This window comes from Alternaria atra (genome assembly GCF_907166805.1).
Source record: "Alternaria atra isolate CS162 genome assembly, contig: 30, whole genome shotgun sequence".
NCBI classification, from domain to species: Eukaryota; Fungi; Ascomycota; class Dothideomycetes; order Pleosporales; family Pleosporaceae; genus Alternaria; species Alternaria atra.
The window spans coordinates 1-1074639 of NW_025091329.1; the positions used below are offsets into that span (position 1 = coordinate 1).

The 1074639-nt window shown below is 50.8% G+C and overlaps 361 protein-coding genes across 362 annotated transcripts in view; 193 read left to right on the forward strand and 168 right to left on the reverse strand.

Annotated features, from left to right (window-relative positions):
- Positions 1-192: 192 nt before the first annotated feature.
- On the forward strand, positions 193-1153 carry ALTATR162_LOCUS9394 (uncharacterized protein; the record flags this gene model as incomplete). Its single annotated transcript, XM_043317027.1, has 2 exons — positions 193-949; positions 995-1153. Coding segments are annotated over 2 exons (916 nt in total), but the record flags the coding sequence as incomplete, so codon positions are not given.
- A 16436-nt stretch (positions 1154-17589) lies between these two features.
- Positions 17590-18221, forward strand: ALTATR162_LOCUS9395 (uncharacterized protein; the record flags this gene model as incomplete). Its single annotated transcript, XM_043317028.1, has 2 exons — positions 17590-17721; positions 17799-18221. 2 exons carry the CDS (start codon positions 17590-17592, stop codon positions 18219-18221), a joined length of 555 nt encoding a protein of 184 aa, XP_043172963.1.
- A 2532-nt stretch (positions 18222-20753) lies between these two features.
- ALTATR162_LOCUS9396 (uncharacterized protein) lies at positions 20754-21525 on the reverse strand (the record flags this gene model as incomplete). Its single annotated transcript, XM_043317029.1, has 2 exons — positions 20754-21291; positions 21347-21525. 2 exons carry the CDS (start codon positions 21523-21525, stop codon positions 20754-20756), a joined length of 717 nt encoding a protein of 238 aa, XP_043172964.1.
- A 33-nt stretch (positions 21526-21558) lies between these two features.
- On the reverse strand, positions 21559-24051 carry ALTATR162_LOCUS9397 (uncharacterized protein; the record flags this gene model as incomplete). Its single annotated transcript, XM_043317030.1, has 5 exons — positions 21559-21594; positions 21648-21731; positions 22872-23051; positions 23106-23246; positions 23668-24051. 5 exons carry the CDS (start codon positions 24049-24051, stop codon positions 21559-21561), a joined length of 825 nt encoding a protein of 274 aa, XP_043172965.1.
- A 667-nt stretch (positions 24052-24718) lies between these two features.
- ALTATR162_LOCUS9398 (uncharacterized protein) lies at positions 24719-25880 on the reverse strand (the record flags this gene model as incomplete). Its single annotated transcript, XM_043317031.1, has 2 exons — positions 24719-25737; positions 25787-25880. 2 exons carry the CDS (start codon positions 25878-25880, stop codon positions 24719-24721), a joined length of 1113 nt encoding a protein of 370 aa, XP_043172966.1.
- A 10897-nt stretch (positions 25881-36777) lies between these two features.
- Positions 36778-38433, reverse strand: ALTATR162_LOCUS9399 (uncharacterized protein; the record flags this gene model as incomplete). The annotated part of the gene is made up of 2 exons (XM_043317032.1): positions 36778-38323; positions 38372-38433. The coding sequence occupies 2 exons, from the start codon at positions 38431-38433 to the stop codon at positions 36778-36780; spliced, it is 1608 nt and encodes a 535-aa protein (XP_043172967.1).
- A 1314-nt stretch (positions 38434-39747) lies between these two features.
- On the forward strand, positions 39748-41828 carry ALTATR162_LOCUS9400 (uncharacterized protein; the record flags this gene model as incomplete). The annotated part of the gene is made up of 3 exons (XM_043317033.1): positions 39748-40395; positions 41711-41736; positions 41792-41828. 3 exons carry the CDS (start codon positions 39748-39750, stop codon positions 41826-41828), a joined length of 711 nt encoding a protein of 236 aa, XP_043172968.1.
- Positions 41829-42685: 857 nt separating this feature from the next.
- On the reverse strand, positions 42686-43917 carry ALTATR162_LOCUS9401 (uncharacterized protein; the record flags this gene model as incomplete). Its single annotated transcript, XM_043317034.1, has 2 exons — positions 42686-43475; positions 43532-43917. 2 exons carry the CDS (start codon positions 43915-43917, stop codon positions 42686-42688), a joined length of 1176 nt encoding a protein of 391 aa, XP_043172969.1.
- Positions 43918-45376: 1459 nt separating this feature from the next.
- On the reverse strand, positions 45377-47127 carry ALTATR162_LOCUS9402 (uncharacterized protein; the record flags this gene model as incomplete). The annotated part of the gene is made up of 3 exons (XM_043317035.1): positions 45377-45709; positions 45768-46788; positions 46922-47127. The coding sequence occupies 3 exons, from the start codon at positions 47125-47127 to the stop codon at positions 45377-45379; spliced, it is 1560 nt and encodes a 519-aa protein (XP_043172970.1).
- A 486-nt stretch (positions 47128-47613) lies between these two features.
- Positions 47614-48170, forward strand: ALTATR162_LOCUS9403 (uncharacterized protein; the record flags this gene model as incomplete). The annotated part of the gene is made up of 2 exons (XM_043317036.1): positions 47614-47685; positions 47739-48170. 2 exons carry the CDS (start codon positions 47614-47616, stop codon positions 48168-48170), a joined length of 504 nt encoding a protein of 167 aa, XP_043172971.1.
- A 278-nt stretch (positions 48171-48448) lies between these two features.
- ALTATR162_LOCUS9404 (uncharacterized protein) lies at positions 48449-48727 on the reverse strand (the record flags this gene model as incomplete). Its single annotated transcript, XM_043317037.1, has 1 exon — positions 48449-48727. The coding sequence occupies one exon, from the start codon at positions 48725-48727 to the stop codon at positions 48449-48451; it is 279 nt and encodes a 92-aa protein (XP_043172972.1).
- A 731-nt stretch (positions 48728-49458) lies between these two features.
- ALTATR162_LOCUS9405 (uncharacterized protein) lies at positions 49459-50859 on the forward strand (the record flags this gene model as incomplete). The annotated part of the gene is made up of 1 exon (XM_043317038.1): positions 49459-50859. One exon carries the CDS (start codon positions 49459-49461, stop codon positions 50857-50859), a length of 1401 nt encoding a protein of 466 aa, XP_043172973.1.
- A 966-nt stretch (positions 50860-51825) lies between these two features.
- On the reverse strand, positions 51826-54819 carry ALTATR162_LOCUS9406 (uncharacterized protein; the record flags this gene model as incomplete). Its single annotated transcript, XM_043317039.1, has 5 exons — positions 51826-52854; positions 52906-53742; positions 53796-54170; positions 54218-54540; positions 54594-54819. The coding sequence occupies 5 exons, from the start codon at positions 54817-54819 to the stop codon at positions 51826-51828; spliced, it is 2790 nt and encodes a 929-aa protein (XP_043172974.1).
- Positions 54820-55895: 1076 nt separating this feature from the next.
- Positions 55896-57387, forward strand: ALTATR162_LOCUS9407 (uncharacterized protein; the record flags this gene model as incomplete). Its single annotated transcript, XM_043317040.1, has 2 exons — positions 55896-56386; positions 56463-57387. The coding sequence occupies 2 exons, from the start codon at positions 55896-55898 to the stop codon at positions 57385-57387; spliced, it is 1416 nt and encodes a 471-aa protein (XP_043172975.1).
- A 436-nt stretch (positions 57388-57823) lies between these two features.
- ALTATR162_LOCUS9408 (uncharacterized protein) lies at positions 57824-59543 on the forward strand (the record flags this gene model as incomplete). Its single annotated transcript, XM_043317041.1, has 3 exons — positions 57824-58057; positions 58104-59336; positions 59388-59543. 3 exons carry the CDS (start codon positions 57824-57826, stop codon positions 59541-59543), a joined length of 1623 nt encoding a protein of 540 aa, XP_043172976.1.
- A 685-nt stretch (positions 59544-60228) lies between these two features.
- Positions 60229-60591, forward strand: ALTATR162_LOCUS9409 (uncharacterized protein; the record flags this gene model as incomplete). The annotated part of the gene is made up of 1 exon (XM_043317042.1): positions 60229-60591. One exon carries the CDS (start codon positions 60229-60231, stop codon positions 60589-60591), a length of 363 nt encoding a protein of 120 aa, XP_043172977.1.
- A 619-nt stretch (positions 60592-61210) lies between these two features.
- Positions 61211-61848, reverse strand: ALTATR162_LOCUS9410 (uncharacterized protein; the record flags this gene model as incomplete). Its single annotated transcript, XM_043317043.1, has 2 exons — positions 61211-61643; positions 61700-61848. 2 exons carry the CDS (start codon positions 61846-61848, stop codon positions 61211-61213), a joined length of 582 nt encoding a protein of 193 aa, XP_043172978.1.
- A 293-nt stretch (positions 61849-62141) lies between these two features.
- Positions 62142-63275, forward strand: ALTATR162_LOCUS9411 (uncharacterized protein; the record flags this gene model as incomplete). Its single annotated transcript, XM_043317044.1, has 1 exon — positions 62142-63275. The coding sequence occupies one exon, from the start codon at positions 62142-62144 to the stop codon at positions 63273-63275; it is 1134 nt and encodes a 377-aa protein (XP_043172979.1).
- A 437-nt stretch (positions 63276-63712) lies between these two features.
- On the reverse strand, positions 63713-68151 carry ALTATR162_LOCUS9412 (uncharacterized protein; the record flags this gene model as incomplete). Its single annotated transcript, XM_043317045.1, has 4 exons — positions 63713-63723; positions 63987-64612; positions 64668-65238; positions 67941-68151. The coding sequence occupies 4 exons, from the start codon at positions 68149-68151 to the stop codon at positions 63713-63715; spliced, it is 1419 nt and encodes a 472-aa protein (XP_043172980.1).
- A 2085-nt stretch (positions 68152-70236) lies between these two features.
- Positions 70237-71151, forward strand: ALTATR162_LOCUS9413 (uncharacterized protein; the record flags this gene model as incomplete). The annotated part of the gene is made up of 3 exons (XM_043317046.1): positions 70237-70351; positions 70404-70916; positions 70976-71151. The coding sequence occupies 3 exons, from the start codon at positions 70237-70239 to the stop codon at positions 71149-71151; spliced, it is 804 nt and encodes a 267-aa protein (XP_043172981.1).
- A 1450-nt stretch (positions 71152-72601) lies between these two features.
- ALTATR162_LOCUS9414 (uncharacterized protein) lies at positions 72602-75875 on the reverse strand (the record flags this gene model as incomplete). The annotated part of the gene is made up of 7 exons (XM_043317047.1): positions 72602-72659; positions 72719-74069; positions 74120-74509; positions 74571-74685; positions 75209-75569; positions 75624-75820; positions 75873-75875. 7 exons carry the CDS (start codon positions 75873-75875, stop codon positions 72602-72604), a joined length of 2475 nt encoding a protein of 824 aa, XP_043172982.1.
- Positions 75876-77898: 2023 nt separating this feature from the next.
- Positions 77899-79651, forward strand: ALTATR162_LOCUS9415 (uncharacterized protein; the record flags this gene model as incomplete). The annotated part of the gene is made up of 4 exons (XM_043317048.1): positions 77899-78239; positions 78294-78637; positions 78691-79201; positions 79258-79651. 4 exons carry the CDS (start codon positions 77899-77901, stop codon positions 79649-79651), a joined length of 1590 nt encoding a protein of 529 aa, XP_043172983.1.
- Positions 79652-80592: 941 nt separating this feature from the next.
- On the forward strand, positions 80593-82099 carry ALTATR162_LOCUS9416 (uncharacterized protein; the record flags this gene model as incomplete). Its single annotated transcript, XM_043317049.1, has 3 exons — positions 80593-80654; positions 80710-81525; positions 81580-82099. 3 exons carry the CDS (start codon positions 80593-80595, stop codon positions 82097-82099), a joined length of 1398 nt encoding a protein of 465 aa, XP_043172984.1.
- Positions 82100-82156: 57 nt separating this feature from the next.
- Positions 82157-84052, reverse strand: ALTATR162_LOCUS9417 (uncharacterized protein; the record flags this gene model as incomplete). 2 transcript variants are annotated; one of them, XM_043317050.1, is made up of 4 exons in its annotated part: positions 82157-82780; positions 82846-82860; positions 82922-83225; positions 83274-84052. In XM_043317050.1, 4 exons carry the CDS (start codon positions 84050-84052, stop codon positions 82157-82159), a joined length of 1722 nt encoding a protein of 573 aa, XP_043172985.1. The 2 variants fall into 2 exon arrangements, with proteins under 2 accessions (XP_043172985.1, XP_043172986.1); XM_043317051.1 differs by having other exon boundaries at positions 82681-82780; positions 82842-83225.
- Positions 84053-84351: 299 nt separating this feature from the next.
- ALTATR162_LOCUS9418 (uncharacterized protein) lies at positions 84352-85232 on the forward strand (the record flags this gene model as incomplete). Its single annotated transcript, XM_043317052.1, has 2 exons — positions 84352-84703; positions 84757-85232. 2 exons carry the CDS (start codon positions 84352-84354, stop codon positions 85230-85232), a joined length of 828 nt encoding a protein of 275 aa, XP_043172987.1.
- An 838-nt stretch (positions 85233-86070) lies between these two features.
- Positions 86071-88010, forward strand: ALTATR162_LOCUS9419 (uncharacterized protein; the record flags this gene model as incomplete). Its single annotated transcript, XM_043317053.1, has 3 exons — positions 86071-86106; positions 86184-86420; positions 86472-88010. 3 exons carry the CDS (start codon positions 86071-86073, stop codon positions 88008-88010), a joined length of 1812 nt encoding a protein of 603 aa, XP_043172988.1.
- Positions 88011-88109: 99 nt separating this feature from the next.
- ALTATR162_LOCUS9420 (uncharacterized protein) lies at positions 88110-89198 on the reverse strand (the record flags this gene model as incomplete). Its single annotated transcript, XM_043317054.1, has 3 exons — positions 88110-88468; positions 88535-88665; positions 88750-89198. 3 exons carry the CDS (start codon positions 89196-89198, stop codon positions 88110-88112), a joined length of 939 nt encoding a protein of 312 aa, XP_043172989.1.
- A 2562-nt stretch (positions 89199-91760) lies between these two features.
- On the forward strand, positions 91761-92476 carry ALTATR162_LOCUS9421 (uncharacterized protein; the record flags this gene model as incomplete). Its single annotated transcript, XM_043317055.1, has 3 exons — positions 91761-91765; positions 92123-92170; positions 92221-92476. The coding sequence occupies 3 exons, from the start codon at positions 91761-91763 to the stop codon at positions 92474-92476; spliced, it is 309 nt and encodes a 102-aa protein (XP_043172990.1).
- Positions 92477-93891: 1415 nt separating this feature from the next.
- Positions 93892-95319, reverse strand: ALTATR162_LOCUS9422 (uncharacterized protein; the record flags this gene model as incomplete). Its single annotated transcript, XM_043317056.1, has 1 exon — positions 93892-95319. The coding sequence occupies one exon, from the start codon at positions 95317-95319 to the stop codon at positions 93892-93894; it is 1428 nt and encodes a 475-aa protein (XP_043172991.1).
- A 2326-nt stretch (positions 95320-97645) lies between these two features.
- Positions 97646-99813, forward strand: ALTATR162_LOCUS9423 (uncharacterized protein; the record flags this gene model as incomplete). Its single annotated transcript, XM_043317057.1, has 4 exons — positions 97646-98049; positions 98094-98626; positions 98677-99423; positions 99473-99813. 4 exons carry the CDS (start codon positions 97646-97648, stop codon positions 99811-99813), a joined length of 2025 nt encoding a protein of 674 aa, XP_043172992.1.
- Positions 99814-100474: 661 nt separating this feature from the next.
- ALTATR162_LOCUS9424 (uncharacterized protein) lies at positions 100475-102242 on the forward strand (the record flags this gene model as incomplete). Its single annotated transcript, XM_043317058.1, has 6 exons — positions 100475-100647; positions 100705-100827; positions 100879-101243; positions 101297-101379; positions 101434-101851; positions 102115-102242. The coding sequence occupies 6 exons, from the start codon at positions 100475-100477 to the stop codon at positions 102240-102242; spliced, it is 1290 nt and encodes a 429-aa protein (XP_043172993.1).
- A 368-nt stretch (positions 102243-102610) lies between these two features.
- Positions 102611-103429, reverse strand: ALTATR162_LOCUS9425 (uncharacterized protein; the record flags this gene model as incomplete). The annotated part of the gene is made up of 1 exon (XM_043317059.1): positions 102611-103429. One exon carries the CDS (start codon positions 103427-103429, stop codon positions 102611-102613), a length of 819 nt encoding a protein of 272 aa, XP_043172994.1.
- A 1982-nt stretch (positions 103430-105411) lies between these two features.
- Positions 105412-107445, reverse strand: ALTATR162_LOCUS9426 (uncharacterized protein; the record flags this gene model as incomplete). Its single annotated transcript, XM_043317060.1, has 1 exon — positions 105412-107445. The coding sequence occupies one exon, from the start codon at positions 107443-107445 to the stop codon at positions 105412-105414; it is 2034 nt and encodes a 677-aa protein (XP_043172995.1).
- A 1480-nt stretch (positions 107446-108925) lies between these two features.
- ALTATR162_LOCUS9427 (uncharacterized protein) lies at positions 108926-110749 on the forward strand (the record flags this gene model as incomplete). Its single annotated transcript, XM_043317061.1, has 1 exon — positions 108926-110749. One exon carries the CDS (start codon positions 108926-108928, stop codon positions 110747-110749), a length of 1824 nt encoding a protein of 607 aa, XP_043172996.1.
- A 1226-nt stretch (positions 110750-111975) lies between these two features.
- Positions 111976-117075, forward strand: ALTATR162_LOCUS9428 (uncharacterized protein; the record flags this gene model as incomplete). Its single annotated transcript, XM_043317062.1, has 1 exon — positions 111976-117075. One exon carries the CDS (start codon positions 111976-111978, stop codon positions 117073-117075), a length of 5100 nt encoding a protein of 1699 aa, XP_043172997.1.
- Positions 117076-119273: 2198 nt separating this feature from the next.
- Positions 119274-120198, forward strand: ALTATR162_LOCUS9429 (uncharacterized protein; the record flags this gene model as incomplete). The annotated part of the gene is made up of 2 exons (XM_043317063.1): positions 119274-119832; positions 119882-120198. 2 exons carry the CDS (start codon positions 119274-119276, stop codon positions 120196-120198), a joined length of 876 nt encoding a protein of 291 aa, XP_043172998.1.
- Positions 120199-120895: 697 nt separating this feature from the next.
- On the reverse strand, positions 120896-122608 carry ALTATR162_LOCUS9430 (uncharacterized protein; the record flags this gene model as incomplete). The annotated part of the gene is made up of 1 exon (XM_043317064.1): positions 120896-122608. The coding sequence occupies one exon, from the start codon at positions 122606-122608 to the stop codon at positions 120896-120898; it is 1713 nt and encodes a 570-aa protein (XP_043172999.1).
- A 1141-nt stretch (positions 122609-123749) lies between these two features.
- On the reverse strand, positions 123750-124475 carry ALTATR162_LOCUS9431 (uncharacterized protein; the record flags this gene model as incomplete). Its single annotated transcript, XM_043317065.1, has 2 exons — positions 123750-124125; positions 124231-124475. The coding sequence occupies 2 exons, from the start codon at positions 124473-124475 to the stop codon at positions 123750-123752; spliced, it is 621 nt and encodes a 206-aa protein (XP_043173000.1).
- A 2213-nt stretch (positions 124476-126688) lies between these two features.
- ALTATR162_LOCUS9432 (uncharacterized protein) lies at positions 126689-128910 on the forward strand (the record flags this gene model as incomplete). The annotated part of the gene is made up of 6 exons (XM_043317066.1): positions 126689-126699; positions 126788-127422; positions 127698-127815; positions 127868-127922; positions 128000-128475; positions 128529-128910. 6 exons carry the CDS (start codon positions 126689-126691, stop codon positions 128908-128910), a joined length of 1677 nt encoding a protein of 558 aa, XP_043173001.1.
- Positions 128911-132600: 3690 nt separating this feature from the next.
- Positions 132601-134304, forward strand: ALTATR162_LOCUS9433 (uncharacterized protein; the record flags this gene model as incomplete). The annotated part of the gene is made up of 1 exon (XM_043317067.1): positions 132601-134304. The coding sequence occupies one exon, from the start codon at positions 132601-132603 to the stop codon at positions 134302-134304; it is 1704 nt and encodes a 567-aa protein (XP_043173002.1).
- Positions 134305-134767: 463 nt separating this feature from the next.
- On the reverse strand, positions 134768-136057 carry ALTATR162_LOCUS9434 (uncharacterized protein; the record flags this gene model as incomplete). The annotated part of the gene is made up of 1 exon (XM_043317068.1): positions 134768-136057. The coding sequence occupies one exon, from the start codon at positions 136055-136057 to the stop codon at positions 134768-134770; it is 1290 nt and encodes a 429-aa protein (XP_043173003.1).
- A 1680-nt stretch (positions 136058-137737) lies between these two features.
- On the reverse strand, positions 137738-138710 carry ALTATR162_LOCUS9435 (uncharacterized protein; the record flags this gene model as incomplete). Its single annotated transcript, XM_043317069.1, has 3 exons — positions 137738-137753; positions 137813-138048; positions 138108-138710. 3 exons carry the CDS (start codon positions 138708-138710, stop codon positions 137738-137740), a joined length of 855 nt encoding a protein of 284 aa, XP_043173004.1.
- Positions 138711-141132: 2422 nt separating this feature from the next.
- On the reverse strand, positions 141133-142427 carry ALTATR162_LOCUS9436 (uncharacterized protein; the record flags this gene model as incomplete). The annotated part of the gene is made up of 5 exons (XM_043317070.1): positions 141133-141150; positions 141211-141330; positions 141381-141470; positions 141532-142244; positions 142313-142427. 5 exons carry the CDS (start codon positions 142425-142427, stop codon positions 141133-141135), a joined length of 1056 nt encoding a protein of 351 aa, XP_043173005.1.
- A 736-nt stretch (positions 142428-143163) lies between these two features.
- ALTATR162_LOCUS9437 (uncharacterized protein) lies at positions 143164-145798 on the forward strand (the record flags this gene model as incomplete). Its single annotated transcript, XM_043317071.1, has 7 exons — positions 143164-143238; positions 143325-143467; positions 143675-143734; positions 143788-144394; positions 144447-144519; positions 144986-145722; positions 145781-145798. The coding sequence occupies 7 exons, from the start codon at positions 143164-143166 to the stop codon at positions 145796-145798; spliced, it is 1713 nt and encodes a 570-aa protein (XP_043173006.1).
- A 4437-nt stretch (positions 145799-150235) lies between these two features.
- ALTATR162_LOCUS9438 (uncharacterized protein) lies at positions 150236-154694 on the reverse strand (the record flags this gene model as incomplete). The annotated part of the gene is made up of 9 exons (XM_043317072.1): positions 150236-151297; positions 151634-151779; positions 151831-152285; positions 152333-152590; positions 152641-152749; positions 152894-153514; positions 153574-153969; positions 154022-154214; positions 154344-154694. The coding sequence occupies 9 exons, from the start codon at positions 154692-154694 to the stop codon at positions 150236-150238; spliced, it is 3591 nt and encodes a 1196-aa protein (XP_043173007.1).
- Positions 154695-155844: 1150 nt separating this feature from the next.
- On the forward strand, positions 155845-158520 carry ALTATR162_LOCUS9439 (uncharacterized protein; the record flags this gene model as incomplete). Its single annotated transcript, XM_043317073.1, has 9 exons — positions 155845-156182; positions 156232-156330; positions 156390-156607; positions 156658-156688; positions 156733-156929; positions 156983-157874; positions 157961-158297; positions 158348-158446; positions 158497-158520. 9 exons carry the CDS (start codon positions 155845-155847, stop codon positions 158518-158520), a joined length of 2235 nt encoding a protein of 744 aa, XP_043173008.1.
- Positions 158521-159861: 1341 nt separating this feature from the next.
- On the forward strand, positions 159862-160258 carry ALTATR162_LOCUS9440 (uncharacterized protein; the record flags this gene model as incomplete). Its single annotated transcript, XM_043317074.1, has 3 exons — positions 159862-159925; positions 159997-160082; positions 160145-160258. The coding sequence occupies 3 exons, from the start codon at positions 159862-159864 to the stop codon at positions 160256-160258; spliced, it is 264 nt and encodes an 87-aa protein (XP_043173009.1).
- A 390-nt stretch (positions 160259-160648) lies between these two features.
- On the reverse strand, positions 160649-161410 carry ALTATR162_LOCUS9441 (uncharacterized protein; the record flags this gene model as incomplete). Its single annotated transcript, XM_043317075.1, has 2 exons — positions 160649-161165; positions 161220-161410. 2 exons carry the CDS (start codon positions 161408-161410, stop codon positions 160649-160651), a joined length of 708 nt encoding a protein of 235 aa, XP_043173010.1.
- A 225-nt stretch (positions 161411-161635) lies between these two features.
- On the forward strand, positions 161636-162916 carry ALTATR162_LOCUS9442 (uncharacterized protein; the record flags this gene model as incomplete). The annotated part of the gene is made up of 3 exons (XM_043317076.1): positions 161636-161732; positions 161786-162064; positions 162114-162916. 3 exons carry the CDS (start codon positions 161636-161638, stop codon positions 162914-162916), a joined length of 1179 nt encoding a protein of 392 aa, XP_043173011.1.
- Positions 162917-165217: 2301 nt separating this feature from the next.
- Positions 165218-167003, forward strand: ALTATR162_LOCUS9443 (uncharacterized protein; the record flags this gene model as incomplete). The annotated part of the gene is made up of 2 exons (XM_043317077.1): positions 165218-165495; positions 165545-167003. The coding sequence occupies 2 exons, from the start codon at positions 165218-165220 to the stop codon at positions 167001-167003; spliced, it is 1737 nt and encodes a 578-aa protein (XP_043173012.1).
- Positions 167004-169451: 2448 nt separating this feature from the next.
- Positions 169452-171455, forward strand: ALTATR162_LOCUS9444 (uncharacterized protein; the record flags this gene model as incomplete). Its single annotated transcript, XM_043317078.1, has 1 exon — positions 169452-171455. The coding sequence occupies one exon, from the start codon at positions 169452-169454 to the stop codon at positions 171453-171455; it is 2004 nt and encodes a 667-aa protein (XP_043173013.1).
- An 872-nt stretch (positions 171456-172327) lies between these two features.
- Positions 172328-174625, reverse strand: ALTATR162_LOCUS9445 (uncharacterized protein; the record flags this gene model as incomplete). The annotated part of the gene is made up of 1 exon (XM_043317079.1): positions 172328-174625. One exon carries the CDS (start codon positions 174623-174625, stop codon positions 172328-172330), a length of 2298 nt encoding a protein of 765 aa, XP_043173014.1.
- A 2619-nt stretch (positions 174626-177244) lies between these two features.
- Positions 177245-181743, reverse strand: ALTATR162_LOCUS9446 (uncharacterized protein; the record flags this gene model as incomplete). Its single annotated transcript, XM_043317080.1, has 8 exons — positions 177245-177665; positions 177726-178283; positions 178333-178698; positions 178933-179314; positions 180289-180950; positions 181102-181390; positions 181439-181456; positions 181503-181743. The coding sequence occupies 8 exons, from the start codon at positions 181741-181743 to the stop codon at positions 177245-177247; spliced, it is 2937 nt and encodes a 978-aa protein (XP_043173015.1).
- A 497-nt stretch (positions 181744-182240) lies between these two features.
- Positions 182241-182556, reverse strand: ALTATR162_LOCUS9447 (uncharacterized protein; the record flags this gene model as incomplete). Its single annotated transcript, XM_043317081.1, has 2 exons — positions 182241-182464; positions 182523-182556. The coding sequence occupies 2 exons, from the start codon at positions 182554-182556 to the stop codon at positions 182241-182243; spliced, it is 258 nt and encodes an 85-aa protein (XP_043173016.1).
- Positions 182557-182975: 419 nt separating this feature from the next.
- ALTATR162_LOCUS9448 (uncharacterized protein) lies at positions 182976-184951 on the forward strand (the record flags this gene model as incomplete). Its single annotated transcript, XM_043317082.1, has 3 exons — positions 182976-183167; positions 183223-184399; positions 184458-184951. The coding sequence occupies 3 exons, from the start codon at positions 182976-182978 to the stop codon at positions 184949-184951; spliced, it is 1863 nt and encodes a 620-aa protein (XP_043173017.1).
- A 750-nt stretch (positions 184952-185701) lies between these two features.
- ALTATR162_LOCUS9449 (uncharacterized protein) lies at positions 185702-187246 on the forward strand (the record flags this gene model as incomplete). Its single annotated transcript, XM_043317083.1, has 1 exon — positions 185702-187246. The coding sequence occupies one exon, from the start codon at positions 185702-185704 to the stop codon at positions 187244-187246; it is 1545 nt and encodes a 514-aa protein (XP_043173018.1).
- Positions 187247-187431: 185 nt separating this feature from the next.
- ALTATR162_LOCUS9450 (uncharacterized protein) lies at positions 187432-188390 on the reverse strand (the record flags this gene model as incomplete). Its single annotated transcript, XM_043317084.1, has 2 exons — positions 187432-187551; positions 187596-188390. 2 exons carry the CDS (start codon positions 188388-188390, stop codon positions 187432-187434), a joined length of 915 nt encoding a protein of 304 aa, XP_043173019.1.
- An 801-nt stretch (positions 188391-189191) lies between these two features.
- Positions 189192-190802, forward strand: ALTATR162_LOCUS9451 (uncharacterized protein; the record flags this gene model as incomplete). The annotated part of the gene is made up of 1 exon (XM_043317085.1): positions 189192-190802. One exon carries the CDS (start codon positions 189192-189194, stop codon positions 190800-190802), a length of 1611 nt encoding a protein of 536 aa, XP_043173020.1.
- Positions 190803-191577: 775 nt separating this feature from the next.
- ALTATR162_LOCUS9452 (uncharacterized protein) lies at positions 191578-192765 on the reverse strand (the record flags this gene model as incomplete). Its single annotated transcript, XM_043317086.1, has 1 exon — positions 191578-192765. One exon carries the CDS (start codon positions 192763-192765, stop codon positions 191578-191580), a length of 1188 nt encoding a protein of 395 aa, XP_043173021.1.
- Positions 192766-194851: 2086 nt separating this feature from the next.
- On the reverse strand, positions 194852-198137 carry ALTATR162_LOCUS9453 (uncharacterized protein; the record flags this gene model as incomplete). The annotated part of the gene is made up of 3 exons (XM_043317087.1): positions 194852-197631; positions 197679-197834; positions 197972-198137. 3 exons carry the CDS (start codon positions 198135-198137, stop codon positions 194852-194854), a joined length of 3102 nt encoding a protein of 1033 aa, XP_043173022.1.
- A 1099-nt stretch (positions 198138-199236) lies between these two features.
- ALTATR162_LOCUS9454 (uncharacterized protein) lies at positions 199237-199606 on the forward strand (the record flags this gene model as incomplete). Its single annotated transcript, XM_043317088.1, has 3 exons — positions 199237-199244; positions 199292-199361; positions 199412-199606. The coding sequence occupies 3 exons, from the start codon at positions 199237-199239 to the stop codon at positions 199604-199606; spliced, it is 273 nt and encodes a 90-aa protein (XP_043173023.1).
- Positions 199607-201109: 1503 nt separating this feature from the next.
- ALTATR162_LOCUS9455 (uncharacterized protein) lies at positions 201110-201895 on the forward strand (the record flags this gene model as incomplete). The annotated part of the gene is made up of 2 exons (XM_043317089.1): positions 201110-201199; positions 201251-201895. The coding sequence occupies 2 exons, from the start codon at positions 201110-201112 to the stop codon at positions 201893-201895; spliced, it is 735 nt and encodes a 244-aa protein (XP_043173024.1).
- Positions 201896-202132: 237 nt separating this feature from the next.
- ALTATR162_LOCUS9456 (uncharacterized protein) lies at positions 202133-204247 on the reverse strand (the record flags this gene model as incomplete). The annotated part of the gene is made up of 9 exons (XM_043317090.1): positions 202133-202293; positions 202348-202447; positions 202503-202634; positions 202683-202940; positions 203002-203127; positions 203183-203412; positions 203465-203717; positions 203775-203990; positions 204044-204247. The coding sequence occupies 9 exons, from the start codon at positions 204245-204247 to the stop codon at positions 202133-202135; spliced, it is 1680 nt and encodes a 559-aa protein (XP_043173025.1).
- A 940-nt stretch (positions 204248-205187) lies between these two features.
- ALTATR162_LOCUS9457 (uncharacterized protein) lies at positions 205188-206597 on the forward strand (the record flags this gene model as incomplete). The annotated part of the gene is made up of 1 exon (XM_043317091.1): positions 205188-206597. One exon carries the CDS (start codon positions 205188-205190, stop codon positions 206595-206597), a length of 1410 nt encoding a protein of 469 aa, XP_043173026.1.
- An 878-nt stretch (positions 206598-207475) lies between these two features.
- ALTATR162_LOCUS9458 (uncharacterized protein) lies at positions 207476-209332 on the reverse strand (the record flags this gene model as incomplete). Its single annotated transcript, XM_043317092.1, has 1 exon — positions 207476-209332. One exon carries the CDS (start codon positions 209330-209332, stop codon positions 207476-207478), a length of 1857 nt encoding a protein of 618 aa, XP_043173027.1.
- A 556-nt stretch (positions 209333-209888) lies between these two features.
- ALTATR162_LOCUS9459 (uncharacterized protein) lies at positions 209889-213539 on the forward strand (the record flags this gene model as incomplete). Its single annotated transcript, XM_043317093.1, has 5 exons — positions 209889-210074; positions 210162-210185; positions 210240-210708; positions 212959-213055; positions 213104-213539. The coding sequence occupies 5 exons, from the start codon at positions 209889-209891 to the stop codon at positions 213537-213539; spliced, it is 1212 nt and encodes a 403-aa protein (XP_043173028.1).
- A 1611-nt stretch (positions 213540-215150) lies between these two features.
- ALTATR162_LOCUS9460 (uncharacterized protein) lies at positions 215151-216148 on the forward strand (the record flags this gene model as incomplete). Its single annotated transcript, XM_043317094.1, has 5 exons — positions 215151-215175; positions 215228-215240; positions 215301-215371; positions 215458-215848; positions 215902-216148. The coding sequence occupies 5 exons, from the start codon at positions 215151-215153 to the stop codon at positions 216146-216148; spliced, it is 747 nt and encodes a 248-aa protein (XP_043173029.1).
- A 373-nt stretch (positions 216149-216521) lies between these two features.
- On the reverse strand, positions 216522-216999 carry ALTATR162_LOCUS9461 (uncharacterized protein; the record flags this gene model as incomplete). Its single annotated transcript, XM_043317095.1, has 2 exons — positions 216522-216899; positions 216961-216999. The coding sequence occupies 2 exons, from the start codon at positions 216997-216999 to the stop codon at positions 216522-216524; spliced, it is 417 nt and encodes a 138-aa protein (XP_043173030.1).
- A 245-nt stretch (positions 217000-217244) lies between these two features.
- ALTATR162_LOCUS9462 (uncharacterized protein) lies at positions 217245-218497 on the forward strand (the record flags this gene model as incomplete). Its single annotated transcript, XM_043317096.1, has 2 exons — positions 217245-217506; positions 217581-218497. 2 exons carry the CDS (start codon positions 217245-217247, stop codon positions 218495-218497), a joined length of 1179 nt encoding a protein of 392 aa, XP_043173031.1.
- Positions 218498-220949: 2452 nt separating this feature from the next.
- On the forward strand, positions 220950-221195 carry ALTATR162_LOCUS9463 (uncharacterized protein; the record flags this gene model as incomplete). The annotated part of the gene is made up of 1 exon (XM_043317097.1): positions 220950-221195. The coding sequence occupies one exon, from the start codon at positions 220950-220952 to the stop codon at positions 221193-221195; it is 246 nt and encodes an 81-aa protein (XP_043173032.1).
- A 2560-nt stretch (positions 221196-223755) lies between these two features.
- On the reverse strand, positions 223756-231024 carry ALTATR162_LOCUS9464 (uncharacterized protein; the record flags this gene model as incomplete). Its single annotated transcript, XM_043317098.1, has 5 exons — positions 223756-223784; positions 223839-223848; positions 229352-230346; positions 230404-230733; positions 230787-231024. The coding sequence occupies 5 exons, from the start codon at positions 231022-231024 to the stop codon at positions 223756-223758; spliced, it is 1602 nt and encodes a 533-aa protein (XP_043173033.1).
- A 1757-nt stretch (positions 231025-232781) lies between these two features.
- ALTATR162_LOCUS9465 (uncharacterized protein) lies at positions 232782-237492 on the reverse strand (the record flags this gene model as incomplete). Its single annotated transcript, XM_043317099.1, has 8 exons — positions 232782-233050; positions 233106-233784; positions 233833-234342; positions 234983-236492; positions 236542-236833; positions 236883-237222; positions 237279-237315; positions 237476-237492. 8 exons carry the CDS (start codon positions 237490-237492, stop codon positions 232782-232784), a joined length of 3654 nt encoding a protein of 1217 aa, XP_043173034.1.
- An 860-nt stretch (positions 237493-238352) lies between these two features.
- Positions 238353-240193, forward strand: ALTATR162_LOCUS9466 (uncharacterized protein; the record flags this gene model as incomplete). The annotated part of the gene is made up of 7 exons (XM_043317100.1): positions 238353-238418; positions 238481-238573; positions 238622-238721; positions 238775-239140; positions 239196-239373; positions 239423-239536; positions 239590-240193. 7 exons carry the CDS (start codon positions 238353-238355, stop codon positions 240191-240193), a joined length of 1521 nt encoding a protein of 506 aa, XP_043173035.1.
- Positions 240194-240603: 410 nt separating this feature from the next.
- ALTATR162_LOCUS9467 (uncharacterized protein) lies at positions 240604-241104 on the reverse strand (the record flags this gene model as incomplete). Its single annotated transcript, XM_043317101.1, has 2 exons — positions 240604-240846; positions 240895-241104. 2 exons carry the CDS (start codon positions 241102-241104, stop codon positions 240604-240606), a joined length of 453 nt encoding a protein of 150 aa, XP_043173036.1.
- Positions 241105-243783: 2679 nt separating this feature from the next.
- On the reverse strand, positions 243784-244506 carry ALTATR162_LOCUS9468 (uncharacterized protein; the record flags this gene model as incomplete). The annotated part of the gene is made up of 1 exon (XM_043317102.1): positions 243784-244506. The coding sequence occupies one exon, from the start codon at positions 244504-244506 to the stop codon at positions 243784-243786; it is 723 nt and encodes a 240-aa protein (XP_043173037.1).
- Positions 244507-245210: 704 nt separating this feature from the next.
- ALTATR162_LOCUS9469 (uncharacterized protein) lies at positions 245211-245441 on the forward strand (the record flags this gene model as incomplete). Its single annotated transcript, XM_043317103.1, has 1 exon — positions 245211-245441. One exon carries the CDS (start codon positions 245211-245213, stop codon positions 245439-245441), a length of 231 nt encoding a protein of 76 aa, XP_043173038.1.
- Positions 245442-248784: 3343 nt separating this feature from the next.
- ALTATR162_LOCUS9470 (uncharacterized protein) lies at positions 248785-253886 on the reverse strand (the record flags this gene model as incomplete). Its single annotated transcript, XM_043317104.1, has 3 exons — positions 248785-248835; positions 248890-253655; positions 253709-253886. 3 exons carry the CDS (start codon positions 253884-253886, stop codon positions 248785-248787), a joined length of 4995 nt encoding a protein of 1664 aa, XP_043173039.1.
- A 328-nt stretch (positions 253887-254214) lies between these two features.
- On the forward strand, positions 254215-263420 carry ALTATR162_LOCUS9471 (uncharacterized protein; the record flags this gene model as incomplete). Its single annotated transcript, XM_043317105.1, has 7 exons — positions 254215-254245; positions 254296-255778; positions 255825-256165; positions 256212-260724; positions 260774-261164; positions 261214-262308; positions 262359-263420. The coding sequence occupies 7 exons, from the start codon at positions 254215-254217 to the stop codon at positions 263418-263420; spliced, it is 8916 nt and encodes a 2971-aa protein (XP_043173040.1).
- Positions 263421-269057: 5637 nt separating this feature from the next.
- Positions 269058-270326, reverse strand: ALTATR162_LOCUS9472 (uncharacterized protein; the record flags this gene model as incomplete). The annotated part of the gene is made up of 1 exon (XM_043317106.1): positions 269058-270326. One exon carries the CDS (start codon positions 270324-270326, stop codon positions 269058-269060), a length of 1269 nt encoding a protein of 422 aa, XP_043173041.1.
- Positions 270327-272789: 2463 nt separating this feature from the next.
- On the reverse strand, positions 272790-275203 carry ALTATR162_LOCUS9473 (uncharacterized protein; the record flags this gene model as incomplete). Its single annotated transcript, XM_043317107.1, has 3 exons — positions 272790-273824; positions 273872-275044; positions 275093-275203. The coding sequence occupies 3 exons, from the start codon at positions 275201-275203 to the stop codon at positions 272790-272792; spliced, it is 2319 nt and encodes a 772-aa protein (XP_043173042.1).
- A 1180-nt stretch (positions 275204-276383) lies between these two features.
- ALTATR162_LOCUS9474 (uncharacterized protein) lies at positions 276384-278524 on the reverse strand (the record flags this gene model as incomplete). Its single annotated transcript, XM_043317108.1, has 3 exons — positions 276384-277433; positions 277483-277685; positions 277735-278524. The coding sequence occupies 3 exons, from the start codon at positions 278522-278524 to the stop codon at positions 276384-276386; spliced, it is 2043 nt and encodes a 680-aa protein (XP_043173043.1).
- Positions 278525-279388: 864 nt separating this feature from the next.
- ALTATR162_LOCUS9475 (uncharacterized protein) lies at positions 279389-282033 on the reverse strand (the record flags this gene model as incomplete). The annotated part of the gene is made up of 3 exons (XM_043317109.1): positions 279389-281662; positions 281722-281828; positions 281895-282033. The coding sequence occupies 3 exons, from the start codon at positions 282031-282033 to the stop codon at positions 279389-279391; spliced, it is 2520 nt and encodes an 839-aa protein (XP_043173044.1).
- A 332-nt stretch (positions 282034-282365) lies between these two features.
- Positions 282366-284161, reverse strand: ALTATR162_LOCUS9476 (uncharacterized protein; the record flags this gene model as incomplete). Its single annotated transcript, XM_043317110.1, has 3 exons — positions 282366-283430; positions 283482-284050; positions 284101-284161. The coding sequence occupies 3 exons, from the start codon at positions 284159-284161 to the stop codon at positions 282366-282368; spliced, it is 1695 nt and encodes a 564-aa protein (XP_043173045.1).
- Positions 284162-285231: 1070 nt separating this feature from the next.
- On the forward strand, positions 285232-286377 carry ALTATR162_LOCUS9477 (uncharacterized protein; the record flags this gene model as incomplete). Its single annotated transcript, XM_043317111.1, has 1 exon — positions 285232-286377. One exon carries the CDS (start codon positions 285232-285234, stop codon positions 286375-286377), a length of 1146 nt encoding a protein of 381 aa, XP_043173046.1.
- Positions 286378-286405: 28 nt separating this feature from the next.
- On the forward strand, positions 286406-289245 carry ALTATR162_LOCUS9478 (uncharacterized protein; the record flags this gene model as incomplete). Its single annotated transcript, XM_043317112.1, has 3 exons — positions 286406-286441; positions 286491-289113; positions 289181-289245. 3 exons carry the CDS (start codon positions 286406-286408, stop codon positions 289243-289245), a joined length of 2724 nt encoding a protein of 907 aa, XP_043173047.1.
- Positions 289246-289942: 697 nt separating this feature from the next.
- Positions 289943-291068, forward strand: ALTATR162_LOCUS9479 (uncharacterized protein; the record flags this gene model as incomplete). The annotated part of the gene is made up of 4 exons (XM_043317113.1): positions 289943-290249; positions 290308-290425; positions 290476-290827; positions 290940-291068. The coding sequence occupies 4 exons, from the start codon at positions 289943-289945 to the stop codon at positions 291066-291068; spliced, it is 906 nt and encodes a 301-aa protein (XP_043173048.1).
- Positions 291069-291673: 605 nt separating this feature from the next.
- Positions 291674-292639, reverse strand: ALTATR162_LOCUS9480 (uncharacterized protein; the record flags this gene model as incomplete). Its single annotated transcript, XM_043317114.1, has 1 exon — positions 291674-292639. The coding sequence occupies one exon, from the start codon at positions 292637-292639 to the stop codon at positions 291674-291676; it is 966 nt and encodes a 321-aa protein (XP_043173049.1).
- A 997-nt stretch (positions 292640-293636) lies between these two features.
- On the reverse strand, positions 293637-295143 carry ALTATR162_LOCUS9481 (uncharacterized protein; the record flags this gene model as incomplete). Its single annotated transcript, XM_043317115.1, has 2 exons — positions 293637-294093; positions 294155-295143. 2 exons carry the CDS (start codon positions 295141-295143, stop codon positions 293637-293639), a joined length of 1446 nt encoding a protein of 481 aa, XP_043173050.1.
- Positions 295144-295980: 837 nt separating this feature from the next.
- Positions 295981-297139, forward strand: ALTATR162_LOCUS9482 (uncharacterized protein; the record flags this gene model as incomplete). Its single annotated transcript, XM_043317116.1, has 2 exons — positions 295981-296030; positions 296086-297139. The coding sequence occupies 2 exons, from the start codon at positions 295981-295983 to the stop codon at positions 297137-297139; spliced, it is 1104 nt and encodes a 367-aa protein (XP_043173051.1).
- Positions 297140-298185: 1046 nt separating this feature from the next.
- Positions 298186-298863, forward strand: ALTATR162_LOCUS9483 (uncharacterized protein; the record flags this gene model as incomplete). Its single annotated transcript, XM_043317117.1, has 1 exon — positions 298186-298863. The coding sequence occupies one exon, from the start codon at positions 298186-298188 to the stop codon at positions 298861-298863; it is 678 nt and encodes a 225-aa protein (XP_043173052.1).
- Positions 298864-299682: 819 nt separating this feature from the next.
- On the forward strand, positions 299683-300158 carry ALTATR162_LOCUS9484 (uncharacterized protein; the record flags this gene model as incomplete). Its single annotated transcript, XM_043317118.1, has 2 exons — positions 299683-299887; positions 299965-300158. The coding sequence occupies 2 exons, from the start codon at positions 299683-299685 to the stop codon at positions 300156-300158; spliced, it is 399 nt and encodes a 132-aa protein (XP_043173053.1).
- Positions 300159-302135: 1977 nt separating this feature from the next.
- On the reverse strand, positions 302136-303228 carry ALTATR162_LOCUS9485 (uncharacterized protein; the record flags this gene model as incomplete). Its single annotated transcript, XM_043317119.1, has 2 exons — positions 302136-302999; positions 303064-303228. The coding sequence occupies 2 exons, from the start codon at positions 303226-303228 to the stop codon at positions 302136-302138; spliced, it is 1029 nt and encodes a 342-aa protein (XP_043173054.1).
- Positions 303229-303888: 660 nt separating this feature from the next.
- Positions 303889-306383, forward strand: ALTATR162_LOCUS9486 (uncharacterized protein; the record flags this gene model as incomplete). Its single annotated transcript, XM_043317120.1, has 7 exons — positions 303889-304117; positions 304170-304237; positions 304291-304512; positions 304577-304713; positions 304768-304895; positions 306128-306295; positions 306361-306383. The coding sequence occupies 7 exons, from the start codon at positions 303889-303891 to the stop codon at positions 306381-306383; spliced, it is 975 nt and encodes a 324-aa protein (XP_043173055.1).
- Positions 306384-308918: 2535 nt separating this feature from the next.
- On the forward strand, positions 308919-309916 carry ALTATR162_LOCUS9487 (uncharacterized protein; the record flags this gene model as incomplete). Its single annotated transcript, XM_043317121.1, has 2 exons — positions 308919-308994; positions 309045-309916. The coding sequence occupies 2 exons, from the start codon at positions 308919-308921 to the stop codon at positions 309914-309916; spliced, it is 948 nt and encodes a 315-aa protein (XP_043173056.1).
- Positions 309917-309972: 56 nt separating this feature from the next.
- ALTATR162_LOCUS9488 (uncharacterized protein) lies at positions 309973-310785 on the reverse strand (the record flags this gene model as incomplete). The annotated part of the gene is made up of 1 exon (XM_043317122.1): positions 309973-310785. One exon carries the CDS (start codon positions 310783-310785, stop codon positions 309973-309975), a length of 813 nt encoding a protein of 270 aa, XP_043173057.1.
- A 931-nt stretch (positions 310786-311716) lies between these two features.
- Positions 311717-312040, forward strand: ALTATR162_LOCUS9489 (uncharacterized protein; the record flags this gene model as incomplete). The annotated part of the gene is made up of 1 exon (XM_043317123.1): positions 311717-312040. The coding sequence occupies one exon, from the start codon at positions 311717-311719 to the stop codon at positions 312038-312040; it is 324 nt and encodes a 107-aa protein (XP_043173058.1).
- A 153-nt stretch (positions 312041-312193) lies between these two features.
- ALTATR162_LOCUS9490 (uncharacterized protein) lies at positions 312194-312709 on the forward strand (the record flags this gene model as incomplete). The annotated part of the gene is made up of 1 exon (XM_043317124.1): positions 312194-312709. One exon carries the CDS (start codon positions 312194-312196, stop codon positions 312707-312709), a length of 516 nt encoding a protein of 171 aa, XP_043173059.1.
- Positions 312710-314169: 1460 nt separating this feature from the next.
- ALTATR162_LOCUS9491 (uncharacterized protein) lies at positions 314170-316013 on the reverse strand (the record flags this gene model as incomplete). Its single annotated transcript, XM_043317125.1, has 3 exons — positions 314170-315518; positions 315573-315815; positions 315869-316013. 3 exons carry the CDS (start codon positions 316011-316013, stop codon positions 314170-314172), a joined length of 1737 nt encoding a protein of 578 aa, XP_043173060.1.
- Positions 316014-319970: 3957 nt separating this feature from the next.
- ALTATR162_LOCUS9492 (uncharacterized protein) lies at positions 319971-320672 on the forward strand (the record flags this gene model as incomplete). Its single annotated transcript, XM_043317126.1, has 1 exon — positions 319971-320672. One exon carries the CDS (start codon positions 319971-319973, stop codon positions 320670-320672), a length of 702 nt encoding a protein of 233 aa, XP_043173061.1.
- Positions 320673-322547: 1875 nt separating this feature from the next.
- On the reverse strand, positions 322548-323499 carry ALTATR162_LOCUS9493 (uncharacterized protein; the record flags this gene model as incomplete). Its single annotated transcript, XM_043317127.1, has 2 exons — positions 322548-322884; positions 322937-323499. The coding sequence occupies 2 exons, from the start codon at positions 323497-323499 to the stop codon at positions 322548-322550; spliced, it is 900 nt and encodes a 299-aa protein (XP_043173062.1).
- Positions 323500-326167: 2668 nt separating this feature from the next.
- ALTATR162_LOCUS9494 (uncharacterized protein) lies at positions 326168-326983 on the reverse strand (the record flags this gene model as incomplete). The annotated part of the gene is made up of 1 exon (XM_043317128.1): positions 326168-326983. The coding sequence occupies one exon, from the start codon at positions 326981-326983 to the stop codon at positions 326168-326170; it is 816 nt and encodes a 271-aa protein (XP_043173063.1).
- A 529-nt stretch (positions 326984-327512) lies between these two features.
- ALTATR162_LOCUS9495 (uncharacterized protein) lies at positions 327513-328869 on the reverse strand (the record flags this gene model as incomplete). Its single annotated transcript, XM_043317129.1, has 2 exons — positions 327513-327811; positions 327867-328869. 2 exons carry the CDS (start codon positions 328867-328869, stop codon positions 327513-327515), a joined length of 1302 nt encoding a protein of 433 aa, XP_043173064.1.
- Positions 328870-329208: 339 nt separating this feature from the next.
- Positions 329209-329558, forward strand: ALTATR162_LOCUS9496 (uncharacterized protein; the record flags this gene model as incomplete). The annotated part of the gene is made up of 3 exons (XM_043317130.1): positions 329209-329256; positions 329307-329421; positions 329473-329558. The coding sequence occupies 3 exons, from the start codon at positions 329209-329211 to the stop codon at positions 329556-329558; spliced, it is 249 nt and encodes an 82-aa protein (XP_043173065.1).
- Positions 329559-329846: 288 nt separating this feature from the next.
- Positions 329847-330992, reverse strand: ALTATR162_LOCUS9497 (uncharacterized protein; the record flags this gene model as incomplete). The annotated part of the gene is made up of 2 exons (XM_043317131.1): positions 329847-330421; positions 330476-330992. 2 exons carry the CDS (start codon positions 330990-330992, stop codon positions 329847-329849), a joined length of 1092 nt encoding a protein of 363 aa, XP_043173066.1.
- Positions 330993-331345: 353 nt separating this feature from the next.
- Positions 331346-331804, reverse strand: ALTATR162_LOCUS9498 (uncharacterized protein; the record flags this gene model as incomplete). Its single annotated transcript, XM_043317132.1, has 1 exon — positions 331346-331804. The coding sequence occupies one exon, from the start codon at positions 331802-331804 to the stop codon at positions 331346-331348; it is 459 nt and encodes a 152-aa protein (XP_043173067.1).
- A 567-nt stretch (positions 331805-332371) lies between these two features.
- Positions 332372-333277, reverse strand: ALTATR162_LOCUS9499 (uncharacterized protein; the record flags this gene model as incomplete). Its single annotated transcript, XM_043317133.1, has 2 exons — positions 332372-332837; positions 332931-333277. 2 exons carry the CDS (start codon positions 333275-333277, stop codon positions 332372-332374), a joined length of 813 nt encoding a protein of 270 aa, XP_043173068.1.
- Positions 333278-333919: 642 nt separating this feature from the next.
- Positions 333920-334669, reverse strand: ALTATR162_LOCUS9500 (uncharacterized protein; the record flags this gene model as incomplete). Its single annotated transcript, XM_043317134.1, has 1 exon — positions 333920-334669. One exon carries the CDS (start codon positions 334667-334669, stop codon positions 333920-333922), a length of 750 nt encoding a protein of 249 aa, XP_043173069.1.
- A 2633-nt stretch (positions 334670-337302) lies between these two features.
- Positions 337303-338097, reverse strand: ALTATR162_LOCUS9501 (uncharacterized protein; the record flags this gene model as incomplete). Its single annotated transcript, XM_043317135.1, has 2 exons — positions 337303-337925; positions 337974-338097. 2 exons carry the CDS (start codon positions 338095-338097, stop codon positions 337303-337305), a joined length of 747 nt encoding a protein of 248 aa, XP_043173070.1.
- Positions 338098-338891: 794 nt separating this feature from the next.
- ALTATR162_LOCUS9502 (uncharacterized protein) lies at positions 338892-339341 on the reverse strand (the record flags this gene model as incomplete). Its single annotated transcript, XM_043317136.1, has 3 exons — positions 338892-339123; positions 339181-339265; positions 339317-339341. The coding sequence occupies 3 exons, from the start codon at positions 339339-339341 to the stop codon at positions 338892-338894; spliced, it is 342 nt and encodes a 113-aa protein (XP_043173071.1).
- An 898-nt stretch (positions 339342-340239) lies between these two features.
- ALTATR162_LOCUS9503 (uncharacterized protein) lies at positions 340240-341298 on the forward strand (the record flags this gene model as incomplete). Its single annotated transcript, XM_043317137.1, has 1 exon — positions 340240-341298. One exon carries the CDS (start codon positions 340240-340242, stop codon positions 341296-341298), a length of 1059 nt encoding a protein of 352 aa, XP_043173072.1.
- Positions 341299-341640: 342 nt separating this feature from the next.
- On the forward strand, positions 341641-342339 carry ALTATR162_LOCUS9504 (uncharacterized protein; the record flags this gene model as incomplete). The annotated part of the gene is made up of 2 exons (XM_043317138.1): positions 341641-341734; positions 341789-342339. 2 exons carry the CDS (start codon positions 341641-341643, stop codon positions 342337-342339), a joined length of 645 nt encoding a protein of 214 aa, XP_043173073.1.
- A 4523-nt stretch (positions 342340-346862) lies between these two features.
- ALTATR162_LOCUS9505 (uncharacterized protein) lies at positions 346863-349007 on the reverse strand (the record flags this gene model as incomplete). The annotated part of the gene is made up of 1 exon (XM_043317139.1): positions 346863-349007. The coding sequence occupies one exon, from the start codon at positions 349005-349007 to the stop codon at positions 346863-346865; it is 2145 nt and encodes a 714-aa protein (XP_043173074.1).
- An 855-nt stretch (positions 349008-349862) lies between these two features.
- Positions 349863-351286, forward strand: ALTATR162_LOCUS9506 (uncharacterized protein; the record flags this gene model as incomplete). Its single annotated transcript, XM_043317140.1, has 2 exons — positions 349863-349948; positions 349999-351286. The coding sequence occupies 2 exons, from the start codon at positions 349863-349865 to the stop codon at positions 351284-351286; spliced, it is 1374 nt and encodes a 457-aa protein (XP_043173075.1).
- An 818-nt stretch (positions 351287-352104) lies between these two features.
- ALTATR162_LOCUS9507 (uncharacterized protein) lies at positions 352105-353003 on the forward strand (the record flags this gene model as incomplete). Its single annotated transcript, XM_043317141.1, has 2 exons — positions 352105-352842; positions 352902-353003. The coding sequence occupies 2 exons, from the start codon at positions 352105-352107 to the stop codon at positions 353001-353003; spliced, it is 840 nt and encodes a 279-aa protein (XP_043173076.1).
- A 1499-nt stretch (positions 353004-354502) lies between these two features.
- ALTATR162_LOCUS9508 (uncharacterized protein) lies at positions 354503-355471 on the reverse strand (the record flags this gene model as incomplete). Its single annotated transcript, XM_043317142.1, has 2 exons — positions 354503-354938; positions 354999-355471. 2 exons carry the CDS (start codon positions 355469-355471, stop codon positions 354503-354505), a joined length of 909 nt encoding a protein of 302 aa, XP_043173077.1.
- A 2583-nt stretch (positions 355472-358054) lies between these two features.
- Positions 358055-359254, forward strand: ALTATR162_LOCUS9509 (uncharacterized protein; the record flags this gene model as incomplete). Its single annotated transcript, XM_043317143.1, has 3 exons — positions 358055-358138; positions 358196-359045; positions 359100-359254. The coding sequence occupies 3 exons, from the start codon at positions 358055-358057 to the stop codon at positions 359252-359254; spliced, it is 1089 nt and encodes a 362-aa protein (XP_043173078.1).
- A 469-nt stretch (positions 359255-359723) lies between these two features.
- ALTATR162_LOCUS9510 (uncharacterized protein) lies at positions 359724-361857 on the forward strand (the record flags this gene model as incomplete). The annotated part of the gene is made up of 2 exons (XM_043317144.1): positions 359724-361182; positions 361232-361857. 2 exons carry the CDS (start codon positions 359724-359726, stop codon positions 361855-361857), a joined length of 2085 nt encoding a protein of 694 aa, XP_043173079.1.
- Positions 361858-362584: 727 nt separating this feature from the next.
- ALTATR162_LOCUS9511 (uncharacterized protein) lies at positions 362585-363434 on the forward strand (the record flags this gene model as incomplete). Its single annotated transcript, XM_043317145.1, has 2 exons — positions 362585-362767; positions 362826-363434. The coding sequence occupies 2 exons, from the start codon at positions 362585-362587 to the stop codon at positions 363432-363434; spliced, it is 792 nt and encodes a 263-aa protein (XP_043173080.1).
- A 607-nt stretch (positions 363435-364041) lies between these two features.
- ALTATR162_LOCUS9512 (uncharacterized protein) lies at positions 364042-365550 on the reverse strand (the record flags this gene model as incomplete). Its single annotated transcript, XM_043317146.1, has 3 exons — positions 364042-364620; positions 364681-365193; positions 365251-365550. The coding sequence occupies 3 exons, from the start codon at positions 365548-365550 to the stop codon at positions 364042-364044; spliced, it is 1392 nt and encodes a 463-aa protein (XP_043173081.1).
- A 791-nt stretch (positions 365551-366341) lies between these two features.
- ALTATR162_LOCUS9513 (uncharacterized protein) lies at positions 366342-368292 on the forward strand (the record flags this gene model as incomplete). Its single annotated transcript, XM_043317147.1, has 2 exons — positions 366342-367008; positions 367055-368292. The coding sequence occupies 2 exons, from the start codon at positions 366342-366344 to the stop codon at positions 368290-368292; spliced, it is 1905 nt and encodes a 634-aa protein (XP_043173082.1).
- Positions 368293-377235: 8943 nt separating this feature from the next.
- On the reverse strand, positions 377236-379223 carry ALTATR162_LOCUS9514 (uncharacterized protein; the record flags this gene model as incomplete). The annotated part of the gene is made up of 4 exons (XM_043317148.1): positions 377236-377348; positions 377404-377520; positions 377572-377688; positions 378062-379223. 4 exons carry the CDS (start codon positions 379221-379223, stop codon positions 377236-377238), a joined length of 1509 nt encoding a protein of 502 aa, XP_043173083.1.
- Positions 379224-379984: 761 nt separating this feature from the next.
- On the reverse strand, positions 379985-381088 carry ALTATR162_LOCUS9515 (uncharacterized protein; the record flags this gene model as incomplete). The annotated part of the gene is made up of 3 exons (XM_043317149.1): positions 379985-380176; positions 380229-380800; positions 380854-381088. The coding sequence occupies 3 exons, from the start codon at positions 381086-381088 to the stop codon at positions 379985-379987; spliced, it is 999 nt and encodes a 332-aa protein (XP_043173084.1).
- A 1193-nt stretch (positions 381089-382281) lies between these two features.
- Positions 382282-383118, forward strand: ALTATR162_LOCUS9516 (uncharacterized protein; the record flags this gene model as incomplete). Its single annotated transcript, XM_043317150.1, has 2 exons — positions 382282-382756; positions 382820-383118. 2 exons carry the CDS (start codon positions 382282-382284, stop codon positions 383116-383118), a joined length of 774 nt encoding a protein of 257 aa, XP_043173085.1.
- A 939-nt stretch (positions 383119-384057) lies between these two features.
- ALTATR162_LOCUS9517 (uncharacterized protein) lies at positions 384058-385239 on the forward strand (the record flags this gene model as incomplete). The annotated part of the gene is made up of 1 exon (XM_043317151.1): positions 384058-385239. The coding sequence occupies one exon, from the start codon at positions 384058-384060 to the stop codon at positions 385237-385239; it is 1182 nt and encodes a 393-aa protein (XP_043173086.1).
- Positions 385240-385600: 361 nt separating this feature from the next.
- On the forward strand, positions 385601-386069 carry ALTATR162_LOCUS9518 (uncharacterized protein; the record flags this gene model as incomplete). The annotated part of the gene is made up of 2 exons (XM_043317152.1): positions 385601-385703; positions 385756-386069. The coding sequence occupies 2 exons, from the start codon at positions 385601-385603 to the stop codon at positions 386067-386069; spliced, it is 417 nt and encodes a 138-aa protein (XP_043173087.1).
- Positions 386070-387707: 1638 nt separating this feature from the next.
- On the reverse strand, positions 387708-387950 carry ALTATR162_LOCUS9519 (uncharacterized protein; the record flags this gene model as incomplete). Its single annotated transcript, XM_043317153.1, has 1 exon — positions 387708-387950. The coding sequence occupies one exon, from the start codon at positions 387948-387950 to the stop codon at positions 387708-387710; it is 243 nt and encodes an 80-aa protein (XP_043173088.1).
- Positions 387951-388855: 905 nt separating this feature from the next.
- On the forward strand, positions 388856-389197 carry ALTATR162_LOCUS9520 (uncharacterized protein; the record flags this gene model as incomplete). Its single annotated transcript, XM_043317154.1, has 1 exon — positions 388856-389197. One exon carries the CDS (start codon positions 388856-388858, stop codon positions 389195-389197), a length of 342 nt encoding a protein of 113 aa, XP_043173089.1.
- Positions 389198-389525: 328 nt separating this feature from the next.
- Positions 389526-390425, reverse strand: ALTATR162_LOCUS9521 (uncharacterized protein; the record flags this gene model as incomplete). The annotated part of the gene is made up of 4 exons (XM_043317155.1): positions 389526-389653; positions 389712-389893; positions 389954-390069; positions 390126-390425. The coding sequence occupies 4 exons, from the start codon at positions 390423-390425 to the stop codon at positions 389526-389528; spliced, it is 726 nt and encodes a 241-aa protein (XP_043173090.1).
- A 1746-nt stretch (positions 390426-392171) lies between these two features.
- Positions 392172-392988, forward strand: ALTATR162_LOCUS9522 (uncharacterized protein; the record flags this gene model as incomplete). The annotated part of the gene is made up of 3 exons (XM_043317156.1): positions 392172-392215; positions 392266-392635; positions 392794-392988. The coding sequence occupies 3 exons, from the start codon at positions 392172-392174 to the stop codon at positions 392986-392988; spliced, it is 609 nt and encodes a 202-aa protein (XP_043173091.1).
- A 1774-nt stretch (positions 392989-394762) lies between these two features.
- ALTATR162_LOCUS9523 (uncharacterized protein) lies at positions 394763-396577 on the reverse strand (the record flags this gene model as incomplete). Its single annotated transcript, XM_043317157.1, has 2 exons — positions 394763-395412; positions 395485-396577. 2 exons carry the CDS (start codon positions 396575-396577, stop codon positions 394763-394765), a joined length of 1743 nt encoding a protein of 580 aa, XP_043173092.1.
- Positions 396578-400562: 3985 nt separating this feature from the next.
- ALTATR162_LOCUS9524 (uncharacterized protein) lies at positions 400563-401540 on the forward strand (the record flags this gene model as incomplete). The annotated part of the gene is made up of 6 exons (XM_043317158.1): positions 400563-400646; positions 400699-400735; positions 400782-400835; positions 400886-401019; positions 401072-401180; positions 401227-401540. 6 exons carry the CDS (start codon positions 400563-400565, stop codon positions 401538-401540), a joined length of 732 nt encoding a protein of 243 aa, XP_043173093.1.
- Positions 401541-401936: 396 nt separating this feature from the next.
- On the forward strand, positions 401937-402846 carry ALTATR162_LOCUS9525 (uncharacterized protein; the record flags this gene model as incomplete). Its single annotated transcript, XM_043317159.1, has 3 exons — positions 401937-402278; positions 402364-402650; positions 402729-402846. 3 exons carry the CDS (start codon positions 401937-401939, stop codon positions 402844-402846), a joined length of 747 nt encoding a protein of 248 aa, XP_043173094.1.
- Positions 402847-403728: 882 nt separating this feature from the next.
- On the forward strand, positions 403729-405568 carry ALTATR162_LOCUS9526 (uncharacterized protein; the record flags this gene model as incomplete). Its single annotated transcript, XM_043317160.1, has 2 exons — positions 403729-404394; positions 404453-405568. The coding sequence occupies 2 exons, from the start codon at positions 403729-403731 to the stop codon at positions 405566-405568; spliced, it is 1782 nt and encodes a 593-aa protein (XP_043173095.1).
- A 6100-nt stretch (positions 405569-411668) lies between these two features.
- On the reverse strand, positions 411669-414140 carry ALTATR162_LOCUS9527 (uncharacterized protein; the record flags this gene model as incomplete). The annotated part of the gene is made up of 2 exons (XM_043317161.1): positions 411669-412370; positions 414108-414140. 2 exons carry the CDS (start codon positions 414138-414140, stop codon positions 411669-411671), a joined length of 735 nt encoding a protein of 244 aa, XP_043173096.1.
- A 791-nt stretch (positions 414141-414931) lies between these two features.
- Positions 414932-417246, forward strand: ALTATR162_LOCUS9528 (uncharacterized protein; the record flags this gene model as incomplete). Its single annotated transcript, XM_043317162.1, has 4 exons — positions 414932-415027; positions 415075-415532; positions 415585-415860; positions 415908-417246. The coding sequence occupies 4 exons, from the start codon at positions 414932-414934 to the stop codon at positions 417244-417246; spliced, it is 2169 nt and encodes a 722-aa protein (XP_043173097.1).
- A 1135-nt stretch (positions 417247-418381) lies between these two features.
- Positions 418382-418771, reverse strand: ALTATR162_LOCUS9529 (uncharacterized protein; the record flags this gene model as incomplete). The annotated part of the gene is made up of 1 exon (XM_043317163.1): positions 418382-418771. The coding sequence occupies one exon, from the start codon at positions 418769-418771 to the stop codon at positions 418382-418384; it is 390 nt and encodes a 129-aa protein (XP_043173098.1).
- Positions 418772-420892: 2121 nt separating this feature from the next.
- Positions 420893-421972, forward strand: ALTATR162_LOCUS9530 (uncharacterized protein; the record flags this gene model as incomplete). The annotated part of the gene is made up of 1 exon (XM_043317164.1): positions 420893-421972. The coding sequence occupies one exon, from the start codon at positions 420893-420895 to the stop codon at positions 421970-421972; it is 1080 nt and encodes a 359-aa protein (XP_043173099.1).
- Positions 421973-422457: 485 nt separating this feature from the next.
- Positions 422458-423342, forward strand: ALTATR162_LOCUS9531 (uncharacterized protein; the record flags this gene model as incomplete). Its single annotated transcript, XM_043317165.1, has 2 exons — positions 422458-422668; positions 422720-423342. 2 exons carry the CDS (start codon positions 422458-422460, stop codon positions 423340-423342), a joined length of 834 nt encoding a protein of 277 aa, XP_043173100.1.
- A 384-nt stretch (positions 423343-423726) lies between these two features.
- ALTATR162_LOCUS9532 (uncharacterized protein) lies at positions 423727-425344 on the reverse strand (the record flags this gene model as incomplete). Its single annotated transcript, XM_043317166.1, has 2 exons — positions 423727-424952; positions 425005-425344. The coding sequence occupies 2 exons, from the start codon at positions 425342-425344 to the stop codon at positions 423727-423729; spliced, it is 1566 nt and encodes a 521-aa protein (XP_043173101.1).
- A 1041-nt stretch (positions 425345-426385) lies between these two features.
- Positions 426386-427377, forward strand: ALTATR162_LOCUS9533 (uncharacterized protein; the record flags this gene model as incomplete). Its single annotated transcript, XM_043317167.1, has 3 exons — positions 426386-426413; positions 426935-427074; positions 427207-427377. 3 exons carry the CDS (start codon positions 426386-426388, stop codon positions 427375-427377), a joined length of 339 nt encoding a protein of 112 aa, XP_043173102.1.
- Positions 427378-428199: 822 nt separating this feature from the next.
- On the reverse strand, positions 428200-430833 carry ALTATR162_LOCUS9534 (uncharacterized protein; the record flags this gene model as incomplete). The annotated part of the gene is made up of 3 exons (XM_043317168.1): positions 428200-428329; positions 428387-430680; positions 430735-430833. 3 exons carry the CDS (start codon positions 430831-430833, stop codon positions 428200-428202), a joined length of 2523 nt encoding a protein of 840 aa, XP_043173103.1.
- Positions 430834-432195: 1362 nt separating this feature from the next.
- On the reverse strand, positions 432196-435068 carry ALTATR162_LOCUS9535 (uncharacterized protein; the record flags this gene model as incomplete). Its single annotated transcript, XM_043317169.1, has 4 exons — positions 432196-434307; positions 434356-434728; positions 434897-434961; positions 435015-435068. 4 exons carry the CDS (start codon positions 435066-435068, stop codon positions 432196-432198), a joined length of 2604 nt encoding a protein of 867 aa, XP_043173104.1.
- A 3621-nt stretch (positions 435069-438689) lies between these two features.
- Positions 438690-447328, forward strand: ALTATR162_LOCUS9536 (uncharacterized protein; the record flags this gene model as incomplete). Its single annotated transcript, XM_043317170.1, has 3 exons — positions 438690-439592; positions 444456-446624; positions 446708-447328. The coding sequence occupies 3 exons, from the start codon at positions 438690-438692 to the stop codon at positions 447326-447328; spliced, it is 3693 nt and encodes a 1230-aa protein (XP_043173105.1).
- A 67-nt stretch (positions 447329-447395) lies between these two features.
- Positions 447396-450777, reverse strand: ALTATR162_LOCUS9537 (uncharacterized protein; the record flags this gene model as incomplete). Its single annotated transcript, XM_043317171.1, has 5 exons — positions 447396-448101; positions 448150-448306; positions 448367-448434; positions 449385-449450; positions 449498-450777. The coding sequence occupies 5 exons, from the start codon at positions 450775-450777 to the stop codon at positions 447396-447398; spliced, it is 2277 nt and encodes a 758-aa protein (XP_043173106.1).
- Positions 450778-451347: 570 nt separating this feature from the next.
- Positions 451348-453616, forward strand: ALTATR162_LOCUS9538 (uncharacterized protein; the record flags this gene model as incomplete). Its single annotated transcript, XM_043317172.1, has 6 exons — positions 451348-451358; positions 451405-451461; positions 451512-452287; positions 452340-452668; positions 452724-452812; positions 452863-453616. 6 exons carry the CDS (start codon positions 451348-451350, stop codon positions 453614-453616), a joined length of 2016 nt encoding a protein of 671 aa, XP_043173107.1.
- A 126-nt stretch (positions 453617-453742) lies between these two features.
- On the reverse strand, positions 453743-455629 carry ALTATR162_LOCUS9539 (uncharacterized protein; the record flags this gene model as incomplete). Its single annotated transcript, XM_043317173.1, has 6 exons — positions 453743-454044; positions 454100-454473; positions 454527-454874; positions 454930-455345; positions 455398-455412; positions 455471-455629. The coding sequence occupies 6 exons, from the start codon at positions 455627-455629 to the stop codon at positions 453743-453745; spliced, it is 1614 nt and encodes a 537-aa protein (XP_043173108.1).
- Positions 455630-456885: 1256 nt separating this feature from the next.
- Positions 456886-458654, reverse strand: ALTATR162_LOCUS9540 (uncharacterized protein; the record flags this gene model as incomplete). The annotated part of the gene is made up of 4 exons (XM_043317174.1): positions 456886-457040; positions 457091-458327; positions 458376-458443; positions 458495-458654. The coding sequence occupies 4 exons, from the start codon at positions 458652-458654 to the stop codon at positions 456886-456888; spliced, it is 1620 nt and encodes a 539-aa protein (XP_043173109.1).
- Positions 458655-459925: 1271 nt separating this feature from the next.
- ALTATR162_LOCUS9541 (uncharacterized protein) lies at positions 459926-461451 on the forward strand (the record flags this gene model as incomplete). The annotated part of the gene is made up of 2 exons (XM_043317175.1): positions 459926-460385; positions 460439-461451. 2 exons carry the CDS (start codon positions 459926-459928, stop codon positions 461449-461451), a joined length of 1473 nt encoding a protein of 490 aa, XP_043173110.1.
- A 777-nt stretch (positions 461452-462228) lies between these two features.
- On the reverse strand, positions 462229-462807 carry ALTATR162_LOCUS9542 (uncharacterized protein; the record flags this gene model as incomplete). Its single annotated transcript, XM_043317176.1, has 2 exons — positions 462229-462327; positions 462388-462807. 2 exons carry the CDS (start codon positions 462805-462807, stop codon positions 462229-462231), a joined length of 519 nt encoding a protein of 172 aa, XP_043173111.1.
- An 840-nt stretch (positions 462808-463647) lies between these two features.
- ALTATR162_LOCUS9543 (uncharacterized protein) lies at positions 463648-464619 on the forward strand (the record flags this gene model as incomplete). Its single annotated transcript, XM_043317177.1, has 1 exon — positions 463648-464619. The coding sequence occupies one exon, from the start codon at positions 463648-463650 to the stop codon at positions 464617-464619; it is 972 nt and encodes a 323-aa protein (XP_043173112.1).
- A 389-nt stretch (positions 464620-465008) lies between these two features.
- ALTATR162_LOCUS9544 (uncharacterized protein) lies at positions 465009-467328 on the reverse strand (the record flags this gene model as incomplete). Its single annotated transcript, XM_043317178.1, has 3 exons — positions 465009-466095; positions 466145-466251; positions 466303-467328. 3 exons carry the CDS (start codon positions 467326-467328, stop codon positions 465009-465011), a joined length of 2220 nt encoding a protein of 739 aa, XP_043173113.1.
- Positions 467329-470634: 3306 nt separating this feature from the next.
- Positions 470635-472068, reverse strand: ALTATR162_LOCUS9545 (uncharacterized protein; the record flags this gene model as incomplete). Its single annotated transcript, XM_043317179.1, has 3 exons — positions 470635-471768; positions 471823-471851; positions 471900-472068. The coding sequence occupies 3 exons, from the start codon at positions 472066-472068 to the stop codon at positions 470635-470637; spliced, it is 1332 nt and encodes a 443-aa protein (XP_043173114.1).
- A 445-nt stretch (positions 472069-472513) lies between these two features.
- On the forward strand, positions 472514-473958 carry ALTATR162_LOCUS9546 (uncharacterized protein; the record flags this gene model as incomplete). The annotated part of the gene is made up of 2 exons (XM_043317180.1): positions 472514-472567; positions 472618-473958. The coding sequence occupies 2 exons, from the start codon at positions 472514-472516 to the stop codon at positions 473956-473958; spliced, it is 1395 nt and encodes a 464-aa protein (XP_043173115.1).
- A 2301-nt stretch (positions 473959-476259) lies between these two features.
- On the reverse strand, positions 476260-480083 carry ALTATR162_LOCUS9547 (uncharacterized protein; the record flags this gene model as incomplete). The annotated part of the gene is made up of 5 exons (XM_043317181.1): positions 476260-478406; positions 478457-479108; positions 479263-479355; positions 479403-479486; positions 479535-480083. The coding sequence occupies 5 exons, from the start codon at positions 480081-480083 to the stop codon at positions 476260-476262; spliced, it is 3525 nt and encodes a 1174-aa protein (XP_043173116.1).
- A 1829-nt stretch (positions 480084-481912) lies between these two features.
- Positions 481913-484153, forward strand: ALTATR162_LOCUS9548 (uncharacterized protein; the record flags this gene model as incomplete). Its single annotated transcript, XM_043317182.1, has 2 exons — positions 481913-482537; positions 482622-484153. 2 exons carry the CDS (start codon positions 481913-481915, stop codon positions 484151-484153), a joined length of 2157 nt encoding a protein of 718 aa, XP_043173117.1.
- A 1679-nt stretch (positions 484154-485832) lies between these two features.
- Positions 485833-488499, reverse strand: ALTATR162_LOCUS9549 (uncharacterized protein; the record flags this gene model as incomplete). Its single annotated transcript, XM_043317183.1, has 5 exons — positions 485833-486964; positions 487014-487045; positions 487101-487216; positions 488207-488271; positions 488324-488499. The coding sequence occupies 5 exons, from the start codon at positions 488497-488499 to the stop codon at positions 485833-485835; spliced, it is 1521 nt and encodes a 506-aa protein (XP_043173118.1).
- Positions 488500-489411: 912 nt separating this feature from the next.
- Positions 489412-490764, forward strand: ALTATR162_LOCUS9550 (uncharacterized protein; the record flags this gene model as incomplete). The annotated part of the gene is made up of 1 exon (XM_043317184.1): positions 489412-490764. One exon carries the CDS (start codon positions 489412-489414, stop codon positions 490762-490764), a length of 1353 nt encoding a protein of 450 aa, XP_043173119.1.
- A 925-nt stretch (positions 490765-491689) lies between these two features.
- ALTATR162_LOCUS9551 (uncharacterized protein) lies at positions 491690-495199 on the reverse strand (the record flags this gene model as incomplete). The annotated part of the gene is made up of 4 exons (XM_043317185.1): positions 491690-491768; positions 491826-492468; positions 492514-494871; positions 494920-495199. The coding sequence occupies 4 exons, from the start codon at positions 495197-495199 to the stop codon at positions 491690-491692; spliced, it is 3360 nt and encodes a 1119-aa protein (XP_043173120.1).
- Positions 495200-495832: 633 nt separating this feature from the next.
- Positions 495833-496693, forward strand: ALTATR162_LOCUS9552 (uncharacterized protein; the record flags this gene model as incomplete). Its single annotated transcript, XM_043317186.1, has 1 exon — positions 495833-496693. One exon carries the CDS (start codon positions 495833-495835, stop codon positions 496691-496693), a length of 861 nt encoding a protein of 286 aa, XP_043173121.1.
- A 2193-nt stretch (positions 496694-498886) lies between these two features.
- On the forward strand, positions 498887-499787 carry ALTATR162_LOCUS9553 (uncharacterized protein; the record flags this gene model as incomplete). Its single annotated transcript, XM_043317187.1, has 2 exons — positions 498887-498898; positions 498951-499787. The coding sequence occupies 2 exons, from the start codon at positions 498887-498889 to the stop codon at positions 499785-499787; spliced, it is 849 nt and encodes a 282-aa protein (XP_043173122.1).
- A 1244-nt stretch (positions 499788-501031) lies between these two features.
- On the reverse strand, positions 501032-502387 carry ALTATR162_LOCUS9554 (uncharacterized protein; the record flags this gene model as incomplete). Its single annotated transcript, XM_043317188.1, has 1 exon — positions 501032-502387. One exon carries the CDS (start codon positions 502385-502387, stop codon positions 501032-501034), a length of 1356 nt encoding a protein of 451 aa, XP_043173123.1.
- Positions 502388-505564: 3177 nt separating this feature from the next.
- Positions 505565-506086, reverse strand: ALTATR162_LOCUS9555 (uncharacterized protein; the record flags this gene model as incomplete). The annotated part of the gene is made up of 3 exons (XM_043317189.1): positions 505565-505691; positions 505746-505993; positions 506075-506086. The coding sequence occupies 3 exons, from the start codon at positions 506084-506086 to the stop codon at positions 505565-505567; spliced, it is 387 nt and encodes a 128-aa protein (XP_043173124.1).
- A 2819-nt stretch (positions 506087-508905) lies between these two features.
- On the forward strand, positions 508906-509921 carry ALTATR162_LOCUS9556 (uncharacterized protein; the record flags this gene model as incomplete). The annotated part of the gene is made up of 2 exons (XM_043317190.1): positions 508906-509601; positions 509655-509921. The coding sequence occupies 2 exons, from the start codon at positions 508906-508908 to the stop codon at positions 509919-509921; spliced, it is 963 nt and encodes a 320-aa protein (XP_043173125.1).
- Positions 509922-509966: 45 nt separating this feature from the next.
- On the reverse strand, positions 509967-515048 carry ALTATR162_LOCUS9557 (uncharacterized protein; the record flags this gene model as incomplete). The annotated part of the gene is made up of 1 exon (XM_043317191.1): positions 509967-515048. One exon carries the CDS (start codon positions 515046-515048, stop codon positions 509967-509969), a length of 5082 nt encoding a protein of 1693 aa, XP_043173126.1.
- A 945-nt stretch (positions 515049-515993) lies between these two features.
- On the reverse strand, positions 515994-516896 carry ALTATR162_LOCUS9558 (uncharacterized protein; the record flags this gene model as incomplete). Its single annotated transcript, XM_043317192.1, has 1 exon — positions 515994-516896. The coding sequence occupies one exon, from the start codon at positions 516894-516896 to the stop codon at positions 515994-515996; it is 903 nt and encodes a 300-aa protein (XP_043173127.1).
- Positions 516897-519268: 2372 nt separating this feature from the next.
- ALTATR162_LOCUS9559 (uncharacterized protein) lies at positions 519269-519983 on the reverse strand (the record flags this gene model as incomplete). Its single annotated transcript, XM_043317193.1, has 6 exons — positions 519269-519377; positions 519431-519479; positions 519533-519605; positions 519712-519794; positions 519847-519888; positions 519944-519983. The coding sequence occupies 6 exons, from the start codon at positions 519981-519983 to the stop codon at positions 519269-519271; spliced, it is 396 nt and encodes a 131-aa protein (XP_043173128.1).
- Positions 519984-520672: 689 nt separating this feature from the next.
- Positions 520673-522975, reverse strand: ALTATR162_LOCUS9560 (uncharacterized protein; the record flags this gene model as incomplete). Its single annotated transcript, XM_043317194.1, has 4 exons — positions 520673-521120; positions 521181-521441; positions 521575-522207; positions 522845-522975. 4 exons carry the CDS (start codon positions 522973-522975, stop codon positions 520673-520675), a joined length of 1473 nt encoding a protein of 490 aa, XP_043173129.1.
- A 1278-nt stretch (positions 522976-524253) lies between these two features.
- ALTATR162_LOCUS9561 (uncharacterized protein) lies at positions 524254-526494 on the reverse strand (the record flags this gene model as incomplete). Its single annotated transcript, XM_043317195.1, has 4 exons — positions 524254-524430; positions 524482-525889; positions 525939-526112; positions 526166-526494. The coding sequence occupies 4 exons, from the start codon at positions 526492-526494 to the stop codon at positions 524254-524256; spliced, it is 2088 nt and encodes a 695-aa protein (XP_043173130.1).
- A 267-nt stretch (positions 526495-526761) lies between these two features.
- ALTATR162_LOCUS9562 (uncharacterized protein) lies at positions 526762-527882 on the forward strand (the record flags this gene model as incomplete). The annotated part of the gene is made up of 2 exons (XM_043317196.1): positions 526762-527386; positions 527437-527882. 2 exons carry the CDS (start codon positions 526762-526764, stop codon positions 527880-527882), a joined length of 1071 nt encoding a protein of 356 aa, XP_043173131.1.
- Positions 527883-528254: 372 nt separating this feature from the next.
- On the forward strand, positions 528255-533207 carry ALTATR162_LOCUS9563 (uncharacterized protein; the record flags this gene model as incomplete). Its single annotated transcript, XM_043317197.1, has 7 exons — positions 528255-528681; positions 528730-528938; positions 528989-531883; positions 532592-532707; positions 532763-532864; positions 533029-533128; positions 533199-533207. The coding sequence occupies 7 exons, from the start codon at positions 528255-528257 to the stop codon at positions 533205-533207; spliced, it is 3858 nt and encodes a 1285-aa protein (XP_043173132.1).
- A 926-nt stretch (positions 533208-534133) lies between these two features.
- ALTATR162_LOCUS9564 (uncharacterized protein) lies at positions 534134-536087 on the reverse strand (the record flags this gene model as incomplete). Its single annotated transcript, XM_043317198.1, has 2 exons — positions 534134-535937; positions 535984-536087. The coding sequence occupies 2 exons, from the start codon at positions 536085-536087 to the stop codon at positions 534134-534136; spliced, it is 1908 nt and encodes a 635-aa protein (XP_043173133.1).
- A 2056-nt stretch (positions 536088-538143) lies between these two features.
- On the reverse strand, positions 538144-540507 carry ALTATR162_LOCUS9565 (uncharacterized protein; the record flags this gene model as incomplete). The annotated part of the gene is made up of 5 exons (XM_043317199.1): positions 538144-538353; positions 538418-539011; positions 539060-539199; positions 539248-539979; positions 540030-540507. 5 exons carry the CDS (start codon positions 540505-540507, stop codon positions 538144-538146), a joined length of 2154 nt encoding a protein of 717 aa, XP_043173134.1.
- Positions 540508-541062: 555 nt separating this feature from the next.
- On the reverse strand, positions 541063-543456 carry ALTATR162_LOCUS9566 (uncharacterized protein; the record flags this gene model as incomplete). Its single annotated transcript, XM_043317200.1, has 2 exons — positions 541063-543327; positions 543382-543456. The coding sequence occupies 2 exons, from the start codon at positions 543454-543456 to the stop codon at positions 541063-541065; spliced, it is 2340 nt and encodes a 779-aa protein (XP_043173135.1).
- A 3254-nt stretch (positions 543457-546710) lies between these two features.
- Positions 546711-548924, forward strand: ALTATR162_LOCUS9567 (uncharacterized protein; the record flags this gene model as incomplete). Its single annotated transcript, XM_043317201.1, has 1 exon — positions 546711-548924. The coding sequence occupies one exon, from the start codon at positions 546711-546713 to the stop codon at positions 548922-548924; it is 2214 nt and encodes a 737-aa protein (XP_043173136.1).
- Positions 548925-549069: 145 nt separating this feature from the next.
- On the reverse strand, positions 549070-549726 carry ALTATR162_LOCUS9568 (uncharacterized protein; the record flags this gene model as incomplete). Its single annotated transcript, XM_043317202.1, has 2 exons — positions 549070-549644; positions 549696-549726. The coding sequence occupies 2 exons, from the start codon at positions 549724-549726 to the stop codon at positions 549070-549072; spliced, it is 606 nt and encodes a 201-aa protein (XP_043173137.1).
- A 545-nt stretch (positions 549727-550271) lies between these two features.
- Positions 550272-552509, forward strand: ALTATR162_LOCUS9569 (uncharacterized protein; the record flags this gene model as incomplete). Its single annotated transcript, XM_043317203.1, has 1 exon — positions 550272-552509. The coding sequence occupies one exon, from the start codon at positions 550272-550274 to the stop codon at positions 552507-552509; it is 2238 nt and encodes a 745-aa protein (XP_043173138.1).
- A 508-nt stretch (positions 552510-553017) lies between these two features.
- Positions 553018-556832, reverse strand: ALTATR162_LOCUS9570 (uncharacterized protein; the record flags this gene model as incomplete). Its single annotated transcript, XM_043317204.1, has 2 exons — positions 553018-556733; positions 556784-556832. The coding sequence occupies 2 exons, from the start codon at positions 556830-556832 to the stop codon at positions 553018-553020; spliced, it is 3765 nt and encodes a 1254-aa protein (XP_043173139.1).
- Positions 556833-557208: 376 nt separating this feature from the next.
- Positions 557209-560114, forward strand: ALTATR162_LOCUS9571 (uncharacterized protein; the record flags this gene model as incomplete). The annotated part of the gene is made up of 2 exons (XM_043317205.1): positions 557209-557385; positions 557436-560114. 2 exons carry the CDS (start codon positions 557209-557211, stop codon positions 560112-560114), a joined length of 2856 nt encoding a protein of 951 aa, XP_043173140.1.
- A 457-nt stretch (positions 560115-560571) lies between these two features.
- ALTATR162_LOCUS9572 (uncharacterized protein) lies at positions 560572-563867 on the forward strand (the record flags this gene model as incomplete). Its single annotated transcript, XM_043317206.1, has 2 exons — positions 560572-563279; positions 563339-563867. 2 exons carry the CDS (start codon positions 560572-560574, stop codon positions 563865-563867), a joined length of 3237 nt encoding a protein of 1078 aa, XP_043173141.1.
- A 303-nt stretch (positions 563868-564170) lies between these two features.
- Positions 564171-564618, reverse strand: ALTATR162_LOCUS9573 (uncharacterized protein; the record flags this gene model as incomplete). Its single annotated transcript, XM_043317207.1, has 2 exons — positions 564171-564298; positions 564360-564618. The coding sequence occupies 2 exons, from the start codon at positions 564616-564618 to the stop codon at positions 564171-564173; spliced, it is 387 nt and encodes a 128-aa protein (XP_043173142.1).
- Positions 564619-566579: 1961 nt separating this feature from the next.
- ALTATR162_LOCUS9574 (uncharacterized protein) lies at positions 566580-568412 on the reverse strand (the record flags this gene model as incomplete). Its single annotated transcript, XM_043317208.1, has 1 exon — positions 566580-568412. One exon carries the CDS (start codon positions 568410-568412, stop codon positions 566580-566582), a length of 1833 nt encoding a protein of 610 aa, XP_043173143.1.
- Positions 568413-569510: 1098 nt separating this feature from the next.
- On the reverse strand, positions 569511-574999 carry ALTATR162_LOCUS9575 (uncharacterized protein; the record flags this gene model as incomplete). The annotated part of the gene is made up of 3 exons (XM_043317209.1): positions 569511-570023; positions 570077-574507; positions 574559-574999. The coding sequence occupies 3 exons, from the start codon at positions 574997-574999 to the stop codon at positions 569511-569513; spliced, it is 5385 nt and encodes a 1794-aa protein (XP_043173144.1).
- A 545-nt stretch (positions 575000-575544) lies between these two features.
- On the forward strand, positions 575545-577636 carry ALTATR162_LOCUS9576 (uncharacterized protein; the record flags this gene model as incomplete). The annotated part of the gene is made up of 2 exons (XM_043317210.1): positions 575545-576226; positions 576279-577636. 2 exons carry the CDS (start codon positions 575545-575547, stop codon positions 577634-577636), a joined length of 2040 nt encoding a protein of 679 aa, XP_043173145.1.
- Positions 577637-578008: 372 nt separating this feature from the next.
- ALTATR162_LOCUS9577 (uncharacterized protein) lies at positions 578009-579055 on the forward strand (the record flags this gene model as incomplete). Its single annotated transcript, XM_043317211.1, has 1 exon — positions 578009-579055. One exon carries the CDS (start codon positions 578009-578011, stop codon positions 579053-579055), a length of 1047 nt encoding a protein of 348 aa, XP_043173146.1.
- A 1040-nt stretch (positions 579056-580095) lies between these two features.
- Positions 580096-582133, forward strand: ALTATR162_LOCUS9578 (uncharacterized protein; the record flags this gene model as incomplete). Its single annotated transcript, XM_043317212.1, has 3 exons — positions 580096-580376; positions 580430-580565; positions 580805-582133. The coding sequence occupies 3 exons, from the start codon at positions 580096-580098 to the stop codon at positions 582131-582133; spliced, it is 1746 nt and encodes a 581-aa protein (XP_043173147.1).
- An 850-nt stretch (positions 582134-582983) lies between these two features.
- On the reverse strand, positions 582984-584998 carry ALTATR162_LOCUS9579 (uncharacterized protein; the record flags this gene model as incomplete). Its single annotated transcript, XM_043317213.1, has 7 exons — positions 582984-583046; positions 583098-583425; positions 583619-584247; positions 584319-584585; positions 584636-584681; positions 584735-584793; positions 584849-584998. 7 exons carry the CDS (start codon positions 584996-584998, stop codon positions 582984-582986), a joined length of 1542 nt encoding a protein of 513 aa, XP_043173148.1.
- A 1406-nt stretch (positions 584999-586404) lies between these two features.
- On the forward strand, positions 586405-588324 carry ALTATR162_LOCUS9580 (uncharacterized protein; the record flags this gene model as incomplete). Its single annotated transcript, XM_043317214.1, has 5 exons — positions 586405-586807; positions 586863-587054; positions 587103-587437; positions 587487-587620; positions 587670-588324. 5 exons carry the CDS (start codon positions 586405-586407, stop codon positions 588322-588324), a joined length of 1719 nt encoding a protein of 572 aa, XP_043173149.1.
- Positions 588325-589408: 1084 nt separating this feature from the next.
- Positions 589409-592771, forward strand: ALTATR162_LOCUS9581 (uncharacterized protein; the record flags this gene model as incomplete). Its single annotated transcript, XM_043317215.1, has 5 exons — positions 589409-589519; positions 589584-589840; positions 589893-591126; positions 591173-591328; positions 592097-592771. The coding sequence occupies 5 exons, from the start codon at positions 589409-589411 to the stop codon at positions 592769-592771; spliced, it is 2433 nt and encodes an 810-aa protein (XP_043173150.1).
- Positions 592772-593384: 613 nt separating this feature from the next.
- On the reverse strand, positions 593385-594107 carry ALTATR162_LOCUS9582 (uncharacterized protein; the record flags this gene model as incomplete). Its single annotated transcript, XM_043317216.1, has 1 exon — positions 593385-594107. The coding sequence occupies one exon, from the start codon at positions 594105-594107 to the stop codon at positions 593385-593387; it is 723 nt and encodes a 240-aa protein (XP_043173151.1).
- Positions 594108-595032: 925 nt separating this feature from the next.
- ALTATR162_LOCUS9583 (uncharacterized protein) lies at positions 595033-596292 on the reverse strand (the record flags this gene model as incomplete). Its single annotated transcript, XM_043317217.1, has 1 exon — positions 595033-596292. The coding sequence occupies one exon, from the start codon at positions 596290-596292 to the stop codon at positions 595033-595035; it is 1260 nt and encodes a 419-aa protein (XP_043173152.1).
- Positions 596293-598335: 2043 nt separating this feature from the next.
- On the forward strand, positions 598336-600888 carry ALTATR162_LOCUS9584 (uncharacterized protein; the record flags this gene model as incomplete). The annotated part of the gene is made up of 1 exon (XM_043317218.1): positions 598336-600888. One exon carries the CDS (start codon positions 598336-598338, stop codon positions 600886-600888), a length of 2553 nt encoding a protein of 850 aa, XP_043173153.1.
- Positions 600889-601420: 532 nt separating this feature from the next.
- Positions 601421-602392, forward strand: ALTATR162_LOCUS9585 (uncharacterized protein; the record flags this gene model as incomplete). Its single annotated transcript, XM_043317219.1, has 5 exons — positions 601421-601451; positions 601504-601591; positions 601641-601712; positions 601761-601794; positions 601850-602392. 5 exons carry the CDS (start codon positions 601421-601423, stop codon positions 602390-602392), a joined length of 768 nt encoding a protein of 255 aa, XP_043173154.1.
- Positions 602393-602795: 403 nt separating this feature from the next.
- ALTATR162_LOCUS9586 (uncharacterized protein) lies at positions 602796-604541 on the forward strand (the record flags this gene model as incomplete). The annotated part of the gene is made up of 1 exon (XM_043317220.1): positions 602796-604541. One exon carries the CDS (start codon positions 602796-602798, stop codon positions 604539-604541), a length of 1746 nt encoding a protein of 581 aa, XP_043173155.1.
- A 376-nt stretch (positions 604542-604917) lies between these two features.
- On the reverse strand, positions 604918-606526 carry ALTATR162_LOCUS9587 (uncharacterized protein; the record flags this gene model as incomplete). Its single annotated transcript, XM_043317221.1, has 3 exons — positions 604918-605723; positions 605771-605797; positions 605833-606526. The coding sequence occupies 3 exons, from the start codon at positions 606524-606526 to the stop codon at positions 604918-604920; spliced, it is 1527 nt and encodes a 508-aa protein (XP_043173156.1).
- Positions 606527-607025: 499 nt separating this feature from the next.
- On the forward strand, positions 607026-608936 carry ALTATR162_LOCUS9588 (uncharacterized protein; the record flags this gene model as incomplete). The annotated part of the gene is made up of 1 exon (XM_043317222.1): positions 607026-608936. One exon carries the CDS (start codon positions 607026-607028, stop codon positions 608934-608936), a length of 1911 nt encoding a protein of 636 aa, XP_043173157.1.
- A 418-nt stretch (positions 608937-609354) lies between these two features.
- ALTATR162_LOCUS9589 (uncharacterized protein) lies at positions 609355-609784 on the forward strand (the record flags this gene model as incomplete). Its single annotated transcript, XM_043317223.1, has 2 exons — positions 609355-609700; positions 609756-609784. 2 exons carry the CDS (start codon positions 609355-609357, stop codon positions 609782-609784), a joined length of 375 nt encoding a protein of 124 aa, XP_043173158.1.
- A 3988-nt stretch (positions 609785-613772) lies between these two features.
- On the forward strand, positions 613773-614330 carry ALTATR162_LOCUS9590 (uncharacterized protein; the record flags this gene model as incomplete). The annotated part of the gene is made up of 1 exon (XM_043317224.1): positions 613773-614330. One exon carries the CDS (start codon positions 613773-613775, stop codon positions 614328-614330), a length of 558 nt encoding a protein of 185 aa, XP_043173159.1.
- A 1420-nt stretch (positions 614331-615750) lies between these two features.
- Positions 615751-616337, reverse strand: ALTATR162_LOCUS9591 (uncharacterized protein; the record flags this gene model as incomplete). The annotated part of the gene is made up of 2 exons (XM_043317225.1): positions 615751-616079; positions 616172-616337. 2 exons carry the CDS (start codon positions 616335-616337, stop codon positions 615751-615753), a joined length of 495 nt encoding a protein of 164 aa, XP_043173160.1.
- A 434-nt stretch (positions 616338-616771) lies between these two features.
- Positions 616772-617668, forward strand: ALTATR162_LOCUS9592 (uncharacterized protein; the record flags this gene model as incomplete). Its single annotated transcript, XM_043317226.1, has 3 exons — positions 616772-616952; positions 617005-617150; positions 617207-617668. 3 exons carry the CDS (start codon positions 616772-616774, stop codon positions 617666-617668), a joined length of 789 nt encoding a protein of 262 aa, XP_043173161.1.
- Positions 617669-618163: 495 nt separating this feature from the next.
- ALTATR162_LOCUS9593 (uncharacterized protein) lies at positions 618164-619522 on the reverse strand (the record flags this gene model as incomplete). The annotated part of the gene is made up of 2 exons (XM_043317227.1): positions 618164-619088; positions 619242-619522. The coding sequence occupies 2 exons, from the start codon at positions 619520-619522 to the stop codon at positions 618164-618166; spliced, it is 1206 nt and encodes a 401-aa protein (XP_043173162.1).
- Positions 619523-620921: 1399 nt separating this feature from the next.
- ALTATR162_LOCUS9594 (uncharacterized protein) lies at positions 620922-623441 on the forward strand (the record flags this gene model as incomplete). The annotated part of the gene is made up of 5 exons (XM_043317228.1): positions 620922-621013; positions 621075-622079; positions 622128-622513; positions 622562-622979; positions 623027-623441. The coding sequence occupies 5 exons, from the start codon at positions 620922-620924 to the stop codon at positions 623439-623441; spliced, it is 2316 nt and encodes a 771-aa protein (XP_043173163.1).
- Positions 623442-623743: 302 nt separating this feature from the next.
- ALTATR162_LOCUS9595 (uncharacterized protein) lies at positions 623744-625002 on the reverse strand (the record flags this gene model as incomplete). Its single annotated transcript, XM_043317229.1, has 4 exons — positions 623744-623937; positions 623993-624788; positions 624845-624940; positions 624988-625002. 4 exons carry the CDS (start codon positions 625000-625002, stop codon positions 623744-623746), a joined length of 1101 nt encoding a protein of 366 aa, XP_043173164.1.
- A 904-nt stretch (positions 625003-625906) lies between these two features.
- ALTATR162_LOCUS9596 (uncharacterized protein) lies at positions 625907-627698 on the reverse strand (the record flags this gene model as incomplete). Its single annotated transcript, XM_043317230.1, has 3 exons — positions 625907-626830; positions 626882-627391; positions 627468-627698. The coding sequence occupies 3 exons, from the start codon at positions 627696-627698 to the stop codon at positions 625907-625909; spliced, it is 1665 nt and encodes a 554-aa protein (XP_043173165.1).
- A 370-nt stretch (positions 627699-628068) lies between these two features.
- Positions 628069-629973, forward strand: ALTATR162_LOCUS9597 (uncharacterized protein; the record flags this gene model as incomplete). Its single annotated transcript, XM_043317231.1, has 3 exons — positions 628069-629242; positions 629289-629667; positions 629718-629973. The coding sequence occupies 3 exons, from the start codon at positions 628069-628071 to the stop codon at positions 629971-629973; spliced, it is 1809 nt and encodes a 602-aa protein (XP_043173166.1).
- A 782-nt stretch (positions 629974-630755) lies between these two features.
- Positions 630756-631677, forward strand: ALTATR162_LOCUS9598 (uncharacterized protein; the record flags this gene model as incomplete). The annotated part of the gene is made up of 2 exons (XM_043317232.1): positions 630756-631458; positions 631511-631677. 2 exons carry the CDS (start codon positions 630756-630758, stop codon positions 631675-631677), a joined length of 870 nt encoding a protein of 289 aa, XP_043173167.1.
- A 485-nt stretch (positions 631678-632162) lies between these two features.
- On the reverse strand, positions 632163-632718 carry ALTATR162_LOCUS9599 (uncharacterized protein; the record flags this gene model as incomplete). The annotated part of the gene is made up of 4 exons (XM_043317233.1): positions 632163-632219; positions 632282-632434; positions 632479-632589; positions 632638-632718. 4 exons carry the CDS (start codon positions 632716-632718, stop codon positions 632163-632165), a joined length of 402 nt encoding a protein of 133 aa, XP_043173168.1.
- A 246-nt stretch (positions 632719-632964) lies between these two features.
- Positions 632965-637505, forward strand: ALTATR162_LOCUS9600 (uncharacterized protein; the record flags this gene model as incomplete). The annotated part of the gene is made up of 2 exons (XM_043317234.1): positions 632965-632982; positions 633033-637505. 2 exons carry the CDS (start codon positions 632965-632967, stop codon positions 637503-637505), a joined length of 4491 nt encoding a protein of 1496 aa, XP_043173169.1.
- A 456-nt stretch (positions 637506-637961) lies between these two features.
- ALTATR162_LOCUS9601 (uncharacterized protein) lies at positions 637962-638969 on the forward strand (the record flags this gene model as incomplete). Its single annotated transcript, XM_043317235.1, has 1 exon — positions 637962-638969. The coding sequence occupies one exon, from the start codon at positions 637962-637964 to the stop codon at positions 638967-638969; it is 1008 nt and encodes a 335-aa protein (XP_043173170.1).
- Positions 638970-639657: 688 nt separating this feature from the next.
- ALTATR162_LOCUS9602 (uncharacterized protein) lies at positions 639658-641195 on the reverse strand (the record flags this gene model as incomplete). Its single annotated transcript, XM_043317236.1, has 3 exons — positions 639658-640529; positions 640585-640779; positions 640844-641195. 3 exons carry the CDS (start codon positions 641193-641195, stop codon positions 639658-639660), a joined length of 1419 nt encoding a protein of 472 aa, XP_043173171.1.
- An 870-nt stretch (positions 641196-642065) lies between these two features.
- On the forward strand, positions 642066-642914 carry ALTATR162_LOCUS9603 (uncharacterized protein; the record flags this gene model as incomplete). Its single annotated transcript, XM_043317237.1, has 1 exon — positions 642066-642914. The coding sequence occupies one exon, from the start codon at positions 642066-642068 to the stop codon at positions 642912-642914; it is 849 nt and encodes a 282-aa protein (XP_043173172.1).
- Positions 642915-642982: 68 nt separating this feature from the next.
- Positions 642983-644299, reverse strand: ALTATR162_LOCUS9604 (uncharacterized protein; the record flags this gene model as incomplete). The annotated part of the gene is made up of 2 exons (XM_043317238.1): positions 642983-643552; positions 643619-644299. 2 exons carry the CDS (start codon positions 644297-644299, stop codon positions 642983-642985), a joined length of 1251 nt encoding a protein of 416 aa, XP_043173173.1.
- Positions 644300-647080: 2781 nt separating this feature from the next.
- On the forward strand, positions 647081-647956 carry ALTATR162_LOCUS9605 (uncharacterized protein; the record flags this gene model as incomplete). The annotated part of the gene is made up of 1 exon (XM_043317239.1): positions 647081-647956. One exon carries the CDS (start codon positions 647081-647083, stop codon positions 647954-647956), a length of 876 nt encoding a protein of 291 aa, XP_043173174.1.
- A 683-nt stretch (positions 647957-648639) lies between these two features.
- Positions 648640-649739, reverse strand: ALTATR162_LOCUS9606 (uncharacterized protein; the record flags this gene model as incomplete). Its single annotated transcript, XM_043317240.1, has 3 exons — positions 648640-648660; positions 648717-649188; positions 649237-649739. 3 exons carry the CDS (start codon positions 649737-649739, stop codon positions 648640-648642), a joined length of 996 nt encoding a protein of 331 aa, XP_043173175.1.
- A 1037-nt stretch (positions 649740-650776) lies between these two features.
- On the forward strand, positions 650777-651750 carry ALTATR162_LOCUS9607 (uncharacterized protein; the record flags this gene model as incomplete). The annotated part of the gene is made up of 3 exons (XM_043317241.1): positions 650777-651047; positions 651097-651153; positions 651206-651750. 3 exons carry the CDS (start codon positions 650777-650779, stop codon positions 651748-651750), a joined length of 873 nt encoding a protein of 290 aa, XP_043173176.1.
- Positions 651751-653506: 1756 nt separating this feature from the next.
- On the forward strand, positions 653507-654883 carry ALTATR162_LOCUS9608 (uncharacterized protein; the record flags this gene model as incomplete). Its single annotated transcript, XM_043317242.1, has 2 exons — positions 653507-653857; positions 653921-654883. 2 exons carry the CDS (start codon positions 653507-653509, stop codon positions 654881-654883), a joined length of 1314 nt encoding a protein of 437 aa, XP_043173177.1.
- Positions 654884-655144: 261 nt separating this feature from the next.
- Positions 655145-655855, reverse strand: ALTATR162_LOCUS9609 (uncharacterized protein; the record flags this gene model as incomplete). Its single annotated transcript, XM_043317243.1, has 1 exon — positions 655145-655855. One exon carries the CDS (start codon positions 655853-655855, stop codon positions 655145-655147), a length of 711 nt encoding a protein of 236 aa, XP_043173178.1.
- Positions 655856-656508: 653 nt separating this feature from the next.
- On the reverse strand, positions 656509-657338 carry ALTATR162_LOCUS9610 (uncharacterized protein; the record flags this gene model as incomplete). Its single annotated transcript, XM_043317244.1, has 2 exons — positions 656509-657198; positions 657249-657338. The coding sequence occupies 2 exons, from the start codon at positions 657336-657338 to the stop codon at positions 656509-656511; spliced, it is 780 nt and encodes a 259-aa protein (XP_043173179.1).
- A 746-nt stretch (positions 657339-658084) lies between these two features.
- On the forward strand, positions 658085-661027 carry ALTATR162_LOCUS9611 (uncharacterized protein; the record flags this gene model as incomplete). Its single annotated transcript, XM_043317245.1, has 1 exon — positions 658085-661027. The coding sequence occupies one exon, from the start codon at positions 658085-658087 to the stop codon at positions 661025-661027; it is 2943 nt and encodes a 980-aa protein (XP_043173180.1).
- A 1731-nt stretch (positions 661028-662758) lies between these two features.
- On the reverse strand, positions 662759-664381 carry ALTATR162_LOCUS9612 (uncharacterized protein; the record flags this gene model as incomplete). The annotated part of the gene is made up of 3 exons (XM_043317246.1): positions 662759-663852; positions 663902-664076; positions 664121-664381. The coding sequence occupies 3 exons, from the start codon at positions 664379-664381 to the stop codon at positions 662759-662761; spliced, it is 1530 nt and encodes a 509-aa protein (XP_043173181.1).
- A 1531-nt stretch (positions 664382-665912) lies between these two features.
- Positions 665913-666571, forward strand: ALTATR162_LOCUS9613 (uncharacterized protein; the record flags this gene model as incomplete). Its single annotated transcript, XM_043317247.1, has 2 exons — positions 665913-666172; positions 666226-666571. 2 exons carry the CDS (start codon positions 665913-665915, stop codon positions 666569-666571), a joined length of 606 nt encoding a protein of 201 aa, XP_043173182.1.
- A 2262-nt stretch (positions 666572-668833) lies between these two features.
- Positions 668834-670618, forward strand: ALTATR162_LOCUS9614 (uncharacterized protein; the record flags this gene model as incomplete). The annotated part of the gene is made up of 3 exons (XM_043317248.1): positions 668834-669002; positions 669055-669143; positions 669194-670618. 3 exons carry the CDS (start codon positions 668834-668836, stop codon positions 670616-670618), a joined length of 1683 nt encoding a protein of 560 aa, XP_043173183.1.
- Positions 670619-671766: 1148 nt separating this feature from the next.
- Positions 671767-672603, forward strand: ALTATR162_LOCUS9615 (uncharacterized protein; the record flags this gene model as incomplete). The annotated part of the gene is made up of 3 exons (XM_043317249.1): positions 671767-671870; positions 671932-672196; positions 672256-672603. 3 exons carry the CDS (start codon positions 671767-671769, stop codon positions 672601-672603), a joined length of 717 nt encoding a protein of 238 aa, XP_043173184.1.
- A 1347-nt stretch (positions 672604-673950) lies between these two features.
- ALTATR162_LOCUS9616 (uncharacterized protein) lies at positions 673951-674603 on the reverse strand (the record flags this gene model as incomplete). Its single annotated transcript, XM_043317250.1, has 3 exons — positions 673951-674261; positions 674342-674404; positions 674468-674603. The coding sequence occupies 3 exons, from the start codon at positions 674601-674603 to the stop codon at positions 673951-673953; spliced, it is 510 nt and encodes a 169-aa protein (XP_043173185.1).
- Positions 674604-674781: 178 nt separating this feature from the next.
- On the forward strand, positions 674782-675231 carry ALTATR162_LOCUS9617 (uncharacterized protein; the record flags this gene model as incomplete). Its single annotated transcript, XM_043317251.1, has 3 exons — positions 674782-674805; positions 674855-674886; positions 674949-675231. The coding sequence occupies 3 exons, from the start codon at positions 674782-674784 to the stop codon at positions 675229-675231; spliced, it is 339 nt and encodes a 112-aa protein (XP_043173186.1).
- Positions 675232-676613: 1382 nt separating this feature from the next.
- Positions 676614-677931, forward strand: ALTATR162_LOCUS9618 (uncharacterized protein; the record flags this gene model as incomplete). The annotated part of the gene is made up of 2 exons (XM_043317252.1): positions 676614-676716; positions 676772-677931. 2 exons carry the CDS (start codon positions 676614-676616, stop codon positions 677929-677931), a joined length of 1263 nt encoding a protein of 420 aa, XP_043173187.1.
- Positions 677932-678543: 612 nt separating this feature from the next.
- ALTATR162_LOCUS9619 (uncharacterized protein) lies at positions 678544-678885 on the forward strand (the record flags this gene model as incomplete). The annotated part of the gene is made up of 2 exons (XM_043317253.1): positions 678544-678646; positions 678698-678885. The coding sequence occupies 2 exons, from the start codon at positions 678544-678546 to the stop codon at positions 678883-678885; spliced, it is 291 nt and encodes a 96-aa protein (XP_043173188.1).
- A 207-nt stretch (positions 678886-679092) lies between these two features.
- ALTATR162_LOCUS9620 (uncharacterized protein) lies at positions 679093-679893 on the forward strand (the record flags this gene model as incomplete). Its single annotated transcript, XM_043317254.1, has 1 exon — positions 679093-679893. One exon carries the CDS (start codon positions 679093-679095, stop codon positions 679891-679893), a length of 801 nt encoding a protein of 266 aa, XP_043173189.1.
- Positions 679894-684357: 4464 nt separating this feature from the next.
- ALTATR162_LOCUS9621 (uncharacterized protein) lies at positions 684358-685680 on the forward strand (the record flags this gene model as incomplete). Its single annotated transcript, XM_043317255.1, has 1 exon — positions 684358-685680. The coding sequence occupies one exon, from the start codon at positions 684358-684360 to the stop codon at positions 685678-685680; it is 1323 nt and encodes a 440-aa protein (XP_043173190.1).
- Positions 685681-686315: 635 nt separating this feature from the next.
- Positions 686316-686888, forward strand: ALTATR162_LOCUS9622 (uncharacterized protein; the record flags this gene model as incomplete). The annotated part of the gene is made up of 1 exon (XM_043317256.1): positions 686316-686888. The coding sequence occupies one exon, from the start codon at positions 686316-686318 to the stop codon at positions 686886-686888; it is 573 nt and encodes a 190-aa protein (XP_043173191.1).
- Positions 686889-687398: 510 nt separating this feature from the next.
- Positions 687399-688753, reverse strand: ALTATR162_LOCUS9623 (uncharacterized protein; the record flags this gene model as incomplete). The annotated part of the gene is made up of 4 exons (XM_043317257.1): positions 687399-687751; positions 687803-688227; positions 688274-688524; positions 688580-688753. 4 exons carry the CDS (start codon positions 688751-688753, stop codon positions 687399-687401), a joined length of 1203 nt encoding a protein of 400 aa, XP_043173192.1.
- A 480-nt stretch (positions 688754-689233) lies between these two features.
- Positions 689234-690383, forward strand: ALTATR162_LOCUS9624 (uncharacterized protein; the record flags this gene model as incomplete). The annotated part of the gene is made up of 3 exons (XM_043317258.1): positions 689234-689407; positions 689454-689844; positions 689896-690383. 3 exons carry the CDS (start codon positions 689234-689236, stop codon positions 690381-690383), a joined length of 1053 nt encoding a protein of 350 aa, XP_043173193.1.
- Positions 690384-691157: 774 nt separating this feature from the next.
- Positions 691158-691901, forward strand: ALTATR162_LOCUS9625 (uncharacterized protein; the record flags this gene model as incomplete). Its single annotated transcript, XM_043317259.1, has 1 exon — positions 691158-691901. The coding sequence occupies one exon, from the start codon at positions 691158-691160 to the stop codon at positions 691899-691901; it is 744 nt and encodes a 247-aa protein (XP_043173194.1).
- Positions 691902-692425: 524 nt separating this feature from the next.
- On the forward strand, positions 692426-692704 carry ALTATR162_LOCUS9626 (uncharacterized protein; the record flags this gene model as incomplete). Its single annotated transcript, XM_043317260.1, has 1 exon — positions 692426-692704. One exon carries the CDS (start codon positions 692426-692428, stop codon positions 692702-692704), a length of 279 nt encoding a protein of 92 aa, XP_043173195.1.
- A 490-nt stretch (positions 692705-693194) lies between these two features.
- Positions 693195-694439, forward strand: ALTATR162_LOCUS9627 (uncharacterized protein; the record flags this gene model as incomplete). Its single annotated transcript, XM_043317261.1, has 2 exons — positions 693195-693638; positions 693705-694439. The coding sequence occupies 2 exons, from the start codon at positions 693195-693197 to the stop codon at positions 694437-694439; spliced, it is 1179 nt and encodes a 392-aa protein (XP_043173196.1).
- A 572-nt stretch (positions 694440-695011) lies between these two features.
- ALTATR162_LOCUS9628 (uncharacterized protein) lies at positions 695012-696010 on the forward strand (the record flags this gene model as incomplete). Its single annotated transcript, XM_043317262.1, has 1 exon — positions 695012-696010. One exon carries the CDS (start codon positions 695012-695014, stop codon positions 696008-696010), a length of 999 nt encoding a protein of 332 aa, XP_043173197.1.
- Positions 696011-696341: 331 nt separating this feature from the next.
- ALTATR162_LOCUS9629 (uncharacterized protein) lies at positions 696342-697130 on the reverse strand (the record flags this gene model as incomplete). Its single annotated transcript, XM_043317263.1, has 1 exon — positions 696342-697130. The coding sequence occupies one exon, from the start codon at positions 697128-697130 to the stop codon at positions 696342-696344; it is 789 nt and encodes a 262-aa protein (XP_043173198.1).
- A 661-nt stretch (positions 697131-697791) lies between these two features.
- ALTATR162_LOCUS9630 (uncharacterized protein) lies at positions 697792-699633 on the reverse strand (the record flags this gene model as incomplete). The annotated part of the gene is made up of 1 exon (XM_043317264.1): positions 697792-699633. The coding sequence occupies one exon, from the start codon at positions 699631-699633 to the stop codon at positions 697792-697794; it is 1842 nt and encodes a 613-aa protein (XP_043173199.1).
- A 1526-nt stretch (positions 699634-701159) lies between these two features.
- Positions 701160-702269, reverse strand: ALTATR162_LOCUS9631 (uncharacterized protein; the record flags this gene model as incomplete). The annotated part of the gene is made up of 1 exon (XM_043317265.1): positions 701160-702269. The coding sequence occupies one exon, from the start codon at positions 702267-702269 to the stop codon at positions 701160-701162; it is 1110 nt and encodes a 369-aa protein (XP_043173200.1).
- A 12099-nt stretch (positions 702270-714368) lies between these two features.
- Positions 714369-715233, forward strand: ALTATR162_LOCUS9632 (uncharacterized protein; the record flags this gene model as incomplete). Its single annotated transcript, XM_043317266.1, has 2 exons — positions 714369-714776; positions 714835-715233. The coding sequence occupies 2 exons, from the start codon at positions 714369-714371 to the stop codon at positions 715231-715233; spliced, it is 807 nt and encodes a 268-aa protein (XP_043173201.1).
- Positions 715234-716620: 1387 nt separating this feature from the next.
- Positions 716621-718295, forward strand: ALTATR162_LOCUS9633 (uncharacterized protein; the record flags this gene model as incomplete). The annotated part of the gene is made up of 3 exons (XM_043317267.1): positions 716621-716926; positions 716974-717336; positions 717387-718295. 3 exons carry the CDS (start codon positions 716621-716623, stop codon positions 718293-718295), a joined length of 1578 nt encoding a protein of 525 aa, XP_043173202.1.
- Positions 718296-718463: 168 nt separating this feature from the next.
- Positions 718464-720011, reverse strand: ALTATR162_LOCUS9634 (uncharacterized protein; the record flags this gene model as incomplete). Its single annotated transcript, XM_043317268.1, has 1 exon — positions 718464-720011. The coding sequence occupies one exon, from the start codon at positions 720009-720011 to the stop codon at positions 718464-718466; it is 1548 nt and encodes a 515-aa protein (XP_043173203.1).
- A 1256-nt stretch (positions 720012-721267) lies between these two features.
- ALTATR162_LOCUS9635 (uncharacterized protein) lies at positions 721268-722424 on the reverse strand (the record flags this gene model as incomplete). The annotated part of the gene is made up of 3 exons (XM_043317269.1): positions 721268-721690; positions 721891-722160; positions 722227-722424. The coding sequence occupies 3 exons, from the start codon at positions 722422-722424 to the stop codon at positions 721268-721270; spliced, it is 891 nt and encodes a 296-aa protein (XP_043173204.1).
- Positions 722425-723566: 1142 nt separating this feature from the next.
- Positions 723567-725561, forward strand: ALTATR162_LOCUS9636 (uncharacterized protein; the record flags this gene model as incomplete). The annotated part of the gene is made up of 5 exons (XM_043317270.1): positions 723567-723799; positions 723847-724202; positions 724255-724634; positions 724686-725063; positions 725115-725561. 5 exons carry the CDS (start codon positions 723567-723569, stop codon positions 725559-725561), a joined length of 1794 nt encoding a protein of 597 aa, XP_043173205.1.
- A 3049-nt stretch (positions 725562-728610) lies between these two features.
- ALTATR162_LOCUS9637 (uncharacterized protein) lies at positions 728611-729138 on the reverse strand (the record flags this gene model as incomplete). The annotated part of the gene is made up of 3 exons (XM_043317271.1): positions 728611-728899; positions 728953-729070; positions 729117-729138. The coding sequence occupies 3 exons, from the start codon at positions 729136-729138 to the stop codon at positions 728611-728613; spliced, it is 429 nt and encodes a 142-aa protein (XP_043173206.1).
- A 246-nt stretch (positions 729139-729384) lies between these two features.
- On the forward strand, positions 729385-730830 carry ALTATR162_LOCUS9638 (uncharacterized protein; the record flags this gene model as incomplete). Its single annotated transcript, XM_043317272.1, has 2 exons — positions 729385-729898; positions 729956-730830. The coding sequence occupies 2 exons, from the start codon at positions 729385-729387 to the stop codon at positions 730828-730830; spliced, it is 1389 nt and encodes a 462-aa protein (XP_043173207.1).
- Positions 730831-737605: 6775 nt separating this feature from the next.
- On the reverse strand, positions 737606-739358 carry ALTATR162_LOCUS9639 (uncharacterized protein; the record flags this gene model as incomplete). The annotated part of the gene is made up of 3 exons (XM_043317273.1): positions 737606-738749; positions 738799-738820; positions 738875-739358. 3 exons carry the CDS (start codon positions 739356-739358, stop codon positions 737606-737608), a joined length of 1650 nt encoding a protein of 549 aa, XP_043173208.1.
- A 1683-nt stretch (positions 739359-741041) lies between these two features.
- On the reverse strand, positions 741042-742460 carry ALTATR162_LOCUS9640 (uncharacterized protein; the record flags this gene model as incomplete). The annotated part of the gene is made up of 7 exons (XM_043317274.1): positions 741042-741061; positions 741119-741239; positions 741287-741958; positions 742006-742214; positions 742266-742308; positions 742364-742384; positions 742449-742460. The coding sequence occupies 7 exons, from the start codon at positions 742458-742460 to the stop codon at positions 741042-741044; spliced, it is 1098 nt and encodes a 365-aa protein (XP_043173209.1).
- A 570-nt stretch (positions 742461-743030) lies between these two features.
- On the forward strand, positions 743031-744030 carry ALTATR162_LOCUS9641 (uncharacterized protein; the record flags this gene model as incomplete). The annotated part of the gene is made up of 4 exons (XM_043317275.1): positions 743031-743264; positions 743315-743358; positions 743635-743852; positions 743906-744030. 4 exons carry the CDS (start codon positions 743031-743033, stop codon positions 744028-744030), a joined length of 621 nt encoding a protein of 206 aa, XP_043173210.1.
- A 571-nt stretch (positions 744031-744601) lies between these two features.
- On the reverse strand, positions 744602-747804 carry ALTATR162_LOCUS9642 (uncharacterized protein; the record flags this gene model as incomplete). Its single annotated transcript, XM_043317276.1, has 3 exons — positions 744602-746659; positions 746855-747454; positions 747505-747804. The coding sequence occupies 3 exons, from the start codon at positions 747802-747804 to the stop codon at positions 744602-744604; spliced, it is 2958 nt and encodes a 985-aa protein (XP_043173211.1).
- A 3661-nt stretch (positions 747805-751465) lies between these two features.
- ALTATR162_LOCUS9643 (uncharacterized protein) lies at positions 751466-752864 on the reverse strand (the record flags this gene model as incomplete). The annotated part of the gene is made up of 2 exons (XM_043317277.1): positions 751466-752225; positions 752356-752864. The coding sequence occupies 2 exons, from the start codon at positions 752862-752864 to the stop codon at positions 751466-751468; spliced, it is 1269 nt and encodes a 422-aa protein (XP_043173212.1).
- A 3018-nt stretch (positions 752865-755882) lies between these two features.
- ALTATR162_LOCUS9644 (uncharacterized protein) lies at positions 755883-756752 on the forward strand (the record flags this gene model as incomplete). The annotated part of the gene is made up of 3 exons (XM_043317278.1): positions 755883-755960; positions 756010-756073; positions 756163-756752. 3 exons carry the CDS (start codon positions 755883-755885, stop codon positions 756750-756752), a joined length of 732 nt encoding a protein of 243 aa, XP_043173213.1.
- A 2340-nt stretch (positions 756753-759092) lies between these two features.
- On the forward strand, positions 759093-760226 carry ALTATR162_LOCUS9645 (uncharacterized protein; the record flags this gene model as incomplete). Its single annotated transcript, XM_043317279.1, has 2 exons — positions 759093-759248; positions 759387-760226. The coding sequence occupies 2 exons, from the start codon at positions 759093-759095 to the stop codon at positions 760224-760226; spliced, it is 996 nt and encodes a 331-aa protein (XP_043173214.1).
- Positions 760227-760599: 373 nt separating this feature from the next.
- On the reverse strand, positions 760600-763282 carry ALTATR162_LOCUS9646 (uncharacterized protein; the record flags this gene model as incomplete). The annotated part of the gene is made up of 3 exons (XM_043317280.1): positions 760600-761298; positions 761351-762248; positions 762300-763282. The coding sequence occupies 3 exons, from the start codon at positions 763280-763282 to the stop codon at positions 760600-760602; spliced, it is 2580 nt and encodes an 859-aa protein (XP_043173215.1).
- Positions 763283-764669: 1387 nt separating this feature from the next.
- ALTATR162_LOCUS9647 (uncharacterized protein) lies at positions 764670-765518 on the forward strand (the record flags this gene model as incomplete). The annotated part of the gene is made up of 3 exons (XM_043317281.1): positions 764670-765111; positions 765215-765465; positions 765504-765518. 3 exons carry the CDS (start codon positions 764670-764672, stop codon positions 765516-765518), a joined length of 708 nt encoding a protein of 235 aa, XP_043173216.1.
- A 2527-nt stretch (positions 765519-768045) lies between these two features.
- ALTATR162_LOCUS9648 (uncharacterized protein) lies at positions 768046-768522 on the reverse strand (the record flags this gene model as incomplete). Its single annotated transcript, XM_043317282.1, has 1 exon — positions 768046-768522. The coding sequence occupies one exon, from the start codon at positions 768520-768522 to the stop codon at positions 768046-768048; it is 477 nt and encodes a 158-aa protein (XP_043173217.1).
- Positions 768523-769441: 919 nt separating this feature from the next.
- ALTATR162_LOCUS9649 (uncharacterized protein) lies at positions 769442-770566 on the reverse strand (the record flags this gene model as incomplete). Its single annotated transcript, XM_043317283.1, has 1 exon — positions 769442-770566. The coding sequence occupies one exon, from the start codon at positions 770564-770566 to the stop codon at positions 769442-769444; it is 1125 nt and encodes a 374-aa protein (XP_043173218.1).
- A 551-nt stretch (positions 770567-771117) lies between these two features.
- ALTATR162_LOCUS9650 (uncharacterized protein) lies at positions 771118-771665 on the reverse strand (the record flags this gene model as incomplete). Its single annotated transcript, XM_043317284.1, has 3 exons — positions 771118-771339; positions 771393-771508; positions 771557-771665. The coding sequence occupies 3 exons, from the start codon at positions 771663-771665 to the stop codon at positions 771118-771120; spliced, it is 447 nt and encodes a 148-aa protein (XP_043173219.1).
- Positions 771666-772162: 497 nt separating this feature from the next.
- On the forward strand, positions 772163-773244 carry ALTATR162_LOCUS9651 (uncharacterized protein; the record flags this gene model as incomplete). The annotated part of the gene is made up of 2 exons (XM_043317285.1): positions 772163-772864; positions 772912-773244. 2 exons carry the CDS (start codon positions 772163-772165, stop codon positions 773242-773244), a joined length of 1035 nt encoding a protein of 344 aa, XP_043173220.1.
- A 1007-nt stretch (positions 773245-774251) lies between these two features.
- Positions 774252-775048, forward strand: ALTATR162_LOCUS9652 (uncharacterized protein; the record flags this gene model as incomplete). Its single annotated transcript, XM_043317286.1, has 2 exons — positions 774252-774414; positions 774489-775048. 2 exons carry the CDS (start codon positions 774252-774254, stop codon positions 775046-775048), a joined length of 723 nt encoding a protein of 240 aa, XP_043173221.1.
- Positions 775049-775889: 841 nt separating this feature from the next.
- Positions 775890-778373, reverse strand: ALTATR162_LOCUS9653 (uncharacterized protein; the record flags this gene model as incomplete). Its single annotated transcript, XM_043317287.1, has 3 exons — positions 775890-776074; positions 776127-776639; positions 777773-778373. The coding sequence occupies 3 exons, from the start codon at positions 778371-778373 to the stop codon at positions 775890-775892; spliced, it is 1299 nt and encodes a 432-aa protein (XP_043173222.1).
- Positions 778374-780364: 1991 nt separating this feature from the next.
- On the forward strand, positions 780365-782770 carry ALTATR162_LOCUS9654 (uncharacterized protein; the record flags this gene model as incomplete). Its single annotated transcript, XM_043317288.1, has 3 exons — positions 780365-780664; positions 780733-780791; positions 780850-782770. 3 exons carry the CDS (start codon positions 780365-780367, stop codon positions 782768-782770), a joined length of 2280 nt encoding a protein of 759 aa, XP_043173223.1.
- A 266-nt stretch (positions 782771-783036) lies between these two features.
- Positions 783037-783423, forward strand: ALTATR162_LOCUS9655 (uncharacterized protein; the record flags this gene model as incomplete). The annotated part of the gene is made up of 1 exon (XM_043317289.1): positions 783037-783423. The coding sequence occupies one exon, from the start codon at positions 783037-783039 to the stop codon at positions 783421-783423; it is 387 nt and encodes a 128-aa protein (XP_043173224.1).
- A 227-nt stretch (positions 783424-783650) lies between these two features.
- Positions 783651-785620, reverse strand: ALTATR162_LOCUS9656 (uncharacterized protein; the record flags this gene model as incomplete). Its single annotated transcript, XM_043317290.1, has 3 exons — positions 783651-783970; positions 784079-784613; positions 784664-785620. The coding sequence occupies 3 exons, from the start codon at positions 785618-785620 to the stop codon at positions 783651-783653; spliced, it is 1812 nt and encodes a 603-aa protein (XP_043173225.1).
- A 487-nt stretch (positions 785621-786107) lies between these two features.
- Positions 786108-787197, reverse strand: ALTATR162_LOCUS9657 (uncharacterized protein; the record flags this gene model as incomplete). Its single annotated transcript, XM_043317291.1, has 3 exons — positions 786108-786335; positions 786390-786902; positions 786973-787197. 3 exons carry the CDS (start codon positions 787195-787197, stop codon positions 786108-786110), a joined length of 966 nt encoding a protein of 321 aa, XP_043173226.1.
- Positions 787198-787844: 647 nt separating this feature from the next.
- Positions 787845-789566, reverse strand: ALTATR162_LOCUS9658 (uncharacterized protein; the record flags this gene model as incomplete). Its single annotated transcript, XM_043317292.1, has 2 exons — positions 787845-789334; positions 789389-789566. 2 exons carry the CDS (start codon positions 789564-789566, stop codon positions 787845-787847), a joined length of 1668 nt encoding a protein of 555 aa, XP_043173227.1.
- Positions 789567-791133: 1567 nt separating this feature from the next.
- Positions 791134-793065, forward strand: ALTATR162_LOCUS9659 (uncharacterized protein; the record flags this gene model as incomplete). The annotated part of the gene is made up of 1 exon (XM_043317293.1): positions 791134-793065. One exon carries the CDS (start codon positions 791134-791136, stop codon positions 793063-793065), a length of 1932 nt encoding a protein of 643 aa, XP_043173228.1.
- A 1500-nt stretch (positions 793066-794565) lies between these two features.
- ALTATR162_LOCUS9660 (uncharacterized protein) lies at positions 794566-796827 on the forward strand (the record flags this gene model as incomplete). The annotated part of the gene is made up of 1 exon (XM_043317294.1): positions 794566-796827. The coding sequence occupies one exon, from the start codon at positions 794566-794568 to the stop codon at positions 796825-796827; it is 2262 nt and encodes a 753-aa protein (XP_043173229.1).
- A 4402-nt stretch (positions 796828-801229) lies between these two features.
- ALTATR162_LOCUS9661 (uncharacterized protein) lies at positions 801230-803020 on the forward strand (the record flags this gene model as incomplete). Its single annotated transcript, XM_043317295.1, has 1 exon — positions 801230-803020. One exon carries the CDS (start codon positions 801230-801232, stop codon positions 803018-803020), a length of 1791 nt encoding a protein of 596 aa, XP_043173230.1.
- Positions 803021-805019: 1999 nt separating this feature from the next.
- ALTATR162_LOCUS9662 (uncharacterized protein) lies at positions 805020-808256 on the reverse strand (the record flags this gene model as incomplete). The annotated part of the gene is made up of 1 exon (XM_043317296.1): positions 805020-808256. One exon carries the CDS (start codon positions 808254-808256, stop codon positions 805020-805022), a length of 3237 nt encoding a protein of 1078 aa, XP_043173231.1.
- Positions 808257-811539: 3283 nt separating this feature from the next.
- Positions 811540-813053, forward strand: ALTATR162_LOCUS9663 (uncharacterized protein; the record flags this gene model as incomplete). The annotated part of the gene is made up of 3 exons (XM_043317297.1): positions 811540-811620; positions 811970-812043; positions 812093-813053. The coding sequence occupies 3 exons, from the start codon at positions 811540-811542 to the stop codon at positions 813051-813053; spliced, it is 1116 nt and encodes a 371-aa protein (XP_043173232.1).
- A 424-nt stretch (positions 813054-813477) lies between these two features.
- ALTATR162_LOCUS9664 (uncharacterized protein) lies at positions 813478-814578 on the reverse strand (the record flags this gene model as incomplete). The annotated part of the gene is made up of 2 exons (XM_043317298.1): positions 813478-814057; positions 814124-814578. The coding sequence occupies 2 exons, from the start codon at positions 814576-814578 to the stop codon at positions 813478-813480; spliced, it is 1035 nt and encodes a 344-aa protein (XP_043173233.1).
- Positions 814579-814951: 373 nt separating this feature from the next.
- ALTATR162_LOCUS9665 (uncharacterized protein) lies at positions 814952-815491 on the forward strand (the record flags this gene model as incomplete). Its single annotated transcript, XM_043317299.1, has 1 exon — positions 814952-815491. One exon carries the CDS (start codon positions 814952-814954, stop codon positions 815489-815491), a length of 540 nt encoding a protein of 179 aa, XP_043173234.1.
- A 225-nt stretch (positions 815492-815716) lies between these two features.
- Positions 815717-816262, reverse strand: ALTATR162_LOCUS9666 (uncharacterized protein; the record flags this gene model as incomplete). The annotated part of the gene is made up of 2 exons (XM_043317300.1): positions 815717-816048; positions 816112-816262. 2 exons carry the CDS (start codon positions 816260-816262, stop codon positions 815717-815719), a joined length of 483 nt encoding a protein of 160 aa, XP_043173235.1.
- Positions 816263-817852: 1590 nt separating this feature from the next.
- Positions 817853-818955, forward strand: ALTATR162_LOCUS9667 (uncharacterized protein; the record flags this gene model as incomplete). Its single annotated transcript, XM_043317301.1, has 2 exons — positions 817853-818853; positions 818901-818955. 2 exons carry the CDS (start codon positions 817853-817855, stop codon positions 818953-818955), a joined length of 1056 nt encoding a protein of 351 aa, XP_043173236.1.
- Positions 818956-820906: 1951 nt separating this feature from the next.
- Positions 820907-826954, forward strand: ALTATR162_LOCUS9668 (uncharacterized protein; the record flags this gene model as incomplete). Its single annotated transcript, XM_043317302.1, has 4 exons — positions 820907-820911; positions 820963-820989; positions 821130-826574; positions 826633-826954. The coding sequence occupies 4 exons, from the start codon at positions 820907-820909 to the stop codon at positions 826952-826954; spliced, it is 5799 nt and encodes a 1932-aa protein (XP_043173237.1).
- An 895-nt stretch (positions 826955-827849) lies between these two features.
- ALTATR162_LOCUS9669 (uncharacterized protein) lies at positions 827850-829079 on the reverse strand (the record flags this gene model as incomplete). The annotated part of the gene is made up of 1 exon (XM_043317303.1): positions 827850-829079. One exon carries the CDS (start codon positions 829077-829079, stop codon positions 827850-827852), a length of 1230 nt encoding a protein of 409 aa, XP_043173238.1.
- Positions 829080-832017: 2938 nt separating this feature from the next.
- ALTATR162_LOCUS9670 (uncharacterized protein) lies at positions 832018-832866 on the forward strand (the record flags this gene model as incomplete). The annotated part of the gene is made up of 1 exon (XM_043317304.1): positions 832018-832866. One exon carries the CDS (start codon positions 832018-832020, stop codon positions 832864-832866), a length of 849 nt encoding a protein of 282 aa, XP_043173239.1.
- A 1494-nt stretch (positions 832867-834360) lies between these two features.
- ALTATR162_LOCUS9671 (uncharacterized protein) lies at positions 834361-835047 on the forward strand (the record flags this gene model as incomplete). Its single annotated transcript, XM_043317305.1, has 1 exon — positions 834361-835047. The coding sequence occupies one exon, from the start codon at positions 834361-834363 to the stop codon at positions 835045-835047; it is 687 nt and encodes a 228-aa protein (XP_043173240.1).
- A 739-nt stretch (positions 835048-835786) lies between these two features.
- On the forward strand, positions 835787-836593 carry ALTATR162_LOCUS9672 (uncharacterized protein; the record flags this gene model as incomplete). Its single annotated transcript, XM_043317306.1, has 1 exon — positions 835787-836593. One exon carries the CDS (start codon positions 835787-835789, stop codon positions 836591-836593), a length of 807 nt encoding a protein of 268 aa, XP_043173241.1.
- Positions 836594-836631: 38 nt separating this feature from the next.
- On the reverse strand, positions 836632-837189 carry ALTATR162_LOCUS9673 (uncharacterized protein; the record flags this gene model as incomplete). Its single annotated transcript, XM_043317307.1, has 1 exon — positions 836632-837189. The coding sequence occupies one exon, from the start codon at positions 837187-837189 to the stop codon at positions 836632-836634; it is 558 nt and encodes a 185-aa protein (XP_043173242.1).
- Positions 837190-837621: 432 nt separating this feature from the next.
- ALTATR162_LOCUS9674 (uncharacterized protein) lies at positions 837622-842565 on the reverse strand (the record flags this gene model as incomplete). The annotated part of the gene is made up of 4 exons (XM_043317308.1): positions 837622-838266; positions 838309-838581; positions 839116-842453; positions 842505-842565. The coding sequence occupies 4 exons, from the start codon at positions 842563-842565 to the stop codon at positions 837622-837624; spliced, it is 4317 nt and encodes a 1438-aa protein (XP_043173243.1).
- An 842-nt stretch (positions 842566-843407) lies between these two features.
- On the reverse strand, positions 843408-846770 carry ALTATR162_LOCUS9675 (uncharacterized protein; the record flags this gene model as incomplete). The annotated part of the gene is made up of 3 exons (XM_043317309.1): positions 843408-845997; positions 846054-846619; positions 846687-846770. The coding sequence occupies 3 exons, from the start codon at positions 846768-846770 to the stop codon at positions 843408-843410; spliced, it is 3240 nt and encodes a 1079-aa protein (XP_043173244.1).
- A 464-nt stretch (positions 846771-847234) lies between these two features.
- Positions 847235-847927, forward strand: ALTATR162_LOCUS9676 (uncharacterized protein; the record flags this gene model as incomplete). Its single annotated transcript, XM_043317310.1, has 1 exon — positions 847235-847927. The coding sequence occupies one exon, from the start codon at positions 847235-847237 to the stop codon at positions 847925-847927; it is 693 nt and encodes a 230-aa protein (XP_043173245.1).
- A 1639-nt stretch (positions 847928-849566) lies between these two features.
- Positions 849567-851268, forward strand: ALTATR162_LOCUS9677 (uncharacterized protein; the record flags this gene model as incomplete). The annotated part of the gene is made up of 3 exons (XM_043317311.1): positions 849567-849909; positions 849972-850107; positions 850158-851268. 3 exons carry the CDS (start codon positions 849567-849569, stop codon positions 851266-851268), a joined length of 1590 nt encoding a protein of 529 aa, XP_043173246.1.
- A 1165-nt stretch (positions 851269-852433) lies between these two features.
- ALTATR162_LOCUS9678 (uncharacterized protein) lies at positions 852434-855078 on the reverse strand (the record flags this gene model as incomplete). The annotated part of the gene is made up of 3 exons (XM_043317312.1): positions 852434-852503; positions 854037-854212; positions 854263-855078. 3 exons carry the CDS (start codon positions 855076-855078, stop codon positions 852434-852436), a joined length of 1062 nt encoding a protein of 353 aa, XP_043173247.1.
- A 490-nt stretch (positions 855079-855568) lies between these two features.
- ALTATR162_LOCUS9679 (uncharacterized protein) lies at positions 855569-857677 on the reverse strand (the record flags this gene model as incomplete). Its single annotated transcript, XM_043317313.1, has 1 exon — positions 855569-857677. One exon carries the CDS (start codon positions 857675-857677, stop codon positions 855569-855571), a length of 2109 nt encoding a protein of 702 aa, XP_043173248.1.
- Positions 857678-858426: 749 nt separating this feature from the next.
- Positions 858427-858797, forward strand: ALTATR162_LOCUS9680 (uncharacterized protein; the record flags this gene model as incomplete). The annotated part of the gene is made up of 2 exons (XM_043317314.1): positions 858427-858577; positions 858640-858797. 2 exons carry the CDS (start codon positions 858427-858429, stop codon positions 858795-858797), a joined length of 309 nt encoding a protein of 102 aa, XP_043173249.1.
- Positions 858798-859178: 381 nt separating this feature from the next.
- Positions 859179-861271, reverse strand: ALTATR162_LOCUS9681 (uncharacterized protein; the record flags this gene model as incomplete). Its single annotated transcript, XM_043317315.1, has 6 exons — positions 859179-859950; positions 860001-860145; positions 860198-860312; positions 860359-860850; positions 860898-861049; positions 861106-861271. The coding sequence occupies 6 exons, from the start codon at positions 861269-861271 to the stop codon at positions 859179-859181; spliced, it is 1842 nt and encodes a 613-aa protein (XP_043173250.1).
- Positions 861272-861902: 631 nt separating this feature from the next.
- Positions 861903-863563, forward strand: ALTATR162_LOCUS9682 (uncharacterized protein; the record flags this gene model as incomplete). The annotated part of the gene is made up of 3 exons (XM_043317316.1): positions 861903-862748; positions 862801-863189; positions 863242-863563. The coding sequence occupies 3 exons, from the start codon at positions 861903-861905 to the stop codon at positions 863561-863563; spliced, it is 1557 nt and encodes a 518-aa protein (XP_043173251.1).
- A 1578-nt stretch (positions 863564-865141) lies between these two features.
- Positions 865142-865683, forward strand: ALTATR162_LOCUS9683 (uncharacterized protein; the record flags this gene model as incomplete). The annotated part of the gene is made up of 2 exons (XM_043317317.1): positions 865142-865295; positions 865358-865683. The coding sequence occupies 2 exons, from the start codon at positions 865142-865144 to the stop codon at positions 865681-865683; spliced, it is 480 nt and encodes a 159-aa protein (XP_043173252.1).
- Positions 865684-866797: 1114 nt separating this feature from the next.
- Positions 866798-869163, forward strand: ALTATR162_LOCUS9684 (uncharacterized protein; the record flags this gene model as incomplete). The annotated part of the gene is made up of 4 exons (XM_043317318.1): positions 866798-867231; positions 867283-868291; positions 868350-868423; positions 868473-869163. The coding sequence occupies 4 exons, from the start codon at positions 866798-866800 to the stop codon at positions 869161-869163; spliced, it is 2208 nt and encodes a 735-aa protein (XP_043173253.1).
- A 588-nt stretch (positions 869164-869751) lies between these two features.
- Positions 869752-871534, reverse strand: ALTATR162_LOCUS9685 (uncharacterized protein; the record flags this gene model as incomplete). Its single annotated transcript, XM_043317319.1, has 4 exons — positions 869752-869996; positions 870060-870186; positions 870238-870882; positions 870947-871534. The coding sequence occupies 4 exons, from the start codon at positions 871532-871534 to the stop codon at positions 869752-869754; spliced, it is 1605 nt and encodes a 534-aa protein (XP_043173254.1).
- Positions 871535-873266: 1732 nt separating this feature from the next.
- Positions 873267-874516, forward strand: ALTATR162_LOCUS9686 (uncharacterized protein; the record flags this gene model as incomplete). The annotated part of the gene is made up of 4 exons (XM_043317320.1): positions 873267-873289; positions 873353-873490; positions 873547-873644; positions 873696-874516. The coding sequence occupies 4 exons, from the start codon at positions 873267-873269 to the stop codon at positions 874514-874516; spliced, it is 1080 nt and encodes a 359-aa protein (XP_043173255.1).
- A 110-nt stretch (positions 874517-874626) lies between these two features.
- Positions 874627-876331, reverse strand: ALTATR162_LOCUS9687 (uncharacterized protein; the record flags this gene model as incomplete). Its single annotated transcript, XM_043317321.1, has 2 exons — positions 874627-875655; positions 875708-876331. 2 exons carry the CDS (start codon positions 876329-876331, stop codon positions 874627-874629), a joined length of 1653 nt encoding a protein of 550 aa, XP_043173256.1.
- A 3258-nt stretch (positions 876332-879589) lies between these two features.
- ALTATR162_LOCUS9688 (uncharacterized protein) lies at positions 879590-880624 on the forward strand (the record flags this gene model as incomplete). The annotated part of the gene is made up of 1 exon (XM_043317322.1): positions 879590-880624. One exon carries the CDS (start codon positions 879590-879592, stop codon positions 880622-880624), a length of 1035 nt encoding a protein of 344 aa, XP_043173257.1.
- A 636-nt stretch (positions 880625-881260) lies between these two features.
- On the forward strand, positions 881261-881923 carry ALTATR162_LOCUS9689 (uncharacterized protein; the record flags this gene model as incomplete). Its single annotated transcript, XM_043317323.1, has 1 exon — positions 881261-881923. One exon carries the CDS (start codon positions 881261-881263, stop codon positions 881921-881923), a length of 663 nt encoding a protein of 220 aa, XP_043173258.1.
- A 455-nt stretch (positions 881924-882378) lies between these two features.
- Positions 882379-885384, reverse strand: ALTATR162_LOCUS9690 (uncharacterized protein; the record flags this gene model as incomplete). The annotated part of the gene is made up of 8 exons (XM_043317324.1): positions 882379-883026; positions 883079-883121; positions 883167-883221; positions 883269-883575; positions 883623-883741; positions 883796-885133; positions 885184-885218; positions 885380-885384. 8 exons carry the CDS (start codon positions 885382-885384, stop codon positions 882379-882381), a joined length of 2550 nt encoding a protein of 849 aa, XP_043173259.1.
- A 2140-nt stretch (positions 885385-887524) lies between these two features.
- On the forward strand, positions 887525-891194 carry ALTATR162_LOCUS9691 (uncharacterized protein; the record flags this gene model as incomplete). Its single annotated transcript, XM_043317325.1, has 7 exons — positions 887525-887804; positions 887870-888454; positions 888514-888810; positions 889964-890206; positions 890286-890339; positions 890389-890500; positions 890549-891194. 7 exons carry the CDS (start codon positions 887525-887527, stop codon positions 891192-891194), a joined length of 2217 nt encoding a protein of 738 aa, XP_043173260.1.
- A 961-nt stretch (positions 891195-892155) lies between these two features.
- ALTATR162_LOCUS9692 (uncharacterized protein) lies at positions 892156-892971 on the forward strand (the record flags this gene model as incomplete). Its single annotated transcript, XM_043317326.1, has 1 exon — positions 892156-892971. One exon carries the CDS (start codon positions 892156-892158, stop codon positions 892969-892971), a length of 816 nt encoding a protein of 271 aa, XP_043173261.1.
- Positions 892972-894090: 1119 nt separating this feature from the next.
- ALTATR162_LOCUS9693 (uncharacterized protein) lies at positions 894091-896132 on the forward strand (the record flags this gene model as incomplete). The annotated part of the gene is made up of 2 exons (XM_043317327.1): positions 894091-896012; positions 896060-896132. 2 exons carry the CDS (start codon positions 894091-894093, stop codon positions 896130-896132), a joined length of 1995 nt encoding a protein of 664 aa, XP_043173262.1.
- Positions 896133-896792: 660 nt separating this feature from the next.
- On the forward strand, positions 896793-897875 carry ALTATR162_LOCUS9694 (uncharacterized protein; the record flags this gene model as incomplete). The annotated part of the gene is made up of 3 exons (XM_043317328.1): positions 896793-897520; positions 897713-897758; positions 897816-897875. The coding sequence occupies 3 exons, from the start codon at positions 896793-896795 to the stop codon at positions 897873-897875; spliced, it is 834 nt and encodes a 277-aa protein (XP_043173263.1).
- A 1289-nt stretch (positions 897876-899164) lies between these two features.
- On the reverse strand, positions 899165-900171 carry ALTATR162_LOCUS9695 (uncharacterized protein; the record flags this gene model as incomplete). Its single annotated transcript, XM_043317329.1, has 6 exons — positions 899165-899219; positions 899283-899348; positions 899500-899651; positions 899700-899774; positions 899827-900118; positions 900164-900171. The coding sequence occupies 6 exons, from the start codon at positions 900169-900171 to the stop codon at positions 899165-899167; spliced, it is 648 nt and encodes a 215-aa protein (XP_043173264.1).
- Positions 900172-900508: 337 nt separating this feature from the next.
- ALTATR162_LOCUS9696 (uncharacterized protein) lies at positions 900509-901899 on the reverse strand (the record flags this gene model as incomplete). The annotated part of the gene is made up of 3 exons (XM_043317330.1): positions 900509-901291; positions 901340-901481; positions 901529-901899. 3 exons carry the CDS (start codon positions 901897-901899, stop codon positions 900509-900511), a joined length of 1296 nt encoding a protein of 431 aa, XP_043173265.1.
- A 563-nt stretch (positions 901900-902462) lies between these two features.
- Positions 902463-903851, reverse strand: ALTATR162_LOCUS9697 (uncharacterized protein; the record flags this gene model as incomplete). The annotated part of the gene is made up of 7 exons (XM_043317331.1): positions 902463-902682; positions 902727-902881; positions 902925-903101; positions 903148-903258; positions 903305-903460; positions 903511-903654; positions 903702-903851. The coding sequence occupies 7 exons, from the start codon at positions 903849-903851 to the stop codon at positions 902463-902465; spliced, it is 1113 nt and encodes a 370-aa protein (XP_043173266.1).
- Positions 903852-904275: 424 nt separating this feature from the next.
- Positions 904276-905006, reverse strand: ALTATR162_LOCUS9698 (uncharacterized protein; the record flags this gene model as incomplete). The annotated part of the gene is made up of 3 exons (XM_043317332.1): positions 904276-904549; positions 904608-904955; positions 904996-905006. 3 exons carry the CDS (start codon positions 905004-905006, stop codon positions 904276-904278), a joined length of 633 nt encoding a protein of 210 aa, XP_043173267.1.
- A 2129-nt stretch (positions 905007-907135) lies between these two features.
- ALTATR162_LOCUS9699 (uncharacterized protein) lies at positions 907136-908716 on the forward strand (the record flags this gene model as incomplete). Its single annotated transcript, XM_043317333.1, has 3 exons — positions 907136-907145; positions 907245-908268; positions 908320-908716. 3 exons carry the CDS (start codon positions 907136-907138, stop codon positions 908714-908716), a joined length of 1431 nt encoding a protein of 476 aa, XP_043173268.1.
- Positions 908717-909538: 822 nt separating this feature from the next.
- On the forward strand, positions 909539-910564 carry ALTATR162_LOCUS9700 (uncharacterized protein; the record flags this gene model as incomplete). Its single annotated transcript, XM_043317334.1, has 3 exons — positions 909539-909758; positions 909840-910082; positions 910140-910564. The coding sequence occupies 3 exons, from the start codon at positions 909539-909541 to the stop codon at positions 910562-910564; spliced, it is 888 nt and encodes a 295-aa protein (XP_043173269.1).
- Positions 910565-911058: 494 nt separating this feature from the next.
- On the forward strand, positions 911059-912636 carry ALTATR162_LOCUS9701 (uncharacterized protein; the record flags this gene model as incomplete). Its single annotated transcript, XM_043317335.1, has 2 exons — positions 911059-911148; positions 911209-912636. 2 exons carry the CDS (start codon positions 911059-911061, stop codon positions 912634-912636), a joined length of 1518 nt encoding a protein of 505 aa, XP_043173270.1.
- Positions 912637-912682: 46 nt separating this feature from the next.
- ALTATR162_LOCUS9702 (uncharacterized protein) lies at positions 912683-913499 on the reverse strand (the record flags this gene model as incomplete). Its single annotated transcript, XM_043317336.1, has 2 exons — positions 912683-913330; positions 913383-913499. 2 exons carry the CDS (start codon positions 913497-913499, stop codon positions 912683-912685), a joined length of 765 nt encoding a protein of 254 aa, XP_043173271.1.
- Positions 913500-913875: 376 nt separating this feature from the next.
- ALTATR162_LOCUS9703 (uncharacterized protein) lies at positions 913876-916534 on the forward strand (the record flags this gene model as incomplete). The annotated part of the gene is made up of 4 exons (XM_043317337.1): positions 913876-915092; positions 915209-915235; positions 915347-915418; positions 915466-916534. The coding sequence occupies 4 exons, from the start codon at positions 913876-913878 to the stop codon at positions 916532-916534; spliced, it is 2385 nt and encodes a 794-aa protein (XP_043173272.1).
- A 7916-nt stretch (positions 916535-924450) lies between these two features.
- Positions 924451-925455, forward strand: ALTATR162_LOCUS9704 (uncharacterized protein; the record flags this gene model as incomplete). The annotated part of the gene is made up of 1 exon (XM_043317338.1): positions 924451-925455. The coding sequence occupies one exon, from the start codon at positions 924451-924453 to the stop codon at positions 925453-925455; it is 1005 nt and encodes a 334-aa protein (XP_043173273.1).
- A 1191-nt stretch (positions 925456-926646) lies between these two features.
- On the forward strand, positions 926647-928399 carry ALTATR162_LOCUS9705 (uncharacterized protein; the record flags this gene model as incomplete). Its single annotated transcript, XM_043317339.1, has 3 exons — positions 926647-926655; positions 926706-926773; positions 927319-928399. 3 exons carry the CDS (start codon positions 926647-926649, stop codon positions 928397-928399), a joined length of 1158 nt encoding a protein of 385 aa, XP_043173274.1.
- Positions 928400-928852: 453 nt separating this feature from the next.
- Positions 928853-930022, reverse strand: ALTATR162_LOCUS9706 (uncharacterized protein; the record flags this gene model as incomplete). Its single annotated transcript, XM_043317340.1, has 2 exons — positions 928853-929869; positions 929921-930022. 2 exons carry the CDS (start codon positions 930020-930022, stop codon positions 928853-928855), a joined length of 1119 nt encoding a protein of 372 aa, XP_043173275.1.
- Positions 930023-930447: 425 nt separating this feature from the next.
- On the forward strand, positions 930448-931543 carry ALTATR162_LOCUS9707 (uncharacterized protein; the record flags this gene model as incomplete). Its single annotated transcript, XM_043317341.1, has 4 exons — positions 930448-930464; positions 930524-930598; positions 930651-931398; positions 931451-931543. 4 exons carry the CDS (start codon positions 930448-930450, stop codon positions 931541-931543), a joined length of 933 nt encoding a protein of 310 aa, XP_043173276.1.
- Positions 931544-934488: 2945 nt separating this feature from the next.
- ALTATR162_LOCUS9708 (uncharacterized protein) lies at positions 934489-935979 on the forward strand (the record flags this gene model as incomplete). The annotated part of the gene is made up of 1 exon (XM_043317342.1): positions 934489-935979. One exon carries the CDS (start codon positions 934489-934491, stop codon positions 935977-935979), a length of 1491 nt encoding a protein of 496 aa, XP_043173277.1.
- Positions 935980-936521: 542 nt separating this feature from the next.
- Positions 936522-937133, reverse strand: ALTATR162_LOCUS9709 (uncharacterized protein; the record flags this gene model as incomplete). Its single annotated transcript, XM_043317343.1, has 2 exons — positions 936522-936672; positions 936748-937133. The coding sequence occupies 2 exons, from the start codon at positions 937131-937133 to the stop codon at positions 936522-936524; spliced, it is 537 nt and encodes a 178-aa protein (XP_043173278.1).
- Positions 937134-938494: 1361 nt separating this feature from the next.
- Positions 938495-942138, forward strand: ALTATR162_LOCUS9710 (uncharacterized protein; the record flags this gene model as incomplete). Its single annotated transcript, XM_043317344.1, has 5 exons — positions 938495-938568; positions 938628-938815; positions 938864-941754; positions 941804-942038; positions 942089-942138. The coding sequence occupies 5 exons, from the start codon at positions 938495-938497 to the stop codon at positions 942136-942138; spliced, it is 3438 nt and encodes a 1145-aa protein (XP_043173279.1).
- A 1098-nt stretch (positions 942139-943236) lies between these two features.
- On the forward strand, positions 943237-944688 carry ALTATR162_LOCUS9711 (uncharacterized protein; the record flags this gene model as incomplete). The annotated part of the gene is made up of 3 exons (XM_043317345.1): positions 943237-943841; positions 943893-944219; positions 944286-944688. The coding sequence occupies 3 exons, from the start codon at positions 943237-943239 to the stop codon at positions 944686-944688; spliced, it is 1335 nt and encodes a 444-aa protein (XP_043173280.1).
- Positions 944689-945153: 465 nt separating this feature from the next.
- ALTATR162_LOCUS9712 (uncharacterized protein) lies at positions 945154-946257 on the reverse strand (the record flags this gene model as incomplete). The annotated part of the gene is made up of 3 exons (XM_043317346.1): positions 945154-945521; positions 945587-946064; positions 946120-946257. 3 exons carry the CDS (start codon positions 946255-946257, stop codon positions 945154-945156), a joined length of 984 nt encoding a protein of 327 aa, XP_043173281.1.
- Positions 946258-946694: 437 nt separating this feature from the next.
- Positions 946695-947908, forward strand: ALTATR162_LOCUS9713 (uncharacterized protein; the record flags this gene model as incomplete). Its single annotated transcript, XM_043317347.1, has 2 exons — positions 946695-946918; positions 946990-947908. 2 exons carry the CDS (start codon positions 946695-946697, stop codon positions 947906-947908), a joined length of 1143 nt encoding a protein of 380 aa, XP_043173282.1.
- Positions 947909-948106: 198 nt separating this feature from the next.
- Positions 948107-949036, reverse strand: ALTATR162_LOCUS9714 (uncharacterized protein; the record flags this gene model as incomplete). Its single annotated transcript, XM_043317348.1, has 1 exon — positions 948107-949036. One exon carries the CDS (start codon positions 949034-949036, stop codon positions 948107-948109), a length of 930 nt encoding a protein of 309 aa, XP_043173283.1.
- Positions 949037-951096: 2060 nt separating this feature from the next.
- On the reverse strand, positions 951097-951968 carry ALTATR162_LOCUS9715 (uncharacterized protein; the record flags this gene model as incomplete). Its single annotated transcript, XM_043317349.1, has 2 exons — positions 951097-951707; positions 951776-951968. The coding sequence occupies 2 exons, from the start codon at positions 951966-951968 to the stop codon at positions 951097-951099; spliced, it is 804 nt and encodes a 267-aa protein (XP_043173284.1).
- Positions 951969-952337: 369 nt separating this feature from the next.
- Positions 952338-953246, reverse strand: ALTATR162_LOCUS9716 (uncharacterized protein; the record flags this gene model as incomplete). Its single annotated transcript, XM_043317350.1, has 1 exon — positions 952338-953246. One exon carries the CDS (start codon positions 953244-953246, stop codon positions 952338-952340), a length of 909 nt encoding a protein of 302 aa, XP_043173285.1.
- Positions 953247-953972: 726 nt separating this feature from the next.
- ALTATR162_LOCUS9717 (uncharacterized protein) lies at positions 953973-955226 on the reverse strand (the record flags this gene model as incomplete). The annotated part of the gene is made up of 4 exons (XM_043317351.1): positions 953973-954408; positions 954458-954579; positions 954630-955001; positions 955059-955226. The coding sequence occupies 4 exons, from the start codon at positions 955224-955226 to the stop codon at positions 953973-953975; spliced, it is 1098 nt and encodes a 365-aa protein (XP_043173286.1).
- A 2111-nt stretch (positions 955227-957337) lies between these two features.
- Positions 957338-960962, forward strand: ALTATR162_LOCUS9718 (uncharacterized protein; the record flags this gene model as incomplete). Its single annotated transcript, XM_043317352.1, has 4 exons — positions 957338-957512; positions 957936-957975; positions 958029-958355; positions 960788-960962. 4 exons carry the CDS (start codon positions 957338-957340, stop codon positions 960960-960962), a joined length of 717 nt encoding a protein of 238 aa, XP_043173287.1.
- Positions 960963-967520: 6558 nt separating this feature from the next.
- Positions 967521-967931, reverse strand: ALTATR162_LOCUS9719 (uncharacterized protein; the record flags this gene model as incomplete). Its single annotated transcript, XM_043317353.1, has 1 exon — positions 967521-967931. The coding sequence occupies one exon, from the start codon at positions 967929-967931 to the stop codon at positions 967521-967523; it is 411 nt and encodes a 136-aa protein (XP_043173288.1).
- Positions 967932-970840: 2909 nt separating this feature from the next.
- Positions 970841-973398, forward strand: ALTATR162_LOCUS9720 (uncharacterized protein; the record flags this gene model as incomplete). Its single annotated transcript, XM_043317354.1, has 6 exons — positions 970841-970976; positions 971032-971042; positions 971322-971392; positions 971450-971819; positions 972148-972391; positions 973325-973398. 6 exons carry the CDS (start codon positions 970841-970843, stop codon positions 973396-973398), a joined length of 906 nt encoding a protein of 301 aa, XP_043173289.1.
- Positions 973399-974965: 1567 nt separating this feature from the next.
- Positions 974966-982618, reverse strand: ALTATR162_LOCUS9721 (uncharacterized protein; the record flags this gene model as incomplete). Its single annotated transcript, XM_043317355.1, has 3 exons — positions 974966-981352; positions 981400-982337; positions 982552-982618. 3 exons carry the CDS (start codon positions 982616-982618, stop codon positions 974966-974968), a joined length of 7392 nt encoding a protein of 2463 aa, XP_043173290.1.
- Positions 982619-983208: 590 nt separating this feature from the next.
- ALTATR162_LOCUS9722 (uncharacterized protein) lies at positions 983209-984228 on the forward strand (the record flags this gene model as incomplete). Its single annotated transcript, XM_043317356.1, has 1 exon — positions 983209-984228. The coding sequence occupies one exon, from the start codon at positions 983209-983211 to the stop codon at positions 984226-984228; it is 1020 nt and encodes a 339-aa protein (XP_043173291.1).
- Positions 984229-984498: 270 nt separating this feature from the next.
- Positions 984499-987457, forward strand: ALTATR162_LOCUS9723 (uncharacterized protein; the record flags this gene model as incomplete). Its single annotated transcript, XM_043317357.1, has 4 exons — positions 984499-984805; positions 984855-986903; positions 986965-987161; positions 987215-987457. 4 exons carry the CDS (start codon positions 984499-984501, stop codon positions 987455-987457), a joined length of 2796 nt encoding a protein of 931 aa, XP_043173292.1.
- A 792-nt stretch (positions 987458-988249) lies between these two features.
- Positions 988250-988912, reverse strand: ALTATR162_LOCUS9724 (uncharacterized protein; the record flags this gene model as incomplete). The annotated part of the gene is made up of 1 exon (XM_043317358.1): positions 988250-988912. The coding sequence occupies one exon, from the start codon at positions 988910-988912 to the stop codon at positions 988250-988252; it is 663 nt and encodes a 220-aa protein (XP_043173293.1).
- Positions 988913-990670: 1758 nt separating this feature from the next.
- ALTATR162_LOCUS9725 (uncharacterized protein) lies at positions 990671-991690 on the forward strand (the record flags this gene model as incomplete). The annotated part of the gene is made up of 2 exons (XM_043317359.1): positions 990671-990711; positions 990778-991690. 2 exons carry the CDS (start codon positions 990671-990673, stop codon positions 991688-991690), a joined length of 954 nt encoding a protein of 317 aa, XP_043173294.1.
- A 1064-nt stretch (positions 991691-992754) lies between these two features.
- ALTATR162_LOCUS9726 (uncharacterized protein) lies at positions 992755-993107 on the reverse strand (the record flags this gene model as incomplete). The annotated part of the gene is made up of 2 exons (XM_043317360.1): positions 992755-992990; positions 993038-993107. 2 exons carry the CDS (start codon positions 993105-993107, stop codon positions 992755-992757), a joined length of 306 nt encoding a protein of 101 aa, XP_043173295.1.
- A 2506-nt stretch (positions 993108-995613) lies between these two features.
- ALTATR162_LOCUS9727 (uncharacterized protein) lies at positions 995614-998400 on the forward strand (the record flags this gene model as incomplete). Its single annotated transcript, XM_043317361.1, has 4 exons — positions 995614-996297; positions 996348-997458; positions 997507-997929; positions 997979-998400. The coding sequence occupies 4 exons, from the start codon at positions 995614-995616 to the stop codon at positions 998398-998400; spliced, it is 2640 nt and encodes an 879-aa protein (XP_043173296.1).
- A 1049-nt stretch (positions 998401-999449) lies between these two features.
- On the forward strand, positions 999450-999929 carry ALTATR162_LOCUS9728 (uncharacterized protein; the record flags this gene model as incomplete). Its single annotated transcript, XM_043317362.1, has 2 exons — positions 999450-999768; positions 999820-999929. 2 exons carry the CDS (start codon positions 999450-999452, stop codon positions 999927-999929), a joined length of 429 nt encoding a protein of 142 aa, XP_043173297.1.
- Positions 999930-1001708: 1779 nt separating this feature from the next.
- ALTATR162_LOCUS9729 (uncharacterized protein) lies at positions 1001709-1002737 on the reverse strand (the record flags this gene model as incomplete). Its single annotated transcript, XM_043317363.1, has 1 exon — positions 1001709-1002737. One exon carries the CDS (start codon positions 1002735-1002737, stop codon positions 1001709-1001711), a length of 1029 nt encoding a protein of 342 aa, XP_043173298.1.
- Positions 1002738-1003266: 529 nt separating this feature from the next.
- ALTATR162_LOCUS9730 (uncharacterized protein) lies at positions 1003267-1004478 on the forward strand (the record flags this gene model as incomplete). The annotated part of the gene is made up of 1 exon (XM_043317364.1): positions 1003267-1004478. The coding sequence occupies one exon, from the start codon at positions 1003267-1003269 to the stop codon at positions 1004476-1004478; it is 1212 nt and encodes a 403-aa protein (XP_043173299.1).
- A 442-nt stretch (positions 1004479-1004920) lies between these two features.
- ALTATR162_LOCUS9731 (uncharacterized protein) lies at positions 1004921-1006383 on the reverse strand (the record flags this gene model as incomplete). Its single annotated transcript, XM_043317365.1, has 3 exons — positions 1004921-1005583; positions 1005633-1005744; positions 1005791-1006383. 3 exons carry the CDS (start codon positions 1006381-1006383, stop codon positions 1004921-1004923), a joined length of 1368 nt encoding a protein of 455 aa, XP_043173300.1.
- Positions 1006384-1007633: 1250 nt separating this feature from the next.
- ALTATR162_LOCUS9732 (uncharacterized protein) lies at positions 1007634-1009247 on the forward strand (the record flags this gene model as incomplete). Its single annotated transcript, XM_043317366.1, has 1 exon — positions 1007634-1009247. The coding sequence occupies one exon, from the start codon at positions 1007634-1007636 to the stop codon at positions 1009245-1009247; it is 1614 nt and encodes a 537-aa protein (XP_043173301.1).
- A 496-nt stretch (positions 1009248-1009743) lies between these two features.
- ALTATR162_LOCUS9733 (uncharacterized protein) lies at positions 1009744-1011129 on the reverse strand (the record flags this gene model as incomplete). Its single annotated transcript, XM_043317367.1, has 2 exons — positions 1009744-1010670; positions 1010734-1011129. The coding sequence occupies 2 exons, from the start codon at positions 1011127-1011129 to the stop codon at positions 1009744-1009746; spliced, it is 1323 nt and encodes a 440-aa protein (XP_043173302.1).
- Positions 1011130-1012664: 1535 nt separating this feature from the next.
- ALTATR162_LOCUS9734 (uncharacterized protein) lies at positions 1012665-1013595 on the forward strand (the record flags this gene model as incomplete). The annotated part of the gene is made up of 3 exons (XM_043317368.1): positions 1012665-1012802; positions 1012861-1013136; positions 1013191-1013595. 3 exons carry the CDS (start codon positions 1012665-1012667, stop codon positions 1013593-1013595), a joined length of 819 nt encoding a protein of 272 aa, XP_043173303.1.
- An 890-nt stretch (positions 1013596-1014485) lies between these two features.
- Positions 1014486-1016615, forward strand: ALTATR162_LOCUS9735 (uncharacterized protein; the record flags this gene model as incomplete). The annotated part of the gene is made up of 1 exon (XM_043317369.1): positions 1014486-1016615. The coding sequence occupies one exon, from the start codon at positions 1014486-1014488 to the stop codon at positions 1016613-1016615; it is 2130 nt and encodes a 709-aa protein (XP_043173304.1).
- Positions 1016616-1020669: 4054 nt separating this feature from the next.
- Positions 1020670-1023061, reverse strand: ALTATR162_LOCUS9736 (uncharacterized protein; the record flags this gene model as incomplete). The annotated part of the gene is made up of 6 exons (XM_043317370.1): positions 1020670-1021094; positions 1021142-1021684; positions 1021731-1022037; positions 1022208-1022642; positions 1022893-1022949; positions 1023005-1023061. The coding sequence occupies 6 exons, from the start codon at positions 1023059-1023061 to the stop codon at positions 1020670-1020672; spliced, it is 1824 nt and encodes a 607-aa protein (XP_043173305.1).
- Positions 1023062-1025698: 2637 nt separating this feature from the next.
- Positions 1025699-1026205, forward strand: ALTATR162_LOCUS9737 (uncharacterized protein; the record flags this gene model as incomplete). The annotated part of the gene is made up of 4 exons (XM_043317371.1): positions 1025699-1025746; positions 1025798-1025858; positions 1025912-1026041; positions 1026091-1026205. The coding sequence occupies 4 exons, from the start codon at positions 1025699-1025701 to the stop codon at positions 1026203-1026205; spliced, it is 354 nt and encodes a 117-aa protein (XP_043173306.1).
- A 385-nt stretch (positions 1026206-1026590) lies between these two features.
- Positions 1026591-1027481, forward strand: ALTATR162_LOCUS9738 (uncharacterized protein; the record flags this gene model as incomplete). Its single annotated transcript, XM_043317372.1, has 2 exons — positions 1026591-1026663; positions 1026712-1027481. The coding sequence occupies 2 exons, from the start codon at positions 1026591-1026593 to the stop codon at positions 1027479-1027481; spliced, it is 843 nt and encodes a 280-aa protein (XP_043173307.1).
- A 72-nt stretch (positions 1027482-1027553) lies between these two features.
- ALTATR162_LOCUS9739 (uncharacterized protein) lies at positions 1027554-1028361 on the reverse strand (the record flags this gene model as incomplete). Its single annotated transcript, XM_043317373.1, has 2 exons — positions 1027554-1028164; positions 1028214-1028361. The coding sequence occupies 2 exons, from the start codon at positions 1028359-1028361 to the stop codon at positions 1027554-1027556; spliced, it is 759 nt and encodes a 252-aa protein (XP_043173308.1).
- Positions 1028362-1031627: 3266 nt separating this feature from the next.
- Positions 1031628-1032492, forward strand: ALTATR162_LOCUS9740 (uncharacterized protein; the record flags this gene model as incomplete). Its single annotated transcript, XM_043317374.1, has 2 exons — positions 1031628-1032270; positions 1032329-1032492. 2 exons carry the CDS (start codon positions 1031628-1031630, stop codon positions 1032490-1032492), a joined length of 807 nt encoding a protein of 268 aa, XP_043173309.1.
- A 462-nt stretch (positions 1032493-1032954) lies between these two features.
- On the reverse strand, positions 1032955-1033706 carry ALTATR162_LOCUS9741 (uncharacterized protein; the record flags this gene model as incomplete). The annotated part of the gene is made up of 2 exons (XM_043317375.1): positions 1032955-1033343; positions 1033403-1033706. The coding sequence occupies 2 exons, from the start codon at positions 1033704-1033706 to the stop codon at positions 1032955-1032957; spliced, it is 693 nt and encodes a 230-aa protein (XP_043173310.1).
- Positions 1033707-1034553: 847 nt separating this feature from the next.
- Positions 1034554-1037260, reverse strand: ALTATR162_LOCUS9742 (uncharacterized protein; the record flags this gene model as incomplete). Its single annotated transcript, XM_043317376.1, has 5 exons — positions 1034554-1034701; positions 1034751-1035748; positions 1035796-1036930; positions 1036984-1037005; positions 1037140-1037260. The coding sequence occupies 5 exons, from the start codon at positions 1037258-1037260 to the stop codon at positions 1034554-1034556; spliced, it is 2424 nt and encodes an 807-aa protein (XP_043173311.1).
- Positions 1037261-1040729: 3469 nt separating this feature from the next.
- On the forward strand, positions 1040730-1044348 carry ALTATR162_LOCUS9743 (uncharacterized protein; the record flags this gene model as incomplete). Its single annotated transcript, XM_043317377.1, has 4 exons — positions 1040730-1041383; positions 1041437-1043704; positions 1043755-1043971; positions 1044026-1044348. 4 exons carry the CDS (start codon positions 1040730-1040732, stop codon positions 1044346-1044348), a joined length of 3462 nt encoding a protein of 1153 aa, XP_043173312.1.
- Positions 1044349-1047464: 3116 nt separating this feature from the next.
- On the forward strand, positions 1047465-1052014 carry ALTATR162_LOCUS9744 (uncharacterized protein; the record flags this gene model as incomplete). Its single annotated transcript, XM_043317378.1, has 4 exons — positions 1047465-1047528; positions 1047575-1048014; positions 1048069-1048718; positions 1051531-1052014. The coding sequence occupies 4 exons, from the start codon at positions 1047465-1047467 to the stop codon at positions 1052012-1052014; spliced, it is 1638 nt and encodes a 545-aa protein (XP_043173313.1).
- A 4138-nt stretch (positions 1052015-1056152) lies between these two features.
- ALTATR162_LOCUS9745 (uncharacterized protein) lies at positions 1056153-1056755 on the reverse strand (the record flags this gene model as incomplete). The annotated part of the gene is made up of 1 exon (XM_043317379.1): positions 1056153-1056755. The coding sequence occupies one exon, from the start codon at positions 1056753-1056755 to the stop codon at positions 1056153-1056155; it is 603 nt and encodes a 200-aa protein (XP_043173314.1).
- Positions 1056756-1058018: 1263 nt separating this feature from the next.
- On the forward strand, positions 1058019-1059185 carry ALTATR162_LOCUS9746 (uncharacterized protein; the record flags this gene model as incomplete). The annotated part of the gene is made up of 1 exon (XM_043317380.1): positions 1058019-1059185. The coding sequence occupies one exon, from the start codon at positions 1058019-1058021 to the stop codon at positions 1059183-1059185; it is 1167 nt and encodes a 388-aa protein (XP_043173315.1).
- A 263-nt stretch (positions 1059186-1059448) lies between these two features.
- On the forward strand, positions 1059449-1060279 carry ALTATR162_LOCUS9747 (uncharacterized protein; the record flags this gene model as incomplete). The annotated part of the gene is made up of 1 exon (XM_043317381.1): positions 1059449-1060279. One exon carries the CDS (start codon positions 1059449-1059451, stop codon positions 1060277-1060279), a length of 831 nt encoding a protein of 276 aa, XP_043173316.1.
- A 1659-nt stretch (positions 1060280-1061938) lies between these two features.
- ALTATR162_LOCUS9748 (uncharacterized protein) lies at positions 1061939-1062943 on the forward strand (the record flags this gene model as incomplete). The annotated part of the gene is made up of 3 exons (XM_043317382.1): positions 1061939-1062085; positions 1062139-1062592; positions 1062642-1062943. 3 exons carry the CDS (start codon positions 1061939-1061941, stop codon positions 1062941-1062943), a joined length of 903 nt encoding a protein of 300 aa, XP_043173317.1.
- Positions 1062944-1063023: 80 nt separating this feature from the next.
- Positions 1063024-1063524, reverse strand: ALTATR162_LOCUS9749 (uncharacterized protein; the record flags this gene model as incomplete). The annotated part of the gene is made up of 1 exon (XM_043317383.1): positions 1063024-1063524. The coding sequence occupies one exon, from the start codon at positions 1063522-1063524 to the stop codon at positions 1063024-1063026; it is 501 nt and encodes a 166-aa protein (XP_043173318.1).
- Positions 1063525-1064996: 1472 nt separating this feature from the next.
- Positions 1064997-1065686, forward strand: ALTATR162_LOCUS9750 (uncharacterized protein; the record flags this gene model as incomplete). The annotated part of the gene is made up of 1 exon (XM_043317384.1): positions 1064997-1065686. The coding sequence occupies one exon, from the start codon at positions 1064997-1064999 to the stop codon at positions 1065684-1065686; it is 690 nt and encodes a 229-aa protein (XP_043173319.1).
- A 113-nt stretch (positions 1065687-1065799) lies between these two features.
- ALTATR162_LOCUS9751 (uncharacterized protein) lies at positions 1065800-1067521 on the reverse strand (the record flags this gene model as incomplete). Its single annotated transcript, XM_043317385.1, has 3 exons — positions 1065800-1066006; positions 1066060-1067281; positions 1067334-1067521. 3 exons carry the CDS (start codon positions 1067519-1067521, stop codon positions 1065800-1065802), a joined length of 1617 nt encoding a protein of 538 aa, XP_043173320.1.
- A 3624-nt stretch (positions 1067522-1071145) lies between these two features.
- ALTATR162_LOCUS9752 (uncharacterized protein) lies at positions 1071146-1071735 on the forward strand (the record flags this gene model as incomplete). Its single annotated transcript, XM_043317386.1, has 2 exons — positions 1071146-1071268; positions 1071322-1071735. The coding sequence occupies 2 exons, from the start codon at positions 1071146-1071148 to the stop codon at positions 1071733-1071735; spliced, it is 537 nt and encodes a 178-aa protein (XP_043173321.1).
- A 935-nt stretch (positions 1071736-1072670) lies between these two features.
- On the forward strand, positions 1072671-1073231 carry ALTATR162_LOCUS9753 (uncharacterized protein; the record flags this gene model as incomplete). Its single annotated transcript, XM_043317387.1, has 1 exon — positions 1072671-1073231. One exon carries the CDS (start codon positions 1072671-1072673, stop codon positions 1073229-1073231), a length of 561 nt encoding a protein of 186 aa, XP_043173322.1.
- Positions 1073232-1074325: 1094 nt separating this feature from the next.
- Positions 1074326-1074639, reverse strand: part of ALTATR162_LOCUS9754 (uncharacterized protein) — a gene marked incomplete at both ends in the record, with an annotated part of 2212 nt that continues 1898 nt past the window's right edge. Inside the window, one exon of the mRNA XM_043317388.1 lies at positions 1074326-1074639. This exon is cut by the window's right edge and continues 1302 nt beyond it. Coding sequence (XP_043173323.1) covers positions 1074326-1074639 — 314 coding nt within the window.

Genomic DNA, 1074639 nt, shown 5'->3' on the forward strand with positions numbered 1-1074639 from the left:
AACCGCGACCAAGAGCACGCATCGGTACCACAAGAATTCAGGGAGAAGAGCACTGAAGCCCCCTTCACTGGCGGGCCAGAACATGTGTGTACACAAAAGCATGTTTGCAGTTGAAATGGCTCTACAACATGCTGACTCTTATATGCACAAGGAGGCGTCAACCCTACAGCTAAAGTATGTAACGTACCCTAGACCAGCGTACAGCGTAGACCCGGAAGACATCGAAACAGGAAAGGAAATCCAACCGACCGCTGAAGAAGAGAAGCGGTATGATGGCAAGCCTGCCGAGGAGTTCCCTGATTGGCCCTACGTAATCTCTGAAGCTACGGCCGAGCTTGTCACGAAGTATAGCCTCGAATCTTCCAAGCGTAACCAGGATATTTTCAGCATGTATGTCTCGAACGACTTTACCGGGTACGGGATGCAGGAGGTTATAGAGAACCAGCTCACAGGAATCAACGCGCTCATGGCTAAGCGACGACTCCCGGCTGATGAGCTTGCTGTTGGGCTCTGGTTACGATTGTCAGCTTTCGCCCACTGGACTCAATCGCAACAACTAGGGCCTTGGTTCATGATAGACGATGGTCAGCGCTGGCAGGACACTGTCGCAATGATTGGTATCGCAATCTTAGCCACACTAAACGCTCTCGATCGGGCGAAGCTGCTGAAAGAGCACTCCCCTGTCAAGGACCTGGGTCTGGTTCTCGCACTTCTTGGAGACTTCATTTGCGACTGTCTGGATCAAACCACGACGATTCCATATCTATCATCGAATACTAGAGAAGTCTGCTGGCCGTACAAAATTGTCTCCTATGCTAAGGCTAGCAGTATCGAGATCAAAGGCGTCCATGGCATTGAAGGGAAGTTCGTACAAAGGTTCGATAACGAGGATGAGGCGAACTATTGGAAGAGGAAAGAGTGTGTTGATCGCTGGGGATGGGGTACAAAAGTAAGTGATATGTCATCTCAAATAACGTTGCCTAACGACCTGAAGTGGAGAATTTTCGGTAGAGAGTACGGCAAACAACGTAGCATATTCTATCGGGGTCCATCACTCGGAGGGAATACCTTTGATATCACATGCTGGCCCGCCGCTGAGAGGAGGAAGTACCACTTCGAAGACGAAGACCCTCTTGAGTCCGAAACCCTCTAGTGCGACTCCAATGAACGAGATTGTGGAAGCAATCGCACGAAGATATAGTCTAGATATTGTGTTCCGGATTAAACGCACAGGAGTCCTGCAAGCAGTGAAGTGGTTCAACTATACAGTAATTAACGATCGATGTGCTGCTACAAGTTATAGCTCGATTGCGACGCACGTACCCCAAGTCTTTGATATACGCACGTATTTGTCACGATGTACGAATTACGCGAGAGGAGATCACTATTAGCGATATCCGTCGTATATGAGAAGGTCTACGCAACCCTCGTCACAACGAACTAAAGAACCACCGCATCCTCGACCAGCCACACTGTATCTTCCTGGCAAGAGCAAGCCGCTTGTTCCCTTTTTTCTGTCCTTCGATATCAGGGTGAGACGTGGAGACCCTAGCGGAAGTGAAAGCCTCCTCGAGTGGGGCCAAGTTAGGAAATTGATAACTAAAACATTGAAAAATTGCGTCGATTTTCTGCTATCCTCTCCCTCTCAGAATCCGTTGCTTCTATCTAAATGTGACCCAGATCTATAGCAGATATCTAGTTCTCCTTCGAGCGGAATTAGACTGCACACCCTTTAGTAATTGTTATGCTATTAAATCATGCGCCAAGTATTCAGGAGCTTTTTCGATTCGACGTTTACAGCAATCTGTCCATCGCTTGCAGCCATGGACCCGCTAAGAGTTGGAACAACACATCCATTCTTATTTACCTCACATACTGTGTTGATTCTAGCGATTGTTATGTATACCTAGAAGATGATAGTGTTGTATCGCGCGTACAGCGAAAGTGGGATTCGCGACGTGGTACAAGAACGGCATAGCGAAAGTACCGCAGTTCGCTTAGAAATCATTATAAGGTGCAGCCTATGTGAGATGGTATTTAGAGCTGCCACCGCCAGCAGGGAGGATAGCTCATCCGCTCCAGCCATGACCTTGCCATGAACGTCGGCACTGGATGGCAATGCGAAGAGATATAATGGTCATTATCGATGACAGGATGGCATACAGCCTTAGATAGCGTTGTACCTTACTGAGCGTGCCTACCATCAGATCTCTGCTCTACCCCACTAAGCGCTCAACAGCATCGACGATTCGAACTCTCCATCACCCTCAGAGATCAACCTGAAGCACCTTACTACGCCCCTAATAATTGCAGTGCTTATGCAAGGAGCTATTCGCTGTATGACCGTACGAGAGCTGTATCCTTAAGATGTGCAGACCCTTTCTATCTTTGTACGTGCTTGCAATGACGGCGTCCTTCTAGTAGCACCCAGTCCACTTGTTGAAGCCTAGACTTAGATCTTAGTATTCTGTATCATGCTAGTCTCTGTCCCCTGTCATGCCCGCTGTAAGACCCGCTAACCCTATTCTTAGATGTATCTTAACTTATTGTATTCCCTTCGACGAGCTAAGGCGATATGCGACTACGGTTAGGTATATGTATTAGTCGCGATGTGCTTGAGAGCACGGGGACGTAGTAGGTTAGACGCGGGATTAACGGCGGGTCTGCGGAGCTGTAAAGCAGCGCGATGGTTGATCTCTATGGCATGGAAGCTTTTACGTTAGCTATGGTCGTGCATTACACAGCACCTTGAAGTTGTATAATGGCTGTATTAGAGCTGATTGCGGTTTTGATGCTGGTGTGTTCGTTGACATGAGCTATACACCAGGGCCTTCAAACCTAAATTAGCCCTGCTCCTAATCTGAGCTGGTTTTTGGGTGTCCTAGAGCAATTGGCAAAAGCGTCGCACAGCTACATAGCCACAGATCTGACAATCGGTAACTATAAGTTACACCGTAATCATAAGTTGGCGATTCTTGCACTAGTCAAAATTGGCGATCGCTTCTGCTGGAAGTACCGACCAGGATGGTGGCCCCGCATGATCAGAGCGCTATCCGCAGTCTTGTGGCAAACTAGAAATCCTAAGCAATGCTATCAGATTCTTAAGGTTGTATAAGGGCGTTGTATGGATTGCGACGTTAGTATAAGCTGTATGGCGGCCCTGTAGTGGGCAAAGCTCGTTTTCGCCATGAAGACGTACGTTTCAGAAATCAGTCGGGAAGGCGTCTATACGAACGTAAGTGTTGTACAGGTAGGGTGTCAGGGGTTCAGAAACGGGCTTAGCATGGCACTCAAGAGAAGTATTGTAAAAAATAAGACGTGCGCAGGCTTTCTATTGTATTGAAGTTAAAGTACCTCTGGTTTGTTCCGCTACGGTGCTTGTTCCGTTACGGGTGGATGAACGTTAGACACCTGCTTAATTTATAGAGGGCATATTTTAATAGTGAAAATGAACCTTAGCTCTACAGATCTGCTATAAAGTATATACTGCTGTTGCAACCTCTATTGTACGCTTACTTAAGCCTAAAAATCTGTTAGCATCGTTGTAAATTATAGCCCGCCATGAGGCTGGCGGAATCGCTCATCTTATGTGGGGTTGCCACAGCAGCTGGTACTTCAATCAAGGGCCAACCAATCAAAGCGCACAACAGCCGCTTCCGAGTGCCTTAATATGATTGGCGCAAAACGTATTTTGATTTTGATAATATATAATATGCGGAGTCCGCGGGGCTTCCAATTAGCAGTCTACGAGGACGGCCACGACAATGATGACCGTCATCACATTACGAGCACAGTAGAGAGGAATCAGACCGACTACATCACAGTCGCTTGCGAAACCAACTTCAGGCTCTATCCTTGACCCGAGCGCCCTTTGGCTGACCCAATACTGATTTCCCCGCTATACGTCATCAGGCGCCTACTTCATCGTTCAGCCTGGTTCAACCTTACGTTCGTCGCAAACCTCAATACTGTATCGCTTTACAGGCATTATCGACGACGGTCGTAGTTTCGCTCTTCGTGCGTTATAATGATCACTTATTCTCATTTCGGCGGGAAGTTGTTGAACGATCCAGGCCTGTTTGAGAAGATTGATGAGTACCTTCATGTTACTGTCTCAAAAATGAATGTGCGCAACCTCCCATGCAGTGAACTTCATCGCTCATCATTTCTAGTCAGGCATCAAGTACAGTGTTGAGCAGAGTTCGCAACAAGCAAGTAACTTGCAAGCCTTGCTTGCTTAACTTGGCTTGGCACCAAGTTAAGCAAGTTAAGTTTATCTACATAAAAACATCAAGCAAGTCAAGTTTAACTAGCAAACTTGCTTAGTAAACTTAAATAACTTAGGTAACCTTATAAGGTCTTTGTTGTTGCAGGAAAATAAAACTACGATAGGATTTTTGGTGTTGCAGTAGGTGTAAGGGGCTACGCTCAGGGAGCTATCGCACAGGTATACTGGAGTTGTATTCGATTGTCACGGTAACCACCGTGGTTCCCTTGACACTGAACGCGCTACAGAATCCGAGTGCTCCGCCAAGCACCAGGATTCTGCTGATTGGCCGGCCGGGCCTAGCGCCATGCGCACGGCCCCCATCGATAACTTCTCACCGCCTGTACATGCTGATTCTGTTTCCTTACGCAACGTCTTGTATTACACCAGATATCGTACGTAGCCACAACTAACGCTTCTAGTAAGCTCTTAAACACGTGCTCGTAGCATCTCGTGACATTACGTTGCGTCAACCTACTATAACTACCTACGAACAACCTGACGCGTTGCAGCTAATCTTGCGTCAGCTGAACGCAATTCAAGCGGACTCGGCTGCGTTAAAGGCTAGCAACGAAGCACTCCTTGCTAACCTAGCCAAGCAAGAGAATCGACACGCGCAACAGATATTAGAGCTCCGTTAAGAGATAGAGACTATTAAGACTAGGTCTGCTCCTGTTACTACCCCAGCTCTTACCCGTACCGACACTAAAGCTAGGCAAGTTCGTTTCGAGGAGCCATCTAGAAGTAGCTTAAAGCCTGTGACGCCGCTAACTGCGAGCCTTAAGGACCTGCCCCGAACCGACCGCCTGCCTAACCCGCCTTTATTCAATAGCCGACGAAAGGACCTCCCTGCCTTCGTCCGCAAGCTAAGGTACAAGCTCAAGGGTAACGCTGACCGATACCCGAACGAGAGATCCCGCCTGCTATATGCCTACTCTTAACTAGAGAAGGACGCTGTAGCCCTTATTAACCCGCTTATAGACAAGGACGTCCATACTATAGACTAGCTTGTTACCTTCCTTAAAGCTACCTACGGAGACCTAAACAAAGAGCTAACAGCACTTAGCTAACTAAGCGGATTACGTTAAGGGAAGCGCAGCTTTACTTCCTACTTCGCCGAGTTCCAACAACTAGCCGCTAATACTAGATTAAATGAGATCGGTCTTATTGCTTCCCTCCAAAACTCCCTGTCCTACGAATTACAACGCGCAATAGTTAGAGAAGCCCTACCTAACGATCTAAACGACTACGCTAATCTTATATCTACTTACAACAACAACCTCCGCTTCCTACTAGACCGCCTACGCCGTCTCCCTGTAGCACACCCTAACGTAATAAATATAGACGTAATGAACTACGCACCCGCTAGCTCAGCTAAACGCTAGAAGAGAATTAAGGAAGGCTGCTGCTTTAAATGTAACTAGAAAGGCCATATATCCAGCAACTGCAGTGTCCCCTTACCTGCTTAGCATATCTAATCGCATAGCACAAATAACTAGATCCGTACTCGCTCCGCAGGATCTAATACCTTAAGATCTTCCTAATCCTTAGGATCTTAAGAGAGACGCTCTCGCAACTAGTCCCGAAAGGGAAAAGCCTCGTCCCGAGGATAAGTCGCTCCCTAGGACCGCGCATACACTAAATCTCTGCTGAACTCTGGTCTGAATCCCAAACCGACACATAGAAACGCTGTATCGTGATACCCTGCACAGTCTAACAAGGCAACACTAGAAGTAATCTTAAGGCCTTAGTTAATACTAGAGCTACTAGTATTAGATACATTTACAGAGACCTCGCGCGCAACCTAAACCTTCGTCAAACCCTACTGCCCTACGTTATCTATCCCACTAGATTTACTAGAACTATACTTAATAGTAGAGAAGTGTCTTACACTGTTACTCTAAGATTACAATACGACAACTACGTAGAGATTATACGACTCTACGTTACTAACACTAGCCGCTACGAGATAATACTTAGCTAACTATAGATAAACAAGCATTAAGTAAACTTAGACTATGCTAATGAGAAGCTGCTTTTTACTACCCGAAGATGCACCGAACGATGCCTTAGAGTTAGCCGTACCTCTGCTCCTACTCCCTAAGGACAGTAGGGCAACAACAGCTCTAATAGAACTCACTCCCGAACCCTAAAACTCAAACACGTACTACGACAACGACACGATTATTAGCTACCTAAGATGAAGCGCCAATTAAACGAACCTATACACGAACCCACCTACGACTCCGACTCTAACTGCACTCTTTTAACCAACGACTAGGACGACTCGTTAAAGTTACAGCCGAAACTTAATATCTATTGCATAGGCGCGGCCCTATTTATAAGCCTAGCGCGTAGAAGAGGCTACGAAATCTGTGCTGTTAGTATTGCTAACATTGATAAGGCACTAGCTGTAAAGAAGCACACCAATCTACTCACGAAAGTCCCTCCTAAGTACTACGACCTAATAGACGTCTTCTCGCGAGAGAACTCTGACAAATTGCCCGTACGACGACTATACGACCACAAGATCGAACTAATAAAAGGCAAGCAACACGGGTTCGGCCCGTTATACGGCATGTCCTAAGACGAGCTAAAGGTACTGCGCAAGTACCTCAAAGACCACCTGTCGAAGGGGTTTATCCGAGCAAGCTCCTCTCTAGTCGCTTCTCCTGTTATCTTTATTAAGAAACCTAGAGGCAGATTACGCTTCTGCGTCGACTACCGTGCCTTAAACGCAGTTACCGTCAAGAACCGTTACCTAATCCCGCTAATCTAAGAGACCCTAAGCCGACTAAGCAAGGCTAAGTACTACACAAAGCTTAACATTATCGCTGCCTTCAACCGACTCCGCATCGCTAAAGGAGACGAATGGCTAACAGCCTTCCGTACCCGATATAGGCTATTTAAATATCTCGTAATGCCCTTTAGACTAGCCAACGCGCCAAGTACGTTCCAGCACTTCGTGAACGACGTGCTACGCCCGTTCTTAGACATATTCTGCACCGCTTACCTCGACAATATCCTAATCTATAGCGAGACCCTCCACAAACACAAGGAGCACGTTAGATCTGTTCTAAACGCTCTTAAGGAAGCTGGGCTCCAACTAGACGTAGACAAGTGCGAGTTCTACCAAACTAAAGTCACTTACCTTAGCTACGTAGTTAGAGTAGATGGAATACGAATAGACCCAAAGAAAGTTCAAGCTATCGTAGATTAGGAATACCTAAACAACGTCAAGGACGTTAGAGCCTTTCTAGGATTTGCGAACTTCTATCAACGGTTTATAGATAGCTTCTCCTACCTAGCCGCTCCGCTTGTAGCATTAACTAAGAAGGACGCTAAGTTTCTCTTTAACGACGACTGCTAGAAGGCCTTTAATGCCTTAAAACGCGCCTTCACTACTGCACTAATACTGCGACACTTTAATCCTAACCTCCCGATCATCGTAGAAGCAGACGCTTCCGACTACGTCACGGCAGGTGTCCTCTCCCAGACAGAACCCAACGGTACGCTTCGCCCTGTAGCCTACTACTCGAAGAGGATAAACCCTACGGAAAACAACTACGAAATCTACGATAAGGAACTACTCGCTATCGTCCGTTACTTTAAACAGTGGAGACCTGAGCTAGAGGGCGCGTCCTTCCCAATTGCTGTACTTAGCGATCACAAGAACCTACAGTACTTCGCAACTACGAAGCAACTGAGCCACCGTCAGGCTCGATGGTCCGAATACCTCTCCCGATTCCAGTTTACGATTACGTACCGACCAGGCAAGCATAGCGAGAAGCCTGATGCCTTAACCCAACGTTCGCAAGACCAGCTTGCACAAGAGGAAGCCTAAGAAGCTCGCAAGCAAACGTTGCTGCGCCCAGAACTCTTTCAGAATCCTCCTATAATTAGGTTAGTAGAGACTAATAGATCTATCTAACAGATTATCGAAGAAGGATACCAGTTAGCACCTAACGGTTACCCCAAGGACCCGTTTATACAAGAAACTCTGCAACTGCTGCACGACGGTAGACGACGGTCAAAGACCGTCACCCTAAGCGACTGTGAGAACCGCGACGGCCGTCTATACTACCGGAACAAGCTCGTTATTCCTGACGACGACGAACTAAAAATCAAGATCCTCCGTGCAGTCCATGATGCTCCCTCTGGCGGCCACCCAGGCCGAGGAAAGACACTCGAACTTATCCAACGGGAATACTACTAGCCTCGGCTGTTCGAGACCGTCCGACGATACGTATCCTGCTGCCACACCTGCCGCCGCTCTAAAGCGTCGCGAGAGAAGTACCACGGGTTATTAAAGCCATTGCCCGTTCCTGAACGACGTTGGGCAGATATCTCCGTCGACTTCGTGGTCGACCTACCTAAGTCAGAAGGATACAAGAACGTGATGGTGGTAGTGGACCGTTTGTCCAAATACCGCTACCTAATACCATGTAGCAAGATGGAAGCACCCGACGTAGCGCGCATGTTTCTTCGCCACGTCTGGTGCAACCACGGCCTTCCCGACACGCACAGTTGCCAACAAGCAAGTCAAGCAAGTCACTGCCTCAAACTTGACTTGCTTGGTTAGAGAGTAGGCGTAACTTGACTTGCTTGGGAGCAATTTGTTGCTTGCTTGACTTGCTTGGTTTGCTTCCAAGTACTTGATTTACTTGACTGCTAAGGGACTAAACACTACTACATTACTAAGCTAACTGTCCCACTCAAGTATATTGTAATCATCTAAAAGTTCCTTGTCTGAAAGCTTAGCCTCACTATAAATAGTTGGTTTATAGCCAGCTCGCACCCAGGATCTCACCAGTTGAAGAGCTGCGAGTAGCTCACTGCCTAGAGCTCGTCGCTTTGGCTCAAGTAGGTCGCCAAGCTCGCTGAAGAGGCGCTCGCAGTCGCTGCTCGATGCTGGGATAGTCATAATATCGATGGCAAACTGCGCTAAATGCGGGTATTTTGGCAGTAATTGAATCCAGTATTGGACTGGATTGCCATTCGCTGTATACTGCTCCTGCGTCCACTGCGGCTCCTGCATTTTCCAGCGCTCAAACTCGTCCAGCGGAGCTTCTCGGCCGACGTTTCTGCCGAGTATAGCGCTGATTGCCTCGTCTATATTGTTGCTACTCGTCACAGCCGTGTACGACTGGCGTGGGCGCTGAGGTTTGTACGCCGCCCAGAGCTGCTGAAACGCCACGTTGGCACTGCTAAGCCACCCAGCTTTGTCAGCCCAGGCCACATCGCAGTAAGTTTTATAGTACGGGTGGAGGCACACGGCGGCGTAGTAGGCGGGCGAGGCGTCGAGCTTGTTGTAGTAGTCGTTGGCCTTGGCCCATGCGGCGAGGAGGTTGACCTTGAGGTGATCCTCGGGGGCCTCTGGGTGAGCGTTGAAATCGACCTGCTCAAATGGGCGTGCCTGGTCCTCAAGCTGGCTGAGTACATACTCAAAAACTGGTATAACCTCATATATTGCCCTATATTTGCCATCTTTGCTGCGGCCCTCGAGCCGTTTTGTGGCGTACTTGAGCGGCGTTAAGCAGTCCTGATACTCTGCAATTACTGCCCAATCAGCAGCTCGCAGGCCAGTTGATCTCATCCAGCTTGGAGCTTCGGGCCGCTTATTGTTCTGCTTGTTGGCGTGCGCGTCTTCGAGGATAATCCTATTAATGTGATGCTCAGCGTACAAGTTATAAGCAGCCGAAAGCTTAGTAGCTCGCTCAAAAGCGGCATAGTAGGAGTTCCAGCGAGTAACAACAGGCTTAACGGGCTCGAGCACTTTGAGACGCTCCTCGGTGGGCAGGTTGTCGTTGGCGCGGCGCTGGAAACTGCGAAAAAGCTCGTACTGCTGCGGCGTTTTGATATAGTTGATGACGTCAACTAGGACGCCTATAGGGCCATCTTTCCGCCACTCTCGCATGTACTGCTCCTCAGTACTGTACTGCTCTCGAGTGTTACCGTAGGCGTCCTTGTTGTTACCAAATATAATAGCCTGGCCAATCAGGTTGAGCGTGTGACAACTGCAGCGGAGGCGCCGGTAAGCTGGGTCGAAGTTGTACTCGCGGGCGAGCGCGGCGATTGCAGTGTCGTTATTAGCGGCGTTATCCAGTACAAAGTAACCTAATCGGTTGCTAGTTACTCCGTAAGCCGAGAGGGTCATCGAGATAGCTTTAGCAATAGCCTCACCAGTGTGGGCGCCAGCGAGCTCAGGCAGGTCGATAGGCAGGTCTTGTATTATTCCAGCTGCGTCAGCAAAGTGAGCGACTACTCCAAAAAAGCCACGTTTACCACCTTTTGTCGTCCAGCCGTCAAAGCTTACATGTATCTTGCTTACTGCGCTTGACAAGGCGTCGACAACCTGCGGTTGTATAGACCTGAACAACCTCATTACAAATGTAGAAACGCTCGTGTGACTTACCCACAATGCCGCCTCTGCCTCTGGGTTGGCAAACCTTATCATCTCTCTAAAATTAGGCGCTGTAAGCTCACTAAGAGGCTGGTTTTGGTTGACGAGCCACATAACAGTAGCTACTCGAAAGCCTTGTACGTCGAAGTTTCCGAGTGCGTTAGCGGTAGGCTGAGGCATCTCTAATCCAGCGTCAAAAGCTTGCCGCAATGATAGCTGCCCCTGTCCTCTTAGCGTCGACTTTGGGCCATCTTTTGTGAGGTTGTGCCCACGTTTTGGCTGGCTGAGATGGGTAGCTGCTGAGGTAGTGGCCTGAGTAATATTAAACAAACCACCACCGCCAGCGTCGATAGTTTTGTGGATGTGGCAGTACTTGCACACAAACCAGATCCGATTAGTAGCCTGGCGCTCAACAACGCGGTAGCCATACCGAAAAATCCAGCTTTTAGGACGCTTAGAGCCCGCCAGTGGCTTCATGTAGCCAGGTAAACGAGCCCAGTCAATGCCGTCAAAGCTATCAGCAGCGCTGTTTATCTCATCTTGGCCATTATCTTTGTCTCTAGCCTCAGTTGTAGCCACCGTAACAGCCCTGCTACCCTCGGTAGGCGCAACGATATCATCCTCCACATGCGATTCCAAAAACTGCGACTCGAATGTAGGGACTAGCGACGAGACAGTGGCCTGGCTTACGGCAGCGAGGGCTTTACGAGGCGATCGACGCTGAGATGCTGGCTGAGATGCTGGCTGAGATGCTGGCTGAGATGAGGCCGCAGGAGTTGAGATGACGTCGTCGGTAGCAGCAGCTACTCTCAAACGTTTGCTACTCGAAGAGGTATGTAGTACACGGCGTTTGGCCATATTAGGGCAGTCGAAAACACCAGAAAGAAGCGTCGATACAGGAAAATGGAAATCGCGACAGGCTTCAAAACAAGGCTGAGGTTAGGATAGGAGTAGGGCGCTAAGCTGTTTTAGCAGCTGTGTAGCCTATTGTAGCCTGTTTAGGAAATAGCCGAGGTAGTTGCAGCACTAAAAAGAACTGCAAGGCTAAAAAAGCATCGCGAGATCTGCTATACAGTCGATTATAGTTAATTTAACCAAGTAAACCAAGCAAGTCAAGCAAGTAAGGCACACTAACTTGACTTGCTTGGTTCGCTGCGCAGCTCTGACTTGACTTGCTTGCTTGGTATGAACCAAGCAAGTTTGAACAAGCAAGCAAGTCAACTTGCTTTTTGGCAACACTGCCGACACGATTGTCTCCGATAGAGGCAGACAGTTCGTCTCTGCCTTCCATGACGAACTATGTAGCCAGCTAAAGATTGACCCACGCTTTTCAACTGGCTATCATCCCGAAACTGACGGGCAAACCGAGAACGCTAACGCTGCGATGGAACAAGTCCTACGCGCGTACACGAACTACCAGCAAGACGACTGGGTCCAGTGGCTCCCTATCGCTCAATTCGAAGCTAACAACACCGTTTCGGAATCCATAGGAGTATCTCCGATGATGGCCTGCTACGGCCAGAACCCCCGAATGGGTTTTGAACCGCCCACGAACAAGACACGTCCCGCCTACCAGGCCCTACAAGCCCGGGATGTGAATGTGATGATCGATAAGATGCGTGATATCACGAGTTTATCCGCGAAGAAATGACATGGGCGCAAGCCCTGCAGCAAGAATACGCGAACCGTAAACGCCTACCTGCACCAGCTTACGAAGCTGGCGACGAGGTATGGCTAGATGCGCGTAACATCCGAACACAACGACCATCAAAGAAGCTCGACTGGAAGAACCTGGGACCCTACCAAATAACCAAGAAGGTCTCCTCCCATGCGTACCGCCTCCATCTACCTAAATCTATAAAGATACACCCTGTATTTCATGTATCCCTCCTTCGTCTAGCAGCCAAAGAAGACGATCACATACCTAGCCAGAATGCACCGCCACCCGAACCTGTCGTTGTAGATAACGAAGAAGAATACTTTGTGGATAGCGTCAAAGGTCTCCGCTTTAACAAGCGTAGAAAGAGACACGAGTACTATGTAAAATGGACTGGTTACAATGAGTTGACCTAGGAACCCGCCTTGAACCTGAAGGATAACGCAGCTGTGGCTGCTTTCCACGAAAGATTTCCTGATATCCCTGAACCTTTATCGTCACGATCGACGCTCGCAGGAGCTCGAGAATAAGAGGGGGGTACTGTCACGGTAACCACCGTGGTTCCCTTGACACTGAACGCGCTACAGAATCCGAGTGCTCCGCCAAGCACCAGGATTCTGCTGATTGGCCGGCCGGGCCTAGCGCCATGCGCACGGCCCCCATCGATAACTTCTCACCGCCTGTACATGCTGATTCTGTTTCCTTACGCAACGTCTTGTATTACACCAGATATCGTACGTAGCCACAACTAACGCTTCTAGTAAGCTCTTAAACACGTGCTCGTAGCATCTCGTGACATCGATAGAGAAGAGAACTACAGGTAGCTAGGGTTCTGAAGGTCGTTCAGGGGGCGGCGGCTCGGGATAACCGTCCGCCGGGCTCGCTTGCACAGAATCCGGGTGCTCAGGGGGGCACCCGGAATCTGTGGACAGTGCGCCTCGCGCACGTGACCGAGATATCATCGAGGATTCACCAACTGGGCTCCAGCCCATCACAGCATGTACATGCTAGTTCTGTTTCCTTACGCAACGTCTTGTATTACACCAGATATCGTACGTAGCCACAATTAACGCTTCTAGTAAGCTCTTAAACACGTGCTCGTAGCATCTCGTGACACTCGCTTAGGTGCGTCACTTACTTGTAAACTACGTTAGTTAACTTTAATAACGTGCCCACCGCTAAATGGCGCACACTACTAAAATGGCGCACCTCTACATAAAACTACCTTTGCACATTAATAACACTCCACCACAACATGCAATAAAGGCGTACAATAGCTAGAATTAATCCTCTACTTCTACTGCATCTTTCTTGCATGTGCGCTTGTTATGTCCTGCCTCGCCGCAGTTCTTGCAGCGTCGGATACCTCCTGCACTACCACCTGCGCGCACCCTCTCCTGACGCCTCTCCACCTCTAACTAGATCTTAACATCCCTTTGCTTAACTATATCCTCTGCCTCTGCCTGCGATAGGGTCCCTCCCTTCTAGATTCGCTTTTTCTTGCGCTTTTTACGTTTAGATGCTGCCTAGTTTGCCTCCTTAAGGTTGGCTATTCTAGCCTCAAGCAACGTGTGTAAGTGCACCTTTAAAGTTGATCCCTTTTTAACCTGCAGCACTATCTTAATGATAGAATTAGGTAATAATTCCTTATAGTCTGTTATCCTCTTGACAATCAGCGTCGTTTGAGCCTCTATCTCCCAGGCGTTGCTTGGTGTTTTAGGTTGCTAAGGGGTAGGCCCTGGTGCAGGTGGTGTTAGCGTACGAGGCTGTACTTCAAGCCTAGATAACACTACATCTAGGTTATGTGGGACTAAGCTAGTTGCTCGAAAGCTTAATAAGATATTGTTCTTTAAGAACGCCTTGTTAAATATTGGCTTGAAGGCAGCTAGGAAGGCTTTCTTGTCGATGTAGTGGATGTAGCTGTCTGCTAAGCCCCTAAGTTCCTTCTTGTACGCCTGCTTTAGCGGGGCAAAACAACCCACATTAAGTGGCTGTAGGATGTGCGATAAGTGTGGAGGCATGCAGAGAGTGATAATATTGCTTTGCTCACACAGATCCTGGAAAGCGAGTGACTTGTAGCTCTCGTGGCCATCAAGGATAAGCAGGCGGTAACTACCCACTGTTCGAGCTTCTGTATGCTAGATAAAGTGCTGTAACCAGGCTAGACCAAGCTCGTTCGTTGTCCAACCGTTGTTACTAACACCTATCCTCTAATCTTTTAGGTTGTTGTGATACTAGGCCTAGTCGTGGTGCTTTGCTTTGAGGATAAGGAATGGTAGAATTGACCACCCCATCGCGTTGATGCCAGCGATCAACGTTACCTACTCACGATCGCTAGGTTAAACTCTAAGTAGCTTGAGGCGTCTCTCAGAGGCTGTTACTACTTTAACAGACCCTCCGATGCCTATCTAGAAGCCAGTCTCATCAAAATTATAGACGTCTTCGTCCAAGATCCCATACTTAGCCTTAACATTGCGTACAAGATTAAACCAGGGCCTAATAATAGCTGGGTTGCTGCACAGGACTCTCTGGTGATCCCGCTGTCTTGTCACCTAAGATTTGATCTCAGGTCTCCGGCGTACAAGCCTGTAGGCCTAGTTTTCTCCAACCTAGCCACCACTACGTACAGCTAGTAGTTGATTGGCCATCTCTCGTACGTAGCTGAGCGTAGGGGCAAATCCTCGCGCGTTAAGCTTCCTGATAGACTGTATAATCGCCTCCTCTTCATGCCTCTGCAGCTTTGATGCATTGTGGTGAGTATTGTGATCAGAAGCTGGTTTGGCGCGTTGCCTTCGAAGGGTGGTTTCAGGCACGTTGTACACAGCAGCAGCACGTCGCAGGCTTAATGACGCGTCGGATCTCATAGCCTGGATAGCAAGGATAATTCTATCTGTCCGGGGACGTGATCCAAGATTAGGTTGTTGTGGCATTGTGGAGATGGTAGAAAGTGGTGTGGTCTTGGCACAGTGCGCCATTTCAGTGGTGTGCGCCTGTGAAGATCGTCCGAAGATGATCTAGGGTTGGTTCTCGGGGAGTGAGTGGGCGACGATGGACGAGAGGGTTGTACTAGCACGATTGGTAGATCGATATAATAGCACGAGGTGTGTTAGCACGATTGGTAGATCGATGTAATAACACGAGGGTTGAGAATCAAGTAGTAATCCTTAGATTGAGACTTAAGTTGAACACAATGACCATAGGGGTGCATTGTCTACTGTCTATATACTAATGAGTGTTGCGCTCTTGTACGAGCGTGTGAGTGATCGTGGAAGAGCGATGATGTGGTGTCCCAGTCATTGGCTGACTGGTGTCGCTCGTAGAAGAGCAAACTGCTTACGGTTTGGCGTCATCAGCTCGTGGACGATCAGTCACGTGACTGCGGCGTAGTTACTGTGCCGCAATCCTTCGACTGTGCCGTACGATCCTTCAAAGTGCTTACGCTGACCCCCGGGTGCCCCCTGGTTCAGATCGTAACAGCGCCATTCAGCGGTGGGCACGTTAACTCTTTTCTATATAAATTACTAGACAAACCGCACGGCTTACTACTTTAGTCTACCTCGCCTTAGTACAGACTAAGCTTAGAGAAGTATAGCCTATGTAACACGGGATAACAGAGGCTGAACGAGGGGGACGATTATGGTCTCAACATGTTTGCTTTTCTCGTAATCGCCTTGGCCTCCAAACCTGCTCATAAGCTGCGCCCCGCGCGTTAGCAGAGGGGCAAGAATTATTCTCACGACCTCTCCACCTAGTGTAGTAATACAGAGCTTTCCCCCACTATTCTCTTGTAGTGTGAAGCAAATACTATTGCCTATAACTACCCCTCACAGCCTAACCTCGTGTAACAACTTGCTTATAAATTACGTTAAGGGTTTAAGAATTAAGTAGTAATCCTTAGATTGAAACTTAAGTTAAACACAATAAACTATAAGAGTTTATTGCCTAATACTATATACTAAGGGTGATAGTTGTGATAGTCGCGAGCGCGACTATTGGTAGTGGTGATAGCCGCGCGCAGGACTAGCGATAGTCCTTGGCGTAACTATCAGTTACGTGACCGGGCCTTCCTTCGGGTGGCCTGGCGCCTAGCGATACAGTCCCTGTTCCGCTGTGCCCAATGATGAAGCCCGTGGCTGTAGTTCGTAACAGTGTTACGCTCTTGTACGAGCGTGTAAGTAATCGTAGAAGAGCGATAATGTAGTGTTCTAGTCATTAGCTAACTAGTGTTGCTCGTAGAAGAGCAAACTGCTTATAGCGTTATTAGCTCGTAGACGATTAGTTACGTGACTGCGGCGCTGTGCCGCAATCCTTCGACTGTGTAAGGACATAGCCTCTCCTTAGCTACTACTTACTACGAGGTTTAGAGCTAAGGAGTAAAAGGCTACGTCTTACTACGAAGGCGCAAACTACTAGACCTTCGAAGGCCTAAACTACTAGACCTTCTACGGTCTAGTACGCCTTCGCTTCGCTTCTCTCTCTAGGCTATATAAGTACGCGTACGCTCTGCCTCTTCTAGGCTCGGCGTCTGCTATTTTCTCTACTCCGAATACAAGCTTCTACTCAACCAGTTCGCTCTTCTGCGCGTGAAGTCTGCCTTACAGACTGTGCCGTACGATCCTTCAAAGTGCTCACGCTGACCCCTAGGTATCCCCTAGTCCAGATCGTAACACAGAGGCAGAGGATATAGTTAAGCAAAGGGATTTTAAGATCTAGTTAGAGGTAGAGAGGCGTTAGGAGTGGGTGCGCGAAGGTAGTAGTGCAGGAGGTATTTGACGCTGTAAGAACTGCGGTGAGGCAGGACATAACAAGCGCACATGCAAGAAAGATGCAGTAGAAGTAGAGGATTAATTCTAGCTATTGTACGCCTTTATTGCATGTTGTAGTGGGGTGTTATTAATGTGCAAAGATAGTTTTATGTAGAGGTGCGCCATTTTAGTGGTGTGCGCCATTCAGCGGTGGGCACGTTAGCTTCAGTCCTACGTTCGATTGGCCCGGAAGCAGTCGGAAGCAGTCAGAAGCGCAATTGCTCATTCGTCCAGCAAAACACCGTTCCTCCGGAGCCCAGCTCCTACCTTTAACCCACCATCTTCCCCACTCCATGCGACCCTTGCTTCAATGTGATCATAAGCAGAATACTCCCAGGTCACTGATATATAAACCATCCGTTCGGCCCTATCTAAAACCACATCTCCAGAGCTTCGCATTCACAAGTCCTTCAACGAAAAATATAAACATAGTACATTGTTTCTATCTCACGCAAACATGGCCGACGGCTTCGCAGCAGCAGACAAGTCCAAACCATTCATCGCAAACAACAGCCTTGCCAAAGACCGGGGCTACAGAGATGGACTCCCAACAGCAACCTGTCTCTGCGGCGGCGTGCAATTAGCCTTCGTAAGCCCACCCCACTCCCTCTCCTCCCACCCGCATACTCCAACCCGCATCACTCTACTCACTAACCCGCCCACCAGCCCGTCGAAGGGCCCGGCCTAATCAACACCTTCGTCTGCAACTGCACCGACTGCCGCAAACTCACCGCCTCCATGTTCGCATCCAACTTCGCCATCGATGACAAGTACCTAGTGCACGTGCGCGGCCGCGACAATCTCAAGTCGTGGTATAATCCCGTCACGCCCGTGCGCCACGAGGGCTCCATGACAGACTACTTCTGCAGCACGTGCGGGACCCTCATGTACCGCGTCAGCTCGGCGTTTCCCAATGTGCCTATTTTGCGGATTGGCTCGGTGGACGATTTGAGTTTGCATGAGACGAAGCTGAAGCCGCAGTGGGAGCAGTTTACGAAGGATCGCGTGAGCTGGTTTGGGGGTGTTAGTGGGGGTGATGTTAGAAAGATTGAGGGCAATTCGAAGACGTATACGCTTTCTGGGGGATAGGTGCGTATAGTTGTTTGGTAGTGTTGGCGGGGCGTGGGAGAAGTGGTGGTGGTGGTGGCCATCGATTGTGAGTACAGTACCAGAAGATGCTGCTTGGTTGTGTTTTGTATGTTTATTCTAATACACACGTTATTCAACATTCTATGTCTTTGATGTATCTCGTAAGCTCAGTAACCCAGACTTTAGCACTCCCAAGTAAACACCCACAAACAACAAACCCTCTATCCAACCCATTCCCCCTCCCCCTGCGCGATCCGTGAAAACCCCCTCGCGGGCGACGTGCGAAAAACACTTTGAATCATCAGGCCACACGATATATCGGGATTCTTTCCCAGCAATCCGCAACATACTATAATTGATCCAGACATACTGCTTACAGTGTTCATCGATTAATGATGAAGGGAGGCATCAGCATATCGTTGTGGAATAACGATGGAATGGATTGGGGACTAACCGTTGCGATGGGAAAAGTGTTAGCAGCACTTATGTACGAGTTTCTTGCTCGAGATTGACAAGGAGTAGGATGCAAGTAATGAACACACCTACACAGCTTTTTAAACGCTGTTGCTAGTTGGTAAACAAAGCCAACATTGGCTTTTTAGCTTTAGGTAGCTAATAGCAGCCAGATCAGCACGCTTTTGTTGATGTACCTATAAAAACTCGTGTTAGGCAGATGTTAAGGCTCGATTTTAGGCGCATATTATATTGTAGTTATCTGCATGCGTTGATCTAAGAAATTGAGCAAGGAAAAGTACATAAAGGATACTTGAGGCAGAAGTAGCCTGTTTTGATCTGTCAGCACGGCAGTGGTATGTCACCACTAGTGTCCATCAGCATGGCCGACCCGCACCGGCCCTGAACTTGCCCTAGGAGGCGGTCGATTTTGCGGTGTGAATCATGGTCTTTGAAAGTGGTCGTTGGCGCCACCAGTGGCGGTGGACGCTAATGCGTTTTGAGCACGGTCTCCTCCAGCCGCAGATCATTAATGGATCTAACCAGGTTCCGGGAATGGACTCACTGCCGGAACCGAAATGGGACCCATGGCTAGCACAGAGAAATGCTAGAGAGGTTCACTTGTGCTGGTCTTTTGAGGCGCCAGCTAGTTTCTCCAGAACAGGTCTAAAGAAACCCCCCAGTACCCGTCCTCTCTCTCGTCCATCCCATACTTCAGTACATTCCCATATACAATCGGGTGCCAGAAGTCTGTTCGCGCTATGCGCTCGGGCCACCAACACCACTATTATCGCAAACTTCAAAGCTATGCAACTCTATAGAACCATGCTTAAATATCTAATTGAGGGCAGCAAATTAATCGTATTAATCCTAGTATTTTGTTTAATACCCTTTTGCTTGTTCAACAGCGTAGAGGCAGTGCGGCATTAACGTAATAAGCTTTTTAATTAGAGTGCTAGGTATAGCTACCCACGCCTCCTTTAAACCAGCTTCAAACCTCACCTACTCCTCTAGCGAGTCTCCTATTGTATCAAACTTAGGATAGAGCTTATAGACCCTCCTTTTAAGCGCCTACCATACGTGTTTAATAGGGTTAAGGTCAGGAGAATAGGGGGGCCAATCAATCGTTGCAACACCATGCTCCTCGAGCCAGCCTCTTAAGAGCGCAGCAGTGTAAATAGGTGCGTTGTCCTGCATAAACCACTCGCTAGGTCTGTAATGATCAGTGAGACCCTTATCGAGAGCTTTAACGTAGCTAGAGGCCGTATATCCGTTGCGCGTTAATGATGTATCGCGGGTCATGATTACCAGAGGACTACGGCCAACTCGACCTCCTGGTGTCATCCATATCACGCCCTAGATCATACGCGCAGGCTGCCTAGCAGTAGAGACCTCCTCTATCATCTTGTGTGACCATTTATCTACTAGTAAACGCCATACCTATTAAGTGTTGTAGCTAGAGCCTTAGGCGAGGCTACACTCGTCACTAAATTTAAGAGTCTCCCTGCGCCAGTCGAAGCTACGCTAATCCTAAGCAAACTTAAGACGTTGTTTAGCGGTAGATCTATTGATTTTTAGTCTGCGCTTTGCTCGAAACTTGCGGTAGCCCTCCTCTTTAAGGGCGCGTTGCACTGTACGCTTTGAAACGTTAGGGTAGGCCTCCTGGCCATCCCACAGGCCAGCCTCCTTAAGGAGCTCACGGTACTCTATACCAGGGGCTTTTTTAGCGATTCGAAGCCGTCGACGACGGTCTCTACTAGTTAAAATAGGTGGACGGCCTGTACGATCGCGCGTGGTGGTGCTAGAGGTGGCCTCCCATCGAGCTATCGTTTTCTGTACAGCGCGTTGTGTGCAGCGGAGCGCGTTAGCGATTTCCTTAGTTGCTGCACCAGCCTCTGCCTGCGCTAAGATAAAATCGCGTTGGCGTTCTGATAATTCACCACCTGGCATTCGATTCCCCGAAATTTCGGCGCTAAATGACCTCATATTGATGGAGTTGTGTGGTGTTGCAGAAGATACCTATCTTGTGATCTCATGTTGTTGTTCGGTCCGTGCGTTTAGCGCGAACGAACTTATGGCTTAGTACAGTAACTTAAGTAACCGAAAAATTCCACGTATGGAATCCGTACTCAGCCTCTCAAACCGATCCAGATCTGGACCTAAAACGTGCACACCGCTTCTCCCAGATACCAGATTCTCACGCGGATATGCGTAGTAGATGGAATGCTCGTGTCCGACGATAGTAAGCGCAGGCTCGATAATCGTCGATGGTTCAAACGAAGTTTGCGAAATTCGCGCTAGCTCTTGCTTTTTGCGCAAGGATGCGGCGATCCATATACTCATCTGGAGCTCCGCCTCTATGTGGTCTCCGGATGCCGGCTCAATCTCAAAGCCAGAAAAGAGAGCGGTCCGCCTTGTGACTGTATCGAGAGTGCGTCCGATATCCCTGTTATTCGCGGCGTCTAACCCTTTGTAGAGGGCTGGGATCTCGGGGTGACGATGTGAGTATGAGAGGACGTAGTCGGTTTTGCGGTCCATGGATTTACGGCGGCCGGAGTCGGTTGGAGAGGGTGCAGGGACCGTGGAGAGGTAGAGTGAATTAATGGGCTGCGATTGACTAGAGTATGATGAGTAAGCCATCTCTTGAGGGTTTTAGGAAAAGATGCACATACACACTCTGGAACCACCATCTGTCATTACCGTCCGATTTAATTGCCAGATGAACCAGAGGCCGCACCACATCATCGCACCACGCATTCTCATCTCGACCACCATCCTTGCAATCACGCGCATTGAGGAAGATTTTCTTGGCTTCCTTCCATATATTCGATAGCTCCTCAGCGGAGCGCATGTCACTACAGTCGAAGTCGGCCGGTTTAGTGGTTTAGCGGCCCACTTCCAGGTCGTTCTTGATGGCATGCTATACAAATGGGAATTAAACTTGGGAACATTGAGTCAAATGCAAGTACGTACCTGCAAGCCCTGAGGGATGAAGCCAAAATCAATGCCCTCGGCAAGCCGGTCACCGAGTCGTTCAGCGTGCTCTGGGGGTGCTTCCTTTAGGCCATTAAGGCTCTCTATTAATACTGGCGGGTATGCATTTCTTAGTATAATAGGCGTCTCGCGCGACGGGCTTGATGAACGTTTCGGACTCGAGGAAACACGACTAGCGGAAGGGTGGAATGTGTTTCTTTCGTTTGGGGACAGTGAAATGTCGCTTCCAAGCTGCGACGCGCTTTGTTCAGGCTGAATATCATCGATGTTGTCAGTTCTTCGCCGCTTCGGGCTGTCGCTGTGATATGAGCTAGAGGCAGGCGTGTTCGTGGGGAGGGACATGGCGCGCTTCCGCTTCAAGGGAACGGGACGCAACTTCGAGTCGCCGTCGGACGGAGGAGTGGGAGGGAGACGGGCTCGCGCAGAATCAACCCATGCGCTGATGCGATCGCACTGAGCTATACAAAGACTTTCTAAGACCGTTGTTGTGGGTGTGCGGGTTGTCAGATGGCCTGTTGTTCGACGCGGCACTAGCGATGCGCGTCAGAGCCGGAATACACCAAGTCGCCGATTGGTTGATAATCACGTGTGATATACTCCGTATCATCCATCTGGATAGGGAGTGGTATTCTTCGACAACATGACCCTGTATTAGCCTCGCAACAATGAGACATTTAAATGCTCATGATCTCTTCTTATCCACTTTCAACCTTGACATGTCCCTCCGCCTAATACTGTATCTAACTATAGTGTTAAGAGAGGATGTTCGTCTCGGATAGGGTGTTGCACGGTTGCTGGGTTAGCTAGCGTATGACCCGCTACGAGACAAATGTGGCTTACTACTATTCAAGAATTTCCTTTCTGTGCAACAGCTTTGGCAATAAATTTCAAAGTCAAATCATCCTCACAGAAATGAGAAATTTGTAAATCATGTACTTGGATGACGGCTCACAACTTTTGTAAGCAGTTATAGATGAAGTTGAGACTAGTTGTCTATCCTGTTGAGATGCCCGTGATATGAGCTTAAATACATGGAGTAGTGGGTTGATTGGTCGGTGGATTATCCACGTGACTGTGTAAGGTGCCCTGGGCTTACAAATGAGCTTAGTTGTTCCCATGTCGGACTGTACCTCCCCATGGTATACACTGCTTCATCTGGGGAAATCCCCTCCAAATGCACAGAACTGCAGCCGTCAAACTTACAGTAACGACCCAGTAAAGCCAGACCCATGATGATACCTTGGGGCCTTGGTTCCCCGGACTGAAAAGCGTGGCGACGAAAGTACCAGGAAGGAAGAGAAGCGTGACAGCGGCAATGACCCGCATATCAGCTCCGTAACGGTGGTTCAGCGCATTATCTTGCTGCGCCAGAAGAGCATATACCTAGAATTAGATTAGTTAAACCAAGGATGTGATACGGCAGATGAAATGTTGTACCATTTGGACTTGTACTTGTATCGACTCCTTCAAGTAGTCATTTCTTCGCTTTGTACCATCCACAACCTCTCGCATCAGTGTCAAGTGATCTCTCATTCTGACAATCAGATCTTCGTCTTTCTTAAGCTGTTCCTTCTCAAGCTGTTTATCTGAACAATCTATGACGACCTTGGTGGCTAACAGTGATGCACTGTTGCTTGCACCGGCATTTGCAAAGGCAGTGAGCCTTCGTGACATTTCAGAAAGATCAGGAGCTGTGTATTTGCTTTCTGGGTTGAAGTAGAGATTACAGCCCATCGCCTCTCGCACTGGAAGGAAGTCGTTGTAAGAGGCTGAAGCCTTGGTTAGTAGTACTTGGCCTGTGGCCTTCGTTATAGCTGGTTGGGATAGGCTGCAACCCTCGGAGCGTTGTCGGGGCTTCATCGGCGCTCCACGGACCCTTAGAAGTTTCTCGAACCTAGCACTACGTGATACATAGACTCAGCGCAAGCGTAGTGTAGCTTCTCTATCGAATTCATTACTGTTATACCTTGCACTTATGGTCAACCCATCGCACCCTTACAGAAAATATCTGTTCTGGATCCCAATCTGAATCCTCTTCAGATTGCTCGCGGAGGTGTAGGATAGAAGCCTGTTGAGGCTGTTCAAGGCGGTCCCAAACGTAATCGAAGGCGTCTGCTCCATCGAGCTGGTCTGATCGGAGCTTGGCTCTGATAGATGGTAGCCAAGTGCGCAGCGTGTGCGGCTTACCGTCAAATTTAGGTGGGTCTGGTAAGCGTACTCGGGCTCGCGTCTGAGCAGCGTTCTGGGACAGGTGGATCTGGTTCTGCAGCTGGGCTACGCTTTCGCGTAGGGAGATAATCTCAGATCGCTGGTTCTGGAGCTCCTGCTGGAGCTGCTGCACAAGCAGCATCAAGGCGTTCGGGTTCTGGCTAGGGCTGGACATAGTTCTGGTGAGGGCTAGACGCTTGTCTGATCTCCTCTCGGGCGGCGGGTGATCGAATACAAAATGTAAGGGGCTACGCTTAGGGAGCTATCGCACAGGTATACTAGAGTTGTATTCGATAGAGAGCTAAGCTCTAGGCTACGTAGCTATCTATATATACCTAGGTGTAGAGCTGGAAGAATTATTGGCCGATAACGTCCGAGCGCCTATCGGGCCGAAGAAGGAGAAAACCGAGGTCGTAGACGAGGATAAGAGAGCAAAGGGCTCTAGCCCGTCACATACTCCCTACTCTTAAGAGTAGGCTCCTTGTTTCTTACTCTTAAGAGCAGCCTTCTCTGTTTCTTGCTACTAGGGGCAGCCTTTATTTCTTACCCCTAGGGGCAACTTTGTTTATTCTTTGCCCTTAGGGGCAACCTAACCCTACACTATTATCACGGTTTGGGCATAGAGTATAGAAGGTTAAAAGTAGCAGGGACTTAGCAAAGTGCGCATTTTAGTGGTGTGCGCATTTTAGTAGTAGGACACGTTACTATTTAAAAAACTTCTTAAAGATACTAATTGCGAGTCAACGCCGATTTCATCCAATCATGCACTCCACTTAGCTGTGCTACAATACTAATGAAAACAAACATAAAGTCAAGGTAACATAGCGTAATAGTGTTTCTTCTTACGTTTCTAGGAATTTGTTATGCGCGATGGTGTTGCTGCCTGTAGTGTTGATGAGCAGGTCAACATCGTTGTGACGTAGAATGTTATGGATAACCACATTGCCTGAGGCTTCAACCTTCCTGCGGAGAATACTGCATGAGAGGCTTGACTCAGGAACGCTACATGCCTGGTCGAAAACAGCGAGACCTGCAGCGAGACCATTGTTGGTCTGTCCTTCGATAAGGTTGCTAGAGACCTCGGTATTGATGGCGCCGTCTAGAATGATTCCGTAGGTGCCAAAGGCAATTTCTGGTGGCAGCTCTCGGCAGTCGGGATTTGTCGCGCTGATGTGGTTGTAACGGACCCGGGCGCCTTTGATGCCGGGATCGACATAAATGCCCATACAATTATCGCTGACTTTGTTGTGTTGCACGTCTGCGCTTGCGGTCTGAACGCAGAGTGCGATGTCGTACTTGGAGATGCGGTTGTTGGAGACATGGACGCCATCCAGGTTGTCCATACAGAGGGCAATGAACCCTAACTTCTTTGATGAGCTCAGCGTGTTGTTGGTGACTTGGGTATTGATTGAGCCTGCCGTGAGGAACCCGTAGAACTCGCCGTCGGTGAGCAAGTTTTCTGTCACTCGAGCGTTCCGCGCGCCGATCACTGCTATGTTGAAGCCGGAGAAGTTGCTGACATGGAAGCCACTAATTGACACGTCCTCAACCGGCTTACCCACCGAAAGAACCTTACGGTGTTCGACGACGAACGAGGCCAGGCTAACGTTAGACCCCATTACACAGATACCCGCCTGCGTATCCTTGCCGGCCAAGTCGGAACATATATTTGTAACAGGATGCGAAGGTGGGACGAGAATGGCCCCGAGTCCAACCAGTGAAATCCCATCTGTCTGGATTGTCAGCTGCTCAGTGTAGGTGCCGGCTTCAACAACAATCCGATCCCCAGGAGAAGCTGCATTAATTGCATTCTGAATGAACTGGCCGCTCTGGACGTGTATGGTGCGTCGGCCGTCTCGGACTGCGAATGTTAGCAGTCTGCTTTTGCGATGCTGAGAAAGTAGTCAAACCTTGGAGGCTTGTAGGATTGAAAAGGCTTGTAAAGGGAAAAGCAGCCACAATGCCCAGCAGAACAGCCACGATAAATCCTAAGCTGAGCTCCATAGTGGGTGAATCCTGTAAGAGTAGACCTGTTTTAACTATGATCTTGTAGGAGATGATAAAGGCAAATAATTAGACATTGGGAAGGTGTTTATATATACTGGTAAAGCAAACACTACCTCTTGTTAAGAGCAACTAAGCATCTTGCGAGTCAGAGACAGATATTCACATTAGTAACTCTAACTATGTCTATTCGTCCGTAAGTATATTAGGTTGAGACTGACCCCGTGTACGGCTGAAGTCAATTTAAGTTTGCCCGCATATAATACTGTGCTGTTATCACTAGCGAGTTGCTTGCAGCTAAGCTGGAGAACCTCCTGGATGCGTACTCTGATCGATCGCCCTAATAGACACTGATGCTACTTTACTAACTTCGAGTTTCTGTCTCTTGTTGTGCCGTTGAGCTCTCCAGCTCACATAGAATGCTAGGTATCGCTTTAATATTAGTTGTATACAAAGAATAACGTAGTCGGCAAGCGAGCTACGCAGACAAGTGAGCTACGCGCTCTACCCTGCATTGCATATAGATTGGAACGCGTCGTGTAATATTAGTGGGCTGACCTCTCGCCTAGGTTGATCGTTCGCTTGGGCTACCCTGCTAGCTAGTGAACCACGTTAGTGTAAATACCTAGTACGGCTAATGAGCGGGCTAGCCTCATTAGCTCGCTTACTAACTGTTATAGGCGGAAAAAGGCCTGCTAACGAGTATGCATTTGCTCCTATGTACAGAAGAAGAAGGATAAGGAAAGGAAGAGTAGCGTCCTCCTTATACGGTATTTATCCTCTGTGCACTAGTACAAAGATAGATAAGCAGGAAGTTCCTTAGCGTAGCCTCTTGTTACGAACCTGAAGGAAGGGAACCTGCAATCTATGTATGAAAAGGATGACAGGAAACACCCAGGCGGGTCGGCCTGGAGGTCAGCACTTTGAGGGCCAATAGATGACGCTACCCCGCAGGGCACGTGATCCCACGGTCTTGGCGGAAAGCCACTGTAGGACAAAATCACGTGTGTCTCACGATGTACCACGGAGTACTACGATGTACCACGCGTAGGACATGTAGGACATGTAGGACATGTAGGACATGTAGGACATGTAGAACATGTAGGACATTCATTGAGTATATAGTACTAGGCAATGAGCTCTTACAGCTCATTGTGTTCAACTTCGTATTTAATCTAAGGATTACTACTTGATTCTCAAACCCTCGTGTTATTACATCGATCTACCAATCGTGCTAACACAACCCCGTGCTATTATATCGATCTACCAATCGTGCTAGTACAACCCTCTCGTCCATCGTCGCCCACTCATTCCCGAGAACCAACCCTAGATCATCTTCGGACGATCTTCACACCTCTTGTGGCACTTAGGCGTAGCCCCTTACAATACCTCCCCTCTCCCTCTTTCTAGATTGTACGGCTAGTTAAGTTCTAAGTAAATCTAGTTTCTATCGTACGAGACCAGTAATTAGGTAGCTGCCTATTCCTAACCCCGCGTTTTGTTTGCTTAGTTGTAGGGTTATTAGCAGTAAATTCGTCCTTTACCGTACGATTGTCAGCCTCGCTAATACTGCTCCTATAGTAAAGGTAGAATCTAGGGCTCCTCCTCAGATATATAAGAGCTACAGCTCTGCCCTTTCTTAGTTATTTGTCTTGTTGCAGCAACTCCTCGTACAGCAGCTTGTTACAATGCCTCTAAAGAACGCTCCTACTCCCGCTCCTGCCTGTAGCTCCTAGGCTACTAGCGGCGTTAACTACCTCTCTTTCGCTCTTAGTAGTAGCGCTAACAGCTTGTACGCTACAGCTACTATTAACATTTAGAATGTCGCTTATTGTCTGCTTACTTGTACTTACCCTAGTGCTGTAGTACTAGTTATTAACGTCGCTAGTCCTATTAACATAAACAACTACTAGGTCTAGTACATCCTCGATAGGGACGTTGCTAGCGAGCTTCGCTGTGTTATCTTAATAGCCTCCGTACGTATTATCTAACTGTCACGAGATGCTACGAGCACGTGTTTAAGAGCTTACTAGAAGCGTTAATTGTGGCTACGTACGATATCTGGTGTAATACAAGACGTTGCGTAAGGAAACAGAATTAGCATGTACAGGCAGTGAGAAGTTATCGATAGGGGCCGTGCGCATGGCGCTAGGCCCGGCTGGCTAATCAGCAGAATCCTGGTGCTTGGCGGAGCACTTAGATTCTGTAGCGCGTTCAGTGTTAAGGGAACCACGGTAGTTACCATAACAGTACCCCCCTCTTATTCTCAAGCTCCTGCGAGCGTCGATCGTGACGATAAAGGTTTAGGGATATTAGGAAATCTTTCGTGGAAAGCAGCCACAGCTGCGTTATCCTTTAGGTTTAAGGCGGGTTCCTAGGTCAACTCATTGTAACCAGTCCATTTTACATAGTACTTGTGTCTCTTTCTACGCTTGTTAAAGCGGAGACCTTCGACGCTATCTACAAAGTATTCTTCTTCGTTATCTACAACGACAGGTTTAGGTAGCAGTGCATTCTAGCTAGGTATGTGATTGTCTTCTTTGGCTGCTAGACGAAGGAGGGATACATAAAATACAGGGTGTATCTTTATAGATTTAGGTAGATAGAGGCAGTACGCATAGGAGGAGACCTTCTTGGTTATTCGGTAGGGTCCTAGGTTCTTCTAGTCAAGCTTCTTTAATAGTCGTTGTGTTTAGATGTTACGCGCATCTAGCTATACCTTGTCGCCAGCTTCGTAAGCTAGTGCAGGTAGGCGTTTACAGTTCGCGTATTCTTGCTGCAGGGCTTGCGCCTATGTCATTTCTTCGCGGATAAACTTAGTAATATCACGCATCTTATCGATCATTATATTTACATCCTAGGCTTGTAGGGCCTAGTAGGCGGGACGTGTCTTGTTCGTGGGCAGTTCAAAACCTATTTAGGGGTTCTAGCCGTAGCAGGCTATTATTAGAGATACTCCTGTAGATTCTAAAACAGTGTTGTTAGCTTCGAATTAAGCAATAAGGAGCCACTAGACCTAGTCGTCTTGCTAGTAGTTCGTGTACGCGCGTAGGACTTGTTCTATCGCAGCGTTAGCGTTCTTAGTTTGCCTGTTAGTTTCAGGATAATAGCTAGTTAAAAAGCGTAGGTTAATCTTTAGCTAGCTACATAGTTCGTTATAGAAGGCAGAGACGAACTGTCTGCCTCTATTAGAGACAATCGTGTTAGGAAGGCCGTAGTTGCACTAGACGTAGCGAAGAAACATGCGCGCTACGTTAGGTGCTTCTATCTTGCTACATAGTATTAGGTAGCGGTATTTAGACAAACGGTCTACTACTACCATCACGTTCTTGTATCCTTCTAATTTAGGTAGGTCGACCACGAAGTCAACGGAGATATCTGCCTAACGTCGTTTAGGAACGGGCAATAGCTTTAATAACCCGTAGTACTTCTCTCGCGACGCTTTAGAGCAGCGGCAGGTGTAGCAGCAGGATACGTATCGTCAGATAGTCTTAAATAGCCGAGGCTAGTAGTATTCCCGTTAGATAAGTTCAAGTGTCTTTCCTCGGCCTAGGTGGCCGCTAGAGGGAGCATCATGGACTGCACGGAGGATCTTGATTTTTAGTTCGTCGTCGTCAGGAATAACGAGCTTATTCTAGTAGTATAGACGGCCGTCGCGGTTCTTACAGTCGCTTAGGGTGACGGTCTTTAACCGTCGTCTACCGTCGTGCAGCAGTTGCAGAGTTTCTTGTATAAACAGGTCCTTAGGGTAACCGTTAGGTGCTAACTAGTATCCTTCTTCGATAATCTATTAGATAGATCTATTAGTCTCTACTAACCTAATTATAGGAGGATTCTAAAAGAGTTCTAGGCGCAGCAACGTTTGCTTACGAGCTTCTTAGGCTTCCTCTTGTGCAAGCTAGTCTTACGAACGTTAGGTTAAGGCATTAGGCTTCTCGCCATGCTTGCCTAGTCGGTACGTAATTGTAAACTAGAATCAGGAGAGGTATTCAGACCATCGAGCCTGACGGTAGCTCAGTTGCTTCGTAGTTGCGAAGTACTATAGGTTCTTATAATCGCTAAGTACAGCAATTAGGAAGGACGCGCCCTCTAGCTTAGGTCTCTACTGTTCAAAGCAACAGACGATAGCGAGTAGTTCCTTATCGTAGATTTCGTAGTTATTTTCCGCAGGGTTTATCCTCTTCGAGTAGTAGGCTACAGGGCGAAGCGTACCGTCGGGTTCTGTCTAGGAGAGGACACCTGCCGTGACGTAGTCGGAAGCGTCTGCTTCTACGATAATTAGGAGGTTAGGATTAAAGTGTCGCAGTATTAGTGCAGTAGTGAAGGCGCGTTTTAAGGCATTAAAGGCCTTCTAGCAGTCGTCGTTAAAGAGAAACTTAGCGTCCTTCTTAGTTAATGCTACAAGCGGAGCGGCTAGGTAGGAGAAGCTATCTATAAACTGTCGATAGAAGTTCGCAAATCCTAGAAAGGCTCTAACGTCCTTGACGTTGTTTAGGTATTCCTAATCTACGATAGCTTAAACCTTCTTTAGGTCTATTTGTATTCTATCTACTCTAACTACGTAGCTAAGGTAAGTGACTTTAGTTTAGTGGAACTCGCACTTGTCTACGTCTAGTTAGAGCCTAGCTTCCTTAAGAGCGTTTAGAATAGATCTAACGTGCTCCTTGTGTTCGTAGAGGGTCTCGCTATAGATTAGGATATTGTCAAGGTAAGTAGTGCAGAATATGTCTAAGAACGGGCGTAGCACGTCGTTCACGAAGTGCTAGAACGTACTTAGCGCGTTAGCTAGTCTAAAGGGCATTACAAGATATTTAAATAGCCTATATCGGGTACAGAAGGCTGTTAGCTATTCGTCTCCTTTAGCGATGCAGAGTTAGTTAAAGGCAGCAATAATGTTAAGCTTTGTGTAGTACTTAGCCTTACTTAGTTAGCTTAGGGTCTCTTAGATTAGCGGGATTAGGTAACAGTTCTTAACAGTAACTGCGTTTAAGGCACAGTAGTTAACGCAGAAGCGTAATCTGCCTCTAGGTTTCTTAACAAAGATAACAGGAGAAGCGACTAGAGAGGAGCTTGCTTAGATAAACCCCTTCGACAGGTAGTCTTTAAGGTACTTACGCAGTACCTTTAGCTTGTCTTAGGACATGCTGTATAACAGGCTAAACCTGTGTTGCTTACCTTTTATTAGTTCAATCTTGTAGTCGTATAGTCGTCGTACAGGCAATTTATTAGAGTTCTCTCGCGAGAAGACGTCTATTAGGTCGTAGTACTTAGGAGGGACTTTCGTAAGTAGATTAGTGTGCTTCTTTACAGCTAGTGCCTTATTAATGTTAGCAATACTAACAGCACAGATTTTGTAGCCTCTTCTACGCGCTAGGCTTATAAATAGGGCCGCGCCTATGCAATAGATATTAAGTTTCGGCTGTAACTTTAACGAGTCGTCCTAGTTGTTAGTTAAAAGAGTGCAGTTAGAGTCAGAGTCGTAGGTAGGTTCGTGTATAGGTTCGTTTAATTAGCGCTTCATCTTAGGTAGCTAATAATTATGTTATTGTCGTAGTACGTGTTTAAGTTTTAGGGTTTAAGAGTAAGTTCTATTAGAGCTGTTGTTGCCCTACTGTCCTTAGGGAGTAGGAGCAGAGGTACGGCTAACTCTAAGGTATTGTTCGGTGCATCTTCGGGCAGTAAAAAGCAGCTTCTCATTAGCATAGTCTAAGTTTACTTAATGCTTGTTTATCTATAGTTAGCCAAGTATTATCTCGTAGCGGCTAGTGTTAGTAACGTAGAGTCGTATAATCTCTACGTAGTTGTCGTATTGTAATCTTAGAGTAACAGTGTAAGACACTTCTCTACTATTAAGTACAGTTCTAGTAAATCTAGTAGGATAGATAACGTAGGGCAGTAGGGTTTGACGAAGGTTTAGGTTGCGCGCGAGGTCTCTGTAAATGTATCTAATACTAGTAGCTCTAGTATTAACTAAGGCCTTAAGATTACTTCTAGTGTTGCCTTGTTAGACTGTGCAGGGTATCACGATACAGCGTTTCTATGTGTCGGTTTGGGATTCAGACCAGAGTTCAGCAGAGATTCAGTGTATGCGCGGTCCTAGGGAGCGACTTATCCTCGGGACGAGGCTTTTCCCTTTCGGGACTAGTTGCGAGAGCGTCTCTCTTAAGATCCTAAGGATCAGGAAGATCTTAAGGTATTGGATCCTGCGGAGCGAGTACGGATCTAGTTATTTGTGCTATGCGATTAGATATGCTAAGCAGGTAAGGGGACACTGCAGTTGCTGGATATATGGCCTTTCTAGTTACATTTAAAGCAGCAGCCTTCCTTAATTCTCTTCTAGCGTTCAGCCGAGCTAGCGGGTGCGTAGTTCATCACGTCTATATTTATTACGTTAGGGTGTGCTACAGGGAGACGGCGTAGGCGGTCTGGTAGGAAGCGGAGGTTGTTGTCGTAAGTAGATATGAGATTAGCGTAGTCGTTTAGATCGTTAGGCAGGGCTTCTCTAACTATTGCGCGTTGTAATTCGTAGGATAGGGAGTTTCGGAGGGAAGCAATAAGACCAATCTCATTTAATCTAGTATTAGCGGCTAGTCGTTAGAACTTAGCGAAGTAGGAAGTAAAGCTGCGCTTCCCTTAACGTAATCCGCTTAGTTAGCTAAGTGCTGTCAGCTCTTTGTTCAGGTCTCCGTAGGTGGCTTTAAGGAAGGTAACAAGCTAGTCTACAGTATGGACGTCCTTGTCTATAAGCGGGTTAATAAGGGCTACAGCGTCCTTCTCTAGTTAAGAGTAGGCATATAGCAGGCAGGATCTCTCGTTTAGGTATCAGTTAGCGTTACCCTTAAGCTTGTACCTTAGCTTGCAGACGAAGGCAGGGAGGTCCTTTTGTTAGCCATTAAACAAAGGCGGGTCAGGCAGGCAGTCAGTTTAGGGCAGGTCCTTAAGGCTCGCAGTTGGCGGCGTCACAGGCTTTAAGCCACTTCTAGATAGCTCCTCGAAACGAACTTGCCTAGCTTTAGTGTCGGTACGGGTAAGAGCTGGGGTAGTAACAGGAGCAGACCTAGTCTTAATAGTCTCTATCTCTTAACAGAGCTCTAATATCTGTTGCGCGTGTCAATTCTCTTGCTCGGCTAGGTTAGCAAGGAGTGCTTCGTTGCTAGCCTTCAACGCAGCTGAGTCCGCTTAAATTGCGTTCAGCTAACGCAAGATTAGCTGCAACGCGTTAGGTTGTTCGTGGGTAGTTATAGTAGGTTGACGCAACGTAATGTCACGAGATGCTACGAGCACGTGTTTAAGAGCTTACTAGAAGCGTTAGTTGTAGCTACGTACGATATCTAGTGTAATACAAGACGTTGCGTAAGGAAACAGAATTAGCATGTACAGGCGGTGAGAAGTTATCGATGGGGGCCGTGCGCATGGCGCTAGGCCCGGCCGGCCAATCAGCAGAATCCTGGTGCTTGGCGGAGCACTCGGATTCTGTAGCGCGTTCAGTGTCAAGGGAACCACGGTGGTTACCGTGACACTAACGTTTCTACTCCTGTTATATTACTTACGTCTCTTAGCCTCCTATCTGCCGCGTTGCTAAGTTCTTCCTTCGTCCTATAGGAAACTCGCTGTACGACGCTTATTAGGGCCTAGGCAACACTAACTAGTCTCTTCTTGTTGCTTGCGGCACTCTTTACGCTTACCAAATCTTAACTAGACGTGACTCCTACCTTAAGGCCTTTATTATCTATACCTGCAGTGCTCTTAACGCTTCCCCGTGCTCTAATAACTACGCTTAAGCCGTACGTAGTAATAAGCCCTTTACTACTGTTAGATGAAAATGCTGAAAATGAGCTTAAGAGAAGTTTATGATTGCGATGATGGATTATGTCTTGATCATTGTTGTTTTTCGTTGGTCTGTTCTCTCTCCTTTTTGAACATAAACCTGATACATCGGTGATACCTAGGTGATACATAGGTGATACCGTCCACGATGCAGTATCGCTTACTTCATCTGACAACTACTTTTACTAGCTGCGTATCTATTACAGGGGAGTAGAATAGTGCTTACTCTAACTGCGTTTAGTCTAAGCACAGTGCGCAGTGTTAGCTTCCTTATTAAAGAGTTACTAACAGCAGAGGAGCTCCTCTTAGTTCTTGTTCTTGTACAGGTAGTTGTACTATTTGCGCTCCTTCTACTAGTGCAGAGTAGTTTATTAATGCTAACGACTAAGTTAGCGCGACTGCTAGTTCCCTCTTCTCTAACGAGATCCTGTAAGTAACTATACAGCTTACGTACGAGTTAGATATAGCTGTAGGGCTGCTGTATTAGCTAGGTTCTTCTCTAGTTCTTAAGTAGCTTCCTAAAATCTAACCCATTTCACTAGATATTCAGCTGGTTGAACCAGTATTTGAGCTGACTCTGATGGTTGTCAACCTGGGCTTGCCGTTGGTGAACTCGACAAAGCCCCATGCATTATTAGCGTCTTCAAACGCAGCAAGGTCATCATAGACGTTTCGCTGGCCGATAGTCGTTGCTCGCTTGATCTTCCTCTTCGGGTTTTGGAAGGCCAGATTCTACATCCAAGAGATATCGGCCAGTATCGATCTGCGTAAGGTTCAGCCATGATCGCTTGGAACAAGAGGACTCACATGATGAATTCCCACGTCAAGAAATATGCCGCCAGACTGAGCCGCAGATGCCACGAAATGACCTATGATTGTGGGTCTACGGCATAAGGTACTCAACACACGTACATTCACTCACCTAAAGGATTTTGTACGTCGGTCATCCAGGTTCGACCGCGTGAGTCTCACCGAGGTCGCCGCGGTCAATTAAGGCCTTCGCGTCACGTTAAGACCTATCATCTAAGACAGCATTAGTTCTGCTCTATTGCCAATGGGAAACACATTCGCTTAGCGAGATGGAGGCTTATAACGGCGTGTGAATAGGACAGGGAACCTGAGATCAGGTTGGGATTGAGCGTTCTCACTCGCGACAAAGGTGGTGGTGACGTCGACAGAGATAGGCTCCTCGCACATGACGTGTAGTCCCAGTTCGAGAGCTTGGACAATCAAAAGAGCACGGGTAGCTGTCGCTGTGCAAATCACGACAGCCTGCGCTCCACTTTCCTTGAGGCACTCTTCTCGACCTGTGAAGCGCCTGACGGTTGATGACAGATGCTGCGCAGCCCGAACGTCGGTGCTAGGCGAGTCGCTTGCACCGTAACCTTGCGATGATCAGCGCGAGGCCGGCGCTAAAGCAATTCCGACGAACATGCGCTGATTCGCTGCTCCACTTCAGCTGGGTGAGCAACACCAATGAAAGTACTGGATCCACCTGAGTGTGTGTGTGACGACTGTGCCTCAACTGCCCGCCCGGGGTGTGCGACGTTCATCAACAATCCCTCAAAAGTACATCTTTCTTCTACCCTTCTGGACACCTTCATCCCCGCACATCACAAACGATCATTAAAACCAGTCTTCGACAACATGGCGCACAATCAGCCTGTAGCTCCTTCTATTGTTGCGTCTGAAACGTGGGATATCTGCACACCTTCTGCATCTTCCGAAAATACCACAAAGAACGCTTTGGGTATCGAAATTCCACAATCTTCTATCCCATGGCCTGGGCGAACCTATATCATTCGATCTCAGAAAAACGGACAAGTCATCACGTTCTTGGACGGCAAGGTCGTGATGGACAAACCGGGAGGGCTTGGTACTTTCAGGTGGCGATGCGTCGAGGAGAAAGGTTGGATGGGGTTTAAGGATCCAGCTTCTGCGCAATACCTTGGTTATCATGAACATGGGCTTCTGTTTTGTAGATCTCCTCATCATCGAAACAACGAATATATATGTCCCCGAATGCGCCCAGAAGGTGGATGCGTTCTGCTAGTACGTCACGATGAGCATCTTCGTCCCTTGGGTGTATTCGCAAACGAATCGGAGAATGGGATCAAACAGAAGATTAAGATCATGGACTGGAGCTCTGAGGAGATTGTATGGGATCTTGTTGAGGTACAAAGTCAAGAATAATGACGGCTACTGGCACGGATATTCCGAAGGAAACACACGCTTTGTTGGAAAATATCGCACTAGTACAGCTACCTGTTGTTCGTGATGAAGCAGATGCTGACCTTTGTTAATGTGTACCAGAGTGTTGTGCCCAATATCCCACAACGCAAATGCTATAGGCATTCCATTATCATTGCAGCTTCGACGTGCCTCCTTAGTATATGATGTCCCACGATATCGACCCCTGATTCTTCCCCGTCAGGTAATCGTGCATCCTGCCCCAAAAACGCGTTCGTGCAACCAGAACTAGTTGCTAATTCTCTAAAGATACATGGCTAAATTCACTCAGCCCCACTCCAATTCCTCTGGCTCTAATTAGCTCACATGTTTCGTGGAGGTGTTAGGCGAGGGCTGCAGCTAGGATGGTGAGGGAGAAGGAGAAGGCTGAAACGGCTGCTGAACAGGCCTCTAGGGTAGCTGCTTGCAGGACTGCAAAACGACTCAAACAAGCTCTTAAACCCCCTATACGGTAAGAGACACAGCCTGAAAGCTCCTATAAGAGCTAATATAAACAAGAGATCTATCGCGAGGCCGACAGGTAGTGAAGAGCCTTAAGGTGCTGTAGCAGCCACGCAGCAGTTCTTTGGGGTACAAGCGCACGAAGACATTGGTCAAAAGCCCGGCAGGTGCTTGATTGGAAACCTTGCGGTTCATCACTTATACATACCATTTCCGACCTAATCCGTAGCGAAGCTGCAAGCTTAAGAAAATTGTCATTATTATAAGAGGCTTCGCTTAAGAAGCTATAGTATAGATACACTATAGTGGCGCGGATATACAATCAAGACTCGATAGTGAAGCTTCTTTCTGTGCTTTCGTACTACATACACTACATAACCTACAGCGAAACGCGCTCGATATCGTTCTTCGCCGCATGTGACGTAGCTTCGAAAGGAAGCGTCCCCTGCAGTGCCGCAAAGTTCTTCTCGGCCTCCCAATTCCAGATACTGTCCGACGCGAACAAAAGGTCAATCTCCTCGAGTGTGCGTTGATTCGTCTCAGGGTACAGCGCCCAAACCATAGGAATTGTGATCGCGTTGCATGCGGCGAAGATGTACAGCGTCTTCTCACCAAGAGAGTCGAACATGATTGGACAGAGAAGCGTGAGCCAGCCGTTGCCGATGGACCAGCCAACGACGCCCCAAGCATTGCCTTTTGCGCGCACCTCGAGAGGGAAGATTTCGGCAGGGTAGAGCCATGGGACTGTTAGCCATGTCGCACCGAAGATGGCGGTGAAAATGAAGACCATGGATACCGCTGCATTTCCATATGAAGACGCCGCACTGGTGTCGCCGCGCTTCGTGGCTTCTTGTCCGAGGTACGAGAAGCCTCCTGCAAGCGCCATTGCGATGCCTTGTCCTGCGGAGCCCCAGTAGCAAGTCCAGCGGCGGCCGATGCGGTCGAGGGTGAAGACGCAGATGAGTGTCGCGAACATGTAGAAGATGTTGTTGAGACCTGAGATCCATTGTCGCTTCGCCGGACTCATACCTGCGATACCGAAGATTGTTGGCGCATAAATCGTAACGCCCGCGATACCAACCCATTCTTGCATGATCTGGAGCCAAACTACGAGCTGAACGCGACGACCGGTATGCAGCTTACCAGACCCAATGCCGAAAAGCATGCGGAAGTAGCTTTGCTTCCGGAAATTGGAGCGCTCCAGCTCGCAAGATGCAACAATCTCCTGGAATTCGGCTTCCGCTCTCTCTCTGTCTTCTCCAGCGTCGCCACGAAGCCTGCCCAACACGTACCGTCCTTCTGCCTCGCGACCGACCTTGACAAGCCAACGCGGCGACTCCGGGAAGAACATGACAGCAGCCATGAGTATCATGAGCATGGGGATCTGGAACGCGATGGGGAAGCGCCAGATGAACGAGGAAGTGCCGTCGCCGTAGAAAGAGCATGCGTACTCAAGCCAGTATGCGATGACAACACCAAGGATATTGAGGGTGAATTCGATTGCGATGAACTGACCACGCGACGTGTGCTCCGCAGTCTCCGTAGCCCAAACAGGAATGATCGAGTTGAGGATGCCGGTTCCCCAACCGTTGACTAGACGTGCGCAAATCATCCATTCGTGGTTCATGGCTGAGCATTGCAAGCAAGCGCCAACAGTCGCGACAGCAGCTCCGACGAAGATTGTCTTGATGCGCCCGAAGCGATCGCCGATGGACCCACCGACAAGGCAACCTACCAAAGTTCCGAGATAGTACACTGAAACGATGCCGCCTTGAAGCAAGGTATCGTCCACAACTGGACCGCCATCCGCGCCTTTGTGGCCGAATCCCATGAGCGTATAGTAGTCGTAGGCGGTATTGACACCTCCCATCATTCCCTGGTCGTAACCGAAGAACAGAATCGATAGTCCGGCGATGCAATTGATTCTAGTGAACGGTCAGCGGGGTCTTGAAGTTGTGTAGGGTAGATCGCACGCTATGAGTAGCCGGCGCTTCTCGAATCGATGGACGACATTGTACTTTGAGATCTTGTCCATGGTCGAAAATTGCTTCGCGCAACGTTGGGCCCTTGATTGGCTGTGTAGTATCGCGAAACAATGCGAATGAGTTCTCTGCAAGGCAGAAAAGAACAAGACGCGAAGTCGGGAGATCGCATGAGGGACTAAGACAATTTATACCATGATGTCGTGAACCTAACCAGGTTACATCGTGGATTCTGCGCGTGGTTGTTCAACGCTGTGGAGAAGTTAGCTCCCATGGGGCCCCAAGAGTTAGCCCGGTGGCCCCTCAGTTCTGCTTGGGGTGCGGGAACGTCTCCAATTGCGACCATAGTAATGTGGATACTCTCAGGATGTAAGCTTCTGAAGCTTGCTAGCCGCATGAAAATCCAGCGCAACCTTGGTTGGTCGATCCTTGGTTTACTGAACGCGGTAACCCGCCATCATGCACAGACGCCGCTGTACTTGCCGGAAGCTTGCCGGCACCAAGCCTCGTGCCGAGGAAACCACCGCTTTATAGAAGCTTGCCAGAAGCTTTCATCATGCTGCCGTCGCAGGGCATCGCGTGCGACAACAGATAGATAAACTGCTCGACTGCAATCACCAGGCGATCGTGAAAGTGGCGCATTGTTATCAGACTGGAGTCGCGGGTCGTGGCGTAACGTGAGTCGGGTTTATCTTGGGAAGGACCTAGCTTGACTTGATCGTGGTGGTCGGCTTAAATTCCGAGGTCGCTTCAATTGCCGACAGATGGATCCGTGACAGGGCAAGGCTGTACAATGACGTTCGGATCAGATCTTGGAAGGAATAGTTGGAGAGCCTCAAGATCGCGCGCCTAAGTTTCCCAAAGCGAAGGTCTCAACATGCGACAACCTTTACTTTTCGCGCAGCGTCCGGCTGATATCAGGCTTCGACCTGCCACCGGCCGGATCTCGTGACAACATCGCCCTAACGTCGCAATGCCTTGAGAGATGCGCAATGGATGTGTATCAGAAGGTCAGAGTATGTCGTGTTGTCTGTGCAGTCAGGCTGTTGTAACGTTCACACCAGAAGAGCCATCTGATTGAGCTGCTTCGACGCCAGACTTGATTTGTTGAATACACGCTGAGGGTAGAGGCTGATGATCGTAACGATGAGCTTTTCGGGTGTGTTGTCGAAGGGTTGCACATTATGAGATGTGTATGGTGGTGCAAGGATGAGTGAGTAGCCTTGGCGTTTACCTACTAGAGCTACCTTATCGATAGGGTTCCTTCACGTGCCAACGCGAGTCAGCAACTTTCCGGGTCGTCATCCGTAGGCAACAACACTCTTTATATCGCACCATACATCCAAAAGTAACTCACTCATTGCACCATGTCTGAGACCGCAGCTTGGCCGCCGCCTAACGGCGTCACCTCCAAGATTGTCCCGCGAGACAGCGCCGTCCTCCAGATCTCCTACTCCACAGCCGTATGCGCCCCGGCACCGCTTGTATTTGACACTATCCTTCGCGCCGCGGACTATCAAGCATGGAACACGTGGGTCCCCCGAGCCGAAATCCTCACACAGTCCTCTTCCCCCGAGCGCCTAGAAGACCAAAATGTGCAAGACCGTATGAGCATCGGCTGCACGATGCGTTTCACAGTCGTCATGAACACGGATAAGCCGAACGATGTCACTCTCACACCGCTGAAGGTCGTAGACATCTGCACGCCCTCCTCGCCGACATCGTACCTCACGCCGGAGCTACTCGAAGACCAAACGTTCACAGCCGATCTCAGCAAGGTATACAGGGTTAGTTGGACGGGCAACGGGGGCATGTACGCTTTTGGCATGAAATTGGAGAGATTTCACGAAGTCATCGTCACCGGTGAGAACGAGTGCGAGGTTCGGACCTGGGAGATTATGAGCGGCATACTGTCAAGAGTCGTCAAGTTGATGTACGAGGATACGTTGAAAAGCAAGGTCGGCCTTTGGTGTGAAGACCTGAAGAGATACTGCGAGGAGATGCACAAGAGCCCGGTCAATATGGAGAGGTAGTGCGGTGTTTCTCTACCAGGTGGCGGATACTGTGCAAGAAGCTTGACTTGTAAGAGCCATAACATGGGTGCGAAGAGGGCTGTTCCAGGCTGAAGTCTGCTATACGATGAGTTGTTGGCGCAATATCAAAAGAAGATTCAGGCCAACGAAGGGAACAGCGACTTGAGAGTACCCTGGGGTCACATTTCATCTAACGGCAGGTTGAAATAATAGTGGTGCGAATATACCGCCCGACGGCGGTTGTGGCGATCCGATGCAACAATACGCTCCCGCCACCTCGACCATTGACATGACATGACCTCTTGTCGCTATGGGTTCAGCTTTTCCACTCCGTAACCCTCTTCCCTCAATTTGCACCAACTATGAGTGTTGTAGAGTACGATCCTAGTCGTGTCACGATCTTCAAAGCGCAAGATCTGAGCTTTGGATTGATGCTAGCAACGCTTCCATATATGCGCATCTCACTCTCCCTGCGCTACTGATAACCCATTGTATGATTTGCCGCATCTCCTCCCGCCTGCCTACCTGATGTTCGCATCGCCGACTAGAGCCGCGACGGTGAGATCCCTCGCGCTCCCGGATGAATAGAGCTGCCACGAGCACTTCCGCTTCGACGGGTCCGAGGTGCAACCATAGCCTAACCTCGGAACGCCAGAAACGGACCGTTTCCTCAGAATGAAATGACACGACTACGCGTTCAATGAACAAACGGCCGTGAGGCTGTACAAGAGGACCATATCGGCCGACAATGCCGACTTGGTGATGACAAGCTCACCGCCAATATCCCAAATGTTCAGAGAATGAACTTGGAGTGCGATGAGTACAGCAGCTAGAAGATTCTCGCATTGTTTGCACGTGTGGACAAATGGCTGAGGCCTTCCTATTCGATTCTGCTGGGGCTACTAGAGGCATCTCTAGACCCGTACCCGGCCGTCACGTTCTCCAAACCGGCCGACGCCTCCATTACAGAATACGATCCTTACAAGACCATGTATCTTAAAACTTTCCCTCGTCTGCCCCGTCTTTGCTCCATCTAAGCCTTGACTTATGGGATTCATGGTTTAAGGGACAATAGACCTTTCGCTTTGTTGGTCCGTAGATGTAGGGTCCGAAAAAATATCCTTCGCCGCCACATCACCAACACCACCTTCTCAGGAACGCGATAGACCACAACCTTGAGATAACCAATCGAATCTAATTAGGACGTAAATCTAAGAGTCTCACGCTCTACCGATTGAGCTAGCCGGGCTGGCTTTGTTGTCATGTGACCCACGTGAATTACATCTTTTACCTACAGAACACAGAGAACGCTGTATTGGCACAGTGAGTACGCTATATTTCAGGCGCAATTGTACAAGATAAACTAAAGATGATTTAGTGTGAGATGGGAGATCCTGTCGATTAGCGACAAGTAGATTAACCCTAACCATGCGCTCCTTTCTACAACATCAAGAACGATCTCAGGACGTTAGAGCTGGGTTACGAAGAAGCAGATTCTAACTTCGTTCGAGAGCTGGCGCGATCTCATGCCATATCACCCATCTGAAGTCTCTCTCACCTCATCCAAATCTCTTAGGCGTCCCAAAGTCGCCCCCTGTATACATCTGGGGATCTTTCTGGCTTTCAGGTCAAAGGCGAGATGGGGAAAGTCAGATCGATCAACATGCTCTGGAACGCTCTGATGCATGTTATGGAAGAGCTGTAACTTCTGCGACCGTGACGACAGGCCTTGCCTGGCGACTCCACTCCTTCTCGTGAGTTGGAGGCCGAGCTGCTAGACTCGCTGGTGGAATTTTGTCAATCCGCGAAGCAAAAGGCAGACACTGCAATATTATGTTCACTCACCCGTGGCGTCACGTCTGGCTTTACGAGGAGGCTAGAATGGCTGAGATGGAGCTGGAACTGAGACGCTACGGGGAGAGGAGCACTGTGTCTGTGGCCGCCATCAAAGTGTGGCTGAAGCATAGCATCGATGCTGCATCTGAAAATGATTTGGCTGGAACAACGCGTGCGCTACAGTTCGCAGAGGACTATGGCTTATTCTGAAGCCTACAGCATGGACAATATGTATAATACTAAAGTCATAGGTTGGAAGCCATGGTTCCAAGTCGCTACCTTTGCTTCATCAAAAACACGATGACATCGAAGGCGGGTTTGAGAAAATATATGTAATAAGTAGCGCCCTATGATATGTACAAGCAAGTGCCACCGAATATTTACAAGAAGAGAAGGCACCGTGACCAGGCACAGCATACACTACTAGGCTCAAACTCTACACATCGGATCGTGTAGTCGCGCCAATAGCAGCACCGCTCTTTGGCAGCAAGAAGTCGCTCGCAGGTACCCTCCCATCAGCACCACGCGCCTTCTTCAGGGTAGCAGGATCAACGCTCGTAAAGCTCGAGGTCGACCAGCTACCCGACTGCCACGAGTTGCCCGTAGCCTTGATACCCGACGCGGTCAGGCTAACCTGCGCACTACCCACATTCGCCACAGCAATGTTATCCTTCACAGTCGAGCTAGAGCTCCTCAAGTTGAAGCCCACATCGCCGTTGTTCCACGCAGTGTTGCGCTCGAAGGTCAAGCTACCGGGGTTACCGTTGTCGATGAAACCCTTCTTCGCGTTGGCAAAGGCCATGGAGTTGCGCACGATGTGGTTTGCGGGTGGGTTGTTCGTGATACCGAGCTTGAAGCCGTTGCCGTCTCCTTCGAAAGAACTAAAGCCCCAGCGGTTGAAGCCGTTGCCCCATGCGTATACTTCTTCTAGTGTGACGGGCGATCCGAACATGAAGAGGTCGAGCCCATCGTCAACGTTGTCCCATAAGCGGGCGTTGCGGAGGACGTTGCCCTCGCCTGATCCCTCCTTGCATGCGAAGCCGTCGGCTGACTCTCCGTTTTTGCGCGGGTCGCGGTTGCGGTATGAGTCCAAGTACAAGACGGTGTTGTTTGACGAAGCGCCTTGTAGCTGGAAGCCTGTCTCGTAGTTGTCGTGCGTGATCAAAAGCTCGTAGTGGTTGTGCGAAGCATCGCGGGCGTACACGCCGTAGGGGCCGTTGATAATCCTGGTTGTAGATTAGTGTGTGTAATGGGGGCGATTAAGAGACCAAGTTGTACTTACTCCAAGTTGTAGAACTTCCAGTAGTTTGCCTTCTCGATATGAAATGCGCCGCGTTCCTTGTTAGGCAGAGACTCGTCCAAAGCATATGGCGTTCCAGGCATTCCCTCACCGTCGATGATGACCTTTTCCTTCTCGAAGGAACGGAGAGTGATTGGTTGAGTCCTAGTGCCGCTCTTGGTGATCTGGATGTTTGTTGTGGGCTTGTATGTGCCCGCACGGAGGAGTATCACATCGCCAGCCACGGCAGCGTTGACAGCGGACTGGATCGAGCCAAAAGGTGCGGTGGACGTGCCAGTTCCTGTGCCTGTCGGTGAGACGTAGATGTCTTTCGCGTTTCCGGTAGCAGAAAACACTGCAACAGCAGCAGCGAAAGTAAGGGAGCGCATGTTGAATATGATAATGATAGTCCAAGACGGGTGGAGTGTGTTCTTGCAGGTCAAGGTTGGATAATCACCCCATCACTAGAAATGCCAGGTACAATATATACTACCGCCATCACTGCCTCTTCCACCATGACATTTCGCGCATTCATCATTCCGTCGCTTGTCATGATGCTGTACTTCTCGTGTCAGTTGCCAAGATAGAATAGATGAAATATAGCGCTGGTATTGAAGCTCCACCAATACCTTAAATTTCCGACTCTTCGCTTCCTACACATGCGCCAGACTACGAGCAGCGACGCCTACTCCTGACTGAGCAAGGCTTGCTGTACCCCACAGCTCGCCTGCGGTAATTATTCATGTCGCACGTGTAGTGTGCATGAAAGTGGGTATGATTGATGGATTGCACAGACGGAGTTTCAAAACACTGCCAAGAGGGCGGAGGTTTTCGCCATGGACCAGAGGCGTTCGTCAAAGTGCACTATCCGACAACGCACACCGGAACAATATTCACCGAGGATCTAGACTTCCGGGTCATGGTCTATAGTACGTGCAACCCAGATTGATGCCGATGTCGCGCCATGTCAAGTCGGCGTGCACAGGCCATGGTGTAGTGGTGAAGTGATGATGAGGTGTGATGTTGTAGCGCTGAGAGGCCGACTGGCGGCAATCGCGGCGGGCCGAAAAGTGCCAAGCTGCCCCATTGACAGCATCAATCCATAATCCATGATGCCTGCTCGCGAACACGACTGTGGCAATGGACATCCTTGAAACTGGTATTCGCAGGGGGGGTAATGTATTCGAGGTCTTATTTGGTGTTCCCACGTCAAGGCGATGAGTCCCCCTGCTGGTTCGCCTTCCACGTTAATCTCCTCTTCAAACATCCCCGTCCCTTGCAGCGTTCAAAGGCCACCAATGAAATGCCATGTGCTTGACGTTTCTCCTGTTTATATCTCTGTCCCTTGATCCAGTCGCTTTAGACAACAGCCTGCGAAACGATGTTAGAATTTGAACGATTTCTGGAAGTCCTCGATACATGTTTCCTTTGTTGGGTTCCCGATGTAGCCAAAAGCATCGTGGCAATATAGTGCCCTCGTAGCATGCGCCGAGAAAATCTTGCCGAGCTACATTGCGTTGAATTACACTGGAGGCGCGAGGACTGTGATCCGAGGACAGCTTGCGATGAGGTACCAAGGCGAAAGACTTCTTTGCCATTTCATAGGAAGGCAACACCAATACTTCTGCTATCCACTTACATACGGACTTGGTGATTTGATTGGCGGGAAACCCATCCTTGCCACGTGAGACCTTGATCGGTCATGTCCTGGTTGTCTCCCGACGCACCGGGTTCCTACTCATCGGCCCTTGACCCACGCCGCCATATCTCTATCTCTTCTGGTGTCCCCACCCCGGGCTTTGGCTTCCTAAACGTACGTGTTGCCCCTACTCTCACTCAGCCAAAGCTCTACCTCCTCCTCCCATGTTTCGCAATCAAACTCCTCGACTCACCGCACAGCCATATATGTGGTCCAGCCTCGCCATCCTTCAGACCATGTTCGTTGATGATGTTTTCAATCTGCTTTGCTCGACCGCGATTGGCGCTGAGCGTTGTGAGGCCCTCGGCCCAGCCGTACAGGAAGATAGACTTGTTGAGGTGACCAGATGGACTCATTGATAGTTCGTCGGCAACGGTGGTGGCTACGGCGGGGAGATTAGCGGTGATGGCGTCTATGTTCAGGGATTTCACCGCGATGGGAAGGGTGAAGTAGGGCGGTGGAGGATAATCAGATATCTTAGTCTTGGGATCAAGTTAGTAAGGAACTCTATTTTGACGTGAACAATGTGTGAATCTGTACCCATTCTTCAACAAGCTTGTTCGACGGCCACGACTCGCACTCGCCTTGTCCGAGCAGTAGATTTGCTCTCAACTTCTCCGTATCAGTAGCCAGGGTCTCTACTATGAGGTTCATCTGCTCAGCAGCTTCGCGCGTGCACACCATGGGATGCGCACTAATGGCGGGATAGAGGTGTGTTGGTAATAAGTGCTCTTCAGCTTCCTCATCGATCTGAGCACATACCTCCCCTGGATACCAGTCGAGTTTTGGGCAAGGTTTGTGAGAGATGTCGGAGATGAGCGCAAGTAGAATGGTGCAGTCGATATTCAGTGTGTTGCTGAGAGCCCGTGATCGATCGATGAGCAGACGCGGTAGCACAGCACCTATTGAAAGTGCAGGCGGAATGTCTTCTCCACATTGTACTATCGCACCCGTAGCGCGTATCTTGTTGATAATCATATCGATGGCCGGCGTCCTTCCAGCAGAGATTCTGGTAAGAACAAATCGCACCTTGGGTGGTCGACCACGGATAGGATTTGCCCGTGCAGCTCGCGCAAGCTCGCGAGCGTTTCGCACAACGTCGATTTGGTCTTCGTCGTCATCATCGTCCTCGGGGGGACGCGGCATGTCGTCGTCTTCGTCCGAGTCTGAATCATTGACCCAGCCTAACTTTGCGAGGTCGAAGAGAATTCTCTTTTCTGAGACGGTTGATACTCGTATCCATTCCGCACCCTCTTCCGCGACGATATCGACAAGTGCAGAAGTTTTGCTCTTGCCTTGGCTTCCTTTTGTTAAGCTGACACCTTTTGCCGTATTCTTGCCTGCTGGTGCTTTGTGTCGGTCCCAGAAGAAGTATTTGCGGAAGCTTTGCAATCCTGTCGAGCGCTTCGCTGCACCCCACAACGCTTCGTAGTAGAGAAGATTTGAAGACACAATGTAGTGACGAGCCTTCTCTTGAGCCTTTTCCTCATCCATCTCGGAACTTGCGAGCTTCTTCAAGAAGGCCAGCTCGTTGCGCATGTCATTGCGGAGGTTTCGGTATCTGCTTCTGTCAGTTTCAAGAACTCTGGTATTGTTTTGGCACTTCTGTAGTAACTATCGCGGCTAAGCTTACTGATAGAGCTAAAATCAGGGGACCATTTTGCTATCTTGGGTAGCATTACAGCTTGACGTACTCGACCGGATTATAGACTTTTCCAATTTTTTGCTTCTCAAGCACTGCCGCAATGTACGTCTCAACCTCGTTATTGAGGTGGTCACCACGAGCCACTAGTCCCTGAATGGTAGCTTCAAGCTCAGCCCTAGGGGTGGGCATCTTGTCGTTACCCGATTCCGTTTGCAACTCCAAGTTGCCAAGTTCTTGGGTTATGAAGTCCGCCATGATGCTGCAGGGGTCAGACGCAGCAGTACCAAATCTGGCTTGTTCGACGGTGTTTGCTAAAGCGTGCTGTAAAGGGATTCGCCTGGAATGTCTTAGTGGCAGCCTCTTTCCCAGACTCTTTGTATGGTTCAACTCTGACTGTTGTGCGGCACTTGCAATGGTTGATTCGGGCGGTAGATGGGAGCTAATGGGTTAGCTTTGACTACCTGAGATGAAACCTTCAAGCGTTGAGTCAGGCGCGAGATTGGTCGTGGAAGGTTTGAGTGATCGCTCAACCACTCACACTACTGTGGCCTGATTGGTGAGCAATTTGCGTCAGCCCTTTTTCTGGGCACTTGCTGCGTGGCAGGGTATCTAGGTAGGAGTCTTGATTCTGGTCTGGACCGATGTTCTCCCGAGCGACCCCGCCAAAAGTTGCCCGCCTACCGAACCCACCGACCATGCCTCACTCTCACCCTCCGAATACCCCAGACACTACCTCCAACCATGCCATACTTCGAGACTAGCGCCGAGTGGTATGAGCAGTCGTCGCTCCTGCTCAAAGCGCGACCGACATCCGTATGCCAAGCATCCCTCCACGCACGCGACCCACCATCTAATCGAGCTACTAGACACGAATCACGTCCAAATACTCGGTCCTCAAACCCACAGCCTCCAAGATAAAGAAGCGCCAAAAGTACGAAGAGAAGAGGGCCTCGAGGCCTGCAGAGCCGACGCGTGCATCGTCACCACCACCGCAAGCGCAGAATCCCGAAGAAGTCACCGTCTTCTTCACGCTGAAGACGTACGATCCGGAGTCGGGAACATGCCTACAATATGAGACGAACAAAGGTGCTGAGGTCGGAAGGTTAATTGGGAACTTAGGGAGGTTAGGAAGGCATATGGCAGCGCTGCCGGAGACAACAGACGATCTGAGCATGCCCGCTGGCGGCGAGGGCACATCTACACCACAGGTGGATGAAGGTGGAGACGTGAAGATGGGCGGCGTATCGACAGCTGGTGCGGGCACAGGAGGCAAAAAGAAGAAGAAGGGCAAGAAATGAACATCGGTACCTCGCAATCGCATCACACTGCACGCCGCACACCACGCCTTAACTGGAGAGAGAGAGAGACATCTCAGCGCACAATACCTCGAGACTTATAGGGATATAGATCGCGACCCAGTCACTGGTGCTAGGGCGAGGGTGTACATTGCGCAGGGCTACGAATTGAAGATACCCAATCCTGCATCAGGCATACCATTTCGTGAAGTTCGTACAATCATTGTCTTTGCTGATAGTCTCCAAAGGTCTAACTAGCAAACAAGCCCCCTCTATAGGCCTTAGGGCTGTGAGATTCGCTTCGCGCGCTTCTTCATACACTCCTTGGTCTTGCGTTCCTCCACCTGCTTATGCTTCTTAGCGTCCGTCCTGCCAACAAGCACCCACTCGGCATTGTCCTGCTCATCCAGGATATCATCCTCGTTCACAATCTCCCAGTTTCCCCCACCATTGGCGCTCGACTCAGCTATATTTAGGCCAGCGTCGTTGGTTCGATGGAGAAAGTCCTCGAGCGGAGACTTTGCGAGTTGCACCGTGTTAGTGCCAATGTTGGAAGACATTGCGGCGGCTTGATGACTGAATCTCCTTTCTTTCTGGTTTCTCGTTGCTTAACTGGGCGGGAATATAGATCGAGGTATGGGTGTAGGGAGTATCTGGTAGCAGTAATCGTGGGAGGGTCGTGGTCATAGTGCTAGACTGACAGCACGCAGCAAGTATTTGTACTTGTATTTCGCATTTTATTCGGTCGTCGTGCATCAATCAAAGCTCAAACGTGGTTGTGAATGTCTGCACCAATTACCACGACACCACCCATGCATTGCGCCCGAACAGTGAATGAACCCATATTCTCATGCAAGTGACGAGCGCGCTCACAAGTAAGTATTCAACGACAACTATAGCGATGGCACGCATCACAGCGATTCCTGAGCTTTGTGCGTTATGTCGAGGCTGGCTGCGAGTTTGCAGCCCCATGGCGCATCCACTTGGCCTGACTTATCAAAGGATCATGCAAGACTAAACCATGGTTTTCATCAAATCCAAAAAGATCAGAAATTCCTATCATTCACAGAGCGAATGCGTGATACGACGAGTTCGAGTCTGCAGCGTTGGCGCATTCGTATGCCTCGGCTGATATTGCTTATTCGACGGGTGATCGGGCTGCTCCTTCCACTTTGGATGGAGTCTTGGCTGCGGCGCGGCATCGCTCCAACAAGGCAATTGCGACGCTGAGACTTCACCTCCAAAGTCATCACTCCTATCCATGACGCAAGCAATGTGAATACAACTAGACATGGCGACTCCCTCGTTAACGCCTTTCGCAGAGGATGGTTTTCCTGGTGCTTACACGCTGATCTGCCCGGAGCTCAATCAAAAAGATACACCCTTCTATAGAGAAGGCATGTCCCGGCTCTTCGAGACAAAGAACGAGGCCTGGCTTTATAGTATGTTCGTAAAGCCTACACCGGAAGTGGGACGTATTCAAAGTTTCCATCCTCCCAGTGGTGACCTCTTTGACCGCCTTCCAAATGAAATCATCGATGAGATTTTCGATTATGTTTTGGCTGATAGCTATATACAGGATGGGGCCAGCATCCGTCATAACGAATATCTCGTCAATCGCGAGAATAGAAAGATTGCCAGGGAGGATTTCATCGCGCTAGGCCTCTCGTCCGCTCGCTTATGGCCACTCGTGCTGAATCGCCTTCATCGGAGTTATCGGAAACATCATTGGGCAGGCAGGAAGGTTGGCTTCCATGCAGTACATTCAAAGTTCACCGCCGAGCAGATGAAGAACTATGGTATCGAGGGTACGAAATACATGGGGGATGAGCGTATGATGTCTAGGGCGCAGCAGTCGGTGGAGGATTGGAAGTGGGACTATTTCAGCACTACTCCAGACGGGGAATGGGTCGACATCATCGATCATCCTATCAATGGATACTCAAGTGAGCGAGCATTCAAAATGTCCAAGTATGAGTTGGAGACGAGGCCGGACGACCGAGAGAAGATCAGGCGAGATCTCAAGCGGACTAATTTGCATATTACGGAGAGAGATTGGGTGCTCCGTAACCTTACAACCAGACAATATGTGCGCTCCGATCAATTAGAAGAGCCAGAAGAACCAGCATCAGATTGGAGGGAGCCACCTAAAGCTAGGGAGCCATTACTTTCCAATGTGAAGCGATTTTGTAAGGACCTTACACAACAGATGAGGAAGAACTCGAAGGATAAGAGACGCTCAGAACCGGAGAAAAACTCACCACTTACTCTGGCCATCATCTTTCTCTTCTTAACATGTAGTGCGCCAAACACGTGGTATCACTTTGAGAGAATGGACTCCCCGAAGCGATATCTCAACTTCGAAGACGGCCCCTGGGCCGGTTGCGCATTCGACATCATCCCGCTGGAAGATCACCTACAGTCTTGGGAACAAACAGATAATATATGGTTGGACGTGAGCAGAGAAGTAGTCGCCGATATCGCCAACCTGCGCTTCTGCATCTGTAGGTATCACGAGATGAGAACTTGGGGTCACAAACACTATGTCTCTGATCATAACCCCACAGCATACTCGGTATACTGGGATGACTACTGGGCCAATGTGACGCGTACAAGGAAGCTACACCGGCAGTGGGTGAGGACATGTCCGCCTCGCCCCTGGATAGACGAGAGTATGTACACCCCAACATAGGAAATTCGAAGTGACCAGAATAAATCTCCCTTTCACTTTAACTTCAACACCAACACAATACCAACAGCCTCGATCTTCACAATCCCATCGTCTCTCCTTGATATAGCGTCCCCCAATGCTCCCCTCTAAGATAGCATAACCTCGTCCGTCCCTCAGCGAAACCTACCCCAGACACCACCTAGAACCATCTCCATGCTCACACACGTCGCTCTTCAAAAAGCCCAGACAACAACCACGCACCTACTGCACAGATCCTCCAACACATATAGGCAGCTGATCTACTTTCACATCTACAATGGAACACTGCACTAGACTGTGCATCTGCGCAGTGGCCCGCGTGCGTCGCGCTAGGCACAACTCAAACTGTCTGACCAACGGCCCACCAGTAATGCGTACGCGAAGCCGTACCATTGCCAAATCCTTTCCGTAGGAACCCTTTCCATCACTAACGCCAAGAGCAATCGTTGTCGGAACTGGTATCCTCATCAAACAGGCTTCAACGAAGAAGCATGCTGTCGCAAGCGAGAAGAAACTGTGTAGGAAGCGTCTTCAGCCGAAGAAGGCTTTAGTAAGAAAGAAAAGGATATAGAGGAGGAGGAAAGCAGGTGCAGCTTTGGGATGGAGGAGAGAATAAGGTGATTAACGGATCTTGGTCCTGCGGGGTCAGTTGGGATGTGGGAGGTTGATGAAGCTTTTGCAGAGGGGGTGGAAGAGCCCGGAACAGATGATATTGAATATGGAGAAAAGGAAGAATGTGGGACGGAGTCCAGTGAGAGAGACGTTGTGAGAGAGTGCGCTTGTGGCAGAGCCTGCTGGCGGGCTTGTCTTCTTCACGAGCTTGTTTGCGAAAATGGTGGTCGCGCTAGGTCGCTTGATGTCTTCTTCACGACTCCATTTGCGTTGACATTGGAAGCGCTGATCGCTTCATGTCTACTACTCACTACCACTACACATCGACGGCTACATCTACAAGTTCAACAAGACACTTGCCAAACCCATACCAGCACCCCACGCGGCACCAACACCCAAACCCTTCCTCTGCGCCTTACCCTGGTACTCGGGCATTCCCGCTCCAGCACCAAAGTTATGCTCAAAGCTTCCATTCAGCGCAACAGGGCCCTGAACGCTCTGTTCACTGCCCAGAACAGTAATGTTCTGAACAACAACATCAGTCTCGTATCCAAAGTCTCCGCTCATACTGAACACGCCGTTGTCGTACGAGAAAGTGATCATCGACGTGGACGGCTGCTCGATGCTATCGCCATCGTCGAGGTACAAGGAGCCAGTAGCCTGGTTGGTAGCATTCGGTGCAATCCACAAGACGAAGTCCTTCTTGCGTAGCTCTGTCGTCGTGTTTGCGGATTCGGCGCGGAGAGGCAGAATAGATCCACCGCGGATATGCAGAGGGATCGTATCGAAACCGACGTCCGTGAGGTTGATCATGGATCCGTTTCCTTGGATGCGCTCGCCGGTCCAGTAGTCGTAGAAGACTTCGTTGGGCAGGTAGATGGACACGGATGTAGAGTTTTCTTCCAGCACGGGCGAAACGAGGATGGCGTCGCCGTAGAAGAATTGGTGCTCGATGGCGAAGGTGTTGGAGTCGGAGGGGTAGTGGAACCACAATGGGTTCAGACTAGGTACTCCGGTGGTGGTCTGGCGGTGGAAGGCAGTGTAGAAATAGTCAAGCAGTCTGTAGCGTACTGCAATAGCATTCTTGGCCGCCGCCGTGGTCAATGGCCAGCGGTAGTATTCTTGGTCAATCGATGTGTCTCCAGCGTGGTTCCTCATGAAGGGGTAGAAAGCACCAAGTGTTGTCCAACGCGCGCAGAGAGTCTCGGTGGTGTTACCTGCGAAACCGCAAATATCGGGTCCGACCATGGGTATCTGGTAGATGGAGTTGAAGTTCAAGATGCCGGCGATGGAGAAGCGATATTGCGCCCATTCTGAGACGTTATCACCGAGCCACTTTCCTAGGTACGTACCGAGACCGACGAACTAGATATGTCGTTAGCTGCAAAGCCTCATGATGAGGTGGTGAAGACTTACAGTGGAGCGGGTAATGATCAATGGACGGCGCTCAGGGCGGCGCGCAAGCATACTCTTGTGCGAAGCGATTGACATCATCGAACCCCAGAAGTTATGAGTATCATAGTGATACGTTCCGTCATAATTCTGGATATCGGTATCGAGTGTCTTATTGCTGATCGACCCAGCAGCGTTCGCGATCTGGTACTCCGGGTTGATCAGATCACGTCCAGGAAGACCGGGATGCGCAGCAAGGTCTGCGGTGTTGTTAGAAGCTTGACGCTTGAAGCTGGAGCGCTTGCTGAGGTGGGAACTTGATTGACGGGATCTCAGCGCGCTAGAGTTGGATTGGGGCTGGAAACCTGCCGGGAAGCCAGGAATTTGACGACCGTCAGCAGAGGTGCGGACTGGCGGAGGCTCAGGCGGGTTCTTGGACTCCTCCGAGTAGGCTACAGGGTCGGCGCAAGGGTACGGGCAGAAGTTAGCAGGCTCGTTCATGTCGTTCCACAAGCCATCGATATCAACACCTGTTGCGGGATCGAAAAACGACGCGAACTTCTCATCCCAGTACTGCTGGGTGTTGGGGTGGAACCAGTCAGGGAAGACGGTTGGACCTGGCCAAACAGCACCCTCGAAGAAAGAGCCGTTCTCGCGCTTCTGGAATACATCAAGCGCAGCTCCATCGTTGTAGCCATCGTAGTCACCGCTCCAAACAGCGGAGTTGACCATCATGATGTAATGCTGTTGGTGGGCATGAATATAATCAACGAGCTGGCGAACAAGATCGAGCGGGTATCGCTCCGGATCCAGAGTGAATAGACGGCGGAGCTCCATGTAGTCAATATCCGTCCACATGGTCTGCCTAAAGTTAGCGATGGAGAAAGGAAACTGCCGGGGACTGCACAACTCACCTCAAGAGGAATATCAGCCGCAGAGTAGTTAGCAACTACCTCAGCAACTTGCCAGACATCACGGTAACCGTATTTACATTGGTGAGAGCCAAAGCCCCAGTATGGCATCATGGCGGGAAGACCAGAGAGAGCAGAGTACTGGGTTGCAACTTCTTTCGGTCCAGGACCGGCAAGGAAGTAAAAGTCAAGAACACCACCAAGAGTGTTGTACTCCAGGTACTGGCCCTCGGAGTCGTCAATCTTGATGTCCATTCCCTCGGAGCTGGCCAAGAATACACCGTGAGTACCATTCTCACCGCGGTGATCAAAGTAGATGGGGTGAGCTCCGTAAAGGTTGGAGCCTTCTGGGGTGCCGTAGGCGTCGCGGTTCCAAAGCTGGTACAATTAGCATGGTTTCAAGCCGTTCCAATAATGATACTCACAGTGCGAGTGTAGTTGGTGGTGTTCAGATGGAACGGATCAGTCGATTCTCCAAGACCATACAGGTTGGGAGAAGGAGGCAGAGCAGTCCTGAGACGAAGGTACTGCGTCTCGAAGACAAGAGATGCAGCCGATGTGTCGAAGAGGGTTTCGTTGGTCTCCCTACGCGTAATGGCAAACGAGAAAGGGCTGTCTGTCCAGGTGAATGCCAAGGCAGAGTTTTCTGGATCGACACCTTCAGCATCGGAAGGACGCGGCCAGACGGACTCTTGGATTTGGAAGACCTGTTCAGCAGCATCGAAGATCTTGACGTGAAGCCGGTCGGCTATGGAGATTGTCAGCATGAAGCTGATGATTAGCTAAGCCCAAAGAACATACCAGTCTGATATTCGACTTCCAGTTTGAGGTCAGTCAAGTCGTCGCCGTAGACATTGCAAGCGGTGCCTGCAAGGCTAAGGTCTGCGGTAACCCTGGAGCCATCATCTTGAAGATTGCTCGCTGTATATCCGGGGCATCCCTCAAGCGATGAGCTTTGCCTTTGGACAAGGGAACCCGCAAGTGCAGGTACCGCCGCCCCAAGAGCGAGAAGTCCCTTGGTGATCATGGTGCCTGATGGTGTTGAGAAAGCCAGGACCTAAGTTGGATGCTGATCTTTCGGAGGAAGCAATGTCCTTCTTATACTTGAGCCTATGCAGCCCGTGTCTGCTAGTCCAATACGCTACAACAACAAAGCATGCATCGTGATCTCGGTTCAGACTTACCGTTTACATAGCTAGAGTAGGCGGATATGCACCCAAGACGCGCTCCCCCGCAGTACCGTCATCATGGAGGTCGGTCCTGCATGGCTTGGCAACGATGCGCAAGCCAAAGAAGGAACATGGCGGGGGCATTGGTTCCGCAGAATCACGCTATGGGTGCTTGATTGCCCGGAGACCTTCCACTTTGGAGCTCGGCTGCGCTATAAAACGTGAGAGGCGGAAGAGTCTGGGGTAGATGATCAAGTTTGTTTCCGAGGATGTGAAGCGCGATGCAAGCGCGTTGGCGTTGATTCGTTGAAAGTCGGAAGTGAAAGATGCCGGTCCGACATCTGGTGCCGATGAGCCCTCCAGCTCCAGCTTGCCAAGACGACGGCTGAGCGAAGTCAATACATTGACTAGAATTTGGTGAAATCCCGTGAGTGGCTGAATCTAGACGAAAGGTTTTCACGAAGCATGTAGCCCATACCGTGAAGCAGCTCATTTCCTTCAGGATCATTGTTCAACGGCGACTGTACTCCAATGCTTGGCGGCAGTTTGACAACGAGCACCGGCTTTAAGGTTCATGCTCGGTGTCATCCTCAGGGAGTATTCTCGCCAGCCAGAGACATCTGGCACATAGTGAACATGGCGGGTAGGAACATCGTATGATCTGACATGGTACTCCCATTGCTGCATCACCGAATTTTCACCCTAATGGTATACGTGTTGGCCTGTGTCAGTATTTCGGTAGAAGAGTAGCAATGTGTACCTATAGGGTACGTTTCCAGTAATCGGTAAGATGAGCTTCTTCGTAGAGCGTCTCGTTCTCGAGCATCTTGTACGCGGAGGTGCACGGTCCAAACCACTAGCGCGCTTCTCACTCCAAGACCGAAAAGTTAACGAACGCGACAGCATCAACATCCAACACCACTAATACCCAACCATGCTCTGCGCAATCTCTGGCGAAGCTCCCCGCGAACCTGTTGCCTCGCGCAAATCAGGCAATGTCTTCGAAAAGCGCCTCATCGAAGCACACATTTCAGAACACCACACCGACCCCGTCACGGGTGAAGACCTCGCGACAGAAGACCTCATCGAGCTCAAATCACCCAATGTCGTCACTCCGCGCGCGCCCAACTTCACCTCGATACCGGCAATGCTTAGCGCCTTCCAGAACGAGTGGGATGCGCTGGTTTTAGAGACGCATACGCTCAAGCAGCACCTGGCGCAAACAAGGCAGGAGCTCAGTACTGCTTTGTACCAGAATGATGCTGCGACAAGGGTTATTGCGCGGATATCAAAAGAGCGGGATGAGGCGCGTGAGGCTCTGTCAAACGTCACCGTTAGTGGAGGTGGCCAAGGCGATGCGATGCAGGTGGACGGCCAGGGCCTGCCTGAACAGCTTGTAACCCTTGTCGACGAGACACAACAAGAGTGAGTCACCTCCAAGCTTTGGAGGTCCACTGAAGATCTCCAAGGCTTCCTATAAACTTTTAGCTAACACGTACAGACTGTTCGGCTCGCGACGAAAGCGACCCGTACCGGCCGGCTGGACTTCTGGAGACGCCATCTCCAACTACGACCTTGCCAAAACGACCGAGTCCTTATACCCGGGCAGCAGCGGTATTGCCGTGAACGAGGCGCAGAATGTATTGTTTGGCGGAGCTGATGGTACTGCGGGTGTCTACTCGTTGACCCAGGGCAAAGTCTTGGAGACATTTAACGCAGGCAGCGCAGTGACATCGACGGCATGGTGGGGGGATCGCGCACTCATCGGAACATCGGCAGGCACAGTCAAGGTCTTTTCTAACGGCGATGAGGTTGCCCAAATAGGACAACACGCCGGAGCTGTCACGTCCATGTCCCTACACCCCAGCGGCAAGATGCTCGCAACCGCCGGAGCAGACAAGCGATACGCAGTCCACGAACTCACGACCTTCAAGACTGTGTCGCAAGTCTACGTCGAGGCCGACATTACCTGCGTCTCTTTCCACGTCGACGGCATGCTCTTCTTCATCGGAAGCTCGGATGGCAACATCCGCATCTACGATATCAAGACTGGTACCCAAATGGCTGAACTCGCAACTTCGGCGCCAGTTACTGATCTGAAATTTTCTGAGAACGGAACTTGGTTCGCTGTCGTACAGGAAAACTCTTCCAGTGTCGCCATCTGGGACATCAGGAAGCAGGCAGCAATCCATACGCTTGAGTCTGGCAGCCCGGTTACCAGCTGCAGCTGGGATTACACTGGCCAGTTTTTGGCGATTGGTGGAACTGGCAGTGTATCTGTGCAGCAGTACACTAAGGCGACGAAGAGTTGGGCTGAGCTCGTCAGAAAGGCAGCGTCGGCAAAGGACGTCGCCTGGGGCGGCAAGGCTGAAAACGTTGTGGCGCTGACTACGGAGGGTGGGTTGGCTGTATTGGCAGCACCTTAGGTGGTTATCTGAGAATATACACCGTCACTTGGCTCGGCCTGCGTAAGTAGAAAACGCAGCAACTACCCCCAGGGGTATCTCATGGTATCAGGCATAGACATTGGAGCCATGCACTTGTATTTGAAGAATACATAAAGGGCGCCGCGGATTGTGGTTATAGGCGTAAATTAGTATGTAGCATTATGGGAAAACCTGGGCGTCTTCTTGAGACCATCAATCTGAATATCATATTTCCACATGCTGAAAAACACTACGTCACGATGGATCTCGCATGCGTAAGGAGGACAGTACACAACGGCGTCGGGCGCGGTAAAGTTTCAGAAGATAGTAGAAGCCTGTCGAATATTAGTCGGTGAACGGATGCTTGTCTCGAGTTGCTAGTGAGGTGAATGGTGATTGAAAGATTTGACGTTGTACGGTTTGTCATGTTGCCCAGATGGATGTTCCAGCGCCACCACAGTTTCGCCGAACTCAGCACGCCAACGGCACCATACGGGCCCAACCCTCCTTCGACACGACACTCACCTCAGCGCCGCTGTTTCCTGCTGCCACCCTCGTCCCCAGACCCCGCACACCGTCTCTCACGTCCGGCATGGAAGAAGCAGGACTGCCTTTTGGGTATACGCACAGACAACAGAAGGTGAGTGCCGCCGACGGTAGTACCAAGAAAGTGAGCGGAGGTAGGGTGAATAGGCGCTGATAGAGACGTCACGCAGCGCTCACATGCTCAAATGGACGAAGAGGAAGCCTCTGCCTCGCCTGCATGGAGATATGAGCCCTTCGCCGACGACCGCGAAGCTCCACCAACCTACCACCCCACGGGCCTCTCCTTCGACGACCATTACGACGATAGACAAAGCCCCGCGCGCGAGCAATACGAACCACGCACACGCTATCATCTCGAGCGCCAAGCAACACCCAGCTTCGAGTCCGCATTGCGCTCGCACGCCCGACCACCGATAGAACGCGCCTCCTCTAGCGCCGTACATTCACATACCGCAGGCTTACACCTGCCGAGAGTGGACAATATGGCGTCATCAGCAACAAGGCGGTTCGAAGGCGACGGCTTCGACTACAGGCGGCCAGCTGGCTCGGCGAGGAACCATGAAGCAGCAGCATCGGTTGACTTGACAGGGGAGGAGGATATGGCTATCGACCTGAGCCAGGATGACGATGTGATAGATCTCACGGCTGACGATTTGGGATATGGTGCAAGTCACGATGGTCATAATGCACGCGAGCAACATCGACACAGACAGCAAGAGTCACACCATGGTCGCCGACATGCGCCTCGTCTACCACGGGGCATGGATATCATCATCGATCTCGACAATGGAGACGAAGAGTGGAATGTTGATGCACCAGCACCAGAACCGAGCTCACCTGAGATTGAATTCATTTCTTCACGTACAATACCGGGCCGACGCCTTCCTCTGCCGACACATGGGAACGAGAACAACTCGGACGGAGACGAGGTGGAATTTGTACGGGCAAACGCATTACCAGAGGCAGAGCAACGGAGGCGGCAAAGGAACCAAGAGTTGGACAATGTCATGGATCTCTTTGGCACATTAAATGGACGTTTCACACATCTCCGAGCCCAAGTCGATCGATTCCATGCCCAGATCAATCGAACAGCACATCAATTCAACGAGCCGATTGCTCCCGCTCGTAGCGCGTCTCGTGGCCGTGCACCGCATGTCCGAGTGGGCGCTTTCATGGCGCCTGTGTTGGACTTTGACGTAATAGGTTTCGAACTTAATCCACGAGCACGCGAAGCACCACCTCCACCACCAACTTACAGCGCGCCACCGAAAGCTCCAGAGGGTTTTACGAGAAGTCCGGAGGAGGATGGTGGAGCGCTTATATGTCCTAATTGCGAGGAGGAGCTGTGTGTGGGAGGGGACGAGACGAAGAGGCAGGTGTGGATTGTGAAGGGATGTGGTCATGTAAGTCATTACTCTCACAACCACGACGAAACAGCTAACTGACAACGATAGGTCTACTGCGGCGAATGCACAGCCAATCGATCGGCTAAGCGCAGTGCAAAGGGCAAGGAAAGACCAGCGAACACGAAGCCATTCAAGGAATGTGTGGTCGACGGCTGCGAGAAGAACGTGTCGAACAAGAAGAGCATGATCCAGGTCTTCTTGTAGTGTCATGAAGCAAGAGACGGATTTCTCTCACGGACCTTTCATATCTCTCTCTAACTAGGGCTCACATCTTGGCTTTCCAAGTGATGGTTGGGTGTTTTGACGATACCCTTGCTTGCATTTCTCAATTTCGGGCTATATTACCATATCTTCTTCGCATTTCTGTTGCGTCTGCATAGCACGGTGTTGGCATGTATTTACTCTCAGCTCGTTAGCGTTCAATGGGCGGTCTGGTTCTTTGTTTTTTTGCGTACCAATTGCCTTGATGTACGAGGAAGCAAGATCCGCGATGAAGGAATGATGTAGATTTGCAAGTAACATGGCCCTGCGTGAACTTTGAAATGACCTACTCATGTACCCCAGTTTTATCCCACTTCCTCATACTTGAGCAGCACGTGTTGCTCTCACATATACTCTTGAAATCTGATCGGTCCCTGAAAAGCTAGGAAGATCAATGTATGATGATCTCATCTCACATGGTATATCCGGCATCAGCCGCGCCAAGGAAACCAGGGTCCTCAGGTACGCGAGCGAGACCGAGGCCATGCGAGAAATGCCAGCTTGCATCCATCCTCGTGCCTCAGGCATACAACACCCCGTTCAACTCCAGTCATAACTTCAGGATCGCCGTTCCTTTCCAACTCCTCACAAAAGCCACCCGCCTAGGGCCAAACTTCCAGCGTGAAACATGTCGGCAAAATCCAAGACAGCAAAGGCTGCTGCGCCAAACGACCAGCGACCCGCAAAACAATCCGGAGCGAAGAACGCATACCTCCTGGCTTACAATGCCGTCTCTGCAGCACTGTGGGCTGGCGTACTCTACCAAACCGTCACAATTGGCGGAAACGAAGTAGTCAATGCACAGAAGGCGGGAGCGTTCTTCGGCAGTAATGACTGGTTCACTGCAACCAAGCGGGGGCTAGCCAGCGGAAAGGTATACGATAGCTTAGAGGGATACACAAGAACCGTACAAACGCTCGCTGGACTGGAAGTCTTGCACAGTCTAGTCGGTACGTCTCTCCCCGATACCCATTCTCCTCCCCTGGACTAAAAGACATTTATTAATCTGGTGGATGATGTTAGGTATCGTAAGGGCCCCCCTTCTCACCACCCTCATGCAAGTCGCATCGCGCTTCCTGCTCGTTCATCTCATCGCCTCGCCCCAGGCTTTCCCGCTTTCAACCCGTCATAGTCCTGCTTACAGCACCATGCTGCTTGCGTGGAGCGTGACAGAAGTGATTCGGTACTCTTACTTTGTCTTCACTCTCTCTGGCGTTGGTGTACCGAAGCTGTGGACTTGGTTGCGGTACAACACGTTCCTTGTTCTTTACCCCTTGGGTATTTCGAGTGAGTGCTGGTTGGTGTATCAGGCTATCCCCTTGGCGAAGGAGAGGAATGAGATGTTTGGATGGGCGCTCTGGGCTATATTGGCGGTCTATGTGCCGGGGAGTTATATTTTGTTCTCGCATATGTTGGCACAAAGGAAGAAGATTGCGAGGCAAAACAGGCGCGTGTGAGGAGGCCTGGAAGAAGAGGAGTAGGTTGAGGGAAAGCCGTGTGTTGGGGTAGTAGGAGGTAGCTGTACACAGGATCAAGAAAACAGTAAACGTGCGGAATAAAGCATCCTTTTAATGGTATATATATATCTACGCCAGTGCAATGTATACTTCCTACTCCTTACCCCCTTCCTTCGGCCCTGTCTGCGCATTCCTCTCCCCAACATCTAACGCAACTAGAAACCTAGATACGCAATTGTACGCCGCTATCGTAGCCGTAATTTCAACTATTTCTTTCTCACTAAACTGCGCTTGCTTCAATTTATCAAATACAGCATCAGGGACACGGACGTCCAGAGTCATGGCGTCGGTGTACGCTAGTACTGCGGACAGCTTATCTCCAAGAATCTCAAGCGGTTGTCGAGGTTCGGATTTCAGGACTGCGTCAACCTGCGCCTTGGAGACATCCGATGCAGATTCGAGGATTGGTGAGTGCGACTCCCACTCGTACCATGCTTTGTTTAGCACGGCGACGCGGCATATGGCTGTTTCGCGGATGGCGGTGGGGAGACTGGTCTTGGTGCGGATTGAACCTAGGAATGAGTTCCTTTTGTAGAGAGTTAGTTATAGGTCCCTTTGCTATACGATGAGGTGATTTAGTACCATCCATCAGCAATGGGAGGAGCATGTAGCAATGTTCGGTCTAGAGCTATGAGACCCTTCTCGCCTCGCCGTTGTCTGACGCGCTGCTCGACGGCTTTATCCTCTTCGGACGTGAAATTCGGGGGGTCAGGGACGTATGGTAGACGCATGGTGGGATTGGTAAAGAGTTTGTGCTGAGTTGATTGTACTTCAGAATCTTGTCTCGTATCTACTTATACGAATGGGGATGAGTCAATCAAATTGGAAACGGAGTCAAGCCATATGCTCGTCGCCATATATCCCGAGGTTGGGCTGTAGTTTCGGAATGCATTCCGATCACCGAACCGGCGGGGGGCTAATTACTACTGTCTTCGCTTACCGCTTATCGATAACGAGACTTTCACCACTCTTTCCCACTTGGTTCTATAACCCATCACACTTGGTTCGCAATTCGAAAACAAAAATGGCGCCCAATTCCAAGCTCAATGCAAAGCGCAAGGCGCAAAGAGAAGGAGGGAAACCTGTGAAACCAAAGAGCGAAAAACGTTCGACCATCGCCGAAGCAAAAGGGCCTGGGATATCGTACATACCCATCGAACTTCAACAACTCTTATTGAACATCTTCCGGAACTCTTTCGCGGAGAGGTTGAGTTCGGACTTCGGTCCGCTGTTACAGGAAGTCAAGGGTCATCTTTACAATCGCGATTTCACGACTGCTTTTGGAAAGAATGAGTATCTAGAGGCGTATGCGGCTAGATGGAGTCCTAGTCGCGCGTTGGGGTATCTGGATTTGATATGGGAGTGGAGGGACGAGCTATGGTCGGATGAGGAGGAGGAAGTAGAAGAGAATCAAGAAGTCAGCAAAGAGGGTGTCAAGTCAAAGAGCCGGAAGGTCGTATGTCTTGGTGGTGGAGCAGGCGCGGAGATTGTGGCTCTGGGCAGCATGCAGAAGTTGATGTCTAGCATGAGCTCAGAAGAAGAAGGGAGCGAAGTTGCGGGAAAACATATCGAAGTCGCCGCGATAGACGTCGCTGACTGGAGCGTGGTTGTGGAAAACCTAGCGAAACAACTTACTACCGCGCCGACGCTGAACAAGTACGCATCGGCTGCTGCAAAAGCCGCAAACGTCCCGTTGCTCAACCCGGAAGACATCTCAATACAATTCAAACAGCAAGATGTGCTTCAAGCTTCTGTCGAAGAGTTATCCGCTCAGCTCGCAGATGCAAATCTCGTAACGCTACTCTTTACGCTGAACGAACTATATTCAACATCAATGCCTCTGACCCAGAAATTCCTTCTCCTTCTGACGTCGATCCTCCAACCCGGCGCGCTTCTCCTCGTAGTCGACAGCCCCGGAAGCTACTCTTCGGTCACTTTGAACGGCGCTGAGAAGAAGTACCCGATGCAGTGGCTATTAGACCATACATTGCTGAAGCAAGCCAACGGCAATCTGAACGAGCGAGGCAAGGAAGAGATAGTCCGCTGGGAGAAGACCAAAGAAGATGATAGTAGGTGGTATAGGCTGGACGAGAGACTGCGCTATCCGATTGAATTGGAGAATATGCGGATGCAAGTACATCTTTATCGGAAGCTGTAGAGTGTCGGGGTATAATCAACGGAAATATCGGAATTGTTACGCATACACTATACCTTTGCATATCCCGCTCTTATTACTTAGCAGACCTTTTTTATGTAAGGTTATCTTTCAAATGAGCCTCTTCTGTGTATCTCATACCACTCTTTGATTAAGCTCCAACTATAGAACATGTTATGGGTTTGTTGTTTGACTTACTAGTTTTAGCAGGGTCTTAGCAGACACGCTCAAGTCGTTAATTGCCCATTTCATCTGCTTACAGAGCACGTTATATCAAACCCCATATTCTGGAATGTGAGAAGCTTCGTAAGTAAACAAGAGAGTTCTTCGTTTGTGTGAAGTAGTATATTGTCTAATTAATATGCAATAGCTCTATACTTGGAAATATCTTCATCCAATCCTCGCAATGGTTCTATCAGTCGTATGCGACTAGCATTTACTCATACCGAGCCTTGATCATGTCAGCTGCTTTCTCGGCAACAGCGTACAGCGTCGAAGTCAGATGGCCGCAGACTTGGAACGGGATGACAGAGGCATCGACGACGCGGACGTTGCTAGTGCCGTAGACGGTGAGGTTAGAATCGACCACACCCCCAAGCTCGCGCGGCATCATGGCGGCTGTAGAGATGTAATGGAAGTTGGAGCGATCTAGAGTATTGAAAATCGTGTTAGCTTGATATTCACTCATGTTTGGTTTTGTCGCGGCGGACTTACATGTCGATTTCAACCACGTCTCCCAGACGGCGTCAGATGCATTGGTAGGCACTAGGTTCATTCCAGGAGTGACCTCGCCAGAGAGTGCTTCAGAAAAGGGCGCCGTGTTGGCGAACTTCCTCGCCATCTTGGCGGTCGCAATCTGCTGATGGATGTCGTAGTCCAGCATGAAGTAGTTGGGATTGATGTGGGCCGGCGCAGAAGCATTGGTAGAGTTGATGTGGATACTACCGCGCGAGAAGGGAAGAAGGCCCCAGTACTCGATTGTTATGGGCCCTGCTGCTGCGGGCGAAACGATAATCTCAGAAACAGGAATCTTGTTCTTGAAGATGAGGTCGTACTGCACGCGGAAGAGTTTTTCGGTCACTGAACTATCAATGATGCCACTGGCGTTGGCTGTTCTCTCGGCATAGTTTTTGATCGAGTTTGTGACGCTTGCGTTGAGAGCAGCGAGGTCTTTCCCAAATACATCCTCTGCGTTGAAGTAGGCCGCATAGCCAGCAAGTCCTGTGAAGTTTGTACCGTTGTTGTTGGTGTAGAACATGTCCATGGTAGTCTGATCTTGTAGGTTTTCGCCAACAAAGGGTAGATCGACAACAACATCAATGCCGTGCTCTCGAAGAATGCTACAGGTCTCGTTAGCTTCCATATATGCACACTTGTGATGACTGAAATACTTACGATGGGTTTCCTACACCAGACTGCTCAAGAAGCAGGGGCGATCTGAGACTACCTGCCGAAAGAATAATCTCGCGGTTGGCAAAGATGGTACTCCTTGTACCGTTGAACCCTACGAAGACAACGCCACTTGCGGTCCGTCCTAGGTCTCCGTTTCCCGATTCCGGATGCCAGATTATCTTCTCTACGAAAGATTCGAGATAGATGTCAAGGTTAGGCCGCTTCGATATGGGCCAGTAGTAGGCCCGACCAGCATCTTCTCTGACATTTTCTGCTTGCTGAACGGTCTTTGGAAAGACTGTCAGGCCTCGCATGGATCCTGCATTTGGTTCCTCGTTGAGAGGAAGACCCAGCGCTCCGAAAGTCTGATTGATGGATGATATGACTTCCTCGCTCATCATGTTGTCTGTCCAGCCAACAGCTAATGGGCCAGATGTACCGTGAGTCTCAGGGTCAAATGAGGCACCGCGTTGGAGCTGGGATGCGCTTGGTTGCTGAATGTACTCGCTCTTCTTGTAGTATGGCATTAAGCTCTCCCAGTTCCAGCCTGCATTTCCAATATGTTGCCATGCGTCTATCTGCGCAGCTTCAGCCCGCAGATATGTCATTCCTACAACGCAAACCTGTTAGAAACGTCATTAGGCTACAGGCGTGCTTCTATTCACGAACCATTAATATTGCTTGTTCCTCCAAGAGCCTTGCCTGCACGCAAAACCTGCGAGGCATTCCCAGCGTAGACTTGAGGAACGCTCTCGTACTGCCAATCTATGGCAGTTCCAAAGGCCTTTCCATATTTAGATGTATTCGTTATGTTGGTGTTGTAAAGCTCAACACCTCCAGCCTCGATGACCGCAACAGATACGTTGTGATCCTCGGAAAGACGATTGGCAACCACAAGACCGGATGTTCCGCCGCCAACAATTATATAGTCGTATCGTGGGCTGTGTTTCCAAGCGTTATCTGCATCTGCCGACACTGCTAATGCTGCAGGTACCAGGAGCAGTGTAGGAAATGCGATATGCATAGTAGATATTTCGACGAGAAGGTAAAACAAAGATGGCTTCGTGATACCGGATTAGGAGAAACGAGCAGATGAGGACTAGTTATTTGGGAGACAATGCCCTCCTATAAATAATAGATAATGGTTTAAATTTTCTCATGGCGTGTAAACATTGCTGTAAAGGAGCTCGCCCAGTAACGGCAACAAAAGTGGACCGTTCTGTTGGTGCAACTATTATCAAGCATCTTGTAAGCTAATTTACTCCACAATAATCATCTAAGTCTCGGTCCGATTTCGTCTTCTTATCGAAGTACTAGGCAACTACTAAATCAGATCATTGCACTCTATTATCGCTTTGAACGACACGTACAGCAATCTCAAGAATTAGATCAGATCTTCGGTTCCAGCACGATATGACGGTGAGCGCCGTTCCTATATCGCCTCTAGGTTAACATGGCAATGGCGTGTCACATTCGGTGGACCCTATTTCCAATCGTGAACACTACGGTCTCACAATCCCACAATTTACTCGTACAAGATGCGCTAGGAATCTCGACTCCTCTGAACTGCAATGGTGCTTCGTTCGTCATGCATTAAGAATGCGCCTTCTAGGTGATATAACACAGAAACTCTGCGTTGGTGCGCTGGGTTGTCTAGATAGCCCAAGAGTTCATTCGCTATCGAACAGGTCCTTCACATCCATTGTGGTCACGCTAATTTAGACGGAAATGCTGATTCGACTTAGGTAAGTCGAGCAGGATGCTATGGCAAGGGCATGGGCAAACGGCTTGAGATTTTTTTATGTTGTGGAGCCTGTTGTTCACTATATCCCTGTAATTCTCCATCATGTTCATGCCCTTCGTAAGCATTTGAAATGGTGCGCACGGACACTTCATCTACCGGTACTGGTACCGGTACGGTCCGACTTCGTAGCCACTATTATGACATCGCCTCGCAGCCACCCTAGATTTCAGACAATAACACAACGATGATTGTTGTTGACCATCTTTGTTTCCAACATGACCATGCAGAATCAAGTCGGTAGAACTCGATGTTACTTAGATGGGTATATACTACTCGCGCAACATTTGCATGTCTTATACGAAGGAAAAATCATCAAATCTATGCTACCATACCCTAGTCCTCATAATATTTTCTGAACTCGATACGTACAAATCAGATCTTGGAGGTCGTACAGTTATCTGACTTAATGTGCTCCATCATCTTATCACTCACCACATCCTTTATTTGAAGAGTAGCGATGACGTGTGATGCACGGACACAACGGAACCAATTGAAGAATTTTACGAAGAGACGTACTCTGCTCGCGAGATACATGCGTGCTATACAACACAATCAAGGCTTTACGATCAGAAGAAGTGATATCGGCATCTCGATGTCAAAACAAGACCCTGCTATTATGGCGAAGAGTTTTGAAGCAATCAGTTAAGCGAACACTGGGCAGAAATTGCTTTCATCCGCATTATGTTGGATTTACGTATAGAGTACAACAGTGATAAGGCGATTTAGAGTTTAGAGTGCTTGATAGTGTTGTGCCAGGCGTTGACACTCTGCCGGCGTAGGGTCGGCCAGATAGTCGGATGTGCTGTGCTCGATTTGCGAAGAACAAGATCATCCCATGTTCCGGATGAAGCTAACCAGAATTGGGAACTACCGGCCTCGAGCACGTCTAAGTGGTTATCGTAACGCTTCAGACTAGATATGCTATTTCAAAGATGGGCCAGAGTGTTTCTGAAAGAATCAAGTTAAAGGTTTCCCGACTATATAATGATCACTGGTTATAGTGTATTCGCTATGTTGCTAGAACTCTCATAAGCCGCGTGCTTGCTATATGTACTGTGGGAAAGCCGTTCGCACAGCGCTGGCTATCAGCGCACTCCGATTGTTGGCGAACGCCTTCTTGTATCCTCGGCCCGGTAATTGTATGCGCATTACTGTCGCAGGTGGTGTATGGCAGGATGCAAAGCTTGCAAGAAGCTCATGGCATTCAAAGTGTTGCATGTATGCATTAGGTGTGGCGTTCGGTCGTCATTCGAAGCAAGTTCGTTGACCCTCTCAATTCTTTCACCCACCCCTAACCTCGGTACAACTCCAGCCTCTCTCGCGCTCTCTTTCATTCCCATGAACCTCCTCCGGTCTCCTGACCCCCGAATCTACCCTCTCCATCCTCATACTCGACCGCAACAACTCCTTGGTCACGAGTATACTCCGCAGGCTATGGTCCTCTTGGATGCTACGAAGACTGATATTACTACTTCCTGGGCTCTTTGGTGTCTCTCGGAGACGCGTTTTCTCGTATCGCCGTAGGAGGATGGCGATTAAGGGGACGGCGAGGAGCAGACCGACAATGGCTATCACGATGCCAATGATGGCGCCAGGACTGAAGCCGTCGCTGCGTGAGCTGACGTTGGGGATTATGGCTGGTGGGGCTTCAGGACTGAAGGAAGGGGTCGGTGTTGGTGCCATTTTGTTTGCTTGGTGATAGTCGTGGAGAATTTATGGTGTTCGTTGAGTAATAATGATCGTGCTTGTCGAGTAATGACAATCGAAGACGGAAGAGACTGGATTGAAAGATGCAATAAAACGAAGGTAGTGTAGTGAGCGAGACGAACTGATAGCACAATTTGAGAAAATGAAATCCACGTTCAATGATTAGGATAGGATATGCTGGGCTGTCAGACCACAGTAGTAAGAACACGAGGGGTTTTCATGCACGAATCGCACCATTTCATCACCTTCCAGAACAATCAACCCCCACTCCTTTGCCATGCCTATCCCGACCAAATCGTTGCCTCAGTTGGCCATAAACAGGTGAGTACTGCTTAGCGTAGTTGCAACCCCTCGTTTCCACACTAGAATTGGCTGCGAGGCAAAGTTAGTGGCGTTAGCGACTGGCCAATCATGTCTCGTTGGCTGGCGAAGGAGGCAAACGCGTGAGTAGAGCCGCACGCGGCTTGGCCTTGGGCAGAGAAGGATTGCGCTGGAGGATGAGAGCCTGCAGCGAATGGGCTTGATGAGTGATGGAGGGGTAGTCTTGGAATATGTGAGGCAATTGGCGAGGGACGTGGGAACGAGGTCTTGTTGGGTCGGAGCTGACCGAGGGAAGGCTTGCGCAGGTACATGTTCAACGGTAATCGGACAGTCTTTGGCGAGATGCTGACCGCTTCTTGACGCATTTAGAAGAGTCGACCGGTGTTGTAGGCGCGTGACAGCGATGCTGTTGTTTTGGCATACTTCTGCCCCTTGATCCTAAGCGAAAGTGGTGGATGTTGCCCCTCATTTGCACTTCTCGCAATTGCAACCCCACGCAACAGCCTGGCATGGCGACCCGACCTCGCTCGAACCTGCGCGACGTCATTTGAATATCTCGTTCTACCCAAGCACGGATAAAGATTCCTTGGAAAAGCCTGACGCATTATTTTTGAACGTGCTTGGGTGTGAATAAATCGTCTGTACCTGGCTTACCAGTCAGCCAGGCTATATCATTTGATGCGAGGCCTATAACAAAAGGTCTTCAAATCGTCGGAAGCGCCATAATCGGCACATTACGGCACGTCGTTCTACGACGGGCTTTATGCCAGACTCATTCTTCTGTGCTCTGGAATCACGGCACTCACCTGTCATAATGCTTATGGAGCCGACGTCTGCGGCATCGCGGGAGTGTCTCGTCCCGGTCGCTTCCTAGTGAGAAGCTCGCTGGAGTACGAAGCATCAGTCTAATCATTGAGCCGGTGGTAGATATGAGTGTGGTGTGCCCCAAAGGGATAGCTAAAGAGAAAATTTCCGAAAAGGACTCGCTCATCAAGAGAAGAACGGACGCAGCTGCCAGCCGGGTAAAGCAGCAGTCGCGATGGCATCTATACGAGTCGCCACTTTCGAGAAAAGAGATGACATGAATATGGTATCGTCCAACTTCCTGACCTATATCGGCAGACCGTAATCGTTAGGCTCCCTGGGTTAACACTTGTAGTAGGCGTTGCTTGTTGAGAGCGTCATGGGTAAAGTTGTCGATGGTGAAACGAAACGCAAGCAGTGATAGTGCGAGTACGAGTGCGACACCGAGAACGAAGCTCGAGTATGGCGTCGTATGCACGGACCCTGGACCCGTACACTTTGCGATATACGACTTGTACCCCAGGCTTGACGTCGCCTCGCGCTGTGCTATTCAATCGGAAAAAACATCATTGGTCGAACGTGTCAGTGAAACAAAAAATCTGGGGCCGTTAGACTTAGCATTCCCGTAGATCGACACCGGAAGTACGGCTGCAAGCCCATCCCGCTATGGATCACCGAGGATACCGATGTTTTGTAACAACACATCTGGCATTGGTCGCGGAGCCGGCACTATAACCTAACAACGTCAGTTACGCGTATTTCGTAAGGACAACTGTGGATACCCATGTTACTTTTAGAGCCGTAAGTCATATGGTTCTTGAAAAGATATAAGACATGGCACCATTCTTAACATTGGAATTTCAACAACAGTATCCAGTGCAAATCGCCTCATATTTGACTTTCCAAGCGATACTTACGAAAATCTCAAACCTCATCATGAAGTTCACTGCTGTTCTTGTCGCCTCGACCGCTACGCTCGCTTCAGCGAAACCTCAGTATGGTGCCGCGGCTGTAGACCCCCATGCTTGGATGCCTGCCTCTTCCAATGACTGTAGGTGCAGATGTTGTGGTATGAAATCACGGCCCAATACTGACATTCATAGTCCGAGGCCCATGCCCAATGCTCAACACCCTAGCGAACCACGGTTTCCTTCCACGCGATGGCCGCAACTTCACCCAGGAGAACGTCGTCAAGGGTCTGAAGGATGGCTTGAACTTCAATGCCTCCCTTGGTGCACTCATGTGGCAGCAAGCCATCATCGCCAACCCAGAACCGAACGCTACTTTCTTTACTCTGGAGCAGCTCAACGTCCACAACGTCCTTGAGCACGATGCCAGTCTTACGCGTACCGACGCCGCCTTTGGTAACAACCATATCTTCAATGAGACCGTGTACAACACGTCAAGGAAGTGGTGGACAGAGGAGATTGTGACGCCTAAGATGCTGGCCAACTCCAAGATTTTCCGCCAGTTGGAGAGCCGAGCGACGAACCCGAACTACACATTCACTGCTTCGACTGAAGAATTCAGTCTCGGTGAGGTCTCGGCACCTATCATCGCCTTTGGTTCTCTGGAGGATGGTACCGTCAACCGCACGTTGATTGAGTACTTCTTTGGTGAGTCTATCAGCAGTGTGTAGAATAAATAGCTGGACCAGGAGCTAATAATCAAGTAGAGAATGAACGTCTTCCAAACGAGCTGGGTTGGACCAAGAAGACCGATGAGATCACCCTGATGAAGATTATGGCCACGACAAGCATCATCCGCAACGCGACCAGCCTGCTCACTGGTGGGAATACTGTCGAGGATTCTCCTCACGGCAAACGCGACCTCCACGGTGGGTTGTTTTAGGTTGGGCTCGCGCAGAATTAGCTTGATCCGAGAGTTCCGCGATTGTGAGCATAGTCATAGTTAGAAAGCAGTTCTGCACTCCCACTGCTTTATGATTTCACTGGGTTGAGGAAGCGGATATCATGGCCACCTTACGTTCTTGTTCAGCTAGAATCATTTCGCTTCCCGTGGACGCTTCTTTCCAGCGATTGAGTTGTCCTTGTTCCATAAACGCTCAGCTTCGGTCGTCACAGATCCGACATCACTAGACTATCCCCTTCATTATTGTTCTTCCCCCCCCCCCTCCACCAGACTCCGATTTTGCGTCTCAACTACTTATATCTGATCTTCATTTTGTTCAATTGAGAAGGCTGATGGGGTCGTTCTGCCTTCGGCCGCGCTGCACGGTACATATCATCAGTAAGTGCGCTCTTGAAAATCTCACTGAGCGACGCTTTGCGCATGATAGGAAGACCAAGCTTCACATGACGCTTTTGATTCCAGATCATCAATAGTAGCCCAAACATGACGATGAGAACTGGTGGGATGGCAAGCAGTGCTACTCTTTGAGGATCCAGTTTTCGAGTCAAGGCAATCGAGGTCATGACTACAGGGTCGCCATCATGTCAACTTTCGCTCGTGGCTTGGGCAAGAGCTCCTACAGCTACGTGAATGAAGTTCTCAATGTACACGATCGTCCATTTGATGTTATCTGCATCAACCATGCTCGTTGTGACTATGGATGGGGGCTCGGGTTCATCATATCCATAGAGCGGATGCGCGCCCCGGATGCTTTGCCCTATGAATATAAGGGCCATGGTAAACCAGAGAGCAATAGGGGAGCTATTCTGGTTTCCTACGAGTTCTTCATTGTTGTCTTTGTTGTTGGCTCCACCAGGGTTGCGAAGACGGCCGAGGAAGTTAGTGTGTGGGGTTGGTAGACTTTGTGGAACTAATCCGACTATAAGATTGTCTTCCACGATCTCGACGCTGATATTGCAGGATATCGTGGAGATATTCCTCTCAATAAACCTCGCATAGAACCTACAGCTGTGATACTACACGTAATAGGAGGTGCGTGTATAACCATCTCCGTGCAAAGGTATAGTACTTCTACCTTTGATCCTTCAACACCGTTTCTCAGTTGGGGAAACATGTTGCGGCAGTATATCAGTGGCAAGTGGTGCGCAGCGGCTATCACGAATGACAAAAGGTAGCATTATTTAGTCTAATGCCAACAAGTCAGTACCACATAAAGATCCCGATTTTGCGAGCATTGCGTTCTATATCAACACCTTTGCGAGCCGCCAGTGAACAAATCCGTGAAGGCCTTCACTGGTTGGCATCGCAACCCAAACCAACAGAACGCCAATCAATGCATACTATCCCGTACATCTGCGGAGAAAACAAGACATCAGATAGTGTATCTCTGGTGCGGTAACGAGCTTCATAAGATAAGCCCTGTACCCCTCTATTGGACCTGCTTAATCTTGCATTGCCAGCCGGAGTTGGCTTCAAGTAGCGGAAGACTGTCAAACGCCGTTAGTATCGCCTACACTTCATATCAAAGGAAGGAGGAGGAACAAACCTAGCACCCAAACACCATCCCAACTCGTTACCCTTGATCTTCTTCGCGATCTTCACCTCGCGATCGATAGGCATGCCGTACCCACTCCTCAACAACTCATACTGGAAGTTGAGATCAAGACACCACTCCGGCCTGCCCTTGAGCTCCTCAATCGCATTCGGCACAGCGCTAAAAGAATCCCAACCCTTCTCACCGGTGCACACCTTATCCGCTAGGTTCTGCAACTCACGTAGAGTAAAGGACTCAGGCATACCGAGATCCTGGGTGCGGTCGTAGAAGTAGGAGAGGAGGTACACGGCTTCGGTAGCGAAAGTCTGCTCGAAAGGAGGTTGATGAACACCGCGGAAGGCACAGGGTGCGATGGCGCATTCGTCATCTTTGTGGAGGGTCTTCTCGGCCAAACCACGGCATTGGGTGGGGGAGGCTGTAGAAGGTCCGGTCATGTTTACGGTGATGGAGTCACCGAGTGCGTGGCCCTTGGGCAGCTGCACTTCGATTTCGCGGGTCATGCCGGGTGCGATGCAAGGGTTTACAATGGGCTTCTTCAGGTATTCTCTGTTGTCCTTGTTCATCTCGTGGAGACCGGCGAGAACGGTGCTGTGGAGGTTGTTGCGGGCTTCCATGAGACCATAGCCTAGGTACGAGTGCTGGTAGAGGTTGAAGTTGCGGTTACCGAAGTTGAGTGCGTACTTGTGGTCCCCCTCTGCAAGCTTGGTGGGGAGTCCGCCGCGGGGGGTATCGGGGAAGGTGGGCTCGAAGATGATTTGCGTGGAGCCGCCGCCGAGATCGAGGACAGCGGCGGTGGGGTTCTTGTCTGGGCCGCCAATCTTGCCTAGGAGGTAGTTGACGGTAATCCATGCGTAAACACCCTCCATCTCGCCGGGCATGACCTCTACACCGTTTTTCTCTTCGGAGACAAGGGGGAAGGGGTAGTCGTTGTCGAGGTGGCGGCGCACTGCAGCAAGGATGGCGTTGCTCTTCTCCTCACCGAGCTTGCGGAGACCAGCTGTTGCCTTTACAGCAATGGGTGTGCATGACTGGTATTCCTTGGGCACGTTCTTAAGCGCAACATCCATTAGGACGTCGAGGCTCTTCGCAGCAGCCTCCGGGTTATCGCCATATGCCGAAAGGCCGGAGCCCCCTTCTCTCTTTGGCGTCATCTCGAAGTTCTCGCTCTCGAGTTCAGGGCTTGGGCCGCAGTTGTTGAACTTGTAAACGTGGATGCGGGAGCCTGTACTGCCGGCATCGACCATGAGAGCGTATTGGATGAGCGGCTTGTCCTTGGAGTAGGACTTTGTGCATTGTGCCTGTGCATCGCCAGCTGCTGTGTTTCCGCCTGATGGATGCGATACTGATGGCGGTGTTAGTAATCGTTTCCTTTAGTACGTGTCGTCAACCTACCCGCCGGGCTTGACAGGCCATCTCGTGGTGCGACGAAATATAATACAAGCAGTATGAATGCGATAACGCCACCTGTCTTGAGGTAGCGCATTCGCTGCCCTTGATTCATAACGGCGCTGCCCTTGTGGTCGTTCATGAATGCGTCCGAATACGTCGACCGATGTCGCGAGTGTCTGTCGGCTTTGGCGTTGGGGTCGCTGGAGTCGCGACTAGGGTCGAAGTTGCGTGGTAGAGAGACGGAGACGCGGCGGCGTGGGCCAGAAAAGCTAAAGTAGGACCAGATGCCGGGACGTCGTTGGCTTCCGGGGACTTCGACTCCGCTGGACATGGAACCAGGGGACACGAGGGGAGAAAAGGGTCCACGGTTTAGGGCGCGATCATTGAGCTGAGCTGCATTCCAAAGTTAGCCTAGACTAGTGCGGCGATGTGAACACAGTTGGTGATTACGTACAACAGGAGTAACTGTTCAGAGCGGTAGGGTGATATGTTCGAATGCGATTGGCGTAACCCAAGTCTGTTGCATTCGTGTTCGTGTGCTTGTTGAGTGAGGTCCCTGAATCTTGGCACTAGCATTTGAACTTCAGCCCTGCAGCGCCACTATCCAATGGCGCCGGCCTTATCTGCAGCGGCTATATTTGGCATCGCATCCCTTTCGAGATGGCGTGGGTATCGTTGTGCTATGCTACAAATACACTACAGACGTATTGTTGTTTTAAATCTCCCCAGCGACACATGTGACTTGCCAAACCAGGCAGATATCCTTCCTCCATATGTGACGCTACCCAAACCATGGCACCGCTGCATATTTCTCCATATGTCGATCCTCACAAGAGGATTGACTACGTCTCCTGGGTCGATGTCGTTTGAACAGAGTGGACAGAGTAGAGCACTGTGGAGTCGGGAAGCTATAAAGCTTTCGCGTAAGGTTTAGTAGGATCGTCGTTGACGCGTTCGACAGTGGGATCGAGAAGGGCTTCGCGGCCATCGTTTGTGGCAGTTGTCCCCGAGTCGCACATGCTGCCTTGAAGACTTTCACCCGAAAGACAGCCCTGCCCTCTTCATCACGCTCTCAAAGTCTTCAAGACTGACCCCTCCGACATCTTTTCCCTGTCCCTTGACCCCACCATTCGCCTCAAGGATCATATCCTTCAAGATGTCGTCTGGCACGTCCTCTCGCAACTCCTTCGCTACCCTCCTCAAATGCGCAAGCGTTATCGGTCCCGAAGCGCCATGGGTGAAGAGTTGATATGCCGCGTTAACTTCTTCTGCATTGCTCTCTCCCTGGTAGTCTTCGTCTTCTTCGTCTTCATCGGACCCGTGCTCCTTTGAGTGTATGGCGATAGCGGCGTATGAAAGGAAGGGCACAAACTCGACATAGCCCGTATTGAGGGGGTCGATGGTGGACAGGATAGAAGACATCTCGGACTTGTCAGGCGTGAGATTCAGCGAGCTTTGCAGTCGTTAGTATGTCCTTGCTACTCTCTGGCGCATTCTTGCAACCTACGTCAAACACCTGCGCACATCGCTTTTCTTCAATACACCTTCTTTAGAGTCTTCATGTTCGGGATGCGACACAGCAAAGAGACCAAATGCTTCGCGTATCTCAGCCTCTTGCTCCGCGGTTATGCCATTCTCTTTCGCGAGCTTCGAAGGCCGTTTGACGGGCGGCGCCTTGGCAGGACCTCCACGACGTCTCGGTGGCTGTCACTTGTTAGTTCTTATTCCCACAAGGAGCTCTTAACGAAGAACTCACCATAGCATGTACTTTGTAGGGTTGAAGCCTCCCCCGATGCTGGCGCGTGCCGTATGGTTCGTTATGGTACCGACTTCGATGACGCGACTGCACGGGCCTACGCCAAGGGGAAACACGGGCCCCATCTCTGAGCACTTATTTTCTTTGTTTCCCCACCTCAGCTTGTTCAAGCTATAAAGGCACCACAACTGACTTACGTGTCTCACTTCTACATCTCCCTTTTTACATTACTCTGGAGCTCTGCAGTCCTCTGCCTGATCGTCTTCTTATATGGCTTTGTTTAGTCGACGCGTCGAACGCGAATTGTCGTCGACCACTTCCACCATGCTTTACCCACCTTTCTAAAATCGATCCTTCATCCATCCATATCACACCATACCTTGTCCCACCTCTGGGACAATGGAGTTCAAGACGAGCCACAAGGATCCACAAGACGCGTTAGCCTGACTGCCGTCAAGCTCCTGCCCGATGCGCGGAGCCACCCCATTGGGCGGTTGAGCGAGCACGTAGAGTGTCGCAATGCGTCAGTGCCTCTCAGTCTGCTGAGGGTGGAGCTCTTGTTCTCACAAGAGCTTTCGGTAGTCTTGCAACCCGACCTTGGAGGAAGAAGCCAACAAATATAAAGCCGCCTTCGGACGGTCTTCGACAGGCCGTATAGCCTCTGGCATGATTTGCCACGAGGCAACCATTGGTTGGCGCGTTCACTTTCCGAAATGATCATTGAGTCAATCAATGAGGATTATGCCATTCGGTTACATGTACTGTGGTGCTACGGCCCAACGACTGACTCCAACGTTCCATCGTTAGTATTGGTGACTTCCACCTTTCATGGTTGAGGGACTTTTTACAGTCCGTTCTCTTATCATGCAACACTTTTTACAAGGATGTATGGATTTGAGCAAGACTGATATGACTTGACTTCGGTCATGTCGTTCCGCTTCTTCAATAAGCTAGAGCTTGTCGTTACGTTATTCTCACGTTGAGCAAGTGTGGACACTGAAGCAAGATTGAACTACCTCATCTACCCCCTTCAAGGTGATGAGGCTTCTGTTTCTCAATTCGTTGAGCCGATTAGATGGTTCAAGGGTGAGGAATGGAAGAGACATGCCTTCGTTTGCGCGAAAACCATTTGTGATTGCAATTTTCCGTACTTGCCTGCCTTTTTCTCATAATGCCGTGCGATCGCCATCATTGTATAGCTTCACATAACTATCTCATCGTGCCAGTCCTTCGCCCGCAATGATGAACTCATCGCGTCAATTGCATATTCTTGCCGAATGGTATTGGTTAACGATGACGACGGCGGCTTACTTATCTCGCGATCGCTATATAAATACAATTGCTCAATAATCCGAAACAGCTTGCTTGTGGAAGTGCTGAGATACTGCATTGCCTTCATTGGTCGTGATTGCTTCAGGCGTCCTGTCTCCCCTGCACAGCATGCGCAAGGATAATAAATATGCCCCTTCCCCGCTAGTGATGCAGGGCGAATCAACTCCACCATGTCCCGCCTTACAATGCCCAACATCGCGCAATGGCCGCGACTATCCATCCTCTTCTTTCATATAGTCGACAAAGACGGTGCTCGCAGAATGACACATCAACGGAAATGATTCGGCCCCTTAAGTCGCTGCAGTACCTTGTCGGCGGATATGGCCGTCACATGTTGGGCAATAACATGCTTACACTTCTTTCCCGTTTAGGCGGCAGCCGCTCCGCCTCTTTACCAAGTCTGGCATGAGACTGTATTACACTGGCTGCCAGCAGTCATTACTGCAGCATACTAGTGCCCGCAAGACTACTTGCCTTAAACGAAAGATATTTCCGCGACAACTCCACAGGCACTAATCTGTTTGGGGCATGTATGCTGCCATCGTGCGAGAAAACTTAGGCCCTGCTTGTTCAATCAGCATGAACCTGGATATTTCATAGGGCGGACTTTTCTCCTCTCTCTTCCTATAAGCACCAGATTCTTCCCTTTCGTATATTGTCCTTCGCCCCTGGTATCAGGTTAAGCAGCCTTGATATGGCGTTCCTCGCATCTACGCCTCTCCTTCTTGCGATCGGCACTGTGATCATCTATACACTCGGTCGCTTCCTCTTGCGCAAGAGCAGCCATGACCTTCCACTCCCCCCAGGACCCAAAGGCGTTCCCCTCCTTGGCAACATCAACGACTTACCCAAACCGGGAATCCTAGAGTGCCATCATTGGCTCAAGCACAAGGATCTCTACGGCCCTATCAGCTCAATCAAGGTTCTTGGTCAAACGTTTGTCATCATAAACGATGCGGATACGACGGTAGAGCTGCTGAGCAACAGGGCGGCGATGTATTCGGGCAGACCACACATGGTGTTCAGCGGTGACATGTACGCTTCCGATATGCTTGCATGAGGGTAGCTGGATGGCTAACGTAGATGCAGGATCGGATGGACAAATACACTGGCGATGCATCAACCTAATCAGACATTCAAACATCATCGGCGTAATATTGCGAAAGTAGCCAGTGCCAGCACTTCACTTGCGATGTTTGATCGCGTCCAAAACGAAGAAGCCGCTCACTTCCTTCTCAACGTGCTGGAATCTCCTGATGATTTGTTCGAGCATATTAGGAAGGAAGCAGGTGCTGTCATCTTGAGAATCACGTATGGCTATACGCCGAACGCTCAAGGACGGGATCCACTGGTAGATATGGCAGGTCAAACGATGGCCGACTTCGCAGACTCAAGTGTACCGGGGAAATGGCCTGTCGACGTCTTCCCGTTTCGTAAGTTTCTCACTTTTCTAGTGATTTGCATAAGGTGTGCTGACTTGGAAAAGTCCGATTCCTCCCAGATTGGTGTCCAGGTACCGGTTTCAAGCGCACAGCTCGTCAGATGGCGGAGCAATTGATTCGCACGGCTGAGGAGCCTTATGCTTTCGTCAAATCGCAAATGCAAAGCAAGAAAGCGAAGACCTCTTTCCTCTCCCAAGCTATCGAGTCTCTCGGATCAGACGCGTCCATGGAGCATATCCACAAATGGTCTGCTGCATCCATGTACTTGGGCGGCGCTGATACCACCGTTTCCTCGCTGATGACATTCTTTCTGGCCATGTCTGTGTTCCCAGAAGTCCAGAAGAAAGCCCAAGAAGAGCTGGACCGTGTGATCGGCGGAGAAAGACTACCAGTCACTAGCGACAAGGCGAGCTTACCGTATATCGAGGCTGTAATGAAGGAAACGCACCGATGGCATCCTGTCGCACCGATGGCGCTGCCTCACTGCTGTACACAGGAGGACAGCATCAAAGGCTACAGGATACCCAAAGGAGCAATGATCTTGCCTAACAACTGGTATGTATACCTCCGCTACCAGAACACCACATTTGATCGTAACTGACGACGCGCAGGTGGTTTACACACGACCCAGCCGTCTATCCTGACCCGATGACTTTCCGCCCAGAACGCTACATCACTACGCCTACCCATACCGCGGAGCCTGACCCCCGCACATGGACATTCGGCTATGGACGTCGTGTATGCCCTGGTCGATATGTCGCTGACAACGCTCTCTTTACGACCATTGCGCAGTCACTGGCTGTCTTTAATGTCGAGAAACCGGTTAAAAATGGAAAAACAGTGGAACCTAAGATCGAATTTGAGCCCGGTGTTGTGAGCCATCCGAAGCCTTATTGCGTGAGCATCAAGGCTAGGAGTGAAAAGTGCAGGGAGTTGGTTAAAAAGGCGGAGGAGGTGTATCCGTGGGGGGAGAGTGATGCTGAGGCCTTGAGAAATCTGAGGTAGACGCTTTTAGTTGGCTGTCGAGGTGGTATGATGGTATCCAGAATGATTCCGCACTGTACGTCAGTGACACCTGACATACTAACCGAGTTGAGAGAGTCGGTTTCAATTAGTTTTGTACATCTTCACAGATGTATGCATACCTACGGATGACTGTTAGCTATTGATGTAGAAGTGGTCAAATCCTTCACCGATGTGGAAAGTGAATCCACCAATCGAGGCGTTGTTTGATTCCAAAATTTGCGACCAAGCCAGTGTTAGCCAAGGCCTATGCGAATCGGTTGTTAAAGACGGGATATCGAGATATTGACATGTTGTTGCTGCTCGGGAAGTGGAGGGTATCTGTTTCCCTTTCGAAGAAAATGGTCCCGAGGTCCTAGGCTAAGAGCCAGCCAATCGGTGGAAAAGTAGCTCCACATACATGCAGGCGGCCGTTACTGACGACAAAGAGCTTGGTACATACCCCAGCTTTCACGTATGTGCCCCAACCTCTCTCCCCCGCATAATTGGAGATCTTCCGCCGAAAATACCAGATCCATAACTGGGCCGATGGATTTCAATTGCCGCATGACGATTTGGCCGAAGTTCCGTTGCCGGTGACACCCATAAACCTCTGCGCAGATGGTCTCGATAATGACGGCATCGACTGTTCAAGATGTTGCCTTCAGTAAACCGCTTCTTTGTCTTTGGGGCTCTCGTAGCTTCTTTGGAAGCAGAGGCAGCTCATATTTCTTCCACCTTGAAGCCCATTGCTGTTTCTAAGACAGCACCCAATACCGCAGGCATTCCCTTGGACTCTTTCGTGTCGTTCTCCTTCGAGTTCTCATCATGGCCCGATTTTGCTGGTAAATCCACTACTATATTTTGAGGCATCACGAACTCCTTGCTGATAGCCGTTGATTGTAGGCAATCTATCGCATCCAAATGCCTTCACATACAACCTCATGAGCAATCTTGGCAGACTGCAAGGCTCCCTGCCAATTGCTCGCGTGGGTGGCAATACACAGTACTAACGCACCTCTCTCACCCCCGAAAACACGCATAGCTGACTCGAAACCTAGAGATATCGCGATCTTCGATGAATCGCAAAAGACCGGCCTCGTAGGTGTCATTCGCCCAAACATCTCGGCCGACTACCCTACGATCATAACTATTGGCCCATCGTATTTCGAATCCTACAAAACTATGCCCAAGGGCACGAAGTTTGTCCACGGCTTTAACATGGGTGCCAATTCCAGCGTGGCGAGATCCGCGACTTGGGCATCCGTGTCTTATGCTTGCAAAGCGATCGGAAGCGACCTGCTGTTTTGGGAATACGGCAACGAGCCTGATCTTTTCCATGCTTCTGGTTACCGACCTGCTAACTGGACTGAGGCCGAATATGTTTCCGAATGGCTGAACGGCACCGCCGCTATTGAAGAGGCCACAAAGGCAGCTTGCCCAGAGCTCGCGGGAACCAAGTTCATGGCGCCGAGTTTCGCAGGCGTCGCGCGCAACGACTACTTCACTTTGGATCCCGTTGATGCCTTCAGACAAGGACTTGACGAGAGGAAGAACATCGGCTTGATCGCTTCTCACAACTACATGGGTGTTTCTACCAACCCTGGTATTACGTTGCAAGGCACCTTGATGAACCACAGTAGTGTCATCGATAAGGCGAATGCTCAGCTTGATGTGTCAAGAGGCATCAAGGAACTGGGAGAGGCGCTAGATCCGAGCGTCCCATTCATCATGGGCGAGCACAACTCGCTCGCCCGACAGGGACGACCCGGTCTAAGCAACAGCTTCGGTGCTGCCTTATGGGGTGTAGATTGGAACGTCTACCTCGCGTCTCAAAACCTCTCCCGCTCTCACATGCACCAAGGAACAAACTACCGGTACGTATTTCTTCTTCTCGCAGCATCATTCTTGAACTAACAACGTATTCAAAGTTACCAATCATGGCAACCAGTCGAAACAAACATCACGACCAAAGGCACCAAACCTCCCTACTACGGTAACCTAGCCGTCGCATCCTTCCTACACAAACCATCACCTTCCTCCCAACTCAAAATCTCGCACCTCCCATCATCCTCCATATACTCCGCTCATTATGCCGCTCACGTGGATGACAAGCTCACCCGCCTTCTCCTCGTCAACCTGCACACATACAACACCACCGCGGATAACAACTACACCACACCTTTTGCGCGACCGATGGAAACCTACGCGTTCCAATTACCAAGCGAGTGCAAGGGTGAGGCGAATGTGCAGAGGTTGTTGGCTAACGGAAGTGATGCTATCACGGGTATCACGTGGGATGGATATAGTTACAATTATGAGTTGGATGAGGGGAAGCCTGTGAGAATGGGTAATGTGACGTGTGGGGAGAGTGCGAAGGTCGATGGGAAGGGTGTGGTGAGCGTGGAGGTACCATGGAGTAGTGCTGCGATCGTTAGTTTGGAATGTTGAACCGGTGCGGGAGGAAATGAATATCGTAAAAAGTAACCGGCTCACTTGTAAAGTACATTACTTGATATTGAGAAACTTATTCAAGTCTTGAAGCATACTCTCTAGTCCACAAACAACTTCGGTGTAGACCGCACTTTGAACGTTCTCGTCACTTAGGTCGTCGCCGCAGGAGAAATCGCATTCAATGCATTTCCGTGCAATCTTGATATACCGTTCGCCTAGATACTTGATAGCAGGAGGTGGGTCGAGAAGCACCCTTCTCGCGCAAATCACGTCGTGAGGCATGGGAGAAGACGCGAGGCTGCTAATCTTGGTTTGACAGCCTATTTCAAGAAGTGCGATGCCCAATTTCGCTAATGGCAAACTCCTTATTCCGTATACAAATTTCAAGTCTTCCTGATCTTGTATCGTCGGAGTAGCTGCGCTCGCCCCAGCCAAGGGGAACTGAGTACTAAGGTGAAGCCTTTGCAGTTGATCTTCAATAGCCTCAGCGGTAGGCTTTGTTGGGTCCCGGAAATACGAGATATCTTCTAGACTCCAGTCTGGTGCGATCCAAGCGGTTGAATGAAACTGTAGGACTGCTACGGCCAATTGATGCGCGAGTGTGAGCTGATGGACGGTACGGAGACTTTGCAGGAGTTCCATGACTTTTCTTGCTTCGCGCTGTCCCTTCGATCTATGCTTTTCGACAATGTTATTTCTACTGGCATCGTAAAATATAAGGCGAGATGATAATACGGACTCACAATGCTCAAGATAGCCTAGGCATGGATCTGAACAAATCGACGTGGAAGCACAGGCTTGACTTAGATGGTCACAGACGCTCTGAGCAGCTTTCAAATCGAACGTAGTGAAGGATTGTGTCTGACTCATCTGCGCATCATTGGTGGGCTCTGGGGTACGTCGTTTGCTTTCCGAGCCACTTGTATCGAAGCGAACGCTTTTTGACTTCCGCTTCGTTGCCTTGCTCTGAAAAAGACACTCACCAAGCGGCATTGCTTGCATCGATCTTCGCAAGGTGTCCGTCATGTTCGTAGCTGGCACAGACAAATTTGTGACTGTTAAAGGCGTAGTGATTGTTTGAACATGTAACCAGATTGGCGGAGCTGACGAAGAAGGTTGGGTCCTGATTGGTCAGTCGCAGTTGAGAGCCACCAGAACACGGGCGACTTACGTTTTGTCGGTCTTCACCATTTTCTTTCTGCACGCGATAACCATGTCCAGCCTCACATTCCCATGCTCGGCTTTCGCTTGCACGGACAACCGCGCCTGGTGTCCAGTATGCGAGATGTTTGTGCATGACCAGGAATCTTGCAGAGACTCGTGCAGCCTCTGAGAAGCAGCTCGAACATCGCCGTACTTTCGCGGCACAGCCTTCCGCACAAGGCAGCTACCCTGCACCACTTGCCGCTTATGCAGCTTGCATCGCTGCTTTCGCAATTTGCTCAGCTTACTGTTCCACACGTCTAGTGTATCGAGCCATCGACGGTATTGGTTTTCCTTCCATGAGGTGTTGAACGCCGAGTACAGTCGCTGGGCTGTTGTGGTCTGCATACCACCACCGCACAGCCTGTTGCATTCGCCCAGAGCGGCCTGAGTATCGCGCAACACGTCCCTGATCAAGACGATAACCTCCTCGAAGAGGGTGCAATCTCGCTCAAGAAATGTACGGAAACGCGTCTCGAGTGTCGGATCCAGCCAGGCGGCGTGTTGCGGGTCGTCTATCATGCCAGCAAGCTCATGCTTGTCTTCGATGACAGTTCGCAGGAGCAGCTGGCACTCGTTGGTGAAACTCGTCGCTGCGACGCGATAGCGCAACTGCACATCGTGTATTACCTGTCCATACTTTCTGAAGGTGTGGAGCCGTTCCTTGGTCGTGCGGTAGGACTTGAGGATTTCAACGACAATCGGAACAATGCCAAAAACTAGACCAGCGATCTCAATGCCTGACATTGCGAGAGAGAAAGCAAAGAAACGAGTGTACAGAATACGGTGGTCGGGAAGTATTAGGACTGTGCGGGGTACTCATCATTGGGGGCCAAGTTGACCAGGCGGAGCAGTCATCGCCGCTACGAGGAGGCACCTGCGCTGTTTTCCAGCCTGCTTCCGCTGCACTTCTTAGAAACGTTGACACTTTGTCATAGGAATTCTCCCCGTCGCTCGCCGTCCTTGTTATCTTCTTTGTTCCTACATGCGTTCGGTTGCTTGTGTACGGGATTTGGATTGGCTTCTTCAACGACCTCGAGGTCAATATGAACACAGAACGCATGCAGTTCGTGGAGGAACATGTTCCCCAGCGCAAGGTAGAGATATGGCGCGCAATTACTGATGAGACTTATGAGACTGGAAATACACCTGGCATCATCGGATCTCTTTTCGATGGACTAATCGCGTATCTACAAGGCATGCTTCGCGAGATCGTACAACCCGATGTTGAACCGATAACCTATGGGCTTTTGGAGCGCGGCGCTACGTCCCTGCTGTTCTGGGGACTCGATCATGGTGTCTCTCAGGGCGATCTCGACAGATCGCTCCAACACTCCGCTCTATTGCGGGACACAATCCTACTAGTGCTCATCTCTATCGGTGAGCTTCTAAGCCAAGGTAACTTAAGTACAAGATATGTGGTATGTGGCTGTCTGCTTATGAGATCACAGGTTCCATGGAAATCTCCTCGGCAAAGATACATAGACAGCTCATGGTCAGCTCCAACATCGCTACAGCGATCGAGAAAGCCAAGTTTGCTGTAAAAGAAACAGACGAGCTAGACCAAAGCTATGAAATTATTGATGAGCCAGTAGAAGCGTGCAAGGTCTTACAGAGCAAGGTCGATTGCTTGATAGCGCTCAATGCCAGTATCGAATGTCCTACCGAAAGCGAATCCGACAATGACGAAGAGACCAGGACTGGCACAGTCCTACAAGATCTTCCCGCGCATCAGTACTTTGCAGATCTGATTGCAGCCAGGTTTCCCACTGCTCAACTCGAACTAGTCGAAAAGCTCGGACTCACCAACTGGTCACGTTATAACCAAGTCCAACAGCAGAGAGATAGCTTGCAGACAGAGGTTGAGTCCGTTTCTATGGATCGCGACCTCCTGCCACGCCTGCAACGCCACTTGGTAGAGCCTTGAAAGTCTCCACGTGGTCGGGATGCTCAGATATTAGCTCTAGAACGTGTCATATAAAGTCGTCCCAGATGGATATGGCTTCGCCAAAACTTCCCTCACACACCCTGTAACTCTGAATCACCCTCACGTTTCCTTCAACCATTCAGAAATTTATCGGCCCGGCGAATTGTGGGTACCTTTGGACAGCCGTCTGTGCCATGCTTCGCGTGAAAAGCTTAGAGCTGATCTGCTCAAGCAAGGCTTGCCTGGAAGATCTGAGCATCGAGACAACATGATGGTGAAGACTCGCTTTCTCGTTTGTAGACGTGGAGTGTGTGGCCGAGAATGTAAGCGGGTTTGATTGGAAGGTTAGTCCTTCTAACTCATACGCAGCTTGTTTACAGGTAAGCGCCATCGCATGGCAGACGGGCTCCCCATTTGGTTGCATGAACTCTCGAGTGTCTGTGTTGAAGACATAGCCGCCATCGCAGCGGATGTAATAGTCGTAGATGATGTCTCGAAGCTCGCGAGGCAGTCTCAAGATCGGGGGAAGTCGGGCGAGCTTGTCAGCGGCTTTGGGAAAGGCAGCGCGCGGTGGTATGTTGATATGCTCGGGGATGATGCATTGTGGTTCCATATTGCTAGATGATGAAGCGGGGTGGGGTAGCCAAGGCGTGAGGTGTGGATTCCATGGGGTCAGGTGCTAGCGCGATGTCGCGGGTCGCGCCGGGCTTTGGCGTTCGTCAGCCTTCGCGAATGTTCTACGTCATGTCCTTAGTTACCTACAAATCTCAAACAACGCCATTCACACATCTACAAAGCCTGTTGCTACTCTCGTAGCTATCCACCAAAGCTCCTCAAGATGGAAGTTCAACTGTACGTGTACGACCTTTCCCAAGTAAGTGGCCGGAGTCGATGTCCATGCGCGCGCTTGCGCGGCGTTTTGTAGAAGTACTCGGAACTGATTGTGTCTAGGGTCTTGCACGGAGCATGTCGATGCAATTTTTGGGTATTCAGATCGATGCTGTATACCACACGTCCATCGTACTCGACGGCATAGAATACTACTACGGGCAGGGGGTGCAGACATGTCGCGCGGGAACTACACACCATGGCCGGCCGATGGAAGTCATCACGCTCGGGCAAACTGCACTTCCCATGGAGGTCATATTGGAGTACCTCGAATCTTTGAAGGAGGTTTACACAGCTGAGGTAAGCTTCCCAGTAGCACTTATGCTCAGGCTATGCTGACAACCGATAAAGTCCTACGATCTGTTTGCGCACAACTGCAATAACTTCTCCAACGACTTCGCCATGTTCCTGGTTGGCAAGGGAATACCAGACCACATCACCTCGCTCCCGCAGACCGTCCTCAACACACCGTTTGGACAGATGCTCAGACCGCAAATCGACGCTGCTATGCGACCCATCACCCAAGCACCGACCCCTCAGCCGGTACAACCACAAGCCCATTCGAAACCTTCGAGCGCAAACAAATCTCACGGGGTCTCCTCAGGAGGGAGTGCATTGGAAATGAATACGGGCAGGGTCAACAATATAACAGCGCTGAAAGATGTAGATCGACTTCTCGACCTCGCCAAAGACCGCTGCGCTATCATCTTCTTTACAAGCTCTACATGCGCGCCATGTAAGCTGGTATACCAACCGTACGATGGTCTCGCTGCCGAAACCGGTACAAAATGTGTCTTCATCAAGATCGACTTCAGCCACGCCGATCGCTCGATTAACACACGCTACCCGCACGTTCGCGCAACTCCAACGTTCATAACATATCTCAGAGGCGAGAAGCGAGACGAGTGGAGTGGGGCTGATCCGAGGCAGCTGCGGAATAACGTGGAGATGCTAGTCAACGCTGCATTCCCGACGCATCCACATCTAGAGAAGAGCACTCCCATGTTGTTGCGGCAAAGTCAAAGACCCGTCAAGTTTACAAAAATACCCCCACTGGAGAAGCTGGTCGCAAAGATGGGGGACACTGGGAAAGACTCGGCTGTGTCGTCCATCGTATCCTTCCTCAAGACCCGCGAGCAATCTGGAGCTATAGAGGCACCATTGGGTGATCTCCCGCAGTTTGCTCAATTCCTGAGGAAGAGCACCTCGGTACTCCCACCAGAGCTTCTCTTCACCGCTTTGGACCTACTTCGGATATCATTGACCGACATCCGTGTGGCAGGCTTCTTCGCGGAGGAACACAAAGGAGCGACGGGCACGCCTGCTACCATCCACCATCTGCTCGACCATGTCGACAAGCTCGGAGATTCTGCACCTTACCCGCTCCGACTCACGACGTTACATCTAGCCTGCAATCTCTTCATCTCCCCGCTATTCATACCACATCTTCTCTCCCCGCCCCTCTCGTCAACACTAATTTCCCTCTTAACAACCGCCCTCCTTGACGAAAAACACCCCGCGCTCAAGGCCTCAGCCCTCAGCCTAGCGATGAACATGACATCTTCAAACCATCAAATACGCATGAAGAAGCACAGCGCTAATCCGTCGTCGTCGCTGTCCACGGAGACCGAGCTACTCGAAGCGGAACAAGGCGAGCTTCTGGCTTCGCTGCTGGAGACTATTAGTACGGAAGAGGTGTGGAGCGACAATTTGAAGATGAGTGTTGTTTGTGTGGGGTGGCTTGTGTATGCGGCGGATTTGCAGGGCGAGTTGAGGGATACGTGGAGGGTTATGGATGCGGCGGGGACTGTGGGGAAGGTTGAGGCGAAGGCGAAGGCGGCAGAGGATAGGATGATGGTTAGGGAGGTTAGAGGATTGTTGGACGTATAGGTTGGGATGATGTTAGATTTCATTACAAGCTACGTACGATGAAGGTAATATAGAGAGATTACCTAATGAGACAAGCCTGAATAGCCCGACATCCTTATTTCAAATAGATTCATAACGTACATTAGTCTCATTCTTGACTTGGATGCCACATGTCCCCGAGCTGCCAGTGTTGCTGTTGGGGACCTTGTCAGCTGAACTAATAACAGTATTATTGTATCCACCGCGCTCCGCATAGGTTTCGAAGTACGTGTCGCCAGACGACTCCTCCTCATGCTCAGCCAGTTGTCGCTCCGAACTATTATCGTCGAACTCTTTTGTTCGAATGTTGTTGCGAAGTTTGATGCCCCTGCTGCTAGTTAAACCGCTGAGAGGGTTGGGAGCACTTGAGTTGGATCTGGAGCCAAGTATTGAGCCGGACATGAACTTGCGGATGATAGGTCTTGTTATGGGAAGACAAGCTTTTGAAGAAGAAATTAGCATCAAAACTAAAAGCGCTGGTGACAACAGATTCGTAAGTTACTCACAAGAGATGATAGCTAAATAAGCTTCCGTGCCTGCCCAGATGATGACTCCTTTGACGTCCCTCGACATCTCTGTCGTCTTGGCATTCAGTGTGATTGCCTGGATAAGTACGACAATTGACGCAGCACAAACACTATAAGAAAGAGTCAGTCAATCACCCACTAACACAGTGTGACAAGAAAGAAAAGGAGAAAGATGCAGGCTGAAAAAGACGTACAAGATACCAAACATGAACATGGCGACGACAGCAAACTTTTGACCCGAGCGAAGCTTGAGACTTGCGACCTGAAACACAGGCAGCAATAGGACAGAAATTTCGAGGAGTAGATGAACCAGGGTCGTGCCAAACATGAACTTTCCAGGGTCGATTTTGCACACAGCGCCTTTAATGTTGAAGTTCCAGTAGGCCTCGACTGGCACACAGTGGAAGATGGTCATGAAGGTCCGGATGGTGAGCCAGATTACGGTGCTTGCTTGGAGGATGTAGATTCCCGGTCGGATGTTGGAGACACTGAACAGGCGCCAATAGAAGCAGAGGATAGCCAGCTTGGAAAATCCAAGCGACCATGCGTATAAGAATTCGGCCATGAAAAGCCCAAACCGAGCATACTCGTCGACCTCCTCTGCTGGGAGAGGAATATCCTCTTTTACATGACCTAAACCCATTGCGATAGTCCCTATATTGAAATGGTTAGTATGTTGATACTCTGCTGCGCTCTGAGAGAGGTTCCTCAGTTCTTGAGTAATTATGAACTTACAGTAAATTGCAAAACCAAAGTAGAGAGCAGCCGCGACCTTGTTGATAAGACGATTAGCGCGTTGAATAAGCGGAAGAGAGAAAGAGAAAGGCATAATTCCAATCATCACTTTCAGCACAAGGCAACTCACCCAAGAAACCACAGCAAAATAATCATCTAACCACAGGGCCACATGTGTGATCTTTCGAGATGCCAGGCGACAGACGAGGAGGATTGTAGCGACAGAAAACGTGATGAACATAGAGCTCATCACGCCAGCGTCCGGCGTGAAAGTCATTGTCGCGGTTTCGATCGGCTATTAATGTTGCATGCAAAGTTGGTAGAAAAGTAGAGAAAGATCGATGAGAAACTGCTGTTAACGATGGGCAACCGGCCAACAAGGCCTGGAGAGGAGGGTGGGGATTATAGCAGATGGAATGGCTTGAGCTAGCGAATACGCGGGATCGGGGCTTTTGTGCCGCTCGGGATGGTAGCCGTTTGCCGTGAGACATGTCTAGTTTACGAACCCTGAGTTCACCTTAGCCAAGATGGGTTCCAGGATATGAGTGGCCATGCCCAACCAGGTAAACCCCTACAGCCATTAAACTTTAATGTGCTGTCAGGGGTGCAGCATCAATACCATGTAAATGGTTCCGACCGCTACACCAACATCACAGCCCAAAATGTCTGTACCTTGTAAATTGGCCAATACATAGGTCTATCACATGACTTTTGGTGCTCTGGAGTGGCACTATTTTCGTATTTCGTTTGCCAGCCTTGGGCACGCCTATAGGCAGTCGGACATTGAGACGTTACGGCATTGACGCAGCGATACGATTGATTAGCCTAGCTGGTCTTCTATGCTAGCGTTCTCTTAATGCTTTTCAAGAACCATTCTACTCCTCCTTGGCTTTCCTGTAGTTACTGTTTCATGGGTAGTAGTTGAACATGCGCTTCTCCAGGTGCTACCAGAGGTACTCAATTGGATCGAGATGTAGCGAGTGAACTGGCCAGCAAATTTGTGAACAGCCCCGAAGTCAAGCCGATCGCCTGATTGATTCCTAAGAAGGTACAGCACGAGCCAACCTAGGTACAGTATGGGCTTGTAGACCTGGATAGCAAAACCAGCCCATTGATGGGTTTGATTATCGACGAGTCTGCCAGTAGCCACTTGATCGTGTTGATGGAGTGCTCACGGATGAACCGGCGCACCGCGCGCGACGTGTGCATACGAGCGTTATTACGTATCGATAGTGTTGTCGTCTTTACTTTATTTGGAACGGGTATATGTTCTTAGACGATATATGCTGTTCTGCTCGGAGTCGAGGTATCGTTGACTATTCGCACCTTTTTGGTTGTCTGGCGCAGTGGAGCAGAGCTTCGTTCTTAAGTCAGCCATGCAGGGCCGTCTGCTAGTACAGTTTCAACCCCGCCTTCCGCTAGCTCAGCACGGTTAGCTCGTTTGGCTGCGGGTCAAGCTCGATGGTTCGGTCCGAAAGAGCACGCATGCTTCCTAGCTCGCATAGCGATGAACGACGGGGAACAGTGGCCTGGAAGGCGATAGGTAGGTAAGTGAAGCGACTCAATCCTTGCCTGACGTGGAGCAAACTTTGTCGCAACTGCGGCTGCGGGGAAGCACAATCGCTAAGCACTGTACGAAGCAGTAGCGATTGCGTTCAACTGCCGCGACGAAGACACAACTGCGCCCCTGGCAGATCATCAAGCCTAAGGTCTTACCGTGATGGCTTGGCGCTACCTTCCCAGGTCACAGTCACCAAGGTGCTGTCAAAGCATACTGTAGCAAGCTTGGTCTACTGTACTGTACCAACAAACCATATGTCATAGGAAACTGTCAGGCTACAATGCGTCTCGGGCGATGCTGCTGCTGCTGCTGCTGCGGCGGCGGCGACAGCGCCGGCTACAGTACATCAACAGCCAAGTCTGACTGTCGGCGCCTGGTTGTGCTGTGTTGTGCTGTATCTACGTATATCTGTTAATAATATAGAGCAAATTTCGCGTTGGGCGCTAGCACCAAGGCAGCAGGACTCCAGGTTTCCGAGCCATGCGCAGAAGGCACTGTTGCTAGAGCAAGAACGCTGTTGTGGCTGCTATCATCCTATTCTTCCCTTGGTGAGCAAGCTAACATGACAGTTCGCTCGCGGAAACGAGCACTCGTCACTAGAGGTTCGCCAGCCTGCCGTTGTTCCGCTATATCTGTTCTGATTAACGGCGCATCTTACGTGCGTATCGTGCTGGCCTCGTGCCATCCAGGCTATCGCTGGGTTATCTTACGTGCCAGCGGGAATGGCAGCGCGGTTCAGATTCTGTCAGGTTCTGTTCTGTGGTTACAGTCCTATAATTGGCGTTCCTTGCGTTACCGCCCCCTGCCCTCAGAATGGAACGCAGGGGCGCATGAGCGACACAACTAGCAGGAACGACATGGGAGCAGTCATACTACTGCGGGTTCTGCTTCTAGATCTACACCTTCACTATGAGGTAAGAAGCCGTGGTATATTGCTTCGTATGATTTAGGATAGACTGATGACTACAATCAGGAAAGCCACGTGATGGAGGGGAAACAGTCTTATCTCAACAGTGCTCCTTCGCCGAGCTTGTGAGCAAACTTATACTCGAACATCTGCTTGCATCTTCATGTCGTGGGAACGCGCGGACGCGAGGTGCTCTTCAAGCGCTCCTCCCGAGGTCCGCTTCGGTGCAGCGCCGAAGGAGAGCCGATGGAGATCCAGGAAGCCAAGCCTTCGGGCCGAAAGTGTCTGGATGCCTTATTTCTCTTCCACTCTGAGAAGCCTGGTAATGGTAGATCGCACTGGGTATAGACACAATCGGGCATAGTGGCAGTGTCGGAATCGTCAAGCCGAGCGGGAGCCTGGCTGAAGTGTTGTAAGTGTGGTTCTTCAATCACAGGTGGGGCTTTACTGAGTCGTGGCTAGATCGGTCCGTTTGTCGCAGTATGATGCAGGGGTCGATTTCACTCGACCCCCTGCACAGCAGGCAGAGACCACCCCTTTCATATCAAACGCTCCCATTAAAGACACTCGAGACTTTTGCAAGGATACAAACTGCTTGCAGAAAGGATCTGAGGACATATCGCCGGCGAGGCGTCATGTCACATCTATGGTACGGAATGCCGTCTTGGCAAATATAGAAGAACTGGGGCTGAGGATGAGCTGTGGGGAAGTCAAGTAACTGTTCCGCGAAATGATCAAAGAAAACCAGCAGATAGGCATTTCTCTTCACGTTTGGCCGGTTATAGAAGGACAAACAAAAGGAACAGGAAGCGCTCGTGAAGCCAGACGAAGTCGCACTTGCAGTACGTGAGGTGCAGCATACTTGGAAGTAAACCGATGTTGAGAAGGCTGTTTAGCTCTTGGGTCTATAGCATATCCTGTACGCAGTCATAAAAGCTTCGCTTGAACCTCCCAGACTCTACCCTTTCGATAGCGACTAGGAACAGAGGCTACAGTATGCTGTCTCAATCGATATCTCATCAGAATCTCAGCCGAAGTCTTAGCCACTGGAGATATATCCGATAAACATGGGCCAGATGTAAGACTCGGAAGCACGTCGATAGGAAGTACCGATCTTAGATGGCAAAGATCACAAATATCTAGAGGGAGACTGTCTTAGAGTAGTAGTTCTTCTCCGGGAACAGATGTAACATTCGAATGAAGTGCATGCTCGTGGCGTCCCGGCACCGGTTGACGCAGCTGTTCTACCTGGTCAATCAGACCCAAATTCACGTATAGCTTGCCAAGATTGTTAACAATGTCTAGCATCAACGCGTGGTTAGGCCCAAGTATCTCCTCTATTGCTCGCAGCGCCAGCTCGTACATCGGATCTGTCCCTATTAGCTTGCCTGGGTCTTGGTAGAGGATGCCCACGTTGTTGACCGTGTCCAGTGTCGACGAGTCGTTGGGGAAACGGCCTCGTTCTCATCATTGCATCTAGATGCCGTTGTCTCTACACGTATTCAGAATAATGTCATTCATCCTCGCCCAAAAAGCACGGTCCAATATGAAGAGTGTTGCCTAGAAGCTCTGGTAGAGTGGATATAGCCTATATCAGTCGCTCCTTCTCCCCATTGAAAATACGACACTTTAGGCTTCCGTTACTCTTGGAGATTCGAACGTGCTGCCGCGACGGATTAAGTCACGTTCTATCGTCCATCTGGCAGATTCTTGTTTGAAAGAAACTTCGCGAAGAACCTGATACCGGAGATCATCTATGTTGGTGACCCATTCGTTTGATACCTTGACGACATAAGCACCCTGGCTTTCCCTAGTGGAAATGAAACCCATTGGTGTTCCAATCTCAGTATTGATCGAGAGTCCACCTCCTTGCAAGACACGAGGTAAGTTAGAACGTATAATACGTGCCCTAAGTGAGATGCGATACGATAATCTGCCGACCTTTGTATCCTTCCATTAGGGGAAGGACTCTGAAATAAGTTCCAGGCGCTACTATAGGACACAAGTTTCACGAAAGAGTTGGAAACACGTTCACACCAAGTTAAGAAAACATATTTGCACTTTTCTTTGTATTGTGGAAATAACGACTTGCAATGAAATTCGAACATTTATCTTTACTCAGATGACAACATACTAGTAAATCTCCTTCCTCGCAGCTAGTGACGGCACACTGCTAATAGAGTCCTTGAGAACCCCGGAGAAGTCTTGTAACTTGACACCTGGCAAGTTTGCCAGCACGTCCATATCAAGGCCTTCTTGGTTCACAGAGACAATGATACCATCATAAGTGCTGAGGTAATCGACGTTCCAGTTCGTCTCCGTATCCATCTTTGGCACTGCGCTATAAAGAGCTGTGGAGACCAACGGATCCGCAAACTCAACGTGGCAGTTGTATTCGTTCTTCAATGTGTGGACTATAGCAGCACCAGGGGAGTTGCTCATGACGCTCTGCCCGCGCTTGAAACCTACGCCAACGACGAGCAGTCGGAGTTGGCTGGGATCTACGCGGATATCTCCTGGAATTGTGCTTTCCTGGAGTATAGATCGCACGAAGCTCCTGGCCACATCTCTTGGTCGTGACGCTGATAAAGTAGCTGCGTGTTCGAGCAGTGGCATGTGAAGATTGGAGAGAAGGTAGTATGGGTTGACGGGGATGCAGTGACCTCCAATTCCTGGACCAGGGCAAAATGGTAGGTAACCAAACGGCTTCGATGCTGCGGCATTGCTGACCTCGAAAGCATCAATGCCAATACTACTGCAGGCATCTGCCATCTCGTTGGCATAAGTCGCGCACAACATGCGCTGGCAATTCTCGTATAACTTGGTCATCTCAGCAACTTCAGGAGAGGAGACAGGAAGCAACTTGTTGAAGACACGACCATAAAGAGTGGAGATTGACTCCAGGGAGGCGGCATCAAGGCCAGAGATGATCTTGGGGATGTCTTCGAAAGCGGGGAATGTGCGGCCGGGGTCAACACGCTCCGGCGACATGCCAACTTTGAAGTTTTTGGACGCCATGAGCGGCCCAACGAGTTCCCGTGTCATACCAACAGCAACCGAGCTCTCAATGACAATAGTGGATCCAGGCTTGACGTATTTCTCTACAGTAGCAATGGCACTGCGCAAGTATGTAGTGTCAACCTTCTTATCGTCCGTGAGGATTGTCGGTACGGAGATGAGAACATGAGTCGCTTCGTGAATTGAAGCAGCGTTTGATGTAAATTGGATCGGCAGGCCGGTGAGTTGTTCCGAAACTTCATCGAGTCTTTTGGTGCTGAGGTCGAAAGCAATGACATTGTAATGGCCGGCGAAGGCTTCGACGAGGTGGGTGCCGACGTAACCGACGCCGATGACTGCCACGATGGACTCCGGTTCAACAGGGCTCAGTACTTGTGCTTTCTCAAGTTGCATTGGATATTCGGTAGTCCAGAATGGGGACTCATCTGTCTCCTCAGGAGGTGGAGTCAGCGGCAGAGAGCATTCGGTCACAATGATCTCAGGTTCCTTCTTGAAAGACGCGAAGGTATTTGCGAACATGCTTTCGTTGAACGTAACAGCCATGGTGGTGAACGTTGTGTAAGGATGTTGTTAAAGACAAAATGGTGAGATATCGGATCAATGAGTGAGTAGGCCACTAGGTGGAACGATTGAAGTGGCAGTTAAGCAACTGTTGTGCAAAGATTGAAGTGTTGACTGTGGAAGCTTGTGCTGATTTATGAACAGAATGTCTGTCACCTTTATACTGAAATCAGCTCTGATCTTGGCTTCACACTATCATCATCCTCCACGCCTCCAGTCATCCGATCATGCCAGCCTTCTCCGCCGGATGCAGACAGGAACACTCCTTTCCACGGCCACACCGACGTTCGGGCCAGGGCTGGCATACCTGAGCTCCCGCACGCTCTGTATCCACTGATTCGATCCAGACGTTGATGTCTCGACGAGCGATGGCGATTACTCACTCTGGTTGGCGAGGCCTCAACTTCTGGAAAGTTTGCCATCTAGATCCACACGTGCAGAAGTCGTTGGCCTGTACATTCGGTACGTCCTAGAGCCATGTGGCTTGCAGGAAATACAAGCCATCGACTGAGGTCTCCTAGAACAATAAGTTGGTCGGGCTGATAGAAACACTTCTCAGCTTTCCTTCAGAGACGCCACGAGGAGTCAACAGCCTAGTGAATTCCAAACAGCTGGTCCAGATTCGCTTGGGAGAGGCAAAATGGTCTGTTCTACGGGACGGAATGTGACTAACTGGGATGCTGCCATGTGGCATGCGGCCCAGAAGCATGGGTGTTTCCGACCAGAGGAAAGGTGGGTTTGTACGCGAAGGGTACAGAGAAGGTTAGGTAGTCCGCGGACGAGGATTTGTAGACACCAAGAAATCACGACATCGCGCCTAACGGAGTTTCTGCGTAGTGCAAAACCAGTGTCTATGCAGTGTCTGGTAACCGAGGCAGTGTAGGGAAGATGCAATATCTTATTGCTCAAGAGCTTCCGCACAGTACGATTTCATACGCTCTTCGGAGGAGGTAAAGAGGGTTGTAGAGTAGTGTGCAACTCAGGAATAATACAGAACCATGAGAGCTTCATTGTGATTGAAGATGCACCGTTACAAAGTTGATAGGTAAGACCGATGCGCAATTTTCGCCAGTTTGAGTGTAGTCAAGAAGATTCTCGAGACTAGATGTTGTTCTGAACATTCTAGCCACACCACATCAACCCTGCAGTGCTTAGCCTTGCATTGTTCAGCCTACTCGATCAGCCCTGCCTTGGGTAGCTCCGTTCCTGTCAGAATGCCTGTATGTCGGGGAGCGGACAAGAACAGTAAGCATCCCCAGCTCAGACTACTCCTGGGCTAGGGTTTCGCGCTGATCATCGAACTTGTGCTTTGGCGTGTCAGGGCTTGGCGAACACCTAGGCACAAACTGGTTGTACAAATGTCGATCCATCGATCTCTGAAGGGATTTCACTAATCTGCGGGTAATTCGAAACATCGAGAAAATCCTAGATTAAAATTGCAACTGTGCTGAGTGATGCATTTGCAGGATGGTAGAAATACTAGTACTGACCCGATGCACAACTGTTGCCGAAGCATGCTCTCACTCTTGTTCAGTGAACATATCTGAAGCGCAAAATCTTCCCTACTGCTGTTTTTGATTGGTATGAAGGCGAAACCCAACGCATTAGGACATGTCACTTTTGAAGCGAGCATTGAAGCCTAGACCCAACAACCCGCTTTTGCTACCCCAGAACCCCGGCGGGATCTTCGCTGGGTGCGGTGAGTGGTCATTTCTTAGTTCGGCGGTTTTGCTTGAAGAAAGCTTAGCGGTGGGCTAAGGAAGCTTCGCCGAGGCTTAAACAGGAAAGCCATGTATTGCCAAGGCCTTTGCACATGCTCTTAGTGTGGGCAAGGGTGACACTAACGGCACAACCCCTTAGCGGATTCGGCATGGTAGACCCCGGTCAAGCTATGCCACGCTTCTTACGTGACTGCCGAAACTTAACACCTCAAAGTCTTCAAACACTGTCGCTTAACCCAGTCACTCCGCGAAACAGCGGCGCCTCCGGACCATCCAGCTGAGATCAAAAATTCTGGACTCTCAGCCGCAGAGACGTTCTGTAATCCAACAAGCATGTTACGCAGAAGCCAGAACATCGTGGCTGCTTGACGGTGTAACAATGTCCTCTCTGTAGCTTTTCGTGGCTGCCGCAAGGTCTAGGCCATGGATACCTATGCCATGGAGCTCCGAGAGCCTTGCCATCTGTCCATACTCCTTACAGATCTACCAAGCAATGGCATTGATACATCAATCGTATACCCCTCCAATGTTGCTTGTGCAGCATCTCTTTGTCCTTGCCCCACTTCCGAGGTACATAAAGTTCCAAAATGTTCTCTCAGGAGCCAACTAGTCCTCTTGCTTCAAGCCTTCCTTCCGAACCTGAGAATGTCTTTCTAAGACCAGATTTGAGTAACGTCCTGCATGAGTGGGACACTGCTTCAACCAGATACATCTCCTCTAGAAATATCAATCGCCAAAGTTCCCTTTCCTTAGGGACTACACTCCCCGGCACTCCCAACAATGAAGTCTTCATCAACGAAAAGTCCATTCCTATCATTTGGGACCCTTCCACCAAGAGTCATGAGGAGAGAGTCCAACAACTAGGTGACCTTAACATCATGGTGGACGAGAAGCCAGAGTTTTCAGACCCAGATGGTCTGAAGGTGCGACGGGCTCAACGACTCATGAAGGTGCGAAAGTTGGCCTTCCAATGCTGCATCTTCGGACTGAAGTAAGTCACCTCTTGCCAATTGAAACGTATAACATGCTAACCAGTTCGAGTGGTTTCCTACTATTTGGCTCATGGTGGTTCAAAGGATATTACTACGTTTTCCTTCCCTTCATCACATACGGTGTACTTCTCAACTTCACCGTTGTCATCACCCTCCTCCTGTGGCTAGTCTTCCGCTTCTTCCGTCCGGAGAAGAAAAACCCTGCGCCCGAGACGCCCGAGTCGCTGATGCTCATCATACCATGTTACAACGAGAACGAAGAAGAGCTCCGCAAGTCTCTCGATTCACTCGTTGAGCAAAAGGGCATCGAGGACCATAGGCAGTGTGTTTTTATCATCTGCGATGGACGAGCTCGTGGTCCAGGCATGACGCAGACCACCGGCGACTGTCTGCTTGACACTATTCTGACGGAAAAGACATCCCGTGTACACATGAAGGATGCATACATGGCTTGGGATAAGGAACCTATGGACATCATCATGCAGATGGGACAATACAAGGGCCTGAACTACCTATGTATCGTTAAGATGACAAACAAGGGCAAGCGCGATGGCCTCATCCTCCTCCGTTCTTTCGGTAAGTATCACAGCGCACCTTTGTAGTCGCTAGACTAACTCTTCGCGTAGCATACAAGTTTAACCAGCGAAACGAGACGCCGACAACGATCATGTCGAACAGGTTGTTTGGCGAGATGACCTCATTCGTCCTTGACGACTGTGGTATCGACAAATTTGACCAGATTGTTGGCATGGATGCAGACACTGTCTTTGATCCATGGTGCATCTACCACCTCATCTCCGAATCCCGCTACCCCAACTGCTACGGTGTTTGCGGTGTGGTTTGGGTGGATTTCAAAGACGGCCCGTGGAACATGTGGCGCCTGATGCAGAACGCGTCGTACACCATCAGCCAAGGCCTGCCTCGTCTTCACCAGTCCATTGTCACCCACAAGGTTTCTTGTCTTCCTGGGTGCTGCCAGATTCTAAAGGTCTGCGAAGAGAACAATGGCGACCACATTTTGCGCACGTTATTTGGGTACTGCCCAAGCCCGACGGATGGCATGCTGAAACACCTTCGTGGTGCATACAGCGAGGACCGGAACCACGTTTGCCATGTCCTCACTGCCTCGCCTCACGTTCAAACCCGGCAATCGATTAAATCTATTGCATGGACCGATGTACCCACTTCGCTTTCGGTCTTTATGTCGCAGCGCAAACGCTGGTCAATGGGTGCAACAGTCAACGACTTCCGTCTCGTAACCGCCAAAGGTACTCAGTGGTTTGAACGTCTCCGCGCCTTCTCAAACTGCCAGACATGGTTCTGCAATATCTTCATCATGGGCTCCATCGCTGGATTAATCCACGCCGCTCAGCGTAGGATCACCCACGAAAACTGTCTCAACAGATTGCTAACGTCCTGTAGATGTTCCTTGGTATATCACCGTCGCCTTCCTAGGCGGTGTGATTGTGCCATATACCTATATGCTTACCCTCGTCTTCTGGATGCCCAAGGGCCGCAAAGCGAAGTGCCAATTCTTGGCCGGTTTAGTCATTTACTTCTTCACCGGACCATTTCTCACTATCTTGGTGCTGTTCTACACCATGTGGCACTTGGACGCTTTCTCCTGGGGTAAAACCCGCCAGGTCATCTCGGAAGATACAGATACTTCAAATGATGAGGTTGCCACCGAAAAGGCACCGTATACGGTAACTGTGAACGACGAGGAGGCTAGGGTCGGAATAACACGTCAATTTTCTATTTGAGTCAAGAACTGTTGTTTTCGATGGGGCTATTTACATAGCGCATCTTCATAGACTGTAGATATTTTGTTCCAGCATTATACCAACGATTAACGATTGCCGATTACTCGGTTTAAGTGAAAGTAGCAATTCACAACCATCGTTCATACTCTGCGTCTCTTAGCTGAAAACCTCCTCCTCAATCGAATCCATTTCGTGGGAAGAGCCGTATCGTCTCTGACTGGAGCCAAGCTGAGATGTGCTTCGGTAGTCTTTAGCAGAACCTTTCCAGCGATTGACAGATTTGTATTAGTTGTGCCCTATCGAGCACTCAGCTGAACCTGGGGAAGTTCAAAACTGTCACTAGTCGCTCAACCAGCAGGAATCCAGACTCTTGCCACTTGTACGCTTGCCCTCTACAGCTTAGAATTCGATGTTGAGGCGTCAATCCAGTCGAATCAGCACGATTTGATCAGCCGGCCACGTTGTCGGGCAGTCCGAAGATGGCCACGCACTAATTAAGTGGAGACGCCTAACATCAGTTAAAACACGCTGTCAGTCCAGATCTGCATGACCTTTGCGTTGGTAAAGTTCAATTCCTGGATATCGTTAAGTTGGCTATCCTTTGGTTCAAACCTCAACATCCGACTACTTACCACCTATCAAACTATATCCCAGCTTTGAGATGGGGCAACAGCTTGGTGTTGTAACGGGCGCGCTTGTTGCTTTCAATGCACTAATCCCCTTCGTCTCCGCAGTTCCGTTCGGGTTGCAGATCTATGGGTGTACTATGCCTGGGGTCATCGCGCCAGGTTTTGATGACGGGCCATGGATCTATACCGAAGATATCCTGGACAGGTATGCGACGGTTTAGCGGATATTAGGCAACTAGGAGCTTGCTAATATGAATCCTAGGATGGGGGCCGCGGGATTCAAAGCGACCTGGTTCATCAACGGGGCTAACAAGGGCAACATTTATGACTACAACTCGACCCTACGAAGAATGGTTAGCATGGGACACCAAATCGGCTCGCATACGTAATATCACCTCTAAGCTATATGCTCAACTTGCACTAACCGAACTTTCAGGTGGAGCCACAAGGACCTCGCGACGTTGACCGCCGACGAAATACGACAAGAAATGACGTTGCTCGAGGACGCTATGGTAAACATCTTGGGATACTTCCCATACTACATGCGACCACCATTCTTATCACTCAACGCCAATGCCCTCAGTGTTCTCAAAGATCTGGATTACCACGTCGTTATTGGTGACCTTAACACCAAGGACTGGGAATACCAATCGGAAACCGGCATCAATACTGCAAAGCAGCTCTTCATCGATGGTCTTGACCAAGGCTACACCATCGTCGAATCTCACGATCAAGAAGAGTGGACTCATGGAGAGCTCATCGATTACATGATTTCTGTAGTGCAAAGCAGAGGTATCAAAAGTAAGTAAATGATCCCATCAGCTCTTATCGCTACGTTTACTGACAATCATAAGCCGTGACTATCGCAGAATGTCTGGGTGAACCATCGACTTCACAATGGTATCGTTCCGTTCGAGAACTAAAACCTACTAATGCAGTAAGTAGTTTCTAAACCTAAATGAGAGTAGACTAAGAACTGACGAATATATAGACTAATAGCGGGGACACAGACTCGACTGTAACGTACTCCCTTAATGGAAGGTGTGGCAACATCAACGCTGGCAACAATCTTGGCTGGACCTGTCCTCCCAATGGCGGCCGATGTTGCAGCAGATACGGAAACTGCGGAAGCACCAGCGACTACTGCGCTGCGAATGTCTGCCAGCCAGCTTTTGGATTATGCAATGCTCCAATTTCTTCATCATACCGCGACGAGGCCAGCATGGCACCTATAGCAACCAACCTGCCTTCATCGACTTTTTTGTTTTTCAACAACACCGCAACATCTACCTCCCATAGCGCGGCTGCAACCTCTCTCGGACCGGGAAGCATCACACCGGACAACACCTGCGGAAACCAGGGAAGTGGGAAAAACAAAGGCTACCTCTGCAAGGCGGGTTTGTGTTGTAGTAAGTACGGCAACTGTGGTACGACTTCAGACTACTGTGCTGTGCCTGTGTGCCAAAGCGCTTTCGGAAAGTGCGATACCACAATATTGCGAGGAAGCGTCTCTCCGGACGGTACATGCGGCGACATTGGAAAAGGCAATAATGTTGGCTACATATGTAGGACTGGTCAGTGCTGCAGCAAGTATGGCAACTGTGGTAGCACTGATGATTACTGCGCTGCTTCGAAGGGCTGCCAAGTATCTTTCGGCAGCTGTACAACCTAGATTTCTACAATCAGACCATCTTCGTCGTTGATACTCCGACTCCCGGAACGAGATTCTCCACCATCAAGGTCGTTGTTGGTTCCATCAGAATCATACAACGCTTTGGCGAGACCGATAATCCGTGCTAAGAAATCGTGGGCGGGGGGATCAAATCAGAGAGTGTGAATATGAGCATGGTGTCTCGATGGTGACTTTGTAGTTGTCTTTCTCTTTGCCTTGGTGATTCAGGATTTTGCCTCTTTCATGTAATCAACAAAAGATATTCATAATCTTCACCGCTGTCCAGAAGAGAGTTGAGAAACGGGTTCTCCATGTCGAGATCACTTGTAGGAACGCGCCTATCGTGGTATCGAGTCGTGTTTCGGCTGGTATCGGTATCTGCATCCATCGTGATCCGCGTTATAGGTCCGTAGAAGAAAGATGAACCTTCGTAGGCACAAGCTTCTATGCAAAGCCAGCTGTGAGCTGTCTTCTTCGTTTGTGTACTCACTGAACGTTAGACATACATCCGGTCAAATAGAAATAGGTCTTCCGAGTACCAGTGCGATCCGAAGTACCTCCAATTGAGGAAGGGCAATATGATCTTGTCATATTCACAGTTCTTGGAAGCCTGCCCAAGTATGGAATAGATGCCATAGTTACGATCTGTGTTCTTGACTACTATCATGGCAGGGATTTTGTCGCTCAAGGAGCCTGCTTCACTGATCAAGAGCCAGTCATTCGGTCTTGTATCTGCTGGTGCATATGCGAACAACCTATTGTCTTGATCCACAATCCTCACAAGTGGAAGCTGAGATTCGGGCGAATGTTCAAGAAGTTTCGCTTCACAGGAGAGGTAATACGACTGTAGACCACCTGAACTCGGCACATTTCCGCTGACACGTTTGGTGTCGAGCAGCTTCACTCCGTACCACGTGTCTCTTGGATGACCTCGAAAGTTTTGATATCTCGTTGGCGGACTTTGGATGTATACCTTGCAATCGTTGAGGAGAGAATTGATCATGGCTCTAAGGTGTGAGTCACCATATATAAGGTCCCGGCATCCATAGCCATTCTTTCTTTTGAGCATCGCCGCTTTTGCCTGCTCCTCAATTTTGACGTGGAATATTTTCCATAGTCGACGAGGCCACTCAACGGCCATTCCAGAGATTGGTTCGGTTTCCGGATTCTCGAGATATACGCGTAGTACCTCGATGGCGACTTGGTAGCTGTCCTTTCCGTAGTCTGGCACAACGGGTTTACCGCGGCCCCATTCTACAAGAGCCAGAACGCCGAATAGTCTGTCTCGAACGTCGGTACATTGGAAGTTTTGCATGGCCTCTTACACCTCTGCCAATCGGCGGCGTCCTCGGACACCGGAAGCAAGAGTCAAACAGCCTCGTTGATGTTGTATGTGGCGGAGAGCCTCTTGCAATGACAAGCAGGACTCTTTTCGACGTGAAAACCATGCCAGCTTAGAGAATATGTTGGCCACAAATGAAATGCTGCTGGTCATAGAGTCTTCATAGTCACCGAAATTGATCCAGAAATCCACCAGCATGCTCACAGCTAGCAGATAGTCGAATGAACGTGTGTCCATTCCACAACAAAGCGAGGCTTTGGGAGCCAAATGAAGCTCTTGCAAGACCCAGACTCTCGAGAAATATGAGCGTTTCATGAACTTGGCAAAATCAGATGCTAGGAACCACCTTTGCCCAGGACTGATGGCAAATAGACATCGGAGCGCAACCCAAGAGCTCTTCGGAATCGGATTAGGCATCACCCAGTTGCGCATATTCTGAACGGTAGGACCAAGGGTGAGTCTGTGTATACTGGCCAACAGAGATCTGTTCTTGTCGATGGTCTGGAATAGGAACGTGCTGTCGTCCGTGTGAGGCCCAACGCATGCCAATACATGCACCGATCTCGCATATATTTGCCCCATCATTCCCACTTCATGATTCTTTTCCTGTATGGTCTTTTGGTCGATGCAAAGTGCATCCATCCAGAAATACCTGCTCGCGTTCGACATATATGCTTGTTTAAGCGCATAAACGCAATTCTGACCTGCCGTGAAGGCGCATCCATTGATAGGAATTTGATGAGTTGGGGTAGGTGAGCCCCAGGTATATCTGATACCGGGAACGGTCGATCAGTACAAAGCGCACATCAAGTGTGCATACGGAGGACATACGACAGGGCATGGTAATCTGGGGCCTTTTCAACAGGCCAATCGGTGAGGAGGCACACTACTTGACCATCTGCATTGACGCTTTCGATCTCCAGTAATCGTATGTGCGTAGTCGAATCCGGGAGGGGTTTGTGCTTGAATGTCTCAGTTGGCGGTACTTCTTCCATGATCTTCGAAGTGGGTTGGGCACAAGGAATGCCCCTGTGGCTGAACGGATACTCGAGAAAGCTGGCTGATTGATATATCCGTGTCGCGAGCGAGGACGAGGCGTTATTAAGAACATATGTGGGTTTTGAGCCGGTGAGGAGATTCAACTTGATGCGTTTGGCGTGGCGGCGCAGCATGCAAGCCTAAGATGATTCGCGAAGAAGGAGCCAATTAAACAAAAATGAAGTCCTCACTACCAGGATCTATGGGAGGCTGGACAAGTGTGTGGTAGCACACCGATATTGCAACGGTGTAGGCCACCGTTGTGTGCAACCCCATAGACGTCATCTGTGAAGCTCGTATGGCGGATTCTTGACATCATCCCATCGCGAGACAAAAGTACGGTGATGTATGCGACCATGTGGAACTTGGGAGATGGACACAGTGTGATGGTATGGAGCAATCTCATGTGGAGATGCCAAAGTTGATTACTGACGTACACTAGACAGTAGAACTCGAGGTAGATGGAAGCCTGCCAAGATTAATTTACACCTACAGGATGAGGCAGCTGCGCAGGTGCCACGTGATGCCGCCAAGGCCTCTCATCTGGCAAGGTCGAAACAATCAGCCATCCACCATATTGAAGTCGAGAACGAAAAAGACGGGATTTCTTCAAGCTATACAGCTGTCCGCCTTCTCACTATCGCCATGAAACCTAGACTGTGTATGCACAATGAAAGTAATAGCTTTTACCGGGAGAAGGATAGACATTAGAGGATCAGCCTCACATCCACCATGAGCCGAGTCAACCAAAAGAAGGAACGTAAGGCAGTAGAGGGTATCTTTTGTTCAGTCTATGAAGAATGCTACACCAAAGACAAATGCAATAAACATGTATGCAACGCCGCCCAATGCACACTACGGCAATCTACATCATCACCATACACTTCCCCAACAAAAGAAATCCGCCCCACCCCCATTTAGAACGACCCAATATTCCCCTTACTATACATAGTCTGCCTCCTCTTATGCCTCATGCCCTGCCCCTGGCTCATCCCTTTCGACCCTTGGACTCCATTGCTCAACCCAATGCCATCGCCCAAAATGCCATTCGCACGCACCTTGCCCTTCCTAACCGCCCTACGTTTCGCCTCCCGCCTCTTCAACTTGCCACTCCAATGTCTAAACTTTCTCAGAATACGATCTGCCATGAGCACAACGAGCGTAACAACCATGACGGGGACGGCAATAATCCAGAAAAACGCATCCGAATGATGCTGGACACCGGAAAAGCGTTCAAAGTTTTGACCAAAGTATCCGACGAGGAAGGTCAGGGGCAGGAAGAAAATGGTGACAGCGGTGAGTATCTTCATGGATTCGTTTTGAAAGGCACCCATCATGTTGAAGATGAGGTCGATGAGGTTATCGGCTGCGCGCCGCATTTGGTCGAGCGACGCGGTTATCATGATGCAGTGGTCTTCTACGTCGCCCAAGTACGTGTGTGCCAAGGGGGAAATGTTGATACTAGACATGGTCTTGCGGGTCGCCAAATTCGTGGTACTCTGGCTCATATTCATGGCTGTCATGGCCTGGGCCATGGGATCGGCCTTGTGGTCACGGAGGGAGTTGATGAGCGAGACAATGGGTTGGATGGTGTTTCGCAAGATGGATAATTCCGAAGTGAGCAGGTAGAGGAGTTGCGAGTGGTGCAATTCAGGGTCTTCCAAGACGTCGAGTTCTAGCTCGCCCATCGCGTCTTCGTAGGCGGCTACGACGGGGATTGCGAGATCAACAATGGCGTCGATGATGGCTTGCACGATCATGCTGCTGTCTTGGCTGCGGCGCAGGATCGTGTCTTCGGTTCGGAGGCGCTTGAGGATCATGTCTTCGACGTCGTCGGCCGAGTGCTCGAAGAAGGAGATTACGGAGTTGTCGGCGAGGAGGAAGATGCTGACTTGTTCGACGCTGACGGTTAGGTGCTTTTCAGTGAGGGCGGAGTGTTGTTCGAGGTAGACGATTCGGTCGAGGTTGTAGCCGCCGCGATATCGTTGGAGGGTGCGTACAGCGGTTGTTGCTGGTGGAGTGGATATCTTGACTTTCTCAAACGGTGTGCCGTCGAGCTGTTTCTCTAGCCCGTCTAATGTGCTCATCATCTCATCTTGGCTTTTCTGCTTCTTGGCTTCGCTCTTGGGGAAGAGTAGGTTCTTTGCTGTCTTGAAGAGCGATGACTTCTTGGGTTTCTTCTTCTGCGGGTGTCGTGAGCGAGACCGTGAGCGAGCCTTGTGCCGTCGTCGTTCGCTGTCGTCAGAGTCGGAGTCGGAATCGCTCTCGGAATCCTCGTCCATCGGCGTCCGGACAAGTTTGGACAGAGTCAGAAGCAAGAAGGCTTGATCAGAGTACCAGTCGACCTTGGTCCTACTCTGCGTGCTCATCAAATCCTCAATGGCCAGCCTATGCAGCTGCTTGTGGTTTCCCAGGGTACGAATCACGTCCCAGGACAAGCCATTGACGTTGATCCAGCGACATGCTACCCAGTCTTCCTTTGGGTAGTTGAGAAAGTCCTCCAATGTATCATTATCCAGTTCATGGCACTCGACGCGCTCGTCGGAGAAGTCTACAACGGTAATCTGGCAGCGCGCATAGAGATGGTGGTAGTTGGCGCCATCCGTCTCATTTTTGGTGTCGACACCCGGCTCAGCACCTGGTTCTTGATGCTGGTATGGGCGCGTGGGGGACTGGTAGTGTTTTACCGTGTGCGATCGCGTTATGCGTCGGCGCAGAGTCGAGTCTACCGAGAAGCGATCAGGGGAAAGGAGTTCCTCTGGGTTGGGATGTGCTGCAGTAGCGGTGGTGGACGTGGCAGAGCGGCCGCGACGTCTCTGCTCGTCGAGCTGCGTATCGATGGTCAAATGTGGAGGCGCGGCCGAATCCGAGGCAGACCGCTCTGGCTGGTCGGGAGCGGGTGGAGCGGACGCAAAGTCTTGGACTCTCGTTTCGTGTGGAGAGGCCGACATGGCGGAGGTCTACTTGGACGAAGTAGAGGTTTTGTCCAAAATATCACGTTAACGAGAGTGCAGAATAAAATGCGACAGCCATTAGTATAGCGACGCGCGGATTGGCTGAGGGTCCAACGACTCTCCTTTGCAGACCACGTTGTGAAGTAACAACCACTGGGCTGCGGGAAAGTTTCATGTGCCTAGGGAGCTCCATGATTACGGGACAGCTCTGCGAAGATCCTGTGCACCCCGCAAAGCTACCTCTGCACCCTCAGCTCACAGTGTACCTGTAGCGGGAAATGTAAGATGCACCAAAAAGTATCGAGGGTTCTACTGCGGATGGCGTGTTGAGTCAGCTGCGTCGAGTCCACCATGTGCATTCGTGGTAACGCAGGCGCTGACGAAGAGGACTGCCTTTGTCAGCAGCATCGTGCAGTCGGCCGGCGCCCCACGCAGGCTCGAGAATGGAGCCGAATTATGCAGGCGCCTGCAGACGTGACTTGAATAGTGGCAGCTCGCTGGCAATGCTGTGGGTGCAGAGGTTTCATGGTTCCATGGCATTGGCAGAGGTAAGCGCGCCACCTGTGGCGTGAGGGTATTTTGGGCGTCAGAGCAGAGGCACAGTGGGGAGAAGGCAGTCATGGCTATTCATCTGTCACTGCACGGCTTGTCATTCCTCGAGGACATGTGCATTTCCAATCAACGTCAGTAAGCTGCACTTGGCAACATGGCCGTGGTGAAGTTCGCATCAGCAGCGCAGTCATTTCGGTGCTCTCTTAGCCCGTAGCGCATGAAATTAGCGGTTCGAGGCTACCCTTCTGGGCGGTCGGTGCCAATCCTTAACAGTGGGACTAGCTGCTCCACTGCCCATGACCTCTCACCCGAACCGCCTCTCTACATCCCATTCATCGCCGACAGCCTCAACCAACATAGCATAGTCCAGCCTTACCACGACAGCCCATAGACGACATCGCCAGGGATACCGAGTGTTGCGTGGCCCCCCACTGCGACGCGAGAGAGCGCTCTTGCCTCCCAGCCAGCGGCAGTGAAGCCATCCTGGTCCCCCTAACAACAGCAAACAAGACTCATCTCCCGCCGACAACCATCGCCATCCCTTTTCACGCCTCACACCGCTGGCTGCTACCTGCATCAGCCTCGTCTCGTCCGAGTCGGGTTGTTATCCGTGTCACACCACGCGGTCGGGTTCTTTCCACACTCGAAGCAGCCGAGCCAGTATCACGTTTGCTCCAAAGCGCTGTTTCTGAGCACCACCACCACCACCACCACACGGGCCCCTCCACAGCCTCAGTCAGAGCCTGAACCAACAACAAACAATTAGCTGCTGCGTCTCTCGCCCTAAGTGTCGCTGTTTGCCCGCCCATTGCCTGCAGCCAAACCCCAACTGCTTGCTGCCCACCACATGCGACACTAGTCCTGCAGCTCTCCACCACCCAGCTTCTACTCATCCGCTCAGCGACGGCACCACACAGCATCCAATATGCGCGAAGTCAACTTTAGCATCCCCAACGCCAACAAGGCCTCAGTGGGCATCACCACCGCCCTCTACGACCGCCGCGCCCTCGACTGCACATCGACCCTCCCGCTCATCAACTCGCTCAACCACCTCGCCTACCTCACCACATCCTCGGCACGCATACGGGACATTCTCACTGTCGATGGCGGCATCGAACGTCTGATATGCATCCTCAAAGAGGGCCGGAGCAAGGACATGATGGACATGTGGAAATGGAACCTTGCTTTCCAATGCATCTTTAACATTGGTGTACGTGGTTCTGAGAACGTCAGGACACGTGTGGTCGAAGCCGATATGGTGCCCGTCATCGCATCCATTCTCGACAACTACATCAAGGTCGTCGATAAGATGAGGGCAAGAGCTGAGGCCGAAATCCACAAGTCTGCACGTCTGGGTGCATCGAGCCGACACCACTCGTCGCGCACTGGAGAGGTTGCATCAAGCTCCGGACACAGAGCTGATCGAACACGGCGCGTCATACCCCCTCCGATTGAGATACCCCAGCCAACCCAGCCCTTGGGCGAGGCGACGCCCATTCCTGCATTCTCACTGAGCTCCCCTCCCGAACGGACGACATTTACACGCGGTCGACCTGCCCACCACCATCACCACCGTAGCCACGAAGGCCGCGCACAGCTCTTTGGCGCCCCCGGCAACAATCCTCGTAGTCTTGGCCAGCCATTGGTCACGGCATTACCTTCCATAGAACCAGCTCCCGATGCTTTTGCGCTACGGCCGGTGCGAGATGCCGATCGACTGCCTTCCATGCTCCCCGCCCTGCAAGGGGAGATCACTTCTCAGCCAGAGTCACCGACAACCCCGAGTGCCCCACAGGCACGCCAGACGAGCCCAAGAGCGGGGCTAGCCCGAACACGCCGCCGCCCATCCATCCGACACCAGTTGTCTGTATCTGGAGAGTCGGATCTTGAGGCACAACAAGATGACATGTCTGCAGAGGCTGCAACAGCGGCTGGTCCGTCTGTAAACGAGCCAATCGTCGGTATTCAGAACAATGAAATCAACATGGCCGACATTGTTGACAACGCAGAGATGCTGGATGCTGGCAACACACCAGTTCCTATTGCTGCCCCCTCGGAAGGCACAGATGAGAACAACGAGACGTTCAACATCACTCACCGTCCAGCACTCGATGGCAGTCTAATCAATCCCACCAACACACCACCGAACAACCCCATTACTGGTTTCTCTCCTATGCCGCCGACTATCAACGTTGTAAACACCAACCCACCACCTCCTTGGCTACCACGATACCAGCAAGAACGTAATGCATCAGCTAGCGTGCTTGCAGCCATGCCCCGTGACGAGGACGTACTCATGTCCCTGCAACTGCTTGCTTACGTATCGAAGTACTGCAACCTCCGGACCTACTTCCAAAAATCGCATCTGGTACCTAAGCTGAAGATTGGCACCGAGCTACTCGATGGGGAAGCATCGACACCCAAAGCAGCAGAGGAAGAAGAAGAAGAGCTAGAAGAATACGAACTTCCCGACGACTTCAACATCTTCCCTCTGGTTGAGCAATTTACCGTACGACACCACACATCCGACATGCAGTACTGGGCAAGCGTTGTTATGCGCAACCTATGCCGGAAAGATGATTCCCGAGGCGGCATCCGACAATGCGCATACTACCAGTGCGGCCGGTGGGAGGAATACACGCGTCAGTTTGCCAAGTGCCGCCGCTGTCGGCGGACCAAGTACTGCAGTAAAGAATGCCAGAAGAGCGCCTGGGTTTTCCACCGCCACTGGTGCGTTGCTGCGTCGTAAAGATATGCGGACGACCGTGATTCCCTAATTCTCTTTTACACCAATCATCATCATTCGTCAGTTATTTACTGGCTGCATATTGCATGGCGCTGGGCACAACATTAGTGCGTTCTTCTATGTCCATTTCTTTTATCATAATCTTTCAGAACTTAATGAGCGACACGACTACTGGATACCACATCAGAATGCTTCTCTTTGGCAGCGGGGGAGGAGGAAATCTAAGGGTGTTGGAGACTTTCGGAGAGAGGGAGAGAGCCTGCAAAGGCAGAGAGGAGAAAGACAGAGGAAGGGAGGGAACGAAACTATACCATATCATTTGGGAGCGGAGCATCATTAGCATTTTGGTACAAAAAGCCATGGTTCTGGAGTAGTAAGTAGTAGTGAGTGCGTTTTGGGTGCAACTGAATGTCAAATGCATTCGTACCGTACATGTCTTGCAGCAAATTCTCCTGTGTTAATTTCCATTAGCGGCATCTGTAATTTTGATAGAATCTAATATCACGATGTTTAATACAAGACATGCTGGCGTCGTAAGCGTGTGATAGCTGATTGGCGGAAACATGCAGCTGTCACGCCTGGGCACATTCAGCCCATTTGTGATGTTCGCGGCGTTCGCGCCGGCAGCCCCCAAAGGAAGGCGTTTTACTGGTTCCGCGGGGAAGGATCTTCATTTTTTCTGCTGATCAGAACCATGGGAAAAGCAGACATGCGGCACATATGCAAGCCCACTCCCACCATGAGGGGCAGCGCACTACGGATGTCGGGCGTGGAGCAAGCTGGGGGAGTTTAGGCTCGTTGTGTTTACGTCAGTCCTAAAATAGCCTGGGGTTACATGGATGGCGGGATGGGGGGTTAAATCATGTGGTGCGCGTCAGCAGAGGCCGCAGAAAGCTGAACCTTGGTCCCAGCCACACGCGTGGACCCGCAATGATATCCTGGGGTTTCCAGTTGTTTACTTTGACTGGTTCCAATTTTGACCAAGTCTTCTGTTTGCACACAACGACATGTTTGTGCAGACTTGTTCTTCTTATCCATTGTCTCATCGCCGACGCGGCCGCGTAATGCCCAAGACAAGCCAACGGGCATTGACGTCGTAATATCCGTGTTGGACAAGCCGCTAGACCGGACTGCTGCGGCAAGGCTGGGGGAATCTCGCGATCTCTCACCTAGATATTTCAACTCAAATACAGCAATCGTATACGAAGTATAGGGAATGACTGGAGATCATGTCGCATGCGCCCGATGCATCGAGTGCTGGGACTGGAGGTAGCGGCGCGGGGAGTGGGAGCGGAGAAGGTGGAGGAATAAGAAGGCGTCATTCCGCATCGCACGACGAAGACGATCTCGCACCGGCGACGCAAAGTACACAGGGCGCAAACACGGACACGCCGTATGCGATTTTTCCGGGTGCTAGGACCGAGGATGGAGATGGTGTGTCACGATCGAGGACTTCGGCTGTGGAGAATGCGGCGCGCCCGAGCATTGCGCGGCTCACGACTGAGGAGTCGCCTCGCGTCCGCTTCTCGACTGATATCGAGCGCAATGGCAAAGATGAAATCACAAGAGTTGGCAAGGGGAATGTGGGGAAACAGAGGCCTGGGACGCCGGATTTGACGGTCGATACGCGCGAGGTCGAGGCAGAAGGTCGGGCTGAGGCTTCGTCGTCACGTTCACCACGGGATGCTGCTTCAAAATCACCGCTCTCTCCTACTTCTCGAACCCGCGGGTACTCGTTACGCAGCGCCTTGTTTCGGAGGAACGTTCACGATACGACACAATCGCCAGATACACATATTGAACTGGAAGAGGGCGTTGGAAAACCACAGTCTAGAACAGGAGGACAGTCAGAAGGCTCCAGTGGACATGTGGCGTCGCCCAAGAGTGGAGACGCCGTTATAACGGTCACGTCCGAGCATTTAGACTACGCCTCGTCAGTCTCCGATATCTCCAAGTCGAGGCCGGGCGAAGGACCAATCGCACTTCCAGCCTATGAATCCTGGTTGAAGCGCGACAAAAGACCCAGTCGGAAGTCGAATCTGGTCAAGCAGACAAAAGACTTTGCAGAACAAGCCCGGAAGTTCGTTTTCAGGATCAAGGATGTACCGCCTAGTAAAGACGGCCGCCACATCCACCTTGATCCCACCCGTCACGAACCTCTCACAGACGAACGCACTTCACAACACTACACCAGCAACTGGATCCGCTCCACGCGGTATTCTGCCTGGAACTTCATCCCGCGACAACTCGTCGCGCAGTTTTCCAAACTAGCAAACTTTTACTTTTTAGTCATTTCCATTCTGCAGATGATACCCGGGCTGAGTACTACCGGCCAGTTTACGACGATTGTGCCGTTGCTGTTTTTTGTTACGCTGAGTATTGCCAAAGAGGGCTACGATGATTTGAGAAGGTGGAGGGCGGATCAGGAGGAGAATAAACGAGAAGCTAAAGTGTTGCGCGCGACTTCCGAGTCTGTTGCTGGGGCGAAACGCCGCGGGTCTACAGATGGTGGGAGTGTGGTCTCGCCGGAGTCTGAGGGGCTAAGGTGGGAGACGATCAAGTGGCAGGACATCAACGTTGGCGATATCATTAAACTTGAGAGAGATGATGCGGCGCCCGCGGACCTGGCGCTACTTCACACGAATGGAGAGAATAACGTGGCGTTTGTTGAGACGATGGCGTTGGATGGAGAGACAAATCTGAAAAGCAAGCAAACACCCGCCTCCATCTCCAAGACAATTATCGACCAGGAAGACGTCCTAAGGACTGATGCCGAGTTCGTCGTCGAAGACCCCAACCGAGACTTGTATAGCTTCGAGGGACGTGTCATGGTCAACGGGAAGCAAGCGCCACTCACTCTCAGCGAAATCATCTTCCGAGGTAGCATCCTGCGAAATACACCAGATGCGATCGGTATGGTCATCTACTCTGGAGAAGAATGTCGCATCCGCATGAACTCGAATAAGAACCCTCGGATCAAAGCGCCCGCGTTGCAAGGCCTGGTTAACCGCATCGTCATCCTCATCGTAGTCTTTGTCATCGCCCTGTCAATCTTCAACGCCGTCGCATATAAGATCTGGCAAAGGAACGAAGACGACATGTGGTATCTGCGTGGCTCCTCGGTTGCATTTTTCCCCAGCTTCACTTCCTTCATCATCATGTTCAACACCATGATTCCACTGTCTCTATACGTCAGTTTGGAGATTGTCAAGCTGGCGCAAATGTTCTTCCTGCATACCGATATCGACATGTACGATCCTGTCTCCAACACGCCGTGTGAACCGCGCACTTCGACTATCAACGAGGAGTTGGGCCAGATTAGCTACATCTTCTCGGATAAAACGGGGACGCTGACGGATAACTCGATGAAGTTCCGTAAACTTAGTGTGGCGGGAGTGAGTTGGTTGCATGATGCGGATTTGAAGGAGGAGAACATGAAGAAGAAGTTGATTCATAAGACGAGGAAGAAGGGGAAGCAGCCGGTGAAGAACAGGAAGAGCGTAAGGTCGGCCAAGGATGTTGCTAACGACGAGCCGGTGGTTGAAACGGTCGAGCAGCTGGGGAGCCCTAGCGAAGGAGAGCCGTCGAATTGGCGGTCGAGCGCGAAACCAGGCAAGACTTCGCGAGAGTTGCGCACACAGGATATGCTGAGGTATATCCAGAGGAAGCCGCATACGCCATTTTCGAAGAAAGCGCGGATGTTCCTTCTCTCGCTGGCGTTGTGTCATACTTGTTTGCCTGAAGTTCAGGAAGACGGTAAGACACACTTCATGGCTTCCTCGCCAGATGAACTTGCGCTGGTACAGGCAGCTCAAGACATGGGGTTTCTACTGATCAACCGCGATGTCCACACCATCACCCTGAAGATCATGCCCTCTGGGTCCGACGGTGAGCCAGTTTCAGAGGTCTACGAGATCCTCGATGTTATCGAGTTCTCCAGCAAGCGAAAGCGCATGTCGATCATCCTGCGCTTCCCGGATGGCCGCATATGCATCATCTGCAAGGGTGCAGACTCCATTGTCATGCAGCGGTTGAAGCTCGCGACGCTTGCGAATAAGAAGATGATTGAGATTGAGCGACGTGCCAATATACGCAAGAGCATGGAGGCTCAACATGCGATTGCGCGTATGAGCGAACACGCTGAGCGGCGGAGTAGCGTGGCTGGTCGTATGAGCAGCGTTGGTGGAAGGAGGAGTATGACTCTTGGTCAGGCTGCAAGGGCTAGTCTTAACCTCGGTCGTGCATCCTTCGCTCCCAGTGTGGGCAGAGGAGGTTCTGTATCAGCAAGAGATGAAATGGATCAATGGCTACGCGAGCGTGAGAACGACCGCATGGACATGTTGTCTCTCGACGAAGACACGCCGTATCAAACACCGCTACAGACACCCCGTCAATCAGGCTTAGACCGCTTCAGCATGGCCTTCTCATCAGCACGCAGCTCGATGCAGCTAGAAGACATGGAGGCTATGGTCGACGAAGGCATTGCCGGTGACGACACCGCAGTCATCGAACGCTGTCTCCAACACATCAACGAATTCGCTACAGAAGGTCTCCGAACCCTCCTCTACGGCTACCGTTTCCTCCACGAATCCGAATACCAATCCTGGAAAAAGAAATACCTGGACGCAACAACTAGCCTCGTCGACCGAACCCGTCTCATCGAAGAAGCGGGTGATATGATTGAGCAAGACCTCGATCTATGTGCTGCTACCGCTATCGAAGACAAACTACAACAAGGTGTCCCTGAAGCCATCGACAAGCTCCGTAGAGCCAAGATAAAAATGTGGATGCTAACGGGCGACAAACGCGAAACCGCCATCAACATCGGCTACTCGTGCCGCTTGATCAAAGAGTTCAGCACCGTAACCGTTCTCGACCATGAAACGGGGCTCGTCGAGCAAAACATTGCATCAGCCATAACCTCCATCACCACCGGTACCGTTGCCCACTCTGTCGTAGTCGTAGACGGCCAAACCCTCTCCAAAATCACCGACAATGAACTTCTAGACACGATGTTCCACGAACTGGCTATTCTGGCCGATAGCGTAATATGCTGTCGTGCGTCGCCTAGCCAAAAAGCCCAACTCGTCAAGTCGATTCGCAAACGTGTCAAGAAATCAATCACCCTCGCCATCGGCGACGGCGCAAACGACATCGCCATGATACAAGAAGCGCACGTCGGCATCGGTATTACAGGAAAGGAAGGCCTGCAAGCAGCACGCACATCTGATTACTCCATCGCGCAATTTAGGTTCCTGGTTAAACTGCTGCTAGTACACGGACGCTGGAACTATGTGCGGACGTGCAAGTATACCGTGGGCACGTTTTGGAAGGAATTGCTGTTCTATCTTACGCAAGCCTTGTTTCAGATGAAGGCGGGGTACACCGGTACCTCACTTTACGAAAGTTGGAGCTTGTCCATGTTTAACACGCTGTTTACGAGCTTACCCGTTATCTTCATGGGCGTGTTTGAAAAGGATCTTAGTGCGAGTACGCTGCTTGCTGTTCCCGAGTTGTATACGATTGGGCAGCGGAATGGCGGGTTTAACTTTAGGGTGTATCTCGGGTGGATGTTCATGGCGAGTGCGGAGGCCATGGTGGTTTATTATGTCATGTTGGGGTTGTATGGGGATGCGCTTTGGACCGAGGATAACTCCATCTTCGCTCTTGGAAGCATCACGTATACGGCGAGTGTGTGGTTGATTGCGCTCAAGATGCAGTATGTATTCCCTTCCTTCCTTCCCCATTTCCTTTGCAGAGGACATGAGCTAACCAGTTTTATCAATAGATTCATAGAAACGCACTCTAAGACCATTACCAACGCCATCGCTCTCGTTCTCTCAATCGGCGGCTGGTTCCTCTGGAATATCATCCTCTCTTCGCTCTACAACCCGGAGAACAAAATCTACTACGTCCGCGACACCTTCCTGCGTGGGTTCGGTGCGAGTTGGAGCTGGTGGCTTTGCCTTGTACTTATTCTCCTGGCTGTTCTGGTGTTTGAGCTGAGTGTTAAGAGTGGTATGGCGGCGTGGTGGACGAGCGATGAGCATATTTTTCAGGCGCTGGAGAAGGATGCTGGGGTTAAGAGGAGGTTTGAGGAGGCAGCTGCTGGGGAGTTGCAACAGGGGTGGGATAGGGAGAAGAGGAAGGGTGGGGAGGAGAAGATTGAGGTTGGAGAACAGGAGAAGGAGAGGGAGGAGAGGAGGAGGGAGGTCGAGATCAAGGATTTGATCAGAAATAGGGTTGAGGATGTTGGGACTGGACCGCAGGATGGCGGTGATGTTAATAGGATATTGAGTCGCGGGTTCGGAGATGTCAAGACGACGTAGTTGGAAGGAGAGATTGAACCATGTTATGGCCTTATGTTTAGCTATCTACATTTCTCCTCATGATTACTTTTTCATCTTGATTGTTGACCATGGTGGCTCTGTTGGCAGTCACTCCTGCACTGTTGATGAAAGACTGGTTGATTGGCTTGCACTCTACGAAGAAGCTCATATTCTCTCCACTATATGCTAGAGCCATCTTATATTCCCAAGGCAATTGCTAAGACTTACATTACGGGATCGTTCATGTGATGTATAGTACTTTCAAAATACTTATCAACATTGGCTAACATGTACCAATCATGTGTCCTAAACGTCTGCATACTCGTTACTTTTTTCCTGTCGTGCAACCTAGTAAGTTGCAGCAAGTCATCTCCAGCTTTAGGCGATACTTGCTTCTTTCTTCCTCTCACTCTACCCCACTTTTATGTCCGTTACTTTGTTTTCATCCTCATAATGGATGCCACGTACCATACTTCAACGACTTCGCAGACCCGGCTTGATGACGACGATGGTTCTAGAATCGAGGAATCGCCACAATCGAATTCACAAGAAGACCTTTGTCCGCAGGGGTCGGTGCCGCTTCATCGACTTTGCGACCGGTGTCGACGATTCTTCGATAACTAGACAGAAATCCATGCATGGCTTGACGAACCTAAGCCGTGGACAGGGAGGCACAGACCCAAGGGCAAGACATCCAGGCTGTGCACCGTGGTAGAATTGATGGAATCACGAGAGACTTCTCATTTCTGCGAGATGATACTTTTGCAGATGATAGACTACATCGATGACGTAAAACCACATCAGGCTGTCGGATGTAGAATCGGGATGTCTGGGTGGAAAAATGCGGGACTGTGGGTGTCCGTATCACTAGATGGCGTTGTTCACCGCCCGCCGTCCTTTGGAGGCCCGGAGTCTCTATTCGTGAAAACCTTTCCCCGTAAGCTGCTCTCTCATTCATTGAACAGATAGAGCTGACATATCAGTCGGGGCTCATAACGACGCACACGTATTCGAGTTCCCTTTTGGAGTACGGCATGTTCTCCCGCAAACCAGGGGACAATTTAGATCAGATCCAGGATTGGCTACACACATGCCGCTCAAAGCACGACAGATGTAGCAATTGGCTCTCAAGCATGGAATCCAAAAGAACCCGGCCAACAAGGGTCCTTGAGCTCGTCCAAAGTGATGTTAGATTGCGGTGTGATCCAGAAGCCATAGATGACTTCGAATATGTAGCTCTTAGTCATATGTGGGGCACAGATTCTTCAAAACAACTTCGATTGACGGTTCCAACATCACAGGAATACCAAGAAGAGGTACTATTGGATGCTCTGCCCCAAATTTTCTGCGAAGCTCTGCGAATCACCCGCTATTTAGGCTTTAAGTATCTGTAGGTCGATTCACTTTGCATCATATAAGACTCGATACCTGACTGGACGGCTGAGGCGAGCATGATTTCTAACGTCTACAGTAACGCTGTCTGTGTGATTGCATTCCTGTTTCCACCTCATGTAGGCTCTACTGAAAACCAATTTACGACCAAAAGGTGGAGCGAACAGTCTCTTCAGGCTCGAACGCGAAGGCCAGATACTCAAATCCGAAACGATCACCGACCGTTAACACCCTGCATTATTCGAGAGCCCACCGAAACAAGAATGGGTATCTATATTGGCTCTTGCGAAGAGGGGGAATGTTCAAGGTTGGAAGCTGAGAACTGGCCATGGTCCTCTAGAGCATGGACGTTCCAAGAGCATATTTTGAGTGCTCGCACCATCCTCTATGGCCACCGTACGATCATGTGGGATCGCGTGGAAATCTTTTGTGACGAGCTGACTGGAACCGTTTTGGCTCCGGGCTCTAATACCCGACAGCGACTCAGCAGAGCTGGTAGAAAAGCCAATGCAAGCTGCGGCGCAGGAGACAACTCGGAAACCATTCGTATCTAGAAAAAGTTCTTAGCGGACTATAGAGCCTTTCGATTCTAGGTGATTCTGGTAGAGGACTATAGAAGGAGAGACCTTACAAAGCCAAGTGATAGGATCATGGCTTTTTCTGGAGTAGCACGGTCTTATCAAGCCGAACACGGCTCGATTTACCTCGCAGGAATGTGGAAAGAACATTTTCCATTGGCTCTTCTGTCGTACCACGTGTGGGACATTAGGTATGAAGTAAGCGCCAAGCCTCTCGCGACAGACCTCATGGAGCCGCCATCGGAATCAGTGCCTACGTGGTCATGGTTCGCAAGCCCCATCTACCTCCGCTGGGTGACCTATTTTGCCGACGACCTGTACTCCGGGACGAGTCAGTTGTTGTTCTTTACCAAGTTATCGCAGTTTAGGTGGTGTAAATTGCCTATCGATCACGTCCCACCAACGGCTTATCATGACTTCGATGGCTTACAGATCACACTTGAGCTTGCAACGTACACTACTACAGTCCTGCCATTCTGGTCACACGATGCAAGGGAAATGAACTGCGAAAGCCTAGGTACACAGTTAGCTTCTCTACTCGGCGTTAGCAGAGGTGATGTGACAGCTCTCTATATTTGCGATGATCTCAAGGAAATTGATCAACCTCCAACCAAGATCTACATAGCTCTTGTGGGTGGGGGGCGGGATAAGGATAAAAAGTGTCACCTTTTCGAAGGACTAGCGTTGGCACCTGGAACAGAGAAGGAAACTTACAAGCGAGTGGGCTACTGGTCCGGGTCGGTCCGATGTGAAGACAAGTATACACCAGTTTTCCGTAGGGCAATTTGTAAGTGTCGCTACAATAACTGCATTTGAGGCATACACTGACTTCTTAGACTCACATTTAGACATTTCAGACCCGAATGACGAAGACCTGGTGGGCGATAGCGAAAGTGAAGATGTTGAATATGCTAACTTCTTACACACATATTCAGACGATTCATACTCAGGTGACAAGGGCCTAGATGACGGTAGCGAAAGTGAATATGTCTCGGCGACGGACGACGGAGAGTTCATCAATGACGGTGAGAATGAAGACTCAACATTAAGCTCAAGTGAAAGCACTTCGAGTCTTTGTGAGATGAGACAAGGCCAGGGATCTGCATTCCTACGCCTCGAAGGGGCAAAGACAGAGACTCTAACTCTTATCTGAGCACCCGTTCTAGGATCTGAGCAGAATGATAAGTCCGCCAGCGTATGAATAGTTTCTTCTCGTCTAACTTAGGCATAGACCCTTCGACCTGTTAATTCGCAATTAGGAACATGATCTGGAAGAATGCCAAATCAGCCAGAGCCGACGACAAGTAAGCAACAATTGGTGAATGGATCCAGGATGGTGGAATGTAGATTGAGTTTGCCGGTCGCGTGCGAATTCGCGCATCGACTGCAAAGAGAGCTTGGAATGTATCATGGAGTTCAAGAGACTAATTGGGTAAGGGGCAAACGCTCTCTGTATTTCGTTGGGCGAGAATAGCGTAGCGGAAAGGCGATCTCTTTGTATTGGGAAGTAGTAGCAATGTCATCGAGTATACATCAGGAACAGCTGTACCGTTGGGGACTGAAGAGAGACACGATGCAACAACCTATAGACACGGAATACAAGTATGATACCCTAAGAATCATGATCTACATATGAAAATGTTTCTGGGGCTGGACTCTTGGCACCAAGGTTGTGGAACTGTTTACGATTCAGTGGAGATGCATGGCTGTTCCGCTTTTTCTGAAGCCAAGAAGGGCAAAATGAAGAATGAGTTGAAAATACATATAGCGAAAAGGAACTAAGATGCCTCGAAGCTTGGTTTGAAGATGGACAGGCTCTGCCGATGACGGCCTACACGGTAGCCACTCGCTCAGTAGTGCAGCGCAAAATCCCTGGGCTGCTTCTTCCCCTTCTTCCACGCAGTACTCTCACTCGTCTCATTGACCTTCTTCGCCAACTCCACATTGAACTCAGTGACCACACCCTTCGCAACCGGCTTCCCAAGGTTATCAGTCATCGGTCTAACAACATCGCACCTAACCGCCTGTGCAGGACTCATACGCTCCATCTTCGTGTTGTTGGTCTGTATGAAGAGCCTCTCACGCGAGTCCGCACCAGTATACGGCTTCCACTCAACAGCACGGTTGGCGCGGTCAGTGTTGGGGTCCAAATTGCGGATGAAACTGATCCAGTAGCTACGCACCTGAGAGATGATGGGTGCGTTGGTGGTGAAGTAGCTTGGGGGCTCGCCGCCGTCAGTGCGGTTTACGCCCCAGAAAGCGTATGCGTTGACAGTGTGCCAGGCGCCGTAGCCGACTGCCTCGTCGGCTGGGTCTTGCACGGCGTATTTATAGTTGTATGTTGGTACGCCGTCGCGTGCGATCGCGTTCTGGATGTTGCGTGTTGGGCAGTGGGTTCCGATGTCGCCGATAGCGTCGGCGGCGTGGCGCCAGTAGAGTCCCTTGCCGGGGAAAGAGGGTTTGGTGGGCTTCATGTAAAGATCGTCGATGATGGAGATGGAAGAGTTGCTCAGACTTGGGTCCTGGTTCGCTACCCATTTGACTGCATCGGCTATTGTGTTAAGATCCTCCGGTGCGTTGTACTTTGTGCCCTCTTGAGCGCAGGTACCCATGATTGTGGGTACCTTGGCGTACTTGCCTTGGTCGAAGAGGTTCACGAGCGAGTCGGTGTACAGATCGCCGTCGATGTTGGGGTTGAACCAGCAGTTGGAAGAGCGGATGGCCGACTCGTTGAGTGCACGGAGGCAGGAGAGACCGTCCGTCGCATTGGCGCAACCCTTGTCTTCAAGCAGGCACTGATATTGCTCCTCGCCCAGCTCCGGAGTGCGCATAGTGACCCAGCCGCCCGACTCCATAATGCCGCCAGCAAACAGCTCCTTGCCTGTGTTTGCTGCCAGCATGAGCGCAACAGAAGACCCACCAGCGCTGACACCATCAAGGACAACGTGATTTGGGTCGCCACCAAACTGATCGATGTGCTCCTTCACCCACTCGAGCAGCTTGATCTGGTCGCGTAGTCCAGCATTAACGTCACCGCCTCCTGCTTTCACCGCTTCGCTGCTGAGAAAACCGTACAAGCCTACGCGGTAGCTGAACTGAACGAATACGACCTGGCCCTCTGCTACGATGTCTGTAGGATCCCAGTTTGCACTCGACTGCGACGAGAAGCCACCTCCCTGGAAGAATACCACAACCGGCAGCTTAGAGTCCTTACGGGCTTTGGAAGGCGCATACACGCTCAGGTAAAGACAGTCTTCCGCAATGGTGAAGCGGTCGTTGGTTCCAGATACGGTCCAGTCATCTGGACGGCTGGGTGGACATGTTGCACCGTGTCTAGTGGCGTTGATGAGACCGGAGACGATAGGGTCCTGCGGTGCTGCGAAGCGTCGCTCGCCAGTAGGTGGCGCTGCATACTGGATACCTTTCCAGGCAGATACTTCGAGCTCGGAGTCAACGACGGCACCTTGGTACTTTGCGTAGCCCACATCGACGAGAGTGTTAACGGCGTGCGCGACCGAAGACAAGCCCGCTCCGGCGGCGAGCAACTGGTGAAAATGCTTCATCTTCAAGATGATCACTTGCAAGAAAGAAATGAATGTAATTGAGCGATTCTCTGATAAAGAGTGGATACGTGCGCAAAGGCACGAAGGCTGAAAAGAGTGGATGAAGTATGAACTGGCTGAGGCATCCTCTACCGCCTCCATATAGTGGCCATTTAAACCTACCCCTTCGGATCTTCATGGAAGCGTATGAAACATATTAAGCCCGTTATAGCTGAGATAACATATACATGTTGCGTTCGGTCCGCACGCAGAATGAAGGTGGAAATTGTGGGCTCATGCCGCTGCGTTATTCAGAATCGGGCCGTCGAGGAAGGCAACCATAGAGTTGTTTCACGGTGGCATGGCAGAGTGGATGGAACTCAACCTAGCCTGAAGCAGGAACAGGCCATGACTCTCAGGGTCTTTGCTTGAGGGCCGATCATGTTCGTCCGCAAATCTCGGTGTTCGGTCCGCTACAGTGTGATGTGCGATGGTGTTGATGCGAAAATGCGTAGGTGCTAACGCGCGGGGATGCCAACTTAGACGCACTAAACACGGTTATGTAAGCACTCTAAGAGATTAAGAGGATCGCCAAGCTGCACGTAAATTTGAGTCCGGAACATTTACATCGTGTTTCCGTCCACAACGCAAACCCAACAACAGATTTTCAAGGTCTAAAAGCCCGTTATAAACGCCGTAAATTTTTCTCCATCACCCACATACTGTAGAGTCAAAGACCTCTCTAAAACGCGTCTGCAAACCATCGAGGCAATTGCGTTGCCGCCACCACCCTCCATACTGTGGCGTTATATGCCGAGACCAGAACGGGTAGCCTCTGGCAAGAAAATGCTCTCGATATACACGTTGCGTGTACTCTGCATAACATCCACCGTCATAACCCAGCGGTCTCCAGTCTCTGTTACATGCGTCGGCCCTTCCTTCATTGGGTGTAGCGGGTGTATCGGTCCATCTCTTCGACCTTTTCGTGAATTTGGATCGTCGATTACGGCCACGTGTGGGCGCTGGCTGGATTCTGACATACGGAGCCATGTCGTTGTGAAAGTAGATGTCAACCAAGGCAAACAAGGCGCAAATACTCTTGGCGTAATGCTTCGGTAGACTCGGACGCTCGATTTTGATCCATTCTGCTAGGCTTCTGACCTCATCGAATTCCCAAGTTGTCCATAACGAAAAAAAGGCTTCGAAGTTTGCGCTTGAAGCTTTTTCTTGCCCCATACAGCTTCCGGATCTCGGTGTAGAGTTGCAACCGAAGAAAGGCACGAAGTATACGATGATGTTCGACTTTGGACAAGGTGTCGGTACCGAAGCGAGGCAGCTCCCCCATCCTATACCCCATCATAGACCGCGCTGCAGCGTTGCCAATTGTCATCTTAACGAACTGATCAGTCAGGGTGTCCGCATCGAGTAAGCATGTCTGGTACTCTTGGAGAACGGCGAGGGCCTGGGTAGAGCTGTCCGCGGATACGCGTGGGTTCTCGTCGACAAGGTTACTTCTTAGGAACTCTGCCAGCTGCTGTCTTGGACAAAGGTTGTTCGTATGCGTCGATAGTAAGGCCGTCGTGGTTAGGATTTGCTGAAGCTGACTAGCGAGATAACGGTTCTGTCTGACCGCTCTGAACTACGTATTGAAGTTGCAGCGCACCAAGTCGCCAATTTCTGGGTGTTCGAGAAGTGTGTAATAAGCATCAAAGTGCTTGTTGATGATGAGGAGCTCCAGGATGTAGCAGCGCAGTTCAGTCGGCAGGTCGAGCATTAGCTGCAAGCCGTGGTAATCCGCATCGCGAGGTTCAGGCGCTGCTGCTGAGTCTCCATGCTGATGCTGCGATACAACATGAGCTTCTGAACCGTCGACCTCGCGTACGTACATCGTAGGAGTCCAGTTGCGTCGAGAATGAAGGAGACTCATGGGAGCTGGTAAATCGCAGATGTACCGGGAAGGCGATGGTTGGGTTTGTGCGCGCCAACAGATCCCTACTGCGATGAACCATGGTAAGCAAGGAGCCACTCACGACTACTACAATCTAGATGACCATCGGACAAAAAATACTCCTGAATGAGAGAAGTCGTGACACCACACATTATGTGCTTCCTTGTTCCAGTTCAAGTGACACGTACCAACAAGACATCAAGTAGAGCGATGCTTCTAAATAACATTTTACTGTTGCGCATAGTCTAACATTTCATTGTGGTGTTGCGCTACGTCGCTGTAAAGTTGTTTTATTAGGGTTTGCCGGTCCGCTCACTCGTGAAACACGTTCTTCGTGTGTATGTAACGTTATTAGAAGACAGATATTGAATTGTTTATTCTACAGCCCGCTACTATTCAAAAGAGTGTGCTATCAGCGACTCAAGCTACCCTTGCAGAGACCTTGCCACGATGTTTAGAACCTCGATGCGCATCCTATAGTTCTGACTTCATCACGACCGCTCGATCTGAACTCCGCGCTCACAGGATTCTCAAAATTGCTCACATCAAGGCTTAGGAGCCTTCTCTTTCTGCGTTGCTCTCTCGCTTTGTGGATATTATGTCTTCCTACTACTTCACACCCTCACAATAACGACGAAACAAACACATCTGTTAGCTCGAATCAATCTGCATTATCCAAAAGCTGGAATTCTAAGATGTAGCAGCCAACTGATTTGATAAGTCGAACACCCGCTGCAAGCGCTGATTATTCTCATAGTCAGATTTAGACGCCGCTGACGATTTTCAATGCTTACTTGCTAAGACTAATAAGTAAGCTACATGATGAAAAGATTACATAGAAAAGGCGTAATGCGCGTGCGAGGGAGAGGGAAGAGCGCGATCGACTAAAGGCTAAGAAGGCTAAGAAAGTTGCTAAACACAAAACTCAAAACAACGTTAGAAAGAGAAGCATAACTATGCAAAAACTTTACTGTTGTCTAAAAGAGGCAGGGGCGGAGCTTCAAACCCTCTTGCAAGGGCTAACAAGCGCATGCGTAGTACTGTAGATAGGTCTTCTGCTGCTAAGCACTCTCTAGCTCCTCTATCTAAAATCGACTCCCGCGGTCGCTACATTAATCGGCCTAGTGGACATGTATAAGAAAATCTCATCGCAAGCATAACTATAGTGCTCTAAATTATTTCGTAAGAATAGCTTCTATATGTGGCTCCACAGTCTTGTCTTTTGTTGAGCTGATATGGCGCACCCCACGCATTACGCGGAGAGACATGTTAACGGGCCCGTCCTCATGAGGAATGTGCATGATTACCACGTCAACATTGCTATGTCCTTGAGGCGACCCAGTATGCCGTTTACCTTGGAGCGTGCTCCCGAGGATCGGAAAGATAAGCCGTGACGAATCACGTTCCTTGTAGCCATCCGCACGGCCCCTCCCTTTGCCAATCAAATCTCAGTACCTCCCAAGCGCCGCTTCCCAACTTGGATCTATTGCACAGTTTTCCACTTGAAAACTACTGCAATCCTCATGGAAACCAGTTCCGGTCCAGTCTCACAGAGCCGAGAGAAGCGGGCACTTGAGCATTCTGTGACCAATAAAGCAGCTGCTACTATGGGAATACTGGTGAAACTCCACAGACGAAAGCCTTTAAATTAGAGGCATACATCATCCATCTAGGGTGTTGAGTCGGGCGACCAAGTGGATAGCGTTTATTCAATCTAGGGTGTATCTACGATCACTGTGACGTATACAGCCCGGCGCAGATAGGGTAAGATGATCGCTACGCCAGGCCTGCCCTGTTTCTAACGTGAGACATATGCGAAAGGGTGCCGATGTACACTTGAGTACAACCGGCGACTTAATTTTAGCGTAACAATTCATTATTGACAACGTTGCCTCACTAAACTGCGAGTCAGTTTCACACACAAAAGTCGATTCCGTCTACTTTTGCGCAAGAAATCCGCTACTACTTCTGGACGAGATACACGCTTAGCGGTCCAAGATCGTTGCCTATGCGTACATTGAACGAAATCGTAGGCATTGGGGCATGTGAACCATGCCGTGGACGCGTTACAAAGGTACATACCTAGGATATTTTCTATGTCAACATGTATGGTGCCACTGACCTAAATGCTAGTGCTCGGCCGAGCACCCGACATGTTCAGAGTGTAGGAAACGGCATACACGCTGTCTTTATTCCGAACCGATTGCTAGAGAGCCTACAACACATCCGCGGCCAGATACTAATGCTCCAAGGAAGCCTAAGGCAGCTTATGTGCTTTTCGGCGAACATGTCCGACTGGATCCAGCACTTAGCGGAGTTCCTCTTGCGGACATCGAAAAGGCAATTGAGAGGCGCTGGAGAGAGCTCCCACAAGAGGAGCGAGTGAATAAGTGGGAAAGACCGGCCTCTCTAAGGCTGCAAGATTATCAGAAGAAGCTCAAGAAATATGAGCAAACAGAGCACTTTCAAACGTACCAAACGTACCTGGAAGCGTTCGAGGAACGACAACACAGCCCGGAGATACGACCGGACAGTAAAGCTTCATTCACCTCTGCAACCGCACCTTCTGTCCCGCAACCTGTTCACACGGAACAGGAAGATCCCGATAGCGACCAACATATGATCTTTGGCACATACGGCCCTGATTCTGAGGGTCAGTCACATGACGCGGCATCACCCGTTAGATGTGGAATGGTGGAAGTGCGCAACTATTTGACTATTCGGGGTATCAACCCACATCTGATCAGAGTCAAACCCTATCCAACAGAGGGCACAACCACTCAAGCTGTTGAAGACTTTCTCAATGGCACAGGTGCACTCCTTCATCTATGGAATCGGGAGGAGGCCATGGACCTCATCAGATCCGTTTACCGCCCAGAGAACGATGGTACGCCTTTGCACGCGATTGAACTCTTTGCAATGGCAGCAGTCGGGAGCTGTTGCGACGGGGATATTTCTAAATCATTCTCCCCAACGCAATTTCTGGAACATTTTTTGTGCCTGTTATCTTCAACCTCTGCTATATCTGAGCTGCGCTACATGCGAGTTTTTTGTTGTCTGGCAATTATCCGTTTCTCTGACAACGTGGAGAGCGCAAGAAACCTGATATGTGAGCAATCTATATCGCTACGAATCTATACATGAAAAACTGACAACTAGAAGTGGCAGCACTCAACTTGGGGAGGCAGCAGTTCATTTCTCTGTCGTATCTAAACAATGCCACTGAAGAGCAATTACAGTACTGGTGGAACGTATTTCGAAGCGTCCTCTTTCTAGAAAGGTCTGGGTATTCTATGTTCGCTCCCCTGGCTTGAGCACTAACATGCTTTTAGCTGGTTCGCATACAATACAAATCTCGAATCACGAGTTACGCACGAGGATCTGAATGTACGATATATACCATTACACCAAGCAACCTACTCCACCTTTTCTTCTATCTTGGACTGTCTACTAACAATGGGCAGTTATATCATGCTCCCTCTTCACAAGCTGAGAATGAGCCAGCAACCTTGCACGAACATATTCTCAAACTCGGCCAACTAAGCGCGTATATAGCGCTTGACCTTAAGACCGCAGCCCTGCTAAAGTCAGAGCAAGTGCGAGCTCACCTCGGGTCCCTTAATGAATGGCACCGTAAGCTCCCACCGCCAATGCAATTGAGTCGGCTCAGTCTTACAAGTCCATTCACTACAAACTTGACCACGAAGCGGTCCCTGTTGCAAACTCATATCCTTTTCCTTGGTATATTCGTCGAGCCTTATCGGAAATACTTGGTCGACCTAGGGAGTTTCCGACTGAGCAATGAGCTGGTCGAATTTGATGGTTTGGAAGATCTGGAACATCTCGAAGAGCAATGCATTTTGGCGGCACGACAATCCGCCCGGGTGGCCTCGCTATTGCAAATCGACAATTTAGTTCGAGCCCACTGTTGGGTATCTATGTGTGTTAGCCCCCAAAAGGATCGTGATGACAAGATTGCTAATGCGAAACCAGCTACACGAGCTTCACTAGCTGCGCGATACTCCTCTTCAGCGCCTCACAGAAGCTCCTCGGGCTTTACGGCGAAGAAGTCGGCCAAGACCTCTCTTACGCATCCTCGCATCTCAATCTCCTCTCGCTGTGTAGTTACGACAACTCCATTGCGAGGAAGCTGTACACCCAACTCCAGATCGACTTCAATGAGATCAGAGAGGTCGCGGTTTCGCCAGTCTATCGTGAGATGAGAAACGCTCGTATCTTCGTCAAGGACCCGAGGCTTGTGCCACGCTCATATTACGACCCGGTCTTAGGTGCGGAGGAACTTAGTAAAGCTATAGTAGACTCTGCTAGGAGTATTATGGGTACTCTAAAAGCTACTACATTGTTGAAAGAGTAAAGATTCAGCACGTCCGCACCGTGGGTTGCCACTTGGTGCCCAGGGGCGCGTGATGTCCACGCGCACCAGAGCCAACCCCCTAAGTCCACACGCTACTCTCGTCGCTTAGTGGTAACGAATTGATCGAGCATCATCGATGTAAATTATGCTACGTCAAATGATAAGCAATTTTTGCAGACATAGAACGAGCGAGCGGAGGCGGGTGCGCCGCGGTGTCGAGACAGACATGATTGGTTGTGTGCAGATGACGGAGGATCAAAAATCCGAACAGGAGAATGCTAATGCCATGCCTATCGGATCGAGCAAGCAGCATTCTAGGCATGAAAATACAACCTGGAATGTGAGAGAGCTGTGATGTTCTTGAAGCTGTCTTGCTGGTTGGTAGAAGCATCACGCTTGCACGGAGTTCACCAGTGATGGTGTTTCTCCGAGCGCGAATCACGTATTAGCAAGGGTTTACAGTAAGCTACACATGGCTAATAAAATAGCGGTTGAATTGAGATAACATTCTGGAAAGAGCAAGAGGTCAACCTCTTGAGGACCGCATGAGAAGAGCCTTGGAGAAAACCTGCCAATACCTGCAACCGCCTCCACAGTTCATTGTCTATCTTTCGGCGAAGACAGCGGCAGTCAGATAGTCGTGATACAGTAACACTACATAGGACTGCTGAGCCCGAACACGTCATTGTGTTCTTTTTACCAACCAAAAACAATTCAGCTAAAAAATTGCAGGATAGTTCATCACAAACGAATATCGCATGTACTGCGACCATTCTTAGTGTCACTACTGCTCGAGCCATCCTCGTGCTGGGTAATAGTCGAATGTTTGCTGTTGGGGCGCGTATTTCGTATTCTTCTCATGCTCACCATCGCGACTATCTTGCGATCTATTCCCGAGTGGTAAACTCGGGTCGGAAGCATTGGATGGTCCAGGTTGTACCCATAGTTCTTGCATGTTGGCAAACGGTATGCCACAATCGAAGTGCGTGAAAAATGGACTGCCAAAGCCCATCGTTGCTGTGAGTTCGTGCAGCGGATAGAACGGGTGAGAATCACCTTGGCATACAGGCAGGTTCTCTAGTGCGTCGCGCTGAAGAGGCTGAGGGTCGAAAATATCACCGGTAATCGATTGGAATAAACTGCAGAGCGGTCGCAAATATCTCTACAGATCAAGATTTCGTTATGATTTTGACACTTCATAATCACCTCAATTTCTAGCAGGGCGTATACCAAGTTTAGCTCTGGCAACTCAGCAAACACCATATCATGCTTTGACGCATACATGCACACGGTTTTTCGGATTCCCAGTGACATGAGAATACTGTGGAAGCATACTGAAGGGGTTAGGTATCTACTAGACGCTCATCGAGCCGCTCTTTGGGCACAGGAGCTGCTCCATCATCTACACCTGCCATCGTCTAGTCTCTCTTTAGGGATGACAGGGTGCAGACTTGCATACCCTTCTATTTGGATTCTGCTCATGTCTTCCTCAAAGGCAACATTTAGATTGTGACAACAACCTTTTCGTTCATTCTTTTACTTACCCGCCATGCAATTGAAACAGGAAGACGTTGTGCTAATTAAGACGATTTGGCGTTCACAACCTAAGCGCTCGTTTCAAACATGCACATGCATGGATCTCTGCAACTCCACAGTCTGAGCGATACGCTTGGCGGATATGATAGCAGCGTTCCTCGCCACCTGGCAATGCAGAGTGTCATCTTATTCTCAACTATCCATGGGCATAAAGCTTTCCCACTTGTTGACATGTCCACGACACAACCTTTCCTTTTGACTGCCTCAGATAAGAAGCTATCACTCCCAGTATCCACGCGAGATGACGGCATAGTCACGTTCCATGGGCTTTGCGATAGTTGTCAGCGTTTCTTCCGTTCTTGGAACGTTGTCGATGTAGTGCAGTCATGTTTAGCACTACAAGTCCACGCATGCGAACCAATTTCTTTTTCTACCGTAGGGCATCTTTCGCAAGATTTTAGAGTGTCATCTCTGTGCTCTGGTACTCAGAGCATTGGAGCTCTTTCCAAACAAGAGCATCAAGAGTCGAAGCGACGCGCGTGTGTATCTGCGCGTTGTTGAGGGTGATGACTGCGTCGTGCTTCAGGTATCCCTGGGAAGCAAGACACCACCAGAAGATGGAGAGAGAAAAGATGGGGCGATTTTTTCTCTACGAAGGGTTCCTTGTAAGGAGACATTGTTGATTATTCACGAATGTTGCAACTAATCAAGCATAGACTCGGCGTCTAGTGATGCCTTCCAACAGCATACAACGACGAAACAAACTCATCTGCTGGCTCGAGAAAACCCGCATGTAGCTAAAAGCTGGATCAAAACCTGTCTTGCTGATCATCAACGCTGTCACACATTCCAACGAAACACGGTCAGCCCACATGAGAGGTTGGTTGCAAGCCGGAGTAGCGCAGAAGGTGATGGAGCCGAAGGTACGACAGATGGTTTTTTTCGCCTGCGATAACCTGTGTTTGAGTAGCAAGGAGCGGGCCGCCCACGACTATCGCGATTAAAAACACACAAATACGAGTAACCTCACATTGAACCTTATTCCATCTTATATTTTGTCGGCTTCCGTTCTCTCATCGTAGATACGCCAACGTCATTCCCAACCTCGCTCACCAGGTCATTTCTCGCTACGTGTTACTCTCGTGTCATCTCGCCTTCCTGTCAACTCTCTTCTCGTTCTTGTCACTATAAATATTAAAGCACAGATATTCTTCCATTTCAGGATGCATTTGCATAAGAACACCTGCAAAAGTGGGTGCGTTGCTGTGCCACATGGGCGGCTCGGCGGGCGGCTAGTAGGCGCCCACTCCCGTCGGTATACTCCTGGACTGATCTTGCCCAGATTGATTTCTGAACGAGCGCGTATAGATATTCATTGAAACAGCAAAGGTCTTGCTTTATTCCATCGCATCTCTCTGTTCACAGACCTCTACCATGCCTTCGTTCATGCAAGCGTTCCGCCACCACTCCGCTAGCGGGAGAGCGTCCTCTTCCAGTTCTTTATCAAAACCTACAACAACTTCCAAAGCATCAGTCCTTCTACATGGATTGTGCGAGCGATGCCGTAAGTTCGAGAGAGAGTGTAGTGCTTTAAACTGGTTGCAGAGACCTCATCGTCAGACCGCTCCGTCATGGCCTGTTTTACACTTGTGCACCGTGACTCAACTATCTCAGTCAGCACCAATTTGTCACTTTTGCAAGATGGTTCTTGCAAAATTGCAACACGGTGAACGCGGTATACGCCCTGCTGGCGACGCGGCCGTGTATTTGTGTCCAGAAACGAAAAACGGGACAAGTCTGTTACTCCGGCTGGTTGTTGAGAAGGACAAAGTAAAGAGTGCAGATAATGGGAGAACATTTGCTATATTCCAACTCCAGACTTATGATAGTAAGTTCGAAGATACTAAATCCTCAGTCATGGGCTGACGAACAAGAGCAGATAGCAACACAGGAGCGTTCAACAGCCATATCACATCGAAACAAGTACCAATTCAAGCGAGCGATAACATCCAAAAAGCTAAACAATGGCTACAAACTTGTCTTGGAGATCACGCAGGATGTCGAAAGTTCCACACTAGTTCCGTAGATAGCCCCCACCAAAGACCAACACGAGTGCTCGAAATCACCCCCAGCACTATTCGACTGCGTTGCAACATGCAGAACGAGCGCTTTGACTACCTCGTGCTGAGCTACATGTGGGGAACTAATCACACGCAACAACTTCGGCTCCTCCGATCCAACCTTAATTCCTTCCAAAAAGAGGTTCCACGCGCAGAGTTCGAAGCTTCCGATGTGTACAAAGAAGCGATCCGCGTCACTCTTGCTCTAGGCTACCAGTATATCTGGATAGATAGTCTAACCATCATCCAAGATTCACCGGAAGACTGGGCCTACGAAGCACGTCGCATGGCCATCGTCTACGGAAACGCAACTGCGAACCTCGCCTTTCTGTTTCCACCGCACTCGCCTAAGAAACCACGCCAACGCGATGACCCACGGGTTTGGAATCCATGCATCTTACGCGCTCCATCTTCGCAAGACCCAGGCGTATACATCGAACACACAAAATCTTCTTTACGCCGGGAATACTCCCCCAAGGAAAAAGCGCAAGACTGGCTCGTCCAGCGCGACTGGCCTCTCTTCAATCGCGCCTGGACATTCCAAGAGTACCTCCTCGCCCCACGTACCCTTCTTCTCGGCCATAAGAATCTCATGTGGCAGTGCTCAGAAGGCTTCTACGATGAACTCCTCGGTCCAATAGCATCCACACATCTCAACACGCCGCAAGATCCGAAACGAGGCAAGGATCGAGGGAAATCACGGTACTTTCCTGACAGCATACAGGAGATGAGTGCTTATGGGCGACGAGGTGCTTTGTCTGAACCCGCAGTTCTGTCCTTCATGATCGACTGGCAAAATCTAGTTGACGAGTATCGAAGTCGCAAGCTGTCGTTTGGCAAAGACAGAATCATGGCTTTTGCGGGTATAGCAAGGGCGTTCTCCAATCTAGGCCAACTGACTTACCTCGCGGGGTTATGGAAAGAAGTCCTACCTGTCGCTATGCTATGGTACGTTGACAAGAAGATGCCGCCGCTCGTGCGTCGCGAGAATTCATTACCAAATGGCGAGTTACCCACTTCGACATGGACAGCGGAGATCACAGAACCTGTTATACAAACCACACTACCGAGCTGGTCGTGGTTCTCAGTACCCATATATCGGTTCTATCAACTGTACTTTCTCTTTGCCGACGACGAGCTGTTTGTGAAGTGTAAGAGTAATTCCGACCCGAGGCTTGTGTGCTGGAAAGATATTTTCTGGGCCGAAGTGAAGAGTTTTAAGTTTACTGGTCATTCGCAAGATCGAGTGCCGGAGGCTAGTTTGTTCGACTTCGGAGGCTTGTCGGTTACGATTGCGACGTTAGTCCTGCCCGTGAAGGCGGATTGGCCAGCTGACATGGCGGCGCAAATGCGACGGCTGCAGTGTACTCGGGCCCTGCAAGGCGGTACCGCGGGTTCTTCTGGGCATAGCTGGAGCTGGGAGCCAGTGCTAGAGTACTATCCTGATGATCCAGCGGGTCGTGTCTCGCCACCTCGAAATGCCATATATGCGTTGATGGCAGAGTTCCAGGTCGTAAGGACAGCGGGGAGAAAGACTATACAGCGTCGCTTGGCTGGGCTGATGCTGGTACCTGGATGCAAAGAGGGGACCTGGAGGAGAGTGGGAGTGTGGAAGCTCAGGATCAATGTGTTAGATGTGCATGTCAATGGGGAGAATATCGCGGAAGTTGCGAAACGATGGAGAGATATGGATGTGGTGTCGTCAAAGTGGCAGCATGTGCTTATCACTATGACCTAATTTTAGGTCATGCGAGCTACCGAGCGAAGTATCTTAGTACTATCTGGGTGTTTCAGGGCGTTATCCATTTCAGGTAAGCTGACTAAGATATGAGCATACTGTACAGAAAGTATCTTTTCGATCAAAGACACTGTCATCTCTAGGAGAAATGATGAAATATCATATCTTTCCAACGTACGCCATTGTAGCCTTCGGCTGGACGTCCGTGAATACGTCGGGCATAAAGGAAGGCCATACGCATCCACACAGAGAACATTCGCCTGTGGGGTACAAGCACTATTGCGGCAAGCAGTAGACGACGGGGAGGCCGTATCACTCAAGGAAGGAGTTACAAAGATGGAGCTCCAAGGTCTCTGTTATCAAGTGCCCTCTAGAAGGATTTGCAAGAGAAGACGGGTCACGTAACCTGCTATAATACAATTAATGTCGGACAACTAAGCACCAAACACACACTTTTAGAATATCAGACTCTAAGACCCAGATTCAAAGGTCCACATCCCAACCTTACATGTGTACAGATCCCACCATAGGAAAATCGATGCAGACTGTTACACAACTCCTTTGCATTCGCTGTTCCAAACATTTTCCAGAGTAGGCTCAGTCGAATACGCACCGTCCAGATATTGTCTTCCTTGTTAGCCATCCAAATACCGAAGTCATGTGCGTACATGCGTAATGTACTGGGGCCAACATTCTTACCGCTGCGCGACATAATGTCGTCGAATTGCGCTCCAGATTCTGATATTGAGACGGCCATCATCCGTTCGCCATAACAGGTAAAATCGGGTTCTTCTTCGGCAGTAGGCCAAGATTCGATCAAAGTCGCCCTACCATGTAACATCTCCAGTACTTTGGGTAAGAAGATACATGAGGTTTTAGAGAATTTGACGTCCAACAACTTGCGGAACGTATATTGCGATTGAGCTCGCGACATTGTATGCTGACAGATGAAGGCGTCTGCTGGCTCCCATTCTAGGACCAGATGTGGAAGATCAATGTCGATAAAACCTATTCCTAGAGATTCGGATTGAGGCATCAAGCTTCTAGCGAGGTTTATGATTGAGCATAAACCTACAGGTTCGTACAAGCACTTTGCCACGTGGCAAAGCAGTTCGTCGTCAGGCTGAGCATAGTCGACAGCCACCTTGCCACCATCTGAATAGAGTGACAAAAGGGAATACAGTCGATCACGCGGAATTGCGCAATCCTTATCAGAGAATTGTCGTAGCAATGAGAGAAAGCTTTTGCTTGTGCCTCCCAGTTGGATTGACGGTAGACCCGAGTTATCGAAGCCGAGGTATGATGCAAATTTGTTGACGATCTTGTTGTCGTGTACCGCGGCTTTGTCACAACCCCAAAGAACGTTGATACATGCTGCAATCGACAACTCTTCTTTCTCCAACATTACAACGGCGTGTTTTGCAACGAAAATCTCCTGGGTGATCCACGCTCGCGACCAGTACTCGTTGTTGAAAAATTCCGCCTCGAGGGTCTGTTGTAGAACAGCTAATCGCTCGTGGCGTTTGGCCTCACGAAGTTCTAGACAAGGGGCCGTTTTCGAGCCGGGGTCCTTGGGTGTTGATAAGAGAGACATTTCCTGGCCGTATATCTTGTATATCTGTACTAGCAACGGACTTATTTCTCCGTTTGTTTGCTTCAGATTCAGGTAAGTAGGCAGTTTGAAATCTTCGTCCGAGAACTCGTCGTCCGAGAACTCTTCCTCCGAGAATTCTTCGTGCAAGAAGCGTCCCATGTAGTGGTAGCGTAAGACTTCGATTTTAGGTAATGCACGGCATAACCGTATGCATCTTCCAAGCCATATTCTTACTACCGTGGCACCTTGAAATATCGTTCCCATCTGCGCGACTTGGTGATTGCGCTCATCTATGCTCGACTGGTCGATGCACAAGGCGTCGATCCATATCAGTTGGGTCGTTTTCGCTGATGTGACGAATCCCAAACGCATGTGCTCAAGAAAATCGAAAAGGTTTTGCCGCACTCGGAACCGTTTCCCGTTGAGCAAAATCTCGTGTTGGGATGTATCTTGTCCCCATCGATACGAAAGACATTCGTATGACGCATCGGTTGTCGCGTGAGATATTTCGCATTGTATAAGAGCCTCAGTCGAAAGCCTAGGGAGGATCCGCACAAGTCTAATGGATCTTTTGGTGTGATCAAGCGGGGTATGCTTAAAGTATTCATCGGTTGAGATCCGTAGACTGCCTACGGTGTCGACCGTGTCCTGGATAGATTCCATCATGGACCGCATAGCAGGATGCCCTCGAGCAAACAACAGAAAGAGTCCTCTAGCCTAGGTACTTATCACTACATTTTTTATACAGGTGAGGCAGTAACGAGGCTGCAGGAATCTGCAGGATGTGGCTGGGGCTGAAGCTGAAGCTGAAGTCAGCTCAAGCGAGGAACGATAGGCGTTGCGGCCCCGCAAACGGTGAAAGTGTGGAAACAAGGCCACAACGAGATTTTATTGGGCACAGATCTAGAGACAAGTCGTAAACAAGCCGTAATTCGGTAATGCATAGCCCCAAGGGGGCTGAAACCTGAATGAGTGCATAGCCCGTGTCAAAACTACCACGTCAGCTTCCATTCGAGGCCATTCTAGGAGTTCTTGGCTGCGAATGGTAAAAGTACTCTCCGTCGGTTCGCACCAAGTAAGAGTTTGGTTGGGCGTAGTGTTGAGGCAGGTACTAACAATTAGCGAGTGGCGCAGTAAAAGCTGACGCCAGAATGGGGATACCTATAAGGCAGACTTCAGGCATAGAAGAGCGATTTAGTCAAATAAATAGTGTAGATTTAAGGGGAATAGCAAACACAGAACCAAGAATCAAGAACCAAAAAGAATATGATATAACGAGAACAAAGCTCGAAAAACTGATCAAATTGGGTATCCTTCAACACCCATCAACCGCAGTCGAGTCACTATCCTCTCGTAACCAGAAGCCCTGCGGCCAACCAACCAATCTAACCTAAAACGCCAAGCACAGCAATATAGCAAAGTGCTATGCACTTTGTAATACCCTAATGCAAAGAAACCATAATCCGCATCGCTAAATGTACAAAAGACTTTCAAATACAAACAACGTTCATTAATGCACAAGCTGCGATGCGCAAATCCACATAGCCACCAGATTCAGGACCAAGCCCCGCATAGCAATCTGGTAGAGAAAGCTAGCAAGCTGTGAAGCGTCAGTTGGCTGGCCGACCGTCGTGCCGGAGTGAGATGAGTGGAGGGACCAGGGCAGATATTGTTGTATCGTGATCAAACTACCACGGTCGGAGAAGAAGGTTCAATCCGATGACATAGCAAGGCCTCGATGTCACCTTCCATCGGGACGGTACGTGAGTAGTCGTGAAATGATTTCACGGCTGAAAGACACAGGAGATGCTGCTCAACAGGGGGACTGAAAGATGTCGTTCAGAGAATACGGTGTCTATTGATTGTTAGCCACTTGCCACGAATCCGGTTTACGCAAAGGAAAGAATAACTCACTGTCTGAAGAGTGTCTCAAGGCTAACAGCGCTGAGCTCCGAATCATCGGGTAGCGCGTCAACGAGCGGTATTATATCCGCAAACTTCTCGCCGCCTTTGTATGCGAGAACAGCAGGTACACCCGTGTCCTCAATCTCAGCGTCGTCGTTGTACATCTTGACGAAGCGGACTGTATCGTTGCGTTTCGCTACATCGTGCATGACGCTCTCAAACGTTTGTGATACGAGGGCCCTTGGCTGTAGAAATCGTTAGTTACTTGTTGTAGTATAGGATGCGTGGTGAAATGAATACGTACGTCACTGTTGTAAATAAACACCACAACAACAGTCCCACTCGCCGTCTTATCAACAGCATCCAAATACCCCTCGCCATCTACAAGCGGCATCCCGCCATAGATCCTCCTCGAAGGACTGTTCGTCCTCGACCGTATCCTCTCGCCCACATTCTGTAGCTCCCTCAACCTCGCCTCCCGCCATTGCCGCATGAAGCCCTCATCCATCTCGTCATCACTGCCAGACGACGTGTTCTTCTCATCCCGATACGCACTGACATTGTATTGCGCCGGCGCCTGTGCCGTACTCTTCGACTTCCACGTAAACCTCCTCGCCTGTTTCTTCGCCTGCTCAAAAGCCTGGGCATCAGCGATGACACCCTTGGGCCCGGTGTTGGCTTCCGAACGCATGTTCGGCATGTAGTAGTTTGCCCTCATATCGGCTGGGATATCGAGTTCGTCGTCTGTATCGACTTTCTCAAGGTAATCGGCTGCAGCACCGGGGGATTCAGGGTCCGAGATGTCCGAGTCGTTGTCAATGTCTTCGGGATGGGGGTTGCGGTCGCCGAGATCTTCGTTTCTGCGGATTAGGTCGTTGAATTCGTCTTGTGCGGCTGTAGTCGTCATGACGGAAGAAAAAAGAAGAGCGGGGACCGAGATGGACGGGCCGCGACTGATATATGTTGTTTGTGGAGAAGGGGAAGGTCAGCTGTTGGGTGTCTGTGTCCGGTGACGCGTGGGTGGGTGGTAAAAAAAGGAAAGGGAGTCGTTGCGTTGCAAGGTTCAAGGTGGTTCGGGTTTGGGATCGCTCAGTCTGTCTGGGATGAGGGCCCCGCTGGATGACAGGGCTTGGCGTGGACCTTGCAGGGCTGTTTTCGAGTGCGAGCTTGAGTTTCAGCGTTACAATTGGACGCGCACGGTAAGGCAATGCTGGGAGAGCTTCGACGACTTCAATCAGCGTACGTGGTCGATGCGGTACCGTGTGTAGGGATGGGCATGTCAAGTGCTGTTTTAGGGCTTAGGGCTGATGCTGACCGGTACTACTCGCGATGCATTGGATGCCCGCACGATCATCTCTCACCTTCGATTGGCGAGAGGCACATGGCACGTCGGCTTTATGAAACAGGATGCTCGAGTTCGAAACACGCTCGTCCGCCGTACACCGCCCAATTGAGGAGCTGCGGGTGGCGCGCGATGGCTTCCAAAGCCTGTCCACTGCTGAAACACCATGCCGAACTATCTTGCTACACGCCTCGTTCGATACGTTGACATGTCGCAGCACCAACTTGCCCTATCCTCGTCTTGCGCGTTTTAAGGCTACACGTCACAGTTGACCACAAGGCATCGGTCGATTCACTTGTGCACCGCTGGCAATGTTTCAATCTTGTCGAGGCAGCAGCTGTCATGCAACACCATAGTTTAACCGGCCAAAAGGGGTTGAGGGGACGTCTTCCCTTTCGGTCTTGTTTGATATTCTTGTCCCGGCTACATCCCTGATGCGAGTCCCCCGGTCGCATCGTATGCAGAAATCCTTCCATGTTCGCTTCTAGAAGCATTATTTTTCATGGCTTCTGTTATTCTCCGACTCCTGCATCGGCTGAGGCGCTTCCTTTTTGTTCAATTTCAGGGTCCAGCAGCTATGCAAGCCTAAGATTGGGGGCGGTAATAGCTGAGGCATGTTCATGCCAGCCAGAGACGAAGCTCCAATACATCTGAATTCCCTTTCGAAAATAGACGTTGCATGGTCACCGCCCCGAAATACGACATGGCTCTTGCGCCTCCTGAGATGAAATGCTCGGTCGATATGCGGTCAAACGAAGATCCACGCCAGCTTCTGTTGTCAGCCCTGCGCGATGAACGTTATAACACGGTCACGTCACTGTGATTCTAGTAAGCTCTGGTCAATGACGCTCTGCCCTGTCACTACTGTCTCAGCGTGACATCCGAGTTAACCCATTGATGTCCCCTGGGCAACCTGGTCATGTGCATAACGGTGTGCCACGCCACTAGATCCGCGAACGGGTATATCCCAGGGAAGGTAATCACTTTGGAGCTGTTAATGCCTCGCACAGAATGGCCTGGACTAGACGTTGCCATGAGCCAGACTCGCAAAACTACTGTTACCGCTTAGAGCGCCGCATAACAGTCGCGGCAAGGTCTAGAAGGCACGTTGAGGGTATTTCCTTCTTTCCATGGTTGTTGGAATGACATGGCCGTAGCGCTCAAACGCTCGAGACGTTGCAAGATCCCTAGAGAAAGGAAAAAGACAATCATAAGTCACTGCTGTGAGGAAAGTGTTGGTGCTTAAATGCGGGCGCAACGCAATAACAAGTCATCACAATATCATCACACAAAAGCATTCCCGTTCGATAAACTTAAAAAGAGGTATATGGAAAACTCGCTGACTACCCCCCACCAATTCATCTTTGCACAACCCAACCAAGATCGTACACATCAAAACCCGCATGCGCGCCAGAAACAGAAGCCCATGATCCGTCCACATCCACCACATATAAGCTCCATCTTGCATGTAGTTCCCCATCTCTTTCCCACATAACTTGTGTGCCAAGCACATTCATCCGCTTTTACCATGATCAAGCAAAAAAAGAAAACGCAAGGAGAAACACTATGTCGAAGGGTTTGATGTAGATAGAGTGGTTGCTACTACATGTTACATAAGAACAGTCGGCCCGGACATGAGTAGACGAGCACGAGCAGCGCTGTCGTAGAAGAAGAGGAATAGAACAAGTGGTATGGAAGGAAAAAAGTACAAAAGGATTCCGGGCGCCTGAAACATCAGTCGGCAACCGTAGCCACATCGAAGCGTCCTTTCCAACAGACAAGTGCGAGTTATTATATTCTTATGAGTAAGGCAGCGGCTCCAGTACTCTCCTGGTTGATAAGATGCAGCAGGGGTATGGTATTGCCAGGAGATGTGGAGATTCGCTGTCGTAGGTGTAGGTGTAGTTTGCCAATATTACAGGAGTGCGCACACGTTCGGATTGGCGTCGTTACATGGCGTCGTAGTTGTGAGGTAGGCTGACGGCGCTTATGCCCAGATGCGCAGCTATGGCAAGTTAGCTGTCTGTATGATGCATGAGGGAGTAGAGGAAACGAGAGAACATACCATCGAGTCCCAGGAACCGGTGCATAGACTGAGCGCGTCGTTGCTGACGCCGAGACAGCTGACGCGGTTGTCGTGTCCTTGCAATGTGCCTACACGTTCGCCGCGAAGTACGTCCCAAACCTGAGAATTGTTAGACTGTGGAACTGGTGGGCAAAGCGCTGATTGCTTACCTTGCACTCGAAGTCGTCATAACCTGCAAACAGCAGTCTTCCGGAAACAGAGAAGGCTACGGATGTGATACCGCAGACTGGTTCGGGAATCTGTCGACACATACATTAGTAATCCAAATACCAGAAGTGCCAAGCATGTCATTGAGCGTACCTGGTATGATGCGAGTTCGCGGTCGGCGCGGATATCAAACAGACGGCAAGAGGCATCGTCCGAACCGGTACCGAAAGCGTTACCGTTGGGGAAGAATTGGATAGCGTTGATGTCGGAGTCGTGCGCCGCAAAGGTCTGCACGCACTTTTGCTGTCTGATGTCCCAGAGCTTGGCGAAAGCGTCGCAAGCACCAGAGACGAACTGGTTGTGGTCGAGCGGGTTGATGCTCAAGCTCATAACGTCGCCGAGATGGTCGGCGAATTCGTGTACCTTGGAGCCGGTCTCGAGATCCCATAGCACACAGGTCATGTCACCAGACGATGTGAGGATGCGCTTGTCAGAAATGAATCTGCAGCAACTGAGGTATCCCGAGTGGCCCGACAGCTCGCGCGCGACACGCGTTGGTCCTTCCCTAGCCGACAGGTTGTAGATGGAGCAGATGTTATCGAGACCACCGCAGGCCACGTAGTTGCCAGACGGCGAGTAGGCGCACGTCATGACCCAGGACGAGCGCAGTGGGATGGCATGAACCTTGTTTGTCGTGTAAGCGTCCCAGATGATGAGCTTTCCGTCCTGCGAAGCCGACACGAGATGTCTGCGGTCCGTCGACCAGTGCATGGCGTAGATTTTGGCAAGATGGCCCTTGAGCGTCCGCTTCGTCTTCATGGTGAGGCGCGGCAGGGCCTCGACACGGTCTCTGGCAACATCGCGAACTGCGCATCGTGTTAGCCGTCTACGTGCTGTCGTTGCGGTGTGCAAGCCGGCCGGAAAAAGAACATACGGGTGGTGTCAGCGAGCTCATCCTTCTTGCGCTTTATCCTGTCCTTGAGCGCCTCAGCGTCGCGTCGGGCGAGCTGGATCTTTTGCTGGATAGTTTCCTGATTCATGTCGGCCATGTATGAATGTGCTGCCGGATGGTGAGGTCGGTGTCGCGGAGAGCGCGAGGCGGCGAGGCAGGCGAATCCAGGGGGGGCCTCCTAGGGAGCGCGACAGCCGGGTGGACGAGGGAACGGCGAGAGAAGCGATCGACAAGCAGCAGCAATGGCGAAGGAGGCGCGCAGAGCAGATTGAATTGCTTGCGCAGAGAGAGCGGCGGCAGGCAAACGGTCGTGGGGGCTTGAGGATGGAAGGGTTACGAGGGCTTTGGAGATGAGTGAGGTACAGGAGCGGCCCGGGGGTGAGCTTAGCTTGGCTTAGCCGAGCGCTGGAGATCAAGGGCGTTCCTCCGGCACAGAATGCGCAAAACCTGCAGTACTACGCGAAGAGTGAGTGCGTGGATTGAATACCAACGTCGTAGCACCCTAGGAACACTTTGGCTTCACTCTGTGTTTGCACAATTGAAGCGACGACGTGGTCAAGTGCTGGAGTTGCAGCCCTCCTCCTGACGAAGAAGGCGCGTTCTGCAATCTCCTGCAGCGCACCTCCTCCTTTGGGGCTGCCGAGGCGACGGACGAATCAGCGAGGGGGAGCCCCAAAGGAGACGTGCTAGCACAATGACCCGCGTCCGCCGCTATACCGCGAATGCCTCATGTCCTGGACGGCCCCGAAGTCTATTCATCTTTCCATCATCGCTTCGAGAAACGTCGCCAACGCCACCAATACCGCTGTGCACCCTGTCCGTCCGCTGCTATCATGACTGCACCGCCCGCCGTGACTGCAGACCTGCCCGTCGACGCTGCTTTCACCAAGGGATTGCCCAAGATTGAGGTACTGCTCCAACCCCCTTGGTTCCGAGTCAAAGCGCCAAGGAAGCTCAGACTTCCGTTCGCTGCATTGCTAATCCCGCGACTCAGCTTCATGCCCACTTGACCGGCAGCATCAGTCGCGACTGCCTGCACCACATATGGGTGACGAAGAAAGCGCGGGATCCTGATCTCGACCTAGAGGATCCTCTAGTAGCTATTCCCACGGGAAAGGTCGACTACGATATCAAAACGTAGGCCTAGCTCGATTTGATTTGCCTATTTTGCGGAATTATCGCTGTAACACCGGCGTGCCGTTGGGGAATACATGGGCTAGGACGATCGAACAGCTTGCGTGGAAGCGAGGTCGTGGCCAATATTCTCCTGACAAATGGCTGCCATCCCAAACAGCCGGCTCGCCAACGTGCAAGACATTAGCAGACGTCTGACAGCTAGGTTAGGTTCTTCCCGCTGTTTTCGTCGTACATTTATCGCCTTTGCAGCGATTTGCCGAGCATCCAGTATGTCTTCCGACATAGACGTGTGTGTGGTGAGCTGTGGTTGATCGATTTAGGTACTCAACCAAAGCTGTGCTGCAAGACTTCCAGCATGATGGTGTTGTCTATGTTGAGCTTCGAACAACCCCAAGGGCAATTCCTGGGGAAAACGTTACCAAGGAAAATTACGTGAAGACCATCTTGGATCAAATCAAGGCCCATAATCATGATGCTAATAATACCATGCGGGCTTTCCTCATATTGTCAATCGACCGTCGCAACAATACTACTGAGGCGGAGGAAGTTGTTGATCTTGCCATAAAGTACCAGTCCGCCGGGGTCGTCGGTGTCGACCTCTGTGGCGACCCAGCGAAAGGCGACGTGCGCATATTCGGCGACAGCTTCGCTCGCGCAAAGGCCGCTGGACTGGAGATCACGCTGCACTTTGCCGAGAGCGAGACTTCGGCTTCAGACTTGGAGCTACAAACACTTCTATCATGGCAGCCTAACAGACTAGGTCACGTCATACATGTCAAAGAAGAGTTTCGGAAGATCATCGAGCAGCATGGGACTGGCGTTGAGCTATGCCTCAGCTGCAACGTCCATGCGAAGATGATCACGGGCACTTACTCAGACCATCACTTTGGAATGTGGCGGAATAGCAGTGTTCCCGTTGCCTTGAGCGTATGTTCTAGGCTTTGATATGCGTACTACGCTGGCGACTGACGTATTGCAGACGGATGATGTTGGAGTGTTCTGCAGTCCTCTCTCGCAAGAATACTATCTTGCAGCACAACACTTTCATCTAGGTCGGAAGGACATCAGATCTCTATGTGAGCGCGCAATTGATTCAATCTTTTCGGGTCCGGACGAACATGCCCGCCTCCAGCAGATCTACACGACTTGGGACGGATGGGATATGTGAATCACCATCCAAACAACGAACAGTCATTTGGATCTTATATCCAGTCATAACGACTCCGATATGACGAAGAGTATGCTACCACGTCTTACGTAATAGTCATCGCTGTATACGAGATCTCGCATCACAGTTTCTTCTCCTCCTTCAATCTTTTCATCGATAGACACCATCATGCAAACACCAAACAGCGAGCCTCGCTCCACACATCCTCGTTAACAGATGGTCAGTATGCCACGGGGTGTTATGTGTTAAGGCTCTAGTCCGAGCTGACGATAGTACAAATGACTGTGCATCAGTCAATGGTATGTTATACTCTGCATCGGAGATCATTTGTAGCAAACTAATGTCTCTAGCGGACAACTACGCTATCTTTGCGCTGTCCAAGTACGTAGGGCAAACTATCCATGGGAATTTCACTTTCCTACCGGAAGTGAACCCTGCAATGTTCGCTTATGCAGAGATTGCCGTTCCTTTCAGCGACCACGATGGCGCAACAATCCTCCTCAACAATATTTTCAGTCGTCGTTGGATAATTCAGCTCAAGTACAACACGTCTCGACTACAACCTGATTCGAACGTCTTCGACGTTGAGCAAGAGCTCGAACCAGACAGGAAGGCCGATATAATAAGAGCGCCATTCGTTATCGATGTGCCTAGCAATCCTGGAACGGACAAATCAACTCTTTTCAATAATGCTTCCACCGAAGCCTCGAAGGATGATTTACTTGATATAGACACAGGTTATGGCCTTACCTGCTCCAGCAAATACCCAAATCAACACCCTTACACCAAAGACTTTGACAGAAACGAAGCCGTCGATATTGCCAGAACATTCTGCGAAGGTATCGTCAAGTCCGAGGTTGACACAACTTCGATCTCACCAACCGTGAGGGATACCTATCAGTTTAATAACATCAGTAGGGATTACACACTGACAGAAGCCAACGCTAGAACAAATCTTGGGTTCTTCGCGCTTACTGACAACGCTTTGTTCATCCAAGCTCGAAACGCTAAACAGTTCTTCGAAGGAGTTGCCGACGACGCTAAAGTCGATCACTGCGTCTTAACATACAAGCATATCATCAGCGGCGTAAGGAACCAATACCATGACTCAAACGCAGCATAGTTCATATAATAACTACTCTTAGTGCGATACTGACGTTTAAAAAACAAGAGGTAGCGTTCTCAGACTCAATACCCGCCACTACAGTGTCTACACCACTATCGACGACCTTCAATGCGCTAACTACAATGCCACGATCTATTGGCGCATGGCCACATCCGCTGAACAAGTCTATGGGGTGAACATTGCGACCCCTGTTAGTATCACGGACAAGGACAAGTTAGGTAAGCTATGTACATGTTGGTACCCTACATATCCCCTCACAGCAGATTTGTCCTGCAAGGGTTCCGCAAGCAAGTGTAAGGGCTTAGCGGCGAACGACGAGAGGAAAGCGGCGATCTGGGACAAGTTTTTATGCTGATAAACAGCCTCGATGTGTGTATTGTAGGTTGTTGAGCATGGCTGGTCTTCTTTAGCAAGGTAGAGCGCTAGAAGTCCATTTGAAATCCTCTCTCACCCCTGCATCTCGTGTTCGCATCACTCAAAAACTATTACCGCGTTGATAGATGGCATCACGTACTGCGTGTCGCTCCTGCCACGCGCCGCGAAAGCCGGTGCGGACTCTTCTTGGCTAAAATTAGTTAACACTCAGAAAAACCTCTATTCCTACACCTTCTCACTCAAACGTTTAGGCAAACGCCCCCTACTGTTAGAGATGTTCTACTCGCTTCCGATGCGTTTCTTAGAAGGATGTCGTACTTACCCCAGCGCGTGCCTGCTATGCCTGCCAACCCCCAATGCCGCGCGAATTAGCGCGACGCGCTAGTGTCTCTTGTCCGTCACTTCCGCCCCTCTATCTCTCTGCACGTCAGCCAACATTCTCACTCACAGCCCTGCTAACTATTCCGATAACGCCTGAACGTCAAACATTCATCTCAGTACCAATTGCAGAACATAACGCATGCGCTCATGGCTTTATCGTGCTTGCTATCTACACGCGATCGCGGCTTTTCATCCAAGGGCGCGAGCTCCACGAACTCACGGAAACCAACCAAAACACCGCATCTCCGGTCGTTCGCGCATGGTACCGATAAGACTTGAGGCCAATGCCCAGGACCAATAATGTTCCCAACGAAAGCGTTTTGAATCGTTCCAATCTCAGCCTGCTTATACTCTGCAATCATGTGGAGGAGTATTAAAAGTGTGGTATAGCGTAGTCTACTTTGTCCGCTCGCGATGCCGCTCACCCCGCCAATCAACCACTTCTTGTTGGCTTCACTATGCTGTACATCTTTGAGAAGTTCTTCAGCACACACCAATACCAGAGGCCAGAATCTGTGTACACTCAAGAATCCTCGGCTATGAATTTTGGTTTCTCTGTTGGTGACTTCGATGTTCTCACTGACAAGAATTTTCTGGCAAGCAGTTCATCGGTTCACCTAGGTAGTATATCACGCACCGAGCAATTCCTAGATATACAAGCGTTGCAGAGATGCTCCTGACGAATACGCTCACCTCACTGCACACGTGCAACAACTTCGCGATATACTCGACGATACGAAGACGTTCATTGTTGAGCCGGAGCGACAGGGACTGCTACCGCAAAGCGAGTCGCGATTAGCCTCGCTGAAGGCACGACACTATGGCTGCAACATAACGCTGGATGAAGTCGATGAGTTCCTCAAATGAATACAAGAAAGTGGAGACGGATATGGGCAAGCGACGAATCATAAGTCTGGCGAAGTTTATCATGTCAGACGCAAAAGCAATTGCGAAAGACTATGAGAGCGAGGCGTCTTCTCTCCAAATACAACTGAGTAGTGTGACGAGGTAAGCCTCACATGTGGTGCGGAAATCATGACCCAACAGATGTGCAGTTTGTCTGTACTAAATGTTCGGGATGTTTTGACGCATATCGCAGAGGATTACCGGACCGGCGTGCGAGAACCGACTGTGATCTCGCGTGCCTTAGTCGAAAACGAACCCATCGAAAGACAAGAGCTGCCCAGGCAAATTAGTCAAGACCTTGAGGATAACAACTTACACCCTGATTCTATCAGCCCGAACATGCCCTTTGTGGATCAATGGCCATCCCAAGCTATTAGCGGTGGTACCCTGGAGGAAGGTTCCACTGCACCACTCCTACCGCTCTCAAAAATGGTCACAGAGAACAAGATGTCTTCGGTCTTAGATGCGCAACAGTCGGCCGCTGAGGACGGTAAGACTAGTGCATCTGCGTCTCTGGATTCGGCAACTCTGCTTGAGGTACCATAGGCCACTTGTAAGGAGACCGTTCCAAGCGATGACGGACACCTGTATGCTGATATAGATCATGTTACTACGAGGCCCGAAGATAGCACAACCGTGTTGAATGAAGGTCTCACGCTTAGCGAACCACGCTCCCGCGCCAACAGCACCACATCCAGTGCTAGTAAGCTGGACGACTGGCATCCATACGACCGGCCAGCCCCAGCATATGTTCGAAAGAAGTTATGGCTTCTCTTTCACGATGATCCTACACCAGACCCGTTCTCTAAAGGTACCACACATGTTAAACTACAAGCGTTCCATCAGGCTGCCTATAGCGATGAGGGAATTATCACCCGAAGGACGGTGTTTCACCATTTGTCTGATGCGTTGTAGCAGGTTTCTGAAATTACACATTCAGAGGACTTGGAAAGCATAATTTCAAGATTCGATGCCAACCACGATGGATACTTTGACAAGAATGAGTTTCTGGGCCTGGTCCATGACTTGGTACGACGCACGTCGGAGGCAAGAGAAGCTCGAAACGAACTCGAGTTTGCAACAGTGGTACATCAAGCGAGAATCAACTGGGCAAAGAGAAGAGCAGCGGAGCCGTTGGCCTTCTTGTAGTAGGGCTTCTCGAGACTGCCTGGAGCTGGTGAACATTCGATAACGTTCTTGACATCCCTGTCAGGGAGACGCCAAATTTTACAACTCCGTCGGCCTTCAGCATCATGGCGTAGGAGGCGAATGGGTGTGTTGGCAGAATCAGCGATTTCGAGGCAGATTGGATCGGCATCGTGCCAAAAACCCTGCAGTACGAGTACCGCGATCCACTTCAGAAAGTACAACGGATTGCAACAGCCTTCACATTTCTTGAGAACATATCATCGCACTGCGTAATTTCCGACCTAGATGTTTTTCTCGACTGCGCTCGTATTGCTTCTCATCTATCTGACGAAAGAGACACCCCATTTGTCGATCAAATGTCATCTCAGCTTGAGGCCGCTAAAGTGGTATGCTTAGGCATCCCTGAGCACCTTCTTGGTTTTACACTTACGCTGAAAAGCGCCGAGGCACTGAAAACATCGACTTACAATAATTTCGGCAAGTTCAAGTTGTGGTGGGATTCTAATCGCCTGACTTGCCGATCGAACAAGATCTACATCGAATCCGCGAAATGGCGCCTTATCAGAGATACGGTCAGCGCCTTCTGTGCGGTACAAATACTAGCAGATGTGGAGGACTGCGCTCGCCGGGTCATTCATGAATTCAATGAGAGCGAAAGCGAAAGAGTGGCGAAGCGCAAGGCTGAGCTTACTGCAGCACCTTGGGAAGGTTGCATCGGATATGTGACTATCTCCGGATTGAGTCAGCATCGGATTGGCAAGAGACGGGGTATGTGACATCCTCATCTTACAAGCACAAGAGCTCATCGCGTAGGTATCCACAAGATATTCTCGAAGATCTCTATTACGGATAGCGGACAGCTTCTTCCGGTCCAGAAATTCACGGCTACCCTCAGGAAGCGCGCAGTGTATCACCGGTTGTATTTGTCTGGTGACACGACTATGTACATTGTGCTCCTGTGGTATCCTACGCATATGCCGACACAACGGTAGACGACTTCTGCCTACATCAACTGTTGGGATCTTTCTGCTCGAAGCAGACTCCAAAGCACCCGATAGAATACTGAAGCACATATCTGGCTCATAACGGATACGAAGCTTGGACTTCACAACGAGGCTGAGGGGCTTTGATGTCGGGTCTGTTGCCGGCAATTTGACTACAATCAAAGACAAGAGGCAGCTGTGCAAGTTTTACATATCTTTTCAAATGGACCCTAGTGACGAATTCCGCAACGAAATGAACTCGCTCAAGGTGAAGGACTAGCGCACTCTGCTTGAAGAACGTCCGCTATACTAAGACGCAAAACAAGCAGCATCAATTGAACGCCACTTCCTACACAATGCGATATTCTTACTGTAGCCTTCCAAAACGTTCACTGTACTCGCATCCAAACAATCAGCTAACCTCCGGAGCGTTCTAGACGTCGGCCTTGCCCCAACTACAATATATTCTCTTTCGTCATTTACGCTTTGAAATCTCCAAATCGTAGTACTCGTCATGAACCGCAAAGGTATAACAAAAACAACTAACTCCAAAGACCCTTGAATTGTTGCTCGACGTCATGGTAGGTGCTAGGGTCGATTCAGCGACGCTTGGCGTCTCCGAAGAACTCGTTAAGCGCGTCGTATGCAGCACGCTTCCTGATCCCGTAGTCGTCGCTAATCTATTGAATTTGGTTTACATGTGCGCCTGGACCCAAAAAAGAATAATTTGAAGCAGCTGATGGCACCGTCACATTTTTTGTGAAAGCGTTCCGGGACAATTCGGGAAATGGCGCTGATGCTTTCGGTCTGCTCTTGCGCTCGCCGATGCTGTGTACCTTCCTTCGGAGGCGTTGCTTCTCAGAGGCGCCTTTCAAGTCAATAATTCGCGGAAGACAGTCTACACACTCGTGTATATCAGGCACATGTTGGGTAGACTCGTAATAACACACGATGTGCTGCCAGGTATCGCACGTCTCGCACAATACCGTGTTGCTATCGTCATCGGAGTATCCACAGATGCATTTTATCGTAGATAACTCTTCTTCATCAATGGTGGCTTTTACTGGAGGCGATGGTGGTGGTCTTCGAGGCGTGAATGACTCTTGCTCCTCAACGGTGGCTTCTACTGGAGGCAATAGTGGCGGAAATGCGCTGTTTTGCATTTCATTTTGGCGACGAAGGCTCCCCATGTAGCACTGTAGTATCATACTGAACTGAGGATCAGGGGCCTTAAGGAGTTGCTGCTTTACGTTGGGGTCGAGGTCGGCCGGGATCATGTTCATACGAACCTCATTGGTTAGTGGTTGTTTGCCCGGCCGACCGGCGGCAGCTCTTTGTTGCGCTTGACGCGTAAGCTCGAATAGGTTGGGGTCAGCAGTCAACGGTTGCTGAATAGAGTGATGAGGTCCAGGAGGGGTCATGACGCGGGCATGTTGCACAGAAATCGCCTGCTCCTGTGCCTGCATTTGATAGTGTTGTTGAGCGTGTTGTTGAGCATGTTGTTGAGCGTGTTTTTGAGCGTGTTGTTGTCTTGCGTAGGCTATGGCAGCATGCTCCTGCGGGCTACTAGGTTGTTGACTACCTATCTGCTGCTGTTGGTGGACCAAGTGAGGAGGAATGTTAGAGAAACGTCCTTGTCCCATTAGTCTATTTCTCGATGCTTGCAATTGTTGTAGCTGTGCCTGGTTTACGTTTGCCATAGGGTTCTGGAAACCCATTCCCATACCGCCCTGTTGGTGGCTCTGTTGCAATAAGTCCAAGGGGCCTATCGTCTGACGAGGAGCTTGAGAAGATAACTCAAAGTTTTCTGGAGAATTTGGTGTTCCAGCATGGCCACTTCGGTTCCGGAAACGCGTCACTTGCCGATCCCTGATGCTTCTAGTTATGCTTCTTGACACTGGGTTATGTTCATCTCGGATGTGTCTCCTCAAATTCTGTGGAGAGGCGAATGGAAGATTGCATTTGCAGCCGGAGTGCGTGCAGACAAGCGCCGGCTTGTGCGTCATTTCGTGCTGTGTACGAAGGTCATGAGTTGAAAACCCCGCTAACATGTCTGAACACCCGGGAAAGCGACATACGAACGCATATGGTCGATTGGACGTCTTGAACATCGTGAGCTGTTCTGGTGTGAGTCCTGCAACCGTAACTGCTGAGAGCAGATGATCGACTTGCGTAGCGTATTCGAGCTGGACTACGCTGAAAGGCGTGGGATCCAAAGGTCCTCCTAATGAACACACGTTAGCCATATATTGGTTCTGCTACAGAAATAGCTTACTGTAGTCATCGGACTTCTCGAAATGGACTTGTTTGGCACGCCGATAATTTACATAAACACAGAGAAGTTTGTAACAATCTGCATAGTGCTCAAGGTATCTCAGACGAGGCTCGAAATTACGCGCGGCGAGAAGGTCTGGTTGTACGTCGTATGCTGAGTCCAAATACCGCGTATGCTGCTGAGAACTGATGAAGAGGAGAGTTTCCAGGCAAGCTTCCAATCCTCGGTCCCTACCATGCGCAATTTCTGCTGCGAAGGCGAGAAGATGGTCAAGCCAATGCTCGTGGACATATGGCTGAAGGGAATACAAGCATTTGCCAACATCGACTGCTTTTTGTTCGGCAGGGATAATGGAATCGGAAAGATGAAGGCTGAAAGTCAGGTAGTTCAGACAAGTAATGGTAGTACAGCTCTCCGCATCCCGTAGCGAAACGAAACCACTTTTCAGAAGGTACCTTGGTAGGGTCAGCTATTTCTCATCTCAATGTATGACAAAACTCACTCTTGAACTGTGAAGTGAACAAAAGATATTTGCCCATTATCATCTGTTTGTATCAGAGGTTTGCAGAGGTCGACGATCGCTGCAGGAAGCTTTGACCTCTCCGATAACGAGACGGCCCCTGACGCAAATACGATAGCATCCTGAAGTTCTGGGATCCTCAGCGGGCGTCTCGAACATAGAATCCATTTCAGTATGTTGATGGTCCGCTCTCGCGATAGGGATGGATAGAGCATGATCCTCTGTACGATGCGGGAGTAGCTGCACATGATCAGCATGAAGCCTGCGTGTATATACAGATAATCACTCACAAATCATGCAAGTCGTGCGGCATGCTGGCAATCGCATTCTCTAAGTCGTCAAGATTGTATGCGTCGATCTCCAGTTGCGCTAACACTAGTCGCACCCAGAGGAACATTCCTAGAGATTGTTAATTCTTGGTCAAGTATATGGCTGTTATAGTCTTGAGAACATATCATTTGGCGTTGCATGTGGTAGGCGTCATTTGATGCAACAAGCTCGTACGTGCGCTGCGATGCTCAAAGAGTTGAAACGTAGACATACCTTGAGACTTTAAAACTACATTCTTCTTTACCTCTGCGAGAATTTTGTCTACACCGACGAGGTGCTCAAACTTCTCCCGAATGATTTCTAGGCTTTTAGTAGCGAAACGTGTTATGTCGGCTGTCAACGCATCGCTCTCTTGGTCCAGTGCCACTGTCGGTCTTTTCGACAATTTTCCTACCAACTCCAAAATGTCCCGACTGACAATAAGGATCTTCGTCGGTGCACAAGCTTGCGATGGGCTCTCAAGTTGCAGTATCGAAACAAGAACATCTCTGACAGGAGTGAGATCGCATGGTTTTCCATGCATGTCGTATCTGATACACTCGTCGATGCCATCGATCAGAATTCGTGGCATCACCAACTGTGGGAGCAGATTCGATAGAAGCCCTTGAAGGTTCTGAACGGAGAGCGAACGACTCTCAGCGACGAATTCTTCGTACACGTAAGTGGCAAGATCGGTACGTTGTCGAAGAATTTGAGATACTAATGTGGCGAGAATGAAGACCACAGGATCGGGATATATGCTGCTGACAGTGTAGCTGTAAAAACAGAACAAGATGGTCGACTGTTGGGGTGCACGAAGAAATTGTACCGTCTTCGCACATAGCGTACTTTTGCCTAGACTTGTCGTTAATTCCGTTCCAATAAATATACCTAGGTTTCTTGACGCAACTGACCGGAGCCAGGCTTGCCCTTCAGCCATAAAACTGGAGCGCCCCGTCCATTTTGAAGCCACGCCCTCATCCTTTGGTGTCTTAGAATCCATTCAGTAGTACCGTCACAACAGTCGTTGACGAGTCTGTGAAGGAGGTTGTCTTGGTAAGCCTGACCGCAATGAGGGACAGTCTCGAGACCCAGCCAAGAAAGCGCTGCTGTAAGCTGCGCTGTCGACCGATCCTTCTCCGTTTTTGTTACTGCTTGAAGAGCTTCTCTGCGCCATTGCATGGTTTCTGAGACAAGGTATGCGTTTGCTTCTTGATCGATCAATGTGGCGTGTTTTGCGAGACTATCCAGGATGCAATTGAACCTGCTTTCGAATTGTCCCCAGGACGATTTGAAGAAACAAATCCAGCCTAAAGCTCGTCAGAAGTGTAAAAGGCGTGCACAATAGACGAATGAGATCACCATTTCGTCTGAACAGCTTATATGCATGCTCATGAAACTTCAGGATGTCACTGTAGACGACTGCAAGTGCTTGCTGAAAGTCAGGCTTATCTTGCAGAGCAGTTCCTAGCCGATCGAATCGAGGTAGCATTGCTGCGATCTGACTGTACGCTGCTAACAGTTTCTCAAAAGCGCTGATATGATCCGTAGCGAGCTAAATATCGTGAGTGATGTCGCAAGTGCGGATACAAGGGCTCTGACCTGCATCATCAATTTGATGGGTGCCTCCAGGAAACTAGATGTCAGCATGATCTGTGTCGAAAAGCCTGATGTCTCAACTCACCCATATCCAACTAAGAAAAGGCGTGCCGTTGCACAGCACTTCAATGACCTTGGAGTACGCCTCCAGCCCATTGAGAAACGGCTCGAAGCGCTTCATGTTCCGCATGCACTGTCGCGCAGCAAGCTGTCGCTCGACCTGTTTCGCGGCATCGCGCACATCGCGCAGTGTGGTGTCGCTGAACTCGCGATCGTCGGTGCGTGAATACCGCTGTACTGTCCTTTCGAAGCTATCGAAGCTTTCTTGGAATGTTCTGTACGCCTGGGGCGCGAGTGTGGTGGGCTTCGCGGTGATGAGAAGGCTACCGGTAGGCTTGGGCGCCCCGCCAAAACGCGTTCCGCACGCAACTGCCATCGACCGCGACGGCTAGATGAACATACTGATGTTCGAGGGACAGAATGTGGTCAAATGCCCGCAAGAGGAGCCTGCTGACGAGATATAGGTTTGCGAAATTCTAGAGGTTCCTTTACATGACTTTCAGACGAGTCTCCTTGCGAGGCAGAGCCGCTGCGCATAATGCGCATCTGATGCGCCTCTACTGCAGCACAGCCGCCACAATCGCTACGCTCAGCCCTCCTTGTCGCAGCGGCATTTACTTTCTGTAGCCATGCAAATCTTTATAGTACTCTCGATTCATCATCATCAGTCTTGTCGCGTGATGAGCGCGTCTCGATCTGAACCTACCTAGTCGACCGCATCAAACCTACCGAAGTACACGAGGGAAGCGCCTTGGTTGGTAATGGCAAGCCGTCCATGACAACATAGCCCACTACTCTAGAAGGTGCATTATGCCACACAATGACTTCGAACGACCGGCTCTCAAACGACGTCGGATCAATAACGAATCTTCCGTGTCTAGAATCGAAAACTACCAGCATCGTCATGATCCATATGGATGTAGCTCAACAGAGATCTTAGAGCCTCCAGCCTTAGCACCAAACGGCGTCTCAGTCCACCGACATGCTCGTCTTCAATATGAACAATTCGACTCTTCGAGAGCAGTACCTACCAGCCTACACGACGTTTCGCTCAATCTGCAACACCAGTACGCTTCTTTGCATACATTAGCTTTACCCCGACCGTCGGCATCCGCCATAGAGACACCGTTGCCAAGTTACCCAGACGGTCTTGAACATTTCCCTGGTCGAGACATACAGCTCAACAAATGTCTACCAGGAACATCCAAGCCAAAAATCAACAGCGCACCCACGTTAGATGTCACTATTATTGATAGCGAAGAATATATGGTTGTATGCTTTGGCATGGTAAATCAAACCTCATTCGTTGGTGTTCTCTGTCGCTGACCTCAGGGTAGATCGATGATTTGCAGGCGGAGCTACAACCTCATGTTTCGAATTCCTGCATTGGCTGCCCATCCTTGAGCTTTTTGCCACCTGATCAGGTGATCTTTGATGGGGCATGGGTGGGCCGGTTTGATGATAGAAGCGCGGGAATACTTCGTGGTATCTGTGAAGATTCCCCGATCGATTTACAGTTAATTCTGATGCGCGCAAAGCATCCTCGTCAAAGAGGGAGCCTAGCACCAATATCAGCTATTCTGTATGGTCCTAAATGGCTTTCTGAAGATGTAGGTGCCTTCTGTCAGGACTCTGAGATATATTTGCAGGATCCTCTGGGTTGCGATCGAGACGTACTTTACTGCAACCCTCACCGTCTCTCCTCAAACGAGGCCGCATGCTGTACGACTTTCGAGCTACAGATAGCCAGTAGTGACGTAGTCGTGACCCAATTACATATTGCAGATGCACTGGATTTTCTCAACACCCCAAGAGCACTTGGTGAATTGGAAACACCCTGCTGGTTGAAGACCAAACTATTACCGTAAGTCGTAATGTTGCCTCGTACATCTCAACTTGTTAATCCAGATCAGGCACCAGCGACAAGCCTTATACTTCATGTCCAAGCGAGAGATGGGCTGGGCTCTCGAAGACGGAGCTTGCGATGTGTGGACGGAGCTTATACTCAACAGGTGTGCTTTTCAAACGCAATTGCTCATATGACGGGATCCGGCTGACAGTATGCTAACAGATATCGCAACAATGTCACTGGTATCGTGCAGACATGTAAACCGAGTTCATTCAAGGGCGGCATTCTAGCAGACACGATGGGGCTAGGAAAGTCTCTCAGCATGATTGCCTTGCTTACGCATGGTATTGACTCTTTGGACGAGGGCGATCTGTTTACTAGACCAACGTTCACAAGCCATCGCGATGTCGACGCTACATTACTTATTGTACCACCTTCTCGTAAGTCATCGCGAAATAAGTCGTGTCTTTAGGTACACTAACAGCAAAAGTTTTGCAAACATGGGAAGAACAATTTCAAAAGTAAGTCGTATTATAGCGGGAAGAACCAATGGCTGACCCTCTAGACATTCGCGCGACATAACTTTACTGAGAATAAGACGACATCATGGCGCCAACCGGATCACTACTATTGAAGAGGCTCGTGCACATCGTCTAGTGTTGACAACGTATCAAACAGTGGAAACGGAGTTTAGGGACCGCTCGTCTTTAGCAGCATCACCTCTCTTTACGATCAATTGGCGGCGCATCATTCTAGATGAAGGTACGTGAACAAGCACCCGAGCAGACGGAACAGGTCGCCACTAACGTTTCAAGCGCACTACATCAGCAACCACCAAAGCAATACATGCAAAGCTATATGTACTCTGGAGGCTCAAGCGCGTTGGGCTGTCACTGGAACGCCATTGCAAAACAGGCTCGGAGATATCGCGACGTTATGTCAATTCCTACGCGTTCATCCATACGACAACCGAGAAACATTTAACAAAGACATCATCGACCCATGGAAGGCTGGTGATAACACCACTGCTATCTCTCGGCTTAAGCGACTTCTCCGGTGCATTCTTTTGCGACGTAGCAAGGGATCTGTTCAGTTGCCAGCAAGGACCGACCTGAGACTTACGCTGCAGTTCAGCGAAGAAGAGCGACAACATTATGTAACAGCAGAGAGTAATGTTGCAAGGTCTATCGATGCAGTATTAGGTGCAAACACCAATACAGCGTTGAAGGTCTCTAGTATCATCCAACAGATCAACGAGCTTCGTCTAATCTGCAACCTTGGCACCTATCGCAAATCACCAAATCCAGTTACATTTTTCGACAACACTACCTGGAATACACGTGTAGCTCAGAGAGCTATAAACGCACTAACAGCGACAAATGGAATGTATTGCAACAGCTGCGGCGAGATACAGGACGGCACACGATATGGCAACAACTTCGGTGCGAACCTTGGTCTAAATGAGACCCGACTTTGGCTCTTCTCTTGCTCTAGCATCGCCTGTGAGACTTGCATGGCACAAAATCCATTGACTAGTTGTAGTTGCGTGAGTCGATGTCCCGTTGCTATTGTCACACATACGCCTGGGATGATGGACTCGGGAGTCTCAACTCCAGTTGAATGGCCTTCAGATACAGAAGATGTCTTGCCTACCAAGGTCAACGCGCTCGTTGCTGACCTGCTCAAGCAACCGTCGGATACTAAAAGGTAATTTCTTTCCACGGGGCATCTCTAATTCAGCTTGCTACAGCAGACTAGCCTTTGTCCATGTCGCTTGCTGACTTGCTATATAGCATCGTCTTCACATTCTGGTCATCGACACTTGATCTCGTCGAAAAAGGATTATCGCGAGCTTCAATCACCTTTACACGCTACGATGGCAATACAACGCCCACCAATCGGTCTCTAGCGTTAAACAACTTTCGTCGAGACCAAAATATCTCTGTGATCCTCATGACCATTTCGTGCGCCGCAGTCGGGCTAGACATCACTGCGGCAAGCCGCGCCTACATTATGGAGCCCCAATGGAATCCTACAGTCGAAGAGCAGGCGCTGGCGCGCGTGCATCGTATGGGTCAGACGAAAGAGGTGACCACGATTCGTTTTGTCATGGCCGACACTTTCGAAGAGGTGCGTGAGCAATCTTGAACTAGCTGAGGTGTTTCGCTAATGTCAAGCAGAGGGTCATAGAAACGCAGCAGCGAAAAAGAGAACTTGCAGAGCTGTTGCTATCGACTGAGCCACACGCAGAGTCAGAACATAGTCTCGATCGACTGCGAGTAAGTCGTGAAATTCTTGGGAAGAAGAGATGTCACTAATCCACGCTTAGTATTTCCGGTCTTTGCTCAAGTGATCGCTCTACAAGATCTCTTTCATGAGTAGTCCTGTATTGCCATGCTCCTTGACCTTATGATACCTGTCTAAAGCCGTTGCTCTTGCGGGTTTGCTTCGATTGACGTGTACCACAACAAGTGGGGTTTCTTCAAAGATGAGGGCGCTTCTCTCGGTACGTTGCTTTGCAATCATGCCTCGGCTGTCGATCATGCGGCTACGGTCTGAGGTTATCTTTATTAGCGACATGACTGCCATTGCGGATATTTTCGAATGCATTTGACTGTCCGGACAGAATGATCTGCTAGTTTAAGTACATCTCGAGTCGAGACATGATGTGTCCTAGACGCCTGTTAATCGAGACATTTCTACGAAACAGCGAATGGACAGTCTTTGACACATGCGTTCCTAGAGATACTTTAGTATATGGTGTACCCAACTGATACATACAAGAGATGTGTGATAACAGCGTCAAAGGAAGCCAGGCAATAAACTGAGCTGAAAGCACATGTTTGTGCAGAGCGGAAATACGAAAACATTATGTGACAAAGCAGGGCCCAGATTCGGCATTCTGTGTATCATCTCGTATATCAGAGTCAGCATTGTGATACCGGTTGCAGCTCCGACGGTCGTCCTGCGCGGCTGAGAGAAAGAAGCACGTCATGCGTGCGTCCTCACATCGCTTGTACCTGCCAAGCCGTCAGGGGCATCATGTGGGGAATCTCCACCCACACGCGCCTCCAACGTCCATTAGCACCCATTCAGAATGCCATGTCCACCACAAGCAAGCCCCGGAAGCCAGCATCAGACGCTCACTTTTTCCTCTAGCTCTTGACTTCCGGTCCATAGACAGCACCGCGCCATCTTTCAACAATGCACAATAGTGGCGAATGGGCTTAGGCGCCACTAAATCCCACGGTGCCCAAGGTTCGCGCCTCCCAGCCATGTAGACACGAGAACACGAGCCCCCATCCGAAACACGTCTAGCCCCATGGAGATGACCATGCCTTCTGGGCACGCTGACTGGGCGGCCATCATTGGGCGGGCGCCGGCAGAGTATTGGTATGCTTGTTCTTTACGAGATCCTTCTCTTTAGGGGCGAGGGCCAGAGCTGGCTGGGCATGGCAAGTGGATGGGGGATAAAGACGCTGGGAACCGGGTTTTTTTCGTTCGTGATGCGCGCGCGTGGGCTTTCTCGCACTCACTCATAGTCGATCATTACTTCAACCTTCTTGTCTGTTAATACATTTATTATCTTACTTACTTACTCACACGTTTGACGTTCCGCGGAATCAGTACCGAGTTTCACGTCTACCGTTACTAGTGCATCAGGACGGGTCGGGTACCCAGCGAGAAAGCAAAGATGAAGGTGGTCGTTGCGTTGTTTGGCCTGGTAGTCTCTGCGCTTGCGCAAGAGACCTCGAGCTGTAAGTTTGGAACGAGCAATAGTAGTGAATGTTGTTCCGGTGAATACAACTCTAATCAAGAAACACCGTAGATACCGGCCCAATGTTCGACCCGGACACCGCGCCATTCTTCGGTCCTAGCACTATCGTATTTCCTTCGGTCACCGAGTCCGCTCCTGTGCTCTCAAACTTACCTACTCTCACACCATCTCGGAGCTCAGCTGTCATCTCCACGTCTAGTGCTATGGCCAACTCGACGCTGTCGACTTCAACGTTGTCGCGCAACTCTACGACCTCGCATTTCTCAACGCATTCCTCCACGCATTCCTCAGCACACTCCTCTACGTCGGTTAGGACTTCGCGCACGGCGACTCCTACGGCTGATGAGACTACGGCGAGTGCATCGGCTCCGGCTGAGACAGGTGCTGGCGTTGTTAATTACCCGGAGGCGTTTGGAGCACTTGTGGGAGGTCTTGTAGCTGGATTAGCTATGCTGTAGCAGGCTGTAATGGTTCCGTGGTAGAGAACGGGCGTCTGAAAAGCAAATTCAGCATGCGCATGTTCATTTTAGTATAATTAGTCGCTCAGAGGTCTAGCGAGATTTAGGACCAACATAATAGGGTATATTGTGATGTGACTTGAGCCTTCCGTCAAAGTCATATAGCATACTTTTCCCTGGTCGAAACCGAACGCCTGCGAAACGCCGTCATAATGCAACTGAACTAAGCTCTTTTCGCATGTTCTTTACTCCTCCATAGCTCCAACCTCCGTTACCGACTCGGACGCCTTGGTGTAGTAGGCCTTGAGATCAATCTTGAAGTCTGCCATCGCTACACCGAACATCTTCAGCAACGCTGTTTGATGGCTGTTCATGACCTTGCCTTCTTCCGCGATAGTATACGGCGCATCCAGCACAATCTTGCCCTTGTCGAGCTTCGTTGGCATGCCCCATTTCCTGATGGTAGTTTCCATGCTGTGCGGTAGGGGCACGTCTTCGTCCTCCGGGATCTCTCCACCTCTTGAGTGGACTACGCCAGCGGGTACTGTGAAGGTCTGTGTAGCAACAACACCGGCGCGCGCAAAGTCGGTCTGGGAGTAGTTGGCGAAGTACTCAACAATCTCGCTGGGTTCGCGGTTGGTGAACAAGAGTCCAACATTGCCGTTGAGATACTTGGTGAGCTCTGAGAGGTTCGAGAGGTGCTCTTCTGCTGGCGTTTGGCCGAGCGCCTTCGCCATGACTTTAGTCTTTCCGAAGAAGAATCTGCGCAATCATCAGCCATGCGCACTTCCAAGTATTAACGACCTATAGACATACCGGCTGTCCGCGAACTCTTGACGAACTTCCTTTAGGTACGAGTTGCGCATGTTCTCTACAGCGAAAACGAAAACGTGCTCGAAGTTATCCGCCGCTTCCTGGACATTGGCAAAGAGCTTCAAAGATAGCTCTTTGCCCTTCTTGTCCGTCTTGGTAAGATGTACGACCTTGGCGCGCTTTGATTTGGGCATTTTGGCGGTGTTGTAAAAGTGTTGTGGTTGGTAGGTTGCGCTCAGGAAAAAGTTCGAAGTTCCAGGTTCGCGACTTCCAAAAAATTGAGCGGGGAATTTTGGCGAACCACCGATTGGTGCAGCCCGCGGCTGAACTCCGCTGTGGATCCTTCTCACATTCCCCAAAGCATAACCACTGCAATCCCACCCCCAGTTCGCTCGAGATGATATACCGATGACATAGAGATGTTGGATTTCATGGACAGCGTGCAGCATGCATTCTACGAGGCATCGAGCTGGAACGTTGACAATTCCTATGGCGCACTGAACGCGTCGGCACGAGGTACGTCACTCTTGATATCGCGTTGCAGACCACCTACTGACACGAGCTGGCAGCATTGCTCGACTTTGACATACCTCGAGGGCTGCGCATGCAGATCTCCTCTCTTGCCGCCCCGAATTTCGCAACATCATACACACTAGGCAGTGTGGGCGTAGTGGATGGCTCAGTGTCGTACCTGTATTCATCGCTACCACTGCAGAAGGACTTCAGGACATCCCATATCGACCTCCACAACGTCATACGAGGCTATAAGCATGTGCAAGAGCTGAGAGGGCCGGATGAGAAGTGGTGGTGGGAGGTTTGGCATGCTGGTCAACGGGTCGACCGCAAAAGTAAGTTTGATGAGCACTGCTTTCTTGTACCCCCGCTAAGCCGTGACAGATACCCTGTTGTATGGGCGCCTATTTCTACCACAGCAGAGGCTTGAAGCTTTGTATCTTCGCCGCCTTACCCCTACACGACAGCTTAGGATCGCCGCCGTGAGCGATTCCAACCTCAACAATGGCGGGACGATCCTAACGTTATTGCAAAACGACTTTGGCAAATATAGCACGGAATACATGTATAGCACAGACTCTGCATTAATGGGTGTCCGGGGTCTTTACAACTTTGGTCCAGGCCCGAGAGTTGCGTCCACAGAACCTGTTGCTCCAGAGCAGGTGGGTCCCGTGGATGGCCGCTTCAGCGCAGGCGCAGAGCTGTACTATGGCATACTCAACAAGAGCGGGGGTATCAGCACAGGTGTGAGGTTCGCCACCTTACCCAACCATGCGGGTTTTCCGTATACCATGACGCTCACGCTCAACCCGTTGATGGGAAATCTTTCTTCCACTTATGCCGTCAAAGCTGGCCCCAATCTGGCCCTCTCTTCTCGCTTCGACTTCAATTTTTATTCGTATGAAAGCGAGGTGCAGCTCGGGTGTGAACTCTGGCGTCTACGCAGCACGACCGATATCGACTGGGCGGTCAGAAAGCTACGTGCAGACTGGAAACGCCCAACAATTTCCCCAGACGACGACGTCTCTGGAGTACTCAAGGCTAGGGTCGATCAGGACTGGCGCATCGGAGTGTTATGGGAGGGTAGGATCAAGGAGCTACTCTTCACGCTCGGTGCAAGTCTGGATCTGAAGAGGAGAGAGCAGATGGTCCGTTCTGTGGGTGTTGAGCTGCAGTACTCGTCATGAACGATAACAGGCACAGACTGCGATACCTGGATCTCTAGAGGGACAGACCATTCCGCTTTGCGAAAGAAGAATCCTAAATCGGCCGAACTGACTCAACTAAGATCAGTCTTGATTACTACTGTCGTCAGTGGGGGGTTCTAGAAACGCGTTTCCCGCACATGGTCAAAGCATGAAGGAATGTTTTCTAGAAGACGATCGCGTCAAACAGCGGGTTCAAACGAGGAACGTGAGGGCCTTCACAGTACCCATGCGATGGCGACCATGTGTTTTCTGAACACGACATACATCGCAGGCTAGGACTCGAGTAAGTGGCGAAGCGTGCATCTTGGCGTAGTCTGGTCCCGAACAGTGCAACGCTGAAACAGAATATGGGGATGTTCGCTGCTCGTCACACTGCATCGGGCTGTTTGGACTTGTTTTCAATGCAGTAGCACGATTCGCAACATTCTGTTACACATGGCATTCTTGAAGATAAAAGTTGAGCATGGCAACGACGGATCTTCAGCTTCCGTAGGCTGGGTGGAAAAGGTGTGCAGATCCGGTCGAGGCCGCGTTCGGAGCGGACCATATTGTTGGTGGAAGAGTCAGTTTTCCGGGTTGGTGGTTGTTGTCGCTCGCTTGCCGACGCGTCCACCATTCACACCGCCGTGCCTGGCGTAAGCCTTGCAATTAATTGTGCAGGGAAGCGATCGGTACTATAGATTGACAGCTGTAGGGCGACAAGACGGGTGACGAGCTAGCTAACACGGCATTCTCGAGATGATCGAACTATTACGGCTTACCAAAATTGAACAATCTCTATTGCGTGGCTTTTTGACCGAGCAGCGAGCGTGTCAGAATGGGCGTGATCAGACGGCACGGGCACCGATGCTCGTCAGGATCTTTCTCATGCTCGGCTCACCCGAGCGATCCGCACGAGGCTTGCGAGTAAGTATTCACGATACCGAAATGGGCCGCCCTGTGCCGCACATTGTCAGCACCAAAAATGTGGGCGCGTACGGCGAGGCATGCCAGGTACAACGAATGCGTGCCAGGAATACTTTGAACGCCTTGCCAGTGCGCCTTCACGCATACGTTGACGCGCGCATTCATGTCATGCTCTGTTGTGCCCTCCCGATGCTGCCGTGATGGGCAATCGTAGACCAAGGACTTCTCAAACACGACAACCATAGCGCCTCATGCTACCGTGTGGAGCGCGTTGTTTGGGTACCTGTCGGAACACGCTAAAGCGGACCGTGAGCACTACGTCGTCGCGGTCTTTTTCGAATAGCGAGCGAAGTTCATGCGCCCTCTTTCCGACAAGTATCGCGATGCGTGTTGTTGTATCGGCGAGCCTCGCGGCAAGGATTGCCCTATAGGCGCAAGTCTCCTGAGTCTTGGAACAGAGCCTGTCCTTAACCCCGGTCGTCACGTCTCTAGTGGCGCGACTTCGACGTACCTCGCAGCTCCTAGCTGCTAGTCCCCCTGATCGGAGCTATTGCGGGCAGCGCGTTGCGCGGGCGGGCAGAAGTGCACTCGCATCAGAGGCGGCTGTTATGGCTGCTGTGTAAAGCGGAGGAGCATCCGGTCAAAGTGCTGCGAGCATGGTTTGCTTCAGAACATAAGCGTTTTGGTGCGTCACCACTGGTCTCGCGCCTGGCGTTGAGCGGTGGTGCCGTTGGGCTAAAACTGTCTCTGGCGGAATCCTGGACCACCTAGCGCCCTGCCCAGCCCAAGCTAGCCGGCGCGCACCTTCCCCCCGGCTTCAATGCCCCTTCCCTTAATCTCCCCTTTCCCAACCACGGTCGCTCATTTACATCCAAGGCCCAGCTCCTCTATCCGGATTCCCTATCGTCACCTTTGCTGTCGGTGTGGTAGAACTCACTTTCTCTTTCTCTGTCGACTTCTGCGAAGTGCCGCCACTCCTTTCGGCCTTTGCCCACGTTCCTTTCTTCACAACCCTCCTTTAGGCTTTGTCCGTCCGCTCCCTAGCACCCTCTCCCTTCACTCTTTGACGACTTGGATTCGCTTTCGGACGATCCATCTGCTCCCCGGTCAGCAGCTCCCTTCACACTTCACACACGCGCCTGGACGGTGTCTTGAGCTTCAGTCACACGTGGAAGTCTTTTCCCGTGACCTTGAACTCTTACAAGCTTCGCATAGCTTTACCATCTTCACCTACCAGTATTGCTTGGACCATTACTTCACGACACTTTACGAACCTAGATAGTCAGAGGTGTTAGCTCGATTGCTCCCTCTACATCTTCCACCCCACTTCGAATCGAGTCAACTCCCGCGCTCCGATTATACCTACCACCCAACATGCAGTCCAGCGACGACGCAATGGTCTCGCCCACGCCATCCCCACCGGCGGGATCCTCAACACCGACGCAGGGCTCTGCCCCGCGCCGACCACCGCGGAAAAGCACCCTCACCCAGCAGCAGCGAAACCAGAAGAGACAGAGGGCCACTCAAGACCAACTGGTGACACTCGAAGTCGAGTTCAACAAGAACCCCACTCCTACTGCTGCTACCCGCGAAAGAATAGCCTCGGAAATTAACATGACCGAGCGATCAGTCCAGATCTGGTTCCAGAACAGGTAGGAGAAGCGAGCAGCATGCTGGTGCGCAGTACTGACAATTGCATAGACGTGCCAAAATCAAGAACATTGCCAAGAAGAGCATCGAGAACGGCGACGACTGCAATGATATTCCCGAGTCAATGCGACGATACCTTGCCCTGCAGGCCATGGAATCCGGCAAGTCAATTGGTACCAGCTTCCTAGGTCGAGCAGGCGGTATGCCATACGGAAGTGGCATGCTCCTCAACACAGACGCCAACAACTCCAAGGTTGTTATCCACCACTTTGCTTGCCGCTCCCTCAGCATCGGTAGCTGGAGACGAGTCGGACAAAGCGCCATGGATCTTGTGGTATTTTACTCGCCTGAGAAGTGCTGCATCACCTACTACATCAACAACGACTCTGCAGGCTACAAGATCGAGTACCCATTCTCATACATCAAGAACATTTCACTGGAGAACGGCGACATGACTGCAAACGCCGAAGGGGCTTCGCAACGCCCTGGGGGTCTGATTGTTGAGCTGAACCGCCCTCCGAACTTCTTCATGGACTCTTCCGGCTCCGGTGGATTTTTCCAGTGCGGTGATTTTACCGAGGACCAACAAGCATCAAACATCATGTTGCACCACCTCGGTGGCCACCCGAAGGTGTTGAGCGGACAATTGGCGAAACTTGTCTCACTGGAGTCGTTTCAGAACCGACACAACATGTACGACCCAAACACATTTGCCGTCTCGGCACCGGTCTCGCCTATCAACCACCGGCCCGCTTCCCAACCAAACCATCTTCAACACCCTCACCACATGGGTATGTTTCAGGAGACGCATCTTGCGCCTGCTCCTTTCCAACCGCGCGGCCACAAGCGCCAGCGAAGTCGTTCAGTTCCTGTTGCCATGGACTTTTCGATGCTTCGCAACCCAATGCCATCATTCTTGATCCAACAAGAGCCATCGCCCTATGTGCCTAACCCAGAGATCTTTGCGCCACAACCACAGAGTGCGGGCCCTATCGGTCCCCACCTGAGCATCGACACTTCTGCTGGATACGGCATGGACTACCGACAATACCCCATGTCTGCCACGACCACTAACTCACCGTCCGAGTATGGCACACCCTCATTTTTCACATCGGGACCGTCAAACGACAACATCCCGGCCTCCAACTATGGCCAGTACAACATCCCTCCTTATGTACATACACCAATGGGCCCGCCACCACACTCGGCGTCTCACCACTCACCAATGCCGGCGATGAATCATTCTGACCCTATCATCGCTAACCAGTCACCACCCCTTGGCTCGTTTGGTCGTGACAACCACAATGACGTGTACCAGATGTCGCACGACAACGGCATGTCAGACGAGGCGCTGCAGATGACAGACATGTACGCGAAGCAAAATCTCAACATGCCTTTCCGGTCACCGTTACTGGAAGATAATGGAGACGATTTGGACATGTCAAACCTAGTGTCGTTCGGCACACTAGATCCGTCCAGCCTGTCACCGGAGCATCACCAGATGCAATGAGCAGCTTGCATATTACTGTCTATTTGCCAATTCTTCTTTTGCCAGCTCTTATACCCGGTCGCGGTTGCTTGTTTTTACGCGGAAGCTGGACGCATGCACGCCTTGTCGCTTGAAACAGTGGCAGGGCTGTTGTTTGCTCTCCAGTCTCCATTATCGCGCTCATAGTTAATGTGGCCGTCAGCTTCCCTCACATATTGGTTTCAATTCGTTGAACATATAGCGGCTTCAGCATTTGGGGCTTTACGTCGCTTTGTAGAAGGCCCCCACTCTTCTACTACTACTACTCCCTACCCCTCATCTACTCTTCTCCGTAACGCAGATTGAACGACCACACCATACAGGGATTGGTTATTGATATTGGCGTTGCTAGGGAATTGGGTAGGCTGGGATCTATACACAGAGGAAAGGCAGACTGGTGGAACCTGCGCTGGTTGGTGTTGGCAGACGTCAGCAGCACATGCAGGTCGTCTTTTTTTGTTTCTGGAATCTTCTTCTCATTGTTCATCATCAACTTTTCCTTTTCTGTGTTGCGAGCTAGCCATTTGTTTCATTTGTTGCGTGCGTCTCGGATGTTAGGAAGTTTCTTGTCGGATCCTGCCTAGCAGGTGGTGATTTGCCATTTTGAGGAGATCTTGTGCTGCGGGGGTTCGTTGTGGATTACATAGCCGCTGCGCGTGCTTGAGTTGTAGCTTTCCAAGGGGATCTCCGGTAAACAACAAAGCTGTTCTTTCCAGATCAGTAAACAAATATATTACATTACTTGAACAAACCTGGGACAGTGGTGTGTGCGACTAGGAGTGGGTTAACCATTGACTTTCTAGGTACCTAGGTAGCGAGAGTGTAATGTGAAGCTAAAGAGGTTGCGGGGAAGTGCCATGTTATAGCAGAGTGAAATTACGATGGACAAACTGTCTCGTATTCCGGGTTACGAGATGAGAGTGAATCGCAATTTGCCAAATTTGCAGCGAATTTCGCGTACTAAGCAGAGCTACACAGCCCATTTGACAGGGCATTAATGAAGGTGCCTTCGGGTCAGCCCGTCGAGCCTCCACAGGATGGGTATGTCTGATTGCAAACTTGGGTCGGCCAATCATGTAGCTAGAAGGGTGTAACATGTTATTTTACTGCTACGCAGCAGGCGGCTTTTGCATGGAGTGTAATTGTCGCGTGGTGAGTAAGTACAAAACAGCAATAGGATTGCCCCAAATATGTCGCTGCATGTGCTTATGTACTAGTAGTAGCTTCTTGGTTCTGGAGCTGGAGCTGGAAAAGGAAATAGCAATGCGATAAGATCGTCTATTATGCGTGATGGATGTGGTGCGAGTCTCCCACGACGCTTAGCATGGTGTGCCAAGCACGCGGACGAGCAAAGTCGTGGCTGACAGAGCATGCGGTGATTATGTCTGAGGACAGGGCTGGAGGGAGAAATTTGCTATGATTTGCTGTGGTTGATGACGTGCGGCGAGCCTCAGCGGCATCGACAAGGGCGCGGGCAAATCGAGGGACAAGCTCTAGACGCATGGCCTGATGGGCCGAGTCGCAAGGCTTTTTTGTCACGTCGGACGAGGAGCGGGTCTTGGTCGGGCAAGGCTTGCGATGCTCGGTAGACGCATGGACAGGCGATGTGGCAGCGATCAGCATCGTGTTCCCCTGACTTCTCTCCCGCTTGGGCGTGGTGCCGAACGGGAGAATGGGGCTGCTCATTTCGTCGGGCCAACCACGACGCGGCTGTTTTTCGCGCAGCAGCTCCAGGGACCCTCACCCCTTGCTAACGGCGCTGATAAGTGAGCCTGCAGCTGCACGCGACTCCACGGCTTTTCTTCTGCACCTACATCTTGTCGTTCATTACCAGCCAGTGACTTGGGAGCTTGTTCGGGATTTGCACAGGTACGGGATCTCTACGTCACGACAGACGGTGGCTTGGAAGCTTGGTGGTGGTTCGTAGCAAACGGCCGCGCCACTCAGGAACACGAAAAGCGTTGCGACGACCGCAGCCAATTCACGGTACATCAGCCCGACGAGCACATCTCTCTCTCGCTTGTGCTACCGTTCGCATCAACGTAGGTCGACTCCAGCTTTTCTCTCCCAAGCGTCCGCGGCTTCCCGCTGCTTGACGACTCCTGCACGCTATCCGGCACTGCCGCCCCGGGCTTTGTCCACCGAAGCCCGAGTGCATGAGCGCGTCAGTACTATTAAGACTTGACCACACTTCCTCCTTCACCCTGCGAACGCACAGCCGTTGCTCGCCGACATCCTCCCTCAGCACCGCCAATTCTTCCCTGAGAGTCGCCTGCTGATCCCTTTCTCGTCTAGCTTCTCCGACAACCGTCCTGCATTCTTCACCGCCAGCTCCGACGTGGGACCTTCCTCGAGCACACAACGCCTTCAATCCTCTTAGTCTAATACCCTCAATACCGCCATCCAAGTGTCTCTCGAGCAATTGCTGCAATGCCTGTTCGAAGCATCAACCCGTTTGCATCCACCACCCCTACTCCACCCCTCGACCCCTCTAGCGAGAAGCGCGATCCTGCGCGTCGAGCGTCCTTTGCAAAGGGCAACAAGTTCACATCCCTCTTCGGCGGCTCACCCAGATCAAAGACCGACGCCGCTGTCCTGCGTGAAGCCTTTGTCGCCCAGCAACAGGCCCTTCTCAATAATCCCTCGCCCTCGCAAATCTCCCTCCCGACTATCAACCTGACCACCGCGACCGGCGAGAAGATGCCCACCGAGCCAAAGACACTCTTCCAGCCGCCTTCGCCCGAGGAGCAGCGCCGCCTTGCACGAGCACACGCACAATTCGGTCCTCTTGGCTCTCAGAAGCACCGCTACCTGAGCAAGTTCGAGGGCGAGTTCGGCGACCCCATCGAGGACGAGCCGCCATATTATTTCCTTTTCACTACATACATCAGCTACTTAATCCTAATAGTATTCGGACATGTTCGCGACTTCTTCGGCAAGCGCTTCAGGAAGCAACACTACAGCCATTTGCAGGAGAAGGACGGATATGCACCCCTCAACAGCGACTTTGACAACTTCTACACAAGGCGGTTGAAGATGCGCATCAACGACTGCTTTTCGCGACCAACGACCGGCGTTCCCGGACGCTTCATCACCGTGCTTGACCGCAAGTCAGACGACGGAAACAACACCTTCAAGATGCTCGGCACCACAACTGAAACCCTCAACATGAGCTCGTACAACTACCTCGGATTTGCTCAATCAGAGGGCCCTTGTGCAGACGCCGCCGAAGCCACTATCAGAAAATACGGTATCTCCATGGCCAGCCCCCGATCAGACAGCGGTACCTCCGATCTCACCGTTGAGGTTGAAGATCTCATTGCCAAGTTCGTCGGCAAGCCTGCCTCGATGGTCTTCTCTATGGGTTTCGTTACCAACGCCACCACATTCCCCACCATTGTCGGAAAAGGCTGCCTCATGATCTCCGACGAACTCAATCACTCTTCCATCCGCTTCGGCGCTCGTCTCTCCGGCGCCATGGTCACAATGTTCAAGCACAACGACATGCGCGATCTTGAGCGCAAGCTCCGCGAAGCCATCTCCCAAGGCCAACCCCGCACTCACCGTCCCTGGAAAAAGATTCTCGTCGCCGTCGAAGGTCTCTACTCCATGGAAGGCACCATGTGCAATCTCCCCGGCATCATTTCCCTAAAGCACAAGTACAAGTTCAACCTCTTCGTCGATGAAGCCCACTCTGTTGGCGGTGTCGGCCCCCGCGGCCGTGGTGTGTGCGATTACTTTGGCATTGACCCTAGCGAAGTCGACATTCTCATGGGTACTTTGACCAAGTCTTTCGGCGCAAACGGTGGATACATCGCTGCTGAGAAACCCATCATTGACAAACTGCGCACCTCGAACGCCGCTATGCTCTTCGCTGAATCGCCTGCTCCCCCTGTCCTCATGCAGATTTCGTCTGCGCTTCGCATCATTGATGGATCTATTGTACCCGGCCAAGGTGAAGAGAGACTTCAGCGTCTGTGCTTCAACTCCCGGTACCTCCGCCTTGGTTTGAAGCGTCTGGGCTTTATCGTTTACGGCCACGACGATTCTCCCATTATCCCGGTCATGCTGTACAACCCCGCCAAGATGCCCGCTTTCTCGCACGAAATGCTCAAACGCAAGATCTCTGTCGTTGTCGTCGGATACCCAGCTACACCTCTCGTCTCATCGCGAGCCCGTTTCTGTGTCAGCGCTGCGCACACCAAGGATGACTTGGACCGCATGCTTACGGCTTGCGACCAGGTTGGCGATTTGCTCCAACTCAAGTTCAGCAGTGGTGTCGCGGGAGGACTGGAACCCGAGGAGGTGGGCAATGGGATGACGTTGGAGAAGAAGGCTGAGGGAGCAAAGAAGGAGGAGATTAAGGCGCCGAGGTGGAAGATTGAAGATGTGCTCAAGAGGACTGTTGATGATGTACAAGGGCAGCTGCGGTAAAGACCCATATTACATGTGTTTTTTTACGTACTCATATGCAGCCTGTTGTCTTGTATCATCTTTGTCATCATCATCATCATCATCATCATTGCCATGTCTTTTGGCACCTTTCTGGAGCATATTGGCGCGGCTATGTGGGCATTGTTCTTCTTCCTCATGTCTTGTATCATATTCAATACCCTCGCTGTTTTTTTGGTTCAAACTTTACACTTTAACCACTTTATTCAAGTCACGAATATCTTGCATTGTCTTACGATTCGTCTTCTATTCTGCTTCCACTGCTTGATTGGTGCAAGAAGAGCACGGCATGTCTTAGTCTCGTGGTTCAGCGACCTGGAATTCCCTCGTACGAGGGAAAGATTATTGCCGGTGTAATTTCGGGTGATCCCGACAGAGTTGCATTGACCAATATACAGCCCCTTGGACAGGTAGTCAAAGGTTCACTAGATGAAGCAGACGTACTGGATTTATGCTTCTGGTACGGCGCGAACTTTCCGGACTTTTTTTTTTTTACGACGACGACGACGACGACGACGACGGAGCGCTGAGTCCAGATTGGAAACACAGCTATTGAAACAACTAGGTGGGCTTGATTCATCAGGGATGTTAGTTTTAGATCACTGCGACACGAGGTACTCATGTCATAGCCAATGACGAATATGTAATACAATTTGATAAAAATATACCAAAGGTGCTCCAAGAGCGAGAGAAGCATAACAAGATATGGTTCTGTCCCAGACGAAAAAAATGGTAAGCAACACAGCGAGTCGAAGAAGCACACCTGCTAATTTGTATTGCCAAAAGAGCTATGCACTCATAAAGAAGGCAAAAGTACTGGGAAGGAAAGCGAAAGAGAAGAGCATGCACATCGCCTAGTACCTGTCGTAACCTCCACGTCGCGCACCCAAAGGTATCCTAACATTCCACTCATCATCCTCGTACTGAAACGCCGAGTTCCTCCTGCCTTTAACATTCGGACGCCACATAGAATTCCTCATGTCCTTCTTCTCTTGGATGTGCTCAAGAGCCGCGTGGATATCGCTTAGTCCGAATCGCTCATCAGGCTCGTCTCGATCAGCGATTGCGCGTGGTTGAGGGAAGCTGTAGCCTGAATCATGCCTATCCGTGAGGTATGATGAGGCACGGATCGGCTTGGGTGGGAAGTGGGATTGCGCAAACGGGTTGTGAATATTGGGTGGGTTGGCCATTGTGGCGCGACGCTGTTGCATGTTTGGACGAGCAGTGTGAGCTGGTTGATCATCAAAGTATGACTCCGGCTCGCGCATGTGTGCGTGGGGACTTCGTGGGTATGGGTAGTCGTCTACTGGTTCCCGGGGATATTTAACCTTCTGTGCCCGACGATGATCGACATCATCATCATCATCATCGTCGTAAATGTGGCTAGGGTGCGGCTGACTGGAGATAGTTTGTGGCTTCGCTCCGTAAGAGAACTTGCGACGACTATCAACATGCTTGAAGGAGGGGCGACGGCGGATAGGCCTGTCCCAGATACCATCATCCGCTGTGTGGGCAGACGCAGTGTTCATGGATCCCGTGCCGCTTCCACGCTCTGATGACGAATGAGAGCTCTCGCGAGCCATATCGTGCGCGTTGTAGTGTTTTCCTGGTTTCCTCTTCTCATTGTGAAGCTCAACTGGTGAGGCATTGCCATTGCGTGTCCGGTCTTCCATGACGTTGTTGGTGCTCAGGTGGATGTGAACAGGCGGCATCTGACCCGGGATCTTATTATGAGAGGATCGAGAAGAGTCTGTAGTGAAAGACTCTGGACTGAGCCTGCCATTGCGTGGGTCCTCAACCATATCGGAAGCTCGGCGTCGTCTTGAAGACTTCGCAATATAAGGTTCGACGTTGCTTCTGCGTGCACGGCTTCGGCTACGACTTCTGCTAAGACCTCTAGCTTTGCTGAGTGATCGGCTTTTCTGGTTCTTCTTCGACCTCTTGTTATGTCGCTGGCGCCCACGCTCGCGTCGGCCTGCATCTCCATGATCGTCATGCTTGATGTTGACGAAGCTCGAATCTTCAGACTCATCTTCCCACAACGAGTCGCTATCAGACGATGAGCTGGAAGCATCGCGACGGCTCTTGTGCCTTGACTTCTGATGTCGGAGGTGATCAGGGTTCAAAATCTCTATGGGTCGGTTATGGCCCTGTCTCATCCCAGGTGGTGGCATATGCATCTGGTCTGGAAATGCACCAGGCATGGGATGTTGGCTATGAGGTGGATGATGAGGTTGCAGATGTTGCATGGGTGCTCCTTGAATAGGGCGGCCACTCCCATCAAGCACGGGTGGGCGTTGGGGACCTTGCATATCATGCGGTCCAGGCATGCCCGGGGGTGGCGGTGGCGGAGGAGGATTTCCATGACCTGGCACGGCCTGGCCTGGATGGTCCTGAGGACGTGGCGGTTGGAATTGTTGACTCTGTCCTACGTTATGCTGAGATGGATGTTGTTGCGATTGCTGCTGTTGCTGTTGCTGATGGGGAGGTCTTTGCTGCTGTGGCATATTCTGACCAGGGTTGACAGGATTCCCAAACTGTTGACCTTGTGGATGACCGGGCTGCTTGACCTTGTTGGGATCCTGAACTCCACTTCCGGTCGAGATCTTCGTTTGCATAGGCTCTTGGAACCCCGAAGGTTCGGTCACCAGGATGATATCTACACGTACGAGCTGACGCTCTCGACGGTTGACTGAACGCCATTTGTTTACAACGCTTGCGATCCTATACTGAATGGATCGGTTGTACTTCGCGAGCTCAATGTTCTGGTCCTCGACGAGCTCGTTGATGATCCGGCGACAGTTTGGCGAGGGGATCTCGTTCATGTTTTTCTTGACATTTCCATGGTTTCGACGGAACTTGTGCAATTCGCTTTGGAGCTCATGGAGTGCAACATGTTGTTGCTCAGGCTCGGCATCCTCCCAGGACGTGGCGTTCCTCGGCTTCTCTAGGATGAAAGAAGCTAATTGCGGGTCGTAATTGGCGTATGGATTCAGTGGTTGCTGTTGTGGCTGAACTGGTCTTTGCTGAGCTTGTCCAAAGCTTTGCTGTTGTCCTGTCGGAACTTGTCGTTGCTGGCCAACATTCTGATGTTGTTGAGGTACCTGACCTTGGTAATGTGCCTGCTGTGGAGTCGCCATCGGATGATTCATGAAGGCCACTGAACGTAATGTCCCAGTCGGGAAAGTTTAACCGATAGCTGGATGCTCAAGTACGAGAAACTCCGTTGTTAGTTTTCAAAAAAGGATATATAACGGGATGAAGACACGGGAAGTGAATGACAGGGCGAGCTTAAGGATCAAAGGCAGAACCAGGAGGACTTGACCGAAGATATAGATCGAGCATTCTGGCTGTCACACTCCAGGATGCTCACTCTTGATCTATACCCACAGCAGTAGTAACACCGTGTTGATGCAACCGGAGTTAGGGGTCCTTCTCAGAGTACAACGTTCATGTCTAGTACTTTCCCGCAGGGTATATATGAAACAAGAGTTGATTGGTCGTCTTGTAGGGCGCTCGCAAGCCCCATTATGAGATGGAAGCAGAGCGCTCACCGGTCTAAGCCACCAGGCTGAAAAGAAACAAGCAAATAGCCCCGCCCTCTTGCGTGAACGCGCAGCATAGCTTTGCTTGCTATATGTCTTTGAGCCTCAAAGTGACCGGACCAAGTACGAATCATCCAAAACATGCATATACGCGACGCGCATGTAGGTTGAAGGACCGTTAGCGGCTGCCTGTTATTGCACGCAGCCTGATGATGGTGGTGCATGAACAAGGTCGTACATGCATTACAGCTGCAGCATTTGAAGCGATCCGTGGATGGTAGATATGCGATTGCTTTTTTCCCTTGCTCGTCGTTGAGCTGGAAACATGAAGTCGTCTGAAGTGTGGGAGACATTGACAGTGACAGCGCGCGCGAAGAAGCCAGGACCGATCGACAACGCTAACGGAGCGTCATAACCCCACTTTTGGTCCATGCACCGTTCACCACACCCTTCCGCTTGAAGGCCAGGCAGAAGAAGGCAACTGACCACAACAAGCCACCATCCCAAGTTGCACGGTAGATATCAGGATCGTTTGCTTCAGTACTCGCTAGTGATCACCAAGAGAATGTCTGCTGACGCCCAGTCTATTTGCTTGCCCTTGGTCCCGCTCGGCAGCGCTTCCAACCAACAGTGGCACGTCGCAGTAACAACCCGCTGGTTGCACAGAAGTCCTTCGATCGTTGGTTCTTTGTACCTGGTGTTATAGAGGCAGATTCTTTCTCTGCGTCTGGACGTATTCCACTCAGCCCCGCTTGCATCACTATCGTTTATGTCAACCATTTCATCACGTCACATTCGGTGTATCGCAATACTATTACATCATTACAACCGATGCTACCTCAGATATTATCCGGATTATATGAGTTTGAGATGGCTCCGCAGCGCGGCTCAGCATGAGTTCGCGCGGCGCCGATCTACTGCACGTTGTTTTGCTGTCGTTCCTTCAACTGAAGTTCGACGCCCCTCCATGCATCTCGCTACGCCCTCCAACCTTCAGCTTCCTACTCAACCAATGCCCTCTCTACTGGAAGTTCGCGGACAATATCAAATCCGGAGGCCCTATCGAACACACCGGACGCATCCTGTATGACATGCATATCGGCCGCTGGATGACATTTTCGACATCCAGCCTTATGCACGCCTGCGTTGAAACACCACAACCGTGCTCAGGAATGATTTCCAATAGGTGAAAACTACTGCAACTCCTGCAAGGAGTCGCGATAATTATACATTCCCTTCTCGCTCGATAAGATTTGCTCACCGGATGCATTATTATCATAACTACCTCAATATCAGCCTCGGACCGGGTTCGTCGGCTTGTGTCATTTGCCTTGAGTTTTCGATGACCAACATCAAGTCGCCGATCCGGACTATCAATCACTTAGATGTTGTTCTGATAGAATTCCAACGTGTCGCAAAGTGCAACTCCAATGTGGATGCGACATCCTGCCGCCCTAAAATTTTATAGGCTGGCTGATTAACGAGATCAAACGTGGATCAGAACTCTAGACATTGCGACTGGCATATGCCACTCAAGATCTGGATCACGCGGCACTTCTTGGGTTTGACATCTCGTCGGCACGATCTGCGGGTACTTGCATGCATGAGACACGGGCGAATATCACGGCTTGTCTACCCACCCCGCACCACGCAGCCTTCCACCAGCTTGTTAGCGTTGCCTTGACCGCCAGATAGATCCTTCAACAGCCAAGCTCCAACATCCAGCAGGAAACGGCAGGAGTAATGATGGCGTTACATTACTAGGCGACCTTATTCACCCTTTTGGGCTTACGCCACAAGGCAGTGGCCACTTTCTTGCGATCAATACCGAGTGTTCCGATAAGACGAGTTTGAGATGACTTGTCAATGATCTGGAACAGGTTTCCTGACGAGATGATCTCTCCCGCGATATGCAATGTATGCGCGGACGTGTCATCGAAAGTTGCGCAACAACCCTCGCAGAACCTCGTCAACACACAACGGCCAGCTAATTGGCTTTCATCTCGCTACTATCTACTTGCTTTAGTTACGTTCATGCACCACGCAATTACGCAACATCACAAAGGTAAATGCGCGGATAATTTTCGCCATCCAGACATGATCACCAAACAGTGATACATGCTGCCTAAATTGCGTAGCAAGTAGTACATAACGACAAGCTTAAGCAAGCTATGGCTCTTGCGATACCTTATTCCCCGTCGCAGGCGAACTTACATGTGAAGCCTATCACTTGAATCTGATAGTGCGAGCTCCCCACTTCTTTTCCGCTTCACACAGTTCGAAAACATCTTCCCAAGACTCGCCAATATCGACCTCATCCTTGAATACCTTCATCCAATCATTGTCAACTTCCACCTCACTACTGACGATCTTGATGCCTACTTCCTCGGCAATCGTCCGAATATCTTCGGCGACCTGCTCCGCACTTTCGTACTCGCCCTTCCAGGCCTTGAGCAAGACACTCCCGAGCCTAGCTTCTTCCAACACTTGGAGCTGGTCGCGCCAATCTGCCGCTTCTTCCGGTGGGCCACCTTCAAGCGGGGAGAACGGACCCCATTCTATCCCCTGTTTCCAGGGCGCTTCTGCTGTGAAGGAGTTGGTCATAAGTTCCCAGACAAATTTAGCCCAGTAAAACCTTGTCATCAGACTATGGTCAGCAGAATGTCACGTTTGCAGTATGACTGGAACGAAAGTGACAGATACTTACAGAGGTTCCTGATGATATCCACCCTCCCGAGGAAATGCGGTGTTGAAACAATCATCGTAAAACACACTGCCATCTCCCGCCCATTCTCCTTCACTCCAGTAATAGAGGGCTTCCTCTGGAGTCTCTTCACTATCATCGTCACTGCCTTCATCCGAGGGCTCTGGCTCTCGGGTGCTGCCAGCAACCCATGCCTGGTAGTTTCGCTCCCGTCTCTCGTCTCGCTTCGACTCTTTCTGAGCGTCTCTCAGCATATCAGCGAAGAGCTCGGGGCCTTCAACGCTAATGAAACCAGTAATGGCCAGTGAATAGTCGGTACGCAACCATACATTACTCGATGAAAAGAACGTCAAGTATACAGAGCGGGAGTTGAGGTGGCTAAGGGCGGATAGTGTTTGCAAAGCCCAACGATAGTATAAGGCCAACATGATTCGGTCTTCTCTCGAAGGCGTTTCTGGGAAAGGCACGGTCATGACAGGAAGATCACCCCAGTGTGGTCCTGGATCAAGTCTCTCAACGATTACCCCGTTACCGGCCTCGCTATTCAGAAGGCTAATACACCTATCGTCACGTTAGCGATAACAATATGCTGGCCCTACGCTACATATACCGAACGATCCTCGGGTGGTCTTCTCCAAGAAGCTCATACGCTTTTCGCAGCCGTTTGCTCGCCCATTCTGGTCTAGCCCTTGGATCCGGTATATCTGATCTGTCTTTGGGCTCGTAGATGATGATACTATTCTCATTCTTATGAAGGACCGCGTAAGCCTTCTCCCAGAACTCACAGTACCAAGTTTCTGTATCATCCGGCGCTGTGCTTGCTTCGATTGGCGTGGGTATTCCGTAGACGTTGTTAGGCGGCATCGTGTATTCGTCAACCGGGCGCTGAGGTGGTGGCCCGACAAAGTAAATGATCACCGTCTCCAGGTAGTCGATCACTGAATGCCAATCCATTCCAAGAGGCGAAGGACTGATGCTGAGGATTTAGAAGCACGATACGTTGTGCGATATATACATGCGTTATGTGTTCCTGATCGAGGTTAGCGCAACCATGTCTCGTGAACCGTGCCAATGGTGCCTGCTTGGCAATCCATGTCTAACAAAGACCGCAAGGCACCAACCCAGATACTTGCAATCGATCTTTTATAACAGGTAATTTTTATCATCAATACGAGATTTCCAAAAGTACTTCGCATCTTTCCCGTCATACCCTTCCACCCAGAAATCCACAGCAACAACAGGAACACCAGTCCTCGAACCCCATTCCTCGAACCTTTCAAAGAATATCTTCGTATGCTCTGGCACCTCATCGACATCATCTTCTGTACCAATGCTTTCCACACAATATCCATCTTCACCACGCTCGATCATAACATTATACATACACGCCATCGATTGGCGGATTTTATTTCCGATAAAAGGATTAGCGGCCCATGCATGTAACTGGGCCACTACATTGCGGACGAGCAGCGGACTGCCGTCTGGTGTTTTGATCATGAAGTAGTCCCAGGCATCTTCTAGGTTCTCGACTCCCTCCGCTGGCTCTTCAAAACCGTCGTTCCACTGGCTCTCGTATGCACCGAGGCACTCGGCTGTACAAAGGAGTTTGGAGGCGCCTGTTGTTGTTGCTGGTTCTAGGGCGATGGGATGGGTGGAAAGGGAGGCTCCGAAGGAAGAAGACGTATCATCGTTCGAATCGACGACTTGGACGCTTGATATACCGGATGTGTCCAGGATGGACCAATAGAGGCGGTCGAATGCGTCAGTGTTCATTATCTGAACGTGTTGGTGATTGTCGGGTTCTGAGAGAGACATTGCAGGTGATGCGAGGTTGCAAAATTATGGGATTGCATTGTAATCTTGTGGGACAAGGTAAGATATAAATACAGTACTGCGCATGCGAGAAACCTCAACCACAAGCGCCAAAGAGAGTCCAGGCAGCAGTTGGAGCTAACGGCGTCTGCTATTCTTCACTAGCTAAGCGAGGTAAGGCGTATGACTAGCATTGAACCTAGCAGGATGCACACGTATAGAAGCATAATGCAAAGATTCAAAGTCGCTATCTGCCCATACCATGTGCAACTCTTCCTACCTAGCCAGAAGTGCCAAAGGGAAGAGTATTAAAGCAGAGTAGAAGTATATCGAGAGGGATGCGTCATATGGCAAGATAAGGAAAGGATAGAATAAGTGCGAAATGCAGGCTTGGTGCTTTTCTTGGAATAAAGTTGTTGTGAAGACCTAGCCATATAAGAGAGTCGCTATCGCAGGTGAGACATGAAATACCTTCGACAAATACCCACACCCCCATCTCCATCCCAATTTCACCTCGCCGGCCCCTCCAAAGTATTCCGTCGACTAGGCATCCTCGGATCCCTTTTCCCCATCGTAACCTCCAGCGCCTGCACTAAAGCCGTCCCATCATACCTAACAAAGTTCTCACCCTCATGTTTCTTCCCATACACCCTTATAGGCTCAATCCCGATACTCTTCAACTCTTCTCTATCCACCGTCGGAGTCCCCGGCCCCTGCAGATGAATGATATGCGTCACGTACTTCTTATACTGACCCTTATCAAGAGGTCCAAATACATTCTTCGACTCCTCACATGCCTTTGCGATGGCGGCTATGAAGTCAAGGGCGGAGTAGGGGGTTGACGACGGCCCGGTTTCACGATCGATGGTCGAGTTTAGAATCAAGATTTTGTAGCGGATCGCAGGCTTGGAGATGGCTTCGCCGATACCTTTGAGGACTAGTGAGGGGATGATGGATGTGTACAGTGAGCCGATACTGTATATCACAGCTTGTGCGTCATTCAAAGCATTCAGCACCGTCGGATTAGCGGAAAGACGGATCTCCTGACCGTAGGGATTGATGTACCACAGCCGTTCTATTCTTGCTGGTAGTTCCTCTTCATCGGCTTTGGAGAAGGTGATGTACTGTTTTCGGAGGGTCGGTAAGGAACCGGGTAGGTTGGCATCTTCGATTCGGTCGTGCTGTTCTGTTTCGTCGATTGTTGGGGTGTCTGAGCCGGGTACTAGGGCTGTTGAGATGGAGGGGTGAGAAATAGAATTCTGGCCGGTGATGGTGTCGCCGTTTGCGAGGCTGACGGAGATGTGGTGGGTGAAGTTGGTGTTGATCGCAGGGAGGACTGAGGTGTGGCTGGGTACGGAACAGATGCTTGAGAGTAGGTAGATGGCAGACTCGAATGATCCAGTGAAGAGACGGGCACTATTGAAATCAGCTTTTGAGGGGTACGATGTAGATAAGTAAGCGGAGGAGAATACGCGATAACTGTAATGAGAGAAACGACGGCACCAAAAATCGATATAGTATCTAGACGGAAGCAATCACGATGCTATAGCGCAGCAAGTGTACATACCCTGTCAGAAACAAATTGCCAATACTTGCACCCGAGAAGTCAAAACTGGATGATGGTCGACGGCGCTTGACTATCTCATACGCCACAACGTTCAGTATTGATCGTACTAGCTCTTTCTTTGCCGTTGAGATATTTGTCCAAAGCGCATGTTCAGCCTCTATGATTTGTAGCCATTCTTCTCGAGCCGAGGAACGTTCCTTGGGCAATCTATGGTTGAAGAAGGTCTTGATAGCTGCTTTCTCGCTATCGTCGTGATCGGGGTCATCCGGAATCAGGCGCACAAGACGACCTAGGCGGATTAACATAAATCATCAATTCCCAGTTGCTGTTCGCATACTTCGCACATCACCGATACCTGCCAATGTTAGTGTTGTTCTATTCCTGCTTCAAAGGACGCATACCTGGCCCTCCGAAAACGCGTATCAGCTCGGACGAGCTTCCGCCATTATCACTAATAGGGATAACATAGCTCAGCGGGCATTTCTTGTCTTCCCTAACTTTCTTGAACACATCGACTAGATTGTTTGCAGCGCTACCGCCTGAGAATACGACAATGCCTTTGGTTTTGAGGTTGCCGTTGGTCATTGGTGAAGCGAGCGTTAGGTTGTCGCCATTAGGCGAAAGGAAGTTCTCAGCAGACATGACAAGATATGTGGAATGTTAGGTGACCACATGGGTCGTGGTGCGGCCTTATCAAGTCATGCTGATGTTGACAGAGTGTTCGCAAACGTGGACGTTCTTTCAGAAGCTCAGAATAGCAGAGGCAAGAGTCATGCACTAATCCCCGGGGCCGTTAGGGTAGTGTCACGCGTTACTCGACTAGGCAATATCTCGCATTCGAAGCACACTTTGATATGGATTGAGCGATTATGTTTTTGCATTTGTAGTTGATTTTCGAACTCGATTTGTACAGAACGAGTTGCCAGCTAAGATCTGGTAGAAGGCTGCTTTCACCGCGCACCCAACCCCCACTGATATTGCATCCCCAAATCCAGCCTCATCATGAACACTGGAAGTAGCGCATGATAGTCCAAGTCCCGTTGTGATGATGTTGACGCTCTAAACGTATGTGCGCGCCCAATTCCAAGCCTCGTCTACCCCTCACACCACTGCCTCTTGCCATTGCTGGTGACAGTATCTTAAGAGGTACCGGTGGCCTCCTCGCGCTCCTTCCTTCGTGCTCGCTTCTCGAGTAGGGCGTCTCGTCGGTCGGCCAGGAGTCGGAATTGTCGTTGCTCAACACCGGTGAGCCAGTAGCCGAAGCTGCCACCGACGCCGGCGTAGATGGGATAGACCCAGAGAGACTCCTTGTTGAAGAGCGGGCGCATCTCAATGCCCAGCTGCCATAGCCTCGCGGCAACGCCTGATAAATGTCGTCAGTAGAGTCCTTGGTGGGCATGCGCAGGCGGTTGGGGACGTACCGAGCCCGCTCCAGAAGAGGACCTTGTGGACCATGTTGAATCGGGGTGATGGTGGTAATTGTGTTGGTAAAGAAAACTCCTCGCGTGCAGTAGCAGCAATTGGGTCCGGTGTCGTGAGGGCGCGTTGTCACCGCTGTACTGGGATTATGGCTTGCGATGCTCCATTGTCAAGCTCCGAAATGCCAAGAACGAACCACCCACGCGGCTGCGGAAGTAACGTCCGCCGACCTCACCTCCGCAACAATGCCGACTTCGCGACTCTCCTGATATTGTCTCTCACTTTTTACTTTTCGCCCTACAATTCATTCGTTACCACCACCCTGGGCTGGTGCAGCAGACTAGGCCCCCCTACGTCATTTGCTGCTCTTCAGCCGCTCCCACCCCCGACTTCATGCGCCTGACCGCGACACAAACGATACCAAAACGACGGATCGCAACCACGACTAATCAACAATGGCGGAAGTCAGTCGCAAGCGCGCGCCAGAGGGCGATGGCGCTGCGACTACGCGCAAGAAGTTGAGGCCCTCAGAGCTCCCGCTTTCGCAAGCGAAACGATCAGCTATCGACAGCCTCGTGCACATGTTTCGCAAGAAGGGCGCATACGACAATATACGCAGAGACCTGATGAAGCAATACGTCTCAGGAGTACGTGGTAAAGGACTTACTTTTATGATACAAAAGGCTAATATTCGCGCTCCAGCCTGCTAAAGATGAACTTCAAGCCGCGCTCAAGGAGCTCGTCGACCGCGAAACCGATCGTAACCCCTCTCTGCTGTCCAAGGATCCCCGCATGGCGACCACACTCATAGAAGGCGCTGGTGAGCGCAGCGACATATATGGCAACATCATGAACACGGTCAATACTCTGCTGGATAAACTGATCGACGAGCATGGCGTGCCAAAGATGCGCGAGTACCGCGCTCAGGAGATTGGTGCTGAAGCAGCTGCTGAAGAGGAAAAGCGAGGCAGCAAGAGCGAAGAACAGTGGGCTCAAGAGGCAGAAGCTCGTAGAGAGGAGCGTGAGGCTAGGCGGGAAAAGGAGCTTGAGGCAGAGCGCGAGAGAGAGCGTGAGGAGAGAGCGAAGAAGGAAGAACGCAAGCGCCGCGAGAAGGAAGAGGATGAAGCTCGTGAGAGAGCGCGGCAAGAGGAGAAGGAGCGGAGGCGCAAAGAGCGGGAAGAGCGCGACAAGGAAGACGAGGAGCGCCGCCGCAAGGATCGAGAGAGAATTGACAAAGAGAGAGAAGAGGAGCGTCTACGCCTCAAAAAGGAGCGAGAAGAGCATGAGAAGAGCCGCGAAGCCCGTCTCAAGAAGATCCGCGAAGAAGATGCCGAACGAGAGCGCCGCATACAAGAAGAGCTAGATCGGGATCGAGGTGGACGCCATCGTGGTCGTCGTGGCCGCAGCAGGACCCCCGATCGTGATAGCGATCGTCGCGGACGAGACAGGAGTAGGCGAAGAAGCAGGACAAGGACTAGGTCACCCGAACGCCGCCCATCCATCAAGCCTGAAGACATCAAAGTGGACGATGATTTGGCATTACAGCTTCTACTACAGGAAAGCGAGCAAATGAAGAAATCACGACAGCGACCTGTGCTCGAACGGTCAGAATCGCTGGAACCTCCTATGCGAAAAGCGCAACCTCCCAAGTCGCTTGTTCCCCGTGATCCCATCGCTGCTCGACTGGCGAGGCTCGAAAGCAAACCCGCTTCCCCCTCGCAAAGGTCACCCAGCAAGGACGCCAAATCTTCTGCTCCAGGTACGGGAGCGAAGGGTGAAGATGTCACCATGACGGACGCTCCATCAGCAACAGAATCAGCCAAAGCTAGATGGGACAAACCGCCTGAGCTGCCCTCGAAGCGAGGTCGATCAAGATCACGTAGTGTCGCGCGAAGCATAAGGAAGCGCAGCAGAACGCGCTCGCACTCACGCGGCAGCCGTCTCGACAGAGACCGACGCTCTTCCCGCTACGAGGACGACCGCCGGTCCCGCCGAGACGACGACAGACACTCCTACAGACCCTCGCGTCGAGACAGTCGTAGCCGCTCCCGAGAAACCCACACTTCCCGTCGTAAATCCCGCTACGGAACACGCAGTCCGTCACCGCCTCGCGAGGAGCGTCGCAGAGATCGTTCTCGTTCTCGAGGTGGCAGACGGGAGCGTGAGAGGTCTCCTGCACCTGTACGTCGCCGTCACCGTTCTCGCTCTAGGAGCCCGGAGAATATCGATCGATACGTACCTGGCGGTGGTGGCGGTGCTGCGAGTGGTAGTGCACGGAAGCCGCGCGAAGATAGTCGGGACCGTGACCGCAAGCGCGAGCGCGATGACAGTCGGCCTCCGAGAAAGAGAGATGATAGTCGGGATCGAGGCGCGCGCAGTTACAGGGCGAGAGACTATGATCGATGGGATGGGGGCAGGGATAGGGGAGTAGGAGACTGGAGAGTGATTGCTACCAACCTGGTGGTGCCCCTGCTGCTGGTGCTGATGGTGAGGATAAAGAGAGAGAACGCGATCGTAAGCCTAGAGAGAGGAGTCGTGAGAGGAGCCCGGCTCGCGAGAGGAGCAGGGATAGGGGACGTGATGATCGGGAGAGGCGCAGACGGAGGAGCCGCACACGGAGCCGTAGCCGGGATCGACGTCGCTGATAGAAGTCGTGGGCTTCTTCTCTTCTTCTAAAATGTATGATTATTGGTAGGTGTTTAATGCATGATAGACAGCGAGCTGATCAAGTATGCCTTGTTGGTGAGGCTGCCGTTGGAATACACATGTGTGACGGATCGCTCTTACTCTTTTCAACATGACAAAGTCGAAAAGAAGCAGTGGCGAGCCGCGTGGCTTTCAAGGGTTTCCATGACACAGATTTTACAAAATGGTCTCTTCTCTTTCTTTTCTCTCATTTGCGCCCTCACTTTGTCGCTTCGTGCCCATTTTTTGGTCGTGATCGTGGTTGCCCGTCGTCGATCCTCACAAGGCTACTCATGTGTTAGCAGCATGGCTGCCTCAGCCTTGTGCTAAGCCTCCACGAATGTAGCAGCACTACACCGCCAAAGGTGCATTGAATGCTCAGCCTCTTCGTAGCAACTTGCCCAATATCAATTCCGCATGTTCGCAGTGTCCACTGTAGGTTTGGTTTCTGCTCTTCGTCTCGTTGCCGATATACGCTCTCACTATCACCGCAATCATGGAGAACATTTATTGGGAAGATAAAGTGCCACGGAAAGTTCTATGCGGGATCGATGCATGGCGAAGCACAAGCATTATGATTGAGCTCGATTTACGAGGTGTCGAACATCCCAGGTCGTTTCCGCTGTCGGAGGTTCCGCCAGACATGTTGCAAGCCCAAAAGCCCGAAACTGCACAAATTTTCCTCTGCGCCTCATCCAAAGACGCAGAGTCAATATTTCGATGTCGCCAGATCAAATTTTCCGCGGAATATGTTCATCGAGCAATACCCTACGAACGCGGCTTCCGGTACAACAACGCACCCAGCGGCAACGGAGAGCTACTTATGGCATACGACCCACGATGCCTTTTTGATTGGCTTTCCATTCAGCCTGGCCATGTTTCCAAGCTACTCTTACCAGAGTACGTTACGATACAATCACACACATGCGCGGATCAGCTTGTCGTACACAGTCAGGTACATATGGCCCGAGGTGCAGAGAATCGCTACATGGCTGTTTGGTTCGACTTTCGAGAAGAATACAGAGTGGATGGTGAAATTCGGATCGGTAATCTCGATGCAACTGGTATCCCAGCCTCAACCTGGCAACGACAATTTGCCTGTCGGCTCCAGGGGTTACTCAACGAGCCTATACGCCATCCCGTGGATTTTCCTAGTTTCCTGCTACTGGATCTTCTGAGAGCTGATATCACGGTATTCGAGAAGTTCGTTTCGAGAGACCAAGAACTGTTACCTGTAACCACTCACACCCCTGTCGTCACGGGATACCTTGAGAAGCGTCTTGATGGTTTCGAACTCACTCAATCGATGATACGAAAAGCCGAGGGTATACACAGACTCGTCACCCATATGAGTAGCTCACGCGCTCTGGACCTTATCGCAAATGAATGTCGCTCGAGCTATGAACAAACACTCTATCACCTTGAAATAGGAAGTTCGCTTCTCATCTTAGATCTCAGAAGACAAGATGAATTGGCCGACAAACGCCTAGAGGTACATAACCGATTCGCGCAACTACGACAAACTTCAAGTCTATCAGCTTTGACATACTGTGCCGCATTCTTTCTGCCCTTCTCACTCGCTGGCACATTTCTGAGTATGCAAAGCCGAGCTAAGGACCTACACTTGATCGTATATGACTTTTGTGGCATTACCTCGGTTTTCTGCACCCTCGCTGCGCTCATTTACTTTCTCTCCTGGGCATGGTCCCGTTGGAAAACGGGTCGTCTTAACCGACGGCTAGAGAACGGCGAGGTTCAACTATATCTTGTAGGGAAATCTCGGTCTCCGAAGATCTTCTTTGGTGTTGCATGGATATTGATGGTGGGCTCGTTTCTTGTTGGTATGCTGTACAATCTCCGACTCGGTCTAATCATGCTTGCCGCACCCACCACTCTCATTGTGCTCCTCGCACACTGTGCCTTAGCCATTTACTTCACGATGGATTTTTGTGTTATGGTACAATTAGCTCAATCTATGGGAGTGTCAAAGGCGGAACTGCAGGTCGAAGGATGCAATGCTGGCGAGGCAAACATGGCATAAACACACCAGCGAGAACTTTGGTGTAGAAATGGAGAGTGGCTCAATGTACACTTGAGGTCAAACATCCTGTTCAATCTGCTGTCATCAACCTTTTTGTTGTCCTCCCCTCATTATCAGACAAAACATCCACCTCATCCACCTTCGTCTCAGCAACCCTACCTTGTTCTTCCACCGGCACACCCTCATCATCGACTTCCAACAGTACGATTCTCTTCCCTTTCTTCCAACACAATCTTACTTTCTTCTGTCTTTTCGGCGAACAAGAACCAGGATCGGATGTGAAAGAGGGAGAAGGAGATGTCGGTCTGCTTGAATTACGCAGTACGCTTCTAAACGGAAGACTTCTTACCTTGTTGAGCGGAGACATCGGTTCGCTCATTGCATCTATTTCTTCGACAATAGGCGTCGCAGGTCCATCAATTACGTTCATAACCGCATATCCGAACTCAGCTTCCCATTTCTCCTTTTGCCAATCTCGCACGCAATCTGGTTCGATTTTCAGCCATTTCTCTCCTGGGTCTATGCCGTCGGGTGTTGGCATGCCTTCTACGTGCCAGTATAAAAGGTACTTGTATGTCCCTGCATTCCACCTCAAACCAGTGCAATCTTCGACCAGCACACCAGTTGTTACGTACCATTCGATGTTCTTCTCCTTCAGCGCGGCAAAGGCATCTGGATCACCGATGCGGTATCGTCGATCTGGTAACTTATACCGGAATAGCAGGGGTTGAGGTTCATCGAGAGATTTAGCGCGGTTGCGGATGGAGGATGGCAAGGTCTTTAAAAGCTTTTGAGTAGATGGTTGGTGAGCTGGATCATGCGGGATGCGGGAGTCGGCTTGAACCCTGACTAGGCCCTTGACTGTCTCCTCCGTGCTCGCATCTAGTGCGTGTCGCCGTGCTCGTAGCTCGGGACGAGTAGGGAGTTCACATTCCCCTGATTCTAATATCTCTAGCGCACTGTCTCCTCTTCGAAGTGCTATCAATGCACTCGCTGGAAGGCCCAAAATGAACGTGCCAGTTGGACTTATATCTTTAATGACAGGGCCGTGATTCAGGTCAGTATCAGTCAGAATGTCTGGAAAGGGTTCGGAAACATCAGGACTGACTCCGCATACCACGAGCTTCTCAGCGACGGTACGCATAGTCTGGTCAACTGCTCCGAACGCTCCCAATGATCCACTTTTGCTTAAAGACAATGGGAAACGACAAGGTACAACCAACTTGCAGCAACACAATGAGAATTGGCGCAATAGGTAAGCTTGTGGTGGAGTATTGGGACATCAGCGAGATTTTATTTAGTTACATGGTTGCTGTAAAGTATGGGGATGGAGACAGAAGCCCTAGCTGGCTGACGCCGAAGATTGTGGTCTTCACGCATCAAGCCTTGATTTTTTTTAAAAGAGATACAACGGCCATGTGATGCAATTTCAGCGAATCGGAACTGGCGTTGATACTAGCCTAACTCCTGGCATGAGGATGTTTCGGCAATAGCCCTTCGTGGTATCGTGGCGTGTGACCATGCCAAGCCGAGATTCAAATGTAATGACCGTGATGAGCCAAATTCCCTTCAAGGTCTCTTCAAATCAACTCCCAGAGATTGACATAATCCGTCGGATATGCCTTTTTGATGAATGACTTGGCTTACCTCAGTAAGATGAGGTTGGTAGTGCAGAAGCAGGGACGCGTGCCAAGACGGATAAGCGAGACGATCCCGGTGAGACGTACAGTGGCGTGCAGGCTTCGGGACAGCCTAGTCACGTATCTTCTCCATTGCGCGTGCGACGCCTTCCGTATTGGCTGACCGGCCTGCTGCCTTCCTTCGACGTCCTTCTCTTGACTGCCGGCCTATACACTCCTTCGCCTGCACCGGCCTGCGCCTTTCACCGTCTTTTTCTGCATACACCTTGCTTTCATCAACAAACTTTAACTAGCGCTGTGCCGTCATGTTCGTTCCGGGGAAACCCAAGATCAAAACGAGAACCGTCCTCGTGAAGAAAGCACCCGCCCCCACAGCGAACCCCTCACCATCACCGCACACAAGACCAGGCAACGGCACACGCAGCTATAGCGCATCAGGGCCGCCATCGAACCGATACCAGTCCACCCCTCGTTCACAAACAGCCGCACGGGAACCTGCGCGCAAGTCGGTATCCGTGTCGCGTGTCGACACTCGCAAGCGTAAAGGCACCGATACACCGCAATGGGCGAGCAGCGATGAGTCGAGTGATGATGAGGATAGTGATCGACTGGGCGTCAAGCGACGGAAGACACGGCCAGCGAGTACCAGCACTGAGCCTATGAGTCTGAACCGCGCACTCGAGCCGGACTTGAAGAGACGTATACGGATACAAGAACCAGATGCAAAGGCGAAATCGAACGGAAGTGTGAACGGGACATCGAATGGGACTGAAAACGGCGCCTCAGATGGCACATCGGATATGATGAAGATGGCGCAGGAAAACGCCGCCTTTAGAAAGAAGAAAGCTGTGTCGGGGAAGAGCACTTTAAAACACGGGTTCGAGATGACAAAAGATGATGGAGCGAAGGCCTACAAGTCCGCCTTCCCCGGTAGCGAAAAGAAGTTCGCCATCGAACTCCAATACCCAAGCCTATCACGACCCGAGAAATTCGAAGCTGTAGCCCGGAAAGAAGTAGACGAGGAATATAGTCCACTAGACGACATCTATTTCAGCATAGAAGAAATCATCCAGCACTACCTCCCACCCGATCTCGCCGCCGAGCTCTCGTCCGACGCCCTCGGCACCGTTCGTCTCCTCAAGCGCGCCGTAACAAAAGACGACCCAGAACTCTTCAAGCAAGAACTCGCCAAGTTTAACAAGCTGATCAAAGACCAATATGCCAACGGCACAATACCCCGGATTCTTGACGACATGCACGCCATTCCCCTCAGCCTCGTCAAACGCATCACAGCACAATCTTACAACCGCATCGTCTCCCCACACGCACACCGCCTACGCAAAGTCGAAGGAAAAGAAACCACCTACGGCGAACTCCTCACGCCTTTTGTTCACAAAATCTTCGCACAAACGGGGTTAAACAGTACGCATACGTTCGTCGACCTAGGTTCCGGCGTCGGCAACGTCGTCCTACAATCCGCGCTCCAAACGGGCGCCGAATCCTGGGGCATTGAAAAGATGAAACTGGCAGCCTCGCTCGGCTCGGAACAAGCCGCCGAGCTCAAAGCACGCAGCAAACTCTGGAACATTACCCTCGGCCGCATCGAGCTTATCGAAGGAGATTTCCTCGAAAGTCCGGAGATTGATGAAGTTTTGCGCAGGGCCGATGTTGTGCTGGTTAACAACAAGGTCTTTGGGGAGACGCTGAACAATTTGCTGCTGCAGAAGTTTTTGGACCTCAAACAGGGTTGTAAAGTTGTTAGTCTGGAGAGCTTTGGTGGCGGTGCGAAACAGGGGGTTAGGAATGAACAGAGCATTGCGGGATTGTTTGATGAGGAGAGGTTTGAGAGCGGGACTAATAGTGTTAGTTGGGCGGGGGAGAGTGTCGAATATTTCATTGCGGAGAAGGCGAGGTGAGGATCTTGGGGTACGTGTGTGGTTGATTTCGGATCTTTCTTTTTCCTTGGGAGATATATGTTGGAACGGTGGGGTTCAAGGGTTTGTATTATATGGGAAAGAGCCGGTGGTGCAACATGGGTCCTTGAAAAAGATTTCCTTGGATTACAACAAACTAAGTTGGACATGTAGCTTGGAAACGAGCGAGCGAGCGGGCAAGCAAACGGGCAAAGGCGGAACTAGTCAACACTTGAGCATAGCACACTTGGCGTTTGATTTAACATCAATACCCTTCTTATCTCCTTATGTAGCTATATCGAAATCAAAGCAAAATCAAAACGAATACCGAGTCAATCATGTGGATATTATCACTCCCGTTCCATGTGTCTACGTGGTGAACAGTTCATTTCATGTGTTTGGATTGTATCCAGGGTTCCACGCTCATCACATTAGTTCATCTATGCCAATCTTGTATACTCAGGAATTAATTGTTGTATTATATATATACCGAAAGATAGTAAAGAGCAATGATTCGCTCCATATATGTATGCCAGATTGCCCAGTCTCCATCATACCACCAACACCATCCATGCCATTTCCCGGAACCGTATTATCATAAGGAGTGTGTATCGGGTATCAATCAACCAATCTCAAAAGAAAAGGAGCGACATCGCTAGTGTACAAAAAAGATAGTAGTCGTTTAAAACGAAATGCAAAAGTCGTGTTCTCGTTACATATATACTCTTTTCGTCTCCCCATGTTTCATTTCTTCTCCATCCAGACATGCACATCTCCTCTAGAACAGGAAAGCCAAAGCCCCTACACCGGCTACAAAGCCTACAGCACCATTCTTAACAGCAGCACCACTCTGCACAGTCGGACTCTCGGTCGTGTCCCCACCATTACTACCACCAGTAGCAGTCGCCTGAATGGGATCCACAAAAGTATAACTCGTCATGGTACTTGGGCGGCCCTCGGAATCCGTCGTGGTAATCAACTTGATGGAACTCACAAGTCCGCCACCAGGTGTATATGTAGTCAAGAACGTGCTACCTGCCTCATCCGTCTCAGTTTGGACCTCACCGGCGGTAGGCGCGTAGTTTGCTGCTGATGTGGTGACGGTTGTGCGGCCGGCGGAATCGGTGGTTGTGCGGATGACGGCCGGGCGGTTCTGCGTCTCTGTTCGGACGACCGTGGAGCCGCCGGCGACGTTTGTCAAAGTGCGGGTTACGGGGACCGAGGCGGTTACTTCGGAGAGAACTTGGGTTGTGCGGACGATGGTTGTGCCGTCTTGGGTTTCGGTGGCTTCGACGGTGATGATGGCGGGACGTTGCTGCGTGGTGGTGGTTTGGGTTGCAGTTTGGACAATGGTTGTGCCGTCTTGGGTTATGGTTTGTTGTTGGGTGTTTGTTATGGTTGCGGGAGGGGAGTTTACTGTTGTTGCGTCGCTGGTCTGTTGGGTTTGTTCGGTTTGCTGTGTTTGTTGCGTTTGCGAGGGTTGCTGAGTCTGCTGCTGTGTCTGGGTTTGCACCTGTGTGACTGTGCTTCCCTGTTGCGTCTGAACCTGCGTAACTGTCGTCTCGACTGGCGGTGGTGCCTCGCTCGTCTGTGGAGGCGCTTGCTCACTTGTCTGAGGAGGTGTGGACTCAATGACTGTGGTTGTGCCGTTGCCCGAAGGCGCCTGTCTCTTCTTCAAGTCGTTGACAGCGTCAACGATGAGCTTCGTAGCGAGCGCTGGGTCTTCGCTGTGGATATGTTCGACGCCCCGGTGATGCGACTCAAACACGCCATTCTTGAAGTCCTTCAGTCCGCTCAATGCGGCTTGTAGAGATTCCTCTGGCAGCGCGTTCAACAAGTCCTGGAACGCTTCCTGTGCACTTGCGTAGATGGTCTTGGGGTGGTCGGCTTGTTTGTTCGGCGAGGCAGCAACGGCAGTGCTGAACAATGGCAGGGCCAGAACGGCCAACTGACAGAAAGAACGCATCTTGATGGAAAGCGGCGAGCGGAAGGAAACGAAGGTAGATGTTCAACGAAGGGAAACAGAAACTGCGTCAATCGTGTTAGCAGGTCGTCATGCTATAATCAACGCCTTGAATTGTGTACAAGAAAAGGAAACCTGTCCCAGACAGGCAAGCTGGAACTCTTAAAGCGAATGGGGTGGGGTGACTGGGAAACGTCGCGGACTTGAGAGGGCAGGCTTACACAAAATCTGTCGCTTCCGAGTGGCTGGATTCGTAGCTGTCAGGTCAGACGCCACAGCCCGATAATCGATAACCGCCTTTTGATATTTCCAATTCTCGGCCTCTACAGAAGACAAATTTCTTTTTGCCGGCGAAAAAAAGAACGAGCGAGTGTAATCGTACGTTGTCGTTCGGTGAATGATCAGCGAGTGTAAATCCGGAGGAGATCAGTGAAACATGTGGAGTAAGTAAAGTCAGCAGGGCGTTGGAAGACGAGGAGAAACGGAAGATCAGTCCTTAAGGCAGAAGGCGATACGGGTACTGTACGAGGGCGACACCAAACTAGCTTTAGTTAAAGCGCTGCTGATACATGGGCACTAACTTGTCTTGCTAGACAGAAACACGAGCTTTGGACCCGCTATAGTGTCATGGACCCCCATCGTCACTTTCGCCTCTTAAGCACGCCTAACAGAGCCAAGCATCATGATCCCGACCTTTCCGTCGCAGATCATGCGTAGGGCCACCGGAGGGAACTCAGCGACGAACGACGACTATTCTTCCAGAATCCAATCGATCGTCACGCATACCAAACATCAAACCGTTGTCACACCGAGCAATTCTTCATACCAGACGACTTTGCTCTGTACACCAACGAAACAGACGCACAACACGTTCAAGGCTTTGCCTCGGTCACGAAACTGTTTTACGAAAGCGAACCAAGCGGCCATTCAGGAAAAAGTTGGCACGTAAACCTCGGGATCGGTATATGCGAAGAAGACCCCCCTGCAAACGCGGAAACGGTAGCAGAAAAGGCGCTCCTCGCTTGTGCGCCAGCCAGAACGTCATGAATGGGACCGAGCGAACCCAGTTACCGATAATAGCGCTTCCCTCCCCCTCCCCCCGTCGGACGCCGCAGTGCTCTGTTCGCATGTTGAAACCGTGCTGAGACTTTTGACGTCTTGTTATATACCCTCGTCTCCGCGGACTATTATAGCCAATCGTCATCGCAATCTTATATCTTGCTTTCGGTTTGTGCTACCTTCACCGCAATGCCCCTCCCCTCCTCGTATTCAAACAGTGTCGTGTTCAGAGACAAAGCAAAAAAAAAAACGTGGTTCTCGCTCTTACTCTCGTATCTATCAGCACGTATCAATTCCCCGCTCCGGTCTAGAGAAGATCTGCCCAATCACACGCGCTTGTCTCCGATTAAAAATAGCCCACGTTACGGGGTTTTGCGGCCGAGACGCATCCAAGTGGTGGATATGCGACGAGTCTCGATCGGATTGTCAGCATGGTAGTCAGCCCCTCGTGTGTTAAAGTCCCATCACGCTAACGGGCTACTTCGCCACAACGCTATGCGATTGTTGCTAGTTGTTGAGGATCGGAATGCGGCAGAGACGGCAGCACGGCGTCAGAGCGGTGCAAACGCCGTTGGTACTCAATATTGTAGTGTTTTTCTCCACAGTGCTCTGGTAGCAATAAATTTGTGGGTGCTGTGCTCTTGACTATGACGTATAACGCTATTTGCAGAGACTTGGTTAAAAACGTCAATTGCTTTTTATTTGTATAATTCCGTACAGATGATATTCTCATCATGGTATAGGTACATGGTATCATGAAGAATGAGAATGAATTATCATTACGATGACCCCGACGCTATGCATCATCACAACGCCCTGACAATGCTCGCTAGCACGCTCATCACCTCATTGCAAAACCGCTGTATGCAAAACTACCATGCCACATACTCTTGTTCGGACTGAAAATGCTCAATACAAGAGGTGCGACCGCCTTGTTTATAGTGATTAGCCCCGATCCCGAACGCCTTTCCGCATCCATCTCTTCTCACTCATACTTAACACATTGCATAGGACAGTGTCCAACCAGGTACTACGGAGCTGGCTGGCCCCCGGGTACAAGTGGTGCCGTCGACGGCTCATCCCCCGTTTGCGCATTTGCATCAGATGCCATCTCTCGATTCACCGTCTCGGGAGTAACAGTAACAGTCGAGCCAGAACTCGCATGCATCGGCCCCGAGGGCGTTGACACCGTCTGAACAGCTTCCGATGTAGACGTTGAGCTCTCAGGCTGTGTGACTGCTGCCTCAGCCTCGACCTGTTCACTACCTTCGGCATTCTGAGCCATCGCTGGTGCTACAGGAAACGACTGTGCCGGAGGCATAGTAGTAACTGGTGACTTGGGGTTCCGGTCTGGTGACCGCGCAACTGATCGCGGTTCCGTTAGTGCAGCAGGAAGATCAGTTCGCAACGCCATAGCAGGACTCATTCTAGGTTTCGGGCTTGCTGCTGCTACGGGTACATTCGGTGGGGTCGGACTCGACCCCGTAGGCGTAACGTCGCTCGATTTATCCGCTTTAGGTTGAGTTTCCTCTGATGAGTGTGGCATTTCTGGTGTCCGCCCACGAGCAATGACGGATTCCGGCGACGCCATAATGTTCTGGGGAAGAGGTAGATGGCTCGAGCTGCCTGGCGGACTCTTGGCTCGCTCTCTCCTATCCACGCGCTCCTTGTGATCCTGTCTCCGTTTGTGGAACCAGTCGAAGGCACCCTTCTTATCGGACTTATCATGGTCAGGAGGACTGCTGCCGAACAGTATTGAATCCGAGCTTTGGTTCGTGTCGTACTGCATGCTTCTTCGCCCTCCACCCCCTGCCGTCCATCCAGAACTACTGGTAAACGAGCTCATGCTCTTGTCGGCGCCGGGTACTGAACCGTGCAGATCCGTCGTGCTTGTCGTCGGGGTTGCCTTGCTCTCTCCACGCCTGTGGCCTTTCCAGAAGCTGCGTTTCTCCTCTTTTGGCTGGTCGTCCAGCTGCTCAGTCTCCGAGTATTCTGTTGCCGTGCTGTGGGATCTGAAGCTAGCAGAAGGCGACATGCTGGGCTTGAGCGTGTTGCCAGAGGCTCGACTAGAGCCTGTATCTGGCAGAGCCTCCGTGGAACCACTCCTCTGTGATTGACCATGCGCGAAGGGAAGTGAGGGTGGCTGCAGTGGTGAAGGAGGTCCTTGAGAGAACTGACCACCAAATCCTGAATCGCTGCCACCAAGAGAGTGCGTGGAGCTGTGCGTACTCTGGCTAATACTATTGGGCATTCTCTTCTTCTGAAGCTTGTTAGGCTTCCGTCCGTCTTTCGATTCCTTTGACTCGTTGGGAGGGGATGCGGCAACCTTAGCTAGGATTTGGGTAAAGGTACGAACAGCGGGCGTTAGTTCAACAGATGGTCCCGAGTCAACGGGTGCCTCCATGAACTCCGAGCGCTCGCGTGTTGGCGTATGATGAGGACTATGAATAGGGCTACGCTGAGGACTGCGTGGACCTGGCGTAGTTGCTCTTGGGGGCAGCAGGTTCTGTGCCGTTGTCTGTGTCGGGACATTTGGAGTGGTAGGCTGGCTTGGCGGGATGACGCCTGGAGACGGGAGAGGAAACCCACCCGGCATATTGTGAGTAGCAGGCGTAACTGCGGGTCTATGTTGCAAAGGTTCTGTCGGTTGCATGGCTGTTCCCTGCGGGGAAAAGGGTTGGTACGGGGTCGGCAACTCTATCTTGTTCGGTGGCATGGTCTGCGCTCGTTGTGGCGGTGGTACTTCAGGATCGACAGACTGTGTGGCTGGAGCCGCAGGTACTAAAGACTGCGGGCGTTCCCGCGGTACTTCCGTTGGTTGCGACTGTTGCTCAGGCTCCGGCATCTCCGCAGCCACACTGCTGCTCTCTGGAATATCCGCAGGCATCGGCGATGAGAGCGGGCTCTTTGTTTCTTCTGGACCGGCTTGCTTTGCGGCAGGGAAGCGAGGGCTCCCAAGCGCTGGGGAGCGTTTTGAAGGCAACGTGTTGCTGCGATGTACTCCAGATGTCGTGGGAGTGACAAACGCAGGTGTAATCGGACTGGGCACAGCGCCAGTGCGTCGTGAATGTTTCGAAGATGTGGATACGTTCCTACGGACACCACCGTACTGCCTAAGACTCTCCGCGCCAGCGCTTGAAGCGGTCGACGCAGACCGTCCAATACCAGAGCTGTTGCGAGGAGTAGTGGGCGTCCTTGCTTGCGGGGTAGAAGGCCCGCTTTCAATATGCTTGACAGTGCCTTCATCGACCGCTGTACCCTCCATACCAATCAAGAAGTGGTCCTGGTTATCAATGAGAAAGATGAGTACATCCTGGCTCAGACGGTAATCTACAGGAGACATGTCGTGCTGCGGATGCGAGAGAAGTCCGGGCTGAAAGATGGCAGCCAGATTTGAGGTTGTCATCTTGTTAACATCGGCCTTGGCTGCGAAGACGGCAAGCAGGTCCAGGATATATAGCAGCAGTTGTCGATTCAAGGACGGTAAAGCCTTGATTTGGGATTGATATACACGCACAGCCGCGTCGGGGTCGAAACCTCCGACAGAGGGCTGCTGTCCTTCGCTGGGGCCTACAGCCTCAGCTTGGTGGCCTTTAAGAGGATCCCGGAATGGATCATAGTGCTGCAGCGGTATTATAGGCTCCGGGAGGTTGTTGAAGTAGCGTCGCAGAATATTGGCGGCGTCGTGTACAGTATAGCCAGACCAATCCAGACCTTTTCCATAGCGGGGTGGAGTGTCAAAGGCAGTCCTGAGCTCTTTGATGCGCTTCTCGGAGCCTGCTAACCGGAAGATGCCTTCTACGTCGGTTGCTATGCGCTGTTAGCGGCAGATGGGAGACAGAGTCGGCTTCACTGACCCTTTTCCTTCAAGAAGACACCGCATTTGGCGACCACGATTGGAACGTAACCGTAGATGTAACTCTCGCCGTGCTCGTTGAACAGCGATATGGCGACGTTCGCATAGGGTATGCTTTGTATGAGGGGCACACCAAAGATGCCAGGGAGGGCGGGTTCTAGGTGCGACCACAGCAGTCAGTGAAAGCTCGCGACAGGAGGCTAGGAGGCTGCAGGCGCGTGGGTGAGGCTCAGCCTTCTCACGCGCTGCGACCAAGTAAGTTGGACATGTGAAATGGGTGGAGTAATGGGGTACCTTTGTCATCGTCCTTTTTCGCGGGGCGCTTGCTGAACTGCCTCCACCACGAGGTCAAATCTCGACGCGACGAAGCAGGTTCTGGCGTTCCTACGGGAGCGGGCTGGGGGTCGCCATTGCGCACGCGCGGAGTTTGGGGATTGGTCTGCGTGCCTGCGGGAGCCATGGCAGGCTTGTGAGCTGAAGAGCGTCGCAGCTCCTCAGACGAGAATATGGCGGACAGTGGGCGGTCTTGGTCTCGCGGAGAGAGGTGTTGTCCAGGTACAGGTGGGCCCGAAGTGGGCAGGCGGCAGCTGTCTGGGGGCCGCTATGTGACGTCGGAGGGTAGCGAGCGTGCACGAGATGTCAGCGGGGCCTTTTCTCGTATTCCCGTGGCGGTGATGGAGAAGGTAGCTGTATGAGCCTAGGGCGAGAGCAGAGCAGAGCAGGGTGAGGGCAGAGACGCGACGGGCGGTTAGGGGTACAGATGCAGCTTGTCGTCGGCGGGTTCAAGGCCGTCGGGTCAAGGCCTGGACGGGCGCAATATCTTCAGCGCGCCTGAGACTGCGGCTCGAAGCGACTTGAGCATGCAAGATCGCCTTCTGGTATCGGCAATGATCGCAGGCAGGCGAGGTAATCAAGTGGCAGCCCGCTGCTCGACTGACGAAGAGCAGCAGCTTAGCGGCTGGTGATGTGTGGCTGCGGGCCAATTGTCACTATCCAAGGAAGACGGCACAGCGTCGCCTGACTGAAAGACACAAACAGCGAGGCGTGAATGCAGAAAAACGGTAAAATACAGCGGCGATCAATGCGGATAGCGGGATGCAGCTGGTATTAAGAGGGGCGTGTTATTGTATTATTCTTCACTTATCGCTGAAGTTGGTTCCAATAATAACGACCGTCTTGGCGGGGGAAAGGTACAGGTGTTGGTACATGCGATGCGAGGGAAGAGACGATAATGGTGCGACGACATGCTAGCCTTCAGTAAAAGAAGACGTCGAGATGATGCTAAAAATGGCCCTGGCACGTCTCCCAAGTGTTCCAATGCTCCAAGTATTGAACCGTTCAATGCCGCTGCCATGAACACCTGAGGGCTTGTTTCCCGTCGTTTGGTGACTTGAAGGAGCGTGAACGGGCCGCCCAGTGGCTTAGCTCGCATCTACATTTTTGGGCAAAGGCTCGTCAGCACAGCATCCAGACAACCACCCGACGTCATACCAAATTTCCGACTCGAGCCATTCAGTAGATAATAACTGCACACACGACTAATTATACCATAAGCAACCATGGACTCGTATGCAATTTCCCCCAATTGATATCCGCCAGACTAACCGCGTGCAGACTTACGGCATCGGAACAGCGCGAGCTGCAGTCGCGCATGGAGAAGAAGCAGATGAAGGAGTTTATGAACGTACGGCAATCATATTCTGGGCAACAAGGCAATGACACTAACCCTTGTAGATGTACTCGAACCTCGTCCAGCAATGCTTCGACCACTGCGTCAACGGCTTTGAAAGCAAGTCCCTCACCTCGCGCGAAGAGAGCTGTGTTATGCGTTGCGTCGACAAGCACATGAAGGGCTCTCAACGACTAGGCGACCGCTTCCAAGAACAGAACGCTGCCATGGCACAACAAGGCGGAATGGGCGGAAGGTAGAATCTTTGCGGTATGAGCGTCGGGCGGAAGATGAAATCTTTGCGACGAGCGACAACCATCAGCCACGAGCTGGTAGCAGGCTCAATCGCGATGGCGACGGTACGCTATGTTATTCAGCACGAACTGTACTATAGAAACGAACTCTGGAATTTGGACTGGAGCGGACTATGATCCATATGCCTTTGGTATACTTGGTCCACGCAAGCTATACCCTTGCTATGAGATCAACTAGCAATTCAGCTGCCGCTATCACCTGTCCCATTTCAATGTCTTGCCGGGAACGGAATGTACGGTGAATCTGTTTGCAGACAGCTAGCTGTTTTAACGCTGCTTCAACGTTGCATTGGGTCGCAGGTGACAGGCTAAACGCGCCCGAGTACCACTGGTCGATGTTCACAGCCTCGAACGTCATCATGCCAGTGCCACGAAGCACAGCTTCGGCCCTTCTAGTACACACTGCTGTGGCGCACCATTTCGAGTGCAATCTGCCTATCTTGAAGAAACCTAGAAGCGGCCAATCAAGCGCGCACAGATTTGCAGAGACATCCAGGCTGTACTGTGCGCGGTCGATGCAATCTCCACCAAGATCGCCTTTAGCGGTGGCTGTGCTGCATTTCCCAAGCCCTTGGCTCCCAGCCTATGACGCAGCTGCGACAGCTTCACCGACCCTGTTCTTGCCCTGAATCACGCGTTCAGCCTCCCACACACCTCCTATATAACTCACTCATAGCGAGTACTTTTTAGCTACACCACAACAAGAACCTCGACGAAGAAAAACCATCCGTCAACTTCCAAACCTAAATTACCACTCCTATCCACCAACAAACAATAAGCAATCATGGGTCTTCTGTGGACTAAACACTGGGGAGGCCGCCATGCCGGTAAGTAGCCCACCTTTGGAGCCGTCTGTTCCGGACACTGGCAAGCATTTGCTGACAGGATGCTAGGCGGCGGTGTTGTCGCTGACCGTCATGGTGTTCGACGCGCGCCCTTCCGCATCTCTTGCGGACGCTTCAGCTGCTTCCGCTAAGCAGTCGCCAACCTCTCGACGACATTCACGACTGTGAGCTATGCCAATGTTCCCTTATCGCAATCATCTCTAATTTGTTCAGCTCTATCTTCCATACTTTGATGATTTTCCTGCGACGGCGTTGGTGCGATTGAATGTGCATGTCGGCGCATAGTTCAGCGAGAAGTTAGGCGATACCATGAGCATGCATCTGCGACGCAGTGTCATGCATCTACTATACCCTCGATAGCCTAATACAACATGTCTGTTTATCACACCAGATTTCATGAATACATCGTGTTGTTGTGTACACGGTAAACAAGACAATCTGGAACATGACGTCACGCCTCGCATCCTTGTCGCAGCTCCACATCCCAACTCCATCACGCGCCACAATGTTAAACTTCAAGGGCGGGGCAACCCGCGTTAATACATAGCAACAAGCAAAGCCAATGGGCGAATACCGACACGGTCTCAACCCACGATACAGCAAAATGCGGTCTATCCTAATCATCAACCCAAACTCCACGGAGCAAATGACAAACGGCCTAAAGCCGCTCGTCGATGCCCTGCAATTCAAAGACGTCAATCAACACCACATGCACTTACCATACCCACCCAGCAACTAACCACAGCTAGAGAAACAACAGACCGCGCACGAATACTTCACCGCCCCCTCGGGCCCCAAAAGCATCAACAACGAAGACGACGCCGCGGATTCTGTCCAGCACTGCCTGCCCGCCTTGCGAAAAGACCTCCTCGACCGCCACGACGCCTTCCTCGTCGCATGCTACAGCCAGCACCCACTTGTGCCCCTCCTCAAACAGGAAGCCGCTGTGAAGAACACACGGAAACCTGTCACCGGAATCTTCGAAGCCAGCGTCGCCGCATCGCTCCAGGCTATCCACCCAGACGAGAAATTCGGTATAGTAAGCACGGGTAAAGTCTGGGAGTCCATCTTGACAGATGCTACCACAGCGTTTTTGGGTACGGGGACGGAAGCTAATAAGAGGTTTGCCGGCGTGGAGACTACGGGGCTTAATGCGACGGATTTGCATGATGCGCCTGCCGAGGAGGTGAGGAAGAGGATGAAGGATGCTGTCAAGAGATTGTTGAAGAAAGGGGGCGTGGGTGCGGTTTGTTTGGGATGTGCGGGTATGGCGGGAATGGATGAGATGGTTAGGGAGGCTTGTGTGGAGGAGTTAGGGGAGAGCGAGGGGGGAAGGGTGAGGATTGTTGATGGGGTTATGGCGGGGTTGCGTGGTTGGAGGGGCTGTTAGGGCGGGTTTTTAGGGGTTAGGTAGTACCAGGATAGCGATTGTCTGCGAAGAGACTTGGTTATAATGGGTTGTAGCAAATACTTTCGGTAAAGGGATATATTGTTTGTATCTTGTTGACTGAGAAATATAGACAAGTCCGCAAACATTTCGGAGGTAGGTTTTGAGTGAGTATAATCAGGAGATACTAGTTGAATGATGTTCGGATCTCAGAAATCCACCACGAACTATAGAAGTTACTCAAGCGGACTCAGCAGCATCCCCGACCTTGTTCTTGTTGTTCTCGTTGTTGTCTGATTTCCTACCAATAGATGCGAGAAATTTCTGTCTCCGTTTTTTCGGTTGGGTGATGAAGAGTGCAATGAGTAAAGCTACTACGATGACCACGATGGTGATGGGCGCTGCAACAGCTGGTCAGTGTTGACTCCCGAGCCATAGTCTCTGAGATTACATACTTGCGACGCGCCATAGGTCCCAAGTGGAAGGATTGTTTTCGTCTCCAGTGAGCTCTTTGACGTTCTGGCCATAATATGATGTAAAGAATGATAGTGGCAGCTATTTATTGAGGTCAGACGTACGTCGTATGTGTGAGTGTCACGACTGGACTCACAAAGATCACGGTGATGATTGTGAACAGCATCACAGCGCGGCCTTGCGTAGTCGCTACCTGTGCTTCTTTTGCGCTTGATATAGCTTCCGCGAGACTTGCTACACTAGACTTGATGTTCAGCAGGTTAAGCAACTATACGTGTCAGTCTGGAGCATCACGATCGAGTTTTCATACACCTACCATCGTGTGAGTGTACTCCGCGTCGTCAATGATGCTGGCGATCTCTGAAATTACATGCGTGAGTTTCTGAGGTCCTTTAAGGACATGTTGGAAGTTGCATTTGTTGCCGAAGCGACAAAAGCCTTTTTGGAAGTGTTTGCATAACTGCGAGTCTTTCTGGAATCCAGATCGCGTTAGTGATTCTAAAGCCGGTGATTCTAAAGCCGTGTAGGAAGACTTTATAACATCTTCTTGAATGCGCAAAAGATGTTGGATCATCTACAGAGTGCCGTTACGTAATCAGTTAAGGTCTTCCGTTGATCTCAGTTGAAGCACATACCCTCAGTTCTTCGATGATATCAACGATCTCGAGAACAAGCTTCAGATCTTCAGTGATCCCCTCATCGGATCCGCCGTTGGTATAGCCCTGCTGGAACTTCTGGATGTAATTTATCTGAGAGGCTGCCTGTGAACCGATCAGTCTACATTGTCTTGCATAAAGTAGGTCCAGCTGTGTTCACCTTTTTGCTAGTAACCCATCTGTAGATCTCCACGATGTCTAGAGAACTCCTGTTGACATGACTGAACATGTAACTCGTCGATTCCTCGACTAGCAGCGAATACATATCCGAAACGCTTTCGAAAGGATTTGGATCATCATACAATTTGATCCTGATGTTCTGGTAGAGATCTTTAACACCGGAAGGGCATCCATTATTAGTTCCGCTAGGGAAGCTTGTTATTATGGTCTCTGAGCCGACAGTTAGCAATCGAGATCATAGCCAGTGGGACAAATAACAGACTGTCGTCGATGACCCAGCACCAAAATTGATCTACCATGATTATGGCACTGTCGTTGGCAGCCGAGGATCTGCCGCCCTGCTCCAAGGCTGCTCCACTCCACTTCGAAATTGTTTGATCCTTATCTCGGGCGCTTGTGCTATCCAAAGCTGGATAGTAGAACTGGTCTAGGGTTCTTCTTGGGTATGACGGCCTCTCGCTGACATGAGAATACGACTGATAATCACCGTACTTCATCAAGCTCATGTAAGGAAGCTGTTGCTTGCCATTAGCGGTTTGTTTGCTATCTTCTACCAATCGCCTGAAGCTTACATAGACTGTCAGAGGAGGAAGCCAAGTTGGTTCTGCTGTAGAGGCTCCATAAGGATAGGTGCCCTGCGTGCAGGAGGGCTCTAGATGACGCGCGTGTTCAGGCCAGGTAGACTCCGCAGGCGAACCAGCCTCAGATACCCGCGAGAAAACTGGACGCACCTTCCAGTCTGTGATCTTTGCGTGCATCCTGGGTTGTCCGCATATCTCGAAACATGACTAGAAGCATGTCAATGTCGTTATGCTAGAGCTAGACTAGTTGATACACTTACATTTACCCAATCCAGATTGTTTACTGGAACATGTATCCATTGAATTCCCTTTCCTATAGTAGGGAGAGTGTCAGATATGCCGATGGTTTGTGCTTTTACCTCATCTCCGCTAACAAATCCTGCCTTCAGGGTATGGACGAAGGCCGAGAACTCATCTTTGGCTGCCTCAATCTTGTACGATAGGCTATGGTCTAACGGATCCATCGCTATCGATATATATCATATGATAGCAGCGAGATGCGGGAACATTCATCATCGACCACGGTGTGAGTGGCATAGGGCACTGTTATACCTGGCGAGCTGAGGTCGAGGCCATGTAGAGACGCGGCTCGGAAGGTACCTTGGCTTAGCATGCCTTAGCTGACAATGCCAATAGCCGATGAGGTAGGCATCATAGTCCTCTAATGTGCGATCTTGCTGAAGTAGCACGTGCAGCTGAATTGAGCGGCTGAGCCTGACGGTGAAACAGGGAAGATCTGCACACAGCACAGTGCGTGGCGCTCGAAAAAAACAAAGCTGTGGGCTGAAAACACCTCATTCCGTTCGTCAGTGTACCAGATATGTTTCTATACACGTCGAGGTGCGTTTTTGCCATGCTTTGGGTGTCCTCTGCATGCAGGTGGATATTGCAGAGTAGCGAGGGTCTGTGCGCACATACGTCTTTGCTTACCCAGGTAGTCAGCTTGACCCGAGCAGCGACTATTGCGATACACTGCTTTTCGTATCTTAGAAGACCTTCTATGATTTTGCGTTCTGCTGCGTTTACCTGCTTTGCCTGTGCCTCGCATCTCTCTTTACCCTCATAAAAGCGTGTACTTATTCCACTGCTACGTACCTCTTTACATCACAATCCTGCTTTATAGGCATGCGATATACGAAGCATATACATACCACAGGTAGAAATTTGTAGGAAGATGTGTTACAAGGTGTCCCCTAAGGTTCGCGAAGCAGTGCAGCCGTTGCTTATCATAGGCGGGATGACGTACGTAGAGATCCATAACTTCGGACCCTCGATCATTCCACCGATATAACACCAACTGTATCCCCCACGCTTTACCAAATCCTATCCGACCACATGGCTTCAAGTTTACTAGAAATACTGTATTAGTTGTCACCAATATTCGCCAGTAATTCACTCACCTCCATGCAGTCGCTGCCAAACGAGCTCCTAGCTCAAATCGCTGCGCACCTCGCAGATCAACCTCCATCAATCATCAAATTCAATCACGAGCCAACCGCCAATCTCGCTTACTCAAACACTGCACCACTCAAAGCCCTATCGCAAGTATCATGGCGCTGGAGAAAAGTCGTACTTCCCATCCTCTTCCGCTTCACGCGCATACCCTTAGACAAGGAACCTCAATGGGTCCCCATGGACGCACGCCTCGTCGACAGCATGCAAGGCCAGCTATCCAAACTGAGTAACCACGAATTCATGCTCTACACAAAACTGCGCAGCAAGTTTAAAAGCACCTCTGGATTTGCTTTCGAGCCAGAGATGGACGATGTACTCATCCAGTTATGTCGGATACAGGAGGGCGATGAGTTTCTGAAGACGACACCACGGATTGTATGGCTTCCGCATATTTCAAAGTGGTTTGAGCAGTTCGTAAGATTTGTGGAGGGGAACAAGTTGCAGAGGCACGTCAAGAGTGTGGTGTTGCATACGGACAAGGAATACGACTTACGTCATGTATCCACCGCTGAAGGACCGTTGTCGCGCTCCGTCTCGGAAATCTGGAGCCAGATATTTGGGTGTTTGGAGCCGGAGCGTGTTGTTGTTGCTGCGCCGCCGAAGACCATGGCTGCGTTGCTGGATTCGGCCGTGGGTACCAACGATATTTGGGCTTTCGAAATGAAGATACACTACATTGAGCTTTTACAAACCGAAACACCTGTCGGGGAAACCGAACATGGAAGTAGAGCAGCCGAATCTTCTCTCATCCACCGACGACCCTGGTACCATATCGGCTACAACGAAGGTTCCTCCATAACCGCATACAGTACCTATGAATTCCATCTCAAAGTAGCGCCCCGGATCCCAGAATTCATCTTCAATCGTCTTGGCTCGAGACCAGAGTCATGTCGCAACTTGAAATCATTTAGTTTCATAGCTGTCTTCCCCCTCTCCTCTGCTGTACATGACATTGTGCGCGCCTTTCATAGAGTCCCCTCCATCAAGAAAGTCACATTCCGGCTTGCGCCCGGTCCTGAGAACGACCTTCTTAGTAATGGGAGTAAGAGGAGGAAAGCGCAATCGAGTGATTTCTGGTCTGAGTGGCGGTCGGCGTATAAGGTGCTTGCAAATGCTGAAGAGTTCTCTAATAGGATTAAGGATGGGGAGAAGCAGGAGGGATGGGCGACTGTGGAGGAGATTGTGAGTGAGGATTGTTATTCGAAACAGTTGGCTGTGGAGGTTACTGAGGTTGTGGAACATTACATGAAGCAGGGAAGGTGGAAGTGGAGAGAGGACGGGGTGGGTAGGTGGGTCAGAGACGATATACCGGAGGGGAAGACGATATTGGAGGATGCAGCATCACAGTATGGCAGCTGAAGTCTCGCGTTGACGAAATCGAAGTTGACTTGGAACGATATGAGCTTTAACAATACTGTACTTTGAACGTTCGTGTGACCTTCATATGTCTACGCATATCTCATTGAACTGCGAATCCTGCTTCACGTGTTTAAGACGTGTGTTTGCTTGACACTACTGATACATCACTACTCTGAGCCACAAAAATGTTCCTTGTATTCTTTCTTTCTACGAGCCAAATTTCTTACCTCCCACACCTCCCACGCCCTGTATCCTCTATCCCCATTTTTATCAACACTCACGTACGAGAACATGATCGAACTTATACTAGCAACAGCATTTATAACAACACTGCTTCTTCTCCTTATGCAACAAAAACAACAACAACAACGACGACGACGAATAGTGAGACCTGGTTTCATGCTGAATCGCCACCGCCGTAGACGCATAAGCATCCTACACGAAGAACGCGAACAAGAAAGCCAGAACGAAGCAAGTGGAGAAAATGAGGATGACCGTGCGATCAGACCACATAGACTAGCTATCCTTCCTCTTCCTACTCAAAGGCCTGGGTCTTCTGACAGGTTCACTCGGAGTCGGCTTGTTTTTGAATCAAAGAATTTGCCTCTCGACAGGCTGCCCGATCTTCGGAGCACCGATATGGAGGAGAAGGAGGGCTTGCAATAAGAGAAAAGCGAGTAAATTCCATTCTATCCTGGGTATATCGTTGCTGTACGTTGCTGTAGTAAAAATACCGAGATCGCTATCCTCCGTTGTCGTATCATGTACCATATATCATGTGCCATTAGATTCACTTTTTACCGTTTAGCGAACCTTCCAAATACCACGCCGGACCTGTCAGCAAAATGCAAAAATAACGGTCAACCTATGTCTCAACATCACATCACATCACACAGAGTCTCCTGCCACCCAATCGTCCACCTCACGCTCCCCATGATAATGACAAGCAGCCCCAACCCCGCGCCCACACTCACGCCCGAATAGATATACGCGGCCCTCCGTTTCAGCGTATCAATCTCAACAATCCACGTCGACACCGTAGTCAAACACCCACAAAACCCATCCATGATCCCCTGAAGCACCGCACACGCAACCACACTCGCTCCCACACGTCCGGTACTACTCAACGGCACATGTTGCAAATCATACGCCATACCCAACACGGCCGTCCCAAAGATATTGACAGTGAATGTCCCCAGCGGGAAAGAAGGAGCAATGGGATTAAGCAGCAAGGAGATGTAATACCGGAGCAAACAACCCGCGGGCGCGAAGACGATGGCGAAGAGGGCTTGAGAGCGCCAGGAAGTATGCGGTGGCAGACACACCATGATGATGGCGCCGAACCATACGCCCCAACCCAGCACCACGAAAACCGGGTCCAGGAACCGTCGTGTGAAGCGGAAGGGGATGGTGGGTGTTATGCGGTCTAACGCCAGCGCGAGGTGAGCGCCAATGTGCAGCGCGCAGTAACATGTTGAGATTGTTATTATGATGGTGGCTAGGATGGCCATTACGGAGTATCCACCATTCCGCGCGACTGTGCTGGTGGGAGATGGCACAGGTACGTTTGCGGGATAAGGATGGTTTATCGGGCTTTTCAAGTCGTTTGACAACGATAGGAAGATGTCGCGTATGAAACTTGAGAAACTGGTAAAGGAGCCGCAGAAGCCTGTTGCGAGGCCAATGTACATGGGTATTGTCTTTTTGACTTTTCCATGTCGGGATTTGTCACGGGAGTGGTCGGCGGGATAATCAGGGGGCTCTGGTAGCTTTCCACCACTACCGTCACCGCGGTGCTGACCCCATTCCGCGGCGAAAAGACGCCGGTCTTCGGACAGGAAGCCCATGATGAAAGTTCCTGCGACGTTGGCCCATAGTTCAGAAAAGATGACTGGCGCGCCGGGGTAAAAGGTAAGGGCTTGTAGACCCAGACGAGCTAGCGTGCCCCATATAGCGAAGAAGATTAGGTAGGAGACAGTATAGAGTTCTGTAGCTAATCTTGATGCTTTTTGGGCACCGGGGGTGCGCTTGGAGCGCAGGTAGTACTCTGCGTGTGGGTCATAGTTGTGGTTATGGTTGTGATTATCGTCTTCTTGAACAGGCGACATGCTGGGCAAGGCGGTAATGTCTACTTGAGACCCTGATGCAGCACCGGGCGCTACTCGTCCCAACGGAAAAGACGGTCTTCTCGATCGTTGCTGCTGCCGCGTTTGAGAAGCCGGTCTACTACCATTCTCAGCCTGTGAATGTCTGCTATGTCCTCGCGTCCTGGGTGTCCGCAAGGGTTGTGGAAGATTGGGCGACTGGGCGTTTTCGTTGTAGAGATGCAGCCAGGATTCTGGTGCGAGGAGGTCTTCGCCAGATTTCACTTGGCCGGCTCGTGAGGAAAGGGTGCTGAGTGAGTTGTGCTTTCCGGAATGTCGGTCCCGTCGCTTCACACTGCTGTACGATCGATCGCGTTGGCGCGAGGTATACGGAACGTTGGGGGCAGGCGAAGCTGTCGAGGTAGGGGAAGAGGGTACTGGTTCGCTATCCGCTCGTTCCGAGTAGACTCGTTCCAGGTCGAGGTTGAAGTCGTGCAGGCGGCGCAGGTCGCTGCGTGTTCGGGATCGTGGTCGTGGGCGATGCGACGACTCTTCTGAGAGGGTGGAAGAGCGCAGTGACGAGCGCTGATTGTTGAAATGTGACTCGCGCTTCGTGGGGATATCTTCTTCGTCAAATGCAGAGCTGGCCATAGCTGCCTTCCCGTGTGCATGCAGATTGGACGTGCAATGACGTTCGGTACCGAGTTTGACACTTTGTATGTATAAGCCCGAAGTCTTCAGCTCGACGCCGCGTGCAACTTGAAGTAATGCGCCATGCTCATTTCTATGATGATGATGGGAAGGACGTGGCAATCCCCCAGAATAGGACTCTACACGTATATCAGCCCTCTTGCCTCCCCTTCCTCCCTCCTGCGCCAAATAAGAAAAGGTCAAATCTCAAGTAACCTTTGCTTATGCAAACCACAGGACGAATGGTAGACGATCTCATTTTCTCCGATTGGTGCATGGGACCCTGGTCAAGCGTCATGCAGTTGCCGAGGCGTGACAAGGTTTCAGGTCACGGAGCTGCCCGACGCCATGGCCTCTGTTATCGCCGGCGTGTGGGTAGGCTAGTTGTGACCACGCGCTTGTCCCATGCACCTTCTTGAATAGACAAGTAAGTCAAGTAGAATACAGCTATATATATTCCAAAGTACCAAGACCTATCGTACCGTATTTTCCAAGCAATCTGCAATACAAATCCAAAATGTCCGCCATCAACCTCCCCAAGAACGCTCACGTATCAACACACCCATGTCTCCAGGCGAAGCTCTCACAGCTACGATCGGCGAGCACAGGGTCCAAAGATGCGCAAACGCTGGTGCATGAACTGGCCCTCATGGTCGGTTATGAAGCTCTGGCCGCAGGCTTAAAGGCACAAGAAGCCGGTACCGTACGTCAATCCCATCACACCACATTCATCCGGTCAGATCATGTCACCTCACCATGTGGGGTGGTATTCCGAGACACACATCTATAGCAGGATTGCATATTCCCTATAGCTGTAGCCAATCCCCTAGACAAAAACAATGCTATACCGCCTACTAATTCCACCCAGGACAAATCCTCCCTCGGCTACGAATACACCGCAACCACCACCTCCCCCTCCCCAACCTCCATATCCCTAGTCCCCATCCTCCGTTCAGGCCTCTCCATGGTCCCCGCCCTTTCCTCCCTGCTCCCATCCCCCGTGCCCATCCACCATCTGGGTCTCTACCGCGAGAAATCCACTTTACAACCCGTAGAATACTACAACAACTTGCCCTACCACACTCCACATGCCGCGGGCTCAACCAAACCCCAACCCGAGCTAGCCATCATCGTAGATCCGATTATTGCTACGGGTGCGACAGCCCAGGCGGCGATTGACACGCTAAAGGATTGGGGAGTCAAGCGGATTATTGTTGTTGCTATACTGGCCACGGAGGAAGGGCTGCACAAGGCGTGTGGGGAGTGGGAGGAGGGTGTTGAGGTGTGGGTAGGTGGTTGTGACAAGGAGGTTGATGAGAAAGGCATGATTAAGCCCGGTTTGGGTGATATTGGAGACAGGCTGTTTTTGACGTTGGGGAAATAGGTAATTTAGGAGGTTATGAAGCCTGGCGTGTGACACTCTGCATGCGCGATAGATTTCCGGTCTTGCTTGACCGCCATAGTCAAAGTGCCAGTATTCTATACTTGTGAAGATCGCCCTTATACGATCTAGGTTTGTTCTCGGGATATAAGAGAGTGCATTAGATAAGGTTAGTTAGGTGTGTTAGCACGACTGGAAGATCGATTTCATAACATAATATCTAGGTAGTGAAGAAGCAAAGTAGTAATCCTGAGATTAAATACACAGTGGCCACAATAAACTGTAAGAGTTCATTGTCTATCTCTATATATTAATAAGCGTTACCTCAGTCATTAGCGGACTAGTGTTGCTCGTAGAAGAGCAAGCTACTTACAGTTTAGCGTCATCAGCTTGTAGACCAACAGCCCCGTGACTGAAGCGTAGTTACTGTGCCGCAATCCCCCAACTGTGCCGCACAATCCTCAAAGTGCTTATGCTGACCCCCAGGTGTTCCCTGGTTTCAATCGTAACAACAATACTCCGCTATTGTCCTTTATTTAATAATAGCATCCTCAAAAAGATCTCGGTCTAAGGTTAGGCGTTAATGTATGTTATTCCTGTAGTGATACCTAGTTGATGCGTCGTGCTGCATTACGACAGTACCCTTCGTTGTCGATTGTATTCATCTTTCAGGGATTGCCTTGTGTCGTTTGGCCATAGGAAGGGTGCCTTGGATGAACTTTCAAGGTTCGCTTACAGCCGTGGAGGAGATCCTGCGCCTGCCCCTTGAAGCCACATAACATATGTAACGTCTGACGTCAGCTAAAGCGGGGTAGCAGTACCCGTCTTGGTCTTTCTGGTCTTTTCTTCCTCTACCTAGTCGCTTACTCTCAAAGATTTAGAATCGCTCACGATTCGTCATGATTCAAATTTCCACGGCCAAAGAAAAGCTACCCCGAACCGATTGCGGCCATGTGTTCATATCAAAAGATCCGTGAATGGCAAACGCGTCTTGCTCTTATCAAACCGAACGCAGACTACACCGCCTGTCTTGAATTCAACCTCCTTGTCGTTGACTTGGTGGACTTGAATACTGGGGCAATCATCAACCACGACACGATTGTTACATACGATGCCCTTTCGTACGCTTGGGGGACTGCATTACCTTCCATCGAGTGTATTTGCGATGGACATACTATTCTCTTACGAGATAATCTAGACTCGGCACTCAGATTTCTTCGACGAACACATGACGAACGCTATGTTTGGATTGACTTCCTTTGCATCAACCAGGACGATTTAGTTGAAAAGTCCGTTCAGATACCTCGTATGAGAAGCATTTATGCTAAAGCCAGTACTGTGGTCATATGGCTCGGCGAATCACCAGCGATTGAGAACATATTGCGACACTGTAACAAAAGCTGTGGGCCGAACGAGGAGATTCTGGCTTGCTCAAGGCACATGGAAGAGTGGTGGAAATCCATTCTGGATTACACATGGTTCAGAAGAACTTGGGTTCGGCAGGAAGTGTTCGCCGCTGCAAGGTTGAACGTCTGTTCTCCTTACTTCTCTACAACCTGGGAACATTTCACTGGAACTCTGCACACGACGAGTGCTCCTAATCATCCTTCCAGTCACGAGGCTGTTCAAAACCTGAATTCACTCAATAACCTTTATTCGTCACGGAGATTAAAGTTACTAGATCTGCTGAAGCAGGGAAGAGGCTTTCAAGCTTCAGTACCACATGACCACGTCTTCTCCGTCTTAGGAATGATGTCCACGCCTAAACACAGTACAAAAGGATCATTCCCAGTTACTTTCAACAAGACTTACGACGAAATCCGCGGCGACGTCACTAGGTTCATCATACGAGAGTCTCAGAGCATCAGCATACTAAAGTTGTGCTCTTTGCAAAAGGATAGATCTTACGCATTCAACTGGCCGGCGGTTGAGGTGTCATGCCCAGTTTTGGGTGAAGTGAAACCAGAAATATGTTGCGATCGAGGAAGCGAGTTTCTCGAGTGGTTCGAACTCGAGAACCCTATAAGGGAAGTCAGCGCTTTAATGCCATCGGAGAACACTGCCTCTTCGTCGATATCCGGCCAGTCAGTCTCTACAAGACCTCTTGTGCTATATGGGAGAGCATGGGGTACATTGATGTGTCAGCTTGGAAGAGTCAAATTTCGCCATAGCGGGAGATTCAAAGTTGTGTCAACATACTTAGTAGATTATACGACCGACGAAGATACCAGGACGGAATCATCTTCTCAGGAGGACATTGACAAGTACCGCGAGTTTGTTCTTGGCCACAACAAGAGATTCAAGTCCGTATCAACAAACTCAGTAGATTGTACAACTAATAAAGATCCTAGGATAGAATCATCTTCTCAAGAGGACATTGACGAGTACCGCGAGTTTCTCCTTTACGACTATGGCTTGAGACGTTACGTCTTAGGAGGTATATCTAAAGAGTACGAAAGCAGGGTAGTTTGGGAGTGTCGTGGTAACGCCAGGGAAGGCGACATATTTGTGTCACTAGAGCCAGACCCATGCAATGTTGTTCTTCGAAAATGTCCCGGATTAGGCGACCTGTTTGAAGTTGTGGGCTGGGGTAATAGAATGTCGGAGACGAAATGGGTTGATAGGTCGGAGAAGATAGAACGGAGTGATAGCATGGAGCTGACTAGATCTATTTATCAGCGTACTAGACCCGTTAAGGAATGGATGATGAAAGATGAAATATGGGCGAAAGAGGAATGGCGTCCAGACCATGCGCCAGGACCTAGGAAACGATTTAGAATCCGTTAAATGTAGTCAGAGACTAGATAAACGGACTTGAAATTGCTTGTATTATTGCATGCCATTCTCTTAATGCGACAAAGTACCGCTAAGCTGTCATCCAGTATATGACGTAGCCAAGCAGCATGACATCCAGACATCCCTAAGCACCTCGACAATGCTGTAGAAACCTGTATCAACCCTAGGGATTCAGACTGATACAGACAGCGCTTGAGCACTAACATTCGACCTTGATTGCCCTAACGCTGCCGTTACTAAACCCACCCCTAGGAGCTTTTTCTACACCTGAGCCTGGATCACTACTCTACTTGTAGTAAGCCTTAGGCGTTTTGCGTAATGATTTGATCAGTGATGGGGCTTGGTTACCAGTATCTTTCTCCACAATGGCGGACATATGACCCAGAGAAGACGAGTCTTGGTCGCTCATATTGGCGCGTGGTATGATAGGGAAAATCCAATGCAGCCGGTAAGTGAATGATACTGCTGTAACAGGGCGGCGCGAAAAGTTGAATGCAGTCCCGGCTGCAAGCCGCCTTGATTGAGAAACCTTGACCGTCCAGTGATTGCGTAACGTGCCATAGTCCAGCCATGAAATCTAGGTATTGCCTGGAATGTACCTCTTCCCCGTGCCAGGTTCTTCGTAACATAATTACACCTTCTCTTCAAGCTCAAAGTAAAGCTCCCAGTGGTTCTTACAGCCAGGATTGAATGCGCTCCCGCATTGCGTACATTTGCTTCCGCTCTCCATGTACTCAGTAATAGTCAGAACATGCTTGCACTGTCCGCAAAACACGGCACCCTCTTCTCTTTTCGTAACAGGCCAGATATCAGACTTGTGAGATTCGCAGGCATCGTGGCAGCTTATACACGCATAGAACTTCTGGCAGCAGAAATGTTTGATGGCGATTATGTCGAGCGGGGAATGCCAATGTGCGCATTGAGTCAGTGGTGTTACGGAGAGGCCGTAGACGGTAGGATTTTGTTGTTTGTCGGGAGATGCTATGGTTTCGGACATGGTTGTGGTGTAGGTGTAATTCTGTGTGGCCAGAGCTTGCACGTGAAGGACGTCGGTTGGCCGGCCGTGAGGCTGAAAGCTAAGGAGCAAAAGTATGCGGGAAGATCACGTTAGTGACCCCACCCTTTCATCATCGCTTCATCCTGCGGAACCATCAAACATGTGACAATGACGATATTGTAACTTGTCTTACTCTGAACGTATGAGGTTGAAGCATACGACGGAAATTATGGATGTTTCGATGTAATCCGCATGACTCCCGTATCTGTCTGGGAGCAGCACCAGCAGCTTGAACCAAACAAAGAATGCAACGTCGCGATACTTGCCAATTGGACGAAGAGATTTCTCATTGGGTCGGCGTCTCCATTCTTTTTGGAACAGCTCACCCAAGCCCGAGTTTTGCCGGATGCCCTTACAGCTCAGAGTCCTCAGACGTCACTAGCCCCGCGGTAACCCCACTAAAGCTGTAGGAAGTACTGCTACTCAAACCCAACAACACCAACTTCTTCACTTCCATTTCCACTTCAACTTCAACTTCAATTGATCACTCTTGATACCCCTACACACCACCTTTCCACACTAAATCAACCATCACAACCGCAAACATGGGTCGCCAATTCTTCGTCGGAGGTAAGCAATTCACTGTCCGAGCCGCATCGTGACGTTAAACTGATTTCGCCAGGTAACTTCAAAATGTGGGTCTCTACTCAGGCAGTGAGTGCTTGTACAACAGCAGAAAAGCTGACATTCTGAAGGAACGGCTCCATCCAGTCGATCAAGGATATCGTCGAGAACCTCAACAAGGCCAAGCTCGACCCGAACACAGGTATGTAGTAAAGCGTTTCCACAATCTGAGAAGGTGCAAATATTCATTATATTATTTAAAAAGAAGAATACTGACACCAAAACCAGAGGTCGTCATCGCACCCCCAGCCCTTTACCTCCTCCTCACACGCGAGCATCTCCGCAAGGGCCTTGAGGTCGCGGCGCAAAACATCTTCGACAAGCCCAACGGTGCCTTCACCGGTGAGATCTCGGCTGAACAGCTAAAGGACAGCGGTATCACCTGGGCCATCCTTGGTCACTCGGAGCGTCGCCAGATCCTCCAAGAGAACGACGACTTCATTGCCAGCAAGACAAAGACAGCCACCGACAACGGTCTTGGTGTGATTCTGTGCTGCGGTGAGAGCCTCGAGCAGCGTGAGGCGGGTGAGACCGTCAACGTTGTCACCAAGCAGCTCAAGGCTGTTGCCGACAAGGTCAAGGACTGGAGCAAGATTGTCGTTGCCTACGAGCCCATCTGGTGCGTTTGATCTCTAGAGTTTCCATCTATATATGATCACTAACGAACAACAGGGCCATCGGTACCGGCAAGGTCGCAACCACTGAGCAAGCACAAGAGGTCCACGCCGCTCTCCGTGAGTGGCTCAAGAAGGAGGTCTCAGCCGAGGCTGCCGAGAAGACCCGTATCCTGTACGGAGGCAGTGTCTCGGAGAAGAACTGCAACGAGCTCGCCAAGCAGGCCGATATTGACGGTTTCCTCGTTGGTGGTGCTAGCTTGAAGCCTGCCTTCGTTGACATTATCAACGCCAACCAGGCATGAATTCCGCGAAGTGATGCTCGTCTATAGAAGATTGGAGCAGGCTTCGGGAGCGGATGGCCATGATGTTATGAGAAAACTTGACTTGGCTAGAATGCATGTACAGTCAGCATAATGAAACGTTATGAAGATCAATTGTGTTGGTTCCAAGCATATCCGTGATTTTGCGTATTTGATACATTGTTTATACAGTCGTTATGCATGTTCCAACCAGTATACATCGCTCCTATCTCGTTGCCCATCGCGAACAATTCCGGGCCTTGCCGGAATGATCTCACAGAGCCGTGTACTTGTTGGTATTCTGCAGAGCCGCTGCTAATGGCATCTTCTGATTGTCCATTGCGTATGGTATTCGTATTCCTCCATCATCCATTCCTCATATTTGAATCTTGCTTCCATGGAATGGACTCCAGATACCCCTAACGCTCTCGTTCAAACTCTTCACCGGTCGTCCATCCAACTTCCTGTTCTTCTCTCCTGTGCTGTTCCTCAACATCTCGGCCTTTTCCCTTACACCCTCATTCTGCAGATTCTTCACACATATTGACCGTTGAGCGCCGTTGATGTAGTTTGCGATGATTACGGGGTGTTTGCGTGGCCGTGGGCTGACGGAGATTTCAATCTGAGGGTTGCGCTTTGCGAATGCGGGGAGAGATGCTTTAAGGAAGGCATTCATGCCCCGGGAAGAACCCCACCAGTTGCAGTAGTGGAAAGTGAGGGACTTGCATGGGAGGACAAAGGCTCCTACACCATTCTGTGGTGATGATTAGCACTAAGTGGCAAATGCGGGGATACATCAGTCGTCCAGAACATACCTGAGCCTTTGCGACCGTCTTAATAGCCGAGACAGGCATGTTGGCGTGCAATGGCGGTAGTGACGGCGGTGCTTTCGCCAATCTCAAAGATCCAAAGTTTGGCGTTGGTCTCACGTGCGGTGGTCGTAGCCTAGGTTTGCGCTAGTGCGAACTCCGCGTCGCAGCTTCCTCGAAAGCACGATTCCCCCCAAACAACGACCTTTCATCATCACTCCCTCCACCCTTCCTATTCCAACTATTCCACATCGCTGTCTGGAGCGCATTCCAGAACAAACCTCGCCAACATGACACATCTACTCCCCCCGATGCTGTTGAACCTGTTCGCCCCGCGGCCGCCGCTGCGATGGGTTGAGCCGGCCGACCACGCGCCTGAGAAGCGCTGCACGCCCAAGATTGGCGGCGTTGGCCAGTACTTGGAGGCTCTGAAGGAGTACAAAGACAATGACGGCTACGTGCCGACCGACAGCTGGCTGCAGAAGCGCGATCGCAAGAAGCTCGAAAAGAAGGAGAAACAGGAGTATCTGCTTACGGAAGGGGTCAAAGATTGTACGACATCACTACGCGCACTTGCGTTGTTACTTGCGCAACTACTATTGGTACCACATGCTAACATTATATAGACAAACCTTCCGAAGACCCTAAAGTTCAGGGCGACGCCTTCAAGACGCTCTTCGTTTCTCGCTTATCCTATGGCGTCACCTCCGATGACCTCGAGCGCGAATTCGGCCGCTACGGTCCCATCGAACGCATCCGCATCGTCGAAGACGTCACTCAGCCTGCTGACGCGCCAGCTAAGAAGCGAAAGCGCGGTTATGCTTTTATCGTGTTTGAGCGCGAAAAGGACATGAAGGCTGCATACAAAGAGACAGACGGTATCAAGATCAAAGATCGACGCGTACTTGTGGATGTTGAGCGCGGTCGCACTGTCTCTGGATGGCGCCCTCGTCGCTTCGGTGGCGGTCTCGGTGGACGAGGCTACACCAAGGGTCCGTCTGCTCGTGGACCAAGTGGAGGCGGTAGCCAATTCGGAGGACCCCCAGCTGGCCCTGGTGGCTTCGGAGCCCGTGGAGGCGGTTTCGGTGGTGGTTTCGGCGGACGAGGTGGTGGTCGTGGCGGCTTCGGCGGTGATCGAGGTGGCTTCCGAGGTGGATTCGGTGGCGGAGGCCGCGGACGAGGTGACTTTGGTGGTAGTCGTGGAGGAATCGGATACCAATCCAACGGCTACGGACCTCCCGATGGCGCGCCCGCAGGTCCCCGCGGTCCACGAGGGGGTGGCTTTGGCGGCGATCGAGGAGGCGGTGGTGGATTCGGAGGCGACCGAGGCGGAGGCGGAGGACGATACGAAGACCGACGTGGCGGCGGAGGCGGCGGCTTCGACCGTGGATCCAGCGGCGCTAACAATGAACCGCTTGGCAGCAGAGATCGGTATCGCGACCGCGACGGTGGTGGGTACGGTGGAGGCCGAGACGATGGCTCAAGGAAGCGCGGCTACGAAGGCGACAGCTACGACGATCGGAGCCAGCGCCGCAGATACTAGGCCTACTCTCTGGTTGAGGTTTGTCAAAAGGTTACACCCCTTTTCTTCGCCTCACCACCCTTTCTCGCCATTGAGGGTAAGATCAAATTTGTTCTACTCTTGACGTTCGACCATACAGCAACACAACAGGTCAGGATGGTAAGGGTTGTCGATGTGTTACCTCTAGGCTTACGATCGGTCATCGGTTTCTCCTTCATCGACTGGTATATTGTTCCTTCTCGACTCATTGGTAAAGCAAAGGTATGGCGGCACAACATAGTCGACTACTGCCAAGATCTTCACCACCCGGGTTCGTAATGAGTTTGGTAGGCCAGGAACGGGTTCTCATCGATGGGTAGGACAAGGTGAACTTTCTCCCGCATGTTTTACTAGCTTTTTTCTTTCATGTTTTCATCCTTCTTCGCGGGTTTTGCTGGGTAGGTATCATGTAAGTTATAAGCACGCATTTTTGAGTAGTGCAAAGAGGTCTAGGTAAGGTTAACAGGTAAGGATGTTCTGTCTTCCGAACTTGGTTGATCTTATCGTGATGGTGTTAGGTATGAAAAAGCTTTATCTGGCTGTCAGTGCACGATGTCCTCTGTCCAATGTACATACACTGTAATCGAGTCAAAGCCTCTGTGCACGGACCAGTTCTTTTCGTGAGGCCACTATTCTTTTCCTTGAACGAGGGCAAAGAGCGCACAGAGTCAATCGGAGTGGCGCCTCTCAAGTATATGATCGAGCGCTTATACCAATCCGATTTTTACCACTCTCCCATCTCTTGCCATTTCTCGAATACTGAACTCTATTGTAGTCTCGCGCTTACCAGTGAACTACAATATGGCGCGACTACGACATGTAAACGGCTCCAGCAAGCATGTGCTTCAAGGTATCGACGACGGCCCAGTATTCCACGCGAAACGCTTAGCACGACGACCTGACTACTGGGAAGAAGATGAAGATGGTGACCTGCAACCGGTATTCATTCCGAAACCACCGGACCCCCTGTTCACACGCGAAGAACTAAAACCATATAGATCAGATCCAGCGCCGTGGCTCCAAAATAAGAGCCTGCGTAAACTCGCAAGTAATTCCAATTTATCACCTGACATGAACATGGCTGATTCGTGTAGAATGATCCACCGTTCCCCTTCCTAGAGCTTCCGACTGAACTACGCTTCGAGGTCTAACGCTACTGTCTCGTCGCGCACACGTCTATCTGTCTGTACTAAGGCAAAGAAATTAGTTGCCCGCCAAGACTCGGGCTCAGCCTGCTTCGTACATGCAAGGCAATACACACTGAATGCGCCCAGGTCCTATACGGCGAGAACGAGTTCAGGTTCCCGGATACATACGACCAACTCAAGCTTCTCAGGTTCCTCAAGCAGATCGGCCCAACTCATCGCGTGTGGCTGCGTGACTTGGTCATGAGCGTGCCGTTCCTTGACACTGACAACAGTCGAGTGTGAAGATGTAAAACCAATCTCGTTATGCGTTGGGGGTGGAGCTCTGCCCAGCACAACGTTGGTTACTACGATGACACATGTCCAGAGCTCTCAACACGCTCTGGATACCAACATAGTAAGATAACTTGGAGCAGTCTGTGCGAATCGCTTTTTCATCTCTTCACGTCTCTTCCCCAATTCCGCAAGTGGACTCTAATACTCCTGTGGAACTGAGTATACAACGATTGCTACCAGTGCACTCGCCCTAGACTGGGCATGTTCCATCAATCTGACGAGGAGACTTGGACTCTCATGTCTGACCAACTACACACAAAGCCTTTTCTCGAGGTACCAGTTGTGCGAGTTTTGCGGCCCAATAACCGTAGATCGGGTCGGCTACAGAATCAAGAGCGACATCTAGCGAATCTGAAGCGTAGACTAGGGATATGGGATCGTCGGATTGCTTACTACAATGATGATTGGAGTTTACCGGATGCAGTGGAAGAGGATCCCGATGAGTGTATCCGTGATTTGCGTTTTCTTTTTACCTAGATGATATGTTGAGCAGCCTTACGAGGACTACATAGGACACATTACTTGTTCATTACCCAAGTCCCAAAGTCCTACATTCTTTCGGAAGACAGGAGTTGGGCGCGTTGTAATCGCTTGTTAGTTGTCGCGCTATTAGGATGATAGGTAGCAACCCGACCGCGTTATGTGGTTTCACCACTGGATTTAACGATCTATCTTCTTCCACGGTCCCGTCTCACACACAAATCGCACTAGATGGATGTCATTACAATCTGATGAGCTTATAAAAGTTATAGGACTTTATCCAAAAGTCTAAAGCACAAACCTCCTCTCACCTCTTTTCTCATACCAATAATTTCACCCTTCAATAATCTCAGGACAGCTACTAGCAAGCCACCCCCCACTTCCTTAGGAACGAAAGATCCACTTCCCATCCCAAGATATCTGACGACTCACCCATCCTTGTTCTGAACGTTCCTCGTTCTAAGCTTGTCATCATGTCCAAGTGTTTCCAGTTCGTTGATGAGGAAAAAAGAGCTATTGATCCTACGATCCTGACGAGTAACGATGGTCCAAGCGTCAATCAAGTGCAGCTGTCCAGGAAGCACATTGTAGCAGCAGTAGACCACAGCGTTGAGCGCCTTCGCACCTTCATCGACGTGCTGCAGATCCACAGGATGGGTCTTGATGTGCCACCAGAGGAGATCATGAAGGTAGTCGATGGTGTTTCCGAAAGCGGTTAAGTTCGATACATTGGCGCCAGTTCGGTGAATGTATCTACAGAAACCAGAATTCAGATATACGGATACGACCAAGCTGACTAGTTGGAAAAGATGGCCGCATAACAATTCTAAATGCTGCAGAATGTCGCCAAAGCTTAACCGCTGGCATCAATTTGTATCTATACAGCGCTGTTACAACCTCCTCCACCGTGAAGAGGTGAGAGAGGTGAATGCCTACTGCCATGCCACAGGCGTGGGCTTGTTCCCATGGTCTCCCCTCGCAGCAGGCGTCCTCATACACCCCTGGACAGATCGCAGTGATCTACAGGAGCAAAAAGGCTTCTTTCTCTAATGCTCTTTCGGAGCGGAAATAATGCGCCGAATTAGGCTATTGTAGGACGCGTTGAGGAACTGGCGGGAAAGAAAGAATTTACAATGGTGCAGATTGCTCAGGCATGGCTAATCTCTAAAGGCTGCATGCCCATATGTGGACTGGAGACGAGGGAACCAATTGATCAAGCTTTGGCATCGCTGGATGCTAAGCTCGCCGACGTGGAGATCGGCTGATTGGAGGTATTATATGTTGCTAAATCGCCGTTGCCGTTCTAAGCGGGTAGTTAATTTACCCTCTCTTTCTATCATATGGCAGCAGCTGATCTGTCAACGTACTTAGCTTGTTCACAGGGCGCTAGGGTGATGTCGAAGGGCAAAGTTGTCGTGATGAACGTCAACGAGATCATGTTCGCGACTTTGATCGTTTTGTTCGCTCTGAGGGACTGCGAGTTCACTCAGATACAATGCATTTGTGTTTCCAAAGTCGACAAGCGGGATAACGCTTAACTTGTACCAACGTTGTAGCAAAGTGTGCACTCCCCAGACTGCCAAGGAACTTTCAACCTCCATCCTAGTTGTTTACATTTTGCTACATCACTTATGCGGAGCGTATACATTGACGCTACGAGCCTAACGCTGATCGTTATGCTAACACCAGGGTCTGACTGCAAGCGTTCACTAGCGGCAAGTGGCGGTTAGCCCCGCACTTGGTATCTAGCATTGACTATACTCAACTGTCTGTCGACCAATACAAGATTTTGGTGATCCAATCGTGTGTAAACAGAATGCGCCGCAACTCAAATCAACCATGGTCAGGGTCCTCATGTATTGAACCTCGTATTATTCTAGAAACTGATCAATTATTATAGCGTAGGGAGAAAGCAAAAGTGGGGTGTTTCGACCACCACAAGATCACCCGCGTACTGCGAACTGCACGTTGTTCCGTTCTTGGATGGTGTCATAGCCGCATTTTGACCGAAGCGAAATCAAGTCAGCGTGTTGCTCTAGAACGGGAATAACGTAGCAGTCAGCCACGTCATGCGACTGTTGAAATCTTGGCATGCCTGCTGCGAATGCTTTATGGAAGATGTCACAGCGAAATAGATGTCGTCGGACGTGGTGGACAGCTCGATCAAGCTGTCCGTGTATGGGACGGCGCTTCCCTCGATGGTGCCCTTTTAAAGTTACTGGGGCTTTCCTCCTAATTTACTGTCACAGGCAGAGTTCGCAACAAGCAAGTAACTTGCAAGCCTTGCTTGCTTAACTTGGCTTGGCACCAAGTTAAGCAAGTCAAGTTCATCTACATAAAAACATCAAGCAAGTCAAGTTTAACTAGCAAACTTGCTTAGTAAACTTGAATAACTTGGGTAACCTTATGAGGTCTTTGTTGTTGCAGGAAAATAAAACTGCGATAGGATTTTTGGTGTTGCAGTAGGTGGGCCTATGCTTACGGTACGGTACGTAGTCAGCTTACGCGCCCCAACACGTAGCGTTAACACTTACTACCTACTTCTGCACCTATTGCTATATTAGCGTGTATTATTACAGTCTTTTTAAGCTATTGTAGTTATTATTGTTTTTTGCTGCCTTCTATGCCTGTTTAACGAGCCGCTAAAGGTACTAAACGTAGCGCAGGACTTGCTGAACAGCCCGCCAAACGCGTGCGCGTCACCTGCGGTACAGGCACTAATACGCAGCCGTTAGAGCTAGCTGATACTTAGCAAAGCTCGTCGATAATATTAGCACCTAAGCTACCTTAGCGGCAATTACCGCGCAAAGCCCTGGCCGACGCAGCGTCCTAGGCTACTGAACAGCACCCTTTCGAGAGCTAGTTGCTGCTTAACGCCGTGCCTAACGAGGCTATTGTACCGCCTATCGAGGGTTCTAACGCTGCCACGGTAGCTAGCGCCGCCGACGATAATCGCGAGGTCGATAGCTCGTTTGATGAGCGTTTCCTCGACAACTTTGACGGCATTGATTAGTGTCGATTGTCGCGCTTTTGCAAGCCTCTGCGCTCACAGAAACGCTAAAAAAGCTGGATATATAACTATGGATATCGAGTTGCGCTGCGCAGTAACACTGATGAGATCTACTTTATCTGCAAGTTCTGCTATTAACGTCGCTCACACGATGGTATCCTTAAGGTTACGCAGTTAACTACATCCGCGATTACTCACCTAAAGTAACCGAAAGCAGGCCACAACTTTACAAAAAGCGGCTTACAAGCAGCGACAAAGCGAGCATTTGGCTAGCAATCGCTTGCGATGGTGACTGGATCTGGTGTAGCAATTAGCTAGGAGCTAGTTAATGAGCTAGGCAACTTTGACGTACAGGCCTTCCGCTACGCAGCTGTTACGTGGCTTATTGAGAACAACCACCCTCTCTGCGAGCTTGAAACACCTGCTTTCCGATCGATGATAGGCTTCGCAAGCCCTGAAGCAGAGAGTGCGTTGTGGACGAGCGCTAACAGCGTTAAGGCGTATGCAATACAGCTATATAAGTTTATGTTACCTCTGGTTGTTACTGCGCTGTCTAAAGCTATTAGCAAAATCTATATAAGCTTTGACGGGTGGACGATAAAGGGAGGTAAGCGGGGCTTCTTTGGGATTGTTGCGCACTACGCCGACGCATTAGGGACGGTTTTTGACATGCCTATTGCGCTGCTGCAGTTAATAGGCGCCTATACTGGGGAATGGATTGCTGAGGTTGTTGGTTAAACGTTGCAGAAGTTTGGGATATCGCCGCTAAGGCTTGGTTGTTTTGTCCTTAATAACGCGTACGCTAACGACACAGCCGTTACCTATCTTGCTGGGCAGTACGGGTTTACTGCAGCTTACTAGCGCCTACGCTGTGGCCCTTATACGCTTAACCTTATTGGCTAGGCTATTATATTTAGTAAGGATCTAGATTTGTACGATAACGACGCAGCGGAGCGCGCAGAGGAAGAGGAATTGATGACGAATTGGCGCAAGGATGGCCCGTTAGGCGTACTTATTGACGTGATTAACTATATTAAAACGCCCTAACAGTACGATCTGTTTAACTGTTTCTAGCTCCTTACTAACGCCGAGCTCCCTACAAACAATTAGAAGGCGATATTAGAGCTAATTAAGCCTGTTGTTACGCGTTAGAACTTATTCTATAGCTGCTTTGAGCGGGCTATTGAACTACAGCACGCTGTGAGCAATTACGCCAACTATTACATCTAGTATACGCGCAATCTCGACGATATCGCTAAGAGGCGCGGCAACAGGGTTCCTGACGTACTAAAGTGGATGCGATTAGACGGCCTTACAGCCGCAGATTGGGCGGTGATATTGGAGTATACAGAGGTGTTGAAACCACTTAAGCAGGCCACTAAACAGCTTGAAGGGCGCGGTAAATCAGGTTAATTTGGCGCCCTATACTTAGTAATACTGGTGTTTGAAACGCTACTACACGAGCTTGAGCAGCGGGTTAAACTATATAATCACGTCAACTACGAACAGATTAACGCTCCTGAGGATTATCTGCCTATTAACCTCCGCGCCGCCTGGGCTAAAGCTAACACCTACTACTCTAAGCTTGATAGCTCACTATTTTACTACGCCGCAACAATACTCTATCTGTACTACAAACGCTATTGCGATCGCAGCTGGCGCTTAAAGCTAGAGTGGTTACACGCTAACAACGTAGCTTTCTAGCAGCTTTGGCAGCAATACAAGCTAACTAACGCTGTACAAACTACTCCTAGGCTACTACAAAGCGCGCTTGAGGACGCTATTGCCGCGATAGCTGACGCCGACGATAGCAGCGACGACGAGGATATTGACGAGTTCTAACGCTGGAAGAAGCTTGAGCTAAAATGGACGCGCGAGCAGTTTACTTAAGGCTGTGATCCTATCTGTTACTGGATTGAACTACAACTAAAGTATCCCAACTTAGCTAGGCTGGCGTTTGACGTTCTAACGATACCTGCTAGCAGCTGCGAGTGCGAGCGATTGTTTAGCGAGCTCGGTGATCTATTAGAGCTAAAGAGACGCAAAATAGGAGCTCAACTACTAGCTACACTGCAGTGCATTCGAGCTTGGACACGTGCTGGATTTGAACGTCCAACTCTAGGGATCGTCGAGAAACTAGAGGCAACGCGTTCTGAGACGCTGCTGGAGGGAGAGTATGATCTGTGCAACTGGGAGGCGCACCCGCAGTAATCTGCATATATGTTAACTATAATAATTACCTAAGTTACCTAAGTTATGGAAGTTTACCAACCAAGTTGTGCTAATACCGCTTCCAAGTCAAGCAAGTTTCGTTACTACCGCAAAATCGTCCCAAGCAAGTCAAGTGAGCCTCAAAACTTGCTTAACTTGCTTGTTGCGAACTCTGGTCACAGGCCAAGCGCTGTCGTAAATCTGAATCTCATTACTACCCGTGTTATGTAAGGTCCAAGAAATGCCTAGGAGAGCTGAGCAATGGTCTAGAGCAATAAAACATCAGACACGCTTTTCTTGAGCTCCTATACTCGGAATCGATAATGCCGAACAAGATGCCAATGCCTTCGTTGCCTAGAGTAAGCCGCGACAACCGTGGCCTGGCCTGACCAGTTGCAGGGATTCACCGGAAAATGACCTACACTAATTGCACAACGACTACATTGTGGCCTGACAGAAGCATATGAATCGTATTGAGTGCTGCAAGGCAAGGATGTCAGTGTTGCCTTATTATCAGTGCAACAGGAATCATTGGATAGCTGACCGCTGTGGCTGTTGCCTTGCAAACCGCCGAGAGACCTGCATATTACATCGAATCTGCCAAAGGATTCTTCGGTTGCCATCGGCTGACCTAGAAGCATATGAAGGCTGATGGTTCGTCATGGACATGAATGATTACGTCGACCTCCATCTTCGACAACTCCCTCCAGACCTACTGCATCTGCCTTCAGGATCCCACGATATTTATCTTTCGAACGATCAAACTACCTGAATAGCCACAAACCAAACATGGCTAAGGCTTGCCGAGTTACTAATTGCACCTGCGAGGACTACGTAGAAGATCCGAATCAAAAGGACAGTGAAGGGCGTGAGTACTTGAATAAATGCGAGACTTGCGGTTGTACACAAGGTAATCACGGATAGTGAGGGGTCTGGACAGAAGGTAAATGCCTATACAGCTGTCTTCCATGCGCCACTATTAATCCTCTGCTAGGGACATTTGTTTGCAATTTCCGTGCTCTTGGGCAGACTATCAACAGTGACAAATACTCCGGGAGCGATATAGAAGACGCAAGGCTTGGGCGAAGGAGGCACACAGGAGCCTGTGGCTGCAACAACAGCGGCTGACCGTTCTCTCGTTTCTCACAATACTCTCGGTTGTTATACCATTACAATCTTTTATTCTTACATTTCCAAAGGCTGCATTCCTGAATGTAGTCTAGAGATAAGGGGAAGAATCAATCGAGCTCTATCATTGCTGAGTATTGTGGTGTAGTAGGATAACACGTGATCGGAGGGACAGTATATATACTAAAAACCTTTCAAGAGAGAAAGGCAGCTTCTTTCTTCAATTACACTCTAGCGATTGCTCTCGAACTACTTCTTTCTGCTCCTCTATCCGATTGCGGGTCGAACACCTGCCTCCTAACTTTGCTCGATACCTTATCGTACTACAGTATTCAGCTCACTAAAAACGAAACTAGCTAGTCATAGCAGCTGTATATTGCCCTTCTGAACGGATAGTTGATACAATCTCTTTTTACCGTAATCGCACTCATCATTATTTCTACCTGCTGTGCCTTCGTCGCCCAGATAGCGGCCTCTTGGCTTATTTGCAATTTTAGAGTTAGCAATCAGTTCGTTGTAGTATCGATATGGTTCTTGAAATTGTTCATCATTGCACTTCCGTATCTCTTCTTTGATCCCTACCTCTGAGATCTCTTTCTAAGAACGGTAAACGCGTTAAACATTTAGTTATGAGACTGTTGATGTGCTCTAGCAAGGATGCTATCTGAAAGGATGTCGCAATGTCGCGTTCAGAGGAGAGTAACAGCTGATCTATCAACGTACTCGGCTTTCTCAAAGCGTACTAACGGCGACGCTCTAACTGAAGAGATATCACCATGAGTATGAGCAGAATTGCGATCCATCGCCAACCTCTCTGTTCGTCCTCTGGATACAGAGGCCGGAAGATACCAGGCCTTCGTGGGATACTGACGCGTCCATGAACACGCAACTTTGTTTTTTGATGAGAAAATTTAATTGAACCCTTTATATGACACTCTGGATCCGAGGTAGATCTGCTGTCCTCGATCAGGTCGACTTGTCTGAGGGTCACGCGTACAAACGATGAAAGAGACCTCAAGAAGCAGATGGCACAGGCAGCGGCGGAGTAGGTATAGTTATCGTATCTCGACAGAACATGTCGTCGGCCTTTATCATAACCGATGCCCAAGAGCTCCTTGAGCGCTTCGTCATCCGGGTCTTCCCAAGGCTGAGGATGCAGATATACGAGACCGTGAACGCGTTATGCAGTGAGTAGGCCAGAAGGTACCTTGAAATATGGACTGTCTTCGAGGATACCTAAGGCAGAATGGATGAAGTTGCGATAGATTGAAGGTGGCTCGTCTCAAGTATGATCCTTAGACCCCTCCGACTCGACTTCGCTCATCAGTCTCATTCCCCGCAGGGGCGGAACAAATTGTAGATAGACAAGATTTGTCCTCTTCTCCTTTTCCTCAGTCAAGCAAATATGAGCTGCTCGTTCAAGTAGTGCGATTTTGTTCCAGTTCAACTTCTGAAGAGCATGGCGAAACCACAAAGGCTTTCGTCGTGATGTATCCGTATACGCAATTCGGAAGGTGACTTTGTTCAGCCGCAGAGCAAGGCCTTGCAGCTCAGCTGCGGGTACACGGCAGGTGTACTCCAGCGATAGATCAATACCCTCGCCGTCAGCCGTAGTAAGTCTGTTTTTATCGGAATCGTATTCGAGACCTGTTTCGCTGGATAAATAATGGTGGTATATGAGATCTTGGAGCTCCCAAGGCTGTCGAAAGAACTGTGAATGTAACTGCATGTATGCTAGAGGACTAGGAGGTGCTATATTGGAATTTGGGTCGCATGGGAGTTTCGATGGGGGAGCCTGAGGGGAAAGTTTCTCCACGGCAAAAATTATATCTCCAACGCTCATTTCTTCATAGAATAAGTGAGAGAAATATCAGCAAGCGAAGAATGTTACTGTGATGAGGATATAGGAGTTAAGACAGACAAGAGAATCAACTGCAGCATTTAAGTAACAGAGGCCGTTGAAGCCACGTCGAGCTTAGAAACTCAGTCGCAAATCTGGTGCTTCACTGAGCCGCGCAACATCCCATTACGGGTACAATTTGCTGCTGTCTAGATACTCAAATTTGGTTGGATGCAGTACCACTGATGGTTTATAGAGATAGTTTGGTCATGGACTCTGTTACATGCTTTCTCGTTGGCCCGTTATTAGGCGGTCGTGCTGCAGGGCCCAATGCGATTGTCCCAAGTGGTGATATAGTGCTGCGAAAAGTGCAATAGCGGTGTCTGATATGGAAGGAGGCTCTTTTTGGATACAAACATTCCACTCATCGATGTGTATGTGTCCGTTTGTGGACGCAGGAGGTCTCTGTACAAGTCAGAGGGTGTCTAGATGCTACCTAGGTAGTATGGGCGCTTTGCTGAATCAGGGCTACGTTAATCGTGCGCAACGCGTTTAGAGAGCTACATTCATAGGTATAGATTCGATCCTTAAAGAATGTGTATATGATGACTGAATTGAGTAAACTCTCTTCGATATACTACTGATTGGTGGGTGGATTGATGCTTAACATCCTAATATACTTTTACTCTCAATCCCTTAGAGTCTTCAGGCATTACAGGGACAACAGTATCGCTTGTAATCACCAGATCAGCAGCACTCGTCTCAAACAACTGCAATGTCCCAACATCATCCTTCCCTTTGACCTCCTCGCTACCATATACCCTGAAAAGCGCCGCCAGCGTGAGATAAAGCTCTGCATAAGCAAGGTTAATTCCGAGACAAGCCCTACCACCCTTACCAAATGACACTAGATAGCGGTCGAGGCGGGGATTATTAAGCCAGCGTTCGGGCTTGAAGTCGTGCGAGTCCGGAAAGATGCGCTCGTCATGATGTACCAGATTGCTGGTCATGCTCATAGGTGTCCCGGGCGGGATACACCATTCGCGCTGGTTGCTGGCGTCGCGGTAAACGAGCGTCTCATCAGGGCAAATGCGGTGCAAGCGGTGCGAGATGGCGTGGCTTAGACGCACGCCTTCTTGAACCACGCCAGTAAGGAAGGGCAGAGACTCCAGCACGATAAGGTCGAGTGGTTGCGAAGGATCAGTAATGGCAGTCTCCAACTCGGCCTTGAGCTGACGCAAGATGTTCGGAGTGGCGAGCACAAAGTAGGTCGACACGCCCAGTGCCCAGGCAGTAGTGATGGTCCCTGCAGCAACGACGACCTCGCCCTCTTGCCAGAGACGATCTGTCGACTTGTCGTAATCTGAGAGCTTGCTGTTGAGAATCTCGTGGAAGATGGTGCGGCGTGTCTTGTCATAAGAATGCGTCTGGTGTGCGTGCTGGATTTCGGCGACCTGACGCTTTACGCTAGTCTGAAGCTGAGAGTACGCGCCCATTGCTGGGCTCAACTTGAGCAGCAATGAGTCAGGAAGCTTCTTCAAAAGGTCCATCAGCCACGTGAAATGCTTCAGTACATGTCCAGCTTTACCGCCTTGCAGCATCGCGTCCCGGAATGATGGGTCAAAGTCTGGAGCCTCTAGACGATGATCGCTTCTCCCAAAGGCGTAGTCCTCAACAATATCTGCACGACAAAATTGACATCAGTGTCCGGTCTCTAGAGTTCAGGAGGATGTCTCACCATTGGCCAGTGCTGCGTAAGCATCATCCAGCTTCAGGGGTGAACCAGAATCGGCAAACTGGCGTAGGCGCTCCAGCAGAATACCCATATTCCGGTCAATTAGTGGCTGTAGCGCTCGCACGCTCTGCTTGGAGAAATATGGGGAAAGAGAGGCCCTGCGTATGCGGTGCTCATCGTGTTTGAGTGTTCCGATCAAGCTCTCATCGACGCCAAAAGACCGGGTTATCCAATCCCATTTGTCGCGCTTGCGTCCACTGCCAGCATAAACTGTGTCGTAGAATTCGGGATCTGCGATGTGTATCTCGTCCGGATTGATGCGAACAATGGGACCTTGACGCCATTCAGTTCAGTGTGTCAGAATTTGAATCAAAGCAAACACCTACCATATTCCTTGTGGAGCCGGCCGATCTTGAACGTGTACTCGGGTTCAGCAACGACATCGTACCAAAACTCGTACCAATAAGTCCATGCTGCAAGCTTGGGCCCCGGGAAGTGCGCGATTGGGCTCAAAACAAGTCGATACACAGTAACATAACAGAAGTAGAGGACAGAAACCACAAGCAGAGACACCAAGGTCACAGGCAGGTCTACCGTCCCAAGTGTAGAGCTGAATATTGTCATATCTGGAGATTTTCGTGAGGTTGGGCAGGGATAAGCGGGATGGACATAAACAAGAAGACTGCAATCGAAATATAGTGCTTCGATAAGATGTCAGCTCGGTTGGAGGTCGTCAGAGTGTCTGACGCAGTGCTTGCGTCCGAGAAGGATTTTCTGACGAGCCGCATTGCATGGTGTGTACTGTAAGGCCAGATGCAGGGGTGGGGAACTATTGGCCCGCTAATGCAGGAAGTATTTGCGTGCCGCTGTCCCACTCAAGCAGGTCAGATAGAATATATTAAGCTCGCTAAGCTAACGCTGATGGGAAGGTCCGTACCTAGGTGTCTAGTACATACATAGGCTATTAACCCAGGTAGCATCTTCTTGACTCGAACATCAACTCAACCTGGTCCCTCGAACGACAATTTGTTTGGATATATCACCCGGTTCAATGTCTCTGGAACGTGCAGATTTTGTGGGCCTCGTGTGGCTCTCAACTCCCTTTCTCCTTTTGCTAGGCTCTCGCATACGGCGACAGCTCCGATGGCTCCTTTTGTTTCCATTTTTGGTACTTTGCCTCGTTCTCTTATCGATTCCTTCCGGTGCTGATACAGCAAAAAACTACACATTTGGTACAGGTCAGACTGCATGATCAATTCCTGTACGTCACCGTTGCTAATGATGCTATTGTGCAGTCTTGTACGTCGGCTTGACGAATTTCAACCTGCTCGTTCTAGAAGATCCATACGTGGAGCATATACGCAGCAGAAGTAATAGCAATGAAGAGAAGGTCTTTCCAGACTTTTACTCGCTTCCTTCACTGGGACAGATTCGATGGTGTTTTAGTAATGCCTATTCGACCCGAGGAATCGGCTGGAGCTGGGGTACTGCACATCTTCCTCCAGCTCCTCCAGCAGGTTTATCCAAGGCATCTTTCTTGAGCCTGTCACTAAGAAGAATTCTGCAGCAATACGTTATTCATGACATTGCGGGTGCGCTTCTTCTATGGTTGACAGACGGAGGACGAACGAGTATACTCGACTTGGATTTTGCCCTGCGAAGCTTAGCTACCGGATGCTGGTGGGCGTCAACTATTGCGCCAATGGACATTGTATATCATATCGTATGTTTATTCGGTGTCATATCTGGTCTTTTCTGGAATGTTGTCGACGAGGTACATCCGCTCAAAGGGGCATGGGCCACATGCTACACTCTGAACAATTTTTGGAATCGCACATGGCACCAAAATTTCCGCAGAGCACTCCAAACCCCGAGCCGCTATATTGCGAGACACGTCATACGTGCGCCCAAAGGAACATTGAGGAGTCGTCAAGTTCAGTACCACGTCGCGTTTGCTATCTCTGGGCTCTACCATTGGGCAGCTGCAAAGATGGCCATTCCATCCGAGGGTTTTGCACAAACGCTCGTTTTCTTTGCAGTCATGCCAACTCTCATCTTGGTAGAAGACCTGGTTATCTCCATTGCTCAGGAACAGCTTGGATGGAGGAATCGACAATGGCGTCTTCTCGGATTCCTATGGACCTTTTTCGTTTTGACTTCGCTAGGTGCAGGTTTTGTGGACGACTGCGTCAGGCATGGCCTCGTAACTTCTTTTCCAGCTCTTCCATTCTCTCCTACATATGCTATCTTGCATCTGTGGGGCCGCAGCAAGAACTAGCGTCTTCCAAACAATAAGGAATATTACATTGAAGAATAGACATTGGAGGACCTTTTTATTTTACCCGTCTTGATAGAGAGACTGGCACTTGACCGATAGTAACTTAGTTGATCTTGTGCCCTCCGGGTACCAATGTAGTAAAAACTCCTTCTGCGTCATAAATTTCTCGAACTCTCTTCAGAAACTCAATGTTGTCGTTCCCATAGCTTCCGATAGGATCCTGGTCTATCGCAGCATAATTCATGTACTTGAAAGGATGATACAGGCCTCTCTCCTTGGCGGCTGAGACAGACTGGTCAAGCACAGCTTTGATACCGGCGATGACCGTTGTGTCATCAGATTCGTGAGACCATTCCCATCCAAAGGAACAGACTATCAAGCATAAGCAGTTAGCGCCATACGAAGAAGAATGCATGGCAACACTCACCAACCAAAGGCGCCTCGTCATCATGAAGACCCATTACGTTTCCTCCACGTGTCGCCTGGGCCTTCAAAAGGTTCTGCGTTAGTGGTTGGATTCCCAGCATCGGTGCAAATCGCTGGTCCTCTTGTAGCCCATTATCTAGTGCCTTCTTTACTTGCTCCACGAATATATCCACCATAAGTGCTAACAGTCCTACATCGGCAGTAAAGGTCGCTGTTGTGAACCGGCTCCGCATACCAGCAGGTTCTGATTGATTCAGCTCATCCGCAAGGTCCGACACTGAGGTCACTCTCGCGGTGCTCACAATCTTCGCCGTACCATATACCTCCGCATCGTCTTTGAACTGGGTAAAGATAGAAGGTTCAACCCTTCCCAGCGTATCATACTGCCCTGCGGCCCAAGCAAAGTTACCTTGCTTGTAACCTAAGCCAGCGAATAGTGATACATATGGATCGGACGGAGCGTCATGTGCAAATTTGACGAAGCCGCGTGTGAGAGCAGAGGTTACTGATGGCAGCAGTGGCCACACATGCAATCCTCCCCACATCGGCCCCTGCTGGAATACGTCAAGATCGAAACGAGTGACAACGCCAAAACTATTCCCACCACCGCGCATAGCGTGGTAGAGGTCCGAGTTTGACGATTCGGAAGCGATCGTTAGACTACCATTTGCAAGGACTACCTGAATTGCCATTAGTGTGCGCCTATCATTCAGCTTCAAGGTCGTTACCTCGTAGTTACGGACATTGTCACATGCCCAGCCGTACAGGCCGGAGAAGTGGCTCAGCCCACCACCCAGCAGCAGTCCGCCAACGCCAACTCCAGTGAGTCGACCGCCCACAACGGTCTTGTTTACTTTCTCAAGTTCTTCGTACACCTCGCCCCATGTCGCGCCCGCGCCGACTCTGACCAAGCCTTCACTTTCATCAAATTCGACATCGCTCAAGCCCGCCATATTGACCGTGATGCCCCCATCAATGTTGCTCGCACCTTGAATATCCGAGTGACCTCCACCGCGAACAGCGAAGGGGCAACTGGTTGTGCGTGAGACCGATATGACGGCTGCGACATCCTCGACCGAGCGGATATGGACAAGACAGGCTGGCTGGGCAGACTGTTGCTGCTGTGCCCAAAAGAGGGATTTCACAGAAGTTCCATTTGCAGCCACGGGATACTGTTTGAAATCAGACATGTGACTGCCAGTCAGCTCGACGGAGAGGGATTCGGAGAGAAGAATGCACTGCATGCGTTAGACCATGGCCTCTGTTTGCTAAACGCTCTTCTTCAACGTACGGCATCATGGCAAGATCCGTAGTCCGCTGTTATGAATTTGCTGTTGCCGATGGAAGCGTGTATAGCAAACAGCCAAGGTAGAGTTGTTGATTGCCGCATTTCTGTATATCTGATAACGAAGAACAAGGAATCCCAAGTTACCAAGTTCAAGCTATTGCTGGAAATAAGATAATCTCGATTCGAAAACACATCAGGCCACCCATCGACTCGTGAAAATCAAGTTATGCAAGGCTAGATAGGTTATGTCACGGGCTTGTCGTTAGGCTGTTGATAGGAAGGCATGAGGATTACTATGCATTTACCCATGTCAGTACACAATACCTAGATACGCCCACGTCGCACGCGAGACGCCACAAGATGCACGCACTACGATCCTACATGTGGAAGCAAGGGTACATGAGCAGGGCACGCTGCAATTTCCGCAATAGCTTAAGTTGGCCGGATTTAGGCGCAAGTACAACAAGATGAGATAAAAATGTAGAATTAATCTGCTAGCGGCTACTGTCCCCGAGCAAAGCGGCCCGCACAAGAACAATTGTGGCTAGCGGGACGGCAAGGCCCCTAAGCGATCATCTGCTAGTGCTTACCTCGCCAATTCTGGTAATTCCTTTGACACTGAGCTTTGCAAGACACAAACGAAGCATTGGGTTCGCTTCGCCTGTTTGCTGCTCGAGCCGGTTAATTTCCACTTCCAGATCGCGTTCCATATCCGTCAGGCAAGCCATCGTCTTCTCAAATGCTCCGCTTTTCTTCAGGCAAGCCGTCAGATGCTGCTTACTTTCTCTCGACAAGGGACACGCGTCAACGGTAGCAACCGTGGGGCGTTGCCGGAACACGCCCAGAAAATGCCCACGGTATTCCGGGAAATTCTCCAAGCAGTAAACGACTGGGTACGAGAATTTGCCTTCGTCTAGATCTTCACAGAGACCTTTTTGTGCCGTGTAATCCTGGAAGTTCATGTAGTCGTCACGGATCTGGAAAAAGCGGCCGAACAGCAGCGTCAATTTGTGAAAGTCCAACTGCGGTGTCACTTCGCTCTCCGCTTGCATGATTCGCAGCAGCATGCGAAACATGCCGCCGGTTTTGTGATCGACCATGTTCACGTACTCAGCCTCACTTGGACACGCGAGGTTGTGTTTCCAGTACAGGTCCCAGCTCTGGCCCAGATATAGGCCCTCGAGTTCTTCGAGGACCGCAGTAAGGGCAGCTGGGCTCAGGTTCTGCGCGACTTCTTGCACAGCGCGGACGAACATGAAGTTTGCGCTGTTGATCGATTGAGCCTGCCCAAAAAGGATGTGTGTCGATGGATAGCCCCTTCGAAGCGGGGAATTGTCCTCGAGGTCGTCAAGAATAAGGGACGCGTTGTGCAGCGAATCAATCACTGACATGATCGTCTTGAGCCGTCTAGATGGCACATGGAGCCATGTGTTGAGGGCTTCGATAAGTGTGCTCCGGACGCCTTTCGAAGGCATGCTTGAGACATACTTTGAGGGCGCCTCCAAGGCCAATCCCGACGGCTTGTGGAAAGGGTAACTGGACACCTCGGAGAGTCCAGATCCATCGTCGCTGGGTTCCGAGTCAAAGACGGGGGAGTCTTTTCTTTTCTTCAATGGAGCGTTCTGCTTGCTGACCACAGCACCTTGCGAAAGCTTTCTTTTGACACCGTTGCAATTGGTTGAGTCTACCTCCTTCCACGCATTCTGTCTTGGGCAAGCCGAGCACCAGTAATGGTTTCCTGAGACAGCTAACCCAGCGCAGTCGATCCAACGTTTCAGTTTCAAGGATATGTCAGGATGGGTCTTGTAGAGCTCATCCCGGCGCTGACAAAAGTCGCGCTCAGCATTGATGATTCTGCGTTTGACCTCATCTTTTGCGTCGTCGATTGAAAGTCCTTTCGTTCTGATGAACAAGTCGACAGCACTTACAATTCTCTTTGATTGACCGGATTGGAGTTCTCTATACTCCCGTTCCCAGCTGAAGAAGTCATTCGCTAGAAGAAGCCCTTTGGTGGCCGCATCAATAATGGGCTGTACAAGTGCTTCCTCTGCTTCTGAGATGGATATTCCGAGGCTGAACTGAAGCATTGGCCAGAAGACCCTGGTAAAAATAAGCCAACATCTGAGATTTAGGCGACTGGGTCTCTTACAGCATTCCTCCGTTGTCACTTCGATACTTCAAGTATTCTTTCATAGTTTGAGCTTCCTTGTCGCTGTCTCGCTCGCTAATAGCGAGCCAGACGTCGCGGAATGCAGCAAGCATCTTAAGACCCAGTTCACGGTCGAGGCTGATGCATTCGAGAATACATTGCGAAACAAGCTTTTTAGTCTTCATTGCCCTTGAACCTGGTGTGACGCTGCTGACGTCGTCAGGATCTAAGGCAGCATAGAGTTCACCGTGCTCAGCTTGCGCATCTTCAATGCTTAGGCCTTCGCCGCCGTCTGGATCCTCGTTAGAAACGCTAGAAAAATATGGAGAAGACAAAAATACCGTCATGAATCAGTCCCAAGTCGGACAGATATGCCAAAACACCCAACCTTTCCGGAATAGCTTCGGGATAAATCAAGGATGACCAGTTCCCCACTGGTGAGAAGGAGAAATAGGTATGTCTTTCCCGGCCATCTCCCATCTCCCTGGCCCAGTCTTTTACGAACTGACGGCTTGCTGCATCAGCTAGATCATCTCGAGGATGGACACGAATAGGAAGTGTCGTGAAGCATCCAGTCCGTCGGGATTCTTCAAAGGAAACTAATTTTGACTGATATGAGAGTGGCCCCATTGTGCGATATGTTTCTTGTAGGAAGACGATGAAACATAAGATATAAGTATACTAGTCTATTAGACTCTCTCATGTACGAAGGACCTAATAACAGAATTTGTACATACCCTGATTGGACGTACGAGACACGTGATTTCCGATTCACTTTGATATGATTAGTTCTTTCAATCCCGATCTAGCGCCGCGCACTATCTAGCCGAAGGATTCCTCAAATCGGGGGAAGTCCCTTTTCTGTCAAATTAATTGCGGGAACTTTATCAAGAACCTAAGTGCCGGCTGTTCACACCGCCCAGCAAGCGCTTACTTCTGCAGTGCGTGCATGCGCGGCTACTAGCCCGATTTTGTCATCTACTGCATCGCGAGCACATTTCGAACAGCTGCAATACCAGGATCTACTAAGCTTATCTTAGAAAAGTGAATACTGTGCATTATCTACATGTGAATGTCGTTTCTCCGCCAATAAGCTACTGTCTTCTTGGACATGTTTTCCTGCACTTCCTTCTAGGTGCGTTACTAATAATCCTGTCGGGTCATACCTCTTGGTTGGCAATTATCTACGCTGTGTTCTCTATTCGAAGAAACTAATCTTCCATACAATATTCAATCTTCTGGAACACTGAGTGAACTGCCTCATTCCATCCCCTAACGAGTATTTCTGTCACTGGACAAGAGATGTTAGATCTGTGGTATCTTTTTCACGGGTGTACGTTGGTAGATTATCAGCCGCTAACAGGGGTATAGGCTAATCCGCGGCGCCAGCCGCAGCGCCAGCCGTCCAGGGTCCAAACTTGCTAAATTGGCCCTACCCGTTGGTGCCAGGGAATCCTACGCTAATGTCACGCTACCGTTTTGTGGCAGGAGCAAACCATTCCAGCATCACTAGCAGGATGACGGCAGGCGATAATCAGTAACTAATCTCACCCTAGAATGCATCCGTGGCTCTGCGCCACTCATATGCGGCTGGAATGATTATATGCGTTTAAACGTAATTGAGTTTCTATATTCAGGACCAGAGGAGAAGGACCAGAACAACCCACGACAGGGACTGTATTTGGCTCGCGCGCGCAACGGTCTCCATCAGCCGTGTAGGATGCGTTGCGGACTCTCATATTTCTTAGGACACAGCAAACTTTTCCTCGATACCGAAGTTGACATTCAGTCTACACACCGTGATAGACACCATGGAAGTAACTCCCTTCTTACAGCGGTTAGGCCAAGGCCCGCAGATCGTTGCAGTAACAGCGATTGTACGTATTTATACTCTCGTTTTCTTATCCGTCACAATGTACTGACAAGCTTGCCTTTACAGACCCTCCTCGTTCTAACATCGATCATAATCTACGGGTGTTACCTACACCCACTTGCTCATGTCCCGGGTCCGTTCTTGGCAAAATTTTCTCCAGTGGGTCCTTCAAATCCAGACTAGACATTCTTGTTCTGATCAAGAAAGTTATGGGGTATGAGAGCCCTCTACCGTATGAAATTCAATTCAGAACTTCAAGCTCTCCATGAACGATATGGCAAGAACCCCCAAAGCTTGTGCCACTGGAGTAGCCTGGCTGATTGCAGACAGGGTCTGCCGTACGAGTTGCACCAAATGAAGTGTCTTTTGCGACTTTTGAGGCAGAAACAGCGATATATGCAAAGCAAGAGGATGGTCGCTTTTCTAAGGCTGGAACCTTCTTGACACTCTTCTCGGATCTCGTGTTGAATGCCCCTACTCTTATCACGATTCCGGATCCAGCGCTTCACAAGAGGTTGCACAAAGTGATTCAACAGGCTTTCACACCTCAAGCACTTGCAAGCCAAGAGCCGATCCAGAAACTGCACATCGAACAAGCGATTCCCGGTTTTGATGAGATTGCTGCGAAGGGTAACGAGATAGACCTTGCTGATAAACTGGAGACAATGTTTTGGGAGATAATTGGTGACCTTGCTTTTGGGGAGCCATTGATGGCTGGGAAACGACGTAAGCTACATACCGACACCACTAAAGGTTCATAGTGAGCTAAACTCGTGCAAAGCGACATATGAATCCCTGAAACAGTTAGGCAAAGGATCAATGCCCATGGTAGAAGCCTTGAGCTTCATGCTTGTCATGCCTGGCGTAGCTCCTGCGCTTGAGACAGCCAGAAGCCTTATCTCAGCAATGCCGATTCCTTCTCAGCTTTCAAAGCTTGTCCCATCCAAGAAACTACGCGAGTGAGTAACCCATAGTTATGTATGTGCTGTTGTTCTGACGTTTCTTTAGTTGCATTGATAGGCAGGATGGCAGGGAAGATTTCATTTCGGCTATCATGGGCAGTGAAAAGCAAGGCTTGACGCTAGATGCGGATGCTTTCTTCAGTAATGCAATGGGTCTAACGTTCGTGGCATCTCTGTCTCCCACCTGGTGGAACCTTTACTAATAGCTGCAAGACTTGCTGGATATCAGACCACAGCTACGACGCTGGCGTCCACATTCTACCATGTCCTGCGCTACACAGACACTTATGTTACTCTGTGTACTGAGATACGCTCTAACTTCACCAACGAAGCCGACATTACAGGCGAACGACTTGCACGACTACCGTTTTTGAACGCTTGCATCCGCGAGACTTTGCGCTTGCTCCCACCAGCAAATGGCAAAACGGCGCAACGCACCGCACCCTCTTGCACTATAGCAGGAACATATATACCCGCAGGTACCATCGTCTCGGCTGACTTGTACACGATTCAAAGGTCGCCAAAATACTTTGTCGACCCCGCTAACTTTCGACCCGAGAGATGGTTGGAGGGTGCGGAGGAGAACGGGTTCGATGGAGACAATAGGTCTGCCAGTCGTCCTTTCCTGATTGGAAGTAGGGCATGTATTGGTAGGCACATGGCACAGCAGAGCATACGGCTCATTATGGCGAAATTGCTATGGAGGTACGACTTCGAGCTGCTGGATCGGGATGGGTTTATCTGGGAACGCGATGCCGGCAGCAGCCTCATCTACACCGACTACAAACTTCCAGTGCGTGTAAAGAAAGTCTTATGAGACAGGCAATAGAAGCTGTCAGGCCTGGCTGACGATATGTACTATCCTGCACCATGATCAGTAGTTCACTGATCATACGTGCCTTTTTGGTTGCATAGCGTAGTGGTGCAGGGCTGCATTCTGACAGAAGCGCGTTACCAGTTTAGAGTCATCACACCAGAGATCCGGCTCTTCCCGCATCTTGGAACACCTCAGACCATCATGTCACACGGTGGTGGTTGTGCGGAGCTCCTTGAGAACGACTTGATAGTACTTGAGGCGAACATATATTTTGAAAATTGGACATACCAAATCACTTCACCCAGAGGCAAAAAGATTTCACATCAAGACGGGATCTCAAGGCTACTATTTTCCTTTCTATTCTGACTTCGGACTATTCGACAGAGAACAGAAGCTAACAAGGTGCCTGATTAGAATGACAGGATCTTATAATCCCCCTCAAAACTTCCATCAAACGTGATCTTGATCTCTAGATGCACCCAGAGTTCATTGCCGTTCTTGAGGTACCACTTCAAAGAGCCTTTTGCTTGATGCAGATTGACTTTAACACTGACACCATCTTTCAGGGAGCCGTATATGTTCCCGAGAGATATAGCCAGGACAGAGGGCGCAACAGCAAGCTCGAATGTGTCCGTGTCGAGATAGCCTGCGAACTAAAAGCTTCGTTAGAACATTGTCGACAAATCTAGGTAGCAAGTTACCTTGAGTGGGCCGAAAGACCAGTCTACTCCCTTTCGACTCGAATAACTCTTGTCCACGGGTGGGAGGCCATGCCCTTGGTCAATCTGAACCGCTGTGTAGTCACCAGATTCCTGTTGCACGAGCTCAATCACAGAGCCTAAGAAGTTAACAGGTATAATAGAACTTTGTAAGGCATCTAACTCACCAAGAACCCTTTGCTTTTCAGACATTTTCTCTCTGAGAATTCGACAGTTTCAGAGTCCTGAAACTGTAGCGCTTTGCCGTTTGGTAAATTTAATAGTTAGAACGCGAATGTTAGAATGCAGGATGAGTTGTGGAGTGCTTTGGTTCGAGCAGGTTTGCTTGAGAGTCGGACCGCTTTATAGTTGATTCACCTTAAAGTTATACCCTTCTACAGTCAAAGCGCCTTCTCATGCAAGATCGGGAGGGGGGCGTTGTCTAGTTACACCCTAAACCATGTGTGACTTGATTACCCTCCCACTGAATACCTTGCCTTCTCACCCACCATTACTAGCTCTGGCCTTCTTCTAAGACCGTTGATAGGCTAGTCTATAAAAAAAGGAAATGACTGGATTGAAAGAACGACGTGTTTTGTTACGTCATACCTGCAGAATGAGCGATGTAAGATCTTAGCGATATGCAAGTGCGGGGTTTACTGTGAATATATGTTACGTGGATGCCATCCTATTGCATTAGTACAGCGTCCTCTACGTTTAAGTGCTAATGAAGCACGTCTCAACACATGCTGGGTCCAGTAGTTTGCTGAAGAAACAATATCATAAGGAGGAATATTGCACTGCTCTTTACGCTACGCTGAATCTCGATCTAGCGATATGAAGGGCTCTCTGTAGTCACACGGTTTGCTGTAGATTTTGAAGTAGACTTTAGTCATGCTTGTCACACATGCACATCCACAACGCAATAACAAGGCAGCAACTCAATCAGCACCTTGCGAGACTCACCGATCACCTTGATAATCAATCGGCGCTTCTCTAACTATATGCATGGTCCACGCATACATACAGTGATTAGAATACTGTCGCTAACGAATACTGATTCACCATGATGGGCCAATTGCATCACAGTCGATGGGAAGAGTCGCGACGCCCAATGTGGAGCCGATGCTCTTGTTACAACACCATTAATACCGAGACCGGGAGCTAATTCGTAGTTGGAAGTGATAGCCTAGCGATCAGTATGCTTCTACGTTACACTAGCCTTCATTTCATACGTACATAAGAATGACGGGGGTACACACCAACCTCAGATTGAGCATCCTATCATTGTGAAATCTTGGGCTTTAGATCCAGATTCTAATCCCAGAACGGCTACCGCCGTGGCTTTGTGCATGTAGACGCAACCTACGTGTGCAACTGTGACCCTAGCTTTCTCTCCAACGAACTCGAGGCTCTTCTTGAAAAGTCAAGATCTAGCATCATTTTGTAGACCGTTACCTAGGTTTAGAATAACAATGCTAGTGCCGGAACTATTCCCTAAGACGCAGCGAAGTCAGGTGGTTATTGAGTATTGTGAAAACCGCATTGCCTAAGTACTCGTCCATCTCCCTCTCGCATATGTCACTGCGATCGTACATGGACATCCATCCAATCAAGTCTCAACCAATCATCTCACATCGAACCTTGACGATCGGTGAGCAGATCTTGGCATTGAGCCGTTAAGTCCGGTCTTATTCGGTTTTTTCTTCAGAAGAAGCGAATAGGAAAAAGAAAATGTTTTTACACGATACTCGAGCTAAGGCACACTGGATGCTTCATCGTAAAAGCCCATTACCCCCTTTGGAGATCACACTAACCGTAGAGATGATATAGGTTAGCGGCGGGACGATGCGCTGTCAAAACCTTGCTTAAGCCTCCCTCGTATGCTTGCGCGCATATCTTTCTTTGCTTTGTCTCGGGCCGCTCCCTTGTCCTTTCTTAGCTCTTTACCCATGTGTCATGCAAGGGAAGTGCTGAATACATCACAGAGACAAGAGATCTTCTACAATGCTGCTATCTATTATAACAAGAGTAGAAAAGCTAGGGAATTTGTAAAGCATATAGCACGCTCTTAGCAATAATCTCCGTGTACATAATAGCAGGACTATATGTGATATTGCATCGCTAAACGAGGGTGAAAGAGGCGCTCGCTAAGAAGGTGTCTAAACTTTCCCTTGTATGGCGTGCCCGCTCTGTCTCCGTGTTTTGCTTTGTCTCGGGTGTCCCTCCCGTTCTGTCTTGGCTCTTCTTTTGCTTCATCGAAGCTCCTTCCCTTGCTTCCTCCTAGCCGATATCGCCTTTCTATAAGGAAGTCATCGCCGTTGAGTCTTAACGCAAGCTTCGACGGAAGTGGTCTGATCTCCACGCCGTCTGGTTCGGAGCGAGCTTGCTGTTGCAAGTCATTCCGATGACGTGGACACCTGAAAGGGTTAGCAATGACACCGGGAAAAGGCTTTTTGAGATCAGCGCACGCTTGACCTTCATTCCCCGAAGATACTGCCCACGGTTATCGTCTCACCGTATCTTGTAAACCCGCTAGGTATGAAGTATTTGCTGTACTTTGTTGAATCCAACCTCTTGTTGATTGAGGTAGAGAGAGCTCTGACCCATGGATATACAGTTGACATAGTATTTGGTACAGGCTGTGAGTCTCTTGTACATACCCCGCTAATCGTGGTACACTCGCGAGCAATTCTATAATTTGTGAAATGATGAGTGTTTTGAACCATGTACGCTAAGCGCTTGATTTTAGCGGAGATGTTGTATCGTCGCCTTGGTTGATGATTGCATGGTGGAGGCGTATATGAGTGGACCGAACGCTGTTCCATAGATGAGCGTGAAGGTGCTGTGGGTACACTTTGTCTTTTAGCTAACGTTAGACTTGGAAGATGATCAAAGAAGAAGCTCACAGCGATAGTAACCTTTGTGCGCGAGCCGACTATCGTCGGCATTCGAAAGTTGATGAGTTTCGAAGGGAGCTTTGAGTGCTAACTCGCGTGCATATTCATCCAGATTGGCGTCGATTGTCAATGCTCTTTGCACGATAGCCATTGGATCCGCCTTGGTTGCATCTTGGTACTCCTGCTTGAACTGAACCAGACTCATGATGATGTCGAGAAAAGAATCATACACCATCACACGCTCCGCCTTCTGCTCCACTAGCCTCTTGAAGTCAACGAAATTAGGCGGTAGTGGTACTTCCTGGATCCAACAATTCATGATGACCGTCTTCATCAGTGTATTGCACAACTTAATGGTAACATCAGTCTGCTTCCGCTGCTTTAGAATCAAGTGCGCAACTAAGACAGCACCAGCTAGATGAATGCCGGCATTGTCCATGCCTGCGCGCCTTGGAAGAATCAACGCCTCGAACATGGCCGCTAAGTAAATTGACGCAACTGTACAGTCCTTTACTGCAATCTTCGTACATAGCAATGCGGTGTTGACAGTTCGGATTGCAGCACCGTAATTATTCGTGGCGGCGCTGAGCATATCCTTGTTGTAGGCTTTGTTGACTAGACCAACTAGCCCGACAGCTGCGCAGATCTGCGACAAAGCAGAATCAGAGTAACCCGTTCTCGCGTAGAATCTGGGTAGGTAATTCAGTAGGGACATCGCCGGGTCGTCCACGATAAAGTGTGTCATAAAGAAAAGTTGACACCAAGGTCGTCCAACGGTTGATACATGATGAAGCCAGTCGGCTTGAGAGGAAACTCAGCCACCGGTTGTTTCGCCGGTTGCCCTTTTGGGCAAATTTTGCCTCTTTGGGTACCTGGAGCCGTATGTTGAGGTAAGGTGCGGCTCCGATTCTGGCTAACAACTTGGGTGCTTTCATCAAGAAACATAAGGTCTACCATGCTTCGGTAACCCGAACAGCCACGGCCAGCTTTGATGCATTGTCCACAGGCAGGTAGTTTCTTGTCACACTGCAACAGGTCAGCAAATGTCCCGCCTGGTAGACCTGCATGCGAGTCGCATCCTGACAAGCGAATCATACAAACACCCGGAGTACACTACCTAGGTAAAGATCGTAGTTGGCTGATCACCTGGGTACGACCAAAGAACTGGGGACTCACCCGACTGCGTAGTTTCCTGCATTCCGCGCAAGCCGTTGACGGTTTGCCCCGGTATACCCATAGTTTTTGACTTCTGACTTGAAAGTCAATCAAGTCAAACCTGATTTGACTGATTTGACTATAATTTGGGCATTTATGACTTGACTGATGAAGTCAAATCAATCACGGCCCTTCCTCGGCGGTGTAGCAGTCCTTGCAAACTCAATCTCGTAAGGCATTCGAGGTAAATACACCTAATATATCATGACTAATCGACCACGGAGGAGCGGCGCAACACAGACATTCGCTGTCCCTGACGAAGATGACATTTATAACAACTCACCAGCATCGATTACACTATTAGAAGAGGAGTTTAGGCCTGTAGAAGACACCAACAGCCCCAGCTTCTCCGATAATAATATTAACGAGACACTCGCCGCCTTCTTCTACGACGCCAACAGCAACAGCAACAGCATTCTAACAGTAGAGAGCTAGTCTACTGCCCCTTCTACGCCAACGCCTAGGCCCAACACCCCTACTACTTCAACTAGTACGCAATTTCTTAAGCGGAAGAGACAAAGCAGTACTCCGCACGGAGGCGCAGGGCAGAAGGACAAGACGGTGTAGAAGCACTCACGGCAACGGCTGCCATACGAGCCTACTAAGGACGATCATAGCCATAAGATCTTCTACTGCGCAGGTGACAACTGCGAGTAGAAAGGCTCATCAGGCAATGCTACTGCGCACCTCCAGAAACATGCTATCTTTGTTAGAAGATATTCAGCGACCCCTTCTACTATTGCACAAGCCAACAGCCTGCAGCAAGGGCTTCACAACATGGCTGCGAAAAAAGCCGAGTTTAAGCATAATCAAACAGCAACGGTCCTTCGCAATGCTGCTCAGAAGCAAGAATTCCGGAATGCCCTTGCTCGCTTCGTTACAGCGTGCAGTCTTTCACATAACTTAGTAGTTTCTAAGGAATTCCAGGAGCTAATTCTCACCGTCAACCCTAAGGCGGATCATATATTACTGCGCTCAAGCAGCTCACTAGTGTCGCGCATCGTTCAGAACTTCCGCGTTCAGCAGGAGGAGGTTATCAGGTATCTCTGCGACGATACAATTAGCTGCTTCCATATCAGCACTAATACATAGAAGAAAATGCATAGCCACAAACATTTCCAAGCCGTAAATGTCCAGTTTATAGACTAGCATAGACAGCTTATTCAGCTGCTTCTTAACCTTGTTAAAGTTAACGGCAAAGAGAGCAAGACTAGAGCCTATCTTTCTACGCTGCTAATCCAGACTATCAAGGACTACAACCTTAGCCCTCAGCTTAGCTAGATTACCTCTAATAACGTTAGAGTAAACGACACGCTTGTCCGTGCAATTAAGGCCTTTATGCGCACAGAAGGCATTACTTACTAGACAGAGAAGACACGACAACTCCGTTGCATTAGCTATATTATTAACCTTGCTACACAGGCCTTTATGTTTACAACTAACGAAGAAGCAGCTAAGTTAGCTTATAAGAGGGCGAAGCTAACACAGCTAGACTCCAATAGCACAGACAGCTACAGCAGTAGTAACTATAATATTGCAGACACTGCTCTTACAAACCACCCTGCACTAGCGAAGCTCCGCAGCCTTACAGTTATACTACGCGACAACAAGTTTAATCAGGCCTTTAAGCAGTTGTCTAGGAGCTTTCTAGAATGCCCTGCTACTATCCCTAAGATTCCAGGCGAGACACAGTAGAATAGTTGGCTTCTTATAATTAAAGAGGCCTTCAGAACACGGCCTATCTTAAACGCTTTATTCGCACAACATGCTAATGCATTAGAATTAGTTGTGCTTACTAGCGATAACTAGGCCCTTCTAGAACATGTCCACAACTTCCTTGTGCCTTTCAAGGAGGTCACTCTTAAGGCTAAAGGCCATTAGGCTACTCTTAACTGCTTCCAACCGTCTATAGAGTTCTTTATTAATCACTTCAAGGAGCAACAGAAGAAACATTCCAAGCATAAGACACTGCTCGCTCCTCTAAATACGGCCTAGTACCTCTTCAGTAAATACTACAGCCTAATCAACGAGAGTAGAGCATATATTACTGCAGCTTTGCTGCATCCTAAGCGGCGTCACAAGTAGTTGTACAACCAATAGAACACAACAGAGAAGAAGAAGTAGCTAAAGAAGGGCTTACAGCGTGCTAAGGCTTTGTAGCATAGCTATCGTGATCAGATTAAGCCTGCTCTATCTGCTAGCCAGATAAATCAAGACACCTCTATAGAGTTGTCAGCCTTTAACAAGTGTCAACAAGAGTCAGCTATTATAACAGACAGCGAGGATAGCTTCGAAGCCTTTATATTTACTCCTCTAAGTTAACTGCTAATGCTAGAAGGAAGACAAATAAGCGCTGTTGAGTGGTGGTCACAGCCTACTGTTACGAACCTGAAGGAAGGGAACCTGCAATCTATGTATGAAAAGGATGACAGGAAACACCCAGGCGGGTCGGCCTGGAGGTCAGCACTTTGAGGGCCAATAGATGACGCCACCCCGCAGGGCACGTGATCCCACGGTCTTGGCGGAAAGCCACTGTAGGACAAAGTCACGTGTGTCCCACGATGTACCACGGAGTACTACAATGTACCACGCGTAGGACATGTAGGACATGTAGGACATGTAGAACATGTAGGACATGTAGAACATGTAGGACATTTATTAAGTATATAGTACTAGGCAATGAGCTCTTACAGCTTATTGTGTTCAACTTCGACTTATAGTTCAATCTAAGGATTACTACTTAATTCTCAAACCCTCGTGTTATTACATCGATCTACCAATCGTGCTAACACACCCCGTACTATTATATCGATCTACCAATCGTGCTAGTACTACCCCTCGTCCATCGTCGCCCACTCACTCCCCGAGAACCAACCCTAGATCATCTTCGGACGATCTTCACACCTACACAGCGACAAACGTTTCTAGCCCTGTTACAGCTCGCGGTTAACGTGCTCTTAGCCTTTGCAATGAGCGCTGAATTAGAGCGGACATTTAGCAAGGCAAGGCGGACGACTTCGTAGGAGCGATCTTAGCTTAGTGCTAACACTATTAAGTGCTCTAAGTTGTTGAAGGACTAGCTGCATCGCGGAGTTGCGCACGCACTGCTAGCCAACTACATAGGCAATTAAGACAGCGACAGCTAGGCTAGGGGCAGCCTGTTTGTAGCCTAAGAAATACACAGTATTTAATTTCTAACTTCTAATTTGACTTGACTTGACTTTGACTTTAGCTGACTAGATTTGACTTGACTAAGACTTTGAGTGTTTGATTTGACTGAGTCAGAAGTCAAAATCTATGGGTATACCATGGTGTTTTAAGCCCTGAACCTTTGTGTCGAAGGTCTTCATCTCAGCGAGCGATGTTTGGTTGTGTCTAGGTCATGGAAAAAAGGTAGGAGACTTGGAAGAATGACTAGGAGAAGCGGAGGGAAATATCCTTAGGCAGCCTCATGCAGCCTCACGCACGCCAAGACGGGTATGTGGCACGATTGGCTGGGAGATTTATGCAAGGAGGTGGCGATGATGCGCCTTCCAGGGTCCGGATAAGGAACCGATAAGTTCCATCAGCCACGCGAGGCTGTGTAAGCCCCGAATGACAAATATCCTACATTACACCATACTACGTCTAGACATTGTGAGAATTGCTGAGTTAGATGATCGTGATTCAAAATTATCAAACAAGCTTTCTCTACCAATTACATGCTCCAACGCTTTTCCCAGACGCTCAAAATGACCAATCCCCCTCTAGACAAGACTCCATTCGTGCGTGACGTCCATCAAGAGAACATGTTCGGCCTGGCCTTCTTCAAGCTCGACTGATCTTCGTACTGCAAATCATTAGCTTCAAGTCCTTTATTATCGTTGTCGTTCATTTGACTTACCTGCAAGAACCCCGTAACATTCACCAAAACCGTCCAACAATCCACCAAATCTACGATATCCTGCTGCAGTTCTTCACCCATACCTACACCCACATTGACACTTCTCTTGAATATGCTCACCATACTGTGCCTATTCTCCTTTAGGAACTCTCGAGCCTGGAAGACGGTCTGGTCGTTCTGACGTCCTCGTGCAATGACTGCTGCGTTGATGACGCGCAGAACGGCGAGCATAAGCTCGTAGTATTTACGCAGTGCATTTGGATCATCGAACTCGAGACCGATGTCTGGGTCTACTGAAAAGATCTGAGAGTCGCGGATGGCAGGGAACAGACCGGCGTTGAGGATATGCGCGGCTCCGAGGCGAGATTGACAGACGCGGAGGAGGAGAGCGAGACTAGCATCGTAGTAGGAGAGTAGCACAGGTACCTGGGGTGCGGCGGCTGCACGCAGTTCCTCTGGGATGTGCTTAATGTTGTCGACGAGGACGCCGACGAAGTTTAGCGAGACGAAGCTATCGAGAATATATTTTGATGATTGACTGGTTGCTGCCGCTACAAATGCATTGAGTAGGAGTAGCGCAGACACTTTGCATGTTCCTTGCCCGCTGTAGGCATCGTCGCAGATCACCTCGAGCATATTGCTACCACAGTTCTTGATGGCTCCAAGTGTGTGTCGACCGAGCAAAGAGTTTGGTGTCGCTTTGTTGAAGGTGCCGTGAATGTAGCGGAAGCAAATTTGGTAGCAGTACTCTCGTAATTCGGCCGTCGACACCGGGCTATATATGCCAACAAGCGCAGCGCGGAATAGTTGAGAGAGTCGATCGTTCGCGAAATCGCCTGTTTTATCAAAGGCAGTAGACTCAAAGTCAACCTTTTGAATAAGGGACTCCGCTAGGCTGGCAAGCTGGAGAGCAGTAAAGATATCGGAGGTGTAAGATTGCTCAAGCTTGGGCAGGATGACCTGCAACGTTTGCATGATAAAGGAACTGCGGGCCCCGTTTTCGAAGTCGCAGCTGTGTACCGCAACCATGACGACCTGGACCCACGACTGAAGGATGTCCTTGTGATAGCGGAGCAGTTGTGTGCGACGGTTCCAGTCCACAAAGATAGCCATGAGCAGTTCGGCCTGCTCAACAAGCTGTTCTTCTTCCTCTTGATCGTGGATCAAATTTGCTTTTCTCCAATATTTCATCTTGAGGCGGATGACTTGCTCCAGTAGTGGCAAGGAGTAGAGAGTGCTACCCTCCTTCTCCTCTTGACATGAGGTCAGATTTACACCCTCAAAGAACTTATGTTGATCCGGTAGAGCACGCTCAGGATATGTCAACTCGATAAAGTCGAACAGATCGAAGATGTTCGGGTTCAGTATGGCGTCTTCGCCTGGCCGTATGGTGGTCCCAAGAAGGACAGACTGAATCCTGGACTTCATGGTGGGCATGCTCTCTTTGACAGTCAAACGCAATTCCCTAGACTCATAATCCAGGAAAGCAGCGCGTCTTTGAAGGAAGCTCTGGAGAGCGAGTGCTGGTGGTCCCGAAAAGAATGCAGAATAATCACTGGGCGCAACCTCGAGCCCTTGCGCAAGAGACATTCCGTCCCAGGGTATATCAAGCGTGATAGGCGTCAGTTGGGGTGCTTCGATGAACAGCAACTCGTTGTCGCGGAGCTCTTCCATGACGATAGCGCTCGTCAACGGAGACCGCCAAAGCTTTTGCAAAACATCCCAGCATCGGGTTTTGAGAGCGGACCGCCAAGCTATGAACTGTTCACCGTCATTGTCAGGGTACTGAACCCCAAGAAGAAGTATGCTGTGAAACAAAGCTTGTCCGTTCGACCAGAGGCTATCTTCGGCAATGCGGACGGTATTGGTACCACATGAGAAGCCGAGAAGGATATGCGCTATCGTCGGCCGGAGGGACACGGCAGCTAGACAACTATTCAAGAAGTCCAACACATGGAGCTTGACAATGTATCCGGAAGCTTCCTCTCCAGCTTCGAGCTCTTCGGCACTGAACCGCATCAAGCCTGAGAGTGACCGACCGATGCGCTCTGCTTCGTTGTCCTTCTCCAGTATGCCGACAATCTTACTTCGTCCTGACCGTTGACCGAAGCCCGCAGGAGAGACAGCAAGTTTTCGTGAAGAAGCCAACTTCTCTAGTAGCTGGAGTGAGGCAATGGTCAAGGCTTCATGACCAGTACCACAGTAGAGTCCAAGATCGACGATAATCTGCAAATTGTTCAAAATCGCGTCTTCGAAAGATGCAAGCGATAGGTTCGACACAGGAGAATGGTGGAATGACGTTTGTTGCTTGAGAACTGGCTTGACGATGTCCAAGTAGGTCGCTTGGAGCTTCATCACCAGATCCATTACCTCAATGCTCAGCATCAGGGATTGGATTAATGGTGAGTCAGATGGGGCAGCATCAACCTCGGTCACGTCGTGATGTGAGGCAGCAAAAAGAGCCTTCAGGACCTTATCGTTGAAGAGCCATTCCATGACGCGGGCAAAGGGGTGGAGCGTAACGTACACCGCAAGTGATGTGGGATCGATGACCTCATCAACGGGTATGCTAGACTTGTTCGCGAACACGACTAGATTCTCATTGAACGTGGAAAGACACGTTACCATGAATCGCAAGCATGTCCACCGCATGACGTTGCGTTGAAGGGGTTCGTTCACGTCCAGGGAACGTTCTGCGAACACCTGCTGCATCACGAAGTCAATGTAACCCTCAATACCCGGCATCCTGCGCGACGATCCTAAGCCCTCGGGAAATGGTAGACTGTCGTTCAGACCTTCATTTTCCGGATATGGTTCGACAAGTGAGTGGAGGAAACGGACTAGAGCGATGGACTCGTCGTATCCGTCGGCCAGCGTAGGCCACAGGTCGTCTCTCGGTGTAGCACTTAGAGCGTTGTTTTGTCTAGATCCAGTATAGAAGCCATTGACAGTCCACTCGTCCAAGAGGCTCCACATAGCATCCGCGCGCATGACGTCCTTGCCTACAAGCAGAGCTGACAGGGCATCGTACGCGGCTGCGCGAAGCCCACTCTCAACTTTGTCGGTGCACAGGCCGAAGCAGATGCCAGCAAAGTGATATTCTTTGAGATCCAGTATCCACATACGTGCAGAAGAACTTTGTCGGCAAATGTGTGCAATCAGTCTCAAGTAGCTTTCCAGCATAGTTGCGCTTTCCGGCTCCACAATCTGGTCGATGGGATTCGTGGGGGCATAGACGCCGCTTTGAATAGTCTTCTTCGGCTCATGGATGTCGTTCTCGAACTCTCGCAGTTCGTTGAAGATGGTTGTGTAGCTGAGCGAGCTCGTTCGACGAATCTTTCCAGAAGCAGACGCCCCCTCTTCGAGCAGGAAACGATGGGCCGCTTCCGCGTTCGCCTCTCCAGAACCGATTGCCCGTAACATCTCGCAGAACATGGCTATACGGGGTGTAGGTTGGCGCTTGGCTGCCCATTGCAGAAATCCGTACAGATTACTCTCTTTATCGCTCCAGAAGTCTTCTGCCGCATCTGGGAATCCATCAAAAGCGTATGCGACAATGACCATGAATCGTTCCAGATGAAGTGGATACTCTCCAGTTGAACGCTGGAAATGAAGTTGCAATCGTCGCCGTTGGTCGTCCTCTTCGGCCTTGAGTTTACGTAGGGTATCTGGCATGTGAGTTATGAAAGAATCTACGAAAGTCTGTAGTTGCTCCATGAGAAGCTCCTTGAAAAACTCCTCGGGTTGGGGAGAATCCCGAGTCAAAACAGCAGTGTCTTGCAACAACGTCGATAACATGCTGGTCTTTTGAGGGTCGTACCAGCGCGTGGGGCGCACATCCTGACTGACTGATAGCATGAAATGAAAAGCGCCGTCGTTGAGTGCTTTCAGGAAGATTTCGGATCGGGTGTTGGCTTCCTCGTCGAAGTTGATGCCTTGCAATGCAGCGTCATGGGTGTTGGGGTCCATGTACCGCCCACTGTACTCTGCTAGCCACCAAGCCAATGTCGCCGAATGCAGATTTCTCAACGCCCAGTTGTCACTTTCCCGTCCGGCCATGAACGAGTCATGGAAGGCGCGCGCTTCTCTTATCATGACGTTGTTGCTCTCAGATGCGACCCATGACGTGAGTCGCAGGATAATTGGGACATAGTGTATGGTGATGAGGTCGTGTCGGTCGAGAGACTTGGCTCGGGTAAGTAACGCCTTATAGTTGTCGAGATTGACGTATCCGGGTTTGATCATATGCGTACAAATCGCTGCTAGGTTCTCGTGTTGTCGTGTAAGGCTCTGGCGCTGGAAGTCCATAATCTCTACAAAGCCGGGGAGGGGCACTTGGCCAACAACCTGGGTACTCTGGACGCGCTCCGCGATGAACTGCAGCCACTTCTCCACTGCTTCCATGCTTGTCAAGCATTTGGTCCAAAAGCCATATGCGTTCATCAGATTTGTTGTGCCATGTACGCCAACTATCATCTGCGCGGCCTCTTGTAAGACGGGGAGTCCCTCGACTTCCGAGTCTCCATTGTCCAGCGCGGTCTTCATCAATATGCGCACGCAGAGGAGGACGTATTCGCGGCGTCGGTGGAAGCGAATCACGGCCGTTTGGAGCTGCGATCGATCTAACTCTTGGGCTTCGCTTTCGGCACCCATGAACAGGGCAGCGGCGTCTAGCTCGTCGAGATTGAGGGCGTCGGCCAGTTCGAGCGTTTGTTGCTTGAAGTCATCGTTGACCTCATACTCGTTGTCGTCAATCTTGATCTTGCCTGGCGCTGTTAGCACCTTCCTGTCTATACACCTGCTTATGCATTACCAGAACTCAGAGCCTGTCTGCTCGCATCGTTCTTTGGTTTCTTGTCCAAAAGCGTCTTGAGCTCTTCCAAATGCGCCTCTAGGTTCAGCAGTAGCCTCTCTAGCACAGGTAGCTGTAGGTCGATGTGGGCGCACAAGTCGCGGTGTAGGCCCTGGAGGGCGGCGAGGCTGTCTTCTTCAGCCATGGGAGTGTCGTGAGGTCGTCTTGCGCATTATGCGCCGGGTAAATGGCGGAGGGGCAGGTATCTTGTCTCGTGCTTGGTTGGTGTTTTCTCAACAATGGAGAGCTTGATTGACTTTCGCAGAACGCGAAGGGGCACGGACGTAAACCCGCCGACGCGCCTTCCCGTCACGACTCACCTCCGCCATAGCTCCGCACTCGTAAGACGTGGGCACAGTGAAAATACTGCCCTTTCATGACGGTCGCATAGTCGCTGCGAACATGCTAACCGTATAAGAATTCCCATTTCCTGCTCCTTCCACTCAGGAAATGCTCTTGTGTGAGTGGCCGGCATGGGGGCCACCAACATTCAGGACGCAAAGCGTAAGCCCATGGATCAAACCATAAAGACGTTATACTAACACTTCCAACAGTCCTAATTCAGTCTTCACGCGTAATCGACCGAACGAGCGGCCTCAAAGATCTCATACATATCCTCAAGCACAACCGCGGGAAGCCCGGTCTTGAGGCTCTCGGCAACAAGGCCTACCTGGCGCTATGCGAGACGCTTTTCCAATGCCTCCACGATGGGCGATCCGCTTTCCTCGTCAGTAAGACCAAGTCGAGCAAGTCTGGTTCGACCGCTGCGCTCCTTCCCCTCTCAGCCTCGGCGCTCCGTCACGTCATCGCTTCCGGCGTACGAACCATCAAGGGCTCCACGGTTGAGATCATAATAGGCACGATAATCGAGGTACTCCCAGGCAAATCCAGTCTGCTTGAGCCGCTTCTTGAAGATCTCCCCAAGACGTTGCGATCACTCTTTGAATACCAGCCGCATGTCGAGCGTCTGTCAAAGGACTGCTGGGACGCTGCAGTCGATTTCTGCATTGAGTCGTTGGCCGGCTTCTTTCAAGAGTCACCTGTAGAAGGTGAGCCGCAGAACAGCTGGAGCACTAGCGTCTCAAGTCGCGCCCGCACCCCCCTTGATGCCGACTTTACATCTTCTAGAGCCTCACCGCGCTTGCCAGTGACCAAGACAAAGTCAAGTCCCCCTGAGCATGTTCGCGCAGCAGAAGACTTCGTCCATTGCCTGCATCATCTCGTCAAAGCCTCAAATGCGCCATTGCTTGCTAGAGCGGACGCCATTCTGGCAGTATTGCTACAGTTCCTCCAGCAAAGGACTGGCCGTGGAAGTGTGGGCGTTGCTGCTCTAGCCGCTGTTAATGCAATTCTTGCACGCACCACGCTGCAATCCCTCGAACTGACTAAACGCACAGTGCGAGAACTGCTCCCACTTCTGAAGGTTATGTGGTCCGAAGCTACACTACGGGATGAGATTATGATCAGTTTGATATATATCGAGGCACACATTGCAAGCCTCCTTGCTGACCCAGACGATGAAACCGTCAGCTCTAACCTGGAAGGCCTTGTCGAGACCATGTACAGCGACTACCGGCGCAGACAAGAAACTACCGCGCACCAGTATCTTGAAGAAGACTATCTTTGTTTTCGACACCTGGGCCCTGCTCACGGCGATACCCATCCCCTGAACACTTGCGCATTCTCTATGGAAACGGAGCATCAGCGATATGAGGGGCTGTGGTCCACAGTATCCACCATTGCACGTTTCTCTTTTATGCTTGATGAGCGGAGACAGTATATCGCCCACGATCGTAGCGACGGCGAAGAGAGCTTTAGCAAACGCATTCGCATTACTCAATTATTTCCTGAATACCTTCGTCATGTGTCTGAACCCAGATCAAATGTCAAACGTGCAGCTCTACAGGTTGTTGCATTCATGGTACAGGAAGGCCCCTTCGACGAGGACGAGCTCCAGCCAATGTTAGAGAAGCTCACTTCATGCATCTCTGATGAACATCCTGCTCATTCGGTATGGGCAATGATAGGCTTGACAGGGTAAGCACACCATCTTATGATATAGACGTAGCTGACGATTGGACAGCGCCGCCCTTCAGCAATCGGCATCTCATCCAATCCTGCTCCCCTACTGGATATCTGCATGGCAAAGCGCATCCCGCGCAGTCACTTCCATGTCCGTATCCCGTGCGGCATGTCATCTCATGGACGTTCTGTTGAGACTGAACATCGTTCCCTTTTCAGCTGTCTCTGAGACCGTCCAGTCTCTACTACTATCCATTGAATTAAGTGGACCGGCGCTACTTACAGAGAGCAGTTCATCACTGTTGACTACCATCCTTCAGGAACGTATCAAAGAAAACCCAACACACTTCAGTTCGACCGCTGAGCGAATCCTCAACTGGCTCCTCACCAAATGGACTCCGAGTAAGCGCCGCCAAGCTCTTTCTGAGGCTTAATTGACGATTCTCAGGTCTCTGGTCTGACCGCACGTATTCTGCGCTGAATGCGCATCACTGCAACGCTCGAGATGTACTGCGTATTCTCTTCTCTTGCTTGGACTTGCCCTTCAACCCGCCGAAACCAGCAACTTATATGGTACTGGGACCCATCGCGCAGGCCAGAATGCAGATGGGACGTTACAGAGATTTGGCTCATTACCTTTTGCTACTTCGTCCTACAAGGGATTTTACAGCCAAGCTCGAAGGACCGAGCATCTCTTCCGAGGAGCCCATGAGCGACTACTATTCTATACAGCTTGGAAACAGAATCCTCGACTACTGCATATCTGAGCTTGACAGAGCCAGGCACCACTGGAAGGATATGACCGCGACAAACATACAAGGTATTACCTCGGACATGATGCGCATCATCACGAATCTGTGCATCGTTGCACCAGCTGTTGCTACTCTTAGCGATCCAGATGAGCGCCGTGTTCACGCTCTTCGATTAGCTGCCACTAGCTTGATCGAGTCCTTTGTCACTGTACTAGCTAAACCTCAAACGGAACAATATAAGGTTGATGCTGTCCTCGAAACATGTACAAAAAGTCTTCCTGACATCAGCTCACTCAAGCGGGTGACCTCGGATGCGTACAAATTGACGGGAATTGACCAGCTAGCTCGGTATCTACCTAAAGCTCTTCAACAACGCAAAGAGGTCAAACAATCATTCTACGCGGAAGACGACGACTTTATGGAAGTGGACGACGAACCTGACTCGCAAATGACTGTGGGAGCTACTGCTCTCGATAACGATGTGCCTCGACATGATGTACAAGCAGAAACCGATATAACCGCTTTGCGTGCATCATGTTCAGCACACTTACAGTTCATCTCATGTCTTGAGAAACATACTGAACTAGAACCTGGCACAGTACCTCCTGAATTCGTGGATTACCTAGTTTCTCTTCCTGAGAGCGATCTCCTCCGTTCACGTCAGTTTCTTCGTTCAGTATGGAACAGTCATTTGAAGATATCCCGGAACGACTGCCTCAACCTCTTGGAGCGTTTCAGTGAAGCTCTTATTGATCCCCGCGCTCGCGAGTACAATACCTCGGAAGTTGCCAATAGTATGCTTGTCGAGGTTCTAATTGGAACCACCCTTGTTTGGCTTCCTGATGCGACCGATCGCGAAGCTCAGGATCTCTATGACAACGTTGAGGCACTCTACGTTTACTACGTCAAGGAGATGGAGAAGGGAGGTGTGAGACGATCCGCAAACTTGCAAACAACGATCGCGATCTTTCTACATGGCCTGCTGAAACATCATCCCGACTTTGCGCAAAACCGCAAGGTTCCATCGGTACGGACCAGTCTCTTCGAGCTTCTTTCGAAAGGCGACATGACCGTGAAGTATCATATTGCCGAGCACCTGCCAAGGATGTTCGAAGATTTCGTACTATCTGAGCACGATAAGATTTTGCAGGATGTCGACAGTAGCTTACCCGGAGATGATGAGGGTCTCGAAGGCATTGCTGTTCGGTTACTTGTCCTGTCACGGCTGGCATCTCAGTGGCACACGCTGTTGCGCCATAGTGTGTATCGCATTTTCGCAACAGCAGGGACTATTGCTGGAGCTATTGATCACGCTAAACGATGTATCTCCAACGTTGCTCAATCCAGAGGCCTCGGTGATTCGCAAAGCCTGTTCAAACTTTTCGCTCCGCAAGTCATCTACACCTGGTTAGATCGAGGCCAGAGAGTCGGTCGTATTCCATTTCCGATCTTTGGTTATGCTTCTCTCTTCGACCTTCTCCGTGACATTGAAGCCGAGGTGGTGGGTCAAGCCATTATGTTTGGACGCAAGGATGAGGTGGACTTTCTGGCCGACTGTTTGGAGATGTCGACTCAGGAAATGCTGTCAAGGAACATTGGCAAGGCAGCTGCATATACCATTGCATGGGATACTTGCAGAGGCTCCGCTCGTAACAAAGCCGACTCCAGCTTCGGCAACCTACTTAAAGACATGGTCGGCAGCGACAAGTACTACGGCCTCATACAGAAGCAGTTCCCTCAGGTTTTGGGTCACATATTCCAAACTATCGATCACGAAGAACGTCTCCCCAAGTCGCTGGACAAGAAACCAGCGTTCAATCCCGCGGCAGCAGTGCTGGCTGAGATTGCCGAAATCAGTCAATCTGCGCAAGGTCTTAATATAGGCATTGAGCCGTCGTTCTCCGCCTTTTACTTGCCAGACCAACTAGAACGTTTGTGTAGACGAACAGGCGATAGGCCGGCTAGCTTCTGGTCCCCAAGCACATATACATATGTAATGCGCTCTTTGCTCGATCGTATCCATCCGGCTCTTGGCTCGCTTTATGCCAGATCGATGATCCGCAAGATTCGAATCATTGTTGCGTTGGCTGGATCTGTAGCACTTGAAGGCTACCCGTTGCAAATGACGCTTCAATCCTTGCGCCCGTTTCTCACTGATATGCAATGCGCAGAGGATACGGTGGGAATCATGCAGTATCTTTTTGAGCATGGCGCTCAATATCTCCGCCAACAGCTCAGTTTCGTCACGGGCATCGGCCTGTCGATTCTAATATCTCTCCGAGTGTTTCTTGGCTCATCTCAGGATAGCACCACCCAGCAGTCCCAGCATATAGCAACTATGAGCGCAGCCAATCGATTTCACACATGGCTCACTGAGTACCTCAAGGCTCATGCTCAGGCCATCACTGGTACAGAACGGTCCTCCGCCATCAAAGCCTTCAAGCTCATCACTACTACCGCTTCTCGGGTCACTGCCGAAGGTAACTCATTACGAGGTAGTGAGGAGAGCAAGCTTCTTTTGGAAATACTAGATGATGTGCGGTCAGGACGCAAGCTCCTGAATAAGACATCACGAGATGTTGCCTTGGACTTGCTCTGCCAAAACTTTCGCCCTGCTTCGAATGCCCGAGATGATGTCCTTGGGTTAGATCGCGACGCTGCAGAGTACGCACCCCTAGTTTGGGAATCTTGTCGCAGAAGCAAAGTTGGCGACGGCTATCTTTTGTGGACGGCGCGGGTCTTGGGTCGAGCATATAGCGCTTACGGGGAAGTCAAGCAAAGCTCTGCGCAGGCTCGACCCTGGTCATCTTCAATACAGACTTCAAAGTCTATTCCTGGAAAGTCATCGAGAGAAGCTATTGTGAACGAGGTCATCGACTTGTTCTATAGCGACGATCGCAGTGAGGTTAGTCTGGCAGAAGACGCTGTACGACGTCTGATCTCTCGCTTGGTTCCCGATTCACCGTACATGAGCGAGATGCATCGAGTCATTCCAGAGGCCATTGGTAAAGCCCTCTTATACAAGCCTCCAGAGCCGGATAGCACATCCCATCCCATGGCAGATGGTCTGCGTGAAGCCGTCTCAACCACGCCGGTGAAGCCAGTATCGGATTGGATCAGGGACCTGACGATGGCACTTTGCAGAGTCGCAATTGATGACCCCATCCTCGGCGCACTTCCAGACTTGCTTTGTGGTATTAATCACATGGCGGAAAGGCTTTTACCCTACATACTTCATCTCGTGCTACTTGACGAGTACGAAGAAGAACGCCATGTTCACGATACCATCTCCAAGTCGATGGCAATTTGGTTCCGCGAGTGCAGCCCAACTACGATACCACATGTTCGTATTCTTATACAATCCATTCTCTATCTGCGAAGTCAACCGGTCCCTAAGGAGGTTACTAGAGTGGAGCGAGACAAGTGGTTGGATTTCGATTATCTCGAGGCTTCACAGGCCGCGAACGATTGTGGCATGTATAGGAGCGCGCTCTTGTTTGCAGAGACGTCTTCCGGTCAACCGATCATCAAGAGTAGCACAAGGAGATCGTCTGTCAGGGCCGACCCTCCAAAGGTGCCTCTTCAACTCCAGCTTTCGATCTACAAGAACCTTGACGAACCTGATTCGTTTTACGGAGTAGACCGCGGCTCTAGTCTGTTGTCAGTGCTAGATCGCCTTGACTACGAGGGGGATGGTGTCAAGAGCCTTCTTTTCCGCGGTGCTCGCCTCGATAGTCAGATGCGCCGACGCAATGAGTTCGAAGCGGTAGACTCCCGTGGCACAGTCAAATCTCTGATCATGCTCAACATGAACAGCGTCACGCACTCTCTGCTCTCGAACGACCAATTCCGCGATGCAGGAGATGACGTAGTCGAGAGTACACTCCACACCGCACGAAAGCTGGGCCGGTGGGATATCAAGGCGCCTGAGATGAATCATACTGAGGCAAGTACCTTGTTCAAGGCGTTCCAAGGCTTGCATTTTGCGAAGAGCGCGACGGAGGCTCAGGAAAACTTCGACCGACAACTACAAGCGACCATGAACTTCCTCTGTGGCAAGGATAGCTCGTCGATTTCTACGAAGATACGCTTGCGAACGCTAGGAGCGCTCGCAGAGGCGGATGAGGTAATCAAAGCGGAGCGTTCAGAGCACTTGATGGATACCTGGGATAGCATGAAGGCTCGAGAGAAGTGGATGCGGGCTGGCGAGTAAGTATCATTCAATATCGTGTGAATTTCGCCTACTAAGTGTCGTCAGGTTCAATGACGTGCGCCAGCTTCTGTCATGTCGTGAAACGCTGTTCAACGTAATCGGCACGAACGTTGCACTTGTGGACTCGTTACATACCCGGACTGCAACTATACGGGGTATGGAGGTAGAGGCTCTGGTTTCCTCTTCTAGCCTTTGCAGAAAGCACGGCGCGCTTCAAGAATCGCTTGCCAGCGTTACCTATCTTTCTGACATCGTCCCAGAATGCAAGGCTATCGGTCTAGATATCGAGGCTACGGCCCAGCATGAGGTGGCAAACGTCCTCTGGGAACAAGGCGAAACAGAGATCTCAATAAGAATGCGTCAGCATCTGATCGATCACGCAGACTTCGACTCACAGAATGTCGACCTGAGCTTGCCAGTATTGCTTGCCCGACTGGTAAGCAACAAAGGATGATTTCCAAGTGTCTCTTTACTAACGCAACCAGGGTCATCATCTTGCTGAAGCTCGCCTCGCCAAACCCGATGCGATCATGGAAGAGTACCTGGAGCCAGCGATTCGCGAACTCAAAGGTCAAAAGGAGGGCTTAGGCCCAGGCCAGGTTTTCCATGAGTTCGCCCTCTTCTGTGACAAGCAACTGCAGAGCCCTGAAGCCGCTGAAGACATGAATCGCATTAAGACGGTGATGGATCGGAAGCTGCAAGAGTATCATGACTTTGCCAAGTTGTCGAAGACCGATAAGAGCAAAGGAATGCGCGAAACCTACCACCGTAATGCTCGCCGTGCAAAAACCTGGTACGACCTTGACAATGCGGAGTACGAAAGGATGCGGAAAGGTCGTGAGCAATTCCTGCGCCAGTGTCTCGAGAATTACCTCCTGTCCCTTCTCGCTAGTGACGAGTACAACCATGACGCACTTCGGGTATTCTCCTTGTGGCTGGAGTACTCTGATACTCCGTTAGCCAACCAAGCTATCAAGGCATACCTCAAGGATGTTCCGAGCGGAAAGTTCGCCTTGCTGATGAATCAGCTGTCGTCACGATTACAAGCTGAGGAGAACGACTTTCAGCATTTGTTGATGGAGCTGGTCTTCCGTATCTGCGTTGATCATCCATTCCATGGCATGCACCAGATTTTTGCAATCCAGATGAAGGTAGCCGCCACCTCTAGGGAAGATGTCGTCCGAGCTAAAGATGAATCTGCCAAATCTCGTCAGAAAGCCGCAGGTGGCCTTGCGACAGCGCTAAGCACTGACAAGAGAGGTCGGTCGTACTGGAGCTCGATTTTCCAGTCCAATGAGGTGTATCACCATCTCGCCATGTTCAAGGGCGAGAAAGAAAGTACCCAGCAAGGCCGTGAGTTACCGCTCGACAGGTACAAGGAATCGCGAGAGTTGGTGAACAAGATTCCGAAGCTCAACGTACCACCCGCTACTCTGCAAATTGAGGTTCGACCCAACATGAACTATAGCGACTTGCCGAGGATTGCAGGTTTTAAGTCGACTATGACGATAGCCAACGGACTCAGTGCGCCGAAGGTCATCACTGCTAAGGGAACTGATGGCAAACCGTACAAACAGCTGGTAAGTAATAGAGAGATTAAACGAAGTCGGAATGATACTGACCATCTTAGTTCAAATCCGGAAACGACGATCTGCGTCAAGATGCCATCATGGAGCAAGTTTTCGACCAAGTCTCGCGACTACTCAAGAACCACACCGCAACGCGCATTCGAAACCTCGGTATCCGCACATACAAAGTCCTGCCGCTCTCGACGCGCTCCGGTCTCATGGAGTTTGTGCAGAACACCATTCCGCTGCATCTCTGGGTCATGCCAGCACATGAGAAGTACTACCCAAGCGACTACAAGCCTGAGAAGTGTCGCAAAGAAATCGGCGCATGCCAACAAGACTCACTCACGACACGCGTCAAAGTGTGGCAAAAGATTGCAGATAACTTCCACCCCGTTATGCGCTATTTCCTGCTCGAACGCTTCGAAGACCCAGACGAGTGGTTCGAGCGCCGTCTAGCATATACTCGCTCCACAGCCGCAATCTCCATCCTCGGCCACGTTCTTGGTCTCGGCGATCGACATTGTCACAACATTCTTCTCGACGAGAAGTCCGGCGAAGTAGTGCACATTGATCTCGGTGTGAGTTTCGAAGCGGGTCGCGTCTTGCCGGTACCAGAAGTTGTGCCATTCCGACTGACGCGCGATTTGGTTGATGCTATGGGATATACGAAGACGGAGGGTGTGTTCCGCCGCTGCTGCGAGTTCACCATGGACACGCTGCGTGAGGAAAGGGAGTCGATTATGACTCTTCTTAACGTCCTGCGGTACGACCCCCTCGTCAACTGGAGCGTTACACCCACCAAGGCGAAGCGCATGCAAGAAGCCAACCAAGAAACTGGTGCAAACGGTACCGCGCGTTCGACGACCGTCGCACCTGGGGGTACACCTGCGCCGTCGGGGGGTCAGTCAGCTGTAGAAGAGGCGGCGGGTATGGCTCATGAGAGTAATAAGAAGAGGGAGAAGGAAGAGCAGGCTGGTGAGGCGGGGAGGGCATTGAGTGTGGTGGAGAAGAAGTTGAGCAAGACGCTCAGTACCAAGGCTACTGTCAATGAGCTTATCCAACAGGCTACTGATGAGCGGAATCTGGCGGTGCTATATATGGGGTGGGCTAGTTACGCGTAGTTGAAACAGCAGTCTAGAGAAACTCGCTGCAGTTTAATAGTAATATTGCCAAAATAAAATTTAGTGTATACCTTTCGGCCACCTTTTTGTGATACAATCGGGTGCCAGAAGTCTGTTCGCGCTATGCGCTCGGGCCACCAACACCACTATTATCGCAAACTTCAAAGCTATGCAACTCCATAGAACCATGCTTAAATATTTAATTGAGGGCAGCAAATTAATCGCATTAATCCTAATATTTTGTTTAATACCCTTTTACTTGTTCAACAGCGTGGAGGCGGTGCGGCATTAACGTAATAAGCTTTTTAATCAGAGTGTTAGGTATAGCCACCCACGCCTTCTTCAAACCAGCTTCAAACCTCACCCACTCCTCTAGCGAGTCTCCTATCGTATCAAACTCAGGATAGAGCTTATAGACCTTCCTTTTAAGCGCCCACCATACGTGTTTGATAGGGTTAAGGTCAGGAGAATAGGGGGGCCAATCAATCGTTGCAACACCATGCTCCTCGAGCCAGCCTCTTAAGAGCGCAGCAGTGTGAATAGGTGCGTTGTCCTGCATAAACCACTCGCCAGGTCTGTAATGATCGGTGAGACCCTCATCGAGGGCTTTAACGTAGCTAGAGGCCGTATATCCGTTGCGCGTTAATGATGTATCGCGGGTCATGATTACCAGAGGACTACGGCCAACTCGACCTCCTAGTGTCATCCATATCGCGCCCTAGATTATACGCGCAGGCTGCCTAGCAGTAGAGACCTCCTCTATCATCTTGTGTGACCATTTATCCACTAGTAAACGCTATACCCATTAAGTGTTGTGGCCAGAGCCTCGGGCGAGGCTACACTCGTCACTAAATTTAAGAGTCTCCCTGCGCCAGTCGAAGCTACGCCAATCCTAAGCAAACTTAAGACGTTGTTTAGCGGTAGATCTATTGATTTTTGGCCTGCGCTTTGCTCGAAACTTGCGGTAGCCCTCCTCTTCAAGGGCGCGTTGCACTGTACGCTTTAAAACGTTAGGGTAGGCCTCCTGGCCATCCCACAGGCCAGCCTCCTTGAGGAGCTCACGGTACTCTATACCAGGGGCTTTTTTAGCGATTCGAAGCAGCCGACGACAGTCTCTACTAGTTAAAATAGGTGGACGGCCTATACGATCGCGCGTGGTAGTGCTAGAGGTGGCCTCCCATCGAGCTATCGTTTTCTGTACAGCGCGTTGTGTGCAGCGGAGCGCGTTGGCGATTTCCTTAGTTGCTGCACCAGCCTCTGCCTGCGCTAAGATAAAATCGCGTTAGCGTTCTAATAATTCACCACCTAGCATTCGATTCCCTAAAATTTCGGCGCTAAATAACCTCATATTGATGGAGTTGTGTGGTGTTGCAGAAGATACCTATCTTGTGATCTCATGTTGTTGTTCGGTCCGTGCGTTTAGCGCGAACGAACTTATGGCTTAGTACAGTAAAAATACTCCGCGAGGCTGCGGGCTATGGTGTGTAGCGTCAGGATATTCGGGAAGCAAAGAGATACTTAGCCTTTCAAGGGGCAAAAAACAATTGGATGTAACTCCATGATGGGGTTTTTGACCTACGCAGGGATCGAACCTGCAATCTCTTGATATCGAATGAATCGTAGTCAAGCGCCTTGCCATTGGGCCAGCAGGCCAGTTGTTACTGGTGTTAATAGGAAACACCTAGATTATCATCAATATATCTAGCACAAATAGTTAGGTTCCTTGAGAATTGAGACCGGGAGACTCGACGGCTGAATCTCTGAGAAAACCCTGTGTTCGATATGGTAGAGTGGGAGGAGCACAGAGCAGACGCAAGGTGGGGTAGAACCACAGCGAGAATTTCCTCTGCCGATCGGCTGCCGACATTTACGCCACACACATGTGTGACGGCGATCAATGGTGAGTTATCACAGTTACCTCTCTGGGTAATACTTGATCTGTTTGCGACACTCGGCTATGAGCCGGTCGCACTTGCAAAGCAGAGGGGCTGTAGGGCCATGGTTCCCTTCGTTAACAGGACAATCCCCAACTGCGAGCATATCTTGGCTGTAATTCACAACAACACTTTGCGATTCATTGCGCGCACCTTGTGCCCAGCCTCGTGGGTACCACAATTGATGGGGCACGTCCAAAGTTTCCTACCTAGGACGTGACGCTTCTCGTGGGCTAACTGAACCAGAGCTCTGCTCGCGAAAACTGTGTCGCAGTGTCGCAACATGGCAATCAACAGTTTTCCCAAAGTTACTATAACTGGAGGCTTTATTATGCGGCGGGGGGCAGCCTGCGCGGTTCCATGACGGTGAAAAGTGACGTCTAATGTAAGCCGTTTTTAGCTACGTACTTGGTCGCAGATCTCCAACTTCATCAGAGTCTGGTTGCTAGGCCTGCTCTAAGCGAGCCACTCAGAAGTGTTATAATGCATCTTCACTTCTGGAATCGAGTTATTGCTGCGATCAACACTTTAGAAAAGTTACCTAGATGGGAAGTTCATCACGTATGTGGCTGGGCCGGCCTGGTCTCTGCATCCCTACGATCGCGATCTGTTTTTGTTCGGAAAAGTCTTGGTTGTAGTCAACATGCCATCGGCTCCCACTTCCTTGATCAGGGAATTCGCACAAAGGGACGACTGGTTCTTGTAAAGCGAGATAGTGTGACGTACCTGCTTTGCCTAGCCATCAACAGCAAAACACCAACTTGGGTAAACACATATCTCTCTGGGCACCAAGACCTTTCGCGCACAAAGTACCGCACCACAACTAAGAGTCTCAATTGACTTTGTAATTCACACGCATAGGTCGTGTGCTTCCTGTTGTCAGAGTTGTTGGGGTGGCCGTCACGTGCAAGGCCATCAAGTCATTGGGGCTATTCCGCAATCGACACTTTTTCCAAAACTTGCCTGTCTGGGACATACCTCGGTATAGGCCATGGGACGCAGTCGACACCTCCGTTATCCACTAGGGTCACCTATGTAGGCAACAAACTACATGTTTGTATTATCGTATTAATATAGCTGGTGCAACGTATGCGATAAGGTGGGCTTTAAAGCAGAGTATCGTGGCCGCGATTGATTGCTATGCGTGGTAGCGCCGCAAACATGAATTGTGCCGCGCTGCAGCCTCTCGTTTTCAACGTATGTTTTAAAAGTCTATACTATATGCTAATAATTTTAGAAGTATTGATGAAGACTTATTACAGTTGTCCATATGCCTTCTCGTATCTTTTTCTTGCACAGCTGCGTTGAGTGTTCCGTCGTCAGCAAGACTGCTGGAACAATTTTTTCGATTCACGAATTAAACCTATAATGCAAGAAAATTTGATACGCAACATCCACAGATGCTATACGATTATAATTGTAGGACGGTACTATATTGATAGTCGCCTACATATCCACATATTTGATACGTATGACTGATGCGTCAATTTGGAGCGGCATGCAATTCCAGCAACGTGGGTGGGTGAAGTAGCAAGAGATTGATTACAATGAGTTTACAAGATTGGAAAGAGTACTCACAGATGTGAACTGTTATAACAATAAGGCACCTAGTGCATTATATGGATGTTTACTACCTATCACTACAATACCTACATGACAGATCTCTGATGTCTTGTATAAACCTACAGAATGGAAGTAGGCCGACAAGAGCCGACTTTCGACCGACATACAAATTTGCTTCATAAATATATTTGATGTAATTTTTGTCATCTCCATCAACAACAGTTACAACTGGCCTGCTGGCCCAATGGCAAGGCGCTTGACTACGATTCATTCGATATCAAGAGATTGCAGGTTCGATCCCTGCGTAGGTCATCAAACATTCTTTGTTTTTGCTGTTTTCATGTATAGTGGAGGGGGACGGAACGAACGCTTCAATTTTTTTTTGCTTTCCACTACGTCCTCTTCTCCCGTTGCGCTCCACATATATTTCCCACGTGTTCAACTATCTAGTTAAAAGGCACGGCACGATACCGAGGAGGTTACTCGTACTTTTCTACCTTTAATATTTGATCTCGTTGCTTCTTGTTACGCTGCGGAGAGTCTTTTCGTCGAAGATAGAATTTAGTTTTCGGTGCATTATATGCGTTATCAACGCCTAGGGTGTAATGTGTTTGCTCAACGTTCAGAGGCCTTGGATGAAGCTTAAGCTACTCAAGACAGTGTGATGTTCGACGACGAGATTGACATGATATTCGCGACGAAAGCCTAACTGGTCGTCAGCGTCGTTAGGGTGTGATCATTCTTGTTGCTAATTGTGACGATTCAATCATGAGAAGAGTATTAAAGTAGTGGCATGCTCAGGGTGTTTCATCTCACATAACCAAAGCACTGCACACCGAATATATATTTCACATTTTGAATTGTTTATGTACTTGTAATTTCTTAAATATATACATGTGCCTTCGCAGCGAATGCTATGAATATACGCAACATGACTGTGAAGTCTGCAATCTAGATCGCGAACTCGCGTGCGATGATGCGAAATGTGTGATGATATGCGACGCTGAAAACGCAGACAAAACGAAAAATGGTTGCGGTCAGCGCTTGACCGTCGTATGCTCCAGCGCGCACAAAACGCCAAAAAAACGAACAACTAGTGTGCCAACCCCATGCCCAGTCCATGCTTTGAGAACTTGCAAGAAAGAAAAGAGAGAAAAAAAAAGTGGTAACTCCCGCTCTCCGTTAATACGCGCAAAATCATACCACGTAGAAAAAATAAAATAGATGAGGGTACCCGCTTCGGGAAACTCTCGTAGACCTTCGGAACCAGTCCAGTCGCATTCATCCCGAAGGCATTCTTGCTCGATATTAACGTGTAACACGAATTTCCTTCGTACCCCCACTGTTGCGCGCACTGTAGCGTCGGCGAGACCCGGCATTGCGGATTTGCCGAGTGGGATGTGCCTTGGGAATCTTCGCATCGTGGGAAAGGATGTCCCCAGCTTTTGTCGCGAAGCGAGTGTAGCGAGTGTATTCACCGGAAGGTGGATATGCGACCGTTGCGCAACGGATGTGTGTATGCGGCAAGTGACGTTTCTCCGCAACGTGTGTCGTGTGTCGTGTCGTGTGTCAAGGTCACGAGTACCCTACGAACCACCGAAACTTGCGTATCGCCGAGCGTGTCGCGGCCAACCTTCCTGTGTATGCCTTGTTCTTCGTTCGACAAACTTGCTGCTCTGCAATCTCCTGACGTTACTTGCGAGCAACGACGCAACACGTGCTGCAACAAGCGACAACCCCATATCCAGTATCCGCCCAAATTTTTAACCCAGTCCAACGGTGCCGGTGCGCCATGACATGGCCTATACCAAGACCAGGAATTTTGCTCGGTCGGCAGCTCCACTAACATCCGGTCCGCGCAGCGCTATACCACGGCAGGTGATGCGATCCTCGGAGATTCTGAATCCGGGATCGACTATGCGCCCACCAATGACCAAGGGTCGAATTCCATGCATTGCGATGCGCTACGTAGGTGGAGCTTTCGCGACACGCACATGCATGCAGCAGCTCTCGGTTCGTGTCGTGTCGTTGTCGTGTGAACGTATCGAGGGTACCGTACCAAGACCTGCGTGCATGCCCAACCTTGGAAGTGGTTGACGCAACAAACACGGCCTGATGGAAATTGCTGACCGTAGTGCATTCAGACGGCAACAGGAGTCCATCTAAGCGGCACACCGCTTGGGCCGTGAACGGAAGGTGGCCTGTTAGACCCTGGCTTTCTTGGCGGTAACCAAATACGTGCCTTGCCGACGGCCTTTGTGTCGAGCTTGCCCACGCGGCGCATATTCATTTCGAGCACAATGACACGTAGAAAGTCGCTGTTCTCGCGAGGCTCGCGCTGCCTAACGGTAGGTGCGTCGTTGGAGAGGACTCGTCCTGCTTCGGAGAAAGGATCCGTGGCGCGATTCCGGCGCGACTTTTGCGATCGACCTCGGCGTTCGTAAGTCTGCATTTGGATCATTGGCGCGTGGGGTTCGGCGTCGGCATCGAGTGTGAGGGAGTCGTGAAGATGCATTGACAACTCAGTTGGTGAGATTGGCGCGGGCTGTGGGTTGAGGTACCGTCGGAGTTCTGGTGATGGTAGGCCTTCGACGTGTTTTGGCCGCATCTCGCTTGTGTAATTGGGTGCCAGCAACGACCGAGTGAGGAAGTCATCCGGCGGAACGCTGGGAGCTGTGAAGTTGGAGAATGACTTGGCGGCCGACTTGAGTGCTTGAAGTGATGCAGTCAAGTTGGACTTGAATGATCGGAATCGTTCGTTTGAAGGCACAGGAGTGACGGTCTCGCTGATGTCTGTGGCAATAATGTCCTCGCATTCGTCAGGACCAAAGTGTAGCAGCGGATGGTCTAGGATGCAGTCTTCCTTTGGTGGTGATGAGACGATCTTCTCCCTCCGCTCTGGCAGTGACTTCCTGCCAAGCGAGTCTGGTGTACTGAGGTTGTCCCAATGCGATGCAAACGACGGGTCTTCATAGTCGAGAGAAGGCGGTAGAGTGGATATTGAGTCGCTCGAGATGGACCTGGATGTCAAGAAAGAGCCCTTCTCTTGCTCCATGCTCAAAACGCTGCTATATTCGTCGTCCGACTCGTCTACACGGCCAAGTAGCAAGTCCATCGGTGAGCCTACAAGCGAAGGCGGAGTGTCGGAATCGTCCTGCTTCCACTCTTGTATCAACTCATCCATGGATATTCTCCTGTCCGTCGTAGTACGTGGTCGTCGGCGTGTAGGCATCTTAGGAATGGCGGTAACGGCCAGCAAGGCTGCAACGGCAGGTGGTAGGGCTCTCGCATCATGGCTCTGCGAGTTGCGTGCAGGTCTGCCTCCGTTCTGTCCTCTCATTCTCACAGTCTGTGTCGAAGTTGCTGATTTTAGAGATGTTCGAGGCGGGATGACGACAGGCTGGGACATGGTGGTAGCAGTATCGGTGTTCGAGATCGACATGTTCTTATTCATAGATTGCGTGTTGGTTTCCACTGTAACAGGCATGACACTTCTCGGAGACGGACTGGATCGCGTTCGCGTGCCCATCTTTTCAGACCTGGACTTGGTGGTGCGTGGTGAAGGCTGAGATGATGGCTGGAGGTAAGGAAAGGACCTTGGCGAGTACATCATTATCGTCGGCTTGGGCCCTGAAGGCGTTTCCCCCGTGACTAACAGCTTAGGTTGATCCAGGTACGGCTGGTGCTGGCTAGGCTGGATGTGACGTGCGGCCGTCGAATCTCTTTACGTTATTGTTGGTTGGTGATTGGATGGTGCTGCAAGGGCAAGTCGCGGGCGACATCAGCCTACAGGGTTTACGTGTGCCGAAGATCGCCGACGCACTGGTCGCACACGAGATGGAGAAAACAAAAAGGTGAGGATGCTGGAGGACGTTGGAATAAGTAAGTGATATGGTGGTGCAGTCTCAAGGCAGTACCTCGGTGGTGATAGTGGTGATAAGAGAGGGATGACGACGTTGGGGTCTCAGGGTTATCGGGCAGCGATAAGTAAGTAATAAAGGACAGGCGTCGCGTGGGAGTGCTCCATCATGCTCCCTATCAAGCCTCGGGACACCAGAGCACTCTGAGCACAGATCAAACGTCCAGGCACCTTTCTCGGACCAGATACTGGCGGCTGAGGATAAGACTGCGTGTCCTTCTGCCACCGCCACGCTGATCAGGGACGCGCTTCACACGAGCAGTCGACTGAGTGCATGGCCATGCCGCATCTTTCAGCCCCGGTCGGTCCCGCAGATGCACAACATTCGACAGACGTGATCGCCTACGGGCATCCCTTGATGGGCCTTAGCCGCCACCTCCGCCAAACTCAGCCCTGCCGGTGCTGCCCCACGCCGGCCTGCCTTCTGGAAGGCCTCCTACTCCTCTCACGGAATGAGACAATCATCACATGAAGTCGAGTCACCTCACCCGCCCCCCGCACAGAGTCACCATCTAGCATTCACTCCAAAAACACACACTAGCGTCAACACCACATCATCATGACCGTTTCTTCTGCCTAGACATCCAACGATGACTGTACGTGGCTTGCAGCCTATGCATGCAGAGCGCGATGCGCGGTAAGACCGCGTTGTCTTCCGGCCATGGTTGGCTTCGTCTGGGAATCGCTCCGGGCCTGTCAGATATGCTATCCTTATCTCTTGCCAATATCTCGCTTCAACGCAGGTAACCTCTCCTCTGTCTTGCAGCACCGCGCCGTCTCGCACGCTAGCACCGCATCGGTCCTGCGGGGTGCATGCCCGCTTCGTCCCTTGCCTGCTCCAGAGAAAAAGATGGTGTGGTGTGGAGTGGAGAGTGAGGAAAGTTTATTCCCACTCTACGATACCGGCGCTTTTTGCAACTGCGTCATTGCGCCGACACAAGTTGGCTTGCAACGCAACCTGTCCATGGGCAAAGAACAGAGGGCACGTGTTTATGAAAATTAGTCAAAGTCTTGGACGTTGAGGCTCCCAACGGCCTTGCATAATATGGCACAGTCATGGTAACTGCCACCTGCTCCATCGAGCCTACGGGATCTCTTGTGCCAAAGAGGAAGGAACGGAGTACCTTTTGTTGCACGGTGCTCTCTCTCACAAAAGAGGAAGGAACGAAGTTTGGTCTATCGCACCAAAGAAGCTCTTTCTTGGCTCTCGGCAGCCTGCCCACTGTATGCGGCTTGCCTTTGTTTCATGTTCATCATTATTCCTCGAGTCACAGCATAGTGGCGCAGTGTTTTTTTTGCAATGTTCTGGGTTCTGTTCAATCGTAATAGTACACGTCTCCTCGCCAGCACACACGCACCACACACAAAGATCTGCCTTCCACCCATGGAAGGGGGGCCGTATGCACCATCTCTCGCTTCATCCCATCCTCGCACAGAAAATTTGACACGCAAACAAAGACACAAGTAGGTAGCGCATGGCGCGCTATCCCAGATATACGCTTCCGAGGTTGCAATCCCACCCCAACGCCAATGATCCGCAACCCTACCGCTGAAAAGGAAGCAAGTGATATGAAGAAACTAAAAACAATGTGCCACCTGGGCAGGTACACATCCTCGCGTTACCGAAACGAGCGCGGAACCGGTCGCATTGCGGGAGGTGTGGCAGCCGTGGCGAATATCCCAGTCCCGCTCGTGCATCGTTTGCGGCAGGCAACGAGGATGAGTCGAAGTGAAAATTTTCAGGGTCCTTTTAACGCCGAGTTGAGCCGCCGGGAAATGCACACAATTACAAGGAAGAGGTAACTACAAGGCTGAAGCATGAAGGAGCTCAAGGTCAAAGCGGCCGTAGCAGTAATAAGCGTCGTGGAGCATGGAACACATGCAGTCGTGTCGACATGAGAGAAAAGAAGGGTCCAAGTGGAGAATGTCATGGCGACAAGACTTGGGTTTACCTCAGTACCTGTCGTCGCCGTCGGTTGTCCAGCCCGCTTCTGAGCCTTCGATAACGCGTACCATGCGACCGTCTTGCTCTGTTAGGAGTTCGCCTGTGTCGACGCTACGTATACCGCGGACTTTCTTGCCTTGTATGCGTCCTGGGCTGGCTACACCATGGCCGCCCTCGGGTGTGTAGCGCTTCATTTGCCGCCGGTATGCTTGGAAGTCGACTTCTTCCTCTGGCATCTCGTCTGATTGCTCACTAAACGTCTCCCAGTTTTCTGAGCCTGATTGCATAGTCATGCCTGTAGCTGCAGTGCCTGTAGATGAGGTCTGTGAGATTTGTCTACTGCTAGCAGACGACAGCGATGGTGGTGCATATGTAGGTGTGTAGCCTCCACGCATGGTACGTCCCAAGTACGATCGATCATCGTAGGGGTCCTCCGGCTGTACTTGGCGCACAATACTCTCGCTGCGCTCTCCACGGTTGAACTCGAATCGGTTCATCGGTGTCTCCATGGGTGAAGGTTCTGGAGGTACGAACAGATCCTTCATGCGTGGAGGAGGGGCCATAGGCGGCGCCATCTTGCGCATTGTGGCAGAATCTTCTCGTGAAAGCTGTGGTCGTTTCTCAGGTGACATCCTGCCGTTTTGCGTGCCATTCATTCCCGTACGAGAAGGAATCTTGGAAGGGCTCTTTTGAGCAGATGCCGCCGATACTGAAGCACCAAATTGTGATGGACCGACAGACTGTGCAAAGGTGCTACGCGACATGCTTGCGGCGGATACGCTTTGTCCAAAGTTCGAGACAGGAGTCTTTGATCGGCTGGGTGGCGCTCCTCCGCGAACCGTTCCGGCACGGCTAGGCGCTTGTGATGACCTGCCGACAGTTGCGGGCTTGGTAGGCATGCCGCTATTGGAGGGTGTCTTTGCGCGAGGTGGTGGGACTGCTTTCTGTGCAGCAGCGTAGAGTTCGTCAAGGTATCGGTTGCCGTGGACCAGGAAAGGACGTCCGTATTCATCTTCCCAGCTTTCAAGAGTGACTCGCAGATCCTGTGATATGTTAGCTGGGTTCCTGTTTCTGACAAACGTGATCTTACAGTTTCAACCTTGGGCAGCTCCTTTGCAATGCGCTTTCGCATCTTCTCTTCACGCAGGAGCTTGCCCGGGTCGCGCCTCTCGCCCTTGTTGCCGCGCGCCATCAGGCGGGTCGCATCCTGACTCGATTGCTGAAGCTCATCGCGTTCCTGGATCAGTTCGCGATGACGGTCGATCTTCTGGAGTATCGGCAACCGCTGCTCCTTGAGCGCCTCAAGACGTGCGATTTCAGATTCGTGTGCGGCAAGCAGGGCGTCACTGCAGACATCGGAGAAGGCAGGTGTGAAGTCGAGCATCTCTTCTTCGGAAAAGTAGAGTGCATCCCATAGCTCTTGAAGCTGCACTCGCGCCTCCTCAACAAACAAGTGTAGGTTCTGGCGTTTTAACTCATTCAACCTGGCCAGCTCATCTTCGTACTCGTTGATGGTGCGCAAGCCACATCCACGGTTGCTAGTGAGGAATTGCTTGCGCTCCCGCTCCTCGACACCCAGGCGATCCCAGAGCTCTTCAATAGTGGTACGCAACTGCCCTAATCGTCGTTCGCGACCACGCTTCTCCTCAACAAGTCGCTCTTTCTTCGCCTTCAACTGTGCGAGATCGTCCTTGTGCAGTCCAAGTTGTTCAGGCGCGTCGCGATGACATTGCACGATTGCGCTGTCAGTTTGGGCTTGCGGTGTGCCGAGTTCCGCCCATAGCTGGATGATGTCCTGACATATGATCTTGACTGTATCTATGCGCCTGGTGTATTCTTCGTATACGCGCGTGAATTCATTGTCTAGTTTGGTGACGTAGGATGGTGAGATGTCGAAGGAGGGCGAAACGGTGGCGTTGGGCGCGGTGGGTGGGAGTTTGATCTTTACGAAGGAGGATTCTAAATGCGACGCATACGATTCGAGGGCCTCGGCGAGTTTCCTGACCTGCTCAAAGCGCTCCTTGTGCATCTTGCTGACCGAGTTGTACCGCTCCTTCAGATCCTTGAGGCAGCGCGTCAGGGGGAAGGTGATGGCCTTGTCGTCGTGGTCTTCGTAGTTGGGATTGGGCTTGTTGTCCTCCAACGACGCCTCCATCTGTCTGATGGTCTTGAGAAGGCGATGCGCCTCTTCCGTCATCTCATGTTTCTCGTTGGTGACTTGTCGCAATTGGCTGTGGAGCGTCTCGGACAGGGCAGAGAACAACTGTACAAAGTCAGCAATCGCGTGCGCATACAATCCATGTCAACTCACCTCTGCTTCGCGCGAGTCGCGCTCATGGCTGGGGACGCCAATGTCATCGAACAAACCGTGCAGCTGGCCGATGATAGTCGTGACCTGCTGAGCGAGGTAGCTCGTGTCCATGGTGGCTGCAGACCCGCCAGCGAGATGCAATGCTCAAACGCGCATGCAATAGATCCGCTTCCAGTGGGGCGTATAAAGTTTGCGCGAGGTAGGAGATGCGGTGTGATAGTGACGTGGTAGTGGATAGTGGTGGGGAAGCGGCAAGCAGAGCAAGAGGAGAAGGCGTGTAAACGAAGGTAATGGCTCCAAACAGGGCGCACTCTACTTGTATGCCAGAGACGACGCACGAAGCAATTCTTCTCCGTGTGTAGACACAAGACGAAAGTGATGCAATCGCTGGGGATGGGCCGCAGATCAGAGTGCAAGCGGGTGGTCATAGTGGTTTGCGCGACACTATTTTGGAACAGTACGCCAAGAACACGGTTGGCATAGCGACGTCCCGGGCGCGTCGGTATTGCGCGCCATCACGAGAACGCCTCGTTTCACACGATCGCCCTCCGCCACTCAGAGCCGCGGGGTAGGATGCGACGGCGCACGTCAACATGGATCATACTGGCATCTTGCATGTCAACATTAGCGATATCTGCCACTACTCGCTCATTGTACCCGGCTGCTTATACCCGTGCTATACATTGACCTACACTACATCTCTACGCGTTGCCCCGTTGCCTGGTCGCCTGGTCGCTTTTTAAACTTCGTCCAAAAGACCGTTACCCTCAGGTCATCTGTTCAATGCACTGCGGGATCCTCTCCGGCTTACTGCAGTCAATATATCATCGTGAAGATATTCTGGTAGTGGGCCGTCCATTTCCCTGTTTGTTATCCGTTGATAGTCCGGACCCAGAAAAGCATGCTGCATTGAGCTCAGCTCTGCCGGGAAGCGGCAGATGAGATTTCTTTTCTATACCCGTTGCTGTGTCGACCTACTATAGGCGCGTGCAACCTAACGTAATCCGTGTACTCCACAGGCCTCTCACAACCGGTTTCCTCCATGGCGGACAGCCGAAGAAGAAGCAATCCTCTCGTGTCCACGGAGTGTGTTCCGTGCCGACATGGTACTTACACCAGGGTAGAAAGGTGAGCGAGCCGCCTACTGTTGCACCGACCAACCACTACCAAGGTACATTTGCGTCAACAACCCAGATACATTGAGCTTTTGTCTCGAGGCAGCGCATACAAGGATGGGGTTATCGATGAGCATGACTCGAGAAGCTTCTTTATCTTATCAACCTACGACTGTTCACTTCGAACATCTAAACGTAGCCGTCCACCTACCACCCTTGACATCCATCACCTCAACACTCCCCTGTCCTTGCATCGTCTCTACAACAACATCCCCGCTCAACCCCCCATTCCCACTCATAACAACCCGCCCAGCACAATCCAACACCGGCACCCTAACCTCGCCCGTCGTCCCCTCCGGCGCCTCAAACTCGAGCATCACACTATCATTCAAGACTTGGGTCCTCGCACCAAAGAAGCCCAAACTCGTGCTGAACCCTGCGTCGGCAAACTTGAGATCACCGAGCGAAGGCGCAACACGCCACGTCGCTCCACCGGCAGTCAGTAACTGCATACCAGCTACGTATTGCGTCAAACTGGACGTAGGACCCGTTGCCCATCCATGTGCATGGCTGATGCGCGCGTCGTTGACGTAGGGCGCGTAGTGCAGTTCTCCAGTTGTACTGTATCCCTCGATAAAGGTAGAGTTTGTCATGCGCGGGTCGTCGAGCATGAAGCCCCATTGTAGACGCATCAACGCTAGTGCAGCGGTTGTGTTCTGCGCGAGGAAGTGGGATTGCAGTTCAAATCCTGAAATGAAGGGTGAGATTGCGTCTGCGGCTTCGGGCGCGGGCGCGCCATAAGGCGTCCATCGGGAAGCGAGGTTTGATGATATTTGACTCGTTTGCGTGCTGTTCACAGTGAGGTTTGCAACGACGGCCCAGGCGTTTCCGTCTTGCGGCATGAGGGTTGTGGTTTCGTTGTCGCGGTACATGCCTTGCTCTTCATCCCAGAGGAGTTCGTTGGCCGCGCTCTTGATGCGCTCGGCGGTTTCTTGCCACGAAGAGATGTTTGCGGTGTCGTTTAGAGCGCCGGCGAGGTAGATGCCTTGATTGATGGTGTAGTAGAGAATGGCGTTTGCTTCGATGTTGTGGCCGCCCATGCCGAAGCGGAGCCAGTCGTTGGGTGCGGTGACGTTCATCAAGCCTGTGTCGTCGATGTTTCCGAGGGAGAAGGACAAGGCGAACTTGTACTTGTCCCACAGAGAGGTCAGGTATTCAATGTCTCCCTAGTAGCGTCGGTTAACGAATGTTGGAGCTTAGAGAAAGAAAACTTACGGTGTAGAGGTAGTGGTCAGCAACACCAATTAAAGTGTACAAGTGGTATGTAAACGAGATAGCCTCGGGAGGGAAGGGCCGTCCAGCATATGGAAGCAGACCATTCGTCTCGTTCTGAACCGCGAAGAGCGAGTCCAATGCATTTTCAATGGAAATGACATCGTTTGTCGATACCACAACACCGGGAACAGCTATTGCCATGTCTGCAATCTCGTTAGCACTTGATCACTGCCGGGAGGAACAACAACCTACCGCCAGCCCACACAAGTCTATCCCTCTTCGCACCATCAACCAGCGCACTCTTGCCACTGGTGATGGTGTAGTTGTTATACCAAGTAACATTCACCGGAGTCTGATCATCGTCCTTTGAGTAGCCCTCTTCACCAATATGAACAAGCGCATCTCCAGTATCCGGTTCGATAGTACAGATCTGGTTCGTGTACGCGCCAGCGTACCATACGCGGTTGAGCAATCCATCGTCGCAATGGAAATGCCCCGTGTAATTCCCCAACGCATCATCCTCCCAATGCGGCATAGCAGTATAATGTACCTCGACACCTTGCACCTCCAAACTCCCTGTGCCGTTATGAACCAACGTCATATACCTAAACGCGCCTCTCACCTTCTCCTTGGGCGCCGTATACCTCCCTGTACCATTAACGTGGAACCAGAGTGTCTCGTCTTTTCCTGCATCGGCGGTTGCATCGCTGCTTCTGTTGCTGATCCATAACGACGACTCGGAGAAGGTGACGCCGATGTATTCTGAGGACGAGTTTACAGAACCGATTGTCACGGTGACGAGACCGGCGATGTTGATACCGAAGTCGTACGCTGTTGCTGCGTCGCCCGTGTAAACTGAACTGCCATTTCCACCGCTGCTCGTCAGGCTTTCAGGGTTGGTGACGGAGCCGTTCGAGCTGTGGACGGAGATGGGGTGAAGGGTTCGTGATTTGGGGGCGAGGATGTATTGTGAGTATGGGGTTGTTGCGAGTGCAACTGGTATGACAGCTGTCAAGCCAACCAAAGAGCTGGAGAGCTTCATCTTGAACTAGTATTCGGTGAAGCTTGGAATCCGAATCCTACATTTTTTGCACAAGCATTTGCTATTCAAGGCTTATGTACCTTCCTTCCCGTAGCTTCCGGTTCCCCATACGCCATGGCCATCTCGCCGTTCGATTCCCATACTTATTTGCCGACCTGAAGATCTTGAGGTTTCTTCGGACGAGTTCACACCGAGGTGACGACGTCGAGAGACAAGTCTCTTTCTTAATTAGGCTGCGGAGACTGACCGAGGCCCTGGTACGATCCTAGTCAATGCGGGGAAGCGAATCGTTTTTCTGCAACCAACTGCGGATCTTATGCATGTGGCTGACGCTAATGTGCAATTGCCCGAAGTAGTGGCGGCATATGCCAGATTCCTTGCAAGGTTGCCTCCACGTCCCGATGTCTTGCAGTAAATTCGGTGTCAGAAGAAGTAGCCTGAATCCTACATTCTCCCGAGTAGACTGGCCAGACTGTAGGAATTGCCATTGTATTAGGCTAGCATCGCCCCGTTGCCAAGCAAATGAGAATCACACCAGTTTTGTGCTGACATCTATACACGCCACGCCACCGCGCCTAAACTTCGGCTTATTCTTGCTAGTTGTATACACCAGCAGGATCCCCCATAACCATGCTAGCAAGAAAGTGTGGCAATCTTCTGGGTATACTGTTATAAGGGGATTAAAGACGTAGTTGCACATAATAGTCTCCAACCGTAGTACATGGACATCATTACTATATACCACCGTTGCGCCTGCATTTCAGCACACAGCACATTCACGGTAGCAACTACTATACACCAACCCCCCTAGTACCATCCCACAAAAACCACACGCACACATAATCCATAACACTACCCTCTCATCTACCTCTTCCCCTGCGGCAACATTCCCAGTAGCCTCTCCACCTCCACCGCCGCACTCCCCCCAGCCTTATCCCTAATCTCAACAAGCAACTCCCTATCCTTGGCCTTGAACGCCTCCTCTCCCGCTTTAACCATAAGTCCACACTTGATCCACATATCGACCCTCTCTCCCACCGTCAAACTCGTACATTTAGGAATAAACACACTCGCGACCCTAGTATTCCCTGCCCCCAGTATCTCACTGAAAAATGGCTCCCAACCAATAGGACTCTTCTTCTGCTTGGCGAATTCTTCGAGCTCGTTCCAGTGGCGTGCTGCCACGAGGGCGCGCAGACGGATGTACGTGTATGTTTTGTCGTTGATTTTGAATTCTGAGACGACTTTTGAAGCGCGCTTGTAGTGGCCCTGCCGAATGAGTTGGAAGATTGTTTCGTTTGCTGAAAGGCCGATGTAGGTTTGGCCTGGCAATGAGCCTGTGGGTGCGGGGTCTCGCGGCCCATTGAGTTCAGTTTCGAACTGCGTTTGGAGACGGAGCAGTTTGGCAGCATCATCGATGGCCTGGCGCTGGAAGACGGCTGTGCTGTCGCGAGAATCTTGGAGGTATTTAGATGCTAGCTTCAATTTGTCTTGTTGGGCGGTGTGGCTTTCCTGCGCGATGGCTTCGGATAGGAGGAGGTTCGAGCCGTCTAGTCTTCTATCGTCTTGGTAGTAGAGGTCCTTTAGTAGCTCGCGGTCTTGGTCCCAGGCTGACGACTCTACGAGAGCTGTAGCGACAGGTCGGCTGTTGATGACGCGGAAGAAGGACGCAAGAGGCAATTTCTTGCGCAGATGTAGGAGAACGTGAAAAATGAGATCGGTGTCGCCTGACTCGATAGCCTTGTCGAGTGCAATGGTATCTTCCTTCATGTTAAGTAGCAGCGGCACTTGCTTGCCAGCTCTAGGTTCATAGTTGAGTAGTTCTGTGGCCAGTCGCACACGACCTTCATCATACGCCGCTCGTGCGATCTCCTCGAATGATACACCGGGTTTTCCGTGTAATTTCTTGACTATAAGACTGCAGATCTCTTCCTCTGGATCCGTCGAGACGCGCACCTTCTGCTGCGCCCAGTGACCATGAATCTGGTTTGCTGGAAGATGCAAGTACTCAGCTATGCGCAATGCGAGAAGATATTCACTGCGGTTCGTGAGACGCTCAACAAGCTTCTCGGGCGTCATGCGTCGATATTGATCGTAACTGAGCGGCAGTCCAACTTCGTAGAAACGCACGGCGTTCAGAACTCGTAGTGTGTCGCACGTGTCGACAAAGTCGTCGGACGAATACAAGTCTAGTACAGACTTTCCGTACGAAGCCGCTTTCAATAGCGACTTCTGCCAGTGGATGTTGTATTCATGCGCCGCAGCTTTGACGCATGTGTCCACTGCCTCACCCAGACTCGGTCGTATTAGCTGTATGAGGTCGTCCGCTTTGGGGCTCTTCTGTTCAAGTAATGAAGATGCCTCTAGCAGATTTGCAGCAGGCGAATCCGAGCCTAGCCTGAAGACATCCACCGCCTCATCCGGCACCTTTTGTATGAACTCGCAGACATCGTTCGTCAGGAGTCGTATGCCATCTATGTCCGGTAACAAATGTACCCAAGTATCATAGTAGAACTTGGTCGCTGCGCTTCTGGGGCCGATCAGGTGTACCTCGTCTTCCCAAGCTAGTGCGACAGCATTCGATCCGCACCATTCCATATCTTTTGGTACTGTCTTGATCTTGCTGTCGTACTCGCTGAGCTTCTCACTCCAATCGCCACTAACAACCCAGACCTTCCCATCTTCTGTATAGAAAGCAAGGAATTCTGCGCGTGGACTAACGCTGATATGCCTGAAAGGTCCAGCATCGAAGTTGCGGTCTTCTGCCTCGGTCGCATCAACGACATACAGCGTTGACCCGATCGCCAGTATAACTTCGACCGACCGCGAGAGGGAGTACGCAGGTGGTATGATGCTCCATGATATGACAGGTTCGGTCGGGGGTATGGCGAGGAGTTTAGGACGCGGTTCGGTGTACGAGGTAACGGATATGAGGTGGTTGTTCCCTAGGAGCGCAACGAAACCAGTGCTGTAGAATTTGCAGGATACTACGCCGTGTTCGTCTGCGCCGTGGCCGAGTGTGAAGGGCACGAAATCGCCTTGGAGGTCATAGTAGCAGCGCACCGTTCCATCTGATGTGATGACCAGCAACTTCTCGTCTTCAGACCATCCCAGGCCCTTGATTGTACCCTTGTCCCACTGCTGTCCGTCAGTACCTAGTCCCATAACCGTTCCAAATGCACATGTGTATCTCATACGTTTATACTGCGAATCAGCTTGCCCGCGCAGCTGTAGATGTCGATGCTCGATTTGGACGCGCCAGGACCACGGTAGGTATGCAGCTTGTCCTCATCACGGTAGACAGCTGTAACAATCAGTCATCCTGATCACATGTTTGCGCAATCGTCGGCAGACGGTGGGACGTACCTACCTACAGCACCGCTATACGGCGCCCCCACCACATTGTAGTTCTCGAGCTCGAGATCCTGATCGAAGACAGCCTGGTAAAGCTGTACTTTCCTGTAAAACTTGTCACCGACCTTCTCCCAGTTGGCTGTTGGCTTGGACATGGTTGGTCGCGACTATCGGGGTATCATGGCGCGAAGTTGTCGGAGGCTTGGTGTGCCTGGATGGAGCTCTTCGTTGAGGTCATAGCTCTCACCCGCCGAGGCTGTCGCATCACATTATACTTCCAGCAAGGCTCATGGAGATTGATATGGCATTCTTGATTATTCTTGCTAACTATATACTGCTGTACTACTATCCTAGGGGTATTGTTGGCCCCATCTTTGAGGAAAACGCCGTCGCTCATGCATTCGTAACCAATTTCTGCGCCTTACCCTAGAAGCCCGATTTCTTTCCCAACCAAGTCGCATAATCAACGTCAAAAGTTCAACTTTACTCAATGTTCGCCAATGAGCTCAGCCAGGGTTTGGCGAAGACCGAACCGATCGTTGTCGCTGCCAACCTTTTTGCGGAACATGGCCAGATCTTGGAGGAACGCCTCTGCCTCATTGTGTAGCTCCTGCGCCAACTCATCATGGTCACCTTCATCGTAGCCCGAGTCCGAGTCACCATCACTGGCCTCATCATCTGGAACCGCTTTCTCTTCCCCATCTCCTCCATCTAGCCACTCTTCCTTGTCGAAGTCTGGCGTACCAAGCTCCCGTGGTGGAGGTAGGACGATAGGGTTCTTGAGCTCTCCTAAGGCGAGCTGGAGATGGCGGCGCAATGAGTCAATCTCTGCACGCAAGGCTACGTTGAGTGGGCGGAGCTCTTCCACTTCGGAAGTGAGCGCCTTGATCTTCGCTGCGGACGTGTGACGGTTCTCTTCCATGAGGCGTTGCATGAGTGCAACCTGCCTCTGGTACTCGTCCAGCTCCGTAGCCTCCTCCCTCTTGCGCTGACTGGCTGCATTGACACAGACCTGTAGGCTGCGGATCTGTTCTGACATCTCGGCAATCTGGGCGTCTCGTTGCGCAGCGGACATGCAATCCTGGTTGACCAAGGCACGTGTACGGATACGCTTTGCCTGGTCGGCATAACGTAGCGTGGAAAGAGTCTCGTCGTAGTCGGCTGGGGCAATGCAAGCAACCATGGCCGTCTTACTGTTACCGCCCAGAGAGTCTTTCAGCAGCCAAGTCAAGACCGAATCACGGTACGGCACAACCTCTCGTGGCCGTCGTCCCTTTGCACCATGTCTTCGCGGGTCTGCCAGAGCAGCGATGACGCGGCCGAGTGTGGTGAGGGATTTGTTTATCTGCGCTCCCTCCTTCAAGCGAGCTCCTGTGGCTTCTGTCGACTTGGCACGCTCAGAACCAGCGAGATCGACAAGACGCATGCGTGCTGTACGTTCGATGGTCTCGTCGGAGAGGAGTGAGTGGGTAATTTGCTTGAGGCGGATTGTGAAAACGGCATGGGATCGGGATGAGGTATCGTTCATCTTGGTAGATGCAGTTGTCCGGCTCTATACTGATGTTAGTATGTCATCTGGAGGGGCATGGGAAGGTTTGCCTACCATGTCGCCAATCTTCATCAAGCGCGCAACATCGGCATAGCTCTTGACTTCAGCTTCGGTCAGACCCTGCACGTAAACACCATCCTTTTGGCTCTCGCGGATCTTGAGATAGATTGGTGGAGTTGTCTTTGGGGTGAGCAGATCCCGTACATGCTCATTGTAGACCTCGAAGTAAGAGACCTGGACATGGTAATTGGTGTTGGGGGACGGTTCATGCGCGATTCGATCGAACAGCTCCTCGCAAGTTCGTGGAATCAAGCCTGGGTTGTCTGGTGTGCCCATCATTGTGTAACTCTTGCCGGATCCCGTCTGACCGTATGCGAATATACAGGTGTGGTATCCTGAAAAGTTGTGGTCGAGGAACTCCTCACCGAAGGAGCGGTAGACATCTTCTTGATGAGCATAATGCGGGTCGCTCTCGTCGTGGGACCAGTATGAGCGGTCGAATGTGAATTCCTTGTCGTCAAGAACACGACGTCCGTTGTTCTCGCCCTCTTCGGGCGCAAAGAGTGTCGTCTTCTGTGTCGCTGGGTCCATGCGGATCAAACATCTTGTGCCCTTCTCCTTTTCTGGTATATGTCAGTGTCTAGATGCATCAATTAGACATTGGCGACCTTACCTCTCGGTACAAAGGCTCTGCATCGCACCACAACCTTGACGTTGCCGGGGTCGTCGTTCATGGGCGCGGGTGGGTGTGAGAGAAACGAGGCTTCTGATGCGCGCATTGAAGGCGCCGAGGCAGTCGTGTGTAGTGGATACATTCTGTAGTCCAGGATACCGTCTAGTAAGTAGTAGCAAGAATTCAAGAGCTGCTGCGACCGGTGTATGTACAGCAGGTGCATAGGCGGTGTTGAGATGGTGCACGGATCGCTCTGCCCATGACTCGTGGGCCAATGTTTGGCCTCTGTCAACACGCGGTTGCCGTGTGCGATCGATAACACGTCACTGCCAAGCACCCCACACACGCGCCCGCCATCACAGCGCGACGCGACGAGACGAAAGGGGACGTTTAATAGCTTTCTAGCTTGTAGTCGGACGACACCATCTAAGACACTGTGAGTGCAGTTGAGGATAGTCTCTAGGTGCTTTCATGTGAATACATACAGTACTCCTTGCCTTCCGACAACACACACATACAAGCAGACAGGATCACCTGGGCAAAAGCAACGCCACGATGACTTGCACACCGCATCAATGTCCGGTGAAGTACTCTAGGCGCATGTAGTGTCAATCTTGGGTTTGAGCCTCGAGCGAAGGATCAGTGAGTATCCTGTCGGTCACCTCGGTAGCACCAACTACGCCTTCTATTCCAACGCCTTCTATACAGCACTTCGCGGCCAAAGAAGCTTTCTGTCGTCGATGTGGGAGGCTTGTTTTCAATGTTTGGAATTTTGCCATGACCCCATTTCTTATTGAGTGGATGATGGGACTGACGTTGTCAAGAATGCTGCTTCGGCCAGTTGTGTGTTGCGGTAGCGACTAAATTTTCCATCTGAAGTGGGCGCAAATTGTGACTGGTATCGACCCTGCAACGTGAACTCCAACAATACATGTAGCAATACTCAACCCATCCTGGTCCACACAGCGAAGCTTTGCTCACTTTTGAAGATCCAACAGGAGACCAGGCGCACGACGGCCGAGGACAAATAAAACCAGCAGACCCTGAAGTGCTTATCCTCGTCTCGCTTGACGAGCACACCATTGGGAACGGCCATCGCATACGCGAAAAAATCACGCGCCATCACCAGACATGGCTACGGCTGCGGTGCTGAGTCTCTTAGATGAGCACACCAGACAAGCAGCGTTTGAAGGTAGTCTAGCGAAATTGAAAGCCGCGCCGGGTGTCGACATCAATGCACTCGATATTTGCGTGCGACTATTACCCACCGAAAGCGCCCGTCAAGACGAGAGCGATATTCCGCAGCATGGTCAATTATGGGATAATTTCTTAGATTGTTTAGTCGACGAACGGACATCCCAAGACCTCTACGAGATCGCTGAAATATGCCATAGCCATGGGTCATATGCCGCCTCCCTCCTCAGCTCTAAACTCAATCACAGACTTTCTACTCTAGTTGAGGATCTTTCATCTAGCGATCCACATCCGGAGAGCCTCCACTGTGCGAAGGTTTATCTCGAATTTCTCAAGTGCTCATTTTGGATACCAACCGTGTATTCACACATGGTGGATCCTTGGACTCTCCCTCTTCTTTCAAATTTTATCGGCATCGACGGGCTCGATGATACGGCACACGATACCTTGTCCGCTTTCTTTTCCTTGTTGAAGAGTAAACGAGATGATTCGCTCGCCCATCTCGACAACATCGTGGATCAATCAATATGGGATCGACTCAATGCGCTCGACATGGAATGTTTTGCTGCTCGCTCTAGCAAGATCTACCGGACTTGGTTTCAATGGGTCTCGCTCGCTGCGTCCGGTGGTATCAAGTTCGAATGTGTAAGAGACGAAGAGTACTGGCGGAAGCTCAGACTGGGTCTTGTCAAAGGCCATGCGGATCAGCGCAAGTACTGCCTTGGTATCATCCGACAGTCTTTCCTCGCTACATCCAGCCCTATTGACATACCCACAATGCGATATGATGCTAGCAAAAACGACCGAGAACAATACGATTTGTACACGACTCTATTCGAGACGATCGTGCTGCATCGGTATTCTGGACAAGTCGAGGATTGCCTAAAATCCATGACTACACTTCTTGGATCTTCCTCGGCAACAATTCCCTCCAAGATTACACCCGCGATGTCCACAACTTTACTGACTGCAGCTTTGAACCCATTGATTCAAGAGAGCGTTAGGAAGATGATCGGCGGATGGTATATGGATTTCGTCATCGAAGTAGGTAACATTCCCTATCCTCTCAGTGGTCAGTACTAGTCGTTAGAATTCTATCAGCTGTGCAACAATGTACCGGCTGTGCACAGAGCACAAGAAGACTAAGGTGTCTCTTGTGTAGACTAGCTTGAATTATGCTGACCTTCACCCCGCAGCGCCGTGGTGACTTGAATGGTCACATCAACTTTCTATTTGACGGATTTCTCCCTTGGGCAATTGATGGCGGTCTCTTTACGTCAACGCTTACTGCTACACGATCATCGACAACGTGCGCTCACGGAGAAAGACTTGCTGCTGTCATCTCACACTTCGTATCCGACACGGAAGACAGTCCATCCTTTGTCCCTTCAGTCGATTACAACGTTTCCGAAGTTGAAGTGGATAATCGCAATGGCCGCGCAATCATCCTCGGCGTTGTTCGCTATATCATGAACGCCAGCGGCAGATTATTTCAACCAGCAATATTGTATCTACTGCACGGCCTCATCGAAGGCCTGAAGGTGCGGTACGAGCGAGTTTCATCGCATCATAAGCTTGATATCTCGGAGATCACCGAGATTCTTAGCTTGTCGCGACTGCCCGGAATGCCTGAGGTAGCAAGCGACTTGCACAGCATTCACTGTCGAAAGCTCTGCGATCTTCTCGATTCTGGTCTAGAGGCGAAGGACATACCCACCGACGAAACTTTACGCGCAAAATGCCAGAAGCTAGAGAACCCAGTGGATCAGTCTGCATTACCAGCATCGTTCGACAAGAGTGATACCGGGTCGCCCTCTATTCAGTCTTTCTTGAAAGACCTCCACGAATCGAAACATAGCTGCATACAGGGCCCATCCTTCGCGCCGGCTTGTAAGAGCATGATCGAGCTCCTCGACCGGACAGAAGTAGTGAGCGTCGATCCCAATGATCTGCACACCATATTGGCAGCACTATGGGAAGAGGCAGAGATTCGCGACTTCATCAGACCATTTGCTGTGCATCTGCCACCCTTGCTGTTCCATCCCACATGCATTCAAGTTTGTGCCGCGAACAGCCAAGGAGAGGATGGTTCGGAGTCAGACCTCACTGTTCTCCTATCTAAAGCCATGTTGCGTCTTACGAAGCTGTCCAAGGGAAGATCCTATGTTCTAGCAGTATTTGCCCAAACATTACGCAAAGCTGCATTTGCAAACCCATCAATAATCTCAATACTTCCCTTCGAAGACTATATTCTTGACTTCGTCAACGATCCGGCATCTATTAGACCGGAGTTCTTGTTCGAGGTTGCCGCTGCCGATAAGCTTCAGCGATATCTACCGCATCGGACATACGCCTCGTATTACGGCATGCGAGAATGGCACGCATATGCGGCTGTCATAGATTTGTTACGGCGTTGTCCGGAAGAGCAAATAAGCGCTGCTCAAAGAATACTGGATCAATTGCTACAGCCCTGGAGAAGCCAGAAACCACCAGTCGCCGTCAAAAGCCCATGGAAGAAGACGTTCCAGCTACAAGCGATGCTGGTAATGACTCACTATTGTGTAACGGAATCCGACGTGGATGCGTACCTCGATGGTCTTACACACGCCCTGTCGTTAGAATCATGGCCGCGATACCGCTATTTGCTCGAATGGACCATTGCTCGCATCTACCGTCGATTTCCAGGAAAATCTTTGCGCATTGTGGAAGAGCTTGGAAATTTGGAAGAGTACAGCCCTGTACACATTGCTAGTCTGATCAAACTTGGTCTTCTCGTCGCACCATACGAGTCTCAGGACTTTGCCGTCAAGCTCATTACTGAACTGAACGCTTACTCTGCCAGTCCTAAGGTACAGATCCGCCACGAAGCGAACTTTGCGTTCCCACTAGTCTTTGATCTAGCCGTCAATAAAAATTGGAAAGATATCATTGAGAGCCCTGCGTTCGCAGGTATGAACGCTTTCATTCGCCGATTGGACAAGTTCAATGCATCGCCTTGGACGATAAGAACACTGAAAGTCGACATTGAACAGGACTACACTCTTGCAGGTATATTCCAAGGACGATATCTCTCAATCGAAACACCAGAAGAGGAGCTCGTAACGCACGAGGACTTTGAGACACTCGAGAGTGAAGACAAATCAGACCATGTAAACCAGCCATCTGCGCGCATACAGCTCGGAAAAATGACCACAAATCGTTTCGACATCACCACACCAGCTATATCGATCCCGGCCGTCTCCGCCTTAGAACCTGCCGGCCAAATAACCCTCCAAACCAAAGCCGGTATCGACCTAGATAATCTCCACCTTCCTGGCGGACCACCCAGCACCCAAAACCAACGTCCCGCCTCCGTTATGCTCATTGCCTCTTTAATAGATAACCCCACGAACCTCGGTGGCCTTTCCCGTATATCCGAGTCTTTCGGGCTCGAAGCTCTTTACATCGATGACCTCAAGAAAGTCGTGCAAAAGGACTTTAAGGCTACCAGTGTGCGGTCAGAGAAGCACTTGTCTATCAAGGAGTTGAAGGAGGTGAGTGTACCGGCGTTCTTACTTGATGCTAAGAGTAAGGGGTACGAGGTTGTGGGTATTGAGCAGACGGACCGTAGTGGTATTTTGGGTACTGAGGATGATAAGAATGATGTGATGGATGGGAACGGGGAAGATGGAGGGAAATTCAGGAGCCAGGATACTGGTACGCTACCGAAGAAGTGCTGTTTAGTGCTCGGTAGTGAGAAGGAAGGGATTTCAGCGGAGGTGCTGGCTGTTATCGATCGTAATGTTGAGATTAAGACTGTGGGTGTTACTAGGAGTTTGAGTAAGTTTTGACTCTGCTAATACCTTTGGGCTACTTCAAGAGTTTTGTGCTAATTTGTATACAACAGATGTTCAAACCGCAGGTGGCATTGCGCTATACGAGTGGTGGAGAGAATGGGGCCGCAAGGCCTAACACAGGCAGAGTCACTTGTATTTGCTACGCAGCTCTTGCTTTTCGCCTGAACTTTACACGTCATAGCTTACTCAAAACCGCCTTCCGCATTTACACACTCTGATTGTTGATATACTGCTCCAACCCCTCTAGGCGCTAAGCCGAGAATGCGCTAGCGCTTACTTAGTAAGGCGAGCTTCTTATATGGCTACAAACCTCGAAATAAGCAGTAGCTAGTAGAAGAGGCTATGTCATTGCAGGAAGCGAAATCAAGAGAGGTTAGATTGTAGAAAACACTTCCCTAAGACTTTGATCTACAAGCTCTAGTCTCGCTTCGATATTCTTCCGTCTACCAAGTGCCAAGAGACCGTGCGTGAACATGCTCTAAATCCAATTCCCACCAATCCTGAGCTCAACCCTTGGAGCTTCCATTGAGGTTGACGGAAGATTCAGCAAATTGTATCGTTCAAACTTTATGACCCACTATGTCCACCTGCGCATGTCATCGGCACCTGAGCGTGAGTGAAGATCAAATTACTAGTGTAGGAAGCGCTAGTAGATCCTAACCGAAGTCAGCTATCTATATAACATACCGCACTCTGGACAGACAGTACCGCGTCTCTTAGTCGTCGATCGTCGATCGACAACAGAGTCTCTGTTTTCTGCTTATACTCTTCTTGCTTGGCAGCCTCTTTTTATTCCTCTGCCAAAAGTCAACATGCGCACATTCCTCCCGATTCTAGCAGGACTTGCTGCAGCAGCCAGCGGCCTTCATTTGCCTGCTGCTCACAAGGACAGTTTGGAGGTGCGCCAGAATACAGAATATACTGGCTATCTGGTGTCGACTTTCAGCGACCAAAACCCCCAAGTCCAATGGCATCTTTCCAACGGCGAGAGTCTCACGGGTTCTAGATTCCTTAATAAAGGTAGATCGATTTTGGCGTCTACTGTTGGTACACGAGGCGTTCGGGATATTTTCCTCACTACCAATTCTGCTAGATCGGAATTTTTCCTGATCGCAACTGGTAAGTGGCCTTTACTGTACAGGACGCATAGTCTCCCGGCTCTGACATAGGTGTGTAGACCTCGACATAAATGCAGCTGGGTTCAACTGGGATGTGGCGACCAGGCATGGAAGCCGCGGTCTTGTGATCTGGAGCTCAAAAAATCTGGTAGACTGGTCTGCTTCTAAGCTCGTAACGTACGATTCGTTTCATAAAACCTTCCTGGCATTACTGATCAGAATTGCAGTGTAGAATCCGATACAGCCGGCATGACGTGGGCGCCATCAGCCGTCTGGAATGACAAGGAGAAGCAGTACTATGTTTTCTGGGCCTCTCGTCATTATGATGCTGGTGATACAGACCACAAGGGCGTGGCGGGACTTGACCGTATCCGCTACGCTACCACCAAAGACTTCCGATCCTTCAGCAAGCCCCAGGACTACCTCGCCATACCCGGCACGCCGCTGATCGACCAGGAGTTCCAGTACCTTGGCCAACCCGGACACTACGCTCGTTTCCTAAAGAACGAAACCGTTAACCAAGTCTACCAAGAGACAACGACCAACGGCCTCTTCGGTACTTGGAAACGCATTCCAAGGGTACGTCCGCCCTGAGAGTCCAACCGAAGGACCTGCATCATTTATGGACATTCGTAAACCTGGCTTGTATCATCTGTTGCTTGATAATTATACGGAATATGTCCCTTTCCAGACATCAAGCATTCTTCAGCCTCGATGGGAGCAGTCACCCGGTGGCTTCGCACAGGGTCTCAAGCATGGAAGCGTTACGCCTTTGACTAAGAAGGAGTACGATGCTGTTGCTAAGAAATGGCTTATATAGTAGATGTCACGTAGCGATTCTACACAAGTGGAGTGATGCGCATTCGTATATAGGTGTAAATAAGCTGAATGCTTTCAGCATCAACTTCGTACGTACTAAATTCTTGGAGACGAAGAGTATCTTCGCAATCCATTAGTGTGTCTAAAGTAGGCACTGAACGTGATGCTATGCGAATCCAGTAACGATGATATCACATCGATATCCTATATAGGTGACACCTAAGTCTACACTAAACTTACACCCCCTGCGGTTTCTCATCAGAGTCCTTTACTCGACTGAGAAGCGATATTCAATACTGGATTACGAGTCATAGTAGTTTACTTCTCTTAAGTCCGATTCAATCTATTAGTTAAAACAATCACTGGACCTCATTATGCCGGTCACATGTATATTATAATTCTTGGTATCCTTTAGGCGTCCTGCAAAGGCTACAGCAAACGATTTGGATATAAGTATGTACAACCTCAGAAATATGATATAGAGGTAAAAGTATTTAACAAGAAGATACTTAACATCGCACGCCCTCTCAGCAGCTTAACGGGCTTGTTCAAGGGCATGACCAGAGGGTTAAACCAATGATAACCAGCCCGAGTAGCATTCCTTGCTTAATAGGCAACCGGCCAGCCGTTTTCGTAGCGAAGAAGGTTAATACCTAACTGAGCCTGACCATCAGATTGCCTGTAGTAATGGTAGACGAGTACGTCGGCGTCGGTGTCTCTGAAAACAGTGTTATGGCCAGGTCCGCGAATGGCGCCATGTGATGCCAGCACCAGCGTGCCGCCGCCTGACATCATCTGCCTACCGTCGCGGTCTACGTAAGGACCCTGAACGTTAGTAGATCGTCCAACCCTGATATTGTAGGTGCTGGCAGCAGCCTGGCAACACCTATCAAAAGATACCCAGAGATAGTAGAAGTTGCCATTGCGAACGATGACGGGTGCTTCTATGGCGCCGCCGGATCCGCGACTGGCGATATCGACCATGTTGCTGCCGGAGCGCATGCCGGTGCTTGGATTGATGGAAATCAACTTGAGACCATTTCCAAACGAACCGAATGATAGCCACCACCTGCCCTCAGCGTCGACGATCAAGTTGGGGTCGATGGCGTTGTATGCACTGTTCGCAGTGGTCTCGATCACAACACCGCGGTTCGTCCACGATCCGGCAGCACCCGTGGTGCTTGTGGCCAAGAAGATTGCGGACCTGCGAGATCCAAAGGTCGAGGCAGAGTAGTATAGATAGTACTGGCCATTGTGGTACGAAAGGTCTGGAGCCCAGAGATTTTCGTTAGTGGCGCCCGTGTACGGTTGTGTCCACGGGGCATTTGCGTTGTTCCATACAAGACCGGCATCGCGCCAGACGGTGCGGTCGGTAGAGGTCTTGAGTGCAATGCCTGGTGCTGTGTAGGCCATGATGTAACTACCGCTCGGCGTCTTGACCACTGTCGGGTCGTGAGCGAAAGTGCTCCCAGAGACCGCACCTGGGCCAGGATAGTTCTGTCCATTGACGCCAGGCGCCATGGACAGGGCGGCAAACGCGCCTCCGAGAAGAACTTTGAACAAGGAAAACATATCGAAAAAATATCAGGATCGAATTGAATCTGCTGTCTGGATTGAACAGTGAGTGCAACTCACCGTTCCTTTATCAGGAAATCTCATGGCCAACCTACAAATTCGAGCCTTGCGGAGGAATTTACTCTTCTCCGTTTTAGGGTTATATTAACAAAGCACCAGCTGCTTGGCCTGTATCAGGAAAGTGGCTAGCATGACTACCTCCAGCGCATCTCGTACGTCGTATCCAATTAGATTAGAACAAGCTACGGCAGTTCTACCCCAGCATGTACCCCAGAGCAGTGAACAAGCCGGACGCCAAGCAAGCATGTGGCGAGTGAGCCTATAAAAGCTCCGAGTGGCATCATCCCCTAATGTTACTAGCAAGAGTCAATAGATGCCAAGCCGGCACCGGCTCTTCTGTGATTCGACGCAGCCTTTACCGGAACATCTTTTCCCCACCAGCCACGACTTGGTCTACACCCATACTGGTCAGTACTCATTGTTTCAAGGACATGATTTCTAAGAGCTACTCAGAGTCGTACTAAAGTTGCTGCATGACTCTCACCTATCAACGCCTTGATCATGAGGCTTCCAAAACGCACGAGACTCATGACTTTTGGTCTCAATGACTCAAGCGAAGGAGTATTCAAATACAGCTGTACACACTGCACGCGAGGTGCCTTCGGAAAAATATGGACCTCTCCAAGAAGAAGTGGTAAGAACGAGGTAAACAAACTCTCATCCGGCCTCTCCGGCTGATATAAGCACTAATACAAAGTCTTCAACTACGGACTTGCCAAGTTTAATCACTTCCAAGACAACAATTCTTGATGATTACTTACTATCTTTAGGCGGAGTCCACATATTTCCGAAACGAAAGCAGAAGGTGTTCAGGTACGCGCCTGCATTAAGATCATTATACAGCGTTACGAATAGCGTTGTGCCTGCATTTCAGCACCAACACGTTCATCAGATGATTACCTATTACGCGTCGCTTCAACAGCGTTATCGCCAGTTACTCAAAAACCTTCTTCCACACCCACAGACTCCTACTGTTAGTATAAGCCTTCAACCCCTCCACCCCCCACGCCATTCCTACCCCACTCTCCTTCCACCCCCCATATGGCACCTTAGGGTCAACATCAAAATGTGAATTCACCCACACACTCCCTGCCTCCAATCTTCTCGCCATTCTTTCCGCGCGCTCCAGATCTTTACTCCAAACCGAAGCGCCCAACCCCGTTTTGAGCGCATTCGCTCGATCAATGACGCCGTCTTCGTCGCTCCATTTTAGTAAGGGGACGATGGGACCGAAGGGTTCTTCTTGGACGATTCGGGAGTTTTCCGGTGGGTTGTCGATGATGGCGGGGGTGATGAAGTAGCCGTTGGGGGAAGAGGTGGCGGAACCTGCTAGGGCGGTAGTCCAGTGCTGGGCAGAGATCTGGTCGTACATGTCTTTGACTTTGTCGAATCTGGCTTGGTTAAATTCTGTACTGTCGCTGACGATTTGAGGAGAGGGGGATGGTTGCGTACTGCATCTTATTTTGCACAGGTCCCACGACCACACCATCCTCCGTACCAGCACCAGTCTTGATATTGCTCTTTGTGAACTCAACCATCTTATCACGGAAGGTGTCGTAGATGCTTTCGTGGATGTAGATACGCTTCGTTAACATGCAGATCTGACCTGAGTTGAGGAAACTCAGCGTAGCAATCTTAGGCAGGCATTTGTCGATATCGACGTCTTCGCACACGATCGCCGCGTCATTGCCACCTAGTTCCAAAACGTACCGCTTCAACGTCTTCGCACAGGATGCTGCGACCAGTTTCCCTGTAGCTATCGATCCAGTGAAGGCGATCTTGTCGATACCGGGGTGTTCAGTTATCCATGGACCAAGGTTGTCGTCTCCACTGAGTACCTGCACGACTCCTGGTGGGAATACTGTCGTAGCCAGTTCACCGAGCTTGAGGTCGCAATATGGCGTGTATGGTGATGGCTTCATGATGAACGTGTTTCCAGTAATCAGCGCTGGACCTAACTTTCCTATGCCCAGCAAGACGGGCCAGTTCCAGGGCACGATACCAGCGCATACGCCGATGGGTGGATGAGTTGAGTAAACAATCTTCTCGTCGTCCTCTTGCAGGACCTCGTCTTTAATCTCCATGGTGGCGAAGGCGCGTAACCACGTTAATGTCTTATCAAGCTCAGATTTCGATAGTGACAGCGGCTTGCCTTGCTCCTGGGTGAGAAGCTGCTCAAGGTCATCGCGGTGATGTTCTATGGTATCCGCATATTTGAGGAGTAAATTTGCTCGCTCAGAGAAGGGCGTTGTGCTCCATGTCTGGAATGCTTTACGTGCTGCGTACACGGCGGCATCTAGATCTTCTTTCCTGGCTACTGGCACTTCGTAGAGTGGTTGGCTGGTGGCTGGGTCGATGGAATGTCGCGTCTTAGCAGTTGGGATAAGCTGGTTGTTAATGATGTTGCCTAGGTAAGTCTGCGTGTCGAATTTGGACGCCATCGTGAGTCGTGCTTTCACTATCGCTTAGACCTTGACTTCAACCGGTGACAAAAGGGTTGCATTGCAACGATGCTATTATATCTGCGACAGCTGACGCCAAGTACTGAAGGCGCTGTCTCGAAAGTGGGGTGACCATTGTACAGACGCGGGGTAAGTGGTCCAATACGAGGAATATTCAGCCGCATATGTTCGGAGATCATCTGAGCTGTAGAGATAGCATTGTGTTCATGGCGTTCGCTCGATGGTGAAGTAATTCTGGCTCGGATATCCACGATAGTGTGGGTTAATAGTGTGCACGGATCCTCAAGTTTGGACGTGGGACGCGGGACGCGTCCACACGTCTTGAACCACGCTCCAACCTCATCCACTTCCATGGCCAATGCCACTCCGCGGCATCACCCGTACCTTCGCAAGGACAAGTGCAGGGACATGCTGGGCTTAGCTTCACCTCTATGGAGATCTTGGACAAGCCATGTGTCGGCTGAGGCATGCTTTCCCCGCCAAGCATCGTGAAACGGCTATCAAACCCATCCTCTCCCGCACGACTTGATGATACCCCTACTTCGTTCCAAGATCGCCCAGACAAGCCCAGCTGTCACTCGTCCTCTTGTACCTACAAGTTTCAATTAAGCTCTACGTTCCCCCGCTTAAGCCTCCTCTCACCGTGCATTGAAGCTCGTACAAGCATTCAACCGCCGCAAGGTCGAACGCCAAGATGTATCTGTCACGATTGCTGAAACTGGGCTCTCCGTACTACCCGTCCAGGACAACATAGATATAATGGCGATATGGTCCACAGTAAGTCGATAATGAATGGAACCTGACTATCTACTCAAAATGCCTTTCATGCACTCCAAGGGTGCGACGACGCTCGGCCACACATTTAGGTGAGTACCATCATTGCTTTCAGATTCATCAAGCTGAACCGCTAACTAGAGACAGAAATTTTGACCAGACGATAATCACAGTAAAAGTTGGTGGAAAGGACTACCCTGAGTCTTTCAGCTGCCATCGCGAACTTCTGCGACGATGCTCACCATACTTCAACACATGTCTAGAGGAGAAGAGCGACTCACCATACGAGAAATCGGGTACCACACTTGAGCTTGACGACACTAGCCCCGATGTGTTCGACGCCTTCATGCTATGGCTATACACAGGCTTCATCCCGCATCACCTCATCGAAGGCGGGAAGGAGGTGCACCCTCCAACACATGCCGTCAATGTCAATGGAGGCGACAGCACGAACACCATCGAGCAGACCGAGAGTGATGACGTGGACACTGCCTCCTGGGGCATCGCTCTAGAGGCCGATGATACAGAATCAGATACCTCACCAGCCAACGCCGAACCAGCAGCCAGCCCTGCACCTAGTACGGAGAAAGTGCCTGGCGACGCCGAACCCGAAAAGGCTGCCGTAGTACCGCCTCCACGAAACCCCGCCGAGAAGCCCGAGATACCAAAAGAGACACTATGCCCATGCTGCTCAAGACCATACAAGTGGAGAGGATTGGAAGGCTTCCTAGAGCGCCGGTTCATATCACTCTACGTCTTCGCACACCGCTACGCCATCCCAAAGCTACGCCGCGCCGTTATTCTAGCATGGCAAACGAACGACGAGATCCTACAAGTCATGCCCGACCATAGCAATGTCATCGCCGCCTACGAAAGCCTCCCACCAGACGCACCGCTGTGCCGATACTTCCTTGATATGTACTCCGTGTACTGGAACCCCGATCGCGACGACGAGCGCACGATAGCTCTGCGGAGTCAGCTTCCGCAAGCTTTCTTATTCGAACTGGTGACAATGTTGGCAAGGGGCGAGAGGCCCAAGATGGAGAAGGAATGGTGCGAGTTCCATGAGCATGAGAGTGAGGAAGAGAAGAAAGCTTGTCTGGATGACTTGGCCAAGGATCCTATTGCGAGCAAAGCGCTTAGGCGGATCAAGGATAGCAAGGGCTGGAAGGGCTTGGTACTCAAGAAGGGCAAGAGATGATGATGCTATGGAAACCATGTCCACGCTTCTCATCTGGTATGGCATGGCGTTTTGGAGCTTTATAACACCAGTCAATCTGGTGAAGCAATCGCAACACGTTCACTGTTCTCAACTCTTCGCACTTTCGAATAACCGGCCTCCCTTGATTGTGCTTCGTCCCAAGTCACTAACGTTCGTGTTCCCTCCAGCTCCATGAACCTACCACCACAACCAAGGTGCTGTTCGAGGATCAGTCAGCCTTGTCGTCAAGAAAGGTAATCTGGGAGGACGAACTGGGGGCCGCGCACCGACACGTTTTGTGTTCCCCCCAGCGAAAACGATAAAGTAATTTCTAGGCTGACCGGTCAAGTATCTAGGTTCTTATCGGTGCGTTTTAGAATGGTCAGTACATGATTGGCTTGAGTGTTACATCTACCACCCCGCGGAACCACACCAGACAATTCCCATATGGTCACAGGAGCGGTAGCGGAATGGAAATCGAGCGATCTGCCTTGTTTTGTCCCCGCAAGGGGTGGCTGCCAATACAAACGGTGCAAGGCTGAAATCCAATCTTGTTCCCTGGCCCCCGCACTACAACCGCCACCGTTTAGAACATCACAAGGCTGAAACCACGATGGTGAACGAGGTTGTAGTGGTGCGCTTTATACTGAAGATGGTTCGCCCTTTGAGAACCTCGGCCTTCTGTCAACTTCCAACTTACTGCGAGCGATTGCAGTCTCGCCTACGCTCCGGTGAACGCGTGTCCTGTTCGCCATCCAACCGGCATGAGTTCCCCAGGTTACAGCGCACTGCATGTGCCTAACAATTGTGCTTGGGAGCTGGAAGAATATGAGTCTGAGTACCGGTAAGTTACATTCTGCGAGATGACCCAGCTTCGCGGCTAACAATCGTAGACCGCATGAATTCAATACGGAGGTCTCCTTGACGGTGGAAATAAAAACCTGACCGCGATTGGTGTATCTTGCACCTCGAGTAGCAGTGTAGGCTCGGCGGACGTTGACGGTGTGCGCTCTACTCACTCCAACTTCGAGCGGAGCGATACCCTGATGCCTTCTCGAAGAGATGATTGTGCGAAACGTTTTGGAGCAGAGACACTTGCGTGCACCCTCGACATCAACAATGACGGTTGGCTAAAGTGGCTGTTTGATTCGATTGGTCTACCGTCACCCCTTGACTCATCCACTGCAGAGGGTGCCAGTAACATTCTTGGCTCCATGAGGTATAATTACCAGCTCGAGTATCTACAAGCCGACCAGCTTCGACAAGTTCTGCTACAGACTTACTCCACCTACGCTATCAAACTCATGTACAACGATGGCCGAGACTTCATCGGACTCAATAAAACCCGCCTCAAGTCACACGTGCCTGACATCACGGCCTTTATCGCTGATACCGTAATCGAGCTGGGCGTCATGCCAGCCGTTGTTCCTGTTGCCTTGTTTGGACTATGGGCCTTGATCAGTTCAGGCCTCTGCCTCGTCTATGGATTCAGGCGACGCTGGAGCGCGATCCTCGACGGGCATACAGTCTTCAGGCTTGGCGTTGGGTTGCAGGAGGCATACCGGGCGAAGCTTCAGCAATATTCTACAATCGGCGAGATTGAAGAGTGTTCTACGCTGCACGAGATCCCGGGGTTCGTGAGTGACATGGACTTCAACGACAACGTGGGAGAAATCGGACTTGTGGATGGAAAGCCTGCACGAAAGGACAAGCTTTACCAGTGATGAGTAGTGAACAATCTCTGGAGTATCTCAACCATGGTATCCTTAAATATAAACGCACAGCCGCAATGCGAACCATGGGACAGTCTAGTAGATGCCGATACGGTACACTTCATTTGCATGCGTCGTGTTCGCGATAGTATAGCGTTCTAGAGTACGATAATACTAGCTATCCTAGTCACGGTATTAGTAATACTTTTACTATTTCTAGCTCTTCGCACCCTCTTACTTGCGAATTGTGACTCTCTAACAATTATGCTTTTTCCAAGCCGCTAAAGCTCGTGTTTCCCCAGCTTCATCAGCAAGCTGAAGAATGCGGGGAAGCAACACGACGTCTCATGACCAGACCGAGGTTCATCACGAGATTCCCGACTCTTCCATTCTCACTAAATTTACTTCGTGGCGTTCGTTTCTATCAGTTAGCTACCAGCAGCATCATACGGTGTGGCGAAGGCCAGTATTTTTACGCTACTACTTGCGAGTCTGAAGCTATTGCTTGGCAACTACAACTGTCTTGCAGTACGGGGCCAAGAGGTCTTGTAAGACCACGATAATGTATGTTTATGTGTGTATGTCGTGTCAGCTGAGATATTGGCTACGGCCAGTCTCACAGATTTCGTCCTTGTGCTGAAAATAGGTTCTTGGTGGTGAGGCAATGCAACGAGCAGAAGAAGACACTGAAGTAAAGACTTCACAGCTGCAACCGTAAACTTGAGATATAAAAGTTGGCTTCCATTCCGCCTATTAGCTTTCATTCGCACCACACATCATCAAATATCAACAACTACATCAATCATCTCGTCCAAGGTTAAGACCATCATCATGAAGACCTTTACCATCGCCATAGTTTCTTCCATCATCACCCTTACCACTGCTCTCTCGCCACCCTACGAACCCACTTGCGAGACATGCGTCTACACACCCAACGAAAACAAGTGCGACATCACCACATCCTGCACGTATGTCTGGGGTCACCAAGACCCGCATACACCCGGTCCATACTACTGCGCTTGTCGCCATGGATACCGTATGTCTCTCTCTTCCTCCATTCTACTTCTTTTGTATCAAGCATTTGATGTCAAATATACTAACACACCCCAACAGGTGCGACGGGATATGAAGCCAACGATATGGAGGTCCAATGGCGACTCCCCTGGTACGGTACGCCAAGTGGCGACCCGAGCCAGGAAGGCAGGGTGTTTGTAAAGCCTGGGGTTGAGTGTAATACTCTCTGTGATGATTGGTATCTTGGGAAAGACGGGTGCAAGGCTGTGCAGGAGAAGGAGTGGTGCATGTAGGAAAGAGTATCCGTAGTTTCTAGGTAGGGTTCATTAATGAGTACGATCTTGTTGCGAAGCTCTCTCGGAGACATATTTTATTTTTTGCCCTAATAGATGCCTCAGCGCTTTCCTTGAGGGTTAAACTGGTATTAAGCATCAACATCGCTTCGGCAGCAGCTTGTTGTGGAGCAGCAGTGCATGAACTGGATTGTCCATTACACTTTTGTACTCAGCCTCGGATAGTGTGGGTTCTCCATATTGTGGGTTCTTTTGCAAGAAGTATTCGACTGATCTTCCACATCGATGGACTTTGCCTTCCACATATGCTAGAGATAGCGCCCATTCCCTGCCGAAAGTCTCGTAGAATCCAGCCGGTGACACGAAACCAGTACGTTTCCGTTTAGAAACGAGTCTTACTCGCTTGAAGCTTGTCAGATCTTCTCTCTCCTGCTCAGGAAGGTTGTCATAGTCTCCTTTACGATTACTGGTAACAGAATCCTCTTGTAGGAGAGTTGGTCATCGAGCGTGCCGACTCTTCTGCGGAGGAACAGATTGTAGCTGAGCTTCATCATCCTAACCACAATGATCCTCCGGAACCACGTTCCACATTTTTTACATTGTATATCAGAATCCTTGGAGCAACCTGATGGTGTCTGGCGACCCGGACAGGTAGTGTCACTGTTATCGCCGTCACTTTCACAATCTTGACTGAAGGTGAAACTCATCTCAACACGTTGCTCAGACGAGAATGCACACTGCCACGGCTGTGACTGCTCAACATCTTTTCCAGTACTTCTAATTTGTAGTGCATATTCCCGCTGCTTCATTTTCAGGTACCCATGCCTATTGTGAAAGCGTCCTTCGAGCACGAAGTTAAAGGCATCCCAGGAAATGATAAACTGCAGATGTACAGGTGCAATGCGACCAATAGGGTCCTCTAAGATCATCGGCTCCTCAATAAGTACTCGTTCCAGTTAGCCAGGAAGTGCAGTCTCTAAGCGGATTACAGCTCAGTAGGTGGCAAAGTTTACCGCCATCACACCTTGCATCATGTCTTTGAGCTCAGAGCCCAATTTAAGAATCCAGTCGAACTTGAGTGCTTCCGACACCTTCACCAAGATTGAACTGCAGGTTTTGATGTTGTTGGTAGCGTCTCTAATGCCGTATTTGATGTTGTTGAGTGCTACATCATGTGAGAGAATGGTGGTGTCGTGTATGAGCTTCGCTTCGTCGAGTTTATCATTCGTCTCTTTTCGATTAACGCCTAAAAGCGTGCTATACTTTATCAGTTTGGAGCCTGCTGACAAGCAAAGCGTACCGTTTACAAGTTCACAGTTGCTAATAATGTCTGAAGCGATAAGCTAGCGCCTAGTATCTCTGCATGAAATCGCTGAAGAGCCTCTTTCTCTCTAATTCGCCATCGAATGCCCATCGTGATCCCTTTGAGCTTATTCGGTCGATGGGACTCGTCGAATGTAGTATGGTATCTCCGAATTCGTTCCAGAAAGCCGTGGCCCAAACTACTACATCTAGCTACGACTTGTCTTGCTGTTTTGCACAGACTGGGCAACTCGGATGTGGTAACCATCTGTTGAATGACATGCTGATTCACTAGATTGATAGTATCGTCCAATGTCTTGATGGCTTGCAGGGCAGCTTGATATTCTGCTTTGGAGCCGCGAGCCTCATCGAGCGTTGCGATCAGATCTTTCACCAACAAAGCGACTGAGATCATGTCTCCTACGGCCCCGAAAGTTATTGGCATAATGGAAGTTATATTGAAATGTGTTTGATGACTCTGAGGATGAGGAAGGTGAAAGGGCTACGCTATCCCGCTGGAAATGTTGTTGGAAGTGATGCAACGGGGCTTAGTCGCTAAGCTTCCACAAGGCCCAATGAGTAACGAATCGCACATAACCTCACTACAAGGATGGAACTCTGAACTCATGCATCATATATGGGGTAAGAAGACATCCCGCCATTGGAAACATCTCACTACGACTCGTGACCACTATCAGCATCTGGTTTTCTTTCCTCCGTACGCACCTTGAAGCGATCGGTTTTCTCGTCCGCCCAGTGTGGACGCGCATCGAACGCGAACTGCAGAATCTCTGGACGCTGGTAGTGGCCCGCTGCATCAATCCATACCTTCACAGCACCCATCTGTGAGAAGTCAATCTCGCCCTGTACCAACTTCTCCTCCCCGCCGGTATGCGGACCAGCGATGAACGAGCAGAACGGATGGATGATTGAAGACCAACCGCCACCAAGCTTGATGAGATCTTGCTTTCCAAGATTATCTTCCATCCAGCTGAGACACTGTTGATCGACATAGTCAGAAGCGGTGATAACGAAGACCTGGGCGGTTAAAGCATGCATCTTCATCAGCGCCTCGATTTGCGCATCGGCGACATCCTCGAAACCCGCCATTGCCGATAAGGCTGGCCAAGCTCCAGCATGAATGTGTTGGTTCTGGGTGATGAGTGCCTGGCGTGCGCCGTTCATAGTATGCTCCCAGCACGCAAGACCTCCGAGGTTATAGCCCAGGGAAAGGGGCCAGTTGCGCAATGTGCTTCCGTTGCCCTGAGCCCACACCATGCGCTCGACAAAAGTTGGCTGAAGCTTGCGATGAACACCGAGGATAGTGCCGTCGCTATCGATGATGACCTGTGAGTTGAATAGCGTATGGCCGTTTGCGATACGCTCCGAGATTCCGAGATTGATTGCTACACCGGTCCGGCGACAAGCGTCCTGAATGGCGCTGACGTCTTCTCCGTTCGGCTCCACAACTACGCTTTCTTCAGCGTACTTGGCCAAAGCAGCAACCTGCTTTAGGGGCGGGTAGCATTCAGTCCACCACTATGGTAAGGATTAGTACTACTTTTAACTACCGAAGGTTGAGGTTAAGAGCCGAGACACGTACGGGGTAGCCGGGGATGAAGGTTTCAGGGAACACTAGGAGCTTGACGTCGTCTTTCGCAGCTTGCTCGATGAGCCGAACAGTCTTCTTGATGGTGGCTGATTTGTCCATAAAGACAGGTGCGGCATGAGCCGCGGCCACCTTGAACTTGGTTTCCTTAGGCGCCATCTTGTTGCAATGAGATATTGAGGATGGGAATTGATTGAGTCAAGACAAGCAAGTTGTCACAGTGAGAATGTGGAGAGAAAAGCTGTTGTGGTCCAGGTTTCACGGGCGATGGTGCCCACTAAGGCGGTCTACTACCGGCAAAGGCTGCGGCACGTCGTTATCTCCCGCGCGTCCTTAAAGGCCCGAGTCGATAGGAAGGCCCGATCTGGGTTTTCTCAATCCTTCTCCGGACCCCCATACGATGAACCCCACACTGTCATCTAGTGTGATAGGCCAATATGCAGGAGGTACCTAGCTCGTCACATCACACGGTCCCTCGGGCATTTAACCCTGTACATATGTAGTTAACGCGAACCGCATCCTTCACCTGAACTGGTCACAGATTTTGAGAGGGCCGTTTCCTGTTCGTTGCGCAGCCTTCACATTGTCAAAGGAAACTATGCCGATTGGCTTCTTAATCGTACCGACTTCGGGATATACCCGTTGCGCCATTGCCAAATACTTTTTGTGACACAACACCCTGCTCTGCTCGATATGGTGCTGCACTGATGCACTCGGCGCAGTGAACATGAGTTTTGATAATCTACATCGAAGCCCGTTGCGCGAGTTTGACATTCGTCACTCCATACTATACAATCCCAACGCAACCAGCCTGTAGACATGGCAGTCAACTACTTCGCAAACCCGCCGGCTGGCATTGACTTGACTGAATCACGCACTGCTTCCAACAATGCTATTGGCATTGTGCTTTTTGTCCTTTCATTCATTTTCGTTGGCTTGCGTCTCCTCACTCGCTTGCGGCTTAAACGTGAGCCGCTAGGACTGGATGATCACCTCATGTTTCTTGGGTTGGCGCTGAATGCTGGCAACTTAGCTTGCTGCATCGCAGGTAAAGTACTTGGACATGTAAAACCGGCCACTCCTGCTGACATTCAGGCTAGGGGGTTTCTTCGGTCTCGGAAAGCACATATGGTCTTTGGGACCGTATGAGATGCGACAAATTACGATAGTGCGTTGTTACATCCCGAAGTACGCCAATATCTCAGTGCTGACAACAGCCAGATCACCTTTGCGTATGTGTTCATCTACACGTGGAGCCTTTGTACCATCAAATTCTCGATTCTGGCTTTATATCGTCGCATTTTTGGGATGACATGGCTTGGCTGGTTTTGCGTCATTCTCACTGCTGGTTATCTGGTCGCCAACCATATCGTCCTGCCACTGTATACAAGACCATTACATTACTATTGGAACCAGTGGTATGGTGGTGAAGGCGTGGTACTGGTAAACGAGGCAAAGGTGTGATTTCCTCCAGCCAGAATCGCATTCCCAACTGACAAGGTCCTAGTTCTATCTTGGTGTCGGCATCATCAACCTTTTTGGCGACATTTGCATCCTTACGATACCTATACAAAGCGTGCTCAAGCTGAATATGGGCCGATCGCAAAAGGTCGCAGTAATTCTTACGTTCCTACTCGGCAGTTTGTAAGTTCTAGATCAAAGCAAGTTTACGCGACGATAACTCACTGATATATGTAGTGTCTGTTTTGCATCCCTCTACCGCATCATCACAATCGTCCGCCTCGTTCAGACAACAGACATTAGCTGGGCAAAGAGCGACGTGTTTATCTGGTCGTCCGTAGAACCTTCTGTCGGCATCATCTCCGGTTGCCTACCCACCCTTCGCCCGCTCATGCTACAAATCACGGACGCACTCTCGAGGAGCCTGCCATCCACGCTCAAAGGGTCCCACCACATAGAATCGCCCGCTCAATCACTAGATCCACTCGAAACGATTTCTAAGAAGCGCACGCGGAAGATAAAGGTTAACGATACATTGGACGGCACCACAGTTACCCAAACGGAGATTCGAACCGAAAGAAAGTCATGGATGAGGTCGAGAAACGATCATGAGCCATGGGGTAGATCTCGGCTAGATGAGGATGAGATAGGTCTGACAACAACCCATGTGCATGGGGAATGTCCTAATGCAGGGGGTAAGGAATCGACTGATGTCCGGATAAGCGAGTCACCTCCAAGTGATAGAAGGGAAAGAGGAATCACCCTGACGAGAGAATTCGAATGGGATGAAGGAAAACAGAGCCCGGTTCTTCGCAAATAGAGAAGCTTTCGCGTATTGAGAAGTAGAATTAGCCTATGATCATCTTCGTACCTAGCATCTAAACCAACATTCCCGCCAACGCCCAATCCCATACTCTTAGACCGATGAAACAAAGCACTGCACCCAAGAAAGGACTCCATGTTGGTACGCCACAAATTCTGCGGAGACCTTGACCATTCGAGAGGTTTTGCGGGTTGGCACGCGGCATATTGCAGCCTTTAAAGAGCTGCGGAGCGTCCATAAGGCTGGGCGGTGCACTTCGGCACAACCTGCGTCAGCCTTGCGCGGGGTTGGTGGAAGCATATCTAGGTAGCCAGCTGTTTCCAGACGTGTCTAACGAACACGAGATGGATGATGATCGATAGGTTGTGATGAAGCGGTCCTCAGTATAATACAGTGACGCGTCAAAAGTTTCGCCCACGCTAGCGTAATAATTTTCCCCCACCACACTTACAACTCAACTTCAACCCACTACAACTATGTCTACACCGCGTATTTTTGGACGTGAGCTATCGCGAAATGTGCGCCGTGGCCCAAATATGAGTCCTGCTGAGCGCAATATTGCCATCGGTATGCTAAATGCTGGTTGTACGGCCAGTGAGGTGGCGAACGCGTGTGGTCGCGCGGAATCAACTATACGACGCCTCCGCGCAAAAGTAACCACAACGGGCACAACACAATACAAACCTCGTAGCGGGCGTCCGCAAATACTTTCGAGGCATGCGCGCAAGCTGGTGTATCGCGCTGTTAGAAAAAATCCTAAAATAACCTACGCAGAACTCGCTGAAATCGCTCAAGTCTACCTACCTAATGGCACCCTATTAAAGCTACCTAGCCGCTCCACACTCTATCGGGCTATAAAAAAGACTGGTTTACTACACGTACGCTGCAAAAAGCGTCCAAAGCTTACCCTACGACGTGCGCGCGCACGCTTGTTGTTCGCTCGTGAGTATCGCGGCTACCCGTGGCATCGCCGCGTACTTAAATTCTCTGACGAGTGCTCTATTCAGAAGGGCTCAGGCCACACAACTAAGTGGTGCTTTCGCTACGACGATGAGAAATGGAATACAAGGATGCTTACGGAGCTGTCGACTGCGCGCAAGCCTGTGCAAATGGTGTGGGCGGCTATATGGCTCGATGAACGCGGGCAACCTCGACGGAGTGATCTCATCGTAATGCAGCGAGATCTTGATGCTCCCCACGGTGGGTACAGCGCCCAAAGCTACATACAAGCGTTGCAGCAAGGTCTTCTGCCTCGTTGGAGAGATTCCCAGCTATTCATGCATGACAACGCGAGCATACACACCGCGCGCGCGGTGGCAAGCTTCATAGAAACTCACCACATTCATGCGATCGGATGGCCACTATACTCACCAGAACTTAACCCAATCGAGCACCTCTGGTGGCACCTTAAGAAGCTTGTATTCACTCAGTACCCGCAGTATAACAACATTATAAGGGCAGAAGAGGAGTGGGATGGGTTCTGCAACGCGCTGAAAAAGTGCTGGCGGGCCATCCCCGGCAGCGTAATCCGCGCCCTTATTATGTCTATGCCACGCCGCATTAAAGCTTGTATTAAAGCTAGAGGTTGGCAAACGAAGTATTAGCTATTAACAATAAAATCCCGCGCTTTAAACATTTAAAACTATGCGATTTTGGTGGAGTTGTCACTGAAAAGAGCATTTGCAAAAGTGTGGTGTTGCGGCCGATCGGCCCTTGGCGAGCGAAACTTTTGACCTAGTACTGTAACAACAAGGGAGGGAAGACGAGATGAACACGCCAACAACAACATATGTGTTTCACAGAGAGAGTGCTAGAAATACAGAAAATAAATGCTATTCAGTGACTTGATTCACGTGTTACAGTGGTACTAGCGCTCACATAAGCCCTAAGCCCACTCAGGAGAATATCAATGGCTACATTGAATGGATCCGCGTATCGTTATCAAAACGAAACCTAGCAGTCTTACTATATGATTCAGTGTCTCCGAGGTTACGTAGTCGTAGGAAAACATTAGTGAAAAGTTGCACCGACAGCAAACCTTGCTTTGGATTTTGAAAGGTATATATAGCATTAATGACGGCCTTATGCTTTTACAAACCAAAAAGCACTTTTATTCTTCTGAGTTCTTAAGCGTATCTACTCTAACGAATCATCGGTCAGAGACGTAGCTCTATTGCAAGCCTACACCATGCGTCTCTCAGTCTATCCCTCAACCATCTTCATCGGCCTTACAATGGCAGCGCCTAGCCGCACGAGCGAGGAGAAACCAAACAAAGTCTTGCGAGCACCCCAAACACTAGAAACTACAGCAGACTGCATGATAGACGGAATATGTCAGCGGCGTGTTTGCATTGCTCAAAGTCTCAGTGGATCTTGCAACCCTTGCTCTGGATTCGTAAGTTTCCTCCCTTTGTCTCATCGTATGGCTAGTTGCTCATGGCCTCATTTCAATAGGAAAATTGTTGAGCTGCTATCGTAATGTATGGTAAACAGCAAGGAAAGTGTGGGTAAGAAACACAAGAGGGGCAGTGTCGCTTCAGCTCTTACTGTTGCCAGAGGGGTGTGTCGCAATGGTTAATGGATTTGTGCTTTGGTGTGCGGTATGACCGTAACAGCTGTGTACCTATTTCGTTGAATGGAGAACCTGATAAATCACCACGGTTGATAAGGAACAGAAGTAAGTTGATATTGCGTTTCCTTTCCTATTGCTCCATAACGCATGAGATAGGAGACTTACCACCATTGCAGTCGCTCCCTCACAGTTTACCTAGGTAGTATCAGTGCCTTGGTGCAGGTCTCTGTATTTAGAGGCATGTACTCTGATCAGCTGTTTTCTCGTGAGGGTGATGGCATAAGATAGAAATCTGCACGCAATATCTTAGATGCGTTACGTGTCATCAATAGTTATTTAGTCTAGTTGCTTCGATGGGCGGTTGCTGCCCATACAATCAGAATGGCTCAGATACCTACCTACTGTCGCCGCTAATGCATTCGATTGCGGTGATCACTGTACGCTCCACAGGTGCGCCTCTATAGCTGTGCATATCGTTCTTACCTACAAGCACTTTGACTGAACAGAGCACTGGTAACATCACGCGTGTCTCATCCATGCTATACACGTTGTCTGGTAAGACAGTTAGGTCTTGCAGCAGCCTTCCTACCTCAAACCAGTGGAACATCTTCCAATACGTGTTCTTCTCATGGCGATTCCAGCCCAGCACTAAATTTGCTGGAGCCTGGGAGTTGAAAGCCCTTGCTTGATCTATGATAGATGATTCTGTGCACATCTACAGCTGCGTCAGTGGTTGTGCTTTCGCGGTGTGGCCAAATGCAGTATAGCGTTTTTGCACTCTTGTCGATCATCCCTGGGTTTTGCACACCGCGGCCACATATCGTCCCGGTGGAGATGCATGTCGAACCACAACTTGAAAGATAATATCACGATCCTGGCCCTTTTTCGTCCGCCTTGAAATCTAGCAATGATGCGCCGCGCATATAAGAGTCGCTGTTCATCTGCGGAAAAAGAGATGTCGGTATCAATGCACTTCTAGGTTTTATCTTCGACATGCAAGGCTTCCAAGACTTTGACCCTGCAAAGGATATTCGTGACCTTCTAGGTAAAGTCATATTGATAACCGGGGGTTTGTACATCAGTCTATAGAAGTAGATACAGTTCTAACAACAAGTATAGGCACCGCGGGTTTAGGAGAAGAAAGTGTTCGAGCATTTGCGGCGCATAATCCCTTACACATCTACTTTACAGGCCGCAATGTCGCTGCTGCGGACAAACTGATGTCTGAAATAAAAGCCAAGCACCCAACAGCATCGCTGAGCTTTATCAAGATGGACCTCTCATCCCTTCGCGCAGTGAAGGAGAGCATCGAGGAAGGGTTCAAACATGATCGCCTCGACATCTTGATGAACAACGCTGGCATCATTGCGAAACCAGCAGTTTTGAGTACTGATGGTTACGAGATCCAGTTCGCGACGAACCATCTCGGCCACGCGATGCTCACCAAGCAGTTGTTGCCTGTCTTGCTCAAGACGGCCAGAGAGCCAGACTCAGACGTCCGTGTCATTTCCAACACATCTGCAGGTTACGAGTTCCATCGTGCCATTAAAGGTGGCATTTCTTTCGCCGAGCTTGATGTGGGAGGTACAATGTCACGGACGGTGCTAGGTGCATGGATCCGTTATGGACAGTCCAAACTCGCGAATATCCTCTTCGCGAAGGAGCTTTCCCGTCGTCATCCAGAGCTTACGTCCGTAATCATTCACCCTGGACTCGTCAAAACACCCATGAACACTGAGATGGCCGGCCTAAGCAAGTTTTTCGTCAATGTGACGTCACGGCTATCGGGTGAGAACTGGCTTGCGCCGCACCAGGGCGTTTTGAACCAACTTTGGTGTGCGGTTGGGGCGGAGAAGGAAGCCTTGAAGAATGGAGGATACTACACGCCGGTGGGTGTAGATTCGACCGAGAAATTGACGGCGGAGGCTAGAGATGAAGTTTTAGCAGCAAGGTTGTGGGATTGGACGGAGAACGTGCTCCTGAAAGTCTAAGGGCTCTGGTCGGATGGATTGGCAGTACCCTAGAGCTGTTGGGAATGTAGTCTGTCTCACCATCTAGCCAGCTCAGCTTTTTGGTATCCGTCGACAGTGATGATCAGATTGTCAAGTTCTTCTTCCCAGTCCCACCACACCGTATAACCTGCGTCTAGCAGGTCTTCCGGCACTGAAAGTGATGCAAAGGTGTATTGGTAGGCTAATATTCTCAGGACTTCATTTTGGTTGTTCCGGAATTTCCTTAGCGTTCTAGGAGGTAGCTCACTCAACCTGTAGGCCGGCCCTCCAAAATATCCCATCTGGAAGTCATCTATGGATAGATTTCGATATCCTTCTGAAGGTATTTCGAGATTCAACTTCACTGTCTTTACCCATTCGCCAGGACAACAAATTCTTACAATGTAAACCAGAAGAGCGGAAAAGCAGTCTAGATCGAGGAGTGTGTCGCGCAGCCGTTCCAGATAAAGTTCCGGCGTATCCCAGGCATCGCGTACGTTGATGGAAACCGACTCGATCGGCCCAGTGCTTCGAACCGGACAGCAAATCCACGTAGGCCGTAGCTCTCTGGCATTGTTACCCATCATCATAAGATCAAGAGAGTACAGCGGCGGAAGCTGATGAAGACGGTCGTTGGTCTCATCGTGCAATTGTTGGTTTGTGAGTAGTAATCCGTACGCGTTGTATTGCTTGAAAGCCGGCAAGGTAGGCGGCCTGTCAAATACTCGCAATGCGGTCCGGGTCCCAGAATCATTGCGACGTGTGTTATATATCCTAGGGCGCTTTGGTGGTTCGGCGTGCGCATCGAGGACAAGTTCGATAATCATGTCGCGGAGCTCGCGTGGTAGAGATAGAAGATCATCAGGCATGATGAGATGGATAGCGCGAGGATGGATGTGAATAGAGAAGAAGTGGAGCAGGCGCGGGGATGAGCTGAGTGGGACCGCTAAGCTAGATCTGTACAAGCCTCTGTAGCACTAGCTCGGGGCTGTTGTTCGCAGCTGCCCGTCTTCACTCACTTCCTCACTCACTCTCGCTGCATAACCCAGAGAAGTGTCAGCGCCTTCCGCTTTACGCTGTTGCCTGGGAGCTTGTAGCAAAATGCCGTCGTCTATGGAAAATGCATTATCATCGTCCCTCCAGGCTGTCGAGCTGATGTCCATTGATCTCATCAGTCTCATTCACGCTACCGACCACCCTGACTGATCCTTTCGTATATGCGACTCGATATCCAAGTAACTTCTATCTACGAAATGCATGTGAGACAAATACTGACTTCGTACACCGATCTATAGTCAACGTATTCAGGTATTGTCAGCTCTCGGACAAACGATCGCACCTGCTCTTTCATTGCCAGATACCAGCTGCCACCCAACACCACACGCCATGTCTCGCCTGGAAGCACTTCCCCAGCATCTTCTTCGTGACGTCCTCCGCTACCTATTGCTCGCTGATCGTGTTCGCGGACCTCCAAATCGCTATATCGTAGAGGATTATGACTTCCAAGTTGCCATCTTTTGAACCAATAAACCCTTCAATACAGAAGCTACTACTGTCTTCTACGGGGAGAACAAGTAGATCAAATTCAGCAATGGCTACGGCACGATAATCGAGACCGCCCTGAACAAGAGAGGCTGCTCTTACCCATGGAACAAGGTAAGTTCTTCCTTCGCATATTACATGAGGGACGGTTACTGACCTCATTTTTCTTCCTCTATAGTTAGCGGCGTGGCTCTCCGTCAACACGTTACCTTCACCACTGCGTTCGATGCTACCCTCGTTGAACGCGTTAAGCAAACCATGACTCAAGGAGTAGCATGGCTACCCGCCGCCGCCGCAGAGGTTTACGACCTCGCCCTATCTATCAAATACATGGGCGATCCAGCCTTCAACACTGGCAATGCGGATATGGCATTCGCCAAGTGGGATGACACACTCATGTTCATCAAGAACACACTAAAGCACAATGAGATGATGGGTACACGTCTAGAGGTCGAGTTCCTATGCCAGATCCATGCACTCGAATGCATGGTTCACATTGAGCAGGAGCTGTTCTTCTTCTCGGACATGTCTATCCGCCTAATTGGCCGCAAGTACGAGCATATACCGAAAGCAGCTGCCTAAGCGGAGAATGCTGAGAAATCCAACAAACTCTTAGGGTATAAGGCCATACCTGTGTCTGCTATCGCTCGCTTCTATCGCTTTCTGGGGGTTGCCGAACTGGGTTTGGATCATCCTATCAAAGCAGCGAAAGCCTTTGCCAAGTCCTACAAGATCATGTCTCTACCCAAGACTAAGCATGGCTATGACACAGCGAGAGCATGGAAGGACATCACTACGACTCAGCGTAAGTTAGAATTGAAGTCTCTTCTTGCGGCGCTCCCTAGCAAGCCACACACGATGCCAACATTCCATGCTTGGCAGGGTTTTCAAGTCCAGTCGGAACATTGGGTCATGCGTGAGCTGGGTTTCAAAGGTGACTTCCCCTACGCTGACAAGATCACCGGTATTCTCGGAATATACTTGACTGAGAAAGCGCATCCAAATCGTTCGCTTCCAGGACCGCGTACCACGAAGCTTGGACATGTGAAGCCAGAGGTACTGAAGAAGTGGGTCGAAAAGCATCGCAAGGAATTGAACAAGCGGGATGTACCAGGTATCGGGTGGTTGATCATGTGGGTCGCCCTGAGGATGGATGAGATTGGTGAAGGGAGTGTCCACGATGATCAGCAGGCTGCAAAGATGCTAGAGAGAATGTCACTTTGTGGTTCTGGAGGCTGTGCAGTCCAGTGAGTGTCGAATTAATTATCGATGCGATCCTATGCATGTGGATATCCGGGGATGATGCGGTGAAAGGGGCTATTATCGTCGGTGCGACAATCATGGTACTTCTCACCATACGTGCTGTCACTTCAATCAACTAGTCACTATAGCAGAGTATCGGCGTCCGATAATTAGCTAAGCTTTACAAAATCTACAGTCTTCTCTTGGGTTTCAGCTTCTATCGTACTACCCCCAAGCTTCTTGCATACCGTTATCACTACGAATGATGACAGTCACACTCGTCAAGCACATAGCCGATGATGAGCTGGCCCCGTCACCACCAGCCAAGCAACCGCGCAGCGAGTAGCCGACATCACCCCATCTCGCAGCGCCGCAATCCTCATCACCAAGGCGAAGGTCTGCAAGCTCAGCTTTCTGCCAAGGCCCGGCCCTTACAACAACACCCTCGTATCCGCCTCCGTGGACGACGAGGCTACTGAACTAGAAAACGATCCACTTCTCAGCTGCATACGATCATGCATCTCATACATCCTCCCATAACCCCGCCTAAAGTCAACCAGGACGCAAACAATGCGCTTTCACATCTCCACCACCAAGGCCTCTTCACTCCCCGCATTGACTCCCCTACGCGCTCACGCTACGATGTCGCGGATAGCGCCACTCACAACAAGTGCATTTTGGGAAGCTAGCAGACCTAGTTTCAACAGTAGGAATCCTCCGAGGCGTCTCGGGAGCCAATAGAGGAGAAAAGACGTTAGCGGACAAACTAGCAGCGGACACATCTTAAGCTTTGGTCGGAATAACAGCTTTCGGACTGCGACAAAGGAGCACTAAACGCAAGGGTACTAGGAGGGACATAAAGGTCACCAGACAGGATTAGCGGACTGTAAGCGACCCCGCTTATTGCTTCTTCTTCGTAGACGTATGGATTTGGTATACCAAGACCAGATTGGGTTAGGAGATGCATATTGCCAAGGGTCCAAGACCTGCAGTTGTGGGCGGGGAAGGGTATTGCGGGGTGAAAGCGGGGCCTTGAGCGGAGGAACTTGATGTTAAAAGGGTGGACGCGAGGGTCAAGAGGTGTGCGATAGAGAGGGAGAAGAAGTATGAGTGGGAGCTGAGCGAAGGAGTTTAGAAGCAGGAGGGATGCGTAGTTAAAATATCGAATAGCAAGTCTAGGGCAAGCAATACAGTTATTGTCATAGCATCATAGAGTCAAAAACAAACGTATCAGATCAATAGTAGGACGTTGAATAGGTAGAATCAAAGTTGCAAGATTAAAGATGTAGTTTATGCTATAGAATAAACTACAGAGGTATCGAGGTATCGCTAAATAGAGCCGTCTAGCCCTTCCCGTCTTTCGTGTTATGCTTTACTATACGTGCCGCAAAACCCAAACATTACTTCATACGTGTGGCTCGTCTGTTCGTGTCATTATAACATGAATAGAACACTATGCATGAATCCATCTAGTGGACGGAGGCAGTGCGGTTGTTCTTCTCGGTGTCGATGACAATAGAACCGTTCCTCTCGACCATGGCAGTGCCACCCTTCTGGAGGGAGCTCTCCACGAAGGTGTGGGTTGGGCGCCACTTGGCAGAGGTACGGGGGGTGGTCTCGGCCATCATCTGGTCGACCTGCTCAAGAGACAGACCCTTGGTCTCTGGGACCAAGAAGTAGGTGTAGACGAAGGCGATGGTGCAGAGACCTCCCCAGATGAAGAAGACGGAAGACCTCAGGTTACCCTCATCAGTACCAACCATGTAAGGGGTGATGACGGCGATGATGGTGTTCCAGAGCCAGTTGGAGGCAGTGGAGAGAGCAACACCACGCGAACGGATGGGCAGAGGGAAGACCTCACCGATGAGGACCCAGGCACCAGGACCCCAGGTAGTGGCGAAGAAGAAGATGAAGATGGCGATGAAAGCGATCTGAGCGTTGACAGCGGAAATGTTGTTGGCGCGGGTGGTTCCATCGGCGAGGGTGGTGGCGTTGTTGAAACCTTGAGTAACACCGATAATGGCAACCAAGAACTGGCAGATCAACATGCCGAGGGCACCGAACAGGAGGAGCGTGCGACGACCGAACTTCTCCATTCCGTAGAAGGAAAGAGGAGTGGAGCAGACGTTGACCAGGGTGAAAACGAGCGAGATCAAGAAGGTGTTGCTGATGGCGCCAGTCGATTGCAAGAAAGGTGTGGAGTAGTAAAAGATGAAGTTGACACCAGTCCACTGTTGCATCATCTGGAGGGAGGTACCGAGGATAGTCTTGCGAAGGTTGGAGTTGGACTGGAAGAGAGAGCCCTTGAAGCAGTTGGCCCAGCCAGAAATCCAGCCACCAGCAGGGATAAGTTCGCGCTCGTACTCCTCGTTGGCGATGATCTCAGCAAGCTCAAACTCAACCAGGGACCTGAGATGGGCAGCATCGGGGCTGGTGGGGTGTACACCACGGATCTTCATCAGAGCCTTCTTGGCCTCATCGGGCCTGCCGCGCTTGACGAAGTAACGAGGGGAGTCGGGAAGGCAGGCGATACCACCACCCAAGATAAGACCCCAGGCGAATTGGAGACCGATGGGAATGCGGTACTCGCCAGAGTCACCACGGTCCTGTACGCCGTAGTTGACGCAGGCAGCGAGCAGGAGACCAATGGTAATGCAGAACTGGTATCCGGAGACGAGCGCACCACGAACCTTCTTGGGGCAAATCTCGGACATGTAGAGAATGACGATAGCAGACTCGAAACCGACACCGACACCAGCGACGGCACGACCAGCAACAAGGAGGTCACGACCACTGGCAGCCATTTGCATGACAACACCTAATACCAGGTTAGCGGCTGATCAATCTGGTAGTACCAGCTGGGGATGTTTACCGATGATGTAGATGAGGCAGCCCAAAACGATCGTCCACTTGCGACCAATCATGTCTGAGAGATCACCAGCGATGAGGGCACCAAAGAAGGTACCAGCGGAAAGGATCGATACGATGAGCGAGGTGTTGCTACTGCTAATGGCGCACCCTGGGCTTGCAAGGCCATTGGGGCATACATTGCCCTCGACCTCCTCGATGAAAAGAGGCGAGTTGAGTACACCGTTGATGTAACCTGAATCATAACCTGTTGATGTGGTTAGTGTCTGTATACACAGAAATTGTGCAATGTTGTCTTACCGAAGAAGATACCTCCGAAAGAGGCAAAGGCGCAGAGGAGGTAGGCCTTCCATGTAACAGGACACTCAGTCATGTTGACATCGGTAGTAGCTTGGATGCCCTTGGGGTTGGCGGCCTCGTCGGCCATCTCGTGAGAATTGTTCATGTTGGCGATAGAGCGGAGGGTGTAGGCAGGATAAGTTGACGATGCGCTCTATCTGAAGCTATGCAGGTAGAACTCGCAAGCGGCCTTGGACGAAGAGGTGAATCTGAACGGGGTGAGTTGAGGGTTAATAACACAACTGGAGATTTGAGATCTAACTGTTCTGCGCTACAAGCGTACCGAAGAAATGGCTAGGTAACATTGCGTCTCGACTAGTCGGCGTCTGTGCTTCTCTGTTATTGGGTTCATTAGCCTGGAAGCCCAGCGAAGGGTGTGCGCCACTGGCCATCTGGGGAATGGTCGCCCGCGTTTTGCCTTCTCCAGCTGTTTCTCCAGGCCCGACTACCCTAGTAATTTGACAAGTGTCGGACCGGCATTCACACCGGCTGTGATTTGTCCTTGGCAACCGGCGCACGGACTGCGCAATCTTCAGTCTAGAACGCATCCAGGTTTTCAGAGCCGCACGTGAGGGGTTCCCCGACCATGGGTTCCCACTTCACTAGACTCCACCATCGTGGCCCATGGAGTCTATCGTGGCCCATGGAGATGGCTAACGTGCGTTTGGAGCAGAGCTTGACTGCGCTAGCCCCCCATACCAGGTCTGCGGCGCCCTATGCTCGGGTCACTCCGTCGGCGCCTCCTACGTCTTCTCGAGCTCATCACGTTGTCAATGGCCTGTACTATACTTTCTGGCCACTGCATGCTCGTCCAGCAGGACAAGAAGTGGTGGCGGTGGGCTAACGCAGCAATGTCCTTCGTGACCTTGAGCTGCTGATACTCGTCGGTCATGGACGCCTGACGGCCAATACGAGACGTTGTTGGCTGACCGTCGGAGCTCCTAATTAAGCGCGTGTTGATGCACGAGTCAATCCAATTAACCCAACACCACCAACCAGCCTCCACTCCAGTCCCGACTCTCGAAACGTCTAGCCAGGGCGCCCTTGTACATCATGCATGTTGCGGCTGCATGACATCCGACTATGGGAGACTCAAGGCCACTCCCTTCTATACGAGACAAGTACGATGGTAGTCATGATGACTGACATCTGAAGAAGCTCGCGAATGCCGAGGTCGTTCCATCACGTGTGTCGGTGCAAATCACGCGGAGGTCTCCCCCAGGCTTTGGTCCGATCCGCCCACAGGTCTGATTGGCTCTAGAACGCGCTAGAGGCTCCCCCCGAGGAGCTTAACGTGGAAAAGACTTCAGCCCCATGTCATACGAGTCGTTAATGAGAAAATCTTTTTTTTCTCGGCTTTTAACACTCAGGTACATGGCAAAGCTTTGTCGCCCACTCCGACGACACCTTTTGACCCGATGTTTCTCCACGTTCCAGCCCAGTGCATAACTCCACATTCACCAATCTTCGGAACCACAACTGGTACCGTACCGGATTCCCAACATTCATCAAGCGCTGCGATACCATCCACCGGGTATCTTCATCCAAGTGTCGCTTGATATCTGAAATCTTTAATTATGACCCTGGACTTCTTCTATACGTTTTGTAAAGCTACGAAGTATTACTTCATCTTACTGAAGGTGATTTCGATGCCCTAGCAGGAGGTCGTCTAGAAATCCCAGGCTGCTGAGTATTTTTTTTTATTTGTACACGAAAGAAATGCTCATCTACTTATCGCTAAAGCAAATTTTAGCTACTTGCTTGTCTTCATGATGAGACGATGCAATGCAGCAAGGCTGGCCAATGGCCGCGAGCTCGGCGGGGTAGCCTTGACAGCTGCGATCCTTCAGCTTCCCTCGACTGCCTCATCGCCATTTCTCTGAATCACCTTTCATTTACTTCGTGGAAATCATATGATTCGCTTCTATGGCATGGCATGATGTGACATGCGCAACGCTGGAACTGGAGTGGGAGGATGGACGGCCAGCGTGCCGTACCTGTGAGCGCAGGGCGCCCGAGCTAACGCCTGTTCACCCACTTCCACCGCCTCCACCCCCACCAGATACTCCACGATCAGAGCTCTTGTGCACATGGCCTCCCATATTAATCTCCCGTATTCGAGACGACGATGATGAAGATACGGAGCTGCTAGCTGACATACGCGCTAATATCGATGGATGGACTGCTGGTACTACCGCTCGACCATCACAACCTCCCATCCAGTCAAATCAGCAATCGGAGCGAAAGCCGCTAGGTGAAAGTGAACCGGATCCGTTGCCTCAGGCCGTTTATTCGCGTCTTCCAAACGCAGATTCGATTCGTCTTTTGCGCTTACATGGCAGCGCAGCCAGGAACGATCCCATCCACTGCACTCTTGAGATTCACAGACTTCACGATCCTGAACGGCCAGTTTTTGAGGCCCTGTCGTATACCTGGGCAGACTCACGGGGAGACTCGTCATTGTGCGAAGTGATTTTTGTGGGCCCACATTGTGACATTCTGCCCATTACTAAAAATTGCATAGCCGGGCTTCGATGTTTCAGGACCGCCGTTGACCGTCTTGTTTGGGTTGACGCGATATGTATAAATCAGTTTGACTTAAAAGAGCGTGGTCACCAAGTCTCACTTATGAGAGGCGTATACACTTCAGCGGCGCGGGTTCTCACGTATTTGGGAGATAAACATGATTTACTTACCTCTGTAGCTGAGCGTCCGAACAGTGACGGCCAAGGCTTCGGTTCACCTCCTGTGGATCTGAGAGCGATCCTGCGAATGCCCTACTTCTCGCGCATCTGGGTGGTACAAGAGCTGCTGCTTAGCAAAACAGCCAGTTTGACCTTTGACGACCACACAATGCACTGGACAGAATTCTCGTCGGAGGTGAAAACCCTATCTTCAAGTAAAGAAAATGGATGTCACGGAAACTGGGTCGGACGCTTGAGTAAAAGAAGGAAAACCAAAGATCTGATGTCGGCACTGCAGGCCACACAAGACTGTCGATGCAGCGATCCACGTGACCGGGTATATGGATTGATGGGCTTGGTAGACGAAGAAGATCGAAATAATCTTCCGATAGACTACGAGATCAGCGTACAACAGCTGTATACAGGCTTGACGATGTACTGGCTTATGAAACCTGGTAGTATGTTCTCTTCAGGGTACATACTGCATCGTGCTTTTTTTTCCCAAAGAGATCCCTTTCCTCCCTTCCTGGGTTCCGGATTGGACCTCATCGCTGAAAGCACACACAAATCCCAAAGCCGACCGGATACCTGTAGCCCAAATATGGCTACATGATATCAGTGGAGGCAACAATTCCTCGGGTCTGAGGCGGTTTGGTTCATCTTCCGCCATTGCACGATCTGATCTCCGACCTGGATGGTCGCTCGATGACAATTTTTGGCATCGTCTCTGCTCGGCAGATTATTACTGGGGCGATAACCCCGAGATTTCCCACAGATATTTATGGCGCAAATTCGCTGTAGATGCAGGTTGGGATCCCAAGTCGTCAGCAAGACCGCTACGAGCTAGCGGTATGTTGGCGACTGATGTCGTCCACATTCTATCCATCTCGAAGGGTGAGGTCATACTCACTGACGCCAATGGCAAACTACTGCATGGGCTATACGTCGCCGGATTGGATAGAAGTAGTCTCGACAAGACAGATATGCAGCTGGATGAAACCCATTTACATGTCCTGCTCAACTGACGCCGGTCCTTATTACTTCAACGCCACCGTGATGGTGTCTATAGTCTCAATAGTCCTTGTCGGATATCCTGCACCTCCGAAGGTCCCTTGGCTGATATTAGGCCCCATCGGACAGGATCGGACATATCAACCCATCTAGGATCGTTGGAGATAGGAATTTTAGAAATTTGGCTAGTCAATGTTTTCTTCTTCGGGGCTCGTGCTGGTGCCGCATTCGCTACCTCCACACGCAGGTCCATCATCCAGAGTGGATGGTTCAAATACCTTCCACTAGCATCAACCGTCTGCGCACACGCGAAATCTTTGCCCGACTGCTATGTAACAGGGGTCCATGAGCGTTTAGAGCTATCAGCCATGACAGACCTACTGAACGATATCATGGCTTTTTTCGTGGAAAACGAAGTTAATAGTTTCCAAGATGAGTCGCAGGCTATTAAAAATGCATCGCCTGAAGATCAAGTCATGTTTGAATCATTCGTCAGGCCATCATTTACTCCTTCGCCCACGGAAACCTTGGATGCGAAACTCACTGCTCATATTAAGCGGGCTGAAGCAGCTTCACTTTGGAGAGCATTATCGACAAAAGAGACTATCGCCTATTTGAAGGGGGTCGTGAAACTTCAGCGAGAGGCCTGCAAGAAGTACCAGCCCTTGGAAACGGCCATGTCAGACCTCAGCGGTAGTTTGATTCAGCCTCATATCGCTGTTGAGATGCAAACTTCTGCTCGCATGACACTGTACGGTCCTCAACACGAATCTGAACACTTCTTCGCTTTGTGGACACTTATGAGACCGGTACTCTATGCCGAACCACTGCCGGATGGTAACACAAAATTCCTTCTCCCCGAGCGTCGGATAATTAAAGACGCATGGGCGCTATTAGACGATCTCACGGTTGATGCGATATACTCGCTCGAGCAGAACCTCGCCATACTGTGGATCCATGTGTTGACAATGGAGATGGTGGTACGGCTACGAGGTATTTTTCAGCAGCGGCTCATTTTAAAGGCTATTGGAGACAAGATGAGAAACGTGCAAAGCGTATATCTTATCTAGCCAATATGAGCAGGCTCGAGTCCGCATGATGTTGGAGTTGTACTGTCACATATTCAACTTCTTTCCTTACCTGTGTTGCTTGCTTGTTGTCGATGAGAATCGCGTCGTATATCCTCAATAGCTGCTCATAGTCCAGAGATCTTGCACCCGATATCCAGCTATTTAGCAACACATGAATCCATGATACAGTGCCTCGCCAAAAGTCTGTTCGCGCCAAACGCACGGGCCACGAACTCAGAAAATCTCGTAGATTTCAACTCAACGCAACTCTATCAAAATAGCTCCAAATAAAATTCTAAAACGACAGAAATAATAGTAATAGCCTCAATATCGTGTCTAGTACCTTTTTGCTTAAAGAACTGCGTTAATACGTCGCGGTATAGACGTAATGAGGCTGCGCACCAGTTTTTCGGGTATAGCAGCCCACGCCTCCTTCAAGCCCATCTCAAACTCAGCCCACTCACTTTCTAAGCCTCCCATATAATCAAGATAAGGTTTACGCTTATAGAGCTCCTTTTTAAGACTCTACCACAAGTGTTCTATTAGGTTAAGGTCGGGTAAGTATAGTAGCCAATCGATAGTATAAACACCATAAAGCTCTAACCACTCCCTCAAGTAATAAGCAGTATGTATTAGTGCGTTATCCTGCATAAACAACTCGCCTAGTCTGTAGTAATCGCGGAGTCCTTCCTCAAGAGCCCTAGTGTAGCTAAGGCTTATATACCCGTTGCGCTTTGCTAATGCGTCGCGGGTTATAATTACTAGAGGACTACGCCCAATTCTACCCCCTAGAGTCATCTAAATTAAGGCCCAAACTATGCAAGCTAGCTGCTAGCTAGTCTCCTTCTCCTCTACCATCTCATGCCTCCATTTATTCGCTAGTAAACGCCAAACCCAGCAAGGGTTGCGGCTAGATCTACAGGCAATGCTGCACTTATCGCTAAACTTTAGAGTAGTACGATCCCAGTCGAAACTAGCCCATTGTAGAGCCCATTCACAGCGAAGTTTAGCAGTAGTTACGTTAATTTTAGGCCTCTAGGCGGCTCTGTACTTAGAGTAGTTTGTACTTGCAAGTGCGCGGGCAATAGTTCGAAATGAAACTAGTAGTGTCGTTCTATTACCGTCAAGGCCCGCAGCTGTACAGAGAGCGCTATACTCGATTGTAGGATCTTTCTTTACAATAATAAGAAGCCAACGATAATCTCTACTAGTTAAAATAGGTAGGTGACCCATACGATCGTTCTTGGTGTAGTAGGCAGTTGATTTCCATCGCGCGATAATCTTCTGTACAGCGCGTTGTGTACAACCGAGTGTCTCACTAATTTCGCGCGTCGATAGACCAGCGTCAACCTAGGCTAAGATATATACGCGTTGCGCTTCTGATAATTCACCTCTAGGCATTCGATTGTCCGAAATTTCAGTGCCAAAAGACCTCGTATTAATGGAGTTGTGTGGTGTTGCAGAAGATACTCGTCTTGTGATCTCATGTTGTTCTTGGGCCCGTGCGTTTAGCGCGAACAAACTTTTGGCTTAGTACTGTATAACCATCATTGAAAGTGATCTCTTGACCACCGATATGTGAAAAGTAGAGACCAACACACATTGCCTAGGATGAACGCCCTCAGGTTGCTGGAGGTATAATACGTAAGAGATGCATCACAATGAATGAAACTTACCTGGAAAGATATACAATGCATAGAAGATATTGGTCGCGTTTTCATTTGGTAACATGTACAATACAATATAGCACGGTCGCGACTATCAGAGAAAATATGTATACAGGTAGAAGCCCCGACGGTGAAGTCTAGCCTTTTATTGCTTCAGTCCTCTGGAGCATCCAGCGCGCATGATACAAAGGTTTAAACCCCACGATCTTTACTCCTTGCGAAGAAGAGACTCACGGAAAGCACGGCGACCGCGCTTAGTCTTGCCTCCGTTGCAGTTCTCAGCGTTATGCGCAATGGCCTCGCTGGTAATAGGCTCAGAAGAAGGCGCGGGCGAAGTGGTCTCCTCGGTGGGAGTCTGAGCAGGAGACTGAGCACCACCGTTGTTGCCGCTAGTCCAGACAGCTGGGCCGGGCATGGGGTACTCCTTGTACCCACCCCAGATGCTGAAGTTGAACGACTCGTCGTCCCGCTTGTATGCGCCGGGAAATTTGACGGTAGGGCCAGGGGTGCCGTTGCCGCCACCGGTGACCTTGACTTGAGCGCATCTGCAATATGTTAGCTAATCTACTAGCAACGTTAGTGAAGAAAAGAACATACCCGTAGTAGAACTCAGCCTCGCCACCGTGAGCACCGTGGATTCCAACGTGCTCAGAACGAATCAAGTACTCGCCCTCAGGAACCTCAGCAGGGACAGTGAACTCAATCCTGTCGTTATCCCAAGTGCACCAGGCAGTACCCAAGAAGTCCTTGCTGGGGTCGCAAACACCCGACTCGAAGATCTTGAACCACTCGCCATCACCCTCGTAATCCTTGACGAAGTTAGGCGCCTTGGACATGTAGACCATAGCAGGACCAGGGTGCTTCATGGTAGCGCCAACACCGAGCTTCATGGCCATCTTGGTGCCGGCTGCGACCTCCTTTACTCCGGTACGACCAGCGGACTCGAAAGCACCCTTGTTACAGCGGAAGTCGTCCATGTCGGGAGTCATGTTGTCTCGGGTGTTGATCCACTTGGTGGGATTGTACTTCTCGGGACGAGTGTTCTCCCGGATGAACTCGTGGCTCTTGGACTCCTGGCCGTCGACGACCAAGACGTCGAAGAAATAGTGAGCGGAGGCTAGCTGCGCAATGACGGCACCGGCGAGGATAGAGAGCTTCATTTTTTACTAATGGTAGTTTTTTTTAGTTTTTTTTGGAAATGGGTTGGTAGGTAAAACGATTGTATGGTAGGACTAGCCTGTAGAAACGAATGTAGTAGCGAAAGACCGAAAAGTGACGAGAGAAGTGAAAGACAGTGTGCAGAAATGTGCTGGTGGATTGTTCATCTCTGTTCCATAAAAGTTCTTATGTATCTGAGCAAACATACCTACCTCAGCTCTGGGGCCAATGTCGCTAACTGTTTCTGGTGCCCAGACTCCTTCTCTCAACCCATCCCTTGTAAGCCCCTCATCACACATGTGGGTTTGCACAAGAAAACAATGGCACAGCGTTTCCTTTCATCGATGCATGAGGCCGAGGTCTCTTGGCTGTGATCCGATTTCCGCTATGCCGCCCAGCTGTGGCGAAGCGAGATGACCATACGAAGGGGGAGAGCTGTCATCGTGGGTGTTCACTGGCGTAGCGCCCGCTTCGGGGTCCTACTTAGCGCAGTAGTGGGCCTGTCACCAACAGACTTGTACGGCTGACCGTTTCAAACAATGATCTTGGCGGTCGAATGCTTGGCGGTCGGAGGTCTTGTCAATTGAAGACGTGCAAGTACCAGGTTCCACGGAATGCGATGCCGATATCAACAGTCTGAGGTAAAGTACAGACTCCGGTGAGTAGGATGTAATACATCTTCCACAAGAAGATGATCACGATGGAAGGTTTCCTTCGAACAAGACTGTGTAGTATGATCGTACGATCAGTGCTGAGGTTTTCCCCTCGACATCTGTTCCTAGGATGTATCTTTAGGATCTCAGCGCATGGAAACGCATGTAGAATGTTCCCCCGCTCTTTCAATGTGAAACTGTCATTGACGATAAGGATGCATGGCGGATCCTACATGCTGGAGGAATGGTGATCGGGACCCAGATCGCAAGCCCACGCACTTGCAACGTCCATGAGCTACTACCTACCAGATAGCGCCGGTCTCGCTCGTACCCACCGTGCCATAAATAATGACCGCACGCGGACTTGGCAGACAAAGCGTCTCATGAAGCCCAAACAGCTTTCACGAAGGCGGCCCAAAAGGAGAACTGTGGGTAGTGTTCGGTAATGCCATTCTTATATACAGCGGTCGGACTCAATAGAGTGTGATGATGAGCACATTAGAGTTCGTTCTCAATCTTCTCGTTCCAATTCTTGGGGCTATAGTTCCAAGACGGTGGGATTGAATCTATGAGTCAGTAGTAGTTCACATCTACCTGCACTTTAGCCTAAAGACGATCATGAAGGACCCGTTCCAACGTATCCACAATGCATTCGCATGCGGAGAGATGAGCTGTAGCGTGTTTCTGTTTCCGCTTGAGGCTCGTTTCAAACATTGATGCAGTTGCGAAATGCTGCCGGATTTGACCGCAGGAAGCCTGATCATTGCTTAGGCACTGTGGCTAGGAAATAAAAAGTAAACCAAAATCCACTTTTGACGGCTGGAAGTATGAGTGCGAATACAATGTATGTGTTTGCACACCTATCTTGAGAACAGTCAGGCGATCGAAAGCATGAACGACCATCGCCACCGTACGATGACACGAGCTGCCACAAGAGTTGGAGTTGGTCTCCGCAGAGCATGCCTGATTAGAATGGATGGCATTTCACTGCAGCTGAAGTATGCAACCTGAGAAGGCGTGCGTCTGGGACTAACCTGAAGTCGAGCAATGTCCATCGCTAATGCAGTAGTAATTTTGCAGCATCAAGATGTGGCAGTGCAAACGTGGCTTGGCACCTTTGATCCCCATGTCTGTCGTGATTCTGCAGTCGGGTTCTAGAGGAAGGTCCGGAAGCTATCGGTTTCTGGCGTGAAGTCAGACAGCTTACCGACGTCGTAGCTGTACTAGCGCATGAGCCTAATCCAACGAAACATTCGCTACACTGGAAGGTTTGCTACGAACCTGTTATTCTGGTCCAAGAGAAGGCGCGTTGCAATAGGATGGTGTCGTGGTGTTTGGTCACAAGCAATGCATCCCCGCGTCGCCTGACCCTGTCATACGTCATCACTAACAAACCATGTGGCTGCATTGCATTATTGATTTTCTCTTTGTCTCACAATCCCAGTTTGCTTCTGTTAAACCAATGTATGATATTTTCTTCGTCAAAAATCCCGGAAATCTCCTTATTTGACATTCCAACGCCCAATTCTTGTCATTCCGTGGCTGTAGCGAAAGTGGTCAGCCATCATGTCAGCAACCACCGAACAAGCAGCAGAAGCACCACCCATCCAGCTTAACGCAAAGCAACAAAACCGCATACAAAAAAGACGAATTGCCCGCGAGAAACTCATCGCTCACCTAGCTCTCACACGGAAGAGTAACAAGACGCACAATCCTGGCGGAGTAACAGGATGCATGCGCCGACCACGAGGACTAGATGGCCGCTTCTTAATACCCGAACAAATCACCACCAAGCAAATGGAATGTCGCATAGTATACGAAACGAAAGAAACCCCCCAAGAAAGACCAATGGTGAAGCCAAAACTCTGAACTTCATAAGTCATCCTGTCTACCTTCACGTCACTCAAACCTTTCCACCATACACGTCAGACCACACCCAGAAGGTCCTCACACCCCCACAGCCTTTCCTTCCGAACTCAAAAGTCACACTGGCTACCTCAACGCTCCAGTTTCCTGGTCACAAGATGAAGGCATCGTCACCTCTGCCTGCTTCTTCCTGCGCCCTGCCGATAGGATCATCCGCGTACACAACCTTGACTTCCCACATGGTCGTCGCATTCATACCCATCAGAACGCCACCGCCTTTACTTCCCTTCTCCCACCTGCCTATCTCCTTGACTTTCTCCTCATCGAGAAGGAGGTCCGTCATGATGTGCTCCGTGGTTGCTCTAGCGGCAGCTCGCTCAATGTACGAGCCGTGAAGCTGAGTCGTCGTCGCATATCCTTTTGGCCTGCCGGGCGAGAAACTGGATGATAGCGACGCAGAGGAAGTTGTTTTGGAAGAAGACGAAGAGGATTTCGCTGGTACGGCAGCATGCTCAAGTGGGCCACAGGAAATAACCGTATATACCGGCGCCGGCAAGATGTCGAAAATATCCTTGTTTACCTCTCGAATTATCTTCAAGATGGTGTATGAACCCCGCTGTCCCTCTACAATGAATATTTCAAACCCATCTCTGAAGAAGTCTTCATTTGTCTCCTTTTCACCCAGTATATCTTCAATCTCTTTTAGTTCGGCGAGCTTGTCGATCGCGCGGGGTGAGTTGCTGACGATGTCTTCGATGCGGGGGAGGAGGTGACGGAAGGCTTTTGTGGGGCCGATGATGTCGTGGGAGTCAGTGTGCGGTTTTATGATGGACAGGTACCAGATTGTGTTCGGGGCGGCAGGGGGAACATCGAGGATGTCGGAAGGTTTTTGAAACGTAGAAATTGGGGAAGGAGTAGTAAAAGGGAGGACTTCGTCATCGCCTTCGAAGTAGATATCTTTGGACATGGTGAGCTGTGGATATAGTGAAGGAGTAGCGATGTAGTCGAATGCAGTACTTGAAAACTCTATATATGTGAGAGACGTAGGGTCTGTATACTGAAGAGGGGAGCACGGGCTTTGATACCTAGGTGCGTTTGCTAGGCGACGTTACCGCCTCTAATTTGCGCATCCACAGTGAATGTGAAATTAGCAGCAGTAGCAGTCAGGCTACAATATCAGTCGCCCACAGACCGCAGCCAATGACCCGGACACCTCCACGGGAATCGATGACACGTGATATCGTCCCAAGAAGGCAGGGTGTAACCGCCCTGCTTCATCTCCGAGATCGCAAAAGCGGTATGTCAGTGCAAGTTCGGAGTGACTTCAGATGATCGTGCGGTTGTGCATTGGTATCTCCTAGTGATGTAAAAGACAATCCGCCTCTGTAAAATACATGGTGTGCTTTTATACTCAGTCCCTGAACGCCAGAGCGCCATACGCATGCAGAAAGTGACCTGGAACGTGTCACCCAGCCTTTCCATATGACTACATCACCTTAATGTCTCTTCGCCCTCTTGTCCTTGCCAGGTCGTTTACTCGCACCGCCGCTGGGCTTTCCCTTCATCCTACGAGCTGAGAAGTCTCGTCCGTCTGCGCTGGATTGCGCGTCGTTGCTCTTGGCATGACGCTTCTTGCCACCGAAACCATACTTTGAGTCCTTCTTCTGACGCTTGTTGTTGAAGGCTTTGCCATCAGAACCGCGACCGCGTCGGTCGGACTTGGAGTCCTCAGCAGTGGCAGCGACGTCGAAGAGGTCTTCCTCGTTTGTAGCTGTGATGTCGGCTCCTTGTCGCTCTGCATGTTCGTTAGTATACTATAACTTCTTTGTTTGGGTACAAGTAGCACGTACTCCTCTTGAGGGTCTGAATCTTCTCAATTGTGTCCTTCTTCTCCTTGGCGCGCTCCTGCAGCTTCGCGACCTGGACCTGCTTGCCGAACTTCTTCAAGTCTCTTTGCTTACGTGCCTCAGCAGCGGCCTTCTTGCCTGCCGCAGCATCGATCAGCTTCTGCTTAATCTTGCCCATGTGCTCGTCGCTCTTGACCATCTCCGCAAAGTAGTCTGCTGGTCGGGAGAATGATACGCCCTCCTTCTTCAACTTCTTCCGCGCGTCCTTGACACCTGACAAACATTGCTTGTAGAACGCGAGCTCACGGTTGAGGTCGTCTTCGACGTCGGCGATCTCGACAGGCTCATCGGTGGTTACGGATTGGTACTCGGAGAAAGCGAGTTTGGAGTAAGGGAGTTGGATACGGTTCAGAGCAGCGGTGAGGGCGGCGGTGTTGTTGATGGTGAGGCGCTGGTGAGGAATAATGTCACCCTTGTCCTCCGACGCGACGGAATCAAGATCGGACAGCGCAATATCATCCTCATCCTCATCCTCCTCGTCATCTTCGTCGTCATCTTCGTCCTCCTTCGCAGCGTCCTCAGCAGCGTCCTCAGCCTGCAACTCTTCTTCGTCGGAGCTGATGTCGCTCTCGCTGTCGTCGAGATGAGAAAGGTCGATCGCCGGTCGCTCGGGCGCATCATCTTCATCGCTTGCATCATCGTCATCTTCCTCGTCCGTCTCCCAATCAGGCTCCTTGACTGCCGGCGCGGACTTTGAGGGCTTTACTTCAGCCTTCTTGTCCTTCTTCGACTTCTTTATCTTGCCATTAACCTTGACCTCTACCTCGTCCAAAGGCACAGGCACGCCGCCCTCCTCAGCGTCCTGCTCGTCATTCTCCTCGACCTTCTTAGCTTCGCGCTGTTCCTTCTGCTTGTGCGCCTGCTTCTCGTGCTTGCGCTGCTTCTCAAGCTTAATATTTCGGCCTTGATAGTTGTCGAGCGCGGCCTTGAGCTTGCTTTTCGCCATGTCGCCTGAGTTCTGAGATAGTTTTGAAGGGCGTTGGATCTTGGATGTTGTAAAAGACCAGACGTCAAAGCTTCCCAGAAAATAATTCGTGAAGTTCGAACTCTGGGCGCAGAAACATTTTAGCGCGTAGGCTAGCTTGACCGCCTACGAAACGGGCAGGAAGCCGCGGCGAAGACCACGTGCTTCGTGACCCAACGACCTAGTGTTCACTCTACATGCGCATGTCTTCTGTAGAATCTTAGTATCGGACTCAACAATTGACTTTTGAAACGCTTGACTTGCCCTGAAATTGTTCACTACTCAGCCTCTCCTCCAATCTCCGCACAAATATACTACATCATGGCAACGCCCCAACCGCTAGCAGATCGCGCGCAAAGCGACACCGCGGTACGTGCTACACTTACGATGATGCCCCGCTTTCCCTGACACGAGAACAGTCCGCTTCATCAACCAACGCAGAGGGTTCTGGAGAGCTCACAGCGGTCGTTGACGATCTCTTGAACCAACTCAACACCAAGTTCACCACAGTCAGCAGCGAGCTACTTGCCAAGAGTAAGCATGAGCGCTTCTGTGCGGAGTAGCTAAGATACTGATGATAAGTAGTGGATGACATGTCACGGCGACTGGATAACCTGGAAGCTACTATCCAAGCTGGAGATGGGACCAAGGGTTCGGGATCTGGAAAGTAGAGGTTATCTGAAAAAAAAAAGCACTCCATATTGGCAAAAGTAGGCGGTGTAGGCTGCACGTCTCATACAGTCATTGGCGTTTGGTAATGGGATACATAGATCGCATTGATTGCAATTTGGGTATTTACTTTTGGTTCTATCGCACTTGATTCCCCTTCTTCTCATTGTCGTAATCACGTATGCCATTCCTACACCCCGCATGTGTGCGTCCCCAGCTCATCGTATCATATCAATAAAGTGGTGGTATGAATGTCCTCATCTACAATGTTAAATCATCATGAAAACCGTCTACAACTCCTGCTTCTCTTCCGCATCATCAGCAATGAACTTACTCAAGATGTTGCTCCTGCTGATCAAGTCGTCCATCTTCTCGGGAGCTAGGTTACCCTTGGCAATGAGACCCTGCAGGCGCTTAAGTTCCTTCGCAGCGTACTCCGAATTGGCACCGATCTTGTTGAAGACCTTGACGTAGTATTCCGCGTACTTGTCCTGAAGGGTACCTGCGAGGCTCTTCGCCTCCTCGGCACCATCGGCCCATGAGCCCTGGAACTTCTCGATAATAGTGTTAAAAGCCTCGATGGTGCCACCTGTGGCGTCGAGACCACCGCCTACAGCGCGGTGGGTACCGGCGTTGGCGTTGATGAAGTCGATGAAGTCCTTCTCGGAGCGGGCGCCGTTGTATGGGAGGGGCTCGGTGGAGCCCTTGGGGAAGTATTTGATGGTCGGGTAGGATGACACTCCTTGCTCCTGTGCGAGGGCCTTGGAGTTTTCGGCTTCGGCGTCAACCTTGGCGATCAAGACACCGGGCTCGGTGACGAAGTCGTTGGCGAGGGTTTCCCAGACGGGGGCGAGGGTCTTGCAGTCTGTTCAGGTGTTAGCTGTAATCTATACGCAAAGAGGAGCTTGAAAAGACATACGTCCGCACCATGGGGCGGTGAAGGCAACAAGCACATCCTGATCCTTTCCAACCTTCTCCTTGAAGGTCTTGTCATCCAGGTACACGACCTGGCTAGGCAGCTTGCCCTTGACCTTGGGCTTAACGGAGCTCTTCTCCGTGATGAACTTGCTCAAGCTCTCGAGGTCACGTCCTCCACTGTAATCGGTAGGCTTGTCGCTCTTTCCGTCGAACCACTTGAGCGTAGGGAAGCCTGAGACGCCGAAGCGCTTGCCCAGCGATTTATGTTGATCTGCATCGACCTTTGCAACGCTGACCTTGTCTCCAGCGTGCTGGAAGACGGTAGCGAGCTCTTCGTAAACGGGAGCAAGGTTCTTGCAATGGCCACACCAGGGAGCGAAGAACTCTACGAGGGCGGGCTTGCCGGACTTAAGAACGACATCATCGAAGTTGGAGGGTGTGAGGTCGATAACGGAGGATGCCGAGGCAATTGCTGGTAGCAGCGCAATGACTGCTGGTATTAAATTGCGGAAAAGCATCTTGAAGGTGTATGAAGCTCAACGATGAATTGAGGCTCCAGATGTGTGTTGAAGAGCGGTGGGAAATCTGGTGGGGAGCTAGAGCAGCACAGCGGCTATCAGGGTCCCGTGGCGGTGGCGATCGCTTAGTATGAAAGGTGTCCTCTGTTACGCGTCTGACAGCTTTACAAATCCAACACCACACCCCCCGGGTATGACGTACACTGGGTGGTGGCCATGTATACTAATCACTTTGTTTATTGCAGTGATTCTTGCTGGCAATGAATAACCTTGCATATACTGATTCTTGGGTATCACATATCCGTCGTCCTCCCAACCTGCATGTGACGATCACCTACTACAAATCCTCAGATTTAGTTCAACGACATTTTCCAATTGTTTCCCCCAGTCATGCCATAACTCCCACTAACAGTCTTCTCCTCCTCCTCCTTCTTTTCCTCTTTGACCTCCGGCTTCTTCTCCACCTTCGCCTCTTTCGCCTTTCCCAGCTCCGCAACAACCTTCTCCACCGCGCCCTTCAGAGCCCTCACATCCGCGCCTCTGATCTCCTCAATCTTCTTCCCGTCCTTGAAAACCATGAAAGTTGGCATAGCTGTGACACCGTATTGTCCCGCGATCTCTCTCTGCTCATCCACGTTGACTTTTACGAAAGCAAACTTCCCAGGCGAGGCGTGTGAGGTGGAGAGTTGGTTGTAAATGGGCGCGATTTGCTTGCAAGGCGGACACCATGTTGCGTAAAAGTCTGCGATTAGATAGCTATGTCCGTTTAGGAGAGTGCGAAAGTGTAGGGGTGCTGATATTTCTGTCGGCATGATTGGGATTCGTGTTGTTTGTAGATGCAATTTGCTGGTGATGTATGTTGTATGTGTTTGGGTGTGGTGTGTTGATATGTGGTATGGTCAACAGTTGGTTTTCGTATATCGAGGTGATTGTCAGGATCAGACTGCACTTTTGTAGCAGCTCGACTGTGCGATGGCGCAACGTTGTAGAATGTTCTATTGTGGTGAAGATCCATAACCTGTAGCTCAGTCATACTGCGAATGGTCTCGCCAATCAGCATTTGTCATCAGCTTCACGATCACGTGCCGGCACGCTTGCTGCATCTGGTAGTCGGTGATAGCGACTCCATCAGCAACGAAGATTCCAACGGTCGCGAAGTTGGTACACGTACTTCTTCGCAAGGTAATGAGTAAATGTGTAAGAGCGTAAGCGTGTTATAGACCGATAAGATGGTCTGTAATAGACTTGACAGCGCAATTGTATACATGCGGGTTTTGTCACCACCTGAAATCCCAAGAAAAGCCCACAACGCCTCGCTATGCCATCATGGGCAGTAGAAACCCGGCTGCTATCCAAAAATCACACTGTCTTTCAGGAGCTCAGCCCCCACCCCTACCAAGTATCTCTTCCCTTTCCAGTACCTCAGGCTTGAACTTGATTAAAAAGACCGTCTTTCCCGGCCATAGTCCCTTGCCGTCCTTGCCTTCCTCGTCGCCTACGCTATGCGCTGTTACGCCCTCGGTCGGAAAGCCCGCGCCATCGCACACACCCTCGATTATGCCCGCCACAAATGCCGCGCAGTTCAAACTAGACAGTTCCTTGGGCAGGCTTATGTATTGGTTGACCATGGGGTCGTTGTCGAAGAGCATGTATTGTCCTGGATCGGTACCAGACTTTTCTAATGCGTCGGCGGGTCGACCGAACAGGTAGCGGTATAGTTGCTGTGCGATGAACTGGAGGAGAGGTAGTATACGAGTGGGGCGGATGCTCGCGAGGGGGTTGGCGGTACGAGAGAGGAGAAGGTCGAGCAGGCGAAGGCCGATCGGGTAGCCTTGAGTATTGAGTCTGAATCATGATTAGGACATGCTTCGTAGCAAACCGACTGTAGCATTCCGCAGTGCATATGTGAGGCATCGCGACTTGAATCTTCTGGCATACCTCTGCTCCAAGTCCCCCACATCCTTCGCGCCCTTCTGCGCATACGCAATCATCTCGATGAAGAGGTATGCAAATGCCGCTCTACTGAGCTCGGCATTTTTACTCCGGTTCAAATTCCTATCGTATATGCTCTTCTTGTTTGACGGATACCGCAGCCCCGGCCCCTGGCTTGCGTTCCCACTCATCGCTATGTGCTGCCCTTGTGCTTGCGATTGTACGTTGGGTTGCGGACGAATCGTGGCTGCAGACGAGGATGCAGAGGCAGTTTGCACGGAATGTGCTGGTTTGGAGAGCGAGGGCTGGCGTGAGGGGTAGTAAGAGTGGTACAGAGGCAGAATGTTGGACATGGCTGCTATTGAACCCTGACGGTGTTGTTTGGCGGAGTGATGTGGGTCCGAGGGTCGTGCGTCGTGCGTCAGACTTGCCGCGCGGGTTGAGGCTGAAGATGCCAAGCACAGACTCGCTGTCTGCTACTTCCACTTCCGAGTCCAGCCGTCTGACATTCAATACCTCCATCTATCTGTGATTGCATATTGACTGCGATGTATACGTCCCGAGAAACATCGGTGTACCGCGTCGACTGGCAACCGTCACCGCAGTGGCCAAGCTCAGAGCCACACCAGCCATATGGACTACAGCAGTCTCCAAGCCCAAATATAACCAGCCACATCACCGCAAGTACCTTCAGGTGAAACTTCGCTCGCAGCATTGCATGTTCCGTACTAGTTCTGGCAACCGGCATCGCAATGAGCAGGTTGCGATCCGCACCACTTGGTTGCTTCTGGAATGGACTTTAGATGCGTGAGGCCAGTGAATGACGCTATTGTATAACACATTATATAGTTGACTCTTTGGCAAAACACATGGGTGGCTACTGAAGATTCATAAGACATTTCAATTAGTCGATACCGCTACTGGCGCACGCGAACGTACACCTTAAACTGTACCGGACAATCTGATGCTGGTATCATGCCACTCTGTCTTCACTCCTAATCTTCCTCGGCATCCTCCTCATCCTCCAAGTCAAAGCCCTCATCAGGGAATCGTTCCCCCAGCATGGCCTTAACGGCCGCAAGACAATCTCGTTTCCGATAGCGGGCCAGGTCAGGCCATCCATGGCTGCGATATATTCCCTGGACGGCAGGTAGCATACCCTCATTATCGTCGTCGTCGTCTTCAATCCCTGTCCACACGTCTTGGACCTCGCGTGCGCTTAGAGGAACAAATTCCAGCTGCTGGAAATGGAACTTGAGTACCTCGAAAAAATCTTTTACAGCCCAGACTGCGGAGTCAGCTCGCCACTCGGAGCCGGGTACGGAGGGCCAATCGTATCGATCATCCATAACTTGTTCTCGTGCAGGATTATACTTGATGGGACCAGGGCAGTTTGGCCAGTACACCAGCCCGAGCTCCGTGTCGAGCAAGATGACGCTAGGGACGTCCCGTTGCCGCAGGGTAAGGCCGACCACATGCGCAGGAACATCACCCTCGTCAGCATCAATCTCGGTCAGCATTTTGACCGGCCGCCAGTCGGTAACGCGAGTGAAAGATTGCCAATCGACAAACTTCCAATAGGGAGCGCCATCAGCCTCTTCATAGTTGGTGCTGGAAATGTATGGCAGGTGGCGAAGTAGCTCGATGACTTCGTCCGATTTCCCGAAGCCTGTCCAGGCGTCGGATGTGATTGTTGGCCATCCGCCACCGGGGGCCTGGAGGACTTGGAATTTGGGCAAATACATGTCCACAAGAAAGCCGTAGTAGTCGCGAACCGCAGCGACAGTAGTGTCGCGGGAGTAGCTAATTTCATTTAGGAGCGGGCATTATTGCGGGAGAGATCTTAGAGGAGTAATGCACAGAAAAGGCGACCAATACACGAAGTACTTGTTTGCGAAATATCTAGGTACGCGAGTTGCCCTGTTGTGCAGCCGAGCCAAGGCGGAAAGATGGCCACGTACAACTATTCCCAAAACACACTACTAGCGAGCCCACTCCTCGAATCCTGCAGGAAGTGCCCAAGTCCAGGTGCCTGTATACATCTACACCATTTACTCCTGCAGCCAACTTTGAAACTCCTGCGGTATTAACTCGTGCGCACATATCATTAGCCTCAGACTTCCAGCCAAGAAAAGAAAACCCTCACGAGAGCTCTGCATGCACGTCCTCGCAGATTGTGGAAGAAGAAAATGGCAAAAACACCGTTTCCATATCATCCGCTTGCGTGAAAGCTGTTAAGAATTTTCAATTCTAACAAATCGTCCAAAAGTGTCCATCGGCCAGTATATCTCGCCTTCACTGAGAGGAGAAGAATTTTCAGACTTCCAGGTTACCTACCAGATGTAGCCTATACATGCGATCTCACTGGGCTACCTGGGTACACCAGCTATCGGATCAACTCGCAAGTCCGGGTACGAGTCCGGTACAAGTGAAGACGTTACATGGATTCCAACTGCGAAGGACTCCGATTACATGATATTCCATAGTCTGTTCGGGTTATCTTGGAACTAGCAACGGAGAGATGGTTGCGATTGATCCTGAAACGGCCCCAGGCAGCTTCTGGAGCCATACCATTAAAGATGCGCCTTGAGGATCAAATATGCTTGTCCGATATGTAGACAGTTTGTAGGTAGATATATCGTGAGCTGATAGAAGATTCGAGGAGCCATATAATTCAGTATTTACATTCCTTTTGATCTTATCACACTCATTGATTCGATATACAACCCAGTCCTGTTACGACATTCCTGGTAAGGGCAGCCACTTTAGTGTATGCTGCCCTTACGGCAAACGACATCTTGACATCTTCATCTTCGGTTGCGCTCCCGGACACACCAGTCAGTAATCCTCGGGGATATGATAAGATCTTTATGATTGCCCGCTACCGTGTATCGAGGTTTCAAATACGTACAGCTGGACTCCTTACCTTTCCTTTGCTCATTTGCGTCGATGTCAGGAGCCACTCCTTTTACAGTTTTCTGTTACGCAATCGCTGGCAGATTATACGTCCAACATTCTCATTCGCACATGCTCGCTTTCATCTGTTCCCAACGACTACAACGGCAACTTAGTAGCGAGGGAGAATCCAATGACAGCGGACGATCTCTACGGCAGGGTTGGTGCCAAGGTTGATAGTGTGCTTGAGCTTGCGAGCGAAGGTGCAGGCAGTGGACACACTGGAACTGTTGGCATCCTTTTGGAAGGCATGCAGAAGTACTTCGCTGCTGAGGTAGACTGCGATGAAAACTTCTTGTTTGCCTACATCAACGGAACCATAGCAGGCATGTAAATGGGAGAAGATCTCGGCAATCTTTCTGCCAAATCTGTGCTCAGAACTTTAGCTGAGCGCCTTCGGGAGGAAGCTGTTGCTGGTGATCACACAGTGGCTCAGCTATGTCGTAGCGGACGACAGTCAGAATGCGTATTTAGTATTGCTATCGATACTACCTAAGACTTTGCTTCTGTCCAGAAGACAACGCTTAAATGAAGTAAGAGAAATTGCGCTGTCGACGAGAAGCTTCAGCCACTTCCTTCTCTCGCAACAGTAACCATCATGGAGATTGCTAGTTTCAACACCACCATGCACAACAATGGTACGGATAGCAGTAACTCTACCACACCGAGCTTCCATTCCTTCTCAACAAGCGATATTAGACAAGGATCATCTCTACTGAGTAAGCGTGCAACTTGTCGATACATTGGAGTTATTCCTGGCGACAGTTGTAGCGCTCCCGTTTCCAGATGTGGCATCACGACATCGCAACTCACACAGTACAACCCCAAAGCTAACCTTTGCTCGTCCCTTCAACCTGGCGACTACGTTTGTTACTCAACTGGAGACCCACACACTAAGCCTAAGCCATCGGCCCCCAAGCCTTGCGCAGACGGAACATGCGCAGTTCATCTCATCGCCAACGGTGATGATTGCAGCAGGCTTTCAACAAGATATGGTGTTGCTGTGGCTGATCTGGAGAAGTGGAACAAGGGCAAGATATGGGCTTAGACTGAATGTAAAAATATGCTTGTTGGGTATCAGTGATAGCTTGGCGCCAATGCCGTCCGCTCAAGTAGGCACGGCATGTGATCCTTTAGTCCCCAGTACAAAGCCTCTCAGTTCCGGCAATAGGTCCGTTTCATTCACCGACCTCAACCCCTATCCTTTCAACGCCTGTGGTAGTAACTGGGGCTTCTGCAGAGTATTTCCAGCCCACTACGACATCCGCACACCTCCTAGTGGTGGCCCTGGTACTAAATTGAAGCAATTCCAGAATACTTGCATGTCTAACTGCGGAAATAACATTGAGCAAAACTCTGGTCTCCCCGCAAGATTCTCTCGTATCAGACCTGCAAATTTCAGATTGCGACTGCACTGTCGTCTTCATTCCTCCTTTCCCCCCATGTCCAAATCCTGCCCACGATCTTTTAACATAGCCTCGATAGCTGCGAGACAATCATCCTTGTGGTATCGTGTTAGATCAGACCACCCATGATCTCTGTAGATCTTCTGGACTTCTTTGAGTTCCTTCTTACCCTCTGCGGTGTCCCAATACCAAGCAGCCCTAACTCGATCCGACTTAAAAGGTACGAAGTTCAGCGTTTTGAAATTGGCTTTGAGCATCTCAAAGAAGTCCACGATTTCCCAGATCCCACTGTCGGCCCGCCATTCGACCTGATCTTCAGGAATTAGATCATCGTCCAACCAGCCGTAAGGGTCGACTTGAACATCTGAAATCGCGACTTTGGCTTCACTCATACACTCGTACCAGTAGATGACACCAAGCTCGGTGTCGAGTACGAAGGTCAGACCATACCGGGAATGGACCGTTAGACCCACAATGTGAGGTGGTATCGTTGCTTCGTTCGGATAAGGCTCTGTCGCCTCTCTGATATCCTCACCATCCTTGTCCGCAGGAGTCATATGCCAATTCACAAACTGGCGCCCAGGGGCAATCTCACCCTGGCGTATGTAGGGGAGATGTCGGAGGAGTTGAATAACCTCTTCTGTCTTGTCAAAATTAGGCTAGCCTTTCGGATTGATCGTATCTCAACCATGTTCGGGAGGCTCAAGAATTTCCGAATCATCCAGGTACATAGCTGCCAGGAATCGAAAGTATCCGAGAACAGCCTGGACTGTCGCATCGCCCGAGTAGGTAATCTCGCTTATATAAGGCATGTGTCTTGCTATCGAGGTAAAAGGTGTAGGATGGCTGATAGAAGAGAGAAGGTGTAGAATGACAATAACGGAGAAGAAGGTTAATGTTCAGATGCAGCACTGATCTTACTGAGAGACGTAGGAGAATATACTATAGTATTCGCTGTCCGCAAGGCACCCGTAGCAGCACGAGGCGTAGTTCTTATGAGGCATTTCATGAATGCGGCACGGTGCCATGGACCCAACAGTTCCGCATTGGAAAGAACACACCGCCTGCATGCTCCGGTATCGGCGTTAGTTCCAGCTAAAACAGACGTAGTGGTATGAGAGTAGCGATGCGGGTGCGGATCTCACAGGCGGAGCAAGCAAGGGAATGTCCACTCTGGCAACGCGGATATCATAACTTAGGAAGCTTGCAAAATCGCCGGTTAAAATTGACTGAGGTTCGTTGTATCGGTAGTTAGGCCATTCACGAGCAGTGTAAGATCACAGAAGCAAAATTCATCAGTCTGGGTTGCAATACCCCACCTTGACTTGAGAGATTTCCGCGGTTCGCAAGGCGGGGCCAAGAGTGATGGGTCCGTGTAGACAACATCAAGAGCTTGAATTGCCTTGCCAAGCAGCCACGCACCTTCTTTCACGCACGCGTCGATTTCCACCATGTAATTCATCTTCCCTGGTAGGCGGGGTACACTATACTATACGTGTAAACACATGCTCGATATATCAAGGTCTTATAAAGCGATCTCTTCGACGCTACATAGTAGGTAGAAGAGAAGAGGTATGACATATCGAAAAGCAACTACCCCCATTGTCTACATCTCTGCATTGTGTCGAGCTTCAGCATGGCGACAGACCGCCTGAGCGGCGCGCTTCGAATACCAACCATCGTGCTCCGCACTTGTCTCGACATAACCGTTTGGCATCTCAATCATATCTCCATATAGTTTCTCAAGCTTCTTCTTCTCACCATCCACATCTTCTGAAGCTGCAGCTTTGCGCACCTCCCGAGCGGCTGTCTTCCACTCTTTGTACCATTCCCTAAATCTGTCATTGATTAGTATGGGCACGCTTTCAGCCATTAGATAATGTACCTTGTCATACACTCTCAAGCAGGGACGTTGAATGCGATAGAAAGAGAACGACTGTCGAGGTGGCATGCGTTGTCGCAATGCCAAGCGTTGAGACCCTGATGAGGTGAGTACCAAAAGAGGCGGTTCACGGTGAAGCTTTCGCATACCATAGGCTCCCTCTGATGCAGACATTGCGTGAGCACAGAGCAACGATATCTGTTTTCCTTCTTGAAAAAAAGTACCAAATGACATCCTGTCACGCAATCACTCATCCTTCAATTGCTTTATAACAGCTACGAGGTCTCTCACTCGCAACGGCTTTGGAACCGCGTCATACATTCCAGTCTCTTTCACACGCTTCAGTTGTTCTGTTCCTCTATTAGCAGTAACAGCAATGGTGTGGAGGCGTTTGTTGATGGATCCGTTACACTGCAAGGCCCGAATCATACTCGCGCATTCGAGGCCATTGACGATGGGCATCTCAATGTCCACAAGAATGACATCGATACCTGGCGATGATACGGTGGCGTCCTTCTAGTACTGCATAGTTCTGGCAATGTCGAAAGCCTCCTGTTCGTTATCGGCTGTGTAGACAATATATTCATGATGTTCTAACTGCTTTTTGAGACTCTCCGCTGGTAGACCAGGTTGCCTTCCACGAGCAAAATACTGGACTGAGTCATCGGCGGAGCATCTGGAATCGTAATCGTAGCATGAAGGAGCTGTTAGGTCGTTCTTTCGGCATTGATCGACTTGTTGGGGCTCACGGCCGACAGGTTCGAGTTCGGCGCTGGGGCTCTGGATGTTCTAGTACAGAAAGCAAATCCAAATCCAACATATTGCTGAGATTTGAACCCAATCTCGCCACCCAGAGAGGGTGTCGTTTTCTGACAAATGAATGGCCCCAGCCCAGAACCGCACAAAATCCGACGTTTCACGATACTCCAGGTCCGAAAACCTCCACCTTCGGGAGTCGGGACCACCTTCTCGGCACTAGATATTTCACCGCCATTGACATTAAAACAGTTCCCAACATCATTGCTCAAGACTATTCGGTACTGTCTTCAAATACAGAACACCAAAGACCACAATGCACATTCTCGGTCTTGCCAACGGTAGTATAGGCGGAAACTCCACCATCCTCCTAAAAGCCGCTCTTCAATCCGCCAAATGCTCCTCAACCAACACAACAACGTCGTGGATCCACGTTCCTTCTCTCTCATACCCCCCCAATGCGGAACCCTTGAGTAACTCCCAAGACATATCCATGGGCAAAAATGCGGGGAACAACTTTCACGGCCTCTCTACCAGAAGTGTGAAGGTTATCGATGATCGAAAAAGGTTGTATGAAGAGATCATGGACGCCGACGCGCTGATATTTAGCACGGCAGTGTACTCGCACCAACCCGCTGGCTCTCTAAAGGCGGTTTTGGATAAAATCCTAGGCCCATACACGGATCCCGTCTTCGCATCTCGCGTCCTGGCGGGCCAAAGCGCCAACGATCCCAAATTTACCTCCATGAGTGTAGACAAGAGAATTTTGAAGCCTAGGGTGTGTGGCTTCCTTGCTGTCGGGGGGAGTACCACACCTGATCAGTTCACAATGGTGCTCCCCACGCTGCATCTACTGGCGGCTGGTCTACACGTAAAGGTCGTCGATCAGGAAGTCATCAAGGGTTGCGCTAATCCAGGAGCTGTACTGGGCGCGGAAAATGGAGCAGTTATGAAGAGGGCGGAGGATCTGGGGTGCAATGTCGTCAGCCAGGTGGGCAAGGAGTTTGATGAGGCCCAGTACCTTGGGCCCGTGGTAGAAGGGGCGTGTCCGAAATGCCATCTTGCCAAGTATGATTTCTTTGGTGGCGAAGAGATGAGGATAGGGTGTGTGGTATGCGGGTACACAGGCAGATTTGTCGTAGGTAATGGCAAGGTGGAGGTCAAGTGGGACGAAGAGAGTGAGTATTGTTGTATTTCATGGTTGGGGAAGGAGAAGCATATCGATGACATTTTCAAGAATGGGAGTGCAGAGTGGAAGGGGCTCGAAGGTAGCAAGAAGCAATTGCAAGAGTGGATGGAGTTGGATGTTGGGAGAGTTACGCTACCAAGTGAACAGCAGGGTAATGCTACGAACTCGGTAGCTGAGATGCAATGATTACGTACAGTTACAATACAGTATAGGTACAATTAGCTTTGCACAGAATACAGACTTCCAGAGAGGCGGAAGGATAGTGTGATGATAGGCACATAACGTGTTCCACCAGTAAGCTGGCCATACTAGTAAGCTAGCTACTCCGGGCATAATTCTACCTAGGTACGCATCAGTTGACCGTGTCATCCTCCTGACAACTATGTATACAAGTCACCTCGAAACGCAGCATAGAACAACGTGACATGACCTTACTAAGCAGCTGGGAGAAGCTCGATATTCTGCGCTGCGAGCGATTCCTGAAAGGGATTAAAAGCTGAGTCGACCCCACTGGGGGCTTCTATGTCTATGGGCTTTTATGTCTATGGCATCTACATGCGTCCGCAACAGCAAAAGGACTCATACAAGAAGAAAGATGAGGGCAAAGCTCAGGAGATATCGTGTGAGTCATGCTGATTCGAGCTCAGAGAGCAATGTCTAAAGGCTACGTATCTAGTAGATAAGCTGTACGTCCACGCTGCGGACACCCTGCGCTACGAGCAGCCAGAGCCGTACAATCAAGAGCTCATTGACACTTTGCGCTTACAATCCGCTGCGTACCTTCCCGGCGCTTCGCTCTCTGACATCTATGGGCATTTTCGCAAGAACGCCGGGAGTCTCCTTGGTGCTGGAGGCGAACTCATTGAGGAGGGTCACAACTGCGGTTCCAAAACCGACTGGTGTCTGATCACCAACGATGAGTTACTCAATAGTATCGAAAATAGGTCCGAACCAATTGTGCCAATGTCGCTAGAAGGTGCGATGCCCTGGACTCTAACGCGCAACGCCAGCAAGGTGTTTGTCAAGCTATTTAGTAAGGACGAGTTTACAACGACGGAGCTCAGAGTTCTTGCAGCACAGGGCCAGACTGGACCTGGTCAAAGGACCGAGTGGCATGGCTGGTGCAAATTCTCACCCGTGCATCTAATGTCCGTCTTCAATGAGACGGACAAAGGTGATGTAGTGTCGCATGCCAAGCGCTTTCATGAACCTAAACTCTGTTACTAAGCATGCCGTGCGAGGGCCTGAATATAAGCTGAGCTATGATGCAAGAACAATACAATAACTTACACACTCTTCATGATTTCCCGTACTTGCAACACCGCACCCAACCGTGCGACATGTAGAGACCTATTTCAAGCATCCTCATAAGCTCATCAACATCTAGCTGCATGGTATAGTTATTCACCACCGAACAGCCATACAACAGGCCATGAATGTGCGGCATTGTGCATTAGAACAAGCTGGGCTGTGCGATTGTGCCTTTCTTGAAAATACTCTCCTAGTTCGTGTAAGGCTTTACTGCCTGTGAACTGGCTTGATATACCCTGCTATATGCAAACTTTAATTGTAGCCTAGCTTTGGTGAACCACTGCAGGAATTTCAATAGCTCAATCCTGTTTATCGACTCCTACATGCTGAACCACTGTCGCGCAACAATAACTGAGCAAAGGCAGAAGGTATACGACCTGCAATCAGTGGAATAGAAGAATCAAAGAGGTGCCGAAAATTGATTGCTGAGTTGGTATTATCTGAAGAAGCTACATCTCGTTCTCAAGGGGTTTTTAGGCTTATATCTAGCCACCTTAGGTCAGATGATCTAATGCTACACCACAACATGTATATTGTGTTGTTAGGTGATTGTCGCTCGCGCATAATTATGGCACACACGGACACGGTATGTGTGAATAATGTATTCGTGACTGCACAATGCAACGATGATGAATGCAATAGAAACAGGCTTTGAGCCAACTTATGTCTTTGGCTGCTAGTTGTCTACTTCTGCTTTACTGCCTGGCAGCAGGTATGCCGATCACTGTAGCTTCGCTTGGTTTGTTTGTGTCAATGATATGGGTAGGGCCCACCAGAACGTGAAGAGCAATGCGAGAGTTACAGTAAGGAAACACCCACTTTCTCGAAGACGGCCGCAATACAGCGGGAGACCTCAGCCTACGTGCATGGGAATCTGCGAGCACAGCCGCTATACAGCCTGGATGGCGTCGCAGAACTTTTGCTGCATTTGCAGAGATGCCAACAATCAAGTCAATCAATTTGAGGCCGCCGATTGAGCTTGATTAAAGTTTTATGAGGTCGCGATTGAAATTGATTTCATCGAAGCTGTTTTAGAGTCGTAATTAATTGAAGTTTTAATGCTCTTAATTATGTTTAATATGCAATCTAGGGCGATCTTATATAGCTGCCTCTAGTTATCATTCTCCTACTCGCATATATCGTAGATTCTAATTACCTCCTAATTAGTAAGGCTATCCTCCTAGCTATAAGGAGGCTTAAAACCTGCTTTTCTCTAACTCTAGGTACATTAGATAGCCGCTAGCAGTTAAGATCTGATCTTCCGCCTGCAGGGCTCTAATAGGTCGCCAAGCTCGCTGAACAGGCGCTCGCATTAACAGCTACTAGCTGGTATAGTGAGTAGATCGATTGCTAATCGCGATAAATTTAGATATCGCGATTGCAGGCTAATCTAATACTTAACTAGATTACCCTCCTGCTTAAACTGCTCTTTTATCTACGCTAGCTCATATCGCCGCCAGCAATTAAGCTCGTCTATCTTTAATATATCTACCTCGTTTGCAGGCTTAAAGTTAACAAGCGCAGCGATTGCGTCGTTAATACCGCCTGATCGCGGTGGCCTTAGGCGCGTAACTGGCAGCGATTGTAAGGGGCTACGCTCAGGGAGCTATCGCACAGGTATACTGGAGTTGTATTCGATAGAGAAGAGAACTACAGGTAGCTAGGGTTCTGAAGGTCGTTCAGGGGGCGGCGGCTCGGGATAACCTTCCGCCGGGCTCGCTTGCACAGAATCCGGGTGCTCAGGGGGGGCACCCGGAATCTGTGGACAGTGCGCCTCGCGCACGTGACCGAGATATCATCGAGGACTCACCAACTGGGCTTCAGCCCATCACAGTTAGCGGATTAATTGCGTTATTAGGCAGCAGGTTGCGCAGCTGCGATTTGAACAGAGCCTCGTCTGTAGCTTAGCTAGCTGCAACCTTAAGGGCTTTGCGCAGTAAGGTTCGTACAGGTAGCTTAGACTGCGACTAAGAGTTGTTAACTTTAACGCGTTTATTTAACGCAGCAACGCGATTAGCAGCGCGTTTAGAGGCCTTTAGAGGCATAACAGATAGTTACAGCGCGTAAGAAACTTAGAAATAACAATTGCGATAGGCGCTAATATAAGATATAGGCTGATGTTAACGTGGTTTACAAGCGAGTGACGCACCCAAGCGAGTGACGCACTTTTGCCAAGACCTCACCAAAACCACGACTACGCACGACTGTACAGCACCGTTAACAATAGTAATTAGAAATCGTAATACACTATTCTACTCAGAATCTACTTCTGCATCCTGCTTACATGTGCGCGAGTTGTGTCCTACCTCGCCGCAGCGTCCACAGCGTCTTTGAGACGATTCGCCTACTTCAACGCGCGCCTTCTTCTTTGCCTTCTTCCCATCGCTGCGCGCGCCAAACTCCTTTAGAGTCGTTAGTCGAAGACCTTCCTCTACTACAAGGGTTCCCTCCTTCTGTACTCGCTTTCTTTTATACGATTTACGTCGCGTGGCGGCCTCGTTAGCTGCTTCAAGCTCAGCGATACGCTTTTGCGACAACACTAAAGCATGCGCCATCATCTCTGCGCCTTTAGAGAGGCTTTTCACCGCCTCAACCATCGAAGTAGGCGAGCTATCTACATGCCTCTGAAACCTCTCGAGAACTAGCTCCGTTTGAGACCCTAGTTCTACGGTATTGCTTGGGGTTTGCGACTGCCAGGGACCGTCCTCGACCGTGGGTAACGGTGGAGTACGCAGGCGGACGTCGAGCATCGATATAACAGCCTCTGGATCGAATGGAACTAAGCCAGCGCCTCGAAAGCCTCCTAGGATATTGCTCCTTGTAATAGAGGCCTTGTAGGCGGCAATAAAGCACGGTAAGAACTCTGTTTTCGTGATGTGGGTGATCTTGTTGCGCATCAGCTTCTCGGCTTGGCACCCATACGCCTTCTTTAGCGGCGCAAAACAGCCAACGTCAAGCGGCTGCAGTAGGTGCGAGGAGTGTGGAGGCATGCAGAGGGTGATAATCTTCTTCTCCTCGCAGAGCTGGTGGAAATCGATCGAGCTGTGGCTCTCGTGACCGTCGAGAACTAGCAGGCGGTGGCTGCCAACAACCCTCCCCTTTGTATGCCTGTCAAAGTGCTCTAGCCACTCGATACCAAGCTTGTTTGTCGTCCAGCCGTTCTCAGAGACTGCAATTACCTAGTCTCGAGGCAGGCTCTCCTCCTTATACCAGGCGGAGAGGTGGTGCTTGCCTTAGAAGATGATGAAGGGTGGAATCGCCCACCCCGTCGCGTTCATGCCCTAGATAGCTGTAACCCACTCCCGGTTGCCCTGCTGCACTGTCTTTGGCCGTCCTCGACGGTTTGCTGCTGTGACTACCGAGCCAGTCGATATCACGCCCATCATGAAGCCAGTCTCATCAAAGTTGTACGTGTCTTCGTCCTAGATGCCGTACTTGGCCTTCGTATTCTGTACTAGGCGGAACCAGCCTTGTATAACCTCAGGATCCTCGCAGAGGGCTCTACTATAGTCGTACTTTCGATTAAACTTGACTTTAAGCTCAGGGCGACGCTTTACGAAGTTTGCAGCCCACTTCTTGCCAACTAGCTTCTGATTGCGGATCTCAAGCAAAGAATTGGCCATCTCTTCAACGTCAGCGAGCCTAGGCGGATATCCTTGCTCTACTAGCTTGAGAACATGCCTAACAATCGCTACCTCTTCAGATCCTCGAAGAGCTATTGAGTTAGGCGCGCGATCGCGTCGTTGAGGCGTCCCAGCGAGTCGCCTTCGTAGTGTTGCTTCAGAGACGCTATAGATAGCTCCAGCGCGTCGCGTCGTTAGTGTCGCGTCTCTTTGGATAGCCTGTATCGCAAGCTGTATATCTGCTTCGTTTGAGATCATTTTCACGCTGTTGCGTTGAGGCATTACGACTTGATTGAAGTTTGGTGAGGTCTTGGCAAAAGTGCGTCACTCGCTTGGGTGCGTCACTCGCTTGTAAACCACGTTAAACGCTAATAGTATGTTGCAGGGTAAGCTAAATTAGAAGGTTGCTTACTAATTGAAACTTAATACTACTAATCTATCACTATATTAATATTATCTACAGCCTAGCAATCTTATTAGATACCTCGAAAATCGCGCTACAGTTAGCACATAATTAAGCCAATCAATCAAGTTAATCAAAAATAGGGCCTCGATTTGTTCTTGATTGAGAAAACGCTATAGGCGAATTGATCTTGACTTGTTTGAGCTTTTGGATCAAGAATCAATCAAGTCAATCAAAATGCTTGTTTGTTGGCATCTCTGTGCATTTGTCAGTTCGCAACACAGCCTCGCAGCGCTACACGCAATCACATGTAGAAAACTGCAGCAAATCAGGTGTGTCAAGGTGATTCTAGTTGTCGTTAACAGTGGAACGAAACTAGGTAAAATCTTGATAGATTCTCGCATGATTGTACACTAATTAGAAACAACAGGGATAGTAATAGTGCTCGCGTGTGCGCCGCCCGTCAGTACGCGATTCGTAGCCTCACGATGGTATGATGCGTTATAAGCACGTTCGAATCCAGGCATCGTTCCAGGACCTTCAATGGGAGAGATCTCGAGCCTCAGTCGTCGCCCAGCCGCAACTATACCGCAGACAGCCAACAGTTCCACTTCGATACTGACTGCTTCATTGGGGACCATAGGCTTCGCATCCGCTTCAAGGTGCGTGTGCCAAGGGCGTGCGGTGGTACTCCGACTAGCATCTAGTGCTCTTCTTGATGCTTTTAGCACGCCTGAAGTTAGTGGCGGCGAACTTCTGTTGCCCCGGTCCTCACCTTGGAATGTGGCTGGTGCTATAGTCCTGTACGAAACGTCCTCTGTTCCGTCCAAGACACGAAGGGCGACGTAGAAATCAGCATCGGACGAAGTAGACGCCACCCATAGGCTAGCTCGAAAATGGCCAGCAAACTCCATGTCTGCCTCTAAAGGTTCCGACTCGAATACCGCCATGGGCGTGTTCTCGTGGTCAACAGGGTCTGCTTCTGCAGAGTACTCAGAAAAGAGCTCTTGCTGAGGTTTCACACTAGCCAGGCTGCCTGACGCACCTCCCGCCCCGGCATCGAGAAATATCTTCCGGTACTCGGTCGAAGGTATCGGCCAATTGCTCGCATCACGCCATTTGAACTTTCCTCCACCCAATCTCATCATCATACGGACGGGCGGCAGTTCTGTAGCGGTAGCCATGTCCTTGAGATGTCGGTCGAAGAAATTACACAAGTCAGCATGACTGTCTTCAATCATCGATGGCATGTAGAAGGCATCCCAGACAAGCAAGTGTTTGGTAGATGATTGGACTTCTTGAAAAGCTTCATACCCAGCTCGACCGTGGATCACTTCGCTCTGGCTGACCGAAGTGAGCATAGGTATGGTAATCTTAGCGAAATCAGCTGATAAGAACCCGTTTCCATGGTAATATTCGTCATCCCAGGGATGATCAGCGAACCCCTCGAGGAACTTCGCCGCACTTGACTGAGGGTTTCTCTGCTTGCCGACCAGAACCTCCCACCAATATTTGCGATACTTTTCAAGATATATGCCACCTGGGTAGGATAGATCTCGATATGCATCTGCATCGCATGCGAGAGGTGCTATTGCCTTAAGAGATGGTGGCTGTAGCGCGGCGACGTTAAACTGGTTGGTAGCATGGTATGAAGCTCCAAAGGTGGCAACTTTTCCGTTACTCCATGACTGTCTTGCTGCCCATTCGATTGCATCGTAATAGTCGAGAGCCTCCTGCATGGAGAATGGATTCAGTTCACCTGGCGTGTTGCCGATACCTCTATGGTCGACACGAATCATGACGTAGCCTCGAGGCACCCAGTCGACAGAGTTAGGTCGGAACGCGGTCTCGGACCACTTGAAGAAAAGTGGAATTTCTTCTCGATCAGTCTCGTGCCAAGCGTTTTCACGTTCCTCACTTTCGAGCAGATCAGACTCGTTACGTATCACACCAATGCGAAATGCTCGGCCATAAACGCTCATGTTAATTAGCACCGGCGAGACTTCGCTGTTGAGAGGCAGGAATATGTCGGCGCCGAGCCAACTGCCATCGCGGGTTGGTATCCGCACATCTCGAAGAAGTTTGATGCCTTTAACTGAACGCCGAAGATGGTTGCGCACTTCAGCAATGCTACGGAATCGAAGGCGGAGCCTAGTGAAGATTCCACAGGTGGATATGGCCTGCTCGAAGGTTGCAGTGTCGACGTCAAATGATAGGCCGCTTCCGAAGTCCCGGATCACGTTGCTGATCTCTTCAGTGATCGTCACACCATCATGGAAATCTGATTGTTGTGTGAAGCTGAGGAGGAAACGAGCGAGGTTGATCGTAGCTGGCAGCGATATGGCCGAGTCAGGCGCACCGGTAAGGTTGGCGAGTGTTAGACAAGCAGCACCTTTGGCTGAACCGAGTCGGAGCTCTGCTACAAAGAACGCGATTTCCTCATCGCTTCCGTACGTGAACCTGCCGTCAGAGTCTGTTGTCCCTGTTCTCGAAGGCGACTCATATCGCAAGCCAATGAAAGGTCCGTCGCGGAATTTTCCCATTAGAGTTGATGCCATCGTGGTATTGTGTTGGGGTCAATTTGTGCTGGAGTAAACGCAATAGTAATAGTGGTGTTGTATTGGAGTCCAATTTGGATGAAGAACAATCGTACGCAATGAATGTATAGTCGTTTTATATTGGAGTTTATGATTGCGAAAGTATAATCCAAACACCACCACTACTACCAGTACTACTGCGTAAATTCCAGCCCGAACTCGGCAAACGCCACCGGGATGACTACATCGCAGGTTCCGGCGGCCAAGTGCCCCAGGCTCTCTCGATCGGCCCGAGTTGGAATTTACAATCATCAGATAATCCCACCGCTATATTCACAGACGAAACCAAGTTAGTACAGAAAGCTTATTAAGTATGCTTGATCATTGCTTACCGTAGCACGGTCGCGCAGTGACGCCTCCGGTTCATACCTATTGATCTTGGGATGCCAAGAGTCTTGACGGTACCGACCTGGGTCAGCTAACCGCGCGGTCCGTTTTGTGCGGAATGTCTTCCGCGCCAGTGGTCGTTCAATCATCTTTTTCATCTTTCTTACTCATTGGGACGTGCGCAGTCTCACTGTGGGGTAATCGGCACGGCCCGAGAGATTCAAAGCCTAGTCGACATCAGAAACGTGATCTTTTGCTTAACAATTGGATCGCCCACGGATGTAAGTGTTCCGAAGACTTCTGTTAGTCGAATTGATTTCCAAGCTGTCCGTGGTTTGATATATACAAGTTCCGGGTTCGATGATAAATAGCGAGCATATATAACTGATCCGTCAATTGCAAATACTGACAACAATCCTCACCCGTCTCACGGATAGATCTTTACATCCATAATCATAGTGTCGAAGGCAAAGCCCGTTACTCTCCAAAATGTCTCTTCAACAATATGTACCGGGCACAGCATTCTTCATCAGCGAGCTCTACGAATATCTCGAAGGACTCGGGAACTACCACCAGTAAGCTTCGCAGAGATCGATCTCGTACGACCACGACTAATCATTAACAGATCTGAGGCGATCACTGCTGCTATACCAAAAGTGAACAACAGCCCCATGCGTCCACCGCTAGACCTAAAGACCGAGAAACTCTCAGGCAGCGCTTTCGTAGGCCCACGGTCCCTGGCTGTACATACATGGGTGTACCGAGTACGCCCAAGTGTTATTCATGGGAAGCATGTTCCTTTCCGTCATGACTCGGAGAGCGGAAACCCCACAAAGGGAACGAATTTGACTCCAGACTCCAAGTTATGGGAAAAGTTCCCTCTTCAGCAAGCTTCAGATTGGTTCAGTCAGCGACTGATTGGAGCTACTGGCGATCCGGCACTCAAGAGTGGACTGTCTACATGGGCTTACAATATCAACAAAGGCATGGATACCAACACTGCCTTTGCCAGTCTGGACGGTGAGGCCCTCATCGTTCCACAGCTAGGGGCTTTGGATATCACTACAGAGCTCGGAAAGCTCCTTGTGCGTGCCGGGGAGATAGCTGTCATTCCTCGCGGCTTGCGATACCGTGTGCAGCTTGTGAATGGTATACCTTCTCGAGGCTTCATCAGCGAGTTATACCAAGGCCATTACCGCCTTCCCGAACTCGGCATCATGGGAACATCCGGTGCGGCAAACGTGCGGGATTTCCAGATCCCGTCGGCATACTTTGATGGCCAGATTGTGGAAAAGGACGGGTATAGGATCGCAACTACATTAGAAAACAAATGGAGAATCATCTCGCGTCTCAACTACAAGCTATTTGCTTGCGAGCAAGACCATACCCCGTTCGACATCGCCGGGTGGCATGGTACTTTGTACCCGTACAAATACGATCTTGGAAAATTTGATTATCTCGCCAACGTCCACTTCGGTCACAAGGATCCAAGCGCACACACTGTTCTCACAGCGCAAACTTACGGGAAAACCCCTAATACCGCTGTTGTTGACTTCATTATCTTTGGAAAGCGACACGAAGCGGCTCTGGACACGCATAGGCTGCCTTGGTATCATCGTAACACGATGAATGAATTCAGCTACGCTATTTGGACGGGGCGTCCTCCCACAGACGAAAGCGAGATTATTGGGTTCCCGGGGGTATTTTCTGCTGGTGCAGTCGCCGCGCATGGTCCAAGCGATGAAGAATACCGGGCCTTGCAGGAAGTCGAGGGCATGAAGCCAGTTTTGACTATGGATGGTCCGCTGACAATTGCCATGTTTGAAACAGAATGTCCACTATATTTCACAGACTGGGCTATGGAGATGGCTCGAGAGAACCGCGCTGTGGAAATGAGAGGGATCGCGGAATGAATATGGACCGCTCTGGGTTGTTCATAGATCTATGAACAAATTATTGGTCGCTTATGAACCTCGTTAATAACGGTCGGATTTTATTGACGTGACTGATGGTTCGTGCGCGAAAATTAAACTCAACACTAAGAAAGCATCGTGAGATCGCTCCTACTGCAACAACAACAGCCTTATGCCTTACGCTTAGACCTATCAATCTTATCAATCTTATCAGTTAATATAGCCTCCGCGAGCTTAATTGACACAAAAATTTCTAAAGACTAGATTGGATTGATTGATCTATACATTTAGTCTAGCTTGATTATTGACAAGCCTGCTTGCAACACACCTGCTATAATGAATGCTGCATCAGCTGGAAAAGCAGATCAAAAGAAGCAGGGCAGGAAGCAACTTCAGTTCAGGACGCTCTTTCAGGAACGAAAAGCCCGTGTTTTGTCCGTCTAAATCGGCCCGACTGCGAACCTTAGAGTAACATAAGTGAGCACTTGCTGCAACCTGCTTACTGCAGCATTTGAAAGCGTCGATCAGCCATGATTCGGCATTATTTCAAGACATGCCCAGCATTCCGGAAACAGATGATCCCGCCCCACGCTTCGGCTATATCTGTTCCGCTTCACGTATGAGAAACATCGTAAACGTGAGGGAACTGTTCCGCTTTGAAGTGTAGATGTGAAAGCACATGCTAACTAATTTCAAAATGATTGTGCAACACGACAGTCTAACGGAAGAAGTTGAATTATATATGTAACGAACTTCTTTTCTACAATCCTTTCGATCTTCAGATTAACAAGTCCTATCTCTCATCACCAGCGCATACAATGGCCGCGAACCGTGAAACACCATACAAGCGCGGCGACCACGGAAATTTCAAATCGATTGAGTCTACACGACAGCCGTGGAAAGAAGCAGCTACTACTCCTTTCCAAATCATCCAAACGCCTAATCCACAGTGGTCTCTAGGCAGCGGACCCAACTCGACGCACCATTCCAAAGGCCACAAGCACATCTCCATCGATCCCTGGGCACCCGGTCGTCACCCCATGAGCAACTACAAGCTATGTATCAGCGCAGTAGTTCCACGACCGATTGCCTTGGTTTCTACAAGATCGAAAGACGGTACCGCCACAAATCTAGCGCCCTTCAGCTTCTTCAATATGGTGCACGCAGACCCCCCACTCTTCGTCCTAGGTCTCACAACGCCCCTAGAAAAGCCTAACGATACTCTCCGCAACCTGCAGGAAACGGGTGAATGCGTTATAAACACAGTAAGCGAAGGATTCGTCGAAGCAGTGAATGCGGCAGGTATCAATAGTCCGTATGGTGTTTCTGAATGGGATATTACCGGACTGAATCCTATCTACGATTGCAAGACTGTCTCCTGTGCACGGGTGGAAGAAGCCGTATTCAGTATTGAGTGCAAAGTGGAGAGTATCCGCGAATTTGACAGCAAAGTCTTCTTGGGGAAGAAGTCGGGTGCGCTGGTGGTGCTAGAGGCAACGAATTTCTGGGCAAGGGACGATGCTCTTAACAAAGATGAGAACTCGCTCGATATTGAGGTGCGTCGACATGATTTGTCTTTCATCGCGATCGTGAAACCCGCTAACACAACTTCCAGATTCTGAGACCGATTAGCAGGCTAGGGGGTATTAGCTACGGTCGTACCAGCCAGAGTTTTGAGATACCAAGAATCAACTTTGAAGATACTAGGCTGGCATGATGTTGATCCAAGCATGCCGGGACGCACGGTGTAACAGGATACATTCTCCTCTAGATCTCCAGATTGCTCCTAGTGTTCTTCAATACTACTAAATTCAATGCGCATCTATTCTATAGCTCTTTTTTTTTTCTAGTACATCAGTCCCTGTTGCTAAAAAGCGCGCTATTAAATATACTATTGCTCGTTCTGTTAACGCTGTCTCTAACTCTCCTCTGACGCTCCCCTATTTGTTTGTAATAGTACATAACGTAGGTTATACGTGAGTGATGCAGGAAAGCTAGTAATGCATTTTCACTAAGACCTTACTAAATTTTGATTGAGTTGTAAAAGCCGTATGATGCGCTTAGCCGTCGTTAGGGTGCTACAGGCACACTCTCGACAATATTAAGGGGGTATCTTGAAGTCTCCGCAAGAGAGGGAGGTGTAAGAGAGAAGCCAGAAGCCTGCGATCAGGGTGGTTGGACTGACTAGGTCTTTAAGTAATGCCTAGATTTCGCTAATAACACGGCTGTGGGTGAGCTTGGCAGACATACTAAGCAAAATGAATTCTTCATGATGCAATGGTATCGCATTCTGTGTCAATATTCTGGTCTGAGTCTCACCTACCGAAGCGACATATTCCTCGCAATCGATGGAATTGCACAGATATTTCGCGAAGTCACCGGCTTTACGTATAAGGCTGGCTTGTTTGAAGAGCATGTTCATTCAGGACTCTTGTGGCATGCCGAGGGATTGAATATGCCTGTTCGACTGACTAATGCAGCTGCAAACCACCGTCTTGGTCGTGGGCAGCTCTCGATGGTCCGGTGAACATGATTTTTGACCGCGGGTCAACGAACATCACCACCGACCTGACAGCAAAAGTTCTTCGATATCAGCCCCATCCTGAGCGAGCGAGTTCTACCTTCACGCATGCCGAGGATGATGTTCTCATGCTGGAGGCCTCCTGTTTCAACGTTCTTTGTCGATCGAGCTCATACGGAGATGCGCCCTATAGCGACCCTTATCTTCGCATGGTAATCGATATATTCGACAACCGCGGTATCTGTATTGGTACAGGCTATCTGAATCAGATTCCAGAAAGCACTAATGCCCGATGTCAGGCTGTGGTTGTTTCGTAAAGACTGGACCCTGATCTTGGGCAAATGCTGATAACTTATTTCTTGCTTGTCAAAGAGTCGAGTCGCTTTGTAAATACCCGCTATGAGCAATTAGGTATTGGGCAGACAGCGGACAAGATCTATGGTCATGTACTCGACACGTTGAACATTCAGCTTAGCCATAAGCAGAAAGTCCTCCTCACTTGAGTACCCTGTACAAGGGATAAACTAAACACTCCTCAACAAGTTATTCCCCCCTTGCCTATTACATAACGCATAGCAAAGTATTATATGGAATTCATAGATAATCTAGAACTCTGCCACAGAGCATTCATTATCTCTGTACCTGTTCAATCTTTTCCGTTGTATGGAGTGTAAGTAACAATGGAGCAGTAGTCTTTATCTCGTCATATCAATACTCCTCCTCTCGCCGACAGCCCACCGGTCAAACAGCATACCGCCAATTTCTGGCCCAGTTTGAACCTCGCGCATCTCATAGAACATCCCATATTCTCTTGGTCTCTCCTCCTTCTCAAGCTTTTCCAGTAGCCCGAAGTCGTCTAAGCGGGGATACTTCACGTAATTGTTCTTCCGCAGACGGTACCTCAGGCATACATCTCTAAGGCCTCGAAGGTTACCAAATAGTTCGAGTAATTTCTCGTAATGCATGGTGAAACCCCAGTCACTGTACCAAAAGATCGTGACGCTGAGGACCACTCGTCGAATAGACGCGAGGCGCTGTGGAGGTATGGTCGACACGAAGCTAGATAGCATCGTGTAAGAGTCGAATCTGAAGGTGTTTTTCGAGTAAAGCACCGGGACAGCCTCGCGGTAGCTGTGTGATTCGTAAGCGACAGGCTCAGGCATGGACTAAAGGAAGAGGGGGGTAACAAACATATTTTTGCAAGTCCTCAACATACTAGTATCACAGCCTGGCTCCGCTCTTACATCCCAGTAATCCCAAGGTTCATGTTCGTTGAACTTCATAGCAAACTCCTCTTGGTCACACAACACCATCTCGTAGATCTTCAGTCGTAGCTCCGCAGGGAGCCTAGCGAAAAATGAGCTTTGCGACTGATCTTTTGCCTTCTTGTTCCACCACCTGTCTCCATCGACCGATACACTACGCTTCCTCTTTGCCGAACGACGCACACGCCTTCGGTGCTTTACATCAGCTAGGACTTCGTACCGCACTAACTGTCTTTTGGACGGACTGTGGGACTGCTTGATGCAGGTATGATATTTCAGCGATCCTAGGAAATAGCAAGGGCCAAGGAAAGGGCAGGTTATGAGTTTACACCAGAAGCGCAGAGTGTCATTGTCGTTCCAGATGTACTGCGCGGTATCTTTAATGAGCTGGGGTATCATCGTGATATCGTTGGGATGTGCGTAAATTAGAAAGCGAGGATGTTGGCTGAAGATATGGGTCCTGGGTGGCCCTGTTCAATCTGGCGAAGGAGGCGCAGTTGTTGTGGCTTGGTACACAAGGCGTGGCGCCTTAGGCAACCATATCCCTGCCAGATAAGACACAGCCTGGGTTCCTTCTCGGTTGTGCCTGGCGTGGTTGCAGTGTTTTCCTAATGCCTAGTCGAGTTATCGGTGAAGAATGGTGTTGTGATTCAAGCACATCTGCCAACTCACCGAGATGCCATAGCATACCATGAAGATATGCGCAATGTTCGACTTTATAAGCGCATCAATGTGGAACAATGCAAAAGCTTGTACAGTGTGATTCGAAAGTACCTATAGCTTCATCTGCTTATCGCAGCCTCGTCCTCTCGCGAACTTTCCACTTCCCACAAAAACAAATGCGGGTTCTCTCCAGGATCCCTCTACGACCGATATCTGTCGATTGCTTCCTGAGTGCCGTTTATTCCATACCAAACTCCGCATTGACTTCTATCAGTCCATGATTCGATTGCTTCCAGCAAGTCGAGCTCGTTCTCCAGGCTACATCTCCACAGATCGCTGACCTGGACCATGTATTTCATATCCAGAATTTTCAGCTTAGGCAATGACGCAAGCGGACTGAAGAAATCTTGATATTTGCAGTTGCGACGAAAGTGCTCATTATCGGTCAGACCAAAACCGCTGTGATAAACTGCTCTGTGGACGATAGTGACGTGTCTGATGCTGCTCAAACGCGGTGGTGGGATTGATCAAGTGAATACGAGGAACCTTCTGTAGCATGCAAAGCTAAGGTCGTTTCCCGAGTAAAGCAATTTGACAGCTTCGCGGTAGCTAATCACAAGGTAAGACCATGTACAGATCAGTCGATGAACATGTGCTCACAGCTTTCGGCATGTGCGCAAAATGTCTGTGGAGTGGCCAAGACAGGATCCGGCTCTGAACATATCGCTCTCGTCATGATACTCTACTAGACGAACATGCATCTCTTCCTAGGCGCAAAGCACCAACCCGTAAATTACCTGTCTCAACTCTGGCGGCAATTTCCCAAAGAAACTACTTTGGCTCTGCTGCAAAGTTTCTCTCGTTTTCCAAATAAACTCTTTGATTTGTCTTCCATCCATGGACACGCTTCGATTCCTGCTCTTCAAGCCTCACTCTCGGCGCGCCTGCTTCACTTCACTCATAACGAGGAAGCGGTCGATCTGTTTCATTGTACGCAAGTCTCCGGTACGTTTGTTCGAACCAGCTATGTGGGAAGTCAAGTAGCAGTACCCAAAAAATTGGCAGGTTAGACACTTGATCCATCGTCGAAGGTTGGGATTGTCATTCCAGGTGTAGAGAACCGATTCTCGAATACGGGCGAATGATTGCATCTCCAATCACAGAGATGTCTATGTCGATGGTGACCGAAAGTGGCGTTTACCAAGGATTGGGGCGGGGTGTCTTGGAATGACACAGTATCTGCTGATGGTGGGAGATCGACAGGGATGAGCTTTAGGTGGCTGTGTAAGCCCCGCCATAGGCAGCAACTTCGCGACGCCTTGAGGCGTTCTCCGGAGAAACTCACCTCTTTGCTTGTTTCTGCCCTATATGCTCATTTCAGACACTACAATTTGTGTTGTTAGCGTAATACATAATATACACCGCATTCTTCCAGGCTGTGGGTTGGGGACTATAGATAGCCGTGAAGAAAATGAGCCTCTGTACAAACCCATCGCCCTGTCCTACTTGGTGAACGTCAACTAGAGTCTACAATGAAAACGCATCCACATCATGGTTACAGAAAATGACAGCAGGCTCCAAATACTGTGGCGTTCTCTACGCTGCTAACATGTGAGACCAATCTTCAAGCATCAACTGTTGTCGCCATTCGAAAGAGATGCACACTGCAAAAAGGTGGGTAGTGATCTGAATTACAACGGGCACGTTGGGTAGCTTGGAGGATAAATGTTCTTGCAAAAGGAAGAAAGCGCAACGGCCAAGTCGGAGGAAGGAACGCAGAGCCCAGCATCCGGGTTGCCCAAACTAGCAACCCACAATTTCCCCGCCCCCGCAAACCTAGCCTCGCACCAAGTCCACTGCCAACTCCACCGAACCCAATGCTATGGAGCCACTGGAAAGCCGGACATGCGGGAATCACGGACGTATCTCCTACTATCGTAACATCCTAGCCCCGCATCCGACAATCCAAGCGGACGCGACCCTCCTGTGCGAGCCGCTACGCCACATGACGCTTGCGTATCTAGACTTGGCCATCCGTCCAGAACTGAGATATCGTACACATGTAGCGCGGCGCGGTTGTAACTGTGGGTACCTTTGAATCACATGTACATTACCCTTGGAGGCTGTGCGCAAGGCTTCCGACAAGCGGAACCGGCACCGAGGTCGCTCCGCATTTTAGAGTTGAAAGGTGGAGGTCAGGGTCATGTCTGCTATTGAAAGCGCTTTTGTAAATACGGTCGTTGCTCGCGAGAAGTACGACTCCGCTGAGTTATGGGCCAACCGAATTGGGGGGACACAGATAGGGCTTCTACAATCACCATGCGCGCAGCACGATACTACGGGAAAGAGGATATCCGGATTGAGGATGTGGATGAGCAGAAGTGTGGTGCGGGACAAGTCAGGGTATGTTGTTGTTTGATTCTCCAGAGGTGGCTCTGCACGATAGCTGATGATGAGTAGATCGCCCCGGCCTTCGTAGGTATCTGTGGTACTGATCTTCATGAATACCTCGGCGGACCCAATTTCGCACCGACGACTCCGCATCCGTGTACGAACGAAACGATTCCCATTACCCTAGGGCATGAGTTCTCGGGAACTGTCACCGAAGTGGGTTCAGACAACTCAAGCTTTACTGTGGGTCAGAATGTCGTTGTTCAGCCGACGATATATTGCGGCACCTGCGAAGCATGCAAAGCTGGTTCCGAGAACGTTTGCGACAATGGTGGCTTTATCGGGCTGTCGGGAGGAGGTGGCGGTTTGAGCGACTCCGTCGTTGTGCCTGAAGGTGCGGTGTTGAATCTGCCCAACAACGTACCACTTGATGTCGGTGCGTTGGTAGAGCCTCTAGCTGTGGGATGGCACGCCATTTCTGCCGCACCATTGACACCAGAGTCGGTTGTCATGGTCCTAGGTGGTGGACCGATCGGGCTCGCCATTGTACAATGTCTGGTCGCACTGGGCACGAAGAAGATCATCGTGAGCGAGGTGTCCGGCGCACGGCAGCGCTTTGCAAGAGAGTTTGGCGCCCATCATGTCCTTTGCCCCAAGACGTACGATGTTGTCAAGATGAGCAAAGCGCTCAGCGGCAGGGATGGACCGGATGTGGTATTTGACTGCGCTGGCGTACCAGCAAGTCTCACAACAGCTTGTACTGCGGTAAGGGCTCGAGGTACCGTCGTCAATGTCGCAATTTGGGAGAAGGAGGTTCCATTCAACCCCAACATGCTTGTGTTCCGGGAGGCGCAGTACACAGCCGTCTTGGGCTATCAAAGAAAGGACCTTGAGGCGGTCATCGAACACCTAGCTGCTGGTAAGTTGTGCTACGAGCGAAAGCTATTTGGTCCATTTGCTGATATGATTTTAGGCACGTTGAAGCCTATGAAGATGATTACTAGCAAGATCAGTCTAGAGGATTTGGTGGAGGGCGGGATCAAAGCGTTGATCAACGACAAGGAGAACCATGTCAAGATCTTGGTGGAAGTTGGAGGGATGAGTCGAGTAGATTCTGCTATACACTAATGTGGATGTCATTGTATAGACGGGAGAACTTCTCTCATGCCATAAACCTGTATGTGACCTGATAAATATGTGGTGTTTTGGAGGCGGTGACCGTCTCGGCACGCACATCTGAGTGGCGCGCTCCACCTGCAGGCGGGCAGCTTCCAGGGTCCAAGCATGCCGTCACTTCCGCAAAACTTATCCACGTCTCTGGGCAACACCAGACATGCCACTACGTACTATCGTGACTTTGATCGAGAAATTGATACTTCTCATCGCATGACGTACATGTTTTGATCACCATACTAATGATAATGACCTCGCTAACCCTTGGCTCAACGGCTCGCTGCCAAGCGTCGTATACGGTACGGTGCGGCTGATGTCCATCTATCGTAGCCAGCCCTACGCGCTCCATCGGGATGTCCCTTGATCTGCAGGAGACACTCTCTGTCTACGCCCCAGATCTCACCGATTTCCTGTTGTAGACATCATGTCGCAGTACAACTCGATGCCTTCGCCAGGGCCCTATGTCCCTCCAACCCATGGTGCTCCAGGACAGCAAGGCCTCCAGCAACCCGCCAGCTACCAGCCCAATAGCACGAGCTATGGAGCACAACATCAATCTCAGAAGGGAGGTGGCACATTCGGTCAGATGATGAATCAGCGGCTTGAGCAGGCGGTGACGACAGGAAAGCCAATGTTGAACAAGCTGGGCAAGACTATAAGCTCAAAGCTAGGGAACAAGCCTGCAGCAGGCCCACCCCAGCATCTTCAGAGCTATCAGAGCTATCAAAGTCACCACGGACAGCAGAATCAAACCCAGTCGTACCAGCAACCTCAGGGTCAAGCTTTCAGTCCTCAATCGCAACCGCCGCAGTGGGGACAACCGCAACATCAACCCCCACCTCAAGCGCCGAATGTCTACCCTTCTGCGCAGCAGTCTCCGTACCAGCAATCCAACTACCCTACACCCGCTCCAGGCCACTCGGGGCAAAACAACTATTTTCCGCAGCAGACGAACCAAGCGCCCAGTCCCCAACCCCATGCGCCACAATCCCCGCTCACTGCGAACGGGCATACTTCGTGGCAATACGGTCAAAACGGAGGGACAACGGAGCAGACGCAGGTACAGGGATGTGTTGGGCAGGGACATGTCTCGCCAGGACAGCCTCAGGCGCCTGGCCTGCCACAGGTACAAGGACAAAGCCAATATGCTGGACAGCAGATGGGTGTGGTTGGAGGCTCGTATACACCACCTCCTCATACTTCGAACATATCTCCAGAGATACCCGCTCAGCCTGCGAAGCCACAATGGGAACAGTCAGGTACTGGACAGCTGCCTCTAGGTGGTAATGGTCCGCAGCCTCCAGGTGGTAATGGACAGCAGCAATCCCAGCATTGGAACATGACACCTCCGGCTGGCTCACACAGCCAAGGACAATTACAGACGCTACGCCACTCTGTCAGTCCTCCACCAGCACAGCAGATGTATGGACCACCTCAAGTACTATCAGATAAACCCGTACATACAAGTCAGCCGCCAACCCCCGCGTCGCAGCATTCGGCGCCCTGCTCTGCGCCAACTGAATTCATTGCAGAGCTCCCTGGTGATCTAGGACAACTGAGTCTTGTAGAATCGAAACCCCAGGATGCCGAGCCCTCTGTTTCTGGTTCGCAATATCAGGCCTTCCACCCTTCGCTGTCGCAGACTGGATCACCGTCTCCTGGTTTTACTATACCTCGTCGATCTCTTAGTGCCAGCACAGTTCCACTCGCTGATCCATGGAGGTTTGCAGATCCGGCAACGGAAGTTCCAACACGCGAGTTCTATATTCTGGCTGACTTGCTTTTCGATGCTTTGGATCGGAAGTTTGAGCCTAGAAACACGGGCCTCTTGGAAGCACCAAAGATCATCGGGAGCTGGGTAAAATTGACAGACGACGCGTGTCGTGAGTGTTTGACATGCCGCAGCATGATGCAGAACTAATGTGAAGCCAGGTCTTTTTTCATACAGATCCTATAGCGCGTTTGCAAAGTTGTGGAGTCTCGAAGGAATTCCACACATGATGGTGCCCTGCCAACGCAATCTGTTACCAAACTGGAACTTCAACCAACACTCGCACGCGCAAGACGTAAAAGTAATCCTGAACGTACCAACGCCAATGACCACTTACGCGACGTACATGCCGGCTCTGAACCGGGCAGGATGGTACAAGTTCTTCTTTCTAGAGATGATGCATGCACCAGAGGATATCGGCGATTTGTTAACAGCATTATGCGCAGACACGTACAAGCCGGGGGTGCTGAACCACCCCGATCTTGACAAGCGGGACAAAACAGATGTCCCTGCACTGAGAGCTAGAGCCGCGGAGGTACAGACATATGCGATCGGGCGTGTTTGTGAGGAGACCAAGATTGCGATGGTGGTCGACCCCGATGTTCCTCTGGCGCACACACACCCCGCTGCACCCACGTCGGGATCTGCCCAAACGTCATCAGAAGACATGGCCGTGAGAATGCACAGGATCCAGGCAGAGCGACAGACGAATGACATGGCCGCTTGGACAATGCTGGGTTTGCAGCCGAGAGGCTATCCGGGAGGAGGTTATGGTAGTCTGGTGTAGAGTGGACAATGGATAATTCCCAATGCGACAGCTGTCTTGCCGCTATCTGTAACAGCTACACCTTCCATGGTGCGACGGAATTGAATGCCGGTTTGGTTGTTTGCCCAGATCTTGACCTTGCCGTGCCCAGATCGCTTGCAGCTTAGTGGCCAGCGTTTGACAGACGCAAGTTCCAACATCGTCGGCGGGTTCCTGCACTGGTGCCGACGACGGAATGGATGGCGCTGTCGGCGCTGTTGTGCGCAAGACAACAATCTCCTCTGTACACGCTTGGTGTAGTGAAAAGTACCTCGTATTCTTCCCCAGGAGTTCCAGCAGCGTCATCCCTATCGCATGCATGTTTCATCTCGGCAAAGATATTATGATCTCAACGATAAACATGCAATCTACGCAGGGACCCTAACAGCCTGTCCGCGCGTTGGGCCTTTCCCGATGCAGCTGCCGATCTGCAGGTACAGCTTGCTTTTGCGTCTTCGGCCTTGCTTTGTGAGGAAGCCGCGCGACGACTGCACCAACAAATAATTCAAGGCTGGGGCTCGCGTCCAACCTCTTATCTTCTACTCTCCCATCACCGCTTTTCGTCTTGTATTCTTCACGACTTACGAGCATTTCCCATTGAACACTACAGTCCATTGGTACTATCGCGCCATCACGAGTAATTACGATACGACGTACCGCCTCATACTTGTGGGTCTTATACGTTGTCAGGGATCCTTGGACCTTCACGATGCGCACTTCAACCATCTTCGCTCCTCTTTTCTTCGCGGCCACCACCCTCGCCCAGGCTGTCGAGGAGGGCATCGCTCCCGACGCTCCTGCCCCTGAGGGCTGCCAGACCACTGTCGACACGCCCTTCCGGATTGGCACGCTCGAGAACCCTACCCTGAGGAGGCGCGAGACGGCGCAAGAGGTACGTCAATCCCCCTCTCACCCTTCAATGCACAGCATGCTAATGTAAACTATTTCAGGCATCAGATGGCGACCTCCTCTGCACTCTCGAAGACGGTATCCTGCACGACCAATACGGCCGCACAGGCTCCATCGTAGCGAACCAACAATTCCAGTTCGACGGCCCACCCCAAGCCGGCGCAATCTACACAGGCGGCTTCTCAGTCTGCGGTAACGACTCGCTCGCCATCGGAGGCAGCACACGCTGGTGGCGCTGCATGAGCGGTGCTTTCGGCAACCTGTACGACCAGTGGATCGGCGACCAATGCCACGAGATCCGTATCCAGGCCATCTACGACGAATCCGCCTCGGCGAGCAGTAGTCGCAGCAGCAGCGAGGCAGCGAGCAGCACCACTTCGAGTGCCTTGTCGGGATCTACTAGCATCATCTCTGCCAGCGAGACGAGTGGTTTGACCAGCGAGAGCAGGAGTATGACTGGCTCTGGCTTCTCTTCTGCTACACCTTTCTCCAACAGCGCGACTGCTACTGGTTCTCAGGGTGCTGACGCGACTGCTACTGGTGGTGCGGCTGCTCCCCCCGCTGACGGTGCCGCTGCCTCGCTCTCCGTGGCTCCTTTCGCCATGTTCGGCGCGTCAATGGTGTTCCTCGGCGCTGCTTTGATCCTCTAAGCATGGCATTGCTACTTTCCAAGTTTGTCGTTTTTCGCCCGTCGCATCCTGGGCATGGCATTGCATTGTTTGTCCTACTCGTTCAAATTGCATTAGCGAGCATGATACCATGGCGCACAACATAGGCGCTTGCAGAGGCAAAGCTGTCTAGCTTGCAAGCGCTATGATTTGATGGCAGCATTTGGCGCATTTGGATTTACGGTTTTGACGCAGAGCATGGTGTTTCTAGATACACAGATTACGCATTCGGTACACTGAGCTTAGATTAAAATCCAGGCCTTAATGATAATAACTTTACAACCTTTGGTTGTCTTGGAACACGAGATTCTTGCAATGACGTGATGCTTGTTCCTCTGCTTGCAAGTACCTGTATAATCAATCCTGCCGTGATTACCGGCTCGTATCTGCCGCCCATGTGCGTGGAGTCGCTACTGCCTGCCAAGTGCTTGAACCAGTGGAGAGAAAGTATAGATGTCATTAAAGATATATACCCATCAAGTTGCCAGCAGCGAAGAATAAAGATCAAGAGAATATATCAAGAGAATACATCAAGAGAATATATTAAGAGAATATATCAAGAAAACGCAGCCCGCCTGCAGACCAACCTTCAAAAATCACTTCCCAACTCATCAAACCCATCCTCCGGCACAGCCATGGCCTCACAACTCCCTTCCAGCAGCGCCCTAACCTTCTCCATCACATCTCTTTGCTGCTTCCACCTCGCAACCTGACACTCAATCTTCTGTCTTAATTCATCAGACCAGGCAACAGGATTCCTAGGCACCCTTTTCGCATTGTTTATCATAGATGGAAGTAAGATGGTTGTTTGGAACCCAGGCATGGACATGTATGATTTGAACTCGGTGTATGTGTCGTCGAGAGATTGGACGGAGGCTTCCAGAGTCAGGTAGGTGGTATGTAGGGTGTGTAGGTAGGTGAGTTGGGAGGCGGTTAGGGAGGCGGTGCGGCGGAGGAGGAGGAGTTGTCTCGTGGCGTCGTGCTCCGTATTTGATAGTGGAGAGGTGTGTCGGTCAGCTGGCGTGCCAAATAAAGGGCGGAGGGGGCGGAGAGCCCAGCGGATGGCGTTGTCATCTTTTGAGGTGGTAAGTGAGTTGATGAGGCGCGTGCGGCGGGTGGAGCGGAGACAATCTTCGAGGTGGGAGAATGTGAAGGTGGCGTCGCGTTTCTTTGGAGAAGATTGTTAGTGGGTTGTGTATGCAAGTGGTTGAGGAAGGGGAAGACGGACTTCTTCTAGCAGCAACCTTAGTGCTCGTTCTGTCTTGAGAAAGCGGATGAGCATGTCTTGCCATGCTACTCGTATAAGACCAGTGTGCAGGTTTATGTCGAGGTCGAAATGCAAGCGGTCTTTCACGCAAGGAAAATCCAAATCCAGAACTGCGTGGTCCAACCTGATGCACCACCGCAATTGTCCGAACCTTTCTTCGCGTCGCAGTTCAAGTAGATCCAACACGCTGAACCATTGTGAATCAGCGGCGTTGATAGCATGTCCACCCCTTGCTTCCGCGCCGCTTATCTGTCTGAACGCGCGATACCATTCATCCTTGATTTTGAACACAGCATGCGTCCCACTCCAAACCGGCCTCTTCCCTCTCTCTTCGTCCTCTCCCCCCATCTTCCCACCCTCCTCGATCCTCACATATTCCGCCTCAAGCAAGTGCACAGCTTCATACTCCTCCTCTTCCAAGTCCTGCATGACACTCTCATGTCTAGCCCCCATATACCCCACCAACTCCGTTCGCTGTAGATAGTGATACAGAACCCGCCCATCAATCGCATCGCGAAACCCGCGACAGACTAACCGCCAATCGAGCACATGATCCACGGGCACGTGTTCGAGGATTTGCAGCAGTAGTTCAGCGGGGAGGTGCGCTAGCGTTGCATCAGAAGATGATGGGGGGGCTTGGCTCGAATCGATGGAGGAGATGAGCGCCGCGACATCGTCCTGCGTAAAGCCGAGCTTGATGTGGCGGGAGAGGTAGGAGGGTAAGGGCTTGTCATTGTCGTTACTGCAGCTGGGAGGTGGGCTGCTAGGTGTGGAGGGTGTGTAGGCGAGGTTGACAACGGGCGCGCTAATGCACCCAGGTGACTGCGACATCGACTTGGGTGGAGATGCGGGGATGGGGGTGGTTAGGGGATGGTGTGCGTTTTAGTGTCGGCTATATGCGCGCACGTGGTTTGTGTGACACCGTTACAACATGTTTGGTACAACATGGAATTAGACGACGGGAGTTGAATTTTGGGAGTTTATGATTGTTGGTGGGATCCGTCTCAAGCGATGCAGCGGAGCCGCTCTACGTCCTCACGATAGCTGAATACAGATATCTGCGGGCTCGACATTCCACCGCATCCGATCGAAAGCGCAAGTACGGCCCGCGTCGAGTTGATCGAGAAAAGACACTCCGTGTCAAAGGAATGGCACCATTAAAGAAAACCTATGTCCAAAGCTTAGTGGAGTTTCTAAGCTTTCAAACGCGGGGAAACTCATCATGAACTCGTCCCCACACACCCCGACACTCCGCGACATCCTAACCCACCCAGGGACGCGCGCCATAACTGAAGAGGCCCGCGTATGCTCGGCAACTCGAAAAATGCCTGAAGATCCCCAGAGTGGAGAGAGTGGGCCAGATCTTAGCTATTGCTGGTTTAGCTCCACCAGTTTGCCCCAAGTGGGGTACATATCCATGCTAGTCCTCGACGAATAGCCTACAGTATTCTACGGATATGAACAGGCTCTCAACTTCCTACGCAGGTTCCAATCGCATGAGGAGAATGTTGTCCCGTCTGCGTAGCAGTACATCTCACCATGGTTTCCACTCAATGCAAAGCTCGCTCAGCGCCTTTACATCGTCATCCTCATACCGACCACATCCTTGATACAATCTCAACATGGCTCCAGCAGTCCGTCGACCTGTCCGCGTTGGCGGTGCATCGGGCGGCTTCTCAGACCGCGTCCGAGCAATTTCATCTCTAGCAAAGGATGATGTCGATGTCATAGTAGGAGACTGGCTCTCCGAGATGACAATGACCATGCACGGCACCGGGAAGCTCAGGAATAAAGAGCAGATGCTTCAAGCGCGTTCCTTTGAGGAGAAGCTCAACTACGCCATGTTTGCCGAAAACTTCATGGATTGCTTCACTCCCGCGATCAAGGACATAGCTACCCGTGGCATCAAAGTATGCGTTAATGCTGGCGCATCAGATACGGAGCTGCTGGCACAACTTGTGGATAAGACCTGCAAGGAAGCTGGGTACCCGTTGAACGTTGCTTGGATCGAAGGCGATGACGTTACGGGCACCGTCAAGAGCATGTTGGACAAAGGCGAGGGATTCAAGAGCTTAATGCACAACAAGTCAGTGGCTGAATGGGGACTGGAGCCTGTTTGCGCTCAGTGTTACCTTGGTGGCTTGGGGATTGCGAGAGCACTGACTGAGGGTGCCGACATTGTCATCGCTGGTCGTGTCTCAGATGCTTCACCTATTATTGGCGCTGCCGCATGGTGGCATGAGTGGACAAGTGACCAATTCAACGAGTTGGCTGGCTCTCTAGTAATTGGTAAGCCCTCCGTTTCTGTCCGCATACATCTTACTAAGAGTTTCAGGTCATCTCCTCGAGTGCGCCGCGTATGTATCCGGAGGCTACTGCTCAGACTTTCGTAGTCTCCTAGCTCAGGGTAAACACATCAACATGGGCTTCCCCATTTGCGCTATCGACAACAAAGGTGAAGGTATAATGTATAAAGAGAAAAACACCGGCGGCTGTATGACTGTCAGCTCGGTCACATCTCAGCTTCTGTATGAGATCCAAGGCCCATTATACTACAACTGCGACGTCACCGCAGACTTGACAGACATCAAGATCGAACAGGTTGGTGAAGACCAAGTCAAAGTCTCTGGCGTCAAAGGCCTCCCACCACCCCCAACAACGAAAGTTGGCATTACAGGGTTCGCCGGCTGGCAAGCAGAATACCACATCTACCTCGTGGGTCTGCACATTGAAGAGAAGTGCCAATGGATTGAAGAGCAAATCCGCTACGAACTCGGTCCCGAGCTCATCAAAAAGTTTGACGTCCTCAAATTCATGCAGAACGGATCCTCGGTCATCGATTGTCGCAACCAAGACGTCGCAACCGTCGACTTCCGCGTCTTCGCCCAATCCAGGGATAGAGAGCTACTCAACATGCGTAACCCCAAAGGTTTCTTCCGCATTTCCATGGTAAACTTTCTCATGTCTTGTCCCGGTGCCTCACTAGGCAACGACGTCCGCCAAGCAGAAGGGAAACCATACTACGAGTACCATCCCTCGCTGCTTCCCCAATCCGCTGTAAAACAACGCGTACATTGTATTTGGGACGGTGAAACATCATATGGCTTTGAAGACGGCAAGAAAATAATCGACATGCCCCTCGCCCCTTCGTTCCGCGAATATCCCCGCCAACAACCCTCCTACGAAACCACTTCTCCTATTCCCCTCGCCCACTTCGGTCCCACGGTTCGCCTTCCCCTCGGTTCCATAGTGCTTGGTCGCTCTGGCGATAAGTGCTCAGATGCCAATGTAGGTTTCTTCGTGCGCCATGCTGATGAATGGGAGTGGTTACGCAGTTTCCTTACTATCGATAAAGTGAAGGAGTTGCTGGGGACGGAAGAGTATAAAGGGAAGCCCATTGATCGGTTCGAGATGAAGAATGTTAGGGCGGTGCACTTTTTGTTACATGATCATTTGGATCGGGGCTATGATGCCTGTAGTACTTATGATACACTGGGCAAGAATGTCTGTGAGTATATGAGGGCGAGGAGTGTAGACTTACCAGTAAGGTTTGTGGAAAGGGGGGTTTTGTAGATGGCTGAGTCCAAGGAATGCGGTATGTTTTGGAAATGGTGCGTTCTTTGTGATGGTCCCGTCATCCGTATGTCAAACATATTGACTGTATGACATGAAGCTGAGAACCATGGTGCTTGGCACTAACAATACGCTTTGGCCGCAGTAAATTATTGACATCTCCAACCATGTCTTGCCATGGCCTCGGCTTCGGTATTTTTGAGTTGTCAATATCGTACTGGAACCTCGTTGTCAGCATGAAGAAGCTGCTCTTCGTTTCGAGATGTGCAAGACATGGTACGAAGAGATTCTCACATAGTTTTAGATTCTCACGGTTGTACACCAAATCAACGAGGTGGTAATAATACTTCCGTAGGGTTGCATTGCAAGATCAGACTCGACCAGGACTCATACTTCTGTCTTCTCGCATACCTTCAAGAGGGTGAATTTAGTTGCAGTATCTTCCTCAGCTGGAAACTGCTTCCATAGACCATTGCGAGCAGACATGTCAACAATCCGTTCAGTCAGTTTGCAACCCTTGGCTTGAATTGAACTGCAAGAAGCAGGCCGAAAAATCTTGACAAACTGATTGAATTGTCTTCTAGCAAGGCTCGAACTGAACTGATTAGGTAACTTATTCAAACTGATTACTTTTTTACATACAAATCAGGCTTCGCTATCGTGCCAATCCCCCAAGTTATACATGCCATCAATTGCCTCGTCGCTAAGTAGAGACTCTGCAGTCTCTCCTTTAACACCAAAGCCAGCCCGCAACCAAGCGCGTACTGACTGTATTGCTACCAGCAATTGTGATAAGATCTTCCTCCTTTTTGGCCGCAAAAGATCGCCAAGCTCACTAAACATACGCTCACAGTCACAGCTAGAGGCGGGTATAGAGAGGACGTCGAGCGCGAGGCGCGTAAGGTTAGGGTAGTCGCGGCGGCGTGAGAGCTAATAAGTGATTGGATTGTCGACAGAGGGGACCCAGGGCTCAAGTTTCCAGCGCGTGTACTCATCTAAATCGTTGGAAACTCTAACGCCTTGATGAGGCTCCATCATAAACGCGATAGCGTCGTTAAGGTCGTTGTTTACACGCGCCTGAGGTGCTGCTGGCGCTGGCGGCGGCGCTAGGTTGTCCTTGTACGTGCCCCAAAGCGTCTGGAACGCCGACTGCGCTGCTGCCAACCACTCTGGTTTATCCCTCCACGCGTTGTCGCAGTAGTGTTTGTACGCTGGATAGAGAGAGGTAGCAGCATAGTAGGCGGGGGAGTCATCAAGCTTAATGTAGTACTCGTTCGCCTTCGCCCAAGCAGCGCGGAGGTTGATGGCAATGTGGTCCTCTGGCGCGCCAGGTTCGTCGTAATTGACGCCGCTGTAGGACTCTACGCGCTCCTCATAGCTATATAAGATGGTCTCAAAGACAGGGATCACCTCAGCAAGTGAGCCAAATCGCTTGTAGGTACCGCGACCTTCAAGGCGCTTTGTTGCCAACTTCAGCGGTCGTAGCATCGCGAGATACTCGTTAACAGTCTGCTAATTAGCCGCAGTAAGACCACCTAAGCGCATCCAACGCTGCGCGTCAGGCTCTTTGTTGCCGCTCGCAGCGGCGTAGGCGTCCGCGTTGGCGGTGTTGGTAACATAGAGTTAACAGTAAGCGTTAACTGCAGACTGCAGCGTAACTGCGCGCTCAAAGCAGCTAAAGTATGAGTTCCAGCGCGTAACAACAGGCTTAACGACCTCAAGAATCTTGCGATCTTTAGCGGACAAGTCAGCGTTTGCGCGGTGTTGAAAATTAATAAAAAGCTCATGCTGCTGTGGTGTTTTGATGTAGTTGATAACGTTAAGCAGCACGCCGAGGGGACCATCTTTACGCCACTCTCTTATAAACCTCACCTCGTCGCTAAGCTCCTCAGGCGCATTGTCATACGCCTGCTGATTGTTACCCCAAAGGAGCGTCTGCCTAATAAGGTTGAGTGTATGGGGACCGCAGCGGAGGCGGCGGTGGACTGGCAAGAAGTTGTAAATCTCTGCAACCACAGCAATAGCGGTGTCGTTGTTAGCCGCGTTGTCAAGTACAAAGTAACCTAACTTAGCGCTATCAACACCAAACTGCCGCAACGTTTAGTTAACAACCTCAGCTATCCTTACGCCTGTATAGGCACCTGTAAGCTGAGGAAGCGCAATAGGCAGATCTGTAAGCTCGCCTAATGAGCTCACAAAGTGCGCAACAACGCCTAAGAAGCCTCGCTTGCCTCCTTGCATTGTCCACCCGTCAAAGCTTATGTGTATCTTACTTAGCGCGTTAGACAGCTCAACAGCAACACGGGGTTGCAGGTAGTTGTAGAGACGCATAACGTACCTCGAGACACTGTTGTGGCTTGTCTATAGCGCAGTTACTGCCTCTAGGTTGGCTGCCTCCAACATAGCTCGAAACTCTGGGCGCTCAAACTCAGATAGTGAGTAGTTGCCTTCGACAAGCCAAGTGACTGCCTTAAAGCGAAACAGCTGTACGTCAAAGCCAGTGAGGGCGTTGTGTACATCCTGAGGCACCTTGCCGCCTGCCTTGTAGTATGAGCGTAGGGTGTACTTGCTGCTAGAGCCGCAGGTTTTTCAGGGTTGTAGATCTGGTGGGTGGTGTTAAGGTGACGCGCTGCCGTCGACGGCGAGGTAGTAGTGTCGTAGATGCCGCTGCAGGCTTTGTAATACCGAAGATGGCAGATTTTGCACACAAAATAGACCTTGCTGCTGAGCTGAGGGGCAGTAGAGTTGATGCGATAACCGTAGGCATAGATCCAGCTTTTCTTATGCTTCTGCGGCACAAGCGGTGCCCTGTAACCAGGCAGCCTTAGCCAGATGATATCATCGAAGTTGTCAGCAAATCGCGTGTTAAATCCTGCCGCCAGCGCCTACCCTACTGTGCTGTTGTCATTAGCTGAAGCAACTGTAGGAGCGCGCGAGGCGGCGGTAGGTGCAACAATAGCCTCCTCTAGCTGCGATTCACGCAGCTCAAGCTCGAACGCGTCATCCTTAGATAGCGGTTGACTCCCTTGCTGGCTAGCAGCAAGCAGCGCGCGTGGGGAGGACAGACGCGTTAGCGCAGGCGTTGATAATGCAGGTAGTGTTTAACGCGCTGGCGTTGTTGGTGCAGCTACCCGCGCGCGCTTTGTTGGACGAATTTCTGGCGTTGCAAAGTCCAGCTGGGCTTGCCTGACCTTTTCAGTAAGTTTAGTCGTACGCTTAGGGTGCGTTATGGCGGCGTTAGGGGACAAATAGAGGGAAAATTATGGGTTGCTCGTATCTACAGACGCGCTTACTACGGTAGTCAGCGTTCCTACCAAAAGACGCTTACAAATTAGGTAACGTGCCCACCGCTGAATGGCGCACACCACTGAAATGGCGCACTGTGCCAAGACCACACCACTTTCTACCATCTCCACAATGCCACAACAACCTAATCTTGAATCACGTCCCTGGACAGATAGAATTATCCTTGCTATCCAGGCTATGAGATCCGACGCGTCATTAAGCCTGCGACGTGCTGCTGCTGTGTACAACGTGCCTGAAACCACCCTTCGAAGGCAACGCGCCAAACCAGCTTCTGATCACAATACTCACCACAATGCATCAAAGCTGCAGAGGTATGAAGAGGAGGCGATTATACAGTCTATCAGGAAGCTTGACGCGCGAGGATTTGCCCCTACGCTCAGCTACGTACGAGAGATGGCCAATTAACTACTAGCTGTACGTGGTGGTGGCCAGGTTGGAGAAAACTGGGCCTACAGGCTTGTACGCCGGAGACCTGAGATCAAATCTCAGGTGACAAGACAGCGGGATCACCAGAGAGTCCTGTGCAGCAACCCAGCTATTATTAGGCCCTAGTTTAATCTTGTACGCAATGTTAAGGCTAAGTATGGGATCTTGGACGAAGACGTCTATAATTTTGATGAGACTGGCTTCTAGATGGGCATCGGAGGATCTGTCAAAGTAGTAACAGCCTCTGAGAGACGCCTTAAGCCACTTAGAGTTTAACCTGGCGATCGTGAGTGGGTAACGTTGATCGCTGGCATCAACGCGATGGGGTGGTCAATTCTACCATTCCTTATCCTCAAAGCAAAGCACCACGACTAGGCCTAGTATCACAACAACCTAAAAGATTGGAGGATAGGTGTTAGTAACAACAGTTAGACAACGAACGAGCTTGGTCTAGCCTAGTTACAGCACTTTATCCAGCATACAGAAGCTCGAACAGTGGGTAGTCACCGCCTGCTTATCCTTAATGGCCACGAGAGCCACAAGTCACTCGCTTTCTAGGATCTGTGTGAGCAAAGCAATATTATCACTCTCTGCATGCCTCCACACTCATCGCACATCCTACAGCCACTTGATGTGGGTTGTTTTGCCCCGCTGAAGCAGGCGTACAAGAAGGAACTTAGGGGCTTGGCAGACAGCTACATCCACCACATCGACAAGAAAGCCTTCCTGGCTGCCTTCAAGCCAATATTTAACAAGGCGTTCTCAAAGAACAATATCTTATCAAGCTTTCGAGCAACTGGCTTAGTCCCACATAACCCAGATGTGGTGTTATCTAGGCTTGAAGTACAGCCTCGTACGCCAACACCACCTGCACCAGGGCCTACCCCTTGGCAACCTAAAACACCAAGCAACGCCTGGGAGATAGAGGCTCAAACGACGCTGATTGTCAAGAGGATAACAGACTACAAGGAATCATCACCTAATTCTATTATTGAGATGGTGCTGCAGGTCAAAAAGGGATCAACTTTGAAGGTGCACTCACACACGTTGCTTGAGGCTAGAATAGCCAACCTTAAGGAGGCAAACCAGGCAGCATCTGAACGTAAAAAGCGCAAGAAAAAGCGAATCTAGAAGGGAGGGACCCTATCGCAGGCAGAGGCAGAGGATATAGTTGAGCAAAGGGATGTTGAGATCCAGTTAGAGGTGGAGAGGCGTCAGGAGAGGGTGCGCGCAGGTGGTAGTGCAGGAGGTATCCGACGCTGCAAGAACTGCGGCGAGGCAGGACATAACAAGCGCACATGCAAGAAAGATGCAGTAGAAGTAGAGGATTAATTCTAGCTATTGTACGCCTTTATTGCATGTTGTGGTGGAGTGTTATTAATGTGCAAAGGTAGTTTTATGTAGAGGTGCGCCATTTTAGTGGTGTGCGCCATTCAGCGGTGGGCACGTTATTACAACACGAAAAGTTTTTAGCTTTAGAAGATTCTTAAGCAAATGTTAAGCCCTATTAGGCACCCTAAAATTCAATACAATTAGGCCTTTCAGGCCGTTCAATCAGGCCTTCACCTTCGGCTTGAACGGCCTGCAAAATTTAGGAGGTCTGGCTTGAATTGAACGGACTGATCACGTGTCAGGCCGAACAATCCGTTAACGGGAAACTGACGGATTGTTGACATGTCTGATTGCGAGTCGTCTTTTGAGAAGGTGGGAAGAGCACGACAGACATTGGCTGTGTATCTACCGATTTTGGGCAATTCGAAGAATGGATGAGAGAGACAAAGACGGAGACGGAAGAACTTTCTGGGAGGAGGAATCTATACAAGCATCAGCGCCTCAAGCTCTTGGATGTATTTTGTGGCTGCGATCTCACAACCATGTAAGATTCAGCACTCACATCTGGAAGCAAAAACCTCAATCAGACCCTATAGTCAACCTGCGGTGCCGGCATGTCAAGACAGGTTTCGTGATTCAAAAACACAGAAGAAGAGGCACCAGCATAGGTCTTACCCGGTGTTTTTTTTTCTTTTTTTCCCCACTTAGTATAAGCGCTATGTAAAGAAACAACTTTAACGTGGTGAAGAAGTTATATACCTGCGCAGCCCACTCTTGCATCGACGATCATGAATTTTGGACGCTCTCACATCACAGTGATTGAGGCTTGTATTCTGAAGCGGAAGGCAGGAAGTGCTCTTGCAGGGTATTCTAGACATCTTGAATGGCGGTGTACGCAGCCTCGGCAACGCGAAAGCATCTCGTAGCACCTCATTTTCCAACTTTAGAAAGGATGCCGATGAGCGGCGGCCATCCCACAAACCATTTCCGTTTTTAAAGTTTCAATAGGAATTAAGGGATGGTGATGAAAACAAGGGAGAAGTGGAGGAGCTTTATATACACTCAGAAAGAGCTGCAGTGGGTATGTGTTATGCTGGTTGGAGGCTAGATAGTATGTTGAAGCTGCCGCGCGCCGCGCCTTCTCATCCTTTGGCAAAGACATGCCGCTTAGTACATAACCCCAGAAAAGGGTAGAGAGTTCTGTGGTAGGAACGCTTAGGCTAGAGTATGGGCATAGCGACTCTCATATAGTTTCGTCGGCGCCAAGTGTCGATATTTCTGAAGTTCAATGTGCCAGGATCCCATGGCTTGTCACTATTTAGCTTGTAGAAGATTGAGCCTGGTCATTATGAACCATAACGCGTCGGTTTCAATACAGTATGTGGTAGCTTGTGCAGAGGAGGTGTGTAGAACGGGTGCGCGGGAAGAGTAAATACTATACCGGGCGCGACTACGCCCGTTCAGTCCGATTAGAATTTCTGGCTACATATTTGAACTCTTCCATGCAATGTAGATCATATTTTTGGCGAATTTTGAAGTAGTAGGAGACACGGATCAGCGGTGACGGTGACATGACGTGCAAATGATGCAAGCGACAAACGTGCATTGGCCTGCAACACCAACAACAGACTTGATGATGCGATCGCACCACTAGATACTGACAGAACAAAGTGATAGAGAGTTAAACAGAGCTCTAGAATTTGCCTAACAGCCAAGGAAATAAGTGCTAGGTCATAGGCCACAACATCCAAAGCCAAGTCATGAGAATGAATATTCTCACCCATACCGTATCCACCAACACTAGCCGCTCGCTTCCGGCTTCAGTCTACTGCCCGCTTCTCTTGGCAGTGGACTCCACGCATTCTTTCTTTTGACTCGCATTCGACCTGTGATTGGCGCCCGGTCTCAATCTCCGTGGTGTAGTTTTACCGACACCACGCATCACGATCGCCGACTACCGCTTTAGATACAATCACTTTTTCGACCATTGATTGGAGCGGTACTCTTCTCCGGCCAATATTAGGTTAGCAAGAAGATCATTATTGGAAAAAGGGAGAAGAGACGGAGGTAAGATGTGCTGTATGGGGTAGGTGTTGAAAATAGTAGAATGAATCGGTGATCAGGCCCGAGTATGGGTTTCTACTTTCGGTAGGAGGAGACAAGAGGTGTAGAATGTAGTAGGATTCGGTGGTTGCTCCATCCTATGGGATTTGAACAAGCCGATGGGCGGTGTGGTCGATGTTACGGTTACCTCAACGGTCAAGCGACCGCCAGGGACATGTACCTTGGCCTGATGAGTTTTGAACGGGCCGTGAGCTACCGGATCTACAGGGGTAACGTAGGCCTGTTGATTGGAAAAGAAAAAAAGTTCATGGCATTCTGAAGGAGAGTTTTTGGATAATTGAGAGCGGTGATTCGAGACACAGAAGAGCTACCGCGCCAGACGGTGTTCTCATGCTGCGTCAGTTCAGCGCCCATGAGTATGACCTCGTCGATTTCCTGTCTCTCCGTCGCCATGATCAGATTGGAGATTATATTAGAAGAGATGAGAAGGTAAGAATAGTGAAAGCAGCCCTAGAGGAAGAGAAGCACAGAGTTCGTACCTACGACAACAGCAATATTCTTTTGTAAGATGACATGCGAGACTGGCAGCTCTCGAAACCACACATGCGAAAACAGGATGCACGTTTCAATACTTCAGAAGAAGATCAAGGGACTAGAACTGGACATGTAATGTGAATGATGGGTGTTTTGGAAACAAGCGCTGGGCCGCATCCCCACACACCATGGCCTCATCAATGATAACTTTCATTCAGGAACAATCTCCATCACGATTCTAAGATTATTTTCGAGTATAGGCGGCTGAGAAAAACATGACGATTATCTCCCGGGCTTCTCTGTTAGGATTTGAGGATTTGAGGATAGTAAGGAACAGATCTTGTCCTCGATTTTAGAAAGCACGACTGTATTTTGAGATGCGGCGATCCGACTTCTTGGCTCGATCAAAAACGATTTATACTGGTCAACCCTATCGCGACTCACATTCCAGGTGTAAGAGGCTGAAGCCTTGGTTAGTAGTACTTGGCCTGTGGCCTTCGTTATAGCTGGTTGGGATAGGCTGCAACCCTCGGAGCGTTGTCGGGGCTTCATCGGCGCTCCACGGACCCTTAGAAGTTTCTCGAACCTAGCACTACGTGATACATAGACTCAGCGCAAGCGTAGTGTAGCTTCTCTATCGAATTCATTACTGTTATACCTTGCACTTATGGTCAACCCATCGCACCCTTACACCAGGTATATAATAAGCTTGTTGACCGAGGCTTCCGATATATGGTGCAGCGACCTTCGACGAGCGAACCATGGCATGGTTGGTGTCCCTTTTCCAACCTTAAGCAGGGACTTGAAGACATGAGTACCATGTGAAGGACTTTGAAGGCACCACGGGAAAGAGGAATTCATGTGTGCAGTAAAATCTCTTTTGACACTTGCGAGCGGTTGAAAACTCTTTGCAGAAGCGACATGTGCTCAATCTCGCAAATATTTTGCAGGTTGTCAGAAGACCAAACTCATGGAGGGATGATGGCGGTGATTCCGATGCCGGGCGCGAGGATTGTGCTGCAAACAAACATAGTATGATCGTGTTTGAGATTTTCGACAAGACCCACTACACGTCATAGACTTGAAGAAATCGAGTTTTAGAAAAGACTGAGAGAACTTCCCCAATACGTTTGGGGTGATGTTCTTGGGACAAGAAATGGAAAGATATGGGAAACAATATGGTAGATGTGTAAAGTGGTATTTAGACTCGCTAATCTCGACAACTTCTAAGCAGTCTAGCTCCGTGGCTGGAGTTTGCGCAGTTCATGGCCATGACATTCATCAAAGCTTCGCGATAGCACTCGTGCTCGCCATCGGTTCTTTCTCGATCAAACAGCCCGCAAAGAACGTCGCGATACCGTCAAAGTCGTCCAATGTCGACACTTTCGATACATCTACATCAAGTTAGCGTCTTCGTCTTCTGCACATCATCAAGTCATGGTTGCTCACATTGGTCTGGTCTCACGACCACGACCGCGCCTACGTCCGGGTTGACACCGTAGTTCTTATAAGCGTGTCCATGACCGGAGTTATAATGCTCGTCGTCAACGTATGTTTTGTGGAGATCTGGCAACATCGTCAACGCCACAGTGGCTGATAATCAGAGAATATACATACCCCGTATACCCCACTTCCCACTCTTCGGCCAAAAGTAATCGGGTATGCGATCCTGCTCGGTTTGCAGGAATTTGCTACTCAGCACTAGGACGGGTTCGATAACGCTGTCGATATGTTCTGACACAGGTGTATATCGGCGGGCGGTTGATTCGAGGGATTTTGCCAACGTTGCAAGGTTAGTATATAGAAACTCTATTGAAGATGGGTGGGCATACCTTATCCAACCGCTTCTGATGCGACGTCTGATTAACATCTCCAGCAAATACCACGACGCGCCACCTGCTATCACTCTGGAGTACACTCTGCAACTGCACAGCCTTGCAGTCGCAGAACCGTATCACCTGAGCACTCGGAAAGCGCATCCCCACTGTGACTGCTGTTGCCAGACTCTCATCACTCTTCGTCACACTGGTAGCCATAGAGTCTTCGTACCTCGCTGTGAAGCCTGCCATATACCGTCCACTCTTCGTGAAGTAGTCCGCAAACTCACCCTCATACTGCTCTTTCCTGCTAAACATCTTTGCTAACTCTTTGTCGAAGGCGATGAGGTCGGCTGCGGTTTTACTGCGCTCGGAGACGTATGTTGACAGTAGGGAAGGAGGTGAGAGGCCCGATAACACGGATCCTAGCTTCCAGCCAATGTTGTATCCGTCTTGAAGCGACACATTCATCCCCTGGCCAGCTTTAGGTGAGTGCGTATGGCACGCATCGCCAGTCAGGAAGACGCGGTCATGAGCATGGAAAGCTGAGGCGAGGCGTTGGCCGATGCTGTACGCACTCCACCAGAACACGTCTGCAAAGTCCATTGTATACGGCGCAAAGATTCTCCGAGCCTGATCTTGCAAGTCGACCAATTTCACTTCTTTGGGATGCACACCAGCAGGTAGCTGAATGTAGAATCTGACTAGTTGGCCACCTTCGCGCGGGATAATCAGTAGGTTACCAGCTGCGCTATGTATGGTACATTTGCGTCTGATGTCGGGAAAGGACGTGAGCGGATAGATATCCATCACGCCCCATACGGTATCAGAAGTGTCGCCCAGCATTTGGATGTCGAGAGCTTTCCGGATAGTCGAATGCGCACCGTCGCAGCCCAGGACATACTTTGCCTCCCAGACTTCCTCTTTTCCATCTTTTTCTGCAGTCACTTTGACACAATGCGCATTTGGATCATTCTTTCTGCTCTGGTCGATGTCCACACTCTTGACCGCCCATCCGTACTCGATGCCGTTGCTCGTGCCCTCTTTCCACTTCCCCTTCTCTTTCAGCACTCTCTCCATCTTCCCCAGCATCAGCCCGTTCATGCGCGCCTGGTTCAAGATGACATGCGGTAAGTGACTTAAGCCTCTCTCCGTATCAATCGATCTACTCTTCCTCTTGATGCCGCCTTGCGCGTTTCCGCCGCCATCTTCATCGACGCCCCAAAAACACACTTCTAGGATGTGATATGCTTCTCGTAACAGCTCTTCTGACAAACCAAACGATTCGTAAATCTCTACTGTCCGAACTTGTACGCCGTCAGCTTGGCCGATCTCCAGTGGTCCGGAGCGCCTCTCTAAGATAGTAAACGGTATATTGTAAATTGCGAGCCAAGTTGCTGCAAAGATACCCGCAGAGCCGGAACCGGCAATGAGAACGTCTGTTTTTGGCATCGCGCCGAAATGCAATTGCGAATCGGTAGGCTTTGGTGACGTGAAATTATGACCTGTAAACGATGTAGCTAGATGACAAGTAATTATATGTACAAGATAGACGGCTCACGGTTGTGGCGGGTCTTATTCCGCAGGAACGGAAAACTACATTGCATGAAAAACACTCACCGAAGGTTATATCTGTGCCGAACAAGAGCTCCGAAGGTGCATCGGGTATGATGCGGGGATGCACATCGACCCACCCACTAGCGTATAATCATACACAGCGAATCCCGGGAAGGAGCCGGAGTAGGGTTTTCCCAAGAATCACGAGAGACCAAAACAACAAACCTATCTCCCAGTGATGCGGGGAAAATATCTGGAGCAATGATCTTGGCTTCATTTGTCAGGTATGGGAATCATTCCGCTGCTGCACTTTGCGCGCAATGTCAAGGAAGCGTCGGCTTGGACAATACAAAGCACGAAGAAATGACCTCGGTCGAGTCAAAGAGTTGGTATTATTATATACTTTGTAAGCGCTAAAGATGGTCATAATCACGTCTGCATAAGGCGGCAAGAGAGCACATTACCCAGTGCTTTCGCAACCCTCAGGGTCTCCCAATGTAGTCCAGAAAGGTACCATGTACAATACGTGGGCTAGCAACAACACTGAAACATTTTGCCGAAGCTGATGTACGCCGTAAACTCCCCCAATGCGTAAAAAGGTATGTGCAAAACATATATCGTCGAAGGTAAAACAAATGCGAGAGGTAGTCGTGAGCTTAGTGGCCGACGGCAGAGTAGTGCGAGTTGCGCGGGTGGTATGGTTGCTGATATAGCGATGGCTCGTACTCAGATTGCTGGTACATGGTGCCACGCTTGTCCTCCTCGGGGAAGGGCTCCTTGACCTCCCAGTTGTGTTGCTTGACGCCGACGGAGAACTCGAGATCTTCGCGAGTAATGGAATCCCAGTACTAGATATTTGTTAGCATTGTTCAAAAGAAGATGTAACGGTGGTTGGCATACCTTGTAGACCATCATGACTGCGAGCAGATTGCAAATGGTTGCGAAGAAAAGACCATCGATGTAGTGCTGCACTTGGTCGCAGATGGTGTCGCTGAAGACGTAGAGAATGACCTGGCCGATGACAAAGAAGAAGATGCCAAATGAGATATCACCGAGTGGCCAACGGTCTTCTAGCGTTCCTACGACGAGGATGATTTGGCTAACTGTGTAGATGAAGAGGCAGATTGCGTTGACGATGTACGTGACGACGAAGATACCGATGGGGTTTCCAGGGCTCAGTCCAGCCCAGCCCTTGAAGGTTAGGAGGTTCACAGCACCGCCAACAATGAACATGACGAGAGTGGAGAGACGCAGAAGCCATATGGACAAGGTAGTGCCGTCTTCGTAGAGTTGAAAGCCGACAAAGCCGTTGATCAGCAAACAGGTGCATAGCGCGGACACAAGACCGTTCTGGACAGCGGCGAAGTACGGATATGCGGCGGAACCTGGGGCAGCGACACCGGCATCGAGGACGAGCGATATGATGGTCAGGAGCAGGTAGATGTAGAAGAAGGAGGTGATTTCCTTTCGGCCTGCAATGCGTTAGTGCAAGCTCGCGGGTACAGACAAGAATGCGCCCGCTTACCAACAGCTGTGAACTTTGAGCGCACATGGATGATCATAACGACTGTCATTACCATGGCCAAGATGTGCATGAAGTCGTTCGCCGCCTCGAAGATGAGGGTATTCGCAATTTCAATCGTCCGCGCATAGCACTCTGTCTGGATGCCCACGCCATTGTTGATATCCTGGTGACCCACAAGAGCGCATAGTGGTATCGGTGCCTTTTCGCAAATCGTCTGGAAGTCGCCGAAGCCCATGGTTACTGTCTATGGAACGTGCGGTGTCGCTCGGGTTGCGGCGGGTTCGGCGCAGTCTACGGCGATGGTGTGGTGTCGACGACGGCAAGTGAGTGAGGTTTGGTGGTGTGGGAAGGTGCAGACGGCTAGCGAGTGAGTGTCTGCAAGGTAAACAGTAACGAGAGAAGGTGCGGTGGGGTGCGACGAGGGTCAGGGATACTATGGGGGGCGGTTGTCAGGAGTGAATGCGCACTGTTGACAGTTCCCGAGCCGCACTAGTCCCACCCTGCAGGTCGTATGCGCTTCGAGACTAGCGCCATGCTATTTCCGTCTTCAAAGCTTTTCGTTTCCGCCCGGGCAACACCAGCGAATACGAGTCGTGATGCCTTGCTCCCGCCACGGTGAGTCCAGAGTCACCATGGTCTTCTTTTGTGACGGTAAATTTTCCGACAAGACTTCGCCATATCCTCCGCCTGCCTGGACCATGGTCCACTGTGGAGTTTGTTGAACCCAATGCTTTTGCAATCGCAATTCTCGGTGAAGAGCATGGACACGTATCAACACGTCCGTAAGGTGCACTTGAAGCTAGACAACTACATATATTACTTTGTGCACGCTCCAGGGTGGTTTTTCTCGATTGTAGCCTGTATGGCTACGCATCAGCACTGTCCTAGAGCGATGCAACCAGCACTTCTCCAGCATCTCTCTCCATCTTCGTTGATCTCAACAACACCTTGCAAAATATCAGCACAGAAACCCTCTATGAACCGCTCGGCGTATACAATGAGACATGAACTGAGTGGCCAAGCCTGCGAACATGTCTGATCGATCCACGGTTCTTGTGGAAGGCGGTATCGCCCAACCGCAGGTAAGGGTAGTCCAGGGTCTACGACCGCCTATGGTTCTGGAGTGAAGTCAAGAAACGATGCGGCATATCTTGCAAAGTTTAGTATCTGCTGCGTGGGTTATACTTTCTGTCGTATTCACCGACACCCTGTAGCCAGAATACTTCCTCAGTGAGCGCAACCTGAACAATCAATCACCACTAACATCCATCTATGGTTGCGCACCTCAAGCTCTCAGTGCACTCCTTATTCTTCGCGCTCGCTCTCCTTGGTAAGCTGGAGATCCTCAGGCTCTGAGCTGCCTATTCCTCACGCACCTGACATCGTTCACTACTAGTAAGCTTTGTCTCAACTCAAGCACCAAACGCGATGGCCGACCACCCAGACTTCTTCCGCCCCGCCGAAGAAGCGCTCTCGAGGTTGGCCAACTTCAGGACGCAGAATCCTATTTGCGTCATGACCGCACCAGCAGGCCGCTCGTCCTCTCCGTCTCCTGGTTTGCCTTCCCCGTCAATGTCGCCAATCTTATCTGTACCGCTGCAATCGCCACCAACTGCGATTTTTCCGCAGTTCCAGGCTTCGCCTACGACTATTCCACCAACAACGTATGGTCCTGCCTATAATTCCGTGCATCAAGTTTCGCGAGCGAATCACATGCCGTGCCTTGGTACACAGTCGCCATCCCCACAACCGTCACCGCCGCAAGCGTATGAGCCGCTGGTGTATCCCGAGCCGCTCGAATGTATGACCTATACAATGGTCTACGATCGGGTTTATCTGGTTCTCCGGGACAACCTGACCGATTGGTGGACTAGGAACACAGACGCACTACACCAGGTTACATGTAGGTTCCCTCTCGTCCTCTCCATCTCGCCTTTTCTCTTTCACTGATACGATACTTTTTCAGATCGGTTAACGGCCGCGATAATCGGTGGTGGTGTGAAAGGCATGTTCGGCTCTAATGGACTTCAATCACTTTACCAAATCGGTATGTACACTGGCCGAGAAGGCATCTACCGCTATATGTGCCTCGCCGTACAGTCAGAACATGGTGGACTCACGATTCTCCTCAAGGGCGACCTGTGCGAGAAGGATGGAAAAGATCCGACGCACGACAAGGAGTTGCTGGTGTTGTGCAAGGACGGCTTTGACAAGGGCGTCGCTAAGCTGTATTCAAGCATCGTCACGGAGGCTCAGAAGCAATAGGCATGTAAAGAAATGGTTGATGTACCTGGCACTGAGAGTAAGTGTTCTTCATTTGAAGCAGTTTCGCACAACTGGTGTCGAAGCTCGTGGGTATATCGCACGAGAAGCCATAGTGTAGCAAACTGTGAAGCTATCTTCTTGAATGGTAAGATGTATTTTTTCTTCAAGGAAGGTGCGTTCATTGACATGACAAATATGGCACGCCTGAGAAGTCTGTGGGCCGAAGCTCTCATGATTGGCCGGTTCGTAAAAGCACGTGATAAGGTCCCGTCACTGATGTCATGATTGGCTGTCGGCATATTAGGCACTCCACCACACTTTCATCGCATAACGCATCCGGTCAATTGTCTCGACGTGTTTCCATCATGCATGCGTCCTCCAAACTCATTGCCATCCTTGGCCTCCATCCAGCATGCCATTGCCGGATGATGCGCCTGTTCAAATTCGCAGGCGCAGTCCTAGAGTGAAAACAGGTTGTCGGACTTGCAAGTATGCAGTGTATGCCTTACTATATGATTGCCGGATTGACTGAGAGCTCCTAGAGTACGACGCATCAAGTGTGATGAGGTGAAGCCAGCATGCCTCAAGTAAGCATTATCTTTCCACGTTCGCAAGTCGTCCCGTCAGACTAATAGAGCTAGGTGCACAAGTACCGGCCGCAAGTGCGAGGGTTACACAGCAAGCGGCGGGAATTTCCAGGTCCGCGTCTGGAGTCATAGTCAGCCTTCCAATCCCCAACACGCTCTATCCACCTTCAGCGATCTCGGGGATAACGCACGCTTTCTGGACTTCTATTATCATTGCGCTCGTCCTGCACTATCCACCAACTTCGACAAAGAGTTCTGGTCTCGCATAGCACTTCAGATGGCGCATTCAGAACCTGCAGTGCGTCATGCATTGGTAGCTTTAGGCTCCCTCTGCCAAACCGAACGCGGAGATATGAAGCATGCATGCGCGAGACTCATTACCAATCCTCAACGGAAGGCCGTATTATCTCATTACAATAAGTCTATCAGATGCTTGGTCGATCGCATGAGCGAAACAACTTACTCGCCTGAGCTTGGCCTCGTCATCTGTCTGCTTTTTGTTTGCATTGAGTTCCTGCAAGGGAACTACCACACTGGCCTGACCCACTTGAGGAATGGCTTCAGACTGATATCTGCGCGCCGGCGGGGTCTGACAGTGTACCATAATCTGTCACCAGGCCTTGGTCCTCCTCAGGTAGTACCGAGCGGCTCAAACTGTACACTAAACTCGATCGAAGAGACGTTGATACCCATCTTCACCCGCGGCATGGCGCAAGCTTTGTTACATACACTCGGGATTCAAGATGATCTGGGGGTACCGAACCTGATGCCAGCGATGTACTGTCAAAGTCGATTCAAGAACCTTTCCGAAGCGCAACAGGTCTACTTCGAGCTCCGAAACGCTTCCATAGTTCATCTGCATAACATGGGACTGAAGTTCCTCTTCCAACAGAAGCCCAGCGTTGAAGCTTACCAAGAACGGGACAATCTACTGGCGTGTCATCACATATGGTACGAGAGCATGCGACGCTTTGAACTCGAGAATAAACTCGCGAATGAGGAGACTGTTGCCGCGAGCGCTCTCAAAGCTTGGTATCATAGCACTTTCGTCTGTGTCTCGTGTTCAGCAACAGTGGTCGAAAAGACATACGATTCGTATCTGGACCACTTCAAGAAGATAGTACATTACACGCAAATAGTCATCGATTCAACACCCCCTGCGAACAACAACATAGCCCACTTTACCTTTGATATAGCTATAATTCCACCGCTGTATTTTGTTGCAACACGGTGTCGTTGTCCCACCACTCGACGAGAAGCAATAGCCCTTCTGGAACGCGATCCCCCACGCGAAGGTCTTTGGGACGCGCGGCAGCACGTTGTAGTGTCCAAACGAGTGGTCGAATTGGAAGAAGCCGACGTTGACCCCGGTACCGGCTGGCCGGTCGAGGAGACAAGGCTATGGAATTGCGTCGTCAAGGCTGGAATGGACCATAACGGTGGGTTCTGGGTGGAGTTCACTCCGGCACGATGGATCGGGCTACTAGACGCGAACGGGCAGCGAAAAATAATGTACGAGTATTTCGTCCTATGAGGATCGTGTGGAACAACACGTGTATCTCGACATATGAGCCGGATATCTTCCGCGGGTACACATTCCACTTTTTCGTTTGCAATTATGGATTTTGCTCAACATGAGGTGTCGATGTTACTACAGAAAACAAAATACTCCCCACTAACCTTCACGGTCAGTGTACCCGATCTACCATGCTGTGGGGTGGAAAGATTAATGTTGGCGAGGTTACATCTATCATTATCGCAATCGCAAACAAGCAACAAGCGGGGTAATACGATGGACATCGTAGCAAGCACGAGAGCACATATAAACTTTGCTTCCACCGCAGAACGCCACGCCCATGAACTGCATTCCAAACCCAAATATTCGACTTCGAAACATGGCCTTCACCCAAATTCGACACATGTTTGAGAAGATTCTAGCTGACCAGGAGGGTCGTGGTCTTCCTCTTCTAAGCGCCGAGGACTATACTCCCTTCCTTGGTAAATCTCTCTATCTTACTAATAGCCCGTCCTAATTATTGACTCAATCTAGACGCTATCGGAGCCCTCCTCGTAAATCCCGACTTCATGCACGAACACAGCTGGGAGACCCGTACACTCGAGCACTCTATTAGCCGACCTACTGTCGATGCCAAGAGCTCCGAGGACTGCAACAGTAAGCTGAACATTCGACTCCAAGAGGGCGAAGAGAAGGATTCCAGTGGTACAACAGTGTTCGACGGTAGTGTAGTCAGTATCCTTGTGGATGGATATACTCTGGTGAAACGTAGGAGTACTTCGTGGGCTGGAGATGCGCTGCTAGAGGTGTTTCAGAAGGTAATCACGATGGCAAGGGAGTGGGAGTGATATTGGCTGCGGGATACATTGAGGTTGCAGGTGTGCTTTGACTGTCGTATCAAGTGATGTAGGCTTCACTCCTGTTTCAGACTATGGTCCGACGCGGTATGAGCTTGCTCTTGACTGCCAGCTGGCAGCTATGAAGTGGCCACTTGAGCATCTATATAATCCCTGTATGTTAATCTAGCGATGAGAATAGTGAACAGTTCGGGTAGAAGCATTCAGAAAACTTTTCCCCAGTGAAGTGAATCTACACATGGGCGAATTACCTCAGTAAATGTTTCCATCAAATCCTACCTCTCCTACAAACTTGTCCGATGATCTGAACGGTTTGATCTCCACCCCCTGTCAATGAGCAGCAAGCCACACCACCGCTGCCATTTCTAATGGTTGAGAGCAAGCGTAGCTGTTTTTCAATAAGCCTGAGCTGACCCAGTCCGCCTGGTCCTCTTTCCAATGCTTATAGCAAAGCGCTCACAATCATGGACGAAAGGGTACTGGTAAGCGTCCCTGTACGGACTCCATATGAGCCATTTGTTGAATTTGTGCACCCGTGTTTAGACCCAGCTGCACGTTCGAGGATTGCCTCCATTATGTCTTGACAGCAAAGGAACTTCTGGTCTTCACATATGCAGATTACCGGGATTTTCGCGGTACGTACAGCGCGTACAGAGCGCGAGTAGTTGGTCGACAGTACACAAAGATGACATCATTCACCTCCTCGATATAAGAAGAGAGAAAATATATGTGTACCTATGAGAACGCGAAGGTAACGTCAAACATATGCGTGCTTCGTCCGCTCCGCCCGTGCCGTCCGCTCTGCCCGTTACACTAGCCTCATCTGTTTCGCCTGCTCTTCCCGACAGCAGTATCGAATTACCTTCCAACGCGCCCGTAGACAATCCGTGGTTATCTCATCCCTACCCGAACAATCACGACACACCGAAGAAGGAGAGTTACGATCGTATCGTCATCATCATTGGGAAGGAGGGTTGGAGTGGAAGTTTTAGCGACGGTAAAATGCTTCTTCTCAGCAATTGGTTATTTTCTAGATCTTAGCGTAGCTTTAAGTAAAACACGAGTAAGAAGTTCAATATAACACGAAAAGAGAGTATAACTATATCTATTTTTCATTGAACTCATTACTAGGCTAGGCTAACAATATATGCTATCCTGAACTATAATTAGTGGCTTACTAATCATACGTAACGTAGGTCACATGCGAGTAGATGTTAGACATAGCTGACGATATATACTATCCTGCACCATGATCAGTAGTTCACTGATCATACGTACTTTTTGATTCGATAGCGTAGTGGTGCAGGGCTGCGTTCTGACACTTATGTTCGTGGTCGGCATTTGCTCACGGTTACAGGTGCTCAACGCAGTGAAATGCGATAGCCCATAAGCAGCGCATCGAGAAGTACCGAACAAGAGAATGAGAAATGAACGAGAAGCGACTAACGCTAGCCGCTCCCATCACCTAGTCCACCTGTTTGCCGCGTACATGTGGAAAACATGCACCTGTATAGACGTTGATTATGGCAGTGACGTCGAAGCCTCGCGCTACTTTTCATCGCCCTCAAGTCCATTATGCAAGCTTTTCCACAGCTTCTCTACCGTGTAAAATGCCTCCTTAACGTGCTCCTACACCTTCGCAGGCTCTAACCACGCGCACCGATCCATCTCGAACACCTTAATGCGCGGGATGGTTGTACCCAGGTAGCCGCTGCTGTCCTGGTACTTCAGCGTCCCGCATATGCTGCTGAAGCTGTTTCCCATGTATTTGCCGGCTGTAGTTGTGTTGTTTTGCTTGAACCGAGTAAGTTTGCCCTTGCTGTGCAAGTGCTTGAGGTTCGTATCTTTGACAACGAAGTTAGAAGCGAACATGGTGAGATTGTTCGTTAGCTGCGTGATGCCGAGTGCTTTGCAGAGTTTGGGATACCGTACCTCGTAGTGATGCTGCAACAGTTGGTGCAATGGCATAGTGCCCTTGCGGTGCTAGTTCAGGCTTTCCTTCGTCATAATGATCGTCCTGCATGGAACTAATTATACTGTCGCATTATTATATCGACTGAAATGTGACTCAAACGGAAATTGCGGGCAGAATGATACCGTGGGTGCAGTTTGATGTCCAGGCCCTCCGGCTTATATGTTACAAAGACAATGACCAGGACTGCTCTGGTGCAAAACACAGTCGTGTAATTGTTGCGACAATCTTTTGCTTGATCGTAGCGCCAGTAATGCTGAGTTGGCAGTTTTCGTGAATGTTCACGAACAAGTTTCGTCATTGCTGAACCCGAAGCCACAAACTCGGGATACCGTCTCCAAAAACAAGCCGTGCAAGAGTACGACACAACAGTGATATTACAAGATAAGGGTTCGAATCACCGGAAAGGATTTAGAAATGCAACACCGAGCGGGAGACGGATTGGCAGTGGCCTCCCGAACAACGTATCGCAGTCATCTCTGGGCACCTTATCCAGCGCTAGTCACAAGGAGGTAATGGCGTTCTGACAACACTCCACTGTGTGAGACCCAGAAGTAAGCACTAAGTAAGGTCCCGCAACAGCTGATTAATCGCGTCACGTCATAGCACCGAGTCACCTGAACGGCGTGTCGTCACAGTCTCCGAAACTTGCTGACTATGTTATAAACAATTCAGGCCGCACATAGCATGTTCCAGGTCTTGAACTGTGCGGATACGCCAAGGTCAGTAGTAGATTTCTGCCTACCTATGCACTACTACTACAAGTGCTTAGACTTCTCGAAAGAAACGCACACAGCACACTATTATGTCAGAAACCCGCCTTTTACAGCCCTTGAATCTGGGCTCAATTGAGCTTAAGAACCGTATTGCTATGGCTCCCATGACCCGCTTCCGTGCGCCTGATGATCACGAAATCCTTCCGATGGCTGCGCAATACTATGCCCAACGTGCTTCAGTTCCGGGGCCTCTACCGGTCACGGAAGCAACACTCGTCTCTAAACAGTCCGGAGGCTACGCGAATGTGCCAAGAGTTTACATCGAAGCCCAAATCAGCGCGTGGAAGAAGGTTACCGACGGAGTACATAAGAAGGGAGGCTTTATCTACCTTCAGCTCTGGGCCTTAGGCAGGAATCTCTCCAGTGGCTGAATCAGGCACTTCGTTTTGTTTCAGGGAAATCCACACGGTTGCTACAGCTTCAATTGCTGTACCTTACTACGAGACTGGTCGATTCCACTATCACTGGGTGAATGTACTAAAGTTAGAAGATTTAGAAACCGAAATTGAACGCCCATAGGCGATCTTATTGCTGAAAGGTTAAAAGACAGAGCATGCAAGTTTTTACTTCCAAGTTCAAACATGCCATGTGTTTCTTGGAGACGATTAGCTTCATTTGTTCGCATTGAAGCGATTATCACAGACCAGCCACTACAGACTCGTCCGAAGCCCACCCTTGCCTCCATTCCCAAAATTACCTTCACTGCTGCTTTCCAAACACCTCGACAGCTGCCTCGGCCGTGCTCTTTGCGCTCTGCGGATTCATGCCGGTCACAATCCTACCGTCGACAATGTGGTAGTCATCCCAAACACCTTCTGATCGAACATCTGCACCAACCATGTCAGCTCAGCCCCATATAAGAACATTGGGAAGGCGATAACATACACTCAGCGCCGAGCGACTTTGTATGCTCATCAATCAATGGCTCCTTCCACGACCGAAGACTGTCCATAATTCCCATCTCCTCCTCAGCTTGCGTCGTGAAACCAGTGATCTTCTTACCCTGGATAATAGGCTTGCCAGTAGTGGGGTCGAGAAGGTCAGCAAAGATGGCTGGGCCATGGCAGCTGTTCTTTTGTTAGGTACTATCGCAACTAGAAGTGAGTAAATGGAAGACGACGACTCACACAGCGGAGACGACGCCGCCGTTCTCCCAGACTCTGGCCGCGATCTTTTTAAGATCCGTAGCATGGGGATAGTCAATCAAGGCCGCATGTCCCGCAGACGCGAAGAAGATGCCATACTATGACCAGATAATCAGCCTCCGACTGACATGGGATGGCTCAAACATCAGCATACCTCCTTCTCCAACAAATCCCCTGCCTTCACATTCCGGTCTATCTCGCTGCGGAAGTCACTGTTCCTGTCATCGTACTGCCTCCTTTCCTCATCGCTTAGAAAACCAGGCTGGAGACTAAGCCAGTCTTCTGTCCACGTTCCTTTCTCAGAGGCAACATCGACTTCGAAGCCCGCAGCTTTGAGAACGTTGTATGGATGCAGGGCTTCGCCGATGAAAACACCGGTTTGGTGGCCACCGCCTTCGAAGAGCGAGGCATGGGCGGAAGTGATCGCGATGAGAGCGCGGCGAGGTGGAGACATGCTGAATATGGTGATGAAAATGTGATGAGTTGAGAGCCTGGGAAGGAAATTCTTCTTAAATTATATAAATCGGTATGTCTGGCAGATCCGGAGAATATGTAAGGCAAGTTGACTGGGTATGAGAAGTATGCTCCTAAGTGAAACATCTCAACTTCTTATATACTTCGCCAGGCACCCATCTCAGTAAGCTCTCGGAGAGTCACACCCAACAACTCTTCCATGCAGTACATTGTGCCTAATCAAACCTTGCTTACCAAAGCTAGTCCAAAAGCTTTGTAGATAGAGGGTATTAGGTGTTGATGTTGTCTGAGCTAAGCCGTCAAAACCAATTTAGGTCTTGTTATGCCGCAGTCTCATATCGGCTGAGTCCGGGCGATTGGCGCGGGTGCCACTGGGTCTGACCCGATGAGCTGCGAGATAAGCTCCTGGGTGTAAGATAAATCGTGTTTGCCAGTACGGAGCTTACCGCCTTTCCGGACGTGTCAGGCTACTAGGCTAGATATGTTAGAAGTTTTCGTGGCAAGGACCACTCAATTTAACAAACAAGGCAAGCAGCACACGCAGAGTGTGGGGGCGGAAAGAGAGCGATCGAGTGATTTACGCACGAATCAGGGCTGGAGACCACGCGGCCTGTATAGGTCAGTCAGACTGCGCAATTGTGAACAGAATAATTCAAAAATATGAGTCTTCTTGTTTTGAATGTTCACCGTCAATGTTCATGAGGTACACGTATCGTATTGCTTCTTCGTCCGTGCGCTTACACAGTTGTCTCAACCACTTGACAATCTCTTCGACGAGTTCAATACTTTGCTAGCGCCCTGGTTGATGTCGCGCAGAAAAGCCGATAAGTCGCATTAGTCAAATGAGCAGTTGGTCCCTGCGTACGACTCGACAAGGCCTTCACCGGCAAGTGTAAACATGTGACTTCTACTTCCTAGACCTTCAGCTTCAGCCCAGGCTCCTGTCATAACGCAGCCCTACACCAGTACGCTGTGCAACCAAAAGTTGCGTATAATCAGTGAACTACTGATCAAGATGTAGCATGGTATATATCGTCAGCCAGGCCTGACAGCTTCTTTGTGGTGGCCCCCAACGCAAAAGTATTTGCGTATCTTCTCCCAGCCATAGCGCACATCCGCCGCAGCCATACTTTGCTATAAGCAGATATGTTTAACTGTACGACATGTCATAGCCCCCATACACGGAACACCGATGCAGATTCTCATCGGGATTTATTCTACTGATTATTGTTTTAATACCTGTTTAAGAAAGGTTCTCTACATTGGATGAAAATTACATATCATAACCTGACCCGGAGCACATGCAGACTACAGAAGAGTATGTCATTTGCAGATAAGGCACAAAAGGGACATTACGGATACAACTGCGCCGCAATGGTAGATCCATAGAGTTAGTCGAGGTAAGGTCCACTAGATATTGCTCCTGATTGGCCTGCTCGCTTTTGAGTTGACGTAAATGTCTGAGTCATGATGAGTCTGCTAAGCCAAATATGGATTAGAAGAGAACCAGCATCTAAACCCGGATCCTCCACTTTCGCTTTCGGCCTAGTAGCTTGACGTGGGCCCCAGAGGCGTAGGGGGCTCAAAGCACCTATACCCCACTAGCACAGTCTCGCAAGCTACCTTAATTCGCTGTCTGTTGCTACGACTGTGTTGCAACATCTACTGTGCAAAGACATCCGCGTACGGACTAACCAGAGATCTATCCGATGTGCTGCAACACGATATGAGTCGCCAATTGAAGGTTCGGACTGGGTGCTCGGTTTGCAAGTTAGCCTCCCAAGCCTGCGTTAGTTACATCTTCTCACCACAAGCTTCAGGATACGTCGCGTCAAGTGTGACGAGACGAAACCTTCTTGTCTTAAGTGCACCTCGACGGGTCGTACGTGTGAAGGTTATGCGCCACCGCTACCGAGGAAGTCCAGGACGCGCCGTTCCAAGTACGACGTTTTGGAGATGCCACTGGATCGCAGTATTGATGTTAAGTTCGATACACCTGACGTTAGCATTATCTTGAACTCAAACGTTTACGACCCAGGTTACGCATGGGGTGTCCCCAGGAGCTTAGACCGCGCACGTGACGGAGTCGACCGGGACGAAATTCGAAGCCTCGCTTACTACCGTACGCGTGTCTCCAATGATATCTGCAGTTATTTCGATACAGACTTCTGGTACAACCTCGTTCTGCAAGTGAGTGAGGAAGAGCCAATTGTGCGACATGCCCTTCTTGCGTTGAGCGCCCTGTACGAGGCTGGAGAAACATCCCAGCTGCTAAATCATCCTTCCTCAAATGACCGATACAATACCCTGATGCGGTTCGCCATTTATCATCACAACAATGCTATCAGCACGCTACTCAGGAGAATTGGAACGGACGGGCCACTCCTGGAGGTGCTTATAATGACCTGCCTTATATTCACTTGGATAGAATTCGTAAGGGACAATGTGGACGATTCCTTGAGACACCTGCACAGTGGTCTTCGGATCCTGTGCGAACAGCGGCAGCTAATAGGCTCTCGAGTGGTGATCGAGCACATGGCTAAAATCGTGGGTCGTGTTCTCATACAGGCTACGCTACATAGGAGCTCCTCGATAGAGTTCGATTATTACGCTACTGTGGGCCATAACCCAGTCGCAGGAACTCTCAGCTTTACAACTCTAAGAGAGGCTCGATGTGATATAGATGGCAAGATAAGCAGCGCCTTACACTTTCTACGCAGGATTGAGGGTGCTGGCTTCGCAGAGTTGCGCCATAAATGTTGCGCTTTTCCGGACCTGCCATGCCTCAAATGCATGCATCAAACCCACATCCACGAATTTGACCAATGGAAAGTGGCCTTTGAAAGCCTTAGGGATCGTCTTAATATCAACGCATTGACTGCCGATGCACTTCAAGCCCTTCACCAGCTCGAGCTAAGTTACTTGCTAATCTCAAACACTTTCGACACCCTCTTTGCTACGACACCAATGGTTTTTGATAAGTACAATGATGTCTACGGCCGTATCCTATACCTTAGTCGCTGGATCCTTCAACATCAGGTCCTCCGTAGATCAACCTCACTATTTACATTTCCCTTCGGCAACGGCGTCCAGGGCGCGCTCCTCAATATCGTTCTCCGGTGCCGCCATCTACCCATTCGACGGGAGGCTGTCCATTTACTTCAGCTTTGTCCGGATAATGAGGGCATTTGGCAGCGTACAAGCTTGATCACGTTTTGCAACTGGAAGATAAATATTGAGGAAAAGGGAAGACCGCGAGGAGCGCTCGAAACTGATCCGCTACCAGAGAACGCTCGGGTGTACGCTGAGAGGGCGAGGGAAGTCGTAAGAGAAAGCCAAACTCTGGTGGCGATAAGTTTCAAGCGAGGGGCGTGGAGCAGTATCAGCGATGTCGAACTGGACGAAGAGGTAGTCCCGAACGTGAGCATGAGGTTAGTTGGACTGTTGGGAATGCGGGTGGCACTATCGCTGCGCCCTGCTGTCGAGCTGAAAGCTCAAAATCTCGATAACAAAAACATTTACTGTAGCCCCACAAACCTCCTCAGTGTTACGCGATCGGATCCAGGGTCAATGTGAAGCCGTGTCACATGACTTAGAGCGGCACTTTGCCTAGACAGGCAGCTTTCGGCCTTCAGTCTTCCTATTTGGGATGCACTTGATCACAATAGATAATTTCAACTTCCAGTTACTATGCAGTCGTTAAACGTGACCCGCCTTCGTTGATTGGAACCACGTATCTCCTTGTTCAGTATATTGCAACAGCCTTTGGTCCATCAGCTAATAATATAGAGTGCAAATAGAGAGAAATTTCAGTGGCTCGAAAAGCGAGCGCATTAGCATATCGCTCGCACGAGGCCTGACCAGACCTCTAGCAATATACAGGCGCGATTCACGCGTTGCTTCGACACATGCCTCCCATTCCGATAGTACAGTTACACCAACATGTTTTAGTGACGCTGCCTCTGAGAAATTAAATTCGTACGGAGTTATGAAGCTATCCCTGAAACCATCTCGTATATGGCGTGGCACTAACGAGAAACCCCGCACGGAGCCAGCGAAAGCTGTCAAATTGCAGGGCGATCTCATCAGTTTGCACTCTAAGCATATAACAGGCAATATACCTCTACCCTCACGATTCTTGTGCATCCAGTATCTCGTTAGACTCTATTGTTTGACACTAGGCATAGCCTAGTTCTTTACATATTGGAATACTAGATAGAGGAACTGTTTAATTGTCTTTTTTAGGTTATTGAAACTCTGACACTATACTACTTTTAGCGTAAGGATATATATCCTCGCCGTCTCATGTTAAACAGGTTAACCCAACTTTGATTTCAGTCTGCCTATCTTATCGAATAACCAGTAATCCAAGTCCACAAGATCCACGACCCTAATCCCTGTATTGTCTGCGGCATACCTATTAGCACCTTTTTCTACGATATTGAAGCGGCTCGGATCAGACGCGGGATCAATTTTCCTGTTACTAGATACCATCCTGTCGATAGCTTTTCGCAGCGGTGTTGCTCCTGTTTCATTTTTGGCTTCCAGGTTGGCGCCGTAGTCCAGCAGGAGCGTTGCAATAGCCAACATCTGAAGCTCTGTGGGTGTTTGGATAGCAGTGATGGCTACTACCGTGTGTAGCGCAGTTTCTCCTGCTACTGTAGTAGTAGCGTTGACATTTGCGCCCTGCTTAAGCAGAAAGCGAATGATATCCATGTCGCCCTTTTCTGCTGCTCCATGCAGTGCCGTGCGCCCATCAGATGCTGTTGCTTGGATGTTCGCACCGTTCTTGAGGAGTATCTGGGCGGTTTCGAGTCGAGAGATCGATGTTGCCGTGTTCCATGACTCTTCCAGCACATAGATATGTGAAGTCAAATGACGTCTCCCCCAAGTCGCAAAATGGAGTGGTGTCCATTGGTCCTCTGTGGCAAGTTCATCCAGATTTGAACCGCGAGAGATCAGAAGATCTACCACGTCTGCGTGCACTTCCTAACATGCCGTGTGGAGGGGCATCCGTCCCTGGTCATCTTTGGCCGAACTATCTGCCCCAAGGCTACAGAGGAACTCTGCAATTGCTCGCGTTTGAGCAAGGTGGAGTGGTGTGCGCAAGCTCTGGTCCGTGACTTCGAAGCTAGCTCCAGCCTCTACCATTGCTTTGATAGTCTCGATATTTTTGATGTATGCGAGGGCGACCATGATAGGCGGTGGATGATACTCGCCAGTATCGTCATCTATACGTGGCCCCTCATCTACGCGCAGACCCTTCGACAACAATAAACCTAGGACGCTCTCAAGATTGAAGCTCGGTACGGGACTCGTGAGAAGCCAGAAGCGAGTCATGCCAGTTCCTAACACTGTGGCGTTTATGTCAGCCCCGTAGTGTACGAGATTCTGAAGCATGGATAAGAATCGCCCGGGCAGGTTTTTGTATTTTTCCGGGCTTCTTTGATAGAGACGTTCGCGACAATGATGGTCGCAACAATACTCGTATAGCGCCATGAAAAAAGCCTCGGTCAGACAAGATCTATCTTCGATAGCGGTGAGGTCCGGAAAGCTAGTGGCGTGCGTGAGAAGTAGTTCGACAGCTTCTGTGTGCCAACACTGCGCAGCTTGTATCAAAGCTGTGCGCACACACCCTTGTCTTGTGTCGTACACCAATTCGTCTTTGTTGAGCTCCTGAAGAATGATCATCATGCAGTCTGTCCTGTTCAAAGATGCTGCCAAAACGAGGGACGACGGAGACATTGCGACTTCATGGTCAATCAGCACCCTAAGGGACTTGCATGATCCAAGCCAGGCTGCAAGGTCAAGAGCGGGATGTGGAGGATCAACTGCAGTGTCTGAGTAATCTAGTTTCTCTGGATCTGCCCCAGCTTTAAGAAGTATCTTGACAGCCTCAGCATGATCACCTTGTATGGCAAGATGAAGTGGTGTACATTCACCATAGGTGTCATAATTGTCGATGTTCTCGATAGAGCGTACAAGGAATGCGAGTTTCGAGATGTCGCCTTGTTCGGCTGCCTTGTGAACGGGCAACGTACCGAAAGGCTCCTCGACCTGCGGACCTGTATGCGCCGGAGTTCTTTCGCCGTGGTTATTGTAGTTATTTCCTTCTAGATCCGAATTGTCCATTGTTGTGCGCTGCCTCGGCCGAGAGGAACAGGAAGTCTTGTCTTTCGTGAGACGGCAATGTCATCCCGTATCCGAGACTTGACGAGCGGCGCACAGACGAGGTATACCGTGTCTGTGCGCGTAATGCGCATGGTCGCGTAATGCGCAGCTTTCACTAGTAAAATTGAAAGGACATCTCTAATGGGATATTAAATAAGGCTTACTTGATAGGGCTAAGCGATAAAAGATACGGATGAGAACTCGGTGTAGCATTAGATTACCTACCCTAAGGTAGCTAGATATAAGCCTAAGAACCCCTTAGGAATAAGAGGGAGCTTCTTTAGATAATACTAACTTAGCAATTGCTTCTTAGCATCTCTTTAATTCTTCTATTCCGCGGATTGCGGGTTAGATATCTACTACCTCTGCTCGACGATCGTTGCGCGACAATATCTGATCTAATATGTATTAAGCAACCCTTACACTAACAACAGTTCTTAGCGGGGACATTTAGAAGACACGTACACAGTAAGCTAGGAAGCGCAACGCAAAGAGAGTCGATCCCAGGCACCGGCAATGTATGTACAAGCATAGCCCTAAACGAACAGGCAACGCCAAAAAAAAAACGCTAGATAAGCATCGTCACCAGACCAAAGCTCACAAACGCTCAGAGCATGCTCAGTAGTAAGTACTACCGTTTAACTTACTCTATATCGTGCTAGAAAAACTACCCCCAAAGGCGCAAACGTTTCCCCGACGCCGCTCATCTCTTATCGGTATAAATGGGCGTAGAACCACAACCAATCAATCAATCAATCATCTCTTATCGGATGCAAACCTTTACTTAGTACCCAATTCATGGATGACTACGTCAACTATCTTCGACATCAATCTGCCGCACTCATTTTTCAAGTGGTGTTTACAGAGCAGAATTACACAGACGAATTATAATCTGTGTCGACATAGCGATATTGCTGTACTAGAACATGGGGCCCAGGCCTGTCACTGCCCGCTGGCATGGCCTCTTGTGTACGAGCAATATATGTGCAAAAACTCCCTTTCCTTGCACATACGACCATAGGACACTAAATACCAGGCTTCCCGTCCGCTCAGCCATATACAAACAATGTACCAGCAGATTATTAGGTAGGTAGGTGGGTGGCCACTAGCAAATCTCCGCTGTTGTATGTTAACATTTTTGTGCTCTCTTTTTGCATCCTTTGTGGGCCGGGTGAAGACGGCAACGTCTCGTGCGGAGTAGCTGCGAGGAAGACTGTAGCATGACCACACGTTGCACGCTTCAAGGTCGGCGAGTACACGCTCGCGAAGGGTCTGGGGATAGATTCCGAGAAAGCTGCGGTGTGAGAGTTGTTCAAACGTGTACATAGCCTTGCGGACGAGTACCGCTACATGGAAGAGGAAGCACGTTGGACTGACGAGGAAAGGCGTGTGAAGGCTGAAGAAGTGAGCGAGCCATATGAGGCACACGAGGCAATCAGCTTTGGTGCGTATCGGTGATTGTAGTGGCTATCAGCTCACTCTAGAGATCTCACGAAGTTCATCGAGCGATACCGCCTTCACCTCAGGGCAATGATGAGAGCCGATATCCCCAAAAGGGAGACAAGATTCGGTATAATGCGAGAGGTGAGAGACAGCCTGCTCCCCGTTTGAAGGCGATAGCCCCTTCGGAGTAGTACTCGGCCCACCCGAACTATCACCAGGATTTCGATGATCACGATCTTCGGCCTTCTTACACTGCGCGATCACCTAGACGAGTACAACACAACCTGAGAACCAGTATCAGACCCACCATTGAGACGAAGACCACGAGAGAAATGAGACTAAGGCTCGTTATGTCGCCGCAAGTGGCCACATCAGGAGATCGATTGCGCAGCCATCTCCAGAGTTTGCTCGATAGGCTGCCGGGCAAATTACCATCGTACGATCGAAAGCAGCTTCTTGGTGCGCACCCAGGCCCGTATGACTATATGTGCACTGACATCGACTATAGACGACCTTTGCTTCTTGTTACACAGCCCTCTCTTCCTCTACGCCATCGCTCCGCGCCTAGGTCGCGCGACAACTTCACTGAAAAGCGATGTACTGAATCTCGTGACAGCAGGATCGCTAGTCAACGGAACCAAGAAGGCAGAAGAAATCTATAGATACGGACTGAAGATGATGGTCGCATGGGATGGCAACAGCTGGGCGACTAGACTACTATACGGCGAGACTCCGCTCATCGAGGGACGACAATACAAAACGACGGAAAAGGCGGGCTCTCGTAAGAGTTTCCACTGGTTCTGTGACGAGGTTAGATTCTTGAGTTGCGAATTTCGCGCTCGCGAGCATGCCGCAATGGTGGCGCTAGACTCCGCCGCCGATACCGAGCTGACGGAGGTGGAAGGTGGACAGACTCGTGCAAAGAGTGAGGGGAAGAGGCAGCGGCGCATCGTCAAGTTGAAGATCAGGTACAAGGTGGTGCATGATAGGCCAGTGCTCACAAATAGGGCGAGGTAGTGGAAGGACGCATGCGATGCGCTGTGGCAAGAGAGCGGAAGTCGAGCTGGTTTGATGCGCTATAGTGTAATCCAGAATTCTTCTAGCCTATAACAGCAGAGGGAAGGATATTATCACGCCGCATAGGGAACCTCGCGATATAGTCTTTGGGCCAGTGAGTGGGTGTAGTCGTCGATCCGATGTCTTTGTTATTAGCAGAATGGAATCTGGACACAACCATATGGCGTGTCTCATTGCGCCTGTGCAATGCCATTATGAATTTAACCATACCGCCCATAGCAGAAGCATGCGTCCAGCAAGAGGGAAAGAATGCGACAACGAACCACAGTAACCCTCGCGGACATCATCAACGTAGATGTAACTCGCCTGCATATCCATCCTGTCTTTGAATGCCCTTGTGGCTGTTTCGGTATTTCCCAAGCTGATTCTTGGTGTGCTTAGTGCGCAAGGTTGTCGCCGAATATTCACAGTCAAGGTGAGTCTAAGGATTGGTAAACCTGTCGTGCGGTACATGGACCTGAAGCCTCTCACCACGAGAAAGCTCGCTTGACAGTCAAGCTCGGACTCCGGAGTTCTGCCGAAGAGCCCACAATAAAGAGCCGTGCGACGCTGCCTAAATATCATGTGATGTCTAGCGTGCCAAGGCCACAGCGACTACTTATTCTCGCGCTCCCTCGTCCTCCTCTTCTTTTCTTTAGCTCTCTTTGCCTTTTGGCTTAGATCAAGTGTAGTATCTGTTCTTTTTAGTTTAATCTCTAAAACTGGTTTACGAACCAAATTAAGATTATCCTTATTTTTGGCATCCGCTGAAGAGGCTCTGGGCTTGCTCATCTTCTCGGCACAGTGTCGCCAGTATTTCACTACCTCTGGCAGACGCGACTTTTTCATTGGGTGTTCTTGCTTGCGAGAACCTCGAGGAAGGAGTTCCTTGACGTGTTTGAGTTCGTTGACCTTAGATTACGTACTCGTGGGATACATTCATTCTTAGCATACCGCCTGTTTGCATCGTTTGAAGTATGCTTTTGTACTTTGTTGCCTAAAATTTGTCGCAAAGCAGCATCGGATTATTGTTACGCGTGGCATGGCTGTCAGTCACGTCTTCGTCTTCAACAGTAAGCATAATGTAGCTCATACGTCAATATATGCTTTTGTATGTGTCGTTCACAGGTGTTCTGAGTGAAGTCCCGCTTCATCCATACCGATGTTAGTGGCGCATGTATGTATCGCGGATCCTCCTCACGGGGCATATAGCATAACGCGAAGATTCTTGACCCAGAGGGTTGTAAAGATCTGCTTTACCAATGCGTAGATACTTCCAAAACGATTGAGCGCCTATTTTGTGCGCTTGGAGCTGGATAGAAGCAACTTTTCGCGGCAAATAGTGAGAGACCGAAATTTCGTAGCTTGCCGTGACAAACAAACATCGACCTAGTCACTTACACGAACTTATTCGCAACAACGCCTCATCACCCATCTACACGTCAAAATGGCAGCTAAGTCAGGCATGGTCAACCCGGCCATCTTCCAGGATCTTCAAGCGCGCGTAGACGAAGACACCGCCGCTCGGGATGTAAGTGGCGGTCGATGGAGCTGCACGTGATAGCGTACTTACAACGCGACAGGAGCTGCGCGACATCATACAGGCACTTGAGAAGCACAGTAGACGCCTTCAATTCAATGCATAAGCTCTTCTAATAAATCACAGACCGTAATGTGTCGTTCGTGCTCTCAAGAGCCCATTCGACGCCCGTAGATGAGCGTGAGTCGCTTGTCACAGGTCTATCAACACCATGACTAATGTAGATACAGTATCCGACATCCTCAAGGCAGCCCAGGAACCTATCGACAATGTGATCGATACCGTATCCAAGCTGTCGCAGGCTGCGTCAAAGATGCCATACTACAAGTTCAACACCATGTGGAGCCGTCAGATGCAGGGCGCAGTAGGTTCACCAGGCACAGCAAACCGTCATCACAAAGCTAACGAGATAATAGTGCGAGAGCGCTTTGTTCTGGGGCTGGTTGGGCGGCTACAAGTACGATGGCGGTGAAGTACAGTGCGGCCGTTTGTTGACCATCGAAGAGCTCGGCGAGATCTTCAAGAGTATGCTAAAGATTCAGCTTCATCTGCGCCTCGCTGACAACAGCAGTTCCTGTCAACTTGAAGGACCGCGATGAGTTCCACCTCTCGCTCGAGGAGTATCTCCACTCACTTATGACGCTCGTCGAGGAACTGACACGCCTTGCACGTAACGCCGTCACTCTAGGGGACTACGAGCGTCCACTTCTCATCAACCAATTCGTCAAGGACTTGCACGCAGGCTTCCAGATTCTCAACCTCAAGAATGACAGCTTGCGCCGTCGCAGCGACGGGCTGAAGTATAGGGTCAAGGATGTGGAGGATGTAGTCTATGATCTTTCCTTGAGGAACCTACTACCGAAGAAGGCAGAGCAGAAGCAGTAGAAGGTCCGTAAGATGTTGCGGTAGGAGCGTTCCCTCTGTACCTACCAAGTAGATACATGTCGCACAGAGACGAGAACATCAGACAAGCCCCAACAAAGCTACACTCGAGTAATGAACTGTTCTCATCTTCCATGCGTGCCTGTTACGTCGTACAAACCATGGAGGTGCTCGATCGATGGTCCGCTATCTGTCCAATGAGCGAGCAGCACGGACAACATCACGAAACTTTCCGATCCGCGACATCCCTCCACAACCATCGCGACTGCAACACTCCAACAGGCCAGGCGCCACCTCCGCTCCTTTTGACGCCTTACAAACTACGACACTTCGTCAATTGCCATCTCCACCACATTGACAGTGCCGCACATCGTTGTTCCGCCTATCTCATTCGCAAGTATGGCCAGCACAACTGTCATCAACGCAAACGCGACATCGAAGGTTCAACCTTCTACGGCACCGCCAATCGAGCCATTGAAGAACGATATGGCACGTCTTTACACGCACATTCACCCAATACTCGTCCTCTCGGTCTATGCCTTGAAGTTTCCTGCATTGGTCGCGGACCCTGTGCAGACTCTCCTTGTTACGCTTGTGCCGCTCGCAGTTCTGCAGATTGCGTTCGTAGCGATATGCCTACCGCCGACAGGGGGCACGCCCTCCATAAGGAACAAGAAGCCCGGCGAGAAAAAGGGCAAGGCACCGGCCAAGCTAGACCAAGGGCTCAGCTCAAAGATCGTCGTATGTAAATCCCACGACCTTCATACACCGTACCGGGTCTATGGCGGCCCTTTTCAAAGACACACATACTGACAACAAGGTAAAGCCGGCATTCTTGTCCCTCCTCCTTGCCGCAATCGCGGCAACACCACTTCTTACCGCGACCCTCGTTCTTTTCGGCGCGCCCGTCTCCACACATCAATCGCATACCCTCCTCGCTGGCTCTCACATTGCGCTGCTCAGCACACTTCCCTTGGTATACGTACACGGTGTAGACGGCGAGACTTGGAGACAGATCGTCGCACTTCTTTTGCCGATTGATGAAGTCTACGGAGGATTGATCGGTACCGTGCTTGGTGCATGGCTGGGCGCTGTACCCATCCCATTGGACTGGTGAGCATTCCAATCCTCTCCAGTGTCAAAACTGGAGGTGACGCGAATTCTGCGACAAACATGGCTAACTATTTACAGGGACCGCGAATGGCAGAAATGGCCCGTCACCATCGTTACCGGCGCGTACATCGGGTATGCAGTTGGCAAACTGCTCGGAGGCACATTGTTGAAGGGCAAGAAGATTATGTTTGACTAGAAGACCATGATTGTGCTTGCTGTGCTTCCAAGGTACTTGCGGGCACGTATATGGTGGTACTATATTGTTAGTGTAGTGCGCAACTGTAAGTTGTGAGCATACGGTCCAAGGATGTGCATTTACCATACGAAGCGAGTATAGAGAGCCAGCTAGCTTCGGCCTCTGCATCAGTAGTATTAGCTTACCCACGCATTTGAGCAAGCCATTTTAAGCTCGTATACATCTGCCACGATCTCCATAAACTATACTTCGGATGTGATGCTTCGAAATGGAGTGCGGATACTGCAGGTAATGCAGGTACTGATAATATCTGGTAGCGAGGCACAACATCGAGTAGCTCTCGGAGCTGAGACCGATGCGAGCTTCCCACCACAAAAGCCAAGCTTCACCGGCATTCCCGAAATGGTAACTCCGGCGCAAACATGTCCTTCTCCCCACGTTACCGTAACCCACCTGTATTCCACTTGACTAGATGCAGTATACCCACGCTTCAAGTATCATACTGACATCGTCTCGGGCTAAATTGAGCGCGGTTTTAGGCTCTTAGACGCGTATTGAGGACCGAAAAATTGAGTTGAATGCGTGGACAAGCGCCACGAGCGGGGTCCGCGGTCATTATGTTGATCGAGGCGGGGGATGCGGGGGATTGTTTAAAAGGCACGATGTCCGGCTGAATTGGTGGTATGCCGCGTGGCTTGATTTCTTGATTTCGTCTCCGGTATTTTGAGCTGTACGTACTTTGGGCGTGTTCAACAAAACTGAGGTATGTTCTTCGTTTGTTGCGGCTGCACACTACCACTGCCAAACATCAGACCGCCTGAATCATAATCGCTGACAGCCTTAGATCTTTATACGCTGTATACGTTCAAGCACGCTGTCAAGATGTCGCGGAAACACTTCTTCCCTAATCCGGAAGGCGTAGTCCTCCACAACCTCCGCTCGTTATGCACACGCAACTCACACATGGCGCTCGATGAAGCCAATCGAGTCGTTTACAACCTCTCACACCCTCCGAACCAGGTCACCATCGTGTCTGGTGGCGGTTCAGGTCACGAACCAGCGTGGTCTGGCTTTGTCGGCGATGGCATGCTGTCAGCAGCCGTATGCGGTGATATCTTCGCTTCTCCCAGCACCAAACAGATCATGGCTGGGATAAGAAATGTGCCAAGTAACGAGGGTGTTATACTGTGTATAACGAACTACACAGGAGATATGCTACATTTCGGTCTTGCTCGAGAGAAGGGCCAAGCACTCGGATACAAAGTCGATGTTGTATGCATGGCGGAAGATGCTGCTTTAGGTCGCGAAAAGAGCGGCAAGGTTGGAAGGAGAGGTCTAGCGGGTAATCTGCTGGTTATCAAGCTCGCTGGTGCCGCGTCACAGAAAGGCTGGGCCTTCGAACGGTGTAGGAAAATTGGCGAGTTGGGTAACTCGCAATTGGTTACTATTGGTACGAGTCTTGATCATTGCCATGTACCCGGTCGAGACGCATTCGAGAGTGTGTCCGACGATGCTTGCGTAGTTGGCATGGGTATTCATAACGAGCCTGTAAGTTCCGTTACGTTAGGTCGATCTGCTCCAAGCATCGCAAACTCACGGATAACAGGGTCTACGAACTATCTCCCCGATGCCTAGTCCCGAGGATGTCATCAAGGAGATGCTCCGTTATCTCCTCGACCCCTCCGACTCCGACCGCGCATTTGTCACATTCAACCCCAACGACAACGTCGTCATGCTCGTCAATAACTTCGGCGGCCTCTCAAACCTTGAATTCGATGCCATGGTAAATCTCGCCCTGATAGCCCTGAAGCGCGACTGGAAGATCGTACCAACACGCATCTACGCCGGCGTGTTGGAAACTTCGCTCAACGGCCAAGGTTTCAGCATAACACTAGGTAACATGAGCGGCATGGCAAAAGCTATGGATCTCAAAGACGAAGAAGTCATGGAGTTACTAGATGCGCCCACAAATGCCCCCGCATGGCCAAAGAACGGTTACCAACCCCTCAACATTAATAAAGAAACAGAAGAACTACGCAACAAAGCCAACGCCGCCGCGGCCGATAAATCCGCACTTCACAAGGGCCCAGCCACACCGACATCCCTCATCCCCGCGTTACGCACAGCATGCAAAGAAGCGCTACAGGCCGAACCAACAATCACACAATACGACCTGCAGATGGGCGACGGTGACTGCGGCGAAGCCGTAGCTGGAGTCTGCAAGTCCATCCTCGCCAACATCGACGCCGTAGAAAGCAATCCCCCACCCATCCTCGCCCTGCTCGAAAGTATAGGCGAGAACGTCGAAGACGTCGGTGGCTCCCTCGGCGCCATCCTCTCCATCCTCGTCACCGCCTTCACAAACGCTTTATCCAAAGCGACGTTATCTCAAAACGCACCGCTGGATATCTCAACACTAGCTTCCTCCGCATCTGCCGCTCTCGAGAACCTCAAAAATTACACTAGTGCGCGGGAGGGCGATAGAACGGTCATGGATGTCTTGATTCCATTTATCAACACGTTGGCTGAGAGTAAGGATCTCGGACAAAGTGTGGATGTTGCGGAGAAGAAGGCGGATAGTACAAAGGATATGAAGGCCAAGTTCGGACGTGCGACGTATATCAGTGAGGATGGGAGTGAGAGGAGTAAGATTCCTGATCCGGGGGCGTATGCTGCAGGTGTCTGGCTGAGAGGATTGGAGAGAGGTTTTGGTGGGTCGTAGATGGAAGGTTGTATATGGTACCAGTTTTAGTACAGTCTTAGCAAAGCTGCGATACCCGTCTAGGTGCGTCACTTGCTCGTGAAAAAACTTATTGTGTTACTACTATTAGAGTCGCGTAAAACGTGGTTATACACGGCAGGATTGTGTTATTCCGATATATAACAGAACTCTAGCGGGTAAAAGAAACTATGACGTGACTAACACACTATGCCTCGCCTTCCTTCGCTTCTAGAACAGGCATGTCCATCATCTGAAGGACGTTTCACGATCGGAAGTACGATCTCACCGCCAAGTCTGATCTCGTTCGTGCCGGAGAACACTTCAATGGACCTGTCGGGCATAATGTGTCACATTGCATGAACGATTTCTTCCTCGTCAGTCGCTCGTAACGCAACTGCAAATCTGTACCCTGTAGGGACGAGGGGAGACGTGCATGGCATAGAGACTTTCATATTGTACCACTCACGAACATCATGCCCGCTTTATATCATACCTAGGTGCCTTGCCTCACTTGACCACTACTGTGCATTTTCTAGACTCTGGATGGAAATTCTCAGCCTCCCGAAGAGGTACTCGCGATAATTTCGCGTGACGATAACATTGCTGAATCTGAGGCCTGGACGGCCACAGCGCATTCTCACGGCCACGCCATTACGGAGTCAAACTAGAGACTTGCTCATGAGGGCATTTTCTCTCAGCCACACATTGCTCTTAGACCAATATCGCAACAATGATGACATTACTTTATACATAAGTTGAATCAAGTACGTGTGGGGTATAGGGTCAGAGACGTAAGCTAATGGAGGTACATACCAATCATACGATTAGGTGCTCACGAACGGGAAATACAATAATCAAAAGGAATTTTCGTTGGGCAGTATTCATTAAGAAGGTTGAGTTCGCACTATTTTTGATTTTTCACGAGACATTCTTATCCCGCTGTAGCCACTCGCCTCTTGCATCACGATGCTATCTAGCTGACAGAGGATCGACCCTGAGCTATTCGTTCTTCAAGGACGCCTGCCAACTCAACAATATTCTTACGCGGACTTCTGCCATCCGCATCATCTGCACATTATCTCCAGTCCACATGCGCACATTTAGTGTAAACAAGTTCAGTCCTAAAGACGCAAGATGAACCTTGGCTCGCAGTAAGAAGCCACGTCTTAGCAAAGCAGCAACAGAGCAAAGATGAAGGAAAAAGGCGAAGAAGAGGAAGAGTCGAGGAACTCCGGATGTTTGCCCCGCACCCGATTGGTGTGAGCGGAAACCTTTACAGCGTCTTCGAAGCCGAACGCCAAGATATCATTCACATCTGCCACGCCGCCATTGCCGGAACCAGAATCGTCGATAGACTGACTACTAGTAACAAGAAAGGCCTCCTCGTCCCCACCACGACCACAGACTAAGCACTCCAGCATCTTCGAAGTTCCGTACCCGACAAAAGCTGCCCGTTTTATCACACATGTCGTTGCATCACCGCTCATCGCGTTGGAAGGTAGCTTCATCGAGTATCACGATGTACCACCGGCTCATTGATCCGCTCAATATGACACCTGCCGTTTACAATATGTTGGCACAGGATGAACACCGAAAGGCAGCCTGTCCTGGGTGAGAACGTCAGAACGCTTGCATCACAAATATTACACGACATGGGTGTTCACAGCAAGTGGATGCTAACTAGAAGGATGATGCGAACCTGATGGGGCCGAGTGGGGGGCGCAACTGTGACGGAATTGTGATCACAGGAGAGCACCAAAGTGTGCGTCAAGTTGCGTTATTCATAAACACTTTATACAACTCGTATTCTGGTTTTAGGTCTCTTATACTATCTTAATTCGCTGTTTGCGCACTTCTTGCCCGATTACATTCGCCAATTGCTGAGGGGAAATCTGGTTCCTCCGCACTCAAACCAAAAGCGCTTCGATGAGAAGGATCAATGTAAGAGTTTTGCACTCGAAAGCAATTTTCATTCATCTAACGTTATTATTGAAGCAGCTGAGTAGCCTTCGAAACACTAGACACAGTGACGATCGCTCTTCTAAGTCTGCCAAATGAAGTAACTGCTCTACCCACCGATCCGAGAGAGTATATCATCAATGAAGGAACCAACATGTGATGATGTCATCCATGACTCCTAAAGTAAGTCCTCTTTGCGGAGGTTAAGCCAGCTCGGCAATGGTGCGACAGTGTGAATGTCCGCTTAAAGCCGCCCGGCAGTCTGCCAATTGCCGTTCCACTCACTTTCTGTCCATGTGCGTCCTTGGACGACAATCTGGTCTATATCTTGTACAGAGCCGGTGTCAAAATTGCACTTCACAAGTGACCTACCGCAACAAATTTCCTGCAAAGCTTCTGGAAAGCCTCTCATGATGTACGCATGATTTTCGCGAATCTTCAGCCACCTCGGTGCGGTCAATCGTGAGATGGGAGCGACAATACACTGCTCATATGCAGATTTCCATGCAGCATCTCGTTGCAGGACGTCGAAGATATGTGTCGAGATCTCTGGTGTCGGCATGCCGTCTATGATCAGTGACATGGCGCCGGCCGGCATGCCTACGGATTCAAGTGCGAGCGCTTCCATTATCCAGCCAGCAACACCACCAAATTTCGAGTGCCCGCGGCTAATCGTCCAAGGCGTTACGCGATCATACTTATATTCTTGCAAGGCTTCGGGCGTTCGACACATCAATTCGTGAAGCGGTAGGAAGGCAGAGGGTAGAACGGTTCTCCAAAGGCTGATCCGACGTTCTACACGCAAGTTAGAATTCTCCTGGCAGAATGATATCAAACCCTGGCCGTGGCTTTCAGGCCATACGACGGACTCATGGTCTTCGTGCAGTACCAGGCGGCGTACTGCGAGCCGCGTTTCAGCCGCAATAGACCCCAAAAAGCGAATGGCCATAGTCGCTGCTGAGAATCTATATCTTACTTTATCCCAGTATCGACGACCTTTCCTGAACTGGCCGGCCTCCATTGGGTAAGGTGCAACGAGTAGGAGCATGTTGGAGATGTCATCCTCACTTGGTAGCGTCCATGGCTGGTGGCTGTGCGCTATCACAGGCACAGGATCGGGGCCTGGCCCGTCGTGGTAGGTTCCTCTCCAGTATGAATTCCGGCTGACAGTATCTCCAAAGCCAGGTATCCTGGCGATAACCTCTAATGTGGATGCGATGAAATGTCGGCTTTGTGACGGTGTCTCCTTCCATTCGCTACTACCACAGTTCATCCCACGTCTACTGGCTTGCATTGCTTATACGACAGATAAATACCGTGGATGTTGTTTTTCCACGTAATCGTGTATTGTTCTGTCAACCTGGCCGGACACATGAGCGTGCCATAGTAGATATTATGCCTTCAGGTCGCTAATCCATCCCAGTAGCGCGCCAAATTGACCGGCTCTTTCGCGAAGATTCTCATCGCACATGGTCGAGAAGCTGATCGTATTCAGCTTGAGAGCGAGGCCACGCGTCTCAGCTGCCACCTGGCGGCATGTCAGCCTAATGTTAAGATCGACGCGAGCACCCTTGGATGTAGTCAGCTTGTTTGTCGCGTGGTTGTACTGATATCCGCCTTCGATGGGGAAGTAGTCAGCGTAGACCTGGTCACGCAGCTCTCGGGGGGAGCTTAAGGAGCCCGCTCGACATGGTCATGGTTGCTGTCGTAGTCACGGTCAAGGTCGTGTAGCTGTCGATTGCTGGCTATTTCGTGTTCCGATGTCGATAACGTTGCGCGTAGAAGGGAATGTCGGAAGACAGGATGAGAGGGCGTTTTATAAGGACAGTTCATGGGCGACTTCTGGCTGCAGGCAGAAGCCTAGGTCATGCGAAGACACGATAAGTGGGTGGATGGGTTCATCGGTGCCGGGTACCATGGTTGCGCGGCCGCCCCAGTTATCGACCCCGCCACTGAAGAGGGACATCTGGACGCCGCACCAGGCTATTGAGTTCTTCCGCGGTGTATGTTGCGCTCGCTTTGCCAATGATCGTTGGCAAAAGGTTCCCATGACAAGCAGTAATAGCTCGGTTGGATTTATCTTCTCCAAGTAGATGTACAGCGATTTGCCGACGACTACGGTACTGCGGAAACCAATCAGACTCAACAGCGAAACGTCTAAGACCATCACGACTATACCGCACACTACAGCACAGCTTTGAGGTCGGATGCGAAAGGGTGTCAGGCCACAGCATAAGCTAGAGAAGTTTACCACTCTTCGTTCTCCAAGTAGATATCTTAAAATGCTTCGCGAGAGCTCGCGATTGAACAAGCCGTGAAGGACAACGGGATAGGGGAATAATAAAATTATCTCATGGGCGAAGCACATCACTGGATGGAGCAGACGTGTTTTGTCGGGACCTTTTTGTTACATATGAGAGTGTTGATGCACAGGCAGGGCAACACAACGCGATCAGATAACTTCATACAATAATCTCAATGCAGGTGTATTTCCCAAACACCCCTTGTTCACTCTACGCAGCTGTAGTAGTCGGTACTGGAGAAAATGTTAGCGTCGTGGAGCCCTAAGATTGTGGTGTGCGACAGCATGGACACGTACAAACTCTCTCTCATGCGATAGCTCTCATGCTTGAACGGACGACGAACGTATGGGCGCTGCAAATTTGTCAGATCGTGCGGGGGAATAACGAGAGATGGTGGACACATACATACTCTCTCTCTCCTACTGGAGACGTCGGTGCGGCTCTTAGGCCGGCCAAATTTTGCACTAGTCGTGCTGCTGATTGGTTAGTTCTCGAGGAGATAGATAGGGAACGATAGACACATGCGTTGTTATCATTGCCTTGGAAATCCACATCATTGGGGTGAGGTGAAGTTTGAATAAGCTTCGTAGAAGCCTGGTTCAAGGGCCCAATCGACCTGCAAATTGGTCAGTTGAAGCGGAAAAATACCACGGATTGATGGGCTGACCCGTCGCTACCACAACAACAGGAGCCTCCCCATTGGTAGAGGCTCATTTAGGTGACCACGGTCGAACGCGACTCCAAACCGTGGGACCACGTATTGGTTAGGTCATGCGGAGAAAAGACGGCATAACGATGGACTGACTAGCTCTGCTGCCTGGCTCCGAAAATATGAAAAAGTCTGCTGAGGGAGTCTTAGCGATGCGACAAGTCCACTGTTGCATAGTTCACACAAACCTTGCTTGTAGATGCCTTTCACATCGCATCTTCATCCCAAACCCCTTGAAATTCCTCCTCCTGCACCTTCGACATGTACGGCGTATACAAGAAGATTATCGGCATTTATCGCGCTAGAACCAGGTAGTACAATGCAGCTCGCTCGTATTGCATGGTCTGTTGATCAAGGATCATATAGGGGTGGTTCCTCAGCTAATAAAACCCTGCGACGTTCTGTCCGCGTTCTTTGTGCAAGCACTATATCTTCGTCGTAGAAGGTTCGGATGTGTTGTGCCAATGAAAGTCTCCCGAGGGTAATCACGATGCGTTCGATGAAGAGCTCCTTGTCAAGCACCCTCTTTGCAGCATTGTAGAAAGCCCCAGAGATCTGCATCAAACATGAGTACTGCAACCTGTCTAGCCGCTCAACGAGCTTTTGTATGATGTGCCACTTGCCTTTCGCATTGTGGACATTGATATACCAGGCCCCACATCCGTAAGCGATCATGGGGATGATCGCAGTACGATATAGCTCGCGCATTTCGTGCAATGACCTTCCCCATGTTGATTCATTGATACGCATAAGAGCAAGTAGTTTGCGTGCCACCTTTACTTCGATCTCCGCAACATGTTGTTCCCAACGCAACAAAGGATCCACGAGAATACCCAAGATGTTCGTAGGCTTCAGTTGAGTCCTTAGGACCGGATTGCCAGAATCACGACCGTCGCAGAGGTGAGGAATAGCCTTAGGAAGCCTTTCACATACTGGTGTATTGTGGTGTCTGCGAAAGTGCACGAGTAAGTATTTGTGCGCACCGAATTCGTAACCATTCCTCGTGGCCCACCCGAGAAGCTTGACGTGCATATCCTTCAGAATTTCGATATTCTTCTCCTAAGTGGGAGATGCCACCATGAGATAGGTGTCATCGACGTAAGCAAAGCAATGGACCTTGGCTTTGCTGCTACAAAGTCCTTCTTTCGAAGAGTGTAAGTCTGCTGCTAGCGGAGAACAAGAAGAGAATGGGCGAGAGGGGGCTTTCTTGCGGTATACCAATGTCAACCCAGAATGGATCGAACATGATTCCAAGCATATTGAGTGTGGTGCTCCTGTCTGACAAGAAAGACGCAGTCAAGCGGATGAGCCAATCGGGAATGCCTTTGTCCACCAAAACCTGAAGAAGCTTCGCTCGGTCAACGCAGTCAAAAGCACCCGTAATGTCGAGGCTCAGTAAGGTCGTCTGATGCTTCGTACACCAACCGGTGTAAAATGGGCTCAGGATAGCTTGCAAGGCTTTCGTAGTGTCGCGCCCGGGAGAACCAAATCGTAGAGTTAGTAGCAACTTATGAGTCTCAGCAAGATACCTGAAGCGATTTGCAATCAACTTCTCGAAGACCTTTCCGATATTTGATGATAAAACAACAGGTCGATAGCTCTTGGTACGACCCTTGGGCTTGAATGGTTTGAGTAGGAGTGTCGTGATTGCATGCTTGAACTCGTTCAGATGAACAGACTGCTTGAACATATCAGTGAAGAAATCTGCCAAAATCGGCGCAAGCTCTTCGCTGCAAGCCTTGAGTAGTTCATTGCTGACCTTGTCTGACCCAGTTGCTTTGCGTTTCTTCAGACTCTTTACGATATCGAGAACTTCTTCCTTCGTGACGGACTGGTTGCATGTGAGGGGTAGTTATAGGCAATAGTATTTGCTTCACACTACAAGAGAATAGTGGGGGAAAGCTCTGATTACTACACTAGGTGGGGAGGTCGTGAGAATAATTCTTGCCCATCTCCTAACGCGCGGGGCGCCGGTTGTGAGCAGGTTCAGAGGCCAAGGCGCGAGCGAGAGAAGCAAACATGTTGGGACCATAATCGTCCTCCTCGCTCCGCCTCTGCCGTCCCGTGGTACATTGCAAGCGTGCTGCTTCTTTCCAGGAACTGGGGCAATTTGGGCGAATGTCCGAGGCTGTTGCCGGTTTTTCTGCGAACGTCAGGCCATATCGTTTGCGCGTACAAATCGGCTTTCTCCTCGGCGGTCGTGTAAGCTTTGCCCTTATCATTCAAATCGGGTATCGTGGGCGACTGTTAAGGCTGCACCCATCCATGCGCACGTCGAGCCCAAATGAAATGATCGTATCTCGTTTTCGTCTTGGATCGCATTAGAGAGGAGCGAAAGGATTTGCGACGCTCGGTCGTCATGAGTGCGTCGTTATTGCGTCTGAGGTCATTGAAATCCTTGAGCTTCCTAGCAGTATAATGTCTCTCGAGGGATATCAATGCCTTGCGCTCCTTCTCGAGTTCGGTGCTTAGGGGTGTGTAGGGTGAACGGCTGAAGGCGGCGCCGGGTAGGCACACGCTCTTCTGCTGCTGCCAGACACATGACCACGGGGGTATGTAGTGATCATCATATGTATGATCTTTTTGTATGATGTCGAGGTCTAGGGTCCTGTATTGTACCAGACGGATAAGAGGGGATATCCGATTAGCTACATTTACTGGGTCAGGGTCTACATACCCCACTTCCATCTCATCTCCTTCACGCCCGTATGGCCGCCCTGTGTCCTCTCTCTCCTCTTCCTCCTCCTCCGTGTGGCTCATCATATGCTTATTATATGCTCTCATGCGTCCCCAAGACATAGTGTTGTATGATAGTTTTGTAGTATGCGGAGGCATGTCCGATAGGAAGAGAATAGGCCGGAAAAGCTGTATTTTACTCCCCACCTTGCATGATCATACACTTTAGCTTACCACAGTCTCCTCGTCTGCACACGACTCGCTCTTCTTACTCCTGACTCGCCCAAGCTCCTCTTGGCCAGCCAAATCATCATATGTCCTACAATTTCGTAGTACGATCACTACACAGGCTCGTAGACCTATACAGCGCTACACAATTCTTTTCGATATTCCGCTCGCGAGAAGATATTAGAAGAGGGGGGGGGGTTCCTCTCGAATTTTTCCACCTCGCTCAGTGTATAATTCCTGTCATCGGCCAGCTGGAAGACATTTTTCCCTGCATTATCAATGGCATAAGGATCTGCCCCACGTTCCAGCAGACAATTCACAACTTTTTCGTTGTTTGTACAGCTCTTAGCGTTCGAGTCGTACTCTCTCGTAATCGCAAGCAGCAAAGGAGTCTTTCCAGTACCCTCTCTAGCTTCGATTTCAGCACCATGGTTAAGCAGCGCAGTCACCACCTCGAGGGTTGCTTCCACGAAAGCACAGTGAACAAATGCCATGGCTAGATGAAGCGGTGTATTGGTCTCAGCCAGAACAGTGGTCTATCCGTTGGAGCCACACGTATGATCCTCCCGTGTTGCACGACCGTGAATATTTGCGCCATTTGCTAACAGGAAGGAGACCAACTCCAGTTTACACAAAGCGGCAGCATTATGACTAGCTGTAGTACCTTAAGCTGTGGCAGTATGAATATCTGCGCCATGGTTGAGCAGCGCTTTAGAGATACTGGCGGAAGGAGACTGCATGAACGGCGTCCATCCCAAGTTATTCCTTACATTTACTGGGCTGCCAGCGTCTACGTATATAGTACGTCTTCGGACATTGATGAGGCGCGTCCCTGGTGCGCTACTCTCCAGACACGGGAGTTTATTCTAGGCCGAACTACGAACCATGAGAATATGTCCAGAAATATAAGCAGTAGCTGCAGCGTCTTTGTCGGTACTTAGAATCAAAGGACATAGAAGAGCTATCAGAGCCATCCAATGCAAAGAAGATAACACCATAGAACAGACGCAAGACGAAGCACCCTGGTCTGCTTTCGCACAACAATGGGCAGGGAGTGTGGACTGCTGTGCCATCGCTGATCATGCGTGCATCAGAACCTTAGATAATAGATACGAAAATCGCGTATAGAAAGTCCTGAACGGCCTGTAGGTCAGAAAACCTGCTTTTCAATTGAAGTATGACGTCGTACGTGCTCACGCAACCGTCTGACATCAGCTCATGCGACGTTTGTCACATGACCTAGAAGTGCCGAGGCACCAAGCAGTATATCATCCTGTTGTGCCGAGTTATCGTCGAGAGTGCCATGTATGCAGTGATTGGGTCGGAGAGCTTCAAGAAAGTGCCCATAAGTGGTGCATTTTGTGTCCAAGGCTGCTACTGGTACGTCACAAACTCCTTTGTTCGATACAAAGATCAAATCCGGTCGTATTGATCATGCCAGGTACCATTCAGACTCTCGACGACACATCTCTGCCTTGATACTCAACCATGGTTCGCCAAAAGACCCGCGATGCCTTTATGGCAAAGACATCCGTCAAGGCCAAGCTGTCCACACAAGACAGGTCTAGCTCGATGAGCCTCGAGGTCGGTTCCTGTTCCATTGCTCCGCACAAGTAAACTAACCTTCACAGCCCGTGTACATCGGTATCGCTATCGTCGACGGACTCAGCAGCTCAATTGACATTGCGTTTGTTATCCACGACGGCACATATTCGATGGACTTTGCGACTGTCTCCATAGGTGCGGAATCAAGTAGCAGCTCTGAGCCTTCAGCCGCAACTTCCGAGGCCAACTCTGGAACTACAACCCCTGCAACGGCTGAGGAGCGTGCCGGTTGCTTTGCCGAGGAAATCATCAGCAAGATGAAGCGATACCGTGATAAGCATTTCTACAAGTTTGTTGGCGCTGGTCTAACTACAAAGGCCGCCAAGATATGTCCTCAGCTACCAACCCGCTTGTGGCTCGAGTTGGATATTGTGCCGTTGGTGCTGGAGCCTAGTTCTGGCAGGCAAAATACTGGTACTCCAGATTCACCCAAGTACATGATAGTAGATGAAGAAGCAGATGCAGTGGTAAGGAAAGCTTTAGGGTAAGCATTTAGATGCCTATAGCCTTGAATAGCTCTCCGCTGACACATGCAGGTATTTCGGCAGGGCCAACCAACCTCGCTTGGAGGTCGTCTACCGCAATGAGGTTGGTGTCGACAGCGATGGCGCAACTGTAATTGCAGATGAGCCAAGCTATAGAGATAGTGTCCATCCCAACACCTACGCGGCGACCATGGTGTACGCTGATTCGCTCAAGAAGCACGGCACGAGGATTGCCTTCTTCAACAGCACCCCTCAGGGCGGCGGTGTCGCCTTAATGAGACATGCGCTGATTCGCTTTTTGCGACTTATTGATGTTGATTGCAAATGGTAAGTCACTCTACATTTCACATCTGATCATTGCTCACACTTCACAGGTACGTTCCAAAGCCTAAGCCTGCTGTTTTCCGTATCACCAAGAACAACCACAACATCCTCCAGGGTGTGGATAAAACCGGCCTTCGCCTCGAACAAAAGTCAATCGACATCCTCGATGAATGGGCCAGGCAGAATGCCGAACGCTACTGGATCGCCAAGGGCAGTCCCCTCGCTCCTCGAGCGGAGGGCGGTGCTGATGTCATCATCGTAGACGATCCCCAGATGCCCTCTCTTGTCAAGATTGCCAAAGAGCTAGACCCCTCTCGTCCTGTCCTTTTCAGAAGTCACATCCAAATACGCGCCGATCTGGCAGACCAGGAAGGTACGCCCACCGCCGAAGTTTGGAACTGGGTATGGAACAACGTGAGGCAGTGTGATGCTTTCATCAGTCACCCTGTTCGCGAATTCGTGCCCAAGAATGTAACGGCAGAGAAGGTCGGTTATCTTCCTGCTACGACTGACTGGCTCGATGGTCTGAACAAGCAGCTGGACAGTTGGGACGCACAATACTACATGCACGAGTTTGAGATGGCCTGCCTGGACAAGGGTGCCAATCGCCTGGCATTCCCAGCACGCCCATATATCACACAGATCGCTCGTTTCGATCCAGCCAAAGGTATCCCTGACGTTCTTGCTTCGTACGCCATCCTTCGGCGAGAATACATGAAAGACAAACCAATGGAGGAGGTCCCACAACTTGTCATTGCCGGCCACGGCGCCATCGACGACCCCGATGCAACCATCATCTTCGATAAGACGGAAAAGGAGCTCAATGAACTCTACGCCGATATCAAACACGACGTAATCGTCATGCGCATTGGCCCCGTGGACCAGCTCCTCAATGTGCTCATGGCCAACGCCCACGTCGCGCTCCAGCTCTCGACGCGCGAAGGCTTCGAAGTCAAAGTCTCTGAGGCCCTGCACCACGGTGTCCCCGTCATCGCTACGCGCCGCGGCGGCATCCCACTTCAGATCGAGCACGGAAAATCAGGCTTCCTCGTAGAAGTAGGCGAGCACGACGCGGTGGCCAACTACCTCGACCACCTCTTCACCGACAACGTATCGTACATCACCATGGCCAACTATGCAGCTAACCACGTCAGTGACGAGGTCAGTACCGTGGGCAACGCACTCAGCTGGCTGTACCTGGCTGACGAGCTTGCCAACGGCGCGAAGAAGATCGAGCCGAACAGTCGCTGGATCAATGACATCGCGCGTGAGAAGGCCGGGTATCCATACCGGCCCAAAGACAAGGAGACGACGCTCAAGCGCGAGAGCGCCATGCTCAATCTGACACATCAGCCGGGCCGCAGCCGGCACAACAGTGTGGTGCAGTGAGGGTGGTTGGCAGGATACTATACTAGGTCTTTAGGTAGATCACGTTCCTTATATTACAATCTTTATCTGTACAAGTCGCGTCCTATCATGCAAAAATAAAACTGGTGCAAAAGACGTTTCAAGCAAGAGCAGCCAGAAGAGCGGCGCGGTGCGTGCCTTGATGTTTTACTAGGTAGGCATTTAGCAAACACATGAGTATTCAGTGTGAAGACCAGGCATGATCTAGATAACCCTGCTTATTCTTTCTGCTACAAGCCCTCCTTTTCTACAACGTGTTCAAGTCCTGTCACAAAAACTCGATACTGTAGAAAAGATTATATGCGTTGTGTATTATGTGTAGCATGCTAACTTAGCTCAGCTTATATGAAGGTCATCGTATGGCGTTATGATTGATAAAGTTCATGTTTCCGACAGCGCATGGCCTGTGACAGCTGTTATCTAACGACCCTAGTTTTTCCATCGAGATACGTTCAGCGGAAGGCATGAGATAGAGGGCACCGCGAAATGGGTTTGGAGAGCACCCGTTTTGGCGCGGGCAGACCAGAGCATGCAGCAGTAAAGATTGCGCCGTACTAAATTCAGAGAAAATTGTCAGATTCAGTCTCCGTGCTGTTGGTGATGCAGATAAACATAGGCTATTAGTTGATTTGCCCAAAGCTGTACTACCAGTTACTCTGGCCTTGTAAGCATTTACTTCAAAATATTGAGAGGAAAAGGTCTGTCGACGGCTCTTGATATAAATGTGGACGTGTTCACCAGTATGCCCTATCCAGTGTATCTATCATAGAAGTTTGTAAAGCGAAGGTCCGCCTTGGTACATCAGGAGTAGCAATGGGAAGTAAGATCTGGTTATTGTAACGTTCGGCACTGCCGTTCGAAGAAGACCATTTTATGACGCCGATTACATTATCCGTAGACGTCTGACAAAGGGCCGTGACAAACGAATACTTCTACCTGGGTCCAAGTATCGCGACGAATGCTCAGGTGACGTCGTAGACTCACGAACAAGGCTTCAGACTGTCTTGAACAGGAAGCCCTACAAGAAGACCCGTGTCGTACGATCCAGAGCAGTAGTATTGCTCAGAACGGCCGCACCACATAGCATGACTAATCTCAGACTTGCTGATAAACTTGCCTAAGCCAACATGAGTTTTCTCGATGATGTCGGCACGTTGGTCTTGATCTCGCAATCGACTTGTTCCACGATATAGTGAGCCATTCGTCGTAGCCGTGTAAAGAACCGTTTCTTTACACTGCCGGATTTTCGGGGGACTTGCATTATGTAGCGCGAGAGGCTATTCTGAATGAGGCGCTGGACACCATAGTTTTTGCTGTAGAACTCCTTTGGCTGCTGAGAGAAGACTTCGCGATCGATCTCTGCAGCAAAACCGCAGCAGACACTTCGTAGCTTCCATGTGGGGCTGATCATGACACGATGGTAGGGTCCTTCCTCCTGAATACTATTAACCAGTTCATGAATAACCATTCGAAAGATTGCAGCCGGAAGATCGAGAAGATTCTCCATGGCGGCTGTTATGGACGATGGGTTTTGTTCGACGGCTAGCCGCGAGTGCGCGTAGATAGATAGTCGAGTTCGGCTTCCAAGGCCTGTTGACGTGGATTTAGTCGCGGGATTGAGTGTCACGGTCTGGTGAGAAGATTTCGAAAGAGCGGTGGCGGGTGGAAGAGCTTTGGGTGGACAACAGTTGGCAAGTGACCGGGTCGCCTACGACAACAGACACTGGTCCCTGCAGCACGGTCCCTGGGTAGTGTTTGCGCTGGAAGTGGAAGTGAAAGCGAAAACTCTTACCAAATGTGTCACATTCAGAGGTGATGGAAAGTGCTCCAGGCAAAGCACGTTGCTGTGAGACTGTTTGTTTGGCCGCCCGTAGCCAGGAATCATGACGATGCAAGCGACTAGCTGCTTACCTGTCTCACCCTGTCTATCTGACCTATGCACAACTGAACGAGGTGTTGTATGTCTCATTCAGAGACACCGGTCCACCAGTTTCGCATGCTATATTGTGATATCGACGCGCATCGTTGACGATCTGTCGAGAACACCATAAAACGGTTTAAGGAAGTGCCATATAATCTCGACGTTTGAACAACACCTAGACGACTGCGTGGGTGACGACCTAACAAGGATTCCAAAGGAGTATTAGTGATGATAGCAAGCGCGACGCGTCGCTCTTTTGCGTATGACGTAACCACAAGGCTCGTGCATCGATTCCGTCATCAATGCCCGCGGCTTTGTCCGAGGGCTTGCTGGCGTACGAGGCCATTCAGTTCTATGAAATCAGAATCCACATTGGTATCCGTTCTCTATCCAAACTGTCCTTCTCTGAAGACATGTGCTCGCAAGCACGAGGAATTTGCCAGATCAGAAGCCGTAGAACATGTCACCCAGTACGTTTCTTCTCGAGTATCCGAGTACGCGGCTCGGTCTCATCCGCCTCCCGATGAGCTCACTTCTTCTCCTATACCAAGTGCCTCGGCAGCGAAGCATAAGTGCATGTCGCGATAGGCGTTGTTGAGTCCTCCAATGGTTTTGCCGTCCAGTTTGTTTATGTGGGTCACGAGCTTTTGAAGAGCAGGCTCAGCGACTTCGGCTGGAAGGAAAATCTTGTTATCCACGAGCATATCTGGCTTGTCCGTGATGGCCTTAAATAACGCCTCTCGAATGCGAGAGAAAACTTTGCCGTCTTCGTCTACGATGTCTGTGATGGGGCCGACGTTGACGTTGAGACGTTGCTGAGGTGTCTACTTGCGCATATCCCAGGGACGCCCGTTTGCTTTCGAAGCAGTATGTGTGGCTTCCTTACCAACAATTAAAGCCGGCGAGTTATCGGGATTCATGTTACAAATCTGTTACTGTTAAAAAAGGTACAGATGAGAGATTAGGGAAAAAGTCACTGGGAGGTTGATCTGTTGGGGAGTTCGATGGTCGTGTCAAGGGCTCGTTTGGGCGTATGTATTTCTCAAATTGAGTTGACCGAAGAGCCAGTCGAATGGAAGTGCTTGAGCATTCTTTTGGATGAGGTGATCAAGAGTATCCGTGCAGTCTGAGTGATGCGCTAGCAACGTCCCAACGCGACCACTGTTCAGAGTATAGCACACTCCAGGTGACGTAAAATAGTCCAAAAAGTCGGATAGGCGTTGCAGACTAAAGTCGTCGTTCTTTCATCCAGTTTACAAGACCACTCTCAGGCAATGAATCTATTGATAGAGCCTGCATGAAATATCCTCAATGCTTAAGGTTTTCGTATAACTCTCTGAATACTACACAAGTTCGCCGAATGTCTATCGAAAATTCTCTTGTGTTCGCGATGGTCCTTCATCGGGCTTTTGCCTCGATACTGAACCTAACAATTATTACCTAGAGAATATAAAAGCTGCTGAACCCCCTAAAACTTGTAGAGGAAGAAACATCCTCACTTTGCGTACTTTTAGCCATATCAATAATGGCTCGCAAATCCGAAACGTTTATGAGGAGCACGAAAGGTCCATCCAACAGTCCTCCTTCACGCAAAAGGGTGCGTTTGTCAGGCACTACTGAACTATAGCTGAGCATATTCATTATTGCGACCAAACAGAAACAAATGTAGAGCAGAAGAGCAAAGTCTTCGTTGACAACTATCCTGCCATGGCTAGGTTATCGCTGAAGCTCGGAAATAGTACAGTGGAAGAACTGATCTCAAGAACGCGAGAGTACGATATCGCCCCATTTCGGAAGAACACGTTCACCACGGAGTGTAAGAATTACATCAACATAATCAAGCATGGGGAAGACGTTAAGCCCATCACGGCAAAAGAGTACTGGCAGTGCATCGAACAATCCAATTCAGATTGGAACAATGCCCTCGTCATATGTACATCTACAGAAGCCCGCAATTTGCTCCAGCGCTCCATCCTTCGCGTACCACTACTTGTACCTTCGGAGTTAGACGACAGTCCCGAAAAACGATCGCTCGCACCTGAGGCGCAGTATGCGAGTATTCTCAGATTCCGGAAATATGCCGAGGGTGATTCGGTCATCAATATGCAAGACCTTTCTAGCAAACAGGTAACGCGCCCACTGAAGATGGACACGGCGTTCAAGCGCATGAACGTACCAGAAAGCCCACCAATCAACTTTCTGGATATACGGCCAGTTTGTCGCAACGTGTTGCCTTGGGAGTTGGACGGCCTTCTCGACTACAGCGTCTTGCATGAAGCCACTGAGTATGGGGAGATGTCTAACTACGAGGGCACCAACCATTCGGATCTTTCCAACAAAGACAGCTTTGCGCTGTGGGGAAAGAAAGGTGTATGTTCATATCCCCATATCGATGAGCACGGCTTATACACGGGTGTATTGTGTGAAGAGGGCGAAAAGCTCTGGTATTCTTGGTCACTCACCGACCAAGAGCGCGAAAAGTGGGTGATATCTCGAGAACAAAACGAAAGGCACCCTCCAGAGAGGCCTGGCTTTCCGATTCCCCTTCGGAAGGGCGACCTCCTTATCATGCCACCGGGTACTGTACATGCGCCGTTGTCGCTTACCAATGTCGTCATGCGCGGGTTTCATATATGGTGCACTCGTACGATGGTCCAAACGGCCAGGTGCGCACTGCTAGATCTGCGATATCCCATGATCACAGATGATGAGCCGCAGAAAGAATTGAGGAACAAACTTCAATATCTGGTGCGTGCATCGAAAGCGCGGCTTCCGCCTTACGCGTGAGGTGACAAGAAGGATCATTACGCATTTGTTGCTCTAGTCAAGGTAAGCAACTATCTTGAGTTATTCCGACAGCGCGAAAGACTCCAACTAGTATGTAGCTTATCCTACAAGAACTGGATTCTTCAGAAAAGGAACCTGAGGACGTTCAGCTTAGATTAAGTGAAGTGACTGGGAAGGTGCAAATTTTGATCGAGCGACGGCGTTATGCAGATGGCAACCCGAATCTAAATAGTGAAATTGTTTGTGCAGGATAATCTTGCAGGTGAAAAAGGGTCATTCGGGGGTTCCAAGTCCTCATCGACCTAATTATCTCGTAAATTCACTGCTGTCTGAGCATTACCTTCCGAGTACATAAATCCCCTCATTCTTCTCCCTACCTCTTCTCGGTACCAGTATCGGGATCTATTCTCAACCTTACCAGTCAGCACACCCAGCTCTTTCCTAATAGATTGCCCTACAATCACCACAAGATCAGCAGCATAAAGATGGCGCCCATGTCCTCGGCTCAGAAGCTCGCTGCTGGAGAGGCTAAGAAGAAGCCTTCGTCGTCTTCTACAGCTGCTTCTACTATTCTCTCCTCAGCCTTCGTCACCGCCCCTGGTCCGAAGGCAAGTCAACAAGCCGCCGAGATCAAGACCGTAAAAGCGAGAAAGATCTACCCCTTGTCTTTCGGCGACCGCAAGCTCCTGGCTAAAGGTCCCAAAGTATAGATCGTCGATAACGAGGGTAACTTCGTTATCGACATAGCTCTTGCTCTTTTCCGTGCGACCTCGATCAAGAAGGAAATGGTGGCGGACAATCTTGGCGTGGAGGCCAGCATCATTAAGCTTCCCGCAAACCTTGAAGTCCAGGTGGTCAAGGACATCATCCAACACTTCAAGGATCTCACCACCTGGAACAAGTTCGCCAAGGACTTGCGTTCTTACCGGTCGACATATCGGGACATCCAGTTGTGTAGTGCTGCGGATTTCCTCGGTATGACCGCCTACACCCAACATATCTTCAACTGGTACTGGGCACGTCTCAGCTCCGGTTACATCCCGGACTATGCCGATATCGACGCCATCTCAGCCGCCCGGACCCCGTTACGCGACGATATTTTCCGCAAGATCGTCAACGCCATTGCGAAGCTAGACCGCGAAGGCAAGATCCCAGACCCGGAGGACTACGAGGCGTACTTGAAGGCCAACGAACGCTTCGGTGTCGCGGTGGACGAGGCAAAGAAGAAGATGCAGAAGCATGAGGCCTACGCCGACAAGAAGAACCGACTTGCTGCACAGGCGGAGCTTCAAGAGGAGGCTGCTAAGATGATGCATCATCAGCGTCAAAAGCAATCGAAGGAGAAGGCGGCGAATCAGCAGGCCAATTGAGACGCGCAGAAGAAGAAGGATGCTGAATTGGCAGCGCGTGTTAAGGCCAAGATGACGGAGCCGGGCAAGAAGAAGTGGAAGCCGGACGAGGCTGGGTACCTCCGTCGCGTCCGCGGTATGAACGTACCTACATAGGTGCGAGTGACTGTGTTTTAAACGGGCAGGTGCGTAGACTCTTGTGCTGTCTGGACTTCCTGTGGCTGAGTTTCGAAGGCGCCGAAAATACGTGTACAGTTCATGTATTGTTTTCTTCGATGATAAATATAGGCATGGATCAGACTTGGTGACTAGAGTCAAAAGAGCTCGTTCTTGAGTAAAAAGGTGAAGTCCATGCATATCGTGAGTCTGTAATCGTAACGTTGTGGTCGATGGCAGAGTGATTCCTCATATAATCTTCAATTCTTCCACGGGTAGTGACCGGATCCAGTCGTCAACTTGTACTTCCTTATCCTCGGCATATCCACCGGTTACTTCAGGGTTTGAATACTTCAAGATTCGCGTATGTATACGAAGAAAGCCGATTCTCTGGTACTCTGCAGAATTCTTGGCTACTTGTCGAATGATAGGTCCGCCTAGGTCACCACTCGCATCCTTCGAAACTAAGAGCTTCAAGACGCACCTAGGTGAGTACGCAGCGTCGGTGGTGGCTAGATCGTAGTCCGCGTAGAAAACAGGATGAAACGACCTCAGACTTTTCCACTTGAATAGGTCGGTTGACCTCAGGATGCCTTTCAAAGATCTGTGGTGATTGAGGTCCCTTGCGTCAAATGGGGAAAGGGTTTTTGCGTCAGTGAGATTCAATACAGAGATTCTGAGCACAATACTAGCATTGCTGACATCTCCAAGATGAGCGGAACCTAATGCCGTATACTCCAGGTTGACGACCTTACTCGTGTCGAGCAAGGTGCCTGCATACCACGTAACTCCTGCGTTTTGAGTTGATGCCCAAGACCACGAGGGAACTAAACGTGCAGGGCGCGGTTGGTTGGAGTCTGCAATCCACAGTATATCCGAAAGCATAGTGTTCTTCCACATGCCCGCAATGTAGACGTCGTCTGCTCTTCGCAGCATCGACATTCGATCAACCAAAGCTGCGATAGCTGGTAGACGATCACTCTCGTAGGATAGTCCCAGGGGAGTGTACTCCCTCAAGATCTTTTGCCAATTCTTCGCACAATCCACAATTTTATCGCCCCATTGGAGGTCATAGGGGTCTTGGATGTGATCCGCATCTTGTCTCCATGCCTTGTCTTCGCTAGCATCCTCGGAGGCGAAGTGACTTTGGCACTCGAAGTACACCTGGTATTTTCCAAAGTGTATAGTACGAGCCGAGAGTCTTCGCTCTTGGTACACCCAGGCGCGAGTCAGCAGCGGCCATGATGTTGTGTCTCCGGAAAAGAAGCCACTGGGGAAGAACGGTGGTATCTCCCGGATAAAGAGGTGGGGATGCCTGTCCAGGCGTCTCGTGACAGGACGAGCGGAAGAGAACAGGCCGCCGTTGCTGTTCTGAGCAAAAGTAGCTGCTATAGTGATATATGCGTTCTCGTAGACGTCGGCCATCGTGGTCGCTGCTTCTTCCCAGTCTTCTTTATTGTCTTGGAGAATACCTGCTTCCATTCAGTTGTAGTTTCCCGGATAATAATCATGCGTAGAGGCACTTACATAGTGCATCAATCCAAAGATATTGCACTTCAAGATGTCGACATACCTCAACAGCATCTCTAAATGTCTTAGGTAACTCGGGTACAGTCAAACCCTCACGCAAATAACCCACAGTACTGGCTGTCAATCTGATAGCTGGGCCATCGGGTCCCCAACAGTGACTCAGACAGGCATATGGAGCTGAGCTGACGAGTTGCTCTCTGAGGTATATATGATCAACCCTAATCTCCAGGATTCTTTTGGGCAGTGAACTGGCTAGTTGTGGCCTGCTATGCTCATGGTGTTTGATACAATTAGTTGTCCAGTCCTTGATCAAACGGAAAGTTTTCTTTGAAGACATATCAGTCGGTAATGCGCGAAGCTCTTTCACATCCCAGGCGGCAGAGATGGATGGTTCAAGTTTTTGTGGTTTGTCCGTACATACGGTCAGCTCAAGCGTGCCGTTATGCTAGTTCGACGTACCGGCGTAGCGAACGATCTCCATGTAGGAATGGCTATGAAATCCTTCATCAGATCCGATCATAATTGATCGAATCTGTTTCAAGGATGAAATTGAAATAACGAGCCTCTTTCCTTGGTCTCTGTCCCTAGTGATGGTGGAAATAGCGTCCAACATCACCGCGCAGTTCCGACATCCATTCTTTGAACCAACTTCCATTTTCATGGGATCAATAGACTCATGGCAATCAGTTATCGTTAGGTCCCCTTCGATCGTTCTGTCAACTATCGGATACCCGCAGCCGACACAGACATCTTTGGTAGCAGACATATCCTGAGAGGCTCATCCTGCTATCTTAGCAGAGAATTTCGCGGACAGGACTGACGACTAGTCGTCCAAAGGAATTCGCCTGAGAACAACGCTCGTGATTGGCATATAACTAAGGTTGTAGGAAGTACGCGGCGAGAATGCTCACATTATATCTGTGGGAAGTCGATGCAAATGTGCAGCCTAATGAGCTCAGCTGACGAAGTGGATAGGACACATGCAGTCAGCAAATGTGGCTGTGGCGAAATTCAATGCATCGAACGAGTATGACCCAATGTGCGAAAGTAAGCCTGCATGCTTACAGCTTATCATAATCGGAAGCTAAAGTATGGCATCCGCGTGATAGTGCGAAGAGATTCGCGCTGCACTGACAGACGGCCATGCATTGCGAAAGGTATGCGCCAAGCCTCAGTATGCACGACGAAAGAATGCGTCCGGCGCTTTATAGAAAGAAAAACGGAAGTCTGTTGAAAGGTGTCGGGTACAAGCAAAACGGCTCACTGATGACATTAGGTCCAAGACCAATAGGGCCGTGCGCTGCTGACTAACCAAAGCTGGATGAGTTCACAGCAACTGCACATCGCGACTCGAGAACCCCACTAAAACACCGCGACAATGGCTTCAGGATACGGACTTGCTGGTGGTACGTAAAATACACCTTCTAGTTGTCACTTCTGGGAGCTTTGGAGGTTGGCGGGGGCATCGGAGCGAGCGCAATGGCATCACGAAGAGCGAATCTGGACCGGATGCGAAGAGCGACAACCACGATTGTACGATGCGACTACATCAGCGGACTATACGACGCTTCAAAACAAATGGGAGGAGTGAGAGGATCGGGGGCAAGGAGCAACGTCGGCGCGCAGGGTAGCCGCAGTTATACGAAGATGGCATTGGACCTACGGCATGACAAGAGAGCGCATGGGCGCGATGAACTACACGACCGCGAGCCCGAAAGATCGTCTCTATCCCAAAGAACACCGTCATGTATGAGAACTTTGATCGGCGCCGTACATTGCCAGGACCAAACGCCCGCCCGCCAGCTCCGCTTCTGCCTACCTACTGGCACGCGCTTTAGCCCTCCAAAGCTTCTCAATTTCACAAAAAAAACCCTACCGCCGAACCTGGATGCTAAAAGCTCAAGTTGAGGCTAACACAATCTCCTAGGCCCATCCCGCTGCTTCCCCTTCTGGCAAGAAGTCCTGGCGTGCTACACCACCAACACAAACGCCGAAGACGACTCGGGCAAAGCAAAATGCGCACCCGTTCTTGAGGACTACTACGAGTGCCTTCACCACAAGAAGGAGGTAAGTGATACTCCCACATCTCCCATATTATCCCACAGAATTCCACTCATTACCCTCCTCTCACCTCGCAATCAACCCTCCTTCTCTCTCCAATAATTCACGTATGTTAACACATTCCCTTTTTTGTTTTAGGCCGCCCGTACCCTCGCCCTCCAAGCCGCGTACCGCAAAGCCGAAGCCAACATAAAACGCGATGACGCACCTTCAGCGGGCGAGATAAGGCGATTGGGTGTATTGGATGCGCCGCTCGAGGAGAAGAACCTCAAAGCGAGCAAGTGGTTCCCGCACAAGGAGATCAACTAGACTATGTACTGTGAATGGGTCTGGTGATGGATATCGGGGTATATATATGTATATGTGAAGACCGATAGCATATGTATTCACACTCGTGATTGCAAGACAATGGGAACGATGAGATTAAGTCATCTTTTCCGCGTCGATACATGTGCATGTACATTTTGCTAGTGAATGAGTGTTGCGCGTTCAAGTGTACTAGAAGCTCAGGTGCCTTGCCATTATATCTCCGTAGTTCACCACAAGTGGGTTTGATCCTCATTTCCCATCACACAGAACGTTACATGGCTAAGCCGAACAAGAGTTAAACATATACTTTCAATTCACTTTAATACTATGACTATACACCCGCGAGGTTCCGAACTCCCATACTCGTCCCACTACTTTTTCCCACCGATACAGAAATGAGGTTTAAAAAAACGGAACACACAATCATTATCATAACCATTCCTCTTTCCTCGATGCCATATGCTCCATAAACACCATAGCGGAGTGGTCCGATTGTTTGGATCCATATGCTCTCGCCGTCATAAGGACAGATTGCGGGTTGAAAGGGAAAAACATACAGCGATGGAAAGCATAAAGCGACAAGTACAACAACCCTTAAACTCCATGCTGGTACAGAGTTGCATACGACTTAATCAAACAAGTAAAAAGTGTCGTAAACCGTCATAATCCGATTTACTCCATTAGAGTAGGCCTTACCCTAACCCTGTTTAGCATAGAATCTGTTGGCGTAAGATCTGTGGTTGGGATAGGATCCGTGCCAAAGCGTGACACAAGAATGTTTATCGCAGTAGTTCGTTGCTCGGTATGTTCGGGCGACTTGATCTACATGTTCGCGGGAACACTTGTGCGCGACATGTGAGGAGGAGGTGTAGCGGTGGAGCGACTGCCGATGCTGCCGAGGCCGTGGGCTTGCGCCATGCTGCGGTGGAAGGAGCCGATCTTCTGAAAACCCCTGCTGTTTGTTAGCATGGTACACTCTACTGACAACCTAGATGCTTTCGCAACTTACTTTGAAAGATCGTAGCTCTCCTCTTCAGGCTCAGGTTCCTCCTCGAAGCTTGTCAGGCTAGCACCACGTACCATTCCTCCATTACCGACAATGCCTAGTCCAAGCCCGTTGACATTGCTATTTGACCGCGAACGCTGATTCTGGCTTCCAAGATCTCGCCGACTGACGGGTCGGGAGACCGTACGACTTGGACTCTCCGGGCCAACATCCTCATCTTCGTCGCCTTTCTCATCGGCATCCTGGTCACGTTCTTCGTCATCTTCATGCTCAGCGCTAATATCTGGCAACATCGGCGGTGAACTAGGGTGGTCCTCGTCGTCGCCGTCCTTGAAATCAGGACGTTGCAGCTTGATAGGACTCAGCTCGAGGGGTGCTTTGGCAGGCGTGCTGGGGAGATCGACGAACTTCCAGAAAGGCGCAGGGCTGGAAAACGCCATGTATTGGCTAGGCATCTGGGCGGTGCTGGGAGGAGCAAGACGAGGCGCATGGCGCGAGACCAGTGGGGTGACGAGCGCGTTGTTCATTCGGTTTGCATCGTAATTGCCGCTCATGATGTTTGATCCGGCATCTGAGTATAGAGTCGGCGGGGAGTTTCCTACGTCAGTCTTCATACCGGGGACGCTTTGTTTGACAGGGTCCACACCAGGTGAGGATTCTAGGTTGCGAGATTCGTCCTGCTTGATATGAGGGAGTCCTTGGCCCTCGTTGGCACCATACACAAGGCGCTTCGCAGGAGTCACAAAGCGATCCTGATCGCGTATAGTCGGTGATTGCTTGAAGCCTCCAAATGGACGTGGGCCACGATCTGGAGTGTACGATTCGTTTGCCATTGGGACAGACGAAAGCGGAGGCGTAGCGGATCGTGGGGGGGACTTGACACGAGGAAGGTATTGGTTATGGCGGTTATCACGCTCCAAGGCACCGACAAGGCGCTCGGTAGCCTGGGATGGGTTGCCCAGCGCGGGCGAACTAGGCCCTGAGCCGTCTATGCGGAATCCGATTTGAATTCCACCGCCTTTGCGAGGATTGAGCAGCTGCTTCTTAATGAACTCCTCCTTCTCGGAGTCTGCAATCTTCCATTTCATGCCTTTGCCCGGCTCATCGGTACGGCGTGCAACCTTGGCGAACGACTTGTTGAGGGACAGATTGTGACGAATGCTGTTCTGCCAGCCGCTGTTCGTGTGACGGAAGAAAGCATACCGAGCTTTGATGTAGTCGTAGATGTTTGCAAGCGTGAGCATCTCCTCCTCGCTGCTGAGGATTGCTTGACCGATGAGCTGCGCATAGCTGTGTGGCGGCTTGATATCTTTAGTGGCGTCTAAGCTGTAGTCAACATCGTCTCCAGTGTCCAGCACGACTGCGCGAGAGAAGGTCGCAGGCGAGCCTTTATTGCGCGGGTCCTTGTCACCCCGGAAAGTCATGGGTGTGCCGGGTTGCGGGTAGCCGGGTGTGGATGTCATTTGGTTGTAGTATGCTTGTGACGATTGGTGTTTGTTGCGTGGGTGCGAAGACGGCGGGAAGGGATCGTACTGGTCGCGCTTGGGTGTTGGTCCGCTGGGATGTGCATGGTGATGCGACTTGGGCGGCGGGTTGCCGTCGTTATCAGACTCAGCAGCGTCTTCGCTCTTGACCTGACGCCACAACATGGGGTGGAAGTGATCCTCCTGATTGGCGAGGAGGAACAACATTTGGGTACTCATGATACTGATGCAGATACCTGAATGTAGGGGCGCCTTGTCTCCCCTGGTCAGGTGGCGGTCGTCGAGCTTGAGGCCATTACGGCTGTTTACGGTGATGTACCACTGCTGGTCGTCGATCTCGAAGTTGATCTCAGCATGGACGCGGGAGATCTGACGCTCGGGTCCAAGGTCGATGTGCACACCCCAGTCCTGGCGATGGGGGTCACTCGGGGGCAGCCCGGCGATGTCGGGCTGGGAACTTTGCTGGTTGGAGCGTTCTCTCGAATCTACACGGCCGATTCTAACTTGCGTGTCCTGAACGAAGAAGCACCAGTCGCGCGCAGCGATCTTGGCAAAGGCCGCGATGTTCTTACCCTCGTTGCGCTGCGACTGTAGGTCGTTGGCATAGTCGATGGCGGCGTTAGGGACGTAGCTGGGTACGCGGAGGGCGGCTATAACGATATTCTGGCGCTCTATGGGATCCATAGGGTTGTCAGCGTCTCCGCCGTTGGGCAGTGTCGTGTTAGAGTCGTTGCTAGCGACGGATTCGGTGATGCGTGTACGGGGAGGATCTGGGGCGGCCAAAGCAGCCGCGTCTTGCGCGGAGCCATTCAACTGTGCGAGTGAGTACAAGTTCGCCGCAACACTGGTAGTAGTTGGGCTGCTCACCCGCCTGCGCTTCCGCGAGGGCGTGGCATCTGGCGTGTCGAACTCAGACTGCTGCTGAGCATCTCTACGCGAACGGAGTCCACTTCTGCGGGTAGACATGGTGCATGCGAGCGAGCGACTCTGTACAGGGAGAAGAAAGTATCAGCGATTGTTGTGTGCATGGATGTATGATTTGTTTGTGGTGGTGATGATGACGGACCATGGGAGGGACGAGCCAGCCACAGGACGTGCGAATACCAGCCAGCCCGCCCCACCAAGGAACTCGACACACGTGGAAATAGGATGCTGCTTACCGCGAGACGTCGGTTTTCGGTTCCCAATGCAATGCGCGCGATAGGAATGCGTCTTCCAGGGAGCGGCAGTGGACCGAGAGCAGGCGTCGCAGGGCGGTGGTGACGAGAAGGAAGAGTGCGGTCCGCGTCGGAAGCGTCGACGATTTCCCGGTGTTTGTTATTCCAGCACGACGCGACTTGCTGTTTAGCGCAGCGTGGCGATGACCTCAATCCGCAGCTAGACGATGCGCGACGCGTGCGGGGGACGATGATGACAGTTGGCCGAGGCGCGTGAAGGGGTCAGGATAGTGAATTGGCTATCGATAGAGAGATAATGGAGCAGAGCCGCAGAAGGGGACAAATTACGTCGCCTTGGTGTCCTGATACCAAGCTGCTATCCGTGCGCACGGCACCCGTGATCAAAATAACGCGGTAGCTGAGCGCGCAGAGTGGGCCTTGGGCGACTCAGCCTTTCATCTATGCCGACAGCGATGATTCCAAATGGCATGATTGCCCGTGTCATGCTCATTTCCCAATACTGCATCCGGAGGGCTGCTTTTCCAGCGCATCCAAAACCCAAACGCTGGCAACCTGTGCGCGTTCGATTCGCCAAGCAAACAATGACGCTATGCATCAGGGCTTGAAAACCGTTCGCATGCCGCCAACAGGATCGCTGCTAATGGCCCACACCAACACCAAAAAGTCGCCAATCGTTGCCGCTTCCACCTGCTAACGCTTACTCACTCGCTTCTTGTAGTCGACTACACAGTCATGAAGAATGTCCTGGAATTGTCCGTCTCACGCCTTGCATAACCATCACGACTTGTTTCGTTCGTCGCGTGACGTTTCTACTTCTTCTTCGCATTAGCTGCATTTGTGACTTCCTAGACACGTTTGGTGACTCTACATCGTCATCAAATCTCTACGCCGAAGCGAAGCCGGACCGCAATACGGGTTACCCCTCAATCCATGGGTATGGCGGACGATAGCCGTCTGGTTCTGATCGATTTAGTTAGGAGTGACGGTTTCATCGTGACATTTGACAGGCCAGGCGTGTGCGCTTCACTTTGAACACAATCAACCAGTTTTTACAATCACATCTTCACAATACTAGCTATGAGTAGCTGACAATTAAGGATTGAACATTACTATTCAGTGTGTCTGTCAAGAGACATTTCATTTACAGCCTCTAAGAAGTGTAGTCGCTCGTGTCCAACTCAGCGCTAAGAACCAACTTGCGCGAGCTAGCACCGACGTACACGGTCTTGGGGTACTCGGAGATGACCCAGTTCTGGGCGGCAACATCCCAGTTGCTGATATCACGGCGGGTGATGTCGGTGCGGAAGGTAGCGCTCTGACCGGGCTGGATGCTCAAGCGGTCAAAGCCACGAAGCTGAACCTTGGGGTCCTCAGGTCCACCAAGCGCGACGTAGGCCTGAACGACCTCGTCACCAGCGACAGTGCCGTTGTTGGTGATGGTGGCCTCGACAGTGAACAGGACGTCCCACAGAGCGGGGTTACCACCTGGAGCACCACCAGCGGGGATGCGAGCCTGGGGTGACCCATCGGCGTAACCGGCAGGCCAGGTGTGGTTGACACCGTACTCAGGGTCTTGCGACGCCTCAGCAAGGTCGGTTGAGTTGAGGTAGGGGAAGATGTAAGTAGCCGGGCGCGTAGTGTTCGCGGGGAACTGGTACTCCTCAATGTCCCTGCTGAAGTTGCCAAGAGTGGGTGCGGCGATAGTCTGACCAGTGGTGGGCTCGTATGGGCCGGCGTTACCCTTCTCGACTTTGATGTCAGAGTACTCAAAGGTGGTGTAGGAGAGACCGAAACCGAACTCGTATATGGGAGTGATGTCGTTCTTGTCAAAAGCGCGGTAGTCAATGAAGACACCCTCCTCGAAATTGTCCTGAGGGCTGCCGTTGCCGTTGGTGGGCTCGTAGATGAGGTCAGGACCGTACTCAGCTGCAGAGCTGCCGAAGGTGAAGGGAAGCTTGCCACCGGGGTTCTCACGGCCGTACAGGATGTCGGCGATGGCATTACCAGACTCTTGGCCGGGAAGACCAGCCCAGAGAATGGCAGTGACGTTCTCGTTGTCATGGAAGCTGTTGACTAGAACGGGGCCGACAGAGTGGATGACAACAATGGTGTTGTTGCACAGCGCAGTGACGTTCTGGATCAAAGTTTCGCCGTTTTGCCAGAGAGTGAGGTTGTTGCGGTCACCAGCGTTACCGTCGACGGTGATGTAACCTTCACCAGAGTCTGCGTTGACGAAGACGATAGCGACTTCAGCCTGACTAGCCATGGCTTGAATCTGCGCGTAAGCCCAGTTGTCGGTAACGGAAGTAACGACACCACCGTTGTCAGTGACCTCGCGCTTGATAGACTCGAGAGGAGTGACCAAGTAAGGGAAGTCAGCAGTTCCTGAACCCCAGCCCATGGCCAATGTTCCGTTGTCGCAACCGCGATCGGCGCATCCGTTGGGGCCGTACTCGTTCTCCGCAGCGTCGTTGCCGAAAACAGCAGTCCACTTCTCGTTTCCGGTAAGAGGGAGAGCGCCAGAGTTCTTGAGCAAGACAGTCGACTTGGCAGCAGTGCGACGGATGGAGCGGAAGTGGTCCATGCGGACGTCAACGTGCTGGTTGACTAGTCCGTAACCAGACTTTGCGTAGTAGTGCTCGTATCCGTAGGTGTCACGCTGCCAGCTGTCGAAGTTGACGGGGATGGACTCGTCAAGGCCGACGTAGTAGTAGGCAGCCATGATACGGACAGCCGCATCGTCGAGGCGCCACTGGGGAACAGTACCGTTGAGGATGGAGATGGTCAAGTTGGGTCCCCAGAACGACTGGCCGGAGTTGAAATCGGTGTCACCGGGCATGGTCATGTCCATACCGGCAAGGGTGGAGGCAACACCAGAGTGCTGAGCATCCCAATCGGACATGATGAATCCCTGGAAGCCGAGCTCGCCCTTGAGGATGTAGTTTTGGAGGTATGAGTTTTGGCAAACCTGAGAGTTGTTGACCTTGTTGTAAGAGCACATGATGGAGCCGGTTCCAGCACGGATGGCATCGGCAAAGGGCCACAAGTAGAGCTCGTGCAGAGTCTTGTCGTCCAAGTTGGAGCTGAGCGCATCGACGAAACCGAAATCCTGAAAGTTACCTGGCTGGCGGAAGTGCTCCTGCTCGTTCATGATGTAGTGCTTGGTGCAAGCAATTACACCAGCGTCCTGAATACCGCGGACGGTGTCGGCGACAGCAACGCCAGACAAGACTGGGTCGGGAGAGAAGCCTTCCCAATTACGCTGGATAGACGTTAGTGGATATCACAGAAGTGAGCTTCATAAACTTACTCCACCCTTGGGGTTACGACCAAGAGGACCAACGACAGGACCGAGCTGTACATCGACACCCTTTGCGCGGTGCTCCTGACCCATCTGGTAACCACGGCGGTAGAACTCGCCACGGTCCCACGATCCAGCAATGGTACCTCCAGCAGGGAAAGCAGAGACATAGTCGGCGAAACGAATACCCAGAGGGCTGTCTTGCATGCAGAGAGAGTCGAAGCCGAGACGGGGAATGGCGCCGACGTTTCCGACGCAGGCTTCACTCTGCCATCCTGTTCCGGTGGTGAGGTTGACCTTCTCGAGAAGGGTCAGCTGGCTAACGAACGCCTTTGCCTTTGTGATGGCATCAGCCCAGTCGCCGGTCGTGTCCTCTACCCAGCTATTTTGAAGTTAGTGATGGTTTTTTCGGATGTCGGAACAAAGCTTCGCGCAATGCGACTGCCGTGTGTCAAGTTTAGTGGAGCCTGCGCTCCTTCGCTCTTCCCCACACTTGTCAAAGCCCACTTCTAGCGGCTTGCATTGCGCAGAACGTTGAAATTGTACGTACGGACTTGGGTAGAATGGCGGACTTTTAGCAAAGTCCAAAGGACTGCTGCCGGTGTTGTTGGTATACTTGTTTATCGTCAGCATAAGCTTGTAAACAAGACTGCAAGGATGAATTATACTGCGCGGAGGAATGGGAAGAGTGTGATAAAGAGATGCGCAGAATCAAGCAGCATCTCTTCAGCTCTGGTATGAATATCTCGCAGCGACAATACTTGCGTGAGGTGTAGCTACAAAATAAATGAACATACCTGGGCATGGGCAAGGCCCGCCAATAATGCTTGTGCAAGCCACAGCATGACGTCTGGCTGGCTGGGAAACGCGAGCTAAGAGGTACAAGTACACAGTAATGATTAACTTTACTGTGCTAACATGTAATTAGGAGTTGAGAGCGCTCGCAGACACAGGCCAAAATCCAAGGGCACCATGGCACCCTTTATTCACCGCGATGAGCACCAAGTGACAAGGCAAAGGCGTAGCTTCCCCAGCTACCCGTGCCCTAGCACCACGCGCCGTCACAACCCCGGGCGCAAGCGGCTGGCTCTTTTTTTGCGGGGAGCGTGCAGAGCCTGCTGATCTCCGCCCCGGGGCCCTCATTGACTCGATGGAGCTCAAGCCAGGGCCTCCGCTCTGTCTTCTGGCCCCGATGTTACCTTGGAAGCCCCATCACATGGTCTTTCTTCAGTCAAATGTCCTGCATATATGCACCGACCCTGGCCTACTTGCAGCTGCATCACGTCAAGGGAGCTCCACAAGGGACAAGAAGAAATATGGTTTCTATCCCGTCTCCCTCGAGCCTCGTGCACGGTCACGCTCCACTACCCTGACCATGTACATCGTCATCTACCTACGTCAACCCCGGACGTGCATATAAGCTCCTCTCAAAAGCCCTTTCCGAACGCCACATAAAAGCCAAGCTCAGAGTTGGAGGGTGCGTGAGGCGAGCTATCTGGCTAGCTTACAACCTCCAAGCCCAGGACAAGACACGCAGTGCGGGGTCGATGTCGTATGCTTCTCTTCGCTCGAACTGTGCCCCATAGCTGCAAGCCTTGTTGTCTAGCATGTACACGGTAGCGTCTGATGAGAGGTCCGATACTCCGTTGGCCTGTACAATCGGCCGGTATAGCTCCTCGGGGTAGACCCAGTATTTTCATGGAGCACCCGCGTTATACATAGGCGAATCTTCGGCATTACTCTTTGCGGAACTGCATCCGTTTGTAAGCTCAGTGTTATGCCCCGGATGCTGCCTCGGCGTTTAGTTTCTAGCAACTAGGAACGCGGCCGAGTGGGCTTGAGAGCTTTTCCACCGGATGATCTAGTAAGCACCAGGGTGTTCTCGTGCACTGCCCCACTAGGCAGGTGGTACGTACGAAAGTCACTCACGTCACAGATCTTGTTCGAATAACTTGCCTCCGATGCCGACCCGTTTGTGTTACTCTTTTGCCTCAGAGCAGTATCGCGCCAATACAAGGCGGCATCACGACCCGTCGGTAAGCCGTTCGGCATGTAACCAGTATTCCACCAGGCTTAGCTGTCTCTCTGTTAGTCACTAGGCTGTAGACAGTGTGATGCGCCTTGGATTCAAGTTGAACTCATGGTACATCGATAGCTCGCAAACTTGGAGACTTGGAGACATTGCTAGCCAGATTCGCTACAAGTCCTAATAATATCTGGGTACTCTAGCGATACCCAAGAACCCGTTTTCCAGCGTGACGATCTCAACTTCATTAACCTGGAAACTATATATTAGCTTCGCGCTTTCAAGGTATACCGCTGACTGTATTCAGTCTAGATACCATCTTCCTCCGCGAGGACTTGCATGAATCGTTCATGCTATGTACCCCGCTCTATGGCACACGTTACATCTAGCTGCAGTAGTCTACGAAATCTCAGCGAGTTCCTTGTGAATATGCGAATACGACCATACTTCCGCATTTCACGAGACTTGATGGAGATTCGAGGTTTCGTTAGCTCTCTCACCGTTTTGCCCAACACTGCTCCATCATCTCGGTGCGGTCAGACCGTATTTCACCGAGCCGAGACCTCATTCCCGCGATTGAGCCTAGCCTGCCAGTTTGCCTGTGCAAATGGCACCTGCTGCCCCTTGAATGAGCACGACAAATCTTGCAACGACTGTTCAAACCATGAATTTCGAATATGGACTTTGCTCCGATTCTACTTCCTGAAGCTTAAGCCCAAGCCGGAAACAGTTTAGCTTCATCGCGCCCAGCCACAGGGACAGTGATGTCTTCAGACATTCATCGATCGCCACTAGAGCTACCACCATTACACACGTGGACAACTACTCCTTCATTCTAAAGGGCGAAAGATACATTATGCTCGAGACTCATCTCTTGTTTTCAAGCCTGCATAGATTAGTGTGGCTGAAGGGCTGAGGCTGATCTCCGATGATGTGCTCAGCCTCTCTGTACTCCTACTATACGACCGTCAATTGATCAATCAACATGCATGAAAGGTAGGCCAGATACCGTGTCAGGCATTGCAGCCTCGTCGCAGCTGAGATGCGTATGGTGAATGTGGAGTGTTTCCATGAAGTCTTGTTCGAGCCAATGGCTGCCAACGCCGCAAGGTTGCCTGCAGGCAGCACAACGCCTTTCTTTGAGTCAACAGCCTTTCTGAGTCAAACTTTCCCGTATTCATCTGATCAGTAGTTTGCTTTTAAGTCGCGTCTTCGAGAGTGTTCCATGTATTCACTATCGCAAAAGCCATCTCGTTCATCATGGGTTCCAAGCTCTCCCGAGCGGTACGACCGCAGGTGAAGGCTGTTGCCTCGCCAGTCACAACTGCCCAACATCACGACATTGACCATGCAAACGCAAGAAGAGACTGCCAGGAACGCACTCCGCAATTAATAGACCCTTTTTCTTATGACGATATAAACGTTGCAGCTTCTATCAGCGCGCCCGCGATTTCGCAAAGGCGCAACAGCGCGCCCGCCTTATCATTCGCAACTTCCATATCCTCCACCGCCATGGCACACCTACGAGATATCAGCGATACCTTCGGCTTGTATCTAGAAGAACGCCACCTGATGTCCATCCAATACGCCGGCACCGACCCTGATCCAGCGCCCGCAATCACCGTAGCCCCGCCCCCTCCACCATCAGCGCCGCCTACTGTCCCTTACAAAGAATCCGAGGTACAATGTATCATATGCTGCACGCAACTACCGGATGCGAAGCATCCAAAGCATGGGAAAGAGGTCATCAGGCCATGCCGAGATTGCGATAGCACATACTGTGGGCCATGCGTCAAAAGAATGTTCACGGAATGTTGCAAAGATACCACCCGCATGCCTCCGAGATGTTGCGTGCAGATACAACCCCATCATGCAAGACCACATCTGACGAGAGAAGAGTTTTTGGAGTTTAAATCGAAATACGAAGAGTGGCTCACGCCAAATCCATTCTACTGTCCGGTACCAACATGCTCAGCATTTATCCCAGAACGACTTCTTCCAGAGAAGGCAATAAAAAAGAAGGGGAAGCGCGTGGACTCTGGCTTTGGAACACCTACCTCGAAAACTATTGCATGTCCAACCTGCGAAGTGGATATTTGTCCAGATTGTCGGCAAGTCGCTCACCCAAACGGTTTGTGTAACATCTCCGAGTTCGGCATCGATGCAGAAACGACGGAATTACTGAAGAGCTGGGGCTACAAGAAGTGTCCAAAGTGTGGACACGGGCTAAAGCGGATGTACGGGTAAGTTGTGACTGTACGAGTTGCATTTGACACATACACTGACTTCGTATCTTCGCCCTGGCAGGTGCAACCACATGGAATGTCGATGTGGAGCACACTTCTGCTACGTCTGCCTGGACACATATGACACGTGTAACGGACGCTGCGACGATGAAGACGAAGAGTATGAAAATGACGACGATGATGAGGCACCCGAAGAACCCGATGAGGCTGAGCTTCCACCTGGCCCGAACGATACACCGACTCTTTCTAATGAGGCATCTCAAATTCAAGGGACTGTTGACGACATAGCAAGCGCGACGCCACAACCGGCTCCACGGCCACGTAACCTTGACGGCGGAGGACATCGCTACTGGGAAGAGCAAGATCTGAATTTTGGCGAGGAACCAACAGAAGACTACCAAGACCGCTCTTGGAACTGTTACCATGACTTCAGGCCATCCACAACCACACTCGCAAAAGCTCTGACTAGCCATTCTGCTGCCGAGATGGAGTGTGTGAAATGCTGGTGTCCGATAAATCCAGAGATCAAAGCACCTAGTACTGCGTCAAATACCGAGGTCAAGGTGAAGACTGTCCCGGCAGGCGCAAGAGAAGCGATTCGAAGTATTCCACAGGGAGTGAACCGGGGTCGTAGACGAGGAAGATATTTACCTCCTCGTGGACCCTTCCGAGCCGATGACACGATCGGAACCGCGCCTCATCTCACCACCACAGTATCTTCTCCGCTGTCTCAAAGCGTACCAACGCGCGAAACTTCGTTCATGGAAGATGTTCGGTATGCTTCCGACCGGGTAGTAGACACCTACGGCAACGTTATCGCGACGACAGAAATAGTGCTTCGGCGCCGAGCATCTGAAGTTTCTTTCGATGACAGTGAAGCCTTCCGAGATACATTCAAGACTCCATCGACTATCTTCTCCGATCCAACTACCAAGTTCAGCCTCGCGCATGAATGTCGCGATTGTGCCTTGATCGTATGCGCTTCGTGTAAAGACAGTATCTTGACCGCTCAAGTTGCCGAAAGGCACGACTACATGGAGTAAACGCACCTTACTTCACGACTTGACTTTAAAATACCAGGTATATTAACCAATGAGACTGCGAGTCACAAACCTCGGATGGTCAGAAGATTACGAGAGCGATTGACACATTTCCTACTTCACCTTGGGCCCTTACAGTGGCTGTAAATATAATGAGTGACCATCGGGTTATAGATGCATAAGGGCGTCACAGTGTTCTTTTTTTGTTATATTTGGAAGCTTCCATATGGGTTCAGTGTCTCGAATTCTACATTACCGGCGCTTAGCGAGTAAATATCTTTCTACATCTTGCATGTAAAGCGATTGAATCGCCGCTTCCGGCACGAATACATGACGGTGCCAATTTCCAGTGAACTACTCGATGCCCTGCTAAATTGAAAGGTGGTGTCGCCTTCCCGTGGTGCCTGACGATAGCTGTGAATGCTTAGGCTGTATCTGTCGGACATGGTGTTTATCATTGGCAACAATGTTACTCATTCTCATCGTAGTCGTGAAACAGCTACGATAGTTACCATCTCCCCATTTCCAACGCATCGTCTCTGAGTTCATTCAGCGCAGCTTCCTTGACCATCCTTGCCTTCTCTTTCGCAATGTGGAAGTCTTCTTGCGATACGGATCCGTCAAATCCGATGCCCAACGCCCCCAGCCCAGCGTTCCCTGATTGAATCATCCTCATGCAGGGAGAATCTCAGATTTTCCCTTCTTTGCAACTCTTGTTCTCCTAGACCAACAGGATATGTTGGTAAGTTGCCATCTGCGGCGGTAGACGCAAAGACTGACCAGTTCCTCGCGACTTCCGGGACGTCAATTTGGAGATGCACCTTCCCGAGGCGCACCGGCATCACGGAATATCCTACATATCAAAAAAGCTCCGTCGTGCTCCATGTAATGTCGCCAATTCGGCTCGCTTAGCTCCTTAGTGAACCCAAGGTAGTAGGAGTGTGTGCAACGACGGCGATATTGCTCTTCTGCCTTCGCGCGCTCGGTGCCATCCATTGAGTCGAGATTCTCGGGAAGTTTTGGAACTTTGGACCCTCTGGAACCCTTATCAGCATAATTTTGGAAGGCTGTTAGAATGTCGGCGGGGAGAAAAGCGGGGAGAACGACTGATTGTTGCCAATCGAGGAAGCCGGTAACGATGAGGTCGTCGGATATCAAGATGTTGTTGGGGGTGAGATCGGGATGTCGCAGGGTGGGACTATACGCTGCTGGATCTGTAGTTATAAGGTAAGGCACGAGACGCAAGTACTCTTCTAGCGAACGAAGATGCTCTTTAGGAACTTCCTCCGTGTATCCGATGGATTCGCCGTGTTCACGATGCAGTGGGTGGCGAAGTCAACCGTAAGTATGAATCCGGGCTAGCTCCTTTTCGGCGTGAGTTTGGAGGACGAGCTCAGGATCGATAAGAGGACCTCGGTCAATATTCAGATTTCTACGTTCGCCATACCATCATTTTAAGGATGCATACGGACCAACGCACAAGCCATTCTCAAATCCAGGACTATCTATGCGGGGAGTACGTGCAGCCAAGTCGCGAGAGTAGTAAATGCTGCCACTGGCTGGTAGTTTCATGACGAACAGTTTGGCTTCCATGGTGATTATTTGATGCAGGACTTTGTATCTTTCCTTATCGGACAGACCGTACCAGACACTACTGAGCTGCTTTCCTGGCATTGGTTCCATCAGCATGTACTCTGCGCCAACGACGTCTTCACCAGCCAAAACTCTATGTGTGAGGATACCATCCGCACGCAGGAAGTATAGCGTTGCGATCTCACTTGCTACTGCCAAGCGTCGTGGTATGGTGAACGGATATGGAAGACGCGCAAAGATTGAACAACCATCGCTCATTGTGGCTTCCAAGATGCGGCTACAACCGCCTTCGGCGATCTTCTGTATGGTTTATACATCTGCAACAGGCCTGTTGAGTGCCCTCGCAGCGGCGTTCCCGAGCTCAGGGCTGTTGAAATCCAAGCGACTTTCGGCCATTCGGAGAGACTCGTTGAAATTATGTGATCATATCAGTCAATCTACAATTCAGTAATATATGATTTGAGTTCATGTACATCGATCTACCGGAAGTATATCCAAACAATTCGTGGCCGTTTTATCTGTCATACAATGAGTCTTGGCCGAGGCCGAGACACGCCTAGAACATTAGACGACGGAAAGAAGGCGATTTCACTCTAGGATAGTGCTCGCCTTCTCAATCGAAATGGCAATTGACGGAATCTTGATGAAGGAACTGCGAGTGTCATGTTTCGAATGATGGTGTTCGCGCAATAGCTGAGCTGTTGCTTCGTATGCGCAGGGCGTGTGCACAGACAGCTACGGCCTTATTTTGGTACTCATCTGCATCATCTTGGCACAGCGTCCATCCTTCACCACAAACCGCTATACTTTTCGCAGAAGGATGCTGAGCATGGAGTAGTTTTCGTGAGGGATGACCTATAGAGACGGGCGTAACCCAAAGTACACAAGCCGCCGTCTACAGTCCCACTTGAGGTCATTCCCCGCTTGTACAAACGATGGCTCACTCCGAGGCTCGATTCGGTCCGATTTGGGCAGCATCTACACTTACGACGTTCTGCCTCACGAGAAGTCTCTCAGATTCGCAGAACTGCTTCCCGGACCCAGCAATGATGATGTCTAGCGCAAGCTCCATTCGGCGAAATGGGAGTCGCTGCCGGAGTAGGAGGCTATCTCTTACGCTTGAAGCGACCCGGCCGTGAAAGCGCCTGTGTCCTGTCATAGACACATCATCGAGATCACTCAGAATTTGCATACAATCTTGTCGCCCTTCCGTTATGAAGATAAATCACGCTTTTTGTGGGCTGACGCGTTATGGTACATGATTGCCTGAGGGGTAGCTTTGTTGAAGACTTTATAAGCTAATGATGCGTAGCATCAGCCGAAAAGACACCGGAACGCGGACTGCAAATCAAGCAGATGAAACAAATGTAGTAGAATGCGCAGGATCCCCAGGTTTGGCTTGGGGCCGATAGAGAAGACCATACGGCCGAGACGGCCTTCGACTCAATCCGAACCGTTTCCGATTTCCTTTGCGATGAACTCAGCATCTCGATCAACGAACATACTGTTGGTGACGATACGTAGTGAGAGAGCCTGCTCAACTGCAGAGCTTGCTTTACTCTGCCCAGCGAGATCGAATGTAATACGGATACGATCTGGCAGTTGCTAGTGTTGTTTTATCTTATCCCTCCTTCACCCTGGTTTGGGTGATACAAGACATTAGCGCCGGCTTCAACCGAAAAATCAACATCAGATACACGAAGGCAACGTGGAATAGGGTTGACGTCGTGGTTAGAGATAAGTTGATGAAGCCTGCATTCTCGGATCCGTACGGCTTTTCAGCCGCGAACTACAGATGGCTTGCGACCAACTCCGAGCTGACCGCACAGCTCACGCGGTGGTTTAATGTTCTCTATCTTACATCGGACTACAGATCTTTGGATACAAGACAAATCACCCGTGGGTTACGAGACTTATTGAAGCTACAGGGTGGCCATATGCTGGATCCGGACTACAGTAGATTAATCCTTGGGGTGTACCGTGATGTGGTCGAGGCAGCACTCATGGACTTCGAGAAGGTCGATGTATTGTTATATGTCATAGGAAGGAGAGACCCTTCATGGACACCGCACTCGAAAATTCCGATGCACTCTCGTAACTCATTTAGATTTCATAAGCACATGCCATGGAAGCGCGCAGGCGATAGGAAGCCAACATGGAGCATTGAAACAAACATGAACGTGCTATCACTGTCTAGAATCAGTCTGCATGTAATGTAAAATGCTGAAACGTACAACCAGCTTGACTTCGATAACAGTACCATCGACTCAGTGGAGGGAAAGGCTTAGCTCAAGAGTCTTTGAACGCAGAATCTGCATGCTTTTGAACATAGTCTCAATATTACTCTACTAATTCCGAAATCGCTTCGCGACTGCCGCAGTATCGTTCTCGGCCTAAACCACGATGTTGACCGTTTCGAGCAACTTGGGGTATTACACGACTTCTTCGTCTACCTCACCCTCATCTTAGCTCACAGTCAGGCGATTTTGACTACATATATTCGCAGTGACATGCTTGAAGAGTCAGATAGCGCAGAAGAACGTATCTTTGATGACCCAATGTGAGACTTTCAGTACTCTGAGTTCAGCATCTTCGTGACGAAGAAATAACTCGTTGGATACGCCATTGTAACAATTTAACAAAATGGCGAGGGTTTCATTGCTTTCAGAAGTACTTATGCAATGGAATTCAGATCTATCAATAATGGCGGCAGTCGCAGTATGTGATTCGTTTGTGTATGTCGACTGCGCGATGAATGGAGAGCGTGCAAGTATGAACGACTTGACGTTCCACATACGGTGAAGTGGTTTCATGGGACAATCTATGATTTCCAAAGGATCCAATCGTGCTTCGGCTAACATGCACAATATTATTGTAATGGGTTTTGGTTGGACAGTGTTCAGCTGCTGCACATGCGCACGGACGTGGTGGCGCAATACTCTACAGGTGAACTTCAGCCTGTTCAGTGGAGCTGAACGTCATGAACCTTTATAACTTCCAACCTACTCTCCGGAGCTATCCTTACCTTGGTCTTCGCTATGGAAAGGCATTTTGTAAGCAGATTGACCCCTACATCTTCGGCATACATGCTACACCGTGTTCCATTTTTGAACTGTCTCACACGGTTGTCAGCCTGATGGGCTTTGAAAGTCTTGCCATTCGAGCACTTGTGGAAAAGATAGACAGACTGACTACGATAAGCAGGGGTCGCGGCGAAAGCTGTGGTCTGACCACAAGCACAAAACAGACTCTGATGTGCCGTGGTCTAACCCCGTCGAGCCCATCGCACGTACTGACTCAGGGCCGTCGTATGGCCACGCGAGTAACGCACGTACTGATTCAGAGTTGTTCTCCAACCACCAGCTCGCCCCAGATCAGTTTCCTAGCTACCGGCTCGCCCCGGAGCAGTTTTCTAGCTACACGCCCACCTCGGGGCCGTGGTATGGTGATCAGTCCGATGTGGCGTCGGAATCTACCTATCTGTCCAACTTGAAGCAGTCATCCGGTCACAGGTATCAGCCTGAGTCATGGCCTAGCTACCAGCCTGACTCTGGCTCTGAACTGAGGCCTGAAGGTCTCTCCAAGAAGTTACAGGAAAAGGCAAACGCAGTAGAAGAGAAGGCAGCCAAGACGGATGACAAAGCGGAAGGGAAACAGGCATCTTACTTCCAATCTGGATGGGACCACGAACGGAAGACATACTTTTATATCGATGACGAAACTGGCTCGAAGGTGTACATGCCAAAGTCGTCTAGTACATCACAATGGGAATGGGACTCGACACGGCATAAATACTATTACATCGACCCCAACGATGGATCGAGAACGTATAATACCTGGTCATGGGATGAGAAACGGCGCATGTATTATTACATCAGTGAAGGATCGAGAATGTATGTTTCCGGACCCCACAGTCATCACGATGCACCAAGGGCGTATTCAGACGGATCGTACATTAGCCACAACGAGGGATCAAGGATGTTTTCAGATACGTCGCACGTCGCTAGAACGCAGCGAAGTGCCGAAATAAGCCCAGAGTGGACGAAGACTCAAACTGAAGCGGAAGAGAGGGACGGGCTTGAGATGAACACCGGGTGGCCTTTCACCGATCAGAGCGCTGCAACTTTTCAGGCCTCCACATCACCAAACATAGCTGCCAACCTTGCGGATGGAATTGCTTCCGAAGAGCTGTTCAACACCGATGATAATGCACAGATTTGGGAAACATCAAACTATCCCCGAGATGCATATGATATTACATCGAGAGCTGTAACGAAGACTGATGATGAACCTATACCTAACGCAGACCGCGATAATACTTCCGACAACGGCGACGTGCATAACTTCAACGACGCGATGCGTGATCTAGCTTTGGGTGATTATAGAGAAGACGTAAGCGATAGCGGAGCCGAATTCGACCGGAAGGCCTCTTGTGTTACTGATTCAAACCTTGGGTTCGACAGTAGTCAAGACGTAAACATTGCCGCATACGAAGCCAGTTTGGACACACACAGGCTGCCTTACTGTATGCCTTTGGAGAAATCGTCCTTAAATAACTGGAAAGAGATCCAATCGGGGCTTCCTGCTGATTGGCAGTGGGATGTCGAATACGATGCTATGCATACCGAACATGGTTGGCAGCACGGGTGTTGGACTTGTACTCCTTTGGAACCAGACAAGCCCAAACAGTTTCCTCTCACTATCGCGAATGATCCGGTTGTACTCCCAGTGGAGTATCAGTGGCCTCCTATTGGCGGAGTGGCTCCACCACCTGATCCGCGGCCTGAAGCACCAATCGATTGTCGGGCCGGAATATCCATCGAGCTTGTGAAAGACCTCTTCTCGACGTTTAGGAGGAGTATAGGGTTCTATGTTCTGATCAACGGACTTCTTCAGGTCATTGTGCCAAAGGACTATGACACCAGCTGGGCATCCTCACACCTTCCGCACAAATATGGTGGTCTCAAGGTCTGTTACATCGAACAGACTCTCAAGCCAACCATGTTGCCAACGAGGACACAGAATAATTGGACCACACCTCAAGGACGCTCAATCGGGTCCCCAAGTGCCTCTAATATGTCCTCGGCGGCTCGCCCATTAGCCCTCGCCGATAACCCGTCACTTAAGCTCAATGACCTTATAGAAGCTCGTCCAATGTCTAATCATCGAAAAGAGAAGTTTTCTGGACGCATCGGCCTCAAAGTAAAATCAGGCGGCGTTCCTTTCTTGGTGATGTCTACCCATGTTATTACTGAAGCGATCCTGGCAAGATCTCGCCGAGACGCTATACTTGGTCGCAAACGTATCGAACGCCTAACGAGGCTAAACGGTAATTGGAATGATCGCGCCGTGATCTTCACCGGTAGTAAAAAGGTCAGTATATTGAGTACGCCGATTGTAGTCATGTGATATCATGCATCACTTTCTACACGCTCTTATGCTAAGAATTTCGCCAGATCGGAACAGTTCACCAAAGTTTTGACAAGGAAGCGGAGATTTATCCGAACGGATTTAATCACGATGTCACACTTGTCAAGCCTACGTCTCAGACCTTAGTGAAGGACGTTGTGTCCCCCGTTGCCGATCTTGGGTGGCTCGATCACGACTCCTGGGCTTCGCTCCGCCAACAAACCACGACCGTTAATATTCTAGCTGACACGGAAAGCTCGCAGTCAGTGAAGAGTATCAAGTGTAGACGTCCATCTGATGTTCTTGTCGTAGGGGAAGGCATCTTCCTCAATCACAAAGTGGCAGCAGGTAGTTCAAAGGATCTCAAAGAGCACGACGCGTCGATATGGAAGGACCTCGTATCGCGCGCACTATTGTACCGCGTGTACCCTGACTTCGACCCACCAAATGGCTACAGTGGCACCGCGCTCTACGCGTATGGAATGAGGACAACTGGAACGGAAGGCCCGGGTATCGTCGGTTTCCAAAGCTTCGTGCAGCGCAGCGGCCATGTGCAGAATTTCAAGATAGAAGGTCCTGCACTCGAGCAGAGGTTGCAACTTGGAAGAGTGGCGTTTTACGGAGCGTTCGAAGTTCCTGCTGAGCTGAAAAGATACGAAATAGTTTGATAACGAACTTTCATTGGTACTTGCACATCTACACGTCCGTAGAATTATCGTGTTTCCAACAAGCTAATCAAACTTTGGCGTCCACGATAGCCCAGAACTCCCACAATTGTTTCCTCTCATTCCACTGATACAAAGCAAAGGTAGCAAGCCCAACAGATACCATGATAATGACCCAGATCCATATACTCAGCTGCTGCAACTCAACAAAGTTCATGCCAAATATCCAAGTGCAGTAAGAGAGTGGGAAGAAGATAGTCGCAAGTATAGTGAGCTTCGTGTCTTTCGCAGCGATTGTGATTTGCTTCCGCGATCCTGGGAGCGAAATAGCGCTGACTAGTACCGATATAGCTTCCTGGTAGTGTAGCGAGAGCTGGCGATATCGCGACAGAAGAAATTCATAGTCAGCTTTGTGTGCATCATTGGACTCCTGAGCTACAACACTCTGGTCTTGTGCAAGACTATTTGCCCATCGAGCTAGTACGGGCGACTTGATGAACCGTAGGACCTCTTCTTGGCGATTGGCATGGTCATCCAAAAGATATTTGTGCAGTATTAGCTGTTCCAGATGTTCGGTCGAGTACTTTGGATCCCACTTGGTCGATACAATAATGTCGTACCATCTTTGAAGAGCGGACAGTAGTTGGTTTTCTGAGGCAGCTGCGAAGAGGAATACGGGTGTGAGAGCGTATAGTGCGTCTCGATCGGCGATTGCATGATCATCAAGCATGATATGCAGCTCCGAAGGTAGATGAGACGCTGTTTGGAAGAGCGAACTATCGATGGCTTAGGGGTTATCGCGATCGAACAGAGGTAACGGCCACGTGTGTTTGATCGCTGACTCCATCCCTAGTACTTTCACAGGCAATAAGCAGATATCTCGGTGCCCTGTCTCCGTCTTGGCTGTCATATGCTCGATGAAGTGATGATATTCATGGCTTTTGGAGAGATCTCTGCTTCCTACGTCCGTCCACAAGATTGCTGATGCACAGGTGAGTGATAAAGAAGCAATAGCAGGAGAGATATGCAAGGTTTTCTTACCTGTCCAACCATCCCTATCTGACTCAATTGTGATGGATATGTCCTGTTCAATGACGAACTGAAGGTTGCTAAAATATGCATGCTTTCATATATATGAACCACCAGGAGCTGCAGGCAGTCGTCTGGCATCCACTCAACGTCATCAGGAAGAAGCCTTCGACGCGCTTGTAAGATGAAGCCACTCAAAGGTTTCCCAGGGAGTTTATTCTTAATAGAATACCCCTGAGTGTTGAGACGCAGTACAAGTCCTTTGTTGGAAACAGCTGATGGAGTTCTGGTAATAGCGTGAAGAACAGGCCCGTGGGTCGAGCGCCGATGATGAATGTGCTGCCGGAAAAACTCAGGCGCGATGCCGTACTTTGCGCCCACCTCACATATCCACGAGCCTGGAAGGTGGCCATCGAGAAAAAGGACCTGGCCTTGACCGTTGCCTGAAGATGGAAGATTGACCAGATTCTGCAACTCAGAATAGTTGTAGTTACGCCGTTGGTACTGCTCAGGGTCTTGGGAAGACAATCCGTATATAGACAGATGTGTGTGACAATACGCTTCGAGATCATGGTACTGCTTAGGTAGATGTGTCTTGTCAGCTCGGAGTAGCTCTGCAAGGAACCTATAATGATGGCCGAAGAAAATGGTGCGAGTATATGAACGTGCGCAATAGTGTAGTATGTTCTGACGATAGCCTTCGGCTTCGGGTGAGAGCTGCATATTACTTAGATACGAAGCATGAAATGAGTCACGCAGTGTTCACACTTTCCTCGGGATGGCACCATGCGAGGAGACGGTGAATAAATGTGAAAATGGATGCAGGCAGCCGTCTGTCTTCCGATATGCAGAAGGTGGAGCAAGGCTGAGGAAAAGCCACGCTGCACGTACATGGTGTTTTTCATCACAACCACTCAGGATAGCATGTAAGCGAGTTCGCGTCACCGGTAGTCAGAATACCTGCGAATGCAGGTTAGCCGCCCATGATACGAGGCTGGATGCCTCCAATTTCGCTCATCACCGAAAAGACCCCACGACTTGTGCGACACTAAGCAAGACCTGAACCGCCGTCAAGAAAACTACAATCGTAGCAAAGCTGCATCTTGTCAGTCTTGTGGAACAAAGTAGCCGTCAGTGACTCACAAGAACGTCCAAAATTGTAAGGTGTCTCTGCGATCACGGAACAGGACCCACACGCTCCAAGGTTTGGCTCTCTCGAGGTGCTCCCCCAAAATCACGATACGAGCCCACAGGTGTGGAAACATATCCGGTGTCCAGTCCGACGGCTCACTGCTCATCAGTTTGACCAGCAAAGGGTCATACTCGGTTTTGTGTGTTCGTTGAGCCCTCTTTACGCCCAGCGTCCGGTGTTGGCTGAATGTGTTGTAACTCATGATAGCACGACTACGGTATCGTCGCATCGAGCAAAAACAACACCAGCAAAACGATCCGATACCCAAGACTCTTCCAAACTTTGTATGTCTAGGAGTATCGTGTGAAGCGTTGAACAACAAGCTGTAGGTTTCTCTAATCTCTTGAGCAAGCTCAGTGGTGATGCCGACAAGCTGTAGAGAGGTAGCGTTAAGTGCACATGGCAAGCTGAAGATCTCAAGGATGTGCCGCCCGTCACGTTTCGATAGTAGTAGGTGCCTGGAAACATTGTGGGTCCATGCGATATCGACTGCTCCGAAGGTGTTCAATGTATAGGCGTTAAGCCGCGTCGCGTTTATCGTAAGCGATTCTAGAGAATCCAAATCATGCAGAAAGCCTAACGATACGCGTCTCTGTAGGTCGCCGTCATTCGAAACAGAGATAGACCCCGTGATGTCGACGTGGTTGGTCGAGGATGACGCCGACGAGAGTTGGAGGAAGGGTGAAAGCGCCGTAGCATCCTGCAACGGTGCCTGTTTGTATACTTTGTGGTTTGAAGGCAGACAATGGATAGCAGTTGGCAGCAGGCCACTGCCCGCTACTAACCCAGCCAAGTCTTCTCCGTACGGCTGGATTCCGTAAGGGCTACCATGAGTTCGCAGATTGTAGGTAGCCATAATCTTGCGAAGGCCACCAGCCGTCGGCAGATGAATGAACGAGCTCAAAAGCAACGACCAGGTCCCAATAATGTACAACAAGGTATCCTCAACGTCTTCGAGGTTCTGGTGTGCATAAGCGGCGGATGAAGATACGACATCTAACAACCCCTGAACACTCTTCTTCATAGAAGAGTCTGCTTGGACTTCTTGAAAGTATGTGACTACCGTGATGAGTAGCTTTATATGCTCCTCCATTGTATCACCACCAATGCATCGGTTTGTAAGGTAGTTGACGTACGGTTCGGCGGCGGCATCGTATGGATTGTTGGGGAAGCCCAATGCGCGTGCAAGATCGGTTCGTAGCCTTCCGGAGGCAGAAGGTATATGATTCATCGTCAGCAAAGTATGAGGTGACACGCCTCAATGACTTCAGTGTAGCCTATGGTCGTCGTCGAGTAAGTAGGAGGTTTCGCCAGGCAGTTTTAGAATGATGCAGATGGCCGTACATCACACTGCCAGTATCTCGAGGATCCTCCATATTGGCCATCTCCAGACCAGGCTGAGGCTGAGTTCAGGCTAACACGAGGATGCTTGTGTGCAGGTATGCAGGTATGCATTTGTGGTGGCAGTGACAGGGCGCGGATCGGACGCGCGCTTATCGATAAAGCACCTCAGGCAGCCCGCGTCGCACGGTTTCCTTGCTCGCGCCCAACCAGACGACATGACGAATTTACTGACGCCTTTTCTCAATAGCATGTCAAACACAGGGCAATTACCACCCATCTCATGTATACATTGGCGCGGCTTTCAGAATGTAATATAATTGCTGTGTCTATACCCATACGTTTGCTTACAAATTAACAGGGACGCCAGCAGCAGCAGGCGCAATGGCAAGCCAGCATCTTGCGAACCGTGCAGGTTGAACAAGACCAAATGTGATCACGGCCATCCTAAGTGCGATCGATGTCGCCAACGTGGTATCGAAAATCGCTGTTTCTACCATCCAGCGCCTCTCACCAGGCCGCGTCAAACGGTCGATGAGTCAGGCACAGGCGAGTCCCGTCCTCCTAAAAGAAAGTATGAATAACTCGAAACATGATTGTACCTGCGGAATTTGACCTGAGTAGGCGACCCCCAAAGCAGGCCTCAAATTCTGCTGTCACCTTTGCGCCACCGTCTCCGTCCCATGGTGACAAGCTTGCAGATGCTGTTGCTGCCGATGTTTATCATCCGGGGTTCCTCGGCCCTGGATCGTATGCTGTTCTTCTTCCCCAGGATGAAGAGCCCGGCCAACTACGCGAACGTGAAGAGTCTGTTGCGTCAGAGAGATCGGACCGCGAACTCACACACCAGCATACCCTGTCGAAATCTATGAGATATCAAATGGCATGTGACGTATTGAGCACTTTCCGCCATTATAACGCGATAAAGGAGCTTATTCTCTGGTATAACGCTAGCAACGAAGCAGGTGTTATACCTGCTCAACTCCAAGTAGACGCTGTGAATGCGTTAGAGGCTGTTGTTGACAAGCATGACCTCCGACGGAAAGCTCCCAACTCTCAACTTATAAGCCAAGTACTTGAGACGACCGCACGTCCCTTCACAATATCGCAGTCACTAGACGCGAGCGATTTCCATACGTTGTGTTCGGGTGAGAACCTACGATTCGAGATTATCGGCTTTCTCCTCTCGACGGCCGGACGTTCGCTCACATTCGGCTTCGTTCCAGATATCTTTAATGATCCTACTAACAAAGACATGAAGCTTCGCTTCGCAGATGAGTTGCTCCGCGCGAGTACGACTTGTCTCTTTTTGACAACGATGCTTGCGACAGTCAACGATTTGACAATTTGGATGTACTACGAGAATTACTTATTCACGATCATGATGTGCGGGTATGCTGGTACGTAGGAAAACAGCTCATTATCAAGAAAGACAAAGCTGACCTTGTCTAGGCCCACCTGGCTGGCGACGTATTGGCGAGTTGTCGACACAGATATATGCACTAGGTATCCACCAGGAGAAGAGGTGCGCCCACGCTCCGACATGGTTAGCGGAAACCCGTCGCAGGATCTTTTGTTCGTCTTACAATCAAGATAAGTCGATATCTACTTTTCTTGGTCGTCCGATACGTATCAGCAAAAGGCACACTGATATAAAACTTCCTCTTGACCTGGCCGACAACGAAGTCACCGGTGATCAGGTGGCATTGGACTCTGCCATAGCAGCATTGGATGTGGATGGCTGGAACACCAAAGGCAGATGGCTACGAGCGTCCTGGATCGTAAGCACTCTGATCACTTTGTTCTCTCATACATGCCGGCTAACATATGACTTAGCGTCTACGTCACATATCCCTACAATTTCGTGAGGAAATTTTGGAGTTCTCCCTCGTCAAAATCGACGCGAACGCTGAAGTTCAACTACAGTACGTCTTCCGTAGCGATCATACCCTGGTATCTACTAACAAGTGTGCAGAGACATATCCGAACGTATACGCGCCTCCTGGGAAATGCTACCAAAGCACATGCGTTACTGGAAGACCTGTTGGGAAGAGGATATCCCTACAGTAGTCTGTTTGATGCTGTGTATCGTCCACCTTACCCACTGGTACAACGAGTTCATGATCCAGAAACTGCTCGACTACAGCCCTTTGACACTCAATGCGGCCTTGTTGCGCGTGTCCGTTGATCTACTCTCTAACACATTGACCCTGGGTACGATACGCGATCGGTCTTATGACGTTCACCGCGACATGCTCAATGCATTATTGCTGTTTGGCGTACCCGCTGCTTCGGTATTAGCTACAGCGTTACGCGAGCAACACCGGACAGGCCAGCAGTTTCCCGCTGATATTTCCCGTGCAGAGATCATTCGCATGCTTAGTGTGCTCATCTCGCACCTTGATGCCGCCGCGCACATGGAGAATTCAGGAGCGAGACACGGCGAGGCGAACTACAACCTTTGTCGCAAAGCGAGTAAGATCTTCACCAAAGTCATAGACACTGTATTGGACTCCAAATTTGTGGAAGAGATCACGCCAGCGAGTGATCAGCTGGGTTTGGACTTGGACCTAGACCTTTTTTCCGGCCCAGGATTGGATGGCTTTGAGGGCATGGAGTTTTCGGGTCTGGGGATGGGACTTGGTACGAGTGGGAGTGGAACCCTCGCCGATAACGTGGTCGACTGGGGTGCACTTGGCCAGTGGAATGCTTTTGGTGGACCTGTATAGAGCCCTACGCGCTCGCTGATACGCTAATATTACAATCTAGGATATTGTTGCTAATCGCATGTTCAAGGCTTCGTTCTTATGAAAGAGACTTCTTTTCCCACACTTCACTCCACTGATCCGCTGTCTTTACGCCTCCGCCGCTGCCGTCCGCTTGATGTTTGTAAATCGGAATCCGAAAGCAGCAAGGAATGCGGCACCACCAAAGGCGATACCGACGATCAAACATTCCCGGAAACCAGATACGTAGGCTTCAAGTACTCCCTGCAAGAATTGCTCGGGAATTATTCTCTTGAGGTCGGAAGCACCAGCGTCCAGGACGATCTGGGGATCGAGGCCAGGAGCCGTGATGGCCAGCTGCTTGAGAAGCGTGTTCTGGAAGGCAGCTTGGGCGGCCGAGACACCGAAAGCACCACCGAGGGTTTGAATGACTGAAGTTGTTGTTAGGAATGCTAGTAAGGTAGGACTACGTTGCCGAGAACTTACACAACAGCGTGGCCGTGGCTAATGGCACGTCAACCTCCTTTGTCGTGGCCTGAATGAGCATAACAGGAACTTGGAAGCTCACACCGACACCGATACCGCAGAGGATCTGGTAGCCGATCCAGACGCCGGCAGATGAATCGGTATCAAACGTGTAGATCATACCGGAACCGATGGTGGTTAGGGCGGCTCCTCCGATCATCCATGGGAATGCGTATCCTGTCTTCGTAATGATCTGGCCAACGATCACGACACAGAAAGTGACTGCCAGGATAAAGGGTACTGTGCGGACACCGCTCGTTGACGCTGAGACACCTTGCACAGATTGGAAGTAAATCGGCAAGTAGTAGAACGTAACTAGGAAGGCGGAGTTGATTCTGGTAATGGTTAGCCATTGCTTCCTGTGACAACTACATTGGTAGAGACTTACAGGAACGAAAACGTTGAACCGACCCAGATAGTTCTCCGCTTGATGATGAGTTTATGGACCATAGCGTTCTCACCGAGCCACCATTGCTCAATCACGAACAAGATCATGCAAACGACGAATGCAACGAGGGTACCAATGACGGCACCGCTGTTCCAAGCCTTCGAGACACCACCCCATTGTAGGGCAAGGATGAAGCAGGTCACAGCGCCAACGATGAGGATTAGACCGAGCATATCGAGTTGGCGAAGCATGCCACGCCAGTCGGGACGAGATTTGGGTGGTTCGTTCGCGAAGAAGAGGAGGATAAAAAGACATGATACACCGCCTACGGGAAGGTTGATGTAGAAACTGTGGAGTCATTAGCGGGGCTTCGAGCGCTCATCCAGCAAAGGCATTGACGTACCACCAGCGCCAGGAGACATGGCTGGTAAATGCACCGCCGATCAATGGACCAACAACACTGGCGAGGCCATAAGCTGCACCCATCAATCCGCTGTACTTTGGTCTATCTGCCGAAGGCACCAGAACCGCAATGATGGTGTATGAGCCGGAGAACAGTCCAGCGGCACCGACACCGCATATCGCACGACCAATGATCAACGCTGTAGAGTTTGGAGCAGCGCCGCATATCACACTACCCAACTCAAAGAAGAAGATCGAAGTGAGATATGTCCACTTCAAGGGGAAGAAAGTGTAGAGTCGTCCCCAGTGTGCGGTAGTCGCAGCCGTGGTGATAAAGAAGGCTGAACCATACCAGCCGATGTCCTGAAGACTGCTGAAATCTTCGGTGATCTTAGGGATGGCTGTAGAGATGATAGTCTGCGAGTCTTGTTAGTCGCCGAAAGAGAAGAGGTCTATTGTTGTTACTCACGAAGTCGAGGGAAGCCTGCAAGAGTGGGTTAGTCAAGTTCTCCGTCTTTTTCGTGGGTATGGAGGTTGCTTACAAGAAAGATAGCCAAGACCAGGCCTATAAGCACGAGTAGGAATTTACTCTTGCTCAACTGGATATGCGCTTCCTCAACGTCTTCCTTAGTATCGAGCGACCCTTCGGTAGGATGTAGATCCTTCTCCGAATCTGGCGGTGTGACAACGCCTTCCTTCATATTTTCAGTTTGGTTGTAGACTGTTTGCAGGAGTGAAGACTGGTCGTGTTTGTGGTCGTGATAGTGCTCCGCGTCGTAGGTTAATAGCCAAATAGTAGTCTACACGGTGCCGCACCGCGTCGTGAGCTCCTAGACATGACTAAGCTCCGAAGCGCGAGGACGGACGAAAATCATTCATGCGAGAAGTGCTTGGTATACGTTGGGGAAGGACCTCCTTGGAGGCTCTGCACGGAGGTCCGGCGCGCTAAGGCGGACCTCCGTGTTGGCAGGTGTAACTCAACAAACAAAGCCCTCAGTGTTTGTCAACTGCGCTGCATTCATTGATGACTTCCGTATCGGGCGTACGCATGTTTTTCTTCAGCTGTGCAATTTGTATTCATGTTTCGCGGACGTCCTATCCATGTTGGCCCGGATGTTTCATCGTGGCCGGTGATCAGCCTCAACTGCAACTTGCAGATGGCTTATTTCTAGTCTGCTGGGCTTGTTTAAAAATCTAGCCTAGTATTTCTTTGAGTGCTTGAGGACCTAATGTGTATGTTGCGCTTGGAATGACTGTTTGAATAGGGTGTGGTGGAGTTGTGTAAAATCGACGCTATCTGTAGAATATAGCAGTTGCAGCGTCACCACAAGTACAAAAAAATGCTAACCAGTCGCTGAGGAGATATAGAGGTTCATATTACTAGTTCTAAATCATGCTGTGGAGTTTTCATTGATGTTCCGAAAACGTGACGGAGTACGAATACTTGTGGCTTTCGAGCAGTATTGGTGTTCGGCTCCTGGCGAGACACCTTTATGACTGCCTCGCGCCTTGTACGAATAAGGTCGTTTCTTGCAGTTCATACTCTAGATATTAGAACCTGCCGTAAAGGTATGCACTGTGAATTTCTCAATATATTTTCAGATAGACTATTGCGTTTATCTTCAGGATGCAGTATAGCTAGAATAAAACTTACAACAACAAACTTCTTCGTAAGCGAACGACTGGAGAAGGTATAATTTTGTCAACGATGCCGAATCACATTTGATCGCATGAATGCGCTGCAGTAGTAACGTCACATCGTGACTGTGGGTTCGGTTTCAGGAAATAGCAAACGTGTTCACAGGAGAGTGTATACATGAACAAGATGTAACATTCTGTATTGAAGGAACGAGACTACTAGGAATAATAATGGCGAGGAAATGAGACAAGTCTGATGACTTGGTACAAAGGTAATGCAAAATATATCTCATAACTTGAGATCTCCGAACAAAGACACTCAGATGGCAAGATCAGGATGTGCTGCCAGTGCCTCCTCGAACATTGTCACAAGCTTCTTCTCCTTGTACTCATCTCTTGGCTTGATGTCGAACACGAAAACCTCCGGTCGGGTGATGAGCAAGTCGGTCCACTCAAAGGTATGCACAGGGATATCTATTCGTATGTCAGTAGTAGTTTCAGGTGTCGAAGAGTGAGATACATACCAATACCAATCTTGTTCTTCTTCTTGGTGACATCGAACGCCCAGGCCAAAGAGCCCATGACAGTGACCAACTGGTAGTCTACGATCTCCATACCCAAACAATTGCGGCGACCATAACCAAAGACGTGGTGGTTGATGACGTTAGGGTACTTTGTCAGTGGCTCCTTGTAGGTTGGATACTTGGGGTTCAGGTAGCGATCAGGGTTGAATTCTTCTGGATTGGGGTAGACAGCCTCGTCGCTCCGACGCGCCCACTCAGTAGGGTGGAGTAGTGCACCTTTGGGAATGAAGTATCCATCGTAAACGTCGTCCCTCTCGGCCTCGTGGGGTACGCCAGTGGGGACTGGTGGCCTCCAGCGGATTAGTTCTTTACCGATCGCCCTCAGTACCGGAAGCTTTGGCGCGTCAGCCCATGTAGGCAGACGGTCGGGACCACAGACTTCATCGATCTCTTGTTGAAGTCGCTTTTGCCATTGGGGATAGTGGCACATGGCGAGGAAATAGGTCTGGATGGGCGATGACATGGGTAACGATGCTGTGATAGCGAGCATACCAACCGCAAATGCACCTTCCTTGTCGTCGGGAACGCCGCTAGGAAACTTCATGCGCGCTTGCTCCTTGATGAACGTGCGAGACCAGGAATGACCATCAATACCGGCCTCCATTTTGGCTTTGACAGCTTGCATGGCACCAACCCAGAATTCTCTTTGGGCATCATGGCGAGCCTTCTCTCTCCAGTACCACGGATTCAGAACGTTCGGCAACTTCTGAATAACAGGGAATCGGTTGGGCAGTTGGCCGGCGGGGGAAATAGCAGCTAGCAGGCCAGCCGAGCTTTGGTTCAGACCGCGACTCAGAGTGGGTTCCTCCCACGCGAGACGAGCGCTCACTCGATGAGTGAACTCTTCAGCCAAATCAGGGTAGTTACGGTTGTCCTTCATCAGCATGTACATCATTCTTGTGATTTCAAGATGTGTGAAACCAAACATGTCGAAGTTATAAGTCTCGGTAAGACACTGATGGGCAAATTTGCGATGCCTCGTAAGTGCGTCATTATTGTCCAAAAGAGGGAGATATTCCGCATCAACTTTGGCACCTGGGATGTTGGGTGTAGGCGCACGGTTCGAGTAGTGGGCTCCACGCTTTGCAAGAAGGTCCTGGGCGATCTTCTCGCTGTTGATGCGAATATGGGTCACACCGAAGAGTGTGAACTGGTAGATGGGGCCATATTGCTCATGCTACACGAGTGTTAGCTGGGTCATCAACAGAACAGGAAGACGCCATACCCATTCAGCAAACTTCTTGTAGACATGCTGTGAAGGGAACTTGTGAATCGGTCCAATCCATGGCAGACCTGAATGTTATTATTAGCAAGTCTGCCATCATTCGTTCGTGAGAAATATACCTTTTGGGCCTGGCAGTGGCTTGTGGTTGCCTTTCTTCGGGTCGTTCTTCAGGAGACGAACGGCAACCAAAAGAATGGCACCAATGAGGCTGATAGCAATGCTAGGAACAAGAAAAGAAAGCACAGCTTGCGAAGCTGACTGAACACCCGCTTGTATCATGTTTGCTAAAGCAAAAGAAGGAGAACTTGATGAGATGATGAATTGATACGGATCTCTGGTCAGTCCATAGCGCTTTTAACTATCATGCTCTTCGACTTTAAGACATTCAGTCAACTTCGCTATTGCACCAACTCCGCATTGGCATCTCTCTATCGCACACATCCCCTCGGACCGTCCCCGGTGTCATGTCTCCAGTCATGTCAGCCATATCATGAACCGTTTGACGCATAACGTGCATGCATCATCGCGATGCCCGAATGCTCATTCTAACGGCACTGCGGCCGCCGACTACCGATCGGATATGTCGAACGATGGTGGAGAGCCGTAGTAAAGTAAGCGGAGTTGCCATATTTCGTGTAGTTTCATTTCATGGTCGCCGTGATAGTGGTTAGGGGTCGTGGTTCAGTGTGCTGCCGGTCCTGAGCTCGGCTCAAGTGGGCTAGGCCGCCACGTGTGACCCCGGCGCTAGCAGTCTTGGTCAACTACGAACTTCGCAACCTCGGGATGCCTTACACGTTCTATCCACCCACAGCACGATGCTTTAGCTCTCAGCTCATCGTATAGCGATATCCGCGCCATCATTCTCTCATTTTCTCGGATACTTACTAGATCGTAGCCTACATCGGCCACCAATTGTTCGAATCCAATTAGAACACGGAAGTCCGCCAAACAGTCAGCAGTAGTATCGCCGACCACTAGTCCAAGAATGGAGAACGTGATCGTGTACCGTGATTGTATACCGTACTCGCGGACCTCCGTCGTACTCTGGATCTAGATCCTTCACCATCTCATTCGCCTACCTTGTACTTCCATGTCTTAAAATACAACCAAAGCGCGGGAGAAGAGGCACATGCAAGCTGCCTACTGCCCTGACGGCTATCCTGATACCCACTCTACTGGTGTTGGAAGCGGTTGCCTGCATGAACTGCCCATGCAAGGTTGCATTAGTCTGAGACCCAGGTCTAAGACACTATCAGCGGCTCAAGCTTCCAGGCAGAGTACGGCTTGAGTCTGTCACTGCGGCCCTTCTTCGAGGTGGATGCTTCGGAATAAGCGTCTTCGAGGCGTCGTGGCTGAAGAGTTGGCCCTCTAGTATCTCAAGGCCTCTAATTACCATGTATGCGAGATGGCCCGAAGCACGGCCTGAGCTGGAACTGTGAAGAGCTTATAAACCGGATAGACCACGTTGTGTAGTGATCCTATCGTTGCTTCCTTCATCCTTGTTACATCTGCATTACATTACTAGCGGCTAGTTGTACCGTTCCATCGTTATGGCATTCTTGGCATCGTTCGTTCTGGTCGCATCTGTCCTTACACAACAGGCGGTTGCAGTCACCTCACAGCAGATTCTGACCGACTTGTCGTCCACTCTTTCTGCCGGTTCGCAAGTCATTGCAACCACCAATCCTTCTTACCCAAGCAATTTCACTCAACGGTGGAGCATCTACTCAAAAGCTGAGCCGGCTTACACTGTCGCTGCCAAACCCGCTACAGCGGGAGATGTGCAGAAGATCTTGCAGTATGCGTCTAAGAACAAGGTCTCTCTCTTGGCAACGGGCGGTGGCCACGGTTACACCACGACACTTGGTGGTTTAAAGAATGCGCTCAATGTTGACTTGAGTAGCTTCAAGAAGGTTGAAGTTGATGCTTCCGCCAACACCATGGTTATCGGAGCCGCTACTACTTTTGCTGATATGTACGAGCCCCTGTACACGGCTGGGAAAATGATGCGTAAGTATCCGATTAGTTGAAAACTCCTCCATGTATACTGACAGAACCTCCAGCGGCTGGAGGGTCTTCCACGCCAAGTATTATCGGCGTTACCTTGGGTGGGGGTATCGGCCCCTTGACCGGCGAGCACGGACTTCTCATCGACTCCCTGCTCTCCGTTGAGATGGTAACTGGATCGGGCCAGATCCTAACGGCGTCGGCTACTGAGAACCCCGACCTCTTCTGGGGCATGCGAGGCGCTGGCGTCAACTTTGGTGTGGTCACATCAGCGACCTACCGCATTTACGATACTATTAACAATGGCATGGTGTACAATGCCGACATGTCATTCGAAGCTGAGAAGAACGCCACGATATTCCAGATCTTGCAGACTTATCAGGGAAGCCAAGATGATAAGCTTGCGATATCGATTTCGTCCTCCCTGAGAAACAACATCCCAACAATCGATCTTAGCGCCATTTACTTCGGCAACAAGGAGCAGGGTGATGCCGCTATCAAGTCTTTCATCGACCAGAAGCCTAGGTTCAGCAACGTCTCCGTTGTGCCCTACAACCAACTGGTGTACGTTGCCAACTTTGGTGGCGATGCATTCGCTCGCCAGAAGGGTATCAGAGCCGATATGTGGGGCTACCAACTCAACAACCTCACTGTGCCTACGCTGGTTGACACATACACCGGATACATCAACTTTCTCCTCGCTAATCCAGACGTCAGTAACGCTTTCTGGCTTTTGGAGAAATTCGGCCTGGGTGTCACGGCGACTATCGACGACGACTCTACTGCGTATGCTTGGCGCAAGACCGTCTCATATGGCTTTTTCGAGTTCAACTTACCCGAGGGCGTCACTGCTGCACAGACTAACAAGGTCGACACTTTCGCTAAGAAGCTCCGCAACGACATGGTGTCTGCATGTGGAAACCCAGAGGGTCATGTGTTCCCCAACTACGCCCGTGGCATTGAGAAGCCGGAGCAAGTATACGGAAAGGCGAAGCTGCCGAGGCTTCGGATACTGAAGAAGAAGTACGACCCGAAAGGCTTGTTCAACTATTACAATTCTTTCGCGTAATTTTTCCTATGTCGAAGTCTAGGCTGGGTGGTTATTTCGGTTTCGTCTTTTCTTTGGCGGTGCAGTCAAGTGTCTTGGATACACTGAGTTATGAATCGTTTCTTTCCATATATGATATCATCTTCATCCTCGCAAATTCAACGTGGCCTACTATTGCTACATGAAGATCTTTGCAATCGTAAAATGTACTTGTCAACATTAGTGTTGGGGTTATCTTTCACTTGTCATTAGTCTCCAGACTTTCATCATGCTGTGATGGATGGTTATGCTCTTGCGCCGTGTCAGACTAGTCGCACTCGCAACCATCCACAGATAACAGGTATCAAGATCAAAGACTGATTTCGCAACGCTCTTATTCATCTTCGTAATTAGGTTGCTTCTATATCCATGATTGTATATCAACTGAACCAAAAGCAGACGAGAAAAAGATATGGGAAGCACATGGGATCTAGTAAGTGGCATATCGCAAAAAATAGTTGAGATGAAATCGGATGTTACATGCTACAACGCTTGAACCTCTATCAAAACAAGAACAACGTCCAATCCATGCAGCAGTGGAACTAAAAAATGCCATTTCACCATTCTAACAAACCAAGCATCCATTCTCCCAACCTCCATAGCCTCTACCTTTCTCATTCCCATCATGATAGCTCTTCTAAAGGCTTTCACTCCCTCTACATCAGCACCAACACACCACTACCTGATTCTTGGCGCTAATAACTCAAGTAGTTCCCCGATTTTCACATTTCCCCCACGAATCCATACTCACATGCACACTTAAGCCAAGAGGGCGACCGCGTGAACAGCAACAAACCCAGCGTAAAGCACAATCCTAACGCGGTTCAAGTACCCCCAGTAAGCAATCTTGTCGTGGTCCTAATCAAGTATATGTCAGCAACCACATACTTCCTAATGAGAGAGGAAGAGGAGGCTTACCCTAGCAGTCTGCATTCCCTTGCCTTTCTCAGGCAGATCCGCATAATGCAAATCCTCTTGGGCCTTGAACTTCTCAATGAGAACATCATTCAACGGGTTCATGTAATGGAGCGTGAAAGGAAAGATCAGGAACGCCAGAACACTGCCGACACCGTACAGGATGGTCGGTGTTGCCAACAACCCAGAGCGTTGGGAGGATCCGTAGGTCATGATAGCAGATAAGATGAGGTTGGATCCGGATAGAGAGGTCGCAGGGATCTGCGCGGAGCGGAATTGCGTGTGCCATTGGCGGATGGCGAGGATGGGGGAGGGAGACTCGAGGATGGAAGGGATTGAGATGGTGGAGAGGGCTGTGTTCATTCCTAGGAGGAAGGTAGCTTGGAGGAGGGTGCCCAGTTGGAGGTGTTGGAAGGATAGCATCTTGATGGATGAATGGATGGCTATTGCTTTAGAAGAGAGGCAATGAGGTATGGGTGATATGGAGGTAAGAAGATGAAGAGCTGGATGACTGATGGCGGTAGAATATTGGAGTTGTGGAATCAATGTTTATATCTCATCCCATCATCTACCCTCCCCTCTGCCTTGACACCTACCACACAACCCTCCGACACCAAGACCAACCGAATTCTCTCCTCCCACTCCGTTCATCCCGCTCATCGCACCTCCAAGCCGGCTCTCCAACGATCGGTCTCCATCAGACGTCGGAGATCCACGCAGCAGAGACCAGCATTCACCATCGAACATCGGAGTTCTGAACACCAACCGGTGAACCGCGTGGACAGTAAGCATGTGAGAATACCAAGCCTCAGTGAGGCTGCCCTGACACGAGACACACTATTTACGGCTGCGGCTGCAATCGGCCCGTTTTTTTACTGCAAGGGCGGACGGACAGAACCTTGTTCCAAACAAGGCAAATGACAGATGACTTGACCCCATATGACATTCACGCTACCGGAACTCCGTACAAACACTCAGGCAACCGTTCGCGAAAGCAGCCAGCAAGAATAAGGACAATGGGAAATGGCAACGCAGTACCGGACACCGAGATGACTAATCTGTGACTGTTTTGTTTGCTCTTGACGTCGGTGTTGTTGAACGTGCGCTTCGTTCTCATCGTATTTGTTCCACACAATTCTCGATTGCTTGCCTGACTAAATTTGGATTCACGATCTTACCACGCACTTTGCCAATTTCTACAAGAACAAATCCCGCTGTCTTTCAGCCAACCACATCAGCAACGGCATACACACAAACGCAATCATGTCATCCTTCCCCGCTTTCCTAAGATCCCAGCTCCTCTATACGCCCAAAGTGCCCCAACCAGACACCTTCACAGGCAAGACTGTCATCGTAACCGGCGCCAACACAGGCCTCGGTCTAGAAGCCACCCGCCACTTCGTCCGCTGCGGCGCCTCAACCGTCATAATCGCCTGCCGCACGCGCTCAAAAGGCGAAGCTGCACAACGCGACATAGAAGCGAGCACCAAGCGAACCGGCGTCTTGCAAGTCTGGGAACTAGATCTCTCTTCATACGCCAGCGTAAAAGCATTTGCGAAGAAATGCGAGACGCTTCCTTGTATCGACATTGTGCTTGAGAATGCGGGAATTGCAAATGGCAAATTTAGCACGTTGGAGGGACATGAAGCACACATCACCGTCAACGTCATATCAACGTTTCTGCTTGCGCTGCTCTTACTGCCTATTTTGCGCAGATCCGCCGAAGTGCATAAGACGAAGCCGTATCTTACTATCGTTACGTCTGAAGTACACCACTGGACACAGTTCCCGCAGAAGAAGGCCGACAGTATCTTTGCTGAGCTGGATGACGAGAACAAGGCTGATATGGCGGATCGGTACAATGTCTCCAAGTTGATGGAGATCCTGCTCATCCGACACATGACTCAGGTCTTGATCAAGGATAAGAAGAAGTATCCCATTGTTATCAACTGTGTTACTCCTGGGCTGTGCAAGTCCGAGCTGGTCAAGGATATGGGAATGGCGCCGGTAGTGTTCAAGAAGTTGCTGGGCCGACCGTTGGAGGTGGGCAGTCGGTTGTTGGTGAATGCGACGGCATTACCAGACAGCCAAGGCGAGTACATCATTGATGACTATGTTTCCGAGCCGTCGCCGCTTGCGAGAAGTGCGGAGGGCGCTGAGCTTGGTAAGAGGGTCTGGAAGGAGTTGAGCGAGATACTGGAGAAGGTCAGTCCAGGTATTACTCAGAACTTGTAGTGTAGAGCGAAATTTCCATAATGTTTTCCTTTTGATATTTCCTTGGCTGTTGATGGAGTAATAGTATAAAAGTAGTATGTTGAAGCACCGCCACTAGGGGGAAGAGGAATCTGTGTCGTCTGCCACCCAGAAAGCGGCCCTTTCTTAATAACTGTGTGATATACCCTGAGTAGAGATAAACATAGTCTTCTACTTCTCAGTCTATCGAGATAAGACATCGCGCATGACTTTAGGGTAGATTTTACTCTAAATCTAATGCGACGCGAACTCTGGCCACCCCTGGTGCCATCGGCTCGCGAGATGGCCAAATAATTTCCCTGTTGGTTCTGATAAACCAAGTTCCCATATTCCAATACCTGATATAGAACGCCCGCACCAAACCGTTGTGATCACCATCTCCATCTATCTAAGAAATACTTAGCCTTCTCAAGAACGTTACGCGAGCAATGTGTGGGGTGCGTCTCCAATTTGCTAATGCAATACTGCAAGCTGTTGCTCCCATCCAAGATGGGTAATCGTCTCTTGTCGTCGAGCGTGACGACTGGCGTACCAGTAGTCGTGTTAAGAAAGCACTCTTCTTCCGCAGGTAACAGGGCGTCAATACAAACTTCGATTGGTTGGGATGTTGCAGAAGATGGTCGCTCCAAAGATCGGAGTGACCAGCAGGACATGGCGGCACGGTACAAAGCTACCGGCCACCAAGTCGGTCGCGCATCCATTGATAGACTGTCGATCAGTCGGAAGATTTGCCCGGCGTGAAACAAAACGTAGCTCTCCCCTTCAGGATAGCGCGCCCAGCGCCACATCTCTGCACGGGCCGCGTCCGAAGCGGGTGGCACTTCCTTGGCGCATTTCTCGATTTCGGGGATGCTTGTGAAGACATTCAAGCTAACCAGATGGAGCATAATCATGCTTACAAAATCCGTGGATTGTATCTGGTCCTTGTCATCCTCAACAGCAGCCGTTTTGGAGCGTCGAGTCAGAAGCGTCCCCAAGTCTTGAAGCAAATCTTGCGTCTCCTGCAAGCGACCCAAGATTTTGATCTTGGAAAGAACGCGATATCGGTTGGACGGCTCATCGGTATCGAAAATGCGCAAAAGTTGCTGCTGCTCAAGCACCATGGCCTGCAATGGGTGGAGAAGAAGACGAAGATGGTGTAAGGGTAAATCATCACCCACTGCTAGCCGGCCTTGGAGAAAACTTCGGAAAAGGCCGTTGAGCGATGGAGTCATGTGACTTGAGCGAGCTCCACTGGTACCCTGTTGCTCGAGCCAAGCACCGAATTTCGCGGCGTTGCAGGGGCCTGATCTGGTCCCATTCGCGCCAGAGTGCTCGAGCCACTCGCTATATGATTGGGCATGCCATAAATCGTTATCCTGCGGCAAGGGTACTTGCAAGTCGTTGACTGAGAGTATTGGCGGAAGATCGTGCAGTAAGCTGATCTCAAGATCTACGTAGACCCACGCATACGCATGTCTGGAAATTGTTAGCGAGACGTGTCCATGGGGTAATAACTGGGTCGTACCGATTGCGCTGCTCCTGTTCTTTCCACATTTCCCAAAGTTCCATTCCGTCGGATCTGGGAGTATGCAGGGTCTGTTCAGGCTGCAGGACACCAGTACATTTCAACATCTACGAATGTTAGAGCTGATTTGCGGTGGTTGTGTCGAATGAAACGCTTACGCTAAGATATTGACCTCGTTTCGACATGGCGTATGAAGCAAAGGAGTCTTTCCCACTTCTCGCGCAAAGTGTCAATAACTGCAATGCGATTCCTCCGATCATTGGCTGCGATATGCTTCGGCTCTCAAGAACATCATCCAACGCGACCCTACATACTTCCATCAGGCCGTTGGCGAGTATGTGTGATTCAGAATGATCTGTAAGCATGGCGCCTTGCGTGATCAAGAGTATAATCAGCAGTATGCCTACATCTGCCGTGTTGATCTGGAGGATATCTTGGATGTTGAGGATTGAACAACCAGCAAGACCTAGGTAGGGTTGAATGGAGTCAATGCGGGTTGCGTACGTCTCGATGAAATGTATGAGAACGTGTGATGGCGGGAGGACTACGATGCGTCCAAAGAGACCGTGATCTGATGGCGAGGGAGCACGCCGGCTCCGGAGTGCACGTTGTAATAGTAGCTGAACAGTCGCAACGATGCGGTCTCGTGCATCGTGTGAGAGAGTTTGGCTGGATTCGCTGTTGCCCTCAGGTAGTCCGTGCCACGCGTCAGGCTGAGCTAGCAGCTCCACCATCTGCACGAGTACATCATCAGGTGTCGCAGGTCTATCTATAGGTGCTTTCTCGGGATACTGTTGTGGAGTGAACGCGTTTTGTAGTCCGGGCGGGCTCGCTGGTTGACTTCTTTGCGTTCGAGGCGTGGTATCTGGTGGCGTTGGGGGCTGGTTCGGCATATGTGACTTGTTATGCTGTTGTTGGAACATTTGGCCACTCCCCAGTTCGTGCGGTGAGAACTGAGGGTCGCTTCCGTGCATATCCATTGATTGTATGGAGGCGAAGAGATGGTTGGATGTACTCGTGTCCACGGCATCGCCATTGACAGGAGCACCAGGATATGAGAAACTCATGAAATCATCGTAGCCGCCCAGATCCAGAGGTCCTTGGGGTAGAGCAGTGTTGAACACAAACATGTCGTTGTTCTGCGGTTGATTGTCTGGCACCATATAGCCAGTGAACTGCTCCATGCTTGGAACATGGCTGGCGTCGGAGGTGATGGTGTTGGCCGGCTCTGTTGAAACTTGACTTCGCGCCGACGACTTTCGAGGAGCTCGCGGCCTGCGCGATGTGCATCGTGGCTGACAGACATATCCTCTTGCGACACATTGTGAACATGGTACCTGCTGTTGTGTTAGATGTCACGTTCGGGGCCTGATACGTGCGGCGTTGGGTACTCGCCTTTCGGTCACATCGCGCCTTGGAGATGGCACATCGAGTGCAAGCGATCAAAGCGGCGTTGCTCATTGTAGTGTTTCCGTGACTGATGGCACAGTCGACGTACCGATGACTGATGTAGGATGGAGATGCCGGAGCTTAAGGCTATGTGCGGCGGGTTAGGCCGCTGCGGCCAGGTTCAGGCGATAAGGACAAAGCGGACAAGGGTTCCTGGGAATGCAAATCCACGCATGTATCGCACCGTGATGCCTAGATTGCCTTTCCAGCCTCACCGGCTAATCACTGCTAACGCAGTCGTGTACAGTGGATGTTATGTCAGCTATAGAGACTAGGTGGTTAGGTGGATCCGTGTAACTAAGCACTTGCCGAAAAGGTACTACATTATGTAAGCAGGTCTCATCCGTCAGCACTACCCCATGATGCGATTGGATTGTGCCTGGTTAACGTCGGGCCATCCCACTTCACCATACCATTTTCTGTGGTGAGATAATGTTGACAGTTACGAAGCAGTCGCATACACGAGCGATTACGTGCCATGAGACTTGTTAGCTGCTTAAGTCGGTCCCCGAAATCCGCCCTTTCGTGCCGCCTTCAAGATAAGCGGCTCTAGACGAAGTGAGACTCGCTTTCGCACTTGGTAGCTAGGGATATATCGCAGGTACAGACGAACTCGGCTTTCCCGCTGATGCGACCTGAGGTCGGACCTACGTGATGCAGCCACAACAACCGCATCAGCAACCGAAACATAAGGCGTCACAGTCGATACGCGGCTGCTTGACGACATGTAGCAATCGTCTCCATCTCCAAAGTGGACCCCGCTTCTAGCCTACATTCGCAAGTGTGTATATTACCGAGTATCTATAGGCGGAAGCATGTGAGAGCTGCACCTGTACGGCGGATGCTGAAATTAGGAACACAATGCCGAAAGTATGTCTGCACGGCCCGCACGAGAGTTTAGAATCTCACCATAATTATGTTCTGATACTATGCTTGTAAAATCTATGTTGTGTAGCATGGCATCCCGCGACGACGGCTTCGATATACCCCAGTCTGGAAATACAGAGGATGAGCAATAAGTCGAACAATTTCTCGGTGCACCGAACAACTGAACTGGTGGATCGGGCCTGTCAGTTCCAAGGTCAGGGGTGTTCGCCTGCTGCGGAGCATCGAAGGGCCGGTGGAGTGCCGGGCGCACTACTGGCCTCAGCTTTCCGCTTATACTCTGGGATCGCCTGGTCGAACACCCTGTCGGTACTTCATGCTCTGCCGTCTTCTCGGATCCCATATGATGGATCGCAGGTGTTGATTCTCGGTAGGGATCTAAGAGACAGCGCCAAAGCGCCCCATGGGGTCGGAATTCTTCGCTTGATCGCACTTTGGTACCTCGGCCGGGTCGGACATTCATCTGTTGAGACGACTGTTAACGGCGATTCGTGACGAGTATTCGGAGAGTTGCATGTACCACGAGCTTCTCAGCGATCAGCTTGCTAGCCCAACCATGGCCTTTCGCAGCCGCTCCTGCACGGTAGAACGGGCTGGATGAGTTCAACGCATTCGCAATCTATTCCACGCTTGAGAAGCATGCCAACCGTTGTGCGATAGCCGTTTTCGTGAAATGTAACAAGGTACATCCGGCGCAATTCAGCGGATCTTCCTCGGTTGACACCCCCGAGTGAAAGTTTAGCAAGATCAGGGCTGGCGCAATGTCTTCACGGAGACGGCAATTCCTGAACACAAGAATATCTAAGCCAGTAGGCACATGGTCCTGGCTACGAAGGAACGAGACAGGATATGATTGGACCTCGGAGAAGGGAGGAAACAGAGTCCCGCTTTCAGTGAGCTGTTAACGTGCTCAACGCATCAAGGGCGGTCGACACGTCGTGGTAGTCGTGGCCCAGTCGCAAGGATCTGCCAATAAGTGTTGGCACCTGGAAACATGTCAACGCAAAGACACAGCTTATGAGAGTAGAGGCTGATCCAGCATAGGCGGGGGCGTTTCCGGTTGATGATAGTAGTTTCCTCTCGTCGCGATGAGTGTGTTGTGTTCTTTCAGTACTATCGTCCTTAAAACTTGTTTATTCCTACCTTCATCCTTACCTAGTCTTCTGAATGAGAAATTGCTCGAAGACTGTGGTGCCGGATTTCCTTGCCGGATTTAGCTATGAGGAAGTTGCTCTTGTGAAGGTCGACCAAGTCTTTCTTGGCTAAGTATATATCGAACGATTTGTGGTGTCGTTCATTTCTGGATGCAGGGTCAGGACCAGGGCCATGGCGTGTTTCATGAGTCGCGAGTTATGCACAAGGTTTGGATCCGTTCGAGCCGTTCCTGGGACTTGCTCAATGGTGAGGTTCATGTTCCACGTATGCAGCGTATACAGTGTACATTCACGCGCGTAATGACGCTGACGATCCTAGGTTGTCCGTGGGAGGCGATGGAGGAACGCGTAAAAAGGATATGTCCGAACAGCAGAGCCGGTGAAATTAACTGACATGAACACTGCAGCAGCAGGGACGCCCGAGATTCGGCCCGCGCCTTGTAGTGACATCGAATTGACCGGACGGGCCCAGCGCGCAGCGCCTCAGAAGCGAGGCCAAGTCAAGATACGGTGATTGACACTACAGAAGCCTCATGCTCGTAGTATGGTGGAACCCAAGGCTACTGCAATGGGGTGCCGTACGGCTATCTCCACCCTGAAGGTGATCTGGCAGTTGGGATTGGGTGGAAGAGAGGACAGCATGTTCACCAACAGCAGCAAGTAGTGGATTATATTCGCCAAGCCTTGCGTTACTGACTAATGGCGCGGTAGTGACATATCAACATTCTTGTCGTCTATCAGACAGTCGAGACCTAATGGTTATTCAGTAAGGTTGCAGAGGCGACTTTTGTCAAAGGTCATTACATTCTTCCATGTTGATGGTCAAGTCAACGCCTCCCATCTAGATCCGTTTTGTCGTGCTGCTAAAGTACATGATGAAGGTCGAACGAGAAGCGGAGAGCCGGGATATGTCCAACACAATTATTTTACAAAGAAAGGCGTCTTGGAATCCGCCTCGGGAGATGCTCGCCTCTTCTTCGGGTCCATTGGAAATTCGTTAATTTACTCGAGAACACGCGTAACCAGGCCAGTAGCGACAGTTCGGCCACCCTCGCGCATGTTGAAGCGCTGACCAGTCTCTAGAACGTGGGGCTGGTGGAGTTCGCAAACCATCTCGACGTTGTCGCCGGGCATAACCAGCTTGTCGTGCGCGTCCTCGGTGCCCTCTGGCCAGTGAAGCGCGCACGATTCATCGGCAGTTCGGATGAACATTTGTGGCCTGTAGTTCTCGCCGAAGCCGGTGTGACGACCACCCTCCTCTTTGCTTAAAACGTACATGGAGACTAGGAACTTTTTGTGGGCCTTGACCTGTCCGGGAACGGAAACGACCATACCACGGCGAACATCATCGCGCTTGACACCACGGAGGAGAAGGCCAGAGTTGTCACCTGCGCGCGACTCCTCGCAGGACTTCTTGAAGGTCTCAATGTCTGTGACCTTAGTCTTGATGGGTGCAGTGCCCTTGCCGACAAGCTCGACTTCGGCGTCACGCTTCAAGATACCGCGCTCGACACGGCCCGAAACGACGGTACCACGTCCAGCGATGGAGAAGACATCCTCAACAGCCATGAGGAAGGGCTTCTCGGTCTCACGCTGAGGGGTAGGGATCCATGAGTCGACGGCCTCCAACAGCTCGTCGATCTTGGTAACACCGATCTCTGGCTGGCGGCCTTCAATGGCGCACAGAGCGGAACCCATGATAATGGGCGTCTCGTCGCCTTCGAACCCATAGCTGCTGAGCAACTCGCGCATCTCCATCTCGACGAGCTCCAGCATCTCCTTGTCATCGACAGCGTCGACCTTGTTGACGAAGACAACGATCTTCTGGACACCGACCTGACGGGCGAGCAGCAAGTGCTCACGGGTCTGGGGCATCTGACCGTCGGATGCAGCGACGACGATGATGGCACCGTCCATGTTGGCAGCTCCTGTAATCATATTCTTGATGTAATCGGCGTGACCGGGGCAGTCGACGTGGGCATAGTGGCGGTTGTCGGTCTGGTACTCGATGTGGGCGGTGGAGATGGTGATACCACGCTTTCGCTCTTCGGGGGCCTTGTCGATGGAGCCGTATTCGAGGTACTTGGCGTAGCCCTTCTCGGCTTGCCGCTTGGTGATGGCTGCTGTGAGTGTAGTCTATAGCGTATTAGTCGTGATGATGGCGGGTCGGTGGGGTGAGCGGCAATGTACCTTTCCGTGGTCAACGTGGCCAATGGTACCTGGTGGTGATTAGCATAGCCATAGACGGTATATCCGAGGCAACATACCAATGTTGACGTGGGGCTTGTCTCGTGTGAAGGCGGCGTAGTTCCGGACGCCGTTCATCCACCTGCTGGTGCCCTGCGCGCCCAAAGCATTTTGCACTGGGGAAACACCGCGCTGGTACTGGAGTGCAGAGCGCGAAGTGCGCAGGAAAAGTCTGGAAAAGCTCGACATGATTGACCCGATCACACGATGCCGAAGGAACGAGGGAAGGCGATTGCTTGAGATGGTGATGATGTCTGGAGAAGGCGAGGCTCAAATCATTTTCTTAGCGCGAGATGGTAGCACATCGTCCAATCATGTGAGGGGGAGATCCGAGCTCGACAACTTTGAGAAAGAGCCATGGAGCATTGCGGGCAGAAGACATTTCCCGGTAATATTTACCATCTTTCATATTCATCCCTCTAGGGCCTTTACAGAATCTCATTCTGCCATCACAATAGGCCAATTGAAGGTCGCGAGGTTCCTGTAGACACCCTGTGCGGGTACCCGAGGTTCGTCGGCAGAAGCTGTGAAAGTTGCATCATCGTCGCGCACTCACCTACACACACACATGTCTCTCCGCACATTAACAAGAACGCCGCTGAGCAGCGTCTCGCGGATAAGCACGACCAGTACCATGCCATTGCGCGCAAAGATCACAAATCCGGCTTGGATGAGTGGCTCAAGAAAGGTACGACACCCCTCCAGCCCACCACGCGACGACACCTAACAATCGCATAGTATGCCACACCCACGGCCGACCTTTTGAAAGCGCAGCAAGACGATGACCCTGATGATGTCATCTTCACCAACAACTACGGTGTTCGCAGCATTGAGCTCAACCGGCCGAAGAAGCTGAACTCGCTCAATGGCTCCATGGCCCGCAAAATCATACCGAGGTTACAAGAGTGGGCAAAGTCTGAACTGGCAGGTGTCGTCATTATCAAGGGCAACGGTCGCGCCTTCTGTGCAGGAGGAGATGTCGCAGCGCTGGCAAAGTGGAACAAGGAAGGAAAGAAGGGACAGCAGATGAGCTCAGACTACTTTGGGCTGGAATACAAGCTGGACCACCTCATCGCAACCTACACAAAGCCATATGTCGCATTCATGGACGGCATCACAATGGGCGGAGGTGTTGGACTTTCGATACATGCACCCTTCCGAATCGCGACCGAGAACACCCTCTTCGCCATGCCCGAGACCACCATCGGCTTCTTTCCAGACGTCGGCGCATCCTTCTTCCTTCCTCGAATGGAAGGCGCTCTCGGCACATACCTTGCCCTTACGTCCGAACAACTCAAGGGCGTAGACGCTTTCTACCACGGTATCGCAACCCATTACATCCACTCCTCCACTCTCCAGCAACTCGAGGCGCGTCTCGCCGAACTACAATTCCCCGACTACATGAAGCTCGACGAGCGCTTCAAAATCATCAACGCCACAATTGAAGAGTTCAGCACTGGGCTTCCCGCCGAGCGACCGCACATCTCGGGTGAACTGCGTAAGGTCATCGACAGCGTCTTCCACGACGACCAACCGGGAATCCAGAACATTCTGGCGTCGCTTGAACAAGTCAAGAATGGGCACAAGAACCCGGAGATCCAGAAGTGGGCCGATAAGACTATTCAAACCATCAACAGCCGATCGCCCATCTCCGTCTCCGTAGCACTCCGCCAGATGCGCATCGGTCGCCAATGGTCAATTGCGCAGACCTTCCAGAAGGAATACGACATCGCCTCCCGCTTCATGGCCCACCCTGATTTCGTCGAGGGTGTGACGGCACGTCTGGTTGAGCGCAAGAAGGAGCGTCCAAACTGGGAACCCAACACTCTTGACGACGTCAAGCAAAAGGATGTCGATGCTTTCTTCGCTGACAGTGGCGAGGCACCATTGCCTCTGATCAGCCAGAATGATTACAAGGAGTACCCGCATGCCTGGATTGGACTGCCGCGCGAAGCTGAAATCTTGAGGGAAGCAAGTGGACAGAAGAGAGAGGATGTTGTTGCTAAGCTTTTGGAAAAGTATGAGGGAAAGCAGGGCGTCAGGGAAAAGATTGCCGAAGTACTCGAGAGATATGCATAGTATGGTGAAGACGTAGTTGTCGAATCATAGGCCGCCGAAGCCTTGCATCTTTTGGATCGCATCAACTCACATACTTGGCACGAGCTCCTTGTGCCGGCCCGAGATCTCGTTGCCAGTCATACTACAAGAGTAGCTTTAAATGTCGCACTTTCTTCTCATTCTCTCCTTCTATCTTCGTTCATACCTTCAGTCACTTTTCTTCCAAAACATGGTAGGATATGCATACGGCGCCGCGGTCACTAACAGACCCCTCAAAAACTCAACATCATTCAGCTCCAAAATTGGACAATGACCCGCTATGGCGTGTGTGGTTGTCTTGGTGCTACAATACCAAAATAACCACGCCAACCATTTCACGTGGTCTTTCACATCGCTTTCTCTTGTTCGGGCTACCTCTTCTCTCTTTGCGATCCAAAACATGGCTAAGGAGTCGCGACGTGTGAGCATGCATAAAATAGAACCAGGCCTATAAGGATGGAAAATTCACTCATGCATTAGCATGTGCGGGACTGTCTGTCTTTCTCCCTCTTCTTTGTACTAAAGTCTGACCTCGGTATGCGAGAGGTCGAAGTCTATTGACAATACCGCCACCTCTTAAGATGACAACATAAAAGCAGTCTACTGCTATCCTCATCTTCTAACAACCAAGCGCATCGAAAAAGAATACAAAAACAGTAAGAGACTAATTGTGTGTTTCGCCGTGCCTTGGGTTCTTTCTACCACCAATAGAAGTCGACAATATGATGATGCTGTCTCCTTCCGCAGTCCTCCGACTTAATTACCAGTGCTTTTGCATCCCTCTACATTGCTGTAATCGACTGAAAAACGGTTGAGCAGCCTCCGCATGTTCTGCGTTGGCTCTGATGCTTCCCAAACATGAACTTAAAGAGAGGTATGGCTGTGGTCATCCAGACTCCACTCAAGACGACATCCACCTGTTCCTCCCTCTTGCTCCATCGGTTCATGACATCTACTCCAAAACTAGACGCGGGCAATGTGATGTGGACGCCGCCTGTTCGCTGAACTAGACTCAAAACCCTATCCTAGATCTTCATGATCAAAAGACACTTTGTGCCATTTCCATAAAGCGCCAGAGAAGATGCGATCAAATCCCGTCGTACCGTCCATGGATGGAGCGAGATGCTTCTCCGTTTCTCCCAAAGTCTGCAAATTATGGCGTTGTCTGCTCATAAGAATGAAAACACACATTGCGCATATGTATGTGTGGAGGGTTGTATGATTGCTTTCTATTCCAGATAAGTCGATACGGTTTTTGGATGATTTCCTCTAGCTACTGTCGTGCTTTCATAGTTCACAACGCCATTCCCCAAAACATTTATCGCATCTTGCCAAGTTCCGAAATCATTTGCTCATAAAGTCATATCTGTATTCTTCAAAGCTGTTATGCACCGAAGGTCGGCGTGCAACTTCGCCATATGTCTCCGCCTGGCTTTTCCACTACCTTAAGATAGCAGAAATAGCGCATGAGTTCTAGATACTCCCATGCATTTTGGCTGATGCATTATGTTTTCTTTTACCCCATTCGACGAAATACACGCTAAAAACTAGACGCTTCCTCGACGCCTTTCCGATGCCTCTTGCACGCCTAGCCCACCGAACACCACCAACACTTCAACGGCCTCGTACTCAGCCACTACTTCTGCATCCGGCGACACCACACGGCTCGCCTCGCACGTAAAGCTTTCCGCGCATCCCGAAACTGTGTGGTCATCGGTCCTTCTCCGCATCTGGTGGCGTTTATCCGTGGCGCTCAACAACTCAGCTGGAGTGGAAAGCTTGGCTTGTACGTCAAGCATGTATGTCTACATAGCTTGCATGGGCATCTGGTTTTGAGCGTGGGCCTTGGAGGCGGTTGACAATATTGAAGACATCGATCTTAGGTGTGTTACCTGGGTCAAGGTGGTGAGGGACACAGTAAGGCTGGGATAAGGTTGGTGGTGGAGTTCGGAGGTGCAGGAGCCAAGTGGGGCAAGTACGGACGGTTGCGATGGTAGCAGTGTACGAACGGCTGCATGCCCAATTTGGCAAATGGTTTGTAAAGAGACGTTACCACGGTTAGAGAGAGACAGAGACATGATCATGAGATGAGGAAAATCAAGGTCGAAGGCATATCCAAGCGACTCGTAGAAATAATTGTTAAGAATGAAGCGTTCTCATTAATCCTAGCATTACATCCAACACACACCTGTAGACATGTGCACCAACTCATTATCATGCATTAATGCATTAAACATCAAACATTGAAAGGTATATACTACCATCTTTTTCCCAATTACACGATTAGAAAAGTCCCAACCCAAGACCCGCAGCACCGATCAGCAAACCCGCGATATGCCCTGTCGGTAACGCACCACCTCCAGTGTACTCAGAAAGTGAACTCTGGGGAGCGGATGAGATGCCGTCCGAGGTGGTGGCTGAGCGCGTGGATGTGCGGCTTGATACGAGGATCGAGGAGGAAGGAGGTGCAGACGAGGGTGCTTCCAGTGAGGAAGTGGGCTCGACGACGGTCGATGGTTCAGGGACCGCTGATGATTCGGGGGGCGGAGGTAAGGCGGACGACGAGGGAATGGGAGATGGCGATGGAACTTCAGACGCGGAGTCAGCAGAGCTGCTTGACGGAGGCGCAACGCTGGAAGGTGGAAGAACAGTGCTAGATGGTTCGGGCGCTTGGCCGCTAGGCGGCGGAGCCACGCTCGATGGAGGTGATGGGGAAGCACTGCTTGAGGGTGGAGATGGAGGGGGCGAGCTACTAGAAACTGTGATGGCACTAGAAGAAGAAGGTGCAGGGGAAGGCCTACTTGAAGTGGGGGAAGGAGTTGGCGGTGCCGAGCTTGGAGGAGCAGTAGTGGTCACCGGTGCTGCGCTTGTCGTGGGTGGAGCTTCAGAAGATGGCAGAATCGCGGATTGCGCTGTCGGCTTTCGAACCGTTGACGTTGACAAGCCTGCAACGGACGTGATATATGTAGCAGTTCCAACTGTAGATTGAACGCCATCAACTGTACTTCCATCTAGTGGATCACAGGCGTTTGGACCGATCGACTGGCCGAGCTGAGCAATGATTGTCGGCTGCTGATTGAGATAGTCGACTACTGTGGGCGCCACAAATGCTGTATCAGGGACCTCGCTTAGGGGTACAACGAGAGACGCATAGTTCGTAGGCGCTGGCAATGTCAAAGTGTCTGTTTCAGTCACACAAACTGACCCTATCGCCTCAACCTCAAGATGACTGAACGTTTCGTAGGCCGCATACGTCGTAGGGTAAGTCAGAGGAACGCCGGAGTAGTCCCATGTGATTGTTGTCGGCGTTTGAGGAGGTAATGCGTTGGTGAAGAGCGAAGAGCTGACATCATTCTGCGCGTTATCCGTGTAGATTTCGAGAGTGACTGTCGGTACGAATGTGGTACTAGTCACAACCACTCCAGGGAATTCTAACCTAGTTGCCGTAACATCGATCTGACATTTGCTAGAGCAGGAGATAGATGCAGGCGTCGTGGAAGATGAGCTCGGTGTCAATGTCTGTATAATGGTCGTGGGTTGAACTTGAGTAGTGATGAAAGACTGTGTGATGAGGATGGTAGATACCGAGGTCGTCGCAGGTAAAGTTACAGTAGATACCGAGGTCGAGCCGGGAAGGGATACGGTGCTCAATACTGTGGATCCTGGTAGGGTGATGGTTGAGAGTAAGGTACTTGTCGAAACGCTACCTGGTAATTGGCTAACCACAGTCGAAGTGACCGCAGGCAGAGTTACGGTCGAGAGGATAGTACTGGCTGGCAGTTGGGTTGTCACGACGGAGGTTTCCGCAGGCAGCTGAACTGTGGAAGTGACAACGTCGCCCGGCAACGTCAATGTCGAAACTATAGTACTCGCGGGAAGTTGAGTCGTTATGACGGACGTAGTTCCGGGAAGCTGAACGGTGGTAGTTGTGATGTCGCCAGGTAGGGTAATGGTAGAAAGCACGGTACTTGCAGGGAGCTGCGTCGTGAACGTTGTCGAACTTCCAGGGAGAGTCAAAGTGGTAGTGGTAATTTGGCCTGGCTGTGTAAATGTCTCTACTATGGTCTCTGGAGGCGAGACGCTGACAGAGGTCACTGTCACTTGAGGGAAGATGAGAGTTGACACGATGGTCGATACCACAGTGCTAGGCGGAATTTGGGTCGTGATTGTTGAAGTTTCGCCCTCAAGGGTGGTGGTGGTTACAATGACTTGTGGTGGTAAGGTCAGGGTGCTGAGCTGAGTGGAGACCTCTGTCACTGTCTGCGTAAGGGTATCGGTCTCTTCGACGGTCTGCGTTGGGCCTGGAGTCGTGATCACAATAGTTCGGTCAGACGTCAAAACAACAGTCTCTGGAACGGTCTGTGTGAATGTTGTAGTGACCAACACCTCAGAGATCACGGTCTCCGTGCTAACACTTGTAGTACCAGATACTGCGCCTGGTCAGATACAACATTAACAAACCAGTCAATAGCAAACTTACGAGTAAGGGTAGTCTCAATGAACTCTGTTGTTGTCGACGTTGACACTGACGTAGATACGCTGGTCGTAAGGGACGTTGTTGTTATACTGACCACCTGTGTTGTCGTTGTTGGTTGGAAGCTGATGATGGTCTCGATCGGTCCGGGTACTGACACCGTCTCAACCGGGCCAGGTACTGAAACCGTCTCCACTGAGGTCGCAGTCGGTCCAGGTATAGATACCGTCTGCACCGTTGTCTCGGTAGGACCTGGAACAGACACAGTCGGCCCGGGAATAGTTTGCGTCACAGAAATATAGTCAGTTAGAGTAAGCGTTTCCGTAGTCCTAGAGACGACTGTCTCTGTTGTGACGGAGGTTGTCCCCGGCAGTGTTAGAGTACTAGTCTCATAGAGAGTAGTAGAGTAAGTAGTGACCGAAGTGTAGGTCGACGTGGATATGCTGACCGTAGTAGACACAGAAACATCGGTTTGCGTGGTGGTATCAGTTTTCGTCGTTGTCAACGGCGTGGTGACATAGTCTGTAATCGTGTCATAGTCTGTTGTTGTGGTTGTCTCATAGTCCGTGTCTGTGGTTGTGGTTATGGTTGTCTCATAGTCTGTAATTGTCTTATAGTCCGTGGTTGTTTCGTAGCTAGTTTCAGTAGTTGGTACTAGCTGGAGGGAATGTTAGTGGAGTCCAAGAAGTTGCTTGCTGACAAGAGGGCGCCAAGCCGAAAACCCAGGACATATGAGCGAGATCACGGCACATGAGCGAAACGCGTAAAGCGCAGAAAAGCTAGGGGGAGTTATGGAAAATGAAATGGCTTACAGTTACCACTGTTGAAGTCAATGTCTCTGTAGTAAATTGCGTTATTGTGTTGTTGATGGTGGTTGTGGGCCCTGTAACAGTTTCATACTCGGTCTAACTCATTAGCGATGATTCGACGATATCATAAGGAAGGAACGTACCTTAGTAACAGTGAAGTTGTTTACATTGGTCACAGTTACGGGCGGTGGGACAGCACAATACTCAGACGAAGTAACAGTTGTAGTCTTTTTCCAGTCAGCACTCGTTCCGATATAGCTCAGGGACAATCATACCTTTGTAATAGTGGAGTTGTTCACTTGAGTCACAGTTAAAGGAGGTGGATTTGCGCAGTATCCGGGAGAAGTGACGGTAATTGTGTGTGGTGGTGACCCGGACTTGGTGACCTCTTTCGTTGATGTTGATGTTGATGTGACAGTGATTGTCTTCGGGGGAGGTGGAGATGCGTTGTATCCACCAGACTTGGTGACTTCCTTTGTTGAGGTGAATGTAACTGTTACTGGAGGATTTGCGCCATAACCAAGCGACGGCGTGACGGTCTTGGTTGATGTCACAGGCTTTGGACTTGGACATGTCTTGGGCGATGTGACAGTGATTTTGACAGTGGAGGTAGAAGCCTGTCCATACTGATATATCGTGCTCGTGGTTTTACAAGTACTGCCGCCCTGTCCATATCCACCACCTTGCGCCTGGAATGCCTCCTCGGTAGCTTCGGGTGCGGAAGAAGGCGGTGATGGCGTGGCTTGAGCACCTAAGACTGTACTGTTCTGTTGGGCGCGAACTGCGCTGGCCAAAGCCAGGAAGAGAGGCCAGTAAGTGCGCATCTTGAAGCGACAGACTGCTACGCCGGCTGAACGAGTGGCACACGGCTTGAAGCTGGCCGAATAGGTTAGACACGTGACGGGATTTCGGGGAAGATCAATGTGCTATATGGACAATGTAAAGCTCTTGCTGTCCATAAATAAGCAGTCGCAGTGCTCCATATGTGGCACTATTACTGATTCCAATTGGAGTAAGAGAAATATCAGAGACAACGAAAACGGGGTACTATAGGGTGTATCACGTACCTTGCGACGGAAGATGGGCTGGAGGCTCGGGAGTGGGAAGAAAGCAGGCAGGAACGGGTAACTATAAAACGATGACGAAGCTAGAAACTGGCCTGCATATGACGGGCAGCATACGGGTTCTTTGGCGAGGCTGGGATTACTCGAGCTTCGCCTGTAATCCTATCCACTAGTGTGTGTAAACATAAGGCCGGAAGCAGAACAACCAAGCCGAAGGCATAGATCTGCCTACCGTTGAACAACGCCCGGGCTTAGGCGCAGCATCAAAGTGAACCCAGATTGCCTAGACCTTTTTCAAGCAATACAACCGGCACAACTCAATGGCGAGAGGCCGCCACAAAAGCCAGAGCCGCAGGGTAAGACCACTGATGTTTTGGTGGATTTCCAGGATGCAGTGTTGCATCCGAACCACATGATGAGAACATTCGGACGCCTGTAGGTAATGCGGGATGTGATCCAACCCAGAGGTCCAGAGTCAAGTTCAAAATCCCACCCATGGCAATTGCTGACATGGATACATGTGAGGCCGCATTAAGCTAGCAAGCTGCCTTGTACGGGTTGGTAGCCTGCAGCCCGTAATCACCAGCGATAGGATTTGGCGCCAGACGGGATCTTGATGAAGGCAATGTTCTGGGGGCCAAAAACGAGGAGCGAAGATTGAAATGGAAGGGCGGCCCTTACACAGGTCCGCTGGTACCGAATGCCATACTCGCACGGGCTACACTACCCCGGTACGATAGTCTGTCTGAATGCGTCCTTCCAGGTTGTAGTCGCGCAGGGTGACAAGAAGAGTGACTGTGATCAGGGCATGTTGCAACGTGTGAGTGGAGGTGTATGCACGTGAGAACTAAGGTCCGTGCTCTGCGGAATAGTGGGGCGTCGGCTCGCGCGATTGGGTTCCTGGCTCCCGCTGAGTAAGATCATGGAGCGGCCCTAACAACTCTTTCCAGTAAAGCTACAGCGCCTTTCTGCAGGCCGTCAAGGTCTCTCGAGAGGCCTGCCTTTCCAGCCACCTCAGCATGCAGCCTTTCTGCGGCCCTGCTCCACAGCTATTCCCATCTAGACACTCGATTGAAAGGTTTGCGTGATCCTTCAACGCTGAATCTTCCCCCAATGGTAAAACTGGTGGCGCCCACACAACCTATACCCCTTCACCGGTATTGCCACGCTCAGTCACAGCCTGGCCTTTCCACAGGTAATATGCAGCCTTGGGGCGCCCTGGCTATGCTGTGCCTCTACCCCGCCGGAGGCACAGATGCTATACGCCCACAATAAGCAGATGGGCTTGACGCGCCTGTGACGGCCGGACGAATCAATGTTTAACCGATCCAAGCAACAACCATGAGGACATTTGGACTGTTGTCTATTGAGCGCTGGTGTACATTGTCCAAGATAGTTGCGGCTCAGTTCCACTGCTTCCGCTTCTCCAATACCACCTGACCTACTGGCGAGGCTGCCGCTAGTTGGAAGTAGTAGCCGACACAGTGTTGGTGTTTCTTATGGGTCGTGCCTCTTCTTATCTCTATTCCTTTCTTATCAACCGATCATCCTTCGCTTTAGTCACGATCCGCTATGCTCATGTTGCTACAATGTTCTCTATGAAGCGCGCCGAGCAGATTCAGCTTCCGCCGACACCATACGTTTTGGATCCGAGCGGAAAGTACGAAGGCAACGACGGAAGTTGGTCGACATTCTTCATCAATATCGGCGACGATGGCAAAAACAACAGTAACGGTCAAAATTTTAGGGTGCTCATATCCACATCTTCGCCGGCCACCCTAGTACCACAACAGACCGACTGGTGTGATCAGCCCAACCTTGAAGACTGCGCAGCGAGTCGCGGTATCATGCCATTTGGCGGCGGTCAATCTTTGGGCTTCGATGGATCAAAATCTAATCAATGGAAGACCGCAGGAACATACACCATTCCTGTGCCCCCATGGTTCAACACAAGCGCACTGGAGGGAGATCCAGCCGCGGTATGGGGAGTGGATAATGTGGGCTTGGGTGAAAGCTCACCACAAAGTCTCATGCTGTCGGAACAGTACGTCGTGACATATACAGTTCCGAACTTCTTCATGGGTTCGCTGGGACTAGCTGTGGGTTCTACCGGTCCGCCAAGCGCACTCAAGCCAAACTTCATTGACAATATCTACGGAAGCGCGCACAAGATCGCTAGTCGCTCGTTTGGATACACGGCTGGCGCCTACTATCGTAAGTGCATCGTGTGGAGTATACTTCTGGTTACTACCGCCGTTACAACCAATTCTCGCAGCGCTTCAATGCTAATACACCTAGGCAATAACCACGGAGTACTTGGGAGCTTGGTGTTGGGTGGTTATGATAAAGCGCGGTTGTCTGAGCAAGGCGTCTCAATCGATATGCCCAGTCGGCAGGACACCACGCTTGCTGTTGGTGTCAATTCCATCACCTACAGGCCAGATCAGAATGCCGAAGCCGATACGAAATCTTTCACGACTCAAGGGTTCCCAGCTGTCATCGATTCCAGCTTCCCATACCTTGTTTTGCCTGATGAAGTTTGCGATAAGTTCATCGACGAATTCGGTCTGGAACTCGATGACTTCAGCCAACTGTTCACTGTCAATGACACATCACACCAGCAAAACCTACGAATGAAGGCGACTGTATCCTTCAAAATCAGCGCCAGTGCCGATACTGACAGCGCAAAGTTTGCATCCATCGTTCTACCATACTCGGCCTTGGATCAACAAGCCAGCTTCCCATTCTTCACCAATCAGACGCGATATCTTCCTATAAAGCGAGCAGGAGACGGACAATCTGTCTTGGGACGCACGCTATTGCAGGAAGCGTATCTTGTTGTTGACTATGAACACCAGAACTTCACCATCGCTCCAGCCATATTCTCTGACCCGATGCCAAACCCGAGCCTTGTCACTATCTTCGACAAGTCCTATACTGGGTTACCAGCACCATCAGATTCTGAACCTGCAGGCGGTCTTTCCGCTGGTGCGATAGCGGGAATTGTCGTTGGTATCGTTGGCGCCTTCGTTATAGTCGCAATTGGCGTCTTTTTCTTGTGGAGGAAACGACGGGCCGCAAAGAAAACTGAGGAAAACATCGAGAAGCCTTCTGAGATCGACACGACCTATGCGGGTACTGAGATCAAGTATCGCCGTATCTCAGAGCTCACTGGCTCCGAAACCTTGCATTCACCGAAAGATTCTACGGCAGGCTACTACAACGCCGACCATAAGACTATCCCTCCCATTAGCGAATTGTCACCCGAGAGTACTCCTGCCGAGCTCTACAGTCCGCCCGAAGGCCGCGATACTGTCGACTATTTTGCAGCCGGTGGGATGCGACGGCACGGTGCGACGAGGGATCGCGATTCATCCGGCAACAACACACCGCGCACGCCGATCGCAGAACTCCCTGGTGAAGATGTGATAAGCTCGATCCCTGACAAAAGCCAAGATCCAAAGCCGTTCCAGAAACCTCCGCACAGCCGAAGTCCCAGTGACAACTCACTTTCCACCAACATCGACGAAGTGTTGGCGAAGAAGAATGTGTCAGAAACGGGACCAGTTGCTGATGTGACCGAATCAGCAACGGAGCCTGGCGCGCCGGCTACTGCGGAAGAGATCACTAGGACAAAAGCAGGGGCACAACCTGGAGAAACTGAAGATGCGGAAGAGTCTACAATGCAGCGACGGCCGTCTCACACTAGAGGACTGAGCGACGTGACCATCCAAAGCGACAGTACAGCGGTCTCGCAGCCCACGCCCGAAGAGCTAGAGCATTGGGCGAGAAGTGCAGACGACCCAAGTCGACCAATGTCTCCGCCATGAAGGACAGGATGTGTGGCTACGACATGTTGTGACTTTGTGATTCTTCGTCATTCTTCCTTTAGATTCGTGATCGCCATGCGCTGCGCTGTTTGATTCTTTACCACTTTTGTCCGAAACCAGTTCAAGCTTCAAGTTCGTCTCTTCAAGCTCTCTTTGGCGGTGTTTACGATTGGATGATTGAGATACCCACTAGTACACTCTTTACGACTGTAATGTAATAGTACACTGCATTGCTACCTTTACGCATCGCACAACTTTCACAACATCAGCACCTATCGATAATTCTCCGACGTCTTACAACAGTAAAAAAAGCCCATGCAGTTTGCATCGAGCATCAGCATTATCGTGCACCACATCATTGCAAAAACAATATTGCATCTGCAGCCCCACCCTACAGGATCGTATGCTTCCCACACTAGTGGCTTCATCCTGAGAATGGATGTCATAGCTTTTGGCATGTAGGAGCTGCAGAACGTTACTGAAGACCTCCTATATGCACATTTCCGCCAGCGCAACCCGCGCATCGTTACTGTTCGATTCGAGGCGGCAATACCGCATTCCCGCGTTGGTTACGGTAAAGATTGTCGCTGCATGCGCATCCAGTTCGACCTTGCGCACATGGTGAGAAACATCGAAGATGCACGACTCGACATTGCTATTTTCATGGCACATTGTGTACAGAAGAATTATTCATCACAATTACGGAGTTATTGATCAAACCTCCACCCTCGTGCGCCCTCTCGAATTACAATGAAAATGTCTCGTCATCAACAATGAGGCTCAGCATTTTCCATTTTCCCATATCCCTAATAAGGAAGGCGCGCAACGACAGAATCACTGCGTACGCCACCGTTCTTGATTCCAGTCACCTCAGCGGCTGGCTAAATTACCATGCAGTAGCCCCGCATACGACTTATGTGAGAAAGCGGCACGGGTCTGGGTCATGAGAAGAAGCGCAGACAAAGCATTTTTGGGGCCGTTACACAGAACACGGGTCGCATATTGGGCACGATGGAAGGCAAAGTCAGCCTTGTATGTTGTTGAGCGTTATTTACGTGGCGATTCGCCATAGTCATACCGATTGCATCAACGAGTTGTTGAGATGGTGCTTGGGCATGCGATGATTCTCGCGATGAGTAGAAACAAGGCACGTGTAAGCCTGCCTAGACGCCGTTCGTGTAAGCAATATACGAGCGGGTGTCTATGCAACCCGATATATATTACAAGAACGAGAGTTGCTTCTTGGCGCGCAAGCTGCTCTGTGGGCAAGATGCGATGCAACGCCATCATGGGATTGAGGCGTTGACGATTACGTGCTCATTCGTATTCACTTCCCACACATGATTTGTAGCTCGTACTGACGTTGTTCTGGAGTGATTGGAATTGCAGCGACTACGCCGCAAGAAAGTACTTATTGGCCGCCGATCTCTTTCGCATTGCCGGCCGTGGTGTGCGTCAAGCTGCCGCTGTTGATGCGGGTACCTAGCCGGGAGCACCGCCTTCTTGGGATCTACCCGAGGCTTCGCTGCTTGCCGCTAGAGAACTGCAGGTCCATAACACGCCAACATCGTGATCATGGGTGCTAAATCGTGCCACAATTATGTGTAATATAGCATCTGCTGCAAGTTTGCTGGGTTATTGTGTTTGGCCACTGCATGACATAGAGACAACGCCAGGTATTAATCATCCTCTGGAACCGGCTCGTCAACGGCGCTACCCATCCGAAGAGCATACTTTGTTCCTTGCAGCTGCAAAGAGAAGGGTTGTGGTACTTCGCCATAAGAGGTGGAAGATGATCCAATAGATGGAGTCTCTCTTTGAGGTATTACTGTCGGTTGCCGTGGTGTATACGACGTCTCCGTTGACGGCCTAGAACTCTGTCCCTGGCGTGTAAGATTTGCGAACAAATCCCATGACTGAACTTGGTCGAGAAAAGATAGTGGCCACTGTACAGCAGGCATCCAGCTCTGGTCGAGGACTTTGTGGCATGCCTTCATCACCCTGTGTCCCCAGCCCTCCATGAACCAATATCGAGGCTCAGCTGCAAGAAGAACAGTCGCGAAATACATGAGAATTGCCATCGCGCCTGATCTTCGCTGCCGCAGAGACTCCATAAATTCTGGATCTAAGTGAAGAGGCCAAAAGAATAGGAAACGTAACTCTCGGTTATCGACCCGAGGAGGCAGCGACATCTGAAGAGCCGGTTCGAAGTAAGCAATGGTTGCAAGATAGAGATTTCGTCGGGCCTCTGAAAGATCAGGTTTGCCTTCGATAAATGCTATTAGTCCAGGTAGGTGATCCTTCAACTCTTGCAGCATGGGTTGAGATGCAGTGAGTTCTGATGGATCTCTCAACATAGGGCCGATGAAAGACTCCCTCACCGCTGCCTGAGCCAGCGCAAGAACCTGGCCCATACCTTGCATAAGATGGAAGGCATTCATGATACTATCAATGCTGTCGATTGCTGCAGCAGTGGGTGCGTTCTGAGCCTCGAATCCTGTTGAAGCAAACACGCTTAGAGTGAGGAGCGTTGAGGTAGCTACAATCGCCGGGGCGTCATCATTTGTAACGTTGTGAAGCCTCTCGCGGACGCCTCGAATCGCAAGGTCTTGATGATGTATACCGCAAGCATAATATGGCTGACGTTGGTCTAGGGGCTGTTGGTATGCCTTGTGCAGCGCTGCGAAAGCCAAGATCTCATGCATAAAATAGTCGTGCGCGTTGGCTTCTTTAGGAGCCTCGACTCTCCACATATTTCGAATATCAGGACGCTGAGATAGGCCATCGAACGCCTCCGTCGTCCAGTGGTGTCTACAAAAAAAGTCGGTAGCGATTCTTGCACCTGGCTAAGCCGACTTACAAGAGCTCCAAGTCTCGCAGCCATAGTGTCGACTGAGACGGTTGACCAGTATGTATATACCTAGACAAGAAAGGGTATGCGTCCGACTGCGAATCGGAGGAATCGTCCTCCGAAATAGTCGACACGGCCCTGGCTGCGGGCGCGGTCGACGGGTTGCGCGAGTAGCTCACATGAACAGCAGGCGTTGACGATGTCGAAGAGTCCTGTTACACCAATGAGAAAGGTTCTAGTATGCGAGACTCCAGTTTGTGGGTCGTACAGCTATGAATTGTTCGGGCGGTGACTGATTCGTACGTCGCGATGAAGAGGCTGCGGAAGATGCCGAAGCGGTAGGCTGGTATGTATTGGGATCCCATACAACCAGGCTGCACGGGACGCCATGGCGAGCGCAATTGGTGCACGGCTTGAGTTCATCACACTGAGCTATTTCAGTATCGACTCTTCGTAAGCATTTAATGCTTGATTGGATGTGATGCGTCCTACCTTGACATGGCGAGCTTTGCATTGTCGGCAGCCCAATCTTGATCTAGAAGAAAAAATCGGGTTAGACGAAGGCGAATGGTGAGCTTGACATACGGGACAGGCATGCAACGGCTTGAGGTTACTGGCTTGTGGATGACAATTGGTAAAGGTGGGGTGACGATTACGGACTTTTTGTGCCCGAGGCGTGGCATTGCAGCAAGCTACGTGACCGGAGACCAAAGCTTTGGGCCTCGACGAGGGACCGATCGATCAGGCTATCGTCGCAACGGACCGTCTCGAAGTTTTCCAAGCCGCAGGATGGGGGACAAAGCGAATGCGATGTGAAGGACGTGGACGATGCTGTCGTTGGTGGGTCGGGAGAATCTTCTCACACAAGGATAATCCCACACTATACCCAGTTCAAACAAGACAATGTCGAATCAAAATCCTCAGTGACAGTGGGTAAAGCTCGCATTCGCATTCCAGAGTTCGTAACGAGATAGATATAGCCCCCAGGATGGGGGTAGCTGTCGTCGACGTCGCCGTTCAGCAGGTTTGTGCGACATCCGGCTTGTTCCGCACCTGAGAATCCGCCTCAAATAAACGCGCGTGCACCCTCATAAAACTACAGCGCCATCTCTGAGCCGCAAATGTTGTGTATCGACTCCAATCATGAGTGCGAAACTAACGTCATCACCTGTAGTTGCTAGAACATAACGCCTAGAACTTACGTAGATACCGCTCTATTGCTGGATCATGGCAGACGCGTATGCATGACGCCCATGCTTTTTCTGATCTTAAGAGCTGTATGTCAGCCGCAAACATTGCGACAAGAGCTTGGGACTTGCCGGTGAACAAGAATGTGCACGATTTGAGGCTTTGACAGACGCGTTCCTGATGATCCATCAACACAACAATTGAGATCACGTTGACCTGCGTCAATCCTGTTCATTTCCCAGGGTTTGCGGGGTTCGGTAGCCTTGAAAATCGTGAAGGGTCTCTCTTTGCTTTTCCTTCTTAGCATCACGGGGTAGGTGGATAGTGGGAAAGGAACGGTGACAAATCAAATAACACGCTAATCGTATGGCTCCGATCCAGGATCGATATGGTGGGAGTAGTCAGCTTTGGGTGTTCCGGTTCTCGAGGGTCATTACAAACGTCATATCGAAGAGCTGCAATGATGGAGGTATTGGACTTCCTGGCCGTATCGCAAAGTGTGAGCTGCATTGTGTCTCAACTGTAGCTGTATTGGCTTCTCCGCGAATCCTCGACTCTGCGAAGCTCGCTCTTGTTGGTAATCGTCCGCACAGGAAGGCCTCCGAAAGAGTCGAGTGGTAACTTTTCGAACCACGCCCGACCAGTCGCAATTGTTTGGTTCAAAGAGAATAGGTAGGCAATTACCAACCACGCAAGGTATATTATTCGCTTCTCGGGTTTCCACTACTCACCCTGGGGCTACAACCAGGCCACTATCATAATCTGCAATACTGATGACTCTGCAATGGACGGTACAGTGCGAACCGTGGTTGAGGTTTGTGACTCTTCATGCCATAATTGAAAAATAAGCCGAACCGCACCAGAATCAGAATACAAACTCCATCGACTCCTTCTCTTTTCTTTAAACCCCAAACAACCCACGGCATCCAACTGGTTGACCTATTGCAACTCCAACGCATCTGCCCAAACCGTCCTGTTACCAGCTTTCACGATGTCTCAATCTAGGATGAAAAAGACTTCCGACTCGCGTTACCCTCACAATGTCACTCAGGCGATAGACAGTGTTCTGGACAGCGTGAAGAAGTCCTGCTGCATCGCCAGGTACGGGTGCTCTCTGTCTCATATAAACTCTTATACCTCCACACCGTTATACAGTTCACCACGACGAAGCGGAAGCACCGATCAATTAGGGAAACTTCTTTCTATACAATCCAAAACGATGGAATTACACCAATCAAATGAGGTATCTTCGACTAGCGCGCAGGATACCTCCCTCGAGTTGACTGCAGGTTTAGTCAGCGGACATCAAAGCCTGTCTGTTGTAGAGAACATTTCCGATGAGGAAGATGACAACGAAATCGTAATCACGGGAGAGGCTGAGGAATCTGACCCTTTAGACGACTCTGACGAGAATGAAGAGGAAGACTTGGAGACTGTGTTTGGATATAATGTGGACCTCGTTGCTCAAGAAGGTCAAAATAAGGACAAACCAATCTATACACGCGGACTGCTCAACGACGTGAAACTATGCGCTGACCAGATCCGCAAAGAGTTGTCTTTAGCACCTAATCGGCGTGAACTTCATCATCTAGACGACTACGGACTGAATCAGAAAAGCTACAGGGTCTGGGGATCGCATAACAATCGTAATGATAACTACCTCCAGGTCGAATATCTCTCCCGGGTAGAGATGCATCCTGACTTCCAGCATCGCTATGGGAAATACTCGGACCAGATTAGAGCTCTCCGAAGGTACAATAAAGATCATAGGGATGATTGCTTCGACACGCCGTATACGTTTATAACGTTCCATCGGCAATTCTTAAATGAGCATAACAATATAGCTAAGATGAGAGAGTATTGGAGTGCTTTAATGCATACGAAAAGTCTCTGGGTCCCAAGAATGTCCAGAAGGAAGCTCCAAGAAACTTTCCAGGAGACAGCCAAGACTTGTGCGCCGATTACAAAGGTCTTGTGCTTTGGACTGGGTGCGTTCAATTTAAACAAGAAGTTCTACCACTCGGCTATTCAATATATGGCCGTTTTCAGCATTATCCAGGCTCTTAACGAGTTTTACCTTCGAAACGACGCAAATCGGGCACCGATAAAGCTTGTCCTGCAAGATCCGAATTACGAGCTCAAAGACCACCAGCTCTTGCGAAAGCTGTTCCACAGCGACGACAACATCAGCTTCGTATCTGATCCAGAGGGCTTGCTTGCGATCGACTCGGGTACACTGGTCGTCACAGCTTTCCTCCCTGTCCAGATGCCTCTTGTCCAAATTATAGCAGACTTTTTCTCAAAGGACGCTTCGAAAGGCCCTGTGGCAATGATATGCGACACCATGACCGTTGATACCGCGAAGCGAGAATACTCACTGAGTGATCGCGCATCACCAGCTGCTGCACGATTCCTCACAAGCCATTATGAGAAGATAGAGGACGAATTTGAAGAACATGGGTTAGAAGATGAGCTCATGGCAGATACATATGGAGACGGTTGGGAAGAGAAGAACAGATTATATTGGTTGAACAGGATGGACTTATGGGTGCGAAAGACCGGCACGAATTAGAACGAGCCCGTCTTCAAGATCCTATCATAGTAATGTCTCACTGTGTTAGCACCCAATTTCACGGTATAACACTACCACGTTCTTGCGTTGCGCAATGAAAAGCACAAACGTATAGTTCACTTACCCTGACCATGAACTTTGTCTCTCTCTAATCAACTACATTCATCACCCAATTATTACAGTGAACGTATAAGTGCTTGCATGCAGGTACAGCGCTATTGGTAACATTGTATGTTGATGGCCGCTATAAAAGTGTACATGCTAAGCACTTTTTATTTACTTTGTGCAACTGTATACCTAGATGTACCCAGATGGTCTCCTCGCGGTTGATTCTAACACCATACTCGTAGCACCCTATCTACCCACGCAGTTTCCCTGTATCCAAATTATCGCTGATCTTTTTGTATCCGGATCGGGACCGGCTGTAATCATTGGCGACACCCTTCCCGACCGTCGTGAAAAGGAAGTGTACAAGCTCGTCCGCGAGTCGCCAGCTATCACAAGGGGGGGTTTTTTTAGATCGATATGTAAGACTGCAGAATGGTTCTGAGGCATGCTGATTAAGATAGTACAGAGGTGACACGACATGCCCTTGTTGTATTCTGATAGGAAGACGAGGAAGAGCAAAACCTATATGAGGCAAACACTAGAGAGCAGAACCAAAGGATTACATGCCTTTGGCATAGATTTTTCCGATGAAACAACGGGGGACGGAATGGGATATGTAGAAGTCGAGCAAAGACCACAGTATGAATATGTGGAGGTCTAACAATATATCAGAAATGTCGTGTAGTTGCTGATGCTGTTCGAAATGCGTACGTGGACGTCAAGCCGGATATGCCGTCAAATCATGATGTCCAAATACATATCCTCATCCCAACAAACAAGGGTATATCCACACCTAACCAGCCACACCCCTTTCCATCTAACTCAACAACTCCTTAATATCCTCAATCCTCTGCACCCTCTTCTCCTCATCACTCATCATACCCAATGAACTCGCACTGTATCATGTTAGCACTCGTAATTAACCCCTATCTCCATCGACCTCTTTCACTTACATGAACTTCTTCCTTTCCTGTATCCTAAGCATCTTCTCCTCGATACTCCCTTCCACACAAAACCTCACTACCTTAACCTCCCTCTCCTGCCCCATCCGGTGCACACGATCAATAGCCTGCGCTTCGACCGCAAAACTCCACCATGGATCCATCATGAATACTTTATTCGCACACGTCAAATTCAGCCCTACACCACCCGCTCGTAGACTGAGAAGTAGGACGTAGGGTTTATGTGACTTGGTAAATTCGGTAAGAATCTGGGCCCGGGCTTTTTGGCTTATGGAGCCATCGAAGCGGAGGAAGGGGATGTGGTCGCGGGTCAGGGCTGGCTCAATAAGGTCGAGGAAGGATGTGAATTGGGAGAATACAACGGTTTTGGCTCCTTTTTCTTCTTTGCGGGTTTTCTTGAGGTGGCCGAGGAGGGCTTGGGTTTTTGCGGAACCGGAGAGGCCGATGCGGCGGAGGCTTATGCGGGGGGTTTGTGTGGATGGAGGTGGTGCATCGGCAGCGCGGAAGGCGTGGTTGATTTCTTCATCGTCTTCGGTGACGTGGTCGTGGCGGACTACTTCGAAGACGTCGCGTGCGTTGATGGGTTCACGGCAGTTGAAGCAGCGGGGGATTTCGTTCTTGTCGCGCTGGTGGGCTATATAGTTTAGTAAGCATTCTTTGCAGGCTGAGTGCCAACAACCGGTCACTGCTTGCTCGATCATAGGTTCTTCTGAGCAAATTGGGCATTCAGCTGCTGCTTCGTCTTGGATTTGCTTCAAGACGTGTGCGCCGAACTTGTTGACATCTTGGTCGCTGTCAGTTGTGAAGCGCTCAATGAGAGAAGAAAGGTCCATGTCATCTGCCAGTCCGTTTGCAAGATCTGATGCTAGCGTGGCGTCTTCTTCATCGGCGACAATATTGGCTTTGCGGGTTAAGACGGGATGACAGCACGATTGCCGCAGTCGCAGAATCTGGGCGAAGATGGTCGTGTACGACTTCATCAAAGTACCAGCATCCGCATTAGCACTGAAAAAGCTCTTTGCCCGCAAGTAGATGTGGTCGTATACATCTCGTTCGGCCTGTGACAATACGATCTTCTCGACCTCGATCGTCCGTAATGGCAGCGGTACCAGGGCCTCGCCATCAGGCGTCTTCATATCCTTCGTTCGACGAAGCACCAGTGGCTCTAGTACGGTCTGCACAACATTCAAGGCACGTACAAAGTCGCCCGATTCGAACGGTACTGTGATGAACGTCTTCCAGAAGGAGAAGTTTGCCCACGGCTCGACCTTGAGGAAGCGGACTAGACTGAATAAGTCTTCCAAGCGGTTGACGATTGGTGTTCCTGTAAGGGCCCATCGATGTCTTGCACTGAGTTCGTAGCAGGCTTTCGCCGTTTTCGACTGTCGGTTCTTGATATAGTGCGCTTCATCAAGAATGATTCGAAAGTATTCGAGTGAGAAGATGCCGCCATGCGAGCCTCGATTACCATCCTGCGCAATGACCTGGTTGTACTCTGATAGTACTGTGCCATAACTTGTGATGATAATGTTAGGCGCATTAGCTGCATTCGAGGCGCAGCAGAGCTTTTGTAGATTCACGGCCTTTTCCGAACCGTAGTAAACAATGGCTTTCAGTGTTCCGTCTTTAGATGCCTTCTCAGCTTCGCTATGCCATTGCGCCAGTAGTGACATTGGCGCTATGACAAGCGTGGTGTATGGCGCAGGCTCAACATCAGCACTAGCTTTCTGCAACCGCGGGAGACGCTTCGGTGTCGCTGGCATTTCGTCGTCGACTTCTGTCCTGTGTGTATGGATCAAGCTAAGCATCTCGATAGTCTTGCCGAGACCCATCTCATCCGCGAGTATACCGCCGAGGCAGTTCTGCTCCTGTTTCGGGAACTCAAGCGAAAGTTCGCCGGAGTAGGGATTGACGTAGAACATAGTCTGGTCTCCAACGGCTGGTACTGGCTGGTTGTCTGCATCTTGTGTTGGCCACTGATACTCCTCCCACAACGGATGCATGGAGGTCTCCTTGTCTTCAATCGACTGATCCTTTTCTTTGCTGACCATCCAGAACAGCGCCTGCTTCTGGTACTTTCGCAAGTCCATGCGGAAGGTGCTGGCTGGCTCCATGGTTGGGGTATTGAAGTCGAACGACTGCGCCTTCTTGTACAACGAGTCCAGCTGATCCTGTTCCAACTCTTCTCCGTCTTCGGCTTCGTCGGGCGGTGGTGAGGATGTAGGGTCGGTAGGGGTCGCAGGCGTTGCTGATGTCGCATTCTTTGGCTTTGGCTTATCGCTCTTCTTTTCATCGATCTCAGCCGCTTGTAGCAGACCTTGTCGCTTATGCTTCGCTGTTGTTTCGTTCTCGCGAGTCGGCTGGAGATTAATGTTTTCAAATAGCTTGACGAGGCCAATCTGGCGTAAACGAAGGTCTCGCTCATCAGACGACTCCTTCTGCTCAAACAGGTTGATCTCTCGGTTGTTGTCCGGTTTGGCGAACTGCCGCTTGTCGAATGCTGCACGAATGAAATAGGCTCGTAACTGTAGATAGATGGTATCGCCGGTCCGTAACTTGTCGGGCGTATACACAACGGAGCCCTCGAAAGAGCACACCTTCTGATCCACTAGCACAGAGACCCAAGTCGCAGAGTCGTTGTCCAGTCTGCCAACTTCCTCCCCTCGCCCATTGAGAAACCTGACTACGATATCTGGCTTCTTGAGTTGGATGACCTTCTTTGCCTTGTTCAGTTTGGGTTGTGGCTTCATGCGCTCGATTCGAACCTTCTCGTCGTGTTTCAGTAAGTTGCTTCCGCTCTTGGTTGCCCAGGCTGCGACACCGAATGAACCGATATAGCGTTTGCTGGGCATTTCTTGCAACATTTGTGGTGTAGAGGTACCCGAGCCCGGTGTGGAGGCGCTTGACATTTCGGAATCGGTACGCTTCATCGCATTCGCTATTGTCATCTGAACTGGCTGCCGACGGGGCTGAAATATTGGGGCGGGGGTTGGCGATGGCAATTTACTCCAAGAGCCGTCTAGATAGAGGTTGATTGCTGCCAATTGTCAGTCGTGCGCCTGGCGGTTCTCAGCTACTTGCATACCTCGTTGTACATCGCTTCCGCTCACGTCCTTCAGCTTCTGCAGTACGGTAGCCGAAAGTTCTCCAACGACTGCCTGAAGCATTCCGACGTCAAAGCTACCAAAATCAGCCTCCTCTTCGTTTCCATTGCTTTCGTCTAGTCTTTGTGCGCCGAATGGTGGCGGGGACGACGGAGGAGGAGGGTCGGTGGGGTGTGAGCGGACCTGTACAGGTGAAGAGTCCTCTTCTATGAAGAATCGGCGCTTCTTTACAGGTCGCTCGTCTGGGTGTGGTGACTCCATGGTGTTGTGTTATAGTTGTTGTTGGTGTTGTACATTCGCCCTGCATGTAATCCGACGCGTCGACGCGCTTTCACGTGGCGACTGCGGGTGATCGACGTAATAGCGTCATACAATCGACCAGTCGCCATGCACTCTTTGCGCCTTACCACGAGGATTTGAGTCTACCCCAGATTATGCAAACATCTCGTCATTTCTGAACAAGAACTAATATCACTCTGAACTTCCCTTCGGTCTGCCATGGGCCTTCGCTTTGTACAATAGTCGTTCATCCTCTCAAAAGTTTTCAATGCCACCTCCAAGGCTCCGCACAGCTTCCATTCGGCGCACACACAACTACCCCAGGCCACGACGGAGGCAATTCCACACTTCGCTGCGTCTTCAAAATGCGGCTCGTCCCTCTGAGGACGAGATTGCACGTGCGCGGGCGTATTGCGCAAATCTAGTGAGGTAGTCCCGCCCTGGAAACCCTCTTGTACAGTTGCACATACTAAGACTTATAGGACATACGACGCGCCCTCACATATCCTTCAGACCTTCATACCGCAATCTTCCCGAGATGCCTACCTCGCGATTCGTGCCTTTAACGTTGATGTTGCCCGCGTCGCCGACACAACGAGCACCCCCACAATTGGCATGATGCGCATGCAGTTTTGGAGAGATACCGTCACGAAAGCATTAGCCGGCACACCGCCCAAAGAGCCAGTCGCCATTCTATTAGCACAAGCAGCTGAAGATTTACATGAACGGTCTGGTGGAAAGGCACGGCTGAGCAAGAACTGGTTCCATCGCATCATCAACACCAGAGAACAACATCTAGGCAACCCACCATACCCCACCTTGACCGCACTTGAGAGCTACGCAGAGAATACATACTCAACTATGTTGTATTTGACGCTGTCGGCGCTCCCCCAGGCTTCACTCACCACAGACCACATCGCCTCGCATATTGGCAAAGCCATGGGCATCGCAGCTGTACTGCGTGGTATCCCGCTCATCGCATTCCCTCCACAACAGCCTTTGGGTACTAGCAACTCCATGACAGGCCAGTCTGGCCCCACGCAAGGCGCTGTACTTCTCCCACTCGACGTAATGGCCGAAGCCAACGTTCGCGAAGAAGACGTCTTCCGACAAGGCGCCTCCGCTCCTGGTCTCCGCGACGCCATCTTCACAGTCGCGACACGCGCAAACGATCACCTCATCACTGCACGCGAGATGCTTTCGAAGCTGCGATCCGAAGGTACACTCGGTCATGACTTTGAACACCAGCATGAGGCGGAACATCAGTATAGTGCACAGCAGATGAACACAGGGCAGGAAACACAATTAGCCGAGGTTGAACAGGCGTTTGGTGTTTTCATGCCAAGCATAGCGACCCAATCTTGGTTGGATAGGTTACAAGGAGTTGACTTTGACGTCTTTGATGCGAGTCTGAGAAAGGTTGACTGGAAGCTACCCATGAAATCCTATTGGGCGTATAGTCGGCGGAAGATATAAACCCCCCGAATGAATGACTAAAGGAGCTATGAGCTTCGGAATCGAACTGTGACAAAGGTGGTGATGGTGATCATCATTCAAGCATACGACAGCAGACTAAAAGTCATCACCCAGAAACTGGCCCAACATCATAGCGCGGTCTATCGATACGTTTGATCGCTTCCTATCTTTTCAAAGGTGGAGTGTAAAAAAGGAGTCGTCACCGTCGGCTTCTCTATATACAGTTCTTGAACCCTTACAACAAGCGGGCTTGTCACTCATCATAGCAGGTTTTACGATGCTTTTTGGAGAAGGATATGGCATCGAGAACTTTAGTTTTCGACCTGACTTCCAACTCTCTACGCAGGGGTCCCGTTCAATGTATTGTCTTGTCTTAACGACTTCGCATGAGGGGTACATAGTTCAGTTCCACATTCGCCTAATGACCTTTTTGGCTGTGGTACCGAAATCATAGAACTGTGGTTAAAGTCTTGGATGAGTCCAAGAAGAGGCTTATGTATACAGCATCCTGGAGTCGGATATCTGACACAGCATGGCACAGCTACGGATTTTTTTGGCTGCTAGAGCCTTTACGGTGCTTTCGTCGCGTACTGCTCCACATATGAGGTGATTGCGCAAGCTTCCAGGCGCATATAAAAGATTCTTCCACCAGTTGTACATCTCCTGGTAGGTTGCATGGAGGTTGGGAAAGGTTGGCTTTCGACGGCAGGTGAACCAGCCAGAATGAAAAGAATCATAGCGTACTCTGCAATACGTTTTGAGACGCGTAAAAGTGAACACATGCTTTGTTAAACGATGCGTTTCGGTATAAACCACTGGAAAGGATGTTGTTTGGAGGAGAAAGTGAGGAAGAAAGGGCCTTTCTTACACGCAGACACTGCAAAGAGACGAACATCATATATTGGTATGACTCGTTTCCTTCGACGAGAAGGCAAATACTCCCATAGAGAAGTTGCACTTCACTTTCAAAAACTCTTTCTCGAGCTCACGAGTTACAAACACACGTCTCCCATATCGAGCTTTGGAGAGATAGTCACTGCGAACAGTTCGGAAGAGACACGACATGAGTTTCCCTCGCTTTGCATGTTTCACATTTACCGACAAGAGGCGTGGAAGAACGGCGCTTGAAGTGGAGGGCGTCGCGCAGACGGAACATCTTGTTGGATGCGCCAGCTTTGTATCATTCGGCGTGAAGAACAACATGAGCAGAGACTCAGTCGTTTTTGATATTTTGATAGACACAATGGAAGATAGAAGAGTGCGAGGATTCGCGGCTGCGGAATACCTTATATGCGTTGGTTCGAAGCGCCAGCTGCCCCCATGCGATGCAGGTATCGCTTTTTGTAGAGAAAAAGAGGCTCGTAGTCTGCATAGCGGTGTGCCCACTCGGTTATGGTAGAAGCCTATTGTTGCAATGTTCGTGCATGTGCCGTGGTTTTGTAGAGATTCAAAAAAGGTGGGGGGAATACCAAGAGTATAAGGTAGATCCAGCGCCTGTATGTACGTTGGGGTAACAGTAAGAGCCAGGTAATTATGCAATGCGACAAGTTTTGTTTCAGAGGTGTAGTACTCTTAACGATCCTGTTCTTCGTGCATATTCGGATGCTGCAGAGAAGAAGACGCAACATAGGCGAAAGTAGTTGTGTCTTTGAGGATCAGTCCAGCACGCCACATGTAATCCTCCAACACCTTTTTGAGAAACGCACATGTGGCATGAACCTTAGATTTTGGAGAAGGAGAAAAGACATGGTGTTATGATAGTAGAAGAGCTGAGGAAATAGCGCTTTTTATACATTACTGCGCTGTAAACGGACATGTCGCGGCGGTACCTACCGCTTGGATGTGGTCGAGGCTGTCATGCGGAGCGCGGGAAGTATCTGCAGCACTGCTAGGGGTCTCTGACAGCAGCGCCATACATACTTTAAGGATTTCACTTCCGTAGTCGAATACAGAAGCGACGTGCGAAAGTTTTGTGTTAACAGTATGTACAGTGAAATGAGACTGCAGGGACAGATCCACAACTCGAAGGGCGAGGTTTATCGAACCCCGCCCTATCGTACCCGACACGGTTAGTTCGGGCATTCTACCCATCATTCTCCCGTCCTTTAACATATCGCAATTGTCGCGAAAAGTGAAATTCTGTTAGCTTCGTTCCCATATCTTGCGTTACGGCTGCAGCAACGACCATCGAGGATGGCGTCAAACGTGTGTGACATCGGTCGCAACCCCCTGGTCGCCCGCAAGCTAACAACCACAGCCGCAATCAAACACATCGCTTACCTGGACGCCATCATACAAAGAAGATGAGACCAAAGTGGGCTTCCTGGACTTACCGCGCGAACTTCGAGACCTAGTCTACGAGTTTGCATTCCGCATCCCAGGCGCGATTCTTGTCTACTCGCGAGACCCCTTCGCAGTCCGACCTGTCGCTCGAGCGATGAACATCCGACACGGCGGTGACGGACCGATTGAACCCCAACCGCTGAGCACCGGCCAGATTCCAGTAGCGCTCTGGAGAACATGTCGACAACTTCGAGCAGAGAGCAGCCCCGTTTTCTATGGAACGAACGTTCTCTCTTTCTGGGCTCTGGGCAACATCGACGTGGGACTTGCTAACATGTGTTTGGTGCGGCACGTTGTGACTGAAGCAAGTCCTCGCGGTATCTTTGACAAATCTCTCGAGCATGTGAGCTATTGCTGGAAGAGACGGTTTTGGCCTGAGATATTACGCAATAGCGATGCTATCATGAAGCAGTTTCCAAACTTGGAGACGTTGACATTTTCGTTGAAGCCGCCGCGTGGGGAGATCTGGACACCGGCTTTCTTCGCTGTGGCTAACAAGACGAGGGAGCAGCGTATCGATCTCGTTGCTACTTGGATGAGTCAAAGATGTTCTTGGGAAGACGATCGGTTGCGTCAAATCTTGCATCTCGAAATGGTGCCATCCCCTGGGCTGTCGAGGCGTGAATATGCGGGTTCACGGTTCATACCCGAAGATGACGATGTCTGGGACTGTACCGAGTTTGCGGATGCGTTTGAGCAGATGAAAAGCTCGATTCAACTGGATGCGAGTGTTGATGCGTCGATTGGATAGTTGCAAGAGACTGGGCGCCTAGCTAATGACGATGTTGCCGAAAGCATCAACAGAACAAGGTCAAATAAGGCAGGCGCGATCACACGTTGGTAACATCCCAACCACACGCAGTCTCCACCCGAGCCATCACCGAACATCAAAGCATCGCCACCAGAACACGAAGATCAACATCCTCAACATCTCGGCCTACATCACCCCATAGTCGCATCGCCACTCCAGACCCATCCCACCTCCTTCTTTTCCATCCCGCCAAGCCCCCGCAGAGCCGCACAGCCCTGCATACCCCAAATAGGAAATTCCATCCCGCCCACCTCACCAAACATGGAAGAATACAACAATCCCATCCCATCGCGCACCTCCGATCCTCGGTTGATCAAGCATTCCAGCCCTAACGTTCTAAAGCCACCGGCTCGGGTGGCCCTTGCCTCATGCGAGTGATCCCCAACAAGGGACCAGGGTGGACGATAGTATGCCAGGGCGAGCAGGTAAGGTACCCGCTCAAGTACATGTTATGTGTCATTGGCGTATGGTACCGAACTGCCGATGCAAGGTGTGCTGGTTGCATGTTGTGTATCAGGGATGTGGGGAGACTGATGTTCTAGAATTCTGTGCTAGTGTGCAACGTGGTAAAAGACTTTTATTTCGTTGTGGCTGCGTGGTGCGATATAGGAGGCGAGTATCGTGAAGTATGTTTTAGGAAGGTGTGTCCGATGGAGGCGGAGGATGAAGCGGTGAGGTTTGAACTGGCTGGCTGGTGGGGACTGGTGATGCTGTCAACTGACATGTCAAGATTCGTCACCCAGCGACATGTGCATGTTGGAAAAGTAATCATTGTTCATGTTTTGGGGCCTCTTCACTAAAGGATGGAACGTGCAGTGGTATGAGAGCATGGAAGTTGATTGCGCTGGTACTATGTATTATGTACTATTATGTGATTCACCAAACGTGATCTTTGAGTTGAACTTTTCTTTGTGTCATTGCAAAACGCCTGCTGGATACCCATCCGATGCAAGAGGGACTCGCCACGGGCTCAACTCAGGCAATCCAGTAATAAACCAAAACGCCATACAAAAATGTACATGAAGAGTGGCGAGCTTGTAACGCGACGCCGGGTATATCCTACAGTCCACTAGTGATAGTTCCAAGCAAAATCGGGCCAATGGCGCAGTAAGGGGATTCGTGAAGCATCGATGAACTCATCGTAAATGGGGTATAAATAACGAAAAGAAATAGCTGAGCCAAAGCTACTGCTCCAGGCTGAAGCTGCCGGAGCGAGAGGTATTGTTGGACCATGGGAATTCGCAGTCGTCAACATAGGTGGGTGGGCTGATGGGGACGTCTTCGTAGAGAGGGGGCTGCTCCTCGTCCCAAGCGATACCCATACCAGAGCGCTCAGTGAGAACAAGGTGGAATTGGGTGCGGAGGACGCGAGCAGCGCCAGTAGGAGTAGCTTGGCTGAGCTTCTTCAGTGGTGCCCACTCTTCAGCAACAACCATCTCGATGATGAGGTTGTGCTTGACGCTCATGCCGCTTGGGCTCTCCATGTCGCAAAGAGGCTTGAGGCCAACGTTGCAGGCAGCCTGGAACTCTACATCGATCTCGCCCTTCTCGAAGTCGGTCTTCCATCCAGTCTTGACCTCCTCGCTGGCAATGGCACGAACATCCTCGTGGAGGACACCCTTGCCCTCACCACCGACCTTTGAGATGTGCTTAGCACAAGCTGGAGCGATGAACTTCTGGGTCTCCTCGATGCGCCAATTGAGCTTGCGAAGCCTCCATCGCGTCTGTGAATCTGACTTATTCTGGACAATACCGGATAGGCGCATCTCAATGGGAAAGTCGCCAATCGGGTGGATGACGGGCGGTAGCTTGACCGAAGCGGTAAGGTTGGTGGGTGGGAAAATGCGAATGGAGTGCTTCTCGGCACCAGGGAAGATGGCACGCTTGATGTCAAGGTTACGCTTGTAGGTAATCTTTCCCGATGAGGTAGTGGCGACGGCGGAGAGATAGTAATCGACCGTAGCGAGGCTACCATGTGTAGTTGCGGGTAGGTGTCCCGGTAGCAAGTGGCTGAAGGGGAACGAGTGCGGACCATGACGCAGGGTGGTAGGATGCGTCAGGAACTCCCACTTGTGGATTTCGGTGGTTTGCGTGCTGCAGTCGGCGCAGTGTGGGGCGACAGGCTTCTTAGTGGAAACGATGGCGAGCATGCGCATCTCGAATTTTTCCACGGTGACGTAGGGGTCATGGACGTTGATGACGAGCTGACCCGAGAAAATTGCACCAGTCGAAGTTTGCGGGCTGTTGTAGAAGACAATGGGTGGCGACTCGACGCTCATGTTCATGGAAGCCGCGCCCTGTGCCTCAACCTTGGGGCTCTTCTTGACTTCTTCCTTCTCCTTCGCATGCTTGTCATGCTTGTGGCGGTTGAAGATGTCCATGACGAGCGACTCCTCCGACTTTGACTTTGCTTTTACGCGGGGTGCGTCGTATGAATAGACTGGCGGAAGTAGGCCCTCAGGGTGCGGTTTGACGTGATCCAATTTAGGCAATGGTGTGGGTGCTACCCTCGCGAGGGTGCTCAACAGACGACCGGGCATGTCTGATAAAGAATCCGGGGTAGGGCTGGGATTGAGTGACGTGAGTGGATGATTGAAGTTGAGAATCTGCGAGATAAGGCGCTGTCCAATGGCGTGAAAGGGTGGGCCGAGATCCGATATGCAGGTGACAAGTGCAATGTTCAAGAGTTAACCTTGTGGGAATGTAGATGGTTAATAAGTGTCTGTGGCAGGAACATGTTCTGACGTTCAAAGTAATCAAAGGGGTCACTTGGGGTAGGGTGTGGTCTTATTTAAAGGCGTAGACGCATTTTCATGGAAGTTTTACATGAGAGAAACTCGATTTCGCATGATTTCATTGCTTACACCAGATGCAGGGATGGCGTACGCCACGCTAACGGGTTCAAGCAAGCCCACCCCTGCGCTTTCCATGCAGTTTTTGGGTCAGGAGGAAGGTACGCACGGCCTGCCGCTCTCGTGATCGTCCTGTAACTGTCGTGCCTGCCGACTAGAAAGACGTCAACAACCTTCTCAGCTGGGCGTGTACCAGAATGTTGTGATTATACACGCCCTACTTACAAACCTTGCTATACATCACCATGCGCAAGCAGCTATGCTGACCGCCAATCCATCACCATAGCCGAACTCACGCCGAAGTTCAGCTCGTGCTTTTGTTCCGCTGCCAACAAGGCACCGTGGTGGCTTGATGCATCGCCGGGCAACATATGTGACTCGCCGACGGCCATTCACTACAGCACGCACATTATACCATACTGTCTCCACCGGAAAACCCTGGGGTGCTCATCCATCGCAACGGCACACTGTCCGTCCGCTAACACTTATTCGCTGACGCACGTTTGATGCGCTGTTCCCCGCAACATGGCGTCGTGATCGCCTCGAAAGTGTGACTCTGGGGATGAGCATTCGAGCATCTCCTCGGACTGCCCATCGCCGGAGCGCCTCCCCGCATTCTTCAGGGGCACGAACCGTCACCGCAGAGTGTGCACCTGACACTCGTTGGGGCTTTTCCTCTGCACCCTACTCGCCCACATGGCGGATTGCTAATTGTGCAACGTCTTCGTCAATTCACGGTCATGTTGGTCCTGCATCGCGATGTTCACAGATGCCAAGGCGCGCCGTCGTTAGGTAATGCGTCGAATTTTTCCTGACACCCACCGTGGTGCGAGTACAAACGCTGGCTGGGTACTCCACCTGTCCCAGATCCTTTACAGCTTCTTTACACACTTTGGCGTTCCGGCCCGATATTGGTTGTTACCTACGATGGCTCGTGCAAAAGCACCCACTTGTTGGGAGACCAGACTGGTCTACATTACTCGATGGAAACACCACCGGTTCCCGTCGCGCAAGCAGTTTCGCGTCGGAGAGGCCCGACAAGTGCCTGTGGATCAGGACAGACCAGGCCCCCAAACACCACCTTGTAAATCTCACGATACTTCGCTTAATAACGGTGACGCTTTTATGGCGTCCGCGATCTGCCAAGAGTAGGGTTCCCGATTCGGTAAACTTATTGCAGTCTCTGCATGTCCCTGGCATCCTCGTGCCCTTCTTCTGAGGCCATGTGGCGCACCCATAGTTCCCTCAAGGATCCTATTCCCGTCGACATGTGCACAGTATCTTGGCTTAGCATGCCACGCGTAGTTCAGAGTCATCGTGTCGAAATTTGACGTGCGACTGGCGCCATCCAATGGCCCGTGAACGTGCTATGGCACCATGCTGGCAGCATCGAACAACATCTCACCGCTTGCATGGTTGCTCAAAGCAGACACAATTCACAGTGTCTAGACTTCCCGACAATGCCCTGCATTGCGGCTCTTCGTAGCCTCATCAGGGTACAAAGTTTCGGTCTACGACGGGCCGCTTCGGTATACCTATCTTGAACTCCATCACGACTTAATGGCCTACGGCGGCGCTCCCGATGTGGCGCTCTTCGTGTCGGGGTCTCCTCCATCGCATTGAGGCTGTTCTTGTCGCGAACCAATGTAGTGGTGTTCTAGAGCGCTTCTTGTACCCTCGGCTTCGCTTTCTCTACTGAATGCCGAAGAACCGCAGATTGGAACGCGGAGTAATTCACCGGAACACACATCTCTCCAGTCCGAACACCGCAACACCAAGCTTCCTGCTCCCCTTTACGGCACCCCATTCGGGCATATTCTAAAATTTCTTCACATGTCAATGACAGGTGTGACACGCAAGCGCGCCAGCAGCACACGTCTTATGAACACACACCTCACGCCCTAATCACGCCTTACACTAAGTGGATCTCATTTCGCGAGAAATGGTTTTTTGCGACGAGCATACCCACAGCAACGCATCGCTAGTACCCGCACATAAACAGTACCACGATCTCCTCCTACACCTGTCGATCTGCCGTAGACAATATGCAACTACTCCCTCTAGTACCTACAGCAAGATTTTCATTCCCCCACAAAACACCAGAGATGTGTAAAGATGAGAGATATTACACTCTCCAACTCCAGTACAATCAACCGTTGTGGAACCAAAATCTTACTGCTGCTGCATCGCTCACAAGCTTACAAGACAGGCACAGTTCCATCTTCTCATACAAGAGCTGCTTGTACCATCATCTACAACAAAGGCATGGTTAAGCTTCCGTCGCAGTTGGCTTCAGGAATCACCAAGGGTAAGCGCGATCTGTTTCCCACTTCGACAACTCTGGCGCGGAAGGCATTGCAAACCCCTTGCTAGCATTGTGTGGAGTACTCCCAGATGGGTAAGTCTTTGGCGTCAGACTAACTCGCTTCTCGCGTGTGACATCGCAGACTTTTCTCAGGGATCCCTAATCTTGCGAGAATGCTTGCGCGAGTTCACCCCACTACCCAGTGTATTTGCAAAAGCAAATTGCAAGCGGGGTTCTTTGTTGCTACAATGAATGTGCTGGTGCTAAAGCGTGGGTACAGCGATGTTTACTTCCTCTGTATGCTGATCGCAATGTGAATATATCTTCCAAACACTTGATCTTCACTACATGCAGCTGTACATGCACTCTCAGACTTGATGATCAGAAAGGCTTTCAGCGAAGATGATAAGCACACAATGAAAAAGCTTGACGGAATGGCAAATGCATCAATTCATTAGATCGTGCTATATGCCATGTAGACCTCCACCCATCATTGTTTTCCGAACCCTAGACTCCATATTATGCAAGCCATGTTGGTATCATCATGTGGTATCGTAGATCTACTCGTCATCCTCATCCGCCTCGTCGTTGACAACGTTGAAGAAGCGGAGCTCGTAGACACCCTTGGAGGTGGAAACGACGCGGAGCCAGTCACGGAGCTGCTGCTTCTTGAGGAACTTCTTGGTGCTACCATGGCGTTAGCTTATACTCTTCGCGTCGCAAGATGCAGAATAGACATACAGGTACTTCAGGTAGCGGCCAGAGAACTCCTGGTGCGCAATGACCTCGATCTTGCCATCGCCTTGCTGGCTGATCTGGATGTTGTCGCCAAGGTTACCGGTGCGGCCCTCGACCTTGATGCGGTCGTGAAGGAACTTCTCGAAAGCCTGGATGTCGAAGATCTTGTCGTTGACGGGCTGCGAGCAGTTGATGATGAACTTCTTGGTGATCTTTTGGCCCTTCTTGGCGGCGGTGCTGCGCTTCTGTAACTTGGGTACTTAGCCTACTGTTCATTTGTGCGCGGGGTGCTGTTGCTCCCTTGCGCTGGACAGCAAAGCGGTTGTACGTACGGTTGTGGACATTTTGGCGGTTTGTGAGGGGTGGGAGCGCAAAGAAATGGATATCCTGCGTCAGTTGAAGATGGGTTGGAAGGATAAAAGAGTCTCGCGCGATGCGCAGGAAGTTCGAGCAGCTCAAAATTGCCGGCGCGTTGGTGGGGTACTAAGCCCGAAGGGGGTAGTCGCGCGAAGTGTTCGAGATACGCTCATTGGTCGAGCTTTCTGAAGTCATCACATTTAGGACATGTCCATCTGTTGTACATCTACATTAAACTTCTTTACCTTTGTTGTTGAATCCCTCAGACTCTATGCTTGATTCCGTACATCCTTTGCGCAAACGGGACGGTACAAATGCCATGATCCCATTACTAGCGAACTCTTTCCCTCGTTCCACGCGAGCACAAGTGGTCGTGTAGATACATTCCCACAACGAGAAGCACGCAGGCAAGCTGTCATACATGTTGAATGACTTTTCATTGTGATGACCGTCTTCTCTTCGTCTTTGTTATTTTTTGTCGACATCGGCCATAAATACGGAGCATGAGATGTCATCAGGAACGTTTTGTGTTGGCTTACAAAACTCCTCGAGTAGGATACGATCGCCAGTCTGCCGAATATCATCATTTATGCCGGGATCAACATTAGGAAATTTTCCTAGGTATGTCCGGAGGACATTGCCGCCATACAATCTCCCACGCTTGTAGCCCCGACTTGCACCGACAAACTCTCGGAAGCTCATGTTCGCACGGCATATGGGTACGTGAGCTTGGAACATGGTATTTAACACGTGCTGTATCAAGGGCTCATTAAAGGCCTGCGCGGTCCAATAGGCCTCTTGTGTATGCAGAAGAGGTAGCCTAGATTCCAGTACGACAATAAAAGGACTATGAAGGCGGCGAAGTTCGAATTTGGCTTTGCAAAGCGCTGCAAGTTCCGTCAGCTTTAGCTCGCAGAGTGCAGGATATGTATCACATCCCACTTCGATGAAGTGATGCAAGTCATCGCAGTACCGCTGAAGCTGCTCAGGAGTGGGGTCTTGCATGAAGAATGTCACTAACCAGGGGTACAATCTTCTAGTATCGGGAAGAGTCCGCCGATATGTAGTGGTGATATCTGGGACAACATCCTTAGTATCACGATACCCAGGCTAGGGAAGTGTTCGTGCAGCTGATCGAGGTCGGCACGGTAGTTCTGTGGAACGAGTGCGAGGCTTGCGTTCAGCAAGAACTCTCCTCGGAGCAGGGATGGGTAACTATTAGCTACGTGACTCATAGCTGCCTTTCTCGCGACCAGATAGAAGTAGCGATTCATGTTGAGTATCGCGTCGAAGTTGAGTACTATTTATCTGAGTGTCATGGTGAAAGTAAGGGAGAAGTGGAGAGATTTATGAGCCATAAGGTCGAAAGCGTGCACTCCATTATCAATGGGTGAATGTTTCCAGCGTCACAAACTCGATGATCATAGGCGTAGCTTATAGTGTCGTTACATTTCACTTACCACTCCGGTGGTGGATCCCGATGCACGGTAGTAGGCACCCACAAAGAGAGCAACTTGGGTTCGTGTGAATGGAGAGGCATAGTTAGGACACTGCTGCTGGTCGGTTGATGGTACAGCGTCTAAAGATTACTGTGATCAGACCCATGTGCTATTTGATCAAGCTATGAGTCATCTATTCAGTGTACACTAGTGAATATCTCTCTCTACCCGCAGTATTCTTTACCGCAGTAAGATTCCTCGCTCTTATATGTATATTTCAGCTGCGGGTGCATACTCAAGATAGCTACCGAGAGGTCTCTAGAAGCACGGTTGCCATCGGATTGCTCTGATTAGCGCGATCAGCCCCTAGGAATACTAGAGAAAGTGCAACAACCTCTGGTAATCCTCCTTCGCAGGTTCCCAACAACATCTTCAGCTCGCTTCTCCGGTTGTATACCCTCGCTTGGAGATGGATGTACGTTGTGCATCCAGCAATTACAGTGGTGCTGTGGCAAAGTCAATCTCGTAACTCTTGGCTCTCATTTCCTTCCACCACGAACGATGTGTTTGAGAAAGGGCTGTTCATGCATCTAATGCGTTGAATGCAAGTCATGAACCGCGCTCGCTAGACTAGTCCACTTAACTTATGGCATTATTCATGATAGATCCTCAATAGAACTCTGAAGCGAACTGCTTCATGTAGTCCCCAAGGAAGAAAATCATACATTGTATATTGTAAGTAATACCGGTGTATATGCTAAGGGTATCTGCAGTCTCGCGTTTTGTTAGTGTCTAGAGTTCTTTTGGTACAAACACTGCTGCGCCATCCGGATCCGATCTAAACGGCATGCTGTAGAGGGTCCATGCAATCAGGTCAATGGATGTTTGAGATCGTATCGCGCGAAATTGATAGCATCTCGATGCTTCGAGTGCGGCGATGTCGATGACGTTGCGAGGTCGACACCGGATCTCGGAAAGAGAATCTGTCACGTGGTGAGACGAGCCACTCCGAAAAGAGGATAGCGTCTAGAAGCTTCCGAGACCCGAGTACCTTCGACGAATGTGACACAACCTTCACGACAACCACGTCGACATAGCGGATAATCAATGCCGTACACAGCATAGTTGGTCTTATCCCGCATACTACTACTACCGTTTCTATTTGAATGCTATCATGTCCAAGGAAATCGCGTATAAGGCGTCCAATGGGGCACTGCTGCTAGGCAGACACGGATGAGGCCTAAAAGCCTTCTTCTTGGGGGCGCAGAGTCCATTTAATTCTTGGTTGATCCGCATTGCATAGCTATAATCATTATCCCATGCTTTTTTTCCATCATTTATCCCGTACTACTACACAAAACGCTACCATGCACTTCTCACCAACAATGCGCAATGTCGTCCTCCAAGCAACCGCCATCTGCACCATCTCACTACTCTACCAACACTATGCCGGCGAAAACATGTTCAGCGAAGTAATGCAAAACGAAACATTCAAGAACCTCACTTCCCTCATGGCCAACGGGACATCGTCGGACCAGGCCCATAACGCATATCTTGAAAAGATGCAGAAAAGTGTCATTCCCGTTGATGAAGCTGATCAGTACGTAAGCCACACGGTCAACAGTTCGAATGGCACCACATGGACATATTTCTCCCGAAAGAATGAAACTGGAGCTATTGACACTACCAAAAACAACACACCAGAATCTTTCTACGGCCGAGAATTACCAAGAGAGGTGTTCATCTTCCTGATTCTCACTATGTTACAGTATTGGTGGCTCATTGGACTAGAGATGATTTTACCTGCTCGGCGTAGGCGTCGAGATGTCCCGTACGAAGGAAAAGAGAAAGTGGAAGACAGTGAGGATAGAGAGGAAGAGGTCGTCAAGAAATGGATTGCACAGGGTAGAGTGAACCGGGCATCATTGAACTGGTGCAACACGCTCTTGAAATGGGTACTCGATTTGACAGTTGGGATGGCATGGTTGTTCACAGTAGAACATGTGCTTCGGCACCTTCTGAAGCTGAAATCACCAATGCTCGTCTTTAGCGGCCTGAAAAGTGTAAGTTCTTATCTTCATCTTTCATCTTGGCATGAAACTGACACACCAATCAGCACCTGATCTTCAACTTCATAGGCACATATTTCTCCGTTACCCCGCTTGCTCGCCTTATTGTCTTTATTGTAATTCCAGCATACAAGCAAATCATCTTCATCGAAGGTATACAGCTAGTATGGACAATCTTCGCCTATCAGTTTATACGTATGATTGCTTCTTGGGCGGTCAACACGGAATTTGTGCAGGGAGCAATGCTGAACATGACGGGAGAATTGGAGAACAACCCTGCGAAGTGGCAGCCCATTAATGGCCGAGAGCTGTAAGATTGTAAAACGAGAAGGACTGCTACTTTTCAGGATGGCTTAAGTTTATATTACAACTGAACCGTTACTCTGAGCATAATCGTAAGTGATGTCATCTTTAATACCTCTATCAAACACTACCTTTCCCATATTTGACGACTGGGCTTCGTATCGCAACCACATGAGCGCTTCTTTTACTAGATCCGATGGTCCAGCAATGGTTGGTACATGCCAATCATCCCCTTGTTGGCTAATGAAGTCTGCATGCGCACGATCGTGTGCCTGCGCAATGGCGTGTGCGCATTTGATGAGTGAAACAGATACACTAGATGTTGCAGGGAACTTTCCCTTAGGTTCAGAATGCAAATTGGAAACCGAATTCGATGTACGAGGTGTAGGCGGAAGCGACTTGTCAAATGGTACAGGAGGAAGCCCGCGATTCATGTACCAAGCTTCGCAGCCTGTCCGCGAGGGTGGTGGAGCTGCTGGCGTTTCGATGGCTGAGCGTGGAGAACGTTTCTTTGGCCTCTTCGCAGCCAGTCGCTGTCTCAGCCTGTTGAGATACTGAACAATCAAGGTCAACAGCTCCGTACATCTTTCGCACAGCTTCACACCCCATATCGGCTGTGGCGATGAAGGCTTAGTCTTTTTCACGGGTTTTGATCTAACATGCTCTTCATACATCTCGCCACTCAGCACTCTCGACAACGGCATTCCATTAGGTACTGTCCGACCCCTCGCTCTAAGCCTTCTTTCTGACAGGTCACTATGACCAGTTGCTGGGAAGAACTCGTGCTGGTCGCTCCGAAATGATGGTTCTCTGGGCTTCGCATCGAACAGCATACAGCAATCTGAGTCAAACACCTTCATGAGACCGATATCGTGCGACTGCTGGCTATATTGGCTTGATGACTCGGAGTGGCGTATACATGGCGGCGAAGGTGTTGGCCGTGGATTTTCTAGCCAATTCTCAGCCCTAGAATCTAGTATACTGTCGCTTTCTACGACCGATACACCCAGCGATGATTCATGCTGGAAGTTCTTGTATCCCGTGTGCGGTCTTTTTAGAACTGATTCGCCCCGCGACCTTCGTGTTTCTAAGAGAAAGGGATGGCTAGTCTTTGATCGAGTCATGTGATTAGGATTTGTAGGGCGATAGTAGTGCGGCGACAAAACTGACTCACCTGCACGTACTCGCGGCGCGTTTGATTGACAGCTCTCATACTCCAAAATAGTGGGACCTTCCCTTATGAACTCCATCGCGGTACAAAGCTCTGATGTTCGAGGCCAGCGGCGGGGCTTGGAACCGCGATAAACAGGCGAAGAAGGCAATATAGTCGTCTTCGTGGAAAGAGTACTAGAGTTGCGGAATGTGCGAGGCTGACAACTTGCGCTTTGGGTTTGGCTCGCCAGATCATCCCACTCAGATCGCCAGTCTTCGCTGTCGTTGTCAAGATCTGCCTCGCTGCTAGCACCGCCTCTCAATCGCGGATCGGGATCCTCTACGGTGGAGAATGGCGGATTGTTAGTATTCTCAGGCCATATACTTTTCTTCCAAGGTCTACCAGCTCCACTCTTCAGCGCTGGAGCGTCGTCTTCATGTCTAGGACTCAAGTCACTCGGAGCATAGTCTTCCTCGGTGAAGACTGCCTGGCAATAGTCGCAATACTCCCGATGTTTGTCCAGATGTGTAACCCATTCTTCACAATGCGCACTTCTGGTATACCTAAAACTTCTGGAGCTCTTATCTTTATCTTGCGGACTTAGGCACTTGGTATGTTGCCAGTCAAAGCGACGTATGCTGTTCTCGCGCTGCTGCACGAACTTAGGAGGGAACATGAGACGGCCAAGTCGCATACTCAGTGGCCCTTTTGACGTAGCGATCGCCCTGTCTTCCGCTATGCGGTGAGATGCTGGTGCAATTTTCCCGTGATCTTTCAGCGTATCCTGGGGAGCGTTTACTGCGACAGGTAGTTTCGGGTAGTGTAGCGGAAATTCCCTGTCGCCATGTTGATCGTGATTCCAATATCCTGGGTCGCTACCACCACCACGTACCGGTACTACACGTTGTGATTGCGAGTTTAGGATATCGTAGTACAGTTCGTTGCCGTATGAGGAACAAGCCTGGCATATACAAGACCTCGGCCATCTGTTCTCGTCGTCGGTATCGACCGGGTCGCTGAGCGGGTTAATTAGGTCGCCAACGCCTTGGTAGTAGTCTTTCTCTCCTTCACTCGATGTAGTCTGGGCCGAGGTGACACTGGATGACTGAGCTACGTTTGACTCGATCTTAAGCACCTTTACTATCTTCTCAAGACCTTCCACTTCTTCGTCGATTACCTGCCATGGAGCTATCTTCGCTTCGCGATCCAGGTGAGTGCTGGTATTAATATCGGGTATGCCGATGGTGATCCGCTCATCGCTCAAGTTTCCAGGTAGATAAATACCCTTCTCTTCGCGAACATTCATGATTTCCACGATGCGTTCAATGTACGGATCGTTCTCAAGCTCTTCCATTCTTTTACCAACTTTGAGAATCCCGCGGATCTCTAGTAGTGTAGACTTGCAAGGGAACTGGTATATGTGCGGAGGGAAGCCAGCAAAAACTATTGTAGACCGTCTCAGGTAGAAGTCGAAGGAGTTGATGGTGGTAGTAGCCCATGGACGAGAGGCCTCGGGTTGGATTCGCTCGTTGGGGGTCTTCAACGATGTCGTTGACTGCGAATCTTCGTTGCTGCCTCGTATCGCCGTTTCTTTCTCCTGATAATTTGGATGGGGGTTATGGACTGCACTAGTCTCGACCAGATATGCCAAACGGGTTTCAAGGTCCTGGAAGTCTTCAGCCATAGCTCTCTTGTCTGCCTCGGCAACCTCAAGCCGCTCCTCCAGCTCCACTTGTACATCCATGTTCCAACGCAGATCCTGAATGAGACTGTTGTTCATCTCCTTGAATTCCTCAAGTTCGCGCTCGAGATAGAAGCTGCCCCATTGTTGTGTTGTGGCTACAGTCACCCAAGCATACGCGCGTTGTTCTGGCGAATCCCTAATGATGCCCATCCTAGCCTCGTCCATGAGGATCTCATGAAAACGTTCAATCTCATCCAACGAGTCTTCATTAAGAAGAGGCGATATCTGGATCGGCTCATGAATCGGGGAATCATATTCATCACAGGCTCCACCACGGCTGTGGGGACTAGCGGCCTCTGGTGTACGATTCGTAAGAAAAAGGTTGTTGTTGTTGACCATATACATTTCCCCTTCATCCTCATTCTCATCAAAGCTCCACTCTCCACGCGTCAGGATATTCCAGCTGAGTCCCATGGTCTCCCATATATTCGCAATCGCGTTCTTGAACACTTGCTTTGACTGTATCTTGTGGAGTCCGACGCTTTGCCAACCCCCGTCTCCGCATGCTTTCTGCTTCCATGCTTCTCGCCGCACAATTTCTTCTGTCGCTCTTTTGGGGAAATAGTAGATAGTTGTGGCGCTGTGGAAAACGAGCTCGGGCTTCATAGAATCGGGGATGATGAATCCTGGAGGTAGATATACAACGATGTAGTCAATGATGGAGTTGCCTACCTGGGAAGTAACTCGCTGGCAAAGAAGGTGAGGTGAGGCTGGGATGGAGGTACGAAGACTGGTGTTAGCATGATCCCGAGTGTGGTCAACTTCAGATTCTTCCTCGCCATTTCCACCACGTAAGTTTATATCCTCGTCTTCCTTCTCTTCTTCATCAAATACGGACACCGTTATCGTGCTGGAGGGAATTAGTTTGGTGTCCTTTGCTACTGTACTGTCGTCGTCATTGGTGGATGTACGGGGATCAGTCGATGAGGGGAGATTATCTCGCTGCGCCGCCTCCGTAAGCGCATGAAATTGCGCTTCTATTCGTTCAACCTGCCGTATCAATTCTCGGATAACCTCATCCTTATCACAATAAGCCTGGTTCTCAACCACATCTGTGTCCCGCGCCGGTTCATCCGCCTGATCCAAAGTCGTATACCCACCATAGTCGTACACAAACTTTTCGTCTTCGTCTCGACCCATACCACTCCTTAACGTAGCATCCCCATCTGCGCTTCCAAGCTCTTGGTAACTTCCATCGCAGGTACAGTACGGCTCATCATCCTCATCTTCTTCTTCATCTTCTTCCAACATACATTTACCGCACGTACAGTACAGCTCCTCGTCTTCTTCCTCGTCGTCGTCGCCTTCTTCTTGCGTCTTGTATATATCCCCCAGCAACACCGATGTACACTCTTCATAATTCCCTGATATATTTGCAACCCGATTACTCCATCGTTCTTGCAAATTGCATCGGTGTGTCAGATACTCGATCAGCGTCTCCGTCCTTTCCAGACGGTTCTGAAGGTGAAGGATAGCCATCTCCGTGTCAATCTGCCGTAACGCATCTCGATCACCACGTGGCGGCCGCCGTTCTTCAGGGCTAAGCGTATTGCTACGCTCGAACCGATATGCCATATCACAAGAATCCGCACCTTCATTTCCATTTCCAGGTTCCGGCTCCGAAGCAAGTTGTACCGGCCTTGTCTCACGTCCCTGCACTTCGTGGCCATCTTGCGCTGTGTAGCTCCAGTCTTTTCGACGAATAGGTGCAAGCCCCTCACGCCACAACTTCGCCATATCTTCCCACCCGCCCTCGAAGTAATGTCTAGATTCCGAGGGCTCCGGTTCATCATCTCTAACTCCATAAGCTTCCTCCATGAGTACCCGCAACGTCCCATGCAAGTCTTGAACACTCTTGTGCAGATGTTGTAAATGCCCAACTAATGCCTGTGTCGTCTCCATTCTACCCTCCACATATCCACGGTTGGAACGTTCTCTCAACACCGCATTCTCATGGCTTAATAACCAAATCTCGCAGTCCGCTTTACGGAGCTCGCATGCTAGCGTTTCGATATGAAGGGACGCGTCGATGAGACCGTTATTCGGATCTTCTAGTCCGATGCGAGGCTCGATGTATTCAGACGTGCGCTGGCCCACAGCAAAGCAGTTTTCGTGGATAGGGCTGCTGTGGTTGTGCGTAGGTGCATGGGATGGGAAGACGGCGTGTGACTGGGTTTGGTGGTGGTGGTGATGCTGGTAGTCGGGGTGGCGCGCGTGCGGTGTGGGTGATGGTCGTGTCATTCTTGTGCAGAGGGATTTAATTAGCGATATGGTATCGTATTGATCAAAAGAGATCGAGAGAGTTTTCCTTGTGTTGTGATGAGACTGCTTCAGCAGAAGAAAGAGTTCAAGTTGAAGCACGAATCTCGATGCTGTCAAAGTCGAGATCAATATAGTAGAAAGACGAGAAGATGCACAGATAGCTGGTGGGACAGACAGACTTTATGCAGAGACACAAGACCTTAGAATGTGCGGTATTCTTCACAGAAGAATGGAATGGTGTGGAGTCGCGTAATATGCGTGAAGCAACGCGCAGGATTGAAGCGTCGTCGTCGTCGTGACTGAAATCCTATGTATAACGACAATATGCTGGATAGAAGAGGCGGGAAAGTGACAGCGTATATCATAGCAAACCGCTAAAAGGTCGCCATACCATGCTAGACGTATGACACAACGGTAGATGTGAAGTGTACAGCAGTCACCAATACACAGTGACGTGAATAAATACACAAACAGTCTTGCGAACGAACGAAGAAAGATACGATTGCCCCGCTATGCACACAAAACCAATGTCTATGAAGCTTGACAACGAGAGCCGCTCAGGGCTTACAAACCATGTCTGGGTATACCGTGCTGTGATGCCCTTGTAGTATTGCGCCGTACAGAAGAAGTGCAAGACATGTTGAAGGGAAAAACCAGAACTAAACACCACCTAGCCGTGACCAAAACCCATGTTCGCTAATGGACTAAAACACACTGCATATATATATCCCAGGCCGTGAATAAGAGAAAACGTAAGCTCTAAACAGGATTACAAGACTCTAAAATGAAGAGAGAGACGTGACAGCCGTGAAGTACGGTTACCGCCACGTGTTGAACACCAACAAACCCCATACCGAAAAGATAGCTGAAGCGCTATCATGTTCATGTATCGAACATGCCAAACGCCAATGGGGTAAAACACTTTTAGTTGCCGACGCGCTCCGAAACACGACCGCGCTCAATCTGCTCAACACGATCCTTGGAATCGGTGCGCTTCATGCGGGATCGGGCCAAGGCGGCCGCGGCTTCTTCGTGCTCCCGAGCCAAGCGTCTTAGGGCAACCTTGGCCTCTTCAAGAGGTATGCTGTTGCTGCGCTTGGGACTGCTCTGTCTTGACGGGCGTTGGCTTGGCGGGTTCGAAGTGGGAGTCGGAGGCTGGTAGCGAACACTGTTGGCCCGGGTGCTAGCAACGCTGAAGCCGTTCTTGGTACTACCAGGACGGCTAGTGCGATACTCGGTGCTTACTGACTCTTGGCTGCGGTTGTCGGCATCGCGAGCGGGGGAGTTCTTTCGAGATCGGACGTAGTTGGGGTCGTCGCGCTTGATCATGTGACGGAACTGTTGGGTTTGCTGATCAAAGACCCAACGTTGATAGCCCGCAGCGCCATTTGCGTTACCAGGAATGAAGGTGTCGTTTTCGTCCCAGCATTTGACCCAAGCCACGTCGTCAACCCGGAAGAAGCCAGCCTTCACTTCTTTGCATTTGTCGTTCTTGATCATGACAGTCTTCTTTCGCTTGTTGAACTCAGGCTCCAAAAAGTAGCGACCAATGGCATGGGAGTACTTCAAAGGAACAGGGTGCTCCAGTGGAGTGTACTCCTTTCCAGTTGATGACTTGACGGATGAACTGGGGTTGCTCTCTGGTTTAAATTCATCCCTGAGAGTTGCGATGAGGAACCAGCCTCGACCGGGGATGCTCTCGTACTGTCCGGGTACTGGGCTGGACCACTCTTCAACGACCCTCGACGACTGATCAATCTTGTTTGATTTGAACCACTTGTGTGGCGCAAAGGCCTTTTGAGTGGCTACAAAGAGGTTGGGTGCCATCTTGGTAGTACTTTGAAAATGATTGGTTGCTGTCGTTGTCGTCCTCGGCGGAGAGTCGGCAGTGGCGGTGGAGCTTGGTTTCCGGGGGTGGCAAGTACTCTGTAAAGTTCTTGGGACAGAAATCCGTCGTCGAGGTAAATCACGCGGATAGTGATCGTCAGTGACAATGTGTGATGCTCAAAGATTCTGTTTGGTTCGTAGACGAAGTTGAAAATCCGGTATCGTACCGCAACAATGAAACTTGAATGTGACTAGCCGAAGACCGCCGGTCACTGCGTGCAGATGCACGACTGTGTCGCTATGAAGAGCGCGGCAAGCCTTCGACGAGACGTAATTCACAGAGAGCGCGTGAAAGGGAGAGAATCCTCGAAACAGAGGCGCTGGGGTGTCGAAATATTTAAAAGACGGGAGCTAATTTAGTGCTGGGTCTGAAAATCTTTCCCAGCCTGACGGAAGGGAAATTGGGATGCGCTTCGACCTACCGTGGGTACCAGTGTGGGCCATGGACCGGGGAGCAATTGTCAGACTTCATATGCCAATGCGAGGTCGTACGTCGCCTCCGAGCGTATCGGACCCTCTCTGAGTGGGAAAACGGGCCTCATCAAAGCATTCGTCATGACACACTGCCTCAATCAGCTATTCTCAGCGGTAAACGTTCCCGGTTCTTTCCTTTGCTGCGCCCACGGATCCGCTGATTGTCGTGGTGGCATGCCAGGCTCCGCATTCGTACCTCCCTCGCAGCAACCCACATCCATTGATAAAGTGCACCCATGAGCCAATCACCTCGTCTTTCAGACACCCGTGGACGGATAATGCCTGATAACGCGACGCACAAAGGGTGATTGTTTCCAGCAGACGCCTGAGTGTGTGAAATTGCAAGGGCAGGCACAGACAGATGGCAGCTCCAGAGCGGTGTGATGCTGGGTTGAGGTGTGCGGATGAGAAAGGAACTGAGTGGACCGACAGGCGTTGACTAGATCGTGCGCGGAAGTTCCGTAAGCGCAGCCGTTAGCGAGTCGCTCAACACATGGAACCAGGAACCGTGACACAACAGACGAGTCATCTGGAATACTCCGTAACGAAGACAGCCTTCTAGTCAGCTTCGAGATGTTTCGGCAATCTGACTGAATGTGTCAAGGCACGATAAACTTCAGCTTCGCAATTCAACTTTCCTTTCCCGTACTTTAGCTACTTTCTTACAATCATATTCGCACCGATTCTCCAACTTCGTGAAACATGGCCGTCTCCACACATCCATGCCAGACCAAAGCAAACAGACAGCACAAACCCTGCCTCTACCACGCGACAAATACCGGCTTACCTTTGAGCCCACGCGACGCCTCACTTGCTTCCCACTCGGCTGCACCCAGCGTACGTGCGACACGCGCCAAGAAGCAATCATGGCTCTTGCGCTTGCCCCTGTGTTGACTCGTACGGCTTTACTATCAAACTCCCTTATCGATGGGCGTGCAGTCGCAATTCCATCTATCTGATGGCGGTGAGTAGGTAAGGCTGAGGAGTTGGACGACGGCTTACGGATGCTTATGGTTCCGTACGAGCAGTAATCTGAGCGTTGTGGAGGTGTGCGCATGTCGAGGTTGGCCGTTCAGGTGGGTCGATGCTTAGACATCTCGAGCATCGGACAACAGAAATAGCCGGCAACACTCCACCACCCAACAACAAGAATATATGCATCATGCTCGATGAGCGGCAACTCCGATCTTGTGTTACTTTGAGCTCATTGGGAAGTCGGCCGGAAGGTACTGGTCAATTTCTGGTCGCTTGTTGCAACAGACTACGTCGTACATCCAACAACCACATATTGGGTATCAACGCATAGTGTTGGAGAAGAAAGTTACCTGTCAGGGTTGGACGAAAATCAGCGCGGCGTAGTTCACCGCAATCTGAAGTCTTCATCTCGATAACCATGACCTAATCTTTAGCATGTGAAGAGGATCAGCCTGATTGATGCGCATTTGATGCTTGGCGCAGAGTACATGCAGCAGCTGATATACCTTGCGGATGATATCGCAAAACAACAGCCCGAACTTGCGCGGCCGGCAGTTGGGGTTGCAACATCGAAGAAACAATGCAGATAGCCAAACGCGCCAAAAAGCATCACGCATCCTACGTCATTCAAGCAGTCCAGGTTTTGGCTCGTTTTTTCATTGCATTCCTACTGCTCGTGTCCCTTGATATCTTTGGTCATTCCGCAGTAACATGTCGCAATGCTTTTTGAAGTGCATGCCTCTCCCCATACCGTATCGAAGGGTACTGTGAGCCGAAGAGGATGGAAAGCCTTCCCATTGAGATCGTAACTAATCAGAGAGACGCCTTGTATGCCCCGCCCCAAAGTAAAAATCCGCACCCATCTACGACTCGGTCTTGACGCGGGCCTTGCCGTTGGTAACCTTGACACCGATCTGCTTCGCCCTGGCGATGATTTCGATGCGCTTTCGTGCTGATACAGCGTGGGCGATCCTGGAGGAACTGTTAGCACGATGTATGAGGCACGGTGTAATTGGTGAACATACTCTGCGGCGAAGGTAGCGTTGTGCATGAGGAGAAGGTCAACATCGGCAACTGCATCCATTAGCGGGATCCTGGAGTGTTGCGGTTTTCGTTCTGTAGCATACCGTTGTTGACAACGAAAGCCTTGTGGCCGGAGGGCATCATGTGGCGGGTCTTCCTGTTGGAGCCGTATCCGATCTGTGAGGCGCTCCGTCAGCCCTTGTCCATCAAACGTTCCTTGTCGCGCCCGTTGTCTTGTCGGTAACAAGAATCCTCCTCAATCCAGGTGGTAGGTAGTCCGTACCTTGGGCATAGCAGCCTGGCCCTTGAACCGCCTGCGGACGCGGTTGTCGATACCCTTAGGCTTGCGCCATGAGGGGTCAACGCCTATCCATTGTCAGATCCCCATTCCTTCATTCCCGTCTCTGGTGTGTCTTACACATGAAGCGGTCCGACTGGTGGCGGTTGAACCGCTTGCGGTCTATACGGTACGTCAGTCGCGAGTTTTCGAGGTCATGGAGGCAGATTCGGCGTACGCTTCTTCACGATCGGGACATGCTTCTTAGCGGCGACCATCTGGCTGCAGTCAGTATAGCAACAGCAGCATTCCGATGAGGTATACGCACTTTGACTGCTGTGTGGTTAGTTGTCGTGGGGTGTCGTCAAAAGTTGGCGTTGATGGATTTTGCGAAGGCGCGGCACCACAGTGGAAGACGCTAGTGGCAGCTCGCTTACGCTGGCCCTAGCCACACCAAGAGGCGCAACGACCATCAAAAATTCTCGGCGACCATCAGGAAAGCACTGGCACTGTCGCGTGGCTAAGAACAGCAGAATAACAAACAAAGTCCCATATGCACCAAAGAGAAGCTGCGAGCATCTTGCTTCTGCGTATACTTTAAACCCGGAAAGTCTGTTGGATCCACAGCAAAGCATCTTGCAACTAGTAAGATCTTCCTGCTTTACCTGATCTAAACTATCACCTACGGTCTTCTCCGTACAATCACTGAATGCACGCGACATATTGCAAGTGGCGCTCAGCCTCTGAATTGCTCATAATGAGCTAGTCTACGAAATAGAAAATGCTCAAAGCGCCGTATATCTGGCCAAGGGTATGTAATGCTCTCGTGTATCTCGTAACCATGCATCAAGTAAAACCCGCCTACTGATGAGCAAAAAGAAAAGCCCTCAGCGCTTCCAGTAGCAAAACATGTCATCTACCCGTAACTCCCCGCTAGTAGAGCCATACGAAGACTTGAACACTCAGATCACATCTCATCTTCGTCCATCGGCTGCTCCTCAGTACCACCGCGCTTGTCCTTCTTGACAAACTCGACGAAATCGTCGATGACAGAAGGCCACGAGGACTCCTCGTTCCAGAAACTCAAGGACTCGTCGTCAAGGGAGAGCTGTGCGAACTTGAGGGTCTCATTCCACATATCCTTGTTCACGCTCTTCTTCCACGATGTGTTGAGAAACTCGGTCCACCAGCTTAGCCATGGGGTGTTAGGGCTCGACCACTTGACTGCGGACAAGGGCGAGCTGAAGAGCAGCTCCCAGTATACAGTGGCCATCTCGAGTGGAACTGCCCTCTGATCCGTGGGCTTGGCGATAGTGAATGTGTATTTGTAGACGCGCGTGAAGAGCTCCTTGTTGTTGGAGACCTCGCTCTTGACGTTGCTGAGATATGACTTCTGCTTGTCGACGGTATCACAGCTGCATCTAGGTTAGTCTCACGGCAATTCTGACGAGAGTGGTTGTGATCATGTCACTTACTTGCGCTCTGACCAACCCTTGATGAAGCCATCGCGGCTCATTTCGCCCATGGTAGGTGCCTGCACGATCTCGAGAGCAACCAACGCCTCTAAACCTTCGGCATCGACACCAGTCTCTTCAAAATACCGCATGGTACCCTCTACTCCAACGACATCCTTGTCGGGTGCGCCAGCCTCTTGGTACCGATCGAATAGTTTATTCAGATTCGTCTTCGCTGCGGCTGAGTTCTGAGCGTTGCCGCCGCCGCCGCCGCTGTAGTAACTGTGTGGATGGTCAGCCTCGGTCAAAATGTTTTATGAGCTGGCAGTTGGCGATTGTATAGACTGTAGCTGGACTTGTTCCAAAGGGACTGAGAGATCCTTGGTTACGCTTGAAGTATACCCGCATATCGTACCGAATCAATGCTTGTGCAGGATCATCGAGTTCCAAGGTAGTAGAGTATCTAGACGCCATGAATTTATCAATCTGCCGCCGGCGGTCGCCGCCTCCACCATCCCGGAGCGACACGACTGACTGTGATCTTAGACGTTGATCAGAGACGGAGGCATGGAGGGGAGTCGCTCTGGTGACGTCTAATATTGCCAGTAGGTCCTCCAGGGTGGATTCCGGCAAGTATGTAGGTGGGACGGGGGCCGTGATGCTACGTAGATTTTGCATGGTGTCTGTATGCGTTCCTAGACTGCCGTAACGGCTATAACGGCGTAGAGCGAATTGACTTTCCGGTAGATCGACAACTTTCGCAAGAGTGAGGTTGTTATGTAGCACCCGACTTAGGTGTTCTGCTTGGATTTGATGTTGCTCTACTTTCAAAGAGTCCAGGCCGTCCGCCAGTTGTGGTACAGAAAGCAATGTAGAGACTTCATCGACTGCATAGGCTCCAATCTTGGCGATGGGGTCGATAGAAGCATCGCTGTCTTCAGAAGAGGTTCGTTCGTCGATGGTGGCGCTTGAATCGACTGTGCGTATTTCCACGGATGGAGTGTTCTGCTGCTGAGCCGGTCGGTTGGAAAGGCTCATGGAGCGAGAGCTGGAGCATGAGCTTATGGAGCTGATCCGTTCTCGTCGATTACGCCCAGCTAGTTGCCTAGCTCTATCCTGCGAGGAACCGAACATGAAGGGCTGTGTGAGAATATCACAGATCTGATTAAATGTTGAACAATCCGCGGGTAGTATACTGCTGGGTGCAACGAGAAAGAAGTTCGTCAAGGGCTTTGCCGTGGATTGGACGATGCCGTAGCAGAAGGTGTGCTGATGTAGGAGCTGTCCAGGAAAAAACGGCAACAGGTCCGTAATGGGAAAGCAAACAACTCCAAGTGCAGGAGCCTAAAGACGCGGTTACGTTTTTGAGGAGCGCAGTTGTGTGTTCCCCCAGACCGCAGCTGCTTCCAACTCAGCGGTCTACCATGACCTGTATGCGGCTTCGTATGCGACTTCCTGATTCTTCCACGGGTTTCGTGGTGATATAGTAGTTTCCATTCAAATTCCATTGCTCCTTCCCAGTATGTACCGGCAGTATATTCGCTGTGTCCAGGTGCCAGGCGGTCGGTCGGTCGGTCGGTCGGTTTTGTACGAGTGGTCCACGGGTCCAATGCGCCGATAGATATAACAAGTATGTAATGAAGGTGTTCTGTATATATTTGAAACAAAGGAAATGCAGTACTTACGCGTTAACGGCATTCTGCGCATCCCATCCATGGCTCTTCAGCGCCCTTATCGCAGTGTTCCGGTCGAGCTGGGTGAAGCTGATGAACTGCTGGATCGCAGCCTTTTGCTGAGAGCTGTAGACTGCAGGCATTTTGTGTTAGCGTTGTGTGTCGGAACGGAGGTGTTGGTTGGTTGAAAGTCTGAGGTGAGTAGAAGCCGCGGGGTTGCAGGTGGATCGCGCAAGTTGAGGGGCGAAAGTAAGTGGAAGGCCAAGGGCGCAGTAGAGGAAGAGAGTCAAGCACAGTGAGTGAATGTGAAGGCTGGTTGCGCGCGTTGTTTACAAAACCGTGGCGGACGATGAGTTGGTTGGCGATATCTTGGGCGAGATGTGACGCACCGACCGACGAGGCAGCAATTGTACAGCCGACCCCGCCGAGTCAACTCCACCCTTGCTCGTGCATCCAAACTCCGGAATTAAGGCCGCGGCGACAAACTAACCCTGCATCTTGACATGCAGCGCCCCAGAACCGGAGACTGATATAACCATGAATGAAAGGAGGAAAATGTCGGCTTACCTTCTTTGGCCTCAGGTGCTGCCTTCGCCTTCTTCGTAGGTCTTGCTTTCTTTACCGGACTGTCCATCGCCGCGGCGGTATCTGTGGTTTTACGCTTGGGCGGCATTGAGAATTCCGAGTCGTATTCTTCGAGACCGTCGATAGAGTCGAGTAAACGTGGTGATGGTTCAGTGTGGTGCTGAGGACTGTGACTTGGAATGCTAAGGATCAGCGAGCTTTGCTCTGGTCGACTAGGAAGCTCGTGCGTTTCCTTGATATCTGTGCGCTTGCTGCAACAGACAAATCGACGGACTAGGTTGCTAAATATCATAACAAAACTGCTTGCTCTCACTGGAAGCGATGTTGTTACGTGCGTGCGTAGATGCGGCCAGTGCCTTCCAAAAACAGGCAGAATGTTCCCAGTGAATTTGTTTGTGCAACTCCAAACAGCTAGAAGTCTACGGTGAGCTCTGAACGGGGGTGTGAAGACTAATGAGCCTTAACCTGCATGGATGAAGAAGGCGCGACCAAGTGATAGAGAGTACCGTCAGCTTGCCGAGCTACCTAGGTAGTAGCCGAGTCGCAAAAGTGACGCGGCATCAAGTGTTCTCCCTGTTCACGATAAACATCACACACGGCAACATTAAGTATGCGCCGGTTAACTCGAGAGCCGGACTGGACAGAATGCGAACACGCGTGTGCTTTCAACTACACCCCCGGAATCCGTACCTATGTACTATCTTACATGGTCGTTTCAACACCCACACCCTCAAAAACGTGCCTGTACACTTGAGGATTCCTGCTGATCACGACCAGAAAACGCCAGACACCTTCAATGCTCGTTTACCAACATATAAACTTAACACGTTAACCACCTAAATCCTCACAATATCAACACGCGTCCGTTCCCAGAGCTTGTGTGCGACTGCAAACCCTTTCTCCCGTTCTGCCTCACTAACGACAGCAGGCTGTACAATAATGCGGGCGTATGTACCGGCTGCACGGCGTTTAGCCAACGTGCCAGGATTGATGACGAGTACCGACTCCACGACCTAGTTAAGATTAGCATACCGCTTTCAGATAGACGAGGCTCTTGAACATACCTTGACTGTGCCTTGAAGAACACTGGGGGTAATCAGTATGTCAGGTCGTACGTTCAGCATTTCGCCTAATTTGAGGTAGCTCGTGTCGAGCATGGTACCCAGCGGAAGGAATGGACTAGGTGTTTCTTCTTCTTCTGGCTCTTCACCCTCTTTCCGCTCGCCGTTGACTGCCCCACTCTTCAATACCTTCTCTTCGATTGGAGCTGGCATAAACTGCTGCTTCTCTCGTCCAGTTGGTGGGAACAGAGGTAAGAAACTTCGCTGCTCAATAACGTTACGGGCGCATCGTTCGTAGATGTTTGTTGTTCGCGCCTTGCCGCCTGCTAGCTCTTCTCTGCGCAGCATGTCCAGAATATCGATCGAGGACATACCTACAGTCATTTCGTTCATACTCACAGTCATTGGGTTAGTGACACATTGGACCATCTTTCCTGCAGCGCCTAGGCCGAGCTCCTTCTTGATGAACTTGTCCTGGGGGAACGCGGCATGGTGATGATGCGCGTCTCGTAAGCTAGGAACCAGAAGAACGTTGCACGTTGGCACGCGTTTGTTGAAGTTTTGTAGAGCGCTGGAGACGTGGTGTCGGAACAGATCAGTCATGGTGGCCTGGTCTGGGCTTGCGTTTGGCGGTAGGTCAAAGTCGCCTGACCGGATTTGAGGATGTTCTGCATCAAGGAACGGGCCCACCAGGATGATGGAATCTGCATATGCTTCAGCAGCATTGTCGAGGAAAGTGTGTAATGGCGCAAAGTCGAGATTTTGATCTGTGGTGTAGGGTCCAGAAGCAATCATGATGGTGAGAGGCCGGACATTCTCCGGGTCAGAATCTGGTGTGTCGAGGTATCGCGCGTTGATGGTATCTAGTTCTTCGGGCTTTGTGGCTGGCGGGTTCAGAAGTGGTAGAGAAAGGACTTCAGAAACCACAAATGAATCGCCCGAAGCGTTGGTGCCACGCAGAGCAACAATCTGGCCGGGGAAGAAGTCGTATGACGATAGTCCTTCTACGTTCAGCGGTACACGGCGGCCGGAGCCATGTCTTCGTGAGCCTTCCAGGACAATTGATGCCGTGTTGAGCCTGCCTTCGCTTGTGTCGTTCGCTATTCTTCCTACTGCAATAATCTCACTCGGAGACGGGTAGTTGGGATTGCCGAATGCACTTTCGTCCAGGCCCGTGGTATCCCTGAGAAGGTCGCGGAACTCGTCGATCCTGTCATCCAAGACTTCAGATGCTTCGGATAGCTTCATGGCCATAGTGCGATATGAGAACTTGGACATGTCTGTATTGGCCTTGAGTTTGATGCGGGGTTCTTTCGGTTCTTCTGACGGTGGTTCTGGAATAGCGATGTTGCCTTGCATAAATTGCTCGGTAATGTCGTTCGCATTGGTACGGGAAGCAAAGTCGAAGACACTGAGTGTTTGTTAGGACATGCCAGTATGATAGTATCTGGAATACGTACGGTCCACCTGGGGTTTCGGCCTTGGGTGTCATGGCACTACCCGGCGTACTCGTCTCATGAGCCTTGGTGGCCTTGCCTCCTGGTGTGTTGAAGTTGGCTTTGCGCTTTACTGTACTGCCATTGACGCCATTAGGTGCGCTTTGACGTGGTGTACCTGGTACAAGTCCTTCTAACCTGTCTCCAGTCAACTTAACCATATAGGCGATCCATGACTGCTTCAGACGTACATGTCATACATATCCCCGCCCTTTGCTCTTGGTGTCGGCTGACCCCGCTTAGGTTCGTTTCTTTGCTGTGCCTTCCCTCTGCTTTCGCGCTCCAATGCATCTTGTATGGTCTTCTTGAAGTCCCGCGCTGTCTTGACGTCCATCCTGTTTTCCTCCCCACCCATTTTCATGTTGTACGCCTGCCATTTGAAATCCAGTTCCTCGGGCGAGATGGAATATAATCGCGACATGGACTGCAATTCGGTGAGAACATCGACAGGGAATTGATCGCCCTTCATATCGCAGTAGCGCTCAAAGCGCTCGGTCAGTTCAGTCGTAAGGTCGTCCATCTTGTATGCGGTTACTGGGGTTCTAGGGTGATGACGGTGAAAGCACTTTGCGCGTGGGAACTCAGAAGACGCGTCGCGCGTGCCAGTGGGGCTAGCATGGAGAAGGCCTAGGGCGATCGACTGTGCATGCAGGGACCGCCATGTTTCCCAAAAAGTTGTCCAAGGCTGACCGACACCTCAACGCCGCAATAAGGAGGTTTCCTAAGATTTTTGGATAATAACCACCGGAGAAGTCAACTTAAGAAACTGCATTTCAACTTTGACAAAATGTCTGCGATTGGCCCCTTCGCGGACCCTGCACCGGGCTGCAAACCCGCAGCTGCTCCTGCCTTGACCGCCGAGCAACAAACCAAGTACGACCAGCTTCTCGCCGATGTCCGGACCTGGGAGACGCTTCCCGCAACCTCCGCAAAGGGTGCTGAAGAGTCACCAATTTCCGATTATGAGCGCATGTGGCTCACTCGCGAGTGCCTCCTCCGATACCTTCGTGCGACAAAGTGGAACCTCGCTCAAGCGACCCAGCGTCTGCGCTCGACATTAGTATGGCGTCGTGAGTACGGCACCGACCGCTTCACGGCCGAATACATCTCAGAAGAGAACGAAACGGGTAAGCAGGTCTTGCTTGGTTTCGACAATGAAGGAAGGCCGTGCTTGTACCTGCTGCCACAGAACCAGAACACCAAGGAGACTCCCAAGCGGGTAGAGCACTTGGTCTACATGCTGGAGCGCACCATCGATATGCACCCGCCCGGTCAGGAGAGTCTGGCACTATTGATCGACTTCAGGAACACTGGAGCTGGCGGAACCCCTAGCTTGGGTGTCGCCAAACAAGTCCTCGACATCTTGCAGAATCACTACCCAGAGCGACTTGGCAGGGCATTACTCACACACCGCAAGTACAACCCTACTGCTCCCTAGATGTGATGCTGACAGCACAAACAGTCCCATGGTATGTTAATGCCTTCCTCAAGCTCGTCAACCCCTTCATCGACCCCGTCACCAAGTCCAAGATTAAGCCAAACGAGCCCCTACCCAACCATGTGCCTGCATCCCAGCTCATGAAGGTCTCTGGCGGTGAAGTCGACTTCAAGTACGACCATTCCGTCTATTGGCCTGCGCTGGAGAAGCTTACCACTGAACGGAGACAACAAAGGAAAGAGCGATGGGAGAAAGCTGGCAAGATAATTGGAGAGAGTGAAATCTACCTCTGGGGAGGGGATGAGCCCAGTCTTGCAAATGGAACAGCCGTTGACACTGCAGTGGATGCTACCCATCCTACTACAGCAGTTGAGGGAGCCAACACTGCACCGAACGGGGCTGCGGAGCTTATTGATGGTGTTGACAAGTTGGACATCAAAGAAGGCGAGCCGGTCAAGGCTGCTGCTTGAAAGCTTTCCGTGACACCTCGGACGGTTGTTTTTCCTTACTGTATATATGTATAGACCATTTGACAGATTGATCTGGTGATGCAATAGACAGTTGCCTACAATATAATCCTATTGTAATCAAGTCAAGCATATGCGTCTGCAAATCTGTAAGCCGATCTTTCAGATACTAGTCAAGCGGCGCTGTGAATGCAGGTGAGAGGCGACACGTCGATGGCGTAGTGTCATACGCACGTGCACGCAACCTTGCACTAAAAGTGCTCGGACATACAACGCGTCTCCCAACACCATCCCCGCCTCCAGGCAGACCGATCGCGCCGCGCCTTCCCACCACAACCACTCGAACCATCTACCAAACAATCGCGCGCAAAAATCATGAGCGCGGCCGAATCACCTTCAGGTGTTGAACAAGTCGCATCTTCCGCCGCGCGACGCAAATCCGGACGCGTATCCAAGAAACCTGCCAGATTCGCGCCGGGCGCAAGTCCAACTGGCAGCTCGAAGCGCAAGCGCGGCGATGACAATGATAGCGGGGTCGACGCGAATGAGCCGCCATCTGAGGAAGAGTCTGAGGAAAGCAGCGAGGGCGAACCGGATGAGGAGGAATTGAGGGAGCGCAGGCGCAAGAAGAAGGCCAAGGCTCCGGGGCGCAAGCCTGCATCCAAGAAGGCAAAAACGAATGGCGATAGCGTCAGTCTGGCGATTCGGCCCGCCAACAATGCGATCAAGAAAGTGTCCAAGCGACCACGAAAAGCGCCTGTACGCAAGAGCGCGCTACCGGATGAGACAGAAGGACTATACGGTAGGTGTGCGGGTACGACGGGAATATACGCAAACTAACGCGCCATAGCCGACGTGTTTGCCAGCGGAGACCGACTCGAAGATGTCACTGCACGATGGGTCGCGCGATTCAATGAGCATGAGGCAAAAGCACTAGCTGAGGTTGTCAACCTGGTGCTGCAAGCTTCTGGTTGCGATCTGCGAATAAACGAAGATGACATAGCAGACCCAGACAACGCGCCAAATCGCGTAGCCGAAATCCAGGAAGAATTCCAACAGGTAGGTTTCGACGTATGTCGCACAGTTCTCCATGTACTAACAAACCACAGTACGAAGTTACAGAGTATCCGTTGATCGCAAAGGCAAAAGACGGCGGTGGTCAGGCTTTCAGGAACGCGCTACACGGCTTCTTCGTTACTCTGATACAAACGGTGGCGCAGTCGGGCCTCCTGTACGAGAGTGCAGAGCTCATCGAGAACATCTCGGTGTGGCTGGGCGCCATGTCTTCCACCGGCAACCGCCCTTTCCGTCACACGAGCACGGTTGCTTCATTAGCCATCACGACCGCACTAGCACAAGTTGCTGCCGACCTCGTCGAGAACACAGCCAAGCGTGTTCGTCAAAGCGAAGCGGAAGCCAAGAAGTCAAGAGTTAATAAAGCCCGTGTCTCTGCGGCGGATCACGAGATAGAAGAGTACAACCAAAAGTTGGAATTCGTAAGCGGTCAACTAGACGACTGGTTCGCGGCGGTCTATGTGCACCGGTATCGTGATGTGGATCCCAGGATCAGGGTAGACAGTGTGGCAGCCCTAGCAGACTGGATCATTGCATACCCCGACAAGTTCTTCGATGGTACTAAACTTCGCTACTTGGGCTGGGTGCTTTCAGATCCAGTTCCATCGACACGGATCGAGGTTCTTCATCAGCTTGCGCGATTGTTTAAAGATGAGAGTAAGCTGGCGGGACTAAAGACTTTCACAGAACGCTTTCGGCCACGTATTGTCGAGATGGCTACGCAAGATGCTGAGATCAACGTTCGTGCTGCAGCAGTAGACTTGCTCGACATCCTCCGAGAAGCCGGCTTCCTTGAACCCGATGATATCGATTCGGTCGGCAAACTCATCTTCGACTCCGATGCAAAGGTCCGCAAGGCTGTCGTAGGCTTCTTCGCTGAGAACGTCAACGCCGCGTACGAAGCCATTGTGGAGGATATGGGCGGTGAAGAAGCTCTCAACGAAGCCTTGGCACCGCCCGAGGAAGAAGAAGAGGAGTATCACAACCCGCGACTCGAGTGGCTGAAGCTGAAATGTCTTGTCGATCAGCTGCTCTCGTACGATGAAGACCAAGAGGAGCTGCCCTCACAAATCCAGCGCATGTCACCTGGCACAGAATTACTCTTGATTGCCTCTGGCGTTGAGTCACGGCGCTCACTCGCTGCACAAGCGTTGTATGATGTTATTTCGGAGATCCGATCATGGGAGGTCGTAGCTGGTTATCTTCTCTACGACCACTCTCAGACTGTCCGGGGCGACAGTGAAGACCCCGAAACCATGCTCCGCCAAACATGTCAGCTGGAAGAGAAGCACGAGACCATTCTGTTAGACATTCTGAGTGCAGTGGTCCGCATCAAACTGCAGCGCTTAGCAGAAGTACAGAAGGACAAGAAAAAGACCAAGACGCAGCGCGAAAGCGACAAAGAAGACCAATCGGACATGGCTCGACGACTCTCATTGCTCATTCCTCAGCTCCTAAAGAAATTTGGTGCTTTGCCCGAAACAGCAGCACTTTGTCTCCAATTAGAGCGTGAGCTAAACCTGGATGTCTTCGAAGAGTTAAGACAGAACGCAGCTCTCACTGCCCTGCTCGATGACATCAACAAGCAGTTCCTCACACATCACAACGAGCGTGTTCTTGGAGAAGCTATCAAGTCGATTTTACATGCTCAAGGAAGTGAAGAGCTGAGAGAAACCGTCGATCTCAAAGTGCAAGTTCTCTGGGATGACTTGATCAACACATTTGACGCTCTTCGACGAGACAAGGATCTCTCTGTCCGAGGCAACCTCGATCAAAATATTCTTCGTGGGGTATCAAATGTGGTACTGAAAATAGCGCAGCTAGTAACGGTCTCAGACGCTTCTGTGCTCGATCAGCTCCCCGCCCCTGCCAAGTCAAAGGGTAAAGGCAAGAAAGCTGCCTTGAAGACACCGCCTATCGACTCGGTACTGCAGATCCTAGAGCGCGGGGTGCCAGTTGAGGATTTGAACGCAGAGATCGAGGAGGCAGACGACACTCTTGTCCGTCATGCAATGTCGGTCATGCTCATGTACTTCATGTGGAAGTGCAGAGATTGCACCACGCATGTCGAGGAGGGTACCAGCATGTCGGAAGACGAACTCATGGCACTGGTTGAGCGAAGAGATACCTGCGTTACAACACTGATGAGAGTTATGGAGAGCCGAAAAGGCACAGATGAAGTACGGCTCAACGCTGCGAACCTGTTGCTAGACATTTACACCATGTTCTGCACACTTCGGGTCAAGAAGGGCAAGCTCACAAAGACGCCAAAGAAGACACAAGGTCGCGCTTCAAACTCAGCCAACGATGACTGGGAGGCTCTCTGCCGAGACATTGATAGTAACACTACGAAGCTCATCCTACAAATCCTCACGGCCTGGGAAAACCACTTGGCTAAGCTCACCAACAAGCGTCTCGAAGAGCCCGACATTGACGACGATCCCATCGACCCAGACGACGATCCTGAGAGCGACGAAGAAGACGGCGCGGACGAACATGGCGTTTCCGAAAAGCGAGTACGCGCCGCGCTTGCAGAGCAATCGCTCGACGCATTTGGTGGGCGTATCGTCCACGCCGTCCTTGTCGGCGCCCTTGACAGCGATGGTTCGGGGACAGTGCGCAAGCGTCTCGAGCGTAACAAGATGAAACTCACACCCACTTGGAAGGAAATCGTGAACCATCTCGATGTTGTCAAGCAGCGCAAAGTTCCCAAGAAGAGTGGTGCAAAGTCGGCCAGGCCGGATGCTAAATCGGCTAAGAGCGCAGAAGTTATTGAAGTGGACAGCGATGAGGACGAAGAGCAGGAGCAGGAGGAACCAGAACACGAGGTCCCTGGCGACGAGATTGAGGATGAAGAAATGGCTGATGACGACGCTGAGCAGACGAATGGTGTGCAAGAGGGTAGTGAGAACGGCGAGGCGGAGGAGGAGGTAGGCGGAGAACCTAAAGGTGACGACGAGGAGAGTATCCTCGGCGACTGATTAGGAGTGTTGCGATGACGAATGTGGTTTTATCGTTTGTTTAGCTTTCCTTTTCATTGAGTACGTGCGCGCCTCCACGTATGTTTATGGCGAGGCTATATTCAGAGGCATGCTTCTCCATCGTATTCGTTTTGCTGTATAGTACAGCCAGGCATGGCGCTGAGGCGTTAGCCATGATGGGCGGCTTTTTATCAATGTCATTATAGCTGTGGTTGTGGTACTTCCGATGAATAGATGTTCTTTGAGGTGAATGAGTTTCGCTTCTGAAAATGATGAAGTAGCTGAGTAGAATGTTCGAAATTTGTGAACGTGTGATGGTGCGATAGCTGGTGGATGACTACATGAAACACCCTATCCTACCTGAGTGTGCTTTTTAATCGTAGCAAGGGTAGAGCATGTAGCATACCTCTACAGCACGCTTTCAGCTTCCAAGTATCGGACACCTATGAGAGCACAAGATCGCACGTGCAGGAGCGACAAGCCGCTGTCCGGCGATACAACGTCGAGTGGTTCCAGATCCTGCCATGCTCCACGATCCCGGTTTCGCTTAGTTAGACTGCCGCATCAGGCATCTTGATAGTTAAATCGTGGATTGTAGCGATCTCTTGGCAAAGCGAGAAGTCGCGATGACCTGTGAGAGGGCCGCGGCGCCGGCAGACTAGCGGCCGCACAGACCAAGCCCACACAATATTCGAAATCGACAATCCCACCATCGTGAACCGACAAGCCTACGCACGCCCGATTGATCTCCGCCGACGACACAAGTCAATACTGTGAGTAGACCGTTTTGAAGTCGCTATAATGATGTATTTGCTGAATCGAAAATAGCAAGCGACAATCCCCGTCAAAACCCTTCAAACCACACATCATGTCTCACGAGTCGGTCTGGTACTCCCGCCCTAGGACTTACGGCAAGGGCTCCCGCGAGTGGTACGTCTGAATCTCTCGATACTTTGCAGGCGGGCCCAGGTTATATATGCGCTGGATGAGGGCGATGCGCACCGTGTTGGTCTCGCGAGAGGGGGCGGATTGGACAGATTTGGATGCAACGGTGCATGGTTTCCAGGACCCGATGGCTAACACAGTACTCACAGCCGCGTCTGCACCCACCCTGCTGGTCTGATCCGCAAGTACGGCCTCAACATCTGCCGTCAGTGCTTCCGTGAGAAGAGCTCCGACATTGGCTTCGTCAAGGTATGTTCTACTTCATAGCTATACTTTACACTATATGTACGGAAGAACACAGAAGCTAACAACGCAACAGCACCGTTAAATCCTTCATTTTCGAACGGCAGGAGTAGAAATGGGCGCAAGTGACGAACGATGATTACCTGACGATACGATAAAACAAAGTTACCCTCGACCCGACCACATCACGATCAAGCAAAACAGGATATGGGCTCGAGATCAAGGAAAAGCAAGCTGAGAGAGTGAGCTTTGTAGTCGGGCGGGGATGTTTCTGCATGGCGTATTTTCCTCATAACAATGCTTACGGGTAATGGGGGAGATATCCGGCTTTGCATGCAATGAGAATCAATCCTGAATTCACAACACGCTATCGTTTTGCTGTCGGAAGTTTGAAGTGCTGTGGTATCGAGGGCATGCGTGATGGTTGACTGATGCGACAGGATGACCTGGGAGAACAAAGTATCGCCCCCGGGTTTGCTTTGACGCATCACGATGATGGATCCTGGAGAACAACGAACAGAAGAATTGCCATATCTTACGAGACCTGCGAAGACAAATGTTGAGACCGTTTCGCTGACCAACAGGGACATGCCCATGTTATACGCTTCGGTTGTGATTCGCTACCAACGTACAATTCCTCCCAATCTAGGTATCAACAAAGAATCTGGTCAGCCAGTCAAGTTTCCAACCTCTGCAGTCCGTTATTCACAACATGCAAATAGCTGTCTGTTCCCAATGGAAAGGTCCGCAAAACGACGTACTGCAGTCTACATCAGCACACGATTAAGAAGTGTAAAACATTCAATACTATTGTAGGCGTCTGAGATATATATCTATGTATTCAACATCCCTATTAAGTCTATTATGGACATCAACATAGCAAAAGACATATTTTGCATCTGTCAGGTTTCTCCCTTGCATGAGGTGTAAATAGATCATTATCATTCATTATTCATCCAACAACTTAAAACTCCATGTATAATGAAAACCCAATCATCCTGATTTTTTTGTTCATGCCACAAAAGCCCTCCTTCTCCTCGTAGTAGTAGCAGTTCTCACCGCACTTTCTCCCTTCAAATCACTCACACACTTGACATTCGTCGGCCTCGCCGTGTCCCTAGCAGAGTATGTCCATCTACCCGGCTGTCCAGTCACAGCCACCATGGTCCGTCTCGTTGTCCCGTTAATCAGCAGCGTCATAGCTTTGTTGTCTCCGTTCTTGACGTTGGAAGTGCAAGACGCGGTTATAGAGCCTGATTGCCGTGACTCCCAGGTGTAGGTATCCAGAGTGACGGTGTCAGCGAGCGTCGGGTTAATCTTGACGGTGACGGTTGCTTTGCTGGATTTTGTAGCGTCGGTCTTGGAGGTAATGGTCAGTTCAAAGGTGAAGGAGGTTTCTGTTGTGACCTTTGGTGCGAGGAAGGTGGCGCTGGGACTGTTGGCGTTGGTGATGCTGATGGCCGGGGAGGCAGGTGTGGTTTTGGTCCAGACAAAGTTCAGGTCAGTGTCTTTGAGGCCTGTGGCGGTGTTGGAGCCGAGAAGTGTGACGTCGGTGCCGACGCGGAGCGCAGATGCCAAGGTGGCGATGGAGGCGATTGGTGCGGTTTGTGGTGTGGATGGCTCGGTAGGCGTGTCCGGGCTGGGAGTAGATGAAGGAGTGGGTGAAGGGGTTGGCGTGGCATTTGGGTCTGGGATATCCGCAGGACTGCAGCTCTTGGATGGCGCTGGAGGGGACGGGCCTGGGAATGGCGACAGGGGACCGTACTGTTTACCGTTGAGGAAGTCTCCTTGTACCAAGCCTCGAATGTCGTTGAATGGATACGGCGGTGGGTTGGTTCCAGGTACATCGACTTCGGGGAAGATCCACTCGCTAACAGCTGCGATGTACTGACCAGCTTTGATGCCGTCTTTGGTCTCCTTGACAGGTGTGTTGGTCGTAATGCGATATTCGCGGGTGAATGGAGCTTGAGCTTGCGGCGCAATGCGAGCCTCCCACTTGCACCGAGTCTCCTGCTTGGGTTGGGTTGTACCGATAGTGCGATAGGTCTCCTTACCCGTGCAAGGGTCGACATCGATGGCACTGATGGTGACTGTAGCGCCAGCACAGCTAGACAGGAAACCGATGGCGCGTATATCCGCAAACTCTACGTTCGCTGCATTGTCTGGCACGCCAACGAGGAAGTCCTCAACACGAATATAGTTGGGTGCGCCAGCTCCAGTGGTGATGTGCAAGCTGGGGCATACAATGGACGAGGCGAGGATCTCGCCACCAACTTTGAGACCGGAGTACTCAATGAAATCGCCAACCTTGAAAGGTACCATGGCAAGGGGGTCTTGCGGTGTGAAGGTTTGGCCGGTAGGGCGATTCGAGCTTGAGCACTTGGCAGTGTTTCCAGAGTACGGAATACACATGGGAAATCCCGAGAAGGATGTTACTGAAGGACTGGCTGTGTCGGCGACCCAGTACTTTTGAGAGTCGTACTGTGGTCCGAACAAGCCGTCAGGGTCGTTGATGCGGACCCTCGGACCACTGGCTATCTGGAGCGTACCGTCTTCGTTGATAGCTGAGATGTATCCTTGGCTTCCCTCAAGACCGAACCGTTGGGCGACTGAGACCTGACCAGCAATGACTTTACCGTTGACGATGTTTCCAACGACTGTAGTCTCAAACCCGAGAGCTCCAGCGTTGCAGAGTTCCCGAAATGGTGCAAATACTACCGGTAACTGAACGATAAGATTTTGTGGTACTTCGATGTTGAAGTTGTTGACCGTGATACTACCACCGGCATTGTATTCTGTGCCCGTGGCATCACAGCTGCCTCGTGTTAGCATCGATTTTGTGTCTCAAGTAACAGACGTACCTGTCTAGAGATCCAGTAACAGTAAAGGGCTGGATACTGGGAAGTTGCGCTAGACCGGTTGAGGCCAGCGCAAGGAAAGATGCGACCTTTGATACACGAGACATACTGAATTGCCAGACTTGATGGAATGAAGTGTAGATCTGGTGTGATACACAATCTGGAAGGAGAGACAGCGCGATTATATACGTATCATGAAATCCACATTTCTGTAGCTGAGTTGCACATTAGTCTTCCTTTCCGAATTTCGACAAGGCAACGTAGTAACAGCACGCTAAGACAAACACCCAGACCTCGTCTTCCCCGGTATCGTGAAGACTATCGAGCGAGCATTGTAGGTCTCGAAGCTTGGCGAAGGCTTCAGTCATGACACAGGTGCCTCTGTGACCAGTGAGATATCCTTGGCGTCCGCCATCAATAATTCCAAGAACTTCTAAGAAGTGTGGCATGATGAAAAGAGAGACGAGGCTGCCACGAGTTTTCCGCTGCGGTGTAGTCAATGCTCCGGGGTAGGAACAGCTCGTCCCGGGCATAGAAAAACAGAGGCTTGTTCCCAGTCTCTAAGATATGATAGGCTTACATCGTGATGTCTCGCTAGTCTAGTCTCCGCAAGACTACCGAAGAGCGATCTCGACCTTCTCAGCCTTGTGTGGATCCATCGTACGTAGATAGGAAAACCTGGGGTTCTGAAGCGGCTGAGAGTCGCCAAGACAATGCTTCTCGTATCCAAGTGTACGCATTACCAAGATCTAGGTCACTGACGGCTTGGGTCCGAGTCTAGCGATACAGGCTAGAAATCTCCGCTGCCGACCAAGTGCCGTTCTTTTGACAATGGTTCTGCACTTTCTTGTAATACGGTCATGGATGGAGTAATGCTCCTTCACAAAGTTGCACGCGCGAGAGCTACCAAGAACGGCGCGAAGAAGAATAAAGCACCGGAACTAAACTTGACCCCAGAGTCGAGAAGTCATTGATTGTATGTGCTGGCGAAGTCTTTCAGCTACAAGCTTGTTGTGCCAAGAATGAGGCTTGCAGTGTGTGATCTGCATAATGGACTATTTTGGTTTCTGTTAAGCTCCACGGCTCGCAGATCTGACAAGGCACGAGAGGGGAAACACGGCAGATCAGACTCGTGATAGACGAAAAGGGAAGAGAGAAGCGAATAAGAAAAAGCGTGGCTGTTCCAGAGCTGTTCAGCTGGGTCGTTCTCAAAGATGTCCTGCTTGGCGCTGTATGTGCGGAGGCAGATGCGGAGTCCTCGCATTGGCGCCGCTGATTTTCGGGATGTTTGTCCAGATGTAAAATGCGCATTCGGGTGAGCAGTGTTTCGTGGAGGCGGTTCTATGTCTTGCGGCTTCACCGGACAAGACGTGATCGTCGACGGGACGTAGTGAGGTTCCAGACTTTCGAGCTCGCTTAGGCCTATGCACGCCGCTCACGTGGCATGGGGCTGAAGGCGCTAGCTAACAACAGGCATGCTATGCTGTCTCGGCGTTATTCGAGATAATTGACATAGCTGACGAAAGTGCCGCGTTCAACGGTTGTATAGGAAATTACCCGAATAGGTAACATCCTCCAAGCCTGAACACATATGCCCAGGGCTTCTGGATGTAATGTAGTCACCAGGCTACGACAGAACGTGTATGAAGAATCCAGCCAGTAAGTCATAAGCATAAGGCGAAACAGGAACAGCGGACATCCCAAAAGGTGTAATAGCGTAACCACTCGATAGAAAGAAGTTGGGCCCTTTGTTCTCATCAGGTACGGTTGTCGATGCTAGACAGCACAGCACAGCACAGCACAGCTCGAATAGTGGAAAGGCGAATGAGCAAAGAACAAGATGCAATATTGAAGACCAGGCAGAGGTATCTAGCCCGACCTACACATTCATACACAGGTATATACATCCACCCTCTTTGATATCGAATGCGCGCAAAAACGAACGTACAAAACAAGACGTAAAGAGACATTTACAAATTACAACCTTGGGCTCGTATCATTCCAACCATTCAACCGACCCAAAACAAGGCCGTGCGCCTCCTTCATCTCCTCTCCTGCCCCAACCTATCCACCAGTCTCATAGCACACAAAAAAAAAACGAGAAAGATACAACACTCCTCTTTTCTCTTTCTTCCTTCAGGCACACATACATACTACTCGCTCTTACTCAGCCACCGGCATGCTCTCCACTTCCTCACTCAACGCCCTCCAGTTGTCAGCCTGCAACTCGGCGTACTTGACCCGTTCCTGCGCCCACTCCTGATGCAATCTGGACACATGATATTGGCTCTTTTGGAAGAAAGCGAGTTCGTCGCGGATGCATTCTGTGATGAAGACGCCGCGGGCGTGTTGTTGGACAATGGATTCCTTGTCCTGTTCCACAAGTTAGAACACAGAACATACCTATACAGGTTGAAAGGGGGTAACAGGGACTGACCTTGAAAATAGCATCCTCCACCTTCTCCGCCTCGCCGGGTTTAATCTGGTCGGCAGATTTCTGGCGGATATTATGGAGTTTAGATTCATTGTTTGCGATGCGCTTTTCCAGTTGGGGAATGTTGTCGCGGGCGTACTTGTCCCGGCGGTCAAACATGTCGCGTACACTGACCAGTGTGTCTCGCTGCCTCTTCAGGTCTTCGAGAACACCTTCTTCCCATCCTCTTGCTTCGTCTTCTAGCAATTGTCTACTGGAATCGAGATGTCGTGCTGTGGCGTTCATGCCTTCGTTTAACAAGGGAACATCGTTTGTGTCGACTGCGTATGTCTCTTGACTTGATTCTGTGAGGCCACTGAGAGCGGAAGAAAAGCGTGCATATTCGGCTGCCATGCCTTCGTTGCGGCGGGAGAGTCGCTCCATCATGCTGCAGAGGGTGATGTAGGTTTCTGCACTGCGACGGACGCCGGATCGGACGGTATCGAAGAGTTCGGGCAGGGTTTTTGGGAGGGAGTCTTCAAGATTGGGTGGTAGAGGTTTGCCAGTGAACTCTTCCTGGACTGAGAGGTTGGCTTGTTTGCGCCATACTGCGAGTTCCTGTTTCAATTAGCATACCTACAATATTGTTCCGCTAAGCAAACATACCGTGGGCACTGTCAGGAACATGACTACCAATTGCTCCTGGTTGAGGACCGGATGCCGTACGAGCGCATTCGTGAAACGCGCAAGACCTTTTCTTCGCTTCTCGAGGAAAGTAGCATCTGCAGCTATTGGGTTGCCGTTGACTAAGAAATCTCAATACGTATCAAGGCCATGGCAGGATGGGTACTTACTACCGACCCTCTTTGGGGGCAACAATGGCAGTTGTCTAAAGGGATACCGCTTGTGCAGGCAGTCTAACAACCAGACAAAATCGCTATATCGCCGGACGACCTTGGTTGTGCGCTTCGAGCTGGCGACTTCGTAGTTGCGGTGCTGGAACATGAACATGCCCTCCTTCTCCGAGAGCGCGGTAATGGTTATGACCTCCTCGTTCCCACTACCACCCGGGTTTAGTCGGCCGATGGATCTGCCCAACTCAGGTGTCGCGTTTGAGCCTCCATCTTCACCTGTGGGCGCGCCAAATCCCCCTTCTCCCAAACCGGGGGCGGAGAATTGTTGGTTTACGCCGCCATTGTATCCACCCCAGCCGCCCTCACTGCTCAGGGAACTCGGTTGGACGGGTTGCGGGATGTCTGAGGAAGTCGCAGTCGGTTGTGTTGTAAACTGGCTTGTCGTTCGTGCCGTAGGAGGTGCAGTCGAGCCGTTGGTATGCGGTTGTGCGCTTGTATAGCTTGCGTGGCTATGGCCTCTGTGCAGGTCGGGGCTACCCCAAGGATCGGCCTCTGGGTCGCCGAAGGATTGCTTGCGCATAGGCGCACTTGACCTAGTTGCAGGAGGCGATGGCTGCGTAGAGGGCTGGCGTTGCGGTGCGGGAGGGGTGGGCGGCTGGACCTGTTGGGGGGGAGGAGATGGTTCGCGAGCCTTGGTGGACTGCGGCAGCGTCACGGTTGGAACGGGAAGATCTGGCGGGGCGTCAATATGGTTCTTTGATGGCATGCAGGACCATGCTAACACTCACTCCTTTTCCTCTCGTCGACGCTGTCCAGGGTGATGTCCTCATGCTCTTGCGCCAACCCAATCAGGGCGAAGACAACATTGAACTCGTTCCTTCCCAGTTCGGCGCTGCCACCGGACGGTAGTACAATCTCGAGAATCTTGGACTGGGCGTGACCGGGGATATCACTATCAGCCAGCAGCTTCTTTACACCCTCCACACTGACTCCATTGCCCTCGCGATTCCCAGCGTCTAGCAGTGCGTCGAATGCGTCAATGTACAAGTCGGGCACATCCGAGGCAGGAAGCAGCGACTTGACGACAGCTTCACGTGCCGCTTTCTTGGGTGTTGGCAAGCCCCAGGGCGAGTCGTTGGCGTCCAGGTCGTCTGCGAACAAGCTGTTGCCCGTCTTGCCCGCGGGCTTGGGATCGTCATCGAAGAGCGACGACGACTGCTTCGCGTGCTGCGGCGTGTCGTTGTCACCGAATAAAGACATTGTCGCCTGGAGAAGATGCGCAGTGGGCTAATTATTTCCAAACTGCACGTCGTCGATAGGTATAGCTGCAGGGCCACAGCTTAGACTGGAGGTGCTACACGCGATGATAACATGGAGCTATAATGCGGCGGTGCAAGGAACGGGCTCCACTAACGCCCGACCCATGCTCTACCAGATCGTCACAGCCTTATCATTGCCTTGGCACCCGTCTTGCAGGTCACATTGGATGGATTCAGAGACTTGGTTTGATAATATTGATATTTTGCTATAGCTTGTTCGCAGATTCTAGTATCTGCTACTTTATCCGTTGTCGCATATTTGCGCCATTCCTCCTAAATCAAAGAGCCTGACCTTGTAGTCGGCGGGTATCCAGTCCTCATAGAAACACTAAAGATTTTTTAACTTCCAATTACGCCATGCCATGCCAATGCTATGTGGAGTGTCCACTTTCCTCCATCATGCTACCAATGCGCCGCTCAATATGGGGGTATATACGTGCTATCAACATTTGAAATATAAACAGAAACATGCGAGAGAACATGAGCCGTCGACAGCCTACCTGTCGTGGTCTGTCCGAGTGTGTTGTTCGGGCCTGCTGAAGTCGATCGTTGACGTTGATTCGTCTAGTGGCAGTGGTGTACTCGGTGTGGATGGCGGTCGCTGCATCTCTGCTCCAAGTACGCCAGCACTGTGTTGGCGGCCAAGCGGGGTTGCGGGCGAGAAGCGAATGCGAGGAGTACGTGTTGAGTTTGGCGTAGCAGAAAGATTGACAATCTCGCTTGACTCAGTTACACCATGAGAAGTTGCCGGTGAATTCACAACTCGGTCTTGCTCGCTCACAGTTGGTACATCTGTAGGCTGCATGGCCTCGTCTTGTTGCGCCTGTTGTTGCTGACGAATAATGTCTGGAGACCAGGTTTGACCCCGAGGTTGAGCAGGGATGATAGTCACAGGCAGCGATGTTTCGTGCTGTGGCCCGGACTTTTTCTTTGCCCTCAGCTTTTCGCCCTGCTGTGCGGCAAAGGTGCCAAGTCGGTCGGCGAGTGCTAACCCGTTGTAGTTGCGAGGGGGTATATTCGCAGCTACATCATCCACTGCAAGTGGCTCGATGACCTGGCCTCTTTGGAGCTCTTTGGGAGGTGTTCGTCCTTTCCGCCGGAACGGGTTCCCTAGTGCTTGCCATTGAAACTTGCTCCTGCTAGTGACTGGTTCTAGTTCACCTCCCTTCTCCAGGTCCTCAGGATCAGCTGGTTGATTTTGGCGTTGTTGTAACGAGGTCTGTACTTGTGGCTGTGCTTCATGGTTTTCACGTCGATCGTCTGCCGGCGCAGGCCGTGGATTCACTGGTGTATCGCTGATCGGATGATAGCGGACTGTGTACACAGTTGAGTCGGCGCTCGTTGTGTCTGTCCTGCTCACTGGCGATGCGATGACTGGCACCGGTGGTGGAGTCTGCACCCGTACATAGGCCCGCGAGTTGCGATCCCCACGTGTTGCAGATGCCGAGCGTCGCACAACTGGAGGCGGGGCGGGAATGTGGATAGTGCGCTTCTTTCGTGCTTCTGTTCGTGGCGTTTCGGTCCTCTTCCGTCCCAACCTCTGGGCAAGCTCGTTGAAGCGACCAGCATGTGCAGACGCGAAAACGCCGAATCCGCCTTGACCACTCCCATTCTTCTTCTCGTCTTTTTCTGATGGCTGACCCTTGCGTTTCGAGGGCCATTTGGAGTCCGATGGGCTGTTGTCAAGCATGTCGTCTCCGTCGTAAATCTCTCTTCCCAGAATTCCATCTTTTCTCTCTTCTCTCTCCAGCGCCTCAATGCGCTCGACCCACTCCCAAACAATGACACTGGCGGCAGCAGCTCCAACCCAGCGAAAATAGTCTCCCCATCCGGCAATGGTGTAATTTGCGATATCGGTAATGAAGAAGACAACGGGTGTCAGGATGGCGATAATAGATAGAAGGGAGATGACACTCATGTTCCACATCATGGAATGGTAGAAGGCGTATCGTCTCTTGGTGATGGCGTAGTACATGACCCAGGCGGCGTAGAGCATGCTTAGTGATAACTGAAAGAGGTAGCTGAGGGCGGGGATGGCGGTGTCGAAATGTGCGGGACGGCGTTGGTTTTCGTAAGGACCAAAGCTGTTGAGACAGCTGAATGCAATGTCGAGTAGGATGAGGGCGAATCCGACCCATTTGATAATGACCTTCTCTTTGTGGCGTGGGAACAGGCGTATCAGAGTCTGTACTTGTGCGAGCCAGAGGAATATGTCGGACACGACGCGCGAAACCTTGATTTCCATGCCGGCAACGACCTGATCGCGGAGTTCCATGGCATCGATGAAGCCCTCTTCGTACTGGCGTTGGGCAATCTTGAAGGTGTCGGCGGTGGCGAGTGTCAGAGAAATGGCGACAGTCAGGGCTGCTGCCTTTTGCAGCCACGGGCGGCTTCCTACTCCTATGATAGATCCACCTCCTGTTGCCCCGCTAATCATTCCGCGCCGTCCCATGAGTCCTGACCGTCCCGAAGCGTTGCCGACGAAGAAGGTGCGTGGTGTGATGATGAGCATGATGACGAGCATCCAGGCGATGACGGTCGCGGCGCCTGTCGCGTAGGCCTGGGGCGTAATGGAAGCGTGGAAGGGGTCGCGCATGTCGGCTACACTGGTGAGTCCTCCTGTGCCGTCGTCGATGGAGCCCTGGGAGGTGGCCGTGTTGGTGCATAGCGGGCGGAAGACGGCGTTCTCGTCGAGGGTGATGAAGTTACCAGGCGAAAGTTCGATGGTACCAAATTTGAGCAGCTTGTACGAGGGACAGTGCTGGTATCGGTCGTCAGTCGCGTGCGTGGATGGTGTCGCGGTCGTGGTACTCACGTAGGGTCGGGTGGCATCGGGCGCGCGACGGTCCAGGAGAGGCGCCCCATACCAAGAGTCGTCGGCCTCCCACATACTCGGTCGGCGTCTATAACTGTCCAGCAGCAGTTGGTGTCCGGTACAAGAAGCCCATGGAGGTTCAGATGAGCGGCATGGCCTGTGTGTCGTGTTGAGGTCGAGGGTCGCGGTTGTGGGTTAAGCGTCAAAGCCAAGTGGGAGTTCGCTGGGCGAAGCTTGAGGGAATGCAGGCGCTGTGGGTGGCACCTGCCGTTCCAGCCTGCCACCGCCCGTCTGCCATTGGCCACCCACGCCTGTAGGGTTCGGTCCTTCCAAACAGGAGCCACGGAGCCCCCCAGTCACTCCGCATCGAGACTCCATCCAGCCCGAAACGTCGCAGCATGAAGCCATTAGTGGGCCGCGTGTGCAACTTCAAACTCATCAGCGTCGTCCTGGACGGTGCTGTTTCTGAAATCGTTCTTGAGTAATCAGTCGCCTCCCCAAGTTGGACGTACTCTGGGCGCATTGAGCAATCTCGTTGAAGCAGGGAGCGAGCAGTTTCGGACAATCTCGGGGCGACTGGGGAAACCCTCCACAAGAAAATCTAATCACCTTTCCATTTCAGCTACTGCATACGCCACCGAACAACACACCCATGCAACCAAGAAAGAGACGAAAACAAATGGCTCCAGATCTCTGGTACACACTCTGGATGACAGCTTGGGGCTGAGATTTAGCACATGGCGTGATCTGGTTGACAGACGTCGCGCGACTTCCGTGGCGGAAGCTGCACCATGACCGTGGCCAAGCCTGTCAATAACATCAACACTCTTAGTTCAACCTCAATCATACAACAAAACTTGATTCCACATCTGCGCAGGACAACTATCGCGACTGAGTGGTCTGTACGCCAGCCGTTGTAGCCGGACGCCCTCCCAAAAACACTCGATGCTGACCACGTGCATGCACGTCGCTTAGCCGAAGAGAGCGTATCCAGCTCATTCGACTGAGGAATCAAGCTGTCTCGATTCACTCAACTTTGGGAAACATCAAGCTTCAAAGAAAAACTGTAGGCACGACCTGCTTCATGCGGATCAATATCCGGGAAAGCTTGACCACGCCCACGTGCTGGCCATGCGCATCTAGAACCTCTACTTATCACTGCCTGTTATGACGCGCCTCCTTCCTCAGTGAGAACCTCTACAGTCTGTATCTGTTCGCCAAGGACGCTACACGCTGCCGACTTCCGGTGTTGACGTCTCGGTAACCTGCGTCAATGTCTGGAGTATTCAGCGAACATGTGGAACGTGCTGTCAGCCGAATCTGAGCTCAACTCTCACCACTAGAGAAAAACTGGGGCTATTCACACAATGAACAAGTGTGACTAAACTATCAGCTTCGGGGGTATTGGCTGTGTTGTGATCACGCTCTGAGGGGTTAGCCATGTCATTGCGTCGACAACGAGGTATGCATCTGCATTTCTTTGGAGCATCTCCAGGAAGACAGCCGCAAAGGCCTTCTTTACAGAAGTCGGATGCAGCTTCCGACATATTCCTGAATGACTAGGCGATTCTGACCGCGCGTGAGGGTTCTTCCTTCACGTGTACACGGATCCCTAACAATGAATCATGGAAGTAACAAACATGGCGCGACTGCACCCACAGGCATAGAAGCCAAGGTCTCCAACTTTTCTCTGAAAACATCCAGTTAACTGGACCACTTCCCGATTTACTCTTAAAGATACTTCGAATAGCATCATCTACTGCGACTATCAGATATGGTCCTCTGTCGCTACTTCCTGCAAGGCTGCTGCAAGAAAGGAGATACCTGCGCCTTCGAACATCCCCAAACACGCCAACCATGTTCTTACTTTAAGAGAGGTACTTGCAAGTTTGGAGTCACATGGGGAAATGCGACATTACTTGATAAGCTAGCTACAAGTATCCCTCGACGTGGCCATCTTCGTATTACTTCTCCAGAACACGCACAATACTTACAACAGCTACATCTCTTTCTGATCACTGCATCCTATTTGTTTTTTCGACTGCTGTTCGCCTGGGGCGAACATCAATAACAGATCCCACTGTAATACCGACTTGTCACCTTTTCCTATTACCCGGAATATACACAACAACAATTCAATCTCTATACCACTGTGGTATCCAATCAACAGCCTCGCCTTTCAATACAACACTTTCCCACGTAGCTAAATGACAACTTCGACCATTTTTATGAACAATGCCTAACATAGCACTGGTACCCAAAAAAGAAAGTGATGCTCAAGACATACAGCCGACAAAACAACGTGGCCAAGTCGACGGAGCAAGCAGCACAAAAGCCCCATGATACTAAGCATCTCAATGGACATACAACGAATATGGAGTTGCCCAAGGCAAACGACTGAGCACCGCAAGCCGCTCCGGAGCGTAGATTACCTGCCGTTATCAGTAGGGGTACTGTTCAGCAGATACCAGTAGGAACGCCCGAGCCGGTGCTGGATTTTAAGAGGGAAGCGTATCAACTAGAAAATACATGTTGGTAGAAACAAACGAAGATAAGGTATCCGCAGCCAAGCGTAGGGAGGCGAGAGAGAAGCGTTATTATATGGGGAGGGGGATTTGCGTAAATCGGAGCTTAGAGTGATTAACCAAATCAAAAACCACGGGATGATTGAGCCGCCTTCAGCTTCGACTGTTGTCCGACTGCTAAATAAACGGAGGGCGCTGGGTTGAGTAAGATGCGGTTCACGGTCCGAGTGGAACGATAGAGAGATAAATTGTATACATAATGTTCCAAGAGTCGAATGGAGAATGAGATCTGGATAGGCAGTCTTCAATGATACTGATTGTGCCTGTTGTTTTTAATATTTCTGTTGACTACTAACATGAATACAGTTTTTGTAGAAAGAAGAGAGTCAGAGCGAACCTTTAAGAGGAAAGGATAAGATAGAAGAGCGTTTTGCAAGTTTGCTCGGCGTTGTGTACCAATGTTTGTGCTGACTATGCAGAGGGACGCATGACGCTAGCGCACGTGCTCGCGCGCCTCGCCTGGATCGCCGGTCCTTGTCCTTGCAGGCGCATCTTTCTGCGGCCCCACCGTCATCGAGAGGTAGACGATTTCTCGCCATCTTGGAGCTTCGTTTACATAATTATTTTTTTTCGATATCTTGGATGTTGCGCACCAGTAATTGAGGTTTAGCGGCTCTTTCAGATAGACCGCAACGTTTGCGCAACGCGGCAATTGGACGCGACGGCGCCGCGCAAGACAAGACCCAGGGTGAGACAGTGAGAGACATCCACAGTGAAGCCGACTCAAAGGCCAGAAACGTCAAGATGGCACCCAAAAAACCGCGCGATCGCAAACGGCAGACCAAAATCAACTTCTCGCCTGCCCCCAAATCCTCGCCTGCGACGAAATCGAGTGCTGCCACAACCATGGGGACCTCGCCCTCGCGGCCGAACCTGACGGCTATGCGACCGACAAAAGCGCCCAGCAGAGCTTCCAAAAAGAACAAGCAAGACTTCTGGGGTGAGGATGAATTGGCAGCCGGAATAAAGCGAGGAAAGGGGTTGGGCAAGCTCATCGGAAGCACGGCGCATGGCATGTTCGACAGCTCCAGCAGTGATTCTGCCGGTTCCACAGCTCCAGAAGAGGACGAACCACCGAAGCTTGTTGAGTCACAAATGCGAAGAAGAGCAGCGACGTACAGCGAAAGCGGATCTGAGGACGAAGAGGACGAGGAAGACGAGGTGCCAGTGGAGGAGCCTAAATCACGAAAGCGAAGACGAGCCACGACGCCCAGCGAATCTGGGGACGAGGAGCTTACAGTTACAGTTATCCCACGCAAGCGACAACGCCGCGTCAAAATCGAGTCTGATAGCTCAGAAAAACCGAAGAAGGAAAAGAAGAAAGACAAAAAGGACAGCAAACGGCGCAAGACGAAGGAGAGTACGCCGGAGAAGGAAGAGACGCAGCCTGTACCTCGTAGCAGCCGACGAGGGGCTGTGAAGAAGGCTACGACACCAGATGAAGATGATGAGGAGGACGAGCCTCTCACACCAGCTCCAAGGTCGAGGCGGAAGACCACCCGTAGGAAGTCTCCATCTGCTGAGGAGGAAGAGAAGGAGCAGAGTCCACCACGAAGCACAAGACGCAGACTCAAAAGGCGAAAATCCCCCTCAGAAGATGAAGAGGAACCTTCAGCTACGCCTGAACCTGCGAAGCGCAGAAGCAGGGGAGATGCTGTGTCGAATGGAGAAGATCTGGACGAAGCCGACGGAAGCGCAAATGAACAAGAGGACAACGAAGAGCAGGATGAGTTGAAAGAAGAACTCGCATTCTTGAGATCATCTCCACTACCAGACCGTGGCAGATTAAGAAGCACGCAAGACAAACCTAAGAATAAACGGCAGGAAGCTCTTGAAGCGCTAAAAAGGCGACGTGCCGGCACTACAGGCACCAACGAGCCTTCTTCCTCCGTCACACCTGGGCGTAAAAGAGCGGTCGTGGTCGATTCAGATTCCGAGTCAGAGCTTGAGGTGATTAAGGAAGAGCCAGATAGTGATCTTGAGATCTTGGGACAGGACGATATCGAAGATGACGAGCAAGAAGAGTCAGACCGTGATGCCAATGCCCTGGACATGTTCCAAGAGGACCAAGAAGATGAGCAGTTCATCGACGACGACCCAGATAACATGATTGGCGAACCATCTGTCAACGACGACCTCGACGAAATGCGTCTAGCATTCAGCTTATCGCGTGCGAAAACTCGGGATTTATTCAAACACGCTGTCGAGTGGATGGTCATGAAGAAAATCCACCCAGGTTTCGATTCGAACAAAAACGTCTACACGCTGACGTTCCGTAAACTGGATGACGAAGTGAAGGGCCTCGCCGGATCCAAATACACATCCTCAGCCTGGACAGCCGACTTTACAAGGGCTATCCGCGCACGCCCAGATCTCATGATCAACGAACTCAGCGCTGCCGAAAGAGCCGTAATGTCACCACACTGCGAAGCATGCAATAGAAGCAACCATACAGCAAGCTTCGAGCTCCTTCTCCAAGGTCAGCCCTACCACCCGGAAACACTGGAACCCCTTGCCAATGCGTCAGATTCCTCTGATTCCGATAGCGACGACAGCGACTCTTCCGGCCTGTCCTCCGACTCTGAAACCGCACTCAACGGCGAAAAACCAACTTACAACTACCAAAAAGACCGTATACCCCCAGAATCCCACCGCTTCCCTCTCGGCTCAACATGCAAAGCCAACGCACAAGTTGCGCATACGCTGTACCACTGGCGGTACAATCTCTACCAGTGGGTGAAAGATTACCTCAAGGCCGAGGGACATTTGACGGCGGAGAAGCTGGTCAAGAGAGATGGAAGGAGCGATCGCAAGAGGGCAAAGGAGGCAAGGAAGATTGTGGATGCTATGGAGGCGGATGGGCAGATCAGGTCGCTTTATCATTCGTACAAGACTCAGCTGCAGGCGGCGGTGGAGGCGGATAATGATTATGCGAATGGCTGGGGAAGGAGGGGTTGATCACTTGTATACATTGGTTAGTCGCATCAAGTGATGGCGTGCAAGCAATGAATAGAGGTGCAACGCATTGATTCGTAATTTTTGGGTATCATGGTGTATGCTTCGTGACCTCTTTGACCTCGACCGATTTCTTTTCTTCCCTGCCTCAGAGCATTTCCTCCGTCTCCACAGGCGCTGGTATACTCTGCGATATCTCAACATCCACTTCCTTGCTCTCGCCCTTGACCTCACCATCCTTGGCCTCAGCACCTCCCTCCGCCGCTGCTACTGCCGTCTCCTCCTCCACATCCATATCTTCATCGCTAACCCACTCCCTCTCCTTCCTCTTCTCCTCAGCTTCCAACTGCTCAAGCGCAACCTCTTTCTTGGACTTCTTCGTGCCATCACCATTGACATCCTCCCAGCCCTTGGCCCTCTCAACAATCTTCTTCGACTTGCCCACACTCTTGGCCCTCTTCTTCTCTAGCTTATCCATGTTCTCCTCTGCACGTTCAAGTCCCTTTTGGTAACGTAACCGTTGTGCGCGCGTCATCTTTGTGTCTTTCTTTTGCCTCTTCTGGATGCCGGCATCTTTTGCTTTAAGGGCATGAGGGTTGGCTTGTGAGGGCCGCGATGGTGAGGCGGAATCGCGGGTTGTGTTGGCTGGCTTTTGTGCGGATTTGTCGAGGTTGAGAGATGGGGAGGCGGCGCGACGAGCGGCGCGCGAGTGGATGGTCACCGCTATGGGTTGTTAGGAAGTGTACATGAGAATGGTGGTGTTGAGATACTTACGACGCTTCTTGACTTTAGCGGTCTTTGCCATTGTGTGTTGGGTTCTTGGTTGTTGCTATTGAGGATACTAGGGACACGAGTGAATGCTCAAGGATGCGCGATTTTGTCTGCTGGTCGCGATATATTTTCGGGTTTCGATTTTAGTAAAAATCTCGTGTCGTGAATGAAGTCTCGAATCGTTCCAGAAATCTACAAAAGTTCCCCACTAGCTCGTAAACGCCAAAATTCCGGATCCACTTGAGCCGCTAGCGCGTTCCCGCACCTCCCCCAATAACCTCTCGTAATCACGAGCCATCGCCCTTGCCCTAGGACGTTCACGCTGTTTCGCCGCCACCACCGCCGCTGTCGCTCACCCCCGACTGTCGCACCCAGTCTCTCCCATGTCGCAGACAAACACAGCACCGTGTTTGCTCTGTTCGACTACTCCGTCCATGCGCTGGCCCGAAGGTTGAATGAGACCCACCATTTGCGCCTGCAAGCGTTACCCATAGTTTACACACTTTTCGCTACGCCCGCTTCTTCAGCCTGCCCGTAGGAGTCTAGCGTTTCAAATTTATTTCTACCTTCCACTTAGCTATGAGCTACGCAGAGTACCCCGAATTCGAGGCCTATCAACAACGGTGGAACACAACCGAGTCGCATACCATCATCACGTCCCTTCTCCTGGGCGCTATCATAGCTGTATACGCCCTCTTCAAAGGCCTGGATATACTAGGCTATCCTGCCTGGCATCTTTTACAGCATTTTCTCGAAATGGCAACCGATGTCCTCCGCCTCCGCGGCGCCTCCTTCAGCTCAACATCCTCCACCTCAACCGACGACGATACAACGCAGCAGGGAGGCATGTTCGGTAGCCTCTTTGGTACGAGCCCGGGAAACCTATTACAAAAAGGCGTACGAGGTGTCGCGAATGCCTTTTCGAAGGGCCCTAGCGACATTCCACCGGGCTTGGGCAATATTAGCAACTCTTGCTACCAAAACAGTGTTATTCAAGGACTCGCCTCCCTTCCATCTCTACGCGACCATCTGTCCAAGACGACTTCCCAACACCCCGCGCTCACTCCCGATAGCACAAATGGCGCGCTATTCGATATCATCACTAAGCTCAACGACCCGGATAACAAGGGTCAACATTTTTGGATACGTGGCAAGTTGAAGTCAATGAGCACTTTCGAGCAACAGGATGCGCAGGAATACTATAGCAAGATATTGGATGCGCTAGATGAGGAAGTCAAGAAGACTGCGAGTAGTAAGAGACGATCCTCTGTCTCCTGGCTTGAAGTTACAAAGAGCCTGAGCGACTCAACAGATGCAGATAAGAAAGCGCAAGACGGAACAAAAAACGGGACGGATAAGTCGGGATCGTCACCTCAGGTCCCATCGAACCCGCTCGAGGGACGCCTTGCTCAGCGCGTTGGCTGCACGTCTTGCGGCTACTCCGAAGGCCTCACGCTCATCCCGTTCAACTGCATCACCGTGTCTCTTGGCAAGAACTACAGCTACGATGTTCGGGAATGTCTAGACGAGTACACAACCCTGGAATTCATCGACGGCGTCGAATGCGCAAAGTGCACGCTGCTTAAGCTGCAGAGGACTCTTTCGCCTTTAGTCGCTAGTAAGCCCGAATCACCACTGAAAGCAAGACTAGATGCTGTACAAGAGGCACTGGAAAAGGAAGATTTTGAAGACAAGACACTGCTAAAAACCTTGAATGTGCCGAAGAAGAATTGGGTGCAGAGCACAAAGTCGAAACAAGCTGTTGTTGCACGCGCGCCTCAGTCGTTAGTCCTGCATGTCAACCGAAGCAGCTTCAATGAATACACCGGCATGCCGTTCAAAAACACCGCGGGAGTCTCATACCCAACGGTATTGGATCTTGGAAATTGGTGCTTGGGCGGCATCCCTAATGGCTCGCAACAGCCCGCTGCATCCGAAGAGGAGTGGCCGAAGGATCCTAGACAGTCGATGTTGGCAAGGGATGAGCCTATGACAGATTCGCCTTTCCAATACCGATTGCGCGCCGCTGTTACGCATTACGGCTCGCATGGTAATGGTCACTACGTCTGCTACCGTTCACACCCTAAGACTGCATCCAAGCCCAAGAGCTCTGAAGACGATGAGGCATCATCGACGGAAGATGATGAAGGCGAAGATGTTGCCGTACAAGAGTCGGAAGAAGTTACTTCTACATCACAGCCAGAGCAGTGGTGGCGCTTCAGCGATGATAGCGTTTACCCTGTATCCGAGGATGAAGCGCACCAAGGGAACGTCTTTATGCTCTTCTATGAGCGTATCGACGAAGAAGCTCCTTCAACACCATATGCTGCATCGGAGATCACATCCGTGGTCGAGAAGGCACCATTGCCGCCAGCTGATGCTGCTGTTGATAGCCTAACAGCGGTTGATGAGGACGCCATCGCCACCGCTCTGCCAGACGACGATGACGATCTGCTAGACCTCATCCCACCACAATCAACTCCAGTGCCTCAACCAGCCACCATCGACTCCAACCAAACCCAAGAACCAGCAGAAGAGCCAATCTCACCATCCCCTACAATCAGCACACCCACCGAGGTAGCCCCACAATATAACGAGACAGAAGCCAGCGATGCAGAGTCTGAAGACGCGCCTTCCACCCAATTGACGTCTGACAACGAATCCGAAGCCGATGTACCCACCCCACCGACCAGTGCAAAGACTACTCCACAGCTACAAAAAGTCTCACCTAACCTCATGCGCACAGCGGGTAACAAGGCGAGTAGAGGCCAACAAGGCAGTAACAGGCAGAGTTTACCGTTGGTGTCTGCTACGTAGTATACGAGTGACGCCAAGCGAGTCAAACTTGATGGAGGAAAGGGGTGGTGTGTTGTTGGGTAGTTGCGAAGGCGTAGGATAGGACAGAGCGGGAAATAAGGGGGAGATTGTTGTGTGTTTTAGTTTGGCGTTGTTCTCAATTTTGGATTGGGCGTTTGAGGTACCTGTTTGCCCGACAGGGTCAGGTTGGCGTTTTAACGACTTTGGTTATTGGTATAACTCGTGTTCAAAAAACGAATTTGTATCGTTGTTGCATTCTTATGCTCTTGGCCTATTTATGATGGGTTCTGTTCTACTTTTTTAAGGAGTGCGCGGTACATCCTTAGGCTACATGGAGCATGGGATACTAGTGGTATTATTTGATATGTTGTTCATTGTGATAATGATAGTGTTGTCCCTTCTATCTATGTGTTCACCTATATTAGTGCTGACTCTGACACTTCCGTGAAAATGCAATTCGAAACGCTCAAATACATCATGCATCTATATACCCATGCCCCATGATCAATCATATCTCTAGCTCAATCCTGTAATGAGCCCTGCATAATAATATCTCCATCCTGAGTTCCCGCCAAACTCGCCGTCGCCGTCGCCGTACCTTCCTCTCCACTTCCACCCTCATCACCCCAACCTTGCCCCTCCAACCCATCCCCGCCCACCCCCTCCCTGCCGTCCTCATAACAGCGTCAAAATCCACATCAGCATCGAACCACCTGTCCTTCCTCTTCGTCTCCCTAACACCACCTTCAAGTGCCACGCGACTCGCTCTTGTAGTCCTACTCCTCTTGCCTCCTATTCCACCAGCGGTGTTTAGGACACTCGACATTCTCACACGATGTTCTTCGAGCATCATCTCGTGCGCAACGATACTACGGACGTAGGGCGCTAAATCGAGTGTGATGATGCTGAACGTGCGATCAAAGGAGGACGGTATGAAAATGAAGGAAGAGCGTTCGGGGAGGAGTTGGTCAGGTGGGTCGGCGAGGGGATCGAGGGCTAATGCAAAGTCGGGGCGTGTGAGGGAGGTTTTTGTATTCAGGGTTCTGCGGTGTTTGAGGATGGCGCGAGCGTAGTCGGATTCTGCTCGCAGATTTGGAGTCGATGAGAGGCTGTGGCTGCGGGATAGATCTGGATATGTACGTTGGATGAGAAGGTGGGTTTGTGTGGAGAATGCGGTGTCGAGGTTTAGGAAGTCCGAGCTGTGGTCGACTTGGAGCAGGGGTGCGGCGAGCGTATAGCTAAGGCGTGCCTTGTCGGTGATTGGTGGCTGGGATGAATCGGTGGGTTGATCAGAGCTGGACTGGTAGCTGGGTAGGTCGACCCGACAGAACACGTCTGCGGCACTGAGTGAATCGGCGTAGTTGTCAAGACTTATAAGGTCACCCAACTGATCGAACCACTCGGTGCTCTGCTCTCTAGATGGCTGTTGACCACTTGCTTCAGGAACTCCCCAAGCCGACGGACTGATACCCCAGTCCGCCCAGACTTGCTGCAAAAGTTCTTCTTCCTTGTCAAACACTGGGTTGTCTTGAGTTTCGAAGACGTTGTGTGATAGCCAGCCCATGCCAGATTTATATGTGCCTTCACTGGCGACTCTCAGTATTTGGCCATGCTCGTCTGTGTCTTTGCCGGGTGGCCAACGTTGGTACATCCACTCTAGGCCACCCTTCCTATCGCCCACAGACATCTGGCACCAGAAATCAAGTTCCATGATGCTAGCCCTCAGGTCGTGGTCCTTCGATTCGTACAGCTCTCTCACAGTCTGCCGCTCCAGTACATGACCTTCCCTACCAGCAAGGACAAGCAAGTAGTCAGTGGCCAGTTCCACGGGAGCAGGTTGAAGGCGGAGGATGGCCGCTATTGGCAGATCTTGCATGGGTATCTGTCGCTCATCGTTGCATGTGATAACGATTGGACGTTTCGACAAAGAGGCGATTTTGGTAATCTGAGCCCAGAACTGCTGGTCCTCCTCGAAAAGTATATCGGCCTCTTCGATGAGGATCAACGATTGCTTCTGCGATTTACGCGATGCTTGTGCCATGGGAAGCGTGGCTTGACCTGCGGGTTCTGGGGCTTTGCTGAGCTCCGTAGTCTTTGTTTTGATCTTCGGTTTGACCGCCCCTGCTCCAGGTTTTGTTTGAAAGAAGGATGTCATAGTCCCTTGCCGTCCGCTACTGATGTCATCCTCTAGAGCAGTATCTATCTGGTTGTCGTCTGCATCATCCGTCGCTTGAAAAGTCTCTTGCACAGATGCTGCGCTGCGTTTGTGATTCACTAAATGGTTCGCGGTCATATCGCCAACTTTATCTTGAATGTCTTTCCCCGAACGACGCATACCAGCATGGATTTCAAAGACCTCAAAATCCAACTCTTTCGCCACAGCATATACAGCTGCACTTTTACCGCAGCCATGAGGGCCGCTGATGAGCACGACATTATTGTTACGTATCCATTGCGGTTGCCGGAAAGATCTTGAAGGCGCGAAGCCTGCCCCTTCCGCAACAGGAAGCATGACCATGTCCTCATCCTCATCTCCTTCATCGTCCGGCACGATGAAGTCGTCTAGAGCTTTCTTTCTTTTCTTTCGTGGCGGCTGCTTTACATCTAGGGTAGTAGCCACTTTCGATGTACCACTTACCGCCATGACCGTCAGACTTTGCAACCAGTCTTTGAGAACCGCTGCCTCCGTGCCTGTCTGCAAGACATGTGACGCATACTTGGGACAGTACTTCAGAGTCCAGGGTTGAGACTCGCATCTTCCTTCATCAAACGGCGTGAGAGTGCTCTCAATCCCTTGGAAGAGATCTCTAACGGCTGGGTGGGATGTTTGTCGAGCATCCTGTGGTATTCCTGACGAAGACAATCGAACCAGCAGCTGTTCACGCACTCTGCGCTGTATCTCTGCTCCGGTAGTAAGCAGCCTTTTGGGTAGACGAACATCTTTGGGAGGTTCAAACTCAGAAGTTGACCGATCTTTACTCGCTTTGCGACCTCCGAGATCTTGTGCCAGTCTCGCAACCACATTCTCGTGTTCTGGAAGTATTACCACAGCCTTCTTCAGCTTGCGAGGTCTTAGAGGCAACTGCATACATGTTGCGTTGTCCAGACGCGGTGATGGAGAATCTAGGTTGCGGACATGGGCATTCTCGCCGGTAGGCCAGGAGACTTCGTTCAAACCAGATTGTTTCCCCATCCTACTCGACTGCAACCCTCGGCTAAAAGCTGGCGGTCCGTCAGGCGATCGGTCTCTTTGAGCCTCAGCACGCAGTTTTCCTGGAGTGCAAGCGCTCTTCCTTGGGGTGGCTGGTGGCAGCTCTCTAATGACCTTGGCTGGAGGAGCATCTTTAGTCTTGCCGAGAAAGAAGGGATGCGTCGGCCCTGCGGGTTTCGATGGTGCCTTTTTTTGGGTCGCTGGACGCGCTGCCAATTTCTTCTTCCCGTTCAAAATATCTGCAATCTTCTGACCTAAGGTAGCTTGACTGGCTTCATCTGTACCGTACCGTATGACCGTCACCGTGGGGATTATCTTGGCTTCCTTGCGCGGCCGACCCCGTCTTTTCTTTGGTGACGCTACTGTATCGAATGCTGGCTTTGGTGGACTGGATACTAATCTGCCGCTCTTGGTGATTCGTATCTGCTTCTTCGGCGTCGTCTTTGTCGGCTCGTTTGCGACGGAGTCAGCGGCAATGCTCAGGTCTGCCTTAGGTAATGTGTCAGGCTTCACAGCTTGCTCCAAATGAACCACTTGTTCCCGCACCGCATTCGCTGATGTATCATCCATCCCAATTAGCGGTTCAAAAATTTCTTGCACCCCGTCGGACCTCCCACCTTCCACCTGCAGTTGCTGATGCCAATTAGCAGCAAATGGCTCGGACTGCGCCGACCTCGGTGGATGGGAAAGAGGCTCCGGTGAGGCGGTCTTCTGCCTTTTTCTTCGTTCTTGGTTTGGATCTATCTCTAGTGAAGCCTCCACAGGTGCGTTATTGTCATTTACATTGGCTTCGTGGGCATTCTTCGTTGTCGATGGGCGAGTGAATCTGTCTAGAGACGCTTGGTTCTTCGTGTGAGAAGCGACCGTTTTGCCCTTGGCTAGATCGGTCTTTCGTGACCTCTTCTTCTGCCCTTGAGCTGAAATGGGATCTGTCTCGGCGTATTCTGCGTCATCGTGGGTATCGTCGACGGGGGTTGCGTTCGCGAATGGTAACGTTTCTGGTACGTGGCCGCCTAGGTGATATGTCAGCTGGTGGAGGTTCACAATTGCTGTTGCGGCATACTGGAAGGCTTAGTAAAGAATGGATGTACGTTCTTGCCCTCTAGATTCATTGCGGGTTGTACCGCTGCGAGGGCCATTTACAGATTCAGAGGCTAGGTAGGTATTTCAGACATTGGTATAGACCGGATATCTTGTTAGTACAGTATGCTATGCGAGTACACTCGTCGAGGTTGCAGGTGAAGGCGCGTGGTCGTCGTCGCCATGAACGATGATCTAAAGACACTTCCGGGGACACGCGACGTGACGCGCTAAGGGACGCCACTAAAGCCACACTTTAGCCTTCGCCAAGATTTCGCACCGCCTGCCTTTCTGCCGGAGCTCCAACTTTTTTTCGAAAGATACTCGACCGCGCAAACCAAAGCACGCGCCTCACCGTACGGTTCACGCAGACCTCACCTTGTTCGACGACCAGGTCTGGCAAACACTATGTCGTTCGACCAACCGATTGGCGCTCCATTTACATTGGCGTCCTTGTCCAAACCGATCAGCTCTACCGATGGACATGTTCACGCTGCTGGCGTATGCAGCCTTAGCGGCATAAAGAAGAGAAAGCGCACTGAGATCGCTGTCGGTGTCGATGGAGAGGGCGTCTCTATATACAGCGTAGGTACTACCACAGTGCGATGTGCGATGTGCGCTCATATCTTTTCCAGCTCCAAAACCCTCAACTTATAACTTCGTATGCGCTACCGCCAAGCGCAACCTTCGCATCCGCCCCGTTCTCCATCTATCGCAAAGGCGCGTCCAAGACTTTGACTCAACGCTTCACCTATGCTTCCCTGGCTGGGTCGTCCCCAGCTGAGAAGCCGTCACTGGTGTGCTTTCACGACAAGTCGTCCGGCGACCATACCGAGACCAACAAAACTTCGTATACGCCCTCTGACACTGCGCGCATCACTACACTAGACTCACTTCCTGTTGCGCCTGGTGGTTCAGCCAACGATACGACGCATGACATACTGGCGACTTTCGATAACGGAGATGTCATGTCTCTGTCGGCAGATCTCCAGGTTGTTAGATGGGTCGCAAACTTGAAGACACTTCTACCGTCTAGGGAAGCCGACACCGACATTGAGCATGTTACGTTGGCTAGTGCCAGGTCCGTCATACGAGGGCTCCTGCGAAGCCGGCAAGACATTGCTACAATTCTGGATCCTACACCGGACGAGACCTCAGATCTTCTAGACCTTATTCAGGTTATCTGCGTTGTGGACCGCAAACCAGATGGAAACAGGGCATTGACACTTGTTCAAGTACAGCCAAGGTCTGCCGACCTCACTACGAGCCAACTCACGCCACTAAAGCACCTACTTTCGTTGGACCTGCCGCAGCCAAAGACTTCGACCGCACGAGCTTCTACTTCGCAGATTGCTCTATACCCTTCCAGCGGTGCCATTCACATACTTGCAAGTGGAAACCTGTTATCTTACGACTTGTCCGGAACTGTACCTAAACTCTACTCAGAGTTCCTCCTTCCTGGGTTGACTGTCGACTCTTTCCTCCGAACTTCGCAAGACGTCATTTTTACTACGTCGCAAAACACATGCCGCGTCTTCGACGTCAAGTACAACTCCTTGCAAGCTTTGCATTCCATGAGCCCTAGCCCGTCCACTTTGGAGTCTACTAGCCCGTCGAAGAAGAGGAAGCATACGCAGCCGGAGGGTGATCAACAAACAGCGTCTTGTTGCAGCCTGGTGGCTTACTACGCCGATATTGGACTGGTTGTAGCTGCACGAGAGGACGAGATATTTGGTATGCAGTTCGGAGGTGCAGGATCGCGCAAAAGGACCAAAACCGAGGGTACTCTCCTTATCGATGCTCTTGGAAAAGGAATCGCACTCGAGACAACACCCAGCACAGGCGATAACCAGAAATGGCAGGAGCGAAAATGGAAGCTGAACAAGTATGCTGCCAAGGGCAAGATTGCAAAGTTCGAGCGACTCTTCGCATCAGACCTGGGTATTGAAATCGAGTCTGCTGATGTAGCGCAAAAACATGACAACGAGATTAACGGCGGACCTTTAACGAACGGAGGAGGGCCAAGCCTTCCTGATGAAGATGCCATGGTTGTCGACAAGCTTGATGATGAGCCTTCTAAGGACGACTTACCTCAATGGAAAATGCCCAAAACCATTCCTGGCCACCAACGACAGCAATACCGTCAGTATGCGCTGTATGCGTTGAGTAAGATATTTTACTGGACAGATGCAACAGAGGAGCAACCACACGGACAATTGAGGGTCGGCTTCTTTCCGCCAAACGTTTTCCAATGGCTTCTACAGACTGGGCATCTTACGAAAGAGTCCATTCGCCGATCAATCTTTGAAGGAGCAAACGAACAAATGCAGTCCACATCGGCTATCGTGGACGGCGACATCGTCAAGGCTTTGGTCGAATACGATCCCGATCTGCACATTCTTTCGGCAGTCCTCAATCACACTCAGTTCCTCCCAGTGGGCGAGGTCGTTCAGGCTATCAAGCTTCTTATCCAGAGTATAGATGATGAGCCAAAGGATAATGAAGCAACGAAGCTTTTGACAAACGGCGCCGATCCATCAGAAGATGAGATGGACCTCGACTTTGCTTCTGAGCTCGAAGCAGCCTCGCACGAAATCGATCATGCCTTGTCAGTGCTTGATCATGGCCTGTTGACGCGAAGCCATACACTGCGCCCTGCTTTGATCCGACTCCATACCTTCTCAGCCCCAATAGTCAGTGCAACTCTCCGCTCGACATTGCCACGCCGAGACCTCGATTCGCTTATTCGCCTCCTACACTTGGAGCTGAAGAACGGCGGATGGTCTTCGCCACTTGGCTTCGTAGATACAGAGTCACCCGCTATTGAGAGTTCAGGTGAGGACCCGGACGACCATGCAGTCACTATCATTGCGTCCCTTCTCTCGACCACACTCGACGCTATCGGCGCGGGAGCTTGGTTGGCCTCTGTTAGCACCATCTCTGCGTCCGAGACTGGTGAAGACATGCTCAAATCACTGAACAGGGATGCATCCATAGCACTGAGTGGTTTCTTCGAAGCTCATTTCATACGTGGTCTACTCTCAGAATTTCTGCGCTATGCTTCCACTGTGCCAACATCAAAGAAGCCTTCTAATAAGGCTTTAGAGGTACAAGGTAAGCCATTTGGTGTTGCAGGCAAGCTTGACGGCGAGGAGGATCTGCCTATGTTGCCTCTTGGTGCCAAAGCAGATCAAGGTGTGGAGAAGATGAAGAATGGCAAGGGAGGAAAGAAGGAGCAGCGGAGTAAGAGAGAGATGGGTATGCTGATCAGCAAACGGGTGCCGAAGTACAGCTTCGAGCGCATTGTTGTATAGGAGGTTGCTTTTGAAATTTGTATATAGCGGAAGATACCACAGATCATATAATCTAGTAGGCATCTTCTTCTTTAGTCCGACGCTATCAATACAAACATACCGGACTAGTTTGGTCGGGTCTTTGCGTGCCCATACCGTACGCTGATATTGCAGTTGCGAGCGGAGAGACCACCCAACCGAAGGCCCGAATGGCTGGGATGTAATGTGCACTAAACCTTAGATCTGCCCTAGCGCCATCCTTGACCACTCACATCACGGACCATGACGTCGACCGCGCGTGGAAAAAATGCCGAGCGCGGCGCGCGACTCCACGTTCGGAGGGTCGGATGAGATCCCCTAGGGGTTTGATGAGAGATCTACACCTAAGCACATCTCAATATGTCTTAACAATTCCCTGACTCGATCTTTCACTTCTCCTACATATACCTGGGTGGTCAATTGAACTTTCAACGCCACGATGGCGTCAACCGCGACGGGTCGGAATGTTGTGGACAAGGAAGAGGCGGGTTCTACGAACACAGCAACGGAGTCACCAATTGGAGCGCAGGAACAATCAGATGGATATCAACAAGATGCGACACTTACGGAGGACAAGAAAGATGGGGACAAGAAGACGAAGAAGCCATCAAAACTCAAAGCATCCTGGGATAAACTCGGTCTGGATGTGCCTACGCTCATGATGATGGGCAAAGCCGCGCTACCCCCAACAATTGCTTTGGCCATGTACCAGGCGACGGATGTTGCGCAAACGTTCACCACGCTGGGCTACCTAACAGCTATCATTAGTATCCTCGGATTCTGTATCATGCCGCGTGCAAAGTTCATCCAGACGATGATGATGAATATATTGGCGACATGTGTTGGTTCAGCCCTTGCCATGCTCATGGTCTGGACAGGAGTAAAAGCTCGACAACACACGACTACACCTGGAGCGCCACCACAACGTTATAACCCCTCGCAGTCGGTAGTTCTGGGAGTATGGCTCTTCTTCCAGATTTATGCCATCAACGCGATGAAGGCGAAGTTCCCGCAACTGGCTTTTCCAACGATCATATATGCCATTCAAGTCAATGTTGCAGCGACGAACGGCTTTCTGTTTCAAACAGTACCGCAATGCGAGGCCTTCATCCGAAGACTCCTTGAGGCCTTCTTGACTGGATTCGCGATCGCGACGGGAGTGAGCTTGTTCATTATTCCTGTTACATCACGCAAGGTGGTGATGAAGGAGGTGGCAGGGTACATCGGCTTGCTGCGCGGAGCACTTGGCGCGCACAAGGGCTACATTCACAGCTTGGAAACAAGTGATATGTTTGGGGAGAAGTACACACCAGAGGATGGAGACGGCAAGAAGAAGGTCAAAGTCAGGCCCGAAGTAGAGGCTATCAAGAAGATGACTGGAGCACTGCAAGCATTGCACGGAAAGCTCACTGCGGACCTGCCATTTGCGAAACGCGAAATTGCTTATGGAAAATTAACACCAGATGACCTTGAGGCCATGTTCAAAAATTTGAGGTCGATCATGCTCCCTATATTGGGTCTTGGTTCGGTTATGGATCTTTTTGAGCGTGCAGCTGAAATCAACCACTGGGACGGACAAGAGGACGAACACGACGAGGAGCTCCGCAGACAAACCGTTCAGGAATGGAACAATATGTTTCAATTTGTCCATGAACCTTTCAACAACATCTTCCAGGCTCTCGACGATGGACTTGCACACGTAATGTTGAAGTTACAGCTCGTCAAGCCACCCAAAAAGAAGAAGGGTCAAAACCAGAACGATACTGAAGCGAAGGGCGACGCCATCAAACCAGGAGAAGCGGGCTTCGCAGAATATATGCAGAAGCAAGCCGATGCCTTCTTTAGCAGGAAGGAACCTACCCTGCGCCATTGGGTCGAAACCAAGGGCATCAAGCTTCGCGATGATTACTTCTCGTCGCCGTCAGCACTTGATGAAGAAACTCTAAAGCTTATGCCCAGCATCACCACGCGAAAACGGGATCAACGTCAGCTCTTCATGGTACTCTACGTCATGTTTCTCTTGAGCTCGATCAGTCGCTCAGTAATCGAGTTTGTCAAATTCGCGGACGAGCATGATCAAGCAACTGCAAAAAGCAAGTTCATATGGCCTGGTGGACGGCGTTTCAAGAAATGGGCGAAGAGCATATTCCAGAGTCAGGACTCCAACTCCGAAGACGAAACAACGGTTGCAGGATTCGACAGGAGCAGCACGACTGTTTACATGGGCGAAGCGTATAAACAGAAGAAAGATCCCGAACATCTGCCACCTGCAAACGCGTGGGAAAAGTTTGGCAATGGCATTCGTGGCGTCTCACGTTTCTTACGAAGTTCCGAATCAGCTTTTGGTTTCCGCGCCGCGTGTGCAACACTGAGTATCGCTGTCATCGCCTTTCTTCGCCCAACGCAACAGTTCTTCGTCGAACAACGCTTGGTCTGGGCGCTTATTATGGTCGCCATATCTATGACTCCAACAGCCGGTCAATCAATCTTTCAATTCATACTCAGGATCGCTGGTACTGCAGTCGCAATGGTAGTAGCCTGGCTCATATGGTACATCCCTGGACAGAAAACTCCAGGTATCCTGGTACTCCTTTGGTTCTTCGTCGCAATCGGCTTCTACATTCCATTGAAGCGTATGGATCTGGTCATTGTTGGCATGATCAGTGTGGTTACTGTTACGATGATCGTCGGTTACGAACTCCAAGTTCGCAAGATTGGAGAACGGGCTGCAACAGCAACAACAGGCCAACCGGCATACCCGATTTACGAACTCGGACCCTACCGTCTCGCCACCGTCTGCGGTGGTCTAGCTGTCGCCTTCTTCTGGACCATTTTTCCTTACCCTATCACCGAACACTCTGCACTCCGTCAGAAACTCGGTGGCGCTTTGTACCTCTCTGCAAACATGTATTCCATCATGCACGAGCAGGTCATGGGTCGCATCCGTGGCGAACTGGGAGGCGATGAGGAAAGCGACAAAGAAAGTCCAGGCTACCAGCTCGTCAAAGCCCGGAATAAGGTCTTCGCCAAACAGATGCTCACCCTACAAGGACTGAAGATGCACGCCGGATTTGTAAAATGGGAGTTCCCCCTCGGAGGCAAGTTCCCTAAGGAAGAGTACGAAAAGATCATTGGTTATGTCGAAAAGTATGTATTACCCCAAAATAAAGCCACGATGGGAGCATGGCTAACACAAATACACGCAGTATCGTAAACTACACCGCCCTCCTAGGCTATGCCTCCCAGGCCTTCACCCACCCCTCGCTCAACCGCCAATCCGCTGACCCAACCTCCCCCTCAACATCCGAAGCCGCCTTTTCCGATCACCACTCCGCCCAATGGTTCAACGACTTCCGGCGCGTAATCCTCTCCGCAAAAGTTACCTCCCACGAAATAACATCCTTACTCGCTATGCTCTCCTCCAGCATCACAAACGGACAACCCCTCCCTCCATACCTCCACGCCCCACCGGGTGCCCAACTATCCCGCAAACTGGAGATGGTGGACCCCGAGATTTTGAGCCTAAGACATATCGCAGAACCGGGGTATGCGGCGTTTGCGGTCATGAGCATAAGTACGAGGTGTATACATATGGATATTGAGCGGTTGTTAAAAGCGGTGAAGGGGTTGGTTGGGGAGTTGGACTTTTCGTTCCATGTGGTGAGTACCAAGGGGGCCGAGGCAGGGAGTTCAGAGGAGACGCTTGTTAAGAAGATGTCGAGGAAGCAGGATTAGAAATTATAATAATTTGTAAATAGACGAAGGGTTGTTACGTTCACTATCAGACTGGGCAACACTGACAAAGAAGAGTTGTATTGGTAAAAGAAGCGTCCCCATCAATAATGAAGAATCCAGCTAAAAGGCAACGAGATGAGTTCATCGCTGCTGTGCTACACTACATCACACCACCTTTCTCCGGCCAGCGTTGCCGGAGTGTTGGTCCCGACGCCGCTGACTCGGGAAATAAAACCATTGACCAAAGAACATCTAAACGTTCGTGCAAAAGTGCCAGCCATACATTCGGGTACGACTGCGTATCTACTGGCAGGTACCCGCAGCTTTAGCAGAGAAGATAGGCTTGTTAGGTCCGAAAGTGCCGCAGCGGCCAGTGGCATCGTAGACAATCTTATTCACGCTCGAGCACGTGTTATCGGAGTACGCAACGACTATTTCATCTCGTTAGCTCCTATACATGTCCATACTAACCCCTACTTGATGATGACTTACGAGTGCAGCCGGCAGGCATCGTCTGCAAGTTGGTCTGGCTGATTAGAGCGGAGTCTGTGTTGCCGCTGAAAATTGGCGAAGTAGGGAAGCAGCTTCCATCAGTGGGGATGTAGGCGGTGGTGACGGCGGTACCGGTGTTACAGCCGGCGCCAGAATAGAAGCTGAGGGGGATGGCATCAAGGCGCTTGCTCATTCCTGCTGGGGCGGCGTTGATGCCGACCGCAGCGATGAGAAGGGCGATGGCGGTGGTGAACTGCATCATGGAGGTGGCTAGATGGATTTACTTGGATTTAAGGGGAATTGGAGGTGTTAAAGATGCTGTGGTATGGAGTAAACGATGAGCAGATGCTGTGATATTTATGCTTCTCGAACTCACTGCGCAGGCCAAATGTCTGCTCTCTGCCTTGTCATTCATACTGCTAATGAGCCTACTCTGCTGACACCAAGTATGCCTCTCCACACGGACGTCCCAACAAAAGTCGAGTGCGCAATGGCTTTCTTGGAGTTGTTGGTGTGAAGAGATACGGAGGCTGACGTCTCGGCGACCTCGACCCACATCGTAGAGATCATGATCCATCAGCCTGACACGGTTAATCAGGTTGAAATGTCATTGGCTCCTCATCGATGTGTTCTCGTGGAAGATCGCATTCTGAGGTGCATGAGGCGGTACCTCCAACACCTAGGCTATGAGGCTGTCGCTTTTACAAGCCCTGCTGTTGAGGTCTCGGGAGATACGTTCCTGCTTCACTGTTGGTAGGTGCAAGGTGTTGCTGGTTGGTAGTGGCTGGTCCTCCCATTCTTCTAGAACGCTGGTCGGTGGTCTCATTAGTAGCTCGCAATGTGATTAGCTTATCTTACTGTGCAATAGTTGCGCGACTTATAGGTACATGCTACTGCTCATCTCACCCAGAAAACATGACACCCGCCGCAAAGATGTAAGACCATTGGCTTCCCGGTCATGATTACTGGAACAGATCGTCGGTTCGACTGGTACCTTGTTGGAAGTAACACAGCAGTATGCAGATGACCATCACCAGGGTTTGAAAAAGTGAGAAGGCGTGCGTCGTCTGCATGATAATCCTGCGCACCATCGCTCGATATATCATATATGTACTCAGTAACATAAATTTTGTCGGCGTAGCGATATAGCTGAGGGCAGTGTGGACACTGATCTTGCTTCTGGGTCCTAGCTTCGAAAGATCTGATGTGTTCATCTCTTGAGGATGGCTGCAAGCCCACTATTCAATCTGTCGCTCAGTCACCCGCTTGAGCAACAATGACAGCCTGCACTGAATTGTTACTGAAGGAGGCGCAATTGGATCGTTGCTGATATGCAAGAGTTGTGTTCAACCTAGATTTCCAAGCAATGGTCCTGGTGCTCGCAGGACTGACGGCAGCAGTTGGAATGTGGGCATAGGCCGTGTTCTGGTGCGAACCGGGTTCAGCTATCCTGGTAGCAGATCCTGCGAGGCCGGATGTCCCGTACCGCAGACAAGGTCTAGGCTTTCCGTAGAGGCCGCATGATAGCGGAAACGCTAGGCTTCAGTGGTAAGCCACACAGAAGCGAAGTTGGTAAGCTGTGCTGAGCGCCAATGATAGTTTGCGTCGCAGTCGTGAGGATAGCTGTGGAGGGAGAGTAGTAGCATGTCTTGAGAACGGCGGCACAAATAGAACCTCAATCGTATTCTTTCTGTGCGATGGCATGACTAATATAACTACAGATGGTTTTCCTTGACAAAACACCACTGATGAATTTGGGGGAGGACATCAGTCGTATGCTCACCACTCGAATCAGATATGGCCACCCTGTAGTGGACTATAGGCTAAACGCAGTACAATGTAAGATCGGTTCGCGAAATTCCTCGGTTCGAAGCTGCAGCCCCGAGAATCTAACGCGGACAGACGGCTTCGCAGAATGGGCTAACATTATTGATAGGTGAGCAGGTGACGCGACCTTCATGATTAATCGACCGTGCTCTGACAGTACAGCTTGGCAACTGACGATCGAGGTCCTTTAGCAAACCAAGGGAGCCAGACTATTGGCACTGACAAGGGAGGTTCGATTCATTATGGTGAGTGTCGTATGTCATGACTGAGCGCCGCACAAATTGATCTAGGGACCGTCAATGACTTCCGAGGTTCGTAAACGAATGGAGAAGGTTCGCTTAGTTGGAGGATCGAAGGTGGTTCCTAGATTACGGTAGAGCCGGTTTGCAGGGGTCAGATCAGCTCAATATCCACAAGCTGATCTTTGACATCTTTCCATACCTCTCCTTGCATAGCACCGTGTATGTATGAATCACCCATCACTTTCCATACTCTTCCTGTCTCTCCATCGCTAGTAGGTTGCCCGGCATTTCGTAAGACATAAGGAATATTGGCGCCCTGCAACAACCACACTGCATCTCCAACTTCACAGCTAGTCGGGACTAGACCCAAATAGCCGTTCTTTGTCCTCGCTAAACGCCGGAATTGACCATGTCTATTAATCGCACTACCATAGTTGTGGTCTTTCCAATTTCGCGTAATGTCTGGATCACTGGCTGCAGCCCCAAGGCGCGATATACGGTCGCTAATGGAAGTTTTGTAGGGATGGCTGCGAGGATCCGGGCGATTGAGATCGGCGATGTAAGGACATGTCGGGTCGAGTGGAGGATGAGGTAAAGTTGTACGGCCAGCGTCAGTATGCGACAGATTCGCCTTACAGGTACAGCTTTGCTGCTCCGCATGCCGGACTTCATCCCAAGATGTGATAAAGCCAGTGTTATCGCCTTCAGATAGCATATCTACATCGCGCAGAATCGACAAAGCTGTATCGGAGTACGCCGTCTTTGGTTTCGTTGTATCGGAGTAGTAGAACAGGTTATGGAGATGGCGGATGACTGCAGCGCAGGTTAGTCGCCGCACCACGTGTTTGAAATGGTCCATGTTGGGTTGATGATCAAGAGGCAGATGGTCAACATGATTGGCCGCTAGTGTAGTAACCAGCGCTTCACCTCGTGTCTTTCCCGTAGGGCTATAGAGTTTTGGAAGCTTGAGTGTAAGAGTGTTCCACCGAGGATCGAACTTCAAGCGCCCGGCGTGCCATTCCCATGGCTCGGCTAACTCCACAATATGATCGATTTCAGCACCGCGAACTCGAAGCAGGCGGCTGTTTTCAAGCGCGATAGTCAATACGTCAAATTCTGATCCCAGAGTGGCATTGTGGCCCACACTTGCGAAGGCCAGCTCTGATTGATAGGCTTTGTCTTCAAACTCTCCAACCCAAGTTGGGAAACCCGGAAACTTTCGTACCAATCTATCCGTCACCCAACTCAAGCAGTTGAGGTTTCTCGTTTCCTGAATAAGGCTTCGGAGTGCTTCAACGTACACCTGCTCTGTCGTCTTATTGTAGTCAGCAGTTAGCCCAAAAGCACCACGAGGTAGGATGCCTAGTAATGCGAAAATCTTGTCCTTGGGATTTTCACATCCAGAGATGCGGGCCAAGGCAAGGAGCTGTTCAAAAGTAAAGGGTAGCATCTGTTCCTGTGTTGCAGGTTTGTGCAACAGCCGCCATCGATCTTGAAATAACTCCAGAATAGCCTTTTCGTGATCGTAGTGTCGATTAGGTTTGATGGGCAGGGCCAAAGCTTGCCCAATCGGGTCATGGAAACGATGCTTCTTGATCCATGCAACCAGCAATGCGACCCTCTGAAGGTCCGCGAAGTCCACAATGTCCGTTCCACACAGCATGCAGATGCGCCGAGCAAGCATGACTTCCTGAAGGACCCAGCAGCGAAAAAAGTACTGTCTTGCAAGGAAGCGAGTCAAACTCTCATACTGCTTGCTGTGAATCGAGTCGATTTCCGTAGTGTCATTCTCGCTCAAGTTTTTCTCCATGAAATCCGAATATCTTGAGCATTGCCGATGCCCTTGCATATCGTCGAAGCACCTCAACTTATTGAGACGCTGCATGAGTGGTAAAGCTTGGTCACTATCTTTGTCTGCTGGGCCTAGCCACGAGATGACCAAAGAAGCTTTGCTGTAGATTTGGGCCATTAAGCCAACCTGCATGTTCCGTTCCTGAACATCGTTCTGGTTGATGCATAACTTGTCCTAACATTTGGCATGCAAGGTCAGTCAATATCTCATGTACTTTGTGCAGAGGGCGTTACGAACAATCCACAGGTATTGCACTTGACGTTCGAACTCCCGGTCTTTCCCGCGTCGCGTGCAAATAGCTCTGAGCGCGTTTTCCAGATTGGTAGTAACATCAACTTGCATGCCATTACACACGATGGGCACATCGCGCACCCAAGTCGTAGACGTTTTCTCGAACCAGTACCGATACAGTGGATCGCCCCAGGTGTAGGACAACGCGTAGAAATCCAAGGTATCGCATTCAAGATCAATCAAGTGGAGCGAGCATTCGATAGGGGCACGATCATCTGCTGGTGAATGAAGCTCGATGACGCGTATCGATGTTGCTGTTGGTAAGGGCCTATACAGATCTGGATAGTTGGACTGGGGCGCGTCCATGGTGGGGCTGCTGACTAGCTTGAGACGTGCTCAAGCATCTTGCTGGGACGGACGCTGTTAGTGGTATTTCTGGAGTAATGCAGCAAAGCAATACCCTCAAGCGACCTTTGATTCGCTTCGTCTGATCGTCGCTAGTGTTTCCTTGCGCAAAGCTGATGTTTGTAAATGAGAAGCTGATATGGTAAGTGACGTAATGTAAGGACTGGTCATCTGGCGATAGCCAAGACGCTAGATACGCATCCTTCATCGCGCCTGCCTAGGTGAGCGGTCACGTCGAGCTCGATTCTATGTTTAGTTGCAGGAGCTGATATGTGAACAAAAAGTCAACGACTACGGATCCTACACCATGTGAAACCCACATCACAATGACACCCGTAGCATCAACCGCCTTTCCTTCCCAAGTAGCTACTACCATTGTGGTTATCACAGCGCTACAACCGCCGCGTAATGATCATGGAACACGTCTGTGTGCAGCTTTGAAGGAATATCATCGAAATTTCGAAAAAGGCCGCAGCACGGTGAATAGCAGTAACGGGTAAATAATATTGTCCAACGGGATACTACAGACTTTTACTCATAATGCGCCATTAACACCCTCGATGCAGTGCTACCTTCATTTCCGTCCTTCTCCATCTAAACATCATCACCCTTCTCCGCCTTCTTCTCCCTCCACTGCTCCTCAAGCGCCTTGACCTTCTCCACACCCTTCTTATTACCAACACTGCTCTCCCACTCCGCCCACTTCTTAAATACACTCCTTATGCGTGAAGCTTTTCCCACCTTGGTCATACGCTCAAACAAATCCCTTACGTTATCTGCACTGCCGTGGCTCTGCTCCAACATAAGGTACATGTCCCAGACATCGCCCTTCTTCGAGAAGGTGTCGACGAGGCCTTCGAAGATTGTGCGACCACGTTCGGCGTCACCGTTGGGGCTCTTGAACTCGAGGGCGGCGAACTTCTGTGTCAGGTAGCGGTGTTGGGTCGAGGCGACGGATTGTGTGGCGCGTTGGAGTAGAGCGCGAGCTCGTGTGGGCGAAGGTGGTTGGATGACGTCCATTAGAAATGACGCATATGAGAGCCAGAATTGGGGGTCGGGGGTGAAGGACTTGTTCTTCATCATTGACTGGTAGAGGTTGTCCGCTTTCTGTTCTGATGTTAGCAAAGTGTGCGAGCTGCTGAGAGTACTGGGGTACATACGTCGATCTTGCCTGAGGAGATGTAGATCTTGATCATACGCTCATGCATCTCGCGGGCATCGTTGTTCTGGCACGCCTCCTTGAAGACAGTCTCGATAGCATCGTCGCTAGCAAAGTCGTTCTCCAGATGTAGCAAGGCGGTCCACACATCGAGCTTCTCCTTCTCCTCCCTTGGGTTGATGGTTGCCAATGCGCGACGAGCGATTTGGCGCGCCTTTTCAATCTCATTGAGTTCACGTTGGAAAACCATGTATCGAACCCACATCTCAGCGCTGTTGGGTTGTCCCAGGAGTAAGCGCTCATAGTCGGCGACAGACTGCGGCCCATAGGCATCAAGATCACCAGTGCGGTCTTCCTTGATGGTAGCCTTTTTACTCTTCTTCTTCTTTTTCGGGGCCTCGTCATCGGAATCGGGTTCAGCAGCGCCCTTTTGCTCGTCAAAGTCGAGAGTTGCACCTGTCCAGTCAAAACCGGAGGTGCGGAGTCCTTGTGTTGCCGCCTTTGGCACATCGTCGTCAGACTCATCGTCAGAAACACCTGCATCGGCAAGCTCGACATCCTCATCGCTATCAGCACTCTTGACGCTCCTCATATCTACGTCGTTGTCGTCGTCGAGCTCGATGCCGCCATCTGAGTCACTCTCTTCTTGCAGCTCAGCTTCGGAAGCGTCCTCCATATCCTCGTCTTCATCGTCATTGTCCCCCTTGACTTGAGAATATTTCAAGGTGAAGCTGATCTTTCTGGTCTTGGGATCGATCTTTACGACCTTGGCTTTGACGGCGTCATCCTTCTTGTACATCTCTTTGACCTTGTCCTTGTCCACGGCAGTGTCCGCTAATTGAGAGATATGGCAAAGACCGCTGACATTGTTCGAGTTGTCAACAACCAGGAACACACCAAAGTCTTCTACATGTCGAACCTTGGCGGCGACAATTTGTCCAACCTTCAGATCACTGAACTCAATTGGCTCGGTGTAGGTTCCTTGAACGTGCGACGCCTTCAAGCTCAACTGTGGGTTGCGCTGATCTGGCTTGTTCGAGATAACTTTGCCGGTCACGAGTTGATCTACGTGGAATGCAGTCTTCCAGTCTTTGATGTAGTCGTCCGAGAGGTGGCTAACACGAACGTAGGCTTCGACGTGAGGTCCCAGACGAATGTAGATACCGTTGTTGGCAACGTGCTTGATGAACCCACGAACAACCTGGTGTACTTTGAGCTGAGCTCTGTCCTTGATCTCGGGATCCTTGATTGGCAATGAAGAGCTCAATACCCTGGACGGCCTGATAGACAGTCCTAGCTTCTTGTTGGGGATATCGATATCGATTACACACACCCGCAAGACATCACCGACCTTGAACTCGCTTGGTTTGGCCTTATCGTAGTCGTCTGCCAATTGCTCGAGGAAGATAGGTGCAGCAATGTTGTCATTGATCTGGACAACGATGGAGGCGTCGTGCAGCTTTGTAACCCGTGCAGGCAAGATATGGCCGACCTTCAAGTCTTGAAGGGTCAGCGACTTGCCAGTCGGAGTAGTTGCAGCTGTCAAGTCCAATTTTCCAGCTGCAACATCGACCGCCTTAACGCGAACCTTAAGGGCAGAGCCCACGGGGAAGTTTTCCGCGACGTCAGAGAGCTTCTCGAGATCGTCGGTTAGGTCGAAGTAGTCAACGCGCCCACGAACATTGGCCGAGATATTTACCCAAACGTAACGCTCAGCAATGTTGTTTACGAAAGCAATGTGTGATGATCCAGGTGTGATCTTATCGAGGCTCAATACATCGGCTTCAGTCTTGATCTTGTCCGTGTTTGCGGTCAGCTCGAAAGTGGGCGTCTTGTTGCTGGATCGAGAAGTAATAGGAAGGAAACGGAAGTTGCGGGCGTCGTGTCTTCCCAGAACCCTGGCCTGAATCTTGTCGTTCATCTTGAAGTGTGCTGTGGGATGCTTCTTGTCAGGAATACTGTCCCAAGAATCGAACAGTTCAGAAACCGAAATACGTCCCGGAACATTGGCCGCAAGCTCGACGTTAAGTTGGGTGTCTTTGATGGATCGAATGCGGACGGTTGCTAGGGCGCCGAACTTGATGTCATCAGTAGAAGTGATTTTAGGGTCAACGGGATCCACTAGGGCTTCGCCTTTCGATGCCGGAGTATCGACAGTGTTGGCTGCGTCAACATCACCTTCGGCCTTCATCGATAGCCAAAAGAATCCCTTTCCAGCATCCACGTGTGTCACACGAGCAGTGACAGACTGATCCTTGCGAAGACCAAAATTTGGGGCTGAAAGCATCTCTTCGGGTAGTTGCGACTTGAAAAGTACACCGCTTATGCCATTGCCAAGTTCGATGAACACCTTGTCAGGTAGGATACCACGCACGAAGCCATGCACCGTCTCGCCAGCTTGAAGGTCCTCAATGCTGATAGCAAGCTTTGAAGTTTGAGCATCTTTCCGAAGACTAGGCTTGTTCGAGACTGTTGCTGTCCTGGACTTGCCATGCTTTGTCAGTACTACAAGGTCTTCCAGCGTACCACCCACACGAATCTTCTTCATGGTCGAAATGTCCTTCTTCTCCGATCCGTCGGTGAGGTGGCCAATGCGAAGGATACCCTTGACGCCATTTCCGATGTCCAAGGTAGCGATCTCGTCAGACTTCTCAATCACGTTGCCCTTTACGATGCCGCCGGGGTTGAGCGCGTTGAACGCAGCCTCCTTGTTAATATCGACAGCAGCGGGGTCTTTGCAGGACACCAAGAGCTGTTTCTCCTTCGCATCTACGGAAATGACACGGACGTTGACGACCTGTCCGTTTGTGAAGTGGCGCGTAGCGTCCTCAATGAATGCTTCGCTCATCTCCGCAACTGGAAGCCATGCCTTGACATCGCCATAGAAGCGTACCGTGGCACCGTTGCGACGAACGCTGACCAAGATACCGGGACCTGTGGCGCCCTCCTTGAGCATGGAGTAGTTCGTCCACGGCTTGACGTCTGAGTTGACCAAGGACTTCTTGAGGGTGAGTTGAATCTGATGTCTGGCAGGCTCGGTATAAAGTACACGGGCTGTGACAGGTACACCTTCTCTGAACTTGCGTTCCGGATGTTGCAGACGAGCATCAGCCAAATGCATCTCCGGTACTAGACCGGTAATGCCTTCGGCAAGGTGGACGAGGACAGCGGTAGCTCCAGTCTTATCGGCAATGAGCTTGTGAACCTTGCCTTTGACAAGTTCACCAGCCTTGATATCTTCTATGCGAAGGAAGGGCTGATCGAGAATCTTCTGCTCTAGTGAAAGCTGGAAAAGTCCATCCAAAGCGTTGTAGCCTATGATACGTGCCTTATGTTTCGAGTCGAGCTTGTATGCGCCAGCCTCTTCGGATAGGATGTCGACTTTGTCGTCGGAAAGTCTCGAAACGTGCGCAAAACCGACAACGTCTTTGATGCCGAGATCGAAGAAAGCACCGTGGCTCGGCGCCACCTTGATGACCTTTGCGGTATCGACAATAGTCGAGATGGGCAAAAGGTCGACTGGAGGTTTGCGTTCCTTGGGTTTGCCGGACATACGAGTAGAAAGGCTCACTACATGGTCGAGTAACGAAACACCGACTTTCCTGGGCTCTGAGTCTGGACATGTGAACAAGACGCGGGCCTTAACTTTGGTGCCAATCTTGTACTTCTCGGACACATTGGCAGCCTTCTCAGTCGCTCCGGAGTGGTAGGCGTCGGCGGTTGCGTCTATGAGGCCCAGAATCTTGCCGGTCAGCGTGGTGGCTGTGGTATCGGCAACGAGCACATCGACGGCAGTTCCGGGTAGGAAAACATCGATAGTGGGCGCTTCAGTCAGGGTGTTGCCTTTGGTCAGGTTGCCTGCTTTAGTGTGATCCGCGGAAAGCTTGACGATGCGTCCATCGGAGTTGAGGCCAGTAACCAGGCACATGAAGACGGCACCTTCTTGCACCTTGGCATGCTGCACCTTGGGCCCTAGTTCTCCCTTTGGCAAGAAGCCCTTCAGGCTGCTATCATCAAGACCCAGGTCCATGACCAGACCGTGGTCTTCGTTGCTGACTACGGAGGCCTGCACCATGCTGTTCACAGGTATTTTCCGCTTGTTAAGACCCTTGTTGACCAGCTTAGGGTCGATAGACAGCTCTAGCCTCTTTCGCGCTCTTGCGCCCTCGTCGCTTGTAGCTGTGATGCATGCTCTCACGTACTGTCCCACTGAAAACATGTCTTTCAGATCCACATCTTCGAAGGCCTCGTCGTCGCTTCCTTCCTTGTCCGCCTCCTCCTCCTTGAGAAGCTTCTCTAGTCTCTCGTTGAGTTTGTCGGATACGGCGGTGAGTGGGACATAGCCGATGAGGTTGTTCGGGAGCGCGAGTACGATGTCTTGGTGAGAGATGTCCGTGACTTGGCCGAGAATGATGGTTCCAGGCGACAATTTCTGCAGCGGTTAGTATAATCTCGCAATGCGCAAACTCTGCGACTGGCGTACCTTGTAGCTCAGGCCCTCTGCCCTCACACTGTCATCCTTCTCTCCACCGTCATGCGGCTTCTTGCTTTTCTTAGTCAGCGGCTTCTTCTTCGACTTAGTGGCCGCCTGTTCTTCGTCTTCGGATCCCATGTCGCTGAATCCATCGTCGCCGCCGCCGGTTCGCTTTATACCGGCCTGCTCGAAAAGAACATCTTGGTTCGCCTTGATCTGAATCTGCTTGTGCTCAAGCGGTGTCAAGACGCTGGCGCCTCCTCTAGGAAAGGACTTCTCCTCATCCTTGAAGACACTGGGCTTTGGCGCGGCGCTCCCAGGCTTTGGCTTTGCTGGTGATGGCTGCTCGACATCAGATTTCCGTCGTTTCGTTGATCGGTCGGTCGATGCGCCCTTTGCCTTTTTCGATGGCGCGGCGCCTTGCTCTGCTTTTCGTTTGATTGCGCCCATGATGCGCTTCTTCTCCAGTCGTGGAGAGCTTGGTGGTACTGAAGTTTCCGCCAAGAGTTCGAGAGCCGCATATGGTCTTCGACTTTTTTGGTGGGTCCATGCACGCAGATTCTCCGACCCCCGACGACAGGGTTCTGCGCTCGGGACACGTGAGACCAAATGGCACGGCAACGAGGTCTGAGGAGGGCAACTTTTCACTTGTACGACATGTACAGATTGTAAAAAAACATAGATCAATCTCTAACTCAACTTTGATATCTGCTGTGTTTTCTCCAGCAATTTCGAGTATTTTTATCATGTCCTATGGCAAACAAAAGGCCCATCTCGAGGGAGAGCCAAGCCACTTAACACCCAAGACGGCATAGCGCAGCACGTCGGTCGCGCCTGCTCTTCGCGACGTGCTTTGGCCGTGCGCCTTCCTCTCCAACCTCGCCGTCATATATGAGCATTCGTCTCATATCTCTATTTGCGTCTCCAATTACTCGCGTGTGTTTATCTAATCGTCCATTGGTGTTGCTTGTATATGTGTACTGCTAAAAAGGAACATGTCTTCTCCATGCGCCCCTCGAAGTCTGCTTCTCCAAGAGCCTACGCCTGAGCTCTGCTCATCACCACCTCCTCCATCATCCGCGACCGTTTGTTCACGCAAGCCAAAACGGCCACCGCCCATTACGCCCAAGCGTTTCACCCGCTTCTTCACTCCGCGAAACTCCAAAGATGTCTCGTCACGCACACATCTCTCCAGGTCGGGCCGCCAATTGCAGGACATTACACGATCAGCTCTTAATCGCAGCCGTGAGACAAGAAGTACTCCACGGAAGACGGTGAACTTTGTCGACATTGAGAACCCCATGCGAACCCCACAGAGCAGCGTGCGGAAGCGGAAGGCCTACCTGTCACCTGCGAGTTCTCCAGCCCAGTCGTCACCGTCGAAGCGATCGCGTTACGTCACTCCACCAGCAATTGACATACTTGAAGATGCCCTCGACCTGGATGACGAGGAGGAGCCTGCTATATACCCTGCGCCAATAAAGAGGTTAAGAACATTGGGCCGTCCATCGAGAACACTGCAGCGGTCCTTTGGCGGTATATTGGGCGTCGGACGAGGATTTAGGATAGACCATGGCGCATCATGGCAGGACCAGACAGCCAACTTCTACAGCGGTGCGGACGACCTACATCAGTTGTCACAAGGTGCACCACCGTTCTGCACAGCCAGTTGCAACAGTATGCTATTCGCTCTGCTCTCACACGTCATCGCAATACTGACCATAACCAGCCAACTCTATGCTCGCTATAGGAGACGAGGACGGATACATCCACCTACAAGACTCCGAAGGTGACTTCTCGAAACCCACTGTATCATGGAAGGCCCACTCCAATGCCATCATGGATGTACAGTTCTCCTCGGACGACATGCACCTCGCCGCCGGTTCCGGAGACCAGACTGCACAGATAGTCGACGTTCGCACCCAACAGACGCTCGCCGTCCTCGCCAAACACAAGTCATCGGTAAAGCAAGTACGCTTTCAGCCAGGTGACGACAAAATGGTAGCCACTTCAAGTCGAGACGGCGCCGTACAGATCTGGGATCTCCGATGCAAAGGTAATCAGGGGTCAATACACTCAGCTTGGGGGTCCGATGCGCCCTATGCCAGTGTCGTGCGCACTCTTGCCTCAGCACACGCGGATATCAGCCTTCCAATACCTACATCGTCCGCCACTCGAACCCTGGCCAACAGCAAGACGGAGAACATAAACCGACGAAACGATATCTCAGTGACAGCTCTATCTTTCCTTCCCGAAGGCCGCGAACACCTACTCCTGACTGCTTCGGACGCATCGACATGTGTCAAGCTTTGGGACATCAGAGGCCGATACTCGCTGCGAGGACCTGCCATACCCATTGCAACTACCCGTCACCCTGAATCCCACAACCGCCACCGACACTTTGCCATTAACTCTCTTACCCTCAGTGGCGACGCCTCGCGACTATACGCTCTCAGCAAAGACAACACCGTGTACGCTTACTCTACAAGCCATCTCATCCTCGGCGTAGCGCCCGAATTATCCACAACCTCCTCATCAAAACAGAAATACTGTGGTGTAGGCCAAGAAGGCCTGGGGCCCATCTATGGTTTCCGACACCAGAACTTCCACGCCGGCTCCTTCTACGTCAAGGCATCACTACGCAAGGCGTACCAGGACCGCACCGAGATGCTTGCAGTCGGCAGCACAGATGGCTGCCCCGTATTATTCCCCACCGACGAAACCTTCCTCAAGCGCGAAACAAGACATGAAGACGACGACGCAGACGATCTCCCCGATATTACCAGCATCTCTACGAAACACTCACGGCCATCCCTCCTCTCCCGTTCATCCACAAATAGCCGCTGCCCAGACACCGTCCCTATCTACGAGCACGGCACTGCCCTCATAAGAGGTCATGACGCAGAAGTCACAAGCGTGTCATGGGCCCGCAACGGCAGCCTCATCAGCGTGAGCGACGACTTCCGTGTCCGAAGATGGAAGGAAGGAAGTCTAGCTAGAGACCTACGCATGGGTGGCGAGAGTGAGGGAAGGAGATGGCAGTGTGGATGGGCTGCTGTAGGAGACGGATATGACGATGACGAGTAGGATCGTCGTTCGCGAGCTTTTGTGCCATGTTGTTTATTATACCCCAATTATTGATTGTGTAGGAATATGAATGAAAGAGAAGTTGACGACCCATATTTGTTTTGATCAAAATGTGACCGTACATTCCCCCTATGAGATGATTAGAACGAATTGGCATCACAGATGATGCAGGAGTTTACTGTAAGTCAGTATTATAATGAAAGAATCTATCTCAGCCCCCAGTCACGCGCACGTCTAAGCTCTACTGCGTCCAAACGCAAACACTCATTACAATTTCACAACATCCGAGCACAAAGCTTACATTCTTACTCGAGATAACTCGTCACAACAACTTTACCCCCCTTAACCACGTACTGACGATGCTGCGCCAACATGGATAACTCGGCCGTCCCGCTGCGCTCTGCCCCTCCAAACAAGCGTCAAAGGAGGTCACTCTTCGACACCTCCCGCGCTCGAAACGGTGGAAGTTCCACATCCTTCGTGACCACCTCCAACACAGGCATCATGGATACGACGTTCGGCTCTACAACGGACGAAGAAGACGACGATGACACAGAACAACACTACCTCAACAAGATGACCGACGACACGGATAGGAAAGTCGAACCCGTATTTGGCAAAGGCGTCGAAGTCTGGAATTCATTCAACGGTACCGTGTATGCCGACGTTAACGATAGGATCAAGAAACAACAACGTGACGAAGAGTTGTGGGGCAAGAAGAAAGAGAAGAGGAAGCGTGGTGCTGGAGGGAAGCAGGGGGGCACGCTACAACAACGTTTCGACTCGCTGCGCAATTCAAGGTCCATGTCTGGGTCTGGGTCCACTTCTACGCCGGGCCTCAGGGATAGTACCTATACGGACGGAACGATATCTTATCCTTCCCTGCAGTCGAGCGATTATACAGCGCTTCCGCATACACCTACTGCGTCGGAGTGGGAGATCTTTCCAGTACGGCAATCTCAACATGAAGACTTTTCTGGAATGCCACTAGAGTACAAGTCTTTGAACGGTACGAAATTCCAACAGGGAAACGCGGGTGCAGATAACGGTGGCAGCTTCGATCGCCCTATCAAGCCTTTACCTTCACGCGCACAACGATCTCAAGGCCAACAGCCCACAGCACTACACCCACACCTTCCAAGTTCACAGCCACCGTCTGTTACACCTCCGCGTCTTGTGCCTGTACCAAGCACAAGCTTCTTCGGCAACATGCTAGGTGGAACTAGCAGAATCGTGTCCGGTTCTTTTGGTAGTTTCGACGGCAGTCAAATAGATCGATTTGATGAGCGAGGATATAGATTACTGTCAGGTCAAATGAGTGAAGCGACTAAGAAGAAGAACGAGAACGGTGAGACTGGTGGACAGAGGGGCAGAAAATGCGATAGGTTCAAAGGAAGACCTTGGCTACGGAGGGGGTAGGCCGGTAGAGATTCAATCTTGTACCATGTGGCGGAAGGGAAGTGAGATCTTGATATTGTGAAGATTGCGTTCGGGGGTACGTGCATATACCCTTTAAACATTTCTAAGCTCCATGCTGCCTGATGGGATCGGTCTTGGGGCGAGGAACAGAGATAGTTCGCAATGGTTAATTCCTGCGATTCGAACTCCAATATAAATAACGTGTAGCATATGTAGAAGCTCGCTCTTCCGTCTTATGTTAAAATGTGGACAAGATAGAAAGTGCTGTATATCTTTGTGGCATGTTGTAGTTGCAACTTGAGAGAAACTTCTCCATTGTGGATAGGTCAACAAACTCACTTCGTAGTACAAAATATTGTCACGTGGGAATCACAACGTAAGATATGCCAGCAACGTTGATATGTCGCACTGATGGATGACGATGAAGTTTGGGTTTGGGTCGGGAATATTGACAGCCAACGATCACCGGCAAAACACGGCGGATCGGCCCTCCTCGGCTGCGTCGATGTGACCTTCACGATATCGGACGACGTACCCGACCGCAAGGAAACCTTGCACTCGCGTACAGCTGTGTTCGTGCCACACGCGTACACACTAACAGGATGCCGCTGCTGCCTGGATGGATACTTCGATCGAGCTACTACCTTTTAGAGGAACGAGAGTGTAACGAAGCTTACTCGCAATTGCTCATTATGCAGCGCAAGCACCATACCCTTTCCCCAACTAAGGTCAACATGCACCGATCGCCGCTAACAAAGCCACGAGGCCGAAGCCGTCAGATGTCAATCACTTTAGTACTATTTCCAGCATCCAACAGGGATGATGTTGGACGTAAACGGCAACTTGCTCCACGGAGCTTCTGCAACCCATCATTGCAACAAGGCATGAGACTAAAACATCGCCGACTGATAGTCGCCCAAAAGCATCTGCAGATCATGGAGGCATGTCATAGCTGATCCCAAGGTATAAAGAATGCCTAGCTGCATGTGTAGCCAGCTGTTCAGAGGCACTTAGGTCGTTGAGCATAACATTCTGGCAACATGCGTGTATCGGTAACGGCAGTCAGCTTGTTGGCGTCTTTGACCTCAGCCAACCTAGACAGCCCTAGTTTACTACAGCAATTCTACGCTCCAGGGCGTCTCCTAGGTAACTCTTTTGGTAACCCAGGTGTTAACGCAACATATGACTATGTGGTTGTTGGAGCTGGCTTGGCCGGCGCTCTCACGGCATCCCGAATCGCAGACGCGTTACCGAATATGACGGTCGCAGTCATCGAAGCGGGCTCCTTTTATGAAATATCCAACGGCAACTACAGTCAGATGTATGTTTGATGCGAGAGGGTGTATCATGTTGATGTGCTGATCTTAACGGCAGTCCCTACTACTCAACCATGTACGTTGGTCCAGATCCTGAGGACTACCAGCCGTTGATCGACTGGGGCATCTTCACCGAGCCCATACCCGGCGCCAATGGACGCCGCTTTCACTATGCGCAAGGGAAGACGCTCGGGGTATGTAATCAATCCGCACACATGGTTCTGAGTGAGATACTAACCTTGGCCCAATCTTTAGGGCAGTTCGGCGCGGAATCAGGAGATCTATCACAGGTACATGTCTTCCATGAGTTTTCGCGTTGAACCCAACTAACACACTATACCAGAGCAACGAGGGGCTGGTATGAAGCAATCGCCAACATTACGGGAGATTCCGCCTATCTGTGGGATAACATGTTCCCTTTCATGAAAAAAAGCTTTCCTTCACACCACCGGATGTCCGATTCCGCGCTGAGAATGCCAGCAATGTCAACTTCACGCTCTCCGCATTTGATTTCCCAGGAGGTCCCGTTCACTTGAGTTTTCCCAAGTACGCACAGCCAATAGCTTCTTATGGCCCGGAGGGATACGCTGCGGCTGTAATGAGCGCAGCCAATGGTTTCCTAGACGGGAACCTCTTAGGATATGGTTACTGGCCGTTTACACTGAGACCCGAGGACAGCACGAGAAGTAGTACTGAATCCGCTTTCCTTTCCCGTACAGCTACGAGGACATCTTTGAAGATTTACCAGTCCTGCATGGCTCGCAAACTTCTCTTTGATGAGTCCAGACGTGCCATAGGAGTCAACGTCACCGCTGGTGGAATGAAGCCGTTTACTGTCCATGCTCGGAAAGAAGTCATCGTATCCAGCGGCTTCATCCACTCTCCCCAACTACTCATGGTGTCTGGAATCGGTCCTCGCGAGGTACTCGAACGACACAACATAACTGTCATATCCGAACTGAACGGTGTTGGTCAAAATCTCCGAGATACGCCCGCTATTGGTGGCGTCGTCCACCGCACGAACGTACCAGGAAGAAGCGCTTGGGAGCGCGAGTCCTCGTCTTTCGACGCAGCCGTAGAGCGCTATTTGACAAATGGTTCTGGCCCCCTCAGCAGTCCAGCTAGCGATTTTGCTGCCTGGGAAAGGTTCCCCGAATGGTTTACTACCAACATGAGCCAGTCTACTCTCGAATTCTTGCAAAACCTACCCAGTGACTGGCCGAATGTAGAGTATGTGTTGCAATCTTCGGAGCGCATCTTGTCTTCGGCCCAGACTGCGAGCGATACAGGCGTCATCGGCACAATATTGACGTCTACTACAAGCCAGGGAAATGTCACCATCCAATCTGCTGACAATACTGTTGCACCTGTCGTATACATTGGCTGGCTGGATTCCATCGAAGACCAAGAACTTGCTATAGCAGCATACAGGCGTGCGCGCACCATCGCAGCTAGCATATCCGCGTTTGGCGATGAGATAGCCCCAGGAGCGAACGTCACGACGGATGCGCAGATCTTGCAATATATCAGGACGAAGGGTATCGGTGCTATCCATCACGGCGCGGCAACGTGTGCAATGGGAAGGAATGCGTCGAGCGGGGCAGTCGTGGACTCTAAGGCTAGGGTATTTGGTGTGAATGGGTTGAGGGTCGTGGATGCCAGTTCTTTGCCGTTCTCGGCGCCTGGGCATACTCAGGGCGTTACTTATGCGCATGCGGAGAAGCTGGCACAGGATATCATTGATGCGGTGAATGACGCCTAGTGGTAATTAGTATACTTACATTCTTACCAATAGGTTACTCGTTCAATAGCAATGTTACTAAAAATTGAAAGATTAGGTGTAGAGGTACGTTGGCTGAGGTGACGTCCGAGAATAGCGGTAGCAGAAATACTATCAGCAGCGACATGTAGGCGGAACAAGACAAGATGGAGAGTTGTTCGCGGGCCAACTGAACGCGCTCGAATCAGCGCGCTTCCGAATATGGATATATGCCCGGTTGTGGTATGATGAGCGCGATGCACAGGCCACCACTGACGGTACTTAGTGTTCTGCCGCGAAACCGTGAAGATGCTGCAAAGGGTATGGATACACTGTTGTCTTCTTGGGCTAGACGATATGCTCCCGTGTATATATAGATTCGCGTCGTGTGGACATTCGTAAATCTGCGTAAAATCATGGTTTCATCGTTGGGCAGGATGTGTAAGGTTGCCGTAGGCATGTAACCATAGCGAAGGTACAGTGCTGACGTCGATGAGTGGTGAATGGTGAAGCTAGAATCGAGTGTCAGCGCAATGTTTTAAGACGTAAGTCTCAGAAGATGGAGTGAAATATTCTTCCTCAATCAGCCCTACAAGGGGACTTGATCAATGAAAGAAAGTTGTTCCAGTTCGAAAAAAGTGAAATACGAGTGGAGGTTTCAAAAGCTGGATGGTGGAGATATTGAGAGAAGACATTCCGAGAATGTGAAGGATACTTTGTCTTCCGTGCGATCAAGGTGAAGTAGGAAGAGAGGGCAGCAGCGGAACCGAAAGCCGATGTTTATTGTCTCAAGAGCTACAAACGTCATATCGTACAGTTGGAAAGAGCCGGATGCCATGTTCGGACGAGGCAGTTACCAGCGACCAAGAACTCGCAAGAACACCGACGTGTCTGCAGGAGATGACCACAAACGACTCTGCAGCTGCGTCAGTATTGCGAGACCTTATTCATCGTACGACAATCTTACGACAATTCCGACCGTCCAGAACATGCTCAAGAAATAGAAGTACCAGTACAGGCACCGAAGTAGGTAGCCAGTCCATGACCGGAAGGTGCGCTGGCCAAAAAGGGTTTCGAGCACCGGCATCGTGAGGAAGGCGTGCAACGGGGCAACGGCGAACATAAAAGCCTGCAGATGGAGTTCTTGCTCTCCTGTTCCTTCTGTAAAAAACCGTAGGAGCGTTGGCATATGGAGAGTCTCAGCTTCGAAGCGTGACACCGTAAAGGCCAGTCGGAGCAGCGCTGCTCGGAGCCATAACGCGGTGGTTTCGAGAAGAGACATTTGGGGGCGGTGACTAGTGGTATTCGGAAGGCGAGAGGTAGTGTGAGGTGTAGTAACGATGGAGGTATCGTGCATAAGGGATCGTACTGAACAGAGTTGTATCTTGGTAGCAAACAGCAAGCCACGTAAGAATTTTGTAATCGAACCGATATCCATGCGAAGAACATACTATCGAATCAGAGAACCCACAAGTACGTTATGCTTACACTCCCTTAAGGAAATAGTCCGAGGTAGCATCATCTCCAACCTTTGTGCTCTTCACATCATAATCTTTTGTAACCTTGATGGCACCGAGTTCACCATCTTGGGCCGAGTGCAGCGTCCGTGATGGTGTATTACCCTGTCGCCACAACTCCTCTTCCGACTCGGTAGCCGTGACTCCTTGCTCCAGCCGTGTTATACTTCCCCTATGGGGCCTCTTCCCCCACTTTGACCCACTCGGTCCTTTTCCTTCCGAACCGATTGTTATATTCTGGCCAAGTGACGAGAGCTTGTATCCTTTCTTATTTGAACTACCCCGCTCCCCTGCTCCTGATCCGTATGAAAGTCCGCCCGCTACTCGAGCCCAAAGTGCTTTGAGACTTGGCAAGTTGACGGCGATGACGGCGAACTGTATCTCCAGAGCGGCTACGATGACCATCTTTCCAAGCACCCATGATGTATCCGGCGAGTTGTTCAGCTCCATGAGAGGTATGAGTCGGAAACACGCAATGATGACGGAACTGCTGCCAAAGGCCATGACACCTAGCACTGCAGCTTTGCGCCGAACCGACATTTGAAGTTTCAAGACTGTGTGTATGGGGAGTATGAGGATGTAGAAATCTTCTAAGATATTCTGTGTCATTGTCAGCAAATAGGTGTCTGGAAATGCATGAAGACGTAAGCCAAAGGAAGTTCGAGACTTACGAGCACGGACGGCCCTATGAGAAGGACAAGTGTGCTGATACAGATAGCATCGGGATGCGTACCCGGATGAAGAATCTCATCAAATGGGATACATTGGAAGCATGCCAACATGATATTGATAATCAAAATGGCAAAGTTCAGAATTCCGCCAACGTATACGGCAGTCCAAAAGGTTTTGCTTGGGGAGAGACGGAGGTAAAAGAGGAGGAAGGCCGATTTGATCACCCAGTGAACTGAGTAATAAACCACTTCTTCGATAAATAGCCACTGTCGATTGATTAGAATAGCTGATACTAACGTTTGGTCCTTTGCCTTACTTTGACGATCTCGAGCTGCTGAACACCGCTCAAAGTTTCCATGTGTCTATCTCTACAGTGAGCAATAAGTCAATAAGAAGTACCCCGGAGAAGTCGTACAGTCCACATCCCCAATATATGAACATATGCAAGACAACTTGTTGGCCAATACTGAATAGCTTCATGTTCGATTAGCCATGGAAATAGACATGTCGTAGGACCTAGGTCACATACCAAGATCAGGATCGCGAAATTGTCGTCCCACCCCCAAGTTCGCAGGACAATGTGCCGGCAGTAGAAGCGAAGGAATATAGAGGAAGTACCAAGAAAGAAGGTGATGTATGCGACAGCATAGGCCAGTGGCTGTAGAGTTGTCAATCCCATGGTAACGAAGGTGTTTCTCCTGAGTAGATGAACATTGGATTTGAGCGGATGCTCGATGTCTCAAAAGAAGTACTCGATAGGAGTTGCTACGAAAACCACAAGTAGACCTTTTCGTCACGACCAGTTTACGAACGGTTTCAACATTTCCTAACCGACTCCATGCTTTTTTCTTACCACCCCCACGGGCTCAGGAGATGGACTAAAGGACCAATGTTACCCTGTATGAGGCCGAATGCGAGCATGCGTTGCTAAGATCGGTGAAAGATGTGCGTATCTGAGCTTTGTTGTAACGTATCAGGGTCAGGATATCTCACATGATCCAAGACAAGTGGTGACTTCCTAGTCGCTGCGCATAATTAGATTCTTGCTTTACCCCGTTGAGCTGGGTCCGCAGTGCGGGAGGCTTCCCTTGTGGGTTACGGCTCAACCCATGAACCAACCTGGTGCAAGCGCTTCCCCGAGCCGTCAAGCAGAAGCGGGGGACTAATTCGATCTAGAACAAGCAAATACAAGCACCGGGGGCTATGCTCACTATGCTTCTACAGGTACTGGCACATGCAATTGTGGATTTCATCAAAAGGATGTCAGGCAGATCTGTCCATTTGGAGATCGTACCTGAGGGCTGGGAAGGATTTCAAAAAGGATGTGCAGAGGTGGGTGGCCTAGCCTGGATCGCAAGGTGCAAAGGACTTGCTTGTATCGCTCGCTTGCATTAATAAGATATGAAAATGTGCGTTCAGGTTGGTGGAGGCAGAAAGTGCCTGTCGACATGGTCCGGAACGCGTGGTTCCCAGCCGCTTCCCCGCCCCACCTGCAGAGCTATCCCGCTATCCGGCACGTCCACCAGAACACCGTTCGCTTCCCCGCCAACCTGCTTCTCCGCTGGCTCCCTCCAATACTTCTGGATAGTTCTTTTTTCACAACAGTATTGTAATACATGGAGAGGGGTCATGACCGCTCGAGTCTGCATGCCGTCTACCCGAGCCTCAGCTTCTTCACGCCGAGCGTGCAGCCGCGAGAAACGAGGCGTCAGAAAAGACATGGGTTATACAGGGCTTGCTGCAGCTAGTGATATCCGTATGAGCCTGCAATGGCCTCTAATACGTCGCTCAACGGGGTAGAACCGCACGGAATTTAGGTAAAATAAACGGCCCCCAGAAAGGATGCGCGCTACTCCAGTATCTGATGGTGGGGGGGTCTTCAACTCACGGAAGATGATACCAGCCTACTGTACACACGGAGGTATGCTGGAAACGAGCAAATGAGCAAGTAGCGTGTTGCTGCGGCTGCCTATATTGCGAAGCCCTGCTCCTTCTGAGACTCAGTCTCAGATTGTCAGCTGAAGCCTCACTTCTCGAATCCTACCTGAGAGCTCTGCGTTACGCCTCGGAGCTTCCGCAACGACCATGGACATCATTCGAGATGCTGCGCAGGATGTCACTCAGCGCAGTGTGTCGCAAGGCGCAATTGCAGCAGTCCTCTTCGGCATTGTTTTCCACCTATCGATTCGACCGTTTGAGTTTGAGCTGATCATGTTTCATTTCATGGTGGCTTCCACTCTGGCCTTTTTCGGGATGTTCTACGTCTTTGGTTTAATGAAAGCTTTGGTTTTTGCAACCGGTTTTAGCACCGGACTGCTCGCTAGCATTACGTTGTACCGATTGGCTTTTCACCGATGTCGTAAATTCCCAGGGCCGACCGCCGCTAAAATCTCCAAGTTCTACGCAGCGAGACTCTCGGCGAAGAATGTACAGTACTACAAGGAACTAGAAAAGATGCACGAGCAGTACGGTGATTTCGTGCGCACAGGTGAGCGATTACGTACCAAAAATTCCATAGGTGTGGATGTTGATGAGTAATAAAGGTCCGCGAGAGATCAGTGTTCTACGCAAGTCGGCTGTTCCGATCCTCTATGGACCTAATTCGGAATGCTCGAAGTCAACATGGTATGGTCAGACCGGGAACGATCCAAAGAAGTGCTCGATACATATGACACGCGACTTCAACGATCATCGGCTTCGCCGCCGTGCTTGGGATCGTGGCTTTTCGATCAAAGGTATGCATGGACCCACGAGGTATAGGACTTTCTTTTGACTCTTGGCAGCGCTCGGCACATACGAACCACGTATCAAAGCGAAGGCAGACTTGTTCAAGAGCCAATTGGCGGCAAATGGGGGAAGCTCGATGGATATGTCCGCCTGGTCAATGTTCTTCAGCTTCGACGTCATGGGCGAGGTCGGTTTCGGCAAAGACTTCAACAATCTCAAAAGTGGCGTCGAACACGTTGCGATTAAAGGAGTGCATGCTCACATGACTATGCTGGGCATCATGAGCACAGTTCCGTGGCTGCTGAACGTCTTGAGTTCTATCCCCGGAGCGGCGGCGGGCTATTCCGATTTCTTCTCTTTTTGCGCAGGCCAGATCAGAGAGAAACACAAGGTATGTTTCATGATTTTACTGTGGGTAACAAACAATTGACGTAGCCTAGACGTGGGACGGTGAAAAGTATCCGCAAGATGTTGTATCCTGGCTACTCAAGGCTGTGAAAGAGAACGACGTTTCGGCCTCACCAAGCGCGGCAGCTCTGGAAGATGATTCGAGGGTAATGATCATTGCCGGAAGGTAGGTGATCCGGGTAACGCAACCAAGTGACATAACTAATATGATGTAGTGAGACAACCGCTACTACCCTCGCCGGTGCTCTCTTCTACCTCGCTAAATACCCTACGAAGCAAAAACGGCTTCAGCAATTCCTAGATCAAGCAATGCCCGGTGGATACAGCCAGTGGTCATACGAGAAAGTCAAATCAATCTCTTATCTGGATGATTTCCTCAGTGAGACACTGCGACTTCGCCCAGCGTTGTTGACTGGTGGAGCGCGCGAAACTCCTGCGAAGGGCATTCAAGTGGACGAGACATACATTCCCGCCAACACGAACGTGGTGATACCAGTGTCACTCATTCAAAGAGACCCGCGATGGTGGCAACAGGCTGAAGACTTCGTTCCGGAACGATTCGGCGAAAAGAGGATAGAGATGGAGACCGACAAGGCTCCATACTTACCATTCTCTCTGGGCAAGTACCTCGATGCGGCTGATGTTCATGTATCGCAATCAGCTGACATCCATACAGGCGCATACAGCTGTCCCGGGAAGAATCTGGCTCAGATGAGCTTGCGTATCTCGCTCTCGATGATCGCGCAGAATTTCGACGTTGCGTTCGCACCCGGGGAGACTGGAGAGGCGTTTGAAAAAGAGGTGCTGGACACGTTCACCGTGACGCTTCCACCTCTTCAGTTACGATTCACTCCACGGACAGGTGCTTGAGTATTGGGCAGAGAATGCTGCTAGAGCACGCGGACTGGACTTGTTTGACTGGAGAGCCCTGGAGGGATGAGACTGTGTATGCAGTACCAGATTCGGTTGCAGGCAGCGACGCAGGGCTTAGGTAAATGTGGGACTCGTAAGATGAAGTCACATGGTAGTACCAAGATCGAAGAGAGGGGTCGTTGGATCAATATTCATTACAAGCGGCTATACAACCTGATTTCTAAATCGCTAGCAATGGTGTTCCGCGATGGCTGTATGCACAGACATGACACTAGTGGGTCTCCTGCGTAAGCTGCGGATCAAGCGGCTTGGTGTTGTCTGGATTCCAACAATGTTATGGTAAGGCGAAGCGAGCACGTTAGACCCTTTGTTAGTGGGAACTATGCTCGTTAGGTTTGATCGAGAAAATAAGGGGCGAACGCAAATGACGTCACCAAGTACCTCTTCTCAAGACGTACCCGACCAAAGTTCCAACGAAAAGTTCCATTAGGACTTGCGCGCAACGACTAGAAGAAGATAATGGCGACAGGTTCCCTCCAGACATGAAGGGTTGTCTGCTCTGCGCTCGAACTTGTGCCCAAGTTATCATGCGAAAGCTTACCGATCAGGCCTCAGCCCCTTTTGTCTGAAGCCTCCAAATAAACTATAATTCTTGGTTCCGAACTGAATACGTGCTTTAAGCGGTCGACTGTAGGCTGTACTGTTGCTAATGAGAGACCAACGTTACATAGGTAGCTGCAATTGCGCAGCTGACTCCAAAAATAAGGCCGTTCCTGATGCTCATCATCCATCAAGATGGCTAGATACCCATATGCCAGACCTAACTAGACTCGGCCCTCTGTAATGCCATGCCCTCGAACCGGGTCGGGGGTGTCATAGTTCCCAAACTCTTCAAGTGAACATGTTGCCCAAGATTCCGAACCAACCAAAGCCAATGGGTAAGCCCGTGAGTCGAGATACCACTAAGAACGCCCAGGTCTTGGGTACGAAAGATGCATGTATATAGGCAACGATGTTAAACCAAATCTAGTAGAGTATCATCAAGATCCTTTCTTGCCTTGATCTTCCAGCGCTCGCCATCATGCGTACCTCATTGTCACTCGTTTATTTGGCCGTTTCTCTAGTCTCTGCCGTACCGGTCGCGGAACATGAGAAGAGACAGAACGCAGAATTCGACTATGTCGTCGTTGGCGTACGTTGTCCTCACCCTATGCTGCGTTAGTTTACCGAGGTAGTTGAGCTAATATGTAAAACAGGGTGGTACCGCAGGCCTTACACTTGCGAATCGATTGTCCGAAGACAGCAATATCAAGGTTGCTGTGATTGAGGCAGGTGGCCTCTATCAGGTTGCAAACCCGCTCTTGTCGTCGACTCCAGCTGGAGATGTTTTGTGGGCAGGCTCTAGCCCATTGGACCAGAACCTTCTTGTAGACTGGAACTTCATTACAGCTCCTCAAGCAGGAGCAAACGGTAGGAGAATCAAGTATGCCCGCGGCAAATGCCTGGGCGGAAGGTGAGCTTTACGACTCCACCTTGTGCAAAGAATTAATCATTAACATATGAAGTTCGGCTCGAAACTTCATGATTTATCAGCGGGGCGACCGCGGCTCTTACCAGCGCTGGGCAGACCAAGTCGGCGACGACTCGTACACCTTCGACAATCTTATGCCTTACTTCAAGAAGTCGGTCAAGTTCACGCCACCTAATACCCAGCTCCGTGCAAACAATGGGTCGGCCGAATACGTTGCAAGTGCCTTTGATGCCATCGGCGGGCCTCTCGATGTCTCCTATGCGAACTATGCGGGCCCATTTTCGAGCTACATGGAAGGTGGCATGAACGGCATCGGTATCAAAACAAGACCCGACTTCAACTCTGGAGAACTCATGGGAGCCCAGTATTGTAGCTCTACGATCACACCTCGCAACCAGAAGCGAGCTTCAAGTCAGACAACATTCCTTGAAGCCGCTAAAAACCGTGCCAATCTCAAGGTGTACTCTCTAACGCGAGCTGAAAAGATCATCTTCAACAGCGAGAAGCGTGCCACTGGTGTCCAGATACCTTTTGGCTCTATCCTCAGCGCAAAGCGAGAGGTCATCCTTTCAGCTGGTGCTTTCCAATCTCCCCAGCTGCTCATGGTCTCTGGTGTTGGTCCTGCTGAACAGCTGAAAAAGTTCAATATTCCCGTCCTTGCTGACCGTCGCGGTGTTGGCCAGAACATGCAAGACCATATTTTCTTCGGTCCAACATACCGCTACAAGGTTCAGACGTTGACCAAACTGGCCAACGACCTTCTTTACGTCGGCGCGCAATTCGCATTTGACTACGGCCTACTCAAGCGTGGTCCCCTCACCAACCCTGTCTGCGACTTCCTGGGATGGGAGAAGGCTCCTCGCAACCTTGTCTCTTCAGAAGCCGCGGCAGTGCTGGATCAATTCCCTGCCTCTTGGCCAGATATCGAATACCTTTCCGCACCTGGCTACATTGGAGATTTTTCCAACCTCTTCGTAACCCAGCCAAAAGATGGTTACCAATATGCGTCCATCCTCGGTGCCATCGTTGCACCTCTCTCCCGGGGTTCAGTCACAATCACAAGCTCTAGCACAGCTCAGCTCCCTTCAATCGATCCTGGTTGGTTAACCGACCCTACTGACCAATCCGTTGCGATCGCCATCTACAAGCGTACACGTCAAGCTTTTGCCACAGACGCCATGAAGCGTGGACTTGCAGATACGAAGGAGTACTTCCCCGGCCCCAAGGTTCAGACCGACGAACAGATCCTCAACACCATTCGCGACACAGTAGGTCTTCTACATTTGCAGTCACTGCGTATGCTGACAGAATTAGTTAATGACTGTGTGGCATGCATCTTGCACGTGCAAGATGGGAAAGATCGATGACCCTGATGCGGTTGTGGATAGCAAGGCGAGGGTTATTGGCGTGACGGGATTGAGGGTTGTAGATGCCAGCTCATTCGCCTTATTGCCTCCTGGACATCCTCAGGTAATTCATTTTCTATAGCTTCTTCAGTGCGACACTAACTTCCCACCAGAGTACGGTATATGCGTTGGCTGAAAAGATTGCCGATGACATCAAACGCAGCCGTTAGGATTCGGTCGGGTAGGTGCGGGCGCGACATTGTGTTGTAATTATCCAGCGCCAGAGTTGGGGTTTCCCCCGGAAGACATGCAAATTAGAATTAATACAATATGCGACATGCGACACCACTTTGCATTGTTCCTGTGAGAGCGTTTCTTTGGTGGAATCTTTTGACGTTACAGGCCGCCGTTGTGGCAAATCGACATGGAGTTATTGAGCAAGATATGATAAAGCTTCTCCAAGGTGACGAAAGGTTTTTTCTTAACTGGACTGTACTTAAGTTGTGGCATGCTCGGAACCCGAACATTGCGAATGGGACGAGAATTGCTGGCATCGGGGCTTTGATATCCATGGTCCTCACGTGCGTATTCGCTCCAAATATACCAATCTTTATCTTCTTAATCTGCGCAATAGTGTGTTTCTATCAATCGGAGGTAGCTACACTCATCGAGAACCTTGAACGAAGCTGACAGTATTAGATGAAGTATTGCAAGAACCCCTGATACAACAACACGGCTGGTCTACGACGTTGGCTGTACAAACCCCAATTTCGACGGCAGCTTTAGAATCAACGAAACGACATGTCCACTTAATGAGACGGCCCCCGACATATACAATAACTATAGTCCTTCCTGCTCAATCAATAACACAACGGAACCATGGACACTCTAGGGAGCTTCAACGACTTACCGAGTGCTCGCGACGGGTTTACTGAACCAAACGGGCGACAACAACGAAGAAGATTTCAACGCTTTAGGAAATACCAATGACTCTGGCGCGTTCGACTCTATTCAACTGGTCACGCTTGTTGATCAAGCTACCAGTTATCAGCACATACTTTTATTCGATCCATGGTGGGCACAAGAAGACTCTGAAATGCCAAGGAGCCCTAAGTTCGCTCTAGTAAACGAAGCTATCGAGAGGTCTGGTATCGACTATGTTGTCAACACAACTTCGATTGTGACCAAATGTCTGCCCATAACTACGGACTGCGGGTTACCAAACAGGACGGACGACGATTCTACAATACCATATCATTGCTCCGACATCTTTGACGGAAATCTGGGCGAGATACCGGCAAATGGACTCGAGCGACTCAAAGGCTGGAACAGCACATTTTACAACCTTGAGAACGGATCTCCACAGGAAAGTTCGATCGCATCGCAGCTCAACCCGTTCAATTACAATGCCACAGCCCTGGTGGATAGTATCAGTATTGGCGGCCTTGCCATATGGTCGATGATCCACAGGTACCCCATAGCACTGTCTTTGGGATTGGCAATGGCCGCATGGGCTTTACAATTTCGTGCACTTCAACAATTTACGACGTCACGTACTCGCTCGTAAACGAAAAATATCTACGCCTTTAACACAACCCTGGCGGCTCCCAGCGCCGCAGCCATCGCTAAAGCGCCATTGCAAGCCAGGTTTGGTAGCTATGTGCTGTTAGTGAGAGCCGCATGTCCGTATTACTCACCAACTCGACGGTCATGGATCCGATGGAACTTGCTTTTGCCCAAATTTTTCTGGTACCTGCGGCTGGTATCTATGAACTCGCTCCGAATCTTGACAACCCTTGGCGCTACGACACGACCGTGAGAAAGGTTGGAAAAGGACCATTCTTATTTCTGATGGTTTGCATGCTCTTGTACGCCGTTGTTGTTGTGGTCTTCACCGTGATTGCCCTCAGCCCTTTCTGGAGGAGTGATGTTCGACAGATACAGGCTCAGCTGATTCCGTAAGGTTAAGGCGATGCTTGGACCATAATCATTGCGATAGATTTGCTCCCAGGCGGAGCTATAACTTTTTTCTTTTTAGTTTCATGTTCTTGATTACGAGTTCAGACAAAGCACGACTATTGCAGTGGAGTAGTCTCTATTACAACCACTGACCAGCATAGACGGCGATACACACATAGTGAATACAGGGTGTGACATATGATGTTTTCTCTTTTTGCTTTTTACTGTGAAGCTACCTTCTCTGCAAGCTCGGGCAAAGTATCAGCAACGACGTCCATCTTCCCAAAGACATCATCTAGTGCCTCTTTCTCTAACACTAAGCAATACGCCGTCTTGAATCCAGCCCTCCCTGCTGCACTGACATCCCAGCCATGTGCAGCGGCAAACCACAGCTCACCAGCTGCATCGCCAACGCCAATCTTTCCTCTCAGCTTCTCATATGCCTGTATTTCTGGTTTCCCTACGCCGATCTCGTCACATGTAACGACATGATCGCCGTCGATGTTGATGCTGCCCTTCTCAAAGTATCCCAGCACTCTTTCCCGATCCCCGCTAGTGAACGCCCAGACCGTCCAGCCGGCCTCCTTTATTTTATCCACACATTCCTTCGCACCAGGCCGAACTTCACATTTCTTGTACTCTTGCATAAAGTACTTCACATCCTCCTCACTCGCCACACTACGCGGTTCCGCTACGCCAGCGAAATGCAAGACGCGAAAGAAGATGGACTCGAAGACCTTTGCAAAGGGAACGTAAGAGCCCGAAAGCGAGAGGTAAGTGTACTCACGCTCCGCGGTTTCGAGCCATGCGTAACCGAGAAGACGTGCGGAGATATTGTGGGTCTTGAGTTTAGGACCAAGGCGTTGGTCGATGACGGCGTAGAAGTGCTCATGCGACACAAGCGTGCCGACTATATCGAAGACGATGTGCTTCGTTTTAGACATGGTATATAACGTGGCTGATGTAAAACTTTCAAATTCAGGCCTTGGCTCAATTTTTAGTCTTGCGTTGCGCTAAGCTGTTTATATGTAAGACAGCTCAAATACGCCCTGTGTGTTAACGGGGCGTATATCTTCATGTCCGGCTGATGTCATCGCGCACGTGACTATGGTGAGAACTCCCAAGACATGTGCTGCCATTGGTATCGCATACATGGCATTCTGCACTTTACCTCCGTAAATTAGAGCTTAGGATCGATTTTCGTATTATAGTCATGTGCAACTGCATTGCGCCGAAAAGATCTACCCAGAAGTGTGGGCAGCTCGACGGCTGATCCTGTCTCAACACGGTACCACACCCAGATGCAGTCTCCATCAAGAAATTTCGATTCCTTCAGTCAGCGGCCAAAATGTTGTCACATCATCATATGCTATTTCTCTTCCTTTGCTATCAATCATGATTGTTATCGCATCCTTCTCAAGCCACGGGCTATCTCTGGCGACCACTGCGTCCGATTGGTCAATGCACAATCTTTCCCGATTAGGTCCAAAACACCGTGCGATATCAAACGTCCGTTAACGGTGATGCAGATCTGGTACTGCGACGTGTGCATGTGCTCATGTGGGGAAGAAGGAGGGTGAAGATAATGACACGTCATGTTGAGGAAATGGCAAGACAGGGTCAAAGCCATACGCGCGGCCACACGTCACCTGAGGCAACCAGAGAGAGTGTGTAAGGGCAAGAAAATGCATTCTATCCAGATAAAAGGGGAAGAAAAGATGCGCTATGTCGAAAGCATCGCTAAGAGTCATTACAAAGAATGCCGTTAAACAACAAATCCCAAAGTACGAGTTCAAAGCCTCCAGTACCCATAACGCTCCGAACACCAAAGCCATGCATCATCATCAATCATGAACATCGCGTCGTCGCTTACCAAGCGAGATCGCTCTTCTCATTGTCATTGCCACAGGCAAGACCCTCGCAGAAGTCCTCCATCTCTTTGCTGATAGCTGAGGTACCCGTGGGCTCGAGCTGCTGCTTCGCAGGCCAGATCTTCTGACCAGCCTTCTTCTCCTTCATACCGTGCTCCATAACGATTTCGCGGCATCGCTTTTGGAAGAAGAGAGGTCCCTTCTCCATGTGTGGATGAAGCTCACCATTAACGAAGATGCCTGCCTCGATGTTTTTCTGGGCGCGCTCGCATAGGACTTTGTCTTCACCCATGACACGCTTGTAGGTGTCACTAATAAGAAGGAAGTCCTCTTGACTGGAGTGCTTGTTGCGCCAAACCTCGTAGTACATGACTGACTCAGTAGGCGACTTAGGCATAAACTTCTGCATGAAGAGGAAGTGTTTTGTGACGGTGAAGGACGCGTTGGGGAAGCAGTATGTGGAGCAGATCTCTTGACCAAGCTCCTTGCGGTCTTCAGGGGTCTTGGGGTCATGCTGAATGTGGTCGGCTGAGCAGTAGACGTCATAGCTCTCCAGGTCGATCAAGCCTGTTGTGAGATCGGGGTGTGTGCTCTTGCAGTGGTAGCATTCGTTGAAGTTATCAGCAAGAATCTTCCAATTGAATGGACCATCGAGGTTCCATGTGTGGTCGAACTCGTAGTCGTCGAAGTTGAACTGATTAAATCGTGTTTGTTCGTCGACGTGGTCAAACTGGGACTCCCATGATACCTCAGGCTCCTTCTTTGCATCCATGTTGATCCAGATAAAGCCGTTACGGTCGATGCGGGTGTGAATGGGGAAGAGACCGTTCTTAGCCTTCTCGAAGTTCTGGAGCTCTTGGTAGCCCGGAGCCTTCGCGAGCTTGCCGTTCAGGCCATACGACCAGCCGTGGTACTTGCAGGAGAATATCTTTGCGTTGCCTCCGTCCTTCTCGACGACGGGGTATGCGCGGTGTCTGCATACGTTGTGGAATGTATGAATCTCGCCAGATCGGTCTTTAGAAACAACGATGTCGTAGTTGGCCACATTGTAGCGAAGGAAGTCGCCAGGGTTCGCGAGTCTTGACTTGTGGGTAAGAATGAGCCATCTTCGGGTGAAGATGGCGCGTCGCTCAAGCTGGTACATTTCTTCAGATGTATACCAGTTGGCGGGCAGCGCTCGTACAGCTTGGTTCTCTGGTGGGGCCTGGGCAGCGGCTGAGCCGCCGAAGCCAAGGTAACTTAGGAGTGACCCGACCATTGTGAAAGATGTATATTAGAATGTAGAGTCGTACTCGGTGTATAGTAATGCTGTGCGAAGAGTAATCAAAGGTGCTCACTTGTGTGTTGTGTGAGTATACTCGAGAAGATGGAGTCCAGTTTGAGGATGTCGCAAGCATTATTATACTCTCTTCCAATACTCTTACCTCCTCACTCTTATCAAGTAAGGCAAACAACTAAGTCCCCATGGGGTTATGGCTTCCATTCGCACCCGAGGAGCGATAGCCAGTGGGATGTGGGAACGTAATTCGGCTGCAGGTGACCGTCAAGCGCCACACACTCTGACTATTTTGAGGTCCCTCCGTTAACGCAAGAACTACCATCGTGATCAATCCAACATTCTAGAAAGCAGGGCTAGAGCTTAACGGCGTCATGTTAGTGGATGGCGTCGTATTACCCCAGAGTAGTTTCATTGACTGTGCATCGAATGCAGGCAGCGGTCATGGTGACTGAACCTATAGACCGTTCTCGTCGCTGCCCCTCTTGTTAGCACGGACTTTGATGGATCTGATTTCCAAATGCGGACAACGGACGCCAGCCCAAGGCGCTTTCAGTCTACCACCAGCAAGTTCCTGCGGAACTACTACGGTCGCATTATCCAAATGCTATCGGAACCTTATCGAAGGTTTTCTTGACAGTGTTGATCGCAGCTGTTATCATCGAGATAAGGGTGCTATCTCGATGAGCTGTCGGGCTTGTAGCTGGTATCACAGCTGATAACGACCACTGAGCGGTGGCTCGTAATACTCTGATTGAGGTTATCGAGCGGGATTCGGAATCCACGTACAAATAGTGCTGCGTTGATGAGTGCAAAGTGACGCCACGCGAGTCGCGCAACGCATACGCCAGCAGAGCGTCACTGACCTGGATGGCAGCGCCCTTGTATGTGGGAAATCTCCGCGACATCTCGCATGTCACTACCCCTCCTAGCCATCTGGAGAGTAGTCGGGAGGGTTTGGATACTTTCGGCAATCGCTGTCGTGAGTTTGGCCGGATGGTACTGACAGCGCAGCGGAGTGTCGCGTTGGGCTCGCCCTGACACTGGAGGCGTTGAGACGCTTTGGCGATATAAGTTGCCGCGTGTCGCGCAGTATTGACACTTCGATGACTATGCTCAGCAAGAAAGCTCTCAGGTAATCCCATTTCGAAACCTATCCTGAGTCTGGCTCAGCATTCGGGGACTGTGTCAAGGGTGACAGCAAGGGTTTGGTGTCATGATCCAGATTGCTTCGCCGTCTTGCATGCCGTACGGTGTAAGCGCTGATCAAAGGGCTTGGTGCTTTCGAAAGGCCCCGTAGGATTGAGGCCGGATCTGGGGGATTTGTTGTCGCATGGCTTTTGTCGCAATGGTGGGGACCAAGTGCTTCGCACACGGGCTTTTTGGGTCGCGATGGATTGTCGCAAGGTTTGATGGCGGAGAATCACCCTCACTGTAAAATCAAATGCTCATTCTTGTTACAAGGTTGAATTGCAGCAGGTGGGGTATGTTGGCATTCGCAGGAGGACAACCATAAATGTCCAGTTGACGGGAAAAGCATACTAAGCTCTCCATGCTACGCATACTTACCTGACTCAAAATCTGATTTCGAATGGAACGAAACGAAATGAAATTTTCGTAGGTGTAACGATCGTGAGAAGGATGGGGTGGTATTGCGCACACGCGAGGCGGGGTTGCTCCAGGCTATGTAGTCCCGAGACGGTTTGCCTCCTCGCGCCCAGCGAAATAATCACTAATCCCAAAATGGACATCAGGACCCTACATCCACGACTGGCATCTTCCCCACCAATGTCGTAAGTATCGCATGCGGGGCGGTGGGCCGCTTTCGTCCACCGCGCTGCCGTTGGATACAACATGGGAATTATTTTGCCAATTGAAGTTTGTGCCACGCTTAGTTTCGGCTTCTACGATGGCAGAGCATGGTGAAATGGTCCGTTATCGCGAGCGCAAACAGCCTTAAGAAGAGTTCTTCCTACAACCCTTCGGAACCAATAATCCAATTCCATACTTCTCAACTCTTTTGCAATGACGACCTCTCAGCGCGTTGTTATTATCGGTGCTGGCGTTGTCGGCACCAACCTCGCTGACGAGCTGGTCTCACGAGGATGGAACAACATCACTGTGGTTGAGCAAGGTCCATTGAGCATGCCTGGTGGCTCAACATCGCATGCGCCCGGCCTAGTATTCCAGACGAACCCCTCCAAAACGATGACCTTACTCGCCAAGTACACAGTCGAGAAGTTCTCAGCGCTGGAGAAAGACGGACAGAATTGTTTCAACCAATTAGGTGGTTTGGAGGTAGCGACAACCTCAGAACGAATGGAGGAACTCAAGCGCAAGCACGGGTATGCGCAATCATGGGGAATCGAGGCACACTTGATCAGCCCCGAAGAATGTCTCAAGAAGTACCCTCTCCTTAATAAGGATATGGTCCTAGGTGGTCTTCACATTCCAAGCGACGGCTTAGCACTAGCAGCTCGCGCGACACAGCTACTCATCGAAAACACACGCAACGCCGGCGTCAAGTACCTCGAACACACTGTCGTTACCGGAATTGAACAAGCGGACGGCCATGTCACCGGAGTGACGACAAGCAATGGCTCTGTACCGGCGGATATAGTTGTTTCGTGTGCTGGCTTCTGGGGTGTGGAAATTGGAGCTATGATTGGACTGAACGTTCCTCTCCTTCCTCTAGGACACCAATATGCGAAGACAACAGCTGTTCCGGGTCTCCAAAACCGCGAGGTCAACAAGAAGATCAATGCTATGAACGCTGAACTGCCCATCCTGCGACATCAAGACCAAGACCTGTACTACCGAGAGCATGGAGAGCAGTACGGGATTGGCTACTATGGCCATCGGCCGATGCCTGTCAAAGCTTCAGACCTCGGCGTGACACCCAAACACGTTGATGAAAAGCACATGCCTTCTCGCTTGGACTTCACACCAGAGGACTTTGAACCGGCCTGGAAGGCTACCAAGGAGCTGCTTCCCATTCTCCGCGAGACCGAGATCGCAGACGGGTTCAACGGAATCTTCTCTTTCACCCCAGATGGTGGATCCGTCGTAGGACAGGCTCCTAACCTCGATAACTTCTGGGTTGCTGAGGCTGTGTGGGTAACACATTCTGCTGGTGTGGCTCGCGCCGTAGCAGAGACTCTTACAGAGGGTCGCTCGACCATCGACATTGCGGAGTGCGAATTGACACGATTCGAAGAAGTGCAGCTTAGCCCAGAATACGTCAGCGAAACCTCACAACAGAACTTCGTCGAGATCTACGACATTATCCACCCGCTCGCACCGAAAGAGAACCCTCGAAACCTTCGCGTCAGTCCATTTTATACCCGACAGCAGGAGCAAGGCGCTTTCTTCTTAGAAGTAGGAGGCTGGGAGCGTCCCCACTGGTATGAAGCGAACGCGGACCTAGTCAACACCTTGCCGGAAGAATGGAAGCCAGTTGATCGGGATGCTTGGTCGTCCAAGTTCTACTCGCCAATCGCAGCGGCGGAAGCATGGAAGACACGGAACGCAGTAGCGTTATACGATATGACTACGTTCCACCGATTTGAGGTGTCCGGTCCCGGTGCTGTTCACTTGCTCCAGAGGTTGGCGACCAGTGACGTTTCCAAACAGCCTGGCGCTATCACTCACACGCTGCTCGTTAACGGCCACGGCGGCGTACTGAGCGACATTTTCGTGTCTAGGATCGAGGAAGACCTCTTCCAAGTAGGTGCAAACACTGCAACGGACCTTGCCTACCTCGCACGCGAAGCACGCCGTCAACACAAGTACACGTCTGGTCAATGGGCTCAGGTACGAGACATTACTGGCAGCACATGCTGCCTTGGTCTTTGGGGTCCCCGTGCTCGGGACGTCATTCGCACAGTCAGCTCAGACGACTACAGTAACAAAGGCCTGCCATACATGGGCGTAAAGAAGACAAGCATTGCTGGAGTTCCTGTCACCATGTTCCGAAAGTCGTTCGTCGGAGAATTTGGTTGGGAGATCCAAACCACACCCGAGTATGGCCAGCGTCTTTGGGACTTATTGTTCCAGTCAGGCAAGCCCCATGGTCTAGTCGCTGCAGGTCGCGCGGCCTTCAACGGACTGCGAATCGAGAAGGGCATCCGAGCTTCAGGTTCTGACATGACCTCCGAGCATAACCCATGGGAAGCTGGCGTGACATACGCAATCCAGATGGATAAGAAAGCGGACTACGTCGGCAAATCTGCACTTGAGCAGCTTTCGAGAAAGGCAACGTCTAAGCGACTTAGATGCTTAACTGTCGACGACGGGCGGTCCATGGTTCTAGGTAAAGAGCCTGTCTTCGTGGAAGGCCAAAGAGCTGGCTATGTTACTAGCGCCGCTTTCGGCTACACGGTACGCAAGCCTGTCGCATACGCATGGCTACCTAGTAGTGTAAGCGAAGGAAAGTCGGTTGAGATTGAGTACTTCGGCAAGAAGATCAAAGCCACAGTAACTCGAGACCCGTTACACGATCCTCAGGAGCAACGTTTGAGGAGTGAAGGATCGGCCGAGAAGCCGGAGCTGCAGAAGAGATTGAAGTCGTTGCTATGATGCGGATGTTGTAATGTTAGACGATTGTTATGACTGTATATGAGCATCGAAATGGCGTACATAGGTCTGCTCTTAGGTATTTGTCAGGCGTACAGGTAGTCTTGTGTTGTGTACTGAATCTGAGTCATTCTTCATTCAACGTGTAATCTGGTGCTCTTGAAAGGTATCTACGTGGGTGTGCAATGTTAAGCGCATCCTAGAGGGTGTTGCATCTTTGAGGTGAACTCGTGTGAGCCGAGCTGCTGGACGCGTTCTGTAAGAGGACCGCAAGTCACGTGGGGATCGCTGGAGCTTATCGATAACAAGCAACAACGTCATCACCTCGGTCATCTCTGAGCTCCCTGACATCCCCAAATCTCCGTCAGTTTCTGTTCGGCGTCTTCCTTATGAGCTTATTCACAGCAGCCATTAAACGTTCCTCGCTAGCATCAGTTTCCCGTCCTATCGTAAAGGTAATTGCCTGAAAACATGATCGAGCCCTCGGTAACAGAAAGTTAACGCCAAGCAGCCATCCTCCGTGCCTACACGCAGCATGCATATCCAATCAATTCCCATGTGTACGAGTACCCTAATGGAGAACCTTGAATCTTGGACGCGATCTAACATACTGGTCAGGGGAGGGTTCGGGCAACAATTATGCCTACTTAGTCTCAGATGACAAGACCAAGGAAGCAGTTATTATTGACCCTGCCAATCCTCCGGAGTACGCTATAAGATCAAGTGAGGTTTACGCACGACTGACTATGCCGTAGAGTTCTACCTGTTCTGCGGGAGCAAACCACTACTGGGGGTCTTAAGTTAACCAAGATCATCAACACACATCAGTAGGGCAACCGCTTCAATCGATCCGACTTCGCTGACAAGCTGGATAGCCACCACGATCATGCGGGAGGTAACGTGGATGTTGTAAGTTAAAAGATACCGTGTAACTCTTTGACACAAATATCTAACCATTTCACAGATAAAAGCATTCGGCTTGCCTGTAATTGGCGGTCGCGACTGCGACAAAGTATCCGAGACACCCAGCCACAACAGCACTTTCAAGATCGGATCCATCAACGTTAAAGCCCTCCACACACCCTGCCATACACAAGACAGCATATGCTTCTACTTCGAAGACGGAAACGATCGCGCAGTCTTCACCGGAGACACACTATTCATCGGCGGCTGCGGACGGTTCTTCGAAGGCACTCCAGAGCAGATGCACAAGTCTTTGAACGAAACCCTAGCGGCCCTTCCCGATGACACGAAGGTCTACCCTGGACATGAGTACACAAAGGGCAACGTCAAGTTTGCAAAGAGCGTACTGGACAATGATGCCATCAAAAAGCTCGACACCTTTACACAAGAGAACAAGCAGACGCAGGGCAAGTTCACCATCGGCGACGAGAAGAAGCACAACGTATTCATGCGCGTTGATGACCCTGAGCTCCAGAAAGTCACTGGCAAGACACAGCCTATCGATGTTATGGGAGCGCTGCGAGCCATGAAAGACAAGTCGTAGGAGGGAAGATGTACACAATACAACCAATTAGCGCATCAAGCTATCGTTCTTGGATAGGAGCAGATTTTCAAGATACCTCGGTGAATGATCCGTATAGTCAAGCCGTACTTTTTTTTTGGTAGTAGGCTAACAGCATCTGTAACCAAAAAGGCCTAAATGCGGGGAAGACATATTAACAGGATACGCTTACATGTTCAGTTTACACGGTAACGCAAATGCTCGCGAAGGATGCAGTGGTTGACTCACAAGCGATGACTGGATTCGAGGTTCGCCTTATTTAAGAACTTCATTGTTCTATCCGAAAGCATAACACAACTTCGAAGTACCCTTGCCTGGCGATTCACTACGCACTGTTCATAATCTCATAGATAAAAACCTTCCAAGAGTATTCATTTCAATCATCATGACTATCAACGGCATCACCACGACTGCACCCAGGCAACGTGCAAGACGTGAACAACAGGAGACGCTTCCACCACACAAGTACTACGAGAATCAATCTACCTTGGTCCAACATCTGCGTGGGGAAGCTCATGAAGATGGCCTCTATTCTTCGTTCATTCCCAATCTCACGGACCTTGCCGCATTCCGCGAGCGGCATGAGTCCATCGCGACTGGCGAACAGCTGAGAGACATCGAGTATACAATGCGTGGTCGCATTATCACAATCCGCAGCGCAGGAGAGCGTCTGCGCTTTTACGAGGTTCAGCTGGGCGAGGAGAAGATGCAAGTTGTATGCCAGGTCACGGAGTCAGATGACATCGCAGCATACAAGCAGCAACACGAGCACCTCGCCAGAGGAGACCAGATCGGTGTAACCGGTCATCCAGGTCGTACAGCACCACGCAACCGACCCGTAGGCGAACTATCTCTCTTCGCGCATCAGGTTATCCTACTAGCACCAAGCCTACACATGCTACCCAAGACGCTCACAGATGCTGAGACACGCCATCGCGACCGACCTCTCGACTTCATTACCAACCGACGCAGCCGCGACATGCTGCGAACCTGGGACGCCATGGAAGCTTACATCGCCAGCTTCCTCCGCAGCCGCGGTTACATCTCAGTTGTAACACCCATTCTCTGCCATCAAGCCGGCGGTGCAGCAGCCAAGCCCTTCATCACTCACCACAACGATCTCAAGCGGGACATGTATCTACGAACTGCAACGGAACTTCATCTCAAGCCCCTGGTTGTCGGCGGCATCGATCGCGTGTTCGAAATTGGACGGGTATTTCGGAATGAAGATATGGATCTGACACATAATCCCGAGTTTACGAGTTGTGAATTCTACCAGGCGGATGCAGATTATGAGGTCATGATGCAGGTGACGCAGGAGATGATCTCTGGGCTGGTGAAGAACGTGACCGGGAGCTATGTCACTAGGTTTACAAATCAGACTGGGGAAGAGAGGGAGATCAATTGGGAGGGGCCGTGGGAGCGCATTGAAATGATGCCTGCTCTGGAAGCTGCGTGCGGTGTCAAGTTTCCCCCGGCGTCTGAACTCCATACTGAGGAGAGCCGACAATTCCTCTTAGGACTCTTGAGCGGTCGTAACGTCGTTTGTTCGCCTCCGCACACGAACGCCCGCTTACTCGACAAGCTCGTTGGCGTATACATTGAATCGCGCATCACGAATCCAACATTCATTATGAATCACCCCAAGCTCATGTCGCCCCTCGCGAAGACGCATCGCTCGATACCTGGTCTTACGGAACGCGCGGAAGTTTTCGTGTGCGGATTTGAGATTTGTAATCTCTATAGCGAACTCAACGATCCGTTCGAACAGCGAGATCGCTTCATGGAACAAGCAAGGCAGAAGGATCAGGGGGATGACGAAGCGCAGGGTATTGATGAGGAGTTTATCAAGGCGCTGGAGTACGGGATGCCTCCGACGGCTGGTTGTGGGCCGGGGCTAGATCGTATCATGATGTTCTTGACGAATAACTATACGATCAAGGAAGTTCTGGCTTTTCCTATGATGCGAGAGGAAGCGAAGAAGGGTGGTAGTGCGGCTTCTGGGACTCAGACTGAGAAGACTATGCAAAGTCAGGCGGAGAAGGCGGCAGAAAAGCGACAGCAGCTTCTCGCGCTGAGAGCGCAAACGACAGCGCTAGAAGCAGAGATCGCGGCGCTGGCCATTGACTAGGCGTTGCTTGTTAGACGCAGGTAAGCATAAACCGTGCCTGTAAATTACGTTGGGTACATTCAACAACGCCCTCAGTCGCGTAATAAAAGTATTTTATGTAAACAGAAGAGTGTTGGCGTAAGATGTTGATTCTCTCATGAAACCGTATCCATCACATCTTAGTCTACTCGTAAAATTGCCAAAGAGACCGATGATGTGACTACCGTCGATTTTGATAATCCTCCGGTCCTCTTCTCAACAAGTCTCTACCAACCAGACGCTTGACGAACGCCCCTCTTAGTAGGCATTGTCTCCTGCTCTTCAGTTCCTGAACACCTGATGTTAGCACTTGCGATAGGAAATAATCTGAACACAAAAAGGGAAACGCTGGACAGGATCATATGTTCGTACTCAATCGGTGAACCACGGGGACCGAGCTTGGCGGCAAGCTTCCGTATTCGGTGATGACCATGTTGATGTACTGCGCAGGCGTGACATCGTAGAGAACTTGGAGGTGATGTAAGTTCTTCGCGTCGTCGATCCATTTCAGAACGTCCGTGGTGTCGGCAGGCGCCTCTTCCGATGCTGACTTCTCATCGTTCTTTGATGGTGGAAGACGAGACTTGAGGGGAAGAAGCTCGCGGCGCTCGGCCTCGGAGAGTATTTCCTCGGCGGGAGCGACTTCGTTACCGACAATGGAGTCTAGTGCTACCTTCTCGGTGAACTTGACGGACTGACACAGTACAATGACAGGCAATGAGTGCGAATAGGCAAGCATAGATACTAGGGCTGTGCCAACGCGCGAGTAGAGGCGGCCGTTTGACATCATCGCGTGAGCACCCAAGAAGACTTTTGTCGCGTCTTTAACCGCGTGCGAGGCTCCTGTGATGAGATAGTATCGTACGGTGATGCCATGGTTTGCGAGCTTCCGTGCCAGCTTCTTGCCTTCAAATAGTGGCTTCGAGTCGACCACAATGACTGTGAAGGGTTTACCAGACTGGTGAGCATGAATGATGGTTTGTTCGACTATCGACGATGCGGCATAGACCAAAATGACATCGCCGGCTTGGATCTTCGTGGCTGCTAGGTCGCGGATGAGTCTGTCAGCGGCTGTGACGCGCTCACGAATAAATATGTCAATCTCCTCGATCAGGTCTCGCTTGGCCTCATTCTCTGGGGTCGAAGGATCTATCTTGATAATGACTAGAACGAGTCAGCATCTTGTAAAACGTGACTTGATATGTTTAGACGCTCGTCTTGAGCATTCCGAGCCTTGACTAGTTTGTTAGTATAATGTGAAACACCAACTTACTGTCCTTTAGCCATCGGATAGCATTCCCCATACTGATGCTAAGTGGTCGACAGCTCTTCAAGAACTCGATCTGAGGACCAAGGTGATGGCTAGTCAGATGTCGGGCCAAACTGTTTCCTGGAGGTGTTTGGTAGGCCTCGATGACTGTCTTGAATACCAACAACATGGCCACCATACGTGCCGTACTACCACAGATGGCATAGCTGCTATACTGTAGGCCAAGCGCGAGGACTGCGGGATGTACATCTTTTGACGCGCCAACGAGGGATTGCTGCTTTGGTTGGCTATAAAGATGGCCGAAGAACAGACCAGTCTGTTTCGGTTCTTTATCTTTCTTCGCTTTCTTCTCCGGTTCTTTCAGAACTGGGGTGTTAGCTTGCGATGGTCGTCGCCGTACTGGCACTGGTCTTGACAGGGCGTCTTTTGATGTTTGCTTTGAGTCTTTCTGCTGTTTTTGACCGTCTTTGGAGGGTCCTTGCTGTTGATTTGGCGGGCCACCCGCAGCTTTGGCTTGAGCTCGTTTTGCTTGCTTCTCGGCCTGCTTTTGCTTTTTTAACTCTGCTGGCGAGAGCTTTTTAGGCGCGTCTGTGGCAGGAGCGGCATCGCCATTTGTTGTTGCGGGTGCGCTCTCTTGGGATGGTGCTACTGCCGCAGCAGGTGCCGGCGCTGGCTCGGCAGCGGGTGTCTCAGACATGGTGATGCGACCTTTTCGTTATCGTCGACTTTTGTAAGTGGAATGTGGCCAGTCAGGTGTCAGACGATCCAACGTGGTGGGGCAATATCAAGTGTCGTGGCGCGAATATGGTCCCAAATCGAGTATTTCTAACGTCTTCAGATACTGGTGGACCGAAATGGCTAGGTGGAGCAGTGCAACGCGTGGATCGATAAGTGTTGCTGGGCAGGCGGAAATTTGATAGAGTCTCGTGAATTGAGTCAGAAGTTTGGTGGCCGCCTTTGGTTTAGCGCGAAAACGGAAATGTCCCGCATTAATCCCCGCGCTCCTTGCGTCATTGGGCAGGCGTCCTCCACGCCTTCTATCAAACATCTTGTTTACACATATTCGTCATCATCGCCAACTGGAGCCGGCTCCATTACTTTTACTTCAACTTCAAATAGTGACGTTCCTCTATATGTCCTGTTACTGAAACATCGACGCCGGAAAAAACGAACCTAGAGGCCTTCCTCCTATCAACATGGCCGACAAGATCAGCTCCATCACCGACCTCCCCCTCGACATCCTCGTACTCGTATTCCCATATCTAGACGCCAAGAGCTTCCTCGCCTTCTGCAGCACGTGCAAAGCCTTTCAGCAATCGTCGATTCGATTAGATCCCGCGTACTGGAGTTATCTCGCCCGAACGACTTTCCGCGTACCGAACCAACCAGTTGTACAACATGACGGTGACCGCTGGCAGAAAATGTATCGTCGCATGCTCACCCAGAGCCGCGTCTATACATGGGGTCATAACTCGCACAACCGCCTGGGCCACGCTTCTGACCCGGAAGACCATACACGCGGCCGCCTACCTCGGATGAGAGCTGGTATGATGCGGCCAGGCAGGCGGATGTACAACGCGCATCAAGCGTTCCCGACAGAGATGGACAAGACGCGGGATCTAGGAGTCATTTCTGACATGCAATGTGGTGGCTGGTCCACAACCTTGCTTACCTCTAAAGGTACCCTCCATACTGCTGGTGTGCTTGATGGCCAGAGGATACTCATCGCTAGTGGGCCTTTGCAACCGCTTCGCTTCCCCGAAGGTTATCCTCCTACCGCTACCGAAGCCCAATACGAAGAGCCGACCGTCGCCATTCGCCAGTTCTCCTCCGGTCGAGCACACATACTTGGACTCTCCGACAGCGGTCGGGTGTGGTCATGGTACGACGTCAAGAAACCTGCGCTCCAGGTCAAGTTCGCAACTCTGCAATTGAATGAGATCTCTATGGACGACAAAACAAATACGACCTCCAACTTCGGACAAATAAAACAAGTTGTAGCAGGATGGAGCCGCAGTTCGGCCTATGTCCATGGCGTCGGCATTGTCGTCTGGGATCCAGTTGAGCGGGATCACGGTGAAGACGGCACAGATACAATGCTCGTCATGGAACACGCCGAGGTCCCCAGGACTGGCTACCAGCATATCAAAGGCACCCGCGAGTCAGACGAGCAGAGAGCTTTGAGGCAAGAGGTCGGGGCAGTACTGAACTACGTTCTGCTAGAGCACTTCGTCTTATTTACTACCGACCTTGGCAAGGTCTTTTGTGGGAAATTTGGAGCGAAGAACGAGGTTGAAGATGTTATTGAGCTTCAAATGGTGCGCCATGAGAAAGGAGCTCCTCTTGATGTTCAAGGTTCGTTCCGCAATTTTGCTGTTTTCAGGGACGATGAAGTTATCACCGGCGATCAGAACTATCTCGAGTCATGTTGGAGCAATCGTCATAATGGTTCTAGAGACATGCAGGGTCTGAAGAAAATCCCAGCCTTGCAAGGCAGTAATGTTATCTCGATCGCTTTCGGTGACTATCACTACCTGGCACTCCACTCGAACGGCAAGATCACATCGTACGGTACCGAAAATTCAGCTTGTGGTGCATTGGGCCTGGGCATGAATGGTGACGGCCTAGTCGGAAATGCGCGCGGCATTGTGTATGACCAGTTCAACGCAAACGGTCAACTGCTACCTCACGCTTATACAAGCGGTCGTCAGATCTGGTTCGACACAAGGAAGAATGAGTGGCTCAAGAAAGTCGTACATGACGATACACATGCTGAAGAGAGCAAAGAGCGCAGGCAACTGTTCAGCAGTGACCACACTGTCCAGGGGGAAGTCAGTGAGTGGTTCGAGCAAGAAGGCAGGGCTTGGGACCAAGATGCTGGCGAAGACGGTCTTGGTGCATATTTTGCTCTTCAGGTGAGTGCTGCAGGATGGCAGTCTGGTGCCTTGGTCTTGGTCAACGAGGACTTGGCCAAAAAGGAACCGACATATGACCTTGAGAACATATCTTTCCCCAGGCTCAAGCTCTCGGACGGTAGAGAGATGCCGGGTGAGAAAGATTTTGACGAGTGGAGAGAAGGACGACCGGACTTCCAACTCAACGCTTAGGCTGGAGTGTTTGAAGTGTTTGTCTTTAGGTTACATTGCCGTCGGTCAGTTACAGCCTACAGTGAAATCGCTTCTTCACACAGACGCATGTTGCCCATCACTATCGCACCATGATTGAACATCGGCCGTCTTGAGGCGCAGCCTTGCATAACGCTACCTTTGCAGAGATATGGGCTTCTCTATCCAGGCTGATCAGGCATTCCTATGTACTGACGGTGTGACGGTAGCACAGGGCGCAGCAGTTGAGCGAATAAAGGAAGGCGCTAATTGACTGGGTGGAAGGTGGGGTACTCGTGCTCAGCCCACCTTCGGTTGTGTGGTGTCTAGCATTGCAACAACCACGACTGACGCTTTCCTAACCTAGTTATACATTTACCTGAGTGCACTGTAGATTCAGAAGCAACCCTTATAATTCAATATGGCTTCGACAACTACCAATGAGTTGTGTAAAGAATGCCAGATTCTTGTTTCTAAGATTAGTTGCGAACCCGGTCTTGCATTAATCGACCACCACCTTACGTTAGAATCGCTGGAAGAAAGCTCGAAGAAAGCTTGCGGCATATGCATCGAACTTATACGCTCTCTGAAAGACGGTTTTGCCAGTGGGCCCGATCCATTGACGACCTTCTTTCCGATCAGATGCGTGGCCGATACGTCCTCAGCGAGTTGGCAAAGCTCGTTCGAGATGACCTTCACTTCCAATCTACGAGACCGCGTTGACTTCAGTTTGCGCTTTGTCTTCGAAGTCGTTGAGGATTCTGAAAGTGAGTGGGTACTATAATACGGATCCTTCCAGTCGGCACTCACAACTTAGCGAAGGTGACCTAGTCGGATATACGCCCACTTAGTCTACAGACTCCCCTGAAAGCTGGGATCTGATAGATCGTTGGTTGAACCAATGCACTCAACACCACGGCCGATGTAATGCGGCTATTCCAGAATCTTGGGCTCCAACACGTTTGCTTGACATCGGTACCTCTGAAGATGATCTGATACGATTATAAGATCGTGATGAGACACATATTTTGTTCAATAAGCCTTACGCCACACTTTCTCACTGCTGGGGCAGAACGCCGCCCATCACAACAATTAAGCAAAACATATTGGAACATCAGCACGAAATTCCCCATCAAGATCTTCCGCCGACTTTCAAGGATGCAATCAAGATTGCCAGAAAACTCTCCATACGCTACCTGTGGATAGACTCGTTGTGTATTGTTCAAGATGACAGGCACGATTGGGCACGTGAAGCTGATTTGATGAGCAAGGTTTATAGGTATTCCTTCATCAATATAGCTGCCACTGGATCTGGCAGCAGCACTGGAGGCTGCTTTTGGAAGAGAGATAAGCGCAACGTACTACCTACAGAAGTGTGCATCAAATGGCATGCCAGTTGGTGCGATCGTGATGAAGAACTGCCAAAAATCAAGTATCGTGTGGTATTGGATGCAGACCTGTGGACCAGAAAACTCACAGATGAGCCGTTGAATCGACGCTGCTGGATACTACAAGAGCGAATTCTTTCGCCTCGCGTTCTTCATTTCGGAAGTGAGCAGCTCTTTTGGGAATGTCGAGAGTTTATCGCATGCGAGACATACCATCGCGGTCTACCTGCCGCCCTCCAAAATCATCCACTCATCAACATCAAACGACTAGAGCTTGGAGACCAACCCAAAGACAACCGATGGCCCGCAAAGTACATCTCGAAAGCTTCCAAGGATATCTCATACGTACAGAGTCTTTGGGATAACTTCACATCGATTTTCCGACCTATTGCTGTTCATGAAACAATATTCTATGCTGCCTTGAATAACACGGCAGTTTATCAAGATTGGTACGCGGTTGTCGAGTTATACTCTATGGGCAACTTGACTTTCTCAGTGGACAAGCTTGTAGCTTTGTCAGGCATTGCACAGACAATCGTTGCCGTTGAATCTAGTAAACTTGGCGATGGCTATCTCGCAGGCTTATGGCAGTCGTCACTGCCCGCCTCTCTCCTTTGGCAACCGGAACATACTACGAGTCCATTCGAAGCTAATGGCGGTGAAATTCTGAATCATGTCGATGAAGCTACATCTGTCCCATACAGATACGCCAATTACATCGCACCGACATGGTCTTGGGCCTCAATCCATGGCCGAGTCTCCTTCGCGACATGCCAAGTCAATTACAAATCCGAAGACTACTTGGCGACACTCGAAGATGCAAGTGTGTCTTATCATGATAATTATCGCTTCGGCGCATTGGTACCAGGAGGGTTCGTGGAGCTTTCCGGGCCCATTGCATCAGCTCTATGGAAGTCTGAACATGAATCTTCTTTCAGTTGTAGGAGGAACACGATAACACAAATTTTCCCTCCTCATCTCAACCGTCACGCGTCTGTTAAGCTGGATAACTTATATTTGGCCGATAGCGATGAGATCCTACTTGACACAGCCATGAAGACATACCAGAAGAGCTTATACTTTTATGTGTCGTCGAAACGAAAGAGAGCAATGGACATATTGACGTTGTCAGGGGTTTGGTACTACAGAAGTCAAGTCAAAGCGAGGATTACGTTCGCATCGGTGTTTTTGTGGCCTGTCGTGAGCAACTAAGGAAGATTCTCGTAAACATGCCACGACGGTCAGTTACCATAGTTTAGAGTCAGCCAAGTCTATGGCTTCAAAATCATATATTGTGCACACATTTCCCCGAAAGGACTGTGATTATCCGCCTGCATGCAAAGATTTGTGACTAGCACTAAATATTGTTACTTCGGAGTTTACCACTTGCTCCATATGGAAGCATTAGTGTAGGAGCGGGTCACGTGCCGACGTGGCGACGGCATCGCCGTGATGAGCAAACTAGGGCAATTTGACGTTGCGTAAGATCGACACCACCATACCCATTGAGGAATCGACGACATCGCATTCAGGGGCTTGTCTACTCTGTCGTGTGTTTGACCATGGCCCGGTGTTCCTGCTTGGGATCCGCTGGTGTCAATCCCAGGTTCGCTAGATGTAGATCTCCTCGCATCAACGGCGTCTCCGAAGATGAGGAAGGTGTTCGCGGAGGCGTACTCGATCTACGCAAGGGTCACGCAAGTGCTAGTAGTTTGACAGGTCCAGCATATCTGGTGTAGCTGCTGGAAGCCTGATGTCGCGAGACCAGCCCACGCCTGATGGAAGTAACACCAACCGCAACCAATGAGGAGTCAAACTGTCGGCTCGAGAGCGGCTTTCGTGTATCAACTTCAGACCCCGCAAGTACAAGTAATTGCAACCCATTAGTTTCGCGAGCTGTCGTCCATACATTCGGCATCTTCCGGTACCTACCCAAAATCTCCAGCTGACTGATCCCAGCCTCGCCGCTACTCGATACAAGCTCGCTACCGGGAACCTGTTTTCGAGTTTTGCCCAGCTTTTGTAGAAACAAGTGGTGTTGTGGGGATCGCATGAAGTACTCGAGATCGAGAGTATTCCGCAAATCGCGGCTTGAGGCGTGACAGATAACCTCAAGTGCCGGCAGCCACCTACAGGACTCGGTTCTGGCGAAGATGCGGACGTATTGACATCGAGTCAATCAGCTTTGCGTAGCAGCCGCCTCTTATGCGGTGTAAGTTCTCGAGGTCGTGAGAATAGAAATTGCCCCGCAAAAAAGCAGATATACGGCGGTTGTTTCCCTGGAATTGCTGATGGTCATGCATGTCGCTATTTTGCTGCAAACATGGTTCTTTGTTTAGCTGCTCTCTTATGTTGCTTAACTTGTTTTCTGGCGTATCACGAGTGCTTGCCTTTCGGTTGGCGTTCCTGCAGAAGCTGAAACCGATCCGTCACGGGATGCCTTTTTCACCCACCACACCTCTATCCAACACCCGTAATGGCGCAACTGCATTCAAGTGGCGGCCCCAACTACCGCGCAAAAGCCTGGCCAGAGGAGTTCAGCCAGCTCGCCGTTGTCCCTTTGCGCAGGATCAGATCTCGGATCATCCCTGCCGATTAGCTCTATGAACTAGTGGCTAACGCCACGAAGCGACGCCACCATCGCCGACTCAGCTGAACATTCACCAGCCAAGAAACGAGGACACTGGCTGTCCTGCTGAGGCCGCGCACCAATCTATGCCTGCCCCAGCAGGACCCGTACTGTATGCCTTCCACAGGCGCGATTCGTCGCAGCTGAACACGACCAGTTTGTTGCCTTTTGCTTGATTTGCACATCGTGGGCTTACGCTTCACTCTGCCTACCAGCCTTCGTCACCAGGTGTAGACTACGCCGGGCTAGCTCGCCGATTGCCTCAATGTTTCAAAGGTATCTGGGCTTGCTGATGTCGCTGTCGAAGCATATACGTAAACCAGGATGGCGCGGGTTCGCAGAGATCGATGCAGGAACCGAACCTGACTCTCACATGCGGATATCCTTATTTATACGTACACCCCGGTACTAATCCTCCAGGAACGAGACAATAACCGCACCCGTGTATTATTAGCTGGATACTATTGAGCGGAGTATTCGGATCTTAGTGCTTATGCTAACAGTTGTTCCCTTCTTACTTCAGGTAAAATTGTATGAAAGCGGCTCTGTTCCCGTCTTCTTGACTGACCGAGTAGCTAGTTCATCTAGGACCTGCATCATTCCACGCGATTGATAGTCAGAGTGGATCCCAGCAAGCCATACCTGCCTCCCATCGGCGTCATCTCTGCACTTATGCCTCCACTTCTCAAACCGTCAAATACTGCCAATACAGAAAGCTGGCATCCGCCTGTTGATCTGCAGCATTTATCTGAAGCCATTTTGTTGTTGGCACTTTTTGCAACAGTCTTGCGATCAGTTTTCATTGCACGAAGGAAAAGAAGTATGCCTGGTTCTGGCATAGGTCAGGATGACTTGGCCATAAAGCAAGAAAAGAAGCTGCCCATCCACCAAAGGAAAGACTCCTATCAAGAAGAAGAGCAAAATCTCTCAAGAAGGAATATGGAGGGCCCGGGTGATAGAACAGAAGAGAAGTTGATGTTGGAGGGCCGGAAAGATGCCTATATTCGTCTGCCATCACTGGATCAAGAACCAAACCAGTACCTTCAGTCACTTCAACAAGAAACACTGCGGCCAACACTCTCTCCAATCTATCCTTGGATTTCACCGCCACAAGCATTGCCAGGACCATATGATGCGCCATACTACCCACCTCCGCTACCGACTATCAAGACCGAGGAGTCACTCCAGATCGAGAACCATTCGCCAACCATCAAAATTGACGCCATCTCGGATGACATACCCGAGGAGCTAGAAACTATCTCATACACCCGTCGCGTCTCAGCAAACAGCGTCCCAGACTACGACTCACTGCTTGAAGGCACAGTCACCGTCTCGAACAAAGGCTGGCGACGAACTCAATGGACGGTCACCGCAGGTTGAGACTCTTCATGCCACGTCTTCACCGCATGATCAAATAAGCTAGGAATATTTTGGAAAGGCAATTTGGAAGGACTCTCGCACAAACACACCTTCTTCCGTATAGCTTGCATACCGACAACAATGACGCTGCTGATACAAGCCACCATCGCTCGATTTTGCTCGCATGGCCTCAGCAGATGTGGAGACTGAGGCTCAATCCGTAGTAACTGAAGCGGATGATTCGAGTATGGGGAGAGGTGGCTTGCGTAGTATAGTTCCGCGCTTACTAGCTGAGGAAAGTGTGGAGTGAAATGTGGGTCCGGGTAGGCGACGGAACTGACTATGAAGACGCCTCTTATGGGTTATTGAGCTATGACGGCTTGCGCCATAGCGGGTATGTGTAGATCCGAATGTTTTCCGTTGGTCGATTCCCCTTGGTTGGGGGTCATTTGTCATGCTGAAGTCAGTACGAGTGGCCTAGGGATCGGTGGCTGTGTTCTATTGTACCGAAGTATACTTATTTACTTATACTGCGATGCCCGTCCGCGAATGATATCCGGGGTTTTGTTGTGACTGTCTGCGTGAATCGAGATCTACTCCCCTCAAGCATGGATCAACGCTGTTTTCACCTCATGTCAAAAGCGTGCGCCACGGCGGCTATATCATGCACTCGCTAGCTCCCGCTCCTCGCAATCGGTGTCACTTTACTTTTGTGCTGCAGGACATACAGCCCTGATGAGATCAACATGGTAGTATGCCCTAGAAGGTCTATTCTAGGCACAGGAAATGACTCCATCTAAGCCTCGCAGCCAAGTGTGCTTCACTGGACGATCTGCTCGTGAGCAATTTAAGCGCTGAAAGCAATTCGTATACATATTTACCCGGAAGAGACATGACGATGCATTGGTAAACAATGGTAAGAATACATACTGCATGCAAAAAAGTCTGCAGAATGTCGTAGGTAGTGGTCGGGTTTGCGGTCGATCCCTGTTGCTTGTATATACTGAGCCGGGACAGGAAGTTATATGGTCGATCTTCCTCGCCTACAACTGCCTAGGTTCAGATGTTGCGTTGTCGATCAATGAGGTGCATAATCGTGGAGTGGTGTAGCGAGCTGAAGGTGAAACGAAGCCGTGGGGGGCATATGTCGGGTTGCGTTGGAAAGGACATTCATGATGGACGTGGCTGTGGGAGATGGTCAGCACGGTATTTCCACCAACTGTAGGCTCTAGCTGTTCAGAGCGGGTGTATTGAAAAGAGCAGAACTACGCGACCCAGAATTGACGTGTTGGTAATATATTTCATTGCGAATACGTGATGCGTTCGCGTACTCTCCAAAAAGGTATCTCGTTCCAATTCTTAACGCCAAAACAAATCCACTGTATATGTCAACCATGCCCATCGACGCCATACCATTTGTTCCCCGACCACTCTACTCAACCTACCTCTTCCCCTTCCAATCAAACCTCTCACTAACAGTGTACCACCTAATCAAACTCCTTGCCCCAATCTCATCGCCCGTCCTGAACAATTGCGCAACATCCACATTGAGCGGACTATCCGGCTCAGCACTAGTGAGCAATTGGTGTATACTCGTCATTGTGCTAGAGATGGTATACGCGGGCGTCCAAGCCGTCTTGAGTAGGTCGAGGCAGATCTCACCGGTTTTGAAGTCGACGTTGGGGTGGCAGATGGGCGTTACGAAGCGGATGGTAGGTGGGGAGAGGGGGTACTGCGAGGGGATTGAGATGGAGAGGAGCCAGCATCCATCTGTAACGTGTTAGTGAGTGAATGAGGTTGGAATGTGGTAGTGTATAGAGTTGGAGCGGTGTGAGTGAAGTATGCTGCGGATTTGTATATACCTTCATAAGCCGTCCCCTCTACTCCCTTCATAACTGCCCTCCATTGCATCACATCATCGTCCGCAGGTCCGAGTTCGAGAAGCGCATCGTTGGGGTCGTGTTGTAATGTTTGAAGTTCGGTCATGAGGCGCTTGATGGGCGATGCGTTACGCGATGAGCCTGCCATGGTGTTCTATATATGTTTGAATATGAGCTCTGATATTGGGGATGAGGTTATAATGGGTGGAGACGATGCGCTGTATGTCTATGGCGGTGAAAGTAGCATAGGAGGCTGGTTGACAGCTCAGTTGTCGCATCGGCAAGGATGGCTGAGCTGGCCGTGGTGATGCTCCGAGGTCTGAAGCTTGAGCCTCAGAATGAACTGAGCTTCCTCCCCACCAAAACTTTTGGAGATGTCGGGCGTCACTGAAGTATAGAGGCGTATACTATAAGCAATCTCTTTCCAAATCTTTGCGCACAAGCATTGTTGAGTACCTTCTGAGACTTCGCTTAGTCATTTATTTGCTTACTGCGTACCTTTCCTACCACACTACATCCTCCGCGATACAACAATCTAACACTTCATACATCACACGCGCATACGGATCAGAACACGCAACTATGGTCGCGCCTACAGTTACCCTCACGCATTTGAATCGCGCCGACGGTTCTGCGACATATAGCCACAATGGCTACTCAATCATTGGCGCTGTCAATGGCCCAATCGAAGTACAACGACGCGATGAACTGTCCGAGGAAGCAGCGATTGAAGTGAATGTCAGACCAGCTATGGGCGTTGGAAGTATGTATTGCTTCTCGAAGGAAGGTCGCGACCGATACTAACAGAGTCCAAGGCCCGAGAGAAAGACATCTCGAAACCCTCGTTCACAACACACTGCGCAGTATAATTCTGACGAGATCGATACCGCGGACGCTTGTACAGATCACACTTCAAGTTAGAAGTTTGCCAGAAGAAGATCGCACAGCAGGTGTCAACACTGTATGTCCAACTACTGCTCCAGTCCATGTCATGCCGCCCATCGCTAACAAGTACAGTCTTTAACTCTCCTCCCACACCTTCTACACACCGCGCTTCTCGCCCTACTCTCCGCATCAATACCCCTCCGCACAGTCCTCACTTCCGTATTGATCGCGCAACCCGCCTCACCATCTACAAACGCCTTCCCACCTCTCCTCTCGCCGACCGCAAATGAACTCTTACGCGCAAAACCCGTACGATCCGTGCACGTGTTCGCATTCTCTGGCGATAGAAAGATGCTGCTTGGAGAAAGCGAAGGGAAATTCAGTTACGAGGAGTGGAATGAGGCATGCCAGATGGCAGAGGATGCGTGCTGTGGAGAAGAAGACGAAGAGGAGGAGGGTGGTATAAGGCTAGAAGCCGAAGGCGAGGCTATGGATGTGGATGCGCAGGTTGAAGGAGAGAATCTGGAGAAGTGGCTGAGGAGCGTTGTGAGGAGGAAGGTCGAATATGAGCAGCGGTGGAAGAGCGCTACTTGAATAGCGCTGATAAAGAGTGATGATGAGAAATATGCAAGACGCGGAGCGGATGCTCTCATTTCTGACCCTTTCGTCAGTTGACGTAACCCAGAGCACGAGATGCTAGTCAGAGCGAAACATGGAGCCTGTGGAAAGCCAATGCTTAGCGTGCCGCTGAGTGCGGTGCAGTCAGAGCCTCGATGCTGGTGTCGTACGGAGCTGTCACAAGATACCTGAAGGTGTCATGTTGCTGCGCGGATACCCTCAACGTAGCAGCCATAGTTGTGAATAATGCTATAGATAAAACACCGCTCAAAGCGCTAAAGTTACGTATGTGTCAGATGCGGTACATGGTGTATGAAGTGATATATGCGAGATGTTGGAAGCGATCGATCCGTGGTAGATATGTCGTTTTGAGCCGTAAATCGTAAGTCGTAGTATAGTGATCCGTAAGGTCGAGTCCGAGCGCTATGCAAAAGCCGTAAAAGAATGTCCATGAAATCCAAGAAAAAGTCGTCAAACAACCTCTACCTTTTCTGTTATCAGTTTCTTGTCAGTTCTGGCTTGTTCAGCCAACAATCTTCCCAGAGACCCTTGTGCGTCCCAGTCTGGTACCTCCCACATTCTTTTGCCTCTCGAAAAACCCTTGTCCTCAACCAGCCTGACATCTTCGCTACATGCTTTTGCCTCCCTTAGCCACTCATGCCAAGCTACAGTCTCTGGACATGCGTCGCTCCTTCGCACCCATCCGACGTCTTTGCTAACACAGATGGCCCTCCAGAGAGCTTGCGTGAACGTCTCATTTTCGGATGGGTATCCTTTCTTGTCCATATTGGAGTCGGAGAGACATTCGTTGATGACCTTGTAACAAGACGTGTCCCAATGCATTTTGCTGGGCAAGGCAGCGACTATCCAATATGAGGCGCCGAGCAGCATGTAGGAACCTGCCCACGCAATCTGAACCTGAATCTGAGCGTTGGCAAGGCATATGACGCCACCCATGAGCATCATCGTGCCCACCAGACTGAGTATTCGGTAAGCCGGGCCATGGGTGAGGAGGTAATCGATGCTCTCCGGTGCGAAGTACAATTCACGAGCAACATCTTCCGAGCAACGGACAATGAGAAAACTGCCCTTGGGGTACCGTATAACGACATCACCACGGGGCACTATCCCTGTCGTGACCCTGCGTTTAGGGAGTTGCAACACCCATTTGTTCCCGAGACCGATCAGGCTAGAGAGAAGTGATAGAAGTACCGTGGCTACGACGGACATGCCATCGTCTTGCCATATCGATAAAGCGAGGAGGAGAGCGGAGAGGGCGAAACCGATGAGGAGTACGACGGTGAGTGGACCAAAGGTCTTGGCCTTGAGTGATTGCTCGCCGACGCGTTGAATTTCGACAACGCGTACGGAGAAAGGAGCGAGGTTGTTGGCGTCACTATGAGGTTCCCTGTTAGCATTGTGCGGTACTATCACAGTCATATCATGGTACGTATGACTTCTAGTGTGTTTTGTGGAGTCTGGTAAACGTGTCGGGGCATGTCTCGAGGAAGCTTGCCACTAGCGAGATCGTTTGTTGGAGTGCACTTACCAGACGATATTTCCAATATGATTGATGTTATCCCTATGATTTCCCGATACGATGCCTGTTACGAATCCGGGGAAGGGCTCAAGTTGGATTGGCCTTGTCGGCCTCATCAGAGCTTGTGGTGCCGGGATCAACCGTGGTAGAAATATCCATCTTGAGAGCGTTGACACTTGAGCGTTGGCAAGCACTGAACCCTCACCCAAGATGGCAAGGAAACCAACAATGTCGAGTTGTAGTTCATTGAGTGATATCTTCCCGTTCTCATCTGACGGAAGCCAATACATATCGATGAGGCTCAAATGATCTTCAAAGCTCAGTGCGAATTGAAGGCTGAACGCTGCGAAAACGATGCATGGGTCCAAATGGACGCGCTATAATGCAGTGGTAAAGGCCCGTAAGCGTACTCAGTATATACAACAAATGTGGAACTGAGGCGAGGAAGGCATGTATGATGGTGACGAAGCTCAACGTGGAGCAGTGAAACTCGCGCGTAGCAGCTGGGGGCCAAAAACGCCTGCATTGCCCACCGGATCTGCGTGTGGCACCTCTCTTACCACTCTGGTCAGAGGCCCAGGCACTTTATCGAGGACACGGGAGTTTGTGCACTCCCTCAGCCCCCATGGATTGGGGCTTGTGCAACTATTGGATGCCTCAGGCTGAAGAAATGAGGGGCAACATGGCTGACAGGACCAGTGGCTAGGCTCCAGGGTATTTGGCGCATGGCAGAATGCATGAGAGGCTTTAGCATAGCCTCAATCATGCGAGCGATGGGTAGTTCTGCCCAGCTTGATTTTCAACTTCTTTCTAGTAAATGATCCGCTTGTCGCGACGACATCGCGATAGTTTGAATCGCTGCGCCCCGCTTGCGTGTTGAGCTTGAACTCAACTCTGATCGCCAACTTCGGCTGCTGTTCGCAACACCAGAACAAGCGCACGCACCAGGCTGACATTCCCGTGACACGATCCGATAGCGACAGCTGTACCGACCATCGAGGTTTGCATTAAAAGACATCAAAAGCGGTATCGCATTCACTCGAACCGTCAAGAGAAGGAAGAATCATACGCAAAGAAGCGTGCGCTGATGTATGTGGTTGCTCCTCCCTTCTCTTTTGCGCGTCCTCAGGCACGCGATCGTTGGTCCTTTCTCCTCAACACAAGCCAGAGCGCAAAGTTTGTCTTTTGTTTACTAGAGCGGAAATTGATCTTCTCCTCATCACTCCAAACTCCTGTTTCAACTCACCGCAACTACATATCTACTTTCTTGTGCCCATGTCTTCAGGCATCAGTCATTTCCCAGCCTCGCGCGTTTCCTTAGCCGCGGGGCATGAGGCGCAGCGAACAAACTACATCAAAAAAAAACTATCTGTGAACTATGAAACTAATCCAGTCGGTTTTGCGCATTAGGCCGACGGGTAGGACAGCGGTACTAGAGTTTGGTACGCCATATACATCGCCTGGCTAGAGTACCATCTGGTCACGAGGTGTGCCTTGAAGCAACCTCGTTTTGCGGGATCTAAGAGCCGTCTTAAAGATCCAGAAACAAACACAGCCCAAACCGGTCAAACTAGAAAGGTCACCGAAGAGTGCATGCACCACATATATCCATCATATCAGTGTACCTGCAGCCTCATTTGAGTGGTATGAGCAGCCGGTGATAGACGTCTTCATACAATCGTCATCGGCATGCCCACTGACGCCGAACCCAAAACTTCGAGTGAGTCTCACAGAACCCGCACGGGGTTGTTTGCCAAGTGTGGTATTGTAGTCCCCACATTGTGAGTCTCCAAATGAAGACTCGGGTCTGTTGTGTGAGTTGGTGTTGACTGTTGAATGCAGCTTTGTACGTGACCGACACGGATCTCCGGAGGACCCAAACAGGCCAGTTATGACTGCAGCTGACTCACCGAAGAAGAGAAAAAGGGCCCTCAGCCCTCTACCAACTAGGAAGATGCCCCTACATTCAGGAGAACCAAAAACTATCGAAACGCCTTCTGAAAACACAATGACCGAGAAAGAAAAACTAGAGGAGGCCAAGGCTCAGTTCAGAGCCGCTATAGACGACGAGGAGGCGGTCAAGAAGTACGACGAGGACAGAAATAAACTCGTAAAAGCGGAGGACGACAATATTTGGGATCTAGCAGCAAGACCCACCAAGGATTCCGACCCTGAGGACGTCAAGACGGAGAAATGGGCTACAGACATCATCCGAGAGATTCGGGAATATGAGCGGAATGTCACGTTCGGCAATATAGCCTCAGAAGCGCTGCCAGAGCCTGATGACCGCGACATGGGTGGCCAATATCTCACTAATAAGGACCGTATAGACCGCGAGAGCAAGCTGTTTGAGATCGCTAAGATCGTTCCAAAGGGCGCTCTCCTGCATCTTCACTTCAATGCCGCACTACACCCTGAACTACTTCTCGTACGAGCCCGGAGAATGAAAAACATGTACATTCGCAGTATACGTCCAATTGCGAACGAGAACGATCTGGCATTGACGGAGGTGGTCTTCAACGTCCTAGATCCAAAGACTGTGGATCCTAACATTGATATTTTCTCGAGTACATACCCTGCGCTGGAAGATGCGATTAGGTTCAGGGATGCAGATGTCAAGGATAGAATCTGGATGTTGTGGTCAAAATTCCAAGACAAATTCGAGGAGAAGTTCCCAAGATTGTACCAACATCAAGAGCCCGAGACTTTTAGAGAGGGACGGCCACCTCAACGGCGCCACTGTGGGGACCCGAAACTGGTCGAGTTACGTCCTGCTGAGAACTGGTTGAGGTCAAAGATGGTGCTTAGCGAAGATGAAGCTTATGGCCCTCAACAAACCGTCAACGGGTAAGTCTCTGTCAACTATGGGCCCAAGATATGCTGACCCTGTTGCAGTGTTTGGGCTCGCTTCAACCAAGCTACAAGAGCTTTCAAAGGCCTGCTGAACTACGAGAGTGTCTACAAGGACTACATAGGCGATGCTATTGACCGCATGATTGTTGAGAAGATCATGTATGCCGAGCTTCGCCCGATGCTGCTAGACAAATCCATACCCACCACCGATGGCCGCCATACGGTTGACAACTTTGCCCAAATGCAGCTCATAATTGACGGCGTTCAAAAGAAGAAGGCAGAGCTCAACAAAAAGGGAGAGCTTCACAAGTTTCCGTTTGGACTTAAGATTGTATACTGCACACCGCGATCAATACCTCCGGCACTCATGAGAAAGGAAATGGAACACTGCATCGAGCTCAAGATGAAGTTTCCAGAACTCATATGTGGTAAGCAAATCATTGGACCACAACACCGCAATATCTGACGCGATTTAGGCTTTGATCTCGTTGGTGCTGAAGACCGACCTAATCACATTGGCTTCTACAAAAAAGAGCTCAAAGCTTTCCAGAAGATCTGCAAGGACTTCAAACTAGACATCCCGTTCATGTTCCATGCCGGTGAAACATTACTTGATACCGGCGGCTCCGCCAAACCGGAAAACTCCAATCTCTACGATGCAGTGGCTCTGAAAGCGAAACGCATTGGCCACGGGTTCGCGCTCATGAAACACCCCCGTCTTATTGAGGACTTCAAATATAAATCTGAAGAGGAGCCAGGTATCTGTATTGAGCTTTGTCCTATCTCGAATGAACTGCTACACCTTTGCAGAAATGTCAAGGAACATCCGTTTCCAGAATTGCTAGCTGCAGGTATACCATGCACAGTCAACTCAGACAACCCCTCACTCTTTAAGTATGACACAACTCTAGATTTTCATTCTCTGCTAACAGGAAATGTAGCAACTCCATGTCGCACGAGTTCTACCAGATCATGGTAGGTGCGCCTACCATATCCCTCTATAGTTGGAAGCAGCTTGCACGATGGAGCATCGAATACAGTTGCCTCTCAAAAAAACAACAGAAAGAAGGACTCGAAATCCTAAATAAGAGCTGGAGGGAATTCTGCCAAACGATTGTGAAAGATTACGGTTGCCTCATGAACCAAGAGAAACCTGAGGAGATCGATTACTATAGGGCAGAGGTAGCGTATGGGCCCCGCAGGAGGCTACATCCAGCTATCCTCAAAGCAGAGAGCGATAAGGAGGGTGGAAAGGAAAAGGTCAGAGCAGAAAGGGAGAAAGCACAGATTTGGAGAAGATCTTTGCCCAGCGACAGTGTCGTGCTTACGCACAGTGTCGGCAGTAACCAAACATAATTCAAGAGGGGAAACGTATTGTAATGTGCCCGATAGTTGGCTGGCCAGCGTCTGTGTCTGCTGTCGAAATACAAGCGCGATGCAAAATATCTCGACCTGTGCAGACTGAAACAGGGTCGTCAAGTAGATGTCGTGGCTATAACATAATACCTTCACGACTCCTCAATGCTCACAAGTGAAGTTACGTTTTTCACCAACACCTTTCGCCTCAGCTATCACGTGAAACTCTCGTATCAAGATCACCGAATACCCTTGAAACGCCACAAACCACACTTATACCCAATGACCATAACCACACCTCTCTAGGCCACCTCTCCCACAACCCCTAAAACCCTCTTGTCGCTCCCTGTAACTGTCTGCCCCTTGGCCTGAGCAAAGTTCGCACTCCTCTCATGTGCAGGATTAGGACTGTAGAACTCATCGACAATAGGATGAATCATGACAGTTTGTTTGGAGATGGTCAGAGTACTGTTTGTTGGAACAGTGACCCAGTTGTCTGTTACTCGTTAGTGCAGCCCTTGAACAGGAAGGGGGAGGGGAAAACAACATACCACGTTCAAACGTCAATGGCTCGCTAGCCACAAGCACGATATCCGACCCTTTGTCCCTGCGTTCCATAACGTAATCTCTCTCCCTTTCCTCATCGTCAACAGACGAAGCACCGGCATCTGAACCCTGAGACGGAGCACCATTAAGTTCCCTCCAACTTGTCCCACTACTGAAGAACAAGCTCGCTGCCTCATCCGTCCTGCTACTCACATACCGTGAGCAAACTACACTAACACCATCCGTAACAGCAAAGTTAAGCAGACTCCTACTATCTTCCTCGCCCACCCCGCCACCCTGTTCCCCAACAACCTCTTTAATGAACCCATTAAGCCGCTCAATCGTCTTCAGCAACGCTTTCCTCAGCACCGTATGTCCGAAACCCACACCAGCTTCAACATCTCTATCCGGGCTTATCCCAGCTTTATCCAAACAATCCAAAAACGTAGCAAACGCCCACTCACTATCCGTGCTGCCGCCCACAACATTAAACCACCTCTCGTCTAGGCTCATAGCAAGCCGGCGTTTGATTTGCTTCCAGCACCCGATGCCACCATTGTGCATGAACATGAGGGACTTGTAGGAGAAAGGGTGACAGTTGCTGTCGCTGAGGTTACCCTCTGTTGTAGCGCGTACGTGGGCGAAGATGAGGGAGGATGTTGTTTTCGAAGCGATGCGCGAGAGATTTATGCAGTTCCATGCTGGGATTGTGGAGGTGAAGACGCAGGGTGTGAGACCGAGTGAGGGAGAGGTGTAGTACCCGATACCGAAGCCGTCGCCGTTGTGTGGGCGGCGCCGGTCCTGGTGGTGGTGTGTTAGTAGTGCGTGTGGATTGGGGGTGTTGGAGGGTGGCGTACTAGGCGGAGGCGCGAGTCAAAGGACTGTGTGAGGATGGAGTGGGAGGGGTTCAGAATGAGCTCCGAGAGGAGGATCTCATCTTTGCCTTTGTAGACCTGTGCTTGTTAGCTATAACCTGGGTGGGCGCGTGTACTCTACCTACCATGAATCTACACATCTTGGGTATTCGTTGCTGTGTGTTCACTTTTTAATATACTTATGCCATGTAGAATTCGCGATTGTTGTACTGGTTGTAAAGGGGAATGATTGTGTGAAGATGCTGGTGAGTTGGCTGCGAGGTCGGGGCGGCGGTGTGTTTGCGATGATTGCGCCATCGGTCCAGGGCATTGCTTGAGACATCATTGGGTTGTGCAAGTTGTGCAGAGACACGGTGGATGCGCGCAGACACTTAGACAGAGACCATCATGATTGACACGCGACAGGCTATCACGAACCGAGCGTTAAAGACAACTAACCCCACGCGTAGTTCGCGGAGGTATGCCGGCGGGGTGTTCAGGGTTCCTCGGATGACGCACGTCTACTTTCCCAGCTAGCTGCATTTAGTTGGACAATCACAAGGGTCTTCATTCGTCTCAACAAGATTGTGTTGTAAACCGATTGCTCGGGGTTATATTCAGCTATCAGCTATCAGCTATCTGGCTGGCGCGGCTGAACTGCGATCGCATGTCGCCCCCACCCAATTGTGTAGAGCTCCATCCAGAGCAGACCGCCCAGTCCAAACCATTCCGATCTTCAGACAGCTAGACAAACACGCAACGCCGGGGATATGATGCGGTTAGTGAACATGGGAGGGGTACAAGACGGTGTATCTTTGAGGCTTCATTGAAATCATGGCGAAGTGATAGCTGGAAAGGATGGGGGTATTGCGAAGGAAACACAAAGGTCCTCGCAATCATAGCGCTTCCGTGGATCATGTATCATATCGTGTATGATCTCTGAGTTGATCCAGGATACTGCAAACACTACTAGTCGTACTCTCGTGGCTCGCTAGCGTGGTAGAAGGGCTGCACTGCAGGCAATGCAACGTTTCAACTTCGGACTCGTCACGGACCCACATCCGCTTACATGTCCATGGAGTCACCTCCGTTGGCAAAGTTGAAGTTTTGTTGTTGCTGCTGGCCAGCGGCGCCGAAACCGAAGTGACCCTCCTGGTTGACCTGGGGTCCGGCCTCGCCCATGTTCTCGGCCTCACCCTCCTCGTCGGAGAAGTACTTCTCGATGATGTTGTAGGCCTTCATGTAAATCTCCTCGTTGGCGTTGTTCTGGCACTCGTGGATCTTCTCCATGCCGCCGACCTCCTCGATGAAGAGAGCGTAGCGGTTAATGGGCTCGCCACCAGCACCACCCTCGCTGGCCTCCTTGTCCATCTCGCCGACCTTGAGGATGTTCTCAAGACCATCAAGGGCGACCTGGATGATCTTGTTGTCGGGGCAGGCGAGGAGATCGCAGAGAGGCTTGATGCAGCCGCTTTGAACAAGGTAGCGGATCTGAGCAGGCTTCTGCAGACCACCGCTGGTGGCGTTGGAGATGGCCCAGCAGGCCTCCTTGCGCGTCTTGAAGTCGCCGTTCTGGAGGAGGTGGATCAGAGGAGGGATGATGTTAGCATCGATGACAGCCTGGATCTGGGTGGAGTTGCCGGCGGTGATGTTGGAGATGGTCCAGCAGGCCTCCTTGCGGATTCCATCCTTAGTGGAGCTCAAAAGAGACAGCAGGGCAGGGAGCGAGCCGCAGTTGATGATGACCTGGGTCTGGACGTCGTCACCAGTCACGATGTTACCAACCGAACGCAGGGCGGGGGTCTGGACAGAGGTGGAAGCGTGCATGAGCAGCTCTACAAGACGGCGGGGGATGCCAGCCTCAATGACGGCCTGGATCTTGTCGTTGGAGCCATCGGAGAGGTAAGAGATGGCCCAGCAGGCGTCGATGAGGACTTCGTCGTCGAGCGAGTATACGAGCTTGGCGAGCACGGGGAGGGCAGGCTGGATCTGCTGGATAATTAGTATTTCGACTCAAGTGGGGCAGCAAAGAGAACTCACAGTCTGCCAGTCGGGCTGGGGGGTCTTGCCACGGCAGAAGTTGCTCAGGGTCCATGTAGCATTGCGGAGCATGCTGAGCTTGCGGCTGTCGCCCAAAAGCGCAAGTAGCGGGCGGAGAGCACCGGCCTGCAGCACAAAGTCGCGGCATGCGGGGCTGTCACCGGCGATGTTGCCCAGGGCCCAGACGGCCTGCTCCCGGACATCTGGCTCGTGGCTGCTGAGCAACTCGACGAAGATGGGCACGGCGCCCGCCTCAATGACGACCTGTGTCTGTTGCGCCGAACCCGACGCGATGTTGGTAAGGGCCCAGGCGGCCTCGAACTGCACCAGTGTGTGCGGGGAGCGCAGGAACTCGACGAAGCGGCTCACGACACCAGTCTCGATAACGCGCTCGATGGGGGGGTTGCGCTCCTTGGAGAGAAGCTTGCGGAACTTGGTCGTCGCCTGAATCTGCTCATCGATCTGTTCTGAAAAGACGCCCTTGACCATCTGGGGGAGCTCCTCGTTGAGCTACATGCATCATGTCAGCCTGCATTCTCTGTACAGAGAGAAGGCACGGGATAGTGCCATAGTGGGGCATACGTACCTGGCTCTCAATGTTGCCGCCCTCATCGTCGCTGTCGGGGGCAGCACCGAGCGAGGCTCCTGGCTGGTCCCGTCCAGCGATACCACGGCGCTTTGCAAGGTTTTCCTCACGCTTCGCCCGGCGGATCTCGACCTGTTGCTCTTCACGGCGGCGGCGGAGTTCGTCCGGCTTGAAGGCGCTCTTTGCCTTGAATGTCGTGCGACGGTGCTCGGGGATGTACTTGTCGGCCATTTCTGCGACTCTCGTGGGTTTGCAGTGTGGTGAGTCGGACAAGATTTGGTGCGGCGGGTTTGTTTGTAAAAGGGAGTAAACTTTCCAACCAGAGGGGTGATTTTGAAAGCAGAAGCGGCGAAGCGGGTATTGGCGCTAGTAGCTTGGCTCGAGCACTCTACCCAAGCAACCACCATCACGACGCGTCGCGCTGTTGCTGAGATATACCCCCTCGCCCTGCATTTGTTCGTCACGCCTGCACGCCTGTCTCAGAGGCTAAACACCACAGACAAAGGCTTAGCTCAACCTACTTCTCTTCTCTTGCAATCGCTTCTACCTCTTTGACGGCCTTGCACATCACGCTAACCGCTTTCGGCCATCTCCAGCTGCAATGCCGCTGGAGCTGCCCAAGGGCTTCACAGCCATCAAGGACGCCACCCAAGTAGGCGCTACCGTCAACCTAATCGGTGTCCTAGTCAGTTTCGAGCCTTTGAAAAAAACCAGAGGCACCGACTTTACCCTCGACTTTACCATCCAAGATGACTTCACATCTTGTGATGTTGGTGGTCAGTCGAGCATCGGCTGCCGATTGTTCAGACGTACTGAAGACAAATTCCCCAAGATCTCTGGGGTTGGCGATGTCATCATACTCCGAGGATTCATACTCCAGGAGTTCAAGCTGCGTGTCGACGCTGTTGGCTATAATAAATTCAGCACCAACATGCACGTCTTTCCCAGTAGCAGAATTCCCATTCCAGCACTGAGCCAGGCTTTCCAGGCCGGCAGTCAAAAGCTGCCTCACGCCTCGACCGGAGGCATACCGCCCACGATCCCCGAGCAGATGGCTGTCATTGATCTGAAACATGCATCCACTGGCGCAGCGCAACAAGTGCAGCAGCATGCAGCGATGGGTACGACCAAATCCAGGACAACAAGAAAGGTCAGCTTGATTAAGGACTTGCAATTTGAGACTTTCTATGATGTCCGTGCACAGGTTGTGAACATCTACTACCACCAGATGGGAGGTCAAGTCGACTTGAAAGTAACCGACTATACCCCGAATGAGAACATGTTCTACTACGCAGATCCAGATAAGGAAGAGAGTTACCTAGTCACAGACAGGCACTGGAAGGGGCCGTATGGCTTTCTGACTCTAAATGTCACCCTTTACGGAGAGAATGCGAACTGGGTACGAGAGAACCTTGGAAACGGTGATTACATCTTTATAAGGAACATGCGAGCCAAACTGTCTAGCGCCAGCAAGTTGGAAGGAGTGTTACACGAAGACCGAGAGAATGCAGCACGAGTCGATATACGTCACTTGCAAAACGCGGCCGAGATCAAGGAGATTGACAAAAGGCGAGAGGAGTATGAGCAAAAACGTGGGTACAAGACGGCTTTTCAGGCTTTACAGAACGAACCTAAGAACACTTCCGGCAAAACTGCACACGAAAAGAAACAGGCGAAAAAAGAAAGACAACGAGCAGAGAAGCAGGCCGAGCAGGAGGAGTTAGAGAAGAAATCAAGAGAGTGGGAGAGGACTCGTGGTGGTGTCAATGCCAATAGTAAGATCTCTTCGCTTTCTCCATCTTCTATACTAAAAACCCTCAGTCATCGGTGCTTTCCCTCAGATAAAACTTTCCACTATCTCGGAGATCCTACACAACCCTCATCGCGAGGTTGGAACACCAGAGAAGTATAACAGATACACGCTTCCTTTCATTAACTGCAGACATCGATCTCGTGTCCGTGTAGTAGACGTTTATCCGCCTGAGCTCAAGCTGTTCGCTCACTCCAAGAGCGATAGAAAGTGGAGGAAGCATCCCAAAAGACAAAGCTCGACTGACGATCCTGTGAAGGAGCTTTGGGAATGGGGGTTTGTTCTCTTGCTTGAAGATGCAAACATATCTCGCGACACGGTGTCTGAGAAGTTGCGCGTAGTGGTGAACAACGAGGCAGGGCAGTACCTGCTGAAAATGAATGCTGCAGAGTAAGAAGGTCCGCTTCGTGGCAAACAAGGCGACAACTAACACGCTCCAGAATCAAGAACGAGCCCCGCAAGCTCAAGCAACTCGAGGAAAAGCTCTTCATCTTGTGGGGTAACCTCATGGAGCTCAAAACAGAGCTGAGAGACCGAGGAACTGACCTTCCCCTACCACCGGGAGATAACCGCCTGCAGAATAAGCCTTTTGACGCTTGCATCGAAGAGTATGGCGCCGAGGTGCCCATGACAGACGAGCACCCATTCGGCTATCAACGTATGTTCAAGCTCTCCCTGACGAAGATTCAGGAATGAGCTTTGTCTCTACGACACTTCGTTGTGCTAGGCTGTTTTGCATTTCTTTTTTCACACGATACCCTTGTCCTTTTTCTTCTGGACTTTTTTTTTTTGGGAGAAGGCGTTGAGGAATGCCAAGGGCCGAGTATCTAGATTGGAACTAGGAAGGATGGACGAAGCTGGAAAGTAAGCAGGCATGACATATCGACCATTTCTAGTTTTCGCGATGCGCGACCGTCTCAAAGATAGAAGTATTTTCCAAAACTACCAAGTCTTATGACTATTGACTGTTTCCAATCTTTTTCGTGTGATACGAGGATCATTGCTCACTGTAGATAGGACTGGGGTATGCATCGTATTGTACGTAACCGGGCCTTGGACCAATCAGTCATGTCGTACGCCGCATGTGAGCTTCCGACTGCTACTTCCATTGAATAACTTCAGCTGTTTGCGAGTGCTGATCTTGAGGGGCCTAGTACGACATTCGTCAAATTGCGTGATCCGACGTGCTTGTAGCGAAAGGTCACTCATCAGTCACGGCAACTTCAAGCTTGCGACATCGCGTGCTCACCATCCCTAAATCTAATTTCCTACGAGCTTTCTAAAATCGAAAATCTCTGCCAACTTGAAGTGCAGCGGGTAACAATTGCGACAGAAGTGATCGAAAACAACTGAATTGAAGAGCTGGGAATACTACACCGTCGAGAATACTCAGTGCGACATCTTGCTACCAAGGAACTATATACTTTATAGCATCAGCAAGATCTGTTTGAGTCATGGCTGTCGAAACCACAACCACGATGATACAAGTTCATGATAGCCGCATCACCATCAAAACTCCCTTACCACCACTGGAGGTTTCTACCATCGACACATCGGAAGTAGCACTTACACCACCGGAATCAAAGTCATCGCTACACCTTCACAGCTTACACCTTCTTGATCCAGAATGCGTAACCTCCGAGTTCGACAAACTGCGTTTCGAGGCTGCAGCACATGACCAACTTGTCTTTCACGACAAACAGCTTCACCAGCCTGCAGCTGATAATTCCACACTTGCAACCTCGGAACAGGAACGCAATAAAACCGTCTCTCAGCCCGGACAAGTATTTTCTACCCTCCTAATCTCCTCCCCCTACAACACCCCGGGCCATCACCTCGACTTCTCCTCCCCCCACCTAACCACCGCATCCCGGCTCCTCGCCCTAGCCCTGACAGCACTCAAACCCTCAACCCCCACCTACGCGACTGCGCCTTACGGCCAAGCCCTAAATTTCGATACTGTCCTAGCTCTCCTTCGCGACTTGATTCACGAAGAGAGGTTTGAATGGAAAGAAACAAGTTTCTACGTCGTCGTCTTCCGTTCGCAGCTCAAAGAAGGAATTGATCAGGAGTGGCTGTATCGGCTCGATGAGGAGAGTCATCGCGAAGCATGTGAGAGTGGGGGGTTGTTGAAGTATTGGTTTGGAAAGGGAGATGGGGAGAGGAGGAATCTGGCTACTTGTGAGTTCTGGCGTTACTTTTCCTCATTTTGGTGTGTTGCTAATCTGCATAGGCTTCTGGCACAGCAGGGAAGATGCGTATAAGGGTGGTTTGGGACCTTGGCATAGAAAGGCAAGGGCTGCGGGACGGGAGTTGTATGAGAGTATTGTGTTTAGCACGTATCGACTTACTGTGACGGATGGCGTTGAGGGGTATGCATTTGAGGAGTGGGTGAAGTGAGGGCAGGGTGTGGGAGGTGGCGTGAAAGACTTGTCGTAACAGTCCAGCACTCGGGATTACGACGGACGATGGAACATGGAGAAAGGGAGGGGAGACAAAATTTATCGTGATGGACAAAGCACGATCAGGAAAGAAGAGGCAGTAGGCAAACATGTAAGATAGAAATTAGGAATTCCTTTGAAACAGTACAATCACACGTAGAATATGCCTTCTGACCTGCCGTGTGTCTTGCACCATGCGTCCAACTTTGGCGTCGATTTGCTGATTGTACGTCGTAAATTGGTAAACATAAAAGCTCACATGGAAAGTGAATGTGCTTAGAGAAGGAATGGGGATGAGAATGCAGCGGTCATGGAAATGTACAGCATTCAATTGCTCAAAATGATCTATACCATGCCCTACTGTACAATGCATATTCCGCATGCAAAGCTCGAATTACATAGAATAGTTTCGTCCCATCCCGTCGTTCATGTGGGATGGGTCGCTTATGGTCGGACAATGCGAAGGCCGTCTTTTGGGGGTGATGCCGCGCGCTTGAATGACTGTTTCATCTATTAGTGCCTGATGTCTGATAGTCTCAATTCCAAGATTGTAATTGTCTTACGTTGTCACACTCTTCCCATGCCCTTCCGGCACCGAAACCGAGACCGGTGAATGCGGGCCACGCACGTCGCTTGAAGAGGAGTACGGAGAAGACGACACCGAATGATAGACCGAGGCCGGAGCGGATGAGCATAGAGGAGAGGCAGCGGTCCCACTAGGGAGATATGTTAGCATTACTGTCCGGTTGTATTCCAACACTCTTATCTCCGTGTCAAGTCGACTCAAGTAGGCAGTAGTCGCGTGAGGCGGGCCAGGTTTGCCATTGTCCGCCAAGTCCACTTCTGACGTATGTGGATGCCTCGGCCAGTTCTACAAACATGTGTATCATGCCTCGATGCTTCTGTCCTGGGGCTGTACCTTTTCGTTGAGGAGAGCTTCGCTCATGGGACGTGTGGTGCGCGAGATGGGCGCGACGGGCTGAGGGGTGTTGTCGGCCATGGTGTGTATATGTGCGAGGGCAATTGATCGGTTCAACGGCGCACTCGGTGTGCTTCGGGTGATGGACAGCGGTTCGACGTGGTGTTGGGGGTCTTTGGGCGGAGCTCGAAGCGGAACTTTGACGTCGCCGGCCCTTGGCAGGAACGACCAGGGTGCGTTGGTCCGTGCCCAAACTTTTTCCGCATACCACTGCTTCGCGATCTTCTCCAGATCTTTGCAACCACAGACGGGTTACGAGGTGACAAGATGGCGCCAAGCAAGCCAGTAAGCGCGCATGACATGTATGGTCAAGGATAGAGCTGACATCATGAAAGACTTCGAAGAACGACCCTGCATCGACCCGGCCGCGGTTGCAAGCCATTAACCAAGACTTCTCCGACCTGGACGAACAGATTCGCCAAGCTGCGCATATCATAGGCCTTCCCGATGACTGGAGTACAATACAAGACCACGAGGCAAGATCAGACATCATACGAAAACTGGTGCGCGCCAGGGCGGAATGGGTTCTGCGCTGGATCCTCGACAAGCTGAAAGACGAGACGGAAACTGGGCGGACAGGGCGGGCAAATGTGAGCGCATGGCAGCTTCTAGACTGGATGATACATGTTTTGCCCGTGTCACGAAGCGCACCACATTTACGAGATGCTGGCTTCCCTAGCATACTGGAGAGAACACTCGTGGAGAACTTCGACGTAGACTCCACCCTACAGCCCACAACCACCTCAGAAGATGTCGATATGAAAGACGATTCCGAATCGAGCGCGACTATCCGGGAAGGAACCAAGCCATCGAAGAAAAGGAAACGCGGCACAGCTGAGACATCATCTTCGACATCGGCGTCACTTGGCCCTATCAATCTTAGCCATCTTTTCCGCGTGGTCAGGGCTGCCGTAGAGTCAATCGCGCACCTAGCTGGAAGTAACAAATCCGACGATACCACACAGGCTGAGCTTATGAAGATGGTCTTGAGGACGGAAAGCGCCCAGGCTTCGCGCATTCTAAGATTCTGGCTTACTGGTGTCCGGATATTGTGCGCAGCTCGCTCTTCCACTTCCGACGATACCTCTCTGGACGAGCATCTCAACCTTTCGCTTGCGCTTGAGATGTGGGACTTGCGCATTGTTGAGGCTAAAGACGAGACTGGAGCCTCTGCTGAAGAATTCAACACCGAGTGCCTCGTACCGACTTTGCTACTTTTGGAGCATCTCAAAACGCTGCGTAGCAGAGACACGACGCAATTCTCTTGGGGTACCTTGGATCGCGCAATTGCATCGCTCGACAAACTGTTGGCGAGACATTTGCTTGCGCCTTCAAGAGCTGCCTTCTTTACTGATGCTGACACCGTCATAAGCTCTGCCAGTACTGGTACAAACTCTACCAGTACTGGACCGAAGACACGGGATGCGACGGTTCTTGCAGGCAATCTCGAGCCGCTCCGTGCAAAGCTTCTCCAAGCTGCACAAATTGAGGATGGCGGAGATGCCCTACCCACGGAACTCGCGTCTCTGTTCAACACAGTCCCTGATGTGCTAGATCTAGCCATTCGCGCATCCCCATCACGAACGCCCAAGAGCAGGTCTATGGAAAAGCCCTGGCTACAGGCTGTCTTCTCCGCTCTTGCTGAATGTGCTGGATGCTCACTGGCCACTCCACCCGAGTTCGTCACACGTGCAACCGCTGTCACTGCCCTTAGTGGTGCTATTCGTGTTTTGCAGGTGCACGAAGTGAGCCTTTCCTCGGATCTTATCAAGAACATCTTCTGGTATCACTGCGGTGTGAAATACCCGGAACGCCAGGAGAAGCAGGTCCATTGGTCGCTGATCGCGTCTTTGATCGAGCTTGATGCATCAGTGTTTGTTGTGGAAGCCAAGTCAGGAGCCAGAGCTTCGCAAGAGCAGACCGACCTTGCTGAGTTTGTCTTTGAGAGAATATCCGCTTCAGAGTTGGAGGGCTCAGGCTTTTCTGATGACAGAAGTGACGCCCAGTTAGGAAGATCTGCGATTCTGAAGCGGATCATCAACCCGTTGATGTTGGCCTTTGTACGGAACCGGAATCTGTTAGGCTTCGTTCGAAGATGGGACGATCAACTCGTCAAGAGCTTTAGGCACGGCAAGCGCAAGTCTCTCAAAGAGCGACAGGACATCGTCTGGGAAGATCGCGCTTTGTGGAATACTCTGGCTGAATCTTTTGAGCCATCCCTGACCCAAGGCCAGATAACCACATTGATCCAGGAGCATGCGGAGCGCTTATCCCAGCTTGGTAGTGCAATCGAGACTGCTGCCAAAGAGAACATTAAGGTCAAGAAACTCGCGGCGTACAAGAACGCCGTGAGCAGCGCCATTCTACTTCCGGCTTTTCTTCAGTCGATCAATTCGGAGAACACCATTGCGACACTAAAATCTGACCTTCATGCGCTGTTCCTCACCTACGCTTCATGGGTTCAAGACGGTCACTACAGCTTATACACCCAGTCCCATCTATCTTGGTTAACGTTGTGCCAACTATTAGCGAAACTGTGGCCGATCGAATTACACGCCTCTTCACAGTTACAACAAGAGCTGCTATACCCGCTGCTAGAACAAGCTATGGAAGTCATGTCGACAACATCTAATGACGCTGGACGAGGTGCAGATCCATCAATACGAGCAGCTGCAATACTATTCTGGCTCAACACATCTGATCGCCTACAGACCTTGCCTGGTTCTAAGATTGTCATTCGCAGTGGCTTAGCCAGGGTCATGGACTGCTTCTCTTCCAGTCAGCTAGACACCGATGGACAGCGGTCAATGATCGAAATCTTCTGTGCCTACTCTGTCAACCTCCTGGAGCACATGGAAATCGACGTGTGTCGCCAGTCGCTATATGCCATGCTATCGAAACTTCTACAATTTGACGGCGTCACTAGCGATCTTGTCTGTCGGTCACTCTCTCAATCCATCATCGAGGAGGGGAACTCTATTATACAAAACGCATACTGCGTAGCCCTGCTGGAAGCACTTGGACAAGGAGCTGGAAAGAAGTTGCACGCCGTGGCCGGTGAAGCAATACTTCATATTCATCCTGCGGCTTTGTCGCGTGAGCAAAGACAAGCGATCCTTGACCGCACAGCCCAACTTTTGGACCATGGACAGACCGATACGGTGGTACTGCTAAGCGTCATGGCACATCTTCAACAAGTCCCCAATGCAACGGCAAAGGTATCCACTGACGCGGCTGTCATCTTCAACATCGCAGAGCAGCTGCACAATCAACAGCTTGAAACAGACTCAACATTGCAACTACTGCGGGAACTTGTCCAAAGGACACTTGGGCATATTATCCCAAACCAGTCTCAAGCACAGAACAAAGAGTTCTTCATCGACTACGCTGGGAAGCTCTTATCTATCGCCAAAGCCACAGATCAATGCTCGCTCGCTAGGCTCTCAATCCTCCGAGCGACATCAGTCGCCCAGAAGGAGAACTCCTTGCTTCACGTCGAACGTTACGTTGGTCTTCTAAAACAATGCCTTGGTAGTGAGGATATCGCATTGCTCCAAGGCTCGTTAGATGCTTTCAACGAGCTGTCTATAGACGCATTGAAAGAAGTCAAACAGTTCAGCCGTGTCCAAGCATGGCTTCGTACATGGGTAAAGGATGCTATCGATCTTCAGGAGTATATTGATGCATCGGTTCGCATCCCGAGCGAAGTTGTTGACTACGTCGCACGAGTATACAAGTTGGTCGCCAAATATGAGCTCTTCCCGGACGCAAAGTGGTTGATCTCCCTGGCACTCACTGTCCTCAGAGGAAGCCCGATCCCTGTACAAGATGCTGTGTACACAACACTAACGGCCACACTTGGACCGCTTGCATTCTACGAGAAGTTGGACTTGGTTACAACGTTGACTGTCGACCAAAAGCCGCCGAACTTGGCCGCGTCATACCGTGTTCTCGGTGATCTCATCGAAACCATGGACGACCAGCTAGAGTCTAACGCCGAGTTGAAACAGAGGCAACTCGCACTACTGCCTAGGATATGTGTCTTGCTCGCGGAGAGCCCCGACTTCGAGTCATTCAACGCTTTGCTCAATTGCATTGACACAATCCTGAACGACAAACCTTCGTTTGCGTCACAACACAGCATTGAGTGCGTGTACAGCGTGCTTGTTAAACTTACATCACGAAGCAGTCCCGCTCTGTCGTCCCAGTACGCTCCTGAGATCTTTTCAAGGCTCTGCCAGACTAGTCGCCTAACCCTGCTTGTACATCGGGGTCGCCTAGGCGGACGTTTTCACCTCCTCTTACCACTTCTGCAAGGCCTGCTGTTCTGCCTCTTCATTCCGAATGCTAGTCGCAGCGGCGCTCTGCCGTCGTGGCTACGCACCATCACAGCTACGGAGCCCGTGCGTCTCACATCTACAAACGCAGCGCAGTTTACGCGTCTTCTTTCTACCCTCTGCAATCCACCTCAATCGTCAATCACGAAGTCGCATCAGCATCATCAATCGCGCAAGTCCAAAGACCTCAATGACCCAATCAAAGCAGCTCGTGATAGGGCGAGCAACTTCCTTTACCCGCTCCTCGCATCTTTCTGCCGCTACCAGCTCAACGGAAGGCTGGATCAGGGGGTGAGGGAGAAGTTGATGCCGGGCATCTGGGAGGTCGTCGGTACGGCTAGCTTGCATAGGGAGGGACTAGACGCCATGTTTGCTGGCCTGGGTAGGAGTGAGAGAGACATCTGGAAGGGTCTTTGGGAGCAGTGGGAGGGTGTACATGGGAGAAGGCAGGTGGTTGGGCACGGGGAGTAGAAAGAGTTGTACTATGAGTGCTTGGTGATCGCTCGCAAGAGAATGCGCTGGAAATCTGCGCTGATTTAGTATCAGGCGAATCATGCGTTGCCGTATTTGTGGCTGCTGCAAACACTTCACGTTCCACTCCTCGCATCTAGACTAAGACTATACCACACTGCATGCCAAGAAGCCCACTCTCACCTCGCTCCCATCGTCGTGCTATCATCGTCTCACTATTTTCATCCCGCTATTGTCGAGGCGCTCACCTAGTCATTACTCTCGCAAGTACAATAGATCTGCGTCACCAGCACCCAAGTACAACCGTGCGCTCTACCGTTGCCCGTATCTAGACGTCTCGAGCTCCCTAACTTTCTCCCAACAACCTTAACTCACAGTCTCCAACACTAGATACAATTCCGAATTCCAAACACTACTAGGAACACATTCAATAAACTCATCCCAACAACAAGTACCATGGACCCAACCATCACTGCGCCCACTGCGCAAGCTCACTGCCATTCCCACTCTCCAACTCCTCCAAGCGCTGGCGCTTATCCCCAGAAACCCAGTATCTGCAACTGCTCCACCCCACCATCTCAGACCTATCTCAAACCCATCATTGGCTGCGCAAACCGCAAATGCCGACCCCGATACTACCACCTCCGCTGCGTGGGTCTCTTTCAGCGTCCCGACAATGAGTTCACCTGGCTCTGTCCTTCATGTCGACCAGACGATGAGCCACTTCCGCCGCGCATCTGCGTCTGTGAGGATCCACCGTATCGTACTGGACCTATGGTCGAGTGTACGCAACAAGAGTTGTGTGCGACGCGCTGGTTTCACTTGCCCTGTACTGGGCTTTTGCCTGGCAAGGATGTTACGCAGTGGACTTGTGCGGAGTGTGTGGCTGGGATTGTTATGAAGCAAGATTGCCAGGAGGATTTGGAGCGGCGGAGGGTGAATGGCGAGGTCGCTGAGGATGAGGATGAGGTGATTGTGCAGCAAGAGCAAGAGAAAGCGACGGAGAAGCCGCGAAAGGATAGTGGAGTTGTCGGAGATGAGGGTGATGAGGACGAGCTGGAGCAGCAAGAGTACGTTTCCGATGGTGTACCTGGTGTCTTCTTCGGTGCAGAAGAAGATGAACTGCCACGACCTGTTGCTTCCCCCTTGAAGCGCAAGTCAGATGAAGTCGACACTCCGCCTCGCAAGAAGACAAAGCGGGCAAGTCCCTCTCCCTCTCCTGCTCCCGCCCCAGGACCGGAGCCGGAGTACTGCGTCTGCGGTACCCCAGCTGATAACGACATGATCGCGTGTGATGCGCCAAAGTGCCATGCTGAGTGGTTCCACTATGTTTGTGTAGGCTTGACGGCGGCGACGATTCCGCCGGGAAAGTGGTTTTGTGATGAGTGTACGGAGATCATGGAGAAGGCGAGGAAGGAGAAAAAGAAGAAGGGTGGGAAGGAGAAGGAGAAGAGGAAGAGGTGAGAGGGTCCGAGGTCTTATTGGGGATAATTTTGGTGCTGGTTCATCGAATGTCCATCATAGCTAGTATTCAAAATGCATGAGGACGTAGTGGAGAATGGGGGAAATGACGACTATATTTCAAGTGCAGAAGCAACTTATAACTGACTTCGTACTTCAATTGTATCTTTGTTCAACTCATAAATCGTCTTTCATAGGTGACGATGATCAGTACTTTCAAACGTTGTTCTATATCATTGCTCAGTATTTGCCAATTTCCTCCTAAATATATCCAGGCAATGCCTCCATTTTGAAACTGAACAGAAGCTCACTACAATGTGGAAACGCGCAATAGATGCTATTTCGTGTATATTCTAGCATGCATCAGAATCCCTGTCAACACAGATGTAGTGAACATCACTATGCACGGATTCATGCCTAAGTAGCAGTCAGTAGATTCTATAACTGATTAGTCATCTTGATACCGGAATGTGAAGCCAAAGCAGCTTTTTGCCTCTAACTGCATCAACTCCTGTATAACGCCAGACACCGTGCTAAGTCCAGAGTACCCCCAGAAGAGGACAAGACAAAGTCAGTATGATAAGACATCCTCCACCACGTGGTTGTCACCGCGGAAAAAGTCTAGTTAGAGCGTACATGGGATGTACAGATAACGACGTGGTCACCCGCCCCATTCGCGACCTATTCATCCTTAACCCCGAAGCGTGACCGTCTTCATAGGCACACCGGTAGGCCCAGTATACGGATACAAATCATGAAGAGTGACCGTACGGGTCTTAGAGAGGACGCCAATAGTTGGAGGGATGGCGGCGTGGTCAGCGATCTTGTTAAAAGCCTGGGTAACATTAACAGGGATGACAGGGGCGAAGATGGTAACTGTGACAGGAGCAGGAGTGACGGTGACCGGGTCATTAGGGCCGGGAGCGACAGAGGCCATGTCCGCGGGTAGCCACAGCTTGGTCCAGGATGAAAAACGATCGTTTTTGTCTTTTCCACCTTGTGCGGCGGCGATGTTTCGCTTAGCATAGACGGTGGTCGTGGTTACGATGGGACCAGAAATAGTAACCATGTCGCTGCCTGAAGCGGTGACGGTCATCTTAGTTGTAGAGCTTGGCTCGCCGATAGTGATGGTCGTAGTACCGACGTAGTAGTCGTTGTATGAAGTAACGGTAACGGTACTGGCGGGCGCGTCGACGATCTCAGGGATAGTAACCGTGTCGGTGCCTGAAGCGGTGACGGTCGTAGTGCCGGTGTAGTAGTCGTTGTATGAAGTAAAGGTGACGGTCACCGTAGTTGTAGGGCTTGGCTCGCTGCTAGTGATAGTCGTAGTGCCGATGTTGTAGTCTTTGTACGAAGTAACGGTACCAGCGGGTGCGTCGACGATCTCCGGGCTAACATATGCAGGAGTGGCCTTGGGCATCCTAATAGTAGTAGTGCCGTCATAATCGGCAGAAGTAGGCTCTACGAGGACAGTCTTCGCCCTTCGGCCATGGTGATGAACAGTCTTGGTAACAGTCATGGTGACAGTCGCAATGACCTGCTTTACGGAGACCTTGTTGTATGCTAGTATCATTCGTTAGTATGAGTTGATGCATATCTGAACCCAGGGAGAATTTACCGTTGGAGCCACGGATAGCAATCTTGAAGGCCTCGCCATCGCCATCGACCGGGCCAATGTGCTGACCAAAGTTTGTGCAGGAGGAAGCCTTTTCAGGCTCAGAGTAAAGGGCACATTTGGTGACCGCGATAGGAGTTGGATTGGGGCAAGCGGGTCCGGGGATTTGTGACGGGTCGCGCTGGATATAGATGTTGACTACATAGAAGGATGAAGATTAGCAGTGCCACATGAAAGTGTGCTGTGAGGAGATGTAACTTACAAGAGTCACAGCCCTCATGTTTGTTGCAGAGTTCTGCACAAGTCTCCGGGTCGTAAGAGTCCAATTGAACGTACAGCATGTACCTAGTGGACGAAAAGGCACAGTTTGCGTTGCTCATGGCAAGAGCGTAGCTGGTGGGGATCGGGGCCGTCGATGCCAACTGTTCGTACTTGGTGTCCTCCATAAAACCCGAGAGAGAGTTGGAAGACGGCTTCGGAGCGGTGCTGTTACCGCGGGACGCACAGAGAGCTTCAGAACGCGGAGCAAAAGTGGGAACGACGGAGAAGGAGACAGCCGATGAGGCGCCGAAGGGTACAACTGCGGCGAAGACCGCACCGATGAAGAGGAACATGGTGATTATAGGGGTGAGATAGTTCTGCTCCATATAATAGAGATTGGCCTAAGGTCAGGGGTGGGGTGAGTAAGTATGTGAAGAGAGTATCGATGCTGATACTGAGTCTGACTCTGGAGGATGACAAGATAGTGGTTGTGATCAGGAAGAAGGGGAGGATGGCACCTATTTATACCTATTCAAGAACTTCTTCATGAAGAGAAAGTACTGATGATGTCTAGTAAAGTGGAACAATACCACAGAATGGCTTTTAGCGATTGCGAATATATTCATTTTACTGAAGCCAGAAGGAGGGTTTCCACTGTTTGAAGATCAACTACCCCACTCGATACATTCTCAGAGATGCTGTGGAACCCATCATCTGTTCTGATCTTCTCCAAAGATTTTGAAGCAGATATTTTTTACGGCAAGCCATGGTCATCGATCGCTATGGTCGACACCGGTAGCGAGCGCGATTTACCGGTATAAGAGGACCCCGAGGCTGAGAATAGCAACCAGGTTTCTCGGCCTTGTTGGAAAGGGTCAGGTGTTTCTGAGCATAGGTTTGATCCTCAAAGGATACACTGGGTGCTGGGGGCTCCTCTGAGAGAGGGTCAAGGGATAATGAGGCGTACGCGTCCAGAACCGCCAGCTTTTCGTCGTCCGAGAGTGGTAGCGTGCAGAGTGGGGAAGAGCCCCTTCACTCTCTCTCGGAATCGTTCGTCCAATCTTCAAAAATTATTCTAGCTACTGTGTTGTTTGGCCGTCGGGGTTGTGGTGCTCCACCCATCAACGAGAGTAGTTCTAACTCAGCCCAGATGACGTCATACCTCAGGCAGCAGTTACCATCGCTCGAATGTTGCTTTCGCTATCGCTACAGCTGTAATCGCCATGATGAGACCGAAGCATTTTCTACCGTCCGACACTGAGCTCCCGCAGGGTCCAGGCCTTGCTCCTTATTCGAAGAGGCACAGAGACCTTCATCCTACTCCAGGCTCATTCAACTTTGTCGGCGCCAGCGCACTTGATCGCGACCTGCGCCGTATGAACTTGACCACACTAGCTGATCTCCAAGGTCTTTCTGCAATCCCGCATCTCTACCAGACGCTCTTCTACCGCACCCGCGAATTTGCCGCGACCGTGCGCAAGCTGGTGGACGCTGCACCCGCATTGTGGGCAGAGGCGGCATGCTTACTGGTGAATTGGAGTGTGAATGTTTTGCGACATAAGAAGGTCGGATTGGAGCGATTCCTACACAGTCAACGCCAGAGTCTCTATTGGATATTAGATGATGCGTTGTTGACAATTTGTGTGGATCAATGGGACCCACCGCAATCTGCCACACCACCTTCTTCGCACTTTGCCCAATCGCGCATATCTTCATCATCAACATCCAAAGTCATTCCATGGGACATAGCTACGGCACCGATCACACTAGCTTTATCCAGAGTTGGGGGCTTGATGCCATTATGGCACGCGCAAGATCTGGAAGAGAGGGAGAAGTGGGAATTGAACTGCCTGGACCCTCAATGTCAGTATTTTGATGCTGGGTGGTTCCAGCGCTCAACAAAATTCTTGCACGAAAGTACCAGGATACATGAGATCTGGAGGACTTTGGGGCGGTGGGGCAGAGGCCAGCTGCCTGCTGAGTTGGCGAATACTATCATGGAAGATGTGGCAAAGTTTGAAAACCTACCGATGGGTGACCTACGGACGCAATATTCTCGGAAGAAGAAGTAAGGACGTGGTGATATTGAAATGTATCACACGGGTTGTGTTGAACTGAATTAGTATTGGTGCGTCGACGTCTAGATACCCTTCGCAGACTCCAGGATAGCCAGCACATCTTCCTTTGTACCCATATCTTCCATCGCTCCGAACGCATCGGTCATGGTCCGCTCAGCTACTTTCTCGATGTCCGCTTGATTCGTAACGCCCACATCCTTCAGCGTGCTTGGCAATTCCAGGCTTTTCACAAAATTGACTACCGCATCTGCAAGGCTCGGCTCATCGCTTTCAAATTCCTTGTTCCAGATCCCCAGCACGCGCTTTTGTACCTCTTTCTGCTTCTCTGACTTCGAAGCATTATAGCGCAGGACAGGCGCGAGCATGATACAGGACGTAACACCGTGCATGACGCCGCATGCACTACCAAGCTGATGTCCGATGGCGTGTGAAAGACCCATCGGTATGCTCCACAGAATGAGACCCATCATGGCATTTCTAGCGCCTATCTGGCAGTTTGCGATGCCATCAAGCAGGTCCGATTGGTTGCTGTCACTTTCGCCTTCCTTGTAGGCCCTCAGCCCCTTGAGAAGTACGGCAAGCGCATCTTCCATATGGTGGAAAACCTCCTCGGTGCATTTTTCGTTTACCATCTAGAATGCAAACATATCGTGAGCACGGCTCTTCAATTGGGAATACTGTGCAATGAAGATACATACCGTTTCAACGCAATGATCTACCGCGCGTATCCCACTCGACAGCCATAATTTCCTTGGAGATGTGGACGCTACTTCGGGATCGAGAAGAATGAGATCCGGTGCCGCGTGTTCGCTCGCAAAGTGCTGTTTCTTCATTGTTTGAGGGTTCGTTGCCGACGAGTTGTTGTTCCACTCGCTTGCTGACAGACTCGTCGGAATGAGTATCAATCTGGTCGTAGGATCTTTCAGCCCAGCGGCGCTGCCCTTGTCTTGATCTACCAAGGCCTCCATGGCTTCCACCGTAAGGTTGTCTGGATCAAGATTTGTATGCATTAAGCGAGCGATCTTGCTTGCATCCGAGTAGCTACTACTTCCTATACTGATTAAACAATCCGCCTTCTTCTCGTGAAGTAGTCTTGCAATCTCCAATACATCTTCGTAAGGGGAGTGTGCGCCCACTCCGGATTTTGTCCCCACTACAAACAATCCCAGTTTCTCTTTCAGATTCTCGATGACATCCGTGTTTTCCCCAAGCGCCTTGGAGTGCACTATGAAGATTCTCTGGCAGCTCCACTGGCCAATTGCATCGACGATATCCTCCAGATAGTTGGAGTTGAGTATGGCGTTGTGACCCTTTCGGGAGGGCACGGGAAGCTGCTGAATCGTGCGTTTTTTAGAACCGTAATTGTTGTAGTCGGACATGGTGTCGAAAACAATACAGAGGCCTTTTCTTTCTTTATATTAACCGGGTCAAATAGTATTCTTGTGTTGTTCGAGCTGCAACGAAACTATGTACAGTCCGCTAAAAGTTGCATGCTGTTCCCTGACGAGCATCTTACCTCATACCTGCCCGACCCCACTTCTTACACGAGGATGCTCATGCTCAGAGGGCCAACAACCAAGGCATTTGCCTTGCGTTCAACGCAACTTGCTTATTTCAGTATCGTTTGCAACTCTGGATTGGTCGTTATTGTTCAACGAAAACCCATCGCCAATTCCCAGCATCGCGCCTACGGTGAAGTAGTCCACCAATGGTAGGCCATGTTCTGGTACGGACAGGCTCTTTTCTATGAAGCTGAACATCGTGGATCTTCTGTGGTCCATACAACATCCCCCCATACAGACGCTTCTCTGCTCACTTGTGCTGTTGCGCATCGCGGCTACTCGCTGTGTCCGGGTTGTGGTTGGTGCCCAACAACCGATAAAGGCTTGTAGCAGCGGGCAGCGGCGCTGTCATGATTGCTATCCCTTTTAATGGATAATATTTCTCCGTATGAACATCGTTTTGTTTCGAAGGGTTTGAATAGCCCGAGTATGGCAGCTGCTCCGGCGGAGGTTCCAAAGAGCGTTGGCGACGTGTTGTCTGGTGAAGGATGAAACGCGTGGAGGGCGGAAGCCGCAGCCACGACACGCTAAAATGCGGTGGGTTTTGCGTGCACCTGCGCAACATTACCTTTGGTCTTCACAATTAAACGAAGGAAACTTTCAAATTCTTTTCTGAGACCGCACTGGGATGAAGTCTTTAATACGGAGCTGTGCATGCAATATCTGCACTCGCTCGACCGGTGTTCTACAGACCCTCAGCCGTAGTGTGCGCATCACGCTGGACCCGAAATGGTGAATTGGAGCGACAGAGCAGTGCGCACAAGTATTGAGCCATTCTGAAATTGGCTGATACCAACATTCCAATGTCATCGTTGCTCCCAAGCCTTCCGAAAGTCAGAGAAGATGTTATGTGTGTCTGAGCGAGCCAATGGGCGTTGAAGAGTCCTTTTGAGCAGGTTATGATATACTCGCCTCTTCCTGACGTCCATAAGACACTTACGCCTCTCCTAGAACTTCAAAACCCGAAGACATAACGTTCATCGCATCGCCCTCTTTGGAATCTCAGGGTTTTGAATCCGCCAGGTCTATGTTCACTCAACATGCGTCCTCATCTCAAAGCAAGCAGCCGCGGTTATAAAGAAGTTCTTTCGTTACGACTCAGCGATGATGGCCACCACTGACTGCCGATTGACTCCAGTGACCATCCGCTTGCAGGGTAGTTGAAGACCCTGAGGATAAACTCGCTGACCATATGGCCCACATGACAGGAGACGACAAACGAAAATCCACATACCTTGGAGAGGTTGAGTGCAGTTGTTGACTGGACGAGATCGCAATCACGGGAACGAAGAAGACGCTGAAACACTCTCCGGCCGTGTACGCGGGACAAATAACTCAGGAGCAGTAGCATCTGCACACACCCGTCAGGATGGACGCCGGGCCTTCGGGATTCGCATTGCATAATTATACGTCTCCCTCTCGGTTCAATCGGTGCGAGGAGCATACGGGAGATCTCACTAGTCCACGGTTTGTTGAATCTTCACAGTCAATGGGTCTTTGAATTCACGTGTTGATGCGCATACTCGATTGGAAGAAAATTGCCCATGGTTCTCTGGTTTCAGAAAAGAAGATGAGGCTACAGACTACAGCAGACCTGAAGTCACGAGGCCGCAGAAAGGCGCAATCGTACGATTTGACGAGAAGGGATTCAACAAACCAGATGCTAACAAAGCGCCCACCGACAGCATGTATGTCTTCCAAATACTCTCAAAGCAAGGTATCCGTCGCGCCAACCTCTTGACGCGAGCTTGCAAGCGTGCCTCCGGCATTTCACTGCCACACAGCCAAAGAAGCAGCAACACCTCATCTCGCCAAAACATACAGTTTCCCTTTCGTCTACATCGACGCGTCACCTCATCTATGGCGCCCGCGGAGGAACAATGCAGCTCAGTCCACGGTCTAGCGCGCGCGACGCTGTCATAGCCTCGCTTAGCACTCCGCATGCATCGATTGTTGACATCACCCTCTACAATCTGCCATCTCGAACCAAGACCGCCATCGATGCCAAGTTCTCCACACGCTGATGTCAGGCACGGTTCTGGCATGTACCCCAGATGGCACTAATGCAGGCTGTACAAATACCCGAACGTTTTGAGCCTGTTAAAGGCTTGTTTGGAAAGTTTCGCTGCAGACTCCGTTGCCTTTCCCGCTTCGCTAATCTTGCGACCGGTATTAGTTATGTATTGCCGCGAGGGACGCCTAGAGCAGCTAACGGCACGATTTATCCGTTGGCACATCAGAGATGGGGCTTGTTGAACCCATCGGTGCGGTTGGCATGCGCAGGCGAGGGCGTACTGTCACTGTCGTCGCAACGGAGGGATGAGCCCAGTTGACTCGACTTGAGGCGTTTATGGGATGAGTGTTGTTGGTGGAGGACGCGAAGAGATAGTAGGATGACAGTGTACTGATGTCACTTAGGATGCGCCCAGGGGCGTCTATTGAATGGAGGCGTTACCTGCTGCTTGCAAACCTGACGAAGCGTATATCGATCTTCTGGATGGTATAAAGTGTAAAGCAGTAGCCTCTGCCACTTGCAGTCAAGCATTCACACCTCTGATACCTTCATTCCTCTCAAAAACCAATTACCGAACCTGAAAGATGCTGTCCAAGTCTTTCTCCCTTCTCGCCTTTGGCGCTCTAGCCTACGGCCAGGAGCTAGTCCAAGAGGGCGCTCCTGCGCCTGTCGTCCTTGCAACTGCAAAGTCCGGGGTCATCCCTGCGACTCCAACAGCAACTCCTTTCACTGGTGTCGATACTATCCAGGGCGCCATTGTCTCTCCTCTCCCTCCTGCGCCAGGCTACCTCCCTGGCGAGACTGGTGGTCTCGAGGGTACCGCCACAGCCTCGTCCAACCAACCATCAGCCACCTACCGCGCCACCATGCCAGAGGAGCAATACAACCCCTTCATCGGCAGCACTGTCTCAGGATCTATTCAGGCTGTTGGTGGCGCCGGTGGTGTAAACTTCACCGTCAACCTCTCTGACCTGCCCGACCAAGCACAATTCGGCCCCTTCAACTGGCACATCCACGCCCTTGCCGTTCCCGCCGACGGAAACTGCACCGCAACTATGGGCCACCTGGACCCCACCAACCGCGGCGAACTCGTTATGTGCGACCCCGCGTTGCCCGAAACATGCCAGGTCGGTGATTTGGCCGGCAAGCACGGCGGCAAGATCATGACGGAGGGAACCTTCTCGACTAGCTTCGTAGACCCGTACCTCAGTGTTGAGGAGGGCAGCGCAGGGTTCTTTGGTGGATTGGCCTTTGTCTTGCACACTGGTAATACCACGAGGATCACTTGTGCGAACTTCGAGCTTATGCAGGGTGGTAACGGAACTTCTGCTCCTAATGGAACAATGGGTATGCCCAGCCCGACGAGCAGCAACCCGGCTGAATTCACTGGAGCGGCGAACAAGCTTGGTGGAAGTGCTGTTGCGCTCGCAGCTGGTGTCTTTGCTGCCATGATGGTATAAAGAATAGTACTAGTCAATTTATTCGAGTAATAACCCCAACACTAATAATGTAATAATATTGAGCATATAGCGTTGCACCGTGCGGGGTGGCTACAACTTACTCCCATTTGACAATATTCTATCAGACGAGAGCTTCACCAATGACTCCATCGTCGGTCTTGCTGCCCCATGCTTGGTGAACAGTACTTCGGCACTCTTTCTCACAACCGTATAGCTTGCATATCCAATATCTGGGACCAGATCCTAGAGTCCGTCCACATCCTAAATTTGCACACATCTTCCACTTTTCCCCATTGCTCTTCAAGCCCTTTTTCGTCATCAACACTGCGTTCTTGCCTTTTTGCAAGAACACTTTTTCCTCACCTAGGTGACTGCAGTTATGGCAGACTTGCCTACCCGTCCGGGGAAAGCCTAGTGGCTCAGTGTAGTATGCGCGCTTGTTCAGAAAACGCCAGAAGAACTTTCCTCGTTGAGCTGGTTCTGGAGCGCATTTGCAAGGTGGGTCTCCTTTAAATCGCTCTTGACGTACGCGGGAATGGCCAAGGATATACATATAATGGCACGATGCGCAATAGGGTACGCAGTTGTCGACATGGTGGAATATAACTGCTTGCCGAAGTGGAAAGTTCACCTGACAGTCGTCACATATCTGATTCGTGCAGCTCCAGCAAGTGGTTTTATTATCAGGTCCGCATGTATATAGCCTGAACATGTTGAGTCGGCGAGAGACGTCGTTTGAGGGTAGGACAGATCCGCGGACTGACTTCGAGACGGTTGATAGGTTGATGAGATCAGCGTAGTGTAGGTTTTTAGCAACCAGGACGAGCATGTCGTAGATGCCAAGGAACTGTGCTAGCTCGGTGTGCGTTCCAGCACTACTTTGGTACAATTTCACTGTATCTTCTCCCTTCGTTAAGTCGTGTTTCAGCTCTGATAACATGATCTCCGTCTTTTGCTCTGCACCTAGTACAGTCTTGACGACGCACCGACGCCCTGATCGCACCGGGGCTTTCAAGCTTATGGGTAGGCATCGAAAGGCCAAAATTGGAGTGTAGAGCAGAACGAACCACAAGACTACCGCTGGCCATTTTATCAAGCAGAACAGGCAGCGCCCGATGAAGCTGAGCCCCTCTGTGAATAGATCAAGAATGGGTTTGTTGTCCTTCTTGGCTTGTCGAATCTGGCCAAAGAATGTAAACAATCCGAGGAAAGATATTAGGGCATAGAAAAAACTTTTGCGGTCAGCAACAGACTCAGGCATGCGCTCAAATACAGCTTACGATAGTGCGATCCCATATTGGCGTTCCTTCACAAAGTCCCAGCACATCTTAGTAGGACTTGCGATTGTTTCGTTCAGCCTTCCGGCAGCAGCAAAAAAGCTCTCATTCGTGCCTGGAGGTCGGCTTAATTCCAGGCCTACTGGGTCACGGCATTTGTCCAGGCTGTAAGGTATGTATGCAGTCTGAGAATGCGTAGTGATCGATACAAAAACGGTGAACGCGGTGTCGACAATTGCCAGAAGTATGTTCATCGGAGGTATGAAGATTATTGAAGGAAGAAGAATGACCATGTTATACAGGAATAAAATGAATCCCCATTTGGCTGCCAACCTTTCGCTGGTGACGATGGCCGTGTCGTAGGTGTCGTTGAATAACTCGACATCGCGGCTGACAATTGTGTAGTGCTCTTCTCCATAGGTCCAGTAGAATACGGTCGGTGTGATCAGTGCGAATCGGATCACAAAAATGGGAGTGGTCCAACCTGCCCAAACGCTTTCCTTCATGCTGGGATTAACGAATGGCCGATATTTACCGTGTTTGATGAATGTAGGTGCCAATTTGCAGCCTGGAGGTAACAGCGTCCCAAAGATAGAAGTAGTCAAGCATTACATAGTTGCGGACCGTGAAATGTATAATAATCGTCCAAGGCGGACGATGGTTCGCACACAAGGCTGAGCGGCTGAGGCTCGGAACAAGGTATACCACCACGGGCATTTTCTTGCTCAAGTATGCATCAGGTCACGAGAAAGAGGTTTGGCGTTGAAGCCTTTTGCTGCAAAGGCATGATCGCCGCAAAAAGGAATCCGCGGTCAGCCATAATGGCATAGCTGAGTTGCTGCGCCAAGGTCCGGTGAACAGCAACGGAAAGGCTGTGATTCGGCCAGCTGCACGCATCTCGTCACGCATCCTCGTATTTCCCTTCTTAGAAGCGACATCGCACAAGTCCAATCCCGCTCAAAAGTGCAATGCATCCAGACACACATTGCGAGTCGAAAATGACGTAGTTAGCCCTGTGGGTCCTGGTAGGATGCAGAGTTCTCAGAGGCTTTGACCGCACGTTGTCCGTCGCGATGCGGCTGTCATCTTACTAGCAGAGACTATGGCATAGCAAAGGGGTCATATGGTTGTCGCGACAAGGTAAGGGTGTCGCGCAAGATGAGGTGTTGGGTTATGGTTGTGATGCGCTGCCGAGGCTAGTAGTGCACGGCTCGATCCGCCGCCGGTGGGTCTCTATTACCATGACAACGGCGGGTGTTTATCGATGACACAACGCTCAATCGCAAGCCCGTGGTCGGCCGTCTCTAGAAGAACCAAGCCTGAATCTTGCGGCCCACACAAGGCTCAAAATATTGCTTACTCCACACTTTGGACCTCTTAGCTGCATGCAACCCCCCCTCCCGACTTCCCCTACCGACTCCTGCATCTGCCACGCTTGATCTCAACAACATCTCGACTGCATTGTTAGTTGCAGCATATATTAACACCTGTTGATAAGGCTGTCACTACAATTCTGCAACGGTAATTCGAGAGCATCTGCACAATGGAGGCCCTACTCTCCCTCGCATTCGACAACATAGCGTCCAAGGACACGCAGAAGATTCGCAAAGGGTTACGCCAGATCGAGGGCATGCTGGCGCAGATATGCCTTTCCAGCGGCAAGCCGAGACACTCACCACCAGGCCACCGACGGAACGCCTCTGCGCTCAATCTGGGCGATCAACAACAACCAACACCGAAGAAGCTGGGACAATTGTCAGACGATCTTGCCTTTAGGGAGTTCTTTCGGTTGCAAGAGGGCTTTGAATGGAATGGTGAGTGCCAAGCTTCAAGCATATATAGAGTATGACTAACATCATACAGTTGTGACACGGGTAGCCGATTGTTTGGATCGATTGTTGGGTATGGGAAGCAGTAAGGGTAAGACTTGCGCCAGGAACATGTTGAACAGCAGCTAACCACCAAATCCTAGATGGCCAAAACGACATCCTCATCCTCTCCTCGTTATCGAACATACAAGGTCTGCTCTTGTTGCACCCTCCATCGCGCATCATCTTCGGTCGCGAAGTCTACATGAACCTCCTCCTCGATCTGCTCGACCCCTACAACTGCCCCGCCATCCAATCGCAAGCCCTCCTCGTCCTCGTTACAGCACTTCTCGCGACACCACAGAACACGCGAGTGTTTGAACACATGGACGGTCTCCTGACCGTCACAAGCTTGTTCAAGGACGAAGAAACCACACAGAACGTCAAAGTCAAATTGCTAGAGTTTCTATACTTCTACCTCATGCCTGAGATCCCAGTTTCGGGCCCACAGCGGAGTCCGAGCAAGCTGACCAATGCTTTCGAGCGGCGGGGTAGCACTGCGACTGGCGACGATGGCGGAGGTGCGGCGAGGAAACACATCCGGTCGCAAGAAGAGAAGCAGCATATGCTGGGAAGGTACCTCAGCAACGTGGATGCTCTTGTCGAGGACCTCCAAGAAAGCGCACCTTTTAACAGCGTTGCCTGTTGAGAGCGATGCGCGCACTACCAGTCATCCCCGACGATGACACCAACCCATTTTGTTTGTCGATCTCCTGTTACTACTATACCTTTCCTTACTCTTTTGTCCTATTCAGCGAGGCGTCCAGGAAACTCGGGGTTCATTTGTAATCATGCGTCTCCTACGTCGTTACAGCTAAACGCTGCTCTCCTTTTGTATTTGGCATCTTTGAGCGTTGAAAAGACTGTTAGCTTCATTGCACCTCGCAGTCGATACATTCGCTGTACGTCATGTCTTCCATAGGTTGCGCGGTATTCTGGCGTCTCTGGTAGGCCACTGTCCGTCGCAAGAGGATTGTTGGGCTAGTAACCACACTTTTATCCGATTGTCGTTATGTAATCCAAGAATATTATACTTGACATCTATTACCGACATCTCTAGTGTGTGGCGTGTTTCCCAGTCTCAAGCGGTCCAATGCGATTCATGTATAGTATGCTCTAGCCGTAGGTGAGAAGTGTTGTTTTCCGTATGCTTACTCCGAGTCGGTGATGTGGTTGGTAGGAAGCATGCGAGGCAATGCTCAGCCGAGAAGCGCGTCCGGACGATTGTCGCTCCAGTGCGGAATTGTCGCTGCGTAGAAGGAGGTATCTATATACAAGAGACGCACAAAGGACCTGTTTCATCCTAAAATTCACGAGATATTGGAGGACGAACAGATGCGGTGAAGTGTGAAGAAGCCTTTGTCTATACCCTACTTGGGTCAAGCCACTTCTATGCTACGACGAAAGCTATGCTGGCTGGGAAGGATGGCGAGTGTAAAGTTGATCACCAGACGGTAAGGCTGTAAGCGTATCGGGGTCAGTAATATGCGAAAGTCCGTTGTACAATAGTACTCACTTCACCAGGATCAGCCTCGATCGGTATCAAAGATTATGCTTGCGCACCTAAAACGGCTAGCTCCGGTACGTGACGGAAGCTAAGCCTGTAGATGATAGTCGCGTGTTCTCGTGCGGCCAACCACGACAATTGCCAGGCACCAAAACTTCAGCACGCAAACAGCCAGCGTCAAACTTTGGGCATGATGCGCGCATCGCAGTGAGGATGGGATTTCTCTACTATTAGCATTCTTCAGGTATCCAAGCGCAAAATGGGCTTGGGGCCGAGTACTGTTGTCTGAACTCTGGAATACTAGTGACGTAACTTGCGGCAAATGACATGTCGGCACGCGACACTAAGCCACCAGTCACAACGGAAAGCCGGCTCTTCCTGCATCCAGCACTTTGGAGGTTTACGCCGCACCGAATGCTAGGGCAGAGCAGTTTCGTCCGACCATCCGCCTGCCATGGCTGGTCTGTCCCAGTGGCTGCTGTTTAGTCACCTTTCGCATGCCGTGCGTTCCGCTGACTTCACTATGCGCCATGCATCTTGCCTTTAGTGTAGGATGTAGCCCTCGGAATCGGCCAGTCTTTTTGCCTGTTCCTTACTTTGTCTCTTGAAGCTTGTCGTAGATCACCTCTTTACTCTCCAGACTCCCGGAACTGCTCTTTCCTACACTCACAAGAGAACGTGCAAGGCAAGACACTGCCTTGCGCCTGGACATCTGCCCAGGGATATCCGGATCAATCGGCTGTCAGCCTAGTCAAACACTTCCGGCATCCCTACAAATACATTCGGCTTCCTCTCGGCAGTCAAATCTCGAGCTTCTGAAATCACATCTGTCGCGGTCCTTGAAAGTTGCGCGCCAACACCTAGCATCACCGCCTGTCTTCGCCCACAAACCCCCACCATGGGCGCAGGAGCCTTCATAGAACCGCTTGTGGTAGTCACCCTACTCTTCGGTGGTACATGGGTAAATCGAAACACAGAATATCGTCTCTTCGGTCGACGGAGAGTGTATCAAAACTCGCCGCGCTCAAGTTCTCCAGATTCCGGTCGATCTAGTCCGTCGTCCAGCGCATCACTTCTAGCCAACGTCGACGAGGAACCAAAATGGAGGAAGCGCGAGGTTGTAGTTCTGGGCATGAGGAAGGATGTCATGAGCCCGAATACTAGACGATTCAAGGATTATTTCCTCAGTCGATTGCTACAGAAGTTTCCCTTCCTTGTGGAAGCTTGGTATTGGGCACTTATCTACTGGGTAAGCAATCTTGCCCGAACACTACTGGATTTGTTTATACAGAGTCACTAACTTGATCACTAGGTGTACCAACTAGGTCGCGCATTCTCGGCCGTGACAATGGTCGAAGGCACCGTAAACGTCGCTCGTCGCCACGCTCTCCAACTCATCCACCTCGAACAGAAGTTGCACATTTTCTTCGAACTCGACGTCCAAGCATGGTTCCTGAAGCATCCCTTCCTCCTCCACTGGACGAACCGCACATACTCTTTCATCCATATTCCAGGTACAATCTTGTTCCTAGTATGGCTTTTCTACTACACCACAACGCGCAACCGCATCGATCTTCCCCTCCACAACAAGCCAATGGGCGAGGCAGATGGCAGCCCTGCAGGCCCAAAGCTGTATGCTGCGAGGCGCAGGACGATGGCTACTTGCAATCTGATTGCTTTCATCGTCTTCACACTGTGGCCATGCATGCCGCCCCGTCTTCTCTCCGACCCCGAGGTTCCCGGCTCGGTAGGCAAAGAAGCGCGCAGCTTCGGTTTCGTCGACACTGTTCACGGCGCCGAAGGCGAGAGCAGCGTATGGACACAAAACAAGTTCTGTAACCAATATGCTGCCATGCCTTCGCTCCACTTTGGATACTCGCTACTCATCGGCCTCACCATCATGTCAATCCCGCTTGCGCCTCAGCATCGCCGGTCTCGCACTGTCGCGCTCACAATGGGTCTGCGCATGCGCATTCCCTCGCCTCGTCGCATACTCTGCATCTTCCTGGGTGTCGCATACCCCGCTATCATCCTTGTAGCTATTGTAGCTACAGCGAACCATTTCATCCTTGATGCTGTGGCTGGTGCCATGGTCTGCGGATTAGCATGGACTGGCAATAGAGTATTGTTGAACTTGCTACCACTAGAGGACTATTTCCTATGGTGCGTACGTATTCACAAGCCTGCGCGAAAGGCCGTTCACTGGGATGGTGATGATGATGATAATGACTACGACCATAAGAGATTTGGCGGTAAGGGCGTCATTGTTGATTAGACGAGTTTGTCTGTGTAGGAGAGTGTGGAGGTAATGAATAGGTTAATGCCAAGCATTGGGTATCGGCGTCTTACTAGGATCGGGAATCTTGGTTAATGAAGGCTGGCGAATTATCATGGGAATACCTTAATTGTCGAGTTGGACGGCCTCACTGGGATATCTGGATACCCTGAACTAATAAACATACTATTTGTCGTATAATCTCAACGTTCTGTTTGGGTGTGTACAAGCCAGGTCTGTGAACTCCTGACGATACCGCCATCACTTGGAACCCGGTGGTAAGTTTGGTATCGGAGTACCCGTAAGCTGACTCCTCCACCCCATGATAAAGGAACAATCCATGTCCTTGCTCCTCGTCTTCACCCCACCCGCGTTACCGCAATCAAGCTTATCTGCATTCCACAACCCACTTCTACACTCGCCACACTCCTTCCACGTCTCCTGGTCGTTCCAATCGCACTTCCAAGGCCCATTATCATACGAGAAATGCAAGGTGCTACTTCCGTAATCAAAGGGTCCTACAAGGAAGGTATAGGGGTACCCGTCGACGTTGTGCTCGACAACTTTAGTAGTGCCAGGGGGGAAGTTGTACGCCCAGACGTAGTCGCGGTTGACGTACACGCCACGGGCTGCTATAGTGTTGTCCGACATGCAGTTTTCAATGGCTTGGAAGTGGAAGGGGAGAATGATGATGGGTTCGGGGTCGTGAGGGCGCGAGAGCTGGGTGACTTTGGCGGCTTTGCGGGTTGTGGGTGTGGCGGGGATGGCGATGTCGTTGTTGGAGGCTCCAGATGCGGGCGCTGGGTGGATGGGCTCGCCTTCGGTTGAGAGGAGCAGTATCTCGGAGGTGGAGGTACCGTCGTAGCCTCTGAGGGCGATGATGTGGGTTCCAGGTGAGGTGGGCTGTTCAGGCGCAACGATCGCTGCGGCGATGGCGCCGAGAGCGAGGGACAGGATGATGAGAAACTTCATGGCGTAATGAGCTAGGACGGTAAGCCAAGGTTGTGTGAGCTGAAGGTGAAGGACTCACTGTATGATGCTTTGGGAAAGCCGTCGCAAGCGTCGCTGAGCGCGGATGTAGGCAAGGGAATCCTGAGCTCGCAAGGGAAAGTGAGAGGGAGGTTCTGAAGATTTATACTACTTGAGCAGAGGTCAGAAGTTCATGTTGGGCACGTGTGTGAATAAAGGTAGAAGATATACGCACAGACCGTTGACGAACAAACGGATAGGTGTGTTGGATTAGATAGTATATATGTAGGTACGACGTGGCCAAGAGTTGCCATTGGTACTCGAAAGAACTTAAGCACACGCTGCTGCAGGGCTGGGAAGTCTTGCCCTACCTGCAAATGTGACGGCACATTTGTGTGCCCACAACGGAACGTGGATGGAGCTTAGACTACAAACGAAAAGAGTGCTGAAATCCAGATGACACATGGGAGATATTAAAAGAGTATACATAATATTATTTTGTACAGTCAACAACGCTCAGGGTATAGTGTTAAAGAGAGTTCGAGAAACCGCCAACGCCAATTGTGCAATGCGCGAGATGTAGATAGCGGTCTAGCAACAGGACTGATATCCAGTAATGAAACATGAAATTATGAAAGGAGACACAAGGAAACTCATCAACGTCTGCTACTCCTAGTGTTGTTGCGGCTGGGTCTTTCGTCCCTGTGCGATCGTTGAGGTTCGTATCGTCCGCCCATCTCCTCGTCTTGGACACGTCCTGCACCGTAGGTACGCTGCGGGTGGCGAACGTCATCGTGGTCATCCTCAAAAGTGTTGCGGCGCTCATCAATCTCATCGTCAAAGTCAACATAGACGGAGGCAGGGCGCGGTCGTCGTTCCCTTGGCAGCTTGGAATCTCTGTCCACCAGTTCCTTGGGCTTGTAGAGCTTGTCGAGGTGCTCTTCGAGTAGGCGAACGTTCTTGCCATTGGCCTTGACTGCTGCATCGGCAAGGTCGCCAAGGAAGGGAACAAGGCCAATCAGAAAGTCAAAGGCGACGTTGAACAGCATCATGATGAGGACAGAAACCGGCAGACCGCCATCAACCTTCATCATGTTCCGAACGAGGTTCAAGGCCAAGGCCGAACCTGCGGCGTCACCCACGGCAGGGACAAGGCCGATGACTGAAGACCATCCAAATCGGATTCCAAAGAGGGTGAAGAGGGCGTAGTCCAGCCTGTAGGCGGTCTTGCGGGCTTTGGCTAAGACATTGACATCATTGTCGGAAAGATAGTCCGGGATCTGCTTCTTGACTTTCCTCATCTTGTTTGGCTTCTTCTTGTCTGGTACCAACGCGTAGTAGGGATCCTGCAAGGCAATTAGTTTGTGCGATATGAAGCGAAAAAGTGGCTACCAACATATGGACCGGATACGTCCTTGGACTTGTATTTTTCCATCTCCTTCCCCAACGCTTTCTTCATTGCGTACTTAGCGACAACGCCGGCCATGTTGGGTGGTAGTGTCTGGGGTAGTTTGTGGTGTTGAGGTGTGAAAGGTGCTATGGATACAGCCGTAGACGAGACCGCAAAAGAAGCCTTATATGTCTCTGCAGTTCAAACGGGTCCTTTGACAGTGCGTGGTGGTGCGGGTATCCCACAGCGCGCTTGTTGTGTGGTTGGCGGACGGCGCTTCCCCTTTGAAAATGTGAAACGGGCGCGTCGCTGCCCTATGTATAGCTGGCGAGTGCGACTGGCAACGAACAATGTATAATTTATGCTGTGAAGGGCGGCGAGTGAAGGAGCGACAGAAGTGAAGACGACGGGCCTACTTATCGCATCAAGACGCTGGCGGTGAATCGCTGGAGAGTGCCCTGATTCTGCGACGCGATCCCAGACACAAACGTCATGGCTCTCGCTCGTTCCTTCTTTCGCCTGCGAGCACAGCCACGGCCGCCACACTTGATGTCGATCGCTCCTGCCGACTCTAGCCAACTGCAGCCACGACGACTCTCTCCGATAGGCCTTTGACAACACATCAACAACACGCTCGCCGACTCGACGCCATATTCTTCGACCCTCTTTGCGGCTGTGCACCCCTTCACTGCGCGCATCTTCGCATCTAGATCTCTCGCTACTACCCGCCGCCCGCCCGCGACGCGATAGCTGGCTGACTGGTGCCCGAGTGCACATCTCCCCACTCTCTGCGACACGGCCTGTACGCGGCATGCTCGATACGGGCCAGACATACATTCACCATGACAAACACAAACCGAACATTAGTTGACTGGCTGGACGACCTCTGCGTGCGCTTCATTGTCAACCTTCCCAATGAAGAACTGCAGTCGGTGGAGCGAATATGCTTCCAGATCGAGGAAGCCCAATGGTTCTACGAAGACTTCATCCGTCCCCTCGACCCCAACAACCTGCCCTCGATGCATCTGCGCAAGTTCTCCCAGCTCATGTTCCAGCACTGCCCGCTCTTCTCTGCATACTCCGAGGAGCTGCACCAGCAGGCCTACGAGCAGTTCCTCGCCTACAAGACACGGGTCCCGGTGCGCGGGGCCATCATGCTCAACGAGGAAATGACACACGCCGTACTCGTCAAGGGCTGGAAGAAGGGTGCAAAATGGAGTTTCCCACGAGGAAAGATCAACAAGGAAGAGGCCGATCTCGATTGCGCCGTACGAGAAGTTTGGGAGGAGACAGGCTTCGACCTGAGGAAGGCTGATCTGGTCGAGCCGGACGAACACATGAAGAAGATCACCGTCACGATGCGCGAGCAGAGTATGATGCTGTACGTCTTCCGCGGTGTACCCATGGACACGTACTTTGAGCCACAGACGAGAAAGGAAATCTCAAAGATCGACTGGTACAAACTCACCGATCTACCTACCTTGAGGCGGAAGAACCAGGTGCAACAGCAGCAGGGCAATGGACAAGATCTGATCAAAGAGAGCAGCTTCTACATGGTCGCGCCGTTTTTGGGGCCTCTGAAGCAGTGGATCAAGCAGCAGCACAAGCTTGGAAGGCAACGAGCACGGAACAGCGCCCACATGGCTCCAGCACCAGTAGCAGGGACCGATGATGAGCATGTTCAATCTTCGTTATACGAGACTACGGCCGACGAAGCAGCTCCCGTCGCAGATGCGCAGGTAGCCAGCAACTTTGCAGATATGGTGGCCCGGTTGGGTCGCGGTCACCGCCCGAGCGACTCCTACCCAGAGCTGTCCCAAGAGCACCAGGCACCACCACAACAGAGTCAGGATCCGGCAGAAGCGCTCAAACGCCTACTCAGCGTAGGCATGCAATCACCGCCCGTGGAAGCCCCTAGCCAGCCACCACCTCAAGGAAACCCGCTTCTGGCCTTGTTCAAGCAAGGCAACAACCAACATGCGGGAAACCAGCAGCCTCGGACGCCATTTGAGCAGATCATGTCCCCGCCTGTGCAGCCGTCAAGCCCTCATGGTCAACACGGCCCTAGGCCTCCCCAAATGGGCAATATGGGGCCTCCGCCGCCCTTCTTCCCACCCCACCAAGGTCTGCCGTTTCCAGGGCCTCCAGGCCACATGCATGGCATGCAACCACCACCGCCTCATATGTCGCCTCATTTCATGCATCAGCTACCGCAACAACAACAACAACAACAACAACAACAACAACAACAGCAGCAGCAGCAGCAGCATATGTTTTCACCCCATCCACCTAACATGCAGCAAGCGTTTGATCAACGCAATTCGCGGCCGGAATTCCAAGAGATTGGCGATTCACAATTTGCAAGCGGAAATGGTAGACCGGCGATACCACCGGCATCCAAGTTGCCCGCACCGAATCTCAATGTGCATGCACTTGGACTGCTGAGTTCGTTCAAGAATGATAATCAACAGCCTACTTTCCCGCCATCGCCCCAGACTACGATCGCTGCTCCACTACATCGAAGCCAACAAACAACGCCGAGAATACAACACCCAATGCCTCAACACAGGCCACACGGTCTTGTATCACCGCAAGCACAATTCATCCCTAGTCCGCCACAGTTTCAGTCACCTCCTATCAGTTCAAGCTTCGAACCTGAACAGCCCAAGCCAAGGAACGCCCATCAAGATTCTTTATTGAGCATGTTCAAATCTACACCACCGCTTCCAAGTCCGCAGCCCCCGCCTGCAGAGCTGTCTGCATTCCCCACTACGCCAGCATACGTTTCTGCGCAACCTGTCGCGAATCCTTCCAGACAGCCCAATGCGGCTCTTCTTGCTGTATTCAACGCTCCATCAAACAAGACAAATATGACGTCGGCTACTGTGAGCGGACCAGTCAATGCCCCGGATTTCGATACTATGAAGAAGAACAGACAAGCGACAAATGGCACTTCACGCGGACCGTCGCCTGCCACTAACATGCCCTTTATGCCTCAGCAGATACTCAAGCGTACGCCGCAAGCTTCACCTAAACCTACGCCGCCGGTGGAAGTATCTGGATCGCCGCAAATGGCGTTCCAGCCCCAGATCCTGAAAAGGCCTCAACAACAGATGAAGGTGCCAGGGCAGGCAGGTATGTGCATCCTCATGCTAACTCCAATCTTTGCTATAACGCATCTTACTGATTATCCATGTCGTATAGCTTCAGGAGAGCCGACATCGCACAAACAAGGCTTGCTGGACATGTTCAAGGGTTCTTCTCCACAACCTCCACCAGCTCAACCCGCGGTATTACCATCTCGCTCGCCTGCTCCTCCACCCTTATCCGATATGGACCGTCGTGAATCCGTACCTGCAGCCCAGAAGAACGCCCTGCTCTCCCTATTCGGCAACAAACCATCACCATCTCCCAAACCCCAAACGCAGAGCCCGATCCCACCAGCCCGCTCTCCTTTGCCGCCCACTCCCAAGACAACCGTGTCTGGTCTCGTCAGCCCAGTCAGCCCGCTGCCTACGAACGGTAGTGTAGGTGCAACTAGCCCGGAAGGAATTGCGAATAGGAGTCGTATCAGCAGCATCGGAGACGGAACAGCGCCCAGCATCGTCATACCACCCACAAGTCACCCAGTAGACGCAGGTGTTGGCCTGCCTCAGAACGAAGGTGTCAGTCTTGTTGGTCTTGGTGGTCAAGCTAGAACAGGAAGCACAGGCGAGGGTAAGAGTCCTGTGGATAAGACTTTCCTGCTGGGTTTTTTGGAAGACGTAGCTAGACGTGGACGCTGAAGAGCATTTACTTTCCTTTTTGCATTGTTCCGGGCGCTTTTTGCATTGCTAGGTGGATAGGGATATCATGGATGGCCGGCTGGACAGCCATCTGAACGATGCATGACGGTCATGGTCATGATGTTCCAAGACTTGCGGTATGGATGAGATGAAGGGAAAAGATATGAGTTTAGTAGAGATGTGTATGGATAGTATAGGACGAATCAAAGATTCAACTGAAATCCTTTGTGAATATTTTGAATCCATGATGCAAATTTAGGCTATACCATCTGTCAAAACTTTTCTTTCCCAAGTTTTGCAACGTCGTCTGTGTTATTCTTACTTTTTTTTATATCAATTAGTCCAGCTCAAATCATCTACCAGTCTAAACCATGTGTACAAGTAAAACTATTCGTCTTTAATTTCCAATGTTCTCTACTCGAAACAAGGGAGAACAAGTCATTCTTTATAGTGGCTACTCATTGATCGCGTTCCTCTCTACTTTGATTGCTTGAGTTGTGATTACCCCTGATTAAGCAACGATTATTATTCTACCCTACCTGCGAATCATTTTCTTGTTTCCTAAAAGTGTCTAAAAGAACAAAAATGAGTTTCAAAAAAAAAAGACTTTCCAACCAAGAAAGCGAGTAAAGTTCCAGTACTCTTTGCTACTTTTTTTTTCTCCAACTCGCGAGTCATCACGCGATACTCGCACGCAAGTAACAAAAACCATGTTACTCTCCCGTTATCACTGGCTCTAACCTACGCTCGTCGGGCATCATCGCATGCGGACTTGTTTCCGCGGTGCGTTGTTGATTATGCGATTCTCAAACACATGTGAAGCACTTTGCCCTACTGACGCTATGCTATGCTGTACCACCCTACATCATCATGCCCTAGTCGTCACTCCATCCATCGATCGACAACATGCGTCTCGGGCTCTCGGCCACGAACACAGTCCGTCGGTTGAATTGGCTAAACTGACCCTGCTCCCGTGGATCGGTAACTACAAGACATGTGCCATGTGCCAAGCCGGAGCTTATGAGCTTGTTTTTGGTGCCTGCTTTGTATGGCTTACTTTTTGGTCTCACTCTGTTTGCGCTGATGATGATCATGATGATGATTCCGGTGTTTTCTTACTGAAGCTGGGTGCGCGCGTCGTTTGCGTGCGATTCTGGATGGGCGAAGCTGAGACATCTCTGGTTGTTTCACTCCCTTGATCGCTGGATAATTTATTATCCCACCTTTTGATCAAGTGTGGAGACACATCGACGTCACACATACACACACGCGAGCACAAATGTGGGAATGATACATGGTAATAGGCCTCTCAGATCGAAAGGCCAAAATTTATATGGATATTACTAGCTGTGCGAGATGGAACTCTACGGGGATATTTGATAGCTGAAGCTAAAAAAAAAAAAAAAAGCAGAAATTGCAATGTACAAAAAGGATAAGCGCTTGGCGACTTTGGCTAACAGAGTTGAAGTTGACTAGGGGTTGTTGTTGTGAGTTCCCAAGGTTTCAGTCGTAAGCTGATGTCCTTCACTTTTGTTCCAAACCCCAAGATCCTTGCCCCAATGCCGCGCCCGGAAAGGCAAAAAACATGCTTATGCTAAAAGCGGACGACGCTTGACGATGACTGGGTACTGATAAGGAAATTTGTCTCAAGGGGAGCTAGTAGATGTTGATGTCGTGTTAATTGTACAAGTGAGACGTCAGAGCGTTGATGACAGTGGTCAACAGTAAAGCCTATAGTGCGGCGTTCTCTCGTCCCCTATCCAATATCTCAGAGGGTACGGCGCTACGTGTGCTGAAGCGTACTTCAGTACCTGGGTGTGCCTTGAAGATAGGAGCTGTTGTTTGCGTATCGTGCCTCTGGTGCTTGATGTCCCTTCCTACTAGACCGCTCTTGCTTCCATTGCGGCTCAAGCCCGCAGCGCTCGGTTGTCTAGTTATGCCACTCGCGTTCTTGGGTACACCGGATGGCAGTGCTGGCATTTCAGGTACCTCATCTTCAGAGTAAGTGGTAGACTGCGTCATGCGGAATTGCTGCTTGAGGCGTTGTTCTTCGACGCGGTTGGACTGCTGGTTCACCCAGGAGTCTACTGTGCGGAAACGTGGGACGGAAGAGCGGGAAGTCATGAAGCTATCACGACCAAGTTGCTGTGTAGCTGTGTCGCGAGAGGGATCGTGTGGGGTTTGAGGGGCCTGGGAGTTGGTCCAGCTGAACCTGCTTGCCATACCACCTGCGGCAGCTGCGGATGCACCGCCGAAACCGGGTCGTTGAGAGATGGAGGGACGGTTTGAGAGGAACTGGCGGAATGTTGGAGGAGGCGGCAGGTTTCTGATTTGCTCCTGAGAAGGGTCAGGGAACTGCAGCGATTCTTCATCGCCGTCCAATGATCTGGTGTTGCGAGTTGATGCACTCTGCCGTTGCCCTTCTATGGGTAGAAGAGGTGATGAGGGTGTTGCGCTGTCATTGCGACGATGCGAGTTAGAAACTGACGGCGTGTCGTCATAGAAGCTCTGGGTTCCATCTCTAGTCGGAGGCTGGTTAAAGCTGTCACTGCGCCCGAGAGCTTGAAGTCGTTTTTGCGAAGAGAGTGAACTAGATCGCGTAGGTGCCACTGTTGGTCGAGGGGCATTGAATGAGTCGTTCATGCCATATGCGTACTCGTCATCAAAGTTCTGCTTCTTGTCCTGACCGTATCTCGAAGGGGGTGGGGGTGGGGGCCCACGGCGAAGCTGCTGCTTGCCCTGCTGGAGTACATCCCTGAAAGTAAGACCTCGCTTTCGCATAGTGTACATCGCAAGAACTACCATAACGATGATGATAGTTGCTCCTAGAAGATGTCAGCACATAGTCCAACATGTGTACTCGATTCATCTTACCAATGGAGCCAGCAGCAATGAGCAAATGCTCAGTTGTCTGGGAGATTGGGCGATCATGATGGGGTCTAGGTGGCGGAGGCGGCATAGCGATCACAATAGTCTCGGTGGGGTCATTATCGGCGAATGCAGGTGTAGTGGCTTGCGGCTCATCACTGAGAGTCATTGTGATAAGAAGCTGCTCATGTTAGTCGAGTCCTTGAATCGGTGCGAATTCCTTACAGCTGGAGTTCCTGACGGTATCGTAAGCGAAGGTGTTGTCATAGCTGTCATAGTCGGGTTGTCAGGGTAGTCGTCTTCATCAGAATCGCTGTCGTAGTCTGCATCTGTGGGACTTGGCTCCTGGCGTTTTGCTCGTGGTTGGCGGTTCACAGTGGCCGTAGGCTCTTCTACCACCAACCCCCTCTCATGCTGGACACCATCTCTTTCCACCACAACATAGTCCACCTTGTCGTAAACCCCGCGGCGCCATGGTGCGGGCATTGCTTCCGGTATGCGATGGCGTCAAATGGGGAAAGCCCCTCTCAGTCTTCCAGCCGCTCGATTTCTCCACCAGACATAATCCACAAACTCGTCCAGCGATGTAAGGTTGTCGTGATCGAAGGTGATGTTGTAATCGGAAGCGTGTTGGACCGCGACCAGCGAAGTCGATAAGAAAGGGTGATGTAGCGAATGTATGTAAGTGATTAGCAACGACAAGCCCGCCAGCGGAACGAAGGGCAGAATAGAAAGCAAAGTCAGCAAAGGTGCAGCGAAAGGCTGGGCGAACGCTCAAGACGAGACACGTTCATGCGAATGACGGGAGGGGTGGCCTTTGAGAAGCGCATGAATTACACTAGTAGTGAGTCGCTGCTGGTCCCATGTCAGTTTGGGGAGACGCGAAGGTACGGGTAGGGCGCTATGATAATAACGGAGTGTTTAGCAGCAATTGCGATGCCGACGACGCTCCAAATGGCGAGATTCCATAACCCTGAGCGCGCTTAATTGCCCTCAATAGGGCAAGATGTGCCATGGCGGAGAACAAAATGGTCGTGCAAGGTTTGGGGGGTTGTCTTAAAGTTGTCTCAGAGCGCCATGGTCACGTTTCAGCTCCCGTTTCCGAGGCTGATCAAACGCCACAGGGGTTCTTCGTGAGACTATCGACCGACTACAGTTATTGGATATCTAGAGCGCAATTATGATGGTTAGCAGATGTTAATTCCTTCAATAATTCCCCGCATATGACCGGCAGCCCGACTGGGATTCGGCGGAAATGCGCAGGACAGCCTTGCGGTCGTACAGCCTGTGTATGACGACAAGCCACAGTCTCTCCGAGGAGCTGCGCCTCTGATGGCGTGGTGTACTTTTCGGCTCCACTAAGTCCCTTTTCCAGTAGCGCAATGTGATGCGGCGGTGCTTGTGGCCAGGCTATCGCAAAGATCCGGCCGAGGCCAATTTCTTGGAAGAACAGAGGCACACAATGTTTCGCACGAAGGTTTGCTGGGGGGGCGGAAGAGAGTGTTTCCTAAGGCTAGGCAAGCCTTCGCGGTGATCGCTCTCTAGGATGTTACGAAACAAATGAAAGACGACCGGCATTACGTCGACATGGGCAATACTCGATACAGCTGCGAGAAAAATGACATGGCGCGGACGCGCCCACGGATGATGCGGCGTTGGGTCGGGGACGGTTCGCTCGCGCCGAACTGGCCGTGGCTGCCGGACGAACTTGACCTGTGGGTGGCTGAGGCTGAGTGAGTGCAGCCGGAATCGCTGGATGTGCTCCGCCCCAAAGATTCGGTGGATTCGTTCAGTCATCAGATCTTGTAGTCAGCAGATGTTGTTGGGTGCTGCGGCAAGCAAGTGAGTGGTATAAGATAGTCATGTTCCTGTTGTGACGCTCTTGCCTTCCTTCACGCCATTAATCCGTATTCCCGTATCCGTCCCCGACCTTACGTCAACCACCCCTCAACCACGACCCCTCATCACCTCGACAACATCAATTACCCTTGCAACCCACAAACCTCACAAAATCATCATGTCGGGTCCTTACGATCAGTACAACCAAGGCTACCAGCAGTACCCGCCTCAAGGCCAATACCCTCCCCAACAACAGGGCTATGAACAGGGTGGCTACCAACAGCAAGGCTACCCGCCCCAGCAACAAGGCCAGGGCTACCACGACCAACAACAGCAGGGCTACCAACAGCAAGGCTACAACCAGCAGTATGGTGCCCCTGCTCACGGTGGTTTCCAACATGGGCAGCAAGTAGCGCCATATGAACAGCAACAGCAAGGGTAAGATGCGGCCTTTCCCACGATGTCGCTTTCTTTTGTATTAACAGCAACAGATATGGCCAGCAACAGCAGTACCCTCCACAAGGCCAATACCCTGGTCAGGCCCCGTCGCAGCAATTCCCGCAACAGGGCGCATACGCTCAAGACCAGTACCCACAAGGCCAGAATGCCTACGGTCAACCGCAGCAAGGGCAGCAATACGGCGCCACAGACCCAAACATGCAGGCTGAAGGCGACCGAGGCCTCATGGGTGCTCTAGGTGGCGGTGCAGCTGGTTACTTTGGCGGCAACAAGATGGGAGGCCACGGCATTATTGGAGCCATAGCAGGCTCCATCCTCGGTAGCAAGTTGGAGGACAAGCACAAGAAGCCCAAGCACAGCAACGGTGGATGGCACTAGAAGGGCAAGACAAGAAGTATGTCTTTGGGTTGATGCCTCATGATTGGATTTAGCAATGGGCGGCTTTGTTTGACATTATTTCATGGCGTTCTGGATAACTCGCTATGGTGGATGAGTAGGGCAACGTCGTTGAGCATTAGACGTCGGATGTCAGTTATTGGACGTGTCTAGAATGAAGGATAATCACGAATGCATATATTTTTAATAAACGCCACAATCTCGCCATCTGGACATCAAAGCGAAACAATGTTAGACCATGGAAGGAAGCTTCGTCTCCAGTGCTGTCATCGCTGTAGACGGGAAATTACTCCAAGCGGACGTTGAAACACGCCATGTTCGAAACAACCTCAACGCAGCCAGACTGGTATTTAGGGCAATTATCAAGGAAGGCCCGATAGACGAACAGCCCCCAGCCGGCGCATTTTGTTTGATGGAGTCGGGAACATTTTTGACGTAGAGGCCTGTTTATCTGCGGATAGCCGTTGTTCGATGGTTGTTTCACTGTGGCCGTGATCGTGGAAAGCATGAGAATGTCAGATTCCGTCCCGTGTGCTTGGAAATCCCGGAAGGCCGTGTGCGCGGTGGCATATACCGTGCAAGATGCTGCGTCGTGTTTGTGTGAGCTGGAGGTCAAGGCTGTGCTGTTCTCAAGCCACGTGATGGTTGTTTCGAACGACCTTGGGATCGCGCAGGGCTTGGGAAAGAGCAGAGATTTGTCGACCATCCAGTCTGCAGTCTGGTCTTGTTCGCTTTCTTAACAATTGATCACTAGCAACCGACACGATGCTTGTACGATGGGGTCTCGATTCTGTCGAAGATAGCATTGCCGATCATGTGCTTATCCTAATATGCGCGCGTATCTTACTACTAACTCGCGCCTTCTATGCCGCGGGGAAATTTCCTACGAGCAGGTGCCTGGTCAGACAGTTGCGAGAAGTGCTGCAATACACCATTCGCATCAAGTACGGCATCGCCGAAGAGATTTGAGCTGATGCTAGCAGTCCAAAAACTCGAAACGGTATACGAATCCCGGAAGGATTGAGGCTGGCGAAGTCGGCCTGCGCCATGGCCTTCAGCATGCAAAAGGCATGTACAAGCGCATAAACAGGCAATGGCCATGCCAATGTCGGTGGAATTTGCTAGCCAAAGCTCATAGCTGAGCCGTGAGGCTGGGAAGTGGACAGGTGAGGTATGTTATAAACAGCCCGACTGTTTACTCGATGACATCGAGTAAACCGGATATGACGGCCGCTGAGTGGCTGTGGCGGCGCCCCGTTGTACCCCACATTGCCTTTATCTCCCTACCGCACAACCGCTATCCCCTCCCTGCAATAGCTCCCAGCTAGAAACCCTCAAGCGAACGGAGAGATGCGACCTCGAACCATCATGGCGTCGGCTGCTGCAAGATAGAGAGCTTCTCCGGGTCCAGGGCTGTGGTGACATATTTCTATCGAGTCAAAAATTAGGGAGATCTCTGCTGCTGTGGCTCCTATCGCGGAGATAGCAGTGCAGACGTGCATAGTCCCCAAGACTTGAATACACACCCCTGGTGGGCACGCGATACTGTTGTTACGATGGCACTGCGTCATCCCCGGAGGGTTCACCCACTCATTATGCCATTTTTCATACGCCCAGAACACAAATTCTGCACCGTCCGCATACTCGAGACTATGCATGATGTAGATGTGTATCACACGAGCTGTTCGTCGGGACTTCTAGCGGCAAAGCTGCAGCGTGCATCTTGGTGGAGCATACCGCGCGGGCTATCGCGACCTGAAGATAAGGCTACCGGAACGGGCCTACCACCCAATGATCACAACCATGATACGTTCCGATGCGGAGGCACATTAGTATCTAGGCGTGGAGTGGATCCAGGGTAGATCTTGCAGTGCGCGAAGTAGTTCCTGATATTTAAGATGGAGCATGCCCCAGATGGGAGTCTCCTCAGCGGTCATCGTCAACATCCAGTTCACGCAGTAGTGCGTCCATCTAGCCATCTTATTCACACCTTGTAACTACTTTCGGAAATCACCCACCGTGGATCCTGAACGTCAACCACTCATCCAACCACAATCCTCACCAAGACCAGGCGTACCCAGACCTTCACTCGCTTCTGATAGCCCCCCACGTCATACAAGCGGGGATCTTCAATCCTACCAAGCAACGGCTTCGAGCAGCCGAAGCGAGAGCTTCATAAGGCCTGTTGCAACCTCGACTGTCCACCATTCAAGCGACGAAGGATTTTTCTTCTACAGCCTCATCATGGAGAAGGTCAAGAACTCAAAAGTCGCGTATTGGGCGGATAAGCTCGCCGTGGAGAGCGAGCCCAACCTCACTACCGCACAGCTTATGCTCTTCAACCACGACTTGAAGCCTGTCGAACCGGAACGTCGACAGTGGGGCGCTTGGAATTTTGTAGGCTTCTGGGTTGGTACGTTAAAGGTCCTCAGAAGCGATAACGAACATGAGCTAATAACGTACAGCTGATTCTTTCAACATCAACACATGGATGATCTCTTCAGCAAACATTGTCGATGGTCTATCATGGTGGCAATCGTGGATATGCGTTTGGGTATGAAATTGAATATCTGACTACGCCGACATGTGCTGATTCAACAACAGCTTGGCTACTCCATCGCCGCCTGCTTTGTCTGTATGACTGGTCGTATCGGTGCGACCTACCACATCTCTTTTCCCGTCGTCAACCGCTCGTCTTTCGGTATCTGGGGAGCATTATGGCCCGTCTTCAATCGCGCAGCCATGGCTAGTATCTGGTACGGTGTACAAGCATGGATTGGCGGTACTTGTGTACGCCTTATGATCCGCGCCATCTGGAACAACTGGCGAGACTCAGAGGGTCCTGGTACTGGGGGCATTACCAACGGAATTCCCAGCTCTGGCACCACCACTGTCGCCTTCGTATCCTTCTTCTTTTTCTGGGCCGGATCGTTGCCTTTCATCTACCCACCAGTGCACAAGATCCGCCATTTGTTCACCGTAAAGGCCTACGTCGTTCCTACTGCTGGCATTGCCTTCTTCATCTGGGCTGTCGTCCGTGCGAAGGGGTTGGGCCCAATCGTCCACCAACAAGGCACGGCTCGTGGATCTGAGCTGGGCTGGCTGATGGTCCGTGGAATTATGAGCGCCATTGCAAACTTCGCTACCTTGATCGTTAACGACCCTGACTTTGCCCGTTTCGCAAAGAAGCCATCGAACGCTTTCCTTCCGCAACTGCTCACTATCCCCATTGGATTCGCCGTCACTTCGTTCATTGGTATCATAGTGTCATCATCATCTACTGTCATCTTCGGAAAGGCTATCTGGGATCCTCTACAGCTGCTGGAATCATTCTTGAATGAGGGTGGTTCAGCACAACGTTTTGGCGTATTCTGCATCGCCTCAGCCTTCGCACTCGCCCAACTTGGCACAAACATTGCAGCAAACTCCATCAGTGCAGGAACTGACATGACGGCACTTGCACCCCGATGGATTAGCATTAGACGTGGTGGTTACATTTGCGCGCTCGTCGGTCTCGTCATGTGCCCCTGGAACCTACTCTCCGATACCAACAACTTCACGACCTACCTTTCTGCCTACTCCGTCTTCCTCTCCTCTATTGCAGGCGTTATGATTTGCGACTATTACATTGTCCGGAAAGGTTACCTCCAGATCAAGGATCTCTACTCTGGAAAAAAGACTGGCCCATACTACTACACCCTTGGATTCCACTGGCGCGGCTACGCAGCCTACATCGCCGGTATCCTCATCAACGTCGTGGGCTTTGCAGGTGCTATCGGTCGTGACGTGCCCATTGGTGCGAAGCGCATCTATGATCTCAACTTCTTTGCTGGTTTTCTGGTTGCGAGTATCACCTACTGGGCATTATGCAAGATCAGTCCTGTTCCAGCGACCAGCGACGTATGGATGGAAGTTGGTGATGAGATCACAGATATCAGTGTCGCATATACTGATGGCGATGATGGGTACGATGAAGAGGTCATGCACGGCGGAGATGGAAAAGGAATTGAAGCGTCAAAGAACTTTTAGACACGTTATTGGTACGCTTACAGGGATGGATTTTGCTATTGATTTTTGGGAGTGTGAAAGATACCAGACCACGCCTTGGGTCACAGTCGTTTTCGCAATGCAATATTTACTTCACGTCTGCTGTCTGCAACTGTGTTTGAAAAGGAAAAGCTGATGAAACTGAGTTGGTGCCAGATACTGATGGGCGGCAAGGTCGACTCAACTAGCGTGTCAACTAGCGCCTGGTGCTTCTACCAACCTCCTGAGGTCAGTTTTTCGAACTCCATCACCTTCATCATCGACGTCATTAATTGTCACTTGCTTCTTGCTTTACGAATGAAGGATTCAATCTAAGCCGCGTCTAGGGATGTTCCTGTACAAACAGAAGCCTTCGCTTTGTCCATTTCGTTGAAACCCAGATGACCGTTCTTCTTCTAGGCTACGGCTGCGCAGCCAACGCGATCGTTGTATTAGAACACGGCTATTCATGATATTGCTACTTCCCACGCAAAGGCTGCTCCGATTAACATCTTTCGCATACACGCGGCAGCACACCATCGTGCGACTGCTGGCTGATCCGCAGATCCATTGTCTCTACATTCACCACTAACGGGTACCTGAAGTGGTAGCACGACTAAATACCATGTTTTCAATCTTGCTGACGCCTCTTCCACTTGTCATATGGCTTGCTTCGCCATATTCCAGAACATCGCCGCTTACGTGACAACACATGCGCCATCTACCTTCACATCGTCACGCCGCATATTCTCACCATTAGCACGTAAATTAAACATCCGGGGTACCGCTCGCCTTCCCATCATCTCCCGATCTGGTTCGGGACCTAAGAGCCGACATGAAGACTCGCTCGCTAGCGAAGCATGTATAGTGTCGAGCAGCCAATGGTGTTTAACCGGTCCGGCCACAGCATCTTCGTATATTACATGGATATTGAGGTAGCACTATCGCCTTTATGTGAAGTGGGCGTGATGAAGCTGGTCAAGAAGAGATGAATGGCGGACAGTGGTAGTGTGATCATGAGGGGTATTGGAAATTGGCATTGGACGTGGAGGTCGGGCGGAGCGTCTACTCGATCAGTATATAAGAACAGGAGTAGAGTCGACATGCAGCCCGTATCGAGCTTTCAAGTTTAACATCTAATCGACCTCACCATGCTGTTCTCAAACGTTTTCCTGCCGACCGCACTTCTCGCTGCACAGGCTGCCGCCCACGGCGCTGTCACCAGCTATGTCATCGACGGAGTTACCTACCCAGGGTAAGCTGCGTTTGTTAAGCTCTGCGAAGCTATCTTATCTCATTGCTCACCTACAATCTAGTTACGAAGGTTTCTCACCCGCCTCCTCGCCCAAGACGATCCAACGCCAATGGCCCGACTACAACCCCACCATGAGCGTCAACGACAAGAAGGTCATGTGCAACGGTGGTACATCAGCCGATCTCTCCGCCAAGGTAGCCGCCGGCGGAAAGATCCGCGCAAACTGGAAGCAATGGACGCACGAGCAAGGCCCAGTTATGGTCTGGATGTACAAGTGCGCCGGTGACTTCAAGAGCTGTGATGGCAGCGGGAAGAAGTGGTTCAAGGTATGCATTACCATCATCTCAAGTACACCTCTTGTCGTGCTAACTATGATGGAAATTAGATCGACCAAGAAGGCATGACAGCGCCTCCCCTCTCAGGCCGTAACTGGGGCACCGCCAAGGTCCTCAAGAACCTGTACTGGGAATCCGTTGTCCCCAAGTCACTTGCACCTGGTAACTACCTCGTGCGACACGAGTTGCTTGCTCTTCATCAGGCCAATACACCTCAGTTCTACGCCGAGTGCGCTCAGATTGAGGTGACTGGAAGCGGTAGTGCGTCACCCAGTGGTGACTACCTAGCGAACATCCCCGGATATGCGCCGCAGAGTGACCCAGGTATTACGGTTGATACTTACAGCAGTGCTGTTACTACGTATACTTGCCCTGGACCTAAGGTGTGGACTGGATAAGATACGAGTGAGACAGGTTAGTGGGAAAGGAGGGAGAAGAGGATCATAGCTGGTGGTTTGAAGAGTGCATATCTATCAATTGCCACTATAAATTTGAGTAGAACTCGATGTCTTCGCCCTCTCTGGAAGTCCACACTCTACTCACATGCCAACCCAGCTCTCACCACGTTTCTCCTTTCGCCCAACGACATAGTCCACCTCCACCGCAATAACATCGAATAATCCCTCATATATCCTCCCACTCGTCCTTGGTCGTCCTTCTACCACTACCGTGTGTTCAAACACTAAAAGTATAGCGTACTGATCCTTGCCTCGCATAATATCACTAGCCCGAGTTGTGCGAAATCTGCAAATGAGAGATTGGGGAAGCGGTTCTTCATAGCGAGGAACGACAAGCTATCTAGTTAAGAGGTCAGTATACGGTAAGGGATAGTGTACAAAAATATATCTTCAACTCTCTACGCTGCAGATCTTATATTGGAGGGTATAAGTCACTTATGCAATTTTTAAGCCAGCTATCGTCATTTTCATACTTCGGAAATGCGCGCTTGAGCTGGGCAGAAACCTGTGATAGCGTCATATAAGGTTTGTGGATACGATCCTCAATCTTCGTGCATTCCTGCGGTGCTTTTTTCGTCGGTCGCTGCGTTGAGCGTTCTCAAGCCTGATGTCTGGGGATTCCAAAAAAATGTAAAATCCCAGCTTGTTCAGCGCTGACTCTGGTAGCTGCATAGCTGAAATTCTGCGGGTCTGCAGCCAAGGATACGGAATGTAGGGTATGAGATCGACTCGGGGCTTGGGGTCGTAGCCCAGAACATTGTGCGTCGATGGAACTAGGTGCGGAGGACGGGCGTAGAGTGGAATCGAAGTGTGAAGCTGAATTCGTTCCTCAAATTTGTTCAGAAAATCAAGAGCGCAGTGTGCCGTGAATGTGTGAGCCATGGAACGCAAGGCACGGCTCCACCAATCTCGTTACCTAATCTTGGAATCACTCCTTCGTGAATACCTTCCTGGTTGTTTCAGCACTAACAATGTGTGGATTTTGCGATGATGGTACTGAAGCTGTAAACGGGGGCAGGTGATAGGATATGGCTTGGAGAAAGAGGGGATGGTTCGATGTTAGAGTGCACGAGAAGAATGCGACGATGACCCGATCTCAGGCAACACTAGATGCTGTTTGCAATCATCTCGTTGTAGTCTTTTTGTTCGTAGGTGTGTCGAAACGACCTGCTGACATGCCGCAAACTGAAGTGTTGACTGGTCATGTCTCGCATTCCATGTTGAAGTATGCGCCTAGGTATCTGTATCTCATGCATTCAAGCTTCCTCCCAATTTTTCCCCACACATTTACTCTTCAGTAAAGGCAGCGTACTCCTCCTTTGTCATCGTCTTGCCATTTGGCTCTCCCGACACGGTGATCTTCGCGATCCACGCCTCGCCCTCGGGGTCCTTGTTAATATTAGCCGGCTTCTGCTCTAGCGCCGAGTTGACCTCGGCAACGACTCCGGAGATGGGTGTGAGGATGTCTGAAGCAGACTTGACGGACTCGACAGCGCCAATGGCGTCACCTTCGCTAACGTCCATTTCGACCTGGGGAAGCTCGATGTAGACTACATCACCAAGGGCTTTTGCTGCGTACTCGGAGATGCCTAGGGTGCCTATGCGATATGTCAGCAATTGTGCGCTTGGATAGCAAGAGCATCTTGGGGTGTGGGGATGTGGGGGAGGGTGCACATACATGTCTTGCCGTCCGCAGACATCTCAATCCACTCATGGTCCTCGGTGTATTTCTTCTCCTTCACTGCTCCCAGTCAGCGACCCTGATCGCAATTCAATTGCTTTCCAAAGCTTCAGGTGTGCGTACGGGCGGCAGATACCGAGAATAGCCGTTGCTTTTGAGTCGCCTGCTGCCACTTCTGGCAGACGAAGGGTGATGGTCTCCTCGCAGCAGCAGAGGTGAATTGGCGCGCAGCGCGTGCGATTGAAGTTCGGGCAGCCATTTTGGAGTGATTGTGTGTAGGATTGTGAAGATTCAAGTTGTGGGAGTCGGACAGGTGATAACACGCGCCAAGAATCGGAGTGGAGCTCCTCCGCGGTTGCGGAAAGGTTGGCCGCATTCGAACACTTTTCGCGACGGAAGGCACGACGTCAGCAACAACACCGCGCAATTGAGGCAACATGTTGTACGAGATGATAGGAGTGGTATGTTGAGTGTCGCATTGTCTGGAAGAGTACGTGCTAATGACTGCAGGTACGGCCTGGCCGCCTCTCTGAAGTAAAAGAGTAATTTCGCCCTCGCACTACACCACCCACTGCAGCACACGGGCTGACACGATATCTTGTAGAATTGCCAAAACCGCCGGCAAGATCGTCCTCGATCAGCAGGGCGTCGTCCGCGGCGTCTCCAACTGGGGCACTTTCCTCCTCCCCAAGCCAGCGAAGAAGCTGCAATCCACACACCACTACGGTCACCACTTCATCATGCGCTTCGATGCGAGTGCCCGCGCACAGCACGCGTTACGGAGAACCATGAGCTTGGACCCCAGGTTGATAAGATACAGTGTGGTCAAGATGGGTACCAAGTTTGAGGAGATCAAGGATGTGCCGGGAACCGCCAAGTTTAGGTGAGGGGTTTATGAGGAGGCATAGAGAAGATGCGGACGGGCTACACTGACGTAAATGTATCATATGGTGTACATGGGTCTCTATCGTGATACAGGCTGCATTGCATACGGCGTTTGGGATACTGCGAAATGTTAGAGATGATACGCTGGCCGAGATTGGATTCGACGCACAGTGGAATCAATTATTCAACGAAGCCTTCTGGTTGCCACTTTTCGTGCTTCTGGTCCTAGCAGCAGATTGCTACAGGGAAGATGCAGTGCATCAGATATTGGCCCAACTGGGCGTAGCGCGGAGCTGATATCAATTCTGCCGACAAGTGGACACAAGGAGCACCACTGTCACCAATCACTTCGATCAACACTACTGCATCTTAAAAACGAGGTGGAAACCGAGTGATTGAGGAAGTGGTGCGGTTCTGTGAAAAAGGATAGAATATGTCCAAATCGGATCGCATATCATTGCCGTTTGCATGATGGATGATGTTCAGCTGTCCTGAGTCCAGACCTCACTACTCAAGAGAAGATTACCGCAGCAATAGCATTAGGTGCCCATGAGTTGCTAGAAAACTTACTATCTTAGCTCACAGACTACTACACGCCAATCCGCCGTACGAATACACTTTTAGTAGCATGTCGCTACCAGAACCTCTGACCCCGCTATATCTGGGGCAGTTCTCAACGCTGGAGCCGATATTAACGAGACGAACTACGCGAAGATCAAACCAGGACGAGCACCAGCTCATAATCAAAGTCCACTTGAGTATGCCGCCACTCATTCGGTCGTTGCGTTTGAGTATCTATCAAATCGAGGTGCTATCGTGCGTCACGTTAAACTATGGCACGCGATAGGCAACAAGAAGTTGTGCAAACTTTTGTGAACCGCCAGGATGAGCAAACCGGTGATGATTTTCTGACGTTCTTAGAGAGCCAGCATTGGATGAGACAGAAATGGGAGCCAGTATTGAGAGGCGTATTTGCAAAAGCAGGAAAATGAGAGAGAAATCAGAATGAGTAAGAGTGAAGCGCGCATCGAACATGATATGTACTGGGACGATCCGGACGATAATACGTCGAGCTGCAGCCTGGGAACGACGAGAGTGTCCGTCCATCGTAGCATCATCTTGATGCTGTGTCCTGAACAAGTCTAGATGCGCTCACCTGAAGCCCTGTGCTTTGTTTGGAGACTTTCCTGCCTTTACCTGGAACTCTTATCGCCTTTGAGGACGCCTCTCTCACCCGGAGCAGACTCATCGTGCTAGAGCTCGCCTAGCGGATATATACAGCGCTACAGGAACTGAATACTCTTCCAAACCCTCTCTCCACATTAAGCTGCGAGTCTCGGTGACCAAAAGAAGCAACAGGGAACCACTGGTTCCGTACGCAACAATGCCGCTCCTCGATCTCCCACCAGAGGTATTTGGACATGTCGTTCATGAGCTAATTGATGTCGCTGGTATCAACGGAGCCTGGAAACTCCGTGGAGTCTGTCGTGAGTGCAAGGCCGGTGACCTCTCGGATTGCGAATGCGAGCTAATCGATCAAAGATACCTTCCAGTCTGCTATAACGCACGACATCTTCACCAATCAAACAGTCAAGACATTCAAGCGAACTGCAGGGTGTATCCTCCACAAGAAGGCAGGACTCTACCTCTACTATCGAAGCAAGAAACCTCTCGATGCACATCCTTATCTGCCAGATATGGTAAACGATATGGTCAATTACCTAGCGAAGGAACTGGGTATTGAATCAGACAACGGAATGGAAACTCTGCGACAGAGTCTTTGCGATGGTCTTCAAGCATTCTGCTCCTCTTATCAAGTCTTATCGATCTTGACAGGCCGACGACTGAAGGCAACCTCTGCTCCACCTGCATTCGGAAGCTTCGAGAAATTGGTGTCGGCACTCTCGCTCGGACATCATCATCTTGTACGAGCCTTGGTGCAAAGATTGCCAAGCCTTGCCATTCACCCTGTCTTCGGTGCGCCTCTACTGCGTGCAACAGACCTGAAAGACGAAGCCGCGGTGAAGAGCATTTTAGATGGCATCTCAATGGTCCTTGCCAACAGAAACACAACGGTCTCTATTCGAGATGCTATCCAGATGGAAAAACCACTGTCTCGGGCGTTATGTCCCGAAAGAGGTTTTGGTGTAGGGAATGCAATGTACACTGTTATTTACCGGGGTCATGCGAACCTACTGAGCCTGCTGGTAACCTCGTACACAGATCACGGTTTCACGTTGTTCAAGAATGTCTACAATCATTTCTTGGACATTGCTATCGAAAATTCCAGCCTCGCAATCGTAAAAGCCGTTCTCGATATTCCATTCGCTAAGTATGGTTCTGCCAAGAAGGTCACCTGGACTCAGTACCGACACGCGTGTGTGTGTGGTCGCAAAGATGTGGTGAAGCTTTTCTTGGATGATGGCTGCATTGATGCCAACGACAAAGTATCGGCTACATCACCACTATTCGAGGCGGTGCTATCAGGCCGCCTGTCCATCGTCAAGACTCTTGTAGAAGCTGGTGCGGACGTAAATCAAGAGTCTATTTGGTGTCGCACGAAGCAGCTGCCCATTATGATCGCGATCAAGAAGCAGAACTTTGCGATTATTCGATATCTACTGGATATGGGTTCAAATCTGCCTGGAATATCGACCTGGCCCGGGGAATGGAAATACACTCATGTCTATGATGTACTGTGACAGGCCAGGATGAAACAAGGTGGCTGTAGCGCTCTCCCAGCCTTTGCTAAATTCCGCAGGATGTCACGGGAAGAGAAATTGGCTCTTTGAGTACATTGTATTGTCTTATTGAGTTATCACCAACCAAAAGTATCCGCGGACATATAAGCAACATTACGACCAAAAGGGTACCTAGGTAAGGCATTTCTTACCAGGGCTTCCCGACAGTACATTCATTCATGATACCGAGATTTGCGGGCGAGATTGATATTTATATGCGCTCAAAATTCATCTTTAGCTTTTCTCTTAAGCAAAATACATGACGTCTCGTGTTTTGGCGCTAATTCATCCGTCACCTCGTAATCACACTATACGATCGAGGGAACAGCCTAGGTGAGTGCCTGCAGCTGCCTTTACCATAATCCCACCCTAAAATGCTTGGCGATAAGGTAAACGATATCTCTTACCTCCTGGCAGCTCCTTGCTCTTTCCTCTTTCATCCTTCAAGATATTTCATGGGAAAAGTGGTCGATTGGAATTCCTGTGGTAGGTAAGCCATTCGTGTCGATTGTTGAAATCTGCTAACGAGAAAGCTCTCTCAGAAGTGCAAGGCGAGATCGGCACGTCATCGCGATGAAGTTGCTCGATTTCCCGCCCGAGATCTTCAAGCACGTTATCCACTGCCTCGTAAGCGATGCTGGCGTGGCAGGATCCTGGAAGCTGCGTGGCGTCTGTCGTAAGAAATCTATCTCCGCAGTTGCGTATGCGCTGAGTGCTGACTTCTCAGGTACGTTCGATCAAGAGATCAGCGAAAATGTACTAGCTATACAACCCAAAGAGGCTTTCGACGATGATCGAGATCGCCATCTTCTTCTCCGCCCAGGAAACCTGAAGTACTACATCGCATATCACGTAAAGAACCCGCGCGATGTCTTTCCAGAACTGCCTGCGAAGATACAGCAAATGCTAGACTAAATTACCAACTATATCGAAACTAGGGCTATACCCCGCGGTTGTAACATCATCTTGGAACTTTGTGGCGGCGTCGCACGCACTTGTCCGGATATTTGCGACTTGCTCTGGGATCCCTATTGCTCTGACCATTACGGAGAGGAGCATTGCGACGACCTGGACCAGCTTCTGGGACCGGATATAACAATCCACGACAAAATCATTGCGGCAATGAGTATACGAGCTTATGCAGTAGTGGAAAGATTGCTAGCGCATGCGCCTGTACCACTCCCATCAAGTGTCTTCGAGCAGCCAATGACAGCCGCTGTTTCGCTTGAGGACGGAGACATGATTAATATGATGATGGCTGTCTTGAGTCGATACAGGCGTATGGGATTCAAAAGGAGTAAAGTGCTCAGGTCGGACTCTACATACGGCCTACTCGAACCCATACAAAAGGCGATAGATAAAGAATGTCCTGAGATACTGGAACTGGTACTTGGTCATCTACGCGACTATATGAAGCTTCCTGATAAGACCCACTTTCGCAAATGGATAAATCAGGCTGTTAAACTTAAACACAACAAGGCCCTCATATCTCTTCTCCAAGCCGCGCCCGCGTCAAGCCCCATCCGTATCAACTCCAAGGTCTTCGAGCTAGGCTGCAGAACCGGCGACTCCGCTATCGTCAACACACTTCTCACATTCGGACGCATACAGCTGGATTCCGACAACACTTCGGTATCAACACTGGCGATTGCCATAAGACTCGGCCATATCCCGGTCATCCGCACTGTGATCGAAGCTGGTGCAGATATTAATATGGCTATGGGCACTCATCGGCTCAAATCCAAGGCTCGCACTACCGTCACACCTATAGAGTACGCAATTCACCTCAAGAAATACGACGCGGTAGCCTACCTGATCGAGTGCGGAGCGAGTGTTCCTCCAGTCGATACCTGGCCACCTTCTCGAAAGATGCAAAAGGTCCTTCAGAACGCTGTGAACAAGAAAGGCGCGACAGCTAAGTGAAAGCACTACCGCACTTTCGCTGTCTTACGAACGTTGAAGCAACAGCGGCTGGGATTTTGTGATAGAAAGCGAGAGTCTTTATTACCGGTGTTTGGCGAATATAGTAAGAGTTTGCGTTGAAGCAGGGAGACAAGCATTTACCCCCAATTCAAGGATTGCAGATTGGTAGGCCGTGTGGTTGCGTACATAACAAGCGGCCAAGGGCCTTCATTATCTCTCTCCTTTCGTCTTGAGACTTCTCGCCACCGCTACTGTGCGGAAAGAGGTCTCTTGATATATACAATACAGCGTACCGATAAAATACCTTTCTTAAAGTCTTTGCTTCACTTCGTAAAATCTAGACTTGACCGTCGTGTTTCCGATATCATGATTTGCGTTCACTGAGAAGCCCTGCACCGTCATCTGCAGAGGGTTCACTGAGCGACTCCGCCTCCGAGTATAACCATGATCCGGGAATAGTGAAATTGACCAAGTGAATCATCGTTGGTGCCTACTGCAGGTAGGACACTGATCTTTCATATTAACACGGCGACGTACCACTAGCGCCCAATCCCCGCCCCTAACGCTTATATAATCATCCGGGCACTTTCTTGTGCACCTCTTAACACCAGAGTTGTCAACAATCAAATATATTTGCAAATATAGATCGTCGTCGGCGCCAAGACTCAAATCAATCAAGTCAAATACGGCGTTGTTGTAACTGCAAACAAGTCAAGTTTTATAGCTGTATTTGATTGACTTAATTGCAGTTTATTTGGAGTTTTGCGTGAGGCTGTTGAGTTAGCTCGGCCAGCGATCTCGTGATAGTTTTTTGGTGTTGTAGTGCAGTTAGTAATCAATCAGAACCTCGTTTCTTAGTCAGTTCGCTTGCCGTCCAATCTTTTTAACCACAACAACGCGTCGATAACTCGCAACCTATCTCTTTTATGTATTAGTATTACTGTTATAGCTCGTCATAATGTAAAACGACGCGCTCTTACGCATAATAACGCTAACACGCGCCCGTCAAAACAGCGTAGACTCCTTACGAAGGGCACCGAAAGCCAGCTGGTAGTCGTTGATGATACTTAACCCAGCTTATCGCGTGAAGCTCTGACGATCGCGAGCCAGGCCGACGATTTTAAATTATAGTTGCGAGACTTACGATCGGAGACTGCGATTGCTACGCCTGTTAAGGATTCAGAAGTAGCCACCGCGGCCTCAACGGCGGCCGACGAAGACGACGACAACGATTTCGATACACGTTTTGTGGACAACTTTGAAAGCGTAGATTGGGGTCGTTTGAAAGGCTTCATACGGCCGCCGCGGACTCAATCTCAGCGCAAAAGCTAGATATATAATCACAGTTATCGCGTCGCCCTACAATCAAACCCAGATCAGATATTCTTCGTATGCCGCGATTGCTACCTAAACAAGAGGCTTGATTCGGGCGTGGTGGAGACGACACAGGCGACGAGCTCGGCAACGACTCATCTGCTCAAGAAACACCGTATTGCCGCTTCGGGCAAGGTGCCTATTACGCTGCTAGCGGGTCAGAGATTGCTTATAATGCTGACGGGCGCTGGCGTACGGGTTAGTTAAGCTATCGCCAACGAGATTAGAAACTTCAACGTACAAGCGTTTCGGTTGTCGGCTGTTTGCTGGCTTGTCGACAACAATATATCGTTGAGGCAGTTTGAAGACCCAGCGTTTCGAGCGATAATACAGTTTGCAAACCTAGAGGCGGAGAAGTTGTTGTGGATGAGCCACAACAGCGTTAATTGGTTTGTGATGCGGTTGTATAGGTATATGCAGCCCTAGGTCGTGAAGCAGCTTGGAGAGGCTATAAGCAAGATCTATATAAGTTTTGATGGATGGACGACTAAAGGCGGCAAACGAGGCTTCTTTAGAGTAGTTGCTTACTACGCTACGGCTTATAGAGTTATTAAAGACGTCGCTATCGACTTGCTGCAGCTTACGGGCGCCTATACGGGTGACAGGATAGCTGATTGTATCAAGAGAACTCTGCAAGCGTTTGGAGTTGACGCAGCAAAGTTAGGATACTTTATGCTTAACAACGCGTACAACAACGACTCGGCTATTAAGAAACTCGCTAGCAAGTACGGTTTTATCGCTAGCCATCGTCGCCTACGTTGCGGCGCTCATACGATTAATCTCGTAGGCCAGGCGGTGATCTTCGACTCGAACAAGGATGCGTTTAACAACGACGACGCTAATATTATCGTAAGTCTCCTAGTCCTCTTAGGATTGCAATTACTAACTAATTAATACAGGACGAGGAGTAGTTCATGGGCGATTGGCGTCAACGAGGCCTATTAGGTACGCTTCTTGACGTTATCAATTATATTAGAACGCCCTAGCAATACGACGTTTTTAAGAACTTTTAAGTTCTCGCTAACAGTGAGCTCCCTACCGAGAAACAGAGGATACTTAAGCTAATAAAGCCTGTTGTTACGCGCTAGAACTTGTATTGTTTAGCGTTTGAGCGTGTTGTTAAGTTGCAACTAGCGTTTAACTCGTATATCGCGTATTATATTGATAATTAGCTTGCTGCTAACAGTTACGCCAGAACCCGTAGAAACAAGACGCCTAACGCGCCTACATGGATAAGATTAGGCGGGCTTACAGCAAACGATTGGGCTGTTATAAACGACTATATTGAGGTTCTCTAGCCGCTGAAATCAGCTACAAAACGGCTCGAGGGCCGCAGTACAAGCGGCCGTTTTGGAGCGATATATAAAGTATTGCCTGTCTTCGAATACTTACTTAGAGAGTTTAAGCAGCGTTATAAGCTGTACGAGCTCGTCGATTACGAGGCAACTGGTGCTCCTGAGGACTACCTCGCGATCAACTTAAAGGCGGCGTGGGCAAAACTTAATAGATACTATTAAAAACTTGACGAGTCGCCTGTATACTACGCCGCTTGCTGCCTCTACCTATACTACAAGCAATATTGTGATCGCGCTTGGCGTGACAAGCCCAGTTAGATTGCTCGCGCAAATGAGTCCTTCCAGCAACTTTGGGGCAGTTACTAGGTATCTCAGAGCCTGAGGAGTCGCCTAAGAGAGCGCAAGTCTAACGCTATTAACGACGCTATCGCGGCAATTATGGAGGACCTATCGTCTGACAGCGACGAGGGCTTTGACGAGTACTAGCGGTGGCGAGCTTTTGAACTAAAATGGACGAAGACTATGTTTGAGAGCCCTGACAGCAATCTGATAAAGTATTGGATTGCTCTACGACTAAAATATCCTAACCTCACACGCCTTGCGATTAATATATTGACGATACCTGCTAGTAGTTGCGAGTGTGAGCGTATGTTCAGCGAGCTCGGCGATCTACTTACTCCTTAACGTCGCAAAATTAGTCCGCAACTACTCGCCGCGTTGTAGTGTATACGGACCTAGAAGAGTACAGGCGCTGCAGTTGCTGGAGCCGTTACGGAGTCTTAACTTAGCGATAAGCAGCTAGACTAGCTATATGAGCTTGCACAATAGACTAAGTATAGCAACGACAACGATTGAAGCGGATTAGTATGTCTAACAGCGCAGCTGGACTATAGTTAACTACTTTGCTTAACAGCTAGTTTCGCTACTAAAAAGAGCCTAACTCGCGAACCGTACTGCTCCGCAAACGCTGCCGAGATCGATCGATACACCTCCCGCTGCCCAGCACGCAACAATTAACTCTATACGGAGCTACGATCTCGAAATTGACGCTGCTCGACGATACCTGACGTTGCTGAGCGTTGTTGACGTCGGTTGACGCTGCTCGTTGCCCGCTCCCCACCTCACCACCTTACCACCAGCGCTGGTGAGCTCGTCAACTCTACGATAGTTACTACAACCGGATCACGCGATTACGGCTGTATATATACTTAATCAAGCTACTTATCCCTATCACGAAACACTAGCTTAGTGTACTTGCTCGCTCCTGCTAGACGGTGAGTTGTATATAGGAGCTTCGTCGCTCCTATACACCTAGCACCTCTAGGTAATCCTTTACTAATACGAAACTGTGTTCCGCAACCTCTACAGTATACTAGGTAGTAACTAGTGGTTTAGTTTTAAAAGTTTTTAGGACTACAATAGATATACAACTTAATATATAGGTATATTAGGACGGCTGTAATTTCGAAACACGCCTACGGACGCTATTATATGCCTCTTTTTTGCACCAACTCTAATACAACCACCTGTCTAAGATCTCACGATACCTGCCTAATCAGGTAATTAAAACTGCAAGTATTTGTCAAATCACCAATTAAATATGCCCGTTTCGGCCACCAAGTCAATCAAGTCAAGTACAACACTAAAAAAACTCCAAACAAGCCAAATACGAGCTTCATATTTGATTGACTTGATTGTTGACATCTCTGCTTAACACTCACATCAACTGTCCATTGCTTGCAATACCTCCGAGATCATCTGTACGAACTTCGATTGAGCTCAACCCGAAAACACGATGACGCAGCTTCTCGACCTCCCTCCGGAGACGTTCAAAAACATCGTCCACGAGCTGAACACTGAATCTCCAAATTCGATCTGGAAGCTCCGGGGGGTATGTCACACTTTCGCCGCCGAAATCGAGCACGACTTGCTTAGCAATCAGTCCGAAAGTGTTGTTGATGAGATGTATGAAGTCATCAACAACAATATGGCGAAGTACCTTCTCAACCGCATTCACAGGCCCTCCGATAGCGAGGATTGCTTACTCAAGATGCTTCGCAGTATGGCAGACTACTTGATGCAGGAGCTTGCGATCCCAGAGGAAGAACGGAAGGAAACCAAGACGGGCATGATTGAGGGTTTTGTGCGAGTCTGTCACCCCGCATGCATCAACAGCGTGATGTCGCATAGCTCTAGAGATACATCTGCATTCCGTCCGTCATTGAGCAACATGGATAACGGTGCTGAGCTTGACTATTGGCAAAAGGTCGTAGCAGCTATGGCATTCCTGGCACTCAACTTAGTACGGACTCTGCTGGTAGCGATGCCTCCTGTCATCTGGATACCGGAAACAACCATCGGTCGAAGTCCACTGGTGATGGCTATGACCGCGAATGACGATGGCCTCTTTGACGAAGTCATGGGCCATCTCAACCACCTCAGAAACACGGCCAAGCGTGATGCTGCGTTCTGTCAGTACAACTACCGCTTCGATGATGCGTTTCTCGTCGCTGTGAACACTGGTAACACTCGCTTGGTTAAGGAGCTCGTTGAGTTTCGCCAGAAGCTTGGACTCGACATTCCGACGAATACATACAACCAATGGCTTGGCGCCGGCATTGCGCGTTTGAACCCGGACATTGTCGAGTCGGTCCTGCTTCTCGATCCGTATAGGAAAAAGGTCAATTCAGTCCTCTTCACCAAGGCATGCCGTACAGGTAATCTCGACATGGTCAACACGCTCCTGAATAAAGGCAAGGTAAATGTCGAGGACGCTCCCTCCAAAACTGTGATGACCCACCCGCTCTTCCGTGCCATCAAATTTGGCACTATGCCTATGATCGGCGCAGTCTTAGATGCCGGTGCATATATCAATACCAAGGTAGAGAGGCGTAGGGATATATTGCCAATGACCTTTTGTTCGCCGATAGAGATGGCCTTCGAGCGCGGAGACAAGGCTGTGCTAGAATTCCTCTTGAGTAGAGGAGCTACGATGCCGCCTTGGGTTGACTGGCCAAGGACGAAGAGGCTATATAACGCGGTACCACAGGTTGCGATTGCGAACGGGTCGAAGAATGTTCCCATATGGAAGGGTAAGGGTGTCGACTGGCCGAAGTGAACAAGCTCGAGGACGAGAAATGGTCTTCGTGACAAGCTTGGTGGTGGTAGCTTCTTTCCATGATAGGTGCCATGGAGACGGCGAAGATGACCAAAAGAAAGACTTGCTGGTCTTGTGTAGGATGCACATTGTAGATTAAGTATTAGTTTGTAGGAAAAAGTCTCATGACGAACATCTCTTAGCATCATTGGCGTGGGAAACTCAGTGAGTGAAATCTACCCTGATTCAACTTGGGTAACGTGTTTACAGAAGGCGCTGGCTTCGTAAATCGAATCTTCTTTTAGAATTCCTTGGAGGTGCGTCGCCATTCGGCTCATGCACGTGGATATATCATGGTCACGGATGAATTGCTTGCTATCCGAGTGTTTGGTCTTTGGCCTGCTTGTCTGATCCGTCCAGAACCCCTCCAGTGGTATGACCATCGCTAGCTATGGACGCAATGATCTTGAAGATCAGCCGATCACCGAAGCCTTTAAACAGTTCTCAACGCACCATCGAATTTCCTCGACCTCAATTCCCTTGAGACCGAGTTAACACATGAATGTCTGGGCGTTCACGGGGACGATTGCTGGACGGACGTACTCGAAGATGTACCCTTCCGCAAGCAATTATCGGCCGTGATCTTCCGCGCCATCATGGACCGCGCCCCGAACAGAGATAACACACCCACCCGCAAGCTCACGATCATCAACCTAAAAAATTGCCCCATGCCAGACTTTACTTCTTTGGACTTATTCCGCGACGTGATGACACAATTGGACGAACTAAACATTTCCCTAAACCAAAAATCCAATCCATACGGCGGAAGCGGGGACTACACACACATCGAACTCCGCGCCTTCCCCTCTTATCTCATTAACCACTGGCTCGCGCCCATATCCTCCAACGTGCGCGCCCTATCTATATACTCACTCGAGGACAACTGGGGCCGTTTCCCCGCTTTCTTTGACTCCAGCACCGTCTCGTTCCCGCAGCTGCAAAGCCTGGCGCTGTGGTACTACGCACTAGGCCACAATGGTTCTTTCGATTGGATTCTAAGCATCAAGACTTTGAACAAGTTCGTGCCGCATAATGCTGTGATTGCTACTTGGATAGGCATCGAGCCGGGGAATAATACTGAGTGGGACCCGCCTATGCCTGATTGGATACCATCGACGTTGGGTGATAGCGAGAACGATTGCCTCAAGTGGGAGTATCCTGGGAGATAGTCTGTGTTCCTGGACCGTGTTGCGTATGAGCTTCCAAAACTGATTGATTCTTGCTTCGACGAGGGGAGCTCGCATCCCCCGTATCCAGAGAAGAGGGGCTTGCATAATCTGCATGCGCAGGATCAGTGTGAACGTAGGATTTTCCCGAAGAGGTATGTGGTTTTCGATAACGGGACCTTGCCCAAGCATTGGCCTGAGGCGGATGATGAGCGGGAGTTGTGGTGTTGGAATGAGGAAACGGGAGAGTGGCCGAAAAACGTTCAGAAGGAGTATCTGAAGGGGGGTTCAGAAGAGTCTGGATAGGTTGTTGAAGAGGTTGAAGGAGAAGCGAGGAGTTGGTGTGTAAGTAGGAGCATGAGGAAGAAGCCCGATCACGGTGAACGCATCCCGTTCTTTGATATCAATTACTCATCTGCCATTGCAGTGCAATCAACCGCCTCGTCGACAAATCTGCGCATGATCAATACCCGGCACAATTGTCAACCTGAGCTGCAATTGGTCAATGCCCTGCTACCGCCACTGATCCTGACATCTCCTCTTAGCAATGATAATACTATCATCAAACTTCGTGAACTTCCGGATTTCCACAACTTCCAAGCCGGCTTGATCAATGATCCAACGCCAATGCTTTTCTCGTCGCTCCTGCGCACCGAACATTGCCTTCATAGCCAGGCTAAGCGCCGCGGTATACTCAACACCTGGAGCGCTGGCATCTGGCTTCTCGTCGGGTAGTGTCTTGTCATCGATATAAATCCTGCTCTCGGGATTATGTTGAAGTGCAGGCAGGTGCATTTGTAAGATCTGAATGCATGTATCGTCATCGAAGTTGTGCAGAATCTGGCGGAAGTAGTATGCTCGGGCGTCTGGAGCTGTTAGTGTCTGGAGCTTTTCGAGAATGTAGCAGATAGACTAACTGTGTACTGGCTGTTCGGTGAGGAAGTCGTGGGCCATCAACTCCATACCATCGACATTCAGTGCCTTTTCAAGCACAGCTGGACGATCTTGCAGGATGATACGGCCCTTGAGTTCGGGGAAAGCTTTCTTCAGCGCTGCGCATTGCGATCCGTTGCCGCCACCAACATCAACAAAGACCACATCCTCCGCGATCACGCCGTTGGCGATCTCAGTGTCGAACGAGATTGCATCTAGCCATGTTGGAAGGCTGGCAAACTGGGCTTCCATAAAGCGGTGAAAAGCGCCTTGTTGGTCCGGATGCGTTTCCATCCATGTATAGAAATCTTCTTCGCTATGCTGTCCCAGCTTAAAGGCGGTCTTACTTGCTTCTGAACTATTGAGTGCTTGGTTCAGAGCTGTGAAAGCTGGAGCGCAATTGTCATGACTACTAATAGTTAGCATTGGTTCACGTCAACAATCGAGTCACTAACAAGTGAGTCACGGCATCGATGAACAACGGCACAAGCAGCATGTGTGTCAGTGGCGTAGCTTTGTATGTTCCCGGTGTTACTTCAACGCCCATACCCTGTGTGCACAGGTAATCCAGTATGGACTCGAGGACATCTCTCTGGAGCCCACTTGCTTGAGCGAGAACGTCAAGCTGTACTCCATCTTGACTCTTTGCGAGTGCTTCGAAGATGCCTCGATCTTGGCCAATTCGCGCAGTAACAAGCGGTAGCGGCTGGATGTGGATCAGCAGTTGCTGTCTGTGACAATGCTACACGCCAATCACTCACACCATACACCAATCGCTGCATAGTCTCAAAAGGCTCCTCCACTGCAGTCCCAACCTGTCGAACGAACTTCTGAAAGTCACGTTTCTGCGCATCGTTCTCGAAGTAAGAGCTGGGATCGGCGTTCAGCAGCCGCAGCTGCTCAATGAGAGCCCGGGGATTGGCTTGCGACGTCATCTTCGAGGTTGTGCAAGGTCGTGATTTGATAATGAGCTCGGTCGCAAGCCAGGAGGCTTGGGAAGTCCTTGAAATAGGGAGCGGCTCGGTCCACTCGTTTCTACTAGTCCACGGCTCGGCTTTTCGCTTGAAGAAGGAAAGTGCGCTTGGCAAAGGAACGACTAATCCACATTCCCGTGTTGGCACGTCACGCTTGACTGTATGTGTAGAAGGAGTGATCCTTCGTTCATGTTCAGACCTGTGCCACATGAGAGCACATTATCCAACGAATCGTAGGAGTGATTTGTGCTCCTTCGCGCGCAACCACTGTTCCTACTCTTCCGACGCGATGTTGCATGATTTACCAACGCTACGGAAGCAGCCTTCCGCGGCACAGATGGTTGTGAAAAGGAGCGCAAAACGCACTCTTCGAATTTGAGAACATCTTGACTGATGGCAATGGAGACTTGACACTCTGTCATATACGTAGTCTGAGTGGCAATGAGTGCACTCTACCAGCGAGATGCGGCCTCTATTCCCGATCGAGGGCCCGCTCTTATCTTTATGATGTGGACTCTGACTTCTCTTTCATTCGTTACTATTGTTCTTCGCTTCATCTTTCGCGCGCGTAAGAAACAAATCGGTTGGGATGACATCTTCATGGGTACAACCTGGGTATGTGAATTATGGATTGAATTTTGCTCCGGCTGACAACTTTGAGGTGTGCTTCGTAGGATGGTCTGTCGTATTGACGCTGTACGCCAATCGCGGCGGCTGCCAGCACATCTGGGACGTGCAGAAGCGCGGAATGGATAATTTGACAAGAGCCATCCTACTGAACTGGACTTCGCAGATATTTGGCATTGTGGGCGTGGCGACCGGAAAGATTTCCATTTCAGCATTGCTGCTAAACATCATGAGAGACATGGGCTGGACGTGGCAGCGCGTCTACCTCTGGAGCGTAACGATCGTCTTTACGAGCTTGGTGGCCATCTCGTGCTCACTTTTGACGTTTCTACAATGCAGTCCGCCACAGCGCTTGTGGGATCCGCGAATCGACGGTACATGCTTGGACCCTAAGGTCATGGCCGGCTATGGCATCTTCACTGGTTGTGAGTCAGTTCGATAGCTATACGTCAATCTCAAAATGCTCACCTTGATAGCCTTCTACACCTTCGCCGATGCTAGTCTGGCGATGATCCCATTGACTATCTTTTGGAGGCTCCGGATCAGCGTGCTTCAGCGCATCCAGCTGTGCATCGTTTTCGGACTCAACATTTTGACGTCAGTATGCTCGGGCATTAAGACGCGTTATCTTGCAGAACTCGGAAATCGCACTGATCAGACGTGGGCGACATACAACATTTTCGCCTGGGTCACTGCTGAGCTCTTTCTGCTGGTTGTGTGCGGCACCGTGCCCACCCTCTATCCTCTCCTGCGGTGGATACAGTCGCTTTTTACGGTGATCAAATACAGAGTGTTGCCGAGACCGGCATCGAACGAAGACACTCTGAGGCAATCGGATGAGGTGTTGACAATTGGCAAGATCAGGATGCGACTGAAGAGACGAGATACTGCAATGACGACGAACGAGTCTGGAAGCGAAGCTCAGGCGAGTGACTGGCGAACCAACCAAGGGCTGACAGATTAATCAGAGAGAGAATTGAATGCATTCAACGCGGTGGTTCCCGTCGATACAAGGCACGAAATCTGCGTCCATGGATCGGCGAAATGACAAGCAGAAATCCGACGCCAAGGTGGAGCTATACCCCACAAAACGGGAAGTGATGATTGCGATCCCCCGAGCTACGAGCTTACTCAGGCGCAACCTATTACAGCAACACTATCCTGAGCATGCCTACTCGCCAGAATGACGTCTCCTCTCCTCTCCTCTCCTCTCCGCCTGCACCAAGCTGCGAGGACTTTGATACTCTATCGGCATACACTCATTGCTCTATCTCCACTAACACGCGTCATCGAAACTTATTCAACTTGAGAAGGCAATTAACGCTTTGGTACCCTATCGTACGTAGTTTGTACGCTTTGCTAGCGCGATCTTGTACACTCAGGTGAGATTGCGCCACGGCATCTAGAAACGGCAGATGGGTTACTCGTTTACTGAACAATAGAATGCCTTCCGCGAAAGCCGATTGGCTTTTGTAAAGAGTTTGCGCTAAAGGGCTGTCATATTTGTAGCGTATCGTAAGCTACCTGTCACCCAGGTTCTTGGAGACCGCGGACGCTGCAGGTGGCTGACTGGATCTGTACAGAGGATGTATACAAGCAGCTATGTCTACGTCTCTGATGGTTATAAGCTTGGGGATGCTTACGATATGTTTCGAACAGCAATAACGATCCGCGACTGAGCGGTACCACGATCTTTCGAATTATCTCTACTTTCTTGCCACCACACAACAGGTCCAGCATGTCTAAACCCCAGCTTGTTTTCGTCCCTGGGTCAGCGCACGTTCCTGCGCACATGGCCCCGTTGATGGAAAAAATGAAATCCTTCGGCTACACGAGCCACTGCCGCCAGATGGCCTCCGTCGACAACCCTAACCCACCCGAAGATCTATCTCAAGATATCGCAGTCTTGCGCTCACTGGTCGAAGAAGCTATTGGAGACGGCAACGATGTAATCGTGCTACCGCATAGCTGGGCCGGCATCGTGGCCGGCTCTGCATTAGTCGGAATGAGTAAGAAGGAGCGGGAAGCGGCGGGCAAAAAAGGCGGGGTTATAAGGACTGGTTACATTGCCGCGTTCCTCTTGCCTGAAGGAGTCGGTCTCTTGGATCTTTCACAAGGCAAACCGGCTGACTGGATCACACGTGAGGGGAATCAGTTGATCTACACTGACCCCGAGGCCTTTTACAATGATGTCCCTGAAAAAGAATCCAAGCACTGGTTTTCGCTCGTCAAAACCCACGCTGCGGGGTCCATCGCGGCCAAGGCGACGGGTGCGGCATGGAAAGTCATCCCCACAAGCTATCTGCTTTGTGAAGAGGACCTCGCGATTCCTTCGGAGAGACAGGAGGAGATGATTCGGGATGCTAAGGCGGTGGGCGCCGAGGTTGATGTAACCAGGATCAAGTCCAGTCACAGCCCCTTCCTTAGCAAGATAGACGAAACTGCTCAATGGATTCGCCGTGTTGCAGGCGAGAAAGTCTAAGAGTCGTAGTTTTGGAGAAGGGGATGATGCAGAAAGAAAGCTAAAGAAAAATCGTGTCGTCTTTTCTTGTAGGTGCCGTAGGCTAGAATCTATGTTGACGAGATGACAGATTTCTTGAATGTGGTGTGACAAGCTACTTGCAAACGTTTCACGACGACGGTTATCTCCAAAAGAGTCTTCTGGTCATTATATGCTGATTCTAACAGAACTCCCTTTTGCTTCAGTTCTTGACAGATGCAAAGATTCTCCACCACTTTACCTCTCTTGATTCTTCAAGCCACTCTATTTTAATCTATTGCGTCATCGGATCGTTTCGAGGTCGGCGGGAATCTGCAAGCTTGAAGTACATGGAGATTGACTGTGTGGAATTCGACCACTTCGATCCAAGGGGTTGTTTCGGTCGGTGCACAAATCTGCTTGGTCTTCATCCGTTCCCGAAGCTGATCGAGATGGACATTTTGCACGGTGCACTGGTATGTGAAGAGCACAATACATCCAATCAGCGGCACTACTTCGACGGCATCATGCCACCCCCGAGCGTCGAGTCGCTCACTGTCATATGTCCTACTGTGGTCATCTCTGGGTGGCTTGACATGCTGGTCAAGCGCAAAACAGAAGTGCCAAAACTAAGCGAGATCATACTCTTATGCAGACTTGACTACGGTGCTGGACTCAAGGATCTCGAGGGCGACGCTGTGACCTGCATCTTCGAGGAGCTGAACGACCTTGGTGTTGTGGTACGCATGGCTGAAGAGAAGCTAGGAGCATTTGCGGCTCAAGTTCGGAAAGAAGGCTCGGTATGAGAGGCCGATTGGGCCGGAGGCAGATGGGTCGAAGGGTTGTTCGGTGGAGAGGAGAGTTGAGGACATTTAGTTTGATGCTCTGCTGGTTTGATGGATCTTGGATAGTGGACAGGTCACGCAAAGGGACGAGACGCTTTTTGGGGTGGTATGAGTGTCGCATCACGCGCACTGGTCTTCATTCGGCCAAGCTTAAAGCCCACTTGCCTTTGGTGTAAAAAGTTTCGTTTGAATATTGACGATCCGTTCGCTGCACAATAGGATATCTCGTAACTTTCACGCGATAGGAAATCATTTGCGAAGTCTTGATTGGGGCTCGCGGCGTTAAAGCTTGTAGGTCACGGCGTTAAGGCACTGGCTGAACGCCCTGTCAGACTGCTCCTGCAGGAGCTGACCGCCGCATATAAAGAGCGGTCGCACTGACTTCTAAAGCTCTCGTCATGCCACTCGAGCGGGGTGATAGTTTTAGTCCAATATTACAACCGATCATACAATGTCGTTCATCACACCGTCCCCACCAGTATCTCTCCTAGGTAGACATCGCATCCTCAGTCCAACAGCAGCCGTTCGCGTCTCACCTCTCTGCCTCGGCGGCATGAACTTTGGCGAAGCTTGGAAGGCTACTCTCGGCGAATGTAGCAAAGAGACGGCTTTTGCTATGCTCGATTACTTCTATGAGCAAGGCGGCAATTTCATCGATACCGCTGTCAATTACCAGTTTGGTGAAAGCGAACAGTGGATTGGCGAATGGATGGAGAAGAGAGAGGTCAGAGACGAGATGATACTTGCGACAAAGTTCACTGGTATGCAGATCACCGAGAAGGAGAAGGAAGGTGGCACAAGGTGCAAGAGTAATTACGGAGGCAATAGCGCGAAGAACATGTACACGAGCATTGAGCGGTCGCTAAAGGCGCTGAGAACGAGCTATGTGGATATCGTAAGTTGAGACGACTGATTCATATCAACGTTCCGACGGTAGTACCACGGCTGACTTGCTTACCAGTATTACGTCCACCTCTGGGACTCGACAGTGTCCATACCAGAGCTGATGAATGCGCTCAACGATCTCGTCACCTCCCGCAAAGTTCTCTACCTCGGCATCTCTGATACTCCAGCCTGGATTGTTGTAAAAGCAAATTGCTACGCCCGCCAACACGGCCTCCGTCAATTCTCAATCTACCAAGGTCGCTGGTCCGCCGCTGACCGTTCATTCGAGCGTGAGATCATCCCAATGGCACTCGATGAAGGTATGGCTTTGGCTCCTTGGGGCACTATCGGAGGTGGAAGCTTCAAGACGAGGGCGCAAAGAGCAACTCCTGAAGACGGCGGCCGGAAAATGAAGATGATGATTGTTGGCAACGAAGAGAAGGTCAGCAACGTGCTCGAGGACATTGCAAATGCGAAAACACCAGTGCCGCCAATTACTTCAGTCGCGCTCGCATACGTCATGCACAAGTCACCCTACGTCTTCCCTATCGTCGGTGGCCGCAAAGTTTCGCATCTCGAAGGCAATATCCATGCTCTTGGTCTAAGTCTGACATCAGAAGAGATCGAGCAGATTGATGCAGCTTATGGGTTCGAAATGGGATTTCCGCAGAATTTCCTCAATCCAGCTAATTCGGCAATCGTGGGTCCAGAGAACAATCGGTTTGCGAACAACATGGGGTTTCTTGATCATGTCAAGTCCCTGAAGCCGATTCCGCCGCATCAGGGGGCGTTGGATGGGAAGCAATTGTGAATTCTCATCGGAGCGCATGTTGTTCACAGCATGTCCTGGGATGACTACTTATGGATGGAAGACCTGAGTCCGTGCTCTAAGAGGCTTCTCTTAATATGAGTTGGTATTCGTCTACCGATCGATTGGCCTTCCGCTAGTGAGAATAACTGTGAATACTTTGTCCTTACTGCTCTTCCCGATCTCTTCTCGAACACTACCTCGATAACTACCTTGGCCATTCATACCAAAGAAGGCTGATCTGCGCAGATGTTCATTCACTGTTCCAACCGCAACAAGGCGCACGGTCACAGTTTCCTTCTCTCTTCCTAATATATAGCCCCTGATCAGTCCGGTACTATAAACTTTCTACTCTCCACTCAAACGCTCTACAACTTGGACTCAAACGACCCTCGACCTAGACTACGAGCACCCATAGAGCCCCAGCAAACAATACAACACCCCTCCTACCATTTTACCTCACGACGGGCCCACGAAGAACTCTTCTCTCGATCCGTTGCTCTAACTGATCTTTCTCCTCAACTTCAAGACCGGGCACAACACTTCCTAACCCCCAAAGGAACAACGACACTAGCATGACTTCTCTACTTCCGCGTTTGGGTAGCCCCAATACTCCCGTCGACGCGAAGGTCTGGGACATGATATTCCTTGACACGAAGACCAAGAGGAAGAACAAGAAGACGGAAGCAGCTGCTAAGCCGAATGTGCCGATCACGGCCAAGGATATCGACATCCGCAACTGGTCCTTCGGCGACCGCAAGGTGCTCGTGTCCAAGAGCGATCGTCTCAAAATCTTCACCGGCGACACGTTGGCTACTACGATTTCGAAGCCGTTGCTTCGCGCTACTTCGGCGACGTCTGGCGAGATTCTCAAGGACGGCATGGTCAAGCTACCAGCAGACACTGACAAGAACGGTGTCTGCTGCCTCGTCAACTACCTCGAGAGTATAATCCGAACCAATTCGAAGCCGCTTCCATTCACCCGTAGCCTTACGATGGCTGCGTCGCTCAGCGTATGCGCCGCCGCTTCTCTGCTTGGAATGAAGAAATACACTCTCAACTTGTACAAGAAGTGCGAGACTCTTCTGCGCATCGATCCGCCTGAGTATGAGGACATCAACGCCATCATTTTATTCAAGAAGGTGCACAAGCGTCTCTTCAATATCGTGGTGAAAGGTCTTGCTGTGCGTGTCTGGGAGAATACAGTACCAGACCCCGAGGACTTCGCTCTCTATCTCGCGCAGAACCCTGTGCTTGACACTGCGATCAAGTCTGCAATTGAAAAGCGCGAATATCACCTCCGCAGGGTGGCTGAGCTCAAAGAGCGCTGTGTTAGGCGGGAGAATGCTCAAACTCGCCACGAGGCATGGATGAAGGAGAAGACCGAACGCGAGGCCAAGAGGCGGGCAGGCGAGGAAGCGTTTTATGCTGCGAAGGCTGCTAAGGAAGCGGCTTTGGAGAAGTCTATCCAGCTGAAGATCAGGGCCAGGGAACCAAGGGCGCGAAAGTTCACCGCAGAGGAGGCTGCACACTACCGGCACCGGTACAATAAGAAGCCGCCGAACGGCTGCTAGACGAGGCATCGATAGTGCATGACTTCTCTTGGGTTGGTATATGAGACTCTGTGGATACATTGTATATAGAAGGTATCTTTCACGCGACGAAGTGTTAAAGCATTGCGGTCCATATATGGGTTCAGGTAGATACCACGCAGCATATGCGCGCCTCCTCAAGTTCATTAACAATAAAGCGGATTCAAAAAAAAAAAGTTTGCATAATACCAGATTTGCTTGTCTAACTATAAAAGAAGATTGTGGCTAGAAATCAATATCTGCAATCGATCGACTTATCGATTGCTGTGAGAAACGGGCGCAATCCTCTTTCCTTTTCCTTTTCCGTTGCATTTTACTTACTCTTCCCATCCATCTCAATAGCCTCAAAAGCATAACCCCTGCCTTTTCCCGTCTCTTTCATTCTCCACCCCTCAATATACCCCTCCACCTCCTCGCACCCATTCTCTTTGCCCGGCACCGGCTCCCCCCAAGTCCCCCAATAAGGTACAACACCCGTCCAAGTCTTCTTCACCAGCTCCTTATCCTTCAAATCATTCCTATCCTCACTCGGTCCACCAGTCCTTATCTTCGCACTCGCCGAAGAAATCCTGATACGTAGGATAGACGTAGATTTCAACTCCGCAGGTGTAGGTGGTGTGCGTGATTTATCCCAACGCTGGGGAAGCAGATTCTCCGTAATGGCCTTCATGGCGTAGAGCGCTTCCTCGTCGTCTTCAACCAACTGTGCGTACCCATACACAACAGCCGAGCGGTAATTACACGAGTTATGGAAAGGCGTCAGACTGAGTACCAAGCCATCGAGGAAACTGGCTGCGACGGTAATAGGCAAACCGTCGCCTTGCGCATTCTTCCCGCTCTTGAACACCCGACCAGAGACGTAGCCGTGGATGTAGAGATCTTGACATGTCGTGTTTGGATCTGCGGATTGGTCGGTGAAGTTTCCTGTACAGCCTAACATGGGCAGGACGACGGGGAAGGGGTGTTCGGGATCAACGAAGGAGACGTGGAGGATGGGACAGCTGTTTACGAGGGTGTGGATGGTTGCGTAGTCGTAGACACCTCGGTTTGCCAAACGACCGAGTTTGTTGACGGCGGTTTTGGGGTATTCGGGGGATGCCATTGTGAGACTATATGTTGCCTGTCTCTGCGAAAGAGAGAAAGTGATGCTGGTGTATTGAGTTGGACTGAAGTAAGATTTATTCGGGATTGAACTTGAGCTTTGTATCTTTTCCAGAACCTAGATGTGACTCCTAGACGGTGAGTCTTTCAGTATTCACCTACATACTATGTCCTTCAGGTAGGCTGTCGGTATGCCGAAAGGGTCTAGAAAGATGACGATACTCGGCAGGACTTACTTGATGTGGAGGCGGGGCCGTAATACATGGCCAATCATTGGTGGGTGGCCGTTTGGCTCAGCGCAACTTTCCTGTACGCGCATACAGATGGGCGTCTAGTGCGTATAACAACACAGTCCATGCCTTTAGGCCTACAACGTGCTATAGAACTATTGAAGGGCGACTGCGGATAGCACCGGCAATTCACGGTGCATGCGTTGCAACGGTCCAAAATATGTGATGATGATATTTCTGTGAACATACCGTCTAACATGTATGATGTACCAAACAACAAAGTAAACATGTAATGAAAAAGCGTATCGCCAATCCAGTCCCAGGAGAAGCCTCAATGGGCGGTGCAGTCCCATGTCCAGTCCAAACTCCTTATAATGCAATTCTTCCACAGCCGTCTCTTCTACAACCTCCTCCTTTCAGTCTCCCAATGTATCACCTAAACCCCCAAGCACTCCTCAACCCCCCGTTGACACTCTCCAACTTCAGACACTGATACGGACTACTCTGCGGATCATAATATAACCCCTCAAGCATCCCACTCCGCCGATCAAGCGCAACATAGTAGAAGCCACTGATTGTAAGTCCGCAGCCCGAGTCATCAAACGTAGCATGTTCGGCATCGTTGGTTACTGCGTTGAAGAGGGGTTGTGGCGTGATTTCGACTTCAGCACGACCCGTTTGCGCATTGCGGACTATGCGGTAGGGCGAGGGGTGGAGTTGTGACGAGGGTTGCGTGGAGGTATTCGGAGCGGAGGGTGGGTAGTTGTTTGTGGAAGCAGTCGAGGACCAGGGATTGGGTGCTGGACCGGCGTCGGCGCCAAACGAGGAGGGTATCGTGGTGGAGGGCGGTGGTTGGACAGGGTCTGGTGTGCTGCGGTTCAAGCTCTTTACGAAGCACCGCTCTTTCCAGCGCATGAGTATCCAGTCCTGGCCTAGAACTTCGGTGAGCCACTTCTTGCTAGTTAGCGCCCTGACGACGTCTTCGTCGTTCATCTTTTGGAAGGGAGGCAGCTTGCGCCAGTATGTTGCGTCGTTTGCGGCGTTGGATTTGAAGGATTCGGTGAGGAGGGTGTGGTTGTTGAAGTCGAGGATTTCGCCTTCGAGGTAGGTTGTTATGGAGGATGTGCGGGTGACGGGCGGCGTGGCATTGTTGGTGGGGAAGATGGTGTGCGAATGCGGGTGGGAGGGTACGTTATACGCTTCCATGGTCGCGGAGAGAGACATGTGCTCCCAGTCGACGTCGTGTATCGTGACCTTTACGGGCCATCGGTCTTGGTGTGGTTGCGCTTCAGAGTGCTGCGAGCTTCGACTGGTGGATGCTTCGGAGGGGTTCCATATCCACGGTCGGATGGGTGGAGGGAGCCCCGCGTGTCGACTATACGAGGTAGTCACAGCTGGCATCGTCGTCGCATGCTGGCATCCCGAGAGTACTGCCCCTGGGGCTAACCACGACGTCTCGGTGGGTGGAGGTATGGCGGAGGTATCTGCAACGAAATCTGCATGTTGCAAGAAGTAGTCCTTGGTCAGGATACCTGCATCTCGCGCTCGCTCCCAGCTCTCGTCTTCGGACTGGCAATGACGTATGCGCGACAGATACTTGACCGTCTGCTCAAGCATGGGTGACATTCTGGTGTCGGAAGATCGCTGGCGCGGCGTGGGCTGGCGGTCTCGCTCTGAGGATTCGCTGAAGAGGCTGGATCTCGCGGCAAGCATGTCTCGAAGACTGCGGTGTGAAACGTGGCGAGGGGGTGCTTCGCTGGTGGTGGCTTCTCTGGTGCGCGCTGAGAAGCGTGGATGCCGTCGCACGCCCGCAGATTGTAGAATGGCCGTCGACCTCAATGAGCTCTCGGGCGCGCCAGGTGCCTCGCTGGCCGGTGACCAGTCATACAGGCTGTTCTGGCTGGGCACGCGGTCGCCATAGTTGTTGTCGCTGAGCCGGCTGAGACGACTCATCACTCGTCGTAGTCGGTCCCGCTGCTCAAGCTCGTCGCGCTGCCGTTCCAACAGGCGCAATCGCTCCTGTGATCGGTTCAATCGCGCCTGGTCGCGCTCGCGTGCAGCGCGGAGATAGTGCACGTGGGCGCGTTCAATGTCGTCGTCGTCGGCGTCGACACCTTCTGCTACCTCTACGATGACGGCGTCTCCGTGTTCCGTGTGGGTACCCAGCGTGGCAGCTAGGTTGAGGACGTCGTCGTTTACGGGGCTCTCGAGTTCACGCAAGGCCGAGATGAAGGTGGGTTCCGGGTCGTCCTGTTGTGCGGCTACGTCAGTCATGCATCTTCAACATGAGGTGTCCAGGCGCTGGACCGCGGTAACAGTCACAAGCGGTGCAGCCGGCCACGGCAACGGGCATCCTTACAGGCGAGTTGGCGGGCGGCATTATGACGAAGCAGGCGGCGCAGCGGGCATGGCGGCACGCAGTGGTGGAGAGGTCTGGAGGAGCAGTCGCATGCCCAAATGGCACAACGTTTCGAGCTCAGAGGCAAAGGCGTGTCCTCGGCGAAAGTGACGCGACCATGTCAAACTCTGGTGAAAAGCAAAGACACCGTCATGACACCCTTCGGCCTGATGAGCCTGACAACACCTGACAACACCTGATAACGCACGCCATTTCGCCATGCATTTTCCCCCTTGTCCCGCCGTTGGCTTCCGCTCCGCCCTACCAATGAGTTGCGCAAAGAGGCATGCGGCACAGTTGCATCGACCCTCATCGACCCTCATTTTGTCCCAGCAGCATGGTCCAGCAGATCTGCTCAAATCCTGGCTCCACTAATCACAACTTCACCTCACGCATCAATGCACCGCTGTAGAGAATTCGCTTGTTTGATTCAAGTTTCGTTTTTTTATTAAGTTTAGAAGGCTAAAGAAGCTTGCTTCTGTCCAGCATCTGGTTCACTGCATCCAGATCGACTGGGGAGTGCTTCTTCCAAGACTTGCTTGAAGTGTAGGAGATGAACCTACAGTCTCCGTGCATCCAGTATCCCAAGTCGAAAAAGGTTGGCAAAAGCTACAAGGTGTGTCAGGAAGTGTTTGCTCCGCAAGCAGAGGACCACCTCCCAAGAGCCAAAGACGCCACGGGCGTACTCATGTCTCAACCTCGCGCAGTTGCTTCTCTTGTTTCGACCCAGTCCTCCTTCGCAGCAGAGACGAGCTATCACAGCGGCATCGCAGATGCATGTATAACTTTTGTCGCCGCCTCTCGGCATATCCAGCTGACACTCAATGCCAGGCCGAGTAGGCAAAATTCGTGAACGTGAATCGCGTCAGATCGTGAGAGTCATGGCATGCCACAGGCTCAACGAAGAGATAGCGCATCCGTCCAGGAGTGAAACGACATTAAAACAGGAAAACCGCAAAAACCCAAACCGAGTGTGCCTGACATCGTAAGCCGTGAGGCTGTGTTTAACCGTCTTCCGTTGAAATGCCCGACATGCATGCCTCCCAGAGATGCTGTATTCAAGTAATGAAAAGACCTGGTCCGGCCGTTGTGGTGACAAAAGGGAAATCGCTCGCTAAAACAAATATCAGAACAGGTATCAAAAAAGAAACATGTACGAGAAAGAGAGGAGAAATGACGCTCGCTAAAAAGAATCAATGACAAAACGCCGTCCCATGCCGGTTGGGTAGTGATGTTTACACATCATGTTCGTGAATATCGCATTCGTCTCGTGTCGGGCATCGCAAGGTTGGTGCGCTAGCAACCTGCGAGGTAAAGGAAGAGCAAGGGGACTGGCCAGGTCCACGCTTCCCAGCATCAACAGAGAACAGGTACAGGCACCACAGTCTAATTAACATTCAGCTTACGTGAATGCTGCGTACTGTGGTGCGAATCCGGTGTCCCATCCGAAACCGCCGAATCCTCCGTGCACGGCGCTTGACCCGCACTGCTGGGCTAACACGCTCGGCAGAGGAAGGTTTGGTATCGGTGCCGACGCTGGGGGCGGGCTGTAGTACGAACTTGACGTGTACGGGCTGGTGCTTGGCGCATATGGGCTAGTACTTTGCGCATACGGGCTAGTCGAGTTGTATGGCTGGCTGTAGGAAGGTGTCGGCGACGGAAGTTGGATCGCTTCGAAGCCCATGGTGCCCATGGTGCTCCAGAAGGTTTGTCCGGTTTCACCACAGGTAGCAATGGTCGGGCTGGGCGTCGAAGGGACCACTCTCCACTGGTCGACCGGGGCTGAGTGCGACTGGTAATGCTGTGTTGGCACCCACCAGTTGGCTGAGCCGGGCGAGCTAGGAAGAAGTGGTGCTGGTCGAACAACGTCGACGATCCTGGGAGGAGGAGGAAGGAGCGGGAGGAACAATCCCATGATGGCGCTCTTGACGTCTTCACCTCGTCCCTCGAGTAGCTCTCCCGCACCATCCTCCTCGAGTCCTTCCAGAGCCTTGACACCAGTTCGGAAGACGTAGCGGTTGACAGCCTGGACAAATCCATCTTGGAGCTTCTTCAGCTGTTGCTCCTTCTCGGCCCATTCCCAGGTGCTAGCGGATACATCGACCGAGTAAATGTCCTTGTGGTACTCGATAAGCGCTTCGATGGTCTCCGGTGTAAGCTTGAATGCAACCTCATGTTGTGAAACCATGTCGACGTGTACGACGTAGGCCTCGATGTGGATAAGCTGGTAGTTGAAGAGTGCTTCTACCAACGGGTTGGAGTCCTTGCGCAGTTCCGAATCCGGGGCTTTTGGTACCATCATAGAGCATAGCGACCACATAGCGTTGGGTCCCGAAAGGGTTTCTGTCAGACACCTTGTGTGCTGCTGGACGCTGTTCAATGGACGCTTGACGCGGTTTACTCTCTTGAGTGTCTGTGTTAACCATGGCTCGACCTTGGAAGCTAGTACGACGTTGACGTTTGATCTGGGCGCAAAGGCCGCAGCCGAGGCGGGTAGTAACGAGATCGGCATTTTGTGTGAGTGGTATGTGCGAGATGTTTGCGATATTAGATGGGACGGTTTATCAAAGATTCAAAGAAAAGAACAAAAGAGATGTTATAAAAAAATGTCTCTGGCGGATATGATTTTTCGAGAGGCGCCTTGGATTGAGGAGGAGAGACAGGGAAGGGCGGGCGAATGAGGTGGAGGGAAGGCGAGGTAGGAGGTGGAGGGTGAAGAAGGGTACTAGTGGTGGTGGGTGGGATCTCTTAAGAGCTTACAAGCGACGATCATGGGTCGGCGTTGGCCACACAGCTCGGCAAGGATTTCATGCACACTGCCCCGTTTAGCTGCACTGCGCATCTAGCTTGTTTAAACGTGCATATGGCGAAAGTCTGCAGCTGCAGGTCTAGTCGGATCTAAGCTGACCGACGGACACGGCGACCGCGTTGTGCACGCGTGGATAGGCGGATCCCTAGGTGAGCGAAGATTGCGATGCTCTCATGGCTACCATAGTTGTGCGAACGACTACTCGGGCATGCAACCACGGAGATGACAACGAAAGAGGCGTCCGATCAGCCTCTCGAGTGGAAATAGCAAATGCAATCGACAACTATGACCGAATAGTGTTTTGCGTCAAGGCAGCTGAAGACGGCGCCCACAGTTCAACATGCATGTGAGGCTGCAGAAACCTGATGGAGAGGCCGCAGCAGCAGATGAATACACGCCGCACGCGAGCCTCGCAGAGTCGTGAAGCCTGCAACTGCGCTTATAGTTGGGCATCGAGCATCTGGTGTTGCGACATCACACGGATTCCAGAAGCTTTCTTTGCGCGTCCAGATGCAGAGAGCACGGCAGCGGCTTTGCTACCCTTTCGGGAGGGTGTGCGGTTAAAGGGAGGACGAGCCCTCAACGCTTGTCAAGGGGTGTCTCTGAGCAGGGCTTTCAAGGTGGGTGTAGGCATGGTAGTCGTTGGCAGTCTTGGACCGTCTACAGGTTGACGTTGCTTGAGCCTAAAAATGGGCTCGAAAACATCAGCCCAATGAGCCGGTGTAGCAGGGATGTGAGCAGGGTTCTCTACCGAAAAACCCGCGGTCATGTGAGCCGCAGACGGCCCAGAAGTTAATCATGCCAGAGTCCCATCGTCGAGTAGCATCGGCGCGTGCTGAAGCATGATGCGATATTCTACGACTCCTGTTTGCGCAAACATGCTCGCATGACGACGATGCTGTGAATGCGAAAAGCATGTCCAAGTGGCGTCGGAGCATTTGCGCCACTTTCGCCCTTAGCCGAAGCGCACGTGGTTACGCTGCGGCTGTGCAGGCGGTGACGATGCCTGGAGGGAGATCACTCCGGCGCTGCCGATGTCACCTCTACTGTACCAACACAATCGGGCCTCATGATACCCACAGTGACCTGGCAATATCTCGCTCCGGCCGATATGACCTTCGTCTAGGGGAAACGGTCGCTTCTTCGCAAAAGGAAGACTGCATCGGAGGTGACGTTTCCGTTTCAACACCGATCGGTTGCAAGGTCTACGATTGCGCGATTGGAGAAGAGTATCCTCAAGTGAAGCAAAGCGAGAGCATTACGCAAAGTGCCTATCGATCCCAGCGCCATCCAGCAGTCGTCCCATCTGGTTGGACTTGGACTTATCGATAGCATCCCACATTGCCATGTTTCAGAAGATGCAAAGGCGACCCCGAGACCTGCAGCTGGGAATAACAACTGCGCCTCATAGCAAACGAATACGCGGGGCAACATACATACGCCGCGGCCGTGGCGGCCTGCCCCACGTTTACCATGATGCTTTTGCGTGTACTGGTATAGATTTCATGATTCAAAAAGGATCGTGCATGTTGAGCATCATGGTATGTCGTAAGGATGCTCGTTGTTTTCTCCTGTATTTTCAGCTCGACAGGGGGTTGGGATGGGTCAGGTGCCCCACTAAGCCGACCTCGAGCGGGCGGCTCCTTGGACCTTCCCAAGCCTCAACCCTTTCCCAGGCGTATCCTCGCGCAACTTTCATTCTTTAACATTCACGACATCTTGCTCGTGATAGAGCGTCGTCATGGAGTATGACTGATCATGCACGTAATTCATCCGCCTTGTTTCAGGATATGCCGGCGAAGCCACGGCCGCATGCACCCTGCATCGCGGACGTGGACCTCGATGACTCACCCACCGCAAGCAAGCTTCGAGCCTACTTACGAGCACACCTGCGAGCGCGGCAGTTGCTCTCACCTCAAGCGCTGCAGATTCTTCCTTGCTTCGACTTTTACTGCGCTGCATCCTCGTCCCAACTAGCCCAGTGCTGCAAAGTCTTACCTCTTCACCTCTCACGGGTAATGATGCAGCCAGATCACAAGCCATTGCGACTGCTGATTGACCATCTTTTCGGATGAAAAGCTACATCTATATACTCTGGTTACACAAGGTGGCCCCTGCTCATCCAACAGTCTTCGGAAACTTGTGGCTTATGCTCCCCGCCTCGAGCACTGAGGTTGAACATTGCAGTTCCCTGTCATCAAAACATGTTTGGCTCGTGCCTAGCTCAGTGCCGCTATTCAAGCGTCTCCAATGGTACAAGCGCTAGATTTGCGAGGTACTCCTGGAAAGCATACAGGTCCCCATTTTCGGCCATCAGTCTATAGTCGCTTCGAAACAGATCTTGTTGAGAAACAACGGGACCAGGGTCCTAGCAGTGCGGTTGGTACATTCCGTCTGCTTGGAGGTGAGGACTGCCTCTCATCTAAACCATCTTTGGATGTGATGCGGGCGGGGTGAATCTTGAGATATGGTAGCCGCCCCCATCATCCTTGACGGGGAGCTCGGGCTACCGTAGCTCTGGATCCACCACACCATCTTCTCGCCCGCGAACCCCAACACATTGCAGAATGTAGAAACAATGCAGATTTGAGAACATCATCGTCGGGGACATCGGATTGGAATCCTAGTGGGATGCCTAGCCCGTCGTCCTGAGCTCGACGGCTAATCGACGAGAATCTTCAGACTAAAGTGTGTTGCATCCACAGACGATCGGTAGTCATCGCTTGTCAAGCCATGTTCCTGGAACTAGAATTACCTTTTCAAGCGGACCGCATGCACGGCATAACTGTTGAGCTTTGTCGGCGCTTCGCCATACTGCTCGTTGTTTCGGCTAGACTTGTATACTAGGATAGCAGTACCGCTCTTTCACTATGGCATCTAGACCCTCTTACGCAGCCGCTGACGTACCTACGGAAGCCTCATATCTTTACCAGCCGGATACCGTCAGCCGTCGTCGTTGTGCATCACCGCGGAGGAGTTTGTACAGTGCTCCGATGAACGGCAAGTTGTGCATGTCTTGAGTAGACAGCTATGGCAAACATCACCGAATAATCCAGGCTGAAAAGTCCTTAGGAACCAGACGCCAACCAAAATATCGCCCGGAGGATACCTTATCTCGATGCCGATACGCCAAGTCGCCTGGAGTTGCTGCAACCATCTCCTCATGTCGCAGCTTTCGAGTAACGCATCTACCTGACGTGCCCCTGAGCACCATCATCATCTCTACTGCACAATCTCCGTCAACTGGACAATTGGTCTCGCGTAAGCCTTTGACAATGGCCTGTTATCTAATTCACCACCCTATATAACCAAACTAAAACTATCATGCTATCGACAGAATTGATACAAGAGCCATAACAGCTAGTGCTGCTCCGAGTGGAGCTCCAGAAGTCGAGTGGGCAGCAGCAGATTCTGGTACACGGCTACCATCGACTACACTATCTGGTGCTAAACAAACAACCCTGTGTTCAACAGCACCATCTGGAGCTCTTATTGTAAATACCATGGGCACTACTTCCTGGACGTGCTTGTCGTAGACATCGTATTTCTCTCGATCATCTCCTCCTTGCGACACAGACACGGGTAAATAGCCGTAAGTACGATAATTGTTCGGTAGATCCACGTGCAAAAGTCCGGTCAAAGCACACTTAGTACTAGAGAAATTCAACGGTTTACCTTCTAACGCTGTTAGCAAAACACTGCTGTAGGTATGAAGCCCCAATCCCAGACAGCACTACCACTGAAAAGAAGGTAGTGGGGAAAAAAAACTTACCTGTCGCCAGCGGCGCAACTGTTCCACAAGCATCTTCGAGATTGTTCGGTCTTTTACATTTACCATCCGACATGGATGGAGTATTGTATCGCAAGGCGGTCATGCACTCCTCACTTAGCACGCCGCCGCAGTCTCCAGCCTCCTGTTGTGAGGCTGCGTCCCGTGATGGAAGCATGTACATGCAGTACTCTGTCTGATTGCCTTGCTGACTCCCAGCCAATGAGTTAGGGACACTGAGAAATCCTTCCCTTTCTTGCCAGGTCGAGCTGCTCCCGTATATGTAGTGAGGATCTCGTCTATCAGTTATGGTAAGGCTGAGGTACCAGGGGTCATCGAATGCCGAGCCCGGGGCTAGACGAACCGTACCCGTCGAGTTGAACGATTGGCGGCCATTGACAATAGTGCTGATAGGGCTGGAACATCCTTGCACAGATGAGTCGTTCAAGGCTTGTGCGTAACATGAAGTGGAAAAGAGTAGGTGTGTTGCGGCTAGCAGAAAGGCTCTAGGAATAGTCGCCAACATGGCTAATGTCAAAAGCGTTTCGAAAGTACCAATACTAAGAATGATCTTCCCTAGACTTACGGTGTTTCCAGGCTTATTGTATACATCAGCTTCACCATGGACACACTATGACGTCGTAGTATTTCATCGGAGTTCACGAAGCGGCGCGGACATCATGGTACCTACGACGACGGGTATGCGGCTCGTCTCGATGCGTTCCGCCAGTAGGCACCCCGCAGTATGTAACATTGTGCTGAACCATTCTTGGCGTTGTTTGCGGAGAGGTGGAAGGAAGAGGAGGTTGTTGTGTCTGACAAGACGGGTAATCGGCTACCCTGACTCCGCTCCGCCCCGCCAGCCATACAGGGCGTAGTTGACTACTGAACTAACGTGCATCATTTGCACTGAGTTAATACAATCACATGCCCTTGCTCATCACACTACGACTTTACAGTGGGGAATGAGAAACTTATGGGTTGTCAATAGTGTTTGAGGTGTACCGATCGGAGAGCTTGGCGCTTGGTTAGGCACCCGGAGAACTGTCGTCTCGAAGCTTGGAACGTTACATTGAACTTTCGTTCATCTTCAGAAACCTTTCACGTAAAGCAATACCAGAAAATAAAGTTAGGATTGTTGGGTCTTTCCGCATTGGTTCATGCAGTTCATCGGCCTGACCTGCTGGGGCCATGACCTCTGTGATGACGGAGGCAAATATCTCAGTCGCAGTTCTCTTTTCTCGAAGTACTTTAGCAGTAGCCCAATTCTCATCACTACCACGACAGGACCTACTCTCTTTCTTGTGTGTTTTTTCAAGTAAGATATTGGTGCCATGTAGAGCGAGACAAAACAAGGGGTTCTGAGGACTGCTGGTGCAACCGAACTCTGTTGTCCCGCGATGGAAACAATCGCGATCTTCCACTCGGTCCCTTCTCCACTCTTCCAAATGAGCACACGGATCGGATCACTCGGATGTCCTGATCTGGTGAGAGGCTCTGCGAAGGATCATCTCAACGGATTGATGACGGCAGCCAAGTACCACACACGAGGTGGACAGTTGCTTCGTGTGGGTAGAGGCATATACAACAACAAAGCTGCAGAACAAGACCAATCGGTAGATCTAAGAACCGCATACCTCTCTTAAGGCAAACCATATACCTTGTTATTAAGTAGAAACTATGGAGAGTAAGGCCAGCCATTGTAAGAGGCTGAAGCCTTGGTTAGTAGTACTTGGCCTGTGGCCTTCGTTATAGCTGGTTGGGATAGGCTGCAACCCTCGGAGCGTTGTCGGGGCTTCATCGGCGCTCCACGGACCCTTAGAAGTTTCTCGAACCTAGCACTACGTGATACATAGACCCAGCACAAGCGTAGTGTAGCTTCTCTATCGAATTTATTACTGTTATACCTTGCACTTATGGTCAACCCATCGCACTCTTACAATTGAATTCGATCCTTCTGTAGCATCCGCTACGTCGAACTAGCCTCTTTAGAGTAACCTCTATAGCAGTGACGACCGAAGCCCCCTAGAGCTACATCTAGACGGACGCCTTTTAGAGCGATATATTGAAGATACTGAGTGATCAAAGAACCGATCTTAGTTAAGCCGTTTCGAACCTACTAAGGGTTAACGAAGAGCACTTACAACTAGCTGCAGTGCTACACAGCTTGGTACACGTACAAGCACCCGGAAATATAGAACGGTCTACCGAGGATCGTTGGATAAGCCTGCCATCGTCGCGGACATTAGGCAGCACCAGAAACTGAGAAAGGTCTACCGAAGACCGTTAGATAAGTCCACTACTTAAGGCGTGGCCTAAGAAATCGACCTACCTACACTGGCACAATGGCAGCAGCGGATGCCTCTGCAGTAGGGCTGGCAGTACAGATAACGCAACTGTACCACGACGGTGTAAGCAATGAGGAGATACGAGGATCTCTCTAGAACCTATGTAGGGCCTAGGGGATAGATGAGCCTGCAGTCTAGGAAAGAGTACAGGAAGCTTTCTATATCTGGAGTATGATGAGAACTGCGCTGCAGAGGGCTGGTTCAAGCAATGTCTCTACTCCCTAGAGCAATGAGGATTCAGCGCCTATGGAGACAGGAGACCTACATCTTCTAGCTACTACAGCTACAACTACAACTATAAACCTAAACGAACAGCTGCTGGCATGGCTAGCTACCCTTCTAGCTGCGATACAACCCGCAAACACCGTTAATACTGCTGCAAAGCGCCGCCGACAGCCTGACCCGGACATGTTTGATAGTACAAGGAAGCAATACTAGGCCTTCTACTAGCAGCTGACAGCTAAAGTGGAAAATGACAAGAATGATTTCGAGAACGATAAGATGGCATGTGATTATGCCTTCGCGAGACTTAAGGGAACAGCTGCTACTCTGACCCTGCTATACATAAGCCAGATGAGAATATCTGGCAAATGGGATTTTAACTAACTTCTTGAGTTCTTTAATTAGATGTTTGGAGATCTACACAAGGAGGAGAGAGCTCGTGACAAGCTTTGGTCTATGTCGCAAGGGAATAAGAACATCTGTAGCTACGTGATGGACTTCCGGGAACAGTTACTGCTTTCTAACAGCAGCCTGGACGAGAATACGAAGATGATGATCTTTAGAAAAGGCCTCGCTTACAAGCTCTAGGATAAGCTTGTAGGCCTAAAGAGCAAGAATCTAGAGGAGCTACAGAGCAGGGCAATCGAGATCGCCGACTAGCTGTATTGGATGGACTTGCATACTAAGGGAACTAAGAACCGCTGTCGGGAAGACAGATCCCTAAACAAAGAACACGGGAACAAGCACTGTTCTCCTTCCCTAGTACTAGAGGATAGAATAGAAGGTGTAGAATACACAGGGAGATCTGGGAGGCCCCGCCGACTCAGCAGCTCTAAGTATAACTAATTACGCTGTGAAGGACGCTGCTTTAACTGTAAACGTAGAGGACATGTATCTGCTACTTGTGCAGAGGATAAAGGTTTACCTAAGAAGAAGGGAAAGAACAAAAAGACAGCTGTGCTAAAGGCCTCTAGCTCTAAGACTACAGAGCAAAGGAAGAGCAGGAAAGCCTAGAAGGAGGAACTAAGTAGTGACGAGGAATTAAGTAGTGTAGATACCCTAGAAGAAGACAGCAACTCGGGAAAAGACTAGCTCTTGCCTAAAGTTACCAGCAAGAGCTGCATGTAAGTTAGCACAATTTAGCAAAAGAGTAGGCATCCTTTAAGAAGGACATGGGCAGCAATAGGATTACTGTCGAGACACTAGTTGACTAGCATACCTTTGCTTCAACCTTAATTAATACTAGAAATCTCTTATACTCTCTTATAAGCCCCCGCCTTGTTAAACGTGCTAGTTTACAGTGCCTACCTATCTCCCCCCGCGTGTTAGAAGGAGTTACTAAAGAGCCTGGGACTATTAGAAGAGTCGCTAGGCTTACTATTAACATTTAAGGCTACAAGGACACTATATGGGGATACGTTGCGCCTTTACACCTAGGGTATGATCTTATACTTGGACGCCCGTAGATGAATAAGAGACAAGTTACTATTGCTCTATTGAAGAAGTCTATCTATATCTATTTATTACACTAGAGGATCCGCCTTATTAGCACAGAGGACCGCCCTATCCTAAAGGACCTACGGCTAAAGCGCATTAGTACAACAGCTTATTACACGTACATCTAGCGCTCGAAGAACGACAAGACAGTACAGATATTCGTAGCCTCTCTTCAAGACATTAAGAAAGCGTTAGCCCTAAAGAAGAAGGTTGATGTTATGTCCCTTCTTCCTAAAGCACACTAGCACATAGCCTAGATCTTTGACCCCAAAACAGCTGCAAAGATGCCTCCTCTGCGCGGACTAGAGATTAATTATCAGATTAAACTAGAGAAGGATGAGAATGGCAAGGAGAAGGAGCCACCCTAGGGCCCCTTGTACAACATGAGCAGAGGAGAGCTCCTAGTCTTACGCAAGGAATTGATATCTCTCCTTGACAAGGGATAGATTAGAGCAAGCAGCTCCCTAGCTGCCTCTCTAGTGTTATTCGCAAAGAAGCTAGGAGGAGGGCTACGCTTCTGCGTAGACTATAGAGCTCTTAACGCAATTACTAAGAAGGACTAATACCTGTTACCCCTAATCTAGGAGACCTTTAACAACATCGCTAAAGCAAAATGGTTTACAAAGATTAATGTATTAGCTGCTTTTTACAGGATAAGGATCAACGCAGGAGACGAATAGAAGACAGCCTTCCGCACCTGATTTGGATTGTACAAGTAGCTAGTTACCCCTTTTAGTATAGCAAACGCACCTAGCACCTTTTAGCAGTATATTAACTAGACGCTTCGTAAGTACATTAACGACTTCTGCTTAGCCTACCTGGATAATGTCTTGATCTACACCAACGGTACCCTGAAGGAGCACTAGCAAAACACAAACAAGGTCCTTAAGGCTATAGGCAAAGCTGGTTTACCTTTAGATATTAAGAAATGCGAGTTCGACGTTAAATGTACAAAGTACCTTAGGTTTGTGATTGAAGCTGGCAAAGGACTAAAAATAGATCCTAACAAGGTTAAGGCTATTAAGGAATAGGAACCCCTAGTGAACGTAAAGGGAGTGCGTAGCTTTCTAGGATTTGCGAACTTCTACTAACGTTTTATTAAGAACTACTTAGAGATAGCAGCTCTACTTACAAGGTTAACTAGAGATGTTACCTTCTAATAGGGAGAAGCAGAGCAACAGGCGTTTGACAAGCTAAAAGAGATCTTTATTACCAAACTAGTACTCGCTTAATGGGACCTAGATCGAGAGACTATCTTAGAGACCGACTCGTCTGGTTACGTAGTTGCTAGAGTACTATCTTAGTACGATGACCAAGGGCTGCTACGACTAGTCGCCTACTACTTAAAAAAGATGACTAGCGCTTAGAGCAATTACGAAATCCACGATAAAGAATTGCTTACAGTAATCTGCTGCATAGCTGAATAGGACGGAATGCTGAGGTCTTTAAAGAAGTTTACGGTAATTACCGACTACAAGAACTTAGAGTACTTTAGGAAGCCTTAGCAGCTTAGCGAACGCTAAATAAGATAGGCCTAGTTTCTCGGAAAGTTCCCAAACATAGAGATCGCCTACCGGCCTGGAGCTGACAATGTTAGAGCCGATGCTCTTTTAAGAAGATATCAGGATATGCTAGCTAATGGTTTAGATGCACGGATCTCTTAACGTTTTCTGCAGGTCTTTAAACCCGCTACTGCTACGATAGACAAAGACCTAGCTGACGACGAAGCACTAAAGATCTTTTGGTGTAGTGTTGAGAGACCGACAGTTTTCTCCTACCTAGTGTCTGCACCCCTAACCCTACTAGCTCAATATAGGTTAGAGCAACTATGGGAGGAAGCTAGGGAAAAAGATTAGGTGTACTAAGCGGCCTAGAAAGCGGTTAGGGACGGTGAACGCAAGTTTCTAACAGCTTTAGACCTTAAGCTATTAATCTTAGAGTGTCGCTTAGACGACTCTAGTAACCTATTATATTGAGATCGAAAATGGGTACTAGACAGTGAACCTCTAAGGACTAGCATTATACACAAAATGCACTCTTTAAGGGCCTTAGGACACCTAGGAAGAAACCTTACATACTAAGCTGTTGCACGGGAGTATTTCTGGCCTTTATTAAGCAACTTAGTTCGCTAGTATGTACGGAACTGTTCTGTTTGCAGACGAGTGAAGCCTTAGAGAGATGGCCTCTAAGGGCTACTACGGCCTTTACTAATTCCTAAACGCATCTAGAAGGAAGTCTCTATGGACTTTATAACTGGCTTGCCTGAAAGTAAGGGCTGTACCAACCTAATAGTGGTAACAGACCGCCTTAGTAAGGACGTAGTACTTATAGGCTTAGCAGACATTACGACAGAGAGTGTAGCTAAGGCGTACATAAATTACGTCGTTGCATACTACTAGCTACCGGACTACATTACTTTAGACTAAGGCTCACAGTTTGTAAGCCACATGTGGGCTAGGCTTTGTAAACTAATAAGTATTGAGCGAAGACTATCGTTAGGATACTACCTAGAGACCGATGGATCTACGGAGAGAATGAACGCGACAGTACAAGCCTACCTCCGCGCTTTCTGCGACTAGAATTAGAACAATTGGAAATCTAACCTAGGAATAGCTAAAATCGCAATTATAGTAAGGGAAGCGCGGTCTACAAGGATGTCACTATTCTTTATGCAGCACGGATACGAAGTAGACCCTGTTCAGATTGCTATTAAGTACGGCCTAGAAAACAAGCCTAAGGGAAAGAGAGTGCAAGACGAGCATGAAAAGGCTGAGAACATCGTAGAAAGATTGAGGCAGAGCATTCAGCTAGCTTAAGCGATTATAGGAGAGGCACAACAAGACTAAGAACTGCAGGCTAACAAGAGACGGAAACAAGCTCCCTAATTGCGAGTTGGTGACAAAGTATAGTTAAAGCTAGGCGATTACTTTAAGACTAAGAGGCTAAGCAGAAAACTTGACTAGAAGAACTTAAAGTATACGGTACTTAAGATTGTAGGACTAAGCGCAGTCAAGCTAAACACTCCTGGACGAGTTTATCCAGTATTCAACGTTAACATGCTGAGGCTCGCTTTATCGGACCCGTTACCTAGTTAGCCACAAGATGATAACGAGCTAGAGCCTATTGAGGTGGATGGAGAAGAGATGTATCTGGTAGAGGAGATCCTGGAGGAGAGAGGCCAGGGGCACAGAAAGCAGTACCTAGTAAAATGGGAAGGCTATCCTGATCTAACTTGGGAACCAGCCGTAAATCTGAAAGAGACTGATGCTCTCAAAGATTGGAAACACGCCGCACAGGAGGGATCTAAGCCTAAGAAGGGGGGTACTGTAAGAGGCTGAAGCCTTGGTTAGTAGTACTTGGCCTGTGGCCTTCGTTATAGCTGGTTGGGATAGGCTGCAACCCTCGGAGCGTTGTCGGGGCTTCATCGGCGCTCCACGGACCCTTAGAAGTTTCTCGAACCTAGCACTACGTGATACATAGACCCAGCACAAGCGTAGTGTAGCTTCTCTATCGAATTCATTACTGTTATACCTTGCACTTATGGTCAACCCATCGCACTCTTACAGCCATCACTCTGGATATACGGATGTCAGTGAAATGCAGTAGAAGCTATGAGGTATAAAGAGATGAACCTTTGCTTCAGTTACACCCATCACAGTCCAGCATCTACTCCATCGATCAACTGGCTTACCTCGAGCCCGAGATTCCATTATCATCAAGATGATCTACATTTCAACACTCCTGCCGATGCTTGCGGCCATCGTAGCTCGTCCGGCTATAGGAGCTCCCTCATCTCTTGTACCTCGTCAAGAGGACTGGGACGGAGAACAAACTGGTGGCATTTTCTGTGAGAGACGTTTGCAACCCAATTGGGCTGACTGTAAGCTTCCGCACCTCCTCTATTACTAACCTCGTCTTCATAAAGATAAGCTAATCATTTCCTGCTGGTAAACAGGCAGCACTATCATGGACGGCAGCATGTACTTTGGCGAAGGAGACCCAAACTTCAGTGTCTGCGTCAACGCCAACGTGTGCCGCATCTGGACCGAAGGGAACTGTCGCATTTCCTTTTGCAACAATGAAGGTTATGAAGTTTGCGACCCGGCTTCTACCTGGGGCGACAGGGCCAGAGACATTGAAGGCAACTGCAAATCCAGCGATTCGGGTGGCTACCAGTCCAAGGCTCCACCTCAGGATTGGTCCGAGGTTGCCATCAGGCTCAACACGAACTGGCGTCTGATGTCCACGTCCAATGCTGGAGAGATTGAATACAAGGAAATGTCTGTGAAGGAGAATGAAGCTGAGCTTCGTGCCTTGTACGAGGATATCGAGAGTGTCGTCGCAGCATCTGGAGCCAATGAATTGGAGGGCCGGGTATGCATTCTAACTCTACTACACCTATTTATAAAGAAGCTAACTGTTTTCAAAACAGCAAGCGGACAGGTTCTCGGAAGTGGTCATTAAAGCCAACGTCTACAGGCCCGGATCTGCAGTATGGGTCGGACAAGTCGTCAACGACGGCGATTATACTGTTTCGACTGCAGAATCAAAGACGTTTTCCATCTCCGCATCCGCCACTCTTGGTGTAAGTGCTTGGGATGCAGTCAGTGCTGAGATTGGTGTCTCTGCTAGCTATTCCACAACTATGACGAACACCGTGTCGGTTAACATCAACATTCAATGCGGTGGTGGGTACGGTCAGGTTTACTGGCGCCCGTTCTTTGACGAGTATGAAGGTACTCTTGAGTCTGATGGACGGCGGGTCAGGATTTGGGTCCCTAAAGATACGGATGCGTCGCGTATGAACTACGACTACCAGTGCACTGGCTAAGCAGTGATATATGGTGTGAGTTAGGTCGCTAGCATTCATTTGTTTGGTAAAGTCATACTGTACGGGTGTAATGGACTGCTTTAATCTGGTTCAACACCAGATGAGCTGCAGATGGCAGTTCAGTAGGTACGACTGCCAAATACCAGCAATACAAACCCTGATTCTCAATCTCATTGTGTAAACTCGTTATTCCGTCCCTGTCTTGATTGGAAGATTTTGTCTCTTATATCTCTTTGCGCACTCTACTCTTTACTTCAAGCCGTCTCGATGCAAGACGGAAAGGAATGGAGGCGCAGGAAGAGTACCGTTAGAGCCCCTGACGTCGGCACACCGCTAACCCTAAATACTTCCGGGTTACAAGGTTCGCTGTTGGCCGTGGCAAACCGATGCCTCCGCTGACCTGTGAGACTTAATCTTGCTTGCTTTCTCATTGTGATGAAGATGATTCCCATGCCGCACAATTTTCCAAAGTCTCCCTTGGAGGAGGCTACTATCTGACGATGCACCGTAGGCGAACTGCGCAATTATGCGTTGCATTAATGAAAGCTCTGGTCATCTCTTGATCAAAAGATAGAGTATTCCAAAGTTCTCGGAAGTCTACCGAGGATGCCCAGTTCACGATGACCGAGGGTCTAAATGTTGCTTCAGAGCACGTGACCTAAGCCAGGCGGCGTCCCGGAGGCTTCGGCGCTATTTCATCCGTGTAAGATATCGGCAGTTGCAGTTATGACATTCGAATACAACTGCCGACGCTCCCAAGGTCCACAGGATGTCGCTATCGTCTCACACAAGGTTTAGCTGTCGAATTGATGATAGTCGGCAGTTCCAGAATAGCACAGAGCACATTGGCGATGCTGCGCCGTCTCGTACGAAAGGTGATGTAAAGGAGTATGTGACGGTTCCAGTACCGTACCGTGTAGTCGCGTGTACCAGCAAGTTGGCCAATGGCAGCTGAAGAGATATATTGAATGCATCGCGATAACCGAGTTTTGAGGCGAATGAGCAGCTTTTATCGATGCTTGTTCTTGGTGTTGAGACGAGGTTTACCCCGCGAAAGCGCCCCGGAGCTACCAGCCCCGCGCGATCCAAGCTGATCCAATCCAGCCACCGACCCACCTTGATCATATCGCGCCTCAGCCATCAACTGCCGACAAACATAATCTTGCGCAAGCACCCAAACGTGTTACGATGGCGACTCCGACCCCGAGAAGAGTGCGTGACGAAGCGGGAAGAGGACGGCACATGCCCGATTGCTGCCTTCCATTTATATGAGCTTTCGCCCCGGGCAGCGTTAGATATGATATTCGCTGCTTACTTTGCTCTGAATCTACTGTTACCTGGACCCCGGATCGAATCTCTCGCTACCGGTTAGATTGGGTTACGCAACATGCTGGCTACCGAGATCCTTCCGCTGCTTTTGCAGTACTGGCCACTTGTATTGGCAACAACCACCATTGCATATCTACTCAACAACAAATACTGGAAAGGGCTGAATAAGTACCCCGGACATTGGGCTGCCGGATACACCAACTGGTGGCGGTTGTGGGATGTGTCAAAGAAGAATCATCACTGGACGAACCTTGCGTTGCACCGTGAGCATGGAGACATTGTCAGGGTGGGCCCGAATGTCCTGTCTTTCGCGGATCCAAAGGCCATCAAAGCTATCTACGGGCTGAACAAGGGTGTCTATAAGGTATGTACATGCAGATAAGTCTGCTGGACGATAACTAACTTTGCCAGTCTGACTTCTACCCTGTCCAAGGTGCCGTGTCCAAGGGAGCACCGCTTCTCTCCCTCTTCTCCACCACCGACGAAGACTTCCACGCAAAGTACCGCCGATGCGTCAACAACGCATTCGCCATGAGCTCGCTCGTCAACTACGAGCCTCTCGTCAGCTCGACACTCACATACTGGCTTGACAAGACAGAGGACATGTTTGCGAAGACTGGCCAGAGCTGCAACTTCAGTCAATGGCTGCAATTCTTCGCCTTTGATGTAATCGGTGAGTTGACATGGAGCAAGCGACTCGGGTTTGTGGAGGGAAACAAGGACGTCGATAACATTATTGGATTCTTGGGCAAGTTCTTCGACTATGTAGCGCCGGTAAGTCATCACAAACCATCATTGCCGATATCAAACTTACGCCTCTTCAGGTCGGCCAAATCCCCATCCTTGACCGTCTCCTGTGGAAGAATCCCATTAGCCTCTTCGCCCAGCGCATCGGCCTGGACAAGCGCATCCATCCCGTCACCCTCTTCGCCCTAAACCGTTCTAGTGAGCGTGCCAGTCAAGTCGAAAAGATCAAGCGGTTTGGTCTCTCCGACGACGAAAAGGCTAACCCTCGTGGTATCGATCTCCTCTCCAAGTTTGCTCAAGCAAGCCACGATCATGAATTTATGGATGACAACCGCATCCTGTCTACCTGCACATCTATGGTCTTTGCTGGTTCGGAAACAACCGCCATCTCGCTTTCAGCTGTTTTCTACTTCCTGGTCAAGCACCCACGTGTCTACCTGAAGCTCATGCAAGAGCTCGACAACGCCGTAGCAGATGGAACCATCGAGTCTCGTCCCGACAAGACTGTCTCGTGGCCCGAAGCCCAGAAACTCACCTACCTCGACGCCGTCGTCCAAGAATCTTTCCGTCTTCACCCTGCACCCGGTCTTATCCTCGAGCGCGTCGTACCCAAGCAGGGTATGCAGATCTGTGGTGAAATCATTCCTGGTGGTACGATCGTCGGCTGCAATGCATGGGTTGTACAGCGTCGACCAGAAGTATTCGGAGTAGATGTTGATACGTTCCGGCCAGAGCGTTGGATCGAGGCTAGCCCTGATAAGCTCAAGGAAATGAAAGGAACGATGTTGCAGTTTGGTGCTGGGGCTAGAACATGCATTGGGAAGAACATTAGTCTCCTGGAGATTTACAAGCTGGTGCCAAGTTTCTTGAGGAGATTCGAGATTGAGCTTGAATACCCTGGTGCTGAGTGGAAGACACACAACGCATGGTTTGTCACACAAAAGAACTTCAATACGGTGTTCAGGCCAAGAAGAGGCTCGCCATAAGCAGCACATTTTATTGTTTGCACAGCGTTCTAGCGTAATGAGTACATACATTTGCACCTATCGAACAAACAAATTTCATGTCATGAATAGCACAGTTTAGCTCTGAGGGGATCTGCTTGATCTATACAGCACTTCTGCCTTCTAATTCCGCATTGGTAATTGGCACCTCTATTCCGCTCGCTTCTTCTTCATGCCTACCTGACGCTTCCCCATTACATCTCTGCCTTCCTCAATACTCAGCAAGGCTTCACGCTTCTTCTCCGTAACAGGCTTCAGCGCATCCCTTACAACCCTGCCTTCAACGCTAACACCTTCCTCCTCAAACTCCTCCATCTTCTTTCCCACACGCGCTTCGATCGCCAGGATAAGCTCCACATCCCTCTGTCCAATCAGAGTAATACTTGTACCAACCCTACCAGCACGCGCAGTACGACCAACACGATGAATATAATCATCCGGGTCGCGAGGTACGTCGAAGTTGATAACGAGCGCCACCTCCGGGATATCCAAACCACGGGCCGCGACATCAGTAGCGACGAGGATCCTAGCAGCCTGCGCACGGAACCTAGCGAGGTTACCCACGCGATCGTTTTGCTTGAGACCAGAGTGGAGTGCTGTGACGCGGTGATCGAGGAGGCGGAGCATGTACTCCAGGAGGGTAGCCGTTTTGGTACGATTGCAGAATATGATGACGCTCTTTTTGCTGTTCTCCGGTGTGTTTAATAGGACGTGGAGGTAGCATTCTTTGTGCGTAACGGGGGTTTGTAGGTACTTTTGCTGTAATTTTGGTGGAATCGCAAGATCCTCTGTGTCGACTTCGGAAACGAAGATGGGGAGACGGCCTGAAGCGCGAGGTTGGGACTTGAGTGCCAGGACCTCGGGCGTTACGGTCGCGGTGAATAGGAGGGTTTGCCGCGTTTCCTTGGGGGGTAGGGCGGACAAACAGGTTTCAAGGTCGGGCAGCATGGAGCCTTTGCCTGGGGCGAGTAGACGATCGGCTTCATCGAAGACGACAAAGCGCACACGGCGGAGACCACAGATAGTGTCTTCGCCTGAAGTGCGGATGTGCTCTGCTAGGCGACCTGGTGTTGCAATGACAACGTGAGGACGTGAGGCGAGAGCAATGGCTTGGGAGCGCTGGTCTGAGCCTCCAGTGATAAGAATGGGCTTCATTGATTGCGGCGCTGAGATTGCTTTGACTTGCTCGTAGATCTGGATTGCGAGCTCGCGAGTGGGTGTGACAATAACGGCGAAGATGCCGCTCGGGTCTTCGGCCCACTTCTGCAATATCGGTACAGAAAACGCTACAGTTTTACCTGTACCGGTTCTTGATCCACCGATACAGTCCTTCCCTTTTAGGATCTCAGGGATACAAGAGGCTTGAATACCTGTTGGGCGCTTGATCTCCATGCTGGCGAGCGACTGCACGAGCCATGGCGCTACGTTGAGCGATGTGAAATCCAGTTTTGGGATCGTTTTCGGTGCGGTTCCGGGAAGCCCAGGCGATTGTGCATCAATGTTTGATGTGTTTTGCTGCTTCGCTTTGATGCGCGAGATCGATGGTGCTGTTACCGGCAGCGGTTTCACAGCTTCAGCTTCGGAGGCCGAACTCTCAACCTCGGTCGGCGATAATCTTCTTCTCTTCCTAGCCCCTGACTGCGCCTCGAGGATGTCTTGGTCCGATGCACCGGAATCGCTGTAATCGGAGGTCACCATGATTGTGGTTGTTGCTTCGCATGTACGTTGGTGGTTCAGGTTCGAGTGTCTCCGAAATTTTATGCAGGGATATGTCGCGCTAGTCTTATCGATACAGCTGCGAGGAAGCTTGCACTTTCGGATTCGCACTTTGAGCAAAAACTTCACGACTTGGACAGCCTGGATATCCACAGAAGGTGCGATCAATTATCCGAGGGAATGCTATGCTTCAGTACTTTGCAGGTTTGATTGCCGGGCTATAGACTATCTTGCCCTTCCATCTCTCTTATACCTGCAACAATTCTCCCCACACAGACAGCTCTTATCTAATCCAGCCCAATACTTATCCCCATAGTCCAATGTAATCTCCTTTCCAGCATCTATTCCCTTGCTGACTAATACTATCCTCTGTGTATTCAGCCAGGTAAAATTTGAACATTGCGAGTTCGGCTTACAGCTATGATTGATGAAGCGCGTGAAGTTCCCTGCTCTGCCCTGCCAAATCTGGTAGCTGGCCAACGGCGTTGAGCTGTCCAGCACGTCGAGGTGTCTGACGCCATTCGTTATCAGCCCGACGAGCTCGCCGACGGCTGTCCCACGATCATACGAGGTCAACGCTACGAGCCCATTATTTCTACCGTCTGGGGTTCGGACGATTTGGACAGGTGGTGGTTTGCGCTTCACGCAACCAAAGAGGGTTGGGAAACAAAAACATAAATTATCCTGCGGATTTTCGGATTGTGGCTCATTACACAAAGCGCAAATATACGCTCCGCCTGGTCTGATTACAGCGTTCGATTGCGGTGTCCAGCGTGGATCTTCACATCCCCAGACTGATTCGTCAATAATCGATTCGTCGATGTGTTCGAAAGCAAAATATGGGTCGTGAAGCAGGTATGTTTGGCGCAGGGGTACAGGATCTGATCCGTCCTCAAAAACGACCCAATCGTGCGGGTGTCCAGGGTATTCGAGGGTTTGAGATTCGCCCACGATTGACAATAGCTGGCGCCAGTGGGGATGTAGGGTATCGGCTGCGACTTCGAGACGTTTTCTCAGATTCCGTAACCGGCGCATCGCATCTTTATCGAATCCTACTCGGTATTTGCAGAACCGATAGATGCCCATGCCGGCAAAGACAAGTGCAGCCCAGCCGGCTGCGTCTTTCACTTCTTTGTAGCCGCGCCAGATGGCCATTTTGTTGCGCAATTCCTTTCTGTAGTGGTATCGTAGTCAGCGAATGCGATGCACCACCCGCGTGCGACGGAAAGTACCAGGACTTACTCAGACCAGTCGAAGTCCTGGCACGCTTCCATAAAAACGGCTTTCCTATGCTTTGTTGTAGACAGCTCGGGTCTCGATTGGCTCCGATATTGTACCTGCTCCTCGAACAGCTCTACCCAGCGGGCTTGCACGATCATCTCGATGGACCGGCACACACGGCTCGCTTGTGTAACTTTACGACAGAAGATATTCATCTGACTGAAAGATTCGGATTTCGTATTCGAAGTGGTAATAGCAGTTGATGATTCTTCCGCTTGCGTTTGCCGGACCATACCCATGGAGGATCCATTGGGCGATACCTGGAACTGTTCGAAGATAGCTTTTGGGTCAAGGTTGAGTGTACTGTGCACTTGCTCCCAAATGCCAATGATGAGCTTGTCCAGAGTGGACGGTTGGAAGACGAACTTATCAGATGCTACCTGTGAATGGTTAGCCGATTTAAGAAGACTGCATACACAAAGACCTTTGAGGCACTTTGTGGTGTTGATATCGCCTAGAAACACGAGCTTCTTCGTATGCGAAGCACCCAGTAGAGGCATCCAATGACAGCCTGCTAACTCTCCAAAGAGACCCCAGCAGCTGACAAGAAGAACGATGTCGCTTGGGAGAGTCGACGTACCTTCTTCCGCTTTGGAAAGCTTCGACTATCCACCTGCATCTGGCGTTGGTGCTCAGTCAAGTCTTCTTGAAATGAAGACTGGTTCTGCGACACCCTCAGACCCCCAGTACCTTTCCTACGGGTTTCGCGGGAATGTTGTCCCGGGGGGAACGGGTCGCCCCGGGGATTAGATTCATCCATGGACGAAGACTCCTCGCAGTCGTTAGAATCTACCAGTATTGGACTTTGCGTAAGGGCTGGGGTTCTCATACCCGCCAGATCGACGGTTCTCTACGGACATGTAAGCATACGCTACTGCACATGAGCAGTGTGGGTGTGGTGGGAGCATGAACGTACCGATGCGACCCTCTCGGACTGCGCTCTTGTTGCATGGTTCGCATCGGCCTCCTCAAGAAAAGCTTCGACGCGAAGGATGGGATGGTCAAGGCTATCGAGCTGTGGCCATGCGATATTGATATTTAATCTGGCAAGATGGTCCTGGATAGCCCGACCGATGCATTCGGAAAGCCCATCGACGTCCTGGAGGCCATTCATCTTAACAAAGTGTCTCGATAGTGCCTCGCTAAATTGATTAGACCTGCGGGCTTGACACCGGACGCTAAGAGGCTTGAGCAGTCTGCGGGTAGGTGGGTGATATAATAAGCTCTCCCGCGATGCCCACTAGAAGTTTACTGTGGAGGTAGCTCCGTACAATACAAATAGTTCAGGACGCGAAACAAGATTCGCTACAGGCGTGAGATACCAGAGCGTGTGTGAGGTAAGAGAAACGCGTGCGTTTGTCCAAACGTCGGAGCTTTGATGGACTGAACAAACTGTCCGAAGTATATCCGGGTAGAAAGTCGCAGTGTCGCAACACTGTTCACGGCTTCTATATGCTGCGATGGGGGAACGCGGAACCGTGACGATATTGATAGAAATTCTGCTCAAGCAGCAGATGAAGTCGGAGTTTGATTAGAAACGCTCTTAGCCAGGTGCGGTATGGCGCTTGGCCTCAGTCATACACTCGGCGAGGAATGTGCGTCATTTTGGCGTGCTGGGGAAGTCTCAGCCAATAAGAAGCAAGGTCGCGGCTGCACGTAGCTATTCGAACGTTGATTGCGGTCGCAAAGTTGGGTCGTGATGTGCACGTTGCTCTAGATCATCGAAGTTGCTGCTCGATGATGCCTGGGCAGTCAGAAAAAAGCCGCAGGGCTGAGGGCGGCCTCAGCGTGGAACGGGAACTAGCCGCCACGCTAATCACATGCTCCATGCTCTCCATTTCGGCAGACGTCACCAAACATCCAAACATGGCCTCAACAGAAGACGCAACTTATCGCGACAACACAACAGAGCTTCATCGGGAGGCGAAGAGACAGTCTGCTAACACGAGTGTTTGCGTTTCTCTAACAGTATCATGTTGAAGGTCACTACACATGGATCGGTCCGCAAGCAGTTCGTTCCCTAACGACGAAAACTCGTCCCCACAAGTGCCAAGCGATACCATGGCATTGTTCACCGTAGTACGCCGGGGTTTGAAATTGGGCCTGCCCCCGCGTATATAGATTGGGCGTCCAGGGTCCGAATCAAGCTATTTACATATCGATTGTACCGTTTGCTAGCCTTCAAGTTTATTTTGTACGGTTTCGGATCTCTCATACACTTGTGATTTCATCAGTACAACCTTCACACGCGTTATAATGGAGCCGTCAGATGCGCCAGATACGAGTAATAAGGAAAGACAAGAGAGGACAGCGACACATGAATCGTATACCTTCCAAGGTGCGAGAGGATGGCGGAGATGGCGCATTCTACAACCTGGACGTGGCATGTATCACGATGTCAAGCGCAGGTTACCGTACTACTGGAGTGATATCACCGATGCCCTCACATATCGAGCCTTCGCCAGTACAGTTCGCATGTACTTCGTCAAGTAAGTTTACCCCGACATTTATCCACAATGTGTACTCAGAAATCTAGTGTATTACCTGCCATCGCTTTCACACTCGACATGTACCGTCGAACTGGCGAGTTCTTCGGAATCAACGAGGCTCTCTTCGCATCAGCTTTAGCAGCTATGGTCTTTAGTATCTTCGCTTGCCAACCTCTCACCATCGTCGGCGTGACTGGTCTAATCGCCCTCTTCAACTACACCATCTACGACATTGTCACCCAATACGATCCCACTATTTATCCAGCTTTTACCGCATGGGTTGGAATATGGGCTGCCATCTTCCACTGGATCGTGTCGTTTGGTAACTTCAGCGACTATATGGCTTACGTTACCGACTTCTCGAGTGAGACGTTCGGCATGTATGTAGGAATCATCTATTGTAGTATGTACCTACTGACTAGCTGAGTATGCTTACATCACTGACACGCTTACAGTCAAGGGTGTAGAAGAGCTTGTTTACCTCTTCGAAGTCTCCGAATTCGACGGTGGCTATCTTTCCATCGTTATCGCTATTTGCTACTTTGCCTCCGTCTATGGTCTCGAGAAACTCGGTGGGAGTACACTATTCGGCCCAGGTATCCGTAGTATCCTCGCCGACTATTCCTTCGTCTTTCCCACTCTGTTTTGGGTCGGTTTCTCACACATTCCCGGACGTTTAGAGAATACTGGGCTATACCGAGTGCCCATTACAGGCGCCTTTGAGCCGACGCAGAACAGGAATTGGGTGATTGACTTCTGGACTCTGGATGTCAAGTGGGTATTTGTGGCACTGCCATTTGGATTCTTGATGATGCTGTTGTTCTACTATGATCACGTAAGTCCTAGATATGATTTAGAATTTCCGCATGCTAACTTATCACAACAGAACGTGTCGTCCCTCACAGCACAGGCCCGTCAGTATCCTCTCAAAAAGCCCGCCGGTTTCCACTGGGATTTCTTTCTTCTTGGCTGCACATGCTTTGTCGGTGGCATTATCGGTCTTCCTCTTCCCAATGGTCTCGTACCACAAGCACCTGTGCATACCGACTCTTTGACTGTTTACGAAACGAAACTCGAAATCATCAAAACCGAAGATAGCGGTGAGATACGCAAACCGTATGTTGAAGCTACCGCCGTTGTTGAGCAGCGCGTTAGTCACTTCTTGATGGGCATGGCTATTTGGGGTACCATGACAGGTCCCTTGCTTACGGTCTTGCATACGATGCCCGCGGCCGTTTTCGCCGGTGTTTTCTTTGTCGTCGGTGTAAGTATCTCCATTACCACTTGTTCTCTCAACATGCTAACTCTTCTTTAGTGGGGTTCCATTGAATCCAACGGCATCGTTGCCAAAGCCCTCTACCTCATGTCCGAAAAGCGCTTCATCCAACGTGATAATCCACTGAACACCGTTTCCCGCAAGAAGATCGGACTTTTCATTGGCATCCAGATTTTCGGTGTCGCATGCACAGTCGCTATTTCGCAAACCATCGCCGCTATTGGATTCCCCGTACTCATTATCGCGCTTATTCCGCTACGCACTTTCCTGATGCTGAAATGGTTCACAGCACACGAGCTGGATGTTCTGGACGCTCTGACTGCAGACAACCCGTCAGTACTGGTGAGTTTTGGTGGAACGCCGAGCGGCATGAAGGCTGGTGGCCCCATGGAGGGTGGTTCTGGTGGTCCTCGGGATGAGGAGGCACTCGCACATCCACATTCTGTCAAGCGTCAACGCGCGGGTAGTATACATCGAGATGATTAGCTATTATTTGCAATGGCTACGTATAGAGAAAAGTGGTGATTTAGCTATTATTTGCAATGGCTACGTATAGAGAAAAGTGGTGATTTAGCAAGCAGTTTTGAGGTGGCGGTTAAGATCCAGTAGACTAATGCTCGCTTCTTGTAAATAGGCCTCCTACGCCTTGAAAGTATCTAATGTATTACAATTTTCGACTCCAATATCCTTCGGATTGCGTGGACACTCCGTATGAAGTGTAACAACATGAACATTGCGCATGTGAACCGCTTATATCCTCCTCTCATCAACCTTCTTCTACGCTTCACTCACCACCGCCGTCCTCTACTCCTAGTACATCTCTGCTTCAGCACTCCGACCCCCCATTCACACCCAGCATCTACAGCGCGCTCAAAGTCCCTTAGATCCGGCATCGAAACCGAAGGTAAGATCCTCAAAATCTTGTCATGCATTGCAGGTATATCGCTCCCTTCAAACGCTCGATTCACTCTTGTAGAAACCTCGTCTGATGCGTCCTCAGCCAGCACACGTAATTTAGTACATAGGGCTATGTAATCAACGGCCGTAGGATGTTTTAACACGTGAAGGGACTCATTGCGCCATGTCCCGTTTGGTGACGAAGGAAAGAGATGGGCGTGTGGTGGGAAAGCTTCTGTGTCGAACTCGGCCAGGAGTGTGCGATCGGGGCCGAAAGTGAGGACAGCATCGGAGTGAGTGATCTCTTCGGGTTCAAGGGAGAAATCACTGAGAGAGAAGAGAGAGGAAGGGTTTGGTGTCGGCGCTGAAGTCTCCTCATCAACGACCTCCCATGGAGCGGAGTCTTCTTCTGGTGGTGAGGAGGAACGGGAGGCAGGTGGAGAAGGACTGGAAGTTGAAGAGGGTAGTGGTGGTAACTTTAAAGTGGGTACTATCTCCCATGAAATAGGGCTTTGGGCTTTTGGACGATAGGACCACTTTGAAGGATTGGAAAGCGCGTGGGAATTACATGACGCGGTAGCCGGTTGTGGTGGTGCATTTCGACATTGTGATGTCGATGCGAAAGCTGACGAGGGCCTAGAAAGAACAACATATGTGAGGCCTCGAGCTTGTTGTCAGATTTTTTTTCCTGCAACCGTGACAGGGTTAGTCCAATGTTCTGTTTGCGCGCGTCAGATCCTCCTATCGAAAAAGTGTAATGCGTAATGACAATCGGCTCGTTTGCGCCTTGGGTGTGTGTAACGAGAAAAACGGTGGAAAAGGAACCCAACTATACAAAGTTTGTGCGAAACATCGTAGAAAAGCATTTGGCAGTTGTTGGGAAGGCATGATGTCACAGATGAGTAGTTTGCGACGTAGTGAATGGAAGCGTATGAGCGAAAATTTGTGAAGTGAAAGATTCGACACATCGGTATATCTGAAGTGCGCCTATTGATGGGTGTTTTCCGCATCCCTGATGAAGAGGAAGGCAGCTATTCAGGTCTTTCTCGCAATGCGAGATCAAAGTGGAATGCTACTTGCCATGCGAAACAAACCGTCCGTCTACACGCCCACGATGACCGTTCGCGACTGGATCAAGGGTATACCCGTTCTTAATTAACATGCTGCTGTTCGTAAATCGCAATCAGACGTCATTCCTCATTACCCCGACTCTTGAGAAAAAGGCGGGGGTTGAGATCTGAGTGCGGTAAACCCGAACCTGGAGAGCTGAGACAATAAAAATATTTAGATAGTAGTACAAGCTGCTATGAAGTCCGACTCGGGTACTTCGGTGATATACAAACGTTAAAATCGTGAACAAAAAACTAGACGTATCTGAGAAAGCTTGATGCCAACCAAAGTTAACGAAAAGGTAGAGGCTATAGATAATGTCGCACCTATATCAGGGACTGTCGCAACGATATCAACCATATGCTTGAGTTGAAGCCACCGTGTCATTGATTTAGAGAAACGGTTAGTATCCATTAGGCAGAGGCTCACGTTGCCATATCAATCTCAAGCGCCTAATTAACAATCTATGTGGTACCGTGGACGATATGAGCACCTTCCAAAATGTGAAATAGCTCAAGCTTGTTTACTACGCCCGACCGTCAGACTTTATCATGATCCAATATCAGCCTGGTGAAGCCATCAGTGTTACATGACATGTTCTTCGGACCGAAAGCTCCAACATCCGTTGTCGCGCCGCTGCGCGGAAGGTATATTGAACCTTCATGCACCCACATGTTACAGAGGTATCTTTCGTATATTTGTACACGTCCCCGATATGTGACAAGACACCAAATTGTGCAGGAAGAGACATCCTGTACACTTTAACTCGGACCAATACGAATGTAACTGGCATCGCCCAAACGCGTCAGAGTCATCATGTAGGACGGTATTGTGATCAGCTTTGATTTACATCGTACGATATCCTTTACTGCGTATCATGAAGAGCAAAACATGCTGCAGGTCGCCAAATGCGAACAACATGTAACAATAGTCCAAGTGCGGATGCAAGGGACGACATACCGCGTAAGCCTGTACCAGCCTGCTGAAGGAAGCATGGCGCTATTTTAACTTGAGTAGCAAGAGCGATTTATGTAATGTGGCGCAAACGGATCTTGCGGCGAGTGGGGACAGCTGCAATGAAACCTGGTTAACTGGAAAGTGTCGTTATTTCTTTTCGACGAACGGGCGCGCTGTGGACAAAGCAATGTGTTCGATAATGAGATCCCTGCTAATAATCTTCATACAAAAGCACAGTCCTTCTGGCAACATTGTCACACCTTCCAGTGACATCATGCACAACTCTGACGCTTTCTCCGCTGCCGGAAACGTCGACAAAACCGAAATCGGAGCGAAGTCGTGTGCTTTTACGTATTTCCCCACCTGTTGGAGTGCTAATTTGTATACCAAGCATATGGTAAACTCTGCTGCTCATGATATATTACTCACACCGTAATCTTGGATATAGTTCGCAATCTGGATCTGGCCCTCATGCGCGTCTGTGCTGTCCCAACATCTACGTCGCGATTGCGGAAGCCAGGTACTCTAGATTCGTATGAGATAGTCGTGATGTTTGGTAGAGGTGAGACACTCAGACGAGCATCTTGCCACCTGTAGACTCGACGACGGAGTTCACATCGTCTTTGAGCTCTGGAATGGCGCTCGAGACGTGCCGGGCGAGTTGTTCTTGCAGCGCGCGGTAAGCGTCAACGCGACCGTACAACATCTGGTTCATTCGCTGCACGGTCTCGACGAATTCGCGAGTGAAGATGTCCGGGTTCCTGGAGTTCTCTACATAGGACATGACCTCTGGGGGAATGTTGATATTCACCGAAGGTGCTGTTCTCGACAATTTTACCAGGTTCTGAACCAGCGACTGGCTGTGGTGTCATTAGCCTTGTCATACGATCCGCATTCTTTAGCCATCGCATACATCTCCCGCTTCATGGCCTCCTGTGTCTTGCTTCCATGGTGATCGTAAGCTTGCACGATGAGGTTGTAGAGGTTTTGTACGATGTCTTTCAATTGCGCTTCCACGTCGATTATCGCCGCTGCCAAAACCATTAGCAAGAACGGGAGTGATGGAGAACCCCATACATTCAGGACTTAGTGCTGCCATTCTGGTGTTCAGAGCAAGCGGTGCTGTGAGGTTTGCTAGTGAGCTGGTGCAGTGCAACGCGTGTCACAAAGAGAAGACGCGCCAAGGCTCGGCTAAACTCGGAAACTTTTGGCTGACTTTGTGTCGTCATCGCTCACTTTACGCAGTATCTAACTCAACGACGACTTTCATCAAGACCGCGTCGCAGAGCGCTATCACGTGTTATAAACCCTACTTAGTGAAAGCAACCATGAGCATTAGCCTGCGATGACGGAGAGCACGAGCCGGGATCCCGACGTCCCTCTTTCGCAGCCATCAAGCTTTCAGGCCTCAGCATCGTCTACACCAGGAGCCACTGGGAGCAATTTGCAAAACCAGGCTCGTGTAGCAGTTCGCCCAGCAGAAACACAAAAGCCTCAATTGGATATTACCTCGGATAAAGCAACTGCAGCATTCATTCGACGCACTCTCTGTTCCCACAATGTACTACTTGGAAACGGCGAGAAAGGACGCAGTACACCGCGCCCAATCGAAGATGTGCTGCCACCTTTAACGAGCTCAAATGAGGTTGATCTTCAGCTATACGGTATCATCTCAGTAATCATCAAGGAGTTCGTACAGACGTGGTACTCGAAGATAACTCCCGACCAAGTATTTGTCAATGAAGTGATTCAAATTATCGCTCACTGTACCCGAGGTCTGGAGCAGCGTCTCAGAAAGGTCGATTTGGAATCACTATTGCTAGATGAGATCCCTGAACTACTTCAGGCTCACCTGACATGTAGGTGATTCTGATCTTGGATTGTCGCATGAACTCTGTCTAATTGCGCCTTGCCAGCCTTCCGAATAGCAAAGAACCAAGCCACCTCATCAATTTCGCTGGTATCGGATCCTCATCTGATCTATCATACGCTCCACCCACACCCTGCACTTTCTCCTGTTCCAACTGATGATGCACCGGCAACAGTCCTAGAGCAGCGGGAAAGCGAGTCGGCGTGGCGCCAACTGCTCATCCATGGAGTGTTGGCTCTATTGCTACCGACAGAGGACTTGAAGAATGGGTGTTTACGCGCCCTGGTAGCCGAAATTTTCGCCGAGATGATCCTTGGAAACGGCATTAGCGGCAAAGCTTGCGAAGGCTGGGTGTTATGGGAAGGCATCACAAGGATAGCTGAGATTCTACAGACCGATGCCACAGAAGAGAAGGATCTCCAACCAGACGATCCCAATACAGAACAGTCGTTGACCCGTCTTGAGCGCTATGGCCTGCTGTCTTCACATGAGGGGACAGAAGTTAATCCAAAAGAACGACTGGACGCCGGCCAGCGTCGTCATAAGACCACGGCCGTATACACCTCGGGTGCGTTCTGGGCAATCATCCAATACGCTTTTCTGGCGTTTACTGCGGTGCGCGCGGTGATTTTGAGTCTTGCGACATTATCTTCCCTCCCGTCCAGATCTGCCGCAATCGACCAGTCATCCGTTGAGGCTGGCAGCCAATCGCAAATATCTCAAGCGGACACTGTAGCTTCCAGGCGCCCGTTAGAGACCAAACGGCCTGTAGTAAGCATGAGCTTGTGGTCCTTTGTAGCGCAACTTGCCGAGTTAGACGTCCGCATGCCCTGGCTGTTGGGCTTCATCTCTATGCTCCATCGTGGAGCGTTGGTCGGCCCAGGCAGGGTGGGTGAAACCGATGGTGTATTGGACAGGTAAGTTACGATAATATCTCTTTCTTCACTTGCTTCCCATGGTTGGCTGGCTGGTCAATCTCTGTGGGGCCGTGCGACGCAGCATAAGGTAGCTCCGCATACGATTTCAGTCACTTGACTTCGCTTCAGCGAATGCGACGGCCCGCAGGATCACACACCGGAATATCCCTGTAGTGGCGTACCGTCTTATGCAAGCCTCGGCACCCGTTCCGGGCGGCAACTCGACACGTTTCGAACGAGGGAACTTGGCGCATTTTAGGCCTTCGCTTTTGTCAACACCACGAATGACCGCACGATGCCTGCATTTTGGTAGGACCAATCCTGCAGCTCAGCTTCCATCAGCAGCTACAGGGCACTACAGCGTATGAAGGGTTTTCCGTACTCCGAACCGTCTTATCACGACCCTAGCTTCTGTGGAGGGGCCGCTTACGCGCCGGTTGATCTGTCCACACCGTCCGTCCGTCCCTCTCGGGACTGGCCGTACTGAGCTCAAGACACAAGATTGGCCATATACCCTGACCCTACCGTCGTTGCCGCCACCAGCTGATTGCGCCTCATTTTTCGGTCTCCATCATCTTAGCGGCCTGCGACATCGCTGCCGTCATGTTCTTGTCTCGTTGGTAATCCTAGCGAGCACGCACTCCTCGGACTCAACACCGCCTAGTTCGTTTGAGGAGTGTAACGAAACATTCGGCGAATGATACTGTTCCCGAACGTTTGGGACTGGCTTGTTTACTTGGTCACCACGACATCCTGCCTTAAGTTGAGTTGTGGCATGATCATCAATCTCGCTTGACATGGGCGCGCGCCTCACTATGTGGGCCGCATCAACATTCGACTCGATTCTCGTCCGATACATTGGACCTGCCACCACAGACATCGTCATTCGTGGTCACCAGCTGACTGTCCCGCGGACTCGTCTGCACGCGTTCGGTTTACTTAGCACCAGTCCATCTTATTCTTCGCGAGTCTAGTTTACTAACCAGTCGCAACTGCAGGTTTCTCGCTCATACTTTCCACACGCGGATCTTGAACCCCGCTTTCCTTCCAGTGGCGCTTCGCACCCTTCGTACAACACTCTTTCCTAACAACGCGCTCGGGCCCCCACGTCAGATCCCAACTGATGAAGAGACCAAGGCGATCAAACACTCCTGTGCCGCTACGCTGCTGGACTTAGTACCGCCCAAAGTAGCAGCCGCTTTCTTCGCGAGCCACGGACGCGATACCCAGGTCCGACGGATCGAAGACATACTAGGCTGCCTTGATGACGCCTATCTCAACAAACATCTCGTCTTTCAGATAGTAGAACTAATCGTACTACGCCTGTTTCCGGAGTTGGGAGAACAAGGCGTCAAGGACCTATTGGACGAACGTATCAGCTGATATTCTGATCCTGTCAGCGGAGTGTCTCTGCGTCGTGCATCTAGGATCAAAACACTATCCATCAAGAACTTTCACCGCCAGATGCGCGAACTGCTGGGCACGGCCCGTTGCGCAGTAAACATCGCCGTTCATACCAAGTGCCAACGAGGGCAACTTCCAAATCCTTGCATCGCATACATACTTCCATGAAATCGTCATAGAGTACTTCACTAAAGCGGCGAAACTGCAGCTACATGATGCAGTTCCACGTATACCAACTCATCGTGCGCTCGTAGCAAAATGTGGTGGAAAAGGTACACCGCTGATCTAGAAAAGAGGGGTATCAACCAATCAAAAAATTCCCTAAGAAAATTGTTGAGGCACATGGCATCCAGACTCCGGGCTGGCTGCATGCCGTGGCGAGCACCTGACTATTCAGGATATTGCCGAACGGAAACTACAAAGAAAGTACCACGAGGTGCCCCACATTGCATGTCTCACTCCAAACCATGGCTTAGTTGAGTTGCTACTCTATCATGAACGCTGCAGAATTCAATCCTGGAAGTGTTGTGTGCGGCAGGGAGAATACAACGCAAGTCCAACTACTGCGAATGAAAAGCTTGGACAATATGCAAGTCGCTCGGTGAGCGCGACGGTCCGTGTCAGCTCTACATCTGCGCGGGGATAAATCGCATACAACCGGGAGCCTTTAAAGATCGATATTGGTTGACAGACGACACGTGCAGTCGGGGCGCTGTGGCAGATGAGTATGACTAGTCAAATACAAGATGACTTTGTGCGCAGCTCCGTTACAATCTTGACCATGGTCTCCGATGCATTACCTACCACACGATCCTTACGAGCAGCGCAGGCTTTAGACGACGTTGGGTCGTCCTTGCACGTGCTTCATCTAAAGTAGCGTCCCGAGCTTCAATACACCTTCACCTATCAAAATGAACTTGTCTAAGCCCCGCTTCCTCCTGCATTCAAGCCCCACCTAGCGAGATGTCGATAGAAACTTGGTTCGGGAAGCCGCTGTGAACGATCATGGCTATGGATCATGTTTACCGCCTTGCTCGCTCTCGGCTACTCCGTGTGAACGTGTGAACCCGTGTTTCAAGGTCAAATATAACTCAGCCTCACTTAGGCGATGTATCGACCGTGGGGTTTCAGTAAGTGGATATTGCAGAAGCGAGGGTGGGCTGAAAGGTTTAAAATGTCGAAAGGTTACCCCGCATGCGCCTCCAGCCCATAGCCGTCTATCTCTTATCGCTTCCGCAAGGGTTGCGGTTCCTGACAAGTTGGCAACACGTTCCTGAACAGCCTACCGCTAAGGTGTTTCAAGATTCGGTTGGGCATCAATTACGCGGAACATAACGACGATCGAGTCAGCCTTCTTTGCTTCCTTTGCGGCACAGTCGTTCTGCATCTCGAACATTTGATCCTTTCTGATCCTATCGAATAACGCGCGCTTTATGGGCGCGTGCGTAGGATTCAGGTCGCCGCTTACTGCCTGCTTCGAGACGTCACTGTTGGTGATGCAGGGTTCTTGACTGACTCGGTACCCTGGATGACCGTTGAAACTTTAATACCTCGAATTCCAGAGCAAGCGAGGAACCCCTACACGGACCTGGTTCGCGAAGCCGCGGGATGCGCAATGTGAAAAAATCATGATCCTAGCAGCACTCGCTACTCAGCATTTGACAAGACGCGACATCGCCTGTTCCTGAACCGCACGGGGTCCAGGGCAAGTGCGTCAGGATCCCTAGCGACAATGCCCTCAACCCCAGCACCGACGATCTAGCATCTACCATAGTTTGGTGTCGAGCAAGGACTCATTAGGGGTTAGAATGTGCGTCAATACTGCGAATATCGACCCATGTTTCAACGGTTAAAGAGCTCGGAAGGTTAGTGCAGAGACGGCAGCGGGGGGGACTGGCTCTAACATGCAAAACATCACCCGTAGTGGGCAATCATTACGTGGTACCGAACTATCGTCATCCTGCGTAAGGCATGAAGACTCAATAATGAGGCGTACGGCATACTCACCTGGACCGATCTGGATCAATCGGCAGGCGCGTCGATAGTTTGAGTCGTTGTTAATGCTCAACCCAAATATAGTGCAGTATGAGGAAGGGATGAGAGGTTCGCTTGCTGCTGAATGCATGATGATGGTGTCGAATGACCGAGGCTGACGGTCGCAACTCGCCCTTCAATGCGAACACTCGCAAGAACCCCAAGCTACGGCCTATTTGGCAACGAAGGTACTTCTGACACCAATTCATGCGTTGGCCCGTCTTGGGAATTGAAGAACACTTCTGGAGCGACGGACGAGTGCATCTGACAGGGAATGCAAGATTGACGGGCACGTCAACGACGGATGAAAGCGTCACACTATGGCCTGTACACAGCGATACAAATAACTGCCCAATGCTCAGTGGTTGCACGAAGCAGTGTTATCCGACTGTCATGCAGCGCCATCAACGGCAAGGTCAGAAGATGATACGCTTCGCTCTGCCCATTTCGTTGCACGTGACACGAGCACTTAACATTGAACAGATAACCCGACTGGCTGCGCACAATGCCATGAGCAATTGAGAAACAAGTCTGCGTGCAGGTACAACATTGTCGTGAACACCTCACACCAAGACTTTGGTGGTCATCTCTGTACCATGTCCCTCTCTTGCTTAGCCGGTCCGTACCGTGTTACACAGCATCAGTCATCAATCACGTGGATCACCTAATGCAGGGCAACGCATGACCAAGCGACCAACATGGCAATGACATTTCTATGCGTATCGCCAACACATTATGCATACATAATAACTGAGCGAAAGAGAAAAGGGTCAGCCCCCTACATCATTGGGCAGACTATTCGAATTTCGTATGGAACTAAGGTGCGATAGCTAGCAATTCAACGCGATAATTGACTTTCGGGTGTAGGTTTCCTAGCTTCTTGCGCTACAACCTGCCACCATCGCTTGACGTAGGCCCGAATACAAAGGTGCTACAAACCTTTCGGCCTTTTTACTCCGACCGTCTACTGGCCCGGGAGACGGATGATAGGTAACGCAGTCCTTCACCGATCGAAGGGAGGCAATCGCAATCGCATTGCGGGATACGATGCTTATGGCGGTCTAGCCACTGCGCGCAACACCGCAACTAACGACTTGTGGAGTGCTTAGAAGAGAAGGGCCGAATGTAGTGGGATTGCGATACCCAAATACAGATCTACCATTGCGCGTCCTTCATCTCTACTTACTTTGCTTATTTAACCTGACAGGTACGTAACACGCACCGGACCTTGTTCCTTTTACTTTGCTTTCTGGAGCTGCTGCACATTGTACAAGGCTGCTACTGCAACTGCAACCTGCGTAGGCAGTACGTCCGGCATTTGAACAACGTGCAAGCCAGTGAATGAGCACGGTTGCGGACCGAACCGGGACCGTACCGAACAGTAATGTGTCGCAAAGATGAAAAAGAAAGCTGAAAACGAAGAGTTTGACATCACGCGGGAGAGAAAAAGTACCACCATAGTAGTACCTGCAAGGATGCCCAAAGCTTTGCTGGTGGGGAAAACGACGACATTACCTTCTTGCTTCTTTTTGCGGCTACGGGAACTGGTCTAAAGTGGCGTTGCACGCCAACAGCTGGCTTTGGCCTTGCTTTTTCGACAACGGAACGCAGGGTGGGAATCAAACGGGCTGCACAATACCCGTAATGCAAAGTAACGGCTTTGTGGAATAAGTAAAATAGTTAGAAACATGCACACACTTGCTTCACCGGCGTACTCAATGTGCTACATCTGACTCCATCATGATTGAGCAAGGAGATCTCAGACTAACCACTAGCCGATCAATGACGGATAGAGCTCTTTTCCAACCACGAATCACTGCAGGGCTGGGACCTGGACTCGCATTACTGAGACTTCTCAGGTCCAAGCTCACCTTCAGCCAGCGAACGGCCCAGGACAGCCAAAGGCCGCCCCCGCGGCATGACGGACGCCCTGGGCGCCTTAATGTCGATTGCCTTGTCAAAACCACCTTACTGAGAGCCAGTACTAACCCCAATCCTCGCTTCTATGAGCTCTCGTCTCATCCCTGATCCAAATTGGGACAGCCCTTCCCCGAGCGCGCGCCATACTCAGCTGGAAAGTTTGCGCGTTCGTTCTTGTCGAAGACGGAAACGTCTAACGCTTGTGGGCATCTAGATCAAGCTCAACAGTTTGAGATCTGTGCTATGTGCTGTCTACAATGGTTGTCATCGATCGTTATGCATTGCGACTGCTGGTGCGATGAATTATATGTACGTACTTTTGCGATGCACCAAGGATGTGCAAGGTGCAAGATTGAAGGGTCCGAGCTCTGAGCTCCATGCAAAGGCGGGGAAGGGGACCAACATCGCCGAGTGAACCTGGAAGTCTCACATGCGATTCACGTTTTGACAGTATCCAGGATGCAGAAGCTGGAATGAACAAATACTGCTTCTTGAGATCAGCATGCTGTCGGCAAGGTATTTTCCGAAGCTCTATGTTGTTTTTTCACCGGGCTTTGCCCAAACTTTGTTGCACATCCCTTCTATAACGGTGTTTCAATACGATGCCGACGGCCCCGTGACAGGGCTTAAAGCGGCGAGTACCATCTGTTCATGACCAAGATCCTTGCCGATCAATGAAGTGTCAGTGATTCTCCACCAAAGCTAGGCTACGTCCGAGTAAGATCAGATTATGGTAAAGTGAGAATAACTAGTGAGATCGGAAGCACAATCATATAGTAGTATTGAGCATTAATAGCATTTCGAGCGAGATCCACCCTTTCGTTAAGCCGGTCTTTCGGCAAGGGTCAGTAACTATGTCAGAAATCCGCATATAGGTGTACAGTAGTGCGTACGAAACCCATCGCTCCGTTTCAGCTCAGTGCAACGTATGAGGGCCGCCAGGCAAATGTGAAATCAACGTTAAAAAGCAACAAAGTGAAGCGTACAAAATAGTGGCCCGCGTGAGCAGTTACAGTCTTCCTTTTAGGTAAGGGGATAAATTCGGAAATGGTCGGCTGCTATGCGCTGCTAAAGGGGGGTATAGTGGTTCGTCGAGCAAGGGAATAGGGGAATAGATAATCAAAGTCAATCAAGGAATAGTAAGAAATAGAAGCAATGCTAATGATGCTGATACGAGAATGCAGCAAGATCCGACGATGAAAGGAAATCCAAACAGTGCCTGCGATGCCTAACGCTGGTAATGCGTAGGTTTTGGTCCTGGTATCATAAGCCAGGAGTGTTGCGCAGATATGCCATTCCGAAACCAAGCGACTCCAAGAGATTGTTCCACGGGAAAGAAAGCAACAATCGTAGGCGTGTACGTGCTATGACAGGAGACACAGGGCCAGGACCGACGTTGAATCTAGTAACATATGCGATCACTAATGGATTGCGTCGACGCTTTCGAGCTTAGTCGTAGTGAAGGTGGGCTCTGACACACGTCGCATGTCGGAAGGAAGGCTCTCAGAGCTGCGCTTGATTCGTAGCTTCTCCATCAGCTTGCCAATGGCAACATACTCTTGTGGCTCCACGACAAAACCAGCGTTCTGTGACTGGAAGAAATTCATAACGAGCTCTAATGCGCGTGCGGCCTCTTCTTGGGATGGTGTAATGGGCGAGGAGTCAGCGGATGATCCCTTGTCATCGATCTGACTAGCACCCGGTAGAGGAGGAGGCTGCATCGAGTTGGGAACCTGAGTTGGCGAAAGCGACATTCCCTCCTCGATAGCCGGTAGCGCGCCAGGCATCTCAGTCATAGGAGAATCGAGTGCACCACTACTGACGTACTTTGGAGTCAGGGCATCAGATGAGCCTGGTGGTGACATATACTGCTCGACGCCCACAAGCATAGGGAAGGTCTGACTTCGCGGCCGCTGGAAGTTGTTGCTCCCTGGCTGTGCACTGGCTGGCTGGCGGTTCCCTACGAATGGGCTTGGTCCGCATGCTGAATCGGGCGTGAAGAAAGGCGACGAAAGCGACGTAGGGCTTGTAGCTGTATCGGTGAACACGCTCGACAAGGAAGTGCTGCTTTGTGAATGAAATGGTCGACGATGATTCGAAAAATCGTACGTGTCTGGGCTTTCTGTTTTGAGGTTTTCCTGACTCTTCTTGGCTTTCATGGTCGTAGTTGCAGGCGATACCCCGCCAGGCGAAGTAGGCGAGATGGCACCCGGCGTATGCACATTCGATGGCGGATTGGAAGTCCCCTCTGACTCTTCTGCTATCGAACCCTTTCTCGCCCTTGCTCCCATGAGATGGTTCTTTTGCTTGAACTTTTCTAGCCAGCTTGTGCTGTTTGCCTTGAGATGACTCTCGGAGTTGCCAACGGTCTGAGCGAAGAAGCGTGCCTTCTCTCGGATAATGGCATCTGATAGTGGCAGTCCCTGTCTCTGATGGTTCCTTGCCCAGTTTGACAACGCACGTTCGATATCCGGAAACTTGCCTTTCGACCTTTTTATGGGTGATCGACTGCCGTCGTCCTGGTACAAGTACTTCTCCTTCTGGCGCAACACCTTTGAAACGGTACTACTCAACAGTCAGCACGGTAAGATACATACAGCATATGCAGTGGTACCTTCGCTCTACGCCAAACATCGCTAGAGTAATGTCAGTGAACTATCCGTATGGGTGGGTGCATCATGCTGGCATACCTCCAATTTCCGTTTGCTTGACTGTAGGATTCTCTTCGTGGTATTGGCACATGCGCCTGCGGTCCGAGTCGGTGAGAGTCTTCCGCGGTGTCGATGAAGTACGGGAGTGAGTTGAGCTCGCTGAGACTGGAGTTGCTGATGCCGGCGTTATCGGTGGCGGGGCAGAAGGAAACAGTGAAGCTTGATAAGTCGACTGGCTTGTCAGCATGCTCGGCCATTGTGGCATCTGTGGCATGATCAAAGGCTGTAGCTGTGGATGTGTAGTCCTCGGTGTCGGATGCGTTTGGTGGGGTGGATGCATGCCAGTCCCGTAGATGGGTTCCATTGGGAGCGGCGCAAAGTTGTTGAAGCCATTATAGTCTTGGACGGGAGACTGGTGATGTGGGTTGTATCCGTTATCTCCATGCCATCCAGAATGATGATCCTCGAAAGGTTCCTGGTGATGGTGGTGGTGATGCTCGTGATCCATTTGCAATTGGCTCATGTCGAATTGCAGGAAACGTATGGAAGCGGTGTATCCGTGCGAGTGTGGGAACGAGTGTCCGTGTTAAACGCAGAGCAAAGTAGGGCGCCAGGCGGGCATATGCATCTGTACCGTGGTGTTGCTATACCTAAGCGGCGTGGGTGACCTCAGAGCGGCCGAGCGCATACATGCATGAGACGGGATTTTGGTTCCTGAGGCGAAACAGCAACAAGTCAAGTACCTGCTTAGCGGGGGTAGCGCTGACAAAAGGCGCTGGGTATGACAGAGGTCAAAACATATAGGTATAAAGCAGCGCGGCAAAGCAGTGGGCTCAGATGGAGAATTGAAACTGCAGGGAAAGCCTGGCGCGGCGGGCCTGCAGCGCGTACTTGAGGATAAGTCTGGGGACACTGGTAACAAGCCCTGGCTGTGCGATGCGGGCGCGGCGGGCCTGCAGCTTGCGGGAGAGGAGCCCTGTTTGTTTCGAGCCCAAGCTTGCCGGCAAGCCTGGCGTGTGCACTGTGATCCTGGTCACTATTCGGCCAAGCGACTTTGAACGCGAGCGACGACATTGGGCTTAGCGTGTGCGGGTCTCTCATCGGGGATGCGCCCCTAGGACAGCGCGGGCCAGAATTATGCGGCCGTCTAGCTAGCGCGCAAGTGCATGCCTCGACGCCTGACTGCTAGCAAGGGCAAATGGGATGTCAAGGCGGCCGGGTGGGATCATCCCATCAGGACCCTCGCACCGCTGAGCACGTCTGCAGCCGGCTAATCTGATGCTTCCCGAACGAGACATGGCCTAAGTGGGAGCGCCATATTGGCTTCGCCTCGTGCGCCAGCGCTGTAAATCATGACCGTTGCCGTACGCTCGTGGCGCGAAACAGTGGGAGCCGATTCAATGCTGCTCAGGTACGCGAGGTGGTGGCGATTCCCACGGCGGGGGACAGCACGTCAATCATCGGCTGTGCATAAAGGAGAGACAGAAAGTGTCGACGGCTGAAACGCTTTCGGAAAGCTGCAATAATCGCGCCCATGGAAAATCGAGGTTTTGCCGACCAGCCACTCAGGTTTCGGGAGCGATAATGATTTAGCGCCCGACTCACAGCGTGCATTCTGAGTCGTCAGCACAACTGACCCCTGCTGATTTCTCCGAATCGACCGCTGCCCGTTAGTAGACCAATAAGGAAAACCGACGCCTCAAAAAATGGGCCAGACAATGCTGATCAGAATCCATCAAATTCCGAAGCAAATATGGAATAAAAACAAATGCTGGATGCTGATACTGTTCCAATAACACCAGCGGCGCCATTCCCACGAGGCTCCGTGGCGACGACAGTGTCTTGGGCAACGCCTTTCGGTAGGAGATCAGGGTCTGTTATTGATAGCTCGCGGACGGTATCGGACCGCCACCAGCCTTTCGAGGATTGGCGATTGGCAGGTACGATCCGCGCCGTAAGCTGCGCTGCCCACAACTAGTGTCGTCCTGATGTCGTCCGCGGTGCTACTGGAACGAGTCCTCGGCCAATCCAGGCTGCGAGATCGGCTCCAAGCCTCGCTCTGTTCGTCATCTTAATGCTGCGACCTGGTATTGGTATCGCAGTGAGACATGTCCAGCCATCCAAAAGGCCCTTCTGCTCTGCTCTACTCACTTTCCCAAATCCGGATCCATAACGCCCGTCATATCTCATGATCATAAGACCTTATCTAGCGCTTGACAATGGTGACTGGTCGATGCGTAAGCTCACGATGTCCATTGAATGAGGTAGTGCTGGGATACGTACCAATATCCTCGTCGGCAAGCTCGTGTGACAGTCCCACACGTTGGGGTTGATGCTTGCATGACTTTCCGTAAACGATAGCGTGCTTAAAGTTGTCCACAATCGTCTTGTGGATCGAATTACACTTCCGTTCCGTTAGCGTGTTGCCTTGAAATTGAAAGAGAGACATACGAAGTCTTCAATGGTGCAGGCTGTTGATCGCAATACTACTGGCGCAGAGTAATCTGGCATCCTGCCCTTTGGCTTGGTGTAAACACGAACGAGATTCAGCTTCTCCCACATCTGCTCAAGGAGCTCATCGATATTCCAGCCATGCTCAGAACTAATGGGACAAGCGTTTGGAATGCGGTAGAGCAGGTCAAGCTCTTCGATACTGATAGCATCGATCTTGTTCAAAGCATAGATGACGGGGATGTAGCTTCGTCCCTTAGCCTCGATAACATCGATCAAATCGTCGACTGTTGCATCGCATCGGATAGCCACATCTGCGTTTGCCATGCGGTACTCGTTCAACACAGCCTTGATTTCTCCGTGGTCGATGTGCGTGAGCGGAACCGTCGCCGTGATGTTGATACCGCCCTTGTCCTTCTTCTTGAGCACGATGTTTGGCGGGCTCTTGTTGATTCGGATACCGAAACCCTCCAATTCGTTCTCGATAACGCGCTTGTCGGTGAGAGGCTTGTTGACGTCCAGAACGATGAAGATCAGATGGCACGTCTTTGCGACTGCGATGACCTGTCGACCACGACCTTTACCGTCCTTCGCGCCTTGGATAATACCGGGAAGATCGAGAATCTGGATTTTCGCTCCGTTGTACATGACTTGACCAGGTACAGTAGTAAGCTGTATACTATCAGCGCTGATCGTAGCAACAGACACGTCCAACTCACTGTTGTGAACTCATACGCAGCGGCTTCGGAGTGCTGTCCGGTCAATCTGCTCATGAGCGTACTTTTGCCCACAGATGGGAATCCAATGAAACCAACACTGGCAACACCAGTTCTAGCAACATCGAATCCTACACCAGCACCACCACCGCCGCCGCTGGAAGGCTCGAGTAGCTCCCTCTTGAGCTTAGCGAGCTTAGCCTTCAGTTGCCCTGTTCTTGTATAAGCATGTCAACATGCAGTGTTGGGTTTCGAAGCCGTACCAAGATGGAAAGACGTCGCCTTGTTCTTCTGGGTCTTGGCCATCTACGTTTCGTGTAAGTCATCGTGTTATGGTCGCGTATTGTGGGGAGTCTCTCACTTCGGCCTCGATATCTTTGATCTGTCCAGGATGTTAGCACACGATGCGATGGCATATTCCGAGGGCCAATACTCGCCTTGTCCACTGTGGTCGCCATCTTGAATTATCGTGTATGCTGACTTGATCTGCGCAGGTGTAGAGAGGCGATGTCGTTGTTCACAATTTTGATGCGAAGACGCCGCCAATGACGAAGCGGGGCACGGGTTCTGGCAGTACTTTTCACCGCCACTCGATGCGGCTAGCGTCTCATGCAGCACCCTTCCATTATGGCTTCTATGCATGCTTCCTCACGGCCTTGACAAAGCTGAGATGCCCGATAGAAGCCGCTTTCGGGCTCTTCGCATCGGGGACTACATTCAACCCTCTGAATATAGGATATGAGGTGCATCACATGTCGCCGAACTCTGCTGACCGACTCGGATCCACATATCACAAGCTCAGAACGCGCAGATTGTTACATAATGAAGCAAGCCCTTCCTGCACAAGCAGGCTTGAAGGACTGCAACCACAACGTGTTGTCTCTTCTGCTCTTTCTATACAAATACCGTCTCTGTCTTATCCCTGTGCTCTGACCTCTCTTTATCGGGGACTACTTTTACAAATAGCACCGGGGAATAAACTACACGTTCAACCCAAGTAATCTTCATCAAGTATCATCATCGTCATTATGATCGGCCGCAACACTGAACACGATGGTTTCCACTCACTCGTCCAAGCGATCAACGACGTACTCGGTCCCAGCAATGGCATTGACTCTGAAGATGTAGACGAGAACGAACTTCAAGAACTGATGAAGGCCTACGTATCGGAAGAGTCTGAGTGGAAAAAGTACTTCTTTCCATCAGAGACCATCCCGTACACACGAAACGTTGTCGACAAGGGCAACGGAAAGAGCAACCTGGTACAGTCTCCGACCCCTCAGGTGCGATAAAGACGATGCTAACCGAACAGCTCATCCTGGTATGGGGTCCTGGAAAGAAGAGCCCGATTCATGAGTAAGTTGGTATATCTTTGCGATTTGTTGACTCTAGCATGCACAATCACAGAATCTCTGGTCTCGACCAGCACTCTATGGCTTCAGTCTCCTGCACGATGAAGCGACTTACGTTCGCCGATCTACAATTGATCGATGTGTCAGCAGGAGATACGCCGGTAAGACGACATTCCGATAATCCATCACCTTTCGATATCCAAACAAGAAGAATCTGCGCATCCCAACATACCTGCTCCTACGTTGCAGGTTCATGTGCTAGAAGCTAACGATCGTCCAGCCACGCAAACGCGCACTGTATCATGAAGGTCCTCAAGGGTAGCCTCACCGAATCTCGTTTCGCTACTCCCACCGAATCCGATGTCCAGAATCAACGTCCAATGACCAAGCTTCACGACATCACTTATAAGGAGAACGAAGTCACGTACATGGCAGACACCCTTGGGGTGCATTGCATCTCGAACCCCCACCCCACAGAGTATGCAGTATCGCTACACCGTACGCCTCCCCTCTCATACTTGTATACGCATCTTCTACTAACTACAATGCAGTGTACACCCCACCCAACGCAGCGACTTACGGATGCAACGTATTCAAGGAAGACACTTCTGGCGTCATTCACAATTCGCAATGCCATTTCTACTCTGAGTACGGCGTCAAGGTGAACCGGGACTGAGTTGAATTAGTTTCAAAAAGTCGCCTTGAATAAACACTGCTGTCACTTTTTGGAAGGCAAGAGACGAAAGAGTCTAGTTTACAGTGTGCCATGGCGGTGGATGATTCAACACGCCGGATGGTCGGTAATATGTTTTGAGGAGTTACTGGATAGACGGCTCAAGTTTTCATTTAGCAAAATTGCCAACTTTTCTCTTTCAAACATACCCAAAATTTACTCCGCATGCACGCGTCGCAGTCAATGAAGAAAACCCGGTAGTACTGTGGTAAACCGTATATGCCCAACCACTCATACCTAACGCGTCACCACGGACGCCGCCGTCACGATACTCTCCTGCGAATGAGGGAGATCAAGAAGCTAAGGTGAGATCAGCAGGGAAAACGGAGTTTGCTCAATCATGACATGTACCACATCTCTCGCACATTGGTTGAACATGCTAATCATCACATGCATGATAATTATCACTAAATGTAAAAAGAGAAATGCCATATTTTCCATTATTACCCATCTATCCATAAGCAAAACCACCTATTCCCTCACTCCCACATGCCATCCTCCTCCTCTCCACTATCTACGGCCCCGGAAACCCAATCTCCTCCCTTGCATCATCTACCACCCTTCCATACTCCAACAACAACCTAAAGAACCAAACCTCAAAGTCCACGTTCCTCAACACCCTACCATGCCACTCAGAACTCCTCTTCGCAATAATCCTAGCCTTCCTTTCCCCCTCACTCCCCATTGCCGCCCTTCTTGCTGCCATCAGCATTATTCCTCTCCCCTTCCCATCCCCATCGTCATCAAAAACCTTTGTCCCGCTAAACCACCTGACAAGGTCGAGATGTTCGTCGCCACGAAGAGATAGTGGGATATAGTGAACCCAAGGGCGTAACCACTCGGCGTGCCATTCGCGGAAAAGCGCCATTTTGTAGGTCAGACTGCGGCTTTTGAGGAAGCTGTAGAAGCGGCCGGAGAAGGCGTTGCCGTCCATGTCGAGAAGGTGCTTGTAATACCAGGCATCTTGCCCGTCGACGCGTTCGGTTACGTCGAAAAATTCTTGTTGCGCGTCGCAGTCTCCTGGGTCGCATTGGCCGATGTGGGAGAAGTGGACGTCGATGAGGTCTTTGAGGGCTTTGCGCTCGATTTCTGTTACGGCATAGGAGGTGGCAGGGCTGTTGGAGTTGGGGGAGTTGGAGACGGGTTCGAGGACTTTGGCGGTATCGAGGGCATTGAGGCGTTGGACGACGTGTTGGCGGTGTTGACGTCGCCAGCCGCCGTTGCGACTGAAGCCTCCTGTTGTGGAGCCGCGCCAGTAGAGGCTATTTGTCTTGTTCTCCCATGTCGTGTCATGGGCCTCATCGTAGCCTACCTTACCTATCCAGTACCATGGACTGGGGTACAAGATGTCCTGGAAGCTGGAGATCTTCGACTGTGAGAAGACGGGTGTGAGCTCATGGATGATGCTGAAGGCATTGGGACGTTCGAAAAATCCGTACGTTGAGGAGAATGACGGCGAGTTACAGATATCGGAAAAGGCAGTCGCGTTGTAGATAAATCCAAGGTCGCTGGTAGCATACGATGTGAGGTTATCAGCGGCATAGTCTTCGAATGTTTGGGCTTGAGTTCCAGGAGAGCATGATAGCCGCGAATGCGTCCATGTCTGCTGATGTGCAAAACGATTGAACTTGGTCGTGCTGACCTCGGCAAATCTTGTACCGTCACTCAGGTCATCGGGACGGGCTGAAAAGCCATTGCGCGGTGTGATGTTCTTCGCAGTGCGTGGCAGGATTTCATCCCTCACCTTTGCGACCATGGATGACATGAGATTGTTGGGTACGATGACTCGCGGTTCATCATGAAGGTTGAAGCCTAGATCCATATCGGGCAGGTATTGCACGAACTGCTTCATCATGCCAATGGTAGCCTGTTGTTGCCATTCGTCGCCACCTTGGAAGTTCTCTACGGCCCCATGGCGTACTGCAATCGCAAGTAGTGAGCTATCCTCGTGACCTAACGCATTCGCGATGCGCGATCGAATCGTGGATGGTTTGAGTGCCCAGAACGGTAGCAGCATCTCATTAATGGTATCGTACTCGTCTATCATTACGACTCCATTCCGCGTCGCGAATTCGAACCATTTATCAAAATGGGGAGGAGGTGATATTCCATTCCTGCGTCGATATTCCCGAACAGCATCAGTAAGAGATTTCGATTGTCGGTTGAGGATGCTTTGGAAGTCTGCCTCTGCAGCGTCGATTAACTGCGCAGCCGGATGACCTTTGCTCATGTCGATCGGCACCGGACCAAGTGGTTTCTCAGGCTGGGAAAGGGGGATAGTACCAACACTATCGGCGATGGGTCGATAAGTCTGTGACCCATCCAGACGTCCAAGAAGTAAAGAGCCCACCGCAAGCGCCACGACCAAGAAAACAAAACGTCGCAATCGCATGGACCGTCGCATATCCATGACTATGGGAGAATCAGGCGAATCAAAAAAGTATACGAGTGCCGCCGCGCCGTAAATGAGAGTAAACAAAATGGTGGAAAAGGTTGACGCAAGGTGTAGTTTCGCAATAATATGTGAAAAAACGACTAATAGAGACGTATGTACGGCACCGTATTGAGAGATCTATCAATGAGTTAGTTTGATGGAGTGAACATGCGTCAAAGATGAACTCTACGCCTCTCGTCTTAAGGCCTGGAAACAAAGGCTGGGTGAAACCCGAAGAGATGCGTAAGACCAACGCAGTAGGCCTGGCTCATGCGTAATAAGAAGAGAGGCGTACGAGAAGACGTTAACAACCAACAGAAAGCTCATACGTACCAGTACGAAAATAAGAACATTTACAGTGGATTGAACAGGCAACATCCACAGGAAGCGCTGGAGAATGCGAAAGTTGTGCACATCTCTCCATTCCCGGTTATACTCTCTATACACAGGCTCCCAGGATATTGTGCTTGCAGTCAGGGAGGATTCGGTAAGGATGGATGCGACACCGCATACGACTGCGATGGCCACAGCGACGTCTCTTAGCGCAGCTAGTCGTTGTGTCCTCGAAGCACCGCTCATCGATGCATGCCGCGAGGTGCTTCCATTCGCCGACAAAAGCCCGCGCCTGCTGCTTTCGCTCTCTTCTGTTGCGGCTCGTATAGTGGACTCGAACAAGACGAGCCCAGTGGCAGCGAAAATGGCACTACTCAGACCGAGAGCAACAGTCGTAGGAACTGCGTAGATGCCAAGAACAGCACTCGCAGAGACAACCAGAACTGCCAATATCCCGTGTGATTCAGTATGAGGCTGTCGCTCCGGGGGGGCCTTCGTCTCGGCTGCGGGACCATCGAGGATGGTGAAGGTAGGTAGGGCTAGTTGTCTTGCGACCAATTCGTTCTCGGAGAAGAGGACGGTAAAGAAGGGAATGAGAACCTGTGGTACTGTTAGAAGATTATAGACACCCTTCTCCTAAATCGAAGTACCTTTGTCGCCCTAATGCCCTGCGTATCGCATGCTGCGCGGTCGCATATTGCAGACAGACCTAACAACGCACCAGCCAGCCAGCTCGTCTTCCTCTTAGGCCTATCGCTATTTGAATATATCCCCACCCAGAAGACAGTCGGCACCCATACTATCAGCCATGATATCGTTGTTATGAGAAGCGAATGCTGAATCGGTGTGTGGACGTTTGCGACGGTCGCGAGGACGCTGTAAAGTAGCGGGGCGAGCAGGTGGTGGTATTTGACGACATTATCGGCAAGTATAGAGGCGGCCGGGTGCATTGGAGCAAAAGGTGGGTCAGCGCTCGTCGGAGGGCATCGAGTTGTCTGGCATGTGTTGAGTCGCGCTGCTGTGGACGCCAATGTAGCCGCACCGTGCGGATCTGCAGGGTCGTGAGTGACGCCATGCCCTTCAAGCCACATCTATTTCCATCCCCGCAACATTTCGACCCAGCCATGATTGCACCCCGGAGTAAGATGCATCTTATTTAGACCTGGAAGCGAGCCGACAAAATGACAATGACGCGTGTGATTGTCCTACAGCTTTGGAACGGGATCGAGAAACTATCCGATACGCGTCGCCAAACGCTCAATTACCATGCGCATCCTGCAGGCACGTGTCTACCAGATCTATGAGATGCTCCGGCAGATCTCTTAACCCTTCGTTATGCTTCTCGGAGGCTGCTGCATAACAGCATGCGATAAAGAACGAGCCCGAGCAGGCCCGCATGTTATAATGGGTTCAAGACCAAGAATTTCAGCTCTCTTAGGTGGACTGAGAGCATCAAAAGACCCGCTGGTCTTTGAATATACCAAGGCAGGTCAATTTCAGTGTTTTAACTTGTTTCTCATACTGTTTACTTCGTTCAATGTTTGGTTAGCCTTCATCTCGCACAACATAGCTTGGACCGTGCCAATGCTCAATCTTGGAAGGCACGATGCTGAGTGACCCATCAAACCAGCAATGATCACAGGCAGTCAACTTCTCCAGCACGTAATCTGTTGACAAGTGGCAATCCGGCAGCGTAGAATTACCATAAGACGCCCGGGGTAAAACATCTGGTCTTTCCACTGCACGTCACCTTTCGCATCACCTTCCGCTTCCGCAACCAGCTTCTGACAAAACACTCCAAAGGCAAGAACCGATGCGCGCATCATCACGTGCCTACATGTTTACGGAAGGCACCATGGCTGCCCTCGCAGACGTCCTCTCTCACATTTTCCCCTCTACCCTCTTCTCAGTACAAGTCACCATAGTCGACGCTTCAGCACACGCCATTGGGAAGAATAGCAATGAGGGCTCCACCAAAAGATCTGCAGTGTCACATCCTGCGTATGCCGTATGAGATCCTCAAGTCCATTCTAGTGGAGGTAAGTGTGTACTCTTGGCTTACGCCACTCTGCTAACGCGTCGACTGCAGCTAAGCCAGCGCGACCAGCTCAGCATAGCGAAGACATGTGTGCATCTCTGGGAGTTGCCATATCCAATGGTATATAATCATGTCGTTATTTGCGTCCATCCGGCTACAGAAGACAACGTCTGGAGGAAACTCGCTTCTGGAGTTGGTCTTCGATATGCTCGGCATCTGGAAGTTCATACTTCGATACAGTCAGCCGCGTATGGACGTACTACTCGAGACACGGCAAAAGCTTGCCCGAATAAGCCTGCCTGGCATGAGTGGATCCAGCGATATCAGCATCGCCGACCACCTTCCAGTACCTTTATAGCTTCGCAATATTCGTGACATTACGCTCGAACTGCCTAATGATGATAACATCGATGATGTGAGCAGTGTCATTGTGCAGAAGTCACACCGTCTCAACAACATTCATCTTCGTTTTTCAGCTCAAGATCGTAACCGTTATTTCCCCCTCTCTGCGGTACCTACACTCTTCGCGTATTCTCGGCACGCCTTGTTTTCCGTGGCTACCAAACTCACCATTCTCAATTATGATCTCGGTGATATAGTAGCGATCCTAAGCATCCCCATATTCCATACGCTTCGCGCTCTCGCCGTGGTTGATTACCCAAACGGCTTTTTACTTCTACATGCGCACACTGGAGCTTCTCTGTCTGCATCGAATGGCGTTTGGTTCGATGTTCAAGAATGTATCCGAAGTAGATTGTATGGATTCTAGTCAACTATGAATCATTCCGTAAGCAAAGCTCCTCAATCGCTTTATGATACCCCTCCATCGCCCATCTCACCAGACCGCCGATCATCTGTCGTCATACCTTCCCAAACCAACCTCGTACCTCACACCCCAAACATCACGATCCCAAACCCAAACCCACCATACCAACATCATTGCAACCTACAGCAAACCACGCGTCCTCGCATCCTCACTTATTACGATACCCCACTTTCACACATCCCATACCCCGCCCATCCAGCCAACAAAGTCCTCAGGCGCCCACCAACCATCGGGATCGAAGATCTTCATCTCCACATGTATACAACTGAAACACGCTCATGTTACCCATACAGGAAGCCAGCAATGCTATAGACCCGCCTTGTTTACAACATCCAACGCTGAGGGGACTCGCTTATTCAGTAGGATTTGTGATCGTCGAGAGATCTACCCGATCTAACGCACCGTTGGTGGAGGAACCGGGACGGAAGGGGAGATGGGATGTTGGGTGGTACGTCAGCTGCGTATTCTTGTTTGTACATATAAAGGAAGGCCAGCAAGGTATAGGTGGCAGAAGTACATATCGCTACTTTGATTGTTTCTGCCTTTCTGGTTGAATCACCACGATGTCCTTGTTGTTGTAGTTCGGATAGGATGAGGGAGAGTGGGGGGTATCGTAGCCGACGACCGCCCGCTACCTACTTTGATGTGATGGCTAACCTACGTAACATAGTTGCTACCACGGCGACCTTGTAACATTCTTTCTTTGCACTACACATGCCCAGATAGAGAACGGCGAACCATTCTTCAAACCACCCAACCAGATCGTCCATGTAGCGAAGCTAGTGTAACCCGGAGCCCCGGATCTTGGATTCCAAGCTAGTCATGAGCTGAGGAAGCTAAGGCACGTCTTGTTTTCGCCGTTCTACATATCAGCCCACTTCAGCCCTCAGCTCAATCTCGGCGAGATTTTTTAAGGCCTTCCAGCGGTACTCAACAAGGACAGGCGTTGAAAAGGACCGTTTCCCACCACCCCCTCTTTCTCCCCGCTCACTCTTATCTTCCCATCTATCAAGGTTTGGTCTTTATATTGAACCTTTCGTCAGCGTTGGGTTTTGAGTTTCTACGAACGGATCCGCTATAAGCACGACGATTCTTCACTCAAGCAGAGAGGGCACCTTGGTCTTCCTTTTGACTAAATGTTTACTTAGCACTCAATCTTGATTCCTCTCTCAAGTTATTTCAAAAGTTCCTCCACAGCCGAATATACAAGAGATGGCTGAACCATAGACACATGGAGATTCCCTCTCCTGTCCCTTCTAACATGCAGGCCACGCTGTCCAGTGCAACCGCATTGGATACGAAACACCCCAATCGTCGTCGAAATTTGTTGGCAAAGTTATATGAGCTTCTGTCAAAATAGGCTGAAGGTTGTTTGTCGAAGAGATAAGAAGAACAAGAGACGATAAAAAGATTAAAAAGAGAAACTCCGGGATATTTGTTGCATGTGCTAGGCTCTCGACGCAGAGCGGAAAAAAAAGACGACCAGTTTCGGACATGATGACCTGTACTTTAACCTCAAGGGCGTCGTCGACCGTCGACTTGTAATAAGCCAAGTTTGTGACGGCCCTCTCCTCGGTGTCCAGGCTGAGTCTTTTTCCCTTCGCGGAGATAGATTGCTAATGGTTGGTATATTTGGTTTGTGGTACAGAGCCGGAAGAGCGAGTGGGAAAACGAGATGATGATGGGAACAAATTGGCAGCAGAGATCGGGACGGTCGTGAAGGGGGCATGGCGAGCGCGGAGGGCTTCTATTCCTCCATCCTTCCGAAAATCTCGTCGTCGTCCTCGTCGATGCGGCCGCGGCTGCGCGAGTTGGAGTAGCGGTAGTCCTCCTCATCGGCGAAGTGGTCATCGTCCATGTCGACGTCCTTGCTTTCGCTGTTGTAGCGGTAGCTGTTGCGTATGCTCGACTGCTGCGCGGTGACGGTGGTGCTACCGGACAGAGAGCGGGCATTCAGGTCAAAATACTTTGCTGGTAGCGGTGGCACGGGTGGCACATCTGGTGGGAGCGCGACAGGACCTGTCTTGGGCGTGCCGTATGAGCAGCTCAACAAACCAACGGCGGCAGCAAGGTCAGCATGGTCGTTGCCATCATCATGGTAGGAGCCGGCAACCGAGGTACCTGACGTTGTGGGGCGGTCAGACACGTTGCTCCACTGGCGGAAGTGGCCATTCCCATTGTCGGAGAAGACGGTGGACTGGTAAGACTGGCTGTATGCGGAGCTGTTGGTGGAATAGCGCTTGATGGAGTGGGTGCCAAAGTGCGAGTGAGGGTAGGAGCCCACGGCATGGTCGTCGAGTTGCGGGGGCGGGGTAGTTTCAGTGGAGCTCAACTCCTCACGCAGGTCAGACGAGCCCGAGGCCGGAGGAGACGAGCGGTCGCTGTTTTCGCCATCGCTCTCCTTGTTCATGGCGACGAGGACAGAGGCAGCTTCGAGGAGCTGCACCTGCTGGTGCTTGGAGATGAGCAGCTTAGATGTGTATTGCCATTCTGGCGTGTGCTCCCAACTAGAAAAAAAGTCAACGCGGAACTATCAAGAAGCATTGCAGTCTATGTGTGCGTGCAAGCGAGGAAAGGGCATTCGTCACGAGGCATGAAAGTATGTGGGAGGGCCATACATGGCCAAGGGTTACTAACAGGTGCTTGGTCAGACAGCTGCTGTGCTTGTAGCCTTTCCCACATTTTTCACATCTCAGATCGCTACCACTTCGCTTGCCGTCACCCTTGGACAGACGAGAGCCCTCGCTCGCGCGGCGGTTCCGCGACTTGGTGTCGGCCTTGTCCTGCTCCAGCATCGTTGCGAGTGTCGGACCGTCGGTGAGAGCCTCACTCTTAGCCGCCGCGGCGCCATAACTGCTAGGACCGAACTGCGAGCCATTACCGGGCATACTCGATGCCATTGTTGAGTTGAGTGCCATGTTGGGTCCGCGGAACTGCGATGTCGGCTTCGACAGGCGGCGCGATCCGTTACTACTACCATCCAGGGGCGCCCCCGACATGCCCTTGGCCGCAGCAGCGATGGCCGCAACATTGGTGACGGGTGTCTGGCTCATGCTCTTCCTACGTGTTACGCGATGCGCGGGGTTTAGGTTGCCGGCGGATATCGAGTGCGAGTGTGGGCGGTTCTTGGGGAGCGAGCCAGCCATGGTGCTAGACGAGTGTCGTTGTTGGCTGGCTGGTCGGACGTTGATGGGTTCCTGACAGGCGGCACGGTCAGCGTAATTCAGGGCATACAATGGCCGGGGTTCAGTATAGGTACCTTGAGGACAGTCATGGTTGCAAACAAAAAAAATCGCTGGCCTCGGTGTTTGCTTTGTTCTCCAGCTTCGTCAGCAAGGCAGCGGAATTGTTGCACAGCCCTCCGAGGTGTCGGACTTTATAACGCGAGATGCGGCTGAGAGGCAATGCAGGGCAGCGCAGGGAGCGGGCGTGTAGAAATAATAATCCAAGATGTGTGCGAGAGGCGTCTGCTAGTTGAAGAGGCGCTCAGTTCAAAAATAAAGCGTGTGGACAGGTCCCGGAATGCTATTCGACAAGTGGGGTGATGCCCGAGCTTCTGATATGGAGTTACTGTGTCCAACAGAGAGTCTCGATTGTGCAGCCTCAGGAATGCGGCCGAATATCCCAGTTTCAGACCCGATAGCGGCAACAAGTAATGTTGGGGGAAAGGAGTGAGATTGTTGCAGCAATTACAGACGCCAGGAACTTTTATTATTTGGTCGCAAACATGGCACGCGGCATCTGGGGTCAGCCGGACGCTCACAGCCCACGCCCGACCAACGTGACTGATAAGTAAACCCCTCTTCCCCTCAAGGTACGCGGCAATGCCGTGGCTGAAGCGAACAAACGAGGCCTCCCATGCTGCCACTTTCTATTAAAGGCCGCAATGGTCCGTGGAGGACATGGGACGCGGTACCTCCCTCGCGCTCGGATTGCATGTTTCAGCAAACACACCTCTGACTCTCGCTGCCTCTCGTGCGCATCGCCATGCACAGAAATCCAGGAACCCTTTGTGCGTGTTCCTGGCGTAACGCAGGTTATCGAGGGAACACTCTTAGTGCGCCATCCAGAGTGCCTCCCCGCTTTTGTGGTTCGAGCATGAATTGATGTCAAGACATCGGGTCCCACAATAGGGAACGCCGATCTCCAGCTACTTTGCCATGGCCGCTTGGGCCAGTCCGGTTCGGGCGGATCAAGGACACGGGGAACCGAGCGCTTGTCTGGAGTGCTGTGGCTAAGTCGAGACGATCGCTGCTGTGTCTAGCAGTGCGCGCTACACAAGAGATCATCGCCTGCCAACATGTGTTTGCGCCATCAACCCTCTCTCGTAACATCTGCATGTCGTTGAGCAATTTTGCATGCTACGGCAAAAAATTGTCAGACTCCACTCGAGCCCTCCTCAAAGCCCTTGGATAGCGAGACAGACGCTTGGCGTCATCGCGATCGGTCGCGCGCATGGCGTCTGTGCTGCACATTATCGCGCAAGCCACCACCCTGTTGTCTTGTTCGCTGTTGTGGGGTTGCTGGGTGTCGAGTGGTGCGGCACCTGCACCATACAGTGAAAGACACCTGCCAGCCGTACATAACCACTCGCTCCTGCAAGTCTTGTCTGGACCATCTGTCGTCCAACAATAGCTGGGATCGGCCAAGATCAACAGGTCGAGATCGTGGCCTGTCGCAGGGATGGATAGAGTGCCAGGGTGACGGATAGCCGCTTGCAATGGCATTGTTGTTGTCTTCGGAGTCCGGGCAGCAGAATACCATACACGTGTACTATCCACTTGTCGGTGTAGCCTACCAGCACCAATAACCACCTACGGTAGAACAGCCGTTTGGCATAACGCTGTGGGGTCTGCCTCTTTGGAATTGTCCAAGTTGGGCTTGTGTAAGACGTTCCGGTGGTGTGTTTATGTCTATGCAGGTTACTTGAGGGGTTCAATTTGCGCCTGCCGATTCGGGAGTCCCGTGGCCTTGGAATAGCTTCATTGGCAGATTGCGCGCCTTAGCTGAGGGGTCAATAACGCCACCATCTGCATACTCTCAAATCACTGTATAGTTTCATGTTGCATGTTGACTACCACTTTTTCGATCTTTCCGACTTTTTTCGACATGTCGAGTAACAGATTCTGGTGCCTACGATGTAAATGAGGAGAGTCTGGTCCACAGCGGCAAAAACCTCCGCATCAACCAGGATTGAGCTTGTCATTTGCACGTGTCAAGACTTAGCCTCACCGTTCCTTGGAATCAGATCCGCACAGCCCACTCCCACCGTGGGCGAATTCCGTCTCAAACCAAGAGGGTTTCAAATCAGTAATATGACGTCAGCCATTACCTGATTACAAAAAAAGTTAAGTTCCTGCATCGCAGGATGCCAGATGCATATGCGATGACGAGATGCTTTCGCGATTTCTCCATACCGACCCAATGTGGAGACTGGGTATTATGATATGGGCATTGTCGGCTTTGCGGATGCCTGCGGAACTTTCTTCTTCCGCCGTACACCGGATGGTAACAGCTGGTGTAATTCCTCGTGGGAGCTACGTAACAGTAACGCCATGTATGTTGGCATCTTTTTTGTCTTCTTACAAGCAGTGCATCAACAAGAAGCGGGTCTCATCCAGATGCTTTTTCGCACAAGCCAATAGCAATGTCAAGAGCTATGATCGTTTCCGAACCACTAGTCTCTCGTTGCATATACAAGCAACCTAAAGAACATTCAATCACTGCAACTTGAGAGGTCGACATTCCAAGGTTGATTAGAGGTGAAGTATCTGAGCCACGATGAATCTCGCCTGAGCAGTGGATGTTACGCAAACTCTTCTCTGCTAGCAGAACATATGAGTCCGTGAGGAGCATTTAGTTATGATGCTCTTGGACTGCAGATGCTGGACAAAAAGAAAGTACTGACATGTAACATGACTGAGATAGGATGTATCGAAATCAGTTCGAACGCCAAGTGCGTTCCGATCTTAGTAAGTAAGTCACGTGTTTGAGTTCGTCACTGCTCTCGGCGATCTCCAAACCACCTGCCTACAGCATCGCAACCTTTACCGCAGCATCACATCGCAAACGACTGTCGCACGGCATCTTCTAAGTCTAGAGAACCTCACTCGCCACTACATAAACTGCAAAATCCGAACCACATCCCTTCTCGCGACTTCACTATGGCGGACGCTTCCGCGCAACCCAAGCCCAGCAGCAGCGTCAAGCTCGTGCTGCTAGGAGAAGCAGCTGTTGGAAAGGTATGGAGAAACAAGAGATAACTACGACCACGAACTAACATTCTTCTAGTCGTCTCTAGTTATGCGCTTCGTCAACAACGACTTCCAAGAGAACAAGGAGCCTACTATCGGAGGTACGTACGCAGCCATACCAGAGGATATCATTCCAGCAATCACCCACATCGTATATTGATGGATTAAGGCTAATACAATGTTTCTTTAGCCGCATTCCTGACGCAGAAATGCAACCTACCAACCCGAACCATCAAGTTTGAGATCTGGGATACCGCAGGCCAAGAACGCTTCGCCTCGCTCGCACCCATGTACTACCGCAACGCCCAAGCCGCTCTTGTCGTCTACGACATCACAAAGCCCTCTTCCCTTACAAAAGCCCAGCACTGGGTTGCGGAACTGCACCGCCAAGCCTCTCCAGGCATCGTCATCGCGCTCGTAGGAAACAAGTTCGATCTTGCCACCGCCGCCGACGAAGAGAACCCAGAAGACGCAGATACTGCCCCAGCAGCTGAAGGCGAGGAGGAGCCAACAGAAGATGGAGCCGACTCAAGGAGAGTACCCAGTAAGACGGCAAAGGCATACGCCGATGAGGAAAGCTTGTTGTTCTTCGAAACAAGTGCGAAGACAGGGCATAATGTCGCCGAGGTCTTTACTGCTATCGCGAATGCCATTCCGGAAACGAGCTTGAAGGGCCCTCGCGGTGTTGGCGGACAGACGAACTTGAACAGGCAGGAGGATGCGCGGGTAAACCTAGGCAGCGCGCGGACAGAGGGTCCTAAGGAGGGTTGCGCATGCTGAGGGGGTGGTATACAAGATACGGAATGGAGTGTGTGGTCATACTCAGTGCGATGGAGGAGCTCGACAGTTACGAAGGTATGCAGGCACTACTGATGGGTTCAACTCAGGTTTATCAATATTAGGCGTTGGATGGAACGATGAAGTTGTACATTGCCGTCAATACCACTGCTTCTACACTGCGTGAGCCACATGTTGTGTAACTGCGAGAAGCGTGCTGGATAACTTGCGTATGCGAGGTCAGTCATACTCTGTGTTTCGCCTCGCGCCCATTGACTATGAGGACAGAAAGTTCGTTCGGTTCTATCTTCTCCGTGCGTCCATGAAGATTGATCTCGATGTTTGAGGTTATCTGGTAGCTTTCAGTTTTGAAGCAATCTGATTGATGTCATGGTCGTTGCTTCGTCTTTGATGACGCGCACCGAGACTGCACTCTCGCTCAGGATCGTGACTACTCAAAAATCATAAACGAACAAGCGCTCTGACGCCCACTTACGTACACAAACAATCGAGGTTCTTGTACCCACCTCTTCACTATTCACCTGCACTCTTTCCCACCCAGCCACCAACGCAACGACGACTACCATGGAGCGTTCCAACGTAGGCGAGGCACCCTCGGTTGATCGCGTCCTATCACCACCAGCACTGCAAGAACTGCCAAGACTCTCGAAATGGGATCAGAAGCCGTTGCGAGTCGTCAACGCTGAAGCTCGCGCAATCACCAGTACCGACACCGACACTCAAGCGTGCAGGAGTAAGCGTATTGCCCAACGCCAAACCAGCAGCAACTCGCCTTTGTTTACCTTGCCAACTGAGATCAGAGACCGCATTCTTCACTACGCACTCTTGGGGGTTTGCGTTCGATTTTATCACGCCAATACCAATATCGGTGCCACGTATGGATTTTGCAACGGCCTTGGCTTTAATCGTTGGAACAAATTGTCAATCGAATAGCATTACTTCTCCAGCACGAAAGAGGGTCTCTCAGCTTGGCTGCAGGTTGACAAGCAGCTGCTGTTCGAAGGTGTCCGGCAGTTTCATCGGGAAGCTATGTTCTCTTATTTGAGCAATCGCCACTATCCTTTGCTTGCAAACCCTAGGCCACTAGGCCTGTTTCGTCTCGACCGAGCGAGGATCGTACGTCTGACAGGGTTTGATTCTTGTTGTAGGAGCACCTGGTGAGAGAGAGGACGAACACGGCCAAAAAATACTATGTGATCGGTGAACAGATCGAAGATGGTGCGATCATTAAACAAGCTATGCACCGCCTCATGTCTTCGCTAATGCTGCAAGTATTGAGTATGGGTTTTTTCTACAGCAGGTTGAACTACGACAAGATGGATCTCTCTGTTCAGGACGTCCGCCCTGGCTACTCTCACCTCGCACAATTACCCAAGAACTTGCAAAAGGTCAGCTTTGATCTAGGGAGTTCTCGCATGGACCCTATATGAACCAACCTGGCTTCCTGCGGTCCAGGCAGTTCATCAAAGATGAGCTGAGGCGTATCGGAAGGAATCTTGTGAGTAGCTCTGGAGAGTTGTCGGTGGAAGCAACGATCTTCCGGTCACAGGGAATGAACATGGGTGCATGTCCAGATGCGTACATGGAGGGCTCTGTGTGGTGCTTGACGGTGGCCTCAGCTACATATAGACGGACGACGAGCTTGTGAGAATCGGCGAGTATCATCTAACAAGATGAAGGTCGGGCATCTCCACACTGTTGTTCGAGCACTTAGGCGACATCATGAACAACAAGACTGAGTGTGTGGTCCGAAGCAGAGTCATGCCTCTATGCAAGGGAGGCTTCGAGTACTTTTGCTCCACAGGAATAAGTCTGATTAATATAATCGCCGCCTTAGTCTCTCGTAGTTTGCCGTAGATATGCTTCTTCCTACACAATTCGTCCATTCATCTATGTTGTCTTCGTATACTATACGTGGCTGAGATGGATTTCTTATTTCGTGGCACGAAGGGCCTCGAGCCGATGTGACTGACGTTGCAAATCAATTCCCAAAAGCTCAAGGCCGTATTGTGAGATCAGAAGTGTACGTTGAGAGCAGAAGTTGTCTAGCTTTGATCGAACGTCGTCGTGACGCAGTCGCGTTCATGTTGTTGATGTGTTTAGCGCATCCAATCATTGCGGGGTCGCCACATAAAAGTTGGCCCTCGCACTAACCTTTTACGCCCACCTCTACCATCCCTATCGTACGCCATCACACTGACTCATTGAGCGTCACTCCCCTGGCTCAGGAAACGTACGCAGGCTCTGCTAAGAATCCTTGCCTCCCGTTCAAACTTTCCTTTCGCAAAGATTTCGCGACTCTTCAAAAGATCACTTAAAGAGATGGCGAGAGGTGGTCGAGGCGGCGGTAGTCGCAATCCAGCGAACCAGCCAAGAGAAGTACAAGTCTCAAGGAAAGTCAGTTGGTTATTGAGGCATGGTGCGAGTCAGGAGGGCTTGAAGTTGGGAAAGGGTGGGTACGTTAACGTGCAAGAAGTGGTAAGTTTGCTCCCAATCAATGTATTGAGAAGTCTGATGTATGCCCAACCTGAAGGCATGACTATCCGCAAATTCATGGTTACATTTGCCAACTCAAAAAACCATATGTAGACCACAAAATAGACTAACATTACTCAGCTCAACACCAAGGCTCTCAAGAGCCTAAAAGTCACATTCCCTGAACTCCGCGACATAGTCGCCAACAACGATAAACAGCGCTACTCGATGGTTCCAGCATCGTCACTTGACCAAGAGACATCTGAAAGCGCAGCACCATCACAAGAGCAAGCCGAACCAGACTCACTGTCAAGTATACCAGAATCAGAGGACCCAGCAGACTACCTCATCCGCGCGAATCAAGGCCACTCGATCAAAGTTGACACAGAAGGCCTACTGATTCCCATCACTCAAGAAGCAGGCAACATCCCCGAAACCGTCGTCCACGGCACTGATGACCGCGCCTGGAGCCTCATCCTAAAGAGCGGTGGTCTACGACGTATGGGACGGAACCACATCCACTTCGCATCTGGTCTCCCCGCAGGATTCAAAGTTCTTGACTCTTCCACTGATCCTACGACTGGAGAAAAGGAGTCGGCACCAGTCATCTCAGGTATGCGTAAGAACTCCTCGATCCTCATATACATCGACATCAACGCTGCTCTCGCTGCTGGCATCAAGTTCTTCGTGTCGGAGAACGGTGTTATACTCACTGAGGGTAATGATGAGGGCTTCCTTTCGTATGAGTTCTTTAAGAGGGTCGAGAGTAGGAAGAAGGATGGTGGAGTTCTGATGAGAGATGGGAAGTTGCCTGAGGGTGTGGTTGTGGATCTTGAGGAGTGGGAGAAGGAGGTTGGTGATGTACAAAAGGGGAAGAGGAGTGGCCGCGGCGGTAGGGGTGGTAGAGGTGGAGGAAGGGGTGGAAGTGGAGGGAAAGCGAGAGCAGCGAACGACGCGGGAGAAGCATCGGCTGATGCTTGATTGTACATGAGCTCAACAAGGAGCGTAAGATGAGCGCCAATGCGCTTGGTGGACAAGGATGAAACACCAGATTGTGTATTACCTACGTATGAATCAGGTACGAAGTAATCGTTGATAGTTATCCGTGGACTCAACCCACAGTCTTGTGAGGTGCCAGATGCCTCCACTGAGGACATCTTTTGTGGTAGCAGCGCATCAACCGGTCAAGGCCACTTGCATGAACGTTTCACAGAGGCATTGAAAGCGTGTTGAATGGTATACATTATTTATTTGTTCGGCCGTTAAAAGAGATTATAGTATGCGCAGGAGGTATATAACAGATTGTCGCCCAGATAAAAAGCTCAAACGCCGACCCTAGACAAAGGAAACGAATTTAGTAAGCGTCTTTGCGCTGTGACTTCTGACTCCAACCACTCAAACGGCTCGTCCTTTTGTTCTGCTTCTCGATATCGATGTTCGCATCCTGCGCTACATCGAAGTAGTCCCTTGTAACGATACCCTCACTCTGTAGCAGAGGACTGCTGGGCCTTGTCGTGCTGACTTGGTGAGAGGGAGCATGACGTAGGCCAGGAGAGTGAACATCCTCAGGCTCCGTGACAATTGCGTAAGAAGCTCCTCCAACCTCGATGGCATCAGATGATAAGCGTCTACCCTCATCCACGCTGGCGCGGGATCGTGTATCGATGGTGCGCACAGTCATGCGTCTGCCGAGACCGCACTCTGGGTTTGTCTTCTCTTCCTCAAGACGAATGACAACCTCAACAGCCTTGTCGTCCTCAATGACCTTTGGGTGACGCTTGGCAAAGTACTTGGCGTACTTGTATAGTGACCAGTAGCAGCTTGCGACGTTGATAACAGTCAAGACAAGCTTATAGGGCAGGTAGTATATGTACATGAGCTGCCAGCCAACGCGCTCGTTCTTGCGGCGGAGGTGCACTTCGTTGAAGATGATGGTGTTGATGAGGTACATGACGATCGTAGCGGCGAGAAGGTAACCGCAAAACGAGGGGCGGACGTAGAACGAGATAGGCAGGATGAAAGGTGTGAGTAGGTAGAGGAGAGTTTCGTAGACCTAGTGTTTTGTTAGTACGTTGAGTGGGCTAGATTGACTCGGAGTTGCTTACCTCTTGGAAGACGAAAATCTTTGCGCCGATCTCCCACCAACCGAGCTTCCAGCTACCGAAAATGTATGCCATATTGTAGTACATGCCGTTGACGAAGAAGAAATTCCAGCGCTTGAAACGTTGCGAGAAAATGGTCATCTCGCCGAAACCACCACGAGAACCACCACCAGAGATGAAGACAGCGGTCGGTGTTTCGGTCTCGACGAAGACTTGCGAGCACATCTTGATGCGACATCCGAGTTTGCGAGCGACGTGACCAAAGAACCAGTCTTCTGATACACTAAAGCCTGGATGCTCGTGGAAAGTTTTGACAAGTAACTCACGGTCCCAAAGGGAAATGGCTCCGTGTGGGAAGGTAGCGGAACCGACCTTGCCAGCAAACTCACGCTGAATGCCGCTGAGCTTGTACTCGAGATCCTGAGCTTGTTGGCAAAGGTTGCCTTTCGATGAGTTTGGTCCGACAGATTTGATGGTGTAACCAATGCACATGACCTTGCCACTCAACCGCTCAGTAACAACAGGGAAGTTGTCAGGCAGTGCGCAGTCATCGTCAATGAGCAAAACATTCTTGAACGCTTTCGCAGCGTAGCAACCAACGAATTGAGCAACGATCTTCGATCCAATAGGCGACCAGATGTGGTTCACGCCGTATGGGCGACAGACCTCTTCCGTATTGTCGAGTGGCGTCGGGCTATTTCCGTTGGCGATGACGAAAATGTGCGATGGAGGGAAGATCTTCAAGGCAGCTTCGAGTGTGTTGGCAATGAGTCCAGCAGATTTGTAGCATGGGATCATGAGGCATGTATCGTCAACATTGGAGTGAAACTTGGTCTCTGTCGTGAAGTCGGCGGGCGGTGGATCCTTCTCGAACAGAATGAGCAGAGGCGCGAACGCGTAGCTGAGGTAAATTAATCACTGAAGAGACGGAGAGAGTACCAGAACGACTTACAATAGCGCAATTCCAAGCACGATACCGAAACCACCGGCGATAACGAACTTAGTTTCCACGACCCAGTAGAGCCACCACACAGCACCATTCCAAAGTGGAACTCCGATCAGGACGAAGTAGACGAAGAGTATCAGGAAGGCATAGATGGCATACTCAAAAGTGAGTTGCACCCACTTCTTTCGTTGAATCTCTGCTCCCTTCTTCTTCGCCTTCTCGTAGGTGCCAAACATCTCACTCCTCTTGAAGTAGGATGCATTGGTCATGCTTCGCTTCAAAGCATCGGGTACCATGCCATCGACAACAGACTGTAGAGTGTTTTTCCGCAGACGACCGGCGTGGTGTGCAGCTTCAGGTTCCTCGGGGGAGTCCATTGATGTTCGGACAGAGTTGTTGCCCGTAGCAAAAGGGTTGCTTCGGATTGAGCTGGGCTTTGTGGCGAATGGGTCGTCATTGGACCACTTCGTAGATGCGGTGGGACTTGGTGATGGTGCACGACTTCCTCGAGGGCTCAGAGCTAGAACGTCGGTTGACCCTTGGATGTAGGATAGGGTCCGGAAGGGTCTTAGGTTCTCCTCAGTTGGTGATGGAAGTACCCCGCTGTGCTGCGAGTTTCTCTTTGCACCATTGTTACTGAACCAAGAGAATCGGTTACTCCTCCTTCGTTCACCATGCGTTCCCGTACGTTCAAGGTTGATAGACCGTTGGGTACCGTTGCGCTGAAGGCTACCGGAATCTTGAGTTGGACGGCGACGGATGCTTCCTATTCGTTCAGGGTCGAGGAAAGGGTTCTCTGCTTGTGGTTCCCAGTTTCCTGTATGTGTAGTATGCGTGTTGTCGCGTTTGGACCCAAGGGTACCCGTAGCCCGAAGCAGATGCGCTGGAACGGTAACATCCTGCACGGGGATGATCTCACTGGATCGTCGACGGTGGTCTGCCATTTGATGTGTCTCAAGAGTGTCGGATGGAAGACCAGAAGAAGTCATGTTGGGCGAAGATTAACCCAGATGATGGAGACTCCTGGGGTAGTTATGTCTGTAAAATGGCGGACAGGGTGTGCCCCCATTAATACTCGGGAGCCAGTCTCCAGACCTGGTAGGCTTCTACCTCTAGCCGGATACTCGGACAGCCAAATCGGGCGATCCAACTATGAAATCTCCTATATGCCAGTATCGATCCACATAGGAGCCGTGGGTACGCCCCGGGGGTAGATCATCATGGAGTGCGGCATGCACGTGTGGGAAGCATGTTGAGTATTGCGCCACAGATGCGGTTTACAGTGACGTCTAGGGCGAAGGCTAGATCTGGAAACCTCCTACGCCACTGAATCGCAACGGAGCTTTGCTAGCTCCCGTTGACTTTTAGTTCCAAAGAAGATTTGTGTTTCGTATGACCCTGTTCGGAGGACGACGTTTCAGACCTAAGGTCATAGATCTTTGGTTGTGTGGCATTACTATGGCGCTGGGCGATGCGAGCTGGGGACGTATTCAGAGCCTGTAGCCGTTGAACATCTAGGGGCAAGAAACTCGCATTCGTACAGGCGTGGCTAAGCATGAAATCTGAGTGCGATTAGCTAGGTTGGTAGCGTTACCCTTGCATGTCTCTCCCATGTACTTGCACATGGACAAAGCAGCTGAAGGATTTGATTTCTGACAGCATCGCCGACGGATCCACAGTCCGTGTGATAGCAGAGCCAGAGCTAGTTCAGTGGATACCGTGACTAGGAACGGTCACTCAACGGGTCTTTGCCTTGACAAGTACCTCCGGAGTAGTTCGAGACGTAGCCTGAGACTGTGGCCAAGAACAACCAGATGGACGCCACTCCGATCTCCAATGTATATTGAGTCATCGTAGCTTGTGTCCAGGAACTGTTCGAATCTCGATACCGGTGTTGCGCGCAACGACACCATAGTCGTTGCGCCTGTAGGTGTTGCGATTGAAGTTGAAACTTAAGTTCCTAGATCGGACACATGCATCCTGAACTTGTCCGGAAGCAACTCCCGAAGAGATTTTTCATCCCGTTTTCGGTGAGTTTGAGCTCTTTGGGTCCGCGGCATTAGCCGTGATGACAACACACCCATGCCTCGGTGAAACCTTCGCTGCGCTTGCGCAGGTACTCAGGGTATTTCTCGTGTTGTTGAGGCCGTGACCGTGACCGAGGGCAAAGCAGGCGAGAAGATATGGAATCCTTGCAGAACGACCCCAGGGGTGCCTCATCATTACGCAACTGCGGGGGACTTCGCGCTCGAACTCGGCATCTCTTCTGAATGGTTGGCGCTACTATGGTGAAAGATGATAGTGCCGCTCGGGTACCATAACCTGAGGATATTCGAGGCTGACTGTGTCCTGACGCCAACACCTCTAACCAAGATCATGATCTGTTCATTCACACCCGATTTTTTCAAGAATTTGGAGCCGGTAAACCGACGTGAATCGTACAACCGAGTGTATGTTGGTGATGAGTGGAGGTTGAAGTTGGAAATTGCAGAACGCCGTTCCCGCCCGGCCCGCCGCCGAGCCCCTACGTCAGGCACGCAATACGAGCCTTACAAGCAAGCCTTCGCTGGACGTTTGACCAGCCGTATTAATAACCACCCCCAACCCATGATCCCACACACACCACCAATTGAACGCGAAATGAACTCCTACGTGTCTAAATATCCGCCGGCAGTTGAGTTTGACCCTGCATACAAGAAATTCTTCGAGGATTTCTACGCTACGTCCGATACGGCTGAAGCGCATGAGAAATACGTCGACTACTTTACTAGGGATGCGACACTCGTCATGGCCTCTAAGAGGGTAGCGGGCCGAGAAGGTTTGTCGCAGTTGCTTTTTCCATCCAGCCAAGAGGTTCAACCGGGTCCCTGACGGTCTGATGATACCCTTTTACGCTTGGTGAGGCTGATTCTTGGCTTCAGAGATTTTGTCCCTGCGCAAAGCCATGTGGGAAAAGGTTTCTACCAGAGTGCACAAGCCACTCCAGATATTCCCGTTCGGCCCGAAAGCAGACGAGGTAATGCTGTATGGAACGGTCAAGTACGGCTTCAAGGCAGGGGGTGAGTCTAGCAAAGATTGGGCCGCAAGGGCGCACCTAGTCAAGGAAGAAGATGGCGAAGTAAAGATGGATTTTTATCAAGTCTACTTGGTGCGACACCCAGCTCTCGTTCGCGTTCGTACATGTGGATTCGAAGCTAACACTCGCCTTAGGACACTGGAGCTTAGACCAAGTACGTAGATCTTATGTAGATCTAATGTCGAATATAGGGGCTTCTACGGCATCTGTAGTGCTGAAAACGTTCGTCATACCGAAGGTCCCGTACTTTGAATACTACATTTGTGCTTTGTGGTAGGCATCCAAATGAAGCGAAGTCCAAGGGGCGCCTCACATATGAACATGAGGCTGTGCGTTACCGGGTCCAATATGCTCTGAAACATCCTTTGTGGAACTTGCACGAACTCTACTCGGAGTAGTGAGATGAACTGGAGATGGGCACATGGGGCTGTTCCTTTCCGCGCGGATGTGACGGCTGTCATGGAATCGACGATTGATCCCTGTAGCTCATTTGGGAACTGTCATATAATCCGACAGTCCTAGCCGCGACTGTAGTGACTTTCTCGTGGGCGTTCTATTATCACTCCATCTCAGCAACACGTGCAAGCAACATGGTCACTGTGATCAGCTATGGTTCACGGAAATCCATAATTGCTTTTTTTGTGGCGTTCTCCCCGTGTAACTCCGATCGTGCGCTGAAGGAACCGTTCTAGGGTCTCCGTCGCGGAGTTTAAGGTTGCTTTTTTGTGTTCAGGTTCTGTTCCCAGTGATTTGGTCATGGTCTAGAGGTGGACATCAGCCACAGATACGTCAGCGCGGCCGGAAGGTGGTGAAGATTTGGTACCGAACTTGCTTGGGTGTTGCAGTAACATTCTAGGCCCGATGCTACCAATGCTGCCAGGTACAAGGGTGATAGGAGTATACTCCCCGAGCGCTACATGATGGCCTCAAAGAGTCCTGTCTAAGGCGCAACCCGAGTACGTGATCACCTCGTTCGGCGCATCTAGGCCTCGTATGCCTTCTTGCTAACGTTGCACGCTGAGCCCAGGAATGTCTGCTAGGGCAGGTTGTCGAACCCCACAACCTCGCTGAAGTGGATAGGACTCCTCTCAGCCGCATATACTCAAATGCAAATCTCATCCAGTGGTTCAAATAGGGCGAGGTCCCTTTGGCTATGCAGCCTGTACGATGGGTGCTGCAGGTGCAATGCAAAGTGGCCTCGGATCGTTCATTGTCTCGATAACCGCAACGCAGGGGAGGGTGTCATTTCTAAATTCTTGCATCACTTGTACCAACTGTATCCATTGCCCATTAGTGTCTTCGCGGCCGAGTTGTGTCCTTGCTGACGTGATATTTTGAGCACGACATCATTGATCGTGTTCCTTGGGTCACTAAGACTATCGGCTCCGATGGTGCCTTGGCCCCGAAGTTCTCTCAGCAACAAATACATCGTCAGCGGATACTGATGTAAGCAATACGATCAAATTTCCGAAGGGGGAAACTATTAGACAGATCGATCGTATTGTTTTGAGCTACCGGGCACTAGATTCCATCCATGCAATGTGGAGTTGTCGAATTTCAAAGTTGGAGTTGTCGAAAGACGGGAACGTTCGCACACCACGGCCATGTGCGGCCACGAACATGAACACCGCGCTACCAAAAACCTGCTGCCGGTCAAACATATTACTGTACACAAACCTTTCGTTATAATGAAAAATTTACACTGTATCTTCAACAACAGGCAACAAACCAGCCCGGCTAGCTCAATCGGTAGAGCGTGAGACTCTTAGTCTTTCACGGTCTAATAGACACGATTACTCAGTACATCTCAAGGTTGTGGGTTCGACCCCCACGTCGGGCTTGAGAAGCTTTCCTTTTTGTCCACGCGAAGTGCGTGGGTGGATGGGGGTTGTTTGGGTGGTGGATGAATGTTCGTCGCTTTGTTTTTGGCAGTGCCCCACCATTATCCCCTCTGCCGCTTAACGACCTCGCTGGACACATTTATTTTACCTTAGGTGCTATAATCATCACTGCATAGCACACAAATGTTACGGAACACGATTTCTACAATCGTGGTTTCGATTTTAAAAGCCCATTCGCGATAGGCAAACCTGTCAACGAACAATCTACTTGATAAAGAGGCTTCCTTCCTCTTAGCTCCACCTAGCGGAACACCGTCTATCCTTGAAACTTGCAATATGTTTCGCATTACTGGTGTTTACCATTAGAGGCTTGTAGGCAAGACACAACGAGTTCTAAAATCGAGCTTTTCGCCCAAAACCACCACACACTGCGCTGCAACAGTCAAATCAATCGTTCTTGTTAGTGGCAACACCTCAAACCTTTTTCCTGGCCAGCTACAACAAAATGTCTGATATGAAAGAAAGACTTGTAACAATTCTGCCAACCCAAGCACCGCGAGGAACTCACCCAAGTTCTCACGGGCATTTAAGATGGCGACTCTGTGTCCTTGTAAAACCATACAGCTATACTACTCAAGGCACATTTTCAGCATCCATATGATGCTACCACTCGATTGTTAATTAGAAGGAAAATTTACAACACGTCCCTCATATCTTTCACTTCCACGTCATAATCAAACATGAACAAGCACACGAACAGCTCCATAAAACTCTCCATTCAGCCTGTATACACACAGCAATCAACCATTACCCTATCACGCTCTCCATTCCCCCCTCAAGGCAAACAACTCTTATCATCCTTCTGCCCCCGCACAACAGGAATCGTCAACATGTCTCCCGTCAAAATCAGATTCGGATCCTGAATTCCATTCGCCTTTACAATATCGCAAATCCCCGCTCCGTTCGCCGCAGCAATTTTCTCTAGTGTATCGCCCGGATTGATCGTAACTTGTCTTCCGGTACCTGCGCCTGCGGAGGTGGACGGCGTGGCTGGTGAGGATGCTGTAGCGGAGGAGGCCGCTGGTGGAGATGGCGAGGCGGACACGGAGGTTGCGAGGGTTGATGGTAGGGGTGATGGTGTTGAGGCGAGCATAAAGGATGTGGATAGCGTTGTTGGTGGTAGACCCGCTGAGGCAGTGGCTGAGACGGTGTGGTTGGATGCGCAGCGGCGGTGGATGCGTGGGTGAACTTGTGCGTTTGTAGTTGAGAGGAAGAGGGTTGAGAGTGCGAAGAGGAATGCTATGGACTTCATGGTGGCCGGCTGGCTATAGTGGTTCTGGTAGGAGGTTGGTAAAGCGATCAAGGTGTGGTATCGGTAAAGTCGATGATCGTATTAGAGAAGAGACCTGCCAGAGGTAGTTCGCTGTATTATGCTTCTGGTCACTCTTGAATAATGGTACGATTTCATGCGCTTGTTAGCTCCTCATTAGGAACACACATGTTATATGTAGATCCCCCACAGCCTGAGGCAAGAAACATTCATGTTCGGAAACGTGGGCAAACGCGTTGTTCATTGACGCGACAACTTCTTCCAGAACAATGGAATGATTGTCTTCCGTCAATGCTGGCGTCTTGTCATTCTGATGAAGTGGTGTTGTCGGAATGTTTTCTGTCACAAGATGGTGGTGCTTGGCTGTCATTGTTTCGGAATCTAGGTTTTCGTCGGATTTGTGGTGGTGTTTGTACCCATTCAATGGCACGATACGACACGTCGCTAGACGTTGGAGATTCTACGAGTCGGCTTCGTGTCGTACGTCGATTTTAGGTGACGTGAGGTCGATACCGTGAAGATCAGTGTTGTGATGGTGTACGACCAACGCATTTTCAGCGCGCACATGTGCTGACAAGTGAGGCGAGCTGTGATAGCCTGACGTGTAACGGCTGTCAGTTGTCAGAAGAGGCGTCAAGCCACGCGTAGCAAGACGCTGTCGGGTATCTGGAATCCGAGCGGGATCGCATCGAGACCAGGAAAACAAAAGAACAAGAATGATGGATGTAGGTTGTGCAATTATGATATGCTATAGGCTAAGATACTGTACAGCGAAAGAACAAAATACGCTCGCTAATATAATGCGATAAACAAACAATAACCAAAACGGACTCTAAACGAGTTCACCTACTTACAACAAGAACGTCCGAGGACAACTAATAGAATGTAAAAGATTAGACCTTCAAGCGCCCAGCGCAATCAGCCTGCTCTTGATATCCGTGGGTCTCATCATCTGGTTGATGACAACACTAGAAATACTGCCCATGCTGACGACTGACACGTATCCTGGGGCGACTTCGCTTGCCAAAACCTCTACACACTTCATAGCCTCTTCTTTGGAGATTGGAGATCGAATAGAACCCTGTATTGCCTGCACAAGGGTGGGTGTTGAGAAAGAAACGCGGGATCCGGGTCTGTTCGCGCAGAGCAGAGAGAGGACACCAATAACTTCTGGAGTACGCTGTAGAGCTGCTTTTCTCTGAAGTTCGGCGGGTGTTGGTGCTGTGGGACCAGCCTTTGCGGCTTCTTGCTTTGCGAGGATACGGTCGAGGAGGTTGGTCTTGCGGACGGCAGCGAATTCGGTGATCTTGGGTTGGGCGGGTTGCACCTGCTGGTTCTGTCCCAAGGAAGGCTCATTCTCCTTTCCGATGGTTGATCTCGTCTTCTTCAGTGCACGGCCTTGTTGTACGCTCTCCTTGAACTCCCTCAACCTCTTGCGTCCCTTCTCTTGTGCTGGCGCAAGCGCGGTGAGCGATTCGCATGTGGTGACTTCGGCGAGAGGAAGCTGACTCAGGAATTTGAACATGGAGGTATCATCAAGGAATGTGTCCATGCATGCTTGCTTGATGTCGGCCTTCTTTGGGCGTCCCCGTCCGCGCTTGGGCACCGCAATTGGTCGGGCCATCATCTTCTGCGACGTGCACCATTGTGACCACAACGTATCTAATCCCTCCTTGAACATTTCTTGGAGCCCTTCTTCGTTCATGTGTGTCATGCCGTTCATCATCGGGCTGCTATCCTTGATTTCAATGCAGATTTTGCCGCGACCATAGTCGGATAAATAGTAAGGGTTGTTGTTGCCGGAGGGACCGTGGTCGAGAATACCAATAAGTAGTCGGATGTCATCGTACGTGACCTTGCGTTGCCGCCAAACTAGAGTTGTCGATGCAATCAGGTCTCGAAGGTCGGCAGGCGTTGAAGTGCCATTGTGGGCGTAATGCAGCGACAGCGCCGTCAGGAAGGAAGAGTGTAGCGCGAGAAGGTTGACGAGCTCGGCCGGAAGCTGACCGGGAGCAATAGGCGACATTGTTGGTGAAGATAAGCGGAATTGATACGACGATGAGATATCTGGAACAATGTCGATAGGTGATGTGTCGTGTGGGTTGTAGAGACGAGGTTCAAAGGAGTGTTTATGAGCCGAGGGGGGGTTGCAAAACAGGGAAGGCACGTCCGACGCGCTTTACGCTTCTGCGCGTTCGCGTCGCGTTTCCGCCCCACTTAATTGAAACTTGAGCGTGTCGTTGCTCCACGCATCCGGCGTCTTTGCACCACTCATTTCTCATTTTGGTTCCTCGTTGCTGCAATGACGCAACGCGTTTAATATTCACATCGTCTTTGCCAAAATCCGCCTGAACAAAAGTAATGCCTTCACGCTCAGCCCAGAGGACGTCTGTGCTTCTCACCAACGACATGATGGAGAGTAACCGTAAGTATCGTATCGTATCGCATCGTATCGTATCGTATTGAGATAGAAGACCTGCGCCTATATACTCCAATGCTCATGCAACATCCTTGATAACAATCTTCAGCTCCTCTTGTTACATTATCATTATATTACCAGTCCTGTACATTTTGAGTTTACTTTCCGCCAAACAATCCGCCGAACCATGACGAAGTCTTGGCGGCCTTGTCCTCGACGACAGCATCGAACTTGTTGGCGGCAGCGTTGACCTGCTTGCCTGCCTCGTGTAGCTCACGCTCAGCGCGGGCCTTGGCATCTTCGTACTGCCTCTTCGCATCGGCGCTGTAAGCATCAAGCTTTTGCTCTGCCTTCTTTGCTTCCGCCTTGGCTTGGTTGGCCTAATCATGGTCAGCATACTGTCACAACTAACTTGGAATCATAGTGTACGCACGTATTGCTGTGCACTGGCGCGGACTGCCTCGTAGCCCTCCTCGCCAGCCTTCTTTGCTTCCTTGTCCTGGCCGGGGTAGTCGCCTCTTAGCTTGCGTGCAGCAGTCGCAGCATCGTCTGCAATTGTCAGTCAACATGTTAGGCATCAGTACTTGCAAGACTTACGTTCGGCCTTCTTCTCGGCAAGCTTCGGGTCGCCTCCAGCGCTGTAGAGGTAGTAGGTCACACCACCAACAGCAGCGAGACCACCGTATGTAGCGAAACGACGAGACATTGTCGATGTGATGGGTAGTTTGTGGTGTTGGATTGATTGGACTTGAAAGATGATCAAGCTATATGATTTACGAATTGAAGATGGAGGATCAAAGTTGTGCGAGGGAGGGGAACCTTGGAAGGCGTCTTTCTAACAAGCGCATGTGTGACGTAATGGCACACAGCTCCAGCACGGGCTTTTCACTGCCACGGGAACCAGATCGTCAAACTAGCTCACTCCACGAAGCATGACAGGCCGGATCCACATTGCATACGCTCGTTGCTCTTACTTCTACAAACTAATTGTAATGCCATTATAGCGTTAATATTATTTCTATTGTTGCCGCATTTCAGTCGCGTCTTCCCAGTGTGCATCTTCTGTGCGCGCCCCTTAACAGCCACCCTCGAGCGATTGCCGACTACCTATGCAGCGTTCCGCGCCTGCCTAACCCTCATGTATCTACGATAGCAACGGCGTTCGCGTCTTACTCTCCTTGACTTCTACATCACGCTTGTACCATGGCGGACCAACAGATAAACCTCGTCGACCACACGTCCAACGGTGACAACACGCCTACTACGGCTGCACAACCCGAACAGCGACCGACCACATCGGACTCTCACATCGATATCCTCTACGAGAACCAGCGCGGTTGGTTCATATTCGGAATACCGCTATTCTCGAACAAGGCGCTGTGGAATCTACGAATTGACCCTGCGCCCTGGCAAGATGCCAAGTTTAGACCTTCCGCAGTTAACATCACAAATGCACAAGTCCCCGACCCAAGTTGGGTATGGGACTGGAAGAGCTGGTATGTCGACATGAGCCTGGATGTCGATGAAGAGGGTTGGCAGTACAGTCTGCTGTTCAAGGGCTCACCCTGGCACGGCAACCACCCTTGGTTCCATAGCTTCGTTCGGCGACGACGCTGGCTACGGAGACGGGTGAAGCAGAGGCTACCGCCCAAGACCAAGGAGAATGCGAAGGAGCGCATGTTCGGCGAGACATTCAGCATCGGCACCACATTGGCTAGGTCAACGACGTTTGGTACTGGCAGCGGCCTGTTGGACAGTGCCCAGACGAGCCTGGACGAAGAAGTGAGGGACATTGCAACACTGATGAGGAAACTGAGGAAAGCTGCCATCGACCGTGAGAAGATAATCTACATACACAAGTTCATCGACGATGGAGGCGAGGAACTGCACTACCTCGCAGGACAGGTATGCATATTGTATCCCCACATCTCGAACACGACTAACATGTTCAGATCCCGTCCATCATGTCGATGCTTATATTCCAGAATTCGCGTCGCCAGCTCCTCTCCACACTCATGGACCGCTTCGAAGCCGCCAGAGACCACCGCGAACAACACAAGAAAGATTCCAAGCCCGAAGGCGACGCCGAAGAACGCAGAATCGATAACCTGCTCAAGGCCATCGAGGCAGCAGATGACGAGTGCAAGAAGCTGGAGTACTGGAGTGACATCAAGAACCTTACGGAGGAGGGCAAGGCGGGTAACGCGACAGATCCCAGTATGGGCTGGGATGAGGGGAAATGGCAGGGTCTCGATGCTAGTGGCGCCAAGCATCCCGAGACTTGAAGTTTGAGAAGTCAGGAAGGTTTGAATGCATGCATATATTGGAGTTCATTGGAGTTCGTTGGAGTATATCGGAGTTTGTTGGTGTTTTAATCAACAACAGCGTTCAGAGCATGTCCTGATATTGTATCATCCTTTTACATTCCTCACTCTTATCGGTCCTCTGATATCCTCCAAACTCTCCACATCCACCACTTGGCCCTTCTGCATCACTTCGACTTCTCCGGCCTCTTTCCTCTCCCACATCATCTGTCGTACATCATCCATGGTATCCCTCCACTCTGACGCGTCTAGTGTACGCAGCTCCTCTATTGATAACGCGCGGGCAATTTCGGAGGGGCAGATCGTCTTGGGCCAAGCCCTTGTGCTCAATAGACGGTCTGCATGGCGCGATATAATGGATCTCTTGGCGTCGTCAAGAGCCATTGTGTTCTGTCCGGTTGAAAGCCGCCGTATAGCACCTAGTAGATTCAGTGCAACAGATGACTCTTGGGTTGTTTCGCTGAGATATTAATGAGGCTGCAGTCTCGGTGCTTCACTCAGATGTCTCCGCTAGATCCATCGTCCGCTGATCTGCAACCAGGGTCATTGATGCTTTAGCCAATCCTTTGACGTCAGAGCGCCCAATCGGCGCGCAGCAGAAGCAAAATAATTCGAGCATTATCCGTTTCGCGTCCCCTCTCTCCTAGAACCGAAACTGCCCGCAGCTCTAGGATTGGGTGTTTTACCTCTCTTGCGCCATCTTTTTTTCTTTGCGTCTTGTCATGCCGTACCGGTTACCCCACGCTCTCCGAGAGCTAGTCACAGCGGGGCAGCTCTCCTTCGCTCCCGCATCCCGTCTCTTATCAAGCGCAACACCGCTGCAGCATACTTCCTCGCCGATATCGTCTTTACTTTACAAGACTTCATTGCGATCTTGTCATACTGGACGGGCAACATCACCGCTCTTGCAAACATCTACTACTGCACAACAGCCAATCAGCGCCAAACGACACTTTTCGTGGCCCAGAATGACTGGAAAGGAAGAGCCCAAGGAGGTGCGCAAGTACCTGCAGCAAAGCCATGACCGCATCTTTGAGAACAACAAGAAATGGGCCGATGAGATGAGGAAGAAGAACCCGGGTTTCTTCAAGGATCTGAGTGCTGGACAGGCCCCAGAGTATCTGTGGATTGGTGAGTTGTATTCCGGCTAGACTTTAGTGACTCAATTGCCCTCCACCACAACCATCTATACATTCATCACATAGACCAACCTGCTAACCCAGTACCTGCAGGCTGCTCTGACTCCCGTATCCCCGCCGAAGCCATCACCGGTCTCGATCCAGGCGAGATGTTCATCCACCGCAACATCGCCAACCTCGTCAACAACATCGACCTGAACGTCATGTCCGTCGTAAACTACGCCGTCCGCCACCTTAAAGTCAAGCATATCGTCGTCTGCGGTCACTACGGCTGTGGTGGTGTCAAAGCCGCCATGACACCAAAAGACATGGGTCTCCTGAACCCCTGGCTCCGAAACATTCGCGACGTCTACAGATTGCACCAAGAGGAGCTGGACGCCATTGTAGCCAATGGCGGCACTGAAGAGGAGAAATACGATAAGCTTGTTGAGCTCAATGTGTACGAGCAGTGCCGAAATGTTATCAAGACCGCGGCTGTGCAGCAGTGCTGGGCGGAGAATGAGTTCCCCGTTGTGCACGGTTGGGTGTTTGGGTTTGGGGATGGGTTGTTGAAGGATCTCAAGTTTGACCATGAGGGGCAGCTTAAGGAGATTCAGAAGATTTATGATTTGACAAAGGATATGTAGATGTGGATGAGCGGGATGTATGAGTAGGTGTTGTGGCATTTAGCAAGGTGTTGATGGTGTAGAGATCGTTGAGCATGAGACGACTGGTATACTCGGTGTTCCCGTATAGGGTGCATAGTATGGATAGGTAACATACTGTCGAATGAAGTTCGTACCTCACTACTACCAGTGCTGACTCACATGTCAGCGATACTATGAGCACCTCCAGCCTGCAGTATCCACTATCGCACCGACCCATAGAATGACGCCACGACCTCTCAGGCCCATCGAGCTGTTTTGATATTGTCGTCTCAATATCGGGGTTGGAGCTACCGCTATTGTCCACTGATGCAGAAAGAGATAACATGCCGACCAGCGAACGTACCAATGACGGTAAAGAAGATGAGAGGTGTAGCTTCGCATATGCATGTATCCGCCAATCGACCATGCACATTCCCTTCCAATGATTAACCAAAAACAAAAAAGATCCCCCAACAAAAATTGGACATGCCATGATTTGAACATGGATCCCTCACGTCACCCACACAGGTGCTCGCAGTCTGTTCCCCTGTGCTCACGCTTCGACCTCGGTAGGTCGCAGAACCGGTGCTCGTAGAGTTACGCAGCACATCCGGTTGGTGGCCATTGGGTGTGAGTGCCTTACCATTAGGCTACACGTCCGAGTATGTTCGAGATGAAGAATTTAAGATTTCTGGGTTATCTCTAATTCAAGTGTTAAGACGTGGTTGTTGAAGTACGAGTGTCATTTTCTCATATGGCGATTGCTATGATGGGACCAAACATGATAGACACCCGCCTAGCTGTGCACTGAACCGCCCCCGACTATTGAGCCTCTCGAGTCCTATACCCGATTGCCATGAATACCCCGATCAGCCATCATCACGTATATATCTTCTTCATCGACATTGCTGGCCTTAGGCACGATGTTACCAACGTACCACGAAATGCAAATCGCAAGTGCGGCAGCCATAAGCAGTGCGTCGAAGATGTATATCGGCCATTCGTGTGTCAATAAGTATCCCTCCTCTGCTTCCAGTCAGTCAAGAATACGACAAAGACAAGCAACGGTTGTGCATACCACCCATAACATACTCAGCAACGCGAAACAAGTTACGCACTGTGATAAGTCCACTAGCAGCGTACAGTGTAAACAGATGCTTCTGCCAATGGAACATTCGAAGCTGTCCTTTCGTCTCCTCGACTCTCTTAGCTCTAAGGTGGAAGAGCGCTGCAACGATCAAGAAGAAGCCAAAGACCAAGACTTGTATAATTAACCCAACAAGTACAACATACTTGCCCAGATCCCTCGTCGACTGTGAAGCATCAGCCTTCACTAGCATGCTAGCACCTGCAGCTTGCACCAAGAAGCACAATATGTCGCCACCCAGGAAGATCTTCGTTAGCCATGTTGGCCGGATGATGCACGCTTTTGTATGCCCAGATGCGAGGATGATACGGCCCATGAACATGTAGATTGTTGCTGCAAAGAGTATAGGGGCGAGTAGGATGAGAAGGGTTTGGAGGATGTACGGGTTCTTTGAGGATGGGTGCAAGTGGCCGTATGCGCGAGCCGCGTAGCCTAGAGACTCGACTTGGAAGGTGTTAGGAAGGTTGTTGTTCAGATTGAGTTATGATTACCGATGAGTTGTGGGAGGAAGAGAAACTTACAGATGGCGCCGATGACGAGGGGTGTAGCGAACCATGTTTTTGTTTTGAACAACTTCACAGAATGTACTGCTAGTAAGATCGTAAAGAATACTACGCTGACGATGGCTGCAGGCTTTGAAGGGGAGTAAGGGTAGAGAGATATGTCATTATTCGCCATTGTAATGGTTGGGGATGCCAAATGTCGGGAAGAATGCCTGGAAGATTGGTGGAGAGAAGGTGATAAAGTGGTCGATGAGAAGTTTTCAAGGCATGTGTAGAGAATCCAGAATGAGCAAAGTATTATATATACATTGTGAGCTACAGAATATACGGGACGCTAAGGGATTGTGTGGTGATGTTGAGGCTTAGACAAGACCTTAGACTTGAGTAAGTTCAAGCCATGCGTGGCTGAGTAGACCGGAGTATGAAGGACGATTGTGAGAGTACCCTGAAGTTTCAAGACAACATACCCCTGAGGCTGACAGCGCGGCTACAAGTCTGAGCCTTGAGATTTCCGAACTGGCTCATTAAGCCTTGTTTCCTAAGACCGAAGTGGGACGTAGTGCGTTGACGGAAACGAGTAGACGAGAATGGGCTAGGCTATTTCGTTTTCGTTTTCGTTTTCGTTTTCATTCGCGCGCCCTTCAAGAGAAAACGATTTAAACACAGTACAGACCCATACCGGTCGTCCTGCTGGAGACGATTGCAAGAGACATTGAGCAAGAAGCGGCCTGCATTATATCATTAAGTGCCTTCCGGCCTACGGTGTTATATATCACTAAACTCTACTATGTGTCTCAACTTGCTCGCAGCACCACTGCATAATCTCGTCCCAGCGGCTATCGCAACCGCTCAACTGGGACGACAATTCCTCCACAATCCTTCGACCACCATACTTTGTCCACCATATATCCTCCAAAACACAGGAAAGTGTACCCCAGCATGCTAATATCACCAAAGCCGCCGCTTCCCCCTCATCAGCTTTCTGAAAGAGAACAGGCTCCACCATAACCAACCAAGAGATAACCGAACGCCCATTGTTATCAGAGTATGCCTTCTCTAGCTTCTCCAACTTACTACGGAAGAATGGAGTGGCAGTGTCATCAAGATCCATGTTCGCCAGTATAGCATCGGTCAACGCCCGCAGCTTCTCCGCTGTGAATGAACCAGCTTCCTCGATCTTGGGCGCAGTGGGTCTATCAAGGATTTGCTTCAATTCGCTACTTTTAGCCCACACAATGTGCTCGTCAATCATGTCGTTCAGGCATAGCGCATACTTCCTGATGCGCATCAGTATTCCGGATATCGGTTCTAACTGCTCGCCCGGAGTTGCGGGTGTCAGAGATGCCACCAGTGCGGTAACTGCGTGGAGAGCAGTCATGAGATATACAGGGTCGAGGTTTTCTTTCGAGATCCTGAAGAGCGATTGTTTTTCGTTGAGCTCAGTTATACTCTGATTCTGGTAGTGGAGAGCGGCGGCGACATGCTCGTGTACATCGCTGGCTTTCGATGCTTTGCTTGCACTGTGCAGAGACGTAAATGCAAGAATTATGTCCATTAGGTAAGTGTGTTGTAGGGCTTTATCGACTGCGTAGTCGCGAAAGACTTCCTCATTGCGAGGAACAGAAGTACGGTAGGTGACTGTGGACCATTGGTGCATGAGTTGCATTTCTCTCATCCGGGTGGCATTGTAGGTGACCAGTCGTGAGGAAAGGCCGCGGTATGCATCGTCTAATGAATACGACGGGGATGTGCTAGGTAGTGGTGATGACGATGATGATGATGGCTTTGCCGCGGTTGAGGATGTTGTTGCCAAATCCCTGGATCTAGCAGTCGTAACAGCTGGTTTTGAGTAGCTGCATGGATCCTGTCTTTGAGCACAAGCTCCACATATTGGTGTGGCTTCGTCACATTTGACGCGCCGTCGCTTGCACGTGTCGCATCCAGCCCGGGACTTCCTATGATATCGTTTTATTGGCATTCGGCCAGGCTCTCGATGTTCACGCATGATGCCCCTCTTGTCGATGGATGAAGTTACGTTTGTAAGCATGCAGGGCTTGAGGTTGTTCGTGGGTGGACCAGTATGGCTTAGACGTGCTGCGAGTGGGAGACTTGCTTGCGCCAAAAGCTTAATTGGGCAGAGTGACGCTAGTATGCCGATCAAGAGTCTGAAGGGGTATTCGTCTACTCGTTTAATCGTTCACCGGTGTAGCACCGGTACCCCCAAGATCAGCATCCGCCATGCCGACAGTAGCGAAGTAGTCGAACTCAATAAGGGCGATGCAATGGTACTAACTAACATAACGCGCAACAATACTCGACGAAAAAAGCAAGCAGCATTCTGCGTTACTGTCCGTCTGGCTCGTTAGCTCGTTCACTCGTTTGCCTTAAAATTACGGATTGCAGCAACTCGTTGAATGGGAAAGAAAGGCATCCCTCCAGCCACCATACGGGCAATTGAAAAGCAACCAGTCAACGGAACAGTGCTGTCAAGGGATCTTTGCCCTTACCCGCTGGTGTCCGTTTATCAAGGTGGGGTTGTGTCTGATGCTTCCTCGTATCGTTGCGTCGATGCGGACTGTGCGTAAGGACTGTACAAATTTCCGCATGTTCCAGAGTCTCGTGGACGCGAATGTGTTAGGTGCCTGATGTAACAATGTAGGCAAACACACTTTTTCGTGTGTACTAGGGCGCTCGATGCTATTGTGTATATAATCTACGGAGCGTTAATAGATGCGCTTCGAGACAGGCTCCTGTAGTGAGAATTCTAGTTGAACTTACAATGTGCCTACATACGAACGAAAGTACACTGTGGATGTTGCGCTTCATCAGCAGGCGTTAGCTGGTATGGGCTTAATAACGATGCCCAAAATGAACGCGCGCAATATATTCGACATCCGAATCCATTGCGCATGCTAAAGTAGTTTCGTTTCTTGGTTAAATGCCGAGCGTAGGCAGCACATGAGCGGGTGTGCGGGTGCCGTCGACTTCAGCGTAGCTCGCCCGACACCCAAAATCGTTTCATGTTGCGAGGCCTCCATCAACACACCATCGCTCTACCCAATAAATGGCACGCGTAAGCATAGTATTTCGGAAGTCACACGAGGTGCGATCCTGCGCAACGGGGCTATGCTCTTATGATGAGGTATAGAAAGAGCAGGCATCGCCGGCTAGTGAACATACCGCAGATTTCTTGTAGCGAGATCACCGAAATCACCGACCCGCTTCAGGAATGACCGACCATCACCTATTCAGCTACCAGCAACCGTTCCAGAAACTAAGAATATTGTATGCGATCGATACTACATAGTCAGGAAATTAAGATTACCTTTCTTGTACTTGTCGTTCAGAATGGTTGAGCAACCAACTATCCAATGCGCAGACACAGACGGCAACGGACCAGCAAAACGTCGACGAAGGCCAGCATTGTCATGTGTCGAATGCCGCATGCGCAAGGTGAAATGCGACCGAGAGAAGCCCTGTGGAGCATGCACCAGAATCAAGTCGGCAACCTGCACCTTTAGACCTACGCGCCCGGGAATTCGGTCAGAAAGGAGCGAAAGGTCAACCGAAGATGATACCTCGACAGGTCACAGCAACGACCAAGACCAAGAACATCCGGCTCGGTCTTCTCCCCAGCCACCCGAATCATCCAATGACTTTGATGCGATGATCAACCGCTACGTGGCACCCGGGCTTCTCGGAGAACGTAGCGGCAAGCTGAAATCCTTGCCCACCGATAGACCGCCTTTCAATCTGAACTCGCACTCGGATACTGCACAAGCCTCGATCATCAGTAGCTTGTGGGATCGAATTCGTGGGCTTGAGGAGAAGCTGGCGAGTGCTACTTTGAATGAGCAGCCGAGAAGTAGTACATCGCCGAAACAGGAACGCTCAGGTGCCACAAGCGGTCAATTTGTGAAGTCGAAGTATTATGGTCAAAGTCATTGGATCAATGCCATAGATCCTGTAAGTGAAACTTACTCAAGATCTTTCGTAAGTTTTGACTTAAGGAGGGCTTCACTGACGTATACCAGTATGATGCTCTTGGTGATGCAAACACGACGATCAACGACAATACAAACAGGAAGGAAGTGTATGTGATCGTGTGACAGTTCCATTTGAAAGATGAGTCATCTGACCTTGAAGCCTAGGAACAAATCGACTGAATTATATGCTACTGTCTCAGAGGTCAAACGAATGGCCCGCATCATCAAGGCCTCTCGCATGTCACAGCCCTCCATATCACCAGAGTTGCAGGCATGCATCCCGCCAAAAGAGATCAGTGATGCGCTTGTTGGCTGTTACCTTCGTACATTTGAGGGCGTCTTTCGTGTCCTACACGTTCCTTCCTTCAAGAAGGTATACGACGCCTACTGGCTAGGCACTATGCCTGCAAAACCGTCCATCATTCACAAGTTTCTGCTTGTATGCGCAATTGGCGTGCCATTCTACACTGGACCAGAGCAAGCCAAGCTCCGTATCTCAGCTGCGAAATGGATTCAAGCTGCTGCAGATTGGCAGAGCGCACCTCATGCGAAATCGCGTCTCAATATGATAGGGTTGCAGATACAGATCTTGACATTGATCGCGCGTCAAGTTTGCAGCATCGATGGCGACCACATCTGGATACCTGCAGGCACGCTATTGCGAACGGCCATGCATCTCGGTTTGCATCGCGACCCGTCTCACTTTCCCAAGATTAGTGTCTATCACGGTGAGATGCGACGCAGACTCTGGACGACCGTGCTAGAGATCACTGCGCAAAGTAGCCTGGATATGGGTATGCCACCCATGGTTTCTGTGAACGACTATGATACCAAGCCACCGTCTAATATCAACGATGAAGATATAGGAGACGGTATCGACACGCCACTAGATGTGAAGCCAGCAACCACCTTCACGGACTGTAGCATTCAAATCGGTTTCACACAAACACTTCCTATACGGCTGGAGATTATCAGGTTGATTAACAACCTTCGCTTCAATCTATCCTACGACGACGTGTTGCGCATCGGCAGTGAGCTGACCAGCGTCTGCCGTGAGAAAACAATGTTCTTCAAATCAGCATTAGCAGCAGGACACAATATCACTCCGTTCCAGATCAAAATGTCCGATACTCTTGTCCGACGCTTCGTCCTTTGCCTCCATCGCCCGTATTTTTCCAAAGCAAGCGAAAACCCACGCTACCACTACTCAAGAAAGATGTGTTTGGACACCTCATTAGCGATCTACGCGCCGGCGACGGAACTTGCGCCTGGTGAAGAAGACGATTGGACACGCATGACGCATCGGTGTGTGGGCTTCTTCAAATCCTTCTTCCTCTACGCCATGTCAACCGTTTACTACGAGCTCAACTCGCAAATCAACGAGAGAGAAGAAGAGGCAGCACTCTTTGCTCCCCTGATTCCCACACATGTGTCAACAACATCTTCCTCCATGGGGTTGTCATCGCTACCAACACAATACCAGCCCCTATGTCAAGTCCTAGAATCCGCCCGACAAACAGCAGTAGCTCGCATCCACAATGGCGAAACGAACGCCAAGGGCGTTGTCTTCTTAAACTGCGCACTAGCGCGCATCGACGCTTTAGTATCAGGCGCTGACCCCGAAGCAGCTGTCCTGGAAGCAGCAAAAACCTCTACCAGAGAAATACGTCAGATACTCGCTACAGTGTACCGAGAAGAGCACGGCGAGGAAATCGATTTAGATTTCTCCAGTGGAAGCTTCACAGGAAGAGAGCACGGTCGCGGTGAAGGCGCTGATGATGTTACAGGGAAGCATCTGCCTACCGGTACCAACGTGCAAAGCGAATTTAACAACAATACAGACTTTCCTTCTTTTGATGGCACAATGGAGGGGTTGAATATGCTGGATGGTGATCTGGGAGACATGAATATGGGTATAGATGTTGACGTCAATGCTTATATGCAAGGACAGTCCATGGATCTAGGTAACGGGTTTCATTTTGGGAGAAGCCCGGAGTGGTTTTACGATCTCAGCGGGTGGGCTGCAACTAGTAGTCTCGGGAATCTTGGGTATGAAGAAAATCCGGCCACACAATTGTCCAAGTAGCGATCACCTCGTATCACAATCAAGGCTTGATAGCAAGCCGTGAATAATAGTGGAAGTGGATCAAGAGACAGACTTCGCAAGCATGGAAACATTGGCGCTCGCACACGTGGGCGCTAAAGCGGCACGTCTTACCCATAGCGGGGTGGTGCAGTCTTGGAAGCAACCTTGCAACCTTGGAACATCGTTTCTTGTTGCACATTCAAACATCAACATAACGTGTCTTACAATACCCTCTTTGAGAACTCACTTCCTTTGTATCCACCAAAATGTCACCCATCTCGCGCATGGCTCGTCTCCTCCTCATCCTACACTCTTTCGTCAACATAGCCCTCGGCATCTACCCCTTCATCAACCCTGAAGAGTATTCCGCCATCACTGGAGTAGAAGGTTCGGACCAGACGTTGCAATCGATCGGTAAGTTTGCACCGCCTACCACACCAACTCAGACTAAACAACGCTACAAAGGTCTTGGCGGAATAGCAGTAGGCTGGTATCAACTTATCTTCACCTTCCAAGGTAACCGTCGCATGATGGCTTCTACAATCCCTTTGAGATTGGGATTCGCAGCGGTCATGTACAGCTGGGAGAGGCAGCCTGTGATGATTTACGAACTTATTGTTGTGTGGTTCTGTTTACTTGGGGTGTTTGCTTAAAGCAAGTAAACATCAGAGAAGGAAGGGGATTTAATAAGAAAAGATGGAGATGAGAGGAAGACAGAAACGGGAGTAAGAGAGGACAGTATCACATACACTGGTGAGCACAGTTGAGAAGTAAGATCTATATAATAGTTGACTTGTGTTATCTTGGTGGATACAATAGCCGTATCATATCGTCTGCATGCACGCCACATATAGTCCACAAGAATACCAGAACAAGCCTCTCAACTCCACTTTACAGTGCCTCCGGCCTTTCCGTCTAATCCCCACCCTCCATACGTATCCACAAAGCCCTCTCTAGTCAGATACTCCTTATGCTCCTCGCTCCTCCACGCCAGCGCCGTACTCAGCTTCCAACTCGTATCCATCTTGTCAAGCACCAATTCCACCAGTTGCAGCTTCTGCGGCTGCTTAAGTTCCGGCTTGGATAGTATAGCTGAGAGTTCCGCTGCTGTTGTTGCACGGTGGAAGGAGGATTGCGGGTCGGGGTGATGATATAGGGGGAGGAGGTGGGAGTAGTTGTGGGGGACAATATCGTTGTATGCTGGGGAAAATCAGTCAAGTTTTTTCGTTTGTCCGTTCTCCCGAGTTTTCTCGTAGATGGCAAGAGAAGAACAAGAAGGAGGAGGAGGAGTAAGGAAGAAGGACTTACGTTGTTGAGCTCCCCAAATCAACCTCTCAACCGTATATCCATCATTGTTGATGACAAACACAATAGTCTTACACTTTGCCTTGATCATAGTACCGATTTCCTGGATTGTCAAAGCCATACTTCCATCGCCTGTCATCAAAATAGTCCTTCCTTCTCCTTCTCCACCTTGACTCTTAGTTTTGTTTTCTACTTCTCTCCGTGCAATATCTGCACCCAATGTAGCAGCGGTAGCGAAGCCGATACTGCCGAAGTAAATCTGTGTGACTAGCCTGATGTCTGCTGGGAAGGTCATGTCGCAGATACCCCAATTTGAAGTTCCTGTTTCACTGACTATGGCGTCACCGGGGCGGATGAAAGATTGAATGGCGGGCCAGAGTTGGGATTGGGTCAGATGGGCTGATTTTGCGTCGAGTGGGGTGCGGGGTGGTGGGAGCTGGATTTTGGGGACGCTGTGCTGCGGTGTTGATGGTAGAGCGGCGGTTAGAGCTGCAAGCAGGGACTTTATGGGCGTGTTGGGGTAGGATTTCCCTTTGACCTGGATGTACATCAGTAGCCGACGTCAGATGAGCTGTGCCGGGAACTTACAACAACATCATGCGGATTGATATGGATCGTGTTGCTCTCCTCCAACTGCCTCGAGAAACCAGCCGAGTTTGTATCACAAGGTATGTACCCTAGGGTAACCACCAAGTCTGCTTGTTTTGCGGCTTCCTTGACACCTGGAGTGCAAATTTCGCCGTTCCATACTCCAACAAAGTTCTCCTCAGTCTCATCGACAATGCCCTTGCCCATCACCGCCGAGTAGAAAGGAACATTGAGTTTGCGGACTAGCTGCGCAGCCTCTTGAGAAGCATTGAAGCGCTGGACGAGGGCATCTACTAGTACGTTGGGCTGTTTGGCTTCCGCAATCGCAGTTGTGATAGCTTTAATCGCTTCATCCCGTGCCTTCTCATCGATATGTGGCTCAAGATCAATCGGTGTGTTCAACAACCCAGCATCCACCATCTCGGCACTCAAGTCCAGCGGTAGAAAGATGTACACCGGCCCACTCTTGATAACACACTCTCTCAGCACCCTATCAATCTCTTTCGGCGCATCCGCAACATCCCAGAGTTCTGCAGCTGCAAACCTCAGCCCCTCGCTAGCCTTGTTGTACATCTGATGGTCCGGCTTATTCCCAATGCTATGATGGATCATCATATTGCCCTTTTGCATCGCCCGTGTAGTCTGTCCAACGACATGGATGACTTTGACATGTTCACTCATGCTACCTGCTATACCGTTCAGGGCTGATAATTCCCCGACACCGTGCGTGGTCACGAGACATCCAGGCGTATTCTTGATGCGAGCGTACCCATCGGCGGCGTAAGCCGCATTCAGCTCATTTTGGTTGGTGACGAAAGATAGGCCTGGAGTGAGGTAAATGGAGTCGAGAAACTGGAGATTGAAGTCCCCTGGTACTCCGAAGATCGTGTCGACGCCAATTTGGTGAATGCGTTCCCACATGTAACGCCCGAGGGTGATCTTGCTATCGCCTGCCATGATGGGCTGTCTTCTAGCTCTTTCTACTTATGAGTGTTTCAGGCTTTGTATGAGAGTTTGCTGTCAGTACTGGATTGCTTTATCTGCGTGTGTTAGTTGTGTTGGTCTGATACGCTGTAATCCTTGCAAGGCGTAGTCGCGGTAAGCTTACCGTGTGCTTCTGCCAGGGTCTTGGATGATGTCAATCTGTCGGCAATGTTTAGAGAAAGAACAAGGGCAATACAGAACGTGGACGCTAAACAAGATAACATTCACATGATGTTAGTCTCAGTCTAGGGCGTCGGACGCGTATAGGGCGTTGTATGACAACCGCGGTTCGGTTGGAGACGGTTAGCGGAGTAATACAATGCGGGGAATCGCCTAACATCGGAATGAAATCGGAAACAGATAGCTACGGTATTGAAGAACATGATAATGAGAGCTTTAGGGAACAGAATATTAGAAATCATTCAGGAATTTCTGGATTTGAAGTTCAGATCTCTAATAATTACGCGCTTTCTTCTGTCGTCCCCACGACCGAGTGCTTCTTCGCATCCTCGAAGCTTGCCATCTTGAAATCGTACGGCAGCTTAAAGTCTGCTTTTGGATCCCCCTCAAAAGGTTCAAAGTCTACAATAAGGGAGTCTTTTACTGCAAAGACCGCGTCGTCATCGATATACTTGCTGTTCCGGTCGAAGATTTGGGTGACAATCGGTTTGTAGCCAGGTGCAGTGAGCTGAGACACGTTAGGATACCAAGCTACAGGCCGCTAAGATGGATCTTCACATACCAAGAAGTGTATATGCGCTGGTCGGAACGGATGCCTGTCCAGCGCTTGCAACACTTTGCCTGCAGGACCATCGAAAGGTATAGGATAGGGCACCGGCCTCAAGCAATAGAAGCTATACTTCCCATCCTTGCCCGTTGTAAACCTGCCTCTGAGATTCATCTCTGGCTGGTCTGGATCCTGTTGTTCGTACAGCCCATTGGGTGCCGTGTGCCATACATCCACCACCGCGCCCTCGATAGGCTGCCCTGTCCTGAAGTCGGTAACAGTGCCGTGCATCAATGTCCGATCACCTTGCTCATTTATCTCCTTGGATACGATGCAGGAGCCCATAGGCAGTTTCGGAGCGTCTTGACGGTAGAAGGGGCCTAGGATAGCGGTTGCAGTGGGTTCGTCGGCGGCGGTCGAGGCGAGCTTATAGGTGATCTCGTCGACGAGCGATTCGAGGCCGAGAATGTCGCAGAGCAGTTGGCCTTCATTGCGTTTGGCGTCTGACATGCGACCTGCCTCGTTCATCTATGCATTGTTTAGTATGTCGAACATCGTTTCTTTGGACGACCCAAGCACAGATAGCTTCTCCACGTACCAATTCGACTCCTGCCATCCACTCATCGACGGTGAGTTCATTCTCCCTCGCAAAGTCATGGAGATGCCGTATTAATCCTGCCGTAAGCTGCCTGATCCTTGGTGTAGCCTTTGGTCCCGTCGCATTGATGACAGCTTGTGTGAAGTTTGGGTTGAACTTGTGCTCCTGGCTATCCGATACCGCGGAAGGGTGTTGAGCTTGCGAAACTTGTGTTTCTGCCGACATGATCTATCTCCTTGATAGAGCTTTTGAACGTTGCGATTTTGTCTATTAAGTAACTGGGCTATCACCTCTTCTATGCAATCTGATTGCGACTAAACTCAACATATACTGTACAATAAGAACAGTTCGAATGTCAGCAATCAGCGACGAACATTAGCAATATGATCAAGACCCGGTATCCGGCAGCATATCGGCGAGTTCAAGCACACCAGCGCAAGCCAAATGTGCATAACTTCAGGGTCTACAGTTGGCTCGCACCCGCGTGTGACGTTGGATGGCGGGGCTGTGGAGCGAAGGGTATGAATGGTATGAACGGAAGCTGTTGTCGGTGCAGGCAGCCGGAAGGAGGGTGCGCCATCCGACACTGGGAACCCGGAGCCGACGGATGAGGAAAGATGTCCTGTGAGATCGGTGATGGGCACAACACTTAATCAAGGGTTGTTGGTGGATATGCTGACCACACAGGATGTTTATCCGGATAATCCACGCCAAATATTGTTCATGTATACCGTAAGTTCTTGGGTAAAGAGGCTGAACTGGTCTATTGGTGACCTTAATCGCTTTAAATACTACAATATTGCAATAGCTACTTGAACTATGCAGAAGAAATTCAACGCCAATTCTCAGGCTCCAAGTACGGTACAAGACATTCAATCACTGTCATCATCTACCCTGGCACGCTTGGCAGACCTGCCCTCGGGCTCTTGCATGCCGTAACGTTTCTCGCCCGTCTTCTCGCCTTTTTCACCACGAACCTCGTTAATCATCTGATTGATGTCGAAGGGGTCGTCGGTATCTTTCTCAAATTGTACAGGTCCGTCGCGAGCTTCTTGCAGATCAGCACCCTTGAAGCCCTCCTTGGCCTTCCCGAGGACTTCGAACTTGCTCGACTTTGTGATTCTGTCGTATGTCTCTCCTTCATCCTCTCCGTCGTCCTGTTGTGCGCTCGGGCGGTAAATGCTGCTTAAAGCCTCCTGAGCTGCAAAGAGGGGCTTATCGTAGTGGTTGTCCTCGTTGAAACCAGCGTTGAATCCGCTGGACTGGTTGAAAAGTCGCGAATCGTACATTGACTCTCCGCTCTGTGTCGGTTTTGCCAGACCAAGTGCAACCTTCTCAGAAATATCACGGTTTTGCTCTCGAGCGAGCATCTGAATCTTGCGCTCAGTACCCATCTTCGATTGACGAAGTTCGCGCTGGAAGTCCTCGCGCCGCTCTTTGCGAGCATCCATTCGCTTCCGCACTGCCTCCTCCTCTGAATCAGTGTCCGAGTCGCTCTGTGATCGTCGTCGGGAGGCGTTGGCGCGCTCTTGTCGTGCCTGTTTCGCAAGGTCTCTCAGACGCTCTTCCTCCTTCAGCTTCGCCTTCTCTGCCAGTTTTTGCTGCATAATCGCACGCTGCTTGACCTCCTCTCGTGCATGCCTGTCTGCAGCCTGCAACGCTTCACCAAATTGAGCGAACTTGTCGTTTATTGTAATATCTTGAAGACCGCGACCATCGGCTGCCAGACGTTTGTCTAATGGTACAGTATAACCCTTGGGATTCTTCCAGTTGCTGATCGGAGGCGGAATCTTCCATAGTTCTTGGTCTTCGGCAGTCAGCTTTCGAGGCGGCGAATGGAGGACAGGTGGAGGAGGCGATGGCGGTCCGCGAGGAATGCGCTTGTGCTTGAACTTGGGTGGTTCCATAGGATCAATCTGTCTTTGCTGGATCTTGATAATGCGCGTCTGACCCTGCGCTTGACCGTGTTGTGCAGTGGGCGTGTAGCGAACGAAGGTGGGCTCGTCGTTCTTTCGTCCTTGTACGTTCTTTGGCTTTTGTGCGGCGTTTTGCCCTTGAACCAGTGCCATCAATGCCTGCTCAGTCTTCTCCTTGGTCGCCTGAACAACCTCGGCGGAGGGACGCGACAAGTCCAGCTCGCCGGCGTCTGCCTGTTGGCGCAATGGGATCAGGTCCTTGAAGCTTGCTTGTACAATCCTCGAATCACCGTGGCCGCGTCGCGCGATCTCGTCATACTTTGTCTTGCCCTCTCCGTCGACTCTCCTTACAAGGGCGTTGGATGTGGATGGTGTGCCCTTCTTTCCCATATCCAGCGGGTACTGCGCGACGAGTACTTCCGGGAACGCGCCTCCATCGCCAAAGTCTAGATTTGGAGTCAGTCTCCGTCTCGCATGCATTCCGTACATCTGAGCCTTACCTTCGGGCGCGCGGGGCCTCCAGTGCTGCCTCTGGCCGTAGGGGGGTGGGCCCTTCTTCGAGACGACTTGCGCTTCGTATTGCTCTGCGGTTAGCACGCGCGTGCTGTTGGTGAGCTCCTCCTCCTCGCCCGAGTACTGCGGCTTCGGCAGCGACTTGGATAATGTTGCGACAGACATAGTCGGTGTGCTCGCTAGGGTAGTTCGCGAGGCGATGAAAGTTGGGTATCGTGATCGGTGTAAGGTTGTGGTGGTGGTTGATGGACAGGATTATTTCATCAGACCCTCGGCGTTCTGGTTCAGCCACCGCCGAGGTCACGTGCAGCGGCGCCTCGCAAGGTTCGCTCACAACACCACAGCCAGTGAGCGAGGCGCAATTGACACTAGCATATGCGCAAATACGTTAAACGTACCCGTTATCGATTTTGTGTAGACGATAAGCAAAACTAAACTTTGTATTGGGGTGCGAAATTACAGTGTCTTGGGAAGGTTCTGCCGCCATGATTTTCACGACTCGAGCCACGGCGATTCTTGCTTGCAACTGACATGGATGGCAATCCCGTCGTTCCAGCTCGCTTATAGCGCCATTGACCAGGATGGCGGATGCAGGAACAGTGTCGCTCAGCACAGTATTTCTGCAGTCTTGATTGCAGGAGAAGCTTGGAAAGTGCGAGAAGGGTTCATACTAAGGGCCAAGCGGCGGTGTGCGTTCACCGGACGAGATGCCCACAAAGCATGCTTTTTAGGATAAATGCCCACAATGGCGAGAGAATAATCGCGCAGGGAAAGGTAGGCCTTGCTTACTAGGAATTGTAATCAGTACGGGGTGGCGTGTCTCATGTGTTTGTACAGACGAGTCTTTGACACAATTATCGTCAACGGTCGAGATGGATAGGACAGAGCATGTGATGGCAGATATAGGTGCTAGGGCTATATGCCCGAGTTAGCTGCACATCATACCGTTGCTAAGAGACGGGTTGGAAGGTTGGAAGCTCGTCATTCGTTCCAGAAAGGACTGTGACATCTCGTGCAGAGTGGTCCGGCACCCTAGCAACGAATGGGCCATGGTCAAGATGCTAGGGATCCCCAGCGTCGCAGCATCAATCCTCTGCACTTTGGAGAGAGCATGCGCAATATACGACGGCTTGCGCGCGGACTGTGGGTCACAAAAGCAGCCATGACGGGCTGAGTCTTCTGAAACGTTACCCGTCATCCCTGTCTGGTGTGCCAGCGCAGGCCTGCAGCTATGCCGACCCATTCTCGGAACTCATCTGGAGGAGCATCACAACACCACACGCAGCGGCGCAATTCGACTTCACAGCAGACTCCGCCCAAGGCACCCAGGCATTTGCGCAACAACACGGCACCCGAGCCGCCGACGCTCTTGCGCCTGCCATCAGTGAGCTCTACAAGCTCGGCCAGACGACCCCCAGCCTCGCATAGTGGCCATGGCATAGATAATTCGCGCGGCCCTCCTGTCACGTTAGTTACACGCAGTCGAAGTTCGCAAAACCCCGCCGACTTTGCCTATGCGCAGCAGCAGTTGATGCACTCAGGCCTGGTTTCCCCCACTAGCTCCCACCATTCGACGAGCAGACGACGCGGGGACGACGAGCTGGGGACCTCTAGTGAAGCCCCGCGACAACCACGACAACAAACAAGCGCAGTAGACCCTGGGAATCTCCCCAGACCCCGCCCACCCCGAAGAGCCTCTACCAGCACTTCGAGGCCCCCACCACCACGACGCATGGCCAGCTCTACCGACGAGTCGTCCGACTACGACTCTGGCCCCCGCAGCCGAATGGAAGACTACCACGCGGCGCACAGCGGACGAGGTGCGCATGCGCCCGCGACTCCAGGAACTGAGGGAGACAAGGAGGACCTGTTTCTCAACATCGCCGCAGACAGTGCGCCCAAGCCCCAACGCCCAGCAGAGTCGTCAACAGCGCGCGTCGATCGATTGAAGTCACGAGTGGCCCGAGTCAACAACCGGCAGTCGCTCCCGTCTGCACTGCAGTCGCCCTCGCCCGTACAGTCCGCCTCAGTGACGCCAACGACGAGCCGCATACCCTCCGCTGTTGCTTTGGAAGCCCGGTCGAGCGGCATCCGCCGGTCATCGCTCTTGCCTACTCCCTCCAGATACGAGCGATCCCCAAACTCGCCTGCGCCCGACGCAATACGAACCCGGGACCTCAACCACAAAGCCTCCTTCACCTCATCACGAAGGGACGCGGAGCTCTCACCACGCGATTTCCTCGCCCAGTTCTCAACCTCGTCCAGACGCCCATCTCAGCCTGAGGTGCAACACACGCCACCAAGTCGTACCCCAGCCTATCCTTATCGACCGTCAAACCTGTCACATGAGCCACGAACGCCCCAGGTGGAGACGTCGTTTGAGGCTGCCTCACGCGCCGACGGTACCGAGTCACATGGCTCTACGGGGCCCGCCGCGTCTGTGTGGGACGAGCTGGACGAGTTGAAGTCCAGGATACGGAAGATCGAAATGGGCGGCAAGATACCGTCGACATCGGGCGCCATCGTCTCTCAAGCTTCGGCTGATCGTCCACGAACGGCCAACACTTCAGCTACGACAGTGTCCTCTTCACCAAACCAGCAGCGTAAATCGAACCCGTCGCCTTCCGAGTCGACAGTGGGCAGTCATACACCTAGTAGCAGCAAGACTCATCCTCTGTTGCGGGATGCTCTCGGCAAAGCTAGACAGCATGTCTCCCCATCAGTGTACCGCACCCTGGAATCAACCGCAACAGAAGCACTTGCATTGGCGGAGATGAGCGGCAGTGCGGGACCACAGGGCACACTTCACTCTGCTAGTTCCATCATCAACGGCTCTGTCGTATCAGATCGCCAGGTTCGTCGCAAAGCCGACAACCTCTGTCGCAGCCTCACTGAGCTATGCATAGCTCTGTGCGAGACCAAGACCGGTCTTGCCAGTCCAGCCTTCCGATCAAATACAGCCACAATATCGCGTAGGCCAAGTGTACAGATCAACGGTGATTCGCCGACAATCCGACAGAGTATCGAACCTGAAAGCAACACATTATCTGGCATCAGCCCCAGCAGGGCCATGTCACGCATCGAGGCTCGGAGATCCAGTATGCTTGTTGCTGAACCCAATGGAAGCCAGCGAGGAAACAGCCAGGAACCTTACGAAGACAGACACACTCCATCACGCATGCAGCGAGCAGGTACAAGTTTTCACCAAACACGCAATAGCGTGGATGAAGAAGACGAGGATCCAATATTTCGTGCGCCATCTCGTGCCATGACTTCGATCGACTTTAGAGCCCGTCATGGTGGTCAAGCAGATAAAAACCGGTTCAGCAGACAGTACACATCTCGCGAGCCAATGCCTGACCTACAGCCATCACCTGCTCTTCAAACCACTGCCAGTCTGCGTCGGCCCAGCGTCTCAAGTAGTACGCCCTCGAATGAGCATAGTCTACTATTCCGCGACGGTCAGAGCCGCTACGGTCACAATCTAGGTCGCGAAGGTTCGCCAGCCAACTACGAGAAGACCTTGACGGGAGGATTACGACCACGAGCGCAACTGAACGTCGCCCGGAATCCGAACAACAGACACTCGGTTGGTGGTGTTTCGGACATTGGGCGTAGCGTGAGCTTGGGCAGACGGCTAAGGGGAACAAGTATCGGAGAGTGAGCAAGATGCAGCTCTCAGATCTCTTTGAGCTTGTGTTAATGTTTTGCGTTACCCTCCCAGCGTATCCAGTCTCCTCTTTGACCGACGCGTGATCACGCTGCGACTGACGTATCTAAGGCCGGATACGCCATGGGCATATCAACAAAGGCGCATACCGCAAAGCCGAACAACAAACAATCACCAGACACAGAAGCGCATGGAAACATGTTAGGAGTGAGTATCTGTAGTCAGCCTTGCGAGGCATGCTAAGTCTGGGCGATTTACCATTACGGAGTTTTACAAAACGTTGTGAGAGAAAAGTGTTCTCACAACTTGCATCTTTTGCCATCAAGGACCAATCACGGAAGCATTTGTTATCAGCGTTTCAGCACATAAAAGGACAGCGTGTGAGCGCAGGATCGATCACCGTTCATCTCATGATCTCATTTTCTTTTTTTCCTTTTCTCGAGTTCATATACCAACACCAGATCGTTTTTCCTTGCTTTTGTTCCTCTCTTCAGCCATGGGTGTTGAAATTCTATGTATATAGCATCTATCAAAACAGCCTTTCCTCTGTGTATATCGAATGTAGAGATGCTTCTGAACACTTACAAGAAGAAAACTGACAATTCAACAAGGTTGTACAGTATAGTCATTGCGAAGTCTAAGAACTCCTAATTTGACCAGGCTTTTGCGACACAGTGGCTCTTCCAGGACCAACGGAGCTCGCGCTACGACAGCGAAACTTCCATACACCGCGAAAGTATACGCCTTCCATTTGCACAGCATCATTGCAGCGTTGACAAATAGTAGCTGCTAATTGTATGAATCTCTTCCAATCTTGGTTCCATGTGGGTCGTCCTGTGATGCTGATCATTCACAAAGGTCTTATAGCTGAATTGCAAGAGATGTGTGCGCTGTTGCCTTGTATCATCGATATAGCCCGGCTCAGGAAAACCATGGTTCGAATGTGCTCCATATACCGTAAGCCCTGGAAAGCGTGGCACACGCTTTAAGACAGAACGCATTATCCAGTTCAACGCTGTCACTCACCACCCTCATAGAGTGCCCTACCGTCCCTGGATCAGTGGTGTAGAACAATCACGTTCCCTAGGTTAAGCAAACTGCTTTCTGCGAGCGCACCAGCCCACATTCACTTTTATATACGCTTTTCTGGTTGTGGTTATGACGCAGCCGTGCTCGCGCTGTTCTTCAAGCTCCTCTCCCGTACGTGTTGTCTCATATCGACCGCAACACACCACAACAAATACGCCTCTCCGACACGCCGCAACTCGCAATCCGCACACGACCGACGCGAGTTCGCACTCAGGCTCAAATTCAACTGCAGCAAACTCGCAATCAAGCGCGCCTGTAACCGCGCTGGCGCCTGAGCAAGCAGTGATTGTTACTTCGCGGACACTCACAGGCACTCACATCGCGCAAATCACCACGACCTCCGACCTTGTATACTTTCCAACCTCAACTAGCGAAATCAACCCCAGAAAACGAGAGTACGACACCATGGTAATGCAAGACAAAGTTTTCGACGAGCGCATGCCTTCCCAGGTCACCGCGCAGGTCGCGCCTACTCCACCGGACTCGTCCACCCCACACCCAGACTCACGTTCTCAGCCGCAGTCCGATTCCTATATCATGTCGCAACCCGCCGAAATCGAACCTCTTGTTTCTAGTGCCCTGCCTGTCTCTACCAGTGAGCCCGACTTTGGTTCAAGTTTAGGTTCATCTGCGGTCGATGTTGACTCACCTGAAGGCACTGAAGCACGAATCAACATGGAGGGTCCTGTATCTTCGCCGACCCATAGCAGCCCTACTATGGCTCCGCAAATCCGGGACCATGTGCAGGAGTCTTCGCATACACAAGAGAAAAAGCACGTCGATCGCACAACCCCTATCACTCCGCCTTCTACAAAGGATGCTGGCAACAAGATGTCTACGACGCCACTAATTACTCCCCCGGCGGCAGAGCAAGTAGCGACACTAGATGATACTCCCGGGTCTCCTACGCCGTCGAGTACAGCACGACCCTCCGATCGGGCGCTCTCTCGCCTGGAGCTCTTCGAGTGGCGCAGCAAAGGAGCAATTCATAAGCACTACAAGGGAACTGACATTTTCCACAAGACACGTTCTTCGATGAGGTATCAATCCAGGAGAATGCTCATCTTTGCTTCTCGCGGGTTTGAACGCGGAGTTCTGCCTACGAGACAGACAAAGCCCCCTCTGCTGAAGCGGCGTCACAGTATCGATGCCAATACTACCAAGAATTGGAAGATGCAAAACAATGCCTGTTGGCTGCATTATAGCTCAAAAGTAAACGAGTTGCAGCCACATGCTCACTTTGGTGCACGGCCGACTAACATTGTACAGAAAGATATTCCTTGGGTACGATCTCACGAGATAGAACTTCCATTCGTATATCCATCACATTCTCCAATTCCCGACCCCCGTCGATATGCTGCCTTCGGTCCAGCATTCGACATTGAGACTCCGCACAACAATGAAATTTTCCTTGAGCTCGGAGACGTCACCATACAAAACGACGCCTTTGATTACATTGGCGCTACCAGCTATCATGAGTCTAAACTAGAAGTGTGGATGCGTGGTGAGAGTCTAGATATGGCTCTTGAAGTACTTCGCCGCGATGAAGATTGCGACGCTCACGGTATCGACATTGTCAACTCCACTGTGGCCCAGATTTGCTGTTTCGCCGCAAATAGTTCAAATGGCCCTTCTGGGGAATACGAACAATACAAGGCACGTTACCACAACAAGAATTGGATCATCGTCGTTTGTAACGATGCCATGGGTGGTATCGAAAATAATGGGACCAGCGGATCGCATTGGTCCATGGTAGCCATGGATAGGATCTCGAAGCGTGCGTACTATTACGACTCTTTGTACGCTCATTACACGGATTACCAGAACTTGGGTCGCACTATCTCCATGGGTCTGCTCAACATTCTTGATGAAGACATTTCGAGGTGGACATATGAGGTACAGCTCGAGAGCCCGAACCAGAACTGGCACAATTTGTTCAGGCACGATGGCGGTGCTTGTGGACCTTTTGTATTCAAGATGACGCAAATCCTGATTGAACATATCAAAGGTCAGCAAGCGCTGAGTCTCGAGGATCAGTGCCATCTCGAACTAGACGATTCGTTTGCGACGCAACTGTTCAAGCCGCGATTTCATTCGGGTCATGTTCGCAACGAGATAAAGGCCAGGATCCGTCGCTGGCGTCACATTTCCCGGGCTTCGGCGTTCGTAGACCAACACGACCACTATGCTATCCACGATACGAATGCTGTTCTGAGGAACGGGCCAGTCGTCGCTTTCCAGATTCCTCCGAAGCCACGGCTTCCAGTTTTGCGTCGGACTCATCACATGGGCAGGTACTCCGGGTCACATCACACAAGACGTCGTTGCTCTAGCGGCACCAACTACCATGATTCCACCGATGTAGACGATAGCGATGAGAACTACGTCACCTACGACAACAGCAGTGACAGCGGTCGTAGCACTGCAGGTTCCTCAGGCGGTGATACCGTAGTCATCGGGCACGACGACCTCTGGGGAGACGCAGGCGTCGATGTCAACATGGACGACGATGACCTTTATCCTGACCTCAACGGCAGTGTTCAACTTATTGATGAGACTGATGGAGTCCTAGACGAACACGTATCGGCTGGCTATCGGAGGATTGTGAACAACTCACCGGAGCCTGACAATGAGGAACAAGGACCCAGCGTTACTAGGCTTGCTTGAACGCCTAGCGATACTTCGATGAAACGTTTCTGATGACGATCGAGTAGCAACTGGCCTTGGTCTTGATAAAACCTTGGGGAGCTGGGTTTCGAATTCACCTCACGTAGGAATGGCCAGGTCTTGTAACAAGAGACGCGCGACGAGCAAGCGGTGGAGCGGTTCACACACACAAAAGAAACGCATTCACGATTGTGTCACCGTTCTTGACGGAAAGCGTATATTTCCTTGCATGTTTTTTTCTTTGCGGTGTTGACCTGCTTTGGCAGCAACTTGATTTTTTCACGAGACCAAATTCTGGTCGTAAGGCATGGTAATAGCGGATCAAAACGGATTCTTGTCTCGATATGTGGGCAAACTCGCTATAGTCCCTCCGTTCTGCAAAGGCGTTGAAGGAGTCATACTGGGTTGCGGTGATATCGAGATACCCCTTAAGTTGGGCGTTTGTGTGGGTGGCGGAGATATTCACGGTTTCATATTGCGAAAGAAAGTAAGAAACATAAACACAAAAAAGTTTGAGACAAAAAAAAAAAGTCCCTTTTCGACTTTGCTATGTTGCGATACACTCGCTGAATCGCAGTTGTGTTGTAGTTCTAGACACAGTTGTAGGGTCAGGTCAGCCATCACGTGCCCCCTCCATGCTGATGCGATCGCGATCACCATCGCCATCGCCATCGCAATCCCAACCGCATTCACATCCTGTTTTTTTCGCACCTCCATCAACCCGTGTCCCCAGCCATCCCCAACCACCGCAGATCCTGCGGCTGAACTCGCCATCGCAAGTTTGGTCGAGCAAAGGTGGTGGTGGCGGTGGCAAATTCGCAGCCGAGGTGCGGCGAAACAAAGAACCCGGGAAGGCGAAGATGTCGTACTGCGGATGTACCTGTTTGTCCCTGTCTATCACTCAGGGACTAAGAACGGTAACCAGGGGGTTGCGCAATCTGGCTAACGTTAGGCATGTTGATCGTGATGCGAACAAGAGAAAAAGCAACGGTGATGTTGGACCTGAAGACGGAATGGGTTAATGACGTAACCGCAACCGCGATCTAGCCCGTTCCACGATCCAAGCCCAACTCAACCTAATCATGACTACTGTAGATATCTTGTGTGCGTTGTTGTTGTTGTCGTTAGCCTAGATCGTAATATCGTAACAAGTGTTAAGCGCGAAACCCGATACCAGTGCCGAATGTATCAACGGCGGAAAACGCGCATAGTCTGTATATCAGATACGCACAACCAGACGCCCAAGTTGCCGCCCGGCGATGTCTTGATCCACGCAGGTGATTTGACGAATCAAGGAAGTTATTCCGAGTTGAAGAGGACGGTTGAATGGATTGAGAAGCAAGATTTTGAGGCAAAGATTGTAATCGCTGGTACGCCAAGGTGTTGTGCTCCAAACTTTGAGAGAAATGAGAGGGCTGATACTCGAGGCAAAGGAAACCACGACATCACACTCGATGGGCCATTCTTCCGAGAGAACGAAGCGTCGTGGAAATGGCCTAGTCCTCAAGATACGCAAGCGTGTAGGAAGTTGTTGACGGAATCCAAATCAATCACTTACCTTGAGAATGAGTTTACAGAAGTACGACTTCAAAGACGGGGAACGTGTTTTACTGTTTTTGGTAGCCCGTGTACGCCCAAGCAGAAGCAGGCGAATTGGGCTTTTCAATACAAGCCCGATGAGGCAGATGAAGTATGGAACAAGATTCCAAATGATGTGGACATAGTAGTTACTCATACACCGCCAAAGGGGCGGTGCGATGGAGCAACAGCAAGTGGGAAACAGAAAGATAGAAGGGAGGGATGCCCAGCCTTGTCAAGGAGGATAGAGCAAATCAGGCCGATGTTGAACATCTGTGGACACATACACAGTGGGCGAGGTGTGGAGACGGTACAATGGAGAAGAAGATGTTCTTCTCTACAGCTACATCAACAACCCACAATCATGGATAGCGGTACCCTAGTTTCAAGCGTGCAATTCTGGAACGACCCAGGGGCCTCCAACAAGAAACTTTCTCTAGTCGATTTGACGACGATGCGGGCGAGAGCAGCAGGGCGTGGTTCGGGCTGCGACCATGCAAGTTTGACACGTCAATTGCAGCCTGACTCGCGATGCGACCATCTTCGGGGCCAGCCTGATGCGTCGTTTGCACAGGGCCAGAGAGGGTGTCAGCCCCCGTCCGGTGGAGGTGAGAAGCTTATCACGACGGCGAGCCTCACTGATGTTGCCCTGCGGGACAGTGAGGCGCTGTGGGGATTCGGTGGAGGAGGAAGAGGGGGCGATGCATTTGAGCATCACCACGAGAGCGATACCGGACATGGGTGTCCTGACGAGGCTACTCAGCGTTTTGCAGAACGACAGAGGGGTATGCCTTGGTCAGGGACGGAAGTGGCGCGTAGCCAGACCACGGTGATCAACGCAGCATATCTGGGTCCTAGAGTTGCTGGCAAAACGTCGGTTGCGTACAACAAGCCGATAGTGGTCGATATTGAGCTTCGTGTATGGGGCTCTTGGGACGAGCCAAGTGTGGCATGCTAATGTGGAATGACGGATTAACTGCAGCGTACCTGTCCCAAATGATCTCATGCTTTAGCAGCAAACGACATTCTAGATCCAACACCTACATCATTCTGCTTGCTGTTTAATACACATCGTGTGCTATTCCACTTGTTCCATGCAATGGTGGAGGACCACGTAGGAGGACGTGCTTCGCGGGCTTGAGTGAGGTGACCATGTCACGATTGGATGTGACATGCAGACGTGCCCCGCCTCACCCCGCATAAGCGTATCTTATCGTCCATTCAGACGGCGGGCTAACGTCTGCCAGTCGGGACGGATCGAGTGGCAGCAAATCTGTGTCTTCTCACATGGCATGGGATGGAAAAATATGCTGACTGGCCTGGCGACGCGACGCAGCCGCCGTGCCCTGACCCGAGTTGAGACAAGGCACAGGGATGCCCCTCAGCACAGATGGAGAGATGTGCAGAGGATGTGCATTGAAGACGTGCCGAAGGCCCGGTGACTGCGGCCGTCTGAGTTGAGGTACAGATGTGTCTCGGAAGCTACAAAAGAAAGTTTACTTGGTTGGATCTCGAATGTGACGAGACGCTTCTCGATGCGTGCTCTGTGCTTCACCTGTACCACATATGGGCAGCTGGATTGGTCATGTCTTGTAAATGTTCATAGTGGGGTGTGGTCACATCGATCCCTTAGTGGTCATGCAGGCTCAGCGGGTTGATCCTATCAGATGCCGTCCGCGAGCGAGTCTCAAAACGGCCATGTGGCCGCAATCGGGCTTGATTGGAGAGAGTGTTTCGTAACCGCCGCGGCCGACGAGTCGACCTGCAGCGTGCTCAAGTGAAGCACCGGACAGCGGCTTGCGCGATGCGATGCGATGCGATGAAGGTGGCTCAGAGTGGGGACTAGGGAAGTCGAGGAGCAGCTGTGACGCTGCTCAGCCGTGGTCGAGTTTGGTAGGCGAGAGCTGGATAGTCTGGGTAGCGCATGCATGTGGACGCTTCATCAGCGTGCGATGCAAAATAGACAAGTGCAAGCCTGTCCTGTCCGCAGCAGCTCACACAGGGATTCCCAGGACAGCTGTCGAAGCCTTGTGCATGCGAGCCTGATATAGTCACAACTGCACCCCCGAATGCGTGCAGGCTGACTGCTCCCAACCCAATCTCCGTTGCACACACTTCTATTCTTCGAAGCCCGAGTCTTCCTCTTTTACAATTGTTTAATTGCAGACTACGCGGTGCGATCCAGACTACTGCCAACCGGATCCTATTGGCATATTGGCATCGCTGAAACGGTGACGTCGCAAAGCATCCACACCGCAAGTCCACCAAGCAGAGCAATCGGTGCTGCCCGGCAACCACGAGGAAACTAGACGCGGGAGACTGCAAAAGAAGATCACACAGCCTCACTATTGTCACCGACTTGTCGTCCGAGTACCTTGGTAATTCCTTTGTCGAGATTGTTTGATCCGAAATTTTTGTCGCTTTGCCACGAGCTTCCGCCGTCTTCGATCCGCCGCCGGTTGTGTCCCTGAGCAGACCCACTTTTCCTTAGGTCAGCAGATTCCAAGCAAGCCATCCTCGTCACCCCCGTACCAGGAACACCCGCCGTCACCAAAAGCTCTCACCACCCACCCGGCATATACTGCACCCGACTCTCCTTATAGTCCCAACCATCGCTTCTTGCTTTTGTTGCCGCCTAGCTATACAACAACAACCTGGCCGCCCAACACCGCCACAATTCGCTTGCTCATCGCCTCCATTGTCTCGATTGGCTGGATCCGCATGTGTCAGGCTTGAGTCGCAAGCAGTCATTGCTGTCACACTACGTATAAAGGAGATACCATACCCCACACCCAACTAGCAGCAATCCCCTCCCCACACCGCCATGGACGAGCCCACGCCCGATCACTACAAGGCCCTCGGCGTCGACAAGACTGCCGACGCCTCGACCATCAAGGCCACTTACCGCAAACTCGTCCTCAAGTGCCATCCCGACAAGGTCACAGATCCTGCCCTGAAGGAGCAGAAGCAGGAGGAGTTCCACCAGATCCAGCAGGCCTACGAGTGCCTCATCGACGACGAGAAGAGAGGCAAGTACGACGCACTCGTCACGCTCGAGAAGCTGCGCAAGGAGAGGGCGACAGCAAGAGCATCTGCGCCACGCGACAGGACTGCACGCTTCGATGTCCCCACATCAGGCGGTGCGTCCTTCGCCGCCAACGGACCTACGCGCTACACCACCGAACACCGAGTACCAACCGCATCACGCGAAGACGACGACCGCTATTATGCACGCTACCACAGCACCCCGTCCAAGACCACTGCAGCTCCGAGATCCACTCGCGAGAAGGAGTCATCCAAAAGCTCTCGACACGCCAAGGAAGATAGATCGCGGTCAGATCGCGAGAAAACGCGTGCTAAGGAAGCCCGAAGCGACCGCAAGTTCACCTCTGTCGATAGTGAGTCATCGTCGGATGAGAAGGCGCGCTACGAGGCAGCCTACAAGAGCCGCACTGAGGAGGAGGCTCGGCGCAGGGCAGAAGAACGCCGAACCTATGAAGACAACCGATACGCCGGCGCCACTCCAGCTGTCCCTACCCAGCGCAAGATGAGCGTCCAGGAACAGGAGGCGCTTCGCTACCAACACAAGTCACGCGCACAGGTCGAAGAGGAGATGTCTTCTCGTCCCTCGCCAGTCAGGACGTCTTCGCGTGACTACTACAACCCTGAACCCCGCCTTCAACGACGCGATAGTGCTCGACCTGAGCCTGTCCGCAGGTCATCTGCCCGGCCAAGCAAGGAGAGACCGAGCCTATCACGTCGCGATACCGATCGCACTGATCGTGGCCTCCCAGAGGTTGTCGAGTGGGCCGATGACAGATACGAGGAAAGACGAGTACCCAGCTTCAAGCAAACGACATCGTCCCCTGCTGAGCTCGCACGTGGAATGCCTCAGCGCTCATACACCGACAGGTCAACGCGACATGCCGAGAACACGCCACCGTCGCTAAGCCGATCATCTACAATGCCTAATGTTCCCCACGTCTCCTCGTCCTCGCGCAGAAAGGAAGCCGCCGTTCCCCGCGGACCCTCTAGTCTTCGCGAGACTATGACGCCTGAACAATACAGCAGCCCCGAGAAATACACCAGTCCGGACAAGTACGCGAGTCCTGAGAGGGATGCTTTCCCCACCGTCCCACCCTCGTCAACCGTCAAGACATACTACTACCCTGTCGCTGGAGGCGGCGTATCCGCAGAAGCACCATCTCCTACTCCTCGACACGTTGTTCGTGAGCCCACAGGACGCCAACACCGCTCGAAATCGCCGCTTGGCAAGCCCCCGATTGGTCAAAATCGTCCAGCAGAACCCGTCGCATACAAAACCGTCCAGCGGCCGTCGATGCCAGGCCGCACCGAATCTAGTCGCACTGATACCAGTCGCAACATCTCGCCAGTCCGTGAAGACCGCGGACGCTCAGGACGGCCCAAACTCTACGGCGAAGTCAGCGGCGAATCCCGACACAGGGTGCGCCAGACCAGCATCGATCCCAACGAAGTGCAGTATGCCCGCAGATATGGTCCTGAGGATGTTAGGTGGGCACCAAGATCTGGCGAACCTGATAGGGGCTATGCCAGCAAACCTACGCTTGGTAGAACTGCTACATATGTTTACTAATAGTCTGCCACGTTGAACAAGGAAGCCGACATATACACACACAAACACAAAGGCATCTCATTGCCATAGGATACCCAAACTCCCGGCTATCGGATAAACACCGGGATCACATTCTGATATTTACCTGGCGTTTCACGGTTTCTTCTTATCTCTTTTGGTTTCGGTTATGGTATTACTCACTCTACGACCACTACACGCAAGTGCTGCGTTGGCGTTAGAGGAACTCTCCATACTATTGTTCGTTTCCCTTCCGAAACATTCTATTATCTCTGTACATTGCATATAAATCGAAATGCTTGCAAGCATTTCGATTTCTTCCATTCGCTTTCTCTGTATTTTTGCTCTAGGTGTGTGCTGGCAGAGTTTCATGTCTTGATGTTTATCATCATTGCATGAACTGGGCCACTGGGTGGCTTTCACGTTCGCTTTTTTTTTTGGCATCGCGGCACGTATACGTTCACTTAATCACGATACCACGAATTCTGGCACATCTACACGGAGAGGAGACACATATAGTATATAGATTAAAGTAGTAACATCTGATCGAGAGAAATCCAAACACATGACTTCAATAGCATATTTCTGCAGCTCAATCTTGACTCTGACCACAGTCAAGTCAAACATTATTCAAAACTCTCCGTGTTAACCCCCTACACCCCAGATCTCACACCGTACCCTCTCCACCCCACCTGTTCACAAGTGACACGCATCACGCCTTGTGTAAAATCGTGTAACAGTTCTTTCACCCAATGACGACGATCTTGCACCCCAATCTTGTTAGGAGAAGGTGATCTATATGCCGCAAAGGTGTGTACACCGATGCAGGTAAGCTGTATGTAAGCGTTTAGTGTACTATGTATATAAGACGAGCAGGTTACCTTAGCTGTGCTCGGTTAGATTTGCCTTGCAGTCTACCTTGTGTTGTACCAAGCCTTTGCTTAGCCGGATTTAGTGGATGCTAACATGGTCAGATTATACGAAACTGCTGATGCTGTCATATAGCCTATCCGGCGGCAAGAGTATGCGCGCTTAAGGAGAATTACCCAGTCTCGAAGAAAGCTCACGTTTCTGACAAAGCGAGTGACGAATTCTAGTATGTTGAATATATGTGTTCCATTCATTTACATAGCCTTTTCCACCCACCTATAACCCTTAGATGATTCACAGAGAGAAAAAAAAAAAAAAGGAAACCCCCAAGGACATTTCGACCACTTGAATATATCCCCAAAGTCGAACCTTGGTTTCAATCCAACGTCTCCCGCCAATCTCTCTCCAAATAACGCCTTCCGCTGGCTGAAATCGCCAAGCGAAACAGATACACACAAGAAAAAAAAACCCCCCAAGGACGCAACCCAAGACGCAATGTGGGTGCTTTCTGCCAGAGGACAGCGCTTTGCATGGCTCGTAACATCGATACTGAGGTTGTAAAAGTAAGGAGATGAGATAGATATACAAAGGTGCAGCGAGTGTACTAATGGTGATTTTTCGGAGGGAAAAGATGTAGTAGTAGCGTAAGGAGTGTAAGTATGTGGAGGGATGGCGGTACTAGGCACTAGAAACTAGAACATTACTCTGCGTAACTCAACGCGCATTAGCCTCCAAATGCAAAAATGAGAGCCGTGGGCAAATACGGACTTGCAAGAAAGGAAATGTTGAACACATAGGAAATGCTGACAGGAAAAGGAAACAAGCTAGTACTTTCGATCAGCTCGAAAGCCTCAACTGAGCCGACGGTAGTAATGATGTTTCGCGTTCAGTGTTCACTGCAACGCGGGCCAATGCGACATGCAACCATTAGGAGGCCGAACGCTCAGTGTTGGTGGCGTCGCGAGCTCTTGTTGGCAGAGGACGATCCTTCGGAGAGAGGTTGCGTAATTTCCGACAAGGCGGCCGAAGCTACCAAGTCTTCTGCGCGCGGCATATTCTCCGGAGACTACTAGATCGAACACGTCCACTGCGTATGTTTTGAGTTTAAAATTCGGGGTTTCTGCGCGGTCGCTCACAGTACGTCCCAAATGTTACGAACGATGGGGTTGCTGCCAGTTTGGACAGGACTCCGAGGATCAACAGCGGCCTTCTCTGGTGTCCATTGCCGGGGTAGTGGTTCCTCCCACGCGACATGGCCGTTGCGTCCGTCCTTGATCGTCTCGTTGGAAGACACCGGACTCGCGTCATCGCCAGAGGATTGGATGTCATAGTGGAATGGATTTCTTGTAAACTCTTCTGCACGCGGTGACATAATTGCGTCGATGTCGTCCGCAGCATGTTGAGGAACAAATGGTTTCGGTAGCTTTGACTGGATCTCTGTCTGCAGCTTGTGCAACTTCCGTTGTTCGTGCATGTTAGGTGATGAAAACCTAGTCCGAATGGCCTTTGCGGGAGTTGAGAGGAAGGTTTCGCTAGGAGATCGGGGAGTATCCGGTGCCTTGGGGGATGCTACAGGAACAGGTGTAGCCGAGTCGATAGAGGCCGAGGCTTGTTTTTCGGGAGAATTGCTAAGACTGTCGATGCGTGGTCCGGCTGCTTGGCTAAGTTTTGGCGTGGGCATGGACAGCAGACTAGTGGACTGGAAGATTGGATTCGTTTGCGCTGTACCGTCGAGTGATGCAAAGCCGTTGAAAGTCTGATGTGCAGGCGGAAGGATGGCCTGGAAGGATGGGCGTCGATCCTCAACCTCAGAATCCTTGATAGCCGCTATGCTGGGTCTGTCAAACGGATTGAAATCTGCTCTTGTTGGTGATGTCAAGCCAAATGGATCCTCGTCTGCTATCCTCGGCTTTAATGGAGTCATGTGGAATTCAGTGGCACGTGGTGATTTCAGTTGATCTTCCAAGCTTGCATCCGTGCTACCAAAAATGTCCTTGGGGAACAGGGTAGCAATTGGGGAAGTGATCTCAGGCGCACCAACACGGTCATCGCTGTGTGAAGCCTGTAGTGGTGCAGATTGCCCCAGCTCGAAGGAGGTAGCGCAGGGCGACAAAGGAGCGAAAGATCGCTCGTTGTTGTCCCTGTCGAGTTCTTCACGTGCAGGCGCTTGAGTCTGGCTATCCAGATCATAGCCTGTCGGCCATGGGTTGTCGAAGGAGGTTTTGATCGGCGACATGACCTCGGGGTCGGATGTCTCGTAAGGAGTGAAAGAGGGTATGTTGAAGCTCGCCACAGCAGGGGACCTAAGTGGCTCGAACTCGAACCCTGATGGTCGCAAAGGCGCTAGATGCCTCTCTGTTCCGAATGATGTGCTCTCATCGTTGTCCTGGCTTAACCGCAACGGAAGTTGACGTGAAAAGTTGGGAACAGAGGAAAGCTTGAAAGTAGGTTCTGAAAACTCTTCGTTGTCAGAGACATCTTCGGTCTGGATAGTCGGCAGGTTGTCGTTAGTTACAGAGACCACAGGCACAACGTGACCCTTTGGATCGACATAGGGTGTCGTCGTTGGAGCAGGCTGCGATGGGAGCTCGAAATGCGCTGGACTAGAGTCCCAGGACCGACGGAACCCAGGTGAGAAAGCCCCAGTGGGCGCCGATAGGGGACCTGGAGATATAGCCATCATGTTGCCTGTGCTGGCCCGCTGCATGCTAATATCACTGTCTGGTGGAAGTGGTGCCGTTCGCGGAGTGCGCGAACCCGAATCAGAGTCCCTGTCGTAGGAGGAGTACTTGTTGTTCCCGGTGGAGCGAGCTGTAGGAAGACCGGCAGATCGCCGTCCATATCCTTGGTTGTGATATGAGCGGCTTTCATTCTGTCTTAACAGGCTGTTACGGAACTCTTGCAGTTGCATAATGAGGTTCATGTTCGGCCCAATCCACTTGCTTCGCTTCTTCGCCTTGTCGTATGCTTCTTGCACGCTCATCTGCGGATCTTTGTATAGGCCATACGCAACGATCAAACTGGCAGAGCGACTGACACCACATTGGCAATGGATAAGTACCCGCTTTCCCCGTTGTACCCTCTCATCTATCATCTTGACTAGCTTGTGAAGGTCAGGGACAATATCTGTATTGTGCTCCCAAGGCATGTGAATATACTCTGGAGTCTTGTATGTTCTGCCGTCGATCACAACTTCACGTGGTTGTATGGTCTGCATGACTGGTGCCGTGGCCTTGGGTGTGGTTGGTGAGTTGTCTTCCATGCCAAACGACTGCTTTGGCCGCTGTGCAAGGGTAGCAAAATCAACGTTCTCTGCTGGTGGTCCATCTATGCGCCTGGCATCGATGTCCTTTTGTGACTCCACCGTCGGAGTGGTGAACGGGTTCTTTACTTCGCTCGCGACGTTGATGATGACGTCGAAAGTTGTGGCTTGGACAGCGGTGGGCTCAAAGTAAAGATATACGCCAGACTCGTATATACAAATTGGTCCGTTGGGGTACGCTGCCGGCTTCTCCTCTCGCGATTGTGGGACGTCAAAGTTCGGTTCTTGGTCTTCCTCCTCTTCCATCTCAAAGGGTACCTCGCTAAGACCACTTGGCTTTGGTGCAACAGGACGTAGTGGAGGCAGCTGCATGCCACCCATTGGATTCGTACTCGGTGAACATAGTGGTAAAGATGGCGATGACTGGAAGTGGCGAAGGGGCGGGCGGTTAAAGGACGGTGTCGAGGGTATTAGCAGCCGTACAGGCTTACTCTCGTTGCTGCCAGGGGTCGAGATCGTTAGACTCAAGTTCGATGGTCGACGCCTCGGCGGTGTTGGCGGTTTGATAAACAACGGTGATGGTGGTGCCGAGCTATTCCTCTCCTTGGGTGCTACTGCTATAGGAGCTGGTGCCTGTGCACGCAAGTTGCTTAGTGAAGACGCTGTGTTGATTCCGAGGTTCTTGAGATTCCGGGGCTTCTTCGCGGGTGTTGTCGGACGCTGTAGCTCGAAGAAAGTGCTGGCGGACGGATCTCCAACAGCTGCTTCTGTCCTCCTCGACCTGAAGTCGGCGACGAAGGATGAAGACGCAATTGTTTTTGCGAGAGGTGATTCAGGTGACACGCCCGGCGAGGGATCTGTTACAGACGACGAGTCCATGGTCGAGATGGTTGTGGTCGGAGAGTTGTCGGAGGAGCCTGTCGATGTACTGTCGCGACTGTCGCTGTGAATGTGGAAGGAGGAGAATGGTGCGCCCGTGTTGGTGTTGGGGCTCGTAGCAGGGCGTACTACGTTCCCGCCATTTTGACCCTTGTTATGGTGATCTCCTCCAAATACAGCGCCGAACGAGGGCATTGGCATGAATGATCGCGCGCTTGTCTGAACCATGCTGGGTCTCCGAGTCGTAGAGTGTGCTGCCAAGCGTGGGCAGTGAATGCCGGAGCTACTGGGCCAACGGGGAGCTCGTGGCTGAGTAGTGGGTAGATTGGTGCAGTGCGTGAATGACTGCTCCAGTTCCTTGGAAGGGAAAGAAGAATTAGGTGTAGAGAAAGCCCTTTTGAGAGTCGGACTGTCAGCGTCATGGGATATTGTAGGCGAGGCAGACATGGCAGGCGCATGTGTTTCGAAACGTGGGCGTGGAGACGGGGGAGTGGGATGGGGAGCCTGAAGACAGGTCTTGGAGAAGCCGTTTACAGGCTCGAAGATGGGTGGAAGAGTGTACATGGTCAAGCAAGCAGTGGATGGCAGACAACGATTGCCCGTACACTGCCTTCGGCACAGTCATGCTCGCTCGGACAGACAACGAGGCACAGAAGGGTGCAAGTGGGACGCGAAAAGGACATGCAGCTTACCTGGTTGCCAACAGCAGTGGAGAGGGACGCTGGTGTGGTGAATTGGAGCGAGAATACCAGATTCTCTACTAAGCGCCTGGGGAAGGAGCGACTAGGCCGGCGATGCGCCTATGCCTGGGATGATGCGGCGTAGTGGGTAGAAAGGTCAAGTCGAAGCGACGCTGCGGGTGCGGGTGGTGAGGTGAGGGCGGTGGTGAGGAAGGCGCTCTCGACGTGGTTGCCGCGCTCACAATTGTCGTGTATTGCGACACACTCTGGACTTGGGGTTGCTGTGGTGGCAGAGTGGTGACCAGCTTAGAGCGGACGAGGGAAGCCGGTCGATCGCAGAGCCGCTGCCGCCTGGGTGTTGGGGGGAGGGATGGTGGGTAGGCGAGCACGCTGTGTGTCGTGATTGAGGCGGCGTGAATGCGTCTTGTCGATGGATGGGGGAGACGAACTGCGAGGCAACGCTAGTGGTGGCTCTGTGGAAGCGCCGACGTTCCAGGAATAGCAACCGCCGCCGGTGCGCTACGAGGCAGCTGCGACCACTAGCACACTAACACGCCAGGGCCATGAGAGCCTTGGGACCACACTACACAAACACGCCAGTCCACTCAAGCACGCCGCCTTACAACTTGTCTACCGTACCGCTGCCGATCCACAGTTTGCAGCCAACATGTAGTCGTTGTTCGCCATGGCCTAGCAAACAAATGTCTTCCCCCTCGTTGCCTCCTCACCGCGCATGACTTCACCAGACTGCCTTTGTTCCCCGGACCTTTTGAGCCTAGAGTAGCCCCCCCTGGAAGGCCGCAGCCTGTAGACGGGAAGGCCCAGACGAGAGGACCTCGGAAAGAGGTAGGGGTCCGCTCATATTGCAGCCACCCCAGACAGTACCTAGCTATGTAATCCGTCCCGTCTCCGGCCTGGACGCACACGAGATGAATTACTCGTCGTCCGCGTTCATCGCAGCAACCCGACAGCGTCGTCATTATTGCTATTATCCCACTGCTGGGACACCCTTGCCTCGCTTCGCATGCCACAGCCATCGTTTCGACACGCACTGCATCTTCGACTACGACTGCCTTCATTGCAGCCTTCTGAGGCATGCAAAACAGTCGGACTAAATATCTCTGACGTGAAACGCACCGTGGAAAAATGTCGACCCACCTGTTGGCGTTGGCGGGGTGAGCATTCCGCGTCTTCATCATGTGAGTACTACCATGCGTTTCATCTCTCTGCCGTCAGTTTCGCAATCCTAAACCCAACCACAACATATGTGGAACCTTCTCCCGCATGATAACGAGGCAGAGCCGCAAAATATGCTGTACCTGCCGAAACTTATTTCCACCTCTGCCGCTACCTGTGCCCTGAATGTTGATAATTTGTTCTTCTGTCACGCAAAACCCCAATTCGGCCAGCCCACACCGAATACGTTTCAGCATCTTTAACACCGGCAGAATCCGTCCAAAAAAGCAACGCGGCACCGAAACAGGCATCCATGCGAAGATCCAACGACTCAGTACAGTCCGCCTCACCTTGATGGGCACGTGCTCTTAAGATCGATAGGGTTGAATGAGCGACTCATTGGTAGTTTCCATACTTGTCAACTTGCAACGTGGAGAGATCAGAGCTCAAATCTTCGCTACCACCTAGATGGTACACTCGACTGAGTCGACCTCGGTGAGTGTTCTGGCCTCCCAACCTAGGGCCCCCAAGACGGTCCGAGTACACATGCCATCTACCTTGCCCTTACAATCAACCACACTATCATAGAAGCTGTGGTAAAATATGCCGATTCGCCCGCTATCAGAGCGACTTGGACCAAGGAGTATACTTTTCGACATAAGGGGTGATATATCACGGGCCTCTGTAAGGTTCAGATGTTTGCGATCGTGCTCGCGGACCGAGAAACCTAATACTCTGCGACGACTTTGACCAACACGCAGGGACGTGCTCTGTATGAATTTTGGTCGACTTGAACTTGAATTCTCAACATAGCCAAATTACTTTAATGCGCCCCTATGTTGACACTAATACTTGAAATGCAGCACGTCACCATGTACAACTACGCGCATAGAGTGCTCAATTAGTCCTGTGTCTGGTTTTAACTATACAACATGCCATGAACAATGACAGAGATGAAGATAGCGTCGTCGTTATTGACTACCGGTAAAACTCACATCTATGCCATGCACCCTTCGGCTAATGCCAAATTACTACCAAAGACATACTAGACAGGTCATGAGATGTGAATGGTCACAGTGATCTGATACGCTATGAACCGTAAACCTCAACCAAAATCACGAGTTTTGACGCCAGAGCCGGTACTTATTAGTGGTGGTACTAGAGATGTATCTCAGCCACGAACTGTGTGTCACGTTGAAGGAACTATACATTACAATATCTGCAGCTCCTACGTACGCGTATTCAAAACTCTTCATGTGCAGTCTAGTAAGGATTCGTCTCTCGTGGCGACCGTTTTTATGTTAACAATAATCCGTCGACTTGTCTTGCCTGCTCTACGAAGAACTCAGTCTTGAGACTAGTGATGAATCCTTGACATGTTCGCAATCGTTGGTGTTTTTTTTTGTCCAACATACCACTCTAGAGCTAGACAGGTAGAAGAACATCTCCAAATATGTAACTTCGAACTACAAGTTATTTTCAAGGTTCGTAGCGGTTGCTGCAGATGCTGGCGCTCAGCGACGAATGACGCCAAGCCCAAAACGGCTAGCGCCACACCACCAGTGGTAAGCGAGAGTCGAAATTCAGCGAGAACATTGACGATTCGAATCTTCTTTCGCGACAACTAACCACCAGGTCAATACACAACAGCCACCATGTCGAGGCCAACCGTCACCGTCGTCTCCGCCAAGGGCGAGGCCACCAAGGACACCGTCCCCGTGCCCAATGTCTTCAAGGTCAGTTCCGCCGCAATTCGAACTTCGCGATACGACACGCAAACCACAATCGGAGGGGGAGACTGAGAGAGGCTACAATGGCAGCTGGAGCAACGCATACATGGGAAGACACCTAAAAGAGCGAGGACGTGGAAGGCAGCGGGTAGTGCTCGCATTGTGCTGGAATACTGCGGATTTCTTCCCATGACGTGCGGGCATGAGATTGTTGCGAAAACTCGCACTTTCTGCATTGCCGGCTCCTCTCAGTCTCCCGAAGACACACAACGTGTTTCGACAGCTCTGCTGTACCTCCGGAGCACATGCCTCATACTACAAGGACTTCTCTGAGCAATGTTAACAATCCGTCCAGGCACCCATCCGCCCTGACATCGTCCACGCGGTGCACACTGGCATGAACAAGAACCGCCGTCAGCCATACGCTGTGTAAGCCTACCTCGCGCGCTGCACAACTACTCAGTCTAACAACAAGTAGCTCCGAGAAGGCTGGTCACCAAACTTCTGCCGAGTCCTGGGGTACTGGTCGCGCTGTCGCCCGTATCCCCCGTGTCTCTGGTGGAGGTACTCACCGTGCTGGTCAGGCTGCCTTCGGTAACATGTGCCGATCCGGTCGCATGTTCGCTCCCACCAAGGTCTGGCGCAAGTGGCACCAGAAGATCAACCTGAACCAGAAGCGTTTCGCTACCGCCTCTGCGCTCGCTGCTTCAGGAAGCCCTGCTCTTCTCCTTGCCCGCGGTCACGCCATCAGCACTGTCCCTGAGGTTCCCCTCGTTATCTCATCGACTGCTTTCGCTGATGCCGCCATCAAGAAGACCTCCGCTGCCGTTGCTCTGCTCAAGGCTATCGGTGCTGGTGCTGATGTCGAGAAGGCCCGCAACTCGCGCAAGCTCCGCGCTGGTAAGGGTAAGCTCCGTGGCCGCCGCCACACTCAGCGCCGTGGACCCCTCGTCATCTACAACCCCGAGGAGGATGGCAAGGAGCTCGTCCTTGCTTTCCGCAACATCCCAGGTGTCGAGACTTCATCCGTCTACTCCCTGAACCTTCTCCAGCTCGCCCCCGGTGGTCATCTCGGCCGCTTCATCGTCTGGACCTCATCTGCTTTCAGCGCTCTCGACAAGGTCTACGGATCCACTGTTGAGCCCTCAGCGCTCAAGAAGGACTACCTCCTCCCATCAAACATGATGAGCCAGCCCGACCTCAGCAAGATCATCAACTCCAGCGACGTCCAGAAGGTCCTCCGCCCCGTCCGTGGTGGAGCCGTCTCCAAGCGTGGTGTCGTACAAAAGAAGAACCCGCTCAAGAACTTCCAGGTGCAGCTCCGCCTCAACCCATACGCTGCTACCTTCTCCAAGGAGAAGTTGGGCCAGAAGAAGCTCGAGGCCAGCAAGCCCGAGCCTGCTGCAGACACCTTCCTCGACCTCCTCCACGAGAACTAGATGGTTGTTGATTAGCGTTATGATTTCCTAAGGTGTTCTCTCTTCGGTTGGGATGGACTGGAATGATGAATAGCTATGATAAATGTAGCTCTTCACAAAATGCCTCTTGAGAAGGTTTCACTTCCACTCATATTCATGACTACTTGATATCGCAAAGACCCTGCAAAAAACTATGGTGTTTGTCCCTCTCCGTTGCGTTGATATTACTCTCCACAGTATTTAAGCAGAGGCTTGTGGTAGCAATGATATTGCATTATCGTTAATCCTGAAATGAGGTTTTGTTTAGCACCTCACGAAGATGTAATCTTATGCTAGTAATGCACATACCCAAACGCCGTCGCTATGCTGAATAGTCCTCATCGCCATGGCACCCAAGTAAGTCCCAGCAGCTGTGAAGAGATGGAAGAGATGAAGAAATGTACCCTCACTTGAACAGCCTCCTCCCACCCGTCCTCCCCATAGTCCTCTCCACCCCTTCTAAACTCATACCCGCAAACCCAGCACCTCCACCATCACGATCCCTCTTATACCGCCTCAATGCCTCTCTCAGATGCGCTGGTGTAAGCGGCCCCTTATCACATGCCTTCAACCTATCCTGCAAACTAGCATCCTTCTCTACCTCCTTCCATAGACTCTCCGTCCGATCAACCTGTCCAGGATACCATCCAGCGCTCGTAATGTCTGAGTTGGTGGGACGATTCCTGTCGTCCTTGATATGCGCACTTGGTCGGACTAAGCTCTGACTTAGGATGGGCCCAGGTAGGTTTGGGTTGGGCAGGTGAGTGCGGACGGCGGACCATTCGTCGCGCACGGTGAGGGCGCGGTCGATCAATTCGCCGATGAAAGTTTTCGAGTAGGACGTTACGGCGATGATGATGGGTTGGGGCACGGATTGAGAGAGGGTTTGGTTGACGAGTTTACGGACGGTTTCGCGTTTGAGGCGAATACGGCGGTAGGTTGCGTAGCGGTCCATTTGGGCGGGGGTCATGAAGTCTTCTAGCATACTACTCGTCGGGATTTGCAATTAGTAAACTGGTTTTGAATAGCAGAGGGTTGGTGGTGGAACATACCGTTCGTATTCCTTCTCTTGCTTCCTTCGTGCTTCAACACTCATGCCGCCTTCGATTTCCATACCCATCTCCTCGCCCATCTCGTCATCATCGTCGTCTTCTACTTCTTCTCCTCCGTCGCCATCTTCGTCTTCTCCTCCGATTGCACTTCTTCCGTCGCCACCTTTGCCTCCTCTTATACTCGAACCGGCGACACTGCCTCCGTCTCCACCCTTCTTCCGGCGTTTCTTCCCTCCTGCGCCATTGACGACTGATGTGGTGATGTTGCTTTCCACGGACGGTGAACGCGAGTATTGGCGCGGCGAGCCACCGACTGATTCGGCATCTGGTGAGAAGGCGTTGCGTAGATTAGAGGGTTTGCGCTTTTTCGTGGGCGCGCCAGAGTGTGAGGATATGCTGCCGCGCTTGCGACTGCCGGGAACGTTGAGCTGTGGGATGTGTGGTGGTGATGCCATGATCGCAGCTCTGGCACGGCTATCGTGCTCTATTTTGTGGCGTCACAGTAATGTGAGTTGTGGTGAAAACTGTCGACTTTGGTATAGTTGTGACAATGGAGCGGCACTGGGGAAGTCGCGATCGTCGCCAAGCAAACGATGCAACGACCACTAGCGCGTTTCCCGCTCGGAAAGCGCGACCGGGATTGATTTCGTCATCGACGCTCAAGAAATGGTTAACTGCGCCTTTACTCTTACTGGGCTGCGCTCTAGACTTTCACCATGTAAAACGACATATCAGCAGGCGATCTGCCATTAGTCCCAATTTACACCATCGCCTTCTCCAACTTGACTTTACGTCGTATACCGGCACCCATTCCAGAGAGAAGAGAAGATGCCATCCTATGAAGAATCATACGGCCAGCAAGCCGCCCAAGCAGCAGGCACAGGCGCAACCGACGCCGACGGCGCCGTTCAAGCACCACCCGACTCCAGATCTCCTTCTGAACTCCCACCTGCCGCCCTCGAGTTAGCAGCGCGCCTCTTCGACCTCGCACGCAGCGGGGACACATCCACCCTCTCCCAATACGTCAGCGCCGGCATCCCCAACAACCTTACCAACGCATCCGGCGACACACTCCTCATGTTAGCCTCCTATCACGGAAATGCCGAGACTGCGAAGATGCTCTTGGATAGCGGCGCGGATGCAAATGTGCTGAATGGGAGGGGCCAGAGTCCTATTGCGGGGGCGGTGTTCAAAGGCTATGATGATGTTGTTAGGGTGTTGTATGAAGGGGGCGCGGATGTACAGAAGGGCCAGCCGAATGCGGTGGATTGTGCGAGGATGTTCAAGAGAGGGAACTGTCTGAAGTTGTTTGGAGTGGAAGAGGGAGAGGGGACTGTGGTGGATGTAGATGCGCATGTTGCGTCGTAGTGGAGAGACCCTCCATGTTGACATTCTAACGATCTGAAGGAGATTATTTTTTTTCGAATCCATAAGCGACGCAACGCAACGACAATTGGAGGGTATACGTGTATTACTATAAATGCCGAGGACTAAACCCATAATTATGAGCCCAGCCAAAACCGTTCAGTCTAATCCGTCCAAAGTAACGATCCTATGGATCATGGTATCATATCATCGTCCGTCTGCTCCCTCCTACTTCTTCTGCTCTCCCTTACCGCCACCAAACATACCTCCAATGTACCCTCCAGCACTCTTAGCCCCTCCCGCAACACTGCTTGCGCCTCCCTTCACTCCATCGGCAGCACTCTGGCCATAGCCTCCTAGTGGGCCTTGTCCCTCGATAGGCTTGCCCTTGTCATCTTTACCGCCCCGCTCAGCACGGTTGATACCCTCTTTGGAGACAGCATCGCCGAGGGGTTGCGCGATTCCTCCTTTGCCAATTTGGCCGCCGACGAGGCCATTTACGCCGTCTTGGAGGTTGTCGACTTGGGATACGCCTGTGACTTTGGTTTTGTCGAGGTTTTCTATGAGGTGGAATGTTAGTAACACGCGATTTGACATGATCGGGCAGCGTATAGGACACATACGTTTGGTAGCATAAGAAGCCTTGTTATCCTTGGTAAACCACTTCAGGTACTGGTCCTCGATCCATGGCATCCATGTCTCGTATTTCTGGTTGTAGTACTCTCCTGCGGCTTGCTTGTAGGTTTTTTGCGATCCCTTGTTTTGGTCTGTCATCTTGGGCGATAGTACTCTGTGTGGGTTCTATTCAAAGTATGGATAGCAATGTAATATGTCCGTAGGGTATGTTCAGGTTGTGGGTATTTGCATATGCAAGTCAACACCCAGATCAGGCAGCCAACATATATACTCCACCTGCACATCCCGCGTGTACGCCATCTGCGCCAGCGGTGATCTCATCTTCGATCACTTGCACGGTGCTTGTTACAAGTTTGTGGCCCGCTGTGGTGGCATGTAGACAGGGTTGTTGCGCAAGATGGTGTTGCGCTATACGTCATCTGAACCACAGAATCGAGACCGAGTGATCGTCCCGCGTGGAAACCTGCACATCGGACATATCTCTTGACTGGGCATCCGCCATTCAAGTATCGACGCAGGGCCAAGGGCGCCTGGACTCTGGATGTCTGGTGCGCTCGGCATGATTGGTGAGTAGGGCCTGAGATTGTGTAGGCTGGTTTTGCGAAGTGCGATGACTGGTCATACTCAGCGACGCTAGCAGCTGGCCGCAGCTGGATATCACGACTAACACATACATGCCATGATAGCACTGTGCGCATGTTGAGCACGGCGTAGATTACTACACAGCCTATAGCGAATAATCAACAGAAGTGAGCTGAACAGTACCGCAGTTGTATCGTCTAGCTGCTGCGATGAGTGGCCACGGACGAATCGCGATAGCCCAGCGTGGTACTTCGCAGCCACAGCTACGAACACCCGTTTGAGATATCATGGTACACGTCCAATTTCTTTCGAAGGTTGATGTGAATTCTAACATTTCTAGGTTGTTTAGTACACTTGGACAGCATGTTCTACCCTTTAGGCCACCATTTCCCCGTATTCCTTCGAATTGATACTCGCATTTTCTTCCTCGTTCACTTCTCCCGATTCTTGAGGATCTGGCTGTCTACTGTCGATTTGTCTGATGCGGATCTATCTGCTCATGCCAGAACTAGACAACAGCAGGACGAGGCGATGTAGTGCTTCTACTTACGAAGGAACACGTTTTTTTCTGAGTTTTACCCTTGCTCTAGGAAAGGTACCCCAGAGGTATACGCTCGTAGTATTCTGTGTGTACTATATGGAAACATTATGGATAAGATGCTGACCATAGTGTGGGAAGTTTTACAAGAATTTCAATCCTCATCGTACGGATAAGTTTGATTTCAGCTATCGTCTTAATGCCGTATCGACCCCCTTCAGTCTGTATCGTGTGCCTCTGTGCCTTTCTCGCGATGAACAGCCTTCATTTCTTTAGGTTCATCCGGTCTCTCTTGAGTGTGTCTGAGTTTCTTCTAATCTGCCTCGTTCATCTTGTTCATGTAGTTTCATGCAGGTTCTGCTCTCCTCTGCACTTTCCTCACTCACTGCCTGCTTTTCACCGTTCCTACGAAGCAGCGCTTCTTCGTACCTGCCACCAGCCACAAGTTAGTTCTTGGCGCTCCTTATTCCCTCCTCTCACTTCTCACTCCCAATTGCTCATTCAATCTCTTACACCTCGCCTGCTCGTATTTCCTCTGCTACCAGCACGGTCCATCGTTTTCTTGGCTAAACAACCCAATAAGATAAACATACCTACTATCACTCCAAATGTCCGACACCAACAGCGCCCATACTCCACTCAACGAGAGCATTCGATGCCTTCGACAGTTTCTCCGCCGCTATCATGAACCTTCTCCCACGGGCGACCCAGCTCTTGATAGACAAAACTTTCGTTTACAAGCCGAAGCTGAGAGATCTCTTGCACAATTGGAGGAGCTCGGAACGACCTCAAGCTACAATCGTCAAGCACGTGTGCCACCCGTTAGAGTCATGACTACACCTCCCACATTCGGCGACAATACTGCCGCAGCCCTCACACCAGGGCAGCGAGGGCCGAGGAAACCCGTCACAACGCTCGTTTCCATGCTCCCCAAGACCACCTACAACGAAGCAGATGAGGCCAAGGGCACCGTAAGAACCCTGCCGTATGTTAGGGTACAATGTCAGCTTTTGCACTACCTAGGGATCCACGCATCCGATACGCTCACTCCCCGACAAGCTTTCCGCTGGACAGAAGACACCGCGGAAAACAAGCGGCCACAGACCAAGGATGCGCTGCGTCTATGCTATTATATGCGTTATCAAGGCTTCGATACGTACGCGGCTTTCCGCGACGGCTTCATGAGCCTGTATATCGCTAATCAGAATACTGATGTCAAGGGTCCGGGACCTGATCTGCTGTACTGGAAGCAGAACTTTAAGAACAATGCCATCGTCCATGAAGTCACTACTCAGTATGAATCGAATGGAGCTCGTGGACCGAGGCGCAACGCTTTCGCGCCGACGGACGCCACAACTCAGGAACTCCTAGCTCACCTAAATGCAATGAGTACTGCTAGTAACCGTGCACAATTTGCAAACAATCTCGCTGTCGCCGAACAGGATGGACATGGAGAAGACGCAGAGGGTAATGTTGGTCCAATGCTGGAGAACAATGAGGGACAAGCAGATGGAGACGGTCGGCCTGCCCAGGGCTCCCTTGCAGCGTGCATCGCTGCCGCAACGGCCGACTTGGAGATTCTACTGCTCTCCAATTCGCCTGACACAGCGTAAGTCCTCATCCTTAACCTAAGATATGCTCTAACGTAAAATATAGAGCCATTGACGCCGCTATCGCACGGGTAGCGGAGTTGAACAGCCATGAGGACTAGATGACGTGCAAGTGCGTGATATGGGAAGATAGCGAAAGGAGAGTCATATTTGAATTGTAATTGAATGATACTACGATTGTAAAGAAGCGTATTGGTACCCTAAAGGTATATGCAGTGATCTACGCTGATGATATGACATACAGGTAATAATGTATACCATTAGGTTGCGTTATCGTGTTGATGATACAACCCCGAAAAAACGAGCTTCTTCGTATATTGGATGCAACAGTTTCGTCCGATCAAGATCAAAGGTTTATCAGCTTCCACCATGGAGGGGTATGGGGTATTTAAGCAATCTCCTACACTTCCCAGTGCCTCTTTTCTAATACATCGAAATAGCTGTATTTGACACTAAACAAGAAGAGAAGGTTCACATGTTCTTTTTCGCGATCTTGTGATATATGTTCACTCTGGCCTCATGCGGAGTGACTGTGTACTCTTCTGTCGACTACAGAGTGAGAAGAAGTGAGCACGGTTATGAAAAAGAATGAGCTGCCAATCGCATGTCCTAATGACGAGGTGATGAGGTAAGGCCAGGACTTCAGGTTGATGTTGTAATGTCACGCGCCAACACGATGGCTGGCAGGCAGCAAAGACGGCCTGGACTGGTGAAGTGATACTACGGTACACAATCTCACGATGATGAATATTCTAGTGTACCACACGTTCCTGACTCTCCCTCGAGAATGTGATCCAGGCGTTGCGCTAGAGCTTCCCGCATTGTTTACGAACAGAAATAGTGGTGAGGCACGGACGCGTCGCGGACCGCTGTCTGCAGCCACAGGCACGGTACCAATGACATCGAGGGTATTTCGCGTAGCACAAAAAGCGTTGGCCTGCGTTCGTTGGGCTCCACATCGAAATTACATGTTGAACACGCAAGTGATGCGGGGAAAACGTCGCATTTCCATGGGAGAGCGCTTGGGCCCGAAGACAGAATAATCAATAGAAAAAAGTAAGGCAAATAGAAGAATGATATCCCCAGAAGATATGTCGATGCAAGTATGCGCTAGCTCCAGCGCCTCATGTAGATCAATCCAAGCGAGAGGTTGGGTCTAGTCCGGTACATCCGCCTTGCGACGGATATCATATCTCGAACCCGTCGAACAGGGCAGAGAGCGACGCGGAAAGGGCTGCACTGTTTGCGGCTGCTGTGATGGTCAAAAAGTGGTCAAGGGCTTACCCGGTGGGCAGCCTTGCAAGCCACCAGGGCAGCGGAGAGCTCTGGCTTGCTGTCAGAAATGATGATGGTAGCCTAGCCTGGTGACAACAAGACGCGTAGAGTCACGATAAGATCGGGCGTTGTGTGTCCCGTACAGCGTGCGCAAAGTACTGTCGCGAAAGTGACGCGACGCCAAATGCGATCATCGTATATGATTACGAGTAGGTGGAGGAGTGGAGATGTTGGAAGTTGGTCTTTGAGCAGGCGCGTTGGTGCGTACATATGAGGCGGTGATGGATCCGGCTAGCGTGCAGAGACCACATCTCTGTCAAAGGAAGTCGCGACCGGCACAGTTCATCGCACCACACGCGATAATCATCAAAATACGTCTCATAATCGATACATGACCTTCACAGCGAGGACATGCATTCTGTTTGCACATGCATCACTCTGGCCGGCGCCGTTGATGTTGCAAAAATTTCCCTCTGCTCCCTGAAACGGGACGCACGGACCAGGCTACTAGCCCGTTCCTGGTGGTGATCCAGCCTACTTAATGACCTGTTCATTCTCTTAGATAGGCCCGCAGCCCACCTTCTCCGAACGCGCTCCCGGCACCGCATCGAGTTACCACTCCATCACGTGACTCGCATACACACCTCTGACTACACAGCCCAAAATCATTTGCCGTGCGCAGTGCTTCAATGGCCACGCCTGCGGGCGCTTAGTAATTTCTAATTCTCCTGGTTGCGCTCCATTTGCGAGCCCCATCGTTAATACTGCGGCGCAAACATGAGGTATGTCGCATATCGCATCGATGCATGCATGACGCGCTAACGCTTTGATAGTGCCACCAGATTGGATCGTCTCGTAACGTAAGTGTACCCGGTCGTAACATGATGCATGCTCTTCGCAGCTCGATCAAACTATAGTTGCAGCCTTTTGCGACAGGTTTACCTCGCTTCTACAGCCTTGCTTACTCTACACATTTTGGCTCCCGCTAACCCACGCCAAGGCTTCTCGAGACTGGCAGCACAGCATTAATCCGAAACACAGCAGCCGACCAGCTAGCCGACGTCCAAAAACAACATCCCGATGAACTTTTTAATCTTCTTACTCGAGTCATTCCCTATCTGCGATCAAAAAGCTGGGAAACTCGAGTTGCTGCTGCCAAGGCCATAGGAGGCATCGCCGCCAATGCCGAAAAGTTTGACCCCAACGCCGAGGATCCCGATGAGTCTGTCAAACCGGAAGACCAGTCAGAGTCTAATGGGAATGTCAAGCCTGAAGACAGCAACGGTGCACTCGTCAAGAAAGAGGAGAATGGCGACAGCACTCTGCCACCTCTTACCGACGGGCTGGATCTTGCTACCCTTGACTTGCCCTCCATCCTCAAGTTCGGCAAAGTCCTTGCCTCCCTCGGAACAAAGGAGCATGACTACAAGCTCGCAGCCATGGATCCTGCTGAACGATTGGAGTACCAGAAGAGCACCCTTCTCAAGCGTCTTGGCTTTGAAGGCGCATGGGTTGAGGACCTAACACCACCTCAAGAGATGATGCCGCAAACACCCGCCCCCAAGACGCCTGCCATGCATCGCATAGACACTAATATCTCGCGATCGGATAGCATCAACACTGCTGGATCCCCTACTGCGGGTACGCCTGATGGCAAAGGACTCAGTAAACGTCAGCAAAACGCTCTAAGGCGCAAGAACAAGAGGCAGGCTGCTGGAGGTGCCAACAAAGTCCAAGTCGTCGACTTCAACTCAAATTCACGAAAAGACTCGCAAGCAGAACTTGTCGAGACTCCTGCACGCCCACATCCCGTGGCTCTGAAATTTGAAAAGTCAGAAAACGGAGACGAGGATGAGCCCATGAATGACTATTTCTCGCTCGAACGCAACGGTGGGGACGACGATGCGAAGTTTGTAAAAGAGTTCAAGGGTGCACCAGTAGCAGAGAAGTCATCTTTTCAGACCGAGGCTGAAGAGTCTGGATTGGAGTGGCCGTTCGAGCGTGTATGCGCATATCTCGCTGTCGAATTGTTTGACTACACTTGGGAGGTACGTCATGGTGCAGCCATGGGTCTTCGAGAGATTCTTCGCATCCATGGCGGTGGTGCTGGCAGACGGAAAGGCCTCAGTCGGACTGAGAACGATCGGCTTAATCAGCGATGGTTGAATGATCTAGCATGTCGTATGATCTGCATCTTCATGCTCGATCGCTTTGCAGACTTTACTGGCGATAATGCCATCGCGCCCATACGCGAGACCGCTGGACAAGCCCTTGGTTCGTTACTGCAATACATGTCTCGCGACAACGTCCTTGCAACATTCCAGGTCCTCAACCGCCTAATCATCAACCACAACCTTCCCCTCGATACCAACCCTCTAAGCGCACCCTGGGCTCTATGTCAAGGTGGCATGATCGGTTTACGGTACCTTGTCGCCGTAAGAAATGACCTACTTCTCGAAGACGGCACATTACTGGATGGAGTTCTTGCTGCAGTTATCAGCGGTTTGAGCAACTCTGATGACGATGTCCGAGCGATCAGTGCAGCGACCCTTATTCCTGTCGCGAAGGAGTTCATCGAGATGCGCCCCAAGGCACTCGAAGGGCTGATGAATGTAGTCTGGTCTTGTCTCTCCAGCTTACAGGATGATCTGAGTGCCAGTACTGGGTTCATCATGGATTTGCTGGCCAAGCTCTGCGGCTTTCCTCAAGTTTTGGAAGCCATGCAAGCCAACGCACGACAGGACCCCACCCAATCATTCCACGAACTGGTGCCTCGACTCTTTCCATTCTTACGACATACCATCACCAGTGTTCGTGCGGCGGTGCTGCGTGCGCTGATCACTTTCCTCAACATCCAGAGCGGAGGTGCAGACAGCTGGGTTGATAGCAAGGCACTGCAGCTCGTATTCCAGAACATTCTGCTCGAACGCAACGAAGGCGTATTGAAGCTCTCCCTCCAGCTTTGGAACGCCATTGTGGAGACCCTGGGTAGTCAGCTGGCCGTTCATATGGAGCCTATATTGGATGCTGTCATTCCCCTCACTCTAACGCCTATTGGAGTTTCTCGCCATCCGATATCGCTGAATAAGTCACTACTCATCAAACCTTCTGGACAAGCTATGGGTCCACCACCAGATTCTGAGCCGAGTCGTAAGTCATCTCCGCCAGATGGCGGCGAGCCGGCGAGGAAGAGGAAGAAGTCTCGTCACGGAAAAGACGACATGTCAACACCTACTCCAGCCTTGCAGTCTCACAACGTCGATGGACACATGATAACTGGTGATCTCGAACTCATCGGAGCGGACGTGATGATCCGTTCCAGGACCTCTGCCGCACAGGCTCTTGGTAAAGCAATGGGAGCTTGGCCCGAAGAGTTGAGACTTGAGACCTTCAGGTCTAGACTACTGAAGCACATGTCTTCCCCTAACTCTTCAACCCAATTGACAGCCGCAATCATCATTGAAGAGTTCGGAAAGAACCTGGCAACCAAGGATGCCTTGGCCGAATCATTCGTTCAGGCCTTGCTGCCTATCGTCGAGGGCGAAAGGCCAGCTGCCTACGAGGACTTGGTACCGAAGCTGCAGATTGTTCGAACGCAGTGCCACTCTTTACTGAGCATCTTCCACGAAGCACATGTACAAAATCTCCCCACGATCGCTGCTCTTGTTCAGGGCATGCCGAATGCAAACCACTATGCTTTCGGCGTCGCAGATGCCGAAAAGCTGCTTAATGTACAGTATGAGAAACTCAAGAAGGGAATGACGCCGTCAGCCCGCATGGTCGCTGGAACGAACCTGGAAACAGCGCGCAAGGAGGTAGAATCGAGTATCCAAGAAGCCAAGGACATCAAGGAAGAGCGCGATGTACGTATCAAGGCCGCTGCGGCCGGTGCACTAGTGGCGCTTAACTCCCCCCCGAAGAAGCCATCGCCGCCTATCAAGGCTATGATGGATAGCGTTAAGAAGGAAGAGAACGTTGAACTACAGAGACGCTCCGCTGCTGCCGTCGCCGGCTACATTGTCTTCTTGGTCAACGCCAAGAGATCTGGCGTAGTTAACAAAGTCGTTGGAAATCTGGTCAAGTTCTACTGCATGGAGACAGCCGAAACACCCGAGTTTGCCGGACAATCACACATCGAAACAGGCATCCTCACTCTCAAGAAGGATGAAGATGTACGCGACCACCCGGATGCTGCTCGTTTCGCCGAAGAGTCGCGAGCTGCTAGGATCACGAAGCGCGGTGCTCGAGAAGGTCTGGAGAAAGTCGTCGAGAGTTTCGGCGCTGAGATCTTCGACAAGGTCCCTATCTTGAAGGATCTGATCGAACGACCAATCAAGGATGCTTTTACTGAGGCCACACTTCCAGCGCACATCTTCAATGAAGATGGTGTCTTTGGCCAAGAAGTCGTTGATGCTTTGTCGACTCTACGTGCCCTGGTCGGCAGCTTCCACCCGAGTGTGAGGGGCTTTGTCAAGGATCTGCTTCCACTCATTGCCAAGGCTCTCCAAAGCAAGCTTTACGTCTTGCGGTATGCAGCTGCCAAGTGCTTTGCCACCATCTGCAGCGTCATGTCTGTCGAAGGTGTCACGATGCTTGTCGAGAGCGTGCTACCAACCATCAGCGACGGTGGAAACGTGCATGGCCGTCAAGGAGCCATCGAGTGCATCTATCATCTCATCCATGTCATGGAAGATGCGATCCTGCCATACGTCATCTTCCTCATTACTCCTGTTCTTGGTCGTATGAGCGATTCAGACAACGATGTCCGGTTACTGGCTACAACCAGCTTTGCCACGCTCGTCAAGCTCGTACCGCTTGAGTCAGGTATTCCCGATCCACCCGGTCTTCCGGACTCTCTTCTCAAGGGCCGAGACCGAGAGCGCAAGTTTGTCGCTCAAATGCTCGATGCGAAGAAGGTGGAGCCTTTCGAGATTCCTGTCGGTATCAAAGCGACGCTCCGTTCATACCAACAAGAAGGTGTCAACTGGCTGGCCTTCCTCAACCGATATAACCTTCATGGTATTCTTTGTGACGACATGGGTCTCGGAAAAACGTTGCAAACGCTATGTATGGTGGCCAGTGATCACCACATCCGTGCAGATGAGTTCGCCAAGACTGGCGATCCAAACTTCCGACGCCTACCATCTCTCATCGTATGTCCGCCTACGCTATCAGGTCATTGGCAGCAAGAAATCCGGCAATATGCACCCTTCCTTAGCTGTGTAGCCTACGTCGGCTCGCCGCCCATTCGTGGTCAACATAGGAACCAGCTCGACAAGGTGGATATTGTCATTACTTCGTATGATATCTGCAGGAATGACGCAGATATTCTTAAGCCTATCAACTGGAACTACTGCGTACTTGACGAAGGTCATCTGATCAAGAACTCCAAATCGAAGACCAGCCAGGCTGTCAAGCAATTCCAGTCGAATCACCGCCTTATCCTCTCGGGTACGCCCATTCAAAACAACGTGCTTGAGCTGTGGTCACTCTTCGACTTCCTCATGCCCGGCTTCCTTGGTACGGAGAAGGTTTTCCAGGAACGTTTCGCGAAGCCCATTGCTGCCTCCCGGTTTGCTAAGAGTTCGTCGAAGGAGCAAGAACGGGGTGCGCTGGCGATCGAGGCTCTACACAAGCAGGTGCTTCCCTTCCTTCTTCGTCGTCTCAAGGAAGAAGTGCTGGACGACCTGCCACCCAAGATTCTGCAGAACTACTACTGTGATCTGTCTGAGTTGCAGCGCAATCTTTTCGACGATTTCACTAAGCGTCAAGGCAAGGAGATTCAGTCCAAGGCCGGTAATGCTGACCGCGAGAGCAAGCAACACATCTTCCAGGCTCTACAGTACATGAAGAAGCTATGTAACTCACCTTCACTTGTGGTCAAGGGCCCCACCAACAAGGCCTATGAGCCTACACAGCAATATCTCAAGAAGCACAACACCACAATCGACGACATCATGCATGCACCCAAGCTCGGCGCTCTCAAGGATCTGCTTGTCGACTGCGGTATCGGTGCATCCGACGTTGTGAGCGATAAGTCCGCCGCCGCTAATGGCGATCTCCCCGAGGCTGTTTCTCAGCATCGTGCCCTTGTCTTCTGCCAAATGAAGGAGATGCTTGATATGGTCCAGCACAACGTGCTCGAGAAGCTACTTCCATCCGTGCAATTCATGCGTCTTGATGGTGGTGTCGAAGCTACCAAGCGCCAGGAAATTGTCAACAAGTTCAACACCGATCCCTCGTACGACGTCTTGCTCCTGACAACCAGCGTCGGTGGTCTGGGTCTCAACTTGACCGGTGCCGATACCGTCATCTTCGTTGAGCACGATTGGAACCCGCAGAAAGACATCCAAGCTATGGACCGCGCGCATCGTATTGGACAGAAGAAGGTCGTCAATGTGTACCGGATTGTGACGCGTGGTACCTTGGAAGAGAAGATCTTGAAGTAAGTCCCCATATTCACACAGTACGCAATCGAACTTTTCACTAACGAATCTTTCTAGTCTCCAACGCTTCAAGATCGACATCGCTTCGACTGTCGTGAACCAACAAAACGCCGGTCTCCAATCCATGCAAACGGATCAGATTCTTGACCTCTTCAATGTCTCCGCCGACTCGAACGATCCTGCCGCACTGCCAGCACCACCCAGCAACGCCAAAGACGACCGCACGGGCATCGATGAGAATGATGCTGTGGACGCCACGGGTGCGCTGAGAGAGAAGGGCAAGAAGGGCTTCCTGGATGAACTCGGAGACCTTTGGGACGAGAAGCAGTACGAAGAGGAGTTTGACCTCGATGGCTTCCTTGGGAAGATGAAGACTTGAGACAGCATCAAGTGAGCCCATAGAAAGTCTTTCGGCTTCACTGTGCTCTTTGGACTCCCACTCAGCACCTACCTATTAGGCTAGGTATAACTTTTCAGTGTTAACAGGCGTACATTGGCGTTTTTACGGGCATTGCGGCATGACACACAGGGTGTCAACATGTTATTTGATCAGGATGGGCATGGTTTTTGCACCCACAGGCTATGACTGTGGAAACGTGTGTATTAGCATGGCGTTGGATCAGGGCTTTGTCTTTTTTGTATCCTTGCTCCTGTCAAGTGAGCTTGGAAGGCACATGTGTCTTATGTATGTCTAGCCTGTGCGAATATAGTATGAGTACGCTGAAAGGTTGTTACGTATATATGCTGCTTGACCATTTGTGATGGTGATACTGGAAACTTATCGACGGCTGTCCCTCATCACAAAACTCCAACGCCTGCAGGATATTGTGATCTAGCATGTTCATTCAGACAGTTCCGCGCTGATCAAGCTGTGTTCCTCACAAGCTCAAAGATGGTGTCTCTTCTAGCTGAGTAGCGATCAGTCTCTTTCCTTATTATCGAATACAACTCCTTTCAAGCATCATGCGAGCTGTGAAAGTGCCTTTCTCACGACTAACTTCTCCATGTCACCAGCACATGACGGACATAGCAAGCGCAGTACTTCAGATTCTAGAAGTGGAGGAGGAGGAAGAGCCATAAATGGTTGTGTGAGACCTTCGGTTACTCGTCATGCATATGGCAATCAATCAAGGATGACATAAAGGTATCAAGCTATGATTCTCTTTCTAAGCGATGTCGACACAGTGTTACACACTGTCGCAGCCAAATCAACGTTGACTAATCGCCATATGCATAGTGAGTAACCGGCTAGGTGCGCTACCTCGAGCAGCCTATCAAAGTTCCATAGCAGTGTCGGTAGCAAAAGTCATGTTATGGCTATCATGAAAGTCAGCTTTATTCTCAAAATCATTCGCAAGCCACCCCTCCTCCCACTCCTCCTTCGTCATAGATTCCCGGCAGATTGCCACACCGCCAACTCCATCGATCGGCTTTTCGAGTCTTTCCCAACCCCGAAAATTCGAATCAGATCCTTGCACCGGCAACCTCATAATGGCATTTTGCTTTAGCCACGGCTGCTGGCCCTCCTCTACGACAACGTACCCCGAGAGTTTGACATGGACGCCGAAGTCGTAGCAGATGGAGCGGTGATCTGCAACGTTGAAAGCATCCAGCATACGTCTCATGCAGAGGACTTCGCGTTGTGATGCGTCAATGGACCGAATCATTTGTTCGTGTATCGGGGAATAATTGACAAACTCAATATAGGGGTTTCCGAGCGCAGAGTCAGAGACTCGCTTGATATGGTGGTAGAGTAGCTGTATCGAAGCCGTGGTGATGAAAGTGTTTATTGCGCGTTTTGACTCTTTGCACGCGCTATCGTGCGGGATCGAGGGCAATTGCGCTTTGAGACTACCTGGTAGGAATAACGCCGGTCCATTGTAGAATTGTTCTGGCAAGTCTTCAATGTCCCATTCAGCCGTAGTTTCTCGGGCTTCTGCAAGGTGTTTTAGGAACAAGGGTGTTTTGCTCCTGTAGTCGATAAGACTCCCTGGGGCAGCGTGTTGCTGGGATCCATACAACTCATCGTAATCGAAGTACCGGATGGCAAGGTATAAGCATCCAGAAATAAGATCGTCGTGAGACAGTACGGGTATCATAGATTTGCCATCTCGAGAGAAGCCGAATCTGTTGCGCAGGTGGTCAAAGTCGCGTGCAGTAGCTCTCATAAGTGGTCCTAGGGGGTCGGAGAGGTGAATTGGTTGCAAGGTGCCTGCAATCTTGGGTGATGCCTCGAGAATGAAGTTTCGGATAGTTTTGTGGATGATGTCGACTGCCTCTGCGTAGATTTCCTTGCAGACACAGAGAATGGAAATAGTAGTGCTGCGGTGGATGAGAGTGAAGAAAGACATTGGCCGCTTGTAGTGCAGAGGCAAGTCTTCGTAGGAGAGGTTTATTGTTGTGTTACCGACAGTTCGAGGAAGATTTTCGTACACAATAAGTCTTAGCTCTTTGGGGAGATCTAGGAAACGGAATGGTTCGTCGGGCATTCGTGAAGGTGCCATGGTGCATACGAGTTGTGGTAGTGTTCGATGTGTACGAAAAAGAAATATTGGTGGAAATTGACTGTGGAGGGTATTCAGAGTGCGAACATGGTATCCAGTTCCTTGTTTGTGCAGTATTTCTCATTCGTGACGAAATTTGTGTACGTATATGGTATATGTTGCGGAAAGTATGAGTGGTTTGTCGTTAATGGGTCATCGCAGTACCACGGGTTCCAGTAGATAGCAACGTCCATGGTATCCACCTGCTGCGCATATCGTGTAGAGGATGTTTGGTCATTGGTGTGAACGGCAGCGTAACCTTGGTAATTCGTTACCCTGTTCCAGATATTCTGGCGTCAGATCTCCACTTTGGATCTCGAATGCACTTCGTTGGAAAAATCGTGATCGATTTGGGTACCTGAGTTGTATTATGAATTCTGAACGTAAATTTCACGAACAGACTCGTACTACCCATTCTTAGTTGCGGTTAACAATACTTGTTCAGCTTTGAGTCAGAACCCAACGATAGCTGGGCGAATACAGAAAATTGGAAATATTGATGTATGTTCTCCTAAAATACTGCCGTTAACAGCTTAGGATCAGTGGCATCGGAGACAGACTTGTATTTACCATGGCATCACTGGGTCCTGTCGGCAAACAGTGCTCGAGGAGATTGTACTGCCACCTAATACGTAGGAAGTCTCCTCCTCGTCATGGAGACAAGCAAGTAGCTGTGGTTCCATTCTATGCAGATAGTGTTGCTGGATGTAAGGGGAGGTGTGACCCGGGCAACATTCAACATGTCAAGATTCCAACTTTTCTCGACGTTACAAGAAATGGAAACAAGGCTTCTAGGATGATGTAAGCTGGAAGATGCGTTCCCTGGCTAAAAACCCTTTCCATGCGGAGGTTTTCCATGTGCGCGGCTTGGGTATCATTTATTGCGGATGGCAACAACGCGCACACATCAGGCGATTTATACTTGCGAAACCAATATAGAGGTGGAAATTGTGAAAGGTCCAGCTGTATGCGATAGATCCAGTTCTAAGGGAGTTCCTGTTGGTGCGTTCCTTTGGTGATGTAACGGATGCAGATGGTACGCTGACAGGTTGTGAGGTGCACAGAAGCCGGAGATCTCCATGCCGCAGAGTAATATTTCCAAAGATCCGAGTGGGCACAGCCAGTTGTGACTACCAGAGTCCTAAACTGCACGAACGTAAAGCCAGCGGGCTGGTTAAGAGAAAGGAAGATATGAGGAGATACAACAACGGATGTTCATACACTGTCAGAAGGGCAGCGGCGGTAGGAGAGTGCATTCACAACCAAATCAAATGCCGACTGGTGTTTAAACGACATTGTGGGTCCTCTCTGTCACGAGGCAGAGCTGAGGACACCAATCGCAAGCTGCTCGCCTTATGATTCCATTCCCGACGTTGAATGACTGACCGCCCTATCTCGCTCCGATAAAGCCGCGCTATCATCAGCCTGATCAAGTCGTGCGCTTCAATATGATCGACATTGATTATGTGGCAGCGGAGAACGCGATTGGAAGGGCCTCCTGGGTGTTGTCGCCGATGCCTACCGGAGTTTTTCCGGCTGAATACATGTGAGCGGCACATGTAAATGAATGCGAGGCGGTCAATATGCATCGCAGCCGAAACGGTTGCAGCATATAATTGCGTCCATGACTGTGGAGGCTGAAGCGCGCAAAAAGACCAATCTGGCTGATGAAACACAACAGCAACTATGACGAAATGCAGAACTCGGATCGTGAGGTATGGCCGGCGTAAAGGCGCTGGATGTGCGGCCGAAATGAAAGTCGAGCTGGACAAGGCGTAGTGGAGACGAAAGGGGACAGCGCAGAACTCAGCTAGACCGTATTCGTAAGCAGCTAATGCTTAATCTCCACCCCTCGGCAAAGTGGCCTCACCAATGTTTTCGTCGATTCTGGGGCCACGGCGCCTCGCACAAAGGACCGTTCGGTCGTGCAAACGCCGGCACCGGCGTGAAGACGGTGCATAGAGCATTCGGTGACGTCTCTAGCATGCGACCAGGCCGAAAGGGATGCTTTGCTGTAGCAAGCTGACGCGCACGTGAAAGGCACCGTAAAATGCTTGCAAAACTAAACAAAAGCTGACGTACCCTGCAGATTCTGCAACACTGACATGCTATAAACACTATTTCGGGATAAGGATCTCCAGAGGCTTTGCTGTATGCCCCATGTCCCGGTGGAGAACCTCTGTTCAACGGGCAGCACGATAAGGACGCCCCTGAAGATACCCTGTTAGGATCGCCACTTAGAGCTTGAAGGCGCACCGAGCAGAGGCCGTCAAGACTAACGTGCCTCGCGATGCTCTCGAAATGGGGATGTTGTGTTCTTCCGTCTATAGCGCGTAATTAGAACAACAGCCGCCGGCCTGGAGGTTTCGGCCTGTGTGCAGCAAGATAACAACAGCAGAGTCTCGACTGAGCAACCAACGCAACCCGTTCATTTCTGCAACACGAGAAGCCACCGCAGCCCTCCACAGCCAACCTGCCGATCTGGTCTTAGCATCAGGTACGCACGTCCTACGAGTGGCCAGCGGGGCGGCAGGCCAGCTTGGTTCCTGCATTAGCCCTGACATCCGCCAGACCACTTGCAGCGCCCAGATGCTTCCGCCCCTGTCGCCTGTCCTGTTGCCCCCCTTTCAGTGGCCATTTGTTTCCGGTCCGCGCTACCGTGCTGTAATCTCCCTACGGTATATATCATAGCAGCGTGGTCGCCTTGCTATTTTTCTTCACTTCACAGCCAAACTTTCGAGCTTCAAGTCCTTTGACCTTCGAGTCGTCCATTCGTTGTTACCAACTAATACTATCATTAATAACACACACTCGCCAACTCTCTCCCACCACCACCTCAACCTCTATCAACCAACACTTCCAACTTTACCGTTTCAAGTTCATATACCCATCAATCAAAATGCGTTACACTATCGCCGTCGCTGCCTTCGCTGGCCTTGCTGCCGCCGTTCCCCAATACGGCGCGTACCCTGCTGCCCCAGCCAGCACTCCCGCCGCCCCGGCTTACCCTGCCTACCCTGCTCAGCCTGCTGAGTCCTCCTCTGCTCCTGCGTACCCCGCGTACCCCGCTGGTACTCCCTCTGCTCCCGCCGAGTACCCCGCTGGCACTCCCTCCAAGCCTGCCGAGTACCCAGCTGAGACTCCCTCCAAGCCTGCTGAGTACCCCGCTGGCACCCCCTCTGCTCCCGCCGAGTACCCAGCTGGCACTCCCTCTGCTCCCGCCGAGTACCCAGCTGAGACTCCCTCCAAGCCTGCTGAGTACCCAGCTGGTACTCCCTCTGCTCCCGCCGAGTACCCCGCTGGCACTCCCTCCAAGCCTGCTGAGTACCCGGTCGAGTCCACCAAGACCCCTGAGGTACCCGAGGCCGAGACCACCTCTTGCCTAAGCTCCACCACCATCACCGTCACCGTCCCCTACCCCACCGGTACCCCCGTGGTTCCTGGTGCTGGTAAGCCTTCCGGCACCCCCGTTGTTCCCGGTGCTGGTAAGCCTTCCGGCACCCCCGTTGTTCCCGGTGCTGGCAAGCCCACCGGCGGTGCTCCTTACCCATCTGTCCCCGTCGGTGGTGCCCCCTACCCCTCTGTCCCTGCTGGCACTGGTGCTCCTCCTGCTGGCACTGGCTACCCCACCAAGACCGGTGGCTATGTCAAGCCTTCCACCCCTGCTGAGTTCACTGGTGCTGCCTCTGCTCTCAACGTCGGTGGCTTCGTTGCCGGTGTTGGTGCTTTCGCTGCTTTCTTCTTGTAAATGTCATAACTTTCAATTGAGCATGCCCACGGGCATGCTATGACTTTACACGATACATTGCACTGAGGATAGGTTTCACTTCATAGTAAATATCCTTGGTGTCGGAAAGGGTAATTGTAATTAGTCCGGGGAGGGTGTAGTCGGAATTGAACTTGAAAAACATTCTCCTGTGCCACTATTGACTGAATTTCTTCATGCAATGATCGTGACTTGTTCAGTGATGAAACAATGTTCTAAGCGTACTGGTATCCCTACCGTGAGCCGGCTCATCGCTCGCAATCTACATCGTGCGGATGAGTTCTCGGAGCTGTATCTCAACGTCAACTATTGGTCGTCACCGAGCTACAGACAGCCATCCTGACAGACAGACAACTCTTACGCCTGCCCACATGTGACATCAAACTGCTGTGATGGCATAGCGTGCAACACCATGACGCAAGACTGTCGGACAGCCCAATGCCATCCATCTTTTACTGTGGACTCACTGAGAACATCATACTTTTCTTTTTCGTACCGACGTCAACGACTACCTCTTCTCGATCGGTCATAGTTCAGCATCGCGAGAACCTTCCAGAGGGTAGCTTGAGAGCTATGTTTGGGCTACGAACTAATTTTCGATAGCCACAGCGGTTTCATCAAGCGTGGGCCGTCGCTGCGCTGCGAACGCCACCTCTACACTCGTCGAAGATCGCGCGAGATCGGCATGCACCAGGCGGGCACTAGGAGCATTTAGAACTGTCTTTTCCACGGGTTCTGTTCGCGCCAGCCTACGTTCTGGATGCAGGTGTTGCAGCATGACCATGGAAACACATGACGCTAGCCATGCCCTGCCGATTGCATCCGAAGAGGTGGTGGCGTTCAGCTGAGCATCCCCAAACTGTTCTCAAAATGAACATACCGACATCAGGCTAATACACCTAAGACGCCTTCAATAGTCTTGGGAAGGCTTACTCAATACTTGCATCGACGGATAAAAGGTGGGGTTCCGACAACCTTTGCCGTGTGAAACGACCATCTGCCAATAGCCCTTTAATACGTCTTCTAGGCCTCTCTGACTCTACGAGGGTGAATGCAGAGTTAAGACAGCCGTGTCCGAATACAGAGCTTACTTCGCTAGCCACGTCTCACCTACAAGGCTGCCGAGCCATGCCTGGCGTCTCTGGCAAATCGCATGAGTTGGAGATGGGAGCGAGGAAGCCGTTGTTGGAATTGAGGAATGTTCGCTTGTCAGCTTACCTTTGACGGATGGGCCTTGACATCATTTGAAGGGGTAGACGAGGGTAACAATCGTTACGCGAACGTTAGATTGTCGTTGCCAATGCGCGAGCCAGCCTGGCGACGACAAGCTGACTTAACGGTATGAAGAAGAGACGAAGTATAAAATGAGTGAGCGAGCCTCTCGAAATAGACTACGCGTTCTTTGTGATTCGAAGGCTACACAGTATCTCTACATCGATCTCTTGAAGCTGTGGAATTAATACTAGCCATTTCGCCATGAAGATCTTCACGCTTGCCTCAGCCTTCCTGGCTACAGCTCTCGCTGCTCCAGCTACACTGGCACCAAGCGACATCACACCACGCACCTTGAGCGTTCTCAAAAACTTCGCCAAATGCCCGACAAACCCTGCCCAACCTGACGGCAAACTCCCCAAGGGCAACAGCATCTCCACCTCAGCCCTCGTCCCTATATCTGCAAAGAATCCCGACAAAGCATATCCGACCACAGAATGGGCAACCGTAACCCCTAAAGACAAATGCACGATCTTCAACCTCGAGCTCGATTCCGACGCTACCCAGGGCAAGATCTGCAACCTCGTTTTCGACTTCCCCTCTCTCATCCAAGCACCCGGACTCTTCATCTTCAAGGGCCCTGGCCGATTTACGTTCACCGGTTACGACATCAATGCTGGTGCAGAGGCTGGCGTTACCACATACAACCACCAACCGCGTCCAGGTCCAAGCCCACCGAACCCGCCGCCAGTCATAAAGCCAGGCAACAGCTACATTGTCAACGGTGCGCCGTGTGGAATCCCTCCCGGTATCGGCAAGGTGACCGTCAGTGGAGCGTTGTGTTCTGAGGACACCACGTTGACGTTCAAGCAAAGTGATTTGTTCTGTCCCTTGGGCTTCTACGTTGTGCTTACTGATGATCCTAATGCGGGAGGGTATGCGCCTCACTAACAGTCCAATGCTGTGTTAATGAGTATAAGAACCATGAGTCTTAGACTATAGTGTATAGATTCTAATCGTTTTTTTCGAAGTTCAGCCGCGTTGTCTGGTGCATGATGTGTGCGATTTCAGAGCCTTACGTGAATGAGCAGGGCTGTCTGACTGGGTTTCCGCCTCCAGTGTTTCTGCATCAACGCAATCTTTACCACCGTCTCATCAACATCATCTAGACGAGTATGAGTACTCTTGCATCACATGCTCTCCACGTTGTTGACATCGACGTGAGAGTGGGTAATCACTTGTCGGGCGTCTCCGAAATCCGGTTGCGCTTCCTCATGACGGTGTGCGGGGGAAGGCGTACTAACCCTAACAAGCTCTACGAAATCAAACACCGAAGTTGCGCAACCCCTTCGATGCTTGTACCATTATCTGTGTCTTTACAGTAGGCTGCCAGATTAGTTGTTGAATCCCGAAGTACATCTTCGATTCGTGTTATACTCATCAGCCACCAGTGACTGATTAAATTCTGCATTACAGTATAGACGTGCGAATCCTCCTGCCGATCGTGTTTAGCAGGAGGGATGAGTCAGAAATAGTTCTCTCACCGTTTACATCAAGTACATTGCATCCAGCGTAGCTTAATCGCACTTTCCTCTGCGTCCATGCTTGTGACACAATACTAGGTACCATTGGTACCGGACAACCTTCTGAAAACTGTAGCCTACATTCTCTACAGGCACACAAAGACACGATGACCGAACATATCAAGAGAGCAAAATGGTTCTTCTTCGACCTCGACGATACTCTCCACGAATTCCGCACAGCATCTTCCGCCGCCGTCGACGCGATACTCCATCTCGTCATAGAACAACACGTAAACCATGAACATCCTTCTGATAGATTGCTCACAGTCGCCGAGTTGAAGACGGAGTACATCAAAATCCTCAAAACCGGCACATCCGCTGCATTCGTGGATGGAAAAACAAGCCACGAGTACCGTGCAGAGCGTTTCCAAAGTGTAATAAACATCTTTGGTCTTAACTGTACGAAGCAGCAGATGCAGACGCTTCTCGACACCTACGAAAGTATACTTATGCAGAACATGCAGCTCAAAGCAGGCGCAATATCACTACTGCAGATACTTAAACAACAAGAGAAGAGCATAGCTATCATAACCGAAGGCCCTCAAGATGCGCAGGAACGTACTGTCGCCGCTTTGGGTCTAGAGCCGTATTTCGACAGGCTGGTCACTACGAATAAGCTTGGTGTGTCTAAAGTAGATGGATTATTTGGTAAGGCATTGAAACTTCTCGGTTTGAGGAGTGCGGACGTGGTGATGGTAGGGGATAGCTGGGAAAGAGATATTGTTCCTGCGTCTGATGTGGGTATAGATTGTGTCTGGCTTACTGAGAAAGAGGGGGATATTGAGCGATCTGTAAGCGTAAGAGGTGAAGAGAAGAGTATGGTTGTGGTGAATTCGTTGTCTAGGTTGCAGACTATAGTAGAGGGGACTGAGACGCCTCAGGCGATACGCCATGTGGGTTCACACCAGTTTTAACCCGCATCTCACCAAAACCTCTTTACGGGCCTAAACTATCACCGTGCGTCTCGACTAATATACCACATGGCCTCATGTCCATCACACTTCACCGTTCCCTGCGCCGCCACTTTCCCTCCATGCAACCCTGCAAACCGCTTGATCGCCTCATCAATAATGTCAACCATATCCTGGTTGTTCATATCGAAAGAAAACTCGTGCGGAGTATTGGGAATGGCACCCATGCTGAAACCACAAGGTGCGTTGTGCATATGTTGTTGGTAGCCTTCTGGTTTGCCTTTTGGAGAGAGTGGTGTTAATGAGATGATGTCGTGGGTGAACGAAAGAAACTTGAGTTGGAGATTCAGGGCGAAAATCTTACCTTTGAGATCGACGATCCATTCTCCGGCATCTTGGAAAATACTATTACACGATTCCTGGCATTCCGTCGCGTTAGGTGGGTTTGTCGCAGTCGAAGTTTTGTCTACGTAGGTGAGTGTGTCGCAATGGCCTAAAGTGCTCTTGTCGCCCATGCAGAAGTTGTAGTCTGGGGGTAACTGGGCTATTATGAGGGTGGCAGCGAGAAGGCTGAGGGAAGTGAATATGATTGCACGCATCTTGATATATTGGTGTAGTATGTTGATATCCAGCTACACAGCGAGAAGAGTGGTGAGGATACTAAGGGAGGTTTTAAGGCAAAAGGTACGTGCTGCTAGCATGAAGTCGCATTCACATATGCATACCAGGTACACCACGGTATTGACCAACTATTGGGCAGAGAATGGGCTGATGTAAGATATGCAGCAGCAATACGAGCAGAGTCATATACCTGCGGGTACCTTCAGATTAAGCGACGAATCAATTTGACCATTCTCATATTTGTCGACGAACCACAAATCAATATCTACATTCTCACTGTTGCGGCGTAACCCATCCATACAGCATAAGCTGCATGCGCGCATAAGAAACCCTGACCAGCGCGTCCAGATACTTCGGTTATACCACCCCTGTATTTATCTGACATACGTACAGCATACCTGGTTTAGCCCTCAAGAACTACTTGGGAAATACAACTTCTTGTTCTCGTTCTTATTATCGTTCTTGCAATTGGTCTTCTTCTGGTTGTTCTCCCAGTCCTTTTTGACCTGATCGGTCTTCTTCTTCATGACCCGATACATGCGTTCTAATCCATCTTCAGCCGTATCTCGTAGATTGTGCAGCTGCTCCAGGTCGTTATGCTTCTTCATGGCCGAATAAAAGTAAACTAGTCCATCTTCAATCATATCAGCCATGTGTCGGAACTTGTGCAACGACTCCAGCCACCTAAGATTCTCATCAACAGACTGGGCGATCATCGCGTCCAGCTCCTCCTCGGTTTCAGGAACAACCACACCATCCTCAAGCATTTCACTGCGGAAGTCTGGGTGCTTTTTCCATTCTTCTATGTTCTTCCGCACATGTCTAGCGTCCAAAGCCAACATTTGAAGTACAATTCTGGTGATCTTCCTGTACATTGGATCAATTTCAATAGACGGCGTCTTCGATCCCTTCGGTACTTCGAAACGAGCCTCACGCAGCAAATCGTGGAGCATTTCCTGAGTTGATTCCGCCTTGGGATCGCTGTACTTGTCGTAGGTAGTCGACAAATTCGAAAGCTGGTCCACGATGTTGCGGAACTGCGCATTGAGCTCCTCCTAGGAGAAACCCTTGATATCTTCTTGCCTATTGTAGGCAACCTCGAGACGACCCGTCTGCTCTTTGATTTTGTACAGTAGATCGTTGACACCATATTCCTGCGCAAAATTACGCTGATGCCAGTGACTACCGACACCACCACCACCACCAAAAGGCGTAAAGAGGTCATCGACATGGAGAATCAACTCATCTATAGTCTTAAACATGACAGCATCGTTGGCGTCGAAGCCCTTCATCGTAGCGCCAGCGCCAGGATAGACTTCGGTCCAGTCAAAGATTGTGTCGGGATTTTGTGCAACGGTATGCTTATGCTTCTATGTACAGCGAAGGGGGAAAACCCAAAGGCAATTCACGCGCAGACCGTGCTGTGAGAAAGGAAGTAGGTGAGCTTTCACCAACATACTTTCACCGTCTTAACATTTGCCTGTTAGACGAGATTGAGCTCAGCACAATGGAACGTGAAACGCTTGGAAGCATGCAGATAAGAGGAAACTTTACTTAGATATAATCGACAAGCAATATGGGGTATCCAAACACATCCAAACCGATCCACTCTGACAGACGCCGCGCAATGCTTTCCAAATGCAATACAACTATAGTCCTCCCATTTGACTGACTTCCCCGAACCCTACTCTAGCCCTACCACTTCTTCCCCTCCCTCTCTTCATCGCACTATTACCGACAGCAACGCTCCCTCCAAAGCCACCCTCTCGTAACCTTCTTTCGAAACTAGTCACACCACCAACCCCAAGGTTGTCATCTCTGTTGCTTTGTATAGGCGGCGCACTCATAGTACCCAATCGTGAACCTCTTTCCCGTTTTAGCAACGAGCCCAGTGGCCGGCGTACAGGAGAGAGGACACGTTGTTTCTCTGGGCTAGCGGGGAGTTCAGGACGCTTGGCGCGAACGACACTGCGTTTACTGGGTGTTTTGAGGTAACCTGGTTTACTGCTTGGAGGCGGCGGCATGGGCGTTCCGGACCAGAAGGTCGATTGTGCACCTTCGCCGAAGTCGAGGTCAGACTCGTCGTCTTCTACTATGGTAGCCGGGGGAGGTCGAATGGCGGATTGTGGTTGTGGATAGGTATTTGGTCGGCGGAGGATAGAGCCTGGCGGGCGGGTTGATGCAGGCGAGGGAGCAGGGGCGTAGGGGTTGGGGGTGAGGGTTGGATGTCGTGGTGGTTGTTCTGGTGTGAGGGAGAGAGAAAGGTCGAGATCGTTGTTCAGACCTAGAGCGCTCTCGTCGAAGGCTGTCCATGGCTCTAGTAGTTGTGTTTCGTCGCCTGATGGCTGAAGACCTACATGCCCGGCATCATTGGTGTCGTCATCGCGATCATCGAAGTCTCCATCGTTGCCATGACCATCGTTGTCATTGCGATCATCCTGTCTTCGTCCTCTTGACCTACTCGTAGGCGTTGGACTCACGGGCCGGTGACCAAGTCGTTCCGTAGCACGCTCTGCCCAGAAACGAACCATGGCTCTAACGTGCTTCTCGAAGTTCCTCTCAAACAACGCTCTCGCGTTGTCTTCTTGCCTTTGGAAGTTCCAAAGACGCCACCCCATCTTCTTGAGAGCACCAGTAGCTGCAATTTCCGTGCTTTCCTGCCGCAGGGCGACAGCTTGACCTTCGAGTGTGTGTATCAGATCCAAGCGTTGAGACCAAATGGCGAAGTAACGAGCGGAAAGTTTGAAGGCATGGAGGCTCACAGCTTGAGTATTCTGTTGGCGAAGAATGAGCGTGTTGTCGTGCCATTGATGCATGATCGCGCCACTGGTTTGGAAAGTGCGACTTTCGAGCATGTCATTTGCTCTTTGCGTCAGCACTGCAATGTGATTTGCCTTGTCCCGCCAGTGCTCAAACACCCTTCGCACAAGGTTTGTCTTGACCGTTCTACGGACTTGCGAATATGTGTCGCGTCTGCGGTTGCGACGTGCATGTTGGGTGGCTTGGCTCCATGTCTTCAGTGTATGCTTGCTAAGAACGTAGAAGCGCGCATCCGCTGACCATTGATTCAACTCTTGGAAGTACGCTTGCCTCTCTTTGAGCTTATCGAATATGCGCTGTTTGAGCTTTTGCTGATACTCTGCTACGATAGCGAACTGCTCTCGCCGCCTCTCCGTAGTAATAGTTTCTATTTTACGCAAGCATGTCCGCATCAGCTGAGCACGCTTGAACTGGGCGAACCGAATTTCTGCAGCATCAAGGGTATTGGCGCGCTGATTAGTCTTGGTGACCCAGGATAAGAATGTCGACTCTTTGAGCTGTCGGTTGTGAACACGTTGGAAGAGGGATACCCGGGAGGCCAACGTCCACTTGTACAAGCACTCAACAATGATGCGGTCGTTGATACGATCTTCCAGAGCTTTGATGCGCAGTCTATCGTTCCAGGCGGTGTAAGCGTTGCGCAAGACGCGCATACGGTCAATGTCGCGTGCTTGACGTGATAGCTGAGCGTCTTTACGCCAGTCCTGGAACCTTGCACGAAGCAAGCGGCCATTAACACGTGCTTGGACCTGGCGCAATAGTGGCTCAAGCTGCGCCTGTTTCTGGAGTGTCCTGAATATCGTTCCAAGGAGAGATACATGGCGAAATTGGTCGGCCTGCGATTGCAGAGCCTTTTCTGCCACTGTCTTCTGCTGCCACGTCTGGAACGTTCTCCGTAGGAGCATCCCATCTCGTCGATCGGTCGCCCAAATATTCCGCTCCCTCATGATCTCAGTAATTTCACGCCATTTCTGCAGTGTTGTTCTCGCTGTTTTTGTGTCATGCCAGTTCGTCGCGCCCCTGTTGAGGTACTCGTTATTCAAGGCATTCCACGACTTCCTGACGATTTTCTCTTCGTAATAGGACTCGGCAAACTGATCCCTATCCCGCACCTCTACTGCACGTGTTCGCCATATAGAGAGGAACTTCGCAAGAGCAAAGTGCTGGATCTTGAGCTCGTTGACCGCTGTGATATCGCGCCAGCCGTTGAAGAACCGTGTGCGTAGAATGTGCCGTCGCGCGACTGACGTACGCTGAACTTCATCTTCAGCACACTTTGCCCAGTGTGTAAAGGCTTTGGTGAGCAGGAAGAGACTGCGAGCCTTGTCTGCACGAGTTTCTAGCCGATCAAAGAAGTGATTTGTCTCTCGACCAGAGCGCCTCACAAGCGCCGTGTCCCGTAGCTGCAGGAGGGAGGCTCTGAGCAGGACGCGGCGATCGAAGGCGATGGCTGCTCTCTCCATATCGTCACGCAGGTTCATGCGCCCTTGGGTGCGATTACGCCATATTCGTATACATTCCCTCGTCACTCTGTGTAGACGTTGGTGTTCGAAGGTTTCCGCGTCGTCCATCAATCGGGTATCTGACAGTCGAAACGGTTCGGGAACATATTGCTGCTGTTGGGGTTGTTGTGATTGTCGCAGGCGGCGCTGGTGCGGGGAGTCGTACGGATCGTTAGGGATCGGCGCGTTCACTCCTGGTATTTGGATGGAGGAGAGGTCGAGGCTAGCTGTGCGGTCGGTGAATTCGCTCTCATCTGCATCGTGAGTGCCAGTTCTGTATGTCTCGGTAGGTCCACCTCTTCGAATTCGTAGACTGCCACGGCTTGAGACAGAAGCGCTGCGCTTATGAACTGGCGGTTGGGGTCCAGAACTTGTGCGGCGAGGCGCGATGCCATTCACTCTATTACGAGCAGGGAGTTGTGCTGGCCGGTACGAATGCGCTTCGGTGTCTGATGTCGCGCGACGGTGGCTCCCCTTGTCGCCATAGCCATTCGGAGCATCCCGCTGCGATGATCTCCTCGGGCGCACAGCCAAGTCACCATAGACAGTACCTGCGACTTTGTCTGCCGTCCCATCAAGGAAGGAGTCAAAGCTTCCAGTCCTCGAATATCGTCCCAAGCTTGCCTGTGCTCCTCTACGCGTCGCGTCAAGATTGTTCGGGACATTGATACCCTCTTCGTCGTCAAGTTCTGCGTGGAGACCAAAAACCTCTTTCACCACGCGAAAAAGCCGCGACATCAAGTCCTCGCCTTCTCGTTCATGTTCCCGCATACGCAACAAGAAACTGTAGTATAAGGCGGCGTCGCTAGGCGATGGATGATAGTCTTTGATGTATTCATCATATGCGACGAAGAGGGCATTGGTGGATCCATCGTGGGAGTTTTGCGCGCGACGAACGATATCGTGGATGGCATCGGACACTGTTGCCATGTTAGCATCATCATGGATCAGCCTCTGCGCAGCCGATTTACCTTCATCCCGACAAAGATCGTCACTCGTTATAGCCCTCGCATCAGCTCCATTCCGGCTCATGGAGGATAGCATTCGTGCACGCGACTCGTTGGTCTCCGGCGCGTTCGCGACAACATGGAAGTAACCGGGAATGGTTCGGAAGACAGCAACCCAAAAGCGACATGCGCGAAAGTGAAGAAGAAGAAGGAGAGCTCGTCGCGCAACGATTAAGCATTAAGGGATGGAAGTAAAAAGAGTTGCTGTTGTGCGCCCGCTTTTGCGTTGCAGCAACGCGCTTTGTTGTTCGAGTGGTTGGTTGCCCGCGTTCGTCAATCAGGAAGTGCCAAGGCTTTAGTCATGTGGACCCTGTTCGTTGACCTCATCGAGGTGGAATGGCTTGTGTTTGCCATGTCTAGAGAAACATCACAAATCTCTAGACGACGTGCTTCTTTGATACATTTCTGCGAGGTCCAGAAAGAAGAGATACAAACATCTGCTCAGGATGCCTGGCCGAACCCGCCCCATCGATAAACTCGCCACAGCGGCGGCAAAATGCTCGAAAGAGGCATGTTAAGCCCCTCGGTGTGGCCAGTCACGCCTGAGAGTATTCTAACACAACGCAGAGCTCAGTATACGGCAAATGCATATTCTCAGACTACAACAACGTACGGAAAGATATGTGCGTCAATGAGTTCATGAAACTGAAGGAGTGTTATCTGGTAAGTGTCACCTTCCAAATTATAGAAAGGCGTCAACAGCTAACCCCATGAAAGAAGGCGTATAAGCAACGGTAGTAGTGGTGGCGGGAGTTCCTTGACACGTAAAGCATATGAGGGCGTTCAGCATAAACATAGAAATCTTGATTTCATTTCATCAAAGATTCATCTCGCGCCACCATGCTATCAACCCACACTTGAAAGCTATCATAGCTTGATCAGTCGCAACATGAAAGTCGCCTTGTGGAGCTCTTGTTCCTCCTCCATGATGACCTTCTCGTTACTGTTCTCTGGAATCTTACCATCAAGCTCAGTGATGACGTGCTTGTCCACAGGTCTCCGTAGAGCCTTCTCAAACAACGGAACTTGGTTCTCAAACGCCTTCTCCAGACCTACATTCTCCGGGTCGCTCAGCACTCGGTACTCCATACCTACGTCGTCAGTCGGCACTAGTCCGGCCTTCTTACGTAGATCTTGTACGCGACGAATGACCTCACGGGCAAGACCTTCTTGCTCGAGCTCTGGGTATGAGGCAACATCGAGGAGAATGAGAACATCGTTATCCGTGTTGAACTCTTGATCCTTGTTGCTAGAGTCCTTTGCAAGACCGCGCTTGACCATCAGATCTTCAGCCTCGAGCTTGATACCGTCCACGATAATCTCGCCACTCTTCAGGTAGTCCTTGATCTCTTGGCTCTTGAGGTTTGGTAGCGCCTTCTTGACCTTGATGGCATCCTTCTTCAGCTTCTTACCGAGAACGGAGAAGTCGGCCGATGCTGAGTACTGGACGTTGTACTTCTCCTCATCACTTGACAATACTATATCTCGCACGTTCAACTCCTCTAGGATGTAGTTCTCCAGTGACTTGATGTCATCAAGGTATTGTTGTTCTGGGTGGATGACTACTAGCGTCTTCAGTGGGATCTTCAAGCCCTTGTTGGCACGGTCTCGGCAGATACGGCCAAGTTCGATGACTGACTGCATACGCTTAACCTGGCGTTCGACGTCCTCGTCAAACAGTTCTTCGCGCACTTCTGGGAAAGGAAGGAAGTGGACACTTCGGTTGTCTTCCACATGCAGTTCCTTGGGGATGTGAGGTTGTAATCGCAGGTAAATGTTGTCTGTGATGAATGGTGTGAAGGGTGCAAGACCGCGGCAGAGTGTGTAGAGAACCTCGAAGAGGGTGTTGAGGGCGTGTTTGGTGTCTTCCAGACCGTGCTCACCCTTTAACCGGCGACGGTTAAAACGAATGTACCAGTTTGTCGTGTTATCGATGAGCTCCAGTAATCGCGGAACCACAGTGTACAACCTGTACGCAGCCATCTCCTCATTTACGAACTTCAGCAGCGACTGGCAAGACGCGAGGATCCATCGATCGAGCACGTTCTTGTTGGTCTTTCCAGCCTCCGGGTCGAACATGAAGTCCAGTTCGGCGACCTTCTTCAGTAGTGACACTTGTTGCTCAAAGAACTGGTAGCTGTTCCAGAGGGGCAGAAGGACCTTGGAAACGATCTCCTTGACTCCTGCCTCCTTGAATCGTAGTGTTTCAGCGCGAACGACGGGCGAGTTGATAAGATACAACCGCAACGCATCAGAACCGTAGTTGCTCATGATCAAGTTAGGGTCAGGGTAGTTCTTGAGACGCTTCGACATCTTCTTGCCATCTTCCGCAAGTACGATACCGTTGACTACGCAGTTCTTGAAAGGCAGCTTGCCGAAGAGATGTGTTCCAAGGACCGTGAGTGTGTAGAACCAACCACGCGTTTGGTCGAGACCTTCCGCAATGAAGTCACCAGGGAAAGACTTCTCGAATTGCTCCACGTTCTCAAATGGGTAATGTGCGCTGGCGTAGGGCATAGAACCAGACTCAAACCAGCAGTCGAAGACCTCTTCTGTTCTTCGCAGTACGCCCTTGCCTTCTTTGCTGGGTATGGTAATGTGGTCGATCTTATCTCGGTGGATGTCGGTAAGCTCGCCCTCGTATCCACTGAGCTTCTTCAGCTCCTCCACACTGCCAACACAAACTACCTCTTTGCCATCATCACTGACCCATAACGGGAGTGGCGTACCCCAGAAACGGTTTCGTGACACTGCCCAGTCGGGTGAGTTGGTGATCCAGTTGGCGAAGCGCTTCTCCTTGACAAATGAAGGGACCCAGTGCGAACCAGCGATGTTCTCCAGCATTTGCGGCACAATGTCCTGAATCTTGACGAACCATGAGGGGACCGTCCGGTAGATCAAGGGTGTGTCAGATCGCCAACAGAAGGGATAGCTATGGAGAAGTTGTGAGTCTACAATCAAGCGGCCGGTGCTCTTCAAATGCTTGATAATGCCCTTGTCTGCTGCCTTGACATGTTGTCCCTCAAAATCGCGGACAACCGAAGTAAAGCGACCCTGATCGTCGACTGGGTTAGGCGGCGGTCGGGTGTCAGAGATGACACCGTGGGCCTTGGCAACGCGGTAATCGTCCTCTCCGTATGCGGGTGCCTGGTGGACAATACCCACACCACTATCTGCTGTTACGTAGGTATCGTTCGCGACCTTGAAGGCGTAATCCTTGAACTCTTCGTAGATGTAGTCGAACAGCGGCTCGTATTTCCAGCCCAACATGTCCTTGCCCTTCAGCTTCTCAACAATCTTGAACTTGGCCTTCTTAGGATCCTTGTACAACGTGCGTAGTAGTGCTTCGAGCAGAATGTAGTGTTTGCCGGATGCTTCGTCGAGAATCTTGACGTATTCGAAATCAGGATGCGCGCAGAGACCGGTATTTGACGGGAGTGTCCATGGTGTAGTGGTCCTATTCAGACTGGGTCAGCACATGCCAACTAAACTAGGTTAAAGTAAGTAGCTCACCATGCTAGCAGACATGTGTTTGGGTCGTCCACAAGCGGGAATGTGACGACAACTGCCGGATCCTGGACATCCTTGTAGTTTTGTGTGGCCTCAAAGTTGCTGAGGGGCGTAGCCAATGCGGTACTGTATGGCATGACCTTGTACCCCTTGTATACAGCGCCCTTGTCGAACAGGCGCTTAAAGACCCACCACTCAGACTCCATGAAGCTGGTGTCCATGGTCTTGTAGTCGTTGTCGAAGTCAATCCAGCGGCCCAGACGGTCAATGGTTGACCTCCATTCCGTCGAATATCGCATGACAATCGCCCGGCACTTCTTGTTGTACTCAGCGATTCCGATTTCTTTCACGGCGTCGCGTCCCGACATGCCCAGTTCCTTGTCAATCTCATACTCAATGGGCACACCGTGAGTATCCCAGCCGAATCGTCGCTCGACATAGCGGCCTTTCATGGTCCAGTAGCGGGGGATGATGTCTTTGATCGTCGAGGCCAGGAGATGGCCATAATGCGGCAATCCTGTCGCGAAAGGCGGTCCATCGTAGAAAGTGTATGGTTGCTTTCCTTTCGACTATAATGCATCAGCAAGTGTTGACCACACGTGCTTGCGTTCAAGAGGCTGTGGCATAATCACTTACTAGCTCGACTTGCCTCAGGAAGGCGTCAATCTCCTTCCAGCGCGCGAGGATGCGCTCCTCCTCCCTCGGAAACTCAATAGACATGGTGGCGGCGTGTTGTTGCTGAGAGTCGGCCGTGGCGGGGAATCTTTTTCTAGAGCCCTAGACTTGACTCCTCCGGTCCCCGCCATTAGCGTGACTCAGCCCTATTATCGATAACACCCACACGCCGGGAGAACCCCCCTGCACCATTCTCTGAACGACAACAGTCGATGATGACTTTGCTTAGTCGCTTGGTTGATTCGCCATAGCCAAACACACTTCTCTATATTTCTATCATGTTTTCACTTGAACAAGTCTAATCAACCCGTCCGTTCGTGTACTCCCAGGTCGTCGCGACCTGGCCACGTTGATTATGGAGCCTGCTGCTCTCATAGTGACTGAAACGTCGGAGGATATCCGCTATGAAACGTCGCATGGCGAAGTAGTCGTTGTGGCTCTGCGGCATCCGAGGATGAATTGAAACATTGACAGCTCTAGTCGATAATGAGGGAAGACCCCAAGCCAACATGGCAGCTGCCACATTTCATTCTCCACTGGGCATTCTCATCACATACTTTCAACCGGCAATGCGTTTATTCATACTAACTACCAGCTTTCTCTTTACACTTATCACCACCTCATGCGCCTGGACAAACAATCGATCTCTTGAACCTTTGGGCGACGACGACACGATAGTCACTGCCAGGGATGTCGACATCGACAGGACATGCAGACACCTACGCACGTTGACAAAGCTCAGTGACATCGCAAATAACAAGACCGCGTTGGACGCGACGGAGATACATGGCAGGCTCGCTCAAGCGCGTGTTGACTGGATCAAGAACCACAGTGCCGACATTACTGCCAAACTCGGTAAGCTGACATCCAACTCAACACTTACAACCGAATATGACACTATCAACGCGCAGCGCGACGCTGTTCGTGAATGCAAGGCGTTGGACACGTTGAAAAGGCTGGTAAACTCGCCAAATGGTCAGACTGGTCTCGACCAAGGACCCGCTGCGGACTTCCTCAACGAGGAGCAAAAACAGAACCTACAGCAAAAGTTTGAAAAGGCATCTTTGAAGCTACAGGAGCTCAAGAGCAACGCTACGTTGATGGATCTCTGTAACAACAATGCTGTGTTGCAGCAGAACGGCGCGATCGGTAGTCGTAAGTATCCTCACCACCCCGCGTACGCAAGATGTGTTGACATGTGAGTAGAAGTAGTGGACAACAGTGGCGCTATCAGTATGACTAAAAGTACTGCAAGCAGTCATACGCGTGATATTGGAGGAGTTTCATTGATGCTTTTGGTGGTTTCGATGGTTGTGTTGACATTCTAGACAGTCCACTCTACAACTACAATCATACTACAACATGACAACGAGCCACTTGTAATGGTTGTCAATTTTCATATCATAAAAGAAAGTGAACTTCGGTCTTGCAGCCCAAAATAGCGAAGCACGACACGTAGTATGAATCGAGCTCGAAGCGGTTCAAAAGTGCAATCGATGTCCAATTGAGCTAGCAACGTCTTTTCACCTTCACCGCGTGAACCTGGGTGTCGACTCACGTCGTCTTGCGTTATTGCTCTCCCCGATGCTCAACCAACCACTCGCAGCTGCCACCTCTTCGTCGAAATTCTCACATACTCAAATCCCTCTGAACGCAGTGAGCTAACTTCCAAAATGCAGTGCATAGGAACAGAACGACCTATACCACCTTGGCAGACACGAGAGGGCTATAATGGCCGCCCCGAAGGTTGTCGAACAAAGTTCTCGGATCCTTCTTGGATGCTCAAGCACGTTCGAAAAGGACAGCAACGCATCCACATGATCGCCCTCTTCGACATCACAATACCCCATAGCAACAACACCCACACGTTAGTCATAAACGGCGGTACATACCAGCCTCACGGTTCAACGATAGAGCTCAAATCTACTTCTACAAAGCCTCAAGTGAGGTAACCATGCCGGTTCGGCCGTACATCACTCTCCGTTTCCGGCCACCACCACCGTAATCTCATCATAACCGTCGAAGAGATGCGCTGATATGAGAAGGACTTCGAGACATGGGCAGAAAAATACCAACGGCAGCTTAAGAGACCAGTATAGTTGCTGTAGGAACTGAGACGCGTGGTGGAAGGGGCGCGGGCACAGAAGGCGGTATCAGTAGCGATAGAGAAGGGCGCGCCGCTGCAGATCTTCAAGACGGAGGGTGAGAAGGGTTTACTTCCGAGGGAGATTATCGAGGGGTTCTGGGATGATGTGAGTGTTTGAGTGATGGAAGTAGAAAGTCCAATGGGACTGGCAGCGCCAATCAGATACACGCAAGCTAGCGTGCAATGGTCAGTTGCGTTCTCGGCGCCCACGCCGAAGCCCCGCAACACCACCTAGTGAGGTACTTCATACCCGTCGTCTTCTTCCACTTTACTACCACTTGCGCAACACAATTTATCCGATACATATGTAAAATAGCAGGGATGCTTCCGGGAATAACTCCCAATCTGTAGATCCAGCAAGATGTGTACCACTTCGTGCAAGTCCTACGTTCGCCATGTCAGATACACTAACTCTATCGATTACGAACCTTAGCAGAAGCCTCATGTCTGAGCATGGCCTCCGTACTCCGTTCAATTTGATCTTACAATTGCGAGAATCTTGCGATGTTCGAGGTGGATCATTCACTTCTGGAGGCAGTGAAGAGTAGGACGAACATCCCCGCATCCTGCGCCCCGCACTTTGCTGCATGCGGCTCGTCAAGCCACACCTATCCTTCGCACCAAACATAAAGACTGCCTGTCGCTAAGCTTTCACGATGAGCACCTGCCAAGTCGTATAATTCCATCCCGTCAATATGTTCTCTACAGTATGGGTGTCGATCGTTTCGCACCTTGCGTTGGCCTCAGTCGCTGTCGCGTCTTCCGCGTTCGAGAAGAAATGTCTTGCTTTCGAACCCGAAAGGTACATCAAGGATGCAACCCGTAACGTCCTACAACATGTTCCGGCGGGCGCCAACTTGACGTTCCCGGATAACGACGCGACGTGCGGCCGAACCAGCCAAATTGTCTCAGTAGACCTTTGCCGTATGGCACTGGAGATAAAGACTTCCAGAACTTCGAAGATTACTTTTGAAGCCTGGTTTCCAGAAGATTGGTCGGGTCGCCTCCTGGCAACGGGAAACGGGGGTATCGATGGTTGTAAGTGTTCAGTGGACGTAGAAAGGTTCGTCATATGTATCAGGTACTGATAGTAAGACCAGGCATCAAGTATGAGGATATCGCGTATGGGGCTTCGAACGGTTTCGCTACCGTTGGCGCAAACAATGGCCACAATGGTACTACAGGGGTAGCCTTTCTCGATAATCCTGAGATGGTGGTAGACTTCGCCTGGAGATCGTAAGCTTCATTCTTCCTTACCTCGACACGTCAACTCACTGGCTATCTAGACTTCACATGAGCGTGAATACCGGCAAAGCCTTGTCTGGGGAGTTTTACGAAAGGGATTACACCAAATCATACTACTTAGGTTGCTCTCTCGGCGGACGTCAAGGCATCAAGAGCGCAGAGAAGTTCCCAGACGACTTCGACGGCATCGTTGCCGGCGCACCGGGTGTCGATTTCAACAACCTCATCTCCTGGCGCGCACGCTTCTTCACCATCACCGGCCTTCTCACCGGCTCTAATTTCATTTCAAAGACAGCCTGGCAGACATGGATCCATGACGAAGTGTTGCGCCAATGCGATACCATCGACAAGGTCAAAGACGGTATCATAGAGGATCCAACTTTGTGCAAGTTCAATCCTTCGATGCTCCTGTGTAGTCGCAATACCACAGGTAATTGTCTGAACGAGCATCAAGTCCAGCAACTCCAGACGATCTTCAGTGATTACAGGTTCCCTAATGGAGAGCTAATCTTCCCCGCCATGCAGCCTGGCAGTGAATTCAACGCTGTAGACAAACTGTACGCCGGAGCCCCTTTCGCCTACTCGGACGACTGGTTCAAGTACGTCGTATACAACGATCCGACCTGGAACGCATCCGAATTTGGTCTAGACGACGTCCGCGCGGCAGAAGATCTCAACCCAGGCGACATCCGCTCTTACCCATCTTCCTTGCCTGGGTTCAAGCAAAATAATGGGAAATTGCTCATGTACCACGGACAGCAGGATAACCAAATTACCTCTTTCAACACGAACCGCTTCTACGAGCATCTTCGGGGTAACAGCAGCTACGAAGATATGGACGAATGGACGCGTTTCTTCCGTATTTCGGGCATGTTCCATTGCAGTACTGGTCCTGGTGCGTGGGTGTTGGGTCAGGGTGGGAACGCGGCTCAAGCAGGTATTCCGTTTGATGCGAAGCATAATGTTCTCGCGGCCATGGTCGATTGGGTTGAGAAGGGTGTTGCGCCGGAGTATATCGAGGGAACAAAGTTTGTGAACGATACTGTGAAGAGTGGAGTGAGTTTTACAAGGAGGCATTGCAGGTATCCGGCGAGAAACACGTTTGTCGGGGGTGATTACAGGAAGCCTGAGAGCTGGGAGTGCAAATCATGAGGCGAGAAGCCGTACACGTTTCCGATTTCATCAATAGCTATTGTGAGATGCATCCTTCCTGACCTGAAAGAGCCCATTTGTGTCGCGGAGCTGCTAAAGCCCTGGTTGAGGTCGGTGGTAAGGAGTGTGAGGGCCCAAGATGTGGATACTGCGATGGTGCGCTAGCGTTGGGGAGCCAGCCTGTGATTCAGGTTTCCGATCTCATGGCTATAAGTGCTCGACGCGATCGCTCTAGGCTCATCGTTCACAACTGCTTGACCATCGTCGCGTCTCCTCACAGCCCATTCTAGAACTTTCAGACGACCATAGAAGCCGGTATGAAGGACTCCAGTTGTGGTTTTCACATCACGTACGGTGAGTCATTCGAGAAGAGGCATACTGTCCTTTGTCACTTATGTCGGTGCAGGACTTTCGCTTTCGTCCGCGCGATCGTTGGCAATATTAGTCTTCTATTGGGCCCGTTCTTCCAACAGAGATTGGTATTTACAGTGCATCTGTGCATGATAACTCTGCCGATGCAGTCGCATACGCCTCTTTTGCTACAAGTTACAACCCAACATATGACTTCACTGATGTTGCTGGTATTAACGTGTCTCCTAACATGAAAGCGGCGGTATACGGCGGGCTCTTGTCATCTGAAGGGGTATCTGTGCACACCCCTCCGTTTTCTCGTCCTAGTGGCAGATGCAAATGGGATCCATTTTATACGTTGGCCGTCGAGGTCCAGTGTCAAGATGCTCCCCAGCTGTTCAACCTCACATGCGACGAGTCGAACAGTTCCGAATCCTGCAATATAACCGCGATCGACGAACCATACAGATTCACGCGCTTCCTCAGAGATAACGAAACAGCGCCCGCGGACGCTGTTTTCTATTTCACGGAAGCCACGGTACTAGCAGATGAGGGTAGCTCTTCTAACCTGAATCAGCCATGGCAAGTTCCTACGGATAACCGTGCCGATATTGATTGGATCCGCTTTCGAAATATCTCAGGCGAAAGTCGTATTTCTCCAAAGAGCATCATAGAAGCCCAACAATGTAAATTGTATTACCTGCCTCCAGGAGATCTTGGCCGAGGTTGAAAATGGCACTTACATCGAGTACATTTCGAACACAGCGATTGATGGAACTGAATACAAGACCGGCGATGGCAAAGTTGAGTATGCCTATAACTTTGATACTTTATGTATGGAATGCATGACTTCCTTAGCAGCGCACTCGTCGTCTTCAGGAAGACTACACATTTCTTTAGCATTATGACAACAGCGAGAGTACCATCGTGTAACTTTGCATCGATAACCGCATCGCTGATCTGTTTAATCGGAATGCCTCGTGCTTAGACTGGTCTTGCACTCCCATGGAGATGAGCTTCAGGATGACAAACATTCGGTGAACTTTCTATTAGAATACAATTTTTGTAAATTCATTCATCTTCATCGTATCAGGATAGAGCGGTTATGCCCGAAGATATCCAGCCAAAAAGCTGGTCTCTTGAACCGATATGCCGCTTCGATCTCGACATCGCGAGTCAGAGGTGTTAAGTCGTGTCTGCGCGTAACAGGTCTGGAAGTTTGATGGAGCGAAGAATACGCTTTCAAAGGACCCTTGGACAATCCCACTCGTTCAAAGACCTTGCCGGTTTTAGCAAGCACCATCACAAAAGCTTCGTATCTCCGATCTTCTCTGCTATGAAGCATAGCACCCACAAGATGTTTCGCGTTCAACAGGTTAGGATCCGTGTCCCAATGTACTTCAATGATGCTTTTGTAGTCAGAATCCAGCTTAATTGCCACCTGATGCTTATTGTGATCAAGCACGAGGTCTAAATGCACGGTCCTCAACGGGATTTCCATGGTAGGTGGTGTGCTGTCCAAGCTTTCTGCTTGCGCCGGATCGCAATTTGGTATCTTGCTGCTCAGTTTCGGGGAGTGTAATTTGACATTACAGACATGATTTAGGACTATGCTAGACTGCGCGGAGTTGGAGCTCTGTCGATACCAGCTTAGCGGGCCCGCCCACCCAAGAGGAGACCAACTGGGAAAGCCATGTCGACGACGACCCGGTGTTTTGTGATACCAAGTCAAGGCCATCTGGCCTATGCTAATCCGACATGCTGGTAAAGCTGATTGATCGAAATTGCGAATTTCACTTAACCTTTCGACATCTTGAGGATTCGGTAAGACGTCTGCAGAGATGGGATCAAGGTCAGTCTTGCCTTGGGCCGCGGATCGTCGAATCGTATGCGTGCTTGAATCCCAGGTGGTGCAGGCAGAGCATAAGCTAAAAATAGTGCCTTCCGTCAAACGCAACGATAGGTTTGCGTTCTCGAAATCGTAGCGAAAAAGGGTACCCCAAATATGGTGAACAGAATCCTTACGAAGTGGATCCAACGCGCCTGCAATGGCATCCAAAGCATCCGTATCATACGACAATTCGCGATTACTGTAAGCCTCCAAGTATCGTGCAGCTCGGTCCATTGCGGTCCACCTGAACTCACTGTCTCCTTCTACCACAGTACATGGAGGCAACCATTGTCGAGCCCAATAAATATCCTTTTCATGCTCTAGGGCTCTTGATGAAATCGACGTGAACCCCGATAACGCTATCTCGTATTGCATCCCACTGTTGCACACAAAGATTGCTTGGTGCCGGGTAAAGATTAAGCGTCTTCTAGAGCGGTGAAATTCCTGGAAGGTCCACGCCCGAGAGGCCCATTTAGACTCCGCTACCTCTGCCAATTGAACTAGACGTGGTAGAAGTGTTAACCACAGATCTCCAATCTTTTCAGACTTTGGTACAGGCCGTGATTGTGAGCTGACGCCAGGCAAGCCATAGCTGGGGTCGCTTCCTGCTGCAGCAACGATAGTGACCTGCGCTGCAGCATAAATTTCGCCCATCTGCAAAACCTGTGTGTGCTTGTCTATACGATCAGTTTGGTCGATACACTACACTAATCAATATAATCGTATGCAGAAAATGAAGAGGGGATACACACATATCTGTCAACCCAGAGGTACTTGTACCCTAGCCTTTTTGTAAGGTCAATACTATCAGCGATAGTCTCCGGCGCGTTTTGCAGATCATTGAACGCACTTTCGTGCTGACCCCACACATAAGACAATGCAACATAGCGACATCCCAAAGGCGCAGGAACAGTGCTTTTCTGATCACAGTCGATCACGCGCAACTGACGAAGCGGATCGTGGGTAGCCGCATCCCCAACACAATCAACGCAATGGCTTGTTTCACACTCCGTTATCCAAGCCTTAACCTGCTCGATGTCGACGTTGCTTGCTTGATAGTAACGCAGTTTAGTTGATGTGTCGTTGGGTTGAAAGTCGGTGACCATGAGTTGTGGGCATGTTATGTGGTCGGTGTCTGAAACTTGTAGGTAGAACATTCGGAGGGTTTGCGATGAATTTAACGCAGGCAAGCCAGGCACTTCCTTATTCTTGAGATACCAAGGCCTGTACTTTCGTAAATGATACGGTCCGTTCTCTGAGAGTTTCTGCGTTTCGATGATCTTTGCGAACAAATTGCAGATACGACAAGATGATGCCTTTAACGGAACCTTGTCCTCCTTGATTACAGGTTGGTCTGGCACCCACCACAGAGGGTTTTTTAGAAGGTCTTTCCAAGGTATGCAGTTGCATCTCTCACAGATGCCAGATTTTTTGCTGATCTCATTCTCGGACGTCACTCCAGTGTAGGGTTCGTTGTCGATGCTGACATCACAGCCCCCGCCGAAGGCTTCGGTCGATCGTGATTCGTTACATCCTTCGTCGAGTTCCAAGCGCCTGGGTTCGTCCATATTTCAGGCGACGAAGTCTTCGCAACGATGAGAAAGAAAGCGGGGAAGGACCGAAGAGGGGAGCTGAAGCGCGCGCCAGCTGTCTATTAAGAAAGTTCAAGCCAGTCCCTTCTTCAGTGGTTGGTTGCGATATACTTACACCAGCTCGCGGAACGTGCACGCAGCTGAATCGAGCAGGAGACCAATGAAAGTGCATCCGGAGAATGATACAAGGTTCACCGGGCTGAGGGGCTCATCGAAGAATGCTAGTAGGCTTACGCGCTTCAGTCAGGTCAGCCTGGCATTCGCGCCTAGAAGTCAAAACATCCTGTATTAAATAGGTTTTAAGCGCCACCAGCGCAGAAGGTACAGTACAAAAGCTGTACAACCCATGACACCAAGTATACCCAAAACTCTACACCCAATATCTAACCCAAAACACCATCGCAATGCCCATCCAAACCCAAATCATTCTCTATCATCTTACAGATATTCCCCAAAACACATAAAATCACAACCTAACCCTGCCTTCCTCCCCCCTCCCACCAAACAAGCTCAAAAACCCACTTCCGCGATCCCCCTCACCCCTATCCAACGGTCTTCTACTACTGTGTCCAGCCTCGACCTCATCGTCGCCACCCAGCCACTTGGGTCTTTGGAACGAGAAGTCATTTGTGTCGAACGTGTTCTTGACTCTTGAAGCGAAGTTTTCGAAAAAATTACCCTCGTCTTCTTCGTCTTCGATTGCGGGGCGTCGGCGATCGGGGCGGGTTGTTGAAGGACGGGTGGTGCTTGGGCCGCTGTTTGCTGTTATTGCGACAATCGTGGTTGGAAGGCTGGATGATGATGACGGTGCTGGGGTGTCTGTGTAGCGTTCGTTTGGCGGGCTGGTAGTGCTTCGTTGGGAAAGACCTAGGACGTTTCCGCTTGCACCTTGGATTTCGCGTTCAATTAATGCGCGGCCTTCGCGCCATGAGCTGGTGCTGGCATAGTTTCCTGATGTATCATCGTCTTCGTCGTCAAGTAGGTCTCCGAAGCCACAGATGTTCTTTACTTTGCCGTAGAGTCCGAAGGCCGTTGCGAAGACAGGTACCAGGATGAAGATAGGGAAGAAGGCACTGAAGCCCTCGCCGAGCGGCGTTAGGACGATAAGACGGCCGAGGAACTTGTAGAACATGGTGCCTTTCCAGATGTTCTTGTCCGTCATGGTGAGGAAGTTGTAGCTCAGTGGAACCGTCAGCTTGGCAACTTGAAGACCGTACCAGGTCGCAGACTCTTGATAGGTATTCCTTCGTACCAGCGCCCTATTACCCCATATCTTGACTTCAGTGAGACTGTAGAATGCGCAAATGCACATGTAGCACAGCCAAGCAGCGGCGATGATCTGGCTGTTGAATCCGACAGACGACCGGCCGTTGTCGTGACGGTGTACAACAGTCCAGCCGATGATGGAGAGTTTGGGCCCGCCAAAATCCTGGGCTTCGCGCACGCATTCTGACCAGACGATGGAGATAGAGGCGAGGATTGTAATGGCCCAGGAGACGTAGGCCAGAGCGGGGATGATGTGAACGTGTAGGTGGTAGCGCGTGAAAGGGGTGAGAACATTGATGCGATCGAACAGTCCTCTTGAGGTCGGCAATGCGGCGCCCTTGAACTCAAGATGTTTGCTGGCTTTCGAATCGAGAATGGCCTGTGTCCTGACTGCCTTCCGTACAACGTGGTCCCATTCGTTCTCGAACCGGCATTTCGCATGACGCGCCCGCTTCAATTTCCTTGTCAGGTCCGCTAGGTATCTCTCAGTGATGACAGGAGGTACTGTCGCAGTACCCAGTCGTCCAACAACGCCTGCTCTGTTCTCCGGAAGATTGCCCTTCTCCGCCAACTCATCGATCCACTCCTGAAACTCTCGCGCAGTGCCATTCTTTCTCTGCTTGAGCTGCACAACCTGGTATTCGTACTGGTCCAACTTCTCCAGCGCTTCCGTCAACTTATCATTTACCTTGGGCGCCTGACTTTGTATCCTCTTCAACCTCTCGCTAACACTCGCGTATCGAAACAGACTCCTGGGAAACGCGACAAGTCCATGGCCCATCAGATAGATGCCCAGTATAAGACCCCAAGTATACGCCAGCGCCATAACCAAACTCTTGAAAGTGTCGACGTGAAATCCATTCCATAGAAGCAAGTATATTGAGCCAACGATACTGCACCCAGCCACAATGAGCCAATATCGTCCGTTGCTTCTGAGCGCATACTGCAATCTCGCCTTAGGCTCTCTATAGCCACTATCGCAGTACTCGCCCAGCATAGGTAAGATAGCCCATGTAAGCGCAAACGTGAGCCAGTATATGATGCGCCATGCCTTGTACACGACCGTGTCGTTCAACCATATGCCTCTGGCGCCATCCGTTGTATCTAATCCAGCACTACTCGCGAGATCGATGGGCAGGAGCACGACGATGCTAGCCGGCAGTGCTATTGCCAAGAAGACGGGTACTACGACGTGTGCAGGTGTTGTGCGAAGTGGGAGGTAGTAGCGTAAGAGGAGCAGCACGGCGCCGCATATGGTGAGTAGGGAGAGGATGAAGAAGGCGGTTGATCCGGCCGCTGAGGACGTCATCGTGGTGCGTGGTACGAAGTGCGCATAAGAAGGGTGATTGCGGCTAGTCTAGTCGTGAAGATTGATGGTATGTGTGGTGACAGTGAATGGATGCCTTGGATGGCGGGAACCAAAGATAGTCTGATAATCGTTGCGACGGCGTGGAAGCGTCGGAACGCTCAATCTCGGAATGCGGAAGGTACGCGACCCGCTGCGCTTTCCCGGCTCTGTATCTTCTCACCTCTAACCTATTGTCTTTTCCATATATATTACTCCATAACCACTTTCCTCTACGGACCTAACAGCTGTCTCCTTGGCATCAAAGGCACCGAAACATGTGTGCAAGCTAGGTCCCTACTTCGTCCGCGTCGCATTCAGCCGCACGCGTCATGGCCAAAACCGCGCCCCCAACCCCTGTCCTTTTTTTAGTCTTTGTAATCACCTCACATCGCCGATCCATCTCCGACGGCAGTTAGCGCGCCGTCTTTCACGAGCGATTGCATCATTTGCCGTCGAGAACGTTTGCTACTGCGGGGGGTACGCTGCGCATCACTAATCACTAGTATACGCATCTACAAGCTTATAGACATACATCGGTCTTCTCTCTGACAAACCTCAATCACTCACTCTTCCACGCATAAGTACGCCACCCAGTCCTTCTACCCCTCCAACTAAACACAACACTTACAACTTCCTCCTAGTAACTCCAAAAAACCGCCAAAATTTCCTTCCTGCGTCACTTCTTCACGCGCGCCCCCTCGCCCACCACAATGTCCGCCACAAAGACCAAGGTCCAGTCCATCATCGACGAGAACCCCGTCGCTGTCTTCTCAAAGTCTTACTGCCCCTACTGTCGCCAGGCCAAGCAGCTGCTGAGCGACAGCGGCGCAAAGTTCTACGCGATCGAGTTGGACCAAGTCGGTATGTAGACTCTTTCTCAGCTATAGACAGAAATACAGGACCAGCAGCTAACATGCGCATAGATGATGGCTCAGCTATCCAGTCTACCCTCGGCGAAATGACTGGCCAGACCACTGTACCCAACATCTTCATCGCCCAGAAGCACATTGGTGGAAACAGCGATTTGCAATCCAAGAAGGGTCAGCTCAACAACCTTCTCAAGGAGGCTGGTGCCGTCTGACTGCCTACAACGCCAAAGGGGAAGCTATAGCTACTGTATGACGGCATGATGCAACTTTTGCATATTGCGTAATAGAATAAATGATCAACATCACGTATCTTATGCATTGAACACCTGCAATAACGCCAAAGTATGCATTGCAAATCTGCCAGGAATGAGTCTAACTGGGTAATCTTTGTGGTTTATTGCCAGTGAGCCCAACTACTAGCCCACTCAACTCTCTTAAAACAAAGCTTGAAAGTACACCTACAGGGCTTTCGGCTTACGTTGTTCTCTCATCGTCAGACCGTTCTCCTGCAGCGTTTCCATATCATTAACCATCGTTGATGCTATTCATGATGTCATTCTCCACATTCAAGAACACGGACGATGCTGGATCTTCTAAGTCTGCATCGCATCCGTGAAACTTTGTGCTGCTGTCGTCGCAAAGTATCGTACATCTACATCGTCGTCTTGTTGAAGCTTCTCAAGGTTCGGCAGGATGCTCTTTGTAATGACATCTGTAGCCTTCTGGCAACCCTGGCCTGGTGTACCGGCCTTCTCAAGAGCAATGACGGTGCCTTGCTCGGGCAGCTGCTTCAGCGTGTTGATGAGCTGACCGTATGACTTTGCGACGTTGAACCTGATGTTGGGGATATCATCGTTGACCAGCTTGTCCATCATGGGGATGATAGATTGTTCGATAACATCCAAACTCAGGGCGGGCGCCAGTGTTGAGACAGCGAAGCATGTAGTCATTCGGTAAAGGTAGTTCGGGTGCTGGCCCATGGCCATAACCTTGGGGACGATCGCGTCGTTAGCCCACTCTACACCAAAGACCTCCGTAAGCTTCTTCAAGTTCTGAGTGGACGCCTCACGGATGGAGAAGACGGTATCGCCGAGCCAGCTCATGCATAGGCTGCTGAGCTTCTCATCGAAGAATTGCACACCGAGTTGTGACGCGAGTAGAGGAACGTATTCGATGATGGCCAGACGTACACGCCATTGCTTGTCCTCCGCAAGTTGGACGATAGCTGGGAGGAGGGACTGCGAAAGAAGCTCGATGCCGATGACGTTGTTGACAGACTCGAGCTTGGAGATGATGTTCAGGCGAACGTCGGGGAATTCATCCTTGAGCATCTGCAAGAACATGGGAAGAAGATGCGAAATGGTCCTGGCTCGTGTTAATAAGAAAGCACGTGGTCACGCGCAGTCGCAACTTACTCTTCCTTTCCAAGGATTGGAGCGAGTCCACTAATCTGGGTGCCAAGCGCAGCGCGAACATGCTGAGACTGGTCGGAGACCAGCTCCTCTATGCTGGGCATAACCTCGTGCAAGAGGGTCTCACGCTCCAACAGCGCGCAGAAGCCTAGTAGTGATTAGCTCATATGCTGTACACCTGCTGCTGCCAAGGAACATACCTGGAATTTGTCCTGCAATGGCGCTGCGCACCTCGGCCTCTGTGTCCTTGAGTAGCTTGACAAAGGCGGGTACAAGGTCGCGGTTGACAACCTCCTCGTCGACGGCTTTCGCAATCTAGTCCCATTAGCGCATGTTTTCCTTCGCTACAAGCCGAACGCACCTTTTCAAAGCGATCCGCTACCATGTACCGCACCCTCCAGCTCTTGTCCTCGAACAGACTTCGCAGCGCAGTCAGCAGGACACCATGGCTCGACTGCTGCTCCTTAGGTACTGCTTCGGCGATCGCGATAAGGATGTCGACAGTCAGAAGTCGGACACTGTCCTGGTCGTCTGCGGCGAGGTGCTGGAAGAGGGGAATCATCTCGTCGATGACGATGGATGGCGGCATAGCCTTGATGAATTTGGCGAGGTTGTTCGCCGCCTGTCTCCGTACCATGGGGGTATCATCGTGCACTAGCTGGCCGTAGTGCTGTCTGAGGGCTTCTTGTGAAGGGGGTGTAGCGCGAGTGTATGGGGTCTGATAGAGTCCCGTCGCGGAAATCTTTGAGGTGAACCAGTCGGCTTTTGATAGGCGCAAGACGAGGGGTATGAAGTTTTCTTCAATCTGCTGCTGCGACAGCTCTTCGCAGATCTTGTTGAGCGATTCGACAGCCTGCACGTGTTAGCTGGCGGCCAAACCTGGGCAATTGCAGCGCACACCTTTTCCCGGACAAGAGGCTCTTCTATTGCTGCAAGATTCTCAAGAGGCGATAGGAGCACGTGTGCATGCTCTGGGCCGCCGACATACTCGACAAACTTGCCAAGTTCCTCACTCAATGCTGTGAGAACCTCGTCCTCGTCCTCAACCGACTCTGGATACATCCGTTAGCTAGTCTAGACTTGGCATATTTACCAGACAGACTCTCACCATCTAGAAACGGTATGAGTTCCTCTCGTGTTCGCTCGGCGCCTAGGGCGAGGGCAATTGTGTTTAGTCGGTGGATGGCGTTCAGGCGGAGGATAACGTCGTCGTGCTTGAGCTCGTCGATGAGCACGGCGATGGGGTAAAGCTCGTCATTTTGGTTCGCGTCCATGGTTTAGGGTCTGGGGGTAGTTAAGTCTATGGGAGCGCGGTAGGGAGCTTGAAACGCGGGCGTGGTGTTGACGTACCTGGTTGTTGGTGAGGAAGCGAAGAGGGGTGTCAGGGCGCTGAAGGACCAGTCCGAGCTTTTCGAGCCACAGGCAGGCACCACCAACGCGCCACAGTTGCAGAATGGGTCGTGTTGTAGAAGAGATGGAGAAATGTACTTGGAGCAACTGTATCATCCAGTACCCTACCTGGTATCCTCTCTATGTTTTATCCTCTCTAGTGTCGTCGCCGTACTCGATTCTTAGAGCGTTCGGTCATAGTTGTGCTCTTCATGCTGCGCCACATCTGAGGCTAGTGTGGACGCCACACTACCTTGGAAAAGCACGATGCGATGACCACAAAAACCCCCATAACGTCATCCAGACTTGTTCGAGGTTTACTCAGTGGCCTACATGATCTGACCTGTCAGAGCTCACGCACGAACAGAGAGCCGCAATAGCGCGTGCTAGATGTCTTGTGACATGGTCTAGCGTCCTCCGCCCGCCAAGGCCTCAAAAGGACCGTCCCAACCAGCAAGGAAATCTACTGCAGTATAACCTCAACACCTTCGAGACGGGAACAATAGGTGCATTCGGATGGACGACATACATCCACCCAGTCGCCTTGAGGGCCAAGATATCCCTAAGCCGAACACCACTGAGTCGGAACGGGAACCATTGCTTGGACGTCGCTCTTCTTCCACATCACAGGTGGTCCAGCAGCTATCCAAGCAGCTCACTACGCGGCATGCGTTCGCAGTTCTTGTCACACTTCAGATTGGTTCGGGTATATTCGCTTCGCCAGCTCAGGTCGACAGCAACGTGCCTTCTCCTGGAGCTGCTCTCCTCGTGTGGGTTCTGGGTGGGCTGCTATCATGGGCAGGAGCAGCATCGTTCGCTGAGCTTGGTGCCGCGCTGCCACTGAACGGAGGTATGCAAGAATACCTGCGCCATATCTACGGTGATACGGCTGCCTTCCTCATGGCCTGGGTGTACATCCTGGGTGTGAAGCCTTCATCTATGGCCATTCAAAGCATCGTCATTGCCGAATCCATAGGTTCAGTCACGTCCAGTACAGGCGATTTGCCAGACACTAAGGTACTCAAACTCATTGCTGCCATAGCATTTGTTTCCATGGTGTTGCTCAATTCGATCAATACCCGGTTCACAATGCGACTGAGCGAGTCATTTACAGTGTTCAAGCTTTCAACTGTGGCCCTGATAGTCTTAAGTGGTCTTGTTGCTGTTTTCGCTCATTTAATAAACCCAAACTCTTCATTCTCCGGACCTAGCGACTGGTACACCCGCAATTGGTTCCAGACAAGGTCGACAGTATCGGATGGCCATATCATCGATTGGGTATCCATGGGCACGTGGGACCGTTACGGCCACTATTGCGCAGCCATATACGGAGGACTTTGGGCGTACGACGGCTGGGACAATGTGAGTGCATATATCTTGTGCGCCAACGGTGCCGGCTGACGGCGTCTTGCAGGCCAATATCGTCGCGAGTGAAATCCGCGACCCGGGTCGTGCTCTTCCAAAAGCGATCAAAGCTGCGATGATCGTAGTACTCAGTTCGTTCGAGCTTGTGAATGTGGCTTATTACATTCTTGTACCTTGGGATAAACTAAGTACCAACAACGCAGTAGCTGTTGCTGCCGCCACATCTCTCCTAGGAAGACCGGCTGGCATTCTCGTTACCATCCTGGTTGCTATCTCATGCGCAGGTTCCATTACTAGTAACGTCTTCTCGGTGGGCAGACTAACAATGGCTGCATCGCAGCGTCATTACTTTCCTGCAGTGTTTAGCAAACGAGGGTTGCCGATGAAGCAGAGGGCTGAAGCAGACAGCACCACTTCATCCAGCCTTGACGCCCCGATGTAAGCCCCTCGAAATGTGTTGTATGCCAAGATTGACTAACACGAAACACAGCTATGCCAACGGTTTGGCCCTGGTCGTGACCCTTGTCTATATACTGACGGGTAGTTTTCGGGCACTCTTGACGTTCGTTGGTATGGCTGAATGGGTCTTCTATGTTAGCACTGTAATCGGACTGCTTATACTCCGCCGCCGAGAACCACAGATGGAAAGGCCCTACCGTCCGATCATTATCCTTCCCATCATCTTCGTCATCGTCGGTACTCTGGTAATTTTAAGATCTGCACTATTTGCACCAGTGCAGAGCGGAGTTCTGGTTGGACTCCTCGTAGCTGGCGCCCTAATCAGCATGGTACGGAGCAGACCGAGCTCATGAAGATCAATCAATGGATCTCGCATCTATGATGGATGCACCCCCCAGCACTTTACTCCCAATTCTCGACGGCATTGAACGATGATGTGGCTGCAATTTGGTTCCCTCAAGCTCTAGATCTCTAAGTATAGCCCAACCAATCTGTCTACCTTAGCCGTGCCGTTAGCGATGATGATTCAGTTGATTTCAGTACTTCGCCGCTGTCTAAGGTGAATGTGAAGCTTACATATGGAGCCGATGCGCTAAGCAAGGTTTAATTACCTAGCCCGATGGCAGACTACTTTCCCCGCAACTTAATTTCGACCTCGTTGCCGGCATCGACGCATTATCGATACAACAAGCCTTCATATTCGCCGTGGTGATTTTGTTCCTTCCTGCCAATCGCCTATCCGTAATACACCCGGTGCCACATACCGCCACGCTGGTAGCACTACCGCAAGTTGCCCTGGTCCCGGGTTATGTGGCTTGCCCAATCAGATATATATGGCTAATACAATGTCCATGCCCTTACAACGATCGACGCCCGTCTTTGCCGGACATCAACACTATGACGACGAAGGAGGATGTTCATCATGTACTGTCTCTCGCTACGAGAAACGACCTCTGGACATCTGCGTTATAAAAGAAAGCTGCATTGTACCTTGCAGAATGATTTCCAGGTGCCGAGATCAGGCTCTATAGCGATTCTGAATGTAGATGATCATCTACCTTGTTCGGCACACTTATAGTCCGTGTTCCTACACGTGCTGTGGGAAGGTGCTGTGCGATGAGGAAAGACTGAGATCACTCATACTTTGGAAGCAGAGCCTTCTTCCGACGAATGGATTTACACGCGTCGAGAGTTTGCCTTGAGACCTTAATTGCCCAGGTGTGTACATACACTAGCCAGTGGGTCATTAATATCAGCGTTCGAGTATCGTTGGAAGCCTTACGACATTCGCGTACATACATCCTGACGCCTAAACGCAATGCTTTCTTGTCAATCATACTGTTAACTCTCTGTAAAGCATCGGTCCCGATTCAGAGTGCCTGGAATCTCCAGTAGGCAATATGGTCTGGAGTTGCGGGGAAATCCTTGGACATCGCGTAGCCGCAGGTCTTACAGCACATGAGAGAATGTGTGGTTATTCCAAGGTCAGATCCAGACATCGCACACTTACCAGGGCCACTGGGTAAACAGCCTTTATCGATTTTGTTAAGTACTAAAATGTCTTGCAAATGGCATTGGCTGAGGTCCAATGCTTTCTTATTACTCCGCAGATGGTTTGGGGTTGCGACGAGCCGAGACGGGATTCGGATTGTCGTACAGCGTCATGCTGCGTCTAGACGATGTACATACCACGCTCAATGGACCAGGGACGAAAACAACCGCAATATAGGATATGAGACGACGGAAGGAGAAACTCCACGGCACTACAGATCGCCAAGCAGCGATGAAGTACGGTGGAGAGCAAAGTATAAAGAAGGCAGAGTATGGACTTCAAGTTGACCACCATCTACATCAAGCAGCATCTCAGCATCTTACCTTCGCTTCCATAAGCCCTTCATTGTCCAACAGTCAACAAAACTCCAGCAATCAATATGCGCTACTCAATCCTCGCCTTCGCTGCCGGCGTCGCTGCCGCTCCTTTCGCTTCCACTGGAACTGGCAGCCTCTGTCCCGCTGGACTCTACAGCAACCCCCAGTGCTGCGCTACTGATGTCCTTGGTGCTGTCGGCTTGAACTGCAAAGTTCGTACGTATCCCCCTCCCATCTCTTTCGCGCATACAAGAGATGATGCTAACACTACGGTCTAGCCACCACCACTCCTGCCAACACGACTGATTTCATCAGCGGCTGCGCTGCCACTGGCCAGCAAGCTAAGTGCTGTGTGATTCCTGTCGCTGGCCAGGACGTTCTGTGCCAGGACGTCAGCCCTGGTGCTGGCGCCCCAGGTGGCGGTGCTCCCGCCCCCACTCCTACTGCTACGGTCACTGCTACTGCCCCAGGTGGTGGTGCTCCCACTCCTACCGCTGGCCCCCCTGGTGGTCCTGGTGGTCCCCCGGCTCCTCCTGCTTCAAGCTCCTGCGAGTCTAGCACCGCGCCAGCTCCTACCCCTTCCGACTGTGGCTGCGACGAGTAGAGTAGAGCAATGTAATGATGGAAGGCGGTAGTTGAGGTATGTAAATATGGGGTCAAACTGGAGGACAGAGGAATAGACATATGGGTCAACGTATATGTATGTAGCTTTCGTTATCGTCAATGCAATCTGCAGTTGTAGCACCAAACTCCCGTCTCTTTTGCCATAAAGTGCCTAAATGAGGGCAATGATGCGGTGTTGTGATGCATTTTGCTCCATGGTGGTCGAGGAATGCGAAAAGGTGAAGCCGGATGAAGTTGCCGTGCGGGACTCGTGAACGAGGAAAGTGGGTCTTTGGCGCGGGGCCGTGCTTCAGCAACCTTTATCACCGCGCCCTCACAGTTTCCGATCCCTTTCCTTTGCTGTGCTGCATTAACCTCACTTCCAACTTGTTGCGTATGGACCCCTTGGGGGATGTGTGTGACATCGAGGCTGAAGCGTACCGTATAACACAAAAGCTAGGTATCTCAGCCACACCATCAAGATGCAGCCTTGTCAGCCTCACCAAACCCAGCGACTTAGATCCATCAAGCCATCCAATCGTTAGCGCATGTTGCGAACAACTCAGTATTCTAGAATATCACATGGAACTGCTTGAGCCAGGGGCATTCCGCGTTGGTGACTGCTGACGTATAGATTTGCCTCGTTTTGCCTTCTGACTCTATTGGTTCTCATTCTTGCGGCCAAGTTGTTGCTAGAAGTACAGTAGAGCTCAGCATGCCCGAGAACCACCGGTAGAAGCCAGCCGTCTATCTAGTGCGCAGTATCCAGCTAATGCTGCCATGCCATCTGCCTCAAGATAGCACAACAACCCTCCACTTTGGCCCTGTTTCCGAGAGAAAGGCACCTGTTCAACCTCGAAAATAGCGACAAGCTATCCCGTTATCAACGCGTTGGTAACATTGACAGGGGCCAAAGACCATTGATAGGTTGCATCCTGCAGCTTGGCCCCAAACGCACGTGCGTGGGCTGCACCAGCCGCCCCCATTCGGGATTCGAGATGGTCGCACCTATCGGCAACATCATGTGCACGACATGAAGATCCCCTTTAAACGACCCTCCCTTTATCCTCGACCTTTGGCAATGTCTAGCTCTCATAACATTCGCATCGCTTATCATGTCAGGAAGCCTTGAGTTTGCGGCGGGCATCTTCGCTATTATCGGCGTAGCTGATGTTGTTGTGAGAACGGGCCGCGAGGTCCATGGTTTCCTACGCGACCTTGCTGATGCGCCAGAAGAGATTGATCGATTGTGTACTACCGTCAGAGAAACTACCCTGCTCGTAGAGACTGCAAAACAGATCCTGGATACACTCGCTAGTCGGAAGGCAGCTGATACCGCAGACCAAATCACAGCTCTATTCGAATCTGCGCTTAAGAGCTTACAACGCGAACTACAAAACTTGAGAATACTAAGTGCGAGATTTAGAGGCGTGAGCAAGACCTGGAGTAGGGTGAAGTACGTTCTGGACGAGCGTAAAATCAACAAGATATTCAGCAATCTTGAGCGGTCAAAGGGTCTACTCACAAACTCTCTACAAGTTGCAAGCAGGTATGCATTTCTCCATGTCACAGAATGAACCTGTACTCATAAAACATCTAGGCAGAGATCAGATAGCCAACATCAAGAGATTTTAAGAAGGCACAACACGACCCAAAAGCTATTGGCTTCGACTCGGCAGAAGCAAGCCACACTGATGCAAGGGCAAGAACTTCTGGGACGTTTGGCAGTCTGCCATTACCAGGAATCAAAACAGGCTTCCAAAATTATGGCGATTACCCACCAAGAGCATATAAATGAGCATCAAAAGACCCGAGATATGCTATCAGCCAAACTCGAAGATGTCATCGTCGCCCAGTTTGAGAAATACCGCATATCTCGCCCTACATCCATGTCAATTAGAGACGTCTTCTTTTTCGGCGAACGTCGCGACATGATCATGGCTTATCTACTAATAGTCAAACCGCACTTGGAAGTAGCGCTCAGAAATCTACTCAACGATGGTATCGATATGTTTCCACCACATTACGTTTCTTGGCTACAATCCGAATATGACAACCTTGTAGCATCGGCAGCACAGGAGGAAGCAACAAAGTACCCACAATCAACTGCAACCCCGCTAGACCGTTGGTATTACTCTGAAGAGACTAAATCTCGTCATCGGACGGCATCTGGGCATGCCATAGGGCAGTCAAGGATCAAACCTGCTATACGAGAAGCAAATTACGCGAATCTCTACCTTAGCACGCCAGCGATTGCCCATCGATCAACATATACATATACTACCCCGTTTGGCAGTCTGCGCTTGCAGACTTCTCACCGAGGCTCCAAATCGAGGTCTCAGCGTCCAGATGGGGAGGTTAGCTTTACCTTTACCTGCGGTATTGGCCGATCAGTCCACGCCATCCACGCACACTTCCTTCGCAATCTATCCGGTCCATCCAGCCCGGGGCTCTGCGCTCAACTCAGTGTCTTTACATTGGCTGAGTCTGAGACCCATTACAACAAGCTTTTCGCATCTGCAAACGCTGAAGAGATCGATGGGGCATTACGACGAGGCGTTATTTCTCCTTATGAGATCAATCGAGAAGGAAGAAATCTATGTCTATATGTAAGCTTTGTCCAGCATGCTTCAATGCAATGACCCGAAACTAACTTGCATATTGTAGTATGCTGCAGAGCATACACGGGTAGACCTATTCGATTACTTAGCAAGCCAAGGCATCGGCGTATCAAACCTGAAGTAAGCCGAGTCTAGCGTCCTGTAATAGCCGTTTTCTGACATATGACAGCCACGATGTAAGCCTTGTCGCAGGTCTTTTTATGCGCTCTATAGTCGATCATGACCGTGTCGCATTCGAGAAAACTATCGATCATATTATCCCCCAAGTCTACGAGTCATCATCGTTCTTATTTGAGACAACAATGAACATGCTGCTTTGGGACTATTATCAAGGAAGATCGCGTTCTCTACTGCGCGAACAAATACAAAGATTGCAGCAAGAGGGCCTCATATCGGAACCTGTAAGTCTGAATGATGACCCGTGGGACTGGCCCTCAGTAGCGAGCATCATTGCTCCACTGTTCGAAATCGACGCTGCATATATCAACACAATGGGTAGTCTTGGCCGCAACAGGATTCAGCGTTGCTACTGTGTTATTGATCATGAAGGCAGTCCAGGGGATCCAATCGCTGTCGAAGAGATCGCCAACGCATTGATAAGGGCGGGTGTGGATGTACACCACCGCGATCATGACGGCTTGACGCCGAGCATGTACGCTAAACGCTGTGGCGCATGGGACGGATGGTGTAGTGCGCTTGCAAGAAATGGGTCGCTCATCGAAAACGTGGTGCAAGAAGAAGAGGCAGAATGGCTTTTGAATGACGGATGGAGAGAAATTTGGCAGGAAAAGTATGGAGAGATATGGAAGACTGTTAATCATGGGTCTGTGCTGGCGCAGAGCACGGAGGATGAAGGGTAAAAGCCCATGATGTCATCACTTCTCTCCACTTGCGACTAGCTGTTGAAGCAGCCTCCGATGCTTAATTCAGTAACTTTCAGCCTCAACCAAACATCTGTCCACAATGACAAAGTCCTGCACTCTTTGTTCGAAACCACGCGACGTACTCGTTCGTTGCCAAATTGACGAGTCGCAGAAATGGCATTTCGTCTGCCCTGGTACATGCTGGAAGTCAGTCTCTGGTGGCGTTGACGATGCAAAGGGTATGCAAGAGGAATACCCGCATTATCGATATGGCGGTATGGTGAGTTTTTGTGGATAGAACTTGAGAGAAAGAGAGATGGCTAACATGAGGTCGTGGGTAGTGGAAAGATAGAAGTGCCGACGGGCCGGTTAGCGCGAAGAAACCAAAGAAAGTCAAGGAGAGGCAGAAAGAGGAGATGAAAGCAAGAGAGGGAGTAAATGTAACTGATGTTGGGACAGAGAAATCGGATTAAGCAGAGGTAGGCAGAGTTCCCATTGTTCCGTCGTTGACGAGGATCTCGAAGAGAAAGGCAAAGCGCTAACAATGACAGGTCACACAACGGTATATACAGTCTCTATATCTGGTTATACAGCATACCGGAACTTCCGGTTATGGAAGTCGGTAGTATCTTCGATGGCGTCCACATCATGTATATCGGCATCTTGCGTATGCGAACCTTCAGCTTCTTCACGATCGCGCTGAGCGTTCCGCCGTGCGAGTAGTGCTCGTAAGCAAAGTGCTAGCACAACCTGAGAGACTGCGCATCCTAGGAACATCTTCACACCGGTCTCGTATTTGGGAGCTTCTTTAGCCAAGAAGGCCTGAGGGCCTAAAGTAGGTGGCGTTAGTAATGCCGGTGTTGAGATAGGGTTGCTATTGCTGCGGGGCTTACCGATAATGTTACCAACGCAGTACCCCAGAAATACGAAGGCTGTGCTTGTGGTCCGCTTGGTATATCCGCCTACGTTTGATGCAGGCAGTTGGAGGGCAATGACTAGAGAGCCAACAAATGAACCCGTCTGCTTTCATTAGCGACATGTCGTAAAGGCTGCTACTTTTAGACAACATACCAAGTAATAGCCCGCCAGGCACCCACCCACATTGGTGCGCGGCAGCTGCCAGATCAAACATGTGCCTATTATTGTGGGACAAAGATAAAGAGCCATGATATATGTGCGTGCGTTCGGGAGTCGAGATGCGAGGAAAGGACCTGTGAAGACCCAGAATACCTGAGCGAAGCCTTGTGGAATGCCGTACAGCGTCGTCTTTAGTGAATCTCCCCCTGCCACGTCCTTCACGATGAGCTTGCCGAAATTTGCGTTACCACCATTGATCATCTCGTTGAGTAAGACGTAGAAGAAGAGTATCCAGATCTGTGGGTCGATCAAGGCCTCCCGCACCTGCACTAGTTTGATCTTGCGGTTGTATACTCCAGTGCGGTTGCTGGCGGCGCGGGCGATTAGAAGGGCTTTCTCCTCTGTGGTAAAGCTCTTGGCTGTCATGATGTTGTTTGGCAGCCTGAAGAAGAGCAGGATAGACCAGAGAACAGTCATACCTCCGCATATGATATAAATAATCTTCCAGACGACAAAACTTTTCGCGTATCCGACACCGTAGAAGAGAATACCACCAACGGCGCTACCAATGCCGTTGAAACAATAGAACATACCTGCTCTTGCGGGATGCTGCTTTCCGACGTACCACATTCCAACAATCTGCAGTGGTGAAGATGCAAAGTCAGTGTATCTGTTGTATGCACCCGACACGTCCAAGACTTACCATCATAAATGCAGGAGTGACAACACTCTCGAAGACGCCAAGAAGGAACCGCATAGCAGCAAAGCCCGCAAAATTGTGTGTAGCAGCTGTGAGAAGCATGACAGAACCCCAGCAGAAGCAGTAGGTTGACACGACTCGACCAGTCGGGAAGTGCTGCGCAAGATACGCGGATGGCCATTCCGCGAACAAGTAAGCGAAGTAGAAGATTGACGCCAGCCAGGAGTACTGATCGCCAGTAATACCAGTCGTTTCGAAAAGATCGAAAACGGCAGAATAGCTAATGGCTTGCTTGTCGATGTATTGGAGGAAGAAGGTCCCGCATAGTAATGGTAGCAGTAACATGTCTACTTTCCTGGAAACCTTCTTGTTCGCTATTGGGTCTTCGAGGAGCTCGGCAGTGTACTCCGGGGTGATGTTGTGCTGCCTCAGGTATAGGTTCGCTTCGTCAAGGTCCTCGACTTCGCCTGCAATAGTGCTCTCTTGCTTCTTGAGAGAGTTACCATCCATGTTGCTTAACTGGGTTTCTACGTCCTTTGACATGGCCGCTGGTTTGTCGTCGCCCTGGGAAGCGTTCGGTCCGGGTTCCATGGTAGAGAGCGAAGATCAATTGACGACGGGTTGCCTGAGGCTCGAGCATACATATATCAGAGCTCGCTCGTAAACTTGAACACAGCCTTGACCTTGGAAGCCGTCCTCCGTGACGACTTACCCCGCGCTATTGGCCACGAGATTCCGATTGCGCATGGGCAAAACCTATGCGGGTCTCGATAAGAGGGGATTTGATAGTGAATGTCAGCTTTCCAATCACGTTGCCTGGAAAGAAACTCCAATGCCCATCTTTATCTTGTTATCAGGTGGAATAGCACTTCCGTACAAGCTGGAAACCAGCACCTGGGGTAGGAACTGAAGTTGTGGGTCCCTACCCCGGTTAGCGATAGGAGGATGCAGGACGTGCAAGAACACCACAGCACCATGACAGTGTAATGTCGGCAGTGATAGGTACTTTTGCGATAGAGTTAGTATCTCGTGGCATTTGTAAAGTGGTGGTGAAAGCAGGGGCATAATTCCTAGTGAGCGCTGGAACCCTGTTGGCGGCTCGGCAATACCTCGGCTGCACGTCGTTACGGTCGGCATAGTTCCCTGCTTGTACACCTATCTATTTCCCCATCAATCAATTGTACGAGAGCTCCGAAGACGGCATCCTCTGAGCCAACGCGAACTGTGCTATGAGTGATATATCATGCCACTAAGGTTAGATGGTTATCTGCTGCAGTCCTTCTCGAACCGCTGATTTGATGTCAAGCACCCCTCTCAGCACCTAGTTTTACGCCCAATACTGTTATCGCTATGTCTACTCGAAAGACAACATACACGAAGGATGCGCCTGCCGCCCCACTCAACGCGTCGCAGGCGGTAGTATGCAATGGTATGGTTCATTGCTCCGGCAGCCTTGCGCTCGAGGAGAAGACAATGTAAATCATCCCTGGAGGTGTAAAAGCAGAAACGGTAGGTATCTGTACCATGAGAAGTTTGGCAATGATTGAGCATACCGTTCTAGTGTCGAGTGCTAGAGAACCTGTCCACTATCCTCAAAGCAGCTGGTAGTAGCCTTGCTAGCGTTATTAAGCTCAATATCTTCATCACCCCGATGGACGACTTCAAGGCCACGAATGAAGTCTATAACGAGCTTTTCTCTGATTTCAGCCAGAAACCCGTAAGTTCCTTTTACTTCGGTGTGATGAGGAGCTCTTCTGACAGCACCTGCGTCGTAGTGCCTGACGTGCGTGCCTGTTCCACAGTTGGCTTTTGGTGCCAAAGTCGAGATGGATTGCTCTGCAATCCTGGATCCACCAACTGCGAAATTATAGACGTGCTCTGGATGTAGATGCTGTTTTCTCTGATCATGATGGTTTGGGGGAAGTGACGATCGTGAAGTATCAGGAGCTTGAAGGGTGCAGCCGAGGTCTTGCCCAATTGAACGACGCAATCTTATCGATAACGACCGGGAGGCTTGAACCCGAGGAAAATACATTCCTCCGCTCTGCGAAATATAGTCAATACAAACGTGAATGTTCATGAGTCTCTCAACAGACACGGGCCGGCCATGGTTACCGGGAGCCTTGGGTTGTCCGGCGGAGAACTTGGGGTGCGGGCTTGGCGTTGGACATGCACCGCCGTCCCGTTGGCTACTTAAGGCCTAGTGAGTCCAGTAAACGCTTGTGCACCTCAAGAGAATAGTCCATCGTTCTCTAAAGCTTGCAAACGAACCCCGCCAATCGTAGACGCAGTTACGTGACACTGGTGTAACAGTAGCTACACGATGCCCAACATCATCATTATTGGGTAAGCTTGTTCCATCATGTAGCAGACATTGTCTCTGTACAGCTAACATATCTTGTCGTGAAGAGCAGGAGTCTCCGGGTTGACCTCAGCGTACCTTCTATCCAAAGATCCAGGCAATAAGATCGCCGTCGTAGCCAAACACATGCCAGGCGACTACGACATCGAATATGCATCACCATGGGCTGGCGCAAACTTCATGCCGTAAGACTGCACACAAAAGCTATAAGCTACAGAATTGGCTGACATATGCCGGGAAGAATGTCTTCATCACCAGGAAGCCAATGGGAACGTAAAACATGGCCGCAACTCAAAAAACTTGCAACAGATGTTCCTGAAGCTGGCATCCATCTTCAAAGTCAGTACTCTCTTACCATCGCAAGTAGCACCTCACGACTAACAGAACCAGAGTGTCGGATCTATCGCCGACAAAAAGACATGGAGAAGTTGAGAAGCAGTGGCGGTACAACCTTCAGCAACGTCTTCGCCGAAAACCCTTGGTGGCGCGAACTGGTGGACGACTATCGAGATCTCTCTACCTCCGAAATGCCATCAGGAATGGCATCAGGTTGTGAATTCGGTTCTGTCTGCATCAACCCAGCTCTCTATCTCCCCTGGCTTGTAGGCCAATGTCGCGCAAACGGAGTGGTATTTCATCGCAAGGTTTTGACACATGTATCCGAACTACAATCCCTTGAATTCGGCGGCTTTAAGCCCGATATCATCGTTAACGCGACAGGATTATCAGCCGCCAAATTAGGAGGTGTGGAAGATAAAAGTTGTTACCCTATACGTGGGCAAGTGGTTGTAGTGAGGAATGTGGCACCAGCCATGGTGTGTGTGTCAGGTACTGATGACGGCGACGATGAGGCCTGTTACATGATGACGCGAGCTGTGGGTGGTGGAACCATCCTAGGGGGCACCATGCTGAACGGTAGCTGGGAAAGTCAACCTGATCCCAACATCGCCAGTCGCATCATGAAAAGAGCTGTGAGTATGTCTCCAGAGCTGACGGATGGTCAAGGGCCGGAATATCTTGATGTTATCCGACATGGTGTTGGGTTAAGACCTGGAAGGGAGGCTGGTGTGAGGCTTGAGAAGGAGAAGATTGATGGGGTTTGGGTTGTGCATAATTATGGACATGCTGGATGGGGTTATCAGGGGTCGTATGGATGTGCTGAGGAGGTTGTTGCTCTTGTGAACGAGATCCCGCCGCAAGCCAAATTATGAGTATAAGGATCAATAGCAGGACTAAATGCATAGTTTAACTAGCTACCCGCCCTGAACGAAGAACGGCTCTTCGTGGTGCGCGTATGAGAGCCGCCGATGCATGACAAGTACTACTGCTGAGACAGCTCAACCTTAGACCACCAGAAATCGCTTTCCTCTTTCGCGTAAATGTCGTCAACCATGATTGCTGGCTCGCCAATTATCTGTTCACCAACCAACTCCGTATTATCTCTTCCAAATATCATCACCTTTGGATCGGCTCTATCGTAGCTTTTCCACTCTGTTCTTTTGGCATACGAGCCGCCAAGCGCATTCGGAGTGCCGGTGCAAATGAAGCTAGTGATGTATGCATGTAGGATACCCGACAACTCATCTTGGCTCTTGGACTGCGCAATGAATGAAGGATCCCTGACTTCATAGAACATGTTGTCTGCATGACGAGCTCCATTGACGACATCTCGCCTCATCGCCCAGTGATACAGATATACGGGCGTGTCCTGGCTGGCGAAGAACACCGTTTGGCGGACTGGAGCTACGTATGCATAATGTGCGTAGGCGGCCTCGATACGCTTGTACATGGGTCCGACACCGTGCTCAAGTCGCGTTTCTTTGTAAGTAGAGTCCGGCACCGCGGTCGGGTCAGGATACAAGCGATCTATCGTCTGAATATCCTCCTCGCTCATCTGCGGCAGCAAGGTTCTCCAGAAATCCAGGAATTCTGAGGGGGTCGACATCTTCTTATTCACATACAGTGAACCTTCGTTGCCTTGAAAGCCGGTCATGATTGGCAATTTGTGCCATTTACCTGTGCGCCAGGCATCGATTGGACGGCGGCGAATGATCTCGTTGTCAATCACTGGTTGGAACGCCCAACGTAGACTGGGGTTGTACTTTTGGAACACCTTGGTTTGAGCTTTGGCGATCACGGAGGTCGGAATTTTGCGGAGGTAACTGAAGATTCCTGAATCGGCCAGGGAGTTCGGACATTCAACCTCCTTTAGAAAGTCATGAAACTGCATTTCGTGGATGTCCGCGTCTGGATTGCGAACTGCTCGTGAAGTGGGAGCGCCAGATTCTATAATAACACGATGAAACCTGGGCTTTAAGCCCTCCTCATAGTTCAAAAGATGATGGCCTATCTAGAGAAGTTTCAGTTAGACTGGTCAAGAAAAAGACCGGCTTTGTGCTCACCGAATGTGCACCGGCTGAAAGTCCTATGAGTGTTACGTTGTTCTTGTCACCCCCGAAGTGCTCAATGTTCTCTTCAACCCAATCTAACAGACAGATCTGGTCCTTCAAACCTAAGTTTAGTGCACCTTCTGCAGCGCTCAGCTTTGATGGTAGAAAGCCTAGGGCTCCTATGCGATAGCCGAATGACACTCCAATGAACGGAAGTTCAGACCATCCAACCATGGACGCAGTATCATGCATCGCGGCATTTCCCCGATTGAAAGCCCCTCCATGGAAATATACTGCAACTGGCAGCGCCTTTGATCCATTGTGTTCAGCTTGCCGGAAGATGTTTACCGTAAGGCAGTCTTCACTCTCCTCGAGTGTTGGTCCAAGGACGATTAATTGTTGTGCTGGAGCTCTTGGGCCGAAATTTGAAGCATCTATAGTCTCCCGACTTGGTCCTACTTTCTCTGGTGGTCGGAAGCGGCGTTCACCTGTTGGTGGTAACGCATAGGGAACGCCCTTGAAGGCCTCAACCGCGCGAGGATAGCCGCCGTGTAAGGTGGTGCCTACAACAGTACCTTGTGGAATTTGTACCTCAGGTCTCGACATTGAGTTAGAAGCTGTGTCTGTTCCTGTCATCTTGTTAATATGCGATACGTTCATGCAGCCTACACCAGGTCTTTCAACATACCTTCGAAATCTAAGTAGAGCGCTTAGGTGTTAACTGTATACACTTTCTTGCTACACTGAGATGTTGTGGATTCGATGCCGACATCATACCATCGTACTGATGTTCTTAGATAGCTGTTGAATTGCTTCCCCGGCATCGGCAATTGCCCCACCCTTGCCTCATTTAACGTTACGGCTACCGACTACCCAACTCGCTACTATACGGCTTGCAGCGAATTTCCGGGGGTGCACACTTGTCGCATGGGCTACCCGTCGGATCTTTTCCGTTAGCTTGATATGGCGCATGGAGCGGCTCTGGGATGATAAGACCTTCTTGATACGTTACCTATCTAGGTGGGTATCGCTACATGCTATTCGGCAGACGCTAACCCAGACGTCGGTAGTATGTCGGCTCGTCAATCCATCACCTTATCAATATCGGGCATAGAACTATGTGCGAATGTTAGGTATATCCTATCGTTGGAATAACGACCCTCGAAGCTTGGGTAACCCATATCATACGAGCCAAAAGCGTCCCACTAGCTCAGTACACTTTACGAGATCCCGTCGAAGAACAAGTTGCTGGAAAACAGGCGTAACCTAGTGGTGCAGTGAAGTCTTTCCAAAGCAAGCAGAGCTGTGCCGGTGTGCATCACGAAGCTCTGCATACCCGTAAGACAGTTACAATCCATTTGCTGTACATTTCCTAGATCATGAGTCTAAAGACAACTTAGCAACACTTAGCGGGTGTGCGAAACGATTGTACGGCCGACTTCTAGCTAGCCATGCGATCGTGAGTGTCATTGGGACAATGTGCTTGCGCGACGATGGCCTGGGATGGAGAGCTTGAGAAATTAGTGTTAGAGCAGACCCCAAGAGTAGACCTTGACATGCACGTGCCGTCATTGACGTCGAGCCACTTATTAACTTATCACAGCCAACGCGAACACAAACTCGCGTCGCGTTCTGCATCTACATGTCAGATTCTGATGATGCACGTTTTTCATAAAAGTTATCCTCATCTATTTCACGCAGTCTTATCTTCGGCACTTGCAATAGCACTATGAACGGTGATTGGATTAATTGTTAGTTATTCGACAGCGTCAACTTCCTGCTCGTCGGGCATATCAGACGCGCCACTTCCTCTAGCTTTGCTCCACGCACAACAAGGCGAACTGACAGACTTGACAGGATGCCTACTGGTTGATTGCTTGCTTGCTTACAGAAGCAGGTACCAGCAGGCATGCATACGACTCGAGATTTCCTGTAGAAAACCAGACTTCTAGTCGAAACGGCTATTCCGGTACTCGAGGCTAGACTCTCAAGTTACCCCTGGTAACCGTCTCTGTATCAACAAGAACTCGATGCCCAGAGTTTTCCCGGGACTAAGAGAATGCTGGGCAGTTGTTAGGACTCGAACGTACTGAGCCTTCTGGGAATGAGGTCGGATTCCAGAGCTTTGGAGAAATCTACTTCCCTTGTTCTTCATGACAACATGGAATTTCGCGGTTCTACGATGATAGGGTCATTCGAGAACTTTGCCTCGCATTTGGCCCCAGTAGCTTCCGAGCTTGAACATTTGCACGTAGGCCAAGGATACTAGGCTTGTCTTGAGATATGCTCGCTGTAGGCCTTTGCAAGGAATGGGCAGAATTGTTGGCCTATCACACTTTTCGAAGCTCCAAAAAGAATGAAGTTGTTCAAGAACTGTTGGTGGATAAGGGTTTCTGGAAAGCAATGCACCCTATGGCGAACTTCAAGCGTCTTCTGCCTTCTTGGTCGGAATCTCTAACTATCATTTACTCCACGAAAGGGCACCTCCGTGGTTGTGATAGCTTGCAAAAGCTCTGGATCAACTCGCCGATCCCAGGTAGTTGGAGCTTCGCTGTGTTTCTGCATTCAGTCGACACGCGACATGGCTTCTCAAGCACCGGGGTATCGTCCTCTAAACGCTGCGCGATCAGGGTGTTGTTGTTCACGTCCATGACGTCTCTCTTTTCATTGCGACCGCTAGAACTCCGTTTGATGACGACCGTGTAGTTAGAAGTTCTTCGGCTATTTGCGATACAGATACTGGCTTCCTCACTATATTGGGCGATACTATTAAGCATCTCGCAACTTGACATAGGAACGGCGGCTTTAACTACCGGTTACGGAATTGTAAGTGTTGTGCACCATCCGTCACGTACATTATAGGGGTGACGCCAGCTCGGCTAACTTCTCTCACATACGAACAACATCGCTTGCACGATATGTCTATAATCGAAACGACAATGGACATCTCTCGCGGGATAGTATCTGTCGGTCGTGGTCTCGGCTAACCCGTTTCAATTAGCGCCTCGATGGATTCCTGGGGAAATGCTTTCTATCATAGCTTGAAAGTACGCATGTTCGCCCAGAATCTCTCAGCTAGTAGCAATCATCGGATATTGATATCTAGATCAGCCTGTGGTTCATTTAACGACTTGGAGTAACTAACAATTCGTATGTGAGAGTGACGATAAGCCGGCAAACTCTAGCCACACGAGACCTGTTCTGTGCGAGATGTACTTCTAATAACGCACGACGTAATAGCATCATCGAAACAAGCTGCCACCCAAAGCTCCCGCCCATTAGGACACAAACACGAACACTAACCGGTTGCGGCACGGTGTGAAGCAATACTGACCTGATGCAAGCGGCACAACGTTGCTGTTAAGATTGATTGACAAGGATGTAAACAGTGATCACAGTGTTCCCTCTTTCCCTTGATTGGTGGATATCTTCCCCATCCCAACATCGCTAGCAGCCCTCCATATTCATAACCGCGTTTCACAAGTAAGGCGTCGCATTAGCCCCTTCATTTACATCGCGGTGACATTCTTTGAACGTATGTCCCTGCGGACGGGCCGTGGATGATGCATGCGAGCCAGTGATGATCGACGTCCAACCCGGAACCAGGATGCGGGGCATGAACTGAAGGATTCAAAGTTTGGTGGCGGCCAGTCTGGATCGAACGAGTACAAAATGAGGCCAACGGTTTGCAGCGTGCGCGTTAGATGTGGAGGTGGAGAGATATCATCTCGAGTCTCTTGAGTAGAAGAAGGCGGTCCGCGATCGGGTCTTCATCCGAGCGGCCCTTCACCAGCTGTCCAGATGAAACTCACGATCGGAACCGCACCGAGTTGACATTGGTTTCCTAATCTCCCTCATTCCTGGGGAGGTACTTTGGCAGCAACCACACCGAAAATGACTTCCCGGCTAGGCGATCGAGCCGAAGGTATGGGCACAAACCCTGCCTTGCCTTACAAGACCGCTCTTATCGTCATTGTCTTTCTGGCCCTCGCCGTCTCCCACGCTCTTGAAGTGTTTGTCAAGATTTTCCGTCGCTTCCACTCATACCGTGGCGTGTACTTCTACTCGCTTATCGCAGCAACTGTCGGTATCGTGATACACGCCTTCGGCTACTTCATTCGCAACTATGGAATATCCGACTCGGCCCCTCTGGAAATCACCATGGCGTGTGGCGGAGGCATGCTCATGATCACTGGCCAATCGATCGTACTTTGGTCGCGACTGCACCTCATCAGCCCAGGAAAGAGAGACAGATGGTTGCTATACATGATCATCACAGATTGCATTATCGTGCAAGGAGGCGCAACTACGCTCTTTGCTGGATCCAATTCGTCAAAACCGGGAAAATGGCTCCGGATCTACGAGAAGTGGGAGGTCTTCCAAGTTACGTGGTTTGTCTTCCAAGAATGCGTCATTAGCGGGCTGTATATCTACCGCGCCTTCGTTCTTATGAGCAGCTCGGCTGTCTTCAAAGGTCCAAATACGAAGCGCCTCTTCAATCATCTCATCGCCGTCAATGTCGTTGTCATCGCGCTCGACGTGACCATTCTGGCCTTTCAATATGCTGGCATGTATGAGATTCAGACAAGTTGGAAGACACTCGCCTACGCCATCAAGCTGAAACTCGAGTTCGACATCCTCAATCAACTCGTCGACTTCACCAAGCAAGGCTTCGATGCGCATTCAGGGTCGCGCTATATACCTGGAACGGGCGACGAACGCAGGGCTACGAAGGATGGCGCAGGGGATAACACGCACAGTTCGCGATTCGGTCCCTCAACATATGCACGTATGAACGAGGATGGAACAACTGCATTGCCGATGGGGGATGTGGTAAAGACTACAGAAATCCGGGTTAGTATCGAGCAGGATGCTATCAGTCAGAGGAGCACACAATTACTGCGCGACAGGAACGGTGAGATCGCCTGATGAATATGGGCAGGCTTTTCAGGAATGAGAAGACTCTCAGCTGGCAAACACATCAGGAACAAAATGGCATGTCTGAATACCTGTCGTTATGACATGCTAAGAATCCATTGCGTCTCAGCGAATAGAAGTGAAAAAAAAAGATGGATTATAACCTGCAATAATGACCTCGATGGTTTCGCACTATCGGATTCGCATCGCATCACCATCGTGAATGAGGTTGTGAAGCTTGCGTCTGGACCCCTAGATCGAATCGCGATGTTAGCTCACCGCTAGTGCACCCAATCGTCATGGCCTTCGTTCCCCAGGATGCTGACATCATAGCTCCACCACATCATCAGCCCGCATCGAGAAGTCGCCGTGGCCATCGGTGATATGGTACCTGCATCTCAGGGTCATCAAGCGCAATGTCGTCGCCATTGATGCAGAGATTTGCTGCGCACGGTCAAAAATTCGGATCGAGAAGTTGCAAATAGCCATCCTAATCCATCTTTCCCCATATTAACGTCACATCGAGTGTACTCTTAGACGATATCAATTTCGCATTACATCAGTACACATCACACTACAAAATCTTACACATACCGAGCACCACTGCGACTTCCAGTTTAATATCAGACCTATAAATCTTCAGCAACAATGGCTTCTAGGATCCTCCGTATCAACCGCAACTTCTTCCTCGTTGCACGACCAACAGCTCGCATCACATCTCAAAGAGCGCCGCTTAGGAACAACATCAACGATCTCAGCAACCACCGCAATTTCACAACAACACGAATCATGTCCGTCAAAGTCGACTCCAACTTCATCTCCCAGATCACTGCAGCAGAGAAGCTCATCACTGGCAAGGATGAGCCAGCGAAGGGAGGCCCAACCGCAAAAGCTCAACAGCACGCCGGCCAGAACCTGACATCGCAAGTCATTCACGACATAACTGAGGGCGAGAAGCTCCTCACCGGCAAGGCTGAGGTCATGCAAGGAGGCCCGACATCCATCGCTCAGTCCGCTCTCACATCAGGCTCATCAACGTCTAACGCCGGCGCCAACACTTCCTCTGCGTCAGGAAAGCTAGACTCGGAGACACTAAGCAAGATCAACGACGCTGAGAAGAAGCTCATTGGTGAGCAGCGACCGGTCGCTGGAGGTCCTACTGCGCAGGCGCAGAGTCATGCTAAGGAGCCCATCACCAGCGAGACTCTACACGACATCACTGAGGGTGAGAAGAAGATCACTGGAGGGGAGCGCGTGAAGGGAGGGCCTACATCGACTGCTCAGTCTGAGCTTGCCAAGAGCAGGTCATAAGCATTACCTTACGAGAGGGCTTCTGCTGATACGACTACCTCGACATACCATGTATAACACTGTATCATACCGCATGAAGTGGATTTAAGAGGAATTTAATGACCACATTATGACACGATTGTATTATACATAGAAGCAACCAGGCTGTCGTTTAGATGACAGAACAAATCAAATAATATTGACTTTACCATTACCTACACAACCGCCATGTACAGCAGCAGCATCAAGTAATTCAAGTGACTATGCAAACAACAGTAAGACTGGCGACGCTTTCGAGCTCAACTGGTAGTGGCATGCGCTAATTGTAACATGTCCAATCTCAGGTAGTAATGCCATAATCCAACAAATCATTTCGCATCCTAGGCCAAACAGAGCAAAGGAAATCGTTAATCATCGCAACACATGTGGCGACGTGTTATGCAATGAATAAAAGGCTCAGAGAAGGAAGTGTGAGCTCATAGCCATCCCTCTCGCTCCCTATCGTCCTTGGCCCCATTCCCCTTCAACCACCCAACGCCCACATTCGCCACCCCCTTCCATCTTTCTACACTCTTTTTCTTGCTAAATCGATACTGTCGATCGCTGCTCCTCGCCAATCTCTCGTTTAGAAGCCCATCACCCGACGCACCCAAACCACCTAGCTCGATATCCTCCCTAACCTCCGCTTCTCGAAAGCCAAACGCCGATCCAGCGCCACGTCTTGACCTTGTTGAATTAACTTTATGAAGGGTTGGAGGTCTAGATACAATTGTCGCATTGGATTTGACGCGTCTTAGCCGGTCCTGTAGATCTGCTGCTTCCCCATCGCCTAGTATCCTGCCTTTGCGATTGGAAGGTGGAGTATGGTAATCAAAGTTGGAGTTTGCGCGGCGAAGACCATATTTGCGGGGGCTTTGCTCGAGGGCTTGACCCAACTCTTGGATAGCTTCGTCACGTGCGCGCATGCGTTCCAAGGATTGCAAACGTGGTGCTGCGAAGGCGCGGCCTTGAACGGATTGGGATGGGCGACGCCCGAGGCGGGGTGGAGAGCGGCGGACTGTGCGCTTTTCTTCGATGGCCATGGCGACTTGGGCGACGGAGTTGGGGACCACATCAAGGGAATTCTGAGGGTGTGATGGTTAGTGCATACAGAAGAGGAGTGACTATGAGACGCACCATATGGATGAGTACGATTGGTAGTTGAACGGTGACGAGCTTTCTGGACGAGTTCAGCTTCACCGGTGAGAGTTATGCAGATACTGACGTGTGCGCGCTCGCGACGATGACATTGAGGAAGTATCTGACTTCGAAGTATTTGCCTATCTCAGTCAAGACGGTGCATACTACTTCATGCTAAAGTACGTACCACACTTCACCGTAGCATGGCCGCGGGGTACCTCAAGATCACAGGTTCTGATGTGAGTTTGGTGTGTAGAGACACCGTTCCAGCCAGCGCATCCGTTCTTGACGAATGATTTACTGAGTATAGACCGCTCGTTGCTGTCAAAGATGCGAGCCTGACCCGCAGACTTCTCCATCGTGGCCGCAGCAGCCTGCAAAGCATCTGCATCAGCATCATTACGTAGTAGTAGCACAAGCGCGTATAACAGACGTGTTTGTAGCAAAGTATGTCCCTTTCCAACTGAAGTTCGATCTTCTTCACCGTCTTGCGACTGTTGTTGGCAACATGGACATCAACGTAAAGGCTAGTACCGCTGACCCAGACTTGTCGATGTAGACCCGCGGTGACCCGAACAGCCTCGATGGTGGTTTCTCGGGGCTTTATCCACTCTTCTGAAGCAGTCAATGGACTGGGGAGCGACATGAGCGCCTTTTCAGCTGCCAGGATGTTAACTTTGTAGACACAGACGTTGAACATGGAGAATCTCATACGATCATACACTGAGAGCACTGTAATGTCTTCGGAAGTTCTGACAATGTATTGCCTTCCTTGGTCGCGAATAAGAAGAGACACACAAAGTGTGTAGCGGATCCTTGCATTCTTCGAATGGAATGGTGGAGGACCGACATTGAGAGGTAAACTTAGGTTGAAAGCAAGGTTGGTATTAGAAGGCATCAGATGCCAGAATAGATCTGCTGAACTTGTTGGCTCTTGGGTATCTACCATGTTCTGAGGCGGCGGGTTTTGCTCGTCAATAAGCTCCGTTGCTAGGTTCAAAAAGACGGCTCGTCTGTTGCCACTTATTTCCTCCGTCCCAAGAAGATCGATAGATATCCGTGCAATGTCCAGAGTCCTTCTATGACGTATTCGCTCTGCATCGTCGACGTTTATCTGGACGGTCCCTTCAATGGAGCCTCCGCCCACGAAAATGCCTGCCGATAAGTCTAGGCCAAGCTCAATTCGCGGATGTCGGTGTGATGGAAACTCTAGCAGCTCTTTCGATAGTGGATCGCGAACAAATGTTCTGGAGGGTATGCGTCGGTTGGCATCGTGAGATATAGGGTCGAGACGAGCAACGATATGGCGTAGGGGAGACTGTGATTGACCGTGTCGAAGGATAGTATTGGCACTGTTATTAGGAGGCTGGAAAGGTATAGTGGATATTGCGCTAAGTACGTTCGTCGCTGTCGCTTGAATTATGTGTATGGGTGGTACCTGCTGTAGCTGTCGGGTTTGAGAATTGCTAGGTGCACGAGTTCGCGATGATGATCGCGGTGGAACATTGCCAGCTGGGATGCTATATATACTGGATATGCTGTTGTTGTCTGCAGGACTTGATGGTGATGGTGATCTAGAAGTTCGACCCCGGTGGACGGATCTCATGCCGTTGCTTTCGATGCTAGTCTTTCTGTCAGGTTCTTTGTTTTCGCCATGCCGGTTGTCGTTGCTTGGATGTCGTCTCGTAGCAACAGAGGGTTTCCGCGACATTTCTGTACGGGAGGTGTTACGGGGGAAGATGTTGGTTAGGGCGTTTTGAGGTAGTGTATCTGCAAAGCTCGATTCGGTGACTTCACGAATGTCGGATAAAGGTCGAGTTTTCGCCCAAGAAGAGGCAATGGAGTGTCCTCTTTGTTCGCCAAGGTGGCTGCCGAGCATGCCTTCACAGGCTGTTATGTGACCGTTGTCTGACTCTGGCGAAGCGAGTAGAGACGAAATACTGGTCTGATCTGGTGAAGGATGAGGGTCGAGTAGCTGCTCTTTGGCAGGCGGCGGCTGCGAGTGTCCTGACCCTTTCAGCAGCCGTCCCGCGATCTCGGAAAATGTCATTGCTGCCTACCGTCAGCGCGATGCTTTCTGAGATCAATATCGTGCTGAGCACCCTCGTAAACGATAGACTGCGCGCGAAGCTGGTGACTAGCGACTAGAAGCTGACCGAGTGATTGACGCGGGATCTGATGCTGCTGAAAACAGGATGAAAGTCATATGAGACTATGTCGATGCTTGGATATCCTGCTAAGGGTGAGGACTGTCGATTGAGGTGTGCATGCTGGAGGTTGAATGTCATGATGTCTCACATCATTGCTTCTACGGGTGAGAGAAAGAAGCCGTATGGTGCTCACCCTTTCCACGATTGCGCCGCACGTGGCGATTGAAGTCAGAAGGAGCAATCGACAATATTCTTGAAGGAGCGTATCTAAATCCTGATACCGAGTATAGGTCTGCTCGTTTGATCATTTCACTCGGACTTGTTCTACTTGGAGTTTGCAATGTTTGACAGCTCCTAGTCATATTGGTAGCAGGTAAACACAGAGTACCTTACTTGTCTCCAGGCCGCTTGCCCACGACACAGCACAGGACTCACAAATATGCCGATACTTTCTAGATTATTGTGAAATTCACAGCGTGCATTAATGGGCATCAATTAGAATTGCACAGTTGCATGTTCCGAGGTTTGTGCAGAGCAATCCGAGGATGCCGCATCTAGCAGGCAATCCCGACTGTGGGATGCCGATGTAACACATCTCGACTACTCGACACGGCTGGCCGTCAATGTCACGATGTGACAGGGTGCAGCCAATTTCCTCGTATGAAAGTCTCGACCGCGTCAAAGGTCACCTGCTCGCTCAGCCGAGAAAAAGTGTGGTGACGCTATGGCTGCTTCGGGCCAATAAGACTCATGTGGTGCATAAAGCAACGACATCCGGTGATCCCTAGGCTAGACTTCGGTAGCGGTTCGGGAGCTGGATGCAGCGCTGGCAGAGTGGATTGTCTAGAGTACCAGACGTCTGGTATGGAGTAGTGGTGTTCAATGCATGCGGCAGGTGTCGAGGCCGGCTTGTTCCTTCCCCGTCAAACTCCGTCCCTAGGGGCCATTGGCTAGCGGGGAAGTCCAGCCACGTGATGAGTGCTGGGGCGTGATTGGAATTTCTTTGCGCTATGGCTACTGGCGTTGTCCTGGTCACGGCTGAGAAGACGTCCACGGTTCATCGGTGAGGCACGTCGTATGGACTGACTGGCATTCGTATCGATCGTTATCGCAAGCTGAGCCGACAATAATGCACCCCTCCCTCGTCATATCGGATGGAACATGCTCGTCAGCCTTACATATGCCGCGTGCGAGTAGGGTGACTTCATACGGACGAGGTGCGTGGCCTCGGTGCAGGGGCAGCGCGCTCCGACGTCGGTGGCCTGGAGTCGATGCGACGGCCGGTTGCTTGCTTTTCACAGGAACATTTCATGGCTGCGTAGATGAAACCAGACAGATGCCTAAATGTTGCGAGTTGATGGCCCTTGGACGGGAGAAGGCTAATAGATAACAGTTCAAGGCTCGCTGTCTGCACTGCGCGTCCATGGAGAACCGGAGAAAGCGTATAAAACTTTCTAGTGGCGCGGGAACTAAACACCAGGCTACGCCGCATGCAGTATCGCGATCCCAGCTCGGCTGGGGCAGCCATGTTCGGCGTCCTCCACCAAGGCGTCTTGCACGAAGCCTGCCTTCCAGAGCCGTGATGCAGCGTGAGCACCCCGCGAGAAAATTCTGAGCTGTCCGCCAACCGCACACCCGCACGCTTGGCCGTCATTGCGCGTTGGAAGTGCCCAGCAGCGGTCGCACGGCTGCGATTCGTCGCGCGCCAAAGGGCACATCTTCCTGGAGGCGAGTCGAGTGTCGAGCTTTAACCACACGGGAGGAGGTGATCTGGGCAACAGAGAGTGGTCCGCCCGCCTTTTCAAGTCCAGCACTCCGCCCCTCCGTTTGAGCCCATCTCTGTTTCCATTACCCAAGAGCTTACCTCACAACTACTGCGCGACCACACACAGGCCCGAACGCCTTCTTCTTATCATACATTATCAAAACCCCATACAAACCGTATTGATTTTCGACCCGGCGCTGCGGCTGCCCAGCACAAGCGCGTCTAAGCGACCAGAGCCTCCTGCTATCTCCTTCGACCTGCCTTTGTCGCATCTCTCGCATCTCTTGGCGCCTCTGTGCCCCTCTATCTGCACCGAGGGGTACGGTGGCCGCAGATGGGAGATAGTCTCGTAACAGATATGACGGCTCCCGTGGGCAAGGCAGAGGCTTCGCGCGATGGTTCGACCTCCTCTATCGGATCGTCGCCGGAACCTGGTCTGGCGGAGACATATACCCAGGAAGAGCCCCAGCAGCAGAAGCGCAAAGGTGGCCGTAAACCTGTGAGCCTTCCTGATACCAGTTGCCTGCCATGGCTGCAGCAATTGAAGCGCCGATTACTATGTCGAAGATAGGACTAACCAAGCGTCGTAAGATATATGCCACCTCAGAAGAGCGCAAGCAGCGCAATAGACAGGCGCAAGCCGCCTTCCGTGAGCGACGGACAGAGTATATCAAGCAGTTGGAGAGCACCATAAAGCACCATGAGGATACCCTGCAGAACCTGCAGAACAGTCACCGCAACGCCGCCGACGAATGCCTTATGCTCCGGTATAAGAATTCTCTACTTGAGAGGATTCTGCTAGAGAAAGGTAGCCCCGATCTTATCAACATGTCTATCTATCAAGGTACACACGCTAACCCATTGCTGCTTCAGGTATCGACGTCCAGGCCGAGCTGCGCGCGAAGACTGGCAGTCCAAACCTGGGGCCGACCAGAGCCCCAGCGTCTGCACACACCTCGCCTAACCAGGCGCCTCTCCAACAACGTGCTATATTGAACAGACAACAGCAGAGGCGGTCGCTGCAAGGCCCGCCCAAGGTTGATAACATCAATGGGTTGCCCATGATACAGCCAGATGGGCCGATTCAGCGTTCACCACTGTCGCAACCCACTCCTGGCTCACATATGTCGTCGCCTGCTCAATCAGCAACGCGCTCGCCCAGCTTCATACCTCACGGTCAATCAGTGTCTCCCAACTTTGGGCCCATCCCTCCACAGCAGCAACAGCAACAGCAACAGCAGCAGCCGCTACGGCCACAGCCGCCCAGATCAAACTTCACCCCCATGATGAATGCTCAGAGACCTTCTCCGCTTGTAACGAACCAACCCGTATCCAATGGCATGACAAGCGCGTCTACCGTTGGCAGCAACGGAAACGGCATAACTCAGAGCAGTGGTCCTTCGTCTTTCTACCAGACTCAATTCACAGACCACATGAGTCAACTTGGCAAGCTGACCCGTTTCCTTTCCCTTCTTAGGTATAGGGCTTTGTAATCCTAGGCTGATTTCGTGTTATAGAACAGGAGTACGAGGAACAAGCCGACTCCTACAACGACCACGACGACCCGAGCGACCACTCCGCTGGCCCCGGCCCGTTCCCGCAGCAGAACTTCCCACCTTCGAACAACATGCCACCACCGATGCCGCCCTCGCAGAACCCTCCCTTCACGAGTCCAGCAGCGCTAGCACCCAACGACGGGGGCCACAACTTCAACAGCATGAGCAACAACCACCTGTTCGACCAGTACGACCCGATGCTCGACGCCGACCCTTTCGGACTTTCGGCCAGCATGCACTTCCCTACAATGTATGAGAGTAGATGATGATATGAGGACTTCATGGGAAGAGGAGGCTATATTGGAAGTTAATCAGGGACCAAATGGATCGTCGCCCGCCGACTGATACCTTCTTAATGACGTTGTTTAGCGGGCGTAACAACTGCTTTTACCAATCGACCATGTGTCACGACAGTACGACGGCGTTCAACATCGGACCAAGAGTCTTGCTATGTGCGGAATTCTAAAAAGTTATCATTCGACCTAAGGCAGGTCATACGACGTGTGTATTTGTGATGGAAATTGCTTGGGATTATTGTTATGGACAACAGTGAATGGCTTCTTATCCATACGTTTCACTTTGGCACTGCAGCCTGTCTACTGACGTTGGAAGACGGGATGGTGCCTTGTACATATTGTAATTAAGTCGACCGCATCTGTCAAGTCAAAGTCGCACCCCCACCTCAACTCGATAATCTTGGTGACAGCGCTCATTGCTCCCTACCGAAGGAAGAAAAAAAAAGGAGAGATCAATCTCATGATAGAACCAACTTACAACAGCATCTTGAGTCTGCATTACAAGCATTCGTGCTTCAAATTCCTAGCATTGGAGCGTTGCATGCCTGGTATGAACGAGCCTTGGAATGACGTGCACTTGAAGGCACACTTGAACCAAAATCAGCCGTAGGCCAACGGCGCAAAAGCGTTGAAATTATAGTCAAGCCTTCAACTGATGCGCTGATCTCCGATCCATTATTTTCAGCTACAATTACACAAGGACAGACTGAAGCGCTGTATGCGGCAGCAACTGCAGCGCTGTTGCTTCTTCGTGCCTCCAATAGTCCTAGCCCCACTTCACTCGCTTACGGAAGCAACCCACGGCCATTTTCGAATCACCAAAACCTCTTGCCCGCAACATCGCGCCTATCACCCCGTTTGCGAGTCACATTCTGAGAGCCACGTCCCTAAAATTCGTAGGGCAAGCTCTCGCATTCTTTTTATCTCCCGGCAGATTGTGCATCTAGAAGGGCAAAGCGCGAAAGGCGCTCCAATTCGTCAAGATGTCGCAAATTGCTTCCAAGGTAAGCTCCAACTCACCCCACCATCACGTCCAGCTTCGCGCTCTTCCATTGAGGGTTGCAAAAGTGACTGCAGTATGTTGTAAAGCTTCAAGATGCTAATTGCAAGTACAGAACATTTACGAGCTGCTGGGTATGTCGCAGCCGCACAGCACAGTCCTGGAACATTCACTCATGACCCCGCAGGCAATGACCCCGAGCTCGACCCCGACAGGCCGGCTGACCCACCGACGAGGGCAATTGAGAAGCCCGTTATGAGGCACGGCAAGCGCGATGGAACCGACGCCCCCAAGCCTGTGCCCGAGAGGCTGAGCCACCAGAACCGTGCCAAGCAGACCGACAACGCCAACGAGAACGGTACGTTGAATACCAAGGGCATCAGATATGCTCTGGTTCTCCCTGAGAAACTCAGTGGACAGTTGCTAACGAAGCACAGCATTCCGGGATCGCGGCGTCGGCTCTGACAAGAACCGTGGAAGGGGATCTGGCGGTAAGTGGAATACCATTGGTTCATACGCACATGTACTGATATTCTACAGAGCCTACTGGCACCTCATCTCGTGGTCGCGGCCGTGGTCGTGGTGGACGCGCAGGAGGCCGCGGTGGTGTTGCTCGTGCCGAGGGTGACCGTCATAGCAGGACCGGCATTGCGTAAGAAGACTCCCACACTATATCCTGACACTATCTAATGGTTTCCAGCGAACACGACAAGCAGGCCGCACACGGCTGGGGCGGAAACGATGGCAACGCTGAGCTCGCTGACGAGCAGGCTGGCGAGGCCATTGCCCAGGCTGAAGAGAAGGACGCCATCAAGGAGGATGCTGAGGACGCCGCCGAGGCCGAGCCTGAGGACAAGAGCAAGTCTTACACCGCTTACCTCGCCGAGTTGGCCGAGAGGAAGCTCTCTCTTGCCGCTCAGAACGTCCGCAAGCCCAACGAGGGCAGCAGCAAGAAGTTCCCCGAGGGCACTGCTCTCTCCCGTGAGGAGCAAGAAGACTTCATGGCCGGTGCCCAAGGCAAGGCCAAGCGTGAGCGCGCCCGCAAGGAGAAGGTCCACGTTGAGCTCGACGGCGACCGCATGCTTGCTCCCCCTCCTCGTGAGGGCGGTAGCCGAGGAGGACGCGGCCGTGGCCGTGGCGAGTTCCGCGGTGAGGGTCGTGGCCGTGGCGGTGAATCCCGCGGCGAGGGACGTGGTCGCGGCGAAGGTCGTGGCGAGTTCCGCGGACGTGGCCGTGGTGGTGAGGGTCGTGGACGTGGCGAGGGCCGTGGTCGTGGAGGCCGCGGTGGTGCCCCGTCCAACATCAACATCACCGATTCCAGCGCCTTCCCCAGCCTGGGCGCATAGATTGCGTCAACACTGGTTTCGGCCTGAAAACAGGACGTACCTGCATCCAACAGTTCAGTATGGATGAAATGAACGAATGAACAACAGCTATCTCACGACAGGACGAGCGAACGGAGAGCTAAATCACGATATCAAGGAATCTCTAATAGAGATGTCGGCGGGCTAAAATACTTACATCTACCGGTACCACGAATGTAGTGAACTTGAGCTCGGCCTTTGCAAGTGTTTTGATTTCCCGCTTGGTCTTCTTATGTGGTGCGGTAGCACGTTTCTACGAACAAGAATCAAAAAATTGTATCTGATGACTGTATGGTACATTGCAAATGTGTTGACTTCTTACACGATCGATATCAGGGCGCATGCCCACGGACCTAACAACGGTCATGAAGCGTAAGTAGGCTTTCCTAATAGGCGGATTAAGATGCGACAGACTTCAGTAGAGTTGAAGTTAGTAGTGCAAGTTGAAGGTCAATGTTGCTGCTTGAGATAATACTAGCGTTCAAAATGATGACGCCCCGCTCTTCAGCTTTGCTGACGTAGGAACGACCTCGCAGATACTATGCCAAAGCGCAGACGCTTTCCCTGTTGGAGAGTTGTCATAGTACCCTGGAATCGGCCGTCTATCTTGTTGTACTTATTGTGATGACCTATATCATCTATATGCTTGGTATATCGCTAAGAGCTGATTTCCAGGTGCAGAAACGTGGTGTGAGAGGTACAACACAGACCCAGCAAAGCTCAAAGAGACAGTATACAGATGTTGGAGCAAGACCCTCTTTTTACTAGCATATTGCGAGTCTTCACCAGATTACTTCTTTTCCATTATGGTCTTTCACAACTGTTTCTATATCGACCCTTTTTTAATACACACACAGCCTATCTCCATTATGTCTTTCCTTCTATTCTGACGATCGTCCTTCTCTTCCAAACTGCCTACTCCGCGGTACTCAACCCGCGCGCAATGTTTAACTTCGGTGAATGTAAGAATCCCAGAATTGCTTACGTCAAAGGCACGGATGGCCTTCGCGGTTATGGCAGCAAACCCGCAAACCAAAAGGACTTTCTTCATGGTGCAAAAGCAGACTTCGCCGCTATCTCAAACTTCATCTGTCAACGCCTGCAGAACGAGTGTCTAGCCCCTGCCTCGACGGTCAGCTTATACGATTGGTGGGCTCTAATAGGTTCGACCGCAAAGGATAAGCATGCTGCAGATGCATTCAACGAGAACCTTATGCGAGACATGAATCCTACTCGTGTCTCGAAACTGAAGCCTACTCCTAAGCCAATGCCGAAACCAGAATACAACATCGAAACGAAACTCTCATCACAACAGGTCGAATATGATGGCGACTTGGACCTACTACGGTGGTTCGACAACCGCATGATAACAGATGACCCAAGCAACGGCACGTCCTGCCCTATAGATTGGTTTCATCTGGGAGACTCCAAGGCCATCAAACTTACGTGTAGCTTCCCGGACGGGTCAGTAGAAAAGCCGCTCCGCACAGCCATGAACGCACTCATCCAGGAATCCGTTACAAATTCCTCTATTGCCACGGACGAAAAGCCTTTCTCTCGCTACACAACCAAGTCTGGAGGCTGCAACCGCGGCGGATTTCCGAAACCCAAGTCGATTTCTAGGTTCCCCATGGTGGACGATATGAACCTGTTCAATCTAATGGGCGATAGGAATGAAGAGCAGGGGACGCTGCGTTACGAGATTTCCGTAGGCAGTAGTCCGTCTTGTAAGGCCTGCGATTATCTTGCTAGGGTATGAGCTGGATCCGACGGGTTGGCGATAACGGTTGGTAGTAAACTGGGGATTCTGCCTTTAGAAGGACTTGTGGGGGCTTTTACGGGGAGTGTGACTATTCCTTGCCTCTTAGGTTGTTGATCGTATCTTGTTCAAATTTCGCCTTTCTGGTGTCAGTTAGCACATATATGGCATTTGCGCACATGGCAATGTGAGGGGTTTTTTGTTCTCTTAAAGAATGTTTCGCTGAAGTTAGTGCGTCATCGTGTTTCTGTCGTAGATCCAGTAAGGTCCTACCACAGTTTGAGCCACACTCGTACAAGAGACACTTGTGACATTATCAGTCCTATAGAAACCGCTGATAGTTGACAACTGGTTGTACTGGCGTTGAGATCCCATCATTGATGACTATGTGTTTGAAGTTCTGCGCACAGGGTGCTGCCTAGCACTTCAGCCTCTTTCTTTGCATGCGTCATAATTCCAGCTCCCAGGCCACCATTCTCAACAAGATCGCGCTTCAATGGCGCAGCCTTATCAAGAAACTTCCATCCATTCGCCTGAGCGGTCGCACAATTCGTTATAGTGGCTGCAGAACACAGCCGTGGCGGCTCCGGGGGTAAACAAGGCGTTACGCGCCAGTGACCGATTCCGGCAACGCGTGGGAGGCACACGGCAAATAGACACCGCGTCCTCGCCCGCCCCCGAACCATTCCGCAGCAGCCTCCAGCACCATGTGCACCAAGGACCTTCTGCCTGATGCATTTTTCGGGCGGTGTTTGGTGACTGCTCAGCCACTGGCTGCAAGATACGGTTCACGCCCCAATCCTAAGACTTGATTGGTCAATCTAGCCGTTATGAAGTACGATCTGAGGCTGAGACACAGTCAGCCATTTTCCAAATCCAGGTTACGGCAGGATGACTTTTGATGCATTTGCGGGACATCGATGAGGCCACAAGTTCAGCTCGTGGCTGTACGGTCACCACCTTATAACGAAGCTTCGCCATGTTTGCTGCCTCGTCACAACTTCCTTTTGTTCAATAACACATCATCTAGATATTACATTGAAGGTACTTTCACGGAAATCGCGGCTAGAGATCTTCACATACGGCACCGGTTGAAGGTCGATTGCATTGGGTGGCAACATGGCATCCACCGAACGGCAACCACTGTTGGACGAGAAGGTTGTCCATGTTCGTGGAGTGCAGAGCGAGGATGAAGATTTGCAAAACTCTATGAAATCAGCGAGGCGGAGTCTAAGCGATATCCTGCGGCATGTCATCATACTACCCCTTGTCTGCGGCCTCGCTGTGTACGGATCGTATACCCTCTGCAAGCAATACCTCTTCCAGAGCGTCATGTGGCCAGTGCCAGCACACGAAGGTTCGACTTCATTCAACTACACATGCCTACCAGGACAGACTTGTTGGCCAACAACAAACGATTGGGAGGCTTTCAATCAGAGTATCAACGGCAACCTTCGACTGACGGTGCCTTGGGCCGCGCCATGCTATTCCGATCCTTCGAGCAAACAATGTCGAGACGTTGCAGAGAACTATGGCGATGGCGTCTCACGGACTAAGCAGTATGGTTCCATGGAGTTCCTCGACTGGGAAAGGTGTGGTCAATCTCAATGCGCACTCAACTCTTTCAATACATCGGAGGCCGTTTCTGGTACCTGCGCGCTAGGAAGATTATCAGCATACCATGTGAAAGCTGAGAGTGGGCGTGATATTAGCAAGACGCTGGACTTTGTTCGCAAGCATGGGATTCGTGTTTCCATCAAGAATACTGGACATGATTACTACGCACGGTCAACCGCGCCAAACTCGTTGGCTATCTGGACTCATAACATGAAAGACACTAAGTTTCACAAGAGCTTCCAGCCTAAAGGCTGCAAAACTCACTATGAGAATATTGGGGAGATCGGTGCTGGTGTCCAAGCCCAGGAAGCATGGGAGGCCTTTGAACCTCACGATGTGCTTGTCACCGTCGGCGCTGTGGCCTCTGTCGGCATCGCCGGGGGTTACGGTCAAGGAGGTGGCCATGGACCACTGGGACCCAAGTATGGACTCATGGTCGATCAAGCAGTCGAGTTCGACGTCGTCACTGCCGATGGCAAACAACGTACTATCAATGAATGCAGCGACCCAGACCTTTTCTGGGCAATGCGCGGAGGCGGAGGTGGTAGCTACGCTGTGCTCACGTCCTACAAGTTCCAGCTGCATCCAGCCGAACCTATCAACGTGTACAGCTTCCAAGCTCACTTTCCGGAGCCGAAAGATATCACCAAGTCGAAGATACATCGCGACATCATCACTGGGCTTGCCTCGAACCAAACCCTATTTGCCAAACATGGAGTCGCCGGATTCAACTTTGTACTCCCAAATCATGTTGTATTCCTGCAAGTTATGCCCTCGCGCGACACGTCGGCGATCAAGAATATCACTTCCCAATGGCACGACTTCCTTACCAACTATCCCGGTCTCAACATCACAGAGAACGAGTATCATTCCTTCAAGAAGTTCTCGCAATGGCATGAATTTACAGAAAGACCTGAGATATCTCGTAATGGGCCCGTTGGTCTAGGCTTCAACGGCGCGGGGCGCTTCATCCCTAAGGATCTCTTTAGTTCATCTCACAATATCGAACGGCTAGTGACTGCAGTCGTCACCGCTATGCAGTTCTCTCACACCAACCATGGCGGTGGAGGCGCTCAATTTTACGCTACTGGGCCCGACAACACTCCCGATAATGGTAAGACTAGCGTGAACCCGCTCTGGCGAGACTCGCTATGGGAAATAGTGATGGGCCAATTCTGGACAACGGCCACGCCTCCAGCTGTGCGCTCGCAGATTCAGAAGACTGTTTCTGCCACTATTGAGCACTTGAAGGCTTTGACACCTGGCGGTGGGTGCTACTCGAATGAGGGTGATTGGACCGAGGAGAATTGGCAGCAAACGTTCTTCGGAGAACACTACGACCGATTGCTAGCTACCAAGAGGCGCTATGATCCTACCAGTCTGTTCAACTGTTGGAAGTGTGTGGGGTGGACGGGGTATGATGAGTAAGTGAAAGGGTCCAGATATCGCGGACAAAAGCTAACTGTGGCAGCCCAATGTATTCTTGTTATGCGCAAACTAAACAGGCACCACAGCCCTCCGTACCATTGGAGCCTGTTGGGTAAACTGCCTGTGGCTCCGAGTAACTATATACTTCACGTCAGTACTCGACATCGTAGAGGTCACGGTTAGAAACGCTGTCTAACCCGTGATCTCTCAAAGCCTTTTCCTTTCACATCTTACCCCATGAATTTCGAATCATTCCTATCTGTCTTCATTCAATTTCATTCACTGTGCGCCAGTTGCCCCCACAATCACTCATGTCACTTTTGGGGTCGGGATGCACATGCAATGCATGGAAATTGTTGGCCCGCTCTGGGGGCGGCCTCACACCGCAACGCAAGTGACACTCGGTGAGCCCCCACCGGCTCATAAGAGAAGAATATGCGGGGGCGCGTTGCGGCGCTGTTTGTGCCCATTTGTGGACTCATCATCAGCAAGCCTCTCATTGGCCGGCGCTTATTATTCACCCGCTGTCCAACAGGCCAACGCTCCTCCGGCGTAACATATAACACACGCTCACTTGCGCTTTCAGAACCCTAAGTGACGTAAAATCATAACAACAACAACGACGACAACTCCCTCAGCAACTTTCGCTCCCGCACTCACTACCTTTACTTGCTCCAACTCACGTCACGCGACACTCAACCACCACGAGAATATCACTCGAACTGTCATCTACTCACGCGACCAGCTTCAAGAACCTAGCTCAGGACAACTCAGCAATGCGAGCGAACTCAGCCATTGCCTTCGTGCTACCGCTTCTCGCCGCGGGCGCGCACCTGGGACACCGTCACAGTTATGATCATGCCGACATTTACCACCGCGCGGTCAAGACTAATATCGTCGTCGTTACCGAGACGGCGTACACTACGCTGACGGTGGATCTCATCTCAAGCTCCCCAGAGTCTTCCAGCTGTGCCGTTGCTACCACTTCAGCTGCGCCTCCGCCGTCCATTACCGTCAAGCTCCCGGAGAAGGGCCCGTCCGACATCGCGTCCGCATCTGCATCATCTTCCGCTGTGCAATCATCCTCTGCACCTCCCAAATCCCCCTCTTCTAACGGCAATCACTACGCGCCTCTGAACTCTGAGCCGCATACTGCTATAATTGTCAACTCCTGCGACTACGACGTTTACGTTTCTTCTATCGGCGATGTCAAGACCTGTGGCCCTGGTAACATCTGCAAGCTCGTTCCCGCTAACAGTACCTACTCCGAGCCTATTCGCACTTGCTACAAGTCCGGTATTTCCCTCAAAGTCTCGAAGACGGAAGCCATGACCCAAGTCATGCAGTTCGAATACACTGTCTGGGATGACAAGACCACCATGTCCTACGATATCTCCTACTTAGACTGCCAGGTCAAGACTGACGCCACAACGTTCGATTTCAGCGCCTGTGTCGGCCACGAAAAGGGCATACAAGCCGCCGCCAAAGACGGTCCTGTATACAGGTGTGTCGCGAACGAACCTTGTGCACAGAATGCATATATCGTGCCCGAATTCGGCTATCTGCCTGGCGCGCCAGTCGGCGCTTGCACAATCGACAAAGGTGTCGCCTTCGAGATCTGCACGGAGAACAGGACATGAGCGGCGAGATGGCAAAACAAGAGATTACGACAACTACTTGAACTTCCATTTCACAGTCCAACCAGAATAGGGCTTCTTTCGCAAACACGGTGGATAGTAAAAGTGTGTTGTTTGCCTATCGAATCTCTCCCAACCTTGTTTCTGACAATTTACACGCAGGCCCCTGGATACTGCGGGTGGACAAATATACATGGTCTCATGTATTCTTTCCTACTTTAAGTTCTTTCTTTTGTATGCTACTTTTCTCGGCGTCTTGTCTATCTCCTTCTTCAAACAAGGGCACTTACAAGTGGAGGGTGGAGGTTTCTCACGATACGGATGGTATATGGATGCGGGCACTTGCCTCTCCCTTTCTGGATAACTGTCGCTGAAACACTCAAATAGCTAGCTCATGAGTTCCAATGATCAGATCGTATAAACATCTCACTTAATCTGTTGCGATGTTGGTGTCCTGAGGCACCATTGACCAGTAACTATGTAGAAGACGCTCAGGTTTTCCTAAGTACTATGAACATATTTGCTCGCCTGTCACCACATGACACCCATTCGTCACTTACTAAATCCTGACACTGTGGGCTCCAATTGTCGCACGACCCCTCATACTTCATAGAAGATACAGTGTAATTCCCTTTGCTACGCCATTATCAAGAAGCGCTTAACCTCGAGTCCATCACCGCAAATGATCACACGAAGGCCTCTCGAACGTAAGAAGCAAAGGTCAAAGCCACACCTACTCATCTGTTACTCAGATACAGTTACTCAACTGTCAGTCACGTCTTGTTTTGTGATAAGCGCCATTCTACTACATATACATTTTCCATGTTTGGCAACACTCTTCTTCCATACATTTCCACCGTTCTATTGCAAATACTACGGTTGTGAAGTTTTCCGTAGCGCCAAAATCCTCATCAAAACGATATCCCCTCAACGGCGCATAGCGACCTTAGCTTCATAGCACTTAGGGACGGTCGAGTATTGCTGTTCCACAATGGTACTACTACATCTATCCTCATTCATAGTATCGACCGCGATAGCTTTATTCCTCTTGTCAACCAAAGTCGACGCAGTGCCGCACCATCACGGCCTTATGCACCGGCATGTCTCGCCAGCCCGTCGCCTCATGACACTGGGGCATGAGTCACTCGCCAGGCGCGACCAATCTACTCCTGTTGAACGTATGGATATTAGCCTAATACCGTGTCGCGGTACGGTAAACGGAACAGCTGCTGCTGGAAAATCAACTCAGATATTAGCGCCAGTGTGGGCCATGAAGCTGGTCTGCAGTTGAGTCAGCCGGGTAGAAAGGCGTTTCAATGCGCGGCAAACACTTGATGCGATGATCAAGCGTACTTCTATGGGGTGAGTCATCCTGGAGTGCAGTGGTTTTTTCAAATGTATAGAACTAATTCGAGAACTGTTTAGGAAAACCTTTGCAAGAACGACAATCATATGGGCAAGATTGATAGAAGTGAAGGTCTCACTATGGAGTTGTGTGCTGGCAACAAGCCCTAAGAAATCTCTTTCTCGGTGAGGGTGTTGGGCTTCTTGTACTTTTCTTCGGGTCTGTTCATCGTTTTGAGTGCAATACTTGGGCATCCATCTTCCAATCCTTTACATATGTACTACGGGCCTCCGTTCTTATCCCAATACATAGCAAACCAAGCCTTTGTCAAGAATACTTCCTTCTCCAGTCTGCTCAGCTCAGCTCAGCCGACGACTCAAGAGATTTCTCAACTGCCTCACAGCCCCCTCATTCAAAGTCTGCGCACACGCATCTGACTCGACATGCTGAAACAAGCTTGATAGCTTTGGCATCGCCGCATCACATGTCGGACAAATGAACGGAGCGACGTCGTATACGGTATCGCCCTCGTTGAGCAACTCGTCTCGATACCTCTCGTCCATGAAATAATTCCATTTATAGCACTCAGCTGCAAGCTTGTTAAGATCAGTGTAATCAATGTTGCTACAAGTACGACGTTCGAGATGGATGATCTGTGATGGTGAGCGAATGAACCAAAGATAGATGTGTAGATAGCTTACCATGCCGCCGTATGTCTTGAACGTTCTAGTGCACTGGTAGCACTCGTACGTCGGTTTACGGTGAGAAAGCCGGTGCTAGACATGCTCAGTACTACACCCACTCAGAGAGCAGTTCTGCAGATCCTACCTGATGGAGATGGCTTGACGATGTGAAATGCCTCTCACACTGAGTGCAAACATTGAAATCTTCAACATGGTCCCAGTACTCGTCGCATTGAAACTCCCAGTGCGACCCACTTCCATCATTGCAGCCTTGACACACAGTGCGGCAACCTTCATCGCGACAATGGTCTAGCAAGTCATCCCAGGTAGCGCAGTCGAAGTCGCATTCGGGGCATTCATGGTGGTTTGGCGAGTCGCGGACGTGCTGGTTGAGTGCATGGGACGTGCGGTACGATCTGTCACAGCGTTCACACCACCTACTACTTGTCAGCAGAGGGAGGATGTGCATGGTGGTCACTTACACGACCATCCTGAAGGATTTCCGTAGTTGAGTATCGGTCGCTCGGAAACCTGGCGATTGTGTGCTTGATATGTTGGTGGGGATAAAGAAATGAGCAAGTCTCGCATAGGGCCTGGAGCGAGCCAATCGCGTTTGTGGTTCGGATGGCTGCATCTAAGACGGCGAATGACAATGATACAAACAAGAGGCAGAGAGACGTGTCTAGGCAAACCGTTTCTTGGGTAGATAGAATGAGCCAACATTGATCGAGATGCATAGTTCTACCATATAATAAGACAAGTCACGCTACTTGATCTGGAAGAATAGTATTCTATAGCCAGAGGTCTAGTTCGAACCAACCATGTCTCTATGAGCTCCACTCTTTAAATGCCTTCTGCTTTTGCCTGCTATTCCACTGCAGGGTCCTGGAAATACTGTCGATCCAATCCGTTCTCCTCTTGTTTAGCGGCAGCACACTGGGGAATGGGAAGCGACTCGCACTAACCGTGACGTAGTCGCCCGGCTTGAGTTCGACCCTTTCCCTGCCATCGAAGCTAGCCCATGAGCTTGTTCTCGCGTCATAGGGTACACCACAGCGGAGCACGATGGTATCGGGCAGGATAATAGGCCGGAAAGAGAGCGTATGCGCGCAGATGGCGGTAACGAGGACCACGGGGTTGTCGGGATGGCAGAGTGATCCGCCTGCTGCCAGATTGTATGCAGTCGAGCCGGTAGGCGTAGAGACACAGATACCGTCAGCCTGAACAGTGGTGAAATGCTCGTCGTCTCCGAACAGCTCAATAGACGACATAGTAGGGCTTGGCCCTCGGTCTACAACCACCTCGTTCAAGATGTTATGTGTGCCATCTGAGTAGTGTGTATGGTGGTCATCAATTTCCTCTCCAATGAGCTCTTCGACCAGATCCCGACCCTCACCGTCTCGTTTTTGTGATCGCATAACTGTAGCTTCGAAGCGGAGACGGAGGCTGACTGTGATGCCATCTGCGAAGGCAGTAGATAAAGATTGCGGGTATTGCTCGAAATCGAATTTGGTGAGGAAGCCGAGAGAGCCTAGCGAGAAAGCGATGGTTGGGGGGACGATGTGCTGGAACAGCCACGACGCATATAAGACTGTGCCGTCACCACCAAGCTGTGTCGCTGTTAGCTCATAAACAATCCGCGGTACGGCATTTCTTACCGCCAGAACAATATCAAAGGTTTGGGGTTTTTGAGCGCACATCTCATTCGTCCAAAACTTGAGACGCCCTTGATATGATTCATTCTTCAGCAGCCCAGCAGCGTTGAAGATGCTGTTGTCCTCCAGCGTCTGTTCGACGTAGCTATATCTCGTTAACCGTATCCGTCGCTAGGCAGAGCCACCACATACACTTTGTATCCTGGGTCCTTCTGCAGTAGCCAGTCGGTGACTTCGCGCGAGTTCTTGATCAAAGCCTCGTCGTGCGCCTTTGTCAGAATGAAGATGTTCTTCACATGCAGCTTCAGCCTTATCTGCGAGAGCTTCTTGGAGAGTTCCCGTATGCCAAATGCCATATCGGACAACTCTTTCTTGGTCAACAGTCGCGAGTGTGTTGTCTGCTCGGCGCGCGTAGAGGTAGGGTCTTTGTCGACGCGCCTTTCCTGGGCGAGACCTTCGTGTGACTGGAAGTGATTTTCTACTGGCAAGCCATCGTGCTTCTCGAGTAGAGAATGAACGATACACGCAGTGGTGCGGCGACTGTTTTCAGGGCGGGATGTCATTTTGCCAGAGGGGTGGGGAGCGAGAGAGGCTTTGCGACGATGGCTGTTATATCCACCTTCAAAGACGACCTGCGTTGGTTGGTCAACGTGTCAAGAAAAGGTATGGTGGGGTGTGTACCTCTAGCGCATCGTCGTGGCTATTCACTTGGGTAATCTCCTTGGTGTCTTGGTCTCCAAGCTCACTCTCCATGAGGAAGTTAGCTTCATGGCATCGTTATGACGTTTGAGGTGCGCTGGGTACCTCGACCGCTTCCTGCACATCAGGACTCAGTTGATCGAAATAGCTCGTCGACATGGCTGAAGGGTGCAGATGGTTCAGCGATTGGAGAGGCCAAAAGGTACCGCTGCCCTTTTGTACCTCTTCTGTAGCGCAGTGCGCAATGTCGAGTGTGCAATCATGGGCGCGGCCTCGGCCCACTTTCCGAGGGGCAGGCAGGCCTTGCCCCACTTGGTTCCAATCACATCCGCGCGACACCGCTGAGATCAGCCACCAGCGTCCTTACTCATGCCTTGATCGCCAACCACCATCGATTTTGCACTGGTAGTTTTGCTGACTGAGGCTGCTAAAGTGGCACTTCTACCGACTCCAGCACCTCTTCAATGACATCCTCAACCGTGACACCTTCCAGCACAGCCTTTACCGCTTCAAGTGAACTGCCCCATTGCATGCTGCGCTCCTTCTCGGCTTCCGTAATAACGATGCGATGTGGGTATATCTTGCGAGCTGCTAGAGCGACCATGGACGGGGAAATGTAGTCAAGACCATGAAGTGGGGCGAGAGCACTATGTTTGTCAGTGTTACCCTTCTGAAATAGTGGCCCACCTACTGTGCCAACGTATTGAAGTGCCTCGTTGCCAACGCAGAGATGCCTCCTGCGACTGCTCGGTGCAGCCTCATGAAAACAATGATGTTGTGTAGATAGGCTCTTACTTCAGAGCTGATCTTGACTCCTGATACCAGCTTCGTCAAGCTTACCAGATCCTGTAATCGTCAGCTTAAGTTGACTCGACCAAGTTTTACATACGTCGTGAGAGAACAATGCTGTCCGCGGTTTCAGTTTCCCCGGTTGGAGTGGCGGCGTGCGCACCACAGAAGACATCGACGCGCCGTCATCCGAGACATGTACTTTCTCTTGTAGTTCTTCAAGATTTGGCATCCCATCGTCTGTTTGGTGCTTGTGCGAGATGAAGAACTGGTCGTTCTATAGCGTTGTCAGAGTTTGAACCGAGATTGATCATTCAACCCACCAGATGCATTGTCAAGCGCGATGTGCCTGAAGCGTTCAAAGCGATGAATAGGAACGGTCTCGGAGCTGCATGTACAGCTGTTCTCGTGAAATTCCGCTTGCCTCGTATCAGCTATCTGTCGTTAGTTATGCTCGAGCAGAAAAGGCGGTTGGTGCACCTCTAAAGCCTGGATCTGAACCTGTGGATTCGCCTGGTTGAGATTTCTTGCAATAACAATATTCGCGATACTTTGACTATCCAGCGGACTGAATGGTCTAGGTGATTTCGATGTGCGCCGCTCAGACTTCGTAGGCGATTTTGAGATTGACGAAAACTGCTCAGAGTTTAGTTACTGGCGTAGCGGTCTATACGAAGGCAAGTTACCTCTCCTCTACTTCGGTCAGGTTTGCTGCCAAAATAATCGTTCTCTTCGCCCTTGACAAGAATTCCGCTTCCAAAGTCGTCGAGCGTGGTGTTCTCGTTGCATTCTAGTACGGCCCATGTTAGTCCAAAGACGTTGGAAGCGACCTGGAAAGGTTAGCATGTCGGTACCCTTGCACTAGAAGGTTGCCCACAAGCTTCAATTCCTCTACTACATCACGCGTCAGCTCCCTTTCCGCTTCGATGATGCAGTGTTGGTCCGCGACCAAACAAATGAGAACGGCAAGCTCCAGGTCGCTCAGTGACTGCACTTTTTCCGTTACGCGATCATCTGAGGCTTCCATTGTGTATGAAGCTTCGCAAATCTCAATCTGACCTTGCGACGAATCTAGGAGGCTGTGAGAAAGGTTGGCAGTTGATGTGTTTGAACGTCGTAGCTGTTTCCGAAGTCGACTTCGAAGAGTGAACATGGATATAAGAACGCTAAACCAGGATAGGCCTAGACTAAATACCCCTTGACGTCGCTTGCTACATCCCGAGGTTTGCAAAGGCTCATCACCAGAACTTCACAACAGCAGCAATGTCGGTATATATGCAATACACTATACATTCAGGGGAACGTCAACTAATCCGTGTCTTAGAGATTTTTCAGTGCGCTCACTTATCGATAACTATGAACTTCGCTTGAACGTACGCTTCTCCGCAGTGCGCTCCCATCGAATCTTCCACCACGATGATGCTTTGACGGAGGAGGAGGCTTCAGCTTTTTCAGTTGCTGCTCTTTGAGCCATTCCTATCCGCTGTCGCATGGTCGAGGGTGGCCTGCCAGGTGGCCACGAGGCCGTCTAGATGTTGGAGCTCGGCGGTTTGTCGATCGAGTGTCCTTGTTGACAAGACGGATGGACTTGAAACCACAAGCTGATCAATATGACGTAGCTCAGAGCTCGACTCTTGTTCCTTGAATAGCCGCTTGTGCTCCTTCAGCTCGTCGTAGTCAGCCTGAAGTACCGCCTTCTCAGTTCGGAGAACTTGGTTGTCGTTGCTACGTTGGTCGTACCCTTCTCTCAAAGCTTTGGCCTTGTCATCGCGATCCTTGTAACTTTTGCTCCAACTCCAGCTTTGCTTGCTTAAGTAGCGCTTTCTCTCTATTTTCTTGAGAAATCCTGGCTTTCAATACCTCCTTCTCTCTGATAATCTTCGCGTATTGCAAGGCTTTAGCTTCCGCTGTACTAAGCCGATCAGCGAGCTTAGCTCTGTCATCGCGCAATCGTCCGTCAATGAAGCTTTGTACAGCATTATAACAGCTCTTCTCGAGCTCGCGAGACCTGTTTTCCAGAGCCTTCTCCTTCTCGGGGACACTGCCCTCAGCTGCTGCTAGTCTCGGTACCAGTATGCTTGTTGTGTTCTTCTCATTGCGAAGGTTGTCCAACGCTTCGCCCACACTCTCTCTACGATGGTTTTCTGATTAGATTCGACCGCTTCACCCACATCATCTCCATTGTATTCAAACCCTCTTCTGCGAGCTCATCTTGTACGTTTCCAAGTAGGGATTCTGTTTGTTTCTGGATCCGAGAGTGAGTACGCTGAACCTCGTCCTCCAATGCTACCTCCGCTTTGGTTGTGAATGCAGGTATAAAACTGTAACTAGCGGCGCTCGACTCAGAGGACTAAGGTTTGCAGATCTCGGCCAGCATCCTATGGCACGCTTGTCCGGTCAGGACAATTGCTTGTTTTGATGCCACCTCAATGAGCGTGAGAATTAGAGTAGTGAGGAGACTCTTCAGGGTGCTGAGTTCTGCAGTGACTATTCCATTCGTCTGGCGTTCGAGGTAGTCAAAGCCCAACATGCACTCCCCGAAAGACCTGCGTGGCCGAGTCCCCCGAAACCCTTCCATCTTTGCCGTCGTGACTCGCGAACGGCGTATCGAGGATCTGGGGTATCGGTCGGCTATTTTCAGTGATATCGAAGGCTAGTATTGTACGAGACCCAGTGTGTCTGTGGGGGGGTAGGACTCTAGAAGTGGTAAGGTGAGCGCCCTTGATGATGTGCTGGGTGGAAACATACACTGGCGTAATGTCAAGAGTGGTACCAGTGGCGTTTCGTGGTTGGCCGATACAGTCAGGCGATACAAGATCAAAGTCAAGCATACCGAGTTGCAGCTACATTCCTGTTTGTCGATGTCACTCAACTCAAGAATTCAGTGCAATGAGATGAATCGTCTACAGTCTACAGCAGTAACGTTTACACCGCTTGACTCCCAGAGCAACGATACACTGCCTTTTGATGGTCAGTAGCACGATACCATTATCCCTGATGGCTCCGACCCTTCACATGTAGTCTCTGAGGTCAGTGTCCATGTAGCTTACCATAAGCCTGAACTTACCCATAGCAAGACCGATACCGACTGCACCTTCTGCACTTCCCTAGGCCGAGTACTCGACTGCTGCAAGGCTCAAACAAACCCACGTCCATGACCCCAGTGCGCGGATCTCAGCCAGCTCTTCACCCGCGAAAACAAGAAGCACAAAGAGGAGACAGTCGCCCTACGTGACAAGCTACGACGATTGAAAGAAGAGTCACCAGGAGAAAACTTCACAAGGCTATGTGTGAAGAAGGATGCAAAGATTAATGGACTGAAGAGCGAGGTAGAGAAATGGACCAAGAGGACGAGTCACTGAAGGCGGAAAACAAGGAACTAGAGAAGACGTTGAAGAGACTTGAAGCAGGGGTCAAGAAGGCACAGCCTGTTGCGGAGTTCACAATCGGGGAAAGGCAGAAAGGGAAGAGGAGGTAGAGTCTGGCAATCCTTGTGAATGTCACCCTGCGGGTGCTCATTGTAGGAATGGAACTCAGCTCATTGGTTCGACGATCGACTGGCCTTGATGAATTCTGAAGTTGAGAAACCTTGGCCTGTTTTCCTCCTAGATCGATGAAGTCTCCACATCCCACGACTAGTGAGCTTGTAGTGGATCCCTCAGAGTCGTAAGAACCGTCTCCATCATTTTAATCATCTCTCGGGTGCATGCTAAGCATGCTCTGGTCTTTAGAATGAAGCGACTGAGAGAGGAAACGGAGGTCGGAAACAAGAAGCTGCAAGGTCTTGTAAAAGAGTGAAAACAGACGCTGGGGAAGCTTCGGAACGGGGCCAAGCTTGAAGGGCTGCAAGTGTTCATCAAGAACGCGAAGAAAGGAAAGAAAGGAAAGAAGAAGTGATTGCAGAGTCTGAAAGACTGCGCGATGCAAGTCCTGTCATTCAAGGATCGAAGTCCGTGGTGTTGATAGATACTTGTAGGGGGTGGCGAATCCCGCGATGTGCAAAAGGTCGTTCGTAGCGACAGTAACCGCTTCCTGACTCGGAAGTGAAACAGCGTGCTTCGTGAATGTTCCAAAATCTATAATGGGTGAATGGTCAGAACAGCGTGGCCTCTTGGTAGTTGCGGGTGGGAGATTCGCGATAGCTCAGGGACGGAGCTACGGCTAGCGTGCGCACGGATAATTTCCCCAGCGACACGTTGCGAAAGCTACAGAACCAAACCCCCTCTCCATCTTCCATCAACTGGCTGTTCGCAACCACCTTTTTCCACTTCTCTTTGTCTTCTTCTTGTCTCTGGGCCATAGATCGCAATCATGAGCGGCCGTAAGTCACAACTTCACCTCTCAATGGCCTTGCAAGGCGTGCGCGCAATTACTGCGAGGAATTACGGCACAGAGCAGCATAACTAACGGTTCCACGTAGTACGGTTCCTCGATCTCGTCAAGCCTTTTGTGCCTCTGGTTCCTGAAATTCAGCTGCCCGAGAGCAAGGTTCCTTTCAACAACCGCCTAGTATGGACTGGTCTTACGCTCCTCGTCTTCCTCGTCATGAGCCAGATGCCTCTCTACGGAATCGTGTCGTCGGATACCTCCGACCCGCTATACTGGCTAAGAATGATGATGGCGAGTAACAGAGGAACATTGATGGAACTGGGTATTACGCCCATCATCACCTCCGGCATGGTCTTCCAGCTTCTTGCAGGAACCCACCTCATCGACGTCAACCTCGACCTCAAGTCTGACCGCGAGCTCTACCAGACCGCTCAGAAGCTCCTCGCTATTCTTCTGTCTTTCGGTCAGGCCGTCGTCTATGTCATCTCCGGTCTCTACGGACAGCCATCTGACCTCGGTGCTGGTATCTGCGTTCTCCTCGTCATTCAGCTGATGATCGCTGGTTTGATCGTTATCCTCCTCGACGAGCTCCTCCAGAAGGGCTACGGTCTCGGCAGCGGTATCTCGCTGTTCATTGCCACCAACATCTGCGAGTCTATCATGTGGAAGGCTTTCTCTCCCACCACCATCAACACTGGTCGTGGTCCTGAGTTCGAGGGTGCTCTCATTGCCCTTGTCCACTTGCTCTTCACCTGGCCCAACAAGACTGTTGCGCTCAAGGAGGCTTTCTACCGCCAGAACCTCCCCAACGTCATGAACCTCATCTCCACCGTCATTGTTTTCGGTGCTGTCATCTACCTCCAGGGTTTCCGCGTTGAGATCCCAGTCAAGTCCGCCCGTCAGCGTGGTGTCCGTGGCTCGTACCCTGTCCGCCTGTTCTACACCTCCAACATGCCTATCATGCTGCAGTCGGCTCTGTCCTCCAACGTCTTCTTGATCAGCCAGATGCTCTACAACCGCTTCTCCGACAACCTTCTCGTCAAGCTCCTCGGTGTCTGGGAGCCCAAGGAGGGCTCTGCTCAGCTTTTCGCTACCTCCGGTGTCGCCTACTACATGTATGTCAATCCAAAACTCACACAACAATTTCAGTCACTAATTAGTTCCAGGTCCCCCCCTCTCAGCATCACCGAGGCTCTCTCCGACCCCTTGAAGACCGCTGTCTTCATCGTCTACATGCTTGTCGCTTGCGCTGTCTTCTCCAAGACTTGGATCGAGGTTTCCGGCTCATCTCCCCGTGACGTTGCTAAGCAGCTCAAGGAGCAGGGTCTGGTTATGGCTGGTCACCGTGAGGAGTCCATGTACAAGGAGCTTAAGCGCGTCATCCCCACTGCGGCCGCCTTCGGTGGTGCCTGCATTGGAGCTCTGTCTGTTGGCAGCGACCTTCTCGGCGCTCTCGGTAGCGGTACTGGTATTCTCCTTGCCGTAACTATCATTTACGGATACTTCGAAATCGCCGCCAAGGAGGGCGATATGGCCGGTCTTAAGGGCATGGTCATGGGCTAAATTAGCCCGTATAGGGATCTCAATTTTATTGGTTTGAACGGAGGATGGGTTGGGACTGGTGCGCTTAGCCGCACATTGTAACATATGATCTGAGAAACAAAAGTTCACAAAGGAACCTGGCATCACTTGACGTACTGCAGCGTGGCGCCTGGCTAGGCTATCACAGATGCCAGTTCTTCTGTAATGTATCATTGTTAACCCTTAAATATGCGTCTCAGTCTGACTTCCAAGTGTAAAGCATGCTCGATGTTTAGGCTCTGCAAGGACTTACGTGCGTAGTCTTGGCGTGTATTCCTGAGTTCTACTCACCAACGTGCAGTCGCTCTTTGCATGACTGTAGCTTGTGCTCAAGTATCCAATGTACACCAACAACCATACCGCAGCCCTCATCGCAGAGCCTCGTCACTGAGCTGACCTGGAACTTGAGACGTCGCATTGGCCAGTTTAGCGAATCCGAAATGTGGCGTTCTGGACCCCTTCTTTCGAGCCTAAACTACGCGCTAACGTATGCTGCTGCGTGCGATGCGAAAGTCTGGGCATAGCGGCCCAGAAACATCGTCATACGTGAACTTTGGGTGTGTTTAACATGGATAATGCGAAGAATAAGCGAATGCGACGAGTACTGCGGATGCGAAACTCAGTGATGGCGCAGTGCGTACCCTCAGATGCGATGACTACATAAGATGGCTCTATCACTGCTTGAGACGAAGCAATACAGCCATCTGAGGAACTGACCTACTACTTACTATCCGTCTTGCTTCTTTTGAAAGCTCCAACTTTCGTATTGAACTACTCTGTCCAGGTTCTGACTGATCATCCAAAATGGCAAACGTACTCAGCATCTCTCATCCTACACTGGAGTGGAAACGGCAAAACCCACCCAAGGGACCAGGCTTCGATTGGGAGATGTACCGTTACGTTCCCTCTCTGGCTGGAGCTATCATCTGCCTCGTCATCTTCCTCGTAATGGCTCTTCTACACCTGTATCAGTTCCTCCAGTCGAGGAATCGGATTGTCATCTTTGTGGTTATCGGCGCACTCTGTATGTCCATTTTATCGATTCTGGATTCCAGTTCGTCGCATTTGTACACCATCCGAACTCGCTACTAACACAAGACAACAGGTGAAGTCGGCGGTTATGGAGCACGTATCGCATCGCATTTCGCCAACGAAGCCTGGCCCCAGTACATCACTCAAGGTGTATTGACGCTTGTCGGTCCCCTGTGGTTCGCGGCAACCATATATATGATGCTTGGCCGTACCATCAGACTTGCTAGTGGAGAAGATGTTAGTCTGATTCCAGCGAGGTGGTACACAAGGATCTTCGTCACTGCGGATATCACCACGTTGATCATTCAGGGCCTAGGTACGTTGTCCCAAGACATCAAATAAGTCAAAACGAATTTTGGCCAACAGAAAACAGGTGCCAGCATTATGGGTACTATGCAACTCTCCCTCGCCCTCGCCGGGGAGAAAATCGTAATCGCCGGCCTCGCACTCCAAGTCGCCACCTTCATCATCTTTCTCGCGGCCTCGTTCGATTTTCAAATCCGTATGAACAAGAAAGTCGATCCCATACCATCGAACTGGAAGAAGATGTTATACATACTCTACAGCGTCAGCGCGTTGATTCTCTTCCGTTGTACATTCAGACTCATCGAGTATGCCATGGGCAACGCTGCTTATCTAATCGCGCATGAGTGGACGCTGTATTGCTTCGACGCTGTTCCAATGTTCTTAGTCCTCGTGCTGCTGCTGGTTCTGCAACCGAGCCGGTATGTTGAGGGAGTTTTGGAGAAATCACAAGTGGACAACGACCTTGAGACGGGTGTTATGGAGAGGAAATGAGGATTGTCAGCGAGTTTGGTTTGTACTTTTAGCGTGCGTTGAGCGGACATCCCCTCCTGTTTTCTACATCTATATACACAACAAATTTTTAATGTTATTCTCAAGTTTTGTAGCATATCATTCTCGTAATATGTACTGATGAAGCTTGCCGCGTTGGACAAATGGGCTTTAAATATACCCAAATGAACGCATCCCATGGCATTTAGCCGTGCACACTCTGCAACCTCATGAAGCTGCGACATGCATGCCCTACGTGCCTCTGGAATTAGTGTGTACTGTGCAACCAGAGGCATAACAGAAGCGACGAAAGCATACTCACATTTCATATGACGTGCATGACTACCCAGCCAGATCTTAGCCCCCACCAAGCACGCCTTCCAAGCTCAGCCACACTCGCAGCCTAGGCAGTGTTGGACGCCTTACACAGCACCACTTCATGTCTCTCCAGGATGTGATTCCTTTAAAATTACTAACTTCATGTGGACCTCATCGATATGGTGCGCCGAAGCACAGGTTTTGTGAGTAAGAAGCCGCATCGTAAGTCGAGGGGTGGATGTACGACCTGTAAAAGGAAGAAAGTCAAGGTATGTTTGGTTCCAAGGTTGCGAGATTCTATATTCGGACGGGGAGCTGATTTGATACAGTGCGATGAAGCGCAACCTGTCTGTCGTTACTGCAGTGTGAGAAATCTGGAGTGCAAATACACACAAGACTTTCAATCGACATCCAAGACATCGTCTTCGGGGCCATCGCCTGGTCACGAGATTCTACCACCAACCTACAACACTAGAGTAGACTTTAACGATACTTCTTTCCAGTTGGCGCCATGGCTCATTCCACCCTCCCATACATCTATAGGCGCCTTCACATCCCTCGACCACCAGCTACTGCAATACTACAAAGCAGACGTCTGGCGCGAACTTGTAGTGCGTGATGACTCTGTCTTGAAGGCCCTACACAAAGATATCATCCCCCAGCTAGGCATCTCTCATCCTTTCCTCCTATACGCCTTGCTCAGCATCGCCGCAAACCACAGCAACACTTTGATTCCAAATAAAACCGTCGAAAGGCAAGCACTACTATACCGCCAAATGACCTTCTCCTCTTACAAAGAAGCGCTCAAAGACATCACCGCGGAGAACTACGAAGCAATCCTCGTCACAGGAGGTCTCCTCCTCGCCCTCGTCCCGCCACCGTCAACAGACAACGATGAAGAGCATCTAGAATGGATGCTAGCACTGTTGAAACTAAGTGAAGGGCTACGCATCCTTGCCTCCCTCCGGTGGGCACGAGGTATCGAGAAACTTTCCGTTTACCCCTTGGTAAGACGAGAATTACGCATTCTGCCATCACCACCCATTATTGATGTCGAGGGCGTGGATGCGCCTATCGGGCGTTTAGGAACAACCCCCGACAATCCAAATCCAGCACCGACATACACGCCCACTCTGTTCCCCATGCAAACGCGCCTGTTCCTTCCACCACCTTTAATGCAGCTCCTTGGCAGTGTTGTCCACGGGAAGGACTCAGGATCGTTCGATTGGCATAGACCAACGTTGCTTCCAGTCTTCCATGCTCTATCTCCTATCTTCCTGTCGCTGTATTACTACCACCTGAACCCCGATTTCTACGTCCGTGTCATTTGTTTCACGTCGTTTCTCATGCCAGAATTTCTCCAGTTAGTGCGCCAAAGGGAACCTCGCGCCTTGGTGCTGGTGGCGTGGTGGTTTGCGTTAGCGGGCTTGGTGCCGAAGGGGTGGTGGGTTGAACGAGTACGAAACGTTGTTGGGAGTCTTGGGCGGGCGATTAGAGCACAGTCGTCAGGGGATGACGGGTTTGTGGAAGGGGTCTTTGGGGGTGCGCAGAGGATTGTTGATGTGTTCGAGAGTGAGGGGAAGGAGGCGGCAGCGAGAAGTGTGTTTGAGGCTTGGGCTGGGGTTAGTTGGGAGGAAGGACCTGGGAGAGCTCAAGAGTGGGAGTTTGGGCTGTTGATGGACTTGGGTGATTTTGATCTTCGTGTAGATTTGGATACCATAGGCCTTGACGTACAGGAGCTCAGCACATCAGTTTGACTATGACCTTTGGTAGTTGTTGCGCCCCAGTTCGGCTTGACCCTCCTCACTGCCCTATCTCTGGTGTCGTCCCGGCCGTTTCTGTAGCAACACTCTTGTTCCCTACGTCTGAGTCCACCTGACTCTGACCAGCTTTTGGCTCCCTCAGCATGCAATATAGCTTGATAGCGTCCTTGTCTCCCTCTCCATCCCTACATTCCATCTCTCTCGCCAGCCGAAACCCAAACTTCTCGTAGATGGCTACATTCGGCTCGCTCCTGCTACTCTCTAGATAGCAGCTCCTTCCCTCCTTATCAGCCATATTCAGCACCTCTTCCATCAATGCTCTTCCTACACCTTGTCCCTGACACTCCGGCAATACAGTGACGATGTTGCAGAAATAGTACCCTTTCGAATCCGTCCACAGTTCAGACTGCGCCTCTTCCTGTCGCGCTTTCCATATCCAATATCGTGTCGTATTAAGCCCACCACGGCCGTACCACAGGTTCATGCGTATTTGGTTGGCCCAGAGATACCAGTACGAAAGGTATAGGGACCAGGACTCGGGCTCTGATGTGGGTCGGGGTGGAAGCCACATTGCGCAGCCGAGGATCTTGGAGGGGTTTGAAGTATTGCGCGCGACATGGAAGAGGCCATGTTCGATGCCCCAGCGGCAGCGGAGGGTGAGCGATACGCGATTTCGCGTAAGAGAGACCTGGGAATAGGTTAGCAACGCGCGAAAGAAAGATTGGTGCTGAGAACACTACCTTTTCGCGGTCTGGGAATACCCAGTTATTGTATGGATCATTTGCGAAAGCTTGTTGTATAGTATCGATTGCGCCGTCGATATCGGCCTCTTTCATGCGCGTTACTTCGATGGGCATTGTGTTGAAGTGTTTAGAGAGATCAGACTCGTTCGTGTATCACGGCGGCAACAACGGCAAAGTTATATGCGCCAGTTCAGGAACCAGCAAGCGTCGAGATTCAGCCATGATGGGTGCGGGGAGGGTTGTGAAGCGTATGGCATGCAAGATGTGGATAGACGATAGGATTGGGAAGGTCTAAGCGACAATCACGTGTGCACCGTGGGGCTCACGTCTCATGTTATCTGAGCAAGTGCATACGAACTATCTTCACCAATCCTAGCTGCAGCTGTCTTGGCGCCATTACTCGGCTTCAGCCTGGGAACAACGTCAGTTCTTAGAGATGACGGCCCGGCTGCAGTGCCTTGGACCCGCGTAGTAGTATGCCCGGACCAACATGGAGATTCAGACAGAACAGAGACGGGCATCCAAGACTCATACTACTAACGATCAGGCTCAACCACACCCTGGATATCAGGCAGAAGGTGGGGCAGAAGGAGATCTGCCTCGTCTCCAGTCCATCACTCCTGCTCCAGTTCTGAGTCCAAGCAGAGTACACCAATCGCCGAACAGTAGCAGCAACCTGGACAGATTGGTCGAAATAAAGCGAAGGACAGTAGGCCAAGTAGCGGAGCTGACTAAGGCCGAAATCCAGGATAGGCAGGACATCGCGGATCGCGTGGCACGCATAAAGGCTCGAGTAGCGGAGTTGACGGGCGACGTCGAGAGCGGACTTCCGGATTCTACAGAGCGAAGCAAAGAGAGGCCATTGACGCTGCAACCCTGTCGACACACGACTGGAAATATCACTAGCTCGCCAAAACTACAGCCTGCGCCGCGTAGTGTTAGCGATATGAAATCTGTAGATAGCAAGGATGCCTCATCGGAGGCACACGCCAGTTACCTTGTACTAAATTCGACAAGAACAGCATCAACGACTGAAAGCCATTTGGCTCGGGTTGAACAAGATCCTTTTTGCAGACCATGGTACTCTGGGTCGATACTAGGACGGATACTATCAGAAATGGGTGTTGAAAGCGTTCGGAGTACTTTTATAAACCTTGGTGTTACCGATTTGTGGCTGCCGCTGTCTAGACAACTACTTCGACGCTCACTGGGAGACCCCCACCATATCTCAGAATTCCTGAAACTACAAGACGAACATCTGAGTGTATTTCTTATACGTTGGACGCAGCTTATCCGAGGAGAAGAGATATTCGATATGATGTTCAACCATTGTGAATTTGAAGACGATGAAGACATATTTGAAGAGAATCGTCTACTCGGTGAAGGAATGGTCGGTCTTGTTGAAGAGGTGACTGTACAATCGCGAGAGCCACCCCTGATATGTGTACGGAAAAAGATTGCAAGGCCAAAACAACTCAAATTGCATCAACATATCATGGCTGCCTTTATTCGAGAGGTTAAGGTCATGCGTCAAGTTGACCATCGCCACTGCGTTCATTTTCTTGGGAGCTACACGGACAACGAGTCAGTTAACATTCTCTCGATGCCTGTAGCTGATATGGATCTGGCTGCCTTTCTGGATAAGCCTATCGGTGACCGAGAGTGGAGCATACTCTACAAGGGGATTGATTGTCTCTGCAATGGGTTGTAAGTGGACAGCCACCTACCTTTTCCGAAATCGAGCCTTGGGCACTGGCAATGGAGTCATAATAAGCAGCTCCGCAGGTGAACATATGTCAGTACATTTGCTGACTGTCTTCCAGGTTATACCTGCATAACAAGAAAATTCGGTACGTGTACTGCTGTCTAGCCAACACTGGGACCGGCCACGCCGCATGAGGCCCTCGTTTATCACTTCCTACTAGATTGTACCCCATATGGGGGAGGCTGACCCTACGCAGGCACGAGGATTCAAAGCCTCAAAACATCCTCGTACATGGCAACAACATATTGCTTACCGACTTCGGGTTCAGGTCAGTTCCTAATCCAATCTCGACACTAGAATGTTGACCGTATCTAGCTTGGACTTCTCTGATGATTCCGTTTCAACAACTACAGGGCGCCCGTCAGCGTGGACTATCCGATATTCCGCACCAGAGGTCCTAGACTCAAAGCCACGGAACCGAGCCAGTGACATATTCTCCCTGGGATGTGTCCTAATCGAGATGGTCTCGGGGCTTTACGGACATGGCCTCTCCAAAGCCAAGGAACATTGGAAAAGAGCCAGTAACGGACAGTCCAGTTTTGCCCGCAATCCCGAAGCAACATCCTCATGGCTTGCGTTACTCTCAGACCATCCTGTAAGTGGTAGACTCAAACCAATCGTCGACTTTCTGCCCGCATTGCTGGCCACAAACCGGCTTGATCGACCGTCTGCCCAAGCAGTCGTTGATAGACTGAGAAATCTGAGCCTACTTCTGCCTGACCCGTCTCATCTTGTCAATATCTGCTGCGGGCCGCCTCCAGGATGGATAGGCAATTTTCACCCCGAACACATCGGAGGAAGTGGGTTGCGAAGAATGCGTGATTCACCATTCTGGTCCGACATTAAGAGTTATTTCGATACTGTAGCAGGCAATGGAATGACCCATGTTGTACTTGACCAACGCTACAGTCAAGTCGTTGCAAAACACCGTTATTACTCTCGCAAGTCTGGCCTAACAGAGCCCCATCCATACATCACCAATGTTTCTGCAATCAAGGACGCATGCGCCATACTCCTTGTCAACTCCGACAAGACAAGATCAATGCTAGATCAGTCACGAAGCCGAACGCTTGATACCGACAGTGTGATGCCGCAAATACTCCAAACTTATACCTCCTGCCAGGTGTTATTCACCGCACTGAGAACAAAAGTTCGGATACCCAATCCCGAGGGATTCAATGCCCCAAAACATGCCAGAGTTTCTTCAACATGGCAAACGCGAACAGTTCAAATATCTATTGTCGGTCATGGTCGTTGCCGGGACGATGATCGCTACTTCAGTTCCGAATTCTACGTACTCGCATTCAAGATGTTCGACGAAGGATATGAGCCTTCGAAACTCGGCGCGCTCTTAGTGGACATGAGTACTATGACAGTAAGCTAGAGGGCGGCATGCGAGATGTGCTGCAATCTTTGTATAAGACCAAGTGTGTGATAATCATTTATAACCCTCTGCAGTTCTGGCTGCCGGGTCCTCAAGCCAGCGAGAACAAAGTGCGGGATATTCAGAGATAGGCTATACAGTTTCCTTGGGATGGTGGTACATGCTCGGAAGTCACGACAACACGACCACAACAATTCTTAATGTTCAGATTGGAGATCTACACAGAGCTTTCTGCCCACGAAAGCAAAGTATCGCACTAGACCACCAGAAACAATGTCGTACTCGACTTGCTCCATGATAGTGTGCCTAGTTAGACGCCTCGTACACGCCCTCTTTCCAGGATACAGACAAGCTACATTGTTGCAGTAGTGTATGCGCCTTACAAAAAAAGCGGACCATTTTTTTTAGCAACATCGGCACGTCTGAAGATGCTGCCCAACTCCGGATGCTTCGCATTGATTCGTTTTTCATACCATATTGGCGTCATTACTACGAAGATCAATGAGACTACACGAGAAAAAGAGAAAAGCTACATAAGATTGACGGTGTAAGATATTTGAGCGTGGGATGGAACAGGTGGCATGGGCATAGCAATTCATTGATACGAATCAAATCGGAAAGCTCACCTGTAGTACCTAGGCTCCAGATTATAATGATATCATGTATTATGTGTCGTGTGCGGTTCACATGCCCAACCATATTACACACATGATGTACACGCTTTTTCATATTCTGAAAATCTTGCTGCACGAAAGCATGCTTATCTTTTTCTCAAGGCAGCAGCAAGCATAGCGAGTAATTAAGCCAATGTGTGTCGTACTTGCTTTTCCATCATGACTTTCCGCATCCGCGACAACGCTCACGCATGTGCACACCCACACACAGATAGTGATAGTTCTACATATCCTAACTTACTCACCGCTCGAACTTTAAACTTACACTTATACCGCGCTTATGTCAACATGTTCGCGCAAGAAAACAAGCCCCGCACTACTCCAATGTCTTCGTCATTGATCGACAATCCTGCATGGACAGCCTACCGAACCCCGTCCGACGACACCCTTCCGCGGCATAGCGAGCGAGCGTAAGCGGTTCCGGATGTTGAAAGCGAGATGCGTGGGCTGGGACATATTTTACGCCGGGCCGTTGTTGTTGGTGTGTGTGTGTGACACGTGTGGCGAGGTGCTGCTTTTGCTACTGGGCTATGCTGATGCTATGCTTGACGGTGGCGATGCAATGCGTAAGTCGGCCCGCAATGCACATGTATGTGTACACACGCCTTATCGGTCGATAAAAGTGATCGGTAGGGCTGTAATCAGTGCGAGTTTTTGTTGAGTCCATTTGACTGGTGTGATAAGTTAGAGCGAATTACGAGTAAGAGAATGTATATGATGTCGATGTAGAGCGTTTGCTCATCAGCGATCATAGTGCCTACGATCAACGTGCCGATGATCTCCATTAGACATCGTTCCGAGCTCGTCTGCCGCTTACTCATGTATAGTATCGTCTATTATCAGCTGATTGTTGGGCTGTATAGCCCTATGTGTCCGGCATTTTCCATGGACAGCAGCTTTTACAAGGCTATAAACTATGTAACGACTAGGTTTTGGAACAAAAAATATGGGTATGAGTACGAAGACGGGACGCGACGGGCTGGATAATTCGTGAGCTCCCAGCTTCTACTTGAAGGCACGATTGTCGGTGTTACATCCGTGTAGCGATGATCCGGAGCTTCTTGATTTCGACCGATAACCTAGCTTTCCAACGTGGGCGGCACAGTCGAGTGAACGGTACATGATATCCCGGAGTATTTTGGGTGGCATAACTAGGGCGCCTGTTGCCAAACTCATCCTGCATCTGCCGAAAGGACTAGCGATAATATGGGCGTGCAACGCAAAAGACAGCTGGGAGGTTGGAGATCCGTACAAGACGTAAGCAAGTACTGTAGAACTTCGGCAAAGGCATCTTAAGCTGTCCATGGGTCATCCTGATACGTGTTGATCAACAGAGGTAACGTATCCTTCGCGCAAATGATCGAGACTACCCGTATAACAGCGTGCAGCGCCTGCATGTACCTATTGAATTCGACCGAATACTGTGTGGGTAGCTAGAAGGGCAAATAGTACCACTTGGTGTGCATACATGCGATCCGTCCGCGGCTGACGACTCAGGGTTGGGCAGTTAGGCAGCCAGTATTCGAGTGCGAGCGCGCGTGCGATCGGGAAAAGCGGAAGCAAAGAAAAGTCGATGAAACACAGTCCGGAAGTTAAGCTACCTGGTTGTGTCGTGCAGGCTGTCCATGAGCGGTCTGTTTGGAGCAAATCCAGGTCATCCTAGGTTGTGGATTGCTGATAATGCTGGTCGGGGAGGGGTAGTATTGCGCTGATGGAGCGGCTACTAGCCGCTTCGCCGTGAGAACATCGGTATGTCAATGAAGGGGCAATCCGGGCTGCCATGGTCATCAGACAAGTTGGGAAGGCAGGTGGGAATGCGGCAGGTCGGACAATAAGCGACTTGCGTATACTTTACGCAAAGATCATATCTTTGCCTCAAGCGCCCAAAAATAGGCATTCAATTTACAGAGGGCCCGCAAATCATGACCTTGCAGATGTGACTGCTTCTGCGCATAATCGCGGGCGAATAAAGAAGGTACTTCGGGTCGTCGCTCAGTGGTGGAAGTGGCCTTTTGGGATCACCGCGTAAGCACAATTTAGCCTAGAGCATGTCTAGAGTACGAAGATAGGCGATTCGCCGATCTAGTGAAGTGGAAAAATTCATTGCGCATGCATGGCATCCTGGGCCCGTTTGCATCGTCATACACCTGACGAGGAACTACTTGCATAGGAGCTTCCGTAAGCGAGTGTCAGTTGCCAACTCAAGGATTGTCACCTCCACACAAAGGACCGCCCTTGTCAGCCGTGATGCGCGCAGTAGCACCGAACCTGGGATTGCATTTGACACATCGCGTGATGTAACAGTGGCCGGATGCATGACTGGCGGGCACTAAGTTATGTCTTACAAACGAATAGCGACTGCTGTATAGGGTTCTGACTAGGGGTGTGCTGCTGGAATATTAAAGCGGAGTGCGATTTCCGTATTGGTGCGTAGTATTACAAGACCCAGATCGGTGGTGTAACTGCAAACAGTAAGCATTAATGCTGAAGGTGGCCCGACCTCGGATACTCAAGTGTGGCAGAGTGCTGATCGAGAAACTTTGCTCTATATTAGCTGCGATGCCGACACAAGTTGCAGCAGCAAGCGCCTCAATACCACACTGATTCGTGATGACGCCCGGATCCATAGCTCCTTCTGGTGCATTGTTGTTGCATCGAAAGACCAGAGCTATTGGCCTAGAGGCTGATGCAAGCAGAGACCGAACCTAAAGAGGTGCGACAAGCAGAAGGGTCACGGCGAAGCGGCAGAAGGAAAACAAACGCTCGTACTGCAAGTGAAACCGAGTCACCGCCGGGCCCTGGTAAAGTGGGGATGATTTTGCGGAGATGCAGGCTGGCTTCAGCTGCTGCGTCGTAAGACATTTAGCATGGGATCGCCCGACAGGTAAGTTTCATCAGTTGCGGCGCTCGGGTGAAGCGAAGGTACAGACGTGTACATGATACCCACGGTCGGGCATGCTCGTGCGGCCGTCTTAGCTGGGTAAAAGTGATGTGAAAGCTCGCCCGCAGAGTCATGGCTTGTTCATGTTGATGTACCTGCGACTTAGACATACAAGCGAGTTGGCGGGGGCGGTGTTGGCATAATGGCGGTCTGACTGGACAGACCCGTAGCCCGGCCACCGGCGCATATCGTATATGTGGAAAATGCCATCTTGCCCATGGTTGTGAGCCTTAGCTATATGCAGTGGGGTGTCGGTGTCCAGTTCCCTAGACGTGCATCACACGCGCATGTTGAGATGAGACGCGGCAGGAGGTCGTACCGCTGGTGCTTGCCTGAGTTGTGCAGTAGGACTTTGAGCCGGCAGATAGCCAAGGTTGCGTCCAGCACAACTCGCAGCAGTAGGGAGGCTCACTGACGAGCTAGTGTGGCTGCTGATCGAGGCACTCAGGAGGCTTCAACGGAGCACGGCGATTGGACAAGGGGTTCTCGACGTTGAGCAAGTGGGCTTTTGAGCCGCGTGGTGAGGGTAATGCTCGCACCAAGGGTAAGGAAAAAGTGCCGCCGCGCCCGAAAGAGAATTTCGCGTTCGCATGGGCCGACAAGGAGTCTAGAACACGCATCACAAAGACAAGCCGACACCTTGCTTAGGATCACCGTCATCCACAAATAATGCAGCTACAGAGCCCACCGATTTCTTTCTCATGCAACTTGTTCACAGCGTGCTTCACCTGACGCTTAATTAGGGTTGTGTGACCGAGAACCAACACGTAGCCGGACCAAGTCTGGTGAGTGGTATTTTGGAAGCTTGGAGCAATGGCAGTCCGATGGGAATTCTTAATATCGACACGACATTACTTTCGTTACCATGTTATCGACAGGGTAGGGCGAGGCATGGAGGACTTTCTGGTTGGTTGGTTGGCAGGCTAGCGTAGCGCAGCGTAGGCGATGCTGCTCATACCGCAATTTTTGTTCTGCCAACAGTCTTTGAGACGATGCGACGCCACGTTTGAGACCCACTCGACTCGTGGGTCACCCGTTGATACGTCATTAAAGGGTTTTTCTTCCCGTGTTGCAGATTGCCGGACTGGGGCTGTCAGAGGTGGATAGCGCTTGGCCTCGACACACTTTGAAGAGTCAAGTACCTGTGCCGCCTTAATCCAAGCGAATCCGCCAAAATAATGCCGGAGAAAGCCTTCTTGAAACTACAGCGTTCACAATCTCGATTGATGAGACCAGCGACGCGCAACACGGCTAGTAGGCACGGGTTTCCAAATGGTGTAATGTCTGCGGACGGTGTTGTGCCTAGTGTTGCGTGGCCTGTCATTTCCTGCGGATGATCTCAAGACAAGACTATGGAAGATGCGGGTCAGCATTCAGCACCTCGATTCGACAATTTGCAGATTGTATGAACACGATCAAGCAATGCTGTGCAGAGCAAGTTCCGGTGACAGCTCGGTGCTTACTTTTCCTGTTAACGTATCCGTCTCGTGATGCACAAGTGGTACAGCTGCGCCGCAATTTTTCGTGGATCATAATGACCGAGGCCGTGTGCTGCAGAGTCATACTGGCTGGGTGTGATACGCGGGATGTGCTGGATTACGGGACACGGTGCATTGATTCGTTCTGTGGCTCGCGCTAGTTGCAATATCCGTTCACTGACGCCCACACTCGGTGCACTTTGTTGATGACCGACCTGTGATATTAGTTACTTCTTCGTTGGCACAATCAAGATCCTGCGTGCTGGCGCCTGCACGAGTGTTGCCATGAACAGCCGAATCGTGATTGGGCTTCAGCTGGTAAAAACGCATGCCATATTTTTAATGGCATTCGGCTGCAGCCAAGTAGACGTTGACGATGCTTTTTTTTTTTTGAGTGCATCCATGAACGACACCCGGTGCAAGGACCCAAGTGCAGCTTTCATATGCTCTTTTTGGCGACAAGATGCAAGCCCCCTGACATGATCCTGTTCGTTTGAACCGCCAAAAACATCCTTGCGCCCGCGTTGGACCGCTGTCGATCATTCAGGCGGGACGAAGCCAGGGTTGGCTCTCGGTGCTTCGGCTGCATCTCATCAGCCACGCGGGGATTTTCTCATTTCTGGTTTTCGAACGGCATTACCACTTTGGGCCTGGTCACCGTGGGGTCGCCCAGGGAGGTCTGAAGGGTTTGTCGATGAGATGGATCACATCAACCCGCTTGTCATCTTGGTTGAGACAGCCGAGCTGCAAACAACGGTAGATTATAGCGGCAGGCTTCATGAGATGGATTTTCACCACGCAAGCTCGCTGCTTTGTCACCGGGGCGCAGCCAGACTTTGTGCTTCGTATTAGTTGCAGCCAGCATTTATCGTGATGATCGGATCCACTCCACCCACAACGACATTGAACGAAGTACGGGCGTCCTATAATAGGTTTTAACCTAGTGTATAGGCACACTATTTGCAGTACTAGACGATCTCGCGAGAGAAATGACATGCCACCATGTGAACGCGCGTATCGCCATATCAGCCACACTGTGCCCGGTGGTCAAGAGTGTCGGGTGTGATGCAGCGGTTCAGTGTTGACTTGGGTTACGGCGTCTGTGTTTGGATTAACAGGCCGGGCGCTCGGTTGCTCAAGCCCGATATTCGACGTTGGCAGCGTACACATGGTTTCAAGGCGTGCCTAGGTGGAGCCCGGCGCTGGCCAAAGGTTAAAGTGCTTTTCCTCGGCGCTGCCTAACTCGAACAAGGGTGTTAGACTCGACACAACTAAATGTACGGGGGCACTTTAGGCGTAACCCATCGTGGCGGCACATGTACCCACGCTGGGGGGTCGACCGATGGACAGGCGGCTTCTTGCGTCCGGTGTGCTCAGACTGCCCAGGCGTTTGCAGAGTAGGGAGGACGCAAGGCTGATGACATGCCTATGCCAGGCGAAAGCTGTGTGCTGATTGCTCCAATCTCTGCAAGTGGCCCGCCGTTGGCTGTGTGACCTCAGCCAGCGATGCATGTGTCTGATGCTGCATCATCCATCTGCAAAGTCCCATGTCATCGACTCGCCCGTCCCCGTTGCAGGCCGCAGGGGTGGGTTAGCTGCATGTCGCTTTCTGGAAGACGCTCGGCTAGGGGAAGGGCCAATGAGGGCATCGGAGCAGCGCCCACCCCAGATCGCGCTTGGATACCGTGGGCCAGCAGTGTGGTTTGCCGGCTGCACGCGCAACCATGCAGGAGGTGCTGGGTGCGGGTATGGTGGACCAATTCACTTTGGCGCATCGCGTTGATTGGCTGCGTCAGCTAGCGCGTCGATTGCTGAGAAGGACAAGTAGCGCAGCAGCAGGACCCAACCTCGCTTTCCAACCCTTTCCGAAACTACTGCGCCAACCAAAGTTTGAACCCCCATCCGCCCCTGATCTCGCGATGCTGCTGGCGCCGACACGGATCTCTGCTAGATATGCACCGTGAACATGCATGCCTCCCACACCAACGCCCATGTCGCCCTGGAGTATCGCCGGCCCTCTTCCACTAATCATGCTACCTTTAGGCGCGGCTAAAACATGACGCTGCCGAGTGCGGGCGTCCTCCAGGCTCCGTACGTACAACTACCCTAGGACTAGTTGACCGCTTTGAGGGCCACCACCCCATGCACACGACACTCAACTCCGGTGCGGAGCCCAGCTGAGTCGCACTGCACGTCTATACAGGGCCTAGTCGCACTACCGCATTCTGCCATCATCGTGGCGGGCGTTGTGGTTCCCTGGCCTGCTCTCCATGAGCCGGCCGTCGTCTAGCTGCACGGATGCTCCGTTGCGCGTTGCGCCATGATACATGGTACGCCTCCCCCGTCTGCCGTCCCTGTCTTGTGATTTGGTCATTCCAAGCGTTCCTTTTCGCTTTCTGCACTATGCCTTTCGTTGATTGTTCCAGCCGTGCCACTGGCCCTAGTCGTCACAGCGCTCCCTCACCGAGCCATCCCTTGGTGGCTCCGTATAGTCAATACACTCCCGTTCCTTGTCTGCATCTATTCCACTATTAGCTGTCCTTGAGTTTCGCTAGCCTAGCCCTGGCATTCCTTGTACCATGACTCTTGCCGCGAGGTTGCTCTACCTCAATTTCCCCATCCACCCTTCCTGATGTGTCTATATCTCTTGGCAGTCCATATACCTATGCAGATGCCCCCAAGCCAGTCATGCTTCCAAGTCAGACAAGAGTGATTATATCCGACACCACCGCTTACTAGCACACATATATACAAACCGCCTCGACACCTCTCACCTTTCCACTGTATACGATCACTGCCTTCCCACACCACCACTTCGCCAACATGTCCGGCCACATGCAAACCTCACAGCTTCACCGACGTACCTCTCGCAGCTCCGGCAGCCAAGTACCATGCCGATCATCACGCATTGAGAAGACAAAGAGCCATCACAACAGTCCGAAAACCATGGAGAGGAGGAAGACTACCACCGAGACTAAGCTCTACGCTACTCTGGATGACCACTACAGGATGATGTTTGGCGTGTCACAGGACGAGGAGGAAGAGCGTCCCCAACAGAGTAGACCTGTTAGCTGGCATCCGTCATCATCACAGTTTCAGGCTTCTCAACAAACCAACTACTTCGAACCCATGCCACATCAGCAATGGTCACAACATTACTCTCCATCTTCCCGTGACTCTTGTCACGGCTCAGACTTCTACTCCTTATCCACACGCAACTCCATGTTTGAGCCAATGAACGGTGCTCCCACATATGCCAATACACAATCAGAGTGCGGATGGTCCCAGCACACACCTGGTTACGTCCATTCTTCTCTCAACACACCTTCGATCGAGGCTTTGCCCTGGTACCTGCAGCAATGGGCTCAAAAGAACCAAGCACAGACACCTTCCGACTTCCTACCTATTCAACCTTGTGTTCAGCAAGATCAAGATATGGAAGACGACGACGGCGAAAAGCTTGTTGCTTTGGGCCTCTACGACGCACCTGAGCCATCACTGACCTGGAGTGCTCTTAATGAAGGAACCGGAAAGGGCCTAAAGCTTGAGGAGACATGGCAACCGCCCGAGGAGGAGGATGGCGAAGACGAGGACGATGACGCGAGCTCGGAGGCCAGTGTCGAGGAACCATCTCCGCCTCTGCCAGCGGTGCATCAACCGAGCCAGCACCTGCCAGTCCACGTCAAGGCTCAAACACCGGGCAACATGGAAGGACAGAGCTTCTTCTTTGACGAAGACGAGTCGGTATCCAAGGAGTGGTGGTTTCAACAGATGAAGCAGCCCACCATGCCGGTGCGGGACGCCGGACTGGGATATGGATGGCTATGAGCCGAATATCTGTTTCAAACGTGCGACCACGACACAGGTTCACTAGCATATTCTTGGGGCGAATTCTTTTAGCACAGCGAGGCGTTTTGCATGGTCCTGCTTGGGACCGAAAAAAAGACTTAGAGATACCCAGCCTTTAGTGGCGTAGAGCGAGGCTTTGCATCGCTCACTATGAGGTCAGATGAAGATGATGTATCTAGATAGCATCATCAACCAAATCAACCATATTACATCAACCTTTGATTCACCCTGCAGTGCCAACTTTGATTTATCATTACTTCATGAGTCATCTGATGATCCATACGTCTGGGGCAGCATCCGAAGTCCAGCGTTAATGAGAACGGAAGGTGCTTCCCTGCTTCTGCCCCAGTATTCGCATTTCGCCGTGACAGCATCAATCCTCGTCCTCCACAACCCACAAGCTTCTTCAACCCTTCTAGCCTTCTCGTACAACCATGGTCCCAACGTACATTTGTCTCGGCGCAAGCCGCTTTGCACCAGCCCTTAGTGTACCAAACCCACCTACTCCGTAAGGCGACCAAGACACAACATATCATTCGTCGGCGACATGCCGCCGCCCTCCGGGCCCATTCTTTAGGTTCTAGCTTGACGCAGATCGGCCAACGCGCAATTGTGTCACATCGCCCGGCAAAGGACCGAAGTCTGTAAAATAATACAGCAGCCTCACCAGGTGGCATGATGGTGCAAAACACGCACCTACCACGTCAAAGCGAAGCGACGCTGACACTCTGTGATCCCACCGATCTTTACGCCGTCAGACGGAGCGAGCCATGCAGCCCTGTGCGGCAGATTGTGGAAGTTGCAGAATCGTCCTCCACTCCGCTCAGCATCGCTCAATCTCGGCCAGACCCGCTTCAGTTGCCCTGACCGAGCAGCATCAGAGCACTTCACCCGCTAGTGCTGAAGTTTACCAGCTAACCGAGTTGCCGGCTGCCACACTCTTGTTCTATTACTATGAAGGCCTTGCCGGAGACTAAGCAAGTAGCGCGAATTAAGATTTCAGACGAGAAAGGTTCCAGAAGATGGGGAGTACTCAGCCTGAGAAAAAAGATACTTCCAAGGTTTTGCCGGGTGGCCTTTGCGTCATTGGTCCGATCAAAAAGTAGTGGATAAGATCTTTAGCGTTTATCGATACGACAATCTGGAAGATTGAGGAAATTTCCAAGGTTGATGGCCAACGTGAGTTCACGTGCCTTCACATCTGCAACGTATCGGCTAGCCAATCGCAGGCTTTGAAGCACTCGACTGCAGAAACGCGTCAAACTGCGCGACTATTGACTACTAAATATGGAATCGCGTACACGATTTGTTGTTACGGTGTGGCGCGATAGTCAGGAGCTGCTTCAGCTACGCCGGGACTTGTACAGTCCAGAAGCTAGTAAGAGAGAGAAGGCGGTGAACAAGGTAAGCTGAATGGGATCGTACGACCTACAGGAAGTGCTTTTTCTGAGGTCGACAGCCACAGTGTGCTGATGATAGGTAGGTGTTTGCTTGGCGACTACGGAAACCTGATGGCCTGCCACTGCTGCTAGATTCGACTGCGGATATTGTCGATGTAGTGCTTCAAGATGTACGAGGCGGATTGCAGCATAATGCACTGCGGTTGCTATATGCTACTGCGATATCAAGGTAGGTTTGTCAAGAGTTGTCATCTGGAGAGCATTTCATGCCTCAACTACCTCACTATTCTGGAGACCGAATTTTCTTATCACACCTTTACATTATCCGTCCTTCCAATGTTTGCTGTTGGAACTACGCAAGGATCAAAACATATTTCTTGTTATTCACCAAGTCTACATCGATAGTTGACTGTCGTACAACACTCATCTAACCACCCCATAGATTCATAACCGGCATAGCAGACACGCAAATCGACCTAACCCGCGACCGTCCCTCATGGTTTCCTCCAGGAAAATCCCTCCAACTCCCCATCACTCTCCTAGAAACCCGTCACCGCATCGTCCATCGCCATCTCCCTTCCCTCGCAGAGCTAAAGCGCGCTGCTACCGAGTCGCTTGAGTGGCTCTGGGAGTGGTACTGGAGTCAACTGGACCATGCATTCAAGACCGGCGGTGAAGTCGTCGCTCCAGACGAAGAAGAAGAACTGGGTGTGCAAAGCAGAGAAGCGGTGCGAGAGAAACTACAGAGCATTCTAAAGGCTTACGTCAAAGAGCGGAAGAGCGAGATCAAGAACAGGAAAAAAGACGAGAGCAGAGCTGCTGAAACAGCTCTATCAACGTATAACCTTCGTTTTGCACCTAGTGCTACGACGACTCCTTCCTCGCAGACACAGCGTGTGCTACTACAGCTACTAGTCGAAGAGAAGATGATGCTGCCCACGGATAAGAAACTGGGAAGTACCATGTCTGGCGCCTTCATCATATGGACACCGCTTCTACGCGCTTTGTGCAACAGTGTTTTGCAGCTTACGGATCTGGTCCAGCATGTCATGCGGGCTACGAATGCTCCTTGTTCGACGGCGAGGGCGATGGTGAATCCGGAGATGGATCCTGTCAGGGAGGGTTTGCATGATTGGGTATTGCATGTTCTTACGTCAAAGGACTGGGCAGTTGTCAGAGGAGCTGCGGACAAGGCGATTGTGGAACAAGTTCTCAGTCAGTGTTTCTCAGACCCAACGTTTTGGAACTTGAAGGTTGCGGAGAAGATGTTGGAGGGTGGTCATGTGCCGAATGAGCGGTCATGGCGAGCGGTGCTTGATGCTGCGAGGGCGGACGGACAGAGTGGGGAAAAGATGGATGTTGATATCGATGTGGAAGGCATTGAGCGGGCTTTACCTGTTAGGGAGAATGAAGGCAAAGAAGACGCGGTCAAGGAGAAGATCAAGGGGCCGACCAAAGTGCTGGGCATGTGGAAACCTAGGCCTATTGGATGGTTGCCTGAGGGGTGGGAGGACGATGAATGAGGGGACGGACCTCAGAGCATGAAAAAGGTCTTGTTATCAAGATGAAAACATGGACCGCAACATATGAGACGAATAACAGTAGTGTGAAGTGAAAAAATGTGCATGACATGGGTAGGTTAGAATATGCAATTGGACACATTTTTGGGTTAGACGTAAATTACTCAGTCTTTGTCCGCTACGTAGTCTTCGTTCCAGACCAAGCTTACTTTCCTGGTGTTGTTATAACCTCCCAGAAGCACCCTTGTTCTCTCCGTACTCCGATCAACTTGCTGAGTATATATACTCTAGTGCGCAGATTCCTCGCCCTGCCTCTTGAGTGGAGGGAGTGGGCGTGCATGTAACCTCCTCTGCTGCTCCTATGTCGAGCAACGTGTCTTTCTTAGCCTTACTTCTTCCATGGCCGGAGTCTGTCTTTAGTGAAGCTTCATTCCTTATATCGGACAGACACCCTTCTCAGATCATAAGATCAGGGTCCGGCTGCCAAAGATACAAATCCTTATCCGCACTCGCCAGCAGATTGGTCCTCGGATTGTATCCCACAACTGCGCTCTTGCCCTGCCCTGGCAGCTTCTCCATGGGCTCAAGCATGTTATTCGGCGCCGGTGGCTTGGAGATATCCCAGACCAGGAGTCCGTCTTCTCCACTGCCTCCAATGAGAAACTTGCCATCCGGCGTGAGACATACATCGCCCTGTCCGTTTGCCGGGGTATTACCATCGGATTTGGCACCAGCGGTGTTCGTAGTGGAGGCGCTGGGTGGGAGACGTCCCGAGGAGCCAGCTTTGCGGTAGCAGAAATGCGTCAACTCGCCCGAGAAGGCATCGAGCACAAAGTGTCCGCTTCCGTTTGTCGCGACAATCAAACTCTTGCCATCGTTGGTGAACTCAATTTTGGTCCAGTCCACCTTCTGTCCTCCCATGAAGCGCTGCTCCATCTCCAGGATGTCGAATGTCGCGAACGGCGGCTTATCGTAATTGCGCATATCATAGAGGAGAACATTCTGCGTAGGTGGCGAGGCGATGGCGATGACGGTCGCAGAAGGATCGTAGGCAGCAAGGTAGGGCCCATGCAGGTTGAGCAGACCGACGTAGTTTGGTGATTGCAGGTTCCATAACCGCACCGTGTTGTCTTTGGAGCAGCTTATGAAATCATCTTTGGACGGACATAGGGCGATTGAGGTGACTGTGTCGCTATGGCCCTTGAAGTACCGGATGTACGAGTTGTCGTGTGTGGAGAGGAAGCGGATGGTGTCGTCGACCTTTGTGCTCGCGTAGATGATGCTTTGCGCATGGTGACTAAAGCGCGCAAGATGTACGCCGTACTTTTGGCTCTTGAGCTCCTTTGCGTGCTTGCCTTCTTTGCAGTTGTAGATCTGGAGGGTATCGTCGTCGCGCGCGACAATTGCCAGTTCGCCCGAGTCGTCAAAGTCGAGAGAGGTGACTGATGTGCCTTGGCCGCCAGATTTGAAGCGCTGGTAACAGAGTTAGTCTACTACAAATATCTACGTGTATCACGGGCATACCCTCTGAGGCCGGAAGCTCGTTATGACGTCGCTAACTTTCTGTGTCGGCGGCCCTGCAGGCGGTGGAGGAGGACCTCCGCCGGGCGTCGCTGACCCAGCCATGGCAGTGTTGGTCTCCTAATCCTCTGCTACAACAACTGCATTCATCCCCACTTGCTCAGTTAGCGAATCAGGGTTGGTGTAGATTGGCTGCACGCGACGCGACGTGGGACAACTAGAGCCGGCGGAATGCGCTGAAGAGTTGCATCAAATGGAAAGAAGTGGGTCAAAGCGGTCTTACGTAGCTGTTGATCCCGAGCCGAAACCGGAACGATTATTCACTTTCACCATCCCCAGCATTGTCTTTTTTTCTCGCAGTTCGTGTATAACGCCAGATTACGCCTGGTTTCACCTGTACTCCTAATTCCTACAAACGCCCTCTCTTCCTGTCCATGATTGCGCGGTAACACACGTCATAAACACAATCGAACACAGTCTCCCGTACATTTCGAGCTTATTCACGCCGACGAGTCGCATAGAGCGTCAGCATGTCCACAACCCTCGGGTAGGTACTTGCCGTGAGGCTTTCACGCCATGTGTCATATGCTGATGATCGGTCTACAGCTCCTTCATAGCCGGCGGCATAGCAGCATGCGGTGCAGTAACAGTAACCCACGGCTTCGAAACCGTCAAAATTCGGTGCGCGCACTTGCTCGAAACACCTGCGACCAATTCGTTGACGATCGCCCAGATTACAACTACAAGGCGAGCTCAAAGCGAAGAGTGACGCGCCGCGGTTATACAAGGGAGTCTTCCACGGTGTGAGCGTCATCTTGAAGAATGAAGGGCCTAGAGGCTTACTACGGGGTCTTGGATGCGCCTACATCTACCAAATGACCTTGAACGGCTGCCGACTAGGCTTCTACGAACCCCTCCGCAAAACCCTCACAAACGTCGTCTACAAAGACCCAGCAGTCCAATCTTTTGGCATCAACCTCTTCGCAGGCGCTTCATCTGGTGTCCTAGGTGCAGCAGCCGGGTCTCCATTCTTCCTCGTAAAGACGCGGTTGCAATCCTACTCGCCCTTCCTACCCGTTGGCACACAGCACAAATATAAAAACGCCATCGATGGTATGCGACAAATATACAGCGCCGAGGGAATCAAGGGCTTGTACAGAGGTGTAGGACCAGCCATGGTACGCACAGGCTTTGGCAGCTCAGTACAACTCCCCACATACTTCTTCGCGAAGAGGCGGCTGGTAAAACACCTGGGTATGGAAGAGGGCATGCCGCTGCATATTGCTAGTAGCACGGCGAGTGGCTTTGTCGTTTGCTGCGTCATGCATCCCCCGGATACCATCATGTCACGCATGTACAATCAGACGGGTAATCTATACACATCGGCATTTGACTGCTTGAGTCGGACGGTCAAGACGGAGGGCATCTTTGCGCTGTACAAGGGCTACTTTGCTCACCTGGCGCGCATTCTGCCACACACGGTATGTCAGATAACTCGAGTAGACGAGGAAATTATTGTTGACATTGAGACAGATTTTGACCCTCACACTCGCCGAACAGACCATCAAACTCATGCGCTTGGTAGAAGACCGGATATTGCCCGCAGAGACGAAAGCGAAGATATGAGTAGACGCTGTTTAAAGACGGTGGTCATTGCGACTCGTAGAGTAACTGCGACATCATAGTGGAATCCTCTGTACACAAGCTGAGACTCTGGGGTCGGAGAGTTGGATAGATACCAATATCAGCTGGCAAGTGGCTACGGAATAATTTGGACCTCAGAATATACCTCGTAACAGAAGCTCCACCGACTTGCGTTCCTGACTTGGAGAGAAACGTTATACACTGTTTCCATAATGTACAGCCCTTCGTAACAGAGTGGTTGGCGTTGGAGAGAGAGCATTTGAGAGAGTAGGCATATGTAATTCTAACCAGATCACGGAATAACACGGCGATCTATCGACCATAGTCTCATGACTTAGACTAATCATTCGATCGATGATCAAGTCAATTGTGGGTGAGCACTGGCAATGCAAATTGGCTGACGCTTCGTAGTGATGAACAATCACTGGAGTTCTTCTCCGCTATCTCCTCCAAATACACAGGGTCTTGTTCGCGCGAATTACTTGTTTTGGCTATACTCTTCACCGTTCAGGTGATACCTGGGTAGCTGCCAAGAGCGGGACGGGAATGCCCTTCCTCTCGGGCCATGGGTCCCTACATCCGCGATCGTATACTGAGATCGTGATCGACTCGCCAACCGTATGGAAGACTTCTCCGACGACTCACAGCTTGAACAAACGTGTTGTCAGAGTGCCTGTCATTGGTGCCTGACACGAATTAAGTTTTGTAGTCGTGACATGGCTGTGCATGTGGCGTTTAATTGATCCATCATATTGCTTTTTCTTTCTTACTCGGTAAAGAACGAGTTTTCTTCAATACACGTTGAGCCTCATCTCCATGCATGGCGCTACGGATGCAGTTGGGTCGTCATGCGTTGTGTCAATTACCGGACGAGGAGCCGCGTCGCTGTAAGCCCTATCCTGTTGCACAAAGTATGCGTTCGCTTCTGCTGTAAACGAGAAGGTGAGTTGTGGAGCTCGCCGACGTGCGAGCTGGAGCGTTGATACCGAAGCTGACGCCCAGGAGAGCCCACCAGGGGTGGAAAGATTTCGTGCCGCATCAACTGACCCCGACAATATTCGCAATGTCTTGTTTAGGTGGGCTAACAAGAGATAGGATAGCGTATGCCTCTACCTAGGGTATCAAACATAATTTGTAAATGTTAAGCTTCTTTGTAAGCGTCTAATGCGCCACAGATTCTCGCCACCCCTGGTGAGGTTCAGGCTCGTGACTACTTGCATTTTGACGACAGTAATACTGCCTAGGTGGGCGAATGAGACGAGGATACGTAGTGTTACGCAACAGTGCGGAGTGCAGGACGCGGTGCAGATGCAGTGTAAGTTGGAGTACAGGATTGGGGTGCAAACCTTGAGAACAGGAAACGTAAGTTTGTTACACAAGGATACGAAAGCAGAACGTGAGCACGAAAGTGAGTATTGCGCTATCGTCCGCGATGCGCCGTGGTCCGCAGAGGCGAAAGGCGTTCTCCGCGGGTTCAGATAGCTATCTTGAAGACGAATGGGATGCTTGCAGAACGACGATCGACTTTGGGGGAAGCCATACACAGGCCGTGTTCTACAAACGTCTTTACTGTTGAGTTCGAGGTGGTGTTTGGAATTGTCGCCCAGAGATCCAGACATTTTCGTGATGAAGGGAATGAAGCGATGTGCCCCGCTATTGGGCGATCTTACGCCTGTGTTGTGCAGCTTGAGCTCGAGGGGAGCCGATTCACTGCCACAGGCCCAGGGTTCTTGGATCGTCGGTGCCTTAGACCCTAGCAGGCAGTGCATCAGAGATCAGAAACGTCGCTGTTTGGTGATTGTGTTTGCTGTACGCGCGTGTCGCTGTCATCCGCTTGCATCTGACAAGGTCGACCTGACTCTTCGTGCTAGGGTGATTACATCTTCGCAGGCTCGTCATCCTTGATGGCAAAAACATGATGCTGCTATCGTTGGCTGCAGGTGAAGGATTCGTGGTCTGGGCTGATCGGCGGCTCTTGGGGGAAGAGTGACAGGGTTTTGGAGACAGGAACCCCTGAAGCTTGAAGCCTCACTTCGAATCAAGTTTGGCCATGATGAATGGGATCGCTGGAGACCTTCTCCGACCAGCGCCCATCTCCTCTTCCTCTGCTCGCGTGCGCCTCTTCTCTCAAACACGAAAAAAAAGGTCGCAGTTTCGCCTCCCCATTCAGATGCTGCAGCCTCACGAACACAATCTTGACCGATGCTGAGGCATAATTGCAGGTGGACAATCCATTGAATGCGTGTCTGGACCCGGTGGCTTGCGAATGCCTTCTCACGTTGTCCAGTAAGAAGGACGAGTGTGTATCTGACTAGTGGTAGTGTGGCAGATGGCTACTGGGGTTCTCCGCATCTTGCCCATAGCGCTGGGTCATCCGCTCTTTCCTGCAGCTCTCTCTAGCGATATTATTAGCCCCTCTTCAGCACCAAACAGAATACTACTTTCACTGTCACCGATTGCATACTTTCCCTGACACCGACGAGTTCCCTCACTGGCGAGCCTTTTGCTCTCGAAATCGAAATTAACCACGCCCATATCGAATATCGTCTTGGGCTCTGAGCGTCGTCTCGTGACAGGTCGCGACCTCGATATTGGACGCATTGCACCCAAGCTAAGACTTGCCCTTCACTAGCACGGCGTCGTTGGCCCCACATGCAGCTGTAAACCTCGCGCCGTACCAGCATGGCAAATCGACTTCTCGACAGTCTGTACTAGCATCACCAAACCTCGCCACTGCTAGATCAATATTGGTGTGCGAGAATGCCGGTTCGCGTCATCAGCTCCATCTTCCGAAGACAGTGCATGAGGTTGGGCAACGGAGGATGATGCCCGGCGCTGAGCATCCGATACCACCAACTCGACAGTTCGAGAACCTGCTTCCTACTGGAGGATCAACTTTGGAATTCAATACACTCTCACGACCCACTATGAATCTTACCTTTCGACCTCGCCTACCACTCTGCGGATCCAGGAAGCGCAGCCGAGCCGTGGCTGACATTGATGGCGAACACTCTTGTGTGCAGAAGAAGAAGCGCCGACTCCGATTATTTCTGATTACTTCTCGGCTATCACCACAATTCTCTCATCCAGCAACCAACATTGTGGATCGTGGCAGCTCCAAGATTGCAGTTTGGGCCAAGCAAAAGGCTCTTGGACGGAATCTGCTCAGAAAGGCTGCCATCCTGAATGGGGTACGCAGACGATTGATCCTGACCAAAGAAGCGCAGAGCGGGCATGGTCGTGTACCAGTCGAGCAAGAGAGAGAACAAGCACAACTCGAATTGGCGAGGCTAGAGTTCAACCATGGCAGTGTTGACACTTACACCAGACCGGTGCTGTCGCGGGATCCTTCAGTACCGCCCAGTGTTGCTGTGAGGACTGGGGGCCACTTTGTAGTCTCTGGATCACCTACCAACTCTCCACCCTCGTCAAGAAGTCCTTCGCCTACCTCATCTTCTCCAACAACGAGGAATTCCCCTGAAGAGACTGCAGCATTTCGCTCACCAAATGAAGCATGGTCCTACTCTGCGAGAGATACAACACCGCGTCGAGATTACCTACCTCTACCGCCCTCTCCACTTGGCATGTCAAACTATGATGCTCTCGATGTTGATGGGGATGCGTTCGACCCGTACGCCCATCTTGACGACGAGGACGAACCAATACCGAACCCTTACGATGAAGATGACGACGATGTGCCTTTCTCGCCATCTGCCGTTACCACTAGTTCATCTACTACATTACATACTGGCACCACAAATGCAACCATGTTCTCTGATCTCAACACACTGGATCACTCAGAGCCAGTATTTGGAGACTATGACCAGGTAGAGGACGGTGCGTATGCCGTATGGCCGAGCGTGTCTACACAAGACAGCCCAACTCCTACATCCACGTCAACATCACTAGATGTCTCTGCCTTGTTCGCAACGTGTCTGGTTGCACCCAAACGAGCAGACTCGTTTGTCATGTCGCCCAACTTCCGCCCACGTATCCCGACAAAGTCCGTGTCACCGGAGATGCTTGCCGTCACCACCACAACCGCCACTTCACCGAATTTCACACCCACAATTCTACCCACAACGTCGGCTTCTCCTAACTTTATACCAACAGCAGTACCAATGTCACCAAATTTCCCTCCTATATCGACATCACCGAACTTCGCCCTGCCAACCGCGACGACATCGATGTCGCCGAATCTCACACCATTGGCTGCTCCGGCCTCGCCGAACTTCCTGCCAATATCAAAGTCACCAAATTTCACTGCACAGGACACAATGATGCCAGCACAGAACCCATCGGCGTGGAAGCACACGGACACAAATTCGACAGAAGCAGGTGGATCAGTCCATACTAGCGATGTAGAAGAAGAGCGCACACGGCAGAGGAACTTGATGTTCATGCGTTTTGGATCATGAGTGGCGCTGCTAGCAGCGTGTCTTGACAACAGGACACGAAAACCTGTATCATACAATCAGGCTGGGGGAAGGGAAATGATCACCAAAACAGAGTTGATACATGAAGCATACTGCATTCCATTTGCGTCAGCATGTATTTTTAATACCAACGACTTGAAAATTCGGATTATCAGGGAAGGGGAAAATGGTAGGAGCAAAAGGGGAAAAAGGTTCGCTGTACCATCACACTGGGAAAAATGGGCGTTTTGGACGGTTTACTTGGGAGGGCATGTGGAGTGTGAGTGCAGTCTTGTAGCGATGTCTTCTATTTATCGGATCGAAATGCAACATGTATGAGCTGGCGTTTGTTAACAAATAAGGAAAAACGTGTGGCATGTATGAGTAGAAGATTTGTTACTCGAGGATATGCATTCTTCGTGTTTGAGTATTACGAAAGCTTTAAACGTAACCGAGATCCTTTTCCGTTTAGTTCAACTCTATGACAATACTGGGACGTGATTCCAGCTAAGCCAGCAAAACTACTTCCTGCTGAAGACGCCCGTCTATGCTTTCTGTAATTTCGAGGCTCGGTCTAGAGCTATATCACACATGGCTTGAATGGCCTCTTGGCGCTCAGCTTTGATGTCGCCACGGTCAATGCGGGAGCGCATATTGTCCATGATTTCTGGTCGGGGTCGGCCATTAACGAAGACACTGTAGGTGTGTAAGTAACACTCTTAGGGAGATGTTGTGAAAAGACCAATGGATCAGGGAAAAGTCTTCACATACACATATCTCAAGCCCGGAAACTTGTCCTCATACTCCCTGTTCAAACCCGCCAACTTCTCCTTCTCTTCCTCTGCGCCTGCTTGCAACTGCGCCTGCTCTTTCCGACTTTGTTCGCTGTCTACTTTCTTCTCACCCAACCTTGGGTGCGAGCAGAGTATCTCAGACAGCTTCTTCACATCGTTGGCATCCTCTGACTGGGCCAGCGCGGCGAGCTGAGCGTTGACGGCCGTGATCAGAATGTCATAGCTTGGGAAAGTAGCGGACCGCAGCACGGGAAAAGTTATCTCGCGCAGGGGTGGTGAAGGTTCGAAGAGTAGGTCCAGAACGTGTGTGAGTTCGGATTCGGAGGCGTGGGGGAGGGTGCTAGCTGGGGGGAGTGATGTCATGGTTGAGGTTGACAGAGCGACTAGCTTTCGGGATAGCCGTTAATTGCTTTTCGCGATGGGATTAGTTTGGGACCGGAGGATTTGGGCTAGCTGAGATCGAAACTCTTGCGAAAGTTGACGTTTGTTGAGTGTTGATGGAGAGGCGAAGGTTTGCAAAACATTACCAGGCTGTCTACTGCTCAAGTCTTTTCTTGCTGCGGCCGCTACCGACCGATCAGCGATGCAGTGCATGCCCGTGGCCATAGCCAACTACCTGCATGGTGTCGTTATGGGCCGCTGCTGCAAGCTGCAAGGGGATAGCGGGGCAGTCCGATCGTAGTAGTAGAGCTTTGCAGACGGACCTTTTCTAGCTTTTCTTAGTCCCGACGCGTACCGTGTTTTGTGGTAAACAACGGACGAAGCTTGTTTATAATGTACGGATCAGTCTCGTGTCTTTCTACAAAGTTCCGGCGAGATCCCACGGGCCTCAACAAGTGGTGATGGTGCGAGGTAAGCGTGAGTATACTGAGGTGCCATGTTACAGGAGCCTAGAGCCACTAAAATAGCTGCGAGATGCCATCGCATTCGTGTTTAGTCAGGGAGATGCCAACTGGACTGCGATCTACAGCTGGGTTCAGGAAAGTTACACCGGAACAACTATTTGCTTCTTTCTTCCCCGCCTGGTCATCGGCAGGTTACCGGCGGCAGAAGCAACGGATGGCTGTTGTAGCCGGTCCGCCCATTGTTGTCTCCATCTCATCGCACTGGCTGCGACTTGCGACGCCTCAGGATTATCGGGCGGCCTGGTGCATTGTGCCTGCATTAATGCGCTTCCTACCTAGGCATCAAAGCGTGCGTTGCCACATGGCTCTGATGACAGTAGCCGTGGACCCTAGATACGCGCCTGTACAACCACGTGTCTCGTGAAAAGAAAAGAAAAAAGAAAAAGGCATTCTTGTAAGATGGTGAGTGCGGAAGCCGTTTATGTTGGTGAATCAGGCGGGAGGTGCTGGTGCGGAGATGTAGCCCTGGCCACCTGCCGGGCTGCGCGTACTGTAGTTAACAGGGGTTGCCGTCGCTTCGCGTTTCAGGTCTCGACGCTCTCATCAGTCGCCTTCACCCATTCTCCCTCCAGGGCTGCCAGCTTAAGCTTTTGGGTGCTAGGCGCATTGCAACGGTACATGTTCCTGAAGCGTCCATTTGCCTCGACGCACAGCGCTGCCCCAATGGCCGGTTATCCGCCTCTGATACTCGACGGATCCCTGATTTGATTACATGACCCCTACTTCGCTTTGGCCTCCTGGAACCACGCTCGTTGATCGCACCCGCGACGACAACACCGTCTCCTTGCAGACGACACGCACGGCTTTGAGAGTCCCATCATGTCGCTGAACGGCCTGGACAATGTCGAGGTAACACAGGCGTACCAGGGTGCCCTCGCCGAGGCTGGCGGTTGGTAAGACGTGCCCTATTTCTTCTTCCATCGCGGACCACGTGCTAATGTTTGGGGTATAGGTTCCTGCTCAGATACACATCAAGGGATGCTGTCCAAGTCCTGACGCGGGGAACTGGCGGTGCCGGAGAGGCGCGCGCTGCTGTCGCCCAATACGAGGAAAAATCGCCACTGTACGGTCTCCTGCTGTACCGTCGGCGCAAGGTCCTGGTCAAATACGTGCCTGAGGGGACATCGCGACTACTGCAGGGTAAGTTCGAGCGTCCATCCCACCACCGTCACAACTAACTCTCCGTAGCCCGCGTCAGTGTCCACTTCATCAACATCACCGAGAAGTTTGCGCCCCACGACATCGTCTTGTCTATTTCCACACCTGAAGAACTTAGCGATGCCGCCCTTACTGCCGCCTGCACTCTGCACACCGCCGCCCCCTCGAGCTCCTCTTCTAGTGGATCGTCGCGACAGCAGAAACTCAGCTGGATACAAGAGGCTGCCGAGGAAGGAAACCAGCCCGATGCAGATGGCCACGCTGCACGACCGGGTACAGCCAAGTCCAACATCCCCACTATCCTGGAGCCATCTAGGAGCAGCGAAGACGAGCCGACCAGGAGCGGATCTGTAACATCGCAAGCAGAGTCAGTCCCCTTGATGCTGGAAGAGAAGGCTGTCGAGCACAAGCTGTCACCACAGATTTCCCATGTCACCATGGAGACAGTAACGGAAGGGCCCACCACACCCGATGATACTGATTTGTCGGACCTCCAGGATACACTCAAAAGCTACGATTCGCTCTTCGAAAACGGACCAGAACCACGAAGCTCATCACAGACCACAAGGCCAAACTACGACGAGCTTTACCAGCACTACTATGCGCAGTACACCAAGCCCAAGGTCAAGTTGGGACCACGACCGCGACCATCGCTTGAAGGCCGAAGACCATCCACCTCCGGCAGCGCACCGTCAGATTTGGCAAGACCGGTTTCGTCGCTTCCTGCAGGTTTGCGCTCTGCAACACGAAAGACGGCTGACAAGAAAGAGTCCAAGACAAACTCCTCTAGCACACTTCCCGCGATTGCTATTCCTCCACAACACGAGGTTCCTCCGATGCCTGAAATGCCACAATCTCCCGCCTCGTCCATGTATTCATCGAGAGCCCCAGCCAGCACCAAATCCATGCCTGTATCTGCATACCGGAGTCACCTTAGATCTGGAGGAACGACGCAGGAAAGGACAAGACTCATGAAGGCTCTCGAGATGCGCAAGAAACAACAGCAGGCCCAACAGCTAAAGAGAGAGAAGAGTGCGGAAGATGCTGCCTTGGAGCCAGAAGTACAGGCTGAGGGCACCGAAGCTGTTACTGAGGCTGGAGACGAAACCCCGACAGATGCTACTGTCACCGCAACCGAATCCGAGGAGAGCACTTCCACTGCACAACCTGAAGACGAGTCCGACGCCGACAAGGAGACACTGCTTGGCGACGATCTGTCCTCACAACGTCTGAGCAGCTCTGGTCTGGCTTTTGCAGATCACAACCAGAACGAGACAGATGACTTGAACTCCACTGCTTCAGTTTCATCACCTATATCCGCCCAAACTCACGGTTCTTCTGGCGCACCTTCAACCAGGCCATCGTCTATCTCAGAAGACGAAGCCGGCATGGAAGACTCGCAAAAGGTTGAAGAAACTGATGAATCACACAGCCCGGGTTCCTTGGATGAAGAGCAATCAGTCGACAGCGCACCGACTGTGGTGCCTGAGAGCACGACCCCTGTACCATATGCAGAAGCTCAGCCTGAGCTTACACAAGCTCCAGTGATTACCGAAAGAGCGCCGTCATTCGATGATGATAGCAGTAACAGGGATACCCTGCGGCCAAGCGAGAATGATGTTCCATCACAGCGACGCTCCAACCGGGAGTCTACTATTTACATGCCTTCAGGTGAGACGTTTGAACAAGATGAAGGCCAGGTAAAGAAGCGGAACAGGGAATCCATGCTGATGCCCTCATCCCAGCACCAAAGTTGGTATGAGACCAAGGGAAAGCGGCGTGCAGTGTTGGATCCTCTCCAAGTCAGCGCAGACAATTCCGAGACCGAGTACCTTTCGGACGACTCTTTCATGGAAGAACTCCAAAGTGCCACAGTACACCAAGCTAAGCCTATGTCGGTGTCCAAATCGCCGATTACGCCATTCTTCCCACGGAAATCCTCTGCGACAGACCTGTCAACACCTCCCAGATCAGCCTCTTCGAACTACCACGGTATCAGCCGTTTGTCACCCGGAGAGAGTACTCGTAAGGTTTCAGGCGGATGGCCTCCCGCGCCAAAATCCGACACAAGCGCGCGTACGAAGATCAACGTTTCCTCTGGCATTTCGCAAAGGATCAAAGCACTCGCAGACAAGACTAACAAGGAATCGGCTTCACAAGTAAGTCTTGCTAGCTCTGCTTTGAGCACAAAAAGCTCCACCCTCGCCCAGCGTAAATCTTCATTCTTTGCGACAACACCTCTTGAGACCTCGCCCAATGGGAGGTCTAGCACGCGTCTTGGAAGCCCTGCGTTTTTGACTTCATCTGCTTCAACGACGCCTGACAAGAAGAAACAGTCGGCCCCGGTTAAGTCGACGGTATACAACGTACAGCGAGGAGCTGAAAAGCCAGAGTCCGTGCAAGTTACTGCTCGCATCGTTCGGGATGAGCGGAGTATGAAGCCGACACTTGCGATGCCAACTGAGGGCACGCCACTGGATCTTCATCAAAGTCCGCTTATCATCGACCACCAAAAGGCAACCATCACTCCCAAGAGCCCTACTCGTGGAAGACCCGAGCCCGCGTCTCCCCCACCTTCTTCGTCACATTCGCGCGAGCCTAGCAACGCGCCCTCGCGTGCATCGTCGGAGAGCACCTGGAGGAACTTTGGTCGCCGCATGAGCGAGTCCAAGTCGGTACATAGCCATGATGGCGAAGATAAGAAGGACGACAAGAAGGACAAGAAAGACAAGAAGGATTCTCGCACCAGCAAGATGTTCAAGCGCATGTCTTCTTCCATGGCTGCTATGCCTTGGAAGAACTCGAGTAGCAATTTGGCACTTCCAGAGAACGACATGCGTTCTACTTCCTTGGCATCGCTACGGGAGCCACCGCCACCTGTGCATGTTGGTGATTTAAATATTCAGTTCCCGGACACTCTGGTGAGTCTCTAATAGACATGCATGTTGAACACGGCCTAACTCGATGCAGCTTTGGAAACGACGATGGGTCGAAATTGATGCCTTGGGCAACCTCGTCCTCAGTCCTTCGAAGCACAATGAGAAGGGCATCGTCAAGCGCTTCCACCTCAGCGACTTCCGCACGCCATACCCACCTGACCAAGATCGACAAGAACTTCCTAACAGTGTAGTCCTTGACTTCATGGACGGGCGAACCTTGCAGTGCGCATGCGAGACGTACATGGCGCAAGCTCAGGTTCTGCAGAGTAGGTGTTGGTCCTCTACATATCTGCGTCAGCTGCTAACTGTGATTTAGTTCTTCGGGAAGCGCATGATGCCTGGCTTGCGTACAACCAAGCGCTGTGATTTGTCGCTGCCACCTCAACCTCAATCCTCAGCCTCCACGGCACAACACTCTCCTTTCCCTCTCTCGAGTTTTCTTTGTTACGACGTACGACTACAGCATCAGGCATCACCTTTCCCTTGTTGTGTTGGATACAAAATGGTTCTAAACTGGGGTTGTATCTCTCTCTTTGCATCCTTTCGACTACTACATCTTCTCTAGTTTGCCCATTTCCCTTGCATACCCGTCATATTTGGGGAGACCATCTGGCAGGCTTGAAGCTCCTTCTTCTTCCTCTTCTTCATGTAACACACATCTTTGATCTGTATAATAACTAATGCTGCACCGGAGGCAGCTCTGTTCTGCTGTTTCTGGACTGCGGATGGATTGCAATGAAAGACGGACTACAGGATATAGAGATGAGTTCCGCAATCGGACTACGTGCCCTGTTATATTTTGCTTTTGCTAGGTGGCGCGCATTCCCGATGCAGGTGAACCAGAGGGGTGCATTAATTCTCCGGCTCAAAAGAAGGATAACGTGGCAGCGTTTGTGATTGATTTACCCAAAGTGTTGGGCAAAAAGGCTGGCGTCGGATCCCGCCCTGAGCTGTGCTCTGTCTGTATGAGGGTCCTGCCAACTAAACAAAGTTAGCAGCTTTGATGTACAGGGCTAAGCGACGCCTGCCGTCATACATGCATTCCCATGCATTCGACATGTGCATTTGATCGAGAGCTCGGTATGATAGTGATGCGCTGCAAAAAGGGCCTTGGGGCCGCAATCATGCCTCTAGCTACCCGAGCGTCGTCCTCAACCTCCCTCTTAGCTCCACGTCATCAGCAGCGACGACGAGAGAACGCGCCCCGAGGACTCCGCATCTGGGCATCCAAGAGCAACTGACACCTTGCTGCGCCGGTTTTCCGCCCCGTCCTCGCAGCGCATCCTGCAGCCTCGAAGTAATCGCTGCGAGGGTAACCCTATCTGTTCACAGCACCCGTCATTGCATTGTCACGAGCCTCGGTGCTGTGTACCTGTCAGGCAGGTCAACCAAGAAAGAGGAGGGCTGCGCAGTGGTGTGCCTGTGCTATAAACACTGTCCGGCACCTCCGCGCTTCCCTCCATCATGCCGGCCACGTCCCCAAACCACCCTTTCGCCTCGCCCAACGCTATCCCACCCCGCACAAGCTCCACGGGCATGCTCAACTTGAACGCGAACACCGCCGCCAAGCAACCTTCCAGAAGCAGCGTCCTGCGTCCCCTGAGCGAGATTGATTGGCTGGGCCAGAGCAAGAAAAGCAAGACGAGCCACTCTGCGGACCCTTTGAATGCGCCTTTCCAACAACAGTCGTTACAACATCCTCGACCCCCAACCTTGGCCTCGCAGTTGAATTCGCCTCCCCGCATCGAGCACACCGACATGGATTCGCCCATGAACAATACTCAAGCCGGCGCGAACTTCGAAGTCAGCACAAACTACCCCATGCCACTCTCTCCACCATCAGAACACGTCAAGGACATAGGCGAAGAGCTGATATACGGCAACGGGGTCGCGTGGACAGAGGCGAAAGAGCGCATATTACTGGGGCCCTACGACTACCTGTATGGACACCCCGGCAAGGATATACGGAGTCAATGCATTGCCGCCTTTAACCTGTGGTTGAAGGTACCATCAGAAAGACTTGAAATTATTACCAAAGTAGTGGGCATGCTGCATACCGCGAGTCTACTGTAGGCATACACACCTCGCATTCTCCCTCTCTCAACTAACGACCCCCCCAGCGTCGACGACGTAGAAGACTCCTCTCTCCTCCGCCGCGGTATCCCGGTCGCTCACTCCATCTTCGGTACCCCGCAAACGATCAACTCGGCAAACTACGTCTACTTCCGCGCTCTTTCCCTTCTCCTCTCCATGAACAACCCCAAGCTCATCGAGATATTCACCGAGGAGCTCTTGAACCTGCACCGCGGACAGGGTATGGACCTATACTGGAGGGACAGCTTGACATGTCCAAGTGAGGCAGACTACCTAGAGATGGTAGGGAATAAGACAGGCGGACTATTCAGATTAGCCATCAAGCTCATGCAAGCCGAGTCGAAAACAGACATGTATGTTGTCCTCACTTCCTCTCCCTTGTCCACCCCATCTTCACCCCAACTGACTCACATTCGCAGCGACTGCACTCCCCTCGTTTCAACAATAGGCCTACTGTTCCAAATCCTAGACGACCACCTAAACCTCTCGCCCACATCCGGCTACACAACCCTCAAAGGTCTCTGCGAAGACCTCACAGAGGGCAAATTCAGCTTCCCCGTCATCCACGCCATAAGAGCCGATCCAAGCAACCAGATTCTCATCAACATCCTCAAGCAAAAAACTACGGATGAGGAGGTTAAAAGGTATGCGCTGAGGTATATGGAGAGCAAAGGGAGCTTCGAATATAGCAAGGGTGTTATTGGGGAGCTGAGGAGTAAGACGGATGACCATGTCAGGAATATTGAGAGGGAGTTGGGGCAGGATGGCAAAGAAGGGGCCGAGGCGTTACGGGTTATGTTGGCGAGGTTGGTGTTGAAGTGAGACGAAGATACGAGACCGCGTTGCGCTTTGCGTCTTCACACTTGTTTGCATATAATGCGGGCATGGCTATGCTTTACGAAGCTTACGTTTCACGATTTCTGTGCATGTCTGGTTATGGATGGCTTAATACCTAATGTACGTACTTGGCACTACGTCTTGCACATATGCTGCTGCTGCTGCTGCTGCTGGGAAAGGACGTTTTCTAGTTTAGTCCACACTGTGGAGTGAATATAATCTAATTCTCCGTGCCTTGCCGCATTGTCCAAAAACCTTGACTCCGACTAGAATTATCGCATAGTAATTATCTGGGCAGCAACGTCAAGAAAGCAAACGCATATTCAACGACCAATTCTGAACAGAACCCACCAAGCTTAACGCCGTCTCCCCCTCTGAATGCCCGTCATCGCTCGTGGTTTTTGTGAAGTCATTAGGCCTGCTCTGCCATCACCTCTCCTCATATACCCACTACTCATCCACAACGACTTTCTTGGTGACTTTGCTCTTCTTCACCGCCGGCGCCATGACCCGTTTCTGTTGCGCGCCGAGAGACTTCCTCAACGCTGTCCTGAATTCCTCGAGCTTCTCCTCATTAGGCACATCTGTCTGAGACGCAAAGCCGGAGCGATAACGAAAGTTGTCGAAATGATAATCGTCAAGCTGTATGATATCGACGACAGCATCGATTTTGCCCTTTGCCAATCCTACGGCCTCCATCCACGGGAATGCATCGCGGTAGAGTTGTTCAGCTCCATACTTGGATGCGCGATACCAACCGATTCGCGTGTCGAAGTGGAATGCGGTGATATTCGTAGCCCAGACTAGTGCGGCGAAACCTACAAGTTGTAGATACAAAATCAGTATATATCTCATATGCAGTTCATGCAGGGGAGTCACTAACAGGAGTGGTTGTATGCTTTTGTTGCGCGGCCATAAAGCCAGCCTCGAAGGCGAAGCGTCTTGAGGTGTTTGGCGCCTCTGGGGCCAAGGTTGATCATGAAGTTGTACAAGGCGAAGCTATCGGTAAAGATGAATTCGTTCTTGCCGTACAGAGTGTCGACAGCCTCTTGGTGGATCTGCTTGCTCACAGCAAGGAGCGACGGGCCAAGAGGGGCTGGTTTTTCGTGTTGGCTTCGGATGCTATCATTTATAAGAAATGAGTCTGAATAATCTCTGTCTTGTGATATGTCTGCCTCGCACTTGGCTGATACGCGTTCGACTGTACGGCGCTTGTGCTTGAATGTGCCGACGAGATTGATGCCAGAAGGATCTGTAAGAGCATACTCGTAGACCATGTTCCTAATTTCCGCTGGAAGTTCCATGAAAGGGAAGACCTTGCGCTTGGGAAGTGGTCTGGAGCTTGCCTTGACCGTCCGCTTCTATTGAGAGCTGGTCAGTCTTGGTACTTCCAATGCCCACAGAGGTGCATCGAACCTTTGCCTGTGGGCTGTCGAATTCCGATTCCGAGTCTGAAAATTCCAGTTCGTCGAGATGGTATGTGACCTGGGTGCGCTTGCGCTTCGAGTAGCGTCCAGAGGCAAAGGTCTCTTCTGGGACGTTGATGTCGGTCATTGCTGATTGCTGGAAGTCAATTGCACTTCGTTCAGTTTTACGAGGTATCGAGAAGAAGTGAAACGCGTCTGAAGTTGATGAGACACGAAAAAACGCGTGCATAGGCTTCTTTAATAGAATTGAGCGACGTATGTCGCGCGGTCAGGTGCTGCACGCTTTGGGATTAGTCTAGGCAACGATGTGGCGATGCCAGGGATTAGCAAGGCATCAATTCGACGGCGTTGACATCAGCAACAGATACTAAGCGCAGTTTGTCGAGATCTCATCAAAGTCACACGCGCTTGAAGCTATTGCAATGTGCAAAGCAGCGTGGAGTTGAGTAGGAGGGAAACTGCGGGTTGAGGATGGTCCAAGGTTGCGTCACCGCGCTTAGTCACTATACCCCCCACTAACCGAAATGAGAGGCAGACAAATTAACGCACATCATCTTCAGCAACATGTCTTCGATACGGTCCCTTACGTCTTTCAAGCTCGACTTGCCTCCTAGCTGTATCGAGTTCTTCCCGCTGAATCCACAGTATGCGATAGTCGGCACCTACAACCTCGAAAAGCCCAATGAGGAAGAATCCGCGGGCAGTGCTCCGCACGATGGAAAAGTGAGCGCCAAAAATCAGCAGCGTAATGGCAGTCTGATATTGGTACAAGTTGATGGTGATATCGTGTATGTGAGATAATTTACAAACTTGATGTAGCAGTTGGGACGTAGCCAAACTCGATACTGACATCGTGCAGTAACATCATCCAAACCCTATCTACGCCATCAGCTATTTTGGACATCCATTTCTTGACGCACGTTACTAGCTCTAATTTTGGCGTTGCGACATCGACCGGAGCTTTCGCGATCTACGAGCTCCAATCATGGCAGCGGGACCCCAAGATTGCCCATATTAAGACCATCCAGTACTTTCCAGAGGATGTACTCATCACCGCGTTTACCTGGCATCCAGAGTCCTTCATGGTCGGTATGACACTATCAAATGGGCAGGTATGTCTCGGTGTAATCGACACGGAAGAAGAGTCCGATGCGCCTACGAAGATGGAGGTCGCTTCGCATGATCTGGAAGCCTGGACTCTGGCGTTCCTCCCGGATGGCTCAGGCCTGCTGTCGGGCGGAGATGACAGCGCACTCCGTTTTGCTGAGCTTTCAGATGGCTCTGGAGGAAGCGTACCTTGGATGGATGGGAAGATACACGGTGCCGGCGTCACTGCTATTCTCCCAGTGCACCTTGACAGCGAAGGTGGCTTGATTATCACTGGCAGCTATGATGATCATATCCGGCTTCTTCACGTACCTATCTCAGGTCGTCGCCAGGTTCTAGCGGAAGCCAACCTTGGTGGTGGCGTATGGCGACTGAAGCTCTTGGATCGAAACCCCAAGCTGCCAGCGCACCATGGTGTTGAGAAATGGAGGTCAGAACCACCGCCAGAGGCTATCCTACTGCTTGTCAGTTGCATGCATGCTGGTACCAGGATCGTAAGGTTCACCAAGAGCGGTTCCAAGGATTGGCAGATTGAAGTACTGGCCAAGTTTGAGGAGCATGAAAGCATGAACTATGGCAGTGACTCTCAGCCAGAGCTCAATAGTCAAGGTCAACGTACCTTCATATCTACGAGCTTCTATGATCGGCTGTTGTGTCTTTGGAGATATTAGTTGTCTGGAGCAGGTAGTTAAACTCCAAGGACGTGTATCTATATCAAACATCATATGTGAAGCATGCTGACTACGTTTGGGGATGATATGTTTATTAATTAGCAATGAACAAGCAGAAGGAAATCCCCAGAACGACATCTGATCAGCATAGCCCTCACAAACACGAAACCTATGCCCGAAGGCCCTCGCTTTCAAAACTCAGCTCTGCCTCCAACATTGAGCGGGCGCGTAGCCGGGATACGAAGCGTTATCCGTCTGGGCGGGGGTGTCCACAGGGTTGTTGAAATCAACCAAGAGTTGGAAGCCGTCGGGGAGGTTGCCGGCAGAGTTGTCGTCACCAAAGGAGAGGTCGGCGCCGTCGTTGAGGCTAGGGACAGCGACGTCGTTGCCAAACGTGACATCAATGCCGTCACCAAGGTTGCTGATAGGGTTGTCATAGCCAGTCGAGTAATCCATGCCGTCGTACTCGAAATGGGAAGGGGGGAATATGTCCCCAGCGGTATCAAGCTGCTGTCCAGGGACGACAGCAAGGACGGTGGCGGCACCTGGAGACGGACTTGGGGTCGGAAAGTAATTCCGAGCAGGGTGCGTTTGGGTGTCTCCATTTGGTGACACGGAGAAATATTCTTGAGACGGATCAAACTGGTCTATCGAAACCGCTTCCCATACGGTCTCCTTCATGGCGTTTGTGGAGATGATTATCGGCTTACGCTGGTATATCTCCATATCCCCATCTGTCCCTACACAGTTAAAGCTAACCGCCATTGGCTCCACCAAAACGTATTGGAACTCATCGAAGCCATATTGGCTCTCCTCGTGGAACCACGTTCCGGGGAATCCAAGCACCAAAGCGGGCATCCAAAGGTAGCCAGGTTCCAATGCCTGCTGGGAAGCAGGGAAATCCTGACGCATGAAATCGTCACCAGCCTTGACGATTTGCATGAAATCTCCGCGAAAGCTGCGGTAAACCCCAAAGGGAGGCCGGCGCAAAGGCCAAGAGTTGATGAGGTTTTCGTATGCCTCCGCCCTTTTTTCACCATTTACTTTGTCCTGTTGTGCAACCATGGCTTGGTCATGGTTCCTCTCTCCCGGGCGACTGTACTTGTTCTTGGCGTATTTGGCAGGCATTCTAATGGCTGTTAGGATGTGCTTGATTTTTGTAAGTAGCTTGGTATATCTTACTTGACAGCGGGATGTAAAGTACTTGGCTTTACTCTTATGTTGGTGATAGTAGTATTGGTTGTGGTGGCTGTTGTAGTTGTTGCTGGTGGTGGTACTTCTAAAGAGGCTCCAATATCAGACTTGATGTGTGTTGAGCAAGGCTGATATCTACTAAAGGAAAGAAAAGAGACTAGGAGGCAGGAAAGTGTTTCGTTTTATATTATGAGAGCCATCGCAGAACTTCCCAACAGCCCATGAGTCTTCAAAGAATGCTGGCACCAGGACTAGGGATGCACTGGGTCTACGATACGATGAACCATTCCACGATCATGGCCACCAAGCTACCACCATCCAGAACGGTAAGAATACGCCTCCAAACACCACGTTTTTGGATCAACCTGGATACTGAAGACTGGCTCGATAACGGAGCCGTACACTTCAACGAGTAGCGAAATGCCTCATCATGCCTGAGGCCTGGAGGTCGTTGGGAGATCCTTAGGTCATGATTGCTCCACAGTTGTTCGTGGAAACCACTTACACTACGCAACCCGCACCACAGACTGCTAGTGGGAGTACCGCGAAGGCCTCTAGACTGGTCTATTGATATTCGTTGTGCACCGTATCTGAGCGAGCATCATGTAGCCACAACGAGATGACGGTATATCACGATAGCTGTTGCGTAAGCAATAAGACCACTGGCTCGGTCTGCTGCTAAAGTCATAGCAGAATAGTCATCAAGAGCAGGATTGGAAGAGCAAGTTGATTACGCAGCGGCAGTATCACGCAGTTATTAGATGCTCATACTTCGCGGAAGATTGTTCCGAAGCCCATGGAGAGGCTTCAATCGCACAAAGCCTTCACAGGACCTAGAATTTGTAGCGAGGGGGGCCTCGCTGTGTAGAGGCGGCCTACCGGCTACCGTACTTGCGCTCTCGTAATCGATCGAGACAAGCGAGCTGACATTGTCTTCAGACCATTGGAAGACCATGTCCATACTTGTCCCGATCAATCACACACCCAACTGCCGCATCTGACTCCCAACAGAGTATACCGAATGCGATACTATTATTTTGCCTTGTCTCGGGATCATCAGCGCTGCGTCTTTCGCATTATCAAACTCGAATCCAGAAGTCTTATTTAGAACTTCTGAACGGGCAATGCACCAGACATCATGGGAACTATAACAGTATGTCACAACAAGGCTGCGTACTACCGGACGTCACCCGGACATGGTTGGCAATCAGAAGGACGTTACAGGCTGCGGGTCAGCTGGCGCGAACCAGAAGTGCAACACGTTCGGCTCAGGAACGGGTACCACATAAGATGAAGGGGATGGTCTATAATAGCCCCCACAGGGAACAACGATTGAGGACCAAGAAGCACAGAGTACGTGAGTCAATGGTCTGGGACTATGGCTCTGTGTGGGGGTACGGTGGTTCTCTCCGGATGGGTGGGGGTGGCGCTAGAGATGGGCAGAAAGAGAGGGAAGGTATGCGAAGTGCGGGTGTGTCGAAATTATCAAGGCTAGCTTGTGGGAGATCGCTTGAGATGGGAACTCTGAAGTTTCAACAACGTCGTCACAGTGAATGGCCAGAGGGTTGTTCTCTTGATCGCACCCTTTGATACTTTGCAGTGTCGCGTCGAGCTTGTAGCTGGCAGAGCTTCGCAGAGTTCACTTGCTACTTTTTCGTTCTCATTGTGTTATGCAATGCGACAATCAGGTTCGTTCCTCGCAGTCAGATTTGAAGCAAGGTATATGCGTGCTTTTGTGTTACACAAAGCCCGCAGACTGCAGTCCCACATCAAGAACTCTAAGCGAATGCCTTTTGTTGTGAGCCAGAGGATGATTCATCTATTCAGGTACCTATATCAAACAACCATCCACACGCCAAAATGCACCGTTGATGATATCAGCCACGCCAAACGCTATACTAAGATGCAGAAGATCAAAACTAAATGGGTATCGTAACAAATGACACGGAAGAACAACGACGACAATAACGATGACAACAAACCTTTGCATCTCATCACCTCCTAACCGGCGGTGACAGCAACGCGCTACCAGCAGCTGCCTCTTTCCTCATATCTTCCTTTTCTCCTAGCAACGCTTTGACTCTCTCCACCCTGCTTACGGCCTTCTCCAACCGATCCAGTCTACCCATCTTCTCCCTATCCCTACGTTCTAAAGTCTCAACCCTTTCTTCCAGCTTAGCTCTTGCTCGTCTCTCTTCTGCAACCATTTCATTCGCTTGGCTGAACAATTGCACACTAAGTTCTTCGATCTCCGAGTCTACTGTCTGAACGCGTGCTTCTGCCTTGGCGCGTAGGGCACGCTCGCGCTCTAGCTCGTTGAGTAGGGTGTAGTCGATTGGCGGAGCGCTGGAAGCGTCTTTCGGTGGCGGAGGCGGAGGCATAGACCCCGTATTCGCAGGCGATGGAAAGCGGTTTGTAATGAAGGAGAAGCGAGAGGCCTTTGTGGAGCTTGAAGTTGTGGGACGTGGGGGATCGACGTCGACGGAGGGGCGAGAAGTCGCGTTGACGATATCGGATTGTGAGGTTTGGGTACGGGGGAGTTTAGGGGCGCTTTGTGTCGCTTGGAGACTGCGTATTTGGTCTTCGTAGTCGGCGCATCTGTCGACTGTGGGTTGTTAGTCCTGTGTCGGCCCCCAGTGTGGTGTGACGCTTGGCGCACAATGGGGAGCGTACCAGCTGCTGTTGCCTTCTCCTTCAGGCGCTCCATTTGCGCCTCCAGCTCCTCTATCCTTTGCTTCGCGTCTTGGAGCTCGGCCATATCTATACTACTGCCACACGACGGACAGCTTGGCGTGTGCGCATCGTTTGGGACGTGTTTCGTGGGTAGTGGAGGCGCTGGCGGCGATACTTCGATTGTCGCTGCCATGACGTCGATTTAGTGGGTTTCGAGGTCGCGATAGCAATGTTTCGATATCTCAGTTGACAGCTCTGCGTAGTTTGAGAAGAATAAAAGGAGATTGTGGGGTTTGTGTCGTGGTGGTGAATGATGGCGCTTGCTGCGTTTCAGCAGTCAAGTGATGATCTAGATCCCTGCGTTGGCCTCGGGAAGGTCATGCAGGGCACGCGCGCGATACTATTTCTGGACCGACTAGTAGCTGACACCTGCGCTGATCACTTTGCTTTTGGTCTGGTTCATGGAGATTAACGTCATTCCGATGAGGCCCTAAACGTATGCCTTCTGGTCCTAAGTCATGTGCCCACTATATACATCTCTCGGCGGACAATAGCGTGCAAGCTACGTAAATGCAGCCTGGTTCTCTTTGACCCAGTCTTCGAACTTTGTCGGCTCGCGCTCTGTGTACTTTCTCAAGTTCTCCACGCCCTTGTCATAAATCTCCGCATAACTGTCGTGTCCCGAATTGCTCTCTCTCATGCCCCGCACCAGTGTGTCGAGTACCGGCTTAGGCATATACCCATACTTCTGGGAAAACCTTTCTTCGCCAATCTCTTTGATCTTGATTTCCTTCCCCAATACCTTGCTAAGAACAGCATAGCCTTCATGTTGCGTCATAAGCTTCGGACCACACAAGTAGATCGACTGTCCCGCTTCTTTCTGTAAACGTGGCTCTGTAAGGAGTGTGCCACACACCGTGCCTATGTCTGAGGGAGCGAGGTAGTCGTACACTACGTTGGGATAGAGGACCTCGACTCCGCCTTTCTTGATGTCCTCGACGTTCCAAAATATGTTGCTGTTGAACCATGCAGGTCGCACAGCCACGTATGGGACGCCCGTTTCTCTCAATGCGCCTTCGGCCGCTGCATGGAAAGCGGCGATATTATCCTTCTTGTTGGCCTCCGAGGTTAGAGGGTCTTGGACCTTGAACGATGATAAGAGCACAATGTACATTATACCGGCCTCCTTCAGCGCTTCGAAGCTACTCCGCATGGCATCCTTAGTCTCATATATGACGTACACGAAGGCTGTCTTTGCGCCAGAGGTCTTGACGGCCTGTTTGATCGTCTCAGGCTTGGCTAAATCAGCTTGAATCCGGACGTAGCTATTCCCATCTTCTTGAATCCCTTTAAGTTCCTTCTTTGTGTTTCGCATAGCGAGATAAACTTTGCTACCGCGCTTGTGTGCTTCAATGGCAGCAGCGCTGCCCACCCCTCCAGTTGGTCCGAAAACGAGAACAGGAGAAGTCATGGTAGGTTATGTACGTTGGATTGGAGTGTTTTGACTAAGCTGATATGATTTGAGAACTTGTCCCATTTCCATAGCTGACATCGAGTTACTTTATGTAGCCTTGGAGGTATACCGTTAGGCGTGCCGTCTCGGCGCCCACGGCTCCCGACAGCATGCTGTGCGGTATTTCGGTGACTCGGTATACCAATGTCGACCACAACACGCTTCTGTAACCAGTCATGTGCATGATGAATGAGGGAATAATGAATATTTCTATACGTAGTCGGCGTTCTAATATTCTGGGCCGCGTGATGCGGGCAGAGATAGAAATATCAAAACACCGATGTCAATATCAATGACGTCACTAACGTAGACATATCCTGAATCGTGCGCAGCTTTCGAGTGTCGTAAAGTAAGGCATTAAGTCTGCTAAAGTTTGATCTTTAAAGGCACAAGTTTCATTCCCGAGAAAGCTCCTGATACGTAAGAAGGCATTCGCGTTGGAGATTGCGATTCTCGTAGTAGCTGCTTGGGAGAAACATGGGCGCCAGCGACATACGCGCTTACAGTTTTTACTACATAGCTCAAGGAAATATCATACGTGAGATTCTTCACCGTTCTCGGCATTGTGAGTGCTGCAACAACATGCGATGGTAGGATAAGAGCCCGATTAGTATGCACAGAGGGCTACGCTGTCATTTGGGCGCCCAGATCAACTCTGCAATGCTGCCTAGCTCCATATCTGCTTCATTTGTAGTCAAATATTCGATCCGGTTCCTGTATAGTATCTCTGTCCTCACTTTTCACCTCATGAACCACTGTCTTTGTGATCTCGCCCTTGCCGTGCTCTCCCAATATCCGGCGCTCACTATCTCCGTCGTCTTCTGCATCTCCTTTGCGAGTTTTCCGACGATTTGTTTTACTACCTATGGTGACATCGTAAAGCGGTATCACGCCGCTAGCCGCGCGTGTTCTAGGTTTGCTGTTGAGGAAAGTGGAGGGCATGATACGCCGAAACAGCGAGTCGAACTGTTTTCGTAGTGGCGGTAGGGCGGCAATGAAAATCCCTACGGAGAGTTCGACTCCAGACCAGATCACCAGATCTGTGCTTTCCCATGATGGATCTCTAGTGCTGAGGAGGGCGGGAAGTGTGGAAGCCTTTACGATTGAGCAGGTCGTCACCCTGGCGAAATGTTAGCGTGCTGAAGGAACATCTGGGACGATTGGCATACACTAAACCCAAACAGAAGACCACCCGCAAGCCCCACTGCGTCCGTCGAGGCAGCTGTATCGTAGAGAGATAGAGTATAGGTGCAACCACATACACGATGTCTGTTATGATGTTCGAAGCCGACTGGTTAACATTAGCAGTTGCACTCCGAAAGCCGAGAAACGGATGATCACCTGTGTATATGCTAGCCCCGTAGCCCCTGTCGAAAGGAAACACTTCCCTGGCATCGCCTTGTTCCAATTCGCCTCAAACGGCGTGTAACAGAATACACTCATTATCGGAATGAGTAGATTGAATGTAAATACCATTATGATACTCGCCCACACGAACCCCAAGTATACTCTCGAGAATCTGAGGGCAAGCAGGTAAGCACAAATGGAGAATTTGAGGATTGCGACGCCGACAAGATTGATGATCTGAATAATCCAGAGAAAGTAGCTGTAGTTCAGGAAGTCCCCTGGCGTTATACTGGGATCTTTCATGTGGCGTCCTTGGCCGTATTGGACTATCTTCCAGCGAAAGTACGCCGCAGTTAGGTCCATGGACTAGAAGTGTGATTGTCAGCGCTCTCCCTATAGAATGGATTCCATGCGTCGACTTACGGCAGCGATGAGCAGAAGATAGTCGCATATCAAAAGCTTCCGCTTAGTTCTGGTACCGTACACGATTCTCCAAGAAAGAGTAAAGGTACTTAGTGAAGAGAGTATGTAACTTGGAATCAGAACCTCGAGTCGACGATCTGGCCACTCTTGCTGCTGCGCATCCGTCATTTTGCAAGGTAATCGATGAGGAACATGCGCGGGCGGAGAATCACAAAGTCCAACTTCGATCGCACGACTACTGAGACATATGGTTGATGAAAACACGGCTCATTTGACGCCTGCAAGCGTTCCAAGACGCTGGATAGTTTTCAACCAACCCATTGCAGGGGCAATCGTACTTCAATCACCAACAATCTGACAGCCACCCGTCTCGAACAGGATGCGTCCCGAGGTCGTTCTGTGAGGCCAAGCTTTCAGGAACTTCGGCAACGAAACATGTAGCTTGATTCCTTTAGCCACCCGGTTCACAAGATCGTGTGCCGTGTGGAGCTCGTGGTGAGTGGCTAAACGATATGGTAAGAACGCTATCGTATTTCTCCTTATATCTCGTTAAACTGTGCCGCATGTATAAGCTGGAGGATTCTGCGGTCCAGAAGCTTGATCTGGAGATCTCGTTCCGCAAGATCCGTACAGGATTTATTCCATGCATTCTGAATATCCCTCCCTCAAGTCAGCTTGAAGTAATTGCTGCTAGTGAACATCACAAAACCAACAGCACAAAACCAACATAACATATTGTCTTCGCTTACATGCATGTACTATGGATTATGGCATCTCTTATGTAGGAGAACCATGGCTATGGCTAGAGTGATTGGTGGCATTCCCTGGCTCGCCTGCGGTTGCTGAGGGACAGCTGCCCACTGGTCACTTCAGAAAGTCGTCCAAATGTCATTGTGGCAATCTCATAGATACAAGCGAGATCGTAGTCGAGTTCTTGAAGGTGAATTAAATGACCAGGGTAAAAATCAACCAACGTTGGTGCGGCCCTCGAAGGTCTAAATGCGGTTCGGTTCTTTGAGCTCAGTGGTAAGCAACTCGTGGTCAAGTCAGCCTAGCGATCTGCTTGCTTTCCGCAGTGATCTCTAAGCAAGCACATTCTGTACTCAACTTTCCCGTCTTTCTGTACGTAACATGAATTAAAGATCATGACATCTTGCTGTGCCACCTCCAAGTAATGCTTGCTGCATCGTGCATAAGTGCGAGACGAAGGATCGTGACATCTCAAGTATTGCTGCATTGCGCTAGTTGCGGGTGGGGCTGAGTATTGGACGCAGCAGGCCGGACTAGCGATGGTTCGACTGTCAACCGAACCGTCCCTTCTCTTCGCACTCCGTCGACAGGGGTGGCGAACCCGTTGGTGTGAGCTTACCTAACTTTGCATTACATACTCCAATCTCGAAGTATAACATACGACATGCAGTAATGGCTCGGATTTGCTGAATAGATGGAAAGTATATGACATTGCTTGAAAGACCCGCGGTAAAACACGTGGGTTGATGCGGCGCAACTACGCCGCAATGTGTTTCCGGCATCCTGCACGCTGCGCCGCTCATGCGCAAATTTCGCACAGAAGGAGAAGGAGCAAGTACCTTGCTACTTTTATCCTCCAATGAAGACATGTACGGCGAGTGCGTTCGGACATCCAGCATACTGGTAGTTAGCGTAGGATGAGTACGAAAAAACGGATGCTTCAAAATACTAGCTGTCGTTAATGCTGTCAATTATTTTTTCACGTCTGAACTTTCAATACCAGGTCTCTCGATAAGGCTGTTCTCTCAGATATTAAACCTAAGCTCTTTTCCTGGATGTATGTTACAAGTTGAACAGACTTTGAATGGAGGGATAACGGTGAGATGCAGGGTTAGCGGGACGGCAGCTGGCGTCCCGTCCGCGAGGGAAGGGATTGTGGGATCCGGAAGCCACCCATGTCGGTTAATCTCGCGAACTCATACCCCATCTACCGCGCCTCGCTCATGCCATTGTGCAGAAAAAGCGGCGCGGCTATCGTTCTCTCGCGTGGCCAGAACTTATATTCTGATATCTATGGCCGGAGCTTTAGTACCGACATCTGTAAGGGACGTTACGGCGACTGGTTGATGTATACACACGACTCGTGCATATCCAGGGACCAGAAATGATCTGGGAAGACGGCAGATGCTCGCCATCTTTGCGCTCTCGATTCTCTTAAAAGGCCAAGAGACTCCAGCGAAGATGGCTGCACTCTACTGTCATTTGACTTTGTCTCTCGCTTTTCCTGGTTCCCGGAACGCCTCTTCGCAATGTTTCCACGAACGACTGTAGCAGTCATCGCCTTACTAGGCACCGCCAGTGCTCTACCCAGCGATGTCGCTCCAGTGCACAAACGTGCCGACAAGAACACATACGACTATGTGATTGTCGGTGGTGGTATTACTGGACTTGTGGCTGCAAATCGTCTTTCTGAAGACAAGAAGAGTAAGTCGGTCATTGTATTGAGGTTGCCGAAAGTCCGGCTTAGCGGTTTCCTTCAACATCAGCGACAGCTTCCATTAGCCTCAGTAATGCTAACTTAATCCATAGAGAGCGTTCTCGTCATCGAAGCCGGCCGCGCTGATGACAATATGAACATCCGTTTGCCCTACGCCGCCACTTATCCCATCAACACCACACTCTTTTGGAACTTCGTCGCGGAACCGGAGCCTTTCCTCGCCAACCTTACATATGCTGGTCTTGCAGCGCAGGTGCTTGGTGGTGGTTCTATCGTGAACGGCATGGCGTATGACCGTGGTTCAATTGCCGACTTCGATGCATGGGAGGCGCTGGGAAACAAGGGCTGGGGTTGGAAAGGCATGTACCCTTTCTTCAAGAAGGGCACAACATTTATCCCACCACCCGCAGACGTGGCGGCGGAATTCAACATGTCCTGGGATCCTACGGCGTAAGTTAGCGTATTCTTCTCAATGCTCCACCATCGCTAACATTCACTATCAGTTACGGAAACGGCCCTTTGAAGCTCGGTATCTCGGATTTCCAGTATCCCGATATCAAAGACTACTTTAAAGCCTTCCAAGGTGCAGGCGCAAAAATGCAGCTTGACGGTAACAATGGAGATGCGTACGGCGCGTCCTGGTGGGCTAACACATATAACCCCGAGACTGGCGAAAGATCACACGCTCGTAACTCCTACTACGACCCTGTGTCGGCTCGCTCAAACTTGAAGGTTCTTTTGGAGACGCTTGCCACGGAGCTCGTATTCGACAGTGGTGAGAAACTCACTGCGAAGGGTGTTAAGATTACTTGCAAGAAGACGAACACGACGTCAGTCGTTTATGCGAGGCAGGAAGTCATCCTGGCTGCGGGTACATTTAACACCCCGAAGCTACTCCAGGTCAGCGGTATCGGACCAAAATCTGTTCTTCAGGCTGCCGGTATTCCTGTAAAGCTCGAGAACGACGCTGTTGGTTCGAACTTTCAAGACCACCCGTACATGGGTGTTGTATTCGACATTTCCAACGAGAGCACACCTAATCCGACTTCTCTCGATACCGATCCTGCCTTCAACGCTTCAGCATGGGCAGAGTACCGCGCAAACAAGACAGGACCGTTGACGCAGTCACGAGGCAATGGTTTGGCGTTTATCCCGCTTCCCGAGATCGATCCAAAGAGGTACCGCAGCCTGGCTAAGCAACTGATGGGCCAGAAAGACGATGCATATCTACCTTCTATTTACAAGAACAGCAAGAAGCTGCTGAACGGCGTCCGCGCCCAGCGGAAGATTCTCGCTGGTTTGTACCAGAACCCTGAGGCTGGTATGACGGAATACGCGATCCCATCATCTGGTTCGTTTGAGCTTGTCGCTCTCGAGAAGCCAGTTTCTCGCGGTACCGTTATGATCAACCCAGCTAATCCCCAAGGTCCTCCACTCATCTTGTACAACGCGATGAGCAACCCTCTCGACAAGGCCATTCTCGCATCTTCAGTGCGCTGGATCCGACAGGTCTGGGCCCGTCCAGAGCTTGCAAAATTTTCGCCCGTGGAGCTCGCGCCGGGTGCCCAGTACACAAGTGACGAAGACATCATTAATGTTTCGGTCCAGTCACAAGCCATTACACCGTCGCTCGCACATCCTTCTTGCAGCTGTCCTATGATGCCAGAAAAGATAGGTGGATGTGTGTCTGATAAGCTTCTCTTCTACGGCGTCAACAACTTGTCCATTATTGATGCCTCCATCATGCCTCTCATCCCCTCTCAGCACATTCAGTCAACCATGTATGCTATCGGCGAGAAGGCCGCGAGCATCATTAAGAGCCGCAGCTAAAGAGAACTTTATACTGTTGATGTAAATAGATTGTAGTCTAAAAGATATAGTCATCCGTTGAACTCTCCACATATAGACCTCCGGCCAATGTGACGTTTGCGACTGCCCGTTCTAGACAAGCAACGGTAATGCCATCTACTTGCACGCATGAAAAGGGAGTTAAAGCCAAAGTGAGTCGCGGTCATGCGCAGTGTGTTACGACGTTGTCGATGAAGCTCACAGTTGGGAGGCTGGGCCGGATGTAGAGAAGGCGCGTCACGCAAATATGCTAGTCTAGCGTAAACCACATTTGACTGTCGATCGTGCCTCATGACGCCATACTCGACATTGGTATATTTTGAGATGTGTTCTATCTTCAGACAATGAGCGTTCACATGTGACAGCTTGTTACTCGCGAAAAGAATTTTTGACGCGGCAGGATGCTTTCCATACACAAGCTTGCAGTACCAGCACCCGCTCTCTACACAAGTGCCATTCTTGGAATATATTCTCAAGCGCTTTCATCTCTACCTCGTCTTTGTTTTCATTGGCTTGTTAGAATTTTGTTCTTTTCTCCCCCTTCTCCTAGTACATCGTACTAAAGAAGTTGCCTCGCAAGATCCGTCCGCAATGGAGTTCGAGACCGTAGCGCCAAGCATGAAGAATGCTCTTCTGATGTAGCCCATCAGAGCACTGTCGTTACTCCCCTCTGTTCATCGTTCCGCTTCCATCTCCGGTCTCATCAGTCTCTGTAGCACGTTTCTTCCTAGCTCGTGCCTTCTCGTTTACTCCTCTCGCTAGCTTGGAGATGCGCATGCCCAGATGCCTAGTTCCTGCACCTGGACCTGATTCGTGTGGTTATCATATATGGCCCACTGGTAGATCTGTTATACTTTATCCAAATTGTTGTATGTCGTGATCAATTTCGCTACTATATACAGTTGACTGGTCGTATCTGCGAGCAACTCGTTCTCTCAGTCTTCATCCTTACCACAGACAGGCCACTCACAAGTTCCGAAATACAAACGATACTTTCAAAAACCGGTACTTCAGGATGACAGGCGTCACAAAGACGATAAACCCAGGCTACTTTATACACCCGTCCATAGCTCCCCGAAGAGCCGCCGCGAGGTTCAGTCACAATTCGGCGAGTGCGACGGAGAAAGAATACTGTCGGCTTCGATACCACCTCGGCATACAGTGCGGTATCTCGGTGACTCGGTGTACCAATGTCGACCAGAACAAGACCATGTGACCAGTCATTTGTGTGGAATACCAGCAGATAGTGAAAAATAGGTTTGTCTTTAATCTGCGTTCTGAGACCTCTGAGTCGCTGTTTGCAGAAAAATATAGAAAGAGAAAGATATTGATGTCCATGTCCATGTCCATGACGTCAGGATTATAGACATAGTCTAGACCGCGTGCTACCCCTGATCCCCTGACTGACGTGAAGACTGCCCACATTACGATGCACCTTCTTCCTGCCATCTCTGAAGAGACTGTTCCTTGTTTGCGAGGGTAGTAGACCTACCCTCATACTAACAGGACAATTTACGAACATTAGTAACGAGTTGATCGTAGCGTATGTGGTGTACCAGCAAGATGGCCAGTTTCTTCTTACTACATAGAGTTAAGGTGACGGCAGGAAGGTACTGTTTTTGTGGCTATGTGTGATAGGTTGCCAGCTAATATAAGATATACAAAATAAAATTAGAGGCGTGGATATCAACAAACTGCCATAGCTAGCCATACGCGTTATACGCCCGATCCGGCACCTGCACGCTATTCCTGTCGTCACTTCGCACTTCATGTACAATCGTTCTCGTAATTTCACCCTTGCCAGGTTGCACTTGCAAAATATGTCTCTCACTCTCTTCGTCGTCGTCGTAACGATCAATCCGTGATTTGTCGCCTCTAGGCCGGCTGCCGATCGTGAAGGGCTTATTGACATCGTACAGAGATATGCCATGGCCGCTAAGGCCCCGGGTTCTCGACCGACTATTAAGGAAGGTGGAAGGCATGACCTTTCGAAACAAAGATTCAAATGGTTTTCGCAACGGTGGGAGTGACGCGATCAATATGCCGACTGACAGCTCAAGCCTCGACCATATCGCGAGACGAACGCTGTCCCATGCAGGGTCCTTAGTCTTCGTTAGAACGGGAAGTTCGGCCGTCTTGAGGATGGAACAGATAGTTGCACTAACGATATTGTCAGCGTGTTGTGCCAGTCAAGCAGGGGTTCTACCAACCCCAAGCCTAGGCAAAAGACAACCCCTAGACCCCATTGAGTACGCCTCGGAAGCTAAATGGTAGAAAGGTAGATGAGTGGCGCTACGGTGGTAAATGGGTTGGGGTTAGGTCGGGGTTGGGTTAGGGTTGGGTTGACCTAAACAGGTAGTAACTAGGCTAAGTTGGAGCTAGTCATTACCTATTTAGGTCAACCCAACCCTAACCCAACCCCGACCTAACCCCAACCCATTTACCACCCTAAGTGGCGCGACAACGTATACGAGGTCTGTAAATATGTTGGTCCTACCCTGCCACTGTTTTAGTAGCTGTTCACTATCAACAAAGACCACTGCCAACAAACCTGTGTCCAAGATAGTCCAACGTTTCCCGTTAACATGAAGCTGTAAGCATAAGGTGGTAGTAGTGTATAGTCTCAAGTATGAGTGTATTATTGTGTGTGTATACAAGTGTGTGTCTAAGCTCTAAAATAGTCGGACGCATTAGTCATGACTGCAGAGCAGTCATGTGATGTAGTCCTAGGCTTACAGAAGCATTTACCTGGAACGCTCTTGTTCCAGTTGGTCTCGATAGGAGTGCGATAAAATACACTCATCATGGGAACCACCAAGCTGAACGTCGTAATCATAGCGATACTCACCCATACGCACAGTTGCCAACAAGCAAGTCAAGCAAGTCACTGCCTCAAACTTGACTTGCTTGGTTAGAGAGTAGGCGTAACTTGACTTGCTTGGGAGCAATTTGTTGCTTGCTTGACTTGCTTGGTTTGCTTCTAAGTACTTGATTTACTTGACTGCTAAGGGACTAAACACTACTACATTACTAAGCTAACTGTCCCACTTAAGTATATTGTAATTATCTAAAAGTTCCTTGTCTGAAAGCTTAGCCTCACTATAAATAGTTGGTTTATAGCCAGCTCGCACCCAGGATCTCACCAGTTGAAGAGCTGCGAGTAGCTCACTGCCTAGAGCTCGTCGCTTTGGCTCAAGTAGGTCGCCAAGCTCGCTGAAGAGGCGCTCGCAGTCGCTGCTCGATGCTGGGATAGTCATAATATCGATGGCAAACTGCGCTAAATGCGGGTATTTTGGCAGTAATTGAATCCAGTATTGGACTGGATTGCCATTCGCTGTATACTGCTCCTGCGTCCACTGCGGCTCCTGCATTTTCCAGCGCTCAAACTCGTCCAGCGGAGCTTCTTGGCCGACGTTTCTGCCGAGTATAGCGCTGATTGCCTCGTCTATATTGTTGCTACTCGTTACAGCCGTGTACGACTGGCGTGGGCGCTGAGGTTTGTACGCCGCCTAGAGCTGCTGAAACGCCACGTTGGCACTGCTAAGCCACCCAGCTTTGTCAGCCCAGGCTACATTGCAGTAAGTTTTATAGTACGGGTGGAGGCACACGGCGGCGTAGTAGGCGGGCGAGGCGTCGAGCTTGTTGTAGTAGTCGTTGGCCTTGGCCCATGCGGTGAGGAGGTTGACCTTGAGGTGATCCTCGGGGGCCTCTGGGTGAGCGTTGAAATCGACCTGCTCAAATGGGCGTGCCTGGTCCTCAAGCTGGCTGAGTACATACTCAAAAACTGGTATAACCTCATATATTGCCCCAAATTTGCCATCTTTGCTGCGGCCCTCGAGCCGTTTTGTGGCGTACTTGAGCGGCGTTAAGCAGTCCTGATACTCTGCAATTACTGCCCAATCAGCAGCTCGCAGGCCAGTTGATCTCATCCAGCTTGGAGCTTCGGGCCGCTTATTGTTCTGCTTGTTGGCGTGCGCGTCTTCGAGGATAATCCTATTAATGTGATGCTCAGCGTACAAGTTATAAGCAGCCGAAAGCTTAGTAGCTCGCTCAAAAGCGGCATAGTAGGAGTTCTAGCGAGTAACAACAGGCTTGACGGGCTTGAGTACTTTAAGACGCTCCTCGGTGGGCAGGTTGTCGTTGGCGCGGCGCTGGAAACTGCGAAAAAGCTCGTACTGCTGCGGCGTTTTGATATAGTTGATGACGTCAACTAGGACGCCTATAGGGCCATCTTTCCGCCACTCTCGCATGTACTGCTCCTCAGTACTGTACTGCTCTCGAGTGTTACCGTAGGCGTCCTTGTTGTTACTAAATATAATAGCCTGGCTAATCAGGTTGAGCGTGTGGCAACTGCAGCGGAGGCGCCGGTAAGCTGGGTCGAAGTTGTACTTGCGGGCGAGCGCGGCGATTGCAGTGTCGTTATTAGCGGCGTTATCTAGTACAAAGTAACCTAATCGGTTGCTAGTTACTCCGTAAGCTGAGAGGGTTATCGAGATAGCTTTAGCAATAGCCTCACCAGTGTGGGCGCCAGCGAGCTTAGGCAGGTTGATAGGCAGGTCTTGTATTATTCCAGCTGCGTTAGCAAAGTGAGCGACTACTCTAAAAAAGCCACGTTTACCACCTTTTGTTGTCTAGCCGTCAAAGCTTACATGTATCTTGCTTACTGCGCTTAATAAGGCGTTGACAACCTGCGGTTGTATAGACCTGAACAACCTTATTACAAATGTAGAAACACTTGTGTGACTTACCCACAATGCCGCCTCTGCCTCTGGGTTGGTAAACCTTATTATCTCTCTAAAATTAGGCGCTGTAAGCTCACTAAGAGGCTGGTTTTGGTTGACGAGCCACATAACAGTAGCTACTCGAAAGCCTTGTACGTCGAAGTTTCCGAGTGCGTTAGCGGTAGGCTGAGGCATCTCTAATCCAGCGTTAAAAGCTTGCCGCAATGATAGCTGCCCCTGTCCTCTTAGCGTCGACTTTGGGCCATCTTTTGTGAGGTTGTGCCCACGTTTTGGCTGGCTGAGATGGGTAGCTGCTGAGGTAGTGGCCTGAGTAATATTAAACAAACCACTACCGCCAGCGTCGATAGTTTTGTGGATGTGGCAGTACTTGCACACAAACCAGATCCGATTAGTAGCCTGGCGCTTAACAACGCGGTAGCCATACCGAAAAATCCAGCTTTTAGGACGCTTAGAGCCCGCTAGTGGCTTCATGTAGCCAGGTAAACGAGCCTAGTCAATGCCGTCAAAGCTATCAGCAGCGCTGTTTATCTCATCTTGGCCATTATCTTTGTCTCTAGCCTTAGTTGTAGCCACCGTAACAGCCCTGCTACCCTCGGTAGGCGCAACGATATTATCCTCCACATGCGATTCCAAAAACTGCGACTCGAATGTAGGGACTAGCGACGAGACAGTGGCCTGGCTTACGGCAGCGAGGGCTTTACGAGGCGATCGACGCTGAGATGCTGGCTGAGATGCTGGCTGAGATGAGGCCGCAGGAGTTGAGATGACGTCGTCGGTAGCAGCAGCTACTCTCAAACGTTTGCTACTCGAAGAGGTATGTAGTACACGGCGTTTGGCCATATTAGGGCAGTCAAAAACACCAGAAAGAAGCGTCGATACAGGAAAATGGAAATCGCGATAGGCTTTAAAACAAGGCTGAGGTTAGGATAGGAGTAGGGCGCTAAGCTGTTTTAGCAGCTGTGTAGCCTATTGTAGCCTGTTTAGGAAATAGCCGAGGTAGTTGCAGCACTAAAAAGAACTGCAAGGCTAAAAAAGCATCGCGAGATCTGCTATATAGTCGATTATAGTTAATTTAACTAAGTAAACTAAGCAAGTTAAGCAAGTAAGGCACGCTAACTTGACTTGCTTGGTTCGCTGTGCAGCTCTGACTTGACTTGCTTGCTTGGTATGAACCAAGCAAGTTTGAACAAGCAAGCAAGTCAACTTGCTTTTTGGCAACACTGCCCATACGATCCCCAAATACACTCTGGAGAACTTAAGAGCGAGGAGGTACGCACAGATAGAGTACTTTAGAAACGAGGTGGCAAGCATGCTGAGAATCTGACCAATCCATAGGTAGTAGCTATACTGCCTCATGTCGACGCTAGGATCTTTCATGTGACGACCCAGGCCATCATGGACTGTCTTGTAGCGCACTACTATGGAAGCTATGTTGAGTATCTCAAATCAACGAGGTTAGCATAAAGTTGGAGAATATCTTGGAATGCGATAACATACCACAGCAATGACGAGGAGGCTATCACAGATCAAGGTTTTATGTTTGGTCCTGATTCCCTGAGTTATATGCCAGGCGACGAAGGCAGTACTGATGACGCAGAGGGAGGTGGTTGAGGCCAAGATCTCTACTCGACGAACAGGCCACTCTTGTTGGGTATCTGTCATGTTGAAGGGAAGCCTCACAGGCAATGGAACAAAGGTAAGAACGAAATGAACGACAAGGACTGAGGTCACTTATAATGTTGTCAATGGCGCGTACGAACAGGAGTACTTGTAACAGTGCTTTCTCACTTCATATTGAATTCACATGTGACCCAACAGTTCGGTTTTGGTGAACTGCATGTTAGCCATGGCAATGTTTCCCAGCGAGCCATATTATGAAGCTCAGAAATCGCCCACGAATGGGGTGCTTTCCGTTAGCTTATATGGATTGTCAACATCAAGATCCTAGATCTTGGCATACGGAAGGTTCATCTCGAATCCTACCAGCAGTTCGGTTACCGGATGGCAGTGATAGACTCCGTTGTCACGCGCAGCGTCTTCGTGAGCGGTCAGTATAGATCTATCTGTGCTATGGTATCTCCTGCTATCTCTTTAAACTGTGCCGTCGTCATGTCTACAAGCGGAAAATGGGCTAATGTAAACATGAGAACACACGGAACTCCTGATCTTGATTACCACTGATCAGGATCTTCTAGTCGAGCCTTGGATCATCGTACTGATGGCACCAGCTCGGAGCCCACGGAACCATAGTGTCCTTATCTCTTCGAAACCAACCGCAGGTTTTGTATGTTCGCTCAGGTTCACTATCGCGGCTGATCTGGCGGCTATTCCGAGGAAGAAGGCTTGGCATATGTCTACAACCCACTGGAACTGCTTCAAGGATATGCAGTTTGTTCAAATGTGCCGTGTTGTGGGTCGTTTCAGTGGCGAAGTGCCTTTAGCGAAGAACAAGCAATTTGAGGCGGTTTGAACGAAGGGATTTATTCCTAATCAAATTACCAGGGGCAAACAGTGAGAGGACTGGATCTTGGCTGGAAACCGATAATAGCAGCATAACGCGCTCCAGGCGCCTATATATGAGCTCTTCCGAGTTGAAGACCGAGTGCCATAGGCCCTCCGACACCTATGCTTGCTGGTCAAAGGGGTCAGCTCTCAAGGCCTCACCAGATTACCAGCAAGGGGCTCCCTCACTTTCACGTCGAAAGGAACGCTTGAGGCTGGTCACAGGAAGGTCGAAGGATTGTGGCATGGTCGGCGTCGCTGCATGCGCTTAAATGAGGACCCAGAGTAGCGGGATACGGCAGCCAAAATTCGTGCCGTTCGAAGTCAGGGAACGGTCTGCTTTTCCGTCCCTTGCTGACATCGGGCGTAAACAGGTACCATAAGCTCAAAGTGCGGTGTAATATCACATATTCGATGTACCCAGGTGTGATATACCTTAAATGCCATACCGATGGCGATCAATGCTTGCGAGGATTCGAAATACCAGTGTCATTTGTAGGCAACGCACGTATCAATGTAACTATTTATTCGCGCGGAATACGGGCAGATAACAGATAATACGTCTACCTATAGTTGGCGTTTTGCGACCCTTGTGTCGCCCTTTTTCGAAATACGAGGATGCCGATGTTGACGTCCATGACGTCAGGAGGGTAGAGGTATCCTTGACCGCTTACTGCACTCAAGTGATGTCAAGACTTTCCGCAGCACATTGCACTACTCGCTCTTGTCTCCAAACGAAGTGTTTCTCTTCTTCAGGGATAGCGGAGTCATCTTCATACGACTAGGAAAATGTATACGCATTACCTAGGTAATGACGAGCTTCTGACTTTACGAATACGGGTCACTTTCGTAATACCAACGAGGCCCAAAGCGAAGGTTGTGGGAATTATTGAACCTCCATAGCTATCCACACATGTTGTTTGTTCGATCCGGCATTTGTACGCTGTTTCTGTCCTCACTGCGCACCTCATGCACGGCCGTTCTGGCGATCTCGCCCTTGCCAGGCTGCGCAGAGTCGTCCAAAATATGTTTCTCGCTATCTCCGTCATCATTATAGTCTCCCTTAAATCGCGAGCGACCACCCTTTGGCCCACTGCCGATGGTATATGGTTTGCTGACGTTGTATAGAGGTATGTTGTTGCCACTGGCTCGCGTCTTGGATTTGGTACCGGTCAACGAGAGGATACGTCGGAAGAATGTGTCGAACTGCTTTCGTAGTGGAGGTAAAGAAGCGATAAGTACGCCGATCGAGAGCTCAGTTGCGGACCAGATGGAGAGGTTGGTACCATCCCATGTAGGATCTCGCGTCTTCATCAAGGCGGAGAGTTCGACGGTCTTCGCGACCGAGCAGGCCGTTGCACCAAAGTTTAAGTTATATGATGTGAGGTGAGGTCTACGTTGGAGATGCTTACGCTAAGCCTAGACAGAAGACGATGCGAAGACCCCATTGCGTACGTCTTGGTAGTTGAATGGTTGATAGATATATGATGGGTGCGACGACGTATATCACATCGGTGATACAGTTTGATATTCCCTGTTCCGTTATCAGTGGGCCATAGGAGACGCAGCTACCCGAGAGGACGGACCTGGCTGTATGTGAGACCTGTTCCGCCCTTCATGAAGCACTCCCCCTTCACAGCCTTGTTCCAATTCGCTTCAAATGGTGTGCTGCAGAAGCATCCCATGATAGGCAATACCATATTGAATACAGTAACCATTAGAATCGAAGCCCACACCACCGTGAGGTACACGCGTGAGGACTTCAGTGCCAGGAGGTAGGCACAAATGGAATATTTCAGTATTCCCATAGCAATGATGTTCAGGATTTGCCCAATCCAGAGGTAGTACATATACTTCAAGATATCATAGGGTTTCCTAATGCTGGGATCTGCCATATGACGACCCTGACCATGATGACATGTTCGAAAGCGGAGGCCCGTGGTCACGATGTTCAACATCTAGGGTCAAACTCATTAGTATGCTCTTCTTTCCGTAAGGAAGCTGTTGCACGTGACGAACCGTGGCGGCGATGAGAAGATGGTCACACAACATAAGCCTCCGCTTAGCCTTGATTCCGTAGACAAGTCGTCATATGAGTATCGCGGTACTCAATACGCATAAAAGGGTGTTGAGAACAAGGATGTTCAGCGTTCGGTCTGGCCAGTCCTGTTGCTCAGCTATTGCCATTGCGAGTGTCGAGATATAGTAGATGCGGTGCGAACGCGAAGAAAGGGAAGTGATATCAGTCGTACAGCATACGTCGAGAGGCACGCCTTATACCAGCCTCTAGTTCACAATAAGTCATTGGATGTCCCGAAGTTTCGGAAGCGTCGCTAGAACGCCCCATACACCATGATCATCGACCAAGGATCTCTTGGCAAAAGCTCATGGAAGGAGCGCGTTTCATTCTCATCAGTGGAAGGACATCCCAGCGCTTGGCATACGGCGTACCCCAAGCGTCTTCGTGGTTTCCGGGTTTATACCGAGATTTTGCAAGGAATATACTGACCGTGTAATAGTGTGGTGTGACAGTTCCAATCCCTCAACTACGAGATAGAACCAGGCTTGAGCTTGTGACGATGGTGACAAGAGTTCTCCACAACGTTGACTGGGCGTCTTCGTTAACGGTCTTGAAGATGGAGTGATCAGCAACACCCTCGAAATCGCCTTTGTGGGACAAAATTCAAGTCATCTATAGTCAGTCTGACTGCGAGTTATGCTATTCAACAATACACGAACATGGTGGTGTAGTCTTAAATCGTGTTGATTGGCCAGGCCTTCTACAATCCTTCGGGAAGCGGGATGCAGAAACATGTGATGACCGTGTAGGCTAACACAGGCGAGACCATGCCGAGTCCTCTCTACTGAACCACGTTATCGTCTCTAGAAGCCTGTTGCATGCTTTATAGCGACCCCAAAATTAGGAAAACTATCCACTGGCTGAGACAGCTGCAAGATCCAAGAAAATAAGTGAGTGAAGATGTATTTTTAAAGTTTGAGTCGTAGAGATCCATCCTCAATCTTCCGGGTGGATTAGCACGTACCTCCTTCTTTCGTAGCTTAATCCTAAAGTGCGTGGTAGTACGTAGGAGCGTGCTTTCGTGCCACCTTGACCTGCTTCGGCCGTTTTCCCGAACCATTGCTTGCCATTTGCTTGCTGCAACATTAAGACCCACTGTAAGTTGCTGTAAACCCTGCAGTAGATTCCGCAAGCGAGACTCGGAGCATCGACTGATAAGCCAATTAAGGTCCCGCCCTCCCGTCCCATCCCGCACCGATGCTGACGCGAAAATGGCATTAAGATCTGCAGTAAGCAACCGGTTAAACAAATGTGCTGACATCTGTTGGTAGTTATTAAAAAGACATATCAGTGGTCTTTCGATATGAGAACTACCACGGGGTAAGTGGCGAAGGACACAGTCGTAGATCCTTTGGTCCACTACAGTAGACTCTCGGACTTGGCGATAGCGACGCCGCAATATAATTCCATAAACCGCGCCGCAGTACTACAATCCTTCGTACTTCGCCGCATCAACAGGCCTGTCGAGGACGCCGCAATACGCGACCAGTTATAACCGGTCGCACTACTGAGGCGAGTGTTGCGGGAACTGCCCCATGCCTTTCCCAATTCAAAGAGTGGGAATGTCGCTCGAGAGCTCCCTTGGAGGTGTGGGGAAGTTGCTAGAGGATAAGATATGCTTCCGAACAGCTAGGAATGCCAAGAGAACCTGTAACTGTCTGCAACAGGCTCTCACATCATTTGCACTTAATGCACATTCTCCAATTTCGAGAGATTGTTGATCATGCAGGGGAGTGGTGTGGCTAGAGAGGGCTTTCTAGATTTGGCAGAGTGCCGAGCCGTCAAGCCAAGATCGCCTAATCTCGGAGCCATGCTGTTTCTAACAATGCCCTGTCCCGAGCCACGCACTTGCCAGGACTTAATGTGCCGCTGGGCTTTAGAACCTGTGGGCCAGATTCTCAGCTTACCTGCCAAACGTGCCGGACCTTTGCTACCGACGTTTGCCATAACGGTCCACCGACTCATGTATCCATACAACGCATGCACGTTCAGGCACCGAAGGAAAGCTAAGAGATAATACAGGTCTTTGTGAAGGTGTTTAAGAGCCCACAAGATCCCTTCTTTCTCTACAGGCACATCCCATCTTCGTCCAAATCAATCGTTCGTCTCTTGTTGTGGCTTCGCTCCGAAGCAGTTCGCCAAGATGCTTTCTCCTAGGAATTTAGCCGTCGCTGCTTTGCTAGGACTGTCATCCGCCCAAGACACTTATGACTATGTTATTATTGGAGGTGGTGTCTCCGGCCTTGTTGTAGCCAATCGCCTGACCGAAGACAAGAAAAGTAAGACAATGCAACCAAGTCAGATGTATGCGAAGCTGACATGATGGTCTTACAGAATCCGTACTTGTCATCGAAGCCGGAAGAGCAGACGATAACCCAAACATCCGCATGCCTTATGGCGCCACATATGCCCTTAACACCTCTCTTCTGTGGTCAGACTATGTATGCCAACCAGAACCACACCTCGGCAACAAGACATGGAACGCTCGTGTCGCGCAGATCCTTGGTGGCGGTTCCTGTGTGAATGGGATGATGTATGATCGCGGATCAGCGGCGGACTACGATGCCTGGGAGGCATTGGGCAACAAAGGCTGGGGATGGGAAGGGATGTATCCATACTTCAAGAAAGGGACGGAATTCGTCCCACCTCCAGCGGAAACGGTCGAACAGGTTGGAATTACTTGGGATCCTGAGGGGTAAGTCAGCGAAACGTTGAATGAGCTTGAGCTGCTTCTAACTTTGGCAATATGTAGCTACGGAAAGGGTCCATTGAAGCTTGGCATCTCCGACACGCAATACTCCGATATTGTTGATTACTTCAAAGCCTTCCAAGGCACTGGCGGCGCGTATCCGGCTCGCGATGGTAACAATGGCGAGGCATATGGCACCTCATGGTACCCCAACACGATGAATCCCAGAACCGGTGAAAGGTCGCACGCCCGTAACTCGTACTACGACCCTGTGATGAGCCGGACGAACCTGAAGGTCGTACTGCAGACTGTGGCGACCGAGCTCGTGTTCGATGGTGAAAAAAAGCTCACTACAAAGGGGGTAAAGGTCACCGATAAGGCCACCGGCTCGTCGACAACATACTATGCAAAGAAAGAGGTTATTTTGGCTGCGGTACGTTCAATACTATGTTCCTAATTTTCCCTTTTCCAAAGTGAGCTTACGCTGACTTTGTATTCACTTTTAGGGCGCGATAAACACGCCGAAGCTTCTCCAGAACAGCGGGATTGGACCAAGAGCCGTGCTTGAGGCAGCTGGCATCTCCGTGAAGCTTGAGCACGATGGCGTGGGTGCGAACTTCCAGGACCATCCGTACACCGGTGTTGGATTCAATGTCTCCAACACCAGCAGCCCGAACTCGATGTCTTTGACTACAAACCCGGCATACAACGCTTCTGCATGGGAGGAGTACCGTGTCAACAAGACAGGACCGCTGACTCAGGCCCGTGGCAACAGTCTAGCCATGATCCCACTTCCTGTAGTGGATCCTGAAAACTACCGCAGTCTCGCAAACCGAATCCGTGGCCTCAAGAACGACGAGTACTTGCCACCGATCTACAAGAACAACAAGAAGCTGCTCAAGGGTGTCAAGGCACAGCGCAAAGTACTCACTGATATTTTTGAGAACGAAAAGGCAGCTGTTGTAGAATACGGTATTCCGTCATCAGGCGGCTACATTCTTGTTGGTCTGGAGAAGCCAGTTTCTCGTGGAACCATCACAATCAATCCAACCAACCCTCAAGGACCGCCAAGAATCTTCTACAATGCGCTCAGTAACCCAGTTGACAAGTCTGTACTTGCTGCATGCATTCGTTATATCCGTAAGGTCTGGGCTGGCCCTGAGCTGGCGAAGTACACCCCAATCGAGACCACGCCGGGAGCCCAGTACAAGACTGATGATGAGATTATCAACAAGTCCATTGAGTTGGGAAGCGTCTGGCCAACTCTTTCGCACCCCTCCTGCAGCTGCGCTATGTTGCCTGAAGACATGGGTGGTTGCGTCTCGGAAAAGCTTCTCTTCTATGGCATCAAAAAACTGTCCATCGTCGATGCTTCGATCATCCCTCTCATCCCGTCTCAGCATATACAGGCAACTATATATGCTATTGGCGAGAAAGCCGCGGATATCATCAAGAAGAGAGATTGATGCGAGTGCTGAACTGTTCATGTGAATAGATTGCAGGTCAATTGACATGTATGATTCTTGATTGACTTGCCCCATATGTGACTCGGTTACCATTATGTTTGCCACTGTCGGTTCTGGACAATGAGTGGTCTTGTTACCTACTTAAACACATGGAAGGAAACCAGGGCCACCGTGAGTCGCAGTTACGCGCGCTCTGTTATGATGTAGATGATGTAGATGATCATGATTCGAGTTGGGACGCTGGGGTCAGATACAGAGAAAACGCGTCACGTAAGAGACGTTAACCTAGCGTGAGCCATATCAAACACTCGTGTCGCCCGGAACAATACTCAGCATTGGTACGTATTGATAGTTGTTATGTCTTTAAGTAATGAATCTTCATATGTGACAGCTTGTTACCCAACCGAAGGCTATCATAATGCGGAAAGAGCCTATTCACACGAAAGCGTGATCTTTAGCTCACAATCTTTAGTGTTTTCGTCTCCACAATATCTTTGCTTTTACCAGATCATCTGGTATTTCTTCTTCTCTTCCCTTCCCTCTTAGTACATTGTGGTGAAGGAGTTGCCTTGCGCTGTTCTTCTGCAATTGGTTCCGAGACCGCGGCACCAGGTATGAATGATTCGTCTCAAATGCTCTTGTGGTCCCGATGCAGCGCGTTGTCACTAGTTCGTCGATGGCAGCGTTCAATCCCCCAGCGATGCGCACCCACTCAGGTCCGGTTCCTGTATCTTGAACCCCTCTCGGTCCTCATTCTTGACACAGACCAGGCGAGCTATTCACAACTTTCGAAATCCTGCCGATACCCATGAAACCGATACCTAAGTATAAGAGGTACTGCAAAGATAATAAAGTCGGTCCTCATTGTATACTGTGACGGTGTCAAGATAGAGGGGAGGACTGCGCTGCATTGACTATCTGAGGTGGGGTGAGCTTCTTATATAGATGACCGTACACGAGCTATCCCAACTCGTACTAGAGTGGATTTGGGCAAGGCCTAGACCGTTACATATACTCGTCTATGGCTTCTTGGACAGTCGTTGCCTTCTGTTGTCGAACGACCAATAGCGCTTTATGCTAAATGTTTGCTAGAAAAGGCGTTTCTTAGTGTTTGTACACTGCTTCCTATGTCAAAAAAAAATGGGAGCAGCGAGAACCACATATATAGCGCTGTAGTCTCTGCATATATCTACTGGCAGTCAGCAACACGAAACGCCCGCAACTCAACGCAACACAACAGGCTACTCTAGACCTGAGTGCGGAGCACATAATGCGCTCGTAGATCTCTTTGTATACTGAGGCATGTCCTGTATGTCTCCAGCAAACTTGAAGGGAAGAGGAGACCAACGATACGCGTACACAAAAAGAAATTCTATGGTACAAGACGCGAATACACGATCCAGAGGGTGCGCTTTCCCTCAATGATGATCGTATACATAGGTTGGTATCAAAGAGGACCCCAGTTTGGTGTTAGGGTGTTGCAATACCTCACATAAGGTAGGAGAAAGGTAGATAGAAGAATTGGTAATGAATATAGATATATAACAGAAAGAATTTATATACATGCGAAGAAGCTCGTTTCTATTGAATTATTGGGTTGTATCTTAACAGAGACGAGCATCTTCGTGAGATGTTGTCGTGGGAAAGAAGAAAGCGAAAGAGAGTAGTACAGCTCTATATAGCCTCAGATTGGCTACTGTTCAGAGTTCTCCGGGGCCATGATGGCTTTTAGCTCTTCGATCACGGGTGTGGTCTGCACGCAGATTGGTGTGTATGCGGCTGCACGCCATATGAGCAATCTAGACAAAGCAAGGCTGACCGAAAACGCCGCATACTCATCAATCACGTCGCGCTGCGGGTTATCCTCTCAAAAATGTCGATTACGACCTAGGGAAAACCCCTTGATATTACCACTTTGCGCATTACTCATACGTATTTGACTATTGTACAGGATCTTCGGCATAGGCGCCTTTTCTCAGATCGTGATATCACTCCGCAGTACGCGCCTCGCTATGCATGTAAAACGACAAACTTTGGGGAAACAACAACCTCTCCATCCACCGCCCGCATCGCCTCGCACGCATCAACCACCGGACGTACAGTAAGTACATGCTCAATATATGCCATCATCGATCTCTCCTTCAGCGTCAATCTCTCCTTCAGCATCAGTATCCACCTCGCCTTCAGCATCCACATCCGAGTCCGCGTCAGCCATCTCCACGTCCTCACTTGACGTGCCCGTGACCTCAGCAGTATGAGAATTGCTTGCCGTCGGGTCTGGAACGGGACCTTGTTCGGTTTGTGGGGCCGCAGAGCCGGAAGCGGGTCTAGTATCTGACCGCTTATCTTCCGTATGAGATTGCTCAGAGTTGAGGGCTTGGTTCATGATCCTGTATTGTTGTTTTGGGTTCTTGAGAATTTCGCGACTCGTGCTCGTCTCCACGGCGCCAACTTCCTGAATATTTGCATCGCCTTCTTCCTCAGCGAGAGTAGTGCCAGCGCCAGTCGCTTTGCGCGCTTGTAGTGTTGAGTGTCTCAAGTTGTAATCGACACGCCAACGCTGTTTTTCGTGGTTCTTCGCTTTACGCTTGACATGCTCGCCAAACCAGTCATCTTCTGTATCGTGCAATTGGTCGCCAAATGCAGCCCAAAAGCCGGGAAGGGTAATGTAGCCGCCGCCAACCGTCTTAGTGACTGCGTTGATGGACTCAAGCCAGTCTAGGACAAGCTCGATCTCGAAGAGCTCGGTGGTGTGCTCAGGGCAGTGGGAGTGAATATCAGCAGCAGTTGCGCCAGCTAAGAATATCAAAGGCTGTAGCACCAAGTTCAATACCCTATACCACCACGGCCATGTAACTGATTGGCCGTCGATACTGCTCCAGATAGGTAGTAGCGCGCCAGCATCGAGTTTACCGGGAAGCGGCGGCTCAGGCAGGGCCGGCCAAACTGCAGGCTCATCGTCATCCATAGTCGAGGGCGGAATTGACAGCGGTTGCAGTGGGTTGCCAAACTTGTAGTTTGCTGTTGGTACGACGTGAATGTCCCAGAATAACCGGCCTCGATCTATGGCTCGGTGATTGTAACCACCCTCGCAAAAGCCCCAGACGGACAGCTTTGGGAGCGAGGCGTCGAAGTCGTTGTTGACAGGCGGTAGCTGAGGAGATAGCTTGACCATTCCCTCGTTTACCATGGTCATGATTGCCGCAAAAGCACCATCTTCTTCGCAGCGCGACATATTGTAAAGCCTCTGCCCTGGATCCTGGTCTGCAAACGCAGCATCCATCTTTTTCTTGACTTCGACAGCGTTCATAAAGTCGTCAAGCTGCAACAAGCGCACGTATTTCTTCGCTAAGGCTTGCGTGAAATTGTAATTACGGCCGGGCAGAAGGCGCTTGAGCTTGCGCATCCTGAGATGCTGCTTGTCTACAAGATCACCCACAACGTTGACAAGTACAGTTTCGCCAATGTCTTTGAACTTCTCGTGCGCCAGGTTCGCGTCATACAGTGCCTGTGGTGTAGCTGTGTTCGCACGAACCCAGGATCGTGCCTTGAGAAGCTTGTCGTCAGGCGACCAGATTGCCTTGCGCGATCGATGGAGAGGAGCAGTGAAGGACTGTTGTAGCTGAAGCATTGTCCTCGTCCGGTCTGCCGTTGCAGCTTTGTACCATAGTACCCTATCCATAATCTCGTAGTTTGACTCATCAACAGTGAACTGTTGCAGGGCTTGCCTCAAGACTGGGAGAGGAAGGTCGGGATAGGCACACTTGCGCATAGCCCATCGTACGAGGCCCGCCCAGTCGTGCGTCTCAGGAGTCTCAATAGCTGCAACTTTGCCCGTTTCGTACGCTTCAAGATAAAGTGACTGGAACGTCGTGGTAAGCTCACAAACTTGCTCAGACATGTGCGTCTGCATCCAGCCCCAAAGCTTCCGGGCCTTTGCCACATCGAAGAACCTGTCGCTGTCGTATATCCTCTTGAAAAGGCTCCAATCGATCTGCCCTTCTCCTCCAGATAGAGAAGAGACAACTGTGAAGGTGTAGAAAAGCTTCTTGAAATCATCCAGCGAGTCCGCAGCCTGAGCATACTGTCGTTCCTTCTTGAACCTGTTGATGCGTTTCCTCTTCCGCTCGTTCCGTGACCGGGGTGATCTCCCAGGCCTAGGTGCACGCTGCGGGGGCTGGTATATCGGATCGTTCTGATCACCAGTCAAGCCAGTAAGGCGTTCAAGTAGAGTTGGAGGAGGGCCTGGCTTGCCTCTCTGCCGTCCATTGAAGTTTCTTATCCTTCCCTTTTTCGTGTTGGAATGTACAACATTATCACTACCCTCAGACTCGTCTTCCAACTCTGAAGCAGATCGTGTATCATCATCCGTGCTAGATTGGTAGGTAGATCCCGCCCCTTGTGTTTCCATAGATGTTGCTGTGGTAACACGAGTCCTCTTCCTGGATGACTGATCGCGTGGAGCTAGGATTCGTACGCGCTTCTTGCCCTTGTTCACAGCAGCAGGTCCATCCACAGACTTCTTACTAGAAGCCAGAGGAACACCATTGTTAGCCCCGGTAGAGTCAGACTCCACGGCTGTCACATTGCTGGAGGACTCCTCGGTCATGGGCTGGCCTGTAGACAACGAAGTCGGTTCATCGACAGCGCTGCTTTGGACCTGTTGCGCGACCCAGTCAGTTGCTTCGTCGTCGCTCTCGTCATCTTCAGGCGGCTCCTCATCGGAAAGTTGTTCGCGTTCTGGAACGGGTGCGACGATGGGTCGTGTCCAGATGAGCGAGAGCTGTCCAGATTTCGCGGCCGTGGCAGCGGCAGGTTCATCATCTGCCATATCGTCGGAATCTTCATCGAGAGCTCCCATGTTGGCAGTATATAGAGGAGCCCGACGTAGCTTCTTGCTCTTGTCGTTTAAGCTAGCAAGTCGCGCCCGCTTTGTACGTGGTGCACCGCTGCTATCTCCAACCTGTTTAAAAGACGCTTGTTCTACCTGAGCGTTCTGCGCCTTGCGAGCTTTAGCTTCCAGCCTCTTCTGTTTCTGCCATACGCTGCGCTTTCGAAGCTTGGCTTCAGTGATCTGCTTTTCGAGCTCGGGATTTAGTTGGTTCAGAATGATGCTTTCGTCCTTGGGAGCAGCCTGAATCGGTTGGTATGACACGACCTCGCCGATCAGATCACGGATCTCCTCTGGGTAGTACAGCAGCGACTTCTCCGACACACGGTGAACGTAGGCCTTTTGTTGAGAGTATTGCGCCATGTTGTGCGCCAGCTTGAGGACTTCAGGGCTTCTCTCGTTCAGCCATGCCCATGTATACATTCTTCTCGTTGCAGTACCTGGCATGTTCTTGTGCTGTGAGGCGAAATTCCAATGCTTTAGCTTGAACTTCGGGTCTGCAGACATATTTCTGAGCGTTTCGGTAATGGTGCTAGGAGAAGGCTCCGGGAGATTTGGATACTTCTTTTTCCAAAGCGTAAGGAACGGTCTGGGCATCTCACCACCGCCTGGGAAAACACCATGGCATTTCTTGATGATCTCGAGAATGAGCTTCTGCCTCAATGTACGTTGAGTTCCTGCAATACCACCAGCCTGTGCTCTCCTAGGTTTGGTGCCCGGTATACTAGGTGCTGGAGTCTCTACGATGGCACTGTGAATAGTTTTGGGAAGAGAGACACCATTATTGGTCTCAGAGGTGGGAAGCGGCGGCTCGGTGGTGCTGACAACTGTTTCTTCAACGGTTCGAGTAGTGGTCAGAGTATTTGATGATGAATGAACTTCCACGCCTACACTGGCAGCATAAGGGCTCTGATACGGTGCCATGTGGGGGCGCTCAGTCGCATTGATGGGAGCCCAGCCGCCCACCATCCGTGGTGTTAATGCAACTGATTGTGGTGACTGCCTTTGTGCAAATCCGGGGAGATCGTTGCCCTGCTGTTCAACAGTCGTAGAACTTGTAGCCGTAGCCGGTTTGGCAGCAGTGTCTTCAGCAACCGTTGATTCTGGTACGGACGAGACCACCTCTTTTCTGTTAACCTCGTTGCCGGCTTGCAATACTTCGCTCTCTGTTGAGGTTGAGTTCTTGGTGGTGAGAGATGACACTTCGTGATTCGAGACACCCTCCTGTCGCTCCATCACATTCGAGGAGTGAGGTTGCGCCAATGATGGTAAACGTGTTTCAGCTAGAGACATTTGTTGCGATTGAGAAGTTTCGGAGTTGATCGGTGACTGCGCTTGCCCATGTGATTCCAGTGGTGTTTCGGCTGAAGAACCTTGATGTGGTACAACCACCTTCTCATCCTGCTGAGCAACGACGGTTCGTCCAGCTTCAGGAGTTCCAGTAGCATCAGATTCATGTGCGGCGTGATTCTGAACTAGTTCAGACGTAAACCATTCAAGGTCCGCTAGATGAGGTAGCTTGAAGGTGGCTATCAGAGCCTTGCGTGGTCGACCCCGAGCAACCTTCTGCTTCATATAGGGGTTGAGAAAGAGACCCGGAGAGCATCGTTTCTCGTACTGATCGAAGACTGTTCGAGCATGAGCGTCCAGTTTTGAGGTATCGAGCTGAACATATATCTTCGTCAAAGGTCGTGAAGACTGCCTGACTTCTACGCTTGGGATGATAGAATCCTCGACTGGCAGAGGCGTTGCCTGGATAGACTGGGTAACTTCTGCCGAAGTTGATTGGCTGGTAACATCGGTACTGTTTTCATTAGGACAGACCATTGAAATATCGTTCCCAGGCGGACTTGTGACATCAGTGGGCGAGGGAGACATTGATGCCACGGACCTTGAGCTTGACCTGTGTGTCACAGTCTCTTTGGTACGTCGCCTCTTTGATGTCCTTGGAGTGACGGTGGAATCTTTCGCGCTCCGCTTTCCTGCGACGATGTTGGAAGACAGCGTCTCAGCCTCGGGTTCCGCAATGGCAACATCAGGCACATATTCAGCCTCAGGATTATCCATGGATACGTCGTGATCTTCTGTTGGGGTCGCTTGCTTCGGGGTAGATTTGGTACCCTTTTTCCTGTCCTTCTCGATCTTCCGGGCCTTCATTTCCGCGTCCCAGCTCGCAATGACTTTGGAATCTTTCAAAGAGATGCCATCTTCGCGCTCTTTTCGTAGGCCATCTATGATCGCGTCTGGCAACCGACCATGGTCTGTCCAACCCAAAGCTATCCTCTGGGACTTGCTCAGAACAGTAGGCTCGTTTGTCGCCTTCGTTACTCGCTTCTTCTCTTTCTTCACGAGCTGAGGTAATCCGCGCTCTGCTCGAATCTCGTTCTCCGCCACAATACCCAAGCGTCCTTTTGGTGCCAAACCTCTGGCCAACCGCTCTTCTAGTGTCAGCAGCGGCTGAGCTAATTGGCGCTTCGCTCGATCATCCAAAATCGCTTCGGGTAAAGAGGACGGATCACCCGTTTTCTGGCGATGAGCAAGGATTTGAGCCTGGACGCTTTTGCTCAATCGAGCATCGCCATCGAGCCCTAGCGACATCTTTTCCTGGGGTGTTAGCAAGATAGTGGGACGCTTCCTAGACTCTTTGGGGGCCTTAGGTATCCGGACATGCTTCTCCTTGACAACTTTCTGCTTCTTAGTTCGGCCTACTGCACCCGGTGTTTTGGCTTTCAGAATGGACGTTGCGAGTTTCTTGTAGCCGGCCTCCTCTGCGAGTGCATTATCCCATCGCGGACCATTTTTGCGCGGTTTCACAATGGCCGAACCAGCTTCAGATAGTGTTGCCGAACCGGTCTCCCGGACCAGCTCTCCTGTACTGACAGTTGGAAAACCCCACGCATCTAGGACAAGTTCGTTATCTGAACTCTTCGTTGGTTCCTGAGGCACTGCAACACCGTCCCAAACAGCCATGTCAGTATCAACGGCCTTCTGGAAATTCTCATATGTACGATAGACGTAGTGAATGAACTTTTTTGGCTTGGTAGTACCCGCGTCTCGGATGACTGCAAGATGTCGTAGATGAAAAGGCTGTGTCTTCTCCCAGTCATTCGTCACACGAGTGAAATATGACTCGATTGGGCGCCTCCAGAAAGGCCCGACGATCCGATTGCGCAGAGCCTCAGCGTCCCAGCCTTGAACACCGCCCAGCGCTGCGGCATTGAAGATGGTGTTGGGGAGGAAGCGGTCAGGTATCCACTGAGGGGGAATGTTGTCGGTTTGATCAACAGCGGACTTAGCATTGACCTGATTGTCCACGTTGGCGTTTGCATCATCTGGCATGTCTGCATCGAGATCCTTCAACAACGATTCGCCAGTGATATCCTCATCTGGAAGCTCGTCCACTGAACCATTGGGAAGCTCAGCTACGCGTCGAAAGCCAAGGTTCTTGAGATCCTCCTCCTGGGGTTCGCGCAGCACCTGAATGCAAGTAATCCACTTGTCGGAAGAAGCCTTCTTAAGAACTCTACGTCGCTTGATCATTCCGCTTTGATCGAGTCGGATGAGTGCGCCCTGAGTAGCACGCTTGTTCCATCTAGTCATGGGTACCTCCTACTCGTTGTTAGAAGCTACAAGATTATATTGAGGTAAGAACTCACTAGCCTCTCCCTGATTGATCGCGTAGGGACGATACCACCTTCGCCAACAACGTTGTACAGTAGTTGAGCGAAGTTCCTAACCACGAATGTGCCGTCCTCTTGATACACGTCTTCCATGGCACTAGACTTGATGAAGGTGTTCTGGGAAACAAACTTCGCGTGAATGCAAAGACTGGTGCGCATCTTGTTTGCTTGAACAGATATCTTGGCAATGTAGTTCTTGCGAGCCAACTCATCCGTCCTTTTTGGGACAGATCTCTTATCTTGGCCGCTGATGTTGATCAGTTCAGGTTGTGTGATGCCAGCCGCTCCGCGAGCAGCAATGAGAGAAAGCAACACGAATTCCATGCTAGGAACCTTCTTCAGATCGATACCGTGGCCTGTCAACGCCTGCCATACTCTGCTTTGGCTGGCATACAAGCGAGGAGCAGTGATACTGGAGTCGGGTTCATCGAAGACTGCCGTGATGTGAGACAGACCGCTTGGTAGGTTGCGAATTGGCCTTGATAAAGTTGTAAGAGCTAGAGTCTCGGACGACCGAGCCACGAGTTCTTTCGAATTGTGTCCATTTTCGAGGATGCGTTGGCGCAGAGAGTCTCTCAACCCGCAAAGACCTTTGGAAGGCTGCACTATGCCTTTGACGTTATTGGTGGATGGCTGGCCTAGGTCTGTTGAATGCGTCTCTCCGATCGTACCGGTCTCGTGTAGCTCAGCCGCTTCAAATTCGGAAAGCGTGAAATGACGAACCTCCTGCTGGTAGACTATGCGAATGTCGGGATGATCAGTGAGCCACTGCCATAGACGCTCATAGAACGCGCGGCCAAGCCCAGTTGATGGGACATCCTTGTTGCCATTACCGCCGGTTTTAGGCTCGCCATTGTCGACGACTTGTTTGTAGAAGACTTCAATAAAGTGACGAAAGTCTGCACTGCTAGCACCTTTAGAGACGTTAGCAAGTGGGAAGTGATATAGTGATACGACAGAAGAACAACACGACAAGCAATGCAACAACCAAGGTGACGCGACTGCAGCACTCTCACTTCCAAGCCAAATCGTGTTGTGGCTCGTGAGAATTGACGATGTCGAGTTGCTCAGATAGAGGCCAGTGCGCGAATGGAAGCAACAACTACACGCGCAACGAGTCATGCATACCTTGTACGCCGCGGAGTGCAATTTCTGAGAGCAGAAATTCCAACAGCTTGTCGTAACCCGTCGCCATTACGCTCCCACCCGTCCCCTTTCAACTCCGGTAGCGTGATGCGAATACAGTGAAACGCGCTTAAGGCATGTCAAAAAAGGGCGAGGCAGCGATTCGAACGCGCACTTGCGGGAGATGCTAGGGTGAGATCGAGATGTGACTGGCTGCAGTTGATAGTGGGGTCGCCTTCGAACGCGAAAGTTGCTATCAGGTGTAGCAAAAATTTTAGTCCGCTCTTGCGGTAGTCGGTAGAAGCTGTCGATGGCGAGTTTCGAACGCGTGTAAGTTGTTTTTCGAATCGGGCGATACTTTGGCTGCGCTTTGGTGGGGTTGGGAGCTGCAAAAAGGCGCCCAAGAGAGAAAGAATCTTGCCCCGCGTCGCGTCTTGGCAGCACGGCCCGCGCTCACGCTAATTGATATGGTAAGTGCACTTATCTGATAGCCGTCGTTGCGTCTTCGACAAAAGAGAACTGCTGTTTACTCAAGCACACCTATGTCTGTGCTCCCTATTGCTCGACCATAGTCTCAATAATCCCAGGTAGACTACGACACATGTTCAAAGCTAGCAATTGTAGAAGATGAACATTTTCAAGCTACGATAGCACTCCGCCATGTCCTTCATTTCTCCCTTCGGCACATCAACATCAAAGCCTGGCCATGGATCCATCATCCTCGAGATACTTCCTCCAGACAAACCCGTCCTTCGAACCCTGTCCTACCAATATCCCCTCAAGCTAGTTGCCCCAGATCCGTTAGCACCGCCCAATTATGGCAAAGAAGTGGATCACAATACAACAGCGGCAGTACCCTGCCTCGTTCACACAGTCTTCCTGTTGACCTATGGTGGAGGAATAGTTGCTGGAGACAGCATAGACTTGGATGTCAATTTAGACAGTAGTACACGGTTGATACTGTTGACCCAAGGTTCGACTAAGATCTTCAAAACCCCTAGTCAAGAACTAGTCTCTCGACAACACATGAATATATACCTCAAGCAGAGTTCTGCTTTGGTCTATCTCCCAGATCCAGTGCAACCCTTTGCCGACACAGCTTTCTCTCAGTCTCAAATCTATCACTTGGAGAAAGAACAGGGCAATCTATGCGTTTGCGACTGGGTGACGAGTGGTCGTTCAGCACGAGGAGAGAACTGGGACATATACGAATACGGGAGCCGGAACGAGGTGTGGACTGTAGATGATGCGGGGAAGAGGAGACTGCTTCTACGAGACAACCTCATCCTGGACAAGCATGGAAAGACAGGGATGCCACTCGCCTCACGTATGGACCATTACTCCGTCTTTGGCACGTTGATCATTCGTGGCCCAATCTTCTCGTCGCTGGCCAAGTTCTTTTTGGACGAGTTCGAGGCACTGCCGCGTATTGGGGGAAGGAATTGGGGCGACGTGGTGCAGCCTGAGCTTCAAGCACACGAGCAGAGACGACACGACAGGCAACAGAGGGAGAAGAACGATGGCCTGGTATGGAGTGCAGCGAATGTAAGAGGTTCTATTTTGGTCAAGTTCGCAAGCAGGGAAGTGGAAGGGTCCAGGAACTGGTTGAGGGATATGATCAAGGAAGAAGGGTCGTTGTTGGATACGTTTGGGGAAAGAGCAATTCTGTGTTTAAAGTGAGGCTACGATGCGGTGATACCCAGGCTTAGGTAGATGTGTCGATGGAAAAATTCATTAGATGTCGTGTCTCAATGTTGTCGTGTTGCATGTGTTGTCCAGCTACTTACAGCCCCACGCCGAGGTGCTTGGACCATCGCCATGCCGCGTACCAAAAGTCGATGGGTGACGTGCATGGCCGCACATCGAACGCTCGTATAACCCTCGCAACCACCTACCCTGTTCCGATCCTATGCTATACCAAAGACCTCGCGTGGTCTTTTTGTCGTCAATATGAGCGGCAGGCTCGTCGCGGGCCGCCTTTCTACTATCGCACGCCGCTCACCGCTGCTCACACCACGCTTCTATACGACACATTCGCTCCCCGCTGGTGGGCTCCTCCGTAATGAAGCTGGTCTACGACTGGTAAAGCGACGACCATGGCCGCTCGGTAGCTACGCGCTGCACAACATCCCCGCCACAAGATCCATTTCTTTTGCGAGGGTAATACCAAAGCTGGTGGGCAAGTTCGCGACCGTGGGTGCGGCGGCTGGAGGGGCTGTTGTCGCAGGTGTTTCCTATATCCAGTACCAAGCTGGCCGTATGTGTTCATGCAGATCGAATGGTTGAGAAGGGCTAATGTTTAATAGAGGCGGGAACATTCGCACTCGACCTCTTCCACCGAACCAAAGACGGCGCGACCGAATTTGCTGGTGGCGCACTCAGCACGGCAAACGGCTTCTTCGACCAGCTGGAAAAGGGCTTCAAGTCGACCAGGGATGAATTCGAGGGCGTAAAATATCCAGAATGGCTGCAGAAGCTACTCGCTAAGGACGAGTCTGGCGGTGCAGGTGGCAACAATGGCGGTGGTAGAGGCCCGGAAGAACCCAAGCAGGGTGGTGCTGGAACTGCTGCAGCCGGTGCATCAACAGCAGCAGCGTTTGGCTATGCCCAGGAAGATGATGAGGACAGGCCACAGGCGGAGAAGATTGCAAGGGATGAGCAGATGATGATGCTCACCAAGAAGATGATCGAGATTCGCGGGCTTTTACAGACTGTTGGACAATCCGATTCGCTCACGTTGCCGTCTATCGTCGTTATCGGATCGCAATCGTCTGGAAAGAGTTCGGTCTTGGAAGCCATTGTAGGCCACGAGTTTCTGCCAAAGGGACACAACATGGTCACACGACGACCTATCGAACTCACACTCGTCAATACACCAGAGGCGCACGCAGAGTACTGCGAATTCCCTGCTCTTGGTTTGGGAAAGGTCACAGATTTCAGCCAGGTACAAAAGACGCTGACAGATCTGAACCTGGCCGTGCCGGCAAGCGACTGTGTGTCCGACGATCCTATCCAATTGAGAATCTACTCTCCAAATGTTCCTGATCTATCCTTGATCGATCTGCCCGGTTACATCCAAGTCGTTGGTCGAGACCAGCCCCCACAACTAAAGGAGAAGATCTCGCAGCTTTGCGAGAAATACATCAAGGCACCCAATGTCATTCTCGCCATCTCGGCAGCTGACGTAGATTTGGCCAACAGCACCGCGCTGCGAGCGTCCCGAAGAATGGACCCCCGTGGCGAGAGGACTATTGGCGTCATTACAAAGATGGATCTTGTAGATGCTGAACGTGGTGCTAGCCTGCTCAGCGATCAAAAGTATGCTCTGCGTCTGGGATACGTCGGTGTTGTTTGCCGGGTACCAGCCGGCGCTGGTGGCTCCAAGCTCTTCAGCCGCGGCAACGGCAACATCACGAACGCGATCACGAAGAATGAGAAGGCGTACTTTGGCTCACATCCCGAATTTTCCGAAGGATCAGAGCTCGCCGTTGGCACACAGAACCTCAAGAAGAAGCTCATGCATGTGCTCGAGCAGACAATGGCCGGCAGCCTTAAGACAACAAGCGAGGCTATTCAAAGGGAGCTCGAAGACGCACGATATGAATTCAAAGTTCAGTACAACGAGCGACCTATCAGCGCAGAGTCGTACCTAGCAGAGTCGTTAGATGCTTTCAAGCACTCCTTCCGTGGCTTTACAGAGCAATTTGGTCGTCAGCAAGTCCGGGATCTCCTCAAGCATGAGCTTGACCAGCAAGTACTTAACCTGCTTGCACAGCGCTACTGGAACAGACCTTTCGATGATCTCAGCGTTCCGTTCCCTGAGACCGATCCTCTCACGAATCTTGCCAAAGCTGATATCGATGGAGAAGATCAAATATGGCAGATCAAGCTCGATAGCTCCAGCGCCGCGCTTACGAAGGCTGGTGTTGGACGTCTGGCCACCAATGTTGTCGCAAGTGCACTTCAGGCACACATTGACCGCCTTATCACAAACTCTCGCTTCGCCGCTCATCCATTCGCCCGACAGGCCATCACTGACGCTTCAACCTCAATTCTTAAAGATCTTTCCTATGACATCTCTGACGAGCTGGAGATCTGCATCAAGCCCTACAAGTATCGCATCGAAGTTGAGGACAACGAGTGGGCAAAGGGCCGGGAGAATGTCACAGCTGTGCTCAAGGATGAGCTAAAGACTGTCGAAGCCGCCGTCAAGCAGCTTGAAGAACAGGTCGGTGGCCGTAAGAGGGTCAGGGATGTAATGTCATTCATCGACCGCGTACGAAGCGGACAAGTTGTTCTGGAAGGCGATGGAGTCGGTGGTGCTGGTGGTTTTAGCTCTGCACTTCTTGCTAAGGGTATGTCTACCTCGCCTCTAGCAATAGCTCCTTCGAGGCCATCACACTAACAAAACTATAGGCCGAGAAGCAGTCTTCCTCCGCGACCGTATCGATGTGCTCAAACTACGCCTTATGGCCATCAAGAGCAAGCAATGCGCCACCAAGAAGAACAAATATCACTGCCCAGAAGTCTTCCTCGACGCTGTCGCAGATAAGCTCACCACAACTGCTGATCTTTTCCTTGACGCTGAGCTACTCAGCAAGTTCTACTACATTGTAAGCCACTACCCTCTTGCTCAATTGCAAAACTATCGCTGACTGTGCCCTAGTTCCCACGTGAACTCGATGCCCGTCTAGGCCGCGGCCTATCCCAAGAAGAAATCGACCGCTTCGCCAAAGAAGATCCCAAGATCAAACGCCACCTAGACGTCGTGCGTCGCAAGGATCTTCTCGAACATGTGCTCAAGGAGATGGAAGGTCTTCGTCAACTCGAGCAAAGAGAGAAGCGCATGATGGGACGTGGTCGGGATGATAGAGACGAACGGAGAAAGAAGGGCTGGAGTATGTTTTAGATGTCAGGAATGACGGAGTGACGAGACTTCTTGTTGGGTATAGACTGTATGGCGCTATTGGCGTTGCTGAAGCGAAAAAAGCAGCTTCTCTATTGATGTTGATGACGATGACTTCGCTACTCTGTTGGATATGTATATATGACTCTTTGATCATGTTCTCACCATCCAGTAGACTGTCCGTTGAGGTTGATGCTCTTATGGCCCGTAGTCACTGTAGAGGGTCATGCTGCACGGGTATGGTCGTCTGATTTTTAAGAAAGATGGTATTGTTATCTCATCTATCGGGTATCTTCAGTAAATTCCATCAAGAGCTTCAATGTCGCCTCCCAGGAAGAGAGCCCCTTGTAACGCCATACATGCCACATAAATCATATCATCGTCTTCACCCTCATCCCCCTTTGTTCCCTTTCGCTCATGTCAATCATACAATCAACCCCCAGTGTTTCTTGATCCCCCAATCCAACCTCGTCATACCTTGCAAATCATCTCCATTTAAATACCCCACATCCTCTTCAACAAGCAGGTTCCACACCCTGTTCCTAAGTCCAATCGGGAACTTGGGCGCACTCCAGTACCTCGCCTTGAGACCCCTTTCTTTTGCACTACGGATCTGAGCTCGGATCTTTAGGACTTGAGCTTCGGAGATGTGACCGAACCACAGCGTGCCGATGGATTTTCCAAAGTTGACAGAGGCGTAGTAGGAGTTGGTGTTGTCGAAGTGGGAGGTAGGGGTCGTACCGACTGTGCCTTGACCGCCGCGTATGCCGACGGAGGTGCCCTCTTCGAGCTTATCTAGGGGGCGTCGAAAAAGATGTCGCGGTAGGTAGAGTTTGCAGTAATGAGATCGAAGGGTGCATTGCCGGTTGCTACGACGGTGATAGCGCCTTCGATGGTGGTGTTGCCGTCGAAGTAGGTTAAGTAGCCTTTCTCTCGTAGTGCGGTGAGCTGTTGCGAGACTACGGGGAAGATTTCTTGACCGTTATTCTTGAAGTCGACCAGTAGGACCAGAGTCTGTGCAGGCTCAGTGACAAACACGCCATTCTTGACGCTGGATGTGGTCGCAAAGTCTCCGAGCTCGTTTCTGTAGTCTAGCATCTTGACCAGAGGGTCAACATACATCGATGTGAAGGTGCCCTCTTGCGTCAAGGCGTTAGTATTGTGACCAACGTACAGCTCCTCATCGAATAGCCAAACATCAGCTTCGACGCCTGTGCAACCCCAGCGGAGGGCGTCGTATAGCGGAACCCGGCGCCAGTAGTCATTGTGTGAGTGGCACTGGACCGGAGTAACGTCGCGCGTGATGTCCAATAGATTTGACTTGTCGGGCTGGCTCCAGTCAAATGTAGAGACTATATGGTCATCCAGAAAGACAGGCACATAGCCCAGGAACACATTAACGATGTGAAGGATACCACTAAAAGAGTCAGCATACCGATGCTTCTTCCTGGAGAACATGACAGGATGACAGCTGCACGAATCCGTGTGGCTGTCGAATGAGAGGCTGACAGGATATCTCGCACCGGAACCGGCGGAAGCTAATGTCTGACAGGCACTTACAAGAAGATGACCACCAGCAGCGGTATTATAACACAGGCTCTAGCCGCATGTTTCTTTTTCAAACGATATTGCTTCGATTGCGTCTTTTCATCCGGTAGCCTCACACGTCCAAAGTCCTCGTCAACCCGCGACTTCCCATTGCGCCTCCGAATGCTCATTCTTAGCCGTCGCCAGAACCCGGGCCGTGAACCTAACTCCTCATCGTCGGAACCGAAGATCGAGCTGTCGCCATCCTCTAGTTGGCGCAAGGAAACACGTGATAATTTTGGATCGAAAGAAGCGTCCAAGTCGAGAGAGATGCGTAGAAGAGGTTGAGTGGTGGGGGAAATGGGTATTTCGGCGGCCATCCTCAGGCACGAGCCAATAGCAGGCGAGAATCCCGCACGACTTTGTTCCTAAACCCTGAGAGGTGGGGCGAACTCAAGCGATATCGATACGTGCAGCGCACTTGTTGTTGGAGGTTGCGATTGAAGATTGAGATGTTAAAAGGTCTTTACTGGAGTTTGCACCTCGAATCCAGGGCGCCCGCGCTGTCTTAAGACACCTTCCTCTTCGACAGTCGCTCACAAACGCCACGAGTTGCGTACCGGCGATCCAGACTCCAGACTGGCTATTGTCCCGTCCTTGGATTTGAGGGAGGCTAGACTGGCGCGATGCACCTCTGCGGTTCAGTGCAGAAAGTCGCGCAAACGCAGGGTCCAATTCCTTGGGTGAACGTCTGCAAGTTACAAATGTCGTTTGATTGAGGGAGTAAAACTTAGGAGCAGTCAAGAGTAATCGGGGCAGGACGCTATTTATTGCGAGACAAAGTGCGACCGGCCAGTCCACCTGCGAAACGAGCTGCAAACCGCGAAGATAGAGTGCGGGCTATCGACATGCAAGCCCTCGAGACAGCTCCGGCCCCCAGGTGGGTTCGAGAATTGGTGCACGGCCTGGTGAGCGAGTTCGGGCACGCAACACGACCTGCGATGATGATTGGCTACAGATGGAAGAAAGACCAACAATCGACGGTAGATGCTAGCGACGTAGCTGGGTGAAGGTCGTAGCATATGATCAAAAAGGAGGTGCTTCCAAAGAGCACGTTGTTGGGCTTGCGCAATCAGTGGTGTATTTGAATGAAGGACAGTGGACTGGCATCGATAGAGCCTTCCCACGTTGCACGTCTAGGGACGTGCAGTGGTAATGGCATCGGTCCGACGCTGTCGTAATGGGGCCCAAACAAAGCCATTATTGCGAAACAATGCATTTAGTCCTCATAGCGTCGTGTTCTTACAAGTGATAGTCTGGGTGTTGCGCGTCTCCCTCTCGGAGCTTGTTGCGTTCCAGTTTCCACAATGGTGCGGGGATTTCGGGTATTCTATTCGGGATGAGCGCCACACTTGATGGCTTGCTTATGAGGCGGTAATCCGGTCATTCTAAGCAATGTCGAGCACCGCCTCAGTAGGATATGCCTAGTCTTACGGCATCTTGCACAGCGGCTCCCCAAGCAAAAATGGTGGGGTGAAGCCTGGCTAGACGTGCGCAAGGTGCCAAGACATCCGAGCCCCACTTCCCCGATGATCCCTGCCGCGTCTCCGTAACTTTTTTGCGACATCGACACTGACGCATCTCTGCGTGGATCCTCTTCCATATACAACACTACAACCCATATTCGCCATGCCTCATAAACATAGGGCCATAGAGAAGGATGACTCACAGTACGTCACTCCGTATTTTCGCAAGCCTAACGAACTCTGGACAGTAATCTGACCTATTGCCAACAGGTTCAACCTTCCGCCCAATGTTCACGCCGCTCCTCTCGCCGTCGGTAAAGCGCGCACCTTCAGCACAGCACCCAAAGGCAAAAAGCGCAAAGTAAATCAAGTCGAGGGCTATGGCGCCGACGACACACCCAAAGCCTTCCAGCGGCTCATGGCATTCTCGAAAAGCGGAGTAAAGAAGCGCTCAGGCCTCGACGATGGCGCTGTGAAGACCAAGAAGCAGAAGAAACAAGAGGCAGCCGAAAATCTGGAAAAAGACGATGCGAACAACAAGAGCGAGGAGCAGGCGCAGTCAAAGGATGTACTGAGGATACAACCTGGCGAGTCAATGCAAGAGTTCCGCGCACGAGTTGACGCCGCCTTGCCATTGTCAGGCGTAAACAAGAACGGCAAGAAGATCGCAGGCCTGAGCGATCACAGAGTCACCAAGCACGAACGGCACCTCAAGCGTCTACAGAAGGGATGGAGGGAGGAAGAAGCGAGGATACGAGAGAAGGAGCAGGAGGCAAAGGAACTGGCCGAAGAGGAACAAGACGAGTTGGACGCCATGTGGGAAGACAAGACAGCCGATCTAGAAACCACAAGAACGGTGAACGGCAAGAAGAAGAAGGGAAAGAAGAACAAGCGCAAGTTGCTGGTGGGTGAGGTGGACCATGGCAGCGAAGATGAGTGGGAAGCTCTTAAGAAGAAGAGAGCGGAACGCAAGGGCCTACACGATATTGTGCATGCGCCGCCAACGTTCGACAAAGTACCGAGGGAGATCTTCAAGGTCAAGAATGGAGCGGGCGCTAAGGTTGGAAACGTGCCTAAATCAGCCGGTAGTTTGAGTAAGAGAGAGGCGTTGGGCGAGGAGCGCCAAAAGATGATCGACACATATCGTCAGATGATGGCTGCGAAGAAGGAGACGCAAACTTAGTTTGCGTATTTCGGTTGCACTGGAGATACCCTAGAAACGTATATGAATTATGTTTTGCTGTGGATGTCGAACTATTCCCCAGGCCAGCAAGCCATCTTTGATTTACCGTTCTCACGCCAGATTCTTGAGGTTTGACAGCTTCTGCATCTTCCCAAACAGGCAGGTTTGTAGCTTCGTCGATCACAGCAACTTACTATTCACTCTTCCTCCCACTCCCACCACCAAGTACAACTTCATTTCTTCACCAAAACATTTACGCTCTTCACTCAGATGATACCGCGATCAATAGCATCTCTGTCTTGCCCATGCAGGAAACGCCTCATGCGGTAGTATGAGAGTTATCGTCGATTAATGCAGACTGAAAGCAACTTGTCGCGATCACAGAACGTATTGCCTGTTCTAGTAATACCAGAAAATCTGTCGAAAGCCGTGCCATGTGAGCAGCGAAACTTTGCTGTTACAGCATTAGACAGGTTTGAAGATCCGTCGAACCTTGTAATTCCCGTAGAAGCTATTTCTCACACACGCTAAAAGGTACGAAGAACTCACGTGACATCAAACTTCCCGTTCTGGTAGGTGATGTGAGAACCGTAGATTGTAGCAGATTTTGCAAAAGCAAAATATAGCGAAGCCAAGGATCTGGTAATAGAAGTGGGGCGACATGTGATAGAGAGGGAAGGGGTAGGTTACCCGACAGTAGATTTTTGCTTGACTTTCCGTTCTGCCTTTCCACGCCATACCTTTCCACGCGCAATCTGCTGCGATCAACAGGGACTGAACCTACCCGTTTAGGAAATGATAAATTGGCAAACTTTATACTTGCGGATATGGTGCGCGCTGGTCCACCAACATGCGAAATGGAGTTTGAGTTTTATTTAATACTACTTGCTATTCGTACATGCGTCCAAGACTTCTATCAACAGCAACATACCAACTCACGCTTGGTGGGTTCTGCTTCCGAAGTTTCCCCCATCAAACGCCTTCTTTGTAGCCGCCATACAACCTCTTGCAGTGTCCATTCTCTATTGGTGGTTTGCAATAGTGCTACAGTGCACGATCGCGTTTCATGACGATGATGCCAATATGCCAGGTGAGGTTGAGACGCACGTACATCCATCTGCAGCAGCAGTGCCCGCGGTAAACGCTTCTGTGAATATGGCTGGATGATATGATGAAGGCGCCGCAAGAAAGCGATCCATAGGATGCATGTCTACGAGAGTGTCGGGCGTAGCCTTCAGTTGAAGTATTGAGCAATGATACAAGCACGATGGTACATGTGGGCGCTTTAGTGTCGTATGTGCTGGGCAGTCAGCATCAACATGTCTTTGGGTGATAAAGAACGCATACCATGGTTGACCGCGACCGCAACAGGTCCTAGCCGATTGGCCTTGACTGAACGCCGTAGAGCCCGGCTCATGATTCGTGATCCGTGATATAGTGATGTGTTGGTCGGTAGAAGTTCGAAGAAGTTTGCTGGACAGACGGTGTTGCAACAAGAGTGAAAGACGGTATACGATTGAACTGAATGTCGTTGTGCCAGGTGAAGGTGGTCTTGGGATGATGCTCAATGTATGAAGCGGTTGATATACATAAAAGTCATGCGGAAACGTGGGGTGGCAAAACATTATCGGTAGTATAGACGTGGGTTGCTAAAGAAGTGATGCAAGCCCCATTCAGCCTTCTAGAAGGATGGAATGAGGCAATGCTCAAACAGTGCGCCTGAAAGGCAAGCTTTGGTGGTTGGGATGACTTCACGGCGAGTAAGTCGAGTGATCCAAGATATCATGACGCCTATGAACCAATGAGGGTCAAGTAAGCAGAGGCGAGAGCGTAAAACCATCAAGTGAAAGTAACGATGCCGTAGCCTCTCGTTGGTTGGGCCGGTAAGAATGCTATCTGTGGACGAGAAAATCAACCCGGGTCACCACAGGGTTTGAGGGGTTTCGGGGCCACAGCCAGTTCGTAATGGTATCAAAAGGCGGCCGTATGAGCACTTTCCACTTGAGGAATAGGATATCATGGCAACGACCATGCAACCGCAAATGTTTCCAGTTTTGGCATCCCAAGTGTCGAAAACCTGCAGACATGCAGCTGCTACACGACATGGGCAATGCTCAATGATCGTCACCGGGTTGCTTCATCTCACACCCTCTCTTCGTAATGGCGTGGCTTGATCGTTGAGCATTCCTAACTCATGACCTGGGGTGCTTGGACAGTGTATGATTGGCGCACGGATACACACTGGAACCCAGTCCTTTGGTGAGGCACCAAGAGGATGGCTCATCCGGCGGAGCTTGTAGTATCCCACGCGGGTTGTATGCTCATTCTCGTTCGGGCGAGAGTAATAACCCAGAACGAGGACCTCATTGTAAGGCCCAATTAGTCGCGGACGGATCGTTAATCATGTACCATAAGCTCGAACGCTCATATGAGTCTGTGAGTTCTTGTAGCCGTGGCCCGTCAGCTGTAGGCGATAAGTTTCTTGTGAAATCAAGTCCTACATGACAAAGCTCGCAAACCCCGGGAATCCAACCAATGATGGAAACGGAGTAGAAGGAAAAGGGAACTAACACTGGGTTGTGCCTTACCAGGGGCAAGGGTGAGATGTTGCAGACGGCAGCGATGCACGCCTTCTATAAGGGGCTAGACCTCTGGCGTTTTCCAGCCTTCTGGCGTCTACCCCTGCCTGTACCACTACAATAGCAACAAAGAGACTATTATTGGCAGCCTTGTAGATCGACCATGATACACAATTGCTACAACACGAGGTACGTTCCGCGATGGCGGTACGCTACCAGCAAAGTGTCTTGTTCTGCGTGGGGGAGCACACAGTCAGAGCTTGCGTGCACGTATGGAAATTCGGTGTCTCCACAAACGGTAGCCGTCTGGAGAAGTGGATACCCCATAAATGTTGAGTGGGGGTGAAAACTGACATTGATTATAGCTTGTCGCACAACGTTGGCAACTCAGTGTGCCTGTTGTCTGTCAAACCATAGCTGTTAAATGGATGCTGTGGAAGTTGTTCGGCCGCGAAAACGTAAGGAAAAAGATAGGGGAGGTGTGATAGGAATAAAGGATATGACTATAGCGGAGGAACCGGCGAGTGTTCGGTGAAGGAGTGACCAAAAGGTGTGCACAAGGCTGACCACAAGGTTTCAGCCCCAAATCCTTCTGACGGATGTCAGCCTGGGGTATTTTAGCCAGAATCTTCATCAATCAAGTGCGCGCTAAGGAACAATTATCTGATAATAGAACGAGCCCGATGGCAATCAGCGGCGCCGCACAAAGCTATTGAGTAGCATTGGAGTAATGGATAGAAGGCCGCTGTGATTGCTAACACAGACGAGCCGGCGGCGGCGGAAGCGATAAGTGATCCCACGATCACATGCTGAAAAGTGTGCATGAAAGCATGATGGGTGAAAGTGGTCTGAGACCTACTGTTATCGATGATGGTGGCGGATACAGGCCCTGAAAATGAAGACTCAAAGCAATCTTTGGCGCTCTCTCTCTTGCTTCCTCATCGGTTCGGGCACCTGCAGCGCAATACAGCGTGCAGGTATGAAATGAGGGTTGTCGAATGTGGATGATGAGTGCGATGTTAGCAACGTGCATGCGGCGGACGCCAATGGCTGATGACAGATCAGCGGCACAATGCACGATACCTGATCAACCATGTAGTCGTACCTAAGAGCCTCAACGCCGCGTAAAAGCATGGCCGAACAAAATGTTCGCATGCCTCGACGTGCATTGTGGAATGATAGAGACTTGTCAATACCCAGTCTCTTCCAGAATTCCGTTGTTATCGATATCGTCATTAGTGAACCTGAAAGGGTAAGGTCAAGCGCGTCACTGCCATCGCCGCGGCTTTAACATATCGAGCTCCGCAACTCACCACCTTCCGGGCCTTTCCCCACGTCCACCCAATGTCAGCCAATCCAGGTGCACTGAAACGGAAGCACTCGGGCAAGACCATCAAGGAGCTGTTCACCACACAATCTAAGCCGAAGCTCGCCTCTGCAGCGCCGCTGTCACCCACCAGCAAGCGCACACGACGAGACAGCTCCCCGATAGCTAGCACCGAGATCGCCACATCGCCAGCTCCGATAAGCAAGATGAGCACAGCCGAAATGTACCACTTTTCCAGCAAGAGGGCGGGCATATCGAGCAACGCCGAGGTGGTGGATATTACGTCAAGCCCCGACAACAGTCCTGCGAAAGCCAATAGTCAGCGGAATGACATGCGAAAGGCGGCGCCTAATATGCATGCCAACAGCGGTCCCAAGCGGTTGGTAGTGAAGAACTTCAAGCCTACGAGGAAGGTGGACCCCAGGGTCTTCTTGGATCAAACATGGCAGAAGATCGAGAAGGCTTTGGATACCATCTTCCGGCAAGGCGATGTCGATTTCAGTCTTGAAGAGCTGTATAGGGGTGTAGAGAATGTGTGTCGGCAAAACATGGCAAAAGACATCAAGGAACGATTGATTGCGAAATGCAAGGACTACGTAGGTGGAAGTCTGAAGGCGAAGGTTAAGGAGAGTCTGGGCAGGCCAAACATTGACGTGCTGCGGGCGACGTTACATGCTTGGGCGGTATGGAACAGTCAAATGGTCAGTCTTGTCTATATTTGGACCAACGCTGGCATACTGACAATCTGTAGAAATACCTCGATTGGATCTTCTGCTATCTCGACCGCGCCTACCTGCTCCCACGACACGAATCCCTACGCGAAATCTCGATAAACCTCTTCCGTTCCATCATCTTCGAACACGCGAAATTGAACCCACGCATTGTCGATGGCGCCTGCGATCTCGTCGCTGCTGACCGAACGGGCGGCGACCTTGACAGCGAGATGTTCTCCAAAACGGTCAACATGTTCCACGACATGCAAGTCTACACATACTCTTTCGAGCCGCGCTTGATGGAAATAAGTCAGGAGTACGTGACGAAATGGGCCGACACAGAGAGTTCAGAAAAGTCGTTACCCGAATACGTCCGCAATGCAAGAGCGCTTATGGACCGCGAGATGAAGAGGGTCGACATGTTTAGCCTTCCGAATACTACCAAGCGAGAGCTCCTCACACTCCTCGAAGATCATTTGATATCGAAGAAGGAGTCACGACTGACTAACCAGGATGAGCTTGCCGATCTCCTCGATACCAATGCCATTGAAGATCTTTCGCTACTGTACACACTCCTCGAACGTAGAAAGCTCGGCGCGAAACTACGGCCAGGGTTCACCAAGTGGATCGAGGACGAGGGCACAGCTATAGTGTTCAACGACAAAGAGCAAGAGAACATGGTCATACAACTGCTCACGCTGAAGCGTCAACTGGACACTATATGGAAGGCTTCTTTCCATCGAGATGAGGAGCTGGGACATGGTTTACGAGAATCATTTGACAAATTCATGAACAAGACCAAAAAGACATCCGCAAGCTGGGGTACAGATAACTCAAAGACCGGTGAGATGATTGCCAAGTACGTGGACATGCTGTTGAGGGGAGGCGCAAAAGCTATACCAGCACAACTTAGTCGGAAAGCCGATAAGCCTGCAACTGTAGAGGTTGAAGAGGATAACGAGGAGGGTGTTTTCGATGAAGATACAGAAGTCAATAATCAGCTCGACCAAGTCCTCGACCTGTTCCGTTTCCTGCATGGCAAGGCTGTGTTTGAAGCTTTCTATAAGAAAGACTTGGCTAGACGACTATTGATGGGCAGAAGTGCGAGCGCGGACGCTGAGAGGAGTATGTTGTCGAGGTTGAAGATTGGTACGTATTTACGCAATTGCTGCTTGTTAAAATACTAACATACTGCAGAATGTGGTGCTGGCTTCACCGCCAACCTCGAGCAGATGTTCCGCGATATCGAACTCTCACGGGAAGAAATGAGTTCGTACAAAAACATCAGCGAGGAGCGCAACGAGAAGCTCAGTCTGGACCTCAATGTCAACGTCCTTTCTGCGTCAGCTTGGCCTACATACCCCACTGTCCCTGTAATTTTGCCTCCGGAAATCCAGTCGGCGATCAACAAATTTGAAGCACACTACAAGGTCAAGCACTCTGGCCGTAAGCTGGAGTTCAAGCATGCGCTCGCACATTGTCAAATCAAAGCCAGGTTTCCCAAGGGACTCAAGGAGTTGGTTGTGTCATCCTTCCAGGCTATCGTCCTCCTGCTGTTCAATGGCCGAAAGGAAGATGAGCATATCGACTACGACTACCTTAAGCAGGCCACTGGTCTACGTAAGTCATCCACTGGGTTTGTTATATGAACATTGCTAACATGTGACAGCAACGGCTGAGCTTAACCGCACTTTACAGTCTCTCGCCTGCGCAAAGGTTCGGCCTTTGACCAAGCACCCCAAAGGCCGAGAGATCAATGAAACTGACACCTTCACACTCAATACCTCATTCACGGACCCGAAGTACCGCATCAAAGTCAACACCGTTCAGCTCAAGGAAACAGCAGCCGAGAATAAAGAGACACATGAACGTGTCGCTGCTGATCGAAATTACGAGACGCAAGCTGCCATTGTCAGAATTCTCAAAGCGAGGAAAAGAATCAGCCATGCTGAACTGGTCAGTGAGACCATCTCAGCAACGAGGAACAGAGGAACATTGGAGGTTAGCGGTATCAAGAGGAACATTGACCGCTTGATTGAGAAGGAGTTCTTGGAGAGAGAGGACGACGGATTGTACGCTTATATTGCTTAGGCTCCCCATATTGACACCTGGTTTAGACCTCAAGACATGCGCTGCATCCATGTATAGGCAGGCTGAATGCCAGTGTATAACAACGCTATTGTTATTGGGGTTCACATTCGACCCTGAATGTATCATAGTCTTATCTTACATTCATGCCTCGGTTACTCAGAGCATCTTAGACGATTTGTATGATCATTAGTACTGAAGGGCTGTCAAGATCGGATCTGGCACACTCCGCCCAGTAATCAATTACCTTTTGGTAGCTAGCGGCCGGCTTCGCTCTACTCACTACCTTCTATCCGCCCTTACCGTCGTTGTAGTCGATCTCCTAGTCTATCCCTCTTACACCCAATGCCCAGGCCCACCTTCCAGATTCAGCACTAGTTGCCGAGTTTCTCTGTCGATCCCTAGCCGCACTCAGCCTATCGTACACCCACATGTGCCTGACCACGAGATTTCCGGCGATAAGCAGCTTGAAACACATCATCTTAGTCCCGGGAGATAACCGGCGAATCGTTGCACGTACCTTCCTGATCTGCGGAAGTCGCATGCCTCAGGACATGGGATGGCGTTGGGGATGTTGACGCTCCGGTCACCTCGGTAGCGGCTCTTGATGCAAGATACCGTCGACAGAGCGAATGAGATGGAGTAACGTTAGAAGATGGTACATGTATGAAAGGACCGAGGGTCTACGCTTAGTATGGCGTTGTAGGTGCCACGCCGGAAGTGGTAGTCTGTGATTGGCCGTCATACCCCCAGTTTGAAAGCGCCCACTGCCCGTTGTCGCGGAGCAATTGTTCCTTCCGGAAAGGTGCTAACGGCGTCTGCGTCCGGAGTTAATTAATTTGGAGTTATGATCTTCCATTTTAGGGTTGTGATGGTTCGGAGGCGACCGCTGGACTACCACTGGGCTATTTGGGTGATGAATAGAAGGAGAGTATAAAGGTACCATCTGGCACCCTTCGTTCGAAAGACAGGTTCAACAGCCCCACCAATCCCTCGTTACACGACCCTAGACAAGACACTCGCTCGTCGTCTCATTCTCTCCAGCAGCCATCATGAAGTTCCTCACAAACATCCTTCTCTTCATCGCGCCTATCGCCCTCGCCCTTCCCACTTCAGCCCCCACTGAAGAACCAGTTGAGATTGCCGCCGTCGAGGCTAGACAATCCTGCTACGTTCGTTGCGGCTCAACATGTTACACTTCAGCTCAAGTCTCTACTGCACGCAACGCGGGTTATAACTACTACCGTCAAGGCGATGAAGCTGGTAGCTCCAACTACCCTCACACGTACAACAACTATGAGGGCTTTGACTTCCTCGTTTCTGGCCCCTACCAAGAGTTCCCGCTGAGGACTTCAGGTGCTTACACTGGCGGTAAGTTGTTTAAACGTTTGATTTCGAAATACATGCTGACCAGAGTCCTAGGATCTCCGGGTGCTGATCGTGTTATCTTCAACACTGCTGGACAGCGTGCGGGAGAGATCACCCATACCGGTGCGAGTGGCAACGCCTTTGTTGCTTGCTCTGGATGGTAAACCAACACTTACGATTATGATTATGAAGCACTTCGAGATGGTTGACTGGGAAACTCGTGGATGACGGGCTCCACGATGTTGTCAATGGGCGAGTTGTAACGAGGAATCGATGTGTCCTGCGAGTTATGTCATCCCATGGTCTGCGGCTATGGTGATAGGTTATTCATGTAAATACTTTATGAAACGATTGAAATGCATTATGCCGCTTCTTGCAAAACAGTGATTTGTTCAACTTGAACTTGAAACCGAAATTTGGTGGTCCTTTTCACGTGGGTAACGCGTTTTGAAGTCGCGCTATCTCATTCTTGTACTAGTATAGGTATTACTTCATCCGCGGTCTTGCCGAGGTCCTATCATAAACAGAAAGACGCATAACGTTGAACAAGTTGCTCGACGAACTCACCATTAACATTTACCGCGCCCTCACAGCACAGCACAATGTCGCGCGTCCCTCATGAACAGGATCGCATGCGACAACAGTTAGAAGACGTCATCGAAACATCGACTTCTGAACGTCTGAAGACTGTTTTGCGCGACATATGCAATGAATCGCCTAAAGCTTTCCAGTTAGCGTGCGACAAACTACTTGTGAATGAAGAGCAGGTCACAGAGCCAGCTGTTTCAGGTCTTGTGCCGCTCACTCGGAAGCGCAGAATAGAGTCCACCAGTCGACGCTACGAGATCTGTATACACTGTGAAAAAGAGTATGATGTACTGGAAGACGAGATATGTGTGTGGCACAAGGGTAAGAGATCGCAGGCCTTTGAGGATCCTCGACTGTATCACTTACTTCTTCACAAGAGGAACTGGAACTTGACTCTGAGGACGATACATGGGCCGACTGGGATGAGCGTTGTCATGGACCGAAGGATACTAAGGAAAACAGGAAGGCGTATCCGGATGGTTTCATATGGACCTGTTGCGAGAAGGGCGGCGATGATAAGGGTTGTATGATGGGACATCATCGATCACGCGACTCGAAGAGAAGCAGAATCGAAATCCCCGTGGATGATTCATCCTCACAGGATACAGATTCGGATACAGATTCGGATACAGATTCGGAAGATTTAGAGGATTCAGATGATTCTGAAGATTCTGAGTAAGACTAGAGAAACACTCGCGATCCCAGTTCCATAGTAGATCTAGTGAGAATGGCGTATATTTATCAACGCCTTTACCAACAACAATTTCAAGTTGTCGATACAGGCACATGCCTAGAGCGCACGTCCAGAACAAGAACACGCAAAGGGAGCGCATGATCGCATCAAGCTATAGTATACCATATCAAAACTGTCTGAATTGAGCTATTGGGCGCGCACTTGCTGCGCCAACGCCCATGACTGTGCGACCGCCCATACAACAGCATAAGGTCAGCCCAAGAACCAAGACCAGACCTCGTCCGCACCTTCATTAGGTCTACAAATTTGTCTTAAGCACCATATGACCTCGGATATGCCAGATCGAGAGATTGTCCATTGACGAACTAGTCGTCAAAGGCTGACCGAAAAACCACAGGAAGTAAAAGGGCATAAAGCCATCAACATCTGACGTACGACCGGTCAAGCCGATATCATATCGTGAAAGTAGCGATTATAGAATTGCAATGAGTTATAAAACTCACGGGGAACCATAGTCAAGTAGTCCACCGCATATCTTCTCAGGTGACGATTCGTGGTAGAATGGGTAGATCTGAGGGACATCATGCCGTGATATACCCTATCGTAAGAAGACAGCCACGGAGCATGACTATACGCATCTCCGAAGAGCCGGCTGCTTCGCTCACGCAGTCCTCCTCCATGCGTCAGCCAAGTTTGCTCCACCAGCGACTATACCACAAGCTCCAACACCCCAGTCACTCAGTAGTCCCTGCTCCATCGACCAGTGCACAGTCATGGGCGCGTATGCCAGATTGGAAGCGAGGTCCTTCCACCAAAGCCACTTCTCCAGTTTCTTTGCTTTTACCCGCTCTTCCCTCTGGATCTTATCCTCTTTCTCTCCATCACCCTGACTCACTGATACCGACGAAGATGGCGAAGAGTAGTACCGTTGAACACCCAGACGTAGAAGCTCAACCCCAACATACGCAGCCCAGAATCTCGAGCTCCACAGCCACCATGCGTCTTCTCTGGCTTTGCCTACATCACCGGTCCAACTTGCCGTCGTCAATGCACCCTTTGAGCTCAAGTACGCGCCGTTCTCCAAGATCTGGAAACCGACACAAGATGTTATAGCTGTCCATGTCAATACCCTCAATATCTTCTCTTTCCTGCTTGCATCTTCTGGCAACGGGTTTTGATAGGTATCCCGCGCCCACGTATACAATCCCAGTACCCCCCACAATCTTACGAATATGCGGAAATCTGATATGACACTGGCAAGTGCCTTCGAACTTCCTACAGTCTGTGCGATGACTTTTGTGCTGGTAGGCGCTGGCAGGGTGGCTATGAGCGTTTCGCCCGGAAGCAGGACACCCTCTGCTTTCTCGGCGATTTCTGTAGCTATTGACGCGAGACGTCGTTCGAGGACGCGGGAGAGGACGGCATGGATGAGGGTCAGGGTGTAGGATGTTGTGCAGAGGAGGACGTCGGTGCCGCTTGGTGTGGAGAGGAGTTTTGAGAGGCGGACAAGTGTGCGATCTGTGGTGCCGGCAGTTTTCGCGAGGTATCTCAGGAGGAGGAAACGCAATTTTTGTATTAATGTAGGTCGTGATGGTGGTGGTGTGGGTTTAGGTGCAGCATCGGATTGTGGAGTTGGATGGCTCGCGGTATCGGAGGGTATTGTGGTGGAGTTTGGATGCGAGTCCTCCATTTTGAGAATATAGAGATGTGGTATGACACTTAAGGAGGACTTGGAAGCGAGCGGAAAGGACGGTCGGTGCTATCGAGCGTTCATAGTGTTGGCGTTGAGCTCCAGAAAATAAATCACCAACGCGTTTGACCGAGGTGTGTTCGGGAAGGGCTGCTTATCGCGTCATCGGCCCGCACGTGGATCCCACGTTTTGGACCCATCTTCATGTGATGATGGACCCTGAGAAGTAAACATTGACTATGAATTTTCAATTGCGCCTCGAGAGTAACGGTAGCAGATCTGCGTGCCGGACACCGAAGCTATGCACGCTGGCGCATGTCACCTGAGTCTCGGATAGAAAGCTTCGACTCGGTCCACGGCGCGCATCCTTGCCATCTTTACGTCTTCCCCATATCGTCCCCACACTTACCGCCTCATATCTATCGCGGGGAGATACGAGAGCGGGCTCTCTTCTCACCTTCATAAATCCATGCTGAACGCGTAAAACACTGTCATTGCAGCTCCCGACTCCAACCCAATTTCTTCAATCATGTCGTCGCCGACCCTTCCCACGCGTCGACCGACTTACCCTCTCGCTCACGCTTTTCGCCGTAAACCTCGTCGTCTACCTCTCGTCCTCCGCTTCTCCAAGGGTGCTATACACAACATCATCTTGTTACCAGTGCTGCTCCACTCGCTCTTCACTGCCTTGATCGTCTACATCGATACGCGTTATGTAGACAGCATATCCATCCCCGCGACCATTATACCCTCGCTCTCCATAGTGGTCGGTCTCATGTTGGTGTTTAGGAATAGCACAGGCTATGACCGTTTCTGGACCGGACGAAACTGCCTGACTACAATCGGAACATGCGTACGAAACCTCGCTCGAATCTGTCTCGTCAACTCGCGAGACAAAGACGGCCATTCCACGGAAGAGGAGAGGGGAGACACAGAGAAGATAGTACGAGTCCTCGTAGCAGTCCTCTACTCCATCAAGCACAATCTCCGCGCAGAATTCAACATCCCACCCGCAAGTCTCGCCTCCTTACCCCCACAGCCAAGCGTGTACCCGCAGCGCTCGCGCCCCGTATCCAGACGCCCCAGCTACATTGACCGCACGGGGTCCAATTTCGGGAGTATTTCGTTCCCTCCGACTCTCGTGAACAGCACGAGCACGACACCCCTCCTCAGCCAATCTACCGCCACGCTCGAAAACGGCGACGGCACAACGCCCATGAAGAAGGACGAATACGTCTCTCTCCTCCCTGAAGGCTTGATGGGCTACGAAGACCAAGGTCTCGGTTTACCTCTACAGCTCACAATCCTAATGGAAGGTTATATACGCCGCGGCCACGACAGAGGCTGGTTCCACGCACCACTCTCTTCTCAAATGACCGTTCAGCTAAACACTCTCGTCTCTGCGTACGGCACTATGGAAACCATTCACAGCACGCCCATACCCGTTGCACACCTCATCCACCAAAAGCAGGTCCTCGCATTGTATGCTTGTGTGCTGCCTTTTGCCATTGTGGATGATTATAGGTGGTGGAGTGTGCCTATTGTAGCTATTATTGCGTTTACGCTCTATGGTATTGAAGGCATTGGCGTGCAGTTGGAGGATCCTTTCGGGTATGATAAGAACGATATTAAAATGGATGGGATTATTGAGGATACGAGACAGGAGGTTATGGTGTTGTTGGAGGAGTGGAGGGCGAGCCATGAGGGGAGGGCTATGGGGGGTATGTTTGAATGTGAGTGAACTCACTGAGCCAGAATTTGTTGGTTGGATCTATAGGAAGGGGTGAGATGCTGTGGAGACATACCGAACTGATGAGTATTACCTGTGTAATGATGTTTTTTGGTTTTCACGAGTTACAATCTGCATTCTTATAGCGGAGATACCCCAATAGCACGACTACCAAATGATTATGTATTTCACGCGAACAAGAAAAGTGAGGCAGATGTTTTAGTTGACTTTGGTACAATACATTAGCTACCGGTCTTCCATCACCTGTATATCTTGCTTATTCTTGGAATATATCACATTGCAACATGATCCACCATCCCATCCAGACGTACATGAAAATCATAAAACTCGCTTTGACTACGCCACAACGCCCGAAAAGATGCAAATGAGCCCGAAACGAGGGATTCAGAAGAACGAGGTCCCAAAGAAGGACTCCGTTTAGTTAGCGAACCGACTAGTCGAAAAGCACAGGAGGTAGGGTTGGTGCTCCGGTATTGCTTTGCGCCCCGCTGCTGTCAGAGTCGGATGGAGGGGATGTGTCACGCACACGACTGCCTGCTGCGCGCCCAGCGCTACCATCGAGGACGAAAGGCCCAGCATCATTCCTTGGAGTCATGGGACCATCCTGTACGCGATCAGGCGTTAGGCCGTTGGCGTTGGGAGGATGCAAAGGCGACAGTCCCATGTAGTCATTCGCTCCATTGACGTTGATAGGAACTGGCTGTGTGACCGACGATGTTGGAGGTGTAAGCTGGCGATCGGGGGTTGCCAGTACTGACTGGTTCTCGATGTTGGTAATTTGCTGATGTAGGTCGGTCAGATCAACACCTCCACTATCCGAATCGGCACCATTGATCGGGGCGACAGAAGCACGAGGAGTGACGTGGCGGTCTCCTTGCTCTGCAATGGCGTCGGGAGCCGTAGCACCGTTGACTACCTCGTCGTCACCCTCCCAATCCTCGAACTCGCCCATATCCTCTACGTCTTCTTCAAGATCCGCTACCGCCCTGCAGTTCGGGCAGAGGAAGTTGGGCCATGTGGGGCCATTTAAGATGGGACGGATGCACTTGTAGTGCCACACGTGGGAGCAGGGTGCTACAAATAGTGACTGACATGGCTGAACACTGATTAGCACGGGTCGGCTATGATATTATGCGAAGACGTACCGCTATTGACATCAAACAAATCGCACATTCGGACGTATGCGTGGATGAAGCATCTCCTGTGACTTCCTTTTTGCTCTTGGCAAGTGCACGTAGTCGTTGATGGGTTTGTTTGCTATAAAAGTCAGTGGTGGGCTTCTAGCGTGGGCAGTCAAACTTACTTGAACGTATTAAGCCCCTGCTGCCAGCCGCGGTTGCACTCGACGCGAATCTTGACACATCTGAAAATCATCTCTTCTCCACCACGGAAATCGATGCCCAACTGGATGATATCGCCATCCTTTATCCGGAAGGGTTTCGACTCGACATTTGGTTGACTTAGACGAATGTGATTTAGAAAGGTACCGGATGAGCTCTTTACGTCCTTGATATACCAGCTGCCGTCCTTGCACCACAGTTCGCAGTGCTTCCTACTGACTACTTTGGACTTGAACCCGACGGCTGCGGCTGATGGGGCATTGGTCTGAACTTCGGGTATGTTGTCGCGCTCCGAGTACCTTCCTACGCGAATGATTGCACTCTCGTCGGGCAGCGTACGGTTGATGGTGGGGAATATCAGAGAAGGTCTACCGGCTCGGGGATCCTGGTGCGGGATAAAGCGAATCGACGGAAGGTGCCTAGCAGCACCAGCGCTGTCGGAAGCGCCTTCCATTTGTTGCACGTTGCTGGGACCTGGTGTTGACATCGGCGTCGGCCCAGTGTTGTTGCGCACCTGAAGCTGAGGTTGGGCCGTCTCTGAACGGGTTCTCGTCATGGTCGGTTTCGGAGAGGAGGGTGGGGAGTCGCTGTCTGGAGGTTGAGGATGAGTGTCGGCTGTCTGGCTCCTCGATAGCAACTCTGGACGAGGGACAGCGGGGTGGGCGGACGAAGAGGCAAAGGCGGGCGAGGCAGGTGGAGTGTGTGTTGAGGCGCGTGGTCGTGTTCCAGTTCGGGAATCCTCACGTGGAGCGTCGCCTTGGCTGTTAGAGTGCAGGTGTAGATTGCGCAAGAAGCTGATGCCTCGATGGACGCCCGTGGGTCGCGGGGAGGGCGAATTGGGGGATACAGCAGTCGCAGTTGGGAGAACTGGCGTGGTTGTTGTGGTGAACATCACCCTTCCCTGTTAGCGGCGCAGGGCGAGGGTATAAGGCCTGAGACTGGGGTATGCGGGAATGTGTGAATGCGCGAGTTTCGATAGCGTTTGACAGACGACACGGGAAACCCGTTTACAAAGAGCATGCACGGGTGGGTGTGTCTGAGGCACTGAGGCACTGAGGCAAATGATGCAGATGCAAATGCAATGCAAATGGCGCGAACAGGGCCAGGGCCGGCCTGGTGACGGGCCAAGCAAACCAGAATGAGGAGTAAGCCGCCTCTAGACTTGGGATAGGGTCTACCAAGAATGCGGGACGATTAACGTATACTTGTAACAGGGTTCTAGAGTCGCGATGATGAAGTCACGTCTTTTGTTGACCCTCGTTACCAAGGTTCAAAGGTTCAAGGTCATGTGGGACGGTCCGGTCTGATACGTCGGGAAAACGGCCATCAACAGCTGCCATGTCCATGACATGATGGCGTCTGAAACCCCACCGCACTCTCCGACTCGCTGTGTCTGCATCACCACTGCATTCGTCGTGCTAAATATAGTTGCCCGCAGCTATATCAGCGCATCGAAACCGACATGGACAGCTGGAAGTTCATGCTGATGCGCTGATCGCGGCGTTGCGGTGTGGGGCCGCCCTCGTTCATCGTCGACGAGATCCGCTCCAGTGGATTCCCGCACGTGACGATATGTCATCCCGCGATGATTGCCAATTTTTCGGAACGCGCCATCACGACAGCCTTCAACCACAGCAATGTTAAGACCGCATACCTACCGACCACTGTCCCGGGGACTGTCCAAGTCGTCTGCGTCGCTCACAAGATCAGCAACATGCGCAGGTAGAAGGAGTCTAGCGACGGCGGTTGCCGAAGAGAGGGTTAGCACTGAGTTCACGTAGCAAGCCGAAGCCATTCTAAACTGCCATGCAGGACCCCGCCGAGCTCGACCAGATCACCACTCTTCCCAATGGCATCCGCGTCGCTACCGAGGCCCTACCGGGCCACTTCTCTGGTATCGGAGTCTACGTCGACGCTGGCTCTCGCTATGAGAACGATGCACTGCGCGGAGTCAGCCACATCATCGACCGCCTCGCCTTCAAGTCCACACGCTCCACCACTGGCGACCAGATGATGGAAAAGATAGAGACACTAGGCGGGAACATACAATGCGCGTCTAGCCGAGAGTCGCTCATGTACCAGTCTGCCACCTTCAACTCCGCCGTACCCTCCACCGTCGGTGTCCTTGCAGAGACAATCCGGGATCCCATGGTTACCGAGGAGGAGATTCAGCAGCAGCTCGAGACAGCTGATTACGAGATTGGCGAGATCTGGAGCAAGCCAGAATTGATCCTGCCGGAACTAGTACACATGGCAGCGTTCAAGGACAACACTCTAGGCAACCCACTGTTGTGTCCCAAGGAGCGCCTACCCTTCATTAACCGTGCCGTCGTCGAAGCATACCGAAAAGAGTTCTACAAGCCCGACAGGATAGTAGTCGCCTTTGCCGGTGTGAACCACAACGAAGCCGTCCGCTTAACAGAACAATACTTTGGCGACATGGAGAAGGGCACTGGTCCATCGCTCATCGGTCTCGACACAGAAAGCACAGCAGCCAACTCCGCACCGCAACAGCAGATGTTCACGGCCGATCACCCTACACCCACGGGCGCACCACCGCAATCCTCGAAACTCCTCTCCAAGATACCCTTCTTCAAGAACCTCTCCACATCCGCTACTTCCAACGCTTCCGTCAACACATCACTCGATCTCAACTTCCCACCGATAGATACCTCACTACCGTCGCAATACACTGGTGGCTTCCTCACCCTACCTCCGATCCCGCCACCAGCAAATCCCATGCTCCCCCGCCTGTCCCACATCCACCTCGCCTTCGAAGCCCTCCCCATCTCATCGCCCGATATCTACGCTCTCGCGACCCTACAAACACTCCTCGGTGGAGGCGGTTCCTTCAGCGCAGGTGGTCCCGGGAAAGGAATGTACTCGCGTCTCTACACCAACGTACTAAACCAGCACGGATGGGTAGAATCCTGCGTTGCATTCAACCACAGCTACACCGACAGCGGCCTCTTTGGCATCGCATCATCATGCGCCCCTTCGCACGTCGCCCAAATGCTCGAAGTCATGTGCCGCGAGCTCAAATCGCTCGGAGACGAAACCGGATACGCCGCTCTCAACGAGGTTGAAGTCCAACGCGCGAAGAACCAACTCCGCTCCTCGCTCCTCATGAACCTCGAGAGCCGAATGGTAGAACTAGAAGACCTCGGCAGGCAAGTCCAAGTCCACGGCCGTAAAGTTGGTGTCAAGGAGATGTGCAAGAAGATTGAAGACGTCACTGTCAAGGATCTGAGGAGAGTCGCTCGTCATGTCTTTGGCGGTCAGGTCAAGAACATTGGAGGTGGATCTGGTGCGCCGACTGTTGTGTTACAAGAGGGCGAGCAGGAAGGTCTCAAGAGGAAAGAATTTACCTGGGATGATATCCAAACACGTATCGCTAGGTGGAAGCTTGGTCGCAGATAGGAAAAATGGCGAACATCTTAAGGCGTTGGCCGGAAAGGTGAATTGTAAACGTAGGACTTGTATTATAGGACGTGGAACGAAAAGATGAAATACCATGTTTATGCATTAGCAGCAGACCAAAGACAATCTACGTAGTATGAAACTATTACTTATGGAATGACTCCACTATTCCGAATGGCATCGAAACCAAACTCTGTGATTATTCATTACGTAGAAGACCAAACCAGTATGTCTAGCAAAAGTTGTCTACCGCAGATAGTGATAATACTCTAATCATCCCTCGACGAACTAGGCATGATGCTGGTACCGAAAGAAGAGCCACCACGCACAAATTCCGTTATTTCGTTCACTCTTAATCCTCATTATCAAGTTGTGATCTCGTTTGATCCATGATACTTCGTCCACTATCATTACGTCATGAAACCGCGCCTCATCGACCTTGTCTTTCCATCTTCTGCCCGTGTATCCTGTCCAGATTCTTCGAAAATCGTTCTTCTCACACCTGTGTCATGATGCTTTGTAATCCAACATCCACATTCTCTCCCACCTCCGCGGTCTTGACAACCGCCCCTATCTTCTGGATAGCGGGAACGTTGAGAGCAACGAGGTCGGGTGTGTGTGTCTCGATTGCTTCTTCTGTAACAGCGACACCCTCAATTGCCATTTCCCCATTCTCGTCGGTCGTGAAAAGGTGGACTGAAAACTCAGAGTCGACACTGCTATCATTGCCTCCTGATCTATCACTAGCTGCTGTAGTATGTGCGGTCACATCCTCGAATCCGCCGGTGTAGGTCCCGTTTCTGACCTCATTACGCTCTTTTTGCTTCCGAACTCGGCGCAAGGCGCCGAGATCGAATTCTCCGACAGACGGTAAGCTGGTGTTGTCGCGAACTGTCCCGGTCCGTGGGAGTGGAAGAGTGATGTTGGAGCCTTCGGAGCTGGATTCCCGGCCTGGACGGAAGATGCCTTGGACAGCGGATTTGAGACCCTGAGGTGTGAGAAGACTAGGTCCATGAGAGAGAGAACGGGCTATGTCGACAGAGGAGCGGCGTCCCATCCTGTAGAACCTGCGTCGAGGGCGGCGCTGGGCGGAGATCTCATCGATGTCAGTTTGTGTAGTTTTGAAGGTGAGCCCGCTGGAATCTGTGGTGTTGGATGAGGCGGTGTGCGGTACACCTGTAGACGTGGCGAAAGAACCTAAAGTGGGCAGTGTCGATGGGTTGGTGTTTAGAGTCATGGAGGATTGAACCCTGGTGCCGATGGTACGCATGATTCGTGCAGACTTGATTGGGAGTTCTTCCATGTCGTCTTCTGTCAAGGGCGGAAAATCCGCATTGAGTACCGCTTGAAAGGCAATGTACACACGTTCTCGATAGTACGGGCGGCAGGTATGACAAGCTCTGAAAGCGCATGCTCTAGAACTCTATAGTTTGTTAGTATCACTTAGTGGGGAACCTGCTGGTTTCAGTGCTTGGAAGGTACTTACTGAGTCTGTCACAGGAAGGCTATTGAAAGTTCCATCGGTGCTGTATGACGCCCCCGCCAGAGCTGTAAGCCTAGACACGAAATCGCTGGCTTGGGTAGCCTGGCGTGTGTCCGATATGACCTGCTGCAGCTCGAGCTTCAGTTCCTTGAGCTTCTTCAGTTGTGTGGCAGTGTAGTGCCCGCTCTCCGCTGTACGAATGATGCTCTCGCTCAACCCAATCTTCTCCAGCTCTTGTCGCAGTGCCGACTTGACCGGCTCAACCCTATCTTGACCTTTTAGTAGTATGGTGCCAAGAGTTGTGACCTTATGGTCCTGTTTGCATTCGTAGAGAAACCCCATCGAAGGTGAGCACCCGCAAACGCTGCAATGGTGATCGTGGCCGAAGACGCGGTCCATGTCCAGGTGAGTACAGTTCGGAACTCGCATGTGTTTCCCCATGGCGGCGTGGTGTGTGATATTGTCAGCAAGGCCAAAGGTGCTGGGATTGACGGTCCCTGTGACAGCGCAGGCACGCGACAGGGGATCCAGAGGGAGGATGAGGGCGGAATGGTATAAGAGTGGAAGAGCGTGGCGCAGGATCGATGGTGCTGTTCTGAGACAATGACAATGACGGTAAGCAAGTGCACCACGCTAGCCTGCGAGGGTGAGTGAAGGCGGGGAAAGAGCAACGAGGAAATTAGAGGCAGCGACAAAATGACTATCCTACTGGGGTCTGATATGTCTCCTAAAAACGAGGAATGTTACAATTAGAGGGGGGAAGAGAGAGGAGTCGGAGCCAATTAAAGCTTTGGAGAGGATCTGTCTACGAAAAGGACCTGTCACCTGCTGGGCAATGCGGATTTGGCAGCTTTGCACGTCGCGGATTTGGTCCGACCTTGTGATTAATGATTTACCAGTACTGGAGGCCTTCTGATGGTCTCTGCACATGCCTTGAGTGTTTGTTGTTGTCTCGGAACACAAACGACGAAATGAACGCGGACGCTTTGACGACGCTTTGGAGACAGACAAAGGAAAGAAGTGATACGACAGGAGAGGATATGCGAGACAATGCCAGGCCAGTGTAAACAACAGGATGAAAATGGTGTCGTATGAAGTTTTGAAGTTGACATGTAACCGAGTCCAGTGACGAGATTTGAAGGTTGTACAAACAGATGCGTCTAACTCTACCCTGTGGCACCTCAACGCGTGCTATCATAGCGAGCAGACAAATACTCATGATACCGTCTACATCATTGAAAGAATGTCTGATGCCTCACTCCAGCAAACCTAGACTCCACACGAGTTCGCTCATAGGAAGAGTCGGGGGTGTAGTCGGCTCGAGAAGATATCAAGACCAGTAAGCGATAAGAGGCCGAGAGAGGTAGCTTCACGATCGCGCTTGCCAAAGTAAGGATACCCTGCCACGACGAAGCATGCAACCCTGTGCATGACTGTACTCGCCATGGCCAACCCCAACTACAAATCTCGTTGGGTACAGAGCCGGTGATGAGCCGTGTGAGCCCTGGAGCGAGTCTCAAGGTGGCTCGGTGCAAACAATTCCTGGCGGCGAGTTCCGTCGCTGTTATCCGCTGGCACGCGAAAAAGCAGCAGGGCGAACAGGTGCTCAGTATGCCGTGTAGCCCAGCATCTCCTCTAGTATACCCCCCAAAGAGTGTGCAGAGATAGCAGGTTAGAAAGCAAAAGGTTTAATCATCACCATAGCCAGAACCGAGGTCGTCTCACTGTATCAAAGATCACGACACCGGGGCTTCCGCATCTTGGGCTCGGCGCTAGCACGGACTTGTCTGTTTACCTTCCCGAGGTCATCCCCAGCCATCGCCAGGTCAGCTCTCAACACCGACCCTCCCCCACACAATACCTCGTCGACCGCAGCATCACCATCCTCACGCGCCCATCCGCTGTCTGCTGCTGCCGCATAGCATTGAGGCGCCATGTCGGTCAAATTCGAGAAGGAGACGACGACCAAGACGACGGCCGCGGTTGCCGACGCTCTGGAAGGAAAGGATGGAGTAATGCACAATCTTGGGCAGGCTCTCACCAAAGGCGGTGGTCCCAATGGATACCTCGCTGTGAGTGTTGCGTGATTCAACATGTGATGAGGCAATCCACTGACTGTTGGCGCGACAGGCATACCTCAAGCAGCTGCAGAGCAACCCATTGCGCACCAAGATGCTGACCTCGGGTACTCTGTCTGGTCTGCAAGAGTTCCTTGCATCGTGGATCGCCCACGACAGGAGCAAGTCGGGCCATTACTTCACTTCGCGTGTTCCCAAGATGGCTATCTACGGTGCCTTGATCAGCGCGCCCCTTGGACACGTCTTGATTAGCGCCCTCCAGAAGGTCTTCCAGGGGCGCAAGAGCTTGAAGGCCAAGATCTTGCAGATACTCTTCAGCAACTTGATTGTAAGTCCAAGCGCGACCGGCCGTCATACGTCAGCGTGTCGCTAACAGTCGCAGATCTCGCCTATCCAGAACAGTGTCTACCTCGTCTCCATGGCCCTTATCGCGGGTGCCCGTACCTTCCACCAAGTCAAGGCGACGGTCAAGGCTGGTTTCTGGCCTGTAATGAAGGTCAGCTGGGTCGTTTCGCCCATCTCTTTGGCATTCGCTCAGCAGTTCCTGCCCGAGACCACCTGGGTGCCCTTCTTCAACATCGTCGGTTTTATCATCGGCACATACATCAATGCGCATACCAAGAAGAAGAGGTTAGCTGCTCTCAGGCGAAAGCACTACGGTGACGGCAGCGGCAGGAGTCAGGGTCCGGGTTCGCGCCCTAGCTCGCGTCCTGGCTCGCGTCCCGGCTCTGTCAGCGGAAGGCCCGTCGACGAGTACGGCCGTCCTGACGACCGCCCACGCTACTAAATGACAGGCCGGGTAACGACAGCGCGATAGTCCGAAATCCTGTTCGCTGTTACATACCGATCGACCGTGGCAATCCCAACGGTCAAGAATGAGACATTACCCGTCTTTGTTCATGTGTTACGACAAACTCGGGGAACGAGATTCGGCTACCAGTCAGGCGCTTCACCATCTAGTGCCCTTTCATTTTTCGCTCCCCTTTTACGTGCTTTGTATATCCCATCTGTTTTACTGTTCGATCATTGGAGCCGCGACTGGCGTTTGTTGCGGTCTCAGCTAAATAAACACTATTACTTCTGCCTAGTCTTCGATCCGTTCCACCTGTATCATACTGCAACCATGTCTAATCCATACCAGGGCATGTCTCCGTTGGTACTGACACTTGTTAGGCTGAGCAAGAAGCGGTTCTAGAACCCGTTTACCTACCAAAGCCATTACATCCATCCCAGAGTTTGCTTAGTGCAACCATGTGTTCCATTAGCCTATACGGTACCACGCGATGTTAGCCCTACAGACGTGGCACAGAGCTGTCATGCCAAAGAAAGACCCTGAAATGTTCAATCTCGACCCAATGATGTCCCCATGGACCCGAGGCCAACGAACCGCAAGCCCACACCTTCAATCAGTCCAGGACAAACAATACGTGATGGCGTATGCGTCATGCTAATCTCAGTCACCATCAATACTGGATGCTGAGTCTCCGAACGGAGAAGATGCCGCGAACGACTACTCCGAGCCGCATATAGGCAGCGATTATCCATCCTTAGTTTCCCGCTTTACGCAAGTATAAGACGGTAATGGAATCACCTTCCCGCAGAGGCCCTTCAACTCTTGACATTTTGACGCTTCTCCAAGACGCTTAGTCCTCCATACAATTCTTCCTGTTCGATCTTATGACGCTCGGCTCTGCTGATCAGCTTGCGTTGTTGCCATATGGTGATCGCTTCCTCAGGGGAGCAGCGCTCGCTCGATCCGGGTCGTACTCTTCTGGTTCAGAACCAGATTTTTTTATTCCCTTCGAGCCCTATGATTATCGGCGTCCATTATCGAGCGTCGCCTTGCGACTTCAGGATCCTCTCCTGAAGTGCGACAGAGATCTTGGGTGGAACATCGACTGGGCAGTTGCTTTCATCGTTGATCGACTTGAACAGAACTGGGCTGACACGTGCGAAAAGTTGAAGAGCATCGGGATACGGGCTGCGACACTTGAGAGGGACGGGCTGGTCCAGGAGATCCCATATCGTATCTTCAACAAGCTTGACGAAGTACTCTTTGCTGGCCATTTGAAGAATGCAGTCTTTATCGACATCAGCAGCCTGGGCCCCGATGTCTCAGGCGCTACCTACACGCACAGACTCGGACCGAATCCTGATGTGAAGCGCATCACGATTATCCTGAACGTTGACGCGCTCGAGTACGCCAAGGCGAAAGACATTGTTGCGATTTTGATCCATCATATGATACACGCATACTTTCTTGTCGCTTGTGGTGGGCAAAAAGAAGATGAGGTAGACTACGGACGGCTGGATCACAACGTGCATTTCGGCAAGATCATGCTTACCATCAAGAAGCTCTCAGCTGTACACGGTAGAGAGTTGTCGCCACTGAACTATGGATACAGTTCGCCCAACGTCCGCTACATTGAAGATGAGTATTACAGTCCACGAAGAAGAGAAGCAGTTGAGCGTGAAGATCGGGAGCAGTGGCACTGCAGTCATTGCCACAGCAACATACAAGGGCCGTCCGAGAGCGAAGTGCACAAATGGTACGCGAAGGTTTGCAAGCCTCTGTTCGACCAGCCTAAATGTGTCCGCGAGCCGGAAGTTCAAACATACAACGAACGACGTCATGAGCTTGAGACCAGACGCCGTGCACGCCTCAGACCAGCTGCCAAGTCGGTCGAGTTCATGTACAAAGACAGGCCTGTTCTCGTCGATGGCGACAAGATCGAGGAGTTTTCGAGTGTCATGAAAGCTTTTGACAAAGCGGGTAGCCGCTTTCTCAAGGTGCATAGGGAAGTATCTGAAGACACCTTCGTCCGCTTCCTGGAGTTTCTACACACCGGCTCCTACCGTCCTGACCCACGCCTATTTGCCGCTGCAGCAGCCGGTCTGGGTATCGAGCGTCGAGGGCCACCGATCATCAAACCTCAATCAACAACTAGTGACGCTCGCGTCCTGATCGATGTGCAATTTGCTAAGCTCGGCACATTGATGGGCTTCAATGACTGCGAAAGCTACGCCCTGGACCGGATGAACGCCTATGGTATCCTCAATGAGGATCCCGTCGCCATTCTTAAGGAGATCTACAAAGGCTATGAGCCCGATTCGGACCTCAAAGACTGGGCGCGAAAATTCCTCATTAGAGCGCCAAATATTTCAGGGCCAGGGTATCACACTACGTCAATCAGTCTCACCACCGTAGAGCTGCCAAATCTTATCAAGCTTGAGAGCGAGCAAGGCTCGTACCGCGCGCGCTTTCTCGATGCCATTGACTCAAGCGGCGCATTAGAGAACGATGTCAACAAAGCTCGTATTGAACTTAACGCTGCCGGTTGGTATAGCGGGTCTGCACTTCTCCCTCATGATGCACCCAGGCTCCTCACCAACCGCTCTATGAGCTACTCCTCTCATCCACTGCCTCTTGGGCATCGCTCACCCCTTCTCCTCGGTCGTGCGTCTACACCAGACCCCTGGCACGGCGTCCACGACCTCACGAACCAGCTCTCCTCGTTGAACACCGACCGCCTCCATGACCTGGAACGTGAGGGATTTCGCGACCGTGAACGAGCAGAGAAGTTGAGGGACTATGAGCGAGTCAAGTATAGTGATATCGAGCATGAGAAACTCAGGCAGCTGCGCCGAGAGAAGGAGCGCGAGTTGGAAAGAGAGAAAGAGAAGCTGAGGAAATTAGAAAGGGAGAAGGAGAAAGTCAAGGAGACGCATGCGCAGTTGCAAGCTACAGTCGCGATCGAGTCGCTCTTTGAGCGACGTAGGCATGGCTTCGTAGGGGATTATGACTAAAGTGAAAGTGGATGGGTAATGAAGGAGGTTCTGCGTATTAGGTTGATGTACTCCAAGACCGAATTGATTTGAGCATGCCGTCGTGTAATCATGAATTTTACTTGTCCGACACGTCCAGCCATTGGCGCTACTGTTTTACTACCAAGCACCCGTTTGTGTGCGACTGGAGTTCGCTGTTAAGTCTTGAATTATTGCCGCTTGCCAAAGCCAGCGACGTGACTTAAGTTAGATTTTCCACATGACTGATCTCCATCGCACCTTAGTCCTACAATGTACGCAGCCCTGCTGCTCGCGCTCGTACATGCCACGAAAACCGAGGTTGCTATACAGCCTCCTCACTCGCTTTAATTCATCGATATCAAGGTGAGAGAGCGGGTCTGGTGAAGGTGCAATGTGAAATGCTTCAGGGATTATCGAAGTTATAGCACACATAAGTGGTAAGGATGGACCTTTATGTGAGTAGGCGGTTGTGTGCAGCAAGTGTTATAGAAATAGCAAGCTATTCTTTGTACATGAATGCTATCCCAACTATTTCCAATCCTCCCGTATTTTCAGAAGATTCGGACATGTCCTCATCGCTACTCTCATCACTATCTTCTTCGTAACTCATCACTAAAGCGGTTCCGCCTCGCCCAAATGAATGGTATGAATAAAACATTAGTTCTCCTTTGTGATGTTCTCTTGCGGATTTGTGGGTGAATCCAGAATTCCCCCACCACCTGGTACAGCACCGCTGTTGGTCAAGTCGAAACAGTCTCTTCGTGACATCAGATGTATGTGCATCATGCCAAAGGGAGGCCTCTTTAGTGGGGGTAGTCATCTTGGCTTCCAGTAAACCCGTGACGAATGCTTCAATCGATGCACCGTTGGAAGGTATGTAGGGTGTGGCCGGCGGGCAAAAGTCCAAATATTCTTCCAGAGCAGCCTCACACCCCACTAGCCTCAAAGTCGGCATAGCGTCCTCCTCAAGCTCATCGGGGCTTAAGTTTTCTAATTCAATGCGTCCATACCAGTCGAACGAGGTCATTATCCGTGTGCCAAACATAAGTGCGTAGATTTCTCGTTTGGTCTTCGAAGCTTCATGAAAAGCGATCTCAACAAGCTCCTCGTGGTCCAACTCGAGCAAACTACAGAGTGATTCGATTAGATTCCAAGTATTCCCAGTCTCATCCCGCTCTTCACTCCTTTGGTTCTGTAGCACGTCCAAAAACAAGGCTGAAAGAGGTTTGTCGTAGTCTGGTAGTATCGGATATTCTGAATTGGTTGCATCGGTTGCGATACCTAGAAGAGCGTATACCTTGTCATGTATAAGACGGCATTTTGAAGCAGAGAAGGAGCCCAACAGAGGTTGCAAGTGGAACATCTCATTAAGACGATACGAATCGTTCGTGGAAGTGACCCTTTGTTTGTAGTATTCCCTGTAATGCAACAGTGTCCGTCCTGGTGTTTTCCATATGGAAGGGTAAAGCAGTTGGCCGTGTGAGCAAGGTGTAGTCATGGCCCATACTACCTCGCGGAAGTCGTCTGCTGTCACACGGTACCCTCCCCACCATATGTTCAGGTGCGAAGGGAGGATGAACTCTTGTATGACCCAAACCCGCGCCCAGTAAGGTCGGTTCAGAATCCTAGTTAATGCTCGACGAGTCTCCCTAGTATTGTATCGACGGCAGTGTTGCTTCGCAGACATGAGGCGGAAAACCAAATCCGAATCGTCGGTTGCTTCGCCCAACCACGCGATGGTAGATGAAGCCGTCGAAAACAAGGCGCGCATTTGACTGACTTGATGATTGCGCTCATTGACATCGTGTTGGTTAATACCTTTTAATCCCAGTCAGCTAATCGGCAATTGTCTCCTGCCATACTGCAACAAGGACATACATAACGCGTCGATCCATAATCGATTTCCGCGGCCCTCATCCCAGATTCGGAAACGATGGAGGAAGCTCCAGAGGTTGTTACCAACTTTAACGGTGGTCCCACAGCATTGGATCTTGTCGTATCCGCCGCCTTGGTCCCAAGTATACGACAAAGCAATAAACGAAGGACACTCGTCGAGATCAGCATGTGTGAGCTCACAGCAAATTTGATCACTCGAATCTCCAGGGGCTACCGTAAGGAGTCGGATGCTTTTTTGGTGCGATCTAGCCGTTCGTAGCTCGGGACAGCCATCTCTTCTCGTGCTCTTTCGTGTGATAGTATTGCACCACAGTAATCTTAAGCTTCGTTACCTTTCGTCGTGAAGCATACGGTTCAGGCGACGATAGGGCTGATGGTTTCTCGAATTTTGTATAGCGGAGATGCTAAGAGCTGTGAGATCGGGAGGAAAGAGTGAATGATCAGGCTGATTGTCAGCCTGAGTGGTCGGCCGCGGCCGAAGAAGGGGTCAGCACACAGCCTCTCATGCGTGGACGCTCAGCTCTCAGACCTATTGGCTGCATGTCCTGTGATAGGCACATAGAGCTCTCGAGAACCAAAGTTTTTCGAATAATGTAGGAAAAATGAGGCAGGATGCGAATATTAATGGCTGGTAACACGATTGCAGGCAAGTCGAGAAGTCGCCACTGACATCAAGCACGGAAATGCCCCGCAACCCCGCACAGCATCCACGTATATACATGTGAAAGTGATCACTCATGACACGCCTCAGTCTTGCTTTGAAATAGTCAATTCATTGTCTTTTGTGTACAATTATCGGAGTTATTCATTCCGCCTGTAAAAGCACTCAAGCGCCTAGTAGCATCTATTCATGTAACCTCATATCAAGCGTCCTGATGATATCAAAACGTAGGCCGACGGTGCTCCTCCACCCGCTGCCTATTATGCTGGACAGTCACCACATCCTCAAGTACCGAGACATCTTTAGGACGATCACCACCACTGCCTTTCGCAACAAATCTCTGCTTCTCATTACCATCTGTATGAAAGCTCGCTTTCACAGTCCCTCTACTCCTGCTACTGATGATTAAAATCTCTTCTCATCTGTTACTTCAAGATCGCGTTGTTGTAGTATATGACCTACGCATTCATTAATACTATAGAACACGACCAGACTTAGAAAGATTCAACTTACTAATAACCACGTTCGCCATTCTTGTCAACCAAGTCATAGACAACGCCTCCGACTTATTCGGTAGCCTCGTACCCTTCTGCTGCGTCAGATGTCATATCTCTCGCACCATCTCTTTATATTCCCAGTCCTTCTCCCTTCTCAAATTGCATTTCATTCTTGAGCAGATCTTGTGACCGCGAGAGGGGCCAGTGGTGTTCCACGTCGAGTGTTCGTACTTCCAGTCGTTTATTGTCGAGCCAAAGGAGCGGTTTGTACGAATAGGAGGTACTTCCGTGGTGTTGTCGATGGCACGGTTGTGCGTGAAGTAATGGCTAGAGGAAGGTGGCATGACTTTGATGGCGATGTGGTAGGTTGGTGCTATCAAGGCTGCGCCATGGACTGCGTAAGACTAGTTGGCAATGGCGCATTGGTGTCTTGGGTAACTGAGATATGAGGAAGATATGTGGTATTTGGATTTGTATAGGTTTGCTGAAAACCTACAAGTATGAGCTGATGTCAGTCTTGTAGGAGCTCCGCACCGTGGCAAGCTGTACCGTCTGAACTTCATGAATGTTAGAAATACTGAATAGCATGTGAAGAGTCGCAAACGCTATGCAGACGCGACTTTGATGTCTCACACTGCTTGCAGTTGACTGAGAGAGACTGCATCACGTCGCTAGCAATCACTATCAAACCGTTGCTGACGTGTGAGAATGATCACAAGCTATGCGACATATTACTCATCCTGATGTAGAGAAGTCGTTAGGAAATTATTGAAATCTCATTGAGGCCGTCCACGCCGAAAAGCTATGGTCTACAGTATCTCCATGGAGCATGCTCAACTCCCACCAATCAAAGAGAAGCGTAATGGCATGATGACGTGAAGCTGTTCAATGGCCGGATACTAGCAACGATTCCCAAGACTTACAAATTATTGCAGCCCCACACCATGCCCTCATCTGATCCAAAATCCAAACTATCGGATCTAAATACATGGACCTACTGCTAGTACCTGCCACCTGGTGGCGGTTGGCCATACTGTTGTTGGCCTGGATATCCACCGGGACCACCTTGAGGCGGTCGCTGCTGGCCATACTGACCTGGTGCAGGTGGCTGCTGGCCATAACCTTGTGGAGGTGCACCAGGAGGAGCGCCGTAGCCTTGAGGTGGCTGCTGACCAGGAGGAGCACCGTAACCTTGCGGCGGCTGTTGACCATATCCTTGCGGAGGCTGCTGACCGTAGCCTTGCGGAGGTGCGCCGTATTGACCGGGCGGTGCACCGTAACCGCCAGGTGCTGGGTTGGTCTTCTCGTCCTTGGAGTCGTAGCTCCGGTCAATGGCACCAAGAAGTAGCTTGATGATCCAAAGATCGGGTGTGAGATCGACAGGTGGGTTGGCACGCATCATCTCCTCCTGTTCGTTCTCAAAGTCTAGATCTATGTTAGCACGGGTCTGACCCGTAGACGGGGAAACTTACTGGATGTACAGTCAACCATAGGGCCAACTTCAGGGTCCTCATCCAGTTTACCGAGGAATGCCCTAGCGGTCGTATCGTTTCCAACTTGGGCGAACTCAAAAGCGACAGCGCCGCGGCCATAGGGCGTCGACTGGAGTTGCCTGTAGGTGTCCTTGATGACTTCAAAGATTTTGTTTGCATGTTCACCTGCCGGCTGCCCATCAGTGATGGCGACGACCAATACTGGCTTCTGCATCTGTCCAGAGCGTGCCTTCTGGAGTACTATCTCATTGATGACCTTCCGCTCCATAGATGTGCCCATAGGTGTGAGGCCCTTGAATTGGACACCACGCATGATCTCTTCGATCTGAGCCTCAGTCGCAACGCCATCTTGAAGAGGTCGACCCTGTTGGTTGCGAGCGCCAGAGAGATCGGTGTTCATACAACGGACAGAGATTCCATCGTTATCAAAAAGGGTAGCAGCAAAAGAGACTCGTTCCAGAATAAGGCGCAAGTCTTTGATACGGCTGCCTTCCTCCTCGAACTGCATAGATCCACTGTCGTCTGGAAAATGTTAGTCTGACCAGTAGCCTCGACTTGAACGACTTACCAATGTACAGCACAATATCATACAGTGCCAGCTTGACAATGTCGTTTGCAATCTCCTTCTGGATGCGCCAGCGCTGGATGACTTGGTTGATCTTTGAAGGAGCTTCTTGGGCGATTCGGTCTAGGTTTTGGCAAATTGGAAAGTTCTGAAGACCCTTTTCTTGGATGCAAGCTTGTAACAGCTGTTTGTAGCCTGCGATTTCAGCTGGCCCAGCTTGAACCTGTTGAGGAGGAGGGGGGCCGCCGTAACCTCCTTGTGGTGGAGGTGCGCCATACTGGCCTTGCGGAGGTTGTCCTGGTGGACCACCCTAGTCTTACGTCAGTATATATATATATGCCACTAATGAATATAACTAGCTCTGCGTCTTTGCTCGTACGTGTTTTGATGCTCAAACAAAAATGAAGTTGGAGTTTGGATAGAAAGATCCAAACACTCAGGCGGGGGAACAAAATTCAAAAAGTCTAAATTAGTACGAACATTTGCCTGGTAAGGGGGCTGCTGGCCGTATGGTTGACTATACTGCTGTGGCGGTTGTCCATAGGCGGATTGCTGTGGTTGGCCCCATTGACTTTGCTGGGGTGGTTGTTGTCCATAGGGCGGTGGAACCTGCGGCTGATTCCACTGCGCTGGAGGTGCTTGATTTGTTTGTGGCGATTGTGGAAATGGGGACTGAGGATACGGAGACTGAGGCTGAGGATATTGTGATTGAGGCTGCTGTCCTGGGGGTGGCGGAGGGGGTCTGCTATACCCCGATTGTCCTTGAGGATACGGTGAAGATGTGCCGTAGGAGTTTGGAGCTGCTGGTTGCGCAAAGGGTGACTGTGGCGGCGCATACGAACCAGGACGTGGAGGCATAGGAGGTGCAGGCTGTTGCTGCTGCGCATAAGGATTTGGCGCCTGCCCGGCGTTGGGCTGATAGGCGTTGTAGCTAGATGCCATTTTGCTTGATAGAGGCATGTGTGGCTAGGTCCAGGAATGAATTGTGGCGCGTCGAGTCCAGAGTGGATTTGTTCCAGGTGGGCGAGGGGTTTATTGGGAGCCAAAAGCAGAGTGGAGACTAGGTAAAAGGCTTGCGAATGCCTAGTCTCAGGTGGCGGGTAGAAAATGTGCGATGACGACGCAGAGCAAGTGACAAGAGAAAGAAGGAGCTTTTTGGGCTTACCCCGGGAGCACCGGCACCTTGGGCACCTGGATATGCTTGATACTGTGGCTGGCCAGGCTACGTTGCATTAGTGAATCATTACCAACAGTTGGCCTTTCACCTGAGAACTTACGTAGCCACCTTGTCCACCCTGCGGAGGATAACCAGACGCAGCGTTGGCGGCCGCCATCTTTGATGCGAGCTACAGCTACAGGTCAGCCCGATGATGACGCAGGCGGGGCATGGAGGGGCAGCCAAGGAGCTGGCCGCAACGTACACCCATCTTACTGTTTGCGTGTGAAGGTTGTAGTGGCAGATGGAGGGTTAAGGAAATCGGACAAGGCTGATTCTCGAGATAGAATTGGGGTGTAGAGGAAGCGGCAGGTCAGATGGATTTAATGTGTGCCTTGCGCTGTTCGTTGGAAGAAGAAGCTCAAGCTGACAGCTCAGCTCAGGCGCAAGGCCCTTGCCTGCACAGCCCCATTCGGAAACGCCGCTGCATCCTTTGGTCACCTTATCACGTCCCCATTGGTCCAAGCCACATGGCCATTATTCAATTGCTTACCCTGTGTTTGTATGAAATGTGGAAACGTGTTGTCGGGAAAACCGGTAAGGCTCTGGAGGCGCAGCGTTTGCGCCACGAACGAGCGGGGCATCACCAGGCAGCCGGATACTGTCCAAACATCTTCAAAGTATGCGAATTTGCCGGTCAATCACTTTACTGCGCCTCAATCGAACCACGTTACAGCAAGAGTTGCATATGCATTTGTATTACACCCGCAGCTTACAAGGCAGCCCATGCGCGTACTGGCTTGAGTTGTGTATTGTATTTAGATATACCTATCAACATCATATCCTGCTAGACGTATACAGCGTCTTCTTTGCCGCGTTTCGTGTATGGCAAGAAATGGTTTTAGGTAACAAACTTGTTTGATTGACCAAACTAAGCTGTAAATATTGGAATGATAAACTCCGAAAACTCAGGATCCAGTGATGAACTGTGTCTTGTATGTAAATTTCCTGGAAATGAGAAACAACTTCAACCCAGGAGGCAGGTTAGCTCATTCTCCCCAACCAGCAAACCCGGCTAGAATCGCGAGTATCAACTACACTCTCACCAACACAGCTGGTGACAACTGAGGAATTTCGACCATTCTATCGGCCACAAACTCCGTCACCGACACCCGTGTCGTAACAGAACCATGTATAAGCAAAGTTCTACTAATTCACAATGCTTACGCGAACACTCTTTTTCTCGTTACGATATGAACGAAGGCCTGTGTCAAGAAAGCAGAAGTCAACATCTTTTGCTCACAGTTGACTACACCCTCTGATCTACTATTCGAACTGATTTCGACTAGGATCAGGCGCAGAATAGCCTCTTCGGAAGAGAAAGCCTTGTAGCTTGTCTTCCATTCTCGCGAACTGTAATTTTATCAGCGTTGATTACTCTATCTGTGAGTCCGTGTTGTCATTCTTCCATATCTCTATGCAAGATGGAAGGACTTACAAATCCCCGTCCCTGCACCCCATCTCTAACCCAAACTCCGTACCCACCCATCAAATTTGCCATCATGACATCAGTAGACAAGCGATCTCCTACTATCGCAATTTGATCTGGCCTAGTCACGCCAGAGTCCGGATGCGCCTTGAAGTAAGCCATGACCTCTTCCTTACAGCCAGGCTTCTTGGTAGAATGTCGCAACACTTTGACTCCAGTGTTGGCCTCCAAAACAGCAGCTTGAGCATAATCCTTATCTGAAGATGTTCCAGCCGTGTTAGAGACTATTAGAAGTTTCGTGCCTGGATAAGCGCGTCGAAGGCGCTGAAAATGGTCCTACGGATGGGGTCAACCAAGTTCTGAACGAGGGGACACATGTAGTAGTACTTCATATGGCTTATGAATCTCGTCCGTGTGTGGAACAGCAAAGCAATTATCCTTGTCGAGTACTACAGCCTGGATGTCCACCTCCTTCTGCTCGTTTAGGCCATCTTTCCTGAAAGCTTTGGACAGGGGAATCGGGAGATGATTGAACGTTGAGATGGTATGTTGTGGAAGACACAGAGTCGGATCTCTCAGCAACCGAAACACGTTTAGAGTACCTGAGATGTTCATTTGAAATGTCGGGCAACGGGGTTCCAGGAGCGAGATTGAGTAGTGACGCGTTTGCGGCGCGACGCTTTTCGAGAGATGTTCTTTCCGATGGTTCCGATTTTATTCCGAACGCCTCGACACGCCGACAATATCAACCATGTACCTGTGGACTTTGACTAGTTCCACTGCATGTAACTCGAAACGATAGAGGAATCATACTCATTTAATATTGAGAAAGTGCCCATGTTCTTCGCTGCGATGGCAAAGCATCTCAGTCCTGTATCGTGGAAATGAACAAAACGAACAACATGGTCGCGATTCATACACGTTTTCGTCCAGAAACAAGGAAGTGCTACCGTGAAATGGGTTTAATACCCTCTGAACGCTGGACGACTGAGAACCGGAGTCAAAAGGTAAGAGAGCACTCAGCACAAGAGACAGGGCATGATGACTAAGGACTGGTCCGAGCTCAACCTCAACTTTCTGTAGACAGCGATATTAGCATCGCGCACGCGCTTCGCAACCACGACGCCCCAGTTCGTGCCCTACTCCATTATCGACGACCACTACGCAACAGCCAAAGGCGAACCTCTTTGCGGAACACATTCGCGCAACGAGTACGGTTTGCGCCCACGACACGAAGCCCTATTTCTCGCAACCTACACGAAACGTCTCACCGCGAGACCAAGTTAGAAATACCAGACACATTGGTTCGGAATCTATACAGAAAAAATGACGAGCACTATCGGTATCCCTATCAAGCTCCTCAACGAGGCAGCAGTACGTTCACCGCTGATTACTGGTCCTCAAACCTGCGCTAATAGGACGTAGGGTCACATTGTCACGCTTGAGATCACATCCGGTGAAGTCTACCGCGGCAAGCTGATTGAAGGTGTGCATCCTATATATTTCCCACCGCCTTGAACTTGTACTAACGAGCCGCAGCCGAGGACAACATGAACGTACAGCTGAAGGACATCACTGTCACCGCCCGCGACGGTCGCGTCTCACATCTCGAACAAGTGTACATCAGGGGAAGCCATGTGCGGTACTTCATTGTCCCCGACATGTTGAGGTATGATCTATCGCATCGTTCGAATGAGAAACGCGCTAACAGAACATAGGAACGCACCCATGTTCCGATCGAGGGGCACAAGGGGTCGCGGTGTCGGTCTTGCGCGTGGTAGGGCAACAGTCAACAGGGCAAGGGCTAGCACTCGTGGCGGCGGTGGCCGTTGAACGAGTTGAGAGATATCGGCGAAAAGACGACACGAGCAGAGAGCAAGTTACGAGAAGCGCAACACTAGCGAGAATGCGCCCTCCGCTGCGAGAACTAGACAATGGAGGCAAGGACAGGTATGCAACCAGATCGCTTTTGCTGGACATACGCTGAAAATTGGGATAGCTCCGAAATTGATGATACCTTTGAATGGGATGAATGCACATTTTTTGTACATCGTCAAAAATGTCATGTGCTATCTAAACTTGTTCAGTGGCCTATGAAGTGCTACAATACAACCAGGCGTAGTCGCGAATGTCTTTGATAGTCGCAGGCATCTACCCCACGTTGAATGGCGAGACCCCCGAGAACTCCGCAACTCGACACTTTTTCCACCGACACGACATGGACATTAAGAACCCACGACGCATTCTCGCCATCGGTGCGCCGGAAGCAGGCGTACTTCCCCTGTTGAAAGGTACGTTATGTTTCTTTTGCATCGTGTGCATCCACTGACTCTGCTTAGAGCTTACAGGTTCCGCCCCAGAGCCAACGTCCGGAACCACTGCCGGCCTTACGCACGAATGGTGTCTCGAGACCAAATACTACACCGCAACTCTTCCCATATGGATCGATGAACTCGCCAATGTCGCGGAATGGCGCACCGAATTCACGAAGCACGAAGCCCGCGAGGTCGTCACAGCGCTCGGTGCGTGGATATACTGCTTCAAGAAGCCAGTCGAAGCAAAGGATCTAGATGTGATCAAAGAGACTATGCAGGCCGTTTCCGATGTGATTGAGCGTGCCTGTGGCTACGGTGGTGACATGGTGTGTCTGGCTGTCGCCATGCCGCAGTCCATTACCCCTTACCTCGAAAAGAGCCATGAAGAGTGGGAAGAGCTTGCCATGGACTATGGTTTTGAATACGTCGACTCGGAAAAGAAGGGCAAGAATGAGTTTGGCGAGGCGACAGGAGTGCACCGAGTTCGGGAAGCGCTTGAGGCTGGGGAATGGGAGAGTATGGCAGATCTGGACATGGGCGATGATGAGGATGGCTTCGATGGCAGTTTTGCTGCAGAAGAGGCGGAGATGAACATGGAGTTGTTTGGCATGAAAGGCGCGCTAGCTGGGTTCGATGACGATGAAGGTCCGGAATCAGGAGACAAAGAGGTCGAAGAGCTAGAGGTCATGATGCAGAAGATGGTTGCTATTAAAGAAATGGGCGAAGGTATGGAAGAGTCCGAACGAAAACGTTTCGCCGCGAAAGCAGTGAACGACCTGTTAAAGGATTATTGATTCCGGGTACTTCAAGCAACTCACAGACACTGCCGAACACCACCCATAGACATCCACATACTACCAAGTACTTTAACTCTTTACACCGAAACACAGCAGAAACGGAAAATCCATCTCCCTCGCCGGCTTTCCGTCCTCAGCATCAACCTCCTTCCGCAGAATAAAGGCCTCATCAACTCTCACCTCGTTAAATCCTGTTCCTAATAGCAACTCTTCCATCTCGCCTTTTTTGATCCCATGTCTCTCCACTCCCGGCCTCTTACTCACCGGATGGAACGGCACCGCCTCCGGCCCGAAGTCCTCGTAGTCCGTCAACGCAACAACACCTCCGGGTTTCAAGCATTTCTTCATCGTCTCCAGGATCGCCGCCATTGAAGGAATGTGATGCAGTGTCAAGTGAGAAACTACAAGATCAAATCGGTATGAGTAGGGTGGTGATGTAGCCTCCCCACGATGTGTGGCGAGGAGTGCTGCTGCACTTTGCAATTCATGGGAGTCCGGATTTTTCAGGAAGTGGTTTACTGAACAGAGATTTGGGTGTTCTGTTGGAAGATCCGCCAGCTTGGTGTCGAAAGCGCTAATCATGCCGTCTGCTGTGTCGACGCCGATGAGGCTGCGTACGTGGGGAGCTAGCATGAATGATAGGAGGCCAGTGCCACACCCAATTTCTAGCACGTCGAGCTCTGTGATGCTTGTTAGTTCTGGACTGGTGGTGAAATAGGTTGATGGTACCTTTGTTACGTCCATCTGTGAATGCAGGTACGTAACGCTTGATGGCTTCAAGTGCTTTCGAGGTCGATTCTACATGCTTCTCATTCGAGTCCCATTCGAGTGCTTCTTTGCTGAAGCGCGCATTGTTAATGTCTTGATTTGAGGCCATCGCTTATTCTGGGAGAGAAAAAAGTTCAGGGCTTTAATGGATAGATTCGCAACTTGTGTACGCATATATGTATGGATGGGGCTAGGACACATGACGGCGGGGTTGCGGGGCATCGCCCGCGGACAGATGCCCTTCGCAGAAAGAACTGAACACCTCTAAGCACGCTAGGAGATAGGAGACCTTTTACACCTGCTGCACGTAGCAACAAGAAGGCTTGGTTTTTTTAAGAACTTTCTACCTTATATTTTAAAGGGAGGAGAGTTATCTCCGTAAGATTTAAATTCTTAAAAACGTTATTGTTGTGCTGTTGTAAGGTAGTGAAGTTGTGCACTAAGGGAGCGCGCAGATCACCTGTCCAGTTTTTTATGCGAAGGGCGTGGACAAGCGTCGGCTGGTAGAACAACGGCATTTCCCCAATAACCCGTTCCTTGGAGCTCTGAACCTCACCAGGGTGACGAACAGGGATAGTAATACGAATAGCCAACCTGTAGAACACTCTATTACAACCATAGCAGCACCAGCCGCAACAGTGATTGTGGCCGCCGTTCTTCAAGAGGTACTTTGCCGCGCCTGTGGCACTACCGAGGTAGTCCCACAACACTTTTGGTAGTAACGTTCATTTACTTAGCACCAACAATATACGGGAATCCGCATTGAGCGAACGAACGGTCAAGAGTCTTAGCAAAACCTGGCTCAGAGTTACTCGGCTGCTAAACATTGCGTCTTCGATCATCGCTCAGCAGGCAAACGCTTAGTCCGAATAGCTTGGAGCAACATGTTCCGACAATACCAACACTCTGTCATCACCTACTGGCCATACCTTAAGGCCAGGGCACTATAAATCTACCACATAATTCATACATCATGTCGGGAATCATTTGTTTCCATAAGAATTTGACTATGCGTAGTAGGATAATCATCTACTTACAACAAGGAAAGAAAGAGTTAATGGGGAAAAGCATATGGCAGAATACCATTACAGCAAGGATATGGACTCGTTAATAAGCTGTTTTAAGCTGCATAAAAGCAGATCCGTAAGTCATGGGGTATCGTCTTTCACACATGTGCTGCCATTGTGGGCCTCAATGACACTCACGTTTAAAGACTTTCGGCCTATCTTAACTCAGACCACTGGGAGTTTCTGGAGCCCGCAAACCTACATTTACCCCACCACTCCAGGTAACGCATTGAGCTGGTATTTGCCTGGTCGCTCCCCACTTTCATCAGTCTCGTAGACAGCCGGCATGCTAGCATTGGTGTATAAACCTCTTGATCCGACCAGTAACTCTATTCACTTACTCAAAGTTTACCCTGGAGAACCGCATGAGCCCCTTCGATGCGTGCTCTCACACCCAAATCTACATGACCACCTTTCCTATGTCGCTTTGTCCTACACCTGGGGTCAAAATAGTGATACATGTAACATGCAATGCAATGGCCTGGATATCCAGATTGGAAGAAACCATCGAGACTTTCTTTATCGCTTTCGCTCTTGGAATGTTGGTCGTAAACTCAATCTGTGGATTGACGCCATCTGTGAGAATCTGTGAGCGATATTTGTAGTTCAGGAGCGGTAACGTGTGGAGAAAGGTATCAACCAAAACGATATGGAAGAACGAAGCCAACAGGTCACTAAAATGCGTGAAATATATTCGTCGGCTATATCAGTCATTGCATGGCTAGGGGAAACAACTGACGACGACACTGTAGCGTATCCATTTGTACCTGATCGCCACCCTGGTAGACAGTGGACGTACAAGGGCGTAATATGCCTCTTACAAAAACCGTACTGGTCCCGCATCTGGATTATTCAGGAAACATTATTGCCCCAATTTCTGAAAATCTGGTTGCGGGAATACCGAGCAGATGCAGACGAATCAAGCCAAATAATAATCCAAGAAGATGTTACTTCCATACCGTCAGGTGTCTCCCAACATAGAACGCTGGCTGTGCCGGGTGTTCCAGGAATCAACCTCCTGGAAACCCGAGGCTCATATCGAGCCTATAGAGACCCACAGAACCAGTCATTTCGCAGGTTCTGGCTCTGGCCACAATCGTTCGAACTCCGGTGGTTGATCGACTCGTTTACTACCTCAGGATGTAGCATTACTCACGATAAAGTATGCGCATTATTGAGTCTTGCAAATCAGAACAGCGGGCCTTCACATGATTTCGTACCTGATTATACCACGTCGACCGAGCAGTCGATCTTACAATTACTTGAAAACCAATGCGCAAGCGGGACACCGGATATGTGGAAAGAGTGTGACTTTCTCAACGTATTCCGTCGTGTGTGTTGGCACTGGATCGTGAGGAAATTACAAGATTTAGTCTTCAAGTGGCACCAGGTGACTCTACTACGGCAACGGAGAATAGACTGCCATAGGTGGAATCGAGAAACCCTACATGGATACTTCTTCATTACAGCAGAGAACGAGCCGGTAGCACCATTTCGGATCCCACATGCAAATGTAACTAGATGGGGTCGCACTCCCAAACGCGACCTCGCGGTGATGTCCACGAATCTCCATGATCTGCACGAGGTGATTCAAACCCTCGCGACTTTACTGACAGCCTCCAGCACTTATCGCATTCTTCGCTTCGCAATTCTGGTGGCGATGATTTACAAGATGTTACACACAGCCCCAACAGCAAGAACTTAGTCGTCGGAGCAATTACCACTCCGCAGCCTCACGAAATGCGCGTGTGACGAAGGCGACTTCAAAATTTACGCTATCCTCACATCATTCGCTACTCGCTTCAAATTTATATTGCTCGCTAACGGCACTTCATATGAGCTTTCCGGGGAAGACCCATGGATAGATTACCCCACACGAAAACCAGGCTCGCTCTTCCTCGCGAAGCGCGCCGCTGCACGCCACAACCACACTATGAGGCGGGTACAATATCGCCTCAATATCGGATCCTGCGTCCATGATCGGATTTTGACCCATGGAGGATCTTGGAAGTCATACGGTGGACATTGCGTGTGGCTGGAGGGCAACAAGCTATGTTTCGCGGTGATGACCATACCCATTGCTGCTACAATGCCGTAGGCAAAGGGCTTGTGGTCATTTAAAGACAATATGCGGTCCTTGACTTACCAGATGTAATCGGTCGTTGCGCTCCGTTTCTCATTGAGAACAAGATGAGAAGTCAGTAACACCATCTGAACTTCTGGAAGACATATAAGGGAAGAGTTGAGCGCACCATATCATCATTAAAGCAAAGACACTCGCTATCTAACACTCCGCACAATCTTTATCATGTACACATCCGCGCTCCTTCTCGGCGCCGTTGCCGTCCTCCTCGACACCGTATCCGCCCACGGCTTCGTCAAGACTGTCAACGTGAAGGGAACCTACACCAACGGCTCCGACCCGGTCTGGTACTACTACCCCAAGGACTCTCGTCCCCAGACTGCAGGCTGGGATGCTTTGAACCAAGACAACGGTTTCGTCGAGCCGAACTCCGTTGGCACAGCGGACGTGAACTGCCACAAGAGTGCCACAGCCGGACGTCTCTACGCCAACGTCAACGCCGGAGACACCATTGAGTTTGCATGGAACACTTGGCCAGACAGCCACAAGGGCCCAATCATCAACTACATTGCACCTTGCAACGGTGAGCACCCTCCACAGGTCAATATGACGAGCTCCCCTGCTAATCAGTTTTTCCCTTCAGGTGACTGCACCACTCTGACTCCTGGTGCTCTTCGCTGGTCAAAGATCTCCCAGTCCGCCATCATCAGCCCAGGAACCTGGGTTACAGACAAGCTCATCACGGACAATTTCAAGGTCTCTACTGTCATTCCAGCCAAACTCGCACCTGGCAACTACGTCATTCGCCACGAAATCATTGCTCTTCATGGTGGTCAGAATGTCAATGGCGCGCAGCTGTACCCTCAGTGTAAGTACCATATTGCTCAGCACCTAAAAGAAGGAAGATATGCTAATTAGCGCTCTAGGCTTGAACCTCAAGGTTGGTGGCAGTGGTTCTGTCAAGCCGACCTCTGGTGTACCTGGAACTAGCTTGTACACAAAGGACATGCCTGGTATTGTGTTCAACATCTACACCAATCCTACAACCTACACCTTCCCTGGTCCGGCGCTATGGACTGCCGCTAACTAAGCGTTGGTGTTGGCACTCCGTGTTCGGAAGATATGGGATTAAAGAGCTATGGGCTGTGGGTTGGTTGTTGTAGCGATTGTAGGCAATGGATACTGACTTTCGCTTCGTGTTTATACTTGGTTTTCTTGATAGTTACATAGACTTAACAATCATTTTAACAGTCTATCATCTCCATAACGCGAGCAGCTTCCACAGGGTGAACATAATCGAAGTCAGTCAAGAAGTAATTATAAAGACCCAACGAGTGAATCGAGTTTTGAAGTTTTGAAGTTTTGAAGTTTTGTAGAGGTATATTGCAAACCTAGCTCAGTTCCTAGAACTAAAGCAATAACAGTAGGAAGACTAGTCAGCCAACCGTTGTGGTAAAAAACGCCAAACTCCTCATTCCCGTTTTGAACAATACACTCGACACATGATCGGACAACTTCTCTTCCCACCTGCCGCACGCGCATTGCTCTGTGTCTACTTCCTGACAGTCTTCGCGGCCTTGCCAACGACCTTGACAAGTTCTCCGTACGCCTCGGTGAACTCCTCATCGCCCTCGCCTGCCTTCTTGCCCATCCTCTCCTTGCCAATCATGACCACGCTGGTGGGCCTCTTCGTTGCGCTGGCCTCGCCAAGCTGCGCGCGGCTCTTGATGTAGATGTACGGAACATTGTGGTCTTCGCAAAGAACGGGGATATGCGCAATGACGTCCATGGGCGAGATATCAGCGGCGATGACGACAATGGCACTGGGGTCGCTCAGAGTACCGGCGCTTGAGGCGGCAGATTTGCGCAGCGCTTTTACGACTTCTTTTACACCACGACGGAGGGTCTTGGATTTGGCGGCTGCGGTAGGAGAAATGTTAGCTTTTTTCTTTCTTTTTGGTTGCGCCGGAGGCTAGATAAATAATATCAGAGGAACATACACTTCTTGACGGTCTTGAGGATCTTCTTGACCTCCTTGTCGTTGTCTGCAAGAGGGAACGCAAAGGGGACGAGTGCGCCGCTTGGCTCGGCGTCGCCGTCTACGACGTTGACCATGGAGACCTCTGGTTCCTTCTCCAGCTCAGCCTCGAGCGCGTCTACCATCTCGACATCGCCCTTGATCTTCTTCTCCTTCTTGTCCTTCTTGCTCTTGGACACGCCATCTGTCTCTGCGCGCTTTTCCTTCTTTTCCTTCTTGTCCTTCTTCTCCTTCTTCAGCCTCTTCTCTTCGATATCTTTGGACATTGTGTAGTTAAGCGACTATAATTTCTCGGTATGAGTTATAAATGTGGATATGTGGTGGTCGCTTGCGTCGTGCTGTGGTCGGGCTGGTCGCGGAGCTGTGTTCACGATATTGGAAATTTTTGGAAAAGAGCTCAACGCGCTAGCGATGCATGCAGGGTGGTCCGTGGGCAACCATCGACTAGTGGCTTCACACAACCTGCGGCCCTAGTCGAGAACATCACAGCACACATAGGCACCACAGACATCACAAACGGATTGCGTCAAAGCTGATATCGATGAGGGAAGACGTATTCATATAGTACTATTGGAGACCAAATCGCACCTTCACTTGATATCTACTACCGGAATACCTCCCATCTCCGTCGCCGCGAAGTCGAATCATGAAATACTGTGTGGTATATGTAGAGAAAAAGCCCCATGCCACCAAGAAAAGGCATTACCAAAGTAGAGGCAGATAAGAAACAGGTATTAGCAAAGATGCTGCAAAGGCAACGCTAGTAGCAAGACCGAAGTAAAGTAATAACGCGCCTAGGGCCAGCCTTCGATAGTCCAGAAATGCCGATGGGTATGAGCGAGGGAAAGATATTAGAAGAATACCAAACGAGGAGAGCATGAGCTCGAGTGTGTAGGATCTGGACCAGACCGCCCTGTGCGCCGAATTACCCCAATCTTGAAAAAGGTCAAATGAGATAGGAATAGACTGATGCTGAATGCGCCAAACTCCTTGACATGCTCCCAGGTGCAAGGAGACGACGACAGGTTGAAGGAAAGTCCACATTCTGTAGAAGAAAAGGGAAATGGAAACAAAATCGCGAAAGATCGCAAGCAGGCTAATGATAGCTCCCGCTTAATAGGCCATTTGCATCTCGAGGACCTGGACGCCGCCAGCAGCCATTGACGGCGTAGCAGATCCTGATCGAGACGACATGGCATCTTCATAGCCAACAAGGGCCTGTGAATGTAGTTTGAAGGCCTCGCCCATGAGTTTGGTGATACTGTGCACTGTTAGTGGCAAGCTTCAAAGCTAGATACTGTTTTACATACCCCCAAACAACGACCTCATCGATCATGCTTCCCCAGAGACGTGCAACTGTGGAGCTCAGCTTTGCACCATAGACATCTACGGAATCGTCATCGAATAGATTGCGCAATTTGTTGTACATTGCTAGCTCCTCTTCGGTAGCGGGCTCTTCGTCGTGCTCCAAGCGGTAGAGCCACAGCGTTAAGATGACCATCAGATCCATGCCGGTAAGTGGATGCTCGATGCTCCAGTTGGTAGCGGAAGTCCGCGCAACCCAGCGTATGCCTTGCACAGCAGCAACCTCAATACAATCGAAGCATTCCTGAATGACCTTGATCATCTCAGGTGAGCGCTGAACCTTGTCGCGGGCATTTGTCATGGCGGCAGCTACTTCGTAAGAGTCGTGGTAGCGGAGAGCTTCCTGAATGGACTTTAGGTCGACCACTAGTCGGGCCCTGGTGTTCCTGTACAAGGCCATAGCGTTGAAGATGAGTGGATGACCCTTGTGTGGGGCGCTCAGTTGGACAACGACCGTCTCCGGCTCGCACAACTCAAGCGACTTCTCCCAGGTCTCCAAAGCCAGACGAAGCTTATACTCAGTGACTACGTCCTGAAGGGCCTCAGGGCTGCGCTTGTGGTACCACACTTCGAGGAACAAGGCATTGATCATGACGCGTGTGGCGAAGGCACTGTAGCGCGCAGTCTCGCCTTGGAATAGATTGTCATGTGCTTGACGGAAAGTGATAATCTTGGAAGCACTTAGACTTTCGCGCCACGCTTCTTCGTCAGATACCTCCATGGTCCAGAGTGACTCTGAGGAGGGCAACTCGAGGGTGTCGAACTCGTTGAAACCCATTGCCGGCGTGTGGTTGTAGGTGAGTGTCAACAGGCCGAAGAATATGTAGACTGCATAGTAAGTTCTACGGCATTGCTCGTCGACGGCCCACTCTTCATGGCTTGGTTGAGCGCCATCACGGGCATCAGATCGGAGCTTGAGCTCATATCGGTTTCCGGCGACCATCTGCGATATGTTAGTGGCTGTCACGAACAGACAAGATGGAAACGTACGTTGGCGAGAAGACTCTTGATCGAACAGGACCACTCAAGGCCCTTTGGATCACCACTCCAGCTAGAGAAGATCATGTTAAGCAGGGTGCTCTGCATAGTCCATAGAGGGCATTTGCGGGAACTAAAATTCTCCTTGTTCTGGAGGAACTGGTTGACCAGAACCTTTGATCCAATGTGTAACATGTAGGCTTGGTCCTGGTCAAAGATGTATAGGGCACCTATCGATAGCACAGCAAGTAGTAGCGGGGCAGATACCTCGGTGGGGTTGAAGGTGGCGGGGTGCAAGAAGGGCAGATGATGGTGGAACAGATCAAAGTACGTCTTCAACAGGCGGTTTAGCGTGTTCAGACTAGGCAAGTGGAACGTCTCCAGGAGCGCGTTTTCACTGTCATACTGCTTGATGTTCTCGTATATCCTTGCGCATTGCTCCTCTGAGTCTAGCTGAGGGGCACGCGTCATCATCAGAGCCTGGTTGGGGCCGGGCGACTTGCGGTAGTCGACAGGCGATACGGGTCCCATCATGGAGGGATAGGGCGAGAGCGCGCCAGGAGTACCGAGCCCGTTGCCGCCGTTCATTGCTGAGAAGGTAGGGGCGAGGCTATCGCTACCAGACATGGTGCGCTCCATGAGGGGTGGAAGCTGGTGAGGATGCGAGCCGAGTGCGCTGGCGCTGTTGAATGCCGAGTGCGTGTTTGGGGATGACTTTGGCTCTGACTGGGGCACCATTGAGTCTCTCCAGGGCATCTGTGGTAGCATATTCTGGCCTGGGGCGGTGTATGGAATGACAGGCTCCATCATGGATGGGCCGGTGGGCGATATGACGGGCTCGTTGTGCTCAGAGATCATCTCGGGTTCCTGGCTCGCCATTGCCTTGTGATGAAAGTCGGTCATGAGCATGGCAGCGGCGTTGAGGTCTTCATCCTCGTGCATGGCATCATTGTCGACTTCGATGCGCTCGAGCGTCGTCGCACTCTCGACAGGGGCGGCTTTGGACGGCCCTTGGTCGGCCGCCTTGTTGCTCGTGCGGCGCTTCTGCTCGCTGGGAAGGGGCGCGCCGCCGTCCTTTGCGTGGACGGTGCGGTCGTGGCGCAGGAGGAGATCGCGACGGACGAAGGTGGATCTACACTTTAGGCACCTAGTCAAGTCAGTGCATGGCTCACACGCAGTTCGTACAAGGGCGTTTCTTACTTGAAAGGTCTCTCTTTGGTATCTGTAGTGAGGGGCAAGTTAGCAACACTGTCTGTATCTTCCCCGCAGCGCGACCACGTCGCGAGTGTCCCGCAGCAATAGCTACCCCGCTCCAAACAACCAAAGCTCCATCGCGACACGAAGAAAAGGACTTACGAGAGCGCTCGTGACGGCTGCGATGTTCTGAACGAGAGAAAGCACGGTTGCAAAACTGGCACTTGTACTTCTTCTCGGGCGCGCCTGTCTTGCGGACAGCGGGCGACGAGTTCGACGCCATCTCAATGGATGCGACGTCTAGTATGAGATTGAGGCGGGAGATGGCCGATGCTCAAAGATGCTGTAAACCGGCCAGGACGCGTTGATCAAAGTGTGTTGTTGATGGGCGTGGTGAGACGGCTGTGCTCTTCGTTCATCCCGTGAATTTGCTATAAACAATAGTGCAGCACCGGAGTGGCCGGTGAGAAAAGGTGATGTACAAGCGTCAGCGCCGTCTGGCAGCGTGCGCAATGATGGAGCGATATGCGGCGTTGATGTTTGGATGGATTCAAGCTGGGCGAGGGTGAATAAGGAGGGGTTTAGGATCCCAAAATCAACTGATGGGGGGAAGGCGCACGTCCTCCGAAGCCAGCCTCATCATCCCCCTGTGGTCTTGGACCGAATTATTGCAACGCTAGCGCTTCTAACGCGACCTCTCTATTAATTACCACGTCTGCTTTTGCTGGACAACTGCCTGTCGTTGTCACTATACAAGTGACATGCGACATCAAGGGTCTGTTGCTCTCTCTCCGCCTAACATGGCGACTTCACACCAAGACTACCTCACTCCATCTCCGTTATACAGCTCTCAAACCAAAACATCTCTCATGAACAGCTCGAGGTACCCGCTCCCACAACCCGGGTCATCCCTAACCACAGGCTTCTGGACCAATGTGCGACATGGCAGCCGCCTGTCCAATGGTCCCTCTCACAAGAGCCTCAACGAGCATGGTCTCGCCGTACCACCCGCTGTCCAGCGGAGTCGACTCTCCATCCACCAGTTGCCGCACGACACCTCAAAGAGGCGGTAAGTACCTCGAGTATGCTTTTACTCTTGGAGGAGTAGTCTACTGGGGCGCCAGTTATCAGATGCAGCCCATGCACAAGGTGGCTCACCGCCTCATTTTCTACCTAGGTCCGCCTGCGCCATCATTACTTACAACCGCCTTCAATACATACAAAACATGCAACCATCGCCCCTCTGTGGTCTGTGTTGCGCGATGACGAAGGGCGCGGGAAAAGGGGTTGCCCCTCGCTTTCGCACCATGACGCCAGCATGTCTCTCCAACTTCCATCACCAAGTGGTGTGGCACGAGTAATTGCGAGACGATCGTCGGCTGCGCTCCCTCGTTCCTGAACTCTATCCATACATTCGGGCCCCGTTCCCCGGATCCACTATCTCAGTTTAGTCTGGCCCACATATGCAGTAGACGCGACGGCTTGCAGAGCTTACACGAACATTTCAACGCCGTGAACACAGTGCTTCTTGCGCATGCCGGTAGACATCACAGTACGACCGAGCCCTCTGGCCGAGGTCTTTTCGGCTCGGGGAGACACGTACATTCCGACAGACTCTCCCGTCAGCAGCAAAGTGGCAGAGTCCACTAAATAAAAATGCCCCGCTTGTCTTCCTTGAATCGGGGATGCGCGTATGATCCTGGAGCTTATAGCGTTGGTCGCGGCCTAGCAAACGCTCTTCCTACCATGACACACCTAGTTGCTCTCACCGTTACTCTACACAAGCCAGCCATCGCTACACATGCCTCCTACAACTCCTCTAATGGCCCCTCAGTGACCATTGTGTCAGCGAGGGGCATTGCTTTTCAGTGAAACCCCCCCGCGCTAGCACGTTTCTCGTAATGCTTTAGAAGCAAGGCGGGTTGTGATGGTGGTTTCAAGTGGCATTGGATGGTCTGTCCGCCTAACACGGACGCGGCAGGACCGGTACTCATCCGCCTACGCCGTCAGGTAATTTCGATGCGATAGAGGCAAACGACTAGCTCATCTCAGTGAAGACGAATAGTGGCTGAAAGCTGACCAAGCCCGTATGTTGACATTGCATCATGCCTAACACCGTCCACAGCCAAATTGCATATCAAAGGTACGCCCTTTCGGCCCTGCAGGGCACAGCGAACCTACTATTGGGGATTCGTTCGATGCTACGATGACATCTGAACGGGTGGTTGCAGCAACCCCCACATGCAACACGGCAGCTATCGCATCCTGCTCTCCGTTTGAGACTTCTCCGTCTACAACAGCGCTTCTTCATTTCTCGATAAGACTGATGTCCCGAGGGCAGCAAAACATCTTGGTCAATTGATGACTGGCCCACCCACCCTCCGACCCACCAGCCCAGTGTCGCAGAACCCAGAAAATGGCATTTCCGCTTCCACGCGGCAAGCCAAGCAAGTTTGAGACTGGCACCGGCCACTAAGATCCGCAATAATCATTCCGAGCTTCCATCACACCTTCTATTATGAGATGTGCGTGTCAGTCACCGCTCTCAACGAGGTGGACGTGACAACCGCGGACTACTCCGTTGAGTGTTATAGGCATGCTTTTGTGGTATCACGGTTCAGCCATTGATTGATGTCCTTCACACTTCCAGTCGCATAAGAGTCAGCATCGAGACTCGAGTGAAAGTCCCCCGCTGAGCTGCGGGGCATCAAGCTACGTTCCGTGCAAATGAGAAGTCTAAGGACGGCAAACGCACAACGTCAGAAGTTGAGGTTTGGATGGTGGTACAAGATACATGGTCGCACAATCCTCGATGCGCCGGCATCCACCCGCAACGGGAGGGAAGTCCTGGTTATCCTTGAGGACCACGTTTCATAGCGTAAAGACCCGAAAATATGTAACGAGTCAGACAGTGTTCTAGATGAGCTGACAGGTTATGGAAAGCCTAATGTCCCCGCTCTATCACCAGGCTCTTCGGCATCAAAACCTCTTGCTTACTACATCCAGAGCTTGGTGGGGCCGTATTATCAATTGCAGGTGTATACTATGCATGATCGGTGTAAACAGCTTCTATGATTTTGATAACTGTGGCGTAGACAAAGTCGATGTGGCCAGTTCAGGGTCAGTCGCTTACCGTCTGGCTATACATACATGCACAACGGCTGCAGGCTGCAGGCTGGCAGGGCATATAGACGTGCATGAGGGTTGCAATATGTAGGCAAGCTGGCGGGTTCCGAGAACAATCCTATTGAAGGAAGGCCCAGAACTTGACACATTGTTAGCTGCTTTTATCCATAGCCAGCCCAACACGTGATGAATGGCACAGCACCTGCAAGCGTCCCCACCGGACCCTGGGCCCTCCACCGCTCACGACGGCTGCCAACGACCCGCCCTGGTGTTGCAGTTTCTTTCGCTCGAAACCGTTCTTCTTCTCAACCATATTCATACCGGAGTGCTTGCTGCGAGGTTCTATTCGCTGCGTCCCTCAGCTAGGCGCGCTCCTCATTCGCATGCCAGCCGCCTCTAGCCCAATTGCATGCCCCCATCCACCCCGGCCATAACACGCGGTCATATCAGATCCTCGAAAACGACCGCGTCGTAAGATCAGTCGGCCCACATTGCGACCGCTTCTACTTTAGTCCTGGGTCGCAGCAGAGGGGTCGCGTCTGCGAGGCTGAAGATTATTGCCTTCTGCCCCCGTTCCCCGTCCCCCACCGCAGGTTGCGCCTCGAGGCACCGTGAGAACCACCACCATGAACGGCTTTAGTGGCACCACCGACGCTGGCGGCATGTACGTCAAGGCGCTATACGACTACCAGGCCGACGACCGCACCAGTCTGAGCTTCCGGACGGGCGACATAATACAGGTCATCACCCAGCTCGAGAGCGGCTGGTGGGACGGAGTCATCCACGGAGTGCGCGGCTGGTTCCCGAGCAACTACTGCGCCGTTGTGCAGCGCCCAAGTGAAGACATTGAGAGCGACAGAGACGGTATTGACGCCGATGACGATCATGAGACGAGGTCGGCAGGCGGTGCTGAGTTCGACACCTCAGACGGCGAGTCCCTGAGCGGTGGAAACGAGACCATATTACCCCTCGAGCGCAACAATGCACCACACAACAAGGAGGAGGAGGCCGCCTTCTGGATACCCCAGGCGACGCCAGACGGCATGTTGTTTTATTTCAACACCCTGACCGGTGTCAGCACAATGGAACTACCTTTGGAATCGCCTTCTGCTAACGAGAGCGGCCCGCGCAATCGTACTGATGTTTTCATACCTGACATGTCGCGACCGCCAGCTGAGCTACTAGCATCAGGCTCTGGATATAACATGGAGGACACGGACGATGAAACGTCAGCGTCTGACTTGGAAGGCCTGGGAAAGAAGGGCTCATACCGTTCGCGCGTAAGTTTTGCGCTGCTATTCGTGGAGCGAATACTGACATGGTTGCACCACAGCACAGGCAGCGCTTGTCCGATGGTCTTTCGTCGGCAACCTCGATGGAGTCAATGAACGGTGGGTATCAAGGCAGGTCCTACGATCAAAGCGGTATGAGCTTTGCAGCTTCTGCTGCCATGCCTCCCACTGGTACGACAGCTACTTCCTTCGCCAACAGTCCAGCTCTGGGCGGCGCCTCGACGCATTCACGCAAGTTCTACGACGACGTAAGCCCGGTTCCTCTTACCTGGAACAGGATGGTGGAGGACATGCGACGCGCAATAGAGCGCTACAAGCAAGCTATCAACAACAGCGACAGGTCTGAGTTTGTAAAGCGCGCCGAGGACATTTCGGACCACTTGCGACTACTTCTCGCCGCTGGCTCAGGAACTACAGACAATCACTCTGGTAACCCCTCGATCATATCTACAAACAAGGCCTTGTATCCTCACTTCCGGGAGACAATGTCGCGATTCTCGAAATTAGTGCTGTCTTCGCATATCGCGGCATCCGACTTTCCTCCCCCCGATTCCTACTCCAAGTGCCTGAAGGAAGCAGAAGGCGTCCTAAACGGTGTCTTCGGTTTTGTCGAGGTAGCACGTCAGCAGCGTGGAGAGGAAATCCCGCGTCTTGTGCCGGGCTTCGTAGTAGGCAATAACACTGGAGGCAGTTGGCAGAACAACGGTACTGACTCTCGTGATGCCAATACCTCAATGTACTCTGACCAGGACGATTATGAACCTTCCATCGAACCAACCCTTAAGCTTGATTCACGCATACTGGAAAGACTACAAGATGTCAAGAGATTGATCGTTTCGAGTCTGCGGCGGTTGGATGAGCAGTTGGTGGTCCGGGATACAGTCATTTCACATCGGAAACACCAAGCGATAGGCGACCACGTATGCAGTGCTGCAGGAAAGGTGCTAGAGGCTTGTCGGCCCTGGATATCCACCATCGAACAAATCAACCTCGCGTCTCTAGACGCAGATGCCCAAGGGCAACAACTAAGCGAGTTTAGCGTCCAGAAGCAGAAGGCCTACGATGTCGTATCTGAACTTGTGATTGCATGCCAAGGAGTAGCAGCACCACTGGGAGACGAGTGGGCTGAACTACGTGGGGATTCACTTGAGGACCGGATCAATGCTGTGCGAGCAGTTGCCCGAGATCTGGAAGCGACGTGCGTCCAACAGTACAGCCTACTGCAACAATTATCGGACACTGTCCCTCTCGCCGATATTGTGAGCCGTACAGACCCAAGGAGAAATACCGATAGTGAGCTGCCAAACCATACCCGGGGGCCATCTGGTCCCGAGAGACCCTTGCTTGGCAATATCCCGAAGGCAGACACATACAGTGCAGGTACACCTCTTGACGAAGGAAAGGTCGAGCCGGTCCGATCTGCAAACAGCAACAAGAAGCTCAAGGACTTCTTTGGTGAAGTTCCAGTCATCCCTCAGCAGGCAATTGAAGAAACACCAGAGTACTTGAAGCTCGACCATGAGGGCGAAATATCCTATGACCACAAGTCTACACCACCTCAACTGAAAGGTGGTACTCTGGCTGGTCTCGTTGAGCAGCTGACACGTCACGACCGTCTGGACCCAGCGTTCAACAACACCTTCTTACTCACCTACCGATCATTCACCACAGCTTCTGAGCTATTCGAGATGTTGGTCAAGCGATGGAGTATACAACCACCCCATGGACTGGCTAAAGAAGATTATCAGCACTGGGTAGACAAAAAGCAGAAGCCGATCCGATTTCGAGTTGTGAATATTCTCAAGAGTTGGTTCGACAATTACTGGATGGAGGGCAACGATGAGGAAGCACGGATCCTGATCCAACGGGTGTACAACTTTGCAAAGGACCACGTTGCGACCACCAGTACCCCAGGAGCGGCACCGCTGATGACATCGGTTGAACAACGATCTCGAGGACCAGACATGCCCACGAAACGCTTAGTCCTTACTTTGAGTGCCCAGACGCCGCAACCTATTCTACCTAAACACATGAAGAAGCTGAAGTTCTTGGACATTGACGCAACGGAATTCGCTCGACAACTCACCATCATCGAATCTAGGTTGTATGGCAAAATTCGTCCGACGGAGTGCTTGAACAAGACATGGCAGAAGAAACTTGCTCCAGGCGAGCCTGATCCAGCTGCAAACGTCAAGGCGCTTATTCTACACTCCAACCAGTTGACGAACTGGGTCGCACAGATGATTCTTACGCAGCAAGACGTCAAGCGCAGAGTGATTGTCATCAAGCACTTTGTCAATGTCGCAGATGTAAGTTAACTTGACGGATTTATATAAGAACAGTGGCTAACACGATCCAGAAATGCCGACAACTGAACAACTTCTCTACACTAACTTCTATCATCTCAGCATTAGGAACTGCACCCATCCACCGCTTGAACAGGACCTGGAGCGCTGTAAACCAACGCTCCATGGCGACCTTGGAGAGCATGCGAAAACTCATGGGTAGTACCAAGAACTTTGCAGAATACCGAGACACGCTACATCGGGCGAATCCCCCATGTATACCCTTTTTCGGTATGTAACCCTCGACCAAGACCTTTGCATCAACTAGCTAATCCGTGTTGCCAGGTGTTTATCTCACCGATCTGACGTTTATTGAAGATGGTATTCCGTCTTTAATCAAACGCACAAACCTTATCAACTTCGCAAAGCGCGCCAAGACGGCCGAAGTCATTCGTGACATCCAGCAATACCAAAACGTGCCGTACCCGCTACAACCCGTTCCAGAGCTGCAAGACTACATCCTCACAAACATGCAGTCAGCGGGCGATGTGCACGAGATGTACGAGATGAGTTTGAGCGTCGAGCCAAGGGAGCGCGAGGACGAAAAGATTGCAAGGTACACTACCTATTTCTCCTTTGATCGTTCCAAAACTGGGCTGGAAGGATAGCAAAAGATATCAAACCGCCGAGATGGAGAATAAACGGCAAACAAGCGGATATGAATGCGACCTTTGGAGAGAAGATGGGGCTAACGGCGTTTTAGGCTTCTCTCCGAGAGTGGATTCTTGTGATGAGATTGTGACAAATGACGATGATACCCCACACGAAACACTACTAGCATTGTTGGTTCAAAGGATTCTGGAGTACTTGATTTTTCAAGGGCGTTTGCTATTCTGATTTACCCTAACGATGGAATGAAAAGAGTTGGATCTTTGTGGAACATTTTTTTGCTCTCTTTGGTGCTGGCGTAGAGCGCTTTGAGCGGATGCGTATGATTTACCTCTTCGGTCTACAGAACCGGTAAGCTCCGCCTTTCACGGCACATTACGATGGGCGCTTGCGGTTGGGAAAATCTTCTCTTGTCATAGTCAGCGGAACGGCATACTTTATCTGTCGCTGGCGCATCAGCAGGTTCATAGCAATTTCATTCACAATGATGATGTATACTCTGTGTTTAGTAAACAGCTATTGTAGCGTCCATTGTTCGAGTTTTAGACCCTGGATCCATACGGAGTATATTTCTAGGCACAGTCCTTCGTGTTGTGAGATCGTGGCTAGACTGGGGCTCGTGTTTGATTATTGGGCGGGCGGCGAAGGGACGCTCGGCGCTTCTCTTCTACCTCGTATCGGCGGCAGTTCCTGACTCTGAGCCTAGGGTGCCAATCTAACGGAGTGCTTTGAAGTGTCGAAGTGACGGTGAACAAAACACCTGTTCATGATGGGTTTGTGAGGCGAGATCGTCGTTTGTGCTTTGGTGCATAGGAGTGTACTGATAGTTGTGCGTGTGAGGACTGGAGTTTGGGCAGTCGCCATGACCACTGGCACATGAATGTGTAGACTAGGTTTACTTTCTCCCGGTGTTTAAACAAAGAGTCCAACCAACGTGGCTTACGATTACTGCCCAGATACTTGCGCTCACCTTTAAAACAATTGAAGGTGCCTACTTGCTCGCGTGCCTCTCATAGTAGAGTGTAACTGGACACACTCACTGTGCCACTGCGGACCAGACCCTGTATTCACAATATCGCGGAGCCCTTCGTACCCGAATATAAATACGTCAGACTACTTTGGTGCTGGCGGATTGCTGCTCTCGTGTCCTTCTTGGGCGGATCATCCTTTGCGGCAATTTCCAATTGAAGCAGGAAAAATATCCACCCGACGTGAGCATCGTGACCTTAATCTAGCAGACTAAAAAAAAAACGGTGCCCGCTAATGCGCGCTCACAGGCCATGGCAACTTACTGTAGCCATGGTACATGGTACATATCGTGAGGTTGCAAGCACACCCCAACCTCGCCTCCGCAACGATCACCAAGGCGCCCAGCCCAGCGGCTGGCGGCCTCATGGAAGAAATGCCCCAGACTTCTACTATCCTTCCATGGCATCGACGTTCGCCATGAACGTTCGGCACGAGCATGCCGTCTTATGAATGACCCAATTCGTCCTTGCCGACCGGCGCCGGTCGAGGATCGCCCTCGCATGAAATATGAGGGAAATTACCCACAAGGGAAAATCGCCAAATGAACGACAGCCGTTGCGCAGTTGGTAGTAGCATACCCCAGCTTTTCATGTTTCTTGCTGTCAGAAGACATGCGTGCACGGTGCAGTGTGCAGCCGACGGTGCCTATGACCTAATGCCGAGGAGGGGACAATGCTCGCTGGGACTTGGGTTCCCGTCTGAAGTTGGTACGAGAGAGCTTGGGCGGGTTGTTGCTCGCTGGGTCCTGGTGCTGTGGGATTCGAGGTCTGCCGGAACGGAAAATAGGGGTGTTGTGGTGGTTGCTTGTGCGCTGGTAGTGGGTGGTTGATCAACAATAAACAAGACCAGAAGCACATTGTGTCGATCTTTACTAGCAGAAACTCGTCATAGTTGTGTTAGGCACATGCTGTTCGTCCCACGTCTCCTCGAGCGGAAGCGTTGGAATTATCATCAGCGACGCGGACAGGGCGTCGTACCCCTGCTCCTCGCTAAATTCGCTTGATAGCGATGGGTAATCTCTTGCTGCACAGTGCAAGCATTGTGTTGCCCTGCAATCAGGCGTGCACAGAAACGGCGCGGCAAGGGCGTTCTCTTCGCCCTGTGATACGTTCGCTATTCCCCGAGGCATGTGACTAAGAGCGGAAAAGATTTCAAAGGATGCAGAGGATGCATGGCGCTCGTGAGCTGTTACTCGTCTAAGACGCCAGCGATTCCTGGCATGTGGGATCTGGAATAGGAGACTTAGCGATGAACATGGCAAGTTTAGGAGAGGGCACTGTTGCGCAAGCCTTGATATAATGAAGAGATGTCATCTTGGGTGCAATCTCGATGATGACTGGGTAGAGACAAGGGCATGGCCAATCAAGGAGGATGAGGTAGTGCGACGGCTGTGGTGAACGTTGACCAGTCGATGGCCATTCCTGTTCCGAGCCTCTGAGGGGTTCGAGGGATAGCGCATGCGTTATCGCGTGGGTGACAGGAGCGGAGACAGCTGGGCACGAGGGATGCACGAATGGAGTCTTGTGGAGAGATTCCTATCACCAGCCGCCTCCAGCCTTGATCGTAGCTCCCTAGATACTTTGGTAGTCAGCCACCATGTCCCAGCCATATTGTCCAGCTGACGAAAGTTCGTTCCCGCATACCATACGCCGCTGCCATCGACATTTGGCCCTGGAGCAGCGGCGCCGGACTTGCGCTACTCGATCTAGCCTGGACTTGGCCAGTTCTGGCGACCCACAAAGTTACCTCGTACACGTTATTTCGGTGGCATTGACGGTCGATCCCTGAGGAAGATAGCGGAGGTGCCCAGGCCCCAAGCTCGACGTGAGTGGTTCCTGCGTCCGTAATTGCACTGCTTTGGGCGGACGTGCCGGACTTTGCCATTCTGCACGAGAGAGGCCCAGCAGTTCATCATCAGCCATTGCGCTGCCTGCCATCTCGCCGTCCGACCTCTTTTACTTTTGGCTGGCCTCATTACAACCACACCCTCTGCTCGCCTTCGCACGCTCTTCAGCTATTTTCTTATTTGTTCAACAGAAGGCCTTCACCTTTTACAGTCACTCGCTTTAATACAATAATTCCCACAATGTTCTCTCGTAGTACTTGGGGGGCCTCGCCCTGGGTGTTATTACTTGCCATGGCCCGCTTCTGTAAGTAGACTCCTCGCTTGCGACTGCAGAACCACTCCCAAAGAAGCTCTCGTGCTGACCGGTGAACTTCATCCAGCCAACGCTGCTTGCGAATGCGGTTACTCGGTTAATGCTACAACCGACCCATCCTATGCTGTCTTCACAGAGCTCATGGAGAACGACTTCTTACATACATCGACGGAAGACTTCACAGAGATTGGCTGGCAACCCCAGGTATATAATGTTACGTCGAAAGATGCTAGAGGGCCATTCGGGAAGAATATGGAGTTGACCAACATTGTCGCAAACCCGTTCAAGAAGGGATGGTCGGGTGAGGCCGACCATGGTGGAGACGCGGGACTCGAGTTATGGGTACGAGGAGATCACCAAGACGGTCTCGTGAGCGGTGCCGAGCTTGTCACTATGCGCAACGACTCTCTACTTGGAAGCTTCCGTGTTGGCATGAAGCTTTCCAATTCGTCTGGAACATGCGGCGCTTTCTTCTTTGTACGTTCGCACTCTACATTGACCCCGGGTTTCAGAATTGGCTAACAAGCATAGTACCACAACAATTCGCAAGAAATCGACATGGAATTCCTTTCGCACCAATTCAACAACTCCCAAGGCGCCGTAAACCTCGTTCTCCAAAGCCCGGAATCCGTTACGCACGGTTATGCTGCTCAGGGAACAAATGGCTTCGAGGTCATGGCTCTCCCTTTCCGCCCAGATGAGATGTTCCACGAGTACCGTTTTGACTGGACCCCCAACCGCGTTGCTTTCTACGTTGACGGCGAACTTCTCCATGAGATGACGGAGAATATTCCCACGGAGAGCGGTGGCATCTTCCTCAACCACTGGAGCAACGGCGACCCATCTTGGTCGGCAGGACCCCCGGATCGCGACACCGTCATGACCATCTCGTACATGAAGGCATACTTCAACTCAACCGATACCGAACGCTCGCAAAACGACTACAGGGACCGCTGCCCAACATACGACCCAGCCAAGGTTTGCGCCATCCCTAACCAGATGAGCCCGCCAGATCAAAGTCAGGGCGTCGACGCAGCGAAGACGTACTTCTTCTCAACAGACGGAGACGACATGACGCCCGGTCAAACAACCTTTACCGGTAGCGCGAACAGCCACTTCAGCGCGCCGTCATTATCACTCGTAGCCCCATTACTTGTCATACTACTCAGCTTAACACTGGGGTGAGTGATGGACATCCCTGGGACACTAGTTCTCGCTTCTTATCGCAAGGCCCTTGTTCTCCGACCTTACGGACAGAACTTTTACGAGCATACGACTACTTTTACAGCGTTCTTGGAGTAATATGGCTACAGCAGTCCGATTTTCACTTTCACTTCGACCTTCCCACGGGCCCGTCTTCAGCCGCCCTACACGTTCTTTTTGATTCGGCAGCATACTCATGGCGCAACGCCGCCTATAGTGTCTTGCCTTTTTTCCACTTCACTTCTTGTATATATCATTCGCACGGGACTCTGCGCAGCCAGCCCGTTTGCCTACGCCTTCTGCCCTAGTCTGGCAACGGCTTTTCCTCTACCTCGGTCCATCGTGACAGAGATTTTTATTGTATCGGAGTTCACTCCGCCGGATGTTGTTATTCCAACTATCCTATCGGCCCTCATACCCCCATCTCACCGTCGGCTCTCGACAGGGCCGCGTCTCCTGTTTTTGCATTGGAAAGAGAAAAGGATCGGAAGATACCATCTTAGACCATTATGCGTCGATATATCCCAGCCTAAGAAAGCTACTATTACAGAAATTACAACCACACTTTACACTTTTGTCTTTCGTCACGGTCTCTTATCTCAGGTTATGATTAAAGGACATTGCCCTGCATCCCCGTTTTGCAATGATACCAGTTTGCAATACATGTACCTTGCATACGCGCAAGAACTACTACTTGCCTAGCATCCGAGTTGGAATTTCTGGCTTCTGTTTTGTGGAGCTGGCTACTGTCACGGAGCCTAACTCCGGGAGCGTCGGAAGACCCTCCAGCGTCCCTCAGCCGGTCAGCCAACAGCACCAATCAGACGCGCTACACAAGCCTATCGAACCTCACGCAGTTTGTCGGGACACATCCATGGCACTACCCGCGACGCGCATACTCAAAAGCCAGGTTCGCGTTCTCCGGAGGAGCTGAACAACGCGCTCATCAAGCCAGACTACATTCTCCGGCGCCAACTACCTTAGCACCCTAACTCAGCTCCAATCTATCGACCCAAACTGAGACCACGAGACCGGAAAACACCGCTAAACTCTCCTCGGTACAGCTTCACACTCTTGGATGCAATGCAGACCAGCGCCGCGCGAAGGTCCACTGGTGGCGTCTGCCGGTGCGTTTCGGTACTTGGGTTAGTAGCAAAAAGGGATTGTCGGTCTAGTGACGTAAAGCTGCGCTTGTAACGCGGCGCCGTTAGACTCCGGGCACTTCGAATTTTAGTCCTGGTGGAGCGGCGGTTCCAGAGGACGGTCCAGGTACTCCCGTGATAGTGGGGCATAGAGGCTATTGGAGGAAGTGGCGAGGAGATATTCTGAGATATCTGACATCTTGCTCATGAGATGACACGATCACGAAGTCTTGCTGTTGTACTTGCGCCCGTGGCTGTGGCTCCGCAGAATCTCTGTCTTTTTTTTTTCTTCTTATCTTTCTTTGCCTGCAAGAGTTCCGTGCTGCATCGGGTCTCCTCCTGACCTCATGCGCATCCGGGAGAGGCTGTGTCCGTCACCCCCTACGTTCAAATGTTCTTCTGCATTCTGGCTGCACCACAAGCTCTCGAGTAGCGCCAATCTAGTCTTGTTCGAGAGGGCGATAAAGGCTTGTTTGTATTTGGCATTGCTTTAGCTTACCGACATGCTGCGATGAACGGGACCGTGTTGTCACGACGACCTTCATTGATGGTTTACGTAGCAAATTGCAGGTCGGTCGGGGAGATGGAGATCTCTCAGCACAGAACACTCACTGACCGGCTTCTTGGTTGGTGTTCTCGAGAGATGCGTAGGGACTCAGTTTTGGTCACTACGAGCGATGCATACCCCTTAGCTCGGGTACCGTAGCAGCGCAGGCTATGCGCATATCCTATGGCTGAACACTCAGTAGGTTGTTATTCTAATCTTGACGTTGTCTACACTGCCCCCATGAACTTGCCCTTTCTAAAGCTCCCAAGGTTAACTCATATCATAATTCGGATGCAGGCTATCAGCCACCACTCCATGCGCCAATTTATCGTACCATGGCCCAATGGGCAGAAGCTACAGCTCATTATCAGTAAGACTGAGAAGTCACGATGAAACCTGAGGCAGTCGTTGAACACCCGCAAGGAGAGCCGCTCCTTCTGCTTTGGTTCAGGGTTTAGTCGTTGCGTCTGTATCCTCGTAGTAGAACATTAACACTGCAGTGTTTCAACCACACACTCGTCCGGGTCTACACACTCTTTGGCTCCAGCAACTCGCATGCGCCTCTAGGTCCTTGTATTTTGACTCTTTTGGTTCTTTTGGCCTGTTTACTTTCTACCCGTCTCTTCTCCTACTGCACGTTACAATACATTTACATTTCCGAGTAACGTTGCATCTTTGCGACGGGTTTCGACACAAATATACCTCCTGCGGTTTACCTTCGCTTTGCAGCTTGTGCTTTCAATATCAATTTTTCCATTAGCCAGTCAGTCGGTCAGATACAGAGTCTGTATTTCGGTCTCGAGCCTGCACAAACGAGAAGGACTGGTGGGCGGCCACCCCTTCCATTCCTCACACCACACAGAATGCGCGCCCATGCATTTTCAGTCCCCCTGCTGTCGGCATTGGTGGGCGGTAGGCTCTTTGCTGAGTCCGAATATCTGCGAGATGTTGAGGAGGACCCGTCGACGACGAGCACGAGTCCAGCTTCGGTGCCCGTATCGGGCTCACCTGCTGTGACGTCCATAGCTGGTTCGGACGGCATTGAGTAATGACGCACCATGAGAAACTACAGTGGTATAAAAAGTACTGACATGGTTTCAGGCTCCGTCAGGGACCGGGTATCGCTCTAGTTGGCGGTGCGCCTGCGCCTGTTCAGCAACCACCTGTCCCGATCATAGTAACGGTAACCGCAACTGCAAAACCTGCTCCACTAGCCAAACCCATACCATCACCAGCTCCTGCACCGCCCATCAATATCGCCGGGACAGCAGGCGCAGATGTTACACGCTTGGCGAGACCTAGCAGTACATTCAGCAATGTGCCCTTCTACACCGTAGTCTGGGCCGAAACATGGATCGGCGGAACGTATTCGACCTGGTGGCCACACACTATATCGCTCGACTTCAAGCCTGCGCAAACGCACGCTCCATTCCCAGGAATAGGAGAGATTGGCATGGGCACGTTGACTGGTAGAACCGGTGTGACGCGAACTGTCGTGGTAAATGCTGCTCCTACACCAAAAGGAGGTTGGGCTAAGGGTCTCGCTGCAGCCGTCGGTATTGGCATAGCGGGTATGGTGGTGTGATAATAAGGCATGAGCAGACTACGGATAGGAATACTTGATGGAAAGGAGGAAAAGTCCAGACTTACTCTACCCAGGGCGGATCTGAACAACACAGCATTGTCATATTTGACACATGAACGATTTATGAGACATGTTTACTATACGAAGTACGATAGCGATGGGTGAGAATGGGAAGGAATACAGGGAAACAGTCAGTTGATAATGTCAGAGAGTTCTGAAGACGATGCGAGATTTCTACCCGCGCTCGTGGTAGAAGTTGTTGGTGTACATTCATCACACCACTATTTGGGATCAAGGTGCAAATCGAATGCAGTAATTAATGTAGAGGTTGTCTTAAGATGTTGAGTTGACGAAAATGTGATGGAAGAGTTCATCGTGACTATCGATGTACATGTGGGCTTGTGTATATCTCATGCTCTGATCCCATAACCTCTTCCGTTTCCTATCCTACACGATTTTTTTGACCACCTCCTAAGTTTCCAACGACTTCGTGAGGAACTTAGTCGTTGCAGGCAGTGCGCCACTGGGCGTTCCAGGCGCTCACGTCGGAGAACTTTCCACCAGCATTGCAGCCCGTGGCTTCGAACAGCGGCTTGACGTTCATACAGGTTGACGTACAGTCACCTTTGTTGTCCTGTAGTTCTAGTCAGTTTTATATTTCTCTCCCCAAAAGGTTTCGAGGAACTTACAGCGATACAACAGTGGGAACCATCAGCGTATAAGCACTGGGAGTACAGGCCAGCCTAGGTACCAACGGCCATGGTAAGGAAAAGGCCAACAACAGCAGAGAAGCGCATGTTGGCGGTAGGTTGGGAAAGGAAGGTAGGGGAGGAGGGGCTTGGTTCCAATTGATGTTGGAACTGTGGTTTGTCTCATCACAGAGGCTGCCAAGGTGTTTTATAAGGTCATGATCATCTAGGAGTATATTATCGTGCTCAAACTCGGTGGCTTTCGTGCCAGTAGGTCAGTCTATCTCCTCCACGACTCAAGTCTAGTGATACGGCAATCGCCATTGTTTCCCCAATACCTCGACCGTTAAGCAGAATACGAGTACGTTGGTATGAGAAACCATGCGATCAACAGAACAAATACCACATGGACTCCGAGCGCACCTCGTATAACATCTCCGCGTGCTGGATGGATATGTTTGATCTTGGCTCAGAAAAGAAGCTCACCTAAGACTGGTGGATCAGCCAAAGGGGTACTCTTACTAGCGACCGGAATATTGTCGAAATACTTACCGATGGGGCTTTAGATCATCGCAATTCATCACAATGTGCGGTGTGTAAAACGCGATGGGGGAAGGATGCCGAGATTGGTACCTAGTGGAGCAAGACTTGGAAGGTCCGAAAGAGGCACATGAAAAGGTCCGAAAATAGACACGTCAACCCCAATCTGGTTTCTCTCGGCGTCCTACAATACCATTTCCGAAGTCGTTCACAGTGAGTATGGTATACGACAAGACCTTGAAGTCTCAGTGGTTCCGTGTATCGGGAAAGGATGTCAACCAAATCATCGATACCTCTCCCGCAACTCTAAAAGACTCTACTCTACTTCAACTACTCTTCATCTCTTCCAAACCGTCATCATGGTCCGCATCACCTCCGCCGCTGCGTTCATCTTCGCTTTCGCCTTTGGTGTTCAGGCTTCTCATACCTGTCAATGCTTGTTCCAGGACCGTTCGCACTGCTGCGCCAGCACCGTAAGACCCTCAGAATCATTAGGAAACCAAGGATAAAGCTGACCGGAGACTTGCTCCTTTACAGAGTGTTTACGGTGGCGAGGAGAGGTGCGAAGATGTATGCATGAACGCTCAGCGAAACAAGGACAAAGCTGCTTGCAACGCTGGTGGTGCGTGGTCCAAGGTCAGTGCGTGGAATGTCCAGTTCCGCGAGCCATGCGCGTAAGTACACTTTACACCAAGTAGTAATGCTGTTGTTGACTTTTTGAAGGATTGGTTCCACTGATTCAGTCTAAACAGTTTTGGCGCGGTATATAGAAGGTGGAGCGGATAATGCTTGTGGGTCGTGTAAAGAGTAGGGTACCTGGGTATTGGAAGAGGTTCCACTGTACACCAATTTTTCGTATCTTTCAATGTATGATCACCCTGTCTATACAGTCCAGTTCCAAGAATAATTGCGACAGACAATGTCAGTGACTCTTGTTCGTTCCATGTATTCAGTTCGACGTCAGCTTCGAATTGTAAAGATGTGATGCGCGAATATAGGGCAGAACTTATCGCATCTACGTAAGTCGAACGAGGTTCGTTCTCACACGTGATGTCAGCCTCGGCCCGTTGATACGCGTGTTGTTGACCTGCCTATGAGCGCCAACACCAGATCAGCAATGTATGGATGTGGCACATGCATTGTGTTGACAAGGGAGCCCTCGAGACACCAGAGAAGAAGGGACATAAATGCAGATAACTGCAAGATCTATCCAGATAGGCTCTGCAGATGCAAGGGACGCAGTTCAACAAAGGGCGGTGGAGTGACGCCTAGAAATGTGGCGCGACATTCACGCTACTTGCAGACGATCCAGTCCCTTTCGGTCCGAAGTTTAGAGAGCTTAACGTGACGGCACATTGACAGCAGTACTGCTGATAAGGTGATTGAAACGAATATTACGCATCTCCTGCTTTGTATAAAGATCTAGTTGCTCAGAGAGAGTTTTCTCATATCATTTTCCATAATCAACAATCAACCAGTCAGTCAGGCATTAGCAAAAGCGACCCGATAGCGGAGTGCATTACCCGATCAGGGAACACGACGAAACAGACAACCGACAACGAACAGCAACCGTTATAGGACTGAGAACAAGCGCATATATCAATTAGATTACCAGACGAGTTAACCTACTCGAGCTGTTCACTACGAAGAGTCAACTCTCAAGACACATCGACTCAACGAAGTCCTCGAGCACCGCTGCAAACCAATTACAATTGATTCCCTCTCTATCGAAACGAACGAAGAAGTGAAAGCAGATCAGATGGCGACAGCATATTACTTCGCAGCGCACTTCAACATGCCCCGAACGCATGCAACCGACGAGCCATGGTTCCCTGCCACTACGCTTAACATTGCGTCGCCGTCATCACACGTTCCGACCACGCAAGCCCAAGTCCAAGTCCAGCCTACGCCATCAACACAACCAGCAATAACAACAACAAGAGTAGGAAAAAAAACCCCACAATCAACCTCGATCCTCTTCCGTCTCCCAGCGGAATTACGCAACCAAATTTATGAAGAGCTCCTCTGCCCCGATACACCGCACCACAAAACCCTAGCTACGTACTCTACGCCATCCAAGCCTCCAGCCGTGTACCCGGCTATCCTCCAAACATGTCGCCGGATTCACGAAGAAGCCCAAGATCTCGTATACACAACACACGTTTTCCACGCCCACCGCTCCCTATTGACGGCTCTGCCACACCTGATTTGCCCTGAGCAGCCAGTCTTGTCTCAGACTGGTATCGCGAAGATTAATCGCTGGCAACTTGAACTGCGTCTAGATACCGATCCCCGATTTACCAGCAGTCAAGCTACCGCCGCGTTCTCCGGTGCGGAGTTTCTTGAAATAAAGGTCTGGCAGAGCATGTTTGATGGAGCTGATAACTCGGTCTTGAAACTGTTTACTGGAGTAAGAGGAGTGGGGGTTGCTAAGATTACTTGGTGTGATGATGAGGGGTTGGGGAGATGGTTGGAGGCGAGGATGATGATGCCGATCGAGGAGGGAGTGAGTACGGAAGAGGGGTGTTGTCAGTCTGAGCATATGGTGGGCGGGGATATGACGTGGTTTGATGCGGCTAGGGATCCTTGGACGTTTGGGAATAGATAAAGGAGAAAGTGGAAGGTGTTAGGTCAAGCGTGGACGGCGTTACAGGATATACTTGTTGCTTTTAGCGTGCTTATATCGTCACCTCTGATGTGAACATATACATATATAGAGTATTGTGTTTAGGAAACCGAGTCATTTTTAGCCAAAGACCCTGAGGTTCTCCACGGATTTTATACAGACGCCTGCTGTTATTTCTGATGGGTATCGAGTGTTTGAGAATATAAAATGAACAAAAGGAAATTTGCCGAAGCCCGCACTCTGATTCGATTACAGACGTTCTCGGATATTGTGCCTGCGTGATCTACCGCAGCTCTTCTCTCTCCTCGTCCTCACCCTCCTCAATCTTAGCGCAGGGAAATGCGCACTCCATTGTGCGTTCCCTACTTCCCTTCCCACTCTCAACCCAGATGCCCGAATCACACCATGCGTCAGGCCTCACTCTTTTGCTCCCGCCCTCTGTCGCCCAGCTCACGCCATCAGACTCGAAGACAAGAGCATCCTCCCCGTCTGTGCCGTGGATGGTCAAACTCGTGTCATCCAGCAATCCCGCGATGGTGAGAACCTGCTTCGCAGAGACCTTCGCATACGAGTTGCGCTCGGTTCGTGGTCTTGAAGAAGCAACATCGATGGTGATTCCATTTGTATGATCTTCCAAGCTGTCGATTTGGATATAGTTGATTTTGCCCTTGCTCGTTGATTCGGATTGAGTAGCGGTGATGAGTTGCTTGTGGAAGAGGGTGAACGTGCATTTATCGGCCAGAGATGCATCAGATGTTGATAGCAATGATTGTACGTCACCGCGAGGGAGGATGCGCGGGGGTTGAGGAGGTACAACGCGGGCGGTGCATGGTGACGATGCAAAGAAGAGGACTGAAGAGAGGATGGCGAAAGTGTTGGTGTGCATGGTGAAGACCTGCTTGCAAATGCTTTATGTTGTTATGTATTTGTCTCGAAGTTGTAGAAGTAGAGTTGATGACGCAGTCAGTCAAGATGTAGACGGCAAACGGATATCCAGATCCAAGGCCAGCTGAACGATGCAAATAAGGTGCGCAGAATGTGAATGTGAATGCAGATACTGGTAGCGCTGAACAAAGGTACCTTTGTACCTTATTGCAGCCTGTGGAGAGATTGTTTCAGAACAACTACGCCGGTCTACCCGCCCTTCACCCTGTCTATCGCGTTCATCGCTACTATTCTCGCTCGGCGAGCCCCGCTTGGGTACCCGATGGGGTCATGCGGCGGTTGGCTGCGAGGCTGATGCGGGGTTGCGGCGCAGACGCGTCGGATAGAGTACTTTCAGCGGCAGCCGGGCGGCAAGCACCCATGCTGTGCAATGAGGTGCATTTTTGAGCCGCAAGGAATGTGAAGGCCTCCGAAAAGATGCATTTATGAGGGCGGCGCGGGTTTCTTTGTCTTGGGCAATATTACGTGAGGTTGGCTGTGTACTGCATGGTGTTGGCAGGGAAATGAGGAGCGACGCGATGAAGTCACGATCGTCAGGGAAGGCCGAAAATGTTCAAACTATGCACATCTCCAGGAAGCTTGACAGCGAAAGGAGATGACTGTCCGTCACACTCCATGTGCGATTCCTGCGCGCCGTCTTCAGCTCCTGTACCTTGACGGTTGTAATGGTACCTGTTTGTTTCGAGGCTCCCGTCGTTCTCTCAGAAACCTCGATCTTGTTCCTTCTTTGATGCAATGTCACTGCAGAGCACACACAGTCTCTAGTTATGATGGCTTGTAGCATGAAGTTCAGTGAAGTCCAGTATTCGTACCCGGTGCGACCTCATTGATATAAGTCTGTCTCATTGGCAGCCTTGGCGGATGCTTTGGAGTGAAATGAAAGTAGGACAGGCCTGGAGGACTGGGAGTGACAGCTACAGCTAGTGCATACGAGCCTACGCATTTCTGTAAGGGAGTGTTGAGCAGTACGACGAGCATTCCTTGAGACTGTGAAACGACCCATAACACAACCGGTGACTGTCTTCACAGCGGTGCTAGCGTCAGGGTCCATGAAGTTGGCTTGGACGTGCGCAGGGGGGGAGAAAGGGCAATTTCGGGATGCCGATTTGGTAGGCGTGGGGCCGAGCGTCTTGAACTCTGACGTTGAGCACACAAGGTGTAATTCGGCATCCCGACTATTCCACCACCAAACACTGCCGTCGCAATGTCGCGCCCCTGCCAGCAACGGCGCGCGAGTGCGGCTGCGAATCGCAAATCGAAATCTTCCAAGCCGACAGGACCTCCCCCGATCAGACACAAAGCACGACAAAAGGCCATACATAACGCTCGACACGGGCGTGGCGGAGGACGTGGCGGAGCGCGCGGAGGCAGCCGTGGAGCTGCACGCGGAGGGCGAGGTGGAGGCCGTGGTGGACGTTTTGCACAAAAGAGTGGCAGAAATGAATCAGAACAAGACTTTATACCTCTATCCTCTGGCGGAAACAACTTCGAAGCGCTGTACCGATCCAGGCGCGACGACGACTTTGACCTAGAAGCGGACGATGACAGTAGTGATTCGGACGAAATCGACGACGACATGTACGACGCCCAGGATATCGAGATCAACGTCCAGGCGCCACCACCCACGATTAGCAGAGGGAGACAACCACGAGCACAGGTCATGTTTACCGAAGCAGCCGCGGTCGCTGTATACAGACAGATTTACTTGCGCGATTTCCCACTGAGTACGACGACGACCCGAGTACGCTACGGACTCTACCAGGAAGACACTTCTGCCGACTCGAGCGCATACATCTCCTTCGCACCGTCCCCAGTATCCCGTCGATCGAGCGTTAGCAGCGCCACAAGCGACGATTCTATGGATGGACCAACAACACCCGAGTACAACCCTGCACGCGATTACGTCTTTACTTTCGGGGTGCACATTGGCAAGCGCTTCACGCATGTTGACGACAACTACCTGAAGACGATTGGCGGTCAGCTCTACAAATACATAGACAAACACGTGGGCCTCCTGGAAGCATTTGAATACCACAGGCCGGGACAAGCACGTCTCAAGCCAGCACAGGCCGAGCGACCGCAGACCCAACCCCAACGGACACAGGCTCAGCCATCGCAGCCACGGCCACAGCCTCCCCAACCGCGGCAGCCCCCAACACAAAACCCACAACCATCTCAATCACACACTCCTTCGGCATCAGACACGTGGAGATTCAAAAAGGGTATCCACGAAGGAAAGCGACTACATGACGTACCCGAAAACTACATACGAACGCTGGAGAACAACCCGTTGGTCAGAAATGCCTGGCCTGGCTTTAAACAGGCAGTCCAGGATTTCAATGCAAAGACCGGTAGACAGGGTCGGGCCTGATCGTACAATGGCTCTACAATAGCTTCTACCACGTGGATGCGCCTTCTACGAGCGTTTGTTGGTGGTCCAAGCGGCAATCTTGGGACTCATCGCAGTCACCTTCGCGGCCTACACCTTGAAAAGCCTGCGCACTCTCTCATACCAGTGACACCTCTTGGTTAAGTCTTCAAATTCATCTGACTACGAGGGCTTCTTCTTGGGTCTCATACACTTCAATCTCAGCACTCACGACTGCCCACAGTGGTACCACATCTCACCTCACTATGGCGACTCACTCAAAACGCGCACGATCGGACCCAGAAGCGTCTCAGTCTCAGTCGCAGTCTTTCAGCAAGCGACAGAGGCAGCGACTACAAGAAGCGGCCGACGACACTACTGCGCAGGATAACATGCGGTACATGAGGACCCAGTCAAAGATCCAGCAACCCAGCGGTACCTCACGAGCCAAGTCTTTCCCAAGCCAGACGTCCCAGTTCATTGACTTGACGCTGAGCGACGAGGTCGAGGGGGTTTTTCCTGCGTATTCATCAAGATCTAAAGCTCATCAAGACCAAGCAGAGGAGCAAAGCCATTCGAAATACGCTTTGCGTAGCAAGACGCCGAGAAACCCCCAAAGAAGCCTCCCAAACCGATCTCAGGACGATCAGAGCGTTCAAGAGGATAATCTAGATCAGAACGATGGCGAAGGAAGATGGACCCTACCACCAAAATCACCGATGTTTACAGATGAGCATACCAGACGCCAGCAACAGAGCGAACGGGGCCGGAAAAAAGACAGAAAAGCGACTAGAAGGGAGAGGAAGATGGCGAGGTCGGCCACCACTACGGCTATAATGTTCACTATTCCAGAGGCGATGACCGCACTTGCTCGGCCCCAGCAAGCTGGGGCCATCGTCTTCAACCTACCGACTGGTGCATATCTTTCATATCCAGTCAAGAGATCATACCACTTGGGCGCCATGGGTCGGTACGAAAACGCCCGTGTCGCTATGCATACTAGCCTTCCCTATCGTCCCTCGGGTGCTGCAAAGGGCAGCTCCCGTTTCAACAATCCTAGGTCAGACTATAAGAAGGCACATAGTCGTTTCGTTTGACCTTAGAACAAACCTATGGGTCGACCGGTTGCGATGAGGAGGACATGAAACCTTTGCCCTTTTGCATTCGAGATTCAATCTTGAGTCTTTGGCGGCTGCATTCCTGAGAACGACAGCATGATGGAACAATATGAAATCGAGCATGGGTATGATGACTAGCTCAGAACTGGGCACCGGATTGTAGTCTAATGGAATGCTATCCTGGTTTCGGCGTATGTGCGCATTAGTCCTGCACCAAGCTTGTTGAGCAAGAGCAACACTAAGCCTTAGAAAAACAATTGAAAACATACATTTCAAACAAACGTGCACATGATATGAGGCCCACAACAGATTGCACAAATATCTTGTCTCGCAGTTGTGGTCTTGGACTTTCCCATCTCCGCGCGTCTTCCACCCTTCACACGAAACAACTGCAAGCATGTGGCTATGTTTTGGTCTCGCCTGGTGCCTTTCCCCAAAAGAAACTACAAAAGGGAGCTACATATTTCTGTCTTGTGTTTTTCCAATCGCAGATAACTCCCACATGCTCACGATGTTGGGCTGTATTACCCGACCAAGACTCCATTCTCAAAATCGCTTAGCGATCTCACTATGTGCTGCACCGTCTGGTCCGAGAGGATGCACTAAGAAGCCGTTAAGAAACTGCGATGGGCACTTGTCCTCCTGCTCCGCTCACCGAAATGTTCGAAAATAGATAAACTAGCTTACAATGTGTACTGCGTGGTAGGCAATATGGTCTTACAGTCAGAGACAAAAATACTGAGACATACTCAACATGATGCCTCAGGTCGTGGAGACCGCCGCACAGTTGATCGCAACGAAACGAAAGGTGACAGAAAGCGTAGGTTAAGGAAAGAGAATTTTTTATAGAAGAGGTTGCAAATCATTCCCATGGCACATTGTGGCACTGCGACTGAACACTACCTAGGTAGCTTAGATCTTGGACATCCCGACGCGCTTCGTCTATGCTCTAAACTCAGAGAGGATATACACGTGTAATATTCCAAAACTCAGATCGGGTTGTCTCATGGCATCACTGTAACCCGCTCGATAATTTATTAGGCTAGTGTGTGGAGATGGGGATCATGGTTCGCCAGCATCCCAAAAGAAGGCTTATTTGACACAAGCATGGCTTCCATGTCCGTGCCAACCTCATGTATATCAAAATGCCAACTGAATTCTGTAGATACTGTCAGCACTAACTCTCACATCGCAAGCGCGCAACCGACGGATTTCGCCCCACCTTCACCAACCAATCCGCGCAACATACTTAGGTACGACCCGCCATAACGCTCGGTTGCAGCCTTGCAGCACGTTCCTGCATACATACCCCAAAGAGATATGAGGCGTTGGTTGCATTTCTAAGCAGTTTGAAATACCACCTTAGTGCTTGTAAATGCTGCTTTTCAATGCTTGTCAATGCTTCGAAATTGGATATTCAGTCGAGTGGAAGATGTGACTACACCGAATATAGTATTTGACGATAGGAGCTTAGAATAAGGGAGAAAAGTATCGAGGTATATAAGACGGGGTGGAGGTGACGTGTTGGCCATTGTGCAATTGTGAAGACAGCGACGACCAGGACGGCAATTACACTCTAAAACCTTTCTTGCAAAGCTTATTCGATTTGAATCGCATCCGTCAACACATATTATCAATATGGATCCCAATGCTTTCACTGTGCCTTTCCAGGCTACCAAGACGCTTCGCCGTGACGTCTACCCTACTATCGACCCCAAGAACCCCGAGTTGAGTGCCAAAGGCAAGACCATCCTCATCACGGGTGCTACAGGTGGACTTGGTGGTGTACGTCAATACCATACGATCCTATTATGTATGTTCGCTGACATATGCTTTAGGAAGTTGCGCGAGCCTGGGCAATCGCTGGTGCGAAAGGCATTGTGCTTTCAGGCCGCAACAAAGAGGGCCTAAAGGAACCGGCAGAGGCCGTTGCATCGCTCAGTCCTTCGACTGAAATCCTTTGCCTGACTGCCGACTTGACCAACGAGGCTGAGGTTGAAGAACTATTCTCCAATGCTGTGAGCCATCTCGGTACCGTGGACGTGGTATTACACGCTGCTGGGAGCATGGTTGGTGGACCGGTGGGCGACTTACCTCCCAACACTTGGTTCAGTGACTACGAGGTCAATGTCAAGGGCTCGTACGTCCTTGCGCACTACTACCTCAAGGCTATATCGGCTGGTACGCTTATCTTTGTCGGTACGCTGGGCGCCTCATTGACGTTTACTGGTATGAGCGCGTACTCTGGAAGTAAGATGGCGTTGCTCAAACTGGCTGAGTACCTGGATGCCGGTGAGATTGAATCGATCTTGCAATCAGACGGCCACTAACTTCTGAACAGAGAGGCCGAACCTCCGCGTCTTTACCGTTCATCCCGGGATTGTTGCTGCGACAGAAACGCAGCGTGGCATGGTTGTTGACTCGCTCACGCGGTTCGCGATCGACAAGGGCATACAGACGGGCGGGTTGTCCTTGTATCTTGCCCGACCAAAGGCAGATTACTTGAAGGGCTCCTTCATCAGTGTGAACTGGAATCTGGATGAACTGGAGAAGCACAAATCTGAGATCACTGAGCAAAAACTCCTGAAGCTTGCTTTCCTTGGTGCTAAGTTGGGACCTGAGGGCCATCCGTGGTCCGAGTGAGTAGAGAGTCTCTCTAGAGGACGATGTGCGTTGGCTCTTGGGCGGACGGTGCAACCTGCTACAACCCGGTCTTGAATACTTCAAGGTGATATCCATCCAACACTGGCCATGGGCCAGCGTATATATGGCTTATGCTCCGTGGGTAGCGCTTCATAGATCCCACTCATAACATGATGTGTCCACCCCTTCATATACCAGAATCTTTCCAAGTCATGCATGAGGACAACAAAGTGCGCGTAGATGATGAGCGGCAGTGGATCGCGTCGCTGGAGTCGGTCGAGAAAGTCTTCGCTCATGCGGTAAAGCCATCCGAAAACTACGTGGTACTCCCCATCTTTGCCCCCGTAACGATTTGAGTACATCTCCTGCAAGATCTCAACGCTGTGCACGTTCTCTTCACGATCAGCAGCCTCAGAAACAAATTCGATGTGCTCTTTCAGCTCTTTGATCTGTTTCTCGTGCTCGAACGGCCCATCTGTTGGTGGCAAAAGTCGACCTTTGCTGCGAACTGCCGGCGCATGTGTCTTTGTGAAGTTGTCTCGCCCCAACGTATTTAGTGTCGTGCGGATTCCACGGAACATGATTAACCACTCCGATCTACCGTGCTTACCAAAAGCAAGGTATTCGCCAGCCTGTGGTCCTCTTGCCCAACTGACAAAGCAAATTAGTTGAACGGATTGAAGCACTGCATCACAATTGTCTGGGTTGAGTCCGGCTATCTCTGGAGTAATGAGTGCGAGCGCGCGTTCGTAGTGATGATCTGCAGTAGCGGTATAAATTTCCTTGCGCTCTGGTCTACATGTCGCGAGATGAAGAGCCGTGAACGCAAATATGAAGTGTAATACATGCTCATGCTTGAGCGCGATTTCCTCCGTGATCGACTGCGCGCGAGCCACGCCAGCAGGCCATGCTGATAGTGAATGACATGTAGTTGTCGCCCAGTGATATGTGAGCTCGATTTCGGATATCGGAAGGCCACCCGGCTCTCTTAGATCCGGAAGTCCTGGAGTGGTAGTGAGGGTCGCGGTGGTGGCAGGATACTCGCAGCGGACTTGTCTCCTTTTACAATTATTACAGAACGGCTTGGCCTCATCGCACTAGGCATGACGTTAGTACTGAGCTTTATCTTTTAGTTTTTGCAGCGCTCTAATAGCAGTCGGCGTACTATATCTAGGAATCCGAAGTCTATTCCCTGTATGGGAGAGACACCGCGAATTCCTTCTAGTTACCCAGGATCTACGTACCTTAATGCGGCGTGACTTGCAATTCACGCAGCCAGCCCGCGACTTCCGATGAGACTTGCGCGTTATCTTCGACCGTCTCGACGTGCCTCTTCCACTGTGGTCGGATGGGGAGTGTTCTCGGGAAGTCTGAATGGAATTCGGCGTGGCTTCCGTGAGTGGCGAATCTTGCTGCATGTTGATGTTGCCGTCGAAGATATTGAGGTGTTGGCAGGCGTATTCTGAGCGAGGAGCGCGTATTAAAAGAGGCAACGGTTCCAGGGCTGCTTAGGCTAGCGGCATACATCATCGCTTCTAGCATCATTCCATTTAGCGTTGTTGGCGCAGCATCGCAAACATCTCCAGGGAAAGATCTCTCCGAACACTAACTTGGCCGAACCCAGTCGAGTCTCTTTCCATTTACGGATCTTGCCCTCTATAGAAATTCTCTACGCCTAAATCTCCGCGCAACAAGTAAAGCGATCGCGCATTGATCACCGCTAATGCGACGCGGAAGGTACCACTAATTCTCACGTTAAGCCGCTAGTGCTCGCATCGCTCGTGTTCTCTTAGAATACGCAGGTTCAAGGATAGAAGTTTGGCACACTTCTGCTGTGCTCCACTTAGCAGAACTAAAACTGCAAAGAATGACATGTTATACTCCTATTTATGAGTTGCGCCGAATCTTGCCTGGGTAGGCCGCGTCAGCGGTTTGAGTGCGCATATAATTCTACCATGATCCGCTGCTCTGATTTACACTAATTCATCTTCACGACTCTACTCACGGCTCTAAACCCTGAACTCCTGATATACACTCAAACGCAAGGCACATCATGGGTAAGATGGAAGATATCGAAGCCGTATACAACAAGCCATCTTCATCAGCCTCATCTTCATCACCACCATCGACACACTCGATACCATCTGGGCCACCGCCACCCTACTTCAAGTCGCACTTCATCTCTCCATCGTCTTTCAAGTCGGCCATAAACGCGAAGCTCGACAACCCTGCCGTATCTCTCTTCCGTCTCAGCATCCGCATCTTCCAATTCGCATTCGCCCTTGCCTCAGGCATTTCCTATGCCATCGAACTCGGCCATGCAACAAATTATTCAAAAACAGACTTTATATACGCCCAATTCGTATTCGGCCTCACCCTTATAGTCTTGGTCATAGACAGCATAACAGCACGAAACTACCGTCTGACCTGGGTGCCAGAATGGCTTTTGGCCATCCTGTGGATTGCTTCCTTTGGCCTTTTCTACACAATCTATATGCGCGGCAATATCCAGCAAGGATACGAGAATGTGGATGTAGGACGCATGAAGAGAGCTGTGTGGTGCGATCTTATTAACGCACTGCTGTGGATGGGAAGTGCGTTGTTTTCTTCGGTTATGTGCTGCGCTGGGATCAAAGCCGCCATCAAAGCAAAGTTGGAAAGACGGAGACAAAGAAAGGAGGGGAAGAAGGTGGTTAGGGAGATGGGTCAGATAGAGCAGGGAGTTATAGGTAGAGAACGTTAGAATTACTAGTACTAGCGAAGGGTATGCATACTTTGAATATCGAGAACCAATCAACTGCCGATCCATCCTCAGTCGAGACGCACTAATTATATCCACACGAGTGATCAAACCATCTAAGAAGATGTTCTGACCTGTTCAACGCGGACGTTGCCATCTTTCTCGTAACCAGAAGTCATGATGTTACTCTCAACTGTCTCAATGTCAATGTGAGCAACCTCGGCCTCATCACCATCGAAGATCTTGGCGACCTCCTCAAGAGTGGGACCACGGGTCTCGACGTAAAAGACGGTGACAAAGATGAGTTCGAGGAAGATCCAGCACTAGTTGTAATTAGTATACGATCCTGAAAAAGATTAATCGGTGCAGAACTTACAGCGTAGATCGTGTAGAGCTTCCAGGTGGGGTGGAGATGGTCGAATCCCAAGGGGTTGACGTATTGGTTGATGGTCAAAGCAACTTGGATGAACAAGTTCATGATCATCAAACCCTTGGCACGAATCTTGAAAGGCAGGATTTCAACTGTGTAGGCGACAAGCAGACCAGACCAAGCCAGCGCATAAGCGACGGAGAAGATCCAGATCATGGCAATGACGGCCTGACCAGCAGCCTTGCTCTTAGTAGCCTCTTGCTGCGACGAAGCAATAGTCCACACGATGAAGGTGACGCACATGGCTGCGGTAGCAGAGATGAAGAGCGGGCGACGACCAACGCGATCAACAAGCAGAGCGCAGGAAACTGAGACGATGAGAGAGAGGATATTAAGACCACCGTTGATACCAAGCTGGGTGTCAGGGTCTGTGATACCAATGGAGTTGTAGACATCGGTGGCGTAATAGGAGACAAGCCCGTTACCGGACCACTGGGAGAAGAGACCAAGAGATGCGAGAAGCATGAGCCTGTACCTATTGCCCTTGGTCTTGAAAAAGTCAAGGTAACTGGAAGTCTTCTGGTACTGGAACTCGAGGCGGAGGGTCTCCTTGATCTCAGCGAATTCGAATTGAACTGTAGCGTTGTTGGCATCACCGTTGGCGTGGTACTTGGCGAGGATCGCAAGGGCTTCCTCGTTCCTCTCTTTGGCGATCAACCAACGTGGGGACTCAGGGATGAACCAGATAGCAGCCAACTGGATGATGGAAGGCGCAGCCTGGGTGAGAGCGGGAACGCGCCAGCACCAATCGCTATCGATGCGCTTGGTACCGAAAGTCAACCAGGTGCAAACAATGGCACCAACGTTCCACAAGCAGTTGTAGACGGCGGTGACACGAGCACGATGCTGAGGGTGGCAGAGTTCGGTGAGAAGCAAGGGAGAAGACAGTTGAGCCAGCGAGTTTCCGAAACCCATAAGAAAACGTCCACCCATAAAGTAGTCAAGGTTCTTAGCGGCGGCCTGAATGCAAGCTGCGACGACCATGATAACACATCCGAAGGTGATGCATGCTCGACGTCCGAAACGATCGGCAACGAAGGGAGCGACGGGAAGCGAGGCTATCGAACCGATAGAGTAAAGAGCAGTCAAGAGACCGAGTGTGTCTCCCTTTGGGTCGTTGAAGTAGTCGGTCCATCTGGGTAGGATACGGAGGTTGTTCAACATGGAACTGCAGAGAGTTAGCTTTTAATCATAGGGGTGATGTTAATAGATAAGCTTACCCATCGTAGCCAGTGGTCGCAGAAGCGATACAGATGAAGAAGGCGTAGACGTAGAGCTTGCGGAGACCAGCGTCTGACCTCCAGTTGACCTGCTTCAGATGAGGAGCCTCAGCCTGCGCAGCTTCGACATCGGCCCTGTTCTTCGCAACGGCACCCATCTTGGGCGTGAACTTCTGATAGAGACCCATGATATCCAACTCTTAGTCCAGAGACTGCTTGTAGAAGCGAAACAACGTGGGATTATGTGTAGGTTGGGTTTGAAACGCACAACCTTACACTGTCCTGGGCAGCAGGGTATATAAGCTGTTGACTTGTCGATTTGGGCTGATTACAGCTGAGCCTGGACAGTCTGAACATGTTGGTGCTTCATATATATGCCTCCCAGCCTACGAGGTACTATGCTCGCATAGGATCTTGGCTCCAGAGGTGCGGTCTGTCGGACCGGGTAAATACGTCTGGGGGATCGTGTGGCACTCTGCGCGGATGAACCGCCGTTTAGCGTAGAGTGGTCGGTAAACAGCCCAAAGTGGTGGGGTCAAGGGTAGCATGCCCAGACCCCAAGCTTCGTCTTGACCATGAACGGATCGTCTTGCTCCCACTGTCGACTCAGTCTCGGCGTGCGGGACCGCCAGCTGTCAAGAACAACAAGAAGTCTAAGCATTGAGGCTCTCTCAGCAACAGCGATCTCATGATGGAAATGTTGGGTCTGACCGAAAAGAGGCATACATACTGCAGCAAGGCCCGTCAGCCTCGTATGCCTCCGGTATGCCTCCTGAAGCTTCAGGGGCAGGCCTTCCCGCTGCCTTCTTCCGGCTCAGCCATACAGCTGGACGCTTCTGCCAAACTTCTCGAAGGTCGTGATCAGCTGCGAGAGCGTCGCATGCTACGGTTGAATAGATTAACCAGCCTCTAGCTCCTTACTCTGAGCTCACAACTCCAGCGACCACGAACGTGGGTCTGACAAGCGCTTTTCCAGGGTCTCCCCCATAACCATTGGGGACAGCCTGGGGAAGTTGCCAGAGCACGCGGAGCCAAGGTGATGAGGCGTGGTTGGCGGAAATATGGAGACGGTTTTTCCCAGCCTGGCTAACTCAATCCCATCCGAACACGTGATGGTAGACAAGCACAGGCTAGCGACCAACAGCAGAGAGCTTCATCGATCTTGGCCAATCCAAACCATTTCTGAATTCCGCAGAAACTCTACATCTGCAATTCGATATCCCATATTTCTTTTTGTATCATCAGCGCATCGAGCCGTTCCCCAGACTTCTCCAGGGAATTTCCCCAGAGATCAACAACAACTAAAACGCTCCAAGGAGGCTTCACACGACATATCACAGGAGCTTCACTTCGCTCATTTACCCCATCCTGCCATCGTCTTCCTTGATGGTATATTCTGCAGTAGGATAATCCCTGGTTAGCGTCCTGTCAATGTGACTCGGTTCCCGTATAAACGGGCGGTCTCGCTTATGCCTGGGCGATGTCCGGGCCAAGCCGCCAACGGGTGGCTGCCTCTCTTCTCCATGCCAATTTTCGACTACCATGCCCCAGTTCTCGATCAGCCGAATAGCTATAGGGTAGATGGGATTCAAGCATCCCGCCGTTCCCCCTACACCAATTGAATCGTTGCAATCATTGGGTGTGTTGCCTACATCTCAACATGGCCCTGGACGCCTTGGACGCCTTCGACTCCTGCGCTGGATGCTCTGGCCGCTGTGTCCTCCCCTTTGGATCCTTCAGGAAGGGCCTGCATGTGCAGCTGATGCGGTGACTGCTTCTCCTATATTTGTTCGCAACCTCGAACAGGCATTCAGCAGACTTGGCTTCCCTTGCATCCCGTGCCCGCCCGCATCTAAGCAATCTTTGCCTGCGTTGGCATTTTGTCTTATCGAAAAGTCAAGCCTGACTGCATCAAAAGCAAGCCATGTTGAATGCATTATCCAACACGATGGGTTGTGCACATCAAGGACGCCTAACAATCGCACAATCACATCGCTTTGTCCTGTAGATTAACGGGCAGCATCACGAGATGCGTAGGGTACTTTGCCCCATTGATCCAAGCAAAGAGCACGGAGTCAGCCCGCGTATCCACAGCGGCCATCAACACCGACTTTTTACAGCCTCGCATCCAAATTGATGAGCCACCAAAGCTTGGAACCCTCGTTCACAGTAATCATGGCAACGTGTTGTACCGATGCGAGCTTAGTGTACACCGACTCCAATCCATGCGCAGCCACTCATTGAGATCCCACGCTCGGACCGTTGGGATCGTTGGGATCTCCAGATGCTCTATCCCCATAGGGAACAAAGACAATGTATGACAATTCGAGGCTGCAAGCGCACAAGACCTCTGAAGCTCCTACCGGACACCTCGTCCCGTTGGCCGCCGTCTGAATACCACAAGCGCCACGCCACGAAACAACACAATTGCCGTTGAGCCTCGCCACTGGGGTATCAGGCTAAATGGCTTCTCATTATGAGTTGGTGGCTGCTCTAGTTATGTCACTTGGTAAGGACGCCTAAAGAAACAAAGAAAGCCAGTTGGATACCGCACATTCAAAGTGTAATAGTTCATCGTATGTCTTAGCGATCGGACACAGCTTACACTCTTTGGCTAAGTGTTAGAATGATCTTCATAGTCTCCTATGCAGACGATCCGGATTCCTACTTTTCACTCATGCGTTTTCCTTCTGATCGACTTGAGAATAGGCGAGGCAAGAATAACCTGATCCAAATGGCGGCCACCCTCCAATCTTTTCCCATATCCTCCCAACGACGCGTGACAACAACAAGATCGATCCAGCCTTTGACATGATATGCCGATCAACAACATCCTGCGGCTTTGTTTCTTCCAACCAGGAAATTTGTTTAGGCACCAGACGCTTGCGGTGGCTGAATCATGCGGTGTTGTGCGCATCAGTTGATGCTATCCCTTCGCATGTACGAGCATTTCGCCTGCTTTCCGAGCGTTGAGTCCGAATCGATAGCTGTGTCAGGGCTTCAAACTATAACACAGATGCATTGAAATCTTGGACACGCGCATCTCAAGTATCCCTCACGTTGAACGGTAATCTGCTACCCGTCTCGAATAGGGAATAGGAGCTGCATCATTACTAGTACGACCGCTTTCACGCCGCTTGTATAACCACAGATATACGCTGATATTTGGACCGAGAAGTGTTACTATCGAATCTCGCTATGCTCGTTCTACAAGCCTCTTAACCTTTTGCGCTCCCCAACGATTGGGTGCTGTAGCAGTCTTGAAATTTGTAGAGGATGTGCATATAAGACTACGTTCAGTCTCGGACACTACCCTGGCATCCGCACATCTTAGTAAGACGCCACATCTGTGGTGGGGGGGGGAGGTCGACTGCACATGATTGGGGCCCCTAACAGTAAGGACATATATTCTAGACACTCAGTCCACTGCAAAACGACAACACATGGCATGTTCATATATATGTATGGTCCCGAGGATAGTCTCTGCGGGTGCAACAGAGACGCGAAGATGCTGCGATGTTCATTCTGGGCAGCTAAAGTGGGTCCAGTCACGTTGGGTGGATCTCCGCAGTCCATCGCATCATGACTACCCGCGTGCACGCGCCGTCATGCTTCGCATTGCATAGCCACACTCGCCCCATGGGTCTCTCGCGCCCAGGACGTTATGACCGCGATCAGCAAAATGTGGAGCAGCAACGGTTTGATACGAGGCAAGAAGTCTTGGACCATGTCTGAAATCTTGGGCGTGCCACCGTTGAACCTCACAACAACACCTTTCGCGCTCTAACCTCGTCGCAGCTACCTTCGCAAACATGTTCGCAAAAGTTGGGCTTCTTCTACTGACTGCGGCGGCGGGCGTCATGGCAGACTTCATGGTGTACACTGAACCGCCAATTCCCACATCTGCCATTCCCACCTTCGCGGACCCAGCCGACGTACGCTGAGCTCGGATAATCAACATATCACGAGCGTACTAACAACTACACAGGCCTCGAGCTGGACAACCTCCGTCTTCCTCAACGCGCAAATAGCATACGGTCGTTTCACCGGCTCGCTCGGCGAACCCTACCAATCCTCCCTCACATCCGCGCGCTCCGAAATCGACGCTTTCGTTCGAACCGCCACGAATTACAGCATTCCCGCCGAAGTCACCATGGCAGACGAGACACCCACATATTTCTCGAGACCAGATTGGTACACCGCGCTGCCTAGTGCGGCGAGGGCATTCAAGGAACAGCAGGTCAGCGATCAGTTCAGCATCGTCAGGAGTGTTATCGCTGCAAGGGCCCCTACATCCACCACGGGTTCCGAGGGAGCCGCGATGCCGACTGCATTTGCTGGAGAGTGGCTTGGGGCTGAGTTCGGCGTCATGGCCGCTGCGGCTGCGGCTGCCTTCTTGTGAGAAGTACAAGCTCTTGACGAGTATGATGTTGGACCAGATCCCATATACAAGATCATGGCTCTAGGGTCATGAGCTACAATTACGGCATAGACGGTATGTGTTACGCATATGGACTACACTATATAATGAATATTTGGGCATCAAGTATCCCAACCCACACGCCTACACTCCCAGGTGCCACTAGATCAGAGTCTACATAACACAAACGAAGCAAACACTGTCGTAAGCAAGCCCGGGACAAATAATATGCTAGCGCATCAAGCCAAGTCGGATCAACCTGATCGAATCCTACTTGAACAACTCACCAATCGCGCGTGTCGCTGTACGCATCCTATACCCACCAACGACCGCCTATTCTTGGCGACCATGGTATGCCTGATCCAACCTCGAGACCTCTATAATAAGTCGTCTCGTACGACCCGGGAATGTGTCCCTCGTGAGCCAACACCAGCAGGCATTCTTTCCTCCACAAAATGCCAAACTTTGATCACGCCCATTCTTTCCCAGTCTACGTCTACCCCATTCCCCCAATTCACCCCACCACCTGCGCCTACGAGCGCCGTCATTCCAACTCCTCCAATTGCAAGAACGCCTTGGTCTTTATCGGTGGACTCGGCAGTGGACCGCATACGACGCATTACCTTGGAGCTTTGAATGATGTCTTGGAAAGTGCTAGTCTGGGGAGTAAAAATGACGTTGGGTACAATCTGTGGGAATTGAGAATGCGGACTAGTTATACGGGGTTCGGGTATGGAAGTCTGAAGGACGATGTTGAAGATGTCGGGAATCTGGTAGGGTATCTGAAGGGAGTGGGAATGGAGAAGATTGTTTTGGTGGGGAGTTCAAGTGGTAAGATGATTCATACCTAGCCTCTCTTTCTCTCACCTTGAAGACAATCGTCTCCCGCTGACAAGCCCAAAGGTTGCCAGGCTATCATGACTTATGCCAATACTAGGCCAGCGCCTCCTCCAGTCGATGGCTATATCATGCAAGCCCCAACCTCAGATCGCGAAACAGCAGCGTTACTCATGTCACCAGATCTTCTCTCCACTAGTCTACAATACGCCCAAGATCTCATTGCTAAAGGCGAGGAGAAGACCATCATGCCCACGTTCTTCATCCCAGCTATCATCACCTCGCCCATCACAGCATATCGCTGGCACTCCCTCATCTCCATAGGTGGCGACGACGACTTCTTTTCGTCTGATCTACCGACTTCGGCTCTTCGATCTACATTCGGTAAACTGGACAACCCAACCTTGATTTTGATGTCCGAAAAGGATGAGATGGTTCCGCCTACAGTGGACACTGAAGCGTTACTAAAGAGATGGGTCGAAGCGATTTCAGAGGGTCTAGCGAGTGAGAGATGTCAGATCATCCCATCTGGCGATCATGAGCTCAGTGAGGAAGAGCCAGCTAGACATTTCGTACAGCTGGTTGTCGAATTCTTAAAGGAAGTCGAAGCGAAATCACTTGTAGCGCTCTCAGAACAGTAAAAACTGTGGACACGAAAATGCTCCACAATCTCATCAAAACTTCTCCCAAGGATAGCAAGCGCATGCGTCAACTCTTCGTCGCTTTGCTCTCAAGATCTCTCCTCGCTAAAGCCACAACATCCACATCTCTTCACCCCTGCTCTCCCCTCAACAGTAACAATGACGTCAGCGGCCCCTCTGCAACCCTTCCCGTCTTGCATGCAGCATATAGAAACCCCGCTATGTCTTGCATCCGCTTTCCAGGTTTCTGGTTCACAACAATCTCTATCCAGTAGCTAATGTGTAATTCCATATTCTTTTTTTTTTCAACAATACCCGAATTCACCACCAATAACCACACACCACGGCGAACTAGCTAGTAGCTGCTGGAGAAAGCAACACTACCACCCAATATGGGCATACCCTACTCCCGCCAAATCAACGCCGCCTTTGAACAAGTCACCCCCCTCGTAGCTGCAGGCTTCAAAGTTCTCCGTACAACACGCGACATCTCCATTTTACTCGCCATCATCCAAGTTTTGACTGTTTTTTTCCTGGGACTCATCCTCGTCGCGCTTGTTGTGCTTTTGTACTGTGTAAATCCTGATTTAGAGGTTCGTTTACCCCCCTTGACGATGTCTGTGTCGCTGATCTCGATACTAAAACCTACCAGGAAGAAAGAAAAGCCTTTGTAACGCCCTGGCTTCGGTACTTTGCTAGTATAACACTATGGTCGATATTCAAGACTATCTTTTTCCTTCTAGCAGTAGTAGGACTTGCGGGAGCAGCGACCTGGCACTTTTTCTTGGCGAAACAGTGGGTCGAGGATGTGGAGTACGAGGGGAATGTTGATGCTGATAAGGCGTTGGAGGATCTCGATGATGAGTCTGGGAATGGAGATAGCGGGCAAGCAGGACAAAAGGGTAAAGGGAAAGGAAAAAAATGAGATGAAGAATGTAGTGATTAGCAGCGAACGGTAAATAACAACGAAGGAGACATACTGTACCGCATACATAACGACTAGTATACTTCATTATTGTAATTGAGCCAAAAAATGGATGACACAAAACAAAATGAGACTCGCCGGTCATCAAATCTCGTCAAGAACACCAACCTCACAACACCCTCTTCCTAGCACTATACCCCTTGCCATCAAGCAAAAGCAACGCAAACAAACCCCCCATAACCGGCCTGGCCTTGAAATCAATTCCAGCCGGTTGTTTCCCATCACCAGTCTCATAGAGGTCGGAAAAGGGATGCGAACTGGTCGTCTCACGCACCCACCTCGCTAAATCCCTAATGAACATATCGCGCGTCTCTTGACTCGCAATAGCGGCACAGAAGATCTCCCAGTCGGATTTCGTGTACTGATTTCGCGTGTCGAGGGGTACGCCGTAGTTCCCTTTGATAGTGGGGTAGAAGGATGATT